General features: G+C 47.4%; 14 protein-coding genes, 8 long non-coding RNA genes and 2 other non-coding genes across 49 annotated transcripts in view; 13 read left to right on the top strand and 11 right to left on the bottom strand.

The window, feature by feature from the left end:
- MYH13 (myosin heavy chain 13) overlaps nt 1-36,980 on the top strand; it is a 48,561-nt gene extending 11,581 nt beyond the window's left edge. Inside the window, exons 10-39 of one of the 2 annotated variants that reach the window (XM_020888533.2) lie at nt 2,154-2,292; nt 4,162-4,280; nt 4,956-5,105; nt 5,224-5,394; nt 7,363-7,672; nt 8,558-8,631; nt 8,727-8,814; nt 11,134-11,251; nt 12,449-12,572; nt 13,996-14,132; nt 15,341-15,596; nt 17,330-17,572; nt 19,204-19,380; nt 20,776-20,921; nt 21,028-21,118; nt 22,376-22,765; nt 23,529-23,655; nt 23,742-23,860; nt 25,872-26,068; nt 26,433-26,616; nt 26,997-27,162; nt 27,857-27,981; nt 28,768-29,076; nt 29,157-29,360; nt 31,353-31,478; nt 31,757-31,927; nt 34,427-34,531; nt 34,628-34,723; nt 36,310-36,444; nt 36,887-36,980. In XM_020888533.2, the coding sequence (XP_020744192.1) occupies nt 2,154-2,292; nt 4,162-4,280; nt 4,956-5,105; nt 5,224-5,394; nt 7,363-7,672; nt 8,558-8,631; nt 8,727-8,814; nt 11,134-11,251; nt 12,449-12,572; nt 13,996-14,132; nt 15,341-15,596; nt 17,330-17,572; nt 19,204-19,380; nt 20,776-20,921; nt 21,028-21,118; nt 22,376-22,765; nt 23,529-23,655; nt 23,742-23,860; nt 25,872-26,068; nt 26,433-26,616; nt 26,997-27,162; nt 27,857-27,981; nt 28,768-29,076; nt 29,157-29,360; nt 31,353-31,478; nt 31,757-31,927; nt 34,427-34,531; nt 34,628-34,723; nt 36,310-36,444; nt 36,887-36,901 (4,812 nt within the window). In that variant the 3' untranslated portion in view covers nt 36,902-36,980. Of the gene's footprint in view, nt 1-2,153; nt 2,293-4,161; nt 4,281-4,955; nt 5,106-5,223; nt 5,395-7,362; nt 7,673-8,557; nt 8,632-8,726; nt 8,815-11,133; nt 11,252-12,448; nt 12,573-13,995; nt 14,133-15,340; nt 15,597-17,329; nt 17,573-19,203; nt 19,381-20,775; nt 20,922-21,027; nt 21,119-22,375; nt 22,766-23,528; nt 23,656-23,741; nt 23,861-25,871; nt 26,069-26,432; nt 26,617-26,996; nt 27,163-27,856; nt 27,982-28,767; nt 29,077-29,156; nt 29,361-31,352; nt 31,479-31,756; nt 31,928-34,426; nt 34,532-34,627; nt 34,724-36,309 lie in introns of both variants that reach the window. The other variant, XM_020888532.2, reaches the window with a different exon arrangement.
- On the bottom strand, nt 20,585-66,267 carry LOC110134201 (uncharacterized). The gene is made up of 9 exons (XR_011492230.1): nt 65,344-66,267; nt 37,382-37,682; nt 36,933-37,055; nt 34,529-34,771; nt 31,373-31,596; nt 26,935-27,103; nt 25,820-26,586; nt 24,572-24,613; nt 20,585-20,880 (listed from the first exon to the last, which is right to left on the bottom strand). It is a non-coding gene; the product is annotated as an uncharacterized lncRNA (long non-coding RNA).
- A 103-nt stretch (nt 66,268-66,370) lies between these two features.
- Nucleotides 66,371-94,210, bottom strand: LOC110134199 (uncharacterized). Of its 2 annotated transcripts, none has more exons than XR_011492231.1 (4): nt 93,931-94,210; nt 85,162-85,305; nt 73,662-73,696; nt 66,371-70,780 (listed from the first exon to the last, which is right to left on the bottom strand). It is a non-coding gene; the product is annotated as an uncharacterized lncRNA (long non-coding RNA). The 2 variants fall into 2 exon arrangements; XR_002312972.2 differs by lacking the exon at nt 93,931-94,210 and adding an exon at nt 86,128-86,423.
- A 10,757-nt stretch (nt 94,211-104,967) lies between these two features.
- GAS7 (growth arrest specific 7) lies at nt 104,968-306,027 on the top strand. Of its 5 annotated transcripts, none has more exons than XM_070479097.1 (14): nt 104,968-105,580; nt 223,923-224,043; nt 245,668-245,748; nt 256,158-256,243; nt 264,301-264,354; nt 272,134-272,223; nt 275,362-275,477; nt 278,246-278,320; nt 283,273-283,351; nt 290,573-290,701; nt 291,804-291,927; nt 297,231-297,310; nt 298,877-298,975; nt 299,639-306,027. In XM_070479097.1, the coding sequence occupies exons 1-14, from the start codon at nt 105,398-105,400 to the stop codon at nt 299,750-299,752; spliced, it is 1,431 nt and encodes a 476-aa protein (XP_070335198.1). In that variant the 5' UTR covers nt 104,968-105,397; the 3' UTR covers nt 299,753-306,027. The 5 variants fall into 5 exon arrangements, with proteins under 5 accessions (XP_070335198.1, XP_070335199.1, XP_070335203.1 ...); XM_070479102.1 differs by lacking the exon at nt 104,968-105,580 and adding an exon at nt 193,446-193,548; XM_070479099.1 differs by lacking the exon at nt 104,968-105,580 and adding an exon at nt 209,683-210,006.
- LOC110134198 (uncharacterized) lies at nt 106,192-118,443 on the bottom strand. 2 transcript variants are annotated; one of them, XR_002312970.2, is made up of 4 exons: nt 117,710-118,443; nt 113,481-113,572; nt 108,516-108,678; nt 106,192-107,121 (listed from the first exon to the last, which is right to left on the bottom strand). It is a non-coding gene; the product is annotated as an uncharacterized lncRNA (long non-coding RNA). The 2 variants fall into 2 exon arrangements; XR_011492053.1 differs by having other exon boundaries at nt 118,210-118,443.
- Nucleotides 306,028-310,492: 4,465 nt separating the features above from the next.
- Nucleotides 310,493-318,439, top strand: RCVRN (recoverin). Its single transcript, XM_020909886.2, has 3 exons — nt 310,493-311,488; nt 315,076-315,187; nt 317,953-318,439. The coding sequence occupies exons 1-3, from the start codon at nt 311,108-311,110 to the stop codon at nt 318,066-318,068; spliced, it is 609 nt and encodes a 202-aa protein (XP_020765545.1). The 5' UTR covers nt 310,493-311,107; the 3' UTR covers nt 318,069-318,439.
- A 2,488-nt stretch (nt 318,440-320,927) lies between these two features.
- On the bottom strand, nt 320,928-365,251 carry GLP2R (glucagon like peptide 2 receptor). The gene is made up of 13 exons (XM_020909890.2): nt 365,138-365,251; nt 359,174-359,261; nt 356,935-357,039; nt 355,495-355,616; nt 349,457-349,563; nt 347,251-347,404; nt 346,668-346,827; nt 345,591-345,651; nt 343,205-343,274; nt 339,688-339,776; nt 331,902-332,040; nt 324,731-324,772; nt 320,928-323,733 (listed from the first exon to the last, which is right to left on the bottom strand). Exons 1-13 carry the CDS (start codon nt 365,249-365,251, stop codon nt 323,398-323,400), a joined length of 1,587 nt encoding a protein of 528 aa, XP_020765549.2. The 3' UTR covers nt 320,928-323,397.
- A 3,056-nt stretch (nt 365,252-368,307) lies between these two features.
- GSG1L2 (GSG1 like 2) lies at nt 368,308-376,914 on the top strand. The gene is made up of 6 exons (XM_020909889.2): nt 368,308-368,389; nt 368,489-368,788; nt 372,066-372,113; nt 373,188-373,337; nt 375,167-375,278; nt 376,127-376,914. The coding sequence occupies exons 1-6, from the start codon at nt 368,308-368,310 to the stop codon at nt 376,383-376,385; spliced, it is 951 nt and encodes a 316-aa protein (XP_020765548.2). The 3' UTR covers nt 376,386-376,914.
- A 2,892-nt stretch (nt 376,915-379,806) lies between these two features.
- DHRS7C (dehydrogenase/reductase 7C) lies at nt 379,807-391,359 on the top strand. Of its 2 annotated transcripts, none has more exons than XM_020909884.2 (7): nt 379,807-379,936; nt 380,142-380,301; nt 383,243-383,355; nt 384,998-385,208; nt 387,278-387,370; nt 390,219-390,374; nt 391,099-391,359. In XM_020909884.2, exons 2-7 carry the CDS (start codon nt 380,148-380,150, stop codon nt 391,305-391,307), a joined length of 936 nt encoding a protein of 311 aa, XP_020765543.2. In that variant the 5' UTR covers nt 379,807-379,936; nt 380,142-380,147; the 3' UTR covers nt 391,308-391,359. The 2 variants fall into 2 exon arrangements, with proteins under 2 accessions (XP_020765543.2, XP_020765541.2); XM_020909882.2 differs by having other exon boundaries at nt 384,995-385,208.
- A 7,850-nt stretch (nt 391,360-399,209) lies between these two features.
- USP43 (ubiquitin specific peptidase 43) lies at nt 399,210-448,963 on the bottom strand. 2 transcript variants are annotated; one of them, XM_070479095.1, is made up of 15 exons: nt 447,907-448,963; nt 438,822-438,953; nt 432,935-433,038; nt 427,629-427,721; nt 425,570-425,705; nt 423,656-423,791; nt 421,464-421,599; nt 420,943-421,054; nt 415,739-415,842; nt 414,557-414,634; nt 413,644-413,770; nt 413,197-413,548; nt 410,614-410,772; nt 408,742-408,906; nt 399,210-400,953 (listed from the first exon to the last, which is right to left on the bottom strand). In XM_070479095.1, exons 1-15 carry the CDS (start codon nt 448,393-448,395, stop codon nt 399,872-399,874), a joined length of 3,405 nt encoding a protein of 1,134 aa, XP_070335196.1. In that variant the 5' UTR covers nt 448,396-448,963; the 3' UTR covers nt 399,210-399,871. The 2 variants fall into 2 exon arrangements, with proteins under 2 accessions (XP_070335196.1, XP_070335197.1); XM_070479096.1 differs by having other exon boundaries at nt 413,212-413,548.
- A 1,575-nt stretch (nt 448,964-450,538) lies between these two features.
- CFAP52 (cilia and flagella associated protein 52) lies at nt 450,539-475,394 on the bottom strand. Its single transcript, XM_070479085.1, has 14 exons — nt 475,244-475,394; nt 473,023-473,222; nt 472,510-472,646; nt 468,894-469,022; nt 467,976-468,075; nt 466,991-467,107; nt 464,885-464,985; nt 464,197-464,367; nt 461,154-461,302; nt 459,224-459,369; nt 456,520-456,671; nt 455,789-455,891; nt 451,983-452,094; nt 450,539-450,916 (listed from the first exon to the last, which is right to left on the bottom strand). Exons 1-14 carry the CDS (start codon nt 475,323-475,325, stop codon nt 450,741-450,743), a joined length of 1,875 nt encoding a protein of 624 aa, XP_070335186.1. The 5' UTR covers nt 475,326-475,394; the 3' UTR covers nt 450,539-450,740.
- Nucleotides 475,345-674,830, top strand: STX8 (syntaxin 8). 7 transcript variants are annotated; one of them, XR_011492229.1, is made up of 9 exons: nt 476,105-476,225; nt 485,378-485,477; nt 493,008-493,102; nt 502,636-502,746; nt 519,456-519,580; nt 530,840-530,932; nt 590,864-590,965; nt 645,059-645,209; nt 674,656-674,830. XR_011492229.1 is itself a non-coding variant. In XM_070479089.1 (8 exons), exons 1-8 carry the CDS (start codon nt 476,209-476,211, stop codon nt 631,453-631,455), a joined length of 813 nt encoding a protein of 270 aa, XP_070335190.1. In that variant the 5' UTR covers nt 476,101-476,208; the 3' UTR covers nt 631,456-631,691. The 7 variants fall into 7 exon arrangements, 6 of the variants coding, with proteins under 6 accessions (XP_070335195.1, XP_070335190.1, XP_070335192.1 ...); XM_070479089.1 differs by lacking the exons at nt 645,059-645,209; nt 674,656-674,830 and adding an exon at nt 631,286-631,691 and having other exon boundaries at nt 476,101-476,225; XM_070479091.1 differs by lacking the exons at nt 645,059-645,209; nt 674,656-674,830 and adding an exon at nt 674,232-674,338 and having other exon boundaries at nt 476,103-476,225.
- Nucleotides 501,278-505,957, bottom strand: LOC110144608 (uncharacterized). Its single transcript, XR_002315917.2, has 2 exons — nt 505,694-505,957; nt 501,278-501,484 (listed from the first exon to the last, which is right to left on the bottom strand). It is a non-coding gene; the product is annotated as an uncharacterized lncRNA (long non-coding RNA).
- Nucleotides 674,831-680,675: 5,845 nt separating the features above from the next.
- On the bottom strand, nt 680,676-888,495 carry NTN1 (netrin 1). Of its 3 annotated transcripts, none has more exons than XM_070479086.1 (7): nt 887,907-888,461; nt 869,773-870,854; nt 752,279-752,467; nt 740,027-740,176; nt 737,478-737,531; nt 698,657-698,731; nt 680,676-684,400 (listed from the first exon to the last, which is right to left on the bottom strand). In XM_070479086.1, the coding sequence occupies exons 2-7, from the start codon at nt 870,785-870,787 to the stop codon at nt 684,072-684,074; spliced, it is 1,812 nt and encodes a 603-aa protein (XP_070335187.1). In that variant the 5' UTR covers nt 870,788-870,854; nt 887,907-888,461; the 3' UTR covers nt 680,676-684,071. The 3 variants fall into 3 exon arrangements, with proteins under 3 accessions (XP_070335187.1, XP_070335188.1, XP_070335189.1); XM_070479087.1 differs by lacking the exon at nt 887,907-888,461 and adding an exon at nt 871,295-871,621; XM_070479088.1 differs by lacking the exons at nt 680,676-684,400; nt 698,657-698,731 and adding an exon at nt 736,417-736,847 and having other exon boundaries at nt 887,907-888,495.
- LOC110144179 (uncharacterized) lies at nt 687,181-693,245 on the top strand. The gene is made up of 2 exons (XR_002315821.2): nt 687,181-687,918; nt 693,089-693,245. It is a non-coding gene; the product is annotated as an uncharacterized lncRNA (long non-coding RNA).
- On the top strand, nt 880,456-883,408 carry LOC139038948 (uncharacterized). Its single transcript, XR_011492052.1, has 2 exons — nt 880,456-880,651; nt 882,769-883,408. It is a non-coding gene; the product is annotated as an uncharacterized lncRNA (long non-coding RNA).
- A 1,257-nt stretch (nt 888,496-889,752) lies between the features above and the next one.
- Nucleotides 889,753-905,996, bottom strand: LOC139039074 (uncharacterized). The gene is made up of 2 exons (XR_011492228.1): nt 905,758-905,996; nt 889,753-893,383 (listed from the first exon to the last, which is right to left on the bottom strand). It is a non-coding gene; the product is annotated as an uncharacterized lncRNA (long non-coding RNA).
- On the bottom strand, nt 893,935-894,007 carry TRNAG-CCC (transfer RNA glycine (anticodon CCC)). Its single transcript has one exon. It is a non-coding gene; the product is annotated as a tRNA-Gly (tRNA).
- On the bottom strand, nt 898,617-904,947 carry LOC110144175 (uncharacterized). Its single transcript, XR_002315817.2, has 2 exons — nt 904,723-904,947; nt 898,617-904,164 (listed from the first exon to the last, which is right to left on the bottom strand). It is a non-coding gene; the product is annotated as an uncharacterized lncRNA (long non-coding RNA).
- Nucleotides 899,975-900,079, top strand: LOC139039255 (U6 spliceosomal RNA). The gene has a single exon (XR_011492578.1). It is a non-coding gene; the product is annotated as a U6 spliceosomal RNA (small nuclear RNA).
- PIK3R5 (phosphoinositide-3-kinase regulatory subunit 5) lies at nt 905,193-980,403 on the top strand. 7 transcript variants are annotated; one of them, XM_070479082.1, is made up of 19 exons: nt 905,193-905,284; nt 952,764-952,879; nt 954,988-955,088; nt 958,159-958,227; nt 958,985-959,123; nt 969,598-969,667; nt 972,215-972,389; nt 973,063-973,216; nt 973,848-973,931; nt 974,205-974,946; nt 975,073-975,235; nt 975,558-975,683; nt 976,152-976,280; nt 976,420-976,513; nt 976,685-976,761; nt 977,282-977,375; nt 977,706-977,788; nt 978,321-978,433; nt 978,545-980,403. In XM_070479082.1, the coding sequence occupies exons 2-19, from the start codon at nt 952,777-952,779 to the stop codon at nt 978,696-978,698; spliced, it is 2,670 nt and encodes an 889-aa protein (XP_070335183.1). In that variant the 5' UTR covers nt 905,193-905,284; nt 952,764-952,776; the 3' UTR covers nt 978,699-980,403. The 7 variants fall into 7 exon arrangements, with proteins under 7 accessions (XP_070335183.1, XP_070335180.1, XP_070335184.1 ...); XM_070479079.1 differs by lacking the exon at nt 905,193-905,284 and adding an exon at nt 905,333-905,422; XM_070479083.1 differs by lacking the exon at nt 905,193-905,284 and adding an exon at nt 906,050-906,188 and having other exon boundaries at nt 976,155-976,280.
- Nucleotides 980,404-991,733: 11,330 nt separating this feature from the next.
- Nucleotides 991,734-1,039,997, top strand: PIK3R6 (phosphoinositide-3-kinase regulatory subunit 6). Of its 3 annotated transcripts, none has more exons than XM_070479076.1 (20): nt 991,734-991,854; nt 1,001,585-1,001,688; nt 1,010,899-1,010,982; nt 1,011,554-1,011,645; nt 1,012,328-1,012,396; nt 1,013,085-1,013,217; nt 1,013,360-1,013,429; nt 1,014,528-1,014,663; nt 1,021,918-1,022,083; nt 1,024,087-1,024,173; nt 1,025,338-1,025,761; nt 1,026,098-1,026,176; nt 1,026,890-1,027,012; nt 1,028,856-1,028,966; nt 1,030,584-1,030,674; nt 1,030,960-1,031,030; nt 1,031,520-1,031,610; nt 1,031,977-1,032,092; nt 1,037,174-1,037,286; nt 1,037,872-1,039,997. In XM_070479076.1, the coding sequence occupies exons 2-20, from the start codon at nt 1,001,676-1,001,678 to the stop codon at nt 1,038,023-1,038,025; spliced, it is 2,223 nt and encodes a 740-aa protein (XP_070335177.1). In that variant the 5' UTR covers nt 991,734-991,854; nt 1,001,585-1,001,675; the 3' UTR covers nt 1,038,026-1,039,997. The 3 variants fall into 3 exon arrangements, with proteins under 3 accessions (XP_070335177.1, XP_070335176.1, XP_070335178.1); XM_070479075.1 differs by having other exon boundaries at nt 1,014,480-1,014,663; XM_070479077.1 differs by lacking the exons at nt 991,734-991,854; nt 1,001,585-1,001,688; nt 1,010,899-1,010,982; nt 1,011,554-1,011,645 and adding an exon at nt 1,011,714-1,011,726 and having other exon boundaries at nt 1,014,480-1,014,663.
- A 1,469-nt stretch (nt 1,039,998-1,041,466) lies between these two features.
- Nucleotides 1,041,467-1,044,406, top strand: MFSD6L (major facilitator superfamily domain containing 6 like). The gene has a single exon (XM_020869098.2). It carries the CDS (start codon nt 1,042,355-1,042,357, stop codon nt 1,044,143-1,044,145), a length of 1,791 nt encoding a protein of 596 aa, XP_020724757.2. The 5' UTR covers nt 1,041,467-1,042,354; the 3' UTR covers nt 1,044,146-1,044,406.
- Nucleotides 1,044,407-1,065,024: 20,618 nt separating this feature from the next.
- On the top strand, nt 1,065,025-1,078,990 carry CCDC42 (coiled-coil domain containing 42). The gene is made up of 7 exons (XM_020869129.2): nt 1,065,025-1,065,808; nt 1,066,037-1,066,142; nt 1,066,442-1,066,546; nt 1,068,241-1,068,438; nt 1,073,217-1,073,438; nt 1,073,697-1,073,855; nt 1,078,700-1,078,990. The coding sequence occupies exons 1-7, from the start codon at nt 1,065,726-1,065,728 to the stop codon at nt 1,078,775-1,078,777; spliced, it is 951 nt and encodes a 316-aa protein (XP_020724788.1). The 5' UTR covers nt 1,065,025-1,065,725; the 3' UTR covers nt 1,078,778-1,078,990.
- Nucleotides 1,078,991-1,149,666: the final 70,676 nt, after the last annotated feature.

Genomic DNA, 1,149,666 nt, shown 5'->3' with positions numbered 1-1,149,666 from the left:
GTTTTTGCTGACTATATAGAGCTTCTCCATCTTTGGCTGCAAAGAATATAATCAATCTGATTTCAGTGTTGACCATCTGGTGATGTCCATGTGTAGAGTCTTCTCTTGTGTTGTTGGAAGAGGGTGTTTGCTATGACCAGTGTGTTCTCTTGGCAGAACTCTATTAGCCTTTACCCTGCTTCATTCTATATTCCAAGGCCAAATTTGCCTGTTACTCCAGGTATCTCTTGACTTCCTACTTTTGCATTCCAGTCCCCTATAAGGAAAAGGACATCTTTTTTGAGTGTTATTTCTAGAAGGCCTTGTAGGTCTTCATAGAACCATTCAACTTCAGGTTCTTCAGCATTACTGGTCGGGGCATAGCCTTGGATTACTGTGATATTGAATGGTTTGCCTTGGAAATGAACAGAGATCATTCTATCCTTTTTGAGTTTGCATCCAAGTACTGCATTTTGGACTCTTCTGTTGACTATGAGAGATACTCCATTTCTTCTAAGGGATTCTTGCCCACAGTAGTAGATATAATGGTCATCTGAGTTAAATTCACCCATTCCAGTCCATTTTAGTTTGCTGATTCCTGAAATGTCAACGTTCACTCTTGCCATCTCCTGTTTGACCACTTCCAATTTACCTTGATTCATGGACCTAACATTCCAGGTTCCTACGCAATGTTGCTCTTTATAGCATCAGACTGTACTTCCATCACCAGTCACATCCACAAATGAGTGTTGTTTTTGCTTTGGCTCCATCTCTTCATTCTTTCTGGAGTTATTTCTCAACTGATCTCCAGTAGCATATTGGGCCGCTGTTCATGGGCTTCTCAAGGCAAGAATACTGAAGTGGTTTGCCATTCTCTTCTCCAGTGGACCACATTTTGTCAGAACTCCCCACCATGACCCGTCCATTTTGGGTGGCCCCTACACGGCATGGCTCATAGTTTCATTGAGTTAGACAAGGCTGTGGTCCATGTGATCAGATTGGTTAGTTTTCTGTGATTGTGGCTTTCAATCTGTCTGCCCTCTGATGGAGAAGGAAAAGAGGCTTATGGAAGTTTCCTGATGGGAGAGACTGACTGAGGGGGAAACTGGGTCTTCACCTGGAAATCTGGAAAAATCTGTGCACCTATAACGTTTTCATAGGGACTTAATGAGATAACATAGGGATGGTATTGTTCACTTTAAAAATAGTCACAGCCTAAAATGTTGAGAGTTATGTTTTATTCAGCAGGAATTTTTAGGACTTCAAGCCCAGGAGGCAGCATCTCAGATAACCTGAGACAACTGCTCCAAGGAGGCCGGGGGGTGGGGTGGGGTGGGGTGGGTGTGGTGGGGGGGGGGTGATGGGGGAGTTTGAGGGGGGGTGTCAGGTTATAGAGAAGCTTTGCAACAAAGGTCAGGTAGTCTGAACATGAAAAGATGATTGTTAATTAAAGAAAAGCAGATATCCAAAGTTAAGGGATGTAGGGCTTTTCTATGTATGGGAAGATGCAAGAGTCTGGACTCACTGAAGTCATTCCTTTCATATGCACCTCAGCTCTCTGGAGCCAGTATCCAGTATTTTCACATTCTGAGTTTCCTTCGGGCTCACAGGCTCATGAAAGAGGGCTGCAATCTCTGATGGCTGTGATATCTTTTGCTTACTGATACCACAGGAAATATTCCATTTATCAGTGCCTAGTGCCCTCCCTAGCTTCTTTCGCATTTGAAAAATTGTATCCTCCCTTCCAGTTCTAATATTCTATGATGCCATGTCATTGCTATTCTGAACAACACTGTAATTCCTAGATGGCAACGCCAAGCTCACACGCTCCTGGATAGCATCCATGAACCTGCCTCCTCCCCGAGTCACACAATCATTCCCAATGGCCTCGTCCAGAAAACAGCCCCAAATCTATGCACACTGGAACAGGACTCAAGTCAGTGCTCACTGGATGGAAGCAAACAGATAATTCACATTTTCTTCCTATAATCTCCACCCCCACACACAAACACGTTCAATGAAAGAAATGGGTTTTAACCCATAACTTACCATACGCCACCTGTCATCCACTTATTGGGGTAATGCCATCTCTTGTGCTCTACAAATGCCGGGAAAGAGCTGCACTGGGATCCCTGAGGTCTTCTGTAGCAGCTGTCCTTCTCTCTAATTCCCAGAATGCCATTGACATCCTGGGCTTCAGCTCAGAGGAGAAGGTCGGGATCTACAAGCTGACAGGCGCCGTGATGCACTACGGGAACATGAAGTTCAAGCAGAAGCAGCGGGAGGAGCAGGCAGAGCCGGATGGCACGGAAGGTACCACACATGGGAAGGGGATGAGGTTCAACTCTCCACCTGGTTCACATGTGGACTGGGTCATGGGAGATAAACGCAGCATTCATCTCAAGAGCTGCTCTTGGAAAACTGTACAGACTGAATTTGGGTTGTCCTTGTGGTTACTGTCACTGTCCTCCGCTTGACAAATGAAAAGACCGAGGCATAAAGAGGGATTCCCAGGTGGTGCGGTGGTAAAAGAATCCATCTGCTAATGAGGCAAAAGAGAAGCAGGTTCGATCCCTGGGTCAGGAAGATCCCCTGGAGAAGGAAATGGCAACCCACTCCAATATTCTTGCCTGGAAAATTCGATGGACAGAGGAGCCTGGAGGGCTACAGTTCATGGGTCTCAGAGTCGGACACAACTGAGCATGGACACACAAAGGCACAAAGCCCGAATTTGAACCCAGGCTCTTTGCCACCAAACTATTCCACATCTCTTGGAGACGAGACAGGTGAACCATTTTGAAGGTAAAACAAGCAGACTTGGTGCCTGTCTCAACATAGCATATCAGGGGTGAAAAAAATAATGTATCATCCCAAGCTTTAACCAGAAAAATAATGGTAGGATCCAGGTAAATGAGCAAAAGGAGAAGGGATAATTTGAGTGAAGAGTAAAACACTCAGCTGGTCACTTAGTAAGTCCTTAACAAACACTGCCCTGAGTTTTTATTAATGTGACTCCCCAACCAGCTCCAAGCAAGGAGGAGCTTGGGAAGCAGCATGCCTCTACTTCTCAATGAGCTCAAGGCAAGCGGCCAGGCCCATTCCAAAGTCCACCGAACTAGTGAACTTTGTGAAATTGCCAGTGTTCAACTGAACTTGACCATCTCCCAGTACTGGCAGGCAAGGCTTTGTGCTTCTCTCTCAAGTATCTGCACGGCACCTTGAGCTTCCCTGGCAGCTCAGACAGTGAAGAATCTGCCTGCAAAGCAGGAGGCCCGGGTTCGATCCCTGAGTTGGGAAGATCACCTAGAGAAGAGAATGGCAACCCACTCCAGTATTCTTGCCTGGAGAATTCCATGGACAGAGGAGCCTGATGGGCTACAGTCTATGGGGCTGTAAAGAGTCAAACACAACTGATGATTAACACTTGTAGAAATTAGGAATGTGTTCAACTTAAATTAATTATCCAAATGGTGCTTCCTTTACTTATACACCATGTTGTTGTATTATCAGATTCCAACAGTATTAAGTAGCTATGTGGTTTTTTTTTTTTCCATTTATTTTTATTAGTTGGAGGCTAATTACTTTACATCATTACAGTAGTTTTTGTCATACATTGAAATGAATTAGCCATGGATTTACATGTATTCCCCCCCTCCCACCTCCCTCTCCACCCGATCCCTCTGGGTCTTCCCAGTGCACCAGGCCCGAGCACTTGTCTCATGTATCCAACCTGGGCTGGTGATCTGTTTCACCCTAGATAATATATATGTTTCAATGCTGTTCTCTTGAAACATCCCACCCTCGCCTTCTCCCAGAGTCCACAAGTCTGTTCTATACATCCGAGTCTCTTTTTCTGTTTTGCATATAGGGTTATCGTTACCATCTTTCTAAAGAAATTACTAGAGCTATGTGTTTTTTTAATGACATTTAAATTTCAAGTTTGTTAAAATTGACCTATTACTAAAGACTATCTATTATAGAAAGCAAAATGAAAGTTCTTGAAAACCCAGGACCCTGGATTATGGGGTCGAAACTCCATGAGATGAGTGCAGGCCTGGGGCTTGTAGGAAAACATAAAAACATCCAAAAGGATCATAGACAATACTTCTGGGAGGACCCAAGGCCCGACTGGATGTTTTAGCAGCTGCTGTCTGTGTGACACCAATTCTTCTTTTCCTTCAGTGGCTGATAAGGCTGGGTACCTGATGGGTCTGAATTCTGCAGAAATGCTGAAAGGCCTGTGCTGTCCAAGGGTGAAGGTTGGGAACGAATATGTCACGAAGGGGCAAAACGTCCAGCAGGTAAATGGAAATACTCTGAATCTAATCAACTCGAGTGTTTTTCTATTTTCAGTCTCATCCTGAAGTTCTTTCAGTTGCAGGGATCAGAAAAACATATGCAACTGGCTACAGCATGGAAAAGGAATTCATTCTTCGGGCTCAGGGTAACTCACTGAGCGCCTTGGTGCTATGAGGGCCTGGAATCAGGGAGTGAAGAGCCCTCTGGAGCCAGACAGCCTCCTTCTCAGGGACTCTAGACTGTCTTCTCTCTCCTGCTCTGTGTTCTCACTAGGCAGATAAGCTTTCCTTACCTCCCCTACCTGTGACCACCCCAGAGCTCCCAAGTTTACATCTTCGTGATTCCATCCTCATCCTGAGACCAACATCTTTTTGATCCCAATACCAAATTCTCAGGAGAGACACTCTGTTTAACCCAACTTGGAACAAATATCCACGTCTGGTTCAATTAGGTGTGGCCAGGGCTAGAGTCATGTGTTATATCCATCCTTGGCAGAAAACGAGCTTTGTAAATGGAATTGACCTCGTGAACTGAGAAGATGCCTTGAGACAGATGTAATGTCAGGTTAAAATGCATGAAATTGCCAGTATCCTGCTGCCTTTGACTTTCAAGACCTCCACTTTGTAGGTTTCATAAATATACTAATCTGAGGGTTGAGTGGATGATCCTTTTTCAAGGTGACCAATTCGGTGGGTGCTCTTGCCAAAGCCGTCTATGAGAAGATGTTCCTGTGGATGGTCACCCGCATCAACCAGCAGCTGGACACCAAGCAGCCCAGGCAGTACTTCATCGGGGTCTTGGACATCGCTGGCTTTGAGATCTTTGACGTGAGTTGTTTGGATCAATGACAGACCTCAAATGGCCCTTCTGCTTTGTGTCTGCTTTGTTGAATCACCCCTGGATTTTCCAGACTCACTTAAATTATTTGGTATCTAAAATACCCAGTTCAACAGCCTGGAGCAGCTGTGCATCAACTTCACCAATGAGAAACTGCAACAGTTCTTCAACCACCACATGTTCGTGCTGGAGCAGGAGGAGTACAAGAAGGAAGGCATCGAGTGGGAGTTCATTGACTTCGGGATGGACCTGGCCGCCTGCATCGAGCTCATCGAGAAGGTAAGAAACACTGTTCCCCGGGGCAGCTCCTCATTGGCTGGGCCACCGCCTCTTTGCTCTAACACTTCTCTGCTAACATGCTGGCTCCCTAAACCTATGTCCCCAGGCTCTGAACCTTCAGAGAGCTGAATTCCCAGGGCAGAAAGGGTAAATGTTTGGAAAGCTCCCAGAATCTGTTCAGACAATTAAAGAGGTATGTGAGTGATTAAGATCCAAGGGCTCAGTGATCCCCAAGAATGTGAATGAAGCTCAGGGGTGACTGGGCATTTCACACATACCTGACTTGTCCAAAGTCCCAAGGAGGAGGGACCGTGGAGCAGTGGGCTTCTTGGAGGAATGTTACTATGAAAAGAGAGGATGATATTAACTTTTTAAAAAAGAATTCCCATCACATTTTGAGCACTGGTTGTGTTGGAAGCCTGTCTTCCTAAGTTGGCTACTGAAAAACCCAGATTTTATTGCTTGAAATATTACTCATATGATATTTATGTCTATGCATGGAAGGAAATGGCAACCCACTCCAGTATTCTTGCCTGGAGAATTCCATGGACAAAGGAGCCTGGCAGGCTACTGTCCATGAGGTCGCAAAGAGTCGGACATGACTCAGCAACTATCACTCACTCACTCACTCACTCATGCAACTTTACATTTTTTGTAAATTTGTTCCTAAAAGGGGGTAAGTTGGGGGAAACATAGCTTTTTTTTTTTCCTTCCTATGTAGGAAAAAACTTAGTTTTTCCCTACTGTGCGTTTCTCTTCTATTCATTTGCTTTACTACTCACTCAGAGCACTTCATTTCTTATATTTCTGGTCACCAAACATATGGAGGTTTTTCCTCATGACAGCAAGCAATCCTCTGCAACATTAACTGGTCGTCCTACAATTTAACTCAATTCTGGCACTCTCTACCCAGAGATGCCAGGTTCAAGCAGTAGGTCCCCAGGTGTCCTACAACTTCTGAGCTAGTTGGCTACAAATCAAAGTTTCTCACAACCCTGTCCTCAGGTTTAATTAATTTACTAGAGGGGTTCACAGAGCTCAGGAAAACAGTTACATTTACCAGTTTATTAAAGGATTTGATAAAGAAAACAGATGAGGGACTTCCCTCGTGGTCCAGGGGTTAAGACTCTGTGCTTCCAATCCTCGGTACCCAGGTTTGATCCCTGGTTAGGGAACTAAGATCCCACATGCCACACATTGTGGCCAAAAAATAAAATAAAATAAAAAGTAAATAAATAATAAAAAAAAAATTTTAAGTGTACAGATGAACAGCCAGATGAAGAGACATATGGAACGAGATCTGGGAGAGTCCCAAATGCAAGCGCTTCTGTCCCCAAAGCTTGGATTGTGTCACCCTCCCAGTGTGGACATGTTTGCCAACCTGGAAGTTCTCAAAATCACCTACAACTAGGATTTTATGGAGGCTTCCTCATGTAGGCACAATCAATCATTAGCTGCATTTCCAGCCCCTCTCCCCTCTCTGGTGGATGGGGGAGGGGATGAAAATCCCAAGCTTCTCATCATGGCTTGGTCTTTCTGGTGACCAGCCCTCAGCCAGGGGCCCCCAGCCCAGAGTCACCTCAAGAGAACAACAGATGCTCTAGTACCCTTATCATTAGGACATTACAGAAGCTTTAGAAGCTCTTTGCCAGGAACCAGGGACAGAGACCAGTATATATATTTTCTACTATCTCACAAAGAGCTGCACTTACATATGTGCAATCTCATCCCATGCTTTTTTGTTCAGCAAACATTAAATAAGCACCTACTGTGCTGCTGTGCTTAATGTTAAGCACTATTCTACCATGGCACTGAGCGGACCAGCAGCCTTGCTCTCGCAGCACTGACATCCCAGTGTTCCTAGTTACACTGACAGCACCAAAGAAGCTGCCCTTGGGTCCTTCAGAAGATGGAGTCGCTGGGGATGTACTAGTGAACACTGAGGACAGTCTATTATCCTCCCTCCAGCCTATGGGCATCTTCTCCATCCTGGAAGAGGAGTGCATGTTCCCCAAGGCCACGGACACCTCCTTCAAGAACAAGCTGTATGACCAGCACCTGGGCAAGTCCAACAACTTCCAGAAGCCCAAACCTGCCAAGGGCAAGGCTGAGGCCCACTTCTCCCTGGTGCACTATGCGGGCACCGTGGACTACAACATTGCCGGCTGGCTGGACAAGAACAAGGACCCCCTGAATGAGACGGTGGTCGGGCTGTACCAGAAGTCTTCACTGAAGCTGCTCTCCTTTCTTTTTTCCAACTATGCTGGTGCAGAAGCAGGTGACATCCTTTTTTAAAATCCCCCCTTGTGGAAACTATGTAATCACAGCTCATGAAGAACCAATAATTGGACGTGAGCTTCAGGATGACTTTGATTTGTCTGTTTCTGTTTTTCTTTCTCCTACTTCTATTCTTCCTCTTCCTTAAGAGATTGAGTTCTAATCATATGACCCACAATTCTACTCCTGGGTATACATCCCTCCCCAAAAACCCACTAATTTGAAAAGATATATGCACCCAAATATTTATAGCAGCATTATTACAGTTGCCAAGGTATGGAAGCAGCCTGTGTCTATCACCAGGAAAACAGATAAAGAAGATGTGGTAATATCCTGTATGTGTGTATACACACATATATAATGGAATATTACTCAGGGCCTTAAGCTAAGAGAAATAAGTCAGATAGAGAAAGACAAATACTGTATGATATCACTGATTTGTGGAATCTTAAAAAACCAAACTCCTAGAAACAGAGATTAGATTTGTGGTTGCCAGAGGTGGGAGGTGAGAGCTGGGGAAGAATTGGGTGAAGGGGGTTAAAAGGTGCATATTTATGATTATAACATAAATAAGTTCTGTGGTTGTGATGTACAGTGTCACAACGATAGTTAATAATTCTGTATTGTATATTTGAAAGCTGCTAAGAGAGTAGATTTTAAAAGCACTCAACACAAGAAAAAAACTAATTATGGAGGTGATAGACGTTAAGTAGCAGTGATTATTTTGCAGTATATACAAATATCAAATCATCCCTTTGTACACCTTAAATTTATACAATGTTATATGTCAGTTACAGCTCAATAAAATGGGTGGGGGTGGGTAGGAAGGCCACCACTGTGTCCTCAGGACTCACCAGACATATCCCCTGTGTCTGTCTGTCTCCAGGTGACTCCGGGGCAAGCAAGAAGGGTGGGAAGAAGAAGGGCTCCTCTTTCCAGACCGTGTCTGCTGTGTTCAGGGTTTGTTTTTTCACACCTTCCACATTCAGTTGTCTTTCTGCCCAGTGAAACAGCGTTTGGAAAGGTAAATGTGCTTCTTCTGGTTTGTGCCCCAGGAAAATTTAAACAAATTGATGACCAATTTAAGAAGCACTCACCCTCACTTTGTGCGATGTCTGATTCCCAATGAGACTAAGACACCTGGTGAGTAAGAATCCACCAGAACAGGACTCCCTGAAACATGAGCAAAACTCCGTGGGAGATGTGCACACACGAGTGTGTGCATGTGTCGGCGAGTCTGTGTGCATGTGCGTGTGTGCCTCCCTGAAGACGGGGTCATGGTAGCCTTTATCTCTTTTCAGCCTATGAAATAGGGCTCCCAGATTTAGCAGATTAAAAATATGAGACCCCTCCCCATTAAATTCAAATTTCAGATAAGACAGTGAAAATTTTCTTAGTATAACTATGACCCATGCACTATTTGGATATACTTACACTGAAATAATTATTTTACTATTTCTCTGAAATTCAAGTTCAAACTGGGCATCTTTTATTTCATCTTTTATTTCTATATCCCTACTATGAAATTATTTCCAAAATACTATGTATTGGGTTGGCCAAAAAGTTTGTTCAAGTATTCCATAAGATGTTATATACGAACTCTTTGGCCAGCGCATCATCAACTCAGTGGACATAAATTTGAGCAAACTCTGGGAGATAGTGAAGGACAGAGAAGCCTGGCGTGCTGCAGTCCGTGGGGTCACAAAGAGTCGGACATGACTGGGTGACTGAACAACGACAACACATATATAGGTACACTAGATTCATAACTTTCATAAGGTTATGGAAAAAAAAACTCCCCCCTCCCCCAAAAAATTAGGAGCCACTATATTTGGCAAATAATCAACTTAGGTCTTCCATAATATAAACAGAATCAATAACAACTGTTTTCTGAGCCCACTACAGTCACATTATTATGTTATGTATTGTAACATTATTATGTTGCTGCTTATAACAGTTCACTGCAAGATGAGGGTGCTTATCTCCATTTCATAAGTGAGGAAATCGAGAAGCAGACACCAAATATATAGACATAGCACACCATGCAATGAAGTAGACCTTGAACCATCCCCAGTCTTGGATTCACAAATATTCTTGGAGTAGGGCTGAGATTCAGGGCTCATAAAGAAAAGAACAGACCATCACATACACTGTGGCTATGAGGCAGCTCACTGATCAGCCAAGCTGTTCCATCCCGAAGACTGGGCTTCTGGCATCAAGCCCTGCTTCAGCAGCATTACAGGAGAGCAGATGATGCAGGAAAACAGCCCAGCTCCACCTGTGACTGCTCAAGGGACCACAGCCGAGTCCTTTAGCTTTCTAGTCTATAAAAGGAGGATCAGATGGCATTTTATTGATTCATTCACCTAGTTACTTACTCATTTATTTACTGAGTGAAAGTGATAGTCACTCAGTTGTGTCCAACTCTTTACAGTCCCATGGACTATTGCCTGCCAGGCTCCTCTGTCCATGGGATTCTCCAGGCAAGAATACTGGAGTGGGTAGCCATTCCCTTCTCCAGGGGATCTTCCCGACCCAGGGATCAAATCCAGGTCTCCTACATTGCACGCAAATTCTTTACCCTATGAGCCACCAGGGAAACCCTATTAGTGAGCACTTACAAATGTTGACTCATTTTGTAAATATTAACCCCCTTCACCCTCCTTAGAGGGTTGTTGTGAGAATTAAATAAGCTAGTACATGCATAGCATTTAAAACAGGACCAATCATAAGAGAAAAAATTGTAACTGTGTATGGTGATGGGGGTTAACTGGACTTCTTGCAGCAATCATTTCATAATATATACAAATATGGTTGTACACCTGAAACTAATAAAATGTCATATGTGAATGATACCTCAATTTTTAAAAAATGCTAGTAGATAGCACTACAACAGTAGTTGCAGATGAATTTAAATAAACTCTGTCAGTTCATGATTGATGAGGCAGACAAAAATATGTAAGAGTGCATGCAATATAATAAATTGTATGGTCAACCTCGTCAAAATATCAAACACAGTAATGACAGAAGAGGCTTCTTCTTTGCATATTCTCATGAAACCCTTGCACCTGATTATTTACTAGGCCACCAAGGAAAATAATAAAAACAAAACAATATAGGGCCAAACACATTATGAACACTCTGCAAATGTTGGCTGTCAATTATAGTAATAATAAAAACTGTTGTTATTATGAGAATAATAATGATGAGAGACATTTCTAGATCAAGACAACTATTCTGTCCTCATCAGAGTCAAGAGCGACGAACAGGGCAAAGATTAATATTTTGGCTTTTAGTCCCATGGTTTTGGGGTGCTAGAGTCTCCCCAGAATGTTGAGATTATTTCTACTGGCACCAAACCTTCCCATTCGAGTCTGGGTATCCAAGGGTCTCATGGTGCCCAGAGCATCAGAGAAAACAGTGGAAAGGCCGCCAACAGGCCCTGGGCTCCTCTCTCTCCAGGCGTGATGGACCACCACCTGGTCCTGCACCAGCTGCGCTGTAACGGGGTCCTGGAGGGCATCCGCATCTGCAGGAAGGGCTTCCCCAGCCGGATCCTCTACGGGGACTTCAAACAGCGGTATGTCGCCTGCGTTTCCATCTCTCTCCTTTGGAGGGTACCTTCTGCATCCCCCAAAGGCACTCCTGCAGCTGGGTGTTGGGTGAGCTCCCAAGGTTTCCATAGGATTCTTCTGCTGGGGCGACAAGCCTTTGCACAGAGCAAGGGCTGGACCACCCTAAAGCAATCCCAAGATTAGAGCCCAGACACTCGAGCCTGACTGTGACTCCAGACCAGGGTTTCTCAACCCCTGCACTGTGGATATTTAGGGCTAGATAATTCTTTATTGTGAGGACTGTCCTGTGTGTTACATGATTTTAGCAGCACCCCTGGCCTCAACCCACAGTTGCTGGTAGCAACCACACCACCTCAATCTCAGACATTGCCCAATATCCCCCAGTTGAGATTCCCTGCTCTAGACCAATGCTCTCCTCCCGACTGCCATCTGGGCCCACAAATCCAGGCCTTGCCCAGGAGGGACAGGTGGGAAGAGGACACTCTAGAATGACCACTAGCTTGCAGGTCACAGCTGATTTCAAGGTTCTTTAAAGTCAGATAAGAGTCATCTCCTCTGAAAGCACCAACCCAGCCATGCACTCAGCTGGCCTTGCTTCCATATGTTTCTCTCCCTCCTGTCACAGCCCACTTGCCTAAAATCAACCCCTAGATTCCCCTCTGCCAGACTAGTCACTGTATAATATTCCATTTCCTTCTATGGCTGGAGCGAGAGAAGGTTCTAGAAGGCCTGGTCTCAGGCACAGAGCCTTTCGTAGGAGTTGAATCCATTGGGAAATTTTGCCCCTCAACTGAAACCTCCACCCTCCCCAGAACTGCCCAATTGGTGGGGGGATGTAGGTAGGTGCCAGTCCTGACCTGGCCTCCAGTGCAGGTGAGGCGTCTCCTGGGCTCACATGTGCTGGGCCAGCTGCTGGCATGGCCTTGGCCCCCCAGCAGCAGTGGTTCCCTGGATTCTGCCTCCCAGACTCCACCCTGGGTACGGGGGACACCACCACCTCCTGTCCCAGAGAGACCGGGCTGGGACCCCACTGGGCTCCGTGGCCCCGGGGCCTGAGCAGGGAGGAGCAGGAAACAGCAGACCCTCAGGAAGCAGCAGGGCCCAGCATCCTCCCGGCTCCACCCAGGGCTGTGTCACCAGAGGCCCTTCTCCAGACCATTCACACCCAGGCCCCACGCTGACCCCTCACCTTCCCTCATCAGGTACCGGATCCTCAATGCCAGTGCCATCCCAGAGGGGCAGTTCATTGACAGCAAAAATGCTTCCGAGAAGCTTCTGAACTCCATTGATGTGGACCGGGAGCAGTATAGATTCGGCCACACCAAGGTGAGCACAGGTGGGGCAGGGACGACCCCCACCCTAGGTAACCCCCAGGCCAATGGGGTTAACCCCCAACCCCCTTTTGAACTGTGGTGTTAGAGAAGACTCTCGAGAGTCCTTTGGACTGCAAGGAGATCCTACCAGTCAATCATAAAGGAAATCAGTCCTAAATATTCATTGGAAGGACTGATGCTGAAGCTGAAACTCCAGTACTAAACTCCAGCGAAGAACTAGCTCATTGGAAGAGACCCTGATGCTGGGAAAGATTAAAGGCAGGAGGAGAAGGGATGACAGAGGAGGGGATGTTTGGATGGCATCACCAACTTGATGGACATGAGTTTGAGCAAGCTCCGAGACTTGGTGATGGGCAGGAAGGCCTGGCGTGCTGCAGTCCATGGAATCACAAAGAATCAGACACAACTGAGCGACTGAACTGAACTGGGCTGCTTGTGAGCTGATGGGAGGAAAGGTGCCTCTTTCCCCTTCCGGGCAGCCTGACCTTCCCTTGCCCAGAAGCCCAGGCCAAGGGAACTCTGCCCAGGTATAGGAAGGTCTCTCTATGCTGATTTTAAGTGTCTAGAGGTTTAATTGGAAGTCCCAGCCCCAGCAGCAATAGAAGAAATCAACAGGAGCAGAGAATGAGTGCCCCTAAACGGTTAGGAGCCAAAGAGAACAGAGAACACAGAATTCCAGGGACCGTGAGGTCCTGAGAAGAATTATAACCAACAAAAATGATCACCATTATTGAGCACATGTGCATTGAGACCTGTGACATGCCTTCTATACACATTTTACCGAATCTTCCAGATCACCTGATGGTGATAAGGGTGGTACTTACTTCATGGGGTTATTGGGAGGCTCCCAGAGGACAAGAGACTTGTTCAAGGTCACGTGGGGAGTGGGTGACAAAGGCCAGCTGCAAATCCTGGCCTGACTCCGAAGTTCTGTGTCCTGAAAGGGGCCAGGGGACCATCAACCCCATTAGGGAAAAGCCTGCGGCCCCCACAGGTGCCCTGCTTCCTGGGAACATCACAGGGGCAGAGGAAGCCCTGCAGGTATGGGCAGCGCTGGGAGGGGCCCTGAGGGTGGGACTCACCTCCTCAGCTGGGCGGAGAGATAGGAGGATGAGGATTGGAGTGGGGGGGGCAGAGGCATCTGTGAGTCCCTTTGTGATTATATTTCTGCTCCATCCTTGCTTCCTGCACGTGAACTCCATCAGAATCTGTCCACCTGGGCCAGTGGGGCCTGGAACATACCTTGGAACAGGACACAGAGGGGCTCCTGCAGAGAACATAGCCCCCAAAAACAGAGTCTTGAGAGCCAGATGGCTGCTGGTCCCAAGCCAGGGCTCCAAGTCCAGGGCTAGGGCTAGACAGAGACAGCCCCCCCTTGAGTGCACAGGCTGTGGATGATCTCTCCTTTCACACAGGTATTCTTCAAAGCTGGGCTCCTGGGCCTCTTGGAGGAGATGAGGGACGAGAAGCTGGTGACCCTGATGACACGCACGCAGGCCTTATGCCGGGGCTACCTGATGCGGGTGGAGTTCAAGAAGATGATGGAGAGGAGGTGATGCAAGCCCTCGCCTCCCCGCCCTCCTCCCTGGAGCTGACCATCGCTTTGTGTTTTAGTCTTAAGATGTTCACTTATTTGTCCCACATTTACTGAGCCACAGTTCTGTGCTGGGGCCTCTGCTTGACACTGGGGATGCAGAAAAAAAATTTCTGGCCCCCAGGAGCCCACAGAAGAGTGGGAAGCAGACAACTGCTTGGCTAGTTTTCACGCTTGTGACAAGCATAGTGTCAGTTGTATTCAGGGCCAGGTGGACAGATTAGGGGCTAGGGTTGGCATGAAAGGGCAGCAAAAAAGAAAGAGCTTTCCAAAGGAGGCCTTGCATGGCTGGAGGAAGGGTGGCCTGGGGGTTGGGGGGAGCAAAAGCAGGTCACTTGACTGGAGCGAGGAGAGGCTGGCAGTGGAGGTCCCCACCTGCCACCTTGAGGAGCCCAGGTTAACTCTTCCACCTGATGGGGGGCCACGGAGGAGACGAGTGAGAGGATCAGATTTGTTTCAATATCTCAGACAGGTCACCTGGGGGACCTTCCTGGCAGGCCAGTGGTTAAGACACCACGCTTCCACTGCAGAAGGCACAGGTTTGATCCCTGTTCCAGGAAGTAAGATCCCACTTGCCACACGGTATGGCCATAAAACAAAAAGCACACACACTCAAAGAGGTCACTGGCAGCCGCAAGAAGAGCAGGCCTGAAGGCACAAGACGGGCCAAGGCCAGGCTGTAGCAGAAGTCCAAATAGAAGATGACAGGACCTGAATCAGGGAACAGATGATGGGGGAGAGAGGACGGAAGGGACTGAATGAAGCTTGAAGGGCCTTAGGCCTTCAGTAACGCAACAGGAGGCACAGCAGCACTGCGGCCAGTCCTGTGTGCGGATTCACTGGAAGCCCTTCTCCCTGGTCCCTGTCCTTCACTGCCTCCCGGAGTTTGCTCAGACTGACCACCTGAGGGTGAGCATTTTCAGGAGGGTGGTGGAGGTGGAAGCCAGCTGGATGGAGCCTCTCTCACCTCCCAAATTTGCACATGCTGCTTCCTCTCCTCTTCGTTTGCAGAACAGACTCTGGAGCTCATGGGACGGGTACGGCCAAACTGTACCTCCTTCCCTCCCACCTGACTGATAAGGGTGAAGGTCTAGGGGCCCACGGGGCCAGGGGGTGGAGACTGCCCCTTGCTGTGGTCTATTAACCCCCGTCCTAACAATACACAGGGACTCCATCTTCTGCATCCAGTACAACATCCGATCTTTCATGAACGTCAAGCACTGGCCCTGGATGAACCTGTTCTTCAAGATCAAGCCCCTGCTGAAGAGCGCGGAGGCCGAGAAGGAGATGGCCACCATGAAGGAAGACTTTGAGAGAGCCAAGGAAGAACTGGCCAGATCTGAGGCTCGCCGAAAGGAACTGGAGGAGAAAATGGTGTCCCTGCTGCAGGAGAAGAATGACCTCCAGTTGCAGGTCCAGTCTGTAAGTATCTCCCCGAGGCCAGGAGGAGCCATCAGAGTTTATTCAAGAGATAGTGGTGCCACCCAGTGGGATCCTGGGGTATTACATCACTACCCTGCTAGTAAAAGGAGGCCAGCCCGGGCTTGTGGACTCAATACACTGCAAAACACATCTGCAAAGTGAATTTCTGCTCACTTTATTTCTCCCTGCCTTCTACAGCAGAGTCGGATGTATTTTTGCTGTGGGCATGAGGGGGATGTGTTTGTCATAATAAAAAATCTGTCAGTGATGTACCAAGTCTTTTTAAAAATCATGTAACTAAATCACTGGGAGTTCCCTGGTGGCCTAGTGGTTAGGATTCCAGGTTTTCACTGCCATGGCCTAGGTTCAATTCCTGGTCAGGGAACTAAGGTCCTGTAGGCTGAGTGGTTCAACCAAAAAATTTAAAGATAAAAACATTTTAAAAAATTAAAGATATGCATATTTTCAAAGATATAGGGAAAATGAAGCTGTATATCTAGTACATAACACTCTAGCAGCGTAATGGTCTCATTTCACAGAGTCAAGACATTTAGTGTTTGCTCTTTTTAATAAACTCCCAATACATTTACCCTCTGCCTTAAGTGCATAGCACCTCCTCCTCCCCTTCACCTTCCCAAGCACAGTGACCACAAGAACAAGTTTTGGAACCAGATATCTGGGTTTACAGCCCAGGTCCTCCACTTGGCAGTTGTGTGACCTCAGGCAGCTGACTTATCTTCTTTGTGCCTCGGTTTTCTCAACTGTGAAATGGGCACAGCAATAGCCCCTCACCTCTTAGGGTAGCTGGGAGGCTCAGATGAATTCATGCATGTAACACAGAACATGTTCAGTAAACACAGAAGGCTATTCTTGCCAGACTCTTTTTATCCATTACCTTGAAATGCGTGTCCAGTTCTCACAACACTGAGAAGTAAGAGAGGATATAATCTGTTTACATTTAACAACATAATCAGCTAATTGTGGCCACTCCAAGAGACTCACTGCAGAGCCTTCTGGGGAATGTACATATTTAATCACTTGTTTCTGTCTATTTGGGGTTTTCTGTTCTGTGGCTTAAGGAAGCAGGCCTCAGGAGTCGTAAGAAGCACTTTGCTGTGGAGAGTTTTAAAAGGTGGTCAAGTTTGGGAAATATTAGTTAGCATGTAAAAGCACAGAGTGGATGAGTTGATCTTCAACTCGTGTAGGAGGAAGAGGGAGATAGCTGGGCGTCCAAATGTGGCAAATTTGCAGAGGCTTTATGAATGCTCCATGTGCCTTGGCTTGAGAATTTCTCTTAAGTAGCTGACACCATTAGTGGCTAAAAAAACAGTATTTGGATTACATACATGTGTATGTGCATGCATGTGTGCACACATGTGCACATATGCGTGTGTATATGTGTGTTTGTGGTGATGACCCATTCCTTGACTTGGGTCCAGATAATGGGCTTCTGGAGGGTAAAGCCCTTCCCTCTGAGGTTGGTCAAGAGGCTGATTAAAAGACAACAGTCTGTAAATAACATGGTCCTACTGTATAGCACAAGGAACTCTACTTCACATCCTGTGATAAACTATAATGGAAAAGAATATGAAAAAGAATGTGAATCTATATAAATGAATCACTTGGCTGCACAGCAGAGATTAACACAACACTGTAAATCAACTATCCTTCAAAAAATAAATTAGAAAAAAACAATGATCTGCTTGGTTTGTTTTTGTTTTTTGTGTTTTTAGGAAACAGAAAACCTGATGGATGCCGAGGAACGGTGTGAGGGACTCATCAAAAGCAAGATTCAGCTGGAGGCCAAAGTGAAGGAGCTGAACGAGAGGCTGGAAGAGGAGGAGGAGATGAATTCTGAACTGGTTGCCAAGAAGAGGAACCTGGAAGATAAATGCTCCTCCCTCAAAAGAGACATTGACGACCTGGAGCTGACCCTCACCAAGGTGGAGAAGGAGAAGCATGCCACGGAGAACAAGGTGGGCATCCCCACCCCTCCTCCCAGGAGGAGACATGTGGGGAGGGAATTGCCTGGAAGTGGGAGGGGAATGATCTGCCTCTGCCCTGTTCTTAAATCCATGGGCTCTTCCCCTGCCCCTGCTACCTGCCTGGTCCCACCACAAGCTTCTAGACCCAACCCTTCCTCTACAAAGCAAGAGATCCCTCAGGAGAGGCACTTGGCACAGGGAAGCCAAGAATCGTGCCCACAGATCAGGGAGGCAGGTGGTGAAGGAGGCAGAAAACTGAACCACACCAAGGACTGGCAGGAAGGTTAGAGGTACAGGGACCCTCATGCATTACTGGTAAAGTGTAGACTAATGCAGCCTACGGGAAAGCCATCCAGAAATTCCTAGCCGAGTTAAGAATCCATGCATCCTTCAACCCAGGATTCTGCTTCTGGGTATACAGACCAAGGAGTTCTTCTGCCAGGTCCACAAGGGGACATGTATGAGGAGGCTCACGGCAGCATTTCTTGTGGTGGGGGGGATGGATGCTGGAGGCAGGATCAGGGTCCACCGGGGGGCAGGTGGAGAGGTGAGATGTGGAGGACACACAACAGGGTGTACCACACAGCCACTGGGACAATGAGATGGATGTGTAAGACCTAGTGCTGAGTGTGGGGACAAAGGAAGAAAATGAAATATATAGCATGAAACTATTTATGTAGACTAAAATTACATGCACACAAAATAACACATACTTCACAAAAATTCATGGAAAGTACAATCCATGATTCACATCATCTTTGTTCCCAGGGAGGTAGAGATGACTCAAGGCAGTGTCGAATGGACAACTGGGCGTTGATAGGGAGGTGATAGGCAGGGGCGGGGACTGGCAAACTGGAGAGCACTTGCCCTGCCCCCAGGTGGCAGCAAGGACCCAGTGCCAGCCAATTGTTGCCAGGTGGGGATGTGAACACCACATGGCCAAAGTTTCTGATTTTCCTTGAGAAATCAGACATCCAGATTTCAGGTGAAATCTCAATTTTTCCCCCAATGTTTACAACTTATTCAAAAGTTGTAAACTATAGTTGTAAACTATCATGTGGCCAGATTTGGCCCACAGGTCAGGAATTAACAACTTCTGACCTGGATGAGTGTTGCACGTGGGAAACAGTCAATTTAATGCTTTAAAGCTCCATGGTTGGTGCTCTTGCCCTTCTTCCTGACACAGGGGACTCCCCATGCTGGATTTTCTTGTATAACACCTCCTGCCTATTCCTCTTCCCCTTCCTGCCTCATTCTAAACCCTGGCCAGCTAATAAACAAATTCCCATGGGTATAATCTGATGAGTATAGGTTGATGAGTATGTGTTGTTCTTTGGAGGCAGCATATTTGCATTGATAATGTCCTTCTGTATACCATATGATGTCCTCTTTAAAAAAAATTATCCTAAAGGGCCCTGTGATAGGCCAGTGAGGACTGAAAAACACTAGAGGCTGCCAATTTCAGGATGATGCAGCCAACACCATGGGCACCTGCTGGAGAGGCAAAGAAGCGTAACCAAAACAGAGAAAGTCAAAGGAAAAAAAAAGAATCAATAGCCTTTGCTGGAAGCTTCTGGTTTAATTGTTTGAACTGGTTTCAACTGGTGATGATACTCTCTTAGGTAAAGAATCTTTCAGAAGAAATGACAGCACTTGAAGAAAACATTTCCAAACTGACCAGAGAGAAGAAATCTCTGCAGGAAGCCCACCAGCAAACACTGGATGATCTTCAGGTTGAAGAAGACAAAGTCAATGGTCTGATCAAAATAAATGCCAAGCTGGAGCAGCAAACAGATGACGTGAGGATATTTCATTACTATGCCCTAACACTGATGACTTGCAGAAGCAAAGACAAGATGAGGTCTACACAGGATGCAGGGGTTGAGGGTTCTGACTCTGGGGTCAGAATCTCAGCCCCTTCCAAATAAATGTGGAATGCTGAATGAGCCACTTAAACTTGTGAAGCCTCAGTTTCCACCTTGTGAAATGGGGAATCAATTAGCTTTACCTCCAAGAGTTTTCATGGAAAGCTTAGCAAATAGAGTATGTTCAGCAAAATGTTAGCTGCTAATATCACCACCACCATCATCATCACTATCATCCTCACCACCACCATCACCACAATCATCACCATCAACACCATCATCACCATCATCGTCACTGTCACCATCATCACCATCGTCATCACCATCATCATCACCATCATCACTATTATCCCATCACCATCACTATCAGCATCACCGTCAGCATCATCACCATCACCGTCACCATTGTCATCACCACCACCATCACCATCATCACCATCACCACCATCATCACCACTGTCATCACCATCATCACCACCACTATTATCCCATCACCATCACTATCAGCATCACCATCAGCATCATCACCACCAGCATCACCATCACCATCAACACCAACACCACCATCATCACCATCACCGTCACCAACATCATTATCACCAGCATCATCACCATCAGCAGCAGCATCACTATCATCATCATTATTAGCATCCACTTGTAGGTCCTTGGGTTCCAACAGCTCCAATCCTGTTCTAACTTTGTTAAAAATGAGTTTCATTGGTGGCCTGAAAAATTACCATCTATCCCCTCCCTACCCCCACACCAGGTTACACTTTTTTCTTGATATAAGAGCCAGGTTTGAAGATTTAAGGTTTCACTCCCAATCATGGTTAGAATGTTTCCAGATTGCTGCAACTGTCCTGAGGCCAGAGCAGGTGTCCTCCTCCCCAACAACTCCTTTCCCTCACCGCCACCGTCCCCCTATATACACACATTCTTTGCCTAAATCTCCCCACAGCTGCATGGTGCAGGCAGGGGAGAAGATTGATAGTACATAATCTAGACCTTCACAGGCACAGCTGGTGCAGTGCCCTCCCACAGATGCCCCATTTGTTCTGTCTGGGTAAGAGCATGCATCCCCCAGCACCATGTTTCCATCATGGTGCATGGGATAGGCCAAATGGGCATCGACTGAAAGAGGCACTGGGAGGCCTCTGAGGGGATCCAGCCTTTGCCAGAGGAGAGAAGAGGGAGGAGGCAGGGGACCATGCTCCCTCCTGGGGCAGAGGCGAGGGCTCACGCCTACAGGATCCCAGGGACACTGCCCTTGGCTAAGAGGCAAGCTCAGTTCCCAGCAAATCTCAACCCTACCCCACCATGTCTTCTCAGCTGGAGGGCTGCTTAGAGCAGGAGAAGAAACTGCGGGCTGACCTGGAGCGAGCCAAGCGGAAGCTGGAAGGAGACCTGAAGATGTGCCAGGAATCCATCATGGACCTAGAAAATGACAAGCAGCAAGTGGAAGAGAAACTGAAGAAGTAGCTCTTTCATGTGCACCTCTGTGTTTGAGCCTGAAAGCCAACTTCTGCCTTTGAAGGGTGCATAATTCGGGTAATTTAAATATATTTACCTATCTATTTGCAGGAAGGAGTTTGATATCAGTCAGTTACAGACCAAAATTGAAGACGAACAAGTTCACAGTCTGCAGTTACAAAAGAAGATTAAAGAACTGCAGGTAACGTGTGGACACCTTTCCCCAACTGGAAATCCCTGTATCAGGGACCTCCTTGCTCCTTCCCCTAGGTTTCTCTTTTGTTAGTATTTATATATTTGGCTGCACTGGGTGTTAGTTGCAGCAAATGAAATCTTGTGTTGCGTCGTGTGGGCTTAGTTGCCCCACAGCATGTGGGATCTTAGTTCCCAGACCTAGGGATTGAACCTGAGTCCTCTGCATTGCAAGGCACATTCTTAACCATTGGACCACCAAGGAAGTCTCATCCCTAGGTTTCTTTTGCTGCTTTTTTGTCTTAGCCCTGTTGGAGCTGGAGAGAATCTCCTTCCATTTTTTGAAGTTAATATTCAAATTGTCTAAGTTGCATATAAATAGATTTTCTTGAAGATAATTAAAAATATTACCCATAGACTAAATATTATTGATAAGGGTGCTGTAAGCACCACCCCTAAGTCCAGGGTCCTTCCATCTTCTCGGAAATCCAATGCATCCTCTGGATCTTTTGTACACAAGGATCTATGTACATAGACACAAAGAAAAATGTATAGGACATGCATGCATGCATGCTAAGTCACTTCAGTCATGTCAACTCTTTGCAACCCCATAGACTATAGCCTGCCAGGTTCCTATATCCATGGGATTCTCCAGGCAGAATACTGGAATGGATCTGCAATGGATTACCATGCCCTTCTCCAGGGGATCTTCCTAAAGGGAACAAGAATATTAAATAAATATGTATATATATATAAACTTCTACATAATATATATGTATATGGGGACTTCCCTAGCAGTCCAGTGGTTACAACTCAGTGCTTCTTCCGCTGTGGGCCCATGTTTGATGCCTGGTCAGGGAACTAAGATTATCCAAGCCATGTAGCATGGCCAAATATACATACACACACACACACACATATATATATATACAAAAAATATATATACTTAAAATATTAAATAGAGACTATCATTATGCAAGTCACTCTCTTCATGTAGCAATGCATTCTGCAGAGCTGTCCGTGGTAGACATGAGTGGACATCTTACTACTTCGTGGTCTCCTGGACCATGGGATCCATCACGGTTGATCTGACCATTCCCCTACTGATGGGCACTTAGATTGTGGCCAAGTTTTCTTCCAAGGATTTAATGTTATAATGTATTCTTGACTTAATGAAGCCCACCCCCATTCCTCCCCACCATGTCCTCCCCAAAGTGGGGCTGTTGCCCAACCCCCCATGACCTTCCTGACCCAGTGACCCTTTCAGGCCCGCACTGAAGAACTGGAGGAAGAGGTGGAAGCAGAACACACGCTCAGAGGCAAGATCGAGAAGCAGCGCGCAGACCTCTCCCGGGAACTGGAGGAGATCAGCGAGCGGCTGGAAGAAGCCAGCGGGGCCACTTCAGTCCAGATCGAGATGAACAAGAAGCGCGAGGCCGAGTTCCAGAAACTGCGCCGGGACCTGGAGGAGGCCACGCTGCAGCATGAGGCCACGGCGGCCGCTCTTCGCAAGAAGCACGCGGACAGTGTGGCCGAGCTGGGGGAGCAGATCGACAACCTGCAGAGGGTCAAGCAGAAGCTGGAGAAGGAGAAGAGTGAGCTGAAGATGGAGATCGACGACATGGCCAGTAACATCGAGACCGTCTCCAAGTCAAAGGTACCTGATGCTTCTGCTCTCTGCAAAGACGAGGCAGCATCCACCTTCTGGGTGAGCGGGTACAGTTCCATGCCTGCAACTCACTGCATGTTCTGAACGGTAACACTCTCTCCACTTCCATCTGCTCCTGGCTCCCCAAATTCATTCAGGTCACCAGAGCCCTGATCCAAAAATCTGCTACAACTCAAGATCTCATCATTCATCCAGTATTTCCCAAATGCTTCCAATCCATCTCCCATTTTCTTCTTTATTTATGCATTCAGGCCAGCTAAGTCACTTCAGTTGCATCTGACTTTTTGTGACCCTTTGGACTGTAGCCTGCCAGGCTCCTCTGTCCATGGGATTCTCCAGGCAAGAATACTAGAGTGGGTTGCCATGTCCTCTTCCAGGGGATCTTCCCAACCCAGGCATCGAACCCAGGTCTCTTATGTCTCCTGTAGATGGGTTCTTTACTACTAGTGCCACCTGGGAAGCCCATTTATTTATTCAGTTATTATTTATTTGGCTGTGTTGAGTCTTAGCTGTGACGCACAAAGTCTTGTTGTGATGCTCAGACTCCAGTTGCAGCACATGGGCTTAATTTCCCCACAGCATGTAAGAGCTTAGTTCCCCAACCAGGAATCAAACCCGAGTCCCCTCCATTGCAAGGCAGATTCTTCAAAGTGGCAACCCCACTTTGAAGCTAAACTATCAAATGATTTGATACTGGGAACCCAGGATCCACTTTTCCCATTCATGTTGGCTTTTTTTTTTTTTTTCCAAGAGTAATGTGGAAAAGATGTGCCGGACTGTGGAAGACCAGTTTAATGAGATCAAAGCCAAGGATGACCAACAGACACAGTTAATCCATGACCTGAACATGCAGAAGGCGAGGCTGCAGACCCAAAATGGTGAGGATGGGCAGGGCCCCGGGGTCCCACTGCACCATGGGAGAGGGTAGTCCAAACCCTGACGTGGGCCCACATCTGTTTGCCAGGGGAGCTGAGCCACCAAGTGGAAGAGAAGACCGCTCTGATCTCACAGCTAACCAAAGGCAAGCAGGTCCTCACCCAGCAGCTGGAGGATCTTAAGAGGCAGCTGGAGGAAGAAACCAAGGTAAGGATGGATGCCTCCATCTAGAAAGGTAGAGTTGGGTAGGACCTGAGAGGCCATGGAGCTGGTTGAGGGCAGTGCTGTGTCATGAAGTCTGATGCTGCTCCTCTCTTCCTTGTAGTAGGACAGGAACATGCTCTTGGAGGTTCCAGAACCTTGGCATTGGATCTCCTTCTTCAGAGCTAGAAAACTCTATCAGGGTGCTCCATCCTCGGAGCCGCTCTGTTCCCCAGTGGAGGGGCTGATAAACTCCCCTCCCCTACCACTGTACTAGTTGGGCCATCTCTGCCTCTGTGCATCTTCCCACTCTGCCCAGCAATCATTCTACCCCCTTGAAATGCCCTCCTTTCCTCCATCACTCTTTGTGTATCACCAGCTACAACACCTACATTTAAGAACCCCCCCTCCTCCAAAAGGCTGGGTGGTTTTGGGGCACCCTTGGGACATTTGCATAAACACAAACACCATCATCATGTTCTTGAAATCAATATCAAGATATTTATAATTCACATCCCCCAACTAATCTGTCAACTCCTAGAGGGCAAAAATTATTTTTTCCCACTGTAGTAGTTAACAGTAGCTATAGCACACAGTAGAACAGTGCACACAGTAGGTGCTTAGTAAATGTTGTCGATGTGTGTTTGAAAACCAAAACAGAAAACCAAAACTGCACATTTGTAGTTCTGAGGTTGCCATGTGCCGGCTAAAACTTACAGGGCACTCTTCTGGAATTCCAGCAAACTCCATCTGCCTCTCCTAAAAAACAAGAAAAGTGCTGTATTTGTCTCCCATCTTTCTCGTATATGGTTGGGGTCCCTGGGGGACTTTCGGGGCAGAGGGAGTGGAGAGAATCAGAGCCTGAAAGGGTTCCTTCCAGGAGCAAGGCTGTCCTTTGGCCAGGATACAGAAAGAGCTAAGCTTTCCTCTCTGGGAAAAGTTTGTTGTTTATTTGTGTCTTTGTTGTTGTTGTTCAGTCACTAAGTTGTGTCCTACTCTCTGCGAACCCATGGACTATAGTCCATCAGGCTCCACTGTCCATGGGGTTCTCCTGGCAAGAATACTGGAGTGGTTGCCATCTCCTTCTCTAATTTGTGCCTTTAAAAGGATGCAAATATATGAGTTACTGCACTGGGCCAACCAGAAAGTGTTCTGTGACCATCATGATGAGAGCTCCAATGTCCTCCCGACCAGGTGGAAGTGAGTGATGGAGGCCTCAGACATGTCCCCCTTCTGCTTGGGAAGAGGTGGCAGAGCCGTGGAAACCACACAGCTCATGTCAGAATTCTCGGGTGGGGACACAACCCCCTGATGACACCAGAATACACTTTTGGGGTTTACATGGGCATGGTATTCCAAAACACTGCATTAAGTAGTGAGAAGATTATCCCTTTCTGATTCTCCTCCAATTATTCTGATTAAATAAGGAAAAGGTCTCAATTTTGATGCTGTTGTTTAGTCAATGAGTCGGGTCCGACTACTTCTAACCCCATGTGACCCCACCAGGCTGCTTAGTTCATGGGATTTCCCAGGCAAGAATACTGGAGGGGGCTGCCATTTCCTCTTCCAGGGGATCTTCCCAACTCAGGGATCACACCCAAGGCTCCTGCATTGGCAGGAGAGTTCTTTACCACTGAATCACCAGGGAAGCCTCTCAATTTGGATACCATCTCTCTAACACTGGTGCATCCTCCTCATCAAAACACAAGAGAGTAGGACTAGGACACAGGGCCATAGATGCAAATTACTTAGCTAGAAGGTGGTAACATTGTCTTACCTCCATTGCATTTACTCCGTTACCTTCTGTTTATGGCAAGTGTTAATGACTTTTCACTTAAATATAATAGTCTACTTTTAAAAAAGTGAAGTAAATAAAACAGGAGCTGTGCTGTTCCAGCTAAGTTTGTGAAGGCAGCAAGTGAATGATTCAAGTTGGGAAACACCGGTTGAAACAAAATTACTTACCCTGGAAAATGACCAAATGGTTCTGCAATGTGTCATCACGGTGATTCCGCAGGCCAAGAACGCCCTGGCCCACGCCCTGCAGTCCTCCCGTCATGACTGTGACCTGCTGCGGGAACAGTATGAGGAGGAGCAGGAATCCAAGGCCGAGCTGCAGAGGGCGCTGTCCAAGGCCAACAGCGAGGTGGCCCAGTGGAGGACCAAGTACGAGACGGACGCCATCCAGCGCACGGAGGAGCTGGAGGAGGCCAAGTAGGGGCTCCCAGGTTACGGTAGGAGAGACGGCCTTAAGACACAAGGAAGAGACAGGACAGGCCTGTCTTCCTCCCTAGGCCTTCAAGTTTTCTTAAGCACACAGATCCGGTCTCCATGCCCTTCCCCCTGTGTCCTGTCCATTCATTCCACCTGGTCCCCTTGGCACCTCCTAGGTGACTGCTTTGCCACCAAACATTTTGGGATTCTTCAGGTGATACTTATATCCTATCCAATCATCAAACTCTAGGCCTTGGTCTTGTCAAATTCCAGTCCTTTATAGATGGCTCCACTCCCTCCTGATCTGACAGTTACTTCTGAAAGAGTCCACCCTTCCCAGCAACAGTAGGTCTGATCCTCTTAGGAAGAAACTGGCCCAGAGGCTCCAGGAAGCAGAGGAGAACACAGAGGCCGTGAGCTCCAAGTGTGCGTCCTTGGAGAAAACCAAGCAGAGGCTCCAGGGAGAGGTGGACGATCTGATGCTGGACTTGCAGCGGGCCAACACCGCCTGCGCCTGCCTGGACAAGAAGCAGAGGAACTTCGATAAGGTCCTTCCTCATCTCTTGATGCAAGAGACGTGTGAATGCACATACCTTGGGGGAGGGGGAGGCGCACAGAGTGTCAAGTCCAGAGTGGAGAGTCTGGGGCTTTGCACTGTCTCTTGATTTTGTGACAGTGCCTCTGAAAGGGATTTTATTTTTCATCAAAGTTAATTCAGATTACTTTGAGACCAGCATATCTTTCAGAATACAGCAGATCTCTGTAGAGATATCAGAGTTTGGAACCCCTGAGTTTGGGGAATCCCCCTGTTTCTTTGGTCTCTAAAGATGGAAGGGTCCCACTTTGGCCTTGCTGACATGACTCACTGTTAACATGACTCAGTTCCTGGCCTTCTCAGCTCCTCACAGGTCCCTCTGTCACCTCCTAGGTCTTCTCAGAGTGGAAACAAAAACTGGATGAGAGTCAAGCTGAGTTGGAAGCAGCTCAGAAAGAGTCCAGGTCTCATAGTACTGAGGTCTTCAAGATGCGCAACGCCTACGAGGAGGTGGTAGATCAGTTAGAGACAGTGAGACGGGAGAATAAAAATCTGCAAGGTGAGCACTGCCCATTGAAGGGGTAAGAAAGCGCCCGCTCTCTCCCCAACTCACAGGGCTGTGACAGTCCCCCTTCTCTTCCAGCCACCTCTCCCCCACTTAGCCACAGCCGCCTCCTTCTCACTGCCCCACAAAATCCTCACATCTACTCAGTGACCCCAAGACCCAAAGTCCCCCAATGGAAGGCATAGTGGCAGCCAAGCCTCGTTCTCAAGAACAGAGGGCTCATGGGCTGCCAAGCTCCCTACACTGCTAGAAAACAGATCTTTCGTGGATTCTGTCTCTATGTGGCTTTGTGTCCTCGGGTCTGACACTAAATCCCTTAAGGTCTCAGACTCCTGACCTACAAAATCAGACCAGACCCAATGCCCCCGAAAGCCCCTTCTATTTCCAAGACTCTGATTCCATGCATACTCTCCATGATTTCCTCCCTGGTCCTCTCCAAGACCACTTTGTAGACCGTGTGAAGGTGCAGGGTCACACAGTGTTTTGCTCTTCCTCCCTCTGCCCCTCCAGGTGAGGCCACACACCTGTGTCTTACCGACACCTCCCCCGAAAGGCTACACTGTATTTGTTCTCTCCTGTATGAATGACATGAATGAACTGCCAGTCCTTCAGTTCCCTGGCAAAATTTGATCCTGTGTGATCAAACAGAACCTGTGGAAATAGCCTAAACCAAGCCTGTCCTTTGCAGAAGAGATTTCCGACTTAACCATGCAGATTGCGGAAACAAACAAGAATCTTCAGGAAGTGGAGAAGACCAAGAAGCAGGTGGAGCAAGAAAAGTCAGACCTCCAGGCTGCCCTAGAAGAGGTGGAGGTAAGTGCCTGGGATGTGATGGAGAAGCACAGAGCACTGCGGAAGGGGGGCTAGACCATGCTCCCTGGGCACCCTTCCTGCCAGGAGGCACTGGAGCTTTGACGGAAAGAACAATCAGCTGCCCCCACCCCACGGTGGGGGTGGGGAGGGCAGCCGTGTCCTGCAGCTTCATCTCCTCCATGTCCTTGTATAATATTTTCCCTCTTGAATAAATAAACCTGTTCTTTATGTCCTCAACATCTCAGAAAGCAAGAACTCCATCACCAAACATCCTGAAAGCCAGCTCGGAATGCCTTAGCTTCAGCAAAGAGATATGTACAGTCATATTTGGCCACTGGGAATTCCATGTGGCCCATAGAGTGCAATGTCCTGATTTAATCATCCACGGTGGCCCGTGCAGGCCAGATGGTTGAGACGTTCCTAGGGAAGTTTCCATGACTCAGGGTAACAGGAGAGCAATTTCTCTTTCTCTGTCTTTTTAGAGATGAGGTAGGCTCCTGATTTATGGTCACTATTTTTTTTACAAAGATACAGTTATCAAATTTTTACTAATTCAAAGCGATGCTCTGTCCTCAAGACATAAGGCTGTTTGTTTATAACAAAGTTTCAGTTCCAGTTTCAGCACTAGTCACAATTTGGGAGCGAACCGTTTGACCTCTTTGAGCATTGTTCTAGTCATTTGTAAAACGAGCCTAATAGCACCCATTTTATCACGATGGGGATGAGAAACCTCATTCCAGAAGGTGGCTGCCCCAGCACTCCCAATCTTTCCTTTGCTTTCATCAGGGTTCCTTGGAGCATGAAGAGAGCAAGATTTTGCGTGTACAGCTAGAGCTGAACCAGGTGAAATCTGAACTCGACCGCAGGCTCAATGAGAAGGATGAAGAAATCGAGCAGCTGAAAAGAAACAGCCAGCGAGCAGCAGAGGCCACGCAGAGCGTACTGGATGCTGAGACCCGGAGCAGGAATGATGCTCTGAGGCTGAAGAAGAAGATGGAGGGAGACCTCAGTGAGATGGAGATTCAGCTGGGCCACTCCAACCGCCAGGTGGCCGAGACCCAGAAACACCTGCGCTCAGTCCAGAGCCAGCTCAAGGTGAGTGGGCGGCCCATGGGGGACCTGGCGGGACCTCAGCCTGCCATGGGCTCCAGTCTTACCCGTGGCTTCCCGTGAAGGACTCCCAGCTGCACCTGGATGATGCCCTGCGGAGCAACGAGGACCTCAAGGAGCAGCTGGCCATGGTGGAGCGCAGGAACAGCCTCTTGCAGGAGGAGCTGGAGGAGATGAAGGTGGCCTTGGAGCAGACGGAGCGGACCCGCAAGCTGTCAGAGCAGGAGCTGCTGGACGCCAGCGACCGCGTGCAGCTTCTTCACTCCCAAGTGAGTCCATTTTTGCTGCGCTCAGGGTCCACTCTGGGGGTCAGGAGGGATCCAGGCTCTGTGGAGTGGAGTTCCCACCACTCCTCCCAGGCTAGTGGTCAAGACCAACTTTCATAAGGCTTAGTTCTTGGGATCACATTGTCTCTAGATGGAAGATGGCTGAGCTTTCTTTTATCCAAAGATAAAGAAGGACAAATTATTGCATAAAGGGGCTGGAGAAGGCTGCACAGATGCAGTAACATTTAAGCTGCAAGCTTAGATAATTAGGGCTTCCGTGTGGCTCAGACAGTAAAATATCTGCCTGCAATGTGGGAGACCTGGGTTCGATCCCTCGGTCAGGAAGATCCCCCGGAGAAGGGAATGGCAACCCACTCCAGTATTCTTGCCTGGAGAATTCAACAGACACAGGAGCCTGGTGGGCTGCAGTTCATGGGATTACAAACAGTCGGACATGACTGAGCAACTAACACACACACTTAGATAACTAGGATCGTCTTTTGAAATAATTATTTTTAAGAAAGTTACAAAATTCCTTGTTTTATTTATTTTTGTCCATACCACATGGCATGTGGGTTCTTAGTTCCCCAAGAAAGTGAAAGTGAAAGTCGCTCGGTTGTGTCCGACTCTTTGCCACCCAATGGACTATGCAGTCCATGGAATTCTCCAGGCCAGAATACCAGAGTGGGTAGCCATTCCCTTCTCCAGTGGATCTTCCCAACCCAGGGATGGAACCAGGTCTCACACATGGGAGGCAGATTCTTTACCAGCTGAGCCACCAGGGAAACCCCAACCAGGGATCAAACCCTTGCCCCCTACAGTGGAAGCTCGAAGCCCTAATCACTGGACCATCAGGGAATTCCAAAAAAAAATTCCTTGCTTTGAAAACTAGAGAATACAAGCCAAAAAACAGAAAAATACCAACCATATTGTTAGCATTTGGGGATCTTTTATTCTAGACTCTTGTTTCTATACATAAATATGATTTTTTTTGGTAAATGTCATCAATCCTTTTGCAACTTTTTTTCATTTAACAATGTCATAATCTCATTTCTATATTTTAAAATAATTTTCTATGATATAGTTTTTTTAATGGCAGAAAAGTAGTCTATTTTAGTTGTGTATTATGACACTTTTATATAATCAGTCTTCTATGGTTTGGTATTTTTAGATTGCCCTCAATAAAAATTTTTATGATTAGAAGATTGCTATGACAAACTTCTTCATATACATCCATGATTACTATTTCCTTAATATTCCTAGAAATAAATAAACTCCTGGAAGCCCAATTTCATGGTCAAAACAGTAAAAGCGTTTATATGCTATAAATTGCTCTTTAACAAAGTTGTCCCAATTTTTATTCCCATTGGGAAAATATGTGAGAGTCCTTAGTTATTATTTGTTTTAACCTTCACTAATGTTTATGGTTGAAAATGCCTCACTTTAAAATTTCATATTTCTTTGATTACTAATGAGGTAGAACATTTTGTCATATTTGTGGGTTATTTGTATTTCGTCTGGTGTGTCTTAGCTATTTGTACTTTTGCCCTTTTTTCTGAATGGTTTATCTTATTTACATATTAAGGAAGAAAATTTTTTTTTGCAATGCAGACTGCAAATGCTTTCTCATTTGTCATCACATTTACAACCCTATGTATAATGTTTGGATCATCAGAATTACTTTTCATTTCATATAGTGAAATCAACCATTTCCCTGTTCCAACACCATTAATTAAATAATCTATCCTTCCTCAAATATTTGAAAACCTACCTTCATTGTTTATTCAGTTCTTTTACCAACAATTCTTGAATCTGATTTGGGACTTTCCATCTGATCAAGAATGAGAGTCTTTTTAAATATTTTTCACCCGCGTGAAAAATAAGAACCGAAGTATACTCAACATTAGACTTCCTTCCCCACCCAGCTCTCTCCCTTCCAATCACTGTAAGTGTCCATATGTAGCCTGAACCTCTGGTATCTAATTTTTCTTGTAGAACACGAGCCTGATAAATACCAAGAAAAAACTGGAAGCTGACATAGCCCAATGCCAGGCAGAGGTGGAGAACTCTATCCAGGAGTCCAAAAATGCGGAGGAGAAGGCCAAGAAAGCCATCACAGATGTGAGCTCCATTCTTTCGTCTCAGAGATGCTGTCTGGAGATAAGAAAGGGGCTTCTAAGCCAGGGCCTGGCGAGTAGGTCTCCTCTCCTCAGCCCCGCAGTCAGTCAATGGTGGTTTCCTGGAGAGATGGAGGAGATGGGGGGCTCAGCAGAGGCAAAGTGGGAGGGGAGCTGAGGGAGGGGGGAGAGCAGCTCGCCCAGAACCAGCCTCGCAGAATCCTCTGTGTGCCCGGGGAGGAGGGCGGGTGGCCCACAGACGCTTCCTGTGAACATAACCAGGCGGCCATGATGGCCGAGGAGCTGAAGAAGGAGCAGGACACCAGCGCCCACCTGGAGCGGATGAAGAAGAACCTGGAGCAGACGGTGAAGGACCTGCAGCACCGCCTGGATGAGGCTGAGCAGCTGGCCCTGAAGGGCGGGAAGAAGCAGATCCAGAAGCTGGAGAATCGGGTAGGGTGGCCAGAGGGGACTCTCATTCCCACATTGACAGAGGTTCAGCTGCCTCTGGCAGAACCATAGTCCCGAAACTTAAGTGGCGGGGAAGTGGGCACTGAGTCAACTGCAGGTGCCGTTTGAGGACCACGTGTGAAACTCCCTGTGAGCCAGATGTCCCCCCAACTCCTCCCTCTCTGGTCCCTACACCCCAAGACATATGCAGGCCCACTTCAGAAAGGGTATCCCTCAATACTCACAGTGTAACGACATATCACGTGTTCACATTCTATCTTTATTTAGATTCAGATCTATATAACTGGGGGTGGGGGAAACATACTTTGCAGCCATAAGGTTATACATTTGGGTGTAATTCATCAAGCTGCACTTTGATAAGGGGCTTCTCTGGTTGCTCAGTGGTAAAGAATCCACCTGCCAGTGCAGGAGACTCAGATTCAATCCCTGGGTTGGGAAGATCCCCTGGAGAAGGAAATGGCAACCCACTCCAGTATTCTTGCCTAGAGAATCCCATGGACAGAGGAGCCTGGCAGACTACAGTCCATGGGGTCGCAAAGAGTTGGACATGATTTGGTGACTAAATAATAATAAGCCTTTTTATAAACGGCCCATCCTACTTAAAATCTGCTGCTTTGTCTTCCATTCCCAGGTCTCATTCCCTTCCTGGATTTCCTAAGGTCGATTTCCTACTGTCAAAATATAACTTGCAACTCTGGTGTCTTTCTCACTCCATCCAAAATGCAGGGCGATTGGCGCTTCCCCCAAGCTAACTGTCCAGCAACTTGCAATCCACACACAGAACAATCCTGCTTTTCTTGATCTGGGAGCATATTTCATAGTCAGTTTCTTTCCTGATGATTCCCTTTGTTTCCTGTACCCTTTGCTTTTCCCTTTCGAACTGAGATGTTTCATTTTATCTGCTTTTTAAACCGGGCTGCATTACCTGTTGGCAGTTTGGAGGAGGGCTTGGAGAAGGATGTGAAACTGTCTCTGTTGTCCTCGAGAGAAGGGAGATGAAAGAGGCTGACAGGATGAAGAGGCAGCGAAGAGAAGGAAACCACTTCTCCCACAGGAAAGACCCAAAAGCATTCTTGATGCCAGCCTCCCAAAGATGTGGTCACTACACTTGTATACTTTAAATGTGAAGCCATTTTTTAGCTAAAAACTACAAGGCCACAGACACACGAGTAACAAAAGTAAATACCAGGGAAGTTAGAGATCCCCCTCCCGCCCCGCCCCCGCCAGAATTCTTGAAATGCTTATTTTTAATTATTCCCACTCCTCTTCTGTTAAAACAGATTTGGGCTTGGCCTTCCCAGGGACCCCTCCCTGATGGGAGGAATTAGATTCCATGCCACCCTCCCTGGTTCTTTGATTCTGGGTTGGCAGGGAACCCTCTACAAGCCTCCCTAGGGCGTGGTAAGGCACCTGGCCTGTCCTCCAATCCAATGCTGCTGCCCAGTTACTCAGCTCCATGAACCTTATGCAGCCCAGAGGGAATTCCTATAGAAGCAAATGTTTTATAGAACCTGATGGGAGACAGCTTCCTGGGGCGGGTATTTTCTTTTGCAGTGTTCAGAGTTGCCAGTTCCACAGGTGGATTTCGAGGTTGATACAGGGAGCCTGCAGGCCCAGAGCTGCCCTCTCTATGGCCACTGGGATTCCCAAGGATTGGCTGTCACCGCCACCACGGAAACCCCTCTGGCTTGAGGAATCAGGCCACAAGAGGTGACCTGCATTCTCAGCGGCTACACTACTCCCTCACAGCTTCAGGAAAGGCAGACACAGCTATGAAATCGATCATACCTGTGTAGCACTATATCATCAAAAGACACTTTCATAGACTTTGTCTCATTTGATCCCCACATTCGAGATAGGTTGGCAGGAATTATCTCTATTCTAAATACACAGAAATTCAAGAATTTCCCTAGCAGTCCAGCGGTTAGGACTCCACACTTCCAATGCAAGGGCCATGCCTTCAATCTTTGATTGGGGAACTAAGATCCCACAGGTCATGCAGTGCAGCCAAAAATTTTTTTTAAATAAAATAGATAAATAGTTATCAGTGATGACAACTGACCTGCTCTGGATTCATCAGCTGGACCTGGGGCTTAAACACACCTTCGATTCTCCCTGGCCCACTGTCTCTCTGTGACCCCTGCCACTGCCTTCCTCAATCAGGAATCCAGGCCCACATGATAGCCCTCACCCAGCTGCATAGCCCCTGAGGAAGGGGGCATCTTTTGCAAAGCTCTGTCCACTAGCCAAGCCACCTGCACCTGGGGCTGCTTCTGCCCAAAGAGGGCATCTTGCCATTTGTACAAAGCCACAGCATGGACTAGCGGCGGCCTTGAGAATAAAATGTGTTCTGAGCCTGAGGAGACAGCTTTGCAAAAACAAACTTAGGATCTTGAGTTCACCCTAAAAACAACCAGCACACAAGTGGTGAGAAAGGCCTGGGAGATGTGGGCTGACCCCTGTGCTCTCTTCTGGGTGCAGGTACGGGAGTTAGAAAGCGAGCTGGATGCTGAGCAGAAGAGGGGGGCCGAGGCTCTGAAGGGCGCCCACAGATACGAGCGAAAGGTCAAGGAGATGACTTACCAGGTAGGCAGTGACTCTCCTGAAACCCCAGTGGGCGCTCCTGGATCCCACCCGCAGATGCAGCGGAGAATGGGTCTGGCATGGACCCTGTGTTTGCAGGCAGAGGAGGACCGCAAGAACATCCTCAGGCTCCAGGACTTGGTGGACAAGCTGCAGGCCAAAGTGAAGGCTTACAAGAGGCAGGCGGAGGAGGCTGTGAGTATGGGGTCCATCCTGGTCCATAGGGTCCACGGCAGCTGAGGCCTGCGTTTTCATTTGCAGGCTATAAACACAAGCTCAGGAAGTCTGCCCTCTCCCTCCCCTATTCCCCTCTCCCTCCCGCATTCTCCTCCCCTTCTCCCTATTCTCCTCCCTCTCCCCCAGGCGCCACCAGTCCTGGCCCATACCCCTCCATCCCTCCACTCTGCCTTGACCCACCTGGCTTTATCCCACCCACCCTGACTCACTCAGAGCTCCCTGTCCCTGTGAGCTGACCTCAAATACCTGGTCTTAATTCATGTCATCCCATCTTACCCCTGGCCCTGGCCCCCACCACCTCCATCCTTCCTCGGCCTCCTCACTCCCACTCCTCAGTTCATGCTTTTTGATCTACTCTTGAACAAACAGTGGAACCAACAGAGAGAAAATGGTTTGGGCTGAATGAGAACTTCCCAAATACCTTCTGGGGACCCTAGGTCTGAAGGACTTTAATAGCAGAAAGCTGGGGTGGCAGGGAGGAAAGGGATGGAGTCTTTTTCTTTGATAGATGAGAAATCCTTTAGGAAACGCTGGGTTCCACAAAGTTGGAGGGTTGCTTTACTTCAAGGGTTTCTCAGATTTTGCAGGTGACGTGGGATGGACCTCATAGTGGAAGAGATGTTCTAAGTTGCAGCATTTCTTACCCTTGATGGAACGTGGCATCTCTTTTTTGTAAACAGAGCATCTCATAGGACTTGCATCCTGAGAGACAAAATCTGGGGGAGCCTGCGCCAGATAAATGATTGAATATGAGGCTTCTCTCCCTGCCCTTTGTCCTCCCTGTTCAAGAGGCTGGGGCTTCCATCCTGACCTCTGGGAAGCAGGTCTGGACTGGTTAAATGGGGGAGGATTAGCACAGCTGCAGCAGGAATAGCCAGGGCCCAGCAGGCCACCTTCATTAGAAACCCTTGGATGGTCCTCAACCAGACCCAGCCTGGCCACAGGCAGACGGCATTGGGAGCAGGCACGGGGCAGGGGGCGTGGACCATGGGTCTCTGACGCCTTCATGTGCCTTGGCAGACTTAGTTTCCTCTAAGAGCTCTGAGGGGTGGAGATGGCATAGAGGAGGGGCACAGGGGAACAGGCAAGCATCCTAGGGGCAAAGTGACGTGTTAGTCACTCAGTCATGTCCGACTCTGCAATCCCACAGACTGTGGCCCGCTAGGTTCCTCTGTCCTTGGGATTTTCCAGGCAACAATACTAGAGTGGGTTGCCATTCCCTTCTCCAGGGTATCTTCCCCACCCAGGGATTGAACCTGGGTCTCCTGCAGGCAGATTCTTTATCATCCAATCCACCGGGAAGCCCAGGAAGCCCTGTCCTGGGGGCAGCGGACCTCCCAGGTGACTGGGCAGTGCATACGGTCAGGAGCCGGGGGCATTGCCCTCACTGCTGGAGAGCTTAGCTCTCCCTCCTCTGACCTCAGGGAATTGGGGCCCAAGCTCTCCTGGTTCCCCAGTTCCCACAGAGGCCGTCAGGGACCCAGGGCCTCAGGGCCAGAGGGAGGGGCTTCCTCAGCCTCCTGGCCCCTCGGCCTTCCCTTCAGGAGGAGCAGGCCAACACTCAGCTGTCCAGATGCCGGAGGGTCCAGCACGAGCTGGAGGAGGCTGAGGAACGCGCCGACATCGCCGAGTCCCAGGTCAACAAGCTGCGGGCCAAGAGCCGAGATGTGGGAGCCCAGGTGAGAGCAGACTCCCCGCTCCAGACACCCTGAGACTCAGGACCAAGCGGCAGCCGCAGAGCTCAGAGGGCGCTTGTCAGTGTCCCTCCTGGCTGCCGGCCATGCCTTCACTGAGGTACCGCTTTAGCCAGGTCCCCGGGGGTTCCAGGCTCACAGGAGCAGTGAGGGGCCAGGAGCCAGACGCCCTACTATCCCTGCTCCTCCCTCCCTGTTGCAAAAGGCGGTGTTCAAGAAGCCCCTGCTTTGGGGGGGATTCACCCCATCTCCAGGGGCTTGACTGGTTAGGCTTTACAAGGTACAAAGAGAGACAAAGCCACGTCTTAATGTTTTCCTGAGACTCCAGCCTCTCCAGTTGCCCCGCTTGAACAGGAGGCCCGGCCTCACCTTTGCTTTGACTCATTTCCTGACTCATTTCCTGTCTACGATTCTTTTTCTCCCCCAGAAGATGGAAGAATGAGCCCCTCCCGATGCCTGTTGCCATAGGCCACCTTGGGAGAGGGAAGGTGTCCTGAGAAATAAATTCTCCTGGCCACTCAGATCTCCGGCTCTGCTGTGTTTATTATCGCTGTCCGTTCTTCCTCCATGGGGTGGTTCTCAGATTCTTGCCAGGTCTGTTGTATAAACCACAAAGAAAGAGATGTGAAAGTGGACCCTCCTGGCCCTGAGCAGGAAAGGAGGAAAATCAACTCACTGCAAGATAGACCACCAGCTCCCCAGCAGTTAAAAATAACTTTCAGATACCTGTGGGCCATTTTCTACTAGGAATTCATTACTTTTTCCAGCTCAGTTCCCCTGAATTTACAGACAGGGAAACTGGACCCAGATGGATTAAGCACTCTGTAGTTATCCAGGTTGGAGGAGCCCAGACCCCCAAGATCCCAGACCCCCCAGGCTAGACCCGCCCCCCCACGACCCCAGGGCTCTTTTCCCCAAGCACCTCTGCTTTTCCATCCCATCTCTCCTGGGGCAGTGTCTCCACTCCTCTCACACCACCCAAGCTCCCAGAACATCTTCAGAGGTAGTAGGCGCTTCTGAACACAGGATTCATTCCTAGGAGGACAGTTCCTTTGGGAAGGACTGCCCATAAGCTGGTCTGCCAGCCCTGCTTGTTCCTCCTTCCCATTTTCCTCCACATGCACGGATCCTCTCCATGGTGCTCTGGCCAAGGATGAAGAGTGTGGCTAGTCTTATGGTCGCTCCCAGAGCCCCCTGACTCTGATTAAGTTGGATTTCTTGCCCTGAAAGGATAGAAATGCAGCAGCATGAACAAGGACAGGATCAGGAGCCAAAACTAAACCTGAGCCTCAGACTGAGCACGTAGTAGCAATAGCTGCGTGGCCTGGGTTGGCCATGTACTTTCTCTGAGCCTGAGTTGCCTCAATGGTCAGACTGAGCTGTGTGGCCAGGGGCATGGACTTTGGGTTCCATCAAACCTGGATGGAATCCCAACATTATCACATACCAACTGTGTGGCCTTGAGCAACTTAAGACTAACTCCCTGGGCCTCATTTTTCTTATTCTGTAAGGCAGAGATAACAATAAAAATCATAGCTTCTCTGGGACAGATGGAGGGTTGGGGTGATGGCAAGGGGTGCAGAGTTTCTAGCTTACGATGTACCAGGCACTACAACGCACTCTCCTCTAACATCTTAGACAGTCCCTTCTCTCTGGCCTCTAGATCCCTCTTTGCATCTCATCACCAGCTCACCCCTCATGCCTTTGACACAGGGATTGGCAGCAGTGGTGGTGGCAAGAATTGATTCTGAGGTCAGGTGACCTCAGATGTCTGACATCACCATCCCCACCATCATCATCACCATCCTCAATATCATTATCACCATCATCATCACCATCATCACCATCACCATCATCCTCACCATCACCACCATCACCATCATCATCACCATCCTCACCATCCTCACCATCATCCTCACCATCATCATCAGTATTATCACCATCCTTGGCACCATAATGCCTAAACTTAAGGACTGAAAAGGTCCATAAAAAATTATCTCCTTCAATCTTCTCAATATCATACACAAGGAAACCGAGGCCATTCTCAAAGTCCCCAGACACCAGATCATAGTCCTACACTCCTGCCACCCCACTGCATCACCCTCCCAATTAAAATGATAATACAATTTCAACTCTGCAGAACTATTCTGTAAGATGCTGAGGATCCATGTGCCCCATTTTCGTCTTTTCCACAAGGGTCTCCCAACAATCCTGTCGGGAGATCAGGCAGGTATTAACACCCCCATTTACTAGCAGATGGGCTGTGGCTTTTCTGATGTTGAGAAGGAGCTGAGCTGGAAGCCCTTCAGACTCACCATACAGCAGAGTCTCACACGGCGGCCTTCCCCTGTGTGTGCTGAAAGCCCTGGGGCTGACCTTCTGGGTCCCAGTCCCACCCTACCACTCACAGCTGTGGGATTTGAAACAAGTTACTTCATGACTTTGAGCCTTTGCTGCCACATGTAAAGTGGGATGTAACGATGTGCTTTAGAGGGTTCTTCCAAGAAATAACTAAGAATGTGCAAGAAATGCCCTTGGTCTGGAGCCAGACACATAGTTTATACTCTGGTAATGTGTCATCACAGTGGGCAGGGGTGACACATGACCTCAGAGGGCAGGTGGAATGTAAGACGGGTTCAGAGCAGGGCTGGGGTTTGGCTGTGTCTCCATGGGGATTCCTCTGGTTTAAGGACCTAACATACCATGCACTTGAGGGGCATTAAAAAAATTTCCTGTGGAATCACTTCTTTCTGACATTCCAAAAAAAGCAGATATGAATTCCATCTGCTCCAACACTCCCCAGTTCACCTGGAGCTGCCTGGCATCTCTGCATTCGCCCCACCCTGGTTCCCCAGATCTCTAGCACATCACACTTTCCAGAAGGCCTTGGGAAAGTCAGGGAGTGTCTCTGAGCCTCAAAGTGGAGCAGGAAGTCCTGGAATTTCCTACGTCAGGATGGAACTGTTGAAAGATTCACACCTGATGCATGTAAGAGATTTTCCTAGCAACTACCCAAATTAGACATGTTTTACTAACAAGAATGATAATAATAACGATATTATTAGCTGCTGCTGCTGCTGCTGCTGCTGTTAGTTTAAAACCTAGCCACCAAACCTGGGCCTCAAGTTCTGGGGGGCCTTGGACAACAGAGCCTACCCTGACCTACTGGCCTCTTCAAAACAGAGCTTTGCTGCCACCTCCTGGCGGTGGAAAGACAGGCTTTTCATTATACAAATGACCCAGAGATCTTACCCCTCGAGTCTCAACATTAGACATTCAGAGTCAGAGGTGTCCTTGGGAAACAGGATCATCCCATCCAGGTCCCTGGTTTTGCAGATGAGAAAATTCAGATTTGTGATAGGATCTGGTGACCCCCACAGGATGAAGTGTCAGAGACAAATGCCCAGCTCTCAGGGCTCCAAGACCAGGGCTCCCTGTAAGTGAGTGTCCGCAGAAGAGGACCCTGCAGAATCTGAGATGGAAGCCTAGGACTGACCGGGCTGTGAGTAGGCCCTGGTGATGGCCCTGGTAGCAGAGGGTGGGACCATGGTCAAGGGTTTTCTCCCAGACTTCACTCCCCTTGTCCCAGAAATTGCTGCCATACTGAAAAAGAAGGGTTGGTCCTCAGAGAAAAAGGCAGTGGGCCTCCACAAACACCCTCCTACCCCTAACAGGGTGGGTGACCAGACCCTGGGTGTCTCTGAGATGAAGGTGGCCTGTGGAGGTTCCAAAGGTAAGTCTGTTGGTCCTTCTCCTAGGCCCCAGACAAAGGGAACACCCAGGTCCACAGTGAGATACTCAGGTCAAGACCTTTGCCATCTGACCCTTCAGACCCCTCCCACTTTTCTCTTGTCCCAAAAGAGGTCAAAGAAACACTGCTTTTCCTTGCCCTCTGACTTTGGGTGGGTCCAGCCAACAGGGAGCTAAGACAGAAAAGCAGAGAGAAGAGCAGGAAGAGGGCATTTATTCCCTGCATCCTCCCTGTAGGCAAAGGCCCCACTCTACCTGGCAGCCCACTCCCCAGCCTGCTCTGTCACCATCTCCAGTGACCAGTCCCCTCCCCCTGTTTGCACCCCGGAGCGCTGCCTCATCCCTGTGGCCTCCCTGAACCTTCCTACATCTCTGCGAAGAGTCTCTTCCTCAACACCCCACACGTTATACTGATCTGGGTGTGGCATCTGCTTCCAGCCAGAGCCCAGCTGGCACATGCCCCGCCCTGTTCCATGGCCCTTTGTGTGGGGTCAGCTAACCACACAAAGCACTGCTTCGCTGTGCCCTGTGTACCTCTCCAGGTCATAAATCCCATTCCGATCGCTAATGACCCGTTCAGTTTCATTGCACACTTCAACTTTGGCACAGGCCTCCTGCAAGATCAAGCTTTTGGATCTCATCCAGGTCCCTGTTTTCATTTAAACCTGGGCTCACACCAATAGCTCTTGAACCCAGGAAGACGCAGTTGTTTCCTGTTGAGATCTAAGTGGCATCAGTGATATCCTGGAAACAGCTTGCACCAGCTCACAAGAGCCAGTTATGAAACTTTTAGGAATTTTGTGAGCCAGTTCTTAAAATTTAAATTTTATAATTTACTTATTATTAAACTTAAATTTTATAATTTTACAATGAGATAAATTACAGCTCTTCCTCAACTTTCATCATAAATTGGAAATACCGTTTACTTGGAAATGCAGTTAATATGTCAAACCTACCAAACCATTATCATTTAGTTCAGCCTACCTTGAATGTGCTCAAACACTTACATTAGTCTACAGCTAGGCAAAATCATCTAACACCGAGCCCATTTGAGAGTAAAGTGTTGGCTATCTCATGTAATGTATTGAATACGCTACTGAAAGTGAAAAACAGAATGACTGTCTGGGTGCAGAAAGGCTGTAAGTATATCAGTTGTTTCCCCTCATGACTGCATTGCTGACGGGAGCTGTGGCTGGCTGCCCTGCCCAGCATCAACAGAGGATCAGACTGCATGTCTCTAGGCCAGGGAAAAGATCCAAATGCAAAATTCAAAGCACAGTTTCTACTAAATGCATATTGCTTTTCTAAAGTTGAAAAATTGTGAATCGAACCATCAAAAGTCCAGGAGTATCTGTATATTTAAAAAAAAAAAAAGGTAATAAAAAATCAACATGGAGACTTCCCTGGCAGTCCAGTGGTTATGACTCTGTGCTTCCAATGTAGGAGGCGTGAGTTTGATCCCTGGTAGGGGAACTAAGATCCTGCATGAAGCTCAGTGTAGCAAAAAAAAAAAAAAAATTAAAAATCAATACATAATACTGCAAAAGATTGAAGGAGGAAAGGATGGCAGAGGATGAAATGCCCATCACTGATTCAATGGGCATGAATATGAGCAAACTCCAGGAGACAGTGAAGGACAGGGAAGCCTGATATGGTGCAGTCCATGAGGTTGCAAAGAGTCGGACACGACTTAGCGCCAGAACAACAACATAACTAATCCATTGCATTTTATTATGATCTGTGATTTACAACTAATAAATCTGTGTGATGGACATACTCTCCAGTGGTTTGCTACTTACATCTCTTTCTATCTCCAATTTTGGGACGTCATGGGGGATTCCGAACCCGGCCGAGGTGGAAATACTTACACCACAGAAACTGGCAAACACTTTAGTGCAGGGCTTTTTATCTCTTTGCTTGTTAAACAGTCACCAGCACACCACTATGTGGAACCAATGAACCCAAGTAAAGGCAAAGCTGGAATTTGTATATAGAGATACTGGAGGATGTAGTGGGTGGGCCAAGCTGACCCTCCGTGTTTCCACCAGTCCTACCAGGCCAGCTGATTCAAGGCAGCAGATTGAGAGAATTTCTCAAAGCCAAGAATTTCCTCCTTCAGAGTATGGGAAGGTGGGGAAGACAGAAAGGAAATGTGGGCCAGACCATCATAGTCCCAATTCCACAGCTATACCCTGGGTGTAGGAACTCATTCAACTGTGACAGAGTCAGCTGCAATGTCTAGGCAAGAAGGAAGATTTACTGGTTCACCTAAATGAACATTTCAAGGGTAGTCAATCTTCAGGCTGACTGGGCTCACAGAAGTGTCATTGGATCTAGGATTTCAGACAGTTTCTTATTTTTCTCTTTCTTTCCATCTCTCCATTCTGCTTTCCTCAAACTTAACTTTATTCCCCGGAAGCCTGCTCCTTTGTGATTACAACATGGCCAGGCTTGTATCCTGTATCTTCCCATCTTATGCTAGTGGCCTAGGAGCATCTTTTTTTCCAGGAGTTCCTGCAAAAGCCGAAGGGCTAGACTTCCCTGGTGGCTCAGTGGTAGAGAATCTGCCTACCAATTCAAGAGCCACGGGTTCGATCCCTGCTCCGGAAGATCTGACATGCCTCAGAGCAACTACACCCACGTGCCACAGCCATTGAGCCTGTGCTCTAGAGCCCGGGAGCTGAAACTAGTGAGCCCACATGCCACAGCTACCGAAGCCCTTGTACCCTAGAGCCTGTGCTCCACGACAAGAGAAGCCACTGCAATGAGAAGCCAGGGCCCTGCAACTAGAGAATAGCGCCCACTCGTTGCAACTAGAGAAAAAGTCAGCACAGCAACTAGGACACAGCACAGCCAAAAAATAAAAATAAAAACAAATAAATATATATATATTTCTTAAGCTGAAGGGCTGGTTCTCATTGGCCTGGATGGTCAGGCCTGACATTAGGAGATGGCAGGAGGATGGAGGGTTTTGACTGGTCAGTTCTAAGTCATGATGGTTCAGCTGTACCCAAATCCAAAGTCAAGAGGGGTGTCTCCTATTCCTCCTATGAGGTCAAGTTCCTACTCCCAGGAGAATCAGTATAGATCACCTCAACTTGCTGCTCATGACCAGGGCTCACAAGCAAGGGGCCATGGGCTTTGCTGAGTCTGATTTCGGTTTTGGAATTGGACTGCCTTCCCACACGGTCACTGTGAGGACAAATCCATACACAGCAGCCAAACCCCTGGCACAAAGTGGGCTTCTGAATGCCAGTTGGCATTTCCCTTTCTTCTTTGTTTGTCTCCACGAAAGAGGCACCATGGCCGACAAAAGGTTCTCCCTCTCAGAGTCTAAACAGGAGATCCCTCTTGGACCCAGCCGGCACACAGACCCAGCAGACATCCCTCGTCCTTCAACACTCCTGCTAAGAGTGTAACTTCTCATAACATCACATCATTTCCTCCCCCGCCAGTGACCTGAATTCCAGGGTGGGCCTCTCACCACTGTCAGGAGGAGGAAGAGACTGTAGCTCAGAGGCACTGCCCCGCGGCCAGGGGCTTCCTGTCCCATGAGTCAGGAGGGAGAGGTCCGAGTGGGGCCAGACAAAACATCTGGACCCCGATCAGAACCCGGCTGGGATCTGGACCAGGCTGGTGGCCCTGCCGGGGCGTGACTCCTAGAGAGCAAGCAGACGAGGCTTCCAGCCAACAGCGGACGGACGGATGGAGGGACTCTCACACACTGGGAGCTGTTATAAGCTCCGGGAGTAAATTACGGTAATAAATAATAAGGCTTACAAGTGCCTTTCTCTCCGAGGAATTACAAGTTCATCTCAGACCTCAACCACTCCACTGAGCGCCTCCCAACGTTCGCCTGCCTCACAGCCCTCACCATTCCTCTCCAGGCCCTTGGGTTTTCATAATCACCCACTTCCTGTTTCTCTCCATCACTAAACTGCCACCTCTTCAAGAGCCAGCACCCTCTTCATCATCTTAGAATCCTCCAGGGCAGGTGAGGCAGTCCACAGAGGTTGCCAGAATGGATCAATGTTCATAACAGCATTTTCATAACAATAAAATACTTGCAGGGCTTGTCAGAATTCTCTTATTGTCTTTATTACGCTTGTTCTTTTATGGTATTCTCTGATAAAAGCTTTATTAGATGAATTTTCATTATACCTCAAAAAAAAAAAAATTGCAGGCCTTCCCTGGTGGTTCAGTGACGAAGAATCCACCTGCCAATGCAGGAACCGTGGGTTTGAGCCCTGATCTGGAAAGATCCCACATGCCACAGAGCAACTAAGCCCATATGCCACAGCCTGTGCTCTAGAGCCCAGGAACCACAACTACTGAAGCCCACACGCCCTAGAGCCTGTGCTCTGTAACAAGAGAAGCCACCACAGGGAGCAGCCCAAACACTACAACTAGAGAGCAGCCCCCACTCACAACTGGAGAAAAAAGCCTGCACAGCAACAAAGACCCAGCACAGCCAAAACTTAATAAATTAATTAATTAATTTTAAAAAGTCTTTTTACATGACTATTTTTAAAATTAAACAATCACAAATAACCTAAAATGCTTAGTAATTGAGGGCTATCTGAATACCTTATGTCATAGTTATAACAGCAGCTGATGTTGACTGAGCACTCTTCATGTGCTAGCTGCTGTTTTAAGAACATGCAGCATCTCATTTAATATTCACAAGACTTCTCTACTGTAGGCTCCTATTTTCTCATTTTACAAGTGTGGCTCAGAGAGGTTAAGAATTTGCTTAATGTCACCCAGCCAGTGAATGGTAGGGCTCAAGCTTGCAGTCACCATGCTAGTCTAGGTTTACTCGGAGGGTTATATATCCTTTAAGAGAGAACAGCACAAACAACATTTGAGTCCATCAAGATGCAGATATTAATGTACTTACTAAAAGAAGTTAAATGAAAGAAGTTTAAGTTAATACATACATGCCGATGACAGCCCTGTGTCAGACAAGCCCACAATCAGGATGATGAAATACAGTTTCTCATCTCTTTGAGGTTTCATTTCTCTATAAAGCTGTGCATAATTTTCTCAAGTTATCTTTAAAGTTTAAGATAAGATTTATGCCCTGGGGGCTGGGCAAACTACTTCCTAATTTGATAGAAGAATCCTGGCTGAGATGTTAGGACTTGAGGCTGACTCAATTCTGCTCCTTCTCAGCAAACACATTTTACAGGGATCTTTCAAAACGAAGCCTTGACTGAAGCCTGGTTTTGGGGGAGTCCTAAGAAATGGAGGAGGGGGCTTCAGAGTGGTGGGGATAGGGGATCCTTGTAAAGAGGGTCACAAAAGTGTCAACGTAGTCACAGAAGCTCCTGTGTCTTGGTGTGGTCAGAGAGTCCCCGTCCCCAGCAAAAGGAAAGCCCCCCTGTTATCTCCTCTCGGCCCTTCAAGTGAACCCGGTGCTTCAAGGGGCGATGCAGACAGGAAAGCCCAGGTCACCAGTGTTGAACTGAGGTGACTCTGGAGGGCAGACAGGAGACCCTGGAGAGGGCAGGGGTCAGGAGGCCACCAGGGCATCAGTCCAGGGGGGCAGATGGACACTGCACTTCCTGGCTGTAGTGCAACTTCCTTCCTCCAGCCTGAAGAGCTTCCCAGAAGCATGAGAGATCCAAAAATCCCCCCAGGCCTGGAGCCAACCTAGGAATGACTGAAGGGAGTAACTTCCCTGGTGGCTCAGACAGTAAAGAATCTGACTGCAATGCAGGGGACCCAGGTTGGATCCCTGGGTTGGGAAGATCTCCTGGAAAAGGGAATGGTTACCCACTCCAGTATTCTTGCCTGGAGAATCCATGGACAGAGGAGCCTGGCGGGCTACAGTCCATGGGGTCACAGGAAGCCGGACACAACTGAATGACTGACACAAGGTGCTCTACACAAGACGTCAGGAGGACGGGAAGAGAAAAGAGGAGGCAGGGGCTGGGGGTGGGGGGGGATGGATGCCATCCACAGGTGCAGCCCGAATGGGGGTAGGAGTACGGGGGTGTGGAAACTGCTGCCTGAATAGCAGTTGGGGGAACTGGTCCTCTTTAGTCCCGAGAAGAAGCTTGGGGGATGGAAGCATAGTTGTCAGTTTCAAATATTTGGGTAGCTGCTCATGACAAAAGAGACAGAACACGCTGTAGTCCAGAGCCTTGTTACTCTGAAATGTGATGCAGCAGCAGCAGCATCCCCGGGCGTTTAGAAACACAGACTCTAGGCCCCTCCCAGACACAGCGAATTCAAACATGGCCCTGAACCTGAGCTCCAGGCCATCTGTGAGCACATCCAGTTCAAGAAGCACAGATCTGGAGTGATGCTATTCACACTGTGGTTCAGAGGCCAGTGCCCATCTCTGGATGGCTTGTTAATGGTCTCCCGCAGATAAGTACAGACACTGAGAGTGTTTGGAAGCTTTTACAGCCATACGGTACAGTGGTAAGGAATCTGCCAGTGCATAAGACTCAAGAGATGCGGGTTCGATCCCTGGGTCAAGAAGATCCCCTGGATGAGAGCCTGGCACTCCACTCCAGCATTCTTGCCTGAAGAATCCCATGGACAGAGAAGGTTGGCGGGCTACAGTCCATGGGGTCGCAAAGAGTTGGATGCAATTTAGTGACTAAACAACAACAGCAAACATCCTGGATTGGATTCTGGAACCAAAAAAAGGACACTATTAGATCTAAATACAGTGTGGAGTGTAACTAGTAATGCACAACGTTGGTTTTAGTTTTGGTAAGTGTGCCATGGTTATGTGAGACATAAACAGTAGGGAGAACTGGGGAATTCCCTGGCGGTCCAGTGGTTAGGATTTGGTGTCCTCCCTGCCAGGACCTGAGCTGGATCCTTGGTCAGGGAATTAAGATCCTGCAAGTCTTGTAGCATGGCCAAAAATAATAAAACAACTTTCAGTTCAGTTCAGTTCAGTCGCTCAATCGTGTCTGACTCTGCGACCCCATGAACCGCAGCACACCAGGCCTCCCTGTCCATCACCAATTAGGGAAAACTGAATGAGGGGTGTACTGGAACTCTGTACTATCTCTGCAACCTTTCTATATGTCTAAAATTAATCCAAAATTTAAATTTTATTTATAAAAATTTAAAAATTAACATGCAAAGATAAATTATACTTGTTTATTCCAGCACCAAACAGGTAGAAAATGATTTTTTTAATTATGCTGCTTATAATTGAATTTTTAAAAATCAATTTCCTAACAGTGAATAAAGCACATACAAGACCTCTAGAGAAAATTACAGAACTATTAAATTTTAGATCCTTAAGAACTACTAAAAAAATTTCATAAAACAAAGATACAGCATGTGAATTGATAGAAGATGTTACAAAATAACAGCATGATTTCTTCCCAAATCTGTTTACAGACTCAGTACGATCCAAATCAAACATTTCTACAGTCTCTTATCTTCCTTCCCCCTCACACACCCTTTCCCTCTCTCCCTTTTTCTCTCTTTCTTTCTTTTGGCAAAAGTTAACAAGTTAATCCTACATTTTATAAGAAAATGCAAAAGACGAAGCATCATTAAAGCATTCTTGAAGAAGAAAAACAAAATGGGAAGAAGGAGAGAGAAAAAAAGTTTTTTTAAAAAAGAAAAACAAGATGGAAATATTTGCTTGTATGTGTTCAGTTTCTCAGTCATGTCCAACTCTCTGTGGCACCATGCATTATAGCCAGCTAGGCTTCTCTGTCCATGGAGTTTTCCAGGCCCTGGAGTGGGTTGCCATTTCCTACTGCAAGGGATCTTCCCAACCCAAGGATCGAACCTGCATCTCTTTTCTCTACCTGCATTGGCAGGTGGATTATTTACCACTAGCACCACCTGGGAAGCCCCAAAGATTTGCTTGCTATACCGAAAAGAATCTCTGGGGCATAGAAAAGGATGGATTAGTGTTTTCTATCTATTCATTCTATTAATTTTTGAGAGCTTGGTATTGAAACTCCAGTTTAAAATCTTAATTTAGCTACTTTAAAATAACTAATATAGAGTAGAACTATATTTAACTTTGTATTTTCTAAGTCTCCTGTAAATGTTAATATCATACTTTCACAATTCAAAAAATTTTTAAAAATTAAAAAGAAAAAGGTGGACTATTTTCAAGAAGAATCAATTAACTTTTAGCAAATACTATGCTACAGAAAATAGCTTAAGATTTGAGGACTCTTCTGTGCCAGGCGCTATTCTAAGCTTTTTTTGTATATATGCTCATTCAATACCCACAATAGTTCAAACAGGTGATTACTGTCCTTACCCCAGGTACCATCCGGCTACCAACACAGTTCCAAGAGATCTGGACACACACGGAGCTGCCCATCTGAGCACATCTGCCCAACACACATTATCTCCAGCGGTGAACCCACAGGTACCACCTGGTACCTCTAGAAAAAGACTTGTTTCAGCCTCCAATCAGCCCCAGGCACTCACTCACAAAGCTCCTAAAAGTGTTAGGAGGAAGAGGGGGAAGGGGTACTAGCGTGTCAGAAAAACTTCCCAGAGAGCTAAGATTCCTACAGATGCCAAGAACTAACTGGGAATTCCCAGAATGTTTCCTTTTGTTTTTTCCTCTTTAGCCTCTGTGCCCTTCACAGGACCCCTGGCATCTAACAAAAGCTGCCACAATTCTGTTTTCAAATGTTATGCAAATCACCCTCCCCCAGGGTCAAGGAGAAACTTAAGCAGAGAGCCAGAAAAAGAGGTGAGGGCTGCCCTGGTAGGGCTGTCTATTAATAGAAGGCCGTGTGGTGGGGGCAGGGGCCCCAGAATGATCACAAAGTCTCCTTAAGAAAGTACAACCTTGAGCGGCGGGGGGAAGCTGAGGTTCAAATTGTTTGGCTCCTATCATCAGCTATCAGAACTTCTGCGGAGGAGTGATGACCCGGCTTGCGTGTGTTTCCAGGCTGGCTTCCCGGCTCTTCTTAAGCCAAGGTTACACCTCCCTGGAAGGCTTCGTCACCACTGCCTACTGCTCCGGGCAGAGCAGAGGAGTAACAGCTAAGGGGTCTGGGACCTCATTTAAAGTTTGTCTTTAGACTTCACCCTGGACTGAAAAATGCTGGTTGCCCTTGAAGCTAAGGACCAAGGGGAAATGGTATATTCCAAAAAGTATGTGCCTTTCCATTGCCAAACTCCCAAAGGTAATAAATAAAACAACAACAATTTTTTATAGAGTGCCTACTAGGGGCTTTTCAGGTGGCGCAGTGGTAAAGAACCCACCTGCCAAGGCAGGAGGGGTTCAATTTCTGAGGTGGGAAGAGCCCTGGAGAAGAAGGTGGCAACCAGCTCCAGTATTCTTGCCTATGAAATCCCACGGACAGAGGAGCCTGGCGGGCCACAGTCCACCGGGTCACAGAGAGTCGACAGGACTGAGCGACGGAGCACAGTGTGAGCGCCTGCTATGTCCTACGCACTTTCTAAGCTCTCACTCCCCTCTAGCCCCTGAGGGAGGAACCACCGTACCCATTTTGTAGATGCAAAAACAGGTTAAAATTTGCCCAAAGCCACCTGGAGCCGGGATTTAACCCTGAGGGTGACCCCGGAGCCCACACTCTCCTATATCTCAGTGTATGGCTCCTCTGATGTAAGGAAGGCAGAAAATTCCAGCCTGGGGTTCTCTGCAGGCCTCTGGTCACTCTCCAGACTCAGCTGGAGGCAGACTCTGGGCCACAGGATTGGGCCCACCTAACCCTTGGGGCCACAGCGGGGGCTCCTTCGAGGGCAGCTGGGATCCTGCGTTGCCGGTTCTCTGTCCCACCAGAGGCCCTGGGGGCAGGTTCTCGGGGCTGCAGTCTGTCCCGATTGTCCCTGCTGCAGCCACTCCCTCCCATGCTAACACAGCGGAGTCACGCTGATTCACAGAAAGTCATGTGCTCTGACTCGGACACACAGCGACATCTCTGTCTTCCTGCCCCAGGGCCTGACTTCATCGAGTCTCCATGGGGACAGCTCTAGCCCTCCTCTCAGGCAGGTGTAAGATACTGAATAGCCACAGCCAGTCACTGTGCATTTGGGGTTGGAGACTGCCCCTCAACCCCCCGTCTCAGCCACACACACACCAGAGCACCTCACTTCCTATGAACCACAATAGCGCTCCTTGTCCCACAGAAGCACAAAACCTTTTTAAGCCGTCATCTGTACAGTCCTCGTCAGCCTATTTCCAGGCACTTATGAGAATCCCTTTCATTACTCCTCTGTCTGCCCTGACAGAGTTTCAAGGGTTTTCTTTAACCACCTCTTCTCTGCCTGCAGCTGGATGCGTGCCCTTCAGACCCCCACGGTTTTTCTGCTTTGCTCTCCCTCTTTCCTTCTCTCTTTCATGGTGAAGATTGATCTCTGCCCTGTAGGTGTTGTGAAGCTCCCTGCTACGGCTCTTTCATCTTTAGCCTGCTTCGTCTGCGGTATTTTAACAGGAGCACCCTATAGGAGGGCCTACCCCTTCTCCCTCCTCAGACCTGAAAAGTTCTTTTCTGATTTACTGGGCCTGCTCATTTTCGGTCAATATTGGTCCATCCATTTCTGTTCTTCTTTGTTGATTTTACCCTCCCTGGGACCAGGCTGTCAAGCTCGTGAGGACAGGCATCCACCGCTTCATGTTTGAAACTACATCCCTGGGACCTGGGATAGCATCAGGCAAACGGTGCTCAGTCGATCAGTCATTTAGAGCTCTTTTATGACCCCATGGACTGTAGCCCACCAGGCTCCTCCATCCGTGGGATTCTCCAGGCAAGAATACTGGAATGGGTAGTCATTCCCTTCTCCAAGGGATCTTCCTGACCCAGGGATCAAACCTGTGTCTCCTGCATTGGCAAGCAGATTCTTTACCACTGAGCCACCAGTCAGGCACACAGTGGAGGTTCAGAAGTATCTGCAGAATTTGTTCAGCCCACCAATCCAACTTCCTTAACTGTTCAAGTCATATCTCAACATAAATGCATTCAAGATGGGGAAAAGGAGAGAAAGGTGACATCCTAGAGCATCTCAGCTTGTCTTTCCTATAAGGAAGAAAAATTTTCCCAGAAGCCCCAGCTAAACTTCTTCTTCTTCTCACTGGCCCAAATCAGATTACATGGCCACATGTGGGAAATTCTGCACTTGGTTTTCCAGCTTCTGTAATTGGAGGCAGCTGGAGGGAAAAAAGGGGGCCAGAAATGACTTGTGTAGTTAAACAACAGTGTCTTCCAGAAAAGCCTTCACAGAGAAACCACAAGACATCTGAATGAAGGCTGCTCAAGCCATCTTAGGCTGAGAAATTTTTAAAAACTGAGAAGAAAGGCACACTTCAGATTGAGTCCAAACATTCTGACTTAGACTGGAGCTAGACCTATCCTAGGAAAAACCCTCGGTTGGAAAGCACCTCTGCTGGAGGAAAAGCCCCTGTGTCCAAATGCATGGACTTTGGCTCTGGTGTGCAGCCAGAAATTCCGTACCAGGAACCCAGATGATGGGTTATACTGTGGAGCAGGCAGAAATGTGGCCATATTATGCTAGTAATGTGGCTTCATCAGTAGTTAGGGATCAAAAGCTAGTGGAGGGGGCAACTCTCATCTCAAGTTAATCACATAAGCCCATCAACCTTGGATGTGATTACATCAGGAGTAAGGATGGAACAAAGGGATCAAGCCTACTTTCCCATCAAAAATATCCTTTTCCCAAACAAGCTGAACTGTATCCTCTACCCAAGTTATGTAAACACTTGCTACCACCATTATTATGGGTCCAAGTGTCTCATTTATGCTGACTCATGGGGCTTTGGGCTCCCACACACGGGAAGTTGGAAAGTGACAATTCAGTCAAAACAAAAATTTGGCATAATGCAGTAAAAAGGAAAAGAAAAATCTCAAACAAAGTCTTGTGTGTGTCTCCACACATGTTTGGAGAAAACACACCCATGCATAATGTTAAAAGGCTATCCTGGCCTGATGACATCCTAAACCCAGGCCCGACCGTGTACCTCTGACCCCATTCAAATATTTCAAATCAGCGTGTGATTTTGGACACCCACAGTGTCTTTCTTTCATCTGGACAAGCTAAACCAAGTTACTTCGAGGTTTTGTTTGTTTGTTTTTGGTCACACTGCATGGCATGCAAGATCTTAGTTTCCCAACCAGGGATCAAACCTGTGCCCATTGCAGTGGAAGCACAGAGTTTTAACCACTGGACTGCCAAGGAAGGCCCTAAACCGAGTTACTTTGTGAAGAGAACAGAATTCATCATCGTGCTGCTGTGTTTGGAGACATTTTCAGCAAAATGAGCACCAGCCTCTGTGACCTGAAATTTCATCCATCTATTCATCCAGTCATACACTCAGCCACCCAGCCACCTATCTACCTATCTTTCCAAGCTGTGTATCCATACACCCATCCATTCATCCATCCATCCATTCAACAAACCTTCATCCATTTCCATGGGACTTTCACTATCCGCTTTTCTTCCTTGCCTCCTAAAGACGTACTTTCTCCGTGTTTGCCTTCCCTTTCAACAGCGAATACCTTTCCCCTTCCTCATTTTGTGAAATCCCACTGATCCCAACAGTCCAGGTACAATCTCTTTTGGAAGATGCTTCAAGGACTTTCACTGTAAGCCCCAGAGTTATCTTAATTCTTATGGTTCAGTTCAGCCACTCAGTCATGTTCGACTCTTCGACCCCATGAACTGCAGCACACCAGGCTTCCCTGTCCTTCACAAACTCCTGGAGCTTGCTCAAACTCATGTCTATCGAATCAGTGATGCCATCCAAACAGCTAATCCTCTGTCGTCCCCTTATCCTCCTGCCTTCGATCTTTCCCAGCATCAGGGTCTTTTCCAATGAGTCAGTTCTTAACATCAGGTGGCCAAGATATTGGCGCTTCAGCTTCAGCATCAGTCCTTCCAATGAACATTCAGGACTGATCTCCTTCAGGATTACCTGGTTTGCTCTCCTTGCAGTCCAAGGGGCTATCAAAAGTCTTATCCAACACCACAGTTCAAAAGCATCAATTCTTCAGTGCTCAGCTTTCTTTATAGTCCCACTCTCACATCCATACAGGACTACTGGAAAAACCATAGCTTTGACTAAACGGACTTTTGTTGGCAAAGTAATGTCTCTGCTTTTTAATGTGCTGTCTAGGTTGGTCACAGCCTTTCTTCCAAGGAGCAAGCATCTTTTAATTTTAAGGAGCAAGCATCTTTTAATTTCAAGGCTGCAGTTACCATCTGCAGTGATTTTAGAGCTCAAGAAAATAATCTGTCACTGTTTGCATTGTTTCCCCATCTGTTTGCCATGAAGTGATGGGACAAGATGCCATGATCTTAGTTTTTTGGATGTTGAGTTTTAAGCCAACTTTTTCACTCTCCTCTTTCACTTTCATTAAGAGGCTCTTCAGTTCCTCTTCACTTTCCACCATAAGGGTGGTGTCATCTGCATAACAGAGGTTATTGATATTTCTCCCGGTAATCTTGATTCCATCTTGTACTTCATCTGGCCCAGCATTTTGTATAATATATTCTACATATAAGTTAAATAAGCAAGGCAACAATATACAGCCTTGACGTACTCCTTTCCCAATTTGGAACCAGCCCGTTGTTCCATGTCTGGTTTTAACTGATGCTTCTTGACCTGCATCAAATTTCTCAGGAGGCAGGTAAGGTAGTCTGGAATTTCTGCTTCTTTAAGAATTTTCCACAGTTTGTTGTGATCCACATAGTCAAAGGCTTTAGTGTAGTCAATGACGCAGAAGTAGATGTTTTTCTGAAAGTCTCTTGCTTCTTCTATGATCCAACAGATGTTGGTAATTTGATCTCTGGTTCCTCTGCCTTTTCTAAATCCAGGTTGAATATCTGGAAGTTTTCAGTTCACGTATTATTGAAGCCCAGCTTGGAGAATTTTCAGCATTACTTTGCTAGCATGTGAGATGAGTGCAATTGTGCAGTAGTTTGAACATTCTTTGACATTGCCTTTCTTAGGGATTGGAATGAAAATTGACCTTTTCCAGTTCTGTGGCCACTGCTGAGTTTTCCAAATTTGCTGACATAGTGAGTACAGCACTTTCACAGCATCATCTTTTAGGATTTGAAATAGCTCAGCTGGAATTCTATCACCTCCACTAGCTTTGTTCATAGTGATGCTTCCTAAGGCCCACTTGACTTCACATTCCAGGATGTCTGGCTCTAGGTGAATGATCACACCATCATGATTATCTGGGTCATGAAGATCTTTTTTGTATAGTTCTTCTGTGTATTCTTGCCATCTCTTCTTAATATCTTTTGCTTCTGTTAGGTCCATACCATTTCTGTCCTTTATTGTGCCCATCTGTGCATGAAATGCTCCCTTGGTATCTCTAATTTTCTTGAAGAGATCTCTAGTCTTTCCCATTCTATTGTTTTCCTCTATGTCTTTGCATTGATCACTTAGGAAGGCTTTCTTATCTCTACTTGCTATTCTTTGGAACTCTGCATTATATATCTTTCCTATTCTCCTTTCTTATGGTAATTCTTGTGGTACTTATGTCTTACATTCCTCTCTTATTAGGTAATAAATTATTGCCTTCAACATTTTTGCACTGTGGGATGGGGCTGGGTGGGAGGGAGGTTCAAGAGGCAAGGAATATATGTACACATATAGCTGATTCACTCTGGTGTACAGCATAAACTAATACAACATTGTAAAGCAATTATCCTCCAATTAAAAATAAATGGAAAAAAATTTCTGCACTGCTGTATTGCAGTGCCCTTGTCTCTTGTGATTGACACATTTGTTTTATTTTTTTATCTCCCCGAGTAAATTGTAAACCCTGTGAGAAGAGACACTATGGTTTTTACTTCTCTGCCACCTCCCTCCACAGCTGGCTTTTTGCATAGCATTATGCAAATTGTAGGCACTCAACAAATATACTTTGATTGGTTACACAGTTTCATCTGGGAAGTGGGGATAATGTTTGTGTTACAGGAATTCTGGGAGGATTAATTGAGACAGTGTGTATTAAACAGCTTCTTAAACTGCCAAGTCCAAAAGACATTATTACTGATAATAATCACCTTATTTTAAATAAAATAATAAGTTAATAGCTACAATCTGAATGACCAAGGATGTACTTTATAAACATTTTGTTAGTACTTATAGAATCATTAGGTCCTACGCAAGATACAAGAGCTACAAGGAGGATGGAACATAGTAGTAGCCTTCAAGGAATTCTTATTTTAGCAAAGGAGCAAAAACAGAAGTTCCTGCCATTGTGTGTGAGGCTACAGAAAGCTCTATAATACAGACACAAAGTGTTTGGAGGCACTTAAAGGAATCATTTATCCTGCCTGGGGCATTAAGAAAAACTTCAAAGATGAGCTGTCACTTGAACTGACCCTGGGAGGTAAATAAAAGTCCAGTAGATGGAGAAAGAGGACAAGAACATCCTAGGGAAGAAAAAGAGTAGAAGTGTGGGGAGTTTGTGGAAGAGGACACAAGACTATCTGATTACAACCTAAGAACTTTGTGAACCGTGTTAAGGAACATGAACTTGATTTCAAAGGCAATGCAAAAACCACAGAGAAGGGAAATGATTAGACTTGTATTCTGGCTAAATGACTATCAGGGACAATGCTATCCACTGCAAATAATAGACATTCAATGAAACTAACTTAAACAATAAGGACATTGATCATCTTACTGGAAATAAAGGGCAAGCAAGCTACAGGCATGGTACAACCAGCCCCACAAACACCCCAGAATCTCTCCAAGTCACCACTGTGTAAACACTAGTTATTGCCTTTCCCTGGGGTGGCTGCAAAAAGGCAATGCCAGTAACACATTCAGGCACAAACAAACCCTAAAGCATCTTCCCTACAGGTACCCCTCCCCTCATCTCATTGGGTCACATGGCCCTGTCAGAGGAGAGAGGTATGTGTCATGCCTGGCTTGGACCAATCATCTGAGCTGGAATGGTACTGGAGCACCCACCATGATGTCCACCACAAAGAGCCTTGCTGCCAGCTTGCAGATAGGCTTCAAGGGGAGACTGAAAACAGCGAGACCCATTGAGGAGCAGCGCAAAACGGAAATTATACTATTTTATAATAACCTATGAGGAAAAAGAATCTGAAAAATAATATATACATGTATATATATACATATAGATACATAACTGAATCACTATACTATACACCTGAAACTAACATGACACTGTAAATCAACTTAAACTTCAAGAAAAAGGGAGACAGAGAAAGGAAGGAAAAAAAATATGTCAAATGCTAAAGTGGACTTTGGTGTTTTTTGGCTGCTCAAATGTGAGGCAGAGTCCTACAGTAACTAGATAAGTAGAAAATTCTGGATCTTCCTCTCCCAGCCTCCCGTGAAGCTCAAGCGTGGCTGGTGACCTAGACTGCCAATTAGATGCACACGCTCCTAGGCTTTGAAATGAGGGGAGGGAGGGGAATTGAAGCTAGGAAAGAGGAACAGAGTGGGGCAGGGGTATCAGTCTTGACTTCCAGTGTCCTGGCCAGAGGGCTCAGCGGTGCAGGCTCTGATCTCAGGAATTTAGGGGTGCTGACAGCATTCTTTTTTTACTGAACTAGTTCTGTGTCATGATCCACTTTTGCTGTTCTCTGACTGCAAAGGCTTGCTTTATTTCTGCCTATTTGTCTATATATTCAATTAAAACTAATTTTTAAAAATCATTGCTTCTCCACCATACAAGCAACACATAACCTTGGAAAATGAGAAAATACAAATAAACAAAAGATAAATTTAAAAACTCTCACAACCCACCACCCAGTCATAATCATTGTAAACATATTCTTCCAGACTATTCTATCTGCTTATTATACTGTCTTTTCTATCAGTTGTTTAATAGTCCACGTATGGTCTATATCTAGCCAATACCATCTGGATGAGTTCTGTACAGCTCTGTTTTGCTTTGTTATTATAAACAATGCTTTGATAAACCTCCTTATACATCTGTCTCTGCACATTTCTCTGATGGTTTCTTTTATTTCCAGCTTTATTGAGATATAAATAGACATATAACATTGTGTGAGTCTAAGGTGTTCAACATGTTGATTTTCATTTGCTACACTTAAATATTGCAAAATGATGATCACCATAGTATTGACTGACACCTCCATCCCATCACATAGTTACCATTTCTTTTTTGTGGGGAGAGAATTTCCAATCTGCTTTTCTTGGCAACTTTCCAGTATGTGACACAGTATCATCAGCTATAATCACCATGCTGTACATGAGATCCCCAGAACTTGGTAATCTTATAACTGGATGTTTGTACTCTTTAATCAATATCTTCCTGTTCCCCACACCTCCCACCAGCCCCTGGGAACCACCACTCTACTCTGATTCCCTGAGTTCAGTTTTCTTAGATTCTCTGTGTCAGTGAGATCAAGCAGTATTTGTCTTTCTCTATCTGACTTATTTCACTTAGCATATTTGGTGATTTCTTAATAATTCCTAGAGGTTGAATTGCTGGATCAAAAGACATGCATTTCCTTGTGAGTTTTCATCACTTATCACCAACTTACCCTCCAGAACCCATGTATGCTCCTATTGGCGGATTACAAAAGGTTTTAAGGCTCCTGGAATTTTCACATGCGATCCTAACAAGCCAGGTGGCTACAAGTTGTTGGTTTTAAGCTCAGTGAAGTACTGTCTTTATATTTCTGTAATTGTGTTTTCATTGACTCTAGTTTCTCATTTCCACCTGTTGAGATGATTACGTTAGAGACCCCATCTTGACTCCTGAGCATCAGAGATCTTGAGATTGAGTCAAGTTCAGGATCTCTCATGAATCCTGCTTTCACATCACCTGCAAATCTGACTGTGTCCCTGCTATGTTTTCAACTGAGTTATAGATAACATTGTTGGGTAGGACAGAGTCAAGAGCTGGCAGTCTGCTGATGTGCCTCCAGCCCAAGATAATCATCTACAAACCTACCCAAAAGCTTTGGTGACAGCTTGTATCATGCCTGGTCTTTCTCAAGGACCAGCCCATAATCCAGCAACAGACAAGGTATAATGGCTCACACAGAAGGATGAGACCCAGCCCTGCAGGTAGAGTCTCTTCTGGTCAGACCCAAGGTGTGTCAGTAGCTAAATGTTATTAGTACCATTCTTGCATCCATGTTCTCACTATCATGATGAAACGGATATTTGCCATATTTGTCTCAGATAATTTTCTTGAGGAAACAAGGTGTCTCAAACACAGCTGAAACCCCACTTCCATCCCCAAAAGAAGGAGCAACATAATTCCTTTGCATTATGTATTTTTAGTACACTTATATGTATCCATAGACAATAGACATTACTGACTCTTTTTTAATCTGAAAATTTTGTAAATCGGTGCAGCCACTATGGAAGTCAGTACAGAGATTCCTTTAAAAAGATTAAGAATAGAACTACTGCATGATACAACTATCCCACTTCTGGGTATTTATCCTAAGGATGCAAAAACACTAATTTGAAAAGATATATGTGCACCAATGTTCATTGAAGCATTGTTTACTATAGTCAAGATAAAGAAACAATTTAAGTGTCCATCACATGAATGGAGAAAGAAGATGTGGTACACATACACTATGGAATACTACTGGGTCATAAAAAAAGATTAAAAAAAAAAAGATAAAAATCCTGCCTGCTGTGACAACACAAGTGGACCTTGAGGGTATTACACTAAGTAAACTGAGTCAGATGGAGAAAGACAAATACCATATGATTTCACTTTTATATGGAATATAGCAAAGAAAAAAAACAAAATGAACAAACCAAACAAAAGCAAACACATAAATTCAGAGAACAGAGTAGCCCTTATCAGAGGGGAAGGGGCAGCAGGGAGGGAAAAGTGCATAAAGAAAGTTAACTGCATGGAAACTAAAGTTTTGGTGGTAAGCATGCTGTAGGGTATAAAGAACTAAAACTATAAAGTTGGACATGTGAAACATACAATATTACCTCAATAAAGAAAATTAATTGTACAGCAGAAACCAACACAACATTGTAAAGCAATTATCTCCCAGTTAAAAATGAATTTTAATAATTTTAAAATGCTAAAAAAATTTTAAAAGAGAATTTGTTGTGCATTTTTCAGTTTGAAGATTTTGTTCCTGTTCCTGACAAAGGCCAGGGAAAAATGATCATCAATACTGCTGACACAATGACCTTATCCCTAAATGCCTCTTTGATTGCTCCACATGTTGGAATAGGACATAGACACCAGTCATTCCTCTCGGTGGGTCAGCATCTGGACCATTTCTCTAGATCTTGAGAACCCCACACCCTCATAAATCAGCACAGAGCTGATCACTGCTGACATCCACTCCCCAGCCTCCTCTGAAGCAAGGATATGGGCACATGACCCAGAGCCTGCCGATCAGACACATACCTCTTAGACTTTGGATGCAAAGAATCACCACCAACTACGGAGAGTGCTTCTCAAACCTTAATCTCTTCAAGAATTACCCTGAAGTCCTGCTGAGATGCAGATGACTGGATCCCACCCTGAGAGAGTCTGACTCAGTAGGTCTGGGATAGAACCTAGGAATCTGCATTTCTAATGCTCCCAGGAACACAGCAGTGTCTTGAGTTTGAGCACCCTCTATAATGAGGGCTGTAGTTCCCAGGGGAGAGTTCAGGTCCCAGGGCAGGAGAACGGACCCTGCACCCAGCATCAGCAGGGAAAACTGGGCTAGTTCTGCAGTGAAATTCGAGCATTGTTTCTCTCTGGGGGGCTGCTGCCGCGGTCCTCCAGTCCTCCTGGCAATTCTATGAGCTGCTCTGGTCCCTTTAAACAGACTGTCTTGCTGCTCAAACTGGCCAGAGTTAGTTTCTGGTTAGCTGCAACTAAGACCGTTAACTGATCTAGTAGCCATTTTATTGTCTTTTAAAATTTTCTTTGAACCCTAAACCAGGGGTTCCCAACCTCTCGGATCTAATGCTTGATGACCTAAGGTAGAACTCGTGATAATAACAGAAATAAAGTGCACAATAAATGTAATGCTCTTGAATCATCCCCAAAATACTCCCCCGCCTCAGTCTGTGGAAAAATTGTCTTTCATGGGACCAGTCCCTCATGCCAAAAAGGTTGGGGACCACTGCCCTAAACCACTCCCAGCTTTAGCTTTCCTGATGTTATTGTTCCAGATCTGTACTAACAGTACTGCATCCCCAGGATCTATGCCACTTAATGCATCTTTGGTACACATCTGTTAAAAATTACAATTTTCTTATTTCCAGAATAATGTATGCTTATTATAAACATATTTGGAAAACACCGAGAAGCTCAAAGAAGCAAATTCACAATTATCTTTAATCCCACCACCAGAGATAACCATTATGAGTGTTTTGTTATATTACTTTCAGTTTTTTTCTATATACACACATTTTTTATACATTTGAGATTATACAGTACACACAGTTTTTTGTAATTTTTTCATTCCAACAATATAAGTAAACATTTCCCCAGTCAAAAAATATTGCACAATATAATTTGCAATAGCAACATAGCATTCCAGCATACGATGTGCTGTAATTTATTCAACTAACCCTTGCTATTTGACCTACATATATAGGTTGATACAAATTTTTCACTAATATAAGTAACACTGCCAACTTCTGATTCAAAATAGCACATGGTGAGCAATTCTGACTATAACGTCTCCAAATTCTCAAAATTTCATTCATCCAACAAATATTTCCTGGGTGTGTACCATGTGTCATACACTGTTCTAGTTGCTGAGGATAAAGAAATGAACAAAAATAGACAAAATTATCTTACCTTCACTGTAGCTTTCATTCCAGTAGGATGAATAGTAATGATAGTACATGTCAATAATATACACACAAATATACAATACACTAGTAATATGCCAACAATAAAATATGAGGGCAGCTACCACTTATTAAATGTTTGCCATCTGTCAAACACTATGCTAAGCCCTTTCTGTGTAATAAATTCACAGATGCTATTATCATCTTCATTTTTCAGAAAAGTCCATGGGCATTCTAACTTTCTCCTGTCTGCCCCCTCCCTTAACCTAGGAAGACCTGGTATTGAATCAGTTAAATCGGACCCCCTCCTCAAAGGGAAGCGAGAGGAAGATGCCACCCCACAGAGCTGTGAAATCCCAAGTGAAAGCCTGTTTTAATCAAAGAAATGCACCAGTATCTGCATTGATCAAGCCTCACTTCAGCTGTAGCTGGGGTAGGAAAAGGGACCAGCATCTCCCATGAGACCACAGGTGATTTGCCTTCTAACTGCTGACAAGTATTAGATCATGGATCATGTGTTATTCAGAGCAACAAAACCAGAGACTTCCCTAGTGGTCCATTGGCTAACAATTCGCCTTCCAATTCAGGGGACGCAAGTTTGATACCCGGTCAGGGAACTAAGATCCAACCTCCAGCTCTTCTACTGAGCCCACATCACAACAAAAGATCCCGCATGCATGCCACAACTAAGACCCAACACAGCCAGATTTTTTAAAAAAGAGAGCGAGAACAAAATCAGCATGCGGTCCACGAAAAAGTCCAGTGGGGAACAACAATAACAAAGAAACCAGATGCATTATTAGAAGGCCTAGAGGAAGAGCAAGCCACTGATAACCATCCATTGCTGCATCAGTAGGAAAATGCCAGGAAATTTTTTGCATCCTCCAGAGGATACAAGAAGACATGACCTTTCTGAAATATAGGATTACAAGGAAAAACAGACTCAGGTGAAAAGAACAGAGCAAGATAAATAAAAGTAGCATTAAAGGATTGATAAAGGAGGAATATAAGGAAACTAAAAACAATAGCAGATTAAAACTCATATCCCCACTCCCATTGCAAATGGTAGAATTGATGTTACCAAAAATGTTCATTAATCAGACAATACCACATACTGGTGAAAACCTGAAGTGATTGGAATTTTCCCACATTCCTCATTAGAAAATCTGTAGGACAGAAGATGCACATAGCCTACAACCTGGCAATTCCACTGCCAGGCAGACACACGAGGGTAATGGTTCCAAACCCGCTTTCTAACACCCAGATGCCAGTCAGACTCTATAACCAGTTAAGCCAGAATGCCTTGGGTGGTGGTGAGGGGAGTTGAGCCACACATCAACAGACTGTTGTTGTGTTAATTCCCACGTGATTCCAATGTGCAGTCGAGTTTGGGAATGACTGTTCTAGAGAAATCCTTGTGTGTGTGTGTGCAGAGGATGGCATATACCAGAATGTGCACTGCAGCATTCTTTGTAATCACAAGAATCCAGAAATTTCCCACTGTCCATGGGCAGAACTGATACAATGGGGTGCATTCACACAAGGAAACACTACAGCACCATAAAAATCAGTTGCAGCCATATCCATCAGCATGCATGACTCTCACAGACGTGAACATGGGAAGGGAGGAGAAGCAATGCACAGAAGAGCATGTGTAACTTGATTGCATTTGCATAAGAAAAAATGCATTAACTAGACAATGTAAAAAGATACGCATGTTCATTGTATCAATAAGACTATAAAGAAATGCAAGGGAATGATAACCATAAGCTTCAGGATAGAGGTGCCCAGGAGGAGCATCTAAGATACTGTTCAATTTTAAACTGATGATGGTAGCCAGTATGTTATATGTATGTTGTGAGTATTATTTTGTCTGCTTTATTTAGTTAATTTTTTTATTTTAAAAATTAAAAAAGGGGAATATTCATGTGTAGGGACCAACCTGAAAATTTTTTTCAAAATTCAGAGAAAAAGGACAAAGAAACAAAAAAATGATGAGAGAAAAGTGTATCTGTGGAGGACACTGGATGGTCATAATTATAGCTTTTTTATTATTATTATTTTGTAACGTTCCCAGGTCGCTCAGCAGTAAAGAATCTGCCTACCAATGCAGGAGATGCAGGTTCAATTTCTGGGTCAGGAAGATGCCTTGGAGAAAGAAATGGGAACCCACTCCAGTATTCTTGCTTGGAAAATCCCATGGACAGAGAGGAACCTAGAGGGCAACAGTCCATGGGTTTGCAAAGAGTCAGACATGACTGAGCCACAGAGCACACATGAATGCACAGCATCTTACATAAAAGCAGGAATTTTTTGGCCAACCCAACATAATGCAAAGAAAGTGGAAACATTTTCTTAAGATCTCACCACTCAAAAATGAGATTTTCATAAACAGATGAGGATAAGAACTCCCAGAATCAGAAACTATGAAGAAAAAGATTTTCCTAAGTACAAATACAAGTACAAACATAAAACAGCATTAAGATTATTGGGTAAGTGTGTTGGAATAAGTTGACTGTATCTAACTCTTTGCTCCTGGCCTTGAATTCTTCCTTAGGTAAACTCCTGGAAGTAGAATTACTGACACATAAATAGATGTTCAAAAAATAGTTGTTAAAAGCATAAATGGACAGAGAAGATTCCATAAAAATAACATTCATACAGAAGAAAATTCTGTAAAACCATAGTGTCAAAGTTTAATTTTGAAGGGTGAACTAAGAGATGCCTTTTATCTGACTTTTCACTTAGTCTGTGTTTTTTTTTTTCCTTCCCAACAATGAATACATGTTACTTATATAATAAAAGCAAAATGTGATTTTATAAGCAGGTGTACCAAGGGTAATTGCAGCAAGGACCTTTCCTGGGTCTTTCCCGGAAAAGCTCATGTGGTAAAAGCAACCTGCCTAATTGTAAAAGACTAAGATAAAAGAGAGCTTGACAATGAATGCTGGAGAGGGTGGAGAAAAGGGAGCCCTCTTACACTGTTGGTGGGAATGCAAACTAGTACAGCCGCTATGGAGAACAGTGTGGAGATTTCTTAAAAAACTGGAAATAGAACTGCCATATGACCCAGCAATTCCACTTCTGGGCATACACACCAAGGAAACCAGATCTGAAAGAGACACGTGCACCCCAATGTTCATCGCAGCACTGTTTATGATAGCCAGGACATGGAAGCAACCTAGATGCCCATCAGCTGACGAATGGATAAGGAAGCTGTGGTACATATACACCATGGAATACTACTCAGCCATTAAAAAGAATTCATTTGAATCAGTTCTAATGAGATGAATGAAACTGGAGCCCATTATACAGAGTGAAGTAAGCCAGAAAGATAAAGACCATTACAGTATACTAACACATATATATGGAATTTAGCAAGATGGTAATGATAACCCTATATGCAAAACAGAAAAAGAGACTCAGATGTATAGAACAGACTTGTGGACTCTGTGGGAGAAGGCGAGGGTGGGATGTTTCAAGAGAACAGCATCGAAACATGTACATTATCTAGGGTGAAACAGATCACCAGCCCAGGTTGGGTACATGAGACAAGTGCTCGGGCCTGGTGCACTGGGAAGACCCAGAGGGATCGGGTGGAGAGGGAGGTGGGAGGGGGGACCGGGATGGGGAATACATGTAAATCCATGGCTAATTCATGTCAATGTATGACAAAAACCACTACAATGTTGTAAAGTAATTAGCCTCCAACTAATAAAAATTTAAAAAATTAAAAAAAAAGAAAAAAGAGAGCTTGATTTTCAGCCAGATCCTCACAGTGGATAAACCTCATCATAGTAACCAGCCTCCCTCCATCCTAGCATCCATGTCTCTGGGTATTCTCGCCCTTAGGTGGTTCCCCTCCCAATTATATGAGAGTTGGTCTACGAAACCCACAGAATATGACAGAAGAGATGTTACTAGGTTTTAAAAGACACTTCCATCTTGGTCATTCTCTCTTTTGAATCAGTTGGTCTGGGGGAACCAGCTGCCAGGTCATGAGCAGCCCTGTGGAGAGGCCCATGTGGCAAAGAACTGAGCCTCTTGCCAATGGGTATGCTGGCACACCATCTTGGAAGTGGCGCCCCAGCCCCAGTCAAGCCTTCAGGTGATGAAGCTCAGCTGAGATTCTGACAGGACCCACACAAGACACCTGGAGTCAGAACCACCCAGTTAACCCTCAAAAACGATGTGGAATAATAATGGTTTATTGTTTTCAGCCACTGCATTTTGGGGTCATTTGATCTGCAGCAATGGATAACCAATGTACCCTTTATAAATGGAGTTAGTAACTTTCAGCACCAGGGAGAAGTAAGGGAAAGGGTGTGGGGTGGAGAAAGGGAGGTGAACGGGCCTTGGCTGCACCAAGCCTCAAGGCCGCATCCTACCTGGTACCCCATATTGGTGGGGCCAGCCAAGTACACAGCCACCAGCAGACGCTGAGGGCTAGTCAAGCAGAGAAGCATAGCCTGACAGAGAAAGGAGGGGTCCTTCTTCTCCACTTTCCACGGGAGACCCTCAGAGCTGGCACGAGGGGCTGCAGGGAGGAGGGAAAGAGGCGTTAATAAACAAAGTCATCTTCTGCTCCCCGAACCCAGGGCAAGGAAGCTCTCAACTGACATGTGATGAAAAATGACAACATCTGAACATGATGGCACATTTCCTCGAAATGAAGCTATTTTAAACTGGAAGTGGCTGGGCAGAGCTGATATTTATAAGATTGGGCTAACTTCATCTTTTCCACTACTGAGTATGAATAGGGTTTGGTTTTTTTGTTTGCTTGCTTTTTTGAGAAAAAGGGAAGTAAGTTATAAAAATAAAACCAACCTCACTGGTACATGGCTAAGTGGTTCAATCAGGGCAGGGAAGTAAATGAATGATGAGACCTGAGATACATATGCTGCTTCCTCTTGAGTGATATAAGCTGGCCAAGGTCCCCATGCAGATGTGCAGCACACTTTCAAGACCTTCCACCATTACCAATGCAGATATTTTTTAATTGCTTAGATTCTCCTGCCCTTATAAATAATGTTCCTTCCTAGACCAGCTGCCCAACAAAACTTTCTGTGATGATGGACAAAGTCCTCTATCCACACTATCCAATAAGAAAGCCACTATCCACACAGTTATCTATAGAACCAGTTATCTTAACAGCCACTACCACACCTGTGCTCAGTTGTGTCTGACTCTGCAAACACAGCAACTGTAGTTCACCAGGCTCCTCTGTCCATGGGATTTTCCAGGCAAGAATACTGGAGTGGGTTGCCATTTCCTCCTCCAGGAGATCTTCCTGACCCAGGGATCAAACCCATGTCTCCTGCATTAGCAGGCGGATTCTTTACCACTGAGCCACCTGGGAAGCTCCTTGATAGCCACTAACTGAGGGCTATCAACCCCTTGAAGGTGGCCATCAACTGAGGGGGGTGCATCCAAATTGTATTTAATTTTAATGAATGTAAATATAAATAGCCACAAGGGCTTAGTGGTCCTTCACTGACAATGCAGTTCGAGATGATGCAAACAATTCTTTTTTTTTTTAACTTTTTGGTTGCACTGGGTCTTCGTCGCTGTGCACAGGATTTCTCCAGGGCTCTAGGTGCATGGGTTTCACTAGTTGCAGCACGAAGGCTCAGTAGTTTGGCTGACCCAGCTCTTAGTTGCAGCATGCACAGGATCTTCAATCCTGGTGGCGGCACATGGAATCTTTAGTTGCGGCATGTGGGATCTAGTTCCCTGACCAGAGACTGAACCTGGGCCTCCTGCATTGGGAGCTCAAATCTCAGCCACTGGACCACCAGGGAAGTCCCAGAATCAAATTTACAAAAGTATTTACAATAATATTTACACCAGGAAAATTTGAGCATAGACTAGATATCTGATACTCCTTAGGAATTACTAAAATTTCATACTGAAGTATTTACAGATAAAATAATGTGATTCTAATTTTGGAGAAGGAGATAGCAACCCACTCCAGTATTCTTGCCTGCGAAATCCCATGGACAGAGGAGCCTGACAGGCTACAATTCACGGGGTCACAGAGTTGGACACAACTTAATGATTAAACAACAACATCTGCAACTTGCTTTAGATAAGGGAGTGAGGAGTGGATGGAGGAAACAAGGTGGGTTAAAAATTGGAGTGTTTTTAGTTTGAGGAGGGTTGGTGTTTGGTTGATATTAACAACTGTAGAAGCTGGGCAATGGGTGTACAGACCTCCCTTAGATTAGTCTCATTACTTTTTTTTTTAATTTTGAAAACTTTAAGAGTTTTCACTAATAAACACTGAATTGTGCACTTAAAAAAAAAGTTTTTAACAAAATGGGAAAGTGCTCTCATCATAATATCCAGTGGAAGGAAAAAAGCAATCTACAAAAGGATAAATATACCATCAAATGGAGAATTTATACCTATGGAATGAGAGACGCAGCACAGTGCAGTGGCTAGGATCCCGATGGCTGAGTTCAGATTCTGTGATACCCACTTGGCTTAGCAAATTTTTTTAGTTTCGATAAACCTCAGTCTCCTCATCTACAAAAATGAGGCTTATGCGAGAATGTATCTCTTAAAACTGCTGCAGAGATTAAATGAGCCTATTGATGAGATAATTAGCCAGTATCTGGCACACAAGTCCCATCATTACATCTGGAAATAGATTGATCAGCCGTTGCCATTAGACCACCATATTATCCAATTTTCCACAAAAGGGACACCTTCCCTTTATAGTCAAGGGAGAAAATACTTTAACAGAATAGCTTCTTCTGTCATTACGCCTGTGTTCTGAGAAACTGTTAGCAAAGTAAGCTGATAATTTATCAGATGCTCTAAACGTCAGCAAAAGGAGAATCCCAGTTTATGTTTCAATAAGTGGAATTCCCTGTGAACACTGTTTTGTGGCCTTTACCACAAGACTAATTAGCAAAAGCATATTATGGAAGTTTCCTCTGGTCTAGGGTGGGGGTGGAAAGAGGAGTGTGGACTTGTTTCTGTGGTTCTCCTCATTCTCGACCACAAAGCTCTCCACACTGGTGGAAAGACCTTCTTTGCTAATAATGTATACATAATTTTCCCTTTCCATTAGATTTGCATTTTTAAAGCAGTATATATCCTTCCATTGTCACTTTCTAGTTAGGAATCCCCTCCAAACCGAGAGTGCTTCTTATGAAATTTTATTTATTTTCTTCCGGTAACATGAAAATCTTGCCTTTATCCATTGCCTGTACCCTTCACATTGGGAGATGGACAAGCAAGGCCATAAATAAAGTCTGGACCAGCTGTCTTTATTTTTGCTCAAGAATAATAGCACTGTCTCTGTTACCCTGTTTCTATCTATATCACAAAGGCTGTTTTCCATTTTCTCCTATCAGTGGTAACAAGTTCACAGAAACTATACAAAACCGGAGACAGAGCAGGAGAGAGAATATTGGCTCATATAACTGAGAAGTCCAAGGGGTAGGGTTAGCTGCAAACATGGTTAAATCCAGGGGTTCTAATGTTTTCAGGAATTTCTCTCCATCATGAGGCTCAACTTTCTGCTATATTGACTTCCCTCTCAGATTCATTAAGATAGGTAGCATTCAGCAGCTCCAAGTTTATAATCTATCATCTCAGCCACTCTAAGCAAGAAAGACTTCCCTGTGGTGCAGTGGTTAAGACCCCATGCTTCCAATGCAGGGGAAAGCTCTCCACACTGGGCAATCACTCGTCAGGGAACCAAGATCCAAAAAGCTGTGAAGCAAGACCAAAATTTTTTTTTAAAAAAAGAAAGTGTAAAGTCAAAGTATCAGTTGCTCAGTCCTGTCTGACTCTTTGCGACCCCATGGACTCTAGCCTTCCAGGCTCCTCTGTCCATGGGATTCTCCAGGCAAGAATACTGGATTGGGTTGCCATTCCTTCTCCAGGGGATCTTCCTGACCCAGGGACTGAACCTGGGTCTCCTGCATTGCAGGCAGATTCCTTACTATCTGAATCACCAGGAAAGCCCTAAAAAAAGAAGGCCTACCCCATTCCCAATCATTTGAGTGAAGTCCTGGTGACAACTCTCGTTGATCCAGATCCGGTCACAAAGCCAAGCTCCAAAACAGTCTTTAAGATTTTGATTGACTATTTCTGGAAGCAAAGGAAGGAATCAACCCCCTTTAGCCAAATGGACTATGAGTTGAAGATGGAGGGTTTCCCTTCAAGATAAAGAAGCTGGTAAGAGAAGATGGCAAATGGATGCTGAGCAGACAAAAACAGCAGCTGTCCACTCCATATCCCGTAACAATATTTTTAAATGGCCTTTGATGGCACTGGGAAATCTCCTGCCAAACACATTCTTCCCTGTCTCTGTGACTCTCTGTCCTTTGCCAGGAGCCTTCTATTCCAGTATCTTGGGCTTTTTGCCCAGGAAATGAAACCCTCATCAACACCATCAACATCACCAGCTGTTCACCCCCAGAATCCTCTCCTTTCTCTTCCAAAGTCACAGTCATCAGCTGGATGAAAAGATGGAATACCACCTGTAGCCTCAAATCCTTCCAAGTCCTTCTCAGAACTTTAAACTTCCAGAAACATAATTCAGATTTCTTGTGACTGCATCATTCATCTACATATGAATCAGAAGAGATAGGTAATGGTTGGAGATCCTAAGCAAATACTCCATCATATCTTCTTATCTGTGCTCCAGATTAAATCCTGTATCTTGGAAATTCCCTGGTTGTCCAATGGTTAGGACTTGGTGCTCTCTGGGAACACAAAAGTTTTGTCTGTTTCTTCAATACATGTACTACAGGACAGTACTTGGCAGGATGCTGAGGACACACTAGATGATGCATGTCCTGTTTCTACTCTTGCCCTTTCCAAGTGCCCTTAAAAAAAAGAAATACTAAGCTGAAGATAGCAGTAGGAAGGGAACACCGAGGACTTCATCTGTGATATATTTTTCAAGCTCAGATGTGGGTATGTGAGTGCTCATTGTGTGACTGGCCGGTCTTCTGAAGTACTTCATAAATTTAAAAATTTGTAGGTTCCAGCTCAAGCTGACAGATTGAAAAGCTAACCTGATCATATCACTCCCCAGCTTGGCTCCCCACAGTCCACAGGATTGCATCCAAGTTTCTCTCAAGGCACACAAGGTCCAAGCTGTGGCCCAGTCTTCCTTCCTTCCACCTGTGATGGGCTGAATGTTTGTGCCCCCTTCCCCCTTTCGTGAAGATCTAACTCCCAATAAGATAGTATTTGGAGGTGGGGCCTTTGGGAAGTGACTAGGGTTAGATGAGGTCATGAGGGTGGAGCCCCTATGATGCGATGAGTGTCCTTATGAGAAGAGGAGGAGAGACCAGAGCTCCCTCTCTACACCATGTGAAACCACAATGAGAAGGCAACCTTCTGCAAGCCAGGGAGAGCTCTCACCAGGCACTGAATCTACAGGCCCCTTGATCTTAGACTTCCCTGCCTCCAGAACTGTGAGAAATAAATGTCTGAGATATCGTATTATTATAGCAGCCTTTTCATAGCCACTGCTTCATGCATCTTGAAGTTCAATGCTCTCTCTTGACTGGATGCTTTGAAATCTGTCTCTTTCCATTTCTCCATGTGGCTAACTCCTATAAACTCATTGTATTTGGTAGAGTAGGCTAAAATAGATCCCAGAATGCAATGGCTTAAAGAATATATTTCTTTCTGTTCATGCAGCAGTTGTGAGATGAACAGTCCAGGTGAATGAAGCTTTGCTCCTCATGGTTATTTGGAAATTCAGGTTCCTTCCAGTCTCTGTTCTGCCGACCTCCTGGTCCTCAAGATCATCTGCATGATGGAAGCTGGGTCACCATCACGTGCAAATTCCATCTGCAGGGAGGAGGAAGAGAGGTTGGAGAAGGCACATTGGGATGTTTTTTGCAGCCCAGACCCTGAAGTGGTCCACTTCATTTTCACTCATGCTATTGGTGATAATGTAGTCATGACCACAACTAACTGCCAGGGATGCTGGGAAATGTAGTCCTTCGTTAAGCAGCCATGTCCCTGACTACAGTCCTCTTATAATAGAATAATGATTTTCAACAAACAACTGAAGTTCAGAGCTTGAGTCCTCTGAAGAGCCTTCTCTGTTTCCAACCTCTCGGTCTGGGTGATGTTCCCTCTTACAACAGTGTACTCCACAGCAGCTATCGCAGCAGTTTCTTACCACTCAGCTTTTCCCATTCCCCTGCTCCCAAGTGGACTATGAACACAGTGGGTGTTGCTCTGTATCCTCATTGCCTGGCATTTGCTAGACAATGAACACATTTTGAGTAAAAGTATGGAGGACCAGCTACTTAATTTGCAGGGCCCAGTTCAATGTACGGTCCCTTGTTCCAAAAGGATTAGAATTTTAAGAAAAAGGCATCAGGAACTTCTCTGGCAGTTCAGTGGCTAAGATATTGTCATTCAAGGCAGGGACCACAGGTTTGATCCCTGGTTGTGGAGCTAATATCCCACATGCCTCTGGCCAAAAGTCCAAAACACAAAACAGAAGGCATATTGTAACAAATTCAATGAAGACTTCAAAAATGGTCCACATCAAAAAAATCTTTGAAAAAAGATTGTTTGGCCTAGGCAAGACCACAATCATAGGGTCCTCCTGAATGCAGATCCCTATACACCTACATAGGTCACATGCCCATAAAGCCAGCACTGAAAATTTGAATAAATAAATAAATAGAATTGAATAGCCTGAATCACCCTCCGTAAGAAAAGCCACATGTCTGTTGTATACCATGCAATGAGTGGAGATGAATCACGCTTGTCCATATTTGGGAAGCCAACCTTTGCTCTCTCTATGGGGAAAACTGACTAGAGGTCATCTTGATGGAGAGGGCATATTCCTTGTCATTGAGGGGGTGGGGACACAGCAGCTGGGGGGCTGCGAGCTCCCTGACAATCCAGATGCAGAACCTCTTGCCTTCTTTTTGTCTCCTTTCAAACAAGTCACTGCAGCAGCAGTAGTCGTCATGGAAATTTTCAGAGACTCCTGGGGCAGGGGAGACCTTAGAAGTCATTGCCAAGCAGTTCTCCAGCATCTGCTCAGACACCTCCAGCGACAGGGAACTTCCTACCTCCCCAGGCAGCTCCTTCTGTTTCTGACAGCTCTGCGGATGGAGCTCTTCCTAACAGGGGAGACAAAACCTCCTAGCTCGTGACTTCCATGCACTGGCTCAGAGCCACACAGAGGAAGTGTAACCCGGCTCCCATGCCCTTCAGGTGTTTAAAGGGCTCTGACATTCACCAGAAAGCAGGGGTTGCCAACAAGCAAAAGAGAGATGGGATATGGGCCACAGATGTATTGTGTTTGGCCCAGGCAAGATTAAATATTGGTTTTGGTTAGTTGCCAACATTGAAAAATCTGGAGGGTTCACATAAAATGGAGAATCTAAGCATCTAAAACTTGGAAGCTCCAGCAATACTGAGCTCATCCCTCAATCCTACTTGCCACTAAGGATGCTGAAGAATAGATACTGGGTAGGTGACTGCCAGTCTCCACCATGGCCTGTTGCTTGGGCTACTTGATATTGGTGCATATGCTCTTGACTTACTTTCAGAATCCTTACCTTGATATTAATGTGCCCAGACTCACTACTCTAGGAATCAACAGTGAGATGTAAAACCAAGCTTTTTAATTGGTTTTAGGTAAAGTTACTTGAAGAGGCTTTCATGCCTTTTTTTTTCCTTCCCCCTCAGAATGTAGAGGTGTTGACTGGGGTTTCACCAACTACCTTGTGACCATGAGGTAATCTTGAAGATGAAGGCCACATATAGCAATGTTTGTTGAAACAAATAGATGAAGCAGGATCTTGGTTCAACAATGATTATAGAACAGCCATGTCAGCTCTATCTACTTTTGAACTTTTTTTTAACCAAAAATGAATAATTTTAAAAAACCAAACCAAAACCAAAAAGCCAATTAAAAAAAAAAACCAAACCAAAAAAGTAAATTTAAAAAAATTGGCTTTTTTCAAATTAAGTTTTTATTGTGGAAAACTCTCTATATATACCAACATAGACTAATATCTACATGTAAAAGAATTAATTGAGACCTCTTACCTCACATCATATCTAAAAATTAACTCAAAATAGATCATATACCTAAACTTAAGGCTGAAACTATAAAACTCGTAGGCAAAAACATAACAGTGAATCTTCATGAAGTTGGCTCAAGCAATGATTTCTTAAATATCACACAAAAAGGCATAAGCAATAGGAGAAAAAATAAATTGGACTTCATCAAAATTTTAAAACTTTTTGCTTCAAACAACACCTTCAAGAAAGTTAAAAGACAGCCCACAGTATGGGGGAAAATATTTGCCAATCCTTTTTCTGACAAGAGACTTATATATAAAGAAGTATTACAACCAGAATATATAAAGAGGTATAAAATTTAAGATATTTTTTAAACATGATTTTAAACTGTGCAAAGGATTTGGAGAGACATTTCTCCCAAAGGAGATATACAAATGGCCAATAAGCACATGAAAAGATGCTCAACATCATTAGCCATCAGAGAAATGCAAATCAAAACCACAATAAGATACCCACTTCACACCCACTAGGACGGCTAGAATAAAAAATAACAAGTGTTGGCAAGGATGTGGAGAAATTGGAACCCTTGTGCATTGCTGGTGGGAATGTAAAATGGTGCAGCTGCTGTGGAAAACAGTTTGGCAGCCCCTCAAAAAGTTAAACATAGAATTACCATATGATCCAGCAATTCCACTCCTAGGTATATATCTAAAAGAAAGCAGAAACATAGGTATTTTTATACCAATATTCAAAGCAGCATTATTCACAATAGTTAAATGGTGGAAAATAACCCAAGTGCCCATCAACAGATGAATGCATAAACAAAATGTAATGTATACATACAATGGAATATTATTCACAATAAAAAAAGAATGAAGAACTGGACTTCCCCAGTGGTCTAGTGATTAAGAATCCACCTGCCAATGCCAGGAACACAGGTCCCTGGTCCAGGGAGATGCCACATGCCTCGGAGCACCACTAAGCCCATGCTAAGCCCATGCACCCCAAGTGGAGCCCTTGTGCCAAACTACTGAAGCCCATGTGCTCTAGGGTCCATGAGCCACAACAAGAGAAGCCACCACAATGAGAAGCCCAAGCATCACAACTAGAGAAAACCCATGAAGACCCAGCACAGCCAAAAAATATATAAATAGTTTTTTAAAATGAAGTATTGATACATGCTACAAACAGATGAACCTAGAAAACGCTGTTAAGTGAAAGAAGCCAAATTAAGGATCACATATTATATGAATCCATTTATATAAAATATCCAGAACATGCAAATCTATGGAGACAGAATGGAGATTACAGGTTGCCAGGAGCTGAGAAGAGGAAGAAAGGGGAGTGACAGTTAATGGTAAGGGACTTCTTTGGGAGTCGATAAGAATGTTCTAAATTTATTTATTTCTTTATTTTTTAGAATGTTCTAAATTTAGATTGTGGTGATGAATACTCAACTCTCCAAACTAAAAATCATGGCACTATACATTTAAAATAGGTGAATTTTATGGTATGTAGATTATGTCTGATTCTTGTTAACTTCATGTTCTTCAGCAACATATTGGATCTTTCTGACTCTCTTTTGCTTCACCTCTGAAATGGGAATAATAACCCATAAGTTGTGTGAATTGAAAAGATGGCATAAAGATAGATTTATAAGGTACCTCACTCAATGTCTGACACGGAATAGCCACTCCAAAGCTGTGGTTCCCATCCTACCAGCCATGCTTTATTAGTAAATATGAAATTGTGTTAATCTTGAATCACCATCTTCTTAATCATAAAAGATTCAGCTCTTTTTGTTATTATTGTTTTGATTTTAAGGAATGGACTCATTTCCCTAAGTGTACTATCTTTATATAGTAGTGATAATAACAATCACTAACATAAATAATAACATTTCACTCAAAGATGGGCTCAGTAAAGGACAGAAATGGTATGGACCTAACAGAAGCAAAAGATATTAAGAAGAGGTGGCAAGAATACACAGAAGAACTATACAAAAAAGACCTTCATGACCAAGATGATCACGATGGTGTGCTCACTCACCCAGAACCAGACATCGTGGAATGTGAAGTCAAGTGGGCCTTAGGAAGCATCACTACGAACAAAGCTAGTGGAGGTGATGGAATTCCAGTCGAGCTATTTCAAATCCTGAAAGATGATGCTGTGAAAGTGCTACACTCTATATGCCATCAAATTTGGAAAACTCAGCAGTGGCCACAGGACTGGAAAAGATCAGTTTTCATTCCAATCCCTAAGAAAGGCAATGCCAAAAATGCTCAAACTACTGCACAATTGCACTCATCTCACACGCTAGTGAAGTAATGCTCAAAATTCTCCAAACCAGGCTTCAACAATATGTGAACCATGAACTTCCAGATGTTCAAGCTGGTTTTAGAAAAGGCAGAGGAGCCAGAGATCAAGTTGCCAACATCTACTGAATCATGGAAAAAGCAAGAGAGTTCCAGAAAAACATCTATTTCTGCTTTATTGACTATACCAAAGCCTTTGACTGTGTGGATCTCAATAAACTGTGGAAATTCTTCAAGAGAAGGGAAGACCAGACCATCTGACCCACCTCTTGAGAAATGTGTATGCAGGTCAGAAAGCAACAGTTAGAACTGGACAGGGAACAACAGACTGGTTCCAAATAGGAAAAGGAGTACGTCAAGGCTGTATATTGTCACCCTGCTTATTTAACTTATATGCAGAGTACATCATGAGAAACGCTGGGCTGGAAGAAGCACAAACTGGAATCAAGACTGCCGGGAGAAATATCAATAACCTCAGATATGCAGATGACATCACCCTTATGGCAGAAAGTGAAGAACTAAAGAGCCTCTTGATAAAAGTGAAAGAGGAGACTGAAAAAGTTGGCTTAAAGCTCAGCATTCAGAAAACAAAGATCATGCCATCCGGTCCCATCGCTTCATGGCAAATAGATGGAGAAACAGTAGAAACATTGGCAGACTTTATTTTTTTAGGCCCCAAAATCACTGCAGATGGTGACTGCAGCCATGAAATCAAAAGACGCTTACTCCTTGGAAGAAAAGTTATGACCAACCTAGATAGCATATTAAAAAGCAGAGACAAAACTTTTCCAACAAAGGTCCATCTAGTCAAGGCTATGGTTTTCCCAGTAGTCATGTATAGATGTGAGAGCTGGACTATAAAGAAAGCTGAGTGCTGAAGAATTGATACTTTTGAACTGTGGTGTTGGAGAAGACTCTTGAGAGTCCCTTGGACTGCAAAGAGATCGAAACCAGTCCATCCTAAAGGAAATCAGTCCTGAATATTCATTGGAAGGACTGATGCTGAAGCTGAAACTCCAATACTTTGGCCACCTGATGCGAAGAACTGACTCATTTGAGAAGACCCTGATGCTGGGAAAAATTGAAGGTGGGAGGAGAAGGGGATGACAGAGGATGAGATGGTTGGATGGCATCACTGATTCAGTGGACATGAATTTGAGTAATCTCCGGGAGTTGGTGATGGAGGCCTGGCATGCTGCAGTCCATGGGGTTGCAAAGAGTTGGACACAACTGAGCGACTGAGCTGAACTGAACTGATAATAACAATAATCAACATTTATTGAGTGCTAATAACAATAATGAACATTTATTGAATGCTAGCTCTGCAACAGATACTGTACTAAGTGTTTTAGTATCTCATTTCATCTTCTCAGCCTCATTGTGTGTTAGGGATTATCTTAGAGAAGAGAAAACTCAGGTTGAGGTCAATTTACTCCCTACAAGGTCCCACAACAAGCAAATGGCTGGGCTGGGATGCTAGGCCCACAGGCTTAGTTCCAGAGCCTTTCCTGTCTGGCTTCCCTATCTACTCGATGCTCTGCCTCTAGCCCACCTAGTCCCTCTCCTTTCTAAAGAGCACCACTGCCCCGCCTTCAGGGCAGCTTGTAATTTGGGAGGCAGTGGTTAGGGGTGGGGCAAGAGAGGAAGAGGGGCAGGGGGAGGAACAGGGAGAGTTGGGGAGAGGGCAAGCAAGAGAGAGGGTAGAAGCAGAACAGAAGTCACAGTCTTCTGTAACCTGATCTCAGGAGCGAGGACCTTCACTCCCCCTTCTTTTTCCTGAGAGTCATCGGGTGGGGCTTAGGAGGCAGGAGATGCAAGAGACAAGGGTTCGACCCCTGGGTCGAGAAGATCCCCTGGAGAAGGAAATGGCAACCACCTCCAGAATTTTTTGTCTGGAGAATCCCATGGACAGAGAGAGGAGCCTAGCGGGCTGCAGCCCAGGGGGTCACAAAAGCATCGGACATGACTGAGCACACACACCGCACACAGTGAGCTTGGGAACAGACCCTTCCCCGGTTGAGCCTGAAATGACTGGCCTGAGCCAGGGAACCTTGCTAAATCTCACCAGGATTCCTAATTCGCAGAAACTGAAAGATAATGTGTGTCTTGAGTTGCTTCATTTCAGAGTAATTATTATGGAAAAACAGATAACTAATCCAACCACTGACTATAGAGAGTTCCCTAAGTATACCCTTCATCTGTGCCTTTAACTTCCAGCACCAGATTAAAGAGCTCTTCTAGTAAACACCCCTCAGGGAAGACCGAAGGGCTTCAGGCAAGATACCCTGGAGCAGAGCCAAGGACCATTGTATTGCCAATCTGTGGGAAGGAGGCTTATTCTTTGGGGAAGTATGTTCTCAACCAGGGTCAAAAATTGGTTCTCGGGAGGTAGAAGAATCTTATCCTTTGTACATATAAAGCACAGATATGTGTACAATACATAAGCAGACATACAATATATCCATGGTATTAACATTTCACAGGATTGGGGAGAGGTGGATAATGGTAATAAAAAGTTGAGAAAACACTGCTTCGGGATGACAAATCTTGCTGCCCTGTGCAGGCTGGTATACTGCGGTGAAGAATAGGACAGCAGAAGCAGGAGGAAGCAGGACAGGAGATCTAGAAAGCCCTAATAAGAAGACTTCTAGAAGCCTGCTTGGGGCCTGCCCCTGCCGGGGGTGCTTCTGACATCCTGAGCTTCTCCATTGTGGAATTTAGAACACTCTTTTAATTTCCTTTTCACTTGTCGGTAAATCTGTAGAAGATATGGACTGAGCCAGCCCGGGCCTGGCACATAAGAGGAGGTCAAAGAAAGACTGTCCACAGCTGGTGGTGCCCTGGGCCGTGTCTTCCCAGGCTCAGGACTCCCTGCGAGGCACCTGCATGTCCCCAACCCCCACCCCCAATAGGGGTTGCTGGCCTCACAGACCCAGCAAATCTGACCACCACAATGTAAATTCTGCAATTTCTGGACAATGTGAAAGATCCCATTGCTTTATGGTAATACTTCATGAACAGGATCAACTCAAAGGTAAATAGGTAATCAAACAACCACATGACAACTCAAATCCACTTAAACTTGGGGTGAGAACCAGGTTAGAGGTGAGTTGAGCATCCATCTTGGTCCTCCTCTGAAGATTCAACCTGCTATGACTCACATCAATATCTTGGCCCCAACACTCATGGGTTGGGGAGCCTTAAGAAAGTTTATTAACTTTGCTATGCCTCAGTTTTCACATTTATAAAACAAGAGTAATTACAGTTCATCCTCATAGGGTTGTTGAGAAACAAAATGAAGTGATGCATGTAAAACACTTTGAATGCTGCCTAGTATATAGTAAATGAGAGTGAAAGTGAAGTCGCTCAGTCATGTCTGACTCTTTGCAACCCCATTGTAGCCTACCAGGCTTCTCCCTCCATGGGATTCTCCAGGCAAGAGTACTGGAGTGGGTTACCAATTCCTTCTCCAGGGGATCTTCCAAACTCAGGGATCAAACCCAGGTATCCCGCATTCCAGGCAGAGACTTTAACCTCTGATCCACCAGGGAAGTATACAGTAAGTGCTCCATAAATGTTACCTCCAGGCTTTCCTGGTGGCTCAGTGGTAAAGAAGCTGCCTGCCAATGCAGAAGACATGGGTTCAATCCCTGATCCAGGAAGATCCCACATGTCACGGAGCAACTAAGCTTGTGAGCTGCAACTACTGACGCTCGAGTGCCCTAGAGCATGTGCTCCACAAAAAAGAAAAGCCAGCGCAATGGGACACCCTTGCAACACAACTAGAGAGTAGCCTTCACAGCAACAAAGACCCAGCATAACCAAAAATAAAAAGAAATAAAATTTTATTTTAAAAATCAGATTATTTTCAAAAAAATGTTACCTCCATTGATTAATGGGTCCCCTCATAGTAAGTGCTCTCACATGTTATGGTGGCAGGCTCAGAGTGTATATTTCCTACCCCAAAGTTATTCTTTCCTTTCTTCCTTGCTGGTAGAAATGGCTTCCCGTGTTAGCTTTCGGAAATGCTGGACATTCATTTCCCCAGATTCCCTCCTAGCAAGAGACAGCCATGGGTCAGTTCTAACCAATGAGATATGAAGGGAATCTATTAGAAGTGTCTGAGAGATGTTTCCTCCTTGATAAGAGAGACATTTGAAAATATTCCTCTTCTTTCATGCTTTGAATGATCTGGTATAAAGATGTGATGCTTGGCACTGAAGCAGTCATTTTGTCACCATGAGGGGAGAGTCACATGAATAGCAAAGACTTGGATGCATGCTGATATTATTGATCCTACCCTGGAACCACCTACCTCCCACCTTCTGTTTAACTAGGACAATTCAAAACCTTTCATTTTAAAGCTGCTATGTCTCACTTTCTGTTATTTATAACCAAAAGTGTCTTACATGTCTTGCAAGTTTCTTACTTGTTTTACAAGTAGCTTAAGTAATATCACAAGTTAAGGAATCCTTATAACGTAACTCGACCCTGTGACAGACATATTGTTCCTATGTCATAGGTGAAGGAGCTAAAAGCAACATGGCAGGAGTCTCAAAGATAAATTACTTAACTTAATCCTTATAAAAATGCTATGAGGTAAGTCTTATTTCTATTGATAGATTTCTTCACAGGTTCAGAAGGTTAAAAAAGTGCCAATTTCACACAATTAATAATGAAGAGTCGAGACTTAAAAACCCAAATGTAAATACAACATTCTTCCCAATGTTCTTTGGGGCTACTTCTCAGCACCCACATCTTTTTGGACATTATATTCCACTGCCAGTGCTGAATAAGTAAAAATTCAGTAACACTAATTCAGGTCATGTCAACCTGAACATAATTATGTTCATTGCTTAGAAAAGAGCATTTGCTAACTAAATATTAGCCATAATAAAGAAATATGGTGGTGACAGCTAGATGAAATTCACAGTCTGAAGACCCATGTGCCAATGTATATTTCTGTCATTAGGCTCTTGGAGAATTTATATTCCTGATCCACACTTCAATTGGTAATTGCCCAGCGTCTGTTCTTTTTAAATCTTTATTATTTTTTATTCTCTCCCAGATGTTGATTTGAGCGGTAGTGATTTCAGAATTTCAGTGAGAGGTCCAGCTGCTGGGTTTGGGAAGTGTCCATGTTTTGTTTCTTTTCAATCCTTCAACTTGAATTTATGATGAGGTTTTGATGAATAGTACCCTTCTCTAGCCCTGCCCTCTTTGCATGTGTCTGAGTCTGCGATATCGTTGGTCTAATTATGCGGATGTGTCTCTTGCTGGAAAATTTATGTGATGACTGTTGCCAAGAACTAGAAGCCAGAACCAGGGATTTGTGGTCTAAACATCCTTGATTCTACTCTTGGCCGTATATTCAAAGTCAAGTCAGGGAGACCAGGTAGCTAGTTAATTGAGAGCGCTAGCAGCTGAGAGTTTGAGAAAGTGTCAGCCCTTCAGGGAACTGCAAACTTATGATAGAAATCAAGGATCTGGAAGGTCAATCAAGATGGGAGCAAAGGAAGGGACTGGGTATAGGAAGGAGGGAGAGAAAAGGTGGGATGTGTGGGTGTGGGTGTGTGCTCAGTTGGGTCCAACTCTTTGCAGCGCCTCTGTCCATAGGATATTCCAGGCAAGAATACTGGAGTGGATTGCCATTTCCTCCTCCAGGGGATCTTTCCAATCCAGGGATCGAACCCTTGCCTCTTGCATCTCCTGCATTGGCAGGCAGATTCTTTACCACTGTGCCACCTGGTAAGCCCCAGTGGGTGGGCATATTTACTATATTTACATAGATAGTGCTTTACAGTTTGGGCCTTGGTCACCCTGAGACAGCTGGCACTATCTAATAAACTTGGCTAGGTTCACTCACTTCTTGGCTTTCCAACTCATTTTTAAGTTCCTTGAAGTCAGAATCTATTCTAGTGATCTCTTGCTGTATAACAAATCACTCCAATATTCAGTGGCTTAAAATAAAGATAGTCATTTCTATGAGTCAGGAATTCAGGATGTTCTCAGTTGGGTAGATCTGGCCTCACCCCTTCCTCCACTATCCTTGCGGTCCAAGGGACTCTCAAGAGTCTTCTGTAGCACCACTATTTGAAAGCATCAATTTTTGGCTTCATTAAGAGCTGTTTTGGCCACCTGATGCGTAGAACTGACTCACTGGAAAAGACTCTGATGCTGGGAAAGATTGAAGGCAGGAAGAGAAGGGGATGACAGAGGATGAGATGGTTGGATGGCATCATTGACTTGATGGACATGAGTCTGAGCAAGCTCTGGGAGCTGGTGATGGACAGGGAAGCCTGGCATGCTGCAGTCCATGGGGTCACAAAGAGTTGACAGGACTGAACTGAACTGAACTGTTCCTCTCTCCCCTCCCCCACCAGGCAATAAACTCCATGAGGGCAGGGATTTTTGCTTCTTTTGTAAACCGTCCTCACCATTGTTGCCAGGCAGAAGCCCAAGTTCAGTGTTGCCAGAGCTTCTGATTTTTCAAGAGAAATTACGTAGCTGGATTTTTATGTCAAATATGATGTTTCGGTATTGGTATGTAATAAAATTTTTCAACAATATTGCACTGGCCAAGTAAATTAGAACCATGGATCTCTAGTTTATAGTCTCTGGCCTTGTGTAAAGAGGCAGTAGCCAGGTTTGGAAAGCAGGCTCAGAAAGGACAAAGTTCTTGTCCTTTCCGAAGGTGGGATGGAGTGGGGCTTGGTGCGGGCCCCCTCAAAGGCCCCGGGTTGACAAGTTTAATGATGGCCACTAGGGGGAGCTCCCCACTACCTCCTTCAGATCACACCCGCCCTGTCTCCACTCCCAGGGAGGAAACCCTTTGATGGAACCCAAACAGGAAAACACTGGCAGGAGGTCCCCAAAGGGAGGCACATCTGGTGTGACAAGCAAAGTGGTCCAAGGTTCTGGGGTCCACGTGGCTGGATCTGTTCAGTCTTCTCTTGGGACCTCTCTTGAGCCCTCCCTGTGTTAGAATTTTTCTGGCTCTTCAGGTTGGATTCCAGCTTCTCAAGCCCTAAGTGCCCAGATGTGCCTGGGCAGTGTCCACCTGCAACACTGTGCAGGGGTAAGGTGAGGCCAGTTACGGAAGAGACAGCAAAGCCCAAGCTGGGACTGGACACAAGCTTCAGTGAACAAACTAGAGGGACTGAATAGCTTCTTCATGAACCACCATCAAGGGCACAGGCTGCTGGTCAAGAAGAGCTGGACTCAGGGACTTGGCCTAAGGTCCTTCTGTCTCGTAATTACCAACAACTTCATGAGGGACATGCCATCTCCATTTTTATAGACAGGACAAGTGACCAGAGAAGTGACAAACCCAAGACCACACAGCTGTGAGTGGTGGGCTTTGATTCAAACCCAGTGCTGTCTAACACCAGAGCCCAGCTTCTGTCCATCCCACGCCTTTGCCCAGGAGAGAGGTGTGAGTGGTTCAGGAAGCAATCAGACTCCAAGGACCAGAGGGACCTATAAAGCCCCTGAGTCCATCACTCCACTGGACTTGGGACTTTTTTTTTTTAATATTCTAAGACAGAAAATCAATTTATTTTATTTAACTATTGCTTGTTATAAACATGATAGTTTAGGGAACATCTAGCAAAAAAATTGAGGCAAATTCTGTATGCTTCCAGTGGTGCTGAGTAAGTTGGACAACTGTATGTAGATCAATGAAGTTAGGCTACACCCTCACACCATATTAAAAAATATACTCTTAATGGCTTAAAGATTTCAAAACAAGACATGACACCGTAAAACTCCTAGACGAGAACATAGACAAAACATTCCCTGACATAAATCGTACCTAGGTTTTCTTAGGTCAGTCTCCCAAGGCAATAGAAATAAAAGCAGAAATAAACAAATGAGACCTAATCAAACATACAAGCTTTTGTACAGCAGAAGAAACCATAAACAAAATGAAAAGACAACCTACAGATCAGGAGAAAATACTTGCAAATGATGCAACCGACAAGGGCTTAATTTCCAAAATATACAAGCAGCTCCTAAAATTCAATAACAAAAAAACAAACCACCCAATCGAAAAATGGGCAGAAGACCTACATAGACATTTCTCCAAAGAAAACATTGAGCTTAGTCAGCTCAGTCATGTCTGACTCCTCTTTGTGACCCTTTGGACTGAAGCCCGCCAGGCTCCTCTGTAGATGGGATTTTTCAGGCAAGAATACTAGAGTAGGTTGCTATTTCTGCCTCCAGGGGATCTTTCCAACCCAGGGATCAAACCCGTGTCTCCTGCATTGCAGGCGGATTCTTTACTCACTGAACCAGTGGGAAAGCCCCAAAGAAAGCATACAAACAGCCAAAAGGCACATGAAAAGATGCTCAACATCGCTTATTATCAGAGAAATGTACATTAAAACTACAGTGAGGTACTATTTCACACCATTCAAAATGGCCATCATTAAAAAGTCTACAAATTAAAAATGCTGGCAAAGGCATGGTGAGAAGGGAACCCTCCTACACTGTTGGTGGGTATGTAAGTTGGTACAGCCACTGTGGAGAACATATGGAGGTTCCTTAAAAACTAAAAATAGAACTACCATATGATGCAGCAATGCCACTCCTGGGCATATATCTAGGCAAAATTATAACTCAAAATGATACATACATCCCTATGTTCACAGCCACACTATGCGCAATAGCCAAGACATGGAAGCAACCTAAATGATTGTCGATAGATGAATGGATAAAGAAGATATATATATATACAATGGAATACTACTCAGCCATAAAAAAGAATGAAATCACGCCATTTTCAGCAACATAGATAGGCCTAGAGATTATCATACTAAAAAAGTAAGACAGAAAGAGACATTTAAATACTGTATGATATCACTTATATGTGAAATCTAAAATACGCCACAAATGAACCTATGTTTGAAACAGACACAGACTCACAGACATAGAAAACAGATTGCCAAGCAGAGGGGGGCTGGATTAGGAGTTTAGGATTAGCAGATGCAAACTATTATATATAGAATGAATAAAACAGGGTCCTACTGTATAGCACAAGGAACTATAGTCAAAGTCCTGTGACAAACCATAATGGAGAAGAATATGAAAAAGGATGTGTACATATGTATAACTGAGTCACTTTGCTGTGTGGCAGAAATTAACACAACACTGCAAATCAACTATAGTTTAATAAGAAGTTCTATATGCTTCTTGCATAATATATAGTGAGATCAATCCCACTTATCATATGTAAATGTATATAATGTTCAAGCTTCTTTTTTATTTTATCTTTTGAGACCAATCTTTATTGTTTCTAACTACTGGTCACTAGTGAAAGGTCCTGGAATAAATCCAGCATGATATCCCTCCCCACGTGTCTCTGACCAGCTCTGATCAGAACTTTGTCTCCCTGTAAGCTCACACACCAGCTTCTGCACCACTTAATCCCCTTTCCCTGAGGAGGTCTCCTGCATTTGACCAAAGTCCTCAGTGCAGGAACCAAGCCCTCCTATCTTCCTAAACAGCACATCTTTCACTTAAAAGCACCGGGGTGTAGAGAAAGGAGTTTCCCAGGTGGTGCTAGTGGTAAAGAACCTGCTTGCCAATGCAGGAGATGGGTGTTCAATCCCTGAGTCAGGAAGATCCCCTGGAAGAGGACATGGCAACCCACTCCAGTATTCTTGCCTGGAGAATCCCATGAACAGAGGAGCCTGGTGGGCTACAGTCTATGGGGTCTCAAAAGAGTCAGACACGACTGAAGCAATTTAGCATGCATGCATTATGGAGAAAAGACTGGGATTTAAATCAGGATCAGTGGGCGCCAGAAGGTGAGCGGGAAATGGGGGTGGGGGGTTGTCCAGAGCCAGCATCTCTCACCTGGTGAGCCCCAAGAAGATCAAGGTCAAAGAAAGTTCTTCAGGGGAGTTCCCTGGTAGCCCAGTGGCCAGGATTCCGTGCTTTCACTGCTATGACACAGGTTCAATCCCTGGTTGGAGACCTGAGATCCTGTAAGCCTTGGGGCTAGGCCAGAAAAAAAGAAAAAAGAAAGGTCATCAAGCCTCATCTTTGCAGGCATTTTGAACAAGCTTGCCTGCCAAGGTTCTCAGCCTTTGCTCTGGAGCAAGAGCTAACACTGGTCTGGCTTCCTTCAGGCCAGCTGCAGACCATCAGGCAGGCCTCTCCCCCAGAGCGCCCTGGCTCCTCTGGTCTGCTCTTGTCTGCTTGGCCAAAGGAGACATCACTTGCTGGTGCCACTGGAATCAGAGCAATTACAGGCCCCTGCAGATGTGCTGGGGGTGTGGTGGGCATGGGGGTGGGGAGCAGGCCGGATGGGATCAAAGCTGATGGAGACAGAGTCTGTCTCGCCCACTCGCCCCGCCTGCACACTTTCACTCCCTCGCGGAGTTACAGGAGTTCAGTTGACAAACCCTCCCTCCAGAAAGTCTCCCAAGAGAACGCACTAATCAGATCCCACGAGAAGTTGTTCCAGCACCTTTCTTCCCTGAAACGCCATCATCCTGGGTCTAATGTACTGATTATGCAATAAGAAAATGTCTTCATTAATTTCGTAAGGAAAGCACATTAGCCTACTTTGGAACTCATGCTTCCTTGTGAAATCATGAATAATATCAGTTCCTGTTCCTAAATGGAACCCATAAGGAAAATCAAGAATAATTACTGTGTTTATTAACATTCGGTGATTAACATTTCAAAAGCAATTTAAATAAATACAGTGCAAATCTGAGAGGGGGCCCGGTGGTAGAGATCTGTATGGAGTAGAACAACGTTCATTGGAACCTGGGAAATTTAAAATTAGTATTTTTCAAGGTGGCTGTCACTGACCTAGGCACCAAGGAATCTGTCCAAGGATCTCAGGTTGTGGGGGATGCGATGGGTCCAGGGTGGCTCCCAGCCGTTTCTTCTCCAAACGCAATGGGAGCCTGGAGACGACAGTCCTTCCCCCGCATGTCCCCCTCCACTGTATCCTTAGTGAGAGGGAGACGGCAGCAGACGGCAGCAGGGGGAGTCCCTTGTGTGGGTGTATAAAAAGCCTGCAGGTAGGAAGTTTCATTTCTCGACTGGCTCTGTCTCAAATTTCCTATGCCACTGTGATAGTCTGAATAACAGTCCCCTTCTTCCTAAAGATAACCACACCCTGATCCCTGATGCTTATGAATATGTTGCCTTGTTTGGGGGAGGGGGTGGAAAAAAAGAAGAAGACTTTTTTTGGTCTTGCCACATGACTTGTGGGTTCTTAGTTCCCTGACCAGTGATCAAGCCTCCGGCAGCCCTAACCACTAGACCACCAGGGAATTCCCAAAAGAAAACTCTGTAGATGTGATTAAACTCAAGATTTATTTTCAATTGAGGTATAGTTGATTTATAATGTCTTAGTTTCTTGTGTACAGAAAAGTGATTTGATTATACATACCTCTTCTTCATATTCTTTTCCATTGTGTTATTTTTTCTTTTTTTTGTCTGCACTGGGTCTTAGTTAAGGCACGTGAGATCTTCCTTGCGTTGCATGGGCTACAGAGCACGCAGGCTCTCTAGTTGAGGGGTTTGGGCTCAGCTGCACCTAGGCTTGTGGGATCTTAGTTCCCCGACTAGGGATTGAACTCTCATACCCTGCATTGCAAGACAGATTTTTAACTATCGGATCACCATAATAAAACGTTATGTTTTATTGCAGGATGTTGAATATAGTTCCCTGTGCTATACAGCAGGACCTTATTGTTGATCCTAAACTCAAGATCTGGAGATGGGGAGAGTATCCTGGATTAGCCAGGTGGGCCCTCAAGGCCATCACACGCATCCTCATAAAGGAGAGGCAAAGGGAAATATACTACATGCAGAAGACAAAGAAGTGATGTGACCAGAGAGGCAAGAGACTGCAGTGATGTGGCCACAAGCCAGGGAGTATCCACAGCCACCAGAGAGGCCAGGAACAAAACCTCCCCTACAGCCCTTGAGGCTCCAGAGCTGGGCCAGTGAGACTGATTCCGGACTTCTAGCCTCCACAACAGTGAGAGAATAAAGGTATGTTCTTGTAAGCCACCGAGTTTGTGGTAATTTGTTATAGCAGCCATGGGAATTAATAGAGTCACCTTCATGACTTCTGCCAAGTCTGCACACATACAGGTTAATTGTTTACTAACATTTGTCTTCAAATCAATTCTGAACTAATAAGAGAACTTTCTACCTTTACCTTGTGTTAGAAAAAATTTCATGAAATTCTAAGCTTGAATATTCATAAAATTTCAACAACATCATTTTAAATGCTCACTCCTGTGCCCCCTACAATTACCTGTTAAATCAGCAGTCCACCAATAGAAGTGCCCCTCACTTAGGAAACACTGACCTAGCTCTGCACAGCATAGGAAGGATTCACAGTGCAGCTGGGCTTTCAAAACTGCTCGGTTAAGTTCAAATTTCACTTGAAAATAATCAGAAAAAAAGAAGGAATCAGCCCCTTTAAAAATAGAAGCCACTTCTCCAGCAAATTTTCGCAGAGTCAGATTTTAAAATGCAGAATTTAGCAGAATCTTAAATCATTCTTTGTAGAGTTACGAACATATAGACAAGGACCCTTAAAGGAGGGAGCCATAGAATGTGCTAGTAGGAGGCTGGATCTGATAGCGGCATCTGGCTAGCAGGAATCTTGTTTCCCCAGCTCAAACCGGAACTGCAGATCTCCTTGTGTTTCCCTGTCTTCTCTGCCTCAGGACAGACGGATATGTAGTAAACCAGGAATTGCTGTGCAAGGGAAGGGACTAAGATTTTTAAGGCTGAGAGATGGTGAGGTGGTAGAATTGATAAGGTTCCCAACTAGAGAAGAATATGCCAATTACTGAAGTTTCCTACGACTCAAGCAGGAGAGTGGGCAAAGAAGGAAACTTTCTTTTTAAAAAATTTATTATTATTATTATTATCTGGCTGCACAGGTTCCTCATTGCAGCACATGGGCTTAGCTGCCCCGTGAGGGCTTCCCTGGTGGCTCAGAGGTAAAGAATCCACCTGTAATGCAGGAGACTTGGGTTTGATCCCTGGGTTGGGAAGATCCCCTAGAGAAAGAAATGTCTACCCACTCCAATATTTTTGCCTGGGAAATCCCATGGACAGAGAAGCCCGGTAGGCTGCAGACCATGGGGTTGCTAGAGGTGGACACAATTTAGCGACTAAACCACCACCACATGGAATCTCAGTTCCCTGACCAAGGATTGAACCAAGATCCCCTGCATTGTAAGGTGGATTCTTAACCACTAGACCACCAGGCAAGTCTCCAAAGCAGGAAACTTTCATCCACAGAGTTGCAACTGCCCAGCTGGGCATACATGGGGAGGTCTCAATCTCCAAAAGGAGAGTCAGGTTAGTGTAGCTCATGCCTGGGAATAGATACGAATAAGTAGTGAACACTGACAGTTAAGGGCTTCCCAGGTGGTAAAGAACCCACCTGCCAATGAAGGAGACATAAGAGATGAGGGCTCAGTCCCTGGATTGGGAAGATCCCCTGCAGGACGGCACGGCAACCCACTCCAGTATTCTTGCCTAGAGAATCCCACAGACAGAGGAGGCTGGTGGGCTATGGTCCATAGGGTCGCAAAGACTTGGATGCAACTGAAGTGTCTTAGCGCGTACATGCACGCACTGACAGTCAAATTCTAAACGTGGCCTGTACTGGATCTGCATCTGTATTTCCCCAATTTTTTTTTTTAAACATTGTTTCAACACAAGGCATCATGGCAAGGAGGAAGTACTTCAAACGTGTTTAATGGGAAAACAGATAAGTGAATAGATTCTCTCTTTTAGTTTATATATTACTGCTGAGAAAAGTAATCTGAAAACAAAATTCTGAAAGGTCTGTAGGTTAGGTCATCCAGGCTTCCACCAACCAAGCCTGGAAGAAACCGGGGCCTCGGGCCTCATCTAAGTGAATAGTCACATGTTTCCTCCTTTGCCCCTGAAACTCAGCACTGATCTGGCCCATCCTGTGATCACTAGCATCACTCCAGGGCTCCAGGAGGAACTCTCTCCCTTCAAATCCAGTCAAATACTGCCTTGGAGCTATGGAGGACCTTCCCAGCATTATCCCTCCTTTTTCTGACACAGCATCCAGGACCTCTCCTTGGGAAGGTTTCTTTGAGATTACTGGATGGAGCTGAGCCAGCCCCCTTAGTTTCTTGGGGTGGCCCTAAATCAGATTAAGCCAATCACCATATCCCATCTCTTTGCCCCCAGAGAATGTTCAAGGGAGGGGTCAAAGAGCGTCAGGGTCAGAAATTTTATTTCAGATGCTAGAAGAATCGCCATACCTCAGCTGAATCTGAGAGCCAGTAGGACTGGAGATGCTGTCTGCCATGATAATGAAAAGGCTTTAAAGAATAAAGTTGATGAGGTTACATCAAATCAAAAGAAAGCAGAGCTAAAATACAGAGAGGTCAGGACATTGTTTGAGATCCTGGATCCAGCCATGCCTGAAACATCATATCCCTGCATCCTTCACTTATAGAAGTAATACAGGGCTTCCCTGTGGCTCACTGATAAAGAATCTGGAACACACAGGCTTGATCACTGGTCCGGGAAGATCCCATGTGCCACGGAGCAACTAAGCCAGTGCACCACAACTATTTAAGCTGTGCTCTAGAGCCCAAGAACCACAACTATCAAATCCACGTGGCCTAGAACCTGTGCTACACAACAAAAGAAGCCACTGCAATGAGAAGCCTGAGCACTGCAACAAAGATTAAGCCCCTGTCACTGCAACTAGAGAAAAGCCTGCACAGCAACGAAGACCCAGCCAAGCCAAAAATAAATTAAAAGAAATAATGCAATACATTCTTCTTTTTTTCCTCTTTGGTTGGATTTTCTATTATTTACATTAAAAAGTGTCCTGAGGCACAAGCTATACCTTTGTACAAACAGGGCATGTTCCTCTTCTAGAGGTACATCACAAACAGGTGTACCTATTTGCTCAGGCTGGGGCATGGCCAGCCTACCTGAGTTCAGCCTGGACTGTAATCCCCACTTGCTCCATATGCCTGGTGTTTTGCAAAGCGATTAACCTGCCCACCATACTCCATGACAACACAGTCATGATTCAGAAAGCATTTCCTCCTGGTTGTAGCCAGCCTCCAACATGGCCTCCAGTGAGCCTCACCTCCTAGTATTCATGCTCTTATATAATCCCTCTGAGCTCCATGTAAGGCTGTGTAACCACCAAGACATTGTGGAAATAAGATGAATCACTTCTAAAGCTAGGTCACAAAAATGACTGCAGCTCTGTCTTGCTGGCTCTTGAATCACTGTCTCTGGGGAAACCAGCTGCCATGCCAGGAAGACACTCAAGCAGCCCTTTGAAGAGGCTTCATGTGTTCAGAACAGAAGCCTCCTATCAATAGCCACCACCAGCTCATCAATCATGTGAGTGAGCCATCTTGGAAGTAAGTCCTCCAGCCCCAGTCAGGCCTTCAGATGATGCAGTCCCTGCTGGTATCGCAATTGCAATCTCATGAGCAACCCCAAGCCAGAAGCACCCAGCTCAGTCACTCCTGAATGACCCACACAAACTGTGAGATAATAGACATTTAGCATTGTTTTAAGATGCTACATTTTGCAGGAATTGTTCCAGAACAACCAGTAGTTAGAGCATGCTTCTTCATCCAACTTCTCTTCCCTGATCCATCTCTCCCTCCTGGCTAAAGCCCTGATTTCCTTACCAGGCTACCCACCCCTGCTCCATGCAGCCCTTCAATCTCATCCTTTTTCCTCAGTTGCGGTTTTCTCTTCCAAGATCACCCTTCAGTGCAGCCTCATGACCCCTCTCCTCTCCCTCCGACCCTGCCTTCCTCCTCCACCTGAAGAAACGGCTCTTTCTCCTTCCTACATGCCCACTCACTCTCCTCTTGACAAACTTCTCAACAACAATTATGGTTGACAATCCTTGCTATAAGAAAATAGATTTCTTCATGTGTCCCAACAGACTGGGTAACTTGAGGGGACTGTTTTGAGACTGCTGTCCCCTCTTTCACCCCATCTCCCCAAAGCTCAGAGAGGAAAAATCTCCCACATCCCCTTCCGGTGGACAAGTTCAAGCGGATTGAAAAGCCCTGTGAATTCTGATTTTCACGGGGCTTTTGCAGTGGCAGAAGGGGGTTGGGAAGAAGTATGCCACGACTGTCATGGCAACACACTCCCTGGTGGGTCCTGGGCTGCACTCCCAGGCAGGGGAAGCAGTCCCAAGTGTGCCTCTCGCTATGGGCATCAGACGACGAGCTGCCCAGGAACAGAGGGGGCTGAGGCTTAGCAGGTGTCCCATCTCCAGAGGCAGACAGCCAGGTAACAGAGCCAGCAAGTCTGGCACTAGAGGAACAGGTAAGCTCGACCTGGGGTCTCACCAGAGCCCCACATAGGCAGGTTTCTGTCCTCCCTGCACTGATTTTACTCCTTGAGGACGTGGTCAGTTCTGGGCTGCGGGTGACTCTCGTCTCTGGAAATAAAGGTCAGCAAAATTCATCCTTCAATGTCAGTGGTTCCCAAACTTAGCTGTTCATTGGCATCTCCTGGGGGGTCTTTACAAAATGCTGACACCTAGTTCCCACGCCCAGATACTGACTTATTGAGTATGGAGTACTGCCTGGCCATGAGGATAGTTTTAGATCTCCAGGTGAATCTAATACATAGCAAAGGGTGGGAAGTCTTGGACTAAGCCGAGTCTCCGTCAGGTCTGTGCTGAAAATTTAAGCATGCACACATCCAACAACTTCTCAATCAAATTTTCCATGGTTAATCCCAGGTATTGGAACTTGTCACAAGCTCACTATTGGTGTTTCATATCATGAATCCAGCATAACATTAGGCAGAGCTTTGTAGAATGGCTGGTCAACAAGGAATGCGAGAGGAATGGGGTGGGTTGGAGACTTCTGAGGGCCTCACGTTACCTCTTGAAGGTAGATCTGGATGGGGATGTTGCACCAAAACTGTGATGTTAAAACTGTTATTTGTATAGACCAAAAATGGTCTGTGGTTGTTGTTTTTGTATGGTTCAATCTAATACCAACTCACTAGGAGGCAGGTGTTTCCAGAGACTTCTGTAAGAAGGCAGGCATGGTGGGGAATTAGGGAGAGGGTCAGAGTTCAAGGTTCCAATAGCTCTACAGGGTTATTGGCATGTGATATACATGCAATTATGGCATCAGCTGGAGTTATCTTCCCAATATCAATTGTTGATCCCCTACCCTGACCTGCATAGACCTGATCCCCCACCTCAACAGCTGTTTCCTCAAAACATCAAGGCTTGATGCCCCTGCTCAGGAGGCTAACAATTCCCATTCTATAAGGACAGTGTTGCTGGAAGGTGGGACTCACCATGGGCTAAAGTGTCCAGATCCCCTACCTGACTTGGTGAAGAGCCACAGGTACAAAATCTCTTTTCATTATTCCCTTGCTTATTATGCATATTTAATTTTTTACTCTTTTTTTTAGCTTGAGTTTATAGAAGTTTATAGTTTATGTGCTCATTTTAACTAAAGAAATGATTCCAAGATTTATAAAGGGTCATCTCCTCCCACCCTCACCTCCATTTCCACTGCTTTTTCCTCCAAGTGACCAATGCTGGCAGCCACCTCATTTATTTTTTTTTGTTAGGAAATGAGTTGTTCCACATCAGTGAATTTGCCCACAAATCGAAAGTGCCCCTTTCTGTGAACCCTCCTACACTGTTGGTGGGAATGTAAATTGGTGCAGCCACTATGAAAAACAGTATGGAGGTTGCTTAAAAAACTAAAAATAGAGTTACCATATGATCCAGCAATCCCACTCTTGGGCTTATGTCCGGAAAAGATGAAAATGCTAATTCAAAAAGATACATGCTCCCCAATGTTTCATGGAAACACTATTTACAATATCCAAGATACGGAAGCAACCTAAATGTCTATTCACAGATGAATAGATTAAAAAGATGCAGTGCACATACATAATGGACTATTACTCAGCCATACAAAAGAATGAAATAGTTCCATTTGCAGCAACATGGATGGAGCTAGAGATTAATATACGAAGTGAAGTAAGTCAGATAAAAAAAGACAAATATTATGTGACATCACTGCTGTGTTGAATCTAAAAAAAATAAAATAAAAATGAACTTATTTGCAAACCAGAAACAGACTCACAAACCTAGGAAAAAAACACTTTATGGTTACCAAAAGAGAAAGGGTGGTAGGGGGAGAGATAAATTAAGAGTATGGGATTAATAGATACACACTATTAAATATAAAACAAGAAGGATTAAACATGTAGTACAGGGAACTATACTCAATATCTTGTAATAACCTACAACAGAAAAGAACCAGGGAAAAGAATGTATTCATATCTGAATCACTCGGCTGTACACCAGAAACTAACACAATATTGTAGATCAACTACACTTCAAAAAAAAAAAAACAACCCTGTCCCTTATACTTGCAAATACTTGAAAAATTGGGGGTAGTTTAAGCACTGTGGATGAAGCTGGCCATAGATTGAACGTGTTCCCTCCCCCCAAATTCATATGTTGTAACCTGCCCCCTAGTATGATGGTGTTAGGAGGCAGGGCCTTGGGGAGGTGAGACAGGAGGATGGGGCTCTCGCAAAAGGGATTAGTGCACTTACCAGAGAGACCCCACAGAGCTGTCTTGTTCGTTATGTCCTGTGAGGATATGGTGAGAAGACAGCTATCCCTGAACAAAGAAGCAGGTCCTCACCAGACACTGAACCTGCTGGCTCCTTGATCTTGGACCTCAGACTCTAGAACTGTGAGAAATAAATTTCTGATTACAAGCCACCCAGTCTAGGGTATTCTGTTATAGCAGCCCAAGTGAACTAAGATAAAGATCATTCTGAAAGGTATTACCCAGTGCCTTGGCTTTTAAAATGGAGGGGCACAGAGTCATTGTCACTCTTATAAAACTTTACATTGGACAATGTTTAATAGTTCACAAGCCATCATTCAGTGCATGAAACCTACTTTGGTTTTTCCAGTGGGCCTGTAGAATAAGGCAGACACGTTAGCTCCTGTTGCACAAATGAGGAAACTGAGGCTCTGGATAGAAGAGCAAAACCCCAGGCTGGCATCCACACAGCCTCCTTTTTAAGGCTTAGTTTAGGATTGGTTTACTCAGCTCTGCCCCAGGTCAGTGCTGCTCTGTGTGTTAATGAACGTCCATAACCAACATCTTGGAAACACCTCTGGGTAAGACTATTTTATTTTCTTGTGTCTTTTTTAGTGATCCTCCCATATTCCTCTCCTCACCAGTGTCAACTGTCAGCTGGCCCTTCGTCCTGCTTCAAGATACCTTGCCCCACATAGTATGGACTGAAAAAGAAGCTAAGGAAAATTAGTTTGTTAGAATGGTTTGAAAGCAGAGTGAATAGGCTATCAGTGAAATTCTGAAGGACTTTCCTATGAGTTAGGTATATGCAAGAGGCTCAGGGGCACATACTTCCTTTTTTACTATGGCAAATTTCAGTCCTATAAAAAAGGAAGACTGATGCTGAAGTGGAAACTTCAATACTTTGGCCACCTGCTGCAAAAAACTGACTCCTTAGGAAAAACCCTGATGCTGGGAAAGATTGAAGGCAGGAGGAGAAGGGGATGACAGAGAATGAGATGGTTGGATGGCACCACTGACTCAATGGACATGAGTTTGAGCAATCTCCGGGAGCTGCTGATGCACAGGGAAGCCTGCATGCTGCAGTCCATCAGGTCGCAAAGAGTCAGACACCACTGAGCAACTGAACTGAACTGAAAAAAGGAGAGAGAATAGAAAAATGAATCCTTCCATGCAACCCCTGGTTGAAGTAGACCACCTTCAACAATTAACATGGTTACACATTTCTTGTCTTGTTCAAAATGCATTTTTGCTTAGCTCTTGTTGAATTCCAGATCCCTGAGGGGTGTGGATATTCCTGCACCATTACTATCAAGTTTGAATACCCAGGAAGGAGCCCCCCCCCCCCCCCCATCATGCACCCTTTTCTTTCTTGTGAGTGAGTGAAAGTCGCTCAGTCTTGTCAAACTCTTTGCGACCCTGACTATGTAGTCCATGGAATTCTTTAGGCCAGAATACTAAAGTGGGTAGCCGTTCCTTTCTCCAGGGAATCTTCCCAACCCAGGGATTGAACCCAGGTCTCCAGCATTGCAGGCGGATTCTTTACCAGCTGAGCCACAAGGGAAGTGGTCACTCAAGATGCCGGCATGGGTGAATCCAAAGGGCAGTTTGCTACAAAATTATCAGGAAGCACCTCGTGTTCAGCCCCATCTCCAGAACCCACGGTGAGTAGCTCATGCTTCTCAAACTCTGACCTTCAGGTGACCGAGGAAGAGCATTTGCCTGACCCGGGAGATCCTGCTGAGGAAGTCAGGGGGAATGTAAACCTGTGTTCTGTTTCCTCGCTGAGGTTGTTCTGGAAGGTTCTGGAAGGAATTTTTATTAGTCCAGAGAGTAAATAAGCATAAACTCCACCCGTTTATGACACCAAGCCTGGAAGTTTCCACATACCACTCTTGGGCTTCTCAAATCCCAGATTTGAGTCAAGTCTCTTCCATTCTGATAGCAGCCCAGGGCACAGTCACTAGAGCTGGACTCTTGACCAAGAGGATTCTGCAGATGACCCCCGGTGAGCTGATCCTTCCCATGGTCTCTTCTGAAACAGGTGTCACCACCGCCCCCCACCCTCAAACCCCTGTTTCTGAAGATGAGGAAGTAGAGCTTCCAGGAGGTGAAGCCACTTGTCCCACACGTGTAATTAGTAAGCAGAAAAGTTGGGACTCAGATGAGCCTAATAATTTGAGTCTTCATTAATAAATGGAGAGCTAATTATAGTCATTGAAGAGCCTGTTCCTTTTCTGTTGTGATTAATTATGAATTTATTTTTAGTCTTCAGAAGAACGGAGACTCGTGGTGGGGTTTTGTTCTGAGCCAGAAACGTGCTATTCCTGACAGTTCTCCCGGGCTGGCCCCCTTTCCCTCGGGGACAACAACAACCCGCAGCAAGGTCGCCCGTGTGCGTTTTTTTCAAGGCTCAAGATTCCCCAGGGATCTGGGTCCACTTAAGCAACTTTGGAGAACTATTTGCACACCTTGATAAGAGGGGTGCCACCTCCAGATCCCAGCCTCAGCCACACTGTTGGGAATAGGAATGAGGGTCTGGTTTGTCTTGAGGGTAAGAGAAGCAGGCTGGATGGTAATCAAAAACCCATCTTGTGTGTCTGTGTGGACTTCAAAAACAGCAGAGACCAGGAGTGATGGCAGTTCTCTGAAACTTGTAAACTTCCATGGAAAGATTGAGGAGAAGGGGGTGACGGAGGATGAGATGGTTGGATGGCATCACCAACTCAATGGACATGAGTTTGAGCAAACTCCAGGAGATGGTGAAGGACCAGGAAACCTCGTGCCCTGTAGTCCTTGGGGTCACAAAGAGTTGGGCCTGACTTAGCAACTGAAAAACTAAGCTTCCAGACAGCCCAGCCCTGACAGAGAGGATTTTTCCAGGCTTTACATATGTTAACAGCCGCCAGCAAGCTAGAGGTGGGGGTTGGCCCTGGAGACTTACTGTCTCTTTAATGTGGCTTTGTCTATCTTTGTTGGGTTTCTCAATGGCTATTTTGTTGTTAGTTACTCCCAAAGGGGAATCTCACTTCCTTACTTCCTGTTGCTGCCAGGGTTGGAGTGGGAATGGGGCAGACACTCCTCTGCTACCCATTGCCAAGGACCGGTGTAAAGATACAGTTCTATTTCTAAATGCTATTTTTGGTGCCACAACTGAAAATTTCTCCAAGGCCATTCTTCTCTTTTCTGTTCCTCTTTCTCTTCTCTTCTTGCTTCTTTTGCAAATGAATTTCACTGGGGAAGTGAGGATCTGGCCCGATTCTGCTCTGGCTTCAGAGCCTGGTGGGTGGCTGGGAGAGTGAATGTGGTGGGAAAAAGAAGGGCTGTCTTTTCTCTTTCCTCCTCCCACCCCGGTTTCTCATCTCCTTCCCTTTTCACTCTATCCCAATCCCCACTCTCTTCTTCTATAGTCTCTGTCTCTCTTATTCCCCACGATGGCTTCCTCTCCATATTTATCTATTCCATCTCTGCCTCCCACTTTCTGCCTGCCTTGGGCTCTTCTGCTTCCCTCAATAACATCTTTTTAAGTGGTGGTGGCCTGGCCAAATAGGATGTAAATTCAAACTCTTGCTACTTATACAACATTCTGTGATGGTACAAAGATTACCTGAAAATGTCTGGCAATCTTAGTGTTGAGGGTGGTGTTTCTCCATGGTTCAAGGACTCCAGTAGAATAATCCAGACGTTTTATTCAAAACACAGAGTCCTGGGCCCTACTGTAGACCCACTAAATCTGAATCTCCAGGAAGAGGCATCATTTTATTTTTTTTTTAATGGCTGTGCTGGGTCCTTGTTGCTGCACAGGTTTTTCCTAGTTGCGATGAGAGGAGCTACTCTTCCTGGTGGTGTGAGGGCTTCTCATAGCGGTGGCTTCTCTTGAGGAGCAGAGGCTCTAGGTGCTTAGGCTCAGTAGTTGCAGCTCACAGGCTCTGGAACACGGGCTCAGTAGTTGGGGTACACATGCTTAGCTGCTCCAAGGTATGTGGGATCTTCCCAGACCAGGGATCAAGCCCGTGACCCCTGCATCAGCAGGCGGAGTCTTAACTACTGGATCACCAGGAAAGCGCCTCCATGATTCTTTCACACTGAAGCTTCAGGATCTTTGGCTGCACCTCTAGCTCAGATTCTAGATGGGAGAAGAGGGGAGAGGGTGGATGGAGCTCTGAATGCTATCTCTTCCTTGGAGGCCCAAATGCCAGGCTTTCCCCAGACTCCAAGAGAACTGGACCCAAAGTCCAGGCTTATTTTCAGTACACTAACTTCTTTTTCCTTCCCACTGTCTTCTTAAAGCTGACTCTCAAGATCACTGATTTCCCAGAAATCCACAAAATATCCACGAGACAATGCAGGGAGACAGTGTTAGAACCTCTAGTTAATATAACCCTTTTAAAATTTTAATCTTGTGTGTTTTAAGATACTTATTAGCTTAGTGGTTCATGTATCTAATTTATAAACAATAGAAATATATATATATTGGGGAGTTTTACTGATAGAGGTGCACAGTCAAGGTTTGGAGAACATCACTCTAGAATCAAGATATTATATATACTTTGAGGTCAGGGACTATATTATTTTCTTTAACACACTATATTGAAACATAACATTTATACAGAAAAGTGCACAAGGACGTATACAGCCTGGAGAATAGCCCTTGTAACTTGCATCCAGATCAAAAAGTAGATTATTACCAGGATCCCAGATCCTCGGCCCCCTGCTCTCAATATCCTTTCCTCAAATAATGGTTCTCCTCACTTCTAGGAATTTCATAAAACGGAATCATGCTATATATGTACTCTTCAGTGCTTTGTTGTTGTTGTTTTGCTGTTATTTTGTTTGCTTGTTTGCTTGCCCAAAAGTACATCCGTGGGATGGTCATTCTTTTTTAGGGGAGGGGATGTTCACTCTTAAAGTGTAAAATTTTCCATTGTATAAATGTCATCATTTTATCCATTCTCCTGTAGACGAACTCATAATAGTGTGGGGCTATTATGAATAGTAATAGTTACCCTGGTAGCTCAGTTGGTAAAGAATCTGCTTTCAGTGCAGGAGACCTGGGTTTGATCCCTGGGTGAGGAAGATCCCCTGGAGAAGGAACACTTCAGTATTCTTGCCTGGAAAAGCCCATGGACAGAGGGGCCTGCTGGGCTACAGTCCATGGGGTTGTAAGAGTCAGATACAACTTGACGACTAAACCACCAACCATTATGAACAGTGCTGCTGTGCACACTGTGTATATCTTTCCTTGAGCATATGAACACATCTCAGGCAGCTCTACACCTAGACGGGGAATGGATGGGCCACACAGGATGCGCCAGGCAGCTTTGCTAAACATCATGTTTTCCAACAGGTTCCTCTCAGCCATGGACGACTGCTCCAGCACCTCAAAATATCAATATCTGGTCTTTTCTATTTTGCTTTTATACTTACCACCTGATGAGTATATACTGTTACCTCTTTATGATTAAAAGAAAAGTATTTGGTTGTGTTGGGTCTTCATCATGGCATGTGGAGTATTTTGCTGCAGTGCATGAGCTCTCTAGTTGTGGCACATAGGCTTTTATTTGCTCCATAGCATATGGGGTCCTAGTTCCCTGACAAGGGATCAAACCTGAGCCCTCTGCATTGCAAGGTGGATGCTTAATCACTGGACCACTAGGGAAGTCCCCCTCCCTTTGATTTTGATTTGCTCTTCTGATGGTTGATGAGGCTGAACACCTTTTAATGTTATTGGTTATTTGGCTATCTTCTTTTATGAAATGCCTGTTCAAATCTTTTGCCCTTTTTTCTATTGTGTCATCTGTCTTTTTCATCTCGATCAATAGGAATGCTCTCTATATACTCCACACTTCTCTCCCTATTCCAGGCCCAACACACTGTCCGTTTTATAGCATGGGCTTAATAGCTTTTCAGGTTGGTGCTGAATGAACTAGCACATGGGTGGGGAAGAGCACCCTTGTTGAGTGAATGAGGCCTTTATACATTTTTGTGTGTGTTTTGGCTTATGTTAGCAGCTTTCCTGAAATGTAGTTTACATACCAAAATATTTACTTGTTTTAAGTGTACAATTCAATGATTTCTGGAATTGTGCAGAGCCAATTGCCACAACTCAATTTCAGAATATTGTCATTAACCCCCAAAAGAAACTGCCTGCCTCTTTGTTTATCCCCTATTCCGACTTTCAGCTTCAGGAAACTGCATATATATAAACTGTCTCTATAGATTCTGGATATTTCTGGATATTTTATATAAATGCAATCATACAACACTGGCTTCTTTCACTTAGCACAATGGATATCTTCGAGGTGCATCCATGTTGCAGCATGTATCAGTACTCTGTTCCTTTTTGCGGGTGAATGAGTAATCCATTGCATGGGTGTACCACATCATCTCTGTTCATCAGTTGATGATTGCTGTTGTTTAATCGCTAAGTTGTGTTTGACTCTGTGATCCCATGGCCTGTAGCACGCCTGGCTCCTTTGTCCGTGGAATTGCCCAGGCAAGGATACTGGAGTCGGTTGCCATTTCCATCTCCAGGGGATCCTCCTGACCCAGGGATCAAATCCGCCTCTCCTGCAGTGGCAGATGTTTTTTTTTCTTAAACCACTGAGCCACCCAGGAGCCTCAAGATGTACCACATCTGCTCTATCTATTCATCAGCTGATGATGGGCATTTGGATTATTTCCACCTTTTGGCTCTTAGAAATAGCGCTGCTATGGATATTCACTGCAAGTTTTGTGTGGCTGTTTGTCTTCATTTCTTTTACTTAGGAGTACTGTTGGGTCCTATGTCAAATTTATGTTTAATTTTTTAAGAAACTGAAACTCATATTTCTCTGCCATCCATAGGCTGATGATGAAAAGGCATATGAGGCTGTCTCAAGTAGAAAAGAAATACCTGCCAGCACACAGCTATCAAGTGCATAGTGTTGAGAGAAAAGCTACAAAAGATGGAGTGGAGCCTGCTCTTAGGAGTTTATAGGCTAATCCAGATGTTCTAACACATGTGTTTATAGAGTAACTTGGCAGTATGGAAAATCTGAATCTGAACAGAGGTCCCAACAATCTGTGCAAAATGAATTCAGGAAATACTGGATGCTTACTTTTTGCAAGTTAGGCTTTAGGAAAGATAGATAGAAATTTAAAACAAACACATTATCCCTCCCCTGAGTTACTAAGCAACTAATTAGTAACATAAGACCTAGTTATCAAATAAGTTAAATAATTAGAGATTTAAATACAAATTCAAGATAATACTAGATGACGTGGGGTGTGGTGGGAATGGAGGGAGGAAGGTAAGAAGGAAAATAGATAAACTTCTCTGTCCTTTGAGATCTTGTGAGAAAACAGAAACCCAGAGTGTGTTCCTTTAAAGGTTTCCAGTTCTATCACTGCCTTGGAAATCTTAGTTCAAAAAGAAGTGTTGGATAATAAATAATCAGAACCATTGAGCTAGATCAATAATAATGACTGCTAATATTTGAGTAATTAATGTGCCAGGGAGAAATATCAATAACCTCAGATATGCAGATGACACCACCCTTATGGCACAAAGTGAAGAAGAACTAAAGAGCCTCTTGATGAAAGTGAAAGAGGACAGTGAAAGAGTTGGCTTAGAGCTCAACATGCAGAACACTAAGATCATGGCTTCCGGTCCCATCACTTCATGGCAAATAGATGGGGAAACAGTGGAAACAGTGGCAGACTTTATTTTTCTGGGCTCCAAAATCACTGCAGATGGTGACTGTAGCCATGAAATTAAAAGACACTTGCCCCTTGGAAGAAAAGTTATGGCCAACCTAGACAGCATATTAAAAAGCAGAGACATTACTTTGCCAACAAAGGCCCATCTAGTCAAGGCTATGCTTTTTCCAGTGGTCATGTATGGACGTGAGAGTTGGACTACAAAGAAAGCTGAGCGCCGAAGAATTGATGCTTCTGAACTGTAGTGTTGGAGAAGATTCTTGAGAGTCCTTTGGACTGCAAGGAGATCTGACCAGTCCATCCTAAAGGAGATCAGTCCTATGTGTTCATTGGAAGGACTGATGTTGAAGCTGAAACTCCAATGCTTTGGCCACCTGATGCAAAGAGCTGACATTTGAAAAGACCCTGATGCTGGGAAAGATTGAGGGCAGGAGGAGAAGGGGACGACAGAGGATGAGATGGTTGGATGGCACCACCAACTCGATGGACATGGGGGTTTGGGTGGACTCCGGGAGTTGGTGATGGATAGGGAGGCCTGGTGTGCTGAGGTTCATGGGGTCGCAAAGAGTCGGACACAACTGAGCATCTGAACTGAACTGAACTGAATGTGCCAGGTGTTGCTCTCAACAGTTTACATTTTTACTCATTTAATCCTCTTAATAACTCTATGAAAGAAATACTACTATCATCGTCTAATGATAAGGAAAATGAGACTCAGAGAGGTTAAGTACATTGCCCAAGGCACACAGCTAGAAAACAGCAAAACTGGAGTTTGGATACAGGGAGTCCAGAGCCTACGTATTTAATCACCTCAAGTCCTGTAGTACAGTTACAGGACTCAGTCTCCAAATGCAGTTGGGGAAGTAGATCCAGAGGTATCTGGAGATTTATCTGAGATCAGGGATAGGAGTTGCACTCACTGCTAGTCCAGTCTTCTATCAAGAGTGACACTGGGTATCACCAGAGAGCCCTTTATTAAGATGCCATTTGTGGATGAGCCACAGGATGCACAGGATTCCTGACTTTAGTAGAGTGGACCCGAGAAAGCAGTGTTTCCTGTACAATATGCCAGGTCTGACCTCTGCTGTTGACCCGCCACATGAAGGTGGGCAAGTTACACCCTCTGAGCCCAGTTTTTCTACTTGTAAACTGGGGGTAGTAGCCATACTAGCTCATCGGATTACAGGAATGAAATGAAAGAACGGAAGAAATTGACAGTCATTGCCAATTTTGGTGCTGCAGAACTGTTTGGGGCAGGTCATTTGGAACTGAAGAGTATAGGATGCTGTGTAGGCTGAGATTTCTCAAGTCCAAACTGGATAACAGGTTGTTTTTAGGTATCACACAGGATTCTGTGTTGCAGGAAGGCTCTGGACCAGTTGTCCTGACTTGATCTGGGTTATATCATCAGATGTCATATCTTTTTGCCTTTTCATACTGTTCAACTGCTACATTTTTTTTAGTAGTCATGTACAGATGTGAGAGTTGGACCATAAAGAAGGCTGAATGCTGAAGAACTGATGCTTTTGAACTGTTGTGCTGGAGAAGACTCTTGAGGTAGCAAGTCTCTTAGACAGCAAGGAGATCAAACCAGTCAATCCTAAAGGAAATCAACCCTGAATATTCATTAGAGGAACTGATGCTGAAGTTGATACTTTGGCCACCTGATGCGAAGAGCCAACTCAATGGAAAAGACACTGATGCTGGGAAAGATTGAAGGCAGGAGAAGAAGGGGGAGACAGAGGATGATAAAGTTGGATGGTATCATCAACTCAATGGACATGAGCTTGAGCAAACTCCGGGAGATGGTTAAGGGCAGGAAGGCAGCGAGGCGTGCTGCAGTCCATAGGTCGTAAAGAGTCAGACACGGACTGAGCAACTGAACAACAATATATCATCAGATATGAAACCTGAGGTCAGTCTGTACATATACCCCTAATACAACACATTTTAGTCCCTTTTAAGACTCGATTAGGTCAATTTCTTTTAGTGACTGTTTTCTATACCAAATTTTGCAGCTCTGCTTCAAGGGACTGTTAGTGGTAACCATAGTCAAGAGTTTGTTTCCCCACGATTGTAGACATGCAAGGGTTGGTAAATTTGCAATAGATAGAATATTGTAAACCACCTGCATTTGTCAACTTGCCCCTGGCCAGAGGCCAGGCTGAGGCTGCTCTTCCAGGGAGATAGCTTTAATGCAGAATTTGGCTCTACAGTGATTTTCAAAGCTAGGGTGGGCCTGGACCTGAGCATTTAAAAGTTGCTCAGGTGACTCTAATGAGAACCACCGATTCTCACTAGAAAAATGTGTGAGATCTCAAGGTTCTTATAGCCCAGCTGGACAGGTTTTGTAAAGGGTATCTAGGCAAGCATGAGTTTCCCTGGTGGCTCAGACGATCCGCCTGAAATATGGGAGACCTGGGTTCGATCCCTGGGTTGGGTAGATCCCCTGGAGGAGGGCATGGCAACCTACTCCAGTATTCTTGCTTGGAGAATCCCCATGGACAGAGGAGTATTAGAAGTATACATAGAGATTAAGGGGTTCAGCTAGTCACAGTTTAGGAAATAGAATTTAATTTTCCTACAGAGTAGGCTAACAAAGCTTTCTTTTACTTCTATACCGCTCAGTTCAAACAAAGGTCAGCTTCCTTCAGCACTCATTGGTCCCAGCAGAGCAGGAGCCTGTCCAAACGAATTTTGTATGTCCCTGGCACATTGTGTGGATCGTAGTCTCCCACTAATGTCTGTTGACTGAGTAAACGAGTGTAGACTTCTCGGCTGGCCCATCTCGGTTTCAGGAGAGGTGGTACCCTGGGCCAGCCTCGCTTAGGCATGTAAAGCGATGGGGGCTGTTCCCCCTCTTCTCCCTTTATCGGTAATGACCTCCTTCCAATTCTTCTAACTCGGGTTTTGACTCCGTCGCCGCCTCACTCGATCCTACCCGCTGCTACCTGCCTCTCAGGCGTCGGGCTTCAAATCTGCCTCTCACCCCTTGTCCAGGTTCCGGTGAGTCAACTTCAACCCCAAGGTTCAACCCTGACAGTGACGGCCACAAACACATTCCCTCACCGGCACCTCGGAGGAGGCGCACGCCCACCACCGGCCAACAGGCCGCGCAGAGAGGGGCGTTTCTAACACCGCGGCTTTCCGGGTTGGGGGTGTGAGTCGAGAGACCCCTCCCCAGCAACCCGCCTGCTCTGCGAGGGACCGCCCGGCCCTCAGCGGGCGTGGCCGCCCTGGCCCAGCCCCCGCCCAGCCCCGCCCCCGCGCGCTGAGAGGGCCCCCGCCCGGCCGCCAGCCCCTCTCCACGTCCGCGGCCCCTCCCTCGCCGCGGAGCCGGGCTGAGGGGGATGCTCCGGGTCCCACCTCCCCTGGGAGCTGCGCATTTCCGCGCGCCAGGGCGGCCTCGGCTGCGGCCGGCCCTCGCGGCGGCCGCCCGCGTTCCGCGTCCCCGGGAAGTTGTCTCCGGAGCCCGCGGCGACTGGGTCTCCTCCCCCTGAGCCCCGCCCCCCCGCCCCGAGCTGGGAGCCGCGAGCCGCCCGGCCGGGGGCGTCGCCGCTCGCTCTCCGAAGCCAGCGAGTCTCCGTTTCCCTGCGCGGGGTGCACGTCCCTCGCCTGCCCGGGAACCCCCGCTCACCCCCGAGACGGCGCGCGCCCAGAGCGCGGGAGCCCGGAGCGCCCGGCGCCTCGGACCCCGCGGAGCCGCTGCCCAGCCCGCGGGGCTCGGCAGGGATGCAGGCTGCTGTGTGAGCCCCGGCGCCAAGGCCATGTCCGGCGCCCGCTGCCGGACCCTGTACCCCTTTTCCGGGGAGCGGCATGGCCAGGGGCTGCGCTTCGCCGCGGGCGAGCTCATCACGCTGCTGCAGGTCCCGGACGGCGGCTGGTGGGAAGGCGAGAAGGAGGACGGACTCCGCGGCTGGTTCCCGGCGAGCTACGTGCAGTTGCTGGAGGTAAGCGGTGAGGGCGGGGGCTGGGAGGCCGGCGCGCTCGCGTACCTGTTGCCTGCCCCGGGGAGGCCGGAGCCGCCCCTGCTGGAGGGGAGTCCTGGGGCCCGCCTCTGTGTGCTGGACCCAGAGCCGCGCTCTCCTGAGGGCGGGGGAGGCGGCGGGCGCCCTCGGGGCGTGGGCAGTGCGGGGTTCACCCCCCGAGCGTTCCCCGTGCCGGGCCTCCCGAGCACATCGTGGCCGCCCTGAGGAAGCGAGAACTTGTTGCCAGTGTAAGCTCGGGAGCGGGCGGGCGCGTTCCGGCGGTGGCCGGGGCCGCCGGAGGGCTGCGGAGTCCGGCGGTCTAGGGAAGACGTGCGGACGATCGGGGTGTGAAAAGTGGCCCCAGCACCCCGAGCCTGCCGAGCCGTGGACAGTCGTGCTGCGGCGGGTCAGCTCCCCGGCCGCCTCCGGGCCGTCCACTTACTGGTCAGCTGAGCCTTGCTGGCTACCAGCCCGAGCCCCGTCAGCAGGCTTGATCCCGGGGTGCCGCAGCCCCCAGCCAGCGCCCCCTCCCCTGGCCCAGTTCCCCCAGGTCAAGGTTCAGAACCTGGAAAGTGGCTTGTCCCGGGGTTCTGGCCCGGCCCCAGGTTTCACAGGACCTGCTGAGCCAAGTCGACTGGCTGTTTATTGTCTGGGTGACAGTTGGGAGGCCTCGCTGTCTTCTAATCGCTGAGCTCATGGTCACAGCCTGAGTGGGATCCGAAGTTTCTAAAGTCCTTTGCTGGGGGGGTGGAAGGTGGTTTTACAGGACGTCCCCTTCGGCCTGACCCCAGGATTGCTGCAAAGACTTTAACTGTGAGTCGTCGGAAATATTCTGGCAAAAGACTGTCCAAATCATAGAGATTGTATTGATTAATAATTTAAACCCCCCTCCCCCGACCTACTTCACAAAGAACAAAGTAGCAAATTTTGACTGAAAATGCTCTGTGCAACTCAAAAAAGACAGCAAGCCAGATAGGTGTGTAGTTATGGGTGAGTTTGCCTGAGAAAAACCCTCTGGAAACATCAGAAATCAAGCCTGGCCTCCTAGAGATACAGTGATGTTTCTTTCCGATCCAGAGAACAGAATCCCCCCTATGTGGATTTAGTAGCCTTTGAGCAAAGTCGAGGCTGGAAGGAGCGTTCATGGGCTGTCCACAGAGGCTATTTGGAAACCTTCTTGGTTGTGTAATTTGAGAGCCCGGCAGCATAGGGGAGGCGCAGGTGTTTCTCAGCTTTCCTAACTCCCTTCCTGAGATTCAGGTGTGAAAGAAAGCAAGTGAATGTCTCCTTATGAAGATCGGGAGCCGCCTCGTTTCTATTCCAGAAGCTCTGGGAGAGCCTTCTGTGGTAGAGTCCTCTGGTGGCCACACTTTTCCAGGAAACACTGATGTGGAAATCTGGCTGTTGGATGTCCGGTGAGGAGCGTCCTGGCTGGACTGAGCCAGCTGTGTGTTGGGTGGGGAGTGAGGTTGGAGGGTTTGTCCACTGTGTTAGCAAGAGTGAAGTGGCTCTGCTTTTCCTTCCTGGGAGGAAAGGGAGGGTGAATCAGACCCAGGGGACAAACAGAACGATAGGATGGGACAGTTGTGGGTGTGTCAGTCACAGTTTGTGGTATATACATTGAGACTCTCCTATCTCCTAAAGGGCTTTCAGACCAGTACCCATCTGAGGGAGCAGTAACCCCGAGAGGGGCTCCCATTTGTTAAGCACCTGCTAGGTGCCAGGCATGGTCCATGCGTTGTCACCAATTCCCCTGACAGCCCTGGGACGGGGAAGGAGCTATCCCCATTTTTGTAGGCAGGCAAACTGAATGAAATAGGTGAAGGCAGTCAGCCAAGGAGTAGTTGGTTAGCAGCTCAGCTGGCTGCATATTACCCTTTGGGCCTCTGTCTCTTTTAAACTCAATATCCTGGGTCACACTGTACCAGAAGCCAAGTGAAGGGTCTAGATCCTTGTGGGGAAGGGTCTGTGTAGCTCCTGAGGTCAGCCTGCTAGAGACAGCATCCCTAAGGGGAGGCAGAGATGCTGGGGCTACAATGAGGGCAGCTGCTCCTACCCACTTGAGCATCTCTCCTGCAAACCCTGATGTTTGATTTCACTCAGAGCCAGCTGTGTTTGCCACAGGTGGAGGCAGGAGTGGGCCTGAGTCCTAGGACTCTTTTCAGGAAAAGCAGATGCAGCTTTGACAGGGAGGGTCTTTGTATCTGGGAACCTCATACATGAGCAGGCTGGACCTCGAGGCTAAGGTTAGTAGGGATGGAGGATATGCAGGTAGGTTCCCCTGGGATGCAGTGAGTCCCCAAAGATAGGCTGGGGTAGGGAATGCAGAACTCGCAAGGGGGTAGCAGGTGGTGGACTGGCCAGCATAGGGAATCATGGATCTGGAGGACTGCCAGCCAGGTGTTGGTGCTGAAACCAGGTGGCCAGAGAAGAAGCCCGTAGGTACTAGAGGTGGTAAACCTCTGCTAGAGGGGTGCCTAGCACTGAGCTTGCAGAGGGGCATGGAGTTCAGAAGGCCAGGGGAGCTGTTGGGAATATAAGTACAGACAGAAGGGGCTACACTAGGCTCCTTAGGCAGCAGTCAGATGGGGGGATGCACAGCATAGCCCCCACCCCAGTGCATCATTTGTTTCTGATAGAGTGATGTCAGGAAACCCCATCTTGGCAAAAATGTGTCAAAGATTGAGAGCCGTCTGTGCAAGATAGACACGCCTCAAGGATTTCCTCCTTGTTCATGTGGAAAAAAAAGGGGAAGCATACCCTGTTGAGAGGAGTTGAGAGCTGACAGGGAAGTCAAAAGACCCACCCTGGTGGCCAGCAAGCCCCTTAGCAGAGGCCAGTTTGACAGAGGTCCTGGTTCCTGGGGAAATCCTTTTGGTCAAGACCCCAAGGAAATGAGGGGATGGGCTGCACATACTTGGCTTCCAAAGGGTGGCTTCCAGGAAAACCTCCACCAAGCAGAGATGGGGGGCCGTGGTAGGCAGGGACTGGTCACAAGGATCCTGCTCTTCAGTGGATGGGGCAGCCTTCCAGACGGTGACAAGCAGAGGGAGCCAATTTTCCCAGAAAAGGGAGGAGGCCTAAAAGATAAGACCCATAGCTGCTTAGGAATTATCAAGGCCCTTAGATAAAAGCAAGCAGAAACATCTTTCTTGAGGGTCTGATCCACCACAAAGAGGTCGAGGAACTTACAGAGACATGGTTGAAGAGGAGCTGAGGTGATGCTCTTACCTCAAATGGAGAGATTAAAGATCTGGAAGGTACTGTAAGGCATCTGCAGAAACCTCTAGAGGTTTGGGGGATTAATTCTAGGGATTGGGGGGGATGGTAATAAGATTGGAATGCACACACAGTAGAGCTTTATTTGAGCGAGGTGCTGTTTTCAGCATCCACAATCTGGCTGCAAGGGCTGGACTTCATAGATAGTAACGGAATATGAGACTTTGCCGGCCAAACTAGTTGGCTGCAGAGGGTCACCCTTGCACCTCCTTCTCTCCAAGTCCTGTTCTCCCATTTTGGGTTCAGGTGATTGTATTGCAGAAGTTTACAGAATGTCGCTGGGGGAGAGAGATGCTGGGCTGGGGAAGCAGGCTGTGCTGTGGATCATGAGGGATATTTTATCCATTGCTGTGAAATAAGCCCCCTCAAAACTGAGTGTCACAAAACAACTATTTGTTACTATGGCACATGTTTCTGTGGATTGACGGGCTCAGCTGGGTGGTTCTTCTGCTGGTCTCTCTTGGCGTCTCTCATGCATTTGCAGTCAGATGGTGGCCAGAGCTGGGGTCCTGGAGGCTCCGCTGGGCTGGAACCTCCAGAAGGGCATATTCACTCACGCATCTGGTGCCTTTCGTGTGGCTTCTCATGTGGTGTCTCATCCTCTGGTGCCTTTCTGCATGGCCTTTCTCTGCAGCAGAGCAGCTGGAGTTTTAATATATGACTTCCAAGAAAGCAAAAGTGCAAATTGCCAGGCCTTCTTAAGACTCAGGTTCAGACCTGGTGCATCGTTTCTGCCAGGTTCCATGGGCAAAGTGAGTCTCAGGGCCAGTCCCTGATTCAGTGTGGGAGGGAGGCTCATACAGGTGTGGGTACAAGTGTGACACTGAAGCAAGGTTCATTGAGGGCCATTTTGCAGACTGGCTACCTCACAAGACTAGGGAGATGATCCATTAGAGGGGAAGGTGTACCAGGCCATATGGATGAGAGAGCTTCGGGAGGTAAAATGAACAGATTTGGTCATTCTGCTAGGAAATTCTCCATCTTCATCCTTTTATGTTTTGTGTTTTTTTGTTTTTAAAGATGCCAGGGATTTCTTTGTAATGGTGATTAATGATGCAGCAGAATTTGAAACCAGATTTTTCAGTGCCTGGAGCCTGGGTCTGTCCCCTGAGCCACAGACAAACTAACTTTTTCAAGTTGGGGCTATTTGGTGCTTGTTGTTAATGGACATCATGCATCCGAACTGCCTGACATCTAGTAGATGCTCCATATGTTACACAGATTGGATTTAATACAGGGCCTTTCTTTTTGTAACATGGAGATTACCTAAAATGGGTGTGACCTTGTTCCTCGTGCCTGTATTTTTCAAGGCAGTCATAAGCTCTGTCCACAAAAGAAATAATTAGGACTGGTGGTTTGCGGAGCATGTAATTGTGACTGAAAAGATTAAGGTGCTTTCTGCCATCTTTACAAAGTCATCCTGCCCTTTGATTTGGGGGCTGTGGCCAGCATTTGTGGCTCCCGCTGTGTGAAACTCTACCTACGGCCCACCCTCCTTCTGCCTCTGCTCCTGAGCAGCGTCCCCCCCTTCACTGTTCTGTGCAGGTCTGGTCAAGTGGCCACCCCCTCAGGACTTCAAAGCAGTGGGCAGGGCTTATGGAGTCTCTGGATTCGGGGCATCTTCACAAAAGTTCCCTTAGCAACAAGTCGGCAGGAATCCCTGACATCTGTTAACCAACACGTGAATCCCGGCAGTCCATTACCAGTTAGAAACATGAATGAGATGCTGACCTGCTTGTACTCTTCCCAGCCTGAAAAAGCCCAGCTTTTATCTCACAGCCTGGTTGACCTTGTCTACGAGCACAGATGCTGGGCCCTACCTGGCTGGTGAAAGAAAAGGTTTGGTAAACCAGGAAAGCTTGGATGTAAGTTAGGTGTTAGGATTTTTATCCAGAGGTTGGGGTTCTCCCAGCTTGCCCTCTTATTACTCCCAGCAGCCACATGACAAGCTTTCTAACAGAATGTCAGCACGGGTCCCCAGCACTTAATTGCAGAATAAGTAGATTCTGCTCTGCCTGCAATGGCAAGGCTGCTGGATAGTGTTCCTTGCCCCCACCTGTTTGTGGCTGAACTGTATATGGGATCTTAGTTCCTCAGCCAGGGATTGAACCCATGGCCCCTGCATTGAAATCATGGAGTCTTAACCACTGGACCACCAGGGAAGTGCCTGGGTGGTGCTTATTCCCTGGAGAGAAGTAGAAATGGTAGCCAGCTGATCGGTTTGGCTTGTCCCTTGGAGCATCAAAGCATGGGTGACACTGTGGAGGTTCAGCTACTACACGTTTGTGGTACCAGGTTTGCATGGATTCCTCAGAGGACTCACCCACCTCCTGCCTTCACATTTAGTGTTTCTTCTGTCTCCCATCTGATAAAGATCGATTTTATTAGCTTAACTTCCTGGTTCACGGCATTCCCCTCATTTCTTGAGTTGGTAGCCAGACTCAGTCCCCACGGACTCACAGTGTCCGTACTACACTTTTAATCTCTCTCCTCCTTTAAGTGCCTTATCCCCCCGCCCTCTGAACCCATGTGCATGTCACCATCATCTCTCCAGTGTCACCTGACTCTACCCCCTCTTACCCTTTCTCTCCTGTTCGGTTGAGCGCAAGCCTAGTCTGATCTCCCTTAGAAACGTTCCTCAGAGCCTTCTCCTTCTTCACTTGTGTTGGCAGACTTTTTCTGAGAAGGGCCAGGAAACATTTTCGGCTTTGTGGGCCAAGCGGCACCCTCAAGTTAAAGCTGCAGCGCTGTGATGTGCAGTGCGCCGGAGACAGCGAGAAGCTGTGAGAGCACCCATATGGTCCCTGTCACCGCCACTCAGCCCTGTCTGTGGAGCACAAATCAGCTCGAGAGGAGCCCTGAACCAGCGGGTGTGGCTGTGTGCCGATAAAACTTTATTTATGGACGCTGGGATTTCAGTTTGTGCCATGCAGTATTTTTCTTCTTTTGCTTCGTTTTCAACTATTTAAAGATGGATAGGCCAGGGACTTCCCTGGTGGTCTAATGGTTCCCCGAGACCACGTAAGTGGTTCCCCTGGTTGAGGAACTAACATCCCACATGCCAAGGAGCAACTAAGCCCTCATGCCACAGCTACTGATCCCTCAAGCCACAGCTAGAGTCTGTGCACTGCAATGAAGATTCCCTGTGCTGTAACTAAGACCTACACAGCCAGGAAAAAAAAGATGGATAGGCCCTTCCTTAGCTCATGGATTGTGTGTGGTTTGCCAATCCCTGTTCAGAAGTTGATCATTCATTCAACAATCCCTAATTGAGTGCCTAACAATAGGCTGTGAATGCTACTGTAGGTGAAGCAATGAAAGGCATAGAAAAGAAACTTACCTTTTAGTTGGGGAGATGGTAAACTAGCTATATATATATATGTGTGTATATATATATGATTTTAAAGTAGCATGGGGCTAATAAAGCAGGGTACTGTGATGTTAGGAGTGCAGGATATAGGAAGAAGGGTTCCAGAAACTGTCAGAGAAAGCTTCTGCAAGGAGGGGATATCTGAGCAGAGAGCTGAGTGTGAGCCAGCCACATGAGGATCTGGAGCGTTGAGTGTTTGTTCTACAAATTCAGATAACCTTAAAGAGGGGAGTATGTTTGATAGATATGAGAGAACCAGAATATTCCAGAATGGTTAGAGAGCAAGAACAAGCTTGGGATGTGGCAGAAAGGGAGGCAGGTAAGTTGAATAGTTACTTTCCTTTCCCCTACAGTATATGTAACTTGATTTTTCTCTATGAATTTATATTTTAAGTTCCTATTCTGCACAGTGAAAGAAAGGTACTGTCAAGTATTTGAGGTTACTTGCCTTTCCCTAGGTTTGCGTTTATGTTCTGGGGAACTTAACTGCAAACAGCGTCATTCCAAGGGCCCAGCTGTGCCTCCATGTCCCTTGGGCCTCTGCTGACCCATGCTTTCCTGTGTGGTTCCCTGTTTGTCCATCCATACTCTTTTTGCCAGAGACAATCTCCTGTCTGAAGGGTCCCTCTATCTGGAGGCCCCCCCCCCCCGCCTTTCTCATCAGTTTTTGGGTGGACCAAATTGGAATAACATTCTGTGACACTCTTTGAAGCTTCTTCTGCCTCCAATGATGTGCTGGTAAATGTTTATCGATCAACTTTGGGAGATGGAGGGTTGGTAGCATCTGCCAACTTCTGGGATGTAAACATTCCCGCCATGGCCGATTTCAAGCTACAGATGGTTTCTTTTCATTGAATATATTGGACCTGTCATCTTGTGTAAAATTAAGGTATACAGCCTGTTCATCTGATACATGTAGATATTGTAACATGATAGCAACATTTAGCACCTCTATCACATTCCCTAATTATCCTTTCTTTTTCAATGGTTGGTAGCTTTCAGTTTGATTGACAGGTTAGCATGCTCTGATTTGTTTTGGAAAGCTCACCTGGGCTGTAGTGTGGAGGATGGATTTTAAAGGGCAGGAACAGGAGCAAGCAGATGAGTTCAAAAGCTGGAAGCAGGTTGGTGGGAGTGGAGGTTCTGAGAGAGAAGGGGATGGATTTGGAATATGTCTTGCAGGTTGAGTCAGAATTTGCCAGTGGATTGACTGGGGAGGGTGAGGGGCCTTACCTCTGCAGGCCAATTGTGATGTACTCTATGGCAGTTTCCTCATCCGTGAATCGTCTGCTCTGTCACCAGGGACCTCTTCCTTCAAAAATGAGCTAAAAGGCAAATAAAAATTGGAGGAAAGTTAATGTCCTTAATGCAGGAAGTACTTCTCTAATTTTTTTTTCCAAAAGCAGAAACAGGAACACATCAGTGTGCAAATGGGCAGGGAACTTGGATAGACACTTCATAATAAAAGATGTGCACAGTCATCAGCATATTCAGTCTCATAAGTAATCAAAGAATTGTAATTTTTTTTGGAAAAGGTAGCTTTAACGAAAAGCATCAACATAAAAACATAATGAGTCTTGGCAAGAGTGTAGGAAGATTGTCATATGCTTCTGAGTGTAATTTGGCAATATACCTTAAAACCGTAACAATGTATATGCCCTCTGCCCCAGAAATTCCACATATAGAAATTTGGACTCAGGAAGAATCAAGCCATAAGCCTCAGAATACCCGTTGCAGCCTGTTTCTGTTATAGCTCAATTGGCCACACCCGACCTGCCCACCTGGAGGAACTGGTTAAAACAAGGTTCACCTGTGCTTCACACAGGCCACCCATGCAAAAGGGGTTCAGCTGAATTTGAAAAATAAAACATTTTTGTCAGTGATGTAAGTGATTTTAATGGAGTTAGCGTGGTTCAGATTTCACCTGATGACAAGGCAAAATGAGCTGGTGTTTCCAAGAATGAATTGCTTTTTAAAAACAGAGACTCTATTCTCTGACATATCCTTTTGTGCAAAGACCCAGCTGAAGGAGTACTTGCCTGGCCCAAGTTTCTTTTAGATATCCTTAGTAACAGCAAATCTTTGTCTTTCGAGGGGTGCATTTGATTTTTTTGGCAACAGCCAGATTTTATTTGGAGCCAAGTCTGGTGTGTCTGTATGTGTGACTGTCTGTCTGTCACCTTGTTGAAAAAAGGATGTAAAGCAGCTTACCAAAAAGCATACGGTACAGTAAGATAGAAGCATAAATACATGGGGAAATCTGGGGAAAGGAGAAAATAAGATGATGGAGTGAAGTCTGAAGAGTGTAGAAGGTGATTAAGTAATGCTCTTCAGGGTCCTTAAGTCATGATGTGTTTGAGCTGTCTCAACAGGGAGAAACAGATGTTCTGAAGATGGCAGCATTGGGGGCTTAGGTGCTGTGTCCATCAGGATGGGTTAGGAAATGCTGCCATTAACAAACAGTCCCCAAATCTCAGTGCTTATAAACAATATAGGTTTGCCTCTTCTCACACTGCCAGTCTATAGCAAGTCAGTTGGTGGCAGTGAGACCCTCCAGGAAGGACCCACGATGAGGGAGCAACCACAGTCTGGAATCTTGCTGGGTGACCAACAGCACCTGGTTCTTAAAGCTGCTTCCCAGAAGTGACACATGGCATTGGTGCTCAGATGTCATTGAAAAAAGCCCAGCCACACCTAACGTCAAGTGGGGGGTGGTGGTGGTGGTGTAGTCCTGCCACATGCGCAGGAGAGGAGTGAGCTGAATGTATATGGATGGCTCTGGTGACCACCGGGTGTGTCCTCACTCAGGGGGATACCTGTTTCTGTTCCAGTTCAGTCTCCATATTTTATGGCCATACCTAGAGTGGTGCTTCTCAGGTTGATTTTGATACCTCTAGAGCAAAGTTTCTGGATGTTGTTGGATGCAGATTCTGACTCAGTAGGTCTGGGGTTAGGCTGGGGACTCTGCATGCCTGACAAGCTCCCTTGGAGTTCAGCCCCAGCAGATGCCCATAGCTCCTGAGACCAGGATGAGCTCTTACTGTTCTTTCAAATCAGCTCCCCCTCCACCAAGCTCTCCTGGCATCTGCCATGCTCCTGGGCACACCAGTGATACTTGGCCTGATCCCAGACTTCCTGTGATTTTTTTTTTCTTTGCGGTAAATACATCTGTCAACGTTTGGTTCAACAAAAACAAATGTTTATATTTGAGCACCTACTGTGTATGCCAAGTTCTCCGCAAGGCTCGGCGGATACTGTCGAGGCCTGGAGCCAAGGTCTTCTCTGGGAGCCCTCAGGGATGTGCCAGCCCCCTTAGGTGACTTAGGGGCAGGTGATTTCTCTAAAAAACTTCAGTTTCACACTTGTTCTACTGGAACGAAAGCCTTTCCAGAAGTTTTGCATCCATTGTTCTTTCTCAAGTGCCTTCATTTCTCCACCCTTCTTATTTGCTTGTCAGATGCACAGAGAACTCCCAGATTTGTCAACAAAAAACTAAGTTGTAAAAACTCTTCAGAGATGATATTTTAAGAATTCTACAGAAATGAATCCTTTTCCTAATTTAATCATGACAGAGTCTCCTTATTTTAGCGATGGCTCATGGAAGAGTGTCATTTGTTTTTGATTCATAATATAAAGTAGAAATAGGAATAGGAAGTTGGAGGCCACTCTTCTCATTTAGCAAGTGTTTTACTGATAAATAGCTACAAGCTTTTGTTGTGTTTGAAGTGAAAAATGAAACTGTTGAGTTCTGGATAATCAAGGACATACTTCACAGGAAATCTGCTAATCTGATGATGGTGTTGTTCAATCCCTAAGTTGTGTCTGATTCTTTGTACCTCATGGACTGCAGCATGCCAGGCTTCTCTGTCCCTCACTATCTCCCGGAGTTTGCCCAAGTTCATTTCCATTGAGTCGGTGATGCTATCCAACCATCTCATCCTCGGCTGCCCTCTTCTTCTTTTGCCTTCAGCCTTCCCCAGCATCTCTACCAGCTAATATGGCACTCAGTCTAATATTTTCATATTTATAAGAAGGTTTTGGATGCTTGGGGCCTCCTGCTTGCTGTGGGCACATGGAATCCACCTGTGCAACATACCATGTAGAACATTAAGCCAGCACTTAAAATATCAATGTGCATGAAAATCACAGGGGGCTTTTGTTCACATGCAGATCTGGCTTCAGTAGGCCTGGGGTGGGGCCTGAGAATCTGCATTGTCTAACAAGCTTCCAGGTGCTGCTGGCCTCTGAGCTTCAATTTGAGTAGGAAAGCATTTGAGTACCCTAAGGGGTTTTTAAGTTTGCAAGCCATGATTAAATTCTGGAATTAGATTGGATTTAGTTTACTTTCTTTTTTCTTCATGGGTTATGTAAGACTACACAGGGTCATGAAAAGAACACAGGTTTTGGAATTAGACCTCAATTTGAGTCTGTTTAATCTGAGAGGTTTGGAGATGGTAAAAAGGTAGGATGGTGGTAGCTGGTGTTCCTATTTGCCCAGAGTGGTCTCTTGATCACTATCATGGGTTGGAGGTGGGGTTTGGGAATGTTTCACCCTGGCTAGATAAGGAAGAGAGGTGGCTGGGGGCTGAATGGCAGGCCCAGGGTCTTACCTACAGTATGCATGAACTTGACAGCAGAGAGCCCAGGGTGGTCTTGCCAGATACCAATGTGTTAGAAAAAACATGCCCCTACATCTCAAGGCACTTGATCCCGTTCCGAGGCATTGTGTGGTTTGGTTTGTGGGCTAGATGAGTCCTGTGGCTACCACCAGTGTGGACACTTTGCTCAGGGGCAGGGACAGAACCTCCTCCAACTGGCTGAAGAGTACAGGGTAAAGGTCTGGCAGCTCTGGGTTCAAATCCTGCCTCTCAGACCCTGGGCCAGTTGCAGAATCTGCGTTAAGTTTCACCCTGCCTAAGTTTTCTGCGTTAAGTTTTCCTAGGGCTCCTGTGAGGGTAGCCAGGCATCTTGTACACACTGTTAGTGGAGTCTACACCCCACATGTTCTGGGGATCATGCCAAGACCAATACTGAGAGCTACCGCTTCACTGGACTTCCATTGATGGGGGTGCTGCTCGGGTGAGAGGAAACTCCCCTTTCCCTGGGCTCCTCTGAGATCAAGTACAGGGCTCCCTGGTTGCAGCCCTGTGGTCAGGGCCTTCTGACCCACAGGCACAAGTCACCAGGGCCTCTTACTGAATGCAGATTTGGATTCTGAGGGTCTGGGGTGGGACCTGAGAATCTGCATTTTTAAAAAGGTCTAACAAGGAGATGCTGCTTGTCTGGGACCCACACTCTTAGAAGCACTGCCGGAGAACACTTCTCCGGATTTTTCAGGACCCAGATCCTACTATTTAAAGCAAGTGAGGCTGCAGGCGCTGGCCAGTTCTGGTTTATTGGGAACTGCTGCATGATGGTTGTTGCTGCTCAGGCTGGGTTAATTAGTCTTAATTGCTTCTTACCTGGGTCTGATGGGCCTCTGGCTGCCCAGACGTTCCCCGAAGAGGCTCTTATAATGAGAAAAATGTCAGGAGAGGTGACGTGTAGGAGTTCGCTAAAGGATTTAGGCATTCCTTTTCATCTTTGCTGGTCCTGGGCCCACAGAAAGATTTGTTTCAAGGGCCTGGATGAGAAATTCTCTTCTGAAGGTGTTGCTGTGGGGCTTAGAACAGCTGGTGTTCTCAGGCTCAGAAATGGAGATGGAGTTAGTGCCGCAAAGCTGGCGTCTCCCGCAGCCCCTGGATGCGGCCCTCAGGTCTACGTGGCTCTGCACTTGGCCTGCCTCATCTTGCTTGGATGACTGCCCTGGCCCCTAACCGCAGTGGCTCTGCCTTTGGTCCCTTGGTGATGTCCAGTCTCTGTTGAAATGCAGTGGTGATTTTTCTAGCCAGTTTGGCTAAGGAACGCTCCTGCTTAAGACTTTCCTTGGGTTTTTTTGTCTTCATGATATAATATGACTTACCTTTGCTTATGCGTCCCCTCACTACTTGGCTTCTGCCTCCCTCCCTAGTCACGTTTTTAGCCACTTGTCCATATAGGTAAAGCTGGGAAATACGATTGTCACCTTGTATATAATGCACAGCAAGCCATACCAGGCCCTCCTGAAACAGGAGGGAAGAGGGCAGGCACAGTCTTTAAAAGAGTGATATAGCCTTTGAGGATGTGAGGTAAACGAGTCAGAACCTACTAGACCCAAGATGGCGGAGGATTCCACTTCCGGTACAAGATGGTGGATGATTTGACTTCCGGGTCAGAGACCTCAAGCCTTATTATATGCTTATTGTAATATATTAGCATCTTAATAACATGCCGTCAGACGCCATGACAGTTCTGAGGCTGACCATAAAAGGCCAAGGTGGGCAGTGCCCCAGTGCCTGGAAATCCCTGCCACTTCTCTAAGATAGTTAGAATATTCTTCCCATTCATTAGCATACTAAATTACCCAGCCCATAAAAACTAACAACCCCCGTACTCTGGGGCCTGTTTCACTTTCCAAGACAACCCTGTTTTCCTGCAGCAGTTCTGGAATCTTAGAATGGGAGCGTCCTCAGTTTGTAGACAGTCTGGTGTGTGGGTGTTCAGGGCTGATCTGACCTGAGTTTGGGTACTGGCTGTGCAAACTTTGGGCCAGTCGCTTTCCAGTCCTTGGACCTTAGTTTCTATATGTCTTTAAGACCCAGGTCAGTCTTCCCTGGTGGCTCAGTGGTAAAGAATCCGTCTGCCAATGCTCGAGAGGTAGGTTCAGTCCCTGGGTTGGGAAGACCCTCTGGAGAAGGAAATGGCAACCTACTCCAGTGTTCTTGCTTGGGAAATCCCATGGACAGAGGAGCCTGGCAAGCTACAGTTCAGATCGCGAAGGAGTCAGACACGGCTAGCGAATGAACAACAGCAAGACCCGTATCAGAGGATCGTTGTGAAAGTTAGAATTGTCTCCTTTGATGTCAGTGCTGTGCAGAGAGCCTGGTGTCAGGGAGGCGGATGTGCTTGTGGCCGTCTATCACTCACGGGTCTGGCCATTATTTTCTTAGTAAAAGAAACCTGCTTCCCTGAGCATCAGTTCAAACCACTTGGTCACCATTTCTGGTGGAGACCTTGTGTCTCTGGCTCTTGTCACCTTAACTCAGTTTCCATCTTGGTTCTTCCAAATAAGTCTCTCTCCGTCAGATTTCAGGTCAATTGAAGATGTGTTTACAGGAGGATCACTGACCTTCTGTGGATGGACCCTTTGTCATGGTGCATTTCCACCACAAACTTAAGCCAGAAATTCCTTTCTTGAAATGTCACAGTTGTCTGACTATCCTCCCATCCGGATTCTCTCTGAATGTGATAAACCTGCCTGGGAGTGACCAAGATTATAATCTTAGCTGGAGGTCAACAGTAGAGGGGAATTTTATCTTAGAGCCTGTAGCAGATAAACCCGCTTATAAGGGCAGGTTTTTTTTTTTTGCAGAAGATTGCCTCCTGAGGCCTGTGGGTAGGGTTCTGCTCAGAGTGAGGGGGTCACAGGACCCGTGGATGTTTTCAAGTTGATGTGTTTGCTACGTGGCCCTCGATTTCTTCTTTCAGCCAGCCAGCTGCCGAATTTCTGAGCGTGGCTGCTGTAGGTTCTTTGGGGGTAGGAGGGAAGCAAAGTAGTGGGAAGTTCTGCCTGTGCCCTGTACCCCTCCACCCTGAGTCCATGATATGATTTTCTGGCAGCACTTGTAGGGCTTTCTGCTCATCTTTGTCCCCTCTTTGCATTCCCCCATTAACACAGAGAAAGCCTGCTTTCTGGGCTCACAACAGCTCCCTCCCCACACCTGCTGCAGAGGTGAGGGCAGGGAGGGTTTTTTTTTTTTTTTTACCCTGTATTTATTTATTTATTTTTGACCACTCTGAGCAGCATACAAGATCTTAGTTCCCTGACCAGGAATTGAACCTGTGCTCCCTGCAGTTGGAAGCACAGAGTCTTAACCGCTGGACCACTGGGGAAATCCCAGTCTTCCCACTTCTGGCTTTTCTCTTGAAAAGAGGAGGTAATCTGATCTTCAGGGGAAAAAGGAGTATCAGTGTGGATCTTTTAATTGTTCGCTTGCCACTCGGGCCAGATGACTGATGCACACCAATTGGGAATTTGGGATCAGAGAGATAGGGAGCTAAGGTTTGTGGGGGTTCATACGGACAGCCATGGGTTGAGACCTGATCTGTGCGTGCCCTCAAGGAGCCCTGTGGTGGGCGTGGCTGTGGAGAGCCTGGTTACGTTGAGAATTTCAGACCCACCTCCTCTACCACCCCCAAGAGAAAACAGTCCGAATTAAATTGTAGCCAGGCCTCTTCCTCCTCTGTGTAGGGTCCTCTGTGGAGCCATTTCGAGTGTGTTCAGAAGGTGGGGAGGGACTAGCCTGGCCAAAGCAATACCATCCATTCCAGGGAGATTGTGGAGCCAGCTCTGAACTGAGCCCTTTGCCCTTTGCCCCGGCTATGCCCCTGGTCCAAGAAGATGGCTGTGCTGGTGCATGAATGGAGGCAGGGGAGCTGGAGCTGGCCTGAAGTCTCCCAGTCTCCCAGACCTGGGGTTCTCTGGTGCTGGGTCCTGGGCACCTGACACAGTGCTGCTTTTCGAGGACTCTGGCTTGATCACTCTCCTGTTCAAGTCACTCCCGGGATTCCTCCAAGAAACCTGAGCACTCTGAGGGATGCAGTTTGAAAAGCCCAGTCTCTCGGTCCACTAAATGCCAACCCTCTTCTCTGCCCATCAGGATCACTTTCAGTTCAGTTCAGTTACTCAGTCGTGTCTGACTCTTTGTGACCCCATGGGATGTAGCACGCCAGGGATCCCTGTCCATTGCCAACTCCCAGAGTTTACTCAAACTCATGTCCATTCAGTGGGTGATGCCATCCAGCCATCTCATCCTCTGTTGTCCCCTTCTCCTCCTGCCTTCAATCTTTCCCAGCATCAGGGTTTTTTCAAATGAGTCAGTTCTTCACATCAGGTGGCCAAAGTATTACAGGATCACTTTAGAGGATACCAACTCGAGTGCCATTCTACTGTGCTTCTGAATTGAGTGCCAGGGTGTGGTCATGGTGCTCTGTTACTCTAGGTGGCTGATCTGCTTTTTTTTATCAGTCCTGGGGAGATGATTTCTCAAGGAAGCGGCAGAAGGGGTAAATTACGTTTCACTGAAAATCATCAAGACTATATATATATATTCAGCTACAGCAGCAAGTCTCTTGCAAATAAGGACCGATGTGAGATGCAGGCAGGTTGGAAAGAGTCACAGTGAGGACCTGCAGCTGGCTTGATCAATGGTCACAGAGGCGCCTGCACTTGGCTTTCTCCTGGTTTATAGGGGAGGGGGATGGAAGAGCAACAGTTATTCTCAGCTGTACCCCAAGGGGGACAGTTTTAAAGTGACTGACATCCACCTGGGAGTGGACGAGTTTTCTGTTAACCTGCTTCTTAGTAAGTATTCCTTGTATTTCCACTGAGCCAGGAACCCCAGGCTTAGGACCGGTGTCCCTACTCTGCCCTAGCCTTTTGTTGCCGTCCACAATGTCCTTCTGAGTCCAACAGAACCCTTTCCACTGGCTCCTTGCCATCCTTGTGTGAGGGTGCTCCTTGTGGGGATGAGCACGGGGCTTCATAAACCTACCCCCACCTCCTCACTTGCCCTCTCCTGGCACACAACTCTGCACCCCGCTGCCTTTGCATGGCTGGACCTCTCTTTGGGGTCCCTTCCCCCTCCGGCCTGTCTGGGGAATGATAATCCTCCTCCAGACCCAGCCTGAGTGTGGCCTTTGACCTCTCCCCAGGCGAGCAGATCATTCTTCCCTGGCCTCCGTAGGGCTTCCTGCAGTGATGGCCCTGACCACACTAGGTTGCAGTCACTCCCGTCCTGCACTCTGAGCTCCTCCTGTGCAGGAAACCCGCGCCTGCATTGTCCTGAATCTCTCTGATGCCCAGCTTGACACAGTGCTTGGCATCCGTGAGGTCTGGCTGGGTGACTGTTGGATGACAAGCTGGCTAGACAGATGAACTAAAGAGTTTGAAGAGAGAGTTTGCCAAATGTCAATAAAATTTTTTTTTTTAAAAAGGTGATGAGTTAAGTGAAGCCAGTAGAGTGACTTTAGAAGAAGAGGAGGTCAGGACACAGACACAAAGAGGAAGGCCCAGGAAGGAGATAGCTGTCTGCAAGCCAAGGAGACAGGCCTCAGGAGAAACCAGCCCTGCTGACACCTTGATCTTGAACTTCAACCCTCCAGAACAGTAGATTTCTGCTGTTTGAGGCCCTTGGCCTGCAGTTCTGGCCACTGTAGCTGACTCTTATAGGGCCCTAGAACTGTATTTGGGTGGCAGACTTACTTATGTAATTCTGTGTGGGATTGACACATAACAAGGCTGAGCACCAAAGAATTGTTGCCTTTGAACTGTGGTGCTGGAGAAGACTCTTAAGAGCTTCTTGGACTGCAAGGAAGTCAAACCAGTCAATCCTAAAGGAAATAAACCCTGAATATTCATTGGAAGGACTGATGCTGAAACTGAAGCTCCAATACTTTGGCCACCTGATGTGAAGAGCTGACTCATTGGAAAAGACCGTGATGCTGGGGAATATTGAAGGCAGGAGGAGAAAGGGACAACAGAGGATAAGATGGTTGGATGGCATCACTGACTCAATGGATGTGAGTTTGAGCAAACTCCAGGAAGTGATGAAGGATGGGGAAGCCTGATGTGCTGCAGTCCATGGGGTTGCAAAGAGTCAGATACAATTGAGCGACTGAACAACAACATGTGGGATCAACACTTTGGACGTGGCAGTTGCCCTGGTTTCCTCCTTCACACGTGTCCCCTTGTGAACACATGATATGTTTCAGATCCTACACTAGAGTATGAGCCCCTCGAGGACAGAGCTGTGCATCAGGTTTGTTTGCTGTAGGGTCCCTAAAACCCAGAACACAGGAGGGCTCATGTAGAAGCTGGAATGCCTTTTGGATGAATTTTGTCTGAACCAATGGCCTGAAAGTAAAATACCTCACTCTGGGTCTAAATCCAGAGTTTTTAATTAAACGCGCTGGTTTTCTGTGTTCAGCTCTCTGCCTCAGGCTCACGCTGCAAGGTGGCTTCCTGCTCTGTGCCCTCTGTCTCTCTAATCTCTACCCAGCCACCAAAGGTGATGAAAATGTATTACAAATCAGAGAAGAGTTCGTTTATTAGTTCTTCTTTACTCTCGGTGGGCTGAGCCACAGATTATATTAAGTTGGGTCGTATCAGTCAATGAGTTTGAGTGCTGCGACCTTCCCAAGGGTTAACTCAGTGAGGCCAGGGATTAGCTTACATGCCTGACACCGGTGACAGTGGCTGGTCCAGAGCTGGGGACCTACTCATATTTAGTAAATCAGCGATTCCATCAGTATAAAGGTGAAGTGAAGGTGTTAGTCTCTCAATCATATCTGACTCTTGCACGTGCCTCATGGACTGTAGCCCGCCAGGCTCCTCTGTCCATGGGATTTCCCAGGCAAGAATACTGGAGTGGGTTGCCATTCCCTTCTCCAGGGGATCTTCCTGACCCAGGGATTGAACCTAGGTCTCCTGCCTTGCAGGCAGGTTCTTTACCATCTGAGCCACAAATATAAAGGGCAGACAGGTACATGCTTGGCATTTCCTGGTGGGGTCAGCTGGGGTCTTTTCTGCAGGAAAGCCACCCCGTGCCTCAAAGCTCCCATCATCCCTGATTACTGGCCTGTTTTCCTCTTCATGCTACTGCTGGTGGCCCCTTGTCTGCAGCCCCTTGATGAAGGCACCCTTACCTGCTCAGCGAAAGAGGAGAGGTCTGCTTCTGTACAGCACAGCTTGGTTGGTTTGATGTGTGAAGAAGGTCCCTGATTTGGAGAAACTCATGACTTGCCTGGGAATTTTTGACTCCTTTATCTTCTTCCTCTGCATCTGGTTTTCTCATTTTTCTTTTTACCCCTGACTGCCTTTTAAAAAAAGTATGGTTAAATTCACATACCACATCACAGTTTACCATTTTAAAGTATACAGTTCAGTGGCATTTAATACTTGTGCAGTGTTGTGCAGCCACTGCTGTCCTGTTCCAGAACATTCTCATAATCCCTTAAAGAAACCCTGTACCCATTAAGCAGTCATTTCCCATCCCCCTACACTCGCCAGTCCATGTCAACCACTCATCTATCTCTTTTCTGTCTATGGATTTGCCTATTCTAGACATTTCATATTAGTGGAGTAAAACAATGTGTGATCTTCTTGTGTCTCGTTTATTTCACTTATCATGATGTCTTTGTGGTTCATCCATGTTTCAGCATGTGTCAGGACTTCATTCCTTTTCGTGGCTGAATAATGTTACATCGTAAGGATTCACCACATTTGCATATCATCAGCTGATGGTCGTGTGGGTTGTTTCCACATTTTAGCTGTCATGACTAGTACCATTCACTACTACTGTCTTTGGTTCTGCTTCCAAATGCTCTTTAATTTTATGTCCAGAATGCATAGGTTACCTCTGGTGGCAAAACTTTGTAAAACGGGAAGGCAGAGTCCTGGTCCTCTGTTCTTGCTCCGTCTCTGAGATTTTGTCAAGCCTCAGTTTGCTCATTTCCAAAATGGGTGTAGGATCCTCAGCCTTCCTTACTCAGCCAGAATGTTGTATGAGGCACATGTTGTAGAATGTGAGTTTAAGCCTTTTCCAAGCTGGGAAGTCAGATGTCAAATGAGAGTCACTGATGTTCCTCATTTTTTCCTATGCTTTTTCTCACTTTCTGTTTTTCCCTCTGCTTCCTCTTTTTTTTTCTTCTTCTTTTTTTTTTTTTTTTTTTGCTAATGGCTGCCCTTGGATTCTCTTTTCCTTTCTTCTCATTTCCTCTTTCTTCAGCTGGCTAGGGATATAGGAGGTGGTCTTCTGTCCAGTGATGTGCTGGAGATGAACAAGATGATGGATGTAATATGGGCATCCTTGGAAAGGGAGGGTGGTGGGTGGCAGAAGCTGGCAATTAGCAGAACTGGCTGGGTGATGGGGCGAAGTCAGCCATGGCTGGACCCAGTGGTAGAACATGGGCTGAGACATCCCTGCCGTTCCCTTGGCCTTGGCTTTAGAGACTCCATTTACAGGCAGTTTTGAGGCCTTTTGCTGTTCAGAAAGTAGCCGGTTTGATGGATACTTAGGCAGATATTAGAATCCAAATAAGCAGACTCAAGGGACACTTGGAGGAAAGCTGCAGATGGAGATTGTGCTTTTCATGGTGTTTTACTTTGCAAATACTACATCTTCTGCAGTCCTGCGTGTGTTGTTTTCCCAACTGAAGTTTAAGCTTCTTGAAGGCAAGGGTGATGGTCCTTTTTTATTTCTATCCCCTGCGCTTGCACATGGTGTCCTTCAGAGATTTTGGACATAAGTGGTGTTGAATGTATGTGATAAGAACTTTGTTTAGTCCTACAATGGTTGCAGGGGGTTTCTACACAGAAGTTTTCGTGTGTGTTTTCTCAACAGCCTGGCAAGGTGAATTCTGTTTCTCAAATTTACAAACTTAAGGCTCAGAGAGGTTATGGAACTTGCTCTGGATACACAGCCAGCTGGAGAGGCAGTTGGCTCCCTGCTTGCAGCAGCAGGGAGGTTTTACGTCGGAAAAGAACCATGTGGCAGCCCTTATTTGGGGAGATGGGAAATCAAATCCTTGTGCAGTTAGACCCCATTTATTTTGGAGATTTTTTTTTTTTTTTTTTGATATCTTAGCATTTCCAAATCCAGAAGAATTTCTGTTAGAGTTGCAGGTGGCCTCCCCTATCACTCAGTCAGTACGGATTCCTCTTTTCTCAACAAACTTTAGAGACACCTCAAGGAAAGCTGATATCTTGCTACCTTGGTGTGTTCCTCATTTGCTACCAGCGGGGCTGATTTAAGGAACTGTTGTCATTCCTGGTGACAGCCGTGGAGCCAGCTCTCGATGACGTTGTCATTTGGAACAGGGTTCCGGGGTCACTGTCGGCATGCTGGGTTGGATGAAGTCGCTGAGAAGTCTGGCTCCGATGGGGTCTTGCAGGAGGGATGAGTGTTTTGGAGTGAGAGAGCCCATGGGGAGAGCGTGCCTGGAGGAAATTGGGTCAAGATGTTCGGTTTTAACACCTCTGATTTTCTTCCAAATTGGAGAAGGAAAAGATTCTGACTTAAGGGATGAAGGGAGATTTAGGGTTTTCCATGAATAGAGCTCAGAGCTTCATGAAGCCTAGGTTCTTCATGGCTCAGGGAAAGCTGCAGAGGGAAAAACCATGCCTGGCATTTAGGAGAGCTGTGTGCGTGGCTGGGCAAATTGCTGCGCTTAGAAACCACATGAACTGGTAGGGTTCACGCTCAGCCACAGAAAGTGCCATTGCCTTTGAGTTGTTCAGGAACCTGTGTATATGTATTGTTGGGGAGGTGGAATTTTTCAGCTTAGAGATCTTCCCCAAGGTGACAGAAGAACTGGGTATAATTAAAGGGCACTTCCTTCCCATTGGAATCCTTAGGCGTGTTAACACGACAAGTTCATTCAGAGAGTGAGAGCTGAACACCTCCAGTATTCAAGGTCCCATCCTTGAAGCTGGAAGTACAGTAGTAAACAAGGCAGCAGAGAGTCTGCATTCTAGTTGAAGGCAGCAGGCCATAAACAAAACTAAGCTGTGTAGTGACTAAGAAGATTTAAATGGGATGGGCAAGGAAGGTCTTATTAGGAGAGGACATTTGAGCAAAAGGCTCTGGAAGAGGGAGTAAGACTTTGGATTTCTGGGAGAAGACTGTTCTAGCCAGAAGGCAGAGGGGAACAGCCAGTGCAAAGGCCCTGTGGCCTGAGCATACTTTGAGTTCGGAGCAGCAAGGTCAGTGTGGCTGGGCCAGGTGAGGAGCTGGGTGTGGGGTAGGGAGTATTGAAGGGGGAGGGCACCAGGGCAGGCGGACCTTGGAGACCCTCAGGAGGTCCTAATTTTTACTTTGAGTTGTTCAAAGTAAAAGGGGGTACTGTTAAGCAGAGATTTGATGTGACCTGATTTGTTTATTTTTCCCCCCATTTTATTTATTTATTTTTGACTGGGTCTTCATTGCTACATGAGCTTTTCTCCAGTTGTGGCGAGTGGGACCACTCTCTAGTTGTGGTGTTTGGACTTCTCATTGCCGTGGCTTCTCTTGTGGAGCGTGGGCTCGAGGGCGTGCAAGCTGCAGTAACGGCGGAGCACAGGCTCACTAGTTGTGGCTCCCAGGCCCTAGAGCACAGGCTTAGTTGCTCCGAGGCACCTGGGATCTTCCCAGACCAAGGATTGAACCCATGTCTCCTGCATTGGCAGGTGGGTTCTTTACCACTCAGCCACCAGGAAGGCCTGCTTGTCTGTTTACAAGGGTCACTGCTGCTTTAAGAATGGGTGTGGGGGATGCAGATGGAATGGGGGGAGAGAGTGGAAGGAAGGCGATGAGTAAAGACATCATCGCAGCAATACAAGTGAGAGGTGATGACAGCTTTGACCAGGGTTGTATAGTTGGATTTTGGCTGTAGATTGAAGGCAAAACCAGTGAGATCTGGTGACGGATTGGATGTGTAAGGTTTGAAGAGAGCTTAAAGATGATGTCAAGGGTTTTTGCTTAAGTGATGGGATGGAAGGAGCTGGTACTAAATGAGAAGGTGAGGACTGGAAGACGTGGATGTTGGGAGGATATCAAGAGTTTGGGCGTGTCAAGTTTCAGATTCCTATGTATAGTCGAGTCATAATAGTGAGTAGGCGTTTGGAAAGAGGATGCTTGAATTCAGGGGAGAAGTCGGCTGCTGTTGTGACTTTGAAGTCTTTCTGGTATAGATGGTCTTCAAGCTGCTGTTCTGAATGAGGTCGCTCGGGGAGTTCGGTGGATAGAGAAGCAGGCCAGGGGTGGGGCCCAGAGACACCCTAAAGGGGGTGAGGAGGAAACCAACCTCAAAGGAGAAGGTTCAGCCATGGGGAAGATGGGAAGGAAACCAGAAGACCAGAGCAGCCTCCCTGAGCTCTGAAACTGCAGCTCGGGGTCCTTGAGACTTGGGGCTCTCAACTAGGCAGCATTGAGTACAGTGCATGTGCACACCTGCTCAGTCATGTTTGACCCTTTGCGACCCCGTGGACTGTAGCCTGCCTGGCTCCTCTGTCCATGAGATTTCCCAGGCAAGAATACTGGAGCTGGTTGCCATTTCCTTCTCTAGGGCATCTTTTTGACCTAGGGATCAAACCCGAATCTTCTGCATTGGTAGGCAGATTCTTTGCCTCTGAGCCACTTGGGAAGCCCATTAAGTACACCAGGCACACCCCAAACAGTGTTTGAGATGAAGTTTGCAGGTTATAGGGTGATTAGAATTTTCTTCTGATTTTCGCATCCTTTTGGGTCAAACACAGACGTCTTAGCATGGCTTTAGTCATATTTGCATTTCCTGTAACCCCCACCCTCACTGCTAGGCCTCACTGGCAGCCTCATCCACAAATAGTTTGGGGAAGGAGCTTTTAATTATTTAGTTTTAATCACACAAATCACGTATGAATTAAACTTTACATCCACAATGGGTGGGCTTCCCAGGTGGCGCAGTGGTAAAGAATCCACCTGCCAATGCAGGAGATGTGGGTTTGATCCCTGAGTCAGGAAGATCCCCTGGAGGGGGAAATGGCAACCCACTCCAGTGTTCTTGAGTGGAAAATTCCATGGGCAGAGGAGTCTGGCGGGCTACAGTCCATGGGGTTGCAAAGAGTCCCGAAGCAACTGAGCATGCACACATACTCCACAATGGGTGGAAGGGAATTATATTTGGGATGGCAAGGATGTTCCAGGTCTTATTTGTGATTTGTGACCCTTCAAAGGCTATTTTTTGAGGAAAGCATTTTCAAGTAAGCTGAGAACATCAGTACGCCTCACCCTAAACACCTCAGCATACTGAGGTGGTTAGTAACACTAACCACAGTACAGTGTTGGGAGTTATTTTATTCTTTTGAGGTTAAATTTGCATACTGTCAAGTGCGTATATTTTAAAAATCATTTGTTGAGTTTTGACAACTGCCTACACCTGTGCAGCCCCAGACCCTATCAAGTTCCAGAACATGACTGTCACCCACAGGCCCCTTCCTCTCTCGGCCCTCACCCATACCCACCAGAAGGACCCTTGGCTCTGATTTTTTTTCTACTCTAGAATCTCACTGTGGTTTTAATTTGCATCTTCCTGATGACTAGTGATGCTGCTCACCTTTTAAGATACTTACAGGCCATTAGGGTTCCCTCTCCCGTTAACATGTCTAAGGATGACTTTTAATTTGAGGGTGGGGGGGGGCCCATGAGGGAAGGAGTCCAGTTAATTGGCAGGGGTACCAAGAATATATTCCTGTAACAATATGATTCCAAGGTGTCTGCCATTAATCAAAAGTCGACTCTCACATGCTATGAGACTTTCCAACAAGGAAATGCTGATATGTTAAGAAATCACCGGGTGGAGGAGTGAAAATTTGAAGCATGTCGCTGGAAGCCTTATCTTTTAATCATTTCCAGTTATAGAACTTTGCTTCCAATGAGTGTCAGCCTAGCAGAAGGACTCAAAATCATTAGCAGATTCATAAAGAGATCTGACCAGCAGCTGCTAGAGGAAGTGTGGCTTTGAGTTCCCCATGCTGGTGTCAAGACTGGTCCTCGCATTGTCAGGCGAGGGTGCTGGCGCAGGCGTGGAGGTTCTCAAGGCAGTTGACAGAAAGGGATTTAAAAAAAAATTTCCCTGGTCAACTGCAAGTTTGGCTTATCTTGCATTTTAGGGCTTCGGGTCTCGTCCCATCCTTCGTGGGCAAGGATTCTGTTTTTGCTGCAGGCTTATAAGTGGTGGGTACTGGGTTGGCCAAACAGTCCATTAGGGTTTTTCCATACATCTGATGGAAAAACCTGAATGAACTTTTTGGCCCACCAGTTATTTCCTCCTCCTCCTTGGGCCCCATCTGTCTGATCATGCAGCTGGATATATGTGGCCTTGTGACAAAGAGTGGGCTGGATGGGGAGCGGGGAATTGAGGTCACCCACATCCTCACTTAGTTGTGTGTCTTATCAGCTGTCATTTTGGAAAGGAGTATTGGTTGGGGGGTGGGGGAAGGGAAGGTGGTCACCAGAATATTCTTCCAAGGAACCTGTCCTCAGTGACAGCCATGTCTGAATTGCACCACTGAAAGATATATCCGTCGGAGTGTGGAGGGCAAAGAAACCTCTAATTGTGAAGGCAGTGAGGAGTTTAAAGAAGAGACTTTTCTCAGAGATGTAGGTGGACTAGGGGATGGTGAAACAGGCCCTGGGAGGCAAGGGGAAGGAGTGGTGACAGGAAGCTGGAGAGAGGTCTGCAGCTGGAGGGGTGAACTGATGGAAAGATGCTGCAGCCAACCGCAGCCTGCAGAGAGGGAGCAGGTGGAAATGCCTGGATCTCGTTCTCCTCCTGAACCCTCACCTCCCACCTGTCTACCTCGCTGGCTGACCCCCCTTGTTAACCAGTGGACAAGGGGGTCCTTAGCTGCAGTACACACAGTCTGGCCTCCCAGTGCACAGAGCAGGGAGGAGAAGGGGCAGGTGCAGATGCCAGCATGCAGGTGGAAAGTCACCAGCCCAGAGGTGTTTTCCAGACCTTTGTCTCATGTCAGAACTGGCACTTACTTGCTTTTGGAGAAGGACATTTAAAACCTTCTTGGAGAATTCGGAGGAGAGCCTGGAAACTGATGTAAGATAAAATGCAAATATGGAGTATGTGGATCTTGAACATAGAGATCTTCCTCAGCTTGCTTTTAAGTCAGGAAACATGACAGAGGGGTCCTGTGGGTCATGTTGTCGAGGGGCTGGGTGGAGCAGAGGCACCTTGGAGGGATTGTGGGTCTAGGAGGTGGGGGGAGCCAGAAGGACCTCGCTGGGCTGGAGGTACCTGGCAAGTCCACTCTTGTTGTTCAGTTGCTAAGTCGTGTCTGACTCCTTGCCACCCCATGAACTGTAGCCTGCCAGCTTCCTCTGTCTATGGGATTCTCCAGGCAAGAATATTGGAGTGGGTTGCCACTTTCTCCTTCAGGGGATCTTCCCGACCCAGGAATCGAACCTGAGTCTGTTGCATTAGCAAGTGGGTTCTTAACCACTGAGCCGCCTGGGAAGTCTACTTACTAGGGAAATATGATTACATACCAAAAAGAGATGGAGAGGGACATCCCCGGCGGTCCAGGGGTAGGACTTGGTGCTTTCATGCTGAGGGTGTATGTTCAATCCCTGGTCAAGGAACTAAGATCCCACAAGTTGCACAGTATGGCCGAAACAAAACAAAACAGATGGTGAGAGAGGAAGGCCGTGGCAGAGCCTAGTTGTACTGAACAAGAAGGAAAAGTCAACTCAGAGTGGAGAAGCAGTCAGCCAGGTCAAAGGTCAAGAACTCAGTCTCTAGACTGGCTTGTGGAACATGAAATACAAGGGCCAGGAGGGGGAAGGCTGTGAAGTGAGCTGAGCTTAAGTCAGTTCCTGGTGGGAGAGGTTATTCCATGGAATCTTGACTTCAGGTGATGCTTAGCCATGGCTGTGGAGGATAATGGTCCAGAGTGCTGGGTTCTGCTGCCACGTAATAGCTGTGGGACCACAGGCAGGTTACTTAACTTTTGTATCTCAGATTTCTCATCTGGAAATGAGACCATTTTAATACCCATCTCATAGGGTTGTATTAAAGTTCTAGTGAGTCAGTAGACATGAACCTTAAAATTATGCCCAGCATGGAGTAATTGGGCTTCCCTGGTAGCTCACTTGGTAAAGAATCCGCCTGCAATGCAGGAGACCTCGGTTTGATGCCTGGGCGAGGAAGATCCTCTAGAGAAGGAAATGGCAACCCAGTCCCATATTCTTGCCTGGAAAATGCCATGGACAGAGGAGCCTGGCAGGCTACAGTCCATGGGGTTGCCAGGAGTCAGACATGACTTAGCAACTAAACCACCACTGCCACCACCGCAGAGTAATTAGGCAATTAGTGTTATCTGTTAACATGACTGTCGTTTGAAAAAATATTGCTCCAGCCTCAGGAATTAAACCAGCATCCCCTGGAGGTAGAGCTTAAGCATTATGCTATTTTTTAAAGCTCCCTGGTGAGTCGCTGGAAACCATAAGCCATTGCTTTGTGGTTTAACCTTCAGGTTTTCTGAAGGCTGCTTCTGAACTGGAAAGGACCAAGTGGAACAGTTTTGGGGGCAGGGAGAAAGGGAAGAGAGGTCCCACCAGGGAGGAGAAAGTGGAAAGAAGCTGTGATCCAAACTGATCTTTGAGATTAATTGGAATCCTTGAGATCACAGCAGAAAGTGAGCCAGAGAAATTGGCTTGAGTTAGCATCTATTTGGAGGCTGCCTTTTGTCACAGAGGTGGCTGTTTGAAGTGCAGCAGTCATTTACACTTCAGTATGAACAGGTACTAGGATTCTCTGGTTTTGAATAGGGTGCAGTTGGGAGACTTTAGGAGGGCACAGGTATCAGAAGGAAGAGTGTTGGGGAAAGGGAGGTGGAGGAAGAGGAGAACATTTTACGTCAATGTTTTCTCATCTTGAAGAGTCAGTGGTAGGTAGGAGTTAGGACTGGAGGTTCCATGGAGCTTTGTGGAGATGAGTTTTAGGGGTGTTTATGTGTATATGTGGAGAAGGCAGTGGCACCCCCCTCCAGTACTCTTGCCTGGAAAATCCCATGGACGGAGGAACCTGGTAGGCTGCAGTCCATGGGGTCACGAAGAGTTGGACATGACTGAGCGACTTCACTTTCACTTTTCACTATTGTGCACTGGAGAAGGAAATGGCAACCCACTCCAGTGTTCTTGCCTGGAGAATCCCAGGGACAGAGGAGCCTGGTGGGCTGCCGTCTATGGGGTCGCACAGAGTCGGACACGACTGAAGTGACTTAGCAGCAGCAGCAGCAGCAGCATGTATGTATGGCTTAGGTAGGGGTTGATGGTGGCACCCCTTTTATGAAAAACTTCTACAGGGTGGGTTTCCCAGAACACAGTGCAATGCAATGAACATCTTTTTTCAACTGTAATGAAGATATTGTCCAGGTGGCTTGGAGCATCACAGATCGGTGGCATCTTAGAAAGTATGCAAGAGGCACGTGACATACACCCCCCTGAACTGGCACTGTTAAAGCACATATGTTAAGAGAGAGAGGTCCTTGAAGGCAGGGACTATCTCTCTCTCTTCTGTGATTTTTATTTATTTTTTTAACTTTAAAATTATTAATTTATTTATTTTGGCCACAGTTCGGGATCTTAGTTCCCGGATGAGGGATCAAACCTGCACCTCCTGCAGTGGAAGTGCAGAGTCTTAACCACTGGACAGCTAGAGAAGCCCCTCTTCTGTGATTTTTAATATGGTCTCTTGTACCTGGGTACTGAGAGTTGAGGAATTTATACTTGAGTTTACATCTTGACTGTGTGACTTTGACTGAGTCACTCGGTCTAGGTGGACCTGATTTTGTCAGGTGTAAAATTAAGCTATCAATAATGAGAGCTGTAAGGGTTATGAAATCAATGTATGTGAAACCACCTCTGCACTGCCAAGTGAAATCACAGAAACTCAGGGTATTGTTATTCATCCTCATGTATCCCACCAGGATGTCTTAGCCAGTGCTGAGCACGTAACTGTTTCCTGATAAAATGTCTTTGGGCATCTGATTGCTTTCCAAAGTGTGTTGCTGTAGATTTGGTTTTAACCCACGTATTGTGATGTTCTATGTCTCATCTTTTGAAGGGACTCATCCCTCTTCTCTTTATCCCCAACCCTGTAGTCCTGGTGGGGCTTATCCAACAAGGTAAGTTGCTAAGCTGGGAGGAAGTTACCAATTGCCTCCTGAGTTGGGGAGATGCCACCTGCAGAGGACAGCCAATCAGAGGGGAGAAATGGCGCCCCGTTGACATTGTGTGAGCCCTGGGGCCAGTCGTCCCTGAACCCCACCAAGTAATAGGTGTTTATAAACCCCTCCCTCTACCCACTCCCCATCCCTTTTGGCTTAAACTTGTGGGTTACTGAAAGCCTTGGCTCTCTTTTCCTCCCATCCTGGAAGGCAGCAATGGTCTCTTTTGTCCTGTTAGCAAAAGGGAAAGAGGCTGTCACAGGTAAAAAGTTAAAACTGGAAGATTTTATTTAACATACATATATACATGCAGTATCTTCCTGTAAGCAAATGTTATGCTGCCACTGAATGATGTAGAAGAATATTTAATCAGGAAAAGTCTTACCAAAGAACAATGAACATGTGTTAGTTTTGCAGTTAGAAAACAGTCTGAAAGAAGCTTTGCCTTCTTTCAAAGGCGGAGGGCTTGCCCGTCAGGTCTGAGGAACCTTAGAGCCAGCCCTCACTAACAAGTTTCTTTCATTTTCTTATTTATCAAGGACTCATAGAGCACTTGCTACATGCCAACTGTTGTTCTAACTCCTCTAATCCTCCCAGTGACTTCATGAAGTAGTTTCTACCACTGTCCCCATTTTACGGTAAGGAAACTGAGGCCCAGGAGTAAAATAGCTCATCTATAGTTACCACAGTGGCTGGATTAAAGCCACTCCCTGCAAGTCATGCTCCAAACGACCCCAGGATGCTGCCTTTCACAGGCATATATTAGCTACTGTCTGAAAGGAAAGAAGTTATTTTTTAAACACAGGGAGGGATAGACATGCATAGAGAGAAGACAATGTGAAGAGAGAGAGATCAGTAAAATAATTCTTTTTTTTTTTTTTTTCTGTTGCATTTTGCATGTGTGCTAAGTAGCTTCAGTTGTGTCTGACTCTGCGATCCTATGTTCTGTAGCCCACCAGGCTCCTCTGTCTGTGAGATTCTTCAGGCAAGAATACTGGAGTGGGTTGCCATTTCCTTCTCCAGGGGATCTTCCTGACCCAGAGGTTGACCTTTAATCCACTTTAAATTTACCCATTCTTTGCTTTAGTTACTATATTTTTTTCAGTTTTCACATTTCAGGTGTCCTCTTTTTCTGATATATTGTCACTGTTTACAGTTTCTAATTACCTCCTGAGATTTTTATGCTTGTCTTTAACTCCTTGAACATAACATGCCTAATAATTTCATGAAATATATCTTCTAATTGCAAAAAAAGAGAAAAAGCTCACTACCACCTGAACTGTGTTCAGTCATTCATTTTATTTTTCCTTAAGGATATAAACCAGTTAAGGGAAAGAAAGAAAGAAAACAGAGAAAGGAAGGAAAAGTCAGATGCAGGAGGGGGAGGGGGAAGGGATGGGAGGGAGAAAGGGAAAGAAAAAGTTAAACCATACCCCTAGACACGTGGGGTTGAAGGTAAGATGATGTCAGCTGTCCATGTCACCCCTGATTTTCTCTTGGGTGGTAGTAAAGTGAGTAACCCCTGTTAGGGCTGCCCTCTGCCTCTTAATGTGTTGACAAATCACTATTCCTAGCTGTTTGTTTTTATAGTACATTTTTTAAATTAAGATATAATTCACATACGATACAATTCACCCTTTTCAAGTATGCACTTCAGTGTATATTCACTATTTAACCCTAGGACATTTCTGTCACCCCAAAAAGAAACCCTCTACCCATTAACAGTTACCCCCTTCTTCCCTCCCTCATTCCTGACCACTGTTAATCTGCTATCTATCTCTATGGATTTGCCTGTGTTAGGCATTTCTTATAAATGGAATCACACACCACGTGCCTTTCTGTGTTCGGCTTTTTCTTAGCATGGTGTCTTCAAGGTTCATCAGTGTTTGTAGCATGTGTCAGCAGTTCACTCCTTTTTATGGCTGAATAGTATTCCACTGTGAATAGAGAACATTTTATGTATCCATCCTTCAGCTGATGGACATTTGCGTTGTTTTTGATTTTTGGCTACTTTGAATAATGCTGATGCACACAGTTTGTGTGCACATTTTTGTGTGGACAGTTTTCATCTTCTCTTGGGTGTATACTCACGAGTGGAATTATGGAGTCACATGGTAAGTCTGGGCTTAACTTTTTGAGGAACTGCCAACCTATTCCCAGCTCTTTAACCTCTAGTCCTTAAATGTCATTTATGGAAGGCTGTAAAAATATAACATGCTGCTTCAGTCTTTGGCTGCAGTATCTTAAGTTCTCTGAGATGGGATGTGGCTTGCCCTTAAAAATGGCCCCTCTTCTGTTGAAGCTGACGTGCCAAGTGCCAGCCTTCTGCAGCAGGAGATTGGTTTGTGGTTCCTCCAGGCCCCCAACGGCGATTCAAGACCAGCAGAAAAGAGTCACCAGAAGAATGGTGTAGGGAAAGACCTAGGTTAACCTGAACCAACAGAGCCACTCCCCGTCGCACAAAAGTGACTCCCCCAAAACCAATATGCAACTAAGACATTTTTTAAAAAAATCCCTAAAACTGGTGATCCTGACTCTTTCCTGAGCCTCTCAGTCAACAATGACTGCTGTTGGCAATAATTAAGGTTTGCATGAGCTTGAAGGTCTATTGTGTTCTCACATGTAACTCATGGTGGGACGGTGAACTTGGGTGAGTGGTGACCCCTCCTATCCTCCTGATTTTCCAGCTGAGGACTTGGGAGGTGTGTCATTTGTGATTTGCTCCAGGTTAGGAAGTGGATATTGGTCAAGCACAGACTGAGCGTTCAGACTCTTTGATGCAGAGTTCTGTGCTCATTTATTTCCAACTCTTGGCAGCGCTCACACTCGTTTTAAAATCTAGATAAAGGTACTCTGGTTTTCTTTTTGAAATCATCGAGTTAGAGAGTTGGAGCTTGGTTTGGGCATGGTTTGATAAAATTGTGGTTGGATCTTTGGCACGAGGGAGGAGGTGGCCATGTGTACCCTCGACCCCATCCTGTGTGTACAAAGGCAGTTTACCCAGTATATTTTTACAAGTATGTTTTCTGTGTTTATGTGTGAGGTTTCTTTACCATGCTTGGCTGGTCTTAGAGTCTCACTTTGAGCTCTAAGAGGAAATAGAAGGATGTTCCTGTTATTTTAATAGCTTGTAAATTCCAAACTGCTAGATAGGTTCAGCTGGGATCAAACGTCGTTTACAGAAACTTTCAGGATGTTTCCTTTTGTCTGAGTGTTTTAAAAATCTACCTAATTGATGTTGTCTGGAAATTTTTGCAAGTTTTAGAGACACAGCTATATATTTATACTTAACTGATTAAACACAGGGACACATACATTCCTCTCCCCCAAACCCCCCCCCCCCCAAAAAAAAAAAAAACCCAAACTTCACTGCTTGGCTTTGCCTGAAATCATGAAAACAACTATTCATGAGCCAACACCCGGACACATAGAGGACCTTGTGCAAGAAGGATGAACAAAATACTTTCAAATGTTAAGTGAATTGGGAAGGTATGAATAAGAATATTGCCATTAACAAAAAATGTAAACTGGGTGACTAAGCATTTGAAGAGGGCTTTTGGATTTCTTCTTAGCTTGTTGAAATTTTTGACTTAATAGGTAAATCTCAATTTAGCGTGCTCAAAGGAGCACAGATTCTGAAATAGTAGGTCCTAGAGTAAGGAGTTTTTACCGTCTCGCTGCAGGAAAGGAGTGCCCTATTTTAAGCCATCATCCCCTGACGATGATGTAGCCTGTTACATTCTGGGGTGGTCAGTTCCCAGCTGCAGTGCATCAGTGCAGAACAGGGGTCTCAGAGCCCCCCTGGGAGGGCCTGCGAATCTGCATTTCCGGCAACTTCCTAGTGATGCTGATCCGTGGCCCACACTTTGAGTAGCAGGGCCCTAGAGAACTCGCCTTCTGTCTTTTGAGAGGATTTTGCTTTGTAAGGAAAGATATGAAGGTCCATCACAGTGTGGAAACTCAGCCAGGACCTGGTCCTGGGGCATCTTTTCTTGGACTGACCCGGAAGGTGGGCTGGGCTGGGTAGAACTTTCCATTTCTTATCCATTCTTTCTGTTTGATACTGGTTTTGGTCACAAAACCTGTCGATTCAAAGGATGTGTGACTCATGCCCTGGATCCTTCCCACGAAGCTCCTGCCTTTGGATCAGCAGGAGCAAGTTTCATCATTGAAGTGGTTGCTCTTAGCCCCACGGAGACAAAATAATGTATCTCTCCACCTCACTGAGCCCCTGGGCTTTGCTCTAGGATTATGCCCCTCTGGGAGCTGGGAGATAGCCCTCATTTCTGGGGGTCTCAGGGGGCGTTGCTGTCACGCCATCTCTCCCTGAGTCCCGGTCACTCGGTGACTCCCTGGCTGCTTGTCCTGACCCGGTCGTTCTGTCTGCCCAGCTGCAAGTGTGATGGTGTCCCCAGCAGAGACAGAGGGCCCATGGGTGCCCCTTTGCCCCACACCAGGACCAGGCCACCAGTTAGGCCGCTGCACCTGTAGGAACTTGGAACCTGATCCTGGGGGCCCGGCTCTGCTTAACCTCAGTGCTGCATATATGACAGACTCCCAAGGCCAGGGTGGGGCTTCAGCATCTAGTTTTAGGACCTGACAGTTTGTCCCCAGGCTCCGCTACCTCCTCCCTTAACTACATTTTCTAATGATGGGATTGGGGGCCCTTCTGGTCTTAGGTGCCACCTGCACTTGTCTGGGCATCTTTTCTTTGGACCGACCTGAGCATGACTCTCTCCAGAGGAACCTGGGGCTTCTGTCCTTTCTGCACCCCTTTCCCAGCGCTTCTCTGAAACACAGTCTGTTTTCTTGCTTTTGCGTGTACACTGGAGCATTCTTTTTCAAAAATTTCATTTACTTATTTTTGGCTGTGCTGGGTCTTTATTGGGCTTCCCTTGTGGCTCAGCTGGTAAAAGAATCCACCCCCAATGCGGGAGACCAGGGTTCGATCCCTGGGTTGGGAGGATCCCCTGGAGAAGGGAAAGGCTCCCTACTCCAGTGTTCTGACCTGGAGAATTCTGTTTGACCCTGCACATGGGCTTTTCTCTAGTTGTGGCCAGCAGGGACTACTCTTCATTGCCGTGGCTGCTCTTGTTGCAGAGCACAGGCTCTAGGCTCACGGGCTTAGTTAATTGCCCCAGGGATCCAACCTGCGTCCCCTGCGTTGGCAGATGGATTCTCAACTACTGGACCACCAGGGAAGCCCCACTTGAGCATAGTGCCTTCACCAATACCTGTCGCCATGCCGCTGGCAGATGACTCTGGACACCAGGGTGTTTGCAGACTCAAGCTGAGCGATGCTGTCCACCAGGGATGGGATGTGTTTTTTTCTGTGGTCTCCGCCCTCTGCCTGGGACAGCCAGTCTTTCTTGTGCCATCTTGGTGGAATGGCCCAGCCATGGTTGAGAATTCCTTTTCGAGGCCTCACTCTGCATCTACAGAAAACACTCCTGGTCTTTGGTCCCAAGTGGCTTCTGTCATGTGCTTTCCCCTACCCTCCCCCCATGCTGATTAGCAATTTGATATCCAGAGGATTCTGATCAAGAGATGGGCAGGGGCTATTGATCCCTGAAGTTGTATCTGATATATAGTTTTCTTCTAGTTGAAAGCCTGTATGCTTTCTTAGAAACTCGATGTCCATAGATACCGATTTACATAGTCATTTCCCAGACCCTTTCTTATCTGATATTAGGGGTCCTGCAGAGATTGGCCACCTTGGGGCTGATTTCACAGCTTTGCATGGGATTCACTCTGGTCTGATAGATTCAGAACCACCAAGTGCATCCTGAGGTCTGGCATGCTGTGTGCACTCATTCTCTTTCACCTGGGGATGGTTCAGTCCCTGGGCCCAGCACTGCCCATAAGTGGCAGGGGTCCATCTGTCTTCTGTGCACATTTGGTGAGCACTTTGGCAGCCATGGTCAGGACACACTCCTGGCTCTATTTTAGGGACAATGAGGAGTATAAATGGGCCCAGCAGCAGATTCCTCAGCTTGACACAGGGCCCCAAATGGAACCAATCACCAGCCTCACCCGCCTCAGCTGTTGGCAGTCTTGTGATCACATCTCAGTGGGCTGCTCGTTGACCATTCTCGGTCTTCTTCCTCCAAGCTGTCGGAGTGTGGAATTTACCACCTGGCTTGGGCCCTGACTGTTCCTAGCCCTGGCAGGGTCCGAGGTGGGCTAGGGCTGGGCCCTGAGCCCACTCCAATGGATTCCTTTTCCCCCCACGCTCACCAACTCGAGCTGTAACGCACACCTGACCCAGGAGTCCTAGAAGCTGAAGGAGGGCCTGGAGGAGGGTGGTGGACCGGTTGCTGATGAAGGAGAATGGTGTAGGGGGTGGAGAGCTGTGGTCTGGCTGCTGCTTTGTGTCTGTGACGTGTCAGTGCATCACCTACGAGATGTGTGAACTGTAAGGTGACTGTCACTTCTCTTTTACCCTCCGACCTCCCAAGATTTTTCCTATGGTCCACCCTGACCAGAACATACAGGAAAATGGGTTCTGAGAGCTGAAGGTCAGCCTAGCCAAGGTGACCCGTTAGAAATCCATGACACCACCAGAGGCTGGCTGAGCTGATGGGCAGACGGCACATTTGGGAGTCAGAATGATCTGAAGTTAGGTAAATGGTTTGATCTGTGCCTCTTCCTTGAAGGGGGAATAATAGTACTAGTACCATTCTTTGTGGACTTCCCTGGTGGCTTGGTGGTAAAGAATCCACCTACAATGGAGGAGACTCAGGTTCGATCCCAGGGTCAGGAAGATCCCCTGGAGAAAGAAATGGCAACCCACTCCAGTATTCTTGCCTGAAAAATCCCATGGACAGAGAGGAGCCTGGTGGACTACGGTCCATGGGGTCACAAGCAGTCAGACACGACTGAGTGACTAAGCAACCAACTGACATTCTTTGTAGAGGGTTACTAATTATAAGGATTATATCAATCAAGGGTGTCAACAGTCTCACTTTGTTCCTGGATGCAGAGGAAGAAGTCTTGAGACCTTTTCACATTTCTGGACACTATCCACAGACATAATATCCCCACGTAATTAAGTTTCAATTGGTCCCCTCCATAAATGGCTTCTTCATATCGGGCTTGTGTATTCCTTGTGTTAAGTTCATTCCTAGGAAGCTGCTATTTCTTCTTGTTATTGTGAATGAAATTTAATTATATTTTTAAATTGGTTATTGATGATATATGGCTCCAGAAGGCTGTTAATAAATAATCATGTTCTATCTTTAATGGGAATTCCTCTGGGGTGTCCTCCTAACTCTCTAATCCTGGTCATTGGCTTTTAGATAGCATGTATTATATTTTCTATTTAGCATTTTAATATCTTTTTAATGTGTGCTTTTCTCTGTCCTCATGGAGAGTATACGATCAGGCTGCTACTAACACCAAGAAGAGGTATTTTTGGAGCCACAAATAGATATGGAATTTTATCAAACGATGCCTTATCAGCATCTCTCAAGATACTCATAGATTTTAAAAGCTGTTTTGAAATTTTAATACCATTAATGATATTAATAGATTTTCTAGCAGGATAGTGTTGACATCAGAGGCAATGGAAAGAGTATAGGACAGAGTGTCTGAAAAGCCAGATTCCAGCTCTAGTTTGGTTCTCGGTTACAAATTTGACCTTGGACCAGCCTGTATGCTTCCCTTTTTTTTCCCTTTAACGATAGCTCACATCCGTGTTTCCTTGTCTGTCATGTGGACATAGTTCTGCTTTCCCTCCCTTTCTTGTTAGTGAGTTGGGAGGATCACAATGAATCAGTAGTTCTTTCCTCTACATTTGTTTAAATGCTTTCTCATCTGAACAGTGACAAAAGTGCAAAATGAGGGGCGTTACCATGTTCCTTACTGGACCATCATCAACGAGGAATCCATATGTCCATTCAGTTATTCCTCCAACAAATATTTATGGAGCAACTGCAATGTGCCAAGAATTGTTCCAGACACTGGGAATACAGCCGTCAATGGAGCAGACCAGTTCACTTCGCAGTGGAGCTGACGTCCTGATAAACACACACTTTCACACATATGTCAGCTAAGTGATACATAATATGAAGGTCTATAAAGCAGGGGAAAGGGGTGGAGAATGAGGCGGATGTGGGGAGGTTTACTTTAAGTGAAGTGGTCAGCAGAGACCTTTCTGAGGTGACATTTGAGCAGAGAAAGAAATGAAGATGGAGAATGAGCCACGTGGAGATATGGGGAAGGATAGCTATGCCCTGAGCTGGGTGAGCTGGCGGGAGGAGGGGATTTGAGTCCTAGCAGGTCAAGAAAGGTAGATGATGTGGTACCTTGTGGACCTATCATAGGTGCTCTTTCTGCGTTTTTTATTTTCAGTATGAAGGGAAGACCTTGGGGGTGAGCGGGTGTGTTGGAAACTGTGAGTGACATGGCAGGGCTCTGCAGCCTAGAGGGTCTCTCTGGCTGCCCGATGGATTGAAGCCGGTTGTGCGTTGAGGTGGGCAGACCCGAGGGGATGGTGATCCAGCCTGGGATGATACACAGAGGTGGTGACGAGTGTTGGATTTAGGGTCCATGTCCAAGGAGGCGCTGACGGGATTTGTTGATGAATTGCGAGCCTCATCTTAGAGACAGCTCCTTGGCTTTTCCGGTGAGAAGGAAATGTATCAAGCTCCCCTTTCCTGAGATGGGACCTCTGGCCCACATTTCCCACAGCATCATTGTGCTGAGTTGGGAGAAACCCAGAGGACCCCCAGCAACTCTCCAAACCTCTGGTTGGACCGAGAAATGAAGATAAATACATCAAGGGGTTTGGACGTCCCGGGAAGAAATCCCCTTCCAAGGCCAAGCTTAGAAACACAGTTTGATCAGATCCACGGAGGAAGCCCCCCGCCTCCTGAAGGTCATGGGAGGTTCATTTGGAAAGGAAGATGAGCAAGTTGGCACCCTGCCCCAAGTTACAGTTGGCAGTAGTCACAAGATACTCTGCCACGGGTGACATCGTGATTAGTAAAAGACCGCGCTTGGGAGGCATCTGCTTTAATTCAGGGCATCTAGTCTTTCTGCAGACAGCCCTTTGTGCTGCGCTGGCTGCAGCCACCACATGCTCCTCTGGGGCCAAGTTGCTAATTTATGTCTTTGCCCTTTCAACTCTCCCTCCAACTCTGAACCAGAAAAAGTCTCATCTCGCCTCAAATGTTATGGCTTCAAGTCTTCCCCCATGGCTTTCTGCTGGTGTTCTTTCCTTTGATCTTCTGCTGGAAACTTATTTCCTTCCCAGAGCTGAGACATGCAGCTCTGAGCAGTGCAGATGCCCTCCCCCACCTTGGCTGGTGGGCACCCAGTTCTGAGCCTGTATTATGTGTGCTAGTGGGGCATGGAGCTCAGAAGGTGGTACCAGAACTGTGGACGGACAGGAAAGAAAAAGGCATCATGCCTGCACTGTTGGGCTCGTTCCTGCCACGTGGAGATGGGAGAGCACAAGTTAAAAATAATCTTACAAGGCAAAGTTGGAAATATAAACAAACGTAAACCGACAGGGTGTGATGGAATGTTGGTAGCCACCCCCTGCCCAAAATTTTATTAGTTTAGGAAAAATCTGGCCAGCTCAGTTCCTTGCCTTCATTGTGGAGATCCAATCTGAGTGATGAGCAAGGAGGGGCAGAGTTAGAGCAATCTGGAAATCTAGTTTCAAGAAGAAAAGAGGAAGGACTGATCTTGAGGATGTGTGTATGAGCATCTCTTGGTCTTTCAGAGAAGAATGTCTGCTGGGGAGAAAGACCCAAGCCATGGGGACACAGGAGGAATTTAAAGTTTTCTGAAGCAGGAGGAAGATGTGGTCTTTGGCTGATGCCTGCAAGTCAGATTGAAAGAGAAGAGGTAAAAAAAAAAAAGGAGAGGTGATAAAGGTTTTAGGTTTTGCTCTCTGCTGTGAATGGACCCCTTTTCCTCCTTTTAAGAAGACTCCGAGTAAAAATCAAGTTGCTTTTATAACAGTTTTTGGTTGCCTGAGTGATGTTTCTCTGAATGTGATACCATGGGGAGGCTGAGTCATGGCTGTGTAGACAAGGAATTCGATGATGTGAGGCGATTATCTGTGTGTGCATGCGAGCATGTACACAGATGCACATATGCAGAGTGGGTGGGGTTGAAGATAGGGAATCCAGAATTGCTGGATTCGATGGTAACCGTGCTTAACCTTCTGAGGAACTGCCTGAGGATTTTCCAAAGCTGGGGCACAGTTGACATTCCTGTGTATGAGGGTCTTCCCATCCCTGCCAACACTTGTTATCTATTTGATTACAGCTGTTCTAGTGGGTGGAAGTGGCATCTTGTGGTTTTGATTTGCATTTCCCTGAATGCTAATGATGTTGAAGATCTTTTCAAGTGCTTATAGGCTATTCATGTATCTTCTCTGGAGAAAGGTCTTGTCAAAGCCTTTGCCCCTTATATTGAGTTAAATAGCAAATATTTTTTATTATTGAATTGTGAGTGTTCATATACTCCAGATTGAAGTCCTTTATCAGATACATGATTTACAGAAATTTTCTCCCACTCTGTGGATTGTCTTTTCACTTTCTTGAAACAAAAAATTTTAAATTTTGATGACATTTCCCCCCACATTGTCCCTTGTGCCTTTATTGTTTAAGAAGCTGATGTCTAATCCGACGTCATGAAGATTTACACTGTATTTTCTTCTATGAGTTTTATAGCTATAGCTCTTACCTTTGAAACTTAGATCTATTTTGAGTTAATTTTTGTAAATGATGAGATAAAAACATCAGTTTCCTTCTTTTGCATAGGGTACGGATATGACTAAGCAACTAACACACACACTCTTGTCCCAGCACTGTTGGTTGGAAAGACTGTCCTCTCTCGTCCTATGGGATCGGCATTTTTGTCATCAAGACATCTTTTAACTATGTTAAGTATTTAAGTCATTGGGCAAGGAAACATCTCATGTGTGACAGTTGCCCAGAGTGAGAAATAAAATCAGTCAAGGATCATTTATGTTAAAAGATGGCGTTTGTTGGAATTTTAAACAAGATTTTGATGAACACTTTCACCACGAGTGAAAATAGGCGGCAGATGATGCTGTTGATTAAATATAAGTCATGAAACACGGAGTTTTATATTTTGGCCCACTTAAGGGGGATTAGGGGAGGCACTTGGCCTCGGTTCACTCTGGAATTCAGTCATCAAAATGGACTGAAAATCAGAGCTGAGTGCATCAAGTGTGGGTTCGTGAGCACAGGGAGCCCCTATGTCATATGTCACCCCAAGCCCCTTCCTCAGATGCTCCTTAGCTAAGAGGTAAATGCAGTGACAGAGGGCAGCAGTCGTCTGGGGGACTCTGCACAAGTTGTTTCTTGGCCTTGATTTAGGAAAGGGATTAGGGAATTATTTCCTCTCAAAGCCTCCACCGCAGAATGGAATCCTGGACCGCCGAGGCCTCTGCCTCCCACGTGTGGGCTGGGTGGTGGAGCCGCCCCGGAACCATGGGTGTGGGCCAGGGGGAGGCACGCATGGCCTCGTGGGGGTACCCAGGACCCCGGCCAGGCCAGGGCCATGTGCTGGGCTCCCAGGCCTGGCCTGGCTCCCTGGAAATTGGACCCGAATCCCCCTCCGGCTCGGCTGTTTCTGGCAGTCCACCCAAGCTGAACGCCCCAGAGCCGAGGGTTAGCTAAGCCCCAGATGTTTAGAACCCTGACTCAGTGTTTGTGTGTGCTCCATCGAGAGCTTATGTGGCCCCGGAGGTGGTCCTGGAATTGCTCAGATCTTTGTGTGGTTCTCGGGTTTCATCCCTGTTTCCAGGGAGAGGCTCGGGGTTCCAGCATTTGCTCAGGGCTCTTTGTCTTGGTCTGCTCAGCCTGTGGGAACTTGCCCAGACTCAGGGGCTTCGGGGAAGGGTGGTGGTGGGGGGCGGTTCAGGTCTTGGAGGGGAATCTGGTCAAAGCTCTGGGCGTAGAGGGTTTCTCTGCCCAGGTCCAGTGTTTCCTGAGGTCAGGTTAGTGTCTTTAAAGTCAGAGTTTTCAAGTAAGCGGTGTGTCCTCCAGCCCTGACTCTGTCCCTCTGTGCACGTGCTAAGTCACTTCAGTCGTGTCCGACTCTTTGCGACGCCTTGGACTGTACCGGCCAGGCTCTTCTGTTCGTGGGATTCTCCAGGCAGGAGTACTGGAGTGGGTTGCTGTGACCTCCTCCAGATCTTCCCGACCCAGGGATCGAACTCATGTCTCTTAAGTCTCCTGCATCAGCTGGTGGGTTCTTTACCACTAGTGTCACCTGGGAAGCCCATCCCTCTATGAGCCAACAGTTGAAATGCTTCTGGGAAGCTGGATGGAGCTAATGATGACGAAGGTTCTGGAACCAAAAAAAGTGAGCCTTTCATGCAGTACCTCAAGCCCGGATTTCCTCCCGACCACAGAGCCAGTAGCAGGAGCCCACTTCCCCCCCTGCCAGACGCCAGCAGTGCCCAACTGCAGACTTTGCAAAAAATCTGTGTGGTACCCTCGGAGAAACCAGGAGTCCCCCTGATGTAAATTGGAACTGGTCTAGAAAGGGGCTTATGGAGGGGAGAGGGGGGGAGTCTAGTGCTGCCTTCTTTCCAAGGCTCCCCGAGTCCCTGCTTCTTAGCTAACCCTAGCATTCAGAACAGAGAAACACTCAGTCACAGAATGTTGCGTCATCTCGAATAGGGATGATGGATTCAGATGCCAGGTGCCAGGTGGATCGCTGGGCTCCGAGGAACAACATGCCACTGGCAACAGGCAGCCTCGGCCAATTGCGGGGAACCTTTACCTAGCTGGAAATTTGAAATAACCCCATTCTGTAATGTTGGTAATTGATTGAGACTGAAGATAGTAGCCAGCAACACAGTGTGCTGGCCAGGACTTACCAACCTCTGTCTGTTGGCAATCTCTTCCTACAGAGGACATTGGGTTCTAGGCACAGGGTGACTCACCCGAGGTTGCCAAGCCGGTCAGCAGTGTGCACTCGCTTGGATCTAGATGTCCCCTGGGCTCTGGTGCTGGGTCCAGCCAACCATATGAAACCCAGTATGATTACAGAAGGATCATCCAGCTTAGGGAAGATGCCGGGCTGGGGTTTGAACCCAGAAGTGGGGCTCTGGCTGTTCTGCTCTCACTGGGAAGGGGGTCAGGGTCTGTTAGTTCCAGACCATGTTCTCTCCCCACACCCACCCCGGGATTGATCCTGACCCTCAAAATAGGGCTGCTGTTCGACCAGCAAGCAGCTTCCCCAAATTCTTTGGGCTCTTCAGGAATGAGAGGCGATCTTGTGGGTGTGTGCACGCGCCCACGTTCTTTTCCTCTCCTCCCTCACACCCATTTATTGTGGCTGGGTTTTCTTTTTTGACTTCATCTTGCAGCACATGGGCCCTTACTTCCTCGACTGAGAATCAAACCTGTGCCCCCTCCCATGGAACGGAAGCTCGACATCTTAGCCACTGTACCACCAGGCAAGTCCCGTTTCTGGGTTTTCTCCCCGAACTCCAAGGAGTTCCCCAGGAGGCAGAGACCTGGAGAGTTGAAAGAAGAAGGAGATATGGGCGCATCTTATTTTATTGCACTTTGAAGATACTGCATTTTTTTTTTAAAAAAACAAAGGTTTGTGGACACCCTGCATTGTCAGCTGATGGTTAGCATTAGCAATGAAGCATCTTTAAATTAATGTATATATTTTTTTCATATATAATACTATTGCACATTTAATAGACTATAGTAGAGTGTAAACATCTTTTACGTACACTGGAAAACAAACAAACAAAAAATTTCTCATGATGCACTTTGTTGTGGTGGCCTGGGACTGAACCCACTGTATATTCAAGGTCTGCCTGTACTTTTCTCTGCCTGGGAAGTGGCTCCCCATTGGTAGGAAAGACCTGTTTAACCCATGCCCTCCCTGAGTCACTAGGTCGGGTCATTGCTGGCAAGATGGTGTCAGGGAGCCTGAGCAGTAGGTCCCCTGCAACTGAGTGGGCTGCTCTGAAGGGTGCAGTGGTAAGAATCCACCTACCAATGCAGGAGACCTGGGTTTGATCCCTGGGTTGGGAAGATCTCCTGGAGAAGGAAGTGGCAACCCACTCCAGTACACTTGCCTGGAGAAGTCCATGGACAGCAGAGTCTGGTGGGCTTAAGTCCATGGGGTCACAGTCAGATACAACTAATCATGCAGAGTAAGTACTGAGAGGAGAGCAGGTGTCACGTGAGTCCAGGCCACAGACTAGCAGCATCCTCAGTGGGCAGAGTCTAGGAGCTCACTGCTTCCACCTGGTCCAGGCCCCTCTGACTCCCTGATGGGAACTGAGGTGAAGTGTCAGGAGTGGGAGAAGGGGTATGACGGGAAGTTTTAATAAATAAAGCAGGGGACGTGCATGCTTAGTAGCTTCAGTCATGTCTGATTCTTTGCAACCCTTTGGACTAGAGCCTGCCAGGCTCCTCTGTTCATGGGATTTTTCAGGCAAGAATACTGGAGTGGGTAGTCATTTCCTCCTCTGGGGTAGGGTCTTCCTGACCCAGAGATTGAACCCGAGTTCCTTGTGTCTCCTGCATTGCAAGCAGATTCTTTACCCACTGAGTGATCAGGGAAGGCCTCTAGCTGAGTATTTTCTGGCTGTTTCCTAGTCCTTTAAGGCTGGTCCAGAAGAAGGCCAAGCAAGAGTTTGTCTAAGTTCTCCACTGGCGCTCACCCTCAGTGGTCCCCTTACCCTAGCTTTGTTCCCAGCATCACCCCGACCCCACCCCCATCACCCTGTCATCATTCACCCCCTTTTTCCATCCTTCTGGGAAAGAAAGAACAATCTTCTTTGTTTTTTCCCTTTTAATCATATGATATATGCAGTTTTGCAAGTTGCTTTTTTTTTTTAAACTTAATATATGTTAAATGTCTTTCTGTGTGAGTTGATGCATCTGTTGTTGCTCAGTCATCAAGTGATGTCTGACTCTTTGTGACCCCAAGGACTGTAGCCCGCCAGCCTCTTCTTTCCTTTAGTATTTCCTGGAGTTTTCTCAAATTCATGTCCATTGAGTCAGTGATGCTGTCAAACCACCTCATCCTCTGTTGCCCCTTCTTCTCCTGCCCTCAGTCTTTCCCAGCATCAGGGTCTTTTCCAATGAGTTGGCTCTTCACATCAGATGGCAGAAATATTGGAGCTTCAGCATCAGTCCTTCCCATGAATATTCAGGGTTATTTCCTTTAGGATTGACTGGTTTGATCTGCTTCCGGTCCAGGGGACTCTCAAGAGTCTTCCAAAGCATTATTCTTAGTGTTTGCTTTTAGTTCATTGTTTGGATAAATTATATATTACTCCTAATCCCCTACTGACGGAAACTGAGGTTACCTTCTTTTTCTTTTTTTCCTGTTATTAAGATCACTGAAGTCAGCGTACCCCCTGAGGCATCTTTTCCTGGTAGTTTCCAGTTAGGCCTATGGTGTACATTTTTTTTTTCCTTTTAAGTCTTTATTGAATTTGTTACAGTGTTGCTTCTATTTTATGTTTTGGTTTTTTGGCTGTGAGGCATGCGGGATGCCAGCTCCCTGAGCAGGCAGGGATTGAACCCACACCTTCTGCATTGGAAGGTGAAGTCTTAACCATGGGACCCCCAGGAAAGTCCCTCTATGGTGTACATTTTGACTCATGCTGTCATTACTCTTCAGAAAGGTGGTGCCAATTTACAGCCCTCAAGAGTGCCTGCTGCCCCATTCACTGACCAAGACTGGAATTTGCAGGCCTAAAGGAGAAAAATGTCAAAGGGAAACTAGTGGCAGTGTGTTATGCCAACACCCTTATGCCTGAGATACCTGCTCCCTTTCCAACATCAATCTCCCTCCTCCATGCTTTGCTTCTGCCCAGTTAGCACCCTGCCACTCCCAGGAAGTGGGCTGCTATAATGGAAGGAAGGCTAGACTTGAAGGCTGAGGTCCAGATCTTGGCCCTGTGCTTCATTACTGTTCAGTCAGGGCTGACTCGTTGTGACCCCATGAACTGCAGCACGCCTGGCTTCCCTGCCCTTAATTACCTACGAAAAATCTCTTGCCTTCTCAGTGATTCTTATCTCCTAGTCTTTAAAATGGGAACGGTAATACTTACCTCACAGAATTATATACTTGGCACATAGTGGGTGATGAGTAAATATCCATTTCTTCTTTTTTTGATTGGAGCATAGTTAACCCACTCCAGTATTCTTGCCTGGAGAATCTCCATAGACAGAGGAGCCTGGTGGGCGCTATGGTCCATGGGGTTGCAAAGAGTTGGACATGACTGAGTAACCAATCACACATACAATTGCTTTAATTATAATTGTTGTGTTGGTCTCTGCTATACAACACAGTGAATCAGCTGTATATATACATATATCCCCTCCCTCTAGAACCTGCTTTCCTCCCTGCTCCATCCCACCCATCTAGGTGTTTAGTTTCAGGTCTCCCTCGGTTTTTCCAGTGCATGTAGCTTCTCGCCCATCTCCCTGAGCCGTGGCACCACACCCACCATGGGGCACCTTTGTACTTACAGACTTGACTTATGAGTGATGTGAGTCTTTGAGTCCATGGCAGTAACCTAGGCTCTTCAGTGAGTTGTTCTTCACCCCTCAGACACCTGGAAGGTTGAATGAATGTATGTCAGAATCACTGTGGTTCCTTCTGTCAGACTAAAAGGAGGTCTTAATGAGATCTGTTGCCACCTTCAAGTGATGCTGTGGGTTAGGTGAGCAGGACCCATATCTGCCAATAGGATTTGTGCCTGGGGCAGCGGTGGCAGTGGGGCATAGGATATCTGGGCCCTTTCATTTGGGATTTGGTCAGTGACTGTGTCCTGGAGGCTGTGTTTCTTACTTCTGGGACCTGTCCTGTTGAGTCTCACTTCCCCAAATCCCCACACTCAGATGCTCAGTTGTGTCTGACTCTTTGAGACCCTGTGGACCATAGCCTGCCAGGCTTCTCTGTCCATAGGCTTTTCCAGGCAAGAATACTCAAGTGGGTTGCCATTTCCTACTCCAGGGGATCTTCCTGACCTAGGGATTGAACCTGAGTGTCTTATGTCTCCTGCACTGGAGGCGGTTTCTTCACCACTAGTACCACCCCGGAAGGCCAGGTCTCACTTAGGACCCGTGTATGTAGTTTTCTGAGTCTTGAGGTGGGTGAGGGCCAGTCTTCTCTGGGCTGTGCCCCTCCTTGTCCACCTTCAGCCTGGCCTGGCCTGTCCTTGTTGGCGGCTCGTGCCAGACCCTGGCACCAGGGGCCAGTCAGAGCTGGGGGGGCCAAATGGGGAGCCTTCTCAGGCACAGTGAGGGCCCTGTTTTCCTCCCCTACCTCGCTGGGGGCCCCTGTTCACTGCAAGGAAAGTCACGCTTTCCCCCTTGAGATAAGAATAGAGCCTGCCTGTGCCCCAGGACAGAGTCCAGCTTCTTCAGCCGGGCCTCCGAGGCCTGGCAAGGGCTCCCAGATGGTACTGGCATGAGTGGGCCCTGGCCGCCTGCCCCGCCTGGCCCTTGTGCATTGTGCAGCAGGGACAGTGGTGCAGTGTGCGTGCCTGCCCGGCCCTCCACCCACTGCCCAGAGCCCTCTGTCTCCAGGCTCTGCTCAGGATGGAGGCGCCTGGCCTGGATCAGCTCCCCCAGGCTCTGTGGTGCCCCTTGCCTTCCCCAGGGCCTCTCACTCCACCCTCCCAGCTGTGAGACCTCCTGTGAGCAGCCAGGCCTGTCTTTTCCTGGAAGGGAGGGCTGGAGCTGTGGCTAGGAGCAGAGAGCAAATAGAGGCCATCCAGAGGGCTGAGCGTTGAAGGCAGGGGGCCCAGGGGACTCTTTCTGTCACCCCAAGGGACAGGAAGCTTCCAGCAGGGGCCTCAGATAGAGTGGTGACGGGGTGCTGGGGCCTATACCTTTGTTATTGTCGTTCGGTCATGTCGACCCCATGGGCTGCAGCATGCCAGGCTTCCCTGTCCTTCACCACTTCCCGGAGCTCACTCAAACTCATGTCCATTGGTCGGTGATGCTATCTCACCTTCTCATCCTCTACCGCCCACTTTTCCTTTTGCCTTCCATCTTTCCCAGCATCATGGTCTTTTCCAGTGACTTGGCTCTTCACATCAGGTGGCCAAAGTAATGGAGCCTCAGCTTCAGCATCAGTCCTTCCAATGAAATTCAGGGTTGATTTCCTTTAGGATTGACTGGTTTGCTTTCCTTACTGTCCGAAGGACTCTCAAGAGTCTTCTCCAGTACTTCCTGTGTCTGAGTCTGAGGTGGGACCTGGAACAACCTTGCATCACGCCGACAGCAGGACTGAACCAGGAGCTGCTAACCAGGCACAGGGCGTGGAGTGTCCCCTGGCTCTTCTTGTGATCATGTTGGGGGATTCCTGGTGCCCTTTCTAGCCTTCAAATTCTAAGGCCAGGAATCTCAAACTATGGTCCTTGGACCAGCATCAGCTGTAGACCTACTCAATCAGAAAGCAGTGGGGCCCTGAAATCTGTGTTGAGCATGTTCTCCAGGGACTTCTGTTGAGCGTGGGAACCCTGGGACCGTGCTGATTTTGAATGTAGTTTTCAGTGCTTTTTCCAGAGTCCAACAGGTGACTCATGAGTGTTGAGGCTGTGGCACCTTGAGGGCCCCATCTAAAGACATTCAAGTAAAGAGATATTAAAATACGTGTTTGAATATGCGGTCCCCCATTTAATCTTAAAAATACAGAGATCTCAGCCTGCACATTTACATGTATTTCAGTTAATTTGACAGCATGTCCACTCATGTTTGGGGTTTATGGGGTGAGAAAAGCCAAGTTTCAAGGGTGTCAGTAAGTGGTTTGTGCAGTGTAGGCGTGGTTGGGAGCCAGGGTTTTCCACTTTGCACTGGGGGCTTTTCAGCCTCCCTCCCATGGTTGTTGACCAAACCTGCCACACACGTCAACCCAGGTGTTTGGGGGCTATGTGCTGCTAGCGAAGGATGACTGGGTCCCTCCAAGAAATGCTGGCATAGACGCTAGTTCCTGTCCTAAGAAGAAAGCACTGTTTGTGAGTCTTCAGTGGGAGGGCGGGATGAAGGCAGATGCAACGGCTGACTGCTTGAGTTTCCGAAGCACCATCCCCAGGTTGGGTCTGGGAGAGGCAGAGGACCACGTTCACAGATGGGAGAGTCCGCTCTCAGGGTTTGGGTCATAGAGCTCATCACTATGTCCTCTGATGTTCTTTTCCTTCCGCCTTGCCAGCTGCAAGGGCTATGGTGCTGATGGGCCTTGGGGCATGGGGTTTGATGGTGCTAATGAGAGTGGATGTTGTGTGACCTTTAGCGAGAGGTCAGGCTCTTGCCACGTGCTTTGGGGGCCTTGTGTCAGGGGCCTACAGGACTCCAGGCAGCCCTCAGCCCACCGCTTCGTGAGTCTTCCCCTGCAAGAATGGGTCTTAGTGAATTTTGAGATGGCTGTGCTGCGCCCTAGGTAGGAGGGTTGCCAAGTTCTTTACTGGGGTGCTGGAGGCCCCCAGGAAGCACCTGGAATTCTGAGATTTCGCTAGAAATCCTGGGATTGGAGAAGCAGGGGAGAGGTTGATGAGGAAGAAGCAAGCAGTCTCAGTGGCACACAGTTAGATCTTCAATACTCCATTATTCTTAACTAAGTAACAAGCCTGTGGCCTCACCCATGGGTGCGTGCATGTTTGCTAAGTCGCTTCAGTCCTGTCTGACTCTTTATGACCCCTTGGACTGTAGCCTACCAGGCTCCTCTGTCCATGGGATTCTCCAGGCAAGAATAATGGATTGGGTTGTCATGCCCTCTTCCAGGGGATCTTCCTATCCCAGGGATCAAACCAGTGTCCCTTACTTCTCCAACACTGGCAGCCAGGTTACACAAGTGGCCAGGCTATTTTAAAACAGATCTGTCCAAAAAAAAGAAAAAGAAAAAAAAAGATCTGTCCAATCAAAAATATTTAAATAGGGACTTCCCTGGTGGTCCAGTGGTTAGGACTCTGCATTTCCGCTGTAAGGGGGCACCAATTCAATCCCTGGTTGGGGGACTAAGATCGCATATGCCACACACTGTGGCCAAAACATAAAATAAAATTTAAAAAAATTTAATAATACTAGACAGCATTGACATAGCACTAGTTGTTTTTCAGGTGCTGTTCTAGAGACTGTACATTTATTTATTCACTCATTTCATTCTTGCAATAAACCTATGAGTACTACCAGGCCCGTTTTATGGGGAAATTGAGTCACAGAGCAGTGAAATAGTTTCTTCAGGGTCACCCAATCAGCGACAGGATTTGTACCCATGCCATCTCTCTCCAGAGTGTGTGACCTGAACGACTGGTTGCTGTATTGATTTTGTACGTGCCTGCCACAGAGGGGCATGGAGCCCCCACAACTCAATGCAGCTGTAAGGTGTGGAGCTCAGAACATCTTTGCTGAGAGTTATAACCAGGGTCTGGGGATTGAGTCCTGGTCTAGCTGAACCATTTAGGGGAGACTCAGTAACAGGGCTTCCCAGTGGTAAAGAACCCACCCGCCTATGTAGGAGATGTAAGAGATGCAGGTTCAATTCCTGCTCCCAGAAGATCCCCTGGAGGTGGGCATGGCAACCCACTCCAGTGTTCTTGACTGGAGAATCCCATGGACAGAGGAGCCTGGCGGGCTACAGTTCATTGGGTCACAAAGAGTCAGACAGGAATGAAGTGACTTAGTGCACACACACGCAATAACAGGGCAGGATGGGAAAGTGACACTGCCCCATCTTCTCAAGTCTCCTCCAGTTCTGGAAAGAAATGAGACTGGAGGGTTTATGGCAGGGCAGAGGGAGCCTGGGGCCTGCCCTGGTCCCACTGGATGAACAGTGGAAGGAGATGGATGGTCCGGAGGCCCCAAGACTGTCAAGGGTGTGCATCAAAGGCCACTCTTGACTTTCCTTCACACAGGAAGAGTCTTCGTGCTCCGTTTACTTGCAGTCTCCCAGTGGTTAGTGCCACTGATAAGAGAGTTCCAAATTGTGGTCAGAGACTTGAGCTGCCAAATGCTTTTGGTCCCCAGATGGCCTGAGTGTGACATCCTCCATGTCATCCTCTGCCCCTGGGCTGTTGTGGGCTGGGGAGTGAGCACAGCTGGGCAAGAGGAGTCAGAACCTGCTCGACAGAGATGCTCAGAATGGAGGGGAGGGGATGGTGCTCTTTGGGAACATGTTGATCTGCAACATGGAACGAACAAGTGCGTCCAGAGGCCCTAAAACCAGTTGATGCTTTGGGATGGTAACCAGGCAGGGTGTAAGGACAGTCTGTGGGCATTTTCTGTAGAGACCACTGAGTTGTGACTTCTGCTAATCCAGGTCCGGGTGGTGATGGGGGCATGAAGTGAGAGGGAGAATGTGGGCCAGGCCCTTTGACCAACAATCCGACACTCTTGAGGGGAGGGGAGGTCTCCACTGTGATTGGCATGCTTGCAAGAATCCTGTGGATGGTGAACTTCTGCTCTTCCGTCACCCTTCTGGAATTACTGTCTTTAACTTCTGTCTCCTTGGATAAAATGTGTAATAAAATATAATAAACTGTAAAAGAAAGCATCTTCGTGAAAGCAGGGCTGTGCCTGGGGCTGACCTCCGGTGAGAACTCAGCTTCTGTTTGAGGGAGGGAAGGAGGAAAGAAGGAGGCTGAACAGCTAGACAGTTCTTCCTGGAAAGAAGTTGTTTCTTCTTGGAAACAACTGTAATATTTTGAACCAGTTAGAATTGCTGCCCACCATCCCAGTCTGCTCTGAACTCCTGATTCCCCTTGTTCTATTTGTTTTCTTCCATCACCTTCTTCTTTTTAAAAGCAATTTTATTTATTTTTGGCTGTGCTGGGTCTTCATTGCTGCTCAGGCGTTTCTCTAGTTGCAGCGAGACGGGGCTCCTCTCTAGTTGTGGTGCTTGGGCTCCTCATTGTGGTGGCTTCTCTTGTTGGAGCCTGGGCTCTAGGGCGCAGAGGCTCCCAGGCTTTGGAGCACAGGCTTAGTAGCTGTGGCGCATGCACTTAGCTGCTCCTTAGCATATGCGATCTTCTCGGATCAGGGATTGAACCCATGTCTCCTGCATTGGCAGGCAAATTCTTTACCACTGAGCCACCAGGGAAGCCCTTTCATCACCATTCTAATATTCTTTATAGTTTATTTATTGAGTTGGCCAAAAAGCATCTGAACAACTTGGCCAGCTCAGTATTTATTGTTTTTTATTGTCTGCTCCCTCTACCCCCATGCAGAAGTCAGTGGTCCATGCAGACAGGTTTTTTCCCCTTCTGTTTGATCACTGACGTGCCCCAGATGTCTAGGAGCAGTGCCTGACCCTGGGTAGGTACTCCCTAAATATTTGTCAAATGAATGAATGGACGAAAGTGCCAGGGAACACTAAATATTTGTCAAATGAATGAATGGATGAAAGTGCCAGAGGAAGGCTTGGCTTGTGCTGTCTGTCCCTGAGGATCCGCTTGCTGTTGATGTTGGAACATGTTGTCCTCAGGAAGGGGCAGGCCTGCATCACCTGGGAGGGGCCCACACAGTCTGGCCACCTGCCCTTGGCCCTGTTTGTCCTCCTGATTTCCTGGGCCCCTCGGCTAGGACCATGTTGATACTGTCCAGCAGCTCAGACACAGAAAGGCTTTCCAGGACTTGTGGGCTGGACAGTGAGGACCCTTGGGGGCCAGCCAGAGCCAGACCAGTAGTGAGGTGAGCTCTCCTCAATTGAGGATCCTGGAGTCTGCGGTCAGACTGCATTCCTGAATCCCACCTAACTCTCCCCCTTCCCCCCGCCGCCACCCCGGCCCCCCTTTCCCCACAACTCAGATTCCACCCTCTGGGCTGTGAGAAGTCAAAAAATTCCAGATTGAGCAATGGTAGGCTGAGACAAAATCCCTGTTGACTCAGCCTCTGTCTTCTTGTCTTGCAACTGGTGCCTGACCCAAAGGATTAACCGTGGTCATCCTGGCTGGCCCCACACCCCAGGCCGCCACAGGGCCCAGGCGTGTCCCATTCCTCTCAGGGTCAAACCCAGACCCCAGTCTTAGCCTGGTGGTTGGGCCCAGTCCGGATCCCTGGCAGCACCCCCGTGAGAGCCTTCAGCTGTGGCCAGCAAGCCCATTTCCAGCCTGAGCTCATCAGTTTTGCCCCTGACCTCCTGACCCACATCCAGTCGGCATTGCCATTCTGCCTGTCCACGCCACCCGCAGCCTGTCCTGCTCCGTGAACTCCAAGTCTGTTGCTTCAGCCGCTCTGGCCAGAAACCTTGACAGCCCCCTCCCCCCGCTTTCTCTCACATCCCGTATTTGGTTTCTCAGGTAAGCATGTGAGCTCCTCCTTCCAGGTACAACTGTAAAAAAAAAAAAAAAATTCCAACCACTCCTCACCACCCCCACCACTGTCATTTTGCTCCCAGCCGCAAGCACCAGCATCGTACCCTTTGATGTGAACGGTCACCTCCTGACTAAGAACATCTGGGTGGGCCCCCACGATAGCAGAGTAAATGCTGAAGAGGTCCCCACCGCAGCTGACAAGGAGCTACACAGTCAGACACGTGACTGCCCTGACTCTGGGGCCTCTCCTCCCCGTCACTCCCTCGCCTCCCTCACCCTGCCTCTCTGGCCTTCCTGCAGATGTTCCAGGCACACTTCCTCCTCAGGGTGGCAGCCCGCGTGGCTCACTCCCCGCAGTGGACTGAGTAATGGTCTCCACGGATGTCCATGGCCTAGTCCCCAGAGCCTGTGGGGACGTTACCTGACAAGGCAGACGGGATTCTGCAGGTGTGAGTAAATTAAGGCTCTTGTGATGAGGAGGTGGTTCTGGATTATTCCAATGGTTCAGTGTAAGGACAAGGATCTGTAGAAGAGGGAGGCGGGAGGATCAGGTCTGGAGTAGATGTGACAGCAGAAGCTAGAGATTGAGGATATGGGGAAGGGGCCTCAAGCCAAGGAATGCAGGCAGCGTCTAGAAGCTGAGAGGAGAGGCATGGAAGCAGGTTCTTTTTAGGGCCTCTCGAAGGAACTGCCTTGCCGGTACCTTGACCCCTTTCTAGGCCTCTTACCCCAGAACTGGAAGGCAAAGCATTTATATTGTAACTTTAAGCTTCTTTGTTGTTGTTGTTTAGTCACTGAGTTGTGTCCGACTCTTTTGCGACCCCCAAGGACTGTAGCCCACCAGGCTCCTCTGTCCATGGGATTTCCCAGGCAAGAATACTGGAGTGGGTTGCCATTTCCTTCTCCAGGGCATCTTCCTGACCCAGGGATCAAACCCACATCTCTTGCATTGACAGGCAGATTCTTTAGCATTGAGCCACCTGGGAAGCCAATTCAGTTCAGTTCAGTTCAGTTGCTCAGTTGTGTCCTACTCTTTGTGACCCCATGAATCACAGCACGCCAGGCCTCCCTGTCCATCACAGACTCCCAGAGTTTACTCAAATTCATGCCCATCGAGTCAGTGATGCCATCCAGCCATCTCATCTTCTATCGTCCCCTTCTCCTCCTGCCCCCAATCCCTCCCAGCATCAGGGTCTTTTCCAATGAGTGAAGTCTTCGAATGAGATGGCCAAAGTATTGGGATTTCAGCTTCAGCATCAGTCCTTCCAATGAACACCCAGGACTGAACTCCTTCAGGATGGACTGGTTGGATCTCCTTGCAGTCCAAGGGACTCTCAGGAGTCTTCTCCAACACCACAGTTCAAAAGCATCAATTTTTTGGCGCTCAGCTTTCTTCACAGTCCAGCTCTCACATCCATACATGACCACTGGGAAGCCAATTAGCTTGTGTTAATTTGGTGCAGCAGCCACCAGAAACTAACCCACTCTTTCATCTCTTTTGAGTCTCTTACTCACCCCACTATGCCCACCCCTTTACCCTACTCTGTTCTTTTTCTCCATCACTTGTCACCATTCAACAAAACTGAGTCATTTACTCATCTATCCAGCTGTCGTGTGTCTCTACTCACAGGGGTGTAAGTTGTATTAATGTTACGACATTGCTGTCAGTCTAAGAGAGCTTGTTGATCTCTAAACACAACCTTATTTCATCAGAGTGAGATGAGGAGGGGTCCTGCCGAAAGCTATGGTGTTGCCATGGTAATTTCTAGAGCCCTGAGGGCTCAGACCTCCCAGTGCTTCCACTCTCCCAACTTATCTCTTTAGGGCTCCGCCTTCCTGAGGCCACACCCAGGGACTGCAGGGCCTGCTCAGAGCAGGTGCTTAGAGCTTGAAGGCTGGGAATCAGTCTTGGCAGAGTATTCTCCAGGCAAGAATACTGGAGTGGATAGCCACTCCCTTCTCCAGGGGATCTTCCCCGCCCAGGGATCACACCCCTGTCTCCTGCATTCCAGGCCGATTCTTTACCTTCTGAGCCACCAGGGAAGCCCCCCTTTCGCTTGGCAGAGGAGTTGGTGGGTGAGGCAGGGTCTTACAGGAAGCCTGGAGATTGTCTCCAGGGAGTAGGGATGGGGAAGCTGATGGTCTTGTCCCCAGTTGCTTGGGTGGAAGATGGAGTGTTTGGAAGAAGGAAAGGAAGAGAAGATATGAAACAGTAGTGATGGGCAAGCAGGTAGGACAGGAGTTGTGTACCCACGATGGGCATCTCGGCTTGAGGACCCCAAAATGACATGGCACATGGCCAGGGAGGAGCAAAGAAGGATACAGAAGACCTTCTTTTTAGAGGGCCTGAGGTTTGCTTCCCCAGGACACAGCTGCAGGGTGCAAAGGGTGACCTGTTGGCTGTGGGAAGACTCCTTCCTGCTGTCTTCTCCAGGGAGGACGCGGTTTGAAAGGCTTCCTGGATCGGGGAGGAGAGGTGACATTCTCGCCCCCCTCCCCGCAGGCTGCTGATGAAGTGCGGTCAGTGATGAGCCTACAGCTGTGTTTTTGCACCGCTCCACCCTCCCGTCCACCCGCCCGTCCCACAGGGCTCGCCTCCCTCCTCCCTCCCTGGTCCTCCCCCTGGCTGGTGGGTGACTCACTCTGCTCTTGTGCAACAGCCCAGGCTCTCTGAGCAGAGTTGTTTTCCTCGGTGCCATCAGCTCTGCTCCTGATTTATGTCTTTCCATTTGGGTTAATGCTTTCCACATTTGGGTCTGAAGATTAGCGTGTGGCTCAGGGCTGCAGCCACCAAAACCCCAGCGCCCCACTTGGGTCTGGCGTGGGGAAGCCAGCCAGCTAGCCAAACAGAGAGCCAGCCAGACAGAGGGCAGCTTGGAGCTTTACCTGGAGGCCATCCTGCCTCTGGCCAGCCTCCTTGCCTCCCGGAGGAGGCAGAGGGAAGGAGGCTCACAGCCCCCACATCCAGCTTGCCCGGGACTCGTGCTGTTTCCTGTGAAGGGCTCACAGCGTGGAGGGTGCGAAGAGGTAATTGCCCGAGCCAGTGACTTCCCATCAGAGGAGCTGCACCGTCGTCGGGAAGTGAGAGGCACAAGTCACAGGGTGCGGGGAAGTGATATCTCTGTGGCTGTGAAAGCTGCCGTACAACACGTGTGCGTGTGTGTGTGTGTGTGTGTGTGTGTGTGTGTGTGTGTGAGTTTCTCTCTCTCTTCGTGGAACAATAATATTACCTTTGTTGCCATGGCGTTGTTGTGGGGGTGGCTAATTGGACGCAGACCTGATACGGGCTGGTGTCCATAGTGATTATCGGACGCAGCCATGGAACCCACTTGCATTTGCTGCCCTAGCTTGAGAGGCTGGCAGGGCATCATCGCCATGGCGGTGGGCGCCCTGGGGTAGGGGTGGCACCCTAGTCAGAAATGGACCCAGAAACCAGGATTTAGGCAGGAGCAGGAACAGCCCTGATCACTTCCAGGGCTAGAACACAGCCTGAGTTTGCTGAGGACCAGGGTTTAAGGAACTCCTCCTCCTCCTCCTCCTTGAAGGCCCTGGACCACAGGGGAGCAGACGGGGCGTTCGTGGCACCAGGAGGGCCGGTGCTTGCTGTGCAACCTGGGCCTGCTCACCTGGCAGGTGACGTCTTCCCACCGAAGTTGTAGCATCTATGCAGAAGGAGGTGCATGGGGTAGGTTTTAAACTCTTTGTTGAGTGCAGATCCCAGGAATGTATCTTTGTTAGTTTTATTCTTACTGAATACGTCATATCCAGTTGAATTCTGACATTTGATGAGCACTAAGAAATACAGCAGTCTTCCCAGGTGGTAAAGAACCTGCCTGTGGTAAAGAACCTGCCTGTTAATGCAGGATACATGAGAGATGCAGGTTAGATCCCTGGTTCAGGAAGATCTGCCAGAGGAGGGCATAGCAACCCACTCCAGTGTTCTTGCCTGGAGAATCCCATGGACAGAGGAGCCTGGCAGGCTACAGTCCATGGGGTCGCAGAGAGTCAGACGTGACTGAAGTGACGTGAGCATATTCTTACTGACTAGGTAATATACAGATGAATTCTGACATTTGATAAGCACTAAAAATAGAGTGAACGTTGGCCCACCTCTTACCCCTGTCCTTTATCTCTCAGTTCACCTCCCAGAAGTGAGCAAGTTATGACTTTCTTGTGGGTGTGGAGGAAATCATGCAGATGTTTGCAAATATACATGTGTTTTTACTTCCCTTCATATTGTGATGGCTTCTCTTCTTCACCTTGCGGCTGCTGCTGTTTTTTTAAACCCTGTAACAATAAATCAGTGGAAAGAGCATCTTTTTGTTTGTTTGCTTTTTGAAACGCCTTCCTGCCTCATTTCACCGATGGGGCTTCCTTGAGGAATTTCGATGTCCACAGATGTCCGTGGCAGACCCTGACCTGGGCCTTGTGGACACAGGCGTGAACAGAGCAAGCCAGCCCTGTTCGAATGGAGCGTCTCGTGTTGTCTTTTCAATAATGAAATAAGTGGAAAATGATGATCCTTAGGCACTTAGAACTTTACCTCGCCCTGTTACAGAAAAGGAAGTGTTAGTTTTCTCTTGCCGCAAGTGTAGTAGTTTCACATCCCTTCCATAGATCTGAAGAGCCAAAGTCTGAGATGAGTCATGAGGTTAAAATCAGTGTCCTGGGCTTCTCCTGGGGAACCCTGGGTGGGGGGGCGTTCATCCATCCCTTTCTTTTTCCATCTTCTAAAAGCTCCTTCCAGGACTCAGGGCTGCATGTCCTATTGCTTTTTCTCCCCATTTCTGGCCTGGTGTTGGCTTCCTCCCCTCTTTGACCTTGTCTTCTTCTTATAAGGACCCTTGTGAGTGTATTAGGGTCTGGCCAGATAACCTTCTCATCTCAAATTCCTTAGCTCAATTATACCTGGCACGTCCTTTTTTTCTTTTTAAAAGGTAACATTTGCAGGTTCCAGAGGCTAAGATGTGGCTCCATTTGGGGGCCCGGTTTTCAGCCTGCTCCAGGGAGTAGCTTTCAGTACTTGTCGAAGAGCAGGTTTGTGTGAGAGAACATCATTAACCAAGTCGGGCCTTTCCCAGTTGTTCCCTATTGGTGGAAATGGACAAGACTTGAACCACTCCTTGAAGTTCTGATGTTCTAAATCAGTGCAGCTCACTGTTTAAAGTGGCCAAGACATGAAAACCTAAATGTCTGTCGACAGACAAGTGGATAAAGATGTAGTACATATATACAATTAAATATGACTCAGCCGTAAAAAAGAATAAAATCATGCCATTTGCAGCAACATGGATGGACTCAGTTCAGTTCAGTCGCTCAGTCCTGTCCGATGTTTCGCGACCCCATGGACTGCAGCATGCCAGGCTTCCCTGTCCTTCACCAACTCCTGGAGCTTGCTCAAACTCATGTCCATCGAGTCAGTGATACCATCCAGCTATCTCATCCTCTGTCATCCCCTTCTCGTTCCTGCCTTCAATCTTTCCCAGCATCAGGGTCTTTTCCAATGAGTCAGTTCTTTGCACCAGGTAGACAAAGTATTAGAGTTTCAGCTTCAGCATCAGTTCTTCCAGTGAATATTCAGGGCTGATTTCCTTTAGGATTGACTGGTTTGATCACGTTGCAGTCCAAGGAACTCTCAAGGATGGATTAGAGGTTATCATACTAAGTGAAGAAAGTCAGAGAAAGGCAAATACCGTATATCACTTTTATGTGGAATCTAGAATAGGACACAAATGAGTTTATCTATGGAAGAGAAACAGACTCACAGACATACAGAACAGACAAGTGGTTGCTAAGGAGTCAGGTGGGAGAGGGGTGGATTGGGAGTTTGGGGTTAGCAAATGCAAACTATTATATATAAGGTGGACAAGCAACAAGGTCCTACTCTACCGCGTAGGGGACTATATTCAATATCCTATGATAAACCATAATGGAAAAGAATATGAAAGAAAATGTTTATATATGTACAACTACATCACTTTGCTATACAGCAGAAATTAACACAACATTGTAAGTCAAATATACATTAAAAAAAAAAAAAGAAAGCGGTGCAGCTTACAGTTGGGTCTCTGCATCACCTGGGGATTGTGGGGAAAGCCCAGAGGCCCAGATCTTATCCTGTGTCCACAAGCCTTGACCTTGTGTCTTTGTGAACCCTTCATTGACCTGCTCCTCAGTGAAGTTTGAGAAGCACCCCTCTTAGGAGTCGTTTCGGGGATGATAATGCGTGTGGGGGTGGGGTGGGGGGATATGTGTGGGAGGTGGAACATCTTGTCTTCCGTGAGTAAGCACCGAAGCTGGGCCGCAGACAGGAAGCGCTGGAGGAGACCAGAGGAGGGGCCGGTGTCTTGCAGAAGCAGCCGCCACCTGAGCCACACCTGGGAGGCAGACGAAGGTGCGGCTGCATGGAGAAGCAGGGAGGGTACTCCAGGCAGAGCGGAAGCCTTGACAGCAGCACAGAGGTAGGAACAGGCATGCAGCCTGTGGGGACGCGGAGGCTGTTTGGGGCCAGAAGGGACAGGAACAGGGGACTGGGCTGACAGGAGGAGCACTTGACAAGGTTCACCTGCGAGTGTTTGCGGGCTTCAGGTAGGGCAGAGGCAGGATTCTGTCCTCAGCGTTGTCGGTGGTGATGAAGCCTGGGCGGTGGCAGGGAAGGTGGAGAAAGGGTGATTTAAGAGGAAATCTGAGTGGCGTAGGTCCAACAATCAGCTAATACTAATTGAGCAGGTGTGTTGGGCGCCGGAATGCTGTGAGCCAGCCGGACAAGGTCCCTGATGTTGGAAGTCTGCTTCGGGGTGAGGAGGCATGGGTGGAGTTGGGCAATAAGCAGACAAACCCAAATAAACAAGGAGGGCCTCAGCCCGTGGTAAATGCTCTGCAGGATTAAATTGGTTCCTGTGGTTGGAAGTGACTAAACGGTGGCTTCTTTAGATCGGTGCTTGTGGGGGAACCTCCCACTTAAGCCGATGTCTGGATCCAGCCATGGGAACAAATTGCTGGGGGAAAGGCAGAGGTAACTGCCCCATGCCAAAGCCATGAGGAAGGACTGAACTTTTCCCAAGGAGCAGCTAGGACAGCGAGGTCCAAGCTTAATCTGCAGCGATAGAAATGTTCTGGTCATGTGGCCACCAGCCCCATGTGACAGCTCAGTACTTGAAAGGTGTCTGGGAATACTTAGGAACCAAATTTCACATGTTATTTTAGTTCTCACTGTTTTAACTTTTAAAAAGCAACATACGGCTGGGAACCACACTGCACTGAATGGCACAGATCAAAGAAGGTTGGTGTGGCTAAAGGGGATGTGGTATAAAATGATGAGGGATCGGGTAAGTAGAAGGGCAGACTTTATTGCTTTGTGAATTAGGCAAAGTAGTTTGGATTTCTTTTTTCAAAGAGCAGTGCAAAATCTTTGGATGACTTTGGTTGAGGGGCTTGATGTAATCTGATGACTGTGTTCTAAGTTCTCTCTGGCTGCTCTGTAGAGAATAGGTTGGAGAGGATGGAGAGCCAACTTGAAGATCATTGTGATGATACAGGGAGTGGTGATGGTGCCCTGGGAACGGGGTGGCAGCACTGGGTGGATTCTGGATGAACTTTGGAGGTGAATTGACCGGACTTGAGTGGGATTAGATTGGGAAGGTGGAGCTTGACCCTGGGAAGCAGCATTGTGAGAAGTCTGCTGAGAAGTCTGGCTAAGTCTCAAAGTCTGGGTAAGCTGTACCCAGATCCCTGACCTATAGAAACTGAGACCGCATGTCTGTTGTTTGAAACCACTGAGTTTTGGTTTAACTTGGTACACAGTGGGCTTCCCTGGTGGCTCATTGGTAAAGAATCTGCCTGCCAGTGCAGGAGACGTGGGTTTGATCCCTGAGTTGGGACGATCCCTGGAGAAGGGAATGGTAACCCACTCCAGTATTCTTGCCAAGATAATCCCATGGACAGGGGTGCCTGGTGGGCTACAGTCCATGGAATTGCAGAGAGTCGGACATGACTGAGCACACAATACTCTGATATGTGGTAATATTATTTATTATTACTTGCTTATTTGCTAGTAATTCTATTAGTAAAATAACTAGTAGAAGAGGCAAAGGCAGTGTCCTCAAAATCCTTCATCTCCTGGCTTTACTTTCCTCTATGTTGGTGGCATTTTCTAGCTTAGTCACCTCTTCAGAAAGATGCTAAAAACTCTTAGTAATTCCAAGGAAAGAGGAAAATCACTGGGCAGCTTTCCAGTGGAGCCTAGGATGGCATAGTTGAGAGGTGGGGTCATCCTAACCCCCCGGACTGTGGAAGGAATAAGAATGGTCCCCAGAGGAAAATTAAGATCAGCTGATTCCAGTGGGAGAAGAATGGAAATCTACCCAACGTGGTAACCAATGAGACGTGGCAGTGATGGAATCCTTGATGTGAGCCTGGAAGGCATTTGAGGGGAGAGGTCCAGCTCTCAGGCAGAGGGAACTGAATGGCTCGTGTCATCAACATCAAGGGAAAAGTCTCATGGTGTAAAGGCAACAGCTGCAAGGAGCTCGGGGGGAATGAGGTCGTGGGAAGTGGTGATTCCCGTGTTAACTGTGTGTGAGATTTTGTGTGCCTGTGTCCATGCAAGGACATTAAGAAGAGAACATGGCAGTGAGGTGCCAGGCAGGCAGATAGGGACCATTCTTTTGAAAAGTCCAGCAGCCAGATTTTGTTCCTCTGTGCTAATATGCGAGGCTGCCAGTTGCAGGCCTAGAAATATAATGAAATTAATCACAAAAAGGCAAGGCTGCCAGAAACCATATACATCACTTGTTTCATCATCTGTTAAACCTGAATTATCCCCCCAAGACTTCTTTTAACCTAAAATTTCTGTTTCCTCCTTCTGAGCCTTCAAAAGTCCTAACAAGGGGTGGGATAGCTGCCTCTTTTCTTCCCTCTTTCCTGATTGCCTGTGAAGGTGCTAAGGAGCTGGACTAATAATAAGCTGAGACTATTCCTCCAGCCCAGCAGGAATGAAGAGAGAAGTCCTGGCCCTGTCCTGTCCCCATCATGTGCCTTTTGGTATGAAGTGGAACCTGATTGTGAGTTTGGGAGGAAGTTAGCTGTCAGGTTTGAGCAATGTTTGGTTTGTGAGAGAACAAAGATTTCTCAGGAAATAAAATTGGGCAGAGGCATCACACGGACTGGTCACAGGGCAACTAATCTTGTAAAAGATACAACTTTTTTTTTCTTTAGCATTTTATTTTGTGTTGGGGTATAGCTAATTAACACTGTTGTGGTAGTTTTAGGTGCACAGCAGAAAGAGTCATACACAGACATGTATCCATTGTCCCCCAAAATCCCCTCCTGTCCAGGCTGCCACATAACACTGAACAGAGTTCCTTGTGCTATACAGTAGGTCCTTGTTGGTTATCCATTTTAACTATAGTTATGTGTAGATGTCCATCCCAAACTCCCTAACTATCCCATTCCCCCCCATTCTCCCCTGCCCCACAACCATAACTTCTTTCTCTATGTCTGTGAGTCTGTTTTGTAAGGAAGTTCATCTTTGTATCATTTCTTTTTAGATTCCACATATGAGGGATGTCATATAATATTTCTCCTTCTATGACTTACTTCACTCAATATGACAATGTCTAGGTCCATCCACGTAGATGAAGCTTTCTTTTCAAGACCACGTGTTATATGCAGGCACAATGTCAGTGTTGTAACTGCCTGGGATGGCTTCCCTGAGGTATCAGGTGTATTCCATAGAGCAAGCGTGCGGAGTGTTAGAGGATTCACTTCATGCCTGACCATCCAGCTTGGCCACCTGAGCAAGAATACTAGGAGAGAAATAAATTGGAAGAGGAATTAAGAATTCCAATTCGTCCCTCACTTCCAGCCTCCACACAGAGACAGGCTGGCTGCCTCTGCCAAATCCACTCCAGGCCAGTGGAAAGATGCCCCTCTCAGGTCACTTGACGCTGTGACCCAGTTTAAACTTCTCACCAGCCAGAGACGCAAAGTCCCCGCCTGCTCCGGCTGCCCCCTTCAGCCTGTGTAGTGGTTGGAAACCTAGCAGGGCTTTCTGCATCACCCTTCCTGGAGCTCCGCAGGAATGCGTCCTGGCTTTGCAGGGGCTGGTGGGGCAGGCACTGTTTGGTAAACAGGGGTGGGACTGGGGGAGATGGGGAACTGGACGGGCGGGTCCCCGACTCCCTCTGCCTTTTTCCAATGACTCACGGGCTGTGATGCTGGAAGGGGCCTCTGGGATAGATCATCTGCTCCAGCAGGCTTATTTCACAAGCACGATTTCAGAAACAGGCTCAGAGGCAGTCCCAGAGCAGTGTAGGGGGAAGGGGACCCATCACTCATGCCCACTCCTGGGGCCACGTGTGCCCCTCAAGGGCCCCACGTGTGCCCATATTTATTAAGACCCTGATGCTGGGAAAGATTGAAGGCAAAAGGAGAAGAGAGTGGCAGAGGATGAGATGGTTAGATAGCATCACCTACTCAGTGGACATGAATTTGGGCAAACTCCAGGAGATAGTGGGGGACACAGGAGTCTGGCTTGCTGCCGTTCACGAGGTCACAGAGTCGGACACAACTTAGTGATTGGACAACATCAGCATACATATATATGGCAGGGATGGGGTGGGAATTGAGTTTGATTTTGGACATGTTGAATTTGAGGTGTCAGTGGCCTGTGTTTCTGAAGCAAAATGTGGTTTATCAGACTTTCCCTGGTAGTCCAGTGGTTAAGAATCTGCCTGCCAATGCAGGAGACTTGGGTTCAATCCCTGGGTCAAGAAGATCCCCTGGAGGAGAAAATGGCAACCCACTCCAGTGTTCTTGCCTGGAAAAGCCCATGGACAGAGGACCCTAGCAGGTCTACAGTCCATGGGGTTGCAGAGAGTCGGACATGACTTAGCGACTAAACAACAACAACAAGGTTCTGTATTCTCAGAATAGAGGGTAATAGGAGTTGCTATTTTCAATGAGGTCGACAGGAAGGACCACCGGTTGCGAACGCTTGAACAGAGACCCGAATAAAATAAGGGAACAAACCTGTGGGGTCTGAGAAGTGTGTGTCTGTGGGGTGCGGAGGAGAACACGTGGGCCAAGAGTGGACAGGGCCTCCATTGGGTCTGGAATAGAGGGAGATAGGAAGGTGGGAAAGAATTGACTGGAGGCATGACATGATTTCTTTTAAAGACTGAGATGAAATTCACCCAACCTAAAATTAACCTTTTAAGCTGTAAAATTCACTCATACTTAAGTGTATTGGCAATATTGTGTTACCATCTCTTCAGTCTAGTCCCAGAACATCTTTAGCAACCCCAAAGGAGACCACGTACCCTTAAACACTCATTGCCCATCCCCCCATCCCTCTCTCCCCGCACCCCACCACCCCCCCCCCCCGCCCCACTTGAAGCTCATGGTCTTTAAAGATTTTCTTTTTTTTAGACTATCTTCTTTTTTGTCTGGTGGGAGGAATTTCTTTTGGCTTTAAGATAGGAATGGTGCTTGCCTTGAGCAGGTGGCTTGTTTTATTCTAAGGACACGGAGGACCCTTTAGCCAAACACATTTCCCTCTTTGCTCTGGCTGCAAAGCTCCAGGCCAGATTTGGGGGCCACCCCGTCTAGTGTGGAGAGATTGGACTGGAGAGGTCCCTGACCACAGCCAGACCTCATCTCATTTTTCCTGCTACAATTTTCTCCATCCACTATGGCACTCCCAGGGTCTGGATTAGGGAAGCGGGTCATGGGAACACTCACTGATTCTCTCCCCTCCACTCCATCCTCCCAGCTTCTCCCCGCGCTGAAATCCGACGTGCTGCACTTGACCTCCCTGCTCCGGGGTTTTGTGCCCACACCACGTGTCCCCCCACTGCCCCCATGGAAATCAATGGTTTCAGAAATAGCATGCATGGCAGCCCGCCCTGGGTCATTAAGGGTGATTTATCTCTCTGTTAGAGACGCCGGACTGGGTGAGGATTTGCCTTGAGTCCCTTCATTGCGCTGGGCTGACTGAGCCTTGTGAAAAGAGGCTCGGTAATTAGGCCCGTGTGGAGCCTCCCTCAGCCCGGCCTGTGCGGGTTTAATGAGAGTCGGCCAGAGGCCAGGGAGCTTCCTGTTGGCACGCGTGGTCCCCTTCTCCTGAACCCTCATTGACTCAACTTAGGGGCCCAGAATACCCGACTGCTGAGAGGCGAGGTTGCCAGCAGCTGGGTTCCCTGGGATCTGGTACCCCTGCTCCGTCCTCCTCCTGACCCCAGCCCACCTTCTTGGTGCCCCTAATAGAACCTCAGTTTCGCTGGCTCGGTAATGTATTCTCCCCCCCCTCCCTTTTTTTTTTTTTCTTTTTAGAGACGCACAGGCCTCTCCTTCACCCTCTTTAATGTTACTGAAATTGTACGTGGTGCAGTTGTACCTTGACAGTGAGGTTGGGGATGTCTGCTCTGGGTGAAGCCCCAGCCTCCCTTTTGACCCAGCCCATCAGGATTTTATTCTCTCCCCTCCTTCTGGATATACTCCCTAACAGGTGGATGCATTTCTTATTTTCAATTATTTTCTTATTAGAGGATGCTTAGGGGCCTGGGGGGGTTGGGCTTCCCTGATGCCTCAGGAGTAAAGAATTCGCCTGTCAATGCAGGAGACACAGGTTCAATCCCTGGGTCAGGAAGATCCCCTGGAGGAGGAAATGGCAACCCACTCCAGTATTCTTGCCTGGGAAATCGCATGGACAGAGGAGCCTGGTAGGCTACAGTCCATGGGGTCGCAAAGAGTCGAACACATCTGAGCAACTGAACACCATCACATCATCAGGGGTCTGTGGATTTCAGAACTTGAGGGGCCTCCGACTTCAGCCTTTTTTCCATTTCTGAGCTGTAAAGGGATCGTCATTTCTGAGCTCAGCAGTGGTGGGCTGACTGCCTTCTGAGACCTTAGGCTTGCTGAGTCCATCCTTTTCACAGTGATGAAGACTTTAGAACTGTTTGAGGGAGCTGTTCAGAAAGGCCTCTTCATTGTTTCATTCATTCATCATCCATCATGATTCAGTGAATCTTTATTGAATGTCTTCAGTGTGCAAGGCATGTCTGCTGAGTACAGTGTAGACACCCAGCATGGGCACCTGACCCCCTGCATCCCAGGGACCGACAAGCTCATTGCCAAGCTGGGACAAATCCATGCCAAGCTGCAGCGTCAGCCTTTTCTGGCACGTGTTGTTGACATGGTGATGATGCTTACTGCCTCTCAAAAAGCATCCTGGCCCACTTCTTCCCTGGTGATCCCATCTTCCGGGAGACATGTGCCTGCTCAGCAGAAATCGAGGCAGTTTGTGTATACAACACCCGCCCCACACATAAACACATGCCACCCAGGGAGGCCAGGTCCAGCTCCCTCTGCAGTCTGGGCGGGTGGGATGTTTCCTTCAAGGATAGTTTCTTTTGTGAGTTTTCCCATGCACACCTGAACCTCTTAATGAACTCCCCTAAAACTAAGTGGGAATCACAGTTGTTCCCTTTGTTTAGAGGGCAGGGGGCCGGAGGGGGGGATCCTTTTGTGTAACTGTTCCCTGTATCTGCCGGTGCCTTGGGGAGGTCCTTTGTTAAATTGACAGAACCATTTTTAGTTACTTGGGAGCCACTGAAGGTTTTCCAGGTTGGTCTGAGGGGATCCTGGTAGCTTCTAGACCTCCTCTGCCTGCAAAGGCCTCTGGAACTGGGATCTCTTGGGAATCTATGCTACAGCTCTTAACCACTCACTCCATGTCCCTATCTGTTCTATAGTTCAAGTAGCTTCGATGCATGCCTGAGATCATGCCTGACACCCCAGCAGATCTCTTAGCGCACCCATCAGGATCCATGAAGAAGTTTTGGTCTGAAACTGGACTTCTGCACTGACCGCAGTTATTACCGATTTCATCAGCTTGCGCAACCTGAGTTGATTCGCTTTTCCCATCAAGTTTAATGGGCTTCCCTGGTGACTCATGATTAAAAATCTGCCTGCCATGTGGGAGTCCCAGGTTCGATCCCTGGGTTGGGAAGATCCCCTAGAGAAGGGAATGGCAACCCACCTCAGTATTTTTGCCTGGAGAATTCCATGGACAGAGGAGCCTGGCAGGCCATGGGGTCACAAAGAGTCAGACATGACTGAGCATCTAACACTTGGTTTTAACTGAAACTCTGCTCCTATCCCCTCTGTTGACAGAGCCCAGAACAAACTCAGGTTCCTTATGATGGTTTGAGAGCAGGGACGGCGCCAGGTATTGCAAATACTGTGCCAAAGCCAAGGAAACATGATCTCTGCTCTCAGAGCCTCCGAGGGACACGCTGAGACCCTGTTTACCCATCCTCCCTGCTGCAGAGTGTAAGCATTCTCAGCTGATTAGCTAATGACTTAGGACTGGGCTAGTGCGATGCCAAAAACGTGAGTCACTCACTTACAGGTATGGGCAGCAGTGCGCATGCTCCGTTGCCATGGGAACGTGAACGTGTATTCATCTCCAAGCAGAAAGAATTTACTTCCACTCCTCAGGGATGTGGATGGTTCCCACATCGTTCCCTGGGCACATCTGTTCTCCCTAAGGCTGCAACGTCCTCACCCCATCACCCCATCCACTGTGACACTTCCCTGGGTGAGTGTCCTGACCCAGTGTATGCATTAACCCACCCCCAGCCCTTCTACTTTGTGGGTGCAGCCAACATCCCATTGTGCCTCTGATACCCAAGTTGAAGTCCCAGTGACCTAATTGTGAAGCAGGAATGTTTTCTTGAGGCCAGGCAGCCTGATGACGTGACAGGAGCCAGACTTTAAAGTTTGAACAGATTTGGCTCAGGTTCTGGCGCTGTCACTTATGAGCTGTGTAACCTTGAAAAAATATTTTTCTTCCTCTTTAGTGTCCTCATAGATAAAGGGGGGTTAATCCCTATGTTGGACTTCCTGGGTGGCTCAGTGGTAAAGAATCCGCCTGTAGTTCAGGAGGCATGGGGTTTGATCCCTGGGTCAGGAAGATCCCCTGGAGGACACAACTTAGCAACTAAACACCACCACCGCCATCAACAAATCCTTGTATTACCAGCTTGTGGGAAGGATGAAATTAAAACATGTCAGTGTGCTTCATGCGTCACCGAGTACATTTTCTTATTCTGTGCCCCAGCATCCTGGGGTGAAGCAGTGACGCTGAGCACCCTGAGGCATTACCTCTGACTTCCCAGGTGGTGCTCGTGGTAAAGAACCCATCTGTCAGTGCAGGAGAGTTAAGAGGCGCAGGTTCAATCCCGGGTCGGGAAGATCCCCTGGAGAAGGAAATGGCAACCCACTCCAGTATTCTTGCCTGGAGAATCCAGTGGACAGTGGAGCCTAGAAGGCTGTAATCCATAGGGTTGCACAGAGTCAGACACTGCTGAAGTGACTGGGCATGCCACACCCAGGGACATCCTGGAGAATTCAGAACTCTGGACTGTGGGCTTCGCCTGCCTTATGCTGGTTGGGTGATGTGTCACATGGGATTCTTTGGTCACAAACTTCAGAAACCATTTCTTTGATGTCAGCGAAGTGAAATTATTACAAAGATTCTGGAAGCTCACAGAATGGACAGGAGGCTGGGGATATCTTCTGAAAGCAGATAGAAACCAAGATGCTCAGCTGTGTGGGGCCAGGAGGTAGGACTGATAGGAACAATCTTGCAGCAAACAGAGTGTGGTCAGGTAAGCTTGGTTGTTAAAGGGGGAAACCCCATACGTCTCTCCAGGTGTCAGCAGAGAGCGTCTGGCTGCAGGCACACCTTTGCCCTGTGAAAGAGGAAGGAACTCACACTGGCATCCCTTAGGGCTTATAGAGGGAGGGCTGGCACCTGGATTCAGAGATCCATGGAGAAAGTACCTAGTAGGAGTGCCTTTTTTTCCTAAAAAAAAAAGAAAAAAGAAAAAGGCGCAGTGGTGTTAAGAAAGGTTTGGATAAAGGACGCTTGGCAGCTTAAGCAAGAAATGTCTGCAGCAGTGATCTTGGACAGATTTCACTGCTTTCCTGAAAATGAGAGACTTGAACTTGATCATCTCAAAGGACCCTTGGGTTTCTAATAGGACTGCTGCAGTGATGAAATAGCTTTCCACTGGAAAGGATAGGATTTAGCATTAGGCGCCTTCTTAGTTCTTTATTTTTCTCCTGAAGCCTCCTGCTCTGCAAGATATGCAGTTAATGCATATGCAATTATTTTCTAAAAATATGCAATATTTTCTAAAACCCACTTAGTTTTAACCAAAAAAAGAAGTTATATGTATCTACTATATCGCTATTTTAAAAATCAACTATAATTTATATATTTTACAATAAAGTATATAATTTACCATAAGTGTATCATGAAAAAAGTGTTAGTCGCTCAGTCATGTTGGAGTCTTTACAACCCTATGGAACGTAGCACGCCAGGCTCCTCTGTGTATGGAATTCTCTAGGCAAGAATACTGGAGCGGGTTGCCATGTAGCACGCCAGGCTCCTCTGTGTATGGAATTCTCTAGGCAAGAATACTGGAGCGGGTTGCCATGCCCTCCTCCAGGGGATCTTCCCCACCCAGGGATGGAACCCGGGTCTCCTGCCTTGCTTCTCCTGACTTCCCTGGTGGCTCCCACGGTAAAGAGTCCACCTGCAATGCGGGTGTTCCATCCCTGGGTCGGGAAGATCCCCTGGAGGAGGAAATGGCAACCCACTTCAGTGGTCTTGACTGGGGAATCCCATGGACAGAGGAACCTGGAGGTCTACAGTCCATCGGGGTCACAAAGAGTCAGACACGACTGAGCGACTAAGCACAGCATTGCAGGCAGATCGTTTACTGTCTGAGCCAGCAGAGAAGCCCAAATGTATCATAATTTACCATAAATAAATAAAATGTACTGTAAGCTATTATTTACCATAGAATTCACCCATTCTCACAGTATAGGTCAGTGACTTGACAAATATATACACCCGTGTAACTGCCACTCCAATTGATGTCTGGAACATGGTTCTGAAAAATTCTCTCTTACCCATTTGCAGTCAGCTTCTCTCCTATTCATCTCCTCAGGTCACCTCTACTTTCTACCCGATAGGTTAGTTTTGCCTATTCTAGGATTTCATAGAAATGGATCATGCAGTTTGTACCCTTGAACCTTGGCTTTGTACCCTTGAAGTTAGGCTTCCTGGAATAGGATAAGATCTGAGATTTAGCCATATTGTATCAGTTGTTATTGTTTTATTGCTTAGTAGAATTTCATTGGTTGACCATACTCCTAGAACCAAACTTAACCCATTTGTCAATTGATGGACATTTGGGATGTTTCCAGCTTTTAGCTATTATGAGTAATTCTCCGAACTTTTGTGTGTAAGTCTTTCAGACATGTTTTCATTTCTCTGGTGTAAATACCTAGGAGTGAAATTGTTGGATCATATGATAAGTGTATGTTTATATAAGAAACGGCAAAACTAGTTTCTGCACTTCACTCGTCACTCACAGCAACATATGAGCTTTCAATTGTCCTAGTTCCTTGCCAAGATTTTTTTTTTTAACATTCTAGTGAGTATGAAGTAGTTTCTGATTGCATTTTCAACTTGTGTTTTCCTGAGGGTTAATGATGTTGAACATTTTTCCTGTGCTTATCACCATCTCTGGGTTCGACAGGTATCAACACTTGCCAAATGTCAGTTAGAAATACCACATTTAGTTCAGTCACTCAGTCATGTCCAACTCTATGTGACCCCATGGACTGCAGCATGCTAGGCTTCCCTGTCCATCACCATCTCCTGGAGCTTGCTCAAACTCAAGTCCATCAAGTCGATGATGCCATCCAACTGTCTCATTCTCTGCCGTCCTCTTCTCCCACCTTCAATCTTTCCAAGCGTCAGGGTCTTTTCCAAGGAGTCATCAGGTGGCCAAAGTATGGAGTTTCAGCTTCAACATCAGTCCTTCCAATGAATATTCAGGACTGATATCCTTTAGGATGGACTGGTTGGATCTCCTTGCAGTCCAAGGGACTCTCGAGAGTCTTCTCCAGCACCACAGTTCAAAAGCATCAATTCTTCAGCGCTCAGCTTTCTTTATAGTCCAACTCTCACATCCATACACGACTACTGGAAAAGCCATAACTCTAACTAGATGGACCTTTGTCGGCAGAGTAATGTCTCTGCCTTTTAATATGCTATCTAGGTTGGCCATAGCTTGTCTTCCAGGGAGCGAACATCTTTTAATTTCTTGGCTGCAATCACCATCTGCAGTGATTTTGAAGCCCAAGAAAATAAAGTCTGTCACTGTTTCCATTGTTTCTCCATCTATCTGCCATGGAGTGATGGAACCGGATGCCATGATCTTCATTTTTTGAATGTTGAATTTTAAGTCAGCTTTTTCACTCTCCTCTTTCACTTTCATCAAGAGATTCTTTAGTTCCTTTTCACTTTCTGCCATAAGGGTGGTGTCATCTGCATATCTGAGGTTATTGAAATCTCTCCCAGCAATCTTGATTCCAGCTTGCGCTTCCTCCAACCCGGCATTTCGCATGATGTACTCTGCAGGGTGACAACATACAGGGTGACAATAACACATTACTCGGCATTAAAAAAAGAAATTCCACGTGTTCCTCCAGTTCTGTTCCCCTTTCTCTTTGTCTCTGCAGAGGTAACCACTCTTCTGTGCTTGGTGCCTCATGAACATGTTTAAAATTTTTACTACATGTATGCATCTACAGGGGCTTCCTTGGTGGCTCAGCGGTAAAGAACCCGCCTGCCAATGCAGAAGACACCGATTCAATCCCTGGGTCAGGAAGATCCCCTGGAGAAGGAAATGGCAACCTGCTCTAGTATTCTTGCCTGGGAGATCCCATGGATAGAGGAACATGGTGGGCTACAACCCATGCAGTCACGAAGAATTGGACATGACTGAGTGACTAACCACAACAACAGCATGCATCTGCAGTAAACATTTACTAATGTCTTATGTCTTTTGAAACGTACATTAAATATAGTTCTATTGGTGGAATTGGCTTTCTTCACGCATGTTTTTAAAGTTCATCCAGGTCAGTATATGTAGACCTGGTTCATTTTTCTAGCACATGCATATCTCATAGTTGATTCCTGTGGGCGGACTTTTTAGACTGTTAGAAACAACTGTACATTTCTCCTTGTGCACTTCTGTGAGTATTCCTCTGAAGCAGATAGATACCTAGTAGATTATCTGGGTCTCAGTATGTACCTTGGGATTTTGCCACTTGGGATTTTGTATTTTTCAAAGAGGTTTTGCAACTATACACGTAATGCTACCCACAGAGTAGACAATATCCGCTCTCCTTGCCAAGACAGCACACTTATTTTTGCCATCTGAACATGTGAAATATTGCACCTCAGATTTAACTTGTGTTTGTTTTCCCTTCGTTGCTAGTGAGGTTGTGTATATTTTCATATGTGTATTTGCTTTCAGATTTCCTCTCCTGTGCATATCCTATTCACACCCTGCTCACTTTTCCATCACACTGTCATTTAAGCCTTGCTTTTTCATATTTTTTAAAGGGTATATTTTGTCATGTGGCATTTTTAAATTGTAATCTAGTCAAATACATGTATTAACTGTGTAGACTTTATTTAGGAAAACTTTTCTTTATTGAGGGCATAAGATGCTCCTCCCATCCCCAGAATTTGCTAATGTGTATTTGGGATTTTTACACCTGTGCTCTGTGAGGTTAAGAGGTAGGCTTTTAATTCTTATATTGTTTTTCTTTGAAGATTGGTATCAGAGTATTCTAAAAGGAATTGATTGTTTTTCTCTGGTAGAGATGGTATGAGTGTTGCCTTTTCCTTAAAGGTTTAAGAGAACTTTGTCAGTAAAACCACATAAACCCATTATCGTTTTTTAAGGTCGATTGTAGACCGCAGAATCGATTCCTTTGAAGGTTAAAGATCTACTCAGGTTTTCTATTTCCTCTTGAGTCAATTTGAAATTTTTCTGAAAAATGATCAGTGGCAGGAGATAGCAAAAAGTCAGGAGGTTCCAGGACTTGTGAGAAAACAGCACCTTCTGCCGACTCAAATTCCAGACACCGAGGTCAGCTGAGGAGATCAAAGTGGAAGCACTGCAGGGTTTTGTATTATTCAGAAGCAGAAAAGAGTTATCGATTAACTGTATGCTTGAAGTCAAGTGTACATGTAAAAAATGTCAGTGTAACCACCTAAGTAGTATAAACAGACTCTATAAATACCAAGTTTGTGGGGTTGGAGGGAAAATAAAGAAAATGCAGTCCATCCAACAGAATGCAAGCAGGAGGGAGCAGAAACCGCAAAGCGAAAAGCCTGGTAAATAGAAAGCATGTCATTACGATGGCCTGCAGGCAGCATCACCTCCTAAGATGCCTTTCTGGACCCCTTGGTTTTTCTGCTTAGCGCTGCACCCATCCGTCACCCTGCACCATGACTGCCCATCTGCCATCTTCCCCTCTTTACGGAAGGCAGACTCTTCCCAGAACCTGACTGGGCCATATATCTGCTGCTTCTCGGTGCCTGACATATCGTAGGTACCCACTCGGTGTTTGAACGAGCCTGGCAAACAATTTAATAAGTAAGTGAACAGATGGGCAAATAAATCTGGAAAGGTTACTCTATCAAGTTTAGTGGCTGTGGGGAGACATTTTAATCAGCGATTGCCTTGGTTGGTCTGTGAGTGGGGAACCGAGGAAGTAGCGGGAGCCATGGATTTGACCAGGGAGCGGGGGTGGGAGTCAGCGTGAGATGCCTAAACAGGGGGAAAAAGTGAAAGTGTTACTTGCTCAGTCGTGTCCAATTGTTTGCGACCCCATAGCGTGCCATGGAATTCTCCAGGCAAGAATACTGGCTTGGGTAGTCATTCCCTTCTCCAGAGGATCTTCCCAATTCAGGGATCGAACCTGGATGTCTTACATTGCAGGTGGTTTCTTTACTGTCTGAGCCTAAATTGAAACCACCTCTAAAGTCTTCACTCCGCTGTCTGTGTGGCTGTTACATGCTTCAGTGTGTGGTTAGTGCCTTGAGAGGTACAAGGTACTCTTGTGCAGCTGACAAAGAGCCTCTACTGCAAATAAGAGCTTCCCAAACATGAAACAGAGCACGGGTCACCTGGGGCGCTTAGCAGAAAGCAGATTTTGATGCAGGAGGTCAGGGGAGGGTCCTGGATGCTGTGTTTCTAACCAGCTCACTGTGGCTGGTGTGTGGACTGGGCTTTTTGGAGCAAGGGTTCATGCTGTCATCTTGTCATCTACATTTTGGCTTTCCCCAGGGCCTCGGGAACAACAGAGGAACTCTAGACTTAGAGAACAGGCTCAAATGAAAACCATTCTGACTTCCAGGATTGTTACCAGTGACCGTGAAAGAGCCCAGCCCACACTGGCTGGGGAGGGGTATCAGCTAGCCTCAAGCTGTGTTTCATCCTTTTCCCCATTTTCCTGTTTCTCAGGCTGAGCCACAGGGCCTGCTAGGACACGTTGGATCCTGGGAAGCCCTCGTCTTTGTGATTCACATGTCACTTGTCACTGTTCTCCAGCCCTGCCACACTTAATCTGAGCAATCAAAATCCCATTTCCTTGCCTCATTCCTGCGAGCTTTCGCCTTGCCGTCACTCGGGTCCCCAGCCAGGGAGGGTCTCCTAAATCTCCCTTTTGCTGCCCACCCTGGGTGAGACTACGTCACTCTGCACACTTGGACTCATAACACAGACCAGGAACTGTGACACCCTGACAACCAGCTCACTTCTTTTCAGCCCCTCTCCCCCTTTTTAGAGAAATGGTACAAAACCAGTGGGCAGGTAAGCCAGTAATGCACCAGTCCTAGGGCCAGACAATCCATGCACGCTGGTCCGTCCCCAAGCCTCTGTCTGCAGTCTCCCCACTCCAGAAACAGTGTTGGCAAGCGGTCCGCTCTTTTCTTTACCTTATGCTCGTTATCTGCTCCCATGGATCCAGGAGGCTGGTGGACAGAAAGATCATTCTATCAGTAAGTGATGGAACCTGGGGTTTCTCTGGGCATGGGCTAGCTCCAGGACTTTACAGGAAGGGTATTTAAAGCCGGAAGAACCTCGTACCCAGCAGGAAAATCGGAACTTGAATGCCTTTGGGGCTGTTCCCAGACTGTGGGCAGAAGAAGCCTCCCCACCTGCTTCTCTAGCACAGTTCTGGCCCTCAGTGAGCTTTGGCCTTTGGCTTTTCCCAGGATGGGGAGAGATGACGCTGCCCTGAGAGGAGGCCCAGGATGACGACGCTGGCCAGCATCGCTGCTGTGGAACAGATGATGGTCAGAGCAGGCTGCATACTGGCTTTGTGTCCCAGGGCCCCAACCTTTCCTATTATTAACCTTGGCTGAACAAGCTGTAGACCAGGTCGTGTCTGCTACCGGCCCCCGTGAGGCAGGTGGTGGCCACAGAAACATCCGAGAAGCTCTGTGGGCTGCGTGTTAGAATCACCTTCGAGCTTGCAGGGCAGCCATCTCCAAGTGTCTCCCTGAGACATCCTGTTTCACGGGCCAGGGGATTCCTGGGCATGCAGGTATCTATAAAGCTCCCAGACAGGGAATTCCCTGGTGGCCACTCACTGCCATGACCCTGGTTGAGGAACCAAGATATCCCACAAGCTGTATGGTGCAGCCAAAGAAATAAATTAAAAAAAAAAAAAAAAAAAACAACCTCCGAGGTGATTTTCATGGGCAGCCAGGCTGAAAACCACTGCTTTCGAGGATGACGGGGAGATGGCAACGTTTGTCTTCATCCTGTCAGGACAGTTTTTGTACGGCCCTGTTGAGTTTTCATGAGATGACTGCACTCTTTATTTTTTTCATGGGACAATTCCTGGCTTTTATAGGTAGGCCCCTGACCTGCAGGCTAAGCCCTCACCTCTCTGACAGAAATACCTGTTGGGCTGGGCCCCACCTCTCCAGCTGTTCTCTGTTCACAGGCTGTTCTCTGCACATGTGGGGGAGTAATCTGCCTTCGGCTGGTTCCTATTCTTGCTCTTGGCTTCACACTCAGGGCCCAGCTCCACAGAAATAATGTTACTGCGCCCAGTCTCTGGGCGCTTCCCACTACCCCACAACAACCCTACGGGGTGTGTATGACTTTTGATCCTGTGCCTTGATGTGGACAGTCATTTGGCCAGGGGGATGGTGGAGCCAGGACTTGAATCTGGGTCAGTTTTTCTCATCAGCCCGAGCTCTCAGCCATCCCACTGCCTTTCTATGCTTGGGGCTCCTTGGTGCCTTCTTGCCTGCTGCCTCTGGATGGTTTCTGAGTGGGTTCCTCTGTTTCTGATTGGATAGCTCCTTAAAGCCTGTGGTTGGGTTGGACCGGAAGATCATGTGGTGTTGGGGAAGTGGGAATCGGGGATGTTGTCCCCTGTTTGAGAAAAAAGGCACATTTCCAACTTCAGAATGCTCCCCTCAACCCGGACCAACCCCCACATCCCAGATCATGACTTGCCTGTGAGAGACCCTCTGCCTCTCCCTCCCAGCCCCTCTTGATTTAGGAAATTGGCCAGAGGCACAGCATCTCTGTTGGCATTTTCTCTCCCCAAGGTCAGGCCAGTAGCCAAGGCCAGCTGAACGGAGCCCAGGGGAGCAGAAACTAGGGATGAGGGAGAACAGGGGCCCAGGCTGGGAGCAGAAGGGGCACCTGCCCCAAGTGGGTGCTGATGTTGTGTGACTCCTGGGCACAGTGGCCGCAGAGGCTGGCGAACAGATGAGCCAGCAGGGCAGGGAGGAGCTGGAAAATGCCTTGGATGTGGGATGGGGCATGGGGCAGACAGGGAACCACCCAGCAGCGCCTTCTTCCCTGCTACCTGACAGTGAGCCAGACGGGACAGGTTCCTATAGCACATGGGGTAACCGTGTAGTGTGTTCCAGAAGAGTGGGCAAAGGTGGGTCTCAGCGGTCCACAGGCAAGACTTTCCGAACCATTAAATCACAAAAGGAGAAGTGTTTTTTTCCTTTTGCAGTGCTCTCAGTTAAGGAGAGTTTGGGGCGGTGCTGGGTGAGAACAGGCCTCGGCAGGTAGAACTGTCTAGTTAGGACTGAGTAGCATTGCTTGTTTTTTTTGTTGCAGTTATTCTTGTGCGGTAGATTTCTGGCAGATGTTACTAGTTTTCCATTCAGAGAATACTGTTAAGATTTTCTGAGAAATAAAATGTGTTTGTTTGTTTTTTTAAGTAAAGAAAGGAGTCAACTAAAAATATTAAGTAAACAAGAGTGGTATGATGTCATGCCAAAAATGATAGTGAAAGATGAGCTCCCAAGGGAAGCTGGATGTAGGCGGTTCAAGGTCACCAGCTGTAGGGTCAAATAGACCAGGGCTCACACCCATTAAAATGGGATCTTGGGCAAGTCATTGCATGCCTGTAAGCTATAGTTGACACCATTGTAAACCATGAATATTATATTAAATAAGCTCACATGTGTCGCATGCTGGGCCCAGCGCCTGACATAGAGTGATAGTAAGTGGTGGTGATTATAAGAAGTGCTCATCAATGTGAAATATTGCAGTTGCAGGCCAGTGTTCCTGAGCGAAAAGTGCTGTCAATGGGCACAGGCCAACCACAGGCCAGCATGCTTTGTGAGGGAGTGAGCTCTCCATCAGCACAAGGGTTTCAGAGGCCTGTTGCCTGCCTAGGGGTCAGCGGCAGGAATGGGCCAGCCAGACAGCAGGGGAGGTCCCTTTTAAGGAACATTCTATATCCAGTGTGGAGAAACCGTTAACAGAGCCAGCCCAGGACTGCTCTCCTTACAGAGCTTGCTTGCAGTGTTGGCTGATGTCACTTGGATCTAGGAAGGGTTCCCACCATTCCAGAAACGCTCAGGGTGGCTCTTATGGAAACTGTTCTTTCAAACATTGTGGTTCATACTGAGCACCTGCTTTCCTTCTGGCAGTCTGGGGTTTTGCTATGTATCAGGCAGAGGATGCCTGTGGGACCATGGGTGCGTGCTCAGTCACTCGGTTGTCTCCGACTCGTTGCGATCCCGTGGACTGTAGCCCACCAGGCTCCTCTGTCCATGGAATTTCCCAGGCAACAATACTGGAGTCCTTCCTTCTCCAGGGGATCTTGCTGACCCACAGATCAAACCTATGTCTCCTGCATTGGCAGGTGGATTCTTTACCACTGAGCCACCAGGGAAGCCTGCCTATGGGACCAGCCCCTGACCAAGCCCCAGAGCTCTGAGGCTCTGAGCATCCCTGGTAGACACACTTCCTACCCATCACAGCTGGACAAATTCAGTGCATCTTGCATAGCTGTTCTGGGAGGAGACTCCTGCAAGCTTGTACCTGGTTTCCTCAGGGCCTGGCCCCAGACACCTTTTCCCTTTATTGATTTTTCTTTTTTTTTTTTGTATCTTTGTGTTATAATAAATCATGGCTACATACTGGTTCTGTGAGTCCTCCTAGTGAATAACCAGACCTGGGTGGTCTTGGGAACCCTGACACAGCTAGTCTCTGCCTTCCAGTCAGGAGAACCCAGGCTCCTTCGGCCCTTGAGGGAAGGGGTGTGGGGGTGCTGATGCTGCTTCTAGGATGAACTTGCCTATCAAGAGTGTGTTGGGGGGCTGCCCCTCTCGGCACTGGGGTGATTTCACTGAGCTTCTCACGAAGCAGCTTAAGAGGTCTGGGAAGAGCTGGTGGGTCTTTTCACGTGAGGCCTAAGTCTCAGCCGTGGGGTGTAGGACAGATCGCAGGCCCAGACTAGTTCGTGCAGAAGTGTCCAAGGTCAAGACCAAGTGACCAAGGTTGTCTGGTACAGATGGTGTCAGAGACACCACGCCCCAGCTCTTTACAGAATGTGAGGTGACCACACCTCCGAGTCAAAATGATGGTGTATTGCTATCAGCTTCTCTCAGTTACAGAGTTAGCCGTCTCCTAGTTGGAGGTCTCTGTAACAACTTCTAGGGGATGGTTTCTTATCTCTGATCAAGGCCCCCACCCCCAGCCAGGGCAGAGCAGGGTGTGCAGTGTCCAAGCTGTAGTCTTAAAGAACTATCACCAGCTGGAGAGTGACAGACATTCTGGCTTGGTGCTGGTTGGGCGGGTGGCCTGGTTAGTCTGTGTGGGTCTCCAGGGAGCTTTTCAGCCAGAAGTAAGCTGGTGGGGGCAGGGGCAGTTGCCTGCATGGAGGAGTGAAGGGGAGGCATTTGGTGACCTGCAGGGAGCCAAAGTGGAGCATGGCTGCCCATGCAGAATGACAGGGACCACGCAGTCCTTATGTGCTAGCTGTGTGTGGGTTTCCATAAGAGGCCTTAAAATGAGTGTGGTGCTGTTTAAAAATGGGTCTCTTAGCCTGCCCGGGCCATCCTGGGCACCCCGTAAGCGACCACCTTGAGTTTTGTCAGTGCTGCAGGAATGTCTATGATTTGGGGAGCTTCCCTGGTGGCTCACTGGTAAAGAATCTGCCTGCCAAGCAGGAATTTCAGTTTCAATCCCTGGATGGGGAAGAACCCCTAGAAGAGGGCGTGGCAACCCACTCCAGTATCTTGCCTGGAGAATCCCATGGACAGAGGAGCCTGGTGGGCTACAGTCCATGGGGTCACGAAGAGTCGGACGCAGCTTAGCGACTAAACAGCAACAACGCTCTGGGGAACCCCACCTTTCCTCACCAGCCAGGTCAGCAGACCGCAAAGGAAGCTCAAAAGTTTGGTTTTGATATGGGCGTTTCCATGGAGATGTGGGCGTGTCCTGACCCAGCTCCCCACATTGTGGGGGCAGCTTCCAGTTGGGAGGGGGGACCTTCCCCAGTTGCTCGAGTCCTCTTGGGGGCTGGCAGCGGCCGGACACCCCACTTAGATCTGAGTCCACCCACGTATTCTTGGTAGGTGTGACCAGCCTGTCCTCCCCACGGTGGGGGTGGGGGGATCACTCCAGAGGCAAGCCTCCCCAAGCCGGCCAGGGAGCACCTGCGATCTAGAGGTCTGGTTCTTTCCAGTGGGTGGTCTTTCCCTTCCCTTTCTCTGGTGCCAGTGCCCCCTTGTCAGCAAGTCCAGGCCAGAATCACTGCAGGTTTAAGAAACAGCCCAGCTGGATGTGGCTTCCTTCACACATCACACTCTCATTTTCCCTCCTTTCTTCCTGGTTCCAGTACCAAGGGGATTCCTTTCCCCATCCTACCCCAACCCTCCCACTCACTGGGGACATTATGGTGCATGTGGGGTATGTTCTAATTAGCCTTACCTTGATCTGAGGTCATATTGCATTTTATCCCTCAGCAGACAGCCCCCTGACTCCAGCTCCCCAAAATGTCCCTGAACAGACCTCATCCAGGGGTGCAAGCCACACTGGGCCATGCCTGGCACTCTGCTCCCTGCGGGTCTTCTACTCTTACTCTCTTTTAAAGACTCTGTGGTTATTTCTTCTCCTAGTGCCACTCGGCCTGCCCAGAAGTTCCCCACCATTCTCTGGAGCCCAGCTGGGCAGGCCCTGTGAAGCCTAGGAGGTGTGAACCATGACGTGTCTTGTCCACATTCACGTGATGCTCTGACTCGGCCAGAATGAGGGGAGACGGCTGAGAACGGCTCCCAAAGGTGTGTCCACATTCTAGTCCCCAGACCCTGGGAATGTTACCTGATTTGGGAGAAGGGTCTTTGCAGATGTGACTAAGTTAAGGATTTTAAGATGAGGAGATTATCCCAGATTATCCAGATGGCCCTAAATGCAGTGCTGGATGTCCTTATTAGAAGGTGGGTGAAGGAGATGCTACTGTGCCCGGAAGAGGAGGAATCCGACCAGGAAGGCAGAGATGGGAGTGATGTGGCCACAAGCCAAGGGAGGCTGGCAGCCACCAGGTGCTGGAAGAGGCAAGGACATGATTCTCACGTAGAACCTCCAGAGGGAACATGGCCTCGCCAAAAACCTTGATTTCAGTTCAGTCATACAGATTTTGGACTTCTGGCCTCCAGAACTGAGAGAATATATATATATACTTCTGAGAGAAGTCTATATTCTGAGAGAATATATATATATATATAGACTTGGTTTTATGCTACCAAGTCTATGGTAATTTTTTTCAGTGGCCATAGGAAACTAATATGGAGGATATTTGGCATTGCATGTATCTTTGGAAGAAGACTTTACCTTGATAGAAGGGGCTGAATCTCTCATACTCTCTGCTCTATGTTCTTTAGATCTTGCTGCTGTTGATATTGTGCCCTGGCCTGTGCTGAGAGAATGTGAGGCACAAATCTTTCTATTTCATCTTATATAAATGCCTCTCAAATTGACTTCAGACAAAAAGGGAATTTATAGTTTGGTGTAACTGAGAAAGTCCCAGAGGGTCAGCTTCAGGCATGGTTTGATCAAGCAACTTACACAGTATCAGCAATCTGATGTCTCTCTCTCCCTACTCCCCCATCTCTTCTCTGTGTCCCTCACCAGCTCTTTCTTTTCTTCTGTGTAGCTTCCATACTCAGGAGGTTCTTCCCTTAGGGTGTCAAGATAACCATCAGCAGCTTCACATTTACGTTAATTCCAACTAAAATCCAGGAATTGAGCACCTGGGTCACTTGCCCACTCCAGAGCTAATCACTGTGGCCTGGGGAATTGACTGTGTTCCTTAGAGAGGTGAGGGCCACCTGTCTCCACAAACCGTGATGACGGGGTGTGGGAAAGATGCACCCCCAAAAGAAAATCAGGGCACTCTCAGCAGAAGTAGGGGTGTGTTGGGGGAAGGCACACTGAGCGGATAACTGTCACAAGTTGCTTCTGGCTTGCTGTTTCCTGGAGATGTAGGATGCTGTTGGAGCCCAGGGTTGTTTCCAGGCCCCCAGATCACTGTGCTTGGAGATACCAGGTCATGCCTTTGAGGCTTTCCCTCTGCCGCAACAATCCAACTGTGAAAACAGACAGCCACATCCCCACATGTCACAGGAGATGGAGATGCTGACCCCAGAGGTCCCGAAAGGGGGGGATTGGATGAGGGAGCCAAGAGGTTTGTGTCCAGCAGCGGCAGCTGCTTGCATTAGAAAATCCCATTATCAAAGCGTCTTTGAACTTCTGTTGGCATTTACATGACTAATGTTCGATCTGGTGAAAGCCGTGCTTGGAAAAGGGAAGTGGGGGTGGGTGCTCCCACCACAATGGGGCTCTCTCTTTGGAAACGGTCCATGGAGGGAGGTGACTCACTGTGGGGACTGAACCACGGAGGGGCCCCTGCAGCCGCATGAAGACAGCATCCCCCTGCCTCTTCCCTGCCCCTCGGAGGTGGGAGCCCTGGGGCCCGGGTCCAGAAGGAGGCATTTGGCAGGGCGAACGCTCAGTGGTTGAGCTGTGCTGGGTGGCGGTCAGGAAGCTGCCACACCGACAGGTGAGAGGAGAGGTGACTCACTAAGAGATCCGGAGCCCGCTGTGCAAGTTCAGCAAGTTTCTACTGAATGCATAGAGCTCTTGGACCATCGCAGAGTCAAGAAATCATAAGTCGAAGTCAACAAAAGTCACCATAAGCCAGGGACCATCTGTGCTTCCAGAACCTACCTCCAGGCTTGTGGTAGAGATCAAAGGAGTGAACATACATAAACTGATGGGGACATTGAGCCACACTGTGTCATGTTATGTGTTTATTGTTGTGGTTGTAATCATCTGAAAATGAAGATGGTTTTTCACCTGCCTCCAGTGTTGGTTTGCCTGTTAAATGAGAGAATATTCATCCATGTTTGGAGCCGAGCCTCATTGTTCTCCCTTCAGTAGAGTTAAGCTCCTCGTGGACAGGGTCCTTCTGTCTTGGCTGCTATGGTTTCCAGGTCTAGATGGTGTCTCGAGCATAGCAGAAGCATGACAAGTGTTTGCAGGACAGGCAGGTGGACATGCATATTGTGCTGTGTGGCCAACACCTTGGCGCAAGGGGTCCTGAGCACCAGGGCATCTCCCTCACGGGGTTGGCTTCACTAGAGCTGGTGTTTGGCATGCTTTGGGGCAGAGATGGTGGTTTTGGCAGAAAATGCTGGATAACTGCCACAGAGAAGTTAAATAAGCACTAGGTATGGAGCAGAGAGCAGGGGGTTGTCTGGGCTGCAGGACATGGGGACACACATGTGGACACACGTACCCACGCCAGGTCCCACCATGCCTCTGCTCATCATTTTGATGGAGGTGGGAGGGAGTAGGTTCTCCTCTGTCTGAATGACAAAAAAGTGGGTTTCACAGGTCCTGCCTGTCCCTGCCAGGGAATTTCCAGGAAACCATCACCTACTTGCTCTCTGCTGCTGCTTCTTGACCCACTCTGGGAGACCCAGCCAGTGAATGGCCCAGGGGGTAGGAGGGAGGTTGCCTGTGCGGGGGAGCATCCTTTCTGACCCTTTCTGTCTGCAGGGCTGGACGGGGCCTCCTGCACAGCCCTCCCCTCCCCAGGCTGCTCCAGCAGCTGCGGCTTCACCCATGCCCGGCTCCCCTGGCTACCCACAGGAGCCCAGGGGCTGGAGGGCTTTTGGTGTGGGGACTGAGACCTCTGGGTCATTAGGTATTCTCATCAGCTGCTGGTGGCTCAGCCCTCTTGGGAGAGAGGAGAGAGGACATGAGGGTGTGAGCACTTCTGGATTGCTAATTCAGGGATTTCTGAGACCAACCAGCATACCAGACAGCAAAACAGAATTAGTCATGTTATTTGAAGTTGTTTATGTAGAGATTTAAATGATCTATGTCCACTGTGTTCTTGGGCCTTCAGTGGGCAGGATGCATTTTGTTTTTAAAGCCTGTATGTATTGCAAAAAAGAATCATGTGAGGATGATTTTGGAACACAGAATCTACTTTAAAATATTTGATATACTCGTAAGTGTTCCCCCTTCACTGTGAGTCTCAGCTTCTCTGTGACCTCCTAAGGTCTGATGGCTGGTCTCTCCATGGAAATGGACTTGAGTCAGGGTCACTGGAAACCTGGTCAGTGTTAGGCTGTACCAGAGTTTCTCAGCCTCGCCACTACGGGCATCTGGGGACTTAGGGATGTGGGCTGCGGGGTCCTGTGCATTGTAGGATGTTTAGTAGCATCGCTGGCCTCTACTCACTGGATGCCAGTGGTCGACACAATCATACCACCCACCAGATGTCCACAGCCCCCGTTCCTGGAACCTGTGAATGTATTAGGTCACATGGTCCAGGGAATTGAAGTTGCAGATGGAATTAAGATCGCAAATCACACCTTGTCTTATGTCCCTGGATATGTTCCATTGTCTCCTAGTTTATAGTCTGTGGGAACTTGTAGGATAGAATTTGTATCCCACTACCATGTTTAAATTGTTTAAATCTTGATTATGTTGAATTAGTTCTCAGTACTTTTCAGGTCTACTGTACTTCTCTGTCTGTTCATTCTGTTAATTTTTGAGAGCTTGATATTGAAATGCCAACTTAAAAATCTTAATTTATCTACTTAAAATAATAATTATTATATATAGTGCAACTATATGTAACCTTGTTCTGTATTTTTCCAAGTCTCCTGTACATGTGTTATCATATTTTCATAATTTAAAAAAATTAAAGCAAGGAAAAAAATAAAAGATTGCACAGCTGTTGACCTGTAGGTGAGTAGTTTGGATTAGCTAGGTAGGCCCCAATATAATCACTAGGGTCCTTATCAGTGGAAGAGGACAAAAGAGAGAAAAACCAGGGAACTTCCCTGGCGGTCCAGTGGTTAAAACTCTGTACTTCCAATGTAGGGGGCGAGGGCTGGATCCTTGTTCAGGGAATTAAGATCCCATATACTCACTACCTGCACCACTCTCATCAAAAAAAAAAAGAAACCAAAGAGATCAGGGGCTTCCCTGGTAGCTCAGATGGTAAAGAATTTTCTAGCAATGTGGGAGACATTCGGATGTGAGTTCAATCCTTGGGTTGGGAAGATCCCCTGGAGAATGGCATGGCTACCCACTCTGGTACTCTCATCTGAAGAATTCCGTGGAGAGAGGAGCCTGGCGTTCTGTAGTCCATAGGGTCGCAAAGAATTGGACACGACTGCGCAACTAACACTTTCATTTTTCAGAGAGGGAAAAGCAGCATGAAGAAGACTCGATTCACCATTACTCGCTTTGAAAACGGAGGAAGGGGCCAGGAGCCAAGAAATGCAAGTGGCTTCTAGAAGCTGAAAATTGAGACAAGGAAAGAGATTCTTCCCTAAAACCTCCATAAGGAACATGGTCCTGCTGGCACTCTGGCTCTAGCCCAGTGAGACCCATTTCTGAAATTCAGAACTCTAAGAAATTTGTGTCACCTTAAGCTACTGAATTTGTGGGCATTTGTCAGGACAGCAATAGGGAACCGATACTCCTGCCGGTCGCTCCTACCCCCATCATGACAGCCAGTAAATGTCCCCAAACATTGCCAGATGTTCCCAAAATTGCCCCAGTTCAGAAACACTGGCTGCGCGAACCACCATGCTGTTTCCCTAGAAACTGGGGAAGAGCTTCTCTGCTCTGTGAGAGAATGAGGCCGGGAGTGGGTGCACCCAGCATGATTGGCTGTATACCCAGCACGGTCCTGTCTTGGGGGAAGGGACCAGTGGTGTAAAAGAGGGCAGGAGTGAGGCTTCCAAGTAGCTCAGCTGGTAAAGGACCCACCTGCAGTGTGGGAGACCTGGGTTTGATCCCTGGGTTAGGAAGATTCCCTGCAGGAGGGTATGGCAATCCACTCCAGAATTCTTGCCTGGAGAATCCCCACGGACAGAGGAGCTTGGGGGGCTACAGTGTGTGGGGTCACAAAGAGTCAGACACAACTGAGCGGCTAAGCACAGTGGGGGGCCACAGCTGCCCCCCCCCAACCCCTCCCTGAGGCTCCTGGTGCTATCACCAGTGGCAGAGTGTGCTTTGCATATTGGTACAAAACTGGAAAAGAAGTTACACTATCTTCAAGTGCACCATAAAAGAGAATATAAAAACTCAGGAAATGTCAGCTGAAGCAGCCTTACTCATAGAGTCCTCGGTGAGGAGGACCAGCATGCCGGGTGCCCCTAGCACTGTTTGTGGGCGTTGTGGGCGGGGAGGAGAGGCCAGGGAGCCCAGCCTTTGCTGGGGGCCACCAAACCCAGGCTCTGAGCCAGACACTCAGACCCCGGTTTCCTTCTCCCCAACCCTGATGCTGTAATTCTGTTTATTTTGCCGAGTACGAAGTCCATATGGTTCTGATTTTGCCTTTATGATCCGTCATCTCTGCGTGGCTTCGGAGCTAGGGTCCATGTGAAGCAGCTTTGAAGTTGTCGTTTTGGGGTAAGCGGGATGTGGTGCCTTTCCAGGGTTGGATTGGAGTGGTGCTCCAGGAGTTGAGAGTAGGAGGTGGGCGGCCAGGTCAGAAGGTCAGTGTTTGCAGAGCCTGCAGCAATGTGTGCAGCCCAGGGCCCTCCCTGGTCCTCCCAGCTCCTCCCAAGACTGAGGTCACAGTGACTCTTCCTTCCAGGCATCCCAACAGGACACGTGATTCAATGTCAGTTAGAGCTGTAGCCCCTGCTTCTCCTGCGAGGCAGCAGCTGGCCTGGGGGGCAGAATAAAGGCAGAGAAGGGGAGAGAGGGGAAAAGAGGAAGAGCCCGTGAGCAAGGAGGAGATGGAAAAAGATGTCTGCATCTGTACTTTAGACGTTAGAGGGCCAGACGATCTGTGATGGACAGGCCTTAGATGGATCTAATGGATGTGTGGAGGCCAGTGGTCCCCAAATTTCAGCATGCTTTGGAATCATTCACCCCAAAGGCTTGTCAGAAATGGACTACGGGACCCCACCCCCAGAATTTCTGATTCAAGAGGGCTGGGTTGATGCCCCAAGTTTCTGCTTCTGATCAGATTCCCAGGTGATGCTGCTGCTCCTGGTCCAAGGTGGAGAACCGTTTGCCTAGAACAAGAGTCTCTTTGTAATTAAAAGTGGTATCAGTAACTAATAGTTCTTAGGACTTTACAGTTTATTGGTGAGGGCCCTCCCTTTTTAAAATTATAGTTTATTTATAAAAGATAGGTTTCAGGTATACAACATACTGATTCAATATTTTTATAGATATAAATATTCCATTTGAAGTTAATACGAAATAATGGCCATATGTCCCTATGCTGTACACTATGTCTTTGTTGCTTGGGAGGAGCCCTCTGATGATCTCTTCTATAAGGAGACAGCATCATTGTCTGTGTTGTGTGTTTTTTTTTTTTTACCAAGGTGAAAGTATCATGTATTTTATTTTTTTCTAGACAATAAGATTGACCTTTTTAGGTATACAGTTCTGTGGATTTTAACACATATTATAGACTTATGTAACCACCACCTGAGCCAGTTTATATAAGAGCTTCATCACTCTAAGATCTTCCCTGCTACCCTCCCTTTGCATTCATACCCCCTCTGACCTAACCTTTCATGGGTCATTCATCCTTGTACAGTAGTTTTGTCTTTTTGAGAATATCATACAAATGAAATCATACAACAGGTAACCTTTTGAGACTGGCTTCTTACTATCTATGAGATGGATCCAGGTTGTGGCATATGTCAATAGTTTGTTCCTTTGTGTTGGTGAGTAATATTCCATTGCATGGATGTTCCATAGTTTGTTCTTTAGTACCTGTTGAGATCTTTTGGGTTGTTGCCAGTTTGGGGTTCTTATGAATAAAGCTGCTATGAACATTTGTGTACAAGACTTGGTGTGGACCTATATTTTAATTTCTTTGGGGTACATGCCTAGGAGTGGAATTGCCAGGTCATCTGGTAAGTATATGTTTAACTTTATAGGAAACTGCTGAACTGCTCTCCAGGGTGGCTGTACCATTTTGCATTCCCACCAGCAACTGATGAGATTTCCAGCTGCCCTGCATCCATGCCAGCACTTGACATTGTCCATCTTTTAAATTTTAGTCATTGCAGATCATGTATGATTTTGAAATACGTAATCGCATTTCAGGAAAGGCTCAGAGAGTTGTCTAAGGCCCCTCGGCTCTTGGTGGCTCCTTGAATAACAGAATCCGTACCTTTGACTTCATGGCTGTGAGTATTCTGGGTGGTGGCTGTGCTGGACAGCACTGGTGGAGGGTTATTCCACACGCCATACCCAGAACCAGGAGCTCCTGTTCCTATCAGGGCTTATGTGGCAGGGTTGAGGCATATGTCCAGGGACAAAGGAAACAAGGAAAGTAAAAATAGGAAGTGAGAAAGGAGACAAGACGCACATCCTAGAATGGCAGAGGTAGGAGGGACTAAGCTACTTCTCCAGTTCCTTATGCCCCTCCCTTATTTTTTCTTTTTTATTTTTATGGTGGCTCAGTGGTCAAAAATCTACCTACCAATTCAGGAGACACAAGTTTGATCCCTGGGTCAGGAAGATCCCTGGAGGAGGAATTGACAACCCACCAGTATTCTTGCCTGAAAAATCCCATGGACAGAGGAGCCTGGTGGGCTACATTCCATGGAGTCACAAAGAGTCAAGCGCTACTGAGGACACACATAATTGACTCATAGTGTTGTGTTAGTTTCTGGTGTACGTAAAGTAAATCAGGTATACATATACATCCATCCACTCTATTTTATCCATATAGACCATTACAGAATATTGAGTAGAATTCCCAGTGTTATACAATAGGTCCTTATTAGTTATCAATTTTACATATAGTAGTGTGCCCCCTTATTTTTACACTGAGGCTCAGAGAGGGGAAGCTGCCTGCCAAATGTCACTCAGCTAACTGGTGCCTCTTGATTGCGTGTGGCCGGCAGGTGACAGAAGCCACCTTTGTTTCCAGAAGCTTCCTTGGGAGTAACACAGGCTGCTTCCCCTTGGTCCTTAAAGAGTAGAGCTGCAGATGGACACACCTGGTCAGGGTCACCATACCCCTTCGGTGTCTTGGCCTCAGGTCTGTTCTGGGTAAGGAGTTGGCTTCAAGAAGGAGCTTGTGCAGAGGGCCACAGCCACAGCTGAAAGCAGAGGGGTGACTTCACAGGGAGGAGGTTGTTGGAGGACCAGGCCCTTCTGCTGAGCTGTCCCACCCACCCTCATGGGGGAAACGGCGCAGCTGTCCTGGAAGGCTGTGGACATGCTTACCCGATTGCAGAATACTTACTTTCGTTTTGAATATCATTTGTTTGGTTGCCACGGCAACGTCAAGTCTCTATTTTAATGCTAACCTGCGTGGCTGCAACTTTCTATATATAAATGCTGCTTTGCACAGTGAATTAGCTGATGCCACGGGGAAGCAGCGGATGTGGAGACGGTGGCAGAAAATGACCAGCGGGTCAGCTTTACAGGAGGAGGGTCTGCGGGGCTGAGGTGAGTGGGCACCCAGGGCGGTGCCACTGGTCTGCGGGCAGGCGCTCGAAGCTCATTGGAGCAGGGTGAGAGCGGAGCCCGGGAGGCAGCCCCCACACCTGCCACACCTTCGGGAAGCCGGGAGGCAAGTCCTCCTTGGACGGCCTCCTGCTGGGTGGGGGGTGTGAGTCTTCAGTTTCCCACAAATTCCCCCTTCCTCTTTCCTTCACTGAGTCTGGGCCACCGGGGCACCTGAGGCTCCTGAAAGAGGAGCCAGCCCCTGGGCAGGGTGGTGTCTGCAGGGAGCTGAACGCCACATCAGTTTTCCTTGTTTTAACTAGCTTGGTTCCCTCGTCTGGAACTTCGCCTACTCTGTTTAGCCTTTTCTTCCTTCCCTGTTGGGGCTGGCTGGCTCCACGTGGTGCAGGTAGAATAGTCAGGAGAAGCCTGGAAGGGACCTTGGGAGTCAGCTGGTTCAACCCCCTCGCCTCTAGGTGAGGGCGAAGCCCAGAGAGGTATATGCTCTGCCCGTGTCGCACAGCTGGCCAGAGAGGCTGGGACGGGAACCAGGTCCCCAGGATCTTCTGACTTGGGTACCTGTGCCTTCTGTGGGCACTTCTGTCATGGGGTCAGGAAGGCTGAGTGTATGCACACCGGGCTGCTAAGAGGGGGCCCACTACTCACGGGTGCGCCTTTCTTAAGTCACAAGTTGGGGGGGCATGTAAGGAACCCAGGATTACGTGACAGGATCAGAAGCCATTAAGGCTTCAGGAAAGAGCATGGAAGTTGGAGTCCCCAAAACTGGGATTCAATTGATTCAGCCACTTCCCGTGTGACAACTGTGTCCACTCTTCTGAGGCTGGATTTCCCCAGGGAGTACGGGCATCGCTTCCCCAGCACTGTTGTGGAGGGTCAGTTTCCCAGCTGGTGTGAACCTGTCAATGGCAGCACTGGGGTCCAGATGGGGGTACAGTGCCTCTGAGGGCAGAGGGGGTTGGAAACCATGAGCATCCACACGACTCCGTTCCCCTGTGATAGGGAGATGCCAGCAGCAGGGGGCTTTGGTGGAGATTGGGTTTCGGGTATGCCCTGAAATGCACTACAATTTTATCATCATTTAGAAAGTGTCATCCAGGCAACCTCTTCCCTGATATCAAACATTCAACCGATATTTTAAGTGCGCTGGATCTGAAGACTCGGACCCTGTTCTTTTTTTCTTTATTTTTCCTCGGCCGTACCTTGTGGCTTGTGGGATCTTAGTTCCCCAGTCAGGGATCAAAGCCGGGCTTATAGCAGTGAAAGCACAGAGTCATAACCACTGGACAACTAAGGAATTCCCAACCTTGTTCTTTTTATTATTTTTTAAAAGATTTTATTGGAGTATAGTTGCTTTACAATGCTTTGTTAATTTCTACCGTATAGCAAAGCACCAACTCTGTTCTTGAAAAGAGGAAACGTGTACAGTTGTAATCCTGGGTGCCCACAAGTGGTGTACAGTCTGGGACCGAGAGTTTGGAAGTGAAGAGCTTGCATGTCTCTCTGGAAGGCCCAGGAAAGTGCAAAGTGAGGGAATCCCTTGCAGGAACTTATGATGGAGAGTTGGGGGTGGGTGTCAAGGGGGGAGTTTAAAAAGAGGAGCTGTTGAGAGCAGATAAAGCAGTGTTTCCTAAAGCAGGCATCGCTAGCCACCCTGTGTCTATAACCTGTATTAACCGGCGTGGAAAAGAGGGGGAAACAGCAGAGCGCGTTGCGTGTAGTAAAGCAAGTATTGCTTCGTGAAACTTTTGCTTTGCATGTATATTGGGTTGTGAAATAAAATGTGCTTATTACTGTGGGTCAAACTTTCAGAACAGACAAAAAAAATGACAACTGCTGGCCTGGAGTGGTGACCCAGTGAGCCTGAAGTCTCCTGTTGGGTGGCTGGGAGGGGATGTCCTTTTCAAGGAAGAGCTGGAAGGAGGAAGGATGGGTTCTCAGTGGGGAGAACCCCACGCAAGCATCATCTTAAGAAGCTGAGGTGATGCAGTGGGCAGCTCAGACGGGGACAAGCAGACCAACTGGGAGGTGTGAAGTCAGGGAACCAGAGGTGGCATCCCCTTCTCCCAGGACCTGAGGGCAGAGTTCCCTTTGGGCAGATTGAGAAGGATACCTGTGATCCTTGCCCGCTCCCCCTGCACCCCCCCAGCAGTCCCAAAACACGCATTCCGCTGCCCCGGAGCCTTGCAGAGCTCTGCACTGCTTACACGAGGAATGGACTCAGCCGTCCTCACCCCCAGGCACCATGCTTCAAGAGTGCTGGCTCCCAGCTGCTCAGCATGTGATCCCATGGAGGAGGTGGATCTGTGCTCACTCTAGCAGCTGTGTTGTCCACCTTTATACCTGATGGATGCACATCTGTCCTCCCCAAGGCTGTGGTACCCTTGGGGTTCACTTTCTCCTCCTGCTCCATGCTTGGCTTTGCCTCTGAACGCGTTCTCTGCCTCCCTGCCCAGCTGGTGGTGCATGCCTCTCTCCTTAAGCTGTATATCAACTTCCTTACTCACTGCTTCCCCTTCCAAACCTTCTCTTCAGCTGTTGAGGCACCATTTTTCCATAGAGTAGTGTGGAGTTTCCAGGGTCCACCCTTCTGGTTCCCAAACCTCATCCCATGCCTCTCTTCCAAAGAAGGTTGGAGCCAGGCTGGGGTGCTCAGCTCTGGGTGAGACGGAGTTGGTCACACGTTTTCAGCCCTTGGAAGCTGTGTCTTGATACCGCGGAAGTTGGTATGCAGTTCACCCAGCAGGTGTGTTAGTAGTAAGGTCTTAGCAAGAGGGTGATTAATACAGGGTTTTGCTGTTCAGTCACTCAGTCGTGTCTGACTCCTTTGCTGCCCCATGGACTGTAGCCAGCCAGGCTCTGTCCATGGGATTTTCTTCCCAGGCAAGATTACTGGAGTGGGTCGCCATTTCCTCCTCCAGGGGATCTTCCAAACCCCGGGATGGAACTTGTGTCTCCTGCGTTGGCAGGTGAAATCTTTACCACTGAGCCACCTGGGAAGCCCTAATACAGGGTAAAAGAGCTACTTATACCTTTAGTCTAGGATGGTGGTATTCAGTTCTTTAACACGAGGGCACCCTCTCTTCAAATGACTGTTTAGGCAGGTCCACAACAATCAAAACCAGGAGCTACACACTGGTGGCCAGTGGAAAAACCCAAGTGCAGAGCTCCAGGGGCTTTTGGTGGTGGTTTTGTTTTTGTTTCTGCCCATGGTTTCATTTAAAAGTTTTTGAGTTGGTTACCAACCTCCGAAAATCTACAGATTTTATAGGAAGAATTCAAATCTCCAGCCTCTCTTGCAAAAAAACTGACTAGTTTTGATGACCCTGAGTCTGCTGTCCTCCATGGCATCAATATGCTGCTGATGATGGAGGATGTGCCAGTTTGACCCAGTCTCCACCCAGCCCTATTGATCGCCAGCTCTGAAAGCTATAATGAAACAGTTGCCAGTATTTGTGTGATGTTTTTCTTAGGGTTAGGAAATATGAAATAGACCCTGCACCCATGTGTATGAAAAGAAGGAAAAGTGAGAGTGCCAATGGTTTCCAAGAAGGTACTAAAGAATCTTATTTTGAAAGTGAATTTATCAGTCTCCTAAAGATGAATTTTTAAGAAATAGACTTAGAACAGGTGCTTTTTTTTATTTTTTGCCTTGGAATCAGTGGTTCTCAAAGTGTGATGCCTGAACTAGTAGTCGTATCCCTTAGGATTTTGTTCAGAAATGCAGGTCATTAATGGTGCTGCCCAGACCTGCTGATTCAGAAACACTGAGGGTGGAGCCCAACAGTCTGTGTTCTGATGACCCTGCTGAAGAAGCTGAAGGCTGAGGACCACTGCTCTGAGGCTCAGCACAGACAGGCTTCCAGCACCCTGTGTTGTCACTTTCCATCCTTTTAAGACCCAGAAGGTAGGAAAGGCAGGGATCCCTGACCGAAGAAAAAGATTCGAAGGTTTCACCCAAGCCACTCCTGGCAGAGTTCTGTGCATGTCTTGAGGGCAGGAGGGATTCCTCTGGCTATAGAATCTCCCACAAATCAGTTTCCTTTTGTCCAGCACTTCCGTCTCTGCATCCCATTGGGGGCAATCGTAGTGAGGAGCCCTGATGCCTTTGACCATCCTGGGGATATGCATAGTCACTGGGCTGTCTTCCCAGGGAAACAGCAGTGTGTGACCCCAACAAACAAGGCCCGGGAATTAATGACATGGCAAGGGCCCAGATTGGCTGAAACTTATCATAGATGACCAGGCATTCACAGGCTGGGAGTCCTTAGGTGGAAATGTTAATAATATACCAGTTCTTTTAACACTCAGAGGTAAGAGCCCATCACACATGTATATTTCAGCTCTCTCCTTGGTAACTCAGGCTGCTGTCATCATAGCTGATCACTTGGCTTCTGTCCACTTTCTCCTGGTTAAAGGCTTTAATGACTTCAGTGGACAGCCTAAGTGAGCCAAGAGAGTACATTTTTTCCCGAGTGCCTTTACTTGAAGGGCACTAGGCCTGTGAGATGCTCGTTTCAGAGACCCTGACTGAGCCATTGATGACTTCTTTGCCCCCAGTGCATTTTGTTCATTTATGATTTGGGGGCCCCTGCAGCTTGTGGTATGTAAGAACCCTCCCAGCAGAAAATAGGTAAACACATGGGCTGTGCGTCTGCCTCTGCCTTCCTCGTTCCTCTCTTCCCCTTCCCCTCCCCTTCATGCCCTGGTGACCCTGGAAAATTAAGAAACCCACTTTGTTAGTGGGCTGACAGTCTTACTTGGAGACTAAAGGAGCTCCATTGATTCAGCAGTACTTGTTGGTGCATTTTCTTTGTCTGGGGACAGATTTGAGTAGGACTCTGTTCATGTTGTCAGGAACCTCGGGTGAATAAGCCATGTAGACCACTCATCATCAACCCCTGAACAAGGCATCCATGGCAGTGATGAGAGGACCAGCCCAGGGGGAGGGAAGGTGGGGCTGGTGGGATAGGGGTTGGGGAGGGGAGACATCTCCTGGGAGACGGCAAGAAGTGAGAAGGCTGGCCCTCCAGACAGAGCAAGGTGGATCTCCATGCTGGCTGGAGCATTGAAGCCAGGCTGAGCCTTAATTCATGGAGGAACCGGGGAGATGACTTGGAGTCCGGTGGGCAAGCATCCACCTTGGAGACAGGACACTGGGCTCAAACCAGTTCTCTGTCTTGTTAGTGGTAAGACTTTGGTTTATTTGATTCTAAAATGAAAATTATTTGATTCTAAAATGAATACTTCTCTCCCAGGATTCTTGTAAAGGTCACATAAGCCACAATAGATATGTTACTGACCCACAATTGACAGCTACTTCAGCAAGGAAGAGCTCCAGAGAAGATAAGGACAAATGGTGAAGTGCAGTCAGGGGGAATCGATTCTGTGGGGGAAAAGAGACCTGGTCCTTTGTCCTCCTTGTTATCCAACATGTATGCTCAGTCATGTCTGACTCTTTGCAACCCCATGGACTGTAGCCCGCCAGGCTGCTCTGTCCATGGAATTTCCCAGGCAAGAATACTGGAATGAGTAGCCATTTCCTTCTCCAGAGGATCTTCCCAACCTAGGAATCAAACTGGCATCTCCTGCATTGCAGCCAGATTCTTTACCACTGTGCCACCTGGGAAGCCTAACCTGTCTCATTTTTAGAAGCTTGAAGTCAGGGTTGGAAGCACTCTCTCCAGGTGTCCTGGCTGGTGGCAACAATTCAAATGAAGACGCACACAGGCCCCTTTGGGAAGGTTGCCAGGCCCTTGTGTAGGTGGGTTCACAGCTCTTGTGCATGGCCATGTCTGTTTCTTGATCTGGTTTGCTGGCAGTCACCAGCTTCCCAGGAACCCTGATGATGTAGGTGTTTCCAGGCCCCACAGATTTTACTGGCCCCTTCTGCTGGTCCCCAAAATCCTAGTCTTGCCCCATGGAGCATGCTGATTCCCTGTCCCGTGCTCTCCCCCTTACTCCTTCAGCGAGCTTGGTCTGTGTCAGGAAGGTCGTATGGTGTCCCTCTGAGAGGTTAGCCCGCAGGCTGTGCAGCGGAAGTGACTCAGCATTGGGGACCTCAGCTGATGAGTTTCCTAAAGGTTGCTCCCCATTTCACAGGGATGGGCCAGTATGGAAGCACAGCTGATACTTACAAAGTTTCTTCCATCGCTTCGGCCCTCTTACTCAGTCTTTGCAAGAATTTTGTGCAGGGGCTGGTGGCATTTCCGTTTTTGCGAAAAGAAAAAGTGGTTCAAAGAGGTGAAGTGACTTGCCTGAGGTTATATGGCTGGTACGCTGTAGAACTTACACTTGAACTTCCTCTGCCCTGGCAGAAGGTTAGAAGCTAGGTTTAAGGACAAACAGAGGCATGTCTGTGGGCATCAAAGTGGTTTGTGGGCGTTGCCTCTTCTCTTGCTTATCCGTGTCCACAGCCGAGACATCATGCATAACCTTCTTTAGGGAGCCCCCATCGCAGAGCGGAGGCTGTGGTTCCTCGAAGCCTCTGGAATCTTCCAGGCCTCCTTGTTGGAATGGAGCTTTGCATTTCAATGAGTGGAAAAAAAATAAGCAGAAGAGGCTTTGCCAAAAGGGAAAATCAAGTGCGTTTATGACTCCTCTTTGTGTGCACAGATGTTTCCTCCCGGTTCACCCCCCCTTCGCGGGGGCTCACTGGCCACAAACAGATGGGAAGTGGCTCATGGTTGATCTGAGAGCCAGACTTGTTGGCAAAGGTGGTCTTGCATGGAGCCGTGTGGGGGTCAGCCTGGGGAGGGGTCCTACATGGGGTTTGGCTTCTGCCATGCCATCTGGCCAGCCCTAGTTCTCCAGCCATGATGGCAACATTAGCACCAAGGCTTAGGGCCAAAGATCAAGGAGGAGGCTTGGCGTCCAACCTCCGTCTGCCTCTGAGCCTCAGCTTCCCCATCTGTAAAATGGCAGCATGAGATTAAGTGATCTCTACAGTCCTTCTGATCTCTTAATTTTTGTGTCAGCCCTGCATTGGTTGAGTAAGTTCTTTACTGTTGCTCATTTTGTCGTAGTTCATTTTCTTAAAAATAAAGACCCCCCCAAATCTCCTTGTCATTTGAAAGGTAACACTGTGAACCCCAATCTGATAAAGAGTTTTACTTTTAGGGGATGGCAAATGAGGTGGGACATGTCAAGGGGGATTTTATTAGCAGATGTTATCTAAATATTTTGGATTCCCTGGTGGCTCAGTGGTAAAGAACCTGCCTGTCAATGTAGGAAGTGCGAGTTTGATCCCTGGGTTGGGACGATCTCCTGGAGAAGGAAATGGCAACCCACTCCAGTATTCTTGCCTGGGAAATCCCATGGACAGAGGAGCCTGGCAGGCTGCAGTTGATGGGGTTGCAAGAGAGTCAGATATGACTTAACGACTAAAACAAGTGAGATGGGATATATCGAGGGAGATTTTATCAGCAAATATTTTCTAAATATTCTGCATAAGGCTATATGCATGCATTAACTCATAAAGAGTTTTTTTTTAATGCACTTAAAATGAATATGCTCATTATAGAAAACTTGGAAAATGCAGAAATAAGAAAAAATAGTTAGCATTCTTCTCTTTTTTTTCTTTGCTGTGCATATTTGTCTACATAATTGGGATCATACGGTACATTTAACATTGTATATGCTGATTTTTGGGGGAAAGGCACTGTTTTCAAATACATTTTAAAATAAAGAGTAATTTTTAATTTTTAAAATTAAGAACTCAAAATTTTGAACGTGATAAAATAAATTGCAACAGCCAGAGGAATCCCACAAAACAAAGAGTCTTTGTAACGTTTTCATGTGTTTCCTTTGTGCTCGGCTTGGAGTTGGGGGGAGCGCTATTTTCCGTAGTTGAGATCATGCTGCATACTCTCATTTCTAAAACTGGAACCACTCAGAGAAGATAATATAAAAGAGGGTTTGATGGCAGAAACCATTGGCTATTGGGGGGTTTATGAGTCTTTCCTGTTTAAGGGTGTGGAGGAAGATTTGGTTCATTCAGTGTGAGTTTTAAGTGTGCAGAAGATCATCACCCAAGTTCTTTGGCAGAGAAAGTGGCCCCTATGATGCTCCCACATCACTTGGACCATGGTGAATGAAGAAACAGACTTTTTGTTGGGTGTGTCTTCCAGCGCAGCATCCACAAATCTTCAGTAGTTCCCCCCGGCCATCGGCTTGTGCTTGGACATAAAAGGTGGCATCAGTTACCAATGCACCCCACACGTGGCCAGAGGCTTCGTCTGTACTGGCCTTAAAGGATGTTGCAGGAGAAACTTGTATCATGGTTCCAGGATGGGAGGGAAGCCGCAGAGGAGGACCAAGGGAGATACTCGGTACCAAACCTCGCAGCTGGACAGTCCCCAGACTGCACAGTTTGCTGGATTTCTGAGTTGGGGGGCGGTGCACTAAGAAGTGCATCGAGGAGGTTTCCCGTGATTCAGTGGTTAAGACCTTACCTTCCGATGCAGAGGTGGAGGTTTGATCCCTGGTCGGGGAGCTGGGATCCCACATGCCTTGTGACCAAAAAGCCAAGGCATAAAACAAGCAGCATTGTAACAAATTCAGCAGACTTCAAAAATGGTTCACATTAAAAAAAAAAAAAAGCTCATTTATATGGTTATTCCCCTGGCAGCAGCATCTTAATTTTGGTTTCTCTCTCAATGTCTGGAGAGTAAGTGGGTGATGTCTTCAACTTGCATGTCTACAGGAACATTCCTGTTTCTTTCATAACAAATATTAATATAACTCAGCTGGATATGTACATCATGGCGGTCTAACTTTTTGGACAAAAACTCACATTTACAGCTCAGTCTTTTCTGTCATTCAGCAAATGTTTATTAGACACCCACAGGGATGAACAAAACCATGGTCATGCCCATGAAACTTTGACCTCAGTAGGATGTGTCTTCTAGCACTTTCAGATGGTCCATGCCAGGCCCTCATGAGCTGTGAGCTAAACAAAGCCTTCACCACATGAAGCTTTTTTTCTAGTGGGAAGTGTTCTCTAACTGTGAGTAGGAGCAGATGAAAAGTCTAGAGAAGGACTGATTTCCTAAATAGCATTTTTCTTGTGCTTATTTGTGTGCATGACTTTTTATTATGTTTTATTATTTTTGTCATTGATTGTTGATTTTAGTATATTTGTTCTGGTGTTTTCTAATGGAATACTACTTAAACCTACATTGATTCATTATATCCTTGCTTTTTTTGCTTTTCAATTTTGGGTGATCCTTTTAAGTTTACTTTGCACTTTACTGATTTAACTTTTAATATTTTTATTTATCCACAGCTGCTAATGTGGCTTTAAATGAGCAGTTTTTATATAATCATTTCCTCATCCCTTTTCTTCATTATGTCATCCTTTCTGTTTTGCCTGTTTTTTTCCATTATAGTTTTTCTGTTCCTCTCTAAGAGGTCACAACTTCTTACATTCTAGCAGTTTCCTGCCATTTTAAATTACTTTTTGAATTACTTTCTGAGATGTGCTCTTCCTTTGAGCCTTTGAGATGGTGTTTCCTCACTCATTTCCCATGTATTTTCCCTCCATTTAAACTTTCTTAACAAGGCAGGATCTATGTAGACTCTGCGTTACACCAACAGAGTATAGGTCGTCTGTCACAGGCTTTGGCACTCTGTAAACTTGGGGGAGGGTTGAATCCCTTTTCACATTTGTTCATCTGTAGGTTCAGTGATATGCGTACATCTCCCAGCCTGGTTCTTGTTTTCAGATTGGCTGTCACCTGCTGTATTGTTCCTGCACTGCCTGGTTCTCTGCTCTTGTGAATGGGTGGAGTGCGTGAGAAACCCATCCTGGCCCCATCCCCGTGCACCGTGCCAGGGCACCCTCCAGACTTGACCTGTGGGATCCATACTTCTCCCAATAACCGACACCCCTCCCAGGCCCTGCACCCGCCTGCACTGCCTGCTGGCTCATTTTCCGGGAATCTCTGTGCCAAAACGGGTGGTGGAGAAGGAGGAGCAGCTCTCAGGCTGCTTCTGAGCTGCAGGGGCTGGCTGTTCAGTGCTCGAGTGGGCGCAGATCTTGTGTATCACATCAGGGCCCCAGAACGATGAGGGTGCCAAGTGCATCTCAGATTATACACAGAGCAGTGAAGGTGTGAAGGTCTGTTTCCCCTTTCACAATTAGTCTGTGCTTTGTAAGATTTTCTCCATTCACTCCACTGGCCTTAAAGGTTGTTGTTATTCAGCCGCTAAGGTGAGGTCAGGTGTCAGGTGTCTGACTCTTTGCAACCCCATAAACTGCAGCACACCAGGTTTCCTGGTCCTTCACTATCTCCTGGAGTTTGTTTAAACTCATGTCTGTTGAGTTGATGATACCATCCAACCATCTCATCCATCTTATTCTCACCCTTCTTCTCCTGCCCTCAATCTCTCCCAGCATCTGGGTCTTTTCCAGTGAGTCAACTCTTCACATCAGGTGGCCAAAGTATTGGAGCTTCAGCTTCAGCATCAATCCTTCCAGTGAATATTCAGGACTGATTTCCTTTAGGATTCACTGGTTTGATCTCCTTGCAGAGATCAAGGGACTCTGCAAAAAGGGACTCTCAAGAGTCTTCTCCAACACCACAGTTTGAAGACATCATTTCTTTGGTGCTCAGCCATCATGGTCCAGCTCTCACATCTGTACATGACTACTGGAAAGCCCATAACTTTGACTATACAGACGCTTGTCAGAAAAGTGATGTATCTGCTTTTTAATACACTGTCTAGGTTTGTCATAGCTTTTCTTCCAAGGAGCAAGCATCTTAAAAGTTCTGGAGGATTTTTTCCTTGGATTCTGATTGCCACTATTTTTGAATTTTTCGTAGCTTGGGTGGGTTTTATCTTTTCCTCTTATTGCCACTTTAGCCCAAGGTTGACACAGGTGTTTACGGGGCTCCTGCCGATGCCCCTTCCCACAGGAAGTCCCCTGCATCCCTCTGCTGTCCTCTTGGTCCTCCCCGTGGTGATTCAGGCCCACACCAGGGCCCTCATTCCTGTAGTTGTGGTTATGTGGTCACTAAAGAATTCCAGTTTGGTTTTCTGGGATTCAAAAAAGAACCTCCTAAACCACTGCCTGGATGCTGCTTACTGGTGTTACACATAGCCTGAGACTATGTTTCTGCAACTGCACTGAGTTTACAACTAAGGATATACAAAATGATCTTAGATGATGATCATTTCTTATCTCCTAAGAAAACTTAGGAGACAAGTTTTTAAGTTCCACTGATTTCACTGTGTAATATAAAAAAGAATCCAAACCCAATCAAACCCATGTTTTTTAGATATTATTGCTTCAGGCCAGGCTAAATTCAGGTTCCATATAAGTCTGTAAAAAAGCAATTAAGGAGGGAACGTCCATGGCGGTCCAGTGTTTAAGAATCCACCTTCCAATGCAGGGGACCAGGGTTTGAGTCTTGGTCAGGGGAACTAAGATCCCACCTGCTGCAGCTACTGAGCCCACACGATCTAGAGCCCATCCTCCACAGTCAGAGAAGCCTGCGTGCTGCAGTGAAGACTGCAGCCAAAACACCACCACCCACCAATTAAGTAAATCCTAGTGTAGCTGATGCATGATGATGGAAAAGATTTGATAGCAAAATGTGAGTGACGGAGGGGTCTGGGAGATGCTGAGTGGGGGATCCCATAGGTCTAGAACTGGATCTGTTAGGAGACCTTTTAGACAAACCAGGTGCCATTTCTGATTATGTCCACCTGATCTGGGGACTCCTTTATGATGGGGACACATCTCCCTTACGAGGGGCCTTGGACCCCACCATGTTGAATGCAAGGAACTGGCTGCCAGTCATTTCACAGGAGCCATCGTGTGACCAGGTAGGCTGGGCTGGCCACTATCTGCATACAGCCGTGTCCTCGTTCTTGTGTTTTTCTGAGCGACATCTCTCTGAATGTCTTCCCTCGCTTCCCTGAGCACACTCAGGCTCACTGACACCTTGTGTGCCCGTGTTCAGATTTCCATGCCCACCTTACTTCCATATTCCTCTTTCTGAGATTAGCAGGGGCAATAGCGTCTCTGTAGTCAGCAAGCACTTTTTTCATTTTCTCATGTGGACACTTAACTCCACATTTCTTCTTAAGATCCCCTCCACATCACTTCCTGTGACTCTGATTCTCAGAACCTGCCTCCGTTCATTCCCCATCTTGTAGCCCCTGTGTGTGAGGCATTGGGCTGGTTTGGAGGGAAAACAGATTAAAACCTAGGATTTTTCTTTGCCTTTAAGAGTCCTGAGAGAGGCCCATGGAGACGGAGGGCATGGAGGTGGGATGGATGCATTCTCCTGCTACTTAAATGCGACACCCCCTTCTCCCACCCCAGTAGGTTCCCCTCTGCATCCTTTCTACATGAACTCAGCATTGACCTGGAGCAGCAGTGCCCAGTCATTTTGGCACAGAGTTTCCTGGAAGACAGTTTTTCCACAGACTGGAGTAAGGAGTGGTTCGGGGATGATTCAAGTGCATTACATTTATTGCGCACTTCACTTCTATTATTATTACATTGGCTCTACCTCAAATCATCAGGCTTTAGATCCTGGAGGCTGGGGACCCCTGACCTATAGGATTTCTGCATCATTTCCGTGCAGGTGCTCCAGTTCCATGTGCCGAGGGCTGGACTCGGCACGGCTGCCCAGCGATCACTTTGAACTTGGACGTGTCAACAACAGATTCCACCACAGCCCCCAAGTGGCTGTTAATGGCTGGATCACTGGGCGACTGGTTCTAGCTTCCCTTGCTCCCTGTGGAGTTGACTTTTACTACTTATCCTTCCCCTGACGTCTCATCAGTTACCGAAGCTTATTCTACTTCTTACTTTGTGTCTTCCTGCTCTGGTCAAGCCCTTCTTTTCATCCCTGCTGTCTGGCAAATTCTGTATCTTCTGAGGAGCCGCCCCTCTGCCTCCCAGATGAAAGTGCTCTGCCCTCCTCTGGATTCTGAAAGATCCTATTGTCCACCAGCTTATCAGTTGGTGCTCCTTACAGATTGCTCTGTACAGTTCTTCTTTTTTATTTTGTTTTAACACTTGTGTTTGTCTGTGGCTTATTAACCTTCCAAATTTTCAGAAGTCAGGTCCTACATATAATACTTGCCTACGTCATCCACAGCATTCTGGAAGTGGTCGTTAGTAACTTGATTACTTATGAGCTTGATTAGTTATTAGTTGCTTGATGGATCAGGGGCTGCATATGGGGTGAGGGGGTGTCTTTGAGACCCTGTACTATAGAGACTCCACGGGCTGGTGAATAATTTCTCCCTTCATCACGCTGAAGCATTTAGAAAAAGTGAGTCATCACCATCCCCAGATGTTCTTTCTTATTAATTATCATTACAAGACAACACGATTTGTCCAACAGGGGTCCCGCAGCAAACGTGGCCTATTTTGGTTGACAGTGTTCAGCTTGACTGAAACAAGAATTACAGGAGGGTTGATTGCATCCGACTCCATTCAACTTGGGGAAGATGAAGCTTGGTGGAAATGATTGTGGGCTTTTTGCTTTTGGATCATAGGGCTCCATAGGTAGAGACATACTTATTTTCAGGGACCAAAAGGAGATGAACAATTTGTGCTTTTTCACAGCCAGCTGTAATGGTAGAGGACTATTCATAAAGCAAAAGAAATATGACTTCTGGATTGAATGCTAGGGTAACCCCAAACAGGAAACCTATTAGAATGTGTATATGAGTAAATGTTAACTTGGGTGAATCCTAAGATCAAAATCTCTGCAGAATTTTAATTCTGCTCTAGTTCAGGTCAGAGCAGATCAATCTCCTGGATTATAATGGTCCAGAAGGGCCCCTTGCCTCTGGCTGGAGAACCACCATGATGGTGATTTCTGTGTTGCCTTCAGTAGGGCATTATTGTCTGTGGTTGTATCTGCTCGTCTTTGTGGTGCAAGGCCAGAGCCACATCGGGGCTGAACGTCCTGAAAAGGGTCCCCTCTTTGCTGTTATAAAAACAAGAAGTCATGGGCTGTAAAAACTTCCATTGCCATTTTAATTGCAGAAAACCAGAGGGCTGGCACTTCCCTGGTGGTCCAGTGGCTAAGAATCCACCTTCCAATGTAGGAGACCCAGGTTCTATCCCTGATCAGAGAACTAGATCCCACATGATGCAGTGAGGAGTTCGCATGTTGCAACTAAAGATCCTGCATACTGCAATGAAGATCGAACATACTGAACGCCGCAACTAAGTCCTGGTATGCTGGAGGGGGTTGCCATGCCTTCCTCCAGGGGATATTCCCACCCCAGAGATGAACCCAGGTCTCCCGCATTGCAGATTCTTTACCATCTGAGCCACCAGGGAAACCCAGCCAAATAAATAAATACATGTATTTTAAAAAATCAACCTCAGAGGGCTTGAAGATAAGGGTCTTGGCTGTCTAGGTGCAAATGAAGTTTGCTCTCATCTTCTCCTGGGTGGGAGCCCATTTCCAGAAGCAGAGAAGGACCTTGCTTTGTATTCCAGGGCATGGCTGGTCCCACAGCTCAAGGTGTGGGTTTGCGCCTGGTCTTCCCTCCCAGCCACAGAAAGGAGATAATCCAGCAGCCAGGGGAGGACCCTCACCTCTGGATATGTGCTCACTTCTTTTAGTGGCTGGTTTGGGACCATTTTACAAATGTAGCCTATATATAGACTGTGTGCATGCATGTGCTCAGTAGTGTCTGACTCTTTGCGACCCCATGGGCTGTAGCCTGCCAGGCTCATCTGTCTAGGTGATGCTCTAGGCAAGAATACTAGAGTAGGTTGCCATTTTCTTCTCCAGGGGAATCTTCCTCTCCCAGGGAGAACCCAGGTCTCCCACATTGCAGGCCGATTCTTTACCATCTGAGCTACCAGGGAAGCCCAATAGGTGTTATCTCATTGTGGTTTGAATTTGCATTTCCCTGTTTCCCTAATGACTAGAGACATGAATGTCATTTCACTCACTTATTGGCCATTTGTGTATCTTCTTTAGAGAAATATCCTTGTAAAATAGGGTTGTTTGTTTTTTGTTGTTGAGTCTAAACTTTTTTGTGTCCAGGGAGGCTGTAGCACTGACTCCTTCAGCCCCTACTAATGATAACAACATCAACAGTAATAACTCACATATCCCCCGCACTGTGCTAAGTATTTACATGGATTCTCTCCCCCTTTTAATCCTCACAACAACCTTTTGGGAGAGGTACTCTCTTTTACAGTTGAAGGAACCTAAGCTTAGAGGTCTTGCCCAGTGTGTCACAGCTAGTAAGCAGTGAACCAGAAAAGACATGACCTTGATCAGACTGTGTCCCTAGTCAATAGTACTGATGTCCCAGCCCCAACCAAGCGCTGGCATTGAAACCTTCCTACTTAGACACTTCATTCATGTGTTTGAGAGAAGTGATGATTTATAGGAAACCACCCAGTCCTTGGGACCTCGGTCCCTCCAGAAAACCATATTTACTTCAATGTCAAGAATCAATTTCTGAAATCCCTAAGATTAGCATCTGAAAGCGAACCCAGAAAGGCAGGGCACTTGTAAGTGCTAACTTCAGCTGTTCCAAAAAGCTTTGTAAGTGGAGTGACAGGATAGATTCACCAAGGTGCCAAGTCCTTGCCGAACTCATGTCGTTGTTGGAGGCAGTGTTGCTCTTGGAGTCTGGTCCTTTCTTCACATGAAACCAACAGATCTGTGATCCCCTGGCTGTTTTTGTCTGAGAAGCCTGGCATCACCTCCTGTTTTATCCTCTATCTGTCCAGGTTTAGGAGTGATGAGGGCAGAGTAAAGACAGAGGACCCTTGTCTTGTTTCTCTGGGAGCTGCAGCTTTTCAGCCCTGGATGGGTCTAATACGATGGTTCTTTGGGAGGGCATTCTCCATCCCTTTTACGTTGGTTTTTATCTGGCCTTGCGTTTGCACAGCTGGGGCCGGAGCTGGGGCCAGAGCCGTGACTTCGGTTTGGGAAGAAGTTGGCGGAACATTCCCTTGCAGGGCCTGGGCAGACCCAGGGAGTCCCGCCTAAAATACAGTGGACAAAGGAGCTCTTGTCCACAGGCCTGGGGGTGGGAGGCAACTGGTCAGTGACACAGGCTTGGCCATTGTGTGTCCTGACCTCAGCCAACTTTTTTTTAGCTGAGAAAGGGGAAAAAGAGAGAGTGCAAAAAAAGAAGAAAGCAAGCCTCCAGACCCTTTGCATCTGGAAAGTCCAGAATGCGTCGTTGATTTCCTCACAAGAGCTGGAGCAGATTTGGAAGGAACTGTGCAATGTAGTGGGTTCTTTGTGAAAGAACAGCGGTGTGAAAAGCCACAGGAACATCCTCTGGGCTGCCCGGAGCCCTGACCCTGGGGTAGCTGCCCTCCTGGGCCTCATTTCCCGCAGAGGGGGCCATGGTGAGGAAGCTGGCAGCCCAGAGACCTCACACAGGATCCTGAGTTAGCAGCTCCCCGAGAAGATGAGCTCGCCTCTGATGGTAAGACTCGATCCTGCTCACCTGCCGACGCGTGGGCAGCTGGCTTTCCTCTGCGTGTTTCCGGGATGAGTTCGTCATTGCAGAGAGGCAGTTCTAAGAACCTTCTGAAATACAGGCTCCCATAATGCTGAGCTTACAAAGTCTGGAGTATCAGGGACACCTTTCATGCGTCTGAGGCCAGAGTGATGGGGGGAAGGGAGGGTATGGGCTGATGTTTGAGAAAGCAGGGAAGGAGGGGAAAAAGACGGGAAAGGGAATGTTTGTTGGGGGGAAAGGGGGTCTTGGCTCCCTCCTGCTACCTGGGAAGGCAGTTTAGTTCAATGTGACGGAGAAACAGTGTGGTACGTGTGGGTTTTTCTATGATGGGGATTAGAGTTCAGACCTTGCCTATCCCTGCCTAACTTCTCCCATGTCCTGGTTTCTGCCCACCCCCCTACCCCCTACTCCATGATCCAGTTCCAGCTGGGACAGTGGGTGATAAAAGCCCATTAAAGGACATAGGTCCCCAGAAGGTAGTTGGGTGTCTGCCCAGTTAATCCAGGATCGGCACTGGGGTTCCAGGCTGGGCTCGTTGCTTCTGTCCAACTTGGGGACGGCGGCAGTGACCACCCTAAAGATGATGGATGCTCTCCTGAGGCTTAGGAGGAAAACAGTCTTCTTTTGCCAAACTTCCTGCCTCTGGAAGTTAGATACACCCCGCTTTCTCTGGAAAGAGGGACCTCTTACCATCTAAGACCTTAGTGACCACTATGTTGAGGCTCTGGACAGCTGAGGGTGAGGGCGTCCAGCTTCTGCGGAAAGGCTCGCCTAAGGGAAAAAACGTTCCATCCGTACTTTCTACCCCCCTGGCTGTGTCAGACCAGTGTCTCTGATTTTGGCATGGCTTCTGATAGGGTCCTGCACCTGTAAGGAGGAGGAGAGATGGTACTTGTTGGCCTCTGATTGGTCATGTGACCTACTTTCAAAAGTGCAACTGAATTGCCCCAGGACCTTTGCAATGGAGAGCCTGGCTCTAGTGTGGGGCCCAGGACCCTGCGTTTCTAACCAGCTCGCAGGGGACTCCCTGGCTGCTGGACGAGGGACCACACTTGGAGAAGGACCGTTGTAAAGAGCTCAGACACTGTCAGTCCAGGGCCGGCAGTTACCGCTGCTCAGGTGGCTGTGGGTGGCAGCAGGGAGGTTTTCAGGGAAGAGGGGATTAGCAAGGAGACGAACACTGAGGGGCATTCAGGGAGCAGGGAGGAGCCCGGTGAAGCTCTTGGCAAGAGAACAAGGTATGTGGGGCACCAGCCATTGGCGGCTTACTGAGTGAGTGGTGAGCAGAAGCCACTGTCTGCCGGCAGGTTCAGAACAGTTTTTCCAGAGCCTGCCTTGGATGCGGGGCGAATTTTAACTTCGGATGTCTAGAATCTCAGAACACCAGGTGGATGTCTGGTTCTCGGCAAAACAGAGAGCAACCATGTGTGGCTGTGGGAGTGACAGGGAAGGGGCGGACATGGGCCATCAGGACATAACTCACTAGAATGTCCCATGGTGAGAGGCAGAGCCACTGAGCTCCGAGGCAGTGAGGCACAAGTTTGAAGTTAAGGCAGCGTTCCAGGCTGTCTCATACCTCTGAATCCCATGTCTACCCTTGAACATGACTTTTTTTCCTCCTACAAATACGGCACATCCCTCAAAGAGTTACACTAACATCTAGGATTGTTGAGCATCAGGCTGTATATTTCAGGCGGAAACGAACTCAGCCCTGGAGACCATCTTGTCCGACTTCTGTATTCTTGAAATGAGGAAATTCCGCACCAGCGGAGATGAAGTGTGTTGCTCAAGATCTCACAGCAAGACAGTGGCCGCCCTAGGTCCGTATCCTCTTCACGAAGTCCCGAGAGTTGGTGGTAGACCCCAAACCTCAATAGCCGTGTCCTCGGATGTCCCACTTGTCGAGTTTCATAGGCATCAGGAGCTGAGGCTCCAAAAATGGCAGCTAACTTGGGTTGGCTGGAATCGCACCCCTTCTGACTCATAGTAACAGTTCCAGCCCCTCTTAGCCTTAATCTCCCTCTGGTGCTCATGGTTCTGAGCCCATTAGGAATCACCGGGAGCAAGTTCACAGAGTTGGAAGTATTTGATTGGAATCATTGGGAGCACACGTCATTGGCACTGCAGAGTAACTGAAATGCGTCCCTATGGGGAGAAGACTGGTCACCCCCGGTTCCTTTTGGTCCCTTTGGTCCTGAGAGCAGCTTCCATGAAGCTGGATCATTTGGATCTCAGCCGCAGCCAGAGCATCAGAAACCCTCACCTTTGTGCCCTGGTGAGCTCTACTCTGCCTCCCTTTCAAACAGTACCAGCTCTCCCGGAGGAAGCCTGCTTTTGCCCCCAGAGCAGCTGTGGGCAACAACTGTGTCACCTGTCTTTGAAGCTCCTTTTCTGGCAGGCAGGCTGCTTTGCATGAGGTTCCCAAGCTTCTGACTGCCCAGACTAGTGACTTTCAACTCCCTGACTTACTTCTGAGCTTCTAAAATCCATTTTGAACAGAACAGAATGCTTGGGAAACTTGATTATGGGGTTTTCTTTAGAGTCATAACAACTTATGAGAGTGCCAGGAATGGCATAAAGCATTTTGGGTTTTTGCACCTTAATACTGAAGGAAGGCTGTATTTCTTTTTCTTCTTTATTTTTTCCCCTTCCAATACCAAGTGTTGGCAAAATTCTCTTTTTCCCAGGCTTTTTACTTTGCGAAGGGAAATTGGACTTGGAATCATCTAGAAGGGCCTTCACCCTACTAGGAGCTCCCTAGGGAGGGTGTTGCTGGTGGATGAGTCTCAAATGTCCTGCAGAGTACCTTCTAGAATGGGATAATCGATGTCTTTATAAAGTAGTATAGAAAATCTGGGGTGCTTTTTTTTTTTTTTTTTTTTACCTTTCTCCCTCCTCCTGGATCTTTTTCTAGGATGCATTTTGAGATCCTTTACAACTATGTTGTTCAGTCCCTAAGTCATGTCCAACTCTTCGCAACCCCATGGATTATAGCCACAGTTCCCTCTCCTCCACTATCTCCCAGAGTTTGCTCAAAGTCATATCCATTGGGTTGATCATGCTATCCAACCATCTCATCTAAGGGAAGTGTTAAACTTTACCCCAACTCCTTCCTCTGGCACGTAGAGACATTACAGCCATGAAGAGGCTGGCACAGTTACCTGTGGCAGAAAAGGGAGATTCAGTGTTCAGTCTCCCCATAGAGGTTTCAGGTATGTTGCCCACAGTTCAGTTATCCAACTGCTGCTGTTCAGTCACTAAGTTGTGTCTGACTCTCTGCGACCTGGTGGACTGCAGCCCGCCAGGCTCCTCTGTCAGTGGGATTTCCCAGGCAAGAATACTGGCGTGGGTTGCCATTTCCTTCTCCAGGGGATCTTCCCCACCCAGGGATCAAACTCACGTCTCTTGTGTCTCCTGCTAGGCAGGAAGATTCTTTACCACTGAGTCCCCTGGGAAGTTTGAGCATAATTTTTTTTTAAGAATTTTTTAATGTGGATTATTTTAAAAGTCTTTATTGAATTTGTTACAATATCGCTTCTGTTTTGTATTGTTGATCCCCCCCCTCCTCCCCACCCCAGGAGGCATTTGGGATCTTAACCTTCTGATCCGGGATCAAACCCATACTCCCTGCATTGGAAGGTGAAATCTTAACCACTGGACCACCATGGAAGTCCCAGGCATAAATTTAATGATTTCCAATTGCTGTTAATCACTTCGCTGTTCTCTTTCCCACCAATTCCCAGTCTGCAGTGAATGAAGCAGTAGTTCTAGATCAAAGGAGTTTCAGATCTCTGCCTCTGGAGCCCAGAGGAGTTTGGGGGGAAATTGTGCATAAAAAGAGGGGGGGAAGTTTCATGAACATTTATGTTCCTCATCAGGAGGTTTCTGCCATCTCTTTTGTTGATGTGGTAGAGGCTTTTGCAAGTTCGCGCCAGTCATTTAAATGCCTTGAGATTTCCCTCATGGTAGTTTTGGGCTCTGTTATGAAAGATGCTCCTTGGGGTGTAGAACCCCAGTGTTTGAGGGCTCACAACCCCTGGTTTCACAGACGAAGAGACGGAAGTCCAGGGAGGCAAAGGGAACCATGTGAATTACAGCTCGTTGCCTGGGAACGCAGCCTCTCTAAGCCTGGACCCCTGTGTTTTCTGCTGATGCTCCCAAAGTGGAGGTAGGATGTCAGAACAGCCCCTGCTATTTTTAATCTGCCAGGGGAGGGAGGGGTGGGAGGAAGGGAGCCGACATTCTCAACAGCCCATCAGGAAGCTGAGTTTGAATAAAATGTCTCTGTGAATCACAAGCTGGGGAGCAGAATCATTTGGGTTTTTCCTGCTTAGAAGTTGGAACCGGCTGCCAGGAGCTCACCACCTTGCCCTTTAGAGCACAGAAACATCAGGATGAGACACATCTGAGACACGGGACAGATGTTAGGGGCTTTCTCCGGGGTTCCCCAAGCCCCTCCAGACTCCGAGGTGGGGATACAGCTGTGGGTTCTGTCTTATTCCTGGAGTGTTCTCCGTATTTCAGGAGCACCCACAGGAACCCCCATCCCCCTCCCCCCGCCACGTGGCCCTCAGCATGGCCACGAGGACTCTGGTTTCCTGCTCCCAAACTCGTCTGTAAGCAGCAAGAGTGATTGTGATATTCAGTGGCACGTTGATGCTGTTTAGTCAATGTGGAGATTCTCCCAGGAGGCTCTGAGGAGTGAGCCCCTCTCAAATACCAGCCATGCTGGATGGTGCCCCAGGAAAAATACCAGCCACTCAGAATTCCCCATCTCTTGAATTGTCTTCTCTAAAACCCTGTTAATTGACTCTTCTGGTTTATATCTGTATGGAAGGTGCAAGAATAATAAAATGTCTTTCCTCCAGGGTTGGTGGAGTGGGGCTCATGTAAGAATGTGTGCTGGGCTGGCACAGAAGCCACTTCCAACACTATCTGTTCCTTCTCATTCTCTACTGCTTGGCCCCCGGACACTGAAAGGCCATGAAGTGGCCTCTGAACCTGGAGGGTTCATTCATCCAATTCATTCTCATAATTTGTGGTATTGCTTGCAAAGCTTTTCATCCATCCTTGCCCCGCTGGAGACCCCTTGGTTTCCAGTTGAGCAAGTTTTCCTGTGAGAGTTGACTTCCTGTACCCTTGCATGAGCTACATTGTAATTGTGTTCATCAAAATTCCTGGTTCACCAGATCACTCCCTTCCTTTTCAGGGTCAGAAAATACAGAGTTGATTGTTCTGTGTCCTCTGCCTATTCAGTCCTAAGAAACATGCCCAGTGAATTGATGGGCCCCCAGGGAGGCACTGGGTGGAGGGCGGGGTGGGGGCTTGCTGGTGGATATTCAGAGTCCCCAGGACCCTCACTGAGTCTTTAGGAGCCAGACACATCTGCAATGCTTAAAGTAGTTCAACCTCCGGGCCCAGGGCAGGCAGCTTCGTGGGTGCCGGGAGAGAACCCCCATGGCACTGATGTTCACTCCTCAGAGTGGGTACCAGTCTCACCCACGGTGTGAGGCTTCCTTTAGCAGGGGCGTGGATGGAGAACAGTGCTGGGTTCAGTGGGCGGGGGGGGGATTGTGGAAGGTAGCTGATGTAGACGAGAAGTTGGAGTGCATCTTTTAAGCACTTGATTGGTAAATATCCTGAGCCCTTATTGGTAGAGCAGTGTATTTTGAGCGATTTCATTCATGAAAGACCAAGTGACTTAATGAAAGACATGTGACATAGTGGCCACATAGAATGGCCTCAGCATTTTCTACATAACTATCCAGAGGTATCTTTGGAATCGTGGTCACAGAGAAGCTGAGGGCCACTTTATTTGTGCTTCTTTACTGGAGGGAGACACTCTCCTCCCACTTAAAGGTTGTAGCACTTGATCCTTGGGTTGCTGTGTAGATGTGTTGTTAGAGGGTGTTGGCTTGTTGTTTGGCTTTGAAATCCCAAAGACCTTCCTGTGTGTCTTCTTTGAGCTGAGGAAAGTTCCCCCCACCCCAAAAATCTTTGTTTATAGTTCCTTTTGGGTTTTGGCTTTTCTTCTAGTTTCTTCTTCCGGAATACCTAGCACCTTGGCCTGCTCTTCTGTTGATTCCGCTTTCATATTTTCCCATTTCCTTTTGCATTCCAGGGGGGAAAAAAATCTTCAGTTTGTTTTGTCCATAACTGATTTTTTTTTTTTTTCTTTTTGCAATACTGATTTTATATTCTGTTGTAACCAGTGTGGCTGTTCCTTCTGTCACTATCTTTTAAGTTTCCCTACAGTTTTGAGCACATTCTGTCCCTTTTTTATATCACTTTTTTAAACCAATTTGCCTTTTATTCATTAGTTTGTTCTTTCTTTATGACTTTTGTAGCATAAATGCTGTATATTCCTGCCCTCTTTTGAGGTCACTCAATGATCTCCTGGGATTTTTCTTCTGGAGATCAGATGAGCTCATGAGTAGAAATTTGTGCTGCTCCTGAGGCTTCCGGATGCTGTTCCTCAGTTTATTTCCTCCACTTGAAAAAAACACTGTATTATCTCATCTCCCCACCTCCCTGTACTTGAACAGTCTGTTCAGTCAGCTCCATGAAGAGCTGGGATGTGTTCATTGGGGGTGTGTGTGTGTGTGTGTGTGTGTGTGTGTGTATGCATGCATGCACGTGCTCAGTCATGTCCCAATCTTTGTGACCCCATGGTCTGTAGCCTGCCAGGCTCCTCTGGAGTGGGTTGGCATTCCCTTCTCTAGAGGATCTTCCCAACTCAGGGTTCGAACCCATATCTCTTGCATCTCCTGCATTGGCAGGCAGATTCTTTACCACTGGCACATATATTGCTTGGGCTGCTGTTCTCTTTCTACTTGTTTGGTGAGACAGCCTCTCAAATCTGTTTGAAGCCTAGTTTTTGTTACAGTTCCCAGTTTCCGTTCATTCATCCATCCGTCCGTTCATCCAGTATTCTGAATACTGAGCTTAGAGTAAAGGTAAGAACAAGATGGACATGGCCTTGCCTTCCTGAATGTTTCTCTCTTGTGTGGTCTCTCTTCTGCTTCCACCTGCTTCCCCTGTGCCTCCTCCTCCCCTTCACTCTGGCCAGGTCTCCAAATCTCTAACCCCTAGAAGACCCGCTGGAAGACCATGAGCGTGCTGTCAGCATCCATCCTCTTCCCACGAGCCTATAAAAGTACTGCGAGGACTACACCTCCCAGAATGCCCTGTGCTGTTGTCATGGGTCCCCCCAGTTAATGTCTGTGAGTTGCTCTCCATGGATAGAAAGGCTGCCAGAGCCAGAGAGAACAATACTTTCACCTGTGAGATAGAGGCAAGGTGCCCAGAATTCTCGTAGACACAGGCCTGCAGGCCTGCGGCATCAGTGTGGGAGGCGGGGCCCCACTTCGTGCCTGGTCTCTTAGCCCGTAGCCAAAGATGCTCTTTCCTTGGGTAGCTGTTCCCAGCTTTCTGTGGGGCTCTGTCCAGCCTGACATGTCGGCAGAAAGCGTGGGTTGGACTCGACTCTCCAGTCTCTGGCCCAGCGGGGTTGGTCTTCTTGGTGACTTCTTTGCAGCCCTGTCTCTAATTGGTTGGCCCATGTTGAGTGACAATAGAGGCCGCTCCGGGCCGTTGGGTCCAGGACTGCTTTGGGCGCACCTGTAACAAAGTGGTTCCCCGGGACCCATGGCTCCCAGGCACCCCTAGCCACATCCTGGCTGCCCCCAGGTATCCCCGCTGGCCATGTGGTTGGGAAAGGAGACCTTGCTGGAGAGTTTTTTGTGGAGAAGCCTTCAGGCAGTGCCAATCACAGCCCTGGGCTCATTAGCAGTCATTGCCATGGCAACGGGTCTGCCAGAAAGTGGCTCGTTAGGCTGACAACTTCAGCTCTGTTATATATAGATCTGGGTGTGGGGGGGTGTGGGGGCTCCTGGATATGCCTTTCTTTAGCTCCTCTATTGCTTCTGGGTTTGGGGTGTGAGAAGACGTGGAATGGGGGGACCTTAAACCTGTCCTATTCGACTGCGAAATTGAGTGTCTGGCGACCACCCGTTACCACCAGCGAGGACCGTCTGCTCACATCTGTGGGAGGTAAGAGCCAGGTGCTCCCGGAAGTCTCCTGAAGGGCGAGGAGTCCCGGGTTGAACTTGAAGAGGCTACCAGGAGCTGAGTGTTGGGGTTTGGACTGCCCAGAGGCTGCAGAGGGAGACTGGGTCTCTCTTAAAATAGTCCCTCTGAAGGGTCTGGGCTAGGGGCTAGGAGTCTTTTCTTTCATACATAGCCAGGAAGCCAAACGCTGTCTTTTTATAAATTGTTAATTTTCTGTTCCCAGTTTTGATTTCAGAAGTGATCCTTTCTCTCCATCACTCCCTCAGGAAAGCTACAGACCCTCTCTTCTGAGTTCATTGAGCTTGAGACTTAAGGATAACATGTTAAAAGGCAGCTTCCCAGGCTCAAGGTTGATTTGAAGTCAGGACCCTGGCATCTGTACTTTAACCCACATCCCAGGTGATGGATGGGGCGTCCTAGGGACCACACTTTGAGAAACACTGCTGTAGAGGGGACTTTTTTTTAATCTCTGGGTGACTTCCCTTTGTTCACCTGCTCTTCTCCCCCCCTCCCCCTTCCACCCCAAGGGGGAATCAGTAGCCATTACTAAGAGGAAAATTTTCTTCGGTTGTGTCATTCTAAGTAAGGAGACAAGGAAGTCAGCCCACAGACGGGGAACGTGACTGCTTGCACGTGGGTGGTGATATTTCTGCACATCTCCTGGGGAGGCATATGTTCGTTTGGAGACCGTGAGACAGGCAGGAGGATCAGGCTGGGGTGCCATCCTCCTTGGGTGGGATCTGGGATGTCAGGTGGTCCAGGTGAAGATTCAGAGCTGATCACAGACAGCTGGGGAGAGATGGGCTGAGGGTAGCCAGGATTTGAGTAACCAGATGGAAATCTCTTGAACAAAGCTAATATTTTAAAGTTTGGTTTCACCAGTTAATTAGCTGTGCAGCTTTGGGTGAGATATTAAACTCTCTGAGTCTTGGATTCCTCCTTTTAAAATGGGGGAAGAAAATGGCATCTCTGCAGCAGGCTTGCAGTGACAATTAAAGATGAGTGTGTGAGGCACCTGGCCCAGGCCTTGGTGCATGGTAAACATTTGGTAGGCAGTGGAAATCATTATCGGTGATTGCTAATGGGGTCCAAGCTCATATGTTTCTTGAGAACCTTCTAGACTGGGCTTCTGAAGTTGTCTGGAATCTCTACATGTTCCATTGGAAATAGGGTGAGTGAGTAGGTGGACACATGTCTCCATTTGAAGGGTGGGGGGCAGAAGAGCTAGAATTTTCTTTACATTCTCAGAGGATGGGCTGTCATATACAGCTGAGCAGGTTCTACTGAACAAGGGGCCCAGATTGGGAGGAGGTGAGGTCAAGGGAGGCCAAACCCAGCCATACACTCAGGTGCCCAGCCCATGTAGAGAAGAGGCAATATTTTCTGATTCCCACAAAGGTGTGCTGTGCATAAGGTTAACAGTTTCTGAGTCGGAGGAAACTGGTTTCGTCTCCCCTGATTCCCACTTCTGATCATCCTCATTGTAGGTGTGGCCCCCAACCTCACTGTTCACCCCTGCTTCTAGTTCCTATTCCCATGGGAAAAAGCTGCTGAAATGGAAGGGGAGAAGCCACAGGACTAGGGAAGGGAAGGGAAGGGAGGATTTAAGTTGGAAGGAAACTAATTAGAAGTATAGGTTTGGCAGAGACCTTAATTACTGGGTAGTTCCTCATGCTGAATCCTCTTGATTGCTCTGGGGCAGCTCTCCCAGGAGGCCTGGCCCTCCACAACCACAAGAAGGAAGATGATGGTGGTTTGGGCCTCTTAGATGAGGGCCTGCAGGTGGTGCCAACTCTGTGTGTGTGTGTGTGTGTGTGTGCGCGCGCAACTGTGTGTGTGTGTGTTAAAATACACCTGTACTTGTGTGCATGCGTGCTAAGTCGATTCAGTCATGTCCGACTGTTTGCAACTCTATGGACCATAGCCCACCAGGCTCCTCTGTCCATGGAATTCTCCAGGCAAGAATACTGGGGTGGGTTGCCACGCCCTCCTCCAGGGGATCTTCCCGACCGAGGAATCAAGCCTGTGTCTCTTGCATTGGCAGGCGGGTTCTTTACCACTAGCGCCACCTGGATAAAGCTGGGTGCTCTGTGATGACCTAGAGCGGTGGACTTGGGTTGGAGGGAGGTCCCAGAGGGAGGAAATGTATGTATACGTATAGCTGGTTCACTTCGGTGTACAGCAGAAACACAACTCTGTAAGTATACTCCAATTAAAAGAAAAAATAAACCTAACATAAAATTTATCATCAGTGACACATTATGCATTCTCAGTTTTGTGCAGCCATCACCACTGTCTTCCAGAACATTCTCATCATGCCCAAAAAGGAGTCCCTGTACCTGTTTTCCGCTCCCCCCAGCCCCTGGCAACCAGTCCTCTGCTTTCTGTCTCTTAACGATTTTTCTATTCTGGATGTTTCATGTAAATAGGATCGTACAGTATGTGGCCCTTTGTGGCTGGCTTATTTCACATGGCATCATTTCAAGGGTCATCTGTGTTGTCATGTATATCAATACTTTATTCCTCTGGATGACCGAATATTCCTTTTTTATGGATACACATGGGCTTCCCCGGTGGCTCAGATGGTAAAGAATCCCGCCTGCAGTGCGGAAGACCCAGGTTCAATCCCTGGGTGAGTAAGATCCCCTGGAGAAGGGAATGGCAACCCACTCCAGTATTCTTGCCTGGAGAACCCCATGGACAGAGGAGTGTCTGTTGGCCTGTTCATCAGTTGACAGACACTTGGGTTGTTTTCTACCAGTCGTCGATTGTAGATGCCACTGCTGTGAACGTGTATACAAGTCTGTGTTTGAGCGCTGTTTTCAGTTCTTTTAATATACCCAGTTGTCCGCACATCTTTGATTCCTGACTTACATTAAGCCAGCCAACAGGAGGGACTTCTGTCTGGAAGAAGGGAGACAACAAGGGGACTGTGGCTGCCTTGCGGGTGGGAGGTGGAAGCAGAACATAGCCAGATGGCGTGCAGAACGGGGCCCCGTGGCCATGTTGGAGGGGAGGTGGAGACTCTTTGCCATGTTGGCCCAGGTGCACCCCCTCCACTCTTTCAGCACCCCTACCTTCTGGGCTCAGCATCCGGGAGGCCTCCCCCAGGTACCTTCTGGAGGGCCTTGCATCTCCTGCATGGGGGCGACCTCAGAGCAGTCATGGCCCCTCCTTGGTCATCAGTGTCTTCAGATGGAAACTCGAGCTTCTTCTGACCCTACAGAGTTAGGCGCGTTCACTAGTCCTAAAAAGAACAGCACCACACAGCTGTGGAGACAGGACAGGCGTCACTGATGCTGTTTCACAGATGGGACCCAGAGGCACGGAAGGTTCAGTTCACTCACCCCACCATCCCAGCGCGGGAGAGGTCGTCTCACCAGAGTGTGTGAGTCAGCATCTTAACCCGCCAGCCTCCCCTGCAGATCTGTGTTTACCTTTTAAGTTGAGTAATCCTAGAAATAGAAACCTCAGGGAAGTGATTGTGAATGGTGACATTGCATCTGCGGTGACGGTGGGGCAGAGGCCAGGTATATGCCCCCTGAACTACACATCATAGGAGGCAGAGGTTCTGTGAAGGTTGGTCTTGGTCAGCATTGCATGGTTCCCCTTTCCTCTGGGAACCCCCATTTATTGAGCACAGCTGGTGACAGGCACGGTCCTTGGTGGCTAGTGTGTTATTAATTTCCATAGCACCTTCCACAACCTGGCTAATATTGTCACCCTGCATTTCACAGATGTGGCAACAGACAGCTGGTTGAGTCATTTCCCCAGGTCACGTGGCTGCTAAGAGGCTGAGTCAGGACGGAGTGAGCCAGAGACCAGAGCACTGGTTTTCACTGTGCTTCTGGGTCCGTCTCTCCTCCGCAATGTATTTCTGACGACGTCCATCTCTGATACCTCTTAACAATCTCTCATTGTTTTACCAGGTTTTACTAAACATAGACAAGCTTCAATCTGGCCTTTCCTTCATGGATTCTTACAAGTTACCTGGGGTCAAGCAGAAGCAACGTGGTTCTAGAAGGTTTCTCTCTTGGGACTTCCCTTGTGGTCCAGTTTTCAAGACTCTGTACTTTCAATGCAGGGGATGTGGGTTCAATCCCTGGCCAGGGAACTAAGATCCCACCAGCTGCATGGTGTGGCCCCCCTCACAAAAGAATCTTTCTCTCCTCAGCCAACCCTCTGACCTCCCTCCTCTTGTTTTACCCCCGCCCCCAGTCAGCCAAAATGTCCATCTCCTGCAAGTGGGATATTTTATACACAAAACACGATACTCATCATAGGGTTTGCATGTGTTTTGACCACTTTCCAATCTGGGAGGAGCTGGAGCAGTGTCTGGACGCCCAGGTAAACATCCACAGCTGTGTGCTTGGGCTCAGTGGACGTTTTCTGCTGAGGAGGAGGCCTCCTGGCAGCTGTCCAGCCCTGGGTGGTTCTTCTAGAAGCCAGTCTTCCGCACAGTCAGAGGTGCTGTGAGTTAACAGGTGTGGGAGTCGGAAGCCACCAGGGCATAGGGGAAGGCTTTTAATTAAACTGTGAACATTTGTAATGAAACATACACCACCGCTCCACGGAGGGACACGGGGAGGCTGTGTTTACCCCAAGTCCCAGGAGCAACTACGATTGATCCCATCCCGCTGAGGGTGTGCAGGGCGCCACAGGAAGCAGAAGCCTGAGGCTTTGCAGCTTCAGAGAAGCTGAGAGCAGTCTGGGAAATGAGTGTTTCTACTGCTCAGTTTCAGTCTCTTATTTTCCCAAACAGTGGTCATTAGTGACCAGAACCTGCCTCTTCGGGTATGGCCGGAGGATTCTGAGGGCACTTAAAAGCTGATGAGTTTTAATATTTCTGAACAGGATCCAGCTTTGCTGAGAAATTCACCGCACCTCTCCTCATGTGGCTGGAATTCTGATTTTAGTCAATTTACTTTCTTCACAAGGAATACCAATTGTCTGAGGGGCTAACTCGAACCCTCTTTCCTTATTTTTCAATGTTCTTTATTTAGCTCACAACTTTTTTGGTGTGTATGTATTAACAAAAATTTAGATGTGAGAGATAAGCAAAAAGAAAAGAATAAGAATTCCTCATAATCCCACCACTACAAATCACCTCTGTTTAGCTTTTGTGTCTTTTCTTGTTTTTCTGTTATGTACTTTTTTCTCTGACCTTTTTTATATATTTATTTATTTTTAAAGAAAAGTACTGTCGTGCTTAGTTAGAAGAATTAAACTGCACATCAGTTCATACTATGGAAAGGAAGAAGCCTGTTTAAACTCAGCTTCCCAGTTCTGTTTGCCATTTAGACATTTGGCTAGAAAAAACCCAGCTCTATCTTTGTTGATTCTATGCTTTATTATGGAAGGTTTAACATCTCAGTCTGCCGAAACGTGTGTTAATGACTTCTGGTCAGTTCCCACAGCAGTCCCTGGGCCTTGTCTGCTGTTGTATTTGGTGGTCCCAGAGTTTCAGATTCCAGTGACCCCCCACGCCAACCCCAGGCAGGTGAAGCATCCCTGTGAGTGGTTTCCTAGGGGCCCAGGAGAGAAACCCCAGCCATCCTCTGGGGGGATCTGTCCCTTCTGCAGTGGTTCTGAAAATCTAAGGGCTCCTCACCCCTCATGCTCAGGCAACCCTCATAATCACACCTGCAGCCTGTTGCATCCCCCAGGGAGGCCTGTAGGCCACCATACCACTCCCCACCCCACCCAGAGTCGAGCCATTCTAGGGAGACTTCATCTGCCTCTCACTTCCCAGTTGAGAGACAGTTGCAAAAATGCCACATGTGTGTGACCTTCTCTTTCCTCCTCCACAGAAGCCTGGAATGGTCCCCCCTCCGCCGGGAGAGGAAAGCCAGACCGTCGTCCTTCCACCAGGCTGGCAAAGCTACTTGTCCCCTCAGGGCCGGCGCTACTATGTCAACACGGCCACCAATGGTGAGTCCTGCTCCAGGCAGCTTCCTACAGCAGCCCCTGGGGTCCTGTCCGTCTAGAGGGGCACCTCTCTTCTCTACCTCCTGGGCTTTAGACCTTTTCTTCTAACTCTCCCTCAGAGGCTGCCGGGAAATCTTTCCTTCCCCCAGGACTGGGTGGCAGGAGGTCAAACCGGAGTGAGGAAGGCTGACCTTCAAGGTTGGGGGTCATCTTTGGAAGCCGGCATCTTTGTGGAACCCAACCTCATGGTCTGGGACCGTATTTTCCAAACTGGGATCTTGTAAGGATCTGTGGTCCACAGCTGGTTTAAATCAAATTAAGCAGGTTAAGCCACTGCATGCTTTCTGGGAGCTTGGAATGTGCTGATTGATCCCCAATCAGGGGTTACAAGAGTGGGGTTTTCCTGATTTCATCACAACATGGCACTCTTCCCTGAAGTATCTCACTGGCTGGTGTTTCTTAGGGTGTTCTTTGGGAAAGGCTGGGGCTACTTATGGGTTTATTCTAACCAGTAAGAGAGGTCCACGTGCATTTCTGAGTTTAGTCAAGATCACATCTCTTTGTCCCAATAATTGTGGGCATCCTGAGACTTCAGAATGACTCCAAGATCCTAGTCCATTGCTGTAGAATGACCTGCAAGAAGGATCATAGAAGGAGAAGCAGTAGGACCTATATAACAAGGTGGGCAGAGCAATGCACAGGTTGTCATCTTGGGCCAGGCAGAGCAAAGCCAGCCATCAGCTCTGTCTCTTAACCCTAGGGCAGTTGTTACAAGAAAACAGAGAGGATGGAAACCCAGAAAATTAGATTTGATGGGAATCTGTGCCAAGGCAGAATATGAAATCTTACCTGAATCCACCTGTTGACACCTCACTCCCCTCATCTGTGCCTACCTGACTTATGGCCACCTCCTCCCACCTGGCGGTACCATGGATATGGTTTATGTTTATGAACCTGCAGTTGGGACCTGCTGAGAGAAGAGCCAGCTGCTGTTTCCAGGGAGCATCAGAGAAAGCAGCTGAAAACTGCCACTTGGGGTGGTTGGTTTGTTTATATCCCCTGGCAACCTGGCCTTCCGCTCAAGGGGATGTTCTAGTTGGAAGATTTAACTGGGGTTTCTAGAAAAAGGGAAGTGGAACTCCTTCTGACCATTCTAATCAGAAAGAGTCTTCCTCAAAATAAACATGTGAGCAGCTTTGTACTGTTATCAGACTATCAGACTTTGAAGTTTCGGAGGAGAGTGTGTTTATGTGCAGTTCCCCATCTCTCAAATACAGAAATTGAACCATATGACCCTGAGATCATCAGGAATTTGGCTCCATCCTTGTCCTGAAGTAGCTCCTGTTGCAAAGGGGCAGAGGGGTAAAAGTCGCTTTCTAAAAATCTCAACTCATTTTTAAAAAACAACCGTGTAACAAACAATTCACTGCTGATATATGCTCTCATTCAACTACCCCTCTCTTTATTAAGGGGAGAGTTAGGTCCCATTTTACATTACCAGGCAGGGCAGACAGCTTTTTTCTGAAGCCCAGATGTCATGCCACTGGGTCCTGGAATATAGGGGTTGCAAGAGATTCTAGACGAGGGGTCAAACACTTTTTCTCTAATGGTTCAGGTGGTGGATATTTTAGGCTCTGAGGCCCATGGGGTCAATGTCACAGCTGCTCAACTCTACCAGTGTCATGTGAAAGCAGCCATAGATGATGGTAGACCCATGGGGCCAGCTGTGTTCTGATAAAACTTTACTTAGACCCTGAAATGTGAATTTTCAATAATTTGCATGTCATGAAATAGGCTTCTTTTTTCAGCCATTTAAAAATGTAAAGACTGGGATGACCCAAAGGGATGGGATGGGGAGGGAGGTGGGAGGGGGCGTTCAGGATGGGGAACACATGTACACCCGTGGTGGATTCATGTCAATGTATGACAAAGCCAATACAATATTGTAAAGTAATTAGCCTCCAAAAAATAAGTAATTAATTTTTAAAAATAAAATAAAAATGTTAACACTGATCTTAGCTAAGGAGTTCCCAAGCTGTATGATGACATAACATATATTGGCCCACCGGCCATACTGGCTGGTGACACCTCTCTGGGCTCTCTGTCATTCCCAATATGACCTGTCCTGCTCACCCTTCCCCACTCTCTCCCAAATGCTCGCAGTAATCCAATAATTACATTTATTGTGTACATATTACGTGTCAAAATGTGTTAAATTAGCCATAAATAATTTTATTTAACCTACTCAACAATTCAGGAAAACAGGGTCTCTCAATAGGGACAGTTTTGTTCCCCAGAGAGCAAGTCTGGAAAGAATTTTGATTGTTCCAACTGGGGAATGTCCTGGCATCTAGTGAGTAGAGGCTACAGATGCTGAAAAACATCCTGCAACGCACTAGACACATGCCAGTTTTATTCATTCGTTATTTAATTCATTCTTCATTTGTGTGGTTGATTGAATTGTTCTTGCAACAAGCATGTACTGGGCCTCACATATGTTTCAAGCAGAGTGTTGGATACTGGGATATAAGAATAAAAAACAAAACAAAACAAAAAAAGAATAAAAAACAGCCTTGACTCTCGAAATGCTAATCTTCTTATAGTAGTAACAGATTTTATTTAATTTATTTTTATTTTTTGGCTGTCAACTTGCAGGATCTTAATTCCCTGACTGGGGGATTGAACCCGGGCCCCAACAGTGAAAGCCCCGAGTTCCCTCGACTGACAGGGAATTCCCAGAAGCAGATTTTAAATGAACCAATATTTGATTACAATTGTGAGCAGGGTTGTGAAGGGGAGGAGTCCATGGTGTTTTGAGAACATGTCCCAGAGATACCCCAGGAAGTCAGGGGAGGCTTCCTGGAGGAGGAGGCACCCTTCAGCTGAGATGGGACACATGATGACCACATTAGCCATGTTTGGAGGGATCGTGCGGACCCTCAGGGTCATGTTAAAAGTTGTGCTCTGTAGTTTTAAGGGACTGGGAAGACCAGATGTCGTACTAATTCTCTCTGGGACCTCAGCCCTGTTTTGTCTGGCTGCTAGACTCCTCAGTGAAGTTTTGAATCTGACCTCCTTTTCTGCAGGAGGGTACTGAAAGCAGCCTCTTGGTCTTCTCACACCTACGTTTATCTGACCCCCTGACTCCTGGAGGCGTTTGTGTCTGCTCACAGCCAAACCGGCTGCACCCACCTCTCTGCCCCAGCTCTTGGATATCTGCCGGCATGTGACTCAGGCCAGAGCCAGACACCACCGCCAGGGAAGCAGAGCCCCTGTGCTCAGCCGTCAGGAACCATTTCCCTCTCCTCCCTGTCTGTCTTCCTTTGCTCCAAGCTCTCCTAGTCCCTGTAATCCCTAATCGCTTCTTTCCCAGGGGGTGCTGGGCTACAATAGACATGCTGTCCCTGTTTTTACAACACATACAAATGTAAGGAGTTAAAAGCCCAATTTACATTTGTATTGCCTTGCTCTGGCTAATCTACTTATTTTCAAATCCATTTAGGATTTTTCTGCCTGGGAATTGTCACAGGGCCGGCTGCTGTGCTATGCTGGGCTGTGGGGATACAAAATCAGAGCAGAGGCTGTCTTCGCCTTCAAAGATGGAAGGTCTGATGAAGTCAGAGAAATCCGGAAACCAATAAGTGTTGCGGGTGTTAGCATGGAAATCTGGGCACTCGAGGAAGGGGGCCGCCAGCTTTTTCTGGGCATCAGACCCATCTTTGAAAGGACGAGGGTACTTAGGTGTTCCTAGCTGTGGTGTCAGCCAGGAGAAGGCTGATGTGTTGGAGCAGAGAGAGACGGACTTGAGAGTCTGATTCACTAAAGACATCCTCTGGGTAAGGAGGAATTGGGACTTTGCCCTGTGGGGCATGGCATGGAAGGATTCAGAGTGCTGGCTTGACATCTCAGAATGTGTGGAAGGCTTGCTTGTTGCTGCAGAGTGAGGGGTCAGAGGATGGCAAGCAGAGACCTCGCAGACTCAATGAGAAGTGATGAGGTCAGCTCCACAGTAGCAGCTGTGGCCGGAGAAGAGGAGGTGGGATGTGGCAGGCGGGATGTGGCAGGTCCAGGAAGGTAGAATGCACAGGTTCCTTTTCTGCCTTGTGTGTTCAGGGGACTCGAGGGAGGGATGGCCTTGGAAGAAAGAAGCCCTGTTGAGCGTGCAGTTCCCAGGGAACATTCAGGGAGAGATGGCTGGCGCATGTTGGATGGATGGGTCATGACTCAGGGGTCATCTGGGCTAACGATGCGACTCTGGGGAGTCTTGTGGGTGCACAGCATGCTGGGCAGAGAGCAGGATGGGTTTCACCCCTAATTGCCCCGTGGCCTGACCTTGTTTTTCTGGGACCGACCTGCACAAGCACGGGTGCAGCCCAGAATTTGCATTTCATCAGCAAAGAACTAAAATCAGGAGCTCCCTCCCAGGGCAAGCCTCCAGGAGAAAGAACCTGAAGAACCATACTCAAGGGAGGGACAGAGGGGGCTTGAAAAGAATTGTCAGAAATGGGAAGCATCCTTGAGCAGGCAATGTCATGAAAGGCAAAGGAGAAAAGATTGTCAAGACAGACTGAAATACAGATCAGATTTACGGTGGAGGGATATTTTAAATCCTTAGAGAAAGCACAAACTATTTAATAAATGGTGTTGGGCCAGATGGCTAACTTTTGATGGGTAAGTTAATGCTCTTGTTTTCATATAAACAAACTCAGCTTAAACTTGGGTTTCCCTGGTGGCTCATTTGGTAAAGAATCTGCCTGCAATGCAGGAAACCCAGGTTGATACCTGGGTTGGAAAGATCCCCTAGAGGAAGGCATGGCAGCCTATTCCAGTGTTCTTACCTGGGAAGTCCCATGGACAGAGGAGCCTGGCAGGCTACAGTCCAGGGGGTTGTAAGAGTCGGACACAACTTAGTGACTAAACCACCACCAAACTCAGCAAGACCTTCAGAGCATGAGACTTAGGGAAGCCCCCATCTCCCCTCATCTTCTCACAGTTTATGGCTCCCAAGAGCATTTTGTCAAGCTGGGTGGTCCTGTGCTCAGGCCCTGGAACCCTGGGGGTTCTGGTATCAGGAAGCTGTTCGTGCTGTGCTGTTCTGGAAAAATGCTCCATTCCACCCAGAGTTGACTAAGTTGCCAAAAATGAGGGTTGTGTTTAATTTCTGGATGTTGACTTGTTAATAATTAGCCTGTTCAAGAATCTAAACTAGTGTGAAGGGAGACCTCTTATTTGTATAATGGATAGTTGCATTTCAAGAAATATAGCACAAAGTTGTTTTGTTCCATGTATAATTGGAAGGCCAGATATGCATGTTTAATCACTTCACAGTGATACAATCATAGGTATTCAAGTCTTTTTGGAGAGATGCTGATTTTTTAGATATTGTGTGGGATATATTTTACCACTTGGATCTTGAAGGGGTATTTCCAGCCATTGATGAAGGCCAAAGGTTTCCCCAGTGGCTCAGCAGTAAAGAATCTGACTGCAGTGCAGGAGGCTCAGGTTCAATCCCTGGGTCGGGAAGATCCCTTGGAGGTAGGCATGATAACCCACCCTAGTATTCTTGCCAGGAAAATCCCATGGACAGAGGAACCTGGTGGGCCACTGTCCAAGGGGTCGCAAAGAGCTGGACACAATGGAAGTGACTTGGCACACATGCACACAATGAAGGCCAAGATTAGTTTTGCTTAGTGTATGTCAGTATTTTACTTCTTATCTCTGTATACTCTAAATCTGATAGTTACAACTCTTCTGTTGTCTTTCATTTCTAAAGAAGGAGGATCTTTTGGGCGGCAGGTACCTTAGCCCTGTTTCTCTAGAAAGCAGAGCCTGAAGCAAGGATTAAGTGTTAACACCTTATTCAGGAGGTATAAGCCCAAAGGTAAAGATGGGAGAGAAGGGGAAGGGAGGCAAAAGAAGATGCCCTGTGATGCTGGCTTCCCTAGTAGCTCAGATGGTTAAGAATCTGTGTGCAGTGCAGGAGACCTGGGTTCGATCCCTGGGTTGGGAAGATCCCCTGGAGAAGGGAATAGCTACCCACTCCAGAATTCTTGCCTGGAGAACCCCATGGACAGACCACGGGGTCACACAGAGTTGGACATGACTGAGCAGCTAACACTCTTCACTTTCAAGGCCAAAATGGTGAGGATGAGTGAGAAGGGGAAGAGAGGCAAAAGAAGATGCCCCATGTGATGCTAGCCTTGACATTGAACTGACAGTGAACTGGTTGCTCATCAGGTATGTTCACGTCTCTGGAAGGTTTGCCCTGTTTTTGAGTAGTCCACGGGAAAGCAAAGGGTTTTATCTGTTCACCTTCTTCTTAGCTCCTGTCCCCCATGGGCCATCCTTCTCCACTTGGGAGAGCTATTTCTGCCCCTCCCCCCAGCTTTGGGCTTCTATCATCTGTCCCCCAGCAGCCTCTCGGAAAGCTTCATTCCACCCCCACGGAGTAGTGCTTCTGCTAAGCCCAAGGCAGGTGGTCAGTGGAGCATGGGTGAAGTTCTAACCACAATAAGAGGAGATCGTTAATGAAAATGTGAGGAAAAGCCCCATGTCAGTCCCAACCTGCAGGCTCCTGCAGCATTACCCATCTCTCCACTGTCAGACCTGGATGCCTTGATTGTTTAGTCTTTCTGTGACCGATGAGTTTTACTCCACAGTCATCCTAGGGGGATCCTTCCAAATCACTGGACACGGTGGTTGGCAACCTATAGCCTTTGTTCAGCTTGCACAGGGCTTGTACCGGCAATCCACAGGGCTTGTACAGCTTGCAGCTTTTTTTGTTAAAGTTTTACTGGAACACAACTGTGCTCTCTTATTGCCTAAGGCTATTTGTTATTACCTGAGGATGGCAGAGTTGAGTATGGTCCACACAGCTCACAAAACCAAAAATATTTACTCTCCGGCCTTTAAAAGAAAACGTTTGAGATTCCCCAGACTAACAAATAGAGCCCATTCATTTTACACATGAAGAAGGGGGTCCCCCATGGGGTAAAGGGACTCGGTCCCAGTTACCTGGCCAACCTATGCCTACATCTTCTGTCTTGTAGTCTTTTCCTTTTTGCCTCAATATCCAAGAGAATGAACACGGGCAGTGGTGACTTAATTTGCAAAAAGGACAGCTGAGTTCATGGAGTAGTAGAAAAACAATCTGAAATAACTTTTATTTTTAAGAGAAATGCCACTGTCTTTTGAGAGCGTCAACTGAAACCCAGAGAGCTGGGAGTTGTTTTTAAGCTCTTTTGACAAAGAATTCATATGTATAAACCAAACGCTTTATTATGTTTGCAAGCCCAGCTTGGAGGATTAAACCAGGATTTGAGCTTTTGGATTCATTTGCCAAATAGTCGGCACTTTTCTTGATTTCTGGTTTTAATTTTTCTTTAAATGAGTAGATTCCCACTTAGCTTTATTACACCAGGAGCTAATGTGAGTTTCCGGATCAGTTTTCCAGTAGAACACTTTTAAAAAGCATTCTTTGAGCTTTTCTTTGTTACAAATAATTGGGTACTTTTCTAACTCCCCAGAGAGAGCATCTCTGATAATTCTCAGTTAATAAAAGTTGCCTGAAGAAACTTCTGCACCCGAAAACATTAGTCTGTTTTCATCTATCCATCTGTGTTGAACAAATGTGAGATTAAAAAGGTGCTTTTATTTGGCACATTCAGTTGATTGAATTAGTTGTGTGTGTGTTTTCATGTGTTTTATTTTGGCTGTATAATTTTTCTTTTAACAGACCCTCTGTTAATGGAGGGGTTGTTGTTATTGTTCAGTCACTGGGTTGTGTCTGACTCTGTGACCCCATGGACTGCAGCACGCCTGGCTTCCCTGTCCTCCACCGTCTTCTGGAGCTTGCTCAAGTTCATGTCCATTGAGTTGGTGATACTATCTAACCATCTCATTCTCTGCCTCCCTCTTCTCCTGCCTTCAGTCTTTCCCAGTGTCGGGGTCTTTTCCGATAAGGCAGCTCTTCACATCAGGTGGCCAAAGTATTGCAGTTTCAGCATCAGTCCTTCCAGTGAATATTCAGACTTGATTTCCTTTAGGATTGACTGGTTTGATAAAGGCTGTTGATCAAGACTATAAATCTTACTATTAATCTATTTCTGTGGGGGTTGTGTTTTTTCCTTTCCAAGAATTCATTTAATTTGTAATGTTAATGTAATACTTTATTACACAACACATCTTATGTCTCAGCAGTTTTTCATACCGGCAATCCCTTAGAATTTTGGCAAATGCCATGTGGGTTAGATAGTCGTTCACACTGCCAGTAAGTTGAAGTCCTATAAAAATCAAAAGACAAAGGAGACAGGAAGACAAAATGTTACTTTGAAGACGTTGACTTATTGGCTGTTAGGTGGAACCACCAATTAGCAGCAAATGGTTCAGGTAGGAAATAAAAAAGAATGTGTGGCACATGACCCAGCAATTCCACACCTAGATGCCTATCAAAGAGAGCTGAAAACACGTCCACACAAAAACTTATACATGAATGTTCATAGCAGCATTATTCATAATGGCCAGAAACAACCCAAATAATATCCAAAAAAAAAAATCTGGTCATATTCTTGCACTGGTAAGTTATTCAGCTGTAAAAAGGGATGCACTGCCAATAGGGTATATGCCCTATGCATGGGTAAACCTTGAAAGTATCATGCTAGGTAAAATAAACCAGACACGAAAAGCTGTATCTTGTATGATTCCATTTATATGAAATGCTTAGAACAGGCAAACACATAGACCCAGGAAATAGATATGTGGCTTCTAGGGTCTAGGAGGGAAGAGGTGACTTCTCATGGGTGTCCTTTTGAGGTGATGAAAATGTTCTAAAATTAGATAGGGTAGTTGAACATCTCTGAATACACTAAAAGCCCCTGTGAGGTATGCTTTTAGAAAGTGAGTTTCTTGGTCTCTGAGCTGTATCATAATAAAAACAAGTGTATTGGAGAGGGGGCAAGTTGGTAACTTTCCTGGTGTCCTTCCAAAACAAGCCCTTAGATGCCCCAGTTGGACATTCCCTCTGCCTGATTCCCAGACTTTGGCAGACACAGAATCACAGAGGGAATTTGTCTAGAAATATCAATACACCGGTCCTGCTGCCGACCTACTGACTTGGAATCTATTATTTGGAAAGAGTGAAAATTTCTGCTTTATATTTTTAAGTGTTTTCTCGTAGCCACCATCTCTTTTTGACTTGTAAGGTGACAACCTGATCGATGACAGTGTGGCCAGTGGATCAGATATTCTAAACCTGGGGAGTCAGTGTATTTATTTATGTACTTGTGTTTTTTAAATAAATTTATTTATTTTTGGCTGTGCTGGGTGTTCGTTGGCATGCGAGCTTGTCTCTATTGCAGCGAGTAGGGGGATGACTCTCTCGTTGCACACGTGGGCTTCTCATCCTCATTGTTTCTCTTGTGTTGGAGCACAGAGTTCTAGGCACAAGGGCTTCTGTGGTTGTAGTGTGTGGACTCAGTAGTTGCAGCACATGGGCCTAGCCACTCCATGGCATGTGAGATCTCCCTGGGGCAGGTATCAAACCCATGTCCCCTGCATTGCCAGGCGAATTATTACCCACTGGGCCACCAGGGAAGTCCTGCAGAGTCAGTTTAAATCCAATTTTCTCTTTCAGAAATTCATTGAGAAAACACAGCTTTGTTCACACAAGTAAACATGTGTTGTCATCCCAAGGTTAAAGATTATGTAAGTATAAACTATTGTAATTAAAGTAGAATCTCATGGAAAAGCTACTTGAAAACAACTCCGTTTTATAGTGACAGGGACCAAATGAGTTTGAAACTACCAGGAAAGGCCCTTCACCTGGCTAGTGTCTGTGTTCTTATGTGTTGTCAGGGTAGCGAACTTGAGGCTATTTCTAGCCTTTACACTTATACTCAGAACAGGATGTAGTGGCAGGTCTTATAATTTCAAAGCTTTTGAGTCAATAGCTCAGAAATAATTTTTTTTTTTAACCTCTGTGTTTTTGTCATTAAAAAAAAAAAAAAACAAGACTCATGGGCTCTAGTTTCAACTTTGTTCCTAGCTGCAACTGAGTCAAAGAATTTGGGGCTTCTATTTTCATTTTCCCATTCTGTGTAGCACTCTGACATCTAGACAGAATGAACACCATCCTTGCCTTCAAGGAAGGGCAGATCTAAGATGACTCTAGGGCAGTGGTGTTATAGTGCCTCTGGGTGTGGTGGCAGGCAGCAAGACAAGGTCAGAACCTCACCTCCATCCAGGTGAGCTGTCCTGCAGAGATTCGGGTAGACTCAATATCTCAAGGTGGGTTGTCCTGAGGCCAGAGGCTGTCCACAGAAGCATTTCATTCTGTATGCACCACCCTTAAAGACGTTGAATGAGCTGCCAACGTTGACCAATTGGGAGGTTTTTCATAAACACCCAGATACTTGTCTCCTTTTGAAAAATCATGAGGATTTTCAACCCACCTTCCTGCCTGAACACAACTGGGTGGATCTGAGCAGGTTGCCATCACTCCTGATTTTTCTTAGACTCGAGAGTCTGCTTGCTTCAAGCATCTTATGTGTCCATAAGCTTGTGTGGGCTTGAGCTTTGACCTACGTTTGGATGTAGCCTCATGGATTTACAGTGAGTATTACAGGGGAGAACTGGTATTAGACATAAAGTCAGGAAGTTGTAAATACAGTTGGAAATCAGAGATTATGAAAGAGGACCAGGCAAGAGATTAAAGAATCTGGAGAGAAAGGACTGACTGGTCCACTTCCACAAGGAACTGTCAGACTCATCCCACACTCTGTCTTATACCTGGAGCTTTTGTGCTCACCTGACATGTTAGTGCAGGAAGCATTGCCTTCGGGGTCTTCTGTAAGGCCCACGTGTGTATGTTGGGGGGGGTCAGGTGGGAGCATGTGGCTGCATCAGGAACTTGGGGTCTGCAGGGAGGGGCAGTCTGGACACAGATAGCCATCAATGCTCTTTAAAGGTTTAGGTCCCTTGGAGTCAGTAGGATTCTTGGCAAAAATGGAAATTATCCATAGCTTATATCTGATGAGCAAGTGGGCCAGGACCACGTGGATTGGTTATCAAGCCACAAGTGTTTATTCAGTGCCTCCTCTGTGCCCGTCTCCAATTGTGCACTTGGACCGCTCCTTGCAGGGGTGGTGCGGGTGAACACAATGCAGAGGACTTCGTGAGTGCTTCCTGGTGGAGATGAGATCATTGATGGAGACTTTGCTCGTGGGTTGCAGCCCATTCTCTTTCCTGCCTAAGTAGACCCCTGAAGGTCCCTTCCAGCTCCGAAATCCTATGCAACCAGGAACTGCCAAACCACTGTGCTCATCATCCACCTGAAATTTGGGGGTGCGCCTCTGTGTGGAGAGTTGGAGTGTCTCCCAGCGATCAGAGCTTCATCACTGGAGGAAGATCTTGGAGTTTAGGAACAGCTTCTTGTTGTTTCAGTCCAAGTTGGACTCCAGAGTAGGCAATGCTCTTCCAGGAGGCGTGGGAGGAGAATAGGCTGAGAAGTTAGTCGAGCGGGATGAGTGTTGTTTGCCCGTGCTCTCCAGGAGTGGGGTGCTGGGCTGGGTGTGGGCTCTGGGAGCCTCCACTGAAGGATCTTGCTGTCCTTGGATAGATCATGGGCTGGACCTCGCCCCTAGTGGGCCTCCTGGACATTCCTGTCAAATGAGATGCTTCCCTCCTACCGGCTGTGGTTATTGCCTATCTATGTGTCCAGGCTGGCATAACATCCCGCCTTCCTCGGTTCCTGTGCAGAGGTGTTTTGTGTTCCGGGGAGCCTTCTGGGGCTGAGATGCACTGATGAGCTTGAACGGGGCCTGGTCTTTTTTATATGGTACAAGAAGCATCCAAGAATGCCAGGCCCCATGATCTGTGCCATGGAAGGAGGTGTGTGCTAGGCAGGAGTCAAGGACCCCATCCCCTCCTCCTGCTCCGTTTCTCCCACCTCCCCCTTCTTTTCCCCCTCCTCCCCCTCCCTCTGTTCCGCCCCCCTCCTGCCCTGCTACAGATAAAGACTTCAGTTGCTTTCAGCTGCTGCTGTATAAAATTCACATGTGCTAATGGGGGCGGGGGGAGACGCTGCAGAAAAAGGTACAGATTGAACAGAGCAGGACAGCCTTGGGAAGCAGGACAGAAGGAGCCTAGGAGCACACAGCACTTTTGGATACAATATCCCACCCAGCTGGCTCAACTCTTGGATGAATAGGAAGCATGAATTCCTATTGCGTGCTCAGTTGTGTCCAACTTTGTTACCCCATGGACTGCAGCACATCCGGCTCCTCTGTCTGTGGGATTTCTCAGGCAGGAATACTGGAGTGGGTTGCCGTTTCCTCCTCTAGGGTATCTTTCTGACCCAGGGATCAAGCCCGTCTCCTGCATTGATAGGCAGGTTCTTTACCACTGAGCCCCCAGGGAAGCCCCACCCCACTCCCACCAGGTGTGCAAGTGCAAAGCCACCTTAACTAGCAGGCTTTAAGGATGCAGTGGAAATCCTTAGGAGGCTTCCATGACAACTTGAACATCTGTGATCCTGACAGATTTCTTCTTTGCTTTCAGAGCATCTTCACAGTGAAGCTCACTTTTTCTTTCTCTGAATCTCTCAAGCCAACTACACTATTTGTTGCGGTTTTCAGCAACATGCTTGTTTGAGGGGAGAGGGTAAGCAGTGGATGCTTTCAAGTCAGAAGTAATTCGTGAGTTGGCTTGATTGTTGTACTTTTTAGAACAATTTTTTTTCTCCCCCCACAGCTTTATTTGCAACCCCTGTAGACAGGGTGTGAACTGTGGCAGAGGACTCTGTTCCTCCTTGTCTTAGTCTACGTCTGTGGTTCTCAAAGTGGGGTCCCCGGACCAGCAGCATCAGCATCACCTGGGCATTTATTAGAAATGCAGTGTCTCAGGCCTCCCCTCAGCCCCCCTGAATCAGACCTTCTGGGGTGGCCCTGCGATCTTGGGCTTAACCAGCTCTCCAGGTGATGCTCAGATGCTCTAAAGTGGGAGGAGGCTGCCCCTTTCCCCAGCGTTTTAGCATCTCCCTTATTGGATGAGGAAACTCCCCTTGGTAGCTCAACGGTGAATCTACCTGCCAATGCAGGAGACATGGGTTCGATCCCTGGGTCCGGAAGATCCCTTGGAGGAGGGTGTGGCAACCCACTCCAGTATTCTTGCCTGAAGAATCCCATGGACAGAGGAGCCTGGAGGGCTACAGTCCCTGGGGTCGCACAGAGCCGGACATGATTCAGTGACTAAACAATAACTAGATGTGCCTTTTAAGTAAGGCTTCTTTGCAGAGAGGGTTTTTTTTTTGTGTGTATGTGTGTGTTTTAACCTGCTCATGCAATTTCCTGAGGAATCTTGTTTCCTTCAACTCTGCCCATTTCTTCCTCATTTTGTTTGTGTCATCCTCTCCACCCTGAATGCCCTTTCTTGATGTTTGAGAAGAGCTCGTTTCGCCCGGAATTTCTATACCTGTTGTGCAGTGGTGGTTCATGATAAGGATCATGCGCCTGAAGGTGCTTCGGGGGCTGGCCCGCCCGTCCCAGGAGCCCAGCAGCCTTCCAAGTGTCTTCGTGGCTACACCTCACGGAGACGATTGCTGATTCCTTTTTCCCAAAATAACCACAGCTCTTTCTGACAGTTTCCTCCAGCTTGCGAAAAGCAACACTCTCAGTGGTTCTGAGCATTATTTATAAAATGTAAAGTCACACCTTTTACTGGAAAGTCTTCTAAATCTGCATCAGCAAAGCAGAGCAAGGGGGGTCCATAGATGTCGAGTTTCTCAGAAAACAAAGCAAAAAGATGATGTTTGAGTGGAAAATACCAGTTCGTGGGTAGAGAAGCTTCTGAATAGTTGAATGGTGTGGCTCCCCGCCCCCCCCCCCCCCCCCCCGGAGAGGTTATGGAAGCCCTACTTGAGGGCACCTTAAGATATCACAATTCAGCCTGGTCACAGAAGGAGGTTCCAGATGTGGATCTAATGGCCCTGGGGCTGGTGTTGGTTGTTACAGGGCAGTGCCGTTTGGGGACTGTAGGTGGGCAGAGACTGTCTTGTATAGAAACAGAAGCCCACCCGAACAGTTTATGGAAAAAAAAAAAAGACCTTTATTAGAAGGACACAGGGTATCTCATAGAAGCCCCCACTTAAGGACCTAAAAATCAGCTGCGTTGTTTGTCCTGGGTCTCTGGGATCTCATGATGCCCGTTTCTGGGTTGATTTCATACATATTTTTCTGTGCAGACTTGCATTTTCTCTTTAGCAGCCATTTAGCAGAAAAAGATCCAATGGGTGTCTTTGGACACCATTGGAAAAAAGTGTCTTAGACTGCACTTCTCCAATTTTGACTGAGAAGAAGCCTCTTTTCTTCCCTACGGGTCATTTGTAATTGCTTTCCTGTGACCCACCTGTGTACGTCTGGGCTCTTTTTGGATTGGGCAGCTGGCTTGATTTGTGCTTCATAGTCTGCAAGGGGAATTGGTGCTCTCTCTGCTCTCCATATGGGTGGTTCAGAGGGTAAAGACTCTCCGTGCAATGCAGGAGATGTGGGTTCAATCCCTGGGTCAGGAAGATCCCCTAGAGGAGGGCATAGCAACCCACTCCAGTATTCTTGCCTGGAGAATCCCATGGACAGGGGAGCCAGGCGGGCTACAGTCCGTGGGGTCACAGAGTTGGACACGACTGAGCAACTAACACTTTGAATTTCACTTTCTGCTCTCCATGGCCATTCTTTGTTTCTGTCTTCTGTGTATCTTTTTATCTATACACACATCTGTGCACTTACTCATTTTTAAAATCAGCCACTGGCAGTGTAACTGGACTGACTTCTAACAGTGCTTTGAACTGAGTCTTCATTCATTCATCAAACATCTATTGACTGCCTGCATACCAGGGACCAGGGAAACAGCAGTGCATTTGTTTGACACAGTCCCAGCCCTCGGAGCACACCTCTGGGCGGACTGGATTTGAAAGCAAGTCTTGCAGCTGAGATAGGAAGAGCTCATCCAAGTCCCCGAGGGCAGGGGCGATACTGTGAGCTCTCAGCACCCCTTCCCAGTCTGGTGCCTGTTCACAGGGTTCAGAAAGTCTGAGTGATGTTGGTGGGGAGCACACAGGACCATGAGTGTCCCAGCCGGGCTGAGAATATCCCACTAGCCCTGACCTGTCAACTCCATCCACGCCAAGCACCTGGGACCAGGATTGTGTAAAACTCATCTTTCCTGTTCAGGCTTTGTCCCAGAAGCTTAAGATAAGGCTTCCTGGGGAAGGCCAGGCCCTGCGGAGTGCTTCCTTATGCGGCCTGCCCACACACTAGAACCTTCTCCTGACACATTTTCCCTCTGGGCTTCCTTCTCTGCCATGCTTTCTCCCCTCTCCTTTTCATCGGCTCCTCTTCTAGGAAAAACCCGAAGGACTCAGTCGTGCTACAGGGTTTGTGATGGTCTGTGTGATTCATAAGGCTCCCCCAGAAGCTAAAATAGATAATAAAGCCACAGTCCAAAGCAGAGGCTTTTGGGCACAGATGTTATAACCCTGATATTTTTAGAACATCGGGGTGGACATGGCATTTCCGAGGGCTCCTTAAGTTACTCTACATTGCTGTCACACGTCTTGCTTTGTGATGGTGTTTTTTTTCAGTCACTGAGTCATGTCTGACTCTTTTTGACCACATGGACTGCAGCACACCAGGCTTCCCTGTCCTTCACCATCTCCTGAAGCTTGCTCAAATTCATGTCCATTGAGTCAGTGATGCCACCCAACCATCTCATCCTCTGTCACCCCCTTCTCCTCCTGCCCTCAATCTTTCCCAGCATCAGGGTCTTTTCCAATGAGTGGGCTCTTTGCATCAGGTGGCCAAAGTATTGGAACTTCAGCTTCAGTATCAGTCCTTCCAATGAATATTCTAGATTGATTTCCTTTAGGATGGACTGGTTTGATCTCCTTGCTGTCCAAGGGACTCTCAAGAGTCTTCTCCAGCACCACAGTGGGATTGCATCAATTCTTCAGTCTTCTTCATGGTCCAACTCTCACATCTGTACCTGACTACTAGAAAAATGGTAGCTGTGACTATATGGACCTTTGTGGGCAAAGTGATGTCTCTGCTTTGTAATGCACTATCTAGGTTTGTCACAGCTTTTTTTCCATGTTTTAATTTCATGACTGCAGTCACCGTCTGCAGTGATCACGCCTGGCCTCTCCCTTGGGGTTTATGTCTCATCCTTGTACCTCCCTGTCTGTGGCTGGCTCCTGTCATATTTTTACTATGGACTCTACCCCGTTTTTCCCACATCTGATTAATCCCTTAGACTATTTGTTAAAATGCTAACTTCTGGGTTCCACCCAAGATCTGCTAAACCAGAACCTTTGGGCACAGGGTCTGGGAATCTGTAGCTTCAGCAGGTGGCCCCAGTGATCCTGATAAGAGGCCAAGTTTGGGAAACAAGCCTGGAGCTTTACCAAATCACTGTACTGAGGGCCTGGATCCTGAGTGTCCAGGCTTTGATTTGATGCGATTTCCTTTTCAGGACCCATCTACAGTTTTCTCAGTCACAGAGCAGGGATCGTAATATCTGTGAGCTGGCAGTTAGCTGCCCACAGCTGTTGGTTCAGTGACCAGACACCCTTTTTCCTGTGTGGCATCAGCCCTCATCACTGCCAGCTCAAGTTCAGGAATTCCTGCTGTTTGCCTGAGTCCATGCTGTATGAAGAGGTTGGGGATCCTAAAGGGATTGAAGGACAGGCTTGGAGTATTCCAGGTGGGCCTCCCATCCCCTCCCACTAGAGTTTTTCTGGCAGCTCCTGACCCTGCTCTTGCAGGACTGTGCCAGCTGGAGCCAGTCCAGAGCTTGGCTCAGGCCAGTATCAAAGGGCCAGGGCACTGCTGGGGCCACTGCTTCATCCACTGGCCTCTGTATCACCTATGAAGTGTGCATAAGGGCCCCTGCCCCGCCCAGATCACAGGGTTGCATAAGGAGCCTGTGGGCTGCCATGTGGAGGCAAGTTTCTCTGGTTAACTCAGGGACCCCCTTCAGCTCTGACATGCGTTACTCACACCTCTAACCCATCAGCATCACAGAGGGAGCCTGCCCTTGCTCTCCCTTTGGGAGATGTGCTCTGTGAAGGTGGGTGGGGCAGGAGGAGCTGGTGGGGTGGAAGCTGGGAGGCAGAGGGAGGGAAGGAAGGAAAGAATGGACAGGGGTTTGTTTTATTCTTATCATTAAAGTCTTTGAGGGCTTCCTCTCTCTTGGAGACTGTGCTGTATGTGCTCATTGGCTGCTCATCGCAGGACCATGAGACTACAATCGCGTTATCCCCACTTTGTGTCCTCAGTTGTGTCCAACTCTTTGTGACCCCATGCACTGCACCCCTCCAGGTTCCTCTGCCCATGCGATTTCCCAGTCAAGAATACTGGAGTAGGTTGCCATTACCTACTCCAGGAGATCCCAACCCAGGGATTGAACCCAGGTCTCCCTCATTGCAGGCGGATTCTTTACCAGCTGAGCCACAAGTGAAACCTAAGAATACTGGAGTGGATAGTCTATCCCTCCTCCAGCGGATCTTCCCGACTCAGGAATCAAACCCGTGTCTTCTGCATGGCAGGCGGATTCTTTACCAACTGAGCTATCAGGGAAGTTCTTGGCTGGTACCTATGGTTATTTCACCTGATAGCCAGTGGGGGCAGCAGAGAGCCACTACCCAGCCAAGAAAATGAACCAATCATGAACCAGGAGTCTACTGGTGGGTGGGGCAGAGGGTTCAGGCAGTGGGAGGGGGGTTCAGGGTGAGCAGGGGAGGGGGGCAAGGCTTACAGATCCACCATAGACCGATCACCAAGACCAGTGGCCTAAGTCCAGGGGCTCACTGGCTCTCCCAATACTTGTAATGCATGCAGGAAGTGGCCTTAACAAAGGGAGGTGAAGTTTATAGGTGACTTTAAAGTTAATAACTCCTGCTTGCTTCTGCTTGTATTTTTTTTTTAATAATCGTAATATTGGTTATGATTATTTTAAGGAGGGGGTATCTGTGCAAGATTTACATCACTTCCCACCTTTCAACTACACTCTCTCTTTAAAAGTTTTATTCTACACAGAGCAGCTGCTGTAATCCACTAATGGGGAAGTGGAAATTTCTGGCTTTTCACGTGGTTGGCTAGAATAGCAACCTCCCTTGGTTTGATTTGATCCATGCTCAGCAGTCAGCTCATTTGTGTGTGTCTGGATCCCCTGGTTTCAGCGGGAAAGGTTCAAGTTGAGTTAGAGTTGCGTTTAGAAATCAAACATGTTTTCTCATGAATTGGGTGGTCAGAAGCTTTCCAAGCGAGGGTCTCACTCCTTCCATTCTGTCTTCACTGATTTCCCTGCATGGAAGCAACTATTAGGAGTCTGGGTGGTCACCTGGAATGACCTAGAGCCCCAGGATGGAAGCTCAGAGGACGCAAAGGGGCCCCAGTCCAGGGTAACTTGAGCCCCAAGCTGCCACTTCAGTTTTGCTTTGTTGCTTTGGCTCTATCAAGGAGCCTGGTGTGCTGTAAATAGATTAGGGAGTCTCTTAGTGGAAAAGACCTGGGAATGGCTTCCTCCCTGTGGGTGGTGTGGTCATCTGGGGCAATTTTTCCTGCTGCAGATGAGATCATTCAGCTAGAGCCCCAGGGACTCTTTCCAGATGTCCGCCTGGGCTGGCCCTGTTCCTGCCTCAGGCTTGAAGTGGCTTTGTGTTTTGTGTTGGCCTGAGCTGGCCAAGACCAGGAGGTGGACTAGGTGGAATCCTTCAGGCATCTGCGTTGTCCCTGATGGAGCCCTGGCAGAGGTTGGGCAGAGAGATTCAGTCCTTACAGGGATAAGGGTCTCCAGCCTCTGGGGGCTGGTGAGTGACCCAGGCCAGTCAGTGCAGGGCACAGGGCCTTCCTTCAGAACCCAGCATCTAGAGTGGGATTCTGACTGCAGGCAGCATCTTCCTGTGATTTCAGAGCCTCCTCTTGCAGGCCCCTGGGAGGGCTGCAAGGAGAGAGAGGCATTGTTGTTGGAACTTGACAAATGGACACGATTCTGACACCCAGAGTAGGGGAAGGAGGTGATTGGGGGTGTGAACAGCTACGGCAAAGATGTTCTGAGACCAGTGAGCCTGTTACCTGGGCTGGAGTGAGGTCAGTGTGGGTCCATCTGGACAGACAGACAAGGTGCCTGTGCTAGAGCCTTGCTGGATGAAAGGTGGGGTAGTGGGTGAGGGCGGATGCAAAGTTTGGACTTTGTTCTCTGTGCCATGTTGGAAAAGGCTCCACAAGGGACTCTCCAGGTAAGCGCTGACCCCCAAGTGAGGAGACATGTTAGGGGTGAGATGGAATGAGGAATGTAATGGAGCGGGGTGCCTCCAGGCTCCAGAGCCTGGAACTGATTGGAGGTGGGTGGGGGGACCCTGGAGGAGCTGGTGAAGCCATGCAGGTTGGTCCCTAGAGCCACGGGGGGCCAGGTTGGAGGAGAGAGCCTGAGCTGAGTGCTGTGGGCGGGCAGGCAGCAGTGTGGTCAGGCCGATCCGGCAGCAGAAAGGAATGTCTCTTTGGAAACAAGACTGAGGCTGCAGGCTACGTCTGGTCTCCAGGGGAGCCCACCTCATGTTGTAGGGAGGCTATTTTCTCATCTGAATTTCCCCCACATTTTCACATCCAGCCTCCATGATCTGTTTACTTTATTCAACTCTGATAAGGCACCTACTGTGTGCCCCTGTCATCCTGTTTCATGCTATTACAGTCTTGCTTAGGTACCATCTTCATCCCCATTTTACAGTTGAGAAAAGCAAAACACAGTTGGCTTCCAAAGGTCACAGGTCACGAGTGGCCAGGCCTAGAACACTTTGCACTGCCCTCGACCTCCAAGCAGGCTTGTGGTCTTCACATAGTCTCCAAGTCATGGTGCTCTCAGCTGCAGCACAAGTGTCCCTCCTCCTCCAGGAAGGCCACTGAGCCTGCCCTCTGGTTATCCCTCTTGGAAGACCCCTCTGCTCTCTCGTTCCTGGTCACATTCTCCCGGTGGCTTCCCTTGCTCACCCATTTTCTCTCCCTTGAGACGTGAAAGAGCCATATTATCACCCAACTGCTAGAGCCATAATACCCTAAAGCCCAAACAGTAGGTCTCAAGATTTTGATCAAAGTCTGGGGGCAAGACTCTTGGGGCCTAAAAGACCAGTCAGCCCAACCCTTTCATTTTAGGTAAAGAATCAGAGGGCCAGAGAGGTAGCGTGACTTGCCCAGGGCTGCCCAGCAGATGAGAGGCAGAACTGAGGCAAACAGCCCAGTTCTCTCGAATCTCCACTGAGAGAAGCCTTTGGAAGGTTGTGCTTGTTTTTGTTTTTAGTATTTGAAACAATTGGATTTTCAGTAATAGAATTTTGGATTCAATAATGTCATGTCCATGTATTGGATCAACTTTAACAATAACTTGACACTAAATACTTGTAAATGGGCATTTGGCATGAACACAGCGCTGTCTTGGGTGGATGCCATTCTTGGTCTCGTTTTACAGAGGAGGAAACGAAGGCACCAGGGGGACAATGAGCTTGGTGGAGATCAAACTGGTGATGAGAGGCAGAGCTAGTTCAGACCCAGGCATCTGGCTCTAGACTCACTGCTTTTACTCGGTGGCTCAGATGGTTAAGAATCTGCCTGCAATGCAGGAGACCCAGGTTCAATCCCTGGGCCAGGAAGATCCCCTGGAGAAGGAAACAGCAACCCACTCCAGTATTCTTGCCTAGGAAATCGCATGGACAGAGGAGCCCAGCCGGCTACAGTCCATGGAGGTCGCAGAGTCAGACACAACTAAGCGACTCACAGTCACTGTGTTGTCGGGCCTTTTTGTTGTTTTGGAAAGATGCCCACAGAAGTCCAGCTCCATAGTTGCAGAGTTCAGGGTTCACTGCAGCATGTGGGGGTCTTAGTTCCCCAACCAGGGATTGAACCCGTGTCCCCTGCATTGGAAGGCAGATTCTTAACCACTGAACCTCCAGGGAAGTCCCAAGATGGCATTGCTTTTATCAGTAGATAACTTAATAAGAAGTCTCTGCTCACAGCTGTGAAATGGGTGAAGTAGCGTTTGGGGGCTGATCATATAGCTGCAATATTAGCTTTATTTCTGGCTGGGCATCGGAGGAGAGAGAAGTGTGTGATCAAACACAGCCGCTATAATTCACACAAGGTGTGGAATTGGAGAAGCAGGAAGGAAGTCACCTTCGTAGGACACAGTACCTGGGTCTCTGTCCAGACCCAAGGCTCCTTCCTTTGGGCTTTGGGGTTTCAGATGACAGTGGGCATTTGGGGAGTGATGAGCAGTTGGCAGCTGGGGTTCCAGGATAAGGAACTGAAGTGGAGATGTGTGAGGAGGGAAGGGAGGGGCATTGGGGACTGTTTCAGAGGGTCCCAACCAGAAGGCCACCTTCTGGTTCCAGCTTCATGGAGAAGGGTCCCCAATAAAGAGCAGCTTTGTTGCCGGGGGCGGGCAGGAGAGGCAATTATATGGGAGCAGAAGGCAGACTCCAGCTTCCTGGAGTCAGAGAGGCAGGTGATCCATTGCTGCTCTGTGACACTCAGAGCTTCTGCCCTAGGAAATTCTCAATACGATTTTCTTTTTTCTTCTTTCTTTGACCAGAGACCACCTGGGAGCGTCCCAGCAGTTCTTCTGGGATTCCAGCCAGCCCTGGCCCTCACAGGAGCTCTCTGCCTCCAACAGGTACTGTCCACGTGCTGTCTCAGGGCGTCGGGATGGACCACACTCACACACACCTTCATGGGAGAGGCCAAGCCTCTGGAGCCTGGATCTGAAACCCGGCTGTGGATCTCATGGGCCAAGCCCGGGAGGGGTCTCGAGGGCTCGAGGCCCCGTAGGCTGTTGCCTGTGGGATGGCTTCAGCCTGGCACTGCCAGCCGCAGCTCTGATCTCTCTCACTCCCCTCGGGTGCTTAGAGGAGGGGGATGGCTGGGTGAGGTGAGGCGGCAGAGCTCCTACCTGTCTGCCAGTGTGGGGACCTGAGCAGCGGCAAACTCGCTCCACGTGGTTTCAGAAGACATCAAGGGGTAGGAGTTAAGGAGGCAGATGTTTACTCCTAGCGGGGCGTCTTTAGGTCTTCTCCACCACTGAGAAATCAAAATGTGATGCCAGCGCATTATTTAGTGAAGACTGCCGGGCTTCCCTGTTGGCACTCGTGGTAAAGAACCCACCTGCCAGTGCAGGAGACGTGAGAGACACAGGTTCAATCCCTGGGTCTGGAAGATCCCCTGGAGAAGGTCATGGCCACCCACTCCAGTATTGTTGCCTGGAGAATCCTATGGACAGAGGAGCCTAGTGGGCTATATAGTCCATGGGGTTGCAGACTCGGACATGACTGAGCAACTTAGCAGGCACACAGGTAAAGATTACCATCAGCAGAATGCAGAACCCAAGTGGTGGCAGAATAAACCTGGAGAATCAACTGAGGCCTGAGAGAAGGGATGGGGGGCTGCTTTTCATGGAAAGTTCTTCTAGGCTTTTACAATGTTTTTATTTATAATTTTGTGTATATATGTGTGTATACACACACTTTTTTTTTTTTTAACCTAAAAAATTTAAGAAGGAACCCCCTGTGGGGCAGGAAAATGGGGCATTTCCTCCTGGTTTCCTGGCGATGTAGCCAGGGCTACGTTCTCAGACCGAGTCCCCAGAAACGGGGCCAGTTAGCCTTCCTAGCGGTCATATGACGGTAGGCATTTCCCGGCATGCTGCCTTGTCTTTTGTTGCTGTTCTTGTGCTTTTTTTAACAATAGAAATGCTGGTGTGTATACTGTGAGGTGTGGCCCTCTATCCTGGCTAGCTCCAGGCCACCCAGACACTAGAGAGAAAACCCAGCTGTCTTTTCCGATCATGGTGGGGGTCCCCGGAGCAGGACAGGGACGTGCCACCGGCAGGGAGAGGCGGGGGTGTGTGAGTGACAGGTGATGACCCTGCCCAGCTGGCTACATGGGGCTGCTGGATCCAGTGTGGGAAGCTTGCCCTTTAGGTCAGTGCGGTCAGCTCTCTGAAGCCTGCTGCCCCTGGCACCGTCCCCAGAAGCATCCTGTCCCCTCTTTGCTGTGGACGGAGCTATCCCCCAGAAGGAGGGTTGGGAGGAGCATTGCACAGGGTGCCCGGGCTCTGAGGGGCCCAGGATCCAGGGAGAATCGCCACGGTGGGCAGGGCGTTAGACAGAGAGTGTGGCCCCCGACTTCCCTCCTCTGCCTCAACCCCCGGGGGCCCAGGGCACCTCCTTCCCATGTCCCTGGGATCCCAGGTCTCTGCCAGAAAGGGCTTTGTAGTCAAATAGAGTTGGAAATCCTGCCTCCTCTCCCCACCTTTGGAGATCACACATCAGCTTGGAGAAGGCCTGGACTGGACCCGTTTAACTTGGTGTTTCTGTCCTTGAGTGTATTTGCCCACATCATACTTAAGCTGCTCTGGCTCTGGCTTCTTCTCTGGTTTCTCTTCTCTGGCTCCATAGTGGTGCTCACCTCAGGGGTGATTTTGCCTTCCAGGGGACATTCTTGGATGTCACCAACAGGGGGCGTTGCTACAGACATCTAATGGGGAGAGGCCAGGGATGCCGCTCAGCCAGAGGGCTGTGCATGTCAGCAGTGCTGGCTCAGAAGCTCTGTTCTAGAAAGACAAAGAACCTCAGCTCAGCACCACTTGGGGGTCAGACAATGGACCACAGCCTATGACAATGAGAAGCAGCCACAAAACATGCAGGACCCCAGCTCTGGATTCTCAGACCCACATTTTTGGGTTGATTTTGTTTTGTTTTTAAGATTTGTTTGAAGATAGCAGATTTATTTAATTAATTAATTGTTTTGACCATGGCATGTGGGATCTTCCTGACCAAGGATGAAACCTGCACCCCCTGCAGTGGGAGTGTGGAGTATTAGCTGCTAGACCACCAGAGAAGTCCTCAAACCCATGTTTTATTTCCCAGTTTTAATATCTTGGAAATCAATGATGTGTCCTAGTCTTAATTGGAAGCATCCTTTTTTTTTTTTTTTCTCACTAGTACTTAAAATAAGGGTGTCTCTAACAACCAGTGATATCTTAGATTTGTGACATTGCAGCTCCTTAGATTGAGGCCTCAGGCACCTCCCTGCTCCTTGCCAGGCCTCACTTTGCCCCCTTATAAATGGGAGGAAGACGTGGCTGAGGTCCTGTCCAGCCCTCCATGGTTGTGGTTTGTGGTCCTCTCTACCCTGGGACATGAACACACGCATCAACTCCATCCGGCCTCTGGGGTGGAAGAGAAGAGAACCCACCAGTTAGGCTAGGGGAGGATCTGTGATAACCTGACATCTTCTCTTCTGGTTTTTAAATAGAATCTTGAAAAATAAAGGAATAGCTAGGTTGGTATTTCTCCCTACAGGGGAGCAGCACCAGGATTTTCCCAGCCATTCTTTCCTTCACTTTTATAAGCAGCTTTCAGGAGATTGAATTTTATTGTGGAAACAGACTTGATGAAGACATGAGGTTGCTTCAAAAGCTGACCATCCCTATCCTCGGGTTCCTAGAGCTGTGGGCGCCTTGCCTGGAGACCACTCAGGGCCCTGGATTGAAGCCCCTTTTGTTCTGCTCCTGCTTCTGCAGAGCAGCAGTGATGGAGTTGAAGCCTTTCCATTCAAAAAGTGCGCAGACGTTGTTTTCAGTACTGGGGGTACATCCTCAGGCAAGCCAGACTTGTGGGGTCCCTGGTACCAGGAGCTACATTCTAATGGGAAAGTTGGATAAACCAGCAAACATGAACTTGATCAGATGTTTGTTCATGGACATCTTGATCAGATGGTCCAACTTGATCAGATGGTCAGCAGGACAGAGCATTTGACTGGGGCATCAGGGGCAGCCTCACTTTAGGTCAGGCTTTAAAGACGTGGAGACAGCATGTGTGGAGGGTGGTGGTAGATTGTTCTGGGCCAGGGGACAGCTGGTGCAAAGGCCCTGGGGTGGAAGTGACCTTGGCATATTTGTGAATGGAAATCAGACCAGTGTGGCTGGAGGGTGCGGGACAAGAAGAAGGGTGGTAGGTGATGGGGGAGGGGAGTCAGGGTCCAGAGGAAGGTGTTGTTGGGGTTTCCTTCTGAGTGTGAGGGCTGGGATGGGGGTGAAAAGCAGTGGAGGTGTCTTGTCTTTCTAGGAAGCTGCCTACTTGAAGCCACTGGGCAGCACTTGGTTAGCAGTGATGGGGTTGGGGGTTACCTGCAAGGTGGGTGGGGGCATAAGGATGATGTGGAAGGAAAACATAATCACATTTACTGACTACAAACATCCCATATGGTCGTTCCTGAAGATCATGGAAAAACAGGCCAGGAAGAATATAGGTGGGAACCACAAGTGACCCCAGCCAAGCCAAGCTTAGATAATGCCCCTTCAAGGAGGCAGAGGGGTGGAGGTGACCATGGGGCTCAGGTTTACTTTTTTTCTTTTGGCCACACCACTTGGTTTGTAGGATCTTATATCCTCGACCAGGGATCGAACCCATGCCCCTGGCAGTGAAAGCCCAGAATCCTAACCACTGGAAGTGCCAGGGGATTCCCTCAGGTTTACCCTTGAGTTGAGCTTCTAAAGAGGATTGGAAGGACCACTATGGACAGGGCCAGTTCGTTCTTCTTAGTGCAGGTTTGTCAGATGCCTGAAGCACAGCCGGGTTATAGCTGGGGAGAGAGGCCTGAAACACACCCAGTACCCACCCCCCACAATCTGGACTCCACCCTTGGAATGTTGGGGGCCACTTTGAGTCAGCACCGGACCCAGGACTTTCGCTGTGTGGCCTCCTCTCAGATCACAGTGGGAGCTGTGTTTATTCAGTAACTTTATTAGAAGCATTTAATGCCAGGGTTTCCCAGTGGGGTCCATGTAAGTCAGCTTGAAACCCCAACAGAATACCGAAGGCTCTGTTCAGTAACTACTGAATGTATTAAAAACCATCTTTGGGCTGGTTTAACATGCCATGCAGCCGTAATGATTTATATGGAGAGAAATAGTAATAGGCAGATGGAAAGAAAAACACGAGTGAAAAATGAAGTTCTGGGAATTTCAGGTATGAGTTGCTGGGTCCAATGGATGCCAGCACAGACTAGTTCTGTCCTCTAGAACTTTCTGCACTAACGGAAATGTTCTGTCTCTACCCTGCCCAGGATGGTAGCCATTGACCACATGCGGCTCCCGAATACTTGAAATGTATCTGCTCTGCCTGAAGAATGAAGTTTTCATTTTATTTAACTTAGTACTTTTCAAGTTCTAGAATAATTTTAGGCTTACAAAAGAAAATTGTGAAGACAGTACAGAGAGTTATTATATAGCCTGTACTCAGTTTCCCGTAATTTTTATTTTTTATTTTTTGTGGCCACACCGCATGGCATGTGGGATCTTAGATCCCCAACCAGGGATGGAACCCATGCACCCTGCATTGGAAGGTGGAGTCTTAACCACTGAACTTCTGGGGAAGTCCCTCCCCTAATGTTAATCACATTACATAACCTCAGTCCGTTTATCAAAACTAAGAAATCAAGGTAGTACAGTGTTATTAACTAGTCTGAATTTCATTCGATTTCACCAACTTTTTCAGTGTTATCCTCCTCCTGTTCTGGGATCCCATCCTGGGTACCACCCTGCATTTGGATTATATTTAAATTTAACGTGTTAGAATTTGAATAGCCACCTGTGACTGGTGGCTGCCCTGTCAGATGACAGAGCAGTCAGGCATGGAGAGTAAATTCCTTTCTGAGCTTCTAGGCCCGGACAGACTTGGGTTGAACTTGCATTGTGTTTCCCTTCAATATGGAGTAAATCTATCTCTTATTGAGCTGCCCTGGGAGTGGGGGTGTTCGGAAGCCTGGGTTCAGATGCTGGCTTTGCCCGACCTGGGACTTGGCTCTGCTAAGGAGTCATGCTTGGACAAGCAGCCTGCCTCCAGCAGCCGAGGAAAGCCAGATTGCAGGGGAGAGAGTGAGGTCTGTTGTTGATCAGGGAGGGCCCACCTTTGAGTCTGGAGTACATGCAGACAGCTGTGCACCCCGTGAGCAGAACGCCCCAGGAAAAGGGCTTCAGAACCCAGGCCTCACCCCCAACACATCTTCTTCTCCAGATCAGGAAGCCCCAGCCAGCTGTTTCCTCCCACATAAGCGCAAGCAGAGACCCTGGCCCTCTGTAGAATTATAAGCTGCCAGACCCAGCGCGCTTCCGTGGCTCTCAACTAGGAATCACTGTTGACCCCAGGGGAAGGGCATGGGGCGCCACCTGTTCCTTGAGAAACACACTCCTGTTGGCCTTCCTTTCCTGGGGGCCCTTGCAAAGGCCTGTTTAACCTTTGATAACCAGGACAATAGACTCAAATTTCCAACCTTTCACATCCATAGACACATAGATCGTGAGTTCTCTTTGGGGGAATACAGTTTACATCTTAGACAACCAGGGAGGCAGTGGGGACTGGATAGTCAAACAGAAATGTCAAGAACAGAAGGATTTCCAGACCAGAGGGCTATACATGTAAAACCTCTCCCCTAGGCAGACCTGGCCAGTGGGCACACACCTGGGAAGGTGAATACAATGAAGAGCATCCTTTTAAGGCCACACAGGGCATAGTGGAGCAGCGAGGCGGGGATGGTACCCACCCATCTGGCACGGGTGTTTGCCTTGGTAACCTGACTTAAAACCTACTTTCCCACAGCCCCAGCTGCATTTCCCAAAGTGGGTTCCATGGCAGCACCTCTGCTTTCCTGACACCTCCCCCCCATCCTGGTTCTTTGACCTTGTAAGCTTGGGACTGCCATGCTGTTGCCTTGATTGAGAGTCACAGAGCACATCGGCATATTTTTAAAAAGCCTACCATCAGATCCTGCCCTTACTTTCACTGCAGGTCACTTACAGAGAATGTCCTGCAGAATTGGTTGTTGTCACCTGCCTGGGTAGATACCTCGTTCCTCCAGGTTCAGATGCCATAGGAGTGAGGCGAGAAGGATTTCCATAACAGGGGCTTCCCAGATGTCTTTACATTGGGGAAAGAAGTTACTTGTTTATTCCAGAGAAAAGGGAGATGAGCCACACCCACAGGAGGTGTCCAGGGCTGGTTTTCTTGTTTGGAAGAATTAAGGCTTACCTTTAGGGTGTTTTAGAGAACAGGACCTGGGCACTGGGGCTTGGAGGATAAACCATCTTACATGGCAAATTGGAATTGGGGAATGGAGTCAGAATTATAGGGAGGGGGTGAGTTCTGGGCCGCAGACAATGCTGGCAATTCTCTGTTGGTCTTATTTCTGTTTCTTTATCCACCCCTCCACAAGCAAATGACTTCTCCTTTCTACAAATTAATGCCCCCTTCTCTCATTGTTTATCTCCCAGTGCTTCGATTTAACTTCCCATAAAGAAGAATGAAATGTGTGTGTGTGTTTCTATTTTATTTGAAGTTACTAAAGTTACTAGATAGAGCTTTCTGTTCCCTTTTCTTAAAAACAGCTGAATTTGGTATTTTATAAATGTTTTTTCTTGTATCCCCAACTGAATTATGGTCCTTCTGGTTATGAGTGATCCTGGACTATGTTTTATTTCACTTTTATCCCTGGGAGGCTGGAGGCCTCTAAAGCACCCACCTCTGCCCGTGTTCAGCTTTTCCCTCACCCTCAGTAAGCCGGAGGCCCCAGCGGCATGGGGGTTGCCCATCGGGACCATCTCGGGCAAGCTGAAACAGTTCAGGTCCCCAAGGATGACTTTTCCAAAGATACGGGGACCGTTGGAATAAAATGCAGTGAGACAGGGTGTCAGGGGAGAGGTGCTGTATGGGGAGAAATGGTTGAATGGAAAATTAGTTTTTCTTTCCCAGTAATTGTTTTGACATGAGCAGTAATTAGCCAACCGCTGACAAGCCAGAACTGAAGTGAGAACAAGGGGGTGGATTAGGGGCAAATGCCATTGCTTTAGATGCTTCCCGGCTGCTGTTAGCATGGGGGCCACCGGTCTGGGGGAGGCTGCAGGCAGGAGAATGGCATGTTGAGGGTGCACTTTTGGGGGTGCTGTGGTGGGAGAAACCGGGGATCAGAAAGACTCTGCCCTCAAGAAGATGGGGACCACCTTGGGTTACAAGGACCCAGTAGCATTAAAGGTAGTGACTGCTTCTAAACTAAGGCCTGCTCAGGTAAGAGCTTTCCTATTCATTTTCGTAGTCAACTGAACTGTGGTTCCATTTTTGTTCTTGTCCTTGGTGGATTTTAGGATCAGGGCAATGCTGTCTTTGTAGAATAAACTGAGAAAGTCACCAGGTATATCTATACTGTGCAGTGTGGGCCTATATATTTCTTTCATGAGTTTGAATGACTTTGCCTGTAAAACCATATGGATCTGATGTCTTTTGACAGGGAGGTCCTTTTTCAAATGTTTTACTCATTTTGGTGTTTCTGGTATCCTTTGAAATAATTTTGATCATTTGAATCTTATGGAAAATTTTATATTTATTAGCATAGAACTGTGGTTCAAATCTCTTGCATTAAAAAAAAGGTCTCTGTTTGCCGTCTAATTCCCGATTCTAGGCATTTGTGTCTTCTTTCACTCTCAAATTAGGCTGATCTGCCTTTTTTATCTTTGTCATTCTCTACCCATCAACCCCTCAACCAACAAGAGTAGCTGATATTATCCTGTCTCCTAATTTACTAATTTCTCATACCATATTTATATCCTTTTCTCATGTTTTCCTTGGATTAATTTTATTGGCTTTAAAATTTTTTTTCCAAATTCTTGAGTTGAATGTTTAGTCCATTTATTTTTATTCTCTTGGCCTTGGTAATGCAATAATTAAGGCTATGAATTTTCCTCCAAATATAATTCAGGCCCTTTCCCATTTGTTTTGATATGTTCTTTTTCATTATTTTCAAAATATTGTGTAATTATAGTTTGAAATTGCTCTTTGACCTGAGATTATTTTTTAAGAGGGCATTCTCTTAAATGTCCAAGCTTCTAGGGTCAGGGTAGGGGGAGAGATAGGGACCTTGTCTATTTGTTCTTTCATTATTTCTATCTACTTCTATTGCTTTCCAGTCAAAGAATATGTCTTGTGTTATTTATGCCTTTTGCAATTTATTGATACTTTATTTATGGCTTAAGTAGGCCCAACATTTTTAATGTACCATGGCTTCTCAGTAAAAAGAGATTATCTCTGTTTATAGGGTATGATGTTTAATCCATCTAGTTCAATCAGCCTTTTAAATTAAATCACTGAGACATTCCACATCCTGACTTTTGTCCATGAAATCAGTCTTAGACTGAAAGCAGTATTAAGGTTTCCTACTGTTGTCTTCAAATTCTCCAGCATTTGCGTTTTGTCCATTTCAGTGCTGTGCTCCTTGAGAAGTTAACGTTTCTTGAATGTTATGACTGCCTCACAAGTAGTATTTATCTATCCAGTCTAGTGTGCCGTTGCGGCTACGGCCTGTGCCAACCTGAGTAGGTTCTCCTCTGAGGCCTCAGTGTTCAGTGATGCCCTTGGAATCCTACCCCCCGCCCCTGCCTTTTACCTAGAGGACTCTTGGGTAGAATCAGCAGCTTCTTGAGGGCCCTGAGTGTAGACCAGGAGCATGGTTGGCCATGTGAAACTAACTTGTTTCTTCTTGTGTCCTAAGCCACTGCCCTGGGCCCCAGCTGTGTGGCCAGTGTTTCATTGTCCTGGTGCATCTGTGCCCACCCTTCTTCCAGAGTATCTGGCCAACTGTCAGATCAGGAGAGACCCAGTTACCCCAGGAATCTGCTGGGTGCACCTCTGCTCACAGGTGCCCTGAATTTTTCCCTGCAGTTGGTGGAGAATGGGGGACACACTCCTGGCATGAAAAGGGCTCTCCATGGCGTGGCCTTCACACCCCATTGCTTGCCCCTGGCCCTTGCCCTGAGAATGGGCAAAAGGTAATAACTTTAGTCCCTCCTCATTTACCTCCTCCCTCTCTGTTGGGTGCTGGCAACAAGACCCACGAGTGGACATCACTGTGTCCATCTTTCTTCAGGCCGACCTGCAGTGTGTGTGTTGTAGCAAATCCTCCAAAGCCTGGGGCGTCAGGAAGATGGCTTTTCTGGTGTCCAGAGATCATACAAGCTTGGGGCTCAAGGCCACTAGATTAAGGAACTTCGTGAAAAGAGAATTCATCCATTCTCTTCATGAAGTGCTTTATAATTTAACGGATCCCTGCTGCAGGTGTGGATTTTCATCCCAACAGAGTAGGTTTGGAGACTAGGTAGAAGTGGTCCCATTTTACAGATGCAGAAGCTGAGGCTTCACTAACTGTATCCATGAGAGGGCAAGACTGCCTCTGGGAACTGAGGGTGCATGGGCCTCAGTGTGTATGTGTGATGTCAGGACCAGGCAGCAGTGTTGGGGGCTTCAACAGGCCCCCCTGCGAGCCTTGAGGCCATAGAAATTGGCAAATACTACAGACCGGGACTCTCCATCCTCCTTTGAAGAGCAGGAGTATCAGCTCATGTTGGGAGCATGAGTGAGTGTCATAGGGATAGACCTTTAGAGCCTTGAATATTTTTTGTCTCAATTTTAGCAAAACCAGGACTCATGAAGGCTGTCATATGATCCCCTAACTCTTAATTAGCAAAGCCAAATTTCCTAGAAACCCGTGAGGCCAGTTCTCTTGTCATTAAACTGACATTCCAGTGGGTGAGGGGGAGGAGGCCCTCAGGGAGGAAGTCCTTGGGTGGGGCGTTGTTGGGGGGGCAGTGATTTGCAGGAGGGTGGGGGTGTCCCCACCTGACTCTAGAGAGATTGGACCCTTGATCCGCACCAGTGACCACGGCTGATGAGGTTATTTTTGGCGATGATTGTTGGACTGTGATGCCTCTCTTCCTACTGAGCATCTTTCTTTTCTTTGGTTCAAAAAGGTCCCCCAGGAGATTGGTTAGTTGGGGGCTGGGGCTTGGGAGATGCTGTTAACCCATCTCCAGCCCCACAGATAGGAGTAAGATCCAGAGAGGTGGTCCTGGCTGTGCAAGACCCCTCAGAGGCAGACAGTGAGGTGGGAGAAGGGGCCCAGCTGCCCCTGTGGTCTGCAAGGTCGGAGGGGCCTGTCTGTGGCCAGCACAGCAGCATCTGAGTGGTGTTTCTGTCCCCGCAGTGAATGGATACCACACGTCAGGGACCCCAGCGCACCCTCCCGAGACTGCCCACATGAGTGTCCGAAAATCCACCGGTGATTCCCAGGTAAGGGGCCCTGTTCCGGGAGGTAGGGGAAGCTCTTAGGTCGGTCCAGGGAGGCGTCGTTAGAATGGGGACACTGTCGGGGTCCCGGTAGCTACAGCCCAGTCCTGCCCCAGGTAGGAAGAGGTTGATATCCAGGTCATTCCAATGTACCATGATTGCAAGAGAGCTGGTGTGATTATGGTTTGGTTTTCTCTAGAAGTTGAAGATAGTTGTTTTTTTTTTTTTTGGCCCAAGCCACATGGCTTGAGGGATCTTAGTACACCAACCAGGGATTGAACCCGAACCTCCTGCAGTGGATATGTGGAGTCTTAACCACTGGACTGCCTTGGAAGTCTCTGGAAGTTGAGGATGCTTTTGATGGGTTGATGGTGATGGGATTATAACCTCTCTATGTTGGGGCAGAAGGTTCCATCCTGCTGTCTGGATTCCTAATGAGTCCAGATTTCCCAGCACTTTAAGAATACGGGTGAGTCCAGGCCATTTTCCTTCTCTGCTTGGTGCTTTCCCACCCCCAGACTTCACCCAGAGTGGAACTGAGTCAAACATTTTGTCACATCTGATCATCCAGAGAGGGGCAGCTGTGGGGTAGAAGGACATGGGAGTGTGTTTTAAGATTCCCAACCTGTGTTCCCATGTGTCATCTCAGCCGAAACTTGTGCAAACGTAGGAAAGAGGTGTCAGTACTATTCCCGTGTTACAGATGCGGTCATAGAGTCCCAGACCAGATAAGTGACTCAAGCAGGTAGACACGATTACCAGGTGGTCAGACTGGACTCGATGCCAGGTTCTTCCAGTGGCCTTAAGCTCTGTCTAAGGGGACAGGTCTTATGTGGTCCATCCGTGAATTATCCACAAGATGTCCTTAGGCAGGAGCCTCCAAACCAACCCTTTCAGGAGTTAAGATGCCAGGCCCCAAGGATGGTGGTGGCGGTGATGTGATAACAATAGTTGCTTGTTGTCAACAGCAGTGGGCTCTGTGTGCTGGTCCCTAAAGGAAAGACCTTGTGGTCACAGCAGCTCCCGTGTGACACTTAGCTGAAATGCAAGCGAGAAGGGCATGAGAGCACGTGTTAGGATCCAAAACATGGTGAACTATGCCTGGGCGGGGCGAAGCCAGAGGAAACTCCAGTGGAGGCCTGTAGCGGTCCTGGCGTGCAAATCGGTTGTCCGACCTGGGTATATGGGGCAAGAAACGTCAGAAACCTAATTATGTTCTTGTCATAGGAGGCTGATCCTTGGGCTCAGGTCCATTCAGTTCAAACTCTGGAGGAGAATTGGGACATCGGGGTGAGGCGAGGCTCCATACGTATTGATGGATGGACGAATCACCCCAGGCCTCCTGTTAGAATGCAGATTCTGATTCAGGAGGTCTGGGGAGGGGCCTGAGGTTCTCTGTTTCTAACGAGCCCCCAAGGGGCTGCTGCTGCCTCAGGTGGGGGACCATGTCATGACAGGTGAGCATCCGGGCACAGTTAGTCGTAGCAGCATGTGTGTCCCCTTCATCCTCTGCTCACAGCACACATCACAGCCCTGGCTCTGTGTGTTTCCTGCAGAGCCCCCCTCTCAACACAGCCTGTCGGTCTGTTCGAAATGAAGCTCATATGCCACCCAACTGCAGAGTGTTTTCTTAAGACGTCAGCCCAAGTTCTGCCGTGGTTTCTCAGCAACTAGAGAGGCACCAAGGAAGGATATTGGAAACAGTCCCCTCTGCCCCTCCCCCTGTCATTCTTCTTTCAGTCTCTAATGACACATGACTCCCCAATCCTGAAACACTCTCAAGTTGTTACTTAATCATTTAAAGCAACAAGTATCCTGCTCGGTATAACCTCCTGGGAAGCTGGTTGGACATTGTGTTGCTGTTAAGACCTTGACCCAGGAATTTCCCTCCAGGCATCTGTTCTTGGAATACACGCAGGGATTCTGATCAATGTAAAGCTGTTCACTCAAGCATACAGCCCTTGACCCAGCCTAACTGTCCAGTAACAGGGGATGGGTAAAATGGATAATGGCCTAGAACGTCTGTCTGGCCAACAGTACCATGCAGCCATGAAAACACATTCTTCTGGAGAAAATGTACTGATTTAAGAAAATGCAGAGACCATAATAGTGAATGCAAAAAGCAGAACGAAACTGCACACATGTATGTATGTTCAGTTGGTCAGTCGTGTCTAGCTCTTTGGAGAGTCCATGGACTGTAGCCCACCAGGCTCCTCTATCAGTGGGGTTTCCCAGGCAAAAGTACTGGAGTGGGTTGCCATTTCCTCCTCCAGGGGATCTTCCCGACCCAGGGATCAAACCCGCGTCTCCTGCCTGTCTCCTACATTGCAAGCGGATTCTTTACCTGCTAAGCCATCCAGGAAGTCCCAAAGCTGCATTTATGGTCCATCTTGTTTGGGAGAAGGAAATCTACCCATACATGAAGACACGTGACTGGATGAAAAAATAAACCCAAACATTGGTATTTCTGTCCAGTTCTCAATCAGGGGACATTTGCCAGTGTTTGGATATTTTGGTTGTCGCAGCTGGGCAGGGGGTGTCACTGGCATCTGGTCAGTGGGACCAGAGCTATTACTAAGTAAGGTGCAGGGCAGCCCCACAACAAAGAATTACCCAGATTGAAAAGTTGAAGGGTGCTGAGGTTGAGAAACTTCAGTAGAAGGTGATGTTTATTTTCTTCAAAGTTTTTTTAAATTTTCTAAAATAAACACATTTTACTTTTATAGATGGCAGATACAATGAGAACTAAGAAACAAAGAATTAGAGATGAGGTGTTGGGGATGCAGGAAAGGTCAGCTCCGGAGACCCCGGCCTGAGCGCTGCTTCAGGACAGGTGGAGTCCCGTGTATTCCTTTTTTGGATGGTAACATTCAGAAGGTGAGGTATCATCAGAGTAACAAAAATAAATAGTGCAGTGCGTGGAGAGAACAGAACACGTGTGTCCACCAGTTTGCAGCGCGGTAAGGTAGAACGTTAGCCTGTTAGGCTGTGAAAGTGCATGTTCCTGCAGAGCTGGCTGTCCACAGAGGCACCAGAGAACAGTCACAGAAATAGGTTAAGAAGGGTTGGTATTTACAGGGAGCACTACCGATAAGTGGTCCTCAGAATATGTATAAGCGCACTTCAGCAAGCTCAGTGTTTACTCCCCCATCCCAGGCTGTCAACTATAATTAGTGACAATTATCACCTAATAATATTACAGGTGGTAAAGAATCCACCTGCCAATGCAGGAGAGGCTAGAGATGTGGGTTCGATCCCTGAGTCAGAAAGATTACCCTGGAAGAGGGCATGGCAACCCACTCCAGTATTCTTGCCTGGAATATTCCATGGACAGAGAAGCCTGATGGTTTACAGTCAGTGGGGTCACAAAGAGTTGGACGCGACTGAGCGGCTTTGATAGATGGAGCACGCTGCAATACTGAAAGAGTGAATGAATGAATGAGTGAGTAAATGAAGGAATGAACTCATGGCCATTTGAGATGTTGGGTCAGGGTAGATACAGTACCTTGTCACACCTCTCTTGTGCTCTTTTACTACTGCCTGTTCGCTGCCCCTCCTTGAGAAAGTTAAGAAAATTAGAATGTTGGGCAGGTGGGGGGCATGTGTAATCTTCATGGAAACCAGAAATGTGTCTGTACCATCATGGGTGGAATTGAGTGGCTAGGTGCCCTGCAGCCCCCTAGGGTGCCCACCCTCTCCTCCCACCCCTAGCTCCAGGAGACTTGGAAGGCTGGGCATAGGTGGTGGCAATCTGGTGCCACCCAGTGGAAGTTTGCAAGTGTGCAGCCCTGGGGCGAGCTACGTGGGTGATGGATGCAAGGGACCCACTTGATGGGAGGTTAGGGGATCAGAGACTGAGAATAGTCATGCTGGCCTTGGCAGAAGCACATCTGAGCCTATCCCCTGCCTGCCTGCCTGCCAGGGCTACAGTAATTTTAGCCCCCTCTGATCCCTGTGCAGGAAGGCAAGGAACGTGCCCACCAGAGCCTAGACTCCTGTGACTCACTTTACAACTGTTTTAGCTTTCCATGAACTGTATCTTTAGATGCAGAAAAGAGGAAAGGGAGTGGGACCAAGAGCTTGAAAACTTAAGGGACCTGTTGGAGGAGACAGTGTCTGATGAAGGAAGAGGTGAGATTCTGAGAGCTCATTTACTCAATGGGGCTCCTCCTTCCCTGCTTGGTAAATAGCTCATGTTCTATTGAACATGTATTTCTTTGCCAGGCACTGAGTCATAGACAGATAAAGCCCTTGTCTTGTCAAGGTTAGGGCTTCCCTGGTGTCTCAGATGGTAAAGAATCTGCCTGCAATGCTGGAGACCCAGGTTCAATCCCTGGGTTAAGAAGATCCCCTGGAGAAGGGAACGGTTACACACTCCCATATTCTTGCCTGGAAAATCCCACGGACGGAGGAAGTGGGCGGGCTATAGTCCGTGGGGGATCACAAAGAGTCAAACATGACGAGTGACTAACACTTCCACTTGATAGAGGTTAGTAGCTGGGGCTGGAGAGAGACAAATGTTGATTTCATATTGGCACTGATGGGGCTGGAGGGGAGTGTGTGCTCTAAAGACCTGACCAAGTGGTGGTGGAAATGTTTGGAGATGGGCTCTTGAATAAAAGCTGAGACTGGAAAAATCAGCAGAGGTTTAGCTTGGTTGAGAATGATGGTAGGGGAACAGCAATCTGGTGGGGGGAACGGCATATGTGGATGCTTAGAGGCAATGATTTTGAAAAAAGCCATCAAGGCCAAGCGGGACTGTGGTTTACTGTGTTAGCAAGTGTGGGGACGGCAGAAGGGGAGGCCAGAGAAGTCCTCAAGGCTGTTTCGAGGAGCTTGGGTTTTGTCTTAATAGTGCTGGAGCCCCTGAGAGGTTTCACACTGGGTTCTACCAGCGGAGGGTGTGGGAGCCAAATTCTTCACATGCAAGGAGATCAGGCTCAGAAGACATCACAGAGCCACGGGCTCGTGGAGTCAGCTGGGAATGACCAGCCATGGTCTCACAGGCACTGCCTCATCTGTCACCCCCTTGATGGGTCCTTAACAGTGCCAGCCAAGCAGCCCAGGTGAGGCCAGGAAACCAGGCTGGGGAGAGGTTTTAAAAAAAAGAGGAGAAAGACCTTCTAGAAGCATAGGAAAGAGAAATTGTTTTTTAAAAATCAAACTTTTGTTATGGACATTTGTAAGCATTTGTAAGAGCAGAATGAATATTTTAAAGGAGCAATGGACCAATCATTTATCTTCAGTAGGAGACCTGGGTTTGATCCCTGGGTCGGAAAGATCCCCTGGAGGAGGAAATGGCAACCCACTCCAGTATTCTTGCCTGGAGAATCCCATGGACAGAGGAGCCTAGCGGGCTACAGTCCATGGGGTCACAAAGAGTCGGACGCAACTTGGCAACTAAACAGCAGCAGCAAATACATGCATATACACATACACATATATGTAAGAACTGTGGGGTGATAGTGTCAGGCCATGTGCACGTTCTGTCTCCTAACAGCCTTTTCAAGCATCCATGATGACTGTAGCCTGAGTCTTTGACATTGAGGTTTGCCAGTGGTGATGTTCGAATTTCTTGCACACGTTTTATAGACCTTCTTCTGTTAAAAAAAAAAAAAATGCTGCCCCTCCTCCGTCCATATTTTGGAGTAATCCACATTACTCCAAAATGGATGGTCCTCTTTACTTCAAATGAGGTTAGTATTCATAGTAACGCTTCAGTGGTCCCAGATTTGGGGGTGGAAGCCCCTTTGAGCTGGTGTCTGTGTCCTTTTGTTATATCACACCATTCGTCAAACACTTTTTTTTTACCTCCTGGTACAGGAGTTCCAGGTCCACCTGGCCTTTGGAACTAGTTGATTCTCCAAGGAGCCTGGGTTCCTTTTAGTGGGACATCGTATTCAACTATGCCACCCTGAACGCATCTGATCTCAGAAGCTAAGCAGGGTTGGGCCTGGTTAGTACTTGGATGAGAGAAACTGCTTCGTTATAGCAGGTATTCTCAGCGTGGCTGAGATGTCGTCCCACCTGGGCCCTTTCAGTGGAGGGCTGCAGGGTGTATGTTTCTGTGTGTGAGTATGTGTGTATATATGCTTGTATGTGATGTTTATGTATTATGACATTCAGATAACGGGCACAGATCACCAGCAGCAAAGACAGAACACGAGACCACCCAGAAGACCCTGTGACCCCTGTGTGCAGCACTAGCCAAAACCGCATAGCTAGGAGGGCAGAGACCCTCACCCACGCTTAGAACATCTCCACCCCTGCCTCACAGTGCCATTACTTGCCCTCGGAGTAAGGTCACCCACCGGAGGAGGGTGCCCTCTGTGTCCGGCATCATCTCAGACAGCCTTGGTCACAACGGTCCCCAAGTCAGTGTGTGTGGATGACAGAGATGTTTCTTTGGCCCCTGCAGAGACACCTGGAAAAATAAGAGATTTTCCCAGATCTCTAAGTGGAGGGATGGGGAGGCAGGAAAGAGTCGTTCGGGCTTGGGTGTCAGTTTGCTCTGTTTACCTGCCTTGTGTCCTTGGACACATTGATGTCTGCAAACCTCGGTGTCCTCATCTGTACAATGATGGTGATGCCAGTAACTTCCTGGGGTCAGGAGGACTCAGGGGGCAGGTCCTCAGCTAATCTGATGCCTCCGGAGCTTAAGGACCATTGGCAACAGGTAAAACTGAGGCTCAGAGCCAGGTTAACTTGACGGGATGTCAAGGGCAGTGAGTTCATCTTATCATCTATGAAACGACAATGTATAAAGATCCCTTTACGCTGAACAGTCCAGGGATGTTGGTTTTCAGTAGTGGACTTCACTTACCGGACATGGTAGATCTGGGTGGGAGTGAGGGGCTGAGGGTGGGTCTAGCGGGGAAGAGTCCGGGACTAAGGGGACCATGGGCAGGAACTCCCTTAAGCTCCTTATTTTGCCTGATGAGCAGTTGGGTTCCTGAGGCGGGGCTGGCTTCCCCCCCCCCCCCCCCCCGACAAGACACTCATCTTGCTGGGTGATCCAGGGCTGTGCTGGATGTGGGGATGGGAGCTGTTGGTTCCCTGGGGCTTGCTAGAGAAGCCCTTCCATGCTTTTTCTGGGCCTTTCCCTGTAAAGGCCTAGCAGGTACTTTCTTCCGTCCCACTAGAGACAGAATAAGGCTGTAAATCCCGGGACACACATGATGCTGCCACAGTGCCTTAGGGGCCAGCCTGCTTCCCAGCTCGACGTGTGGCTCAGGACAGGAGTGCTTGCTCAGGGACCCTACTGAGTCCCTAATGTAACAGCTGATGGGACAGCAAAGACCCAGACTTGACCTTCCCCGTCAGGACCATAGACCCTTAGGGTCATTGTGGTATTTTCAGCTGGCAATCCTGAATTTTCCATCCCAGGGCCATCCAGGGACTAGAGGCAAGATACTGAGCTCCTGTGGGCCCAGTGGTCCTTGGGACGAGGGTCTTCTTGCCGGCAAAGGAAAGACCTAAAAAGGCAACCCCAAAGTCTGAAGGGAAGCTGAAACACAGCCTCCCTGCTCTTGGGGTAGGGAGGGTGACAAGTCCCGGAGGTGTGGCCGAACACCCCAGTCCACAGTGCATGGATCCGGGGTGTGATATGTTGGACAAGGTGGGGAATTCGGAATAAGATGTCTTGTTCTGAATCCCGTACCAGGAGATGGTGGCCCACAGTCCACCTTAACTCTCTACTCACGGGTAGATTCTGCAGGTGGAGACAGCACTCAGAACTGCTTACCAGCAGAGGGCAGCTGAAGGGTTAACGCTCCCAGCCACCGATGGGGAGATGAGGAGGCAGACCTGCTTTGGAGCAGTTTTCTCAGAGCTCGTGTTGGAGGTTTCCTCCCATTCGCCTTCAAGCCGGGGCATGGAAGGCTCCTGCCTGCCCCTTCCCAGAACATGGTGACTTAAGGGTTAACAGCAGCTGAAGGAGCATCCTCAAACTTCCCGGGCACGGGGCTTTTAACCCACCCCTGCACCTTCAGGGAACCCGAAGGGAAAGGATGTCCAATATGGAGAACAGCTCTGATGATGTTTCTTGCCTCTCTCCCCAGAACCTGGGATCCTCGTCACCAAGCAAAAAGCAGAGCAAGGAAAACACCATCACAGTAAGTGGCTCCCGCGCGGCAGGTGGGGTGGCAGGCTGGGACTCTGGTCCATGGCTGGGCTGTTGCCATGGCAATGTGGACCTCTGAGTAGAAGCGATGCCCAGCCTAGAATCTGGGAAGTTCCGAAGCTTGGATGTAGCTGAAGTTTCCCACCCGCCCCTGCTGCCTTGCCCTAGCCCTTCTTCTGTTGATTTCTTATTTCACTTTTTCTCTCCGGGCAAACACGTGGAAGGATGGTGCTCAGAATGATGCCAGAAACCATTTTTCGCAGGGCAGGCAAGGGAAGGTGGTGTGCGGGAGTGGGTGGGAGGGGGTGGACTGTGCTCTGAGCAAGTGACATGACGTGTAAATTACAGCCATGGCAGGGTGGCTTTTGTGCGGGGTAACTTCTGGAAGACATCAAAGTTAAAAGCAAGAGAAAGCGCCCTAAGAATAGAGTTCCTGATGGGGAAGCAGGCAGCCTCTGCCTAGAGCAGCCACACAATCTCCCAGGGCTCTTCGGAAAGCCTGCCAAGACTCACTGCACCCCCCACCCCACCCCGTGGAGGCTGAAGAGGACCTCCCCCCACTTGCCTCCCCCCTGCCCCAACCCCACATCAGCCTTGTGCTTGGGGAAAGCTGGCACTGAATGTCAGCGTCCCTCCACGTAGAGAAACAACTTGTCCGTCTGCTCAGACAGCACAGAACTTGGAGACGGGAGAAGTGTGGTCCTGGGTATGCGGTTTTGACCAGAGCTGGGGCCGGGGATGGGTCCCTCAGGCCCCATCACACAGTTCTTGCCCTGATGCCCACCCCCTTGGAGATGGAAGTGAGAGGGAGACCCCTGCCCTGGCTCATGCAGGCTGCACATCCACTTTGGAAGAAGCAGTGGGCAAGCACTGACAGCAGCAATCATAATTACTGCCACTGCGTGTGCATTCATTATGCACCAGTAGGATTCTGAGCACCCATTCTAGTCTCCAGTCACTGAGGGATGGGGTGGGTGATTGGACTGAGGTGGGAGTGGGGACAGGGAACCTAGACTCTGAAGCCAGGGTATCAGTCACAGCACTTCTGAGCTGGGCAGCGACCTGGGGATGCTTTCCTGGCCTCTCTGTGTCTCGGTGTCCCCATCTGCACAATGGGGAGATGGTGGGCATGTGCACGCTAGGAATGGTGTAAGGACTGAGTGAGTTCATACCTGGAAAGCCCTTAGAACAGCCTGGCATACAGTAGGTGCTCAGTTCACACTAGTCTCCTCATCGCCCTATTTACAGATGAGGAAACTGAGGCACAGAACAGGACCTCATCCAAGGTCACACAGCTAGGAAGCATCAGGGCTTGAGACCTGTGCCCCCTCCCCTTTTTTAATTAATTTTTATTTGAGTAGAGTTGCTTTACAATGTCAAGTTAAGTTTCTGCTGAACAGTGAAGTAAATCAGCTATATGTATATATATACATCCCCTCTTTTTTGGATTTCCTTCCCATTTAGGACAGCACAGGGCATTGAATAGAGTTCCCTGAGCTCTACACGAGGTTCTTAGCAGTCATGTATTCTATCTATAGTATCAGTATTGTATATATGTCAATCCGCACCTCCCAATTCCTCCACCCTTCCCCTTCCCCCTTGATATCCATACATTTGTTCTCTACGTCTGTGTCTCTCTTTCTGCTTTATAGATAAGACCACCTATACCATTTTTTTTAGATTCCACATACATGCGTTAATATACAATGTAAACAAATACTGTATATTAAAGCATATATCTGAGACCCAAACTCTTACCAACGGCAGTGTCCCCCTGGAAGTTGCCCCCTGAGGTGGGGGACCAGGTGGCTCAGTGTGGGGCCAGCAACAGCTTCCTTGTTACTGGAGCTGATGGGCAGGGCATGGGAGACCCCCACCCCACCCCACCTCCCGGGCAAACCTCCCGTGGGTGCATCTTTGCAAAAAGCCAGTAGGGTGCTAGGGCAAAGTAGGAGCTCCTAAAGTTTCCTGAAATCGGGAGAAGAAAGTGCAAGAGAGGGAATATGTTAGCATTGTAGAAGGAGAGTGAAGAGAGAAGTGAAAAGGGGGACGCAGAGGGTTATGCCTCCCTTGAGTGATGGTGCACCTCTCACGGGGTGGGGCCTGGGTCACCTGCCTTGGTCTGCCTTTCCACCAGAGCTTAGGGCCTTTCCATCAGAGCTTAGGGCTTTGTCTGAGTGGGCTGGGTGTGGCCCTGGGTCTCCTGGCAACTCACCTCCTCCATCCCTGCCTCACCACCTTCCCTCCTTCTTGCCACTGCCCTGCATCACTGCTTCTCATCCAGAGCCTCAGGGGTACTTGTTTAAAATGCGGGTTCCTAGGTTGGTCCCTCCAGGGTGAGGCTATAAAGTTCGGGTTGTAACCAGCATCCCCCAGGGGTTTGAAATAAACGCTCAAGCCTTAGGGACTTTTTGCTGGGAAGACTGAGGAGGGGCAGAGAGTGAGTGAGGAGCAGAGCCCGCTGGCTGTGAACCTGGGTCTGCCGGCTGCCAGCCCAGGTGGCCCTGCTCATCTCCAGACTGGAGGTCAGTGTCCTCGCTGGCCGGCCGGCGGAGCTGAAGACCTCTGTACCTCGGCTCTCTCCCTCCCGGGGAGTACTCTCTCCACCCGCAGCTCCTTCCTCTGAGTCCTGATCCTGCAGAGTTCATGGTTTCCCTGGGAGGTGATGTTGCAGGGGTGGGGCTGAGGGGGGAGCATGGAGCTGGGGCCCAAGCTTTCCTCCTCCTGGCATGTGGGATTGGGGTGAGGACCTCTCGCACGGTCTGACTGAAGGAGCAGAGATTTGCAGGCCTGTGTGGCAATGATGGATACAACCAGGCATCTGATTCTGGCTACCAATGTGGCTGAGATGCAAGGACCCAGGTTCATTCTGATTCTCTGGCTTGCCCCTCCCTCCCCCCACAACACCCTGCCCCACTGGGTCTGGAAGAAGTTTTGAAGAGGCAGACACGTGTGCTGCTTGACAGCAGTGGAGCCCCAGGTAGGGCTGGCGGTGAGTGGGCTTGATTGGAAGTGACGGGCGGTGATGGCAGTTCACAGCCCTCGGCACCAACGCCATGCATCAAAATCTAGAGCATTCAAGAACAGATGACAGCCCAGCCAGCCAGCCACACTCCTGCCCTAGAAAGAGGAGTCTGGGCTCTTCTGGTCCTTGGCCTTGGGTTCTTGGTGTGGTCCCCTGGGGCCCGGGACCCTGGGTGGGAGCTTAGAGGCCAGACGTGTGTGCACTAGGGGGCATTTCTATTCTGCTTTCGTAGGTCCAGCTCTGGCTTCTGCCTCTGCCATACCCTCCCTATTAACCTCTCCCCAGGAGGAGATTCTGTAGAGCAAGATCAAAGCAGTCAATCCTAAAGGAAATCAACCCTGAATATTCACTGGAAGAACTGATGAAGCTGAAGCTCCAATCCTTTGGCCACCTTATGGGAAGAGCCAACTCATTGGAAAAGACCTGAATGCTGGGAAAAATTGAGGGCAGGAGAAGAGGGCGACAGAGGATGAGATGGTTGGATGGCGTCACCAACTCAATAGGCTTGAGTTTGAGCAAACTCTGGGAGATGGTGGAGGACAGGGAAGCCTGGCGTGTGTGCTGCAGTCCATGGGGTGTGAAGAATGGGACCTGACTGACTAAATAACAACAAAGGAGGAAGTTCAGGGCCCATTTAGATGTAAAACCACTGTCTTTACTGTGCCCTTCATGAGGCCCTTTGGCTGGGTTGCACTTGGATTCAAGAGCTCTTGCACCATGATTGGATGCCTTTGTGGGGGCTGTAGCCCCCTTAAGACGCCCCCCAGAGAGATTCGTGGGGCTGCCCTTGTGGTTCTGGTGGAACACCACCAGCTGCTCAGTGGGCCCATTGGGAGCAGAGCAGGTGTTAAGTTACTACGTTTACTGCAGGCTGGAGTCAGTCCCTGAGCGAAGATGCTGCTGATCGAGAGTGATGATCTTGGGAGCAAGAGTGGGAGGGACCCCCGGAACTTTCCCCAGACAGTACAGGGTAGAAGGCATCTTCTTCTGCTCCCCCATCCAGCACCCCTTCCTACTTGCACCCCTGCCTTGGATGGGGACATGGCATAGTTACGTCTAAGCATGTTAGAAGGTCGTGTGACACAGGTTAAGGGCAGGTTAACCTGGCTGGCTTCTGACCCTGGCTCCACCATTACAGATGAAGTTTGCAATTACTCATTATTTCCTTGTTTGCCTTCCTCATCAGGCTGTAAAACCGTTGAGGGAAGAGACCACCCCTTCTGTCTCTAGCCTCTATTCATTGTACTGACAAACACTGACAGCTCCTGTCCCGTGGCTGTGCTGGGACACAGCGGGGAGCAGGGCAGTTTCTCCTCTCCTGGTTCAGACTCTCTGGCAAAGGAAGAGAGATGCTACATAAGCAGTCAGGAGAAATACAAATGGACGTGTGCAAAGTGCTGGAAAGATCTAGCCTAGTGCGCAGCACCAGATAGCGGTTCAACAAAGGTTTGCATGAACCGCGGATGAGCAAGTGTTCCTGGTACAGCCTCATGGATGCAAATACTTCTGTGACCCTCAGTTAATCAAATGAGGCTAGTGTGACCCCGCTCATGGGGTTCCTGGGAGGATGAAGTGAAGATCCACCAAAGCTCTTGGCAGGAATTCTCCCAGGAATTCCACGCGTTTTACTAGTTCCTCCCATGGTGGGGTCGGTGAGGTGCAGTTCTGGAGATGCCCACCAGTGGGGTGCAGGGCTCTGCAAGGATTCAGGAAAATTCCTGTGAGATTCCTGGGCCCGAAAAACGCCAAAATCAGGGTTGACTGAGTGGAGACGGGCACTCTGGGGCCACTGGCCAGTCCCTCTGAGGACTGGTGCCCTCAGAGTGGCAGAAACCACAAGCCCTCTCCCCCAGCCCCATTAGCTTTCCTTCAGTGATGGTTACAGGGCCACTTGTGGTACCGCCCTGCCTTCTAGACCCTGGACAGCACTTTCTAGAAGACCTTTCTATCCCCTCTTGAGTACCTTCAACTTCCTACTCCCTGATTCTAAATGCCCAGTGTAATGGCATAGTTTGTCATTATTACATTTGCAACTGCCATGGGCTACATAATGAAACAAAGATGGGCTGTAATCATCATTATTTGTTGAGGCAAGAAAAGCTGGAACGTGAAATAAGGACCATGTGAGGCTGTGGAATCCGGCCCTGCTTTCCAGAAGGAGACTCCCCTCTGGACATTCTCTGGGGTGTCAGCCTGAAAAGAGGTTTTGGGAAGACCATTGCCTGAGCTGGGTATTGAGAGGCTGGCTGTCCCCCGAGACTGCAGGCCAGTGATGCCTCGGGTGGCTATGGGATGGGCACTGGGGGTAAACTCCCTACCCCAGGGTTGCCTTGGGCACCCACCTGGGCCTTGGTGGAATTCTGTGCTCCCCATGTCCAGGGCTCTCTGGGTCACCCCTGGCCATGGTCCTGCCTCCTGCATCATGTTTCCTTCCAGAACAGGACTCTCTGCCCTTACCAGATACCAGATGCTAGTATCTGGGAAGTGGCGGCTCCTTCCTTGGCTGGAATTTCTTCTGTATTCTCCCCTCCCCCCCCAGACTGAAGGAGGAATATTTACTGGATTTACTTCCAGCCACCCCGGAGCCCCTGAACCAGAGGCTGCGGCTGGGGACCCGTGGACCTGACTCGACTGGCAGAGGAGTTGCTTTGACTTGCAAGGGGTTGTTGTTGCTGTTATTAACCATGAGTGAATTGCCAACACTGGAGAAGGGACTGGCAACCCACTCCATATTCTTGCCTGGAGAATTCCATGGACAGAGCAGCTGGGCAGGCTGCAGTCCATGGGGTCACAAAGAGTCGGACATGACTGAGCAACTAACACTTTCCCTTTCAAGCACTGAGATAATTCACGTATAAATCCTCATTCTCCACTACTGTCAAGTCATCACATAAGTTAACAGCCCTGGACTCTTCATTCTAACCTGACAGCAGTTGGCGGGAGCTAAGAGGAATCTGCTCCCTGCCCCGACAGACAGACCCTCCCCACCCTACCCCATTCTGAATGTGGAGGCTGGTCACCCCTACAACCTGAGCTGCAGTTCCCATGATATGCAGCCCCACACTTGTTTGCATGGCTTTCTGGCAGTGGAGTTTGTGGCTTCTATTCAGAACCTCGGGGATTTTCTGCACTGTTCTCCCCTGAACGCCTGACGACTCCCACTTCATCAGTTGCTGGGATTGTGATGAGGGTTAAAGACTGCCGGGGCTTAGGCCTTGCCTTCCTGAGGCCTTGCAGCTCCCAGAACAAATTAGCAGACTCTCCAGAAGCAGACACAGGGCTTGAAGCAGCATCAACAGGGTCAGCGGCGAAGGCACACCTGCCAAGCAGGGAAAGCCAGGAGTGCTGCAGACAGGCTTGGGCAGAAAAGTCTGAGACAGAGCCCAGAAATCTCCGCACTGCTCTCTCCTGGGCCAGCTAGCCCCAGGCACACACCCGGGATCCTCATTTCCACTCTCTTTGTTCACAGAATGTATGTTGTTGATCAGTTGCTAAGTTGTGTCTAACTCTTAGCGACTCCATGGACTGTAGCACATCAGGCTCCCCTCTCCTCCACTGTCTCCCAGAGTTTGCTCAGATTCATGTCCATTGAATCAGTGATGCCATCCAACTATCTCATCCTCTGTTGCCCCCTTCTCCTCCTGCCCTCAGTCTTTCTCAGCACCAGGGTCTTTTTCAGTGAGTTGACTTTTTGCATAAGGTGGCCAAAGGATTCAGCATCAGTCCTTCCAGTGAATATTCAGGGTTGATTTCCTTTAGGATTGACTGGTTTGATTTCCCTGCTGTCCCAGGGACTCTCAAGAGCCTTCTCCAGCCCTGTAATTCGAAAGCATCAATTCTCCATCGCTCAGCCTTCTTTATGATTCAGCCCTCATATCTGTACATGACTACTAGAAAAACCATAGCTTTGACTATACTCATCTTTGTTAGCAAATTGTTATCTCTGCTTTTGAATATGCTATCTAGATTTGTCATAGCTTTTCTTCCAAGAAGAAATTGTCTTTTAATTTGATATATTTATAGAATATATATCCTGAGATAAAATTCACAAGGTAACCTCTCACCCAGGATGCTCAGCCACTTAATTCCTTTCCCTAGAAGCAAATGATGTCATCAGTTTCCTCCCAGAAATATGCCAAATTGATATCTATTCCTACCTCCTTTTTTTTTTTTTTCTTAACACTAAGACAACAAACTGTAAAATACTATTCCACCTCTTCTCCCCAGCCACCCACCCATGTAACACTGTCCTCTACCTTCCTTATCAGTACAGAAGAACGTCTTGCTGGGCCTTTCACCATGGATATGATTCCTGTCCGTGTCTATCTCATACTTTCTAATGATTCTCTTGCCAATGGATAGTAGAGTTGGGTTCTAGCCTTTTGCTATGTAGACAGAGCTGTGGTGAAAACCGTGTACTTAAGTCCCTGTAACCATGTACCAGGAGTAGGGGAGAATCCTACAAGTAGAGTCACTAGTATGAATATCTGAATATCTGCTGTGTTGTTAAGTCCCGTTGCACTGCTCTCTAAGACAGTTTGGACTGATTCCAGCCCCTGTGGGGTGGGGGTGAATGCCAGTCACCCCTCATTTGAATGCTGACCACCGTGTGATACAAGTGCATGTTCTCTACCAAACTGGCCCTGTAGGGAGACTTCTTGAGTGCTGTATCCTGGGACCAAAGCCTCCCCAGCTTGTCCCAAGCCTCTAGCCAAGCCGTGTTCTCTCGTGTTCTGTGCCTTCCAGATAAACTGCGTGACGTTCCCTCACCCAGACACAATGCCGGAGCAGCAACTGCTGAAACCAACCGAGTGGAGCTACTGTGACTACTTCTGGGTAAGTGGTGCTCCGTGTTCCCTGTACTGTGGTCCCAGGGACCGAGGGTGAGTACCCGAGAAGGGCAGGAGGAGCCTGGAGCTCAAAGCAAAGCAGCTTCTCCAGATGAAGCCTAACAGCTGGCAGTCAGTTGAACACTGGAGGCCCAAAACTTAAGACCCACTTGGAGTCTATAGATTATTCTGTCTAGAGAGTCCACAGGACAAAAATGGAAACTCCAGCCAGTATACAGGTAAGCTGGAGGGTCACCTTAGCGCTCAGTGGTGACAGGAGATGAAAATCAACTCCATGAAAGAAACCTGGGCTCCAGCCTAATCTGTCACTCTTGAAGGTGATCTTGGACAGTGCTTCTCCAACAGCCTTCCTGTCTCTATTAGCGTCACCAGGAGTTTGGGCATGATGTCGGGAGCTCCAGCATGAGCAACTCTGTGGTTCCAGAGCTTTTGTGTTACTTATGGGAACCTCCAGTTTTGCAAGATGAGCAAGTTCTGAAAGGGGATAATGGTGATGGTTGCCCAACAGTGCAAGTATATTCAATGCCACTGAACTGTGCACTTAAAAATGGTTAAGATGATACATTTTATGTGTAGTTTTCCAGAATTAAACATCTTTTGACATATGCCAAGTCCTGCTCAGAAACTCTGGGAGTCTCCTGGACATTTGTATTTTAAAGTTAACAAGGGCTTTGAAAATGAAATCACCCCATTCTGGAATCAGACAGTGGTGATGATTGTATGACCTGTGTATGTATTAAAAACCAGTACCAGATCGTACAGAGGGGTTTCCTTGGTGGCTCAGCAGTAAAATATCTGCCTGCAATGCAGGAGCCACAGGTTCAGTCCCTGAGTCTGGAGGATCCCCTGGAGAAGGAAATGGCAACCCACTCCAGTGTTTTTGCCTGGGAAATCCCATGGACAGAGGAACCTAGCAGTCCACAGACCATGGGGTCACAAAGAGTCGGACACGACTGAGTGACTTAATCACCATCACCAGTGGTACATCTAAAAAAATAAATAAAGTTCTGCAAAGGCTCTAAGGAATCAGAAATTTAAAAAAAAAACTTTATGAAATTTCAACCACCATGCAGAATGAATTATCTACCCTTTTTTAGATTTGCTAACCAAGTTAATATTAAACAAAATTGCTTTTGTCTTCCTACCAAACCTCTTGCACTTTGGAAGCTAGCCAGGGATTCCTGTTGCCCCATCTGTGTTTCTTCTAGATCTTCTGAGATGAGTATGGGGTAGGGATATTGTAGGAAGAACTCTGGCTCTGGCAACAGACACACCTGGAGATGGTGAAGAAAGAGCCCAGGGGCGTGGATGAGCAGGGACCAGACTGTATGATACCTCATAGGCTCCATCAGTGTGTTGTACTTTATTCTGTTTGCGGTATGAACAGATGGTGGAGGGTTCAAACAGGTGGTGGAGGATTGAAACAGGAACAGGATGTGATCTGATTTGTATGTGTCTTAGAACATACGTGCATGTTATGTCGTTTCAGTCATGTCCAACTCTGTGCAACCCTATGGCTCCTCAGTTCATGGGATTCTCCAGGCAAGAATAATGGAGTGGGTTGCCCCGCCCTCCTGCAGGGGACCTCCCAGATCCAGGGATTGAACCTGCATCTCTTACTTCTCCTGCATTGGCAGGCGGATTTTCTTTACCACTGACACATGGGAAGCCCCATGTGTTATGTAGGGAAGGCAGGAGTGCCCATTAACCTCTGAGAGGTCAGGAAAGGTGGTGGCAGCTGCAGAGATGGAGGGGAGGAGCTGAATTTGGAGATGTCATCCAAAAAGAAGAGAGCAGGAAACAGCATGGGGAGTGGACCAGCTTAGACCCCAGGAATGGGTACCCTGGGAGCCAGAGGTCAGTGGAGGGAGGGGGGGTTGGGGAGTGAGGAGGAGTGGGAGAGCCTGCTGCTGGTCAGCACCATCCTGCTTCCATCCCGATTCAGGCTCTCCTGGGACTCTGATACCTACCCCAGAGCTTCATCTCCCTGCCCATCAAGACCTTTTCCTCTCACAGAAATTTCTCTGCTGACACAACCCTTAAAGCCCACTTCTTTGGGCCGGTTTTCCCAGTGTGGACAAATCGCTCGGCCTGTCCATCCTCTCTGGGAGGTGGATTGGGGCTCAGCGTTTTGAATAATTTTTCTGTGACTTTTTCATGAAGATGTAGCATTCATACAATGGAGTACGCACACCTTAAATGTCCTTGGAGTGAGTTTTCAATGGCCAGAGCAGCTGCACTGTGATGTGGTTGAGATGTCAACCCTGGAAACCTGCCCTTTTCCACTCCAGCAGCGGCCCTTCCGTCCAGCTTCTCCCCAGAAGTCATTGCAGTCTTTTAGGCATGTGCAGTGCGAAAGAGGATGGCAAGGCTTGGGGTTGGGGGTACCTGCCCCTGAGGTTATCCACTGTCTCCCAGCTCAATCAAGAAGCTAAAACTCTGCAGAGGATCTAGCCAGCCCCAGCAGCCACCTGATGCCTGTGTTCCTGGCCACCTGCCCTTCCTTCTCTTCATTTCCAGGTTGAGGGGTTGAGAGGCACGGACGTGGGGCAGCAACAGTGGTCAGGGCTCAAGCATCCAGGAGCACTTGGGGGTGAGGGTGCCGGAAGGGGCGTGAGTTGGGGCGGCCGAGACTACCAGCCTCGTCCTCCTCCTCACGCTGAGGTCAGGGTTATTAGCAGAGGCCTTGGGGTCTCTTGAGAGTCCCTTGGACAGCAAGGAGATCAAACCAGGCAATAAAAGGAAATCAACCCTGAGTATTCATTGGAAGGACTAATGCTGAAGCTGAAGCTCCAATACTTTGGCCACCTGATTCGAGGAGCTGACTCATGGGGAAAACCCCTGATGCTGGGAAAGATTAAGGACAGGTAGAGAGGAGTGTGGCAGAAGCTGAGGTGGTTGGATGGCATCACTGACTCAGTGGACATGAGTTTGAGCCAACTCCAGGAGATGGTGATGGATGGGAAGGCTGGCATGCTGCAGTCCATGGGGTCACAAAGAGTTGGACACGACTGAGCAACTCAACAACAGAGTCTTTTTTGGGGTCTGTCTTCCCTATACTCCATTCCTCCCAGCTCCAGACGCTGGTGTCACCTAAGCGCTCCTGCCTCTCTCTCCTTCCTAGGCCGACAAGAAGGACTCCCAAGGCAACGGCACGGTGGCTGGGTTTGAACTGCTGCTGCAGAAACAGCTGAAGGGCAAGCAGATGCAGAAGGAAATGTCGGAGTTCATCCGAGAAAGGTGAGTCCTGGGCCCTCCCCACTCCGGGGCTGGTGATGGCACCCAACGTGGTCCCTGAGCCGAGGGTGAGCCCCACATACCCAGGAGTCAGACTCACGGGCCTTGGGACAAGTCTGGCCAGCAGGTGTGTTGCTTTGGCCTATGTAGTGTTTTCAAAGATTTGAACCAACATTAAAAAAGATTGGTGGATTTCACATTAAAATCTGCATATCTGGCATCTCTTGAGGAGAGCAAAAAGTCTGACCCCATGGCTGTGTATCCCTCATGCAACAGTTGGCTGGAGGTGGGGAGCAGCTCCCCCTGTACTGGGAGCCTGTGCTTCCAGTTTGCCACAGTCCCCACCACTCCTTAATATATCGCCATGAAGACTGCTCAGCTCCTTTGCTTGTCTGTGCATGCACAGCTGCTGTTCTTTAATGTAACAAAAAAGGATGTTACCTTTCTGTTCATCTTTGAGTCAAAACCGTGTCCCAGCCCTGGGCATCCAGAAACACCCACCCCTGCCCCTATCTCTGCCTTTAGGGAATTCAGTCTAATGGGAGAGGTAAGGTCATTATGATAAGAGCAGAGAGTATAATAGTGGTTTGCCTGTGTGTAGATGAGGAAACAATGCATGCCTGCTCAGTCATGTCTGACTCTTTTGCAACCCCCGGACTGTGGCCCGCCAGGCTCCTCTGTCCATGGAATTCTCCAGACAAGAATACTGGACTGGGTTGCCATTTCCTCCTCCAGGAGATCTTCCCCACCCAGGGATCAAACCTGCGTCTCCTGCATTGGCAGGCTGATTCTTTACTGCTTGAGCCATCAGCAAAGCCAAGGAGATTAATTCAGCCTAATGGAAGTGGGGAAAGTTACAAGTGAAAAGCTCCTTTTCCATCTCCCTCCATCCCCAGGCTCTCCAAGTTATGAGACTCTGTTAAGCCAGCATTCACCTGCACACTCAACACACATATGCATACCCACCTTCCTCACACACCTACATACGCACAACTTCATATCTGGAATTTCAAAGGCACACTGGAAATATTTACGGTAAATGGCAGTGTATTTTTGAAATTTTTTTTTTTTTTTGGCCATGCTGAGAGGCATATGGGATGTTGGTTCCCCCACCAGGGTTCGAACCCACACCCCCTGTATTGGAAGTACAGTCTCAGCCACTAGACAGCCAGGGAAGTTCCTCATTGTTTCCTCTTTTATTTATAGCAACAGTAATCCAGTAACAATTCTATGGTATGCTAAAGCACCTGCTTTCCTTTAGGAGGCCTATTTTCTATAGGTATAATCAAATCTTTGCTTTATGACCTATGAAACAGGTAGGAAATTGAGAGATTGCATAGTTCAGGTGTCAGAAAACAATAGTAGAAAGTAGACCAAGAGGAAAATGGCTAGAAAAGCCTAATTTGAACACACTTGCAGTTTATGCGTTCATAAAGATGTCACATTAACAGATGGAACCATACCTGCGAGAACCCTGGTCTTCCCTGGGACAGGTGGACTCCTGAGACTTTCCTCAGTCCACCTAGGGTTTCGTAGGGGCACCTTTCAGAGCCAGGAGGGGTGGGACCTGAAGTGCAGAGACGAGAGCTAGGCCAGGGTGGGAGGCCAGCTGTCCAGTGAACCGCGTGACCTCAGCTAAGGGGAGCGAGGCCGGCACCAGCCCTGGAGAGGAGAAGTCTCATGCTGGTGCACGCAGTTGGCATTGCTGAACCTTTGAAGCTAAGAGTGTGGCATGGTTTTGACATGGTTAGATCTGCTTTCTCGAGAGATCTCCTGGCTGGAGGCTGCAGGCTAACTGTCCATGTCCTCCTGGGGAGAGGAGGGACTAAAGACTCGGTGGATGGAGAGGAAGCGAGGGAGGCAGGCTCGAGAGGATGTGGAGATGGCAGAGGTGGTGGTGAGAGAAGGATTGAGACTGGGCCTCTCAGCATTGACGTGGGAAGTGATCATGACCCCCGAATGCTGCCCAGAGACTCGATCAGGTCCTTCTCTTTACATCCTTTCACGCTTCAGCTCCTGAGAAGCCAAGAAGCAAATGCTGCAGCCCTGGGAGCATCTCTGGATTTGTTTCATTTGCCAGATGATGGACTAGGGACCTCCCTGAGGCCCAGCCGTCTGGCCAGCTCTGGTCGTCACAAGCATGGCTCCTCAGGGGACCGCTTAGACAGTGACTAATACCATGACAACATGTTTTACACAGTTGTGGCAGATAATACAGACCCCTTCCCAGAGAGCTGCCTTGAAAGTGTGTCAAGGGCCTGCTGGAAGTGAAATCCAAGGCAACTTCCCTCTCCAGGGATGTGGCCTGCGCTGTGCACCACTGGTTTCCATGGAGATGCTTGCACCCTGCAGGCTGGGAAGTTGGCAGCCTCAAGGGCTGGGAGAACGTGGACAGGGTTCTATTCCTGTTTCTTAGACACTGTGGCTGCCTTGCAGACTCTCATGCCAGAGCACTCCCCAGGGGGCAGGGCAGCCGTGGTCCATGACCAGTTACGTCTCTTCAGTTAAGTGTTTGCCATGTGTCCAGCCCTGTGCTGGGATGACCACTTTTCATCCTCACACAGGCAGCAATGCCCCACTCTACAGATGGAGGTTCAATTTCTTCTTTCATTCAGCTCATATTAAGCACCTACTGTGAGTTGAGTGGAAAGACAAGAGCCACATACTTGCAGAGCTTATGGTCTTTACACTGTTAATAAGCAGCAAAGCTGCAGGTCGGATCCACGGTCTAGCTCTGAGGAGCTGATGTGTTGGGTTTTCTCCCTTTGCAGGATAAAGATTGAAGAGGAATATGCAAAGAACTTAGCTAAGCTCTCTCAGAACTCCTTGGCTGCACAGGAGGAGGGGTGAGTAGGAGGAACAGTGATGGGTGTAGGGAGGGAGAGGGGCACTCAGGAAAGCGGGGGGGGAATCCCTTTTCACTGATCCCTGGTCATTGCCATGGTCCCATATGGATAGGGAGGTCTCCATACACCTGGCTGAAGGTGGGTGCCTGTGATTCAAAGTGGGCATTCATGGTTCATGGTGAACATTCTTGGTTCAGGTGGGCATTCGCAGCTCCAGCTGGTCAGCTATGACTCCAGGTGTGGACATCCATGCTCAAGGTTGCACGTCCACATTACTGACTCGTTATTGGCCAAGGGCCTCCTGCCAGATGCTAGAGTATTCCAGGACCCCCTCTGCCCTTTCCCCAGTAGCTGGGAACCAGCCTCCAGACTCCCTGCCCTGCTCCCCTGTCTCTGAGAGCAGGCTGGCAGGAAAGTAGATGTGGGGGGATTCCACACTTGGCTCCTTGGTTGGAATTCTCTCCTGTGAGTCTGGGTCCAGGCTTCCCTCACCCTACAGCTATGACCATCCAGACCTCCTTGGGTGGGACCTGGGCTGGGGGAGGCCCAGCCCTACCCTCCTGGCCACAGAAGGGTCCCTAGTTGGGGGAAGACTGCTGCCTTCTCCACTCCGTATGTTAACAGTTTCAGCCTGCTGGTGGTAATGCAGAATGGCACAGCTGCTATGGAAAACAGTTTGGCAATGCCTCAGAAAACTAGTCAGAACTCCCATAGGACCCAAAAAATTCCATTCCTAGGTTTATATCCAGAAGAACTGAAAGCAGATATTCAAATATATGTACATGAATGTTCATAGCAGCATGATTCATTATAACCACCAAGTAGAAATAATTGTCCATCAAGGATGAATGCATAAGCAAATTTTAGTCTGTCCACATTGGCTATATGGATATACAAAGGAATGTTATTCAGCCATAAAAAGGAATAAAGTACTGATCCTCGTTACCATGTGGATAAACCTCAGAAACATTATACTAAGTGAAAGAAGCAAGATGCAAAGGTTGTATGTTGTAGGATTCCACTTAGAAATGTCCAGAATAGACAGATCCATGGTGGTTATCAGGGGTTGGGGGAAAAGGAACTGGGAACAACTGTTTAAATAGGTACAAGGTTTCCTTCTGGGGTGTGTGTTCATCTACTCAAGTTACTCTAATAGAATACCATGGGCTGAGTGACTTAAGCCATATGACTTAAGCCTTAAAAATGTAATTAATCCCAATTCTGGAGGCTGGGAAGTCTAAGGTCAAGGGGCCGGCAGGCTTAGTGTCCCGTAAGAGCTCTCTCCTGTGTTGCGTGTCTTTCCCTTGGTGAGGAGAGAGAAGAAACTCTCCAGTATCTCTTCCTATGAGGACACACATTCTATCAGATCAGGGTCCCACCCTTATGACCTCATTTAACCCTAATTGCTTCCTTAGAGTAACAGATAAATGTCCAAATAACAGTCACACTGTGGGCTAGAGTTTCAACCTATGGATTTGGGGAACACAAGCTTTCAGTCCATCACAGGGTGATATTGATAAAAAATTCTTTGGAACTAGATAGAGGTAGTAGTTGCCCAGGATGGCGAATGTAGTAAATGCTTGTTCTCTTTGAAGTGGTTAATTTTTTGAAAAATATTTCTTTAGCTGTGCTGGATCTTAGTTGTGGCATGTGGGATCTAGTTCCCTGATCAGGGGTCAAACCCAGTGCTCCCCTGCATTGGGAGCACTGAGTCGTAGCCATCAGGCCACCAGGGAAGTCCCCTGGTTACATTTGTTAAGTGAATTTCCCCTCAATCATAAAGCCAGAATCTCAGGAGGTAAGAGATGAAAGGCCCCCCGAGGTCCTCTCTCTGGTCTGACCTCCCTGCAGTGCAGTCTCTATTTGAATCCCTCCTGTGAAGGGAAGTGAGCCCCTGGGGATGGAAGATACTCTGTCATAGTCACTGGAGAGCCGTGGTGTTGAACAAGCCTGAATCTGCCTGCACGGCTTGAATCCTCCAGGGAACAGGGCTTTGATTAGGGCCTCTTCATGGGCTCACCATGCAGCCAAGAGGTTGAAATGGTTTTCACTGACCCAGCAGGCCACAAGCCACAAGATTGCCCTGCATGGCCAGTGTCCCTTCCAGGGACATCAGTGAAGCTGGCTCCAGCCTCCTCCTGCTCCATGTACCCAGCCTGAGACCAGGGCAAGAGGGGACCCATGAGGGAGTCTCCCCTCTGAACTGAGGATGGAGCTTTCTTAAGTGTTCCCAATGCCCTGCAGTGCAGCACTGCTGCCCCAAAGAAATTCCACCTCCTCGGCCTGGGCCGCTGCCAGAGACACTCCGTCCTGCCCACACACATGGCATATGCTCTGGGCTGCACAAGTCCAGAGTCAGGCCTCACCAGCATGCTGTACACGTGTGCAGCCGCAAACACAGGCAATCCACCACACACTCACAGTCGTGGATCGGTATTGCTCACCTGCAACACGGCCATGAACACATACCCCATCAGCCCTGTACCCACATCCCGCACCCACACACACGCTTCTTCAGGAGGCACATGGGCCACCGTTCACAACCTGCAGCCCCACCACTTTGCATTCACACATGGCTTTGGACGTCAGCCCATCCACCTGAAACTTTCAGAGCATGACACTGGAGCCTAGAGACGTGGGGTGGCCTAGGAAGATGCTGATGGGGAGACTTGAGTTGCCCTCAGATTCCACAGGGTGTGTGCAGAATAAACAGAATCAGGAGATGTATCCTGACTTCAGTTTTGCTCTCCTGTGTGGAAAGGATTTTGGTCTTTCTTGGTTGGTAACTGTGACAGTAACATGGATTTTGATTTAGCAGGCCCCAGATGGTGTTCTGGAACAGAAATTATGTCTTGGGGTTTTTGTTTGTTTGTTTTATTCCCATCAACCTCTTATCACTGTCTTCAGTGAGAGAATTTCTAAATGGCTTTTATCCTAAGTTGTGATGTGGCTCCAAGGCTGGCTAGGATATTGCAAGGGGGCTGGACCAGCTCAGATAGGCGTGTCCGCGTGTTTGGAGTGATGTCCTCCTGCCTGCGGGGGCCCAACCTGGCAGTGGGGCCAAGGACTTGGTCCTAAGTATAAAACTGTGCTTCCGCCTTTCCTCCCAGTAGTCCAGATGGCAGTCTCAGGCCACTGTCACTATCCCTGGGCCAGTTATTGACCGTGTGCTTTGCTGACAGCTGACTTACAGACACTCAGCACCAGCAGGGCTTCTGGGCTCTTGTTCAAATCTCCCGCAGGCTGGCAAGTAGCTTAGCTGCAGGGAGAAATACCCCCTTTGACCCCACTGTCATGGAGCTCCTGCTTCTCCCCAGGACTGCTTCTATGAGCAGTTGACTTTTATCCTAGTTGTGCAATCCATCTGGAGGTTACCTGTGTGCGTGGCATGGGGTCAGGGGCAGGATTTCTTTTTCCCTATGGGTGTAGAGTTGCCTCTGCACCAGGTGTTGAAAGGCTGTCCATTTCTCCATGAAGATGCTTGGCATCTTTATTGCACAAACATCACCCGAATTTGGATAAATCTTTTTCTGGACCTGGTATTCTGATCCCGTATCTGTATGACTCTCATGACTCCTTCCACTCCCTCCTTATCCCCACCCCAGGCCCTCTACCCATCTGCCCAGTCAGGTGAGGGCACACGCCACCCAGCATGGCCCCAACCCAGCTCCCAGGAGCTCAGGCCCTTCAGGCCAAGACAGACGTCAGCAGCTTGCATCATCCCAATTCCCCATCCCTTCTCGGGTGGGCCCCCCAGCCAGGATCACCCAAAGGGACCTTTGTTTGCTGTCTGACTCCTAGATAAAATCAGTCAGGCACTTCCCGTAAACACCCACCCTGGCCTAAGCCAGCACCACCACCAGACAGGCCTGGACTCTGATCACAGGGGTCCATTCTGTTCTGTTGGGTAATTTTCAGCTGCTGGCTGCTCGGCTCAGAACCCAGAAGCCTCACAGCAGGCTGTCTTTTAATCAGGTTTTGCCACTCAAGTTTAATGAATTCTCTGGGGGAAATGGTTTTTTGATGAAAGGAAGTCAACTGACCATTCAGCCCTGGTATACTGGCTGGGTGAAGAGGTCTCGAGCAAGAATGCAGGGGTTTCAGTGGAAAGATCAGAGAGGTTCAAGAGTTCTCAACCAGGGAGATTGGAGCGTGGGGGCATGCGTTCAAAAGTCCAGGGGACTTTAGGAGATTGCTTGTACTTGGAACATCTCTTTCAAGTGGAAGTGATTTAGCTTGGAGGACTCTGCCTTTCTCTGGTTGGCTGTGGGCAGTGCTGGGGCTCACCATCCAGAATCGGTTCTAGAGCGTGGGTGGGGAGGCCACGTTCCTGAAGATGGGGATGGCAAGCCTTCTCAGCTTTGTGGGCGGCCCTAAGAGGTCCCTAGACCCAGGTGGTCCATCTTTGCCGCCCCAGCCCAGAAGTCAGGCCGCTGTAAGTTTGCCTGCAAGCAGGGCTGTGTGATAACCTTCTGTTAGAGAAGGGCTTCTCCCTGGAAAGGCATCCATTCTCCGTGCTTGTTTGCCAGCAAGTGTTTGCACCCCTCGAGAATAAACCAGGGAGGGTGATGGGAAGGTAGGGAACAGTCATGGGACAGGTATCAGGGCCCTCATGACACTTACCCCCCACCACCCCCATCTCCCTCATCCTCTGGGCTTCTGGACATTTCCCAGGCACTCAACTGGCTGCTTCAGTCAGTTCTCTCAGCTCCAAGATGCTCAGCTCGTTTGGGGATGGCTTTTCTGATCCCATACACGGGTCAAGGCGTGGTACTCATGTTTGTCTTGTGCCCAACCTCCTCCTCATCCAAGTCCATGGTCTCGGGCGTCATACGTTCCCCAGGGACTCGGAGTCAGGACCCACCATCTCGCCTCATGGGGGGAGGGCTGTGGCCTCTGACCTGAGGTCAGTGCATCCGTCCGCAAGCCTCACCGTCTCCTTGGTGTTGCAGCTCCCTGGGAGAAGCATGGGCGCAGGTGAAGAAGAGCCTTGCGGATGAGGCTGAAGTTCACCTCAAGTTCTCTGCCAAGGTAACCCCTCCCTGGGTTGGTCTCACACACCCATGTGCAGCTGCCTCTGTTTGTTGTTGTTGTGTTGCCCGGTTTCCATGGTATAAATTTCAAGAGTCAGGAAGAGATGCTAGCCTTAGATGTACCAACAAAATAACACTGAAAGCCATACACATCCATCAAGAGTGCAGGTAATCGTCAGATGTCATTTTTAGGAGGGTATGAGGGTATGCGTTACCTTTGTTTTTAATTCAGTTTGTTAATTTTAAGTTTAGAACATTTAATTTTTAATACTGGTTGTTCTTTACTAATCAACTCACAAAATCCCTCCAAGTTTAACACTGGGCTATGGTGAGCCTTGGGCTTCCCTGGTAATTCAGACAGTAAAGAATCCGCCTTGCATTGCAGGAGACCCAGGTTCAATCCCTGGGTTGGAAAGATCCCCCTAGAGAAGGGAATGGCTTCCCACTCCAGTCTTCTTCCTTGGAGAAATTCCATGGACAGAGCAGCCTGGCAGGCTACAGGCCATGGGGTTGCAAAGAGTCAGACGCGACTTAGTGACTTAGCACAGCACAGCACATGGTTGATTTACAATGCCGTGCTGATCTCTGCTGTGTAGAAGAGTGATTCAGTTATATACATATAGGCATTCTTTTTTTTTAGGGCTTCCCTGATAGCTCAGCTGGTAAAGAATCTACCTGCAATGCAGGAGACCCTGGTTTGATTCTTGGGCTGGGAAGATTCCGCTGAAGAAAGGATAGGCTACCCACTCCAGTATTCTTGGGCTTCCCTTGTGGCTCAGCTGGTAAAGAATCTGCCTGCAGTGTAGGAGACCTGGGTTCGATCCCTAGGTTGGGAAGATCCCTTGGAGAATGGAAAGGCTACCACTCCAGTATTCTGGCCTGGAGAATTCCATGGCCTGTATAGTCCATGGAGTTGCAAAGAGTTGGATGTGACTGAGCGACTTTCACTTTCAAAGTCCTTCTTTTTAAATTTTCTTTTCCATTGTGGCTTAGCACAGGATATTGAGTAGAGTTGCCTGTAAGCCCACACTTTAAAATTGAGAGGTACACCACCTCCTTTACTACTTGAAGGTGGCATCCCCCAAGATGGCTGCTCTTTCCCGAGACTTCCATGCTCAGGCCTCACTCGTCCTATCTCTTTTCTGGTGCTTTTCCCACAGCAGTTGCATTTCTGGGCTTTGTGCGCTGTTGGAGGACAGGAAACTGGCTTTGTTTCCAGGTCTCCCCCTCTGCCCCGTGATGTTTCCCTGCACGCCACGGCACAGTGAATGACTCATACAGCTGAGATGTGCGAAGGCGATTTATAAAGAGCTGAGGTGGAAGGAGAGACAGCGCCGTTACCAGCTCCCTGCTCCTGAAGGGTGCTGGTGCCCCGAGAGGGAGTTGACACCCAAATGGGGGTGAGAGCCCCTGGACCAACACGGGCACAGTAACCTTAAACACCAAGCATTTCACAAGGAAATTGCCTCTCGAGCACTGGGAGAGAAAGGAGCCCCATAAATGAGTCGCCTTTGAACCTTGTATACAGAGCAGTGAGTTATTTTTAAGCTGAAGATCACAGCAGTGTTCCCTCTAGGTCTCCTAACCCCCGGCAGCTCCAATCTCTGCAATTGTAGAAACCTACATTGACCGTGAGATGAATGGTAAGGCTGTGTTGTGAGCATTGTGAGCATCGAGGCTGGGAGCCGGGTCTGCAGGCTTCTAAATGGTCACCTGCTGGATCCCCGGGAATCCTGGTGGCCTCTACTCCCCATCAGCAGGCCCCCGATTCTCAGTCATTTGTGAAGTACTCACTGGGTGACAGAGCCCTCCCCCATGCAGTTTTCCTATAATCTTACTTCTTACTACGGCTACTCACAGCACTAGTGGCTCAGACGGGTAAAGAGTCCGCCTGCAATGCAGGAGACCTGGATTCGATCCCTGGGTCGGGAAGATCCCTTGGAGAAGGGAACGGCTACCCACTCCAGTATTCTGGCCCGGAGAATTCCACGGACAGAGGAGCCTGGCGGGCTACAGCTCATGGGGTTGCAAAGAGTCGGACACGACTGAGCAAATTCTTACACGTACTCATAACACTACATCTAGTCACCAAATGTCTGGGTTTTCCCCACACTGACCAATTCCCTGACCCCAGCTAGGGGTCCTACAGTGTAATTCACTTCTGACACTTAACTGCCCGGAGCTCAGCGTCAGATCCTACAGGTTAAGGACTCAGTCCCACAGGGCCACCCTTGCTTCAGACGGCTGTTAGAAGTAGTGGGTCACCGGGTTACTCACAACTTCTGTCCCGCTTGGCTGCAAATCAGGGTTTCGAGTGATCCCCTCGTCAGGTTTGATAACTTACTAGAAGAGCTCACAAAACTCAGGGAGACGCTTATGAGGTTCATCAGTTTATTATATATTAAAGGGCATGATAAAAGCCAAAGATGAAGAGATGCTCAGGGTCAGGTAGGAAAGGGTCCCGAGTGCAGGAGTGTCTGTCCCCATGGTGCTGGGGTGCACATCCCAGCACGTGGGTGTGTTCACCAACTCAGAACCTCTTGGACCCTGTGATTTTTCAGACTTTTGTGGAGGTTTCATCATATGTGCTGTGTGTTAGTCGCTCAGTTGTGTCTGACTCTTTGCGACCCCATGGGCTGTAGCCCACCAGGCTCCTTGTCCATGGGGATTCTCTAGGCAAGAATACTGGAGTAGGGTTGCCATGCCCTCCTCCAGGGGTTCTTCCCAACCCAGGGATCAAATCTAGGTCTCCTGCATTGCAGGCGGATTCTTTACCAGCTGAGCTACCAAGAAAGCCCTTCAACACCTAGGCATAATAATTATCAACTCAGTCTCCAGCTCCTTTCCTCTCCCTCCAGGGGATCGGAGGAGGTGGCTGAAAGTTCCAATCATGGCCTGGTCTTTTTGGTGACAAGCCCCCATCCAGGAGCCCACCCAGACTCATCTCATAAGAAATTCTAAGAAATGTAGGAGTTTGGTGTCAGAACTAGGCTCAAAGACCAAATATTAAACCAGAAAATGTTCTCCTAGCACCTTTGTTGTTTAGGAAATTGTGAAGGCTCTAGGAGTTCCAGCCAGGAGCTAGGGATGAAGACCAAAATAAATATGTTATCATTTGGTTGGCCAAAAAGTTCATTCGGAGTTTTCTGTACCATGGGAAAATCCTAACATACTTTTCAGCCAACCCCATATATCACAGTATCATGGTTATGTGAGCGTCATGGGCAGGACGTAACTTGTCTCCCTCAGTTGTATCAGCCATCATGCAAGACAGCATCGCCATTTCACAAATGAGAAGGAACAAAGAGGTCAAGTCACAGCCCATGGTCACACAGCCAAGTGGGCTCAGCTACGGAGCAGACAGAGGAGCAGACTGAGTGGGTTGGAGCCTTGACCCCTGGACCTTTCCTCTGGGCAGACCAGTGGCGTTTAAAACCCAGAACTCTGTTCTGAAGCACACTGCCCTCTCTTAGGGGCTGTCGACAGTGGTACAGGCTGATCTTCCAAATGCCAGGATGTTTTAATTCAGAGTGGACTTCTTCTAGCTGATGGGAGGCTTCTGAAAAATATTCACACAAAATTCACACATAGATTTTTCCATAAGAATGTCTGCTGCCTCCAGCCCATCAGTCAGTGTTGGTGGCCTCAGGCAGTCGTGGTAGCAGCCCAGTGGTTGTATGACAATTCCTTAAAAAGAAAAGACTATCCATCCACCATAGATAAATATAGCTTCACATGTGCAAAACCCATTTTAACATCTGCTCCGAAAGGCTCCTTGAAAATGTCCTTCGTGAGTGTTCTGTGTTGAGGGGCAAGAGCTCTTTAAGAAATGCAATTTCGTTCCAGGAATCTTAGGCTTTTCGAAGTCTCCTAGCTCGAGCCATTGTTCATAGCAATAGACTATTAAAGAAATAAGATTGCTCTGTATAAAAGAAGTTATACCTGCTTCTGGGTGAGGAAGAGAGAATAGAAAAATTCCTTGTGATGGGAGAAAATTTAATCATGCAGTCAAGGCCATGTATTCAGCCAGAAGATTTTTGGGGGGCACAGAGGGCATCAAGAGAACAATAAAAAATGATTTTTTATCAGTGCTATCCCTCACAAGCTTTGTGATCTTGAGGGAAGCCACTTAGTGTCCCTGGGCTTTCATTTTTTTCAAGTGTGAAATGAAGTGTTTGGACCAAATCAGTGAGACTTGAAACTGACTTGACTGTGACCTAGTTATACATTTTCCATGGCCACCCAGAACACACATGTATCCACACCTAGATAATCGCATACAGATACCCCCGTATGTGGCTAAAACATCTCTGATGTTTCCTCTTCATGTCTGGGCTATGCTCATCAAAAAGCTGGTCCTGATCCACTAACCATTTCACAACTCTTAGCAATGCACTGTTTGAAAAACATGGGACTAGATACAGGCATCCTTGTTCTATATAGTACTTTGCTTTAGTGTGTCTTTTTTACAAATTGAAGATGTGTGGTAACCCTGCATTGTCAGATGATGGTTAGCATTTTTTAGAAATAAATATTTTTATTTTGACCATACCCACAGCATGCAAGATCTTAGCTCCCCAACCAGGGATTGAACCTGTGCCCCCTGCCTTGGGAGCACAGAGTCTTAACCACTGGACCACCAGGGAAATCCAAGCAATAAGTATTTTTAAAATTAAGGCATGAACATTTTTAAAACATAATACTATTGTACACTTAATAAACTACATGTGTGCATGCTTAGTCATGTCCAACTCTTTTTGACTCTGTCAACCATAGCCTGCAGCCTCCTTAGTCCATGGGATTTTCCAGGCAAGAATACTGGAGTCTGTTGCCATTTCCTCCTCCAGGGGGTCTCCCTGACCCAGGGACCGAGCCCACATTTCCTGCGTCTCCTGCATTGGCAGGTGAATTCTTTACCACTGAGCCACCTGGGAAGCCCTAATAGACTACAGTATAGTATAAAAACATTGCTTTCATGTACACTGGGAAACCAAAACATCCATGTGACCTGCTCTATTGCAAAACTCACTTTTTTGTGACATTCACTTTGTTTTGGTGATCTGTCACCCAACCCACAGTTTCTCCGAGGTCTTCCTGTGGTGTCTGAAATTCCTTCTGACCTGAGACTTCTCTTGCTGTCTTCTGATGAGTGATGTGGAAGGAAGAGGCAGAAATTTTGAAAGGCAACCTGAATGGCTTCGATGGCCTATTGCAACCAAGCCGGGCCAGTTGAAGTTCATAAGGACAAGCTTCTGTGGAGGACTTTGACCTCCTGGTTAGCCAGATATGCTTAAAACTTAAGAATGAGTATAAAGACATCTAGCCAACTTTCTTAAAAAATTAGCCTTTTTGTAAAAGTACTTAAAATATAGAGGGAGACTCTGTGGGTCTTCAATCCATGGGATTGAATCACTTCTAACAGTCAGTAGTGTGATGTTTCCAGAATGTCATTTGGAATTTGGGGAGAGCCTTGGGGGTCCTGGCAGGATTTGGTCCCTTCCCAGACCACACAGTCTGGGGCCAGGACCCAGAAATCCTGAGTATTGACAAGTTTCTGCAGGTTACTCCTGGGCATATGAATATATGGAAATCACTCATGTTCCAGGTCCTCAGAAAGAAAGCTCAGAGTTACTGGGTCAACAAGCTGAGTTAACCCACATAGACCCACAACCAGGAGCAAGTTCCCAAGGCAGCCAACTATGCAGCCCTCTCTCTCCTCCCCCAGAGCCTAATCTGTGTGGGGAAGGGTTTCTCTAGGTCTCAGAAGCACTTAAGTTTATAACATTTTACAGATTGCCACCAGATGGGGGTGTTTTCCTGTGCAAGGAATCTTCCCAGGGCTCAAACACGTGATAGCAGACTTTACAACCAACATGAGGGGAGGGGTGTTAGTGCAGCCCCTGCTCCATTAGTCTTTGAAGGTCACCCACCAGCAAAGCATCATCTTGTCACCCAGAGCATTGAGTCCCGAAAATCTTGTCATTTTTCTGAGTAGTGCAGGAGAGCCCACTGTGTACCTGCTCCAGCCAGGCATTGTGGATACAGCAGGGGCCAAGCCAGCTTGGCCTTCACCCTCCTAGAGTTCAGAGTCAACGTGTAATCAGTGGTTTGGTACAGGGAACCCCTCCATCCTTGAGGCCTCTGGGAAAAAGGTAATGTAGCAAGAAAGAGCCTGGTGAGGAATGGGAGAAGTCCCAGAGTCCCAGTGCTGGGACATCATCCATCCAGGGAGGTTCAGATCTGATTCCCAGCAGGAAGGGTGGAGGTTGAGAGACCCTGGAAAGCCAAGTCAGGGGCCCTAGGAGGCCAGTAAGGAGGTCCTAGAGGTTGTGTTGGGGGCCTTGGGAGCAGAGACAGGGTCGGTGAGGCTCTGAGAGGCTGAGTCGGGGGTAGGGAGGCTGCTAGACTGTGCCTTTGACCACAGCAGGTCCATATTTATCTGTTATCACATACATCTCATGTTCATACCACCCAAAAAAAGTTTTAAGTAAAAGTTCTCCTTCCAAAGAGAATAGGGTGGGAAAGAGGAAATAAATGAAAGAAAAGAAAGCTGGAAAAACTGACACCACCCAGCGCCTCTCAGAGCATTAAAGGGCCCTTCTCTGGCCCTAGAGATGCAAGGCTGGCCCACTCTGGTGGCATGGGGGTGCGCCAGCCTCCACGCAGACCAGCAGGCACGGCTCAGGAAGGGTCCCTGTGAGCTCCCACCATGGCTTCCTGGAGATTCGGACCACGTGCACATCATCTATGGTCTTTGTACCTGGCATGTGGTAGATGATCAATAAGTAGAACTGACCCAAGATTGCCTGGTTAAATGTCACCTTTGTGATAGTTGCTGAGTGTTTGGGGTCACAGGGATGGTCCCCAAAGCTCCCAGTTTAGAAGGTAAGGGAGATTACATCTGAGCAAAGCCCCGGAGGAGGCTCTGCGGGCTTCACACAGGAAGAGGGTGCCCACAGGGACTTGGTGGGCTCCAGGCAGTAACCCATCCATTGGTGTGAACCCTGGGCCTGGCCAGTGAAGGCCAGTATCCTGGCCTGCATATACAGGCAGGCCTGTGTATCCTCAAGGCAGTATCCTTGACTGCATACACAACTACTTGTCTCTGATCTCCCTGTGAGATGGTATCCATTCTCACCCACTGGGTGGGAGAGGCACCCCCTCCCTCCTCTCATAGCTGGTGCCCCCCGGGTCCTGAGTGTGTCTCCCCCATCAACAGCTGCACAGCGAGGTGGAGAAGCCCCTGATGAACTTCCGCGAGAACTTCAAGAAGGACATGAAGAAGTGTGACCACCACATCGCAGACCTCCGCAAGCAGCTTGCCAGCCGCTATGCCGCGGTAGAGAAGGTGAGGGCCCAGGTTGCAGAGTGGGGGTTCATGCTGGAGGGAGCAGTGCCTGGGAGCCAGCAGGGGCTCCGCGTGCCCTGGCAGGGGCGTTTGTCCCCCCTGCAGCCAGATCTGGGGATGGGGGTTAGTATGAGAATCCCCTCCCCTGGCCAGAGGTTAAGTGTGTGCTTCCCCTGGTGCTCAGATTCCCAGTTGGGGCGGAAGAGGCTGCACCTGCCTTGGGGTTGTAGGGGGCTTCCATCTGGAATGTGAGACAAGGTACACCCTAATTTTGAGGATCCTGCAGCCTGGATGTACTGCCAGTCCACACAGGGCCCCTTTGTCTGGGTCTCACTTGGCAGATTCCCTCCTGACTGAACCACCCCCCTCCCAGAGGCCGAGGTGGTCTGACCTTGCTGGGAGCTCTGATGGTCAGTTATGGAGCAGAGAGAGGTCTCCCCCCGGGGCTGACCCCAGCACCTTTGCAAGGGGTGTGGGAGAAAAGGGCACCTTAGACCCTGCTAGAGGCCAGCACCAAAAGGCCTATCCCACCCCAGAATGGGGAGGCAGGTGTTGCCAGCTGCTGACCACTGTTAGGAGGTGACATTGATGACCTCTGTGGTCCCTGCTGCCCCAGAGAAGCTGTGGTCTCAGGACTGCCTGGGTCCACAGTACATGTACATGTGCCAGTGAAAGCATGCTCTGGGGGCCTTGCTCTAAGCCAAGGATGAAAGGATACTTTGCAGTCTCAGTGTGGTCCCCAGCTGGCTGGGTGATGCTGGTCTCGCCACTTAGCCTGACGGAGCTCCTGTAGCCTCATTTACCAAAGCAGGGAAAAGAAAGGACTTGCCTAGGAAAGACCCTGATGCTGGGAAAGATTAAAGGCAGGAGTAGAAGGGGGTGGCAGAGGGCAAGATGGTTGGATGGCATCACCAACTCAATGGACATGACGAGCAAACTCCAGGAGATGGTGACAGGGGAGTGTGGCGTGCTGCAGTCCGTGGGGGTTGCAAAGAGTCAGACGCAACTTTGCGACTGACCAACAACCTAAAAAAGGGGGCCAGGCCCATTGGGCCCTTGCTGTCTCTGAGCCTGTGGTTAACTCCACGTCCTTGGACCCCAGGCCCGAAAAGCCCTCACGGAGCGGCAGAGAGACTTGGAGATGAAGACCCAGCAGCTGGAGATCAAGCTGAGCAACAAGACAGAGGAGGACATCAAGAAGGCTCGGAGGAAGTCCACGCAGGCAGGTGAGTGCGGCCCTGTCATCTGCTGCCCCGTCTGTCCTCACCCGGTCCCAGAGGCATGGACAGGAGAGGCCGGGAGATGGGGTGCCTGGGAACATGCATTCCACGGGGTGAGACTGGGGCTGCAGGCTGTGGCACGGGAAGCAGTGGTGAGGGAGGGGTCTCCCCACACCCTACCCAGAGAGGGCTGCTTCTGACCTAAGCCCAGGGTCTCTGGTCAGGTGGTGGGCAGACTCCTCCAGGGACCTGGAATTGAGGGGTCCTGCTGCTGCCTGGAGTTCCTTGAAGTGCAAACCCCACCCACCCTCCAAGTTGCCCCACCTCCCCGGGTAACAGTTCTCCAAAGGTTCTCCTCTAGTGATGGACGTCTGACATTTTGTTTAAAGAAATAATCGCATTTTAGGGACTTCTCTGGCAATTCAGCGGTTAAAACTACTTGCTTCCAATGCAATCAGGTTTGACACCTGATTCAATAACTAAGAACCCACATGCCTTGCACTATGGCCAAGAAAATATTTTTTAAAAAGAAAGGAAAGAACCATATTTCAGATTCTCTCCAAAATATTCCTCAGTGAGTCAGCATCTGCTTCCACCTAGAGGTAAAGATTAGCTAATACATAAGGGAAGGGGAGAAAAGTCAGCAAGAAACAATTTTTTTTTTAATTTCAATATTTCTTAACAACCAGTTTCACAATATACAAAGGCAATTCATTTTGCTTTCTGGGATTAGAATATGTGCTGTGAGATAAGGTTTGGATTAGATGGTTTGGTCTCTAAATCTTTTTCACCCCAACTTGTGGTGAACCTGGTGTTATTAGTTCATTAAAGGACGAAAAACAGCCATCTTAGGGACATTTTGAAATAAGGTGGTGTAAAGATATCCTAACAGAATAATGTAATAGAAATGCAACATTTATATAAAGATCTTTAATAGCACAGTAGTAGAAACAGAAGCCATGCTACACTTGTTGGGAGTAGGAAAGAAAACCCAAGAAGAGAGGCACATTTAAATTAGCTTAACTAAAGAAACTGTTAAATAATTATATTACAGAAACAATATTGCTCTTTGACAAAATATTTTTTTTCCATTTATTTTTATTAGTTGGAGGCTAATTACTTTACAACATTGCAGTGGTTTTTGTCATACATTGAAATGAATTAGCCATGGATTTACATGTATTCCCCATCCCGGTCCCCCCTCCCACCTCCCTCTCCTCCCCATCCCTCTGGGTCTTCCCAGTGCACCAGGCCTGAGCACTTGTCTCATGCATCCAACCTGGGCTGGTGATCTGTTTCACCCTAGATATACATGTTTCGATGCTGTTCTCTTGAAACATCCCGCCCTCGCCTTCTCCCACAGAGTCCACAAGTCTGTTCTATACATCTGAGTCTCTTTTTCTTTTTTTGCAGACAAAATATTTTAATCAACACAGAAGAATATAAAATCTTATTCCCCAGATATAGTCACTGTCAACACACCCTAATTTTTAAAATGTTTTTAATATTTAAATGTATATACATATCATATTATACTGTTCTGAACTTCTATTTTAATAGATGTATCTTAGAGATAGGTCTATTTTATCATCAGTTTATTTACCCATCCATTTATGTACATCAGATTTCCTAAATAGTTGAATAATGTGCAAGTATATGATTGTATCCAGATTTATTTCATCATTCCCCTAATGGACTTTTGTAGGACTTTCAGATTGTTCAGAGTGTTTGTCAGTGCCAATGATGCTGTTACTATAAATGCCTCTCTGTGGGGGGTGGGGGTCTGCATGTCAATGGGATGTTGGGGCATTTAACTGGGTCAGAGGCTTGTATTCATTTTGATGGATGTTTCCAAGTTGCTTCGCAGATGGGTGTGCCTACTCTCTATGAATGCCTGTTCCCTAAACTCTTGTCAACACTGTATGCTGTCTCATTTTGATATCGTAGCTATCTGGTGAAAAATAGTATTTTGTTTCTAATTTAACTTACACTGCTTTTTGAGTGGAGTTGAGCATTTTAAAAATAGACTTTTAAATCATCTGTGACTTTTGTTTTTAAAATGATTCACTCATATTCTCTTCCCATTTTCTTGTCAGATGGCTGGTCTTGTTCTCATTGATTGATTGACAGGGATTATGTTAGGAACATCAACATTTTGTCATTTGAATTGCAAATATTTTTCATAAGTGGTTAATTTTTTTATTTTGTTCTTTGTATTTCTTTTTCATTTTTTTTCTTGGTTTGTTTAATCTTCACTGTGGCTCTCTGAAAGTACTGTTATTATCCCCATTTTACAGATGAGGAAACTGAGGCACAGGCAGGTGAATCAACTTGGTCCAGGGCTGCACAGCTAGTAAACAGTGGAGCTATATGACACCCCAATAGTCTGGTTCCAGAATCCATGTCCTTAACCCATACTGTTCAGAAGGGTCTGATTTCAAACCCTTGGACTGCATAGAGAAGAGACACACCTGCCTTCATCTACATTATTTCCTGATGTTGCAGAAGTTCGTGAAGCATGTTCTCAACATCAGAATCAACAAATAAAGCTTTGGGAACTTCATATTGTGTTCATAAGAGTGACCTTACCCACGGTCAGGCACAGGCTTTTGGTGGGACTATGACTGCAGTAAAATATCCACTTTCTTCCCTCCAGTTCAGTCCTTCTTGGGATCAAGGGCTCACCCATTGGCCTTGGACCAAGAGCAAAATGAACCAAGCCCTTGATGTGGGTTCTGTTACTCAAGGCTTCAGTTCAGTTCAGTCACTCAGTCGTGTCCGTCTCTTTGCGACCCCATGAATCGCAGCACGCCAGGCCACTCTGTCCATCACCATTTCCCGGAGTTTACTCAAACTCATGTCTATTGAGTCAGTGATGCTATCCAGCCATCTCATCCTCTGTCGTCCCTTCTCCTCCTGCCCCTAGTCCCTCCCAGCATGAGGGTCCTTTCCAATGAGTCAACTCTTCGCATGAGGTGGCCAAAGTATTGGAGTTTCAGCTTCAGCATCAGTCCTTTCAATGAACACCCAGGACTGATCTCCTTTACGATGGACTGGTTGGATCTCCTTGAAGTCCAAGGGACTCTCAAGAGTCTTCTCCAACACCACAGTTCAAAAGCATCAATTTTTCGGTGCTCAGCTTTCTTCACAGTCCAATTCTCACATCCATACATGACCACTGGAAAAACCATAGCCTTGACTAGATGGACCTTTTTTGGCAAAGTTGTCTCTGCTTTTTAATATGTTGTCTAGGTTGGTCATAACTTTCCTTCCAAGGAGTAAGCGTCTTTTAATTTCATGGCTTCAGTCACCATCTGCAGATATTTTGGAGCCCAATAAAATAAAATCTGACACTGTTTCCACTGTTTCCCCATCTATTTGCCATGAAGTGATGGGACCAGATGCCATGATCTTAGTTTTCTTAATGTTGAGCTTTTTTTTTTTTTTTTTTTTCATTTATTTTTATTAGTTAGAGGCTAATTACTTTACAGTGTTGTAGTTGTTTTTGCCATACATTGACATGAATCAGCCGTGGATTTACATGTGTTCCCCATCCTGATCCCCCCTGCCACCTAGGAGGATGGGATGCTCCCCATCCCATCCCTCTGGGTCTTCCCACTGCACCAGCCCTGAGCACTTGTCTCATGCATCCAACCTGGGCTGGTGATCTGTTTCACACTTGATAATATACATGTTTCAATGCTATTCTCTCAGATCATCCCACCCTCGCCTTCTCCCACAGAGTCCAAAAGTCTGTTCTCTACATCTGTGTCTCTTTTTCTGTCCTGCATATAGGGTTATTGTTACCATCTTTTTAAATTCCATATGTATGTGTTAGTATATTGGATTGGTGTTTATCTTTCTGGCTTACTTCACTCTGTGTAATGGGCTCCAGTTTCATTCATCTCATTAGAACTGATTCAAATGTATTCTTTTTAATGGCTGAGTAATATTCCATTGTGTATATGTACCATAGCTTTCTTATCCATTCATCTGCTGATGGGCATCTAGGTTGCTTCCATGTCCTGGCTATTATAAACAGTGCTGCGATGTTGAGCTTTAAGCCAACTAAAGCAAGAGTACACAGAAGAACTCAAGGCTTAGCTCCCAGATAATGGTATGGTTCACTGGGGAGGAGACCCTGAGCCAGGCCCTGGGCATAACTCTCCCCCTCTTCCCTTCACTTTCACATCTGAATACACGTGAGCAAGTGGTGCCATTCTAGGGATCCCTTTGAAGGGTTAATCCATTATCTTTGGGTTCACTTGTGAGTTTTCCCATCGTGAGCCGGGTCCCTGGTGTCTTCCTTTCTCTGGAGCCCTGTGATGATCAGGAAGCTCTGTGCACACCGACCTCTGCTCCTCCCACTGTGATGTGCACATGGACCACCCAAGGAGCTTGTGAAGATAGTTTCTGACTCATCCTGTCTGGGAAATATCATGAGATCACCTTTGGAGCAAATATCCAGGGTGTACCAATGCTTCTGGTCCAGGAATTGTGTTCTTTGTAGCAAGAGTCTAGGGTACCAGGACCTTAGTAACACTTTCACTTTGCTTTCTTTCAAACTATAAACTGTCTCAAACATATATACAATCACATAAAAGAATACACTGGCCATCAAGATAGAATAGTTTGTTTCAGATGTCTCTCTTAAGAAATAAAATGCTAAAAAAAAAAAAAAAGAAAAAGAAAATGCTATGGAAAGAGCCCATCCCTTCCCACCCCCACCCTTTCTCTGATTCCCAAGGTAGCCAATATCCTGGAATTGGTGTGTTAAACTCTGGTGCCTGTTTTTATAGCATTACTGCACATGAATGAGCCATAAAGCATCAGACACATTCTTTTGTGTTTCAGAATGACAGCCTGATGCCTGTACACAAACACAGACGCACGCATACAGACACACAACCACAGAGACACACACAGACAAACCACTGAACAGACGTGATGTGCAAACTTCCCTTCTGTAACAATACCAAGTTGCTTGAGACACATGTTCAACCAAGCAGGACTTGCCAGTGTGAAATAAAACTGCCATCTCTAGAGGAGGAAGCATTTCTGGGGCTCATGATAGACTTGAGGGGTCCCCGGAGTACCCCCACCCACACTGTACATACACTCTTACTGAGAAACTCCCTTCCTGAGTTTTTGGCATCTGGAGTTAAGTTCAGGTGGACGCTATGAAGCCAGTCTTGCATAATGTTGGGTTGCCCCTTCTTTGCCTCCATCACCCCAGCCATGGGGTGGGAGTGGCAGAGGGCAGCCCTGGTGAGGAGTGACAGAGTGACAGTGGCCTTGGCCCTTTGTAGGAGACGACCTCATGCGCTGTGTGGACCTCTACAACCAGGCCCAGTCCAAGTGGTTTGAAGAGATGGTGACCACCACATTGGTGAGTGACCGGAGATGCGGAAGCATGTCCCCGCAGGGGTGGGCGCTCAGGAAGCTGTGGGTGGATGCTGGTGGACGTGAGGGCGATGGGGTGGAGGTGAGAGATGGTCATTAGATCTGCTCTAATGTTGAGACTGAGACCCTATCTCCAGGCCAGGCGATGTGGATTCATACCCTTGCTCTGGCACTTCCTACTGTGTGAACACAGGCAGCTGTGGGTTCTTGCCATATCCTCCTGAGGGGTCAGGGTCAAATGAACAGAGTGGTCCATTTAGGAAAAATAGCCAAGTTGTAGTAAATGTGGGCCTTCCTACCCCCAGAATAACTAAGGGTCTAAGATCGCAGAGCCTTGCGAGACGTGTGGATGGGTGAGGTTGGGGCAGTGGGGGAGGCCTCTGACCAGGGGCCAGGGAACAGGCATCAGACCACTTCTTTGCTCTCCTGAGTATTTCTGTGAAGTCAGCACCCGCTGAGTAGATGGTGAGATGGATTGGCACTTGGGCCACTGGGCCAGGTGAGAAAGGAGGTGTCCTGCCAAGTGCTTATCACACCATCCCTCTGCCCCAAGCCACCCCCATCCATCTGCCTATCCAGCACGGGACTAACCCTCTGCCTTCCCCAGGCACCAGCGCACCAGAGCAGATTAGAGGCCTCCCCCAGGGGCAGTGACCTAGATTTCCTCCTGGTTAATCTCCTAATTAAGCTTCCTGCTTACTCCCCCTGCTCCCCAGCTAATCACCTGGGCAGTGACCTAGTTGTACACAGAATAGTGGCCGGATCCCCTAAATTCCAAAGATGCAGGGCCATCTAGGAGCCAAATTTCTGTTCTTCTTGTGGCCTTGGCCACCCCACTCCTGGCCCTCCTGCCTCCCCCGCCTGTCCCTCAGCACTCAGGTGGACAGAGGAGACAAGGCCACTCAGCAGAGGTCCAAGGACAAAGCCCCAAGAGTTTGAAGGGCAGAAGCTCCTGCATGTGTTTCATTTCTCAACCACGTCAGGGCCTGGGGCTGCAGTGGTGCAGAAGTTTGATTAAAGGCAAAACGGGGGGCTTCCCTGGTGGTCCAGTGGCTAAGACTCCACACTCCCAGTGTAGGTGGCCTGTGTTCAGTCCCTGGTCAGGGAGCTACATCCCACGTGCTGCAACTAAGATCCTGCACAGCCAAATAAATAAATTTTTTTTTAAAATGCACAAAAGTGCAAATCCCACTGCTCCCATAATTGCCTGTCACTTTGGGCAAGCTATGTTACCTCTCCAGGTGTTCATTCCCTTGTTTGGAAAAGGTAAGAACAGAACCTGTATCTCTTAACATTGTGATGAGGACAATTAAGCGATGTGCGGAAAGCTCGTAGCACCCACCATGCCTGGAAGGAGATTCAGGAAACAGCAGCCACTGCATCCTTGGCTATACCTTTGCCCCCAGATACGGGGTGGGTGCCTCGCCAGACCCCAGGGAGTCGGGCAGCATCTGTGTTTTGCCTCTAGGATGGTCTAGGACCCATGTAGGGGGAAGGTCCCCAGGTTGGAGGGACACCCCCCAGAGGTCTCTGTGGGTTTCCTCCTCGGCAGGAGCTGGAGCGGCTGGAGGTGGAGAGGGTGGAGATGATACGGCAGCACCTTTGCCAGTACACGCAGCTGCGGCACGAGACAGACATGTTCAACCAAAGCGTGAGTTCTCCGCCCTAGGTCGAGGCCAGCGGTACCCGGGGGGACGCTGGACCAGGGGGAGCCATGGCCTTTGTGCCATGGTGGCAGGTTACATAACTGCTACGGAGGAATCTGTCCTGAGGGTGGGCAGGGACTCGGGCCTGTGGGCAACCTCTTGGGATGGACCTGTCAGTTATCCTGGACATCCACGTGACTCCATCCCAAGCGCACCCCATAGACGCGTCATGATGGTTAAAATAGCTAGAGGTGACCTTGCCTCCTCTGTTGGGTTTCTTACAATGCTGGAGCTATTCAAAACCTCTCAAGCTAAAGTTCGATAAACCTGTTTTCAGGTGGTAAATGGGGGGACACGTGGAGAGAGGAACGGGTCACAGACTCTTGAACCCACCTGCCATTTCACCCACCCTGTGGTCTGGAGGTCGCGTGCATGAGGGGAAGCAGAGCAGAGGCCAGAGCCCTGCACCCCCCCGACCCCCGGTTCTCCCAGCCCCCACATCTGTCCCTCGAACAGGCCTTCCCAGGACCCCTGCTGCTGCCACAACCCTCTAAAGGAGCTGCTCTGTCGGGCGCGAGGGTGTGAGTGGCGTGGCTCAGAGGACACGCCCCTGGCTCCGCCTCCACCTCTGACTGCATCCTCTCTTCTCCATCCCTTATCCCTTGCAGACAGTCGAGCCTGTGGACCAACTGCTTCGAAAAGTGGACCCAGCCAAAGACAGGGAGCTGTGGGTCAGAGAGCACAAGACAGGCAACATCCGCCCCGTGGACATGGAGATCTAGACGCACGGCCCCGGGGGTCCTACCGGGGAGGGTCTGGGGGTCCCATAGAGAGGAGGTGGCGCTCCCGCCGGGGGGGCCAGGGTCGGGAGTGGCGCTGCCCTCCCCCGCTCTCCTGGTCCACTGAGGAGAGGGGAAAGTGATGCCGGAAGGGCGGCCCAGATGGCCCCACGGGGAGCTCCCGGGTGTTCCCAGGCCGAGACGATGGATCCACAGCCCTGCCCTTGCCTCTGAGGCTGAAGCCCCCTGAGTCCCGTGCTGCGCTTGCCACTCCAAGGACAAACTGAGACTGGAACTTTGTGGTCCCTGTTGAGTACCAGAGGGGTCCCCTCCCCACCCAGAGCAATGTGTCCCATGCTCATGCCCTTCTTCCAACGACCGCCTTGTCTCCAGGGCTTTGGAGGGGCAGGGGAGGGAGGTCTCTGTCTCCAAGCCGAGTGTCAGGATCAGAGTCGTGGAGAGAAGGCCACCATTCAGCACAGCAGCCCACACCCAGAATCCTTTGCAGCAGCCCTCCCTCTTGATTTTTTTTTCCCCCCTTGAATATTCTGAGGGCCTACATCCTGGCTCTTCTCTGCTACTTTTCACCAATGGGAGTCTTGGGAAGAAGGTCTGGCTCCAGTTTTCCCAGACTGACCCTGCCTGGAGAGGTCAGGATGAAACTACCTCATTCAGCAAATTCACCCCCAGTTGGAGCAGCGAATCGTGTGCCTGTTAAATCAGGCCTCCATGCCACGTGCTCTTTCCAGACATCCCAGTCCACCCAACCTGCAGCCGCTTCCTCGGGGAAGCCCCCTGCTCCACCCTCGTGCATCCCAGGGAGCTGAGTCAGTCTCATGTCAGGGAGGGGTTGAGACAAGTCTCTGTCACCCCCCAGGTGGTTCCACCTGCCCATGCACAGTGGAATTGGGACTGCTGTTCTATGTCTGGCTGTCATTGGCGGGCACCGTGCAGGCATTGCAGACTGTCGTGGCCACAGTACATGTCACCATCCAGGCAGTCGGGTACCTTGGCCTCTCAGCTCCTTCTGCACATTCCCAAGCCCCGCATGGAGCCCCTACTTGGGACTGGTACCCCCTTGCCCTTTTGCCATCTCCTCTTTCCTGAGAAAGCCTGGTCTGAGCATGACCTGGGAAGCCATCGGGTCCTCACTCATCATTTTCTCCCTTACACACTAAATCTTGAGAATTGGCTTGAGGGGATTGGAAGAAGAAAAGGGCTGGAGGAGGTCAGACAGCTTGCAAGGGGCACATTCCAGCCTGGAGCCCACACCCTAAGAACCTGTATTTCTTCACTTTCCCATTGATTACTTTGAATTCACAGAACTCATGTCTCATAAGGGCAGCCGTCTGAGAGGACAACTCACTGGTCTTTCTCTCCGTCGTCCAGGCTGGTAACTGATGACTTGTTTTTCTTGTATCTCTTGGTATCCCTTTCTCTTGAGTCAGTATGGCGCCCTCATAGTGATAATAGAAAGATGCTGAATATCCTAAAGCAAACCAAGCTTTGCCACTTTTCTTATCAAAACATCCCAACCAGAAAGGTCAGTGTGAAGGCCTTTACCAACATACAGGCCGCCAAGATGGATCTGTGTCTGGTGTGGAGAGCTACTCCTTCCAGTCTGAGGTTGGGCTGTGACACCAGCTGCCCATTTGGGGCTATCATTTCTTGGTTTCTTGATTAAAAAAAAAAAATAAGATGGGTGCTAGCAGTAATTGCTTTGTGGCTTAGTCAACTAATTTGTGGATGATTTTCTGACATTGAAAGCCAATAGCCTTGTTATTAACATAGATACTTTCATGTGTGATGTGGCTCATTGACTTTGTTTTCTCATCCCCATCTGAGGATTCCAGAGTCTTCTGTTATTCCCTAGGGCTCTTGCCTCTTTTAGGGTAGCCTGAGTTGGCCTCATGTAGGCCAGTCTATTTTCTGAAGTCACGCTTTCCCCCTTTTCCCTCGGTCTCATTAGACACCCCCATATACTTCTTTTCCTTTTCCTTCCCTCCTTTATTCATTCATCAAGCATTTAGGTAAGCCTGGGTGATGTGCAAAGATCTCGGAACAAGATATAGCCCTGTCATCAGGGAAACCCATGGACTGTTCTTTTGTGTAGACTCATCTTTTTTCCTAGGGTCTTGCAGGTCAGTAACCTTGGCATTCACCTACAGATACTCTCTGCAGAGTTTAGGTTTGCAGAGATACCATCTGTTGTACTGATAGCTCTTCACTCATTCATTCATTCATTCATTGAATCAGCAGACACTTGGGGCAAGCTAGTTATTATGCCAGTACTACAGACGTAGCTTCGTACCAGCTAAGAACTCTGCTCCATCCCACCCCCTGTATTCTCCATGTGTACAAGGGCATGTTTTCAGACCTTTCTGGGAAACGAGAGCCTTGCATCTCTTCCACATTTAACCCACTGGGAGCCTGTAATAAGCCATGTGGCATTTACCCGAGGACGGAAGAGCCAGATGGCACAAAGAGTATGATCACGGGGTCACTAGACACATGGCTCATATCCAACTCAAATTTCAGAGATTTGTTTGTTGCAAATAATTCTTGCTTTACACAGAGGAAGAATGAAGCCCAAGGACAGCCAGTGAGAGCTGTGAATTGAACAGTGAATCACGAGCAGGGCTGGAGCTGAGAGTCCAGACCTCTGTCCCTATAGTTAGGATGAAGTCTGGAATGTCTGAAAGTCGTCTTCAGAGTGGCGCTCTGCCCTAGTGGTTGGTTTGGTTTGGGTTTGGGTATTTAGGTTATAAGAGGATTTGCTTGGCTTTTATCAGGGTGAGTGATTCCAGGTTATTCTTGAGCACATCCAGTGTTCCATTTCTGAGGACAGGTGAGCCCCTCCTGCCTGGGAGACATGGAGGCACTTTGTCTGTGAAAGCCTGACTTTTAGAATAGAATCTCTAAGACAAACATAAGTTGCCAAGACAACCTCCAGGATAAGCTGCTTGTCCCTCTTTTTTTGTTTTTTCCTATTGCTTCTGATCAGTGTTGGAAAGCACTGGCCAGCTGACCCTCAGGGATGGCTGTCCTGAGGTTCTGCCCATCGGACCACCTTGGGTCTCCTTTTATTCTACCCAACACCTGTGTCAGCTTGGGGGCAGGGAAGGGTGGATTGGATTTCTTTGGGGGGAGACACTTCTCCCCTCACTGAGGCTGATTAATGACCAAAGCAAATAGAAAAACCCTGTATATACTCAGGAATCAGGGGTTTGTATTCCCTTTGTGAAAACCAATCAATTACTAGATTAGGAGATGGAAGCAAACAAATCTTGGCAGAGCCAAAGTCCCTTCTTGGAAATGCAAGCCATAAGATTCCGAGGACATCAAAGACCTCGGCTTGTTTAAGTGATTTTACTTCCAGCGGTGAATGGCCTTGACACGGAGAATTTATACAGGATTCTGCAGACCTACTGGTGATTATGTAGATAGGGAAAGTTCCTGGACCAGTGTTAAGTGGGGCACAGATCAGAAGCACACTTCCTTAGCCAGCGTACCGTCATTTCCATAAACCTCCCTGTCCCCACAGGTCCCACTGCCTTTTCTTTTTCCAAGCTTATTGAAATATTTGACATTTGAAATTGGGGGTTCATGAGCATACAGGAAAATTCACCCTTTTGAAGGATACAGCTCAATGAATTTTGACAAACTTACACAGTGTTATGGGGCTTCCCTGGTAGCTCAGACAGTAAAGAATCCGCCTGGAATGCAAGAGACCCAGGTTCAATCCCTGGATCAGGAAGATCCCCTGGAGAAGGGAATGGCTACCCACTCCAATATTCTTGCCTGGAGAATCCCATGGTCAGAGGAACCTGGCAGACACATGGGGTCCATGGGGTCACAAAGAGTTGGGACATGACTAAGCAACTAAAACTTTAGCTTTGACACGGTCTTGTAACCACTGCTGAGATCAACGTAATCTTTTCATCACTCCAAAAACATCCCCTCAGGCTCTTTGATGTCCATCCACTCTTCCCATCCCCAGCACCTGGCAACCACTGATGGATTTTCTGACCCTGCAGATCTGCCTTCTGTAGTGTATCATAGAAATAGGCAGGAGCCTTTGATTCTGGCCTCCTCACTCAGCTTGATGCCTCTGAGTCACCTTGTCGTAGGATGTCACTAGCTTGTTCCCCTGCAACGCCGAGTAGCCGTCCGTTGAATGGGTGCACCCCACTGCTTCCTTGCTGTTAAAACCAGTTGTCTGCCTGGAAGCTGCTGACCTGGAGTCTTGAGGTTGTTTGCACAGCTATTTCCAGCCAGCTGCACCCAGTGGTTCTTGGGACTCACACTTGGCTTTTTATGAGTCATTTTAGGTTTGGGGGCATCTAACACTTAGGTTTTTCACAGTGCAGAGAGCTGCTGGGGGTGGAGGCAGGGATGGCGGACAGGGTTTCTGCTGCCCCCCTGAAGCTGGCATCTCAGCTGGCAAATCCACTTGCTCCTTGGGACCCTCCCTTCACCTTGCCCAGTCCCTGCCATTTGCTGAGAGTTCGGGGGTGTGGGAGGTGGGTGGAGAGGGTGTGGGTGAGAAAGCAGGGGGCTGGCCGTGGGCTCAGCACCACCCTTCTCTGGATCTTCCTTCACCTGCACACTGAAGGTGTTTATTCTAGAACATTCTCCCAGGCCTCCTCCAGCTGCTGCATTCTGTCCCTCCTTCCCTTCTCATTTCTAGTTTTGTGCCCAGTGCACATGTCACACCTAATCTGAGTCCGCTTGGCACAGCTGTGCGTGCTGTCACCTCACCCCCTCCTGAGAGGGGTCCCTAGGTGCTGAGAAATCTAAAAAGAGATTTTTAGACACAAAAACTTAGTTTCATGAGCTGTTGAGAATGAGGTAGTTCCTCCTCCTTGGATTCCTAAAGAAAGCAGAAGCCATTACCTTCATCCACTGATGTTCGACACCATGTTCTGAAGGTCACTTCCAAGGAGCAAAACCAGGCATGGAGTCAGAGCTCCTCCCTTCAGGTTCTTGTCGATGCCCGAGCCTTGCTTACCTGGCCTGTGCCTCCACCCTCCTGGGTGGTGGCAGAGAGAAAACCACGCCAAACTGCTGATGCTTGTCAGCTCTGGGCGAGACCTCCACGTTTTAATTGTGCCCTGCTCAGTGAAAGCTGAGCCCCTGCCAGCAACCAGGTACCTCCCCCAGCCAACAGAAGACGTCCTTGGGTCCAGCCAGGTGACAGTGTGGGCTGTGGAGCCCACAACACAGGGTCCACCGCTGCCAGGATGCCTCTTTTTTGGGGGGGAAGGGGGCCTGGGGGCTCTCAACATCATCCCCCCCCCACCCCCCCCCACTGGAGTCATTTCTATTGGGCCCTTTGTGAAGGTGGGGGATCCAACCCCTCTTTCCTGGCTTGGTGAGACTAAGGTGACAAAAACCAACGTTCTGCTCCCCCCGAACCTTTTAGATGCTGGGGTGTGGCTACTGGAGGGCCTTGGGAGGTGTCTCCAAGGGAGAGGGGCTGTGATGGCCTTTGGATCTGCACTCTTCAGGGGAACTTGGCCCTTTATGTTTGAGGGGTATCCCTAATGGGCTTGCAGTGGTGGGAGGCAGAGGGTCAGGCACATGGGTGCTCTGATGGGGATGGTGTGAACGTGGCGACAAGAAAGCATAAGGAACCAGGACAAGAGCAGCAGACCGGTCCCGCTCTGCTCTCTTGGTAACCTGTCATCGTCACATCCCCTTCCAGGGACCTGGGCATTTGTTGTCTGTTGAGTGGAGGTGCTCTCCAACCGGCATCACACGCAGCAAGAGGCCACCTCTCGGGACAGGGGCCTCCAGGCAGCCGTGTGGACCCAGGGACAGTCATTCAAAGGGACACCTGCCATCCTCGGGGATGGGGCCGCAAATCGGTATCTCTGCCCTTCCCTCAGGAAGGGGACGACAGGGTAGGAACAAGCCCCTTCACAGACAGGAGCACATCAGCAAAGCCCACGAAAGCGGGATTTTCTAACAAAATAAACGTGCTTGTTTGCTCTGTTTTCTGTACCTTTTGCTAAATACTTTATACATTTTTAATGTTAAAAAGCTGTGTCTCCTCCAGCATTCCTCATCCCGGTATGAATGTGTTTATTCCACATTGTATATCCTTCCATCCCCTGGCTGCCTAGATCAGTAAATAAAGTTGATGTACTATAATTTATAAGTAACACTGTTAAAACTCTGATCCCTATGGAGGCTGTAATCTGCCCTTCCCACACCATGCCCGTAATAGCATTTGTGTGTATTAATGCTGAAAAATTAAATGTTTAAATTTTGAAGGCGTTTGCTATATATAATTGTTCTGCATTATTATAAAGCATTTTTAGGAAGTTAATTGCTCTCATTTTTTTCCCCCTTCGGCTCTGTGTGTACACTTGAGATGCTTAGATTTCATCCTGTGTAAAATAAACTATCCAGAGACTCCGTGTCGTCCCACTGGGTGACCCTCTTTCCTGGAGGGCTCCCACCCTCTTTGTACAAATGGGCTCAGTGTCCCTCCCGAGCTGGGTGATCATTTTACCCCCAATTACTTAGCAGAGGGACCACACCCCTGGCCCCAGTCCCCTTCCCTGGAGACTTCTGTCCCTGTGAACACAAGGGGCTCCTGGCTATTAGTTCCTTTCTCCACCCATGCATCCCATCCACTCATCCATGCAATAATTAGTGAACACCACTGTATGCCAGGGTCTTTCCAGGTGGTGCTAGTGGTAAAGAACCCACCTGCGAAATGCAGGAAACTTAATATGAGATACAAGTTTGATCCCTAGGTTGGGAAGCTCCCTTGGAGAAGAGCATGGCAACCCACTCCAGTATTCTTGCCTGGAGAATCCCATGGACAGAGGAGCCTGGTGGGCTACAGTCTATAGGGTCACAAAGAGTCGGACACAGCTGAAACGACTTAGCACACATGCACAGAACGCCAAATATTGCTCTCAGTACTGGAAGCACATTGGTGATGGAAACAGATCAAGAATCTTGACCTCACAGAGCTTATTTTCCAGCAGAAAGAGACAGGCTAACAAAATGATATACAGAGTGTATGCAGAAAATGATAGGTGTTATGACAAGAGGGCAGGGGGAGGAGGAGGTGGGTAAGTGGCAACATGAAATAAGGTGATTGGAGTGGCCTCATTGAGAAGGTGGCATTTGACCAAAGTCAAGGACACCTCGGAGGGAGCCCGGCAGGTAGCTGGGGGGGAGGATATTCCAGGCAGAGGAGGTGGCCCTATTAAAGGCTAGAGGCACCTCACTGAGGCCAGTTGGCTTGAGCAGACACAGTGATGGGGAGGGGGCAGCTTCTGCAGAGCTTTGCAGGCTTTGGAAAGCCTGTGATTTTGCTCTGGGGGCCATCCAAGCTGAGGGTACACAGCCCGATTTCCTTGCTGGGGAGCTCACTGTAGGAACAGGGGAGCAAGGCAGCCAGAACGCAGGGACAGGGGACGCTGCCTGCAGGGGTGGCCACGTGGAGGTGGGAAGAACGGTCAGATTCTGGAAGTGCTTTGAAAGTGGAACCAACACGATTTCGAGCCAGTTTGGAGTGGGGTGTGATAGGAAAAGGGGGACAGGGGATGACTCCAAGGATTCTGGTCCAGGCAAGCAAAAGGACAGATTGCTATTTACTGTGATGGGGACAGCCATAGGAGAGGCGTTCCTTCCATTCTCTGCCTCCCACTCACGCTCTCTGAGCCCTCTTTCCCCTCTGCTTCCAGACCGGGGTCAAAGGGTTCGCTTCTCTTTCTGCTCACAGCAAGGGAAGGTGGGGGAGGGTGGCAGGGGCCCCAGGGCTCCCAGCTTAGGGAGAGGATGGGGCCAGCCTCTGGGAAGAGTCTTCGTCTTTCAGTCAAGGCCAGGCTGGGAGGGGGAGACACAAACAGATTCACTGGCCAGAGACGAGGGCTTCTCCCCAAGTGGTCTTTGGAGCTCGGGGAGAGTTTATGGCCCAGCTCAGACTTAACAAATCCCCTCACAATACATCATCTCCAACAACTTGTTTGGCTAAGGAACATAAACTCTCCCTCTGATAGAAGATGTTTATGCAGGTTTTCAAACAAACCTCCAGGTCATGACCCCCTCTCTCAGCAGCATCTACACAGCTGCCTATGGTCCCCTCCCAGGGTCGGGCCCTTCCTGGGCACAGCAACCTGAAGAGTGTGGGCAGCACCTGCTCCTTGCTCTTGAGAGGAGCAGAGGGACTGGGGGCTCTGGCTGCCTTCTGTGTTAACCCGGGGGTCCTGTCTTCTGGCCCACAGCCTCTTTGTTGTCATGGCAACCCAGCTCCTCACCTTCAGAACACAGCTCCTTGCCCACTCTGCTCACTCCTTGAGAACGAGAGCTTGGTTTCTTCCTGTGACATTGGCCTTGTCTTACCTGCAAGCTCAGTGCGGACACCCAGGAAGCACTTCTAATCACCTCACGCACCAGGTTCAGAGGCGAGGGTGGAGGCGTCTGACTTCATTTTCATGGCTTGGGTTTTGTTTGTTTGATGACCGTCCTGTTTCTAACTGCTCTTGAGAACAAATCCCTTGCTGCGGGCTAGTGAAAGCCTAGAAAAGGAGAAACAGCTCCTTTTAAGAAAGAATATGCTATCACAAACTGATGGAAAAAATAGTAAGTATACAGACACACACGCACGTGACATTAAGGCCTTCTGAGAAGCACTCTGGATCTGCAGTGGGTGGGGCGACCAGGAGGAATGGGTCAGCACATCTGAACCTGAACTTCTGGGTCCTTCCTGCATAATATTAGCGGGGGCTGGCGGGTGTCTTCCCCCCAGCAGCAGGGACCTGTCATTAGCCTCTTATGAAATAGGATACAAACCCCAAGTCACTCGCCTACACACTGTGTGCTTTATTCTTTGTAGTTACCATGTGTGCGTGCTAAGTTGCTTCAGTCGTGTCTGACTCTGTGTGGCCCTATGGACTGTGGCCGGCCAGGTTCCTCTGTCCATGAGATGCTCCAGGCAAGAGTACTGGAGTGGGTGGCCCTTTCTTCCTTCGGGGGATCTTCTCGACCCAGGGATCCAACCCACATCTGTGGCTCCTGCTTTGGCAGGTGGGTTCTTTACCACTAGCGCCCCCTACAAAGCCCTTTGTAGTAACCACCCCTGGATAAAGCCAAGACTTCGCTCCCATTCTAGATGGCGATTCTGAGGTTCCAGGTGTGACGCTCAGCCAAGCAAGGGCACCAGCAGCCTCCCCTTCAGGTGTTGAGATTTCAGGTACAAGCCTACTCACGAGGGCACTTCCCTGTGGCCCACGCTGGGTACTGAGTTGACCACAGGGGTGGAAGCCTCCCCTGGCAGAGCTCCTTCTTGTCCATTCATTCACTCAGCAAACACATACTACTGTCTGCCAGCTGCCGGCACCAGGCTTGGTTGCCAACCAACAATCTACAGCTGAAATCAAGCCACAGATAAGTTGTACTTATCCCACACCATGTTTCTGAAAAATTTGGAAATCACTCCCACAGTTTGGAAATTGCATCTGGAAATCTGATTTCTGATTTCTCTTGGGTTACCAAAAAATCTAGTAACACCGGGCCATAATCCCATCTGACTACATTCTAATGGAGGCAGCCCCTGCCACATGTGACACAGGCCTAACCACTCCCTTATTGCCTTCCTAATTCCCTGGCTTCACTCAAACATTCCACATGCTAGCCCCTGTATGCAGTGCAGTTCTTGAACCCTGTCATAGAAGAATATTGATAAAAGGTAACATGTGTTTGGGGCTTCCCTGATAGCTCATTTGGTAAAGATTCCACCCACAATGTGGGAGACCTGGGTTCGATCCCTGGGTTGGGAAGATCCTCTGGAGAAGGGAAAGGCTACCTGCTCCAGTATTCTGGCCTGGAGAATTCCATGGACAGTCCATGGGGTCTCAAAGAGTCAGACATGACTGAGCAACTTTCACTATTCAGTTTCTTTCTTTTTTTTTTTTTAAACAGCAAAAACAGTTCTTTTACTGGTGCCAGAGCAGGTGAAGGTTATTACTGCAGGAATCACTCCAGTCGAGGAAACTTCCTACACAAGCATCCATTTTTACCGAACCAGATAATTTGGAGATGGCTGCTGTATTCTAAGAGTACGACACACAAATTCATCTTTTATATAGCAAACATTTCTAATGACTTTTCTGTTTTGTTTTTTTTCCATTTATTTTTATTAGTTGGGGGCTAATTACTTTACACACTATTCAGTTTCAACATGTGTTCAGCTCTTACTACTGTCAGGCTCTATTGTAAATGCATTGCACATATTAACTCATTTGAGGCTTACAATAACAGTGAGGGAGATGCTATTATAATGCCCGTTTAGTCAAGGAATAGTCACTGAGGACCCAAAGCTGGAAGGTACCCTTCATGCAAAAGAAATGCAGTGGGGAGCAAAACAGACAGAATCCCTGCCTTCAGGGTGCTTTCATTCTGACGCCATCCCAGGCAGCATGTGGAATAAATAAACACTAAGTCAGAAGGTGTACTCGAGAGGGAGACCAACCACGCAGGATAAACAGTTGGGGCTTGCTGGTGCTTGGGGTGGGGGTGCTGCTGTTACTGAGAAGGCGACATTTAAGGAAAGCCATGACGGAGGTGAAAGATTAGGAGAGAACTCTAGGCAGAGACAGATTAAGAAGCATGCCTGAAGCTGCCGTCTAGCTCAGGGAGCTCAGCTCAGTGATGACCTAGAGGGGTGGGACGGGAGAGGGCGGTGGAGGGAGGCTTGAGAGGGAGGGGATGTATGTATACTTATAGACACACGCTACTGTACAGAAGAAACTAACACAGCATTGTAAATCAATTATACTCCAATGTTTTTTTCTTTTAATGAAAGACCCTCTGGTGCAGAGGGTCACACAGCTAGTAAATTGCAAAGCTGAGGTTTGAACCCGTACTGGTTCCAGAGCCTGACTCCTCACCCAGAATTACAGGACCACCCCTGCTGCGGAGACTCTCAGAGTTAGGGCAACGGAAGGCAGGCAGGGAGCATCCTTGCTCTTAAAGAGCTAGAGCTGGCAGTGGGGGGTGGGGGGTAGGGATGGCCCAGTGGGTGAGGCTTCAGGTCCCAAGACTCTGATCTACTGTCCCGTCCTCCCAGAAGGCCAAGATGGATTGACCTCCTGCTGTCAGCTCTTTATTTTAATCTCGGGGGGCTTCTGGGAGCTCGCCTCCCTCCCCCAACCCCAAGCTTCAGGCGCCTCCTCCCTCCAAGTCCTGGGATGAACCAGCCACAAATCCTCCTAATCCGTCAGCATCTCAGGGTGTGACTGTCTCCGGCGGCAAACCCAGCCCGGCAGCCAGGAGACCCCATTGCTCCCACCCACCCAGCGGTGACAGCCCAGCTGGGCCCACGCCACCTCACCCATGGGGAACAGCAAGAGCGGGGCCCTGTCCAAGGAGATCCTGGAGGAGCTGCAGCTGAACACCAAGTTCACGGAGCAGGAGCTGAGCACCTGGTACCAGTCCTTCCTGAAGGAGTGCCCCAGTGGCCGCATCACCCGGCAGGAGTTCCAGACCATCTACTCCAAGTTCTTCCCCGAGGCCGACCCCAAGGCTTACGCCCAGCATGTGTTCCGCAGCTTCGATGCCAACAGCGATGGCACCTTGGACTTCAAGGAGTACGTCATCGCCCTGCACATGACCAGCGCAGGCAAGACCAACCAGAAGCTGGAGTGGGCCTTCTCCCTCTACGACGTGGATGGCAACGGGACCATCAGCAAGAACGAGGTGCTGGAGATTGTCTCGGTCAGTGTCAGCCTCCTCATCTCCAGCTGAGAGGGACGGGGGTCTCGAGGAATCGGGCTGCCACTAATTGCTCATGGGGGCCTGTGGGAGGAGGAAGTGGACACCCGAGGTTGCTGACTCAGTGGTTCTGAGAATGTGGTCAGGAGGGGTCTCCAACAAACCGATGTTAACGGAGGGCTGGACAGTATTCTTGCCTGGAGAATCCCCATAGACAGAGGAGCCTGGCTGGCGACAGTCCATGGGGTTGCAAAGAGTCAGACACGACTCAGCGACTAAGCACAGCACAGGGCACCTTCCCACAGCTTCATTTTCCTCCTAGAGAAGAAGGATCTGGGTATTTTCCATTATTTACCTTTACTGTTTCCTTCTTTCCCTCCCATCTTCCTTCCTTTCTTCATTAAAGCGTTCTTCAGGGACTTCCCTGGTAGTCCAGTGGTTCCAATGTGAGGGTGGTCTATGCTTCCAATGTGAGGGGTGCATTTTCCATCCCTGGTCAGGGAAATAAGATCCCACCTGCTGTGCAGTGCAGTTAAGAAAATATAAATAAATAAGTAGGTGTTAAAAAAAATAAAATCTCCCTCAAAACCTCCAATAGGATACACTCGGATTTTTTTTTTTTTTTAATTGTTTATTTGGCTGCTGGGGGGTTTCTTAGTTGAGGCACATGAGGTCTAGTTCCCTGACCAGAGGTGGAACACCAACCCCACCCCCAGCATTGGGAGCCCAAAAATCTTAGCCACTGGACCACCAGGGAAGTCCCTTTCATAAAATCTTATGGACAAACCCTAACGAACTTTGTGGCCAACCCAATATATTTATGTATTTTTTTTATTTTTATTTTGGTCCTGTGGTTTTTGGGATCTTACTCCCCCAAACACGGACTGAACCAGGGGCCATAGACACTGCGGTGAAAGCCCCAAGTCCTAACCACTAGAAAGCCAAGGAAGTCCCTTGTGAGTCATTTTAGAGACATAACATGTTTCAAATATGTTAGCCCAGGATCAGATCACCTGCCAAGATTTTTAGGTGTTTGAAAAGTAGTTTTATTTAATATAAAATGCATGCAGTTTAGAAACCTATGCAAAAGAAAATGAAAATTGCCTTTAATTTCATCCAGAGAAAACTACTATCAACAAATGGGCATGTATCTTTCCAGTCTTTTATCTATATATTTAAAAATAACTTTAGAATTAAGACATATCCACATAAGGCTTTATCATACTTTTCTTCAACCACTATTTTATTATGAATATTTTCAATATCAAATTGTTTTTAACAGCTGCTTAGAATTCCATCTTATAGACATGTCATAAAATTATTTAACCATTCCTATATTTTTGGACAATGAAGATGCTTCTATTTTTTCCCTATTATATCATTTTTGTTTCCCTTCATTTAGTATCATTTTACTGAATTTTTTTTGCCCCCCATCCCCACCCCATACCACTTGCTTTCTCTAATCCCATTCCTGTAAAGAGAGAATATTTTTCATCTTTTATATAATTTTTGAGGCATTTGTAATCCCGCTTTCATTCACCCAATTCTTCCACCCTTGTTAGGCAAAACCATAGATCAAACAGCCAAGGACGCAGCTGTGGTCAGCCACTCCTTCTTGGACCTAACGTTACTGGCAGGTGTGTGTAGAAACCTCACTGGTCTCTGGGTGGGGCTTGCAGAGCAAGCTCCCTGGATTAACAGGCGGCCTGCGGCAGGGACCACCTCCTCAGAACCACCTAAAGGATGCCAGGCCCAGCAGAGGCCTCTGAGTTGGTGCTTCTTCAGAGAAAGGAGGAAGAAGGAGATGAAGGGGTGGGGGGAAGGGAAGGAGGAAGGAGAGGGTGGGGAGGCATGGGGAGGCAGAGACGGGCACGTCCACAGGTGAGGCTATGCAAGAGCATGCCAAGCCTCTGCTATTCACCATGTCCAAGGTCACTGGCCTGGGAGTCAGTCATCTGTTGCGGGTTCTGACGCACCACCACCAGGCTGCAGCGCCTCCAGAAAACCACAGAAGCTCCCACCCCCCCAGGGTGGGGATGTAATGGTTCTTTCTTGGTCCATTTCCAGAGGCCCTGACAGTGTGCTTTTGGTTTTAGAAGCAGGGTGATGGGCAGCCAGTCACTCCCAGCCTTTAGCCTTCCGGGCCTGCCCATAGGTCCCTGGCTCAGGAACTTAAGGGAGCCCTCACTTCAGTGCCAGGTACCTCGGGGCTCTGAGCGCTGTCAGTGAGGCAGCTGCCCCAGCTGCGGGTTTTGACTTCCGTGCTTCTCTTGCTGCAGCACAGGGAGCTGAAAGGGAGTTTCTAAAGCCACTGCTCTTCCCTCCAGGTAAATTTCATAGGCATTACTGCCCCTGCCCGGCTGGTTCCCCAGTGTCTCCACGGCATCCCAGTCCCAACACTTAGGTCGCAAGCTGGGACACTCAAGATAGGGGAACCACAACCTGAGCATCCACTCTGGGTCTGGCCAGCCTGCTGGAATCCTAGTAACCTGGAGCTGAAAGGGCACATCAAGACTACACTGTCCCTTTCCCTGATCACATGTCAGAAGGCACTTCCTGCTTTGCTGGACATTGTCTACTCAGCTCCTGTATTAGGTAGAAGAGAGGAAAGTGAGAAGGACCCTTGAGCTTTACCCTCCCTAAGCAGAGGGTAAAGGAGGGGCTTCCAGAGGCCTTACCCAGCCCCTACCATGCTCCCCAAGATATTCCAGGAATAGCATGAGATGCAAGCACAGGGGTTCTAGAACCAAACTTGCCAGGGTTAGAATCTCCAGTCTTCTGCTTTTGGTTGGCTGAATTCTAGCAAGTTAGCTGATTCAGTTTCTCCATCTGTGAAATGGGCCAGTAACACCCACCTCATAAAGCTGTCATGAGTTTACATGGAAAGACACTTAGAAATGTGGCACGTGTTAATCACTTAACAAACATTAGCCCTTATTACCATAAGCAATCCATGTGGCGCTACTGTTGAAGTACCCACCTGCCAATGCAGCAGATGTAAGAGACACAGGTTCGAGCCCTGGATGGGGACCATTCCCTGGAGGAGGGCATGGCAACCCACTCCAGTATTCTTGTCTGGAGAATCCCACGGACAGAGGAGCCTGGCAGGCTATAGTTAATGGGGTCACAAAGAGTTGGACACAACTGAAGTGACTTAGCACACACATGAGCCAGCCTGCTAGGCAACCAAAATATCACTTGGATTCAGAAAAAGCCATCTGATGTTCTAAAACTTCTGGGCAGTGAGGTTAAAGGTGCCAGTTTTCAAAATGCAGCCTTCAGGAAGCTTTTTATTTCTTATTTTCATTTTTTAATACAATGAAAGCAATATGTCTGCATGGTCAGGAAATTCAGACTGTGCTGAAAGGGACAAAATAAGAAGGGAAAGTCATCCTCACCCCTCCTCCGCATTCCCTTCCCCTTCTTAAAAGTACAGATGCCCTGTCCCCACTCTCAGGAGCTAGGATTCAGTTAGGGCTGGTGGGTTGGGGGGGGCCTGGGCATCTACATTTTAACCTCGGCATCTTGCTCAGCCATGTGGGTTCCCCCAGAATCACTTCTGACCGGTGCTCCCCCTCAATTCGGTGCAGGCTATCTTCAAAATGATCAGTCCTGAAGATGCAAAGTGTCTCCCAGAAGACGAGAACACCCCGGAGAAGCGAGCAGAGAAGATCTGGGGGTTCTTTGGCAAGAAGGATGATGGTGAGTGACTTCTCCTTCCCAGCCCTTGATTTCACAGTCCTGGGCTATGTCCTAGAGACCCCAGTGAGATTGACCCTTCCCAGTCCAGAGACCAGGTGGGACGGAGGAGCCCTCCTCCCACCGCAAGGTGGTCAGCAGAAGAACAGTCAGCCGACAGTTGTGGGCCCTTCTGGAGCTGACTGAAAATGTCACCCCTCCCACCGCTCATAATCTCCATCACTGCCTGAGATTCTCTGGGGGCGAAGGCAGGCTCTAAATGATGGGGTACTTTGGTTTTGTTTGGACAGAGTTAACCCACTTTGAAGAAAGAATAAAAAATCAAGGCAACAGCCTGTCATTTTGTATACAAATGACAAGTTTTGAGGCTTTGCAAGCATACCGCTTTCTTTTTGAATGGAGTGCCCAGTTTTTTGTTGTTGTTTTAGGACACTTTGGTTTACTTGTTAAAACCAAACAAGTAGCCTTCTGCACGACTGGGATGGGGTAAAGCTCACTCCAGAACTAGCATGGCATCCCAAGTAAGCAGGATCTCAATTTATATGGTGTTACTTTAGGAAATTAGTTTGGGTCCCCTCTCCCAACCCCCAAGCTCCATCAGATGGAATTAGACTTCAATTCAATTTCAAGAGATTGATGGGGGTGGGGGGGTTGCTATGAGGGGAAATGAGGAGAGATTTTCAGGAGGCTGGAAAAGCCACCAGACTGCCAAGCAGATGAATGGCTTAAGGGCAGATGCAAGAAAAGTCTTAAACTGCAGGGCTGGGCTAAGAAAGTCTTGGTGAAGCTGAGGGTGTGTCCTCGGGCCGCCTTCTGCCAGGAGCTCACCTGTCTTGGCTCCCTCCCCTGTTCAATCTGGCCAAGAGCAGCCAGTGGGGAGCGCGAGCTTGTACTGAAAGTGGTGATGGATTCCAGAACTGGGCGGTGGGGGCTGCTGGTGCCTGAGGCCCACGTCCAACTCTGGAAGGACACAGGAGAGGGGCTGATGTCAGACGGGGACTGCAAACTTGAATGACTGCTGGGGCCAGGATGATGAATGTGAGAGAAGTGGACAGTGGCCCAATGAAGCAATAGGGACTGGCAAACAGTGGGGCATGAGGGTCTGCCTGGTTTTATGGCCTCTGGTCAATTGTTACCACATAGGAATACAGAGCTGTTGGGGCCTCATCATCTGTTTTTTGTTTTTGTTGTTTTTTTAAGAGAAGCTAGCAATCGAGATTTTTAAAATCTGAAATGCCTCCCCTGATGAAACACTACATGGTCCACACACATCTGAGGAGCTGGTATCAGCCCATTTGTGATCTCTGGGCCAGTCTCTTACCACGCTTCCAGGTCACACGCCCAAGCAGGACGTTAAAGAAGGCCCCTACTAATCTGCAGTCCAGGGAGAAGGTAGATTAGCAACCAGATCTGTGATATTAGGGTCAGAATTAGGGTGAGGCATGTGAGATGCCCTGGCACAAGATTTAAGGAGACCCCCTTCTCAGGTGCCAGCCCTGTGCCCATACAATGCTGAAAGTGAGAGCCTCCTTAAATGTTGAAGGGTAGGTACCTCCCTTTCCTCACCCAGACGTCACCTCCCCGTGGCACATCACCCCTCTGGCTCTTTAACCCCCATCCTGACATCCTGCTGGGTCTGCCAGGTGCTGAGTCCCTTGTTCTGCTACTTGCTGACCTGAACACTGACCCCAGTGAATGTCCCAGGAGGCAGTGGTATTCCTGCCAGGTGACTTGTGTTTTCACATGGTCCATCTGAAGACCAGGCTTCACTCCACAATCAGCTTCTGACAGTAGGAGTTTCAAGCTATGAGGCTCATAGGGCGCCTGGGACCTTAAAACCCACATTTCATCACCCTGACCTGCACAAGGAACCTACGTCCTAATCCAAGAAGGATTAAGGTCACCCAAAAGGCCTGGAACATAAAAAGCCAATGGAAACCCAGTTCAGCTAAGCCAAGCTTTATTGAGCACTTGGTACATCAGGACTATGAGTCTCGCCATAAGCAGGGAGGAACATCTGCCTCATTCTAGAGTCATTTCTGGGCTTCCCTGCTGGCTCAGACAGTAAAGAATCCGCCTGCAATGCAGGAGACCTGGGTTTGATTCCTGGGTTGGGAAGCTCCCCTGGAGGAGGGCTTGGCAACTCACTCCAGTATTCTTGTCTGGAGAGTCCCCATGGACAGAGGAGCCTGGCGGGCTACAGTCCACGGAGTTGCAAAAAGTCAGACACAACTGAGCAACTAAGCAAGCACAGCACAGAATCATTTCTACAGGTGACTGTCTCCCCATCCAACCAAGTTTCCCAGGCCAGGGGCATTATCTCACTCCCTTCCTTGCCACACCCTGCCCTCTGCCCCCTGCAATGACCTCAGCCCCACATACAGTGACTCTGGCACAGAGGAAGGGCTTAGTGAGTGCATCTAACTGGAGAGAACTGAATTCAATAGTTGGGGCAAAACCCTTTCTTGTCCCAAATGGGGAGGTAGATTAGGGACGCAGAGACGCCTAAGAAAGGATTACCAACCAATCAGAACAGGCACAGCACTAGCCCAGCCTCCTGGAGACCCTGCAGGGCCTGTCTTTAACCCTCTCATTGCAGATTCACCAGGAGGTCCAGGGGTCCTAGGAAAGAGTTGGAGGGTGGGGTTACTCTCAGGGGCAAGGAGATCAGTATTTTCATAATAGAGCCATCCTTTCCGGGTATGCTGAGCAGCTTCATCGCAGCTGGAAACAGCCTATCCTGACTGTATTATTTTTTCCTCTTACAGATAAACTTACAGAGAAAGACTTCATCGAAGGGACCCTGGCCAATAAGGAAATTCTACGACTGATTCAATTCGAGCCTCAAAAAGTGAAGGAGAAACTGAAGGAAAAGAAACCCTGATGTCAACCGCTCAGGTCTCCTCCCTGCCCACCCCTCTCAAATAAACACGCGTGTGCACGCACACACACAAACACAAACACACACCGCCCCCGGGGCCTGGAGGGCCTCCAACTCACAGCACATTAAACCCTCCTGCACACTTCTCGGCCAAACCAAAGTGTCGTTAAGCAAGTCACCAAGTCCCGCCCACTACACTGCCCGCCTCCCCTCCCCTCAGCCCGCCAGCCCAGGCCTCCGTAATATTTCCAGGATTAGGTCACAGGAGCCCTAAATATAGGTCACTGGAGCCCTAAATACCCCCCGCCCCCATGTAAGCTCCTTTGTGAATTGTTAGGTAAGCAGGTTCCAATAAATGCAAGAGGAGCCGGGCACTCAGCTGACTGGTCATTCTCCAACTGGAAAAGGAAGTGATTTCTGTTGGTTCAGCCTCACGGACAAGGCTGTGTCGCCGTCCCAGTCACAGCCCAGGGTGCGGGGACTGTGGTGCTGGAGGAAAGAGACGCGGCCCTGTTCTGGTACAGCTCAGGGTGCAGAGGGGACCCTAGACCTTGAAGAAGCCGGCGTGGGTGGCGAGGTTACCATGGAGACACGCAAAGCATTGTGGGAAGGTACAGTGGGCGGGGCCGACTTGTCCAGAGATTGGGAAGGTGTTCCCGATGAAGAGGCGTTTCAACCAAGACCCAGGGGATTGGAGTGGGGAAAAAGTGAGGGTGGAAAAGTGATGTGTCTCAGGGACCCTGAGTCGGGATTGAGCAGTTCAAGTTCTAGGACCCTGAGAAGGCCAGTGTAGCCGAGAGCCGAGGGAGGAGGAGGGGAGAGCAAACTGTGAGTTAAGCTTCCAAAGTAGGCGGGGCGGGGGTGGGGGGCGGAGCAGACCGTGCGAGGACTTCCCTGCAGGCCAGGGTAAGACCCAGGGTTCACCCAGGGGATAGTGGGGGCTGTGTGGGGCTGGAAGTAGGAAGGATTTATGTTTGTAAGAGAACTTCCCCATCACCCCCCGCAGGGTAGAAATAAATTAGGCAAGACTGGGGCCTGGACATCAAACTCCTATAATCGCCCAGGTGGCCTGGGCCAGGGGAACAGAAGTGGGGTGGAGAGAACGTGACCTGCTCGGAGATATTTAGAAGGTAGGATCCACCTGACTAGTTCAGGGGAAGGAGGAGCAAGGATGGTCAGTAGCCAGCTTTGCGGCTTGGGTGCCCAGTGTAATCCATTGTGTAATCACACAAGGTTGCCTCAATGATTTTCACCTGGTTTGCATTGGCGATGTCAATAGATTTCACTGGTGACAGCCACCAAGGTGGGGATTAGCAGGGAGAGATGCTGGTTTCAGGGGAGGATGACAAGTTCAGTTCTGATCCACTGCAAGGTGAAGACAGATGTCCCCACAGCCCCTACTTTTTAGGGGCAAGGAAAAGGAGCCACAGAGTCAGCAAGTGGCTTGGCTAACTAGGGTCAGCTAATGAGTGGAAGCCAGCCCAGCGCTGTCCATTGGCCCATACTCCCTTATCAGAGCTCCATCGGCGGGTTCTCAAGATCATTGTGCTCATTGTTTTGAAAGCTCTTTTATTCTTCAGCCTTAAATTCCAAGGCGAGGTCAGAAAAATATGTAGATGTCCTGGACACTTGAGCAACCTGTGAACAACCCTCTGGGGCTAGGGAGTCTCCATCTGCTGGTGTGGGGGGATCACCCCCGCTTTAGCAACAGCAAAGGCTCAATCACCGCCACCAGAAAGTGCTGCTCTTTGTGGAGGACAGCCTTGAGAATCATCATAATACTTAAGGATGCAGTGTTTCCTATGAGCCAGGCATTCTGCTGGATACTGGGCATTATTTCATTGATGGAGGTGTAATTATTAATATCCCCAGAGTATGGATGAGGACACTGAGGCCACAAAGTAAGAGTAGGGTTAGTACTCGAACCAGAGGCCCTTTGATGACACCAGAATGCCTCAAATTTTGACCTGGACCTGATAGGACCTGATAGGATCTGATAGGACCTGATAGGACAGAGAATTCTGGGATCGCACAGCATCAGAGCATTTAGTCCAGCAATTTTGGCAGGAGGAGAGAAGCTAGCTGCCCAAGATGCCCCTCCAGCATCAGACATAGAGGCCACCCAGGAGCCACCTCAGAGAGAGAAGGCCCAGGGTGGCCTAGGGGAAGAAGCAAAGGGCTCAAGGCCTCACTCCAGTGCTCTTTCCCAAGCTGTGTGTTGGGCTCCTGCTGTGCCTCCTGGGCTCACTAGCCATCAGTGTTTCTAGAATTGCAATGTTCCAGTAATTGCAAAGCCAGAATAGAGACCCACTAGGTGGGATTTTTTTTTTTTTTTTTTAGGCTGTGCTGGGTCTTCATTGCAGTGCACAGGCTTTCTCTAGTTGCAGCAAGCAGGGGCTACTCTTCATTGCTGGAGAGGGCATCTCACTGTAGTGACTTCTCTTGTTGTGGAGCACAGGCTCTATGGTACCCACAGTAGTTGTGGTGCCCGGGCCTAGTTTCCCCTCTGCATGTGGAATCTTCTAGGCCCAGGGATCAAACCCGTGTCCCCTGCACTGGCAGGCGAATTCTTCACTGGACCACTTTAAAACAACAGCAAAGTGAATGATCTAGGGAGCAGTCTAGAAGAAGGCAGACACCTGCCTTCTACTCTTTTGACATCTGACCTCTACTTCTCTCCCCTACCCCTCTGTCCACTCCTCTTGGTCCCTGAGACAATGGACCACCCAGGCTTATTATTCCCACGCTTATTACCGCAGTTCTTTTTCCCATTTCTGGCGAGGAACAGTGCACCAGGTTCTCCAGGGGTGGAAACCTTAGCTCCAGTGAGAAACCAATGGGAAAGAATAGACAAAACACCTATCAAATTTAAAAACTTATTTTAATCATTAGCAGAATAGCGAGCAGTCTGATGTGTGTGGCACCCCATTTGTGGAGTGAGTGGGGATGACTTAATTACAAACACTTTTAAAAAGTCCCTTTTATAAATGGCCGGGCCCTGAATAACTGATTCTCAATAGCATCCAATGCTCCTGAGACATTTCTTTGTTTCCTCTGATGGATGTGTTCTGAACCTGTTCTCAACCAGCTATGCTGGGAACCAGCTAGGAATTCACACAGCCCAACTTTCTAGGTGCTAATAAGCCAGTGAGAAACAGAAGAGATTTTTACAGAATGAAAAAACTAGGGCATATATCTTAATGATTGAATTGTGGATAATCTGGACACAAAAAAGAAACCTTTGCTTTGTTATGTACTTGCCTAAGGTCATTGCTTCAGTTTCCCCTTGTGCAGAGCAGAGCCAGGACTGGGGGGAGGGGAAGATGGGCACTTCAGGTGCAAAATTTAAGGTGGGTGACCAAAAGCTCAGTAATCAACATAAATAATACTTTGATGTAATCATTTTAAAATAAAAATTAATGTTAAAATGTCCATTATGAGCAAAATACTTTTTAAAAAATTTCTTTCTGGCTGCTTTCTGCATCATGCAGGATCTTAGTTCCCCAACCAGGATAGAACCCACACGCCCTGCAGTGGAAGCATGGAGTCTTAACCACTGGACCACCAGGGAAGTTCCTCAAAAATTTTTAAAGTCAGGACCAGACCCTGCATTTATATCTCATGGTCCCATGTACTCCACCCTCATCCTGGCCTGGTTCCAATAAAATATCCTTTTTATGAATGGGCCATGGGCTGTAGCTCACAGAATTGTTGTTGCTTTTTTATCACATTAAAATAGTACTTGACGATTGTGGAGTTTTGTTTTTATTTTTAGTACTCTCTTCCATTTTGCACCTGAACTGAGTTCCTCACTTGCCTCACCCTGGTCCTGTCCTGCTGCCAAGTGTCCTTGACCATGGAGTTGCCAGGTGACATACCAGATGTGCAATTAGACTTGAATTTCACGTAAAATATATCCCATGGGATATACTTAGACAATACTATTATTCATTGATCCAAAATTCAAATTTAATTGAGGATTGTGTATTTTTAATTGCTGAATCTGGCAACCATACTTGATAAGCATCATACCTCCCGTCCCCCTAAAATAAGGCAGGATTTGGCCCAACAGCAATACATCCTGCCCACCCACTCACGTACAGTTCACATATTATAAAAGCTACACTCCTAAACACCGACACCATATGCTCTATGTTTCCATAGTGCATTCCTCCTTTGACCTTCCTCAGCTTCTCGTCTTACAGTTTCAGTCACTGAACTTGTCCCTAAGCCTGGGCCCTCCTCTGCCTCCAGAAACATCCTCCACTCAGGGCCTGCAGCACAACTCATTCCCCGTCAGCATACCGGGCTCCCTAGTCCTTGCCCCCTCAGCACCCCCTTGACATGTCCAGATCACCCACAGTCCTCTCGTTTCAGCTGGGTACCCTCCAGCTCTTAGCATAATTTCCATAGGAGGAGTAGAATTCTTATCAGTGGAGACTTGGGCCAGGGAGAGCAGTGGGTAAACCCCCAGGGAAGCAGGTACAGCCATTGATGGCAAACCAAACATGTCAGGGAACAATAGACAAGTGAGGCTTGAAGAAGTCAAACTCAGAAAGGCAGATGGAGCCAGAAAGGTGAGAAAACCACCAATGGCAACTTTGAGAGGGGCCCTGGGAGCTGGGGCCAACACTCCAAGGAAGGATGGGCTTGTCTCGGGTCAAACAGAACTTCCATGGAGTGGGATCCGCACTGTCAGAGGAGGAGGGCAGGCAGGTCACAGCCTAACCGCTGAATGCAGAATGCTGCAGGCCTCACTGGACCAGTGGCCAGCTCAGAGGGGCTTCTAGTTCCAGTGCATCCTGCCCTGGATTTTCAAAATGTAGGCTTGCAGCAGAATTACCTGAGCTGGTTGTCATACAAATCCCATCGGCCATCTAAGTGCTCAAGCGCGCATCTCAGTATCTTTGCCATGAATGAGTCAGACTCTGCATGTGAAACACTTGGCAGGTGGTCCTGGGACACCCTGCTCCTGACTTCAGGTGGACACCTGGTGCCACGAAGGGGAAAGGAAGGGGAGCGCTGGCCTCTGTTTCCGAGCAGACATCTCTCTGAGTCCTCAGGCTCCGGGCACTCGAATTTGGGGCCAGCCTGGGGGGCTGGTGGTCATTCCGGAAAACACACCTGTGGGGGTGATGAGGATGACAAGGGCAGGCAGAAGTGGTGAGGGTATGCAGCCTCTGTCTACGGAGCATGGAAAGCCTGGAAAGAGTCGTGGCATCGGGAGAGAGCAGGGTGTGCTGGAAGGATGCTCAGCCAGCATCATCCAGCTTGGCTGCCGCCTCCCCCAAGTGCTCAGGAGTCCCTGGGAACCGGTGCAGTGGGCTCCTGCCTAGATCTCACTCTCTTCGAAGATCTCCTCCATGGTGTGCACCAGGGTGAAGTCGCCCTCGCTGCTCTCCGACAGGCTGCTGCCGCGGGGCCAGGCTGCGTGGCCTTGACGGGGCGGGGCACCCACCACCCCCAGGCCCTCCCGGGTCAAGTGCAGGAGCCGCCCACCGCCGGGCAAGGGCTGCGCCTTCTGCAGTGACCCGGAGTTGGTCCCCTCCGAGAGCTTCTTGGGACATTTCCCCAGGAATCGGAAGTTCTTCCCTAGGACCCAGGCTCTGCAGCCTGAGTGGTGGGCTAGCAAGAAGCGGGCCCACTGCTTCCGCAGCTCGGCCTTTACCTGCCAGGTGAGAAGAGAGCAGGGTTACTGCCCGGGAATCACTGAATCCTGCGTCCACTCAGCAAATGTGTGTTGAGTGGCTACTCAGGACCACCCTTTGGAAACCTGCGTTCTCACTAGGGGAAAGGAACAGAGAAGCAGACACCTGTGAGCAGAGCAGAGGGTAGTAACACCTGAGGCTGTTAAGCAAGACCATGGGAGGAGGCAACAAAAATATGAGACACAGTGTTTAGAAAAGGACTGTGTCAAGGTGGCATTTGAGACCTGCCTGGTGAATCAAGGGACCCTGTGTGAAGATACAGAAAAGGCAGCAGTGAGCAAGACAGACGAGGTTTTGCTGTCAAGCAGCCTAGATTCTAGTGGAAGGAGGCAGAGATCAATATTTAAACCTGGGATGGGGAGAGGGGAGGATGAAAGGGAGCTAGAAATCCCACCGGCTCCTAAGTCAGGAGCAAACTGCTCCGGCCTGGGCCCTTCCCCCTTTCAAGCCTCTTTCCAAGTGAGCAGAGAGCTGACTGGCGCTCTGCAATAATAATAAATATAACCATTGTTATGAGGCAGAGGACCTTTACCACGCACACCCCAGGGTAACACTGCAGGGTAGGGACTGTTGCTACTCCCATTTTACAGACTGAGGTTCCAAGAGCCATGGTGACCTAACGCAGAGCTCCTAAGCGGGTGAGTCTTCACGGCTTGATGCAAACTTTTGGACTCTAGACTTGTAGCTGGTTCCCTCTATCACACTTTGATCCTCCTGGCATAGTCCAGCGGGGCCACGGTTGGGTTCTGTAAAGAAAACTCACCCCAACACCTTGCCTCCGGAGTCTAAGCTACCTCTTCTTCTCTCCACTGGACACCCGAGGTGCCCATTTGTCCCAACACATGCTGGCCACTGCAGGTCTCCCCATGGCACTGTCATATAAACTGAACCCTCCAGGGGGCAGCAGGAGCCAGCCCCAGCCTCGAAGGAAGCTAGAAGTCAGCACGGAAAACTTACCTCTCCATTAGCAAAGCAATACTGCCAGGCCACCAGTAGCCCCTGGAATGAAAGGAAGAGGTGGTGTGAAGCTCAACTCGGTAGAAGATGTGTCTGAGGGTCACTTGGAACATCTGCAGGCCGGCCCTAGTCTCAGCAGCTTCTACAACAGGCAGGCAGCTACTTGCTTGTGTTAACTAGAGTTAGTCTAGTTAGTACGTACTGGTGATGTTAACTCGGATTTCCGTGGGGTCACTTCTTACTTTGACACCCACCACCCACATCAGCCAAGGCATTTGCTTAGGTGGTCATAGGTCAATGATGTGTGTGTGTGTGAGTCGCTCAGTCATGTCCGACTCTTTGCAACCCCATGGACTGTAGCCTGCCAGGCTCTTCTATCCATGGGATTCTCCTGGCAAGAATACTGGAGTGTGTTGTCATTCCCTTCTCCAGGGGATCTTCCTGACCCAGGGATCAAACCCAGGTCTCTTGCATTGCAGGCAGATTTTTTACCATCTGAGTCACCAGGGGAAGCCCAACATCATTTATTCAATTATACAAATACTGAAAAAGGCAACTGTCCCATTTCTACTTGTTCATAGTGGGCAATTAAGCTATTTTTGTATTTTGCCTGACTTGCATCCTTTCCTGACCCTCCCCCACTCCCTGGGCTTCTGGTAGGGCTGTCAATCATGTGGTCCTCATGTTCTGTGAAAGCTATCACCACCATAAGCTGCTCAAATGGTCATGTGACCCTAGCAGGGCCAATCACAATTCTTTTCACCAACAAAGAAGGCTTTGTCTCTTCCCCGCATTGGCCAAGTTTAGAGTCAAAGTCAGTCTGGAGACACTCAAGGGCATCTCTCCCAGCCACACGGAGTGAGCCGCTCCACTCCAACAAAGAGAAAAGCTAAGGCTGGAGATCATCAGGAGATGGGTTTCGGCGATACTGCTATGGCTTTCCCTGAGACACGAGGGTCTCTGGGGCTTAGGCTGTGTGTCTGATACACGGGAGCTCAATATGCGTGCAGGACCCAAGGGCTTGAGTGTTTATGGGAAGAACGTCATAAAATGCCAGGACTCACAAGGAAAGGACATGTTTCCAAACAGAGAGTGAAGGTCATGGTGTAGGCTGATTCTTCCATCCCTCATGATAACATTTCTCTCATCTGCTGTTGCTAGGGTGGGAGGTTTGGTGCTGGGAATGGAGCTGGAATTGAAAAGGAATTATAAAATGTTGCTCTGGGGTGGGGGATGTTGATTTTTATGCTCGTCCTCGTGGAAGCCAGAGATCGCCACGCGGGCTGACACGACATCAGTCACGTGTTTGGATTCTGCCCAGGGGCAGGGAATTTTCCTTCTCCTGGGCACCTTTATTCCATGGCTACAGAATGGCTCTGCTCTAGGGCTCCTAAAGGGGGCACAGTGCAACTAATTTTACCATTCTCACACACTCGGCCTCCTTGGAGGGTCAGAGCTGCCTTGTGCAGTTGGCAGGGCAGGTGTTATTTGCCTCTGGGTCTAGGATATTAGAACAGAGTGCTGGAACTCTCATGAATCAGTTGGCTAAAATAGGATTCCACATCACAAGTGTGTCTTTCACTTCTTCACGTTCCTGAGTCACGGTTGGAGGAACAAGCTGGCGTCTGGTTAATTCTTGTTCTAGATGAAGCAGGTGTGAAGGGCTCGGCCCCACGAGCAGATGGCTCTCACCCCATGTCGCACCATGTGGCAGTCTCTCCAGAGATCCCTTGAGAGCAGCGGGGGGCTGATGAAATCCTCTAAGCAATAAGACCTTGGGAGAGCGAAGACCCCCCCACCAAAGCAGTTCAGTTCAGTTGCTCATTCGTGTCCGACTCTTTGCGACCCCATGAACCACAGCACGCCAGGCCTCCCTGTCCATCACCAACTCCCGGAGTCCACCCAAACCCATGTCCATTGAGTCGGTGATGCCATCCAACCATCTCATCCTCTGTTGTCCCCTTCTCTTCCTGCCCTCAATCTTTCCCAGCATCAGGATCTTTTCAAATGAGTCAGCTCTTCACATCAGGTGGCCAAAGTATTGGAGTTTCAGCTTCAGCATCAGTCCTTCCAATGAACACCCAGGACTGATCTCCTTTACAATGGACTGGTTGGATCTCCTTGCAGTCCAAGGGACTCTCAAGAGTCTTCTCCAACACCACCACAGTTCAAAAGCATCAATTCTTCGGTGCTCAGCTTTCTTTATAGTCCAACTCTCACATCCATACATGCCTACTGGAAAAACCACAGCCTTGACTAGATGGACCTTTGTTGGCAAAGTAATGTCTCTGCTTTTTAATATTCTATCTAGGTTGGTCATAACTTTCCTTCCAAGGAGTAAGTGTCTTTTAATTTCGTGGCTGCAATCACCATCTGCAGTGATTTTGGAGCCCAATAAAATAAAGTCAGCCACTGTTTCCACTGTTTCCCCATCTATTTGCCGTGAAGTGATGGGACCAGATGCCATGATCTTAGTTTTCTGAATGCCAAAGCAGTAAGGAAAGGAAACTGTTGGGTCCAGTGCTGATTCCTGTGGCGGAGCTGCTAAGACACAGCCCTCTGATTCTGCACCTGCTCACGTGCCCACCTGAGCTCCCGCCCCTGCCGGTGGACAGGAGGGAGGAGCACAGGGGTGTTCAGAAGGAGGGCAGCCTCTGCCCCGGCACGAGGCTCTCAGCGTGCTTCTGGCTCTCTCTGGAGAGCCCGTCTGATTCCTCACCCTCCTCAGCAGTGCTCTGGGGGAGCAGGGCTGCAGGACCAAGTGATCAGTGTGGTAGCTGGTCTCCAGAGACTGCCCCAAGGTTTTCTCCCCTCCCTTTATGTGACTCTGAACATCAAGAGGTGGATCTTATCTTCCCTCCCCTCGAGGCTGGGATGATCTTGTGACTCTTCCTGTGAGCACAATGTGGTGGGAAGTGACATTCTGGGAATTCTGACCCTCCCTCTTAGAGCACTTGCTCTGCGGATTTTCTGGGAGTCCAGCTGCCATGCTTCGAGGCACACAACATACATGGAGAAGCCACGTGGAGGAGGATGGAGGTTCTCTAATCCATATCCTCAGCAGAGCTCCCAGACAACAGCCCATGGCAACATCCAGCATGTGAATGAGCCATCTTGGATGTTCCAGCCCAATCCAGCCTACAGATGTTTGCTCAGTTCAGTTCAGTTCAGTCAGTCATATCCAACTCTTTGCGACCCCATAAATCACAGCACGCCAGGCCTCCCTGTCCATCACCAACTCCCAGAGTTTACTCAAACTCATGTCCATCAAGTCAGTGATGCCATCCAGCCATCTCATCCTCTGTCATCCCCTTCTCCTCCTGCCCCCAATCCCTCCCACCATCAGGATCTTTTACAATGAGTCAACTCTTCACATGAGGTGGCCAAAGTATCAGAGTTTCAGCTTCAGCACCAGTCCTTCCAATGAACACCCAGGACTGATCTCCTTTACAATGGACTGGTTGGATCTCCTTGCAGTCCAAGGGACTCTCAAGAGTCTTCTCCAACACCACAGTTCAAAAGCATCAATTTTCCGGCACTCAGCTTTCTTCACAGTCCAACTCTCACATCCATACATGCCTACTGGAAAAACCACAGCCTTGACTAGATGGACCTTTGTTGGCAAAGTAATGTCTCTGCTTTTTAATATGCTGTCTAGGTTGGTCATAACTTTCCTTCCAAGGAGTAAGTGTCTTTTAATTTCATGGCTGCAATCACCATCTGCAGTGATTTTGGAGCCCAAATAAAGTCTGACACTGTCTCCACTGTTTCCTCATCTATTTGCCATGAAGTGATGGGACCAGGTGCCATGATCTTAGTTTTCTGACTGTTGAGCTTTAAGCCAACTTTTTCACTCTCCTCTTTCACTTTCATCAAGAGGCTTTTTAGTTCCTCTTCACTTTCTGCCATAAGGGTGGTATCATCTGCATATCTGAGGTTATTGATATTTCTCCTGGCAATCTTGATTCCAGCTTGTGCTTCTTCCAGCCCAGCGTTTCTCATGATGTACTCTGCATATAAGTTAAATAAGCAGGGTGACAATATACAGCCTTGACGTACTCCTTTTCCTATTTGGAACCAGTCTGTTGTTCCATGTCCAATTCTAACTGTTGCTTCCTGACCTGCATATAGGTTTCTCAAGAGGCAGGTCAGGTGGTCTGGTGTTCCCATCTCTTTGAGAATTTTCCACAGTTTATTGTGATCCACACAGTCAAAGGCTTTGGCATAGTCAATAAAGCAGAAATAGATATTTTTATGGAACTCGCTTGCTTTTTTGATGATCCAGCAGATGTTGGCAATTTGATCTCTGGTCCCTCTGCCTTTTCTAGAACCAGCTTGAACATCTGGAAGTTCACGGTTCACATATTGCTGAACCCTGGCTTGGAGAATTTTGAGCATTACTTTACTAGCATGTGAGATGAGTGCAATGGTGCTGTAATTTGAGCATTCTTTGGCATAGCGTTTCTTTGGGACTGGAATGAAAACTGACCTTTTCCAGTCCTGTGGCCACTGCTGAGTTTTCCAAATTTGCTGGCATATTGAGTGCAGCACTTTCACAACATCATCTTTTAGGATTTGAAATAGCTCAACTGGAATTCCATCATCTCCACTAGATTTGTTCGTAGTGATGCTTTCTAAAGCCTACTTGACTTCACATTCCAGGATATCTGGCTCTAGGTGAGTGATCACACCATCGTGATTATCTGGGTCGTGATGATCTTTTTTGTACAGTTCTTCTGTGTATTCTTGCCACCTCTTCTTAATATCTTCTGCTTCTGTTAGGTCCATACCATTTCTGTCCTTAATTGAACTCATCTTTGCATGAAATGTTCCCTTGGTATCTCTAATTTTCTTGAAGAGATCTCTAGTCTTTCCCATTCTGTTGTTTTCCTCTATTTCTTTGCATTGATCCCTGAGGAAGGCTTTCTTATCTCTCCTTGCTATTCTTTGGAACTCTGCATTCAAATGGGAATATCTTTCCTTTTCTCCTTTGCTTTTCACTTCTCTTCTTTTCACAGCTATTTGTAAGGCCTCCTCAGACAACCATTTTGCCTTTTTGCATATCTTTTCCATGGGGATGGTCTTGACCCCTGTCTCCTGTACAATGTCACGAACTTCTGCCCATAGTTCATCAGGCTCTCTATCAGATCTAGACCCTTAAATCTATTTCTCACTTCCACTCAGATGTTTGCAGCCTCCTTCAAAGATGACATGTATCAAAAGGATCACTCTGACAGCCCAGCTCACAGAATCATTCAGGATAATAACATAGTTACTGCTTCAAGCTATGACTTTCGGGGCTAGTTTGTTACACAATAATGGGTGACCCAAACATGCTTCCAGTCACCAGAGAGTTTGATAGGCTAGGATTCTTTTTCAGAAACCTGACCCACAAGATTCCACATGAGTGTCTGATCTTCAGTTGGCTTTGGGTAAGTGAGATCAGCTGATCGAGGGGTCACTTGACGGATCAAGCTTTCTGAGGAAAAAAGGGCACCCAACACTTCTGACAGAACAGCTGTAGGCTTTTGTTTTGTTGCTGCTGTTTCTCATTTGGGATTGCTTTTTAAAGAAGATTAAGACCAAGCAACATAGGAAACCCAAATGACTAAACTATAGCCTTTGAAATCCCCCAAAAGATTGAAATAAACATGGTTTCAAAATGAAAAAAATTATCAGGGTGTGCTCAGTCTCTGTTCAAAACCACATGCCATTCAGCTGTAACAGAAGGAAAAAAGAGCCGTCATCCAGTGACCCCTACCATACCCCAGGCTCTGTCTCCCTGGCCTCTGGTGAGTGTGCAGTGCTCAGGTCCATTTTCTCACTCTGCCCACAGAATCTCAGTAGCTGACAGTGTCTGCTGGTAGCGGCTTCAGGACTCTGACGTAGGGACTTCCCTGGTGGTCCAGTGGCTAAGACTCCATGCTCCCAATGCAGGGAATCCAGGTTCAATCCCTGGTTAGGGGACTAGGTCCCACATCCAGCAACTACAGTTCACATGGTACAACTAAAAGATTCTGCCTGCCTCCACTGAGACAAGGTGCAGCCAAATACAGAAATAAAAATAAATATTAAAAAAAGACTCTGATATAGGAAGCTTGGTTCTGACCTTCACAGAGCACCTGAGAAACCCTACTGCATAGTGGTTACAAGCAAGGCTTAATCTCTGAATGCAAATCTCATCTCTGCTACTTGTTGGCATATGCAAAAGTTCCTCTGAGCCACAGGTCTTTCAACTATAAAACGATAGAATAATCACTCCCTCACAGTGAGAATGTGAGGATTCAATGACATTTATTTGACCCAAACAAACCACTTCTGGTGGCAAAGAATTCCCCTGCCAATGCAGGAGATGCAAGAGACGTGGGTTTGATCCCTGGGTCAGGAAGATCTCCTGGAGAAGGAAATGGCAATCCACTCCAGTACTCTTGCCTGGAGAATCCCATGGACAGAGGAACCTGGTTGGCTACAGTCCATGGGATCGCAAAGGGTGAGACATGACTGAGCACAGCACAGAAAATCACTTCATCTAGCCTCAGCCATCCGAGCCTTCAAAGCTTAGGCTCTAGATGAGTGGGGAAGTCACCTAGAAAGTTCAGCCCATGAATCCCATGGAAGAGAGGTGAGACGGACCTACTATGTCCTACCTGGATTCCTGACCCCAAGTCATGAGAAATAATAAAGATGACTGTCATTTTAATCTGCTAAGTAATGGATGACAATTTAAGCGATGGATGAGCAAAACGCCTAGGTACATCAACCACAGCTGGCCTCTTGTTTCAGCTCCCACACAACTGTCAAGGTTCAAGAGCCTCCTGGTCTCTACTCACTGTTCATTTTGCCCAAGCTCTGCAGAGAACCCAGCAAAAATAGGCATTTGATAAAAGACTCCACACTGACACTCGCAGAGAAAATGACTGTGAGTCACACCAACTATTACAGAGCAGGAAACAAACCACTTTTCCTTTCGTAGTCACCAAGTCATGCTGGCAGGATTAAAGCAACATTTCCCTCTCAACACCCTCCTAATTTGAAAGGCCCTTGCTGATCAATCCTGCCGTTACTTGAACTCTTTTTCCACCTGCAGGCTCTCGAAATTCTGAGTCTGTCTGGATCAAAGGCATTAGGCTTTCTACAAAGGTAAGAAGTCCTTGTTCAGACATCTACTTACATGGAAGGAGCCCAGGGTCAATTGAATGTAGAGTCGTATAAGTCTTGGAAATCCTTCAACTTGATCGTCAGTGATGAAGGAGAAGAGAATCTCATGAACACCCAATAGAGGGATGAGGACCAGTGTGGACTTGGCCAATCTGCAAATAACAACCAAACAGGTGTCATGAAAGCCACCCTGGGAACAGGCAACATTTCCTGCTTTTCTGTACCGATTGTGCTTAGTCGTTCAGTCATGTCTGACTCTTTGTGACCCCATGAATTGCAGCCCAACAAGGTCCTCTGGCCATAGGGATTCTCCAGGCAAGAATACTGGAGTGGGGTTGCCATTCCCTCCTCCAGGGTGTCTTCCCAACCCAGGGATTGAACCCAGGTCGCTCACATTGTAGGCGGATTCTTTACCATCTGAACCACCAGGGAAGCCCAAGAACACTAGAGTGGGTAACCTATCCCTTCTCCAGGGGGAATTTCTCAACCCAGGAATTGAACTGGGGTCTCCTGCACTGCAAGGGGATTCTTTACCAGCTGTGCTACCAGGGAAGCCCTTTAGTGTAGCTCTAATCGTATTGATAAATAGTTGGGTTTTGTCTGTCTCCTTGGGCACCTACACAATGAATGCTCTAAGAGCCAGTATGGTCTTGTTCACAGATGCATCCCCACACCTGACTCATGGAAGATGCTCAGAAAACATGAATTAGATGGATGAATGAATGAATGGATTCCCCCATACAGATTATGATATACCTACAGATCTTTTTTTTTAATATATATTTATTTATTTATTTGACTACAACAGGTCTTCTTTGTGGATGCAGCTTCCTTAGTTGTGGCATGCAACTTCTTGGTTGCAGCATGTGGAGTCTAGTTCCCTGACCAGGGATCAAACTCTGGCCTCCTGCATTGAGGGCCTGGAGTCTTAGCCACTGGACCACCAGGGAAGTCCCATACCTACAGATCTTAACATTTTGTTTGATGGATATATTTACATGTACATGGTTGTCCCCCTGGGACATTACACAAGTTTCCTATTACCTGGCTAGCAAGTGCCTCTACTTCTTCCTCTATTCAGGACTTCCAATGTCAATGCCTTACAGAGCCTGAGAAGGGAAAGAAAATGACTTGCCCAGGGTCACACAGCCACTAAGTGGTACCTCCCAGCCTGGAAGCGGGGCGTCTGACCTCACACTCAGGCCTTGCACACTACAAGCAGGATTTCATCATCTGTCCCCATGCTGCTCCCAACCCAACAGCAAGGGCAGCAGGAAATGAGAAACTGATCCTTCTCGTAAAAAGCACCGTGTGGACACTCGCTGTTGTATACACTCTACACAAAAAGACAAACATTCCTTTGTACCACCCACGTGCAAATGCACAGCTGGGGCCCAGACATTCCGTACCGCATACTGGCGGTTCCCAAATGGGCTATTAGAATTCCTACAAAGTTTTGAAAAAAAAAAAAAAAATATATATATATATATATATTTTTTTTTTTTATTGGTTGGCTCTCAATACAGCTTCCTGGGCTCCGTGTCAACCCCCTGAATCTCTGGACGTTGGGTCCAGGGAATGAGGATTTGTAAAGGACTCCCCATGGGATATCAAGCAGCCACATTTGGAAACAACTGCTCTTCACTGTTGAGCAGCTTCTTAATTTCAAACTAACTACATGAGCAAAGGTGACTCACATTTGGGGCATAAACAAAGCTACTGTCTGATACACATTTGGGGAAAAAAGAGCTTAAATGTAATGATTTTTTTTTTTTTTCCCAAGTCACTTGTCTTAAAGGGCCAGACTAGGAGAAGATTCCTTTCTCCTCACTGAATAAAAACCCCGTGGAGTTAAAGATGTGGAGGGACTTCCCTGACAGTCCAGTGGTTAAGACTCTGCACTTCTGCTGCAGGGGGTGAGGGTTCAATCCCTGGTCAGGGAACTAAGATTCCACATGCTGCATCTTGAAGTAAAAAAAAAAAAAAGATGTGGGAACAGAGAGGGTCAGCAGCCCTCATGCGCAGTATCTTCAGGGAGACTTAATTTTGTCCAAGAGAAAGCATCTACTATGAATCTTGTGTTTGAGCATTATCAATGAAAACCCTCACCTTTGTACCCTAGAAGGACCTACAGCCAATAAGAGTTGGGCAGGAGTCACCAAGGATGGGGACGCCTCCCAACCCTAGCACGTGGGCTGAGCGTCCCAGGACCGAGCACTGGGACCGAGGAGTAGAGAATCTGAGATGCAGCCACCAGTTACGTGGTCCTCCTGAGCCGAGCTCACGCCTACTAGCGCTCCCACACCCACCTGTGCACACTCACTTAGCTGAGCCACATTAAGGTGTTCCCAAGCAGAGACTATGTCAAGAGTCTCGGGGTTTGCTTGTTTGTTTCTCTAATTTTCAGGAGTGTTTTAAATCCCTTTAGCTCAGAGATTGCAAATTGGCATCCATGGGTTATATTTGACCTGCTGATAGCTTTTGCTTATGCTAGGTAGTGATCTTTGCTAGTGCAGCTGCCCTTAAACAATGAGATTTCAAGCAACGAGGTCCAGACGTTCAGCTTTCTTTTGGAAAGTGGGGAGACCTGGCCAGGCTGGGCCCCAATTCCTTGTTGCCAATCGTCATCTACAGCCTTTAGAGGGAACACGGTTTCTCCAATCCAAACAGACTGGCCCTTGCAAGCGTGTGAGTCTTTGGCCCTTGCTCTGAGTTATTTTAAAAAGATTTATTTATTTATAAAAATATTAAAATATGTATTTATTTATGGGTTATTTTTAAAAAAGATTTATTTAGCTGTATTGAGTCTTAGTTGTGGCATATGAGATCTAGCTCCCAGACCAGGGATCAAACCCACACTACCCTGCATGAGGAGCTCAGAGTCTTAGTCACTGGACTACCATGGCAGTCCCTATTTTGGATTTTAACAACACATACTTTCATGCATGTCTTATCATCAACTTATTCTCAGGGTCATGCTATGACATTATGTTTTTTAAACAAACTGTTCATCTTGAAGTACTTTTAGATCTACAGAAAAGTAGCAAAGATCACACAGAGACTTCCCACATACCCTTCACTGTTTCCCCTAATGTTAAAATCTTACAGACCCACGGGACCTTTGGCAGCATTAGGAAGCCAGTGTTGGCACATGGCCAATAACTATCCTCTAGACTTTACCCAGATTTCTCCAGCTTTTCCAATAATGTCCTTTTCACATTCCAGAATCCAATCCAAAGTCCCCACACTTAGCATGGAAGAATTGTTAAGGAATGATCATCTTCGAATGACTTTTTGGGTCATTTTAATAACTGCTATCTCTCTGTGCATATTCCAAAGGAATTTCCCATTCCTCATATGATTCTGAGTTCTCCTTGGACAAAAGACTATTTACGTCTCTGTTTGGATGAAAATCCATAAACACCTATAGCAGCTCGTCTTATGAACTGTGTTTATGCCCCTTTTTCATCTACAGTCATTTGTTTATTTTAATGGCTTAGTTTATTGCAGTCGGTTAGCTCTTCAACTGGAGAAGGAAATGGCAACCCACTCCAGTATTCTTGCTTGGAGAATCCCAGGGACAGAGGAGCCTGGTGGGCTGCCGCCTATGGGGTCGCACAGAGTCAGACACAACTGAAGCGACCTAGCAGCAGCAGCAGCTCTTCAACAAATGTTTATTAGGCATCTGTTCTGGACATGTGAGCGAGTGCAGAGAGGAGGAGGAGGGGCTGGGGTCAAAGGCAGTGGGACACGAAGACAGTACCTGGGGCCGGGGTTTGAATCCCAGTACTGCAGATTACTAGCGATGTGGCCCTGGGCAAATTATTTAACATCTCTACCTGTAAAAAATGAGGATTATACTACTACTAATATCATATGAAATGTTAAAATAATAAAAATATTATTATTAATAATAATTCCTAACATTGCCATTTTAAGGACTAAATAACATGGGGCCAACCCTCAGACTAAACCATACCCGATATGTGATGCATGATCAATAACATTTAGTTGTCACTATTTTTAAAGAAGCCATTTCTCCCTCAGGTTGCTCACAATCTCAGTGACTCGGATCAATTTTTCTTCCATTTGTGACATTTTTCTGAAAATCCTTTATAAGTTCACTAAGAAATGGTTCTGGGCTTCCCTGGTGTTCCTGTGATTAAGAATTTGCCTTGCAATGCAAGAGACACCAGTTTGATCGCCGGTCCAGGAAGATGCCACATGCGGGAGGGCAACTAAGGCCACCACAACTTTTGAGCCTGAACTCTGGAGCAACTGCGGGAGCCCGTGCCCCACAACGAGAGAAGCCACTGCAATGAGAAACCCATGCACCGTAACCAGAGGGTAATCCTGTTCTCCACAACTAGAGAAAATCTGCAGGCACAGCAACGAAGACCCATCACAACCAAAGACAGATAAATATATTTTTTTAAAGATATGTACTTTAAAAACTAAAATAAAAATAAATGTTAAAAAAGACATGATTCTCCTTTTTAAGTTCATTAAGAGTCCTGCCCCATGCATCAGACAGGAAGTTAAGATCATTTATCTAAGAGGAGCGTGCCACCTCCGTGCTGGGAACCACAAGGAGCAGAGAACTCCCTCCAGGCTGAGGGTCTGCTGGGGTCTGTCCACAATCCAGAGACACTGCTCCCTCTCTGCATCTGCCTCAGCTGTCCCTTGCCAGACCATGCATCTGGGCTGGTTACAGTTTACTGCTTGAATGATGGAAGCCGGGGAATGAGGGATAGGATTACAGAAGGTTCTGGAGTCCTAGCAACTTGCCTCTTTGGCGAGTCTCAAGTGTGTTTACTTTAAACTTCCCTAAAATATACTCCTGAAGGGGGTCCAAATCTTGAGAACTACATTCTGAAAGTTCTCAAAAACCTGGGAGAGTTGAAGGCCAGACTGTTCCTACCAGAGTTTGGACAAAATGCATTGGCTTTGTCACCCCCTTCTCCTCATCCTAGCAGGGGCCCCAATAGAGGGGGATGTGGAAGAGGAGGACCTTCCAACATGGGGGAGGGCAGTATGAGCTGGGTGTGCTCATGGCCCCTTGAGGTGATAGGAAGCAGCCTTCCCAGAACTTAGAAATGAGGGAGTTAGCACTGCTCGGACAGAGAGATGGGCAAACGCGTGATTCCCTGGACCAGGTGGTAAAATAAGGTGGCCTAAGAGACAGGCCCCTAGAGACTCCCCTGGTAGTCCAGTGGTTAAGAATCCGCCTTGCCATGCAGGGGCTGCAGGTTCGATCCCTGCTCAGGGAACTAAGACTCCACATGTCGCAGGGCAACTAAGCTCAAGCGCCACAACTACGGAGCCTGTGCTCTAGAGCCCACAAGCCACAACTAGATAGTTCTCGAGATCCCATACGATGTAACAGAGATTCGTGTGCCTCAACTAAGACCCGACGCAGTCAAACAGACAAAAATAAGTAAGTTTTTTTTTTTAAAAAAGAAAAAAGACGTTTGAGAGCCATTGTCTTGGATAACTCTGGAGAAGAGCCTGGAAAAGAGGATGTCAGGCTGCTTAGAAACATACTTGCCATGGTCCAACCAGAAAATTCCATGCATCTGGTCCCATGGTCTGTGTATTCTGACCGTGTATCAGAATCTTCTAGGAACTCGCCTGCAAGAAGTCCATGCGGGGAACACTGGTGGTCCAGTGGTTAAAAATCTGTCTGCCAGTGCAAAGGACACAGGTTCCATCCCTGGTTGGGGATCTAAGATCCCACATGCCGTGGGGTAACTAAGCGCCCGCAGTCTAGAACCTGTGCTCACAACAAGAGAAGTCCCCGTGCACACAACTAGAGAAAGCCCGTACACCACACAAAGACCCAGCAAAACAACCCCCCACCCAAAAGAAGCCCATGTATTGGGGCTCCATCCCTCGATACTGAATCGAATACCCAGTGGAGGGGTTCACAAGTCAGGGCTTTGGGGCCGGCTATCTGATGATGCTTAACATAGCCAGGATGGAAAGCTATCATCACTGAGGGTCCGCAACTCGGGGACAGCCCAGTGGTCCATGGTGGGCTTTGGCAGGGTTTAGGCACTCTGTCTATGTGGAAGGTGGTGCCTTGACATTTGTCTGCCCCTGTTTCTGCCTCTTGGGAGTGCTGTTCTCTGATGGGTTTTCATGGTAACTGGGTTCCCTGGGTGCCTGGTTAGTGTGAGGATTCCCCAGTGAACGGACCCAGGCAGCTAGAAGCCCTGCTCTTGGTCTTGGACCTCCGCCCTCAGAGAGGGGTGAGAGACTTAGCCTTGGGAAAAGGGCCAGAGAGGCTGTCAGCCACTTACAGGCTCTGCCAGAGGCGCCCAGAAAGACACATAGCTCTGTGTGGTCCAGGCCAGCCCAAGTACCCCTGGGCAATGGGGGTTTGCATAATATCTGAGCCATCAACTGTATATATTTGCCTGGTCCTGAACTGTATGTGTTTATGCTTCTGGAACTCCTAAGGGTAGGGGGTTACACTGATAGGATTTGGGGTCTGGAAACCCCAGGCGAATACTATTCATTCCATCTAATTAGATTACAACACATGTAACTAGGACCTCCTTTAACCCTCATCAGAAGTTGAGGATGGGTCTGGGGTGACTTTCCCGGGTAACACACCATAAAGCAGACCTGGGGGCCAAGCAACTTGCCCAAGGTCAACTCAGGGTGAAGGCCAGCATTGGCCCTCCTGATTCACTCTGCACCCACATCCTCACCCTTGGTGAGTTGGAATGTGTGCTCCTCGCAGATGGGGTCCCCATCCTATTTTCCTTTTATTTGAAAAACAGTGACAGCACATCATAGACCCTCATTGAATATCTGTCGGAAAAATGAAAACTACCTTCCTAGCATACCTGGCTCAGGGTGGCTTCTGGCCTTAGAGAGGGAGAAGCCCAGCTATATAGCCACTCTCACGCACACCTCTGCCCCTGGTCTGCCACGTGGACTAAAATCTCTAAGTTTTGAGCAAAACTTTGGGTTAAAACACTGCATCCCCAAGAAGCACACACATGCTACAGAAAGCAGAATAACTGGGAAAAGAGGAGGGGATGGGGGACCTTTGTCTCGGATTCATTCAGCATTTGATTGACAGCAACGCAAAGGTAAGTAAACACCCATGATCTGACTGCAAGATGGGACCTCGGTCACCATGGAAGCAGAACAAGGGATGCAGCAAAAGTAAGTCTCAGAGAAAGCATGACTGTGTTAAAAATGTACTTCTTTGGGCTCCAAAAGTTTGTGGTCATATTACTTGCGGTCTTAAAAATACCCGAATACTCTCTTCTGAGTTGTTTCGTTGTTGTTCAGCTGCTATGTCATGACCGACTCTTGTGATCCCATAGACTGTAGCCTGCCAGGCTTTTCTGTCCATGGGATTCTCTAGGCACAGACATTGGGGCGGGTTGCCATTTCCTTCTCCAGGGCCTTCTGAGTTACGCTATGTCTTTTATTCTGTTACCTCAAATAAGGCAACTGTCCAACTCCCCTTCATGTGATTCCTTCCTATCCCTATAAACCACCCATTCTTAGGGGCATTTTTCAGTTTCCTCCTGGGAATGTGTGTGCCCTTGATTACTCACCACTGACTTCATTTTCATGGGACCAGAAGGTCCTCGAACTTTAGCAAGAGCCTTACATGACACCCTGATGCTTTTTTGCCGAGGTGCTCTCGCAGACACCCTCATCTAAGGAGAGAAACATACGAATGCCATTTTCCCCCTTCCTGGGACATTAGCCAGAGTAGCCAGAAGGGGTCAAAATAAACTTTGACGGTTCAGTACTGACCTCAGGCCACTCACCTGTATTTATAATCTCTGAAGCACATTTGATGAGCTCTGAGCTTAGAAATGAGAAGCTTGAGAATTTTCAGGAAGATGAAGAAATTGACCTTGAAAAAAAAGCAGATATAAATAAGTGATGGACTCTATGTGGCTATGAATAAGGTCATCCTGGACCCGGCCATCAGATCCTTGTCCATGGAAATCAGGGGCAGGTTGGCAGTCAGCCAGTCAGGTAGTAATGGTCAGGGTAATCACCTTTCTCCCAAAGGCCATCTCAACTGAGAGCCTGGAGAGGATTCTAAAGAGTCACTTATCCTTCTGGTTCTGGGAGACCCACCGCAATAGCCATCTGAGAAAGGCAAATAGACATTTACATTACTATTTTTAATTAAAATTATTGAGGGATTTTCCTGGTGGTCCAGTGGTTAAGAATCCACCTTGCAATGCATGGGACACAGGTTTGATCCCTGGTGGGGGAACTAAGACCCCCCACATACCACAAGGCATTGACAAAAATTTTTTTAAATAAAAATAAGTAAAACAGAAAAGATTTTAAAATGCCTCTATGCAATGGAGAAAGAGCCCATAGAGATGGTGGTCGGGTCACAGTTAATGGAATAAAGTCTCTATAGACATTGAGCCAACACAATACTGATGCCCTTGTCTCAAACCACAGATTGAAACACAAGCTGAAGAATCCAACATGTACCTGTTATTACTTGTCTTATTGGCCTGGGGAAAATCGGTACTCAAAGCTAAGAGGACAGGGTTTCAGGCAAGAGGCTATGTATCCAATCTGCAAGCCAACAGGGAAAAGGGAAATTCCCAGCCAAGGAATATTTAGTAACAGAACACTTAAAGGCAAACTAAGTGTAACCAAGTAATTTATCCCGTTTAATGGGATATCTGTTTTTCATCACAAAGAGAAAACGTTGTGTCCTTGGCTTAGTGGCTTGTTGAACTTGGGCATTTTTCTTACAAAGTAAGCCTAACAGGGAAAGGCACATATTTCAGGGCATTAATTTCAACCAGGACTGTCTCTTAGGAAATGAAGGTTTGTGATGAGCGTGCTGATTCATTGTTCTTTGGGTCTTCCAGAGACCAGACAAGAGAAAATGGGCATCGACCACTGACACGGAATGAATTACCAGCCTGGTGGACCGCAGAACCTGCATCCATCCAGGTGCCCCAGAACTCAGGGCTCAGCAGTCACAGTGGGATGGGGTGTTTTGTCATCTGTACACCATCTGGAAAGGGGCTGAAGGAGGACATTTTTTTTTAACAAGTTTTTTTTTTTTTTGTCTGCACTGGGTCTCCATTGCTGTGTGCGGGCTTTCCCAAGCCACAGTGAGTGCGGGCTCCTTTGCGTCGTGGTGCACAGGCTTCTCCTTGCGGTGGCTTCTGTCTCTCAGAGCACAGGCTCCAGGGCACATGGGCCCAGTAGTTGTGGCTTCCAGGCTCTAGAGTGCGGGCTTCCGTAGTTAGGGCACACGGGCTTAGTTGCTGCTCCGTGGCATGTGGACTCTTCCCAGATCAGGGATTGAACCTGTGGCCCCTGCATCGGTGGGCGGACTCTTATCCACTCTGCCACCAAGGTCCTGAAGGAGGACATTTCTGAAGAACCAAGCCAACTCCTGTTGGATTCTGTGACCAGATGTGGGACACTTAGGATCCCAAACATATAAGGCTCTTTTTCCAGCCCTAGACAATACAGAATGCATTCAATTCAGTTCAGTTCAGTTGCTTAGTCGTGTCCGACTCTTTGCAACCCCATGGACTGCAGCACGCCAGGCTTCCCTGTCCGTTACCAACTCCCGGAGCTTACTCAAACTCATGTCCATCAAGTCGGTGATGCCATCCAACCATCTCATCCTCTGTCATCCCCTTCTCCTCCTGCCTTCAATCTTTCCCAGCATCAGGGTCTTTTCCAATGACTCAGTTCTTCGCATCAGGTGGCCAAACTATTGGAGCTTCAGCTTCAGCATCAATCCTTACAATGAATATTCAGGACTGATATCTTTTAGGATTGACTGGTTTGATCTCCTTGCTGTCCAGGGGACTCTCAAGAGTCTTCTCCAACACCACAGTTCAAAAGCATCAATTCTTCAGTGCTCAGCCTTCTTTATGGTCCAACTCTCATGTCCATACATGACTACTGGAAAAATCATAGCTTTGACTAGATGGACCTTTGTCGGTAAAATGATGTCACTGCTTTTTAATATGCTGTCTGGGTTGGTCATAGCTTTTCTTTCAAGGAACAACTGTCTTTTAATTTCAGGGCTGCAGTCACTATCTGCAGTGATTTTTGGAGCCCAGGAAAATAAGGCCTCTCACAGAATGCATGCGGTCAGATATACTGTTCTTGGTGACGTTTCTTTGGCACCACCCAGCTGCCACGCTCAGATCTGGGTCTACAGGTTGGCAGGGGTGGTTGCAGCAAGGTTGGGGCTCAGAGTTCAATCTCATGGAACCCAAAACTCATCTGCCTCCCCACCACCCCGTCAGCCCCCTCAACCCCCTCTGCTCCTGCTGCCTGGACTAAAATGCCTACATTAGAACTACTCCTTTGGGTTAAAACACTCCACTCCTAAGAGCCCTGCTGAAGGAAGGGCACACCGAAGGTGAATGGCTGGAGGGGGATTTCTCTTTCTTATCTGCTCACTCGTTCATTTTGTCAACAAGGAAGGATTCAATAAATACCTATGATCTGACTTGCTCTCATCATGAGAAGGAGAAGATGGGATACAGCAAAGGAAAACAACCCACGTGCTGCAACTACTGAAGCCCAAGCCCCTAGATCCTGAGCCAAGAAGACCCACCGCAGTGAGAAGCCCGCGCACCGCAACAGAGTAGCCCCACTCACTGCAACTAGAGAAAGCCCGTGCTCAGCAATGAAGTGCAGCCAGAAATAATAAGTAAATATATATATATATATATTTTAAGGAATAAAAGCCCTTCCTCTGCAAGGTCTCAGAGTAGCGTCACCAAGAGACTCTAACCCTCAGCACAGCTTTGGGTTAACAATGATTGATTGTATTTTTTTTCCCCCTCTAAAAGAAGCTTCCTTAGTCTCCCCTCTCTCCTGCTAATGGTGTTGAAATCCAGGCCCTTTGCTTTGATGTCCCTGGACTTGTCCATGACTGAAGACCCTGCAGCCCCAGGGTTTGTCCACATCGAAGACAGTTGCTCGGGGGTCACTGAGCTGACTACGGGTTTCTTTACATAGTCTGAAAACCCAGAGAGAAGGAAGCTTAGGGTGTGAGCCTGGATTTAGGTCCTGAGCCAAAACAAGAAGCTTCTTTCTTGTGGGAGAGGGGATTATATTACTCCTGCCATGACACAACACCCAAGAGGAGTTTCTTACTTGTTTCTTCTCGTTCAACAGATCCAAACCACGGCTCAGCATCTTCATCTCAAGGGATCTGGCCCAGGTTCTTTCTGAGCCAGAGAATTTGATGGGAGGCTGGGAAGGGGGTGGGGTCCTCCACAGCTGCTGAGCTCAGAGAGGGTAAAGGGTGGGTGGGGTGGTCCTCACCGTTACACAAAGCATCATGGGTCCTCGGATGATCCACCAGATTTTCTTATTCTTGTTGTTTCCCCAGCACCTAAGGCAAAGAGTGGGCAGTAGAAGACTTACAGTTGAGACAGTAAAGACCCCGAGCTCCCTGGAAGAAGGCTCACTTGGTGTGGGGAGGGAGGACTCAAATCCCTTCTTATTAAGTTGACACTGTCAACTTTTTTTTTTTTTTGGCAAACCAAGAAAGCGGTCTTCCTGCTAACAGCTCGCAGTGTATCCTTCTACATATTTTTCCATGTTCATACAAACATAAACTCTTCATTACGTGGGCACACCTCATTTTCCTGTGCTTCACTTTGTCGCACTTTGCAGATATGTGTTTTTTACAAATCGAAGGTTTATGGCAAGCTTGCATCAGGCAAGTTTATCGGCGCCATTTTTTCCAACAGCATTTGCTGTTGTGTGACATTCATGTGCATCTCTGAGTCACACTTTGGTAATTCTCACAATATTTCAAACTTTTTCATTGTTGTTACATTTGTTACAGTGATCTGTGATCACTGGTCTTTGATGTCACCATGGTCATTGTTTTGGGGTGCTGTGAACTGTGCCCATATAAAATGTTGAACTTTATAAATGTGTGTGTTCTGACTGCTCCACCAACTGCCCATTCCCCCATCTCTCTCCCTCTCCTCAGGCCTTCCTATTCCCCAAGACACAAATAGTGAAATTAGTCCAATTAGCAATCCTACAAAGGCCTCTAAGTGTTCAAGTGAAAGAAAGAGACATATCTCTCACTTGAAATCAAATGTTAAAAACACTTAAGGTTAGTGAGGAAGGCATATCACAAGCTGAGACTGGCTGAAAGTTAGGGTTCTTGCCCCCAAACAGTGAAGCTGTGAACACAAAGGAAAAGTTCTTGAAGGAAATTAGAAGTGCTACTCCAGTGAATGCACAAATGATAAGAAAGCAAAACAGCTTTCTGGCTGATATGGAGACAGTCAGAGTCTGGAGAGAAAATCAAACCAGCCACAGTATTCCCTTCAGCCAAAGGCTGATCCAAGCAAGGTCCTAACTCTCTTCAATTCTATGAAGGCTGAGAGAGCTGAGGAAGTTGCAGGAAAAAACAGTGTGAAACTTGCTGACGTGGGTTAATGAGCTTTAGGAAAGAAGCCATCTCTATGACATGGATGTGCCAGGGGAAGCAGCAGGTGCTAGGTGCAGAAGCTACAGTGAGTTATCCGGAAGATCTAGCTAAGACCACTAATGAAGGTGGCTACACTGAACAAAAGATTTTCAAGGTAGACTAAGCAATCTTCTATTGGAAAAAGATTCCAACCAGGACTTTCATAGCTAGAGAGGAGAAGTCAATGCCTGGTTTCAAAGCTTCAAGGGACAGACTGACTCTCTAGTTAAGGGGCTAATGCAACTGGTGACTTTAAGTTGAAACCAGTGCTCATTTACATTCCAAAAATCCTAACTTGTACTAGATCGACCCTGCCTGTGATCTATACATGGAACAACAAAGCATGGATGACAGCACATCCATTTACGATGTGGGTTACTGAAAATTTTAAACTCACTGTTGGAAACTATTCAGAAAAAAAAATTCCTTTCAAAAATATTATTGCTCATTAATAATCCACCTGGTCACACAAGAGCAGTATATGAGAATATATGATCTTAGTTTCTGGACCAGGGATCACGCTTGCATACCCTGCATTGCAAGGCTGATTCTTAACCACTGAACCACCAGGGAAGTCCCTGTTTTGTTTTTAACTTCTGAACTTCTTTTTGTGTGTCTCCTCTCTTCAATCTCATTTGAGACATAAGAATCAGGGACACACTTTTCTTGTTCTTATATTCCTATCTTTACACATACCATTTTTTCAGTCTTCACCCAAGAGCTCCGATGAAGATGTACAATGGGATTAACATTGTTTTCATGCCTACTAGCATAAGGTCCATTCTGCAGTCCATAGATCAAGGAGTAACGGATGAATTACTATAAATCTTTGATTATTTTATATATAGTCTTAAGTATATTCTAGATGGTCCAAATGGAAGGTAGTGGACACTCTCTTTGGGAAAATGATGTATTTCCTGATATTGGGGCCTATCTTGGAATGAAGCTTCCCAGGTGGCTCAGTGGCAAAGAACCTGCCTGCCAATGCAGGCGATGCAGGAGATGTGGGTTCGATCGCTGGGTCGGGAAGATCCCCTGGAGAAGGACATGGCAACCCACTCCAGTCTTCTTGCCTGTGAAATCCCATGGACAGAGGGAGCCTGGTGGGCTGTAGTCCACAGGGTCACAAAGAGTTGGACACGGCTGAGCACACAGCACAGCACAGCACATCTTGGACTAACTAGCTCACAGAAGTGTAAGAAGAGGTGAGTTACCTACCCCGTGTTCTCCAGCCAGGCACGGACAATGCTCCAGGGCACAACGAAGAGCACCGGGAAGGCTGGGAGAAAACGTGGAAACGGAGTCAAGGACTGGTTGGCCAAATTTGCCTACCATCCACCCCACCCTGATGGGCCAAGCACACCTGGCTAAAATTGTAAAAACCCAAACATCATAGAATCATGGACTGTGAGAGCTGGAGAGACCTACAGATGGCACAGAGCCATCCAATTTTTGGGAAACCAGGAGGCAGACAGGAGCTACCTGTCACAAAGTAGCTTAGAGTAAATCCAAAGACATTCATCAAGCCTCCTGAATCTCAGGCCAGAGTTAGGCCCTCTGAATACTGCAGCCTCAACTTCCCCGAGAATCTATGGCAGCAGGGGCTCCAGCTCTCATCCTGGAGACTTGGTTGGCCCATGGACTGAATGTTTGTGTCCCCCAAATTCATACATTGAAGTCCTAACTCCCAGTGTGATGGAATTTGAAGAAGGGACCTTTGGAGGTAATTTGGTTTAGATGGCATGTGTGTAGGGGCTGGTCATCATGATGGGATTACTGTCCTTATCAGAAGAGACCAGAGACCTTGCTTTCTCTCTCTCTCTCTCTCTCTCTCCAATGATATGAGGCTACAGCAAGAAGGCAGCTGTCTGCAAGGCAAGAATAGGACCTTCATCGGAACTCAACCATCCTGGTACCACAATCTCACACTTCTCAGCCTCCAGAACCTTGAGAAATAAACGTCTGCATTTTAAGCCACACAGTCTATAGCATCTGTTATGGCAGCCCTAGTAGATACTACAGCTGGGGACAGGTTAGGAGGAATGTCGACTGATTCTACCAAAAGCCTTCCCAATTTTTGAATGTGTGTGTTGGGTCTACAGCCCTTATATCTACATGCATGCACATGCGGGTGCACACACACACACACACACACACATACACACACACACTACCCCTCTCTTCAGAGTCTCTCATCATTGAGGAATTATCTGCCCCAGAAACCTCCTTCCAACTCCAACCAAAAGCTCTACTGGGCTCCCATGTTCAGACAGATCCCCAGTTCAGGTCACTCACCCCAACCCACCAGCAGGTATCTGGGCCACAGCCACCTTTCTGAAAATACTATGGGCTCCAGCAGCGTGTGAAGGTAAAGGCCTTCGACCAGCAGCCACGAATAATTGGTGCCCACAAAGTAGTGTAAAAGGACCTGGGCCGAGCGGCAGGAGGCAGAAATCTGGAAAGGACAGAGCATCTGGGGGTGAGCGCAGGCTCCTCAGCATCTGGCCCACAGCGGAGGGGAGAAGGGCCTCCCCACACAAGTCCCTCCCTCCGGACTCCCCTCTCTCTAAGACAAGTAGATTTTCAGACACAGTGCTATGGCACACTTTATTAATAGACCACAGCACAGCGTAACACACCACGTTCAGTGCTCTTGTTATATGCACTCCCAGCTCTGCGTGGTTGCTCAGTCATGTCCTACTCTTTGCGACCCATTCTTGGGACACTGGCTTTAAAAAAAAAAATCAGGTGATGTATCTCTTACCAGAAAGACTGACACCCCTTTCTCTCTCTCATCCACTCCCCAGCCTCATCTTCCTGCTCTCTGATTCCCAGGACTGATCCACCAGGTAGAGCCCAGGGATAAGGAAGCACATACCTCTGACACGTAGGACAGCCACCCTTTCTCACTGTTGGGCTTCTTGGAGTAAGATTTGTATAAGATGACGTCTTTCACCAGCACAGCCAGGGCTCTCAGGATGAAAGAGGCAAACAAGTTCATGTGGATGCAATTACGTGTGCAGTGGAGTTTTCTGGGCAGGGAGAAAAACCAAGGGTCTTCCCTCAGAAAAGAAAGGCTCAGACCAACAGGTGTGTGCCCGAAACCTGTGTATGTGCCACCGAAGGGCACAGGTTCAGAGTGCAGGTTGCAGAGCTGGATGGGTGGCATAAAGGATCTTACCTCTCTCTGCCTCACTCTCCTCATCTGTAAGATGGGGAGAATAACAGGTACCATTTTATAACATGTTCAACATGCCAGACTACATTCCAAGCTATTTGCATGTGGATGTACTTAATGGCATCCTTACTCCTTACAACCACTGGAGGAAGAGGTAGGCTCACTATTCTGATATTCCAAATGGGGGAATTGAGGCAGGAAGTTTAAGTCCAGAGTCCCAGAGCAGTAAGTGGCAGAGGTGAGATTTAGATTCAGAAACTCTGAGGTCCATATCTGACTCTCCAAGACTCTACTCCCTGTAAGAACAGGGGTATTTGCAGCAAAAGCTGTAGGAGGATTCAACCAGTTAATGGGTGAAAAGTGCTCACACAGCACCTGGCACATAAGAAGTACCCAGAAAATGTCAACTCTCATGACCGCCCTTACCCACCTGGAGCCTCCAGCGCCAGCCGACATAAAACTGCATCCTTGGTCTCTCTAGGCTTTTGCCCTTTTCCATCACTGTGTCCTCAGAGCCCCGCCTATGCCCCCGTGTGGCTCATGTTCAGCCCTGCCTCTCTCTAGAGATATTATTACTTTTTTAGTTCCCAAAAAGATTTGAGCAGGTCTTTGTGTTTCATGATTCATGCATTCTTCTCCCTAGGCTGGGCAGGAACTGGGTCTTGCTCTCCTCAGAGCCAGAGACAAAAATGAAGACATGGTCGACCCAGGCTCTGCTCAAGTTACTTCTTCTGGGGCTGGGCAGTTATCTTCTCCTGGCCTTGTTCTGAGACTTTGGGAATGTGAGTGGAGGTGGTCACCGACAGCAGTGGGCACAGGCTATGGAATTCTCTCCTGTTATTCAATGATTGCTCTCCCACTGGGGCAGGTGGTCATGACTCCGCTCTCTGCTCCAGGAGCTAAAGAACATCATGGGATTGAGGGGGCAGGGGGGCCAGAACTAGACCTTGCAGAGCCCAGGCGGGAGCGGCCCTGGAACCAGCATCCAGGGTCCCCCCATCCAGGTCTCTGCATCTGTGTTGAATGCTCAGAGACAGCCTTGGAGGGTTCCTTAAAGGAACCCTCTATAAGTATCTCACTTGAGTGACTTCTAAAATGACTTAGTAAAACGCACTCCAGCTTTGGATTCTGAAAAACACTACGATAAAGGAACCAAAGTGCTCATCCTCTGGACCACCTGCTTATGATCTTGGCTCCATCACTCACCAGCTGTGTGACTGTGGGCAAGTCACTTCATCTCCCTGTGTTTCAGTTAACTCACTCATAAAATGGGGGTGATAATAAGGCTAATCTCCAGGGATTAGAATTCATCTTAATTCTGATTAGAAATAGACTTAAATGACTTAATACATGTAACATGCTTTAGAACAGGGCCCGGCATCCTCAAATGGTTAATGGCTAATTGGAGTTCAAGGGTCCTGGGTTAAAACCCCAGCTCTCCCACTCACTAATATGCTTGGGGGAAGTTTCTTAATCTTGTCCATAAAAATAGTGCATCCAGTGGAGCTATGGTGAGAATGGGCTGTGGCAGTCACGGGCATGTACGATTAGGAGTTTAGAGCAGGAGTTTAGAGCATGCGTATGTACAACTAGGACTTTAGAGCAGGGACTAGGAGTTTGGGCAGAGTTCAACTAATCCAAAGAGACAAAGGCAGAGCTGGGAGGCCCAGATTCCAGTCCGAGCTGTGCTTGGCAACCCAGGGTAGCTCAGTACCTCCCCCAGACCTCCCAGATCCCTTCCCTTTGCCTACAAAAATGGGACGGATGGACTGGAGACTGTCCCAGATCCCCTCCAGCTCTGATGAGCCATGAAATCACCCAGCCTGGTCTCCTGTCCTCTCAAGGGAGCCAGTGAGCACACGCCTGGATTCCTGCCTGAGCACGTGCAGGCAGCAGCCCCACTCACCGAAGAAACAAGAGGAGGGTGAGAGCCAGGAAGAGCGAGACGATGGAGAGAGAGTAGCCCACCGTGTACAACAGCTGCAGGGTCGACAGCAAGGTGCGGCGTTCAATCTGAATGCAGAGGAAGAGCAGACATGACCGGTAAGCCAGGCAGCTATGGTGTCCAGCCCCTGGATCCATGCCCCCAACCACCAAGGGTCTAGGTTTGAACCCGAGGAGACTTGTTGACACCATAGCCCTCTGGCACATCTCAGAGCTCAAGGAAGCTTCATGAGTGAAGAGCCCACCATGAGTCTCACCTCCGTGGTTGGTCCCAACACCCAGCAGTGATGCACCAAGATTCACAATATCCTAAGAGAAACTGTGTCCAGGACCAGAGGGTACCTTGGGAATGAAGACAGATTCTTTGCCCCTGGATGAGCTGTTCCTAGAGTGTAGGGGCCTCTCTTTCTGGAAGACAGGGCCAGGTTTCCATCTAGATGTCTCCCTCCTAAAGTAACTCTTCATAGATGATCCCTTAAACAAAGACCCAGTTAAACACTGGAATATTTTCTGAGTCCCAGGATAACCCGCTGTTGAACAGAGGATAGTTTACTCGAAATTCTGTGGGATTTTCTAATGGAATACCTTCTCACTCAATCTTGTGCATATAGCCATCAAGATTATGTTTCTGAATAAATTTTTGCACAAGAACGCACAGTTAATATGTATTATCTGCTAGATTATGCCTAAACTTGTCTGCATAACCTTAACAGAAGTTCATCAGCTTCACAGAAGTATAATTGGGATACAGCAAACTGCACATATTGAAAGTATAAACCTTGGGGAATTTGGACATGACTATATTTCTGATGTCATCACCACATTCCAAATAATGAACATTTCCATCACCTCCCCAGAGTTTCCTTGCAACCCTTTGTAATTCATCTGCTCTCATTGTTTCTTGCCCTTAGAGACTAGTTTGCATTTTCTAAAATGTTTATAAATGGAACCTTGTAAGTGTTCAATTTTCTGTCAGGCTTATTGCCCTTGGAGTAATTATTTAGAGATTCATCCTTGTCATAGCGTGTATCTTAGCTCATTCCTTTGTTGTTGTTCAGTTACTCAGTCGTGTCCGACTCTGCAACCCCATGAACTGCAGCACGCCAGGCTCCTCTGTCCTTCACCATCTCCCAGAGATTGCTCAAACTCATGCCCATTGAGTCAGTGATGCCATTCAACCTTCTCATCCTCCCCTTCTCCTCCTGCCCTCAATTTTTCCCAGCATCAGGGTCTTTTCCAATGAGTCATCTCTTCACATCAGGTGGCCAAAGTATTTGAGCTTCAGCTTCAGCATCAGTCCTTCCAATGAGTATTCAGGGTTGATTTCCTTTAGCATTGACTGGTTTGATCTCCTTGCTGTTCAAGGGACACTCAAGAGTACTACTCAGCCAGCAATTTTTGACAACATGGATGAACCTTGAGGGTATTATGCTAAGTGAAATAAGTCAGACAGAGAAAGATAAATACTGTATGATTTCATTTGTATGTGGAATATTAAAAATGAACAATCAAAAACAAACAAAAATGATCAAACCAAACAAAAACAAACATGTATACACAGAGAACAGAGTGGTGGTTATCAGAGGGGGAGTGGCAGGGGGAAGGGTGAATTGGGTAAAGAAGATCAACTCTATGGTGATAGATGGAAAGTAAACTTGTGGTGGTGAGCATGCTGTAGGTAGCAATACAAAGTCGTTCACATGAAACTTAAATAATGTTATAAACCAGGATTACTGTTGAGTAGTATTCTATTATGAATATACCACGATTTACTTATGTAGTCACCCATTGATGGACTTTTGGATTGCTTTCAGAGTTTAACTTTCACAAATAAAGTTGCTCTGAAAACTTCTGTACAAGATTTTATGTGGACACAGGTTTTCATTTCTGTCAGATAAATATCTAGAAATAGAATGACAGGGTAGCATGGTATATGCTTTAACTTCTTAAGAAACTGCCAGACTGTTTTCTAAATAAGTTGTATCAGTTTACATTCCAACCAGAGTGCCAGCTGCTCAAGAATCGACTAACATTTCCTGCAATCAGTCTTTTACATTTCAGTCATTCTAATGGGTGTGTCGTAGTGTCTTATGGCGGTTTTATTTGCACTTCGCTAATGATTAATGATGTTGAGAATCACTTCATGTGCTTATTTGCCATCTGTATGTTTTATTTGGTAAAGTATCTGTTCAAATATTTGGCTGTCTTTTAAACTGGATCATTGGTCTTAATTTTGAATTGTAAATCTTCATATATTCTAGACATAAACCCATCAGATACATGTTTTGCAAGTATTTTCTCCCACTTTGTGGTCTTGTCTTTTTATTTTTTTCAGTTCAGTTCATTCACTCAGTTGTGTCTGACTCTTTGTGATCCCATCGACTGCAGCACACCAGGCTTCTCTGCCCTTTACCAACTCCTGGAGCTTGCTCAAACTCATGGCCATTGAGTCGGTGATGCCATCCAATTACCTCAACCTTTTCTCCTCCTGCCCACAATCTTTCCCAGCATCAGGGTCTTTTCCAATGAGTTCTTCACATCAGGTGCCAAAGTATTGGAGTTTCAGCTTCAGCATCAGTTCTTCCAATGAATATTCAGGACGGATTTCCTTTAATTGACTGGCTTGATCTCCTTGCAGTCCAAGGGACTCTCAAGAGTCTTCTCCAACACCACAGATCAAAAGCATCAATTCTTCAGTGCTCAGCTTTCTTTATGGTCCAATTCTGACATCCATACATGACTACTAAAAAAAAACCATAGCATTGACTAGATGGACCTTTGTTGGCAAAGTAATGCCTCTGCTTTTTAATATGCTGCCTAGGTTTGTCTAAGTTTATTTTTTTTAAGTGTCTTTAAAAGAGCCTAAGTTTTCAATTTTGATAAAGTCCAATTTATCAACTTTTCTGTGGTCACTTAGTAGCCCTCTCAATTATTAGCTAGACTGTCTTGGTACAGCAGATTTTGTGTTTTAAGTGACCCTTATTCTACTTAATTTGTTGTTGTTTAGTTGCTAAGTTGTGTCTGATTCTTTGTGACCCCATGGACTGTAGCCCACCAGGCTCCTCTGTCCATGGGATTTCAGGCAAGAATACTAGAGTGGGTTACCGTGCCCTCCTCCAGAGAATCTACCTGACCCAGGTATCAAACCCATGTCTCTTCTGTCTCCTGCATTAGCAGGTGGGTTCTTTACCACTGAGCCACCTGGGAAGCCCCATTTTACCTAATAATGGCCCCCAAAAGTAGTGATGCTGGCAATTTGGATGTGCCAAAGAGGTCATAAAGTGCTTCCTTTAAGTGAAGAGATGAAAACTCTTGAGTTAATAAGGAAGGAAAAAAAATCACATGCTGAGTTGCTAAGATCTACGATAAGAACCAATCTTCTATCTGCGAAATGTTAGAGAATCAGTGGCACTTGTTGTCACACTTCAAACTGTAAAAGTTACAGCCACCATGCATGAGCGCACAGCTAAGACGGAAAAGGTATTAAGTGAGTACAGTTTTGAAAGATACTCACAGAGACACACACACACACACACACAATATCCTTAAAAAGCACCAATTACTATGCATAAGGACCCCCAGTGTGTTGTTAGTTGGAAGAACATAACACATCTCATTTTCCAAAACCCCAAAGGGCAAAGATTTACTAACACTAGCCTTGTTTGGGCAAAAATTCAACCCTCTACTAGAAACACAGGTAAACATGACCAGAAACTTTTTAAGTGCTTGATTTCTTAGAAATATGATCATTTGCAGACAGGAGGAGGCAATGCCTGTGTCCTCACTGCTCTAAAGAGAGAACCTTTACTTCCTGTCTTGGAAAGTTCACCTTTTCAATCTTGTTTTGCAGTCCTAGCTGCCTGACCTGAGCCCAAAGCAAGTGGCAGGCATTTCACACCAGCCTGTGAACTCATCATCACCACGTCCCTTCAGAGTCACCTGGGGAACCTTCCCATCAGTAGGACGCCTCGACCCCACCACATCCCCATTGACTCAGAATCTGTGAAACCATTCAATATTTATTAAGCAACCACTGTATGTGAAGGTTCTGTGCACTTTTACCAGCACTGTGCCAGAGGGTGGCAGCTGTTCAGATACGACTATGACTTTGCTATTTTTCTCAAGCAGTTTTGTCCAGGAGGGAAGATAAGAAATGTATACAGTTTGCCCAAATCACAGCATGAAGTTAACAAGAGCATGGGGCTGTGACAAAAGTCAGACAAAACCTTGAGATAAGCTGAATCCAACCCAACCACAGGCATGATTTTAATACCTTTAAGAGGTGTGGCCTGTCACATGGTCTAGGAACAGGGAATTCTGCCAATTCCAGTCAAGGAATAAAGTTAAAGAGAGGTTTAGAAAAAATTCCCTGCAGATAGAGAGGATGTGACAGAAGGCTCTTCATGCCTGGTGGGAAGATGTGATAGACTTGAGAGTCAAGGACCGGCCAGTTCCCACTGGGGGAAGGAAGTGAACCACAGACACGATGATTCACTGCTCAGCAACCCAACTGGATCCTAGGGGTGGAGCCGGCACTCTTACTTTACGTCGTGGTGACGAGGGGTCAGGCTCCATCCAGAGGCTCATGCGTCCGTCAGCTCTTAAACCCTTGTGCGGTCATGGGCAGTAAATGTGCTCTTCTGGGGCATGGATGGGGATGCAGAGGCCCAGGGCAGTGAAGGGTGAGGTAAGAAGAGCTAGAAAGCAAATGGACTTCCCTGGTGGCCCAGGGGTTAAGAATCCACCGGCCAATGCCAGAGACATGGATTTGATCCCTGATCCAGGAAGATTACACATGCCTCGGAGCAACTAAGCCCGTGCACCAGAGCTATTGAACCTGTGCTCTAGAGCCTGGGAGTAACAACCGCTGAAGCCTGAGTGCCTAGAGCCGGGCTCCACAACAAGACAAGCCACAGGAACGAGAAGCTGGCTCATGGCAACTAGAGAGCAACTCCCACTCACTCAACCAGAGAAAGTCTGCGTAGCAACAAAGACCCAGCACAGCCAAAAATACATAAATAATTTTTTTTTAATTTTAAGAATTAGAAACAGGGCTTCCCTGGTGGTTCAGTGATAAAGAGTCTGCCTGCCAATGCAGGAGACACAGGTTCGATCCCTGGTCCGGGAAGATGCCACATGTCGAGGAACCATTAAGCCCATGGGCCACAACTATTGAGCCTGTGCTCTAGAGTCCGGGAACTGCAACTACTGAGCCCACGTGCCACAACTATTGAAGCCCGAGCGCCCTAGAGCTCTTGCTATGCAATGAGAGAAGCCACCACAATGAGAAGCCTGTACACTGCAACTAGAGAGTAGCCCCTGCTTGCCACTACTAGAGATGAGCCCGCTCAGTAATGAAGACCCACAGAGCCAAAGTAAATAAATAAATAAAATTATTTTTTTAAAAAAGAATTAGAAACAGTAAAAGAGAGAAAGAAATGGAAATTCCACATTAAAAAAAAAAAAACAACCAAGAGCTAGGAAGCAAGAACTCTGGACATGAAGGTGGGCTGCCTGGGTCCTTGACCTTGAGCTTGTAACCAGATGCTAGGTGTGTTCCCTCAGGACACAGTCTCCTGTCACCACCCGTCCACATTCTAGGAGGGGGAGGATATGGGAGACTGTCGGAGAGTGACAGGTGCTGTCAAGGCTGGAGAGACCATTCTCCATGGGGTGGCCTTGGAAGCCTTTGCTTGAAAGGAGACATTGACTTTGAAATGTGACTTTGGAGAAGGAGAAGCCAAAGAACAGCTGGGGAAACGTGGGCCAGGCGGTAGGAGCAGCAAGCACAGATGCTGGTTGTCTTTCCTTAGGGGTTCACGTCTCGGCCCAGCAGCAGAAGACGTGCTGTGTCTGCCATTGGAGTTGTGGTTCTGGGTGACCAAGGACCTTGCCAAGTGAGTCTGGGGCCAATGCGCTGGGGCAGGCTCCTCGTGTGGAGTCCCGGCACAGGGTGGTTTGGGCCCCGAGGTCCGCCCTCACCGAGCCCAGCCAACTCACTTTTTGTTTGAAGCTGTGATCCTCGGCGCATTCGGAGTTGTCCTGCCAAACAGCCGTGGAGTTCTCCAGTGTCTGCCAAGCACCCCGAGACAGGCAGTATCTGTAGGCCCTTCCTGAGTTCTCTGAAAGTAAACACAGCTCTGGGGGAAAGGTCAGAGCACGCAGCCCGCTCTCCGAGCACGTGGGAAGGCCCTCATTCTCACCGCAAAGCTGTGGAAAAATCCCAGGGAAGAGGAATTTTCACTTCCCCTTCGGGGGACTCGTTAGCATCCTCACTGTTTATTTGAGATGGAAGGAAAAACACGGAAGCCTCTACATTTTGTAGCAAACCACAACCCATTAATGTCTGCTGTGTTTACCCAAAGTCCCTGGTGACTCAGATGTGACAGCCCTCCAAGGTGCAGCCCAGCTGGGAGACGCAGACCTGGGGCTTCCTGACGCCCAAGAAGCCATGCCATGGAGAAGAAAGGGCACTGGACCAAGCCAGCTCCGCCCCTTACAAGCTCTGTGGCCTTGGGTGGGGCCCTATCCCACCCAGTCCCTCAGTTCCCACTTCTGATGACAAGTCTTGACTGTTCCACCTCCAGTTTTTCCTCTTTCCTCTTTCCTCTTCTTCCCAACCTATTGCCTCTACCTGAATCCACATCCTCATCCTCTCTTTTTCTGGACCACTGCAGGAGCTTGCAGACTTGCCCTTGTGATCTCCCTCTGTCCCTCGGTCCATCAGCCACAGGCTACCCACGTCAGCTCCTCCAAACCACCTCCTCATGCCTTAACACCTTCAGTGGCTCCACATCTCTACAGAGGGGAGTTTAAAGCCCGAAGCATAAAGCACGGGTCCGGCCTCATTGCTTGGTCTTTTTGTGCCAGTATATTCTCTCCCTTGGGCTTCCCTTATAGCTCAGTCGATAAAGAACCTACCTGCAGTGCAGGAGACCTGGGTTCAATCCCTGAGTCGGGAAGATCCCCTAGAGAAGGAAACGGCAACCCACTCCAGTATCCTTGCCTGGAAAATCTCATGGACACAGAAGCCTGGTAGGCTGCAGTCACTGGGGTCACAAGGAGTCAGGCATGACTAAGCAACTAACATTTACTTATTCTCTCCCTTCTTACATTCTAATGCTTCTTCCTCTAAGCTCATCTCGTGAGAACTATGCAGCCAAGTCTGTGGTAGCCAGGCCTGGACCCTCAAATCTTCAAAGGAGAGAGGACCAGGATACAAGCAGAGCCTCCAGGCACGGAAGACTTGTGGGAACACAGGAGAAGCAGCAGAGAGGAAAAGGAGGATGTGCTCCTGACAGCTTAGGAGGAGACCTTTTATGGGAGAAGAGGGCTGGAGAAAACAATCTGATTGGAGCCCCCTCCTCAACAAACCCTGGCTGCTCTCCCCAGGGAAGCCTTAAAGGAAAAGTTAGATATTGGTAAAATAAGACTTATTACCTTCACGCCACCAAGGTAAGTAGGAAGGGCAGGGGACAGAGACATTTCCAGGAGTGGAATGAGGCCAGCATGCATACTGATCGAAGGTCCCATTACAGACTGCACCTGCAGAGAAAAGTGGGCAAAATAAACCGAGGGAGCCCAGAACCCATCTCACTGGCACTGAAGCTGGTGTGGTCCGAGTAGGGACCAGCCAGGGCGTCCCACTCTCTGGCATCAGATCAAGGATGAGGAACCATGTGGGGAGGACGGGAATGCTTCACACAGCCCCACATGTGGCTCTGTCTACCCAACCTGACCCCTGGCCGTGGTCCAGTCTTTCATGTCAACACGCACGTCACACTGGTGTTGGTTTACTTTACATGGGCTGAACTCTCGCAGAAACTCAGGGTCGGGAGGACACTTAGAGGTTCAGCCAGCATCTTCTGTTCTGTAAATAATTGTCAAACCCTCACCAGTTATATCTATGAAATGTGCAAAATGACCAGTGGATGGAAGGGCATCTGCAAGGTTGAGGTTCTTAGTCACATGTACCTGAGTCAAGCACTATGGTCAGATTTCTCTGTTTGAAGACGAATCTGACGATCATTATGAAATATCTGGGACTCTCAAGCAGCTCAGGGGATGAGCTGGTGCTTGGCAATGAGATGCTATAACATAAGCAACAGCTTTATGAGCCCCCAGGATCACATGAAGGGGCTTCAGGCTAGAACCCAAACATCCATATTGCAAGCTCCTCACTCCTGATTACCAAACATCATTTCCTACCATGGGCTCCCTATTAGGCTAGAACTCAGGGGCCACTCGGAGTGAAGAGTCAGGTCACTGGTATCAGGACCGAGCCGCAGGTCCGGAGCTTGGGGCACCCTGTAGACCTGGCTGCAAGGTTAGCACCCAGTCAGCACCTAGCCTGCATGAACTCATCGAGATGAGCTGCCCACGGAGCCTCCAGATCAAGAAGGCCTCCTTACTTTTACCTCAGAAAGCAGTTTTCCTCAAGATGGAAGTGGTTCCTATAATGAATTAAGCCTTGGTGGCCACCTGCTTAGCTAAAGGATATTTAAAAGGAAGGAGGCATGGCTTGGAGACTGAACTGCCTTTGGGTTAGGAAAAGGCAGAGAGAGTTTCTAGTGTCCTGTCAACCTCCAGATCCCTGAGTGAAGTCACCTGAAAGAAGCCAGGAGATGAAGGAGGGAGCAACTTCCATCCACAGCTGACCAGTCTCAGAGGCAGGGGGCCAAGGCTTCTTATTTCTTTCTTTTCTTGACAAAAAAAGAACCTGGATGCACCCAGAGACCCAGCATCAAGACAGAAGAGGCTGTGGGCTGGCCAAACTATTAACATATTTGCTAGAATGCGCTCAACCTAGTGCAGTCCTAGATGAAAGTTAGCACCACGGGAGACTGAAGGACACCCGTCCACACACACACGTATAATAGATTCTGGGTTAATCTATGACAGTGGCTCATGTCATGTGATTAGGTGGTCAAAGTACTATGACACATGGCTTATATCAAACACGGTCACATGCATGTATATTCCATCTCGCATGCTCTCTTACATAGGAAGTGGGTCGCCTTTGTAACTGTCTGACCCAACTGAACACAGCAGAAGTGACTTCCAAGGCTAGGTCACAAAAGGCAACATGGCCTCTGCTCATGCTTGTGCTTGCAACCCAGCCAGGGTGCTGGGAGGAAGCCCAGGCGATATGGAGAGGCTGCGTGGATGTGGCCCAGCCAACTGCCCCAGCGTGACTCCCAGCATCAACCAGCAGATGTGGGCATGAACCAGACTTCAGATGATTCCAACCTCTGGCCTTAGAATCTTTCAGCTAAACTCCAGACATTGCAGAGCAGATATAAGTCCTCCCCAATATTCTCTGTCTGAATTCCTGACACATAGAAACTGTGAGAGAAATGTGTGCACTCAAAGTCGTTTCAGTCCTGTCTGACTCTTTGCAACCCTGTGGACTGTGTAGCCCACCAGGCTCCTCTGTCCATGGGATTCTCTAGGCAGGAATACTGGAGTGGGTTGTCATGCCCTCCTCCAGGGGATATTCCTGACCGAGGGATCGAACTTGCATCCCTTACATCTCCTGCATTGGCAGGCAGGTTCTTTACCACTAGCACCACCTGGGAAGGCCCATGAGAGATAATAAATCATTGTTATTACTGTTTTGAGCCATTAAGCTTTGGGGCTATTTGTCACACAGCCATAGATAACTGATACATGTGCTTACCAGACGTTTCCTTGAGTAAGTCTCTCAGACACTTCTCTTTGTACTGAGCCCACTTCCGAGTTGTCTCCTCAAGGAGAGATCCTGTAACCTGAGCAGAAAAAACTCCAGTTACCAGCAAGCACATGTTATCACATTTAATCACAGGTTATCACCTCACACCATGATTCTCAAACTTTCCCACTGATAAGCCCATAATCGCTTGCACCACAGAACAATTTCTTTTGTATCTTATGTCCTATCTTAAATATTGCTGCTGTTGTTTAGTCACTAAGTTGCGTCCAACTCTTTTGTGACCCCATGGACTGTAGCCTGCCAGGTTCCTCTGTCCATAGGGATTTTCCAGGAAAGAATACTGGAGTGGGTTGCCATTTCCTTCTCCAGGGGATCTTCCCGACCGAGGGATCAAACCTGCATCTCTTGCCATGGCAGGAAGGTTCTTTATCACTGAACCACCTGGGAAGCCAGATGTGGGGGAGACTATTGTAAATTGCAGAGATATTCTATTGAAAGGCATTCAAACACACACATACACAGAGAGAACAAAACAAGCAAACCCATCCATGAGCCCTACAGGAAGCCAGTTTTCACCTCCTGCATAATTAGTCCAATCTACCTCACCCCCCCCCACGCTCACCACTGCCCAGCATGCCCCAGACCCAATCCCATGGCATCCACAGGGTCTGTGAGTAATTCCTTTGCAATTTTTCCAGGGAATGACACAGACAGCTTTCTGAAGACAAGCAAGGATGCTCATCATTAGACTAGAGGTTCCCAAACTTTCTCAATTCTTGCTGCTTTTCCAGTCTTAATAATTTTTCCACAGCACCCCCAGGCCAATAGAAATACCATATCTAAAGTTCCATTAATCAGACTTCCCTGGAGGTCCAGTGGTTAAGAATTCGCCTGCCAATGCAGGGAACCTGGGTTTGATCCCTGGTCTGGGAGGATTCAACTTGCCGCAGGACACCCAAGCCCACATGCCCCAAGTACCGAAGCCCACATACCTAGAGCCTGTGCTCCACAGCAAGAGGAGCCTCCTCAAGGAGACGCCCATGTGCCGCAACTAAAGAAAGCCTGTGTATAGCAGAAAGACCCAGCGCAGCCAAAAAATAAACACAGTGCCATTAACTAAGTGGAGAAGGCAATGACAACCCACTCCAGTACTCTTGCCTGGGAAATCCCATTGACAGAGGTGCCTGGTAGGCTGCAGTCCATGGGGTCATAAAGAGTCGGACATGACCGAGAGACTTCACTTTCACTTTTCACTTTCACACACTGGAGAAGGAGATGGCAACACACTCCAGTGTTCTTGCCTGGAGAATCCCAGGGACGGGGGAGCCTGGTGGGCTGCCGTCTGTGGGGTCACACAGAGTCAGACACGACTGAAGCAACTCAGCAGCAGCAGCAGCATTAATTAAGTAGATAGGCTGAACAACTTATTAAATATTTACCTCCTAACAACTTGGTACCTACGGGGGGTGATGCGTGCTTATGTTTAGTCACTCAGTCGTTCCGAATCTCTGTGACCCCGTGGACTGCAGCCCGCCAGCCTCCTCTGTCCATGGGGATTCTCCAGGCAAGAATACTGGAGTGGGTGGCTATGCCCTCCTCCAGGGGATCTCCCCAACCCAGGGATCGAACCCATACCTCCTGCATTGCAGGTGGATTCTTTACCATCTGAGCTACCAGGGAAGCCCAGTGGGGATGATAAAACATCTCAAATCTAACAGTCAGATTGACTACTACCACCTGTGTTCCTGTTCCACCGATATTTGCAGTGTTTGCTTTTTATCACAGCAGTTGCAAAGAAGCCCAGCTTTGCAATGAAACATCATCCAAGGGAAAGTAGTGTCATATAATTTTGAAACCATGGACTACCTCGAGTTCGTCATTCACAGATGGAATGTATCCCTGCTTCCCTCAAAAAATTAAAATTCAAAGCAAAAAATTATAATTCCTAACAGCACCCCTGCCAGTTCACAGCAAGGGTGCCCTAGGACATGTTAGCACACAATTTGGGAACCATGGGATGAGCCAGTAAGTAGGTATCATGATAATAATGATGATGAAATAATTGGTATTTATCCCTTGGTTTCTGTTTCCAGTGTGTTTTAAATCTCCGTTAATAACTCTCTTTCTCTGTTATGGCCCAAGAGGCACGATGGTACATTAGCAACACACTGTTTAAAGAAATACATGTCCTAATGGGAACATAAGTGACTATATTAATTTTACAAATTCGGCAGAGATGTTGGTAACCAAATGATCAGCTTCCAGAATCCTCCAAGTCACGCAAGGGAAGAGCTTTCTTTGGATAAAGTGCCATTTATATGCATCAGGACCTAACAGAGGGAGAGACAATGAAATCAATTGTGCATGTGAGCTGTCCATGGGCTAACATTCTCTTATCCCCCCGCTCTCTGCCACGACTGACGGCCATGGTCAAAAGGAAAAATAAAACCAAAGCAGCACTGAATCTGATCCGTCTAGAAAAGCTGGATAAACTCTGATCATCTTCCCAGGTACTGGTCCTAAGGACACCAACAACATGAAAGGCTAATCTAAGTTCAATCACAGCCAAATCTTAATCAAGTAGTGGTGAGTGGATATTTTCTAGCTGGAAAAATCCAGCTCGATCCTGATTCCTCTTTCTCTTGCAAGGGTAACCAGCACCAACTCACTCGACCGAGAAGGGATTAATAAAAAGGCAAAAAAAGCCTCTGTTGACTTGCTTTCAACAACACCTCTATTATTCTTTCTTACCAAAGGAGTAGACTTCACTGTAGATAAAATTAAAAAATGAAGACAAGCAGAAAGGGGAGAAGAAATGGAATCTTAATCTTTTTACCCAGAAATAACTATCTCCCTCCAGACTCTTTTCTCTGTACTCACATACAATCCTTTTTCTTTTTTCTTTCTTTTCTCTTTCATTTTAACCCAAAAGAAAATCATATTGTTGTGTAGTCTCTTTTTCCACGGGAATATACACTGTGACTATATTTCCATTTCAAAAACTATACTTCTAAAACACCATTTTAAGAGTTCTGTAATATTCTATGGATGAGTGTGATACAATTTATTTCTCAAATCCTCTAGCAAATTGAACATCTACATTGTTCTAGATGTTTGCTAATATAAATGATGCTGTAATGAAAATATTCACAGCTAAACACTAGAGCCCATCTTTGTTTTCTTAGGGAAAATTCTTTGAGTTGGAATTTCTGGGTCATCAACTATACATTTTTAAAAAGCTTTTGACAATATACTGCCAAATGATCCTAGCCAGAAAGAATTTTTTTTATTTAAAAATATGCACCTTTTTACAACACTCTCATCAGCAAAGTATGAAAGAACCACACATTCACTTCTTAAAAAGCCTGAGAGAGTTTATATTTTTTGACACCAAAGCAACTGCTAATTAACTCAGCTGAGCTGTGGGAAGGGGGAGGAGGCATGAGGATACAGCACTGTTTCCCAACTTGAATTTAGAATCTAAACTATCCCTGAGAATTTCTCATTAAGGGAATTTTACGGTGACTTCCTGCCAAAAAAACACGCCATGGTCATTTATATCCATGCAGGGCGAACGTCTATGAGCAAAAGTCATCGTGGAAATCTACGCCAAGACTTGTATAACATAAACATCTGGAGAAAGAAGATGGGTTTGAAGATGGGTGACCCAGAGGAGGGTCTTCAGGATTTTATACACATAACACAGGACAGACAGAGGGAAGAGGTTCTGAAAACAGACTGGGTGGTGGAGGCGGGGAAGAGAGACTGCCCATAGGCACATTATTGATTATAAAAATACCAAGGTGTGGCTTGGTCAGTGTCATCTGCCAGCCTGACTCACTGCAGATTTGGCTGTTGTCACATAGAAATATTCATATGTCAACAGCTTCTAAGGAATGCTGGGGAAGAAAGAACACAGGACTTTCAAGTACCCTGGGGGTAGGCGCCATGTCTCCACTGCTCACAAGCTACATCATCGCAGGTGATCGGACAAGATCCTATGAATCTTGGTGGTCAGTGACAGTCACCTTCTCAGAGGCTCATTGTGGGATTTGGGCAAGACCATTATGACAAAATGCCAAGCGCTGCAGCAGAACTTGGCACCTAAGAGACAGCTGACCCATGGTTGTGGAGAGGAGATGAACAAAACCAGAGAGTTAGCTGAACATATACTCCATTTTGAATATGAGACAGAGAACTGGGGCAAGGGTGAGAGATCTGTATCAACTCTTCCAACAACGGCCCCGCCACTAAGTCCCAGGCCACCTGCCCCCAGGAGCGTTATGGTCACTCGCCAAGAGACAGCCACCATGGCAAGAATCCCAGGCAACCCTGAACTGGGTTCACATCTACTGTCTGAGGGTTTGAAGCCAGCCTCTGGGAGGACGTGGATGTAGAGAATTTGGTGCGGGTTTTCTGCCTGTCTGGTTCTGGACCAACATCAGAGAAAGTCTGATAAGGTGAGCACTGATGAGACCCAGCACCCCAGCCCTCCCTCTATGGGGGCAGGAGGGATACAGATTTCCAAGGCTGCAAGCAGAGATGAACTCTGCCCGTAGACCAAAGGAAGAAGGGAAGCATTGAGTTCTCAAAGCATTTCCTCAGTCAGGTGAATGGAACTGAAGCTCCTTCACACCACGGCCCAGAATAAAGAAGAAACCTTGAGGGACCTCCCTGATGGTCCAGTGGCTAAGAATCCTCACTCCCATTGCAGGCAGCCCAGGTTCCATCCCTGGTCAGGATACTAGACCCCACATGCTGCAACTAAGAGTTCTCAGCTTGTTGGATGGCATCAGCGACTCAATGGACATGAGTTTGAGCAACTCCAGAAGATAGTGAAGAACGGGGAATCCTGCAGTCCACAGGGTCACAAAGAGTCAGACACGACTTAGCAACTGAACAACAAATGCTGCAACTAAGACCCGGCACAACCAAATACATTTTAAAAAATTGGGGAAAAAAAAGGAATCTTGCAAAGCGAAGGGGCAAATGTCTCGTCTCCTTGGATAAGAAAAAACAAGCTACCAGAACGCCCAACTAAAGAAGATAGTTACAAACAAACATGATTTACCCCTGAAGTCCTTAAACATCAGGCCATGGAGCTCAATTTTCTGACAGAAAAACATTCAACTTCCTTCCTCATCTGTAAAGGGGGTTAACAGGAAAACCTCCCTCCTAGGTTTGCTGAGAGCATGAAATAAGATAAAGAGCCCCAGACCTGGCACCAGACCTGGAGCATAGTAAGTGTTCAACAAAAATGTTAGCTTGGGTTAATAAGTATTTTGTTAAGGAAAAAAGCAGATTGCAAGAAAATATTTATAGTATAAGCCTCTGTTGTTTTTCTTTTAAACTATATGTAAATAAATGGTAGAAAAGTGTGAGTGTAAGCCAAAAAATGTGAATAAAGGTGATCTCTAGGTGGTGGGAGTACAGTAATTTGTAGTTTGTATTTATACATTTCCAGATTTTATGAGTTTATTTTTGTAAATAAGCATTCTGTATTTTTATAATAGGAAGGAAGGAAAAAAGGAAGATAGGAAGGAAAGAAAAAAAAAATCCACTTATTCAATCTAAATACGCAAACCTGGAAGAATGATGAAAGCAAACAGAGGAAACATGCAGAAATTTTTTAAATGCTATTTGCCGAGTTCATGCTGACATGCAAAAATGCTTATCATCTGATGTAAAGGGGAGACCAGGATACAAAATGTTTCCCACATCCTAATTCCAGCTGGGGAAGAAAAAAATGCATAGAAAAAGGATTTGAGGAACATATGCCAAAATATCAACAGTGATTACCTCTGAAGCTTGGATTATGGTTGATTGTCATTGCCTTAATACCATTTTACATTTTCCAAATTGCCTACAAGAGGCCTGAAGTGCTTCTATCATCAGAAAATACATACGCCTGATAACAATAACAATAACAATAATAATACAAACGGCTCTTACTTGTTTGATGGAAACCAGAAAGAGCAGGGCCAGGAAGGGCCTCGCAGGGGTCCAGCGAGCCGGCTTGCGAGGGGGGGAGAGAGGCCCAGCCCCCCGGGCGGCAGGGGTGTCCATGAATAACACGTGGGATCCGGGCAGGGGGCTCACTGCCCTCCTCCGGGACCCTGCCCAGCTCGGCTCCGGCCTCATCTTTCTCACTGTGGGTCACAAGTGTCAGTACATCCTTCGAACGGTCCAAGATGTACCGCAGGCGGCCGCCTCTTGCATTCCTTTTCCTCCGGCGAGAAGATGTTTGCACAAACCCTCTGCACGCCGCCCCTGAGAGCGTCTGGCCCAGTCTAGAGCCATCTACCGAATCTCCAAAGTTTCTCATTCCCTGTCCCGCCTCCCCCCTCAAAAGGCAGGGAGATTTTTCCCAGACCTCCCCCCAGTGCTGGGACTTCCTGGGCAGAGGCCGCCCAGGAGAAGAGGCAAGGCATCCAGTAGGTTCCACCCCTGAAGCCCCGCTAGCTGCAAAGGACCAGGGTGGGACTGACCTGGATTCCAGGCCCTGAGGACCAGTGGTGGGAGGGTGGGCCTCCAGGTCTGAGGTGGGCATCTTCATCACGGGAGACACTTGTTATTGAGGCTTTGAGTTTGTCCAGGATGGGCTGAGCCCAGCTACCAAGGCAGGGTCTCCTCTGGGCCCTGTTTATGCCAAGACTTCCAGCAAGACAGCTTTTCTGCTCAGGAGACAGCAGCTCCTACCTCAGGGCCTGAAGCAAAACCCCCATCAGTGGGCTTCGCTGGGGGTCCAGTGGTTGGGAATCCACCTGGCCAGGCAGGGGACATGGGTTCAGTCCCTGGCCAGGGAAAATAGGATTCCACATGTTGTGGAGCAGCTAAGCCTGGGCGCCACAACTACTGAAGCCTGAGCGTGCTAGAGCCTGTGCTGCACAAGAGAAGCCAACACCATGAGAAGCTCAGGCCCCACAATTACAGAGCAGCCCTCGCTCTCTGCAGCTCGAGAAAGCGGCGGGCAGCCACAAAGACCCAGAACAGCCAAATAAATACTTAAAACAAAGCAAAACAAACCCCCATCACCGACTTGAGCTCCTGCTACACAGCAACCAACCAACATGCTGAAAAGTCAAACACGTGCTCGCCTCTCGCTGGCTCTCACCTGTGAGCAAAGGCCGCTCAGTCCACCAGGCAGATCCTTTGTCAGAACCCATGATCCATTATTGCCAACTAACAGGTGTGTAGTTTTCCACCACAACTCACATGGACAAAGTCTTCTCACCTGGCATCCTACTTCTTTTGTCCTTACCATAACCCTGTGAGGGGATGGTTATTTCTCTGCTTGATGGCTGCAACATTAAGGTTCAGAGAGGTTAAGTGGCTTTCCCAAGGTCACACAGCAAGTTAAAGGTGGAGCCAAGATACCCAGGTCTTCTGACCAGTCACCTGACCACAGAAGCTTGGTAAGTTCCCACATATGACCCTAACCCTCTAGGTGAGTTCCTTTTTTCTAGTAGGTTTAGCACTGTGTCTCTGAGAAACTGCTTGGCCCTTCTCATCATCCACCCCTCCCTGTCCAGCCCCTTCCAAGCCTTTCCTGAACTTGAGATTCCACAGAAGACGTCCTGATTGTATGAAATGCAGATCAGCAAGAGACAGGAACACCATGTTCCCATTTAGGCTTTTTTTTTTCCCCCCATAAGCTGTACCAGAGGCTCTCATCCTGGTTAACTTACTCAAGCGAGTGAATTTTGAACAGTTGGGGCAAAACAGTTGAGCATCCCTTAATAGAAATCCTTGGACATCTTAAAAAAAAGCAAAAAACCCACATGGCAAGATTTTAAATACCAGCAGTAAAACATTCAAAATGAACACAGACCCCCTACCCCAAGATGGACTCACATAATGACATGACCCCTGGAATCCATGTGGTCATCCCTTTGGGACAGCAGAGAGAGGAATGAAGTGACCCAGAGGGATAAAACTGCCCACATGATGGTTCTGATCATTCGATGTGGCTGTAAAGCTAGTCTGTGATGCACTTAACAGATTGTCTCCCCAATCGCCTACTGGCAAAAACAGTGCTGCCTGCTTGGTAAGAATATTCTATCTAGCCTCTCTGAACTTTTTCTCAAAAACAGCCTTTTTCTAAAAGGACAGGGGTTGTGGGGAGGGAACGGCTACACACGACTTCTCCACTTGTTGGATGGATGCCATCTAGTGATAAAATGAGGTAACTCCTCTTCCCACAAGACTGGTTGGCAACCACACAGACAGACACAGCTCACAACACAGTCCTCGGTCTTAGCCAGCCAGAAAATCCAGGCTAAGCGATGTGGATCCAAATAACACCGGCCTTTTCTCCTACCTGCCCAGGTTGATTCTCCGTCATAATGGGGGAGGGGGGTTTGTCTTCGGGATGTGTCTAACATAGGATGGAGATCCTTTGTGTTCCAGATGCCACGTGGAACCCTTGAGGACATCATGTTATGTGAAAAAATTCAGTCACAAAAAGACAAATTCCACGTATAACTCGAGTGACCAAATTCATGGAGAGTATCATAGGGGCTGGGGGAAGAGGAATGGGGAACTGGCATTAAATGGGGACAGAATTTCAGTTTTTGCAAGATAAAAAGAATTCTGGAGCTTTGTGGCAGACCCGAATGTACTTAAGAGTGCACTTAAAAATGATTAAGACAGTAAACTCTATATTATGTGTACTTCATCACAATTTAAAAAGATCAAAAATGGCATCTCTGCTCAGTGTTTTGCAGCAGCCTAGATGGGAAGGGAGTTTAGGGGAGAATGGATACATGTATATGGATGGCTGAGAACCTTTGCTGTTCACCTAAAACTATCACAATATTGTTAATCAGCTATACTCCAATACAAAATAAAAAGTTTTTTAGAAAGTGATGGTGAAAGTGTGAATAACACAAATCAAATTTAAGAGTATTTCGAGTTGGATCAGTAGTTATTCCACTGTGCCTAACACAAAATGGAAGGATATTTTCTTCCAGTATCTAAAAACAGTCATCCAGTTCGACAAGAGTTGCTCATATCACATGGGAATAAATGAAGTTCTGCCCTTGCAAAAAACAAGAACAAAACCAGAAAACCAGCACCTCTACATCACGGGGAGGACTGAAGGGCTGACTGTTGAAGGGAGCATGACCCAGCTCTGTGGCTCCTTCGGGCACAGATGTCACACCCTGGAGAGCACCAGTTCCTCCGGGGGCTGTGCGGGGAGAGGTAAGGATGCCAGATGGTGGACCGAGGTGGGGCGGGTACCAGGATGAGGCAGGCGAGGGGGACCCCACTGCTCATCCTGCCGCCGCACCCCGCATTCAGCCATGGGCCGGCGGGCCAGGCAGCAGCGGGCTCTGGCCCTCCTCCCGGTCTGCCTGGCCCTCACCTTCTCCCTCACGGCCGTGTGCAGCAGCTACTGGTGCGAGGGCACGCGGCGGGTGGCAAAGCCACTGTGCCAGGATCGTCCGGGGGTGCTGCACTGCATCCACTACAGCCGTGGCAGCAGCGACAACGGGAGCCAGGCCGTCCAGTACATTTGGGAGATGGGGGACGACAAGTTCGTCCAACGCAGGTTCCACGTGGGGCTCTGGCAGTCATGCGAGGAAACACTCGGGAGCACAGGTGAGCTCAGCATCAACGGGTCCTCTGGTGGTTCGGGGACGTTAAGCTCTCTGGCTTTCCACATGAAAACATCGCCCAGACCCAAGAGAGCCTGCCTGGGGAGACTGCAGCTGAGGGCCCCTGTGGGGAGATTGCTCCACACACACATCTGCTAGTCAGTCTAATTTAGCACAAACGCCTAGGCGAGCTGATGCATAAGAAAAGGAGCAGATTACAACTGGAGGTGGATGGTGGCGCCCACAGAGAGGGACAGGAGGGACAAGGGGGGCTACGGAGACCTGGCCGCAAGGACTCCAGCCTGGGGAGGATGCTCCTGGGCCCTGGACAAGCACAGGAAAGGGATCTCAGGGTGTCTGGTCACCCCAGCTCTGCGGCCCACTGCAGCTTCCTGGGTATTTCCTTTCTTAATCAGTTTGATCTGCATCCCCCTAAAAGTTGACCCTCCTTTGGACCCCCTAATAGAGTCCTCCTGGGGACCCCCTGGAGCGCTATGTGGTGACCCCCTACCTGGAGGTCATCTTCTAAATAGCTCTGCATCTTCTTCCCAATGCCTCTAAAGAGAGAATGCGCCGTTTGAAATGAAGATGTAAAACAAAAACTCCTCTTAGAGAATGAACTTATGGTAGGGAGCCAGGCAGAAGGATAGTTAGGGAGCTTGGGATGGACATGTATACTCTGTTGTATTTAAAACGGATAACCAACAAGGACCTAGTGTAGAGCACAAGGAACTCTGCTCAATGTTATGTGGCAGCCTGGATGGGAGAGGGGTTAGGGGAGAATGGATTCATGTATATGTATGACCAAGTCCCTTTGCTGGTCACCTGAAACTATCATAACACTGTTAATCGACTCTACCCCAATACAAAATAAAAAGTTTAAAAAAAAAGAAATAGAAAAAAGCAAAAATTCCTGGTTGGGGCAGCTTTTCAACTCAATGTTCTTTCTCTTGGGTGAATGAATTAGTCAGCAGAATGTGTTGATTCCCGACTCTGTGCGGTTCTGCTGAACCAAGAAATTCAGAGGGGCCTGGGCACACCATAGTGGGTGGGGGTTTGGGGAGAAAAGGCAGACGGAGTGCCACACTCCATCCCTAGGACTCTGATACCGTTTCCCAGGCTGGCTGGCTGTACCGCTTGGCTGGCGAACCTCTGTCCAGCTATATAACACCTGCCTGTCTGGCTTCATGGGATTTATAAAGATTTTTCCTTTTAATCCTGCTGGACCTATTCAAAAGGAACATCATTTCGGAGGATTCATATTAATCAAGGGGTCACTGTGGTTTGACCCACGCTAAACTCACCCTTCTAAGCTATTGTGAATTCTCTTAATCTCCTTGGCTGGTCCCATTTTCACTCTGCCCTGCCCCTGGCTCTGGACTTGCCTCCTCTTTACCCCCCGTTGAGATAAGGCAGCCCTCTCTAGAAGGCTAGTTAGACATTCAGACCTCCATGCGTTAAGCAGAAAGACAGCAGTAGGGTTTAAGTGCATATTAACCAGGAGAGAAGCTTTCCTATCTAAGTGTTAGTTGCTCAGTCATGTCCAACTCTTCAACCCCGTGGACTGCAGCCCACCAGGCTCCTCTATCCATGGGATTTCTTAGGCAAGAATACTGGAGTGGGTAGCTATTCCCTTCTCCAGGGGATCTTCCCGACCCAGGGATCGAATCCAAGTCTCCTGGATTGGCAGGAGGATTCTTCCTATTTAGGATCTGATTTAATCTTCAAAGCAAGGCTAATGTGGGGACTATGAAACCAATTTTAGAAATAGGAAAGCCGTTCCTCTGAAGAGTCAATAACGAGTGGGATGGGAGAGAATCTCAAGACAGTAGGGATATATGTTACTGATGGCTGATTCACATTGGTGTACGACAGAAACCAACACAACATTGTAAAGCCATTATCCTCCAATTAAAACCAAAAAAAAAAAAGAAAGAAAAAAAAAGAAGAGTCAATGATCTATGCCCCTAACATTCCCCTCTTTTAGCTCCTAGCAGCCCAGACTGGGAGCTGCAGGATGTGTCTTTCTGGCACCTTCCCTACAGCCCCTGGGTTGAATCCCTGATGTGGCAGGACAGTCTCTGGACAGTACTAGGCCCCTGCAAGCCCAGTTCAAATGCTGAAACTGCCTCCACCCATGTTTTCTGTACCACGTTTTCCCCTCAGAGGTCCTCAGACACACCCTTCCTAACTGTGCAGACACAAATCAGGCGATGTCCCCGGCTCCTCCCACTCCACCATCTATGATTCAATTCAGGGCTGATGTGTTCATGGAGCAAGATGGGGGTACCCACCTGGGACACAGCATCCCAGAGGGTGATTCGCCCTGGTGTCAAACCCTCCGCCCATTACTCACCCCCAAACCAAAATTGGGTGACATCGGTACACTCAGTAGATAACCAAGGACTCATATCCTTCAAGGGGGCTACGCCTCACAGGGGGCAGCACAAGGTTTTCTAGCCAATATGTGCAACATGACCAATGATACGGGCAAAGCACACCCCCTGGAGCACAGAATACGTCTGGGGGTGGGTTCTGCCCATTACCTGGTACTCACACACATAACTCTTCCCTTTCCTCTCCCACTCCAGAAAGCAGGGTGGAGTGCAAGTAACTGACTCACTTCATAGCAGAGATAGTTCTGAATCTGCTCTATTTCATTTATTAAAATGATTACAAACATTGTCACTTTCCCCTCTACCCAGAAAGAAATTATTTGAGACTCACGTCATCCTGGATGCTGTTTGGGAAGTCCAGCATCAAGTCTTGCAGCGTCAGTCCAGATGGGCTAGGGTATGCTGTAATAACAAACAACATCCAAATCCCACAGGTTTAAACCACCAAATTCATTTCTAGCTCTTACTATTTGTATTTTGCCGGTTGGCGAGCAGTGTCTCCTCACTGGGGCCATTCAGGGATCCAGGCAGAGAGAGGCTCCACCTGGACCTACGCTTCTGTGATCTCAGAGGCAAGAAAATGAGAGCTTTTAGACAAAACTCTGACTCATAAAGCTTCTGATGGGAAGTGACCCCCCCCCCCACCCACCCCATAATTTCCACCCCCAGTCCTCGGCCATAACAAGGCATATGACCCAGCCTGGATTCACTGGGGCAGGATTGTATCATGATGCTCCAGGGAGGGGCACCACCTCTCTGGGAACAATAAAGCCACACTCCCTAGTCCTGTTCAAAATGACGTGGATGCACTCAAGGGGGGCTGGAAACAGCTGTCCCTTGTTATCAAAGTTCACCCTACTTGAATCTATCTTCTTTTACTTCCAGGTGAAAACTGCAGAAGTTTCCAGAGTGTAATACCAGCTGAAGAACAAGGTAAACCCCTTCCTCATGTTCTGTCCACCAGCCCTTCTCACCATTTGGACAATGTCTATGGTTTTGGTTGGGCTAGGGGGAAAACATGAAAGAGTTATTTATAGTTTTACCATGAATTCAAGTCCCACAGAGCCACTGGCTCTTTTCATGGGCCCTGTAGGCAGTAATGCTAGAAAACGTTAAACCACCAACTCTGCAGGGAGGAGGGGATGCCCTGATGGGCGGTATTTGCAGCTTTTTGGAGTGTGAATACTCCCACCAAGGCCAATTTCAAACTATCAATGCAAGGTGACCGCAGAGCAGGAAAAAAGATGAGTCTAGTTCATCACTGCCAATAGCATTTTTCCTCTCTATAACACTCATCAAAGTTAAACTTACTTTCCTAGTATTGTTTCCCCAGCAAGAATATAGCTTTTGTGATGGCATGGACCATGTATCTTTCATTCATTGCTGTGTCCTCAGGACCAAACTGCCTTATAGGAGGCTTTTTGCAAATAACAGTTTCACTCCCTGCTCCTTTTATTCACTTCTTTTCACATCCAACCTATTTTCTTGAAGCAGCAGGAGGGGTCCCACCAAAAGGGTAAATTGTAGGTTGACATGGAAATGAATGAGACTTTGGCATCTCGAATCGGGGGGCCTCAATTCTCTGACTCCTTCGTCCACCCTGGTGAAATTTATCCTCTCCTTTAAAAAATGAAGATAGTGTCTTATGGTGGAATCAAAATAACATGGTAACTTCTGAACTGAGGAACGGGACCTCCAGCATCCTTCAGGCCCTCGGAGAAGAATTTTGCTTAGTCTTTTCTTCCCTCCCAGCTAATGACAATCTTCCCAAAGCTTCTCTTTCAAGCCCCAGCACTCCCCTTGCATTGTCAACTTTCCAAGACTCAGCAGAAGTTTCTGTGGTTTTCACCCCGTGGTGGTTTTTATTTATTTATTTTTGTTTTAGAAGTGACCCGAATCACATGATTGAATATCCCAGTATTTCTAAGGGGCTGTCCTGGTGGCTCAGACGGTAAAAAAAATCTGTATTTCTGAGTCCCAGCATCTCTTTTATCCTTACATTTGCAGGTGTCTTGTGGCTGTCTATCGGGGCTGAGGTCCTGAATATCCTACTGACATTGACAAGTGCAGTCCTCCTGGGCTCCAGAGTGAGGCATCACTCTGGGCTCCACTGGCTCAAGGTGGATGCCTCAGTAGCCATCCTCACGGTGCTTGCAGGTACTTGCCAAGAGCATCATCAGAACAGGCAAATCCCCTACAGCCTGCCCCCAAGGGAACTGGCAGAGCTCCAGGCTGGCTGTTCCTATCACTGCCCCATTCAGTGGGTCCACTGGAGAAGTTACCAAATTAATCCCATTGGTGGAAGCAATGGGGGGGGGGTGCTGATGAAAAAAGCAGGGGTAGGCACAAATGGAGAGCAAAATCTATCAGCATGTCTTTGTCACAACTGTGGGGAAGAAGTCCACTGGCTTTGAGGACAGAGACTGCCCTATTTGAACAATGGTTAAGCATGAGTCTGTGGAGAAATACTGCCTGGATTCAGAGATCTCCAACTTGCTGGCTGTGTGATTCTGGGCCAGTGGCTTCACTTCTCTAACTAGCTGCCTCAAAAAGCTGTGATGGGGCGGCCCCTGGTGATCTGGTGGCTAAGAATTTGTGCTTCCACTACAGACAGCATGGATCTGATCCCGGTCAGGGAAGATTTTTGCATGCCAGTGCAGCCAAAACATACAAAAACAAACAAACAAAATGCTATGGTGATGACTAAATAAGAATGCAGATAGTATATAGTAAGTACTCAAAAATGGCAGCTTGTAAAAAATTATCCAAGTGGGGTCAATAGCCCTATGAGTAAAGAACTCCTCTTCTTGGTCTTCTGTGTTGTCCAAGTACTTTTTCCGTTATTGTTGTTCAGTTGCTAAGTTGTGTCTGACTCTTTGAGACCCCGTGAACTGTAGCTAGCCAGGCTCCTCTGTCCATGGGATTCTCCAGCAACAGTACTGGAGTGTGTTGCCATTCCCTTCTCCGGGGGCTCTTCCTGAGCCAGGGATGGAACCCGGGTCTCCTGCATTGCAGGCAGATTCTTTACTGTCTGAACCCATAGACCAGGAAAGCCCATAGACCACTAGAGAAGTCCCAAAACTACTTTCTACTTGACCATTGAAGCCACAGTTGGTCACTCCCTGCCATACATTTATTAAATTAAAACATAGCCCTAAAAAAAAAGCAAAACAAAACATAGCCCTGTAATGGGAGCCCCTGAAAAAGAAAGGCAAAATAACTAATATTTAAAAGTAATATTCAAAGAAACTTTCTGGAACAAAAGACCAAAATCTATGCATATAAAACTCTAATACCTGGAGGAAAAAATGACACAGTACATTCAAGCCCTAGACATATCCCACTAAAACTGTTAAAGGAAAAAAAAATCATCTGAGTCCTCAGGCAAAAAGATCAATTCACTTACAGAGAACAGAAAATCACTTTGGGAACTGACCAGTTCCTACTGTGAAAGTCTACTGTGGCCAGAACCTATTCCGATTTTTATGCAAAATTTTTCTGTGTTAGAAAAAAATCCACATTCAAAAGAAAAAGTGACAGAACTTAGTAAAGTATGGCTTCAGTCTAAATGTAGCTCAAGGACCTCTTCCCTGTTCTGGAAAACAGAGGATGCAAAATTGGTGCCTCTGGGGACTTCACTTGTGGCCCCATAGTTAAGACTCCGAGCTTCTAATGCAAGGGGTGCAGGTTTGATCCCTGGTCAGGAAACAAAGATCCCACATGCTGCGCTGTATGAGTTAAAAAAAAAAAAAAAAAACCCACAGCGACATGATAAAGTAGAAAAAGGAGGTGGTCTTGAGACAGATGACATGGCAAAGGAACATTCACCACTGTGTAGACTGGTGACTCTAAGAAATCAGTAGACGTGTAAAACATGAAGGCTGCTTGGAAGGGCTCCAGGAGGATGTTAGTGGGCTAGGACAGCCAACTCATGTGCCGTAGAAAACTACATTCTTTACTGTGCCTCACAAGTTTTCCTTGTGCAGGGCTCCTAGCCATGGTGGCCCACATGATGTACACAACCATTTTTCAAATCACCGTGAACCTGGGACCGGAAGATTGGAAGCCTCAGATGTGGGACTATGGCTGGTCATACTGGTGAGTCGCTGGCCATGGTGGACCAGCAGGGATGCACACACTTTTTCTAGGAGCACCACTGCCCTTGGTCACAGCTCCACCACCTGCTACTCTTGGACTTTGGGTTAGTTTCTTAATCTTTCTGTAGCTCAGATTCCTCATCTCTAAAATGATAATACCCATCTTAGATGTTTTTATGAGAATGTAAGGAGGTTATGTTTATAAAATTCTTGGCACAGAGTGAAGCACTGAAGAAGTAGAGATAGTGCTATTGTTACTTTCTTGAACATGGTTTAAGGAGAAAAGTCCTATTATAATTCCTAAAAAATATCTCAGTGAGGAGAGACCCAGTCCCCGATTATAATGGAAAGGCAGGCCATGACACAGAACTTGATGCAGAATTGGATACAGAAAGGTGAAGTCACCAGCTCAAGGTTGCACAGTTAATGAGAGATGTGTGCAAACCCACAGGGCACGCGTGACTCCCGGGTCTGGTTCTCTCCACCATTCACACATTCCCGACAAAAACACGTTGACTGCTCTCTGAGATCTGTGATCCAAAGCATTAGTTGTTCAGTCATGTCCGACACTTTGTGACCCCATGGATGTAGCCCGTCAGGCTCCTCTGTCTATGGAATTCTCCAGGCCTGAATACTAGAGCAGGTAGCTGTTCCCTTCTCCAGGGGATCTTCCCAACCCAGTGATCGAATCCAGGTCTTCTCCATTACAGGCAGATTCTTTACTGTCTGAGCCACCAGGACGCCCAAACCCAGGTCCAAATTGGGTAGAACCGGGAGTTGACATTCCATCCCAGCAGAAGCCCTGGAGTCAGCCCTGGACTCTTTCCTAACCGTGCCTTTTGTTGACAGCCTCGCCTGGGGTTCCTTTGCCCTGTGCATGGTTGCATCGGTCATGGCCACAAGCAGATACACAGCAGCCCGCCGGGAACTCGCAGAGAAAAAAAGTGGACAGAAGGGCAGTCGGCACTCTCCACAAGACTTCCAGAAACCCAAGGCTTCAGAAATTGTTTGGGAAACAGAAGCTGCTCCCAGCCCTGCGGGGTGTGCCCTTATCAGTGTATCTAAGCACCTGCCACCAGAGGCTCCAGGCAAGGTGTCCATGTGCTAGCCAGGGTTCATGGCTGGCAGATCTGCACAGGCAGACAAACCAGACACTAGTCTACAAGGAGCATCTCTGGAGTGGGCTTCACAAGGCTGTGAAGTAAACCTTCCACCTGGCATCTTACCCTTCACTAAACACCTTTGCCTTCAACTTCTGGTTCCTGTTATAATGCCAGTATTTTTAAATGAGATAACTCCTACAGAAAATATCAACCATTGACACTCTAGTATAAGTGAGAATCCCAAGCTTTCCTGACAGTTGAATAAGGGCGACAGAAAAAGTAGGAGCATGTGAGTGCTAAGAGTAAGAGCTAAAGAAAGGGGGGAAACAAGGCTTTGACTACAAACAATGTAGACTTGTTGCCCACACAGTTATGTTGACAGAAGAGTCCAGAATGTCTTTTTCCTTAATTGACACACACAAATTAATACTACAGGTGACTACCCTATTTTTTTTTCTGTTTTAATCAGGAAGAAATGAATTTCAAAATCAGTTTTGTGTTATTTTTAAAATACATTTTCTTCTAAATTTTCTACTCTCCACCTATAGGAAAATCAGTTTGGAAGGATAATCAAATGATAAAACAAAATAAGAAGGGTTGAATGGAATGACATCTTGTCACAGCTAAGTGGAACAAATGTTTGAATTGTTGTGCTTAAATTAAAATTGCCAGGCACTTCTGCTTCTAAAAATAAACATGGTGAAACCTGCAAGTCTTGTTTGAAACAGTGGTATGCTGCATGTTTCCTAACTTGTTCAGTTACAATATTATATACCTCTCTTATGCATTTCTTTTTTTTTTCCATTTATTTTTATTAGTTGGAGGCTAATTACTTTACATCATTACAGTAGTTTTTGTCATACATTGAAATGAATTAGCCATGGATTTACATGTATTCCCCATCCCGGTCCCCCCTCCCACCTCCCTCCACCCGATCCCTCTGGGTCTTCCCAGTGCACCAGGCCCGAGCACTTGTCTCATGCACCCAACCTGGGCTGGTGATCTGCCTCACCCTAGATAATATACATGTTTCAATGCTGTTCTCTTGAAACATCCCACCCTCGCCTTCTCCCAGAGTCCACAAGTAACAGTGTGGAGATTTCTTTTGCATTTCAAACTAACATGCTATTGAGGTTACCAGTTGTTAAACCCATAACTTGGGTTTTAAAGGGGAAAAAGAACTGCCATATCCTAATAACCCTAAATGCATCCTAGCTTAGATTCATTTTTTAAAATGTATTTATGTGTGTAGTGAATGTATCATTTCTGGAAAAAATGTCTGAATGTTTCAAATAAAATCACTCAATCTATTTATGCTGAACTGTACCATTTATACTGTCAGAGAATAAGGGGCAGTTCAGCTAACTTCTTCATAGTTGTGGATCTGCCTAATGACTGATGGGCCTATGGAATTTTGCGCTATGTTGAACCAAGCGTATTTGAAGTGGTATTAAGTGGCTTTTTACTGGAATGAGTCCAACACAAGGAAGGCATGCTGGGGTCCTCTGGAGCAGAAGAGTTCATACTCAATGGCCCCTGCCCTCCACAGTGTGCATGTTCTTTTACAGGATTTGTCACCCCTGTGCGTCTGTGTAGGTAAATCCCGTGTCAGTGTCACAACATTGAGATAGAGTCTGATACTAGAGAAAAGGAAATCCAAAAGAAAAGTCCCCAAAGAGACACTCAGTTCTTTAAAAAAAAAACAAAAAAACTTATACCTGAATATTCCAAGGGAGAAATGAATGTTCTGGAGTCATGGAGAGAAGCTGATATCAGCAAATAGCCATACGGAATCTGGGGAAAGGAGTCAGTGATGAACAAGATACCGGGCAGGACAAGAGGTGAGTGGTCCCCAAGGCTCAGGTCAAAACTGACTTTGCTGCATTCTCTGAGTTTCCAAGGCCCTCTCCTTCCTTTTATCTTTTTATTTTTGGCCACACCACGTGGCATGTGGGATCTAGTTCCCTGTCTAGGGACTGAACCCCTGCCACCTGCATTGGAAACACAGGTTCTTAACCACAGGAACCCCAGAGAAGTTCCCCTTTTATATTTTTTAAGTGTTGATTTTACTCAAGTACAACATACCTACAAAAAATTACCCAAACCCTAAGTGTACAGCTTAGGGATTTTCAGACAATGAACACGGCCCCTCAGATCAAGGCATCTCATCTCCATCTGTCTATCTTTGCTATAAAACAAATTCAGGTTGGATTTTAATTCCTCCATATATTGCAATAATCTGTTTGCAGGTCTATTCCCCTCTTATGAACTGTCAATTATTTCCCTATAGCACGAACTGTCCTCTGTATCTCCCAGCATTGAAAACAATCATTGGCAAATAGAACTCTCCAACACACACACACACACACACACACACACACATATATATATATACACATATAAACACATACACATGTATGTCTATACAAGTATATGCACACAGATTGTCTGACTGAGCCCTGGCATCTCTCACATCTCAAGCCTGTCCAGGGTCCTGAGGAATGAGCCCTGATATGCATTAAGGAAAGGCAACCAGGAAACCAATGCAGACTAGGCAAAAATTGCCAGAGAGAAGGGAGAAACCGAAGCCAACAGGCACAGCAATGGACCAGACCCATTCTGGGAGTGGGACACAGTCACCTCCTACATTCTTTCTTTCTTTCACTATTTTTGGCTGTTCTGGGTTTTCGCTGCTGTTGCCGGCTTTCTCTAGTTGCAGCGCACGGGCTTCTCACTGTGGTGGTTTCTCTTGTGACAGAGCATGGGCTCTAGGCACACAGGCATTAGTAACGGCAGCACTTGGGCTCAGGAGCTGCAACGCAAGGGCTCATTAGCTGTAGCTCACGGGCCCTAGAGCATGCAGGCGTAATCACTAAAGAGAACAGAGCGATCTTCTCAGAGTCTGTTACTAAGCGGCAACATCTTAGTCTCCCAACAGTCCTGCAAGATGAGACTACTGTGCCCACTTTACAGATGAGGAGACTGAGGCTACAAGAGCTGGAAGCACTCGAAAGAGGAACAGCCCCAAACTGCCCTTTCCCACAGTTCATGTCGCACCTTCAAGTGGTTTATCCGTTCTGTTTAACAGATTTTCTGTGCTTTTTCACCTCCAACCAGAAAGTTCTCTTGCTGCCACCAGAGTCTGAGCTACCTGGAAGCTACCTGATAGGAGAGTTAGGAAGTGAGGGTGGGGATGTTTGTGCTGAAATCCCAGGTCCTGATCCCTAAGGCCCATCCCTGAACTGCAGAGGACCTCTACTAGAGAGGCACCCAGGAGAGCTTTATTTATTTATTTATTTTCCAGGAGAGCTTTAAAAGGCTTGGCAGGAACTCTGAAATCAGACCCAGCCAGCATGTGTTCCTGAATATCAGCAGAGACACTATATTTACCCTGAAAGCCCTTCAGTGCACTGACAGCTATAAATAGCCATTAGGGCCCAAGCAAGTGGCCTTAACGCATGGCTTTCCTTCCAAAAATGCAGACACATTTTAATTAAATTCGTAATTAACCTCTGGGAGGGCAGGTCCCCGGATTGCATCCGCTTCTGAAGACACTGTGAGTAATTCCCTCTTCATGACCATTTGGGGATTAGCACGCGGCCAGGAGCTCTGGAAGCAGCACTCGGGGTCTGCACAGAGTCTGGCTCCTGGAGAAGAGGCTCTGGGCTCAGGGCATGAGTGTACCCTGCAGCCTCGGGCCTCCTCTGCCCCGGGTTCCGAGTCCCTTTGTCAAGCGAGTTCCTTTTCCCCATTTTCCCCAGAACAAGATGGGGGTCACCGCAGTGCTCATGCTGCCCCTGCTGCTCTTAGGAATCAGCGGTCTCCTCTTCATCTACCAGAAGGTGTCCCGGCTGTGGTCCAAGTCAGTTGTGCAGAACAAGGTGGTGGTCATCACCGACGCCATCTCAGGACTGGGCAAGGGTAAGCGTGCTTCGGGCTTCCCCGACGGCTCAGTGGTAAAGAATCTGCCTGCCAACGCAGGAGACTCGGGTTCGATCCCTGGGTCGGGAAGATCCCCTGCAGAAGGGAATGGCAACCCACTCCAGTATCCTTGCCTGGGAAGTCCCATGGACAGAGGAACCTGGTGGGCTACAGTCTATGGGCTACAGAGTCGGACATGACTGAGCATGCACAAATGAGTTTCACAGCCTCTTGTGCCCACTTCTGCCCTGAAGGATGAGAGGCCATAGGGTGGGGTGTGGGTGAGCCCTCTGGGCAGGAGGGTGTGGGTCAAGGCTGAGTTCTCTCCCAGCATCTGTCATTAGTCAGCCAGTGTCTTCTTTCTTGGAGGCTAAAGCTTGCTTGCCTGAGAAATGAGGGGATTGGAATACTTAGGGTTGCAAATGCACAGCTTACAGGCCAAAACCAGTCTGCAGAAGTGATTTGCTTTGCCTGCAGGGAATTTCTAGAAATTCTGAAGCTCAAAGCCATCAGCTGGGGCAGTGAACTGGTGATGAGGCCAGACCTGTGAGCTGGGTTCAATTCTTGGCTCCACCAATTACTAACTGGTGATGCACTGCTCCGCCTTGGATTTCTCATCTGAAAGCAAGGATGCTAGTACTCTGTGCCTCATAATGTGGTTGTGATGACTAAATGAATCAAGAAATGGAAAGCCCTTAAGACACTGCCTGGCGCTGTCGTGGGCACCTCTCAAATGTTAGCAGTGGCGATAATAATGAATAAATCATACAGAGCATGCCAACACCAGCGTGCCACACACCCCATTATCCCCGCTGTCTTACAATTGGCCTGACTCAACCACATCACTTCCCGGTCTTGAAGGCATTTAGAAGTAACTTGAGAAGCTGGGAGTGGGGGTGTGACCTTCAGTAAACTCTTATGGTCGCTTTAACATGCTGCTGACCACAGCGATTCTGGGTTCAAAGTGCTCCATTTCTCAGGTCCCAGGCCCCCCCCTAAAAAAATAGTGAGGGGCATTGAGCGGACGAGGTAAGTGACACATAACCCACAGCACACGCCCGGTCCCACAGAACCTGACCGAACCCCGTGGGTAACACTGGAGAGCAGCAAGGGGGTCAGAGCCAAGCTGTCTCCTAGGGAAACCAGGCAGACAGAGATGTCAGGACTTCTAACCTTTGCCCCAAACCACACAATTCAGCCAAGTCAGGAATAAAGTCATCTTGTACCCACTGTGTCTGCAGCAAGAATGATCTTCAAAATACTTAACCACTGCACTTAAACTGCTTCAGAGAACACAAACCTTGCCTGTGTTTCATCACCTCTAAGACACACCATTTTCTTCCTTTAACCATTCCTGACATTGAGCTGGTGGTGGTGGTTTAGTCGCTAAATGGTGTCCGACTCTTGTGACCCCGTGGACTGTAGCCCGCCAGGCTCTTCTGTCCATGGGATTCTCCCAGCAAGAATATTGGAGTGGCTTGCCAGAAATTGAGCTGTCTCTTAATCAACGGTTTCTTACGATGGCCCTGGGCCATCTTTGTGCATTTTAATATCGCTGAAATAAAAAAGTCTCTTTCAGGCTAATGGCCTCTGGTCTGTGAAACACGACCTCCAGGGCTGCCCACACCCAGCGCAGCTGCCGCCGCCACTGAGAATTACAGCCCAAACTCGGGGAGACTCGCCATTCTCCCTCCAAATGGTTTCCTTTAGTGAATTCTCTTATGATAAAAACCACATATATTTAAAAGATCTTTCAAGAAAAAAGAACCAAGGGACTTCCCTGGTGGTCCAGTGGCTAAAACCCTGTAGGTTCTGTTTCTAGGGAACCCAACATAACAAACCACTGCGTGGGATGACTGTGAGAATAAAATAAGCTAATATGTGTAAACCTCTTTCAATAGCCACTCAAGCAAGTAAACTGTCAAAGTCTGTTAGCTTTTATTGTTTTATTGGCTGTGCTGGGTCTTCCTTGCTGCGCTGGGCTTGCTCTAGCTGCAGCAAACAGGGGCTACTTTTTTTGTGCATGGGCTTCTCATTGCAGTGCTTCTCCTGTTGCAGAGCACAGGCTCTAGGGCATGCGGGCTTCAGTAGCTGTAGCACGTGGGCTCAGTGATTGTGGCACATGGGCTTTAGTTGCTCCACTGACTGTGGGACATTCCTGGACCAGGGATCAAACCTGTGTCCCCTGCAATGGCAGGCGGAATCTCATCCATTGCTCCACCAGGGAAGTCCAGCTTTTATTGTTCTTAAATATCAACGTGATCACCACATAAAAATACTTGCATCTACCAATCACTGCCCAGTTGAGAACTTTGAGCAAGCAAGAAATTCATCTAGAATAAAATTAACTAGACAGAAGACAGCTTTACTTTTTTAAAAAAAACAAAAAAATAAAAAGAACCCTAGCTGGGGCATCAACCCACAACGGAAATGTAGAGGAAACTAGTGACATTTGATCTGGAAAAAAAAAAAATGGCAACTGTCTCCGATATCGTCAGACTGAGATATACTGAGGGTCTTATTGGACAGAGTCATCCTTCTGTCCAGTTTAAGAAAGAATATATCAGGATTTCCCTGGTGGTTCAGTGGTTAAGACTCCACTCTCCCAATGCAGGGGGCACAGATTCAATCCCTGGTGAGGAAACTAAGATCCTGTATGCCACACAGCATGATCAAAAAGAAAGAAAGAGTGTCCCAGAAATCAGAACTGCCCAATGAAAGAGGGGCTATTTCACGCCCCCGTGAGGTGCCCTTCACAGGAGATGCCATGCTGAAGCTGGAAACAAGAAGAAATTCCAGAAAGTTGCATGCAATGTCCTCTAAAGGAACCCATAGCTCTAAGACTTCTGAATTCTTTGAATCCTTGAATTTGTAACCACCGCCCCCGCCCCAAGCAGTTTCATCCACACAGTGCGTCCTGTCCTCCTTCCCTCTTCCCCAGAGTGTGCTCGGGTGTTCCATACCGGCGGGGCCAGGCTGGTGTTGTGTGGAAAGAACTGGGAGAGGCTTCAGAGTCTATACGATGCCCTGATCAGTGTGGCTGATCCCAGCAAGGTAAGGCCTTCAGGCAGCCAGCATGGGCAACCCCCGGGCACCCTTAAGTCTTCGTGCTTGTCACAGAGCAGCTCTGGGTGAAATTTGGTGATAGCTTTGGGGAAATGTAATCTTGACACAGCTGACTTGGGGGTTGATTCATTTTGACCCCTCACCACACCAAAAATTTCTTCTCTAGCCTCTGAGCCCCACCCCATTCTATTTAAGTCAGACTCAGAGGACCCAGAAGATACAGTATGTCACAGATATCACTCTGTTTATAAATTCTCATGGCTGACTTTTAAAATAATACTTCAAATAATATATCCTTCAAAGAGGGACTTTCCTGGTGGTCCAGTGGTTAGGACTCGGTGCGGTCACTGCTGGGGCCATGTTCATTTTCTGGCCAGAAAACTAAGATTCCTCAAGCCACGATGTGCAGCCCCAAGTTTTTTATTTCCTTGAAAGAAATCAGGGAAATGATGTCTCCATCCACGAAGTTATATAGCAGGCAACCACATTTCAATGAAGCTGGGGTTTTCAAAGCATTTCTGGATCATTGTTTAAGAAATTGCTTTCAGAGTTCTCTTTAGGATTTTTTTTTTTTTTTTTTTGCCTCTCTGCATGGCATGTGGAACTACCCAACCAAGGATCAAATCCATGCCACCTGCATTGGAAACAGTCTTAACCACTGGACCACCAGGGAAGTGTCAAGAATTGTTTTTTTTAAATAATCTTTGCCCTTGATATTGAATTTGATTTTGGATAAAGCCAAAAATAATTCAGAACTAAGTCTGGTATTTGAGGAGATGGAGCAACAGGATAACACCACAACCCCAAAGCATGTTTCTTGGGATTTTATCAGGTATTGGTCGTGAGGTAGTAAAAAGGAGGGTCTGAGGTCAACTGTGTGGGAAATAATGAGTTAGAGAAAGCTTCTCTGACTGATTTCTTTACTGCAGGACTTTTCAGAACCTTTGTTATGTAAATATTCATTGTGTTATCTCCAAGAAGAATGTATAGCAGTCTATATTTCCCAAATATATTGAACCAGAGAACATGCTTTTTTAAGGGCATATCTCAGGACTCATATTTGTGAAATACTGGGATTGTATCTGTCACGTGGCATCATCAATTTTTCCACCTGTACTCCTTCTAAATCATGAAAATCTTGATGACAGCATGTTTAGGGCTGAACACAATGCCGTGTACCTATACAGATGGTGTTTCAAAAAATTATATCGAGTATATGATTTTTGGCCAAAAACAAATGTGGCTACAAAGTACTGGGCAGATTCTCCTGTGGCTTGGAAGCCAGTCTGGAAGCCATTTCCAAAGAGGAGCTCAGAAATGTTATTTTAAAAATGACATCAGAGAATCTGTGCACAGTCTCCATTTGGATTTCTCAGTTCTGGCCCCTTGACCAGAAGACCAAACTTTGCAGTGCACGTTTGTGTTGGGAATGTTATTGTTGCCTTGGTCCCCAAGGATGCATTTTCTCCATCAGTTTCCTTTCTCCCAGTTATCTCTGCTTCATTTCATCATCTGTTTGTAGTCATTCCACAAGCTCTGAGTTTCAAAAGGGGCAACTCTTAGATGGAAGGGCCACAAGGTCTGTGGGGATGTTCCCACATGTGCCTTGACTTTCTCATTGGTCCAGCAGACATTCACCCCAAAGCTGGTCCTCTTGGATCTCTCAGACATCAGCTGTGTCCAGGATGTGGCCAAAGAGGTCCTGGATTGCTACGGCTGCGTGGACATCCTCATCAACAACGCCAGCGTGAAGGTGAAGGGACCTGCCCATAAGATTTCTCTGGAGCTCGACAAAAAGATCATGGATGCCAATTACTTTGGACCTATCATACTGACCAAAGGTCTCGTGAGTTTGACCATCCCATGAAATTCTGGGTCACTGGGCTGCTCAAGAGGTCTCTGATATGTCTCCAGATAGTCATCCACTTCTGGATGGAGCCTCTAGTCCTCTTCAGAAAAATCCCTGCCTGTTTGGTGAAAGCTTTTGGCTTTCGACTATAAATGTTGATGAAAGAAAAGGGATTGTAAAAGTCTCCTAATGGTATATTCCTACCTGCCTCTCTGTATAGTCCCCTTCCCAAACCCTGCCCTTGACTCCTCTTTTCTTACTCACATCCATGGCTCCCCTCCCATCCCATTCCACATCTCTGGACCACTGTCTTCATCCCCTGCAAACCTTCTACTATATCCACCTTGTGGTTTACCTGCTCCTAATAATGATAGTTGGCCCAGTGTTGAAATTCTGTCCTCAGTCATAAAGAGTTAACCCCAAACTACAAAAAACCCAGAATACTGTCAATCTCTTTTCAGAAATAGGAAAGTGTTAGTCGCTCAGTCGTGGCCGACTCATTGTGACCTCATGGACTGTAGCCCACCAGGCTCCTCTGTCTATGGGATTTTTCAGGCAAGAGTACTGGAGTGGGTAGTCATTTCCTTCTCCAGGGGATCTTCCCAACCCAGGGATCGAACCTGCATCTCCTGCATTCCAGGCAGATTCTTTACCATCTGAACCACCAGGGTAAAATGATGGTCCCTTTGTGTAGATTCTAACAACCAAGTTCAAATGCAGGTCTGAAGCTAGGGTGGGGGGTGCGGAGTAGCTAGATAGGACATGGAATGGAACCCAAGAGTTAAAGCCCTCCACCCACCCTAAATAAAGTTTATCAAAGCAGAATCACAAAAGGAAGAACATAAGGATGTATAAGAATATACATTTAGGGAGCAGGGTGCACTGGCAGGACTGAAAGAGCAGGATCTTTGAGCTTCCTTCTGTACAGCCAGAATATCTACAAAAATGGGATTCTGAGAACTGTGACAGATGAAGGCAAAGCAGCATTGGGAGCAGAAAGTTGACTCCCAGAGCTTCCAGAGATGAGAGTGCCCCAGAGACCACAGTTTCCTCCAGCCCAGTCACTGTGCCCAGCAGGTCAGCCAAGGTGTGTCCTCTCCTCAACCTCTGAGAGCTCCAGTTTCCTGGCAACAAAGTGAGGCATGCTAAGTTGAATCTTGATTTTTTGCCATCTCTTTATTCCACGTGTGCTATCATTGCTCCATAGCTTTTTCTAAATTTCCTCATTTGTCAATTAATTCTACTTAAGAGGAACTTTTTTTTTAAACCATAAATTAAAAACTCCTTTCCCCTCCATAAGTGGAAGAAAACATGAAATCAAAACAAAGTCTTAAGTTTTCCCAAGACACTGAGCTGAGGTCTTTCCTCTTTTTTTTTTTTTTTTTTTAAGATTAGCACATGCAAGAGAGGTTTTAAAGACCTGCCTGAACCAACTTTCCTACTGGAGGAATAGTGAAATTGGAAAGGGAGCTACCTTTCTCACTACTGAAATCAGTGTAACTTCAAGGATATGGATGGGTCATTGAAAATCACCCAGGGTTGGGGACTTCCCTGAAGGTCCAGTGGTTAAGACTTCACCTTCCAATGCAAGAGATGTGGGTTGGATTCCTGGTAGGGGAGCTAAGGCCTCACATGCCTAGTGGCCAAAAAACCAAAACATAAAACAGAAGCAATACTGTAACAAATTCAATAAAGATTTAAAAAATGGTTCCCATTTAAAAAAAAAAGCTTTAAAAAATATAATAAAATCACCCAGGGTTAGGTCTAGTGGTTAGCACTTCAAACTTCAACTGCAGGGGGCCTGGGAATTAAGATCCTGCATGACACAAAAATAATAATAAAATAAAATAACCCAGCAATTCACTGGTCGAGGCCAGCCCACTCTTAGGCAACACTGGATAAATGGTGGCTGGGATCCATCCCACCTGTGTCCCACTGTAATCCAGTTAGCAGGGAGGCAGAGGAGCCTGTGTGATGAGGGGCCTGGGGAAGGGGTCTGCCGGCTGCTGCCTGACTCCACCTCGGGTTTGTAACCATGAGTCTTCGTCCTATGCTTTCCAGCCCTGCTCCCCAACATGATCTCCCGGAGGACTGGACAAATCGTGTTAGTGAACAACATCCAGGGGAAGCTTGGAATCCCCTTCCGTACAGCCTGTAAGTTGCTAAGACAAGTTTCATCTTAGGTTGTATGTCTTATAAGACAAGAGATGTGGTGTCTAGAACGAAGCATATGGTTACTGGGGGGAGAGGGTCCGGAGATGAAAGCATCCTTTGGCTTTTCTTTCATCCCTTCAGCTCCTATTTTTGAGCACCTACAGCACACAGGTGACTATGAGAGATAAAGTTAAGTCCTTCCCTCTGACCCCAGAAGCTCCTCTTATTCTGTGCTCACAGCAGTTATATCTGTTATTTATACACCTCACCATATCCTCATTCTACAAGCCAGTCATCTGACTCCGGCACCTGTATTCTTAACCCTGATGGCCTCAGGACCCTGAGAAAACAGTCTTACGTGGGGAATCAGGCTTCCCAGGAAGGAAGTGGGAATTCATACCCGTGTCAGGCATTTTACATACATTTTCTCACTTGGCAAGAATACTATCCTTAATTGATTAATTAATTACCTCTATTTTATTATTTATTTTTACCTGACATGGTTTAATATTAATCTTTTTTTAAAAAGTTGTTTAATACTGGAGTGTGACTGACTTCTGGGCTTCCCAGGTGGCACTACTGGTAAAGAACCAGTAACCTGCCAATGCAGGAGACATAAGAGACACGGGTTTGATCCAGGGTTGGGAAGATCCCATGGATGAGGGCATAGCAACCCACTCAAGTATTCTTGCCTGGAGAATCCCCATGGACAGAGGAGCCTGGTGGGCTACAGTCCATAGGGATGCGAAGAGTCAGACACGACGAAAGTGACTTAGCACACACGGTGATTTACAACACTGTGCTAGTCTCACGTGTACAGCAAAGTGACTCAATTATACATACACAGACATTCATTCTTTTTCAGATTCTCTTCCTGTAATGGTTACTACAGAATATTGAGTCAAGTTCCCTGTGCCATACAATAGGTCCTTCCTCATTATCTCTTTTATATATAGTAGTGTGTCTATGTCAATCCCAAGCTCCTAACTTATCCCTTCCCTGCCTCCTTTCCCCTTTGGTAATTATAAACATTTTCGAAGTCTGTGAGCTTGTTTCTGTTTTGTAAATAAGTTGATTTGTATCATTTTTTTTAGATTCCACATATAAGTGGGATCATATGATATCTGGGAACACCAGACAACCTGACCTGCCTCTTGAGAAAAATGTATGCAGGTCAGGAAGCAACAGTTAGAACTGGACATGGAACAACAGACTGGTTCCAAATATAAAAAGTAGGTCAAGGCTATATAGTGTCACCCTGCTTATTTAACTTATATGCAGAGTACATCATGAGAAACGCTGGGCTGGTGGAAGCACAAGCTGGAATCAAGATTGCCAGGAGAAATATCAATAACCTCAGATATGCAGATGACACCACCCTTATGGCAGAAAGTGAAGAAGAACTAATGAGCCTCTTGATTAAAGTGAAAGAGGAGAGTGAAAAAGTTGGCTTAAAGCTCAACATTCAGAAAACTAAGATCATGGCACCTGGTCCCATCATTTCATGGCAAATAGATGGGGAAACAGTGGAACCAGTGGCTGACTTTATTTTGGGGGGCTCCAAGATCACTGCAGATGGTGATGGCAGCCATGAAATTAAAAGACGCTTACTCCTTGGAAAGAAAGTTATGACCAACCTAGAGAGCATATTAAAAAGCAGAAACATTACTTTGCCAACAAAGGTCCGTCTAGTCAAGGCTATGGTTTTTCCAGTAGTCATGTATGGATGTGAGAGTTGGACTAGAAAGAAAGCTGAGCACTGAAGAATTGATGCTTTTGAACTGTGGTGTTGGAGAAGACTCTTGAGAGTCCCTTGGTCTCCAAGGAGATCCAACCAGTCCATCCTAAAGGAAATCAGTCCTGAATATTCATTGGAAGGACTGATGCTGAAGCTGAAACTCCAATATTTTGGCCACCTGATGCGAAGAACCAACTCATATGAAAAGACCCTGATGCTGGAAAAGATTGAAGGGGGAACAAGAAGGGGACAACAGAGGATGAGATGGTTGGATGGCACCACCAACTCAATGGACATCAGTTTGAGTAAACTCTAGGTGTTGGTGATAGGAAGGCCTGGCGTTCTGCAGTCCATGGGGTCACAAAGAGTCGGACAGACCGAGCGACTGAACTGAACTGAATTGTCTGAACTGAACTGATTTGTCCCTGACTTATTTCACTTAGTATGATAATATCTAGATCCATCCATGTTGCTGCCAACAGCATGATTTTATTCTTTTCATGGCTGAGTAAGATTCCAGTGTGGGGCATCCCAGGTGGCTCAGTGGTCAAGAATCTGCCTGCCAAATGCAGGAGATGTGAGTTCGATTCTTGGAAAGGTGCCCTAGAGAAGGAAATGGCAACCGGCTCAAGTATTCTTGCCTGGTAAACCCCATGGATAGAAGGACCTGGTAGGCTACAGTCCACAGGGTCGCAAAGAGCTGGACAGGATGAGTTACTGAGTATGTACACACAATATTCCAGTGTATATACCACATTCTCTTTATCCATTCATCTGTTGGTTGGAATTTTGGTTGCTTCCATACCTTGCCTACTGTATACTGTGCTGCAACTGGACATTTTAAAGACAAGAAAACTGAATCTCTGAAGGTAAAAAACTGGTCACTCGCCCAAAGTCACACAGTAGAATAGTAGCTAAACTGAACTGGGTCCCATCTGTGCGTCTGTCCACTGCTTCACAAGGGCTCTCTGTCCGCATTTACGAAGCAAGGGGCAAGGCTGGGGATTTTGCGGCCTCACCCAGCAGAGCCTGTAGGGATGTGTGTCCCCAGCCTCCTCCTGGGAGACACAGCGGGACCCGCGCCCACCCTCGGGCTGGTTTCTCTTGCAGACGCTGCCTCCAAGCACGCGGCACTCGGCTTCTTCGACTGCCTGCGGGCGGAAGTGGAGGAATACGACGTGGTCGTCAGCACCGTGAGTCCCACCTTCATCCGCTCCTACCACGTTGATCCAGGCCAAGGAAACTGGGAGGCCTCCATCTGGAAATGTGAGCCTTCAGAGCGCAGCTGGAGGGAACGGGGCTGGGGAGGGCTTGTGGAGGAGTGGGGTACGCCCAGGGTGGCGGGGGGTGTGGTTGGGGTACCATGGGGGCGGGGTGTTCCTGAAGCCTGAGACTGAGGAGATGGGGAGTCTGCGCCCAGCTGACAGCGGGGAGGGGCCCCAAAACTTCAGTCCCAAGGCGCCAGGTAGAGGGAACCCTAAGCCACAGCCAGCAGACCAAGGCCGGGCTGGGCTCCATCACTCACAGGCTGTGTGACCTTGGTCCGAGACTGCCCGCCTCTGGGCCTCAGTTTCCCATGTGGAACAGCCAGGATTTGGTTTTGGAGAACCTTCTGCTCCCCCTCCCTAGGTGGCAGCACAGAGAGAAGCTCAGAGTCTGGCCCCGAGTGCCTGCTCTAAAAGTCCCCTCTGTTTCATATTAAGTATTGGACAGCAGCTGCTCCCTCCATCTGTTTCCCCTTTGTAAAATGAGAGATGACGGTGAATACCGACCTGGTAGAGTCCTAGAAAGGAAACAGATGCAGAAGCTAAGGCACGATGGGTAAAGTGCCTGCTCATGGCGCATGGCGCATGGCCAGCGGCCTGCAGGGTTGGCCCTGAGGCTCTGGGACTCCAGCACCGCACACCCCTCCCCACCTTGGGGGACGGGCTCTGACCACCTGCCCCCTCCCAAGGCTATAAGCCCCGCCCCTTCCTGGGGGGCTTTTCAGTCTTTTTCAGGAAGCTGACCTACGGGGCGCACCCTGTGGACGTGGCGGAGGAGGTGATGCGCACGGTGAGACGCAAGAAGCAAGAGGTCTTCCTGGCCAACCCCATCCCCAAGGCCGCCGTATACATCCGCACCTTGTTCCCAGAGCTGTTTTTCGCCGTGGTGGCCTATGGGGTGAAGGAGAAACTCAGCGTCCCGGAGGAGGGTTAACTGCCCGGGCTTCAAACGGGTCTCCTCGAGGGGAATAAAGATTCTGCTGGTAGGTGGTGGGTCCTTCCATCTTCTCAACACGGGGGTGAGGGTGGAGAGGGAACAGTTCCCCAGCTGCATTCCACGTGGGAGATATTCACCATCACAGTAAGGGTGGCCCGAAGACCAGTCCAGTCGCTCCAGGCCTCTGGGTGTTTCCCATTAGACATTCCCGGGACAGATTTCCCGAGAAGCGTCTCGACTCTACAAGGTGACAATCCAGCAGAAAAACAGGACCCGTAATGGGCTCAACACATACACATACATACACACACATACACACACGCCATCAGCCTGCCCAGGCACTCAGAAAATCACCTCCATTTTACTAAGGGTGACCTATCCAGTCAGCCCCTAACCGTTGAAGCTGGACTTGCCAGCTCCTTAGGGAAGCGCCGCTAAATAGAACTTTCTGGAATGATGGAAATATTGTATCATCTGCCGTGTCCATTGTGGCAACCACCAGCCACGTGTGGCTGTTAGGTACTTAAAATGTGGCCTGTGCAACTGAGAAACAGAGTTTTTAATTTTATTTAATTTGCATTAATTTAAATGTAAATAGCTGCGTGGGGCTCGTGGCTCCCAGGTTGGCAATACAGCAGAGCTGTAATCCTTGGTCTTGGCAGCAGAATCAGCCCTTTTCCCTGGATTTCATTTGTCCCAAGAGGAGCCCAGGCACAGATGTTTAAATTTTTTTTCCAGTGGATTCTAAATTGCAACAAATCTTGAGAACTTCTGCCTTGGGGCATCCAGCTCATTCCAGCCTTTTCTTACAGTCTCAAAGCAAAATTCATTTAAAACTGCCATCGTTATTATTGATGGGTGTTTCTCTTAGTTTAGTTTTTCTTAAACACAACAGTTAATGATTCTTCAGATCTTGGGAAGTGTAGGATATATTTTTTGCACTAATTTTGTAACTACTGCTTCAAACTTTTTCTAATATTTATAGTTGAAAGAGGGCCCAAATTTCCTCCCTGAACCCAAGCCATTTACAAAATTAACACGCGTGGTACACATCCACAGTACATATGCCTGAATTTATAAGGAGAATGTCAGGCACTTACTTCCCTGGTGGTCCACCTTCCAAGGCAGGCGACGCAGGTTTGATCCCTGGTTGGGGAACTAAGATCCCTGCAGGGCAACTAAACCCGAGAGCAGCAAATGAAGACCTGGAGCAGCCAAAAAAAAAAAAAAAGCACAGTGTCCAGACCATGTGATCACCAAGGAACCCAGGCAGCCCCAGGATAAGGTTGCAGGCCAGGATGTGTCTCCAGGATTTAGGACTGTTAAGTCAGGGCAGGCCTAGAATCAGCAAGATGACCTTCTGTGTTATTATTGTTGCTGGGTGTCAGGGTGCTAGGAGCTGCCTAGGCCAGAATGATGGAGGGTCAGTAGGGGCCGGGAGGCAGGGGAAGGACAGCACCATTAAGAAAATGACTGATGTGATTGGTGACCAGAGACAGAGAAGGCAGCTTCAGGACAAGAAGGGCTGGAGCCAGCCCTGCAGGCAGCCGCGGTGTTGCACCAGGACTGGGCTCCAGGTCAAGCTTGGCCACCACCCAGCCCCGGACCTGGGGTCCTGACCTGCTCTCTTTAGGGCTCTGCCTCCTCTCAGGGTGGACTGCAGCTAAGGGGCCCCTCCTTCGGTGGTGGGGGGTGGGGTGGATGGGTGGGGAGGGGCTGCATCTGGGAAGCGTCCACGCTGGCCCTGATCAACGTTCTGGGCGAGCAAAGACTCTAGGACTCCAAGGTAAGGGACGACCTTGGTCCCTGGGATTCCTCAAAGGAAGCCACGTTGAATGACAGCTCAGGAAGAAAGACATCCGTGTCAGTGGGTCTGCTCCACTGTCCCTGCAGCCAAAGTGGTCAGACACCTACGGGTGGACGCATCCTCAGCCGGACTGCCTGGCCGGCACCCCAAGCTCCCTGAAGTTGAATTTCCTGTTCAGGGACTTTGGTCTCCCTCTGACTGGATGCCCCCACCCCATTACCTTCCGGATGTCCCTGTGTCCACGCAGGCCCTGCTGCCTTCTCAGGATGGGATATCTCACCAGTCTAGCAAATGAAAACCCACAACCCTTAGGTTGAAACACAGGAGAAAAAAATGTTCTTAAGTTGTTAAGGGGAAACCATCATGCAATAAGAGGAATGGCCACCAAGTGTCACTGTGGCTCCAAACCTATTTTATAGCTGCTTTCTCTGTACAGATCAGTTTAGTCGCTCATTAGTGTGCGACCCCATGGACTGCAGCACGCCCGGCCTCCCTGTCCATTACGAACTCCTGGAAATTACTCAAACTCATGTCCGTTGAGTCGGTGATGCCATACGGCCATCTCATCCTCTGTCGTCCCCTCCTCCTCCCCCCTTCAGTCTTTTCCAGCATCAGGGTCTTTTCAAATGAGCCTGTTCTTCACATTAGGTGGCTAAAGTATTGGAGTTTCAGCACTAGCATCACTCCTTCCAATGAATATTCAGGACTGATCTGCTTTAGGATGGACTGGTTAGATCTCCTTGCAGTCCAAGGGACTCTCAAGAGTCTTCTCCAACACCACAGTTCAAAAGCATCAATTCTTCGGCGCTCACCTTTCTTTATAGTCCAACTCTCACATCTGTACATGACTACTGGAAAAACCATAGCCTTGACTAGACGGACCTTTGTTGGCAAAGTAATGTCTCTGCTTTTTAATATGCTGTCTAGGTTAGTCATAACTTTTCTTCCAAGGAGTAAGCGTTTTTTAATTTCATGGCTGCAGTGATTTTGGAGCCCCCAAAAATAAAATTTGTCACTGCTTCCACTGTTTCCCCATCTATTTGCCATGAAGTGATGGGACCAGGTGCCATGATCTTTTTCTGAATGTTGAGCTTTAAGCCAACTTTTTCACTCTCCTCTTTCACTTTCATCAAGAGGCTCTTTGGTTCCTCTTCACTTTCTGCCATAAGGGTGGTGTCATCTGCATATCTGAGGTTTTTGATATTTCTCCTGGCAATCTTGATTCCAGTTTGTGCTTCATCTAGCCCAGCGTTTCTCATGATGTACTTTGCATATAAGTTAAATAAGCGGGGTGACACTATACAGCCTTGACATATTCTTTTCCCTATTATCTCTAATTTTCTTGAAGAGATCTCTAGTCTGTTGTTCCATGTCCAGTTCTAACTGTTGCTTCCTGACCTGCGTACAGATTTCTCAAGAGGCAGGTCTGATATTCCCATCTCTTTCAGAATTTTCCAAAGTTTGTGGTGATCCACACAGTCAAAGGCTTTGGCATAGTCAATAAAGCAGAAATAGATGTTTTTCTGGAATTCTCTTGCTTTTTCGATGATTCAACGGATGTTGGCAATTTGATCTCTGGTTCCTCTGCTTTTTCTAAATCCAGCATGAACATCTAGAAGCTCACAGTTCACATACTGTTGAAGTCTGGCTTGGAGAATTTTGAGCATTACTTTACTCAAAAGAGATGAGTGCAATTGTGTGGTAGTTTGAGCATTTTTGGCATTGCCTTTGTTTGGGATTGGAATGAAAACTGACCTTTTCCCGTCCTGTGGCCACTGCTGAGTTTTCCAAATTTGCTGACATATTGAGTGCAGCACTTTCACAGCATCATCATTTAGGATTTGAAATAGCTCAACTGGAATTCCATCACCCCCACTAGCTTTGTTCATAGTGATGCTTTTCCTAATGTCCACTTGACTTCGCATTCCAGGATGTCTGACTCTAGGTGAGTGATCACAGCATCGTGATTATCTGGGTCATGAAGATCATTTTTGTGTAGTTCTTCTGTGTATTCTTGCCAGCTCTTCTTAATGTCTTCTGCTTCTGTTAGGTCCATACCATTTCTGTCCTTTATTGTGCCCATCTTTGCATGAAATATTCCCTTGGTATCTCAAGATTTTCTTCAAGAGATCTCTAGTCTTTCCCATTCTGTTGTTTTCCTCTATTTCTTTGCACCGATCACTGAGGAAGGCTTTCTTATCTCTCCTTGCTATCCTTTGGAACTCTGCATTCAAATGGATATATCTTTCCTTTTCTCCTTTGCTTTTCACTCCTCTTTTCACAGCTATTTGTAAGGCCTCTTCAGACAGCCATTTTGCTTTTTTGCATTTCTTTTTCTTGGGGATGGTCTTGATCCCTGTCTCCTGTACAGTGTCACGAACCTCTGTCCATAGTTCATCAGGCTCTCTGTCTATCAGATCTAATCCCTTGAATCTATTTGTCACTTCCACTGCATAATGGTAAGGGATTTGATTTAAGTCATACCTGAATGGTCTAGTGGTTTTCCCTACTTTCTTCAATTGAAATCTGAATTTGGCAATAGGGAGTTCATGATCTGAGCCACAGTCAGCTCCTAGTCTTGTTTTTGCTGGCTGCATAGAGCTTTTCCATCTTTGGCTGCAAAGAATATAATCAATATGATTTTGGTATTGACCATCTGGTGATATCCATGTGTAGAGTCTTCTCTTCTGTTGCTGGAAGAGGGTGTTTGCTACAACCAGTTTGTTCTCTTGGCAGAACTCTATTAGCCTTTGCCCTGTTTCATTCTGTACTCCAAGGCCAAATTTGCCTGTTACTCCAGGTGTTTCTTGACTTCCTACTTTTGCATTCCAGTCCCCTATAATGAAAAGGACATCTTTTTTGGGTGTTAGTTCTAGAAGGTCCTGTAGGTCTTCATAGAACCGTTCAACTTCAGCTTCTTCAGCATTACTGATCGGGGTATAGACTTGGATTACCGTGATATTGAACGGTTTGCCTTGGAAACGAACAGAGATCATTCTGTTGTTTTTTAGATTGCATCCAAGTACCGCATTTCGGACTCTCTTGTTGACTATGATGGCTACTCCATTTTTTCTAAGGGATTCTTGCCCACAGTAGTAGATACAGTGTTCATCTGAGTTAAACTCACCCATTCCAGTCCATTTTAGTTCTCTCATTCTAAAATGTCAACATTCAGTCTTGCCATCTTCTATTTGACCACTTCCAATTTGCCTTGATTCATGAACTTAACATTCCAGGTTCCTATGCAATATTGCTTTACAGCATTGGACCTTGCTTCTATCACCAGTCACATTCACAACTGGATGTTGTTTTTGCTTTGGCTCCGTCTCGTCATTCTTTCTGGAGTTATTTCTCCGCTGATCTCCAGTAGCATATTGGGCACCTGCCAGCCTGGGGAGTTCATCTTTCAGTGTCCTATCTTTTTGCCTTTTCATACTGTTCATGGGGTTCTCTGTAGAGCAGAGCCATAACAAGTCCACAAAATTGCATGTGGTTCACCATCTCCAATGAGCAGCACCCCCACTCCCCTCGCCAAAAATTCCATTTAGTCTTCACACCAACACTGAGTCACTGGAACAGCTGAAAAATCCATTTCACCAATGACAGAACTGAGGGTGGTCCTGCTGTTTCCGACAGTCTCGGCCTCCAATCTGGGCAGAAATCTGACCCAATCCTTTCCCATGCCCTGTTCTCCCAGCCTTCCCTACCAGGTCCCTCTAGATGGGAAAATGATACAAGGGAACTTGGGCATCTTTGCTGAAGATGTGGCATGGCAGATATAAGCACAGAGTCCAAGTATAATTTCCTCTTCCTATTCCAAATCTATAGTCTTGGGCAAGTGCTCCCATCTGTGGTGTATTACAGAGAAAACCGCTAACAACTGGGCCCTGCTCATGATATCCAAGGGTGTTCAAAAGGGAGAAGCCTGGGTCACATGTGGGTCACAACCCAACCCCTTAGAGGACAAAGGAAGTGAAGCTGGGCTTAGGAAGAGCTTGGGAGTGAAAGATGATAAATGAGTGTCAACAGAGGAGAAAGAACCAGCAGGACTCCTAGACTCCCGAAACCTGGGAGGACAACTGTGTCTTCCCCGTCACCTGAGAGCACGTGGATTAAGACTTGAAGAAAACACAGGCTTCTTTTGAAATGCACTCTGGTCCACTGATAACATACATATCTCTCTGGTATCAGGTAGTGGAGCCCCCCTGCTCATTTCCTCTGTCATCTCAGTTCTGTCTTGGAAATGGTGCTCAAAAGTACATCGTCTCTACAAATGACCCAATTTCATTCATTCTGATGCTATGGCTGAGTAATATTTAATTGTAAATGTGTTCCACATCATCTGTGTCCATTCATCTGTCGATGGACATTTAGGTTGACTTCCATGTCCTGGCTATTGTAATCTAGAAACATGGTACAGATGAACCTGTTTCATCAGGGCAGAGGTAGAGAATGGGCACATGGACACAGCAGGGGAAGGGGAGGATGGGATGAACCGGGAGATTAGGATTGACAATCGCTACCATGTGTAAAACAGCTAGTAAAATAGATGATCTGTTTAGCACAGGGAGCTGTGCTCAGAGCTCTGTGATGACCGAGAGGGGTGGGGTGGAGGGGTGGGTGTCAGGGATGCCCAAGAGGGAGGGGATGTCAGTAAACATATAGCTGATTCACTTCTTGTACAGCTGAAACGAATGCAATATTGTAATTATACTCCAGTTTTTCAAAACTACATAGTCTTTCTTATGGGGAAGAAAAAGAACAGTAGCAGAGACAGACAATGAGTCATGCTGAGTGTATGAGGAAAGACTTAATTTGAGTGGGGTGTCTTAAACAGAAAGGAAGTATTTCTGGAAAATGACTGTTGAAATAGACACTCCCCAGTCACCTCACCTGTCAAGCCCTCTGTCTGATATCATTGCTGATATCAACAGCTATGAGCTTAGATAACCAACAAGGAACGATGCTCAATATTTTTAATAACTTACAAGGGAATCTGGAAAAGGATTTCTCTATCACAGGCAGGTTTAGCAGCTTCCCCATAAGTGAGGCAATATTTGTGAAAACAGCTACTGAAAAGTGGGCAAAGTTCTAGGAAACAAGAGGACAGTCACCTTGAGACAGGCTGGGACCTGGGACCCTTTGCAGTGCTTGCACCTGGACAAACGTCCCAGAGGAACAGATACAAAGAAACTATCAGGGTACTAAAAATAACTGCACATATGGGCAGTCGGCCCAAATTATAAACAAGAAGATGCAGAAAGGCCAAAACCCAGCTGCCACTTCTGAGGGGCAGGGAGCAATAGCAGGGTCCTGCCCGTGATCCCTGCACACAGCACCACCAAGGGGGTGGGCAGAATACCCAAGCCACCCCTCAGACCCAACCACCGTCACCCCATTTAAGGGACCAGCCTGCCCTCCGCAGGGAGGGAACAAGGGCACCTGCTGCTTGCCTTCGCTGCCTCCTGCTGTAGCACAAGTCCCGGTAAAACCTTGCCTGAACTCCTCCTCTGGCCTGTCGTCAATTTCTATCATCAAGGAGTCCAAGGACCCTGGTGATGATCCATCAAGACAGGCTCAGACTCTGGTCCTTGAAAGTACATGTTCTCCAGAGAGAGACCTGGGAGACTTCTGTTTTCTTAGCAAACAGCAAGTCATTTTAATTAAAAGTACTTAAAATTTTCAGAAACAACGCAATGAATGACTTTCTGATATCAACAGCAACGAGCTTAGATAACCAGCAAGGAACTATACTCAATATTTTTAATAACCTATAAGGGGAAAGAATCTGAAAAAGGATCCATCTATCTATAACTGAATCATTGTGCTGTACACCTAAAATGAACGTGACATTGGAAGTCAACTTTTTTTTTTTTTTTTACTGTGCCATGGGGCATGCAGATCTTAGTTCCCTGACCAGGGATCAGACCTGTGCCCCCTGCATTGGAAGTGCAGAGTCTTAACCACTGGACTGCCAGGGAAGTCCAATTATACTTCATTTTTTTTTAAATGGTTAAAGGGGGAAAAAAAGCAATGAGCTAAGTTTATGCAGCAGAAACAAGAGCATTTGTCTTGAATAATTCAGAGAGCTATTTGCATATTTCATGGATGAACTTTTATTAAAATTGTACGTAGATCTCACAGTTAATTTTTTTAAAAAACAAGAACTTCCTTTTCCCCCTAGTATCAAAATAGTTATCTTTTTTAAATACCTTGAAAAACTTTAATACAATTGTTATATATTAAATACTCTGCTAAAATCTCAGTCATTTCTCTCCCATTCATTCTAGAATCCGGCTTTAGTGTCGCTACCACTTTCTTTTTTGGCATCTTTAATGCTTCATCCCAGAGAAACATCAAGAGGAAAAGATTTTCCTGTTAAGTCCATTATTAAAAAAAAAAAAGTTTAGGAGAAGCCAATGACAATATTTTATTTGGTACTGAAGATTTTTATGAATCATTCCTTAATACAAGTATGCAGGCCCTGGAATTACTTAAAACAGCAGTTCTTGCCCTGAAATGGTTATACTGACCAACCAGCGCCCTCTGGTGGTCTGGAAACATACAAACAGCTAACTCAGGAAGGTCTTTTCAGACGTTTGGTGCTGGAAATACAGACACAGAGACCAGAAGTTTTTATTTTCAGGGGTCAAGACAAGACAACTGGCTTCCCCCAATCCCAGTCTCAACACAGATCACCCACAGGTGCTCGGTGCAGAGCCGAGAGAATGGCAGCTCCCCCGAGGATGCAAAATCAGAAGCTGGACTCAGGCAAGGTTTTCTTCCGACGTAAGGACAGTGTGTGGTACTTCACCTTTGGCAAGGTACCGAAAGACGTCTGCTCCCCGGAGACACTCCTCTGGGATGTGCCCAGGGCGCTGGCCCTCGGGGGCCTGCCAGTCTTGCGAGGGAGGAGCAGAGAGCTGGGCGCTGACCGGACGTCCCTCTCGCTTTCCAGGTGGCCGGCCGGGCCCCTGGCCAGGCTCTCTCGAATCCTGAGGGATGGAGACGAGCCTCGGGCCTCCCCATCCACAGCCGGGCTCTGCCTGCCGCTCACCAGGGAGACGGGGGCCGCCTGGGGGGCTGCCTCTGGCCTGTCCCTCTTCCTGATCTCCTTCTTCCAAAACACAGACCTAAGAAGGGTGAGGGTCCCTTGTGGGAATCTGTCTGTCTCGGGGTCCTTTCTCTCCCCATTAGCCCTCATCTTGCCCGAGCTGTTTGGGCGACCGTCTGCACTCTTTCTAGGTAACGTTGCAGCATTGGGACCCTCCTTGGGGGAGGGTGCTTGGCCACTGCTCCTGGTTAGGCCACTTCCCTTACAGCTTGTGGTCCTTTGGCCCTCAGGCCGGGCTCGTCTCCCATCGTCTTCTGTTGAGGACATCACCGTGAGGGGCAAGTCAAACTGTTTGGGCAGCCTGATATCCTGACTTGAGTTTTCCTTGAGCTTCCTGGCTACATTCGAGCCATCTGAGTTGCCAGGGACCATGCAGTGGCCAGGATGGCCAGAGGGGCAGGGCGCTGTGGCCAGCACCGTGTCGCTGGTTCGCCTACTGTCTTCACCGTCCACAGAAAGGGTGGCATGTGACTTCTGGTGACCGCCGGCAGGACCCGTCAGCAGCTGCACGATGGACTGGCTCGTGGACCGAGGTCTCCGTCTGGACTCCAAGTACTCCACCAGCTCGATGGATGTGCCCAGAGGTTTCTCCCTGGGGCCAAAAGACCAGCGGAGGGGCATGGTCTTGAAGGCCCCCTGCTTGGCTCGGGAAGGTGTGGGCACCTTCATGCTGATACTGCGGCCTTGGATGCCCCGTGCCAAAGGTCTGGACTCCAAGCCTCCTGAAAGAGACACCAAGATCATCAGTACCTGACTTTCCCTCCAGCTGCAGTAAGAGTGGGGGCTTCCCTCGTGGCTCAGGTGGTAAAGAATCCGCCTGCAATGTGGTAGACCCATGTTCCATCCTTAGGTCGGGAAGATCCCCTGGAGAAGGGCATGGCAACCCACCCCAGTATTCTTGCCTGGAGAATCCCATGGACAGAGGAGCCTGGCGGGCTACAGTCCATGGGGTCGCAAACAAGTCAGACACAACTGAAGCAACTTAGCACCCAAGCAGTAAGAGTAGCCACATCCAACAAGCACTGACCGAGCACCTCCGATGATCAGGCACCATCCTGAGTGCTGGGGACATAGCAGTGAACAAGACTATGGCTCCTGCCCTTGGGAACATCAATGTTTTCACTCACTGTTTCGTGGGCTCCATTTACATACTTGAAGCCACAGGGCAAGCTAGAGCCAACAGAGATAGCTACGTGCCAGGCAGTGCAGACTCCCGAGAAAGCTCAGTCTCTGAGGCCACGGGCCTAAGATTTAAGATTCTTTTCATTCATCTTAAATATGGCCATGGAACAAAATGCTCAGCAAAAATCCCTGCCTTTTCAGGTCAAATTAGGTGCTTGTACCTTTCAAATGCACCAATATCCCTTAGGCTTAAAGAAAAAAAGAAGAAAAGAAGAGGATCATGTGTTTAATTTTATCAGAATTGCCAGATTCTCCATTGTGCGTTTTGTGACATAGAAAGATTCTTTTGATATGTACTATTAAGGATGATACAGAGTCTAGAAAAAGAGTAATCCAACTTGCAAAAATAAATATACATACACAGGTATAAGTATAGATCTGTGCATATGTACATATGAAAACATACAAAGTATGGAGAAATAAATACTAAAATGACAAGGTGTTGAAGGAACCGTGGGGGTGCTCTGTGTTTTTTATTTTCTTCTCAATTCTTTCCTTACTCTCATCATTTCTAAAGGGAACATACAGATACCCAAGACTGTGTATCTTTCCTGAAGACATAGTCAATCAATGTAAAAAAAAAAAACAAACTTAGGCACTAACTTAAGCAAGGAGGTGACTTGTACACTGAAAACTGAAAAACATTGCTGAAAGAAATGAAAGATGACATAAATAAATGAAAACTGATCTTGTGTTCATGGATTTGAAGATTTAATATTGTTAAAATGTCAGGATTTCCCTGGTGGTCCATGGTTAAGACTCTGCACTTCCAAGGCAGGGGGCACAGGTTCAATTCCTGGTCTGGGAACTAAGATCCCATATGCCTCATGGCATGGCAAAAAGAAAAAAATAAAATAGCAATAAGAACAAAAAAAAAATTTTTTTAATCTTCAAAAAAATTGTCAATGTTACCCAAAGCGATATATGGATTTAATGCAATCCCTATCAAAATACCCATGAGGTTTTAAACAGAAATAGAAAAACTCATCCTAAAATTCATATGGACTCTCACGGGACCCCAAATAGCCAGTCACCGGAAAGACACACACTGTATGATTACACCCTACGGACTCTGAGCAGTCAAAAGCAGAGACACAGAAAGTATAACGGTGGCTGCCAGGGGCTGGGGGAGGAGGGAACAGGGAATTAGTGTTTTAACAGGTTCAGGGGTTCAGATTTACAAGATGAGAAGAGTTATAGGGGTGGTTTTTGGTGGCCGTACAACAATGTGAATGTGCTTAATACCACCGAACTGTACACTTACAGATGGTCAAGATGGCAAAGCCAGTTATGTGTGTGTGTGTGTTTTTTCCTGGTTTGTGGGATCTTAGTTTCCCAACCAGGGATTGAACCCAGGAAACTTGACAGTGAAGTCTGGTAGTCCTAACCACTGGACCACCAGGGAAGTCCCAGTTATATGTGTTTAACACAATTTTTAGAAGTTAAAAAGTCATTGGTCATTGTACCGTTAAGATGCCTTGATTTATGAGATGCCTGTCACCATTGAGAAAGGACTCTTCAGCTAAGCCCACATGGCACAAGGACAGTCACCCTGGGCCAGGGCACCAGCCTCTTGCCCACAGTCCTCCACTCTCACCACAGGGCACAGTCCGCAGCTCCCAAAAATGAGCAGGACTGCAGCCACCAATGCCAACCTCTGAGCTGTATGAAGAGGGCCTGGGGGCGGGGGGTGCTCAGGAGGTCAGAGGAGCAGGTACATGGGGTCCCCAAGCCGCCAGCTGGGAACACACACAAGCAGGTAAGCCAGCCGAGGTGCACAGACAGTCCATCAACCCCACGAGCCATCTGACCGCACCTCCGAGGTTCTGGAGAGCTTGCCTTTCAGGTTTTCCACAGATAATCTTTGGTATTTTTTATTTTTCTTTAAAGCACTTTAGATTAGCCAGCGATGGACACAACATCACTCCCAAATCCTTTGTAATTCCAGTCCTAAGTGATGTTGTTGTTCCATCATTGAATTCCCACACCTTGGAGGGAAAATAAATAAATAAAACAGTTCTGGGGGCTGAGACGTGTGGGAAGGTTTTGTTCCTGGTCCACAGCCCGGGGTAAGGGCAGAAAGAGAAGCTTTGTATTAGGAGTCACAGAGCGGTGACTTTCAGCCTTTCAAAACGGGAGGAGCCCTGGCAGGCAGCGGAGCCCGCTCTCCATCCTTCCCCCGCCCCCGATCGAGGGCGCGGGCACCCCGCATCCTGTCACGGGAACCGCGGGTGTCCACAAAGCACCCAGCTCCTCTTTCTCAAGATGCAGTGAGAAAGCACCTTGCCGATCAGGATTTTATTTCATTCTGTTTGTCGGATCTGAGAAGGAGCCAGAGCTTTGGCGGAGGGGAGAAATAAACGTGAAAGCACCCACTGGGAGCCAGCGCTTCCTGTTCACCAAAGACCTCGCTTTCGGGGAAGGTGGGCGGGGGGCGGGCAAGTGCTCCCCAAAAAGAGAAGTCCCAGCACCGCAACGAAGAGTAGCCCCTGATCGCTGCAACTAGAGGAAAGCTCACGGGCAGCAATGAAGACTCAGTTCAGTTCAGTTCAATTCAGTCGCTCAGTCGTGTCTGACTCTTTGAGACCCCATGAATCGCAGCATGCCAGGCCTCCCTGTCCATCACCAGCTCCAAAAAGTTTACTCAAACTCATGCCCATCGAGTCAGTGATGCCATCCAGCCATCTCTTCCTCTGTCGTCCCCTCCTCCTCCTGCCCCCAATCCCTCCCAGCATCAGGGTCTTTTCCAATGAGTCAACTCTTCGCATGAGGTGGCCAGAGTACTGGAGTTTCAGCTTCAGCATCAGTCCTTCCAATGAACACCCAGGACTGATCTCCTTCAGGATGGACTGGTTAGATCTCCCTGCAGTCCAAGGGACTCTCAAGAGTCTTCTCCAACACCACAGTTCATATAAATAAAAATAAACAAGTAAATAAAAGAAAGGCTCTCTCAGGAGCCAAGGCCACCGGCCCTGTCCATCACTCCAAGAACCACCCGCCACTCAGAAGAGAGTGGAGGGAGGCCTCTGTGTGCAGAAACAGAAAAGTAAAAACACACTTAACGGGGTCTGGCCGGAGAAGGACATGGTAATCTCCTCTGGTATTTGTGCCTGGGAAATCCCACAGAGAGAGGGGCCTGGCAGGCTACAGTCCACGGGGCTGCAAGAGACTCAGACACGACTGAAGGGACTAAACAGCAAACAAGGGGGTCTGGCGGTCAGAGAATATGAATAAACAGAACCATCAGAACAGGCTCTTTTGAGCCATCAAAGAAAACAGACAAAGGCTGTCAATGAGACTCCAGTGTAGAAAGACAGGAGACTGAAATATGTGACTTTCAGGTTTTAAATTTCAGTAAATGAACTGAAGGCATTCAGGGTCACTGTTAAGACTCAGATTAGTGCCCTGAAGTGATCTTGAAATTTATGACATTTGGTACATTTCACAAATTCTATAATTGTGAAAGAAGCATTTCAAGCCACAGAGCAAAATTGCAAAGAGACAGAAATTGCAGGGCAAAGCTAGGAGACTTTTGAGGAGGGATGTAGGAGAGTCAAGAGGCAAATAACAGGAATTTGAAAAGTAGGCAAGACAATAATTAAACAAAAAGAGCATTTCCTTAAAGAAAAGCCTGCACCTGGAGAAGGAGCGTTGCGAGTTCCAGACAGGGTTGAGGAACAAACACAGACCCAGGCATATTCTGGTAGGATTTCTAAACTCTAAGGTCAAAGCTTCCAGCCAGAAAGAACAAGTGACTCTAAATGAAAAAAAAAGAACTTCTCACCTGCAACCTTAGGGCCTCATAGACCGTGGGAAAACGTCCACAGATGCCTGAGAGAAAAACAACTGTAACCTCAGAGCCCTTCACCACCAAGCTACCATATACTTCCCGGGGAAAGAAAACATTTGCGGCTCTGCTGAGAGTTAGACAGCATATCACGAATACCTAAAAAGAACTCTAAGCAAACACTGAAAGTCAGCACCACGACCGCAAGACAGAGGGTGATGAAGACAGACAGCGGTGTCCCGGTGGACCCTGCAATCAGGTACCATCCACCCTCCCAGGGAACAGGGGGTCTTAGGATGTGTTACATGAGGTTAAGTTGGTGTGTTTGGGACAGGAAAGGGATAGCAAGAGGAATTCTGATGACAATCTGGAACAGAGTGGGAAACCATCTCAGCAAAATCTAAGAACTGGGGAATGACATGGGGGAGCTCCAGAAACAGACCAGAAGGAACGTGTGAGAACATTTCTAAGCTCTCAAATGGGGGGAATGGCATGGAAGCGTTATACAGGTCACCTTATGAGGGAAAGAGAGAAGGCAGTGCTGAAACAGGATGACTCACAGGAAACAGCAGGCTTCTCATATCCGTATAATAACAGGACAATACATTTGATTACAAATATTGGGAAGCATGAAGTAACAATAAGATGTTAAAGAACAGCACTTCCAAGTGAAGGAGGAGAAAAAGGGAACACATTGCAACATGATCAAATCACTAAAAATAAGAAAAAAAGAAAGTATTAGAAAACATTTTTAAATGAAAATTTACTATATATAAAATAGGTAACCAACAAGGACCTACTATATAGCACAGGGAACTATATCAATATTTTGCAGTAACCTGTGAGGGAAAAGAATCTGAACAAGAATATATAATATATATTATATATGCATGTATGATAAGTGGCTTAGTCGTGTCCAACTTTTTGCAACCCTATGGACTGTAGCCAGCCAGGCTCCTCTGTCCATGGGATTCTCCAGGCAAGAATACTGGAGTGGGTTGCCCTCCTGCAGGGCATCTTCCCACCCCAGGGATCAAATCCATGTCTGTTATGCCTCCTGCATTGGCAGGCAGGTCCAGGAAATCACTCTGCTGTGCCCCAGAAGCTAACACAACATTGTAAATCAACTATACTTCAATTTTAAAAAAGGACATGGCGAAATTGAATACAACAATTGACTCACCTAACTGAATACTTAAGATATGAAGCTCACATTCCTCAAACAGACAATGTACATTATTTTGTACATTGTGTACACAGAACGCTGATAAATAACAAATAACACTGACAAAATAATCATCATGTACTCACTTGATCACAAAAAGGGAATCATTTTTGAAAACAACATTCTTGGATCACGATCCATAAAATCAGATATCAAGAATAAAAAAGTGACTAAAAACTCTTTAAACAATTGAAACACCCTGATAACCTTAAGATCAAAGAGGAAATTGAAACTGAAATAACATACTATTTGGAAAGCACTGAAAAAGAGACAATAAAACCTTTGAGGCTTATTAAAAGCCATAAAGGAAATTCACCATCAGGAGCATCGACACTGAAATGCTTTAGTCCTAGGGCCTCTCCTCTGAAAGGACCTCAGCAATTTTTTCACATGGTCATGTTTATATACACAGTTACACAAGTAAAGTGTTTCTGTGTCCTTTTCTTTTTAACAGAGCCTCTCCTAACGTTCATCCCCAATTATATAAGTTGTGGTACCCATAAATTTGGATCTGTTCATTTTTGTTTAAATTGCTTTCATTATTATGAGGTCCCATAACCAGAGCTATTGGAAGGATCAAACTGCCAAGCTATCAGTGTTTCTCTGCAGGGGAACTGCTGGCACTCGGGAAGGACAAGTCTGTGCTGCGTGGAGCCATCCCTGAGCATTGCAAGACATTTAGCACCCTTGCCCCCTAGGAACTAAATGCCAGTTGTCCCCTCTACTCATTTTGACAGTAAAAAAAATTCTCCCACATACCCATAGGGAGAGGAGGTGGTACTAAGTGAAACTGTTAGTCAGTCCCTCAGTCATGTCTGACTCTGCAATCCCATAGACCGTAGCCCACCAAGTCCTCCATCCATGGAATTCTCCAAGCAAAAAAACTGGAGTGTGTTACCATTCCCTTCTAAGGGATCTTCCCGACCCAGGGACTGAACCTGAGTCTCCTGCATTGCAGGCAGATTCTTTACCATCTGACCCACCAGGGAAGCCCAACCATTGTTGAAAACCTATGGGCTGGATTTTGATTTTTGTTTTTTAATAAATTTATTTATTTTAATTGAAGGCTAATTACTTTACAATATTGTAGTGGTTTTCATAAATTGACATAAATCCATCACGGGTGTACATGTGTTCCCCATCCTGAACCCCCCTCCCACCTCTCTCCCCATCCCATCCCTCTGGGTCATCCCAGTGCACCAGCCCCGAGCACCCTGTCTCATGCATCGAACCTGGACTGGTGATCCGTTTCACATATGATAATATACATGTTTCAATGTATGGGCTGGATTTTGATCTTGCCCCAGGCTTAGTACTCACAGGAAAATAAGGATGGATATTTAACCATCTCAGGGCTTCTCAAACTGGTTCCAAATCTATCACCATTATATTCAAACTCCAAGAGGGAACATTCCTTTTGAAGCAAGGCTCTGACCCGTGTCCTAACTTGAAACTTGAATTTGGAATTCACCAATTCACACCTAAGAGCCACAGAGTCAGGATTCTGGCAGCCAGAAGGAGCAGGTCTTCCTGCAGCCCAGCTACTTTACAGATGAGCTTGTGACTGGTTATGTCTGAGGTTCAGATTTCTCTTTTGTAAAAAGGCGATTATCTCACTTCTCCCAGAGAGCTGGATGAGGAGATGAGATACGTAACGTGCCTGCAAGGGTGTGGAGGTTAGTGACTCTCCAATACTATTTCTCCTTCCACCCCACCCCTCTCTGTCTCTCTGGGGAGTTTTCTAGAGCTATGCCTGACCCCTGTCTGAGTACTATGTTGGAAAGTTGGCTGTCTTTTGAAGTTGCCTCCTTAAGCAATATGAAACACACTTTTTCTTGGGAGAACTGAGAAATGGCCCAAGGTCCTAAACCTCTGGACAGACCTGGGGTGAATTTATGAGCTTTTCAGAGGCTCATGCTAATGGGGAATGGACAAGCTTGGGAAAGAATGCCTTTTGTTTTCTGTTCAACAGACACTACCCTAAAATGTGCAGTCATAAAAAAATGTGCACAGATAAAAAATGTGAAGAGAAAAGAAATGCCCAGATAGGGTGAGTCAGAGTATAATGCACTGGAACTTCCCTGGTGGTCCAGAGGCTAAGACCTGCACTCCCAATGCAGAGGGCCCAGATTCCATTCCTGATCAGGGAACTAGATCCCACACGCCCCAACTAAAAGTTTGTAATGTTGCAACTAAAGATCCCGTGTGCCGCAGCCAAGACCCAACACAGCCAAATAAATAGACAAATATTCTAAAAAAAAAAGAAAAGAAAATGAAAATAAGATCAGCAAATTTAACCAACATGATGAAACATACCCTTCTCCTGCCTGGGCAGGCTGTTGGTGCAGAAGGCAGGCTCGGGCAACCGGGGCCGTGCAGGGCCAGGGGCAGAGCTCCAGGACAACAGGCTGCCCCTTGTGCTGCCGTTACTGCTCCCAAGCCGGAGGAGCCAGTGGTCAGACAAGGAGGAGCTGGTGGAACCTGCAGAGGGAACACAGAGAGGGCGGGCTGGACCATCCTTCGGGGCCCCCAGAACACTTCTCATCACTAGATTCCCATCCCCGAGCCCGGAACTACAGAACCAAAGCAGAGCTACAGAAATGAAAGTGAATTGCTAGAGGAGAACCTGTAACTGATGAACCATAGCTTCCCTGGTGGCTCAGAAGGTAAAGAATCCGCCTGCAAAGTGGGAGACCCAGCTTCTATCCTTGGGTTGGGAAGATCCCCTGTAGAAGGGCATGGCAACCCACTCCAGTATTCTGGCCTAGAGAATCCCAGAGGAACCTGGTGGGCTACAGTCCATGGGGTTGCAAACAGTCGGACATGACTGAGCAACTACACTTTCACTTTTGTCTTTAATAAACATAGCTCTCAGGTTGGGTTAAGCGATTATTTCCTATTAAGGACCAACATCCCTTATAACTACCTCTCCCTTTCTAATGGGACTAATGCAGGGCTATACTACACAATCTTAACACATTATTGATCTGAGATGTATTAATGTGTCTTTTGTTACCTGAATGTTATTGACTGGCAACACATCAATACATTTGTAGAGACTGATACAACTAACATCACCCTGAGAACTTGTTAGAGCTTAAAATTGATCAAGGGTTTATTATGCAACTTATGAACATCATTATCATTCACATTTTCCTCCCTTAGGTTTTTGTTCCAACCTTGTGTGTAGTCTAAACTTAAAATTTTCAAAAATGACACACTGCAAAATTTTGAGTGAAAAAGAATTTTTCAGTAAATTCTATGCTGATTGTCCAAGTGACATATATACGAGTGTCTCAGAAGATGATAGTTCTTCAGAATATAGTTCTGAGTCAAACAATGTAAATATTAGGCCAACAAAAAATGGAAAGTGAAAATGAAACTCATGATGCTAAAGAAGGCTCCTTTGCTTCTACAGAAGAGAGAATGAAAGACAACATTTTATGAAAATCAGAAAACTACAGTTGTGTCAGATGTAACAATTGAATATCATAACCCTCAAAGTGTGAATAAAATAACAGAACTAATTTTTGGCTGACTGAAATAAAAATTGGTGGCCATGGCAATAGTTTCTGCAAAAATCCCTCAGTCAATAATGAGTTAATTAAGATCAAGCTCATATGAGCAAGAAAGAAAATATAGAATGCCACACTCCCAAGAGTCACCTGTCACAGGAAAAAAATGTTACTCCTTTTCCCGTTCTTGGATCTCATTGTGTCCCACCCACATCTTTACAAACGGGAAACAGCTCTATAGGGCTGGACATGCTCTGGAAAGTGAAAGTCGCTCAGTCATGACTGAGTCATGGACTCCCCACACAGTCCGTGGAATTCTCCAGGCCAGAATACTGGAGTGGGTAGCCGTTCCCTTCTCCAGTGGATCTTCCCAACCCAGGGATTGAACCCAGGTCTCTCACACTGCAAGCAGATTATTTACCAGCTAAGCCAGCAGAGAAGCCCAAGAATACTGGAGTGAGTGGCCTATCCCTTCTCCAGCGGATCTTCCTGACCCAGGAATCAAACCAGGGTCTCCTGCATAGCAGGCAGATTCTTTACCAGCTGAGCTACCAGGAAAGCAGACAAAGCTTCCTCTTTCAGACCCTTGCCGGACCTATCCTGGTCCTTGATGTGACTGAGCATCTTGCATTTGTCCAGTCCCCCCTCTTCCGGGAGGAGCGGCAGTACCTACCTCTCATGGAGCTGCTGGCTGACCACGGAGGGATGCTGTTCCTCTTCTGATAAAACAAGATGTAAGCCCCTCGTGTATTGACCTCGTCTTCTAGAAGCGGCTCCACCGTGCTGTCATCGTAACTGTACCACTGGCCGTCCAGAGAGTTCCGGCAGTAGGCTGCGAAGGTCCAAACCCCAAGTCCCCATTAATTGGAGCCCCCCCAAAGCAGGAAGAGATTTCCCACTGGCATGGCTGAAAAACAGATATTTGTCATAGAATGAGAAACATCAGTTCATTTTTAGCCAGAAAGGAATTTGGTGGAATCAGAAAGGATCAACCAGATGCTCACTGATAAAAAGTGGGTTGTTACCACACAAGCTGAATCCTTACGTTGTAGAGATTGTTCAGGCAAAATTTCTAATAAAAGCATGTCCTGAGTTATTTATGGGGGGCTTCCCTGGTGGTTCAGATGGTAAAGAATCTTCCTGCAATGCATGAGACCCAAGTTTGATCCCTGGGTCAGGAAGATCCCCTGAAGAAGGGAATGGCTACTCATTTCAGTATTCTTGCCTGGGAAATCCCACGGACAGAGAAGCCTGGTGGGCTACAGTCCATAGAGTCGCTAAAGAGTCAGATGTGACTGAGCATCTAACACTCACTTTTTTCAGGTAATAATGCTAATGGTCATCCTGGTTCTTTTGAGAAGCTTCAAAATGCACATCTCTGATTCAGTATGCAAGGAAAATATGCAGTTGGGATTATAATTCACTTCTTTCCTACCTAAGAACTGCAGTCAAACATCTAAGAAAATGATCACAGATAAGATTTTCACCACCTTCCAAACAAATATAAGAAATATTCCTCTCCTTTCCCTATACATCTCAGTAAATGGTACCATAACATACTAATTCAGGAGTGAAAGCCAGCTTTTTTCTGCAATGGGCCAAATAGCCCATCTGGCCAATTTTAGGCTCTGCAGGTCACCTTTGGCCACCTACGGTCTCTGTCATATACTCTTCTTGCCGTTATTTGGTTTGTTTTTTGTTTTGTTTTTTTACCCCCTTTTAAAATGTAAAAACCATTTTTAACTCATGGACCAAATAAATACAGGTGCCAGACTGGATCTCACCCACGAGCCACACTTGGCTGGCTTTTTTTTTTTTTTTTTTTTGGCTGAAACTCATGGCATGTGAGATCTTAGTTCCCCGACCAGGGATTGAACCCACATCCCCTGCTGTGGAAGTACAGTTGACTGATTTGCACTGGCTCAAACCAGGCACGAAAAGTTCATCTTTGCTCCTGACTCTCTCCCATCCCATGCTGAGTCCAAAAGCCAGTCTGACCAATTCTCTTTCCCAAATGTGTCTTGAATACCCTATCATCACCCAAGTCCCAGCCAACACCATCTCCCACTTGAGGCCCAGAAACACCCTGCTAACTGCAATTCCAGCTTACATTCTTGCTCCACCCAATTCTCTGCTCGAGCTAAGACCTCACTTTGTGAACTCGATTATGTCTTTATTCCTCTGCTGAAAATCTTTTAATGACTTCCCACCATAGTTTGGAAAAATGCAATCTCTTTCCCATGGCCTCCAGAGTCTTGGGATCCAGCCCCATCTTGACTTACTTCCCCCTTCAGTCACAGCGGGCTTTCATCAATTCTTAAACCACAAACTCTGCCTCTGGACCTTTGCACATGCTAGCAGCACTGCCCATAATGCTTTCCTACCATTATTCACACGGCTAGTTCCACATCATCTTTCCTAAAGGTAACATGCTCAGGCAGGCCTTATCTATATCTCAGACACATCAACCAATCACCTTTTCACGATACCAAGTAGCGAAAGTGTTAAAGGGACAAGCACCTTTTTATTTCTGTGTCTGAAATTAGTCCCATGAGGGCAGGACTCCTATTCATCTTGTTCATTACTTAGGCTCCAGCACCTAGCCCAGGGTTAGTCTTAGAATGGGGACTTTATAAATATTTGCTCAATGAACAAATGAGTGATGATCCTGGTTGTTTATACGGTCCAGTGTTTTCCAAATTGCAGGTTCATGAGTATACTAGGAATAGCACACTTTTCAAAAAACAAAATATTTCCAAGAATTTTTTCCAAAAATGACCTAATTTATATTAGTGTAGAACAGACCAAGGTATGCAATTATGAGCTGAGCAGGCTGCCAAGCTCTTTGTTTCTGTCCTTCCATCCTTCATTCACTTCAAGTTCCTAGGAGGCAGTAACAGTTGAATGTACCCCATAGAAATAAATACCAAATCTGATAAGTGGGAGACTTTGGGCTGAATCACAGATGAGAACAAATGAGAAGCTCTTTGGGTTTCACCTGATATGGTGAAAACTTGGGCTGTAACTAACTTTCTAGCCCAACCACCCTCCTAACCCTGCCCCATGCTTGGACCAGCACCCTCTACCCTCTGGCAGGTTCCAGGCATGCAGCGGGTGAGGGGTCAGCTGGTGCCGAGTGCCCGAGTGAGCTTGGCATCCCATGGGTGTCCCTTCCCACGGTATCTGGAGGCCCAGGCCATGGCCACGAATGTGGCCATAGCAGCAGCAGCAGCCATAGGCCACAAGGCAGGCTCACCTGTGTAATGCCCACCTTGCAAACTGCCGTGGTGGTTGCAGACGGCGTAGAGGTCATACAGGAAGTCCGGCGGGTAGCTGGTGGGCAGGCAGGCCGGCTGCTTCCAGGAAGGAGGCCAGGCGCCCGGCATGGCCTTGGGGCTGGTGCTCCTCTGGGCCACGTGGGGAGCCATGTCGAGCCCGGCGAGCGGGAACTTCACCAGCGTGGAGAGCTTGTTCCTCCTCTCGCCCACCTGGCAGAAGCGCTTGAGGTGGATGATAAGGATGTTGGGCAGGGTCCAGAGGCTCAGCTTCACCACCCCCTGCTGCAGGGCCTGGCAGTGCGGGCACCGCCACGCGTCATCCTGGGCCAGCTGGAAGGGAAGCCACTGTGAGCCCACCCACTGATGGCCCTGGCACCCCCCACGCCCGCCCCGCCCAGCCAGGGCGCAGACCCCCAGGGCGGGACCTGCTCCTCCTTGGTGTAGAACTGGAAACACTCGTCCAGGGTGCAGCTGTGCTGCTGGTGGGCCTGCTGCTGCCGCCTCACACTGTCCGCGTCCTGCACCCGCTCCTCCTGGGGGCTCCCAAACAGGCTGCGGGGGGAGCCGACAGAGGCCGTGTGGGTGTCTCACCTCCCCGCCCTGCCCGCCCCACCCAGGGGTCTCTACTCCCAGCTAATGGGGTGCAAAGCATCTCCTGTGGAGTCAAAGGCCCCCTTCCTTGGGCTCCCGGAACGCCCATTCTCTCTTACTGGAATTCTCAGTCTCCCCCACCAGCCCTGAGAAGGACCAAGCCCTTGGCTTATACATCTTTGTTTCATGTGAGGCACGGCCTGGCACCTAATTGAGATTAATAAACCCTCACCAGGCTGAACGGTGTCCTTTCCCAATGTTGGAAGATGCCCTTAGGGTTAGAGAAGCAGCCACGCTGAGTGACTAAGAGTGTGCACTTGAGCCCGACGGCCCGAGTTCAAAGTTCACCTCTGCCAGGCACGGGGAGCAACCGTTTAACCTCTCTGCGCCTTGGTTCCCTCATCTGACAAGGCGGATTCGAGTCGGCCCTACCTTACAGAAAGTGATGCATGAAATATCCTACACTGATGAAGCGCTCAGAGCAGTGACTGGCCAAGTGTCACCTCACCATTTACAACCGTGACCATGACCACCACGGCCATCACCCACCGACATCATTATACTAGTCCTACTGCTGTTGTTTATAGACAGACAATTGCCACTGGGGCTTCTTGGAAGAATGGGTCACAGTGCATCCGGGAAGCTTCATACACCCCATGGTGGCATCAGGGGAGCTGGCACAGGAAGGTCCATTATGCACGAGCAGGCTTTGTCTCCTCTGCTTGACCTGGGCTCTGCTGGACTCACCGCTCCTTGGTGTCAACGTCCCACTCCACGGCCAGTTTGATGTGCGGGGGGCCTCCTGGCCTCCTAAGATGCAGAGCCCTGATGAGAGAATAGGGGGCCCATCCAAGGCATGGAGGCAGCTTCCCACTCTCCCTACCCTCTCCACCCCCAGTACCGATGTTCCCAACAGAAACGTCCAGAGCTGCATGGAAACCGAGGTTGGGGGCCTGGGGAGGCGCTGCCTGTGGAAGGCTTGGTCCTTCATCCACCCTGAAGCCTCTGTCCTCCCTGCCCTGGGAGCTGGTGAGCTCTGAGGGTCTGGTGGCTGCCCGGCCATGGCTCAGCGCTCCCACTGCAGCCCCAGCCACCTGCTCAATGTCAATAGGTCTGTTCTGTTTGAACATCCTACACACACACTCAATTCTGATGATGCCCAAAATGAGCTGCTGGGTTTTCCTCCACTGTGAAGTGAAAGGAGCACCTTCGAGCCCACCTCTACGACCTAAAAGGTCTTCCCCTTCCAGAGCTGTCCAGACCCAGAAAATCTCATCAGCCCATCACTCTTTCCAGCTGTTTTCACTCAGCCCATTTCAGAAGAAACTGGCTGGCCTTAATGCAGAAGAAAGTGGAAGACATGAAATCAACAAGACACATATAGACAAGCAATGGGAGGGGCTGCCCCTTAAAAGAAGGTTTTGAATGTATTGTAAGAAAAAAGTGGAGATGTCACAAGAGTCCCCAGCTGTCACCAAGTTGGTTAAGACTCTGCTTCCAATGCAGAGGGCATACGGTTACATCCCTAGTCAGGGAACTAAGATCCTGCATGCCGTATAGCATGGCCAAAAAATAAAAATAACTAAAATAAAATAAAATTGAAACTATTTTTTAAAAAAACAAAAAAACAAAACAAAACCCCAGGGTTTGAGTTCATGGAAGGTATACAATCCTTAACTAGCCATGTGAGTGTCAATAAGTCCTCATCTTTGGGAACCCCAGTGTCCCCTCCATCTCTGAAGTGGCCATCAGTCCTGCTTAGACGTAAGGACTGGAAGTACAGAATGTATACAAGGACCTAACCCAGTCGCTAGTGCTGAAGACCAAGAGCAGCTGATTGTCATCAGTTTTACTGATACACAGCCTTGAAGGAGTCTAGTCAGACAAGAATGTACTCATTCTCTTACCATGTCTGGAACATCCCCTTACCTGTCAACTGCCCAGTGACAGAGGGGCCGACTGTCCTGTGGGGACAAGTAGCTGCAGGCCAGGGAGAGTCCCACGACCCGGATGGAGAATAGTGACCCCAGGTTCTGCCAAGCCAAGAACAGGAAGCAGGTCAATGTGCATGTTGGTGTGAATCAGATGGTTATGTGCAAAGAAGTTACTCAAAAAATGCAACTTTCTGATTAAAGGGTATTTTGAATATGTCCTTAAATAATTGTTTTCTAAATCTGGAGATATAAAGGCTTTAGTTTTTTTAGAAGATATACCCTATACCTTTTAACACAGTAATCTAACACCATGTAACATTAAATTTTCTGAAACAGTGAACATAGTGATTTAAAATAATATTTTAAAAAATAAAATAACACATGGTTAATTGAAGCAAATGTTGGCACAATAAATGGGAAATTAAATCAATTCTGTTCATCAATTATTAATAGGCAATTTATCAAGATGATTATCATCGTCACCAGATTACCAAAGTGAGGCAATTATCTAAAAGCAAGCTAGTGTACATTTTACTTATCAAATGCTAAGTATTTGTACACATTGAAATAAGCCACATAAAAGAAACGTCACCCATGTTTTTATTCTAAGATGTACATTTTTTTCATATTCTAACTGTTCTGAACTGAAGCGAACCTTGAAAGTAAAAAGTGAAAGTGGAAGTCGCTCAGTCGTATCCGAATCTTTGCAACCCCATGGAATTCTCCATGGAACCCCATGGAATTCTCCAGGCCAGAATACTGGAGTGGGTAGCCTTTCCCTTCTCCAGGGGATCTTCCCAATCTAGGGATGGAACCCAGGTCTCCCACATTGCAGGTGGATTCTTTACTGTCTGAGCCACCAGGAAAGCCAAGTGAACCTTAAACAGCATTATTTGCAATAGTCAACCAGTAGTAGTAACCCAAGAATCCATCAACATACGAATGAATAAACCAGATATGGTATTATATAAACACAAGGGATTCCCTGACAGCTCAGCTGATAAAGAATCCGCCTGCAATGCAGGAGATTTCAGTTCGATTCCTGGGTCAGCCTTAAACAAGTAAATTCAATGCATGCTGCAACATGAATGGATCCTGAAAACATTTTGCTTAGTGAAATAAACCAGATGCAGAAGGGCAAATATTGTATAGTTCTGTTTATATGAGATACACAGAGTAGTCAAATTCATAAAGACAGAAAGTAGAATGGAGGTTCCCACAGGCTAGGTGCTGGGGGAACAGGGAGTTAATAGGTATAGTTTTTGTGGGTATGATGAAAAATTTAGGGGGTATAGTGGTGATGGCTATGCATCATGAGGAATACAATTAATGCACACTTGTGAATGGCTAAAATTAATGTTACATGCGTTTTACCACAATGTTTTAAAAAAATCAAGTCAGGTGTTGCCTGTATCAGAATTTTGCAGGCCCCACTGACTGCTTGATTGGTTTCTAAAACTGAAATGGCTATAGAGGTGCTGAGGCAAAAGTACATAGGAGACCAGGGGGAGACTAAGAACAGCTGAGTTCAGTGTTTGTATGAAAGCAGTTCTGTCCACTTTCAACAGCAAGAAGCACAGGGTTTGGGGAAAGCCAAAGCTATTACTAGATATTCTGACCTACTTAGGGAGAAATTCGAGTTTCTAATTTGGGCAGATCTGCTGGGCAGTTCATGGAGCAAAAACCCTTTGGAGATAAAAATTTGATACAAAGGTAGAAAAGGTCATTAACAAACTGATATTTGGGGTAAATCCTGAGTCAATGTATGGTTTTCCCTGTGAAGGAAAGCACATGAATTATGAATAATTATGAAGAAATCCCTTTGAAATGTTTGGGACATCCTCCAAATGGGAAGTTTGTACTTAGAGAATAATTGGGGGAAAATGAAATTCTGAGGCTACTGAACTGTCCCTAAAAATGTTAAAGTCTTCTGTGCCAAGCAGCCATCAGAACAACTTCTGATACTATTGGGGCTCAAAGGAATGGTTTTAGAGAATTCCCTCATGGTCCAGTGGTTAAGACTTTGTGTTTCCAATGCAGGGGGTGGGGTTCTATCCCTGGATGGGGAATGAAGATCCCACATACCCCATGGCATGGCCAAAAAATAAGAAATGTTTTTAAAATTTGCTGCTTTTATTTGGAAACTACCAGATTCTACATATGGACATCACCAGATGGTCAATACTGAAATCAGATTGATTATACTCTTTGCAGCCAAAGATGGAAAAGCTCTATACAGTCAGCAAAAACAAGACCTAGAGCAGACTATGGCTCAGATCACGGGCTCCTTATTGCCAAATTCAGATTTAAATCGAAGAAAGTAGGGAAAACCACTAGACCATTCAGGTATGACCTAAGTCAAATCCCTTACGATTATACAGTAGAAGTGACAAATAGATTAGATCTGATAAACAGAGTGCCTGAAGAACAATGGATGGAGGTTCGTGACACTATACAAGAGGCAGGGATCAAGACCATCCCCAAGAAAAAGAAATGCAAAAAGGCAAAATAGTTGTCTGAGGAGGCCTTACAAATAGCTGAGAAAAGAGAAGGTAAAGGCAGAGGAGAAAAGGAAAGATACACCCATTTGAATGCAGAGTTCCAAAGAATAGCAATGAGAGATAAGAAAGCCTTCCTCAGTGATCAATGCAAAGAAATAGAGGAAAACAATAGAATGGAAAAGACTAGAGATCTCTTCAAGAAAATTAGAGATACCAAGGGAATACTTCATGCAAAGATGGGCACAATAAAGGACAGAAATGGTATGGACCTAACTGAAACAGTATTAAGAAGAGGTAGCAAGAATACACAGAAGAACTATTTAAAAAAAAGATCTTCAGGACGCAGATAACCATGATGCTGTGCTCACTCACCTAGAGCCAGACATCCCGGAATGTGAAGTCAAGTGGGCCTGAGGAAGCATCACGACGAACAAAGCTAGTGGAGGTGATGGAATTCCAGTTGAGCTATTTCAAATCCTAAAAGATGATGCTGTGAAAGTGCTACACTCGATATGCCAGCAAATTTGGAAAACTCAGCAGTTGTCACAGGACTGGAAAAGGTCAGTTTTCGTTCCAATCCCAAAGAAAGGAAATGCCAAAGAATATTCAAACTACCACATAATTGTACTCATCTCACACACTAGCAAAGTAATGCTCAGAATTCTCTAAGCGAGGCTTCAACAGTACGTGAACTGTGAACTTTCAGATGTTCAAGCTGGGTTTAGAAAAGGCAGAGAAACCAGAGATCAAATTGCCAATATCTGTTGGATTATCAAAAAAACAAGAGAGTTCAAAAAAAACATCTACTTCTGCTTTATTGACTATACCAAAGCCTTTAACTCTGTGGATCACAACAAACTGTGGAAAATTCTTCAAGAGATCGGAATACCAGACCACCTGACCTGCCTCCTGAGAAATCTGTATGCAGGTCAGGAAGCAACAGTTAAAACTGGAAATGGAACAACAGACTGGTTCCAAATAGAAAAAGGAGTATGTCAAGGCTGTATGTCACCCTGCTTATTTAATTTATATGCAGAGTACATCATGCAAAATGATGGGCTGGATGAAGCACAAGCTGGAATCAAGATTGCTGGGAGAAATATCAACAACCTCAGGTATGCAGATGACACCACTCATGGCAGAAAGCAAAGAACTAAAGAGCCTCTTGATGAAAGTGAAAGAGGAGAGTGAAAAAGTTGGCTTAAAGCTCAACATTCAGAAAAAGAAGATCATGGCATCCGGTCCCATTACTTCATGGCAAATAGAAACAGTGGAAACAGTTACAGACTTTATTTTGGTGGGCTCCAAAATCACTGCAGATGGTGACTGCAGCCGTGAAATTAAAAGATGCTTGTGCCTTGGAAGAAAAGCTATGACCAACCTAGAGAGCATATTAAAAAGCAGAGATATTACTTTGCCAACAAAGGTCCATCTAGTCAAAGCTATGGTCTTTTCAGTAGTCATGTATGAATGTGAGAGTTGGACTATAAGGAACGCTGAGTGCTGAAGAATTGATGTTTTTGAACTGTGGTGTCAGAGAATACTCTTGAGAGTCCCTTGGACTGCAAGGAGATCCAACCAGTCAATCCTAAAGGAAATCAGTCCTGAATATTCATTGGAAGGACTGATGCTGAAGCTGAAACTCCAATACTTTGGCCACCTGATGAGAAGAACCGACTCATTGGAAAAGACCCTGATGCTGAGAAAGATTGAAGGTGAGAGGAGAAGGGGATGACAGAGGATGAGATGGTTGGATGGCATCACTGACTCTTTGGACATGAGTTTGAGTAAGCTCCAGGAGTTGGTGATGGACAGGGAAGCCTGGTGTGCTGCAGTCCATGGGGTCAAAAAGAGTCAGACATGACTGAGTGACTGAACTGAACTGAACCAGTCTGAGAATCAATAAATGAGCAAGGCATAAAGGTGTTCCTTCTTGGAGTTTTTCATATGTTTTTCAAAAATTGGACAAAATTATTTGAATATCTATATTCTCATGTATGGACATAAACATCAATTTTAGTTTTCCACAGAATACTTCAAATCCCTTAAAACTGTTTTTCATTTCTTTTTTTACATTGGAGTATAGCTAATTAACAATATTATGATAGTTTTAGGTGGAGAGCAACAGGAAGCAAATCTATTGAAACTTTTGGTTCAAATGTCTACATTACAGTTTATTACAACAAGTTTCCCTCCAGGAAGAACTATGGGAAGCCACAAACAAATGATGTGAATTCCACTCTTTCTTAGAACCAGTTTAAAAAAAAAAAAAATTTACTTGTTTGGCTGCACTGGGTTTCAACTCTGGGATCTTTTCTCCTGGTTGAGGCATGCTAGATCTTCTGCTTCAGCATGGGAACAATTAGCTGTGGTATGTAGGATCTAGTTCCCTGACCAGGGATCAAACCTGTTGCCCCCTGCACTGGGAGAATGGATCCTTAGACACTGAATCAGCAGGGAAGGCCCCAGTGGTGTTTTGAAAGATTTAACAAGCAAAAGCTCCATCTCTGAAATGTCTCTGGTAATGTGACAAAGAGAGGGATGGCACAGGTCATGAAATGGTGATTTTTCTTGCATAAAAATTAAAGTTGTTTGATATGACAGTGTGAATGGTGTCATTGATGCCAAATTCTTGTCTCTCCTGAGCTACCACTAGATTCCTACCCCCCCCCCCCCCCCCCCACACACACACACTGACCTGTATGGGGACCTCGCTCTTCATGAGGTATCGGACTTTGCTGAGAATGCACTGCTGGAGCTGGATCCATGAGATGGCTCTGTCTTCCCTTACCAAGAAAGGAGGCCCAAACCTGGAAATCCAAGTATATGAGGTTATTTCAGCAAAACAAAAACCAACAATACCCAAGAGTCAACAGTGTTGACTCTATACTCATTGGCTTCACTCAGTTGGATCCCACACACCATGCATCACAGCCAATAAATTAAAAAAAAAAAAAAGTGATGAAACCAGTTATCATTGTTCCTAAAACCAACAGGAAAACCTGAGATACTTAATTGTTAAGCATGGTGTTAGCCATCTGCTGAGGGCCATCACTTCTGATCCTTTGATCAGCAAGCACCTTACACCCTATTCCTTGTGGATCAACCTTAAGAATGGATATGTAATCTTTTTCAAATTAGAATTATTCTAGCTCAAATTCCAAGTACATGTAGACACACCCTAGAAATCATGTGAAAGAAAGACAAAGTTAAACATACCTGCTGGCCTGCTGCCCCGAGCCCACCAAATTACAGAAGAGGATTAGCACCGTGGTCTCATTGTGGACAGGCAGGGATAATCGCTGACCCTCACGGGCTGCCAAGCGCGGGGAGACCAGCAGACCAGATGGACGAGCTGAAAATCAAGAATTACATTTGTGTTCTTAAAGGAGCTACTATGCTGGGTCAGAACGCTGGCTTCTAGCCCCTCTTCTCTTTGAGCATCTATTAACCACCCATGGGAGACACTGGAGGGCTTCAGGGAAAGCAATATTAAAGCTCATGGTACATGTGCCACTGGTGCAAGAAGAGGATCTACACGGTAGTGAACTTGCTGCTGTGTTCAGCCAATTTTAAAATACAGAGATTTTAATCAACACTTTTCAAAACCAATCTGAAAAATACACCAAAATGATTTTGGTTGCTTGTATGCTTTGATCAGAGAGCTGTAGAGTTTCTGCTCTCTTAGAAAGCCAACATAAGAAGAACAGAGGGAATGCAAAAATCTTTGTCATTGAGAAAGTAGAAGAATTGGACCATCCTCAATTTCCAATCAGCTCTGAAATTTTACTTTTAAGGCACACACGTGTGACCTGTGATTAAATTTGAAATGAGGGCTTGTTTCACTGAGTTATCAAGTAATCAGGGCCTGTCAATGTTTTGTTTCAGGTTCCACACCCAGAGTCTCTCCAGTGACTCAGAGTGACTGCAGATACTTGGTTCGCACAGCCACTCTGCCACATAGGCTGGCCAAGGATCCAGTCTGGGGCAAAGGACTTATCTGCGGAACATGGTGACGCTGGCACAAGGTGCTCTAATATGAGTCTTCTTGACCGGTTAACTGAACCAAAATGTATACTGACCTACAATGAAAGGCTGCCATAAACTGACCATCTTTGCCTATCCAAAGTTTAGGAAAAGTAAACACAGGAAAGTGAGACTGTTAACAAAATGTCATTTAATAACCTCTTTGACCATCTACTACTCCGGTTTATAAGTTTTCTTTTAAATTAATTTATTTTTTACTGAAGGATAATTGCTTTACAGAATTTTGTGATTTTCTGTCAAACCTCAACTCAACATGAATCAGCCATATATAAATATATCTCCTCCCTCTGAACCTCCCTCCCATCTCCTTTCCCATCCCACTCCTCTAGGTTGATACAGAGCCCCTGTTTCAGCTTCCTGTGCCATACAGTAAATTCCTGTTGGCTATCTATTTTACATATGGTAATTTAAGTTTTCATGTTACTCTTTCCATACATCTCACCCTCTCCCCATGCTCATAAGTCTATTCTCTATGTCTGCTTCTTCACTGTTGCCCTGTAAATAAATTCTTCAGTACCATTTTTCTAGATTCTGTATACATGCATTAGAATACAATATTTATCTTTCTCTTTCTGACTTACTTCCCTCTATATAATAGGTTTTAGGTTCATCCACCTCATTAGAATGGACTCAAAGGTGTTTCTTTTTATGGCTGAGTAACATTCCATTGTGTATGTATACCACAACTTCTTCATCCATTCATCTGTCAATGCACATCTAGGTTGCTATAACTTTAAGCACTGACCTTGAACCATAAGACTCCTGAAGACAAAGATTACTCCAGTACCCATTCTGAATGAAAGTGAGTTGCTCAATTGTGTCTGACTCTTTGTGACCCCATGGACTGTAGCCTATCTGGCTCCTCCATCCATGGGATTTTTCAGGCAAGAGCACTGGAGTGGGTTGACACTTCCTTCTCCAGAGGATCTTCCCGACCCAGGAATCAAACTCAGGTCTCCTGCATTGTAGGCAGATGCTTTACCATCTGAGCCACAAGGCAAGTCCCATTCTGAATAGTGGTTCTCAAAACATGGTCCCAGGACCTGATATATCACCAGAGTTTATCAGACAAGTAATTTCTCAGGCCCCACCCCTGGCCTACTGAATCAAAAGTGCTGTGGGTAGGGTTCAGAAATCTACTTAAACAAGCTCTCCAGATGATTCTGATACTAAGGTTTTGAAAATTCCTGTATTAGTTGATTGATTTTTAATAATGAATCATCTGTAAAACAAATATCAGAGAAAATAAGCCTGATATTTCCAAGTACTAAAACTGAATATCTTATGCCTTAGCACCCAGTAGGTATTCTCTCAAACCTATAATTCATAATATCCAAATAAAATTTTGCAAAGCACTACTGTACCTGAGAGCATCTCCTGCCCAGGTGATGGGGGAGCTTGGAAGGCATAGACATTATCTCCTTCTGCAATAGTATTCAGGTCCTCTTCATCAAAGAAAGACCGCTGGAGTCCACTGGGATACAGTTCAACCAAGATCACCTGGAATGAAAAGGATCATTTTCCCTTTGTTTCTCAAAGGGAACTTAACAAAGAAGCAGTCTAAAAATGACCAATTGCCTGAAACCTCTCTTCTACATTTTCCTTCCAAGTGGTTACTTATTTTTTGTAATATAACACTAGGTGCATCAGTCAGACTAACACAGACTTGGATCTCAACCACAACAACAGAATACCAAAGTGCCAAAGGAAGAGTGGGGAGAAGAAAATTGAAAAGCTAAAGTTTTATACCCAGCTAAACTATCCTGATAGAATGAGCCTAAAATGAAGCCCACTTCAGATAAACAAAAATTGAGAGTGTTTCCCACTAACTGATCTCCACTTAAAAAACTTCTAAGTAGTATTGTGAACTTTTTTCACATTGTATCAGACATGGGAAATATTTTTATGGAACACTGAGGTGAGTGGAAAAGGCTGGTTTTGTAGTGGAGGAGATGGGTGACTACTGCTTTGAGCGTCCTGGCTACCCCCAGATCCAACTCTGTCCCCTCAAGTGTGGAAGGAATCAACAACTGAGCACACAGACACACATCTTTCCCTTCAACTGAGATCTTTATTAAAATAGTGAGAAAGGTCAGAGGAATTGATTGGGTAGAAGCAGGAAGGAGCCCACTGGGGTGATAGAAAGGTTCTGTTATCATGGTGGTTACACAGATATACACACATGTAAAAAGTCCACAAGTTAAGTTATAACCTTAAGATGGACACTTTCTTATATCCATTCCCTTCTGTAACCAAAAGGTTAAAAATATTCCTTAATCAGAAAAAAATCTCATGAGGTCACCAAGTCACCAATTTTACACCAATGGAAGTATATAATTTCCATTTTACAGTCAAAGAAACAGAGGACCAGGACTTCCCTGGAGGTCCAGTGGTTAAGGCTGTGTGCTTCCAAGACAGGAGGCGTGGGCATGAGCCCGGGTCAGGAACTAAGATCCCACATGCTGCATAGTGTGGCAACAAATTTTTTTTTAATTAAAAAAAAACAACAAACTAAAGAAAGAAGCAGGGGACTGATTACTTTGTCCAAGGTCCGAAAACTAGAAAGGGACTGAATTACAGTTAGAACCCCATTTTGAAGCCTTCCCTTGTTGCTTTTCACCACCATCCCTTCTACCCCGTCCTTTCATGGGAGACCCTATTATGAGTCTGCTCACCAAAGTCACAGTGAATCCAAACTCTTTACCAAGACGCTAAAAAATAATAAGCAGAGCACGCCCATCCCACTGTCCCCAAATCACCTCTCTCATGTACTCATCCCAAGCTCCTCTTCAGTCTCCTGGTTTATATTCTCAGCAGTGAAAATACAGAATAGTGGTTCAGGTTCTGAAATCACTATCTGCATTCAAATCCTGGCCCAGTCGCTGAGCTTGTGTCACACTTGCCTAGTGCTCACTGGTAAAATGAGGATAATTGTAATATCTGCCTCACAGGATGATGGTGGGGAGAAACTAGCTATAAAGTTCATAGAGTGGTGCTCAGCACTTAAGAAGTACTACTGAGAGTCAGCTATTGTTGAAAGGATGATGATCGTCATCATCGTCACCTTTTTGGAAGACAAAGGTGATTTCCTTTCCGGGTTATTTTGTGAAAAAGCAGGGAGCGGTCTAGGCCCAGTCATCACAGACATCAGGGACTATTAATCAAACAGTAACTCATGAGTCACACTGGAGTCACTGAGAGCCAAAAATTAGCCTAAACAGCCTAGACAGCTGGCGCAGTTAGTATCCCTCATCCCATGCCCAGGTTCCCCATCACACCTCCTCTGGAGAGATGCCGCCTTCCTCTGCAACCATCTTCCTCAGGGCTGCCACTGTGCTCAGGATCGGCACGGCCAGGCCCACCCGCAGGAACCGCTGGCTCTTGGAGGGGAAGACCAAGGTGACGCTCAAGAATCTGGAAAATAGGAAGGAGGCCACATCCTTAAAGGACGGACATGGGCTGTCACCAACATCACTGACACTAGACCAAGTTTAGCACTTGGGCAAATCTCGGCTTCCTGGTCGGGTCATTGCCCTTTAAGTACGTTGTCACCAGGCAGCAGTGGAGAGCCAATTCCCCAAGGGTCTCAGTTCTGTGCACTTTTCCAGCAACTTATAAATAAAAGACATTTGATTAAGAATCACAACACACACACACACACAACACAGGTCTTCCTCAACTTACGATGGGATTACATCATTATAGCTTAAAGTATCTTAAGTCAAAAATGCATTTAATACACCTAACCTATCAAATATCATAGCTTAGCCCTCCCCACCTTAAACATTCTCAGAACACTTACATTTGCCCACAGTTGGGCAAAATCATCTAACATAGAGCCTTGATGATAATAAAGTTTTGAATTGCCCCTGTAATTTACTGAATATTGTGCTGAAGGTGGAAAACAGAGAGGTTTTAAGTGTATGGTTGTTTACCCTCATGATCACCAGGCGGGACTGGGAGCTGTGGTGCTGCCCTGCCCAGAGAGGACCATACCTCACATTGCTTGGCTGGGAAAAGATCAAAATTCAAAATGCAAAGCACAGTTTCTACTGAATGCACATCACTTTCATACTATTGTAAAATCAAAATATTGTACATGGAACCATCGTAAGTCAGGGACCATCTGTTCCAACCTATGGTCTCAAGATTCTACTTGCTATATAGATAATCTAAAGCAAAAAGAAACTTTGAAGTCTGAAAAGTAGAGCAGTCAAGCTTCTCCCTCCAGGACAACTGAACACTACTGACAAGGCTCCCCTTTTCCTCCTGAAGTTATTTCTCCCTTGTGATGGAGTATAGCCCTTTTGCTCCCCAACTTCTTTGGACTGTCTCTAGTTCCACTGTCTACTACACCCAGCAGCACACCAGGGCTTACCCCTCCAACACCTGTTTCCCCTGCTCTCTACTACAGTAATAATCTAATCCATACAAATAATTAGCAGAGCTGGGACCTGAACCCAGGCAGTCTGGCCCCAGTCAGTGGTCCTAACCATTGTGCTATGCTGCATCTGACCAGGAATCACAGCTCATATCTATCAGTGGCCATCATATCATGATAGGATAAGCCAGTTATTAATATATTTATGGCACTGACAATCAGCAGCACAGGAATTCAGAGTAGGAAGGGGGGTTCAGTTGCCAGGAAATGCATTATAAAGCCATCAGTCTTCACCACATCCTAAAGATGAAGGATATCAACAGACTGAAGGCAAGAGATAAGATTTTGTAAAGCGGGGGAACCCAGAGAAGAAATGCCCCATATAGGAATTCACTAAGCTTCCATGTGGTTGACATTGGCGGTGGCCTTAATAGTCCCTGCCAAGACCTGGGCTTCTGGGATGCTTGTGCTATATGCTTCTTCCTTTTGCAGAGCCAAGCTTCATCATGTCTCCTACCTAATCCTGCCTCCTCTTTTCTTTTTTTCTCATATCTCCCAATAGTCCTTTTCCTTTTCCTTTGCTCCTTAAATAAACCTTTTTCTACACCTTCCCCAAGAGAAGAAAGGATTTGGAAATAAAGCTAGGGAAAGCAGAGGATGACAAGTTTTCTCTCGTTCACCTCTGTCTGTTTGAGTGGTATAAACTGGCCCATGCCAGCTTCTAAATTGGCCAAAGATGGAAGCCGGGCAATGGGGCAGATAAACAAAAGCATGTTTATAATTCCTTCTTCAGCTAAAGAAGGAACTCAGTAACCTTTCATGTGAATCATCCCATTAGGCACTGGATGTCCCCAAGAAGCAAGGCTTGGCTGAGAAGCAAAAGAGAACTTTGCAGCTGCAGGGCCCAGAGGTTCCAAAGGATGGACGTCAAGCTCACCTGCATGATGCTCACGTACCTTGTCTGGCGCAGAGGGATGGGCAGGGACACGCACAGGAAAGGGTCGAAGGTGTTGCTCTGTTTCAGGCAGTGGGGACAGGTTAAGGAAGATCTGTGAGGGTGGAGGATACACATCAAAGTTGAGTCGCAACTTGAACAGTTGGGCAGTTTCTCGAAGAGTTACAGTCACCTTTGCAATTTCTCTGCTACAGCCATACCACAAAGAATTGAAGATTGGTATTCAAATCTTTATGCACAAAGGTTCAGACAATGTTATTCACAATAGCCAAAGGGTGGATACAACTCATGTGTCCATTAATGGATAAATGGATAAACAGAATGTGTTATAGACACACAATGGATTATTACTCAGTCCTGAGGTCCTCATACTTGTTACATAAATGAACCTTGATAACATCATGTGAGTAAAAGAAGCCAGACACCAAAGGCTACATAATTTATGATTCCATGTATATGAAATACCAGAGTGAGTAAAGCCACAGGGAGAGGATGCAGATTGGTGGTTGCCAGGTAACGAGAGGAGGGAGACCTGGGGAGTGGCTGCTTCATGAGTACCAGGTTTTCTTTTGGGGGTGACGAAAATGGTTACCAACTAGAAAAAAATCAGTGGTTGCACAACATAGTGGGTGTACATGCTGCTGAACTACAAATTTAAAATGCTTAATTTTATGTTATATGGCTCTCAACTCAATTTCTTAAAAAGGAAAAAGTTTAATCATATGTATGGGGATTTCCCTGGTGGTACAAAGGCTAAGACTCTGCTCCCAATGCAGGAGGGTGGGCCTGTGTTCAATCTGGTCAGGGAACTATATGCCACGTGCTGCAACCAAGACCCAGCACAGCCAAATAAATAAATAAATCTTAAAAAAATAAAAAACAGACCAGAGCACAGACCAGAGTATTTAATGTTCAATCACTCTCTGCCTCTGGTAAATTTCCCTTTGGGAAAAGCATGGCAATGCTGTAGTAAAAAGGATGCACCAGGCATAGAGGGCCAGCCAGCAGGGGGACCTGACATTTGTGGGGACTCCTCTGCCACCCTGTTTCTCTCCCTCCCTCCTCCCAACCTCACCCATCACATGCTGTGGCATAACACAGACCTGAAAGATGTACTTTGTCATTGGGAAATTTCCAAACCCGTTTCACATTTAAGCAGACCAATGAGACAGAATGTTTTTCTTTGACTTACTCATTTTTTTTAAATCTACTAAAACTAAGCGAGACCAAATTTTTCTTGCAGATGCGCCCTAGTCAACCAATCCAGGGACATGGCCTTTAGATGGAGCCGCGAATCTCTGACAGGGAGCAAGAGATGCATAGTTTGGCAAAAAAAAATAGAATGGCCTAATTTTGTATTTAAAGAATAAAGAAAGCATATTGTTTTCATAATAAACCAGAAAGAGGACGTGAGCGGCACCTGTTCCTCAAAGGATGAGAAATGAGGATGATGAGTTTGACCAACAGATCGGGGGAGAGGGCAGCATCACTTTCACAGAAAACTGCAAGGGTTACGAGGCTCCAGCTACACCTCAGATGTGGCCTGGAGGGGTCCTTTAGTCCTTGCCATCCCCTCCAGTGCATCATGGTCCTGTCCTACCGTCTCCCAGGCACTCACAGGAGAAAGGACAGAAAATCACCCCAACGCCCTTCACTGTTCACTCGCCCATTTTCCCCAAGCTATTCAACCTCTCTGTCCAATTGCTTCTGTTCCAAAACCAGCCTCTCATCTGCTGCTGGAACTCAGTACTGCTGTCCGCTCTCCATGGGTTACAAATGCCCCAAAACGACACTGCTCGTTTCACACCCTGGCCTCTCGCTGCCACTGAATATCCATCTGACACCTCCCACCTAGCCAGCTTCACCTGCTCGCTAGCTGGTGAGATGGATGTTCGCGCCGGCAATGGTAATTAAGACAATGCACAAGCAAGATGTCACCTCTTCAAATCTGCGATCTGAAAAACGCTTCTAAAACATACTCTGCCTAAAAGGGAATGCCACCTGTAATGGGAACCAGATTAGGATTTCCATGAACAAAAGCTCTGAATGCCATGGAGAGAGGAACGCGCGCGCACACACACACACACACACACACACACACACACACACGTTGCCTCCTCTAGCCAAAACTCCAACATAGCAACAATCCTTGACTATTAAACTTACAGATGTTTTCAAGCCATGATAATAATTGTATAGAATAACCAATTATTTGTCCTCCAGTCCAGCGGTCCTGGACCTTTTTGGCACCAGGGACCAATTTTGTGGAAGACAATTTTTCCAAGGGAAAGGGGTAGAGGGAGGGATGGTTTGGGAATGATTCAAGAGCATTACATTCACTGTGCACTTTATTTCTATTCTTATTACATCAGCTCCATCTCAGATCAGCAGGGATTAGATCCCAGAGGTTGGGGTACCCCTGCTCTAGCCTACAACCTCCAGTACCCTAATACTATTCTCCATTTCCTCCTCCAGCCAAAGGCAAAACCTCAGCCCCCCTAAAAAAGGGAGAGCAAGGGGAGATATAGGGAGAATCTCAGTGAGCAGGGGGCCTCTGGACTAACCCATAATAGCACTTCCAGCTTTTGGTTTCACAAAGAAGACTGATACCACAGGGCATCCTCCCCAGGAAAGGAGACTGAAGAGGGTCCAGATCAGCAAGGACCACACCCAGGGATTCCAGCCTGGAACTGGCACCCACTGATGGCTGCAGAAAACCACTGCTCAGACCTCAAAAGCCCTAACCTAGATGGATGTCCCTAACGATATTTTTTTTCTTTACTCTGGACCAGAAGGCAGAAAACAGCTATTTTTAGCAGTTACCAATCCTTTTTTTTTAGCATGACTATCTTGCTTCTTACTCATCCTTCTACAGCAATCGACCCAAAGGGTGCTTACAGTCCTTAGTATCGAATCAGCTCAAATGTCACTTCTTCAGGAATCTGTCCCTGACTCACCTTTTACGTTGTGACACTGTGATTTATAAGAAATATATATTTATGTTGAAAAGTATGTATATTCCTGGCACAGAGCTCCTAAAACCTTTGGAATTTCCTAAGTGATGAGACCAGAAATAAAGGTAAAATGAGCATCTTTTGCTATTCATAAAAAATCCCATACAACCACTCCTGAGTTTATGCTAAAACAACAGGATGGGGGCTGGTTTTCAAAGGAACCCAGCACAGGATGAGGACTTTCAGATCCACGTGCTAGCTCCACGATAGGACTCTAAGCTCAGCTAAGAGCCCACATGCTGCGGGGGCATGGCCAAAAAGAAAAGAAAAAAAAAAAAAGAAAGTAATGTAAAGGGAAACAAGAGATTTTTTTTCCTCTTTCACACTCATAACATGCACTTCAAAACTCCCCCAATTTTTCCTTCAAAGCACCTGCCAGTTATACAACTATGTAAAACCCCAGGAGTCACCCTAGATGTTCACAGTTCCCTTGGTCCCTCCCCCTCTTACCCTTAAACCCACTGGCAAGTCCTGTTGACTCTACATCCCAAACCTGTTCTCCATCTACCCACCCTTTTCCCTCCATCTCCATCACTACCAGTCTCCATCATTCTCCCACTGGGAGGACAGCACATCAGCTGTTATCCAGCTCGCGGTGCTGCCTCCCTTCATCACCAAAACAACTAATTTCTTTCTTTCTTTCTTCGTTTTTATGGCCGCAGGCCACGGCAGGTGGGATCAGATCCCCTATCAGGGATCGAACTCGTGCCAAGTCCAGTGAAAGCTCAGATTCTTAACCACTGGACAGCCAGGGAAGTCCCAAGCAGCCAGTTTCTTAAATGGATCATTAGACCACACGCAGCCTTAAACTTCGAAGTGGTTCCCTACGGCCCTTAGGCCACATACAACCCACACTACCAGGTGCCCATTCACCTCTCCAGCCTCACCTCTCCCCACCCTTCACTACTTGGCAGCTCTCTGTTCCTTGAACTTGGATTGTCTCCACCCCAGACCCTTTGCTGCTTTTTCTGCCTGGAATACCCTGTCCCCAAGTTATCTGAATGGCCGGCTTCTTGTCACTCAGCTCGCAGCTCGAATGCCCCTCTGAAAATAAGCCTCACCTGATCACCTTACCTAAGGTCGGCTGCCTCCCCAACCTCCCAGGTTATCATTTCACTCATTGTTATCACAGATTGTTGCACCTTATGTGTGTATTAAGTCCCTTCCCAGGTGGCACTAGCGGTAAAGAACCCGCCTGCCAATGCAGGATACGTAAGAGACGCGAGTTTGATCCCTGGGTCGGGAAGATCCCCTGGAGAAGGGCACGGCAACCCACTTCATTATTCTTGCCTGAAGAATCCCATGGACAGAGGAGCCTGGCCAGCTACATTCCAAGGATCGCACAGAGCTGGACCCAATTGAAGTGGCTTAGCAGGCACGTATATGTACTGTCTAACACCTTTCCCGATAGATGCTTTCAAACTGTGATGTTGGAGAAGACTCTTGAGAGTCCCTTGGACTGCAAGGAGATCAAACCAGTCAATCCTAAAGGAAATCAACCCTGAATATTCACTGGAAGGACTGACACTGAAGCTAAAGTTCCAATGCTTTGGCCACCTGATGCAAAGAGCTGATTCTTTGGAAAAGACCTTGATGCTGGGAAAGATTGAGGGCAGGAGAAGAAGGGGATGACAGAGGACGAGATGGTTGGGTAGCATCACTGACTCAATGGACATGAATTTGAGCAAGCTCCAGGAGACAGTGGAGGACAGAGGAACCTGGCGTACTACAGTCCATGGGGTCGCAAAGAGTTGAACACGACGTAGCGTCTGAACAACAACAACCCCCAATAGAATGTTAGTTGATAAGAACAGTGGCTGGGGTGTGTTCACAGGTCAAGTCTCAGCACCTAGAAGGAGGCCTGGCAGAGTCTATATAAGTTTATATTTTTTATATCCTTCATTATGCTGGGAAATCTTGAACTCCAAATAATGTGTTAGACTCAGCTCTCTGGTAATAAAGAACAAATCAGAAAGATCTCACCCACTTCTCAGCAATGGCCTGAGGAGATCCTAGGCCTTCACATTCATGTTATACAGAACCATCTTCACCAACAGCCCTCCTTCAAGGCGGGGTGGGAGGCCCAGGATCCAGCAAGAAAGGAAAGAAATACTGAAGGTCGGAAACAACAGGAGTAAGTGCTTAACTGTGATTAATAATGGGGAAGACAAGGGAACTTATGGTTTCTGTTGTTTTACAATCTCAGGGTAAACCTAACAATGGGAGGCTGGTTACCAGCATACAAGTTTGCTGAAGGCTTAGGCAACACATTTTAAACATACCCCATTCTTACCTGTACTGTGCTTGGAAGTGGCTTTGCACAAAGCTTTGGCCCACAGAAAGCTGAGCCGATGGCGACAGAAGGTTCTCAGAGGTCCTCCTGACTTCAGGTTGAAGCTGCAAAGAAATGAGGGGAGGAAACAAAATTAGCCATGCCTCCCATCACTCCACTGCATCCAGACCAATGAGACTCCACCTCCTCCTGGGTCCACAGCATCCCTTTCTGGGACTAGACCTGCAGAACCAGGCTTTCCATGTTGCTGACCATCATCTACTGCTCCTTCAATTACCTCTGGATTAACAAACCCATTCTTTACCCCCACGCTTCTAGAAACCCTGTGTCTAAATGTTTCCTGTACATTTCACTTGGATGGGCTGTCATCACTTCAAACACACCCACACCAAATCTGACCATCTCCCACCTCCTAAACCGTTCCTGAACATATTTTCCAGTGAGCCAGTCTTCACGTAAACATCATCTTTCTCAGACAAAACAGGTTTGTATCTCAGAATAATGAATGCGTCAGCCTCCTCCCACCACACTCTGTCCTACTATATCCTTCTCTGAATTGCCTTACGTATGAGTGTCCCACTGTGGCTGTAATAAATGGCCACAAATGAGTGGCTTCAAACAACAGAAATGTGTCCTCTCGTAGATTTCAAGACCAGACATCCAAAATCAGGGACTTCCCTAGTGGTCCGGTGGCTAAGACTCTGAGCTCCTGATGCAGGACACCCGGGTTCAATCCCTGGCCAGGGAACTAGACCCCATATACCACAACTAAAAGATTCCACGTGCTGCAACTAAGACCTGGTGCAGCCAAATAAATAAACAGATATTTAAAAAATAAAAAGGAGGGAGGGACTCAATCAAGGCACCTTGTGTGACACCCTATATGCACAGCTCATAACTGAGCAGCTGATGGAGGAGGAGAGGAGACAGAGGAAGGGGTACATAGGGTCAACTCCAAGCTTCCGATCTGGTGCCTGGAGAGCCTCTGATCCATTAACAGAAGTGTGTGCGTGCTCAGGGGTGTCCGATTCTTTGCGACCCCATGGACTGTAACCCGCCAGGCTCCTCTGTCCATGGGATTTCCCAGGCAAGAATACTGGAGTGGGCTGCCATTTCCTTCTCCAGGGACTCTTCCCGGCCCAGGGCTCGAACTCTCGTCCCCTGCATCGGGAGGCAGATTCTTTATCACTGAGCCACCAGGGAAACCCATTAACAGAACAGGAAATAGCAACAGGAGAAAGGGGAAGTTGAGGGAGGGGAGAGCAAGCCAAGTTCCGGGAACAGACACTGAAGGACAAGGGAATGAAGGGCTCGGAGGAGAGAGAACGTGGATACAGAGCAGACACAGGCATTTGGGGCTGCCCAGGACTGTCTCCTCTTCACTGAGAGTAGCCCTCAGTTTGGGAACATTGAATTCAGTCCAGGGGTAGGGGGCAAGGCTCTTTCATTGGGGGTCCCGTCCTTCCTCACCAAAGAGACATGCACGTGACTCAAGCAAGATGGATGAGATGTGATGTTCCTGCGCTGCATGTTGATCACAGGCAGACTCACCCACAGGCTGAAAACTGCAACTTCGGCACAAGTGTCCAGGCCAGAGGATTGAGCCATTCCTGCCACTGACACCCCCACCCCAGTGCTGTCTGGCTCAGGACAGTTCCCAGCCTGGTCTTCAGCCTTCATTTCCATTCCACCCTTCACCCTTCACCTCCATTCTCCACTCTTCTGCCCTTGGCCTTCCCCTTTTTGTTTGAGTTGGCTGATTGGCTGGCGTTCCTCACAACCAAAGACCTCTCAGTGACCCAGGCTGCTTCTCCATCAGGATGTTGGGGCAGCGGGACTTCCCTGACAATCCGGTGGTTAAGACCTTCCAATGCAGGGGGTTTGGATTCAATCCCTGGTTGGGGAGCTAAGATCCCACATGCCTCACAAAATAACTAAAACAGAAGCAATACTTCGAAAATGGTCCACGTTAAAAAAAATAAATCTAAAAAAGATGATAAGGCAGCATGCATTGGAAGCGGCTGCAGACAGGACCGGCCAAGGATGGGTATGTAAAGAGAAAATTCCAAACGAGGCTGGGGTGAGAGGCAATGGAGGATCACTCATAAAGCATGGTCTATCAGCCCAGCCGGACCAGGCTGGGGCTATCCTGCTACTGAGTGATCCTGACTATCTCCCTGAGCCTTGTTCCACACCTAAAAGAAACAAACAGGAGCTCAGGGAGTCATCGTTTAAATAAAAAGAGACGAGGGTATGCTGCCTGGCACATAGTAGGTGCTTAATAGATGTTAGGTTCCTGGTCCTCTTCCCAGCCTCAGTCCTTTCTTAATTCTGCAAGACTGGCGTTTTCTGTGAGATAAACTGCCTGAAAGATTGCTGGTGTCACACTGTCCACGGGATAGTAAAAAGACGCCCTATTCACCAGATGAAAACATTTATTGTTACATTAACAGAGAAGAAAGTGGTCCTCATGTTTCCTATTCTGGTTTCAAATAAATTGAGCTACATGGCTTTCATATGTTTGAAACAGAAATAGCCTCAGAAAGAAAAATTGTTCAGAGGTACACAGGGGACAGTCCCTTTCCTTCTTGGAAAGCGAAAATGAAGTTTGTGCCAGATAGTCCAACGGCTCTGCTCTTTTACCTTCAAGCATTCACAGAGGGCTCTGTGAATCCCTCTGCAGGCAGCCCGATTTTCTGAGAGCAAGTTTCAGGAGGGGCTTTGACTCCAGACAGAGAAAAGATCTTTCCTGGTTTCAATCAGGTCAGATGAAGAGCAGGCCAAGCTCCTCTCTCCAGCCAACAGCCAGCCATGGTCTTGTTGGGTCGTGGGTGCCTTCTTGACACCCTTGGCCATTAAAGGAACAGAAAGCAGCCAGCGTGACTGAGAATCATGAGTGAGGGGCAGAGGGGCCTGAAACCAGGCAGAGATGTTGGTGGGTCAGCCAGTTAGGGCCCCGTCAGCTATATAGGAGTCTGGATTCTGTTATGAGCGCAATAGGGAGCTGCCGAGGGAATTAAAGCAGGAGGGTGATGCGATCCTATTTCCCTTCTGAAAAGATCCCTCTGGCTGCAGCATGAGGAACACACAGCAGTGGGGCACACTGGAAAATGCAAGACCAGTTAGGGCTGCTTTTATGTGGGTCTTGAAATTGTAACAAATTATTGACTTAAATAAACTCACTGTCATTGTAAAGAAAGGTGTGAGGTGGTGCACTGTGGTTGGGAGCAAGGCTCCAGAGCAGAGTTCTCAGTGAGGGGGATGCTTTCGCCTCTCCTCCAGGGGACATGTGGCTGTGTCTGGAGACAGTTTTGGTAATCAATCACAATTATGGATGCCACCGGCAGCTGCTGGGTAAAGAAATGCTACAAATGCTACAATGCACAGGAGAAACCCCCACTCACCTATGATTACCTGGTCTTCTGTCAAAATTGCTGAGGCTAAGAAGCCCTGTTCTAAGAGTCGAATTTTCTAGCTTTGCAACCTGGCTCTCCTACTGGCTTGCTGTGTGACTTGCAGCAAGTTACTTAACCTCTCTGTGCTCTCCCCAACCTCTATGGGATGCTTTGCCTGCCACCAAAGGACAAAAGTGAAGGATCGAAAGGTAACTGGGAAGGCTGTTTATCCCTCTTACTTGCCAGGTAGGAAGTGCTGACTGGCATAGGTAGGGAGTGGGGAGAAGGAGGGGGGAAATGGGACAAGAAGTCTTTTCTTTTTTTTTCTTTTTTGGCCACATGGCTTGGAATTTAGTTCCCTGACTAGGGATCGAAACTGTGCCCCCTGCAGTGGAAGCACAGAGTCTAAACCACTTGACTGCCAGGGAAGCCCCAGGATGGTTCTTTTTAAAATAAGACAACAGGCTTTCAAGCTAGACACCCCTTGGACTTGAATCCTGACTCTGTCACTTCTTAAGCTGTGCTGCTTCAGGAAGGTTACACAGCCTGTCTGATTTCTTGGTTTATCCATATGTCAAATGCGGATAATAACTCTTGTAACACTCCACAAATGACAGTAGCTATTCATACTGTGTATAACACTCCAAGATGTGCTCTGAAAACTACAGAACAGGGTACAATCACTATCTTCCCTGTCCCATGCATTTGGCAACCTGCTGTCTCAGACAGAGGAACTCTTTCTGCAGCTCTGTCAAGCTCTTAGCTTCTACATTATACTGCGGTTTAAAAGAGTTTATTCAAGACATATATGGTGATGCTCTCCTTAAAGCTGCAATTTGTCATTTTAAAAGAAAAAGAAACAGAGACGACAATCGGCTGTGCAGACAAATTAAAGGAAAAAGCTGACTTGGCTTCTTGAGCCATTTTATTTTTAAATAAACACTGTATGTATTTAAGGAGTGCAACATGATGGTTTGATACACACTGAGGTAGTGAAATAATCACTTCAGTCAAACCAATAAACATATCATCTCCTCACATAGTTACCTTCTTGTGTGTGTGGTGAGAGGACCTAACATCTACTCCTAGCAGATTTCTAGCACTCAATATGGTGTTATTAATTATAGTCACCATGCTGCATGCTAGGTATCTAGATTTATTCACCCTACAAAACTGACTGCCATTCAATCTCTCCCTCATTTATTTATTCATTTTAGTAAGTATAGTTTATTTTCAATGTTGTGTTAATTTCTACTGTACAGCAAAGTGATTCAGTTATATATATATATATATATATATATATACACACACACACATTCTTTATTGTATTCTTTTCCCTCATGGTTTATCACAGGATACTGAATACAGGTCCCTATGTTATACAGTAGGACCTTGTTGTTTATCCATCTGCTATTTCCAAACTCCCAATGTATCCTTTCCCCAGCCCCCCTCCCCCTTGGCAACCACCTGTCTGTTCTCTATGTCTGGGAGTCTGTCTGTTTCGTCAATAGGTCCATTTGTGTCACATTTTAGCATCTCATCTTTATTACTCTAGAATAATACTCTCTGAGCAGGTAGTGTAAAGATGGAAGAGTAACAAGTGAAAGATTGAAACACTTACAAAGGGCTTTTTAATTGATTCACAAGAGGGATGGGAAAAAATGGTCCAGACATAAAACAAACAAACAAACAAAACAAGTAAAGCAGTTCTTGTAGCTGGTTCTGATCTGGATCAGTTTTGGGTCACATCAAAAATAATGTGCGACTGATTCATTACCAAAGCTTGTAAAACATTTTTTAAATTATAATGGATTATTCATGGATATTGTTTTGATAACTTTGCTCACTCATGGTATAATAAATTTACTCACTTTTCCTTTCTTAAGTGAGAGATAAAAGGATAGAACCCAATATTGATCTTTATTTAGCAAAGCCATAGAGACTATAACTGATGTATTTATTAACTGACTGTGGCTATTACAAATGATCGTAGGGCTTTCTTACTCCCAAAGGCTTGAGGTTTCGCCCAAATCTGGGAATGCTGAGGGCACACATGAAAAGATCATCCATCCTGCGTCTTGAGAAAAATGATTGGGAATCACTTGCTCTGCAGGATAAGTAACTGAGAAAGCAAAGCTAAAATGGTAGCATTTGAAAATAGTAAGCAATACCACCAATGGCCTCAGAGGACCATACTAAGGCATAGGATACAGATGAAAAGGAAAATTTTTTTTTTCAAACTTTAAACCAAACAGAAACCCTATTCACTGAATTGCTGGGATTAAAGAGGATGAAGAACAGCAATGGGAGGAAACGTCTGGTCTAAAACAAACGGGGCAAAGAGGAAGGCGCAGGGAATGGTACTGTGTGAGCAGCAGCCAGAATACACAAAAATCTACGGAGCTGAATCTCAAGATTTAGCTTTGAGTTGAATAAATGTTCAAGGGAAAAAACTAAAATTGAACACAATGTGTTTTTCGAGGGTGACTGACCTTGTCAGACTCCGGCCCTCGGGAGGAACCCTCCAGGTCCTCGTGTACGCGATCCAACAACCAGAGCAGGAACTCCAGGGCATCGTGCTGGGCATTGCCTTGGAACTGAGTGCCGTACTTAGAGACTGCATTCTGAAGGAACAGAGAAAAACCAGAGGGGCAATGTGGACTTTCCAACAGCCAACAACATATATCTCCACTCTTTGTAACGTTCTTTTCCCATAAAGGTCATTACAGGGTATTGAGTAGAGTTCCCTATGCTGTACATTTCTGTTCTGTATATGGATTCATTTGTATAATTTTTTAGATTCCACATATACGTGATATCATATAGTATTTGTCTTTATATTTCAAGAAGCCCACTCACTCAGTCGTGTCTGACTTTGTGACCCCCATGGACTGTAGCCCCCAGGTTTCTCTGTCCATGGATTTCTCCAGGCAAGAATCCTGGAGTGGGTTGCCATTCCCTTCTCCAGAGGGTCTTCCCAACTTGGGGATGGAACCCGGGTCTCCTACATTGCAGGCAGATTCTTTACCATTTAAGCCAAGGAAACTCACTAACACATAAGTGATATTGTATAGTATTTTCTTTGTCTGACTTATTTTACTAAGCATAATATTCTCCAGGTCCATCCCTGTTGCTGCAAATGGCAGTATTTCATTCTTTTGGTTTTTTTGGCTGAGTAATATTCCATTGTCTGTTTCTATTACATCTTTTTTTATTTACTTATTTTATCACGCTGGTCTTCACTGGGGCACGTGAACTCTTAGTTGGAGCATATGCAATCTAGTTCCCTGACCAGGGATCGAACCTGGGCCACCTGCATTGGGGGTGGGGAATCTTAGCCACTGAACCTCCAGGGAAGTCCCCATACCATATCTTCTTAATCCAATTGTCTGTTGATGGGCACTTAGTTTACTACCATGTATTGGCTATTGTAAATAGTGCTGCTATGAACAATGGGGTGAATGTATCTTTTCAAACTAGTGTTTTCTTTTTTTTTCTGGAAATAGACCCAGGAGTGGGATTGCTGGATCATGTAGTAGAATGTTTTGATATACATGATTATCTCTCTTGCCTGAAGCTCTGGTCCTTGTAGTGCTGCGGCCCATGTTCCCCTGCCCCCATTAGTCTGTTTCCGCACTGTCTCTCTCTGCTCATCCCATAGGTGGACAGCTTCTGGCCCTGCTCTCTCAGCAGTTGTTTCCTTCATTCCCAAGGTGTCAACTCTCCTCTTGAGATTGACCACATGACCCAGTGAAGTGGAATTCCTTACATACCACACCTGTGGTTCCTTCACTGCCTCTTCCTAAAATGAATGGAATTTGAGAAGTCCGAACTTCTTCTGTGGTTAGATCACAAAATGTGAGAGCCAATCCTTCATCCATCCCTTTAATAAATAAGTGTTTGTTGAGTGCCTCCCACAGGCCAGGCACTAGTCTAGGGCCTGGGGTTCCAAGGGGGAACGGGGCAGACGAGACTTCCTGCCCTCTTGGCACTCATATTCCCGCACCCTTCACTTTGTCCCGTTAAAGGATGTGGCAACTTCATCATTTTCTGGGTACAGGCAGGTTCCAGCTTTTAAAAAGTTCACTTCAAAGGGTAATATATATACCTACCTTTTTAAATAAAGAATTCAAAATATAAAAAGAGCAGTAATGAAAAGTCTTCCCTTGCCCAAGGGTGCCCCTCACGAAAAGAAAGAAGACACTGAATATTTTCTTACTTAAGCATCCTTCCATGGTCTTCTTTGTGCAAGCATGAGCATGAGTGTAAGCAATCCCCCTTGTCTGTGTACAGGGCACATCCTGTATATGTCCCCTGCAGGTCTGTCCTCTGCTCATGCCCACCCAAGGGAGCAATGTGAGCAAAGCTGTGGACCCAGCTGATCTCACCACGTCCAATCAAATCAAACGTGTGCCATGTGCTCAGCCGTGTCCAACTTTTTGTGACCCCATGGAGGACCCCACCAGGCTCCTCTATCCATGGGATTTCCCAGGCAATACTGGAATGGGTTGCAATTTCCTTCTCCCGAGGATCTTTCTGACCCAAGGATTGAACCCACATCTTTTGCATCACCTGCACTGACAGGCAGATTTTTTTACCACTGATCCACCTGGGAAGCCCTAATGAAAGGGCCTGGGCTTTTTCTCTTTTAAATCTTCCTTTGGGATTTAAACGCAACTTTAGGAGGAACTAAAGCAAAATTCAAGATTTGATTAACTGAAATGAAACTGAGTTTCTATTATTTCTATTATTTGAAGCACGCTAGCTTGGGTGCATTGGAGGGTCTAGATTTCCCTGTACTTTGACTGCCCCCCCACACACACACACAAGCAGGGCTGCCCAATAAGCAATTAAAAAGAAGCATCAATAAGTGATAAACAATGAGTAATGTTTGTGGTATAAGTATTCATAAGTATTCATGTATGGATGTGAGAGTTGGACTGTGAAGAAAGCTGAGTGCCGAAAAACTGATGCTTTTGAACTGTGATGTTGAAGACTCTTGAGAGTCCCTTGGACTGCAAGGAGATCCAACCGGTCCATCCTAAAGGAGATCAGTCCTGGGTGTTCATTGGAAGGACTGATGCGGAAGCTGAAACTCCAGTACTTTGGCCAGCTCATGCGAAAAGTTGACTCATTGGAAAAGACCCTGACACTGGGAGGGATTGGGGGCAGGAGGAGAAGGGGACAACAGAAGATGAGATGGTTGGATGGCATCACCGACTCGATGGACATGAGTTTGAGTAAACTCCCGGAGTTTGTGATGGACAGGGAGGCCTGGCGTGCTGCGATTCATGGGGTCGAAGAGTCGGACACGACTGAGCGACTGAACTGAACTGACTGACTGATGCCCCAGGCATACTGGGGATACATTTTGACTAACAAGTTATTGTTAATCTGAAATTCAAATGGAGCAGGGCATCATGTATTTTGCCTGGGAACTGTACCCCCCAGTCACCCTCAAACCTGTATCCTTAGTACCAACATTCCCTCCCGGGGGAGCATCCAGCACCCCCCCAACTGGAAATCTCTAAAATCAGCTCTTTGTTTTAATGTCAGGGTCCTCTTTCCCGGTTCCCTCTCACACCCACATCAGTCAAGAGTTCTGATTCTGGCTTCCTGACTGCACTTTCCACAGTCCCAGTCCCACCGTTAAATCCTAATTCCTGACGACCCAGATGACAATACCCACCTAGAGGGAAGTCCGGCCCCCAGCAGCTCCCCCTGCCCACCTACTGCCTGCAGGACAGGACAGAACCTTCTTCCCACAACCCTGCTGGTAAGGTCAGGCCCCCACCCCAAACCCTTCCTACTGCATTAAAGCTATATCCTAACATGGGAAGGATGAATGGCAATATTTGGTATTTCTACCCTGCAATACGCCATAGCTCTACCAGTGAGTGTGTTTCTCCCTCTCATCACTGATAATTTATAACATGTTTAAGCAGTATTCCTAGTTATTTCATATTTCTGGTTTTTAGAAATGAAATCTCATTTTTATGTTTCTAAAAGGGTCTTGCTTTTGACTATCTAGTACCTGACCTCATTAGTGACAGTGATAATTCTAAAACATGGATTCCCAGAACCATTCAGTAGTTTTCCTTCCGGAAAAAAAAAAGTTTAATTTTAATCCTGTTTCCTTTTCATGTCTTACTGTTTTCTCCAGAACTTCCAAAACACACAAGTGATGAAGGTATCCTTGTTTTTTTAAAAAGCAATGCCTCTGGTATATCACTTGAGACATACTGCATTTCTAAAACTGTTGGTCTAAAATTGATCCTCAAACACATACGCTAAGATAAATTCCAGATGGCTGAAATCCTTAAATAGCCATAGAAAAATCAGAAGTACATAACATAGAATGTTTATCAAAAGGTATGAAACAAATAAATCTAAAATTTTCTGTAGGGAGAAGAAGGATTGAGTTTGGAGGAAATATTTGCAGCAAGTATGACAAGAGTTAAAGAATTTAAAGAAACAAGAAAAAACAACATTATGACCAAGGCAGAATGTTTAGACAAACCACATGAACAGAGAATTCCAGGAGCAGTCTTACAACCATTCATAGTGAAAAAGCATAGAAAGATTCAACACTTGACTCCAAACAAACAAATGTTAAAAACAAGATGCTATTTCTATTTGTTCAACATATTAATGAGAGAATATTTAATACTCAGGAAAACATGCATTGCTGGTGTATCTACAACTTGATATCATTTTTGGAAATTTGTGAATGTGGGCACTAAAAATAATCAAGCCCAATAAAGTTGATCTAAAACTAAAAAGCAATAAACACTTAAAATTGGGAAGATGAAGTGCTCGGACCTGGTGCACTGGGAAGACCCAGAGGGATCAGGTGGAGCGGGAGGTGGGAGGGAGGATCAGGATGGGGAATACATGTATATCCATGGCTGATTCATGTCAATGTATGACAAAAACCACTACAATATTGTAAAGTAATTAGCCTCCAACTAATAAAAAAAAAAAAAAGAAAAAAAAATGGGAAGATGATTTATACAGATAGCAAAACTCATCAGATGCTACTTAAAATTTTTACTCAGCCCTGAGAAGAAATTCTGCCATTTGTAGCAACATGGATGGACCATGAGGACATTATGCTGAGTGAAATAAAAAGACAGAAGAAATCAGTGTATGACACCTTTTATATGTAGAATCTAAAAATATCAAAATTGAAAAGCAGAAAATAGTGGTTATGAGGGGCTGAGGGTGGAGGGATGGGAGAGGTGTTGTGTAAGGTACATACTTGTAACCAGTAGATATTTAAGTCCTGGAGACTAGTACATGGTACAAGCAGACATCAGGTATTATGGGTTCAGTTCCAGACCACCACAATAAAGCAAATATTTCAATAAAGCAGGTCACGTGAACTTTTTGGTTTCTCAGTGCATATAAAAGTGATATTTACAGTCTTCTGTGGTCTCTTAATAATACAATATTAAACGTACAATAATATTATGTCTAAAAAACAACATATGGACCTTAATTTTCTTAAAAATGTATTGCTAAAAAATGCTAACCATCATCTGAGCCTTCAGCAACTCTTAATCTGCTGGTGGAAAGTCTGGCCTTTCAGCAGCTGATGGCTGCTGAAGCCTAGGATGGCTGCAGCAATTTCTTATAATAAGACAACAGTGACTGACATCTGCGCTTGGATTGATTGTTCCTTTCACTTGAACCCTTAGAGGTCACTCCAGGGTTATTCATTGGCCTAATTTCAATGTTGTGTGTCTCAGGGAAGAGGGAGGCCTGGGGAGAGAGAGATGGGCAGAATGGACAGCTAGTGGAGCGGTCAGAACACACACATTTATTGATAAAGTTCATCTTATATGGGCGCAATTCACAGCGCCCCCCAAAACAATGACAATAGTAACATCAAAGATCACTGATCACAGATCATCATAACAAATATGGTAAAAATGAAACAGTTGGAAATACTGTGAAAATTACCAAAATGCGACGTAGAGACACAAAGTGAGCAAATACTGTTGGAAAAAGGGCACTGATAGACTTGCCCTACACAGGGTTGCCACAGACCTTCAATTTGTAAAGAACACAGTCTCCACAAAGTACAATACAATGAAATGTACCTATACAGTGATTATAGACAACAAAACTGTATTATAAATACTAAAGTCACTAGAGACTAAACCTTAAATGTTCTCAGCACTAGAAGAAATACAATTACATGATGAGATGGAGGTATTAATCAATGCTACTCCTGGCAATCATAATTGCCAGTACACAATCAGTAACACAAACGTACCAGATCAATATATTATCAATATATACCCTACACAGGGTTGTATCTCACATATAACTCAATTTTTAAAAATGGGTGCATTTCATTGTACATAATTTATACCTCAAAAAAGTTGATTTAAAAAGCAAGAAACAAAAAAAACAACAAAACAGTCATCTTTGCTTTGACCATGTCATTTCACTCAAGGAATTAAGTGTATGGAAATCAGAGCTGAGGACAATGATTTAAAACATAAGAATTTTCAATGCAGCATGATAGTTGGAAAATTGTACAGTATAAAAATGTCTCCCTAGCAATTGGATCATTTAGTGAAATAGTATACAATCATATTAATAAAAACTGTTTCATAGAACATTTTAATGACCAGGAAAAACTCTTAAGTTGCTACTTACATGAAAACAGCAGGATACAAAACTAGAATTTCCAATTGTTTGTACATGATTTGAAACACATCAATACACTAATGATGGTTATTTCTAGAGGGTGGAATTCCAGATCTTTTTTTAAAAACACATTTTAGCATTTTTCATTTTTTTTTAAAGTCATACTTATTTAATTACATCATCAAGAAATCAAAGTCTTTTGGAACAGGATATTTTTAATGTACTTATTCATTTGCTGTTAAAACAAAGAGTAGTCCTACTGTCAGTGGGAGGCTGGGTGACTCAGGGACCGAGGAAGGGGACCCCCACAAACCCATCCCATTTGTGTGCCTGGGCTGGAGTCACACACTCCAGCATGCTGGCTTCTTAACTTCCTCTCTTCCTCAGTCCAAAGCTAATAATCCCTCTTAAAGACCTTAATATAATAATAATAATCCCTCTTAAAACCACCTTCTGTGGCTTGTCCCCAACCAATTCTCCAGCCCCTCCCCCCAGCCACACAGGCTTTCTTGGACAGAGGAGCCTGGCTGGCTACAGTCCACGGGGTAGCCAAGACATGACTTAGTGATGAAACCACCACCACCAATTCATTTTACCAAGCATTTATCCCGTCCAGCCCCACTCCACTCAGTGACTGGCAGTTTCAGTCTTACGGACTATAATGCACTTCTTCCCACCCTCCTTTGTCCTCAGTTGACCCTTCATCCCTCAAAACTCAGCTCAAAGATTCACACTCCTGGGAAGCCTCCCTGCCCCGCCTCCTCACCCCACCTCTCCCAAACAATCACATCCTTCTAGCACAATTGCCTGGTGTCTCAGACTGTTAAGAATCTGTCAGGTTTGATCCCTGGGTCAGGAGGATCCCCTGGAGAAGGAAATGGCTACCCACTCCAGTGTTCTTGCCTGCAGAATTCCATGGATAGAGGAGCCTGGCGGGCTACAGTCCTTGGGGTCGCAAAGAGTAGACGACCATTCAGTAACTCACACTTTCACATAGCAGAATTGCCAGAGAACATCTTTATTTTGTACTTCTTGTCACCAGTTCTAATCATGGGCCCGTGGGATTACTTCACTCATCTCCATCTCTCCTGCTGGACCGTAAACTCCCAGGATTTGCATTCATCCCCCTACGTGTGTTCCATGCTCCTTGTGTACTGTCTGGACACAATATTTGTTGAATGAATGAATGTTTCCTCATCTGGAAAATCAGAGGAGCCCACCTAGATTTCAATCCACAAGGTTTAAAAGCCCCTGTTCTGGACTCCTCCACTGTCTCCAAGACTGCCAGCCTGAAAAGTCCCAAGAAAATTTGGACCATATCACCTTTATTAACATATTAACAGTTTGATTATCTTTCAATCCCCCCAAGACTCACAAGGAGTTTCTTGGCTCTAGGGATTTGAGGCAGAAGAGAAATAGGAAATCCTGGTGAGTCACAGATTACTAATTCAGAACTTTTCAATTACTCGTGCCTCTCCGTGGCTGCAGTAACTGGATGAGAATGCAAAGACCAAGAGAAAAGGTACACAGAACTTACCTCCCTCCTTCCTCTTGGTCTCTGCAGATGAGGAGATATTAATATAATTAACTCATTTTATCATCACAACATCCCTGTAATAAGGTAAGTACTGCTAGAGTCCCATTTTACAGATAAGGAAAGCTGAGGCACAATTGAGTTTTTAGTAATTTGCTCAAGGTCACAGAGGTGGTATCCTTAACCACCATAGGACACTGCCTCTCACATTTAAAAAGTGAATGCTGCCAAAAGAGCTATTACTGACACCCATTTGCCTCCCTGACGCCTGTAGAACAGAGCTTCCCCGGTGGAAGCAGGAGAGAGGAAGGTGAGGGTTGGCACCCTTGTGGGTCACATGGCAAGGATTGCTTTCTCGGGCTGAAACTCAAGAGTGGTGATGCTTGTGGAATGAACACTGACAAGGTCCCCCTCCCCCAACAACAACAATCCCTAGTCTTCAGGGAGCTTCAGCTCTCTGCCCAGAACTGTGGGGTTGTTTTTGTTTTTGTTTTTGTTTAAGCAGGAAGCCAGCCATGTGCGTCAATTATCAGGACTCTTTTATCCAACTGGGACCCCAAACAAACGCTGGGTTTTAATCCTGGATGAAATGATACACAAAACTTCCAAAGCCTCTTGACCCTGCAGCATCCCCAGTAAGTAGATGATGAGCCCAGAGAAAAAGGATACAAACCCAGGCTAACGCATCCTAGGGGATTTGAGTCACACTAAACAAAAGGATGCCATCTCTTATGTAGCAGATCCACTCCGTCTCCCTGGCCCTCAGTGCAGTACCTGGCACCCAGGTTCTCAGCTTGCGTTGGGCTTAGACTGAAATCCAAACTCCTTACACTGTCTCTGAAACCTTACATGATCTGGTCAACTTCATCTCCACCCCACTCTACTCTCCTGGGCAACAGCCACCCTAGTTTTCTTTCATGCCTCCAACTCTCAGCTCCTTCAGGCCTCTGGTGTTGATAGTTGCAGTTCCTTCTCCCTTGATTATTCCTAGATCTTGACCTGGCTTCGTCCTTCTCGTCATTCACCTCCTTCCTCCCAGGCCCTGGCCTTGAAAGTCTGACTCCCCGCACCACACTGGAAACTCCGTGCCTGGCGTGAGAACCAACCCTCCGAGGCTTCACCTAGCGTTTGCTGAACACAGAAATGCTGTATACACTCAAACCTACCAGCTCCCGGCACTCCCCCCCCCTCAGGCGCTAACACACTAGTCAGCTCAAAACAAAAGCTATAATCCCAGGCTGAACTGGTAACTGTCATCTGGAGAAGTCCCCAAGAAGCCCCCATCCTGATGGAGCACCCACTTGTCCAGAAGGGGAACGCGAAGGGCCGGAGCGCGGCTGCCGCCGAGCGGCGAGGACTGGAGGCCGCCGGGCGCTGCCTACCTTGAACTCGGCGGAAAGTTGGGGCGTGTATTCGCGCGTCCAGAGCGCGCGCACCAGCGCCGCCAGCTGCTCGGTGACCTCGGCGCGGCCGGGCACCGCCCGGTAGCGCCCCAGCGCCAGGAACTCGGCCAGCAGGTCGGTGTTGCTCAGACACTGCACCACGGCGTTCATGAAACAGGTGTTGCCGTGGTTCTTCAAGCCCTGCGCTCCCGGGGGCCGCGCCCCGTCGCCGGCGGGGAGTCCGGGCCGGCGCTCCTCCCCGGGGCTTCCGGGCGCGGCTGGATCCGGGCCCTCAAAGCCCCCCTCCCCGTCGCCATCGCCGTGTCCTGATTGGGGCTGGGGTCGGGGCCGGGGCGGCGAGTCCCCGGGGCGGGAGCGACTGCCCAGCGCCAGCAGGAAGCGGCCGAACAGGCGGCGCAGGGAGCGGCGGCGGCGGGGCCGGGGCGCGGGCGGCCCCTCTCCGGCCGCGGCCCCCGCGCCTGGGTCCATGGCTCCTGCCGGCGCCCCTCCCGGAACCAAGCCTCCACCCCCCGGGGGCCCCAGGCGGACGAGCCGCCGGCAGGCCCTTCCAGAGTCGGAAAGGTGCCCAGGCGCCGGCTACCTGCGGGCCAGGTGTGCCGGGACCGGGCGGAGGCGGAGCTAAGGGCGGGGCCGCCCCGCCCCGCGCGGGAATCCGGCTGCAGAGACCGCCCCGGGCAGCGCCCCACCGCCCGCACCCGCCTCCGGGTCCCGCCCCCGCCGCTCGGACCGGGAATCAAAGCACTGGGGCTTGGCTTTCAGCTTCCCTCCCCTTTCCTTATCTGTCCTAAACCTACCGGCCCAAATTTAACCTCTGCTCTTGGTCCTCTCCCTGCCTTCAAGCCTTGAAAATAATAGAGGAATGATAAATATGAACGCCCTCGTAAATTGCAAAGCCCTGGCTCTTGCTAAGTTTCTTGGAATGACGTCCGGGCGAAGGTGAAGCCTTCCCAAAAGGGTAGCCGCGGGCGTAGCGAGAGACGCGCACGGAGAGCGGCGACGGGGTGGGGAGCGCTCTGGGACCGCTGGCTCCTTCGCAGGCTCAGGTGTGTGCGGACGAGTAGCACCCCCTCCTTTCCAGCCCGTCTGCGCCGCCCGGGAGGCAGAGTCTTTGCGGGACCCGCCATCCCGGGACCAGAACTGGGAGGCGTGTGTAGAAACACCCGGGGTGGCCGTGGTTTGCTTGTTTAAATTACAGACCAGGTTAGAGATGATCAAAACTTGCCAGCGAGACCTTATCATCCTCAGTTTAGGTTGGTGAAGAAACGCGCTCAGAGAGGTTAACGCCATGGGCGGAGGCCACAGACCCGTAAACAGAGAGACCGGAACTGAAGCCGGGTTCTGCCAACCCCGCAGCTTAGCTCTTTTCCAACCTCAGTATTTGCTTACGAGTAAGTTTTCCGGCTCCCTGGCGCGCCCCCTACGCGGTCGCACTTTCACTCCTTAAAGCAAAATCCTAACTGGATTGCTACCCAATAAAAATTGACTTGGCATAGCCTCGCCCTGGATTCGCTGGGGGACTCCGCTCACCTGTCCTGTAACTGTCAGGTTTATCATTAATCTGGTGAAGTCTTGCAAAGTGAATTTCTCATCCATTTCTAGCTCAACAAGAGATCAGCAGGATGCGTTATTACATCAGTGCCCTGAAATGTTATTTATTGTTTGATGAATATGTGGTCATCATTTATTAAATATCCACCTTGATATATCAAATAGGGCAGCAGCAGGTTACCTGATAAAAGCAAAAAAAAAAAAAAAAAAGCAGCAGCATTAAAGGACAAAGAATATCCCCAGAACAAAAGACTGTTCTGTGAATTAGAAACTTGACGTGTTTCTGAAAAAATGCCTTCGTCTACCGTCCCTGGAAAAGGATACTGGATTGGACCGTCAATAAACAAGTTCCATCACCTTTCTAATAGTAAGCAGAGGAGAAAGCTTTTATGCTCAATTCCAGAAAAACACCTATCAAATTTCACCTTTGGTAATCACCCTCAAGATTCCCAACTCACGTTTTTATTTTCAAAAGCACAATTCATATTTAACTTTCTGTTCTGTGTCATGAATTCTGTTGATGCTTTATTATTTCACTCAATTATAACAATAATTTTGGGGCAGATATTCTTGCTTTGGGGTTTTCCCTGGTGCCTCAGATGGTAAAAAATCCCCTTGCGATACAGGAGACGTGGGTTTGATCCCTGGGTTGGGAAGATCCCCTGGAGAAGTGAATGGCTACCCACCCCAGTGTTCTTACAGAAAGTTAAAACAAAACAAAAACCCTACCCAAGATCTGGACTCAAACCCACATCTTGCCCCAGGCAGCTTGACCAATGAAATGCTGATTAAGAAGGTAAAGTCATATGTATACCTATGGCTGATTCATGTTGACATATGGCAGAAATCAACAAAATATTGGAAAGCAATTATCCTTCAATTAAAAATAAATAATTTTTTTTTTTAAAAGAAAGTAAACTCACCTTTCTTTTTAGAGAATAACAGCAATGATTATCTGCGGACAAATCATGAGGAAGGGTTCTGCAGACTCATGGAAGAGAGATAAGGATAGGAAACCAACGACTGGGAATTTACTCATAATAAAAAAGACAGTCTAGACTAATTATTCTTGAACACATCTCAATTTTAATATACAATTCAAGAATGTGCAATGCATCCTATAAAGAAAAGGAGAAACATGCAGATAAAATACTTTGGTCAAAGAACAAAAACACAGATGTGAGAAAGCAAGATTAGTCTAGGAGTCTCAGGCTTCTTCAACAAGATGGTAATCGATGCTGTGAATCCAGGAGATCTCTGCTGCTTCATGAGGGAAATGGGTATTTCCACCTCAAAATGGCCCCGTCGGCACTCACGCTAACGATATACTGATTTCCTGGACTTATCCGGATGCGGGTGATGTTGCCACTGTGTCCCACCCCAACATGGGTCACTTCACCCTCATTGTAATCCCAAACCTTGACCAGATGGTCATTTCCACCTGAAAAAGACAAACATTTATATGGCATGGCTGCAACAGGAGAAAGACAAAATAGTCCTGACTTAAAAAAATGATCATTTTCAATACATTCCCCATGTGATGATTTAAAGGAAGAAAAATCTATCTTTATAAACACTCTTCCTTGACTGGGAAAAAATCTAGACCTGTTGCAGTAAATTTAGGGGAAAAAAAGTAAAGACATTACCCTTGATCCCACCATCCAGAGATAACAATTCTTGGTTTAGTTCCTTCTGGTCTTTTCTCAATAAGTTACACAGATACACAGCTGAGTATGTGATTGGGATCATACTGTGTCTAATTTTATATCCTGCTTTACGTAAATGTATTTGTGAAACTTTCATTGATTTAGAACATTAATTGGTTACTGTCTTGAAGACTCAAAGAGGCTGCAAGAAATAAGACTGATGCTGTTGCAATGGGCACACTGTGTGGCAAACGCCCCCTGGACATGCTGATTGAAAAGCCTGGCATTGAAGACTTCAGTAGGAAACAGCACAGCAAGGCAGCTAGATAGCCCAGTCGATCCCTATTTCTCTCTTTTTTTAAATTGAAGTAGGGTTTCCCAGGTAGTGCTAGTGATAAAGAACCCGCCTGCCAATGCAGGAGACCTAAGAGACAAGGGTTTGATCCCTGGGTTGGGAAGATTCCCTGGAGGAGGGAATGGCAACCCACTCCAGTATTCTTTTCTGGAGAATCCTATGGACAGAGGAGCCTGGCAGGCTATGGTCCATGGGGTTGCAAAGAGTCAGACATGACTGAAGTGACTTAGCACATATCGTTGCTGCCCATCACAAAGAAAAAGCAAACAGTAGAAGCTTAGTTTTTATTTGTGCCCCTCAACTTCGTGGGCACATGTGTCTTCTCGTTGCAATGTGACTTCTAAATTTTTCTTTCCTAACCACACGGGCTGCAGTGTGGCCTGAACCTAACCACGTTGCCCCTTAGATCCTTCTGGGGTCACTTCCAGTTGCCCCCCAGCCAGGGAGTTCCAGGTTTCCATTTAAATAAGCTAAGCCTGGCTTTCTTCTCTGATCCCAGGACTGACCTGTGACAAAGTGCACCCCTTCCACTGTGATGTCCATGCCGTTGACAGCCCCGGACAAGGAACCGTCCAACTCTCTGATGACTGAGCCGTCGAACACTTCCCAGTAAGCAATCTGGAATTGGAGCACAAAGCATGGGGCAGGATTCAGCTCAGTGGAATCATCCAAGCACACGCCAACAAAAGAAGGTTCTACTTTATATAGCAGGCAGCAGAAATATACCCAGGGATGATGTATCGGCTGACATTATAAATAGGCTAAGGCAGGGGGTGGAGAAATCATTTTAATATTTTTAGGAGTGGCTTTTACATTTGCATTCTATTTAAAGAGATGTTGATATGCTGGTAAACCGGATTGAGACAGAGAGCACTTTTTGGTTAGAAGGAGCAGATTGAGCCTGGAGGAAGCTGTAACGGGAAGAAGCCGGCCAGTGCATCCACTTTCCCAATTCTGCACTTACAGGGGGAGAGCAAAGCTTTCTTTAGGCTTGGCAGGAGGGGAAATGAAATTTCTTTAGGGCCTTCAGCTTGGAGAATGAGCGGTTCTGCAAAATTGTGGAGATAGGGCCTTATAAAGTCAGCTCTCGCTGTGGCTGGCCCTCCTTCTTCCTCACCCCACACTTATCCCCACCTTCTCTTCAGACTCAAAGCAACAGAAGACTTTGCAGGGACGGGTTTAAACAGAAACTGATTATATTACACCCCCGCCACCTTCCTGGGCCATGAAACTAGGTTAGAGGTGGAAAGGAGACAGGAGCTCAAAGAGGGATGGCTTTTCTCTGAATATACTGCTTTTATACTTTTTTGAACTTTGAACCTTGTCAATGTACAACCTGTTCAAAAATAAAATTTCTTGCTAAACAAAAGAGCCCTTGACTGGAAATTGGGAGTGGGAACTTAGATATGTATTACACCCGGAACTTTTTCTGTCTTTCGTGTTGATGGAAACTTGCTGTATTTCAGTCATGAACACCAGGAATCTGTGTCCCTCTGAATTTAGCTAGAAATTGTGTATGCTATTTTGAACCTTTTTCTTTTCTTTTTTTGTAATTTCTATTGATGCTAGATCACTTTAACAATAAATTTCTGTTTTCAGACTAAAAGCATAAAGAAGTGTAAAAGCCTGCTGAGGGGACTTCCCTGGTAGTCGGTCCAGTGGTTAAGACTCTGTGCTTCCACTGCAGGGGGCACAGGTTCAATCCCTGGTTGGAGAACTAAGATCCCACATGCCAAACAGTGAGAACAAAAAAGCAGGGGGACGGGGGGGAGGCATGCCAAAAATCTCTGTTTCTCAGGAATCACATCTATGTAAGTCCTTGGTGCTTGACTACCAGTTTCCTTGACCAAGGAAGTCAAAGTGATCTTCAGCTGGGCTTTCCTGAGGGTCCTCTGCCAGAAGTGGTCTTCCCTGAGATCAAAGTATGGCCACGTCCTCCTAGCACTGAGGCCTCAGCTCCAGTGTCACCACCTTAAGGAGGCCTCGCTGACCAGCCTCCCTAAAGCAGTTTCCTTCTCTCAGCCAGCATCCTATAACCGGATCTATGTATTTTTAGCTCGTTCACCATTTTGTATTATCTTGTTCACTTATTACTCACCGCTCATTCATGGACTCTGTCACATGTGTACTGTTCAAGTCCATCCCCTCCCACCCAAAATTAATACGGAAAGTAAGTTACCTCCATGACAGCAGGGATACTGTCATGTTCCCAGGGCTTAGTTTGACAGATTTGTGATTTATGGTCAAAATTCAAATAAGAGGGAAATGGACTGTTTCAAGTCTCATAAGCTGAAACCTAGAATACAGCAGATATCACCCTAATTTAGAAATGATATGAACCGTATAGCAGAGCATTTATAATGACACTGTGATTAGCTCCTTAATATCCATCCATCCTAGTTCCCAGGGGAAGTCCACTTAGACCACAAGTCAAGCATGGGTTAGGGCACGGGCAGGTGGGGACCAATGGGACAAATGAGACACAAAGAAACTACACAGAGTCTGGAAAGGAGCCAGCTCTCCATGCCTCCCCAGAACACCCTGTCTGGTTAGTTCAGGCAGCATTCCTTGGGTTTTTATGACAAAGTTGTTGAATTCTGCCCCCAGATCGCAGATGCAAGGCCTTGTACCAAGGCCATGGAAGTACAGCCCAGAACCAAGGACACCTCTGAAGCTGAGCCCCTTTGTAACCACTGCCAAAAGCCCCTGATTATCACTAACAAGCTTCTTGACTCCCAATTAGACAAAGATGCCCACTCCAGTGAACACCCTATAGTGCCCCAACCAACCACCTGACGCTAGCTTTCCCCCAGGAATTTTCTTTGTCTTGAGGCTATAAATGGCTATTAACTCATGAAAACTGTTGACTCTCCTGGGCCTGTTGTGAGGTTGGTCTGCTGCACTCACAGTGCCCACCATATCTGTGCTTTGTTCTTGATAAACTCACTCCCTTCTGAAATGCTCTATGTCTGGAAATTCTTTTCCAACCCATGCTAGGACTGCCTCAATGAAAGGGTCTTCAGGCTGTAGTTCCCACTTACCTGGGAAGCTTAAACAGAAAAAATCCCCACTCCTGGATTCAAATATATGGGCATGGCGGTGGGGAGGGCAAGTCCCTTTAGAACTTTTCCCATGCTATTTTTATACTTTTCACTCCATTATCTCAGCCTGCAGCTGGCCAAACAACAAATAGGCAAGCTCTTCTTCAATTATCTCAAAGGCATCTCAAAGACTAAATTAGGGGGATCCAAACCCAATACCTGGATTGGCAGGGAATGAGGCCAAGATCTGACTGATCTGATGTGGCTGGCAGGATGGGAGACCACCTCCCACCCCCAGCCCCAGCTTCCTTGTCCCTCTCTCCTGAAGCCTCTTGCTCACTCTGAGGGGGAAATGTTCCCCCCAAAAGAAGGGCCAATTTCCACCCAAGGACATGGACCCCGCCCCCCCAGCTAAAGAGATTTTTAAACATATTGATGAAGTAGGGTGATGAGGGCTTCCCAGGTGGCTCAGTGGGTAAAGAATCTGCCTGCAATGCAGGAGACACGGGTTCGATCCCTGGATCAGGAAGATGCCCTGGAGGAGGAAATGGTCACCCACTCCAGTATGCTTGCCTGGAGAATCCCATGGACAGAGGAGCCTGGTGGGCTACAGTCCATGGGGTCACACAGAGTCGGACACGACTGAGTGCTCACTCACAGCATGAAGTGTTGAGAGAGGAGCTAATCATCATTCAATTTGATTTTAATCACATGGCAACTGCTGTGATTTGGACACGGCACTTCTGTTCCAGCCCTAAAACTTTCCTCATAATCTGTGCTCATAACCAGTACTTACTGAGTGCCTGCTCTGTGCCAGCCCCCACCCTCAGCTTTTAGCATTGTGGCTCAGCTGGTAAAGAATCTGCCTGTGATGCAGGAGACCTGGGTTCGATCCCTAGGTTGGGAAGATCCCCCGGAGAAAGGAAAGGCTACCCACTCCACATTCTGGCCTGGAGAATTCCATGGACTGTATTCCATGCGGTCACAAAGAATCAGACATGACTGAGCAACTTTCACTTTCACACTATATGAAAACAAGCTTGATTAAAGTCAAGCATGGCTGTAATCCATGAGGTCAGCGGTGTCATCACGCCCATTTTGCAGACAATGAAGCAAAGGCACCCAAGAAAGTGATGAAGCGTTTCCAAAGTGACTCAGAGGATCACCAGCACTCCCACCCTCCAAATTGGCGTGGTGTGGCTCCAGAGCCTGCACCCGTGGCCACGAGGCATCAGGCTCTTCTCTTGTACCAGAAGGGTCCCAACCCTCACCTTTCTGTCTGTGCCACTGGTGATGATCTGGAACTCCTCCGGGTGGTAACAGACACACTGGAATAAGGTGTTAGCCAGGATCATCTGATTCCTTCTAAGACGCCTGAAAAACAAATCCGAAAGCTGTGAAATCATTTTTCTCTTCCTGAGAAATCTTATTTACCAGTAGAGTGTGGCCTGTGACAGGGCCACCCAGCCATCTGGGCTATGGAAGGAGAATCAATATATACACATTTCTTAGGGAGTTGCATTATTGTTACTTAGTTGCTAAGTCACGTCCAGCTCCTTGCAACCCCCTGGACCACAGTCCACCAGGCTCCTCTATTCGTGGGATTCTCCAGGCAAGAATACTGAAGTGGTTGCCATTTCCTCCTCTGGGAGATCTTCCTGACTCAGGGATCGAACCAGTGTTTCCTGCCTGAAAGGCAGATCCTTTACCACTGAGCCAGGGAGTTGCATTAGTATAAGTTAAACCATGTTTTCCTTTGTGTATCTAGAGAGCTACTTCCCTATCCATCCAGAAACTTCTAAGGTCCAGCTCTTCCTGGTAGCTGTGCCCTTTCCACCGGTATCTGTGAACCCTCAACTGTCATGGAGATGAATGGCTTCTGAGGCGCATCCCTCTCCTGTTGCCCAGAGTCAGGTTTCTGCCCTTTGTTTGAGTCTTCCCTTGAGTTCAATAGCTGGGACTGCATTCTGCATCCATGGTCCTCCCCATCACTGGTACCTACACAAGGTCCCAGATGATGCAGGTGCCGTCCGTGCTGGCTGTGACGCACTCCTCGTTGCTCTTCTTCACCCGGATGCAGGACACGGAGGACTTGTGCTCCTTCAGTGCCTCCTCTAGCTTCTGGGTCTGGTGGCCTATGTGCCACACCCTCACCTGGAAGCCATAAAGCACAGGCTTTCAGTTCCAACTTGGGACTTTCTGATGAAGAACAGATCCCAAGAGTGTTCTCACCTCCTGGGCCTGATTTGTTTTTCTAATTTCCTGTTCTCATCTTGGTTGAGTGGGGTGAGGATATCAAGTTGCAGGATGGGAATATTCTTCCATGGAGCCAGGAAGACGCCTACCAGGAGCCTACATCCATTTTTACTTTTAGGGCTGAGAAATTTACCAGGCCCTCGCTGCTAAAACCAGTGATGCAAGGGCTGCTGCTGAACCGAGTGAAATAATAATGTCTGCTTGTTTCTGCTGAGCACTGCTATCAAATTTCTGGTGCCATCAGGGACTCTCTTAGGTACCCAGAGCCATATTTAAACTTTCACATAAGCTGCTCAGTTTCAATCATTTAAAATCAGTGGTTCTCAACCCCATCGAAGTCAATACCCACTTTCAATAACAAATATTGTCTGATACCCCTCTGTCAACTTGAAATGAAATGCAGAGGTGATACAACTACCTACACACAAAATTTCACAACTGATGCCCTAACTGTGATAATTTTTTTAAAAAGGGTAAGTAAAAATGAAAGTTATTTGGTTATAACAGTGGGTCCTGTAATGGATAAACATGCTGTCACAGCTAGACCAGAAAACATTATCATGTAGTCAGATGCTCACAGTCAGATGCTTCCTATAATGAATGTGTAGGACTTGGGAAAAACAAGGAAAGCAGAAATCATTTTGTGTAAGTGATACAAGACAATGAAAGAGCCGTAGTATAGTTGAACACTAAACAGAAAACTAGGGTCTTCACAACTCAGGTAATGGCCATTTACCAATGAAAATGGAAGTAAAATACTCAAGTGTATCTTAGCAACCAGTGTATTCAGACCAGTGCACACCTGTGGACCAGCAACCTTGGCCTCCCATACCTAAAAAGACCTTAAAAACTATGTCTCTTGGAAGGATGGGTCTTTAGTAGCCATGGGAAATGGGAGGGGGGACTGTGAAAAGATTGCTAACCAGGGTCGGGGGCAACCAATTTATAATGTGTAAGTTCCTCCAGTAGCCCTCCTCAGCCACGCGGGTGCATGTGCGTGCTCAGTCATGTCTGACTCTGCCACCCCATGGACTGCAGCCCACTGGGCTCCTCTGTCCATGGGATTCTCCAGGCAAGAATACTGGAGTGGCTTGCCGTTCCTTCTCAAGGGGATCTTCCCAACCCAGGAACCGAACCCACGTCTCCTGCATCGGCAGGCGGATTCTTTACCACTGAGCCACCTGGGAAGCCCTCCTCAGCAAGGCAGATGCCCCCAAAGGCTGAGGGAGCAAGCAAGGATGCGTGTGTGTTAGCAACAGCTGGGCTGTAGGAATGATGGAAGGGAATGGAGCCGCAAGGGTCCAGAGAGGAGGGAGATGGCCCAGGGCTGGGTGGGTCTGTGGAGCATCTGCAGGGTCTTGTCCAGATGAAGATGTGCTCTGACAATGAAAGTCACCAGGCTCTGAAGACACAGTGCAAAATAAAGAGTGTAAAGTATCTCATTAATATCAGAATTGCTATCTTCAGGTTACACTTTACTTTTACAGGACACTGAAACACAGAGAGGTTAAAGCACACAGCCCAGGTCACACAGCTTGGAAGTGGTGGGAGTGAAATTTGAGACCAGGCAGTGTGACTCCAGAACTCAAACACTCAGACACTAACTGGTTTGGTCTGATCTCTGCCAGAGGCTATGTGAAGATGCTGTCTCTTTCTTCTCCCTAGGTTATTCCTACGATAGCATGGGGAAAGGAAAGGAAAATGAAATGTCCTATGTTGAGAGAAGGAAGGCTTTGGGATGGAAAAATAAATCTGAGGAGTAGGGGGAAGGGAGACACTGAGATGTATGAAAAGACATTTTAGGCTCCTTGAAATGATGCAAGAAAATGATTGAGTGTAATAATTTTTAAATGATGGTCAAAGTGTATGGGTAGATTAAAGAATTGAGTCCAAAAATGGCATTTCCTTTAAAAGACAAGATAAAGACAATTTATATAACTATGGTTTTTGAAGGGAAAAAAAAGGTATTCCAAACCTCTGGCAAAACACCAACTTGGATCCCTAGCTCGATTCCATATAGAACGCTTTCATGTCTCTATCCTAAATGTCCTTTCTGGGAACAAATATATTGAAATGTGTATTTATATTATTAGAACGTTAATGTATGATGGATTTCAGAGTTTCATCAAAATCTTAATTTGGTCTTGCCTGACTCCTAGTACATATGAAAAAAATCAAATTAGTGGCCTGTTATGGGGCAGTTGAAAGATTGAAGGCAGAAGGAGAAGAGGGCCACAGAGGATGATATGGTTGGATAGCATCTCCGATTCAATGGACATGAACTTGGGCAAACTCCAGGAGATGGTGAGGGACAGGGAAACCTGGCATGCTGCAGTCCATGGGGTCACGAAGAGTCAGACACAACTTGCTGACTGAACAACAATAACAAATGGGGCATTTGCTCTAAATACTCAGCTATTTTTAAAAGATTCTGCCCTGGAGAACAGTACCTCCCCTTCTCCTCCGCCGCTGATGATCCTCTTACAGTCGCTGGTGGTGGCGATGGCGGTCACGCCAATCCTGTGGGCGTTGTTAATAGCATACATCAGTCGGCCTGTCTCCGGGGCGAAGGCTCGGATTCTACCATCGTCCCACGCTGGCATGAAAGGGAAAGAGAAGGCAGGCAGGATGAGCATACTCTAAATCCTAAACAAGAGACAGGATGTGAAGGGACAGTGGTGGTGATGGAGGGAAGAGGCCAGTCCCCCACCCACTGCCAGGAATCACAGCCCCTTTTTCCTTGATTCCCCAAACTGGTCACACCTCCCAAAGGAAATGAACAGCTCGCCTTAGCTAAGCCTGCCTCCAGGTGCACCCCACCCCAGGAGACAGAGGTGGGGAGGCCAACCCCCACCTCTCCCATGAGCTGTAGAACTTGCACATTCAACTAGATGGTTGATATTGCAACTGGGATGTCAACCAGAGATCAGAAGTCAGCTTCCAGAAGAGTTCTGTTTAAAAGCAAGTCAGCCCTGGGGACTTCCCTGGCCATCTAGTGGTTAAGACTTCACCTCCTAATGCAGGGGTTGCAGGTTCAATCACTCATTAGGGAGCTAACATCAAGATGCCACATGCCTCCTGGCCAAAAACCAAAACATAAAACAGAAGCAATATTGTAACAAATTCAATAAAGACTTTATAAAAATGGTCCATATTAAAAAAAAAAAAGTCTTAAAAGAAAAAGGAAAAAAACCTTTGAGTACTAGAAATGGCATAGTCTTACAAATTAAAGCTTTTCCTGGCTTCTGTGTTGAGAGCGGATCACAGAAGAAAGGTACAGGTGAGGGTAGAAGCAGGGAGTCCTGATAGGAAGCTACCAGAATAATCTAGGAGAGAGATGGTGGTAGTGACCGACATGAGGGTGGAGATGATAAGATGCATGGAATCTTGGATATACTCTGAAGAGGGAGCCATTGGAGCAGGAGAAATGGGGTTTTGGTATAAGACAAAAAGAGATGTGATGATGATGCCAAGATTTTTGACCCCAGGATTTGTTAGCTCTAAGTGTAATGCAAGTCAAGAGCTACTGGGGACCACTATGTGGAGAAGACATGCCCCAAGGTAGAAGCAGCACAAGGAGACAAAGCCAAGAAGAGAGGGCAGTGAGATGGGTCCTGATATCACCATTTTATATTATTATTATGATTGTTTTGGCTGCATCCAGGCACACACAATCTTAGTTCCCTGACCAGGGATCGAACCAGTGCCTCCTGCAGTGGAAGTATGTAGTCCTAACGGCTGAACTTCCAGGGAATTCCCCTGATATCACCATTTTAATGCCTGCCCCTAAAGACTCACTTGACTTTTCATTGATGTGAACCAGTAATTCACTTTTGACTGCTGGGGAAATTTATATATGGATTGAACATAGACAATATTAAGAAATTATTATTTCATAGGAAAATATCTTCAGAGATGCATACTTAAGTCTTCAGAAATAGAATATCATGGTGTCTATAATTCATGTTAAAATATTTTGGCACGACATAATCAACTGAATTAAAAATCAATTCCCTTGGAGCTACAACTTAAAGTCAGCTTTTTAATCTCTTGAGCAACAAAAAGAGTTCTCACACAAGAACCCTGGACTCACTAAGGCCTCAAATCCACCCTGTGAAGTGAATCACTGAATTTTCCTGGCCAGAAAGAAAGCAACATGCTATATGCAGCAACGCGCGGGAAGAGAAATTGCTGTTTGGTAATTCCCAGCTCAGAAAGAATCCGAGCTGGAAGGGAATTCCAAAGACAGGCTAGATGCGAAGCAAGCAGACCGTGGGAGACGGTGCCAGGTCATCCACACGCGGAGCCTCGTAGGAAAAGACTGACAAGAACCAAAGCCACAGCCGGAACCGGAAGTCAAACCTGGCATGCCGACCTTACCGGAAATGATGCTCTTGCCGTCCCGCATGAAGTCGATGCCATGGCAGGTCATGTTGGGCACAGTGATCCGCAGCAGCTCCCTGTTGGTCAGCGTGTGCCACACTCGAATGTCCTTCTTGGCGCAGGTGGCGAAGAGCTCGGCGGTGCCACTGCAGAGAAGGCACCAGGAGGGTGAGACATGAAGCTGCGCAAGACGCACAGTGTTTCTCAGATGCAGCTTTGACGCTAAAATGGGCTTCTTGAGGATGTAGGGAAGGATGCTTTTTGAAAGTGTGAATCGCACAGTTGTGTCTGACTCTTTGCGACCCCATGGACCCCATGGATAACCCCTAAGGAATTCTCCAAACAAGAATACTGGAGTGGGTTGCCATTTCCGTCTCCAGGGGATCTTCCCAATCCAGGGATCGAACCCAGGTCTCCCACATTGCAGGCAGATTCTTTACCATCTGAGCCACCAGGGAAGCCACCAGGATTCTTTTAGATACCTATTATCTCAGGCTTAATGGCTTTACAGATTCCTTGTGCAGAATGGCATTTGATGGGGAGTTCCCTGGTGGCCCAGTTATTAGGACTGGGAGATTTCACTGCTGGGGGCCCAGGTTCAATCCCTGGCTGGGGAACTAAGATCCCACAAGGTGCACTGCTTGGCCAAAATTAGTAAATAAAATACCACATTTTGGAGCGGTGAAATCGTCACACAAACCTTTCCACAGAAAACGATTATAAAACCCAGATAAAATGAACACAATAAGAAGACTGCCAAATCCCAAAGACACTGAAGATATTTTAAAATAGACAGAAATCAAGAAGAGCTTGCTCTTGTGAAAGTGTAACTGCGGGACTTCCCTGGTGGTTCAGTGGCTAAGACCACACTCCCAATGCAGGGGACCTGGGTTCAGTCCCTGGTCAGGGAACTGGATCCCACATGCCACAACTAAAAAAAAGAAAAATCCTGAATGAAGCAACAAAGATCAACTAAGACCTGGCACAGCCAAATAAATAAATAAATACCTTTTTTTAAGTGCAACTAGAAAGGGTTAAGAATCATTGCTGTGTGATTTTCTAACCAGAGATGCCCCAAACTCCCTAAGTGTGGTGACCGCAGAAAAACCACAGCCTCACTGACTAAAGGTGCCAGCCATCAGAGTAAGGGGCTAGAAAATTCATCTGGAATTTAAAGGGAGAATCCTGGCAGCAAGAGAATCATAAGAGGAAGACCTAAATTCTGATTATTAAAAACTGCCCCAATTCCTGTGTGCCAGCTGAATTCTACACATGGGGGGTGCAGGGAACCTTGAGAGGAAAGACAAAAAAAAACAACAAAAAACAGGAGGCAGAGACCAGAGAGGACACTAATTTTCTTTTTAAAATTCTATTTTTTTTTTCTTTCTTTTAAAAAAATTTTAAGATTCTGTTTTTGAGGTCACCACTATATGGATCAATCTGAGAGCTTTTTTTTTTTTTTTTTTTTTTAACCTTTTTTAACTGACTACATTCACCAACTGTGCTCAGTTTGGGTGGCTGAAAGCTGAACCTTAGAGGCTTAAAGTGACTGCTAGGATGTTTCTTTCAGGAGATATAAAATGTTCTAAAATTAGATGATGATAATGGTTACAAAACTCTGTTAATATGCCCCTAAGAAAGCCATTGAATTGTATTGTGGGTGAATTTTATGATATGTAAATTATATTTCAATAGAGTTGTTAAAAAGAAAGGGGTACAAAACCTGAATAGATTAAATACTGCATAAGAAATTGAAAAGACATTTAAAAACTTACGCTTACAAAAGACACCAGGACCAAATATTTTACAGATTGATTCTACCAAGCTCCTTAGTAAAAGAGAGGAAAAATGACACAAAAAGGAAATGACCAATTTTCAAATAAAAATTCGCCTGATGGGAGACACCAGCCATTTTCACTATTAGAAATAGGAGGGACCTAATCACAAGGGTTCAGGAAACCAAAACTACATTTGGTGACCTCAAGGACCAAGTTTTCAAAGAGCCTTGCTGCCTATACAATGACCTTGAGTTTTGTAAATTCAAATGAATTACTGAAGAAGTTCAGAGCAAAAACTGTGACCAACTTTATGGGACAAATCTCACCAAAGATAAATAGGCTTCATAATCAAATAATGACAAACTCTGATGACAGCTCTGTTTGACATTAAAACTGCTTGTGGTTATATGTTTCACTGTTTTGTGAGGGATTTACCGATATATATAGCAACTAGATTCAGAAGAACTCTTAATCTTATGGCCACTGCCATCAGGCAAGCCAAATCTGGAAGACACAAGAGGTGCAAACAAATGACTTGAAAGATGTTTGAAAAAAGGCACTAAGTTTTGCTCCAGACAGCAGTGGAAAAACAGAAAAGTTTTTAGTCTGTTCACCCTTTCCATAATGAATTTACTAGAAAAGCGAACATTCTAAAGAGGCCCAAATTTGAATCATAAAATGAATGTAGCTGCTTGATAAAGGGCAAAGAAAATCTATTAACATAATTCACTACTGTAGAAAAATTTATGGAGAAAAAATAATAATTTATTATTGTAGGTCGTTAGAATAGGAAAAAGGAGTCAAAAATGGTGGTGGCTAAAAGACAAAGAAAGGAAAAAGCCCTCGAAAATGGAACAAAAGAATATCCATGGACTGGAGTGAGAACATCAGATGAAACAAACACACCCCCTTCTTGGCTAGCCCAACTGCATAGAGCAGGCTCAGCAGGGAGGAGACAAATGAATAAATGGAGGAATAAAGCCAAGGAGGATTGAGGCCTCTCCTTTGGGGTCGGCCCACACTCATGCCTTGAAGATGTACTATCCTTTGCTTGCTGAATAAAACTCTTGAGTTGTAACCAAGCTGTAACACTGGTTTGATGTTTCAAATCTTTGCTGTGGCCAGACAGAACTGAGTAAATTACATTATGATTTATCATGATTGATTATGTTAGTAGATGAAAATGTGTTAATAAAATTAAATTTCCTTGCACATGGCATCAAATCTCTACACTCTTATCACTTTTATGCTCTTCTACTTACAATGGGAAGACAATGTCCTCAACAGATTCAAAGTGACAAGTTGTGATGAGAGTCTCTTTGAAATTAGTGAAACTGACACGATAAATGTGTGATTCTTCTGTTCCTACAAAGAACTGGTGTCCTTCCCCTCGAAGTGTGATAGAGGTGACTCCACCTTGTAACTGGATTTTCCTTTAAGGAGAAGCAAAAGGTGAAGAAGATTTACTCAGTTGATGAGCATTAACTGTCTAAAGTGTTATAGAGGATATATATCAGGCATAAGAACCTGAGTCCTGCCTTCAAGGAGGTCACACAGTTGGAAAGGCAGGAGTTAACAATATCAAGTGCCCATGGTCAGCAAAGGGGGAAGACCACGTGGGTTATGATAATCAAGGAAGTTTACAGTGAGATGTCCCCCTAAATGGGTGGTGGAACACAAGTAGGATTTAGATTCAGGGAACATTCCAGACAAATAAGTGGGTACAAATGACCATGGCCAATAAACACTTCATTCACTCCATGTCTAACAAGTGGAATCTTTTCATTGGCAAAAACCACCATCTATTATGTTTCCAACTACTCATTTTAACAGCAAGATGAGATTTATTTTAAACCAAATATCACTTTGTCCACCTCACTTAATTGCCGACTTTAAGCAAACCTGTCTCTAGAGGGTCTCTCCTCATCCAAACCCTGTGGGGTAACTTACTTGATGGGTTTGTAGCTGGGGCTTTTACAGAAGACCAGCAATCCATCTCCAGAGCCCACCAACAAACCCCCCATCTGCAGGCAACTGATAGCTGATACTCCCTAGGGGGACAGAGAGTGTTAAGGAAAAAAAGACCAAATGGTTTCATCATTAGGAATCGATGCATCTCTATTTTTGCTTTGCAAATAAGACCATCTGTCCCATTTTTCTAGATTCCACATATATATATCAATATACAATTTTTGTTTTTCTCTTTCTGACTTGACTTTACTCTGTATGACACATAGACACTATTGATACTATGTATAAAATAGATAACTAATGAGAACCTATGGTATAGAGCTCAGGGAACTCAGTGCTCTGTGCTGACCCAAATAAGAAGGAAATTCAAAAGAGAGTGGATATATGTATATGTATGTGTGCATGCATGCTCAGTTGTGTCTGACTCTTTGTGGACCCATAGACTGCAACCCACTAGATTCCTCTGTCCATGGAATTTTCCAGGCAAGGAATACTGGAGGGGGTTGCCATTCCTCTTCTAGAGGAATCTTCCTGACCCATGGATGGAACCCATGTCTCCTACTTGGCAAGCAGATTTTTTTACCGCTGAGCAATCAGGGGAGCCCCCTTGCTCTAGATATTGTAAGTTAATTACGTTGGTTTGTCCATAAAATTCATTTGGTGTTTTCTGTGAGATGTATGGAAAACCCAAATGAACTTTTTGGCCAACTGAATACTTCAATAAAAAACAAAAATCTAAATTAAAAAAGGCTCTATGGTTAGAAAGATAAAGAATTATTTGATATTCAAACCAACTGTCTTGATATTCAAACCAAATACCTCCAGTCCCTTTGCCCTAAAAGAATTACATCTTTCCACTGGTGTAACAGGCATCTTGGAAACATTGCTTTATTGTATTTACTTTTACACCTGAATTAAGCACTAAAGCATCCATGGGAAAAACTTAAGTGTCACAGGTTTGAAGAACACTGAGACAGTCAGCATCATTTCTGGAGAGGCGCCGACATTCCAAGTACTCAGCAAAAATATCCAGATCAGAATTTTCACCAACTGTTTCATGGAGCCCTTCATAGGTATCCAGGAGTCAGAATTGGCAAGACTCTCAACCTTGCCCTCCTTCAGCCTGATCTGATTTGGTTTCATCTGCTAAATATATTAGAATCCCTCTCCTAAAAATCATTTGAAAAACATTGATTTGGCCTGTGCCTATGACCAGACTCTGCTTTTGTTAGACTCTTCTCTACCTATACTGTAGCTTTCTCCCATTCTTACCCATCTCCTTAAAAGCTTGAATAGTAAGTGGTTATGTGACTAAGAAAACTCTAACACCTTCCCAGGAACATGTTGCAATATTTCAAAGTTTCTTGGGGCCATCAGCTAAGTGGAAAATTATCTAAGCTTGAACCATCTGTTCCATTATCAGACATGAGACAGACAGGTGCAGAACCTGGAAGAAGCTCTCAAATCCAAAGTTTAGTAGAAACAGCCCTTGTAACTTTCTGGGGGCACTGGAAATAATAGCACTTATTCTGTCCAATTACCCTCTGATTGTAGGCTTTTTATTTTGGTTTAGAGATCAAAGTCTCTTACTGGACTTTTAACCTGAATTGTTAGGAATTCCACAAATATAAACAATGAACAATTTCTACATCTTGCTCATGACTTAAAATGTCAGCTGAGGCTAAAGTTTAAGATCTAGTTATTAGATTAGAAAGAAATGACAGATAGTCTTGTAAGTCAAAGAGCACAAGTCACTTACACATGGCAACTGGACTGCCCAAATGCTGGAATGGATGTGATTACACATTACAAAATCACAGGCCTTGAGCTTTGAAAATGCAAAAAAAAAAAAAAAGTGTGATTTTGACCCCTAATAGAGGACACCTGTGATATCCTGAATATACACCAGTGATGAGGGTTTGAGTGAACTAGTCAATGAACATTGCAAATTGCAGTGTGGCCTTGGGTGCATCATAGATGTGTTGTTTCTCCCCACAAACCCTTGATGGACGTCTGTGCTGGCAGTGGCAGGAAGAAATCACTAGAAAACAGCAGGGCAAGCAGACTTTGATGGTCTCTACTCACCAGACTGAACTTGTCCTTGGCAGGCCCTGTGTCTGCCAGCAGCTTTGTCCTGGGATTCATTTTTAAAATATCTCCAGTGGTGGTGCCAAGGTAGAAAAAGCTATCGTCATTGGCCATCTGGGGATGAGAGAGACAAGGAAACCTGAAGACCTGGTTTGCCCAGTGATGCCCAGGTGCCCCTGATCAGGGAGGGGATGAGCCTTCTCTGAACACTATGAAGACCTCCAAAAGTCCTCAAGGTGACTTCTATCTCCTCAGACTCGAGGATGGGTAAGAACACCTTCAAGGGGAGCAGAATCAGGGCCAAACTCAGAACTGTATGAAACATCAGGCTCCAATCAGGCGTGAATTTCACTGAAATGGACTTATGTCTTCTATTGGCATGCACTCCCTGAGGCATCTCCGAAGAGCTCCTAGGTGAAGGTGTGATCCTCCAGAGAGAATATGTATTTGCTTTATCTCCTATTTCCCAAAGTCTACATTCATAAAACGCAGTGGAGAATGGGGTTACATGCATGAATATCTGAGTCCACATTAAAGACACATGAATAATTCCTCTTTGTGAAGGAGACTGCATTTCAACAAGGAGTTTCATTGTTAGAAACTTTATTTCTTGTGCAGAAATAACATGAGTGGCAATGGGAGATGCTTTGGGCTCTGAGCACCTCCTGGCTACCCTGTTTTTCTCACTAGGTGAGGCAGATTCCTGGGGTCTGATGGCAGTTCAGGTCCACTGAAACAGATTCCCCAGAGCTGTGTCTAGGCAGCCTCTCCAGCTTCCCACAGGAGCTGAAGTGAGACTCCCTCACCTGTGCCTCCCCAGTCAGTGCCCTTCATGTCCAGGGCTCCCTTCCCCACCCCCAGCCCAAAGAACATGTACCTACACACACACACACACACACACACAGACACACCCCTGTCTGGCTCAGTACTGTTAACAAGGACTTGTACTAACATTTACGTAAAAAAACAGAGTAATTCTTACTGAGATGCTCATGACTATTCTTTTCATCTGTCCTGTTTGGCACTCGGTTGGCCAGATCTTTCTGTTTGGGAGATCCAGTTCCCATACTCGAATTGTCCCGCTAGAGAAAAGAAACAATCAACTGGAGACCCATTTAATAAATGCTTCATCTCTTCTCTGTTTTCTGCAGTCTCTTGAAGGAGAAGCTGAAAGGAAGAGAACTAGGTATTTTTGAGGATTTGTTATGGCCTGGTGATCTCCCCCAAGATACAGTTGTCATTTGGATGCTGAAGTACTAGAATCTGCAGGCTTTTTCATTTGGTTTGGTATAATGAATACCTGAAGTTGGAATTGTCACAGAGAATCCAGTATAGTTGGGTACCAAACCAGAAATCTTATTGAAGAGTGATAACTTTTTCTTCCTGGGTTAGGAAGATCCTCTGGAGAAGGAAATGGCAACCCACTCCAGTATCCTTGCATGGGAAATCTCATGGACAGAGGAGCCTGGTGGGCTACAGTCCATGGTATTGCGGAGTCAGACATGACTAAGTTACCGAGTGTGCACACATGCCCTGAGTGCGAGCACAGATTGTGGGCAGTGTGTTATCAGTAACAGATAAACCAGAGGCAGAAATGGATTTAGCCAATCAGCAGAACTCTTTTCAGTAGGAAGCACAGAATGATCAAATAACTGTATTTCATAGGACTTCCAGCCAAAATAATTTTTACATGCGTGCTAAGTCGCTCCTGCATTGGCAGGTAGGTTCTTTACTGGTAGCACAGCTGGGATTTTTAGTGACTCCCAAATTATGAAAATTATGATGGAATCTCTTTTTTCAGGATGAAAACCATGTTCCCCCTAATTGGAATGACTGTGTTTTCTTTGTAAGCAAGTAGGATGATTTACATGTTCCGGAAACCTTGACAGCAGACACGTACTTTCCAGCAGTGACAAACATCTCGTCCCGGCACTTGGAGAAGATGACTGTGGTGGCGTTCCCGACATTGAGGCCGGCTGCGGGGCTGCCACAGATGGCCTCTCTCTTGTCTATGCTCCAGACCACCACACTGCCCGGACGAAAGGACAAAGAGGGTCAGGGGGAAATGGACTTTCAAAATAAGAAATGGCTCTTTTAGTGGTTCTAGAAGGAAAGAAATACAAAAGGTTACTCACAAAGGAATGAAAGAATTGTATTGACCATCCCCCCAATCCCTAGACATCTAAGTCTCTTGCTAAAATAAAGAGATTTTTGAGATAGGCAGGGCATAAAAGTTTACCACTCATTTATCTCTTGTAAAAAATTTCCTTGGGGAAATACTCCAGCAAAAAAAAAAAAATTGTTAATTAGAAGCAATAAAAGAGAATGACATAGGCATGTTTTCAAACTTGACCATGCCATGTAGCTGATTCAGTTGGAGGACTTGCCAAAGCCGGAAGTGCTAGGACATGCCCCCAGGTATTCTGATTCAGTAGGTCTGGGGCGGAGTTTGAGAATCTGCTTTGCTAAAAAGTCTCTGGTGATGCTTTGGTCTGGGGACCACACTTAGAGCAGTTCTGTTGTAGCTTAGGGCTTCGCAGGTGGCTAAGTGGTAAAGAGCAGCAAATGCAAGAAACACAGAAGACGTAGGTTCAATACCTGAGTCGGGAAGATTCCCTGGAGTAGGAAATGGCAACCCACTCCAGTATTCTGGTCTGGGATATCCATTTACAGAGGAGCCTGGCAGGCCCCAGTCCTTGGGGCTTCTAAAGAGTCGGACACGACTGAGCACTCCCACAAACATGTTGTAGCTTACCTTTGCCTCTTTCTGGGTGTAATCATACAATTTAGTCCTAAATTGATAGTGCTTGGTTAATGACATCAAGAATGCAGGGGAGGGGGTATTACGTTAAACACTGGAATCATTGCAGAGATGTGGATGGACCTAAAGATTGTCATATGGAGTGAAGTGAGTCAGAAAGAGACAAACAAATACTGCATAATATTGCTTATATGTGGAATCTAGAAAAACGGTAGAGACCAACTTATTTGCCAAGCAAAGCAGAAATAGAGTCGCAGATGTAGAGAATGAACTTATGGTTCCGAGCAGAGGTGGGATGGATTGGGAGACTGACATTGACATATATGCCTATTGTTGTTCCTCTCTCAGTCATGTCCGATTCTGTGCAACCCCATGGGCTGCAGCTTGCCAGGCTCCTCTGTTCTCCACTATCTCCCAGAGTTTGCTCAAAGTCATGTCCATTGAGTCAGTGATGCTGCCTAACCACCTCATCCTCTGCTGCCCCCTTCTCCTTTTGCCTTCAGTCTTTCCCAGCATCTGGGTCTTTTCCACATATACACTGTGCTGTCCTATGCTTAGTAGCTCAGCCTTGTCTGACTCTTTGCGACTCCATGGACTGTAGCCCGCCAGGCTCCTCTGTCCATGGGGATTCTCCAGGCAAGAATCCTGGAGTGGGTTGCCATGCCCTCCTCCAGGGGATCCCACACTGCAGGCAGCTTCTTTACTATCTATGTCACCAGGGAAGCCCATGAATACTGAACTGGGTAGCCTATCCCTTCTCCAGGGGATCTTCCCGACCCAGGAATCAACCCGCGGCCTATATACACTACTATGTATAAAATAGATAACTAATGAGAATCTACTGTATCACACAGGGAAGTCTACTCAGTGATTTTGTGGTGACCTAAATGGGAAGGAAATCCAAAGAAGAATGGGTATATATCTCCATTTAACTGACTCACTTTGCTACACAGAAAGAACTAACACAACAGGAATGGGAGGTGACTGCTAATGGGCACTGGTTTCTTTCTGAGGTTAAAAATGGTCTAAAACTGATTGTAGCAAAGATTACACAGCATGACATGTAAACAATGTCCTTGGGGAAGTATTCTGGCAAAAATGATTCCTCAGGAGATTTCAATGTGTACCCAAGGTTGAGAACAGCTACCATAAGTTAAAAATAGTAATAGACTGCTGGATGCATTTCTATTGAGGAAAAAAACAGTCAAATAGGGATGGGCCAGGGACATGTGACTACTTCGCTATATACTGAGAACTATCAATATATAACTACACATGAATATAAATTTCCATTACAATTAAGCTTTGCAGCTCAAACAAGAAAATATCTGTAAAAGTACACCGAAGTATTAAGTCCTACACAAACCTCGGGTGTTCTTTTAGCACTTACACAGAAATATGCACTGCACTGATTGTTCTTCCTAATATAATGCTTTGAAATACTTTTCCCCCAATATCATTTGTATGTATTCTCTCCCTACTAACCTTGACTGTGAGATCCTTGAGGGCAAAGGTCACGCCTTAGTGAGGGAAGTTAAACATGCCACCTCTGAAGTCACACTTCAGGGTCTGTCCGCCAGCTCTGCTACTTAGCAGCTGGTGACTCAAGTTCCTCATTTGTCATCTAGCCCCAGAGCACCACCTCGTGGAGTTGCCATAAGGCTTAAATGAGATAATGCAGTTAAGATGCTCGGCACACATCTGATCTATAGTAAGCGCTCAAAAAAAAAAAAAAAAAATCAGCTATGGTTGATGATGAAAAGGATGATGTCATCTTTTCCAGCAATGATTCTCGATTTAGCTGCAAATTAGGATCACATGGGAAGTCTTTAGAACTACTAAAACTGAAGCCAATTAATCAAAGTCTCTGAAGGTGGACCCAACCACCAGTAATTTTCTAAGGCTCCCAGTTGATTTCAGTGCACTGCCAGGCTTGAGAATCAGCACCCTAGGGTATTTTCCTCACAGGCTTTTAAATTTTTTTTCTTTTGATGCTTAATATTTCAGAATATTTAATTTTCACCATTTTTCTTTGCAGTCTTTTCATACAGATGAAGTTTCATATAAGTAGAATTCTTTATTCTGTGCTTTTTCTTAATATAGGGCATATAAATTTCCCAACTCATTGGGGGACTTTTTATAAGCACTTTAAGTCTTTTTTTTCCCATTTATTTTTATTAGTTGGAGGCTAATTACTTTACAATATTGTAGTGGTTTTTGCCATACATTGACATGAATCAGCCATGGATTTACATGTGTTCCCCATCCCGATCCCCCCTCCCACCTCCCTCTCCATCCCATCCCTCTGGTCTTCCCAGTGCACCAGCCCTGAGCACTTGTCTCATGCATCCAACCTGGGCTGGTGATCTGTTTCACCCTTGATAGTATACTTATTTCAGTGCTACTTTAAGTCTTTAAAAATTTATAAATATTATAAATTATCGATGGCCACTAAAAGTTAACACGTGTTTTTTATAACATTTTCCCCAGTTGTTTGGTTCTACATGTATATGCAGGTACTTTACTTTCATAGTTACATTATTTTCTTTGTTATTTGTTTCTGTCTTTTCAGCTTAATTCAAACTCTTTCACCAAAAATTTATAATTTCCCAAATTCATATGAGCTTCATAAGCTTTTCACATCACACATGCTCAAATACGGATAGGCAAACAGAGAATGCTAGAAAGGGGACAGTTGTTAACATGTCTAGAAATATGCCTAGTAGAAAAGAAGTAAGTGTGTTTAGTTCATTACCTTCCATCGTCTGGGCCTCCTAGTGATACCAAGTATATATCATTTGGTGAAAAGGCCAGAGCTTCAATTTTGCCCTTGTGAAGTGACAGCCGAGCCATCAGCTCCCTTTTCTTATAATCCCACAAAATGATATCTGCCTGGGGGCAAGAATACACAGTCAGACCATAGACAGGCTTTGAAAGAACCAGAGGGGAGAGCTACCCCTCTGTGTGAAAAAATAATCATTCATCACTTTTCTACATCTTCCGAACATGACAGCAACAGAACAGAAACAGGTGTGAGCGGGGACTTTTGTTTCTAGGTATTACCAGTCACAAGCTGCTGCATTGGGTATAAAACCACTGGGTTCCTTTACTTTCAGCCTCACAGAGCGAAAATGAGTTCTAAGAGAGGTCAAGGGAAGAGGAGGAAGGGTGTAAACAGGACAGCACAGAGCTATTCTGAAGTGAGGCAGTTTTTCTTGGGAGGCACCTCTAAATCAATACACAGTGGATGGTATTTTAGGGTATTCACCTTAAAGCCCATGAATGTGACTTGTCCAGATGCAATGTAAAGTCCACTCTTGGAGATGGCCACACAGGAGACATTGTTGCTGTGACCGTGTAGGAAATTCTGTTCTTGAGTATTTATTGCCTGGATGAGGATGGTGCAACCCAGAGGGTAGACCAGATGCTCCTGGTCAGGATGGCATTTTAGACCAGTGGGGACATGTCCTAAAAGAGAGATTGAAAATAATAAAAGTCAAGGGCAGAAGTGGCTAGTTGTTTTTATTTAGACTGAGCATAAGGCTTTTATTTTATTTTATTTTTCATTTATTTTTATTAGTTGGAGGCTAATCACTTTACAATAGTGTAGTGGTTTTTGTCATACATTGACATGAATCAGCCATGGATTTACATGTATTCCCCATCCCGATCCCCCCTCCCACCTCCCTCTCTACCCGATCCCTCTGGGTCTTCCCAGTGCACCAGGCTTGAGCACTTGTCTCAGAGCATAAGGCTTTTAAAATAAGCCTTAGTTCAACTAAAATAAGTGTGTGCGTTTGGGGGTTGGGCAGTATTAGGTAATTTTACTCTGCTGACAAGACTGGTATAGAGTATATTCACTGCTAAGGAAAGATTTTCAGGGCATCCTAGGTAGAAAAAAGTCTGGTTATAAGGGAATATATACAGCATGAATCCACTTTTATTAAAAAATTATATGTCAGTGTATGTTTGAAAGGATCATACCAAAAGTTTAACAGAGATATCTTTGGGACAAGTAATAATGGTTGATTTTTCCTTGGGTTTCACTGTATTTTTACACTTTTCTAAGCTCTTGTTCTTAAGTATGACTGTGGAGTTACCCCCTGTATTACTCTATATTCTCAGTGCATAGCATACTATTTGCACGTGTGCATGTGTGCTCAGTCGTGTCCAACTCTGTGACCTCATGGACAGGTTCCTCTGTCAATGGGATTATCCAGGCAAGAATATTGGAGTGAGTTGCAATTTCCTCCTCCAGGGTCCTTTCCCAACCCAGGAAGGGACTCACATCTGGTGTCTCCTGCATCGACAGGTACCAGTGAGGCACCTAGGAAGCCCACCATACTACTTGGCATTCAGTAATTTTAGATAAATGCATATTTGACTACATGAAAGAATATAAATTGTCACAAAACCAAGAAGGCAAAAACAACTCAATTTTATTGAATTTTAAAAGGCCAAGATAATGGAGACACTGAGATATACCCGACCGTACTCTGAGCACTACAAAATAGTATGAATTCAGAAGCAGGGCTCTCTACTGGTCACCAGTGTGATCCTTTGCCCTCATAGCAGATCACTCACTTTGTTTACCAATGATCTGGTGACCAGCTCTAAAGATGGCCAGTATATAGGATGTACTAAGTGCCCAATTTCTATCAGAGACTATTAACATAAAACAAAGAGGACTCAAGAGCCAAGTCCTAGAATGTGCTAAAGCTTTAGTTATTGATTGTTCTGTGTCTATATTACTACAATTTTAAACCTTTCAGGCATCACAATGCACTTTCTTTAAAAGTTGGCTTTTTCTAAAATACAATCCATCACTTGTTTTCATCCTTTTCAAAACCCAAACAGCATTTCCCCTCTTCATGTTCCAGACAGGAGGTGGTCATAAGGCAGATTCAAGCAGAACAACCAGGCTCCTCTGACCAAAGCACCTCTCCCTTCCAGCTCCCCCTGGTGTCAATCCTGGTCTGAAATCCTCACCTTCCTTCTGGTTAGAAGACAAATAATCCCCTAAAGTGGTTACTCAAAACACAAGTTCCCCACTCCCTCTAGCCCCTTCTAATTAGTACATCAACTGGGATTTTAGAGGTTACTTGGTCCGAGGGACCTAGAAGTATTCTGTAATCCGATACTGAGGGGCAAGCAGTTTTGCTGGCTGTGTGGGGCTTAGAGCCAGGGGAGAGCTGGCTAGTGGGAGAAGGGTTTCAGATCACACACAAAGATTTTATACTTATGGCCTAGTGAGGGGGCATTTGGTTCCTTTCAGAGGTTTGCAAAACCCATCCCGTTCTTTAAGGCCTGGAGCGAGGACATGACTCTGAGATCTTTGGGGAGGAGAGGCTGTCTGGGTCCCCAGTGCTTGACTCATGCCAGCGTCCCAAGCTGCCTTCCAGGTGCCATCTGGTGTCACTCTCCCTGGTTGCACCACACAGCCCCTGGGGCCGCTAAACCACCTAGTCCAGACACGCTCGAGGTCTCACCATTGAATCCGATCACGGCCTCAAGCTCCAGCTCCGCCGCCTCAGCCACCTCATCCTTGGGCGAAGTTTGGGCCTCCATCATGTGGAGACTGCTCACTTTCCTAACAGCCTACAGAGGTGTAGCGTCTTCTGGTCGTTATGGTAACGGACTTGCGCATGCGCGCCAGATCCACGGTCGCCCCGAAAGCCGGCCTACCGAGTCCGTATCCTTTTGCCATCGTGAAAATCAAGAGAGGGTTTTTTGTTTTTTGTTTTTTGTTTTTTTTAACTTTCTAGTATTTCTCTGGAAATTTAAGGGGCACGAAATCCACAGACTAATTCCCTCCTCCCACATGTAAAGAGTCTGTGACCTTTTGGGTAACGATATAATCAAGTACTTAATGGCATTTAAAAATTAAACATAAAGGAATGCCTCTGCTGGGAAGGCTGCTATAATATATAGTTGACACTTCTTTGGGTCCCTTGAAGCAGGATTAAAAAAATAATTAAACTATTGAGTTATAAATTACATATCCTAAAATTTACTTAAAGTGAGTTTTAGTAAATTTATACAATTTGTGCAACTATCACCACAGTCCAGTTTTTTTTTCTTTGTTTTAAGCAGAATAAAATGTTAACTGCTAGAGGTCTTAAGGGGCTCCCACCTTCCGGGAAAAATGGTTGGATTTTGTTCGAAAACAATTTTATTTTAATTGCACCCAGCTGTTCGCGTCTCTCTCTCTCTCTCTTTTTTTTTTTTTTTTTTGTTCGCGTCTCTTAAAGGAGGCAAACTGGTCCGGCCCTCAGTCCCCGGGGAAGCGCTTGCGTTTTTCTCTTATCAATAGATTGGAGGCCTTAGGGTATGTATATTGCAAACTCGGGGTTCCGGGCGCGCACGGGTCGAGCCGCGGGGTGTGAGCCGCGCGGGCCGCCGTAGTCAGCTGCTGCGAGCAGGAAGTGTCCGAGCTGCGGGTGGAGACTGCACCATGGCCCCGGACCCCTGGTGAGCCCCGGTTGAGAGCGGCAGCGCGCGGACGGTCTCGGGGGAGACCAGGCTTCCGGGGAGCGGGCGATCGCTAGGCATTGGGGCCGGGGGCCTTTCGGAATGAGGGGTGGGGGAGCAGGGATCCTCCTGCCGCCGAGAGCCGGGGGTTGAGGGGTTGCGCTCCGCCGCATCCCGCCGACACTCTCAGTCCTGCAGGGGTGGCTGGGTTGGGAGATGCGATGGACCCTTGGGGGAGTTCCAACGCCGAATCTCTGAGCCGCATCTCCATCCTGGTGGTGGAACTGGCTGATGTAGGCTTCCCCGGGACTCCTGTGAAAGTGAAGTCAGAGTAACCTTTTTTTGTAGAACGCCAGTCCCTCTGGTGAATTTCCTTATTTCGCCGGTAGCGAAACGGAGGTTCAGAATTCACGGGAGTCAGCGAGTTAGTAACCAGTTGACACTGGGGTCTAGATCTTGTGAGCCCTTCAAAAAAAGCTTACAGGAATCTGGGAAGGAAATTATGCTGGTTGTTGATAAGGTATTTTATCCTCACCTCAGTATCATGAAGACTGTCTATAGCAGCAACTTACGCAGTAAAACAGTAGCTGATAAGGGTCTTTTATTCAACAGTCAAGTCCCTAGGACTGAATGATGAAAGACACAAATTCCGATCCAAGGAACCTATTGCAATAGCATATTCACTTGAGCTTTTTGTTTACTAATTAAAAACCCTCTAGCTCTACATGGTTCTTTTTGGAGAATATGTCTCACTTTAGTACTTCTAACATAGTTTATAGTTAAGTTGCAGTCTGGATATTAAGAGATTAACTTTGCAAGATCAAAGTTAATCTACCTAGGATCTGGATTGTCTGGACCAATGGCTTAACTGATTCCATACTATTTTTTTTCACCTAATTTTAACACCCTGATAGAAAAATTCAGAAAATACTGAATATTTGCAGAGGGGAAAAAAAAAAAACCATCTGTAATTCTGTCATCTGGAATAATTGCCATTGTTGACTTCTTAAATGAATTTTTTATTTTGTATAATATATGTGTGTATATAATGTATTTTATAGAAACAGGGACCATTTCTCTGTATCATTAATATTCACCAAAAACAATCTTTATGTTGCTTAATAGTGCATCGTGTGAATAACCATGATGCAGTATGATTTAATCATTCCCCTCTTTGTATCTTTTTAAAAAATACTAGGGTTTTTTTGCCTTTTTTTTTTAATTGGGAAGATGGCCCCTTAGTTCCATCTCTCACTTCCTTGACTTAGTTCCTAGAAGTGGAGCTACTGGGTCCAAGAGTATGAACATCTTTAAGGCCCTTGATACAGATGACTAAGTTGCCCTCCGACTTCATGGAGGCTAATTCCCTCATTTTACACATAAAGTAGGATATATAGCTTAGAAATAAGGTAGCGGTCCCAGGGTATCCATTTAGGTGGGTGGAAACTATCCCCAAACCCCTAGGCCTCTTCCACGGTTAATGCGGAAAAGCACTGATAATTTCTCCTCCTCCTCTCAAGTAGTTTAACTTAGCAGCTTTTTCATGTTTGTTGAAAGTGAAATACTGGGGCACTCTGCTGTGCTCTGTCAACTTCCTTGCAAAGTAGGCTGCTGATCAGGAGAGCAGAAAGGAGTAGGGGATAGGACTTAGAAAAATCTAGAAAAACAGACTTGATTACAGCTTAGCCCTCCTGCTGTCGAGATCATGGCAGTGATGCTTTACTCCTGTTTAGAAGTAGAATATGACTGTTACTCTTTTAATGGCATATCAAGGCAAATGGTAAGCTCACTGTGTAATAGAAATATCGCATGGTGACTGTCTCTGATCAGGCTCTTTGATAAAAGTTAATCAGCTTTACCACTTTTTCCCTCTCCATTCCAGTTCCTCAGCCTCTGTCATGGAGTCACCATCCTCTTAGTCTCTTAGACCTAAAAACTCCTATCATTTACTTTTTCTTCGTTCCTCCTATCAGATTATTGACTCATCTCCACTATTTTTATTTTCTTCTTTTCTGCTGTTGTCCAATCCTTTATAGCCTTATGGCTTACAGAAAGTAAATGTTAGTGGCTGGTTATGGAGTTGAATAGCTGGAGAAGTCATCTACTGTTCTCCTGCCACTCTTCTTTCATTCCCAATGATTTCTGTAGGTAGAGTTCAGGTTACTTTTCCTAAACTAGCACTTTAGGCACCTGTGTGCTGATTCCATCATGAGGTTGCCCATTACCACTAGGCTATTGGCTCCCAAGCTGTGCTATAGATTGGAATCTCCTGGGGAGCTTTAGAACTCCTCACGTCTAGGGCAAGCCCCCTGCCAATTCAGTGAATGCTTGGGGTATGAGGACGCTTTAAAAAACGTCCCTAGTGATTCAAGGGGCTTCCCAGGTAGCTCAGTGGTAAAGGATCTGCCTGTCGATGCCAGAGATGCAGTTTGGATCCCTGGGTAGAAAGATCCCTTGGAGAAGGAAACGGCAACCTACTCCAGTATTATTGCTGGAAAATCCTGTGGACAGAGGAGCCTGGCAAGCTACAACCCATGGGTCACAAAAGAGTTGGACACAGCTGAGCACATGCAGACCAGACAGTGATTCACATGTGCAGCAGAATTTGATAACCAGTTTGTAGAGCTCAGGTAAGAACACAAGGATTAGGAGCAAGAAAACTGGGGTTTTGGCCACAAGCGTTTCCCATAACCTCTTCAAGGCCTCACTTTCTCTGTAAAAGTATACCCCACAGTTCTCAGATTCCTTTCAAACCTTATTATCATGCTACTCAAGGCTCTGCAGAAACTTCAACTCCTTTCCACCATTTTGTTCTTCACTCTCCTACCCAGGACTAGCCCTCAGCCGACCATGCCAGGCTCTTTCCCTTCCTTTCATCTTTGCTTGCTTCCTGGGCCTCTCACCTCCTCTCGGAGATGCTCCTCCCTCTTGCTGGAGTGAGAGGCCTGCTTTGACCTTGTGGTTCAGCCCAAGGTATAACCTCTTGGCCCAGCCTTATCAGGTCCAAGTGTCTCGGCCACTAATTTCTCTCACTTCCAAACTCCGGAAATACGCACTTGTCATTTCTACTCCTCATCTGTCAGGAGGTGTGTTTCACCTTATTAATTATTGATTTGTATTTATGTGGTCTGGGACCGCAGAGTCAGACCTAAGAACCTCTCTTCATTGATGACGACATGGAGGGGAAATGGGGGAAATGTGGCAAAGTTGGGACCAGCACCCCATTTTCCTTATCAGCTTACTGTTTCCTTAATTATGTATTGGCTTATATCACCTGCTCACTTTTTGTATACGTGAATATATATGTGAGTTAATCCTGTTACCGAACCAAGTTTGCTCACCAGCGCACAGTAAAGCCAATCTACTGATCCCTGGTGGTGGTGAAGGGAAGTGCAGCGTTTATCGCTGCCAAGCAAGGCGTCCTGGTAGCCACAGCTCCAAACACATCCAAATTCCTTCCCCGCCCTCCGGCCACCACCCCCCCACGCCCCGTGGCGGGCCAAGGGGTCTCAAAGAGTCGGGCAGGACTGAGGCACTAACGCTTTCATTTTCAGGGAAAGAGTTTTAAAGACAGGATGAGGGAGGGAGGTTGTGGGGTGCGTGATCAGCTCGTGGACATTCTTCCGATTAGGTGGTGGTGAGGTAATCAAGAATCAGCATCATCAACCTTGTCGTTCCAAAACCGTTTGAGTTCTACAGGCTTGGTGGGGGGCGAAGTGGGGAAAAGTTAAAGTCTGCCTGGTGGGGGATTCAGTATCTGCAAGACAGCTTGAAGGACACGGCTCAGAATATTGTCTACATCCCTTGAGGAGGAAATAAACGTCCTTGACTTTGCTTAATGGCTAAACTATTCTTATTTTGTCTTGACTGTTTTCCTTTCTTTCTGCATTTTCTTCTCAAAATTCACTCTTTGAAACTCAAGGAAGGCCTAGGAGGCTAAAGCTTTTCTGTAGACAAGAGGCAGGTGGAAGACATGGAAGTGGGGTCTATTCCAGGAAGGCCCCATAGGTTACACTACCTTTGCTGCTAAGTCACTTCAGTCATGTCCGACTCTGTGCGACCCCATAGACGGCAGCCCACCAGGCTCCCCCGTCCCTGGGATTCTCCAGGCGAGAACACCGGAGTGGGTTGCCATTTCTTAGCGACCTCATGGACTGCAGCCTGCCAGGCTTCTCTCCATGGGATTCTCCAGGCAAGAGTACTGGAGTGGGGTGCCACTGCCTTTTCCTACACTACCTCACTGGATCCTTATTAAATTTAAAATGTAAAGCTCTTAGCATAGAACCTGGCCCAGATCAGGTACTCAGTTGTTAGCCATAGTTATAATTACTATAGTAAGATTCCTCAGGGAAAGGACTGGAAATTGTTTTTTTCTCTTTGTTCGAAAAGAGGTCCCCTCAGTGTTCAGGTGACACATGAATTCAAAGATTTTAAGAAATGGCTTGTTTAGTTTTTTCAGACAAAAATTGGAACATTAGATTCCACAGCAGATCTAAATATTGTTTACTGGTGCAGTCTTGGAAAATATATCTGTAATATATTCATAGTCTCCACCCTTTAGAAGAGATGAAATGTGTATACACACTTAGATATTTTCCAAAACAGATAAAAAGTGAAAAGGCTGTTAGCAAAGGAAAAATTAAGGGATTGTTAGAGATTCATTGTGAACCCTTCAAAGCCCCCACCCCTGTTAAATAGCAAATAGAAGCTCAGGATATGTTTCGAGAGAATTCTGGTGTCAGGTGGGTGTGTGTCCTTTGTCCTCAGAGCATTATGTTACCTGTTGTTCTGTAGGGCTCTTCCCTAAATAGCTGCTCTCCTGCCTCTCTACATCCTTTTATCCTGCCTTATTTTCCTTCTTCAGTTTAGTCCGGTTGCTCAGTCATGTCTTACTCTTTGCTACCCCATGACTGCAGCATGCCAGGCTTCCCTGTCCGTCATGAACTCCCAGATCCTACTCAAACTCTTGTCCATTGAGTCAGTGATGCCATCCATCTCATCCTCTATTGTCCCCTTCTGCCTTCAGTCTTTCCCAGCAACAGGGTCTTTTCCAATGAGTCAGTTCTTTGCATCAGGTAGCGAAAGTATTGGAGTTTCAGCTTCAGCATCAGTCCTTCTAGTGAATATTCAGGACTGATTTCCTTTAGGATTGACTGATTGGATCTCCTTTCAGTCCAAGGGACTCTCAAGAGTCTTCTCCAACACCACAGTTTAAAAGCATCAATTCTCCATGGCTGATTCATGTCAATGTATGACAAAACCCACTACAATATTGTAAAGTAATTAGCCTCCAACTAATAAAAATAAATGAAAATAAATGAAAAAAAAAGAGAAAAAAATGAAAGAAAAAAAAGCATCAATTCTTCGGTGCTCAGCTTTCTTTATAGTACAACTCTCACAGTCATACATGACTATAGACAGATCTTTGTTGGCAAAGTAATGTCTCTGCTTTTTGTTATGCCGTCTAGATTGGTCATAACTTTTCTTCCAAGGAGTCTTAATTTCATGGCTGCAGTCAGCATCTGCAGTGATTTTGGAGCCCCCAAAAATAAAGTTTCTCACTGTTTCCATTATTTCCCCATCTATTTGCCATGAAGTGATGGGACCAGATGCCAAGATCTTAGTTTTCTGAATGTTGAGTTTTAAGCCAATTTTTTCACTTTCCTCTTTCACTTTCATCAAGAGTTTCTTTAGTTCTTCGCTTTCTGCCATAAGGGTGGTGTCATCTGCATATCTGAGGTTATTGATATTTGATATTTCTCCCAGCAGTCTTGATTCCAGCTTGTGCTTCACCTAGCCCAGTGTTTCTCATGATGTATTCTGAGATGTATAAGTTTAATAAACAGGGTGACAATATACAGCCTTGACGTAGTCCTTTCCCTATTTGGAACCAGTCTGTTGTTCCATGTCCAGTTCTAACTGTTGCTTCGTGACCTGCATACAGATTTCTCAACAGGCACATCAGGTAGTCTGGTCTTCCTGTCTCTTGAAGAATTTTCCAGTTTGTGGTGATCTACACAGTCAAAGGCTTTGGCATAGTCAATAAAGCAGAAATAGATGTTTTTCTGGAACTCTCTTGCTTTTTCAAGAGAATGTGCCAACGGATATTGGCAATTTGATCTCTGGTTCTTCTGCTTTTTCTAAATCCAGCTTGAACATCTGGAAGTTTATAGTTCATGTACTGTTGAAGCCTGGCTTGGAGAATTTTGAGCATTACTTTACTAGCGTGTGAGATGAGTGCAATTGTGCAGTAGTTTGAGCATTTTTGGCATTGCCTTTCTTTGGGATTGGAATGAAGACTGACCTTTTCCAGTCCTGTGGCCACTGCTGAGTTTTCCAAATTTGCTGGCATATTGAGTGTAGCATTTTCACAGCATCATCTTTTAGGATTTGAAATAGCTTAACTGGAATTCCATCACCTCCACTAGCTTTGTTCATAGTGATGCTTCCTAATGCCCACTTGACTTTGCATTCCAGGATGTCTGGCTCTAGGTCAGTGATCACACCATCATGTTTATCTGGGTCGTGAAGATCATTTTTGTATAGTTCTTCTGTGTATTCTTGCTACCTCTTCTTAATATCTTCTGCTTCTGTTAGGTCCATACCATTTCTGTCCTTTATTGAGCCCATCTGTGCATGAAATGTTCCCTTGGTATCTCTAATTTTCTTGATGAGATCTCTAGTCTTTCCCATTCTATTGTTTTCCTCTATTTCTTGGCACTGATCACTGAGAAAGGCTTTCTTATCTCTCCTTGCTATTCTTTGGAACTCTGCATTCAAATGGGTGTATCTTTCCTTTTCTCCCTTGCTTTTCACTTTGCTTCTTTTCTCAGCTATATGTAAGGCCTCCTCAGACAACCATTTTGCCTTTTTGCATTTCTTTTTCTTGGGGATGGTCTTGATCCCTGTCTCCTGTACAGTGTCATGAACCTCTGTCCATAGTTCATCAAGCACTCTGTCTATCAGATCTAATCCTTTGAATCTGTTTCTCACTTCCACTGTATAATTGTAAGGGATTTCATTTAGGTCATACTTGAATGGTCTAGTGGACTTCCCTGAATGGTCTAGTGGTTTTCCCTACTTTCTTCAATTTAAATCTGAATTTGGCAATAAGGAGTTCATGATCTGAGCCACAGTCAGCTCCCGGTCTTGTTTTTGCTGACTGTATAGAGCTTCTCCATCTTTGGCTGCAAAGAATATAATCAATCTGATTTTGGTATTGACCGTCTTGTGATGTCCATGTGTAGAGTCTTCTCTTGTGTTGTTGCAGGAGGGTGTTTGCTATGACCGGTGCGTTCTCTTGGCAAAATGCTATTAGTCTTTGCCCTGCTTCTTTCCATACTCCAAGGCCAAATTTGCCTGTTACTCCAGGTGTTTCTTGACTTCCTACTTTTTCATTCCAGTCCTCTGTAATGAAAAGGACATTTTTTGGGGGGTGTTAGTTCAAGAAGGTTTTGTAGGTCTTCATAGAACCATTCAGCTTCCACTTCTTCAGCATTACTGGTCAGGGCATAGACTTGAATTACTGTGATATTGAATGGTTTGCCTTGGAAACGAACAGAGATCATGCCGTCATTTCTGAGATTGCATCCCGGTACTGCATTTCGGACTCTTGTTGACTATGATGGCTACTCCATTTCTTCTAAGGGATTCTTGCCCACAGTAGTAGATATAATGTTCATCTGAGTTAAGTTCACCCATTACACTCCATTTTAGTTCGCTGATTCCTAAAATGTCAACATTCACTCTTGCCAGCTCCTGTTTGCCTTGATTCATGGACCCAGCATTCTAGGTTCCTATGTAATATTGCTCTTTACAGCATCAGACTTGACTTCTATCTCCAGTCACACCCACAGCTGGGTGTTGTTTTTGCTTTGGCTCCATCTCTTCATTCTTTCTGGTGTTATCTCTCCACTGATCTCCAGTAGCATATTGGGCACCTACTGACCTGGGGAATTCATCTTTCAGTGTCCTGTGTTTATGCCTTTTCATACTGTTCATGGGTTCTCAAAGAAAGAATACTGAAGTGGTTTGCCATTCCCTTCTCCAGTGGACCACGTTTTGCTTCTGTGATTGTGGTTTTCAGTCTGCCTGCCATCTGATGGAGGATAAGAGGCTGATGGAAGCTTCCTGATGGGATAAACTGACTGAGGGGGAAACTGGGTCTTGTTCTGATGGGCGGGGCCATGCTCAGTAAATCTTTAATCCAATTTTCTGTTGATGGGTGGAGCTGTGTTCCCTCCCTGTTATTTACCTGGGGCCAAACTATGGTGGAGGTAATGAAGATAATGGAGACCTCCTTCAAAAGGTCCCATGCAGCACTGCCACACTCACTGCCCCCAGCCCTGCAGCAGGCTGGTCTACGCCTCCACCAGAGACTCCTGGGCAAGTCTGGGTCAGTCTCTTCTGGGGTCACTGCTCCTTTCTCCTGGGTCCTGGTGAGGTTCTGGTATAAGGTTCTGTTTGTACCCTCCAAGAGTCTATTTTCCTAGTCCTGTGTAAGTTCTGGCAGCTCTATGTTGGATTTAATGGGGACCTCCTCCAATAGGGCTTATGCCAAACGCAGGTCTGCTGCACCCAGAGCCTCTGCCCCTGCGGCAGTCCACTGCTGACCCATACCTCCGCAGGAGACACTCAGACACAGTTCTGTCTCAGTCTCTGTGGGGTCTTTTGAGTTCATTGTTCATTGCTGTATCCTCCCATGCCTGGAGCTGTGCTAGGCCTCCAGAAATGTTTGCTGAATGTTTTGTGAATGAATGCATTGGGATGCTCGATCAGTGGCCAGAGAGCACAGTGGTTAGGAGCACAGACAGGCTGGGGCCAGGCAGCCGGGGTTTGCAGCTGGAGGTACCAATGGGGCAAGTGGCTGTACCTCTGTCTGCCTGATTTTTCTCAAGTATATGCTGGGGATGGGGACCCAGCTCCCAGCGTTCTTGTGTGGGTGGAGTGAGTTGTTACAAAGAAGAGTTGAGAATGGAACCCATCCCATAATGAGTTACCATTCACCTCGGTGTATGCCTTTACTGCCCCTCTGATCATCCTCCCTTCCTGTTCGCGGTCATGACTAGAATTACAAACTGCAACTTTAGATTACGCTGAAATTTCCTTTAAGGAACTTTCAACGCATCTCTCTCTTTATGGCTCTGACGCAGGTTCTCCACCTACGATTCTACCTGCCAAATTGCACAAGAGATTGCCGAGAAAGTTCAGCAGCGAAATCAGTATGAAAGAAATGGTGAAAATACAACCAAGGTAAGGCCAGGAGAGACTGGGCCCTTCAGAGGATTTGTTTGAGCTCTGAAGTCTGAAAACCCTCCCCTTTCAGAGGCTGTATGTATAACAACCTGTGTGTGTTAGTCACTCGGTCATGTCTGACTCTTTGTGACTCCAAGCGCTGTAGGCCCACCAGACTCCTCTGTCCATGGAATTCTCCAGGCAAGAATATTGGAGTGGGTTGCCATAGGTCAAATGGACATTACAACCGGTTCATTCATGGTTAACTTCATCACTGAGACCAAATGAAGCAGGGCATCTCTTTAATTTCTCCTATTTTATCTTAAAAGCTGCTAACAGTTTTATAGTCTAGTTCCAGAGTTGGTACACTCTCCCCCAGGTGGTAAATCTATCAGGCTCTGCAGAACAAGAGGCAAGTTCTTACCTCTTTGAGTAACCATTCTCAACAAAACGATGATAGTCTTTTTTTTTTTTTTTACATTTTACATTTAAACATGATCATCCTTCGCTTTTGGGCTGTAAAAAAGACAGTGGTGGGATTTTGCAAGGTTTTTTCCAGCAAATCCTGAGTCCATGCCAATTCCTCTGATTCTAATCCAGCATCACAGGTTTCTTTGTAACTTCCCCATTCCAAATTAGTGTTTTCCTTTTCCTGCACTGAGAACCCAGGTTTCCAAAAGCATTGTATGTTCTTGCTCATTTGGTCTCTCATACAAGTGAAAGTCGCTCAGTCATGTCCAACTCTTTGTGACCTCATGGACTATACAGTCCATGGAATTCTCCAGGCCAAAAACTGGAGTGGGTAGCCTTTCCCTTCTCTGTGGGAGCTTCCCAACCTAGGGATTGAACCCAGGTCTCCCACATTCTGAGCAGACTCTTTACCAGCTGATCCACCAGGGAAGCCCAGGAATACGGGAGTGGGTAGCCTATCCCTTCTCCAGTGGATCTTCCTGACCCAGGGATCAAACCGGAGTCTTCCTGCATTGCAGGTGGATTCTTTACCCACTGAGCTACATGGGAATCCTGGTCTCTCTTATAGTTTATACAAAAAAGTTTTCAGAATCATTACACAAGTGCCACTACATATACTAAGTGTAGTTTGAGTCTCTTTATGGTTATTTTTAAATTTAGAATATCCCACTAAGATTACTAAGGTTATTCTGTTCTAAAGATATGAGAATTGATTATTTTTTTTCTGTATCTTATGCTCTTCTCTGTATCTATTGATGTCCATTTTCAGGGTTTGCTTTTTTCCCTGCCCTTAAATTTTAAATATGTAAAACATTTATATAGTACAGAAGTCAGTATTATATACAAAGGTATACTTAAAGACTTGTCTCCATTCCACCCTTTTTCATGCCTTCTTCAACTTCTTCTTAGAGTAATCCTTTTTTTTTTTAACTTAATTTCTCGTTTATTCTTCCTGGGTTACTTCTTGTGGAAATAAGCATCCAGGTGTGTGTGTGTGTGTGTGTGTGTGTGTGTGTGTGTGTATTCTCATTTCTCTTCCTTGTTACTCTTTTGTATCTTGTTCCTCTCACTTAACAGTAGTATCAGAAATATTGATTCGTTGAGATCTTTTTGGTTTTTCTTAGGACTTTATAGTGCTCTGTTGTGTGTCGTTGTTTAGTCACTAACTTGTGTCTGATTCCTTAGCTTCCCCATGAACTGCAGCACACCAGGCTCCTCTGTCATATCTGACTCTCTTGCAGCCCCATCAACTGCAGCCCGCCAGGCTCCTCTGTCCATGGGGTTTCCCAGGCAAGAATACTAGAGTGGGTTGCTATTTCCTTCTCCAGGAGATCTTTCCGACCCAGGAAACTAACCCAAGTCTCCTGCACTGGCAGGCAGATTCTTTTCCACCGAACCACCAAGGAAACCCCTATTGTGTGTACTGTAGTTCATTAACCTGTCTCCTAAGAATAGGCATTTAGATTGTTTCCTGTATTTTGCTCTTAAGAATAATGCTGCAATAAATAGCTTTGTGATTTTCTTTTTTCTTTTTTTTGGTGAGATTCTTTTAAGAGTGAATTCTCAGAACCAGGGCATTTGTGATTTCTTTTTTTTTTTTTTAACCTGTTGCCAAATTACCCTCCACAGGGGTTGTCACCTTTGGCTTCCCAGGTTGGCCAGCAGAGGGCGCTGTCAATTTCCTGAATTTTTGCCAACCGAAGTGAGATAAAATTTTAGTGTAATTTTATTTATTTTTTAAATTGAGGCATAATTGAATTATAATATTATATTGGTTTCAGGTATGCAGCATAGGGATTTGATATTTTTGTGCATTACAGTGATCACCAGATAAGTCTAGTTACCATCTTACCATATGAAATTATTACAATATTATTGACTATATTCTCTATGCTGTACATTATATTCCCTTGACTTCCTTACTTTATAACTGGAAGTTTGTACCTCTTAATCTCCTTCACTTTCCAGTGTAGTTTTAAATTTGCATTTTTCATGATATGAAGTATGTTTTCACATTCTTAAGCACTATATATATATATATATATATATATATTCTGTAAATTAATTCCCTGTCTTTTGCCCATTTTTCTATTGGATTATTGTTTTTTTTTTTAATTTTTAAGAGCTCTTTATGTATTAGGGAGATTAGCTCTTTCTGATATATTGTAATTATTTCCTCTCCTTTATCATTTGTTGCTTGACTTTGTCCATGGTAGCTTCTGTCATATGGAAGTTTTAGTTTTGTTTTTAAATAAAGTTGACTATCAATTTTTAATTGCCTTTGCATTTTCACTCATAGCTTTTGCTACTTGTAGATTATAAAGGAATTTGTTCCTGACTTCTTCTAGCAAATTCATGGTTTCATTTTTTACATTTAGATCCCTGATCCATTCAGCCAGTATCATCTTCTGATCTGCTAACTCACTTCAGTCGTGTCTGACTCTGTACAACCCTATGGACTATAGCCCACCAGGTTCCTCTGTCCATGGGATTCTCAAGCATGAATACTGGAGTGGGTTGCTATGCCCTTCTCCAGGGGATCTTCCCAACCCAGGGATCTATCCTGCCTCTCTTACTTCTCCTGAATTGGCAGGTGGGTTCTTTACCACTAGCACCACCTGGGAAGCCCAATAAACCACTTGACTAAGGGCTGGATGAAGCACAATCTGGAATCAAGATTGCCAGAAGAAATATCAAATATCGATAACCTCAGATATGCAGATGACACCACCCTTATGGCAGAAGATGAAGAAGAACTAAAGAGCCTCTTGATGAAATTGAAAGAAGAGAGTGAAAAAGTTGGCTTAAAACTCAACATTCAGAAAACGAAGATCATGGCATCTGGTCCCATCACTTCATGGCAAATAGATGGACAAACAATGGAAACAGTGAGAGACTTTATTTTGGGGGGGGGTGGGGCTCCAAAATCACTGCATGTTGTGATTGCAGCCATGAAATTAAAAGACACTTGCTCCTTGGAAGGAAAGCTATGACCAACCTAGACAGCATATTAAAAAGCAGAGACATTACTTTACCAATAAAGGTCTGTCTAGTCAAGGCTCTGGTTTTTCCAGTAGTCATGTATGGATGTAAGAGTTGGACTGTAAGGAAAGCTGAGCACTGAAGAATTGATGCTTTGGAACTGTGGTGTTGGAGAAGACTCTTGAGAGTCCCTTGGACTGCAAGGAGATCCAACCAGTCCATCCTAAAGAATATCAGTCCTGAATATTCATTGGAAGGACTGATGCTGAAGCTGAAACTGCAATACTTTGGCCACGTGATGCAAAGAACAGGCTCCTTTGAAAAGACCCTGATGCTGGGAAAGATTGAAGGTGGGAGGAGAAGGGACGACAGAGGATGAGATGGTTCGATGGCATCACTGACTCAATGGACAAGACTTTGAGTCGGATCTGGGAGTTGGTGATGGACAGGGAAGCCTGGCATGCTGCAGTCCATGGGGTTGCAAAGAGTCGGACACGACTGAGCAAGTGAACTGAACTGAATTATAAAAATGAGTTTCCCGTATGACTGAATTATTGCCCAGCTTAGATTAAATTCCTCAATGTAGGCTTTCTGGATTTAGGTTGTATAAAATTTTAAGCACTTTAAAAATGTCTCAGATTCACATGTCTATACCAATTCTGATGAACTTTAAAAAAATCTTTCTCTGTTAAGTATACAGTGGTTTAATATACATTTTAAAAGTTACTTATGCCATTGAGCATCTTTTAATATATTTTTTGGATGTTTGTATTTCTTCCTTTATGAATTGCCTGTTACATTCCTATACATATTCTTAACCTAACTTATTGTTTCTTAATTTCCAAGTGTTTCTTACCTATTTGTTAACTAAAGTTTGATTAAGCTTTGATCTGGCACATTTGGTACAAATACTTTTTCTATTAATTTGGATTTGGATTTTATAAATGACTTCTTAAAAATATACATACTTGTTAAATTTTACTTGAAATTATCACTGTTTTTATTCATGGCCTTTTCTTATAGGAGAAAGGGAGATAATAGAAAGGCTTTTTTTTTTTTTTTTTTTTTTATTATAGAAAGGCTTTTCATACTCAGGGATTATGTTAACAGAAATACTTTGTCTAATTACCTAAATTTTCTTTAAACTTTCCTCTTCTATTTTAATCTTTTTTAGAGCACAGAAATCTTTACAATATTTGGAATTTGTTTTGTGTATTATAATTTTTTCCCCATTTGCTAAATTATTAATCCCCACCCAAGTATGAAATGTTTCCTATTTCATTCACTGAATTTTTACATAGCTGCACTCTTTCTGGACCTTCTGTTCTTTTGCACTGATGAAGCCATTGGTAACTGCTAGCATCATAGTCTTGCAATTTTTTAAATAAAGATTTAACATCTGATTGTTTAAGGCCCCCCGTGTAACACATACCCTTGATCTTTCTATATTTCCCTTCATTTATCCTCTTCTAAGCGCAGTTTTGCATAGCTTTGCTTACTTATTTTGTTTCCTTGGTGGGTTGGGGTGCTGTGCTGGGTCTCCATTGCTACACAGGCTTTTCTCTAGCTGTGGAGAGTGGGGGCTGCTCTCTAGTTTTGGTAGGTGGGCGTCTCATTTCAGTGGCTTCTCTGTGGAGCACAGGCTCGAGGACGCTCTAGTAGCTGCAGCTCCCAGGCTCTAGAGCACAGGCTCAGCATTGTGCACGGGCTTTGTTGCTCCATGTACGGCGTGTGGGATCTGCCCGGATCAGGAATCAAACCCGTGTCTCCTGCACTGGCCGCCAGACTCTTCACCACTGAGCCACCAGGGAAGCCCTGCGTAGCTTTATTAAAAAGAATTTTGTGCTGTGCCTCATCTACCACCTCCTCTCTAATAAAAGCACTGCACATGGGATTTTGGATAGATGTGCAGTATATTTATAGATTAAATTGGGGAGCATTTACATTTTTGCGGTGTTGATTCTTTCCCTTCACTCATTCCTTCAGCAGTATTTTCTGCAGTTACTATAGGTCAGGCAGTGTGCTAGATATGTTTCAGATTTTGTTGATATTGGTAATGATGTTTAAAAATAATTTTAGAAGAGTTCTTCCTACTGGAATTTAGGAATGCCCTGGATTTTTTTCATTTTGTGATTGATCACCACCATGAATTCTTTACCTTTTTCTAGTCATTGTTCAGTTGATCCTCTTAACTTTGCCAAATAGACTATTTTTAGCCTGCAAATAATGATAATTTCATTTCCTTCTTTTCAGCCCTTATGTACTTCTTTAACTTGTCTTATTGCATTGGTTAGAACTCTAGACCAAAGTTAAATAATATTGCAGTTAAGGCAGCACTGACCCATTCTGAGTTTTCTTTCCTTGTTTTTGTCCTGTTTTTAATTAATTTCCCCCGTGTTGTATTAATCATATGTTTATTCTATTTTTAGTTATTAATACTACTAGTAACTTTAGTTATTAATACTATTAGCTGTATTATTAGATCTTCTAACATCAAAGTATTTTTAAATTACTCAGATAAATTCTGCTTGGTGATGGCATACTGTCATTTTTAATGTAATTCTGAATTTGCTAATATTTTGTAGAGGCTTTTACATTTATAATCCTTAGGGGAGATTGGCAAGTGGCTTATTTTTTTCTCTTATCTCCTGTCAGTGCTTGTTATTACCAGTGTTGTGTTAGTTTAAAATACGAATTATGCTTTCATCCTTTTCTGTGCTTTGGAAAGCTTCTGTTAAATTCTCAGAACAGAATTTTTTTTCCTGAAAATAATAGTTTTCTTATAAAATATTAAGAAATCCCGCTACTTAGAGATAACCACACTTGATGTTTTGATGTCTTTAGTTCCTGGGTTGTTTTTTCTCTATGTGAGTGACATTGCATTTTATGACTTGATTTCTTTTCCTTTTAATAAATTACGATGGGTATCTTCGTATGTTAACAAATTTAGATGTCATTCATACTTTTTAATGACTACATACTTTTTCATCCGCTAAATGCTTTTGATCTTTAATTTTGTAGACTCTTAGACCTGATGTGTGTGTGTGTGTGTGTGTTCATTGTTCTTTTGTTTGTCTGTTTTGCTCTTCATTTCTTGAAGGAGGAAGGATCTGCCTTCCTTGGCGTTTCCCCATAGACATTGTGGGTGGTTTTTCCGTGGTTCCCAGAGGTATTAGAAGAGTTAACAGTTAGATTTTTCTTGGCTGCTGACACCTTTGAGGGTTGCTTGATGTATGTCATCCTTGGCCAGCCTCTGCTGTTCTGCTGTGTTTTCCTTGTGTGACCCCACTAATCTAAGGAGAGAGCCCCCACTTCACTGCAGTTGTATAATTGTTCCTTTTAACAAGGTAGCAAATGAAACTTGTGACAATCTTGTCTTTCTAAACATACCCCCGATTATATCCGTGGTTGACTATGTTTACAGGGTTGATTTTATTTTTCATATTTTAACATTCCTGAGAGGCTTTCTCGCCACCTCTCCACCATCCTTTAAGGCAACACTTAGAATCGCAAACAAAACTTGACTCTGGGTTTGTAAATTGGAGAAAATTCACATACTCCTGGAGAAAAGAGTCATATGTGGTTAACATTCCCCCTGTAAAGAAAGGCCACGCTGCTATAAAACTTTTAATGGATTGTAAGGATAGCAGTGTGTTTAGGGAAGTCTGTCCAGGATGGCCATGGGACTTGACATCTTGTTCTTTGCAGTGTGGGTGAGGGAACTGTGGGGTTTTTGCTGGTGAGCAAAGATGGGGTACATGCAATTTCTTATGTGGCTCCTGGTAGACAAATAGGATCAGAAGGTAGATGTTCAAGGGCCAGAATTCAACTGATTGTGAAAGCAAAGTCAGGGTTCATAGATGGACCGACTTACCACCTGGTCAGGTCATAGGATTGGGTATAAGTGTTAGATGGGTGGCTGGCCCAGGCAACCATTAAGATTCCATACAATCTTGAGGTTATCACTGGGAGGCTTGATCTCTCTTCCAGCCTTCCCCTGATGGAATCAGTTTGTAAAGCAGCATTTACATGATATTTTTAGGAGATTCCACACCTCTGGACTAGCATACTTAGGCTGTGTTCTTTTCTTTTCAGCTTACCGTGACAATCAGAGCTTTGTTGCAGAAACTGAAGGAAAAGATCGCCCTTTTGAAGGACTTATTGCTAAGAGCTGTGGCAACACATCAGATGTATCCATGTAAACATTTCCACCTCTTGCCTAGAGTGGGAGGACAAGCAGTCTTATTTTAAGAAAGGAAGGAATCTGGGCCACCCAGATTTTTTCCACAGCTTGAGGAAGACCTGGTTTCCAAAATATTGCCTATAATCTCGATTTCTATTTTAAGGGTCCGTTATATGTTTTACAGTGAATATGCTGGCGAAGCAAGACGCACAGCAAGAACTTACTTAGTTGGGTGTAACCTTGACCATGCAGGCAGCTCATGTTTTCTGTTAGCGCTGTGTTTATACCGAGCCCCGCGTTGCTACCTGTCTAGTCTGCGGTGAAAGTAGTCCAGCAGAACTTCTGTGATGCTCTTGAGCCATGATTCTACTCAGTGCAGTTCCCAGAGTTTTGAACAATTCCTTTTCTTTTCTGAGAGGCCTGTACCAGTAGAAACCGTACTTTTTTCTTCCCCGATTATGTAGGTTATTGAGATGTGACTTCTTCACCTTATGGTTCTAGAAGTGACAGTACCCCAGGTTTGGGAGGTTTTTTAGGTGGGGGTGTAGGAGGCACCTGTGTGAAGTCAGTTGTGACATCACCTCTACTTCCTACCAACCATGACAAGTATTAAAATCTTTTTATTTTTTTAGAAATTCATGATCTGATCAATTTAGGAAAATATATGTGACCTGTTACATAAACTAATCCCTTAAATCTGAGTTTACAACTGACCTCAAACTGGGCTTCTCTTACCATCCCTTTCCTTTATCCGTGGTTCATACCAAAGACCCAGACTTTGGTATCTCAGGAAATGGGTTGTTACTGCTCAATTTTAAGCATGGTGAAAATGTAGCTTTTTAGATAAAACAATCAGAGAAGGCAATGGCACCCCACTCCAGTACTCTTGCCTGGAAAATCCCATGGGTGGAGGAGCCTGGTGGGCTGCAGTCCATGGGGTCGCTAAGAGTCGGACACGACTGAAGCAACTTAGCAGCAGCAGCAACAGATAAAACAATAGAAGATGTTGTAAAAATGTATTTTTCTCCAAATACCATCCTTATATGTCACCAGAGAGGTTGGTTTAGATAGTTGCATGATTTCTAGTATTCAGTTTTTTACCCAGTAAGGTTTCAAATAAAAGTTTAATTTCAGTGAACAATTGAGGCCTTATTTTTAACACAATTAGAGCATTCTGATATGTTTAGTTTGTAACTTTACCCTCTGTCTGGTATTATTTGTTACTGCCCAATTAGTTTATTATGTAAGGAATTTTTATTTTATCAAAATCCATACGTTTTAATACATTGACCTCAAGTTAGCAGAGCTGTTTTCTTTACCAAGTGCTTGGAAGTCTGCACATGGGATCAAGGTGTGCAAACTCATTTTAGTATTACCTAAATCATATATTAGAAACATAGCTGAATATTGTTTCCTGATCTAATAATAACTGTATTTGCTAATAGGTAACTGATTATTCCTCATCTTATAATGTGTGTGTGTGTGCTAAGTCGCTTCAGTTGTGTCCAAATCCGTGCAGCCCTATGAACTGTAGCCTGCCAGGCTCCTCTGTCTATGGGAATTCTCCAGGCAAGAATACTGAAGTGGGTTGCCATGCTCTCCTCCAGGGGATCTTCAACTCAGGGATCGAACTTGTGTCTCTGATGTCTCCTGGATTGCAGGTGGATTCTTTACCACTAGCACCACCTGGGAAACTCCCAGACATAGCACATCTTATTTATATGTTAAACCTATGGTGCAAGATGTAAATTAATTTTACTTTCTTCTATTAATAATATCTGCTAGTTATTAATTATAAGGTGTACCAAGCATGGTACAGTAATAATTTACTTTATTCTTCTAAATGCTTGCAGTCTAACCGTATTTTGAAATCTTGTGGCCTCTGGTTTCGTGGTGATCTCAGAATTTGCTGAATTAAGCACCAGACATTTAAAAACACCAAACCGAGTTATTAAATATATTATGAAAGTATTTAAGGACCATCATGTGAATAATTTAGACTTTCCTAGAAGAAATCAAACACTCAACTGGAATATAACAACTTTCTTGAAGATTCTGTTTTGTTTTTAAATAATTGGGCCTCTTTCTGCTGGAACAGCAACCGAAGCTAGGGATGGAATTTAGAGAATCGCCCTATGGGAAAGTAAAAGTGTTAGTCACTCAGTCATGTCCCACTCTTAGCGACCCCATGGACCGTAGCCCACCGGGCTAATCTGCCCATGGAATTCTCCAGGCAAGAATACTAGGGTGGGTTGCCGTTTCCTTCTCCAGGGGATCGTTCCAAACCGCGTCTGAGCCACCAGGGGGCGCTCATTAACCTCTCAATTTTCAGGGAGACCGTTTCTTAGAAGGGAAGGAGGAGGTAGCTTCTGTTCTCCTAAGGCCTCTTTTTAATTACTGTCTGGTTTCTCACATCTTCCCTCTCCCTGACCTTCCTCTTCCCAAACATTGAAGATAATTCTATGGCGGTTATCTGAGTTAATTGTAGGGCAGTTACCATCCAGATTTAAGATGTATCTAATAGCCACTTGTCAGGCCTGGTAGCCTCGTATTGTTAGACTGTTTGGGTGGGTTCTTTCCCTTCTTTACAAAAAAGGTACTGAGGCCAAGGCCAGCTTGTGCCTCAAGTCACTGATGTAAATTAATAACTTTTACTTTCAGCATTCCAGCAGAGGAATTTTCTTCACACCCAGGAGAAGAATCTTTAAGAGCTTAAGTAACTTGCCTAAGTCCCCTCCGCTGAGAAATGGAAAGCCAAGATTCCAATGCAGGGCTGTCTGGACCCAAAGCCAGTTGTTTAAAAGCTGAATTCTACTTTAGTGATAGAATACAGTCCACCGTCACATGACCTGTCTTCAGTGAGAATTCCCCTATTACTTGGCGTGTTGCTGTAATGCCAAGACAAATCTTGTTTATAATGCAAATCCTCAAGACCCTTCTTAATCATCAGAAAGATTAAACAGTCTTCACTGTGGTTTATTAGGTATACTTTATGATGTTGTAATTCTTAGAAAAATGTGTGTCCATAAATCGCCAAGAGAGTGACTTTTTAATCCTTTTTCTTGAGGCATAATTAATGTGGGGTGACTTTTTTAATGTGAATATTTGGAAACCACATTTCCTTACTGTGTTGGGCAGTCGAGAGTTTCTGGTACCTGACTTAAGAAATTTATGCCTCTCTGCATTCGTGAAGTTTTCCAAGGAACACTAGGAGCTGCCAGAAAGATAAGTCCTATGAAATGCCTTCCAAACAATTAAATTCTGGGATGTTAGGCATAAGATGTTACTGCTCTTTCCTGAAAAAGTATTTTTCTCTGGCAGAAATAAATGTGAAATTAAAATGAAAGTGGCGTGCTTTCGAATCGTTTAGCTTGCAATTCATAATCCAAAGTCCTGCAGCCAGAGAGTTGAAAATTGCTGAAAAGCATTAACTTCTATTCACAGTTCTTCTTGGAGACGGTGATTATAATGGTCTCACCAGTTGAGAAAAGCTATATGCAACAGGAGGTCGCATAGGAAATTTCAGGTAGCACTAAGGTTATTCTTAGAATTAGTTTTACATGAAGCTTGTCTTTTTGTTGGGTTTTTCAAAGGCAGCACTTTTAGTACTTTGAAAGGAATTTTTAGAAAATCACTTTACAAAGGAGTTCAGTATCAAAAGCTATTTTGGTCTCTTGTGAGAAGTCCTGGAGAAATAATTTTGTAAGAATCGATAAAAAGGGGACTTTCCTGGCAGTCCAGTGGTTAAGATTTTGTCTTCTAATAGTGGGGATGCAGGTTCAAACCCTAAGATCCCACATGCCTTGCAGCCAATAAAAGCAAAAAAAAAAAATAAAAGCAGTATTGTAACAAATTCAATAAAGGCTTTAAAAAATGGTCCACATAGAAAAAATACTCTTTTTTAAAAAATAGATACATAACCCTGTTCCACTTTGTTTTTTGGGGGGAAGAAAGATGCGTAGACGGGTAGCTGGCTGGGGAGATGCCCCATGTAACAAACCTGGATCAATGGATACATGTAGGTATGGAGGAGCTCACTGGATAGGCTTTAAGAATAGCCTCTGAGTGCCCCAGTAGTGGGGAAGTGGTTCTAAAACACTGCACCTGGCCATGACAGTTTTCACTGGTGTCTGCTATTGTGAGAAAATTAAGGACAAGATCATTTTTATTTCAGTAGGAATTTTCTGATTTATAGTCTGTTACATGGTTCTCTCTGGTTTCGAGTGTTAACATCTTGCTTTTTCACCATGGTAGTAAAAGCAGATGAGAGTTTAGTCTGTTGTGGTTTTTGGAATGTCCACATAAATGGCAAAGTATATAATCAGTCTATATAAATCCCCCCTCCCCACCCCCACAGTTTGTTTGGAAATACTTCTGCTCCATGAAACCCCTAAGTCTGGGCACTGTTGGAACACTGGGAACAACACTGGCTTTGGTGGCAAACAGAACCGAGATAGAAGACCAGCTCCACTGCTGCCTCAAGGCCAGAGAGCAACGTGGCCTTTCTTGACCTCAGTTTCATTATCTACAGAGTAGAAATAATCAGACTTGCTTTGCAGGCTGTTGTGAAAGTTGAAGAAAATGCTATATTTAAAGCATCTCACAGGACAAGTTCCCCATAATCATTGGTGTTGAATAAAAGTGTTTAACTCTTCGAGGGCAAGTTACTTTACTTCATTGTGCCTCGTTTTCTTAATTTGTGAAAAAAGGATAAAGTACATCCAGCTTATAGCACTGTTGGGAGGATTAAATTAAATGCATAGAAGGTGCTTTGCATAAAGTAAGCCCTCCTCGAGGATTAACTGCTGCTTACCATATTATCACTGTTAAAATTACAGCTAATGTGGAGAATTTACAGGTACCCTTTTATGGAGTTTATAACACATAAGGAGGGTACATCCAGGCATGCAGATAATGATAGTATTAAAATACTACTTGCAAAATGTGATCAGTGCTTTGAGGAAGGTAGGCACCTGGGCTGGTCCATAATAGACACTCAGTAGAGTTTGTTAACTTTTGAGGATCTTCCTGTCCCAGGGATTGAACTCAGGTCTCCTGCGTTACAGGCAGATTCCTTACCATCTGAGCCACCAGGGACTCCCCCTGAAAGCAAATAATAAATAAAAATGAAAGAGTTGAAGTGCTATGTGAGCCAGAAAAATCTGGCCTCTGGGAGCCTCTGCAATTCTTCTTGTGCCTCTGGGAGTAATTATCCTTCTCCAAAGCAATTAATTTGCACGGAAGACTTGCTAAATTCTTATGCCTTCTACCAATAAGGAGAAACTCCAGGAGCTGGAAGTGGGGGAGGGAATGGGGTGTTCCCTGGGTCCAGCCCTATCTTCACCCCTCTCCATCCTAGGTTGGAAGTACTTCCCAGGTTATAGCAGAGAAGCTGGACTCTGAAGCACAGTGATGCAAAATCAGGATCTAGTTTCATTTGCAACCTTGCATGAACTGGTTATAATTACATGTAAATTCAGTTTGGCCAATGACAGAGTACTGTGGCGGTTAGATCTTCTGTTTCCTTGTCTGTTCTCTCATCTTCCTCCTTGGTTATTCACCAGGTTGCTGGAGGAGAGGGTCCCAGCACTGGCCTCTGACCATCTGCCCTGTTTTCTGCTTGTCCTTCCTTACCCCGTGCTCGCTCCCCCCCGGCTACCATGAGCCTACATCCATGGAGTGTCATTACCTTCTAGATGGTTCTCTGACCTCTCGTTAGCAACCACTTATATTATAGTAAGTGTGCCATGCAGAAGGACTGTGCATCCTTTTATTCTCTTCAGCTCCCTCTATCCCCTATCTCTTTATGCTCTGTTCTCTCAATAGATTAAAATAAAAACATCATGTAAATCCATGGCTAATTCATTTCAATGTATGACAAAAACCACTGCAATGTTGTAAAGTAATTAGCCTCCAACTAATGAAAATAAATGAAAAAAAAAAATAAATAAAACCAAAACCAGGAGGTAGAGTGAGTGTTCCTGATTCGTTTTCCAGGTGTTCCAGATTTACAGGGCATCTCTGGAATTTTCTGAATTAATATTACCAGTATTGTTATTAACAGGATGCTAAGAAGTGGCAAAGTTAAGTGAGCAGTACTGGGGGCCTCAGGGTAGAGAAGCCCTACACGAGGTGGAGAGAAGGAGCTGGGCTCTCACCCACTGTTGCCATGGTTTCCGGTCGGGTGAACAAGAGATTTGATTTACCTGTCCCAGCATCAGCTGTCTGTGATTCTGTTCTCCAGTTACTCCTCCTCTTCAAAACATAATCACCAAGTTTTACTGCTCTTAAAATTGATGTCCTTTGTTGGTTAATTAATAGATTAAATTCAGTGTCTGCTAAATTTTAAAACTTACCTTTACTTTTTCTATAAAAGGTACTCTCTACCTGTCAGTTTCCTTTTTTAAAAAATATCTTTTGGGTCTGTTGGATCTTAGTTGTGATCCATGGGCTCAGCACACAGGCTGCAATAGTTTCAGCATGTGGGATCTTAATTCCCCAACCAGGGCTCGAACCTGAATCCCCTACGTTGCAAGGCAGATTCTCAGCCACAGGAATCACGAGGGAAGTCCCTCTATCCATACATTTTCTGTTTTTAGTTTCTGCCAGTGACTCTTTTCTCACTTCCGCATCCCCATCCTGTTCTAGCTCATTCTTCCACAGTTAACAGTGTTGGTGATTGGTTCCTATTATCACAGACTTTTCTAGGCATGAACAGATATGTGTACATGTAAATATAAAATGCTTTTGACTACAGAAGGATCATATCACATATTTCGTTCGGAAACTTTTTGTTAGATAGCATTTAATGGAGTCAAACAGTCCAAAACAATACCCAGTGGATAGGAAGTCTCCCTTAGACCCTGAGTCCCCGGTTCCCTTTCCTTAGAGGCAATTGTTTCTATATCCTTTGAGAAATTTTCTGTGTTTACCAACATGTTTTTAATGCATGCAGTGGGAGCATACTACTCACCATTTAGCTCTTTGCTGCTTTTTGTTTTTGTTTAACACTTTATTTTGAAGATTGTTCCACATCAAATAATTTATGTAGCACTAAGTAAGTGCTCATAAATGTTAATTTTCATTATCATCGATACATACAGGGCTTTCCTATTCTGTTTGTGGGGGAGGTGGCTACAAAACATGCCGTTGTCGAGTTGTGCTATTTCCTTATTGACAGACCTTAGAATGTTTCCGGTGTTTGGCTATTATAAACAATGCTGCAGTGAACACCTTTCTTTATTTCTGGCTGCACTAAGTGGTGGCCTGTGGGATCTTAGTTCCCCAACCAGGGATTGAACCCAGACCTTGGGCAGTGAAAGCGCGGGTCCTAGCCACTGGACTACTAGGGAATTCCCTGCTCCTACATCTTTGTATAGTCTTGTGACTATATCTGTAGGAGAAATTCCTGTTAAAAGAATGTGCCTTTTAAATTTTGTTAGGTGTGTAGAAGACAGTCTGTCAACTGGTTGACCCCATCGCCATCCCCACCTAGGATGTCTGAGAGTGCTCAGTTCCTCAGCCCTTTCCAGAGCCTTCTGTCACGGTTTCTTATCTGGTTGGCAAAAATGACAGTATGTTTCAATTTGCATTTCTTTCACTAATGTAAAACTGCATTTTTTTTCAGTTATTAGCATAATTCTTGTTTTTTTTCCCCCAAATGCCCTGTTATATCCTTTGCTGTTTTAAAATTTGCCACTATTAATTTGCCACTTGTACTTTTATTTTGCAGATAGTTAAAATTTTTATACAGATTTATAGTTTCCTTCCTGACCTCTGGGTTGACATTCTCGACTAGGAAGATTTTCCTTACTCTAGAGTATTAGAAAGTTCTCCAAAGGCGTTTTCTAATGATACTTCTGTAATTTTATTTCTTATGTTTAAACCCCTGAGCCAGTCAGATCTGTAATCTGCTTAATTGTAATATTGGATTATCGTTGAGTTTCTACTCACTTGGAGGGTTTGATAACTGAAATCCCAGCAAAACCACAGGTTGCCAGAGTAGGTTGAGCATAGAATGGAAGACAAGGCTAATCAGCACTGTGGTATAATTAGTAATTTCCACAATTAAAATTCCTGTTTTGTCCTGTATAATTTATGTCATAGCTTCTGTCCCTTCTCCTCCCCATGCCTCTTCCCCTCCCCAGGGGCCCCTTCTGCTTTATTGACAATTTACCACTGATTTGAAACACACTGGTATTTATTTTTGATGTTGCACTGATCAGAAGGCTAATATTTGGCCCTTTTATTAGTACAGAGGAAGGACTTGCTCACTGTTTCTTAGTTACAGTTGCTGCTCCACTGTTTCCAAGATGGGTTCTTAGTGACCGTAGTCAAGTAGGAGATGGAAAAGCCATAGTAGTCATTTTTCTCAGGAAATCGGGGCATTCTGGAATGTTGAGAGAATGTATCCATTATTATTTTATAAATGTCTAGAGTCAGTAACACTGCTTAGTTACATTGGTTTAGGGGGGATTTATGATTTTTCTAGCTAATATCTGTTACCGGAGAACATTTTTTTATGGGTTTATTTGCTTTTTTTGCTAGCTATCCAGCTCTTTCTATTCAAAATTATCAACAAAAGTAGATTCACTGGGCCGTGGTTTTCCCACCCAGGGAAAACTACTATATTCTGCCAAGTTCTCAAACTTTTGAGGCCTAAATGCAGGATTTAATAACCCTCTCAAAAGGAGAAGTATCTGTAAATCCATAAATCCAAAGCAGTAGTCCCACTCTTTAACTAGAACTGGGAAAACCATGGCCATGAGTTGTGTTGGAGAAGGTATGAGAGATTACCTGGGTGACATCTGAAGAAACAGATCCAAAACACTGAAATAATTGGTCAAAACCGTGGATAATGATCAAAACAGAACTAGTAGGCTTTTGGACCCCTAGTCTAGCACAGATCATAGATTAACATGTTAAAATATGGTTATTTCTTTGTAATTTTGTTTAGAATTATTAAAGATCATGCAAAGTATTTAGTGAGCTGATGGTAACAGCTTTTTTAAGAGCAAATCTGCTGTATAAAGTAGCATTTTACAACATATATTGCAGGTGCATTAATAGGTGTTAATAAATGAAAGAAAGAGGACAACAAAGAAAGCTCTTTTTTCCTTTTTTTCCTTTTTAACAAAGTATCTTAGGTACTTAAGATATGTCTAGGAAAAACCCTTGACCACTGTGACCAGCACTCAGAACTTGATTCCCTGAGCCACAGTGTGCTATAGAGAAGAACATTTCAGGGTTGGCCACTGGGAGGAAAATCATTTTCACCAACTGTACTTCGCAGTGAACCGTCTCACATGGTGGATCTGGTTCAGTGTTTGTAAGTCCTCTGCGATGGTTCTGTCCAGGTCCTTTTCCGGAAGGGTCAGTGAAGGCTGAGATCAGAGCAGGAGAGCGTTGCCTCAGGCCTCTTCGGGGTAGGGTTGATTCAAGTCTGTAACAGTCCCCTCTGACTTGGAGAGCTCGGTTAATAACGTTATAGATCAAATGAGGTAATTCACCTACTCTTGGACCTTAACGAGTCGCCTGCAGAACACAGCTCGAAGGAGACCGAAGACAGAACCTTTTGGATGATCTTGTAACTCGAGAGAGACTACTTCTGGCCTCCTTTAAGAACGAGGGTGCAGAACCCGATCTTATCAGGTATGATGCTTTCCTTTACAGGGATTAAGCAGTGGGCGAAACTTACTTGCAGCGATTACAGTTGTTTCCTGAAGGGCTTAATTTCTTTATCTGGTAAAATACATCCTGTCTGTTCATTTGTAGTGCTTGACTGTCATTTTCTGTTCAGCATGGTTTTCATTAAGTTTCTGGGTTTGAGTAAACCAGGTACATTCAGCTGAATCCCATTTTGGAAGATGGTTATTTGGATAGAATACAGACGAAGTCAGAAAATGTCTCTTCATTCCCTGGTTGAGCTTTTGCTGTGTTAGCTGCCTTTTAAACTCTGGACGTCATGTTCTTATCTGTGTTGGAAAATGATGTTTTTTTTTTTTAATTGACTTGTAGAAATGTGTCATAAAGGCTGTGTAGTCCATGGCTTATAGGACTAGAGGAGTGGGGGCCCTTGGCTTCTCTGATCTTTGCCAGAGCGTGATTCACACTCGATGGAGTTTGTCGGCTGCTCTGTACCCGACTTTGGCGGAAGACTCAGACAGAGGAGGTCCAGCTTTCCAGGTTGAGGTTAATAAAGTATGAACTGTGACATCTTTAGAACTGGCCTCCACAGCTGCCTCTAGAACCCCCTTCACCACGTTAAGGGACCCATCACAAATGAGATCAGGATGAAACCTGCCTCTCCCAGCCTTGCCCACGAGGGATGGGGTTTTCATTGTAGGGGCAGCAGCTTGTTCCTGGTTAGAAATAATATGGCTTCCCAAGGGTAATGGTTTGTTTTTTATTTTAATGGGGGGCGGGGCATGGAGGGCGTGGTCCTAGGGTGGTCCCAGGTACCTCTGGTCTGCAGTCAGAGGCTGGAGAACCACTGCCAGAGGGTGACCCAAAGAGGATGAAGCAGCTTCTTGTCCATTCCATTCTTCTCAGGAGCTTGGGATTCTAGGTTTGTAGAGAGGAAGTGATGAAATTCCAGGAAGCTAGAGGAAATCTTAGCGTTGTTTCTTTGACCTAAGGCCTCAAGTCAGGGAAGGAGGAGTTGGGTGCTGGGCAGAGTTTATAAATGGACGGGGAGGCCTCCAGTGAGCGGGGCTGATCCATCATGGTGCCCGAGCCTTCTCGGGTGGATGCAGGAGTAGAAGTTTGAGGATGAAAGCGGTGATTCAGGGTTGGTGAAAAAGAACCCATGAGCGAGAAGGTCTTGCAAGGTGAGTAGAGAGTACCGTCCACGGGCGTGGACCTTTACCTTGAGGTTCAGAAACGCACTCAAAGTATCACGGCGAGGGAGGAAGCTTCCTGGGTGAGGAAGGGCCCCGTAGAGAGAGGTGATGATGGGAGGAGAAGACATGGAAATCTTCCTCCTCTGTCGTGGAGATGACTGTGTGGTGAGAGCCTTCCGTGTGTCAGGTTCTGCTTCTCTTCACCATCATTTAATGATGTTGAGGGGCCAGTTTAGGCCTTAGGTCTTTGTGGGGTGGGGTGGGGGGATGTATGGTTGATTTTTGGTTCCTCTCTCCCTTGTTGATGAAGATAATAAACAGTAATAAGAGTAGAAAAGTTTCATTTGAGCCAAACTGAGGATTAGCCCCCAAGCCAGCTTCCCAGGTTACTGTCCAGAGATGCAGGGGTTTTTTTTTAGCACAGTTTTATATCTTGCAAGAACAAAGAACACTAAAAGAGTCAGGGATACATTTCTTCAAGGTTAAAAAAAAAAGACCAGAACATACACAGGGAGTCAGCATGGCCTTGGCACCTGGGAAGGGAGTCGCTTATCCTCAAAGGAGGACCATCATTGGTATCCCAGGAAGAGGGGCATTGCATCTTTATTTTTAACATGGACATTCTTTACTTCAGGTCAGTATGCCCTTTAATAAATAGAGCAGATGTTCAATGGGTGTTAGCTCAGCCACAAACAGGCTGTTTTAGCTTAAAATTCAAGTTAACTCATCTTTATCCTCCCCCATGAAAATCTGTAGGCCAGAATGACTTCCCTAAATCTCAGTATATAAAAATTTCTTTTATCACTTGTCACCTCCTTCTCTTTTTTTGTTTTTGTCCACTCCTCTTCTCTCCTGTGATAATCTTTCCTTGCTATTTAAAGCACTGTTTGCTCACGAGTCGGGTCATCTTCACCTGGGTGCCTGTTAGAAACGCAGGGTCTCAGACCCCACCTCTGCCCTCCTGAGTGGAATCTGTATTTTAACAAGATCCTCAGTTTGGTTTGAATGCCCCTTCCAGCTCAAATACTGTTTTGTATCACTTGTTCTTAATTATGGCACTCAATCACCCACAAGGCTTATAAAAAAATATTTTTAAAGAAAAAAAAAGTGTCCGGACAATATACTTGCAGAGTCTGAATGAGTGAGTAGTCTGGGGGGAGCTCCGGTGGGGGTGAGAACAGTTAGAAACCGCTGAAACCATTTCTTTCCCTCATGGGGTCTGATGAGCACTGATAGCTACCATCTGCTGTGTGTTTTCTCCATGCCAGGCCCCATGCCAGGCTGTAGGTGCCTATGCTTAGGAGATCTTTATAACCTCCCACCTTATAGAAGAGAAACTGAGGCTCAGAGGGGTCAAGTAACTTGCACTAGATCCTAAGGCTAATCAGTTTCGGAGTTTGATAGTACATATGTGTGTGGGTGAGTGAATGAATGAACACTAATACTTAACACTCGCTAAGGTCAGGTAGGTTGCTGGAAGAAGATTGTCTCAGATTTGAAGCCAGAGTTTCCAGTCTTTGATTTCACTCACCTGCCCATACCTGAGTGTTATTTTTGCCTTTTTTCCCTACTCCATGAATCTCCAGGTCAGGACGATCCCCTGGAGAAGGAAATGGCACCCCACTCCAGTATTCTTGCGTGGAGAATTCCATGGACAGAGGAGCCTGGCAGATTACAGTCCATGGGGATCGCAGAGTCAGACACGACTGAGTGACTAACACCCCTGAATCCCCACTTCCTTCCCCAGCTTCCCATACCTGAATAACTCTTTTGCTTGGATCTGTCCCTCTGGGGCTCTGAATTCACTTGTAGAAGTGACCAGTTTGGGTTCCTGGTTCAGCCTTGCTCTCCTGGCTGTCCAGTCATTTCTGAGGCCTCATCAGGGCCCTCTCAGCTCTGTCCCTGGAGAAACCTCATTGTCCCCCTGCTCTGATGTCTCCAGCGACTCACAGAGGTTTCTTCACTACTCCTGTAGGTCAGTTCCTAGTTCTGGGCTCCTCCAACATCTTTGGTTGCTTCTCTAATCTGGATTCGTCCAGCATTTTTGATGGCTTCTGTCCTTCTTGATATCAACATGGGTTGCCTTGTCACTAGGGGGATAGGCAGATGGGTGGCTCATGTCTTTCCTTTAGGTCACGACTCACAGGCATCCGAAAGCCTCACCAGACCTTGAAAATGTTCTGGACCTACTCTCTCTGGCACCTTTTGTCATTTATGCTAGACTATCACCAACCATGTACTGTTGGAGAACTGGCGGTAATCTGCTCATTGGGCGTTCAAAGCCCCATAATAACTGGCAGCAACACTGCAAGAGTTGACCCAGCCCGGACTCCCTGAGAACTGAGTGAGCCTCTCTGTCCTCCTGAACTCTTCCATCTTCCTCTCCTGTTTCCTCAGTGTCCTCCTCCTCTCTCACCCCTAACCTTTGCGCTCTTTCTCTTCCCCATCCTTCATTTCCTGGGGCCCTTTTCCCCTCCCTTTCCTCCTCTTTTCTCTCCCTCCTCATATGTGGCCTTATTAAGGAGAGGAGAGTATTGTCAAACTTCAGTTCAGATTAGCATTTCCCTTAAACAGACACAAGTGTAGCAATCCCATAATTGAATGTGTAGCTGTCATGTGATGGAATCTGAGTTTTTACCTTAAGGATTACTGATCATTATTCTCAGGCAGTAAGCCTTGATGTGAGACTCAGGTCTAAATAAGCAGTGGTTGACTAATTGAGGGTATTTGGAAACTTGTTAAAGAAGTCTCTGTGTAACAATGTCTCTTAGAAGCAGATAAGCCCTAACTTTATAAAGCGGTGACACAGCTTCTGATTGAAAACCCAACTGCCCTTTCTATTAGAGAGAGTCGCTAAGTCTCACAATTAGTTAAATCTTTGTAAAGAGAGAGAGAGAAAAAAAATCATTGCATCCCCCACTCTCCCTGACCATCTCAAAGATTATGTGATTAACTGGCTGTAGTGGGTGGCTAATTGGCTAAGCTTTAATCTTCACACCACCAGCTATATGGAGGATTATAGGAAATAGGAAGTTATTTAGAGGTTGAGATGGTAGTCATGGGTCAGGAGTGCTATATTAACAAGCAGACCAACTGCTCAAATCAAAGAATTGAAGATGATAGTGGAATATTCACATTTCCTTAGGGTGTAAGCTTTACATTTAATTTCATATATTTTTTCTTGGAGCTGCTTTTCTTAAAATATGATCCGTCGAATTTATATTTCATAGCACTATATTGGCAGCCAAGGGAGACAAATTAACATTGAATATTCCATTAAAAGTGTTCCCCCTCTACCATTTTAGATCATTGAATGTTTTCTTTCAATTTAAAACTTGATTTGTAAGAAGGATGATTTCTATTTGATAGTATTGAGATTTCCTAAAAACTATTAATTTATACTCTCTATTGCCTGAAGTTATGAACACATGGCCAGCCTGCTCTTCCAGAAGTAGGAAAGGGCCGAGGAATAAACAAACTGCATCATTACCTGCAAGACAATGGATAAGCCATAATTATTTATCTCTTTTACTTATGTCCCAGAAATACACTAATTTCCTAGGTCATCTGACACGTAAAGGATGTGCTAAAATCAGTAAAGATATGCTTTTCTCTGTATTTCGGTGAACCCAAGCATAGTTGAACCAAGGTGGTGGTAAGTGCAGTCGAGAATATTAAATATCTGCAGTAACTTAATGAAAAACAACTTAGAGTGAGAAAGTGTGGTAAATAGAAAAATTTTGAGTGTCTACAACATGCCAAGCACTGGTAAAGGGGGTGTGGGGGCATAAAGTTCCAAACGACAAAAAATAGCTCGTTTTTGCCTTTGAGCTCTATAGTCCAGTGAGAGAGACAGACGTGAATTGAAGATTCATTCATTCAGATACGTAAAATAAGTTAAGAAAAATACATTGTGCTTTGAGGGAGTATTAGCGGGGAAATGATTTAGATAGGAAAGTCACGTGATTTAATATTCATTTTGCAAATGTATATTTCGTTTCTCCATCTAAATTTTAAATACCTTGAGGATGGGGACCAAAACCTAGCACAATGCTTAATAGATACTTGCTCACTTAATGAAAGTCTTTGTTTTTCCTGTATCTTTGATAGATACTTAGCAGATTTTGGTATATAGTAGGCGCTCAGCAGATTTCTGTTGATTGAAAGGTTGACTGAGTCAGAGTAGAGTTCTGTAACTAAAAAAATCTGGGACCCTCACAGGATTACCAGATGAAAAAGTTTTTTTTGCCTGCCTCATAAAATCTGGTGTTCCTCTGGGACAGCTCCCCTCAAATGGTGGTGCAGGTTTTCCCATCTTACAGCTGTGCTGTTTTCACAGAAGACCGCCATGTTCACTGGGAGAGAAGAGAGAAGGTATAGAGCTCTCACACCCCTCCTATATGCTGTCCCCTACATGTCACATGCAGCATCCCATTGGCTGAAACCAGTCACGTGGGCCCGATCTGCCTGCAAGGGAGGATGGGAAATGTAGTCTTTTCTAGACACACAAGAAAATGAAATGGGACTTGCGGCAACACATTGCTTGTCTCTACCTCACTATTATCTTGGGCGGTTTGCTGAAGAGAGAAATAACTTTGGGACATGGTCTGCCTACTTAATTAGCAGAGATTAGAATCAGAAGTTAATAAAGGCACGTGAGGCGGGCTGAGAGGTGACCATGGTGGGGCATGTTTGCCTTTTGTACAGTCATACTTGTTCTAAAAGGGTTCTCTCAGGGGTAACACACACAGGACAGAGAAATTAAGCTCAAATGGGCAGATACAACGAAGCTAGAAGAGGAGGTTGTGTCTGCAGCAGCCGGAGGAGGAGGCCCAAGTAAAGCACCTGCACGGTCTGGAGAAGATGGCGCTTGTTGTTCTTACCTTCAGAGAAAGGGGTGCCTGGTTTCGCTCAGGCACTGATACCCCAGTTACGATGCCCTCAGCCACGAGGAACCGATGATTCTATTCAGAACCGCTTACATGAGGAAAAGTAGCTCCGTATAACAAGTTCCAACTTAGAGAATTGAGGGAGGTGGTTAATTTTACAGCCAGTGGTGATCCAGACTCTGCTGTCTTTGTTGTGTCTTTATCTTCAGATCGACTCTTCTCATGGTTGAGAATGCTTGTAGAAAGTTCCCAGACAGATGGGAGTGGGAGGAGAGGTTCAACAGGGAGGAGACATACGTGTGCCTATGACTGATTCATGTTGACATACGGCAGAAACCAACACAGTATTGTAAAGCGGTTGTCCTCCATTTAAAAATAATTTTTTAAAAAAGCTCCCAGACTCCAGATGGCCATAGGAGAGGAAGGAGGGTGTATCTTGCTTAAGTCATATATTCACGTAGCTGAGATGTTTTAAAAGCACTTAGTGTTCAGCGGAGAAGGCGATGGCACCCCACTCCGGTACTCTTGCGTGGAGAATCCCATGGATGGGGGAGCCTGGTGGGCTGCAGTCCATGGGGTTGCACAGAGTCGGACTGAAGCAGCAGCAGCAACAATGTTCAGTGAGAAGCCTCCCTCCCTCTGTGTCCCACCTCCAACATAAATATCAGTGTTAATAATCTTTGGTCTGTCTTTCCAGGGTTTTCTTAAGTATATGCCAACAGATAAGAATATGTTTTCTTAAAAAAAGAGAAAAGAATATATTTTCTTATTTCCCCCCATCTTTTACACAAATGGTCGTATACTCCACAAATTATCCTACAGTGTTTTTTTATCATCTAAATATACTGGAGATCGTCCCAAACCAACACAAAGTCTTGTCATTGATTTTTGTAGCCTTATAATATTTCATTGTATGTGCTACCATATTTATTGAATTAGTCTCCTATTAATATGTGTGTTGTTCCTACTCTGTTACATTGTGTATGTATGTATGTACTTAATACCTGTACTTTTTTTTTGTTACAAAAATGCATCGGTAAATATCCTTATACATAAGGGGTTTCATAGTGTGAAAATTTATCTCTAGTTAAGTTCTTAGAAGGTCAAAGAATATTTACATTTATAATTTTTATGTGTCTTAGAGCTTTTTCTTTTTTTTACAGACTCTATTTTTTAAAATTGTATTTCTTTATTTTTGGCTGTGCTGGGTCTTCATTACTGTGAGGGCTTTCACTAGTTGCAGCGAGTCGGGGCTGCTGTCTAGTTGCAGTGTGTGGACCTCTTATTGCAGTGGTTTCTCCTGGTGCAGAGCATGGGCTCAGTGGTTGTGGTACGCAGGCCTAGTTACCCTGCAGCATGTGAGATCTTCCCAGACCAAGGGTTGAACCTGTGTCCTCTGCTTTGGCAGGTGGATTCTTAACCACTGGAGTATCAGGGAAGTCCTAATGTGGAGCTTGCGAAGTAGGATGTTTCAGTAGCTCTCTTAACTATCTTAAAATTATCTCAAACTTGACAGCTTAGTCCTTTGAGATTTCTCAGGTAGGTGTTACTTGTAAGACTGATTATCACTTGAAGGCATCTCTGTAGTCACTTAGTCCATTTTTTTTTCCTCCGTGGGTTAGGAAAGGAAAACCCCATTAGCCAATAGATAATCCTTCATTACCATTAGTATTGATTTGGATGGTTGATCAAGGGAGTCAACCCAGAGACCTTGAGATCTAAGTAAATCTTAAGACGTTGCAGCCCTGTGTTGCTCAAGTCAATGAAGGTGCCCAGTTACTGCTGTGTGGATGTGGTAAAGTGTAGTCTGTCCACTACCTCTCCTCAGAAAGTCTTGAAAGCCAGACAGCAAAGAAATACCAAGTGAAAACAAATTTAAAATGCTGTTTATAAATAGTATTTTAAAAACAGGCTATAGAGGAGTAAGTCAAATAAAACAAGTATGAAACCTCTACACTCAAAACATTATTTAGAGAAATGAAGGAAAGCCATATTCCACATATCACTGACTTCCCCTTTTTCTGTTTCTAAACATACTTTCAAGACTGCGCTGTTATAAAGCAAGGAGCTGCTTGTAATACATGGTAACCATTGGATTGCTTTTCATTTTGTAGTTGAACTTCAATTGCTCACCAGCAGATGGCGCTCAGCCACCAGACATTTGGCAGAGCAGCTAATTCCTCTTAAACTTAGAATTCTTAGGTTTTGTGTGTTATCCCTTCCTGTCCTCCTCCTACTTTTCAGGTATCGTGACATTCACATTTAAGGCAAAAGAATTGTTCCCTTTGGTTTTATTTGCTTGATTTTAGATTGCCTGGATGACTCAAGAATTTCTCATTTCAAATTGAGAAATGAGGCCAGGATGATTTCTGATGGACTTTTCGACCCTCCATTTGTGTTCTTCTGTAAACTGTTGCTCAGTTATGTCCAACTTTTTGCGACTCCGTGAACTGTAGCCCACCAGGCTCCTCTGTCCCTGGAATTCTCCAGACAAGAATACTGGAGCGGGTTGCCATTCCCTTCTCCAGGGAGTCTTCCCGACTCAGGGATGGAACTGGCATCTCCTGCATTGCAGGTAGATTTTTTTTTTTTTTTTTACCGTCTGAGCCACTAAGTTAGCCAACTGTTTTATTAAATTGTAAATATAATATTAAAGCTTCTTATTGATACACTTGGCCAACAGTGAATAGGGGGAAACAGAGTGGTTTAAAATTAGCTAATTGTTTGATTGCAGTAGATCTTCAGGTTCTGTGGTGAGTCTTTGCTTGGATGATGTGTAAGCGATTTTTTCTTGAGTTCTTATTGTTCTGAACTACTACTAATTAGTTTAAACTAATTGAATAAAGATTATTCAATTTAACCAAAAAGAAAAATGAGTATTTACTTTTCAGAAGTCACAGTGTTAGGCATTTATTCTCCCTGGAATGCCAGCTCTCTGAAGTCAGGTCTCTCTTGTTCTCTGCCAAGCCCCTAGATTGATAGAAGGGCCTCAGTATTTGTGTGTGGGAGGAATGGATGGATGGATGAATAGGTGGATGATACAGAAAGAACCGGACAGAGTACCAGACCTAAAGAAGTTAGCTGTCTGGCAAACAGGGCTACAAGTAGAGTGTGGACTTTCTTCTGATCACTTAGTATTGAAGTAACAAGGGTGATGTTCGATTATCTTCATCATCAGCCTGCTGGTTTCAACCAGCATGGAGTCTGTGTGCTTGTGGTCAGCATGTTGTCACCATCTTCCACCTGGGTGGGGTGTTTTGGTTTCTGCTGAAAAGCTCATAGGTATGTGTCAGATTGTAGTTCTATGTATCCCTTGAGGAGGAACTAGGGCTCTTGTTTTATTGCTGAGCTGTTGTTTAAGCTGGGCTTCCCCAGTGGTAAAGAATCCGCCTGCCAAGCAGGAGATGAGGGTTTGATCCCTGGGTCAGGAAGATCCCCTGGAGAAGAAAATGACAACCCACTGCAGTATTCTTGCCTGGGAAATCCCACAGACAGAGGAGCCTGGTGGGCTAAGACAGACCCGACTTAGTGACTAAACAGCAACAGCAGCCGTGGATCCACAGCTCATGATCGTGACGGAACAGTTTTACTTTGGGGCTGTTATTGGGAGTTACATCACAATTGGAGAAAATCCCTAAAGGAAATGAAACATATCCACAAGTTGTGTCGACTCTCCAAGTCACCCAGTTTGGAAATCTTGATCCTCTGTAGTCGTTCTACTCACCAGCACTTGTGGAGCTTTCCTTTGAATGACTGGGTGAATTATCCCGTCCCTGCTGTCCCATCCCATCACTTCCCTCATCCTGACCCCCATCTCCTTCTGCCTACATTACACTAGCCTTCTGGTCTACCTCCCTGACTGTGGCCCCTCCTCAGTGTAAGCCAGCCTGGATATTGCTACCAGATTTTTGCCTCCAAAGAATTTATGCCAGAGAAACTGTTTCTGATTGAAATTTGAGCCTCTGTATATCTTTATATTCATGGAAAGAAACTAACTGAAAAAGCCTTGAGGAAGGAATTGCCCTTTCATACCACAGTAGCATTTTCACACCTACAGGCAAGTCTGGTTACAAAGCTCTGCAGATTCAATTCAGTTCGCTGACACCCTAGAAATACCATCTCTAGTCCTGACTGCAAACTTCTCTGTGGTCTGTGAATACTCAAACACTGGTTTTTTTTTTTTTTTCAGACAAAACAAACATTTTATGTAGTCACTTTGACATCTTTTGGAAATGCTAAGAAAAGCTGCTTCTTGGAATTCACTGCTTTTTCAATGCTTCATTTGGTTGATAAGAACATCCTCCTTGTGAACTCTGACGAGCTTCAGCAGCATGTGTCAGCAGAAAAATGTGTATCATCTGCACCTCCCCCATATTAACTTAATAAGGTGCATTGTTCACTTTTGGGGAGAAAAGTGAAATATTTTTATAGCATCAGAAGGGACTATGAAACCTTTTGGTAAAATCTTTTTAAAGACAGATATCTAATGTATTTAGTAATGTGGCATTTATTTAACATGTTTCATTTATTAGATAAATTCCATCTTGAAAGACTATAGAATAAAAATGATGGATTTATTTTTAAAAACATTTCAATCCTAATCTGGGGAGCATGGTAGTTAGCATTTCCTTTCTTTTTTAAAAAAATATTTATTTATTTGACTGTGCCCACTCTTTAGTTGTATCGTGTGGGATCTAGTTCCCTGACCAGGGATCTAACCTGGGCCTCCTGTACTGAAAGGGTGGAGTCTTAGCCCCTTGACCACCAGGGAAGTCCCAGCATTTTCCTTCTATAACTTACTTTTCAAAGGAGAAACACTCCTTCATTGTCCTTCCAAGAAGGAGCTTGAGCTGCAAGGTGTCTTAGTGACAGAATTCCCTTTCAAGTTAAAATTCCCTCCATCTGCTTGAACAGCATCTGTTTCTGCTGCTAAACTCTTGAAGGTAGGTAGCAGTTGTTTCCTTTTGCTTTCTTCTTTTTTTTTCTTATAATCTCTCAAGATAAATGTTAAATACCCCTCTCTTTTTGTCTCCGTTGCTTAAAGAGCTCAATGGGATTCCTAGTTCTGTTTCACAAACAGATTCTGAATGCTTCTTCTCCAGCATACTCAGAGGAACCGTCTTTCTGGTCCTGGGGATAGAAACATGACTGTCATGTGGCCTCTTGCCTTCCAGAGTTCATAATTTAGGGAGGGAGACAGATGAGTAAATAACTAACTACAATCCTGCTTGATAAATGCCACGTCGGAGGTTTTGCGCGAGGTGCCATGGGAGCACCCTGGAGTGATTGATTCAAGGGAAGACGGGGGTGAGGATGGGAATCAGGAAAGACTAAACAGCAGAAGTGACATTTGAGGTTGAGCCTTAGGGGATGAACAGAATTTTGCCAGATGGACAAAGGGGTGGGGGTGGGGACCCTCCAGACTCATACAAAAACATGAGAGTGTGGAAGTTTGTACCTTTGTCTGGAGACCTGGTGAGCAGTCCATAGGTGTGGAAGGGGGTTTTGGGAGGTGACATAGCCAATATATCACTGGGGCTATATTGTAAAGCTTAAACTTAACCTGTAGCTTCTAGGAAGCAGTGATAGTTTTAAAATAGACGAGATCTTGGGACTTCCCTTGGCGGTCCAGCGGTTAAGACTCCACGCTTCCAATGCAGGGGGCACTGGTTTGATCCTTGGCTGGGGAACTAAGATCCCACGTGCCAAGTGGTGCGGCCAAAAATAAAAAATAGGAGAAATCTGTTTTAGAAAGATCGTTGTGGCAGCAGAGGGTAAGATGATTTGAATGGGGGTGACTGGGAGCAAGGGGGCCAGTCAGAGGCTGTGAGCATCTTCTACGGGAGAGATGATGCTTTTCCAAGCTGAGGCAGCACCCACACAGATGGACACAGAGCATGGACTTGAACACCACCTCCTGCAGAGGCCTTGGGAGTTGATGAAACGTAGCCAAGGGTGGGAAGAAAGGAAAAATGGTCCAGATGACTCGGGAATGCAGCGATGCTGCTAAAAAGAGAGGATGGAAGAAGAAACTGCTCATGGGGTGAAAGGAGTGGATTTGACTTTGGGTGTGTTGAATTTGGAGCGGAATTTGGGTGTGTTGAATTTGGAGCAGAGTTCTCAGCTGCAGAGTCCTAAAAGAAAAGCCGTAAATGCAGAGAGTGTGAGCTGGTAGGGAGTTGCTGTGGGTACAGAGAAATTTGAAAGGATGAGCAGTTGGGGGACCTGCCTTGCCTGGATTTTGATACGTGTTTGGTTTGGATATGTATGTACCATTGATATGTACCGTTGATATGTACCATGGGTATGTATGTACCATTGATATGTACCATTCCTTCCCCACCCCCAGATTCTGATTGTGTCCTGCTAGGGCAGGGGGCCCCCAGGTAAGAATCCACCACCATGATGACTGGAGAGAACCATGACTTATTGCATTTGTGTTGGGGTAGAAACATGGTCCAAGCACACGTCTGTCCTTACAGCCCGAAACCATAGGAACAGATAACACACCCAGAGAGAGAGAGTGCAGCCAGAAGAGAAGATCTAAATAGAATCCCTGGGGCACACCACTCTTTAAAGGGCAGATGGAAGAAGAGGTACCTGCAAGTTAGGGGACATGCTGTGGGAGAGAGGGGTGTGAAAGGAGCCAAGGGAGGAGGGCTTTCTGGGTCAAGGAAGGAGGTCAGCAGTGACCAGGGAGGCCTGGAGGACAAGCGAAGTGAAAGCTGGGACGAGGCTTTGGCAGTCAGGAGGTTATGGGTGAGAAGAGTCTTAGCAGAGTGATGGAGGTGGAGTCGGATCACGGGCTGAAGAGTGAATCCTGAGGGTCAGGAAGCAGAGCTAGTGAGCGCAGGCCATTCCTGAAGGAAGTCTGGCTGTGAACAGGAAAGAAGGCCTGAGGATTTATAGGATAGGGAACAGCCAGTGGAAAGCTAAGATCACAAGATTGTGGAAGTGTGAGGATGGAAGACATAGAGGCTCACTCTGGCTGCCTACCTTGGACTCAATTCTACTAAACCCCCTTCCTCCGTATCTCACCCCCTCCCCACTTTTATCCCAGGCATGTTTCTGCTGAGAAATCATTTATTCATGTTGTATCCTTTCCTGGGGTGTGTTTCCATGTCTTCCTCATAAAACTCAACCTTACCTGTTTGGGGTCTCCTTACCCATCATGAAACCTTTGCTGAGATGGTAGAAAGAAAGGGTTTTGAATTTGGAGTCAGAAGATATGGGTTGAACTTCAGCTCTGCCATGAAGCATGTGACCTTGAGAAAGTACTTGATGTCTCTTTACCTTGGTTTTTCTTGTCAGTAATACCTGCTCTGACTTATACACAGGCTTGTTCACGATTCAAATGAGATCATGTTTGTGAAATGCCATTGAAATGACGGCACACAGAGCCACTGTGTTAGGTTACACTTTCCTAGCTTCTCTTCTTACTGATTTCATTCATTCAGTTGTGGGTTTTGCTGAATAAATTAACTCATTCAACTTTTTTGTTTGTTTGTTTTTCTCCAGTGCCTATTCTGCCAGGCACTGAGGATATAGTGATGAATAAGACAGTCCCTGCTCTTGTGGGGCTTACGGTGTAGAGTGGGAGACAGAAAAATAAATGTGTAGCATACAATTGCTGGCTGTTTCAGTGCTGTAAAGAAAAATAAGGCAGGCCGAGGAGGAGAGCCCAGAAGTTACAGGGAAGGGTTCTGTTTTAGAGGGAGCAGTTGGGGCAGCTTCTCTGAGGACATGACATTCGAGCAGGGTAGAATGAGCAGGGAATGAACCCACACAACCATCGAGGGTGACAAGAGCCTTCGCCATGGGTGGAGGGGCGGCAGCAGGCAGCAGGTGCAAAGGCCCTGAGGTAGGAATGTGCTCAGTGTGTGCTAGAAACAACAAAGAGGCTAATGTCATGGGTTAAAGATGTTGCATTTTACACTAAGGGTGATGGGAAGATAGAGGTTGTGGCAGAAGAAACATTATCTTTTCCGTGGTGGCTCTGGCAGCTGGTGGGGTGTAGCTTGTGGAAGGCGGGAGCAGAAGCAGGAGACGGGAGTGCCAGGGGTGGAAGCAGTGGAGCAGAGGAGAAGCAGGTGGATTTTAGGTGTGTTTCCAAGGATTTGCTACTGGACTCAATGCTGTGAAGGCACCCCAGAGTCAAAGTTGATTCCAGGGGTTTGGGCCTGAGCTGATGATTCTGTGGTTGTCTTGAACTGAAATTGGAAAGAGTGGGGGAGAGGAGAATGGGCTTTGTGGGGAAATTGTCTTTTTTCCTCTGTTCTTGTGGAATTTAGCTCATAATGAGAAAAACTTCCAATAAAACTGAAAGGATCTTAAAGATCTTCAAATTCAGTGATTTCCAAAAATATAAAGACATCTGCAGGATTATGAAGAATACCTGTCTCCTCCTCCAACACGAGTCTTCCCCACTCACCTGCCAACCCCACCGTTAGTGAGGGTGGTGTGCTTCTCCAGAGTGGGGCTGGAGTGGAGGCTGAAAACCACTGACCCACTTGGTTTGCTTGTCTTGTGGCTGAGAAAACCAGGCTGAAGAGGTTATTGGAATTGCCCAGGGATGCAGGGCTGGCTGTTGTCTTATTTCATTTGAGAGTTCCTTCACGTGTGGCTAGTATCTCTTTTCCATTTGATTGTAAACTCCTTAAACTCTTAAGAATTATATCTTAAGATTTTTCATAGACTTTCTTTCTTACCCAGAACAGTACTAATAGGCATCCATCCTAAATATTAGGTTTTAGCACCTGATAATGAAAAGAAAATCAAGTCTCCTGCCCACAGTGGTACCTGCAATTTTACCTGCTCTTGTTAGTAAAGTCATATCCATCATTTGTTGAATTTCCCGACAGATTTAAGGCATCAGCAAAGTACAGACACACAGGGAGAGGGCAAAGGGGAGGGGAAGAGGGAGATAGTGATAGTTCAGCCTCGAAAGGCTGAACCAAAAATTTGGAATCATCTCAGAGAGAAGGCATTAGGGATGAATTACCACTTTGGGAAACTGCACTGTACTTTACTATTGCTTTTACATTGAACTATGTGAAAGTGAGATCAAAACAGTTTCTTCTAGCATTTAGGACTTCTGCAGGGCTGAATTTAGCCCTGGGAGATCTTTCCTGTATGTCTGGTGGTTGATGTGTGTTTGATATTAATATTAAATTGTGCCTGTGTTGTACTTTTATTCTCCAGTAGGTTTTTAAAACTTTTTTTCTAGTACCTAATTTTATTTATTCGTTTTTGGTTGTGCTGGGTCATCGTTGCTTCATGAGCTTTCTCGAGTTGCAGAGAGTGGGGACTACTCTAGTTTCAACATGTGGGCTTCTTTTTCTTTTTTCTTTTAATTAATTAATTTTACTTTACAACATTGTATTGGTTTTGCCATACATTGACTTGCATCCTCCACGGGCATACATGTACTCCCCATCCTGAAGCCCCCTCCCACCTCCCTCCCCATCCCGTCCTGGCAGAGGACATCAGACACGCTGGGCTTCTTCGCAGTGGCTTCTCCTGTTGTGGAGCACCGGCTCTGCGCCCGGGCTTCAGTAGTTGCAGCTGTAGGCTCTCTCAGAGCACAGGCTCAGTGGCTATGGGCTTAATTGCCCCCGCGGGTCTGTGGGATCTTCCGGGATCAGGAATCAAACCCATGTCTCCTGCATTAGCAGGCAGATTCTTTACCACTGAGCCACCAAGGAAGCCCCTCTAATAGGTATTTTAAAAGCATATTTTAACTACTGAAGGCTCTGATTCAAATTTTCTGTCTTTTGAGAGTACTAAGACAATTTTCTTAGATTATTCCCCCGTAAGAATTTTTAAAATTATGCTCTATGTGTGGCAAGGGCTACAAGTGGAACATTCCAGCATTAACTTTCGAGGCGTCTACTGACTACTCGGGTGCAGCATGCTAATTTGAAAGGAAGAGCGTGGTGATAAATGCACTTTCAAGTTTACTTTATTCACCTCTGACCAACCGTCCTGATTTTTGGCACTCGTGTTTGCAGTGGTTCATACATAATATCCCAGGGGTCATGTGGGTTACGAGAGAGAGTTAAGATTAAGACAAATAATTCAGAATTTGTGTTATAAATGCTCGGTTGTATTCATTGAATTCGTTTTGAAACCTACATGTGTTTCTCTCTGTTAAGTAGCAAGATTCCCTCTAATAAGGAATTCAGTGGTAATTTTTTGTGCTATAAGCCGTCGCAGCAACATTATATCTTCTTGAGAAATAATATTTGTGCCTTTGGTGCCACCTAGCCCGTGAGACGAATTTTGCTTCAATAGAAAGGCCACTTCCATTTGGCCTTGTGTTTCTGAAATTTAAGACCCTCACTTATGATTATTGACTCAAATATATCATGGAGGATTAGTAAGAGTATTAAGTGTCGCCACAGTCTCCTTCACAAGCTGTAATTCTCCTGGGGACCAGGCTCCGGCCTTATTCATCCTCGTATCTCTTCCAGCCCTGAACACAGTTGCTGGCATAAACCAAGGATGCAATAAATTGCGGTCGAAATGAATTTTCAAAGCATGCGAGGCTGGCCCCCTCTGCCCCCATGGGAGCGATTTGCGGCCGAGCTGGATTTTTTGAGCTATGTAACGCATTCAATCTTGTTCTTAGGTCCAGCCTGATGACTGGAGGGGCCAAGCGAGGAGCACCCAACCCTTGGCTCTTGGAGGAGCCGGAGGAGACCAGAGGCTTGGGTTTTGATGAAATCCGGCAACAGCAGCAGAAAATTATCCAAGGTACTAAATACCCCAAGGGTGTGGGCTCGGAAACCTGGTCGGGTTTTTTTTACCATAGCCTCGGATGTTCCCAATACCCATTGAAAATTGGAGGGAAAACAGTTGGTCTCTGAGAGCTCTTGGCGCTTTTGTGCCTCAGGGTACCTGGGGATTAGACAGATGCTGTCATCGGTCCAGGTAGCTGGTGGAAGTAGGGATTCTCTCCTGGGAGAGGGACATAGTGCAGCTCGGGGTCTGGTCATCCCAGGTGACTCGAGGCATGGGCCTCTTTCTCCTCTCCATGATTAGGACTCATTCTCCAGTGAAAAGGCTCCTTTTTTTTTTTTTTTTTCATATAAGTCAGTTTGACTTTTACCTTCAGGTTCATCTTACCCAGCTGGCTTTTAAACCTGCTAATTTCTTCTGTTAATTTCAGAAGTAATGCATGATTGTTATACAATATTCAAACAATATAGGGATATATAAAATGAAAAATATTTTCTGTATTGTTCCTCCAATCTCAAACTGTAAACAGATTAACAGTGTATATTGCCTCAGGCTTTTTTCTGTACGTACATGCATGCATACTGTATATTCAGTATAAGCACTTGTATGTTTTGCATAAGTGAGATCATAATATAAATATTTCTACAGCTTTTTTTTTTTACTTAATATGTGTGATAGACATTTTTTGATGTCAGTGTTGCAGATGTTACTCCTGCTAATTCTCCTGTTTGAAACACAGCTTTATGTAGGTCTAGTTGACATCATAAATAGCACATATGTGAAGTGTATGATTCAATAAGCTTTGACATATGCATACACCTTTGAAACCATCTCTACAATCCAGATCATAAGCATAATCATTACTCCTGATAGTTTTCTTCATTTCTGTTGGTAATTCTTACTGTTGTCCTCCCCACATACCCAGATAGCTGCTGATCTGCTTTCTGTTGCTATAAAATCGCTTGTTTTCTCTAATTCTGTATAAATGGACTCATACGATATGGGCTCTTTGCAAATTCAGGGGTGGGATGGTCTGGCTTCTTTATCTTGGGGTAATTATCTTAAGATTCATCCACATTGTTTCTTGGGTCAGTATTTTGTTCTCTTACATCACAGAGTAGTAATCCCTTGTGTAAATTGACAGCAGTCTGCATATACATTTACCTGTTGATTTATATTTTGCTCTGCATGTGTGGGGAAAAGGGCTATATGGGAACTCTTTGTACCCTCCTCTCAATTTTGCTGTGTACTTAAAACTTCTGTAAAAAACAAAAGTCTCTTTAAAAAAAAAAGGGGTGAAACCTTTTTTATCCACAGATGGCATTGACCATTTGTATAGAAAATCCTACAGGTCTACCCAAGTATAGAGAATCCTACAGATTCTACCGCAAAGCTATTAATTAGTGAGCTTAGCAAGGTTGCATGATCCAAGATCAGTATACAAAAATCATTTGTATTTTTATATACTAGCCACAACCAGGAGTAGGAATGTATAAATGCTGTGCATAAGAGAACAAAAAAACATGAACTACTTAGGGATAAATCTGGTGTTGAGTTTAACTCTCTGCCAGATCTGTCCATTTCTGAGAGGGGTGTAGAAGTCTCCCAACTATGATAGTAGGTTCAGTCACTCAGTTGTGTCCAACTCTTTGCGACCCCATGGACTGCAGCATGCCAGGCCTCCCTGTCCATCACCAACTCCCGGAGCTTGCTCAGACTCATGTCCATTGAGTCAGTGATTCCATCCAGTCTTCTCATCCTCTGTCACCCCCGTCTCCTCCTGCCCTCAATCTTTCCCAGCATCAGGGTCTTTTCCAATGAGTCAGGTCTTTGCATCAGGTGGCCAAAGTATTGAAGCTTCAGCATCAGTCCTTCCAATGAATATTCAGAACTGATTTCCTTTAGGATTGACTGGTTTGATTTCCTTGCTGTCCAAGGGTCTCTCAAGAGTCTTCTCCAACACCACAGTTCAAAAGCATCAATTCTTCAGCACTCAGCTTTCTTTATGGCCCAAATCTCACATCCATACATAACTACTGGAAAAACCACAGCTTTGACTAGATGGACCTTTGTTGGCAAAGTGATGTCTCTGCTTTTTAATATGCTGTCTAGGCTGGTCATAGCTTTTCTTCCAAGGAGCAAGCATCTTTTAATTTCATGGCTGCAGTCACTATCTGCAGTGATTTTGGAGCCCAAGAAAATAAAGTCTGTCGCTGTTTCCATTGTTTCCCCATCTATTTGTCATGAAGTGATGGGACCAGATGCCGTGATCTTAGTTTTTTGAATGTTGAGTTTTCAGCCAGCTTTTTCACTGGCTTTGTCTGTTTCTCCTTGTATTTCTATCAGTTTTTTTTTTTTTTTTTTTTGCTTCATGTAGTGTGATGCTCTGTTGTTAGGTATGTACACATTAAGGATTGCTATGTTGTCTTGGAGAATTGACCTCCTTATTATGTAATTCCCTTTTTTATCCTTGATAACTTTACTTGCTTTGAAGTCTGCTCTGTCTGAAATTAATGTAGCAACTCCTGGTTTCTTTTGATGACTATTACTGTGGTTTATCTTTCTCCATTCATTTGCTTTTAATCCATATTTAAAGTGAGGTTTCTTTATATTTAAAGTGAGGTTCTTCAAGACCACTCGTAGTTGAGTTTTTGATCTACCCTGTCTTTGCCTTTTAATTGGTGTAGCTTTACATCTTAATTTCGATCTGGATGCCTTTTATTTTTCTTTCTTGCCTTATTACACTTGCTACAACCTCCAGTACAGTGTAGGAATTCTTGCCTTGTTTCTAATCTTATATGGAGGAAATAATTCATTTGAAAGCCAGATGTGAGTTTTTCTTGGTTGGTTACTAGATATTTCTTTCTAAAAATATTCTTGAGATTTTTTTTTTTCCCCTTCCTGGGATGCAGTTATTCGGGTCTTGCTTTGTCAGGTGGACCAGAGCAGTGTTTATTTTAGAGCATGGGTCAGCAAACCATGGCCTGTGGACCACATCTGGCCCACCACCTGGTTTTGTATGGTCTGCAAGCTAAAAATGGTTTTTCCATTTTTAAACGATTGAAAGGAGCCCCAAAAAGGATATTTCGTGACTTGTAAAAAACAAAACAAAACTGTGTAATACTCACAAGTGTAGTGTTCATAAATAAAGTTTTATGGGAGCACAACCATGCTCATTCATTTATGAATTACTGATGGATGCTTTCCTATGGTGAAAACAGGATTGGGGCAGCTGCAACAGAGATCATACGAACCACAAAGCCTAAAATGTTTGCTGTCTGGCCCTTTGTAGAAAACGTTTGCGGACTCCAGTCCGAGGTTATTTCCCTTATTTCTGTGCCAGAACGGTTTTGTGTACTCTCTGTGAGTTACGCAGTGACCTGGTGAGTGGGGATTAGGAATTTCGTCTTTTGATTGGTTATGTTTTATGTCCAGGTCCTGTGAACTCAGAGGGTTATTCCCTCTAAGGTTTTCAGGTGGTTCTTTCCCCGGCCTCAGTCAATTTCCTCACTCACATGTCCTGACCAACACTTGCCTGAAAGTCTCAGTTTGGATCCCATGCAAATCTCCCATTTTCTCCCTGCACAACTCTCTGCTTTCTGGTACTGTGCCCTACATACTTGAGTCACCTTGACCTGTTTTTCTTTTTTTGGAATCTCATCAATCTGGGAAGACTACTGGGCGCCACCTGAGATCCACCTTCCCCATGCCATGGCCTGGGACTCTTAAGCCAAAGATCTGGGACTGAGAGCTCATCTCATTTGTCTCCCAGATCTCAGGGATCACTGCCCCTCATTTCCTGACATCTGCATCTTGAAACTGTTGTTTTGTATATTTTGCCTGTGGTTTTGTGTATTGTTTTGTTTTCTCTTTGTTTGGGGCCAGAAGTCAGTCTGCTCCCTGTCAGCCCCTCTTGTCCAGAAGCAGAAGTCTAACTCTATTTTGGACTCCTTTTTCACAGTGAAATTATCTGTCACATGAAGTCCTAGTCCTCCTGAATCACTTTAATTCCATTGTATTTCACCCCTTATCATGTCTGAAGCAAAGTGAAGAAGCTGAGAACAGTGCAGCCTTGCACGTAGCCCATCTGTTCATTTGCAGTGATTTACTTTTCGGGATTCATGGTTCTTGAAAGGAATGTCTTGATAGCTAATACTCATGAAGTTTCTGGGCATCGTTGCTTTTTTTTTTTTTTTTTTTTTTTGCCAAGAAAAGCTGTTTTCAGTCAAGGGGAGTATCTCTGCCACTGACAAGGTGCCTCATTCAGAGATCGCTCTGGGCTGGGTGTGAGAGGATGCCGCATGTAAGTGTGTGTTGAGTCTCCCACCCTGAGAGCATCCTCACTAAATGCCCACCCTTTGGAAGCCGGCTGGCCTTTGGGGTTGGTGGGGTGGGGTTGGGGAGTGAAGGAATGGAGGAGAGGAGCACTTATTACAGGTCAGAATGTTTTTCTGCTCTTCCTTTTGTGTTTTGAAATGCTCTATCCTTCCTTGCTTTCTGAGCAAGCTGTCTTTTCAAGGATGAGCACAAAAACAGTTCTCTTTACATGAAACCCTCATTACTCTTTTCTCTGCCTCAAGAACCTTGGTGATATGTGTGCTGAAATTGCCATGGCCATGCTTCCTGGCCAGGTCCTGCGCTACAGAACCACGAAGGGTCATTTCTAACTTTGCCTGTGGCATCTGTTAGCCTTTCTGTACTTCCGTTGACCTTTAGAAAACACTTGGAAAATCATCCTAAAATAACAGGTTTCTGGTGGAGCTTAGACTCAAGGCAATGAATGCCTTCCTTTCCTGATCTGGAGGCTAAGCCTCCTTACTGCCAGTTAGATGGCCTCAGTTTCTATGCTTCCCATGCTGTAATTTGAAGCACAAATGGGCGTTCACCAGAAGATGGGTGAGTTGATGACGATAACTGGATCGTTCCTGGTGGTCCAGAGGTTAGGACTTGGTGCTTTCGCTGCCAGGGTCCAAGTTCCATCTCTGGTTGGGAAACTAAGACCCTGCAAGTTACATGGCACAGCACCCTCCCCACCATGCCCATTGCACCCAAATCCCTGAGACAAAACAAGGGAAACTGCCTTTTTGGTCAGTAAAGACCTTTGTCTCTGAGTCAGGTGGTGGATGGCGGACCTGGAAGAAGGTGTATCACTTAGCCTTTCCCCAGGAGGTCTCTGTTGCTGGGGCTTTTAATTAGCTCCACCTCTTCTTCCCATAGTCTACAGATGTTGTTTCTAGATTCTAGCAGAAGACTGTGGATTAGTTATGGGTTTCTGTGTTTTTAGGTCTTGTAAGTATTTCCGTTGAAATAGTGGTGGGGAAAGTGACTGGCAGGGCTGCGGTGTACCTTGGCATCATCCAAGTGGCTCATCTTTGAACCCCTGGATTCATAACAGCACAGACAGCTCTCCTTCAAGATACCCTTTCTTACAGCTGCCACCTAGACCAAGATTCCTTCCCCCAAAATCTTAAAGCAAAAACATCTGTTCTTAGAACTTGCTCTAAGAGTCTTTCCAATGTAGTGATTAACTTTACCCAGCTTGACCTCATCTTCTCCTCATTCGTTCCTTACTTCCCCTTCTCCAGGGAAAGTTCCTGTATGTCAGATGTGGGAATTTCCATCGCTCCTCTCTGGGCACTGGACACCATAGCCTCAGCTACTTTTTCTGCTTTCTAAACTCAGAGGGCTCGCTAGTGTTGACCAGAAGTTGCTCCATATATATGTAGCAGAAACTGTCTTTATTTCTTCTGCAGACCTAGAGGGCCCTCTGTGGTCATTCCTTGGTTTAAACACATTGATCAAATACATGATCTGTACCACCAGTTGGGCTCAGAAGTGGGGCAAAACCATAGGAAAAGAAGACACAGCCTCAGCCCTTGGGGCTCTTGTCATGTGCTCAGTCAAGGGGCCCAAGATTGCCATTCTTAAGAATGTTCCTTGATTTTATTTGCTTGCTAAAATGTTGGTAACTTGTCGCTGTTGACAGTTTCAAACATATGAAAGTGAGAGAGTAGGCTAATGATTCCATCTGACCCATCAGTTGTTTCAGTAGTTATCAACTCATGGTCCATCTTGTTTCATCTATATGTCTACCCACCTTCCCATCCCCGGGATTATTTCTGAAGCAAATCCTAGACATTATACCATTTCATTGGTGAATATTCCAGAATATATCTCTAAAGCATGTTTGTAAAAGATTCTTGTTGTCCAGTCACTAAGTTGTGTCGGACTGTTTGCAACCCCATAGACTGCAGCATGCCTGGCTTCCCTGTCCCTTGCTGTCTCCTGGAGTTTGCCCAAGTTCATATGCATTGAATCAGTGATGCTATCCAACCATCTCATCCTCTGTTGCCCTGTTTCCTCCTGCCCTCAATCTTTCCCAGCATCAGGGTCTTTTCCAGTGAGTCAGCTGTTCGCATCAGGTGGCCCACATATTGCATCTTCAGCTTCAGCATCAGTTCTTCCACTGAATATTCTAGGTTGATTTCCTTTAAAATTGACTGGTGTGATCTCCTTGCTGTCCAGGGGACTCTCGAGAGTCTTCTTCAGCACCACAGTTTGAAAGCATCAATTCTTTGGCATGCAGCCTCCTTTATGGTCCAGTTCTCACATCTGTATATAACTACTGAAAAACCGTAGCTTTGACTAGATGGATCTTTATCAGCAAAGTGATGTCTCTCCTCTTTAATACACTGTCTAGCTTTATTCCTTAATCAAATAATCCAGTCATATTATTTGATGTTCAGATTTCTCTGATTGTCCAATGATTTTTTTTCTTTTTAGGTTGTTCAGTTCAGGATATGAATATGGTCTGTACATTGCAACTAATTGATATGCCCCCTAAGTTTCTTTAATCAATATATGTGTTTGCCAACTTTTTTTTTCTTCACAGTTTGTTGACAAAACAAGGGCTTTTGCCCTGTAGTTTCCCACCATCTAGACTTGCTATTTGTTTCCCCATGTGCTGTTTAATGTATTCCTCTGTCCTGCATATTTTCTGTAAATTGGTAGTTAGATTTAGTGGCTTGATCAGAGTCATGTCTGTCATTTTTGGCAGCAATACATTATGATGACCTTCCCTTTATTTTTAATCTGCAGCCAGCAGATCGTCCTCCCACAATTATATGATAGTTAGAAGATGGTTTTCTGCATGTCTTAAGACAGGAAGTGTTCAAACACCTAACCATTCTGAAGGGATTAAAAAAAAAATGATTTTATTAATTTTCTGTTGCTGCTATAATAAATTAGCACAAACTTGATGACTTAACCAACCTAGACAGCATGCTAAAAAGCAAAGACGTTACTTTCCCAACAGATGTATGTCTAGTCAAAGCTATGGTTTTTTCAGTAGTCATGTATGGATGTGAGAGTTGGACTGTAAGGAAAGCTGAGCACCAAAGAATTGATGCTTTTGAACTGTGGTGTTGGAGGAGACTCTTGAAAGTCCCTTTGGCTGCAAGGAGATCCAACCAGTCAATCCTAAAATAAATCAGTCCTGAATATTCATTGGAAGAACTGATGCTGAAGCTTAAACTCCAATACTTTGGCCCTATGATGTGAAGAACTGACTCATTGGAAAAGACCCTGATTTTGGGAAAGATTGAAGGTGGGAGGAGAAGGGGATGACAGAAGATGAGATGGTTGGATGGCATCACCAACTCGATGGACAAGAGTTTGAGCAAGCTCCAGGAGTTGGTGATGGACAGGGAAGCCTGTCGTGCTGCAGTCCATGAGGCCACAAAGAGTTGGACATGACTGAGTGACTAAACTGAACTGATGACTTAAAATACAGATTTATCATCTTACAGTTCTGTAGCTCAGAAGTTCAATACAGATCTTACTGGGCTAAGATCAAGCCCTGCTAGCAGGGCTGGGTTCTGTTCTGGAGGCTCCAGGGGAGATTCATTCCCTTGCCTTTTCCAGCTTCCTGAGGCTACCCACATCCCTTGGCTCACGGATGCCTTCTTCATCTTCAGTGCCAGCATGTTGCATCTCTCTGACTCTTCCTCATAGCTCTCTCTGTCCACAGCTGGGAAAAATTCTGTTTTTAAGGACTCATGTGATTACATTGGGTCCACTTGGATAATCCAGAATAATCTCCTATCTCAAATCCCTTAACTTTAATCACACCTGCAAAGTTTCTTTTGCCCTGTAAGGTCATACATTCACAGGTTCCTGGAATTAGGAGGTGGACATCTTCAGGGGGTAATTATTCTGTGTAGTGCAATGGTCATTCCATTTTTTAAAGTTAATACCATAGTAACATTGAATTGTGATTAAGAGAGTGTAGTGTGTTACAGATGATCTACTGTGATATAAAAATAAAGCCTTGGGCTGTACATTGGGTAGGGCAGATTATAGTAAGGAACTGTCATTATGATATAATAGTTTGCGTGGTTCCAGATTAACTGTCTGCATGGGTCTTGATAATTGTTGATATTTTTGCAAATAGCAGCATTTTATTTTCCTTGTCTCTAAGATGACTGTACCACCTCCATTTAAGAAATGCTGCTTTAAGACTTGTAGAAGCTCAGGTCATCATGGTCATTACTACATGCACATCATCTCTGTTATCTGGGCCTTCTGTGTTTCTGAATTATGGGATGAAACTGTACTATAGCACTTAAACTTTGAGAGGAAGTACTAGGTTCTTATAGAAATGATTTGAGCGGAGCAGAATTTTTAGCCCTCTTTCTGTTTCTCATTAGCAAGATAACCTTTAGGTGATTGAGGCAGGTATTTCATTCATAATCTGTGTCTATGCTAGGTAAAGCAGCTCCTGGGCTTTGATGATTTTTTTTTCCTAATTGAAGATCATAGAGGAATCTCCTTTTCTCTTCTTATATATTGTTTTACCTTTTAATTCACACTGACGCTTGACCCTCGGTTGTATATATAGATTATTTGGGAGATGCATTTGGAGTTTTCCAGTAACATTGGTCATCCTATAGCAGCACTAGGTTGATGATAGATTTTTCTTGGAGTCCATCCAAGAGGTTGTTACTGAAGACCAAAAGGACCTCATTATAAAGTGATTTTGCTATAAAATGGTCCCATGGAATGATCCCTAGAGACAGCAGGTCATTTGTATTGTTAAAAAAAAAGCACATCGTGTCAAAAAATGTTACTAAAGGGGTCCTTACCACACACCATTAGTTTAAATAAATTCCAGATGAATTAACAAGTTAAGTGTAATGGCTTAATTCCGTAAAAAAAAATTAGTAGGAAAAACTATGCAAGGAAATGTTAATGTGATCTTGGGCAGAAAGACCTTTGTGATTTCTGCTTTTATAGATGGGCCATCATGTGAAACAGACATTTTAAAAACCAAACAACAAGTGAGGCCACGAATGGCAGAGTGATTGGTGGAAAGAGTCATCTGACTCGGCCTTGGATTGTGCTTTCCAGTGTACCTTCAAGCAAAGGAAAAAAGTACAAAGAGAGGGAGACTGCCTAGAGTTAAAAAAAAAATTATTTTTTGAAGAAAAGATCTTGAGTAACTTGAGTGCTTTTCTCTTTGAAAATCTTAAAATCTAGAAAAATAACTCATTTAAACAAGATTTTTTGGCCACAGAGTGTAGCATTCAGGATCTTAGTTCTCCAAGCAGGGATCAAACCCATGGCCCTTGAAATGGAAGCATAGAGTCTTAACCACTGGACCACCAGGGAGATCCCAAAACGTAACACGTTTTTTAAAAGCAAAAATACTCTTTTGCTATTGTATATATTGTTTTGTATTCTACTTAAAAAATTTTTTTTCTTAATATATTATCATGAACTTCTTTTGAAATCAAAATATACTTGTAAAATATCACTTTTCATGGCCATTTAGTGTTTTACTCTTGACTGTACTAAATCTCTGTGTTTGGGTGTTAGGTAGTTTCTAATTTTTCACTGTTACGGATGTATCCATCTGGGCCCAGTCAGGAGAGAGAAATTTGAACATGGGAAATTTAGTGTACAGAATTATTAACTATAACGGGGGGCTAGAGTAAAGAGGGGTTAGCCAGCAAGAAGTGAAAAGAGAGAACTAGCAGGTAGAAGGTGTGGTCAGTCCTGTGCAGGGACAGGGCACCCCCCGCCACCTCAGGGCTGAGCTGCAGATCAGGTTGAAGAGGGTGCAGCTGGGGTTCACTGGGTTACAGAGAAGTTGCTTGCCTTGGTGCCAAGCTGGTTGGACTGTCCTTAGGGGACCAGGAAATAACGTGCACAGGGAGGCATCTAACTGGTGTCCCTCTGTTCTAAACCTGCTCCAGGAGGGGGTGTGTTGGGAGAAGTTGCTTGCCTTGGGGTGCTGCTGGTTCCTGCACACCGAAGGAACTGTCAGCACCCAGAAGCCTGTCAGGAGGGCAGGCCGGAGCCAGGAAGAAAAATTCGTTTCCTCCTGCAGTATCTTTGCAGTTTCCTCCACTGACAAAGCTGGTGAAGGAAAAATTATTGAAAGGACCCAGATCCATTTTCACACAGCCATCAAAATGAGGGTGAACTTGGAGCTAAGAAGCATTAAGTTGAAAAGCAGCAGGGGAAGCAGCATTTCAAGGAATGGCCTTGTATATATTGGGTTGGCAAAGAAGTTCACCTGGGTTCTTCTGTGCCACCTTGTAGAAAAACCAGAATTAACTTTTTGGCCAACCCAATACATCATTGCATACCATCCAGATGTTTTCTTGCTTACATTCCTAGACATAGAATTGGTACAGAAATTAGCACAGTTCACTCTCTAGAAAGATGTATTAACTATCCCCCATGACTTAGTACTTAGGAGCTTCTTCACACTTTACTTAACCCGGGGTGTTAGCTATCTTCTTAATGCTTACAAATCTGGTAAGTCAGAAAAATGCTTCATTATTTTTTGATATCTTTAAAAAATTAGTAGTGATGTTGGAACTTTTATGTCTTTTTTATTCTGTGTATTTCCTGTCTATATCCTTTGCCCATTTAAAAACAACAAAAAAAGGAAGATTGTCTTACTGAATTTTACATGCTCTTTATTTATTATCAGAAAGTGTAAACATTTATGTAGTCAAATCTTACTCATTTTTATAATATTTAAAATTTAATTCATCTGGAAATCATTTTCGTTTAAGATCTGAGGTGTAGGTATTTAACTTTTTTCTTTATTTTGTTCCAGTACTATTAACTCTTTTTTTCTTAGTGATTTCAAATATTACTTTGATCATGCTTTGAATTCTGTTCCATGCCTGGGTCTGTTTCTGGACCTAGATTGTTTTCCTTAGGTTTTTAGTGAGTTAACTGCCTTACTTTTTCTTTCAGAGCAGGATGCAGGCCTCGATGCTCTTTCCTCGATCATAAGTCGCCAGAAACAAATGGGGCAGGAAATTGGGAACGAGCTGGATGAGCAAAACGGTAAGAATGTGTCTGACATTGATCAGATTTGCCACTGAGTACTCCTGCTGAAGGCTTGACTGTTTGTTAAATGACTCATGTTACAGAACACCTAAAGCAGTTTAATGTCTATGGATTATTATAGTTTAATGCAATTGAGGGTGGTCTGCGGCCGATTTAGATTGTAGTTACTAAACACTAGGTTAAGAAACTTAATAAAAAATCTCCAGTTTTTGAAGCTGCTTTGAAAAGTGCTTTGTTCTGTGATCGAGTTATCCCCTGGGCCCTCTGTATGTGGTCACGGGGTGAGGTGGCTCAGTGCTTTTCGATGATGCAGGGACAGGGAACATGGAGGCTACAAGGACATGTCCTCTGCACACCCAGAGAGTTGCCTCCTCTTCCATCATAAATATCAGGCTGGGGGACAAAAAAAGTCGTACTTGAAGCCTTTTTATTTCAGGGCTCAGTGTGATGAACCTGGCTAGAGAAAGATCAGTTTTCAAACCCACAAGCAAGGTGGCTTGGGAGAGATGGAGCATTAAGTTCGGAGCCTACCTGGCAGGCTCTGGTGCTTAAAGTGTGTGGCTGAGGGTGCAGGGGCTGGAACGGAAGGTGCAGCGGTAGGATTATGTGGGAAAAGGGAACGGAGGCAGGGGACTGATGGCACTTTTACGGAGTGGTCTTGGCCAGGGGAATGGGGAAGGGGGAAGTCACTGGTTTGGAGCCCAGGTCCTAAGTCCAGTGTGGACACACTCAGTGAGAGATGCCGGTGAGAGATCTGAGTCACAGCATCCAGTGGACAGTGGCGGATAGGTACCAGAGCTCCGCAAGAGGACAGGACCGCAGGGAAGAGAAGTGAGGAGCTTCAGTGTGGAGGCGGTGGGTAAAAGCGTAAGAGTAGTTGAGTTTCAGTGAGGCTGGTGTTGATCAAAGGCCTCTGCTGGGTGCTAAGCCCCTTAATCTGCGTCATTTCATTTACTCAGCACACAGCATCGTGAAGGCGACATTATCTCTGATTGCTTGTCAGAGGCAAAGCCCAGAGTGGCCGAGGTGCCCTGTTATATCACCTCACTTGTCAGCAACAGAAATGAAATTTCCCTCCAGCTTCCTCTCTAAGAAGACAAAATAAGGAGGAAAAGCAAAAGGTTCTACGGTGCTAGCTTGTGGTCATAGTGTCATGGAGGTTCATGGTGGAATGGCTTTCAAGAAAGGTTACCCTGTATGGAGCTCTGGGAGTCAGTGGTTGCTCGCTCCAAATGGGGGCTGCACCTGTCAGACCATACAAGCTCCACTTTTCTTCATCTCTCTAAGCAGTGAGTTCGTTTGTTGCTATAGTACTATTCCATTTATCTATTATAAATGAACAAATAAGTTAATTCCATCTGTCTGCCATCTGTCATAAATAAATAGGTCAGCAAAGCATATGGAGAAGTCCTCTAGCATTACCATCCTAGTGTTAGTCACTCAGTCATGTCCAACTCTTTGCGACCCCATGGACTCTAGCCCGCCAGTCTCCTCTGTCCATGAAATTCTCCAGGCAGACATACTGGAGTGGTTAGCCATTCCCTTCTTCAGGGGATATTCCCCAGGGATGGAACCTGGGTCTCCTGCATTGCAGGCAGATTCTTTACTATCTGAGTCACCAGGAAAGCCCTCATCCTACTAGCCTAATAGAGGTTCTTAATGGTTTAAGCACAGAGGGGAGGACAGTTCAGTCATTTGCTATTGGTGCTGACATGAACGTACTAATTCACGTATTTGCATTTAACTCAATTATGGGCCAGTTCCTTCCCTGAAAGATAGTATTTGTAAGCAAATTAGCTCTATAGAAAGTCTGCCTATCATAGGTTTAACTGTTCTTTATCCCAAAGAAGTTTAGCTTGTTCACTGGGGCAGAAAGCATGCTGATAAAGCATGTCCATTCTGTGATGTGCTCGGATTAGCCATGTCCAGTAACCATGGTCCATGGTCAAGCTGGATGGTGCCTACCTTGGTGAGGTTGACTTGCTGACTTCCCACATGAAATTGCCGTGTATTTTCTTTTTTTTATTTTATTTATTTATTTTTGGCTGTGCTGGGTCTTTGTTGCTATGTGGGCTTTTTGTCTAATTGTGACAGCCACGGGCTCCTCTATAGTAGCAGCGCATGGGCTTCTCACTGTCGTGGCTTCCTGAATCAGCAGGCAGATTCTTAACCACTGAGCTATCAGGGAAGCCCACCAGGCATATCCTTATCTTGTCTTTCCTCCTGTTCAGTAGTTGTCATGCCTTGCTGCATATTAGAATCATCTGAGAACCTTCTAAACCTTCAAGGCCCAGGCCATACCCGAGTTGGTTTTCTGTTGTTGCTATAACACATCACTGTAGACTCCCTGGCTTTAAGCAATGCAAACTCCTTATCTTATGGTTCTGGAGATCATAAGTCTGCCATGGTCTCCCTAGAGGAGGTGTTGGCAGGGCTGTACTCTTTCCTGGAGGCTCTAGGGGAGAATTCGTTTCCTTGCCTTTTCCAGCGTCTGGAGGCTGTCTGCATTCCTTGGCTTGTGGCCCCCTTCTCCATCTTCAAAGCCAGCAATGTGGACTGAGTTCTTCTCACATTGCATCACTCTAACTCCTGCCTCTCTCTTCCTTTTTTAAGGGCCTTTGTGATGATACTGGGCCCATCCAGATAATCCAGAAGGGTTTCCTAGTTAAAGCCAACCTTAATCCCTCTGCAACCTTGATGCCCACTGGCCGTGTAACCTAACATATTCTCAGGTTTGGGGACCTAGATGTCTTTAGGGGGCCGCTGTCTGCCCAATGCAGTACTTGATGCCAGTTAAGGCAGAATCTCTAGGGCGAGGCCCAAGCAGGAGTGCTTTGTAAAGCTCCACAGATGGTTTCAGCGGGCTGCCAGGTTTGGGAACCAGTGCTGTTGTTGAATGGGGTTTCCCAGGTGGCTCAGTGGTAAAGAATCTGCCTAGCAATGCTGGAGATACAGGTTCCATCTCTGGATTGGGAAGGTCTCGTGGAGAAGAAAATGGCAACCCACTCCAGTACTCTTGCCTAGAGAATCCCATGGACAGAGGAGCCTGGCAGGCTACAGTCCATCGGGTCGCAGAGTCAGATGCAGCTGAGCAGAAGCACAAGCCCTTGTTGAATCTGCTGAGAGGATGTGTCTTGTACTGTACTTTTCTCTTCGTTTGCTCACATGGCCGATGTAAAGCCCACGTGAGCACAGACATTCACATGGTTACATGTTACACGTCTGCTGTCCTAGTCACACAGACTGTCTTCCCATCGCAGTGCTTTACCCCCACCCCTCTCACCTCTTCCTCCATACCTCCACAGTCCTCATCTCCGTCCCAGGCCCGGGTACATACATGTGTACATGGACAAACATGAGGTATTTTCCCACGAGTTGCCAAAACAAGCTGGGTTTTTCTCTGCGGTGGCCTCCCACTGAGCTTGCAGCTATGCTGGTGGTTTTCCAACGTGCACGCTCGCTCCTCAGAAATAGGGCAGAGTCAGCCGTTCTCTTTCGGAGGAATGGAGAGGCGCCGTGAGGGTAAAAGGTGATACCCCTGCTAGGACCGTGGTCAGCCTTCGTTCCTTTCATCACAGTCAAGGCCATTCTGCAGTCGAGGTGTTGAGCACAGGGGTGCAGCCCCATCTGGGGTTTTACTGTGACCCACGTGTGTCACGAGGCATCTGGGACCCTGGAGAAGGTTACCACTTTTGGTTGTAAATATCTCTCCGTGGTTTATGGGCCTACTGAATTGTTCTTTTGGTTTTCACTGAATGAGCGAAATAATAGGCTAAGATCATGGCCAGCCAGGCCAGGCTGGAGTCGGGTATCCGACCCTTAACTAAGAAAATACACGGTACTGAGAACATAACCACAAAGCTGAAGGGCGGAATCGTCATCACTGCAGGAATTAAGATTCCAGTCTCCTCATAGAGTTCAAAAGGGCCTGACCCACACCAGTAATTATACCCTGTTCACTTGCCAGGGACGCAGCCTAATGAGGAAGGGGACTGGCAGTTCAGTGACAAGCTGGGTAATGGGAGACCTGGATGTCTGGTGGGTGTGGGCGTTGGCAGCTGGCGAAGGTGAGGGGGGATGCAAGAGAGAGAGGGGCAGAGGCCTGAGGTCACCAGGGAGACCCCCACGAGGGACCAGGTCACAGTGAACTGCTTGGGACGACCCGGGGGAAGAGGGCTTGTGTTGGGCTGACTCCCCAGATGCTGTTACAAGGTGAAGCTGTGAAAAAGTCTTACAGAAAAATCCTTTAAAGTTCATGCTCAAACTAAAATTCGTGTTCAAGAGGACAGGGCCTTTTGAATGGAACACTAAAACAAAATGAACGGGACTGACTTGACTAAAGCTGGTATTTCTGATACCCGGTTTGGCTGTTGGCCAAGCTTTGAAGCCAGCGCCCAGAAGAACCCCAGAGGCCTGGTTCCGAGAGAGGAAACAGCGCCAAGAACAGGCTGTGTCACCAACCTCTGCCAGCGTGCGCCAGGTTCATTTTGGTGTTAAAACATGTCAACTTCAGCCAGCCCTTTCGATGTTTCTCTGTCAACCTATGAGCACTTCCTTGCCTTCTGGAAGAGACCATGGTCACAAGGAAGGTGACTTGTGTCTGTTGGCAGCCTCAGTACTGGAGTTGAGGAGGGCAGGGCGTGCTTTGAAAGAAGACCTAGACAAAATGATAAAAGATTTCATGTACATATCAATGAATTACCATCTCATTCATAAAGAGAATTGTGAGTTCCTCAGGCTCTGAAACTCATAGGATAGAGAGGCGTTTCTGAGGTCATTCCCTTCCCGCATCCCCTGCCATCTTTTCATCTTTGGGAAGAATTCCACTCCGTCACCGTTGCCTATGGTCATCAGTACTTGCTTCTGACGCCCCCTGGAGGCGTCGTTAAGCTCTCTGGCCATGCAGAAGCAGCACATTCGTACGTTGCGTGTGCTTGTTCTACTGACTGGCTCCATAATTTGCCTATGTCTATTAAATCATTTATTTTCTATTTCATAAAAGTTTATCGAGTAAACTTTTTATTAACCTAACAAGAAAAGGCCTCATTAAACCTGGTAAGATCTTTCCCAAAGTGCAGAGTGATTCTTTTCCTTCCTTAGTACATCCTCCATCCATTCAGCACCAGCTCTGTGCTAGAACCCACAACGTCCATCAGGTGTGGGGAGACTCGGCTTCTGCCCTCAGGGAGCTTCTGCTCTGGAGCGGGAGGCAGAGGTTAGACAGACAACTGTACAGACGCCCAGCTGTAGGCCGTGGTAGTGCCGTCCCAGGGTGCCATGAGAAGACAGAGCAGAGAAGATTAACACGGTTTAGGACTGAGAAAGCCTGCCCCCGGGGAGATGATACCTGTGCTGAGATTTACAGGGAAGACCGCTTCTGTCTCACTGTGACTATGTATTTTTTCCTTTTCCCTTATATTTCTTATGGTTTTTGCTTTATGTATCTTTGTTTCTTTGTTGTTAAGGTATCTAATGGTTTACGATGTCTATCTTTTTTGTGAATTGTACCTTCTATTGTTTAAAAAAAGTAATAATAAAAAATACAGGGAAGACCACTGCCAACAGCAGGAACAGCATATGCAAAAAGCCCTTTCATGGAAAGGAGGGTAACACGGGTGAGAAATGAGGGCAAAAACCTGCTGATCCCAGAGTCCAGGGAGGCCCAGGGAAATGTTAGAACGGTGAGCAGGGGTAGTCGGAAATCAGAGTAGTGTTTCTGTGATTAACGTTTTAATCGCAGTTGTTGTTGTTTAGTTGCTAGGTGTGTCTGACTGTTTTGCAGCCCCATGGACTGTAGCCTGCCAGGCTCCTCTGTCCATAGGATTCCCCAGGCAAGATTACTGGAGTGGGTTGCCATTTGCTTCTCCAGGGGATCTTCCCGACCCAGGGATCGAACCCAAGTCTCCAGCGTTGGCAGGTGGATTCTTTACTGGTGAGCCACATGGAACGGTACAGGTTGTCAAAAATGGTAGACTGAGCTGACGGGGAGCTTCTCACTCCCTTCCCGAAACACGTGGAAATGTTAGATGAGACATCTTTAAAAACTGATTTATACTTCTCAACTGAGCTTGAATGCAAGAAAGAGTTTCTCCAGGTGTCAGAAAGGAAAGTGCTACCCCACAGCAGTGAGTGCAGTGGAAGCCCCGTGGTCCTCAGAGATAATTGAGTGGATACACACACTACAGACTAGTGTTTTAGTATCCACGCAGAGATGAGAGCGGGGCTGTAGTCCCTGGCATTGTGAGGGCTGAAAGCAGGCTCTGCATGCAAAGCCAGGAGCTGAGAAATGACCATTTTATGGGAAAACGAATTTCCCCTACCCCCACCCAGGAATGAGATACTCAGTGAGGCCACCCACCTTGGGCCACAGTCTCTCGTACATTTTTAGCGTGTAGGCTTCAGTTTACGTTTTTCTAACAAAGTCTGAAGCAAATATACCTCTCTGAATAAATCCAGATTAGAATTCTTAAACTTTTCTTCAGACACCTTCTCTTTCATGTTTTAAACTGAAGTCCTCTTTTATTTTCTACTGTACTTTATTTAGATTAACCAACATGTTTTTACTGATTTCTATTTCTACTCTCTTTTCTATTACTCAGCTGTAAGTTTTAATGCTCATGATTGTATGTTTTTAAGATTGTAAAGTCCTTTAAACCTTTGAATGGTACCAGTCAGAACTTTGCATCTTCTTTCTGCTTTTTGCACTTTCTGTGTCCTCCAGGTACATTTTGGTTTGTTCATCTCCGCCTTAATGCTGTTATAGGCTGAATTACGTCTTCTCAACATTTACAAGTTGAAAGTCCTAACTCCCAGAACCTCAGAATCTGATTGTATTTGGAATTAGGGTCTTGCTTTCATTCTTTTTTTAACTTTTTGTTTAATATTGGAATATAGCTGGTTAACGTTGTGATAGTTTCAGGTGGATAGCAAAGGGATTCAGCCATACATATACATGTATCCATCCTCCCCCAAGCTCCACTCCCATCCAGGCTGCCAGATAACATTGAGCAGAGTTCCCTGTGCCATACAGTAGGTCCTTGTTGGTTATCCATTTTAAATACAGCTGTGTGTACATGACCATCCCAAACTCCCTAACTATCCCTTCATCCCATCCTCCCCCCACCACAACCAAAAGTTTGTTGTCTTAAGTCTGTGAGTCTGTCTCTGTTTTGTAAATAAGTTCATTTGTATCATGGAAATAGGGTGTTTAAAGAGGTGATTGTATTAAAATGAGGTCATTAGGTTGGGCCCTGGTCCTGTGTAATTGGTGTCCTTATAAGTAGAGGAAATTAGGACACAGATGGAAGACCACGTGAGGACACGGGGAGAAGACAGCTGTCTGCAGGTCAAGGAGAGAGGCCTCTTCAGAAGCCTATTCTGCTGACACCTTGATCTCCTACTTCTAGCCTCTAGGATTGTGAGAAAATAAACATCTGTTGTTGAAGCCCTCAGGCTTGGACTTTGTTAAGGCAGGTCCATGAGACAAGGACCACGTCGATGAGTATAGGAAACTGACATAGGCTTGGTTGGTATTTTGGTACATTTTGCTATTGTTGTTCAGTTGCTAAGTTGTGTGTGACTCGTTATGACCCTATGGGCTGCAGCACACCAGGCTCCTCTGTCCTTCACTTTCTCCCTGAGTTTGCTCAAATTCATTTCCTGTAAGTCAGTGATGCTCTCTGACCATCTCATCCCCGGCTGCCCCCTTCTTTTGCCTTCAGTCTTTCCAACCATCAGGATCTTTTCCAGTGAGTCAGGTCTTCACATCAGGTGGCCAAAGTATTGGAGCTTCAGTTTCAGCATCAGTCCTTCCAATGCATATTCAGGGTTGCTTTCCTTTAGGGTTGACTGGTTGGATCTCTTTACAGTCCAAGGGACTCTCAAGAGTCTTCTCCAACACCACAGTTCAAAAGCATCAATTCTTTGGTGCTCAGCCTTCTTTATGGTCCAGCTCACACATCCATACCTGACTACTGGAAAGACCATAGCTTTGATTATGTCAACCTTGCATAAGCAAAGTGATGTCTCTGCTTTTTAATACAATGTCTAGGTTTGTCATAGCTTCCCTTCCAAGGAGCATTTGTCTTTTAATTTTGTGGCTGCAATCACTGTCCTCAGTGATTTTGGACCCTAAGAAGGTAAAATCTGTCACTGCCTTTTCCCCTTGTATTTGCTATGAAACGATGGGACCAGATGCCATGATCTTAGTTTTGGTAGGTTTGTTTACCCCCAAACCTTTCTTGAGTGTCCTCTGTGTGGGCAGGCAGGTGTACCAGCAGGCACCTTCCCTGCAGGGTGTGTAGACGTGGACACAGCAGATTCAGGACCCTTGGCTGCAACCCTTACCCCACATCACTAAGGGAAGGACAACTTTAACCTCAGCGTGACATTCTTTTATGTGTTTATTTCTTTTCACTTCTGTCTATCCTAGAGGCTCCTGTTCAACTCATTCCTAGCCTGAACCCCAGCCCTGTGGGCTCCCCAGGCAGCCCCTCCTCTCCAGAGAGAGTGGTCCCGGGGGCTCCAGCTGGGAGCCAGTGCTGCAGGCTCCAGGCTCCACTGAACAGGGTGGAGGACCGCCTGGCTCAGCTGTTCCCTGGACACCCCTCCCCTCAGATGCCCCGTCCCTGCCTCCCGGCCTCTTCTCTGTAGGCCTTTCTTTGGCTCCCAATAGCTATTGACGGCAAGCTTGGAGCTTCTCCAAGGTTCTATCAGGAAGAAAGAGCTCCTATCTGTAGCTCTGATCATGTATTTCAAGTTGTTGCCCCCCCCCTCCCCCCCCGCCCCAGGTTTTGGTTTATTTGTCAATACAGTCCCAACTATCTTCTTCTTCTTTTTTTTTTTTTAAAGAAAGCCTTTCAAATGACTTATTCACTGACAGCATTTCTTCGTGTTTTCAGGGCCACCATGGATTGACTCTCTCAAAAAATATTTTTACTGGCATTTCACTGTGCCCTTGGGAAGGAAGGGGACAGCCATGTGTGCTGGCTCTTCTGTCCTGAGCTCAGAGTCTCGCTCTTATATTTTGGACAAGGTCTTAGTATCTATAGAAATAGTTTTCCTGAAACAGCTAGTGTTGTGGAAGCTCTGGTTAAACACATTTTAAAATACAGTCTATGAAAGTTGTTTTCTGGGGCTTCTGTGATTGGAGCGATACTTCCAAGTTCTGTCAGTCAGTCTGTTTATAGATGGACTTGCTCAGAGGTAAGACATTTAGAGATATGGATGGAAGGTGATTATTTTCCATGTACTTAGGGCTTCCCTGGTGGCTCAGATGATAAAGAATCTGCCCACAATGCAGGAGACCCAGGTTCAATCCCTGGGTCAGGAAGATCTCCTGCAGAAGGGAATGGCAGCCCACTCCAGTATTCTTACCTGGAGAATCCCATAGACAGAGGAGCCTGGCAGGCTCCACTCCATGGGGTCACAAAGAGTCGGACACAACTGAGTGACTAACACATTGACTTATTGTATTAAGTACTTGGTGAATATAAAAGTAGTTCTTTATCAAAACATTCATTGTTAATCTCTCGGAAGGAGTTTTATTATTATTATTTAGTTGCTATGTCGTGTCTGACTCTTTTGTGACCCTATGGACTGTAGCCTGCTAGGCTCCTCTGTCCATGGGATTTGTCAGGCAAGAATACTGGAGTGGGTTGCCATTTCCTTCTCCAGAGGATCTTACCAGCCCAGGGATCAAACCCTCATCTCCTGCATTGCAAGGCGTGTTCTTTACCACTGAGCCACAAGGGAAGTCTTAAGCAGGAGCTAGTTTATAATAACGGGCTAGTGGGGGTGAGGGGGGAGAGAGAGAGTCCCCAAGCCTCATTGTTCAAGGTTTTTTTTTTTTTTAATCACGGCTTCATTATACAGGCAGAGTCTTCGTTATATTGGTGTGATTGATTAAACCTTTGGTTACATGAGGAACCCAGATTCTTGGAATTTGCTGGCTCTGTTGAAAGGATTCTCAGACCCGTGCCTGATGTTTGTCACTGGGAACTTCAACTCTGGTGACTTGGACTGGACCTACTTTGGGTCCCAAGACTTATTTTGTCCTTTAGTGCTTTCTTTATCCTTTTTTTTCTAGGCCAATGTCTTGGTCTTTACCCTGACCCATGTAGCCAGCTGAGAGATCATCTAATGAGAGAGGCAAGGATTTTCCACGGGAAAAGCTGTGGAAACAGTTGTCAGGGGGAAAGGTCATTTATCTTCAGGTCCCGGGACAGCTGGCCCAGGCAATTCATCGGGCTTCCCTCCCCCTGGGCTGCACCGGAGTCCCTAGTTGACTTCCAGGAGGGAGGCAGTCAGGCCAGTACCAGCAGCTGGAGTGGAGAGTGAAGGACAGAGGAGCCGGCCAAAACCAGAGGCTGGAGAGACTCCCAAGGGGCGGGCCAGAGCAGTCACAGACACAGGAGCAGGTCAAGCTGGGGGCGCTGCCTTCTGCCACCCTGACCCCGCGACGGTGCTCCTCCTTATCCTTGGTGCCTTTGCAGGAAGGGGAGACCCGGAGCTCCCCTTGGAGGTCATGGCGGGGGTCTCCAAGGCCACCTCCAGGTTTGGTGCTTTGTTGAAAGGGCTCGCCGGACTCAGCAGATGCTTGCCTCCTTGCTGAAAATCTGTGTCTACCCTCAAATACTTGTAGTGCTTTTGCAGTTATTCACAGACACATGTAAAGGGGATAATTCTGGGTTATCTGATGAGCACATTCCCGGCCAAGGTCAGATCAGGTGATGGTCTGCCTTTTTATTTCTGCTTGCATACAGAGGTGGCCAAAGGAGGAGACTCTGGCTGTGGGGCCAGTTGGATGGGGTTTGCGTCCCAACTCTGGCTCCTGATTGGGGTAGGCCAGCCTCAGGCAAGTCACTTAAAAGCTTTGATCCTCATTTTCTCTTTTTTACTGAAGTATAATTGATTGATAATATGGTGTTAGTTTCGGGTGTATAGCAAAATGATTCAGATATATGTATGTGTGTATGTATGTAAGCATAAACACATATATTCTTTTTCAGATTCTTTTCCCTTATAGGTTGTTACAAAGTATCAAGTTTAGTTCTTAGTGCTATACAGTAGGTCCTTGTTGGTTATCTGTTTCTGTTTTTTTTTTTTTTTTTACTGAAGAATAAAATAGAATTCACCAGGATTCTACTGTTTGTTGTTAGGTTTGAAGATACGATCTATATCTCCATAAAATGTAGACATACAGTGGTTCCATATTGGTGAATTCCATGTTGATGGGGACTGTGTAGAACAGAACTACCGTGAATAACAAGAATCGATTCTAGTTGTACTCGTGGTCATCGTGATCGATTACAGTGAAAGAGCACAAAGCGAAGTCAGAGCAGGAAAAGGCAGAAGGGGAAACCAGACATATGCTTCCCACGCCCTCTTCCAACAGGTGGAGTCTCACAGGATGGGCCCTCACCCCACGGCAGTTGAATTATAACAACACCTGTAAAGTGTTGCCAACCAAGGAAGCTCATGAGAGACTCAGAGCCCAGGGATTATTATTATTATATTTTTTTTGGGGGGGGGGGAATTGCTATGTTCCCAGATTCCAGAAGGAAAGCTGGCACTGAGCATAAACCAGACTATTTATATGGTTTTGAACTAGTGATCACGCTTACCAGTAATCAGTGGGAACCCTCCCCAAATCCAGGTTCCCAAACACCAGGCAGTTTTGTGAGCAGGCCTTCTTCCTAGGAGAAGCAGTCAGGCCTGGCATGTTCACTGTTTTCCACACAGAGACCTCCACCCAGTGTGGTTTGTTTATCATATCTCTGTGCTTCTCTGTGACTGGAGGATCCGGGGAGAGTCCTGAGATGGGGTAGGTGTGGGCTCTCCAGAAGGGAAGAGGTCCAGGAAGCTGCCGGGGACCCGTGCTCACCCCTCAGCTGCACCTAGAATGTGCGAGGCCGGCTCCATTAAGCAAGACCTTCCACTGAGCTCGGTCTGTTTAGGAGCCGCAGAGAATGTGCTTTTCAAAGTGGAAGTTCTTTAGCATCTGGGGTGGTGAAAAGGATTGAAGGACTTGGGTAATAAAAACCAAAGCAGCAGGAAGGAAGTGGTCTGATTAGAACCAAGTGCTTAGGCCGGGGGAGACCGCGTGGGAAAGGAGCTGGGGTGTCTGGACGGTCCTTTCAGGTGGTTCAGGATTGTTAAGGGACCTGGAGCATGAAGGTAGCTCGTCCTGCCGTGCGTTTTGGGGAGGAACACCATGTTCTCTTTGCAGGCTGACAGTCCTGTCCCTCCAGGAGAGAGGAATCTTAGAGGAAACAATCAGTTCTTTTTAACTATTTTAAACAATAGTTTAAACTATTTTTAAAAAATAGTTTAGGAACTGGGTTGACATCAAAGGTAGAGTTCTGTTAGTATGGTTAGTCTGAAATCCATAAACACAACTTTAAAAAATTTTTTTCTGTTGTGTACTAAAAAATTAACCAGGTAGACTTCCCTAGTGGGCCAATGGCTAAGTCTCTGAGCTCCCAATGCAGGAGGCCTGGGTTCAAACCCTGGTCAGGAAACTAGATCCCACATGCTGCAACTAAAGATCTCACATGCCACAATGGAGATCAGAGATCCTGAGTGCCACCATTAAGACCCATGTATAAATAAATTGTAAATATTATTCTTCTTCTTAAAAAAATCAGGCTTTGAAAAGTGTGCTTCAGTGTTAAGTGTTGTGTACCCACCAGTGAGCTGAAGGAGGCCCCAGTGTGTTTCTGTACCTAGGGGTCCTTCAGGTAGGATCATTTGAGGTCCCATGTTCTGTATTCTGGCTTCACTCCTGACTCCTGTAGGATCTGTTCTATTAGCCCCAGCCAGAGCTTGGTGGGTCTTAGGGGTGGGAGTAAGGTGAATACTTATTGACTGTTTTCTTTCATCATCCAATCAAAAAGCATAAGAGTAGCCATTTTTTGTTGTGTTTTGTTTTTAAAGTAATTTTAAAAACTTGCTCTTATACTTTTCCTTGCTAGAAATGGACAGAGTCTGGGATGTGGTAGGTCGTTGTGATTGTGAGATGTTTCAGGTGGCTTGTGGAGAGACTGGGCTTGAGATGGTGGTCTGGGATATAAATTGATGAGATGAACATATTTGCTTTTCACCTTCTGTCCTTGTGTGCATGCTCAGTCATGTCCGACTCTTTGCGACCCCATGGACTGTAGCCCTCCAGGTTCCTCTGTCCATGGGATTTTCCAGGCAAGAATACTGGAGTGGATTGCCATTTTCTCCTCCAGGGGATCTTCTCAACCCAGGGATCGAACCTGTATCTCCTGCATTGGCAGGTGGATTCTTTACCACTGAGCCACCTAGAAAGCACCTTCTATCACTTATGTATTAATACATGTAGCCTGACATCAGTACAATTAGGCCTCAGTTTTCCCTGTGAAGGAAGAGAAAGAGGCCCGGAGCATCTGTGTGTGTGTGTGTGTGTGTGTGTGTGTGTGTGTGTGTGTTGTGTACAAGAGAGACAGAAGGACACATGTGGGCTTAGACTCAGACGTGAATAGGAATACATCTGAAGCTCTGGGAGTTCACAGTCCTGCTCACCCTGCTCAAGTCCTTCTCCCTTGCCTCACTGAGAATTCTGTTGTGCTCCTTTGTCTGGCTGGAATAATGCAAAGACCAACCCAGGTGGAGCTGCTCAGCCTCTGTCTAAGTTGAGTGGAGTGTAGGTCATAGAGAGGAGGAAAGACACCAAGATGATTATGAAGGCGTTTTTTTTTTTTTTCCAGCATCTTAAGTTGTGTCACTTAACCTTGAAAACTGATTATCTTTTCTTATCTACAGACGTGTTGAATCACAGGTTGGATTCTCTTGGGAGCAGCCTCAGGAGGGAGTTTACTAAGCAGGATGTATATCAGGGAGTTCCCGGCAGGGGGGTGGGGGTGGGGGTGGTCAGCCCCTGTGAAAGGGAGGCCATGGAGGCAGGATGGGCAGAAGAAGCAGCTGAGCTCAAAGCCAGCCTCAGCCAAGCCCACAGGAAGCCTTGGCGCCAAAATGGCCTGTCAGAGTGGGCCCATGATGAATTCACATGCCAGGGCCTCTTGACCCCCATCCTGATCGGTCGTTGGATGTGGAAGAGCATGTCACTGGTCAGCCCAGCTTTGTGCCCTTGAGACGATCACCAAGGAAGCTGATGGCTAAAGGCCACCTGGTGATGGCGCCCTCAGTAGCTGGGCACCGAGTCCTTCCTTAAAGGAGGGCCCAGGTGGTACGTCTCTGTTGGGTCCACCCCACACTGGATCAGTTTTACATATTTGAGAATTGTTAGGTCTATAGAGTAAGAACTCAGCAGGTCAGATGGGATGTGCGTTAACTAGAATGCCAAGTCTCTGGAAATGATTGACCCATACCTGACATTTTCAAGAGACATTTATAAATCTTTGGAATTAAACCAGTATATTGCTTCTACCCGAATTTCTAACCATAGCTCTGTTCATAGTTGGGATAAAAAGAAGGAACATTGTGTCTTTTCACCTTTTATAGTTAAATGTGTATCATTATGGGAGCTGTGTATTTTAGGGCTTTCTGTCTTTAAAAACTGTTACTCAGTTATAGCTTGTTCAAAAATAACTGGAATCTGTCAGCAGATATAAAGGGTTCTCTTCAGAAACTTGAAATAAGAATAAAAAAAAAAATCACAGCCAGTAGAAATGATAATTAGCTTGTTTTATCTGCACCAATGTCCTACTAATTGCATGTTCAGGCTCATGCCTCTTTTACTTAATAAAAGAAAACTAGTTCCAGACTTTTTTATTCTTTTAAGGATTTCGTACTTCATGGGTAATTTCTTCGAATTAATTTATTTGGCTGCTCTGGGTCTGGGTTGCCACACACAGGCTTTCTCTAGTTGCAGTGCGCGGGGCACCTGGAGTCGTGGTAGTTGCGGTGCACGGGCTTCTCACCGCAGTGGTTTCTCTTATTGTGGAGCACAGGCTCTAGGGCATGTGGGCTCGGTAGTTGTGGCACATGGGCTTAGTTGCTCCGTGGCATGCGGGATCTTCCAGGACCGGGAGTCAAACCTGTGACCCCTGTTTGGCAGGCAGATTCTTAACCATTGGACCACCAGGGAAGTCCTGGTAATTCTTACTGTTAACTAGTTAATTAAGGGAAAGATGAAATGGCAGATTTTTGATTGGAGACAGAAACCACTTAACCCAACTGTCTGAATTCAGTGGGTTTTCCCCTGGGAATCAGCTTGTACGCTCTTTCCACCTTTCATGGGTTTGTTTTGTTTTTGGTGGAGACTTGGGGGATCTACCTTTTAAAATAGAACAAAGTAAAAACTCCTTCCCAAGAAGTGTTTCTCTGTATCTCACCTCAACTCAAGCTCCATTCTGAATTAATGTTGGTTAAAAGCATAAGGGGTGGTAATGACCATGCTGGTTGGAAGGCCTGGACGTGTCTGGGATGGCTGGGAGGGTCAGGACAGGTGACCCCTGGACTCTGTGACCTGGAGCCTTCCAATGCCCCAAGCCCCTCTGGAGAATGGGCTGAGCACTCTGACTTTCTCCTTCTCAGTGGCGGGTTGGGGGGTCCTTCATTTCAGGGAAAGAGGAGGGAATGGAGCCTCTGTCTTTATCTTCGAGTGACAGTCATATCTGGAAGGGTGGGCACTGTGTTTCACCCTCATAGCCTGTGGCATTGGCGTCAGTGATCAGTCCTGAGACTTGGGCACGGGACTTAACCGCCTCTCTATGCCTGGGTCATCTCATTTTTAAAGCAGGGAGATGTTTCCACCCCACAGGGTTTCTGTGAGGGTTAAATGGGATAAAACACATAACGGGCACCCCATCTCGGATAGAGCAAGCTCTCAACAGCTGTTCATTGTGGTCATCATCATGATGCCTTGTGCTTCCTAGGTGGTCAGTGAAGTTGGTTGAAATGAGGTTCCCAGGCTTCTCATGGAGCCACCAGGCCACCCTACTTGTCCCCATTACGCCTCAGGCCAAGGGAGATGGGCCAGGGGAGTGTACTGGACACAGATCGGTGTCTCTTTGTTGGAAACAGTCGTGGGGGATTTAATCCTGATCCCTTTTTAGGGTGAAACTGGCTAGGAGTCTGCCATACCCCTTTGAGCTTTCATTGTTTTCCTTAGAATTGGAAGAGCTGGCTGGCGTCCGTGCATCTCCGTGATGCTTGTTTTCCCGCTCTCTGTTGAAAGGTCAGTGTTAAGTCCTTTCCAGCAGCCATCAGGTCTTTCATCTTGGAAATGGTACTTATTTGGTTGCCCAAGGTGATTAATGTACTATAGTCCCTCCATTCTTTGGAAACAGTTGCTCCCCATGTATTTCCAGGACCATCTTGTACAGCCTCAGTCTTGCCAGGTTTTAATTTTTCTTCCATCTATCCAATTCTCCAAAAAGTTCTTTCAGACTTTTCTCTAACAGCTTACAGAAAAGCATGAACAAACTTTTTGGCCAACCCGATAGTTTTTCCAGGTTCCCCGCCCCCCTTTCTACCAGCACCAGGGCATGAGGAAGGGGGAAGGACTGCTGCAGAGAACAGTAGTTAAGAACAAAGACTTCGGAATCAGAGAGGACCTCTTCCCCCCACCCCACCCCACCCCCCTTCTCTCTAGCTGTGGGACCAAGAGCCATTTTCTTAATCTTTCCAAGCTTCGTCTCCATATGGGATGATAACACCTACCTTATGGGCCGTGGGGATTAAACTGAATAGTATCACGGCGCTGGGTGACGGCCCCAGGCTCAGCCCTGGAAGCCCTCAGTCAAGGGCGGCCTTGTTGCCCCAACAGCCCTCAGATAGCTCTGAGCACCGCTCCGTTTTTCATCCTCGGTGATGACAGGCATGCGGCCCGAAGAAATGTTTGAACTCGCGTTCTTGAAAGTTCAGTTTCTGCAGGTGAGCCGGCACACCTGTGATACGGCTGCTCTCAGGGTATAAATTTCTCCAGCCCACAGAATTTCCTTTTCACCACGCCCGGCTCATTCCCAATATTAGTTCACCAAACTCAGAGCCTTCTGGTTTTGATTGGCCACTCAAGGTTCACGGAGGCAAATTCTTTCCTGAGATGGGCCCATATGTTCTGGAAAGGGAGTGTTTGAGAGCCGCCCAGGCGGTCACGGAGACGCAAAGCCAGGAGACAGCATTGTGTTGCCATTTTCAGCAACTCCCGGTGGACAGCCAAGCGGGATGATTAATATTTGAGCATCTTTGTTCTTGCTGTTCCGTTAGAACACCAGCGCTGTTTAAATCACTCTGAAAATAACACGCCTGACATTTCCACGGTTTAAAAAGGAAAAACAACCTGGGGAAGTAATCCACCCCGCCTATTACCGAGGAAGTGTTTTCAGTGAGAAAGGAGAGAAAATTGTCTGACTTGGGGGAGAAGGCTAATTCTGAAGAGCTTCATGGCAGAGAATACATTAAAACCTATGAAGCTCAGAGGCGTGACCCAGCGTGTGTATTTAAGAGGCTGAGATTGGCCTCGGGAGGCACTTAAGCTCCATCGCTGGTCCCTGCATCCGGCCACCGAACTTGTGTTGAACATTTATTATGCGCCCACTCTGACACCGTTCGCTGAAGACATGCACTTGAGATTTTTCAGCCTATAGAGCCATTCGGGAATGTGTGTTATATTGAAGCAGTACCAGAGGCCAGAGAACACAGTTTAATTTCATATTTAAGAACTTTTGTTTCCTTCTTGTGTTGCTCTGTAAGTCTAAAGGGAAAGTATGACCTACTCGGGTGTGTAAGGCACACAGCTAAGTTTGAGACCTGCTTTTAGGGATCACACTGAGCTGTGGACTTGGAGGCACTAACCATTTGCCTCCTGTCGTAGCTGTGTTCTTAAAATAGTTGCATGTCATAATTGAAAGATCATAATTACGGATCTCAATTTAGATTCCCCCCAGTGTATCGTTCTATTTATAAGGATACCTTCATTGCTTCAGAAAATGAGCTTCGACTCTTTTTGATAATTGCCTCTTGCAGCTGGTGATTTTTAGGAATCAGATTTAAGGAAGCGCACAGCATATATGACATCTGTCTCCAAGCAGCATGTTTCAGTCCCATGATAAATAAAATATCTAACTTTGGGGAGTTAGCATTATTTTGATTCAGAGGAGAAAATACCAAAAAAAGTGTCTCTTAATGAAATAGATTCCAATGATGTCTTATTTTCAGTAATTCTGTAGTAAGACATATAATTGTTCTTGTGTGTTGGATGCCTACTTTGTTCCCAGAACTGTCTTCCTGGTTTGGGTAAAGCTCTTCTTTAATGCTAGTCCCATTTAAGGGGTGGGAAAACGGACACTGAGAGAATCGAACACTTGCCTAGGATCCCGCAGCAGTAAAATGGCAGCGACCTCTTAAAGCCCTGTACCCATAGACCAATCAGACACGAGGGTGTGTTCCTCCATTGGGAGTTCTCCAACATGACTCCTGTGAGATTCTCTTCTGTCTTCCTGGAAGACCAGGGAGGTCTCGCCTCACACCCTTTAGGGCCCGGGTTGAGTGGCTCTTTCTTCTTTGAACACCAGGGGCTGAAACCTGAGTACAGCACCTCCTCCCCCCTCACCCCCAGCCCGTCTTCTGATGCCTGGGGAGCAGGGCCGGTCCCTCTGTGGGCAGCGTCCCCAGCTCGTTTTCAGACTCTCCTCAGTTCACGTTGCCCCAGTGTGGAGGATTCAAGAAGGTGCCCCCAAACAGTCCTTCCTTGTGCAGACTCACTTGATCAAAAGGAATCAGTGATGGCTCTTTAAGGTTTCCTTGTACGTTTTATCATTCCACATGTTGCTTTTTGTTTTTCCCTGATAGAAATCCATGAAAGGAAGGAGAACTCTGGGTTGAAATGAGGTTTTGTTCTCAGATCCATCACAAACGAGCTCAGCTTCTGTTGGCTTAAGAGTGCTGTTAAGCCCCCAGGGTGGGGTCTTCATTAAGCCCCCCCAGGTCCCCCTGCTGCTCTCTCTGATCTTCAGGTTTCCTCCCGTAAAGACCTAAGCCCTGGATGTTCTCTGTGTAATATATTTGTGTCACTTCTTTGCTGGAACTGGTCGTGTGGTCTTGCCCACCCGCCTCCCGCCACCCCTCACCCATGTACTCACCCACTTCCCACAGTGGGAAGAACTCCCACTGCCTCCTTGTGTCTGGGTACCTGGCTGTTCTTTGGGCTTATTGTGAATCACTCTTACTGAGAAGGTCAGGCTTCCTCTTCTTCACCTTCTGCTGGCTTCTGACTTAGCCCAGCTCCCAAAGGAGTGATATAGTAGGAATTTTCTAAGGGAGGTGAGCCAGAATCTAGGGTGCTGGCAGGTACGGGGTGTGCACTCTTAGGAAAAGTTCCAGGTGATTCTGATACACATTCTCTCAGCATCCTCCCCCCTCACAAGGTCACTCCTCCTCACACTGACTTTCTGCCTTGCCCGTATACCCTCCAGGGTGGGATCTGTGGATAAGCCTGAAGTTTGGAGCGGTCCATTGTTCAGATCTGTCAGGAAGGAGAATGTTTTTTTTTTCATGAGCCATGTTGTTGAGTTGCTAAGTCATGTCCAACCCTTTGCAACCCCGTTGACTGTAGCAGGCCAGGCTGCCCTGACCTACACTGTCTCCCAGAATTTGCTCAGATTCATGCCCATTGAGTTGGTGATACCATCCAACTATCTCATCCTCTGTTGCTCCCTTCTCCTTTTGCCTTCAGTCTTTCCCAGCATCAGGGTTTTTTCCAATGAGTCACCTCTTTGCATCAGGTGGCCAAAGTATTGGAGCCTCAGTATCAGTCCTTCCAATGAGTAGTCAGGGTTGATTTCCTGTCAGATTGACTGGTTTGATCAGGAGCCACATACATGGTGAAAAATAGGCAGTTTTACTTTGAAGGAACTCTAATTTTAGTCGGAAAGATGATTAGTTATTAAAAAATAATCCTAGGAGATTATTGAGATCAGAGCTGTCACAGAATGATGTGGAAAACCTACAAAGCAGTTTTCTCAGAAGGCACGGAAGGGGACGAGAGAGGATGAGACGATTGGATGGCATTAGCGACTCAATGGACATGAACTTGAACAAGCTCCGGGCGTTGGTGATGGACAGGGAAGCCTAGTGTGCTGCAGTCCATGGGGTTGCAAAGAGTTGGACATGACTGAGCGACTGAACTGACTGATGGATGGACAGTATTTTTCTTTCCTAGGTTGTACATTCAGAGGGAGGAAGAAAGTTGTTGGCCAACTTAATAAGTTTTTATGATGGTAATTAATTAAATCTCCATGACAACCTTATGAGGTAAACACCATTTATACTCTGAAGCCCATTCACCTCCATCTTTCCCAAAGATACACCACTTAACTACAAAAGAGGCAGCATAGCTACTGCCATCACATGACGGTTGTTTACTGTGCTCTTCATAAGCCAGTGTCTCCCAGCTCCAAACACCCTCCCGGGCTCTCCTTTGCGATGCTGGAGCTGGCACTCTGTGAGCCACATTCTGTCTTGCCAGCTGGCTTCCCTTTGAGCTCTGCCAGCAGGAAGTGCTAGAAGGATGCTGCAGGGCTGGGGGGCACAGAGGGGCAGGCACCCTCTACTTACTTCGTGTCTGCCTGCATCACACGAGCTCTGCCTCTTCACCCTGGTAGCAGCAGCAGCAGTGCCTTCCTGAAGCAGCAGTTGAATGCAGTTTGCAATTTTCTGGTAGTCTCAGGAGCAGCCTCTTCAGGTGCCCACCAGACACTAACGCCATCTGAGTGGTACCCCCTCCATAGAACTTTGAGTTCATTTCCATAGAGCCCACCTTTAGGTTCCCAGTTTCAGTAATCTCCACTTATTCGTTTTGCTATGAATACTTCCTAGCATGCTGCAGTCCATGGGGTTGCAAAGAGTTGGACACGACTGAGCAACTGAACAACCACCACCAATACTGCTTCCTTGATGTCTTAGGGTTGTGCTTCTACCGTTTCAAGTACCTAGTTCACAGCTTTCTAGTTAACAGTTCTCTATGTTAAATTCTCTTTCTTAAAATAACTACTGTGGTTACTGCCTCCTGATTGGACCCTGACTGACACAGCTATACAACTTGGACTGATACACCGATAGAACATCTGACAGAAGTGAGAACTTAGCCCCAGAAATCTAAGTTTAGCTTCGCTAAGTTTCTTGTTCTCATAAGCCATTGTCTTCATCTGTGAGAGCCGTCCTCTAAGCAGCCTCTAAAGTACACTCATACTGCGTTGGAAAATTCTGACCGCCTTTGAGCTGTGAGAGCATAACAGACTTGAAATTAGGACCTGGAGTCTGTTTTCTGGCAAGCCGTAGGCTGAGCTTCTTTAAGTTTTGATTACTTTGAACAATGCTGTCATAGTATCAGAGGGTGTCCTATGGTAGAAAACAACAGATTTCAACTCAACTCTCCTGCCCTTAATAGAAAAATCTGTAGCTACATCTCTATATAAAACAGTATAAACAGAAATAACTATAGCTAGAATAAACAGTAAAATTCAAGCTGGGCCTTGGTTTTCTTGGTAAGATTGAGTTAGTATCTACCCCACAGGATTGATGTGAGATGAAGCCAGATGACATGTAAAAACATCCAGCACCATGCTGGACCTTTAGTTCTAAGTATCTGTAAACAGTAATTATCTCCTCTTCTTGGTGTTTGCTACACTGTGGGGAATCTGATGACTGACTCTGACAGCGGTCCCAAATTGTCAGCCTGTGCCAATTACAGTGCACCCATTCCCCTTGTCAAAGATCGGAGGGATAATGGGCAGGTGTCCCATCTCAGACCATCAAACATGAAGGAGAAGGCCTCCTAGGGCCTCTGGCAAAGGTTTTCTCTCCCTTCTAGGACAGAGGCGGCTCAGTCTTTTCTTCCTCTGGAAGGTGTATCTGGACGTGACTCTCAGAACCTCTCTAATGACCATTCTGTGACTTTAGGAGGCTGAAGCCCTTGCCGAGGCTGGAAGGACAGAGACTTTTCAGGCTGAGTAACGGCCCCAAAGTTCATGTCCTGGTCCTTGGAACCCATGGCTCTCCTACTTTACCCAGAAAAGGGGGACTTGGAGATGTGACTAGGGATACAGGCCCCGAGATGAGATTATTTTGGATGATCTGCATGGGCCCGACATACAAAGGTCCTTAAAAGTGGGAGAGGGAGGTGGAGAGCCAGTGTCAGAGTGATGTGAGAAGGACTCCGCCAGCCATTGCTGGACTTGAAGGTGGAAGGGGCCATGAGCCACGGCGTGTAGGCAGCCTCTAGACACTGGCAAAGCAAGGAGATAGGCTCTTCCCTGGGGCTTTCAGAAGAAGCTGCAGCCCTACCAACACACTGATTTCAACCCAGTGAGGCCCAGCTCAGACTTCCGACCTCCAGCTCTGTAAGATAACATGGTGTTTGAAGCCGGTAAGTCTCTGGTCCCTTGTTACAGCAGAGATAGGAGACTGGTACAGAGGTGGAAGGAACCTGGTTACTAAATGACTTTGCAAACCTCTAATCAGCTGCCCCCTGGAGCTACTCCTGAATTTTTCCTCACATGAGACAAGTGTCTACTTTTAAATCCAGTTGGAGTCGGACTTTCTGCTTCAGGCAGCCCAAGGTGTCCTGACTGACACACACATGCTTCACAGAACACTGTGTATGTATCAGGTCAGGTCTTAAAGTGAGCATTTGTTGAATTGTGAAAAAGTGCTGGAGAAAACCCCTCAGAGTCCACAGCTGAAGAAGCAGGGCTGTTTTCTGATTCATACTAAGTAATAACTTAAAACTCTTTTTTTTTTTTTTTAAATAAAAGACACAAAAGATGTTTGGAAGGATGGATGAATTATTTTAACACTGAGAGGGCCTGGAACTTCAGCAGGTGCACTTTCAAATTGCCAGATTCATTTCCTCCTGTGACCTCCGGGCATCCAAATTCTCGTTTCCGAAATAACATTTCAACAGGCTCCAAGAACACGCCAAGAAGTGATTATTTTTACAAATCCAGATGACTTCCTCATTTAGGATAGCTCCGGCAGAGGTAGAAACGAAGGGAAACATGGACTCTTTTTCCACCTCCGCAGAGAGGGAACAGCCCCATTCCTGGCTCTAACCAAATACTGCTGACAACTCTGAAAGCCGTTATCATCCGGACAGCTGTTCAGTGGCCTTCGTGAACTCAGCTGGGGGCGCGGCCCAGTTTAAGATCAGAGAGGCCAAAGATCAAACGCTATTTCAGTTGGTTTCCCAGCCTTCCCCCACCACTTCTGGGTTTCAAATTAGCATTTGCAGTTGCTGCCCCAAAGACCATCATAAGACCCACAACCCTCTGTGCTCGCTACGTCTCCCACCCTGAAAGTACACGTTTAGTCTCTCTACCTCCTCCTCCCCTTCACCATCAAACTGGTTTTCTAAAGCAGATAAATCTCATGTCCACCAGAAAACAGTACTACTTGTATCATGGCGCCCAGCTCTGCCTGTCTCGCCAGGGCCTTCTCTGAAGGTCGTTTGTTGAAGACGCTTAACATCCTTGGTCGTGACGGTTCTTCCCAGGATCTGCCCGGTTGTCCGTTTCGTTGCTTGCACTTCATGTGGCTCAGCATCATCCCCCAAAGGTGGGTATTTCCTCCCACCCATCTGAACCTTTCAGAACTACAGTGTGTTTTAAAGCACTGATTCCTTCTCCCAGGAAGCATTATGATCAAGGAACTAAGAACCAGGGTTTTGAAATAGAAACATTTATATTTAACTCTTCTAGTTAAGCAGAGATTTTCTTCTTCTTCTGTATTTGGTATCTAAATTCCATTCAAGCTTGAAGAGAATTTTTTCCCCTCTTACCCCACCTTTCTGTAGCATCAGTTTTCTTCCCCACAAGCACTCTTGTGTTTGAAAGAACGGAAAATAGAGCTAATCGTTTCAGGTATTTCTCAGCAAGACAAAGGCTCCACCAAGAAGCTCTCAGATACAGGAATGTCTGAGGTAAAAATGAACCAAGATACTTAGAATAAAACATCAAAGAAGACACAAGATTGTGTTATAGTTACTGCCGAGTAACTAGAATTTGAGTCACATACCAGCTGGGTCAGAATAATGATGAAATTGCCATTAGGGCACGTCTTATTGTTTGACCCCAATAGAACAATTCATGCCCCTTGTGTTCAGAGAGATTTTGGTAAGTGCTTCAATATTTTAAAGGCAAATCATCAAGGTAGCTTAATTGGATTAAGAGAAAAGCATCCATCCAGATACAGCTTGAATTAAATCACATAAGAAAAAAGAAGCAAACTATCAAACTCAAATCTTCTAAACAGTGAAACTTTAGTTTTTTTAAGAATCCAGGGACAGTGTGTGTGTCTGAGTATATCTATGTATTTGTATATTTAAATCATGCATTTATTTCTTAAGGAATCAAAAGTCAGTGAACTTTTGGGGGGAAAAACACAACACCTTGGCTATTTTTCCATTCTTCCTTAAATACTCATTTTTCATTGAAAGGAAAACTTAGAGATGGATTTGTTTATAGAATTATAAAATAATTTGGACATCTGTATTGTGGGAACTAAATTATAACTCTTGGAATAGGGATTTTAGTTACTTTTACCTGACACAAAGTATATAATATTTCAAGTTCTACAAGCCACTAGAAACCATGAACTCTAGTAGGGGCCAGATCTGTGTCAACGGCCCCATTTTATTTAGAGAAATTCTGAAAACCATTGCACCCAAAGGGAATTCGTGCTTAGTTTGGAAGATTCCACCAAACACTGAAATGATGCCTTGTGTAAGTTCTCAAACTGGGACTGTCTGTCTCCATAGACAGCATACTTAGTGACCAAGTGTGAGATGAAAAGATGAGATGACATTGACTTTTGTGACCCTGTTTTTTTTCCCCCAACACGAAGATGAATTTAAGCAGAATCAGCTCTAAGCTAAACTTTAAGAAGTTAATGGGATTACAGTGAGAATTAGACCTGGGAAAAGTGAATAAATCAGAAGATACATGCTGGGAGAGATAGTATAAACAAAGGAGAGATTTCTAAACTCTAACTCATGCCAGGAGTCTTGGGGGATGAAGGTCACCATTGCTTTAAGATGGAGGGAGGACGTGAAAGAGGCGGGCTGTCTGATTCATCCTTTTCTCCCCCGTGCTGAGCACAGGGCCTGGTACACAGCCTGTGCTTCCAAACGTTTCTTCTGTTGTTGAAAGCAGAGAGAAGGGTCCTCTCCTAGAAGAAAGCCACTAAGAGGCCTTGTTTCAGGATGTCAGTTGGACTTCCTCCATTGGTTAAGAGCAGATACATGCACAAAGTGTGAAACCGCCAAGAAATAGAACTGCTTCGTGAGAAGTGGTGCTACACAAGCTTACAAGAGATGTTGATTTGAAGCTGATGAACCGTTCTCACCTCACCAAATCATCATGCTGGTCTTGGCTGGAGTGGCAAAATGCATTCAATTAAAAAAAAAAAAAATCATCCATTTACCATTTAAAGCGTGTCTGTGAATTTTGGTAAAAATCAGAGGCGAATTTTAAGGAATGTCTAATGTTAAAGCATTACTGTCTTTTGTTACTTTTGTGTGTCTGTTAGGTTTATTGAGTCATAATTTGCATATAGTTAATTTTGTTGTTTTGGGCACAATGGTTACTCTGAGTTTTGATAAACAGGTACAGTCATGACACGAAGCAGGTCCATCACCCCAGATCGTTCTCTCACGTCCCTTTATGGTCAGCTCCCCCTCCCCTCCCAGCCCCTGGTCATCACTAGTGTGTTTTATGTCCTTATCGTGTTGCCTTTTCCAAACTGGAATATAGGTGGAGTCATGCAGCATGTAGCTTCTGTTATCCACCACTTCCACAGAGCAGTAAAGGCATTTGAGCCTCATCCATTCCCTTGCTCATATCAGTAGTTTGTTCCTTTTCACTGCTAAAGAGTAGTTCATTGTATCCCATTGTATCATTGTACCACAGTTTCTTTTTAAAAAAAAATTTTTTTTTAAGTGTCATTGATTTGCAAGAGTATGTGAGTTTCAGGTGTGCAGCAGTGATTCAGCCTTTCTCAGATTATTTTCCATTATAGGTTATTATAAGATAATTGAATATAGTTCCCTGTGCTAAACAGTAGGTCCTTGTTGTTTTATATACAGTAGTGTGTATCTGTTAATCCCAAACTCCTGATTTATCCCTCCCATCCCCTTTCCCCTTTGGTAACCATAACTTTTGTTTTCTGTGTCTGTTTCTGTTTTGTAAATAACATTTAGAAAAATGTATCATTTTTTAAGATTGCATGTATAAAGTGATATCATTGCATATATAAAGTGGTATTTGTCTTGCTCTGATTTACTTCACTAAGTATGATCATCTCTAGGTCTGTTCATGTTGCTGCAAGTAGCATTATTTTTTTATCTTTTTTATGGCTAAGTAGTATTCCATTGTATATTTATATCTCATCTTCTTTATCCATTCATCTTTGATGGGCATTTAGGGTGCTTCCATGTCTTGGCTATTATAAATAGTGCTGCTATAAACACAGGATATATTTCTTCATTCGCCAGTTGAAGGACACTGGGTTGGTTTGGCAGCTTTGAATCAAGCCACTGCAAATATTTGCGTTTAGGTTTTTCTGTGAATAACTGTTTCTGCTTCTCTTAGTTAAACACCCAGGAGTAGGATTTCTGGTTTTTACAGTAAGCATATGTTTAGTTTTCAAAGAAACTGACAAGTTGTTTTCCAAAATGACTGAATTTGCATTTCCACCCGCAGTATATGAGAATTTCCGTTGCACCAAATTCTTGCCAGCACTTGGTATTGTCACTTTATAAAAAATTTTAATCATTTTTAATCTTTCTTTAAAAGTTGGTTTTGGTTTTGTTAATACTTTTTATAATGTAGAGTGCTTACCCTTAACCTTCAAAGGCAAAATCTGTCTTTCTGTAAAGAGCGAAAATTTTGTGTTAAGGTCATTTAAAACAAATAGTCATTTCTCATGACTGTCTTTATGGTGTTTGTGGTCTACAAAGTCACTGTGAACACTGAATAGTAGTTACGGAACCGTTGCTCCTGCGGGAAATACCAGGTAAGGTGCCCAGGAGACTCTGGTCTTGACACTTCTGTCAGCTGATCAATGTGTAATCTTAAGTGTGTTTCTGTTTAAAGACACATCATTTAATATGTTTTGTAGATTCATTAATATTGAACTCATGGTCAATAGCTCGAACAAAGCTGATCTAATACATGCATTTTCTCCATAAAGCACATCACTGCCCACACTTGGGGGCCATTCCAAACAAGCAAAATCACCAACAGAAAGTGCAAAAATGTGGAGAACGTGGCCATAAGTAGACCAGGATGTGCTTGTTTGAGGTATGACAGCTGAAATAAGAAGGCAGACTGTCATCTTGTTTCACCTCGCCTGGGAGCATGCACATCCCCTGATTCAAATGTTTCATTATGTGCTTGTCCAGGAATGACTGGCGATGTGCTCCCAACATTGTTTTTGGCAGGGTTACAAGTAAATTTTAGCAAGTGGGCAGATTTACCTATGTTTTTCTATCAGGCTTCGCTGATAGTTCAGTTGGCAAAGAATCTGCCTGCAAGGCAGGAGACCCTGGTTCGATTCCTGGGTCAGGAAGATCCCCTGGAGAAGGGAAAGGCTACCCACTCCAGTATTCTTGGGCTTCCCTTGTGGCTTAGCTGGTAAAGAACCCGCCTGCAATGAGGGAGACCTGGGTTTGATCCTTGGGTTGGGAAGATCCCCTGGAGAAGGGAAAGACTACCCACTCCAGTTTTTGGCCTGGAGAATTTCATGGACTGTGTAGTCCATGAGGTTGCAAAGAGTCGGACATGACTGAGCGACTGTCACTTTCTACTCTAAAAAGTGCTGAAACTTAGTTTAGTTTAAATAACGATTTGTAGCAATTTGGTTCTGTGCCAAACACAATTAAATACTGTTTTAATAGTTAACTCACCAAACCAGGATCAGGCAGCATGAAGACTGCTTTAAAAACACCTCAAGACCTTCCTAAGATTTCTACCCCCATCGCGAAGACATACTCCTGATTTATGTTAGGTTCTGTATACCGTTCAGACATACTAAGCACCCACTTCATTCCTGAAAAGTAACATAAACTGTTCAACTCTGAATTTTATCATAGGAATAGCTATAGGGTATGTGTTTAAATTCACAGAGACAGGTTAATGCGCTTACCAAACCCCCATTGCCTAAAAGTAATTATAAGTTTTCTAGATTGACTGCCAATATGATATAGGTCCCAAAGAAATCACCCCCCTCTTTACTGAGACAGAACAATAAATTGGTTTTCCTGAATACAGTGGGTAAAGAATCCAAGTTCCTGACCTTGAATATTTCACTGGTTGTGTTCTGTGCAGTAGGGAACAATCAGGATGACATTTGCTGAAATGTTTGAGATTTATAACATAATAGCTTGAGCATATGTGCCAAAAAATAAAAATCTTAAAGCCCATCCAATCAAGATTAATTACCTATTAAAATGCTAACAAATAGTACGGTACAGGTGGTGTAATAAGCTGTCTCTCTTCATATATTGTTACAAAACAAACTATTTGGCGGTGACATGAGACATCATGTATCTTCTATCTCACTCTCAGTGGGAAAATGGGGTGGGGGAAATGGCTACTCGGTCATTCTCGGTGTGGATTTTGGCATTTCGTTAGGAAGTGCTATCACAAACCTTCTCACTGAAAAGCATATGCAGCACTCTGGAAACTGCTAAATTTCCTGGCTTTGTACTCCTGCCAAAAAGCGGTTGCTTCTTCCCGTCATTAGCTACTACATATTTATTCCTCTCTATCTTTGCGGAGAGTAAACCCATGCAGCACTCCCATGAAAAGGAAAACAGTAGTACGCTTCTTCCCTCTCTCTCACTTTGCAGAAATTAATCCCATGGGCTAAATGTCTTCTTTATATTCAGCTTGAATTTAATAGTTTCAGCGGTGGACCAGGTGGTAATAGCCTCAACAGTACAGTCATGATGCGGTTTCTTGACTGAGATGGTTTTCGAAATTGGTGGGAAAATTGCTGATGGAACTGTGTCAGTGACCTTCTGTTAGGAATAATGGTGTTGCTAAGTTGGCTCCCAATGAATAGTCAGTCAGCAAATATTCTGTAAGGACCCGTGACATGCCAGGCATGCTTCTAGGCTTCAGCAAGACTCTGGTGAACAAGATAGTCCCCACCAGCGTAATGTCCTTGTGCAGATCGTCTTGGGTTAAAATGTCTGCTCTTGGAAGGTGATGGAAAACAAGTGCAGGAAACAATGGTTGAAATATTAAGGTACCTAAAGTGTCATCATGGTTTGAAAAGTATTAATAGTAGGTGGGAAGCTGTTACAGCTTTTACTTTTTTGATGTGGATCCATTTTTTTTAATGTATTTATTTTTAATTGAAGGATAATTGCTTTGCAATATTGGTTTGGTCTCTGCCATGCATCAACATGAATTAGCCATAGGTGTACATATGTCCCCTCCCTCTTGAAGCTCCCTCCCACCTCCATTTTTAAAGTCTTTACTTGATTTGTTACAATATCATTTCTATTTTATGTATTGGTGTTTTGGCCACGAGGCATGTGGTATGGGATCTTGGTTCCCCGACCAAGGCTTGAACCCTCTCCTCCTGCATTGGAAGGTGAAGTCTTAACCACTGGATAGCAAGGAAAGTCCCTACAGTTTTTAAAAAGTGCAAAATAATTGGAAAAGTTAATAACTCAAAGCACATCAGCAGATCACTCAGGTATGAATTTTCTTAAAGGAGTAAATATGCCTTGCCTGCTTGCATGCTGCTCGAAGGTGTTTCTTTAAAGAAGGGGAGACGTTTGGCCCTCCACCCCATCCATGAAGAATGCCAGTGCTGTCCTTTTTCTGAGACCCTCACTAGGAAGGGTGTAACAAGCCATACTTCTTCATTTGTTTTTGCAGAACAAACTCTTTAGCAGTGATATGAAGTATCGTGTCTCTTCTTTCTCACTCACAGTGGGAAAAGGAGAGAGGGGAAGAAAAAAAAAACTTCTTGATCATTTTCTCTTTGTGGACTTTGGCATCTCGTTGGAAAGTGCCAGTAGGTCTTCAGCTGTTATGTTGCTCTGGAAAGCCACAGCCGCCTTCCAAGTCACAAAGCAAGCCGTGGTCCCTCCTGGTTCTCCAAACCCAGGTCAGAAAGGTGGGAGACTGGTATTTTTCCAGGCAGGGAGTTGAATAATACACTTGCGACCTGCGTAGCATCCTCGTGTGCTCTGTGGTCAGCTTCTCCGCCCTAAGAGCCACACATCAATCTGATCCTGATGGTCAGCAGAGCAGCAAAGAGCCAATGTTTTTGTGAAGCCACAGCGAAATGACTTGCTTCCAGCTGGTGATCAATCTGTGCTGGCCGGCAATGTGTTTGCCTCTACAAATGAGCTGGACCCCTCTGCCACATAGCTCTGCCAACTTTTGAAAGAAAGAGTCTGTTTCCATTCTCTCTGGAGGGGGAAAGACAAAAAGTCTGTCTCCCTTGACACAACCAGCTATTGAAAACTCCATGCAGATGTCCACAGCCAGTATCCTAAGGAAATCGTTTTGCGAGGTCAGGAAGTTGCCCTCAAAAGAATATGGATGGGTTCACACACACCAATGCAAGAAGTATCTTTGTTTGCCTTTTGTCAAGATGATGTGCGCATGGTACCTGTCACACCATCTCTGCAGAATTCTCGCTTCAGTATTTGAAGATCCTAGGGTTTACGATTTTAATTAACTTTCCCAGGCTCCAGGTGAAGACAGCATTGTGCTAATGCTATGAAAATTGCTACAAAACTTTTAACTTTTAAAAGAGGTTTTTTATTATTACTAATGAAAGTGGCCTGACTGGGTCTAGGCTGGAAATAATTCCATGGAACCTGTGCTCATCGAAACACACAATGTGTGTTAGTAGTTGTGAACTTTTGAAAACTTCAAGTTCAAAGAGTCGGACGTGACTGAGAATCCACACACACATTTTTCAGTTTCACTGTATAGTGATACAGAAAAGCTGTATTTTGGGGAGGGAGTTAGTAACACACACGTGAGTGTGCATGCTAAGTCACTTCAGTTGTATTCAACGCTTTGGGACCCTGTGGACTGTAGCCTGTCAGGCTCCTCTGTCCATGGGATTCTCCTCTGTCCGTGGCATGGAGTGGGTTGCCATGCCTTCCTCCAGGGGATCTTCCTGACCCAGGAATTGAACCCACATCTCTTAACGTCTTCTGCATACTGTTGTTGTTTCTTGACTGTGATCACGTTAGCCCACTGCATAAACAGATCCTTTGGTCATTAGTGCAAAAGTATAAAGAAGGAATGGGAATTGTGCATGCACACAGGGTAGGTGGGGTGTCTCATCTCTCAATAGAGAGTAGGGCCCTCCCTGGAGGAGCTAGTGAAAATAAGGTAGATGGGGGACCTACCTGGTGGTCCAGTGGTTAAGATTCTGCACCTCCAATGCAGGGGGCTCTGATTCGATCCCTGGTTGGCGAACTAAGATTTCACATGCCATATGGCACAGCCAAAAAAAAAAAAAAAAAGAGGTAGATGGGCTAAAAGGAAGGGAACCCTGGAAAGAGTAGAGATCACTTTGGCTTCATTGATTCTCAGCTGGGCCATTCTCCTTGAGGCATTGCAGGGATTTCCAGTTTAGTCAGCAGTTGTTCTAGATGCACTTAATGGTGCCTTCCAGCAGCACATTCTACGTGAAACTGAAACAGACGATACCACATTGCTGAATTTCAGGTTCCTTTCAGGTAGAGACTGTGTGTGACCATCTTTGTGCTCTCTGCATACCCACAAGTAGGTGCCCAGTAAGATACGTGATGAATAAGTGAATCAATCTTTAGTTCTGTTTTGGCAAAGAGTAAAGAATCGAAGACCCTACAGCTGCTTTCAGTAGCTGATTTAATTATTCGAATGTGAATATTCCCAACTCATAAAAAGAATCTCATGGAGCAACTCAGGTTGGGAAGCCACTAGATTGTGAAGGTAACGCTCAACTCTCTCCTTCCAGAAGTCCCTTCTCTCTGTCTCTTTCTTAGTGAGGTTTTCCATAGTTCTGGACATGAGCTAGTTTTTGTCTCCAGCATATGTAGTCTCCAGCTTTCCCTTACCCATTCTGACCAGGGTTTGAAAACTCTCACGTGGAGTGGAACTTAATAACAGAACACATTTTATTTACCATGTGTTTTTTTTTTTAATTTTTCACAAACACTTGGGGACACTTTGATGAGAATTTTTCTTTCATGGTACTGTATGGCAGTACATCCCATCTCCAGACCTCCCTCTCAACCCATCAGGAGAGAATATCGGTGGTGTTTTCCTGATAAAAATTACAGAATTTATGTGGAAGAAAGTACAGTAGTGATAGGAACCATCAATTATTTACTATAGCATGAGAGGATACCGTCATTGAAGATAAGAGCGCATCTTGCAGAATGATAAAAAGCTTTTATCCTCCCTGTTGTATACTGCTAAGTTAAAATATTGTGTTAAGCATTGGCCTGCGTTAAAATGAATACCGTGTTAGACTCAAAAGAAAGAACGGTCTTGCTCTACTTTGTATTGTTGAAAAACCATTCATTGTGTTGATTGTTATGTGTGTCACATTAAGGAATTGAAATGCATTACCTAGAGTTGCAGAATTGGCAAATAATCTCTTGCAAAGCATCAGGGCATAGAGCAGAGTTCAGCAAAGTAAGGCCCACTCCCTGTTTTTGTACAGTACACAAGCTGAGAATGTAGTGAAAAGTGAAAATGTTAGTTGCTCAGTTGTGTCCGACTCTTTGCAACCCCATGGACTATAGCCTGCCAGACTCCTCTGTCCATGAAATTCTCCAGACAAGAATACTGGAGTGGGTTGCCATTCCCTTCTCCAGAGGACCTTCCTGACCCAGGGATCAAACCAGAGTCTCCTGCATTGCAGGCGGATTCTTTACCAGTCTGAGCCACCAGGGAAGCCCCTTAACAGTGTAGGTTTTTATATTATTTAATATTTTCAAATGGTCATAAAGAACAAAAGTAGAGTGCTATTTCATGACATGTGAAAATTATGTGAAATTCAACGTCTATAAAGTCTTTTTTATTTTGAATATAGCCTTGCTTGTTTGTGGTTGCTTTTGTACTGTTAACAGCAGAGTTGAGTGGTTCTGATAGAAACATATGGCCTGCAGAGCCTAAATTATTTACCATATGCCCCATTGCAGATAATGTTGACCAACCCCTGAGCTAAGGCAGTGGATCCTCAACCTGAACATGCATGTGAATTACCTGGGAATCCTGTTAAAATTCAGATTCCCAGTCTGGGGGTCTGGGGTGGGGCCTGAGAAACTGCATCTCCGACCAGCTTCCAGAGATGCCAATGCTGCCGGTTCCTGGGTCACACTTTGATGTGCCAGGGCCCAGGTATTTAAGGGTGGAAGAAGTGAATTGTAAAGGAGGCATTGTCAGCTTTTAAAAATCGAAGCAGACTTGTTTTTCATCTACTCCAGAAGCCAGAGCCAGGACCCGAGGGCACCAGCTTTGGTTTATGCGTTAGGAAACACTTTCTGATGACATAAGGGAATCAGAATCACTGCAGTGGTTGCAGGTGAAAAGAAAGCTGGGACAGTAGAGAGAAAATTCCTAGGCTGGGCAAGTGGCCGGACTTTCCTCAAAGTGGTAACTCAGAGCTCTTCTAGCTGAGTTTCTTTGATTGACAACGAAAAGGTTTAGAGAGAATATGAAATCGGGAAGCCAGAACTGATTTCTCCTCGATACAAGGCCAAGGTCTAACAGGCATGGCATTAATTGGCTTAATCTTTCTTAAGGGGCACAAGCGCTACTTTACCTGTATAACAGGTGTAACCAACTATCGAGGTCTCATGTAAACTCATGAGTGGTTGTTGAGCTGTGATTTTTATAACTTGTACTTAATATTTACAAGCCAGCCCTGATGCGCGCTGAAAAGCCTGAATTGTCAGACTCATACAGTTTTATTCGTTCGCTAATGAAGCAATTAAAGGGTAATCCCCGCCCGGTTACTCTCCCCGCGGGCCCCTTTCTCCCCACACCCCTTCCTTGCAATCTTGAATACCTTATGCATGAATCCAGGCTTGCAGTTGAATCTCCCAGCTGCAAGTCATTTGAGGCCCTGACGAGTGAATCCTCTTGTTAATGGCTCCTCTAAAGAAGTACTTAAAAAAAAAAAAAAATAAGGAAAGAAACGAGCCATTTCGAGCCAGCCGATCACTGTTGGCATCTGTAGCGCATTTAGACCGATGAGTGAGTCATGGCGTCCTTAAGCAACCTGATACGTCGCTATTGAGGAATACCTTCAAAACCATAAAACTCATTAGGCCAATAGTACAGCTATCTGCACAAAATTCAGTGCAGGGCCGGCCTAGTGGCCTCATTGTATTCTTCAACCTCGAACGCTTTTCACGGGCCTTTACAGACGTGATTTATGCTGCCTAATACCCCGGGGAGGTTAGGTATTTTCATATTTATTGCACAGAGGAGCATTCTGTGTTTGCTCGCCCGTCCTAAAATCGGTTTGGCTGGAAGAGGACCCAAGAATTCTGACCTCAGCTCTATATCCAAACCAGGAGTCAGCCCTTGAAAAATGTGAATCAGTATCTTGCCCAGAGAGTGTGTTTCGTTTCTGCTAACCTGGGGGAGAAACAGCTGGTGGGGGGAGGCAGTGTCCAGACAATGCTGGCTCTTTCTTTCGCAAATCCACCCGTATATACCCTCACGTCCACGGTGACACAGGCCAAACATCTTTCAGCTCTCAGATTTTTCAGACAATTCTTCCTCATCCACTGTATTGTGTACATCGCCATCATAATTGTTATCCTGACAATTAAAACCTGCATAGCACAGAGAGTCTAGATTCTGTCCTAAGCAGGTTGATGATCTTACTCTCAACAGATGTGTGTGTGTGTGTGTGTGTGTGTGTGTGTGTGTGTGTGTGTTGGGTGGTGGGGTGGGGGGTGATAGTTTTCAAAATCATAATCATTTTCAGTGCCGACTCCATCTTCTTGTTATACACATGTGTACCAGGTCTCTTTCCACTTTTACAACCAAACAGTTATCTTGGCCTTGTCTTCCGTTCTTGTTCACCTTTCATGCAGTCCTTGGGTTTATTGTGGCTGTCTCTTTTTTGGCAAGTCAGAGGCGGATACGTTATAAGAGACACATTTTGGGACCCATGCATGTCGTTCCATGCAGTTAACTGGATGGATGATAATCCCATTTGGCTCTGGTGTTCTCCCAGGACCAGTGGCTCAGTTCCCACAGTTAATTCCTAATGAGTTCCATTGCTGCAGAATCTCTATTTTTCCTCCACTCCGTGTACCACTGCCTCATAAATCTTTTAAAGATACTATTTTTGTTGCATGACTTCAATACTCAGAAAACTTCATTTTCTTACTGTCTGATGGATGACATTAAAATTCCTTAGGTCAGTATTTAAGGCCCCTTTTAATCCAAACCTAATTTTCTTCAACTGTGTGTAAGTTTCTTCTATTTCCATAAGTGTCTTTTACATACCTGTTGCTGTTCTTGGGTGCTCCTTAGGCAGTGAGTAGGAAGCATTATGTTCTTAATCAACTTGGGGAGACAGTATGTTCTCACAATGCCAGTAAATAAGGATAGAAGGGAGCATATAATTAGGAACATACTTATTCTTAAAGATAACCATCACTTGAGCCCTGGCCTCTTCAGTGCCCTGTCTTTGGTTCTGTCTTACTCTGCATGCTCTCGTTGAGCTCTTCTCTTATTCTGATGGGTTAAATCTATACCCTCATCCACTCTCGTACCTTCTGCCTTGCAAAGGCACCAAGCTCGTTTCAGTCTCTCTTTCCCTGCAATCCTAGACCCACATTTCCGACTTCACCAGAGAAGGTGCTTCTGATGCAGTATGTCTGCAGCACAATCCATTTTCCTCCCCCACAAACCTCTTCCACTCCTTCCGTTCTGTCTTGGTTATTGGTGTCACCATCCAGCGTACCTTCAGGGTTAGACGTCTGCAGCCAGTCACTAAATTCAGTCCGTTTCTCCTTCCCACCGCTACCGTCTCTGCTTTCCTCTGAGGCCCATCTTCTCCCCTTTGAGAAGACAAGGGCAGCCCAGCAGGGTTTCCTGCCCACCAGTCTTTGTGTGTTCCAGTCCACCTTCCCCCTGCTGCCGAATTGGCTCTTTAAAAGCAAATGTAAGCGTGTTATTTTCCTGCTAAAAAGTCTCTAGTGGTTCCTCGTCACGTTTAGGATAAAATAGCCACTTTGAGAGGCTGGCACACTCCAGCCCATCCCATGCCCCAGGCAGCCTCACCTGTGGACACCCACAGTGGCCGCAGCAGTCACACCTCTGCCCTTTGACACATTGTTCCCGCTGCCCATGGTGTGGTTCCTGCCTTTCTTAGCGAAAGGACACAGTCCTAGTACAGACGTCATCTTCTTCATAAAACTCGGCCCCACTGGCAGCTTTCTTTGGGCCCCGGTAATGACTCCATGTACTGACTAAAGAATTCACCATTTTGGATTTTCCCCCATTTTATTTATATTTTATTTTTAAAATATCCATCCATTCATTCAGCTAGCCAGCTGTGCCAGGTCTTAGTTGCGGCATGCAGGATCTTCAGTCCTCATTGCAGTATGCCAGATCTTTTAGCTGCAGCATGTGGGATCTAGTTCCCTGACCAGGGATCGAACCGGGGCCCTGCATTGGGAGTGCAGAGTCTCAGCGGCTTGACCACCATGGAGTCCCCAAGTATTCACTGTCTTGGGTTTTCCCGGTCATTTGCAGAGATGAAGCCTGGAGTTAAATGATTTGATTGAGACTATGTAGCTAACAGTGGTTGTACCGCTTCATTCCTACCAGGCTTGTACAACAATTCCAGCTGCCTCAGATCCTTTCCAACGCTCAGTATCCGTAGTTTTAGCCATTCTGGTGGGTGTCTGATGGTACCTCATTGTGGCTTTCATTTGCATTTCCTCCATGACACAAAAGATGTTGAGCATCTTTTGTGTGATTTTTTTTGGGGGGGGCTATTCGCATATCTTCTGTGAAGTCGCTGTCAAGCTTTTTGCTCGTTTTCAGTTGAATTGTTTGCCTTCTTATTGAATTGGGTATTCTAAATGTATATTTGTGTATTCTAAATAAATCTTTCATAAGGTTGAAAGAAAAAAAGACACCCAAAATTGTGTAGCTAATATGCAAAGGAGTCATGCCTTGAACCCAGATTGGTCCTGGGTCCAAGCTTATGCCTTGTTTTCCAGCGTCAAAATGCTAGTGTCAAGGAAAAAACCTCAGGAGCACGTTCTGAGACCCCCCACGAGGATAGTGGCTCTGTGATTATAAAGCCCTGGGAGCTTGTGAAGGAAGCCCGTGGTTTTGTAAAGGACTAGCACTCTCTCTTTTCTTTTTTTTTTTTACAAGTGGTTTCCCTGACTGCATCCATATCTGTGTGGCCCGAATATTGTTTAACTCCCAAAGTAAAATTGTTGATCCAGAGTGAACCAGTTCCATGTTTCTCCTCCTCCCTCTCAAGAGTATTCCAGGGAGGCAAATGTTTAAAACCGCACCTGAGCTATAAACAATTTATTCTGAAGGTAACAGTGTTAGTATTGCAGTATGTAAACTTTTAGCTAATAAAAATCAAAGTAGTCTCATTTGGAAAGTACACAGAAGGTTAGAGGGAAAGCTTGTAAATGTTTTCAAAGACTCTGTATTTAATTCTATCACCAGCTAGCAAAATAAATAGTCCAGCTGCTCGCTCTGAATCGGACACGTGTTGGAAATGAAATGTTAATAGTTTAAATGCATCGGTCATTAGAAATCAAAAGGAACACGAAGTACACTTTCTAGTTTATGAGAAACAAGGTGAAAGTTCCCAAAACACATTTGTGGTAACTGGTTTTAAAATTGCTTCCTCATTTTGTATTTTAGTGGGTAATACTTACCATGGTGTAGGTGTGACTGTGAGGGCATTATCCCTTCATCCTGCCCCCGCCATTTTGACGCAAAGGTTTGGAAATAAATGGAGAATGGAAATCAGGAGATGTTAAATTCCAGTTTTCCTCGCGTCCGAGCTGTTTGCCGTAGGTTGCAAGCTGCGTGCCAGACTCTTCTGAGGAACGGAAGGTTACTCTCAATAATATGCTCAGATTGACCTGAAAAATTTAGCCAACACATCTGCTTGCAAGCACTGGCCTTGTGTGAGAAGGTTATACTGGAATTAATTACCCCTGTTCAGTTCTCTGACATGTTTTCTCCACATCTCGTTTTACCGTCATAAAACTTAACAAAAATCAATTGGAACTTCTTTATTTTTCCTTGAACTTTAAAAAAAAAAAATTGGTGAAAAAAGTGATCTGTAAAGCAATGTTTCCTTGCTTGCAGCAGACGTTCAAGAAAAGCATTAAAATTTGAATTTTGTTTCTTCAAAGCTTTGTTTTTAACTTAAAATTAGGATGGGGTTGTATGCCTCTCATCCATTACAGCCATGGCACCTTTAAAATGTTTGATGTTATTGTTAGAAAACCAGGAGAGTGAGTCATGGGGCAGGCTGTGTGCTGAGATGCTCACAACCTTACAGAACTCTTGGGGAAACTTGATGTTAGCTTAGGAACTTTCCAGCATCAGAAAGGGGAAGACAGGGAAGATGCTGGGAAATTCCTTCGGCACTCCTGGTTCTAACACTGTGGTGGTCATGCCAGCATGTTTGCCATTAGTATTGCTGTTCACTTGTTCAATCTTAACTCGGCCTTAACAGTTTTCTCAGTAAAATTGAGAGGAGAGCTTCCTTCAAGGTGTTGCTTAGTTAGAGTTTCTGTTTGAGGTGATGAAAAAGCTTTAGAAGTAGATAGTGGTGAAAGTTTTCTCACATTGTGAAATATAATTATTGCCACCAAATTGTACCCCTAAAAATGGTTAAACGTGGCAAATTTTATGTTATACATGTTTTGCTAGTTTAAGAAAATGAACAATGGGATATATCAAAACCCACTGAATTGTACCTTTTAAAAAGATGAATTTACAGTTTATAAATTATATCTCAGTGGGGCTGTTAAAAAACAAAAACCTGTGTATCAAGAGTAGAATGTTTTGGTTAACTGAATATTTGAGGTAAATAAGGACTGGTACATTGAAACTCACAAGTGAAAAGTACTTTTTCATGGGATGTAAGAGTGTGAACGTGAAGGAATTCCCTGGCAGTCCAGTGGTTAAGACTCCACACTTCTACTGCAGGGGGCACAGGTTCAACCCCTTGTGGGGGAACTAAGATCCCGCAAGCCTCGCGTGGCACAGCTGGAAAAAAAAAAAAGAATATGAACTTGAAAAACACTTTTGTGCCTTAATGGGTTGTATATTCTATTAATTATCTAAATTATCTATCTTTAGAATTATGTTCTTTAAAAATTTTTTTTATTAAAATTTCTTTTTTTTTCTGTATCTTTAGAAATATGACATTTTACTGTCAACAGAGCACCCAGTTAGAACTGTGATGTCCAGTGCAGTGGCCACTGGCTACACGTGGCCATTGAGCACTTTGTATGTGACTAGTCTTAACTGAGATGTGCAATGTGAGCAAAAATAACACTGAATTTTGAAGCTTGGATACAAAGAAAAGAAGGCACAGTATCTTGTGAATAGTTTTTACATTGATTACGTTGAAATTACAGTTGTTTTTTACATATTAGGCTATGTAAAATGTACTAATAAGTATATTTATGTTTCTTTTTACTTTTTTAATGTGGCTGCCTTTTTTTTTTTAAATGTGGATTGCCTTTGTGGCTTATATTATATTTCAATGGGACAGGCTGGTCTGAAAATCAGGCCCATCTACCCAGGGATTCACATGCTTTGAGATGAAGACTCACTTCTGATGACCAAGTAGAAGGCAGAAATATTCCCTGAATTGGCATGGACGTGGAGGGCATTTACCTCCCAAAGAGTGGCTTCCCCCTCTTCTCCTATGCAGAGGGTTCCAGAAATGGGCAACCTAAGAAAGGTCCTTCCCCAGCCAGGAGGAGCGCTCCGGGGGTCGGTGCATCCCTGGCCCTAGGGTTGCTCTGCTCCAGCACATGGATCCATAACACAGGTTTGCTCAGTTGAAGAGGGGAGGAGCGAGGTTAGTCCACCCTGGAGGTCCGATTGGTCCAGAGGCAGTTTTTCTTGGGCCAGAGGAGCAGGAATTGCAGGAGTAGAATCACAGCCTTCAACAAGAGGGGAAAGAGCCCTCACAGGCTGTGGGCGCCTCTCAGGTCAATTTTCAGAAAATAATGAGCACCTGCACTCAGGACCCCCTCCCTCAGGAAGGGCATACCCTGAACCTTGAAGGGCTTTGGGCTCCTGGCAGGGGTACCCCCTGGCTTCAGCCTTCACTGTGTCCTCAAGCCAGCCTCGCCACTCTGTTGTCCTGCATGGGTTTAACATCCCCCGAGGCAGCAGCAGCCATGGCCAGCTCACCTCTCCAGGCGCTCATTCTCCTCCTTGGTTGTGCTCTGGTTACAAAGTGCCGTAGGTTTCAGAGGGTCTGCCCCAGTGGTGTTTCCCACCATCTATCCTGTTATTATTATTAACTGCTTAATTTTCCGTTTCTTGCCCAACATTTTTTATTTCTCAGATTTCTACATATGGTGTTTGTTTTCCTTGCCAGAGAGCTTACGAGTAAATATTTGGTTGTGCTGGGTGTTAGTTGCATGCTGCAGGGTCTTTTGTTGCAGCACATGGACTCTCTGGTTGTGGCACATGGGCTCAATAGTTGCAGCGTGCAGACCCAGTTGTTTCAAGGCATACGGGATCTTAGTTCCCTGACCAGGGATCGAACCCGAGTCCCCTGCATTGCACTGGACCACTGGGGAAGTACTGGACCACCAGGCAAGTCCCAACCCTGTTATTTTTAGAGGGTGATTTTGCAGGATGCAAGGTTTTTCAGGAACGTGCCTATCACATTATAGCAGAAACACCCACATGGATTTTGTCCTGCTTCTTTGGTGGGTGAGTCTTATACCAGGTAACGACCGCTGCCACATTGGAAAGGTGTGTTCCTGGCATTTCACGTAGATGCAGGTCGAGACCATTGTACCTGGCGATCAAGTATGGAGCGATTATTACTGTTCCTCTTGAGATGTGGTGAATGTAAATCTGTGGGCTGCCTGGGAACAGGTCTGCCTTAGCGGCATTATCTCTGTGGGCATCCTTGACTTCTGTGCAACCAATCTGCTAATACACTTTGGGAATTCATTCTGTCTGCAAGTTAGTGAATGCCTGCAAGCATCTAGAAAACAACCCCCACCTTCCACCACTGGTGAGAGAAGAGAAAACAGGACATTGGAACTTAGGGAAGCTGAAGGGAGTTGTAAACATCACAGACATTAGAAGGCAATTAGTGGTAAATTAGGAATTTCAGACTACCTTTCCAGCTCCTCACATCAAGACATCACTTTCATTGAATTATTTTGTTTTCTCAGGTCACAACCTCTGAAAATCTTCAGAGAATAGATATCTTCCTCCCCAGTTCTTTACTAGCATAGGAGCAATCTTTGGAATGTCAAAATTCAGATTATGGGGCGCTTCTGGCATTTTATCAACTTAAATGACAGCTTGTCTGCGTTCTGCTCAGGGTGGATTTTAGTGGCTGCCTGATCCTACTTGAGAGTGGTAACAAGTATTACAGGATGAAGCCTGAGACTTTGAAGCTGTATTTCAGGGGGGTGGGGTGTGGGTGTGTGTGTGTGTTGTGTGGGGTGTGGGTGTGTGTGTGTCCCTATCCCAACCCATATTGCAGGCAGATTCTTTACCAGCTGAGCCACAAGGAAAGCCCAAGACGGAGGGGCAGAGATTGAGACTGACTTGTCCAGAGATGTGCAGGCCCTTGGGCTTGTGTATGAGCCTTCTTGCAGGGGCCGACCTCCATCACCAGGGGATGCTGAGGATGTGGGCTGATGGCATCAGCACACCATCTCAGGAAGGCTTCCGGGCTTAGTAGAGCTCGTGAAGCTGTACCATTTACCTGTCACTTAACCAGAAGGAACAATGAAATCCTGCACTGCAATTATTTTTGCAAGTATTACTGAAGGTAACAGCTTAATAAATTTAAAAGTTTGATCATAATGGATGGTAATGACGTTTTGAAAAATGGTTTACTTTTCGCTGTGAAAACCTTTAGGTGGTAATGTTTAGCTGGCAGCTATTATCATTATTAAATGCAGTTATTAAGTGTAGAGTCCCCTCCCCTCCCCGCCCCATTTCAGGCGCACATCTTTGTTTTCATGACAGGTGGAGGAATCATGGCATTTATCATACAGATATTAATAGTGTTCATAATTTAAAAATACAATGCATCTATGAAATATGGTTAATTAGGCTATTGAAAAGAAAGAACCCAGACGGGGGAGTGTGTGATAAATTAAGTTTGGAGATTTTGTAAAAGGTTGAATGCCAACTCCCTAAGAGATATTATTTTCCTCTGCACAACTTGGGATGATAGAGCATTTCAGACAGAAAGCTGGCTGATTAGAAAGAACATATTGACAAGAGGCCAGATTCGCTCATTACTTATACATGGGATTTGAAAAATAGACTTTCTCCTAGTCTAGTTTTCAGAGTTCCTTAGTCAGAAATGATGGCCTCCATCCCACCCCATAGAAATCTGGCTCGTCTGTCAGCATCAAGCCCAGATGCTGCCTCATCCGCGGGTCCCTCCCTGCGCTCTTCGCTCTGAGATGATCTTCGTCCTTTACACCCCATGGCACTTTGTCCCTCTCTCCTGCCCTAGAGTATGCCTTGTGTTGGGTCATTTACAGTTGTTTCTGAATTTGTTTCTCTGCGGAATCTCCTCACCTTCTTAAGGGAAGAGGACTATCACATCTTTGCATCTTTAGAAAGAGATACAAAGTGCCTTGTGCAGACTCAGCGGATAGAAAGATACTGTTATCCAGGTGGTGTTGGTTCCTGATTTTATTTGTAGCTTTGTAGAAGATACACCACAAGTATCTGTGGAGCCCTAGTGAGCTGTCCAGAATGCTTCTGTGAGCAAGCTGGTACTGGCATTAGGACTTGATCCGTGATCAGCCAGGCCTGACCCAGAGGGAGAAGGAATTTCACTGTGAGAGGGGAAGGGAGCTTCTAGCTGTGAGCCAAGAGAAGAAGGCTGGCCACTCAGCTCGAGGCCTCTAATAGGAGGCGCCAGGCACAGAGATCCTGGGAGGCAGGGGGAGTGCAGTGTTGGTCTCTGTGTGCAGTGTTGGCATCTGTAGTAGGTTAATAGTTGGCACGGAGCTTCAGCAGCAAGTTATGAGGACCTGACCAAGGGGAGCAGACTGGCTGGGAAACCAGGCACAGCCCCCATCTTGCAGAGATCCAGCACAAGCATGGGGCAGGCTGCCAGCACCAGGGCACAAGCAGCCAGGGCACGGCAGGTGCAAGGATGCCCCGCTGCTGGGCTCTCTGCTCACGGTTCTCTGGTCTAGGCGCAGGCCTGGCACCCAGTTATCTTCAGCAAGTAGAGGGCTACCCAGCCCAGGAGCCCAGGAGGCATGGCTGTAGGGATGGGAAGAATACAGGCTTGGAGCACTTCTTTCACAGCTGTGGTAGGTGGCGGTTTTATGAGGTCAGCACATCTGGAAAACGTTTAGGGCCCTTCACTGTTCAGAGATAAACCCTGCCAGCCCACCTGTCAGGGCTGAGCTGTGTGCGGAAGCCCAGGTCACCGCCGTCCCAAGCTCGGTGGCCGTAGATGATTTGCAGTGGTCCTGTGTCCGACGTATACGATATGCTTTTCAATAACAATCAGTGGAAAACTTGGGTCAAAACTCATCCGTGACTGACACGGACGGCATCTGCAAAGATCATCTCTTCCAGCATCTAGCTTCCTGGGATATAAAAACCCAACCTGTAGTAAGGGTTTTTTTCTTTTTATTTTGGAGAGTCACTGACTTGCAAGGGAAGAAAAAAGTGATATCTCATTAAAAAAAAAAGAAATAGCTCATCAGGTTTTAAAGTAGTTTTTGTTATGATTTTTTTAAATTCCCTGTTTAAAAGCATCATGTTCATTTGATTGCTCTTTCATTATTACATGTACATACTGATTTGTAAAGAATAAAAATGATATAAATAAATAGACCGTAGTTTCCTCATTTAGTTAACATCTTTTGATAATGATGATAAATGTAAGTAAAAGGTTGGAAATTTCACACAGTGCAGAAAGGTGTACTATGGTAACTGAGAGTTTCCTGTGATTCTCAGAAATTTTATAGAGAGATATATACATATATATATATGTATATATATATATAAAACCTATAAATAAGGGTGTGGGGGGGTGTGATACAGCAAATTCCCACTGGCTCTCTGTTTTACCTGTGGTAATGTATATGTTTCAGTGCTACTGTCTCAATTTGTCCCACCCTCTCCTTCTCCCCTGGAGTCAAAGGTATTGTTTTTTTTGGCAGGGGGGCGGTGCTGGGGGGGAACATGTCATGTGGGTTGCCTAAAAATAAAATGCATTTAAACTAAAAAAAGGAGGGGGGGGGGGTTGTATGTGCTCAGCATACTGTAATTCTTTGCTTTTTAACCCAATCAAACCCAGAGGTCTTACTTATCCTATCAGCATGTACACATTTTTCTGATTCTTCTGAGGAGGTGTGTAGTATAACGTAATATGGGTTCACCATGATCATGCTAGTCCTCTTAACAGTAGACATTTTGTTTCCAGCATTTTTCTGTTCCGTACAGTACTGCAGTGACCATTAACAAGCTGACTCTCCAAATTACTTCTTCTGAAGGTCAGGGCATGTATAATCCAGGGGCTGGCAAGTTTTTTCTGTTAAAGAGCCAGATAACATTTTCAGCTTTGCAGCAGGCCGTCCAGTCTCTTGTAACTACTTGCCTTTGCAGTTGTACTGCACCAGCAGCTCTAGTTAGAGAAACAGATGATAGTGTGTGCAGTGGAGTACTACTCAGCCATAAAGAGGAACAGAGTTATAACCTAGAAAAGGTAGAGATTAAATCCACCTTATTAGTAGAAGTTTCAGTTTTTCCTTTCTCCATTCTAATGAATCATCTTGTGAGCCCCAGTTTGTAGATTATTGGCTTCAGTTACAGTCCTGGCTTAAATTTCTCCCTCTTTCCAACAGAAATGGAACCCAGGGAGAAGGCAATGTGGTTATGTATATTGTTTTAACATTGATTATCTGGGACCGTGTAACGCAGGAATTTTCTGGTGTGCAATTTGGGAACAGCTGAACCGCTTCTGAGAATTGCACAAACCAAGTTAACTTGAGACCTTTGTGATTAATAAGATAGAACTATTTCTCTTAAAGCAAAGCCAGGGATTAAGCCTTTCTTAGGGTTAAGAGAACATTCGTCTTGCAACCAGGGATTTCAGTGTCTTTCTACCGGAACAAATGCTTTTTTTCAGATCTAGACACAGTATGAAAAATAAGACCCTTTGCAAGGTGCTTGGGAAAGTTCTAAGTGGTTCCCAAGTGGGGAGGCCTTTGTTCTGGAGGAACAGGCCTGACTTGAGGGGTGAATCGGAGGGGCGCTGGGCCCATCATTCACGGCTTGAGTAGGTCAGAGAGAAAAGTTCACATCTGGGTGTTACTGACCACCAAGCCCTTTCTCGTGGTCCTTTCAGAAGTGATATATTGTCAAGCTTACCAAGAGCACAGACCTCTAGTGTAGATTTATTGGGGGAAAATACCCCTTGTCCACATGATAGAGTTATATATTTATTTTCTTTGAAACTCGGGGTAGGTAACACATAAGGACTTTGTGCTAGTTATTCAAAGAAATATGCTAGCAAGTAATACTAGCTAAAGTGTTTAAATTTGCACATCACACAGTGCCTGGCATATAGTTTGTCAGTTGCCTGGTTGAATGAGAGACTTTGCATTTTTCCAAGGTTGGTGGCTATCGTATTATGTGAATGTGCGAAGGTGGTACAGTTTTTGTTTTGTAGTTGTCTGTTAAACTGTCTGTGTAAGTCAATGGCTTTTTTCTCTTTGTATGTGGCCTTTCAGGATAAAAATGTTTTTAAACATTGTAGGAGAAAATGTAAATGAAGTAAATACCATACATGGACTTTGGTTTTTTTTCAAGGTTTCTGGGTAATACGCTTCAGTTTCCCTTGTCAAGTGGAAGCATAAACATGAGAGTGTTTGCTTGTCAACACATGGAATTTGGTAATTAATTTATATTTAGAAAACCTTTTCCAATTCTGCACATTTTAGGAAACAGGGTTTCCAAGTACATCTCACTAACAACCAGGAACAGCTGCATCTATGCAGTTTTCAGACGGCTTCTCTGTGCCATCTGTGAAAACAGACGTCTTCAGTAACTGAGCACGCCTCACTCACATGGCATGGAACAGCGCTTATGCTGTAAGGCGGCCAGAGCACCCCTGGAGTCGGACAGTATGCCGACCTGTACAAAAATACTTACTTGACTTCCACCTGAATTCTACATGTACCTGTATTACATCACCAGTGGCTCAGTGTAAAGAATTTGCCTACCAATGCAGCAGATGTGGGTTCAGTCCCTGGGTTGGGAAGATCCCCTGGAGAAGGAAATGGCAACTGCCACAGTCTTCTTGCCTGGGAAGTCCCATGGACAGAGGAGCCTGGTGGGCTAAAGTCCATGGGGTCACAAGAGAGCCAGACACGAGTTAGTGACTAAACAACACAAGGGTGGAAAGTTGCACTTTCACAAGAAGTGTAAACTTGACACAGCACTTCAGTTTGTTTGGTACCTGCTTTACATTGGAGAATAAAAAGGTGATTCCTTATCAATAAATCTGATTTGGAGTGGGTGTTTACAAATCTGGAATAAACAATGATGGCTTACCTGGCAGCGTTGTTATGACCATTATTAGTCAGAAATACAAGGGAAGTTCAGAGTCTGTGCCCTTCGTGCAAACGTGGAATAGAACTGAGTGTGTTTGGGTGGGATGGGGTTGGGGAGGGGGGCTGGGAGCAGCATCTTCACACCAACCACTTGGGTCTGTTCTCTCGCCAAAGTGTTTCCCGGATTTCTTGCACTCCCTCCCCCAACCCCAATCCTTCTGGGTCTGCATTTCACAGGAAAAGACAAGATCAGTCTTTTAAAAATCAGCCAGTTAATTAAGGGCAATCATGGGACAGTTTCTTGTTCTGTAGCTGTTCAGATTAAATGTGGCAAAGGGGATTCTCTTTGACTCTTGTAAAACTCTTCTTAGTTTTTCCTAATAAAAAGCATTCGCTGGAGAGAAACCACGGACCCGGTTTTCCTTCCCTCAGTGCTTCCAATTAGGGATCTATTATCTCATTCCAGATAATTGGAAAAGGATATTCAAAATACTGCTCCGTGTAAATACGGCTTTTGCCTGCATTCTATTACTTAGGAGTTCCGAACACATCTGGAGCGAGGGCGGCCCCAAGGGCATTGAAGTGCGCTGTTTGGGTTGGCAGGGTGACATTAAAGTATATGCCAATTTGTAATGGCTTTTGGAAGCAGGCAGTTTTAAACTCTCCCTGAACTATTCCCCCGAGAAATTATTCAATTAAGTACAACTAAAATTAATGTTTAGTATTTTTTGTTTAAATAAAAGAGGCAGCTATAAAGGGAAATCTGTGGTTCATGCTTGTGGATTTTTTTCTTTTTTTGCTCTCAAATCCAGCGCTTGAGAAATAATTGAGTGGCCTGGAATTGGTGCATTTTCTAGAAGAGACCTAGTTGCTGGGTCCTCGTTACCGCTTTCACTCTGAACACATGTCTCCATAGCTGCCTGGGCAGGTTTAGACACCTGAATGATTATTCAGTTGCCACGTGTCCAGCACCAGCTGGGGAACCTTGGGGAACATAAAGCCAGAAGGACTCCTCCCTCTGTCTTCCTCGTTGCTTCCCAGGCTTGAAATAGGCAGAAGTGCATCACCTGAGGGTCTTGTTAAAATGCAGATTTGGATTCATTAGTTGTGAGGTGGCACCTGAGCTTCTGCAGGTCTGGTAGGTTTCCAGGAAATGATGCTCTGGCTGCTGGCCTGAGGGCCACACTTGGAGTAGCCAGGTTCTAAGCAGTAGTGGGGTGTACTTGGGGGGCTTGGTACCTAGACTTGACTTTAATTTCTAATTGATGGCTTGTTGCATAGGTATGACTCTTGCTCTTCTTCTCGGTATATTCTTACTTATTTCTCAGAAGCTTTGAGTCTCCTGAACCTTCCTAGGGCCTCCCTCCCTCCACCACCCAAAGATTGTTTTGGGAAATAAAAGCAACCACTTCTGATTGATTCATCGCAGGGGACAGTAGCTTTGGTTCTTCTGTCACGAGTCTTCTTGGAGTCCAGAAGCATTGTCTGCCTGGCTTTCTCTGGCCCATGTCTTTGCAGTCATGTTATAAAGAAGGTGGGGAAAAGCTGACCTGATATTCTTTAGTCTGTGTCCCTAAACACAGAGGCCAGAACCCTGGTGTGTGAAAGGGTACATAAGTTAAGTGTGGCTTTGCGATTTTTAACCATGTTACTTTCAAGGTTTGGCCCCTCAGGCCTTGAAGCCCAGGATCTTGGTGGTCAGCTTTCAAGGGCGGTCTGATTGGGACATGGTTAAAATCCACCCTGGGTGAAATCTCCTGAAAGACTGATTCGTAACCCGAGGTGGTTCTTTGTCCTCATATGAGAGGATGCTCTAGGAAAGACTACAACATTTACATCTACTGGACTGGTTCATCCCTTCCTTGTGTTTAATGCCAGTTTATAGTCAGAACTACCAGACAGAAAAAGATTGAGACATCCTTGTAGTGGCCACTACATAACCCTGCTGATTGTCCCACCCAGAGTGCTGTCTCCTCCACCAGCATGGTGTCCACTAGGAAGTCCTCACTCTTTCTTTTACTTTAAAACTCTCTGTCAATCTATCCTTTGTTTCTTCTCACTCTTTTTTACCTTAAAGCTATCCTTCTGTCAGTCTAGCCTTTGTTTTTTCTATCTCAAAAAATCTCTCTGTAGAGTACAATTCTGATCGTGTCACTTGCTTGCAGAAACCCTCCATTGGTTCTTCTTTGCCTAAGCAGTGTTTCCAAGACCTTCTGAAATTTTGTCTTATTTACCTGTAGTGTTACTCATTTAAAGTTCTTCTTTGGACTTAATTTTTTTAATTTAATTTTTAACTTTTACCAAAGTAATATACTTTGATTAAAAAATCAGAAATTTAAAAAAAAATCAAAATTAGAAGGCTTAGAAGAAGCAAGTCTTTTCTCCGTCAGCCCTCCTCGCCTCAAAGTTCTATCAGTCAGAGGCAGTGCTTCTAATTGTCTTAGTGATTTGTGTGTCGATCTCCGTAGTACAATATCTATGTTTCAAAGTAATTCGCTCCTGTTTCTTTATGTTTTTGATCTTAGTCTCTGTAGACTTCCTCCTAAGGAAGATGTTAATTTAACCCACAGCAACCCCATACATACACACTTCCCCTCTTCCCCGTTGCTCACACATTTTTGTTAAATCAGTGTTGATGGAATCGTGACTACATAAAGGTTGTTCATGACCGAGCCACAGTGGAAACTAGAATTAGACATTATTTGATTATATCCTTTTCCTCTAAAGTCACTAATTGCCTCTCTCTCTTTCTTTTTTTGGTTTACTTAGTTGTCTTTATTGATGCTTTTTCGTCTTCCCCTCACCTCCACCGCTGACAGAATTGTGAAATTCCTTTCAATATGGACAAACTCTGTCCGTAGCTATCTTAGTCTGTCCCGGCTACTGTAACAGGAATCAGAACTGTTATTGCTGTCTTAATTTTTGAAGGCTTTCATATTTTCTGAAAGTTTCTATCCTACCTTGGTACAGTTTCATAGATGCATTGCCTTCTAACTTTCTAAGGTATGTGATCTTGTTTCATTTGCTCCAAGAATAAAATAGAATGCAGAGTCTATCAACATTGTATAAAGTTGGGACATTTTCAATTTTTAACAGTTCTATAATTGCTGGGACTCCCCCACCCCTAATTTTTAGTTGTTCTGTGCTTCATAAAGGACTTTGCACTTGTATTTCTTTTCTCTACTTGAAGAGTTTAAAAATACATCTAAAATAAAACACAAAGTTTATTTAAAGTGCATGTATAATCAGATAGCAAAGATACATGGGCCAACTGCGGCTCCAGGTGACCTGTCTGTAGGTACCTGCCTAGAACCTTTACACCCCCCTTTGAGAATGGAGACACATGCTTCAGATAGATCCAGAGTGTGAAAACTGGTTGGAATAAAGGGAGGTAACTTTTTTTGCAAAGGAGGAATATTCCCTTCTAAAGGGGAAATATGTTTCTTCAAGTTATTTGTTTCTTTTAAAACAAGAGTGTGTGGTTAACTTCAGTTTTCTGATTGATAGGTGTCATGGCACCAGATCTCTCAGACTCTATGTCTTAACCCACTCTCTGGGCTTCATCAGATATCTCCTATGAGAAAGGGAAATACAGAGAAATCAAGGTGATGTTCCTTTGGAATGGGAAAAATGCAGACTATGTTTAGTCTGGAGGTAGACATAGACCTGAAATTTGAGACATGGGAGGCCTGAGCTACCAAGCAAAGCTTTCGAATTGAAATGTAGAGACCTGTCTCCATGTCCTACTGCTTATTCATAAGGTAACTTAGACAAGTTGCATAATCTGTGTGGGCCTGTTTGGACATCTATAAAATACTCTGTTTCCCTGTCTATCTTCTAGGATTGTCAGGAGGATTGGATGAGATAATAAATGATTACGGTACATTAAAACCGTATTACCCTCATCATAAGTATTTTTAGAACACTTCATTTATAGGAAATCAGACTGAAACAGGGAATGGAAGCCCTAACTTAATGCCACTTTATGGGTTTCATAAAAAGCTTGTCTCTTTTGTTGAGCTCTCAGAGCAAGAACCGAAGATGTTTAAGACTTTCTCCATCTCTCCTGTTTTCTTTTTGGATTATCTGCTTTGTTCTTACTGTGTTCTAAGAACTTCAGCATGCTCTGAATATTCAGCAGCTGGGGCAAATATGGACACATAAGGCTGTGATCCTATTAGCAGTTTTGAGTCTAAGAGGAAAAATAACTGCTCAGGCAGGCAGATCCTACTGGATTTAAGATGTAGGCTCTTTCTCAAAGGGAGCAAAAGTCTAATGGTTTGGGTCTAGATATTTCATGAGAGACTGTCTAGATGCTTAAGTGACAGAATGGAGCTAGGTGAAAAGTGTCCACGATCCTCTGTAATCACTTGTAAGAGGGGAAATGTTGGCAGTGACCTTGGCTCACTGTTGGAAGTTATATTCTTGACCAAAGTTGTGACATTAGACGATCATGATTATGACCAACATACAGCATCACAGCAAGTAAGAACGGTACATTTTTATAACAGTTACAAAATAAGATTACATAGCTTTAGAGCATTTAAATAATTCCACCGACTACACAAGAAGCCATAAGTTACTACAAGGTATATACACAGCACAAAGAAACACTCAACTGGATCATGGATTTGGCTCAAGGAACTCATATATTCATTGTACCAAGTAATAAACATTTACTTAACCATAGTTTAGAAGACATTTATAGGAAAAACTTGAATGATCTCATCTTCAAACAAAGCAAAACAAAACAGTCTTGGAACTTTTGCTCTGCTGTCCCCTTTTCATTTCTGAATGTTAGGAAAAAGTCTCTGGAATGGGGTGGATTACAAGTAAGGGATGTTGCTTCCTACATTTACAGTACAGCTAGATGCTCATATCACAGTCTGCTTTCCTTCCTAGAATTCCCAGCCTCCTACATGATTCTTTTTTTTTTAGTTACATTTATTAAGGTTCACTGTTTATTTATTTGGCTATGCCAGATCTTAGTTGAGGCATGCGGCACCTTTAGTTACAGCAAGTGAGATCTATTTTGTGTTGCATCATGTAATCTCTTAGTTGCAGCGTGTGGGATCTAGTTCCCTGTCCAGATATTGAACTCAAGCCCCCTGCACTGGGAGCCACTGGACCACCAGGGAAGGCCTGAAGGTTCACTGTTTGTGGTGTAAAGTTCTGTGGGTCTCGACAAATGCATAATGTCACATATCCATCATTCCAGTTTCATACAGAATTTTGTACTCCCTCAGAATCCTCTACACTTTGCCTGTTCATCCTTCTCTTCCTCCCAAACTCCTGACCAACACTGATCATTGTATTCTGTTTATAGTTTTACCTTTTCCAGGACGTCATATAATTGGATTCATACAGTCTGTAGCCTTTTTATTCGAGGTGCACAAAAACATGTTGATTATTTTGAAATCATTTAGTCAGGGCTGAACCACATTGTCACCAGGATTCCAGTTTTCTGAAATAATAGGAAGTGTATTTTTATTGTCACTTTATTTGCTATAGCAAAGATTCTGATACGGCTTAACTTCTTTTTTTTTTAAGTACTTTTTTTTTTTCCTTGAAGGGCTAGGAAAATGGGTGAGGTCTATATTTTTAGCCCTATTCTAGAGTTGTTTAATGCCTAACTTAAGGTAAGATGTTATGTTTTTAGCATCTTGTCTTCAAATTAGGACTGATAGCATCTTCTCAGAGCTCTGTGGGTTTTTTTTTTTTTTTTTTTAGTGACCTAAAATCTCATGTCTCTCTACTATTGATAATATTTAAAAATTAAAAGAATTTTCTGGATTATCAAGATGACCAATGTATTGTTTTGCCATGCAATTCTAGCTTACATTTGTTGGTGATTGTCTTAGTAGTCCTTGGCTGGTGAGAAAAAGACAGGATACTTAATATGTAATGATATATTCACTTCCAAGAAAAGGCCAAAGGCTGCCACTGTGCTGTGTCTAAAGGATGTCTCCACTGCTGGAATAAAGAACAGCAGGACAACCCCAAAGGACCTATACTTTAGTCTGTATCATCTTCACGTTTCAAGCAGTAATTTACTACTCACAAAACAAGCTTCCTCTGTCAGCATGAAATTAATGGTTGTTAAAATAGAATTTTAGTTTTCTATTTTTAATATGAATATATATATTTGGAACTATGGAACAGAGAGCTATAAACATAAAGAATATATCCTGTCATTGATGTTTATAGTTAAATAATTTAAATAGAATAAACATATTAATACTGTGTGGTATAGAAGAATTTTTTTAATTTTATAACAAACTAGATACAACTCAAAATTAGAAAACAGTGACTTACAGCACCTGGCAAGTTTTCAGTAAATATTAGGCGTTGTCATTTTGGTTTCAGATAATAGGAACTCGCAGTGACAGACTAGTGTCTTCTGGCTGTCTTCTCTTGCCCACACTTGAGCTGCACTCGGTCCTGCAACTCAGGCAGATTGCCCCCTTTCTTCCTTTCCCTCCACCACCCAAAGTGCCTCACAGCACAGCCCACGGCAGTGAACTGTGCCAATCCACAGACAGGGTAGGTGCCACCTTCTTTCCCGAAGCACTGCCTTGTGGGACTGCATTCTCTTCTAGGCGTTCTTTTTTGTTTTTGTTCTTGCCTCCTCCTTTGCTTTTAGGTTTCGTTCCTGTTGTTCTTTAAACACTGACGTTCTCGAATATTCGTTCCTCCTTTACCTATACTTCTCTTCTCGTTCGTTATGTCTTGTTTAATGTGAATTTTTCAGTTAACATTACAGAAAAGCCGTGTATGCTTGTTCAGTGCTGTGCTTTTAACACACGTATAGATGAGTCTGACCACCACCACAGACGGGGGACCCGGAGCAGCTCCCACATTCACTTGTGTCCTCCCCCACCCTCACCCTTGGTGATGAGCAGCTGCTCTGTTCCCCATCCGTATAGTTTTATCTTTTGGAGACTGTCATATAAATGGAATCATACCTGTGAACTTCTGTAGCACTCCACCGTACTGTTGAGCCCATCCAATGAGTTGTTCTCATTTGATTCTTGTATTTTTCAGCTTCACAGTTCACATGTGGCTCTTCTCTAATTTCTGGGGTTAAAAAAAAAATTTTTTTTTCCCCCCCGCAAAACCATATCTTCATTTGATTCAAGAGTGTTCACCTTTACTCATTGGGTCATTTTTATTGTAACTGCTTTAAAGTTTTTGTCAGATAATTCCAGTGGCCGTGTCATCTCAGCACTGCATCTGCGGACTGTCTTTTCTCATGCATCTTCAGATTTTCTGGTACTTCACAGGGCTGAGTGATTTTGGATTTGATCTTGGACATTTTGATTATTATATGATGAGACTCTGGTTCTTGTTTAAAAGGAAAATTTATTATTTACTTGGGTATTGTTTCTTCCTTTCCTATATCTTTGCCCTTCTTATTTTTTTCTCCCATGTTTTGCCCTCTTTAACCTTTTCCTGTGACTCCTGGGAGATTGTTCCGGTTTGTTTTCCAACTAAATCTTTTGCTTAGGTTACAGTCTGTTTAACTGCTCACTGTGGTTTTTAATTTGACAAGTGTGTCTCTACCTGGAGCACTGTCTCTCGTAACTTAGGTCAGTCCCTCATTGTGGCTGTCTGTTGTGTTGTATTGATTTAGTGTCTTTTTGAATCTTGTTTTTAAAAGGAGAAACCTCAAGAAACTGGTTTCTCTTTTTCTGGAAGGAATTCTCTTTCCTAGCGCAGAAGGGGAGAGGATGCTCCTCCTGTTATTACACCTGTTGGTCGTTAGCTCGTCTTCACACCCAGGTCAGTGGCTTTTGTTAGAAGTTGGGAAGGGTCCTAATCTTGGCATAGGCCTCTGTCACACATGTTACAGCCCAGCTGAAGGAAGACTCAAAGGTCATGAGGTTGATGGTGGGGAGGAAAAAGGAAGGGAGCCTGTGCCTTCTGCCCAGCCTGGCCCACCTGTCCCAGCTTAAGATGCGAGCAGGTGCAGCCAGGAGCTTTCTCCCAGGCCTCCAAGGCCGAATTTTCCCCAGCGGCTCCGTGTGGACGGGCAGTAACTCCCCATCCTAGGGTGCCATGGCCAATGTGTTACTTTTCTTTTGCTGTGTCACAGGTTGATCTCTCCTTCTGTTCTGTTTCCCTAACCCCTTTCCTAGGGTTAGGGTAGGGTTAGGGTTTCCTAGTCTACAGAAAAGTGTTAGATGTTATTAGATGTTATCATCCACCCCATGTTTAGTTTCCATGGTAGGAATAAAGGGAGTTAAATTAATGCCCTCAAGAAAAGCTCTCTATTCACTGTTTGCTGTGGTTTTTTTTAATGCTTGTCTTGAAATGTCATTAACAATATAAGCTAAAGGCATAACACAATGACTTTGCAAGTGCTGGCATCCACTATGAGTACCAAAAGGTACCAAACTTATCTGAAAATATGTAACACACTTCCAGCACTAATATGGAATTTACTGAGACTGTAACTGAGTATAGAAAAATTAAATATAATTAGACTCAGCTATGTTGGCACTGTATATTTCTTACTGCTCTTTGATTCAGTTTTGCATCACACTTCCTATTGTCCATTTTTTCCCATTCTGTGTTGGAATGGCACTTGGTATCTCAAGTTAATACACAATAGCAACATAAGTTCCTCCTTGAAACCAAATGCAAATAATTACCAGGAATCAAAATATCAGTTGCCACTTGGAGGCCGTACTGTCAGGAATCTGAAAGAGTCAGCTGGTTGTTTCTTAACCTGTGTTCTGAAACCTGTATTTAATTTGCTCGTAACAGTCTGTGGTTGGGGAAATTCCCCCCTTAGAAGCTGCTAGGCTGCAAGGTGGGAATTCCCCCAGGCTCCTTGCCCTTGGAAATCTCCTTCTGAGGTCATATTAAGGAGTGAGTTCAATTAAATCAACCCACAGTGGCAGTGCAGACCTTTTAAAAACTAACTTGGCAGTGTGTTTCAAAGTCCTTGGGGCAGTCATGATCACACTTAATTAACTTAAGGAAACAATAGAGAAGAAGGAAGATGATCATGGAGGAAAGAATTCATTGACTCATGATGTAGAAATACAGAAGCATTCTCAGTATCCCACAATAGGCTATTTTTAATGAATGTTTATTTTAATGGAATGAATATTTTGTAACCATTAGAAATTATAACCATGAAGACTGTGTAACAACATGAAAGCATACAAATGATATGTTAACGGGGGCAGAAGCTCATATATTGCAATTATATAAAAGTATGTATGTTTATGTCAAATCTTAGAAGGGAATCCACAGAAGTGATTACTGGGATGTTTGGATAATCTTATACTTTTCCATCTCTCATTTATAAATTTGCTATTATATAATTTTTATCAGTTAAAAATAAAGGGTTTTCTTTTTTTTTTTGGAAAGCAAACAAACTGGTAATCAGATGAGGTTTACCAGCCAAGATGTCTGGTCTAAGATGAAAACATTAACCCATTCAGTATTGACTACTGGTTTTTGTTTAATCTTCTACTGGTTTTTTTATTTACCTCTAAGTTATTAATATTTATAAATCTAATGAGAGCTCTGCCCAGAAACCCAGTTAACATATAACAACTGACACATTTAGAATTTGACAAGGAATATTTTCACTTGACTTTTTTATGGTGCTATACGCTTATTAAGTCTGAATTTTATAATATTTTATATTATTGCAACTTTAAAACATATCATGCAGGGACTTCCCTGGTGGTCCAGTGACTAAGACTCCATGCTTCCAATGCAAGGGGTTCAGGTTCAATCCCTGGTCAGGGAACTAAGGTCCCACAAACAATAAATAAATAAATCTTTTTGCTTTTTTCCCCTTGTCTTACCAAATAGTGTGGGACTTATAATAAAATGTTCAATAGAAGTTACCAGAGAAGATATTTTTGTCTTTTTTTGTTATATAGGTTATTTAGGAAAGGTTTCCTTAGCATTCAAATATGGGTTTTTTTCCCCATCTTCTGTCACGTGTTCTTTCATCCTGATGAAAGATTCCTTTTTCTCTCTGATCATACTCTTTGACTTGAAATTGATCTGATCCATATTAATACAACTGTGCCAGCTTTATCACACAAATACTTTCTGTGCTTTATATTTGAAGTTTTTGTGAAGGCAAATATTTGAGTAGTGTGGTTTTTTATTATTTTTGAATCTTGCCTGACATTCTTTATCTTTCAGTTGAGAAGTTGGTCCATTTATATTTAATATAATGATTGACATAATTGGGTTTAAGTCTGCCATCTAGGTACTTACGGTCTTTTGTCCTGTCCTCTATCTCCTTTCTTGCCTTCTTTTGAGTGAATCATGCATATTTGGTATTCAGTTTTATTCCCTCTATTGATTTTTTTTAAGCTATTCCTCTTGGTGGTGGTTATATGGTTGGTGGGTGTGTGTTTTGTTTTCTTTATTTTTTTTTAAGTTATTGCTTTAGAAGTCTGTTGTTTAACACATTATTGATGAGAGACATATTAATACATCTTTTTTTACCCAACCATTATTGATGTGTCAATATCATTTACATAACAAATTGCTGGTCACAGGTATTATTAATTCCTTAAAAAAAATCCCCTGGTCAATAATGAGTTAATATAATAATCACTAGTCACATACAGCTATTTAAATTAATTGAAATATTAAAAAAATTAGTCCCTGACTAGAGTATGGAGAATGGATTGAAGGGACTGAGGGACAGAAACAGGAAGGTAAGTTAGGACAGTTTTAGAAACACTGGAAACTTTTTGTGAGGTATTACTAACAGAGTTTAAGAGAAATGGTAGGATTGGAAGGTAATGGGGAGGTAGAATCAACAAGATTGGCCAACAAACGGAATGTCAAGTGAAGGAGAAGGGAGAAGTTCGTGTGACTCCTAAGATTTCCTTCTTAGGCAAGCAAATTAATGATGGTACCATTCATTAATTGAGGCAGGGAAAATAGGGGAGTCAGATTTGGGGGAAGATGAGGAGTTTTGTTTTGGAGACCTAGTGAGACAGATTTGTAGGAATTTCAAGTAGTAAGCAGTTGGCTGTATGAGTCAAGGATTTTTGGAGAGCTGTGTAGAGCAGACATTTTCTTTTTAAAAAAATTTAAATATTTTAAAAATTAAATCAATTTAAATAGTTTCAAATGAAAATAGAATAGAAATGTACAGAACTCTGGGGATCACCAACATTTAAGAGGAAGAGGAGGACTCCTCTGGTGGCCTGCCTGCCCCAGTGTGGGGGACAGGTTCGATCCCAGGCCCAGGAAGATTCCACATACCCTGGGGCAGTTAAACCCTGTGTGTCACAACTACTGAAGCCCACCCATGTGCCTAGAACCTGTGCGCCACAGCAAGAGAAGGCACCGCAGTGAGGATCCCTGGAGACTGACAATTGGAGAGTAGCTCCCAGTCACCACAACTAAAGCCCGCACACAGCAGCTAAGACCCAGTGCAGACAAAAATAAATAGACACATATTTTAAAAAAAAGAGGAAGAGGAAACTCCAGACAGAGCTTATAGATAGTTGAAAGAAAACTAGGAGAGAATATATCCTTGAATACAAGGAAATAGTTGTGAATGGATGGTTAAATAATAGTGACTGGTTTACTAGGCAGATGTTGTGTAGATAATATTTGACAAAATTGGCTTAGATCCACTTTTCTAAGAAGCAGCAAGTTATTCAGTGCATTGACATTATTCAGTGCTTTCATCATTTATACTCAAATCATTCATTCCCTTTATCTTTTAGTATTTATCCGATCTTGCCGTGTATTAGGCACTCTCCTAGAGATAGGAGCTATAGAGATAAGAGTTAGTGTCCATCATCCTCTTCCTGTAAAAGAAAGACATGCAAACAGATATCTGTTGTTTATTTGCTAAATTGTGTCCGCAACCACAAAGAGGAAGAGAGGGAAGGAGGGAAGAAGGAGAACCAAAATTGAAAAAAAAAAATAGCATATAGAGTTCATCATAAATTCAAGCAATTCAGAAAATACAGGCAAGATCACCAAGGACCCCACCACTGAGAAATAATCATTATTAACATCAGGTTAACACTGTCTGGATGCATCTTTAAAGGTTGGTACATATAAAAGGAGGGATGGAAATAATTTTACCTAATTAAGGTTATACTATATGTGCTATTTAAATGTTAAGTGCTTAATTTCACTTTTTTTTTCTTTTTTTTTCCCATTTATTTTTATTAGTTGGAGGCTAATTACTTTACATCATTGCAGTGGTTTTTGTCATACATTGAAATGAATTAGCCATGGATTTACATGTATTCCCCATCCCGGTCCCCCCTCCCACCTCCCTCTTTAATTTCACTTTTAAAAGATAAGCATAAAAAATAGACTTCACATGAAGAATTCTTTCTAGGAAGTAGTAATTGCTAAAAGATCCATTTAAGGTTAACAGAAAAATAGCATAAAACATTGAAACCTTGGTTATTTTTATAAAGCTGTGAGTGTATGTCTTACTTTTCAGCAGCCTGATATGACTCTAATGTCAGTGATGAAGAAATTAACACCTTAGTTTCTTTGCACCTTTCTCCCCATGTTCCTCCCCTACCAACTGCTTCTTGAATCTTCACCTTTAATTCCATTGTCACTGTTTATAACATTTGTCTACTCCTCTGTAACCTGATCCATATATTTGTTTATTCTCAGCTCCACATATTTGATTCAGTTTTTACCATCATCTCTTGTGTCATGGCCTCTGGCTTCTCCAGCCCAGAGTTGTGTATTTTTTTTCACCTCTCGGTCAGCTAGATTTCATCATCAAGCAGCTTTCTTAAGAAGGAGTCCAGTGGTCCCCAAAGTCCTCTATACCGTCTGTCTGTCACCTTTATACTCAGATGACAACTTGGCTGGGCATAAATTTGTTGGGTCATGCTTTCTTTCCCCTGAACTTTTGACATTTCTCCTCTGTCTCCTGGAATTATGTTGAATTTTTTTTTTTTCTTTACTACTCTTTCCCTCTCTAACTCCCCCCCGACCATCAGTGAATCAGAACTGCAGTTTTCAAAGAAATGTAAGTTCTTTAAAACCATCTCACACACTGCAGTTGAGAGAATTATTACTAGGAAGGCCCACCACAGCTATGAGACTCTGATGTGAGCCAAGGTATTTTTGGAGTGTTAACCATGCATCTTTGTTTTCCTTTATAGAGATAATTGATGACCTTGCCAACCTGGTGGAGAATACCGATGAGAAACTTCGCACTGAAACCAGGCGTGTGAATCTGGTGGACAGGAAGTCCACGTCTTGTGGTAAGAGATCGCTGTAGTTACAGCTCTTGCTTCTCTCATCGCTTGTGGATAAGCTTCCCACGTTTGGTCTGATTTTACTGCAGGGATCCGCTTGCTCTTCGAATACATGCAGTTTCATGTGATAAAGTGTTGAAATTTCTAGAAGATCCCTACATCTTGGTGAAAATGAAGTGAATTGTTAGGAGTGCAAGGAAAGTAGAATGCATTGTTAATTTTTTTTTTTTAATTTAAAATAAGAAACTTTCTTCCGTGCTTACCGAGAATAATAGTTTGGGAAATTGACAGTGTCATGCAGACCAGTGGTGGTAGATCTCATGGTTTTTACAGGCCACCTTGCTTGTTTGGGGCCTTGTTTTTTAGTCACAAGTGTCCTTGCTGAAGCTGGAGACATAGAGCAGTTAGAGCATAGAGTCTAAAGTCCAGCTGAGTTTATATCCTGTATTTAGTGATGTCTTTGGCAGTTCTATTACTTCTTAATACCTCGTGCATGAAATGAGGGTACATAGGTCAAAATAAGAATCCCCAGGAATGATGCTGAGAGTGCTGATTCCCTGGCTGTCCCCTTGAGACTGAGTAGAGTGAGGCTGGAGGCTGGAGTTCGAGAGGGTTCATCATTTAACAGGTGTGCCAGGCACTCCTGATGCAGGCCCTTGCTCTTGGGCAGACATTCCAATGCAGATGCTTGTCGGGCTGCGGTGATCTGTTGCCCATGCACAGTGCCTTGCCCACAGGTAAGTGACGACGAATGGTGCTGACATCCGCAGCCATTACACTCATGGTTATTTGGTGTTTCCTCTCACAAAGGTGCACCAGTTTATAAAGCTACGACTTTTGTTATGCATAACAATGCAATAGCACTACCAAAAAAAGAAAAAAATCTAATGACCTGAACTTTTTGCTTCTAGCTTTTTGCCTGATTTTAGCCCTTTCACTGTGAAGAACATAGTGGATCCCTCTGATCTGTCCAGTTTTAGAAGAAGGACCTCTATGTGAGGGTCACCTGTGATGCACAGTTTGAGAAGTGCTACCTCCCTTGCCTGTGTATGTGGTCAAACAGAAATCTAGAACAACCAGGTGGTGGAGGGCCAGGTAGATATATAGACTCTGGAATCTCAGAGGAAGTGGAACTTGGGGGCACCCGCCTGCTTCCCTTTCATCACCTGTCTGCTCCTCTCAACCTGCCAGTTCTCATCCACCAGATGCCAAGCCAGATACTCTGTGCTCCTCCTCCTATAATAGGGCATGTGCTTCTTTCTGCTTCCTGCCCAAAGCAAAGCCTTCTTGATTTTGCTTTAACAGCCTTCTCCTAACTTCCCACCATGCTGTTCTTTGCATCAGATCCTGAGTCTCTGGCAACAGAGATACATGGGTTCACTCCCACCTCCATCTGTTGTTATCTTCAATTCTGATATAAACTTAATCTTTCTGAACTTGCGTTTCCTTGGCTGTTTAAAAAAAAAAAACAAGTAGATAGCCTGGTTATCAAAATGAAATTATATAAACCATGTAAACTATCCAACACTGGCCATTGTCCATGAATTTCCGTATTTTGTGCAGAGAGCAGCGACAGCCTAATAGTGAACAGTGTGGGGTCCAGAGGTTGGACTCACATCCCAGCTTCACCATTCACTGGCCGTGTGACCTTGGGAAATCCCACTCCCCTGTGCCTTGATTTTCCCATCTCCAAAATGGGAATAATAATGGTACATCTCTGAGAGGGTTGTTATAAGGAATACATGATTTAATAGAGATAAAGACAGATGATAAGTAGATAGACAGATAGGGATATATAGCACTTAGAACAGTGGTTAGCACACAGTAAGCAGTGAAGAAGAGTAAGTATTAACTGTTATCATTATATGTCAGTCTGTTTTGCATTGACAACATAGCGGTCCTCAGCACATGCCATTCATGACATCACAATGAAGATATTGATTCTACTGTTGCTACTTTTTTATTTTATAGTTTCCCCTGGTATTGATGTTTGTATCTAGAAATGTCCATAAAAATATTCAGAGCTGAGCTGTTTAATTTTTCTGTCTCTACAAATGTGACCACTTCCTGTCTACAACTGTGACTACTCTAGGTATCTCACGTAAATGAAACCATACAGTATTTGTCCCTTTGTATCTGGCTTATTTCACTTAGCATAATGTCTTCAGTATTCCCCTATGTTGTACCATGCATCTGGAATTCTTTCCTTTTTTAAGCTGAATAATATTCCGTTGTTAATATTTATACCACATTTTGTTTACCCATTTATCTGTCAGAGGACTCCTGGATTGTTGCCACCCTTTAGCTACTATGAATAGTGCTGCAGTGTGCATGAATGTACAAGTGAGTTCAAGCCCCTGCTTTTTGGTGTATATGCCCAGAAGTGAAAAGTGAAAGTGTTGACCACTCAGTCGTGTCCAACTTTTTGTGACTCTGTGGATTATAGCCAACCTGGCTTCTCTGTCCTGGGATTTTCCAGGCAATAATACTCGAGTGGGTTTCCATTCCCTTCTCCAGGAGATCTTCCTGACCCAGGGATTGAACCTGGTCTCCTGCATTGCAAGAAGATTCTTTACCATCTGAGCCATCAGGGAAGCCCCATCTGAAGTAGAATCACTGAATCAAATTGTAATTCAGTGTTGAATTTGGAGAAGGCCCTGCCACACTGGCCTGACCTTTTGTTTAGCTTTCAACCTTTAAACTCTTAGTTACTTTCTACTAGTTTTGTTTTGTTCTTGGTTTTTTTTTTAGTCTGGTAAAAGTCCAGTTGCAGGGAGGAGTCAGGGACTTCTGCAACCTGAGAGGGGCAGGTCAGCGGGGTTAGAAGGTAAGGTCCTGGGCCTGCCTAGCTGGGAAGTTTAAGAGGAGACCCTTTCCCCATTAAAGTGGGGCCCTAAAGAGCTATACCCTGGGGGAAAAAGTGAACCAGAACCAAACTTGCCTTTGGGGACTGTGGAGAAGGCAGCCTTGACCCCAAACAGATTAGGAGAAGAAAAGGAAGAAAGACTATTTTTTTCTGACAAATTGTGGTCACAGAAAGGTCCTCGTGTGCATTTGTATCCTGAGTAGCCACACTCATCTGTTGTAGCTCCAGGTGCCTGGCAAAAGCAATGAAATACCTCTCTGGAGGGAAGAATATTATCCTTGGTCTCTAGGAGTCAACCAGAAATCAAACATGCAGGGCAATGACCAGCACCCACTCGAAGATAATCTGGTGTACACAGAGACAGCACAACACGAGCAGGGACCAGCAACAGACTGCAGAAACCAACCTGCACACACTTGCCGTATTAGAATTTTCAGATGTAAATGATGAAATCAATTATTATATTTAAAGGAAGACATGACAGGCTTGAAAGTATCTTCAGAGAATAGGAAGCTATAAAGAGTAACTTAGAAAATCAAAAGGGATCAAATAGAACTTCTAGAAATAAAAAGTAACTGAAGTTTAAGACTCTGTGGACATATTTGGTACCTGGCAGAAGAGGGACTCAACTCGAGGACAGATGGAAAAAAAAAAACATATTCTCTTTCTGTAAATGCAGGCATTTACAAAAGGCTGTCCAGACACCATGGAAGTTAAATTATGATCTTAATAAAAAAGGTATTTAGTGGGGTAAGGGCTTGTCTAAGAGCCTCAGGACATAGCAAAGAGTTAATCATTTGCTTTCCCCAAGTGCAGGGCCAGGTTGATCATTGATATGTAAACACATACACGTAGTACATGAAACTGCACGTAGGGCATATTTTAACTGTTTGGGGGTGGGGGTGGGTGGGAATTAAGCCTCTCAGGGTAAGTTAGTTACTGTTAACTTGATGACTGTTTAAGAGGGCTTGAGTGAGCTAAGAATAGCAGTGACGCCTCATCATTTTACTCAAGGGAGTGCAAAAAAAAAGGCTGTGAACCGTGAAATGGTCTTTTGTTTTCCTACCGCCAGCATATCGCCCTACCGATCTGATATAATATCAGTCATAGATGCTTTCCCAATGAGGAAATTTCTGGTTGTATAGACAGACCCGATTGCAAGGGGGCCTGCACAGAAGGGCCCAATGATGAATCTGTTTGTTCAGTTGTTAACAAAGGATTCAGACGCCTCTTTATGAACCTTTCACTCGGCAGCCTGGGCTTTAACATTTTTTTTACTGGGATCTTTGGGTGGTTTTTTTCCCCACCTCCCTTTTCTTTACCCACCCTCACCCCAATAACAACAGCATCAAGTATAAAACAATATTGTCTCTCTCCAGCTTCTAAACGCAAATGAGACTGGTATTTTTCATTGGCACCTACATGTCCGTTCAGATCTGTTATGTGTGCTAAGGACACCCACATAAAAGCAGCATCTTTGTAATTGCAGTTTAAATATTCATTGTGCCCCATCCTCATTAGAATTCAAAATAGAGCCTCGTCTGAGTCTGACGGACTCAGCCAATTGTGAAAGGCCAGGCTCAGAGTTCTGAATGACCCGGGTCGAGGGACAGTGTTGCTTCTCAGCATATGGACTATTACGTAATGTTGTCTAAGCACAGCCATTGTGAGTTTAGCAGTGTCTCAGGGATGTGGTTAGAAATCAGCCCTGCTGGCACTGTGTTAACACTGTCTCAATCTGGAACCACTGGATTTGCCTTCCACTCCTCAGAAATGGGTGGCTTGAAGGAGGTGGATCAGTTCAGTCATTCAGAAAGGACAGTCCAGCATGGGTGTGAGCCCAGGCTGACCCAGGTCACAATCTGGGCTCTGACACTGACCACCTGGGTGACTCGGAGAGTGGCTTGCCCTCTCTAGTGCTCAAAACGGGGCTACCATGGTTATCCTGCGACTACACAAGAGTGAGTTGAATGCATCATGCCTATGCTACTGAGTCCTCAGTCAATGCCAGTGATGTTAAAATGTAGGCTGTAATTTGGTCATCAAGAGCCACCTTGACAAATAAGACTCAGAGGCTCTTACCTCTCTTTGAAGTCAGCTTAGAATGGTCTTTAAGGAAAATAGTGATGATTCAAGAAAGTTATGCTGGAATATTATGGAGCTAGGAAGTTTGCATCCTCATTTAATCAGAAATGGAGTTATTTCCACCCCCACCCCCACCCCCCAGTTAAGCTGGAACTTATAATCTTGTGGCTGAAGACATTTCCAGTCATGAAATTAGCGAAAGCCACCTGTAGGGCATGTTCAGGTGGCATGGCTTGACTTTTGTATAGCACAGAAATGACTTGTTCTTTTATTAGCACGTTATTATTACTTATTACAGATTTACTTATTGTGGACTTATTCCCATGTAGACTTATTTAGACCCAAGGTGGGAGCGGCATTAAGCCTTTTAGAATATAGGCATATGTCGTTATATTGCACTTTGCTTTTACTGTACATCACAGATGTTGTGGGGTTTTGTGTTTTACAAATTTAGGGTTTGGGGCAACCCTGTCTTGTCAGATGACGGTTGGTGTTTTTTGGAGAGTATTTTTAAATTAAGATATGTACTTTTTTTTTTTAAGACATAATGCTGTCACACACTTAGTAGACTACAATATGGTGTAAAGGTAGCTTATATGCACTGGGAAACCAGAAATTTGCGTGATTTGCTTTATTGTGATATTCCCTAGAATAGCTACTCAGCCAGCCTGAAACCAGCCCCTGGAGAGCCAAGGGGGCTCATTTGGTCTTTTCAGTCTCTGTACGCTCCCCTTCCCCTTTTTAATTTGGCTTTGCTGAGTCTTAGTTGTGGCATGCAGGCTCTAAATCCCTGACCAGGGATCGAACCCAAGCTCCCTGCATTGGGAACCCGGAGTCTTAACCCCTGGACCACCAGGGAAGTCCCTCGGCCTCCCTTTGTCTTTCTTTTTTCTCTCTTCCATCTTCCATGGAAGATATACTTAGGACTCAGTCCTTTATTCTTTTTTCCTTTGCACTTGTTCCTTAAGCTACTCTTTTGACTCTTGGATGGTTTCACAGGCACCTCACAGCTCTGCATCCCAGAGCCCAGCTTCACCTGAATCTCAGGGTCTGTGTCTTCATCCGCTGCCAGCCGGTTTCTCCTGACGGCACCCCCCCCCCCCCCGCCCCCGCCCCGCTCCCCGGAACGCTCTCAGTCCCTGTTTGATCATCGTAGACTCATTGTCTTTAGCCCCAAATAAGCTTCCTCTTCCGTTGCTCCCCATTTCTTCAGGCTCAGAACTTCCTTCGTTCCCTCAGAGGCTTTCAGAGGCCAGACAGCAAGTCTCCTTGAAGGAAGCGGGCCCTCATTGTTCTCCCTGGTGGCAAACGAGGGAGTGAACAGCAGAGTTTTGCCTCGTGGGAATGCCACGCCGGATCATCTGTGTGTTTTTTTTTTTTTTTTTTTATGGGAAGCCTGAAATCTGGATATTTAAGTGAAATTTCCTAATATTTTAGTGTTGACAGTAAACGAACATTTAAAAATATTCCATGTGGGCCAAACAAAATGTGGCAAAGCCCTACACTTTGGGGCCTCTCTCTCACTTCTGTTTGGTCAACCCCTGGGCCTGTCTGAGAATAACTCTGAAGTATCTGTCTTCCCCATTCATCACTTTGGGTTCTCACCACTCTGTTTCTGGGTCTTGTCACATTAAAAATAATAACGAAAGGATTTCCTTGGCAGTCCAGTGGCTAAGAATCTGAGCTTCCATTCCAGGGTGCGCAGGTTTGATCCCTGGTTGGGGAACTAAGATCCCGCATGCTCTAAGGTACAGCCGAAAAAGTAAAAAGTAAGTAAATAAAACTTCAAATAATAATGATAATGAAGAATTCTGTTTACTGGGTACAGAAAAATGTGCATGATTACAGCATTGGTCATATTTATAGAAACTGTGGCCTGCCATTTTGTGAATTTGGTGTCTGAATACAGGAGACATCTATCTGGCTACCAGTGTTACCAAGATAAACCAGATGAATGCTTCTCTTAAGGGTTCCCATATTTTGTTAACGTGCCCTTTTCAGTTGATTTAAAACTGTTTTCACTCCCTAGATGTATCAGTTGTATATTTTAGAGAAATGACTTTTCTCCATCGTGGAGATAATAGATACCAGGAAGTGAAACTACAGAGCGTAAAATTCTTAGGACACCTGCTTCTAAAGTCCAAGCAAATACTGGGGCATTCCAATGAATATATTGGAATTGCTTGATATTCATTTTAGGAGCTGAAATGTACAACTCGAAGTCTTGCCCTCCTCCGGGCACTTCTGAATACTCCCCTCCTCGGCCCCATGAGTGCATGTGGCATTGGTGTCATGTACGCATGACATGTTTGTAATCAGGTGTCTTTTTTATGTGACCACACCACTGTTGTCTGCTTTGGTTTTGAATTCCTACTGTGGAAAAGCCTGGTTTTTCTGCTAACAACATTTATTTTAGGGGAGCGAGAAAAGGAGCAGGCTGTTCAAATGTTGATGCTTTGGCTTAATCCAGGCAAAGTGAAGCCTTTGAGAGAAGCGCCAAATTGGAAAACCCCTACTTAATGGAAGGTGATTGATAAGGGCTGACAGCCCCAGAGCTGTCACCATGACTGCCTGCGAGGCCGCCACGCTTTTCTAATCTGTTACGAGGCAGTGACTTTTGCTATCATCAAGGGGTCAGAAATGATCACAAAGTAGAATCATTTTTTGATTATTGTTTTTGCTCGGTGTGGTTTGGAAAGATAAGGTGTGATTTCCAAGAGCGGCTTCTGTTGTGATGGAGTAATAACCACGGTGCACGGGCTTGGCTGATACCCGTCCCCTGGGCATGTTTGTGCAAGTTTTCTGGTTATGTCTGTTCACCAGTGAATTCGTCTTTCAGCTTGCTCTATGGGACTGGCAAGTACTGGCTGGGTTTAGAAGGATGATCATGGCCTGGGACAGAGCATGTTTTGCTTACTCTAAGTGTATCTCACCTCTATCATGTGTCTACCGCTTATCCGAGGCAGAGCCCCAATGCCTACTCAAGGTACTTGTGTGCCTGCAACCTGACTTTTCAGGAGTTTACCATTACACACCAGTGCTTCTCATTCTTACACTGATGTTATTTTATATTTGTAAATTGAAATGAAGAATTGGATTCTCTTTGTGACCAAAATTAATCCAAACTGGGAAGTCTTGGTATCTTTGATGTCTTTCTTTTACCAAGTCAATGGCTTAGTGACACTGTGTTGCAGTCACTCATTGGTGTCTGACTCTTTGCAACCCCATGGACTGTAGCCCATCAGGCTTCTCTGTCCATGGGATTTTCCTAGGCAAGAATGCTGGAGTGGGTTGCCATCTCCTTCTCCAAGGGATCTTCCCGACCCAGGGATTGAATCCAAGTCTCCTGTGTCTCCTACATTGGAAGGCAGATTCTCTACCATTGAGCCACCTAGTAAGCCTGGTTAGTAACGGTGACTATAAGCTAACGGTCAACATTACAAGGGTTTATTATTGGACTCTAATCCAATTATAATTGGATTTCCTCAAAAGAAATTGGCCATTTCCTTATAGCTAGATTCATCCAAATCTTCATGAGGTCAGCATGGGGGGGGCGGGAGGGGGGTAGACAGTGCCTTAGACTAGATGATCTTTGAGTTGATCCAACTTTGTTATCCTCTTTCCATACCCCTTTGAGGAGAATTAGATACTTCCAACCTGCTTGTGCACACACAAGTGCACACACACACCACATACACACACACACACATACATGTCGTCAGATATGAGCCAGGGGTCTCGGCCAGAACTTTGCTGATCTCATTTCATATAGTAGTTGGCACCAGGGTAGATACTTTCAGAGTTAAATCCTACCTGAACAGGGATTTTGACTTTTGATGTAATGTATTCCTATTTGAGGAAAAAAATTTAACAATTATATATCAGAATAAAACCAAGGGAGATAGGGTAATTTTTAAATGGAAGATATAGAGACCATCTGTTGTAGTATGTGTTTGTATTGGAAAATAAAGCACTGGGCTTATTGAGCATAACTCCTGGGTTCTGTGTTGTAAGTAGTTGGAAGAGATGCATCACACGTTTCTCTCAATTTGGCTGTTATAACTCTAGGGTATTTTTAGTAAATTAAATTTTTTTAAAAGGAAGCTGTAATTTTTGAAAAACATCCCCCAAATTTAAGTTTTGGGTTCAGGTTTTCATGCTGCTGTCCCTCAAAAATTGTCACTATGAAATGGAGTAAATGGACATGTAGCTGATTTTAGGGTTATTTAAAGTCACAGTGATTGACAAGTGGATTATCTTCACTCTGTATTATCCAAAGGGAAATTCAGATATCAGACAACCTCCCTGACTTTCTGGTTCTTGCCGCTCTGTTGAGGCTCTCTAGCCCAGGCCAGTTACTCGTGTGTACTCAGAGAACGTCATTTTACTAGCGCATCAGCCACGATGCCCAACGAGGATGCTTCTGAGAAAGAGTTGTTCAGTGGCTCAGTCGTGTCCAACTCTTTGCAACCCCATGAATTGCAGCACGCCAGGCTTCCCTGTCCTTCACCATCTTCCTGAGCTTGCTCAAACTCATGTCCATCGAGTCAGTGATACCATCCAACCATCTCATCCTCTGTCGTCCCCTTCTCCTCCTGCCTTCAGTCTTTCCCAGAATTAGGGTCTTTTCCAGTGAATCAGTTCTTTGCATCAGGTGGCCAAAGTATTGGAGTTTCAGCTTCAGCATCAGTCCTTCCATTGAACACCCAGGACTGATCTCCTTTAGGATGGACTGGATGGATCTCCTTGCAGTCCAAGGGACTCTCAAGAGTCTTCTCCAACACCACAGTTCAAAAGCATCAATTCTTCGGTGCTCAGTTTTCTTTATAGTCCAACTCTCACATCCATACATGACTACTGGAAAAACCATTGCTTTGACTAGATGAAACTTTGTCGGCAAAGTGATATCTGTGCTTTTTAATATGCTGTCTAGGTTTGTCATAGCTTTTCCAAAGAGCAAATGTCTTTTAATTTCGTGGCTACAGTTACAATCTGCAGTGATTTTAGAGCCCAGGTGATTTTGCAGAAAAGAGTAACCACTGGTAAAGTTGAATAGAAACAAGCAAAATTAAAGGAGTTGTCATACCTTCAGAAGTCATAATAATTAATACCTGGCTGCAGTCATTTCTTACTATGCAGAGCGTCTCTGTCACCCCCTTCTGCTGCCTGTCCAGGACTAAGACCCAGCCACCACTTTTCACTGAGAAGCAGGCTTCACAGCGGTGCCCATGTGAAAAGTGATTCAATTTCAGGGCAGTGCTTCCAGTCCAGAGCCCTGATATTAATTTTTTTTTTAAAGTCTTTGTTGAATTTGTTACAATACTGCTTCTGTTTTATATTTTAGTTTTTGGCCCGGAGGCATGTGGGATCTTAGCTCCCCCACCAGGGATCAAACCCACGCTTCTGCACTGGAAGGCAAAGTTCTAACCATTAGACTGCCAGGAAAGCCCCCAACATTAATTTTTTTTTTTTTTTTAAAAGAACTTGCCTCTAGACCTTGTTGCATTCATAAAAGGTTTTTTTTTTTGTTTTTTTTTTTTTTTTTTTTAAATCAGCCCTAGGGATCCGTTCATCTGCTCCAAGAGAACCTCACCAGCGTCGCACTTTTTAGTTTTCTGCTCACCTTTTCTATCTCAGAGCCAGGCAGTCATGACACTTTCCAGTCATTGAACCGGTGTTAAATTCCTGAGAAAAATTGATTTGGAGCTCATTTGAAATCACTGTTGGGTTTTCTCTGTCCAAGAGTGTGAGCACCGAGATCAATTTCTCCGGATTAGCAGCAAAATGATCTTTGTATTGGACTCTGGCATCAGCGGTCCATGACGCGGCCGTCCGCGCATGCGCAGTATCGAGGACTCTATCTCGCTTTGTGCTGCTCTGCGCTGACTGCGGCCAGCGAAGTGTGAGTCTCGGTGGCCTTGGGAGGGCAGGTGTCCACTGAGCGGCTCCCTACCTCACCACTCCACATTCTTCCACAGGTTGATTTATGGTGATAAAGAGCCCTTCTTTCTTTTGGCCCTCCAAGCACTCATTCCTTTCAAAATGAGTTTTGCATTTCTTAAGTCTTATTAAAAAAAAAAAAATTATTATTATTATTTTTTTTGCAAATCTGGAGCTAAGATTCTTCATCATTGTGTTGGCATTTGTCTGGTGTAACTTCTTACCTGTAAACCAACAGAGCAGTAATGTGAGTTCATATTTAACCCCCTGAACTGTACACTTAAAAATGGTTAAGGTGGTGAATTTTGTGTTACATGTTTTTTACCATAGTAAAACAATTTTTCTGTTTAAAAAATGAGTAAATACTTGGTGTACCCCATTCCAGGAAATTATGGCAAAGTGAGAATAAAATTCCTTGTTATCTTTGTAAAATTATTTGTAATATTGTTCCATACAGCCATTTGTTATATGATGTGCTAACAGAATCTTAGTTATATCTATATAGATTTGCCTAAGTAAAATAGAAGTAGGAACAGAAATGGCTTCAAAAACTAGAAGGCATCTTGAAAATAAATATAAGTGAATTAAGCATTGTGGTTGCTATATCTTATTCTTGCCATTCTTAGTAATACAAAAAAAGAGACATAATTGTAATGCATTACTGGCTGTGTGTGTGTATGCTTAGTCATGTCCAACTCTTTGTGACCTCATGGACTGTAACCCACCATAGACATATACATAGCCATAATAATATAGACATTAGTTAGTATTTTAGAATTATTTGAATAAAAGATTTTACTTGTGCATGAATCATTTTGATGCAATAATTTCTTTAATGTTGAGGTCTTTAGGTTTACAGGGCCTTTAAAAACTTGAGGGACAAACTTCTAAATAGTAAACAAAAATCTGTTAATTAAAATAATAGAAAGCTTATCCAGTAACAAAAAATTCAGGTAAATTTTAAAGAGTCCTTTGTATCTCCTTAGCTGGATATATTCCTAGAATGATGAACTGCAGACTCCTCAAATGTTACTGTTGTTGTTGGGAATGGTATTAGTAGAGTAAATCAGAATCTACTGCATGTGTTAGTAGAAGAGAATAAGTTAGCAAATATATTGATGTTCTTAGGAGCAAAACAGAGATAGCAAATGGAAAAAGTAAGAATGAACTTTATGGTGTTAGACTTGAATTAGAAGTATCACTTCTAATGAGTAGACTCAAATCATGAGTAGACTCATGATTTAAAAATAAGGAAAAAATTTTTAAAAATAATAAAAAATAATACGTTTCTTTTAGCTATTTGAAGAGCCTAGAAGCAGTGATACTCCAGTATTTGAGGACAGTTAGTGCCTAGATCTTTTGGGGTTGGCCAATAAGATCTTTGGGAAAAATTCAAACAAACTTTATGACCAATCCAGATGTTTCTAAATAGTATTTAACCCCCCCACCCCCACCCCTCACACACACATGCAAACCAAGTTTTTCTTGTAAAAACAGCTAGGTTTGTTGTTCTCTTCTGCTTCCAGGTTTGGAGCAGAGAAATTATAAGGCAAGGCTGGAACTTGTTGGATCAGAAGTCAAGGAAATGCACTAACAATGATGAGGGCTTGGAGCTGGCTTAAAGTGACTCTTGTTGGTCAAATTTGGGCAATTGAAGTAGTAAAAATAATGATGGTAATAAATATTGGATTTTTAAAAATGTATTTATGAGTCCACATCAGTAGTCAAAAAAGGCAGAGGTGAGGCTGAGGGTCATCTTGCCAGTAAATGTAGAAGAATGATAAAATTATAAAATCATCATTTTGCAACCACCAGTATAATCATTTCAGAATTGTCAATGGATGCCAAATTGTTAGAAGGATGCCAATTGAGAAGGTTGTGGGAAGTAGGATGTTCACAGTCTCAAATGACCAAATTATTAATTACAGAAGAAGAAAGAAACTTGAACAGAGTGACCACACTTAGCATCACCAGGGTGAGTGCCAACCTTGCACTGTGCAGCTCCAAATGTGACACAGCAGGAAGTAATGCAACATCGTTGCCAGATCTAATTGAGAGAAACAGACTAGTTCAGATTGCTGGACAGTCTATAAGACTGGGTCTAAAGGACTGCTGGGTCCTTTACAAGTGTCTTGGAAGAAAGAAAAAGATGGGAGCGCTGCTGTAGGCTAGAGGAGACTGAAGAGAGATGACAATTAAATGCAGTCTGTGGTTTTGATTGGATTCTGGATCAAAATTCACACAGCCTCTAGAGGTATAATTGGGATAATTAAGGGTTTTTTTTTCCTTTTCTGTAAGTTTTAAATCTTTCAAAATAATAGGTCAGGGTGGGGGAAAACAGGGAAAATATAAACAGTGAAGTTTCCCCTGGACTACTGTCTTAGTTCACATTGTACTACATTTTTTTAGGAAGAGATGAAAACATGGTGAAGCATCTGGGTGTACCCCAGTAGGTGTTGCTTTCCAATCAAGTCTGAAACCATAGGAAGATCTTGAAAGATGAAGGCATCTTAGTATGAGCAGGATTAGGTGAACATGGTAGGTGCTGCACATATAGGGTTATGAGGCTCTGGCTATGCAAGAAAGAAACCCTGATCTCATTGGGGCTTTTCACTGAAGACCTAGGCCATCAAGAAGGTGAAGCAAAACTGAAGGATGGCCTGCCTGCATATTCAGCTTATATGCTTCCTCAGCTGGAATACTTGGTGAACTTGAACCTCACAGTTTAGATTCCCGTCCTGAAAGTCATCCTGCTGTGAGGAAGTTGTCTGGATGTTTATCTTCCCACTAGACCTTGAGCTTCCTGAGGTCTTTCGATTATGTCTTTCAATTCTGATTCCTAGCAAATGATGGACTTTGAATGAGATTTATTTGAGAGGCAGCTGAAATCCTGTGGGTGACGGTTTTCTTTCTTTTCTTTTCTTTTTTATTATAGTTGATTTACAATGTTGTGTTAGTTTCTGGTGTACAGAAAAGTGATTCCACTTTATATGTATATATGTGTGTATGTGTATATTCTCTTTCATATTCTTTTCAATTACAGTTAATTACAGGATTTTGAATATAGTTCCCTGTGCTATACAGTAGGACATTTGTCTGTTTTACATGTAATCGATTGTATCTTAGATGGGGGTTTTCTGAGTCTTCAGACTTTTTTAAGGACTTGTTAGTCTGGAAACATAAAAATCTGAGTATGGCTAGAAAGTTTATTACATCATGAATGACATAGATAGGGATCACTTGGATTTGTTTCTCATAGTCGACAATATTCTAATGTCTAGGGCCATTAAAAAAAAAAAGCCACCTGTTGCATCAGTAAATTCCTTAATTAAGTTTAGTAGCTTGCAGCCACAGGCTACCCAGCCACCATCATCCATTTTGCAAAGGCACACACACACACACACACAATGGAATATTACTCAACCAGAAACAGGAGTGAAGTGCTGATACGTACTACTCTGTGGATGAACCTTGAAGCATTACATTAAGGGAAAGAAGCCAGACCCCAAAGACCACGTATATGAAATGTCTAGAAGAGTCAATTATATGGAGACAGACAGCAGATTAGCGGTTGCCATGGGTTTAGGAGGAAGCTGGGGGGGTCTTGCTTAGTGGGTATGAGGTTTCCTTCTGGGGTGATGAAAAGGTTCTGGAATAAGATAGTGGCAGTGGTTGTAGGACTTTGTGAATGTAAGTCATGCCAATGAATATACATGTTAAAATGGTAACTTATTATGTTATGTGTAATTTACCACAATTAAAAAAAAAAAGAAAACCATGAAAAATAAGGAGTAATTTCTCTAGGATCCTGTGGTGTCAAGCAGCACAGGCAATTTGGGAAGGCTGAGGGTTTCCTGGTTTTATATAAAATGATGGGTTATTAAACTAAGGTAAGATGGGGGCATATTTGACTCTTGAAGCTGCTCATAAGGAGAGATGTTTCTGTGTCCCTCCTTGTCAGTCATAAAACCAGCAAAAGACAGAACATTGGATCCAACTCAACAAGATCATTCCTATGGTGTCACTAGTGCCACTCAGCGTGTTAGAAGCTCCAGGGAGCCTGCTTACTTCCCTGCCTCCTGATTTCTGAGTTTGTTTTATTTTTCGTGAATTCCTGGATTTGGAGGCCTGTGAAATCCACCCTTAGACCCGCACTAGCTAGAAACACCCTCCCCTGCCCCCCCTATTGAGTATGTGATAAAGTTTTTGAGTTTTGTAAGGAGCGGTGACCAAGTGCGGCCAGTGTTAGTGGTTTGTGGTCGTCTCTTGCTAAACTTTTTCTTCCTGTGGTACCTCTCACAAGTTCTTCATTTTCCATGACATGCTGAGGTTGAGGTTCAAGAGGATGGATGGGCAGACTGGCAAGATGTGTGCTCCTGGGGCGATGCAGGCTCGAGTCAGGGAGAGGGAGAGAGATGGGGGAGGGCAGAGTAGAGTGAGAGGTAGAAGAAAGGAAATTTAAGAGATGGGAGAGGAAACCTAGCGAAGAGTGGTTTTGAAAGGTCAAGAAGAGAGGTCCCCTGTGCTCCCCTATGGAATCTGCTTCCTGACTGTGATTCCTTTTCTTGGTCTTCACAGTGGAGGGCTTCCCTGGCGGCTCAGACAGGCCACCTGCCTGCAATGCGGGAGACCCAGGTTTGATCCCTGGGTTGGGAAGGTCCCCTGGAGAAGGGCATGGCCACCCATTCCAGTATTCTTGCCTGGAGAATTCCATGGACAGAGGAGCCTGGAGGGCTACAGTCCAAGGTGTTAAGAGTCGGACACGAGTGAGCAACTAGCACTAAGTAATACTGGAGGAAGCATGCAAAGTGTCGGAGACGACTAAGTGATTAACACTAACAAACAGTGGAGGAAACAGCAGCTGTTTCTTGATTCCCCAAATCATTTATAAATGTGAAAAATATGGCTGTTTGGATGAGGCATGGCAGATAACTAGGTCTGTAGCGGAAAGCTAGGAGAAACCCATACCTCAAAATATTGCTTCTCCCCACTTTCTAAGAAATCCTTTATTTAGTTGTACCATCATTTAGAGAGCCATGTAGGCCAGATGTCACAGATCCAAGCACCAGGAAGGTGAAGAACCTGAGAGCTGCAGACCAGACATGTAACATTTGGGCCTGCTGGGTACCCCTAGGAGCTAGAGCACATGTGCCCACCTGGATGGTATGCCTGCCCTTCAGCCCCTGGAGCTGGGGGCCCTGCGTGCCCAAGTCAGCTGCCACTCTCTCTCTTTTTTAAATCTCTCTCTCTCTCTCTTTTAAAGAGAAGTCTGATTTTATGTGGAATTGGTCAGTTTTTAAAACTCTGCCCAGGTCAAAACATAACTATAGACCAGACCTGGCTCCCTGGCTGCTGAATTATGACCAGTGATTTAAGTCCACAAATTACTAATATTATCAGATACAGAGAGTGGATATAGTGAGGGGCATACATATGGTGAGGAGGGGGCAGTGAGGGGAGGTCAAACTGTTTGTTACTCACCTTTCAGAATAACATAATTTGATTTGGAAAACTCACCAGGGAATCATCCATGTTAGGGAAGTCTGTGCTTTGATGGAGAAATAATTTTGTACCCTGGGTGGAGGAGGATTGGCGGGATGGACAGGCCTGGATGTGATCGGATGCTATGGACTATGACAGGTCCAGGGGTGGTAGCATGGGATCTCAGGGTATCTGGATGCTGGGTGAAGGAGGACCAGAGCACAGAAAGAAAGAAAAAAGTTTAGTTTCAAAGACAGACTGTCCAACTTCTGTATTTTACCCAGAACCCCCTCATCATCCAGATTCCTGCTCTCCTATCCCACAGGTCAAATGGGAAATACCCACTTTGCTTAAAGGTGAAACCTACGCAGAAATGCAAGGATGAGTCCTATACCTGTGTGACACAAATCCTGGAATGTGAACAGGTTGCTCACGTATGTTTATCTGCTCCTTAAAAAAAAAAAATTTTTTTTAAGGAACCTGGGTGAACTTAACTTCATTTTTTAATAAGTAGCACTAATGGTGATATTGTTCAAAAAAGAATCCAAACCAAGATGAAACAAGAGTGGAAGCCTGGTTCCCCCAGCACAGCAGTGGGCAGAGCAAGAAGCCGGTAGAGAGGCCAGGAACTGGCAGGTGGGGGGCCTGGGAGGCGGGAGTGGGGAGGGTCGCGGGGTGAGTGAGAATCTGTGATTCGCATGCTTATCTGTTCCCAGGCAGGAACCACACTTCACCCTCCCCACCCCTGGTCTGACATCCATCACCACCAGGCCCTCGTCCCCTGATCTGAAGGCAGAATTTATGGTTAAATTCTGAAAACGTGGAAAGGGCATGGAAAGGGGGATGATGCATGCGTGGGAGCCAGTTGTGAAATGATAAATCACAGCCTCTTAAGGTCTAGGATTATTTTGGCATCTTTCACTTACGGGTTCTTTATAGGAGGGGCTTTGAGAAATAGGAATACAGCTTAAAAATGTGTAGAATTTTGTTGGGTTTTTTCCCCCCCGCAAGACAAAAAAAGAAAATTACAGTGATAAATTTGGCTGTTTAAATAGTCGAAGCTTCATCATGGCCTCATCAAGGCTGTTTTGCACCCAGCAGTTGGAGGACAGCTGTCATGGACCCCTTTCATCTGATTTTACCATCTCCGGGTAAACTGAGATAAACTCTAGTGGTAAAAACCTAGAGTGGTTGGGAATGTCCAAGCGAACAATTTGGTTTGGTTTCTGAGGCTGCGTGTGGAAGAATCAAGTCTCCAGTTTCCTTGAAACGGAGCAGAAACATTTCATGGTCAGTGCTGTGGACTGTCCCTAGACCTCCGATCTCCTTTTTCAGAAATTGCCCCCGCCCCTCTGTCCCAGTGGTCCTGGCCATGCCGCGCCTCCCGTGTGTGGCTCTTATCCACGCATCTCTCTCTTGACCACCCTGTCATTTCTTAGCACTTCTCACGTCTCCTACCACACTCATCATTTACAACCTCCCACCCACCACCTTCAGTGCACACACAAGACACACACATGTACTGAGGTACACTTGACACCGAAACAAATAGCCGGCTTCTCTCCCATATTTGTTTCTTTCATCGCTGCTCTTCAGCGACTCCAGCGGACAGTCGCTTTCTTACCTGACCTTTTCCTCTTTCTCCAGGGCTGTCTGTCCCCCAAGCCACAGCCTTTCTCATGTGCTCTGTCTCTCCCTCATCGTCATCACCACTGGCCTCCAGGCCGAGCTGCTGCCGCTGTACCTTCATGCAGGGCCGCCAGCGTCCCTGCCTCTGGTCTCAGCTCTCTCCCGTGCATCTCGATCGCTCTGAGACACCACTCTCATTTTGCCCGGTGCTTTCCGGAGCTCCTGTCTGCCTGGCCGTCGTCAGCTCTGGACCCTGGACCCTCTGCAGTCTGTCTGCCCTTCCTGTTCCCCTTTGGGAACCTTCCACTCCAGCCAAGCCAGTTACCTCCCCTCCTCGAAGCCTCGCTTGTCCGTTTCTTCCTCTGCACATTTGCTCGCAGTGGTGGCCTTCCCTCGGGTGCTGTTCTCCCTCCAAGCATCTTCCTCCAGCTCCACTTAAGAGTTAAGTACTCTCATTCCCCTCTAGGGCATGCAGGTATTTTTACTCTTCAATTTGTGACCATAGTGAATCTAAGTCTCTCTTGGGGAGGAGCCAGGCCTTCCTCTGTGTGGTCACCACAGGCTGGTGCAGAAGCGAGTGCCCTGGGCTGCGGGGGCGTTGAATCCAACCCTCTTCTTGGAGAACTCGGCCCCAGGTGAGCCTTGAAGTAGCCAGCTGGGTCCACCTTGATTTATTTTCCCCTGAGGAAAGCCAGAAGCTCCCATTTCCCCGTGAAATTGTTTAATTAACATTTTTTCATATTATACTTAAAGGTGGTAACTCCCAGGGGAACACAGTTCCTTAAAATGACAATTGAAAGACTATTTCATTTGCATCTTGGATATGAAATAGCAGTACATTCTGTGTACCAATACAAAATGCAGTTAACAACGCTGCTTTTCGGGATGGCTTCTGGATCTGTAAAAGTAGATTTTTCTGGGAAGTCAGGAGTTGAAGGCTTATTCAGTGAACCTGGGATTTAAATGGTAGGATAATCTGGCAGTGGTCACTGTTTACAGATGAATTTAGTAATATAACATCTCTGTTAGTTAATGTAACCTGATGCCTCTAAGAGCCCCTGGTTATTTCATTTTTATGAAAATACTCCAGTGAAATAAATTTTTACATGGAATTTTTTCAGATTGACGTTAAAGGGGGCCGGTCTGTTGAGCGGGGTTATTTGGTGCAGAGGGTGCCTGTGTGCTGGGGAAGATGCCGGCCCTTTCCAGGTTAGACAAGTGAGAGAAGGTCATGGGCGGGGATGAACTGGCCGCCCCCCTCACAGGCCGAGAAGACACAAGCAGGCAGCCTTGGCAGGTGTGTGGAGAATTCCCACACAGGTGCCAATTCCAGATGAACTGCGGTTTATTGCCCCCACCCCGGGCTCCTGTGACATAGTCGTCTGTCATCTGCCCATCCCATTTTTATTGAGTCTCTTCAGCCTTGCCGAGGATCCCGAGATACATAGGCTGTAATCCCACCTGCAAGTTGCTTCAAGTCTGGTGGGATAGAGAGAAAGAACCCTCATAACCACAGTAGTACCGGAGATGGGGTGATGAGTGTTTCTCAGTTCCTGAACGACCAGCTTAAAAAGTTAGTAGTAACAAGAGGAAGCAGTTTGCCTTCAAAGCCACATAATCTCTCTTATATTCCTCATGTCACTTTTGTGGGGAACTTTGATTCCAGTCTTGTCTCTCTCTCTTTTTTAAATTTTTATTGGTGTATGGTTGTTTTACAATGTTATGTTAGTTTATGGTGTACAACAAAGTAGATCAGCTGTATGTGTGTACATTATAAATCTCCCCTCTTTTTTGGATTTCCTTCCCATTCAAGTCACCACAGAACGTTGAGTAGACTTCCCTGTGTTAATAAGACAGTCTGTTCTTAACTAGTTACTTATTTTATACACTTGTTGTTTAGTTGCTAACATGTGTCCAACTCTGCAACCCCATGGACTGCAGCACTCCAGGCTCTTCTGTCCTTCACTGTCTCCCGGAATTCGCTCAGACTCATGTTCACTGAGTCAATGATGCCATCCAACCATCTCAACAGTAGTGTATATATGTCAGTCCCAATCCAGCCCACCCCCTCTTTCCCCCTTGGTGTCTATAAGTGTGTTTTCTAGATCTGTATCTCTATTTTTGCTTTGCAAATGGGTTCATCTGTACCACTTTTCCAGATTCCACACATATGCATTAATATATAATATTCGTTTTTCTCTTGCTGATGTACTTCACTTTTATGTGACAGTCCCTAGGTCCATCCATATCTCTGCCAATAGCAAAATTTAATTTCTCTTAATGAATGAATAATGCTCTGTTGTATATATGTTCCAGTCTTGTCTCTCATATCCATGAGGAGAGAACCCAGAAACTTCCTGGCTTCTGGGAGAAAAGCTGTTTCTGAGTACTAACCAATAGAATGGGTACAAATCAGGAAGGAGGGGGAGTGCCTTTCTACTGTATATAGTTAAGTTATGGTGAGTTTTCTTGGTTTGTTTATGGAAGCACCTTGATTTGTTATTTAACTGTGGATGAGCAGACAAAGGAGGTGAAGACACCTCGTTTGCTTGCCCTCTTGAGTTGTGGTGTACCCAGGTTACATGCAGAGGTACAGTTGTCAGGTGCTTGGATCCCTGGGGTGACAGCAGTCTTGGACCCCGATTCTCACTCCCGATGTCATAAAGTAGGTGGTCCTTGGGAGCTGTCCTTTGAAAAGCTTGGGTTCACAAGTGGGAGAGCAAAAACGGCAGACAAGACAGAACTGCAGAAACAGGCTGTGATGAGGCCCCTCTGGGGGTCCGTCCACAGTGCTGTAGAAGGTGAGCGTGGGGAGAGAGCTCGTGTCCAGCCTCGGTGCCGGGAAGGTGTTTGAGTTAGTGCACACAAGATGGGCAGGACACGGATGATTGGCACTGGGTTAAGAAACTTCAGGCTGAGGGAGTGGAGTGGAATGGATGGAGCACAAGCGGAGAGAACGGTGGGTCTTCAAGGGAATCTGACCAAGTCTCTCCCCAGCTTATGATCCTCCAGGGGGTAAAGTCCAGAGCCCGGAGCGCGGTTCCGTAGCCTCGCAAATCTAGTCCCTTCCGACACACTGCCCCCAGCGTGCGCACGTGCGGTGTACACACACACACTCTCTCACACACACACACGTGCGCGCGCGCATGCGCTTGATACACTGCCCCCCAGCATGCACACATGCAGTGTACACACACACATACTTTCTCTCTCACACATGCACATACACACTTGCTTGATACACTGCCCCCAGCATGCACACATGCAGTGTACACACACACATATTTTCTCTCTCACACATGCACATACACACTTGCTTGATACGCTGCCCCCCAGCATGCGCCCGTGCAGTGTACACACACACATACTTTCTCTCTCTCACATACACATACACACTTGCTTGATACACTGCCCCCAGCATGCACACATGCAGTGTACACACACACATACTTTCTCTCTCACACATGCACACACACACTTGCTTGATACACTGCCCCCAGCATGCACACATGCAGTGTACACACACACATACTTTCTCTCTCACACATGCACACACACACTTGCTTGATACACTGCCCCCAGCGTGCACACATGCAGTGTACACACACACATACTTTCTCTCTCACACATGCATACACACACTTGCTTGATACACTGCCCCCCAGCATGCGCCCGTGCAGTGTACACACACACATACTTTCTCTCTCTCACATACACATACACACTTGCTTGATAGACTGCCCCCAGCATGCGCACGTGCAGTGTACACACACACACACTCACTCTCTCTCCCCACAGAACACAAGCTGCTTTCTGTTCTTCATTCCCCTCTGCTGGCTTTCTAGGCCTTCAGCATTCAGTGTGGATAGGACATCCCCCAGAACAGTTCATACATGGCCCCTGGGAAGCTCATCAAAATGCAGATTATGATTCTGAGGGTCTGGAGTAGGGCTCTAGTTTCTGCATGTCTGACTCACTCCCAGAAAGTGTGGACACTGCTGCTCCAAGGACCACCCACCGAGCAGGAACAATCTAGAACAGCAGTTCCAGACAAATCAGAGAGTTTTTTTTTTTTTTTTTAATTCCTGTTGCCTGGATTCCCCTTCCCTTCAAATTCTGATTTCATTGCTCTGGAATACAGAACATTGGGATTTTAAAGTTTTCCAAGTGATTCTGATGTTCAAGTTGAGAACCTGGGCGACTAAAGTCTTCCCTGACTCCCCAGGTCTGGGCTGTGATGGACACCCACAGTGCACTGAACCTCAGCCTCATGCCCACCATGTTCCTCTCTGAGGGGGCGTCTCTTCTGTGCTCTGGGGAACTGTGCAAGGTTCCCAGGATGTACAATAGACCTGGTCCCTGGGCTCAGAGAATCTATAGTAAAGAAGGAGAACCATCACACAGCATAGTGCTTGGGTGGCGGTGGGGGGGGGGGCTGGGGAGGACACAGGTGCAAGGCTTAGTAGGTGTTTATTGAATGAATGAAGGAGGGAAGGGAAGGAAGAATGGAAAGAAGGATGGTGGGGGATGGGGTGCCTGATTTAAAGTAGACATTTCATTATTCTGGATCCATCTCCCCGCCTCACCGTTTCTAGCCATGACCTTGTAGGAATGAGTGGAAATGAATAAACAAGTGATTCTGAAGGGGGAAAACCTTGACAAGCAAGTATTACCATATATCCCATTTCACCCTCACGCTCTTTGCACCAGGTATGGTCAATACTGCTCAAAGTGCCCACTTAAACACTTAAAGCAGTGTTCTTCCTACTTCCTGATGCGGCACTGTTGGGCCTATAAGTCTGTGAAGTTATGTTCGACAGCTGGGTCTTTAACATCTCTTTGGTGAACACTTCCTGACGGAAAGGGTTTTAACCCTGGTTTGCACTCAGCCTTCCCATCTCTGCAACGTGCTGAATGCTCTAGTGAAAAAGTCAGAAGGGTTTTGAAATGCTAATGCACAGCTGTTGACAGGTATGAATCCCCATCAGCCTGGAATGTCACACCTGTTCAAAGTAATTGAGCATCCTTGAGGATCATCTCCTTTAAAACCCAGAAATGTGACACCAGGTTGCTTCCAGCTGAGAGAAAACTTCCCCTAGACTTCAGCAGCAATTTTGTCTCCTAAATTAAAAAAGAAATAATCACAGGATTCCCCCCACCAACAATGTTTCTGTATAGCTTTAGGCATGTGTGTCTAGGGTGTGTGTGTGTGTAAGACATATCAGTTGGGTGCCTCCTCTCTCATGCTAAGTCACTTCAGTTGTGTTCGACTCTGCTACCCCATGAACTGTAGCCCGCCAGGCTCCTCTGTCCATGGGATTCTCCAGGCAAGAATACTGGAGTGGGTTGCTAGTTAATCTTAATAATTTATTTTTTTAAACTCTTCAGGCACATTTAGCTCATTTACTAATGTATCACTTTAAAAAATGCTTATTGAAGGTTTCTTCTGATTTTAAATATAATAGATTTCCTGTAGCAAAATAGAGAATACTAAGCACAAAAGAACCCACCACCCATAATCAATATTAACATTTTGGTTATGTCTTTCTAGTCTTTTCTCCGTGCATATGTGTAATATGTCTATATGCATTACTTTTTTTTCCCTATTTATTTTTATTAGTTGGAGGCTAATTACTTTACAATATTGTAGTGGTTTTTGACATGAATCAGCCATGAAGTACTTTTAAAAAACCATTTGGGATGATATTTTATATGCCACACAACTTGCTTTCTACTTCCTGGAGTCTGAAAGGTTTCTCTGTCTTTACAGAGTTCCCAAAACAATGACTCTGATGACTGTATAACTTTTTCAAAAACTGTGTATTATTATCTTTTTACATGACCTCTTGCTTTAAGCAAGAGTAAAAATTTCTAGCATTTATATTATTATATATTATCCTATTTATATTGTATTTATTATAAGATATATTTGGAATTTGGGAACCACAGGAAACCTTTCTCTTTTTTGGGGGGGGTTGCAAGGCACGTGGAATCTTAGTTTCCTGACCAGGGGTCATCGAACCCATGCCCAGAAGTGCAGAGTCTTAATCACTGAGTCTTTAAGGAAGTCCAAGGAAACAAACTCTCATATTCATTTTCAGTGGAGAAATACCACACTTGAGGAAGACTTGCAGGTCATTGCTTTGGGGAGTGGCAGCTGAAAGCTCTTTAAAGATATTGTGTATTTTCCAAAAGGCAGGCAAAAATGATCACCACCTCGTTTGGCAAGTGCATCGGTTCTGGGTACCATGCTGGATGAGACAGGATAGTACAGTAGCCCTGGCCTTGAGGGAGCTTATGTGGCAGTTGGAGGGGTGAAGAAGACAGTAAATAGTCAACAGGCACATACATGTCATAACTACCAGGTGTGACAGTCTAGACAGCCAGAAGGCCCTCTGGATCTAATGGCTCTGAAAAAGCATCCAGTTCTGCATTACTTGGGGCTCCCCTGGTAACTCAGCTGATAAAGAGTCTGCGCAATGCAGGAAACCCAGGTTCGACTCCTGGGTTGGGAAGATCTCTTGGAGAAGGGGTAGGCTACCCACTCCAGTATTCTGGCCTGGAGAATTCCATGGACTGTATAGTCCATGGGGTCACAAAGAGTCAGACACCACTGAGGGACTTTTTTTTTCTGCATTACTTATTTTATTCCTATCACTAAGATTGTCACCAGAGAGAGAGTGACTTGGATAACACAAGCACGTTTAGGTATTATACTTATAGCAGACAAATGAAATCCAATACCATTAGTGCCATGAATGTGTCATAAACCAGCCTCCAGTTCCTCATCCATGTGGGCTCAGTGATATATCACTGAAGATACAGAAGGAAAAGCTAGAAGAGCTAGTGGAAGGCAGCTGCAATTTTTGTTGTTCCCTTCTGTGAACCTCATTCACCTTCCGTCGTGGAGGATGCTGGTGAAGGTCACCAAAGCCAGCACCTCGAGCTGATGATGGATAACCAATCCTCGTTGTCAGTCGGTGCTTTGGATGAAGGAAAGATGATGCAGTTTCTGATTCTCAGTCACCCTCCCTGACTCCAGCCCAACCCGCATTCCAGTTCACCCTGTCCCCATTATGAAGCAGAAAAGACTGCCTAAGGCCTGGTTTATTTACCTAATAAACTGGCTCTTGTATGGCCTGGGAAATGCTAAAATTTTTCAGCCAAGAAATCCTAGTAACAAGCAAACAGAGGTCCAGCAGTCAGCTTTCTGAAGAAACAACAAAATGAAGGTCAGCTAATATGGCCATTATTCCCCTTCCTGGTGGCCATGACAGCGCTGGGGTTTATTTGAAGATCCCAGACTTCGAATCCTTGCTCGCATTGTTCGCTGCCCAAGTATTTCAGGCTGTGCCAACAGCTTCAGATATTAATGTATTCGAGAGATCAGTGAATGAAGAATTCCTCTGCACTTTTTTCCCCCCTTTTTAATTTTTTTTCTCCCTTTGCCATACACTTTGTTTGTAGTGTTCTTTGTCTGCCAGACGTTGCTGGGCATTTCTAATGAGGAAGCAAAGAATTGCAGAAGGAAAAAGGCAAGGGGCGGGGGGCAGTGTAGGGAGAAGAAAACAGGCGAGGAAACACAGGGCGTGTTTAGCACTTTAACCGTAAGGTGACGTTTTTACAAGCTAGTCAGGTGCACGGGACACGCTGGGGACCGCAGAGTCCAGGATGCTGATGCAGAGAGCACGGTCCTCTGGGAACGGCCAACTCATTGCTTAGCTTCTCGCCACAATAAACGCACTTTTATTTTTGAGCACCATTTTCCCTGCAGGACAGCCGGCCTCGATGCTGCTCTAAGTGTTCATCTTAGCTTGCATGATTGCAGCCACCTCACTAACCCACCCCGGGCGGCCGCTACAAGGGGGGAAAAATTAAAGCATTTCCTACTCCTGGTAACGTACTGCTGCAGGATAATTGGTGGCTGGTTGTGAAGAACATTATCACTGTAAAACCCAGAAAGGTCTGTCTGAGAGCTGGTTGCTGGGGCTAGGCAAAGTGGGGAGGGCTCTGAAAATCACATTTCTGCAAGGGCAATGAGCTAGTAATTAATTTTTTAGCATCACTCGATCCTCGGACTCGTCCTTCTGTGCTGTACGCACAGGGGGCTGGTTTTGCAGACTGTCCTTTGATACCACATGGAAATGTTAATGAGACGAAACCAGCTAAAGGGCTCTTTAGACAGCAGTGCTTGGGGGGAAGGCCGAATGAAATGCAGACCCTCCGAAGGCTTCTCCTCTGCACAAGAAGTCCCTTTGTTTCCCGTCTTATAAACCAGAGGCATGTCTGAAATTGCAGGGAAAGTGAGAGGGACTGGAGAGTGGGCGCCCGGGGCTCCGCTTTCTATATTTTTTAAAAGGGAAGGGGGAAACGATTCTCTGGTTATTTGTGCCTGAGTTTGGTAGGCAAGCGCAGGGTGTTTTTGAAGTTCCGAAGGAAGGTTCTCTGAAGATGCGAGGGGGATCTGTCTTTCACTTGGACTTAATTAAGAAACTTGCTGGCTTTGTCTGTAGGGGGCCCATTACGTGCAAGCTGCAGCCCCCTCTGAATAGGGGCTCAGCCTGGAAAGTGTATACATTCCACACCGCCTTTGTGTCGTGTTGCCAAACTGGAGGCAGAGGCGAGTGGGGACGGGGCTCTGCCAGAGGCCATCTCGTGCTGCCCCCAGCCCCAAACAGAGCCACCGCCAGTGCACGGGTGTCCCTTGGGGGCCTGGACCGAGTGGGCCTTTTACAGGATGAATCTCGTAAACACACAGGTGGTTGGGAGTCGGAGTCCTGCTTTGGAGCCCTGATCACTGACTGGAGAATGGACCCAGGAGGCACTCAGCGTCCTGGGAACGACTGTTTGGTCTCTAAACCCGGGGTGGCGGGAGCCCAGCTTCGGGCACTGTCTCCGCCGCTTCCCCCTCACCACCCCCTGAAAGCCCAGGGAGAAAGTTTGCCTGGTCACTGTTCTCGTAACCTTGAGAATAATTTCCCCCTGGTGGGCTACTGTGGCCTACCCTATTTAGAACAAAGTTGCTGAATGCTGGAGGATAAAGAACAGTGGGAAGGCTGTGAGCAGTGGTTAATCAGCTAATTCGCATTTCAAAAGACACTAATAAGAGGTGATCAATTCAGATAAAGCCCCGGGTATGAGTACTTTCCTCACCCTGCAAAGCCTGCGGAGAGGGCTCTCAGCCCCTCCTACTTCTCTCCCCCTGCCCGCCTCCTCCCTCCCCCTTTGATGCTGTCGGGACCTCCCAGGGTACCTGCGCCTCCCAGGGTACCGAGCCCGGCAGACCTTCACCTTCCTCAGGGCTGAGACCAGCTGCTCCCAGCAGCTCCGACCCTGGCCCTTGTTTCCCTGGACTCTCTGTTCCCCTACTTCACCCGCCCCCACAGCTGATCAGCTTGACGAGCAAGTGCCAATCTCTTCTCTCCCAAATGTGTGGTAACTGTCTCTATCTCTCCAGCTCTGGGACATCCGACAGCCTCTGGTCACCTCTGTCCATTGCCACTGGCTTGGCTGTGATGAGAGGAACCCTCCTCATTAGTCTGGCGTTAAGTGTCCTGCCCTCGCCCCCCCCCCACCCCGCCCCGTGACGGCCTGAGTGCTCTGATGGGCCTCGAAGTGGCCTCACGACATCTCTGTCCCTGCCACCTCTCTGCCCCTGCTCCACGCCTGCTGTCCACACACAGTCGGGTGGGCCGCGTCTCGAGCTTTTCCAGCAGGGCTCCTCGTAATTGGGTCTTTCTGCAGTTCCAGGCTAATGGGCCTGTCCTGGAGCTAGTGTCACTCACCCAGTGCCTGGAAAATCACCCCGCCGGCCAAGTGGCACTGTAGAAATATAAAGCCATAAATGCCAGCAATCAAGTGATTTTGTTCCAGCCAGGAGTTCAGTTCAAGTGTTGGGAAATGAGCCTGTCAGAGCTTTCTTTCTGCCTCCTCTCCCAACCCTTGGCAAAAAGTAAAATATTGTCACCATTGATAGAACATGCCTATAAAAGGGAGTGGGGGGAGGACAGAGTCCTGGCGCATCCTTGACCCTGATGCAGAAGCCACATCATCGTGTTCGACCCCTCTGGCTTTTTCTGCGGCCCTGATGTATGTGAAGCGTCTTTTGAGTGTGGTCCTTGGTGTTCAGAATCCCAGAGCACTTCAGCCCCACCATGCCCCAGAACTCCATCAGGAATTCCACTGCCAGCTTAATTACATACTCTGAATGAAAGACATCTCATCTTCTGGCCGCGAGCGACTTGGAATGTCCCTGAACTCCATTCCTGACAACCTGACGACAGTTGGGGATGTCCTCGAAAGCCCCAAGCTGACCGCTGACCTGGAGGGGAGAGGAGATGGCCAGTCTCCAAGTCTGTCACCCACAGTAAAGGCCTTCTGCTTAGTGTACCCTCTGGCTATCAGAAGCATCTTTATCTGCGTCTTATTTTGACCCTGAATCATCCCGGAAGGAGTCCCACTTTCAGAAGGAGTGTGGACCGCGTGACCTGCCAGGTCCACTTCCCCATGGGCAGGCACCAGCACTCCAGTCACCACCAGGGCCTCGTGGCCCAACAGGCTCTCCCTTGGGATGCAGGACTCCCTTACTGTCAGCTGAAGGAGAATCAGGCTCCGTAACACAGTTCAGCTTTATATCAGAACAGGCTCTTGGCTATGAACAGAAAGCATCCCTGATGACTGAAGTACAGAAGAAAGGTGTTAGTGGATATGTGGTTTGAAAAATCACTCCCGGAGAAGGCTGGAGAATCAAACTAGAACATGGGGAGAAACCACAGGTGGCTGGATCATCCCCACAACCCCATCACAGAACCATCTTGTAGGAGATCTCATTGCCATGACTACTGGATGCTCCCCGGACCCACCATCCGCTGACCCCACTGGTGCTGGCCAGCAGAGGCTGTAGCCAGCAGGGGGCTGCCTCTGGTGTCCCTAGAGAACCACTGTTGTCTGGCTGTGTGCTGATGCTTGCGGGGAGGCAGGGGGCTGCCAGTGTTTGGCCCTTCTGGCCCTGCCTCCTAACTAAGACTCATATAGCTAAGAATTCCTCCCTTGTTAAAGGAAAGAAAAAAAAAGGGGGGGTGGTTTCAGATGCTGAGCAGCTGAGAAACTAACTTGTGTCCACTTCAGGCCTGCAGCTCACATGGGAAAAGAGCGTTAGTTGCGTCCGATTCTTTTGCAGCCCCATGGATAGAGAACCCTGGTGGGTGACAGCTGCGGACTGTAGCCAGCCAGGCTTCTCTGTCCATGTGTTTCTCTGGGCAAGAATACTGGGGTGGGTAGCCATTCCCTTCTCCAGGGGATCTTCCTGACCCAGGGATCAGACCCCAGTCTCCTGCATTGCAGGCAGATTCTTTACCATCTGAGCCACCAGGGAAGCCCACACGAGAATTATTTGCTGAAGATGGACGTCTTCTCCAAGACTCATCTCATTGAGCCACGGAGCGTTACCCAAGATGAACTATGTAATTTGTGAGGTCCAGTGAGAAATGAAAATGCAGGGCCCCTTGTTTAGAAATTACTAAGACTGTCATGATGGTGACAGCATAGGACTTCTAAGCCTGGGACCCTGTGTCACTGCTCAGGTGGCCTTTCCGGAACAGGGCCATTGGCTTATCGTTGGGTCTTGGGGCCCTTGTCAGGTCTTGTAAGTGGATTCCGGTAGGTCAGTGTTATTTCACTGTTTCCTGCCCACAACTTGAGGTGTGATTACGATTTCCCCCATTTTACAGATAGGGCAGATGGGGCTGGAAACAGTGGAGCTGTGTATTCCAAGCTACATCTTCTGACCCCGCAGTTCCCCTTTGTCTACACCATGTCACACCACGTACCAGGAGCTTATAGAGCAAGAGCTGTGTGATGCTCCCTGGAAGGTTGCTTATGGGGCATCGTCTCCAGAATTGTTAATGTTGTGGGAAAAAGACTCCACCTGCAATGCGTGAGACCTGGGTTCAAACCCTGGGTTGGGAAGATGCCCTGGAGGAGGGCATGGCAACCCACTCCAGTATTCTTGCCTGGAGAATCCCATGGACAGTGGACAGAGGAGCCTGGTGGGCTACAGTCCATGGGGCTCACAAGAGTCGGACACGACTGAGCACACAAGTGTGTATGTGTGTGTGAGATTGGTGCCCTCGGACCTTGAGCAAGTCATTTACTCAACTTCCCAGGGCTTCAGTTTTCTCATCTATGAAAATCCTTGGCCTTCTATCATAAGGTAGGGTTGACACCTCTCTGCCCTGCCCGCCTAGCAAACACACCTCATTCTTGTGATCAGCGCACACTCCGGGGCCCACGTGCATTCCCACTCTTCCAGCTCTCCTTCTGCCACTTGCTGTGGCCTTCAGTGTCCCCCTTGGGTTCAACCCCTTGAATGTCCAGCTTGCACCACCTGCTGGCTTCTACCCATACCACCCCAACACCCCTTCTGTCCACAAAATGTTCCTATAGGCTTCCTGTGTTCACAGTCCTAATGACCAGGGCATCTTCCTGCTTCCTCCGCCTTCTCCTTTGCTCTCTGGTGTTGATGTGTGTGTCCTTTCCCCCTCCTGGTTCCCAGAGAGCCCACCTCGGGTGATGCCTTCTACAGAGCCGGGTCTATTAATCCCACCTGGCTTATTGATGCCTCTGGATTCTGATGTCTCTCGACTATCTCTTTCTCCTTTTCTGTTTTTTTCCTACCCTTTTCTCAATTCTCTTGACACTGTATGAGATTAAGGCTTTTTTAAAAATAAATTTTATTATATTTATAAAATACAAGATTATTTGACATATTTTTAATTTAAAAACCATAGCTCTCAAACAAAATATAGCTTTCTTTAAAAAGCTATTATTATGAATTTGTGTTTATTGCTATGTAGTCTTTAACTGATTATTTTTTTCCCCTTAAAGATTTTTTTTTTTTTCATTTTAAACCCAGGGAAGGAGAAATTTCCAAAGGTTATTAGTTCATTAGCTGTTAGAAGGAATAATTGATCTGTCAACTCAAAGGATTTATAAGGATTTGGCTCACAGGATTCATGAAAGCAGTGGCATACGTTTAAGTTCTGCCTCAAAGAAAACATTTCAGAAGGGGCTTCCCTTACTTTCCTGGAGATAAAAATTAGCATCTCTGTAGTGATGAAAAGCCCCCCGATTTTTTTTTTTAAGAGCCTCTCTATCTTACGGAGTTACAGCTGCGGCATGTGCACCTATACCTGAGATAATTGGATGTGTATTTCAACCTCAAGGATGGATTATAAATAAATATTATAAAGTTTGGAGTTTCTTCTGTTGTTTTTTTTTTTTACCCCTATTAAAAGGAATGGAACACAACTAACATTTCTTCAACCTCAAATGGGGTTTTGCTTTTTGTTTTTTTGTGTTTTTTTTAAGCAAATGCACCCAGATTGGGTTTGGTTCACAAAGGAGAGCCTGAGTGCAGAGTTAACAGACCCATCATTAGCCACCCCTGCCCTCTCCACTGGCCTGTCCATTCGCCTGCGCACAATATGGGCGAAGGCCGTAAACAAGGGGTCCCAGAGCGCTCCGGACAAGAAACATACAATGGAGTGGGATAAATTTCTTTAGCATAAATAGCAGTCTCCAAGGGTGACTGGTGTGAATGGATTCCCGCTGTGAGGGTCTCTGCGCCTACAGAGGAGATCTGTGGCTTTAAGAGCTGTGGTCCCACCCCCTGGGCTGTGGAAGTGCTCAGCCTCCCCCGCCGGGCTTGGGCCGAAGGCCCCCTGCGGGCCTCCTCTTTCCTTTCAAGCTGTGAGTCCTAAGGAACTCCGTGACAGCTCCTCTTTCATTCTGCTGTGCAAATCCTCGAGCTGTTCCTAGTGCTTTCAAAAGGGAAATATAGGACATTTTACTTACTCTGTCCGGCAGGAGCATTGGAAGCCTGGTAAGACCCAGGATTATTCTGGCAGTAGCATTGGAAGCCTGGTAAGACCCAGGATTATTCCAGCAGTTAGCCTGGCAGAGATCTTCCTCTTTGCGATGACTCGAAATTCCCTAAGATGACCACTAACCCAGTTTATACCTCCTACCTCCGTTACATCATGCCCTGTGGGCTGCCATCTGTCTGAAGACATGCTTTCTGCTGGCCAGTGTCTGGATACCCAGACAGAAACTATACCAGTAGAATTAGGTGCATCCAGGGGCACATGTCAAAGGTTAATTTCTTCAGAACCATGAGCCAAAATATTCAGGTTCTAGAGTAAATCATTACTTGAGAAGAATTAAACAGTGCATGTTCATGGCTGAAAACAAAACTGCCCTGATTTATCCATCCCGATCATGATCCCAAGAGTCAATCACTTTGAACTGTTTTTGCTTGTCCTTCTTCAAGTAATTCCTTGCATGTTAACACATCATTTTTTATTTCTGAACTTGAGACATTACTTACTGACTTCCTGGTCTGATACCTCGGGTTTCACTTACTGGATATTCAGCCTTTGTTTCTAAGATGGTGGTTTTATTCCTCTGTGTATTACTATTGTAACTAACAGTAAAACTTAAATCTCTATTTCCAGTTCCACTGGTGGTACACAGTATATTTGCCTCACGTTTTTTCCCAGCCTCTTCTCCTCTCACAGCCCTTCCCTTGTGTCAGGTGTTGATCATTTATTTGCATTCTATTTTGACCACAATTACGATTTCTAAACTGTGGTATTAGGTTGTTTCCAAGTTCAAAGCCAATAAATGGCTTTCAGATTATTGTATCTGTGTGAATGCTGTGCACTGAAAAACCAAGAAGTGCACTGTGGTTGATTATATTTCCATCTGTGTAATTCCTAACTCATAATCCCTGTGTTAGGCAAAGGAGAATGTTGAGATCTATTCTTTTTTTAAATTCCATCATTGGTTTAAAACCATGCCACATTTTGGTTTTCTAAAATTTTTTTTCAGATTTCTTTTTGTTGTTGTTATTGTTATTTTTAAAATTCTTCTGATTGTTTTTTCTTGTTGTGAGAAGAAGTTTGTCTTTTTCACCATACCTGATATCTTTTGAACCCATTTCATTCTCCTAGAAGCCCGTGAACTTCCTGTTTTAATTTGCTTATTCTAAGTTACTTATTACTTATGCCAGACAAAACTTACCCTGCCCTTTATATGTCCTGGGTTTTCTGATTGCCTTCGATTTTCCATATATTCATGCCCCTTATTTGTCTGGAAGTTTTTCTAAACTGAATCTCCCTTTTTTCCTGGAAAGCTACATCCTCAAGCCCTCAGGCTTTCTGTTCCAATCTGAGTGGGATTATGGCTCTGTAAATAGTGTTTATTGCTAAATCAATTGATATGCCACTGCTCTATTTTCTCTTTTCTATCACTTTTTCCCCCCAGATAATTGGTTATTCCCTTTTTTCTTTTGTTCACTTTTCCATGCACTTGTGGATAATTCTTTCCAATATATCAACATGTCTTTAAAATGCCTTACAATGCTAATTCCTTTGTGAGAAAATCCATCAGATAATCTCAGTGTTTTTATTTATCTTTTGGTTTGTTGTTCGCTTTTTGTTTATTGGTTTCCCTAGAAGTTTTCTTTCTAGATGGCTTTTCTTCTTTAAGCTACGTTATTTTGGGTCCCCCCACCTGGGGTTTTTGGACTGTTTGTCACCGTGGTATTTCTATTTGTTGTTCTATGTGCTTATGCTGTTTCTTTGATCGCTCTTTCTCAAAAGTTTTAGTCCTTATTTTGCTGAACAACATCCTTTCTAAGAAAAGGGGCAACAATGGTATGCCTTATGAATTCTCACATGTAAAAATGCTTCATTCCATCTTCATGCTCAATTGGTAGCTTGTCTGAGTATAGAGTAGTGAATTATAAATTACTTCAGATTTTGCTTTAATATCTAGTGTTGCTAATGACAGGTCTACCCAAACTGATTCTTGTTCCTTTGTTTGTGACCTTTTTTATTTATCATTGACATACTGCTTATTATTCAGAAAGCTTTTAGAATCTTTTATTGTTGCTGTCAGAACAACAGAACAATGCATCTGGTTGTGGGTCTTTTAATTTGTAGATGCTCTTATTCTTGATTGTTCTTTATCTGTTGGATTCTGTTCTTGTTTTTATAGATGCAACATTTTTCCCAAGTCTCTTCAAGAATACTAGAGTCTTTCATCATGTTGTGTTTTATTTTTTAAGTTCTCTTCTTTTATCAGAATTATCTCTGTATCCTCTACGGTCAGTTTTTCTATTTGTTTACTGATGCTTTCTTGGTCATGATATGGACTTTGCTTAACTGCTTTGCTGAATCCTTGGGATGAGTTTGTATGCGTGAACCTGAAAGTAGAAAGGCTGCAGAAGCTCTGTGTATACAGATGGATCTGGTTGACTGATAGGCCTCATCTCCAGGTTGCGGAGGACCCCCTTCCCACCCCTCACAATATGCCACAGGTGGAGGACTCAACTCTAGGACAGAAGCACCCACGCTGGCAGCTCGAGTGCCCCAGGGAGCTTTCACCCAATTTCCTTAGAGAAAACATTCCTTGTTTTTACACAGGTGTCAACACTTGGTTTTGCTGCTTGGTAGGTGGGAAGGTTCATATAAAGACCTTCAGTGAGTCCTTCCTCAGGTCCATTTCTCTCACTCTCTCGCTTGGTGTCTCTCAGTCTGGAGCCTCCCGAGAACCGTGCTTATTATTATGAGCAAGTTGGCACCCTCTTCAGTGGTTTCTCAGCCACTGCTTCCTCCTCACTTTGCATAGTCAGCCCTTCCCCATTTGTCTTCTGTCCTCTAGAAATCTGGGGAAAGCTGTCTTTCACCAGTGGTTCCTCTCCAGTTCTGTTCATTGTGGTGGAACTGTGCCTCTTCTTCTATGCCTCTCTGCTTTATCTCCTCTTGAACAGTTTCTTTCAGGGCAAATCTGATCTTATGTCTGTTACTGCTATTCATCTGCCCAAATACTCACACAGAGATTTTAGTAAGTAGATGTCCTTAGTAAGATAAAGTTCAGGGCCCATCCATGCCTGGGATTTAGGCCAGCAAGTATTCTTTGAGTGTATACTACAGCAGGGATTATGGGATGCATAAAGATGTAAATGATACATTCCCAATCTCACAATCTAGTGGGAAGCCCATAGCTTAGGTAGAGCCAGGCCCAGAATTATGGGCATTTTTAGACGTTTTGTGTTTTGGTTGGAAGGAACCTCGAAGGCTTGCCTCCTGGCAAGCCTGGCAATACTTCTCCAGGAATTGATTCAGTGAAAAGCCACATGATAGCTCATTCATTTTTCACTCATCAGAGATTTTAGGATTGTAAGGAACTGTACTAGAAGTTCATCAGATGCATACCCTGCCTCAAGGAGAGGTAGGACATGGATCTAAATATTTCAGTAGAGGAGATAAGACACATCTAAGTATCTCTTCAATACAAGGCAAAATGAGATAAAAAGTATAAGAGGAATACAGGTAAAATGTTACAGGAATTTAAAGAGTGAAGAGGTGACTTCATGCAAGCGTGCATGTGGAATAAAGGAAATTAAAACAGACTCATTGAAAGACAGCAGACTTAGACAACCTAGATGAAACAGAGGAGAGGGCGTTACTCAGATGATCCAGGGTACAAGGAGAAATTTGTCTCGACTGGAGCCAGAATTTCCAAGATGCTCATCATGTGTCATCATGAAGTGATACTCCTTGCTTAGAACATTGCTTCATAATTGAAGCATAGGTTTTCTCTGACCACTGGTTGCTCAGCTGAGGGTCTTTATTCTTCCACCAATTTTTGTATCTCAGAACCACAAAAACATAGCTCCCCCATTCCTGCCCTCCTGTTGTCCCACCCAGGGAAGCCCATGCCACATGAAGTCAGCCTCTCCTTTCCAGCCTCCTCTGGCAGATAGTTTCTGGTTTTCTTTTTTAAGATTTTTTCATTGTGGTCTATTTTTAAGTCTTCATTGAATTTGTTACAGTATTGCTTCTCTGTTTTATGTCTTGGGGTTTTTTTGGCTTGTGGGATCCTAGCTCCCTGACCAGGGATCGAACTCACGCCCCCTGCGTTGAAAGACAAAGTCTTCACCATGATGCCACCAGGGAAATCCCAGGCAGAGAGTTTTGATCGACTCTCTCACCACCAACTTCAGCCCCCTCCTAACTCTCTTCCCTGAGTTACAGAGGTTGGAAAGTTACAAGGTACATTTCTCAGACTCCTTGCTGCTGAGATTCCACACCTTTCCTGGTTCCACCTTAAAGACATGAAAACAGCAGTGACCACCATGAGGTGTCAGCGAAACCCTGAGAGACCGGGTCTTCTGGTGGGCATGGTGGTTGGGAACCTTCGGCTGTTTTCGAGGAGCCCAGCAAAGATTGCAGGGCCAGTTCTTCTTGTCACGTGACTGCCTGCTGCCGCAGTGGTGCCCGGCTGTCACCTCGTGTGGTCAGCCCTCCTGGTCCCAGTTATCCATCCTCCAAATCTGGTTTTCGGGTTGTGCTGAAGATCTGGTGCTCCTTTTCTTTTTTTTTTAAATCCCCCTTTGCCCAACCTAGCTAGAGTGACTGTTGTCATCAGCAACTAAAACCCCATTGATATGGTATGTTTTGACCTTCCAGTCACCCTCGTTCCTTGAGGATTTGGGTGCAAAATCCCCAGTTCTCTCTCTCTCTGCTTCCTGCCATCCTGCAGTGGGATGACCCGTCCACATCTGCCTTGATGACCCATCCACCGTTCTAGCTTCATCCTTCCTCTGTCTCCATGGCTACAGCCTGGCGTCTGTATATCCAGAGTTGAATCACCTGTAAAAGTTTCTCTGCCTCCTCTCATCCCTCTTTCCCACTTCACTCAGAGCGACCTTCAGCCTCACCATGCCTCTCTCTTCTGACATGTGAGTGAAGCCTGCTTTCCCTGTAAGCCCCAACCGAACGAGTATTCATCTCAGCCACACTCCTGCCAGCACTCAAGTGTCTCACCCTTTGGACCTACGTGTGCATTTATTGTCTCTTACGATAACCTTGAAAATGTGCCAGGCATGTATAGGCTCCCACCGCATACTTATTACTAAGGATATCATATGAATTAATGCTTAGAAAGTGCGTACTATGTTCCCGGTGCTGTTCTAAGCACTTGATTAGCTCACTGAATTCATACAACAGTCCAAGGAGACGGAGACATTTAATGTCCATGTTGTACAGATGAAGAAACTGAAGCCCAGAAAGGTTGAATGGTTTGCCCAAGGCCACACAGCTTGTCAGTGGCTGAGCTGGGATTCAAACCATACCCTATCTGCATTCCCTTAGTCTGTTTTAAAGGATGCCAAGATACCTGGGCATCTTTATGTGGATATTAAGAACATTTTTTCTATGTAACCATAAGTGTGATTAGTATCTCAATGCTAATACCACAACTTGTGGTTTCTAAAAGCTGCATCCCATTAATATATCTGCCAGCCTTTTTTTTTTTTAATGAAAAAATATCTTTTTTATCTCCCATGTTATTTCCTCACTGTGCATGCCAAATCTCAATTCTGTTGTGAAATTTGGTGTCATACTATCACAGATAAAAGTTTCGGGCAGCTGTTGAATAGCTAGGGTAATGGATGTCCCATGCTACCTACTGAGTCCTCTTCTTTCAGTATCAATCCTGTTACCCCCCAGTAGTGCACTCTTTTCTCAAGAAAGTCTGTCAACTAGGAAAGGATGTCAATTAGTACTTTTTTCCTATACTGTCTTCCAGGATAAGTCTAGTGTAGTAGGGTCATTCTTTAACTTCAAAACTCAGACGATGGAGACTTGAACACCAGCTCGAGCATTGAGACCTGGGACAGGAGACTTAACCTAAGCTCCAGGCATCCCATCTATAAAAGTGAGGGTAGCCCTGTTGTAAATTGCATGTGAGCAGATCGCCAGGGTACACCACCCCCCTCCAGCCCCTTCCCCCATCCACAGACTTAATCCCAGCACATTACACTACACTCTCTTCCCCCAACAAGCACATAACCCATCACCACGCCCATAACAACTCCAAAAATTATAATAAAGAATTTGCAGAAGGTTTCACACTGAGACAGAACAGGTTACAGTGTATTTGTACAAAGCAGATCTTCCCTTTAAATTAAATTTTTTTTTTAAAGTGCTGCTTTGTCATCCACTACCCTTTCCCCAGAAGCACCCTCGGGCTTCGTGGTCACCCTCCTGGCCCACCCTGGCCCAGGCAGAATCTCTGCAGGTCCTCTGCCGTGTCAGACAGGTGCGGGGAAGCCTAAATTCCTGGGAGTCAATGCGTATTCATTTAAAAGAGAAGCAGCAGAAGTATTTCACCCTGTTCAATTATTCCACGCAAAGCTTGACTTAGAGAGTTCATGGTTCCTTGACTTGTTTCCAAGAGTGAAGATGAGCGAGGGCTCCGCTCTGGTTTGGAATGCCTCCGGTCGCCGCTGTGCTCCTCAAAGGGAAATGTCATGCCTGTTTATACCGGCTGTTCACAATTCAGTTACTGGAAGCAGAAAGTCAGCGCTGATACTAACAGCTTCCTCCGCCAAGTTCTCTTATTTAGATTCCGGTTATCAGAGCTCCCTGTCGGCTTGTCCTTGGGTTGGTTTCTCCCTCCTGCCAGAGAAACAAGGGTTTGTTTTCTGCCTCTAGATCACTTGCATTTATTTCCATTCCTTTCCTGGACATTTTTTTTTTCTCTCTCTGAAACATCATTTCAGGCTTTTCGTCAATTTGACTAATAATAGTCAACTTGATTATTGACTAGTATATGCTACAAGGAATACTTCTAACAGGGAAGATGTATTTTGTCACAAAAGGCTTGAACACAGCTGTTGGTGGCTATTAATCGAATATGAAATAACGTCTATCTGCATGGAGTTTATGGGCTTCCCAGATGGCGCAGTGGTAAAGAATCAGCCTGCCAAATGCAGAAGACAGAGAGATGTGGGTTCAGTCCCTGGGTAGGGAAGGTCCCCTGGACTAGGAAATGGCAGCCCGCTCCAATATTCTCACGTGGAAAATTCCACGGACAGAGGAGCCTGGTGGGCTACAGTCCATGGGGTTGCATGGGGTCAGACATGACTGAGCACACACACACAGCACGTAAAGAGTTTATGGAGTTAATGCAAGGAGGTTACGGAAGCCCCATATTTTCCTAGAGTAATCATTTTATTGGCATCAGTGTCTGTACCTCTACTATTTGAGAAAATTTTTTAAATCTTAAAAGTCTGATAACCTCCACCCCGCCACCCCACCACCTTTCCTTTCATTTGCTTCCTACAGGGTGAACCTCACCCATCAGAACTAAAGAACTGTTTGGAAAGTTAAATGAAAATTCATCAGAGTCTGAGTATTTATTGCTTCCCGAGAAGGTTCTTCATTGTAGATCATCCAGGATCCAGTAATGAATGTGTACTGTCAGGGGCCAGGGATTTTGGGGGATGAATTTCCCAGGGTTTAATCATTTCATAAGGCCTCTGAGTGTGACTTTTTCCCCAATAATCTACTTATCTCAGTAATTTACCCCTCCTACTGCCTTGCAAGGAAAATGAGTCTCCCAGGTTGTTTGCATGATAAGTAGCTGGGAATTGTGCAAGCCTTTCAACAAGCAGCCCTGAGTTAATTGTAGCAGCCTGAGCTAATGGTTTCCCATGTTAGTTGGCAGGTTAAGTGAAGAAGAGGGCTTGAAAACATCCTTTATCACAAGTACCACGCATTTGAAAAGCTTCAATCTTAAAAAATGTTTGCTTCGTGGAAGATATTTTTCCCTTGCAGCATAAATGGGTGAGAAAAATGTCCTTCCAAAGATAGGACCAGCAGTTTTGCAAATAGCTCTGGACGTGGGCTCCCTGGAGGGGTTGGGAGGTTTTTGTTTTTGTTTCTCCAATGGATCATGCTAATTTACCCCCACCTCCTCTTCTTTTTTTACAAGTCAGAATTGAAGAATAACCTTGCTCACTGCAAGAAAAAATCACTTGAAAAAAAAAAATACACTTCCTAATACTTTCTGGTTGTCCTTTTTTGGGTATATTTCACATGTATCCTTGACGTTGTTAGTACAGTCACACACTATCCAGCAAGGACAAAATGGATTTTCTATTCAGGAAAAAAGTTAGAGTCCAGTTTGCTTTGAGAGGAGGGGGCCAGGGGAGATTCTGCTGGGTATCCTCCGAAGGCAGAGAGTGCTGCATGCCCTGTCGGCTGAAGACAGGCCCTGGAAGAGGGAAGAACCAGAAACTCCTGCTCTGCTTGGTCAGCGCCCTCCCATCCTTCCAATCTCTGGCTCACTCATCCTTCCTCTAGGAAGCCCTTCCTAATCCCCAGGCTGGGGACTCGCGTGTGCTCTTCCGTCTTTCTTTCATACCATTTTCGCAATTGTTTAGTCACTAAGTCGTGTTTGACTCTTTGCAGCCGCATGGACCTTCCAGGCCCCTCTGCCCATGGGATTCTCCAGGCAAGAACACTGGAGTCGGCTGCCATTTCCTCCTCCAGGGGGTCTTCCCAGCCCAGGGATCGAACCCCGCATTGGCAGGTGCATTCGTTACCATCCAGCCACCAGGGAAGCCCATTCATTGTTGTAATTACACGTTTTTTTTTTTTTTTTCGGTATGGTCTTTTTCTCCTCAAAGTTTTACCTTCTATGCATACATAAGGATCTTTTCTGTCTTTCACATACCATTTTATGCTCAGTACCTAAATTCTTAAAAAATATTTCCTGCATGAATGGCTGGATGAATGAGAGTACAGTCGTTAGAGATACTTCAGTGAACACTATTAAGGTGAGTTCACGGGTTAACTGATGACAGTGTGGGAAGAATTTAAGAGACTTGTTAAGAAAAAGAGAGGAAGAAAAGAGTCACAAACCTCAAAAGCAGAAGGATACTTGGGAGCAAAAAAAGAATGTGTATGTGACATTCCCTGAATAAACTGACCTTGGGATATAAAAAGGAGACAAGAACAAATGTGAGTGGTCTAAGAAGCAGATGACTGAATAGATCAGCCAGGTTTCCAGCGTAAAATAGATGGCATGTTCATCCGGGTGATTTCCAGGGAGTGTGGGCGGGGATGTGGGACCAGCTAAGAGATGCTGGGGCACCAGGGATAGCCACAGTGGGAAACTATTACTCACTGCTGTCAACTCCCATCCCAAAGGAGCACAAGGGAAAAAAACTGTGTTTCTGAAGCTGACTTAGAGCTAGAACCAGGGAAGAGGGCAGCAGACAGGATGTGTGGATATAATGGGGTACAGAACCGCAGTGCTGACACGAGAGGAAATAAACCAGCCTCTCCCTCTCCTGACCTGGGATCCAGCCAGTGCCTCTGTTGGCCAACCCAGCAGGAAGCTAGAAAGCATGAGGGCCCAGGTGATTTAGTGTGTGGAGATCAGCCACCTGTATCCCCAATCCAGAGTGCAGAGAAGAAGGGGAAAGGATGGAGAGGGGCAAATGGAAAATAGCCAGACCAAAGAGAGAATTGAGACTCATGGTTTTTTTATTCATTTTGTTGGTAATGATAAGGATCTTTGTAAGTACCTAATTGACGCTTTCCTGGTGGCTCAGTGGTAGAGAATCCACTGGCCACTACAGGAGATGTGGGCTCGATCCCTGGGTCAGGAAGATCCCCTGGAAGAGGAAATGGCAACCCACTCCAGTGTTCTTGCCTGGGAAATCCCATGGACAGAGGAGCCTGGTGGACTACATACAGTCGATGGGGTTGCAAAGAGTCAGACACACATGATTAAGCGACTAAACAGCAGCAAAGTATGTAATTATATACTGTAGTGACACTGACTGTTTAAGACTGGCAAATGAAAAAAAAAAAGACTGGCAAATGAGTTGTTTTTAAAAGGCCAGTTTTTCCAAATACCTACCTGTAACTTTACTTTTTAACTTTTCAATTTACTTTTCCTTTTGAATGTATATTTTAATGAACAAGATGGACTCTGGAAATTTCACTCCTCTCCTGTCTGCTTCACTTCCTCCTTCCACACATAGTAACCACTTTTACCAGCTTCTCATGTCTCCTCCTAGTGTGTCTTTTTTGCAGATACAAGCAAATATGAAAATCCCTACCCCCCCTCATACTGTCTCCTGCACCTAGCACATACGTTATTTTAGGTGTCTATGGGTGTATGATATAGCTGTAGGACAGACTCCCACATGTGGCAATTTTGATCAGTTTTGCCAGATTGCCCTCTGTAGGGTTCATTCCTTCCATTGGTATTGTATGGAAGCATTTCTCCACAGCCTTGCTGAAAGTGTGTTGCTCAGCTTTTGGAATTTTGCCAATCTGATGGATTGGGGAAAAAATTCATTGTATTAGGTTGAACCAAGTGAAACTGCAACGGGTTTCGATCAGTAACATATGATTCTCAAAGCTCCTAGGACTCTTTCCCTTAGGACTGCAGGGTTCAGTTGTTCAGAGCGTGCACTGAGCAAGTCTAAACCTCAAGGCTTGCTGTTCGCAGGCTGTCATCATAGATCTATTGAGGATAGCAGATTTATGGCATGTTGTCATAGGAAGGAGCACTTGTTTCTAGCACACACAAAGTCACCATTTGGGTTAGTGGTGGGGATTGCATCCTCCACTCCATCTCTGCTTTGGCTTCATCTTTCCTGCCTCAAGCTGGCTTTGTCTCCCTGGTGGAGAACATGACCACTGGCAGCCTCATATTCAAGTCCCCCTTGCTCTGTAGAAGGGATGCTTCTTAAGAACAGTGAGGAAAGTCGTAGGGAGGTCTTCTCTCTGACCTGGTTGTAATCAGTTCAGTTTAGTCACTCAGCCATGTCTGACTCTTTGCGATGCCATGAATCGCTGCATGCCAGGCCTCCCTGTCCATCACCAACTCCCAGAGTTTACTCAAATTCATGTCCATCAACTCGGTGATGCCATCCAGCCATCTCATCCTCTGTCGCCCCATTCTCCTCCTGCCCCCAATCCCTCCCAGGATCAGGGTCTTTTCCAATGAGTCAACTCTTTGCATGAGGTGGCCAAAGTATTGGAGTTTCAGCTTCAGCATCAGTCCTTCCAATGAACACCCAGGACTGATCTCCTTTAGGATGGACTGGTTGGATCTCCTTGCAGTCCAAGGGACTCTCAAGAGTCTTCTCCAACACCATAGTTCAAAAACATCAATTCTTTGGCGCTCAGCTTTCTTCACAGTCCAACTCTCACATCCATACACGACCACTGGAAAAACCATAGCCTTGACTAGACGGACCTTTATTGGCAAAGTAATGTCTCTGCTTTTTAATAGGCTATCTAGGTTGGTCATAACTTTCCTTCCAAGGAGTAAGCGTCTTTTAACTTCATGGCTGCAAGCACCATATGCAGTGATTTTGGAGCCCCCCAAAAATAAAGTCAGCCACTGTTTCTACTGTTGCCCCGTCTATTTCCCATGAAGTGATGGGACCAGATGCCATGATCTTAGTTTTTTGAATGTTGAGCTTTAAGCCAACTTTTTCACTCTCCTCTTTCACTTTCATCAAGAGACTCTTTAGTTCCTCTTCACTTTCTGCCATAAGGGTGGTATCATCTGCATATCTGAGGTTATTTATATTTCTCCCAGCAATCTTGATTCCAGCTTCTGCTTCTTCCAGCCCAGCGTTTCTCATGATGTACTCTGCATAGAAGTTAAATAAGTAGGGTGACAACATACAGCCTTGACGTACTCCTTTTCCTATTTGGAACCAGTCTGTTGTTCCATGTCCAGTTCTAACTGTTGTTACCCGACCTGCATACAGGTTTCTCAAGAGGCAGGTCAGGTGGTCTGGTATTCCCATATCTTTCAGAATTTTCCACAGTTTATTGTGATCCACACAGTCAAAGGCTTTGGCACAGTCAATAGAGGAGAAATACATATTTTTCTGGAACTCTCTTTTTCAATGATCCAGCGGATGTTGGCAATTTGATCTCTGGTTCCTCTGCCTTTTCTAAAACCAGCTTGAACATCTGGAAGTTCACGGTTCACATATTGCTGAAGCCTGGCTTGAAGAATTTTGAACATTACTAGCCTGTGAGATGAGTGCAATTGTGTGGTAGTTTGAGCATTCTTTGGAATTGCCTTTCTTTGTGATTGGAATGAAAACTGACCTTTTCCAGTCCTGTGGCCACTGCTGAGTTTTCCAAATTTGCTGGCATATTGAGTGCAGCACTTTCACAGCATCATCTTTCAGGATTTGAAATAGCTCAACTGGAATTCCATCACCTCCACTAGCTTTGTTCATAGTGATGCTTTCTAAGGCCCACTTGACTTCACATTCCAAGATGTCTGGCTCTAGGTGAGTGATCACACCATCGTGGAATCTTATATCTATCCCCAAAACATGGGTTATTATGTTCAGCTTAGCCTGTGGTCCAGGGCACAGGCTGGCTGTTTCCTCTGAAGAGTGTGGAGGTTGGTTGGGGTGACAATTGCTAGGCAAGAAAAATTATAGCTACAGACAGGGAAGATTTGACTAAGTGTAGGAATATGCTATAGTCCCAGATCAGCTGGCTTCAGTTAAACTGCAGAGATGTAACTTTTTCCCCAAGTTGATATATAAATTTCACATAATCTGACTCAGAATTCCAAAGGGAGTTTTGGGGGGCTACTTGACATCATGATTCTAAAGTTCATCTGGAAAAACAGACATACGTGATGAGAATAGCTAGGAAAAATTTTGCCCAGTGAAAAGGAATCAGCTTAATTTGTACTGTTTTCATCAGTATTATTTTATCATCTATCCTGGGCTTAAAATATGATCCAGTGTTGACACCAAATTTTTTAAGCTTTCCTCCCTGAACAATTTTTGTATAACCCAAGGAACTCTGAATTAGGTATCCAGAGATCTAATATCTGATAGTCTTACATCACTCAAATTATTCTGTGTATCCTTTGTGCATAAGATGCTGTAGAGTTACATTAGATGCAGAAGACATACTCCCTTCCCATCCATCACTCCTTCTATGTTAGTCTTTTCCAGCCAAAGATGGGTAACAGACATTTTAAGTTCGTCATTCCTACATATGATTCAGGGAATACGTTTGCCAAAATGAAAAGAGCAGAAATGCAAAAGATCCGAGCTGCAATTACACGGATACAAAAAATCTTGGCGGGGACTCCCCTGGTGGTCCAATGGCTAAGAATCCACACTCCCAGTGCAGAGAGCCTAGGCTGGATCCCTGATCAGGGAACTAGATCCTGCATGCCTCAACTGAAGATGGCGTGCCACACCTAAGACCTGGTGCAGCCAAGTAAGTAAAAATGTTTAGTTAAAAAAGGCTTCTTTGGTTGGTGAAGAGCTTTAGCTCCTGCACATTGTTGAGGGGGATGGTGGATAACATGCATTTTAAACATAAGGCTATTTGTGGAATAGCAGTAAGAAAATTGCAGTTGTGCAGAATTTTCCAAAATGCCGGAGCTGACTTGAGCAGGAAAGCATGCATTGACTGCCCTAGCCAAAGGAGGGACAGAGGAGGGGAGAGGAAACATCGGTTCAAAGAATGTTTGCCTGGGAAATAAATGCTGGTCAGAAAACCTGACATTTGTGATTCTGTTTTGCGTTTACAAATGGCGCTCTTCTTGGGAAAGTAAACCCATGATTGAAAAAGAAAGCGGATGTGTAATGCATGAAAATGCCTTTGTAAATACAAGTCAGTTCTCATTTCTTTGGCTTTTGAAGCAATTGGGGGCTTTTCAACTCTGGAAATTTGTTAAAAAAAAAAATAGGCAGGATAAATGTTTATCTTCTGTGATGTATGTTCATACCATGCCCAGGTTCAAAGTTCTCAACGAGATAACCGCTTCGGGTTCTCTTCATCTCCAGGTGTTGGCAGCGTTAATTGATGGAGACAAACCTGAACTTAAAAGTAAAGGAGTTTACATTACATTCAGAGAAACAGAGAGCTTGAAAGGAGGGCCTCTAGAAAAGTCACCATGCTCCATTTCCTGGAAGCACAAGTAGTGTAATCAGCGTTCAATAGCATTAAGAATGAATGCAGAAACAGGCAGTCCCCTCCTCCTCCCAGATCCTGGGGGTTTCGCGGCTCAAACTCAGCCCCCCAGTTGGCTTTGTACAGGAAGGGCAGATATGGTAAGATTCTGCATTTCTAAGGAACATATGTTTGGAATTAATCAAACCGCATTTGCCCTAGCTGAAGCTGGAGTTCAGGAAAACGTGGACAACCCTGGTTCGATCTGAATTCAGGGGGAAAGGTCATGGGGCCCGTGCTAAAACCCACATCGGAGAAAGCTCATCCCGGCCACTAGGTCACCTGAAGCCCCAGAGCAGATGTGAGCCCAAGCTGGCCTCAGACGGCCAACCCCCAGGCCAAAGGGAAGTGACCTTCTTCAGCTAACGGGGAGAGAATGAAAGTGAGAGAGAGCCGGAGGAACATGGACCAGAGAAAAACCAGGTGGGGAGGTGAGCCCATCTGGCTAATTGGTCACAGGCTGTAAATCCACCCTGCCCCCCCAGACCTGCGAGCATCTTTCTTTTAAGCCACATCTGCTGTGGCTCCTGAGAAGGACCTCGATCTTCAGAGGAGAGGCAGATGGACATTTTCAGCGGTGGAAAAAAAAAAAAACACCTCAGTTTTGGGGGGCTTTCCGGTTTATTTGTTTTTTCCCCCAACATTTATTTGTTTGGCAGCACCGAGTCTTAGTTGTGGCTCACGGGATCTCTGTCGTGGTGTTGAGACTTAACTGCCTTGCGGCATGCAGGATCTTATGTCCCTGACCAGGGACCAACCTGTCCCTGGTACCCTTACTCTGCTGGCTAAGAAGTCACATATACTGAAATCGGAAGGGTTTTTCCTCTTCCTCTCTCAGGTACCAAGGAAGCTTTTCCAAGCCTATTTCATTGCCTCCTTCAGCCCTGCTTTAAAACGACAAGCTTGTCTGGCATTTTAAGTAGATGAAGAATCTCTCCATTAAACTGAAGTGGCGAGCAGGGTGGCAGGAATGAGATACATCCATCCTTCAGAAGTGTTTTGTCATTAAACCCTCACACCCACCCAGTGCGATAGACACTATCATTATCCCCACTTACAAGCTAGAACAATTAGGAAATTCATTGAGTTCTTGACAACTTGTGTGCTCTTCTGTATGTGTGTTATGCTTCAGCAAAATTTATGTTTAAGAAAATGAGGCCATTTCAGCCCAAAGAAGTGAAGTAACAAGCCCCCCAAGGTCACCTAACTGGTTTTAACCCTGATATGAGGGTTTGGCCGTCACATCCATGTCACAGTATAGTCCACCCTGCACATTTCATGGTAAATAATTCACATAAGTAACTGGTATTTGCAAGCTCTTACACAGCTAATCCTTCATTTTGTCACTTCTTCATTATCTAAGAAATGTCTCTTCTTTCAAGGGGTTCAGAGTCTAGTAGGGACAGACAGTTTTTTTTTTTTTTTTAAGTCAATAAAGTGTTACAGGGTTCTAAGATATAATCTCTTTATGGATGGGGCACGTCCAGGAGGAAGTGGCCAGGGTAGAAGAGAATGAAGAGGTCACTTAGAGTGTTGAAAGGTGAATAAGAGGGCCAGGGGGTAGCAAGGTCAAGGCTCCCAGGGTCGGTCTGCTCGGGCCGCCATAACGAAGGGCTGCAGGCCGACTGGCTTTAGGCAACAAGAATGTATCCTCTCGTGGTTCTGGAGGAAGGAGGTCCAAGGTCACGGTGGCAGCAGAGGTGTCCTCTGGGCAGACCTGTCTCCTGGAGTTGCAGATGGCTGCCTTCTTGCTGTGTCCTCACATGGCCTGTTCTCTGTGAGTGCACGGGGAGAGAGAGCGAAGTCCTCTTCTGAGGACCTCAGTTCAGTTCTCTTCAGTCCCTCAGTCGTGTCCGACTCTTTGCGACCCCATGGACTGCAGCATGCCAGGCTTCCTTGTCCTTCTGTGTCTAAGGCCCTATCAGATTAGGTCCCCACCTATGACCTCACTCAACCTTCATTACCTTCTTCAATTGGTTGGTTGTTCAGTCACTCAGTCATGTCCAACCCCGTGGACTGTAGCATGCCAGGCTTCCCTGTCCATCATTAATTCCCAGAGTTTGCTCAAACTCAAATCCATTGAGTTGATGATGCCATCCAACCGTTTCATCCTCTGTCATCCCCTTCTCCTCCTGCCTTCAGTCTTTCCCAGCATCAGGGTCTTTTCCAATGAGTTGGCTTTTCGTGTCAGGTGGCCAAAGTACTGGAGTTTTAGCTTTAGCATGAGTCCTTCCAATGAATATCCAGGGTTGATTTCCTTTAAGACTGACTGGTTTGTTCTCTTTGCAGCCTGAGGGACTCTCGAGAGTCAAGCTATTAGACATGCACATTTGGTTCCACTGTCTGTCAGATTATTTTCATCTGCCTTGAAAATAGTCTCCAGGGAGTTGACTTGCCAGCCAGGTGGAAGGCTTGTGCTTAAGGAGGGGGTCGGTGGCTGTGACCTTTGAATACCTAGTGGTGTCTGAGGACTCAGCGCAGGAACTGAAAAACATATTCTGAAAAAGGAGCCCAAGGATGGCCTGCTCAGAAGAAAATTCTGCCTTTTTCAAAGACAGGTCCACACCAGCCGGGGGGAGTTAGGCGAGGTGATGTTGCAAGCCCTGGTCAACCGAAGCCAGCAGTGAGAGCTGCGCTCTCAAGGGGCTCAGTGTGCAAGTGAAAAAGGGGGTTTCTCTTTCGGGGGGGCAGTGAAAGGAGGAAACCTCATCCTACAGACCTCACTGGAGCTCAGCCCTTCGCAGGTAGCTTGCGAAACCTCTGAGTGCTTTTTTTCCTCTTTATTTTGTCTGCCATATGATTATTTTCTGAAATCTGTGTCGTGTTATGAAAGAGACAAGTCGAATAAACAGATTCTATTTTCGTCCAGAGCCGTGGCTCCGGCAAGCGTTCCAAGTCTGAACCAGGAGGAGCCCTCTGGGTCCTGCGCGCCTGTTAGTCTCTCTCCAGCCACACGGTGGCGACACACCTAAGCCGCAGGGGTGGGTCTCGAAGTCAGCTGAACAGGGAAGCCCCAGCACCCAGCACCAAGGTTGGGAGTGTGTCCCTGACTTTCTCTTGCCCTTGTAAGAGCCATGTTTAGTGTCCACTTACTTGTCATGTTTTTCTTTTGACCACAAAGAGGAGTTGCCCAGTGGACGGTGGGCAGCATCCATGCCCCGCTGGCCTTGTCCTCCTGGATTCACACAGCTTCTGCCCGCAGCTCTAAGGCCCGTTCCCAGATGCGGGTCCTGGTCCACTTGGCTGCATCCAGCCTGCATTCCGGAACACACAGACATGTGAGGTGAACAGCCCTGCTTCCCCTTAGTTCAACTAAGGCAAGGCTGGAGGACTGCAAAGAGAACTTTTGCTTGGAAATAGCAGCAAAATATACACAACAGCTTAAATTAGACGGATAAGTTCATGGAGATAGCTTGCAGACCAAGATTTGGGGATAAAATAGCAAAACAGTGAGCAGTGAAGACCAGCTGGCAAGGCTTGTGAACCATCCAAAGCCACTTTAGGGTCTGAGGATCTCATAGGGCAAACTTAAAGATAGCCCAACTTCTGTCCCAGGGTAGATTTTATTTATAACTTGTAACCTCTGTGTCACAAAGATGTGGAGTAGCTTACAATAAGACAGGGTGTGCGGCTGTGTCAAGTCTCAAAGCTGTTAAAGGAAGAAATTTAAATAGAATTTACAAGAACGTGCATAGAATTTATCAAACCAATAAACTGAGACCACGTTGAAAGTGAAAGTTGCTCAGCCGTGTCTGACTCTGTGACCCCATGGACTATACAGAATTCTCCAGTGGCTGGAGAATTCCCTTCTCCATTTTCCCAACCCAGGGATCGAACTCAGGTCTCCCGCATTGCAAGCAGAGTCTTTGCCAGCTGAGCCACCAGGGAAGCCCACGTTGGAGCCTCAAATTTAGCACCAAGACTAGAATCCAGGGAAACAGAACACAACAAGGGAGACAGGATATGTGATGCAAAGACGCCATTCAATAGGAAAGAAACTAACTTTTTCCCAAGAAAGGCAATCTTGCTCCTGGTACCAAATATTTATCACTGTAACTGGAGCGTATAATTCAACAGTGATTTTGTAGAGCTCACAGAAGCTCTTCCATTCGTTTGATAGCAATATGTGTTTGGGTTGATACCCCATTTAGATCTGACGAAATCCCTGTCTTCCCGGAATTTGTCTCCACGCCCACCATGCTGTGCAACATCCCCTTCTTATTTATTTATTTGGCTGCGTCAGTGGGATTAGTTGTGGCATGTGGGATCTTGGTTGCGGTGCCTGGACTCCCTAGCTGTGGCTCACAGGCTCCAGAGTGGAAGGACTCAGTAATTGCTCTTCAGCAGGTGGGATCTTAGTCCCCTGACCAGGGATCAAACCCACGACCCCTGCATTGTAAGTCTTGCACCTCCCAGGAAGGCTTAGCACAGCCGGACAAGGATATGTTTTCTGGACTGTTCCCCACCTCTCCTTTCCCAAATTGGAGCCTTTGGTAGCATGGTCAAGGTGTTGATCTACAAGTGTATTTATGTTGGGCATATGGGAGGTGATTAATTACGAATCATAATATGGAGAACTGTGTGTGGCCTGGATTGAGAAGATGGCCATCAACCGAAAATCCAGGACTTAACAGAGCAGAGCTTCCATGATGGTTCCTCTGTGTCCAGTAGCAGGCTATGATGTGAGGTTTCTCTGCCTTTGGGGAGGAGGTGAATGCAGTTTGGTTTGCACTTGGGAGAGCTGTATTAGGATGCGTGAGTTGTTAGGTTATTGCAATTTTGCGCAGGTGTGTGGATCTATGTGCCCAGGCACACCTGTGCTTGCTGGGCAACCCAGGGGAGGCGGTCATGGGCCTGTGCTTCACTTCTCTTCTAGAGCCCAATGCTGTGTTTATTCCACATGGTCCCCTTTCCATCCACACTTGCCCTCGCTTCCTGTGCCACGCCATAGCGATAGGCGTTTCACCCGGACCCCAGCCTGGCGATGAGTCAGAATAACACCTCAGCATGGTTTACAAAGACAGATGGTGATCCAGGGTGCCTTTCCCAACAGAAAAGGGAGACCAGCCATCACCTGCCCTGCTAGGCCTCCCACTCTGAAAGGGAAGTCCCCTCTTTCCCCTGTTTCTTCTGGATTTTGCCCTTGTTCCTAAATAATGTGCTTGTACTAATATTACTCGTTGGACTGCAGTTCTGGGTGTTGTCTGTGAACTTCCTGCCGTGGAAGATGTTGCACTTACTCTTTTCCTCTGTGCCACCAACAGCATTAAATCACAGTTGTTAGTTAAGTCACTACTCATTATTTTCATCTCAGCTGTATTAAATTTTTTTTGGCGGTGATGCCAGGGAGCAAACTCAGAATGTATTCATGTTTTTAGCTGAGCCACGTAGCTTACTGTAACCAGATTTCCTTTCTTACATACTGTTTCATTCTTCCTCAACTTACTGTTATTTTTTCCTCCTTTGCTGTTCATAATGCTTGTCCTAAATTACTTCAGCGCTGAGAAATCCCTATGGATATGGTGAAAAGCACATCAAATGACCTATCTTTTTAATGTTTTCCTTGGGGCTCAGCCTTTCTGTAGCTGAAAGATATCTTTATTCTGCTGCTTGCAGTTGAGCGATTGACCACATCTACAGAACTTTAGGTTGGAGGCAGGTTGTGACCGGAATTTTGAAGGAGTTTTTCATTGTCTTCTATCTTTCCTTGTTGATTCTTGAGCCAAGTTGACTGCTGAACTTTGTCATATGCCCTGTTTTGCTCTCAAGAACTTCCCTTTAGCCTGAGTCATCTAGATTTCACACAGAAGGCCTTCCAGTATGGTCTCCCCTTGTCCAACACTATTGTGTTGGGTACTCGGCCAACCCTTCAGTCTGGAATTCATGCCTTCAGTTCTGGGCATTTTTCATTATATTAAAGTCTTGATCATTACCCCCTTGTTTTTTTTCTTTTTTGTTTCCTTCTGATACTTTCATTAAGATGGAAAATGGGCTTTCTCATTTCCTTATTATCAGGTTGGTCAAGAAGTTTGTTAGGGTTTTTCTTAAGCTATGAAAAAACCCAAATGAATTTTTATGCCAACTCAATATTTTCTCTCCTCTTTTTCCTTTCTTTGCTTTTTGTTCATCTTGGGGATGTTTCTTCAAAACTTTCTCCTGAAATTTCTTTTTTTGCTGCTGTTTTTTAAACTCTCAAGTTTTCTGATTTCGTAAATGTGACTATGTCCTAGTGTTACAGATACAAAGCATTTTATATTTCTGAGCATATTAATTAGTTTCTTTGCTATTTTCTTCTGTTCTTTGCATTGTATCTTTTTACTGAATTCTTTTTTCTGTTTTTTGGGGGAGTATGTTTGGAGTCTCATTTTTCTCTTTGGTCAGATATCTAGTGATTCTTGTCTACCCATTAATATTTAAGAATGATGCACTAAGACATCTGAAAGCTCTGTATGCATGGGTGGGGCGTGTAGAGTTGTAGGTCTCACACGAGATTATCAGACAGGGAAGGACCTGTTCCCAGGGTCCCCACATGCAGGTGTCTGTAGGTCTTTTCTCTTTGGTTAGTCCCTTTCTGCTGAGAAGGGGCCCTGTGGTCTCCTGCCTAGTGAATAGAGGCTTAGCTATTAGTGTCGGGGATCCTAATATGGGTGCGGGGGCAGCGTGCTCTCACCCTCCCATGTGAAAATGTGTATTTATCTCCTGTTTTCAGCCTCTCGACTTCTCCCTTCCTCCTCCTGCACCTGTTGCCTCATGTTCAGAACCCCTCTGGTCCCATTCCTCCACTGGCCCTCTTTCCTTAAAGGATAGTGCAGCGGTTGGTTGTACAGGGGGATGGAGGGATGTGAGATAGAGTGGGTCCTCATGTAATCTTTGACCCCGTTTTTGGCTCTGTCTTCAGGAGTACATGGTACTACCATTCCCTAGCCTTGACAGGGATCTAGCCCCATAGCCAGCGTCCTCTTCCCACCCCCATCCCTACTCACTCGTTTGCTTCAGCATCTCCTCTCAGTCCTTCATCACTTGCCCGTGTGCTTTCTGTCATCCAACACCGGGTTGATACATCTGATTGGATGTCATTTTCTCCCTTATTATTTTGGATCATGGGTTCATGCCATTTCTCCCTCTAGAGATGGAGTCCTGGGGCAGGGCAGAGGTAGCTGTGGGTGTTTGATTGGCTGCATTGAACAGAACCAGCCCATCGCACGCCTTGCGCCCTCCAGTCTTCGTTACCATCCCTGCTGTAGGTAGAGGTACTCCCACCCTACAGATGAGGAACCAGGAGCCCCCACCCCCACCCAGAGGCAAGGCCCTTTGTCAAGGTCACTAGCTAATCGGTCACAGAGCCAAGACTTGGACCCAGGTGTGTCTCTGAAACTCACACTTTTCCGGCCACATCACACTTCTGGTTCTCCAGGGCTGCTCAAGGATCCCTTCTTAGCACACTGCACAATATCCATCAGGACCACATACCACAGGCAGTCCCAAGGGGCCATGTCGTTCAGCTCACGGGCCTTTTTCCCCCTTCTTCCCTTTGTTTCCTGAAGCAATTATTTCTCTATTTCATTTAAAGACCTGGCCTCTGCAGCTGCTGCGGACAGCTTAGCGTTGTCTCAAGGTTGAAGACGAGAATCAAGCCGTGAGCTTACGAGCCATCAAACTTGAAAGATGTATTGAGGTGAAATACCACTGCAAAGCCTCCCCACCAAACCTTTTCTTTTTTTTCCCTTAAGTGCCTTTTTTCTTTCCAAAATGAAAAAAGAACCATTTGTACTATACATGCATAATAAAATCCCTCCAGCTCACACACATAAAAATCTTCGGTTCTGGCACTGCTCAAGACAAGATTTTTTTGGTAACTGCCCACCCCACCCCAACAGAGCAGACAGTATAGTTTTCCGAAGCCAAAATAATTGCGTGTCTTACAGCGATACTTCAAGTCAAAGATCAGCGTATGTGTGTGGGCTGAAACACGTGCCTTTCCTTCTCCCCTCCAGAGAAGAATCCTGTCAAATAACATTGTTTTCATACCGAATATTTAAGTTGCAAATGTGAGCCATGTGGGCAGGGGTTTGAAATCAAGACAACTAAACTGTGAGGTGCTTATGGAGTTCAACCGTTTGCAAGAAACATAGACTGACTTCACGGGGAAGCATGCAAGAGGCGTTTTTCATCCCCTGTATGATCTCGCCTTATTTTTTTCCTTCTTCCTAGCCTTCCCAAGTCCGGTATTTCCCTTGGCATTCTCCAAGAGGTCCGTATAGTTATTGGCAAATGCAAAGTGCAGTGATGCGAGGCTTCCAGAAGTTTGTTGCAGCTTTTCAGCACTGAGCAAATCAGTCACTTTTGAAGGGAAAATGTGAAGGTATTGTTTGTGTTTAAAGTGTTTGTTTTTCTAAGCACAAGTGCCTTAGCAACTGTATGTGAAGACAGGTTTATTTGAGCAGAATTTGTAGTAAACAGGGTGTGTGGTTATGACCCGGCGATGGTACACCGAAGTGTCTCATTTGCGATTTGCAGGCATGCTGTAACTAGGCCATGACCTTTCCCAGAGACAGTTTGCCGCTTCGTGTTTCCCAAAGGTGATTCTTGCTTCAGAGGACCAGAGGTCCACCCATAAGTGTCCTAGATCTGTCCCGTATAGGGTCAGGCGGGCACTCTATGGTCCACGGTGCTTTGGACTGAGCCCTGGCCTCCTGGAGGCAGATCTTTGAGAAACAGCCCATCCATTGTAGATCCAGGAAGCAGTTGGGCCTGGGAAGACCAAGGTGTCCCTGATTCCCCGCTTTGGATTATGAAAGAAAGTGAAAGTGACGTCACTCAGTCATGTCTGACATTTTGCAACCCTCCTGGGACTGTAGCCCGCCACGCTCCTCCATCCATGGGATTTTCCAGGCAAGAATACTGGAGTAGGTTGCCATTTCCTTCTCCAGGGGATCTTCCCGACCCAGGGATCGAACCCAGGTCTCCTGCATTGCAGGCACTCTACCTTCTGAGCCACTGGGGAAGCCCCATTATTAATTTTTTCTTGGCCATACCACAGGGATGGTATGGGGGATCTGTGGGATCTCAGTTCCCTGACCAGGGATCAAACTGGCACCCCCTACATTGGAAGCTCAGAGTCTTAATCACTGGACCGCCAGGGAAGTCCCGTGGATCATGACTTTGGTTTTTCCTGGTTCTGTTATTTTAAGTCCAACCAGAGTCAAGTTTGGCCACTCATCAACAAGCAGAGAGATGTTTCTTATGACCAGATGTCACCTGAGGCACTCACTAAAAATGCAGATTCCCCAGGGGCTTCCCTGGTGGCTAAGTGGTAAAGAATCTTCCTGCCAATGCAGGAGACACACATTCAATCCCTGATCCAGGAAGATCCCACATGCTGAGGGGCAGCTAAGCCCAGGTTTCACAACTATTGAGCCTGTGAGCTGCAACTGCTGAAGGCCACATGCCTTAGAGCCCATGCTCCGCAACAAGAGAAGCCACGGCTACGAGAAGCCCATGCACTGCAATGAAGAGGAGCCCCCGCTTGCTACAACTAGAGAAAGATTGTGCTTCAACAAAAGACCTAGCACAGCCAGAAAAAAAAGAAAGTAAATAAAATTATTTTTAAAAATGCAGATTCCCGAGTCCAGCCCCAGGCTTTACTGAAGCTGGCTGTCCGGATCCTGAGACCGGGAAATCGATCTTTCCCTCCCAGCTCCAGTGACTTCCCCGTATGTCTGGCCCCCGCCCCTGCCCCCATCCCCCCAGAACCCGTGCTTAGGCAAATCATATTATCCAGGACCATATGTTTTCCTTGTTGATAAGGTTCACATGATGCTATTATTAAAAATACAGATTCTTGGGCCACATCTCAGAACCACTGAATCAGGATTGTGAGGGTGGAGGGGAAGGGGGGCTGAGAAGCAAGGAGAGTGGAACCTAGTATTCCAGAAAACTTCAGATCCTAAAGTTGCCTGCTGGAAACCATCAAAGGGAGGAAACCAAGCCCTATTCGGGCCTTTGAAAGACTTTGCATCTATTAATTAAAGCATAAGACCAATGCGGGGGATTCCCTGGAGGGCCAGTGGTTAGGACTCGACACTTTCACTGTCAAGGTCCAGGTTCAATCCCTGATCGGGGAACTAAGATTCTGCAAGCCACACAGCTCAGCAAAAAAAAAATAAGTGAATGACTGAGGATAACCCAGGTAACCAGGGTCTTTGGGCCCCTGACAAATCACATCAGAACTTCTCATAAGTTACTTTTACCTGTTCCATTTCTAAGAACTTTTGAAGCTTTCTAATTCTGCTAAGTTGAAGTCGGAATATAAAATCAGTCCTTATTCTGCTGGTTAAAAAATTAGTGGTGGTGGTTTAGTTGCTAAGTCATGTCTGTCACTTGGGACCCATGGACTGTAGCCCACCAGGCTCCTCTCTCCATGGTATTTCCCAGACAAAGTACTGGTGTGGACAGCCATTTCCTACTCCAGGGGATCTTCCCAACCCAGGGATCAAACCTGGGTTTCCTGCATTGCAGGCAGATTTTTTACCTACCAACTGAGCCACCAGGGAAGCCCTAATTAAAAAGTTAGAGGCCCTAATTAAAAGGTTAAAGGCAACTTTAAACTTATTTTCTTTTCACTAATTATTTCAAAAAGTACATTTCATTTGCCTTGCTTCTTCAAAAGCAAGTGTTGGTTTTTATGCTTTTGAAGGAAAAAAATTTTAACACCCGTCCTTCCTTGTATCATTTGAAGTTTTCGACTCCATCTATATGTAAACCATGAGTGTCTAAGATCCCAAAACTGTGTACCATTTGTCTGTGTGGCCCCTGGCTGCAGATTGATGCCTTGTGTGTTAAATGACTGCTCCATGGAGGAGAGAAATGTATTTTATTTTACTCACTAGGTTGATGTTCTTTAACTAATGCTATCACAATTAAGCTTAACCTCTGTTTCTTTGGTGAGGCCTCTGACATGTGGTTGATTATTGGCTTATTAATTTGAAGATTTATGGGCGGGAAAATGCTGATTTTTTTTTTTTATTTTTCTTTTAAATGTAAAACTGAGAGACAAAACATACAATTGTACATACCTGAAAAAGAGATGTCCAGATCCCCTATATCCTGCTGGGGAAATTTCATTGCATAAATGGGTTACTATTCGTTGATGGAAAAATTAAGTTAACTGGAATCCCCAATTCACCAATCGTGCCAGTTAACTGAGGTATTAGTGTCCTGGGTAAGCTCTCAGAGCTATTAAATTAAATGGTCATGACATGAAACCTCAGAAAAGTCTCCTTGTGTCTAGAAAGATTGTGTACAGGTGTTGCTAGCCTGCTTTAGAATAAGAAAAGGCTTCAGTATTCTCAAAAATCATTTCCTCTCCTGAGGGAGTGCACCATAGTGGAAAAAAAAAAAAAGCTTTCCCCAGTGTGGTAATTGCAGGCTTTCTGCTTCAAAAGAAAAAAATCCTTGAATATTATTCAAGTTACAGTTTCCATCAGGCTTTTCTGAGTAGATGATAATACTTTGGTGTTTGATTAATAAATTCCAGAAAATGAACTGAAATCCCTACAGACAGAAGTTGTGGGAAACATCTAGTTGCTTAAGAACATTGTTTTTCATTTCAAAAGATGCTTACAGTTTAAGCTCAGGAAGTAAAAAGGGTATCTTCCATCTATTGGAAAAGCTCTACATTCGAGTACTTTTCTCAGGTTTATACTCTGACCCCATGAAATGAAAACCCTGAGAATTCTGTTTGAAACACAGAAAGTTGACTGTTGATCAAAAGGAAAAAGCCTCCTTCGTTTAAGGAAAGACATGTCTAATTATCTACAGCCTCTTGTCAGAGTAAAAGATATTATTTGATGGTGGAGGGTTCAGAAGTTACTACAGGCAGTCCTGAGGGCTCCACAAAATACATTCTCTCAGATGCTGATGGCCTGGAGTCACATTCCGTTTGGGGGGTCTGTCCCTGTGAACCCCCCTTTTTCCTGTACCTGCCTGATTTCCTGGACTGCCTTATCCTCCAGCATCCCTTGCGAGGCTCTGCAAGAAGCACCTGAGGTCTCTTGCTTCCACCTGTGCTGGGTGTCTTAGACATCCAGTAGGTACATACGGTTCTTCGTTTGGTTGAAGGAAGACAGATTCATCCCTGGAAAGCCACTGTCTCATTTCACATATTTGAATTTGCAGATTCAACTCTTGGCTCTCAGAAAGGCCTGTTTCCTCTCAGAATCGCTCTTTCAGCTGGGTAGGCTGCCACAGGTGAGCCAGGGAAGCTCAATTCTGCTTCTCTTGCAGAGAGAGGTCGACCAGAGGCGTGTGGAATAGAGGAGACGGCCAGCTTTCCTCTTGCTGACCTTTCGCCACTCTCTGATCAACAACTCAGTCTAAGGATCAGGGTACATGGGGGATCATTATAAGTTAAGAAAACAGACACCTGGAGACACTGTTTCATTAATGAAAAAGGATGGCTTCCAATTACATGCCTTTCCGTTGAAACTTTCTTACCAGACTGTAAAACAGTGTCATGTTTGGAGGAAATCAAGGAGTGAACGCACGTAGCCTAGGATGTCAAAGAGAAGGGATTCTGGTAAGAAAATATCATCAGGGACCAACCAAAATATTATCACATGTACAAGAACGTAAAGTGAGTATCTGGGAGTCTTGGGAGAGAGGAGAGGAGAGAAAATGGGGAGGCGGTGTGGGGCGTAGTTTCTGAGAGGAGCATGGAGCATGGGCAGGATTCCCCAAGGGCCTTGCAGGGTGGGGGTCTCGATCAGCCATCTGCTAGACCAGTACTCCAGCCCTTTACCACTCTGACAACCGCTCCAACAAGCCATGCCTGCTTCACACTTGGGATCCTTAAAGTAGATTGTTGGCTGCCTCCAAACCCCCCACCAAAATAGGAAAATTTCCCCAATGGCTGGCTAGCCCAACAGACAAGTTTTATATAATCCCAGTGGAAGAAAAGCAAATACCGGGCTGTCAAAACTTGCTCGAAATAAAACCCAAAATGTCCAGGGTCAGGCTTGTGATCTTCTCCAGCCCCGCTCTTCTTTCTCTATTTGCTGATTTGATGAGCAAGACCACCAAGCACTCGGTTTTTCCAGCCAAATCCTCAGGAGTCGTTTCTGGCTTTCCCCTTGCTCTTGGCCCCTGCTTCCAGTCCGATGCCCATCCCTGTGGATCCTGCTTCCTGAGTGGCCCTGAAAAAGCCCCGCAGGTTTCTTCCAGGTGCCTGCCATCTTCTGCCATCTCCTGGCATCTCCTGACCCAGCTCCCTGTCTCCCTTCCAACCCACCCTCCTCACAGAAGCCAGGGCATTCTTGGGGAAAACATGAATTTGATTTTAACAACCTTTTTCCTCTTTGCCACCATTTCTCTCTGCGGAAACCTGTCAGACACTGTCTGCTTGGTGACAACACTCAAGGCCCTCTGTAACCTGCTCTCCTTCTTATCTCCTGCACACACATGTGCACACATGCATGCATACACATGTACACACATACAAGCACACGTGTGCATGGGTATGTGGATACCCATGCATGCATGAGTACACACATGCACACACACACACACACAGCTCTGTGGCAGCAAAGGTCCAGTGGTGAGTGTTTGTGTCTCCACACTGATTGTCTTAGACGTATTTCATTTTATTCACCTCTCTAGGCTCTGGTTTCCTTATCTGCAGAATACAGGGATCTCCCTGGCAGATGCACAGTCAGTTAGCAGATTCCTGCACCCCCGTGGCTGTTTTCATTACAGCTGAGTTCAGTGTTTCTGCTGGTTTGGAGAGCAGGGACTTGTGCCCAGTGTGGGAGCTTCCCGTCCAGGCATGTGAGTCTGGCTGTCTTTTTCTTCAGACTTATTCTTCAATGTCCCTTCAGTATTATGGCATTTTCAAACTATCAGTGCTGCCCATTTTTATTAAGTTCTTTGTTCTCTGTTTATTAGCTTAGTTGTGAGTCAGATTTTTTCATTGTGTTTTCTGATGGCTTGTGACCAGTTCATTAAGAAAGGGTTTGTAGCATTCTGTTTGCTAACCACCCTCTTTACTTCAGTTCACATAGGTTTTTCTGTTGACTGTTCAGTTATTTACAGGTTAGATGTTCTCATTTTCTGCAAGCAGTAATTGTCTCCTTTAGTTCTCGAAGAGAAACCAAGGACTAGTTGTGGTTAGGCTTTGAATTCAGTTAAGAGGAGGGTTGACTTGAGCAGCAGAGGGCAACCGTTGACCCCTGGTGGTCCTGGAGCAGGAGGACAGAGTTGTCCACAGTAGGTTCATCTTGAACCAGGCGACTGGCAGTGGAAGCAGAGAAGGTGGTTCGGAAGGTGTGTGGTTGGTATTCTTAGGACCTCCTGTACCTCTGTACAGTCTTCAGTTCAGTCACTCAGTCGTGTCCTGACTCTGTGACCCCATGGACTGCAGCACACCAGGCTTCCCTGTCCATCACCAACTCCCGGAGCTTACTCAAAGTCCTGTCGATAGAGTCGGTGATGCCATCCAACCATACATCTGTACAGTCTTAATGTTACTGCAAGGTGTTGACCATGACTGTTGAAATTGGTAAAACCCAGGTTCATATCCAAGGCCCAACACAAAAGAGCCTTGAAACATTAGGTAAATTGCTTCACTTCTCTGAGCTTCGGGTTCCGTCACCAACATCATTGTTGTAATCATACTGTCGGTTTGCAGGGTTGTTATGGGGCTTCGAGATGATGTACGGAACACGGTGAGCAGAGTGCCCAGCACATGGTACACTCTCAGCTTCTCTCATGACTGAATCCTAACTTCTAAGTCACCAGGAGGAGGCGCTCCATCAAAGCAGCTCTGATCATAACCCCTTGTTTGTCTTCTTCGCACTTACCCATGATTTGTGATTGTCATATTGTGTGGTAATTGGGATATCTCTCTTATTAGCATAGAAGTTCCTTGGGGCGAGGGGTCACGTCCATCTTGTCTGTGGTTGCAGTCCCAGCCTCTGACATTGTACCTGGCACAGAGTTGGTTAGTGATGGATGGAGGATGCCTGGCTTCTCCTCTGCCCAGCGTAGACCCATCCTGACCCATGTACATCCTGCCCTCAGTGACCTTCCCTAGCTTGCATCTCTGGCTCTTCTTCTCTCCTGGCTCCACCCTGTGCTTCAGAAATCTCCGTGATTTCTCATTGGAGACACGTGATTAGGGACGTTCTCCAGAGTGACAAGGACATTAACCGGAAAAGAGTTTGCTCTTCATTCACCTTCAGTCATGAAGACACTGGTCCTGATTATACCTGCAGACCCTGAGAATCTGGATTTGAAAAGGAGGTGGATGTTAAAAGGTGACTCTGACAAAAACCATGTTCATGTCTTAGTTATCCCGCTTATGGCCTAAAAAGTCTGATTCCACAGGTGACAGAAAGCCTCCCTGCCATCTTGCTGATGACCCAAAATGTTGAAACTAGAAATGTATTCCTTCCATCCAACTCTGTCATTTAAAGTGCGTACAACTGTAGCACCACACACATGGTGGTTAAACCTTTGTTCTTTGAGAGATCTTTTGGGCTTCCCTGATGGCTCAGATGGTAAAGCGTCTGCCTGCAATGTCGGAGATCTGGGTTCGATCCCTGGGTTGGGAAGATCCCCTGGAGGAGGAAATGGTAACCCACTCCAGTACTCTTGCCTGGAAAATCCCATGGACAGAGGAGACTAGTAGGCTACAGTCTATGGGGTCTCAAAGAGTCGATTACGACAGAGCAACTTCACTTTTTCTTTCTTTCTTTGGTTGGAGACAAAACTAGAATCACTCACGTTATCACAGTAATAAGCTCAGGTGGGTTTATCCTAAGGACCTGGTTACTGTTGTTAGGGAACATGGTGGACCTGGGGAGCACAGCAGGCCTGGGGAGCCTGCATTGCTCCCAATTCCCTGGTTTAGCTCCAGAACAAAGAACCTATTTACCCAACTCAGCCTCATGTGCTGGGCTGAGATGGGCCAGGTGGGCTGGCTGACCTCTCTGTGTGCCCCATTCACCGTGGCTTGATGGGCAGCATCATGGGGTATAAACGGCCACTGCCTTGGGCTACCCTCCACCAGAGCCTTGGTCTAAACAGATCCCACTGGAAGGGGCTATTGAAACACCAGCAAATGTGTCTGGTAAATGCTTAAGAAGAAGAAAAGGCAATGTTTATCGTGCACTTAACTGTGTTACAGATTCTGTTTCCGGGACATTTTATACAGTACTCTTATCCTCAGTTTACAGGTGAGACCAAGACAGGTTAAAGAGCTTGCCCATAGTCACACAGATGGGAAGTGGAGTGGCCAGAATTTGAACCCAAGCAGTGTGGCTCTAGAGCCTTCCATGTCACTGTCACCGTGGGTAAAGACAAGGCAACGGGGCGCATAAACAGGGAAGGTCGGGAGGGCAGGACAACCAGGGAGAGGACGCGAGGGGAGAGAGATGGGGAGCACTGGTGGGCCCTCATCGCGGGGCCTCTGAGTGATGGCGGAGGGGTTCAGCCCGGGGATCAGCGCTGAGGGAAGAGGCCCCTGCGAAGCTTGTGGGAAAGAGTGGGCTATAGTGAGGAGGACACCCCTGGGGTCTGGGTCAGCCACTCAACCCTTATACGCTGGAGTAAGAGGAGGTCTGATCATCAGAAGCTGAAGAAGTGAACCATTGACTGTAGTAGTTAAGTGATGACGATTTGGGTGGTTCCTGACCCAGGGACCTTGAAAATAAATTGTTGTGCTTTAGAGGGACTTTGTTTAAACAATGTGGATCTTACCCATAAATTCGGTTGCTTTCCCTTTGGGCACTTACTGGTAGAAGTGATGAGCAAAAGTCAAGCTGGTGTCAGAACCCTTCTAGAATGTTGGTCAAGACCTTCACCACCACCCTGTCCAGCAAATGGGTGACATGTCTGAACAGGAACGCGTGTCTGTCCTATAACAAAACCCAGTTAGACTGATATGCAAAATGGGAGGGTGGCAAAGTGACATCCGTTGGCAAGTTGGACAATTTTAATGAGAAAAGTTACTTGCCTGCCCAATTTTCTGGCACCAGAATCTCACGTGCAGTCACTCACAGTCATTTCCCCAGAAGCAAGGTGAGACCGTGGTGATGGACGTGTGGGCTGTGACTCAGTTACTCTGATCTTCCATTTGATACCTGAGTTTGGCCTGGACAGAAGAACAGCATCTCATATCCAGAAAGCTGCTCAAGGGGACCACTTGGAGCCAATGGCAGAGGCTGCCCCAGGACCCACAGGCCTGGAGCTGCTACCTTGAGGTCCAGGCCTGGTAACCCCTGCTGGCTCCAGGGCAAGGATGACCCGCCAAGGTTTCCAGAGTGAGATGCGGGCTGAGCGGGGCCTCGCCAGAGCAGAGGCCTCAGGCCAGTAACACAACTAGCCAACAGCCTGTGCCAGCTTCCACATTTGTTTAAATAAAATTTGAAATAGTCAGCGAGCTCTTAAGCCAGAGTCTGTCTCTGTGAGGAAAAGTCAGACTGTGTACACCTGCCTAGCGCCACGCAGCGTGACCCAGGAGGAGTTCCGGTCTCCCCCGCCGCCCCACCAGGAGTAGCAGCATCCCAGAGAGACCTCAGGCTGTGTGTGGCCTGGCGTGGTCCTCGCTGGTGGGGAGAAGGGGCGCCCTGAGGGTGGCCACCAGAATCAGCACGCAGTGCCCAGGCCGCCTTCATCACACTGCCTGCCCAGGCCCAGCCCCAGCCCCACATCAGGGCTTGCACACACACACCCCCCCCACACACACACATGCACACACACTGGAGCCTGTAGAGGGGTTGCTGGTTAGCAGAGACTGGAGCTCGGGGGTGTGGGAAGGGGGATTGCTACCTCTCCGTTCCAAGATGACCTTTTTTTAGACCCAGAAGGGGAAACTAGGCTCCAGTCACCTTTATTCGAGGCACTCGGAGTGCTTCCCACGTATCTCGTTTATCCTCACGACACCCCTGAGAGGTACGTTTGTTTGAGATTTCTACACAGTTATGATTAGGCCTATAGACTGGAGTTCCTGACTCCGCGTCATTCTAAACCCAGAGTCTCATCTCATCTCACTTTTCCTAACACAGCTAAACCCTTCAGGGAATGAAACGTCTCAGGCCTTAGCCTAGCCAAAGGGTGATTTCCACCCCCCCTCCCCTTCCTTCTTTTTTCTGTTGTTGTTAAGTTTGATTTATTACTTTGCCTTCTAGCCAGGCTCGATGGATGGTCAGAATATTATAAATAATGTGGATTGAAAAGATTGTGCTGAAATGTTTATTGCATTCTTAGAAAGAGAACAGGAGATGGCGTGGAGAGCGTGGCCGTGGGGAAGGAGGGGCGTGGGGGGTTGTGGGGAGGCAAGTCTCGCCATAAAAGATAGCACTCGGAAAGGAAGGCTCATATATTGCAGCCCCACAATCAAGAATGCAGGAGTGTTCCAGCGGGTGTAAAGAATATACTTCAAGAATGCCAGGACCATAAGGAACTAATCATTAGCCATCCCCCATCTCGTTTCCCCACCCACAGTGCTCGAAGGAGACGGCTAAAGGAGCGGCCGCCATGCTTTATGACTGGCTCCCCAGCATCCTGGCTCCGGGGCACCCTCTGGGATGGGGCGGCCGTGTGCGTGTGTGTGTGAGCAGGTGCCTCCTTTGGCTGACTCAGCACCCAGCGCTTCAGCATCGTGAATCCCTGTTCTTTGGGTGCACCACTAGAAATGCACACGTTCTCCAGGATCAGCACCCCCACACATGTACACGGTGTGGGAAGTAAATGTCACATTGGCCCACTGGCAGTCAGTCGTCACCTGTGAAGCTGGAATTACACCAGGCTCTTCTTCCTCTCTTAGGCCCTTCCTTCTGGAAGGAAGAAGGGTCAAAGCTCCTTAGCAGCTAAGGCCACCTGGGTCAGCCTGATGCTTGATGGAAAAGTCTGGCAACCCAGTGGAGATGGTTCTCTGTTGTTCAGTCACTAAGTCATGTGACTCTTTGTGACCCTGTGGACTGTACCTCACCAGGCTCCTCTGTCCTCCGTTCTCTCCTGGAGTTTGCTCAAATTCATGTGTGTTGAGGCATTGCTACTGTCCAACCATCTCATCCTCTGCCACCCCCTTCTGCTTTTCCCTTCAATCTTTCTCAGTCTTTCTCAGCATCAGGGTCTTTTCCAGTGAGTCAGCTCTTCGCATCAGGTAGCCAAAGGATTGGAGTTTCAGCTTCAGCATCAGTCCTTCCAATGAATAGTCAGGGTTGATTTTCTTTAGGATTGACTGATGTGATCTCTTTGCAGTCCAAGGGACTCTGAAGTGTCTTCTCCAACACCACAATTTGAAAGCCTCCATTCTTCATCACTCAGCCTTCTTTATGGCCCAACTCTTACATCTGTACATGACTACCAGAAAAACCATAGCATTGGTTCTTTGAGTCATTCTCTATTCTAAGCAGGGGTCGTCTTTGGGCCATTCTCGGTGTTGGTTTGGTCCTGCAGATCTCAGAACATAGCTTTCTCAGTCAAGAGGAAAGGAGGCCGAGGTGATCTTGACGTGGGGCTGGGGGCAGGTGGGACTGGTATGTCAGATACAGACTGCTCGCCTTTCTCACTGTGTGTATCGTCAGCCGGGACAGTAACTTTCTTCCTGGCTGGGGACCCCGAGTGTCCTCTATCTAGTACCCAGAGAAAGCTGTGGCTCTTCTTGTGCTGTTAACAGATGCTATTTGATCTTGTGGTGTGGAGAACCACCAGCGAGCTTTGATCCTGACCTCCAATCCAGTGGTTCTCAAACGTAAGCGCCAGAAGGATCACAAGCAGGGCTTGTTAACACCCAGCTTCCGGGAGGCCCCTCCACCCCCAGAGACCCAGACTCAGTAGGCATGAGTGGGGCCCTTGAAACTGCGTTTCTAACCAGCTCTCGGGTAATGCTCCTGAGACCACACCATGAATAGTACTGCTCTGAACATAAGCATAGCATTGGTAGAGCATCAGGTAGTTTTCGGTAATAACCTTCTCAGGAATATCAGCAAATGGCAACTGAATAAAAATTCCAGGGAATGAAGGAAATGTAAATAGGAACTGTTCAATGTGATACAAAGAGGGTCCCCTTGGCTGAAAATTCTGTGTCTGAATTGTGTGTTAGAAGGAAGCCCATGAGCATCTGGTAAAATCCTAGCATTTCACCAAAATTTAACTGTTCATTTACCTGAAAGATACATAGAATCTCTTCACTCCTAGGATTTGATACCAGGTCACTAACCACTAATGGGCAATGTATTGATTTTGAATTTGGCAACACCAACTTACTTTACCTGTACCCACTTATAGTTTTTCAGAGCCAATATTTTATGATAACCTCTTTTATTGGTAGTTTATGCTCTTTCATACTGTTCATGGGGTTCTCAAGGCAAGAATACTGAAGTGGGTTGCCATTCCCTTCTCCAGTGGACCACATTTTGTCAGAACTCTCCACCATGACCCATCCATCTTGGGTGGCCCTACACAGCATGGCTCATAGTTTCATTGAGTTAGACAAGGCTGTGGTCCATGTGATTGGTTTGATTAGTTGTGAGAGTTGGACTATAAGAAAGCTGAGTGCCGAAGAATTAATGCTTTTGAATTGTGGTGTTGGACGAGACTTGAGAGTCCCTTGGACTGCACAGAGATCAAATCAGGCCATTGTAAAGGAAATCAGTCCTGAGTATTCATTGGAAGGACTGATGCTGAAGCTGAAGCTCCAATATTTTGGCCACCTGATGCAAAGAACAGACTCATTGGAAAAGACCTTGATGCTGGGAAAGATTGAAGGCAGGAGGAGAAGGGTTCAACAGAGGATGAGATGGTTAGATGGCATCACTGACTTGATGGACATGAATTTGAGCAAGCTGCTGCAGTTGGTGATGGACAGGGAAGCCTGGCGTGCTACAGTCCATGGGGTCACAAAAATCAGACACAACTAATAAAATGAACTGAACTGATGCTCTTTCATGTGTTCACTCACTCATTTATTTCCACATACATCGATCACTTATTATGCGCCAAGTGCTGTCCTAGCCGCTAAAATACCCACACGAACTACTACCAAGTTATAAGGCATTTGAAATCCATACTGTTGTTTAGTCAGTAAGTCCTGTCCCTCTCTTTCACAACCCCATGGGCTGTAGCCAGCCAGGCTCCTCTGTCCATGTGATTTCCCAGGCAGGAATATTGGAGTGGGTTGCCATTTCCTTCTCCAGGGGATCGTCCCAACCCAGGAATCCAACCTGCGTCTTCTGCAGTGGCAGGCAGATTCTTTACCCCTGAGCCATCAAGGAAGCCCGAAATCCATTCTACTGACTCTTAATATCCCAAACAGTATTTGAATCTAAACAATGAGTTGTTATTTAATCAACCAAAACAAAAATACGTATGTATCGAACAGATATTAAGTGACATCTGTCCTGGTCACCTGTGGATAACATGTCGGAGACACAGACACGGAAACACAAGGTCTGTCCTCTCAAAGAATTCTCTGGCCATTCGGGAGATAAAGCCTGGACCCAGTCAGTCATTAGTTTCCCCGAGTGTTAAGTCAGTTTCTCTTTCGTGCATGTTCGGTATGCAGAACCCGCCCAGAAAAAGTGGCTCAGAGACTGCCTTGGGCACATGGGAGGAGGTGTCCCTGGGGCAGGGGATGTTTTTGAGCTGAGGCCCCAAGCTAGTGTCCTGGTGCTGGCTGTAGAAGCTGGCAGGGGGCTCAGAATTGGTGCGAACAGTCCCTGCCAAGGCACCAAGGTGTGAGAGAGGGTACATCTGAGTGAGAGGCTGGGGTGGGAAAGCTGGATTGTTTCTCTGGGACTGTGTCAGAATTCCACTTTTTGTATTTTGCTCTGAAATGATTTCTGAAATATCTGACAGACCATTTTTCCATGTAAGCCAACAAATATTTCAAAGCCAAACCTGACATCCTGAAATCGTCTCTTCGACTTTTTTGCAGGGGAGTGGAGGAGGAGACGTTAGTGACATCATTTTAATATTATCCTCAGACACCTGTATCATCTGCCTTCACAGCTCACATCTGAAAGGCAGACTCTCCATGTGTTTTGCACAGCGTGTCAGAGGCAAACCCCCGTCATCAACTTGCACAGGCTCATAACGTGTGACCCCTGACACCGCTTGGCCATCAGTGTGCCTTTCTGTGACTGTACTTCTGTGGTCTCTTGAAACCCCTTACACACGACCACCTTCAGAGGCAGGAGGAGGACGAGGACGTCTTCCGGGGTTGCCTTATCCTTGAAAGTTCCTTGGGCCACGTGTCGTAGGCCAGCACTGCAGGCCAGCCCTTCGCTCGCGCTGGTTCCCCATCTTTGAGCTCTGCTGAGTGGACCCCTGAGCCTCAGAGACGTCTGTTCATTTCTTCTTGCCAGTAGAATCCTTGCTCAACAGTTTTTAGGCTACCGTACTCTAGAACATCTGATTGGAGATCTCACCCATTTGGGTATTTTTTTTTTTTTTCAGGCAGCTCATTGGTGACATCATTTACCCTGAGCACCTGTCAGAGCCGCACTGGGGCTTGGAGGGATCAGTGTCCACCCTGAGTGTCCACATAGGAACCCATGCCCTGCTGCTTCACTAGTTGGTGCTGCCGAAAGGGCGCCTTCCCTCTGTGAAGGTCAGGGTTAATGGATCCTCGCTGTTCATATAAGGATGTCTTTGTGGGTGGTGAAGAGCCTTAGAGAATGTCGTTCTGGAGGGGGTGTCGTTGCAGGGGTCCACACAAGATGGGCACCTTCACGCCACAGCCTGAATAATCCTGAGGTGAGACCACGCGTGGGGTGTGTGCCCTGCAGCCTGACCCGTCAAGGGTTTCCTTTACTGAACTGCAAGCCTGCTGCTGCTCTGAGAAAGGGGCTCTTTTCCATGACCCAGTGCAGAGCAGCTTCTAAATCTTTGTGGTCCTCACTCAACCCATCTTGATGGTGCCCAAGGGCTCACAACTCTCCGCACTGCTCACAGGAAGCTAGCCCCTCATCATGGTGCTGGAAGGTTGTCAGTCCATCCTTGCAGCCACACATCTCACTGCAGCGGTGTCATTAAATTCGTGTCTGAAAGCAGAAAGAGGAGGCCATCGGGGCCCTCCGGATAGAAGATTGCATGTCCTTTCTGATGGAGCAAATATGAATTGCATTTATTGATGAACTCTTAATTTATGATACATTAAGAAGTGTATTTTAATTTTGTACATACAGGCATACAGGCTGTTGGAGAATTTTGCATGAGCATGAATTTCAGAATCTGTTTTCCTGGTAGTCTTTGAGGAGTGACAGAGAAGATTTTCAAGAACAGTGTGGCAGTCGTATCTGGGTTGCTCTGAGTGGTCATGCCTGAGGGCAGGTGGCTGGCCACATACCCCTCGGAGGACCCTTTCTCCTGGGTGTTGGTGGTGCGCAGCTGGAGGGGGCTAGGCAGCATTGGAGGCTTCAGGGGGTCACAGATCAAAGTGTCTTTGGTTAAGGAGGCTTAAGATGGGGGATGGATCAAAGTGTCTCCTGGCCAGAGGTTGAGGGCCCTGAGTGCCACGTTCGTAGCCACACCGGTTTATAGGAGGTGACGACAGCAACCAGTGTCACTCAAGTACGTGCCGTGGGCCAGGTCGTGTGCTCAGTGCCAGGCCTTTTACCTCGTGGCGTCTCCATGTCAACCGTGGGAGTTCAGGGTTAGAATTCTCCCGATTTGGGGCTCAGAGGACAGAGTGCCAGAGTTGCGATTTGAATACGAGCCATCTGGCATCTCCACCCACGCTGCAGCTCTGGTCTTCTGCTCTGCGGCCTCCCGAGGAGGGAAGGCGTGTGTCCACGCCCGTCCTCCATCCCTCTGCTGCACGTTTGGGAAGTGCGCGTTCGGTGCTGGGGGGTGGTGGGACCAGGAGCTTGCGGTCACTTAATGGCTATGGCTCGAAAGCCAGAGTGACCTCCAGCTCACAGTAGGGCTCATTGGGCTGCCTCGGTGATGGGGACGGGCTGCACAGACAAGCTGAGGGACCAGGCATCGTTCTGGTTCTCTGGTAAAAGACTCAGCTCTTCAAGTGAAAGGACCACTCCTGGCTGCTCGCCGCAGCCCTCATTTTTTCTATTCTCCCAGAGCTCTTAGCGTTCGTCCTTCTTCTGTCCTCCTCACTATGGCTCTTGGTTATATATAGTCCCTGTCACCTTGGAGGTGACAGAGGAAAACAGAGATTAGGTGGGGGGCCAGTATGACTTCCAAGATGACAGAGGGACCCAAAGCACCAGGAACACGCTAACCAGTCCCACATCAGCTGAAACGCATTTACCCAAATTCGCCCGAACTTTGGGTGACATCTTGTGTCTGCTCTGTCATCTGACTCCTACCTCCACCCCACACACCCGCCCCCGCCCCTGCCCCACTTCCTCTCGACTAAAGCCCCCAGCTGGTGGCCAGCACTCTGTAAAGTGAGAGGCCCCTGGTCAAGGCAACAGCCCTCAGTTTAAGAAGCACACTTCTCACCAGGGCATGGAACTGCAAGCCCAGCCACCCGAGGACACACGGCCTGCATCCCCGCAGGCCAAGCGACCCCGGAGTGTGCGGGCCAGGGTCCCCCTGCACTGGCCAGGGCTGGCCCCCACTGGCAAGTCCTTCCTCTCTGGCCCACCTTTTCTACACTCCATAATAAGTCCCCCTTCTGTTTCCACTTGTCATTACATCACCCTTCATTCCAGCAAACTCTCGTCATGTGTTATTTCTAAGCTTACATATTATTAGCATTCAAGGATGGCAGTTCTCTGATGCCTTGTAGGAAGGCACCCTAATCTCACCCGCAGTGTGTTTCCAGGTCCCGCTGTGGGGCGACCGGGTTCTGGAAAGAATTAGTGCCCCCTCTCCTCCACACGCCCCTGGAACTTGAGTAAGAGGAGAGCATGCTTCAGACCAACCCCCGCCCACAAGCTGCACACTAGGACGACACAGGCTGTGTTCGCTCCTCTTTATTATTCCCCATCTGGCACACGGTTTGGCTTCCCTGGTGGCCAGCAGTAAAGAATCTGTCTGCCAATTCAGGAGACGTGAGTTCAATCCCTGGGTCAGGAAGATCCCTGGGAGAAGGGAATGGCAACCCACTCCAGTGTCCTTGCCTGGGAAATCCCATGGACAGAGGAGCCTGGCAGGCTACAGTCTACGGGGTCACAAAGAGTCGGACTTTTCTGAGCAACCACAAAAGCACATGGTTTACTTATTTTGGGTTTTATCTGTTTTCATCCGCTGCACCCCCAACACACACACACACAAATAACAACTTGGTGAGGCAAGTGATTTGTCTGTTTTGCTTATTGCTGATATAACCAGTGCCTAGAATGGTGCCTGGTGCCCTGGACATTTTCTGTCGATGTTTGTGAAATAAATCAGAAGCCGAGAGAGAGAGAGAACCCAGAGAGTATCAGCGCTGTTTCTGCATTCCCAACCACACTGGCAGTGGGGACCGTCTGTTTCATTTCTGGACTAAACACTGATTGAGCGACTCCATGTGAATGTGTGTAAGGAACCTACATGCCCAGCGGCGCCAGTGGCACTGGCGGCTCATTAGGACTGTGGTGGCAGGAACAGCGGGACTTGCTGGATCCAGGCGCCCCACGGGCATACATGGTGCGTCCTGGGGAGGAGGGGACCCCAACAGGGAGGCTCTGAATGCCTAGTTCATGCCATTCAGGTGTCCTTGTCAGCACTGTTTACAGAGGGGGCTCTGCTGCCCTGATCTTCGCTCCAAATACCTCTTGCCTGAGAACTGGAGGGCAGCTTTTCTTCACTTTGATGCCTCAGGACATCTCTGGCAAATCAGAAAATACTTTAAAAATAATAGGAGGTGTGTGTGTTTGTGTGTTAGTCGCTCAGTTGTGTCTGACTCTTTGTGATCTCATGGACTGTAATGATAGGATATGTAAATGTAAAAAAGAGTTTGGTCTCTGAGAACGTGTCTTAATGGTGACAGCTAATCAAGTGGGATCTTAGTTCAGACTAAGGTGCGAGGTGCAGCCCAAGACCGTAGGTGCCCAGGAGCTATGCCTTCACTCTGTGCTTTCAGCGCTCAACCAGTAAAGCAGAGTTGTCCTCCTGTGACTCTCATGTTTTCCCAAATAATTCAAGACAAATAATTGTTTCTGCTGATGGTGTCTTTACTGAAGAATCTTAGTTACAAGTAAGAAGAAATGACTCTGGCTCCTTTAGGTTAAAGAACAAGTAATTTATCTGAATGATGTTGGGTCACCTGTGAGGCTCTCTAAGTGTTGGTGGGGCCAGACAAGTCTCAGGAAGAGTTGGAAGACAGCCGGCCTACATGTGTGGAGCACCCTTCTGGAGTGTCTCCTGGACTGTGGCTGAGGCCCACCTCTGTCCATCCAAACTCACAAAGTTCCTGGAGAAGCAAGCCTCGTTGTCTTCATATGGGCTTTACTACTAGACCCGCCAACTGTGACTTTAGGGACAGGGTCGAGTTGAACAGACATGGCCACTGCCTCCTCCCCTGCCAGAGATGTGTTCTTTCGAGGTTTGGGACTCTGAGACTCAGTTCAGATCTACCACCCAATAGCCTTTTGCATCTTGGTCAAATGATTTGCTTTAAAGAAAACAGAACAGACGGGTAAGCGTCTGGTGTGTTGAGAAAGCATGCCGCAGATGGCCAGTCCTCCCTGCCTGTCTCTACCTGAGCAGAACTTTGGCCTGAGTGCCTTCCTGTCACCTTGCTCATCGTCCCTAATTAACCCCAGGTGATGTTTCCTGGTCCACAGGGCCCAAACGAAGGGGTGAGTAACAGTGAATCCACAGCCTGGCCGGAGCCATCCAGAAATCATCTGACACTTCGTCAAGAGGGAACTGTCAGAACAAGATATCCATAACCAAGCTCCTGACAGTTGTGCTTGGAGACACTTGAATTTCTGCCAGACTCCAGCCAGAGTTCCATTCCCAGGGGTGACGTGCAGCACAGTGAGGAGATATTGCTCAGCAAATATTGACGCGCCAGGGAATTGACATTCAATTACTGACTTGACAACTCATCATAAGCTGCCTTGGACAGCTGATATGAAGGATTACCTATTCACAATTGGATCCTGTTGTTGAATTGCGGCGATCGCCAGGCTGAACTTATTTCAGAGAAGGGAAATGAATGACACTTTAAGAACACAGATGGAGACTAGCAACCAGTCAGCACTCTCTGTGCAGGAAGCAGCACTAATGGCTGGGTTTTCACACGCTTCCTCCAAGGATTGGTGTCTTCTGTGGGATGTTTTGTTTTGTTTTGGGGAGGTGGGGATGGGTTGATTTTCCGCCTCTCCCATGAGGCCTGTAAAAAGACGACCCGTATCTTCACTCCATTGCATCTGGCCCACAGTAGGCACTCGATCCATTGTGTGGAGTGTGGTTCTGGTGTGGGTCAGTCTAACGCCCTGGGGCACATCTTACCCAGGGCTGTGCCCTCCGTCAGGGCACTCGACCAATACGTCTGGCCCCTCCGTCAGAACCTCGTTTGCCCTGGGCCAGCGCAGTGAGCTCTCAGGTCCTCACGTTGGGCTCCGTGGGCCGAGGGTTAGCTCGCCAGCCGGCAGCTGTGACAGGGCCCCCTGACGTCCAGCAAGGCCCTGGTTCCTGGAGCCCAGACTCCAGGAGCCTGCCTTTTGCTCGGCCTCCATCCAGCTCCTCTGCCCCGTCTCGCGCAGTCTTAATTCCTTTTAATTTCCTGTTTCTAGGCAAGTCCTTTTTTCCTCGCTTCCCACCCCCAACCCCTCCTGGGTCACCCTCCCTGCTTCCTGCTGAGAACCACGCTGTCTCTGGCCCCCAGATGTCCCCTGCACCGCCCTCCTCTCCCCCAGTCTGCAAAGTTGCTTCCTGGTGAGTTTTTCTGCTTACATAGAGGAGGACTTCCTGTCCACATTGAAACAGGGTGCCCGCTGGGGCAGGGGTGAGTGCTCCCCACGGGGTGGACCTTCAGAGCACAGGGGTGAGTGACCAGTGTCACCTCAGCCAAGATGCAGCCCAGCCACACGGGGACACCAGGCTCATCCCTCCAGAGATTCACTCTGGAGAAGACCCGAGAATCTCAACCTCAGGGATCTGGCACCTTCCAGAATGGAGTCAGTACCAGCATGTGCCAGCCCCTGCCCCCGAGGAGGAGGGGGGTCTGGGAATGTCATGTGACCCTCCCATACTGGGGACACGTGTGTCACCTCTGTCAGCCCTGGGGACCAGAGGTGTGGGGCAGCCGGCTCACACAGGCCAGCACGGGGCCGGGCTGGGGTCTGCAGGTCCCCCGCGTGCTCTGTGCCAGGAGCCTAAGCTGTGACCTTGGCTGAGGTCAGATGCTCATCCAGTCGGTGTGACGTGAAGCCACGGGAATGTTAAGATCCGTGTGATTCCAGTTTTCTTAATTTTCAGTCAGAACCAAAGCATAGGCACCTTCCAAGCCCATTCTTTGCCTTCTGATGCGTTTCTTGGTATTTCTCCAGGGGCTGCGCCGTCACTTCTCGGTCCCAAGCCCCGACTTTTCACTCCTTAACCCCCTGGACCTCCACGGGCCCCCAGGCCGCCTCCTCCCCACGTGACGCTCCATCCCAGCCAGTCCTGTGATTGCGCCCGCCCACCCCGGCTCTCAGAAGGGCCACACGAGGCAGATGGTCCCTGAGCTCCCACTTTCTCACTCAGAAATGGGGGCAAGTTACTGCTCTGTCAGCTTATTGCCTGAAGGTGAGACTATGACTGGGATGTGGGCCCTGGAGAGCTCTCAGGGCACGTGTGCCCCATGGCAGAACGGGAGCCCTGACATTAGTGCTTCTTGTCTCGCTGTCATTTTCATGGTCCTCACCATCGCAAGTGGCCCCCCGAGTCCCGCTCTGCCCATCCTCCCTCGTGATTGGACGCGTCCTGGATGCTGGGCACACCTGCCAGGTGCCCTTTAGGTTTGCTTTCACCGTCTCCCTCTGCCGCCTGTAGCTCCGTTCTCAGCATGCCCCGCCCTGCCCTTCCCCAAAGGCCTTCCCCATTTCACTTTTCCACGGTTTCTCTCACCTGGTGTCCACTTGGCTGGGCTCCGCCTGCCTTCTGACCTCAGCCAACGCCTCGCCCGGCACAGCTGCCCTTCCTGTGGCTAATAATGGATGCTGCCAGATATTCCACGCTGAGCAGCCAACCTTTCCTGGATGCCCGTCATCACCGCTGGGCCTTAGCTAGGATCGGGCTGTTGCTCAGCTAAATGCCACCCAGGTGTTCCTCTGTTTTTGTTCCTCTTCCTTCTCCTCTGGAGTGAGTGACGTTTGATTTCTGTCATTAAGCCGAGGGGCCCGCTCGCTCATCTGCTGTACACAATGCACCGTTCTCGGGCCGTGGGTCACACAAGGAGTCGAGATTACTGTCATCATAGCTGCCATTTATGGAGTGCCAGTTACGATCTCGAGGTTTTATATACTTCCTTTTATTGAATCCTTACAGCAAGCCTATGAAGTCGATACTTTCAGGCTTGTTCTGCAGATGGTGGACCCGAACTCAGTGTCAAGGAACTTTCCCAACATTTCATAGCTGGAAAGTAGGCATGCTGGAAGTCAGGTCTCCCTGGCTCCCCCAACCAGTGCCCCTTCCGCCTACGGTCCCTGCTTTTGGAGAGCCTGTGACCTGGGGAAAGAAGTGTTAACAAGATAAGAATTGAAAGATGGGAGGCCAGTTGGTGGAGAGCAGTGGCCTGGCTCTGAGTGCGTTTCTGACTTCAGGGAGGCGGGGGTCTCTGTGGGTGGAGAGGTCTTCATGGAGAAGTGGAATTCGGGCTGGGGTGAGAAAGGACTGGTGAAAGAAAGGTGAGAAAGGGTGGCCGATGAGGAGGGCAGACACAGCTCCTGAGTGGGCAGGTCAGGGCCAAGGGGGGAACTGCCACACTTCAGCCCTTCAGGCTGAAAATCAGAATGTCAATACATTCACCGTCTCTGTACTCTGTCTACTCTTTTCATAGCTTATTTGCCTAGTAACAGGATTAAAGGGGATATTTACATGAACTTTTGAAAACAAATATCCAGTTTTGTCTTTCCTCCTGCTTATTGCCCACCCCCAACTCAGGAGGCTGCTGCTGCTGCTGCAAAAAAAAAAAGCCTGTTTGATCAGTGAGAACCCGGTGGTTAATACATAAGCAAATGTCACCTATTGGGGGAGGGGACAACTAGAGGAGTCCTCCATAAATGTCCTCTGTGAATCTTCAGCAGCTGCATGAGGGCTGTTTGTGGGGCCTGATCCTTCCTGTGAGAAGAACAAAGCAAATCGGCTAAGATTCGTTTTGGTTCCAACCAGCCAACCACAGCCAGCAGCCAGTATGGCTTTCCTCATGATGAGCAAGAACCAGACAAAAAGACTTCCAGATAAAATTGGGCTTTGTGGCGCCTCCCGTCTCCCCTGCATTCCCCCATCCCCTCCCCTCCAATGGCTCCCCCCGCCCCGTGCTGACCACTTGAGTGTTCTTGCAGTTTCCTAAGAGGCATGCCTGTGTGCTCAGTCGCTCAGTCATATCTGATTCTTTTGCGACCCAATGGATGGTAAGCCCACCAGGCTTCTCTGTCCATGGGATTTCCCAGGCAAGAATACTGGAGTGGGTTGCCACTTCCTCCTGCAGGGGATCGTCCCCACCCAGGGATCAAACCGCATTGGCAGGCGGATTCTTGACCCCTGAGCCACCTGGGAAGCCCTTCCTAAGGGGAGAACTGACCAGCCCAGGGACCTGCTCCCGCGCTCTCAAGAAAAGCCAGGCTCCACGCCCCTCCTGTCCTTGTCCTTCTTATCCATAAGCAGTCGGACCCGTTGCCTCACTCCACTGTGGCAGCGGTGTTAGCCTCACAGCCGCCATAGTTTGCTGGTTTCCAGTGTTTCACTGGAAAAAAACCATGGCCCCTGAATCCCAATGAACAATCTCCAGCAAACACAGCACTATTCCTGAGAGACCGTGTTTCATATCCTTTCCCTGTCTGCAAAGGACTTTTTCTCACATCTTTTTGGTAATTGCCGTGAGCTGGACTTGTAAATATTAGATGTGGCTGAGTAATACTCATCTGGTGAACTGACCAGAGGAAACGGACGTTTTTTTTCCACTCTTGGAATTCTGGCACCCCAGGCCTGCCCCCCGAAAAGGGGCACTTGGGGATTGGAAGGGAAAGTCTGCCTCTCCCAGTGCCAGCAGGCCCTGCGCGGGGCGGAGTGACGTGTGGGCAAAGGCTCCCGGCGCCCGCAGCCTCGCCAGGTGTTCCTGTGCCGGGCTCAGGGGCAAAGAGCGTTCATTGTTTCGGAAATTGGCAGGTTCCCAGAAGTTCCACTGTCTTTCCTCGGTCTGAAATGTCAAACATTTCCTCAGCGGGGTGGGGGATGGATGACGGGACCCCCTGAGGTTCGAGCCCTGCTCTAAGGCAAGAGACGGGAGTTCTGTCTCTCACATGTGGCTGAACGCAGTTCCCGTCCTTCCCGTGGCCGGTGGCCAGCGGTGGCTCAGCCTCCCTCGTCCTCTGAACTGGAACTTCCCTCCTACGTCTGAACTGTTGGGGGCTCCCCCCGCCTTTGTCTTTAAGAAATAGCAATCTCTCTAATGTTCTGCTTGGTGGTGGTGGTAGCGGCAGTGAGTTTTCTAATGATGCCTTTTGGTGATACTTCCTGACATTTCTGTAGATGAAATATGTCTAGGATTTGCTTCCAAAAAATACACCAGGGGACGGTATGGGGGAGAGATGCACCAGGGGTGAAACCAGGTGGGCCTCAGATTGACCCTTGTTAAAGCCAGGTGATGAATTCATCACAGTTCCATGAACTCTTCTGTCTATCCTTATGTTTGTTTCCATTTTCCCACTATAAAAAATTATAAGAAGGAAGAAAGGGGGAACAAAGAAGAAACTCTTTGTCTCGGTTTTTCAGCCCAAAGACATCTGGGCCTCTCTCTCTGATGAACCCTGTGCTGTATCTGGGATCAGGATCCCCCCGGACGCCCCCCCCCCACCGGTGCAGGAAAAGGGTAAGAGCATGGCTGAGGGGTCCCTGTCCCCTGGATTCCAGTCCAAGCTCTTCCTCTCACCAGCTTTGGGGCCTTGGGTGACAGAGTGAGCCTCCCGGAACCTCAGCCTCCTCATAGAAAACAGAGAATAGACTTATCTGTTGCTGAGACTCGAGCGAGGTGACCTGGCCCATGTGAATAATCCATGCATGCTGTGGCCTAGCTCTCCCTGGCTCTCTAGAGACCCTCAATTTCTCTTTCTGAAACATCCTTCAGGGGGAAAAGACTCCATTCAAGGAAGGTGCCAGAGTTGTGTCCGCATTCCAGAAAAGCCCAAGTCCTTAAAAAGAAAGCATTGCAGCGATAAGGTTTATAAACATCTACTCTTTGACCCTAAAGAATCCACGAGGCTGCAGTTGGCTTATCACTGTCACTCGCCACCTTAGAATGACTTCCTCCAAACACCCTGGGTGCACCCCAGTTTACTTAGGCCTGCTGGAAGCCTCCTATCTGGAGGAGCCCTGTTTTGCCCTGAAAGGGTTAGACATGTCAGCGTCTTATTTGTCGTTGCTCTCCAAGTCCCCCTTTTCATCTTTGGATTAGAACCCAGTGTATCATGTCTTATCGAATTGCCATCTATGCTGTCAGCCGGCGAAGCCCGTTTTCTTTCTTCACGGGCCTTAGGGAAACTTGTCGCACCTGTCCTGTGCTACCATCTGTAGAACCCGGTTTCTGTGAGAGAATAAGTGGCAGCTGACAGAGGAATCGCTGTGTTGGTTATGGTCCTGACAGCTCCTGCCCTCTGCTCCCGCTGCGCTGTGAACCGTCTCCAAGGCCCCAGGGACGGGCTCTCCTCCACCCTCCTGGTGTGGCCGCAGAGTTTGCAATTGGGGTCGAGCATTTTTGGGAGTTTGTCTCTTGGCCTCCTTGACACGTCCTAACAGCTCCTCTCTCCCTGCTGTCTGTCCCTTCAGTGTCCTTCTCATTGGTTCTTCTTGTTCCTTCCAGATAATCAATGCATTTATTCATTAAAAAAAAAATATTTAGTTGTTGTTCAGTTGCTCAGTCATGTCCACCTCTTTGCAACCCCGCGGACTGCAGCACACCAGGATTCTCTGTCCTTCACCGTCTCTCAGAGTTTGCTCAAACCCATATCTGTTGAGCTGATGCCATCCAGCCTTCTCATCCTTTGCTACCCCCTTCTTCTCCTGCCCTCAGCCTTTCCCAGCATTAGAGTCTTTTTCCAGTGAGTCGGCTCTTTGCATCAGGTTGCCAAAGTTTTGGAGCTTCAGCTTCAGCATCAGTCCTTCCAAAGAATATTTGGGATTGATTTCCTTTAGGATGGATTGATTTGATCTCCTTGCTATCCAAGGGACTCTCAAGAGTCTTCTCCAGCACCACAGTGTGAAAACATCAATTCTTCAGCACTCAGCCTTCGTTATGGTCCAACTCTCAAATCCATACATGACTACTGGAAAGCCATAGCTTTGACTAGACAGACCTTTGTCAGCAAAGTGATGTCTCTGCTTTTTAATACACTGTCTAGGTTTGTCATAACTTTTCTTCCCAGAAGCAAGTGTCTTTTGGTTTTGTGGAAATATTTATTTTTATTTATTTGTCTGTGCTGGGTCTTCATTGTGGCATGCAGGATCTTTAGTTGTGGCATGTGGGGTCTAATTCCCTCACCTGGGATTGAACCCAGGCCGCCTTCATTGGGAGCGCAGAGTCCTAGCCACCAGACCACCAGGGAGGTCCCCATTTATTCATTTATAGAAAGAAGAACCTCTCGTGCCTCTTTCATGTGCCAGGCCCTGCTCCAGGCACTGGGGACGTGGTGGTGAACCCACTGGGCAAAGGCCATGCCATGGATGCTCCTGTGTTGATGGTGGCGGCAAAGAGTAACTAACCGAGGACCTGAATCATAGTTGAAGGTTCGCTGCAGAGACAGAGGACAAGATCCACTGCAGGTCTCGAAGCGGCTCCTTGAGGCCCAGAAACTGATGCTGAGTTTTGGATGATGAGCAGGGATTCACTAGGCCAGGGGTGCCGGGAGAGAGCACCCTCTGGACAGCAGGGGTACAGGCTGGGAGGCAGGACACAGGGCCCGTGGGAGGACCCGGAGGCCAGAGTGGCCTGAGGACAGGTACAGGGTGTAGCTTCAGGGGCCCCGGGGCGGATGGCCCAGGGCCTTCAAACACCATGAAGTGTGTGGCTTTTAATCCACTAGACAGTTTTGAGCCAGGAAGCAGCCTGATCTGATTTCCATTCCAGTTCACTCGAGGGGAAGGATCAGGTAAAAGGAGCAGCAGGTCAGTTCCCGCAGTGACCCAAGCTGGTGACTATGGATGCCCGAGGCCGCTCCCCTTGGACTGCAGGCTTCACGCGTGGAAACTCAAACCAGATGTATGCTTTCTCCTTCCCAGCCTGTTATTGTTCTTGACTCCTTGGTCTTCATCACTTGTTCTGCTTTTCCCATAATCACCCTGATTTGAAAATTCAGGGCCATTTGTGAGCCTCTCCTCTGGGCCATCGCAGCCTCAGTCTGGACCAGAGCCCCAGGGGCGTCCTCCCAACTCAGATCCTGGCTGAGTGTCGGTGGCACGGCTTCTTCCTCAGCTACCACTCAGCCCATTTTCTACTCTTTCCTCAAAAAATGCAGTCCTCCCCCTCGTCTTCAGGGTGAGCCCGGGCTTGGAAGGGCCAGAAACTGTCCTGCCGCTGCTTCCCATCAGTCCGTCTGCTTCCTCCATTTCCATTATTTTTTAAGGAAAGATATTGCACAATATAAACCTTTTCCCCAGCCAAGAAGTAGTGGGATTCCTGCCCAAGTGGAGGCTTTGGTCAACCTGAATATGTTTCTGGAGGGAGAAATGAATGAAAAAATGTGTTCTTCTGGTTCTGGCAAGATGAACTGAGATAATAGTCACACACATGTACATACATACACACACCCACCCACCCTTACTACAAGCATCTTGAAATGCTGGATGAACTATTACACCACCCCCTCAAGTGTTAATGGATGTCTGTGTTTATTAATACAAGGAAGAAAGGAAATCCACAGATGAAAGAAGTGGAGCGGGAACCAGAGCCTAGCCCCTGAGGTCACTGTCGGCCTCAGTGACAGAGCAGGGTCCGCAAATACCGTAAAAGGCCAGACAGTAAACGCGTTAGGCTTTGCAGACCCCAGACAATGTGTCACATCTCCTGTTTCTTTTTTGACAACCCTTTCAAAATATGAAAACCACTCTTAACTCATGAGTTGTACAAAAACAGGCCAGAAGCCAGATATGGCCCGTGGGCCACAGTTTGCTGACCCCTGACGTAGAGTCTTGGTTTTTATGAAGACAGGAGAAAAAAACATCGTAGGTCCTCAAGAGGAGGTGCTCTCCTCTTGGTTCATTCTCTTCTTGGTTCATTGGAGAAAGATGGCAGGTTAGAAAAAGTGCACCCGCTGTCACAGGGAGGTGACAGGGAAGCTTGCCATGAACTTTTTACTCCTTCCTCAGTGTTTAAAACCATGAGCAAGCTGTGCTTACTTGGGTTGGGTTTAAAATTTACCCAGCCTGAATTACATCGAACCCTGGGCACCTGTGGATAGAATTCAGGGAGTCCATGAACTTGGATGAGAAATCTACACTCTTATCTTCACAAACCTCTGATTGAGCTTTAGCATTTCTTTTCTTCAATGAGGAAAGTAGGCAGCAAACCACGGCAGGGCTAATCGTGCTTGCGATTTTGTCACTCACAGAAATCACAAATGTTTTCACACCAACATATACTACATGTATCGTTGTCAGAGGAACCTGGCGGGCTACATTCCATGGGGTCTCATGAGTCGGACACAACTCAGCAACTAAAACCACCACCACTGTCCTTGTCTCAGAATTTTTAAGAAGTACATTTCGATAAGCTTGTTTCAGTAAAATTGGAAATCTTAAAATCATTTCTAAATAATCATTGGGCCAAAGAAGACATTGTTGAAAATTTTTAAATATTTAGAATTTAGAGGGAATTCCCTGGTGGTTCAGTGATTTAAGACTCCATGCTTCCACTGCAGGGGACACGGGTTTGATCTCTGCCGAGAACTAAGATCTCACATGCCACATAGGGCAGCAGATAAATAAATAATAGAATTTAGAAATTATTGAAATTATTTTGTATCAAAACTTGTAGGTTTAGAGTGGTACTGTTTAGAGGAAAGTGGAAAATGATTAACTTTCAAGTAAAGAAGTTCAAGGAAAAAAAAAGACAAACTAAATCCAAAGAAAGGCTGAATTGTAGGATTAATAAAAGTAAATGGAGAAATTAATAAATGAGAAGTGATCAGCAAAGTCAAACTTGTTCTCAGAAAAGGTTCATAAAAAGGCTCATTTGTGGCAAGGTTGGGGGAAAAAAGTGCACAAGCAGGTGGTGTGAGAAATAAAAAGGACTGAGACACGGTGTAGTGCTAAAATTATAGGAGAATCTAAGGAATAGCCTTACGCCAATAATTTTGGATACTCAGGAAAAACTGGGCAATTTCCCCAAAAAATATAATTTAACAACACCAACTCAAGAAGAAAGCAGAATTCCCCACACGGGGAGCTGTCCAAGTGTGGCATGAGTGTTGAAAACACATTGAGTAGCTATTCATTCATTCCTCAGTTCAGCAGTTGTGTGTGGAAATAAATGGCAGTAAAAAAAATAATCAGAACTCCACACAGTATGTCCATTTTGCCCAATGGGACTTGCCAAAATGATGGAGATGTCTGTCCTGTATTGTCTTTGTCCGGTAAAGTAGCCATCGGCCACATGTGGCTCTTGAGCTCCTGAAGCCAGATGTGGCCAGTGGTTATTCCAGCTAATAAGATCAAGAACGTGTTAGTGGCTTCCTTCGAGAGAATAAGTTGCTAAACCCTTGGGACCCTGACCTTGGCCAACACAGCTCCTCAGCCTGCAGTGGGCAGTCCTGGTGGGCCAGACGGCCACATGACCCCTGACTCCCCAACAGATTGTAGAGCATTTTCTCATGCTTCATCTCATCTGCTCCTCACTCCCCTCTCGGAGCCTCGGTGGCTCAGGGATCCTTCATTTCTCAGAGCTTGCTCTGTCACAGCCGTGCCATGTCTCTGGCATGCCACCACCATGCTGGCCTTCAGGGTGAAGGCAATACCTATTACCCACCAGAGAAGTTGGCGAGGAAGGTGGTGAGGGCGTCAGGTAAACGAGCTGAGTCCTCCTGGCCCCTCGCTCTTCATCTGCTTTGAAGGAATGGGCAGTGGTAGGTCCAGATGTGTGAACCAAGGGAGACGGGGTGGCCTTGGCTGGATGCAGGGAGCAGACTGGCTGGGAGTACATTGTGGTCCCCAGCCAAAAAGTTGAAGTAAAACTAGAGAATGTTAATATTAAAAAAAAAAAGTAAAGCAAAGGTCCCCCTCTTGGAATTCTTTCCAGATGGAAGACATAAGTTTCTTCGGCCCAAGAAGAAAAGGCCAAGCCGTGTGGATGGGGAGAAAATGGATTCTAGAATCAGTATTTCTTTGTGAACTCTAAAGCCCTTTGCTTTATCACACCGTCATTAATGAGGACACAAAACATGGCTAAGTTGCACACAGAAGCCAGAGCAAGGAGGGCTGAATGGGGAGGCCCTATCAGGTCAGGAGCATGGGCACTTGGCTGGCACAACTCTTCAAGTAGCGAGATGGCAACCCTTTGGGGTCCCTAGAGTCCCTCCCTCCTGCCTGTCTGCTGACACCCCTGACACACACTGGGGCTCCCTGGAGAACTGCCCCGCTGTCTCAGAAGATACTTCACGGGAGAGGCGATGTTCTGCTGGTGGAAAGCATTACAGGGGGTCTTGTATGCTTCTGTTTTTCAGGGATGATAATGGTGATTTTACTGCTGCTCGTGGCCATCGTGGTGGTTGCAGTCTGGCCGACCAACTAGTGGCCATCCAGGGACCACCAACCAGGACACCTGCCAGTGATGGAATAAAGCCGAGCATCCTCTTGGTACCCGAAAGCCGCTCTCAATAAATTCCCCCAAAGTTCTCACCTCGCTGTGCGTTGCTTCAGCAAAAACAAACCGAGTGGTGCCTCTGCTGAGGTATCAAGCAGGATGGCTCTTTGGGGTTCTGCCTTGGTCATTGGGGTGCCTGCCCAAGGTCCCTCAGCGGTCACTGCCCCTTGGCCGCCAGTGGATTCCGGCCACCCCTGCAGTGTCCCGGGCCACCTGTGGGATGATGCTGAATTCCAACTGAATTCTTGGCCCTTGTGACCTGGAGTGTCTGGTCTGATCCGGGCAGTCACATGCCCACGTGGGAGACCAGCGAGCAGCCAAGGCCACGTGTGTCTTGGAGGGAGGAAGGCGCTGTGATGCAGGTAGGGCTCTGTGTAACTGCCCCCCTTCTCCCCCCCCCCAAGCTTGCCACTCCTAGTGGTGAAGTATCTCTGGACTCTACTTTGGGAACTACCCTTGGACCTAGAAGCATGTGCTTTTTTCCTCCCTTGACGTAGTAAACCACTTTTCCAAAGCTGATGCATCTCTATCAGCAGTGGAATCAAATCTGATGAACCAGGCGGGAAGATGGGAACAATCAGGCAGGAAAGTACCATGTGGAGTTCAAAGAAAGGTGCGATTCTGCAGGCAGAACAGGACCTTTCTCTGGCTTCTAAACTGGCCCTGACCTGATGCAAAGAGTCGACCCATTGGAAAAGACCCTGATGTTGGGAAAGATTGAGAGCAGGAGGAAAAGGGGGTGACAGAGGATGAGATGTTTGGATGGCATCACTACTCAATGGACATGAGTTTGAGAAAATTCAGGGAGATAGTGAAGGACAGAGAAGCCTGGCGTGCTGCAGTCCTCAGGGTTGCAAAGAGTCGGGCACAACTTAGCAATTGAACAACAGCAAACCAGCTGTGACAATCTTGCGTGTGTATGAGTGTGCACTGCACGCATTGCACACATGTATGCGTGTGTGATGATGAGGGCGGACAGATGGGCTAGACCTTGAGTGGGGTTCCAGGCCCTCAAAGGCGGCGGTGGATCCGGGTGGGAAGGGGCGGAGGGCCAAGCTTCGTGCCTTCCTCCTTGGCCGTCAGAAGGCAGGCCGGGCTGCCAGGCCTTGCTTTGCCATCCATGGCTCAAGGAGAAAGAATTGGCGTTGGTGATAGAAAAATTAGGGTGGTTTCCAAGCACAAAATTTCACTGGAAGAGGCGAGATTGGGTGTGTGGGAGGGGAATTTTGGGGTGGGAGAGTCTACTGGGGATTCCCTAGAGACTACAAAATGGGCACGGGAGGGCTGTGTGCCCCTGGCACAGCGTTATCTCCTGGGACCCCGAGACCTGAAATGGCAGTGAGCAGGGAAGACCTGGGTCCAGACCACGGGCCTCCGTCAGGGGAGCCCTGGCTCTGAGCTCGGTTTCTTATAAGTCACTGCAAAGGGTGGGTGACCTTCTTTCTGACAGCTCTCCCCTCCAGGGGCTGGGTCACTTCCAGGCCACCTGGGTAGTCCCACTTCCACCTGCTGTGTGTGTGATGGTGACACACGGTGTTCTCCCGGGAGGCGGTCTAGCCCTGGGCCTGGCCTGCCCAGGTCGTACCTGGTCATAACTCGGCTCCGTGTTAGCCAGGACAGTATTGTAGTCACAACCCCCCCAAATCCCGATGACCTAGATCCGTCCCAGTGTCAGGGCCTTCCCGCTGCTGCTCGTCCACACAGGTCAGCTGGGGGCCCAGACCCAGGCACAGGGGACAGCCCCACGGCTCTGGCAGAAGAAAGGGGACTCTGGACACCCTCGCACCAGCCGTGGAATGCTCTGCCCATGAGGGAAGCCGTCAGCTCTGCTCACAGCTCACTGGCCGGACTGTCACCTGCCCTGCTCAATGAGGGGACCAGGAAGTGCCCAGAAGATTGAGAGCCTGAACTGGGCAGTGATGGCCCCAGTGACCAGCACATTGCTCGTTAGCTGTGTGACCACGGGAGGTGCCCTGCCTGGGCCTGCGTTTCCTCCTCTAGGAAATGGAGAGAAGACGGTCTCCTGCCTCCAGGGCTGACATGAGGACCAGGTGAGTCAGCCCGTGTCGGCACAGAGCAGCCAGAGCGGCTCGGCATAGTCTACACCCGCTGGGCCAGGCTGTCACCACATCCAGGGCTCAGGCCTCCTCTCCAACCCAGCGCCAGCTGTCGTGAGGATGTGAGAGAGCTGGGGCACAGCAGCGGTGCCCGCTGACCTCCCAGGCAGCCAGCCTTTGCAGACCTGGAGAGGCCCTGGAAGCGTGTTCAGACCGGGGACCGGAGGGTGGGGAGCAGGGCAGCCTTGAGCGGGAGCCCCACTGTAGGGATCAGGTCAGGGTAGCAGAGGACAGGACATGGAGGTGCGCTTGTGTCAAGGCCAAGACACCAGCAGAGGGGCCAGGCTGGACGGTGGGGGCGGGGGGCGGTTTGGACCTTAAGGCGCTCTGGAGGCATTTTCCCTGTGGGCAGGGGGCGGGACAGTTGCCAATGGATGCCCCAATGGAAGAGCAAGAACCCACCCATCTTGTCGTGCAAAACCCCAAATCTGTATAAACAGCGTCTCCTTGGAATCCCCCACTTCCGGGCTCATGGGAGGTGGCACTGAAGGCCTGTGACTTTCTCACCTCCTCCTGACTTGCTCAGCATGGAGCCCCGGCAACTAGTAAGGCATCTTTGAGCGAGAGCCCCGGCGGCCTCAGCCACACGGGGAAGGCCTTTCCGAGCCAAATGTGGAGCCCAGGTCCTCACGCAGCAGCCTCTGTCCTCCCGGCTGAGCGCGCTCAAGGCCCGGCCCGCGCACTGCTGTCATGGGACCAGTGGCTTCACTTCTCTGGACCCAGGGACAGGGCTGGCGGAAGAAGCTCGTTGGTTGAGACTGTGGGATCTGTCATCCAGGCCTGGAGCAGTGCCAGGCAGGGAGGCTCCCCTGTACCCCAGCTTCCTCGGAGTGGGCTTCTCACAGGAGACACCTGGCCTACTCTGAACGGAAGGGTGGCCTGAAACTGGCAAGGCATCTCGAGTGGCTGGGCGGAGCCTCTCAGGGTCTGCTGCATCAGGGCACATGGTGCAGTCCTGTGGCCTTTTCCAGCTGGGTCTGGCCAGACCTGGTTTCCCGTCCCCTACGCCCCACAGAAGCATCAGGACCAGGGTCCCAGGGTGGCTCAAAAGCTCTGGACAGGTGGCGTGAACAGGCACAACTCTAAGCATAGAAAGCAGCGAGACCCCATCACCTTGGGTGCATTTCCAATGAAAGTAACTTTATTAAAACAACATCATAAGTATTGTTGAACTGATTATTTACTAATCATAAGCATTTAAAGTCTTGTTGTTATTTAGTCGCTCAGTTGTGTCCGATTCTTTGTGATCCCATGGACTGTAGTCCCCCAGGCTCCTTTGTCCATGGAATTCTTGAGGCAAGGTGTACCATGTAAAGGAATCTGGGTACCTGGTTCCAACTGGTGCTTTTGTTCTGTTGAAGCCTCATGATTATCAACAACTGTCACTAAAGCTTAGTTTTCAGTAGCCCCAGGACACCTGCTCCTGGCCAAGCCCTGGACCCTCCTTCCACCGGGCTCCTGCAGGACTCCAGACCGTCCTGCTTTGAAAAGCGTTGGGTGCGCTCCTGACCCGTGCGTCCTCCGAGAACTGCCGGCTGGCCTGTGGCTGGTACTCCTTGCCTCTTGGCGTAGACTAGCGCAAGGTCATCTTTTATCTAGCTGGGTTTTCTAACCTAGCCCTGCTGTAGGTAAGTGTGGTTTTCCCCATCTTTTTTTTGAAAAGTGGTCCAAGGCTCCTCTTTCCTTCATTGCTTCTTATGGCCTCAGAGTTCCTCCCAACTGCCTGCAGTAACAGAAGGCCTCTGCATCTTTACAGACCAGACTTGCTGGCCTGTAGAGTCTCCACGTTTTTTTTTTTCCCAAACACTGACAGACTTTATTGTGGGGGGGGTTCCCACCTGTGATCCCACCCCCTTAAATAAAAAAATGCATGGAAAAGAAGGGATTTAGAAACTTTTGTACAATATCTACATCCTGGGCCCCCAGGGCAAGAGGGGGCGATTGCTGGGTGGGCTGGAGGCAGGGCCCTTGCCACCTGCATGCCCACATCCACCCTGACATGAGGGTGGGGGTGAGATGCTCGGGTCGAGTCTCCACTTTGATACAGTTTTTGGATGGATTAATTCATTGCTGTATTTCTCACATGGGCTGTCTGTCCTTTCACACCTAGGTTTTCTTGGTGTATTTCTTATACATCTTTATTTAGTCTTAACATGGACAGAGCTGTGTTCAACAGAGTCTGAAACCCAGGTGTGTCTCTACCATGAGCGGGCGGCCCCCATCCACGGTGCTGTCTCAGGCCCTGGCAGGTGGAGGTGTGGGGGAGGCCTTTAGAAATATGGGCACCTCCTTGGCCAGACCCTGGGGAGCTCTCACCTAGCAGGGTCTGGGCTTCTGACTGAACTCTGCTGGCCCCCAAGTCCCTGATGGGAATTTGTTTCCTTATGCCTCAGCATTCCAGTCTCTAAAATGGACTTTTCCAACCACCCTGGGTCAGTGCTCCACAGGGAGCCGGCTGATTTCCTGCACTGAGTTTGGCAGATGTCTAAAATCCGGCAAATGGTCCAGCTGGGTCTGAACTGGCTTTGAGGGGAGCCCAAAGCTGCAGAAGAGCCTCGCTTTCCCCTTGGCCTGTCCGGCCACTTGGGACCTGTATCCCGTCTCTGCCACGGGCAGTCAGTGCTCCCTTGTGATAGGGCTTACACTGGGGACCACCCCTACATCCACCTGCGCTGGCTTTGACCCCTGGTTCTGAGAGCACAGCTTCCGTGCCTACAGCCCTTGAGGCAGGACGGGCCTTATTCCTTCCTGCATGTGTGCTAAGTTGCTTCAGACCCCATGGACTGCAGCCCTCCAGGCTTTTCTGTCCATGGGATTCTCCAGTCAAGAGTACCGGAGTGGGTTGCCATGCCCTCCTCCAGGGGATCATTCCAACCCAGGGATTGAACTCGTGTCTCATATGTCTCCTGCATTGGCAGGAGGGTCTTTACCACTGGCGCACCCTGGGAAACCCTTAGTCCTTCCTGAGCAGCAGCTCATGACTTCCCAGCCAGATCATGCAGTGGGAACGGCCTTCCGTGCCATACAGGGAAGGATGAATCTGTGTCGTTGAGACTTGTCTTCGAAACAGCTGGGTGCAGAAATTATAGCTTCCTGGTGACGATCGGTTCCACTTTGCATGGCAACACAACATGTTCCTAATGACTGAATTGCTTATTTAATAGAGAAATCACAACCATTCGGAAGTTTAAATATAGTCTCCCAGAAACCCAGTGAGCTCAGTTCCTGGTGGCGCTGGCCCCGGCCCCATCCCTGTACCTCACGAAGTGTTAGCACATGACGGCTTGAGAACATTCTCCAGTGTCACTGACCCTGCTGTCTTTGCCGGTGAGTCTCCCCTCTACTTGAATAGAAGAAACTGGTTACATGAAGGGCAATAACTACTTGCAGGTTCTGAGTCAGATGGGGAAGAGCACAGGCAGGCTCTGGCTTATCCCCAGGGCCCCCAGTCTCCAGGATCTAATGGTGGAGCTGATGTAATAATGAAGTGCACAATAGATGTAATGCACTTGAATCCCCCTGAAACCATCCACCATCTCCCCAGTCTGTAGAGAAACTGTCTTCCATGAAACCAGCCCCTGGTGCCAAAAAGTTTGGGCACCATTGCTCCAGAGCATCACGGGGCCTTGGTCTCAGGTTTGTCTTGCTGGGAGTTCTTAGACCAGAAGCCATATTCCTTAAATGGCCTCAAGACTCACCAGCCTCTCACCCAGCAGGCTGACCACCCCTAGCTCAGGCCACCAATAAAAACTGGGAGACAGAGAACAGTGTACAAGAGTTTATTTAATTGATATCTGAATTTAGTTCTATCATGTGGGGCCCACGTTACAAGTTCCATCTGGGTCCATTACAACTCTAACCAAAAAAAAAAAGAAAAAACTTAAAAAATCCACAACTTTTTCCATGTCATTAAATATATTCATATATAATAACCATAATATATTAGTATGCATTGGAAAGGAACACTGACCCAAACAATATGTCATGGTCACAACTAAACATTTACAATTCTGAGTGAACAGAACTCCGGAACGCAGGGGGGGAGTGGGGAGGTGCAGAGGGGAGGGGGAGCCACGTCCAAGGACGCGGGGAGCAGGACTGGCTTGATTCTGACAGGGGCGAGGCCCTACAAGTACACACTTCGATACCCTTAGGGTACGACTTGGCTATGGCCATGAACTGTGGCCCAGTAACCCTATCCATGGGTCTAGTTCATCCACTCTGGGTCTCACTGATCAAAGGAAGACTGCAAACATTTTTCAGTTGCCTAAAGGGACCATCTCCTGACCCCGAGGGGTCTTCTCCTTGATTTCAGTCTCCAGCCTGGGGTTAACCCAAGACAGGCTGTACCCATTTCCTGCAGTTACTCTGGGGGCAGAGTGCTAGGTGGGTACCAAAGGCCTGGGGGCAGCTCCCAGCCCCCCAGCTTGGACTGCGGGGGTCCCTCCCACTTTACCACCAGGACCTGCCTCACCCTCCTTTGCTCAGAACAGAAGCCAAGCTGCAGGTGAGTCCAGAGAGCAGCCCCCCTCATCCTTCTTCCTTCCCTCCACCCCAATCCTTAGCATTACTATGTGTCAGAAAAGCAGGGACCCCGCTGTCAGGGGCTCCAGACCCCCCAGCAGGTAAGAAAAAGGACAACTTGGAAATCTCTTTAAAAAAAGAAAGACTAATCTGGTATGTTTTTCTTCAAACACCTACATATCACAACTCTGGTTAATACACTCTTCAAAATCTAGTTCCATTTTACATCCTTTCCTAACTGTACAGACCGGAACCTCAATTCCTATTTCCATTTCCACCCGGGTTGGGTGGGCGAGGGAAGAAGAGGGGTGCTTTCCCAAGGGGGAGGGCTGGATTCAGAGGAGTGGTGGGCTGGGTTCTGGCTGGGTGGGGAAGGCCACCTGCCAGGACTGAGCACCCCCCCCCCAAGTTCCTCTCCCCACTAGCTGACTGGTGGCCCTGACATTCCCCAGAGGCCAGGCTACTCTGCTCTCAGGGTGCTGAGCCAGAGGGTGAGACTGGCTGAATTTAAAGCAAGATGCATTGCTGCCTGGCGGGCTGCTGGCCACGGAGACCACCAGTGCAAGCCCCCCTCACAACAGGGACTGAGACTTGGGCCTAGGGTGGAGCTGGCAGGGCTGCCATGCCGGTGCAAACAGAAAGAGGATGACTGCCCACACAGGACAGAGCTTCTCATGGACTGTGAGCCAACAAAACCCACCCGAACCACACGGGCAGCGGGGGAGGGCCAACTGGGTGGAGAGGGCCCTACATTTCCAGCCTAGGGCTCGGAGTCTGGCAGGACAGCGACCCCTTCCCAGGCCCATTCTGTCCTTCCCCTGCCCCTGGGGGCATCCCTGGAACCCCTCCAAGCAACCAGACATCCTTTCTGCCTACACCTTAGGACCAGCCATGGCCTGCCTGCCTGGAACCTGGAGTGAGTGTACACTGGCCTCACGCACCGCCCTGGCTGTCACCTCTCAAGATATGACTGTGCCCATCCCAGCCCCCAGTTCCTGACGTCTGTTCTCCAGGCCAGATGCCATCACCAGGGCCAGCGTCTCAGGGGTGACTCACCCAGAAGCACCCCCTGCAGCCTGTGAGGGAACCAAAGAGGGGTTATAGTACCCGGTGAGGACCCCTGTCTCACGGGGCTGTCATGAAGATAGTGTGAGGTTACGGGGGTAAAGTGCCTGGCACAGAGCAGGTGCTCGGTAAATGGTGGGGGTGGCGATGTGGGAGGAAGCAGAGGAAAGCCAAACCAGGAGGGCCCGAGCTTCATACTTGGTGTGACCCTTCTGAGCAGCCAAACTCCAGCAGGGAAGATGAAACCAATTTCCTGACTGAGAGAGGAGCCAGGCCTCGAATTCAGAGTGCCGGCTAGGGGGGTGGGGGCCCTTGGGCACAGGTCCTGTGTGAGGCCATCAGACCTGGACGTTCAGGGCTGCCGGCTTGGAGACAGTATCTCTCGGAAGCTTTGGAAAGGGAGCCTGACCCCACTAGGGGGCCTGGGAGGCATCCACAGAGGGGGCCGCCAGAGGGGGTGAGGTGCCACCCAGGCCATACCAAGATGGTGGTGGGAAGCCTCCTCTGTCTGCTCCTTGGGGAGTCAGGAGTGAGGGCCCAGCAGGAAGTGGGCACGGCTTCCCTGGTACCTGGGACCCTAATGGTTCCAGCCCTGCCAGCCTGCGGCTTGGGCACTCCCGCGCCTCCCTGAGCCAGTGGAGCGGGTCCCCACTCCAGCCAGCCCACTCCCACCCCCCATCCCCGCCAGGCCCAACTGCCTTAGCAGCCTGCCTTCCAGGCCCTTCCCAGCTGTTGACATTGCTGAGGGGCCTTGTGGGAGCTGATGTCATTACACAAATAGTGTCGCTGCCGTAAGCCCAGCCAGTGCCCCCTCCCCCTCCCCTGGAAAATGTCATAAAGGGGCTGCTTCCAACTTTCCAGAAAGGAAACTCTCTGGGAGGTTTTGCGTTGGCAATGCCTCCTCCATCAGACAGCTCCGGCGTGAGCAGTGACCGACCACCCGGCGTGGGCTTCTTGGGGGTGTCCCTGGTCCAGAAGCCTGGCCAAGCACCCACCCACCCCAATCCCGGCCAGGGCAGGACCAGGAGGGGCGTCACTGCTCTGGCTGCACAGACTGTAACCCCTCCGCACCCCCCACCACAGGGAGGATGGCGGGGGCACGGGGAGGGCTGGCTGGACAGGCCACTCCCCACCCCCCACCCCCCGGTGCCCCCAGGCCACTGCAGACGGGAGCCCGAGTTGTCACAGCCAGGGTTCCTGTGGCAATCCCCCAAGAAGGGTCAGGGGAACCAAACGGGGTTTTCTGTTTGGGGCTGCGGGCCTGGGGGTTCACAGTTCTCCTTCTCACGTGCCCTTCTCTACCCATCGCTGCGGCCCACCTGCCCGCCCCTGCCCCGGCCACCCTCCCGCCCCGGGGAAACGCATCTCTGCTCTGGAAGGAGCCCGTGAGGTAGCTAAGTCTCGGTCCTCAACTCTCCGGGGCCTGGCCGCCCAGGGGGCTGGGGGCGGGGCCGCCGAGGGCCCCGGCCCCGCCCCCACCCTCCCCCCAGCTGGGAAAGCCCCCGTGAGCCAAGTCCCCGCCGCGGTGGCCGGCCCGCACCCAGCCCGCCGGCGCGCCGCTGCCTCCGCGCTAGGCCTTCTTGCACTTGCCCTTCTTCTCGCGCTGCTGGAACTTGCGCAGCCGCCGCGCCCACGTGTCCCGCCACTGGATCACCAGGCTGCTCTTGTCCGCCACGATGCCGCTCTGGTCAGGCGAGTCCTCCGCGTTGCCCAGCAGCAGGTACTTCTTGAGGGGCTTGATTTTCGGGCACTTGCAGGCGATGTCCCGCGAGCGGATCCACAGGTTCTGGTCACCGCGGCGGATGCGGCTGGTGCCCTGCTTGTACACGGAGATGATGTTCACCGTGAACTTCCACCAGTCCCCTGCCTTGTCCGCCTTCAGGATGTGGATCTGGACGGCTGCAAGGAAGCACAGGTAGGGCGTGGGCCTCGGCTGCCACCTGGGCGCCCTGACTTCTGCCGCCGAGAGGGCCCGCGATGGGGCGGCCTGTTTGGTGAAGAAGGAATAGGAGACCCAGTGCTGGGAAGTGACCGCAGGGGGAGCCCCACTGGGGGAATGGGTGTGTGGAGGCAAAGCTGATCCTAGAACCCTGCCTGCTGATACATCTGCCAAGGCCACTGCTCTGAGAAGTCTTACTTCCTGCCTGTGTTGAAGGTGCCACCCAGCCCTGTCTTTGGGGACAGTCCCCCTTAGAGTCCAGGAAGACACTATAGGAACTGACCACACCCCCTGAATTCTGGGCAGAATCCAGCTGTTCAGGCAAGTGCCCTCCATGAGCACAGTGCTGGCCACTGGGGGCAGACCAACATGGGCAGTACCTCCTGGCTATTTCCAGTGGCCCCACCACCTAACATCAAGCCTCATGACACCCCCAGACACACAACCTTGCTCTTAATCTAAGCTCAGACTGGGGTCTCAGTGCCCAGGGGCCATGTACCCTGAGCAGCCCTTGAAGGCAGCCACAGCACCTCTTCTGAAGTCCACGGTCCTTGTACTATCCCCTCCCATCCCTGCCAGGCCACCCTGTCCTCTGGACCCTCCCCAAGCCCCCAGGCCATTCCCCTCCCTTTCAGTTCTCTGCTACTATTTCCCTGAGTATGGGGGCTCTCTAGCTGAGGCAGGTATCAGAATCCCCTTGACAGCTTGTCACACACACGTCGCTGGCCTCGCCCCAATTTCTGATTCACCAGGTGTGGAGTGGGGCCCAGGAAGGCACACTTCTGACAAACTCCAGATGGTGCTGATCCAGGGAACACAGTTTGAGAATCAATGCCCTAGTGAATGTCAACAGATGCTATTTCCACCGGATATAAGGTATGTTATAAGAGAAAAAACATTTTTAAGGGGGAGGGGGGAATAGATTTTGTTCAAACCACTAGATGAAATAGTGGGTTAAAGTCAAAAAGTTTTCTTACTGCGGGACTTTTCAGAGCCTTTAATCTACAAATTGTGTGTGCCGGCACAGCCGTGGGTTTCCCAAACAACGCTGACTGCAGGGCCCTTTGGGTGGTTATCTCAAGTCACCAGAACCCCCACAAGGCCTATTCTGGGTGTAGGGGACACATGCCGTTCCAGGGGCTAAGTGCAGAAGTCTACGCTGTACTAGCCTCCAGCCAAAGGAAACTTGCACTCCTCCTCCATCCCCACGGTCAGAACCTGGCACCTTCCCCTCCGCCCCTGGTCAGGCTGAAGGTTCTCCTAGCAGCTGTGTAGACCTGAGCCCTCCTGAGAAAGGGGCTTGTCTCTACAGGTGAAGACACCAAGACAGGGTGGGCTCAGGGGCTCCAGGAGCCACGCAGACGTGCACCCGAAGGGGGCCAAGCAGTCTCACCTGCCCTCTTAGCTCCGGGCGCTGGGCCCACTAACCATGCTGGCCCGCCTCTCTCATGGTCTCAGGGGGCTACTCCCCAGGCCCTCCCCACGCCCCTTCTGTGCCCACGCTTGGCCCAGGACGACGGGAAGGGGCACGAATGGCCAGGCCCTCCGTTGAATCCCACCCTTCTGGGGTGAAGCAAGTGGCGGATTTTCCCATATTTTCATTTCAGCTGTTCCTGGGCATCCTGAACTTTGCACTCCAGTCTGAGGGCTCCAAAGAATGGCTGCCATGGCAACCGTTTCCATGTTTTCGTCACCAAGGGACTCAACACTCAGTGTGAACTCGGAGGAGGGGGTGGGGAGCCCTCCAGCCTGGAGCAGTGGCTGGGCTGTGTGTGTTTGACTGTGCAGACAGAGGTCACCGTGGCAACTGAGTGCCCCTCAGCTAAGCAAAGGAGGGGAGCCGCCCCCAGCATCCCCGGGAGCCCCAGCTTCCTCTCCTCAGGACTGAGCTGAATGCAGAATGAGCCTCCCCCAGGGTGCAGCTGCCGCCTGTGCGGGACCTCAGACCCCTAGCCCAGTCGCGGTGTCCCACCCTGCAGCCAGGGTGGGCTGAGGTGGCTCAACAAGGATGATGCCGAAGGCACCCCGGCTCGTACTGGTGTTACAAGCTGAACTGGGTATCGCTCCCTGCCGGTAAATTAATACACTGAAGTCCTAACCCCCAGTAACTCAGAACGTGGCAGTATTTGGAGATAAGGTCTTTTAAGAGTTAGTTAAGAGGAAGTTCGAAGGGTGGGCCCCAACCCAATATGACTGGTGTCCTCAGAAGATGAGGACACAGAGATCAGGACACAGAAATGCACGGAGGGAAGACCACGTGGAGACAGAACAAGACGACCGCCTCCAAGCCAGGGAGAGAGCCTCGGGTAACCACTCCCGACAACCCCTTGAGCCGGCACTTCCAACCGGCAAGACTGGGAGAAAGCAAATTCCTGTTGTTTGAGCCCCTCAGTGGTACTTTGTTCTGGCAGGGCCGGCAAACTCATAACCACTGGAATTGAAGACTCAGGATCCGGGGCCTCAGCTCAGGGCCAGGTGGGAGGGGAGGGCCGGATGGCCCTCCAGGCCCCGGGGGCCCATCTCTCCGCAGACCTGCAGGGATGAGGCCTGGAGACCCCTGCCCCACCTTCCCTGGTCTGCACCCCCCTCTCTCCGGGGCAGCCTGTTTCCCCAGCCTGGAGGGGGACCTGGTGGTGGACACAGCTCGATGGGGACGAAGCGCTGGTCCTACCCCAGCAGTACCCAGGCAGCAGGTGGGACGGGCCAGGGGCAGGGCAGGGGCGGGTGGTGGTAGATTCATGTGATTATGCTGGACAGAGTCCACATTTCCGCTGCCCTTGGCAACGCCTCCGCATATTACACAGCCCACCAAGTATGGGCTGCACACACAGTGCACAGGCCAAGTCCCCGCGGTGCACACACGGCTGAAAGTACTCAGAATACACATTGAAACAGTGACCTCAGGCAGACCAACTCGGCCCCCTCGGGGAGCGTGCGGGACTCAAGACAGCGCAGGGCCGCCACCACCTCTGACGCCCTGCTGGCTGGGGGCCAGGAACAACCGGCATCCCCTGGGGGCCCACGGCACCGCCCAATTGGATGGGGGCGGGGTTGCGGTGGCCAGGGGCAGCTTCTTGTCCACCCTGGGCGCATGGAAAAACTAGGCGTTGGAAAAGACCCTGATGCTGGGAAAGACTGAAGGCAGAAGAAGGGGACAGTAGAAGATGAGATGGTTGGATGGCATTACCGACTCGATGGACATGAGTTTGAGTAAACTCCAGGAGTTGGTGATGGACAGGGAAGCCTGGCATGCTGCAGTCCATGAGGTCACAAAAAGGACATGACTGAGTGACTGAACTGACTGAGGGGCACGGTCCCCAAGGCTGTGTCCCTTACACCCACATGACGCTCACTCCAGGCTAACTAGCCTCAGCCCCTGGGACGTCTAAGCTCCACGTCCATGTGCCGATGTCCTAAACTGGCCAGAAAAAGGGGCTCCAGGGAGGATTCCCCCACCCCTTATTCAGAAAGGAGACAGGTGAGATGACCCTCAGAAAGGCAGATGGTGAGATCAGGCCAGGGTAATAAGAGGCTTGCCAAGACACCCCCCACGCCTAAGAAAGAGGGAGGGTCCTGGCACTGAGCTGGGGGTGGGGGGCAGGACTCCAAAGCACAAACAAGGGAGTGGCTAAAGCAGACTGGCTGGAACAGGAGCCTGCCCCACCTGCCGGCGTCTGCCTGCTCCCAGGCTGGGCCGCAGTGCAGGCGAGCTGCACAGGTCCCACAGCTCTGCTCCTGTGCAGTCAGCTGGCCTCAGGTGTAGGGAGGAACCCCCAAGGAGACGCAGGTGAGGCTTGCTCCAGAAGGTCCCCCCGACCCATGGAAGCGGAGACCTGCAGGATGGAGCAAGTGCCCACAGGAAAAGCAGGGGAAGAGTGCGGCCCGAGAGAGCAGAGTCGGCCTCCAGGTCCCAGAGGCCAGGCTACACCTGGTCTTCTGGCCTCCGAACCCCCAGGGCCCCAGAGTTTTGCTGATGTAGCTGCAGGCAGGCTGGAACAGGGTCCCCTCAGCAACTCCAGAGCTCACGGGAGGGCCTTGCACACCAGGAGCCATCCCTAGCCACCAGGGCAGGGCATAAGAGGGCCAATCTCCCCTGCTGGCCTGAGTCTGCCGCCCAGCTACTGGGCACATGGCTGTCTGTCCCTCGGTAGAGGCCTGCCCCTGGCCCTCAAGGGCGGGCTGTGGCTCTGAGAGGGAGAGCAGAGCAGTGAGCACCAGCCCAGGGAGGCAGGGGTCAGCACCGGGCTGGTCCGAGCCATGGGGCCTCGGGCTAGGAGGCAGGCCAGGGGCCTTGTCCAGGCCCATTCGTGGCTCAGCCCAAGGCCCCCACATGTCCTTCCAGAGGCTCTCCTTCCCCGGGGCCTCCACCTCCACAGAGTCCGGGCGAGGCCGGCCACAGTGAGCTGAGAAGTGGAGCTCTGGGTCCCACCTTGAGCTCAAGCTCGTATTCCTCCAAAGGGAACCGTGCACCCCAAGGCAGCCCCTGGTTCCTTCAAAGCCTTGCTCCATCCCCAGCTCCTGCCCTGACCCTGGAGACCAAGGATGGGTCAGCTCTGGACCCTCCGAGGACCTGGCCCTGCCAGCACCTTGGACTGTCAGTGGCAGGAGGCAGCACTAGGCTGACTGCCGCCCCCCACTCACAGGTTCGGGGGATGTCTGGCTGGGGTCAAAGCCCCCAGGCAGGCCAGGTTCTAGGACCCAGCACAGCCGCTGGGTCAGCGAGGAGCACACAGTTAGTGCCAGCCCAGCCCAGATGGACGACCTGCTGGGTGGGGCCTGGGGCTGTGGCTCTGGGTGGGGGGGGCGCTTCCTCCTCCTCTCCTCACCAGCTTGGGACACCTCTGCACAGAGGCTTCCTGCCTCCTGGAGGTCTACTCGATTTATGGGCTGCTCAGATGGGGGTCCCAAGGGGCTTCCCAGCAGCTGTCCCTCCCAAGGAGGCTTGGGTGGTCAGCCCCGGCCTTCCCCACCCCACCGTGCCCTCCTGATGGGCCAGGCCAGCTCGGGACCCATCTGCCTCCAAGACGGCGGCCAGGACGAAGGGGGGAAGGACACCAGCCCCGCAGAAGCCATTAAAAGCACGCGGCCCCATAAATCTCCCGGTATGGAAAGCGTGTCAGGAGCTGCAGCTGCTCTCATAAAGCACAGCTCTGACCACATGTTTCCCAGCACCACCACCTCCCCCCACCCCGCCCTGTGAAGGTCAGCAGTCAAGCAGGGCCAGCCTTGTTCTTGGAGATGCTAACCTGCGGCAGGGGCGGGCGAGCGGAAGGGGTGTGGGTGGGGTGTCACAGCAGCCCCCCCAGTTTTCATCCCAACAGGTGGAGGGCTGGAGGTGCGCTGTGGTCAGAAAAACCCCGGGGCTGCCACCTCCTGCCACACCCACCAAGGCCCCACCTCAGACCTGGAATAAAATGGGGACCCCCCAGCTTGGGGTTAGGGAAGGTTCCATCCTCCCTGCCCTCAGCAGAAGTAACAGTGCAACCCTTTCTCTCAGACCAACACAGAGGCGGCCTCAGTTTCCCCTGCCAGGTCCTAGTGCTTTTAGGCTCTGTTCTTGGGAAGCGAGAGGGGTGCGGGGGCCTGAGGTGAGCCGACTGCCCGGGGCTACCTGGAGGAGGGGACATCAGGAGATCTGGGTTCAGAAAACCAGACTCTGGGGATGCTAGGGGCCCGGATCCCCAGGGAGACGGCCTGGCACCCCCAGCCCACAGGTGAGACGAGCTCAGGAGATTGGCCACCCTTGTCTGCAAGAGGCTCAGGCAGGACAGTGGACTCGGGCCTGGCCCTACACCCCCCAAAGCTGCCCCCCTCCCCATCAGAAGGAACTGTAACAGCCCAGCCCACCCCCTCACAGCACAGCCCCAGCTGTCAGTGTGATCCGGAGGACAGCGGAAACCCGCCCCCTGCCCCCCAGGGCCTCACACAGCCTCAGGAGATGCCCCACCACCCACACCTTCCCCCTAGGCTGGCCGCTGCAGCCCCACCCACCCAGCACACACACAGGGCAACAGTGGGGCGCTCCCTGCCTGCCGTAAGGTCCCCCAGGTCGGTTCCCATCATCACTGGGGCTCCAGCCTCTGGGGGAAGAGGCAGGCACGAGAGTCGGTCCCCATGCCTCAGGGCTCACATCCTGGCTGCAGATGCCTACCTGCTCCTCAGAGGGGCCCACCTAAGAGCCCCCCACCACCAGTCCTGCCACAGTCACCTCGAGCAAACCCCACTGCACGAAGCAGCGCCCCCACCCCAGGCTGCCCCCTGGCCACGCCCAGGACGCTGTGTGGAGAGCCCTGTCCTGGAGGGTGGGCGTCCAGCAGGGACTTGAGTCCCTGGTCACCCTGTGAACACCACACTCGCTCAGCTCCTAAAAATCAAACCACCCTCGAAGGACGGAACGTGGAACGACACCCAGAGAAAGGGCCTTGTTGCCTGAAACAGGGACCAAAGCAGATCCTGACCAGAGCTTTGCCAGGGGAGGAGCCCACCCTGGGGGTGACCCTTAGGAGCCTTTGAGAAACTACTGTTTTTAAGGCCTCAGCTGCCTCCCCGCAGGTAACCCAGGCTGCTCAGAGGGTGTGCACCCCCGGGGCGCACCCCCTCCCATCGCAGCCTGGGCTTCGCACAAGCAGGTAGAGCAGCAGGCGGGGGTGGACCCCAGGAACAGCAATGGTGCTGGGGTCCTCGTGCCAAGGCTCTGATCCCAGGGAAGGGGGGCGTCAAGGCTCACGAGATCCATCCCCCCTGGGGAGAGCTGTCCATCCCAGCCCTGCCTGGGGGGCGGGGGGCGGAGGGACACGCTCTGTGAGCCTGGACACGGGTCACTGGGGAGTGGGGAGAAGTCAAGTGCTGCCTGTCTGTAGGGGAAGCCGGCTGGTGTCCCCAGGCACCTTGGACAGATCTCCACCTTTCCCCACCCCCACCCTGACCCTCGGTCTCCTCATCTGTGAAATGGGAGGAGACATCTTTCATTAGGTGCCCTTCCCTACCCACACCTCCCTCCTAAAAACAGGATGTTCAGAGGAAAGGAAGCGCCAGGCCTCAGCTGGTGGCAGCCGTGGGGGCGGCTGCAGTGGGCGCCTAGGCTCTGGGCCCTGTCCGTGAGGAGGGGAGTTGCTGTGGCCGGCAGTACTGTGCCCACTCCCACCCCCACGGCACATGGCAGGAGGCCCCGGCCAGTGCAGCGCCCTGCGGGCTCAGGGTCTTCTTGTTGAGTTGTCCCTGGGGCCTGCTGCCTGCCCAGCCCAACCCAGTGGTCAACCCGCATTCTGCGACCTCAGGCTGACTCATGCCGACCCAGCTCCACATCTGGCCTCCATATGGGGCTGGCACTCCAAGGGGGGAGGTCACATCTGGCTGGGGAAATCGGAGGATCCCCAGGGGGCCAGTGACCCGCGCCCCGGGTAAGGGTCAGCGAGCCTCTGACACTCCATGCCACGTGCTGCTGGCTGGGCTGTGTCCGACTCTCCAAGCGGGGACAGTACTGGGGCAGGGTGGAGAGGACTGGTCTCTCCCAGCCATCACCACCAGCTGCCACCCAGACCCGGCCAACCACCCTCGGGGACAGCCCCCAGGGTGCTCCTCTAACATCTGTACCCCCACTCCAAGCCCTGAAGTCACAGTCTGCTGCAGACATGGGAACCTGGCCCCCAGAACAGGGTTGATAACCTGCCCCATGTTCTGCCTTTGAAGGGATTGACCCTGATCAGGAACAGCCACTGACCCCAAGGTCAAGAAGAGGAAGGGCAGGGGGTGTGAAGAGGGGGAGAGGCCATCATTTGCCAAGAGGCCCCGTGTCCCTCACGAGGCCTCCCCATCACCCCGCTCATCTCATCCCTGGCCTAAGTAGAGGCGCCCACTCTAATCTACGCCAGCTCCACGGGCATTTGCAGTCCCTCCACCACCAGCATCATCTCCACTGCTAGCTCGGTCTCGTCCTTCCTCCATCATGGAGCTGCCCGTGACCTCCCTCCTCTGCCACACAGCCAAGCCCACCACTGAGTGGTCATACCCACCCTGCCTCTGCCAGAATCACCGACATCCTCACCCATCATCTTGGCTCCATCGTCTCCAACAGCCCCCCCCCAATGGTGACAATCACCCCAGCACCACAGTGACCACTCCTGCTGTTCCCCCGCAGAAACGCCTTTGTGGCTTATCAGGAGTGAGAGAGTCAGGGGTCCCATGGGGGGAACCAGCCCTTGACCCTCAAGCGGGGGCAGCACCCATTCTGTTGACAAAGACTTGGCATCCTGACATGGGGGGGTGCAGGCAGGGCACATAAAGATCTCAGGCCTCAGGGGCCCCAGTCTTGGGCATGCTCCTTATCTTGCTGAGTCTTAGCATCCCATCGGCCAGAAGAAAAGGCCTTCCCCTCCTTAGGTGTTTTTGAGGACTCACCCAGGGTGAGAATGAAGACTGTGAGGTGCCCATCCAGGGCCTGCAGAGGAGGAACAGTCACCAGCTTGACAAGGCCTCATCTCTGGGGTTTCTGCTGCCCCAGGAGAGACAAGGTATCAATACTTGGCGGAGGAGGGGTCCACTTAGGTCCCCAAGCTCTCCTCTGCTGCAGGCCCATAAGACAGCACATGTGTGCACACACACAAACACACACACACACACAGCCTCACAAACCCAGTTCCTCCCTACAGATGCCAAGAGGACTTCCTCTTCAAGCTGTTATCCTCAGAAATCATCCTTGAGGGATGGCGGGAGGAAGGCGCGAGACCGATCATCTCATGAAAAGCATTCTGATTTTTCCATCCGTTGGTGCCAAAATGTCTTTCAACAAAGGGGGTGACTAATAGACATTTCTGGGAACGAATCATTTTTCCAAGAACTGGCAAAAGTGAGATGATCTCACCTTTCAGAATACGGGCTGTCTGTCCTCTCCCTCCGCCTCTGAATCCCAGGGAAGCAGAGGTGGGTGGCAGCCCGCTGTGTGCCAGTGTGAGTGGGGCTGGCTCTCTGGTGGCCTCTGAGTGGCTTCTGCACGTGGACATGAACCCTCACCAGCCTCCCTGCCTCCCTGGCCTCCGCCCCTGCACCCCCATGTGCCCCCTCCTCCCATCTCCCCAGCCTGCTCCTGTCTCTGTGTTCAGACACTTTGCTCCCTCTGCCTGGGAGCCTTGCCTTGCCCAGTGAGCACCGACTACCTGGGCTGCCTCCTCCAGGAAGCCTTCCCTCCACACCCTCTCTCTGGAGGATGGGCCAGGTCCCGCTTACGCCCACTGCAGACTAGACCCTGGCCAAGGAGTCTGTGATCTAGACTGGATGGGGAGGGTGGCGTGACAGGGGCAGGCTGGCCCCCCTTCCATGTGACTCGGGGGGTAGAAGCTGAGGGGTGTCTTGGCCTGAAGTCACTGTCACGAGGAGGCCTTTCCCAACAACCCCCCAGTAAATGCCCAGGGACACATCATCCGGCCATCCTGTCTCCACAGACCGAGGTTCTGGAGCCCGGGCTTCCAGGTAAATGAGCCACAGGGCCAGTGACTGCAGAAGGGATGGACAGGCTCTGCCCATGTGGGAGCTGCTGAGCGCATGCAGGCTTCATGGTGAATGCTCATGGGTGCACACATCTCCACGCACTCACTGGGAGCGCTCTACACAAAAGAAGGGCCCCTCTCGGCTAGGTTTTCCTGAAAAGTTGACGGGAAATGCTACTACACTCGAAAGTAATAAAAAACACCCATTTTTGTGCATAACTGCCCCACCCTGAGCCTGCCCACGAGTGCCTTCTCAGCATTTGCAAGGTGAGCCGATTCCCCTAGAGGGCAACAGAGGGCTGAGGTGGCCCGGGACAGGGGGCCAGCGATGACAGTGGGCGCCATGAGCCCCTCCTTGTTCCCTGGAGATGGCACAGCAGGGCCGCCCTCCTGCCATACCTGGAAGGACAGCGCATCCCTTCATCCACCTCCACTGGCCAGACCAGGAAACTGAGGCCCAGCCTGGTTCACAGCCACACAGCAAACGTGGAGTCTTCCTCAGGTTCTGTGGCCAGTGGCCCTTCCCTACCTACAGATGGGAATGGAACTGCCATCTTTCCGGTCCTAGGGTTTCTCCAGACCAGAAAGGCACGGGGCTTGGCCCTCAGGCCTCGCCGACCCCAATTCCTGCTTGCTTCGTGTGGCACCCACCCCCACCTGCTGGGCCCTCTCTCACTGGGAACATGGGCAGGACCAGCGGACCCCAGCCAGCCCAGGCCACTGCTCCAGCCGCCTGCACACTGGCCACCGCCCAGGTCAGCGGAGACCCAGAGCCCGGTGTTCCGGCCGCACAATGTCAAGAATCTCCCGAGCCGGCCTCAGAGGAGGAAGGGGGCCTGGGGCTGCCCTTCACTGGTTCCCACCCCACCCACCCTGCTGAGGTTCTAATTAGCAGCTTCTGGAACATCCCAGCGCCCTAGCTGGAAAGCTGCAAAGTGGAGGAAATGCGTTTCCTAATTGGCTCCCCACAGGGGTGTCAGTCAGAGACGGGGTGGGGATTATGCAGCCCCCTCCCTGACCCTCCTGGGCCACCCCCCACCCCCCGCCCTGCTCCAGGCCAGTCAGTTCCCCCTCCTCCTGCTCACCTGGCCCAGATCTGCGGGTGTGGAAGGGACCCCTCCTCCAGGGACCCAGCCAGGCGCGCAGAGCCCAGAGGGAGACCTGGCCCCCGGCCTCGGAGCAAGGCCTGCAGCTGCGGCCCGGCTGCCCCTGCCCAGCCATCCCTGGATACCACTCACTCGGCCCTCCACAAGCCTCTCCCAGTCCGCGCCCCGCCCCCGCCTGCTGGGGTCTCCCTCCCCAGAAGCCCCTGCAACCCCTCTCTGGACACTTCCTTGTCCTGCCTCCTGCCTGAACACACAGGCCTGGGTGTCGAGCTGGGTGGGCTGCTCCCCAACTCTCAGGTAACCCCAAGAGTGTCATGGACAATGCTGGGGACCCTTTGGGGGATGGGCGGAGCAGCACCAGTCCGGACCTCCAGGCCAGAGTGTGGGGATGAGGACCTTAAAGGCGGGATGAGGGCACCACGCTCCAGACCTCGTCAGCACCCTGAGGGGGCACCCCGCTTCTCTCCTGACTCTGTGGCTCCTCAAATCTTGCCCGGCAGCAGAAATGTGGACACCTGGGCAGTGGGCTGGCAGCAGTGTGGGGCCAGGAGCCGGGGTGGCCGTGGTGAAGTCTGGGAAGACCTGGGTTCGATCCCTGGGTTGGGAAGAGCCCCTGAAGAATGGCTATCTACTCCAGTATTCTGGCCTGGAGAATTCCATGGACTGTATAGTCCATGGGGTCACAAAGAGTTGGACACAACTGAGCGACTTTCACTTTCTTGGTTTTGGGATGGATGGGGTCCAGGGGATAAACGTGATGAGGGGGCAGGAGGGAGGCTGGGGCTCTGCTGGGCCAGTCAGCCAGCTGGACTGGGGCCCCACCTAGAACACCAGCTTCCCTCGGACAATCCAGGCGGAAGTCGAGGGCGAGGAAGGGAGGACTGACTCAGGGAGCAAAAGGCAAGAGGAGTCCAGAGACTGAGTCCCCACTCCCCACACACGGCCTTGTTGCCCAGGGTTGGGAGGGTGGCGCACAGCCAAGGCAGGGCTCAGGGAGGGCCCCCCTGGGTCCAAAACAAGAGGGAGCCAGGCCCCGTTCTGCAGAGATAGGGGCCTGCCTGCTGCCAAGGGGTGGGCAGGAGAGTCAGAGGGAGCCAAAGTGCCCCCGGAAGTATCAGGGATGGGGGAGGCAGAATTCAATGGAGGAAAAGAAGTTGGAAGGGAACAAAACAAGTCCAAGAGAACCAGGTGGAAAACGGACCCATTGGGTAATTTTAAACAGAAGTCCAATTTTCTCATTGGAGGAATAGAACAGGGGCGGTGGATAACCCTTCACAGAAAGTCTCCCCAGCATCTGTCTGCTCAAAGGATGCTCCAAACTGAAATCAAACCCACCCTTCCCCCAGGTGGCCGAGCTGCTCCTTCCTCCTGTTCTCTGGGGGGGAGGGAGATAAGGGGTGGCGGAGTGACAGGCCGGGGGTCTCCCCTGTGACCCTAGCTCTCTGGCCCTGGGCATCCGTACTTGGCCCCCAGCCCTAAGTCTGGGACACCACAGGACCTCGGGCCTTCCCCACATCCCACCTTGCCGTCCTCAGCAGATGCTGCCAGCTCGGGGTTGGGAGCACGGGGTCACCCAAGCCTCACCCCAAACCACCGGGGCCTCTGGTGGCTACTGTCACCCTGGGTCAGAGACAGCAATCCCTTTATCCTTAAATCACCCCAAAGTTTGTTTTCAAAATCAAGGTTGGCTTTTCCCACAAAAGTTACTTTGGGATACAAGTACTTTAAAGGGGCTTTTTTCAGAAATTTGCTATGGACCCAGGGCCTGGCCGCTTCGGAACAGACACACAAAACCTACCAGCTGCTCCAGTACAATCATGTACTGGGATTCCGTGTGGGATGTGTGTGCACCTACTTGTGTGCACACATGTGCCTGGGTATATGCGCACACACATGTGTGTGCACAATAAAATGAGGACGTTTTAGAAGTTCTCAGGGTTCCTTTGGGCCTCACCTTTCTCTTCCCTTTGCTAAAAGGTCCTGACCATTGTCCTCATAAAAGAAGGACACCTTGCATTTGGTTCAAGCATCTGCCCCAATAAGACCCTGAAGGCCTGGTGTCCAGGCCAGGTTACCGGAACCCCTGGGGTCTGGGAGGGACGCCATGCAGGTTGTGGACGAGGTCTCAGCACCGGGTCACTGTTCCCTCCCCAGTCCACTTCTTCCTGCCCTGCCACCTGGCTTCCAGGGGACCAGCCAGAGCCACTCTTTACCAGGAGCCCACCAAGCACCTGGCCCCATGCTGAGTGCTTCCATATGACACAGTCGGGCATCACCCCCACATGACAGACAAGGAAACCACAGCTCAGAGACACAACTGGACTCGCCCCAGATCCCTTGCAAGGCACCGACCAGGGCAGACTAGGAAAGATGGGTAGAAAACACAGGTCGCTGACCCTTCCCCAGAAGCGGCTGGGTGGTGCTAGAAGGGGCAGGGCCGCTGAGGAACAGAGCAGGCAAGACCAGGAACACCCAGCTGGAGTGGGGAGGTAGGCAGAGGGGGATGGGCAGAGTGGACTTTGGGGTCCAGGAAGCAGGGACCCAGCCTCAGCTCAAAATAGCCAGGCCCACCGGGTCAGGAGGAGGGCCCCAGAGTTGGAAAGACCAGGCCCCTGGGTGGGTGCCCAGGCTGCGGCTACCTCCTGCCGGAGTGTCGAACACCTTGGCCTCCACACTTTGGCCTCCCCAGCTCCGCCAGCAGACAGCTGGACCATCTCCTCAGAATTTCTGTTTGCCTCTCAGCTATCTGCAGACACCTGCCTGGGGGCTGTGAGGGGCCCCCTTTCTCCCGCAGGCCCCCACCCACCCTGAAGTCAGCCTTGACCCTGAGTCCCGTGAGGTCTGGCCAGCCCAGGCCTCCAGCCAGCTCAGGGACCAGAAACCACGGAGCCGGCGTCCCCCTCCCACGGGCAGAACTGACGGAAGGCGGCAGAGGAGCGCCTGACAAAGGAGAGGTGCAAGGCCCCCACCTCCAGGGCGCTGGGGTAGATGCTGCAGGGGAGACTGGCCGCTGGGATACTCATCCCGGGAAGACAGCCTGAGGTCTGCAATGCAGAGAGTCTGTGCAGACCCCAGCTCTCGACTGAAAAGGCCCTCCGTGATCCCTGAGGCTCTGGTCAAACTTCCGGTGCATCAGAATTACCAGTGAGCAGCTTAAAATGCAGATTCTTCACCCAGCCCGGTAGGTCCATTTTGTGGAGTCAACTCTCTCAAGTCGGCATTTTAAACATACCACGGAGTTCTCCCCTTTCTCCAATGCCCGGAAGACTTCTCTTTGAGTTACAGAGCCTCAGGCTGAATGCCCGTGAGTACGGATGAGGGCACCGAAGACCAGAGAGGTAAAGCGACTGATTTGCAGCCACACAGCCCCTCAGGGGGAGAGTGAAGCCCAGGAGCCCCAGTGGCCAGGATGCAGGGCCAGGGGGAGAATGCAGTCCCCACATCTGTGGCCACACACACCCCCTGCCTCTAAGGAGGAAGAGCTGGGAAATTCCCAGACACAAGATCCATCCCCCTTGGCTCCAGGCTGGTCACAGGCACTCTGGGACCAACACCCACACGGGGCCCCCTGCACCCCACTGGTCACATAGTGCCCTCCCCCTCCCCCGACAAGAGGGCTCTCACTCACCATAGTCCTTCTTGCAGTATTTTTTCATGTTTATCTTCAGCTTCCCTTTGGAGGCCTTGCAGTAGGAATCACAGTCTGCAGGAGACGGGAGAGCACAGACAAAACTTAATTAGGCGAAGAATAGGCTGGCGGTCGGGGTGGGCGGCCGCCTCCCTAAATACCCAGGGGCTGCTGATACCCACAGGCCAGGCAGCCCCGGCGGCCATTCAGGGCAGGTCTGGCCCTCTCCAGTAGTGCTGGGACAAAGAGGTCCTCGCCTGACCCACCCGCTGCTGGCCCCCCTGGCCTCTGCACGGGGATTCTGCGGGCTCCTGCATTGTGCCACCCAGGGCTTTGGAGCGCCACACAAATTCCCCCGTTCTTAAGATGCACCCGGAGCCTGATTAAAGCTGATAGAGGCCTCATTGTCGCCCCGCGCCCTGGGTCTGTGTCAGGCGCTAGCTTCCATGGCGAGCAGCCTCTGACTGGGGTCAGGCCCCAACAATACAGGTCACAGAGAAAATTAGCAGCCCATGAAGCAGGAGAAAACCCTTTTGGTGTCCACGCTACTGGAGTGTGCAAATAAAATGCCCCACGAAGAAGAGTTCAGTTCTAATGAGCCCCACCACTGCTGAGAGGCAGGGCTGCTGGGCCTGTGTCTGCAGGGTATCACTTTGGGGGCATCCCAGCGTCAGCCAGGCAGGATGTGGGGGGCCTGCTTCCCCTGGGGGTGGCCTGTGTCAGCCCAACAGAGGCAGACCTCCAACACCAGCCCCACCCGGCCCTCTCTCCACCAGCTCTTCAGTTGGAAGTGAAAGTCAAAGTTGCTCAGTCATGTCCGACTCTGCAACCCCATGGACTATACAGTCCATGGGATTCTACAGGCTAGAATACTGGAGCGGGTAGCCGTTCCCTTCTCCAGGGTATCTTCCCAACCCAGGGATCGAACCCAGGTCTCCTGCATTGCAGGTGAATTCTTTACCAGCTGAGCCACCAGGGAAGATCAAGAATACTGGAGTGGGTAGCCGATCCCTTTTCTAGGGGATCTTCCCGACCCAGGAATTGAACTGGGGTCTCCTGCACTGCAGGCGAATTCTTTACCAGATAAGGTGATACAGTTCTTTTGCCTGATCTGTGTTCACACATCAGCTGTTGGCATGATGGCCAGCCCACCATGGAGTCCCAATACATCACTCCAGCCCCCCCTGCACAACCACTCAGCACGCTGGCTCTCACTGGATTCTCACAACCCTTCTTTGACTCAAGCTGTGGGGGTTATTCCCATTCTACAGATTAGGTATCAGAGACCACCTGCCAGTGCATCCCAGACAGCTAGCAAGTCAAGGCTGGGCCTTGAACTTGGGTCTGAGATGGAAGGTCACTGTACTCGCTGGAATTGGGCTGGGTGTGTGTCCTGGCGAGGGGACTAGAAAGGTGAAGGGGAAACACACACGACTGCTCCAGAAGCAGGTGCCAGCCCCTCACACTCTAAAGGGGAAAACCCAGGCCAGGGTGGAGTAAGGAGTGATTTGTGTGGGAGCACAGGACAACAAGGCCAGACCTCCTGGGGCCCCCTGTCACCCCAAACCATCACCTAGATCTGCAGAAATATTCAGAGAGCACCCCAGAGTCAGACTTCGGTCCCATGGGAGATGGTTGCCTCCTTCGGGCTCCTGATTAAAGTTGAAAGAGTTCTATCCTGTTGCCCTGGGAGCCATGGGTCTGGCAGCTCCCTCCTGCCATTAGGGCACCCCATTAGGAACCAGTCTCAGGAAATGAGAAAAACAGCCCTTCCTGCTCCCCAGGGTGCGAGTCCTTGGACCACCCCCTGTCCATCAGCATGCCCTGCCCGGGGGCACCAGAGTCCACAGTGTCAGCCCCTCCTGCCACCTGATGGCTGCGTGGCTACTGGAGTCAGGACCTCTCAGAAGGTGGGGTGTGATGCATCCTGAGAGAGAGGCCTGCAGTCCACCAGGGACGTTGAGATGCAAGGTGACAGTGACCGAAACCCATAGTCAGTGCCACTGACACCCCCTCCCCCACCCCATGGCACCGCACCTCACTGCTGGGAAGAGCCACTCTTGGCCACGTCTCTGCCAACTCAGGGGCAGGTGATGCTCACGGCAAAGCCACTGCTGGGGCTGAACCCAGGTCAGGCACAAGTAGCTTGCGTTTCCAGCGAGCTGGCTAGAATCCCCGCCTGCTTGCTCCACTCGGGAAAGAACTGAATTGCCAGCAGTGCTGATGACGTCACTGCATGGATGGCCTTGAACCCACTCATCGCTTTTTCATTATTATTTTTTTGGCCCACATCATCAGTACTTGCATTCTGGTCAACCACCTGCCATGCCTCCTCTGTAGGGTGGAATCTCAGCAGCCCCCAGACCCCCAACTCCCATCATGGCCCTGGAGGCAGCCCCTGACAGCACACCAGCTCCTCCGAGCCTCTGGGCAGTCCCTCGAGGGAGAGACCATGACTCTCATTCTACAGGCAAGACAGTTGAGTTCAGCAAGGCACCATGGTGCTGATTCCAAGTGCGCCCTGCACTGCAGGCAGGAGGGCAGGTGGCCCCTGGGATGACCTGGCCGGGCACCTCCAGCTTCCCTTCCTCCCTTTGCTCCCTCCTGGCAGCATCTACAGCTCTTCTCTTCATAGCCAAGTACCCACCTGGGCCAGAGGCTGTTCTTGAAGTGTGTGGCATCCATTACTGCCTGATTAGATCCAGCTCTGGACCCCATGAGACCAATCACAGCCACCCTCGTGAACATCAAAAGTCCGTCACCCAATAACCACAGCCACCCACCGGCACTAACCAGGCATGCGGCACTGCTCTCAGCCCCGCCTGTGATTCTAACAGCCTGGTTCCCTACCTGGCTACACAGTGGAATGGCCCAGAAGCTTTAGGAAAACACTGATGCCTGGGTTCCCCCCAAGACATTCTGATTTCACTGGCTTAAAGGATAACCTGCGTGTCCAGATTTTTAAAGTTCCCCAGGTAAGACCAATGTGAAGTCAGTGTTAGAACCACAGTCTGAACCGTCCACAGCTGTGGGAGGTGGGACAGGGCCTCTGCACTCAAGACTTGTAAGGAGGACCCAGGCTGGAAGAGGAAAGGCTCAGAGGAGTGACTGTTGACTCAAACCAGAGTCAGAGGACCACATCGAGCCACTATGCCCTTATAGGAAATGGTGCCAGCCTCAACATGTGCAGATTTATAGCTGTATCTGGTTTGCTGTTGTTTATTTTTTGTGGATCACATGTCTTTCCTTTCTGTCAGCCAGAAATTCTCATCAGGTCAGTGTGCTTGTCGTTGTCAAAGTACCCTCGTTACTGTTGTTCAGTTCCTAAGTCGTGTCTCATCCTTTTGTGACCCCATGGACTACAGCCTGCCAGGCTCCTCTGTCCATGGGATTTTCCAGCCAAGAATACTGGTGTGGGTTGCCATCTCCTTCTCCACGGGATCTTTCCGACTCAGGGATCAAACTCACGTCTCCTGCATTGGCAGGTGAGTTCTTTGCCACTGAGCCACCAAGGTAGCCCCCACATGTCCGCTACTCCCTACAGATTTGCTGATTCTGATTTGGCTGTGAGCTAGGAAAGCAGAAAGACCAAGCTTGTTAGAACTGTATGCAAAGCATGGGTCAATAGGCCTGGAGCGAGAGATGGAACTGCTGTCCTCTGGGTACGGTGAACAACCTTCAGAGCACTGACATCGCAGCAGCTCTCTGGCTGCGTGCAGACTGTCTGGGTGTGTGCCAGAGAACTGAGGTCAGTCGACAAAAGGTCCTCAGACAAGGGAAGTGTTCCGGCATTTTCTTCTTTTATCAAATACACACAAAGCTACAGAGACTGCCTCAAGATGGACCAGACGTAGCTTTGAAATGCATCTTTGATTCCTTCAAAATGGCATCTACTTGGCAGTTACCCACGTTTCCTCTCCTTGTTTTGTTCCAAAATAGCTATAAAGACAATGAAAAAAATGAAAATTCACACTAATGCCAAGAACTAAACTGACAGATGACCCAACACTGGAATCTGGGAGCAATCTCTATTAATTAAAGACAGATGGTGGTAGAACAAGGAAAACCTGTCCAGGTTTTACCTCAAGACATAGCTCTTTGTCTGATGAACAGAAAAATCCTGAAAAATAGGGAAGACGAGAGGGAGCCAACAACCAGGAAACAAATGGGCAGGAAGTGGGTGGGGGTGGGGGGCATGGAGGTGCCCCTGTCCAGAGAGAGCTTAAGGAAGAGGAGGGACAGACAGGAAGGACAGTGTTTGCAGTGCGGACATGAACTCGTGTTTTTACCTAAATCACTGATGCAGGGAATGAGAAAGGCTGGCAGTGGAGACAGAAGATCACCACCTCCACAGAGCAGAAGCAAATTGAGAGAAAAGGCTGTAGGGACTAGGAACTGAAGAAGGAGCTGGAGGCATTCCCCTGCCATCCGGGGCTGGAATGGGAATCTGGCTGTCACGCCAGGCCAGGGATCTGCAAAAGTTTTTTTGCGAAGTGCCAAACAGTAAATACTTTTGGCTTTGTGGGCCATACGGTCTCTGTCACAACTATGCAAACTGTCGCCATAGCTCAAAAACAGCCATAGGTGACGTGTAATTGAATGGGTGTGTCAGACTTCAGTTCAGTTCAGTCGCTCAGTTGTGTCCTACTCTTTGCGACGCCATGAATCGCAGCACGCCAGGCCTCCCTGTCCATCACCAACTCCCGGAGTCTACCCAAACCCATGCCAAGTTGGTGATGCCATCCAGCCATCTCATCCTCTGTCATCCCATTCTCCTCCTGCCCCCAATCCCTCCCAGCATCAGGGTCTTTTCCAATGAGTCAACTCTTCGCATGAGGTGGCCAGAGTACTGGAGTTTCAGCTTCAGCATCAGTCCTTCCAATGAACACCCAGGACTGATCTCCTTTACGATGGACTGGTTGGATCTCCTTGCAGTCCAAGGGACTCTCAAGAGTCTTCTCCAACACCACAGTTCAAAAGCATCAGCTTTCTTCACAGTCCAACTCTCACATCCATACATGACCACTGGAAAAACCATAGCCTTGACCAGACAGACCTTTATTGGCAAAGTAATGTCTCTGCTTTTTAATAGGCTATCTAGGTTGGTCATAACTTTCCTTCCAAGGAGTAAGCGTCTTTTAATTTCATGGCTGCAATCACCATCTGCAGTGATTTTGGAGCCCCAAAAAATAAAGTCTGACACTGTTTCCACTGTCTCCCCATTTGTTTCCCATGAGGTGATGGGACTAGATGCCATGATCTTAGTTTTCTGAATGTTAAGCTTTAAGCCAACTTTTTCACTCTCCTCTTTCACTTTCATCAAGAGGCTTTTTAGTTCCTCTTCACTCTCTGCCATAAGGGTGGTGTTATCTGCATATCTGAGATTATTGATATTTCTCCCAGCAGTCTTGATTCCAGTTTGTGCTTCATCCAACCCAGCATTTCCCATGATATCTCTACATATAAGTTAAATAAACAGGGTGACGACATACAGCCTTGACGTACTCCTTTTCCTATTTGGAACTAGTCTGTTGTCCCATGTCCAGTTCTAACTGTTGCTTCCTGACCTGCATACAGGTTTCTCAAGAGGCAGGTCAGATGGTCTGGTATTCCCATCTCTTTCAGAATTTTCCACAGTTTATTGTGATCGGCACAGTCGAAGGCTTTGGCATAGTCAATAAAGCAGAAATAGATGTTTTTCTGGAACTCTCTTGCTTTTTCGATGATCCAGCGGATATTGGCAATTTGATCTCTGGTTCTTCTGCCTTTTCTAAAACCAGATTAAACATCTGGAAGTTCAAGGTTCACGTATTGCTGAAGCCTGGCTTGGAGAATTTTGAGCATTACTTTACTAGCATGTGAGATGAGTGTAATTGTGTGGTAGTTTGAGCATTCTTTGGAATTGCCTTTCTTAGGGACTGGAATGAAAACTGACCTTTTCCAGTCCTGTGGCCACTGCTGAGTTTTCCAAATTTGCTGGCATGTTGAGTGCAGCACTTTCACAGCATCATCTTTCAGGATTTGAAATAGCTTAACTGGAATTCCATCACATCCACTAGCTTTGTTCATAGTAATGCTTTCTAAGGCCCACTTGACTTCACATTCCAGGATGTCTGGCTCTAGGTGAGTGATCACACCATTGTGATTATCTGGGTCATGAGATATTCTAAAAAACACAGCCTCTATGAAGTAGGAAGAAAAAAGATATGAGGGAAGGCGAGGTCATGCTGAAAAGGCCACATGATGATACAAAAAGGGTGACACATGAGAAAAAGAAGAGCTAGAAAAACCCACACCCAAAAGCCCCGGAGCACAACGAAAATCAACTTTGGAAGCAATCAAGAAAAATAACACTGTAGGAAATGGATTCAGAAACATAGAGTGAATTGTGGAGAGATTTCTTACAAAAGGAATAAAGACATGGAAACTGTGAAAGAGAAAATAATAGGGACAGAAGAGGGAAAGTGGACAGATGGCAGATGCCTGGGAGAAAACTGCAGCAGAAACCAAATAGAACAGAAATGAGAATCAAAGAGAGTGAACCAAAATGAGAACTCCTGAGCTTGAAGGCCAACCTACACATGAAGAAAAGGATGAACTTAATTTCTGGAAAAAAAGAGACAAACACATCCACATACATCTTTGCAAAACATAGGAAATACCAGTAAAGAAAAAATATATATATACAGATTTAACATCAACAAAAAGCTCCAGATGACCATGGAACAATGTCTATAGGTTGAGAGGAGGGAAAACTTTGAGGCCCAAGACTTTCATACCTAGCTATACTCTCCTCTATGTGTGCAGGCCATAATAAACCAAAGACATTCTCTAGTATGCAATATTCTAACCATGTATCCTTTTTGAGAGGAATATCTGGGAATGTTTTTCAACCAACTATGAAATGGATCAAAAATAAGAATTTAAGAGGGGAAAGTCATAGAATAAACACACTGGTGATATGCAAAGAAACCAGCAAATAGAGAGGGTTCCAATAGGGTTCTAAAAATGAAGGCAAAGGTTAGAATAATTTTAAAATGTTTGAAAGGGAGCATCAGACAATGTATAGGTATATATAAATAACTATAAAATCTAGTCTGCAACTTTTGATCATATTAACAAAAAACTAAGAATGAGGTGGGTAATACAACTCTTTGTCTTCAGTAAGTAGAACATCAAAGATGCTATTGCATGCTTGACCCTGATAAATAAGAGCTATTAGATCAAGCAGTGCTTTTGAAAACTCCCCAAATAACCACAAAACACTAGAGAAGAGAAGAAATGGGTATAAGTAATAAGACAGGAGAAAACACAAACTGGAAAATATAAAAGGCAACTGTGATAAATTCAGATCACAGAAGAGCCACTATGTAAAGGCAAAACAATGACTGTAAACAGATTCAACACCCCTACTGAAAAACTAATTTTTTTTTTCTTCCATTTATTTTTATTTGTTGGAGGCTAATTACTTTACAACATTGCAGTGGTTTTTGTCATACATTGAAATGAATTAGCCATGGATTTACATGTATTCCCCATCCCGGTCCCCCCTCCCACCTCCCTCTCCACCCCATCCCTCTGGGTCTTCCCAGTGCACCAGGCCTGAGCACTTGTCTCATGCATCCAACCTGGGCTGGTGATCTGTGAAAAACTAATTTTGAAACATTAAATGATTGTTGAAGAGAGACTTGAACAAAATTAAAGCAATTCTTTAAAAGCTTACAACTTTTAAAGAAGTTGTAAGTTTGTCACTAGGTGACAAAGAAGTTCAAAAGTAATAGAAAGTTTGTTTTTTATTATGTCTTATTGAAATATGTAAAACCTTGAGAAATACAAAAAGGAACAGACAGAAATACATAACTAGTAAAAGAATGCTAAATTAATTCCAAGGAGCTGAAACTGCACAGGCCACATTTCCTGACCACAATGTAATAAATATTATTATTAAACAAAAAAGAATGAAAATAAATGAAGTGCTTTCAATTCTAGAAGTTAGAATATAAGGAAAATAAAACCCAAAGAAGGCATGGGGAAATAATTAGTAACAGGAGTAGAAATTAATACAGTAGGATACTGAAAAAGCTTCAAAGTTATAAATATACCCAAGAATTGAACCTCAGTTAAGCCCCCAAACCAACAAACACATACACACACACAGACAAAACACTGTTATGTCTAATAATGAATAAAAGAGAAAATAGACTCATTAGGAAGTAATGAGAAAGGGGTATAACCACAACCTAAAGAAGATTTTATAAATTACAAGGCTATCATATACAGCTTTGGGCTGAAATCTTGGCCATCTGAGTGAAACGCATTCCTTGTTAGGGAAACATAAGGGACCAAAGTGAACTAAAGAAGTGATACCCAATCTGAATAGATAAAGAATCTTAAGAAATCTCTGGATCCAGATGGTTTCAGAGGCTGACTCCAAGCAAACATTTAAAGGATGTTTCACGCTCTTTGGTTAGAAAACAGAAAAAGAGGGAACGCTAATAAGATGAACCACATAAAAGTGCCTAAAAATCGATCATTCCTCAACTTTAAAAGAAAAAAGCAGTTTCGTATGGTTTGATCTTAAATAAGCACTGCAGTGAGCTTAGACGCACACAGAACCTGCAGACCCGTTGGTCGGCCTCACTGATTAATCACGTCTGATATTTTATGCCCCGAAGGCCCCCATTCTCTCTGGACCCAAGGCCCCGCCCCCTGCTCTGCACGGGAGGAAGAAGTGAGCAGGAAGCCGCCCCCCACCCTCCGAGGGATCCTGTGGGGCTAGAATCCAGGGTGTGCAGGGAATACTGGAAGATCTGCCAGGGCCCCTGCACCAGGGTCACCCTTCACCCCACCCTCCTCCCCAAGGAGAGGGGAGCTGCCAGGGAGGAGAGCTGGCACCGCCCATCTCCCCACCCGGACGTGCTCTGTCCCAGGGAGAGTGCAGAGACCCAGGGCCGCCATCTGTGGCTCACAGCAGGCCCATCCTGGCTGGCTGGCATCCTGGCTCCTCCTGAGAGCAGCCAACCCTCCCTTTATTCCCCCCACCTGCTCCCCTGACCAACCGGCAGCCAAGAGCGGAGCAGGGAGCCACCGCCGCCCCACACAGGCCCGATCCCAGTGGCTGGGCCCCTCCCTACTCTTCCTCCACCTTGAGTAGCTCGCCCTCTGCCCTGCCTCCTGTGCCCCAGGTGCCAAAAGTCCCGCTGGGCAGGGCTGCTCGCCGGATCGAGGCTCAACTCTGAGCATATGGCAGGCGGCACCCAGCATCCCGCCGTCGGAGCCAGGGGCGCTGCAGCTGGTACTGCCCCTGGAGCAGGGCGGGGAGCTGGCCAGGTTCTCACTCCTGGCAGCACCCCGGTTCCTCTGCTTCTGGGCTGTCGGCTCGGGAAGGTGGGTGGTGGGAGCAAAAAGCGAGAGACATCCAGCCACTGGGGTCTATCCCAGGCAGGGGCCTGGAGGCTGGGGCAGTTTTAGATTCTGCCGGCTGGGTGCTGGGGAGGAGCTCCTGGAACCCCCCACCCCCAACCCCCCTCCACCCCCGCGACCCTGCTGGGGATAGAGTTCAAGGGGGCTCTGCCCACCAACAGGTGACAGAAGACAGGTGAGGCCAGTCTGCCCAGAGAGAGTTTTGGCTCTGACTGACCTGGATCCACAAAGCCACCTGGAACTCTGCAGGCCAGAGAGACCGGCTGTCTGTGTCTGTCACTTTCCCACGCAGAGGGTATCTGTAGGTTTCATAACGACTATGTCAAGGCTGGAGGAGGCACTCCCCTCCAAGCCAGCCTTCACCCTCTGGGTCCTAGGCTGCAGGTGACTGACCCACTCCCCCTGGGGAGACCACCTTCTGAGCAGCCCCACCACAAGCACTTTGCCTGGGAGACAGCCAGAGCCCACAGACAGCTCCCAAGCACCCACAGGTCTCTCCCAGCCTATACTGATCTCTTACGCCCCCTCCATCACCTCCCAGCCCTGCCTGCCTCCACAGCATGACGTCCATTGAACTCTGGGGCAGAAAGGCCAAGGTCACCCCAAATGAGGCAGTCCCAAGTAACGGATTGGCATGAGGTGCCTTGTAAAGCTTTGGGGAGAAAACCAAAACTATTTGCAACATAGAGAGCAAAGTGTGGGTGTCTTTAATATATAAAGAACTCTTCTGAATCAATAAGACAAGACAAGCACACTCACACTCCAAGAAGAGGAACAGGCAATTCACAAAAGAGGGGAGAAAGCTGAAAAGGAGATGTTAATAATGCTCATCCTCAAATAATCAAAGAAACACAACTTTAATCAACAGAAATGTAAGGCCTTTGCCTAGGGAGGTGTCAAAGCAAACACACAGACTGAGATAATGTGGTTGGGGTGCAAATCAGTACCTACTTCCCTGAGTGTAACTGCCATAGAAAGTCAAAACCCTGGAGAGCATACACCCTTGATTGCAGCAGCCCCATTTCTAAGAACATATCATTCCTTCATCCACTTCAAAGTCTGGCTAAGAGACTTCCACATGGCTAGCTCTGGGAGGCGCTAGGTGTGGCTCATGGAATGGTCAGGGTGGCCTTACAGCATGAGAGAACCTGTCAGTGACATGGGTGTAACCACAGTCAGAAGAGTGACGCTCACAAAATGAAGACAATGCCCAGCGTGCATGCCTTAGCAGAGGATGGAGTTAGGGGTGCAGGTGGAGATCACGCTGGATGTGAAGCCACTGCGAGGAGAAGTTACATCTAGGAGGACGAGGGAGGAGCTCTGTGATGCAGCCAGGCCAGGAAAGGGCTGGGCAGGCCTGAAGAACCAACAGAAGATGGGTCTGAAGCTGGCGGGGGTGGGGAGCTGGGCAGCCCGAGATGAGACTGCACGGTTCATGGGGGTCCCTAGGTTCTTCTCAACTATGGCAGGGGTTTGAATTCTATTCTAGAAGAATACACTGTGCACCAAAATGCAGGGTGGAGGGATTGTGGCTGGTTTCTGTATATTCCTGCTTCATCTTATCTGTATGTTTATCTTTACAATAATGAATATACCATTTTGGTATTAGAAGAAAAACACTAAACAACATTCTGAGGTGAGTCTCTTCTTCAGTGAGGATGGGGACTGAATGGGAGGAATCCCATAATGACATTACAATTCCTATTCAGCGAGGTGCTATTTGTATTCCTTTTTTAAAATGCTCCTTATTTATTTTTGGCTGTGCTGGGTCTTCACTACTGGATGCAGACTTCCTCTAGTTGCAGCGAGCAGGGGCCACTTTAAGTTGCGGCATTCAGGCTTCTCATTGCAATAACTTCTCTTGTTTCACAGTAGGGGCTCTGGGGGCGTGCAGACTTCAGGAGTTGTAGTACACGGGCTTAGTTACCCTGCAGCATGTGTAATCTTCCCAGATCAGGGATCATACCCGTGTTCCCTGGCATTGGCAAGTGGACCCTTAACCAATGGAACACCAGGAAGTCCTTAACTTTTTAAATTAAAAAAAAACAAAACATATTTCTGGCCATGCCACTTGGCATATGGGATCTTAGCTCTCTGACCAGGGACTGAATCCTTGGCCTCTGCACTTGAAGTGCCACAGAGCTTCTACTGCCGGGTGCGGGTGTATGTCTGTCTTCTCTTTCCCTCACGAGGAGTGAGTGGTGGCTGGGACAGAGGGTCAGGGAAAGCTCCCTGAGAAGGTAACGCGGCACTGAGACCCAGACAGTGCGAGGGAGGCAGGGACAACAAGGAAGACGGTTTCCAGCAGGAAGGACAGTTTGTGCAAAGGCCCTGAGGCAGGATCGAGCCTGGCAGAGTCCAGGTCTGAATGAAAGCCAGGAAGTTTCACACAGAGTGAGTGAGGGGAGGAGCAGAGAAGAAAAGTCTCGCCGGCGGGATGGGCAGGGCAGGGCTGGATAAGGTCTGGATTCTGTGTAAATATAAGGCAAAGGCACCAGAGGGTTCCAGCCCTCCTCTTGGGCCCTCAAGCGCGGCAGGGTGCCCTCTATGCTCCAGCACTCAGGACATGGTCTAGAATTATCTGTCTGCCTCCTCACCCAGCGGGGAACTGGAATCTTGGTTCCCAGCACCTGGTGCAGGGACGTCACCACTGAACTCCCACCAAACACATGAGAACCGTAAACTCTGGGTCCCCCCTAATCCCGTGTCCACATAGTGCAAAACAAGGTGAATGCATTGTAAAGCAACTTTCCTCCAATTAAAAAAAAATTTTTTTTAAAGCTGAATGCAGTTGCCCCTGTGAGATACCAAGACTGCTCAGACAAACTTCCAAATCAGGCTCCCCAAACAAAAGACAAGCATCCTTCTCGATTATTCTGGTGACACCCATGAGAAAGCCTGGGCATTCAGGCATCTTTTAAATCTGCTAAGCTCTTTGACAACAAAGAGGGCATGATTTGGGCTGGTGAGGGCTTGAGTGACTCCAGAAATCGGGGCAGGGGGGTGGTCCTGATGCCTCTGCCAGGAGGCTCAGCTGATACCGGAAGCAGCACCCTGGGCTCTGGATGTGCGGGCTTTGCCCGTTCTCTTTGGGAGGCAGAGTGTCCATAGGACAGACTGTCTCTGCCTGCACCCCAGGATACAACCTGGTGCATGGGTAGGAAGGGCCTATCTCAGAATGTGTATGTATATGTGTGTGTGTGCTCAGTCGTGTCCGACTCGTTGCGACCCCACAGACTGCAACCCACCAGGCTCCTCTGTCCAGGCAAGAATACTGGAGTGGGTTGCCGTTTCCTCCTCCAGGGGATCTTCCCAACCCAGGGATTGAAGCCACAGCTCCAGAGACTCCTGCATTGGCAGGCAGGTTCTTTACCACTGAACCACCTGGGAAACCCTATCTCAAAATACAGATGGGAAAACAGATGGGGATCAGGGCCATGGGATGGAGGAGCAGTCAGCAGGTAGGCTACGGAGGAACTCCAAACACTGGCTTCTCAACTCTTAAGCTGTGTGTCCTTGGGCTTGTGACTGCACATCTCTGAACCTCAGAGTCCTCATTTATTTTTTATTATCCTCCCGTATTTTTTTGTTGTTGTTGGAGTATAGTTCATTTACAATGTTGTGCTAGTTTCAGGTCTATAGCAAAGTGAATCAGCTATACATATACCCACTCTTTTTTGGATTCCTTCCCCATATATCTTATTTATTAAATAGGGTAAGAGCATGTAATCCTTTGAGGTGCTAACAAGATGAAGCCTAACAAACTCTTTAAAATATGACCTGTTATTATTTTTGCTATAATTCAGGAGCCACAAGAAAACCAATCTTATGTCCTTGGCACATCCTATTAAAAAAAAATTTTTTTTTTAAATTTCTCACTCTATGTGTCACATGTACTGACTGATATTTGGCTGCCCCCAAAAGCAAACCCATCTTGAGAGGATCTGGTCTCCCACCTCCAGGACTTGTCACAGTGTAGTCTCTCACTTTTTCAACATGGTTTGTTTATTGTCTGCCTCCATCCCTGAAGGCAGGGGCCACTGCCCCATCCACTGCCCTCCCCAGGGCCTGGGACACTTACAAGCTCTCAATAAATATTTGTTGAATAAGAAGGGGACTCAGCTGCCCCCACCATGTGGCAAAGTGACCCTCGGCCCCAGCAGTCCCCACACAGTCCCAGTCCAAGGGCAAAGACCCCAGGCCTGCCGGGGAAGAAGCCGCCCAGAGGACAGAGTCTGTGTAAACAGCAGGAGAGCAAAGGCCTGAAGCAGGATTCTGAAGGGCGGAAAAAGACAATTCTGGAAAACGCTGTGAAACACAAAAAGCCGCAGCTTGGCGAGAGCAGCTCCTCGCCTGGGCAGGACAGCGGGAGCCGGCAAGCCTTCCCTCTCCAGGGACTTTGGAAGGGCTTCGGTGTTTTGTTTGGACTTTAATGACAGAGATTCAAAACCCGCTGCCTTATGATGAAAATATATTTGCAGATTGAACATCCCGGGCCTGGGATTAGGAGGGCAGTCCTGGTAGGAGGGGCCAGGGAGGGTGGAAGCTGGGTGGGACTTTCCTCGTGGGAAGGTGCAGCCCCTTCCCAGGCCGCTGCCTTGGAAGCCTGTCCTGCCTGGAGCACTGGGACCCCCAAAGGGCATAGGCAGGGAGCAGCTGATGGAACAGACAAGCTGGGCTGGGCCTTCAGGAGGGGGGACCAGCAAGCCAGGTTTTTTCCCCTTCCGCAGCCCAGACTGTGAAAGGGGTCAACCTGCCCCAGTCCCATCCCTGCCGGGCAGGGTGGCCTGCAGTCTGGTTTGGGGGTGGGGTGACCAGGCTGGACGAGGTCGGGGGGCTGCATCAGCCTCATGAGGCGGGGAGCAGCCCCTCTTCCCCACTTGGAACAAGAGGGTGCCAGGAGTCCCCAGCATGCTCTTTCTTCTTGCTGAACAAGATGGATTGGAAAACAAATTGGCTCAAATAAAGCATGTAATTAGATTAAAGCCTCTTGCCCAGAGCCTGGGGGACTGCAAAAGCCTTCCCAACTAGAGGCGGGAGACCTCAACAAGCTCAACCAGTGCCTGGACATCGAGAATTTTCTCTCAGCCCTCAGCTGTCCATGCCTAGTCCTTCCCAGTTGGGGCGAACTACACCGAGGGGCTTCATTCTATCCCAGAGGTGGTCCCTGGTCCTGCTCTGCCACCAGCCCCACAGGCCTGAGGTCCCCTCTCTCCTGCCTGCAGAGTCCACCGCAGCCTCAGAGGGCGGCTGCATCCAATACTCGAGCCCCACGGGAGCTCAGCTGAATAGCTGAGTGGGTGACTCTACCTGGACAGTACCCCCCAGAGCACTTTCCACCCACGACCCCATTTGAACTGTACAATGACCAGTAAGGGAGTCAGGCAGGTGGCCTTAGGACCACCATTTCTACTACACACGAGAACACAGGCCCACAATGTTCTGTATCCCAGGTCACGTCCACTGGGGACACTTTCCCTGTCACCAACTGCCCCTCACTCCAGGCTAGGGTCACCCAGAGGGGTCTTTGTTCCCAAAGCCTTGGGCAACCTGATGACTGAGCAATGACCCTTAACCTCCCCCACCTCTGATGCAGGGGACACCCCTTCTCAAGGGACCACCCTCTCGGCTTCCTGTTCTCAGGCAGAATCCCTCTGACCACACCCCCCACCCTCAGACATCCTATCACAGCCCTTCCCATAGAGCCAGCTTCCATCACCACGCTCAGTCCTTCCTCCCACCAGCCATGCCCTTAGGAAACACAACCTCGGGCTGTGATCACAGGTTGCCAGGGGAAGGCAGGAGCAGGTAGACCAAGTCAAGAAGCTGCTGCACCCAGGGAGTAGATTTATTTTCCCACAATTGCTTCTGATGTAGTTCCCCATCAAAATAGCGGATGAGCTTCTGGCCCTTAGAAGTGAATGAAAGCCTTGGCAGAGAAAGCAGGTAGGACACTCTGGAGTCCTAGTTTGAAAAGGCTTGATGAGGAGCAACTTATCTCTAGAATACACACAACGGCGGCCCAAGAAGATACTGATTGGGAGCAAGCATGGAAGCAGGAAAAGCAATCAGACAGCACACACGCTTAATTTCCATGTCCAAGCTCGTGGCAGACATTACTAATCAACCTCAGAACCCAGAGGCCCAGAACTCAATCAGGTGCTTCTTGCTGCTCATTGAGAAAGCTGTCACAGTTCTACCAGGTGGCGCTAGTGGTAAAGAACCCGCCTGCCAATGCAAGAGATGTGGGTTTGATCCCTGAGTTGGGAAGATCCCCTGGAGAAGGAAATAGCAACCCTCTCCAGTATTCTGGCTGGGAGAACCTCATGGATAGAGAAGCCTGGCGGGCTACAGTCCATGGGGTAGCAAAGAGTCAGACACAACTGAGCAACTGAGCACTCCTGCCATTCCTGGTTTATTCTGCCACTTGTCACCGACTGATAGACTGGAGACAGGTCATGGAATCCACCTTATGGGAGCTCAAAGTAGAAGGCGGTTCACCCTTGCACCTCCTGGTTCCATCCTACCGTCTGAATCGGCCTCACCTCTGACCCTAGGGTTGTACAGGATGTTTATCACCTGAGTTTCACCTATTCTGTAACTGCCCCCCCCCACCCCAATCCTTAGTTCCACCTTCTGGAACAGCCCAGCACAAGCCTACCTATCACCTGTTTAACCAACAGATCAGCCCTCAAGACTTCAGGGAAAGCACCCCGCCCTCCCAAGCTTTTTGGTTTCCTCAAACTCCGAAAACATGGCTTCCTGAACCCTCATCATGCTGGTCTTTCTTAACCTCTCTGTCCCTCAGTTGTCTGATGTGAGAACTGAAGGGGTTGATCCTGTCTCTATCTACATTGGGTGTGGAAACGCTTCCAGACTGTGAAACCCTACCTGCCTGGAGGCCACCTGTCTGTTTCTCTCAGTTCTCTGGGATACAGGTGAGAACACAGAAGAGTTTGGAAGCAGCCAAATTACAAATTACTAGGGGACGACAGAGGATGAGATGGTTAGATGGCATTACCAACTCAACGGACACGAGTTTGAGCAAGCTCCAGGAGTTGGTGATGGACAGGGAAGCCTGGCATGCTGCAGTCCATGGGGTCACAAAGAGTCGGACACAACTGAGCAACTGAACTGAAATTACTATCACAAAGGAAATCCCTCTAGATCTTCATTCAGAGCTTAACCATCCTTAATTCACAAACACTGATAATAAATGTCATTATCAGAGGAGACGGTTGGATGGCATCACCAATTCAATGGACATGAGTTTAAGCAAACTCCGGGAGATGGTGAAGGACAGGGAAGCCTGGTGTGCTGCAGTCCATGCAGCTGGGTTGCAAAGAGTTGGATGCAACTGAGTGACTGAACAACAACCGCCATTCCCAGAACACAGGACCCTGGGATCTACCTATTGAAGAGGTGAGGAGAACTTTCTGAAGATTACCCACTGGCAAGAGGAAGGAATGGCTAGCAGAGAGCAAGAAAGAGACAGAAAACTGTGAAACTATGAACAGCAGATGTAGAATACCTAAGGGCCATTTTGAATAGAGGCCAACACTCCTAAACGGCTGAAAAAGCTTCTTTACAGTATAATCCCTTTTTTGCAATGGCTGTATCATCCTGAGACATTAAATCATGTTCAATGTGCATTGCTGAATATGGCAGGAAAGCTGGCAATATACTTGGGAAAGATTTCCACGCAAAATGGTTTAAAAAAAAAGTTACAGGGCATTTCAACGAATTATGGCATCTGAAAGCCGTATTTATGGGGGCTGCTCATTCCACAAAAATGCAAGAACCATGGCAGATACTGAAACCCTCCCTTGTCAAGACCAGACTCCGCTACCCTCTCAAGTGGAGAATGAAGAGACCACATTTACTTTGGGGAAGGAAAGGATTCTGGTTATACTTCGGGTCACCAGCACAGACCCCATGCCTCCCATGGAAGGTGCTAGAATCTTCACATTCCAGGCAGAGGCATGGCTGTCCTCCCCAAGAGCCACTGCAGAGCCTAGAGGGTGATGGTCACCAAGAGGCCAGTGGACTTCACCCCTGCCCTGCCCTCCCCGCCTGGACACATCCACGGTTTAATAAGATAGCTAAAGTCATCTTTTATAGCAGGCTTCTGTTTCTTACCCATCTCTTCTGCCCCAGGAGCCCTGCAGACATGTAATTCCCAGCCAAGAGCCCCACATGTGTCTCCCTGTTGTCCAGGGCACCCTCTGAGCCTCTGCTGCTCCACTCCCACCCACAGACCAGAGGGTACTGGAACCAGAGGATGGTTTGTCTCAGACGTTCGAGCATGGCTGTGGACCCTACAGACCCCCCAGAGCTGCCCTGACCCACTGCTGGGAAGTTCATACTGGGAGAAGCATCCAGTGTGATTCTGGTAGCCAACAGACTAACTGGCTTTCACCCACAGGTGAGGCCAGATGTGTAGGAGGTATCCCTTAGTTCTGTTCCTATACCCCCAAGCACCAGCTCCCATTAGAAACCAGGAAATATCTATCTGGGCCCTGGTACAAGCTAACTGAGACCCTCCTGATCTCATATGCCTCCACCCTCTGAAGTCAGGTTTCACGAAAGCCCTGAGGTCCCAACCACCCTCTTCCCTCCCCTCCCCACGACAACACACGCACTGGAGCTCTGAGCCACAGAACAGGTTCCAACATCTTTTATCAAAGATCCAACACCTGCACGAGGTGGGCACTGTGAAGCCCGGCAGAGAGCTCAGGTAAGAGATTTCTACTTGCTTGAAGATGCACTGGCATGTTGGATGAGGGAAGTCTGATTGCAGCAGACGGCAGCAGGGTCCCCCCTCTAGGAGGGAAAGACATGGAAACCAAATCTACATCAGAGCCAGAGGAATACAGCACCCCGATCCTGGTCTTTTTCCAAGATGCAAATTCTGCCACATGAGACAGACCTTCCAGAGGTTTTGCTTGAAGACCCCAAACTTCTTGCTCTGCCACAGGCTCTCATCTGCCGCCAGTGCCAAGGGGAAACAGCAGCCCAACCGAGGGGTGACATGCCACCTGGGACTTGAGGCTTTGAGTGAGTGCAGAACAGAGCCAGTAGGCTCTCTACAGAGCCTGACACTGGGAGGCCCAGAGACGGCCACAGGGGTATCTGCCGACATGGAAATCCTTGGTTCTGCTCTAACATTCTGACTTAGAGTCATCTATCTGTGCATCTTTCTCACATAAACCACAGTCCTCTGAATTCAAGACTCCACGTTCTATCATCTCTGGAACCCCACCCCCTAATACAGGCCCTCAATAAATGTTCTCTGATGAATGAATTGAAAGAAAATGAATCGACAGACAAGTGCACAAATCCTTGGCTTGGCATTCCCAAGGAGTGCTGAGAGTTGGCAGTGGGGTGGGGTGGGAGACTCAAAACCACTCCCAAGCCTGGCTGGACAAGAAATCCCCATTTTTCAGGCTATAGCCTGGATGAGGCCAAGGGAAGGATTTATAGAGCGCGGGATCAGTATTTCATAAACCCTTCCGAACTGCAGAAAAGGCTGCACCTGCCTCCGTCCGTCTGCGGCCGCTAATCCCCTGTAACAGCTCTGCGCCCTCCTTTCTGTCTGCCGCACGGAGGGCAGGGCCAGCCTGTGTATTGGCCTTTAACAAGCTGAAGCCATCGGGGCCCTGCATTCACTGCTGTCTGCTCCCACAGGGCCAGCCCCACGGGGTCTCCTTGTCGGCTCTGTGAGTGAACAGGGGATTTTGTGTTCAGCCGGGGAAACAAAGCTGTCCCAACGGGGATCCAGTTGGCCATGGACATGCTTCTCCAGTGAGAGCCAGCAGTGGACACAGCCTGGAGCTGCCGTCCGTCAGCGCTGAAGGGCGATTCAGTGGCACAGGGGAGGGAGGCGAAGCTGGGCTCCCTGGGAAGGTCAGGAAAGAGCGCAAAGATGGTGCCCCGGCGGTATTCACCCTGCTGGTTGGCTGGCTGGCCGGTGAGCCCAGCTAGTTAGGCCAATGCCAATGCGGTCACACCTCTGCTGAGTTCCCTGGGTGGGCTACAGCCCAACCTGGGAAGCTGTGCAGGCAGGATGTCCAGCCCTTGGCCAAGACCTTGGGCTAACCTGCTTCCTACACAGAGAAAAGGCCCTCAAAGCTCACCATCACTTTCTCATGCCAGTAACTGTGGCACCCTGACGACAGGTGGCCACAGTCGCCCCAATGTCAGCAGAGTGAACAAAAAAAGTCTACAGGGAAGACTGTATATAGTTTCCAAACACCTTTTTAGTTGCCTCCTGGGCTTAGAGACATTACCCAGCATCCCTTGCAGTTGGGTGTGGTCATGTGACTGAGTCCAGCTCTGGGACTTGGATGGAAGTGATGCAGGTATTTTCAGGCCTGGCCTGGAAAGTGACCCCATAGTACTCTCTTTTCCAAACCAATGACTCTGAAGCTTCAGGGGATGGCAGAGCCACATGACAGAAGGAGACTGGACCTTGGATTCACTGCTTAGAAGGGAGCCGCCCAGCTAGGAACACCTGCGATGGACTGTCGGGGCACTTGTTACAGCACAAAGCCCGCTCTGACCAACACACTGTCGGTGAGAAGTAAACAGAGTCTGAATCAGGATGGTAGTAGCTGTTTGTGTGTGGCAGAGGGGAGAGACTTGAGGGAGACTGCAAGACTGTACTGAGTGGCTGGTCAGGTGGCGAGAGGGAGGGCACAGGCCCCAGAGAATAACCACCAGGCCTTTCCACAGTAGTTAACAAAACAGAAATTCACTGATGAGACCCCCTTTCCTGGGCCAGTGCACCCACCTCCAGCTGCTGCAGGAGCTGGTGGCCACAAGCTCACATTTGCACTTTCTCTGAAGGTTTGCCCTTGGCTGATGGAAACTGCTCTGCTTGGAAATATCCATATACCCCATCCCAGGAAGCAGTCTACAGCCAACGGCCAGCATTGTGGGCAGGTATAACAAACGAGTCAATCCTAAAGGAAATCAACCCTGAATATTCACTGGAAGGACTGAAACTGAAGCTCCAATACTTTGGCCAACTGATGCAAAGAGCTGACTCATTGGAAAAGGCACTGATGCTGGGAAAGATTGAAGGCAAAAGGAGAAGGGGGCGGCAGAGGATGAGATGGTTAGACAGCATTGCCAACTTAATGGACATGAATTTGAGCAAACTCTGGGAGATAGTGAAGGACAGAGAAGCCAGGCATGCTGCAGTCCATGGGGTTGCAAAGAGTCAGACATGACTTAGTGACTGAACAACATAACTACCCAGCCCTTTTGCTTGTATGCAGGACAACTTCTTTGGGTTCTTTGGGGTGACTCACCGTCCAGAGCTCCCATGGAAACAGGCTAAGGCCAGTCTTCTCCTGAACCCACACATTTTCCTAGCTTCCTCCCCCACCGTCCTGCTCCCCTCACTCAGTGGTTTCTCCTGAGAACATCCCCTCAATAAATCACTAGCACAAGAATCCCTGTCGTGGGGCCCCTGACAGCCCAAAAGAGCAGCTGGCACTGTGCCTTGTCCCCATCCGCAGCAGTACATTCACCACAAAAGAGAAGGAAGGTCAGGAATGAAGTGCAGAGCCAGGACAATCCTGGATTATCAGCCCTAAAAGGATGGCCACTTTCTCAGTGCTCTCTCCGTCTGGTGAAGATGTCCTCGCCTGCAGGGAGGTTTCAGATGCTAAACTCTGACTTCTCCACCCTGGGACTGAAGGAGGTGACCTCAGAGGACAGAAGGCAGGCTTGGCCAGGAAACTAGGGCCGTGAACCACCTGCTGGGGGAGGAGGATAAGAGGGCAGTGAGTGAAAATCTAACCCGTCCTGGCTCGAAGGAAATTTTAAAGCAGCTTCCACTAAATCTGCTGCCCCAAACCCTTAAGAATTTCTCACCTTTCTTCAGCAAGAGGAATCTTCCAAGGCCCCATGCTGATTTATCTCCACAATTTGAAAGGGTGCTGGCTTGAGACAGTACGGTACACGGAGAAACGGGAGACCTGGGTCCTCAGCTGGGTTCTGCCATCAACCCACTGTGTAACCTCAACCAAGTCACTGTCCTCTGGGGCTCAATTTTCCCACTTGTCAAATGGGGAGGCCAGATTGGATGCGCTAAGTCCAGATTTCATACTGCTGTCAGGGGGCAAAATTCTAGTCTCGGGATATTTCTGGGGAGAAATGCTGAGAAATGTGCAACCCCCAGCTCTCTGGGAAGAAAAAGCCTTGATTCACAGCTTGTGCCAATTTCCAAGGTGTAAATATTCCCACCACAGCCAATTTCAAACTGCCAGCACCATGCCCTGAATGCAGAGTTGGAAGAGATGCCAGCAGTCGGCTCTTGTGAGCAGGTGTGTGCCAGTTCCAGCACACCACCAATTCTCAGACACGTCTCTGCACAAAATAAATTTGTTTCAGACCCTGATTCATTTCTAACCTCTGCAAACAGAACAGTTCTCTCCTTTCCTTGATCCTACAACACACTTTACTCTTGAGCAGAGCCCACAAAACAATGCAAGTCACACAGGCCACCACCTCCCCTGGGAAGCAGCTGACCTCTCCTTTGGAAGGAACTGGAAGGGGGCAGGGGTCCCCTGGAGCCTCCTCAGATTCAGGTCCATGGCTCTAACTGAACTAAAGCTCTGAAGGCCCCTGATCTGTGTGGGTATGACTTGGGGTAGAGTGGGACCAGTTTCATGAGCCCTGCCCACAGGTTTAGAAGCAGTGGAACAAGCAGCAGAGAGAGTCCTGCTTGATAGGAGGTCGAGGGGGAGGCGGACAGTCCCTCATGCATCAGATGGTAGGGGGCAGCTGGTAGCCTCTCCCACCTCAAGACCATACTGGTCCTTCCAGTACTGAAGCTCTATGTCCACAGCCAGGGAGGATGCTCGATAATGGGCAGACGATGTCCCCTGTACACTCTCTTCTTCACCTTCCTTCCCCTAGGTCTGGGCACACTTCCTGATCCAAATCCCCCAGGATCCCCTCAACACAACCTTGAAAGAGCCCCCAGGGTAACCACTTGTGACCAAAAGGCCCCAGAATCACTGTCTGCCAACCAGCCAGGATGCAGAAATACTGAGTGGGAGGTGGCTGAACAGATCATCAGCCCAACGGCCTCATTTCAATGACAAGACAGATCCCAGAGCTATCAAGTTGTCTGCAGGACACGTTCACTGAATCACTGGTGTGGGGGAGGGTCACGGAATACTCCAAATCTCTGTTTTATAGTAAATGATGGCACTTAAGAATGCTGTCATCTGTAATGATGTAAAGTAATTAGCCTCCAACTAATAAAAAAATTTAAAAAAAAAAAAAAAAGAATGCTGTCATCACCGCTTGCCATGAACTGAACTGTGTCCTACCCACACTCCCGTGTTGAAGTCTGAACCCCCAAAGTGATGGTATTTGGAGGTGGGGCCTTTGGGGAGTAACTAGGGTTTGATGAGGTCATGAGGGTGAGGCCCATGAGGGTGGAATTAGGACCCTTATAAGAAGAGACATCAGAGAGCTCTCTCCCCGCCAGGTGAGCATGCAGCAAGCAGTCGGCAGTCTGTAAGCCAGGAAGAGGCTCTTTGCCAAAACTGGACCATGTCAGCACCCTGAACATGATCTTCCAGCCTCTGGAACTTTGAGAAAATTAAACTTCTGTTGCTTAAGACACCCAGTCTATGGTGTTTTCTTAGGGCAGCCCAACTGAACTAATACACTACTACTATTATTATTGCTTTAGGTCTGGAGTAGCTTTTTTTTTTTCCTTGGCTTTGCAGGTTTTTCTTTAGTTGCAGTGAATGGGGGCTACTCCTCATGGGGGTGCACAGGCTTCCCAGTAGTTGTGGCATAGGGACTTAGTTGCCCTGTGGCATCTGGAATATTCCTGGATCAGGGATCAAACCCCTGCCTGTCCCTTGCATTGGCAGGCAGATTCTTAACCACTGGACCACCAGCAAAGTCCAAGTCTGGAGTAGACTGAAACCTGGCAGGGTATTTAAGAAATCAGAGGGACCACTTCTGGGGTTGGTGGGGTGGGGGGAGGCTTTCCTAACTTCAGTAGCAAGAGAGGTTTCACAGGGGACAAACCCAAGAGCAAGCAGAGAGGGGACCGACTGTGACGCCCGATACCAGAGCCCAGCCCCCAGCCGCCACAGGAATCCCAAGGGAGGTTCCAGGCACAGCTCTGGGCAGGGGCCACCCCTCGGGGTGGGGGTGGGGGTGTCTGAGCCTCCGCCCCACCTCAGCCAGCTCTGCAGCCTGCACGCCCCCAACCCCCCAGCCTCAGCAACAAGGACCCTGTGACAGCCGCGTGACACAGGGGCGAGCCCCGGGGATTCCAAGCCTCTCTCTCACTGACACCTGTCACTTGCCCCATCCCCACCAGCCACCCCCCTTGAGTCGCCAGTGGGAAGAGCCCCCAGAAAGGCTGAATATTCCGCCCCCACGTGCTCCCCTGGCCTCTCGGGGCTCATCCCTTTATCTTCCTCCAAGGCTCCACCTGCAAAGGCCCGGCCAAAGGGGAACAATGAGGGTCCCGAAACCCCCCAGACCAAGGGGCTTCTTTTGTGCTCCCCAGGGTGACTGAGGCCCCCGGTGGTGGGATGGGGGGCGGCGCGCTCTCCCGGCCCTGCTCACCCCAGCCTGACCTCTGCCCTCGCCCTTTGTGCAAGCCCTAAAAAGGGGGGAAAGGGAGGGGGAGGAGATGGAGGGGAAGTGAAGGAATAAGGAAGGTGGCAGAGAAGAGAGGCAGAGACAAAGGCAGTGAAAAGTCTGAGACAGACTGACAGACGGAGAGAGAAAGTCTGTCAAGCAGGCTGACCGGGTCTGCTGGCCAAAAGGACGGAAGAAGTAAGTTGAGCCGTGTGAATTGCCACTTCTGTGGGTCACAAATGCTCAAAGAAAATGGCAATTCCATTCGGTCCAACCTAACACATACGGATCGGTCTGGTCTCCAGCCAGGGCAAGAGGAGTGGGCGGGTGCTGCTCAAAAGAAAGGGGCCTAGGGAACCCCCGAGGCCCCTGGCTCAGCCTCTGCTTCCTTTCCCAGAGTGTTTTAGGGAATGGCACTGATGTCTGGAAATCTGGGCTTAACCAGAACCGGGCAGTTCTTAACCAGAAGCTGTTTTGCCACCAGAGGATACTGGATGGTCACAGTCATTCAGAGATGCTGAACCAAACGGAAAATGCAGGGGACAGCCCCACACCCAAGAACTCTCCAGCCCCGCTTGGCACCTGAAGCCAGTGATGAACAGCTTTTAGCTCCAGCACCCTCAGGTCCCATCACAGAGGGAAGTGACAAAGACTTATGATGGTGGCTGGCTCCCTTGTCTCTTCGGCTGTGGAGGTGCCCATTCCTCAGGGACACTCCTCTGAAGGAAGCTCAGAGCTCTCACCCCACCCTTGTCCCCAGAGCCCACGACCCTATGGCCAAATGTGGCCATGCCCCTTAAGATCATGAAGTTAACAATGATGACAGGTAACACGCAGGTAGCACTTCTCATTTGACGTGGCACTTTACACACATTCTACCCTCAAAAACAGAACGCTGATGCACTTTTAAATATAACGCTTTGTGTAGCACACGATTGCATAATGTTGTAATCATTAGACCAGCTGTAAAAGACATTTGGGGGAGAACCAAGAAAGCTGGAAGGTGGACTGGGAATCAGATGATATTAAAGAATTATTGTTACTTTTGTTAGGTGTAATGAAACTATTGAGAAGATGTAAGAAATGTTCTTTTTCAGAAAGAGGGGTTCTGAAATATATAGGGGTGAAATGTCATAATGTCTAAGCTTTTCTCGGAAAATCTTTTGGCAAAAAAAAAAAAATCATTGAAGCAAATGGGGCATGATGTTAAGTGTTAAATCAATGTGATGGGAACATGGAAGTCTAACTCTGTTCTGGCCACTGCTCCGATATTTTTCATCATAAAAATTTTAACAATCAGTTAAATCACATTAATTCAAAATACAGTAGTACATAGTAAAGCTCAGAACTTTGGATAAATTTCATATTTGGTTGGGCTAAAATTCACCATGGAAAAAGGATCAGGCAAACACTTGCCTATGTGAGCATAGCATTACCTATGATTTCCGAAATCACAGCTACCTGATTTCCAAAAACTTCATTTTAGAGACTCCCTTGGTGGTCCAGTAACGGTTGAGGATCCATCTTACAATGGAAGGGACTGCATTCAATCCCTGGTCACAGAAGTAAGACTCCAGATGCCCTGGGGCAACTAAGCCCGCCTGCTACAACTACTGAGCCTGCGTGCCACAACTAAGACCCGATGTGCCCAAATAAATAAATATTATAAAAGGAAGAAAAAGAGAAAAACTTCACTTTCTAAAGCTTCATGCATGTGTGTGCATGCTCAGTCATGTCTGACTGTGCAACACCATGGACTGCAGCCCCCCAGGCTCCTGTGTCCATGGGATTTTTCCAGGGAAGAACACAGGAGTGGGTTGCCATTTCCTACTCCAGGGGTCTTTCTGAGCCAGGGATCAAATCTGAGTTTCCTGCATTGGCAGGCAGATTCTTTACCACTGAGCCACCTAGGAAGTCCCGTTCTAAACCCTCAGCTGCATCTGTTTCAATTTGACAAGTAAATAAGAAATCACCAGCAGCACCCTGCCTCAGTACTTCTGGAGAGAGCACGTGGATGCTATCTTGCGAAAATACACCTACCTTCTCAACCTCGGCACTCCTATTAGCATTCGGGGCCGAAGAATCCATCGCCGAAGGGGCTGTCCTGTGTGATACAGGATGTTCAGCAGCATCCCTGGCCCCAACCCACTAGATGCCAGTACCACTCCTACTGACAACCAAAAATGTCTCCAGTAATGTCCAAATATCCCCTGGGGGCAAAACAGTCCCAGGCTGGGAACTATGTGAATATATGAGCACAAATGAAATAATTTCTCTGAAATGCTGTGTAAGCAAGTCTTTTCACCAACCAAAGTTAACCCTCTGCATGTAATTAGATGTGTAATCTACTTTAGCGGGTATACCGTATCATCTTTTCATTTCATATTCAAATATTCTCCTACAACGTAACTGTACGAATATTTCATAACGGAGTCACTAAAACACTACTGAAAGACATTTGGTCCTTGTAGCTAAGTCTTGCCACACATCACTACTTCTTTAGGCTAAATTCCTACCAAGGAAAGGATGGGGTCAAAAATACATTTTGATACATGATGCTAAATTGCCCTTCATAAAAGTGGTACCAAGTTACCTTCCCATCACCAGAACAGGTGAGTGCCTGTTTCCCTAACTCTTTTAACATTAGGAATTACTTTTTGTTTACTAGTGTCAATTTAATAAGGTTTTTTAAATGGTACTCTTTTTTCAGTATTTATTTGTTTGGCTGTGCCAGGTCTCTTAGTTGCAGCATGTGGGATCTAGTTTCTTGACCAGGGATCTAATCCAGGCCCCATGCATTGGGAGCTCGAAGTCTTAGCCACTGGACCACCAGGAAAGTCCCTAAAATGTATTCTGGCTAATATTATTTCTTTATTAAGCAAACACTTATTAAATAAAAATATTTATTAACTAAAGTGTAATACTTCAGATACAACAAACTGTGGAAAATTCTTAAAGAGATGGGAATACAAGACCACCTTTCCTGACTCCTGAGAAATTTGTATGCAGGTCAAGAAGCAACAGCTAGGACTGGACATGGAACAATGGACTGGTTCCAAATTGGGAAAGGAGTACATCAAAGCTCTATATTGTCACCCTGCTTATTTAACTTATATGCATCACGTGAAATGCTGGGCAGGATGAAGCACAAGCTGGAATCAAGATTGTCAGGAGAAATATCAGTAACCTCAGATATGCAGATGATACCACCCTTATGGCAGAAAGCAAAGAGGGACTGAAGAGTCTCTTGATGAAAGTGAAAGAGGAGAGTGAAAAAGCCGGTTTAAAACTCAACATTCAAAAAACGAAGATCATGGCATCCAGTCCCATTACTTCATGGCAAACATATGGGGAAACAGTGGAAACAGTGACAGACTTTATTCTGGGGGGCTCCAAAATCACTGCAGATGGTGACTGCAGCCATGAAATTAAAAGACGCTTGCTCCTTGGAAGAAAAGCTATGACCAACCTAGACAGCATATTAAAAAGCAGAAACATTACTTTGCAAACAAAGGTCCATCTAATCAAAGCTACTGTCTTTCCAGTAGTTATGTATGGATGTGAGAGTTGGATCAAAAAGAAAGCTGAGCCTTGAGAAATTGATGCTTTTGAACTGTGGTGGAGAAGACTCTGAGAGTCCCTTGGACTGCAAGGAGATCCAACCAGTCCATCCTAAAGGAAATCAGTCCTGATTTCATATTCATTGGAAGGACTGATGCTGAAGTTCCAATACTTTGGCCACCTGATGCGAAGAACAGGCTCCTTGGAAAAGACTCTGATGCTGGGAAAGATTGAAGGCAGGAGGAGAAGGGGACAACAGAGGATGAGATGGTTGGATAGCATCATTGACTCAATGGACATGAATTTGAGCAAGCTCCAGGAGTTGGTGATGGATAGGGAGGCCTGGCATACTGCAGTCCAAGGGGTTGCAAAGAGTCGGACACGACTGATTAACTGAACTGAACACTTCAGATACTTATTGCCATTTGAATAAATTCTCTGAATTTCTAGTTCATTTACTCAGCTCAATTTTGTATTAGGATCTCTTTTTTGGTGACTTGAAAAAGCTATTTATTGAGGATATTAGTCTTTCGTCATTCACGTTAAAAACTGATGTTTCTCAGCTTTTCATTTGCTTTATGTTGGTTAGAGATTTCTGAGGTACAGATGTTTTCTATTTTTATCTACTTAAAATCTTTCCCTTTATGATTTCTGACTTTTGTATATCAAAGCCTTCTTTAGTCAAAGATTACATGATACTAACAATGCTTTATCCTAGAATTTTTAATATTTTAAAAATAAATTTCATCCACTGGAATTTATGTGGGTTCACAGCAGAAATTTAACTTTATTATTATTTAAAAATAAACAGCCAGTTTTCCCAGCATCATTTACTGACCGATTCACCCTTTTCCTCACTGATTTATAATCACAGCTTGATTGTATACAAGTTCTTATGTTTATATTCAAGTCTATTTCTGGAATTTCTACTCAGTTTTTGTGATTTCTGTTCCTATGCCAGGATGACACTAAAGAAAATATCCTGTTTACAATATTCAAAAAATTTGGTAGGACAAGTCACCTGTCATCACTCTTCTTTTTTAAAAAACACTCATGGCTATTCTCATTCACTTATTTTCCTACCTGAACTTAAGAATCACATTCTATCCAGTTGAAATTTTGGCTAGAATGATGCTAAACTTATAGACTTCAGGGAGAACTGACATTTTACAGTATCGAATCTTGCCCTCCCAGAACATGGTACGATCTTCCAATTTTTTCTTTAGTGTCCCTTGGGAAATAACCTCTTTTTTTATTTCTTTTTAAAAAATTTTTAAGTTAAATTTTTATTTTTGGTCACACTGCACTGCATGTGGGATCTTAGTTCCCTGATAAGGGATTGAACCCAGGTCCTCGGCAGTGAAAAGGCAGAGTCCTAACCACTGGACCATGGGCAAATTTCCAGTTTTACCCTCTTTTTTTAAAAAAATATATATACTCTGTATTTTTACTGCTACTTTTATTTCTGTGTATTTGATATTTTCATTGCTATTCTAATTGGGAGATTGTTCCATTATCATTAAAAAAAAGGTATATTCAGTAAACAGTTTCTATAGGCCATTATATGCTTTTCACTGGCTCTGACACAGTTTGTAACTAGGTATCGCTGATATAAGAAAATTTACTGACCTTTGCATGTTAATTCTGTAATGGCTTCCCTGGGTTAGTCTTAGCAGTTTTAACAATTTTCAGCTGACTCTCTGCAGACACTTTCTAGGACACAGGCTGTGAGGAAGTCACCGAGGCCCTGCCCACCCCCACTCCCAACCTATAAGCTGATCCACATGCCTGTCTCGCTCAGTTGCCTTGTAATCGAAGGGACAGGTCACTGCTAAGTGGTTCTCCCAAGCCCAGACCCTGTGGCCTCAGGCACGCCAGCCACCCCAGCACCCCGCACTGACCAACCACACTCCCAAGGGGCACTTGAACTGGCACCTGTGGGAGAAAGTGGCTTTTAACTGGCTGCAACTCCATCTCGACCTTGATTTAAGGTCTCCTGTAGACACACAAGACCAGGAGCTGACTGTGGCTCAGATCACGAACTCCTTATTACCAAATTCAGACTAAAACTGAAGAAAGTAGGGAAAAGCACTAGACCATTCCAGTATGACCTAAATCAAATCCCTTATGACTCTACAGTGGAAGTGAGAAATAGATTTAAGGGACTAGATCTGATAGACAGAGAGCCTGATGAACTATGGACGGAGGTTTGTGACATTGTACAGGAGACAGGGATCAAGACCATCCCCATGGAAAAGAAAGGCAAAATGGTTGTCTGAGGTGGCCTTACAAATAGCTGTGAGAAGAAGAGAAGCGAACAGCAAAGGAGAAAAGAAAGATATACCCATGTGAACGCAGAGTTCCAAAGAATAGCCAGGAGAGATAAGAAAGCCTTCCTCAGCAATCAATGCAAAGAAATAGAGGAAAACAACAGAATGAGAAAGAGTAGAGATCTCTTCAAGAAAATTAGAGATATCAAGGGAATATTTCAGGCAAAGATGGGTTCAATAAAGGACAGAAGTGGTATGGACCTAACAGAAGCAGAAGATATTAAGAAGAGGTGGCAAGAATACAGAGAAGAACTGTTACAAAAAAGATCTTCATGACCCAGATAATCACAATGGTGTGATCACTCACCTAGAGCCAGACATCCTGGAATGTGAAGTCAAGTGGGCCTTAGAAAGCATCACTATGAACAAAGCTAGTGGAGGTGATGGAATTCCAGTTGAGCTATTTCAAATCCTGAAAGATGATGCTGTGAAAGTGCTGCACTCAATATGCCAGCAAATTTGGAGAACTCAGCAGTGGCCACAGGACTGGAAAAGGTCAGTTTTCATTCCATTCCCAAAGAAAGGCAATCCCAAAGAATGCTCAAACTACTGCACAATTGCACTCATCTCACACGCTAGTAAAGTAATGCTCAAAATTCTCCAAGCCAGGCTTCAGCAATACGTGGACTGAGAACTTCCAGATGTTCAAGCTGGTTTTAGAAAAGGCAGAGGAACCAGAGATCAAATTGCCAATATCCGCTGGATCATCGAAAAAGCAAGAGAGTTCCAGAAAAACATCTATTTCTGCTTTATTGACTACACCAAAGCCTTCGACTGTGTGGATCACAATAAACTGTGGAAAATTCTGAAAGATATGGGAATACCAGACCACCTGACCTGCCTCTTGAGAAACCTGTATGCAGGTCAGGAAGTAACAGTCAGAACTGGACATGGAACAACAGACTGGTTCCAAATAGGAAAAGGAGTACGTCAAGGCTGTATATTGTCACCCTGCTTATTTAACTTATATGCAGAGTACATCATGAGAAACGCTGGGCTGGTAGAAGCACAAGCTGGAATCAAGACTGCTGGGAGAAATATCAATAACCTCAGATATGCAGATGACACCAACCTTATGGCAGAGAGTGAAGAGGAACTAAAAAGCCTCTTGATGAAAGTGAGAGAGGACAGTGAAAAAGTTGGCTTAAAGCTCAACATTCAGAAAACTAAGATCATGGCATCTGGTCCCATCACCTCATGGGAAATAGATGGGGAGACAGTGGAAACAGTGTCAGACTTAATTTTTCTGGGCTCCAAAATCACTGCAGATGGTGATTGCAGCCATGAAGTTAAAAGACGCTTACTCCTTGGAAGGAAAGTTATGACCAACCTAGGCAGCATATTAAAAAGCAGAGACATTACTTTGCCAACAAAGGTCCGTCTGGTCAAGGCTATGGTTTTTCCAGTGGTCATGTATGGATGTGAGAGTTGGACTGTGAAGAAAGCTGAGAGCCGAAGAATTGATGCTTTTGAACTGTGGTGTTGGAGAAGACTCTTGAGAGTCCCTTGCACTGCAAGGAGATCCAACCAGTCCATCCTAAAGGAGATCAGTCCTGGGTGTTCATTGGAAGGACTGATGCTGAAGCTGAAACTTCAGTACTTTGGCCACCTCATGAGAAGAGTTGACTCATTGGAAAAGACCCTGATGCTGGGAGGGATTGGGGGCAGGAGGAGGAGGGGATGACAGAGGATGAGATGGCTGAATGGCATCACTGACTCGATGGGCGTGAGTTTGAGTCAACTCCGGGAGTTGGTGATGGACAGGGAGGCCTGGCGTGCTGCAATTCATGGGGTCACAAAGAGTCAGATGCAACTGAGCGACTGAACTGAACTGTGGACACACAGGTTTGTCTTCTCTCTTGGTAGCATGTTACCACAAGGTCATGTGTGTGTGGCTACATGTGTTCATATATATATATATTCATATATACATGTTTATATATTTTTAAAGAAATTTTTTAATTACCCTACACTGGCCAACTAGCATGGCTACTGAGATCAAATGACATGGAGGTTAATGCCACTCACAGGGACTTCCCTGGTGGTCCAGCGGTTAAGAACCCACCTGCCGAAGCAAGCAACACTGGTACATCCTTGGTCCAGGAGGACCCCACACGCCACAGGGCAACTAAGCCCAGGCGCCACAACCACTGAGCCCTCACTCTAGAGCCCACGAGATGAAAACCACTGAAGCCCGCACACCCTAGAGCCCACGCTCCACAAGAAGAGAAGACGCCGCAAAGTGAATCCCGAGCCCCGTGACGAGCAGCTCCACTCACTGCAACTAGAGAAAGCCCGAGGCATCAATAAAGACCCAGCACAGCCGTAAATGCCACCACTCACAGACCTTGAGGCTGGAATCTCAGTTCGCTGACCTCTCCAAGCCTCAGTTTCTCCTACATAAAATGGGGTAATAATAGTACTTACTTCACCCAGGTAAATGAGGTGATTAAACAGCTAAGATTTGGGAAGACTGCTGAGCACGGAGCAGGCATTCTATAGATGTCATCTCCTTCTCCTTCACTTAGCCAGAATTGCTTTATCTTCACTCCTGAGTCTGGACCAAACTCTTCAAGGGGCAATACTTTTCTGATGGCCATTGACTCAAATGGCTGATCCTGGACAGCCCTACATCCTGTTTCACCCCATCTCTTGAAATCCAATTAGCAATCAATTAACAGACCTTGTCCTTACAAGTAGCCCGAGCTGCTCAGGTGATTGTGGTCGGGGATCCCAGCTCCCCACTCCCGCCCCCACGAACTCACAGGTCCCTTTCTCCTATACCAGGAGTAACAATGGCTCCCTTACTGGGACCCAGGGAACCACATCCTTCTCAGACAACCCTAAAAGGAGAAAAGGACGCGGGCTGTGCGGGCAGATCTTTTCAACATAACACTAAGCCACACAGCCACTGCTGTACGTCCAGAAGGTCACAGAGCATGTCCACCATTTTCCCCGTGTTGGTTGAGCTATTTCTGCTTGGGGAAGAAGTGGGGAGGTACTAAGAAGCTCCCCAACCTCAGAAGTCTCCCAGTGAACAAGGGGTCAGGAAGGCAAGCATGTTCCCCCACTGCTGCCTGAGCCCCAGCACCCCATCCCCAGGGCTCCCGCTCTCCAGTCAGCCCACCCCAAACAAACCAGATCCACTGCACCCTTGCACTCTGACCTCAAAAATTCAGCTAAAAAAAAAAAAAACCTCTGGTAAGAACTTCCCTGGGAGTCCAGTGGCTAAGACTCCATGCTCCGAATGCAGGGGGCTTGGGTTCAATCCCTCGTCAGGGAACTAGATCCCACATGTTGGAACTAAGAGTTCACATAGCCGTGACTAAAGAGCAAAGACCCTGCATGTCACAACCAAGACCTGGCACAAACAAAAAAAAATTTTTTTTAATTGTGATAAAGCACACATACAATTTACCATTTTTAAATGTACAATTCAGTGGCATTAAGTACATTCACAGTGTTTCTCATCACCACTCTCTAGTTCCAGAATCTTCCATCACCCCAAAAGGAATTCCTGCACCCATCAGTCACTCACTCCCCGTCTCTCCCTGCTCCCACTCCATGGCAACCCCAAATCTACTTTCTATCCCTGGATTTGCTTACTCTGGGCATTTTGTATAAACAGAATCATAGACTGTGTGGCCTTTTTAGTCTGGTTTCTTTCACTCAGCATAGTATTTTCAAGGTTTTAGCATTTAAATTCTAGCATTCAAGGTACTAGCATTCATACTTTCTTCTAGTATTTTCAACAGGTCCAGCCCATGCTGGTACTCCATCCCTTTTTATGGCTGCATGATATTCCATCATATGGACACAACACATGGAGTTTATCTGCTCTGCCACTTGTCCCAGTAAACAGCCATTGGGCTGTTTCCAGCTTTTGGCTATTGTGAAGTCAAGCCCTTTAACTGGTTTCCAGTCTTTAGGAAGGTCTTATGGTCTGTGAGGAGGCCACCTGGCTTCTGTCTTGGGCAGCCCCACCTGCTTCCAATCAAGGTCTTCCCAAGAGCCCTCCCTCTGGCTGACTCTCTGCACCCGTCCTCAAGTAAACCCACACTCCTGGTGAGGAACGGAGAGACTTTAGCCCAGCTCAGCCCCTCCCTCCATCTTCTTGTTGTTTAGTCACTAAGTTGTGTCCGACTCTCCTGTGAACCCAAGGACTGTAGCTCCCAGGCTCCTCTGTCCATGGGATTCTCCAGGCAAGAATACTGGAGTGGGTTGCCACTTCCTTCTCCAGAGGATCTTCCTGACCCAGGGATCAACACCCCGCCCCTCCACCTCCTGCATCAGCAGGCGGATTCTTTACCACTGAGCCACCAGGGAAGCATCTATATTTTCCATGCCATCCCATTGCCTTTTTTTTTTTTTCTACTGAGCACTTATAAGCCCACTGTCGAACCAGAGTCTTTACCCCGATCATCTCATTTAATCCCCACAATAACTGTACTCAACAGTGTTATCACTACCCAATTTCACAGCAGAGGAAATAAGATCAGGCAAAACTCCCAATTCAGTGCCCTTCACCCCCCAATCCCACCCCACCCCCACCCAAACACCAGCCAATGCTGCGTTCAAGTCTTAACCCCTCGCCTGGAATACCAAAGTCTAAAGTGAGAATAATCCAACCCTATCCAGCTACAGGTCTAGAAAAACCAAATTGTCTTCCGGGAAAAAAATAGAGGTGCTGCTGGGTCACCAGAGGTGACATCTCTAAGCCCACCCCTACCCCTCACACACACACACCCTTAAACACCCCCACACCTGGGAGCACCTGAGTTGGGGGGGTTGCTGGCTCATGTAGATTCAGCTGCCTGGCTCCCGTGAAGGACTGCTGGGGGTGGGGGGCCTTGGAAGTTACCCCTACCCCCGGGCTGGGCCGCTGGAGCAGTTGGCAGTGGGCACCATGTGGAGCCCCAAAAAGGGTAAGTGCAGCTGGGCTGCAGGGAGGACCCAAGACCAGCTGGGAGGTGGTGGGGGCCCAGGCGTTGGTTGTTCGCTCTCCTACCTCCATCCGGGGTCCAGCTTCCACTTGGATGACAGCCATGTCCCTTCAGACCTGGAGGCCAGCCCAAGCCAACAGTGCCTGGCCTTCTCAGAGGCCGCTCTGCCTGTCTCTGGTTTTCTGGTTCCCAAGGTGTCTACATTCTATTTCCAGTGGGGAGGCTCACCTGGGCCTGGTTTACACCAGGGAGAGCAGCAAAGGCTAGAAATCAGGCCCCACCTCCAGCCAGGTGTTAACTATTTACCTGCACCCTCTGCCCACGGGGACCTGCGAGGCTCGTGGGAGAAGCAGATCACCAGAGCGAGTAGGGGAGCGAGCAGGTGTTAGACACGGAAGAAGAAAGCTTAGCAGAAGTTCATTCCTCCCAGGAGACGCAGGGCAGGGAGGCCCAGGACCAGTGGTCCCATCCTTTCATCCTTCAAGGAGGCAGAAGACAGCAGTCTTTGCTCTGTTCAAGGCTTCACAGTCAATGCTGGATCAACCCCAGATCTCCTGGCTTTGCTACTGCTACTGCTAAGTCACTCAGTCGTGTCCGACTCTGTACGACCCCATAGACAGCAGCCCACCAGGCTCCTCCGTCCATGGGATTTTCCAGCCAAGAGTATTGGAGTGGGGTGCCATTGCCTTCTCCATCCTGGCTTTGAGACAGCGCTTACTCCGCTAAACCCAGGGGCCTCTACAAACCAAACATGCAGATGGACCGATACCTTGGAGCTGATGCATGGTGAGGGGACGCAGGGGCAGAGGTCTCTACAACCACAAATCAGTGGGTTCAAAGTGGGTGGTCTTTATCTCCCTCCTAGCCCCAGGTCTCCCACAAGCACACAGTTACTTGCCTCCCTTCCCCCCAAAATGGGGTACCAGCTGGCTCAGCGAGCAGGTGGACAGCATTCCCGGAGAGAACTGGCCCTTCAAGGGGATGGGTGAGTTCAGGGTGAGGTTATGTCCATCAGCTTTCAGGACAAATTCTCGGCTTTATTAATTCTCCTTCGTTCCGCAGGCAAAAGTAAACAAGCTTTTCTCAGGCAGCCCAGCATGGAGGCCTTCCCTATTCAAACACTGCAAGAATCGACAGGCTTGGATGGACTGAGCTCCCAGGCCCCGCTTCCCAGGGGGCCCCCTGGCCTCCTGCCCACAACTTCCCTCCTGCTGAGATGAGGCAAGCAAGGCCTTTGTGGAGGCAAACCCCAGAGTCCCAGAGCCTATGATCCGGATCTGGCCCAAGTTCCCTGGGGAGAGCATGAGAGATCCTGGGCATCCGGAGACCCAGAGAAGGTCACAACGGGTCTGGCCAAGGACCCAGCATCTCGACAGGCATCACACGTGCTCACCTAGCCCCTTGGTGGAGGAAGCGCTTTGTTCAGGGTGTTCGTTGACTGTTTGCTTCCACTGAAATCATGTTTTCCAAAGTCCAGAAGAAAGAAAGGAAATAAACAGTAACAAAACCAAAGGAATGAGAAAACTTAACTGAGAATTGGTAAAGTTTTTTCAAAGGAAGATGCTACAACTTAGTTGCCCAGGAATCTTTTGTCTGATTGAGCTTTATACCAGCTTCTCGTGGCCTGTAGAGAAATCTCATGAGTTGTCTTTTGCTTCTCCTCTATTCCATTTGCACATTTCTAATTTGGAAGGAAAAAGTCAAAAACCACCACGAGAAACCTAAAATCAAGGTTCCAAGGACCAGAAAAGTGGGAGACGAGAGTGAGAGACCATGAAGATCTGCCTTGACCTTGGATGGGCTGTGTTCTCAGCCCGAGGAGCTCATCCTGGTGAGCTTTGCTGGGGCTCATGTCACAGCAAAAGCAAGAAGCAGGACTCCATGACTTGAAAGTGTCTTCTCGCTTCTCAACTGCTCTGAAAGGGAAAGTTGCTCAGTCGTGTCTGACTCTTGGCAACCCCATGGACTATATAGTCCATGGAATTCTCCAGGCCAGAATACTGGAGTGGGTAGCCTATCCCTTCTCCAGGGGCTCTTCCCGACCCAGGAATCAAACCGGAATCTCCTGCATCGCAGGAGGATTCTTTACCAACTGAGCTATCAGGGAAGCCCAGGAGCTGGATGAACTGGGGTTGTCCCTCTGAATCTGTTTTTTATCAAAGAGTGCCCTCCCAGGCACCCATGATGCTGTTTCATCCAGCCCCTTCCCAGCACAATTTCTCCTGTAAGTGTCCCTGAGACTCAACCAAAGGTGCTGAAAACCCAGCAACCTAAGTCCACTCTGTGTTTGGTTCTCCCCAGTGAGGCCTCCAGCACTCCCTGAAATTTTCTGTCCTTTCCTCTTTGAGGGCTGTTTGGTGACTATGAATATCCAAGTCCTGAATCCATTTTCTCAAGTTCCCAGGGATTGGCCGACACTCGAAACAATCCAGTCTATTCTAAAGCATTCAGGTGACCACGTGGGTACCCAGGCCTCCCCCACAGGCCAACCAGGAGAGGAGCAAAGGGGGCCCCCGAGTTGACCTTGATGTCCCCTGGGGGCCCCACTGTCACCATTCCTGCCCCCCATGCCCACTCCTACTCCAAGTTGTTTTAGTCACTAAGTCATATCCAACTCTTTTGAGACCCCACGGACTACAGCCTGCCAGGCTTCTCTGTCCGTGGGATTTCCCAGGCAAGAATACTGGAGTCGGTTGCCATTTCCCTCTCCAAAGGAGCTTCCAGACCCGGGGACTGAACCGTGTGTCCTGGGCCTCCTGCACTGGCAGGCGAATTCTCTACCACTGAACCACCTGGAAAGCTCCCTCCTCCAAGTACCAGTACGCAAAAGCCCCATGTGACCCCAGGCCCACGGCACTGGGTACAGCCTGACCTGCTTTCCACCCGGTGCCCCCTCCAGCCAGGCTCTGAGTCCTCTCTGTGCCCAAAGCCAGGTTTGGGTGACCCTTCTTGTACCAAGGATTGGTGACATCCATGGGTCCTTTCTCATAGTAATATTTCTAAATGCAGAAATAAAATCCACAGGACTACAAAGGAAACTAATCAATACTGAAATACACTTACCCAAATATTTTCAAAACCCCAGATTTATGGTACAGTGATGTAATGTATGTGTTTCTTTATTAATGATTATAAATCAAGATCCCACAGCGGGGCTGGTAACTTTCATCATTTTTAAGCAATTAACAAGCATAAATAATATTTCATGATACCTGCACCAACTCTAACATGATGTGAAAACAGCTGGGATTTCTGCAGGTGGCCAAATCTCCAATGTTGCTGACCCGGCTGTGGTTTGTGGTCCACCTTTGCAATGGAGGAAACTCTTTTTTTGGGGGGCCACACAGCATGCGAGATTTTAGTTCCCATCCGGGGACAGAACCCATGTCCCCTGCAGTACAAGTGCAGAGTCCAAACCACTGGACCACCAGGGAAGTTCTTTTTTTTTTTTTTTCTTTTTGGAAACTCTTGATTTCAGTTAGACAGAAGGGACAATGAGAGCGTGAGTCTCTTCCGGTCCCGATTCATACCCCTCCTCATTCTGTTTGTGGACCCCAGTGCTCTAAGAATGTCCTTTCCATCCCCACCACCCATCTCCTTCCCTTTCTGCAAGGAGGAATTTACAGGTCCCTGGCTTGGAAGACAGCTTCTTCCCCTCACTGGCTGAGCAGGAGGACCGTGGCTTTGAGGGTCCCAGGCTTGGAAGAGAAGCTAGCCCTAGGCACTAATAAAGCCTCCTCCCCTTTATTCTTAGAAGGGACATCATCGCAGAAAATGCCATGTGGCTCCATCTTGCTCAGTGCTGCCCAGGGGAACCACTGATACCAGCCCGTGCCCCAGTGGTGGTTCAAAGGAGTCTGGTCCCTCTAACCCCACCTCCCCAGCCCCCAGCACACCCCACAGCAAAAGCAGGAAAGCAGCAAAGGGACCGCTTACCTTCGGGCTCCTCCACGCTGCTGGCTGCAGTGGTCGGCGGTGCCACAGGGATCTCTTTATGGGGTTCAGGGTGGAGGGAAAGGGAAACGAGGTCAGAACACGTTAGTTTTGACCTTAGAGAAGAAAAAGCACAGTGCAGATTCCTCCCAACGTCCCTGGGCCCTCCCTCCTGGTCCCACTCTTCACCCCGGGAGATGACGGTCAGGTAGGAAGGGAAAGCCTGGTGTAGGGGCCAGGCCACCCTATTCTCGGCTGGAAGCTGTCCCTCCACCTGGCAGAGACTGGAGGAGGGGAAGGCAGGACTCCGCCCCCTCTGCTGTCTGTGTGCCATCCACTCGCCTCGGGGCCGGGGACAGACAGAGGAGTCCTTAGGTCCCCCTTCCTCATCCTCGACAGACTCTGAGCTCAGAGTGACTCATGGGTGGGGAAGGTGTCCACGGCAGGGGTGGCATGTGAGGGTGCTAGGGGGTGTCTTCCACATGCAGAGAGGGGCCTGCACTCTGGCCTAGGTTCCCACGGGCTCACACCTCAAGAGCTAAGGTGTTTTCTCGGCAGGGAGAACAGACTGAGAATATGGAAGATCACAGGGCCAGACAGAAGTGTGCTCCATTCCTCTCCTACTGAGAACAGCAACGAGTTCCTACAAGCTCTGGTCCTGGGCTCAGAAAAGGTGAAGAGCTTCAGCCAGTCTCTAGGAAACACCCAGACTTCACGGCTCCAGCTTCTCTTTCTCTTCGTGTCGGCAGGAAGAGCTCACAGAAATCCCAGGAGGGAGATCCCGGGTCTCTAGGTGGTTGGCAGTGACGCTCACCCCCAGCATCAGCTCGCTTTTCAACAGGAAGGGAAAAGGTACAGAGCGTGTTGAAAAGCGAGATGCTTTCTCATCTCCCAAGGTTTCCATCCCTAATTCTGAAACATCAGCTCTACTTCCAGATCTTTCCCCTCAGGGATTTGAAATGTTGCTTCCAGCCATTCTGGGAACTCGACAGCTCCTGACACCCTCACAGGGAGACCTCGTTTGCTTCCCCTATGTTTTCACAAGCTCAAAGGGTGGGGCTGATCTCCTCCCAGCTTTCTAAAAACGTTCAGCTTTCTGGAGGGCTGGAAGAGAAGGATCCTCGCAAGCTGTGAGACCCGGACAATTAGACGTCGTGAAAGCCATCTCAACCTGCTCCACCCTGGATGGACACAGGTTCAATTTCCCGTGGTTCAGATTTGCATTATCCTCTGTTACCACGGCAACATCTCCTGGTCCTAAGACCTGCTGGAAGCCACACAGCCAGGAGTGTCCTGGACGTGCGCCACACTCAACTCAGGTGGGTGAGGTGTGGGATGTCGAAGACTCCGGCCCAGTGTGTGTGTGGAGGGGAGCGGATTCCCGGCAAGATCCAGGGGTCCGCTCCAAGGACTCCAAGCAGCTGCCTGGCCCCCAGCCTCCTGCTCTGCTTCAGGTTGTTTGTTCCAAGACCCTGGTATCTGACCTGAGAAGCTGGTGCCCACCCAGAGCTACAGGACACTGAAAACCATAAAGCAGGGGTGGGCCGACTTCTCCAGCAAAGGACCAGCTAGGAAACGTTTCGGGCACTGCAGGTCACAGGGGCTCTGTCGCCACTACTCGGTTCTGATGTCACAGCCCCAGAGTGGCCACAGGCCACGTGAACAAGTGAGCCCGGCTGGGTCCCATTAAACTTTATTTACAGACGCTGAACTTTTCCTTTCATATCATGTTCACAAGTCATAAATTAGTAATCTTTTAATTTTTGTTTCAGTCATTTTTAAAAGGTTTTTTTAAAAAAAAAAACCCAGCCAGCCACACAAAACCAGGCAGTGAGCCAAATCCCCAGGCAGGGTGTGCTAAGCCCTGCTCCGGAGAGGCAGCCTCGTGCCTGGGGTCTGCCTCAGAGGCTGGGGTTCGCTCCTCATTCGTCCTCCCTTCTGGATTCAGGTGAGCCCTGGATTCAGAATCAAACAGGCTAAGGCCAGGGGCCAGTGCCCAGCCAGGCCTCTGGCGTCCACCAGGGCTAAGCCTCTGCTCATGACACCTGTGCGGTTTTAACATGTTAAAGCTCTCCCGAGCCAAGGAGCTGAGCCACTCCTGTTCCCTCCCCAAGTTCCAGCAACTAAGGGGCTGACCACTAGCCTGCAGGGGCCTCTGGAATCCTCAGAGGTGCTGCCATCCTTCCTAAAGACCGTGGGTGCCCCGCCCGGAGTCCGTTCTTTCTGCTCCAAATCTGCCAGGGCAGAGGGGCCTGGAATTCCCACAGCAGCAGCCCCTGATTCAGACCTCACTCCCAGCCCAGGCCCAGGGCCAAGGTGGATACGGGAAGAGGTAGATATGCTTCCCCTGGCACCCCCACCCTGGGAGCAGGAGACTGTCAGAACAGAGCCATGGACAGGCTGGCTCTGCTGAGACTCCCATAGGCTTGGGGGTCTCACACAGGTCCCCAGTGAGTGCAGAGATCCACCTCAATGAGAGCTACCCCCGCTGGCCACCAGACATGGGTGACCCCGAGCCCCCGCATGACCAGGAGGAGGGGCGCCCCGCGTACTTATGCAGGGGGCGATGGGTGAGCGGCTCTGCTGGTAGCCCTTGGCACAGCGGTTGCAGGTGATGCCGGTCACGCCGTCCTTGCAGGGACACTGGCCCGTGGTCTGGTTGCAGGTCTTGCCAGCAGCGCCCACGGGGTGGCAATCGCAGGCTGTGGGGAACACAAAACAGGGGGGGTGAAAGGGTGGGAGTGACCAGAGCCCACCCTCCTCCGAGGCCCTCCCCACCTAGCCAGAGCGCCCCCCCAGACTCCACCCCAGGGGAAGGGCTGAGCGGGGCGTGGGGAGTCAACCCATACACATTCCAGAAGCTCTGATCACTGACCACCTGCCTACCTGGAGACGGGAAACGAAAATCAGAATGGACCAACCAGAAAGGACAGTCCGGGCAGAGGAGTCAAGTCGGGGTGCCCTTCTGAAGGCCCAGGAGGAACACCTCACAGCCGGTGGCTGAGTGGGAGGGCAGGAGTCAGATTTGGGGGTACACCTGCCCTTGACAGGCTGCTTTGCGCCCTCTTGCTCCTCTGCCCCTAGCCAGCTCCTAGCGCCCAGGCATCCTTGCTGACCTCTGAGTGGGAGGGACAGGGTTTGGGGCCGGATGGAGCCCTGGGGTTTGCCAGCTCAGAGGGAGTCAGCAAGGAGTGTCCCTCCCCCAGGGCTGCTGCCCCCACTCTGCTCTATCCACCCAACCGGACTGGCAGGCAGGCAGTCTTAGACTCAGGCTTCTGGATCACCAAATCCATCAACTGTAGCCCTAGGAAGACTCACAACTATCCTTCAGTTAAAGGCCCTGATGAAATTTAAAGACTTGGAGGTGAAGGAACCACCCCCACCCAGGGCCTTGCAGAAAAGGACTGGCCAAGCTGGGAAGTGCCACGAGGCCCTGGTTCTCAGTTCAAGGGCTGCTGCACCCCACACCCCTCCTCCAGGTTTGCAATGGGCTAAAGAGCTGCAGTTGCCCACCTCGTCACACTGCACCCCAAGGTTCCCTCCCTATTTCCAGGACCCAGTGACAAAACAACCAGAGGAGTTTAAGGGGACACGCCCCCTATTATGGGCTGAATGACTGCATCCCCCCTGCACATTCACATGTTGAAAGCTAACCCCCATGTGATGGCATTAGGAGGCAGAGCCCTTGGAGGTAATCAGGTAGATGAGGTCATGTGGGTGGGACCCTCATGGTGCGATCAGCACCCTCAGAAGACGAGGAAGAGAGAAAGAGCTCTTGGTACAAGCACACAGCAAAAAGGTGGTTGTCAGAAAATCAGGAAGCAACCTCCATCTGACACTAGATCAGCAGGCACCTCCATCCTGGGCTTCTCTGCCTCCAAAGTCCTGATAAGTATCTGTGGTTTAAGTCACCCCATCTACAGTGTGTGGCTACAGAGGACTAGTGTATTGTGCTACATGTACTCAGTTTGTCTGACTCTGTGTGGCCCCGTGGACTGTAGCCCAGCAGGCTCCTTTGTCCATGGGATTCTCCAGGCAAACATACTAGAGCGGGTTGTCATGCCCTTCTGTAGGGGGTCTTCCCAACCCAGGGATTGAACCCACGTCTCTTATGTCTCCTGCATGAGCATGCAGGTTCTTTACCACTAGTGTCACCTGGGAACTCGATGCCCATTAACTCCACGAGGCTTGAGCAAGAACTGCGGTATCTGCAAACACAGGACACCTGCCTCCCTGGACCTAGGCAGTGGACTCAGCGTGGGCAGAGAAGGGGAGGCAGGAAGGAGGCCAATGCTCTCGCCCACTCTGCTGGGGTCTCCCTGGCCCTCCCCCCAGGGAAGAGAAGCCTGGAGAGGGTGAGGAGTTTTCTGCAGGAGGGCGACCTGCTGCAAGTTCACGTGGTGCCGGAGCTGCTCTGTTTCTATTCCAAATGGGAAAAAAGTATCCAAGGGAATAAGTGAGAGCAGCGCTCCCCAAAGAGCTACGCTAACACCTCCCCAGCGGGTGCCGCTCAGCATAAGGGCGCCAGGCCGCGGGTGAAGACCCGGCCTCTCCCAGCTGGCCAGCCTCGGGCCCAGGAGGGGCTCAGGAGGAGAATTAGGAAGAGGAAGGCGGAGGGGCGAGGGTGCAGAAAGGACAGGAATGTGAGGAATTGCTTGTTGAAGTTGTGTCTGGACACGTGAGAGCTTCTGGAAACCCTGGGAGTACGGGTCTAGGGGAGGAGGAGGCATGGGGCAGGGTGCTCCAAGCCAGGTGAGGGGAGGGCAGGGGACAAGGTCTAGGGGAGGAAATGGAACTGTCCCAATCCCGCCCCTGTGAACAGCAGCAAACCTTCTATTAGAAACGTCTGTCAAATCCATCCTAAATTCAAGTTCATTTTCCAATGTTTTTTTCTTTTTCTTCCCTCTTTTCTTTCACTCAGCCTTGAAGCGCACTGTGGATGATGCTATGAAGAGGGGATGGTTGGAAGTGACCAATGACCTTAGATCCATCCCTATGACAGGAAGGGCGATGGGCCACTGTGGCTTCTCTGAGCTGGCCTGGTGACAGCAAAGGCCAAGCACAGGCCCCTGGCGTCCCGAGCCCCTGGTGCAGGCGTGGGCACCACCAGGCGGATATGGACTCCCCAGGCTCCTGCCAGCTGACCTCCCTTGGCCAGCTTCACAAGCCTGCTGGTAATCCTGAAACCCACGCCAAGACATCCTCCCCTCCGTGCTGACGGAATACAGCTGCGTGCCAGTGACTTCTGGGCCTTGGATTCAGCAGGGAGGAGGTCACCAAAGGTTGCACGGTCACTGGAGGGTCCAAGCCAAGTCACCCACAGGCCCAAGTCATCTCCACCAAGGCAGGAGCTGGCCCAGAGCAGAATCTAGGGGGAGCAGAGTGCATTGCCCTCGCCTGAGGCCCCTCAAAGCTGGGGACCCCTCGGCCCCCTGGGGTTGATGAGCTGTCAGGGAGGAGCCGGGCGCCAGCTGAGATGGGCAGAGCTGAGGGCCATCCTCGGTGATGGCAGGGCAGTGCGTCTGCTTCATGGAGCAGGCACGTCCTTAGGCCCAGCCTTTGGTTACAGGAGGGGGCTCTTTGCTGTGCAGTTTCCAAATCATTCTCTCAAGATCCTGCAAAGACTCTGAGCAACTGGCCCTTGGTCTGAGAGAAGCAGCGGGCTGACTGTGCTTCACGCAAATCACTGTTACAGGAAGAGAAGTCAGCAGGGTCCCAGAGGGTCCAGGGTGAGTGGCGGTAAGTGGAAGGCTACTCAGGTCACTGCCTTGGTGGGGGGACCATCCTCAGAGGTGGAGCGCTCCTGCAGCACAGCCCTGCCACTCGGACCCCTGAGCACTCCCACATGCCGTCCTTCTGGTCCTCCCACCAGCCTGTGAAATTAGCATGACTATACCGAAGAGGCCAGGAGTGGGGAGACAGAAAGGGCCTGATCTCTTGAGCAAGTCACCAAGGGCCTTCACCATCTCCTGTGTGTCCCCCAGCACTTCCCATTCTGCAAGGAGAAATACACCCTTCCCTGTTGAAACCAAGGTCAGGTGGCATCTCTTACGTGAGGCCAAATGCAGGCCCAACACAGACACTTGCATTGCACTCATTCTCAATTCACAGCTAAATGGCCGCAAAGTAAAGACTTTTCCTCAAACCCCATGATTAAGGAAAGCTAAGTTATATCCTCTGGGCAAAGAAGGATGAGCTTCAAGGTGTGGGGAGAACTGATGAATGACAGCAGCCCACAGTGGGTTCTCTACAACCCTGGACAAGAGAATCCAGCTAGCAATGCACACAGGAAGACGGTCTGAGCTGCCCACCGGTTAAACAGGAGACTCCGGCCCTGGCTCTTAGAGAAAGAAAGCCAAAGGGACTGTGCTGTATTCCCCCAAACCCGAAACACACCCAGACACACAAACACACATAGATTCCTACAACTCTCAGACACACAAGCGCACACGGCACCACAGGGGGCAGGGAGAGGATGAGGGCAGGCTGAGCTGCGAGGATGTGGACGTGAGCAAGGAGAAGTCTCCTCCTTGGTGGGGGGTCTGGTTAAAGGGACAAAGTAAGAGCCTCCCGGATTCTTCCAAGAACAGGCTCTGGGTCAGAATGTCTTCTCCTGCAGGAAGCCCGGTTCGGTGACTCCCGTTTCCCTGGATGTCAGCCACTCCGCTCGGAGGAGGTCAGGCCCTTCCCTGGCAAGTCATCATCTGCACGCAGCAGGCAGAACCTGGCCCTGGGAAACAATCCACCAGAGAGTTTTTCCATGAAGAGGAAGGTGAGGCTAGGAGGAAGCCCAAGGCCCTGAGAAGGCAGCCGGATTAGGTTTCTCATGAACACATGGGTTGGATGGTAGCCCGATGGCGCAGAGGAGAAGCCAGACTGTCCTTGCTTGGGGTCATCAGCCAGATATGAACAGCTTAGGACACACAGATGGTTTCAGATGGGTGTCAAGAGACCCAGGTCTGATCCTGCCCTGCCAGTAATGCGCTGTGACCCTGGGCTAGTGCCTCGCTCTCTCTGAGTCTTAGGTAGCTCATCTCTAAGACCAGATGTTTATACTTGCACTAAAGTTGCTTCCAACTAAACAGGCTAATATCCATGGCAGTGTCCTGGCCCCTGGGACCGTTACCCCCACTGCTGCAGTCCACTGCCATGTCCCAGCTCAGGGGACCAGGAACACGCTCCTGCCGCAAGGCATGCCAGGCCCTCACTCCATACCCATGGGGCACCCTGTCCAACACCATGAACTGCTGCACTGGGCTGGACTCTCGTCTCTGAGATCCATGTTGCCAGCTACGAGAAGTGCACTGGGGTTATCGAGGGCCCCTACAAAGCTGACCGGGAAGGCAGGCAGCCCTGATCCTCCTCTGCAGTGAGGCCCCTGTCCTGACGCCTGGCAAACCCAGATCTGTTCTCAGACCCTAGGGCTTTGCCTTTTCAGAATATCTTATTCTGGGATTTATGGAATGTAAAGTGTATGGAGGTGCAGGATGTATGGTGGATGGACGCATACGGCAGGTAATCTTTTGAAATTGGCCTCCTTTATGCGCAGTGTGTCTTCCCAGGTGGCGCTAGTGGTAAAGAACCGAGCTGCCAATGCAGGAGATGTAAAAGACATGGGTTTGTTCCATCCCTGGGTTCAGAAGATTCCCTGGAGCAGGAAATGGCAATCTATTCCAGTATTCTTGCCTGGAGAATCCCATGGACAGAGGCGCCTCAAGGGCTATGTCCATAAGGCTGCAAAGAGTCAGACACGACTGACGCAACTTATTGCACACACATGCCCAGTGCGTTTGAAATGCATCCGTGTTGCCAAGTCAGTCAACAGCGTGTCCATTTGCATCACGTAGTCGGATTCCACAGTACGCACATACCACTGATTGTTTGACCATTCACCCGCCAAAGCACAGTTGGGCTGTGTCCAGTTTTTGCCAGTTGTGAATAATGCTTTTATCAACATCCATGTGCTGTTTTTTGTGTGAACACAGATTTCATTTCTCTGGGATAAACATCAAGAGGAAGCATTGCTTGGTATTATGGCAGCTCTATGCTTCACTTCTCCCTGGTGGCTCAGCAGTGAAAAATCCACCTGCCAATGCAGGAGACGTGGGTTCAATTCCTGGGTTGGGAAAATCTCCTGGAGAAGGAAATGGCAACCCACTCCAGTATTCTTGCCTGGGAAATCCCAAGGACAGAGAAGCCTGGAGATCTACAGTCCATGGGGTCACAAAGAGTTGGGCACGACTTAGCGATTGAACAATAGGTGGGTGGTGGCATCTCGCCATGGTTCTAGTCTATGTAGAAGAATGATGCAGAAGAATGATGGTTGAGGTATTTATCCGCCATCCCTGTATCTTCACCAACTATCTGTTCAAGTATTCTGCCCATTTCTAGCTGAGTGGTTGGTATTGCCTTATTGTGCAGTTTTGAGAGTTCTCCACATAAGCTGGATTCAAGTCCTTGGTCGGATATGGGATGCACAAATACTTCTCCCTATCTGCTCCTTCACAGCAGAAGCTTCTTACGAGGCAAGCCATGAGCATCAGTCTGGTCACTGATCCTCAGCCTTCCTGGTGGCTTCCGTGGCTCTCAGAACTGGCCCCTTCCTTTACTTCCCTTCTGACCCAGGGCCCTCCAGCCCTTTCCTGCTTTCAGGCATGGGTACTGCTCCTCGGTGTCCCCATGGCTGTTTGCCCCTGAACCCCAGGTCTCATCTCAAAGTCCATCCCATCCTCAGACAGGTCCTCACAGGATGCCCTGCAAAGCAGCCCCCCTCCCACCTGCCAGTTACACTATTTCCAGCTTATTTATTTCCTCCATGTAACTCACCACAATCTGTAATAATCCTCTGCTTACTTTTTCTCCTTTATCATCAACCTCCCTCCAGAACACAAGTTCCAGAGGACCCTGTCCGTGCTGGTCACCACTCGACCCCCAGTTCCCGTGTGGGGCAGGAGATCCATGGACACGGGTTCAATCAGTGCACACGCTCAGGGCCACTGTGCCGCCCACCCTGTGGGAAGAGGCTGTTTCATGGACCCTGAATCTGGAGGAGAGGAGGAGGGACACACAGGAAAGACCCTCCCCTCACATCTGAGATCACTAGCAACTGCAATAACGGACTCTCCCCACTTCCAAATTCTCCATGCTAATGAGGGATGAGAATAATTTAAATCCACAGGTAATCCGCAAACTTCATCTCAGCTGTTTGTCCACTCCTCCTAGGCTCTGCTTTTCTTTCTCCCAGCAGTTGCTAAGGAGGCACAAAAGAAGACATGTTTCAAGTTGCAGACCTCTCTTTCCCCTGCCACTTTTGGATGAAGGTGCGGACAGCAGGAAGTGGAAGGGGGAGCCCCGGCATCCCAAACTGGGTTATTTAACCCTCCATGATCTATTAATAGTTAACTATAGTCTTCCTGCAGCTGATTTACAGGCAAAAGTTTCAGGTCCTACAGATGTGTGTGTGTGTGTGTGTGTGTGTGTGTGTACAGATGTGTGTGTGTGTGTGTATACAGATATGTGTGTGTGTGTACAGATGTGTGTGTGTGTGTGTGTGTGTGTTGTCTGCACGCACTGGATGCACAGAGCCGGCAGGCAAGCAGGGGCTGGATGGTGGGGGAGGTGCCAGAGCACCCGGGTGACATTGGGGACCAGCTCAGGCCTTGCATCCGCCTTTCAGCCCGAGGGCCCTCAGATGCCGCGGGTCTTTCTTAGCGGCACCTTCAGAACTGCACCTGGACACACCCAACCCGTCCCCATCTTGTCCGCTGAGCCCCCCAACCCCACCCCTGGCTGCAGCTGCCAGGATCCCAGCTCTGCTGTTCCAGCCGTTTATCAGTTTTGCTCCCAATATTGAGGATGTGCAACAGCATTAGGGCAAATTCCTCAGGCCCTGTGCAGTCTAGCGGGAATCAGCTTTCAGGTCTACATGAGGGTTGAGCCCCTCGAGTGAGAGGGGCCAGCTGTCCCAGGCACCACGCTCACAGAAAGAACTAAGGCCTCGGGGAGCCTGAGCAATGGTCTTCATGTGGTGTGCACGCTGGCAGTAACCGTGGCTCTGGTTACTCACTTTTCCTCTGCTTGTACCAGTGACTGTAACAGTTCCTGGTGTGGCGTGCACGCCCTGTGCCAGACACCTCCTCTACATCATCTCATTTAATCAACACTGTAACACTTGGGATGAGGGATTATTATTATTATTGTTGCTGTTGTTAAGTTGCTCAGTCATGTCCAACTCTTTGCTAACCCATGGGCTGTAGCACACCAGGCTTCCCTGTTCTTCACTATCTCCCAGTGTTTGCTCAAACTCATGTCAATTGCATTGATGATGCCATCCAACTATCTCATCCTCTGTCGTCCCCTTCTTCTCCTGCCCTCAATCTTTCCCAGCATCAAGGTCTTTTCCAATGAACCGGTTCTTCGCATCAGGTGGCCAAAGTATTGGAGCTTCAGCATCAGTCCTTCTAATGAATATTCAGGGTTGATTTCCTTTAGGATTGATTAGTCTTGCTGTCCAAGGGACTCAAAAGTCTTGTCCAGCACAATTCTAAACCATCAATTTTTTGGTGCTCAGCCTTCTTTATGGTCCAACTCTCACATCCATACATGGCTACTGGAAAAACCATAGTCTTGACTAGATGGACCTTTGTTGGCAAAGTGATGTCTCTTCCCTAATATTATTTTAATATGTATTTATTTGGCTGTGCTGGGTCTTAGCTGCATTGCTCAGGATCTTGGATCTTCTCTGGCAGCATGCAGAATCTTGAGTGTCAGCATGTGAACTCTTAGTCACAGCATGTGGGATCTAGATCCCTGACCTGGGATTTAACCTGGAACCCTGCATTGGGAGCAGGGAGCTTTACCCACTGGGCCACCAGGAAAGTCCCAAGAAGGGACTGTTATTATCCCCATTTTCAGACGGGAAAATTCCTAGCCTGGGGCTGGGGACCACCTGCAGCTCTTCTGGTAGCAGAAGCTCCTTCCCAAGTAATGTCCCTGTTAAGGGGGGCTGTGGGGGAGAAGCACAAACATCAGGAAGCTTTTCTGCTCAGACTGGGGTCCCCTGGGGGGCTACAGGCCCACTGTTGCCCACAGCTTCCGAGGACTCAGGCACGTTCTCAGCGGCTTGCGATGAGCCACGATGACTGTGAACTTGAAGGGCGCAGGGCAATGACGGCAAGAAACAGGCCGCTCTGAGCTGGGCGGGCGATGGATGCGGTGGGTAATTTCTCCGTTCTCATCACAATTCAGTTCACGGGAGACTCCTGGAATGTCTTTATCCATCACAGATGGTTTGAGGAGATGATAAATTAATATCATTTAAAGGGAGGCCCGGCTGAAATGGTTAAATGGTAACGTCTTCTTTGCCTGCTCTAAAGAGAAAGAGCCCCGAGTCCATAAAGAAGACAAATGGTAAACAAAACCGCCTATCCCTCTTTACAGATTCCAGGACGAGTATCACTCACACACCCTTCTGCAGAGAAAGGGGAGAAACTCATCTCGTCTGACTTTGTATAGGACAACAGCCCAGGCCATAATGAGGCCTTCCCAGGGCTGTGAAATCGCGCTGAATAGCAGAGAGTGCAGCCGCCTGCTCCCTGGGCATGTTGACTACAGCCCTTTGTATGCACTAGCGCTGCCAGCCCCCATCTGGTTCCAAACTAGGGGAGGGGAGAAAGAACCCAACAAATTTGTTGCTATGAAACTTCCCTTGGGGGGATGGCATAATGATGCTTGGGACGGAATGCCCTTGCTCCAAGCTGTTCTTGTCTGGGTCCACCCCTGCTCTCAATTGAACAAGGTCAGGCGTCAGCCCATCACCAGCAGTGTATGGGTGGCCTCAGCCCCCTGCTCGGGGCTCCTCCCAGGCCCTGGGAAGTCAGGGGCTCAAGGGGCCCCCATGGCTATTTCCAGGCACCCTTACGTCAATGGCCAAGTTGAGTCAAGAGGCACTGCTGGCTGTCCCATTTTCCCCATGAAATGCATTTGAGACAGAGCAAAGAAGTACAGCTTTCACCCCAGCGCTACAATCTACATGATTCTGGAAGCCTCTGAAAGTGAACCATCAGGTTCAGGGATCAAATGCTGCCACCAAGGGAACCATTTCCTTAAACCATCCAGCCTTGGGAAGACAAAACAGTGGAATTTTCCAAAGGTGATGAGAGAGACCCCTGTCTGAAGATCTCGAGGGTACACATTCCCCTGCCAGCATCTGAACTATAGCTGGTTCCCCCCAAATCTCAGGGTCTTTCTTTGGTGGGGGAACTGTGGACTGCAAATTCCCACATCTCTAAGGGGGTAACATCAGGAAAAAAAAAAAAGCTAAGGGGAAAGATGGAGAACTTTCAAGAGATGCCTTTCCTCACAGTGAAATGGCAGGACCTTTCAGGCCACATTCTTCTTTTCACCAATCAGAGAGCATATCTTCCATGTGTTGTCTCTCCTCACCAATCACGAAGCAGAGCCCTTCAGGCAATGCTCTTTCTCACCAATCAGGAGGCAGGATCCTTGAAACACTATCTTCCCTCACCAATCAGGAGGCAGGATCCTTGAAACATTGTCCTCCCCTGCCAATCAGGAGGCACTGAGAATCTCACTTTTCCTAACACATTTCCCCAGAAGGATAAGCAAGTACTCTTTTGAGCAGATTCCATCCCTATATTTTTTCCCCTTCCATGGGTCCTTCTCTGAGTTAACATCAAAGAGGTTGCTGTCCAGGGCTGGGAGGAAAGACAAAGCCATCCAGGCTGACCAGAGCATTTGAAAGAAGACAGGACCCCACCCTCGCCTGCCTGTATCTGTTTCTCCTGGAAAGCAGCACAGGAAGCCTGCAGCTCCACACCACTGAACCAGAGTGGCAGAGCCCCAGAGGGTGGTCTGCAGGTTCCCAGGACCCTGTGGCCTTCCGAGATCTCACTCTGAGCAGTGTCAGGCCACATACGGCCCTTGTCCCTCCCCACAGCAACAAAGGAAAGGGAAGAGATGCAGATAGCAAGATGACCAAGGCCTTGCTCCTTCCTGACTCTCCAGGGGACATGCCTTTCCTTCTCTGACGGCTGAAACTGGCACTACAGGAAGTGACCACTGCCCTTCCAAGCAGAGCCCAGATCTTCTCATTCAAGGGCACAGGGCTGCCCACCTGACTGGTCCCCGTTGAGTAAAATTTTGTGGCCAAATCCCCAAGAAATCTATGTGCAACCAGTTGTTTACAAGACCCTGACTTCAATTTCTTCTGTAGAAAAAAGACAACAAAACACTTGGGCACAAGGCACTGGCTACCTTCGAACTACTTTCTCTGAAAACCCAAAGCCCTCCTTCCCTGGTGCCCCTGCCTTCCTGCTACTGTGGCTATTTCTTGGGTACTTTTTCCCAGGTCAGCTTTCTCAATTCCTGGTCAAACTCCCTGGGGCTTTCTCACCTGGATCGGTGGTTTCTAACATGGAAAACAGCCCAGCTACCTTAATGCTTAAATTTCTCTCGGCAACCACCAGAGGCAGCCTTAGGTCCACAGAACTGGAAAGAGACCTTGTGTGAGGGAAGCCACCCTCTGCTCATTTGGAATCTCAGGGATTTCTCTGGGAGAAGACAGACTAGGAATCTGTTTTTTAGAGAAAAGCATTCTGCACCAGCAGGGCAGGCTGCATGGGCCCCACACTAAGAAGGGCACAAGCTAGGCTGAAACTCGGCTTGCCATTTTGAAATTCTTAGCAATTTCTGAACAAGAAGAAGTCCCATATTTTCATTTTGCACCAGGGCCCACAAATTATGTAATCGGTCCTGCACACAAGTGCCCAACATCTGGTGGATTTCCTGTTAAGAAGATGATACTCTAGCTTCATCCAGGGCTAAGCAGTAGCCATAGAAGGACTTCTCTGCTGCAGCTTTTCATCCAGGCCTAGGTTGGCTGGGGTCTCTCCTGCCTCAGGGTCTTTACAGACCCATGTGAGGATCCCAGCCACACTGGCTTGTGGCCCAAGAGCCCTCGGAGATGAATATCTTCCCAGGAAGGCAGGCTCTCGGCAAGCAATGTCTTTAGGCCCCAAGTTTTGGATCCAGAGAGCCTTGGTTCCAGGAATTCCCAAAACCAAATGCATGTAGGGGAGTTGGGAGGAGGAGAGGAGAACTTCTCCCCTCCCCCATTGTCACTAAATTCCCTGGCATTTCATCATCTCCTTGGAGTCATCTGATCATGGCTTCATTTTTGTTAGTGGGAGAAAACAAACAGCACAAAGTTAAAACATTACCATTTGCTTCAGTGAAAGAAAATAGAGACCCCCGTCTCCCTTTAATTTTTTGTCCTGAGAAGTGAAACTATTTGCAGGTGGATTAAATGCTGCTTCTGAGCCCCTGCCTCTCACCCCACTTTCCCCCTCCCCAAGTTGCCGACATCTGTGAAGGTGCGCATCTGTGTGAGTGTTGGGGCTGGAGGAGGTGGGGATGGGCGCACACCTCCAAAGAAATGCATCTGCGAGGTTTTGGTGAAAGAGAGTCCTTTGTGCCGAGAGTAAGCCGGGCGAACATGACCCCCGCCCTGCGGTATGCGGCACACCTGTGCGGACAGAGGCGGCGGGGCGGGGCCTGGGAGCCCTGCACCCTCGCCGGGATTACCACCCCCCTTTCTTCTCCCAGAGTCGCGCCTCCACCGCCCCTTTGTTCTGGCTTACACCTCCAAAAGGCGTGCATGCATGCGATGATCTCAGCGTGGGGATAAGAATAAAAGAGGAGGGGGAGACAGATAGCTAGACAGACATACAGACAGATATAGATATAGAGAGGTAGAGGTGGTGCCCGGGCCTCGCCCCGCCTACCTTTGCAGGCCTTGCGGTGGGTGATGGGCTTGCCCAGGTCGCGGTAGTAGCCCTCCTTGCAGTAGTGGCAGTGGCGGCCGGCCGTGTTGTGGCGACAGTTAAGGCAGACGCCCCCGCTCTTGCGCCCCGACAGCTTGTAAAGCTCCATGTTGAAGCGGCACCGCCGGGCGTGCAGGTTGCAGTTACAGGCTGCGGGAAGCAGGGACACGGGTCAGGAGGGGGCCACCGAAGACCCTGGACATCCCCTCCAGTTCCCCCTCCTCCACAGTCTGACCTCAAAGCAGCCTTTCCTCTGGGAGCTTTTCCTAGGCTCCCCTGTTTGCATCCATCACCGCTATGGACCACCTGACTGTGCCTGACCCATCGCCAGGCACCTGCTTCCCTCCCCATGGAGATGGTTCAATTCCTGCAAAGGATCCCCACCCCCACTCTCTATCTATCCCCAGTCAGAGTTGGGATGTGCAGCTGGCATCCTTATGCCCAAATCCTGCTTGTTATGGGCTGAACTGTGCCCCTCTCCCACCCTCCATTCATATGCTGAAGCCCTAACCCCAGAATCTCAAAATGTGACTTCTATTTGGAGACATCCTGGCAGACAGAGGGCTTCCCTCATAGCTCAGTTGGTAAAGAACCTGCCTGCAATGCAGGAGACCCTGGTTCCTGGGTCGGGAAAATCCGCTGGAGAAGGGATAGGCTACCCACTCCAGTATTCTTGGGCTTCCCTGGTGGCTCAGCTGGTGAAAAAGAATCTGCTCATAATGCGGGAGACCTGGGTTTGATCCCTGGGTTGGGAAGATCCCCTGGAGAAGGGAATGGCTACCCACTCCAGTATTCTGGCCTGGAGAATCCCATGGACTGTATAGTCAGACACCACTGAGCGACCTTCACTTCACTGGCAGACAGAGGACATACCCTAGAGATGGGGCCTTCAAGGAGATGATTATACTAAAATGAGAACATTAGAGTGGGCCCTAGTCCAACCACTGGTGTCCTCTTTTTATAGAGAGGAAGTCTGGACGCACAGAGAGGTGGCAGAGGTGCAAGCCAAGGAGAGAGGTCTCAGGAGAAACCAGACCTGCCCACACTGATCTTGACTCCAGCCTCCAAATTATGAGAAGTACACGTGTGTTGGTTTAAGTGCCCCAATGGGAGGCATTTTATCACGGCAGCCCAAGCAGATGCATGTACTGCTTCTGAGCATCACTTCTACCCGTGCACACTCTGCACGTCTTTGAGCTCCAGACACTGGCCTGGACTCTCCTTTTCCCCACCTCCTCCTGCACCATCTCCCCTCCTGCCATCAACTTGCAGAACTTCCTCCCACAGCGTGGTGGCCACGCTCCCGGCAGCCAGGTCCTCTGGACAGGCCCTCAGCATCCCGCCCCTGGCCTTCACAATCCTGCCTAATCCTGCTTTCCTCCGCCTGTTCCCCACACCAGTGCTCCTGTAGACTTTTCCCCTCTGCTCTGATGCTCTCCCGGGTCTGCCTGGTTCACCCCTCACAGCAGTGACCGCCTCTGTGCTCCTGACCCGCAAATCCACATTTCCGGCTTCCGCTTGGAGGTCTTCATGTGGACCCAGAGGCACCTCCCCCAGACCCATTCACTGCTCTCCATTCATCAGACCTCAGACACCGCCCTCCCCCCACCCCCGCCCCACTGAACCCTTCAGGCTCCCAACACTATAACCCGAGCAGAAGTTCTGAGCCCCTGTCTGAGGATGTCCAGCAGTTACTTAAAATTTTTCAGTGGCTCCCCACTGAATAAAACCAAAATCATTTAACAGTGCCTCCAGGGCTCTGCATAAACTGGTTCAGCTCCTCTCTCCCACTGTAGCTCTGCTCAGCCCCCTCTCCTCTTAGGCTTCGGAGTTATCAAACCCTTTCAGTCTCTGGAGCAGGCCGCATGTGAGGACCCCTCACCTGTCCCCTCTGTGAGGACAGGCATGTGCTGCTCCTTCCCTCCTGTGACTCTGCTCTCAAGCCCCCTTCTCATCTGACGGCCTCCTTCCATCAGCCCTTTCTTGGTTTCAATGTCACTTCCAGGCTCATCTTCACCTTCCGCCAGCTCGGCTTACACACGAAGGCTCTGAGCTCCCCAGGCAGCCAGCAGGGCCCCCCCAATCAGCCTTCCTTATGTTACCCTGTGACACTGTTACCTGGTTCTTCTTTAGGCTTCTAACTCGGAGGTATCTCCAGCTTAAATCTGGCCTAATCTTGCACACTCTACAACGTGACTTGCCTTTGCTTTTGTGCTAAGCTTGTTTTAAATAGTTTTTTTTTTTTCCCCTGACTGCACCACGTGGCATGTGGGATCTTAGTCCCCTGATCAGGGATTGAACCCGTGCCCCTTGCATTGGGAGCAGAGTCTTAACCACTGGACCACCAGGGAAGTCCTAAATCACCTTTTATGTATTTGTTAAATATATGTTTAATACCAGACACTTAAAAAACAAAAGCAGAAAGGTTAAAAAAAAAATGCACTCAAATTTCCACCAACTGCTGTTAATACCGGGTCTTTCCCTGCAGGCTTTAATTAACATTTACTCAGCTGTGGAGCTCTTTCTTTCTGACAGACATGGATCATCCATGTACCTCTAGCTTCCCAGCCTATTTTCACATGATGATGAATATTTTTTAATGTCAGATAACATCCTTCATAATTTTGAAAGTCCTCCACTGTGTGAATACACGAAATGGGCTCCTTGGAAACAGAAGTGGATGCAGTGAAAAGCTGGGCCTTGGGACTTCCCTGGTGGTCCAGTAGTTAAGACTCTGGCCTCCAATGCAGGGGGTGTGGGTTCAAGCCTTTGTTGAGGAAGATCCCACATGTGGCGAGGTGTGGACAAAAATTCAAAACAAAAAGCAGAGCCTTCCCAGGTTGGGCAGTTTTTTCCAGCTTTTCACTATTATAAACATTACAGTGGTAACCACCTTTGAACACGCATATGTGTACTCTGCTCTGATGACTGTCATACTGTAAATTTCTCACGGCAGAATTGCTATGTTAAATTTTGGTGTTTTTAACTTGAGATCCCAAATGCCAAATTGCCCTCAAGAAAGGCTGTCCTGGTTTACTCTTCCACGAGCAGGATGTGAAAGCTCCTACTTCCTATATTCTCCATACTGTTGAAAAGAAAAACAATATGCATTTGGTATCAGCATTCCTTTTTTTTTAAGCTTTGCCAATTCATCTGGAAAACACACATGCACACAATTTTAATTTGTATGTCTTTGATGACCAGTGAGGTTGGACATTTCTCTGTGTGTTTGTTTTTCTATTTATATTTCTTTTTTTGTGTATGCACTGCCTGTTCATGTCTTTTGCCCAGTTTTCAAAAAAGGTGGGTTTTTTTCTGATGACATCTATTGAATTTGTATGTTTTACATATCAGTTGCAAATATTTTTACCAGTTTCTTATTCACATACTACTTTGGTGATCTAAAAAATTTTGCCTCTTTCTGATGTTATGATAAACTTCTTTAAATATTCTTCCTAGAGTCACTCTCCAAATGACACACTACTTACAAGTTGAGACGGATGAGGGCTTTTGAGGACGTGTTGTGTGTGATACAAGAGAAAAGACCTCAGCTTAAGCCTGAAGTCTGGAAGAAGCATCTAGAAGCCAAATTAGGCCAAAGAATGACTCCCAAGAGCTTTACAAGTATCCCCTCATCGCCTCCAGCCCTCAGGGCCGAGTTCAACTACATACAAAGAAACCTATTCAGCATTGCCCTGCCCATGAGCACAGGGAATGATACAAGTTCAATGTCACTGGGGACTCACTCAACCAGACTTGTGGAGAGGGTGCTGCTCTGAGGGGTTAAGTAAACTACCAGCCTAGGACCTCTGAGCCAGGAAATGGGGGCCCAGGACTAGAGCCCAGGTCTCTCGGTTCCTGGCCAGTTGCCCCAAAGGAAAGGACCCAGGTCCTTGGAAGAAATAGCTCATCCTAGACCAAGGGTCAGAGTCTAGATCTTTTCTACTAGGACAGAAGTCACAGGGCCTGGCATAGGGATCTGGAAGGATCTCCAGGGTGACACTTCCTCAGGCCTCTGGGCTAGGAGAAAGGCCTCAGGCGCAGCATCTTCTGGTCCATCTCAGAGGCAGATGCTAAGCTGATATTCACATCTGCGAAGTCAGCCCAGCTGTCCCCTGTGACCTCCTGGGAGCTCATCACCCCGCTTCCCCACTCCAAGGGAAACCTCTGGCTGGTATCTCTCTTCTGCCTTCCACACACCTTCCACCAACCGAAGCTCTTCCCAAACAACTGGTCACACAAAAGAAAGCTCAGAGACTGAACATCAAAAGGCAGGGGTCCCCCGCCCCCCTCCCTGTCCCCCCTCCTCCTGGAGTTGTCAGGGGACACCAGTGACCACTGCCCACACTCAGGCTTCTGCAGAGCATTTGACGGCTTGTTTTCTTTTCTCTTTGTTTTATTTTCTCTGCACAAATGGAAAAATGCGTCGGGCCAAGCAGCTCACATCTGGAGCCCTCGGCAGCACACAGGGATGTCGCCCGGCTCCCAGCCTGTCCCCTGCCCCTTCCTTGGAGAGACACCTTAATCCCTCACGCCTTCCTGTTTATCTCCTGCCTCTCTTGGAGGCAAAAATATAGGGTATTAGTTCTGTTATCAGATTTCAAGGCGGGAAGGAAAGGGGAGGTTTGTGAGAACGGAGAGGTCAGCCCGGGAGACCAGGGAGGGCAGAGGGCAGCAAGCACTGCTGCACCCTGTCCAGGGGGTCCCCCCAAGGGAGCTGGTCTGGCCTGCACCCCAAGCACCATGCCCTCCTTCAGCTGTTGCGTGGAGATCGCCAAGGACACTTCACGGACAGCTGCATTTCAGACCCAGAGGCATGACATGGGGACATCGGGACGGAAGAAGGAGGAAGCGAGCTCCTCACACACCACCCAGCAGGGAAAGAGTCCCAGGAGATGGGGACCCATTTTCCTCTCCCATCGAAAGGTCCTCTAAGCCTCTTCACACATACCTGTCACCACCATTCCTTAAGCTTCTATGAACTTCTCTCACCAACCTGAACTGTCTGAACCCTCTCCACCTCCAGATGGTTCAATCAACACATTGGTAGGTGCTCCAGCTTTGTGCCAGGTCCTGCGCCACAGGCCCTGAGGGAGACAGGAGCTCCTGGTATCATAGATGGATGGGGCAGATGAGCAAGCTCTTACATAAAGTGGGACAAATGCTCCCCTCAGTGGGGTTGGTTCCTGGAGGATGGGGACAATGTTCATCCTTATATCTTCCAGCCCAGAGCAGACCTCGATATACTTTCATTGTACAAATGAGAAAAAGAGAGAGTAAAAATAAGGAAGCAAGAAGGAAGATGGATGGATGAATGGATGGATGTATGAATGGATGGATGGACGGATGGATGAATGGGTGGGTAGATGGATCAATGAGTGGGTGGCTGAGTAGATGGACACATGGATGATGGATGGGCTGGTGGGTGGGTGGGTAGGTGGATGAATGGATGATGGGTAGATGAATGGATGAGTGTATGGGTAGATGGGTAGGTGGGTGGATATATGGATGGGTAGGTGGATGAGTAGACAGATTAGGTAAGTAGATAGGTAGAAATATAGGATAGGTGGGGGATTGACACCCTCCACCAAGGCATAGCCTTGTGGCATTTGTGATATTTCTTGTGGCTTTGAACTCCTTTAAACTTGTCCTGCTGCTTTAACTCATTGATTTTGCTCCTGTCTGCTCAAGAACTGCAGTGCTCCAAGAAGAAAAACCCGCATTAGGCTGCCCTGGACTCCTCCTGGGACCCCAAGGAAGGCCTAGTAAGACCTCACACACCATGGCGACTGAATCTGCACCTGTTGGTTTGATAACAAACCTGTTGGTTTGTTGGCTTTACCAGTCACAGGAGCTGGACCTCTCCTGAAAGGCGTGATGTGCTAAGCCCAGTTCCCCCAGGGCTCTCCCAGGCCCTGGGAGAACCCAGCACATGTTGCTAAGCTGGATCCTGGTCCTATCTCTCAGAGACTCAGGTCCTGGCTCCCCTGAACGCCATGTGGCTCAGGGGGAACAGGATGGGCCTTGTTCAATGGGTCCCCTCGGAGTTCTGAGCGCAGGGTCCTCCCCACCCTCCCCACACACAGGGTCCATCCTAGCATTCTCCCCTGCCTTCCAGGTCAGTACTTCTGAGAAAAGATGCCCAGGTTAGTCTGGCAGCACAGCAGGGCACTCTGGACTCATGTATCTGCAACTAAACTGCCCCAAATAACCAGCCCCTGTGTGTTCCACCCACAGGCTGGGGGCTTTGTTTGCAGGAAACAGTCCCCAGCTTTGGGCCACCTGAGTGCCCATAGAAGCACAGCTCTCAGACCTGCCATGAGACCTCTCACTCATTACTAGTGAGACCAGCCCCCCAACTGTCTGATCCAGCTGTCCCTCCATCTGTGGACCATCCCATGAGCAAAAATGGAGCAAAGGGCAGTCACCACTTTTGCTGGTTAAGCATCCTTCTGATCAAAGATTTCAACATTACTGTCATTTTAGACCTGTGGCTTAAGTCACCTGCTTCAAATTCGAACATCTCAGGTGTCTCTCCAGCTCAGCTGAGCGCCTGACGCTTTTAAGCAACCTGATGTCAACATTTCAACAACTTAAACAGGATGGACGCATTTCCACATGTCCAGGCTACTAGGGCAGGTGTGGACACGATGGGCACTGATAGGGTTGTGGGGGGAGGGGCTGCCTCCATCACCAGTTCCTTTGCTAATCTGGTCTGTGGCTGCCAGGTGAGGCCCACAAGACCTCCTCAACCACACATGAAATGTCCAGAACATTCCAGGTTGGGGATTAGAGCCGTGGTTCTCACCCACGGGCCATTCTGTCCCCCAGCAGACATCAGACAACGTTTCTACAGACATTTTTTGGATGTCACAACTGCCAAAGGAGCTACTAATCAGCATCTTGAGGACAGACACCAAAGTCCTACCCGGCACAGAGCAGGCACAGCCAAGTCATCTCGCCCCAAATGCAAGTACTGCCAAGTGTGAGAAAGCCTGGGTTAGAGAGATGGTGAATCCCTCAGCCCAAGGGTAGGGGAAGCTTTACATCCTTGGCTGCTGCCTCTAACAGCAAACTGCAGCTTCAAATGCCACCCAGGGAGCGGCAGCCATTTCTTCCTTCAACACATGCCAGCTGAAGCCTTTAAAAGGACCAGATTGTGGTGTAAGCAGACAAGACAGAGATCTGCCCTCAGGGTGCTTCTGTCTCAGAAGAGAGCCAGACAGCAGTCTGGTAACCACACTGTAGACCTGGAATTTCCAACTGTGCCTAGAGCTTTGGGAGCTTCAAGGCTAGTTCAGTGGTAAAGAATCCACCTGCCACTGCAGGGGAAGCGGGTCGATCCCTGGGTCGGGAAGATCCCCTGGAGGAGGAAATGGCAACCCACTCCAGTATTCTTGCCTGGAGAATCCCATGGACAGAGGAGCCTGGCAGGCTGTAGTTGAAAGGATCACAAAGAGTCAGACACAACTGAGTATGCATGCTAGAGCTATAGGGGTACTAATGCTCAGGGAGGCCCTTCTGCTGAGACCAGATAGAGACAGCACGACCTGAAAAAAAAATCAGAGGACAGACAAGTGTTCTTGCCATGGCTGCAGATGGAACCCCCTGGGAAACCTGTTCAAATGCAGATTCTGATTCAGAAGGGCCAGGAGGGGCCTGGGAGTCTGCATTTCTACCAGCCACCCCCATGCCCCCACCCCGGGCGCTGCTGCTACTGCTGCTACTGGTCCACAGACCAGCAGCGAAGGTTAGTGGAATCAGAACTAAATTGAAAAGAAATCAGTTGGAATAGAAGCCCCTCTGGAGAGAGCGCCCACGGGGAGGCAACGGTGGCGTCTGCGATGGAGCCTTGGGGGGAGGTCTGCTTTCAGAAGAAACTTCCGAAACGACTGGTTCAGAATAACAAAAATATTTGAGAGTTATTTTTAAGAATTTGGGGTAGTTTGTATTTCCTTTTATGTAGTCTCTCTCTACTCTACTTGGTATACTGTTTATTTAGAAATTGTTTGACCCTTGTTTATAAATGTTAAGTATTCCGCCCCCAGGGGTGGCTTCTCGGAGCCCATTCCAGCTTCTCCCGAGTTCCAGCTTCTCCCGAGATGACCAGGCTAAGCTGTCATGGCCCCCACACACCTGGCTCCCACCAGCACCTGGGGACACTGTGCTGGGCTCTCCAAGGGCTTCATCCAAGACCGGAGCCGAGGCAGAGCCCATCCAAGCATTTCTGGGGCCCCCACCCCTTCGTGTTACAGACGAGCTGGGCATGAGAGAAATGATCACTGGCATACGTCAATTTGCAAACTCCAGACTATAGGTTTCGTTTTTACTAATGGCAAATCTGGTAGCTCACAGGTTTATTTACTCACTCAGTTGGTATTTTCTAGGCACCTACTACATTCCAAGCTCCAGGCAAGGGGCTGTGGTAGCACAGTGGGCAGGACAAATGTGGTCCCTACCCTTGCAGAGTCTTCGGGGATACCTGGTCTATGAAAAAGTCTGGTCAATGCTGCTGTCAGCTCACTGCTGAGGACTACCCCTTCCCTCTGAATACAGGGCTTAAAGCTTGTCACCTGGACATCAGCTGCCAATGTGACACGGTGGTGCCCAGCTGGGGTGAGCCAAAGAGGCCGTGCAGCTGCTAAGAGACTGGAAGCATCTCATGGGAGCCATTTGGTTCCAGCCAAGGCTCAAGGGCTTGCAGTCATTTGCAGAGTGCATTGCGTTGTGTCCAAGTGTCAGCTTCAATCTGAACTACTGTTGAACGCACCACCTAGACACAGCCAGGAGGACTGAATAACTCGCTTGTCTGGAAGAAAAAGCCAACAGCCCAGGCTGGGTGTGACAGTGCCCAGCTGAGCTAAGGATTAATGCATGGGACTCCAGGGGGTTCTCAGAAAGAAGATGTGACACCTAAAGACATGAGACAGGACCACCAATGACAACCCCCACTGGACATTGCACACTTCTGCACGAGGGCTTGTCCATCTCTTCATTCAGTAAATATTAACAGAGCCCCTTAGATATGCCAGCCTCTGAGGTGGGAAGCACACCTGCAACGGGACTGACCCTGCTTCACTTTGCTTGCTCAAGACTATGTATGGTCCTCCTCCTTTCTCTTGAGGTTTGCTTTTCAATTCAAGGAGCCACTAAACCCCTGCAAAGAACCCAACGTGGGACGGTTCTCAAACATGAGTGTGTAGAATCACCAGGAGCGCCTGCCAAAACAGAGGCAGCTGAACCCCACACCCAGGACTTGTTCAGTAGGCTGCAGGTGGGGCATGACCACCTGTGCTGCTAACACCATCCCAGGTGATGCTGATGCTGCCCACCCCAGGGCCACACCATGAGGACCACTGGTTCAGAACGTGCAGAGGCAAAAAAAGATGTGTGAAGGCAAAGACAGGACCTAGAACCTCACACTTTAGTGGAGTTATGATTGTTGTTGTTATTGTTGTTTAGCCACTAAGTCGTGTCCGACTCTTTGAGACCCCATGGACTATAGCCCACCAGGGTCCTCTGTCCATGGAATTCTCCAGCCAAGAATACTGGAGAGGGTTGCCATTTTCCTCCTCCAGGGGATCCTCCCAACCCAGGGATCGAACCCATGTCTCCTGCAGTGGCAGGCAAACTGTTTACCACTGAGCCATCGTGATTAACTCAAAGTGGCATACAATGAATACAACATCACAAGGCTGCACGGATGAGAGGCAAGAGAACTGGAGCTGATTTCGGAGAGCAGGGACCTGAGTGCTGGTCCTGGCTCTGCAGCTCAACCAGGTGTCCATCACTGGAAAGCCCCCTGGCCTCTCTGAGCCTCTGTGTTCCCATCAGAAAAATGAGGACATTGGACCTGATGGTCTCCAAGTTCTTTCCTGGCCCTGAAAGTCTATGGCTGCGGGACACCAAAACTCCTGGAGGTTAAGGGGCAGGTTCCACCTGGCAGGGATGCTTCTGGGAGTTCAGGAGGAGTGTGCTCCAGCTGCAAGCAAGCCACAGGGGTGGGACTGAGTGGGTCAGGTGGCAGGAAGACCATTTTCAGCCTGCAGGTAGGTCAGAGATGAGGCATAATGGTACCATGGCCCTGAGGGGGCTCCTGCAGACTGTGACCTTGACCTTGTGGAGGTGATGGGGCATTCAGCACGGGAGCAGCCTCAGAAGGGGACTGGTCGACAAGAATGGTAACCACCTGCTCCATAAGGGCGGACTCTTCAGGGCTCTGGGCAGAGAAAACCATTCTGAGGGAGAAGGTTGGGTGGAGAGTTGATGCAGGAATCTTGGTGAAAGGATTTCCAAGAGGGCTGTCAGCAGTGAGGAACTTCCCTGGATGGGGGGGCCCGAGAACCCCCTTGAAGCTGAGTTCTCACAGCAGGGAGTCCACCGAGCTTTCTGGAAATCTCTTTGACACCTTCTCTTAGGAGACAGAAGGCCTGCCAAGCCACAAAGCTTTTCTTTTTTTTTTAAAGCTCCAACTTGAAAACAAAATCTCTGACCCCAAACCTGTGCTTTATCTCTGATATCAGAAACAGAACGGACAAGAGGTGGATCAAGGTGTAAGAAAAAAGAAAAAGAAAAAAAAAAAAAACTAGAAAATGCTTTCAAAACCCAGTCCCCAGTGTCCCGTCCAGGAGGCTGGAGTTCCCAGCGGCCAAGGCGGGCTTTAGATAGTTCCTGATAAAGTCCCGGGAGAGAAGTGGCCTGTGTTTGTCGAGGGCTTAGAGAGCTTTAGCCGCGTCTGCACACAAAGGGGCCCTCTGTCAACAGTCCTTCAGGCCACTAATAGGGCTGAACAAACACCAGGGTAACAAGCTCTTCACACCTGTGGGGCTTGGGAAAGGCCGGGTCCCTTTGTCAAGACAGCGAACAAAAGAGCTGCTGGGAGCTCTCGCCCCCACCCAGCCAGACCCTCCTGGGCTTCTGAAGCAGGGCCTGGGGTGGGGTGGGCGGGGTGCAGACATCTGAGATCTGCGAGCAGAAATGTGAACTCCATTCGGGCAGGGAGACAGTGGATTAATGCGATTCCCGGGCACAGGCGACAGCGAGCAGACCGGAGGGGGCCTTTTGAGGGCTGCGCTGGGGCCTTGGTGGCGGGATGCAGGGTCGCAGGGTGAGAGACCGAGTGGCTTTCTCCCCCGAGGTCTGTGAGGGCGACCGGCCCCTCCCCAGGGGACCGCAGAGAGCCATCCCTCGAATAGGCTTGACCTCCCCGTCACTTTTTCCACTAACTTTTTTTTTCTCTGTAAACATCGGAGCTTTTTCTTTCCCCTGCCCTTTTTTGGCTGCTGCGCCTCCCCCGAAGGCTTTGAAACGATCCTTCCTAACGTCTCCCAGGCTTTTTTTTTCTTTTCTTTCTTTTTTTTTTTTTGCTGCCGAGGAATAACTCAGGGCTCCTACCGCACAAACATCCTCCTCTCGGAAATGCCGGGGAGGCTTCGGTGAGCCCCGAGGAGCCGTCTCAGTTCTTTTGTCTGCAGTTCAGTTCCTCACACCCTCGCTTCCCAGGGCCCCACCCAGGCCCTCCCTCGGAGACCTCAACCCCGGGCCACTGTGTGTTCTTCCCAACTCTAGTTGGGCCCTCCCACCCCAATTCCCTCTTCCAACCCTCCTCTCACCTTGTCACTACCCTGTTCTGGAGCCTTCCTCAGCCACCCACTGACTACAAGATGCCAACTCCCCTGCCCTCAAGGGTATTGGTTTCAAAAGAGAGGTCTGGAGCCTAGGAGTCTTTGCTTCTCGCTTATAACAGGGCCCACCCCGTGTGAACACCCCCGCCCACCCCCGGTCACGCCCAATAGGAAAATGGCACGTCATCCTCCAAGGGCAAAAACAGCATCTCAGGCTGCTGGGGGCTTCCAAGTTTTTCTAGTTTACCCTCTTGTCACAGAAGAAAGGAGAAAAAACGAGGCCCCGACCGGCAGAGAGACCTTGCCAAGGACCTGGAACTCGTTAGGGAGCTCTTTCCAGACCTCCAGCACAGTGAGGTGGCACGGCCGTGGGCAGGAAGAAGCTCGATAAACCCCGTGGTTGCTGGAATTCATTTCCCAAGGCCGAGAGTTTTCAAAGGCGAAGAGATGGTCTAAGCAAAACTGTCCCCACCCCCCAAGCTCCGCTCCCCATGAGATGCTGTTTCCTCCCAGCCTCTCCACCCTGCCCAGATGCCTTGTCTAGCAGTGGGGGGGCTGCCTTCCAGCCTCCGCTCCCCAGAGGTGGAGCACACGGTCCCCAGGCTTTATTAACAGAGAGAGGAGGGCTGATTTGCCAGTTGGCCAAGTCTGGCCCCTGGCTCCCCCCACCCTGGAGTCATTTCCCATCTGTAACGGGTCCCGTAGCTGAGTCTGGCACATGCCAGGCGGCAGCCTCCAGCAGCAATGGGAGAGGCTGGCCGTGAGGCGCTTTAATGACTTGCAGCCGATTCTGTTCCCCTGACACCAGGCAGGAAAACATGCGACATTCAGTTCCCGGGATACCTTCCCCCATGGTGCCACGACCCTGCGCTTCTCTGCTGGACCAGTTAATTGAATTCGACTCTGCAGGTAACTTGGACGCGGGCTGGAAGCCTGGAGACCATCCTTGGCTGCACCCTACACTGTTCCAGGGGATGCAACCCCGCATGCAGGACCACGGAGATTCCGGCTCATGGACAGGGCCAGGCTGAAGCCGGGGTCCCCACAGACCCTCTCCTGGTCAACACCAACATGCCTTCTGGTCTCCTAATGTGCTCTCCAACTAGGGTTGCCAGACTGCACAAATAAAAACACAGGACGCCCAGTTCAACTGGAATTTCAACAAGCCCTTGTGAGTGAAGGTCTATGCCAAGTACTGCAGGGTGGTCCTATCTCCGTCACCCTCCAGATCCCCATCAAACTTGTGCTTCGCCCAAGACATGATTTGGCACGACAAGCTTTTATCAAAGGTGGCTCTGATCTTCTCGGCATCTGAAAACCCCCAAGAGGTTAAGAGGGTCCCCCAATTCGTCAGGACCGGGATGGGGGGCATTCGGGCTTTTCTGAACTTCAAGGGCTGTCTGATTCTCCAGTTCCTGTGTGGTCCATGCCAGCCTGTCCTGCCCTAATCACTTCCTCTTCTGCATCAGCTCCATAAGAACAGAAATCCCTGGCCTGAGACCATGAAGAGAAGTGTGAGAAGGGAAAGACCCTATCCATCAGAATGCTACCAACCGGGTTTCTGGGACTCCCTAATCAATAGAAATTGATAAAGAGGTCAGACAAGGAATTCACACAAGGATTTACTGGGACTGGAGCTGCAACACAAGGGGCTGAAAACAAGTAACTAGTGCCCTTATTCGCTCTTTGTGGGGAGCTTGTTCCTTATATGGGGTGAGGGGAGGGTAGGTCCAGGGATCAGGCTAGAACACCTTTGGTGGATGTGAAGGGGGCATGTGCAGTGCCCTGCTTTTGCTTCCGGCTCTTCAGAAGTTGCCTCAGGAGTGGCCGTTTGGGTTCTTTTGGTCTTTTTGTATCTTCCTGTCCATAATCTGCACCAACTGCACATACAAGCAGTTATTTTCAGTCCCTTATGATTTCTTCATATTTTGTTGCTGAAAGAGACATCTGTCCAGGTGCAAGCACTGCGGCAAAGCGTTCCAGGTCCCAGCCCGTCTCATGATGACCCAAAAAGTGTTTTTGATGGACACCACCACCAACGCTGAACAGACAGGCCACTGCTCTGTCTCCACCAGGCTCTCCAGGGACCCGGTGTTTCCCAGCATGCCCCAGTATCACATGCGAACAGCCCCCATGGAATCTCACCCCCGTCCAGGAAAAAACAGGAGGAGGAAGGCAGTTATGATCAGAATGGTCCAAACTTTTTATCCAAAAAAAGGTCATTTTCATCAGGACACGATTAAACTCAGGGCTGATTAAACCCTGAACCCCAAACCTGAATCCAGTTATTTCGATCAAACCAGTTGGTATAGTTTATTTAGATGGACTGGTCACGTGTGGATGCTATCCAATTAAAGACTTTTAATACCAGCTCACTGCAGAATGTGGGTGGCCTACCACAGGACAGACAGAATGACCAAGAACAGCTGATTCCAGCCGACCTGGAATGGGCCGCCCCCAGGAGAGTGATCTTGCCGTTCTGGAGGCATTCAAGAACACAGACACAATACAGGAGATTCTGGCTCTGAGACAGAGGGTGAACCAAATAAAGTCCCTTCCTACTCAATGAGTCTAAGAGGAGACATGGATCCACTGCTGGGCTGGGAGGTCCTTCCAGGTTTGAGACTCTAACTGGAGTCATAAACATTCTTATACATGATTTAGTGGAAGGGGTGTCCTGAGAAGTCCTCCAGCCTGTAAATGACCCTGAGTGAGAAGGAGACAGCAGAAGAATTTCCCTGTGGGCAAACCTTGGGGAGTTAACTTACAGAAAATAAGTCCAAATGGTCCTTCTGGAATGAGGTCCCGTGTTATCAGCCATAGCTAGGGAAAATGGCCTGGGGACATGGCCACCTCTCCCTCATAGATAGAAGATAGCTCGGCAGCTGAGCATCTTCTAAAAGGGCTCTTGGACACTGTGTTGGTAAATTGGTACAGTCACTATGGAGAATAGTATGGAGGTTCCTTAAAAAACTAAAAACAGAGCTACCATATGACCCTGCATTCCCACTCCTGGGCATATATTTGGGAGAAAAAAAAAAAAAAAAACATGATCTGAAAGGATACATGCACCCCAATGTTCACTGCAGCACTCTTTACAACAGCCATGGCATGGAAGCTACCTAAATATCCATCAACAGAGGAATGGATAAAGAAGATGTGGGACATATATATGATGGAATATCACTCAGCCATTGAAAAGAATGAAATAACCCAATCTGCAGTAACATGGATGGACTTAGTATCATACTGAGTAAAGTAAGTCAGACAGAGAAGGAGAAACAGCCTATGGCATCCCTTATATGTGGAATCTAAAGAGAAATGATACAGATGAATGTACAAAACAGAAAGAGACTCACAGACTTAGAGAACAAACATGGTTGCCAGCAGGAAGGGCCAGTTAGGGAGTTTGGGATGGGCATGTACACACCTCTATATGTAAACTGGATAACCAACAAGGATCTACTGTATGGCACATGGAACTCTGCTCAATGTCATGTGGCAGCCTGAATGGGAGGGGGGCTTGGGGGAGAATGGATCCATGTTTATGTGTGGTTGAGTCCCTCTGCTGTTCACCTGAAACCATCACAACATTGTTAATCGGCTATACCCCAGCACAAAATAAAAAGTTCAAAAGGAAAAAGAAATAAATAAAAATAAAATAAATAAATAAATAAAATAAATAAATAAATAAATAAATAAATCAGCACAGCAACAGCAGGACAGCGATGGTTTGGCTACAAAACCAGCCACTTTTTCAGGGCCTCAAAGGCTTTTGGACAGACCGATCTTCTGCAGAAATGCACCAATGCAGCCATATGCAGCTGGGATCTCCGTGATGGCTGGTGCCAGGAAGTTCTGGTTGCTGGGCATTCTAAGCATCTCCCCTGGATTATTCCTAAATTATTCCATCCCAGTGGCTTGTTGGCTCTCTTGTACTTAAGCTCCAAGCCAGAATCCCACAAGAGATTGGCCCTTACAGGCAAAGAGAGGGTCCTGTGATGAGGGAGGCCCTTCGCTCTCCTCCTCCAAATTGTTTTGAGCATCAATAGTGTGGCCAAATGCCTCGCTCACGAACAAGCTGAGAGACTCTGCTGCACTGCTCTGTCTCAGTACCCAGGGGGTAAGGCTGCTGAGGGTCCAAACCCCATGGAGTTTCCAGCCCCCTAACCAGCAGGATTCTGGGGCAGGAGACAGCTGAGCTCTTTGGCTGCTGACTTTAAGACCAGGTCCCAGAGTGTTAATGTGAAAGTCTGTCCCCTCCTTGAGACCCACCTGTAAGCGGGCAGGAACATCAGTGCGAGAGCACTTCCAGAGGGGGTGAGGAAGCCCTGAGGGTTACAGGAAGAGGAAGACAGGCCTCCATGCCTGGCTGTGGCCTGAAGGATGAGGTTTAGGTATGGGAGCAGAGGGCAGGAGGCCAAAGTTGAGGTCAGTACCCCAAAGGTAGGGTGGGGACTTCCGTGATGGTCCAGTGGTTAAGGATCCACCATGTAATGCAGGGGACAAGGGTTCGATCTTTGGTCAGGGAACTAAGATCCCACAGGCCATGGAACAACTAAGCCCACGTACCACAGCTACTGAGCCTGCACGCTCCAGAGCCTGCATGCCACAACTACAGAGTCTGCATGCCACAAGACCTGATGCAGTCAAATAAATATTAAAAAAAGAAAAAGATGGAACGGCTTCTACCTAGCCATCGAGATATACTTCAGTCACTAGACAGTGACAGGTGAGTCTCTATGCACCAGGGTAGCACCAGACACCCACAGTCTTGACTCCTTCTATCCTCCCTGGAGGCAGGGATCGTGAAGTCCTTCCTGGCACCTTATACTAAGTGGGATCCTCCCTCACTTCCTCATCTGTGAAGCAGCACAACCCTCAAGGCATGCCATGAAGGTGAGGGATGCATGTGCAAGAGTGCAGAGGCATCTAGAAGGGTCCCCAACCCTACACAGCCCAAGCTGCCCGACCAGTGACTTCAGAAACCATCTCTCTGAAAAAGGGACCCTCCTACACTGTTGGTGGGAACATAAATTGGTGCAGCCACGAAGGAAAACAGTATGGAGGTTCCTCAAAAAACTAAAAATTGAGTTGCCAAATAATGCAGCAATTCTACTCCTAGGCAAACATCCGGAGAAAACTCTAATTTGAAAAGATACATTCACCCCCTTGGTCATAGCAGCACTATTTACAGTAGCCAAGACACTCCAAAATCACTGCAGATGGTGACTGCAGTCATGAAATTAAAAGATGCTTACTCCTTGGAAGAAAAGTTATGACCAACCTAGAGAGCATATTAAAAAGCAGAGATGTTACTTTGCCAACAAAGGTCCATCTAGTCAAGGCTATGGTTTTTCCAGTAGTCATGTATGGAAGTGAGAGTTGGACTATAAAGAAAGCTGAGTGCCGAAGAATTGATGCTTTTGAACTATGGTATTGGAGAAGACTCAAGAGTCCCCTGGACTGCAAGGAGATCCAACCAGTCCATCCTAAAGGAAATCATTCCTGAATATTCACTGGAAGGACTGATGCTGAAGCTGAAACTCCAATACTTTGGCCACCTGATTCGAAGAACTGACTCATTGGAAAAGACCCTGATGCTGAGAAAGATTGAAGGCGGGAAGAGAAGGGGACGACAGAGGATGAGATGGTTGGATGGCATCACCGACTCAATGGACATGAATTTGAGTAAACTCTGGGAGTTGGTGATGGACAGGGAGGCCTGGCGTGCTACAGTCCACGGGGTCACAAAGAGTCGGACACGACTGAGCGACTGAACCGAACTGAACTGAAGACACGGAAGCAACCTATATGTCCATCAACAGATGAATGGGTAAAGAAGATGCAGTACACGTATACATGGAATGCTTCGTTGCTGTTCAGTCACTAAGTAGATTGGACATCCAATCTACAACCCCATGGACTGCAGCACACCAAGCTCCTCTGTTCTTCACTATCTCCCAGAGTTTGCTCATTCATGTCCAGTGAGTCAGTGATGCTGTCAAACCATCTCATCCTCTGCTGCCCTCTTCTCCTTTTGCCTCAGTCTTTCCGAGCATCAGGGTCTTTTTTCCAATAAGTTGACTCTTTGCACCAGGTGGCCAAAATATTGTAGCTTCAGCTTTGACAATAGTCCTTCCAATGAATATTCAGGGATTTCCTTTAGGATCGACTGGTTTGATCTTCTTCTTGTTCAAGGGACTCTCTTGAGTCTTCTTCAGCACCACAATTCAAATGCATCAATTCTTTGGCGTTCAGCCTTCTTTATGGACTAACACTCACACTCATAAATGACTACTCAGCCATAAGAATGAAATCATGCCATTTGCAGCAACATGGATGGACCTAGAGATTACCAAGATGAGTGAAGTCAGAGAAAGACAAATACCATATAATATCATTTATATGTGGAATTTAAAATATGACACAAATGAGCTTATTTACAAAACAGAAACAGACTCGCAGATAGTGATCAGACTTGTGGTTGCCAAGGGGGAGTGGGGTGGGAGAGGGAAGGACTGAGAATTTGGAATTAGTAAGATGCAAACTAGTATATTTAGGAGGGATAAACAACAAGGCCCTACTGTATAGCACAGGGAACTATATTCAATATCTTGTGATAAATCATAATGGAAAAGAATATGAAACTGCATGTATATACATATACATATATGTATATATATAAATACAGCGGAAATTAACACAACATTGTAAATCAACTACGGGCTTCCCAGGTGGCACTAGCGGTAAAGAACATGCCTGCCAATTCAGGAGACATAAGATGCGGGTTTGATCCCTGAATCAGGAAAATCCCCTGGAGGAGGCATGGCAACCCACTTCAGTATTCCTGCCAGGAGAATCCCACGGACAGAGAAGCCTGGTGGGCCACAGTCCATAGGGTCGAAAAGAGTCAGACACAACTGAAGCAACTTGGCATTCACGCACACATACAGAACAACTATACTTCAATAAATTTTTTTTAGAAACTATCTTTTTTATGCCTCTTCCTCTTCACTAGCGACATGAAGAGAAAGCTAGCACAAGCTTCCTTGCTCTTCAAAACACCCCAGAATGTATAACTTATCTATCTTCATCTCACTAAAGGAAAGCACAGAATAAAAAAAGGTGGAGGACCAGGGCCCTAATCTTATATACTTTATCCACTCAACGTTTCACAGAGAGTGGGTCAGGCAGGCACCCTTGTGCCCATTTTCCAGATGAGGATGCCGAGGCCCCAGGCTTAGCCTCCATGGCTTGCAGAGGAGACTGGATGGAACCCTGCTTGGCTCCAGCTCGGAATCCTGGCATCGTCCTGCTTCCCCAGCAGCAAACTGTGGGGTTTGGCCCGGCCACCCGGACCTCCGCCGGTGACTTGATTGGCTTTATAACCAGAAGAGAATGATTTAAGGCACAAGTGGGGCTGGGTTGGCTGGGGTGGCTTGGTGACAACAGTTCTCTCAGGTGAAGCCTCTGGATGTCTTCCCTTGCCTTAAAATTAGGGGGTTTGGGAACCAGACAGGTTCCTCGTAGAAGTGGGGGGACGGACCCGCGTGTAAACGCCCCACGTTTCTTGGCCTTGGTGCTTCTGGCTGCTTTGGATTTGGCTAATTCCCCGGGCGTCCTCTGTAATTCCACAGTAATGTGGCTTTAATTGTCCCCAAAGCGGGCCATTCTTCCTTTATTGTGCAGTAAATTTCCCTCCAGAGTTCGGATTTCATGTGCCTGCTCCAGCCGGGGAGCCGGGCGCCCCGCCGGCCCCGAGGGTCGGGAGGCAGCTGTCCTCACCTCACACAGGCCCCTCGTGCTGGCTGCCGGCCCTTCTCTGGCCTCGGCCGGGCCAGGGGGCTCGAGGTGGCCTGGGGCTGCCGTCAGGCCCCCGGGCGGGCACACTGGCAGGGAGGCGGGGGCACTGGTCTGTGGTTCTGTCTGGAAAACGAATTAACTAACAAATGCAAACAAGCTGCCTCGCCGGGATTCATTAGGCCGGAGTTGAGACTGGGTTTCATCCGTTTGTCTCATCAGCACAGAGGCAGGAGTTCAGGGGTGCTCAGAGGGGTGCAGGGCCTGCTCAAATCATCCACCTGGGCCACCTGGGCCAGACACCTGCCTCCCTCCCAGCCAGCTTTGCCCATCTGGAGTGAAGATAATTACAAGCATCCCCTTATCAGATGAGATAAGGCTTGTAAAACACAGTGAGGAGGGTGAGACACAAGAGGTGCAATCCTGTCTGTCGCACATGAGCACGTGTACTTGACCTTGGATGTGTTTGTTAAGCTCTCTGGGTCTCAGTTTCCTTACCTGGATGAGGACAATAAAGGTGCCCACCTGTTAACAGCAGCTAACACAGGGGGACAATGCTGAAGTTAACATGATCGTTCTGGTAACATCCTTCCAGGCACCCATGGAAAGTCCGGACTCAGGGACACAATGCTAAGAGATGGTCGGAGCCCTGGGTGGATTCCTCACGGGGAGACAGAGGCAGAAAGCAGTATGCTCACAAATGGGGTCCCCTCAGGGGAGAGACCCTGTCCCTTGAGAAGCAAGGCCGGCTCTTCTCCAAGGGCCCCTGAGGTTTAAGATACACTGTTCTAGCAGTGGACGGACACAGTTTGTGCTCAGAGGGTTTTTTGTTTTGTTTTTGTTGCTGTTTTCTTTTTGGGGCTACGTAGGTGTTAGCTGCAGCACTCAGGACCTTTCACTGGGGCACACAGGCTTCGTTACCACGCAGCATGTAGGATCTTAGTTCCCCAACCAGAGATGGAACCCACGCTGTGGCCTCAGCACTGGAAGGCGGGTTCTTAACCAATGGACCACCAGGGAAGTCCATGTGCCCAGAGTTTTAAGGGATTCTCACTGTGACCATTTTTCCTCTCTGGAACATAAACCATCTAGAACAGAGTCAAGAACAACACAAAGGGGAAAAAAAAAATCTCTAAGCAGTCAGAACGGTGGTCACCACTTTTCTCCACTAAGATGGATGCTCTTTAGTCCCAGAGGGTCCCCCTCCAGATTCTCCTCTCTGTTCAAACGGAATTCTAACACAGCAAGAAGGGGGAACAGGAGTTTGACAGGGAGGCAGAAAACAGAACAATAGGCAAGGTAAGAGCCTCAAGCAGCTTGAGGTGCTGTTGGGCTGTTGTATAAACAATGCCACCTCTTCTTTATCCATTCATGTCAGCGGACATTCAGGTTGCTTCCATATCTTGCAGTCAGAGGGTAAGCTGCTATTTCACTCATACCTGACATTGATGGCACAGAGTCTGGGCATGAAATAAAGATACTATCCTCCTGTACCCTGGGTTTCCCAGGTGCCTTAGGGGTAAAGAATCTGTCTGCCAATGCAGGAGACATGACTTCAATCCCTGGGTCCGGAAGCTTCCCTGGAGAAGGAAATGGCAACCCATTCCAGTATTCCTGCCTGGAGAATTCCACGGACAGAGGAGCCTGGCGGGCCACAGTCCATATGGTCGAAAAGAGTCAGACATGACACAGCAACTTTAACAAAAGCAAACAACTACTGTACTCTATAGAGTACTGTACAGTAAAGTGCAGAAAATGCACACACGTGACAACGTACACCAGACACATGGACTAACGTGATTGTACATGTATGTTCACATCTTCGGAAGTTCGAAACTTGAAGGTTCATATGTAGGGGTCTTACTGTAGTCTCCAGTTAAAGTGTTAGTCCCTCAGGCGTGTCCAACTCTTTGTGACCCCCTGGACTGTACCTCTGTCCGTGGCATTTTCCAGGCAAGAACACTGGAGTGGGTTGCCATTCCCTTCTCCAGGGGATCTTCCCAACCCAGGGATTGAACCCGAGTCTCCTGTATTGCAGGCAGATTCCTTACTGTCTGGGCCACCAGGGAAGCCTCTTGACAGCTCAGTGGTGCATTTTTTAAAAGTCTGTGTTTTTGTTCCTTTAAAAAATATTTTGTCCTGTGCTCGGTTTCATCACCTTCAGAGGCAGGGCGTCCGTTCCGCCGTATGCAGTGCAGATACGTCGACGGATGAAATGCCACCCTGTGCCCAGCGAGGACCTCCCCTTTCCTGGTGACCCAGAGCACACACAGCCCTCCCTGCCAGACTGATCCTTTAAGGAGCACTCAGCTCTCCTAGATGCCCGCCAACACATGTTAAGTGTGCTGCTTTCCAATCCCCAGTATGGCCAGTGCTTAACACACTGAGATAACAACCCCTTTGCGGGTCACAAGATGGGCTTAGCGGGTTGTGAAACAGGGTTAGAAAAACAGAAGGGAACAGAAAATATCAGGGTGGACCGCTCTGAGCCAGGGTTCATTAAAGTTTTATTTTGGGTGGATGGATGGATAGAGGTATTGGGTCATGATTCATATGGTAAATGTATTTTTACTGTGTGTCACGGTCCAAAAATGCTTCATTGAAATTCCACTGGATGTGGTTATGCTTCGTCCTTGAGGACGGGGGGCCGTGTTTTCCTTCTTTCCTATTCTCTCGCAGGACATGACCATGTGCAGGACTCACTGGAGGCTCTTGGCAAACATGGAGAGACAAGGGATTGAGTGAGTTTCTGGACAAGCCAGGGAACCACTGGGAAGCTTCTGCCCTGAGGTGTAACACAGGCCCTTTCTCTTGAAACAGGAATCTGTTTGGTCCCAGCATACCCCATACCTGGCCCTTGCCAGGTGAAGGCCAAGGCCATCCTTGACAGCCTCACCTCTGACCCCCGAAGCCAGGGTTCCCTGAAAACTGAAGCCTGGGGAGGATGATAAACGTGGGCGGAGGTGGCAAGTCTGAGAAGCCAGGGTGGGTCTCCCTGGGCCCTCCCTCTGCCCAATTCCCACCCACACGGCGCCAGGCCTGGGCTCCTGCCACTGCCCCTCCTCCTGCCCCCACACCACTGCCTGCAGACAGGTCTAAAGTGGCCTTTTTATTAGGCCCCTTGTGTGTTCAGAAGGCTGCCCAGCGCCTCAGAGCCTAAAGGATGTGTCTAGATTCCTTGGCCCGGCATTCAAGGCTCCATGCAAACTCCCTGATCCCGGGGCCAGTGTCACCCACGATTCCCCTCCACTCCCCAGCCCTGCCCACCTACTCACTCCCTGCAAAGACTTCTCGACTAAACCCCTTCTCTGTGATCTGATGGCCACAGACTTGACCCAGAGCAGCCTCCCAACTTCTTCCACCGCATGCCACGTGAAGCAACAGGATAGTAGGGTACTGGAGCCTGGACACGTCTGCCCACCTGCTCCCTGTGGGAGACTGGCCTGGGCTCCCAACCACCTGGGGCAAACCTGATGGGAAAAACAGTGCTAGAGGCTTCCTGGCTTTCCAACCTTCACAGCCCTCTTCCAGTCCCCATCTTCACCCCACAGGTCCCAAGTTCTCTTCCTCCAACTCCCCATCCCCCCGCCAGAGCTCCAATGGCCTGGGACCTAACACAGCTGCCCCGTCTTGTCCACACTGCCCCCCGCATGAGGGGCTTACCTCCTTGCGTCTTTCGCTCCCCCATCTCCCCGCGGCAGTACCCAGCGCCTGGCGATCAATGTGACAGTTCTCAATAAGTTGGTGTGGACGGATTGACTGATGGTGGGGGGGTTACCAGAGCCCAGGTGGGAGCTAGGGTTCTTCTTGCCTCTGTCTCCCACCTGGGCAGGGCCCTGGGTGACAACACGCTAGGGGTGGGGGCAGGCCAAGGTCAGGGACAGGTGGGGCTGGATTTCAAGGCTGAGCCTTCTCCTGGGGCTGCTCTTGCAGGAGCTGGCGCCGAGGACAGGGCCCGAGAAAATCGGAGACACGCGTCTCAGCCGGACTGAGGCCCTGCCACTGTCTCGGCCGCCCCATTACAAGGTCTGTTGGAGCTTCCTCAGCCTGGGGCAATATCTCACCGCTAACATTTATGCAAATAAAATAATGAGCAATTTGGGGAAAGGAATGAAATGCAGAGCGGGATCCAAACCACCCCAGACACCCGCCTGCGGGGGTTTGCGAGTTGAGCAATCATTTTAAAGACGATTTAAAGTCACTCGCTGGGAAAAAAACACACCGGGATTCCTGCAAGCCAGCAGGCCCTGCGGCTTCAGGGGGCACTGGCCTCCCTGCGGGAGGTGGAGGAGGCTGGGCAGGGAGGGGATGGGGAGCTGGGCTTCAGGGGGGCTGGCCATGAGCAAACCACAGGGACACAGCCCCTGACCTGGGCACTGTGTAACACCCACCTCCTTCCAGAATCAGATCCTGGGAAAGATCCCGGTCTAGCCCCGAATGCCAGAAATGCTCACCAGCTCTTACTGATGGAGATGAGCCCGCCCCAGGGGTAGGACGCTCTGAGTATTCATTCATTCACTCACTCACTCAAACAAATCTTCATGGGACTTCCCTGGTGGTCTAGTGGTTAAGAATCCACCTGTCAATGCAGAGGACACAGGTTCAATCCCTGGTTTGGGATGATCCCACATGCCTGGAAGCAGCTAAGCCCCTGTGCCACAACTACTGAGCCGCACACTCTAGAGCCTGCACTCGGGAACAAGAGAAGCCACCTCAATGAGAAGCCCGCGAACCACAATGAAGAGCAGCCTCCCGTTTGCCACAACCAGAGAAAGCCCGCACACAGCAGCAGAGACCCGGCATGGCCAAAAATACATAAATAAATGAATAAATACAAAATTTTAAAAAATTCTTCATGCAGTGCCCACCACATGCAGGATCTGCTCTTAATGATGGATTCCCTCCCTCCCCCAACCCCTGCCAGGAAACAAATATTCACTCAGCAAACATTGCCTGCACATTGTAACTGACCTGGGCAATGAGGAAATGGGGGTGGGGGGTGGGGTGGGACAAAATGTGGACAGGAGGCATTGTCTCTGGCGTCCAGCCGCTTACAGTCGGATGGGAAAGGGACAAAGCGTGGATGAAACTCAGGTTCCTGGCACTGATTGTGCACAATGAGGGTTTAGAAAATGCAGAGGTCATTTCTGACGGGGCCAGCAGAGAGATCTTCCTGGAGGAGGTGTCATCTGAGCAAGGTCTTAAGGAAGGGATAGGAGCTGGGTGTGTGAGGGAGGGGAGAAAAGCTCTCTAGGCAGAAGAAATGGGACTGGAGAACTGTAGACCAACATGCGGACTCAGGCTCTCTCCTGAGCCCTGAAGTAGAGAATTAGCCCAAGTGGGCAGTCACTGTGTTTTTTTTCTTACTGTCCATGTACATTCCTTTTAGGACACTAAAGAGATTGGAATCTCCCATTGCCCTCATCCTGCCCACTTTCTGCCCATAAATGAGGAGCAGGGCAAGGATGAGCTGGGGAAGGAGGGTTAGAGGGACCAGGCTGACACTGCAGAAGGACCTTAACTTCTATAAGGACTAGAGGGCAGGGTCTGCCTGCTGGTTCTAGGCCCTCACCTTCTCACCACAGTGCGTGTTCCTACTACTCAAGATTGGAGTGCGGGATGAGATGGGGGCTTCATAAAGACCAACTTCTAAAAAAAGAAAAAAAGAGAGCAAGACGTTGGGAGAGGAGCACAATGTTTCAACTTGATAAAGTTGGAGGATGGGGACATAAGCATTTACCCCAGCATCCTTTTTTCTTGCTGCTGTTGCTTAGTCACTAAGTCATGTCTGACTCTTTGTGACCCTATGGACTGCAGCTCGCCAGGCTCCTCTCTCCATGGGATTCTCCAGGCAAGAACACTGGAGTGGGTTGCCGTGCCCTTCTTCCAGTGATCTTCCAGAACCAAGGATTGAACCCACATCTCTTATGTCTCCTGCATTAACAGGTGAGTTCTTTACCACTAGCACCACCTGGGAAGCCGTTACGGAAGGAATAACTGGGTTTTAATTAAAATACTCCAGGAGTTGGATTGGACCACAATCCTGTTGACCCTCAGTCACATGGAGCTTTGTGTTACCAGTGTGGATGCATCATTTATTTCTTCATTGATTCACTAAATGTGCAGGTTGGCCTCACACCAGACACTGTGCCAGGCCCAAGGGCACGAAGGGGCACGGGATATGATAGCTGGCTTGAAGAGTTCATCTTCGAGCAAAGGAAGGAGGCACGACTTAGGGGGTGGACCCCCACTGGAAGGGAGGGACGCACCGGAAAGAAGGGTTCAAGGGAAGTGAGGGATGATTAGGGTTTTGCCAGGCGTCCAAGGGCAAGGGCATTCTCAGCAGGTGGGACAGCAGGTGAACACCAGGAGCCAAAGCCTGGAGATGGAAATGCATCACGTTCATGAAAGCATAGGGCTTTTTAGAGGGCAGTACTGTTGTTTAGTTGCTGCGTCATGTCTGATTCTTTTGCAACCCCACGGACTGTAGCCCGCCAGGCTCCCCTGGCCATGGGATTTCCCAGGCAAGAATACTGGAGTGGGTTGCCATTTCCTATTCCAGGGGATCTTCCCGGCTCAGGGATCCAACTTGCGTCTCCTGCATTGACAAGCAGATTCTTCACCACTGAGCCATCAGGGAGGGCATAGTGAGAACATAAGGAGTGTGAGTGTGGGGTGCTGGGGGCACAGAGGAAAGCAGGTACCCAGCTGTGGCTAGGTGACAAGGGATTAGATGTCAAAGGATTCAGTGACAACGGGACTGGGTGAATATACAGAATCTACCCAAAAAGACAGCCTTTCAAAGGCCAAAGTGACATGCTCAGAATTCTATTCAGAGAGCAAATCCGACAGAGGCTGAGACAATCATTCATTCACCAAAAAGGCATCGAGGAAATACGATGGCCAAAACAAACAGAACAAGGCCCTGCCCTCCAGGAGGCCAGTATCGAGTAGAGAAACTAAAATGAACCATTTAAACATGGGGAAAATGCACGTCATTCATTCATTCAGCAGCTATTTGTTGAAAACCCACGTGCCAGGCACCGTGCCCGGCACAGGAGAATCAGCCGGGAACAGACAAAAATCTCTGCCGCCACTGATTAAAGACAATCAGCAAGGCACAGGAAGGGATCACAGGGCGTGCGAGAGGATGATGAGTGTTACAAAGGAAAATAAAGCAGGATAGGCGGACAGTGTCTGAGAGGCGTGCTGTGAGTATCACAGAGGTGGTAACCCGGTAGGTGACCTGTGAGTGAAGACCTTAAAACAGCTGAGGTGCAAGCCACGTAGATACACACAGGGGAGGAGCACTGCAGGAGAAGGAACAGCCAGTGCAAAGTCCCTGTGGCAGGAATGTGCCTGGCAGTCTGGAGGAAGAGCATGGAGGTCACTGTTAGAAAGGGCTTCCCTAGTAACTCAGCTGGTAAAGAATCTGCCTGCAATGCAGAAGACCCCGGTTCAATTCCTGGGTCAGGGAAGATCCCCTGGAGAAGGGATAGGCTACTCACTCCAGTATTCTTGGAATTCCCTGGTGGCTCAGATGGTAAAGAATTCGCCCGCAATGAGGGAGACCTGGGTTTGATCCCTGAGTTGGGAAGATCCCCTGGAGGAGGGCATGGCAACCCACTCCAGTATACTTGCCTGGAGAATCCCCATGGACAGAAAAGCCTGGCAGGCTACAGTCCACGGGGTTGTAAAGAGTCGGACACGACTGAGCAACTCAGCACAGCACTGTTGGAAAACACACAGGAAATACGGGTAGAGACAAAAAAGTTCAAGACACTAAGCTAATCAGGACATCACTCTCATGATAGATAAGAACAACCACTGTGCCACAAGGCTGCAAACTTGGGTGGGATGGTGTGGACTGGGGGCTTGAATCAGAATGGTACAGCCACTGGAGGGATTTAGGCAGAGGTTAAACACCAGCTTCAACCTTGAGGTTGGACACTAGCTCATGAAGAAGAGGGAGACATCTGAGATGCCCTGAGGTCTTTAGGGTCCGAGAGATGTCAAGGACCAAGGGGAAACCCACAGTGGGGACAGGTCTGGGGGAGCAGATGGATTCAGCCCAGGGCGGTTGAGTTTGAAGGGCAGCCAGTGGGAGGTCTGCCCAGGAGGCAGATGGCCACCACAGCTACAACTCTTGGGGACAGAGATCTCCAAATAAGATCAGAAACTCCTGGGGCTTCCCTGGTGGCTCAGTGGTAAAGTATTTGCCTGCCAACTTAGGAAACACAGGTTCGATCACTGGTCCAGGAAGATCCCACATGCTTCAGAGCAACTAAGCCCGAGTGCTGCAACTATTGAGCCTGTGATCGAGAGCCCGGGAACCACAACTACTGAGCCCATGTACCACGCTGATTGAAACCCGTGCACCCTAGAGCCCGTGCTCCACAACAGGACAAGCCACTGCAATAAGAAGCCCACACACCCCAACTAGAGAAAAGTCTATGGGTCGCAACAAAGACCGAGTGCAGCCAAAAAATAAAATTAAAAAAAAAAAAAAAGTCCCAGGCCACATGTGAGCAATCAAACGTGTTTCACAGGAGGTGACAGTATAAATGATGTGGACACTAAAGATCTGGAGTCATCAGAGATTGGGGAAGATGTACACTGAGAGGCACGCAGTTTGGCTCCTGATTTCACTTGCGCTTTCCTTTTAACTTATGCACAAACCTTAGAACCAAAAGAACCGTAGGCGTGATGAAATTCACAAGGTCGCTCAATGCTGGGGCCAGACAGGACTACTTCCTCCCAGACAGGAAAAGTAATGGGGACAATGAAAATAATCAGAAAGCAGCAGCCAGGAGGGGACCAGGAGGCACACCTGAAACTAACAATTCTAACTCGCGTTCCTTCCACTGCGCCCTGTGGAGGCTCCACCTCCCTTTCTGACTGCCCCTCCCTCAAGGACAGGTTTTCTGGGATCTTCCAGGAGAAAATGCCTTTTAATAAGGTCCAGGTTCCCCAGCCACTCTGGAGCCTCGCAAGTCATGATGCCCTGAACAAGGTCTCCAATGGACCCACTGTAAACCCAGTCCCACGGTGGCTGGAGTGTGTTTCAATTTCCTCAGGTCTGAGTTCTCCAGAGACTTAACTAAGGGTATTAATCTCAGCTCTCGATTTATGCTGCTGTAGGTAACAAGAGAGGGGAACCACTTCGAGCCATGTTACTACTGCCAGAAGGGGCTAGGGGATTATACAGCCAGCACTCTAATTCTATGAGCGAAAAAACCAAGCCCCTGGCCAGGGTCACACAGGGCAGCATCCAAGATGGGACTGCATGCCCTTGGTTAAGTTGTAGATTCTCTTTCTTCTGGTCCAGAGCATCTCTGAAAATGTCAAATGGGATTTGGGGAATTTTTTTATTTTTTTTTACTCGAGGGATCATTTCTTTCTGTTTTCTCAGTGCCTAGAAATTCCAGGAAGATTTTTATTTTGGTCACAACTCTCCACTCGGGTTTAGGTAAACGTCAACCACACAAGCCTTAGGAAGAGGGTGGAGATGGAACATTCTAGAGGCCCTGTGGGATGGGTAAGAGGACTCCCTGGTGGTGTACCAAAGGGACCAGGCATGCCAAGGTCTCTGGGTTCCACCTCCTCCCAAGACTTGAATCCAAGGAAAACAACCAGGTGCAGCCTTGGGTTCAGATGGAGAAAATGAGTCCAAAAGCAAGAAGGTAAGGGGGCGGGTGGTGCAAAGAAGGAGGATGTAAGAGAGGATGAGGAACACTCCCTCTGCCTTGCACTGAGGACAAGGAGAAAATTCATGAGCCAAGTTTAGGTGCCAGGCTGGGGAGCCACCTTCACCTCCACATCCCTCCAGCTGGCTGCCTCAGTCCAGGGCGGATGGCCAGGAGCATCGTGGTCACAGCCCACCCTCCACTAGCCTCCGACTCCATCAGTGAGCTGCGGGAACAGTTCTGAGGTGGGTGGATTGGATCAGAAGTCCCAGCTCCTGGACCGCAGAGGCCAGGGTAGCCTGGGATACCCTTAGAGGAACTTGGAACTTTCTCCTCCTGATTCCCAAGATTAACTCTGCCCCGAGCTACTCAGATCTCACGCATCAGTGAAATCATTGGTGATTTCCACCATTTCCCAGCTCCGAGCTGCAGGAGGCCTGGGGTCCCTGATACTCGTATCTCCAGCCCCCAGAGTCCATAGTGGTTTTTAAGGTCAAGTGTGCCCAGTGGAGGCTAAGTATTCAATACAACCAGAGAAGTCAGGTGACAGGGTCTGGTCTTTCTCCTCTGTATCTACTGCCCCTCTGAACATCCTGCTCCCCAGTCCATGGAAGCAACTTAAATGTCCATCGACAGATGAAAGGATAAAGAAGCTGTGGCATATCTAAACAATGGAATACTACTCAGCCACAAAAGAGAATGAAATAATGCCATTTGCAGCAATATAGATGGACCTGCTGCTGCTAAGTCACTTCAGTCGTGTCCAACTCTGTGCGACCCCATAGACAGGAGCCCACCAGGCTCCGCCGTCCCTGGGATTCTCCAGGCAAGAACACTGGAGTGGGTTGCCATTTCCTTCTCCAATGCATGAAAGTAAAAAGTGAAAGTGAAGTCGCTCAGTCGTTTCCAACTCTTCGTGACCCCATGGACTACAGCCTACCAGGCTCCTCCGTCCATGGGATTTTCCAGGCAAGAGGACTGGAGTGGGGTGCCATTGCCTTCTCTGATAGATGGACCTAGAGATCATCAAATTAAGCAAAGTAAGTTAGAAAGAGAAAGATAAATATCATATGATATCACTTATACCTGAAATGTAAAATAATGACACAAACAAACTTACACATGGAACAGAAACAGACTCACACAGAGAACAGATTGGTGGCTGCCTAGGGGGAGAAGGCTTCTGGGAGGGATGGATTAGGAGTTTGGTATTAGAAGGTGCAAGCTATTACACACAGGATGGATAAACAACAAGGCCCAACAGTATAGCACAAAGAATTATATTCACTATCCTGTAATAAACCAGTATGAAAAAGAATATATATGTAACTGAATCAGGGCTTCCTTGCTGGCTCGGTCATAAAGAATCAACCTGACAATGCAGGAGACGCAGGTTCGATCCTTGATCAGGAAGATCCCCCGGATAAGAAAACAGCAACCCTACTCCAGTATTCTTGCCTGGGAAACCGCATGGACAGAGAAGCCTGGCGGGTTACAGTCCATGGGGTTGCGAAACAGTCAGACTCCACTCAGCAACTAAGCAACAACAATAACGGAATCATCACGCTGCACAGCAGAAATTAACACAACACTGTTGATCAACTATACTTCAATAATTTTTTAAATTAAAAAAAAAAGGACAGATAAATAAAGCTCTCACAGAGCTTCCAGTAGCTAGAAGTGTAGGAAAAATAGGCACATACACGGCAACCACAATAATGCTAACCACAAACACGAAGCATGTGCCAGGAGCCAGAAGATGTCCACACAGACCAACTCATTTAATCCTCACATCATCCCTGTTTTATATCCCCATTTTACAGATAAGGAAACTGAGACACAGAAACGTGAAGTCATCTGTCCATGTATCATGGGAGAAAGCAGAGTCAGGGTTCAGATGGAAACAGCCAAGTGCCAGGGTTTGACATCTCAACCACTCAGCTCTACATACTGTCAGGCTCCTCTGTCCATGGGATTCTCCAGGAAAGGATATTGGAGTGGTTTGCCACTTCCTTCTCCAGGGGATCTTCCCGACCTAGGGATTGAACCCGGGTCTCCTGCACTGCAGGCAGATTCTTGGTACCAACTGAATTACCAGGGAAGCCAGGTACCAGGACGAGGCAATGTAAAAGCAGGTTTCTCTAACTGCCCACAGCATCTCCCACTGTTCAGGACACAGGGTGGTGCTCAGTCATTAAACTATGATCTGCAAACAGGAGGCCTCTACAGGATCTCCTCTTCAGCATCCAGCTACTGCCTGGTCATCACCAAAGTCACTGTCATCATCGGCATCGTTGTCAGAAAAGAAAGCGTTACTGAGTGTGGCCCAGGCCATATTAGGCCCTGCCCAAGGTGTGGCTACAGAGCTCTTGGGAGTCTGGGCAGACCACCCAGCAGGCTTCCACCCACAAGTTCCCTAAAGCTCAGGAAGTGGAATCTGGAGACAAGCTCCCTGGAGGAGGGCATTGGAGGACGGTCTGTCTTAGAGACTGTCATGGCAATAGCCCAGGGAGGGGAGCAGGGAAGGGGCGTCCCTTACTCGCTGGACCTTGGTGTCCTCCCCCACATTTCCACCCTGGATTTCCCACCTCGGGAAGGAAAAAGCAAGGATGGTGCCTGGCACTCCCAATTATGGAAGAAAAGCATCTGGGAGTCAGAGAACATGAGTCAGCAGAACAGGACTGCTGATTTTTTAAGAAAAATGGATATGACTGTGAGATGTGGGAATGGAGGGACCTGGGCTGATACAGACCTGCCTTTCTGGGGGCTCAGGCGCTGTGCAAGGCTGAGGGGCAAGGGACAAGCCCAGCGCTGCCCACAGACCTGAGCCGTTGATAGCTTAGAAGACAAAGTCATTGGACTCAGGATCCTGAGAAACAAGCTTTAAAAAACTACAGTGAGTCCCATACATACAAACCTTCAAGTTGCGAACTTTCAAAGAAGCAAACGTGCATTTCTCATATCCAATCACATGAGTTAGTTCACGTGTCAGGCGTACACTGTCACGCGAGGGCATCCTCTACAAGAGGTTGTGCTTTTGTGTACTTTACTGTACTGTACAGAGTCCTAAGGGAAATCAACCCTGAATAGTCATTGGAAGGACTGTTGCTGAAGTCAAAGCTGCAATACTTTGGCCACCTGATGCGAAGAGCCGACACACTGGAAAAGACCCTGATGCTGGGGAAAATTGAGGGCAGGAAGAGAAAAGGGCGACAGAGGATGAGATGGTTGGATGGCATCACTGACTCAACGGACATGAATCTGAGCAAACTCCAGGAGATAGTGGAGGACAGGGAAGCCTGGTGTGCTGCAGTCCATGGGGTCACAGAGTCAGACACATCTTAGTGACTGAACAACAACAACACTGTATAGAGTACAGAAGTATGGCATCTTTATTTCAAGCCCAGGATGTCTGGAAGCAAGTATAAAAGCAGCAGTATATAGCTGATTATGTTAGGTGAGTACTTAGGCTAACTTTGTTGTATTTATGAACAAATGGACTTAACGAATGCGCTCTAGGAACACAACTCCTTCGTATGTAGGGGACTTACTGTACAGATGGGTCACTCTCACTACGGAGGCCGGTGATTATAACTATATTCAAAAACTTGGTACAGCAACATGAATATTCCTTTGCTGGTGTACAGATCACCAAGCCTCCCAAAGTTTTACACTGTATCCTGAGCCCCAAGAATCAAAACAGTATGAACTGGCATAAGATTAGACACAAAACCTAATCAAACAGGAAGTCTAAAATAAGATTTGCTTATATCCAGAAAGTATAAGGCAAAAGTTGAGGCAAAAAAGTAGAGGAGGAAAAGTTGAGACAAAAAAACAGATTAAGTAATAAGCGGTGCTGAGGCAACTGGTTGACCACCCAGGAAGTATACTGGCTACACTCTACTTCCTTCCTTCTTCCAAGGTAACTCAGACAGACTTAAAGTCTACATGGAAGAAATGGGGACTTTTCCAGTCATCCAGTGGTTAAAACGCTCCCTTTCCAGTGCAGGGGGTGCAGGAATGATTTCTGGATGGGAAACTGAGATCCCCATGCTATGCAGGGTGGGCAAAAATAAATAAAAACATAAATTTAAAAAAGTAAGTCTACCTACAAGAAATGAGGCTGCAAAAATTACTGGAAGAAAAAGTAAGCAGCTATATAATCTTGAGGTCCAGATCTCTTTTCTAAAGGATGATACCAAAAGCAAAAACTACCAAACGTATATCTCACTTTAGGACCACTTTAAACTTTTTTGATATGTCAAAAAGCACCACAAATTTTAAAGTTTTAATAATAAAATCAATTATAACCCAAGAGAAAGATCTATAAGACCAAAGATGGACTAAAAGTTACAATCTTTCACAGAGTTCCTTAAGGAGAAAGATGAACTCTTACTAGAAGAATGTATGGATATACCATTAGGTAATCCACAAAACATAAACTTAGGGAAAATGTTCAACCTTTCTTGTAAGTTCTCAAAGACACACAAATTAAAACAATTAAACACTACTTTTCATCTTCCAGGTTAGCCAATATTTTTTAGAGTAATTAGTGCCTAGTATACATGAGTGGATTTCCTGGTAGCTCAGCTGGTAAAGAATCCACCCACGATGCAGAAAACCCCGGTTCGCTTACTGGATCGGGAAGATCTGTTGGAGAAGGGAGAGGCTACCCTATTCTTGGGCTTCCCTGGTGGCTCAGCTGGTAAAGAATCTGCCCTGCAATGCGGGAGACCTGGGTTCGATCCCTGGGTTGGGAAGATCCCCTGGAGAAGGGAATGACTACCCATTCCAGTATTCTGGCTGGAGAACTCCATGGACTATTCCATGTGGTTGCAAAGAGTCAGACATGACTGACTGACTTTCACTTTCTTTCCTTCTTTCATACATGAGAAGAAGGGCCTCCACCCATGGCTCAGTGTAAAGAATCCACGTGCAATTCAGGCGATGCAGAAGTGGGCTTGATCCCTGGGTCGGGAAGATACCCTGAAGGAGGGCATCGCAACCCACAGCCCACTCCATTATTCTTGCCTAGAGAATTCCATGGACAGAGGAGCCCAGCGGGCTATAGTTCATGGGGTCGCAGAGTCGGGCATGACGTGAAGCGACTGAGCATGTACACACATCCATGGGAAAACGGGGACAAGCACTCCATGCACTGTAAATTGGGATGATTTGGGGGGAAAGCAACGATACGACATGCATTAGAATTTTGTCTTCAACATGTGCTCACTCTGACCCAGCAGATTCACATCTGGGAATTTATCCTAAAGGAACACAGAGTGTTCCTTTCAGATCCATTCAGATCCATTCAGAAGGATATTCAACGCAGCAAAGCTTAGAGTGCAAAAAATCTGAAAGCAGACCCAAAGTCCAACTTAACGCCTGATGAAGTAAGCCGAGGCACATCCACAGATACAAAACTATACAGCCACACAAAACTCCAGGCACAAGACTATTCCACAACACAGAAAGACGGCAATGATATTTTAAGTGAAAAACAGTATGACTGTGTGTGACAGAAACAAACACAAACAAACACAGACAAAGGTCTGCAAGGTGACAGATACTCTGGGGTGTTAGCAGTCACTGAGGCTGGTGGGATTAACTGTTACTTGCACTTTCTTCTTTTTTTTTTTTCCTAGTCTATTCTTCCAAGTTTTTCACAATGAAAAAGCATTGGCTTTGTAACATGAAAAGTAAAACAATAGGACAGTTTAATCGGCTTCCCAGGTGGCTCAAAAAAGAATCTGCCTGCCAATGCAGGAGATGCAAGAGATGCAGGTTCGACCCCTGGGTTGGGAAGATCCTCCAGAGTAGGAAATGGCAAACAACTCCAGTATTCTTGCCTGGAAAATTCCATGGACAGAGGAGTCTGGCAGGTTACAGTCTGTGGGGTCGCAAAGAGTCGGACATGACTGAGCACACACATACATAATTGGAAACAACAGTGCAAGACTTGGGGGCTGAGGTCATGCCTTGACAACCCAACCACTGCTTGGGATATAAGGCTCCCCTAGACCCACTCTTCTGCTCTTCAACAGGGGTCAAGGCATCCTCATAGAATGATCAGCAGGATCACTGGGAAATAAAATCATTGCTCCACCAGAGTCACCATTTGCTAGTTATGAGTCAAATTTGAGAGGACTTCTGGGTGTGTGGGGACTGACTGAATGTTGCTGCTAAAAAAAAAAAAAAAAAAAAAAAAGGTAATTCTGGAACTTTAACTCCTCAGAACCCCAAATGCATGCAGACGAGGAAAGACAGCGCTCCCTTGACCCTGACTGAGACCACGAGAGGTCCGGAAATGGTCACACAGGGGAGAATTGGGAGAACTGGCTAAAGTAGGTGTGATGGGGGGGCGGGCAGAAAAGCCTGAGGCGGCCAGTGGAGGGGAGGATGCTTTGTGAAAGCAGGAGGCAGCTGTTCTGGAGTGTCCAGGGAAAAACTGTTCCTGGCCAGAATTGCCAGCCCTGGGCTGGGCCCTGATGCAGCTGACCAAAGGGTGTGGGGTGGTGGGCAGTTGCGGGGAGATGCTGCAGACCGCATTCCTCTAAGGGGGTGACACGGGGCGGGGGGCAGGGAGGGAGCTGGCTGAATGACTCACGGGCACGAGAAGGGGTGGGGGGAGACAGAAAAGCTTCTGGAGAGCACACGTGAGCGAGCACAGATTATCCCAGTGCCAGAAAGATCGTCATCATAAAAATGCCGAGAGGTCCCAGAGAGAACGCGAGGGCCTGAGCAGAGCGGGGGAAGTCACGGAGGAAGCACGCTTGCAGCAGGCACGGATTAACAGAGAAGCAGGGGGAGGAATCCAAAATTAGGGTGAGGCACTGTTGCCAGATATCATACTGCGGGATGAAAAATTAACTCTCCCCGGCACAGTGCAGGGAGGGAGCGGCTGGGGAGGGGCTCTTTGAGGGGAGGAGGAGTGAATGCCTCCCCCTCCTCCTCCGGAACAAGAATCTGAATATAAATGGCCTCGAGGAAAAGGAGGAGGAAATTGTCCTTTGGAGCAGACGGGAGTTTTATCACCAGTGGGGTCATTAACAAGCTGTCTGCGGGGACCCGGGTCTCTCCTGGGAATTTTAATTATGACTACCAGCTCTCTGCCTGTGTCCATCTGGACCCTAGGTGTCCTCATTTTTCCTCGCCCCACCTGGCCCTGTACCGAAACAGGGCCGGCCTCCTTCTTGGTCCCACCACGAGGAGAGTGACGTATAGGCTGGGGGCTTGATCCTCAAGCTCTCAGATGGGCTCCTCCCTTGAGGCTCACACAGGTCTCCAGTAAGGCACATTAGATGATGCAGTTGGAAGTGCTGAGGTCAAAGCAAGCCTGAATTCAATCCTCAGCAAGCACTGCTCAAAACTCTTGGAAAAACCTGGGTATTTTTAGGCAAGAAGAAAAGGAAAAGGAAAGCATATACAGAGTCTATGAGCCACCGGAGCAACTGGCAGCTGGTGCAAAAACGGTTGGAGGATAATGGGGTGTGATGGAGGTAGGGGTGTGGCAGGACCTGGGCCATCTTGATGGGACTCCCATTGCTGCCGACACCCCCATTAGCAGTCTCTTGGGGGGCTTGAGGATGAACCGAATCCAAAACCTGAGCAGCAAGGAAGTCACGGCCACACGCAGCAGGTGTGGACAGCCCAGCCAGAGGGAGGCGGAAAAACCAAACTGGAAAGGTGCAGGTGGGCGTTTGGCCCGTGGCGGGTTGCAAACATTCCAGCCTCTCCGCGAGTTGGGGGTATATTTGAAGAAAATAGAAAGACAGCCACTTCTGCATGCCTGGTCATTTATGCAGCATCACCATCCCCACCTCCATCGCCAAATCCTGCACTCGGGCAGGAGTCTGGCATGCACGGGTAGGTGAAGAGTCTGGCATGCCAAATCCAGGGGTCTCTCCCTAACGGTGACTTTCATAAGCTTCTCATGGGGAAGGCATTCCTCTCAAGCACATCTAAGAACTAACATAACCAACTAAAATGATAAAGGATCTGAACAGACACTTCTCCAAAGAAAATGTACAAATGACCGACAAGCCCATGAGAGGAGGCTTAATATTGCTGGCCATCAAGGAATGCAAACCAAAGCCATAATGAGATACCCACCCACTGCATACCCACCCAGATGAGACAAATATTAACAAGTGCTGGCAAGGGTAAGGAGAAAGTGGAAGCCTCACACATTCCTCCCAGTGCAGCCACGTTGGAAAACAGTCTGGCAGTTCTTCCAACAGTTACACAGAGAGTTAATCACGTGACCCAGCAATTCCACTCCTGGGTATATATCCCAGAGAAATGAAAACATACATCCCCACAAAAACCTATACACCAATGTTCATAGCTATACTATTCACAACAGCCAAGAAAGCACAAACAATGCAAACGCCCATTGACTGATGAATGGATAAATAAAATATGTTATGTCCATACAATGGAATTTTACCTGGCCCTAAGAGAGAATGAAGTGCTAACACGCTACTACACAGATGAACTTGAAAATCAGGATGCGAAATGAAAGAGGCCAGTCACAAAAGACCACATAGTATATAATTCCATTCATATGAAATCTGTCCAGAACAGGGAAGTAGACTGGTGGTTTCCTAGGGCTGGGAAAAGGGGTGGTTGGGAGAAAATTAGAAGTGACAGCTGGTGAGTATGGTACTTTTTTTGGGGGGGAGGGTGACAAAAGTCTCCACTGTGGTGATGGCTGCACAATTCTGAATATACTAGAAGCCACTGAACTGTTAATATATCCTTCAAGTGGCTGTTTATGGTATGTGAATCATGCCTCCGTAAAGCTGTTTTTAAGAAAGAATAAATTTAAACCTCACATCCCTTTGAAGGGGGCACCCTTCTACAGGTGAGGAGGGTTTCTTTGGTGGCTCAGACAGTAAAGAATCCATCTGCCAATGCAGGAGACATGAGTTCAATCCCTGGGTTGGGAAGATCTCCTGCAGAAGGGAATGGCTACCCACTCCAGTATTCTTGCCTGGAGAACCCCATGGACAGAGGAGTCTGGTGGGATTACAGTACACAGGGTCGCAAAGAGTCAGACACGACTGAGCAACTAACACTTTTTTCGTAGGTGAGGAAACTGAGGCACGAAGATGAATCTGCCTTCCCCCACCCCACCCCAGGTCACTTGGCAAGTGACAGGGACAGGATTTGGAGCCGGAGGTGTGACCCATGGTCTCTGTTCTCAAATACACTGGAAGCTGCTTGGAGCCCAAGATGGGACGGGACACCTGCCCGCCTTCACCTGCAACATGGGAGGGGACAGAGAGAGGCAGAGTTTACCTCGCTCCCTCCTTTCCAAAGGGGGTGCTGGGCCAGATGGCTCCCTTTCCCTTCTGTGGACCCTGTTCCTCACCCACCCCAAAGTTTTGGGGGTCTGGGCGGGTGGGCAACAAGCCCCTCACAGGGAGGCTTCCAGAGCTGACAGTCACTCCTCTGGGCACAGACCAAGGGCCAGCGGCTCTGTGTGAGGCTCTGCCTGTCCTCATGCTCCAGAAAGGTGCAGCCGGGCTCCTGGCATCACCAGCCATTCTGTAACCACTCCGCCCCATGCCTGGCCTTCCCTCCAGGAGCAGGGCATCCTTTCCTGTTTCCCCTCCAGGGAGCCGCCCAGCCCCTTTGGCCAGGCAGCCCCGTGCTCCAGCTCCCGCTGACAGTCTGCTTGACATCCTCCCTGCGTTGTCCCCTGGCTTCCTCTCGATTCACGCGCTGTTCCCCTAGACGCTGCAGTTTTTCCTATAACATCATGTCTGACCCAGACTTTCCTAAAAGCACCCTTTCACGCCTCGCAGCTTCCCCAGAGTGGCTCCTGGCTGGGCTGGACAGAGGCCCATAGCGGCCACCCCAGCCGCTGTGCCTTACCCCATTCAGGGAGTCACAATACACATTTTCATATCAAAAGCCACCCCGTGTACTTCGGGCCACAAACCCTTCCACCCAAAAGCAGACAAGATATCCTCCATCAAGAAGAAATACAATCAACAGGATGCACTCAACATTTAAAAATACTTATATACCATACTTGTATCTTAACATACTGGAAAGTTCTCCCACCTACAACTGCTTGTCTAGCTTCAAAAGAATACATTTCTTATCAATTTTTCTGGGGAGGACAAGAGGTATTTTTTCACGTATTCTGTGAAAGGCCAGACCCCCCAGGCAATACAAATAAGACTGTCCTGAGGGGTGACTGGAAGCTGACCTTCGGGGACCTTCCACAGTGACAACAAGAGTGTGATGGATGGGAGGGTTTTCTGGCCCTGGGTTTTAGCTGAGGCAGGCATCCTCATCCTCGCCTTCACAGAAGAGCCTGAGGTTTCAGCTTTGGAAATAAAGTAGGGGGAAGTCAGAGAGATGAGATAGAGAAAGGGGGCAGGGGAGGGGGAGAGGGGGAAATCCCCACCATCTAGGGTCTCCTGCAATCAACGGTTCACAGATGAAGCAAAGAGCCAGCAGAGATGCCAGAGACCATCCAGCTGTTCCTTGTGGAGCGAACGTGGGCCCGCCAAGGCCTAGCGACGTGAATGCCTGCGGAGGCCACAGAGCTACTCCGTGGGCAGGCAACCTGGGGTCCAGGGGTGGGGGGGGGCGGGGAGGGCCAAAGTCACAATTCAGGGATGTTCCCAACCCCAGGGGGGCCCTGCCCACCACACCACACCGCCTGCCCTCCCCGAAGAGCACCTGCTCCCTCACTCTGCGCTCTTCAGGGCCGACTGCCCGTGCGGACAAGGGTCTGAGAGGCTCGCAGCCTCGTTTCCAAGAACAACAGAGCCCTCGCCAGCACCAAGAGGCCAAGGCGTTCGGTTAACCAAATAAGATGATGAGATCCACAGGCGGCTTTCCGGGCCTCCGAGAAGCTTCCACGGTCTGTCCCCTGGAGAAACAAATGCCGAGGTTGACGGAAGGGCCACCCAGCCAGTCCCTGGGGCCTCCGCCCGTCAGCCCCCCTTTGTTTTGTTTGCAAGAGGAAAATGCTCCGACTGTCCAGAGAGAGAGGGCGAGAGGAGGTCCCTCCAGGGCTTGGAGGCCAGTGGGTACCTGGCCCCCATTGCTCCGCTCCACCGGCGGCTGCCAGGCCCAGGACCTCAGCGCGGCCAGGCCTGCTGTCCCTGGAGGCTGAGGCCAGGGGAAATGTCAGAGCCGTGTGTCACCGGCCCTGGAGGCACATGAGTCAGCATGCAGATCTCTCTCCCGCCTGCCTTCTTTCCCTCAGAGGCCTCCTGATTGTGTTTGTAAAGCTGGTTTTTAGGTGAACTCCAGAACACACACAAGTGGGAGCATTTCAAGCATTTATCAAACCCTGTTCCAGATTTCAGTGGGATCTGTCCAGCTCCAGGAACCTCTGTGGACAAGGACAGCCATGGATTTCTCTTCCTGACGCAAGCTCTGCGACCGTTGAGCCGGCTGCCGGGTACCTGGGGAGACGTGCTGAGCATATGTCAACACACGGGACCTTCAGACAATTCCAACACACCACCTCCAATTCCCACACTCCAGCCAAAGCTCCAAAGGTTTTCTCAAAAGCCTTGAAGGAGCCTCAACACACCTGGTCACCAGAATGAATGAACTTGAGGTCATTAGTTCTTTTCTTATCTTTGAATAGTTATTTATTTATTTAGGCTGTGCTGGGTCTTAGTTGTAGCTTGCGGGATCTTCGCCGCAGCATGCAGACTTCTTAGATGCGGCATGTGGGATCTAGTTCCCAGACCAGGGATTGAACCCAGGCCCCCTGCATTGGGAGCTCAGAGTCTTACATCTTCCACTTTCACTGGATCCACCCAGGTGCTCCCATATGGAAGAAGCTGGGGCTGGTGGAGGGAGAAGGGCTATGAGGCTGGAGCATCCAGAGAATGGGGTATGGCAGGGGCTCCCTGCTTTACCCTCCTCACTAATGAAGGAGATGGGCACAGACAAAAAAGGTTCAGCCGTGGGATAAGTGATGGGCAAGTCAGTGGGGAACGAGGAACCAGGAGAGGACAGAGGAGGAACTGCTTCTCAGCAGCTTACACTGTAAGGTTTTTTCCTCTTTTATTGTTGCTGTTCAGTCACCAAGTAGTGTCCAACTCTCCGTAACCCAGTGGACTGTAGTCAGGTTCCTCTGTCCTCCACTATCTCCCAGAGTTCTCTCAAATTCATGTCCATTGAATCGGTGATGCCATTCAACCATCTCATCCTCTGTCACCCCCTTCTCCTCCTGCCCTCAATCGTTCCCATCATCAAGGTCTTTTCCAATGAGTATCCTCTTCACAACAAGTGGCCAAAATACTGGAGCTTCAGCTTCAGCATCAGTTCTTCCAATGAATATTCAAGACTGATTTCCTTCAGGATTGACTGGTTTGATCTCCTTGCAGTCCAAGGGACTCTCAAGAGCCTTCTCCAACACCACAGTTCGAAAGAATCAATTCTTGGGTGCTAAGCCTTCTTTATGGACCAACTCTCACATCTGTACATGACTACTGGAAAAATCATAGCCTTGACTATACAGACCTGTATTGGCAAAGTTACATCTCTGCTTTTTAATATGCTAAGTTTGTCATAGTTTTCCTTCCAAGAAGCAAGCATCTTTTAATTTCATTTTAATTTCACCATCCCCAGTGATTCTGGAGCCCAAGAGAAAAAAATCTGTCACTGTTTCCATTTTTTTCCCTTCTATTTGCCATGAAGTGATGGGACTGGATGCCATGATCTTACTTTTCTAATACTGAGCTTCAAGTCAGCTTTTTCACTCTCCTTTTACCCTCATCAGACTCTTTAGTTCCTCTTCACTTTCCTCTTTACCCTCACTTTAATTTTTTAACCCAAGTAATAACATCAATATATTTCTTTGCAAAAACTCAAAACACTACAGAAACATATGCCTATTATCTACTAAAAGTAACCTTATCCCACTCTAAACACCTTAATATAGTCATCCAGACCTTTATAAGTAAGCACACATACATCTTTAAAAAAAGAAATTAAAAACATCATATGCTCACACTATTTTAAATACTCTTTTCCTTATACCTTGTAAGTCAATAAATAATATGATACAGTCATATAAGTATATTCTATATAATATTATATAAACAATACCTTAATAGCTGAATCATATACATTTCACTTTATAGTCAGATGAGTTTTTTTAACTCATCTACTGTTGGGCACATTTTTTGCTCCTTACTGCCTGCAAAATGGATTTTGATTCTGCAGTTAATGTTTCAGTTTTCCTGTAACCTTTCCCTATATTTCCATTCCATGGACTCCATGTCCATTTTATCCTGCTGTTAACCTCAGATCCCTTTAATCTCAGACTGTCCTCAACTGAGGAATGTTGGCTTTGGTTGCACAGAGAATATCTTTTTACCATTGAGGGTGCCAACTTCCTGACATTTGCTCCTAGATCTTTGTCGTTTGATCCCTTCACAGGTGGGCTTTTTCAGATGCAACTGACTCTCTTCTTCACGGTGGTCACAGTCTGCACGGTTGCGGGAACACTCGGTGTGCACACACTGAACCTCTGCTCCTACGTGAAATGCAGCGTCAGATTCCTATGAACCTCTGGCCGCAGCTCTGTAACAGACTGGTCAATGCTTAGCCTTGTTGCACGTGTGTATCTGTTTAAAGACACCCTATTTAATATATAGTTGAGTCATGAGCATGGAACTCACAGCCAATGGCACCATAACTCATGCCTGAAGGAAGCTTATTCAACACACAGATTTTCTCCATGAAGCTCATCTTCTTGCACTTGGGACACTAGACAGCACTTCAGCCCTACACGTGGGGGCCATTTTAAACAGTGAAATCATCAACAAAAAGCACAAAAATTCCAAAAATGTAGCACCCAGTAGACCGCAAGAAGGAGGCTTGTTTACAGCATGAGCTGAGACAGGAAGGCTGTGCGTCGCCTTGCACGACCTCAGCTGGGAATGTGCCCTTGAGGGGTGACTCAGAGTGCTCGCAGCGCTGCTCTTCCCCGGGTGACTGTGAAAGGGCCGTGAGGACTGTTTCTGGGGGTACAAACGAATTCCAGTGAGTAGGTAGCTTCACTAGTATGGAATCCACAAAAAACGAGGGTTGATCGATGGTACTAATTTTTTCCTTGGTTCTGCTCTATTGTTTTCCTATGGGTCCTGTTTATTTTCCTTTATCTATAAAAGGCAAGATTTGCGAATGGATGGAGTAGGCTGCACTGGGTCCCGTCCTGGCCTACTTTTGCAGGGATGCGGTTGCCTGCTCAGCTCCATAGAGGCCAGGGGGATGCTCAGCCAGGGGGGGTCCTCCCTTGTACCCACCGCCTGTTTTCTGGGGCTCTGCACAAATGGAAAATGTGATGAACTACTATGTCAAACTACATGCACAGCCACTACAAACTACACGAACTTCATGCACGGCCACTCTTCTCGGGAGAATGGCACCTCCCCGAATAGACTGCTCCTCTGGCATGTACTTCTCCTCTTCTATGTCTTCCAGTGCTGCACTCTTTTACACACACACATACATATACACGTACTTCTCTTCCTCCACATCCTTCACTGCTGCACCCTCTTACACACACACATACTTCTCTTACACACACTCACACACACATACTTCTCCTCTACATCCTCCAAGGCTGTGCCCTCTTACACACACATATATACACACACAACACACACACAAAACATACATACGCACACACAACACACATATACATACTTCTCCTCCTCTACGTCCTCCCAAGATTGCACCCTCTTACACACACACACACACACACACACACACACACACACCCTGATCTCAACCCAGTTGTTCTCTGAGATTTAACACCATGGGTTGAACAGCCACCCAAAGATATGACCATATCCTAATTGCCAGTCCCTGTGAATATAACCTTATTTAGACACAGAGTCTTTACAAATGTAATGAAGTTAAGGATCTTGACGTGAGATCGTCCTGGATTTAGGGAGGGCCCTAAATCCAGTGACAGGTGTCCTGAGAAGAAACAGAAAAGGGAAAGACACAGAGACACGCAGAAGAGAAGGTCATGTGAGACAGAGGCAGAAATCAGAATGATGCATCTATAAGTCAAGGATACCAAAGGCTGCCAGCAGCCACCAGAAGGGAGCAGAAAGTCATGAACTGAATTTTCCCTCAGAGGTTCTAGAAGAAACCAACCCTGACAACACTTTTTAAAAAAATTTATTTATTTTTAATTGAAGGATAATTTCTTTACAATGTTGTGCTGGTTTTTGCCATACATCAACATGAATCAGCCATAGGTATCCATACGTCTCTTCCCTCTTGAACCTCCTTCCCACCCCTCTAGGTTGTTACAGAGCCCCAGTTTGAGTTCCCTGAGTCACACAGCAAATTCCCACTGGCTATTTTACATATGGTGTGTATCTGTTTCCATGCTACTCTCTCCATTCATCCCACTCTCTCCTCTCTGCCCCCCAGGCCCCTGCCTGTGTCCATAAGTCTGTTCTCTATGCCTGCATTGCCACTGCTGCCCTGCAACTAGGTTCATCAGTATCATCTTTCTAGATTCCATATATAGGGTTTCCCTGGTGGCTCAGACAGTAAAGAATCTGCCTGCAATACAGGAAACACAGGTTCGATCCCTGGGTCGGGAAGATCCTCTGGAGAAGGGAATGGCAACCCACTCCAGTATTCTTGCCTGGAGAATCCCATGAACAGAGGAGCCTACCACAAGTCCATGGAGTCACCAAGAGTCGGACATGTGCATTATACACGATATTTGTTTTTCTGTTTTTGACTTACCTCACTTGGTATAATAGGCTCTAGGTTCATCCACCTCATTAGAACTGATGTGCTCCTTTTTATGGCTGAGTAATATTCCATTGTATATATGTACCACAGCTTCTTTATTAATTCATCTATTGATAGACATCTAGGTTGCTTCCATACCCTAGCTACTTAAGTAGTGCTGCAATGAACACTGGGGTACATGTGTCTTTTTCAATTTTGGTTTCCTCAAGCCAACCTTGCCAACACTTTGATTTCAGACCTCTGGCTTCCTCAACCATGAGAAAATAAATTTCTGCTGCTCTAAGTCACCCAGTTAGTGGTGATTTGTTATGACAGTCCTAAAAAACAAACACACTGAGACAGAGAAAGCTGTAGGAGGTGAGAAGGAGGAAAAGGAATCCTGCCTTTCCCACTGCAGGGGGTGGCCCCCAAAGTGGTTTCAGGTTTTCTCACTGACGTGGATGCTGAGGTGCTGAGTCAGGCAGCATCCGGAGTGGGGAAGCATGCTCTGCCCTCACTCAAGCATCTGCATGGGGCAAAACCACATCGGAGGATACAAAGGACAGGAGGGGGAAAGGACCATGACAGACTGGGGGAAAATAATGGCAGCACATAAAACAAAGAACTGGTAGCCAGAATATACAAAGAACTCAACAGGGACTTCCCTGGGGGTCCAGCAGTTAAGAATCTGCCTTCTGATGCAGAGGACACAGGTTCAATCACCAGTTGGAGAACTAAGATCCCAGGTGCCTAAATTCACCTGCCGCAACCAAGACCTGATCCAGCCACATAAATAAATATGAAAAAAAAAGAACAGATAAATAAGAGAAAGACAAACCAAGACATCCTATACGGATACACAATAGCTATGAATATGACTGTTAGAGAAAAGGCAACCCGAAAAGCCAATAAACATATGGAAAGATGCTCAACCTCACTAATAAACAGCCATATGCAAATTAAACAGCCATGCAAGTGCAAACTGAAACAATATTCCCATTGGACTAGCAAAATTATATAAGTCTGACAATACTGAGTGTTAGAGACGGCAGGGAGAAACGAAATCCTCCCTGTAGAGCTGGTGGAAATTGGTACAGTCATCTTGGACAGCAATCGGGCAGCATCTAACAGTACTGGAAAGAGCCAAACAATTATGGGTTTTGGTGTCCATCCTAGAAAAATCCCACACATGACCCGCAGGAAGGACAGACAAAGCTGCTTATTGCAGCAGTGTTTGCAATAAGAAAACACCAGGAAAAAGGCTAAATGGCCATCAATAGGAAATGGATAAATGAACTGTAGCTTGCTTTTACAATGTCATATCATATAATCCTTAAAATGAATGAAGTACAGCCCAATGAAGCCACACGGATCTATCACAAAAACACAAGTTATAAAATGATACATCTGGTGGCAATAGCATTTAGATGAAGTCATTAACTCATAAAACAACTCTCTGCATTGTGTGTAGATATTTATATGCAGTAAAAGTTGAAAAAATACAGAAGGATAAATTGACTGTACTACTTGTATCTGGGAGGAGGGGAATTTAATGGAACTAAATAAGAGAATGAAAGGTATTTCAAAGGTACTGTATCAGCAATGCTCTCTTATTTTAAAAAAAGTCAAAAAGAAAGACATGGAAGAAAAAACTTGGATGCACATAACCATCAATGAAGGAGAATATAAAAGATTCCTAGAGCGTAAGCAGATGAAGTGTTCTGAGAAAGCAGATGATAGAGTCCTCCGCCTTGAGATGAAGGCTCTCTGAAGGAGGTGGCATGGAGCCTTGAAAGATGGATGGCTGAGATTTGGAGACGGGTCTGAGAATGCTTTCCGTACCACCTTAGACCTGCTCTCTTGCTATGTTTCCTGAATAATGTCTTAAATTCTCAAATTTTAATTAAAAAAGTGACAGACTCAGACAATTTCTGTTTATCTTTTAAGGCAAAGCTACCAAAGTGTGGTTATAATGATCTGATCTACATCCAGGGTCTGGAGGGCTGGCACTCTTCCCCGACTCCCTTGCAGCTAGGCCTGCGTGTGATCTGGGCTCTGACAGTTAGGCTCCTGTGTGAATCTGCAGGAAGACAGCCATGGCAGGGGGCATCCTTCCCTGCATCCTTCCTGTGCAGGCAGGATGGATCCTTCCTGCATCCTTCCAGTGCAGGGGAGTTGTGGTTCTGGGGCTGCAGTAATGCCTCCACTGCCTGGTTCTGCAACTTCTCAATTATGGCAGAGACAGCAGCTCCCAGGTGGCTTGTTTTGGGAGACATTTGGGATCTTTGATCCTGAAAGTGCACTTAAGAGTCTTTTCTTCAGCCCTCTCAACAATTCTGAGAGTTATCTACTCTTCAATGAATCCCTCTGTGCTTGAGTAGCAGATTCTATTATTTGCAACTAAGAATCCTGACCAATGCAAGTTCACAGAACGTTTCTCTGATTCAAACCTAAAGTCTTAGTTTGCAAACCAACCACACCATAGGCTAAAAATACACTAAATCCATCAGCCCAACCTGTAGAGAAGTTGGGAGAAGTCAGCCATACCCCAGGTATTGATGTCCAGCTGAACATGTAAATCTAATTCAATGTCTCCACATTCATACAAAGCTTCCATGACCCCACCCCCCAGACCCGGAACTTTCTCTTTCTCTTAAAATGTATAATCTGGAAACTATCATAACTAGGAATATAGTATCCTCAAGTCCTTCATATTTTTTGGGCAACAAAAATCACATTTTATTTGAGCATTTAGGATTCTTTTCTCTTAATTGGCTGAGATACATAGAATTTCCATTTCAGTATATAATTAAAATATAATTAAAATGCATTTGGAAACCTAAATTGACACAGACGTTCATGTTTATATTATAAAATGCCTTGATACACTTTAACATATGGTAATAATAACTAAACAAATTTGGCACTTACAGGATAACTTCTGTCCCAGAATCATAGAATTTGGAGTGTGTCACAAACATAAAACATACTACAGTTTTACCTAACCACCCAAGTTTTGTAAATAAGTGTAATGCTGGAATCACATGGGCCCCAGTGCAAATTCCATCTCTTCTATCATCCACAATGAGTGACCACGTGCACCTTACGTATTTATTTTTCTGAGCCTCAGTTCCCTCAGTTTTAAATGAGATTAGTATGCTGTTGGTGTGAGATGAGACAACCTTCATATTAAGCACAAGTCATGGATCCCAGTAAGTGCTTGCTTGATAAAGGGTCAGTGCTGTGATGATGCCAGTGGTGGTGGCAGTGATGATGGTAAGGATAATAGTGATAGTGATGATGGTAATGATGATGATGTTAGCATAATGGTGATGATGATGGTGATGATGACCATGGTGATGATGATAATGGTGATGGTGCTGTTACTGTAATGGAGATGATGATGGTGGTGGTGGTGATGCTGACAATAGTCGTGATGATGATGACGGTGGGAATGATGGTGATGGGGCTGGTGGTGAAGATTATGACAGTGGTGATGATAATGGCAATGGCAGTAATGATGATGATGATGTTAATGTAATGGTGATGATGATGGGATGGTAATGATGGTGATAACAATGATAGTAGTGATAATGATGATGGTGGTGAGGATAAGAGTGATGGTGATGATGATAGTGGTGGTGGTAATGATGATGATGACAGAACAAAGTATGTTTTGAAATATCAGTGACCAGATGGCAAGTCAAGGATCAAAACCAAGTTCATAGCACTGAGAGTTCCCAGTCTTGTGTGCTAAGTCAGAGGCAGGTCTGCAACTTCAAAACTTTTGTTCCCAAGATACACAGTGCAAATGGATTCATCCAGGCATAAATCCTTACCATCAAACATGAGAGACTACTGTCCCATCTCATCTATACAGCAGGGGCAAAGTCCCACCTCTATAATTGACTACCTGCAGGATCACAGACAAGCCACTTCACAGTGGCTTTCTGGGACAGAAAATGTGAGCCAGTTAGTGCTCCCTGCAGACTTCAAGGTTCAGATGAATCAAATAAAATAAAGTAGGTGTGAGGAAGGCCCAGTACTTTGCATCACTAGCAAGTGTCTAGGTGCTGCTTCTGCAGCCTGAGACCATGCTTTGGGAAACAATGGCCTAGAAGATATCTCGGCTCCTCCACCCCTGGTCTAGCAAGCTTTGATCAAAACACAAGGGCTCATCTGCACACAATTCATTCTTTCCTTTTTCCTTCTCTTCAACCCACTCCCCTCTATCTTTGGGCTGCCCCCTTTTCTACCCCACCCATGGGTTTGGGGGTGAGGGGAGGAGTCCCAGAGTTCCTAAATAATCAGAGATCTGTTCTCTATCAACAGCATGAATAGAAAGAGAGAGAGAGTCAGAGAGATCCCAAGGAAACCCCTCCAAAATTGTTAAGGTACAAATCCTGTTTCTCCTTAGCATGGAGCCTTCACCCCAACCCAGTCTCCACACAGATGCCAGGGATAATATCACGATTATTGAGGGCCTCCCACATCCCCACAGATTTGTAACAAAACTGTCTCAGCAGGAAAAAGTAATCTGGATTAATGCCTTCTACATCCACCTGCCAGCTAAGAGCATTCTTTTCTAGTCCAGAAATGTTCCTAAACCTTTCCAGGCCACCAATCCCACACCCCTGGCTCCAGAGACCCCCAGACAAGGCCCTGAAGAGGCAGCTGTCCCAGGACTGGAAGGGTGGCCTGAGTTGATCAGCTGAGTTGGCCCCAGAAATCCAGGTGGCAGGGCACAGCTCTTCTGGAAACCCTGTCTCTGCTGGAAACAGAGTTATCACCATGCCTTCCCATTGCAGAGCGGACACTCAGAACAAAACACCTGCCCACAGCTCCCCAGGGTTCTGGCCCAGACGGGAAGTTCTGCCCTCAGTAAGCCTGCAGCTCAGGATGCTTCCCCAGTTCCCCTGAAGCTGGGTCTCTTGCCGCCCACGTCCCACAATGAGTCCCAATGACAGGTCACCCTAGCCCTGCCCCACTTGGAGACGCTAACTGTGCCCGGAGCCTGGGCCTGGCACATTCTAGCCCTTGAGTGGAAGAACTTGACTCTGAAATGTCCTGTGGGCAGCAGGCCCTGGCTGTCAGGTCAGGATTGTGGTTCCAACCTCTTGATCCACCGAATAAAGCCCACGTGGGAAATCTTGCCCTGCCATGGGCCAGATCGCCTCCTCTGAGGGCTCCTGGCCTCCAGGATCTGCCGGGAACACTGCACAGAGGTCAGAACTCAGCCAGACCTGGGCGCTACAGGGCCAACGCTGGCCTGTAATGCCAGCCAGAGAGAAGTTTCACTCGGGCTGGCATGAGCACCCTTAAGCAAGCCAGTTTCAACATACTGGCCTGTGTACCCGGCCGCTCTGACCCTACCGCCACCTCCAAGGTCATGTCAGGCTTTCCCAACTCTGGGAGAGGTTTCTGAAGCCCGTCTGTGCTCAGAGCTCCCTTTCTTGGCTTCTCATGGTCCCCCAGCTGAGCCGGCTTTGTCCTGTCAGTTGTTATTTGCAGTCATATATTCTATTGTAAAATACACACCAGGCTTCCCAGGTGGAATTAGTGGTAAAGAAATCACCTGCCAAAGCAGAAGACACAAGAGATGTGGATTCGATTCCTGGGTCAGGAAGATCCCCTGGTAGGAAATGGCAACCCACTCCAGTATTCTTGCCTGGGAATACTCTATTGGCAGAGGAGCCTGGTGGGCTGCAGTGCATGGGGCTGCAGAGTTGGGCATGATTGAGCACAAAATAACCAATAACCAAAATACACACCACATAAAGTTTACCATCTTAACCATCTTTGAGCATGCAGTTCAGTGGCAATAAATACATTCATAATATTGTGCAACCATTACCAACGATCTGTCTCTGGAATGTTTTCACCTTCCCAAACTGAAACTCAATACCCATGAAACAGTAACCCCCCCAAACCCCCCTTCCCCCCCCCCCCAGCTTCTGGTAACCACCATTCTACCTTCAGATTTTATGAATTTGATTATTCTAGGTACCTCAAATAAGTGCAACTATACAGTATTTGTCCTCTTGGGTCTGGCTTATTTTACTGAGGATAATGTCTTCAACCTTCCTCCAAGCTGTAGCATGTGTCACAACTGTCTTGTTGAATGGGCTTCCCCAACGGTTCAGTGGTAAAGAATCCACCTGCAATGCAGGAGACTTGGGTTCAATCCCTGGGTCGGGAAGATCCCCTGGAGAAGGAAATGGCAACCCTCTCCAGTATTCTTGCCTGGAAAACCCCATGGACAGAGGAGCTTGACGGGCTGCAGACCATACGGTTGCAAAGAGTGAGACACTACTGAGCATACATGCACTAAGACTAACACACGCACCCATTCTACATATACAGTCACATTTTGTCTCTCCATCCATCCACTGACAGACACTGGAGTTGCTCTTCCTTTTGGCCATTGTAATACCAGTACGAACATGAATGCACAGATATCTGAGTCCCTACTTTCAATTCTTTGGGGTACATACCCTCTTCGATTACTTTTTTTTTTTTTTTGGCTGTGCCAGGTCTTCACTGTAGTACACAGGATCTTCACTGCGGCATGCAAACTCTTAGCTGCGGCATGTGGGACCTAGTTCTGTTACCTGGGATCAAACCCAGGCCCCATGCACTGGAAGCACGGAGTCTTAGACACTGGACCACCTGGGAAGACCCTCTTGTCAACTACTTTTTAACTTGATATACAATATTTGTCAAAAGATTACTCAGATAAGTGTACTACTCATGGAATTTTCACAAACTGAAGACTCCATGTAATCAGTACCTAGATGAAGAACTAGAATACCACCTGCCTCCTTAGAACTGCCCCCTAAAGTTGCTCCCCCTTGCATAGGCACTACCCTCCACCCAACCAGGGTAACCAATATCCTAACAGTATAATTAGCCTCCCCTGTCTTTTCACTTGGCACAAGAGGAATCACACAGCACATGTGTGACTTACACAACACTGCGTTCATAGTACTCATGCATGTACTTGTGAGCTATTCACATTCACTCTTTTTTTTTTTTTAATGTTTATTTTTTATTTTTTTTTCATTTATTTTTATTAGTTGGAGGCTAATTACTTTACATCATTGCAGTGGTTTTTGTCATACATTGAAATGAATTAGCCATGGATTTACATGTATTCCCCATCCCGGTCCCCCCTCCCACCTCCCTCTCCACCCGATCCTTCTGGGTCTTCCCAGTGCACCAGACCCGAGCACTTGTCTCATGCACCCAACGTGGGCTGGTGATCTGTTTCACCCTAGATAATATACATGTTTCGATGCTGTTCTCTTGAAACATCCCACCCTCGCCTTCTCCCAGAGTCCACAAGTCTGTTCTATACATCTGAGTCACATTCACTCTTGTATGGCATTCTACTGTATGATATATCACAATTGATTTTCCTATTTCATTGTTGATGGGGTTTTATGGCTAGTGTCCAGATTGGGACTATCAGAGATAGTGTTGTGATAGAATGTGAACATTCTAACACATGTCTCTGGTGAACATACTTACACATGTCTGATCAGTATATACCTAGAAGCGGAACTGCCAAGTCAGAGGATAAATACATATCAGCTTTAGTAGACAAAACCAAACAGTTTTCCAAAATGGTTGGTCCAGGTTACACTCCTGCCATCAGAGTGCTTTTCACCAACTCTTGGTAGTCTCTTTTTCATTTTAGCCACTCTGGTGAATATGCAGGGGGAGTGTCTTGTGGCTTTAATTTGCTTTTCCCTGATAACTGATGATGCCGAGCACCTTGTCGTGTATATTATTCCCTCTTACATTTTAGGGACAGGTCACAACCCTCAACAAGAAGACATAGCAGGACTCTCAACGTCTTACATGGCTGGGTCTCCAAGTCTCCCATCTAGCCAGGACTCATGATGAAATCCAGGCTTGACGTTTGTTACATAAGATAATGCTGAGTTCTCTACTCACCTGGCCAGGTCGCTATCATGGGCCCTGGGCTTGATTAGACACGGTCAGCCTGGTCCTCAATCACTGTTTGTTCATAACTGTGTCCCAGGGCCCAGGCTTCTTGCCAAAAGTGCCAGATGTCACTGGGTTGGCACTGGCCGATGCCAAAAGCCAACAAACATAAATGTGCAATTCTTAGGAACAATGCGTTCCTCTCTGGAACGCACACCACAAATATGGAGAATTCCGCAATCAGAACTAAGAGTAACCCATGTCTGGTCTTGCTTAAGAGTTATGCCAACCAACTTCCTGAGCTAGACCTGCTCTGCTGGTCCACTCAAATTCAACTTGATTCACTCTAGCAAGTTATTACTGAGGCACTACTATGAATCAAGCAGTGAGATAGATGATGCTAGGGTCACAGACATGGAAGATAATCCCACCCCTCAGACAGTCTACAGGAATGTAACTATATCACAAGACAGAACGTGATAAATGTCCTTAGTAAGGTATGCACATACTGCAGGCAGAACATCATGAATTTAATGGAGAGAAAATGTCTGGTTACAGAGAATCAAAGAGACTTCATGAAGAACGAGGAGTTTTTGAGATAAACTCTGAACAACAGGTAAGGTACCTCAACAGCTGGAAACTGATAGGGAAGGCCCTCTGGATGGAAGACCAGCATGAGCTAAAACAAGGCGGTTGGGGTGGTAGAGGTAGGCTAGAGGAAGTTTTACTTTGGTAACAGAATGATAAAGGGGAAAACTCATGAAAGGAAAAATACTGATATGACAAAAACTAACCTTTTTATTTAAAAAACCCACACAGATAATTAAAAGGCAAATATCACACTAGAAAGTTATTTGAGTCATAAGGTAGACCAACGGGGTTGTTTACATGAATTCTACCAATCCACACAGTAAGCTGTTAAAATGATGATGTAGAGATACTTTCTGACCAGTTCAGACATTGACATATTGCTGAGTAGAAAAAGCAGACTACTAAGGACTTCCCAGGTGAAGAAAGTGGTTAAGAATCCACCTTCCAATGCAGGGGTCTGGGGTTCAATCCTGGTTAGGGAACTAAAACCCACATGCCTTGGGGAAGCTAAGTCCACACACTGCAAACTACAGAGCCCATGTGTCCTGGGGCCAGGCGCTGCAGCTAAGACCTGACACAGCCAGAAATAAATAAATAATAGGTTACTAAATGACACGAAGTAAAATGCATGCAAAATTACACACAGCAAGATCTCTGGCAAAACTTTTGTCAAAATGTTAGTGCTGATTAGTTCCAGGTGGAAAAGGATTACTCAGTAACTTTTTCATATCCATATTTCTCTACATTGCTTAACTTTAAAAAAAAATACAGATTATTTTAAATTCAGAAAAAAAGCTCTTCACCTCTTAAAAATATAATACACAGTAATTATTTTGCCTAATACATAGGCAAAGATATTTTAAAATAATAACTCAAATGACAAAATGTGACAACTCAAAACCAATGGGATGCAGTGAAAGCAGTTCTAAGAGGGACGTTTATAGCAATACAATCCTACCTCAAGAAACAAGAAAAACATCGAATAGACAACCTAATTTTACATTTAAAACAACTGGAAAAAGAAGAAGAAAAACAACAACAAAACCAAGTAGAAGGAAAGAAATCATAAAGATCCAAGAAGAAATAAATGAAAAAGAAATGACAGAAACAATAGTAAAGATTAATAGATTAACAAAACTAAAAGCTGGTTCCTTGAGAAGATAAACAAAATTGACAAGCCTTTAGCCACCCTAAAGAAAAAGAGAAGAATCAAATCAACAAAATTAGAAATGAAAAAGGAGAGGTTACAACAGACAATGCAGAAATACAAAGGATTATAAGACCCTATTATGAACAACTATATGGCAATAAAATGGATAACCTGAAAGAAATGCACAGATTCTTAGAAAAGTTCAATCTTCCAAGACTGAACCAGGAAGAAACAGAAATTATGAACAACCCAATTACAAGTACTGAAATTAAGCTGTGATTAAAAAAAATCTCCCCCTCCAAAAAAAAAACTCCCCAAAAATAAAAGCCCAGGACAAGATAGCTTCACAGGAGAATTCTATCAAACATTTACTTCTAAAACTCTTTTCAAAAAATTGCAGAGGAAGGAACACTTCCAAACTCATTCTACAAGGCCACCATCACCCTGATACCAAAACCAGACAAAGACAACACAAAAAAGAAAACTATAGGCCAATACCACTGATGAACATAGATGCAAAAATCGTCAACAAAATTTTAACAAACAGAATTCAGCAACACATCAAAAAGCTCATACACTATGATCAAGTTGGATTTATTCCAGGAATGCAAGGATTCTTCAATATATACAAATCAATCAATGTGAAACACTATATTAACAAATTGAAAGGTAAAAACCATATGATAATCTCAATACATGCAGAAAAAGCCTTTGACAAAATTCAGCACCCATTTATGATTAAAACTCTTCAAAAAATGGGCATAGAAGGAATCTACCTCAACACAGTAAAGGCTATATATGATCAGCCTACAGCAAACATTCTCAATGGTGAAAAACTGAAAGCATTCCCCCTAAGATTAAGAACAAGACAAGAGTGTCCACTTTTACCACTATTATTCAACATAGCTCTGGAAGTTCTAGCTACAGCAATCAGAGAGGAAAAAGAAATAAAAGAATCCAGATCAGAAAAGAAGTAAAATTCTCACTGTTTGAAGATGACATGATACTGTACCTAGAAAACCCTAAAGACAGTATCAGAAAACTGATTTACTGACAGTTAATCAGTGAATTTAGCGAAGTTACAGGATACAAAATCAATACACAGAAATAACTTGCATTTCTATATACAAACAATGAAAAATCAGTGGCTACCCACTGCAGAAATAAAGGAATCAATCCCATTCACCATTGCAACAAAAAGAATTAAATATCTAGGAATAAATTTACCTATGGAGACAAAAGAACTGTACACAGAAAATTAAAAGACACTAATGAAAGAAATCAAAGATGACATAAACAGATGGAGAGATATTCCATGTTCCTGGGTAGGAAGAATCAATACTGTGAAAATGACTATACTACCAAATGCAATCTACAGATTCAATGCAATCCCTATCAAATTACCAATGGCATTTTTCACAGAATCAGAACAAACATTTCACAATTCATATGGAAACGCAAAAGACGCCGAATAGCCAAAGCAGTCTTGAGAAAGAAGAATGGAGCTGGAGGAATCAAGCTTCCTGACTTCAGATTATACTACAAAGCAACAGTGATCAAGACAGTATGCTACTGGCACAAAAATAGAAATATAGATATTTCTGAAAGACAGAAAGATAGAAAGCCCAGAAATAAACCCATGCACCTATGGGTACTTTATTTTAGATAAAGAAGGCAAGAATATACAATGGGGCAAACACAGCCTCTTCAATAAATGGTGCTGGGAAAGCTGGACAGCTACATGTAAAAGAATGAAATTAGGACACTTCCTAACACCATACAAAAAGATAAGCTCAAAATGGACTAAAGACCTAAATGTAAGACCAGAAACTCTAAAACTCTTAGAGGGAAAACAGGCAGAACACCCAATGACAGAAATCAAAGAAAGATCCCTTCTGACCCACCTCCTAGAGTAATGGAAATAAAAACAAAAGTAAACAAGTGGGACATGATTAAACTTAAAAGCTTTTGCACAGCAAAGGAAACTATAAACAAGGTGAAAAGGCAACCCTCAGGATGGAAGAAAATAATAGCAAATAAAACAACCGACAAAGGATTAATTTCCAAATATATACGCAGCTCAAACAACTCAGGGGTTTCCCTGATAGCTCAGCTGGTAAAGAATCTGCTTGCAATGCAGGAGACCCTGGTTCAATCCTTGGGTTGGGAAAATCCACTGGAGAAGGGATAGGCTACCCACTCCAGTATTCTTGGGCTTCCCTGTGGCTTAGCTGGTAAAGAATCTGCCTGCAATGTGGGAGACCTGAGTTCGATCCCTGGGCTGGATCCCTTGGAGAAGGGAAAGGCTACCCACCCCAGTATTCTGGCCTGGGGAATTCCACAGACTGTATAGTCCATGGGGGTCACAAAGAAAGAGTCAGACACGACTGAGCGACTTTCACTTTTACTTTCACTTTTTCATACAACTCAATGCCAGAAAAGCAAACAACCCAATCAAAAAGTGGGGAAAAGATTTAAACAGACATTTCTCCAAAGAAGACATACACATAGCTAACAAACACATGAAAAGATGCTCAACATCACTCATTATTAGAGAAATGCAAATCAAAACTACAATGAGATATCACCTCACACAGGTCAGAGGCCATCATCAAAAAGTCTACAAACAACAGATGCTGGAGAAGGTGTGGAGAAAAGGGAACCCTCTTGCACTGTTAGTAGGAATGTAAACTGATACAGCCACTATGGAAGACAGCATGGAGATTCCTTAAAAAACTAGGAATAAAACCACCATATGGCCCAGCAATCCCACTCCTAGGCATATACCTTGAGGAAACCAAAACTGAAAAAAACACATGTATCCCGTTGTTCATTGCAACACTATTTACAATAGCTAGAACATGGACGCAACCTAGATGTCCATCAACAGATGAATGGATAAAGAAGCTATGGTATACATACACAATGGAATATTACTCAGCCATTAAAAGGAATACATTTGAGTCAGTTCTGATGAGGTGGATGAACCTAGAACCTATTATACAGAGTGAAGTGAGTCAGAAAGAGAAAGATAAATATCATATTCTAACACATATATACAGAATCTAGAAAAATGGTACTGAAGAATTTATTTACAGGGCAGCAGTGAAGACACAGACATAGAGAATAGACTTATGGACATGGGGAGAGGGGAGGAGAGGGTGAGATGTATGGAAAGAGTAACAAGGAAACTTACATTACCATATGTAAAATAGATAGCCAATGGGAATTTGCTGTATGGCTCAGGAAACTCAAACAGGGATTCTGTATCAATCTAGAAGGGTGGGATGGGGCCAGAGATGGGAGGGAGTTTCAAAAGGGAGGTGCTATATGTATACCTATGGCTGATTCATGTTGAGGTTTGACAGAAAACAACAAAATTCTGTAAAGCAATTATCCTTCAATAAAAAAATAAATTAAAAAAAGAAAACTTCAAAAAAATAATAATAACTGCTATGGGTAAGAGGTTAAGGCATTCTTGGATAAAGAAGATGTGAAATATATATGTTTCAATATTACATAATGAAAATTAGTTAGCCATAAAAAATGAAGTAATGCCCTTTGCAGCAACATGGATGGACCTAGAGATTATTATACTAAGTGAAGTAAGCCAGACAGAGAAAGACAAATATCATATGATATCACTTATATGTGAAATCTAAAAAATATATATATATACAAATGAACTTATTTACAAAACAAAAAGAGACTCACAGACATAGAAAACAACTTGATGGTTACCAAAGGGAAAGAGGTGGTAAAGGGACAAATTAGGAGATTGAGATTAATGTATATACACTACTATCTAGAAAATATTAATAGATAACCAACAGGGACCTAATACACACACAGCACAAGGAACTATACTCCCTATTTTGTACTAACCTGTAAGGGAAAAGAATCTGAAAAAAATCATATATATGTGTGTGTGTATATGTCTTCACATATATGTATAACTGAATCATTGTTATACACCTGAAACGAATGTGATATTATAAATAAACTATACTTCAATAAAAAAATTTTAAGATTTTATGACATCTTCATATATTTCTGGTAGAACTATGATTGCTTTGATCATTTTAGAGAGCAAATTTAAATTTAAAATATTCTTATCCCTTGGCCCAGAAATTTCACCTCTAGGAATTTATTATAAGGAAATTAGGAATTCACACAAGTGTACACCTAAGATATCCACTGCAGAATCTTTTCAAAGAAAGGAAGAAAGGGAAAACCTGGTTGTCACAAAGCAAGATTATATGAGACTACTGAAATAATGTCACAAAATATCTATTAACATGGAAAATATTTCCAATGAAGCAAGTAAAAAACCCCAACTACAAAACAGTATATGTATAATTCCATTCTACTTAAAGATTAACGTATAAAGGAATAGGAAGAAATACCAGAAAAATATATGCCAAAATGTTTTTTGTTTTTCCTCTAGATAATAGGATTTCCAATTCTTTTTTCCTTTGTATTTTTCTGTATTTTCTTAAATTTCTCCAATTAGCACTCATTGCTTTTAGAATAAGAAAGAAATGAGTATTAGTAGTCAACAAAAGCTATCCCGACCGAGGGAAAAGTGAGAGAAGAATTGCTCATCAATCTGAAAACCTTCATCTCCCCCACGCCCTCGATTTCCAGCAGCATCTCAGTAACCTCCCTGGTCCACATCCCAGTGATGGATGCTGCTTATTTTCTCCATGTGCAGGTGTGGCTGGAACACACAGCATCATCTCCCGACTTGCTCCAGCCCAGGTCCTGTGAAGACATCTTCCTGCCCCAGGGTCCTCACAGATGAGATTCCTGCCTGATAATCCGGCTCCACCCGAGTCTGTCTGCACTTGCTGCATCAGGTAGGACGCTCTGCAACGATTCTTCTCACGTCCTTTAGGACCTACTCCACAGCTTCCCCTGCATCCCTCACTCCTCAAAGTTCAGCTCACTGTGATTACAGCTCTTCAACTGCACAGGTGCCTCCCAGGGTACCCAGCTGCATCGCTGGGGATACCGCATGGCCACATAAGGCTCGCCTTGCCCATACACGATGTTGATGAAACTGAATGAACATAAGGGACAGCTATAGTGGATGCAGGTCACATCCTCGTCAGGCCAGGTGGCATCAACTTCATCTTTGGGGATGGGAGTGGGAGGAATCATTTAACTGGCAAACTCAGAAGTGAACAACGGCAGGTGACAAGAAAAAAATGAGTAAAACACCCATTTCATAGTCAAATAAACAATACAAAATATGTAAGATCTAGTCATTTTGCTCGACAGACTTGTTAGGACTCTCATTCAGAACCTATTTATTCTCAGTTTACATTCAGTGTTGAATAGCTCATTTATTTCCTTTCTTGAAGAGGTCAGAGCAAGTCGATTAGGAGCAGAAAATCAAGAAAGGAGAGAAGAGGCTTATATTATTACAGATGTTCACTGTAGCTGTTTTTGGTATAGCAAAAGACTGGGAAAATCTAGGTACATCGGGGACCATATAAATAAATTATATCACCTGCATTCAATGACATAATAAAGAATCCATATGTGCTGATTCGGAAATACTGTAACAACATATTAAGTAAAACATGTACTTAACTGTGTGAATAGTGTGCTTCTATTTGTGTTTAAAATACAAAGATATGTATTCATATATCTCCTGGTACACGCATCAAACCAATCTGCAAGGATACAAAACATTGCCTTTTTTGGAGTGAATAAGCATTTGGTATGAGAGGGAGACGCTTTTCACTGCAGTGTTTAAAATTTTTGCTTTTGAATTTTTACTTATGCAGTGCTTGGAATGTTTTCCATGCTCATGGATTATGACTTCAATTAAAACAATGGTTTAAAAAAAGAAAGAAGGGGCGAGGGATAACTTTGGGAAGTATACCCAGTGACAGCAGAAATAATTGATAACAGACAGCTTGGGAACAAGGGAAGAGATCCAAGGAAAGTTTCAGTAAGTCAATAAAGCAAAAGAAAGAGAAAGAAGGTCAGAGAAAAACAGAAGTTTGGGACTCAAGTCAGGTAGATACATAAGATTCATGGATCCCAGGTGAGATTACTGTATTACAGGATGATTTTTAATTATTACTAACAATGCCTCTCAAATACCAAAAGATTAGGTTGCACTTAACACAAAGAGGGCAGAGAAATTTGAAACACTGGAGACATTCCCATTTATATCAGAATTAAAATGAGGATGTCTGCTATCGTCCTTAACTATTTAAAAGTTGTTTTGGCTAGTGTAGCCAATGCAACAAGACAAGAAAAGAGACTGAACAGCACAAATGCTGTAAAGAAAGAGACAGAAGACGCTCAGCAGTAAAGAACCCACCTACAACGCAGGAGATGTCGGCTCGATCCCTGGGTTGGGAAGATCCCCTGGAGGAGGAAATGACAACCCACTCTGGTATTCTTGCCTGGGAAACCCCATGGACAGAGGAGCCTGGCAGGCTACAGTCCATAGGTGCCATGATGATTCACCCATAAAAACCAGGAAGAGAGACCCTCTGTTCAGTGAACAGACTAATTACTATATAAACATATGAAAATCAATTTTTTTTATATACACCAGCAGCCAACAGTTAGAAAACGACTGAAAATTGACACCATTCACCTTTCCTGCAAACAATTCATCATACCCAAGGATACACTTATGAAACGTGCAGGGACCTATGTGAGGAAACTATGTGAACAGCTGACAGACAAACTGAAGTTCCTGAGGAGATCCAATATTACAAAGATTCCAATTCGCTCAGCATTCATCTATAAACGTAATGCAATTTCAATCAGAATCACAGAGGAATTTTTTTTTCCAAGTTGACCAAATCCTTCTAAAGTTCATTTGGAAATAAAATGCAAGAGCACAGCCAAGAAATTTTGTAATCGCGGGAACCATGCCCTAAAATAATTAAAATATTAAAACAGTGTGGAACTGGCAAAAGAACATAGATTCCTATCATTGGACAGAAAAGTCCAGAAACAGAACCAAGAATATGTGAGAATTAACATATGTCAAAGGTAGCGCACTGAACCAAGAGGAAAAGGACAATGTCAGGATAATGTAAGGCTGGGTTCTTTAACTCACATTAGACATCAGATCATTTTAGGAATGGATTCAAGATTTAATTCATTAAAAAAATGTTTTTTAATCCACGTGAAAAATTAAGCTATAGAAGCACTATAGAAACTAAAATGTAGATGAGTATCTATAACACAGTAGGTTGCTAAGAATGACACCAAAGACAGCAGTTAAAAACAAAACACTGAGACATATCTCTACAAGGAAATAAAAAGCTTTTTTTTTCTTAGTACCCACAAGCACCAAAAACCAAACCTACAGCCGAAGGGCAAACTGGAGTGAAACTGTTTGCAACTGATATAACAAACAGTTTACATCTTTGGTATACAAAGATTCTTACAAATGAATAGGACAATATTAATCCCCCATGGAAAAAATACACAAAGGCCATGAGTCAGCAATTCCCCAAAGAAGAAACACAAATGGCTAACAGACATAGAATTGAAAAATGTTCATAGAAATGCATACTTTTTAACCAAGATCCAGTTTTTCACCATTCAGATTGACAAAGATATTTTTAAACAACGATACTCAGTGTCAGGGAGGGTATGGGGAAAACCTCTTCAGTGCTGTTGATGAAAATATGAATAACTAAGCAAAACAAATCTGACAAGCAATTTGCCAATACAAGTAAAAGACACAAAAGATTAAACAATGTGCACACCCTCTAACCCACCAACTGTGGTTGTAAGAATCTATAGCAAAGAAAGAAGAAACTAATGTACAAAGGTCTGGCTCCAAGGATGCACTTTCTAGGTGGCTCAGTGGTAAAGAATCCGCCTGTCAATGCCAGAGACTTGGGTTTGATCCCTGGATCAGAAAAGATCCCCTGGAGGAGGAAATGGCAACCCATTCCGGTATTCCTGCCTGGGAAACTCCACCGACAGAGGAGCCTGGAGGGCTACAGTCCTCGGGGTTGCAAAAGAGTCAGACACGACTTAGTGACTAAACAACAACCACTGTGCATTTCAAGTACTGTTGGTAACGGGAAAATTGGAAAGGTAGCAGGTAACTGGTTGGATTCTATGGCATATTCATGTACTAAAATGCTAAGCAATCATGAAAATCTGCAGCCAGAGTCAAGACAGCAGTAAGTTTGAAAAAACCAAGTTATGAAAGAGTTTGTGTTTGAATATAAAATCCTGTCTTTGGAAACTGAATGTGTTAAATGAAACAGAAGTACACATACTACAATGTACACAGATATGCTGGTGGCTTACTTACGAGAGTGGTCCAATTTACAGAGACAGAAAGGAGAGTGGTGGATGCCAGGGGCTGGGGAGGGGAATGAGGAGTTACTGGTTAGCGAGGACAGAGTTTCTGCTTGGGGGGGGGGGGGGTGACAAAATTTCTGGAGAGAGGCAGAGGTGACTGTTGCACAGCAATGTGAATGTCCTCAACACTACAAAAGCATACTTTAAAACAGGGAAGATGGTAAATTTTATGTGATGTGTATTTTACAATTCTTTAAAAAAAATAAAGTTTGATGTACAGCTTATGGAAAAACCCGAATGAACTTTGTGGCCAACCCAATAGTCTTAAAGTCTGGGGGAGGCACTTCCGTGCTTTAGAAAAATCGCTTAGGAAGAACAGCTCACGCTCTGATAATGCCAAATAAAGGAGGTGTTATTATAGAAAGTGAGACATAACCAACACTCCAGAGACCTTTCATTTGGCACCGCTGACTCCTCTGCCTGGCATCCAGTGCCCTGCTGGGGCTGGCGTTTTCTCAACCCTCCTCCCTGAAGTCGGCCCTGCCCTGCTGGACTAGGGCTGAGAGGTCCCACTGGAGAGCGGGAACCCCTACCCCCTTTCCTGCAGCAGCCTCAGGATGAGCAAGCCTCCCCCCAAGATGGGCAAGCACCCCCCACTCCCACCCCCCGTTGTGGCCCCAAGCCTCCTGCAGGCCAGCCTCCCTGCCCCCTTCTCTTGGCTCCCAGTCCATAGCAGCATTTGACTTTCTAATTCTTCCCTCCTCACAACAAAAAGCTAAATGTTCCCCAGGCACTTGGCCTGGTTTCTGTCCCTGGGCAGAGATGGCCGGAGAAGGCAGGCAGCAAGAAGCCAGCCCCAGCAAGTTCCCAAGAGCAGCTGCCTTGAACACCGGCGGCTTCATAAACCAGCACCGGATTGGCCCATCTTCCTGCTCATCAACAGCCGGAGACGTGAAGCGACTTCCTTGCTCAGGGACCCACAGTGAGTCCTGCCCTGCTTGGGGAGCTGAGAGAAATCAAGTCAGCCCAGGGGAGAAGCCCCAAGTTTCCCATGAGAAGACGAAGCAGTGCCTGAAGTTAGGAGGAGGCAGGTGTCACCCCCACCCTCTGCTCACAACCCTGGCAGGTCCCAGTGCTCCAGTCTGTCCCCACCATGTCCTCAAGTGCCCGTCTCCTCACTGGGCCTCAAAAGGACGGGCAGGCACGTGGGCTACAGGACTTCTCGGCACAGAAGGGAGCGGTGTTCCTTTTTGCTTAGTAACTGGTGGCTGTGTCCAGATACTTTGTTAGTGTTTAAAAAAAAAAAACTCTTTGGCCACTCTAACAAGTGCTCGCCAGAAACAGCAGGAGGCTGGTGGTAGCAGCCAGATCCTAAAAGGGAGACGAAACCCCCCGACTGGAAAAAGACGATCACAGGAGAGCGGCTTGCAGCTGTGCACACAGGCCCCGTCTCCAGTCCCTGTGGCGCTGGAGGTGAGTGGAGGGAAAGGATCCTGGTGTGGCTGAGGCAGGGGGCTGACACAGCAGAGCTTCTCAGAGCAGGGCAATTAACACTTAGAGGCAATCAGCAGCGTGCAACCCACCTGGGAACCGGAAGGAGAAGCATCTAAGAAGGATTTAGACGAAACTTTCATTACAGTGACAAGGAGTTACCCTCATCAGAACTGGCTGCGGCAATGTGTTCATCAAGGCATAAAACATAGAAACCAGAGAGGAACCAAAATAAGTATGTTCATTCAATGATAGCGAATGGGGAGTGCAAACCGGGCTCCTCAAGCCTGGTTCTCAGTCCTCTGCGATGGAGAAGAGCCTGGCTCCTGGCCTCGGGCGCCCTGACTCCATGTCCATCACCACAGTTCGGGGCGGGGGGGATCACCCAGGAGCCAGGCATCGGGCTTGTGGAGAAATTAATCGGTAAACCCAACCATTTAAAATAATTCAGATGCAACACGTGCTGCAGGGTGAACAGGTGTGAGAGAGGGATTTCGTGACGGCTGGCCACACAGAACCTGGAGAGAGGCTGTTTCTCTGGATTTGAGATCGTTTAAACTCTTAGAAGGACCAGAAAAGATTTGCAACCCCAAGGTCCTCCACTCTGCTCCCAGCCAGCTCGGAAACAGTCACCAGGACTCAGCCAAGCTGCCAGCCAGGTCTGAAAACCCAAAACCCACAAAGAGGGTTAACCGAAGCAGAAAAAGCCTCCATCTGTGACACTGAATGTGGTCCAGGCTTCCAGGCCCGCCCTGAGGTCTCCATCCTTAAATGCAGCACCCCTCCCCGGAAGTTAGAGAGGGGCCCAGCCAGGAGTCTGTCCACCCATCTGTCTGGGGGCACCTACCTACACGGTAAATGGGGGTGCTGGGATCTCCAGAGAGCCTCCGAGGACTTCTACAGATAACCCCTTGTTTCTCAAAAGGGAGGCTGAGGCCCAGAGAGTACAAGGGTTGGCCCAGTGTTTCCCTGTAAGCTGGGAATATAGCCAGGTCTGGACCCAGAACTCATGACCCCAACTCACTAGGGATCCCTCCAAATCTCCAAGGGCAGGATGATGGGGAGTTTCAAGTGGTAGAACAGGTGGCTTTTGAGGCTGGCCTGCAGATGGATACCCACCTGGACGCCTGTGGGGGCCCCTCGGCTTGGCCTTCAGCTGTCCCCTCTCCCCTGGCCTCCCACTGGGGCTGCCTGTTCAGCATGGACGATGCCAGCCTGACGGAGCTGGGGTCCTGCTCACTCACCCAGCGTGCTGTGCCGTGCTCGGCTCCAGACGTGGCAGCCCCACCCCCCTCTCCCGGGTTCATACAAAGTGAGGCAAAGCCATGCTGCAACCTCAGAGGAGGAGGGGACAATGGCAGAGAGCAAGGGACAAAGTGGCTTCGTGTAGCCTCCTGGTGAGTCTGGGGCTGCTACTCCTGCTCCTGGGCAGAAGGTGCGTTCCGTGGGGCAGGATGCCCAAGGAGTGTCCTTATTACCTGGGACCTCGGGGACTCCTCTGGCTGCTTCCAGGCCAGACCCTTCAGCCTTGAGAGGAGTGGATCTGATGAACTGCCCTATCCCTGGACCAGGTTCAAGGGTCAAGTGACCACGGCACAGGAGAAGCTGGGGAGATCTCGAATCTAAACCCTCCTACTCCCCATCCTCACAACCGTCCGCTCTATAGGAAGCGTAAGTCTGGCTCAGTGTGGACCCTTTCCTCAGCCTTCACGAAGAAGTGACATAAAAGGCCAGCACTGTGGCTTCCTGCATCAGATGGTGAATCCATTGGAAAGTTTATTGGGCAAATGGGCACCGGCCCAGAGCCCCACACAGAGGGAGGGGGTCACTGCCGCGAGGAAGGAGAGTGGTGACTGGGCCTCCCCAGCAAGGGGAAGGACGCCTGGAGGGACTCAGAATGACCGCCTGCTCAGAGGGCGACCCCCTTTGCCAGCCCCAAGACTCTCATGTGTGGGAGACGGCCTTCGCCCCAGTGTCCCCATCCTCCACTTTGTGACCAGGGTGGTCCTTCCACAGCTTTATAAAACCAGCTGTGGCTCCCTCTTGTTTAAAATTCTTCAGTATCTTCCTCCTGCTGGCATCAGATAAAGTCCAAACGCCAGACACAGCCAAGAAGGACTTGGGGACTGGACCCTGCCCTTTGTCCAGCCCCATCTCTCAGCCAGCCACATAAGAGTTTCTGTGGGCCCTCACTGCCCCCAGCTCTCCGTCACCTCGGCACCCCATGCGGGGGATTTCCTCGCTCTGGAATGCTCTCCACCTGGCCAACGCCCACTCGTCTTCCGAGCATGGATGCTAAGATGAGGCCCCAAGGCAGACAGCCTGAGCCTGAAACTGACAACCTTACTGTGATCAAACTGCCTAACTTGCATGGACCTCGTTTTCTTCACCTCTTAAGTGAGAATAATACCTTTTGAGCATGATGTTAGGCACAAAATGGGACAACACATGCAAAGAGCACAGTGCCGGGCACACAGGGGGTATGCCAGCTACCATGGTGATGGTGATGGACAATGATGGTGACGCTGGTGATGCTGACAGTGACGTGGTGATGGTGGCAGCAATGGCGATGATCTGTTTCAAAATGCTTTCACTTCCTCCAGGAAGTCTTCCCTGATCCTGCCCCACACATCTGGACCAGGTGCCTCTTCTTCCTACTTCCTCAGTGCCTGTTCTAACCCTCCTGTGACACTGACCACCCCCTCCTGGAACTGCTGGTGTGCATGCCCCTCTAGAGTGACTCCCTCGAGGGCAGGACCCATGCGGTGGTCTCCACTGTATCCCCACCACTTAGGGCAGAGACTAGCATGAGAGAGATGCTCCAGACATAGTAACCGAATGATTTTAAAGCTTGTTTATGGAGGTGCCATGACGACTTATCTCCCTACACCTACTTTCTCTTGCTACATTAAAAAAATACAAATAGCTCTCATAAAAAGAACAAGAGAAAGAGTGATCTTTTTTTTGTTGTTTTGTTTTTAAGAGTGATCTTTTAAATGAACACAAATGGGATGCTACCTGGTTTTTATGAAGTGGTTTTAACAAACAGAAGAAATCCATCTTATGTAGGCTCTAGTGAAACTGTTAGTCGCTCAGTCATGTCCGACTTTTTGTGACCCTGTGGAATGTAGCCCACCAGGTCCCTCTGACCATGGAATTCTCCAGGCAAGAATACTGCAGTGGGTTGCCATTTCCTTCTCCAGGGGAGCTTCCCGACGCAGGGATTGAACCCAGGTCTCCTTCACTGCAGGCAGATTCTTTACCGTCTGGGCCACCAGGGAAGCCCAGGCTCTACTACTAATTACAAAAAGCCAACTGGAAGATTCTTACAAGGAACCCTGACTTGGATACCCCCTATTCAGTATCAGTGAGACCCAGGAAAGAGAGTGGTTAGAAGAGCTGACAATTCTTCCCGAGTGGGTACCACTGTCTCCTCAGTAGAATGTGAGTTCCCAAGGACTGAGCTTGTATGGTTTTTCACTGCTGACTCCCCAGTACCTGGAACAGAGAGTAGGCACTCCACACCTATTTGCTGACTGATTGAATGAACACAGCCAAAATGGCAGCTCTTTTAAAAAAATTATTTATTTATTTATCTATTTGGCTACCTCAGGTCTCACTTGTGGCACGTAGGCTTTGTTGCATCATGCGGGATCTTTGGTTACGGCACACGGACTTAGTTGCTCCGTGGTATGTGGGATCTTAGTTTCCCAACCAAGGGATCAAACACACATTCCCTGCATTGCCAGGTGGATTCTTAATCACTGGACCATCAGGGAAGTACCCAGCAGCTCCCTTTTGAGCACCCAACTATGTGTGAGGGTCACACAGCTCTTCCCTCTCGCATGTTTCCACAGCACCCTGGTACACACAGCCACGCTGCTCTAAGTATCAGAAGGAAGCATCAGTGTGCAAAGAATAAGACCAAAGCCACAGATGCCCACAGGAATCCTGGGGAATGAGCTGCAGGACATTTATAAGTCTCCTTCCACCAGAATGTCCCTGGTGGTCCAGTGACTAAGACTGCAAGTTCCCAATGGAGGGGGCCCAAGTTCGATTGCTGGTCAGGGAAGTAGATTCCACGTACTGCAACTAAGAGTTCTCAGGCCTGCCATGAAAGATCCCGCACGCAGCAATGAAGATCAAAGATTCCACGTGCCACAACTAAAAACCTGGCACAGCCAAATAAAGACATATTTCTAAAAAAGAAGAAGGATCCTACCAATAATCTGTATCATGGCAGGAAAAGGATTCAGTGGTCCAGAGATGCTGCTCCCCAGATGGAAATCTCCGGGAACTCCCCACTCCCTCAAGGGCCACTCTGTGACAACATCTTGTGAAAGCAACACTCCAGTGGCTGCTTCCATACTAGAATGATGACAGTTTGGGGTTTGGGCTTCCCCTCCCACAAAATGACGAGACAAAACAGTTTCTTCTCATTCGAATCATCCTGTGCCTCTGTGGAAATGTTCTCTTGCTAATCGCGGCATGTTCACGGAAGCCGCGAGTACATCGCATCTCATGCAACACAGGTGCTCCCAAAACGCTAACAATTCCAGGTGGCTATAAAACCTTATCCTTTCAAAAAATGTATGCAGTGAGCTTTCCATTTAAAGAAGTGCTGTTAGGAATCTACACATAAAAGTGGACTGTCCCCACTCTTGTATGTGCTCTTTAAACCTGGATTCCATACCCCTTCCCCAGACTAGAGCTCTTTACCAGCCACTCTGCAGTTCCTCAATGCACCTCAAAAAGACCACGACCCAGAAGCCAATGAAGTATTCCACACATACATGTCACCCCCATAGGAAGCAAAGGATCTCATCTCCATGGCAGCTGAGATTCTCCACGTGCCAAGTAACAGAAAACTGAACTCAAAAGGTTTAAGAGAATGCTATGGGTCCATGTAACTGAAAGGTTGTGGGGTAGAGCTAGGTCTCATTCAGAGAGGGCATCAAGGACTGTTTTTCCTCCATCTGTTCCCTTGGCCTTTGTGGTATCAATATCAACCCTGGGTGGGTTTCTCTCATGGTGGCAAAAAGGCTGCAGCCATTCCAGTCTTCACATCCACACAGCACACCATCCAAGGTAAGAGAGAGGGCTGGAATCTCTCTCCAGAAAAGGACAGGAGATTCCAAAATCTCCTCCAGAAGAGGATAGGAGAATCAGCATCACTTTATTTTACAAATGTCTCCAGTCAATGTGTTCTCATACCTCATTAAGCCAAACTGGGTCACCTGAATGTTCTTGAACCAATTCCTGTAGGCAGGGAAATTCTGTATGTTGATGGATCACAGCCATAGGAAGAAGAATGGAGTCACTCAGATTGGATTAGACAACTCATGGACGATATCCCTGGGGCCACATGGCTATAAAGGGAGGAGGAGGGATGGACAGGAACTGGGGAGATGGTCAGTGACTGAAGACGACATTAGCTTCCGTGGGCAGCCACATTCCATGGGTGACTCACATAAACCTTTCATTCTATTGAAATCCCTATACTGAAATCCTGTCTCCCAGATGACATAAGTATTCATCACAACGTAAGGGTGTCATTCATTTTTCTGGACCTATGGCAAAGACTTTAGATTTCTATCCCAGATTTGACATCTGATTAGATTGTCTCAGTTGATTGTCATCCAAACTTAAAACAGAAAACCCCTCCTGACCCATCTTGACACAGTGCACTCGCCAGCGTAGCTTACATGTTGCACCCTCTATGCAGCCCTACAACACTGTCCAAGGTGAGCACTGCTCATGGTGGTTGAGCTCTCACTGGCCAAATGTGCAGGCTCCTGTCCCACTGAGAACAGCCAGAGAAGGGCCCTTGTTTCTATGAAAACTCCACTGGAAAGCCTCAACAAAAGTAAGCCGCTAAATTTTCAAAAGAAGGGCTGTCAACGGAGCTGTAGAGGAGCTATCTGGAAAGGACCCGGGAGAGGTTATAAAAAACAGGAGATGCTAAACCCAGATAACTTCCCAAGCTTCTCTAAGGAATCACTTCACTTTAATGAAACTGAAGATGATGTACCGCGGGCAAGGTTCATGCAAGAAAGAACACAGAACCAGCAGACGCACACTCAAAGAAAATGCCTTGGCCCCGCATCAAAAGCTTGGCAGACGGATGCACATCTACATGTCTGAAGTTAAAATCAAATATTTAAATGTTTATCTGACTTATTTGATTATCCAGCCAACTCTGGCCTTCCCACCCCCACCCCGGCTTCCTGCCATTCATAACTTTACTGGCCTGTCATTCATCTTCTCCTCAAAGGAGTAAAAACATTGAGAAAGGCAGGCTGAGCCTAGAACTTGGTGCCAGCACGTCTGCTTCCTCGTTGACGTGATGGAAGAAGGTGCTTTATAAAGAAGAGTGTGGGTGTGGAGCCAGTGGGATTTGTCGGGATCGGGGCGGGCAGGGAAAGAGACTAGTCAGGGGAAGGGCAGTCACATCTCCAGGTGAGCAGAGCTTGGGTGTTGGCAGTGTGAGAGGAGAGGAATAGGTGCAGAAGGACATTACAAAAAGATAATCAATAAGATCAGGAGATTGCTTGAGAGGTGATAGACCAAGATGGCACTCCTGGGTAACTCTCAACACCATAAACAGAGAAGACCATAGAGGAAGTACATTTTGGTTTATGGATGAGATCTCAAACATTCCAAGGTTGAGACAGCAATATTGTATGTTTCAAGAGAAACCTTGATTCACGGACCTAACATTCCAGGTTCTTATGTAATATTGTTCTTTATAGCATCGGACTTTAGTTCCAACGAACAAAGCTAGTGGAGGTGATGTAATTTCACTTGAGCTATTTCAAATCCTAAAAGATGATGCTGTTAAAGTGCTGCACTCAATATGACAACAAATTTGGAAAGCTCAGCAGTGGGCACAGGATTGGAAAAGTTCAGTTTTCATTCCAAACCCAAAGAAAGGCAATGCCAAAGAATGTTCAAACTACTGCACAGCTGCACTCATCTCACACGCTAGCAAAGTAATGCTCAAAATTCTCCAAGCCAGGATTCAACAGTATGTGAACCATGAACTTCCAGATGTTCAAGCTGGATTTAGAAAATGCAGAGGAACCAGAGATCAGATTGCCAATATCCACTGGATCATCGAAAAAGCAAGAGAGTTCCAGAAAAACATCTACTTCTGCTTTATTGACTATGCCAAAGCCTTTGACTGTGTGGATCACAGCAAACTGTGGAAAATTCTTAAAGAGATGGGAATACCAGACCACCTTGCCTACCTCCTGAGAAATCTGAATGCAAGTCAAGAAGCAATAGTTAGAACTGGACATGGAACAAAAGACTAGGGAAAGGCTGTATATTGTCATCCTGCTTATTTAACTTATATGCAGAGTACATCATGCAAAATGCCAGGCTGGATGAAGCACAAGCTGGAATCAAGATTGCCAGGAGAAATATCAATAACCTCAGATATGCAAATAACACCACACTTACGGTGGAAAGTGAAGAAGAACTAAAGAGCCTCTTGATGAAAGTGAAAAAGGAGAGTGAAAAAGTTGGCTTAAAACTCAACATTCAGAAAACTAAGATTATGGCATCTGGTCTCATCACTTCATGGCAAACAGATGGGGAAACAATGGAAACAATGACAGACTATTTTTGGGAGCTCCAAAATCACTGCAGATGGTGACTGCAGCCATGAAATTAAAAGATGCTTATTCCTTAAAAGAAAAGCTATGACCAAACTAGACAGCATATTAAAAAGCAGAGATATTACTTTGCCAACAAAGGTCCATCTAATCAAAGTTATGATTTTTCCAGGAGTCATGTATGGATGTGAGAGTTGGACTATAAAGAAAGCTGAGCACCAAAGAATGGATGCTTTTGAACTGTAGTGTTAGAGAAGACTCTTGAGAGTCCCTTGGACAGAAAGGAGATCCAATCAGTCCATCCTAAAGGAAATCAGTCCTGAATATTCATTGGAAGGACTGATGCTGAAGCTGAAGCTCCAGTACTTTGGCCACCTGATTTGAAGAACTGACTCTTTGGAAAAGACTCTGATGGCTGGGAAAGATTGAAGGCAGGAGGAGAAGGGGACAACAGAAGATGAGATGGTTGGATGGCATCACCAATTCGATGGGACATGAGTTTGAGCAAGCTCCAGGAATTGGTGACAGACAGGGAGGCCTGGCGTGTTGCAGTCCATGGGGTCGCAAAGAGTCAAACACAACTGAGAGACTGAACTGAACTGAAGAGAAACCAGAAGATGGATGAATAATCTAGGACTGTTTCTGTCTTAGCTCTGTAGATGGATTCTTTGAGACCAGGCAGTTAAGTGGGAGACAGGGCTCACCTCAGGCTTCTCTGGTGGCTCGGATGGTAAAGAATCTGCTTGCAATGCCTAAGACCTGGGTTTAATTCCTGGGTTGGAAAGATCCCCTGGAGAAGGGAATGGCAACCCACTCCAGTATTCTTGTCTGGAGAATCCCCATGGACAGAGGAGCCTGGCGGGCTATCAGTCCATGGAGTTGCAGAGACTCAGACATGACTGAGCTATTAACACAACACAACAACAGGGCTCATCTCAGTACACACCCATGTTTGGGGGGTTGGGGGGGGTGGGTAGAGAAAGACAGCCCTGAGCAGGTACGTCAGGAGAGACCTGGGCGGTCAGGCCAAGTGTGGGGAGTTTCAAAGGGGTCAGAGAGGTAACACAGGGCCACTTGGTTTGGATCCAGGAGTCACGGTTGCCTGGGGGAACAACTCCTTCACTGCCCAGAAACAGCCAGAAGGTGTGAGGGAAGGGGGTGGCGTTCACAGAAAAAGACACATTGCTTACCCCTGCCACCATCAACACGGTGGGGAGAAGCCACGCTCCCCAGCCAACCTCACTGTGCAGGACGCTCTTCAGAGGCCTTGGAACAAGCCCAGAGATCAGGAAGAAGCATCACAGACACTGTAGAGGCAGCCGGAGTGGGGGTGGGGGTGTAGGTGGAGCCCAGCCCCCCTCCCTCAGGATGACGACCCTGCCCTTCTCCAGCAGGACTCCACCCCTCCAGTGAGGCGGTGAGGGTCCACACGGGAGGGCCATCCATCAGGACCTAGCTTCCAGCAGCACAAAGGATTCTGGGAGCTGCTTTGCCATTCCAGGCTCTGCTTTGGGGGGGGTGGGTCTCCTCTTCCAGGGCCAGGGGCTGGCACAGGGGGTGGGGGATGCTGGAGAGTCAAGATGACCACAGAAGCCACAGGGAGCTTCCCTACATGTACAATTTCTTTCCAGCCAGATGTACCGTGTGTGTATGTGTGTGTGTGTATCTGTGTGTCTGTGTGTGTGTTAGTCGCTCAGTCATGTCCCACTCTTTGCCACCCCATGGACTGTAGCTCTCCAGGCTCTTCTGTCCATGGGGACTCTCGAGGCAAGAATACCAGAGTGGGTTGCCATTCCCTTCTCCAGGGGATCTTCCCAACCCAGGGATCAAAGCCCGGTCTCCTGCATTGCAGGCGGATTCTCTGCCATCTGAGCCACCAGGGAAGCCCTGAATGTACCCCAGACCTCCTATGCTGGTTGCTATGTACCCCCAAGGAAGGGTTCATGGGAAAACAGGAAGGGAGGCAAGGGCAAGAGAACAAACAGAATCCTGAGTGTTGACAAGGAGAGCCTGACCACTGTCTGGGAATGGGCACACGGAGCTGAGTAATGATAATAAAACCTGTTATTGAAAACATCTTCCCTGGGATGACTTTCACACTCCCCACATGGAGCCCAGGAACCCGAAAGCCTCCACAAATACTGACCGCCAGGCAGCCCGTGGCCAGACGGCTGCAGACTTGTCACACCCTCTCTCCTCTATGGGGGAGGTTTGGATGCCCTAAGATCAGAGAAATGTGTGGTTTATACATCATTCCTTCTGCCTTAAATTTCCACCCATGATCCCTCCGCCATCTTTCCAATCTTCCTGGATATTTCACTAACCATTAAAGCTCATCTTCCCAAACATTCCCTCCTTTGTTTCTACCAGGTCATGTCATGCATCATGAGGGTGTGCTCAGTCTTGTCCGACTCTTTCTGACCCAATGGACTTCAGCCCGCCAGGCTCCTCTACCCATGGGATTTTCCAGGGAAAAATACTGGAGTAGGTTGCCAAGCTCCTCCAGGGGATCTTCCCTGACCCAGGGATCAAACCCTCGTCTCCTGCATTGACAGGCAGGTTCCTTACCACTGAGCCACCTGGGAAGCCTAACAGATACATCATCTTTACTATTATCATTATTGCTATTATTATTCACATACACCTTAAAAATGAAGTGTGTCATCTCTGGCTGAGCTCATCTGGTCTTCTCCTGCCCGGGGAGGGAGCTGGGAATTATCATCTCCATCTTACAGGTGAGACCACTGATGCTCAGAAGGCTCAGGTGACCTGCTCACAACGCTACAATGAGCTGATGGTATGGCCTGAATCAGAAGCTGAGTCTTCTGTCTCTCCCAGCCCAGGGCTCCAGCTCCAACATCCTGTTGCCTCTGGATGCCCGCCCTGTCACCTCAAACGCATCTGAACTTATGTTCTCCTGGGCCTGCTCCTCAAACAACATATAGCCCAAACCTTGTCCCCCTTCCTAGCCAAAACCTACATCATCTTTTCCACTTCTGTCCTTTTCTTTTTAAAATTTTCCATCATTTCCAATGGGAGAGCTGGGGCTGGTTGCCCACATTTTGGAGACAATTTATCTCCAACTGTTATCGAGTCTTTCCTCTCATCTTTCCCTTTGTTCATCCCAAGATGCCCCAAACAGGAAAGAAAATGATAACACGGCTGATCCTCTGTTCACCCAACTGTCTGGCCATTACCTGAAGCAGAAATGAGCAGGGCACGTTTCCAGGAAAGAGGGGGAGAAGCAGCAGTGTGGCCAGGGTTTCAGCTTCAAAAATGCCACCCCTCTCCCCAACCTGACTTCTATGCAGAGAGTGAAACACTGAGATCCACACCAGGACTTGGTACTTGAGTTCTCAAAATCATCATCATTCAAGAAAATATGACAGGTTCACACTGGATCTTCCAGAACAAGTGCAGGGGAGCTCCCCCACCTCCTTAGCAGGAAAGCACCTCTGACAATGTGAAGCCAGGATGCCCGAGCCCTGGCTCAGGAAAGCCCTGCCGTGGATGGCAGCAGGAGGTTGATAAAGTCACACAGGAGGTGAAAATAACTGATTGTCAAAATAACCTAAAAAAAATCACTTAAATCGCCAATAATGGCACAAAATGCACACTGCTGTGTGTTCATTTTCACTCTTGTTTATTAGACATGTCAGAGGATGAGAAACTGCGAACTAGTACAAATGTCTCAGCATCCCCATCACTATATCTGGAAGGGATCCCAGTGCATGCGCATGGGGGGCGATCAGGGGACTCTGCAAGCTTCTAGCCAGGGCTGAGTCCACCCCACTTTGACAGGAGGGCCCCTTTCATTCATAAAGGGGGTGGCCCTTGAGAGGATCAAAGCACACAGTGGGGTCAGGCGTCATTCATGGGGTCAGGCTCTCCCATCAACTCCCATGAGCAAGGCCAGCTGAGTGACCCTGGGGATCGTTTCATCTCTTCAACCAGCAATTTCTAAAATACCTCCAGGGGCCCCAGGATTTGCTGGCATCACCTTGAGGGCTACTCTGGGGTTGAGGGGTGGCCTAGCCCTTGGGGCCTCTCTAACTTCAACCCAAGGAACTCACCTACCAAGGGCAACTAACCCTAATATCAACCAGGTAAGACTTTTCTTCTTGTTCAGTTGCCCAGTCATGTCCGACTCTCTGCAAACTCATGAACTGCATCATGCCAGGCTTCCCTGTCCTTCACCATCTCCCGGAATTTGCTCAAACTCACGTCCATTAAGTCATTGATGCCATCCAACCATCTCATCCTCTGTCGCCCCCTTCTCCTCCTGCCCTCAATGTTTTCCAGCATCAAGGTCTTTCCCAATGAGTCGGCTTGTCCCATCAGGTGGCCAAAGTATTGGAGCTTCAGCTTCAGCATCAGTCTTTCCAATGAATATTCAGTGTTGATTTCCTTTAGGATGGACGGGTTGGATCTCCATGCTGTCCAAGGGACACTCAAGAGTCTTCTCCAACACCACGGTTCAAAAGCATCTCTTACAGAGCCTCATTTTTACACAATGGGAAAACTAAGGCACAGAGAGAGTAGGTAAATTGCCCAAGGTCACGACCATCATTAAGGGATGGGCCTGGGATTTGAATTCAGGCTGTCCAGCTCTGGAGCCATGTCTTTAATCACTGTGCAACACTGCCCCTCAAGGAGAGCCTTGGTGCACAAACCCCCTAGGCTTGACCACAACCCAGCAAGGCCTTTTTAACAACCCAGAACATTCTGCAACCACACATTCCCTTGAGTCAGACCCTTGGATGCTGGGGGTGGCAGGGTGAGGACTGTTCATTTACTCCAATACTTGTCTTGGGGCACTGCCCTTGGGGTTTCTGAATATCCAGGTGGCTTCAACCCACGGGTCTGGACAACACTTTCACATCCAGCCCTGAGCTCTGGGTGTCATATCTGGTGAACGGGCTCAGGGATCAAGCTCGGGTGATGTTGTTCTTGGATGAAAACTATCTGTGGCCATACAGGCACGAATCTGGCCATGCCCCATGGGGCTGGTAAACGGCACTCCAGGCCAGTGGAAGAAGTGTATCTCCTCCCGAAGGGACCACTCCAGTGGACAGGACGCATCTCTGGACCTACCAGCTCGGGTCTGTTCGGTGAAAAACAAAAAAGTCGGCTCCCTCCTCAACAGTCACACCTCTGAGGCCAACGAGTCATGAACTTGGAGTTGTTTTTCCAACTCTGGACGTGAATTTCCACTGATGTGCACAGCCACTCACCCGCTCCAGGGCTCACCCTCATAAGGAATGACACACATTTTCGAGAAGGCCGGCCAGGTGAGGGGTTCAGCCCAAGGCCGCGCAGAGAGACGCTCGATGACCCCTGATGGGAATGAGTCACAGCCCTGAGCTCCAACCCCAGCGAGCTGGCCGAGGCCCATCCCTAGTCCTCCTAAAAAATGCAACCACTGAACTCACACGCCACCCTCGCCAGCCTTCTTCCTTCCCGCGCTGGTTCAGTGTCAACACCGCGAGCGGCCAGCTCCGCTGCCTTCTCTCTGATGCTCCCTTTGGGACCTAAGTGGCTGCGCTCTGGCTCTCAGCGCCAGCAGACCAATCTCCCCAAGTCTTCACTCAACCTTTCCACCAATTCCTGGGCCTCTTGTGCTGGTCACTGTCCCTGAACCGAGAGCCTAGGGTGCTGGGCCCCTGGCAACAAGAATCAGGCGTCTTCTAGGTACTACTTCCAAATGACTTCCCTCTTCCCTGTTTCCCTTGCAAGACAGTTGAAAAACTGGCGGGGCAGGGAAGAGACCAGCTTAGGAAAATAGCCAGGGTGGGGAGTCGGGGAGCTGAAACCAGCGCACCAAGGAAAACCGAGAACCCTGGTAGGCTGCCACCAGGAGAGAAAGCCACGGCCGCAGTCACAGCAAACACCCGCTTTCCAAGCATCTACTTAGTGTCCATCCCTGACCGTGCTGGGCCGCTGCTGCCCGTGTTCCCGGAAGGCACTTCCAAACCAACAGGTGTAATTCCCAGAATCTCTCTCTAAGAACCGGCCCTGCAAGAGGGCAGACACCAGCCCCTGGAGGGGATGAGCGTTCCCTGTCAGGGTTAACACGAAGGGGATTCCTGCACCGAGTGCCAGGTCAGATGCTGGGTCATCAAGAGCATCCTTCCACCCCTGAAATGTCACAAGTCTGTGACAATCTAACCCAGGGAGAGACACACACGTGCCCCAGGCCTATCACGGACATCGATGCCTTCCTGGAGAAGACTGAGAATTTTCCATCCTGGGCTGTTCCGGTGGGAGAGCCGCCCTCGAGTCTGTGCCCTGATCTAATGAACTCCCGAGGCAGGAGGTGATGGAGCAGCCTGGGGGGGGCGGGGGTGGGTTGCTGGCTGTAAGAGTCCAACGTCTTCCCAGATGACTCACTCTCGGCTCCAGCCCTCCAAGCCACCCCGCACGCTCCTTCAGCCTCCCCCATCCCCGATCCCTGTGCTCAGGAGGCAGGTGCTGGGGACCCAGGTGGAGACCCGGCTCCTCCAGGCCATCATTTGCAGAGTTGGGCCCCCCTGCCCCCCCATCCCATCACCACCACCTCCTCCTCCTCGCCCGGCCTCCCGAGTGAAGCGCCGCTGCCAGCCTGCTTTCAATATCCGCTCGTCCCTCGCTGGCCTACCAGCCAGACGGTCGCCTCCCCACCCCTTTCTCTTTGAAGAAAAGTGATTTAATTTCATGAGACTTTGGGGTAATCATGTTATGATCTTCAACATTAACCAGAACCAACTCCCTGCTACAGGAGGGTGGGGAAGGAAAGGGGAAGAAAAAAGTAAACAGTCCCACTCGGGATTGCCAGAAATGAGAGGAAAAAGAAAATCACAACAGCTGCTCCGCTGGTTCCCCTGATGAGGACGGGCTTCTGCCAGAAACGGGGCCTCTGTGCCAAGGTTTCTGGAAACAAGGAAGTTGGGCTTGGCAGGGCCTCTATTTCTACAGGTTAATCAGCTCAATTCTGGGGGCGGATTGAGGGAGGGAGGAGAGATTGGTTTTCACTCCTTAACCTTCCTCTCATTCCCACCCCACCCCCTAACCTCCACTCATTCCATGGCATTCCACACTGCCCCCTCCCCTGAAGCTACCTGACCTCCTTCTTTGCCCATGCTCAGGCCTCCCTGCCTCCTCGGAGGCCAGTGGGGCTTTGGGGACCAGGTCAAGCAGCCACTTGAGGTTTCGCTGCAGGGCTTCACCTCCACACTTCCGCTGGCCTCTCAAAGTTTTCTGAAGAACAAAAGATGAGATGGTCAGGTTGGGAGAAGGCAAGAATAAGTCAGAAAGAGCAGGGCTTAGGAAAAGACAAGGATTAATTCAGGGCCCAACCCCAGAACAGTGCATCTAAGGGTTAGCTGGAACTCGCAAGGAATTCTCATGAACAATGGTCCTTCTTGGCAGTCAGTCCCAGGGTGTGGTGCTAGCTTGAAAAAACAGCAAGTAACCCAGGCTCCAGGGCCACTGGAAGGGGGCTGGCGTGAGGTGGGAGAACTGGAAAGCTGGAGTGAGGTGCAGACACCCAGGAAGTGACATCCACACTGGGAGGTGCAACCGTTGGGGCCAAGGGACACAGACTTTGGCCAGGTAAAGAACAGACAGCTCCGAGTCTGCCCTGGCCCCTCTCCCATCGCTCAGGGTCACCTGTCTGCTCAGGCCACCACCATTCCCCATCACCAAGGCCTCTCTGGGACCCTCAAGGCTCTGGACCCTCCTTGAGGATGCTGAAACAGTAACATCTTCCAGGGGCTGTGACACAGAGGGACCACATAACACATCACTCGGTCAGACCCCAGCATCCATTCAGATTCCAAGCCAGGGCTGAGTGTCTTAGGAATTCTGGAGGGAAACAAGGTCCGGACATGGCTTTGGAGACATATGTTTGCAGTTTAAGTCCTTTTCTAGGAAAACAATACAAGTGAAATTGGCCCCCATGTGACTGCCACATCACCCCCAAACCTCCCTACCAGGTTGCTGGCTGAAGGGCATGCGTGGGGGTCTTCCTCCACCCGGGAAAGCAGGTGAGCACATCCTTAGACCCAGGGCGGGGGTCTAAGGGAGGTCCTTTGCGCCCCCCACCCCGTGAGGCACGTCGATCATTCATTTTAATAGGTTTTTGTCTTTGCAAGCATGTTTGAGGGGCTTTGTTTCTCTACCTCACAGAAAAATTTTAATTTAAGATAAAGGTCAAACAGAGTAGAACAGAGGGATTACGAAGTCTAATTAGTGGAATGTGAAGAGATATCGTTATATTAGAAAAGTGATCAAAACAGGCTTAGAACAAGCCTTGGACCGCGTCCGGAGCTTAAAGTGCTGGTTCCAGAGGCTGCCCTTCTCACGCTGGAGAAATGCTCAGGGAAGCCACTCCGTCCCAGGGTGTCAGTGTTGTCGATCCACGTTACGTCAGACTTAGGTCTGTGTCCCCAGAGAGGGCAGACTCCTTCGGGCAGCTGACGGAGGTGGAAAAGCGCTGGGTTCACGAGCCCTGCAGCCTTCGTGGTTTGTGGCGACTCTCTCCATACGGAAAGTTCCGAGAGGCTGGAGGAGCTGAGGTCTGTGGGGTGTGGGGCAGGCTGGAGACCACAGGAGGGCTCCCGGGGGAAGCCGTGTGGCCGTCACATACGGCAGGAACATTCTGCAACAGGGCACCCCAGAAGTCTGGGGAAGCCCCGACTGCGGGTCGAGCCCCCACCGAGTGATACAAAAAGCACATCGCTCTTCAAAGTGAGCTCCTAATCCCTGGCAGCTTAGATTACTGCTAAACGTGCTGGACGAGGAGGTAAGAGATTTAGGTTCTAATTCCATCTTTTCATCACATTGCACTTTTCCAAAGTTTCAGAGGGTCAGGCTAAAGGGGCCGGGACTGCTCTGTGTTCATTCTCCCATCTCTAGGACCTCTCTAAATAGTGAAGTGAGTTTAGACAAAACCTCCTTTCTGGAAAAGGGGAGAAACAACTGCAGATGAAACTTTCTGAATTGTTCTAACCAGCAGCTTAAGTAAAATCCACCCAGAAGTCTCACCACCACCATCTTTTTTTTTTAGCTTTTCTTCCCTTAATTTTATTTATTTATTGTTGGCTGCACTGGGTCTTCGTTGCTACGTGGGCTTTCTCTAGTTGCCCATGGGAGCAGGGGCTACTCTCTAGTTTTGACACATAGGCTCAGTTGCTCCTTGACATGTGGGATCTTCCTGGACCGGGGCTGAAACCCATATCCCCTATGTTGGCAGGCAAATGGATGACCCCTGGGTCACCAAGGGAAGTCCATCCACCAACATTCATTAAGCACTTTCTGGGAACCAAATACTGTCCCAAGCACTAGCTCACATAACTCACAGCAGTCAATCAAGGGAGGCATTACTACCATCCCTGAGACAGAAGGAGGACCTGAGACACAGCAAGGCTGCGACACCTGCTCAGCATCACAGGGCTAGTACGTGAGTGATGTGGGGCTCAAGCCTAGACATTCTGCCACAGAAGTCCTAGCTCTAAGCCCACGAGATCACACCGCCTACAAGAACAATCCCAGTGTGTTCTGGACAAAAAAAGCTCTCGACCACATGTCTGGGAACACAGTCAGACTAGCTCACTCTTTTCTCCCGAAAGGGTGCCCACTCGTATCTGGATTACGCACCAATCTCTTCCCAGGAGGATGGTCCATAGGTAGTTCCTTTAGCCCATGACTCGGGATCTTGTCACACTCAGCCAGGGAGGCAAAGGTGGAACATATTAGGGTCACAAACAGGGATGAAGAAAGTGAAAGTTGCTCAGTCATGTCCAACTCTTTGCAACCCCATGGACTATACACCATGAATTTCTCTAGGCCAGAATACTAGAGTGAGTAGCCTTTCCCTTCTCCAGGAGACCTTCCCAACCCAGGGATCAAACCCAGGTCTCCTGTTTTGCAGGTGGATTCTTTACCACCTGAGCCACAAGGGAAGACCAAGAATACAGGAGTGGGTAGCCTATCCCTTCTCCAGCAGATCTTCCCAACCCAGGAGTCGAACTGGAGTCTTCTGCATTGCAGGCTGATTCACCAACTGAGCTATCAGGGAAGCCCAACAAATGACAAACAGGGGAGCAAACTTCAAACATTTTCTTAATATGAGGAGTCAACCCCACCAAACTTTCTTTCTCAGGGGTAACTGGGAGCCTCAGGCAATAGCTCTGCTGTGATTCTTAAGATACTCTTTTTTTTTTCCTACTTTGAGTCATTTATTTAAGACCATCTGCAAAGAAAATCAAAATATTCATCCTCCAGTACCTATCTTAGGCTTATTCTTTTCCTATAGATATTGACATTTTTACAAACCAGTTCCAGCTTGAGCTAATACCTTAATATTTTGGCTTTTCAATAGTTCATGTATTTGTTTCTTTTTTTCTGTTAATATGTTGATTAATATTCCACAAAAGTAAAAAGAATCAATATTTATCTGCTGTGAGCAACATATTAAGCCTCATTAAGTCCTTTATGTCACTATCCTTAATATGGGCAGGTTGCATTCATGTTAGTAGTTAACAGCAGTATTTTTCTTTAATAATTTTTTTCATTTCATACTGTTAAAAAATTTACTTTTATTGAAGTATAGTTAATTTACAATGTGTTATTTTCAAGCATACAGTAAAGTGATTCAGTTATATATGTGTGTATGTACATACACACATATATACATTTTTTCAGATTCTTTTCCATTACAGATATTCTTTTTTTTGGCTGTACTGAGTCTTCATCACTGTGTGTAGGCTTTCTGTAGCAGGGGCTACTCTCTAGTGGTGGTGTGCAGGCTTCTCATTTTGGGGGCTTCTCTTGTTGCGGAGCATGGGGTCAACAGTCGTGGGAGAGGACACACTCAGTAGAGTAAGCGGGCTCAGTAGTCGCAGCTTACGGGCTCAGCTGCCCCACAGCACGTGGAATCTTCCCAGACCAGGGATCAAACCTGTGTCCCTTGTACTGGCAAGTGGCTTCTTAACCACTGGACCACCAGGGAGGCCCCCCATTGTAGACATTCTTACTTCAAGATGCCTTCTGGGGACTTCCCTAGCAGTCCAGTGGTTAAGGTTCCACGCTTCCCCTGCAGAGGGCGCAGGTTCAGCCCCTGATCAGGGAAGTTCCACACGCTACACGGTGAAGCCAAAAAACTTCTTAAAAGATGCCTTTTGGTTCTCCTGTCCCCAAGTCCCTGTTGGTGATGAGAAGCTAGGTCCCCAAGATGCAGACAAGGCAAGACCTCCAACGTGGAGAACACAAGACGTTTCAGGAAGAATGCCATGTAGAAGATTCAAACTCTTCTCAAAAAGGAAATGACCTCCTTGGCTTCATTATTTTGTTTGTCACAAAGTGAAAGTGATTAATCCATCCTCAAACCAAAACAGTTTATACAGAGTCTGCTGAGGGCTTTTTAATTATGAAATATGAAAGAAAAAGAATGTTCTTCTTCTGCTCTGGAATAACAACAAGTCAGCAAAGTGGAAATTCAACTGATCTTTCAGGAAGACCAGAAAGAAATGTCCCTAAAACTTAATTTCCACTCACTTTTTTTTTTTAATTCCCATAACTATAAAGTAGTTGAATACTCCTTTCAAATGTTTTAATAGGAAAATTCCTGGGAGAGGAAGTGAGATCTTGGTGTCTAAAAGGTTCAAATTCAACAGTTGAGAAAATTGTCTCAGCAGCCCGCAATCCCCACAGGATTGTGAAATCCATCAACGTGGAGCTCTCAGTACTGGGTCTTCAGAAACAGTGGGAGAGGCCAGGCTGGGAAGCCGGAGGTTGTTTGTTTGTTTGTTTGAATCTGTTTTATTGAAGTACAGGCTTCTCAGGTGGCGCTAGTGGTAAAAGAACCCACCTGCCAATGCAGGAGACATAAGAGATGCGGGTTCAATCTCTGGGTCGGGAAGGTCCCCTGGAAGAGGACATGGCAACCCACTCCAGTATTCTTGCCTGGAGAGTCCCATGAACAGAGGAGCCTGGCAGGCTATGGTCCACAGGGTCGCAAAGAGCTGGACACGACTGAAGCAACTGAGCACGCACGCATGTACACATATATGTACATATATATACTTATCCATTCTTCTCCATGATGGCTTATCACAGGATACTGACTATAGTTCCCTGTGCTCTACAATAGAACCTTCCTGTCAGAGGCTGTTTCTGAAGATAGGAAAAGTCAATGTCGGGCTCTGAAAGGCAGACGAGCTTATTCCTAGAGTCACGGAGGGGTGGGTGTGGGTGCACACGCAGGGCAGCCGTCAGGAGAGCTGGGAGTCTGTCTGCATTGCTGCCCCGTGATCTGGGAACCAATCACTCTCCCTTCCTGCATCTCAGGTCACCCGCTGAAAACCTGGGGTTGACACACTGCTCTTTACCAAGGGTTTAGAGTGAGAAAGGCCTCAGCTAGGATATAATCTGACTCTATTCACACCAAGAGGTACTTCCATAAGCTTAACCAATACGCCTTTATGACGTGTCTCTGCTAAGATACTAAGATTTTGCACTGAGAGACGCGATCTAAGCTCCATGGAGGCAGAAGCAACCATGTGGGTCTGCCCTAAAGGATTCGGCACCTGAGCAAGAGCATCCAGGGCTGCAGGGAGATGGACTCCACGTTCATCCCCCTCCCCCATCTCATCTTATGGAGGGGCTGGCCAGGCAGAGCCACCTGGAAGCACTCCAGACCCAGGACTAAGAGGGCTTGTACAGCACAGGCTCAGTGGGACACAGGAGGTAACTGAACAAGTTAGGAAGATGGGCATTCCATGCAAAGGACTTTGGACTAGATTCTGTAAGAGACAAGGATGAAGAATCAGAATCATAGAAGAAGGCAACTCAGGTGGCAGTGTACCAGGACACAGCATGAGTGTGAATGAAGGCACACAGCATGTGGCTCAATGGAATGTGCCTTATGCCACTGACAAACGTCTTTATTATAATGAAAACCTTAAGAGTCACTGCCATTCCATCTGCAACCCTACCAACACTCCATTTTCCAGACTGCTAACTTACACGATCCACGGATTTGATTTGACCATTCTGAATACATGCTATTGCATTTCCTCTGTTTGAGCCACAAAGAATGCAACCAACATCAGTGTCAGCTTAGGATGTCTTTAATATAATGAGTGATCTTCTTAACCAGACAATAAACTATATCATGGCATTTTACTCATTTTTAAGGTCTAATGAATACATCCACGCAAAGGTGTCCATTCTACAGTAGTCCTCTCCAGGTGTGTATTTTTCATCTTTCTCCAGACACAGACAAATGTACATAATCTCAGGCTAAAGGCAGATATTCAAGCAGAGATGCTGGGATTAGCGAAATGATAAATGAGGAGTTTGTGCATTTACAGTCAACACTGACTCTTGTAATGATTTGTTTAAATCAAGCTTTCCTGCCTTTCTTGGAAAGTGAAAGTGTTAGTCACTCAGTTATGTCTGACTCTTTGTGACCCTATGGACTGTAGCCCACCAGACTCCTTTGTCCATAGCATTTCCCAGGCAAGAATACTGGAGTGGGTAGCCATTCCCTTCTCCAGGGGATCTTCCCCACCCAGGGATCAAACCTGGGTCTCCTGCATTGCAGGCAGATTCTCTGCCATCTGAGCCATCAGGGAAGCCCCAGGACACTCTGTGAGAGTGAAAGTGTCAGTCACTCAGCCACGTCCAGCTCTTTGCAACCCCACGGACTGTATGTAGCCCACCAGGCTCCTCTGTCCATGGAATTCTCCAGGCGAGAATACTAGAGTGGGTTGCCATTTCCCTCTCCAGGGGATCTTCCCGACTCAGGGATTGAACCTGGGTCTCCCACATTGCTGACAAGACTCTTTACCGACTAAGTGACCAGGGAAGACCTAGGATACTCTGTATAACATCCAATTAATGACGGGGAAAAAAATACAGAAATCATACTGGAAAGCCCTGGACAAAGTGATCAAATGGATTTCTCTCATTCCCATAAGCCCTGGGCTATGAGAATTGCTCCTTCAGTCTTGGCTAAAAAAGAATCTTTACTAAACATGCACACTAACTTCCTTCACAGCAAAGTACGGAACCTTCGGATTATGGACTAAATCCCACCTTGGAGTTCAGACCACGGAGAAACACCATTTTCTGCTTATTATGGCAAAAATATCACAAAGCTTTAAAAGTCACTAATGATATCTATAAAAGGCTACAGGATGCATGGAGATTAGAGTCTTTCCTTTAAAAAAAAAAAGCATTGATAGTCTCATCTCTGAAACAGGATTTCTCTGTGGAAATGGAAAAGTACAAGTTCAAAAAGATGTGCTTTCAGATTTTAGACAGGCACGGAATAAATGCTGGAAAGGTTTGTAACAACCCCGAATCTTTTTTCTAACATAAAGGCGACACTGGCAAGTCTATTAGATTTTACTATGAGTTGACATTGTCACACCTACGGATACACTGAGTGTCAGATATCCTCATCACGTGTTCCATAAAATGTAATGCCTGCACATAATTTCATGTGCTATTTTCCTGAGCTTTCTCATGAAAAGCAGGGTGACTTCTTGGGTAGCAGCAATTTATCTTTCATACTTCTGTAAGGAATCAAGGTGCCTGATTGCCTTGAATAACATTCCAGGCTGTCAGAATATTTCAGGGCTATGAATTAGCATTTCAAAACCTTTTGAAACCAAGGGTAGGAGGGCTTTTCCCCTAACTACAGGCTCAGGCTGGCTGGCTGCAAGAAACCAGTGTTAGGTGCACACCTAGAGAAGCTATATTTCTGTAGGAGGATATTGGATGAGGGTCTTAAAAATGTGTCCAAAAGTTCAAGAAACATTCTGGCTCAATAATCATTGAAATTTCCAGGAATGATCTGAGTTCAAATGTCTCAACACTTTAGGCACAGAAACAACATTTTCTAGATGGTATCTCCAGTCCCAGAAGGGGCATTAAAATCGCTTGTGAGGCTACAGCCCTTAGTGTGGAGTTGGGGAGACTTCATATCAAGAAAGTCATCAAAATATAACAATGGACTCGAAGATTTTTTTGTTAGCAGGTTGGACATCTGGGACTAAAGATACACTGAGATTTTCCTCAATCTGAACCTACCTCGTTCTCCCAGGATTATCTGTAGGCAGGAACAACACCTCAGACACCTTCATATTCTACTCAGTGGGGCCTGGGCCTGCCACAAAGTAGGCAGGCAATACAATGAATGATGATATAGAGGCCTTACCAGGTGCAAAGTGTATTGCTAACTGCTTTACGTACATCACCTAAGTTAATGCTCGCAATAGCCCTGTAAGGTAGGCACTATTGTTGCCCTCATTCTTCAGATTGGTAAACTGAGAGGCAGAGAAATTAAGAAATCTGCTCAAAGCCATACAACTAGAAAGCAGAAAAGCCAGGATTCATGAGGATTAGAACTCAGGCAGTGTGGGCTCTTAAGCCACTACACCATCAGCCTCTCTCACGATCACTTTCCTTGAACTCCTTAAAAAGAAACACTTTGGGGTTGGGGTGGGGTTCCTGAAACCTGGAGTTCCAAAAGCAAAATCAGGTCAAACATGGTAAAATGGAACACCAGCAAATTAGCTTACAACCGAAAACGTCTAGCCTCCTTAGCATCTACTGCCATTTTTTATCCTTTTCTTTATGCTACTTTTTTTTTCTTTAGTGCCTACCATTGGTCAAAGCTATGACAAACCTAGACAGCATATTAAAAAGAGGAAACATCACTTTACCAACAGCCCATGTTTTTGTTGTTCAGTTGCTAAGTCATATCTGACTCTTTGCAACCCCATGAACTACAGTACACCAGCCTTCCTTGTCCTTCACTATCTCTCAGAGTTTGCTGAAGCTCATGTTCATTGAGTCAGTGATGCCATCTAACCATCTCATCCTCTGCCACCTCCTTCTCCTCCTACCCTCAATCTTTCCCAGCATCAGACTCTTTTCCAGTGAGTCGGCTCTTCACATCAGGTGGTCAAAGTATTGGAGCTTCAGCGTCAGTATCAGTCCTTCCAGTGAATATTCAGGGTTGATTTACTTTAGGATTGACAGGCTTGACCTTGCTGTCCAAGGGACTCTCCAGAGTCTTCTTCAGCACCACAGTTCTAAACCATCCGTTCTTTGGTGCTTAGTCTTCTTTATGGTCCAACTATCACATTTATACATGACTCCTGGAAAAACCATATCTTTGACTATACAGACCTTTGTTGGCAAAGTAACATCTCTGCTTTGTTGGCAAAGTGATGTTTCTCCTTTTTGATATGCTGTCTATGTTTTTCATAGCTTTGACTAATGGTGGAAAAGGAGTACGTCAAGGCTGTATATTGTCACCCTGCTTATTTAACTTATATGCAGAGTACATCATGAGAAACGCTGGGCTGGAAGAAGCACAAGCTGGAATCAAGATTGCCAAGAGAAATATCAATAACCTCAGATATGCCGATGACACCACCCTTATGGCAGAAAGTGAAGAGGAACTAAAAAGCCTCTTGAAAGTGAAAGAGGAAAGTGAAAAAGTTGGCTTAAAGCTTAACATTCAGAAAACTAAGATCATGGCATCTGGTCCCATCACTTCATGGGAAATAGATGGGGAAACAGTGGAAACAGTGTCAGACTTTACTTTTGGGCTCCAAAATCACTGCAGATGGTGATTGCAGCCACGAAATTAAAAGACGCTTACTCACTGAAAGGAAAGTTATGACTAACCTGGATAGCATATTAAAAGGCAGAGACATTACTTTGCCAACAAAGGTCCGTCTAGTCAAGGCTATGGTTTTTCCAGTAGTCATGTGTGGATGTGAGAGTTGGACTGTGAAGAAAGCTGAGCGCTGAAGAATTGATGCTTTTGAACTGTGCTATTGGAGAAGACTCTTGAGAGTCCCTTGGACTGCAAGGAGATCCAACCAGTCCATCCTAAAGGAGATCAGTCTTGGGTGTTCTTTGGAAGGACTGATGCTGAAGCTGAAACTCCAATACTTTGGCCACCTCATGGGAAGAGTTGACTCACTGGAAAAGACCCTGATGCTGGGAGGAATTGGAGGCAGGAGGAGAAGGGGACAACAGAGGATGAGATGGCTGGATGGCATCACCGACTCGATGGATATGAGTTTGAGTAGTCTCCAGGAGTTGGTGATGGACAGGGAGGCCTGGTGTGCTGCGATTCATGGGGTAGCAAAGAGTCGGACACAACTGAGTGGCTGAACTGAACTGAACTGAGGAACTAAAAAAAAAGGTAGCTTAAAGAAAAGAATAAAAAATGGCAATAGATGCTAAAGAGGCTAGACATTACTTTGCCAACAAAGGTCTGTATAGTCAAAGCTATGGTTTTTCCAGGAGTCATGTATAAATGTGATAGTTGGACCATAAAGAAGACTGAGCACCAAAGAACTGATGCTTTAAAACTGTGGTGTTGAAAAAGACTCTGGAGAGTCCCTTGGACAGCAAGGTCAAACCTGTCAATCCTAAACTAAATCCAGTCAACTGGAAAGTCTGATGCTGATGCTGAATCTTCACTACTTTGACCACCTGATGTGAAGAGCTGACTTACTGGAAAAGAGTCTGATGCTGGGAAAGATTGAGGGTAGGAGGAGAAGGAGGTGGCAGAGGATGAGATGGTTAGATGGCATCACTGACTCAATGAACATGAGCTTCAGCAAACTCTGAGAGATAGTGAAGGACAAGGAAGGCTGGTGTACTGTAGTTCATGGGGTTGCAAAGGATCAGATATGACTTAACGACTGAACAATGACGACATGGGTGAAAAAAGCTATGGGACCGCTAATTCTCATAGAAATTCTGTAAGACAGGCATTAATATACCCATTTTTATGGATCAGAAAAGTAAGGCTTTTAACACACAACCCTAACTCTTAAGACTTGGCCATCTGGGATCTTTTAAGGCCAGGACACAGAGTCCAACACAGTCCCATACATTGCATTTAACCTAAAGCAACAAATAACATTCATGCAGATGACCTGAGCTATTAAGAAAAAGATAGGTTATGTCTGGACCACTCTGTTCAAGAAGACAGATGAGTATAAAATGCATTTCAGAAAGACTGTTATTCAAAATGATGAAAATGAAATTAGAAGTGTTGCACTTAAAGCGGCTGTTCATAATTTTCTGGAAAATTTTTCTACATGGATCTTCTCAAACCTGATCTTGGAAGGCTGGTCCTGAGCCTACCCACTCACCTGATGGCTTCATGGAGATGTTTTGTAAACTGCGATCAGCAGGTGAACTATAAAAACAAGGAAGGAACAGCAAGCCAAATATTACTGAATGGAAAATACCCGTGAAATCAATGAAGGCAGGGAGATGAAGGAAGATGTGCTGAGCAGAGTGAAAACAGGTCACACACAGAGAGGCAAGCAGGTCACATCACTGCCCTTGGAAAGCAGATCCTACCCTAGCCAGCAAAGCAAAAAGCAAGCAAGACAGTGACAACCCTGGGAAATCACTAGGAAATAGACTCGAAGGTCGGCAGGGATCTGTGTGCAATCAACACGTCAAATTGAGGATCAAGTGATAAAATTATTTCAGTCAACACAGCCCAGGGCCTGTTATTTACACAGTATAATCAGTGGGTAAACAAACTGTTGTCCAAGCTGGTCCCAGGTCTCTCTTTACAAACTGCATCGCCCAGGGCCCTACGGGTCCTCTGTCCTTTGGGAGGGGGAATGGCAGGGAGAGGTAGCCGGGGAGATGAGGATGGTACACGCCAGCACCCTCCCTTCACCAACACCTCCTTCAACTAGAGCAGAAACCCTTCCAAGTTTTCCACAGTTTCCACATAAAATTTTGTACGAAGAAAGAATCCTGGGGAATTCCCTGGCCATCCAGCGGTTAGGACTCTTTGCTTTCACTGGCGAGGGCCCAGGCTCAAACCCTGATCAGAGAACTAAGATCCCTCAAGCCGTGTGGCGCAGCCAAAAACAGGTGGGAAATGTGGAACCTAGCACATCTCAGAGGGTCTTTGCGTGACCAGCCCAGCGGCTGTTGCCACAGCAGCGCCTTGTGTGGTTCAAGTTCTCTAGACTTTCTGTCTCACCAGCCTCTCTATCCTTGGTACTGGTGGTGTGGTGGTGGTCATCAAGTTATATCCGACTCGTTGCAACCCCATGATTGCAGCCCACCAGGCTCCTCTGTCCATGGAATTTTCCAGGCAAGAACACTGGAGTCAGCTGCCAGTTCCTTCTCCCAATCCAGGGATCAAACTCAGGTGTCCTGGATTCCAAGTCGATTCCTTATCAACTGAGACACCAGGAAAGTCCATCACTGCTACTAGACTGACTGCCAATCCTAGCAGTGCTTCTTCAAAAAACTGATCTCTTCCAACCCTTTGGCCACTGACCCAGGTCAGTCTGCCCCATCCCCTCAATCCCAACCTTCCTGCTGCCAGCTCTCCCAGCTGCCCGTCTACCCTCCACCTTCTCAACTGCCTGAAGCAAGCCTTCCTGACGTCACCACTGATCCAAAGGGTCAAAGCATCCTCACTGACCTCAGAGAGGGTCCCAGGGCACTCAGACCAAGCTGATTCCTCACAACCAAGAGGACCACTCAGAGTACTCCCACATCTCAGAGAGCTAAGCATTTTCTTTCTCTCCAGTGCCCCACACTGAAACTGATGAAAGGCCAACAAAGAATGTGTCCAAGTCGTACTCGGAGGCTCCATGAGGTGCTCCAAGCCCCTCCCCACTGGCCCATGTGGGTGCCCCGTAGGGCGCAGCGTGTTTGACAGAACCAGGAGCTGAGATGTGAAGAGGCTACAGCCTGCACCTTCAGGTGGGATCACCTTGACCTGCACTTTCAGCAACAGGGTTCCCTATATCACTGCCTGATAACTGCTCCTACCAAGTTGGACCTGCAGGCTCTGGCCCTGGAGGCTGCTTCTCACGGGGTTGTTGTTCTTGCTGTGGTGCAGTCGCCAAGTCGTGTCGGACCCTTTGCAACCCCATGGACTGCAGCACGCCAGATTTCCCTGTCCTTCACTACTTCCAGAAGTTTGTTCAAACTCATGTCCTTTGAGTTGATGATGCCATCCAACCATCTCATCCTCTGTCACCCCCTTCTCCTACCCTCAATCTTTCCCAGTGTCAGGGTCTTTTCCAGTGAGTCAGCTCTTCGCATCAGGTAGTCAAAGTATTGAAGCTTCAGCTTCAGCACCAGTCCTTCCAATGAGTATTCAGGGTTGATTTCCTTTAAGACTGACTAGTTTGATCTCCTTGCTGTCCGAGAGACTCTCAAGAGTCTTCTACAGCACCAAAGTTCGAAAGCATCGATTCTTCAGTGCTCTGCCTTCTTATGGTCCAGCTCTCACATCCATACATGACTACTGGAAAAACCATAGCCTCTCACAAGGTGTAAACCCTATTTCTGGACTCTGAGCAGAATGGAGGAAAGCTGGGCTAAGTGCTCTCCTGTTTCAGACTCCATGACCATGTTCACAATAGGCAGGCTCATGGCCTCATTCATCCTCTGGACTGTGCCTCGAGCCACGAAAATGCCCTTCCTTGGCCCCAAGCTGGCCCCAGAATCACAAGGCACCCCACATTCTCCCCCTCCCCAGGATGAGCAGCTCCCAGTTCAGAGCCGTCAGGTCATCCGGCCCAGGTCCCTTCCCTGATTCTCCTTTGCCCTCATCCTCGCCCAGCAGCCAGACAGGTCACCAGCCTACCTGAAACCCCGAGAGTCTCCGGCAGTCCTCAGAATAAAATCCAAGCTTCCAACCATAAAGCCCATCTGATGGTGGCCCTCCTGCCTTCCTCTCTACCCACCAGCCTTTGCTCTGTTCCTCAAACACGGCAAGCTCCCTCCCTCATATTCTGTTTTTATTTTTGGTTGCCCTGGGTCTCTGTTGCTGTGCAGGGTTTCTCTAGTTGTGGCGAGTAGGGGCTACTCTCTAGATGTGGTGCGTGGGCTTCTCATTGCAGTGGCTTCTCTCATTGTGGAGCAGGGCTCTAGGGCGTGCAGGCTTGGGAGCTGTGGCGCTTGGGCTTAGCTGCCCTTCGATCTTCACAGAGCAGTGGTTGAACTTGTGTCCCCTGCACTGGCAGGTGGATTTTTAACCACTGGACCACCAAGGAAGCCCGCATCTTCTTCTCTTGACCTGAGATGCTCCTCCATCCAGTCTCTGCAAAACTGCCTCCTTTCACTCAGGCCTCAGCTCAAAGGCACCAGCTCAGGAGGCCTCCCCTGGCTCAAACTCTAATGCTGCCCTCCCCACACACACTCCCTGCCACGTGCTTAGTCACTCAGTAATGTCCGACTCTTTGTGAGCCCATGGACTGTAGCCCACCAGGCTCCTCTGTCCGTAGGAATTCTCCAAGCAAGAATACTGGATCCCCCATCATTTACTCCTTTACTAGCTGCCTCCCCTCCGCTCCACAAGAGCAGAAACCCTGCTTGTCCACTGTGGTATCTGCAGCCTTCAGAACCCTCTGAACATCGTTTGAACTCAGCAACTAATCATTAGCTGAATAAGTGAATGAGCGGATGAATGAATGAATGAATGAGAAAATGAATAAGTGAAGGCATGGCCCAAACAAAAGCGTGTCAAGAATGAGTGCACGCACGGGTGGCAGGTGGCATGAACACAGGGAGGCAGGCATCCAACCAGGGGTCCTCAGATCCATCCCCTGCCCTTTGCCCGGGGTGGGGGAGGGGACCCCGACACTCAGCAAACTTGGGCCCAGCCTTGGCTGATCTGCTTGGGTACTCATTTAGCCCAGCCGAGATGCTGCCAAGAAGACATGTGCACTTGATTCTTCTTTCTCATACCACAGATCAAACTTGCACACACTGTCCATTTAAACCCCCTTTGTTTGGCCCTCCCCTAAGGAAACTTCAAACCTAAAAATTTCTCTCTCCCCTCATTTCGCCCCTTTGTGGAGAACGAAATGCTCCATTTAGCAGTCCTAAAGGGCCATTAGCATCCCAAAGCTCTTGTGTGCGGCCCGGCTGGAGGTGGTTCCCGGCGGAGGGGCTGTGCGCTGCTGCCTGGGGCCCAGCTTGCCACTCCGGGCAGCCTCCTGAATCCCCAGCCACTTGGCAGAATCTCCCTCCTCCCTCGCCAAACTCCGCTGGTCCTCTCATTTCAGATATTCAGCGCGTACCTCCCTTCTCCTTCTCGGACTCTAGTTCCGAAGCATTTCTCCCTCTCCTCCTTTCTTTTGATAAATGCTGCACAGGGGAACTTTTTAATTCCAATAAAAGAGCCACCCTCCCGCCCCAACAAGGCAAGATGAATATCCTCATTATAAAACAAACAGGGGAGGGGGGTTAATCCTCCCCTCGCTGGCCCCGCTTCCTGCGCCCTCCATCCTTGTTCAAAGAGAAAGCCGAAGCTGTGTCCCCACGAGGCAGGTGGGGCAGACCTGGAGACCAGTGTCTCCAGACTCCAGAGAGGCCTGAAGAAGTGACTCCTCCCCAAGTTCGCATGTCAGCTTGCCAAGGACGTTGCTCGGTGTGGTACATTGTTCTGGATAATCACCTGCTGTTGAAATTAGCCTGGGAATCAGACAAAAATCCTTCTGGAAAGGGTAATCCAGTTGGCCAGGTTCTCAGGGAGAGAAACCCATGGTCGGCCTTTTAGCTTCCATCGGAAAGGATTCTCCTTTCTCACAGCAGCCTTGCATTTTCTGTATCCGGTCTAAAATCTGAGGATGCCCACCCCCAACAGGGATCCCTGCCAAAGCAACAGGATGACCACTGGTCCCCGGAGACAGCATGGCAGCCTTGAAGACCATGATGGCCTGTGTGTCCTGGACCTGGTGGGGACCTTGCTGACCTTCGCTTTCATCAGCCCCTGGGGAGGGGAGGCAAGACACTTCTTTTTCATCTGGGAAGTACTAGCCCCGTGAGCCATTTGCACAACTAGTATTTCATTTAGGTGAACCAATTTCCTTAATTTTTGCTGAATGAGGTCAGCATAGGCTGCCGGAGGAGCAAGAGATTGGAGATGATTCTTTTTAAAAAAATAGTTTTCATTGATGTATTTATCCACTGTACGTATGTGTGTGTGTATACATATATATGTATGTGTGTATATGTATGTGTATGTACATATATATGTATACACACATATATACACACATATACAGTGGATAAATACATCAATGAAAAGTATTTTTTAAATCTATATATGTATTATACATATATATACACACACATATATATACATACAGCCAAATTTAAAATATAAAAATATATGTTAAATATATATTTTTTTTAATTGGGCTGCACTAGCTCGTAGCTGTGGCTCACAGGATCTTTTCTCTGTGGCATGCAAACTCTTAGTTGCAGCATGTGGAATCTAGTTCTGTGACCAGGGATCAAATCCGGGCCCCCTGCACTGGGAGTGTGGAGTCTTAGCCACTGGACCCCCTGGGAAGTTCCTTCACTGTATACTTAATAAACACCTACTATGTGCCAGCATCCTGCTGGACCCTGAGGACACAAAGATAACGGCCAAAGGACTGTCCTTGGGGGGATCAAGTCTGCTTCCAGGGGCTCCTTCGGAAAGTGTGTAATTCTGAAGTGCTGGGGTTAACACCCATGGAGGACCTACAGTGGAAAGGGCATTGCTCCAGGGCTGTGTGAGCTGGAGAGGGAGGGAATGCAGTGACTTTCATAATGATTAATTCATAATGAAGTATCCATCCATCGGGGGTTTTACAAACAGTTCTCCCAAACTCCACTGAAGCATGAAATTCTCCAGGCTAGAATACTGCAGTGGGTAGCCTTTCCCTTCTCCAGGAGATCTTCCTAACCCAGGAATCGAACCCAGGTCTTCCACATTGCAGGTGGATTCTTTACCAGCTGAGCCACAAGGGAAGCCCAAGAATACTGGAGTTGGTAGCCTATCCCTTCTCCAGGGGATCTTCCCGACCCAGCTATCCAACCAGGGTCTCCTGCATTGCAGGTGGATTCTTTACCAACTGAGCTACCAGGGAAGCCCCACAGCAGCAACAGGAAGGGTAAAATTCTTTCAACATCCCCCAGACAGTGGAAGAAATAGGGTGGTCTGGGAGAAGGGTCTAAGATATGTTTTGTGTGTGAAACAGCCAGACAATAATTATTTGAGGCTTGGCGCGTTGCAAGGTCTCTGGTGCAACTATTCAAACCCTGCTGTTGTACCAAAAGCAGTCACACACAACCTCTAAACAACAGACATGGCTGTGTTCCAATGAGTATTTACAAAACAGGCAACAGGCAGAACTTGGCCTGCAAGCTGTAGTTTGCAAAGACATTGTCTAGTTCAGCACCAAGAAGGAACCCACTCCAGGCCTAGCTCTTCATTAATTTAATAAATCAATGATCCACCTAATAACAACAAACTCACGCGAGTTACAAATTTCCTGAAACCAATGCTATTCCCAAAGCACCAGAGCTAAGACTGGCTAGGGAGAGGCGAAGGAGTAGGAAGTACACCTGTGCAGGGGAGCACTTCAGTGACAGATGAGGCAGGATCTTGTTTTGATATGTGAGTGGTATTATACCATGTATTATGGAGTTCTGTTCCTGGGCACACACATATATTTATGATTTTAACTGCAGCATTATATTTTAGGGTATGAACAGACCAGTTTATTTCGCCATTTCCTTACTGATAAGACATGGAGGAATATCCATCTGTCTGTCTACTGTCTCTACTGTCTTCATCACAGAGAGACACAACTTTATGATATCGATCTAGATAAATCTGGGACAAACACTTGTTGATACCTTTCTGTGTGCCCAGTGTATTTCTTCAGGGTGGGCATGAAGGGGCAGAGTTGCTGGGTCACAGGGAAAACCCACTTATGTGCACACTTAAATGCACTCAGTCCTTCCAACGTTCTCTAATGGTGCCTTTAACTGTGTGTGGCTCACCTCCTTGTGTCCTTCTGGCCTCATGGGGGAGGCAAGCGACAGACCACCGAGGGGTCCATATAAAAACAGGGACTGAAGGACTTCCCTGGCGGTCCAGTGGTTAAGACTCCACACTTCCACTGCAGGGGGCACGGGTCTGACTCCAGGTCGGGCAACTAAGATCCCACACGCCACGTAGTGTGGCCAGAAGAAAAGGGGGGGGGGTACTGAAAAACTACCTAAAGTACTTGACCCAATGGGAAGCCAACACGAACTGCTGTTTTATTATTTAAAACCATCCCAAAGAAAACCAGGCCAGCACAGCCACCCACATGCTGCAAAGCAGGGAGAGCTGGACACGGCGGCAGGTGGAAGGGCACCACCTTCGGGCCCATGGCCGAGTCCCAGCTGTCAGCAGAATAAACGCCGGCAGGGAACCGGCGCTGACTTTACTCTAATTAATTTGGACCCGGGGTCAAGGATGGGAGCAGGCCCAGGAGGGGAGCTCTCCCGAAGGTTCTTGGCATTCTCGGAGTGGGGGCAGAGCTACCGGGATGGTCTGGCCTGCCTGTGAGCTCCGAGGACTTGGATTTCTGAATTCAAATGCCAAGCCAGGCCTGGCACCGGCCAGGTTGAGCCCTCCTTTGTGTCTGAAAACCCTTTTTGTTTGAAGTTGGTGTAACTTTAAGCGGCCTGCCAAGGAGAGCCTGTGAGAAAGCTCCCCAGGCCAGACTCCTTTCCCATCTCAACCTCATCGAACCCCCGCCTTCTCCCGTGATGCAACTTTTCTCGGCTGCCCAGCCCGAGTGCTTAGACAGCTCCCTGCCAGGCCAAACACCCCAGCCCAGAGGAACCATCCGCTGATCCTCTGGCTCCAAGGCCCGAGAGGGACCCGAGGCTGATTGAGTGGGAGAATAACTCTGAACCTCGGGGGAGGGCTGGCATTTCCTGAGCAGCTGATACAAGCAGGGGGCTGTACTTAGTATCTTGCTAACATCCTTTCATTGAACTTTCCAACAATTCCAGGGCACAGAGGTGGATGAATCCCATTTCTCAGATGACAGGCTGAGGCTGAGAGGCTCAGGAACTAGATGGAGAGGGTGTGCAGTTCAGGCCTGTCTGATTCCCAGAGCCAGAAATCTTCCTGCTATACCACTGGCTTTCAAACTGGGAATCGTGACACTCTAGGATGGCGATTTCTTGTTAATTTCATCATTCAGACAGTAAAAGATCTGTCTACAATGCAGGAGACGAGTTCAATCCCTGGGCTGGGAAGATCCCCTGGAGAAGGGAATGGCTACCCACTCCAGTATTCTTGCCTGGAAAATCCCATGGACAGAGGAGCCTGGCGGGCTACAATTTGAAATAATTTCAGACTTAACAAAAAAGTTGTGAAACAGTGCAAAGAAGTCCTGTGTCCCCTTCACCCAGCTTGCCCAAATGGGTATGTCTTCTACCCATCCCATAATGATCAAAACCAGAAAACTGAAATCTTATCTAAAAACATTATTCAAACTTTACCAACTGTCCCACTAATGCCCATTTCTGGTCCAGGATGGATCTGATCCAGCATCTGATATTGCACGTAAGCCTCTTGTCTTCTTTTTCTCCTCCACGCTGTGACAGTCCCCCAGTCTTAATAACTCTGATACTCTTTGGGGGGGCGGGGGGTGGCTGCATCAAGTCTTAATTGGTTCATGGCATATGATGTCTTAGTTTCTAGAACTTACCCCCAAGAGATGTGACTTCATTAAGCCAGGAAAATGCTCAGAAATGCACGTTTTAATAAACATTTCCTTCCCCACACAATTTTTTAAATTAAAATATCATTCCCATACTATAGAGTTTATCCATTATTAAGTGTATAATTCCATGATTTTTAGTACATTCACAAAGTTATACATCACTAATTCTAGAACATTTTCATCACCCCAACAAGAACCCCATAATTTAACAGTCCCTCCCCACTCAGCCCCCCTTCAATCTCTGGTAACCATAAATCTGCTTCCTAGATGGATCTGCTTATTCTGGATATTTCATGTAAGCAGAATCATACAGTATGTGGCCTTCTATGACTGGCTTTCAACTATCATGAAGATTTTTTTTTAATTAAGTTTTTAAGGTCTACCCATGTATGAGCATATACAGTACTCTATTCCTTTATATGGCTGAATAATATTCTATTATTAGGATGAGATGGTTGGATAGCATCACCAACTCAATTGAAATGAGTTTGAGCAAGCTCAGGGAGATGTGAAGTACAGGGAAGCCTGGTGTGCTGCAGTCCACGGGGTTGCAATGAGTCGGACATGACTGAGCGACTGAACAACAATACTCTATTCTGTGGATATGCCAAACTTTATCCATTCACCTGTTGAAGGATGTTTGGGTTGTTTCCACTTTCTGGCTATTATGAATAATGCCATTATGAACATTTGTGTTCAGTGTTTTATGTGGATATGTATTTTTATTTCTATTGAGTATATACCTAAGAGTAGAATTGCTGGGTCATATGGTTAATTCTACAGGCTTCCCAGGTGGCTCAGTAGTAAAGAATCCACCTGCAATGTAGGAGACCAGGGTTCAATCCCTGGATTGGGACGATCCCCTGGAGAAGGGAATGGCAATCAACTCCAGTATTCTTGCTTGGAGGATTCCATGGACAGAGGAGCCTTGCAGGCTCCTCTATGGGGTCTATGGGGTCGCAAGGAGCCGGACACGACTGAGCAACTAACTATACTATGCGTGGTAACTCTACATTTAGCATTTTCAGGAACTATTTTCTAAAGCAGTTACATCACTTTACATTCCCACGAACAGGGTACCCACGAACATTCCAATTTCTCCACATTCTTTTCAACACTTGTTATTATTTTATTGATTGCAGCCAATCCACCTGCAATGCAGGAAACCCCGGTTCAATTCCTAGATCGGGAAGATCTGCTGGAGAAGGGATAGGCTATTCATTCCAGTATTCTTGGGCTTCCCTTGTGGCTCAGCTGGTAAAGAATCCACCTGCAATGTGGGAGACCTGGGTTTGATCCCTGGGTTGGGAAGATCCCCTGGAGAAGGGAAAGGCTACCCACTCCAGTATTCTGGCCTGGAGAATTCCCTGGATTGTATAGTCCATGAGGTCTCAAAGAGTCGGACACGACTGAGTGACTTTCACTAGCGATCCTAGTAGATGTGAACTGGCACGATTTATATTTCTCCAATGGCTAATGATGTTGACATCTTTTCACATGCTTATTGGCCATGAGTATAGCTTCTTTGGAGAAATATCTATTCAAATTCTTGGCCTGTTTTTAAATTTATTTTGTCTTTTTGTTGTTGAGTTGTAAGATTTCTTTATATATTCTGAAACCTTTTCAGGTAGTTGATTTGTAAATATTTTCTCCTATTCTGTGGGTTGTCCTTTCTTTTGCTTGAAAATGTCCTCCAAACCACAAGTTTTCACTTCGATGAAATCCATTGTATCTGTTTGTTTCTTTGGTTCCACAGAAGACTGTGAAGTAGGTCATCTATTTACAATCTTATGACACACTCCAAGGGGTTGATCAAGATGCTAGAGGTCATATAGAGTTACCTTTTGACCCAGTAATTCCACTCCTAGCAATTCCACTTTTTAAATTTATTAGCATAAAGTTGTTCACAGTATTACCTTATTTTCTGTCTCTGTCAGATCTCTAGTTATAGCTCTTTTTCACTCCTAATGTTATTTATTTGTGCCTTCTCTTTTTTTCCCCCCTCTACCAGACTTCCAGATATTTGTTTTACTAATCTTCCCAAACAACCAACTTTTGGCTTTGGTCTTCTCTGTTGAGTATTTGTTTTCTAGTTCATTGACTTCTGCTCTTATTTTTTTTTTTTTTTTTTATCTCCTCAGTCCCCACTTTGTTCTGGCTTATTCTGTTCATTTTTCCCCCCTAACTTCTTAAATTAGATACTTAGGTCATTAATGTTCAGCCTTTCTCATGGTTCTGGTATCCTGTGAAAGACATGCCTCTCTTCAGCATCGCCTCTTTCTTCAATGAATTAATCACTTCTTGGCAAGAGAATGAGAGGGCACAGAGGCCAGCATGGAGCTGAGTAACCTGCCTGTTCTGTAAGTAAGTAGCTGCCTATGGGAGTCGAGGGTGGGGGCGGAGTCGTATTCCAGAGCCAAATTCAGCCGTCAGGGTCATATTTCATTACAGGAGGTGGCACCCCATGTCAGGGAGTTCTTGTGGCCTCACCAGCTTGTCCGTGCAGACTGACTTCTATTTCAGCACATCTCCTTTGCCAGGCCAAGAGGCAATGAGGCAGATGCTCCTGTAAAGACAGGAATGAGCCAAAGCAATAAACCCAACCCCAGCTGTCGGCTCAAACTGCTCCAATCTCAAGTAGGAATCATCCTGTCCTATTCTTTGCTTCTAATCCTTACTCCCAGTTAATTCCCTTCCTGGAACCACTTGGGAGGGAACCCCAACACCATCCTCATGGAATGGGAACACTGGAAGGGACCAGGAAGCATCTGCCAACTCCCTCTTTTCACCATGGAGACCAAGGTCCTGGTGACTTCCATTCACATTCATGATATGGTGCAGCTCTTCTGAAATCAGCTGTTGCTGCTGCTGCTAAATCACTTCAGTCATGTCCGACTCTTTGCAACCCTATGGACTGTAGCTTGTCAGGCTCCTCTGTCCATGGGATTATCCAGGCGAGAATCCTGGAGTGGGTTGCCACACACTTTGCCGGGGGATCTTCCTGACCCAGGAATCAAATCCTCGTCTCCTGTGGCTCCTGCACTTCAGGCAGACTCTTTACTGCTGGGCCACCAGGGAAGCCCTTTCTGATACCAGTGTAATATAAAATAACCATCTTTGCCCTATTTAATGCAGTCTGCTCTGAACTCTACATTTCAGATACTATTTTGTGACCCCCGCTTTTACTTTGGGTTCAAGCATCATATGGCTTTGCACATCTCTTATTTTTTAAAAGGTTGGAAGACTGTCACTTTGTAAACACAAATTAAGAGAGTGATATGTTACAGTCTACTGTTAATATGGTCTTTTTGCTCATTTTGTAGGCAAAAATAAAACAAAGATACAGAGTATCTGAAAAATATAATTAGTAAAATTGATTTTGATAAATATATTGAACTCTGTACCCTGAAAACAAGAGCTCTCTTTCGGTTCCCATGAACTAGCAACAGAAGTGACCTTATATACACACATGAGATTATTTAAAAACAAAACAAAAATGTATTCTTTGCAATGAAATGCAATTGTACACTAATAACAAAATATATACTCTGAGGAGTTAATACTCTAGAAATGAAAACCCAATTCATAAATAACTCCAGAAACGAAAAGAATATCAAAACTACAACAACACAGTCATTGGAAAAACAGTGACAATGAGAGCAGTACAAATCAAAACTAAGGGTAAGTGCTCAAAGCTACTCTAGAAAGGAAAAATCTCTGCCTTAAATAGCTGTACTGCTAAATATGAACAAGGGGAAAAAATGATATTAGTTGAATTGAGCATTCAACTAGAAATGTAGTAGGACCACAAAAGCCTAAATAAGAAATAAATAAAGATAAAATAGAAATTATAAAATTAGAAAGAATTTAAAAACATCAAAAAATAAGTGGCAGGACTTCCCTGGTGATCCAGTGGTAAAGAATTCGCCTGCTAATGCAGGGGACATGGATTCGATTCCTGGTCCAGGAAGATCCCACATGCCATGGAGCAACTAAGCCCGTGGGTCGCAACTATTGAGGCTGTGCTCTGGAGCTGGGAACCGCAACTACTGAAGCCCCTTAGCATAGAGCCTGTGCTCCTCACCAAGAGCAGCCACTGAAATAAGTCCACGCGCTGCAACTAGAGAGTGCCCCCGCTCACCACAACCGGAGAAAAAAGCCCTCACAGCAACGAAGGCCCAGCGCAGCCAAAAAATAAATAAGCAAAATTAAAAAATAAATAAGTGGCAGACTAAAATAGTAGGTAAGAGCTCTGACTCTGAGAACAGAGAGATCCTGTTTGAGTTACAACTCTGGGCTTTGTAGCTGTGTCTCAGGCAAGTTACATGTCTGAACTTCTCAACCACCTGTAAATGTGAATAACAGTACTCAACTCACAGAGTTGTTCAGATTCTGAAAAGCAGACAGTACATACAAAATACTTAGCACAGGGCCTGGCACACACTGACCATTCAACAGATATTATCAGGTGTTATCATCATCACTTTCAAAAATGTCAAACAAACAAACTGAGGTAAAAAGAGAGTGAGAATATTCACTATTAGAAATTAGAAGAGTGATACAGCCATATTTGAAAGTTAAAAAAAAATTCTTAGTGATTGGGAATGGGAAGTGATTACTATACACAACTATGCTTAAAAAATGAAAATCTGGGTAAATCATTATTTTCTTGGAAAATAAGTTACCAAATTTGACTCAGAAAGCAGTTGAGAAATTCCTGAATAAACATATAAGCATGGAAGAAATTGAAATGGTTATCAAATAACTTTTCCCAAAATGGCACAGGGCCCAGATGGGCTAATTCTAGCAAATCTTCAAGGAAAAGTTCTTTCTCATGCCACGTAAATTATTCCAGGGCATAGAAAAGAACAGAAACTTCTCACTTCATTTTATAAGGTTAGAACAGCCCTGATACAAAAGACAATAAAAAGAGAAAAAAGTTCAGATAAATTACATGTTTGAACAGATACAAAAAAAAAAAAACATAAAACATCACTAAAGAATAATACAACCAAATAAACTTTATTCCAAGAACACTAGAATGGCTCCCATTTAGAAAATCACAAAACCACAATAAGATACTATCTCAGCATCACCAGAATGACTACTATTGAAAAGAAAGAATAGAAATATTGATGAGGATGTAGAGACACTGGAATCTTCATTCATTACAGGTAAGACTTTAAAATGGAACAGCTGCTTTGGTAAACAGTCTGGCAGCTCCTCAAAAAGTTAAATATGAAGTTACCATATGACCCAGCATTTCCACTCTGAGGTACATACCCAAGAGAAATGAAAACACATATCCATACAAAACTGTATGAACTGTATATCAGTGTTCATGGGAGCATTATTCCTAGCTGCCAAAAGGTAGAAACAATCCAAATGTCCACTAGCTTAAGGATGAATAAATAAAATGTGACATATCTAGACAATGAAATACTACTCAGCCATAAAAAGAAATGAAGTACTGACACATGCTGTAACATGGATGAACCATGAAAACATTATGCTAATTATGCTAATTATTTAGCATTAAAAATTATGCTAAACATTGAAGTCAGTAACAAAAGGCCCCAGGTTATACTATCCTATTTATATAAAATGTACACAACAAACAAGTCCATAGAGATTAAAAATAAATTTATGTTTTCCTGGGGCTGGGACAGAAACACAAGAGAAAAGGACTGGGAAGGGACTGCTGTGGGTAAAAGGTTTCTTCTCGTTATGATGAAACTGATCTTTAGTAGATGGTTGCACCATTCTAGGGCTTTCCTGGTGGCTCAGCAGTAAAAAATCTGCCTGCAATGCAGGGGCCACAGGATAGATCCCAGGGTCAGGTAGATTACCTGGATGAGGACACGGCAACTCACTCCAGTATCCTTGCCTGGAGAATCCCATGGACAGAGAAGCCTTGCAGGCTACAGTCCATGCGGTCACAAAGAGCCAGACACCCCTGAAGTGACTTAGCATGCATGCACACATCACTCTATAAACATACTAAAATCTATTGAGTTGTATGCTTTAAATGGGTGAAGCATACAGTATGAGAATTATATCTCAGTGAAGCTATTAAAATTTTATCAAACCAATTAATATAATTCATTATTTAATATGCTTAAGCAGAAATATTATATGATCACTTCAATGATATCTAAAGGATTAACATTCTAAAGGAACCACATATTCTTTTTTTTTCTTTTGGAACCACATATTTTTAATTTAAAACAACAGCAAAAAGGAGCAAACCTCCAGTAAGCCAGGAACCAAGGTCATTCCTTTGAGCACAATAAAAAAGATCTATCTGAAACAAGGAACAAATGACATACTTAATAATAAAACTCTAGAGACATTCTCACTCAAATCAAGATCAACATAAAGGTGTCTTACCATTATTCTATACCGTCGCTTTCAAGTTCTATTCAATGCAGTAAGGCAAGAAAAATAAAAGTCCAAACGCTGGAAAAGAAGAGCTAAAATATTCGTGATTTGTGGGTTCTAATTGAATAGAGGAGAGAATTAACTGAAACACTATGAGAATTAATTTTAAAAGAGTTCAGTAAAAATGCAGGTTGCAAAGTACTAACATAAAAATCAACGACTTTCCTATATGTCAGCAGTGTCCAGTTAGAAAATACAGTAAGGGCTTCCCTGCTGGTCTAGCAGTTACGAACCCGCCTTGAAATGCAGGGGACACTGGTTCCACCGCTAGTCTGGGAAGATCTCACATGGGACAAAGATCTCACAGGACAGACTGAGCCTGCTCTCTGGAGCCCAGGAGCTGCAACTACTAAGCCCACGTAGCAACTACCGAGCCCGAGCACCCTAGAGCCCATATTCCATTCCAAAGAGGAAATGCCAATGGCCAACAGGTACATGAAAAGATGCTCAACAACCTTAATCATCAGGGAAATGCCAATCAAAACCCCAGTGGGATACCCTTCACATCTGTCAGAATAGTTACTATCAAAAAGAACATAAATAACAAATGTTGGTGAGGATGTGGCAAGAAGGGAATGCCAGTGCACTGTTAGTGGGAATGTACATTGGGTCTGTCACTTATAGAGGCGTCTCAAACAACTAAAGACAGCTACCCTATGATCCCAACAATTCTACTCCCAGGGATATATCCCCAAAAATGAAAACACGAATTCAGAAAGGTACAGGTACCCCACTGTTCACAACAGCATCATTTACAAATGCCCAGATGTGGAAGCAAACTAAGTGTTCATAAGCAGAAGAACGAATAAAGAAGATACACACACATACTAATATATACACACACAATGAAATATTACTCAGTCACAGAAAAGAGTGAAACTTTGCCACCAGCAGCAACATGGATGGACTCGGAAGGCATTATGCTAAAGTGAAATAAGCCAGATAGAAAAAGACAACTACTGTATGAAATATCACTTATATGTGGAACCTAAAAAAATACAACCAATGGTGAACACAACAACAACAACAAAAACAGACTCAGATACAGAGAACAAACTAGTGGTTACCAGTGGGGGCAGAAGGAGGGACAATATAGGGGTGAGGGATTAAGAGGCACAAACGATTAGGTATAAAATAAGCTACAAGGATATATTACACAACATGGGGAATTTAGCCAATATTTCATAATAACTATAAATGGACTATACCCTTTAAAAATTGTGAATCACTATACTATACACCTGTAACTTATATAATATTATACAACAACTATGCTTCAATTAAAAACTTTGTTACAAAAGAAAGTTCAAGTCTAGAAGCAGCACTCCACCTCAGGGTCTCTTTTCTGAGTCTCCTCTAAGCCCCTTCCTCGGAGTTGTGCCCCCTCACTTCCTACCCTACTCCATATACCAGGGAGGTCTGCAGCAGAGTCCCCAGGACCTGCAGGCACTGAAAGCCCAGAGAACTTCAATAACATGCCCAAGGTCACGCTGAGAGCCTGGACCCAGGACTTCAACCCAGGCAGTCTGAAGCTGGAGACGGGTTCTCTCAACCATAACCCCTAACACACATCTTGGTATTTCAGACACTATTACACAGAACCCTGTGCTCTCTGATCTTGATTTTAAAACTGAAGTGTTTCTATATAGTTGGAATATCAGAACTTGCTTTTCACTGAGGGTTGAATTCTTCTGCAGACACCTTCGGTTCAAAACAATGGACAGGGGCTTCTGTGACAGGGAGTCGCGTGGTTAACTTTGCACTTCCAACGCAGGAGGCGTGGGTTCCATCCCTAGTCTGGGAACTAAGATCCTACATGCCGCGGAGCATGGCCAAAAAAATATAAGAAGAAAAATCAAACAACAAATAGGTCTCTGATCTTGGTTCCGACAGCACACTGGGGTGAAGAACACAGAGGACATCCAGTCCCAGTCTTCCCTGGCGAGTCTGAGCAGCACCGACAGATGATCCACCCCTAAACATGGCTTAAGTTTCTGTGGATTGGAGTGAGAAGCAGTTTCCTTCCTTGTGGCAGCTGGGCGGGCCGAGTGCTTTCTCACCATGAGTTCTCCCCAGGTCTGAGCTGAGGAGTGAGACAGGGCTGGGTCTGGGAAGAAAGACTTGGCTGCGATGGACCTGCCCACCTCTGAGGTCTGGCTGCGGGAAGAGGAAACGCGTTGGCCGCACCACTCGGAGCAGGGGAGCCGCTGTCCAACAGCCCTGCCCTGGGGCGCCCGACCCAAAGGTACTTTCATGTTTTGGAGGCCAAGCTCTATATCTGTAAACACAATGTGTTTCCTTTTTCATGCTGGGGTTGAAACTGTTATTGTTCGGCACTTTTTCTGCTTCGGCCCAAATGCAAGCAGAGTGCTTGCCCTGGGCAGAGTCCTCTCTCCCCATGTCACGCAGACCTAGTTTGGGGTCCTGGGTCTGACTTCTCAGGTGGGAAGAGCCCCAGGCCCCCAACCCAGGTTGGGGAGTAATTTCCTTCGAGTTTCGGGGTAGTTCTAGAGTTTTCTCAGTCCAGGGGACCCTGCATGGGAACTTCAGGGCTGACTCTCCTGGGGAGGCCACTCCTCTCAGGGCCCCGCGATCTCTCAAACTGTTGGGGTATGAGGAAAGTAAAATGCCACGACAGAGCAGATGCAGGAGGAAAATATGAAGTGGACCACAGTGCCGTTCCTGCCTAGTACAGGAGCCAAACCCAAAACTCACTTCCTCTCAAGACCTACAGCATCTTCCCTGTGTCCTAGGCACTGAGCAAAGCTCCTCACTTGGGGGCCCACCCTGGTGTTTGGTTCAGTACAAGTGCTCACCACTCACACACACACCCTCCTCGAAGAGACCGCTTCCCACCTACATGGAGGGCACCATTTCCCCCTTCTTCACATCCCCAGACCCAACAGAGCCACCTGACCACTGACTGCTCCAGAAACGTCCACTTAAGGCTACTTCTTTTTTTTAAAAAAAAAATACTTATTTGGCTGTGCCAGGTCTTAGTTGCAGCACACGGGATCTTTTTTTTTTTTTAGTTGCAGCACACGGGATCTAGTTCCCTGACCACTGGACCATCAAGGAAGTCCCCTACAGGCTACTTCTTTGTCTGCAGGCTGGGGGAGCAGGGGAAGGTCTTCCGGACCAAAACTGTCTTACAGTTTTCATCTCCTAGGCTAATTCTGACTAAACGGTAATGGCCGCCTAGGATATTATACCGAAGTGTGTGTTAGTTGCTCAGTCATGTCCAACTCTTTGCAACCCCACAGACAGTAGCCCACCAGGCTCCTCTGTCCATGGAATTCTCCAGGTAGGAATACTGGAATGGATAGCCATTCCCTTCTTCAGGGAATCTTCCCAACCGAGGGATTGAACTTGGGTCTCTGACATTGTAGGCATAATTCTTTACCATCTGAGCCACCAGGGAAGCCGAGGGTCTAATACTCTAAGACCATTTCAGGACTTAGAAAAATGAGTGCTGTGACTGATTAGTGATGTCTGCCGTGGTTTCAGAATTTGGAAGAGAGGCATTGCTAAGTACTCACCACAGCCACTCCAAACAGGAAGAGATGAAATCAGAAGTCCCAACAAACGTAATGAGACAGCAGAAAGTGTCCATCCCTTTGGGACAGTCCATCCATGGAATATAATGTAACATACAGGCGTTCGGGAAACTAAAAGAGGTCTACCTCATTTTACTGTTACTTCCATCCTAAAGGAGATCAGTCCTGGGTGTTCATTGGAAGGACTGATGCTGAAGCTGAAACTCCAGTACTTTGGCCACCTCATGCTCACTGGAAAAGACCCTGATGCTAGGAGGGATTGGGGGCAGGAGGAGAAGGGGACAACAGATGAGATGGCTGGATGGCATCACCGACTCGATGGGCATGAGTTTGAGTAAACTCCGGGAGTTGGTGACAGACAGGGAGGCCTGGCGTGCTGCGATTCATGGGGTCGCAAAGAGTCGGACATGACTGAGCGACTGAACTGAACTGAACTGAAGACTCATTTATTCAAACCCAGCTCCTTCAAAGGTGACTATGGTCCTACAGAGCGTCTAACTTAAGTGTGGAGACTCTAGAATGTGTGAAAAATCATACATGATGACTAATACTCTCTATTATCTGCAGGCAGTAAAGAAGTGGGGGAAATCTAGAAAATCTAGCAATAACATGGCCAGGAAGGAGCATGAATGGCTCTCAACTAAAGCTGGACCCTGCAGAGAGGCTGGTATCTCACACGCCTTATACAGGCTAGTCCCAAACCGTCCACAGAGACTGAGTTCTAGAGCCTCCATCCAGGCTGGGTTGGGAGGATTCATTGATTATCAGGTGATATAGTGAACTTTCTGTCCCTCTTAGTGTTACTTTCTGCCTTTCAGGTTCTCACTGAACAAATGTACTTTGACCTCTAAAAAACCGCTCATCCTTCCCCTTTTTTTGGCAACACCAGACTGCATGCATTATCTTAAGTTCCCCAACCAGGGATCAAACCCGCAGCCCCTGCAGCGGAAGTATGTGTGCGTGTGTGTGTGTGTGTGTGTGTGTGTGTGTGCTCAGTCGCTTCAGCTGTGTCTAACTCTGCAACCCTATGGACTGTAACACACCAGGCTCCTCTGACCATGGGATTCTCCAGGCAAGAATACTGGAGCAGATTGCCATTTCTTCCTCCAGGGGATCTTCCCAACCCAGGGACTGAACTCGTGTCTCTTGCATCTCCTGCACTGACAGGTAGATTCTTTACCACTAGCGCTGCAGTGGAAGTGCAGAGTCTTAACCACTGGACTGCCAGTGGAAAGTCCCCACTCACCGCTTTAAATAACCCAGAGGCCTGGCATACCGACTGAGAAATCTTTCTTCTGTATCGTCTTTATATGCATAAAAGCACTGCAAGGGGATTACAGCCTCAGCACCGGCTAATACACTGACCCTAACGGCAAAAGGCTCAGGATCTCTAGGAATGACCCCAATAGAGGCAGAGGCAGTGTACACTTCTCCACTCCTTGGCAGCACTCCTGAACCACTGGTACACCTGTCTCCTTGCTGACACAGTACCTTGTTCCCTGAGGGCCCGTGGATGCATTGGCTAGAGACATCCAACACAAAGGAGGCTTGGAGCAGGCGCTTCAATGCTGGATGAGAAAGGCTCAGATGGAAAGCATCTCACATCTCATCCATCCCATGACCACAGTCCCTTCTCTCTGTCAGAGGGCAAAACTGGCACAAAAATAACAACGTCAGGGCTGAACACATACCCAGTCACAGACTCCCAGGAACTGGGGATGGAAAGGAAGTATCATCTCGAGAAGTAAAGAGCTGACCAGCTGATGGGTCTCTGCCTTCTGACCTGGGGGAAACTCACATTATACAATCATAAAACATTATGTCATTAAATCATTACATGTTATGTAAATCATATAACGTTCCAAGGCAAAGGAAAATCTAATTCCAAGTTTATAATAGGGCTACATTTTCTGGAATACAAATACAGAAATGCAACCTGGAACTCCCTATATGGTGCTATACACATCGAACAGGACTGAGACAACAGACAGACTGGCGGCGAACGGCCCTATGTCCAACGACTCTCACGGGCAGTTCCCTTATTCCAGGTGCTGTTCAGAACCATCCCTGGGAGCTGATTACAACAGAATGTGGCTTTTATATGATCAGCCTTTGAGACAAGTGCCACTGATACCCGCCCGCTCTCTGTGTCTGCAATGGCATCACTGAACAAGCCAAGATGAGCCCTGTCCACACTCGGGTTGGTTTGTGCAAAATCTCCCTGCTGGTGGCCAGGACATCTGGTTTTGAAAGGCTTCCGTTTCTCATGGCAATCTGATTCACTGACATAAAGCACATGTAATGCACAGAGTATGATGCCTGGCACTTAGTAGGGGTTTTCAGTCTGTCTTCAGCATGCAACCTGACACGCCCCTGGGACAGATACTTTAAACTCCCTGGCCACCTAAACCAAAGCTGCATCTTCCGAGGCTGCAGAGACCACAAGGGCTGAGGTGTGTCTCTTCAGAACGACAAGCAAAATGCTGTTGGCCACTCTGTAAGTATTAACCTTAAATCTTGAGCATTTCAAAAGCCCCCCGAGACCTCCGGTCTCCCACTAATGAAAGGCACTACAGAAACTCAAGGTATGATGATCACTTCTGAAAGGAAGCAAAAAAAATAAATAAATAAAAAATACTGGCTCACAAAATACCCGCACTACAGCATCAACAGATAAGACCGTTTTATAATCCATTTCCCTAGAGAGCCATTTATTTTGGTGAAGCCAGTGTGCATAGCAGACGCCGTAGAAGCCATCAAGATAACACGAATAACAACCCGGTGGACTTTTGAAGTGTAAACATAAAAGTCTATTAAGAATACAATGTTGGTTTAATCCCAAGACAAAAAATTTACTTAATGAAAAGCACAACTCATCTGCAGAAGGAAATTATCGATACCAGCTGTGAGCAGACAATGAGGGGGTTCCTTCCAGGGAACATCTGAATTGCAACCCACTGCCTTTCCAGTATTTACCCTGGACCTGAAGTCTCAAATACTTTTCCGAGGATCTCATTTTTCTACGGGAGGAGGAGGTCAGAGAGAAGTCTGGGCAGGGCGAAAGGACAGCTTGGCAAAGCCTTGGAAAGAAACAGACTCTCCCCAGAAGGTGTGTCTTGATTCGGCTCTGTCTCACTTCTCTGGGTCAGTGAGCAGCCTCTGGGCCCACCTCAGCAGTGACCCTCACTCCAGCTGCCAGGGGCCCAAAGCGATTAACAACAACTCCATGCCACTGACACACGTGCCCTGCATGTACCAGCACCCCGCCAGCGACCAGGATACACCATTCAACTCCCCTCTTTATTTTTAAGACTTTTCTTTTTGATGTGGACCATTTTTAAAGTCTTTATTGAATTTGTTACTATGTTTACTGTTTATATTGCTTCTGTTTTATGATTTTTTGGTCTTCTGGCTGCAAGGCATGTAGGGTCTTAGCTTCCCGAGCAGGTATCAAACCTGCACCCCCGGCATTGGAAGGTGAGGTCTTAACCACTGGACCACTAGGGAAGTCCCTAAACTCCCTTCTTTGATAACAATACTTCTTAGCCACGTCCTATTCTTTTTCCAATATGTTCCAGAGACGCAACCAGCTACTGCGCACTAGGGAGAAAGGAGAAGGCCTGGTTAAAAAAGGAATTTCTGATCACGAGCTCTGTTCCACCACCTCTGAGAGAGATCACGGGCCCTGAAATCAAAACTCAGCCATGAGCGACACCTATGCATGCTGAACACTCACACAAAGGTGTTTAAACACTCTGCAGTTACATTCCTAAAAGCTCCTGGCTCCCACGAGGCCTAAAGGCTAACATCAAAGACAACTTTTTATATACAATTTCATATGCAAGCATTCAAACATGTATGAACATAGTAAATATGATCTATGGCATCATATGACATACTATCACATTATACAACACAACCAGGGAACCACCTTTAATTCCAGCAAGAGGCAACAGGTTGTTCCAGCTATTGTCCTCCACATGCAGACCTCGCTTGATTGTACCGTGCTTTACTGAACTTTGTAGACATTGTGTTTCTTACAGGTTGAAGCAAGTCTACGGGCACTCCTCTGGGTCACATTTTGGTAATTCTTAGCAATTTCAAACTTTTTATTATTGTCTGTGTTACAGTAATCCATCATCAGTGATCTTTGATGTTACTACTATTAATATTAACATGACTCATGAAAGGCTCAGAGGATGGTTAGCATTTTTAGCAATGAAGTGTTTTTTTAATTTTATTGAAATATAGTTGATTTATGATGTGTTAATTTCTGCTGTGCAGCAATATGTTTCAGTTATACATATATATATATATATAATTTTGCAGATTCTTTTCCATTATGGCTCATCATAAGATATTGAATATAGCTTCCTGAAATGAAGTATTTTTATTAAATTGAGATATGTAGATTGCTATTTTTTAAGCCATAATGCTATTGCACACTTGATAAACTACAGTACAGTGTAAACAACTTTTACAGACACTGGGAAACTGAGAAATTCATGTGACTTGCTTTATCGCAACATCTGCTTGCGGTCTGTAAATGAACCTACACTATCTCTCTGAGTTCTGCCTGTACATGAACTGTTCATTCATCCAGCCATCCAGCCATTCATACATTCTATGGGAAGGCAGCACAGAAGATGCAGTAAAACAAAGCCTAAACGTCAGGCTGGAGACCCAGCTCCACCACCTACTAGCTATATGACTTTGGGTAAAGCCCTTACCCTAAGGTTATGGTTTATTACTCTGTGAAATAAGAACAATAATGCGGCCTAGTATTAGCTTAGTTACAAGCCTGATTAAATAACTAAATGTGAGTGTTGGGCAAAAAAAGCCTTCCAGGGTCAGTCATATAAAGATAATAATTATAATAAATGGTGGTGGTGGTGGTTAGTCGCTAAGTCATGCCCAACTCTTTGCAGCTCTATGGACTAGCCCGCTAGGTTCCTCTGTCCATGGGACTTCCCAGATAAGAAAACTGGAGTGGATTGCCAGTTCCTTCTTCAGGGGATCTTCCCAACCCAGGAAATGAACCCGTGTCTCCTGCATTGGCAGGTGGATTCTTTACCGCTGACCCACAGGGAAGCCCATGATAATTACTAGGACTATAAGAATATTCACTTATCTACAGCTATATACCAGACTGAGCAGCAGATCATTTTAGCCTTCTGATTTTGCAAGAGTTTTTATCGGGGCATTAGATTTCTCACAGCAACAGCCTCCACATAACCTCCCTCTCCTGCCAGGAATGACGGCAGGCCCAGAGCCACTTACAGCCTGAGGACCCCCTCCCAAAGCCATGTTTAAACAATTACAAGCTTTATGGTGCAGGTACCCATGACCATAGGAGGCCAGCCCAGCACAATGCTCATCTTGCAGAGACGTCTTTTGTGTGGGTTTTGGGTTTCAGCAGGGCAACGCCAAGCCAAGGTGTGAGTCGCAAAACAAGTTTTCATAAGTTCACCCTGTCACAAACCAGGCAGGGGTTCATGCTGACATCCCCGCAGTAAGATTAAACAGCATGCTTCATCAGGCACTAAACACTAACACAGCTCCGACGTCAGGGGGACACTGATTAAAACTGATGTCAATAATTTATGGAAACACAATATGGTCTTCAGATGCTCTTTTTTGAAAAAAAAAAAAAAAAAGGAAGGGGGGGAGGGTCTAGCAACCCAGGTGGTTTAAAACTGTTCATGCATTTTCTCTTGAATGTATACTCCCCCCAATGCATGGATGCTTCTTTACACGATGAATATAAATGCACATGTGTATAAGAGCATGTGAACACTGCTGATACATATGGGCGGAAGAAAGTATTTAGTTATTCCACGGAGAGCTGTCGAGGCTGTTAACATTATACACAGTCTTGTCTTTCATATTGTTTTGGGTTTTCTTTTCCGGAAGAAATCCAAAATTGCGTTTAAAATAAAACTGGACCTTATAAAAATTCACGTTTACTTCATAGAGAACTCAACCTTGAAACAACCCTGAAAAGAAAGCTGGACCAAAGAAAAACCTATAGGATATAATATTTTCTTGGCCCTATATAGAACTATTTAGAAAAATAATAATATCAATGTTTTCTTAAAGTTTTAGGATGAGCAGGCGGTGAGACAGTTAACTGAGGGAACGACGTCAGTTTATTATGTCATGTCTCATTATTTTAGAAAGGCAAAGACAGACAGTGATAATGTTTCATTTTTTAATCAAAACATTTTTAGAGTAGAAAATATAGTTATTTGCCTTAGCTGTAAATAATCTGGGTAGCCTAACTTTCTATGTCAACAGTGTGAAATTCACAAGATAGGATTATGTTGGGGGGGTGGATCTGAGCCGCTGATAGTACAAAAGTTAGCGTTTGAAGGATTTATTAATGCCTTTTCCTAGTACAGTGCCCTGCAGTGTCTCAGAACACCTGTCAAATACTAATTCATTCACGTATCTCCACTTCAGGGCCTTTTCATAAAAAGCTCGACCTTTAATTGTAAATCACTTCTAAATTGTCTTTGCTGGCTTTCTCTTTTGCGAAATGATGGAAAAATCACTAAGACTTCAATTAAGACTTTATGGGAACTTCAACCTGACATTCCCGAGGCTACATCTACAAGGTATCAGAACATCTATTCAAAAAGGAAACTATAAATAACTTTAACATCATTGAATTGGCTTGGCTTTTATGAGATGACTGAATAATTGGCAAGATTTAAAGATACTTTAACTACTGAGAATTAAAATAACTTCGGTGAAACCCAGAAAATATTGTCAGCCGATTATTTGTCATGTAGATTATGTACTTATTAGGCCTAATTAAACTTTTTGAACAAAAAGGCTTACTAATTACATTAGTTAATATGTTGATTGCTCAATTTGGCTTAAAAAAAAAAAACCCCCAATCAATCCAATTTGTGCACAGAGTTAGTGCTTTGGTCAAAAGACAAAATCCTCAACTATGGAGATTATTTCAAGCGCACGGCCACTGTTAAAACAATTGCGGGTTACTTCTCTATATACAAAGTGACGGAGAGCTGGAGATGGGTGGTATCGGAACAATACCACCACGGCTAAGAGGAATCTTCAAGCCAGGAAAATGTTACCATCATAGCCAGCTTATGTGCCTCCATGTATTCACTTGCGTGTTTTCCAATCAGGCCCTGCTGGTGACGATGAGACGTTATCTTTCATATGCACATACAAGCTAACACAGATAGCCAAACCCTGGGAGGCCTTTTAAATATCAATAAAGGGTTTTCACTCACAAAAGGAAGAAAAGAAAAGAGGAAAGGCGAGAAGAAAGAGAAGAGATGGGAAAAACCAACATTTCTGAAGGAATGGAGCAGATCAAAGGCGTTCTATTCTCAAAGACGACTAAGTCGGGGAGTGACCACTGTCTCACCACCAGAATTCTGAAAAGTCTCTTCCGACCAGCCAGCAGTGGCGTCCCTTACAGGAGGGGGAAGTACAATGAGGTCTGCAGAAGTGGACCCTTGGATGGAGTACAAAAATGGAGATCGGGCCATGCAACAGGAGAACCGCCCTCTGCAGATCAGGACGCCCGCCTGGGCCTCAGAGCCGACCAGGCTTCTCCAAAACATGTTTTCCATTCCGAGAAAGTCTGCATCCACAAGTCATGAGGCACAAACTATTCAACAACAACATGACACAATTAATCAGAACCAGACCTCAAGACGTGTGTTTGTGGGGTCCAGCAAACTTTGTAATGTGCCTCAGAGGCGGAGGCAACTGAAGAGACTCACACTGGCTGCGTGGAAGGGGGAGGAAATGACTCTATTTCACCCAAGGGCAGATGGCCGAACTAAATGATTTTCCTTAAAATAAAGCGCGGGATTTGTACCTGTACATCTCACACTGGAAGAGCTGAGTATGGTCTCCCTACCTACCTTTCCTCTACTTTTCTTCTTTTTCTCCTCCTGAGGAGAAACTGAGGGCTCAGAGTTTCTACAGCAGCAAGTTTCTACATACAGTTTCTGGCTGTATGATCCAGAAACAGAATGGATTTCTTCTTTTTTTTTTTTCAAGACTCATTTCAGACACAACAGTATCCACCAGTACAGGGTTTTGTGAGATTTCCCTTTCAGGACCTGAAACCCCATAAAATCAAGAATCTGGGCCCTTAGTTAATTCGTCGGAATTGTTTAATTTCACCCCAATACAGCCACCACCCCCCCACCATGCTAACAACAACAACGAAAATCTGGTACACTTCTTTTTTGGACCGGGACTGAATTAGTTTAAAATAATTAGTGAACTCTCTTTTGTAATCTGCAGATAATAATTAATTTAAATCACATCATTCTTTTGCTAGCCCAAACACGCTATCCAAAAGAAAAACTATATCTATTTTCAAACTGTAAGATAAATGGAGGACGCAGGAGTGACGTTCATCGTGCACCGAATTAGCCCCAAATTGCAAATCCCTTTGCCACCTCCCAAGGGATTTGTGGCCGTGGAGCTGGAACTTCCTGGGAACCGGGCCGGGGTCCCCAACTGCGAGACCAGCTGCTGCCCTGGGGCGGGGGCGGGGGGTGGGTGTGGATCCCAGAGTCCCGCCAAACCGAGGAGAAGGCAATCAGTGTCTGCCTTGGATCTGGGATTAGGGGGACTGACCGCTAAATTTTCCGCAAACCAAACAGCTTGTCTTAGCTCAGCGCACAGGAGGCCAACCCAATCGGCCATCGTCAGGCGCTCGAGTGGACCGGCTCTCCCGGCCCCACCGGCCCCACCGGCCCCACCGCCCAGGATCTCCCGGAACGCGCCTCCCACCGTCCCCACCACATCCACGCAGCGGGAAACGCTCAGGAACCCTCGATCGCTAGGCCCGGGAGCAGCCGCCCGGGTCCCCGCCCCGCCCGGGTCCGGCCCGCGTCCCCGTGGCGCCCCACTCACCCACGCACTCGTTGGCCTCGCGGGCGGTGGCGCGCTGCCAGGGCCGGTCGTAGTGGAAGGGCTTGCAGCGGTCACACTCCGGGCCGGCCGTGTTGTGCCTGCAGTCGCACACCAAGCTGTCGTCGCGGTCGCGCACGCAGCGGGCCGCGTGGCCGTTGCACTTGCAGCGGCCGCCCACCTGCAGGTCGGACACGGCGTAGAAGTACGAGTCGCGCGCCAGCTCCGAGTCGTCCTCGTTTTCGTCGCCGAACGTGTGCAGGCGGCTGAAAGCCACGCGGATGTCGGTGGCCGTAACCCAGTCCTGCAGCACCGGCGAGTTGTCGAAGTCGTGCGCCGATGGTCGCCCGTCCAGCGTGCTGAAGGCGATGAGGCCGCCAGAGAGTGGGCGCATGTCGGTGTGTGAGTCGGTGCACACGGCCTCTTGCTCGTTCTGTTTGGTGATGGGCGCGCGGTGCGGCCGGTTGTACATCTTGCGGCACTGCGTGGAGTAGAACTGAAAGGGCACCCACGTGCGCCCGTAGTCCATGGACTTGTAGATGGCCATGGACTCGGGCCGGGGCGAGCAGAACTGCAGGCTCACGTAGGTCACCTCGAACTTCTTGCCGAGCGACAGCGTGAGCGTGACGTTGTGCGGGAACTGCAGGTAGTTCTCCGACTGCCAGCACGTCAGGTTGTGCGGGTTGTTGAGATCGGTGAGGAAGGCGGGCGGGTGCGCCTTCTTGGGGTCCGACGCGTTGCAGAGGTGGCAGGAGCGCAGCCGTTCCTCGCCGCGCTCGCTCACCACGCAGTAGCGCGCCGGGGGCCGGCCGCAGGTGCTGGACACGCGCACGTCCTTGCCGAAGGCCGCGTTGACAAAGTCCGGGATGCAGCGGCGCGGGTGGCCGTTCTCGTCCGAGCAGGGGTCGGGCTGCGCCGCCTGGCCGGCGAACATGCTGAGCCCGGGCCCGCCGCGCGCCGCGCCCACCAGGCACGCCACGGCCGCCAGCGCCGCCAGCGCCTCCCACACTGCGCGCATCGTGCTGCGTCCAGCCTGCCCCGGCCCCGCCGCGCCGAGGAGTCGGTCCGCCCGCCGCAGAAGGCGCCTGCGGAGAGAGGGGAGCCGCGCTCAGCCAGCCTGCCCCGCGCCCTCCAACCCCGCGGCGGGGCGGCAAGCGGGGACGCGGGCGAGCGCCCGGCTTCCCCCGCACCGAACGCCCGCCTCGGTCCCCCGCGTCCCAGGGGCAGGCGAATCCGGGGATCCCCGGCCCCGCACTGCCCGCGCCTCCTTTTCCCCGCCGGCGGCGAGCTGGGGCCGCGGGCAATCTCTCGGTTTCCCCGCCACCGCCACGCCGCCCGAGGGTCCTGCCCGCGCCCGTCTGCTCGTCCGCCGCCGCCCCGCCCGCACCCCTCAATTCGGGCGCGGGACAACTCGTAGAGCCCCTGAGTTCGCACGGCCCGCGCCCCCTCCTCCAGCAGCCCGGGCTTCCCGCTCTGCTGGCCCAGATCGCACCCTCGGCCGGCGAGTCCGCGTTCGGGACTTTACCTCAGGAGAGGGCAAAAGAGAAAGAAAAGTTTGCCCGGCCCCGGCCGGGGAGCCCGCGCGCCGGACTGCGGAGAGCCTCTCGCTGGCTGCTAGCAGGCGCGTCCTGCCTCAGCGCGGGCTTGCCAGCTCCATGCCCGGCGCGGCCGCCGCTGCCCCAGCCCTGGCCCGGCCCGGCCCGGCCGCCGCCGCCTCTCCCGCCCGAATGACGACGCGGCCGCCCGGCTCCCGCCGCTGCCGCCGCGGTGCGAGTGCCGCCCAGCCCGCGCCCGGGGCGCACACACTCCCGCTGGCTGGCGCGCACTCACACACGCACGCACGCCCCCGAAGGCTCCGCCGCCGCCGCCGCCGCCACTCGCGCAGGGAGTGGGGGGCGGAGGGGAGCGCGGGGGCGGGGGGCGGGGCCGCCGGGCGGGGCGCCGGCCAATAACGTCGGCTGGCAGCCGCCGACTCCCGAGCCAAGTTTTCACCCCGGGAAAGAAGAAAGTTAAAGGGAAGCGGCCGGGGACCCGGAGAGAGCGAGGGTAGGAGCGGGTGGGAACCGGGGCGGCGGAGAAGGAGAAGCGGAGACAAAGGGAAGCGAGGAGAGCGCCCGGGGAAACCCCGGAGAGGGGGCTGGGCCCGGCGCGCACCCCGCGGAGGGAGGAGGGGCCGGCCGGGGACCGTCCGCGTCGCCCGGCTCCTCGCTGCCCCGGGAGCCCAGCAGGTTTCCGCCGGCCCCACGCCCCGGGGGAGCGCGCAGGCGAGGGAGAGGGGGCGATTTTTCTCCCTCCTGGTCCCGGGCAAACACATCTGTGTTTGTTTTCTTTGCTGAGCCGGGGTCGGGCCTTCTTCTAACCCAGCGTGATGGCCCTCGTGGCACCGCGTCCAGGGCCGTGCCCCGTGGGCAGACAGCCCGGAATCGTGAGAAAGAGGGAGCCTCTGCTGGCTCGCCCCTCCTACCCGCAGACCCTGGCATCTGGAGGCAAAGAGTGGCTCTTCCGTCCCCTCAGAGTTGTCACTATTCGGTGGGCCTGTCTGTAGAGAAAGCAGCCCCTTTCCTACCTGGGGAGTTGTGGTGGGCTGGAGGCTAAAGGGGGTCAAAACTAGACAGCACCTGGACACTGGCCAGCACCCCCCAGGCCTCGGGCTGGAGGTGGCTTAACCCTCACCAGATCCACCGGCAGCCTGATAAGGTGCTTCCCGGCTCAGGGTGCAAAGGTGCTGTAGCCCATACTATCTGCTAGGAACCCATAGCTGCTCTGCAGAGTTGGTGTGAAAGTCCATTTTGCAGATGAGGGAGGAAACAGTTCTCAGGAGGTGAAGAGACTTGCCTAAGATCTTACAGCCATAGAAAGCTGGCTCCTTCCTCTCCTCACATTCGTCAAACAGATCATCCCACCCAATTCTAGTCTAGTGGGACATCCTTGTGGCCACCCAGCTTCTTGCCTCCTTCTCTGCCACCTTAACTGAAGGGCTGAAGACAGTGACAGCAGCAGCCAAAGCACTTCAGGGGAAAGAATACACTGGGCTGAGAGTTTTGAACTGAACTGCCAGTTGTTAACTTTTAGATGAGTGAGCTGGTAACAGGCCTGGCTTGAAAACTTGGGATACTGGTTCTGGCCCAACAGCTGGCTTGCTGCATTAGCCCCATTGAGTGTCTCCTTTTGTCTTATTGGTATTTTCATAAACTCTGGGAGTCTAAGAAGGGGCCTCAGGGCTAGTCTGGCCCAGCTCAGTCTGTTTGGAAGAGTGCCTACCCCAGCCTCCCTGAGAGATGGCCACCCAAGCCAGCTCTTCTAGGGATGGAAGTTCACTGCAGCCCAAGGAAATAAATCCACTTCATTGCAGGACTGCCTGGATTTATCCTCTGCCCTGGGGTAGAATTTTAACTTTGTCTTCTTGTGCCGGGTACCACTCTCTGCACTGTTTGTTTATGCCATGGCAGAGGAGGATTTCAGGTGACTTACAAGGGTACTTAAAACAAGGCAAAATAACATAAATTAGAAAGTGAGGTGGAAGAAGATAAATGTTTCTTTTTTTCTGTTTAACCCCGTGGACTGTGAAATCTCAATGGCGTCCTGAAAGGCCACGTGGCGGTTTGGAGTTCCAACACCCTTTGGAGTCAGAGTGTGACCTAGGCAACTTTTGCATCTTTCTGTGCCTTGGTTTCTTCATTTATAAAAGGGGGACAATAAGCTCTACCTCATAGGGTTGTGAGCATCAGATGAGTTAACACATGTGAATGTTATAGCTTCTAATATGTGTACACAAATATTGTCGTTAGATCATCTCCATGGGTGTACTTTCATATACGTGTATATGTGACTGTACATAAAGCCAGGCACCCAAGTGGATGTAGACGTGTTAGTTGGTAGTATGACATTACTTGATCTTCATAGAAACTTTAAGTTATTTAAAGAAGAACATTTAATTACATGGAAAGATATTGGTGACATATTATAAAATAAAAAAAGCAAATTACAAAACACTATGCCCCCTCAAAAGGTACGCATGGTATCCTCTCATTTTTATTTTTTTAAAATATGCATAAAAGGACAACATTGATAATTGTGGGTATCTCTGGATAGTGAGGTTACAGGCGATTTTGGTTTATTTTTGCTTGCCTCTTCTTGATTGTGTATGATAAAATAAGGAGAGCTAAAAGAAAGAAAAACCACAAGGGAAGACAAAGCAGAGGTGGGAATAAAAGTAAAATGGCTCTGGGGCTGCCCTATTCACTTCCTGGGGGTGGGCCACAAATTTGTCCTGAAGCTTTTCCAAAGCCCAAGTGAAAAGGAGAGAATGTCAGTCACACAATTTCCAGTGCCTGTGAGATAAAAACAGACCTATTACTCAAAAGAATTACAACTATTCTTAGTACTAAAATCAGTCAGGAATTTGTCCTGGAGGGCCTCCTAAAGAGACCACAGTGTGAGGTAACGAGCAGACACCCTCAGCATCCCCAAACTTCACGGAAGATTTCTGTGATGGGCCATCATGTAAGCTGATAGCATCACACCAGAATGTGAGTCAAGAAGACGGCCTGACAAGGACGGGTCTGAAGAAGGCACGCCGGGCTACCCCACTCCCTTCCTACCCAACATGGTCTAGTTTGGAATATCTTTAAGACCAGATTGGCTAGGGCTCTGAAGACTTCCTTCGGCCATGTTGTTTCTGTCCCAGAGGTTTTTTAAAATAATCTATTTATTTGCTTGGCTGTGCTAGGTCTTCGTTGTGGCAGGCAGAAAAGCTCTAGTTCCCTGACCAGGGATCAAACCTGGGCCCTGTGCAGGGGAAGCGTGGAGTCTTAACCATCGGACTGCCAGGGAAGTCCCCCAGTTCTTTCAATGAGTTCTCACAGGACACTTTACTGACCACCCACCCTGTAGCCTCTCCTGACGTCCTCTTAATTTGTCAGTGTCCCTAAGCATACTGTCCTTTGAGGAAGCAAATGAAAAAAACAGATGTCCAAGTGTTGTGAGAGCCTCTCAAAGTGACAGTTATAAATACACACCCAAAAAGGCGTGTCAGGCTCTGAGCAATGGGATTCACAATACAAACTGATGTTCAGAACACCACAGTGAGTTTCTTGGGTGAGAAAACACATTCCCAGGTGTTTGGGCCAGGAATGCAGTCAGGGGGTGGAGTGGGGGGAGGAGGGCAGCACACCATTCTTGACACCTAGGCCTTACCTGGGAAGCCTGAGAATCACCCTAGGAAGATGAGAATGTGGAAGTTTCAGAAAACTTAGAAGTAGCCAGAATAGTGGTGGTAGTGGTGTTTAGTCACTAAGTCATGTCTGACTCTTTTGTGACCCCATGGACTGTAGCCCACCAGGCTCCTCTGTCCATGGGATTTCCCAGGCAGGAATACTGGAGTGGGTTGCCATCCTTCAGGGGATCTTCCTGACTCAGGGATCAAACCCATGTCTCCTTCATTGTCAGATGGATTCTTTAATGCTGAACCACCAAGGAACACCATACCCAGAATCAGAGGAAGAAAAGCAGGAGACTCAGGTGTCCTAGAAACCAGTGGGCAAGTTTCAAGCAAGGAGGAGTGTGAGCAGTGTCACATGCCTTCAAGGTCAAGATAAATCTGAAAGAGTCCTTTGGATTGAATGACAAGGAAGTCCTTGGTGACCTTGACTGGTAGTGGCAGAAGAGTGATGGGGACACAAGCCAGACCACCCCAGGTTATGGAGTGAATGGGAGGTGAGAAAGTGCAGATAGCCAGTGAAGACAAGTTTCCAGAAGTGTGAAAACAAGTGGCAGGAAAGAGATAGGGTGATTGGAAGGTGACATGGGATTGAAGGAAGCTTGAGATTTTTTATTGTTGTTTATAAGATAAGGCTATTTGAACGTGCCTAAATGTTGATAGGAAGGAGAAGAAGGAGGTTGAAGACAGATAAAACTAGCCTCGTAAAAGGGGTGGTCAGGTGGTCTGAAAGCGTCTCTTGTTTCAAAGACATAAGAAGTAACGCCACCTGCTGAGAGCAAGGGAGCAGATTTGGAAAGGCAGGAAGTCTTGATTGGGTCATTAATGAGAAGGGGACAATGCAGGCCGGTCAGAATTCAAAGACCTATTGAAGTTGGTGACCATCCAGGAGAAAGAATGCCACCCAGGAAAGTCATGCCCCAGCAATGCTCAGTGGCCACTGTATAGACCTGGGGAAAGCAGAATAACCCGATTAATCCATAGTTGAAGGTTGTTGTTTTTTTTTTTTCCCCAGGAGGTGGGGCAGAGGGACAAAGGGAAGAAGTTGGCTGATGTGATGGACAACAGAAACAAAACTCAAGAGAAAAGGTAGTGAAGACAGGCCACCAATGGCAGAGGAAACAGAAGGGCCAGGATCTATAGCTGTGCTGGTGGCTCAGACATTAAAAAAAAAAGTCTGTCTGCAATGCAGGAGACCTGGGTTTGATCCCTGGGTTGGGAAGATCCCCTGGAGAAGGAATTGGCAACTCACTCCAGTATTCTTACCTGGAGAATTCCATGGACAGAGGAGCCTTGTGGGCTACAGTCCATGGGGTCACAGAGTCGGACAAAACTGAGCAACTAACACGTTCACTTTTCAAGACAGTAACCAGGGGACTTTCCTGGTGGTCCAGTGGCTGAGACTCTATGCTCCCAAGGCAGGGGGTACAGGTTCGATCTCTGGTCGGGGAACTAGATCCCACAGGCCACAACCAAGAATTCAAATGCTGAAACTAAAAGATCCTGCATGCCACAGCTAAGACTCGGTATGGACAAATAAATAGTAATCACACATGGCTCATTTCATTTCAATTTGAATGAGCTACAATGCATTAAAATTTAAAGCTCAGTTCCTCTGTTGCCCTGAATTGGAGAGAGAGCATCGATAAAGAACACTTCTATCACCATAGAAAGTTCTATTGGACAGAGCTGGTCTGGAGGCTCAGGAAGATAGATGACATGAGTTAGGAATAACTGAGGAGACCATGGCCTAAAACTGGATGCCTACAGCAAGAATTTCAGAGGTGGAATAGCTCTAGGTGATGACAAGGCCCACAGAGGATGAGGTGGGTTTCTGCTGGGAAGCCGAGAAAGTGAATGGAGATGAAGAAGGTGACCAGACAGGCTGTCCACCCAGGGATGGAAGATCCTCAGGACTGGCGCCAGGGCTCGCTGACCCAAATGCTGCTGCGCAAACTGAGCAGGACCCTGTAGGGCTCCTGGGCATGGGACCCTTTCTGTTCAGCCTCTGACCTTCCAAAGGGCAGGTTCACCTAGTTGCTAAGCAAGGAAGGGGGGGAATGCAGAGACAAGGGGGGAGCAGTCAAGAAACAGTAGAAGCCTTGGGAGAGGATCCTGGTTCCACCTCAAGGGATGCACAGAACAATAGCTTTGAGCTTTTCTGCAGAACTAAAACCCCCAACAAATGGAAGATGAGGAAGCATTCACTTGAGGAAGCATTCTTCAGAGACGATTAGGAGATCAGCTGAGGCCAGATGAAAGGAATCCAGGTTCTGTACACAGCCTGATTATATCAGCAACCCCACCCTTGAACCATTGCTATAAAACTCACCAAATTCCAGTAGGTCAGGACACAGTTTTTGAAGGGCACGAACCCACTGTGTCCCACTTTGCCTAGCAAAGCAATAAAGCTATCCCCTTGTGGAAAGAAAAGTGAAAGTGTTAGTCACTCAGTTGTGTCGGACTCTTTGTGACCCCATGGACTGCAGCCCACCAGGCTTCTCTGTCCATGGAATTCTCCAGGCAAGAATACTGGAGAATTTCCTCCTCCGGGGATCTTCCCACTCCAGGCATTGAACCAAGGTCTCCTGCATTGCAGGCAGACTCTTTACTGACTGAGCCACCAGGGGATCCCCTTTTACTTCACCCAAAACTCTTGTCTCCGAGATTCAACGTGGCACCAGTGCACAGAGGCTGAGCTTTTGGCATCAATGTTTTCAAAGAAAGAGAAGAGTAACCTGGGTAGGGAGGAGTCAGCATGGACGAGATGTGGATGGGGGAACAGCTGTGTGGTTCTGGCCTTAGAGGAGCAGGGGTTTGCTGTCAGTTTCATGAAGATCACAACAATGGAGATTGAGGAGGACAAGAGCTCCCCCTGCCTGGGTGCTGGGTGCCTCTGGTGTGGACAAGAACAGCTCCTCTGAACAGGGTGAGTGGGGCCTGGGGGAGGGCCAGACTTGGGGGTCAGCATGAAGGTGGGGTGAGAGGAGCAACCAGAGAACAGGGTGAGGATGCAGGGAGGGAACATCCCATAATGGGAGCGGGGTGCTCAGGCCAGTGGTTCACAAGGCAGGACGACAGGAAAAGAGGGCCTCGGAGAAACGAGATGACCCAAGGGACCTTCACCTTGGGCATGACTGAGGGTTTTACTTTTGAAGTCAAACATTTATATAACGTTTGCCGTGTGCCAAGTCCTCTTCTGAGCACTCTGTCAGTCATGAACTCATAATCCTTGTAAGAATCTTATGAGATGGGGTAGTCCTAGCTCCATCTTACAGAGACTTGGGAAAGTTGCTGAAGCTCATATCACTGATGAGTAGAAGAGCAAGAATTTGAACTGAAATGGTCTGGTTGCAGGGTTCAGAGTTCTTAGTCGCACCTGTGGGCAAGACGGGATTGGTTGACGTTACCTGACACAAATGGGTCTTGGCTGTGTCTAGACAAGAGAAGGGGTCCAGGTGGACCAGAAGTTTGAGCTGTGACCTGGCTTGACTGTGCTTCTGAGCACGTCCGGTCCAGTTAAGAGAACACACATTAAATGAAGTGGTTTCCATAGACTGGAAATTATAGCAGTGGAGGATTTTGATGCGGTTACCTGGCCTCCCCAGAAGAGTCAGTGGGGTCTGAATTGATTGTGTTACTTTTGGAAACAGAAAGAACTTGACTCAAACAAACCTTGATTCCAACTCACTTCATTGTGTGACCCTGAGCAAGTTGCTTCACCCGTCAAGTTGGAAACCCATTGGTTTTCTCCCAGCAAAATGGGGACCATCACACTTACCTTATCAAGTGATTAAAAATGCACCTGTAAAAGGAAAGAAGCTGGCAGAATGAGTATATGACAGTTGAGGGTGTTTGGGGTTTGTTTGTTTTTTAACTATTCATAATCCTCAGATCACTCACCCTGGAAGAAGTTAGGGGCCTCCTCTCATTTTGAAGCTTTGAGAGCCCAGCTCACCTGGTCAGCCTCGTGGAGACACTCAAGGGATCACAGGCCCCTGGACTTGACACCAGGAGATCTGACTGTTCTGGAAAGAGTGTGGGAGGGCACGTGGGTCTAGAGTGTAGGTTTCCCTGAGTTTGTCCGGGCCTCAGTGCTGTCGATCAGCTTCTTCAGTTGCCCACCCCTACTGCCGGCTTCTTGGCTGAGGATTCCGGAGTTGGGCAAAGAAGCCCATACAAACCCCAAACCCGCCAAATCCCTTAATCTACTGGAGCTCTTTGAAGGGGTGAAAACCGCCTGTGGATAAGGGGAACCAGCAGATGTAATTTATTCTCATTTGCAAAAAAAAGCTTTTGACAGGTCCCACCCTGAATGCTATTACAATGAAGAAAATGGGTCACCGTCTGGGGAAGCTTTGTCAAGGGTGGAAGTCTGGCTGTGAAGGAAGGAAACAAAGGGTGCACATAAAAGAACGGTTCTCTGGGGAGGGGGAAAATTATGGGGAACCTCTGGACCTAGAGCTGGTGCTCAGCTCACTGAATACCCACACACAGTCTGAAGGAGGGGATCCCCTCGCAGGTAGAGGTGACACTAGAGCAACATCAGGCAGAAGAAGATAAACTGGAGGATCTTTAGAAGTTGTCTGAATGGTTCATGGGACACAGACAGGTTCAGCAGAAGGTGATGTGTTGGGGACAAAATCATCTGAAGGACTCGTTTAAAGGGTGAAAGATTATCAAATACACTTGAAAAATACTATTTTCGGACTGTAGTACAAACTCCTTCCTTAAGATAAGTACTCCATGGAGGTGCTATTGGCATTTGGGGCCAAACAGTTCTTCTCTGGGCAGAGCAGTCCTGTGTCCACTACAGGATGTCAGTGTCCCTGACTCCTGTCTACTAAAAGCTTCTAGGTCCCACTCCCCACATACGCACGTCACTGTGACAACTGACAAATGGGTCCTCTCATTTATAAGTCCCCCTAGAAAAGCCCCCACTCCAATCCCATCCTGATCCACTTGAAATTTAGCTAAGGGTCTTCCTAAGGCCTAAAAAGATAAGAGAACTGGAAATAAAAACAAAATGCATTTGGGTTTAGGTTCTTCTTCTGGGAAGTTCTAGTCATCACATCTCAAAATGATTGCGATAAGTGCTAGAAACACAAAGCAGAGGACGGGGGCACAGTGGCAGGAGAGGAGGTGGATTTTAGACAAGGTACTTGGGGTGGGAGAGGCTCTGAGAGGGATCCAGTAGAGCTAAGTGAAGAAGGGAGCTGGGGGGATATGCTGGTGGCAGGGGGACAGTGGGAGTGTGCATTCCAGTGGGAGGAAACGGCAAGTGCAAAGGTCCTGAGGCAGAGCTTGACTTGTGTAAGGAACACGAGCAAGGGGCTTGGTGAGCAAGATGGGAGTGCTGGGAGGTGAGCTCAAAGAAGTCGCCATGCAGGCCAGAAAACACAGGGCTTTGCAGATTTTGAGAAGGAATTTGAGCACTCAGTGATGAATTCTGGGTACCTCCAAGGCTTTGGAGGCTCTTCCCATGACTCTTCATATCATAATGCTTCCCTGACTAATCCATCAACTTCTCGAGAGAGGAATTGGGTCTTTACTGTTTAAATCCCCAGGGTTTAACAGATTGCCCACACAGGATGGGAATGTACTACAAACTCACTAAAATCAATCAAAGCCCAACATTATGGACAAGTGATGTCACCAACTGAGGTAGGTTGAAAAATGTCCTCCACCCCAACCCTCAGAGATATCTGTGTTAATTCCTGGAATCTGTGAATGTTACCTTATGTGGCAGAAAATGAGTTTCAGCAGATGTGATGAAGGTAAAGGATCCTGAGATGGGAAGATCATCCTGGATTATCTGAGTGGGCCCTAAATGCCATCATGTGTCCTTATAAGAGGGAGGGTGGGGGAGATCCAACAAAATAGAAAAGGGAAGGCAAAGACAGAGGCAGGAATCAGAGTGATGTGGCCACAAGCCAAGGAATATTGGCAGCTACCAGAAGCTGAAAGAGACAAGGAACTGATTCTCCTCCAGAGCCTCTGTAGAAAGCACAGCCCTTGGTTTTAGTCCAGTGACACTGATTTCAAATTTCTGGCCTCCAGAATTGCAAGAAAATAAATTGCTGTTGTTTTAAGCCTCCAAATTTGTGGGAATTTGGTACAGTAGCCATCAGAACTAATACACCACCAAATAGTAGAAATGCCAGGGTTCAGCAGGTCCCTTGCAAATCTTATGAAGCAAGCTTGGGGTAAATGAAAGGAACAAAAAGAGGGAGCATTAACACTCTGGCTTTGGAATGTTTCTGAAGTCTTCCTTTGGGTCTTCTTATGGGCTGTGTGGCCATATCCCCCTGTTCCTTACTTCCTGTAATGCTGAGTTCAGGGCCTCCAACATTAACTTGCCAGGTGCCTGCCAGGTGCTCCCTCTTTCTGGAGGCCAGGGTCTCAACATCCTTTACGATTCAAAACACAGTTCAGAAACAAGTTAATAGTCTCCTGGGCCTTTGAGAGAAAAGTCACCATGATATCCAGGGATTTCAGTTTGCATGGAGGCCAGAACTCTTCACTTGGAAGTGTTTATGAGGTCAGGCATCTTCTGTTCTTCCAGGACCACAGAGAATCACAGATCAGGACCCTAGGGGAATAGGTGACTGGGGGACAGTGACAGGCTGAGAAGTGACCACTGATGGGAGTATCCATTCCAGCCACCACCCAGGGATCAGGGCAGGTCTTGCAACCACCCAGCTTTCCAAGGGCATTACTGTCTGAGAACCCAGAGGAGCTAGGAAAGTATAGGAGCAGCCCTTAGCATCCATTGAGTCAGGGCTCCCCTTTAACAATGAGGAGACTGAGGCAGGGAGGCTGAGTGAATTGCCCAGAAGCTGATGTTCCGGGAGATGGCTTCAGAATGACTCCTTGGAATGGCTGTGGGTCACCCATTCAACCACACCTAGGGAATACCTGCTATATTCAATTCTGCTAAATTAGGTGGAGGAAAAAAATCATGATTCTGGAGGGGCAAATGATTACATAAAAAGTTTCTATGCTTCGAAAAGTAAGCTTCAGTTAACTGCAAAAATCAATTACGTGGAACACCTTATGTTCCCCAAATGTCAGTAAAATGAGGTATTATGGGTCTACACATCACACGAGGGGAAGACTTAGGGGACCAATTCCAAGAGGTGGTGCGAGATGAAAACAGCCATGGACCATTGACTCCAAATAGATTGAATAAGTGCGTGGATAATAAGGTATTAAGGGAAAGTAGGAGTGGGGGGGAGGGGGACCTCTCCCTCACTGATGCTACCATCAGGCAGGGGGTACCACTGTGCTAGCCCCCCCCCCCCAGAATGATGCCAGAAACTAGTCACAAGGCTGGATGGACGTGACCTAGCCTAGGGAGCTACCTCTTTGTCTCTGGCTGAGCACCCTGTTTATGGGGCCTCCCAGGAGTCCCAGACCTCTGGGACTGGAGGGACCTGGGACGCCTGGGTTTGCCAGGAGCTGCATGGGTGGGCAGCAGGATAGTACAGGCCTGGATCATGCTCCAGGCATACACACTTCCTGATCTTCACACCTCTGCGACCGTGGGTACCAAGGACTGAATGACTTGGTACCCTCCCCCAAATTCATTTGAAGAGCCAATCCCCAACACAGTAGTATTTGGAGCTGGGGCCTTTGTGAGTGACTAACACAACACTAGGTCTTGAAGGTGGAGCCCTCGTGATAGGATTAGTGCCCTTATAAATGAGACATGAAACTAATAGAATGTGACATATCCATTATATCTAAATTTTTAAAATTAAATTAATTGTTTTTTAAAGACACATGAGGAACAAGACCTTTCTCTCTACCATATGAGGACACAGCTGTCTGCAAACCAGGAAGAGAGCCCTCACCAGTTACCGAATCAGCCAGCACCTTTATCTTGGACTTCCCAGCCTCCAGAACCATGAGAAATGAACATCTGCTGTCCCAGTTGCCCAGTCTATGGTGTTCTGTTAGAGCGGCCTGGACTGACAGTGGGCAAATCATTTCATCTCTCTGAGCATCAACTTCATCTTCTGAAAAATGTGGATGGTGTTATCATTTGTCCCCTTCCTTTTTTCCTTCCTCCCTCCATTCCTTCCATAGATATCAGGAGTATAGAGTAAAAAAAGGCATGTACAAAAGATCCTGAGATGTCCGAAGTCTGAAGCCCTAAAGAAATATAATTTTAATAATGTCATGTGGAACCAGCTAACCCAGTGCCTCTACCATCACCATGGTTACCACAAGGATGCTACCCTCTTGAGAGGATGACAAACTGCCTCAAGGAACAGAAACTCATATACAGGACAGTGCCCCTAGCACTGCAGAAAGACTGGACTTTGGTGTTAATAATGCATGTCAATAATCCTTTCCTAATTACCAATTAATAGTCACAATAAGTCAACAAGCATGAATAATAAGTATCAATCAAAAGTATCTGATTCAGCTTGGCATCAAGGTAGATCTGTCAAGAGTGGAGCCTCAGAGCAGCAACCACAGTCGTAAACACAACCATAATCACAGCCACAGCCGGAATCACAATCACAACCATTGTCACAACCACAGTCATAATCATGATCATCATGGCAGCTCACACTTATAGAATGCTGCACTCACTGCCAGGCCTGGTCTGGGAATGGGTCTGCTGGATTTCAGCCAGGAAGCTTGTTGAGGCAAGGGCGGTGGTGAAGAGGCTGGAAGGGAATTTGTGAGAAGTTTCTCTTCTTGGAGAAGAGAGGCAGGGGGAGGGTAAGGCAGACCTTAAGCCCCATGACTGGGGGCAGCATCATTCTTGCTCACTAGTATTTGCCCAACACCCAGCACAGAGCTTGGCACATACTAGGCACTCAAAAAAATGTTTACTAGGGACTTCCCTGGAGGTCCAGTGGGTAAGACACCATGCTTCCACTGCAGGGGGCACAGGTTCCATTCCTGGTTGGGAAACTAAGATCCCACATGCCATGTGGGATGGCGTGGCCAAAAAATAGAAAAAACAACAAAAGCAAACATAAAAAAATTTTTTTAATGTTTTCTAAATGAACGGCAAGGGGCCTGGCCAGGATGTCCCTAGGGAAGGAGCAGAAGTTTCCTGGTGTCCAGGAGCACATCTGGGCTTGAAGTTAGTGAATCAAATTCTGTTTCCCTGGGTCTTTGATTCCAAGTAACTTCACGTGCTTGAAGACCATTCACGCTGTAGGTCACATTGGCCTTGCTTGGAGAACTGGATAATCCTGGCATCATCAACATCTCCTAACCTATGACACAGGCACGCATGTACACACACATGTCTCCAGGCTGCAGAGTGGAAGCCTGCCCTTTTCAGCAGGAACCAAGGACCCTCCCTGGGCTGGGTGCCCTCACCCCAGATCCAAAGGGCTCAGGAGGCAGCTGCCTTCTGCCTGGGCCCCCTCCACTAGGATCTGATTTTCTCATCATCTGGATAGTCTCAGCAACTCACAGCAAAGGGATGAACCAGCCTGACCTTTCTGGAGGTTTGTTTAAAGCAGAACAATGTTTGTCTTGTCCAAACACTATGAATTACTCCAGAGAATCCTGCCCAGTTTTACAATCCGCAGCTACAAACGGCTTACATAAATAGGGATTCGTCCCCTCCCCATTCCCCCTCTGTTCCTAACAGCTTCTCCCCACATCCCAACTTCCCTCCACTCTTCCAGGCCTCCCCCTGTGCCCCCTCACCCTTCCTCTCTTCTGAGCCCCAGCCTGGTGAAGGGCAGGTGTCCGTGGTTCCAGGCGACAGCTCGCACCTGGGTTATTGCTGGCACAGATCCCGCCGGTGGGCTGCTCTCCCCGGCGTGGGCCAGGTTTGCCTGACTCGCAGGGAGGGGAGGTGGGGGCACCCTCTGGGCACATTTGTACTGTCTGTGTGGGGCCTGCACAGAGTTAGGTCCAGCTGGAAAAGTGTGTTGGGAAGAGGAGGCCCCTAGGTTTGGGGGCAAAACACCCAGTCACCCTGCAACCCACTTGGACCATTCCTTGTCTGACAGGATGCTCAGCACCCCCACAGCTGCTGCTTCATAGGCTGCACATTCAGGGGATCTGAGGTTTCTTCTTAGAAGTGCACCCCACCCACTGCAGGCCTCCAATGGTGGTGGGTAACAGTAAATGTTCTGCCCATCGAATCAGGGCCACAAAAAGCAAGAAGAGCCCATGGTCCCACTAGGGAACGGACTGCTGGGGAAAGATCTCAATTTGGGCTGGGCTTCCCTAAGTATTGTTTCACTCCCACATGCACTGAAAAGCTTTGGGGAGCTTGTTTAAAATGTAGATTTCTGGGGACTTCCCTGGTGGTACAGTGGCTAAAACACTGCCTTCCCAATGCAGGGGACCAGGGTTTGATCCCTGGGCAGGAAACTAGACCCCACATGCCATAACTAAGAGTTTGCATGTTGCAACTAAAGATCCTTTGAGCCCCAACTGGAAAAAAAAAAAAAAAAAGATTTCTGGGCCTCTCCCCGGGCTAGAGAAGCCTGGAGGGTTGAGGGGAGGAGATGACGTTCAGGTCTGAGATTCACCTCCCTGCATGAAATCCTCTCCAGGCAAGTCCCCGGATTAACTGGCTGGATGACACCCGCCAGCCAACCACTTTGAGTCTCAGTTTCCTCATCTGTACAAACCCCGAGAATCTTTAAAAGGCCCCTTCCAGCTCTTAGAATGTGGTTTCAACGAAAACTGGCTACCAGAACCCAGAAGCAGCAAGGCTGGATGGAAGCAGCAGGAGAAAAAAATCAAGGGAGTCCTTAAACTCTGAGGTGTTGGTGAAGACTTGGGGAGTTGCCGGGGAGGGTGCTGCTGGTTGGGGGTGTGAGTGGTATGTGGACTCCTTCCACCGAGGGCCCCACGCTTGGAGCCAAGTGTGACCTCATTTCATCCTTGTTTTGCAGGCAAGGAAACTGAGACTCAGAAGGGAGGAGGGACTTCTGCTCGGAAGTTGGTGAGTGGCGGGGATTCCATCACCGACACACCCTGGAACACCCATCTGGCCATTCCAGAAACACCCCTTCCAGCCAGCTAGTTCCCTTGTTCCAGCCTCTCCGCGGAGCACGGGTGTGTGTGTGTGTGTGTGTGTGATGTGATTTAATCGCTCAGTCTTGTCAGACTCTGTGACCCCATTGACTGTAGCCCACCAGGCTCCTCTGTCCAGGGAATTCTCCAGGCAAGAATAGGGTAGAGGCCTGCCATTTCCCCCTCTAGGGGATCTTCCCCACCCAGAGATCCAGCGCGGGTCTCCTGCATTATAGAAAGATTCTTTACCGTCTAGCCACCAGGGAAGCCTATCGCACCTTAGGGATAGAGCTCCTTCTCTTCCCCCAACGGGAGGGTGCCACTGGGCGGGAGGGCCCTGGGCCAAATCTGTCCCACGAAGTGGATGCTCGGTGAGCCTCCAAGGCAGGAAAATCAAGTGCCTGGAGCTTCACCCTGGAGAGAGCTAAGCCGGTCTTACCCACCCCCGAGCTCCGCAGCCGGGCTGGGGGCGCCCTCGGGGCGAGGTCGTCCCGGTTAGGGCTGGGGCTGCAGCGCGCGATCCTCCTTCGCCCGAGGACAGGGAGCGCTGCCAAGGAGAGGCCCCAGCTTTCAGAGCCCGCAGACCGTTCGTGCCCAACACTCGGGGCGACCCGAGGTCAGAAGATAAAGCCGCCGCCACTCTCTCCACTGATGCTCCGGGGTACACCCTGAGCTGGCAGGAATGGCGAGCCGGAGGCCGCGAAGGGCACGCTGTCACCTCCCCAGCCCCGCTGCTGGCAAAGACCTGGTGTCGCGGGAAGTCGGGATCGAACGTCTGGTGCGGGTCGGGACAGTATCAGCGCGCCCTGCCTCTACGATCTCTGAGTGTGTACTGGGATCGCATTTCCACTTTGGAGATCCAGAAGCTTACCGAGCGACCGCGGGCAGCCGCGCGGGGCTTGTACTCCCCAGCCCAGCTCCAAAGTCCGCGCCTCGGATTAGCTGCGCCTCCCTTCCAGTTCAGCATTTGATTTTCTAATCAAGCTCTTTGTCCCCTGCGGCCTGAACCCGAGCCCCTAGCTTCCCCATTTCCCCTCAGGCCCCGCCTGGGTCTCGCTCTCGCCCGACTTTCCCGTCGAAGGCAGTCGAGTGAGTGATTCGGGAACCGAGGCCGAGGCCGGCGGGTCCGCGGCGCGGGCCGGGCTGTATGGAAATGGCCCGAGGAGCCGGCGGGCGCGGCGGCGATTTATTCTGGGAGTGACAGCCCCTTTGAGCGCTCAGCGAATGGCATTTTCTGTCTGTGAAAGCCTTTCTTCCCACCTCTGTTCAGATTAGCCCGGGGGATGAATGCGCCCATTATCCAGCCCGCTGACCATTCTGAAACGCCAAATTAATTACTAAGCACTGAATCAGGCGCCGGGGCCGGGGCACCGGGAGGTGTGAAAATAGCGAGCGACTGGAGCTGGGGAAGGCGAGGGGCGCAGCGCCGAGAGGCCGGGCGGGGTGGCCTGGGGCGCGGGCGCGGGCGCGGCGGGTCTGGGGGCGGGCTTGGCCGGCCGCCGAGCGTGACCTGCCGGCGTGACCGGGCGCGACCGCGGGGCGAGCGGGCTGCCGGGGCCCCGAGCGGGCGGCAAGGCGCGGAGCCGGGTGGCGGCTCCCGCGGGTTGGGCTAGCCAGGGGTGCGGCCGGAGCGCGCCAAGTGAGCGGGGCGCGGGGCCGAGGCTGGAGCGTGCGCGGGGCGCCGGTGCCTCCCGGGCATCACCGCCCGGGACAGCTGCCCCCAGACGGCCCCAGTCCGCGGGCGCCCCGCCGTCCCCTCCCAGGCGCTCGCCGCTCCAGCTGCCCTCCGAGGCCTTCAAACTTGCGCGCCGCCCGGCCACCACGACCCCCGGCTCGAGCTCCCCGAGAGCGGGGCCGCCCGGAGGCCGCCTCCCCGGGCCCGGATTCCGGTTCGGCGGACCGCACTTACCTCCCGAGGCGCCGGGCGGGAGAGGGAGGCGAGCTCTCGGCGGCTCCCGCTGGAGTGCGCTGGGCGCAGGGAGCGCGCGCCTTTAAGACTCTTCCCCGAGACTCCGCCAGGTGGTGTCAGGCCGGCCGGGCCCTCTCGGCTCGGCACCCCCGCGGCCACCCTGCTCCCCAGCCCGCCCCGGGCGGAACCCGGCCGCTCGCTCCCCCCTCGGCGCCCCGCCGAGCCCGCGCCAGCGGAGTGGAGCCCGAAGCTCGGGGGGACAGGATGGGCGGTGATTTGGGGACACACGGATGCTCAAGAGGAAGGTATCCATCCTACCCACTCTAGCTTAGGCGGATGGAGGAATTTCTCTTTGGCCGGATGCTGGGGGTGGGGGAAGAAGAGGCCAGGATCGAGAAGTCTAGTCCGAGGACGTGGGGTTCGGTCCTCACTGTCATCACCCCGGGACGCGCCTGAAGTCCGCGCTAAACTGGTCCTCTCGTCCTTGATTCAAGATGGCGAGTGACACGCCTCCCCCAGTCACCGCTGACATGACCGAAGCGTTAGAGAACTGTCGCCAGTTAAAACTGGGGCTATAGGAGATTCACACTTCCGAAACAAAAGTTTTAGAGGACCCATGGGAAGGTTGAAGTAACTCCACCTTGCACAGGCGAGAAGCCGGGGTCGGCCTGGGATGCGCAAAGAGCACCCCTCTCTCCTGATGCCCCCTAGGAGCCCAGGGGGGGTTGCTAGCGAGCCGCCGGCACCTGGGGACCCTCCGCAAAGCTCACCGCCGGCTGCAGCGCACACGTTTGCAGGCATAAACTGTGATTCTAGCTTCAGGCCATTATTAAAATTTTATATGTGTCTTCTCTTTCAAAAGTATTTTTTTTACATTTGTTGAGATTTCAAACTGCACTAATAGTTAACTCAGTTTTTCTGTCTTCATCGTTCACTGCTATTTCTTTTATATAAACGTCTTCCTCATCCCCGAGTTCCTTATTTTGAGTAATCTCTAACATAACTGAAACTTACTTTTGAGTAAGGGGGGGGGGGGGGGGGGGGGCGGGCGGGGCAGGGGAGGGCATCTGGGTGGTGGACTTTTTTAGTCTGTTTATGTCAACAGATGTCTCTTAACTTCTACAGACACTAGTCGGATATAGGATCCTATAGGATATAGGCTCCATACTTTATTTACACTTATGACACTGCAAGATAGGGATGTCTTAGCATAAAGCAGGGAGGCAGGTGGAAAATACTTATTATGATCTGTGACCCATGATCTGGGGGAATCCATGAAGTGACTCTTTGTGACTATTATTGATTCATCCATCTTCTGATTTTTAGAATAACAGAAATTTCTCCCAGGTTCTAGAGAATAACATCATTCGAAGTCTTTCATCTTTTGGGGGCCATCTGGCTTCAGTGTACTTTGTTAAAAGAAAAAAATATATGGGTTCTGTTACTGCCTCCTTTACTAATTGTCCCCCAGGGCTAGTCCCATCTCTCTTCACATTCAGTGCTTCTCCCATAAAAATGAACAAATTGGGCTGCCTGACTGCTGTGGTCCTATCTAGCATCAATGGTCTGGGAGCCTAAAAAGCAATGACCCAGCCCAGGGAGAGACCACTTCACACCAACTAGGATGCTATAATAGAAAAGACAGATAATTACAAGTGTGGGTGAGGGTGTGGAGAAATTGGAACCCTCCTGTGTACTGGTGGGAATGGGAAAAAAAAAAAAGGTATGGCCACTAGAAAAGACTGGCAGTTCCTCAAAAGGTTAAACATACAGTTTTCACAGGATCCAGCAATTCAACTCCTAGGTATATACTCAAGAGAAAGGAAAACATATGTCCACACAAAAACACCTGTACACAAATATTCATAGTAGCACTAATCACAGTAGCCTCAAAGTAGAAACATCCCACATGGCCATCAATCAATGAATCAATAAATAAGATCTGGCATATCAAAATAATACAATATCATTCAGCCATAAAAAGAATGAAGTACTAATACACACTACGACATGGATGAATCTTGAAGACAGTATGTTAAGTGAAAGAAACGAGTCACCAAAGGTCCTATATTGTATGGTTCCATTTACTATGAAATGTCTTTAGAATAGGCAAATCCATAAAAGGCAGAAAATAGATTTGTGGTTGCCTAGGGCTGGGGCTGGAGGTTGAGTGTGGAATGAGTGCTAATGGGAGTGGGCTTTCTTTTAGGGGTGATCAAAACTGATTGTGGTATGTGTGTGCTCAGTCGCTCACTCATGCCCGACTCTCTCTTTGCAACCCCATGGACGGTATAGCCTGCCAGGCTCCTGTGTTCATGGGATTCATCTCCTGTGTTGGCAGGCAGATTTTTTACCACTGAGCCACCCGGGAAGCCAAAATACAGAAATACTACATTCTGTGTGCGTGCTCATGCTCAGTCAACTCCATGAACTGTCGCCCTCTGGGCTTCTCTGTCTATGGAATTTTCCAGGCAAGAATACTGGAGTGAGTTGCCATTTCCTACTCCAGGTGATCTTTCCAGTCCAGGGATCGAACCTGCATCTCTTTCATCTCCTGCATTAGCTAGAGGATTCTTTTACCACTGGACCACCTGGGAATCCCTATTGGGTTACACAACTCTGTGAGTATACTAAAAGCATTGTATTGTACACTTTAAGAGGATGAATTGTATGGTATATGAATTGTGTCTCAACACAGATATTATATTAAAAAATATTTACCATGTCTGTGTTCTCACGAAGCCACAGGATAACTGGGGGATTAGCCAGTTCAGGACCTATAACCTGCCCAAGGAATCAAGCGCCCTCCTCACACTTACGCACAAAAGTTTCCACGGCCCATACAAAAGCAAGACTTTTCTGGATCTTGTTCAGTCGCTAAGTCACATCCGACTCTTCTGCATCTTACCATATCCTAATACTTAGGTGTAAACTTTCTATTCTTCTTCCTCTCTGTTGGAAATCCTCCAACTGGCTGCAGGTAGCCCTGCAGACTCAGTAATCTGATTCTCAGAACAGGGTCTCACAAGACAGCAGCCACTTGCAAGACTATAGCACAGTTATTAAGAGTAGCAACCATGGAGCCAGACCTCCAGAGTTCAAATCCCAGACCTGTCTTTCACTAGCTACCTGACATGGTCCAGTCACTTACTTTCTCTTTTCCTCATTTCCCCATGTGCAAAATGAGGATAACAGTGCCTGTTTCATAGAGATTATGTCAGGATTAAATGAGTTAATATACCTAAAATGATAGCATCTGGTGGACTATCCTAAGTGTTGCTGTGCTGTGCTGTATTGGGCAAGTCGCTCAGTCCTGTCGTCCACCCCATGGACTGCAGCCCACCAGACTCTTCTGTCCATGGGATTCTCCAGGCAAGAGTACTGGAGGGGGTTGCCATGCCCTCCTCCAGAGGATCTTTTTAAGTGTTTGCTGGTGGTATTCCTCAGAGATGCAGGTTAAAGCACAGACCTGCCACTTTCCCATTTCCCACTAGGTGGCGCAATGGCACCACTTTGGGTAATGAAAATGGCCCCCGGGGTCCCTTGCACAGTTAACTCTGCACTTTGATAAACCATGCAAATAGTATTAACTTTGCATAAAGAGTGTCACAGTGGTTCCACCTGTGAACCATATGCAATAATATCACCTACGGTGCGGCAAATTTCTCTCACTGGGGCCACTCACTGGGAAAAAAGTTCTCTCCGATCCGGAGAAACTAGTGTATATGCACAAATAACATGCATGGTCTGAGTGAAATGTTAGCTCCATTACCAGCTCAGGTGCAGCCACCCAACCAAGGCTGTGAGGCCTTTGTGTATGTAACACATAATTTCTCCCTGTATCAATACAATGTCCTGGTGGTAATATTAGGAAGAAATCAAGAGTTATGCAAAGTAAAATAACTGCATTTCAATATGTAAATACTATGAACAGAATTACCAAGATGACCCTGAGAACAATGATCACTGGTAGGTGTCTGTCCCTCTGGTGGTTCAAACACCTTGAGTGATGTTGCCCTGGGCAACATGATTTTCCAAAGTGTTACCAGTTTTTGGTCAAGTTGCTTTCCTGGAAAATGATAGCGTGTGTTAAGACTGTGAATCAAAACAAAACAAACACTTTGTGTTCACAGACAAAATAAAATCAGGCTCCAGGCATAGAGGGTTTCTCATCATTATGAACATCCAGTGGGACATTTAGAAGTTGTAGAGGAAGCTGTGTTGTAGCGTCCCCTATATGCAGTGCAGACGTCTGGCACCTCTGGTTTCTGACTGCTAAAATAGTAGTAGTGGCCCCAACAGCGTGGCAGCCAAGGCTACTTCACCACAGATTTTCAGCTGAACAATAGCATCTCTGCTGAGAGCCCCTGGTCCAGGGTCAAAATGGCTTTGGGCATTTCCAGCAAAGCTGGCACTCAATCCGCTTTGGACTCAACTTGTAAAAGGCATTGGCTTTTCTCTAGTCCACACAAATACGCTTGTCTGGGACCCGAGCCGGGACTCGAAGGGGGTTCCAGAGAGAGGGAGGCTGTGGCTTTCCTCTAAGTATCTCCTTTCTTTGTCCAGGAAGAGGAGGCATGAGGAGGCAGGCTGGTCTCGCCTGCCAATCTTGGGCACAACCCAGTGGTCTGTTTGAGACTTTTCCTAAAACCCAGCTGGGAAGTAAATCAGCACAGACATAATCCTGATTTTAGCCACAGGGGCCAGGGCCTCTGAGCAAACCCCTGGCTTATGAGAATTTCCTGCTGTACATTTGCTTGGCATGTCAATCTCAAAGCTATTCTTGTTCTGCTTTCTCAAGGATGGGGCCAGCAGGTCCAGGGCTCCTGGGGACAAGGTTTTGACATACTGGCATGTACAGACTTGCTCGCTGGCTCCATTAATTATGTCCACCTCCACCTGCTATGGGGCATTTTCCGGTCCGTGCATCTGGTCCCTCCTTTCTCTCAGCAGTTATGGGACCAGTTTCCCGCTCCCCGCCCCAACTTTGAGCTTGCTTGTCTTGAGAAGCAGGTATGACATGATCACCGCCCCCACACACACACACACATACCCCCGCTGGTATTCCTGGAATTCAGCTGGTTTAGTAAAGCAAGACTGGATCTCTCCTGAGCAGGGCAGCTGCGTCTTTCTGTACACATTCCATCACTGCTGCCAATTGATGTCTCGGGGCCAGCTGGTCATCTACGACCCAGGTTTTGATGCCTCAAGAATTCCCTCCCAGACTCTCTGGCCTAAAAAGGGCAGCTGAAGGACCCAGGAGCCTTCCTGTCATCAGACAAAAGGGTCAGAAGCCTGCGACTCTGTGCATTTCTGTTCTGCCGACAACAGTCCAGATGGTTCCTCACCGAGGCATCCATGCACCTGCAGCTGTGGGCCTACGCAGTGTATCCAGTGAGCAGACATCCAGGCACTGCCTCTGGTACCCCAGGTGCTCCGGGTGCAATGGGGACCTGGTAGACACAGTGCCTGTTCTCCTAGGATGGACAGCAACAAGACAGTCACTCAGTAAACAATAATACAGACATGTGATTGCAGCTAGGATGAGCAGTACAAGGAATACAGAAGCAAAGAAGGATCTACAAAGGCTGTGGTGGAACAGGGGGCTAGAGCATCCCAGAGGAGGCAACATTATGTTGAAACCTGAGAGGACTGGTCTAGTGGTTAAGAACCCACCTGCCAGGGCAGAGGACTGGGGTTCGATCTCAGTGGTGGCAACAGCTTGGAGTGGTCAGAAAATCATAACAATAGTCAACATTTATGGATCATTCACCATGTGCCCAGCCTGTTCTACTGTCAGTCCCATTTCACAAAGGAGGACACCGAGGCACAGAGAGGTTAAGTAATTATCCTAAAGTTCCCCAGCTACAAAGTGGCAGAGCCAGCTTTTGGACTCAGGTCAACCTACACAGGAGACGGTATCCTTTTTTTTCTTTAAAATGTTCGTTCATTTGGCTGAGTTAGGTCATAGTTTCAGCATGCACAATCTTAGATCTTCCTTTCTTTAGCTGCAGCACGTGGGATCTATTTCCCTGACCAGGGATCAAACCTGGGCCCCCTGCATTGGGAGCACAGAGTCTTAGCCACTGGACCACCAGGGACGTCCCACTATGGGTTGTTTTAGGTCCTGCTGACCTGGAGTCAGGACTGTCATTACAGCCAAGGACCTAGACCTAGGTAACCTTGGATAGCCCCCACTGTGTTGGCAAAGCCCCCCAAGTGCTGGTTGGCAGGTGGTTCATGGCCAGGAAGCCTCCGTGTCTGTCACGGACAATTACACCAAGAATTATACCTCCACTGTCAACAGAGCATGCCTGTGAGGGTTTGGAGGTGGGCGGGAAGTGAGCAGAAGACGGTCTGAAGCTGTCAGGTCTGAGGCTGGCCCGTGAAAAGGGCAGGAGACAGTTGTGGGTAGTTTACTCTGCCTCAGCTAGAGGCATAAATGCCTCTTTCTAAAATACCAGCACCCCCTAGTGGGAGTAAGTCTCCATTCACATGAGTGTTTTTAACCGGGAGTTGCTGCATTTAGAAGGGAAGAACACACATCTCACTCACAGCACCAGCTGAAACGGAGCATCTCCTTCAATAGCGGATGTATGTAATACACCACAGGGGTGCCAATGAACAGGACCTGTGATTTTATCACCAATACATTAACGGGTCTTTTTATATCACATTACAGTTGTTGCAGATAACCTGAAATATCGTTTCCATTTATCACTACTTTGAAATTATGCCCCTTTTATCTCTTCCCCTGGAGCATGTTATTTAGCACATTAATAAAGAAGCACGTATGTTAGCAGATTTCCAATTTGTTTTTATTCGTATTAAAGCTGTAATACAATGTAATTATTTTCTTTTGAGTCTTATGCTTTTTATTTTAGGCATTGAAAGCACTATCTTGAAATGGGGTCCATAGGCTTCACTGGGCTGCAAAAGGGGTCCACTTTTTTGCAGATTATATTCCATTATAGGTTATTACAATATATTGGTTACAATTCCCTGTGCTGTACATTATATCCTTGTAGCTTATCTATACTTGATCCTTTTTGTGAATCCAAATGTTTTTATTCCAAATTTATTCCAAATTGTTGCTCTTGGTAACATCCCACAACTCATTAACTACTCTTTCAAAAGCAGCATTATTGAGATAAAGTTCACATGCTAGACAACTCACCTATGTAAAGTATACAGTTAAATGGTTTTCTGTATATTCAGAGTGGGGCAACCATGACTAAACTAGACATTTTCACCACTCCCTATCAGCAATCACTCCCCATTTTCCCTTCCCCTTTTCCTTCTCAGCATCCAATCAAATAATTACACATCTCACCCTTAAGTAACCCACCAATTTACAATTTTTTGTCTCTGTGAATTTGCCTGTTCTGACCCTTTTTCATATAAATAGGATTATACAATACAGGGTCCTCTGTAAATGGTTTCTTTCACTTAGAATAAAGTTTTCAAGGTTCATCTATGTTGTCGCTTGTGCCTGATTTCAAAGAGGATGCTAGGGACTTCCCTGTTGGTCCAGTGGCTAAGAAAGACGCGGTACTCTCAATGCAAGGGGTCCAGGTTCAATCCCTGGTCAGGGAACTGTATCCAATGTGCTGCAACCAACACCTGGCACAGCCAAATAAACAAATAAAATAATAAAGAGGATACCTTCAATAGTTTCTTATTAAAACTATTTGTGTATTATAGGTATTTGATAGAGATCCTATTTCAGGTTAAGGAAGTTTCTATTCCTAGTTTTCTAAGAGGTTTTTTTATTTGTTCATAAATTTGAGAATTTTACCAAATGTCTTCTCAGCATCCAATCAGATAATTGTACAATGTTTCTCCTTTTACACTGCTTATATGATGAAGGACACCACAGAATTTCTAGTGTCAAATTACCCTTACATTCCTGGGATAAACCCAAGTGGTCGTAATACTTATTTTCACCCTCTTAATACTTCTGCATCTAGAGTCACAAACAAGTTTGGCCTGTAGTTTTCCTTTATTCTACTATCTTTATTAAGTTTGGATATCAGGGTCATGGTGGCCTCATAAAATTATTTGGGGACTCTTTTTTTATTCTTTCTCAGTCATCTGAAACAGTTAGTACATGATTGGAATGAACTGTTCCTTGGAAGTTTGCTAGAATTCATCTGTAAAATGGCCTGCATTGGGGACTGCCTTTGTGAAAAGATTTTAAATTACTGCTTCAATGTTTTAATAAGTTTTGGAATCATAGGCATTCTATTTCTTCTTGAGTTAGTTTTATTGTTATTTTTTTCTGGGAAAAAATTCCTATTTCATCTAAGTTTTAAAATGCATTCACATGAAGGTACAGAACAATTGTATTATAATTTCATAACCTTCACTGTATCTATAACTACATCTCCTGTTACATTCCTTTTACTTGTGCTTTCTATTTCTCATCTATCTTGCCAGATATGTGTTTGCCTTTCCAAAGAACCATCTTTCGGTTTATTTGGTTCTCTCTGATTTGTATTTGAATTTGGCTTTTATTTATAAAAGCCCTTTTGCAGGGCAGGGTGGGAACTTACTCTGTTATCCTTTGTCTAACTTCTTAGAAACTCAGCTAATTAATTTCAGCCTTTCTTGTTTTCAGATTAGCATTTAAGAGGCCATATATTTCCTTCTATTTGCCACTTTTATTGTATCTCACAAGTTTTGAAATGTAATATTATTATAATTCAGTTCTAAATATTACCAAAAAAACTTCCCATTGTGATTTTTTTTCTGACCAAGAGTCTATTCAGAAACATCAAGGTTTATGGTAATTTTAAACTATTTGTTGACATCTAATTTAACAGCAGTGTGGTCTGGGAAAGTGGTCTGCATGACACCAGTTCTTTGAAATTTGTGAAGACTTGCTTTGTGGTCTTGCAAGTGATGACTCTGGTCATGGCTGCATGTGTGCTTGAGAAGAATGTGAATTTTAAATTATTGAGTGCAAGGTTCCGTGTTCATCAAATCCAGGTTGGTTTTGATCAAATCTTCTACAGTTATTACATTTTATCTTTTGAAGTAGTAATAACTCTGGGAGGCTTGTTAGAATTTCTCACAATGATGGTGCCTTTCTCAATTTCTCCATGTCCTCCAATTCATTACTGCTTTATACATATTTTAGATTTTTAAGATTAGCTTTGTACAGGCTTATATATATTTTTTACCAATGTATCACTCTAATAATGCCTATTTTAATCAGAATTTAAGACAACTAACCACCTTTATTTTAGTTATGATTTGCTTTTTTTTTTCATCCTTTTACTTTCAACTTTGGTGTCTTAATACCTCAGATATTATTATAGGCTACAAGTAACTGGATTTCATTTTCTCTAATCCAACAATCTCTATTAATAATCACATTATTTCACTTACCTTCATTATGATTATTGGTATCTTTTGGCTTGTTTCTACCACTTTATCTTGGTTTCTATTTGTCTCACTTTTTCTGTATTTTTCCCCCTTTCTTGCTGTTTCTTGTTTGTTTGTTTTTTGTAGTGTGTATTAGTTTTATATTTTATATGCTTGTTCATTTGGGAGATTTCACTTCATTGGTCTTTAGTCTGGTTTTGTATTTAAATTGTTTGCTGTTAAATTTTATCCAGTATTTCTGCACTGTTAAAAAAGGGAGGGAAAATTTCCTTTATCAGTACTGTCTGCCATTTGTATGTATGCACACACACACACTTTCTCTTTCTCTCATAAACAAAAATTTTTGTGAAGCCAATTCCCAGAAATGTAATCTCTAGCTCAAAAGGTTATGCACGATTTTGAAACTATTCAACTTTTAATAGTATTATATAAAAATATTCCATGATGTGAAAGTGTCCTTGAAATATTATTTAATTGTTCACAATATTTCACTATTGTAAAATTAACCATATTTGAAAATGAATTCTCTATTTTTAAACACTAGTTTTGCTTATAATTTATCACTGCTTATACTTATAAGCAAACTGATGACTAATATTCTTGGGCATATTTAATTACTGAATTAATTCAGAATTACTGCATACTCTTTAGAGTACATGTACTTTTGCAACCCCATGAACTGTAGCCCACCAGGCTCCTCTGTGTATGGAATTTTCCAGGCAAGAATACTGGAGTAGGTAGCCATTTCCTTCTCCAGGGGATCTTCCCGACCCAGGGAATGAACCTGGATCTGCATTGCAGGCAGATACTTTACCATCTGAAATACCAGGAAGCCCATATGTTTCCATACACAATACCAAACATATACTTACAGTCAGAGTTTATGAGAATTTGGGGTCTCCAAATGTTTGAAAATTCTGGGTAATATAATTTCTCTTATCTTTGCCTGGCTGTCAGATGGACGTTTATATCTCACTGTTTAAATTTACATTTTTTCCTTATAAAGTTAAACATTTCTCACATGCTTATGGCTACTTGTATATCTTTGGTGAACTGTCTAATCTGCTAAGACCACTTTTATTTGGGATATATACTTTCTTATGTAAAAAATGTATTTTACATTAAGGATGGCATGCTTAATACTCACTGCAAACATTTTGCCTTAGCATACCATTTCCCTTCTCATTTAATGTTTATGTGATTTTTCATGGACAGAAGTTATTTTACTTTTCTATACACAAATCAGTCTTTTCCTTCATAATTTCTGATTTTGGCCTCACACTTTAAAAGGCCAGCTACAATTCCAATGTTATATACACATTTCCTTTTTTGCTTCTGCACTTCCCTTATTTTAACTTGTACGTATGAATCTATAATTAGTCAGAATTAGGGGTGGGATATAAGATTTGAGGTAGAAACCACACTTGGTTTCTTTCTCCTAGCGGCTGTCCTAGCCTATTTGTTGGATGATCGATCCTATCTTCTTCATCATATATTAAATTCCTTCAGATACTTGTGTTTGTTTCTGACTGATCAACTTAGCCCCATTGATCTTTTTATAAGCTGCAAGCAACTGGATTTCATTTTTTCCAATCCAACAGTCTCTATTAATAGTCACATTGTTTTCACTTACATTCATTATGATTGTTGGTATCTTTTGGCTTGTTTCTACCATTTTAGCTTGGTTTCTATTTGTCTCATTTTTTCTGTTTCTTTTTTCCTCTTTCTTGCTGTTTTTGTTTTTTGTAGTGTATGTTTTATTTATTTATTTTCTTTGCATGTTTATCAGTCTGGGAGATTTCATTTTATTGGTTTTTAGTTTGGCTTTGTATTTAAATTGTTTGCTGTTATATTTTATCCAATATTTCTGCATTATTAAAAAGAAAGGGACTGTTTCCTTTATCAGTACCATCTGACATTTCTATCTGGAAGGCTATGTATGTATGTATACTCTCTTTCTCTCATATACTGTACAATAACTTTTGTGAAAACCCTAACCAATATTTTGTGACAACCTATGTGAGAAAAGAATCTGAGAAAGAATGAATATATTAGTGTGTATAACTGAATCACTTTGCTATACACCTGAAACTAACATTATAAATCAACTATATCCAATAAAATTCAAATTAAAAAAAATAGTTTTTATGAGACAAAGTCCCAGAAATGTAATGTTTTCACTCTGTGGTACATGGAACATTTTCATATGTCAGATGGAAACTTCTACCTCATCACTAAACTTTTTTTTTTTAATGGCTAAACTTTTGAGGGAGTTTCTTGGCTATTCTCGCATAATTATTTTTCACGATGAAATGTGAAGTCATTTTGTCAATCTCCTTCTCCTCTTCCTACCAGAAGCCTTCTTTGGGCTTTTGATTGAAACTATATCACATTTACATACTCCACTGCTAAGAATGGATATTTTTTATAATATCATTTTTCAATCCAAGAACATAAAGTGTTTTTCTATTAAGCAAGGCTTCCTTTGTAGCCCATAATAAAGTTTATCATTTAAAAAAATAACAGCTTTGGTTCACTTGCAACTATCACAACATTGTTAATTGGCTATACCTCAATAAAAAATAAAAAGTTTAAAAAAAACAGAGATGATCAAAACAATAAAAAATGACCACTTTATTGAGACATGGTTCACATTCACCATTTTAAAGTGAATGGCGGTGCTTGCTTTGGCAGCACATATACTAAAATTGGAATGAGAAGAGAGATTAGCATGGCCCCTGCGCAAAGATGACATGCAAATTCGTGAAGAGTTCCATATTTAAAAAAATAAATAAATAAAGTGAATGGCGGGACTTCCCTGGTGGTCCAGTGGTTAAGAATCCAGCTTGCAATGCAAAGAATGTGGGTCCAATTCCTGGTCAGGGAACTAAGATCCTACATGCCATAGACCAACTATGCTTGAGTGCCACAACAAAAATCCAGTATGCTCAATTAAGACCTGACAGAGCCAAATAAAAAAAATAATTAAAAAATAAATAAATAAAGTGAATGGCTTTTAGTATATGTGCAATCATCGTTACAGTCAATTTTTTTATAATTTAAAAGATATTTATTTACTTATTTATTTAGGCTGTGCCAGGTCTTAGTTGCAGCATCTGGGCTCTAGTTCCCTGACCAGGGATTGAACCTCGGGCCCCCTGCATTCAGACTGGAGTCTTAGCCACTGGACCGCCAGGGAACTCCCTGCAGTCAATTTTTAAACATTTTTTTCCCCACCATAATAAAGAAATCCCATGCCCATTAGTATTCACTCCCCATTTTCCTCCAATATCCCAGTGCTAGGCAACAACCAATTTGCTTTGTCTGGATGGATTTGCTTAGTCTGAACATTTCACATAAAAGGAATTATACAGTATGAAGACTTTGTAACTGGTTTCTTCCACCTAGCATCATGTTTTCAAGCTTCATTCATCCTGTAACATGTCAGCCCCTCATTTCTCTTTATGGTCATGGTGTGAATATACAATATGTTATTTATCCATTCATCAGTTGATAAGACATTTGTGTTGTTTCTACCTTTTGGCTAATAAATAATGCTGCTATGGATATTTGTATGTAAGTTTTTGTGTGCACGTTTTAACTCCTCTTTGGTATACACCCAGGGGTAGAATTGTTGGATCATATGGTAACTTGGACAGAGGAGCCTGGCAGGCTACAGTCCACAGAGTTGCAAAAGGTTGGACACAACTGAAGCAACTTAGCACACACAACACACATGGTAACTCTATGTTTACCTTTTGAGGAATTGACAAACAGTTTTCCAAAGCATCAGCACCATTTTACATTCCCATCAGCAGCGTATGTATGTATGTTGCCCAGTCCCTCAGTCGTGTCCAGCTCTTTGTGACCCCATGGACTGCAGCACACCAGGCTTCCCTGTCCTTCACCATCTCCCAGAGTTTGCTCAAACTCCTGTGTATTGAGTCGGTGATGCCATCCAACCATCTCATCCTGGGTCGTCAGTTTCTCCTCTTACCTTCAATCTTTCCCAGTGAGTCAGCTCTTCACATCAGGTGGCCAAAGTACTGGAGCTTCAGCTTCAGCATCAGTCCTTCCAATAAATATTCAGGATTGATTTCCTTTAGGATTGACTGCTTTGATCTCCTTGCTGTCCAAGGGACTCTCAAATGTTTTCTCTAACACCACAGTTTGAAAGCATCAATTCTTTGGCACTCAGCCTTCTTTACAGTCCAACTCTCAGATCCATTCATGTATGTACGAGGTCTCCAAATTCTCCACATTCCTGTCGACACTTGTTATAATCTTTTTATTCAGTGGATGTGGTGTTTCCACTGTGGTTTTGATTTGCCTTTCTCTGATAACTAATGATGTTGAGCATTTTTTTCATATGCTTGTTGGTCATTTATAGATCTTTTTGAAGAAATACCTGTTCATATCCTTTGCCCATTTTTCAATTGGCTTTTATTATTCATTTATAGTAATTCTTTATATATTCTAGATTAAAGTCTCTATCATATATATATGATTTGCAAAAATTTTCTCCCATTCTGTGGGTTGTCTTTTATTTCTTGATGGGGTCTCTGAAGCACAAAAGTTTAAAATTTTGATGACGTTCGCCTTATCTGTTTTTTCCTTTGGTCGTTTGTCCTTTTGATGTTATATCTTAAAAAACATTGCCAGGTCCAAGGTCATGAAAATTTACACCTATATTTTCTCCTAAGAGTTTAATAGCTTTAACACTTATATTTAGGGTTTTTATTCCTTTTCGAGTTAATTACCATGTGTAAGGGGAAGTAGGGATTCAGTTTCTTTCTTTTTTTTTTGGATATGGCTATCCAATTGTCTTAGCATCATTTTTGAAAATAGTTCTTTCCCCCTTTGAATTGTTTTGGCAGCCTCATCAAAAAGAGTGCATGCATGTGTTCTCAGTCGCTAAGGCACATCTGCGACCCCATGGACTGCAGCCAGCCAGGTTCCTCTGCCCGTGGGATCTCCCAGACAAGAATACTGGATTACGTTGCCATTTCCTTCTCGAGGGGATCTTCCTGACAGAAGGATCGAAACCATGTCTCCTGCATCGGTAGGTGCGTTCTTTACCACTGAGGGCCCAAGGAGGGTGTTGCCTCCCCATTGGGGAATCGAATCCTAGTCTCCTGTGTGACAGGCAGGGATACTCACCACTATATTAACAAGAATCAATTGATTGTAAATGTGAGAGTTTATTTCTGGATTCTCAAATTTATTCCATTGATCTATAAATCTATCTATAGCTCTGTGGCAAGTTCTGAAATCAGGGAGCTTGAATCCACCGACTTTATTCTTCTTTTTCACAGTAGTTTTAGCTATTCTGGGTCCCTTGAATTTCCTTTTCTTAGGCTTTTTTGTTGCTAGGATGAATTGAGCTCTCTTTTCTATTTCATCACTGCTCTGTATAGAAAACTATTGAAAGTCATATATTTATTTTTGTGTCCAGCTACTTTACGTTGCTTGCACATAAGTTCTAAATATTCCCCAATCCATTAGACAGGCATTCTTAGCTAGACAATCATATCTCTTGCAAATAATAAGCTTGTCTCTTCCTTCCCAAATTCACATCTATTTTTCTTCTCATTGTTTTTCCTTGAATTTCACACTCTTCACAGTGTGACATCCTTGTTTTGCTCCTTGTTTTCATAGGATTATCTTTGTTATCAAGGACTATATTATCCATACCCGGTCATCACTGAGGTGTCACATTGTCTGTTGCATTGAAATAAATACATTTATCATCTTGACAAAGTCTTTTTATTCCCAGTCACTAAGAGTTTTCATCAGGGTTCATCTTATTAGGATAATTATGTGGTTTTTCTCCTGTGTCCTATTCATGTGATGAACAATATTAATAAACTCTTAACATTCACAGCCCTCCCCCAGCCCCGTGCATAAACTGTATCTCCTGAGTCAGTGGGAACAAATTAGCTCACATTAACAGGAATAACTGAGGTCTCATGGTGCAGCTCCCACCTGTATAATATAGAACAGATGTCACAAACTGAAAATTGGCAGTCACGTCTGGTTTGGCTTGCAAGGCGGGGTGGGGGGGGGGGTGGGTAAAATACTGTGTTGAATTAGTTTCCAGCGTTTAAAAATCAGGAGATTTCAGACTAAGAGCTCCAATTTTTAGTTTCTCTTTGATAAAATCTGACCACGTGAGTCCTGCATTCTCACAGGGTGACAGAGAGCTAAAGTTGCCCCCTGGGTGAGGGGGACTAGTGTAGAGGACTCCTCATTTACATCTTTTTCACATCCCATTGTCTTCATACCATATTGTTCCCAGACATCAAGGTCAAGGGTCAGCTGTCAGACTTTATAATTGTGTAGTTATTTTTCTTATAATGGAATTAGGTGAAAGTGTGTAATCATGTCCCTAGAAAATTCAGAAAAACAAAAGAGACCAAGAGAGATATGAGCTTCGGGAGAAATGGATGCACACATAATTCTCAGGGGAAGTGAAGAATATTCCTATAATGCTTAATACACAAAGTGTGCCTGTTGAAAAGATACAATGTGAGATGCCACCGGCTAAAAAACTAGTAAGAAGAATGTGAAAAAGATGTGTAGGGGAAAGAAAACGTTATTGAACTGGGAAAAAAAGGGGGGGGCATCTGACACATTCATTGGGCTTGTTTCAGGAGGCACAGGGTATCCACAGTGCTATCGTGAAATGCCATACTCTAGCAAACCAACACCATCTCGCCAGTTCTGTCCTTGAATCTGAGCTGTTTTAGCTCTTGAACCTGCTCCGGTCCTGGGTGGCTGTAGTTGGAAGTCCTGGCCAATAGGTGTCAAGTGCTGATCAGATCTCCTGGTTGTTCTGCCCTCTTGGGATGGGGAGACACAGACAGAGCTGAGGGGGAGAGTGGGGATGGTTAACAGGCAAACTGGATCCACTGCTGCTTTTATCAGTTTATTTGGCTGCATCCAGTCTTAGCTGTGGCATGGGAATTCTTAGTTGTGGCATGCAGGATACAGTCCCCTGACCAGGGATCCAACCTAGGCACCCTGTATTGGGAGTGAGAAGTCTTAACCACTGGACCACTACAGAAGTCCCCCTGATGTGGGATGGGACCAAGTGGGCTTCATGAGATGCCCAGCGCCCTGACAGTGAACCCTAGTGGACAATTCAGCTTTCCTCCACCTCCGGTTCCAGGGACATCAAGGACATAGAAAAAGTCAAGGACACCATAACTTCTCCTGTAGCTTTCAAAGCGCTCTCAGGATCCACCATGTCAGTCTCGCTCATGCTGTGTCATTCTTGCTACTCACTTCCCACTTCCAGAGCCCTTCCACCCCTTCCTCCCGACTTGGCCACCTCTGGGCTGCCTCCCTCTTCCCCCTTCTCCTTTTTTTTTTTTTGTTTGTGGTGGAAAAAGTAAGGACTGGGGAGACCAGAGTCCTTGTTTACCCTTCTCAAGATGAAAGACCTCCAGGATGTCTTCTCACAGACTTTAAGGCTCTGGTTCCTTGTTTGTAAAACGGTGGGGGGCGGGCGGGACGGGGGTGGTCCATGCAAGAGAAGAAGTGCTGGACGGTTCTGAGCGCCTTCCCATCTCTAATAGAGGCTGGGACCAGTTCTCTGTGCCCATCCACGAGTACTTTCTGTTTCTGTGTTTTTGGGGAAGTTGCTTTTTCTTGGTATTGAGTGAGTCAGGAGGAGAAAAACCATTGGCAGTCCCATCTCTCAAAGCCTCAGGTAGGGCTGTGGCTTCTGACAACACTAACGGCTGATCTTGTGGCCGATTTCGAATGCCTCTAACAGATATTGTGACACAAGTCCCATTCAAGAGTGAAAATGGAAATTCCAGCCTCGCCCTTTGTGACCTCTGAAATAAACTGCTATTCTTTCGTCGCCAGAGCTGCTCGCACAACACAGCAGCCAACCTTCTCATTCCTAGTTTGTAACGAGGAAACGGAGGCATGGGAAGAGTAGTGATTTCCAGGATCCCTAGGAGTTCTTCCAGCTCCGGGTAAAAAAACACATCTGCCCGCGTGGCCTGCGGGGAGAACGGGCGGGGGAGGGCGCCAGAAGAGGGTCTGGACCCTGGAGACGACCCCTCCCCGCCTTTAGGAGAAACGGCTGCAGTCACAGCCCCTGGTGATGGAAGGTAATGAAGTCAGACCAGAGGCTGGGGCAGCTGGGCCGAAAGTCTGGATGGGCTGGTATTTCTGGAAAGATTTCTGCCCAAGGACGAAGGGCGAGGGTCGCGGGGCCCGTGTGCACAGCAGCGGTGCGGGCATTTTAAAGGTTAAGAGCACCCGTAGAAAATAGAAGTAGGAGGAGGAAGTGGGGCTCTGGGGCGCAGTGCGAGAAGGAAGCAGCTCGTCGGAGCTTCCCCTTTTTCCTTCTTCCCCGAAGCCCCCACCCCAGGCCCCTCGCCCGCTCCGCCCACCCATCCCGCCCTGCCAAGCCGCGCTTCCGCTCCCCCGGGTCCAGCCTCACCTTACTCCCGGGGACGGCCCGGGGCGGGGGAGGGTCGCCGGTACTAGGCACTGGCGTCCCTCCGGCCTTGGCCAGCCTCCGGCCAGGACCTATTCCTTCTGAGGGCAGACGAGCTCAGAGCTGGGCGGCTCCTCAGACACGCGGCGGGCTTGAGCCGGACTCCGAGGATGCTTGGGGTCAGGCTGGCGTCCGGCCGACGCCGCCTGGCCACCAGGTGGCGCGAGAGTCCGGCTGGGCGGCCTGCCCCGCCCGGCCCCGAGCAGGCCCCGCCCCGGCATGGCCCCGCCCCCAGTCCGCCGTCGGAGCGGAGCCCTGATCGATGCTGGGACTCGCCGTGCGGGTCCCCAGCTCCCGCGCGGTGGTCGCGACGGTACCCAGAGTCGCAGGGAGTCGCCTCTGGAGAGGGACTCGGCGCCCAGCGGGGACTTCAGGTGTGTGGCCGGGGTTCGGGGGCGCGGAGTGCACGCGTAGGGGCTTGAGGCCGAGCCAGAGCTGCCCGCGGACACTTGGAGAGCGATGCGCTGGACAGATCCTGCCGTCTTCTGTCTCTAAGAATAGGGCCCCACTGCCGGGGACACGACCCGCACACACGCGTGCCCAGTAATCTCACAGACAGAAAGGTATGCCGGCGACTGCCCATCCTTACCTAAGTAGCCACTGATGGAGGCGTCTGTGCGGTCCGAGTGTGACCGCAGCCTCCTGCTGCCTCTTTCGAGGCTGCCTTGTGTCTTCGGGTCAAGGAGTCTGCTCTCCCGTCTGGGAGCGCGCGCTCTCTCTTTGGGAGCCTTGGCATCAGGGGTCCTTAGCCACCAGGACCTCCAGCGAGCGCGGGCCCCCAGACAGTGGCTGCTTTGCTCCCGAAGCGCACTCTTGGCACTGTCAGCTTATCCGTGTTTACACCCCTCGGTGTCCCTGCGTGACTCTTGTGTGCGCGTGTGCATGGGTGTGCGCGTGCGCGTGCGCGCTGGCCCATCCCAGGCCTTGGGTAAATAAAGTTCTTCAGGTCAGTAGGAGGAAGGAGATTGTTCAGAGGGAAAAGGAAGGCGAGATGAAAGCAGCAGGATGTGGTATCAAGTGAGTTACAAGCCTCTTGCAGAGAGGAGGAGTGGGTTTGGGCGAAATGAGGGCCGGAACTGGGCCAGGTCTACGTGCGTCCAGGGCTCTGTCTGGGTCCCCCGTCTTTCCCTCCCTGCAGCAGTCGCTCTGCCTTCCCTCCTGCTGGCCTGGGACCACCCAGAAAGGCACTGGTTCCCAGAACTTGTTAAAACACACCTTCTCCAGGCACCCTCTACAGTACAGCTTTCCAAGGGTGGGGTCTGGAATCTGTATTTTTCTAAAATTTGAATAAGATCCGTTACGTGATGAGGCTGGCGCCATTGCTTGGGAACCCTGGATGCTGTGGAAAGGAGGCCAGGGTTCCAGCTGTGCCCAGCTGTGTGACCCTCAGCCTCATGAACATCACACTGTCCCCTCCCAGCCTGCTTCCCCATCTGCAAAATGGGCCCTAACACGCAACCTCAGGGAGCAAATCAAATGAGAAAAGTGTGAGCCGGGCGCCTGCACAGGGAGCTGCCCTGAGTATTTGCAGAACAAGGGAGTGGGCGTCTCGGGCTTACCTGCTTCCTCAGCGGGGACACTGCGGTGTGGCTCCAGGAAGACAGTTTTGAATGATCTACTCTCTCTTCCTGCTCAGAAGACCCTCCCCTGCTTCTTGGAGAATAACTAGCCAGGATGGTAATTCTGGGGACAGCGCAGAGTCTTTGTGTGCCCGGCCTCATTGTTTTTTTGTTTGTTGTCTTTAAATTTTGGCTTCGAGGGCTCTTTGTTGCTGCAGCTCTGTTGCCATTGCCGGGGACTGGTGGGATCTTAGTTCCCTGACCGGGGATTGAATGCGCATCCCCTGCATTAAGAGGGGGATTCTTAACCTCTGGACCATCAGGGAAGGCCCCTCATCAGGATTTTAAGACCCTTGCCAATCTCTTAGGTGAGGGATAACTAACTGTCTTCTCTTTACAAGCTGTAGTGGACAGAGAAAGACCTCTGTTTTCTTTGCCTGCCTCTCCCCAGCGTGCGCTCCCCCTCCCCCCTTTTTTTTCCTTTCAAGAAGAATCAAGTGGAAGCTAACCAGGTAACCAGTGTGTTTGGGGTTACTGCAGGGGTCATAATGTGGAGGAGGAGGAGGCTGGCTGTTGGAGGCTGCTCCATGGCCCCAGGTTAGTCATTGATCACTGGCCTTCCGGCAGAGAAGTGGAAAAAGGAGAGGCAATCACCTTTGTCTGGGCAGCCCAGCGTCAGAGGCTCCAGCTCGGGTTCAGAGGAACCCTCAAAGAGTGCTGACTTGGTCTTTGTTCAGAGAGCCTCACCCCCAAAGGACTGAGCTGGCCAGACTACTGTGGGACCTCTGGGAACTAGATGACTCGTTTGCCTCAGCTGTGGGTGGACTGAAAGCCTGGATCAGCTTCTTAAGCGAGGAAGTATCTAGAGGGGTAAGATGGAGTGATTGTCATCAGCTCAGGGAAGAGGTTTGAGGTTCTGGCATAGATGGGGTGGGGGGTGGACAAAAGAAAGACTATGTCTGACTTCTGCCCGGAGGCAAGCTGAGACACTTGCACAGCAAACATATATTACTTATTAGGGTATTCCGTTGATGTGAAGATGTATGCATTTTCACATTTTAACAACTCTGAAATCATCTTACCATCCATGGTATCTTGCCATTATAATAGGCGGCAATATTTCTTTCTTTCTTACTGGCACACAAAATAATGATGTGGTGGTGGTGGTGGTGTAGTTTCGAGGTCATTTGCCACCTCTTGTAGCCCGTCAGGCTCCTCCGTCCATAGGATTTTCCCAGGCAAGAATATTGGAGCGGGTTGTCATTTCCTTGTCCAGAGGATCTTCCTCACCCAGGGATCAAACCCATATCTCCTACATTGCAGGAGAATTCTTTACCACTGAGTGACTAAGGAAGCCCAAAATAATGGCGCATCTTACAATTGATGGCATCTTTTTCGATTCTGTGAAATATGATGTGTATTTTACAAATATGGGGGGTGTTTTCGATGTACAGGGGTACACACAGAACTACATAATTCTCATAAGTGAAATTGCACGTATCACTTTTTCTACCAGCTCTACCTTGTAAACACCAAAACTTTTCATGGTATCCAGTTTTTAAAAGAAATCCTTATAAAATGTGTTGCTTGCCTTTATAAATCTAGCACATGGTGTGTGATTTAATAATTTCTTGAAAATGTTAAACGGTTCTACCTGCCATTTTGTGCATACCTTGGGTCTGCTCAGGACAAAATTTTTGTCATCTTTCTTTTTGTCCTTTTCCCCTTTAGCTATCATTTCATGGTCCTTGGCAGTGGGCTAAGTATTTCTCCACTTCCTTTTCATCTTCACTGCCATACTCAGGTTGCTACCACTATTATCCAGATTTCATGCAGGAAGAAACTAAGGACCAGTTCGATACTGCTAGGAAGCGCCAGGGCTGGGTGGATGACCAGAGATGACCCAGCCCAAGAGGCATTCTGCCTGTGCCTGTGGGCGTGGAGAGTATGGCTTGTGGAACTGATTTAGGGAGCCTGAATGTGGCCGTCTACAGGTCTTTTCTGTTTGCTTCCAGGCTAGTGGCTGGAAGGTTCTGGATAGTTGGGTTATCAGCCAAGTGGCTTCCGGATAAGTGAGGTATAGCTGTAGCAAAGTGCAGGAGATTGGAGGGGAGGGCTAATGAATGGGAAGAAGTGGGTGACCAGTGGCACCAGGCAGATATTGGGTCCTTCTTGAGTCTACCGCATCTAGCACTCAGGGTGCTTGGCTTTGAGCTTTAGGGTTTGTCCTTAGTGGGGGACGCCTGCCTCCAGCTTTCCCTGACTCCCAGTCCAGCTTCTCTCATGTTGCCGTGGGGATATAAGACAACAAAGCTAAACAGGTCACTTTCCAGCTGTAAATCCTCCCGAGCTGCCCTGGCCCTCTGGGGAAGGTCCATACCCCTTAGCATGCCTAGCAAGGCCTCTGCCACCCAGGTCAGGTCACCCTGCCTTCTTCATCTCCTGAAACTGGGGCAAACCTCTGCCTTTGCACGTGCTGCTCCTTCCCGCCACATTGCCCTTTGCGTCCACTGCCTGCCCGGCAGACCATGAATTCATCCTTGGATGCCCAGCTCCAACCTCATCATCTTTGAAGGCTTCCCCAACCCCCTCCTCACTCCACAGCACTGGCCACACCATCCTTCCGTCCTCCTCATGCCTTTCGTGTCCTACTGGAGCACTGGTCCCTCTGGCCTGCAGAGTCTGACCAGTGACATGGTGGCTGGGTCACCAGAGCCTTCTGATGCTCAGCACAGCCGTTCAGCTGTCACCATCAAACTCCCCAGGATTTCTTAGAAAGCCACGAACAGCAATAGTGGGGGCTGCCAAGGGGGCTGCTGAGTGCAGGGTGTTGTGGGGGGCAGAAGGGTGGGGTCCAGAGGGAGCGGTGTGCTTTTCATTTTCATGTCCTCAAGAGTCTTGCTGCTGTTGTTGTTGACCTAGGCAAATGAGTCTGTGTGGTTTCCTTGTGGGGGGCAGGGCTGGGGTGTGACAGCTGAAGGCAGCTTCTGCCTCCTGTGGAGTCAGGGGGGCTGTGTTTCTGCCTGACTCCCCTACTCCCAGCCCTGTGACCCTGGGTGAGTCCACATACATCAGAAGTGTCAGTTTCCCCGTATCCCTGGAAGCGTGCATGGATGGATGCTTTCTACGGCCCCTTCCTCATCTCCAACAGTCCATTCCTTAGCTCAGCACCTCTGCACGGAGCACCTTCCGTGTGCCAGGTATGTGCTGGGGCTCTGAGGACCCTGTGGGAGACAGATAACGTTCCTGGAAATTTTTCATTTTGACTGCACTAGGTCTTCATTGCAGGCTTTTCTCTGGTTGCAGTACTTGGGCTTAGTTACCCTGTGGAATATGGGATCTTAGCTCCCCAGCCAGGGATAAAACCTACATCCCCTACATGGGAAGGCAGATTTCTTAACCACTGGACCACCAGGGAAGTCCCCCTCTCCTGGTGGAAATTAGTCTAGTGGGCAGGACACTAGACACCTATCGTGTAATTTCCATCGTGAGAACGATGAGGTCCAGGGGGACTATGGAAAGGGAGCCCCATATAGTTTGAGGATTAAGGAGGGGCTTCCCTGAAGAAGTCACGTTCAAGTTGAGAATTGAGAGATACAAAATAGAAGAAAATACCAGTGGTAATAAAAATGATCCCCAACACTGAGCATACATATGCTAAGCCCTCTCTGGGTGCACCCTCTCAGGAGTTCCTTTCAGTATCTCTGTGGGGTGTGGGGGCCTCCTCTCCTGTGAAAACCAAGTGAGATAACTCTGGCGTAAACCAGAGACCCATCCCCTGCGCCCCGTCTCCCCCACTCCTTGCCTCTCCCCGCCTCCGAGGTTGCATGAAGGTCATAAACACTATTGGGGGCCCTCCCTTTTCTTTTGTTCTGATCATCACCAAAGAGTAGTTCCTTTGCTGCTAAGGGGCTCCTTGCAGGAGTCCCTTGCATTTGCTCTCACATTGGTCATCCACAGTGAAAGGAGCCTCCATCCACAGAAAACCACCGTGTCACCCGTTGGCCTTTCGTTCCGTCCCTCTCGGAGTTGCTGTCCTTACAACCCAGATTTTGTGTATTTCTTAAGAAGTCATCCTCTCAGCACCCACATCCTTCTTCTTCCTTCCAAGTTTTCTTCCCAGGACCCCAACGTCTCTGTGGACATACCTCTGGCTTTTGGGTCTGAGCGTTTGTTCCTAAGTGACTTAGTGGTTTTGACTCTCATCGGGCAAATCTCCCCACAGCCACTCACATGCAGCCTGGCTGAGGCTACCCTCCTCCTCAGTGCATTTTCTGGGTGAGATTACATCTACACCTGCTGCTCTTACAGGAGACTTTCGAACTCAGTCTCAATAATGGGCCTCTTTGAGAAGCTGATAAAGCCATAGATCATCCCCTCCATCTCCCCACAAAAAGGCACACATGTGCACGCACACATATGCTCTTTCAAAGTTTTGCAGAAAACCTCTGGGTCTTCTCAGACCTCTGCTGTCCACCAGGGAACCCACGTGAGTAACCTCTAATCTGGAAAACAGACTTTCTATACACCGATTTCTTTGGCTCCATGCAGGAGTCAGCTGTTGTCAGAGAGATGGATCTCCCCCTGGGGAGATCTCAGGGCTCGGCGTAGGGACCACTCCCAAGCCATGCACACACTTCCTGGGTTTATTATCAAGTCTTGAATTCAATCCATTTCCAAGATGATTGAAGAACATTACTTTAGCTAGTTGTTGTTGCTTAGTCACTAAGTCACGTCCAACTCTGCGACCCCACGGACTGTAGCCCATCCCCACGGACTGTAGCCCGTCAGGCCCCTCTGTCCATGGGATTTCCTAGGCAAGAATACTAGACTAGATCTTCCCAACCCAGGGATCGAACCCATGTCTCCTGCATTGACAGGTGGGTTCTTTACCGCCGAGCCCCCAGGGAAGTCCTTACTTTGGCTAGTGGTGTCCTTAGAAGAAGCCCTCTGCCCTGGTTCCCCTACCCCCAGCCAGGGAGCAAGACTTAAGGCTAGAAATGAGACCAGAGAAGGTGCGTGTTGGTGGCTATTCTCATGAATAGAGACGATCCAGGAAGCAGAGAGGCAGCCACTGCTGGTGTTTTTGCTGAAAATATTCTCACGGCCTCCCTTGTTCTCAGGGACTGGCGTGAGTGTGAGGCTTTATTTCTCTGATGTGGTTGTAGTTCTTTAGAGCTGATGCCTTGAAGTCGAGTGCCACGTGTGAAGGAAGTTTTCTTCAATTCCTCATTTCTAAGGATTTGTTAAAGCATGGATGGAAGTTAGGTTTGTCGGTTACAACTGGAAGCACCCACTAGGAAAGCCTTGTATTCCTTCACCTTGAGATAGGTTTGCGTGATGTGTTATATCATTAACTTCCTTCTCTTCAGCCCTGCTTGCCCTTCTGGAGTAAACTCTGCTTAGTCAAGGAGTTTTGTTCTTTCAGAACAGTGCTAGGTTTGATTTGTTGCGATGCATTTGAGAATTCTTGCAGCCGTGCTTACAGGTAAGGTCGGCCCATATTCTCCTCTTTTGTACTGCTGTTGTCATGTTTTGATGTGCTGCTTATGCAAAGTGATTTTGGAGGCATTTCATCTCCTCCTGGGGCTTCCCTGGTGGCTTGGTGGTAAAGAACCCACTTGCCAAGGGAGATGAGGGTTTGATCCTTGGGTCGGGAAGATCCCCTGGAGGAGGAAATGGCAACCCACTCCAGTATTCTTGCCTGGAGAATCCCATGGACAGAGGAGCCTGGCGGGCTATAGTCCACAGGGTCTCAGAGTCGGACACAACTGAGTGAGTGACCATGAGCATCTTCTCCTGCACTCTGGGGACAGCTGGCAGAGCAGACATCTGTGTCTCCGAAATTGGAAGAACAGCTTGATCTTAGGTTTCCCACTACTGGATTCTTGGTTTCCCATTTCCCAAGGCTTCCTCTCCTCTTCTCTCATCCTTAGTCCTCCCAGGTACACACCTAGCACCTCAGTGCTCCCAAGCTGGAACCTCAGAGTCATCTTTGATTCTTGAGCCTTCAACAGTTCTCCACTGATTCCCATGAGTCTTTCCTTTCCCTGCCCTTCAGCTAAGGGAAGGCTCATGTCCACTCTTAGATGCTTCCATCCATCTGGAGAGTGGTGCAAGGCCAGGTGCTGTGTTTAGTGGGGATGCGGATAAACCATCTTATACCCAGAGAAAGGTAACCAAGGTAGTGATGGCACAATATAGCATGTTTACAGAAGGGGAGGTGTTTTTCTATATGAAGAGGACATAAAGGAGAAGTCATATTCATTTTTAGATATTTGAAGGGCAGCAGCCTTTCCCAGTGGCTTAGTGGGGTAAAGAATCCACCTGCAATGCAGGAGACATGGGATTAATCCCTGGGTCAGGAAGAACCGCTGGAGAAGGACATGGCAACCCAGTATTCTTGTCTGAAAAATCCCACGGACAGAAGAGCCTGGCAGGCTGCAGTCTGTGGGGTCACAAAGAGTTGGACACGACTAAGCGACTAACACTCTACTTAGGGACTAAGCACAGTTCTTTGGAAAAGGTGAAGACCTGCCCTGTAGAGGTCGTTTTCCTAGGAGGAAAGGGACCCATAAAGGGAATTGTGAGGAAATAGATCTCAGCTCACCACAGGGAAGATCTTAGAGAAGTTCAGAGCAGAATAACAATGGAATGGTCAGACTTGTGGTAGTGAGTTCCCCATTGGGAAAAACATTCAAGGAAAACACATGTCAGATGTAGAAACGAAAGCTGTGAGAATGGAGACAGATCACTTCATTTCTAAGCATCTCTAATTCTCCAAATCTTGGTGACTGTGTCCTACTGGCTGTAGGAAAGTTGGTTGTTCTGATAACATAATTTGAATTTAAGAAATTCAGTGGCCTTGAATAAACAAATCCCAAAGCTGGGCAGTTCCCTCACAAATCCTGCAGCCCGTCTTCAGAGCCCATCCTCCCAGAGCAGGAGCTTGGTGGTGGTTAGAAAACCAGAGCCATGCATGGTAAGACCCTGGAGCCACAGTTGGACATGGGGATGCTTGCCCATCTCCTGTACTGGAGATGGACTTTTTTGGGGTGGGGGGGCAGTGGGGAGTCTCTTGTTCTTGGCTCCTTCTGAAGCAATCTGATAAAATGGACTACTTCAGAAACACCTTCCTCTGTGGCTGTCCCAGAGAAACTCTCAGTGCCAACCTGATCCACCTCCAGGTCACGTGGGGGAATTAATGGCCTCTTGTTCTTGGGGTTTTTGAGCCAACGTTTAATGGGCCTTTGCTTTTCACATTCACTTCTGTACTGACATCTTGAGAGTTTCATTTTGAGAAAACCCAAAACTCAGAGCTCTCCTTCGCCTGTTATTGTGCTTAAGTGAACACAGGGGGGTTGTGGTGTGATGTTCAGACTACTGAATGGGAGTAGGAGCTGAGATCTCTAGTCCTAGCTGTTCCTCACTCAGCTGCTCATCTTCCTAAGCCTGTTCCCTCTTGGCTCAAGGGGCTCTATATTCTGACATCCTATGAGTTTTACAAAAAGTCTTCTTTCCAAGAGTAGACTGATAAGAGCTGCTCTGATGGGCTGAGCAGAGAGGGGACCTGCTCCTTCCCTCATGGTACCCATGTCACAGCAGGACTCCAAGAGGCTAAAGTCCTTCTGACCACAGTGGTGCCTTGCCTCCCTCCACCCAGGCTTCTCTACTGGAAGTCTTCCTTTGAAGTCATTGGTGGCCTTATAATGGCAGATTCCAATGGCTTTCTGCTAGTTTGCATCTCTTTGCAGTTTCTGTAGCTCTCTTGCTAGAGAGCTTCCCAGGTGGCTCAGTGGTAAAGAATCCATCTGCCAATGCAGGAGATGCAGGAGACGCAGTTTCGATCTTTGGATCAGGAAGATCCCCTGGAGAAGGAAATGGCAACCCACTCCAGTGTTCCTGCCTGAGAAATCCCATGGACAGAGGAGACTGGAGGGTTACAGTCCATGGGGTCGCAGAGTCAGACACAACTGAGCGACTGAGCACACACACACACCCTGACTTGGAGCCTCTTCCTCACCATATGCACCTCCTGGCATTCCTCTGCATGGTCCTCTTCTTGCTGTCCCAGGTCATGCTTAGCTCCCTCACCCAGACCCTCATCTCTAAGTCCATGCTGGTCAATTTTACCACTTCAACATCAACACAAGTCCAGAGCCCAGCTCTTCATCCACATCGCAGGCTTCCTCTCCAGACTTCCCCATTTGGGGATCTCTAGTGAAACCAGACTCCTGGTCTGGAGTGGAGACGTTGCAGTCATCTCTGAGTGCTCCCTCCCTCTTCCTGTCCCCCAGTCTCCAGCCAGCTTTGATGGCGCTTCCTTTGGTTCTTGCTTCTTTTCACTTCCCCATAGTCCTCCCTGTCAGCCAACTCAGCTTTCGTCACCAGCATCCTAGGCTTGCTCATGGGCCTTCTGGACCCTGCTCTCTTCCTCGCTTCCCCCAGGAGATTCTTCTAATGAAACTCTTTTTGTCACCACGCTCAGAAGCCTTTGGTGCCACCTGCCTCCTAGGGAAAGTCCAAAGTCCAAGGTCTTGTGCTTGGAGTTTCAAAGCCGAGTCTTGCTCTTTGAATCTTTTCCGTGAATCCACACTCTCTCCTCCAGCCAGATGGCCTGACTCAGTTTCCTCCCCAAGACCTGATGGGTATTCTTATTTCTCCCTTCTCCTCCCAGTGAGGAAAACTTCCCAACCATCCTGTACAGCGCCAACTCCCCGCTGAGGGGCCAGCGTCTGGCAGTGCTCAGTTCATGTTCAGTGAACGAATGTTTGCCTGGTGGAGCACCCAGCACACAGGAAGTCTGGGTCAGCCCCAGTGGCTGATGATCAGGCATCTGAGTGCTTTGTGGGATTCAGTCAACCTCTGAGAATGCATTCTCAGGCATCTCCCTGGATTCTGTGGGTCCCACCTGAGTTAAGGGTACCCTTTTGGTTTTCCCTGGTGGCTTACATGATAAAGAATCTGCCTGCAATGCAGGAGACCTGGGTTGGAAAAATCCCCTGGAGAAGAGAATGGCAACCCACTCTGGTATTCTTGCCTGGAGAATTCCATGGACAGAGGAGCCTAACGGGCTGCAGTACATGGATTCACAAAGAGTCAGACATGACTGAGTAACTAACACTTTTCGCTTTCAAGTGGGCAAAGTCCTGGGCCTTTGCACTCCAGTATGGGCAAGACAGGCTGGTGGAGGGGATGGGTGGGCAGGTGGGGTTCAGACGCGTTAAGCCCCTAGTAAACTCCAGCTGCTAAGCCCCTCATCCTTGGAAAACTGTTCCACCCTCCAAGTTATTCAGATTCAAGACAGCAGCTGGGCACCCCTGGTAAGCCCAAACAAGCCACTCCCAGCTGGTGACCCCACCTTAGAGGAGCCTGGGGAAGTGTCTGTTTGCAACACTGGTGTTTACAAGGCAGAGGGGCTTCCTGTCCCGCCTACCAGGCTCACTGTGGGGCAATCAGGAGCTGTGTCTTCAGCGGTACTGGGGCAAAGAAATGCTTGGAGGATTTCTTGGGATTCTTCAGACATCCCAAGGTGGGGTGTCTGGCCATGCTGACCCTCGAGGAAGCCAAGGGCAACATGGAATGAACTCAGGTTTTTGAACCGGGAAAAAATTAAATGTGACTGATAATTAATTTGCACATCTCCCTTTACAACTTCTAAAGCATTGTTCATAAGTGCAGCCCAGCTAGTCTAACGTAGAACCTTCTAGAGGGAAAAGAAATTCCCTTAGTCACGCCCAAGCAGGGTAAACAAGGACAAGGTTCTCTTTTTCTTTACTGCTTTGGAGAGGAAAGAAGGCTTTCTGGGACTTCTCTGGTGATCCAGCGGTTAAGAATCTGCCTGTCAATGTAGGGGACACAGGTTGGATCCCTGGTCCGGGAAGATTCCACATGCCGTGAAGCAACCAAGCCCGTGTGCCACAACTACTGAGCCTGTGCGCCTAGAGCCTGTGCTCTGCAAGAAGCGAAGCCACGGCAATCAAGAGTAGCCCCTATTCTCCCCAACTAGAGAAAGACCCTGCCCAGAAACGAAGACCCAGCACAGCCAAAAAAGTAAATGTTTTTTAAAAAGAAGAAGAAGAAGGCTTTCTGGGGGAAGGAGAGAGTAGTGAAAAGGCCTCCCCAGGAGAGAGAAGCTTCCAGTTGTGCTTCCAAGTTCATTCAACATGGCAAGTGACGCCCCTCTGCTCACCCGCCAGAGAAATGGGCCGAGGGGGCCGAAGCTGCCCCCTCCCCCCACCAGCCTGGGACCACCGCCATGGCACCCACAAGAACGGGGGCTTGTGTCCAGGGCCCCCGTCTCTGGGTTCCGATATGGGCGCCTGGAAAGGTCTGGGAACGTGCCTCGTGCTCTCTCGGGCTTGGGGACAGGGGAACCCCGTGTCCTCTCTCTAGTGAGCAGGCGATCCAAAGATGGTGTTCACCCCACCACGTGACTTCTGATGCCCTGAGGCTTTTTTCTCTGGTGACTGCTTTCTCCGAACCCCGTAGAGAGAAGACGCGAAACAGAAGCTGCACCCCAGCAGGGCAGAGGTGCTAGGGACGCCCGCGCCGTCAACACGTCGGCCTGCGCGTCAAGGTGCGATAATACTGGTCTGTGTAGGGAGGTTTACGTAAAGCGCGAAGCAAGAAAAACAAGCGCGCACAGCCCTCTAAGAATCTGATACTCAAACCTCCTACTTGAAAGTGGCAGAGGTCGGCCTGAGGGGTGGGGCTGAGAAAGGGAGGTGAGAGGTTGTGTTGAGCGAGGACGAGCTTTGTGTGGCATCAAGAAAAACAACATATTTCTGAACGAGTGAGGCTGCCGACCTCAGGTCCAAGGCATGGGAGGTAATGTTTGGGGGTTGGGAGAGGAGGTCTTTCTAGGAGGCACCCGAGTAGGCCAGAAAAACAAGATGGCGGAGCTCTGCGGAAACTGCGAGAAGGAAGCCCTCAATACTGGGCCGAGTACTGGGTGCAATGGAGACAGAAGGAGATGCCACCAATTTCCCATTCCCTTTAGGTGCTGTCATGGTCCTGCGTCCCCCCCCTGAGATGGATGTAGCGGCTGAGAATGCCCCTTCTTGCACCAAGCCTCAACTCTACTGGTTTCCCTTCAAGGCTCCTGTGGAGGGACTGTGGAAGGATTGGGCTGGCACCATGGCTGAGTCCAGGGCGCAGTCCTCTCAGAGACTCTGGTTTTCCTCCTCCCCCTACCCACCCAGCATTTTCCAAGATGAGATTACTTCTCATTGACTGCTTGCTCCTAAGACCTGTTCAGTAGTTGGAGGTGGGAACGTTATTATTATTGTTAATTAAAGGCTTAATTTTTTAGAGCGTTTAAGGTTACAACAAAACTGAGAGGAAGGTACAGAGATTTGTCATATTACCGCCTGCCCCGCACATCATCAACATCACTCATCAGACGGACACATGTTGTTTTACACCAAGGATGAATGTACATTAAAAAAAATTTTATTCGGTTGGCCAGAAGATTCATTTGGGTTTTTTCATAACACATTATGGAATATTGGAACATTATGGAATATACTCAAGACATTATGGAATATACTCAAGACATTATGGAATATACTCAATATTCTATATTGGAGTATAGTTTTTTTCTTTTTCTTTTTTTTCCATTCTGTCATTTTGGAGTATAGCTGATTAACAATGATGTGTTAGCTATAGGTATACAGCAAGGTGATTTAGTAATACCCATACAAGTATCCATTCTTTTTCAAATTGTTTTCCCATTCCAGTTATTACAGAATATAGAGCCAAGCTTCCCATGCTATACAATAGATCTTGGTTGGCTATCTGTTTTAAATATAGTAGTGTGTACATGTCAATCTCAAGCTCCTATCCCCACTCCCACCCTTGTCCCCATCCCAGCCATAACGGAATCACCTACATTGACACATCATAATCACCCATAGTTTACCTTTGGTTTCACTCTTGATATTTTTATACTCTATGAATTTTATGAATGTAATGACATATATCTGTTATTATAATATTATACAGAGTATTGCATGCGTGCATGTGTACTCAGTCATGTGTGATTGTGACCCCAAGGACTGTAGCCCACCAGGCTCCTCTGTCCATGGGATTTCCCAGGCAAGAATACTGGAACAGGTTGCCATTTTCTTCTCCAGGGGATCTTCCTGACCCTGGGATCAAACCCACATCGCTTGCATCTCCTACATGCTATCAAGTTGGTTCTTTACCAGCTGAGCAACCAGGGATACCCCATACAGAGTATTGTCAATGCCCTGAAATTTCTCTGTGCTTTGTCTAGTCTTCTCCCCCTGCTCCCGGAAAATCAGTGATCTTTGTATTATCTCCATAGTTTTGTTTGGAGGACATAATTTTTCACTGAACTCTTTGATCTTGTCTAGGGAGGAAGAGTTTTGTGACACCTATAGTTTATTTTCAGGATACCTTCTTATCACCAGTAAGAGATTATCTCTAATCATTTACCAAAACAGTACCCTCTCAACTTGAGTTGCTTTAGTACTAGCTAGTTAAGCCAATTTGCTCTGAAGAATGTCTGACCTTTAAATAACTCAATTACTGCTGCTCCCCCTAGAGTGGGATACACAGAGGTGGGCACACTGTATGGGAAATAAGTGCTATTTCTCAGGAGGGTGACTTCAGCTTTTATGATGTGTCCTTTTATAAGGGAATTTTGGGTACATTGTGTGGTCTCTATTTAAGGTCAGACCTTAAAACACGGCCTACATATTTGGGGAAAATCCCACCAGCTGTATCTAAATGACACAGTAATGGACAAACAAATACAATTGTGCTTCTTAGATAACTGTGTGGTGACTGAACTATTAGTTAGTATATTGGTTTCTTTGTTATTTCAGAGAGACGTAAGATGATAGTGGCTTAAACATGATGGAGCTTTGTTTCTCCTTCATGTAAAAGTCTAAGCATAAGTGGTCCAGCCTTTACACAACAACTTCATAGATCGCCTACATTCCTTCTGTCTTGTTGCTTTGTCTTCCTCAACATGTAGCTGATGGCTGCTCTAGTAATTGCCATTGGGTTTGCATTCCAGCTAGCAAGAGGAAGAAAGAGGAAGAAGGAGGCATGCCTGTCCCTTTTAAAAGCATGATTTGGAAATTGTACTTATCAGCATCTATTTATATTCCATTGGCCAGAATGTAATCAAATGGCCACAATTAGCTACAAGAGAATCTGGGAAATATAATCTAGATTTTCTAAAAGTTACATTACTATAGAAGAAGGAAGAATGGATATGGAAAGACAATTATGAGTCTCAATCCACATCTGAACTTTACTAGTTTGAGATCTTTCTGAATCTTCAGTGTTATATAAAAGTTCTTTATCCCTTCCATTGTACAAAAGCCTACCTTCTAAGCCTTGTTGAAAACCATTAATAAGAAAATGGCATACTATTCTAAAAGATGGAATCCACGCAAATGTCTCTCTACAGATGGAGTAAACAAAATGACATCTGTATGTACAATGGAATAGTACTTAGCCTCAAAAAGGAATGAAATTCTGATGTTATATGGATGAACCTTGAGGACTTTATGCTAAGTGAAAGAAACCCATCAGAAAAAGACAATATTGTCTGATTCGACCTTTGTGATGTTTGTAGTGCAGTCAAACTCATAGAGACAGAAAGTAGAATGGTGATTATCAGGGTCTAGGAAAGAGTGGAGTGGGGAACTAGTGTTCAGTGGGAAAGAATTTCAGTTTGGGAAGATGGAAAAGTTCTGGAGGTTATGGTGCTGGTGGTCTCACAGTAATGTGAATGTACCAAATGCCATTCAGCTGTATAGTTTAAAATGGTTAAAATGGTAACTTTTATGTTGTTTATATTTACCACAGTTTTTACTATATGCTATATAGTATGCTTTATATGCTATAAAGCAGGGTTCTCCAACCTCCGGGATCTAATGCCTGATAATCTGAGGTGGAGCTGATGTAATAATAATAGAAATAAAGCACACAATAAATGTAACGCACTTGAATCATCCTGAAACCATCCCCACCTCACACACTCCTGGTCCATGGAAAAATTGTCCCTGGAGCCAAAAAGGCTGGGGACCATGCTATAAAGGACCAAAAGCAGAGTTCTCTGGCATTTTAGGAGAGGTGACCCCACAGATGAAGACCCTTGGCTCTCTTGGGTGAGGTTCTTAAGCCAGAGGTGAGTCTATTTATCTTGTGATTATTGTACTTGCTTTTTTTTTACACCGTCATGAGCCTATAGCAGGACTTGCTAAAATTCAGATAGGCTGTTTTTGTGCATTTTCTTGAGTCACCCCCTTTTAGTGAATCCATTCTTGCTCCTGGTGGTCCCTGGATCCTTCCCTGAATGTTGTTCACAAACTACCTCTTAACAACACATAACACCTCTTAACACATAGAGAATGATGTCATGGGGGCTGGCAGACTCTGAGACTGTAGTTTCCAAGATTCTACTTCTGTTAAGTTCTCCAAAACTGGGACAGCCTTTTCTTGCGTCTGTCCTCTTTCTCTATCTCATCCTGTCCTTCTCTTGTACATCTTTCATTTTCTCTGATCCTTCAAAGAGTATCAGTAGCAGTTCCCTTTCACAACCTCAAGTTTCTTTATGACTCTGAGAGGTATTTATACTCATCTGCCATCCTCAACTCATTTTAAGCAGTGGCTTTTGACTTTAGAGCCCTTTGTGTCAGCGGACCCGTCTCCCCTCAGGCTCCCCTTTATCCCCTTGCTGGTGTGATCATTTAAATTCCAAGATCATTGAGACATTCACCCATTGAAAATTTGGCCATAGTTCCACGTGGCACTGGACTAAACCCTTAAGCACTTTCCCTGACATTTAAGGCCATTTGCAGGCTGCCACCCAGCCTGGGCATCTTTATCTCCCCATACCTGTGTCACCCTTTACTCTCCAGTAGTTCTGAATGTCTGGGCATTCCCTGCAGAAACCAAGCTGTCTATACTTCTTGATTCTGTCCATTACCCCGCCCTGTGCCTGAATCCCAAGGCAGCTTCTTCTGTAGACTTATCTCGGAAGTTACCCTCTTTTTTAAAATTTTTATTTTTTTGGCCATGCTGTGCGGCATGCAGGATCTTAGTTCCCCAACCGGGGATTGAACCTGAGCCCCCCTGCAGTGGAAACTTGGAGTCTTAGCCACTGGGAGTTACCTTCTTGGAGAAGCTTTGCTAATTGACCTTGTCCCTCTTCCCCCGTACCTGTGTCTTATAAACCTACATGGAGATGCCCTACCTCCAAGGGTCTACTTGGAGGTTATTTTGAATGGTGCCTCTCTGACCTGTCTGGTGTGTATCTTCTGAGCATGTACCCGAAGGGTGGAATTGCCATGTTATACGGCAGGTGCAGGTCATATGCGGCAGGTGCAGGTCGTGCCGTGGTGAGTGGTGCTTTCCATTTGGAAAGTGGCTGGACCAGTTCACACCCCACCTGCAGTCATGAGGGGTCAGGTGCTTCACCTCCTGAAGCGCTCGCCCATCTTGTTTGTTCCAGCCATTCAGGTGGGTCTGGTGGCATCACATCATGGTCTGAATTTGCATTTCTCTGGTGACTGATGAAATTGAGCACCTTGGCATATTTACTGACTACTTGGAGATCCTCTTTGGGGGAAGGGTCTATTCAAGTCTTTTGCCCATTTTTCTATCAAGTTATCCTGTTTTTTTAATAATTTTTTTTTTCTTGGTGGTGGTCCTACCACATTGCCTGGTGACCTTTGGACCTCATCTTCTCCTCTGATCTTGAATGCCTTGAGATTTCTGAAACCCCTCCCCACCCCTCAGTGCCTAGTAAGACCCTCAAATAGTAGACAGTACATACTTGCTGTTGACTGAACAAGCCATCTTTGATCCATCCTTTCTGGTAGGATACTATTCTCCTTGAGAAAAAAGATGGAGGAACTAGCCATGGAGCAGTTCTGTTTTCTCTCCAGCATCTGTAACTATGCCCCAATCTGTCTTGAATGGCCAGGCTAATCTCTTTGGATTTAGGTTCTGAACGCAACTCTCCAGGCCACTCTTGATGTCTTCTGTGTTTTTCTCCAGCCTCCCTTTTGTGACATGCTTACTCTCGATCTTCAGTGTTCCATCTTACTTGGGGACCTCACTTCCCTGTTTTATGCACACTCCGAGAGGTCATGCTGGCCCCTGACATCCCCCTCTTTGCTTTCGTGAGACTCTGTGACTTGCCTCCAATTTAATTTTCAGAATTTTCTTCCTGCTAAGCCATTCTCTTGGGTTCCTGGCCTCTTAGGAGCCTGCTTCCTTAAAGTCTAAGATGTGGGTCTGACTCTCCAGCATTTTCTGCTAGGATTAATCCACACTTTGAGATGATGTGGTCATTTCCCCTGTGTTCCCCCCTCACTTCTATTTTACAAACCTCCCATTATTCTTGGTCAGAATTAAAGACACAAGACACACTATTATTTTTCCTCATTGCTTCCTTGCCCTTCCAAGAGATGAGGTGATCAGAGGAGCAAGGCTTTCTCAGATGGCCTGGTTTTAACCCAAGGAAGCTTCCAACTTCTGTCCAGTTGATGCCCTTGGCCATCCTTGGCCTTGTGGTGACCCATTTCTGTGATTCATACAAGGAAAGCAGCATCCTTGTCTCAGTCAGGCTAGATGTGTGTGATCCCACATGCTTCTGTCTTCTGTTACCTTTCTTGAAACCTCTTGGTCATTCACTTATTCATTTGTTATTTGTTCATTGACTCAGCAAATATGTGCCGGGCACTCTTCCTAGTCCTCATGGAGTGACATTCTAATGGGGCTGGAGGAGAGACACAGACAATAAGCCCATTATGGTTTATTATTTATATACTAAGTAACATGAATAGTGTGTCAGGTGGTGATAAGAGAGGTGGAAAAATGAAGCACCAGGTGCCAGAGGTGGGGTTTACCAGAAGTCCAAATTAAGACCATACCATAAAGACCAGGAGGAGTGAGAATTAGCCAAGTAGACATCTGGGAGCGGAGCACTCCAGGCAGAGGGAATAGCAGGTGTCAAGGTCCTGAAGCTGCTGTGTGCCTGGCAAGTTGCCCTGGTCATTCTGGTCCACAGAATGTGGCCACCTCCATGCTGGCATCAGCAAGAGTCCGTATCTAAAAGGGCAATGTATCAGTGATGTTTGTATCTACCATAGCATCCAGCAAAGCATTGGGTTGACAAAAAAGTTTGTTTGGGTTTTCTGTAAAACAAGATGGAAAAACCCAAACGAACTTTTTGGTCAACCCAATATCCTGTGGTCATCTGCACTCCATAAGAGGAGTTTATTTGAGTAAGTGAATTTAGGTTGAACACCACTATGGGCCTTGCACCTCTGAATTGCTGTGATTGTCTGAGCTGCCTGGCAGATGGCATCCATGTCTGAGTAACATTCTTTCCAGTTGTTCCAGCTGGGCTCTTCTGAACACATAGTCCGGTCCCTTCCGGTCATGTGGCGTAGTCTCTACCAGGGTGTGGGGCCTATGCCAGATACATATGTTCCAGATAATATTGCTTGTAATGTGCAAACATGCTCAGTCACTAAGTCATGTCCAAGTCTTTTGTGACCCCATACCCACATGCCCGCCAGGCTCCTCTGTCCATGGGATTTCCCAGGCAAGAATACTGGAGTGGGTTGCCATTTCCTCCTTCAGGAGATCTTTCCAACCCAGAGACAGAACCCATGTCTCCTGCAAGTCTCCTGCATTGCAGGCAGATTCTTTACTGCTGAGCCACTGGGGCTCAGCCTATTGCTTTTGGGTAACAAACTACCCCAAAATGTAGTGGTGGAAGATGTTAACCATTTAAAAAAAAAAAACATTTATTTATGTCTGCCCTGGGTCTTTGTTACTGCACATAGGCTTTGTCTAGTTGCCGTGTGTGGGCTTCTCATTGCGGTGGCTTTTCTTGTTGTGGAGCACAGGCTCTAGGGTGCATGGCTTAAGTAATTGTGGTATACAGGCTTAGCCTGTGGCATGTGGGATCTTACCAGACCAGCAATGGAACTGGTGTCCCCTGCATGCAAGGCAGATTCTTAGCCACTGGACCACCAGGAAAGCCTGAGGCTAACCATTTTAATATGCTCATGGATTCTGTGGACCAGGAGTTTGGGCTGGGCATATTGGGGATGGCTTGTCTGTGTTCAGTGATGTCTGAGGCTTCAGCTGGTAAGACCTGAACAGCTGGGGACTAGAATTACCAAGTCAGAAGTGCCTGCAGGTGGCCCCCCCCCACGTGGCTTGGGCTTCCTCACAAAATGGCGACCTCCAAATGGGTAGTCAGATTTCTTACTCCATGATTCGGAGCTCCAGATGCAAGTCTTCTAGGAAATGAGGCAGTAGCTGCATCAGCTTCATTGATTCCCTTCACCTCCACTGTCATCTATCAGTTGAAGTGGCCACAAGCCCATCCAGGTGTTGGTTTTTTATTTTTTAATATGTATTTATTTAGCTATGCTGGATCTTAGTTTCAGCACACTAAAGTTTCAGGATCTTTAGTTGCAGCATGTGAACTCTTAGTTGCAGCATGTGGGATCTAGTTTCCTGACCAGGGATCAAACCTAAGCCACCTGCATTGGGAGCACAGAGTATTAGCCACTGGACCACCAAGGAAGAGGGCTTCCCAGGTGGTGCTAGTGGTAAAGAACCCACCTGCCAATGCAGGAGACATAAAAGACGTGGTTCAGTCCCTGGGTCAGGAAGATCCCCTGTAGGAGGGCATGGCAACTGACTCCAGTATTCTTGCCTGGAGAATCCAATGGACAGAGGAGCCTGGCAGGCTATGGTCCATGGGCTCACAAAGAGTTAGACACGACTGAAGTGACTCAGCACGCATGCACACAGCAGGGAAGTCCCCCACCCAGGTTTAAGGGGAGGGAATTAGACTCCATCTCTTGTTTGGGGAAGTGTCAGGGCTGCGTTGTAGAAGAAGCCATGGGATGGGAGGTGCCGTGACCGTCTTTGGGAAATAAGCCTCATGACTTGTCTTCTGTTTCCCTGGAGAGAAATTCTCATTTTATGTTGTCACCGGGCTGTGGTGGATTTTCAGATGTCTGCTTTGTACCCTGTCCAGCATCAGCTTCCAGGGTAAGAAGGTTGCTAGGACCAGCGGCACGCTCTCCTCCCAATGCTTGGCCTCTAAGTGGAGGTGGTTCCCCAAGATGCAGGGCTGGTGGGCAGTCAGGCACAGAGCAGGTGCTCTGCAAGTATATGCACACCCCTGGGGCATAGCAGATGGCATTATGTAACGTCTTTCTTTTGCTCAGTGTGATAATGGTCTCAGGTCAGAGAATGTCCTTGTCCTTAAGGGATGCATGGTAAAATATTAGATTGAACCATATACATGTTTCAATGCTAGTCTCTCAAATCTTCCCACCCTCGCCTTCTCCCACAGAGTCCAAAAGTCTGTTCTTTACATCTGTGTCTCTTTTGCTGTCTTGCCTATAGGGTCATCATTACCATCTTTCTAAATTCCATATATGTGCGTTAATATACCGTATTGGTGTTTTGCTTTCTGACTTACTTCACTCTGTATGATAGGCTCCAGTTTCATCCACCTCATTAGAACTGATTCAAACGCATTCTTTTTAATAGCTGAGTAATATTCCGTTGTGTATATGTACCACAGCTTTCTCATCCATTTATCTGCCGATGGATAGTAGATTGAGCCATATGATCATGTTGATATCTGTTCCTATGTAATATGATTCAATCTGATGTTGAGGAGTGACTTGTCATGATGGTACAACCTGCAACTTGCTTTTTTTTTTTTTCTAAGATTTATTTATTTTTGATTATGCTGCATCTTAGTTGCTGCACGTCGGTGTTCTCTAAATGCAGAGACCCGGCGCTACTCATTGCGGAACACGGGCTTCTCACAGCGGCTTCTCTTTTTGCAGATCACAGGCTTTAGGGCGTGTGGGCTTCAGTAGTTGTGGCACATGGGCTTAGTTGCTCCACGGCCCAGGGATCGAACCAGTGTCCCTTGCATTGGCAAGTGAATTCTTAACACCACTGAACCACCAGGGAAGCCCTGAAATTTACTTTCAAATAGTTTATATGTGTGAATGTTGTCTAGGATCGGGTCTGAGGATCGGGTCTACCCATTGGGGTAGCAGCCAAGTAGGAATAAAGCCTGAGGGCGGATGCAGGCTGGCGCACTTCTGTCTCCCTCCCTGCATCCACAGCTCCTACCCAGCCCTGCCTGTGGGGGAGTGAGGGAGGGGAGGTTTGCTGGCGGGGCTCAGTGGGGTCTCTGCAGGGTTGGGGAGAGATGGTGGCCTGGGGTTCTTGGGTTGTCTGCTCCCTGGAGCCCCCACACGCTCCTGACCAGACTCAGGAATTCAGACGAGCATGGCACAGCACATCTACGTGCACCCTCCGGAAGGGTCCTCTCAGCCCCTCGGACCTTCTGCTTCCCTGTCTCCCAGGCAGCGTCCCGCCTCGGAGCATCCTCGAGCTGCAGATCTCTGGGGCGGCTCTGCCACATCCTGTGCCCGGGACCGCTCTCGAAGCACAGGCCAGATGTGCAAATTCTGCGGCTGTGCCCAGGGCCGAGTGTAGCACAGCTCGCTTTTCTTGGAAGTCACTGGTGATTTGTTCGAAAAACAGGAAACATTGGGGCTGCCGGTGTACATTTTGACTTTTTTGTTTTTGTTTTCGAGCCGCCTTCATCCGTCTCAGTCTCAGGACGTTTTAAGGGTATTTCTGCTCCACCCAGCCTTTCAAGCCTCCCCCTTGACCTTCCTCCCCCCGTCCCAGTCCAGTGCATCCTCTTTCTCTCTCCCTCTTGCCTTCTGCCACCTCCCCCCACCCCCAGTCACTGTTGCAGGGAGGAAGCGGGTCCAGGGAACCACGGACACAGGTGCCGCATCTTGGTGATGTTGCAACTTCAGGCACGTGCTTCTGGGCAGTCTGGCTCCCCTGCACCTGCCCTTCTGCTCCTACCCCGTCCCCCAGCTTTATCGTGGTGGTTAGACAGAAAGCAGAGTGGGCTCTGCCCACGGGGACCTGCTGGGGCAGCTGTCCTCCTGCTGACACTGGGGGGCGATGTGGCTGGGACAGGAAGTCCTTCATCCCCCATGGATCAGACTAGGGCTGGAGGGGTCCTCAGAAGTCACTTTATCTATGGAGATACAGAGGCTGGGAGGGACCTCTCCAGGGCCCCCAGGTTGGATGCCTTGATTAAACAGGAAGAATGGGGAGGGGATGAGGAGGCCTGGGTCCAGCTCTTCCCCAGGTCATCCCCTCCCTGACTGTGTCTCAGAAATGCAGGGGCAGGGGCTGCGGTCATTTTGTAAATTGTGCTTGCATGCTAAGTTGCTTCAGTTGTGTCCGACTCTTTCTGACCCCATGGACTATAGCTGGCCAGGCTCCTCTGTCCATGGGATTCTCCAGTCAAGAATACTGAAGTAGGTTGCCATGACCTTCTCCAAAGGATCTTCCCTTCCCGACCCAGGGATTGAACTGGGTGTCTGTTATGTCTCCTGCATTGGCAGGTGGGTTCTTTACCACTAGTGCCACCTGGGAAGCCCAGTTTGTACATTGACAGATGGTTAAAGCACCAGAAAGCGCTTCTGCTTCCCAGTGTCCCTTGGTGAGTTTTTTTTCCGGGCCTCATCTTGGCAGAGGTGAGCTCTGAGCATGCCTGCTTCTTGGTTTAGAAGTGTACTTGAACGTTCTTGCTGTCCGTTCCTCATCCCTTAAGGTACCATGATGGAGAGGCCTGTCTCCTATTTTATGGTTGAAGAAACTGAGGTCCAGAAAGGTTATGTAACTTGACCACTGTCCTCCTGCAGGCAGCCCCTCGAGGCGAGACCTTTCTGCCCTGGGAGGCACCCCCCTTCCCCCACCATTGCTGGACTTAGCCCTGGGTTCTCACCTTTGCACCACGCCTGCAGTGGGGCCTCCCCTTCTCCGGGGGCTGCCCTTCTGAAGTCATATGAGAAGTGTGATATGAGAGATGAGAAACTCCCCAAACCTCTCAGGGGTGTTGTTTGAAAAGGCATTAAACTGTCCAGAGAGAGATAAGAATGGTAAAACAGAGACTAAGATGGGAACCAGTCTGAGAAACTGAAAGAGTATTTAGGGAGCTTCCCAGAAGAGAAGCGGTGTTGAGGAATTCTGGAGCTCAGGAAGGACAGTGGGCAGGAACTTGACCCCTCCTCACACGGGGACTCCTGATCATCCCGGGGCTACAGCTGACTCCGTGGGGGAAGGGGGATCCTTCCCTTCCCCTCCCTCCTCTGTTGCCCACATTCCCATTCCCCCTGGTCCCATAGCTGCTGGGGAGCAGAGACTCTTATCCAGGGGCCTGTGAACTTTGATGAGAAAAATGAGACATCCTTATTGTCACCCGCCTCTAACTGAAGTTAAGTGTTTCCTGCCGTGATGAATGTAGGCAGCAAACTAGAGTCATATTAGTAGCTCCCGTGACTTGGTCACCAGTAGAAATCCAGATGTTTTCATATCGCTTTGCAGTACCACAAACATCGTTTACACCTTTTACTACTTCAAAGTGATACTAATGATTTGACCCACTGCTGGATCTTGTTATTTAATGTGCAATGAGAAGAACAAATATAATCCTGTCTGATTACTAAAAGTCTGATTACTGAAAAAAATTGACAATTATATTTCCATGCAGTTCATTTCCTTTGCAGTCCCATGTATTTTATTTCGTGTGTTTAAAACATTATTGTGAAAGGGGGGTGTCTGTAGACCTCTGCAAATTGCCAAATGGCTCTAGGGTGTAACACAGTTAAGGAGTCCACTATCAGAGCATTTAGGTAAAAAATTCTAGGTGTTGGGGCATCCCTGGCCATCCAGTGGTTAAGACCTCACCTTCCAATGCAGGAGCTAAGATCCTATATGCCTGGTGGACAAAAAAAAAAAAAAAAAAAAAAAAAACCCACAAAAAATATAAAGCAGAAGCAATATTGTAATAAATTCAATGAAAGACTTCAAAAATGGTCCACATCAAAAAATCATAAAAAAAAAAAATTCGAGGTGTTACCTGACAGCTAAGGAGGGCTTTGGTGTTCTGCAGACATGATTTGGCATCCTTGCTGTAGACCCTGAGAAAGTCACTTTATCTCTCAGAGTCATAGTTTCCTTATTGTAAATGGAGGTAGAAGAAAGTCTACCTTGAAGGACTGTTTTATGTGCAAATGCCAGGCAGGCAGTGGGAAGCATGATGGGTAGTAGCTGGGGACAGTGGCAGTGGTTGATTCAAGCCCATAAGACTCAAGCAGGATTCTCTTTTATTACAGAGGAAATTCCAAGCTAAGTTTACTTCTTCTTATCTCTCATACAGAAGGGAAAACTTTACACCTGGCTAATGCCTCTCATCTTTTTCTTTTGCTCTGGACTGGGAGCAGGTAGTCCCCAGGTATCCAATATGAATCCTGGTCCCTAAATTGAAGTATTCAAGAAATAACCGTGATACATCCCTGCAATGGAATATTTTTCAGTCATGAAAAGAAATAAGTACTCTTACATGCTACAACATAGATGCACCTAGAAAACATGCTAAGTAAGTGAAAAAAAGTCAGATGCCGAAGAGCACATATTGGGAACTTCCCTGGTGGTCCAGTGGTTAAGATTCTGTGCTTCCAATGCAGGGGACACAGGTTCGATCCTTGGTTGGGGAACTGGGATCCCACATGCTACATGGCACGGTCAAAAATAAAAAGGACCACATACTGTATAATTATGTTTCTATGAAAACTCTAGAATTCCAGAATAAGGAAGTTCATAGAAACAGAGAGTGGATGAGTGATTGTCAGATGATGGGGGGAGCAGAGAATGGGGAGTGATTGCTAATAGACATGCGGTTTCTTTTTGCAACGTTGAAAATTTTCTAGATTTAGATTGTGTTGATGGGTGTACAACATGGTGAATATACTGAAAACCACTGAAGTATGCCCTTTAAAATGATGAATTTTATGTTATGTAAATTATATGCTGTGACTCAGTGGAATTTATTCCTTGTATGCAGGCTGGTTCAATGTGTGAAAATCAGTTAATGTAATCCATTACATCAATAGGCTAAAGAAGAAAAATCATATGATTATCAATAGATAGAGAAAAGGTACTCAACAAAATCTAACATCCATTCACGATCAGTTCTCTTAGCAAACTAGGAATAGAGGGGAATTGTTCTCAACTAGGTAAAGAATATTTACAAAAACTCTACATCTAACTTCATACTTAAAGGTGAAAAGCTAGTTCTCTCCCTAATATTAGAAATGAGGTAGGGCTCTCCCTTCTTATTCTTTCTATTCACTAAAAGTCACAGCTAATGCAGTAAGACAAAAAAGGAAACAAAAGCTACACAGAATGGGAAGAAAGAAATAAAACTGTCTTTGTTTACATGTGACATGATTATCTATGCAGAAAATCCCAAAGAATTAACAAACTCTTGAAACTAATAAGCTACTGTGGGAAAGTTACAGGATATAAGATTTATCCAAAGAAATCTATTGTTTTCCTGTGTGCCAGCAATGAGCTACTAGAATTTGAAACTAAAAATAGAATGCTGTTTACATTTAGCACCAAAAAATTTGCAGAAGTAAAGGAAGATCTAAATAAATGGAAAGATAATCCATGTTCATGGATAGGCAGACTCAATATGCCAGTTCTTCCCAACTTAATCTATAGATTTAATGCCATCCCCATCAAAATTCGAAAAATGTACTGATTCTAAAGTTTATATGGAAAGGTAGTGTAAAACAAACTAACAAATCAGCATATACAGGTAAAAGAACAGGCAGACAGATCAATGAAACAGAATAGAGAGCCTAAAATATAACAACTGATTTCTGACAAAGAAACAAAAGCAATTCAATGGAGAAAGGATAGTTTTAAAACAAATGGTGCTGGAACAATTGGACATCACATACAAAAAAAGAAAAATAATCTGTATATGTACCTTGTTGTTGCATAGTCCCTCAGTCATGTCTGACTCTTGCAACCCCATGGACTGTAGCCCACCAGGCTCCTCTGTCCATGGGATTTTCCAGGCAAGAATACTGGAGTAGGTTGCCATTTCCTTCTCCAGGGGATCTTCCTGACCCAGGGATTGAACTGCTGTCCCCTGCTTTGGCAGGCCGATTCTTTACCACGGAGCCCCTAGTGAAGCCCATATACATGCCTTAAATCTTTCAAAAAAATTAACTCAAAATGGATCATAAACCTCAAGGCAAAATGAAAAACTATAAAACTCCTAGATGATAACGAGAGAAAACCTAGATTACCTTGGCAATGAGTTTTTAGATATAATACCAAAAGCATGATACATAAAAGAAAAATTTGATGAGCTGGACCTCTTGAAAATTAAAAACTTCTGCTGTGTGAAAGACACTATTAAGAGAAGGAAGAGGCTAGCCACAGACCGGGAGAAAGTATTTGCAAAACATTTATCTGATAAAGGACTTATATCTAAAATATACAAAGAATTCTTAAAACTCAACAATAAGAAAATAAACAGCTCAATTGAAAAGTAGGCAAAAGATCTCAACTGCTCACCCAAATAAGCATATAAAAAAATGTTCAACATCGTATATCATTGGGGCTTCCCAGGTGACTCAGATAGTAAAGAAACTGCCTGCAATGCAGGACACCTGGGTTCCATCCCCTGGAGAAGGGAATGACTACCCACTCCAGCATTCTTGCCTGGAGAATTCCATGGACAGATGAGCCTGGTGGGCTGTATAGTCCATGGGATCTAAGAGTCGGAGACAACTGAGCGACTGACACTTTCACTTTTTCTTTTCGTATATCATTAGGGGATTGGAAGTTAAAACAACGAGGAGCTACAAGTACATACCTATTAGAATGGCTAAAAAAAAAACCAAAAAACTGATACCACTAAATGCTAGTAAGGATGTGGAACAATAGGCACTCTGAATCATTTCTGGTAGGAATGCAGAATGGCACAGCTACTTTGAAAGACAGTTTGGCGGTTTCTTAGAAAGCAAGCTAAGCCTTGCCATCGTGCTTCTAGATATTTACTCGAGTTGAAAACTTACGTCCACACACAAACTTGCACATAAATGTTTATAACATCTTTATTCTGATTGCCAAAAATTGGCAAGGTGTCCTTTGGCGGGTGAATAGATAGACAAACCAGGGAACATTCATAGAATGGAATATCTTTTTAGTAATAGAAAGAAATGAAAAGAAATAGAAAGAAATGAGCTATGAAGCCATGAAAAGACGTGGGGAAAACTCAGATGCATGTTGCTATGTAAAAGAAGCCAGTCTGAAAAGTCTACGTAAGATAAAAGGCCAACAGCATGACCTTCTGGAAAAGGCAAAACTCTAGAGACAGTAGAAAATCAGTGGTTGCCAGGGGGTGGAGGGGGGGAAGGATGAGAGCTGGGGATTTCTAGGGCAATGAAACTATTCTGTGATACTGTAATGGTGGATACATGACCTTCTGTGTTTGGCAAAATCGTAGAATGTACAACACCAAGAGTGAACGCTAATGTAACCTGTGGACTTTAGTTGTTATAATACTGTTGGATTAATACAGGTTCATCAGTTGTAACAAATATACTGCACTAATGGGAGATATTAATAATAGGGGAAGCCCTGGGGAGAGGTGGGGCAGACAGGGGGATATATGTGAAGTCTCTACTTTCTGTTCAATTTTCCTGTAAACCTCAAACTCCTCTAAGAAAGTTAAAGTTTATAGAAAGAAAAAAAATTTAAAAATTTTATTGGAATACAGTTGCTTTACAATGTTGGGTTACTTTTGCTATACAGCACAGTGAATCAGCTATAGGTGTACATATCAGTTCAGTTCATTCACTCAGTTGTGTCCAACTCTTTGCGACCCCGTGGACTGCAGCACACCAGTCTTCCCTGTCCATCACCAACTCCTGGAGCTTGCTCAGACTCTTGTCCATCAAGTGGGTGATGTCATCCAACCAGCTCATCCTCTGTCGTCCCCTTCTCCTGCCTTCAATCTTTCCCAGCATCAGGGTCTTTCAATGAATCAGTTCTTTGCATCAGGTGGTCAAAGTATTGGAGCTTCAGCCTCTGCATCAGTCCTTCCAATGAATATTCAGGACTGATTTCCTTTAGGATTGTCTGGTTGGATCTCCAGGTGTACATATATCCCCTCTATTTTTTGCCATTTCTTGATCTTCAACTGAAACCCAGCTGTGAGCCCCACTCCTCCTGCCAGGAACTGTCCAGTGGCTCAGAGTTTTTACGCTTTCCTGCTGCAAACCTTCCCCAAGGGGGTTACCTTATTAGCATGGGGACGGAGCCCAGGGAGGGAACCGTGTCCAGAAGGAAAGATATCAATAGTGGCGTAATATCAAACACAGCCCTGTGTTAGTAATCTGTGGCCTTAGGAACAGCTCCTGGAAAGCCTGGGTTCTGACCCGAATCTCTCCCTTTAGCCTCTGTTAGAGGAAATACTGGAGGAAGCAGGTTTCCTAGGCAACCTGCCCTGCATCGTGGGTGGCCAGTATGACTCAATCCACACCACCCTCCCAGGACTGACTCATTGAGAAGTTACAAGAGGTGTGATTTCCCCTCCAGGCCTGAGGAATATCCCGGGTGTCTCTGGTGTCTAGTAGGGTCACAGATTCAGGATTACATATTTGGGGTGGGGCCTTGGGTGTCTTGCACACTCACCCAACTGTCCTGGGAGACTCCGCCCCGGTCTTGCACCAGGAGCTGGGGTTAGAACTGTGTGCATGAAGGACGGGCCTCTGTTGGAGGAAGCGCAGATGATGGGGAAGCAGAGGGGGAGGGGATGGGCACCCAAACCAGAATGAAGTCTAGAGGCAAAGCGACCTTGTAAAAGGAAGACAGAAGAATGTCTGTTAAGAGCCACATTGTAATGGAAAAGAGTCTCAACAAGAATAGACGCATGTGTATGTATCACTGAGTCACTTTGCTATGCACCTGCAGCTAACATAACATTGTAAATCGACTAGACCAGTTAAAAAAAGAAAGGAATCTCAGGGTTTGGGGGAAGGTACGGTTAAAAAAAAAAAAAAAGCCACATCAAAAGCAGGGAAGATGGTGGAAATGTTTTGAGCGGAGGGAACACAGGCAGGAAGAAGTCTCTAAGGAAGAAGGAAGGTGGGGGTGTGAGACTGGCCCAGAAGGAAGGGCCCAGACCCCTCAGGGGCTTGTAAGCAGGGTTGGGGGTTAAACTTTGTTCTAAGGCAGCGGAAAACCATTCGAAAGCTTAGGCAGCAGGGAGGGAATGATAGTTAGATATGCAATTCTGCTCTGATTCTGTGAGTTTAAGAAGAAAATGTGTGGGGGGAAGGGTGTGTTATATAGGTGTGTAAATGCATCAATCAGACTGGAAGGATAACAGGCCACCCTGAGCAGAGAGTGTGTTATCTTTGAAAAGGAAAAGTGGGGTGCAGGTGTTGTAGCCACGTGTTCCGGGAAACAAACTCACTCAGAAGGACAACACAGATAGTGGAGTGCAGTTTATTACACCGGCAGGCCCAAGGCAGAGTCTCCTCTTAGCCAAGGACCCCAACCAGTTTTTGTGAAAACCTTATATAAGGTTCCCTGAAACTAGTCTGAACAAAGGAAAAAGAAAGATACAATCAAAGTTAACCCATGATCATATGCCTTAAGCTTAGGTAGTTAACAGTGGACAACAGTTATCAATAGGCCTGTGGTCGTACCCCAATAAGCATAATAGAATGTAAGATTCTACTTGATTACATAGATAATTAGGGTATTCTTTTAGCAAAGGAGAGCCCTGGGGCTCTTCCTTCCCGGGGCCTGGTTTTCCAGTTGGTATGTCCTTTCCATAGATACTGGGCATAAAGCTCAAAAGTCCATAGTCTAGCCCAAGATGGAGTCCTGCTTTCAAGAATAGAGCCTGTTCTGTTTCCTCCTTCACAGGTAGCTGGTCAGGCTAAGAAAGCTTTCTAGATTTATTCTAGACACTTATATATAGTGTGAGTTTTAAAATATTTTATTGAGGTACTTTTAAAAAAATTGTTATTTATTTATTTATTTGGTTGTGCTGGCACACGGGATCTTTGATCTCTCTTTAGCCACTCGAGATCTTTAGTTGCGGCATACGAACTCTTCTTTGCAGCATGTGGGATCTAGTTCCCTGACCAGGGCTGGAACCCAGGGCCCCTGCACTGGGAGCTCAGAGTCTTAAGCCACTGGACCACCAGAGAAGTCCCTGGGGTTTGGTTTACCACATAGTGAAATGCACAAGTTTTATTGTACAGTTTGATGGGTTACCGAAAATATGTACACCCATGTAACCTGTACTCCTATCAAAATACAGAACATTTTCATCATCCCAGAAGGTTCTCACATGCCCATTCCTGGTCCTCTCTCCTTACGCCTTCCAGGGACAACTACTATTTTGATTTATTTCACCACAGATTAGTTTTGCCTGTTCTAAAACTTAAATGGAACCATAGAGTATCTATTTTGTGTGCGTGTCCAGATTATTTGCACATTTTTATTATTCATCCATGTTGTTACACACATTCGTAATTTGCTGTTTTTAATTCCTTCCCTCACCGAGTAGTAATGGATCATATAAATGTATCAAATGATTAGTTTATCCATTCTCTTCTTGGTGGATCTGGTTGGTTTTAGTTTGAGGCTATCATGATTTACCTATATTTTTTAAATAAAGAGTTTTTATTTAATTATTTAGTACCCATTCATTCATTCATTCATTCATTTGGCTGTGGTGAGTCTTAGTTGCATCATGCGGAATCTTTGGTTGCAAGACACAGATTCTCTTATCTGTGGTGCCCAAGCTCAATAGCTGTGGTGCACGGGCTTAATTGCTCCGTGGCATGTGGGCTCTTCCTGGACCGGGGATCGAACCCATGTCTCCTGCATTGGCAGGCAGATTCTTTACCACTGAGCCACCAGGGGAGCCCAGAAATCCACTGTCTTTTGAATTATTTTTCTTTTCAGAGAAGGTGGTGTTCCTCTCTTGCTGCTTTTAAGATTTTTTTTTTCTCTTTAGTTTTTCAGAGTTTGATTGTGTTGGGTCTTGGTGTGTATTTCTTGGCTCTGTTTGTTTGGGATTCACACAGTTTTTTGAATCTCTTGTTTTATGTATTTTGCCAAATTTGCCAAGTTTTCAGCCATTATTTCTTGGCGTACTTTTTTAGCTCTGTCCTCTACCACTGGGACTCAGATGATAAGAATGTTAGGTCTGTTTGTATAGCCACATTTCCTTGAGGCTCTGTCCATTTCTCATTTTATTTTCTCTCTGTCGTTCAGATCGGATAACGTTTTTGTTCTGTATTCAAGTTCATCGGTTCTTTCCTTTGTCCCCTCCATTCTGATGTTGAACTCATCCACTGAGCTTTTTTATTTCAGTTATTATATATTTTCAGTTTCATTTGGTACTTAATTTACCTCTTGTATTTCTTTGCTGAGACTTCTAGTTTTCATGTGTTTATAATCATTTGTGGAAGCATTTTAAATGATGATTGCTTTAAAATCTTTTCCAGATATGTTTAATGTCTGTCATTTTGGGGTTGGCATCTACTGATAACCTTTTCTTATTCATTTTAAGATCTTCCTTATTCTTGATGTGACTAGTTACTTTGTATCGCAATCTGGACATTTGGGGTATTTTGTTATAAGAGTTATAAGGTGCTGGATCTTATTTAAACATCTGCTTTGTTGACTTTCTCTCCAATATGTTCCTGAAAGGGAAAGAGGGGCAGGGCCGGGGGGTGGGGTGAAGGATCCACCTTTTTACTGCCAGGTAAGAGTATAAATCCAGGTTCCATGCTTAGCTTCCATTGACATTGAGGAGGTGCGCCCTTATTACCACGGGCTCCTGCTTCTGCCGCTAAGTTGCTTCAGTCGTGTTCGACTCTGTGCGACCCCATAGATGGCCACCAGGCTCCTCTGTCCCTGGGATTCTCCAGGCAAGAATACTGGAGTGGGTTGCCATTTCCTTCTCCGGTGTATGCATGCATGCTAAGTCGCTTCAGTCGTGTCCAACTCTGTGCAACCCTATGGACAGCAGCCCACCAGGCGCCCCTGTCCACAGGATTCTCTAGGCGAGAATACTGGAATGGGTTGCCATTTCCTTCTCTACTGGGTGGAGTGGGAATTCTGGCTTCACAATTAGGCCTCTACTGATACCTCCCTTGCTGGGAGGGGCAAGGGTGCATCATTACTATTCCACTGATACCAAATGGGCACCCCAGGTGGCGCTAGTGGTAAAGAAGCTACCCACCAATGCAGGAGACCTAAGAGACACGGCTTCGATCCCTGGATCAGGAAGATCCCCTGGAGAAGGGCATGACAAATCCACTCCAGTATTCTTGCCTGGAGAAATGAAGGTGGAGGGGGCTTATTACTACCAGTGTGGATACAAGACCTGGCTCCCTACTTGGCTTTCTCAGACATCACCTGTGGTTGGGGAGGGGTTGGGGTACCTCATGACAGTCTGGCCAGAACTAACAAATCATATTCTGGTAGCTCACTCAGTAAAGAATCCGCCTGCTAATGCAGGACACCTGGGTTCGATCCCTGGGTTGGGGAGATGCCCTGGAAAAGGAAATGGCAACCCACTCGTCTTCTTGCCTGGAAAGTCCTTTGTACAGAGAAGCCTGGCGGGCTCAGTCCATGGGGTCACAAGAGTCGAACACAACTTAGCAATTAAACCACTACCACCATTTATGAATGGGATAGAGAGAGGACGACAGAGTTTTTTCATATATAACTGGGCAAAAGTTGAAAGAGCATAAAAAGAAGGCAGAAGAAGATAAGCATGCTGGTGACTGAGAGCAATCACCTGCTGGTAATTAATGGAGAGAAGATTGGTGGTAAGTGGTCTTAGTTCTGAGAGGGAAGAAAAGATGTTCAAGGGATGATATAGTGAATTAGACAATCTGTCTCAAATTTATTCCAATGGCAGAGCATCTGGAGGTCTCAGTGTTCCATAAAATCTTCTCTGCCCAAAACTATGAAATATTTGTGTCTGTTTTACAAAGTGGAAATGGTTTTGCAGAAAGTGAGCAGCTGTAATGAATGCAATTTGTCACAACCACAATCTTTTTCCACATCCAAAAAAAATCAGAAATCTGCCAGTATATGTGTAATTGGCCTTTCTGGAGTCTCTACATTTGCATTCATTTGCTGTTTTATTACTCCATGAGCATTTGCTGGCAAACAAGACAGGCTCTGAATTTGAAAGGCATCAGGATTAAACAGGGGCTTCCCACATGGTGCTAGTGGTAAAGAACCCTCCTGCATTAGCAGGAGATGTAATGAGATGCAGGTTTGATCCCTGGGTTGGGAAGAGGGCATGGCAGGAGGGCATGGCAACCCACTTCAGTGTTTTTGTGTGGAGAATCCCATGGACAAAGAAGCCTGGCAGGCTACAGTCCATAGGGTCACAAAGAGTTGGACACAAACTGAAGCAACTTAGCATGCACACAGGATTGAACAGTCTCCAAGGCCCGGTGCCCATGGTTTAGCCCAGGAATCCATAGAATTTGGTTGCTGCCTGGAGTCTATGCCTTGGTACATTCTTATAGTCTGTTTCTGGTTCCCCATCTTGGCAGTAATTTGTTTGCCCATCTCCAGCTCCTTAATGTAACAGAGAAGCTAAATTGCCTAGATCATGCCAAGAAAAGACAAGCCTCACTTACCAGGGAGAGAAAGCTCTGTGCCTCAGTCTCCTCATCTGTAAAATGGGAAAATGGGGGAAAGAGAATATCTACCTCAAACGGAGTCAGTGAATTAATTTACTGAAAGCACCTAGACAGTGCCTGGCACATAGTAAGCCCTCAGTTAGCATTAACTGCTGTTATAACTATTACAGACAAAGGCGATATAATGCATCTTACTGTCTTTCAGTATTCTTCCAGATGATTACTTGGGTAGAAGGGAGCCGGAGAGACCTGAGTTCAGATTCTCCCTGAGCTGCTTGCAGTTGTATGATCTTGGGAAGGTCATTTAGCCACCAGGGACTGCATTTGCCTCCTCCTTGTATGTTCAGAGTTTTATGAGGTTATTCAGAGGAAATGAACTCAAGGCTTCAAGCCCTGAGCACAGTATCTGTCATGAGGTCAGTGCTGCAACCTGTGAGCATCTTTCTTCTTCCCTCCATCATTCCTCACTCCATCTCTTCTTGGTCTGAACCACAACTCGGTCTTCCTGGAAATCCTGTGCTCTTTCCTTGGTAAAGAAGAGTGTGAGCGAAGCTGGAAAGTAGCAAAGGCTTATCTCTGCCCTCTTGGCCATTCTCCCCTTTTTGCACACTTCCCCTTCATCTGTCCCCTGCCCTCCCACGGCACCACCACCTACCTTTTCACACATCCTCCCTCTCCCGGCCCTAGAGCCATTCTGCTGCCCACTGTCCACCGTCACTGCCGTCACAGACCCATTTGTTGGCTAAATGTCCCTCCAGGAATCTTACATTCTTGAAAAATAAGTGAGGACAGAGGAAGTGAGCCACCACCCTAACCAAGGGAGAATGAATCACTGACAGGATTTAGGCAATTTTTGTGTAAGATGGCTTCCAGGGAAGCCTCAGATGATAACACTGAGGTGAAAGCATGTACCCAGCCCGTTGGGTGTCTAGAACACAGTAGAGATAACTTCCTGCGAACACGGTGTAGGCGATAGCGTGGGCTCTGGGGTACGGCCAAGGTGGGCTGTGCTTACAGCTCAGGCTATAAGAACGATGACCACGGGAATTTGTCCAAGTAAACAGCTCACCCTCCCTGAACTGCAGGAATTGTACGTAACTGTGAGTATGCTGTGGGGTGACTGTGATCATTAAACTAGACAGTCACGGGGAAGTACCACGCCCGGGACCTGACATGGAACAGCCGCTCCGTGGTAGGCAGTGTGTCCTCTTTCCTTCTCTCCTGTTCTCTAGGCTGAAACTGATCGACAATTGATGTTCCTATGTATATCACAAAAATGTCGATTAATTCTTCTTTTTTCCTCACTTTTTAAAAATTGCAGTAAAATGCTATGACATAAACTTTACCACTGTAACTGTTTTTAAGTGTACGGTTTCATAGTGTTTTTTCACATTGCTGTGCAACTGACCTACAGAACTCTCTTCATCTTGTAAAACTAAAACTCTGTACCCATTAAATAACCACCGCCCCGTGCCCTCTCCCCGAACACCTGGAAACCACCATTGAACTTTCTGTCTCTACAAATTTGACTACTCTAGAGCCTCACAGAAGTGGAACCATACAGTGTTTGTTTTTTTGTGACTGGCTTATTTCACTTGGCGTGATGTCCTCAAGACTCATTCGTGATGGAGCACGTGACAGAGCTTCCTTCCTTTTTACGGGACAGAGCTTCCTTCCTTTTTAAGCCTGAATACTATCCCATTGTATGTGTGGACCACACATAACGTCTGATATCCATTTGTCTGTCCATGGGTATATGGGTGGCTTCTACATTTGGCTATTGTAAATACTGCTTCAGTGAACATGGGTGTACAATAATATGTTCCGGTCTCTGCTTTCAGTTCTTTTGGGTATATGCCAAGAAGTAGAATTGCTGGATCATGTGGTAATTCTATTTTCAATTTTTTGAGCAATCAGCATGCCATTTTCTATAGTGGCTGCCCCATTTTACTTTCCCACCAACAGTGCACAAGGGTTCCAGTTGCTCCACATCCTCACTAACACTTATTTTTGTTTTTCATAATGACCATGCTAATGGGTGTGCAGTGGCACCTCATTGTGGTTTTGATGTGGATTTCCCTAATGATTAGTAATGTTGAGCATCTTTTCATGTGCTCATTGGCCAATTGTGTATCTTTGGAGAAATGTTTATTCAAGACCTTTGACCATTTTAAATTGAGTTTTTTGTTTGTGCTGAGTTGCAGGAGTTCTTTGTATATTTTGGATATCACCTCCTTGTTAGACATACAATTTGCAGATATCCTCTCCCTCTCTGTAGGCTGCCTTTTTTACGCTCTTGATTTTTTCCTTTGATGCAAGAGTTTTAAATTTTAATGTAGTCAAGTTTATCTATTTTTTGCTTTTATTGCCTGTGCTTTGGTGTCTTTTCCAAGAACTCATTGACAAAGCTAATGTGATGAAGTGTTCCTCCTGTTTTCTTCTGAGTTTTGCAGTTTAAACTCTTTACATTTCACTCTCTGATTCATTTTGAATTAATTCTTTATGATACTGAATTTTCCTATCTACCGAAAGATTATGTATTTCTGTTTATTTGCCTTCCTTTATGTTCCTCAAAACTTGTACTTCACTGAATTCCTGCTGATTTTAAAAGCTTATTTTCTCTTATTTTATTCTTTTTGTTGCTGTGTATGTGGGTCTCTTTTCAACACCATTTCTGTTTCTTGTGTGTCTGAATGATATTAACTTCTACTTTAATTTGTATCCAGCCACCTTATCTGATTCTCTTATTTGTGGTAGCCATTTTTCTTTTCATTATTTTGGCTTTCTATAAACATTTTGAGGGTGAAAAACTATAAATTATGGCAGTTCTATAATCGGCAAAGCTGTAATTCTTAGTAAGCCTCCATGAATGACACAAAACACATACAGCCTCAGAAAGTTCCTCGCCCACACACTCTTCCTGGAGTTACTAGAAATACCCTGGCTGAGCAACAAATGAATTAAAATAAAGAACTCGTAGATAGGGATAGCATGGTACAAAACAAAACAGCGAGCAATGAAATAAACCGAACTTAAAGTCACTGTTCAGGAAAAAAAAAAAACCTATAATTATCGTAGTTATTATGATTACTATAAATTTCAAAAATAATTATTTCAGGAATTGTTATGTTGTGTGAAAATTTTTAACACAAATCTGGATCCCTATTTTAAGAGAAAACAATATTACAACGTTCAGATTAAGAGAGGAGCTAAAATCGCAAGATTCAAAAATAATTTTTAAAAGTATATAGGAATTCTAGATCTAGATCCTTGCTAAGAAATTTAAAAATCTGACTAAGATGAATGATACCATCAGAAAATCTAAATTTGCAAAATTGACCCATGAAGTAGTTGAATATCTACACAGCCCAAAAACTCTGGAATAAATTTGAAAAAGAATTCTAAAATTAACCTTGAGGAGAGGAGCAGAGGTCACTCACTGCCAGACAATAGTGTCTGATTCTCACTCAATCCAGAGGGTTCCATGACTGTCCTAGGGTTCTGGACTCAAATTCTAGCTATAGATTCACCGCTTTCTTCTTTAAAAAATTTATTGATGGATAGTTGATTTACAATGTTGTGTTGATTTCTGCTGAAGAGCAGAATGATTCCGTTATATACGTACACGTATATGTATATAAATTCTTTTTTATATTCCTTTCCATTATGGCTTATCACAGAATATCGAATATAGTTCCCTGCGTTCTACAGTAGGACCTCCTTGTTTATCTATTCTCTGTATAATAGTTTGCATCTACTGATCCCAAACTCCCAATCCATCCCTCCCCGACTCCGCTTTCCTTTGGCAACCACAAATCTATTTTCTGTATCCGTGAGTCTGTTTCTGTTTCATTGATAAGTTCATTTATGTCATACTTTAGAGTCCACATATAAGTGAGATACCATATGGCATTTATTTGTCTTTCTCTTTCTGACTTTCTTCACTTAGTATGGTAATCTATAGTTCCATCCATCTTACTGAAAAGGGCATGATTTCATTCTTTGTTATGACTGAGCAGTATCCCGTTGTGTATATGTGCTATATCTTCTTTATCCATTCATCGGCAGATGGACATCTGGGTTGTTTCCATGTCTTAGCTCTTGTGAACAGCTCTGCTATGAACATAGGGGTGTGTGCATCCTTTCAAATTATAGTTTTGTCTGGGTATATGCCCATGAGAGGGATTGCTGGATCATATGAGATTGGCCACTCTCTAATCTGAGCAAGTCCTTCATTGCTCAGAGCCCCCATTTTCTTGTGATGTTGTGTGAAAATTTTTAACACAAATCTGGATCCCTATTTTAAGAGAAAACAATATTACAACATTCAGATTAAGAGAGGAGCTAAAATCGCAAGATTTTGTAGAATGGGAGAGTCGCACTAGGTGGTCTCTAAGGTGGCTTTCTAGTCTCATGGTCTAGTGTATGATGCATTGTGTGGTGGGGATGTGGGTATGAGTGTATTTATAAAATAGAAAATGTTACTGTACATCAGAGTCATCCAGGGAGTGTTTTCTTAGCCTGATCTCAAAGCCACCTGGAGTTGAAATGTGTATACTGAGAAAGCACCCTGATAGCTAATTGATCACATTTATTGAATGTTTATTATGTACCAGGCACTGTTCTAAATATTTTTCATTTATTAACCTATTATGCACAACCTTGAGCTCTCCCAGACACTAACAACACTGTCCTTTTAGGGGACACCAAACTGATGGTAGAAACAAATGCATCAACCTTTTATGGTAACATTTGGTCATAAGTGTTATCAAGATATTCCAGAATATATTAATGTTGTTGTTGTTCAGTCACTAAGTAGTGTCTGACTCTTTATGACCCCGCGGACTACAGCACACCAGGCTCCTTTGTTCTCCACTATGGGAGATCTCCCAGAGTTTGCTCAAATTCACACCCACTGAGTTGGTGATGCTATCTAACTATCTCCTCCTCTGCAGCTCCCCTTTCCTCCTGCCCTCAGTCTTTCCCAACATCAGGGTCTGTCCCATGAATCTTCCCCATCAGGGTATTTCCCTTAGCATCAGATGGCCAAAGTATTGGAGCTTCAGCTTCAGCACTGTATTAACTATTAAATACTAATTTTTCCTAATTGCCATCAAAATGAAAATACGGCTTAAGCATTCTTCCGGAAAGGCCTCAGAGACCCTCTAAGCCCCCAGAGATTCTCAACTCCAGTTTAGGAACGTGAAATTAGGGGATTTTGAGGCAGCCAGTTCTGCATTGGTCCGCCCACAAGTATTTAGGAACTGTGACTGTTCATTAAATCTAATCAAGTTCATGAAGGGCAGCGAAGCTTTGGATAACCACTTGGAAAGGTATATAAAGGGTATGTAAAGCCTATGTAACTATGAAAGGGTTGTATAGACCCAGGTATACCCTTCACCAGGGCTTCCCAGACGGCTCAGTGATAAAGAATCCTCCTGCCAGGAGACGTGGGTTTGATCCCTGGGTCAGGAAGGTCCCCTGGAGAATGGCAACCCACTCCAGTATTCTTGCCTGGGAAATCTCATGGACAAAGGAGCCTGGCGGGCTACAGTCCATGGGGTCATAAAGAGTCGGACACAATTTAGCGAATAAACAACCATAGCAACAACATACTCTTCACCAAGCTTCCCTTAATGTTAGCAGTTTATATGACGTGGTGCAATTATCCAAACCAGGAAATGATAATGATCCAAATCCTTACTTGAATTCTAGCCAGTGTCCCCTAACATCCCCTTTCAGTTCCAGAATCTAGTCCAGGATCCCACATCACATTTAGCCTTTGCGTCTCCTTAGTCTCCTCCAGTCTGCGACAGTTACTGAGTCTTGCCTTATATTTTATGACCTTGACTCTTTGGTGAATTATTTTATATAATTTGTCTGCATTCGGTTCTTTTGTTTTGTTTCTTTGTTTTGGCCACACTGTGAGGCATGTGAGATCTCACTACCCCGATCAGAGCTCGAACCTGTGTCCCATGCCTTAGAAGTGCAGACCCTTAATGACTGGGCCGCCAGGGAAGTCCCTACATTTGGTTTTGAACGGTTACTCATGATTTGGTTTGTGTGGTTGGGAATTTTTGGCAAGAATCCCACAGAAGTGATGTTGTGTCTCTCTTAGTGACTTGAATCAGGATATGGGAGGATATGTGATGTTGACGTGTGTTATTATTAGTGATATTAAATTTAGTCATGAAGTTAAAGCAGGGCTGGATTTCTCTACTGTGATGTTATTTTTTCTTGTAATTGATCAGTTTATTGGGGAAAATACTCAAAAGACTATGCACATATCTTGTTTTCTCTCAGATTTTCACTCACAGATTTTAGCATCTGTTAGTGGATCTTGCCTGTAATAATTAGAACTGTGGTGTTGGTCTAATGGTCATTTTGTATTTCTCTCATTCCTGTCACATTTATTAACTGGAATTCTTTTGTGAAGAAGACCTGTCCTTTCTCCTCCATTTATTGATTGTTTTACTTTATAATTTATGACATTTGTGTAGACTCATGGGTATTTATTTCATCCTGTGAATTATAATCCAACACTTTCATTATTTAGTTGTTCAGACTATCCTGGCTTTGACCATTGGAAGCCCCTTTAAGTTGGCTCCTATGCCTTTTAACATTCCCCATCAGTGGCTCAGTGATAAAGAATCTGCCTGCCAATGCAGGAGCCGCAGGAGCTGCAAGTTCGATCCCTGGGTCAAGAAGATCCCCTGGAGGGGGAATTGGCAACCCACTCCAGTATTCTTGCCTGGAGAATCCCATAGAGAGAGGAGCCTGGTGGGCTGTAGTCTATGCGGTCACAAAGAGTCAGACACAACTGAGCATGCACTCATCTTTTACTAAATATTGATTTATTTTCTGGTTCTACAAGATGTACCAAGCCTCCTGCTTTATCCTGCCCCAATCCTAAAATCAGCTGTTTGTCTAGGAAGCCTTGGTTCCTTTGATTGGAAAATGATATTTAGAAACCAAAGTCTGGTTGCTGGGGGTGCTTATCATTACTGGGAAGTCATTGTTTCTAGGCTCTCTCAACAGACAGAGCTAGAAAATATAGATATGCATATTAATTCAGAGTCCACACAAATGGTTTTTTCACTTCTATATGTATCCATCTATTGTTGTTGCTCCAATACTTTGGCCACTTGATGTGAAGAGCTGACTCATTGGAAAAGACCCTGGTGCTGGGAAAGATTGAGGGCAGGAGGAGAAGGGGATGACAGAGACAGCTGGATGGCATCACTGACTCAATGGACATGAGTTTGAGCAAGTTCTGGGAGATAGTGAAGGACAGAGAAGCTCGGCATGCTGCAGTCCATGGGATCGCAAAGAGTCAGACACGACTGAGCAACTGAACAGATATGCATCTATCTGAGTAGACATTAAAAACCATGAGTTGATAATGATTTCTTCAATTCCAGTCCAACACCAGGAGGTGGTTCATTCTAGACTTATCCCTTTGATTATCTGTAACTTCTTTTTCTAACAGTAAGAAACTGGCTCTCATTATCTGTGATCTGTTTGCTAATTTGTTCAGTCCTAGCATACAGGCGCTAGTGGTAAAGAATCCACCTGTAATGTAGGAATGCAGGAGACACAGGTTTGATCCCTGGGTCGGGCATATCCCCTGGAGAAGGAAACAGCAACCCACTCCAGTATTGTTGCTTGGGAGATTCCATGGACAAAGCAGTGGGCTACAGTAGCAGGAGGTGGGCTACAGTCCGTGGGGTCCTACAGAGTCAAAAATGACTGAGCACACACACAACCAACATACACATGAAGGAGTTTCAGGATTTATAACCCACATCTCTTTTTTTAAAATATAAATTTATTTATTTTAATTGGAGGCTAATCACTTTACAATATTATAGTGGCTTTGCCATACATTGACATGAATCCACCATGGGTGTACATATGTTCCCCATCCTGAACCCCTCTCCCACTTCCCTCCCCATCCCATCCCTCTGGGTCATCCCAGTGCACCCGCCCCGAGCACCCTGTCTCATGCATCGAACCTGGACTGGCGATTCATTTCACATATGATAATATACATGTTTCAATGCCATTCTCCCAAATCATCCCACCTTGCCCTCTCCCACAGAGTCCAAAAGACTGTTCTGTACATCTGTGTCTCTTTTGCTGTCTCATATATAAGGTTATCATTACCATCTTTCTAAATTCCTTATATATGCATTAGTATACTGTATTGGTGTTTTTCTTTCTGGCTTACTTCACTCTGTATAATAGGCTTCAGTTTCATCCACCTCATTAGAACTGATTCAAATGTTTTCTTTTTAATGGCTGAGTAATATTCCATCATGTATATGTACCACAGCTTTCTTATCCATTTGTCTGCTGCTGGACATCTAGGTTGCTTCCATGTCCTGGCTATTATAAACAGTGCTGCAATGAACATTGGGGTGCACGTGTCTCTTTCAATTCTGGTATAACCCACATCTCTATAAGAAGCAAGTTTAGTAACTAGAACACAGTATTCACATGTGGTTCTTTTTGTCTTTAGCCTTACAGTATGCAGTGGAAGTACTATTTTCCAGTTACTCAGGTTAGTTTCTATATTCCCCGTTCCATACAGTGTAGTTCTGCTAATCATTTAATAGTACAGTGAAGGTAATTTGTTGTTTGGTTCCTACTCCCCCCCCCCCCCCGTGCTTCCCCAGATCCTGGTTGATTTATTTCATTTTTTAAATTTTTAAAATTTATGTATGTATTTGGCTGCACCAAGTCTTAGTTGCAGCATATGGGATCTAGTTCCCTGACCAGGGGTCAGACCTGGGCCCCCCGCACTGGGAGCACAGAGTCTTAGCCACTGGACCAGCAGGGAAGTCCTCTATTTATTTCATTTGGGGTATGTAAAATATTGCTATGGTTCCATAAGTTGAAGTCATATATGAAGGTCTCTCCAGAGAAGAGCTACACTTTCTTACCCACCCCCAACCCCCCCCCCCCCCCCGCCCCGTCTCATTCCCTTACCCCTTCCATCTCACCCCAGTCTCTTTGGTTTCTGGCATATCCTTCCTGCATTGCAAATGAAATTTTTACAAATTAGTTGGAAGAAGAGATTGTGCCCTACAAAGAGACATGAGGAGGAAACTGGTGACACAGTAGGGAGATGAAGCCTCAGAGGACCGTAGGAAGGGGGAGAGGAAGGGGTGACCCAGGACCGAAGCAGTGGGGTCAGCCCAGCACCACAGGCCTTGTTCTTTCTCGTATGACCATCTATGGGACTAAGTCTTCAAAACGTGGGCCTGGAATATTCCAGAATACAAAAGAAGCAGTGTGGGGTGTTGCCAGAGCCTGGAGGCCCATACTTCCCTCTCTGGGAGATGTAGACTCCACAATTCTGCTGTTTTCCATTAAATTCCTCAAGAAAAGAACTTCTCTTCCTAGCCACATGCAGGGCTGCATCAGGAAACCAGGCCAACCCTGCCCATGAGGGGAGGTGCCTCCTGTCTTGCATCATGGGGTCATGTCATCATGAGAAGAGGCAGTCTCCCTCTGCCCTCCAGCACCCTCTCCCCACACTCCCGGGCCACCAGGCCTCCCTGGCCTCATTGTCTTGTTCAGGTCTCCAACGAGGACTCATCCTTACTGGCTCAGAAGAGGAACTCGGAGGTGGAGGCAGGCCCTGCTGTTGAGTGTTTCAACACTACCCCATTGAGGGCAAAAGAGGGGGGCAATTCCCATTCCTGGCAGCAGCTGGAATTTCACAACTTGACCTTCTGGTAGTAAAGCGACAGGGCTGGGGGCTTGGGGGCTGGGAGGGGGATGCCAAGGGAAGCCAGGCCTTGCCCACGAAGCCTTTGAGAAAAGTCATCATCCTCAGGAGGGAGAGGTACCCCCTCTTCCCCTTTCATCTCCGCCCCAAAGCCACTGGAGTTCTGCTGACGAGTCACCAAAGGCGGCTGATGACTGACTCATCAGACGGAAGTGAGCATGCCAGAGGGCTGGGCTGCGAACCGCAGTGTGCTGGGCTAACCCCCCCCACCCCCCCCCGGGGCAGCCAGGATCTCCGACCAGGCTCCCATCCCTCGGCTCCCGGGACCCAGCACCTCAGGGAGGTCCTGCCTCTGTGAAGAGCCGGGTCAAGCTCGAGATGGCCTCAGGGTACCAGGGAGACTGCCCAGTGCCCCGAGGATAAGGTCTTGATTGTCTCCGAATGAGCAGTGGAGGACACAGGCCAGGAGATGGGAAAGTCACTCGGGGCCCAGAGACGGGGAGAAGCCGGGCCCAGCGGCACTGGATGGGGTGCTGGGGAGCAGCCTTTAGTGTCCGTGCTGTCCACTGTCAGCAGCCCCAGGACACTGCTCTGAGGACAGGGTGGCGGCAGACTTGATGTCGGCTGAGGATGTGCATTTGCATCCTGCCTTTGCATCAGATATGCTGGGACACCGGAGGGCACCCATTCCTGCCTTCTGAAGCAGCCAGCTTGTCTGTTGCAGCAGGGGTTGGACGGAGGGACCTTTAAACTTAGTTCACTGGGATGGCTCAGTGATAAAGAATCCACCTGCCAATGCAGGAGACACAAGTTTGATCCTGGATCGCGAAGATCCCCGGGAGGAGGAAATGGCAACCCACTCCAGTATTCTTACCTGGAGAATCCCATCGACAGAGAAGTCTGGCAGGCTACAGTCTGTGGGGTCACAAAGAGTCAGACATGACTGAGCGAAGGGAACGGGAACACACCAGGTTCTGCCTTCGCTCTGAGCCAGAGAACACCTGGGCCCCTCGAGCCATCGTGGTCATCGCTCAGTCCAGCCAAAGTTGTTGCTTCTGGGGGCCCTGGTCCTCTTCCTGGAGCAGGCAGGGCTGCGGTAGGCAGCTGATACAGACACGTGTGGTGGGAATGGAGGTCTCCTAAAGCAAGATCATGTTAGTTAACTTAGTCTACACTCGCTGCGATAGTAACATGTGTTAATTTTATTTTTCTCCCAGTAACTGTATCTGACTGGGCCAAAGAGCAGTCAGAGCCAGACTGCCTGGGTTGCCACCCCCTAGCTGTGTGACCTTAGGCAAGTTGTTTAACCTCTCTGTGCAACAGAGTGCCCACGCTCCCTCTGGCTTCCCCCCAAAGTGTCCAGTCTTCAGCCTCTTACTGCTATGTTTCCCTTACCAGGCTGGAGGCCCTCAGGTGAAGAATCAACAAAATAGCTCCAGTCCATCCTAGTATCCTAGATTGAACCCGTGTCTCTTGCGTTTCCCGCATTGGCAGGTGAATTCTTTACCCCTAGCGCAGGGCCACCCTTAGTGCCTGGGGTTAGTAAATCCCTGGAGGAAAGACCGTTCAAGCACTGCAGGCCCCACGCCATCCCAGGGACATTGCTAAAGTGAGGTGATGCTGAGCCGCTCACAAAGGGCTTCTGTTTCCCTGGATGTCTCGTTCCTCCCCGGCTGGGGAAGTGGGAGGGTTTGCCTGCTGGGCTTCTGTGAGCTGACCACTGGGTCCAGGCCAGGATGTCCTGCGTCTTTGCATGTCATTTGCATGGCTCAGCTCCGAGCTCTGTGCTTCTGCTTGTGGTTTCCGGGTCCTTCCCCTGTTCCGCAGAGCTGGACAATGCTTTCTCGGCTTCCCTCTGTGACCTGGCCTGACTGGCCAGCTGTGGGGTCAGCCTGGACGGGGTGAATGCACGGAAATTCCCTAGGAAAGAGGGATTGTGGAAAAGACTGTAGCAGGAAAGTTTTCCTGTCTTTGAAACCTTGCTCAGTGCATGCACCCTGGCATTCAATTTCCCCAACAGCCCTGGAGGCTTAGTACCCTCATCATACCTATTTTACAGCTAAGTAAACTAAGGTACAGAGAAGTGAAAGACATTGCCTAGTGCGTGGCTAACAAATACTAGACTGGAGATTTTAGTCCAAGTCTGTTGATGCCAAACACCAAGCTTATTCCCTGCACTAGGTGACCTGTCACAGTTTTCCTGGGGACCCAGGAGCCCACGCTTCAGTGTGAAGCTGGCCCTGCTGCAGGCTTTCAGAATGTGGCCCTTGGCACTGTTCCCCATCTGGTGCTAAAACCCCTTCTTAGATCTCCTCTTCAGCAGCCCTCCAGCCTGAGCTCAGTACCCCTCTCCCTCCTCAGCAGGAGAGAGGAGGTGATTCGCTGAAAGACTAAGCCAAGGAAGGTCTTTGAGTAACTGGTAACTTTGCTAAGCCTCAGAGAAAGCAAAGAAAAACAGCCAAAGTGGAGGTGAGGGCAGGAAAGGACCGGGTGCCTGGGGCCTGGGCACCTGAGCAGGGGGTGTGGTGTGGGGGGGGGGGCGCCTGTGAAGGCGGGAGGCCCCTGACACACCGAGGGGGATCTCTGCGATGTGGTCATCAGGAACAGGCTCCCTGCCTGCCCGTCCCTGGGGGCTGGGGGACTCAAGCCTGGAAATTCAGAAGAAAGTCCCCCAAGTGATGCTGGTTTTTCCTTTGAGGTCCTCCTGCCCAGCAATGGGGCTGGCCATGTCCCAGGCACTCCCCGGGCTCTTGGAGACACTCACCCCTACCTGTGGGGCCCGCACCGCTCCACTCCCCTCCTCCCCCGGCCCCTCACTTCCCTAGCCTGTGCTGTTGGGTGGCCCAAGTGACCGGTCTTGCCTCTCTGAGCAGCACAGCCAGGGGCCAGCCCAGCCCTGGAAGCAGCCGACTGACGGCACGGAGCTGTGAGTGCGCGCTATCTCCACTGGCTGCCCTGCTCGGCCTTGTACTCCTCAAGCCTGAGGGTCTCCAGACTGACCAGCACCTGTCTTCCACACAGGCGATGACTCAGGATGCAGCAAGGGGCCACAACATGCACAGAGGACCGCATCCAGCACGCCCTGGAGCGCTGCTTGCATGGGCTCAGCCTCAGCCGCCGCTCCACCTCCTGGTCAGGTAGGTTCCCAGGGAGCCGGGGAGGAGGCGCATTGAGGGCCTGCAGGGAGCACTGGACCAGGCTCGGGGCTGGCAGATTCCGGTTCTAACCCTGTCTGCATGACTCGGACCTCACGTAGGCAGGTGCTTGGCACCTGATGGCCCTGGGTCAGGGGGTGGCCATTTCTCCTCTCCCCCACGCTGTCTTCTTCATCCTCCTCAGGTGCTAGAAGCCTGCCTCCCTAAGGTCTGCTTAGAAACTCAGCTGCTGATTTCAGAAGGGCAGTTGAGACTCCATGAACAGCCTTCCCCAGAATTCTCCCATTTTTACCTGATTTCTAGTTCTCTCCAGAGCCTCATCCTCTTCTTCCCCATAAAACAACGGAGAATCTCGGCAGACCTTCAGAAAGTAGTTCTCCATGTCACGTGACCCCCAGGACTGAGAAACGGGGGTATCTGTAGACTGGGGCTGTTGTGTCTCCAATGCTGGTGCCTAACTGTAATAACTCCTTATGCTCTTAAAGATTCTCCCTATCTCACTTGCCTCCCTAACTACCCTATGAGATAGATAGCCATGTGCCTTGAACATACCTGGTTCCTTCCTACCTCAGGACCTTTGCACTTGCTGCCTGGGATTTTTCTCTCTCTGGTTCCTTCTCATTAGAGTCTCAGCTCACACTTCACCTTCTCAGAGAGGCTTTCCTTGGCCTTTGGAATTAAGCAGATCTGACTTACAGCTGACTCTCACAGGCTATAGGAACTTATGCAAGTCCCTTAGCCTCTCAGGGCCTGTAAAACGGGAATAATAATAGCAGGAACCACCTTCCCAAGGAGAGGATGGGAGACTCAGTGGAGGCGATGTATGAAAAGCCTGGCAACTTATAGGTAGTTTTTGTTGTTCGGTTGCTCAGTTGTGTCCTACTCTTCACAGCCCCATGGACTGCAGCACACCAGGCTTTCCTGTCCTTCGCTATCTCCTGGAGCTTGCTGAAACTCATGTCTATTGAGTCAGTGATGCTATCTAACCACCTCACCCTCTGCTGACCCCCTTCTCCTCTTGCCTTCAGTCTTTCCCAGCATCAGGATCTCTTCCAGTGAGTTGGCTCTTTGCATCAGGTGGCCAAAATATTGGAGCGTCAGCATCAATCCTTCCAATGAATATTCAGGATTGATTCCCTTTAGGATTGACTGGTTTGATCTTGTTGTCTAAGGGACTCTCAAGAGTCTTCTCCAGCACCATCAATTCTTTGGTGCTCAGCCTTCTTTATGGTCCAACTCTCCCATCTGTACATGACTAAAGGTACACAGTAGGTGCTCAATAAATGGCAGTTTTCTTCCTTCTGGCCTCCCACCCAGATTTTAAGGAGACTAAGTTTACAGAATTGAGGGGCCATTGTGAAGTTAAAGAATGTAAAGATATCCGACTTTGGCAAATGTTACCAAAACCTGTGACCCTAGGAATGCAGTGTTCAGGGCCTTCAGGACTTTGGAAGGAGCTCAGACACAAGAGGGGGCCACTTGCGCCCCCACTGCTCTCACCCCCCTATCTCACACACACACAAGCCTCCATGACCACCTCTTTAACTTGGGGGTTTACCCTTACTGATTGCAGGGAAGCAGATTGACAACTAAGAAAAGTATGGGGGAGTTACAGGGTGACAGAGTGCTAATTGTCACTTTTAAAACAGAAATGAATGGTGCTTCCCCTTCCCAGGCTCCACTGCCTGGCAGTCCCGGGAGGTCCCGTGGCTGTCACAGACTCAGCCTCGTGTCCTGGGATGGAGCTTGTGGGGAACCTGTCCTTGTTCCTCCAACTGTCTCTGCTCCTGTCCCCCTTCCGTGCATCTCAGAGGTTGTGGGCAGGCTGGTCCTCTCTGGAGGGACAGGGAGCAGAGTTGTGGCCTGTTCCTTGGCCTCTAAGGGGGATCCCAGCCCCTCTGTGTCACTTGAACCTCCTGTCTCAGTGGGAAGAAGCTTACTGTTATCTAGATGGGGCCTGATAGGGTCCAGTGTGTTGGTCTAGAATTTTCTGAGACTCTTCCATCAGAAGGTAATGCCCCAGTACAGCCCCGGGAATGCCCAATTCTCTCCAACCCTGAGCTGACCCCTGGCCTTTCCTCTCTTTCCAGCTGGGTTGTGTCTGAACTGCTGGAGCTTGCAGGAGCTGGTGAGCAGGGACCCGGGCCACTTCCTTATCCTCCTGGAGCAGATCCTGCAGAAGACCCGAGAGGTGAGGGCTCAGCCTGGCTTTGAAGGGCGGCACTGGGTTCAGCCTTGTAGAGTCGAGAAATAGGTCCCCGTAAGGCTTCCCTGGTAGCTCAGTGGTAAAAAAAAAAAAAACCTGCCTGCCAATGCAGGAGACGTAAGAGATGCAGGTTCAGTTGATGGGTCAGGAAGATCCCCTGGAGGAGTGAATGGCAACCCACTCCAGTATTCTGGCCTGGAGAATCCAATTGACAGAGAAGTCTGGCAGGCTACAGTCCATAGGGTCACACAGAGTTGGACACAACTGAAGTGACTTAGAACGCACGTTCTGAAGGTCAGTTCGAGAGTGCCTGGACTGCCAGGGGACTTGGCGGAGGCACTGGAAGCCTGAGGTCTTTGCTTCAGCGGTGCTTGTGGATCTAAGTCCTCAGGGGAAGGACATGGTACTTTCACTAAGAATGCGTGCTGTGTGAGCTAGGGGCCCAAGTTTATGCTGCTTCTTAAGACAGATGGTGCTTTTATGTCACAGGTGGCGCTAGTGGTAAAGAACTCACCTGCCAGTGTAGGAGACATAAGAGACGCCAGTTCAATCCCTGGGTCGGGAAGATCTCCTGGAGAAGGAAATGGCAACCCACTCCAGTATTCTTGCCTGGAGAGTTCTATGGACAGAGTAGCCTGGCAGGCTACAGTCCATGGGGTCACAAAAAGACATGACTGAAGTGACTTGACCCACCCGCTCCTTATAAGTAATAGGATTGACTACAAAGGAAAGAGGAATCTCTGCCGAATTCCTTTCCCATGAGAACAAATACACAAAAGTGAAAACTGATCTGATTGGAGAAGTAACCCGAGACCTCCTCTAACTATTCTATGTGCGTTTCATGCTCAGTTGCTTGTCAGTTGTGTCCAACTCTTTGCAACCCCATGGACTGCAGCCAGCCAGACTCCTCTGTCCATGGGGATTCTCCAGGCGAGAACGCTCGAGTGGGTTGTGTTTCCTCCTCCCGGGGATCTTCCCAATCCAGGGACTGAACCCACGTCTCCTGCATTGCAGGCGTATTCTTTACCACTTGAGCCACCAGAGAAGCCCAACAGGTCAATAAATAGGCTTTTATGACTTAAAGAAGAGTAGGTTTAAAGCTGGTTTGGGCTAGGCTTCCAGAACGGCCACAAGTCCCTATAGAGACTGACTTTTTTATAAGAGTTTTCTTTTAAGTTTTCCTTTCATTCTTTCTTCTTTCTTTTTTAATACATGACTACGTTAGAAAACATGTGTCTTTCTCAGCTGATTTTTCACCTGTAAGAAGAGAGTCTTGGTTCATCAAGACACCCAAGGCCAGTTCTGACACCACCATTTACCTGATGCTTTTCCTGGTCACAAGCAGACCGGCTTAGAAGGGCTAAACCACCTCGAGGCTGCTTATCTTATGAACCCAAATATAAAGGAACAACTACTGTGTAGCAATAAGGGACAGTTTTGTATTGGGTTGACCAAAAAGTTCATGCGGGTTTTTACAGAAAATCCCAAGTGAACTTTTTAACTAACCCAACAGAAGGGGCCAGCTGAGCAGCAGATGTGCTGGACACATAGTCTCTTCAGGGTAAAAGAGAAAGAGAATTCTAAATTTCATCCTGCTGACTTCACCGGCCACAGCAGAGGTGGCATGCCTTTCTCTGCCTCTTCAACCCCCATGAATTCCACAGTGAGTGGGGAGACCACAAACATTTTAACCAAAGAATTCCAAATCATGTATATATATGTGTGTTTATGATGGAGTGGGTGAGCTCTATCAAATAGACCACTCACAAAAGAAGAAACAAAACTTGTAAATAATATGGAAAATGTTGCCTCAGTTATAATAAAATAAATGCAAATGAAAACCATAACAACATAGCTTTTGCCTAGCAAATTTGCAAAAACTTTGAAATAACCCTTGCAGGGAAAGGCGTGGTGAAACTGGTACTTTCATACATACAAGGTATTATAAATGGCAAAATTCTTTGGGAAAGAAGTTTGGCAATATATTTCCAAGGTCATAAATATGGTTATAGTCTTTGAACCATTGATTCTACTTCTTGAACTCTGTCATAGATAGATAATCCAAATTATAGAAGTGTGCACAAAACTTTTCATTGCATGAGTACTTAGAATAGCAAGAAATAATTTCAAGTGTATAAAACAAAGCTAATAAATTATGGAGATCTACCAGAAGGAGTATTAGACAGCTAATAAAAATGAGAATAGTACCCAAGAGTAGAAACAAAATTTAATACATTATAAAATTTTAGGGATTTCCCTGATGGTCCAGTCGTTAGAACTCAGTGCTTTCACTGTTGTTGCCTGGGTTCAATCCCTGGCTGGGGAACTAAGATTCTGCAAGCTGCAGGATGTGGCCAAAGAACATGGAAAAAAAAAAATTATTTTAAACCTTTTTAATCCAGAAAGGAAAAGGTTAACATTTGTAATTTATGTACATCAAAAAAAAAAAAATCCATTAAAATGGGACTTCCCTGGTAGTCCAGTGGTTAGGACTTTGCCTTCCAATTCGGGGGATGCGGGTTTGATCCCTCATTGTGAGCTTAGATCCCACATGCCTCGTGACCCAAAAAACAAAACATAAAAAATAAACCAGAAATAGTAATATTATAACAAATTCAATAAAGACTTTTGAAAAACTCCACAAAATTAAAAGATCAACAACAAACTGGAAAACATATATACAACACAAATAATAGATAACCGTATAACCAGGAGGGGGAAAAAGGTGGTCTTAGAGATGATGTAGCAAGACAGAAATCCATTTATGATACTGTATGTAAAAGACATGAAGTGTAAAAATACACACCCAATGATTACAACTTTGCAAAGGAAAATACGTAGAAAAACATGGTGTAGGGAGTGGTACGTTGAAATATTAGCCATGGCTAAGTTTGGAAGGAGGATATTGAGGGACTTTTCTAACTTTTATTTCTATAAGTTGTCCTGTGGTTACTTTTCACTTAACAAAAAAAAAGAAAGAAAGGAAAGAAATAAGAGAGCAGTGTTGGGTTGTGCACCCCATGAGCGAGCCCCTCCCCTCCTGTCCCCCACACAGGTACAAGAGAAGGGCACCTATGACCTCCTGGCCCCCCTGGCCCTGCTGTTCTACTCCACTGTCCTCTGCGTAAGTTCCCGGATGGGCCAGCCTGGGGGCGGCAGGGGCGGGAAGGGAAGAACAGCCTCCACGGGGGCGGGGGGCGGAGCCGTCACAGCTCAGAGGATAAAGGCACAGTGAGAGGAACTGTCCACCAGTGACACTGCAGGTGGGCGTCAGCCTTCTAATGGCTTCAGATGACCCTTTGAGAGACCTCCAGTGACTCCCCATGGACCCATGGAAGGGATGCAGTCCCAGCCTGGTCACAGTCACAGAGAGATTCTGCTAAGAGATGTGGTGACCACCTCCTTTTGTACCCCCAGGGGTCAGTTCCCCCAATGTGGTCACCCCCTGTTCACCAGACCAGTGGCACCAGTTGATTCCATGTACATTGAGTCAATCCACTTCAAAAGAATAAACATTTGCCTCTCATGAGGATGTTTAAATAAAGACGATTTAGCCCTGAAGACCATTCCGTGGCAGCAGTGGCCCCATTTAGGATGACCTCCAAGGGGACAGCTTTTCAGAATTTGGTAAATTGTGATGTTTGCTGAAAGCCAGGCCCCTGTCATAGAGACATCCTTGGGCACCATCTCACCCAGCCGTCTGTAACTCACTTCTTGGGGGTAACTTTCAATCCTGCCCACCTTCTCCCTGGGACACACTGCTGCCAGGAAAGGTGTGCCCTTTGTGGAACATTCCAGAAAGAAGCCAGGTCTGCCCTGGAATATCAGTGAACTTTTTCTCACCTGGACTTCTCCTGCCTGCTGCTCCCTCTCCACCCCAGACACCACACTTCCCACCAGACTCAGACCTCCTTCTGAAGGCATCTAGAACCTACCACCGATTCCTGACCTGGCCCGTTCCTTACTGCAGCATCTGCCAGGAACTGCTCACCTTCATCGATGCTGAACTGAAGGCCCCAGGTGAGTGTGGAGGCGGCCAGCATGTGGGGCAGGGACGCTACAGGTCAGATTTCCCGCCCTTCTGAAACTGGGCTTTGCCTAGGACCCTCCTCACCTCACATCCCTCAGCTCGTCTCTGTCCATGGCCCACCTCACAGCCTTGGAGTCCCTCTTCATACGGCGCTCATGCTCCATGTCTGCATCAACACCAGAAGAATGAGAGCAGGGAACTCCAGGAGGAATTCTCAGGGGAAGCTGAGCAGAGGTTAGGTTAAGGAGACCCCATCTCATGGCTTGTGCCTCTGCTGGTTTGCCAAGGGATTGGTCTCTGAGGCTGCCCAGGTCAGACAGAGAAGCCCCCACAGTGTTGACAAGAGGCCCTTGTTTGTTCTCTTTTACCCCAGAGCAGATAGGGGGATGCATGTGTGGATGGACTCGGTTCTGGCCAGGGAAGGTGGCTGGTGCCAGGAATGAACAGGCAGATGGACACCATGACAGGTGTGGGCGAGTGGTACTCAGGGTTCTTGAGAAACTGCAGGCGCCATAACACAGGGGTCCCCAACCTCCAGAATCTAATGCCTGATGATCTGAGGTGGAGCTGATGTAATACTAGAAATAGAGCACACAGTAAACGTAGTATGCTTGAATCATCCTGGAACCATCCCCCCCAATCTGTGAAAAAATTGTCTTCCATGAGACCAGTCCCTGGTGCCAAAAAAGGTTGGAAAGGGAAAGTGTTAGTCACTCAGTCATGTCCGACTCTATGCGACCCCATGGACTGTAGCCCACCAGGCTCCTCTGTCCATGGCATTCTCCAGGCAAGAATGCTAGAGTGAGTTGCCATTCCTTTCTTCAGGGGAATCATCCCAACCCAGGGATTGAACCCAGGTCTCCTGCATTTCAGGCAGATTCTTTACCATCTGAGCTACCAGGGAAGTTCAGAAAGAGTTGGGACTACTGCTTTAACCAACATGGAAACAAGGTCTAACAAAGCTATTGTAAGAGCAAGAAAAACATAATCAAGTACAGTTTACTGACAGGTGGCCCCTCATTTGAGTAATTCCTCATATCAGTGGCTCAAAGGAATAAAATCACTTAAGCATCCTAGTAGGTGCCTCTGAAACATTTGATAAAATTCAGTATCTATTCTGAATAAAAATATCTCGGTTAAAAAAAAAATTCAACATCCAATCCTGATATTCAAAGCCCCTCCAATATGTGGACACTATTAATATATGGAACGGTCCTTAATAAGGTAACAACCCATAGTGAAATACTAGAATACATTTCCATTATTAACAACCTTCCTCTTTGTGCTTATAAGATTTTCCTTATGCAAAAAGACAAAAGTAAAGAATATTTCCTCTTCCAGAGAAGATAAAATTTTAATTTCGCAGAGTTCAAACAATTGCTTATCTATCACGACTATGAGAATCACCCAAAGCAGTGTCAAACTAATAATCAGGGAGCTAAGAGCTTTTCATATGATAGCATCAACTCGTAAGAAAACATAATGGGGAAAAATAATTTACAATAGCAACTAAAAATATAAAATAAAGAAATGTGAATAACCTACACAGAGACAACAAACTACTGAAGGATGAAGAATTTAAGAGACTTTGTTGGATTGAATCAATATTGTAATAACATCCAGTATTATGGAAATAAATGTAACTGTGATCAAAAATCAGAGAAGGCAATGGCACCCCACTCCAGTACTCTTGCCTGGAAAATCCCATGGATGGAGGAACCTGGTAGGCTGCAGTCCATGGGGTCTCGAAGAGTCGAACATGGCTGAGCAACTTCACTTTCACTTTTTTTTCCACTTTCACTTTTCACTTTTATGCATTGGAGAAGGAAATGGCAACCCACTCCAGTGCTCTTGCCTGGAGAATCCCAGGGATGGGATCACACAGAGTCAGACATGACTGAAGTGATTTAGCAGTAGCAGCAGTGATCAAAAATACCAATATCTTTTAAATTTTGACAAAATAAAGTCTATTGAACAGAATAAATGCTCTACAGTAGCATTTATTTATGTATTCTTAGGGAAAAGTAAGAAAGGAATATTTCCCTACTAGGTCTTTAAAAGTACTGTAAGGCTATGGTTATTAAAATAGTACAGTATTGGTATAGAATAGATAAATTAATGGAATGAAATAGAATGTCTCAGAATAGATTAACTGTATTAAAATGTATTATATGACAAAGAAGCATCCACAAGTCAGTAATGAAAAAATTGGTCATTTAGTAAATGGTATTAGGATAATTGACAGACTGAGAATTGACAGGTTAAAATTCTATTTCAAAAAGCATTGAGTGCTAATGCAAGCATAAAAATATCTTTCAGATGGATTAAATGTTTAAGTGTGGAAATCAAGACCATGAAAGTAAAGGAAGAAAAATAGGTTACATGAGCCTGGAGTGGAGAACAGATGGCAAATGTGTCCTCCCACCCAAGGCGCAAATAATAAAAGGCTGACAGATTTGAGAGCATGAAATTAAAGCTTCTCTATAGCAGAACCCACCATAAGTGGAAAGTAAATAACCAACTAAGAAAAATATTTGCAACGAACAATATATCAAGCCCATGAAGAATTCTTTTGTCAATTGAAAAAATAAGCAAACACACCAATGGAAGTATCAATACAAGGATGTGATTCAAGCACATCCAGAAAGAACCATTAACAGCTGAGCAACACCCCTCCAAAATATTCATCCTCACTAGTAGTAAAGAAAATGCAGAACTAAATGGTGAGACACCTTTTCCCCCTATCAAATTGGTAAACCTAAAAATAGAACAAAAATACCAGTGTTACTCAGAAAGTGGGGTGTTCGCTAAAGCATTAAAAATAATTATCTTTTCTCCCAGAAATTCCATTCCTGGAAGTTTATAACCTGATGAATAATTATGGATGTGCAAATGTTCAGCTACAAGGGTGTTCATTGATGTCTTCTTTTTAATAATCTGCCAATTCCAAAAAGCTTAAATATTGTACATAGTAATAGTTGAATATATTGTACCAGAGTCATTTGGTGGAATCCTACTCAGTCATTAAAAATGAGATCATAGGGCTTCCCTGATGGCTCAGTGGTTAAGAATCTGCCTGCCAATGCAGGAAACGGGTTTGACCCCTGATCTGGAAAGATCCCATGCTGTGGAACAAGTAAACCCGTGCGGCACAACCACTGAACCTGTGCTCTAAAGCCAGGGAACTGCAACTACTGAAGCCCATGCTCTGCAACAAGAGAGGCTACTGCAAGGAGAAGCCAACCGCAGCGCAACTTGAGAGTAGCTCCTGCTTGCTGCAACTAGAGAAAGCCAGAGTAGCAACAAAGACCCAGCGTAGCCAAAAATAAGTAACTGAGTAAAATGACATCATAGAAATAAGATTACTGAGATGAAAAGACATTTAGTAACTTGTTGAGTAAAAAAAAAGCAGGCCCCCAAATACTATGTGTGTTGTAATCCCATTTTTGTTTTATTCTTTTAAATGTGTATATGCCCCAGGCTCTGTTTAGTACCCAGAGTATCTAAGTGTCTGATCACGGGCGTTAAATACACACAGAACAGATGTGCCGAATCTTATTCCCTAGTAATTAACGGACCCTAGAAAGCTCCAGACTGAAGTGCTTTGGAGAAATTTATGACTTGCCTTCCCAGTTGATCATCTGGTTTGTCTTCCCCCAACCAATCAGGTTGGGCTTGATTCCACCACAGGACTTACCTGGTGGCTCGGAGGGTAAAGCGTCTGCCTGGAGGGTAAAGCGTCTGCCTGCAATGCAGACAGACCTGGATTCGATCCCTGGGTGGGGAAGATCCCCTGGAGAGGAAATGGCAATCCACTCCAGAATTCTCGCCTGGTAAATCCCATGGACGGAGGAGCCTGGCAGGTTACAGCCCATGGGGTCTCAGAGTTGGACAGACTAAGCAACTTCATTCACAACCAATCAGGGGCTTCCTAGGCGGTGCCGGTGGTAAAGAACCCGCCTGCTAATGCAGGGGATGTAAGAGACGCGGGGTTCCATCCCTCGTTTGGGATTATCCCCTGGAAGAGGGCATGACAACCCACTCCAGTATTCATGTCTGAAGAATCCCATGGACAGAGGAGCCTAGAGCCTGGCAGGCTACAGTCCGTAGGGTCACAAAGACTGACACCACTGAAGCAAGATAACACATAGCACAATCAGCTTAACGGTCTGCCCAACCAATCAGCTAATCTGTCTTCCTCCAACCTATCTGCTGATCTGTCTGCCCAACCAATCAGCTAATCTGTCTTCCTCCAAGCTATCCGCTGATCTGTCTGCCCAGCCAATCAGCTGATCTGTCTTCCTCCAACCTATCTGCTGATCTGTCTGCCCAGCCAATCAGCTGATCTGTCTTCCTCCAACCTATCTGCTGATCTGTCTGCCCAGCCAATCAGCTCTCGCTGCAATCACTAAGGCCCTGGATAGGTACAGGCTAGGTGTCCTTCTGTTAAAGGCTCCCCGCTACATGAGCCTCACTTCCTGGCAGAGGCTTGGGAGGCTCTCTGGAGAAGGGTTGGATGAAGAAAGGTGCTGAGGCACGTGATAAATAAGACAAGTAGGCCAACCTCGCTTTCCAAGGCACCCTGAATGAACGAACCAATTTCATCTCTTTCATTCCCTTCCTCCTCACTGTCCCCCCAAACAAACAGATCTAGATTGCTTCTGGGCTTCTTGGTGGTGACCAGAATCCCTTTAACGAGAAGGCAACACTTTTCTTCCTTTCTGTAACAGGACAGAAAGGATTTAAAATGCAAATGTCTTGGCAGGACCTTCAGTCTCTGCCTAAGATCAAAATGACATTCTTTTTGAAATGGGTCCGGGGGAGGGCTGTCACCTGCGTGCGGGGAGACCGCTTCCCAATTTCAAGTAGAACCAGCTGGCTGCCCTCTGCCACATGCACGCTATGCCTTGAGATGTTTTTGTGGGCAACAGAGCAGGAACTCAGCTCCCAGCAGCCCCCAGCAAACAGATGTGGAGCTGAGTGAGGGACGGGCTGTGCGGAGGCCCAGACACTGGGACTCAGGGTTCTATTGGGGATACGAGAGCCAAGCAGAGCAGCAGCTGGAGACGGAAATGGAGTGAGGGTCCTTGAACTCAGAGCAGTGAGGGCTCGTGGAAGACTAGTCACTCACTGCTGAGGATCTGCCCCTGGATCTTGCCCCTGGGACCATGTGAGGGCTCAAGTATGCTGGGGACCAAGGAAGTGCTGGAGGGGGATGTTCAGGCCAGGCTGCCCATGCCAGCAATGCCTCCTTTTCCAGGGAAAGCAGAACCGAAATAGGAAACCGCTTGCTCGTGCCAGACAATCTTTTTCAAACAGTTAAAAAGCCTCAAACTCAAACAGATGTATAGTGAGCCTATGTCAAAGACGCATTCCAACTCGTTACTGAGGGAACCAGCCAGGAAGGTGGGAGAGGCGGTTTAAAGAAGGGTATCAGAAACTGAAATAAATTTCTCATCTAAGCCACGAAAAGATGGCAGAATTAGATACAAAATTAGTCAACATCATATAGGGGAGTGAAACATCATACAGTGGGGGAAAAAACCTTTGCCATTACCTTTTTTAGAAAATGTTTTATTGGAAGATAATTGCTTGACAATATTGTGCTGGGTTCTGCCTTACGTCATCATGAATCAGCCACAGGGTTACATCTGTCCCCTCCCTCGTGAAGCTCCCTCCCACCTCCCACTCCATCCCACCCCTCTAGGTTGTTTGTCACAGAGCACTGGGTTGAGTGCCCTGTGCCACACAGCAAATTCCCACTGGCTATCCATTTTACATATAGGATATATTTCCATGTAATGTATATATTTCCATGGCACTCTCTCCATTCATCCCTCCCTTTTCTTCCCACAAGACTGTTTCCACAAGTCTGTTCTCTATGTCTGCATCTCCACTGATGCTATGCAAATAGTTTCATCAGTACCATCTTTCTAGATTCCACACACACATGTTAATATACAACATTTGTCTTCCTCTTTCTGTCTTACTTCACTCTGTACGGCAAGCTCTAGGTTCCTCCACCTCATTAGGACTGACAACTGTGTTCTTTTATATAGCTGAGTAATATTCCATTGTATTTATGTACCACAACTCCTGTATCAATTCATCTGTTGATGGACATCTAGGTTGCTTCCGTGACATTATCTTTTATAGTGAACAAAAAGCACTCATCTCACATCCACAAGTAAGCCTCTAATTTCATAGAACCTGACCCCTCATTAATATTAATAGCAAGTAGTAAATTCAACCACAGTAGCTCCTTCTCCTCAACCCTTAGGTGGGCTAGTTAGAAAGTGCTGTGCTGTACTATGCTGACTCACTTCAGTGGTGTCTGACTCTGCCACCCCGTGGACTGTAACCCACCAGGCACCTCTGTCCACAGGATTCTCCAGGCAAGAACACTGGAGTGAGTTGCCCTACCCTCCTCCAGGGGATCTTCCTGACCCAGGGAGTGAACCAACGTCTCCTACGGCTCTCACATTGTAGGCGGATTCTTTACTGCTGAGCCACCGGGGAAGTCCAGTTAGGAAGTGCTTTGGTGTAATTTGGTAAAGGCAGGTGGGTAATAGTTTTGCCTTATTGCTGAGTGGCTCTACCCCCAGTAACCCAGCTGAGGGAGACAGTAGGGGGAAGGGGAGACCAGGCACTGAGCTCTGTGGGGGAGGCTGAGGCTGCATCACTCCGTGGTTACTAGTACTTAGTACTAGACTGTTGTGGGGTCCCCACAACCCTGGGGCTGTGGGGCCTTTGGCAAGACATTTCACATCATAGGAGCCTCAGTTTCCTCATCTGTAAAGTGGGAGTATAGTTGTGTCTCCCTCTCAGCATTCTGTGAGGATAATGCTGGCCTACTTTGATTTCCTATTGCTGGGGGTAGGAGGGTTCAGGGTGGCCTTATCTTAGTAGGTGGATCCTAGCAAGGTCACAGGGAGAAGATGACAGGGACTTGGGGAGCTAGGCCCTCCACCCATGCAGCCTTGTGGAGTCAGTTGCCATGGAGATGAGTAAAACAGTTTATCCCACTTTGATGTGGCTGGGTGGCAGAGGAAGTGGGCAGGTTATCAAGCCTGCGGACCTCCCCCTTCTTCCTGACTCCACCCCCGCCATAGGGTCACCCACTGCCTCCATCTGGGTGGCAGGAAGCCTCACGTCAGTGCTTCCGGGTCCCGCCCACCACAGCCCCCTTGGGTTCAGCCCCCATGTTTGTTGAGTATTTACTCTGTGCCTGCCCGGCTGTGCAGATCACAGCACTTGCCTGCTGAGATTTGGTCTGTCATCCTGACGGGCGACAGTGGGCATCATATGCGTGAGTCACGCCTCAGTTTTCAAAGCACCCAGACCTCCACAATTGCATCACCCAGAGCACAGCCCTGCAGAGTATGAGGGAAAAGCAGCATTGCTCCCATTTTGTACGTGAGACAACTAGGACTCAGGAAAGTTTGGTGATTCTTGCTTTAGCTATAAAGTCAAATGTGAGAGCAGGAACATGGGCTTTTGGATAACAAAGAACTCCGCTCTGTCACTTATTAGCTGATGACGTTGGACAGGTTACGGAAGCTCTCTGAGCCTCCTGATCAAAAGTAGGACTGTGTTCATAGCAGCTCTGTTTAGAGTAGCCAAGACACGGAAGCAGCCTAAGTGTCCATCAGCAGAAGAACGGATAAAGGAGACGTGTGTGTGTGTGTGTGTGTGTGTGTGTGAGAGAGAGTTCCATGGCTGCTGTCCAGGGGACCCCAGAAGGAAGGAAAGCATAAGAGGAAGCCAGCAGCCAGGAGTGTTCGTGTCGGGGTACGATGTGGGTCAGGAGGAGGAAGCCAGGATCGTCTCCTGGGATGGCCGTGCAGCTAAGGCTGAGCCTTCCCTGCCTCGTGTCAGCCCTGGGGACTCTGCCTCACGATGACCAGGCACCGTGTCGTGTCCTCAGCATGGACGTTCCATAAGAATGTCATTGACATGGAGCCAGTTCCTGCTTGGTGACACCAGCAGTGATTGTCACTCATCCTCTGTCTTTTTTTGTCAGCTGTCCTGTGCAGAGTGGCCATTTCCAGTTAGCCCTTTAGAAAGGGAAAGGGGTGGTGGAAGGCTAATTTAGGAGTTTGGGATTAACAGTTACACACCACTTTATATAAAACAGATAAACAGCAAAGCCCTAATGTAGCACAGGGGACCATATTCAATATCTTGTAATAACCCATAATGGAAAAGAACCTGAAAATATATATATATATATAAAACTGAATCACTTTGCTGTATACTTAAAACTAACTTAGTGTTGTAAATCAACTATACTTCAATCAAAAATAAGATAAATAACTTTTTAAAAAATTAAAAGAGGGAAAGCCCAGTTGGGTAAACAAAGCTCAGTTACGAGGGCACTCCTGTGCCTGGACAAGGCATTTGCACTTCACCATGGCTGCCCACCATGAGCTCCCACTCACCAGAACACGTCCCTTGCCCATATAGGGGGGGCCCTTTGGATTTCCTACATGTTAAGACCAGACACGGAACCACCTAGGTGGTTTTTTTGTTCAGCCCTTGAGCCAGTCTTGGTCTAAGTAAGCCAGTTTCAGAAAGTTGTTCATGTCTGCTGAGGTGCCCAGGGAAGACGGGTACAGGTCAAAGAGGGGAAGCACCCATCGCCATGAGGCTCCCCAATAAGTGGAGTTTCGTTATCAAGAGAAGCCAAGGAAGGGGGATTTGATGGGTGTCTTTGGGGGAGGGGTAGAGAGTTTCAGCTGATGCTGTTGGAATCTGGGCTCTTCAGCACCTACCAATCACTCTGGAAATGGTACCCACTAATAGAACATCATCAGCCAACAGCAGCTCCCAGCTAATGATGCCACAGTTCCCAAACATGTTTGTTGTTTACTCACTAAGTCATAGCTGACTCTTTGCAACCCCATGGACTGTATAGCCCACCAGGCTTCTCTGTCCATGGGGTTTTCCAGGCAAGAAGACTGGAGTGGGTTGCCATTTCCTTCTCCAGGGGATCTTCCCAACTCAGGGATTGAACCCACGTCTCCTTCTTTGGCAGGCATTGGCAGGTGGATTCTTTACCGCTGAGCCACCAGGAAAAGCCCCTAAGATGAGCAGATGGAGAAACAGGATGTTAGAGAATGCTCCTTGTCCTGTAGACTAAAGAGAATAGGCTTCAAGGATAAAGTGGCCCACAGTACCTCCTGGACTGTGGCCCCAGCGTTGCCAGAGTCTACAGGGGCAGAACAGGGCTGCAGGGGTGTGGCATGACAGATCAGTGGGGCGTGGGTTGCCTGCTAAGAACACTACGTGGTATTTAAAAGAGAAGTGTGGACAGATCCAGAGAAGACTTTGATGTCTGTGTGTTTTGGAGTCTGGTAGATTGGGGGGCAGGGAAACCTGGGATGGCCAGGGACATTGGGTTGGAAGGGGCAAAGAGGGGACTTTTCTCTGTCATGTCTGTAGGCGGCCACTAGGTGGCGTCCTGAGTCCTGATCGTTATCACCTCTCTCTCAGGGACTTGCCTGTCCAAGTAGACATAACATTAACATCTAAACATGTGACAATTACATAAAAGACTCATCAAACAAAAGGCACCGAAATCAAAGAAATCAGGTCTCAAGTTGGAATAGCACAAATTGGAAGTGTTTGACCACTTACAAAAGTCACAGCCCTCTGCTTACAGCCGTCTCTAACCCCAGTCGTGGCTTTGATTCCCCCAAGAGGTTGCCTTCTGCTCCAAACTGTCACCCAGTCCACACCCAGCAGGGTCCCTGTGGGGATGCCCAAGCTCTAATGAGGGGGACTGCCTGCCCCCTCCCTCCGCTGCCGATTCCCAGCCCCCTCGGTGAGAAGAACCAAGTGTTGCCGAGTCTCCTCGCCGTGGTCGACACGGCAGTGAGTACCTACTTTCCAGCTACAGAACTAAGTTTCAGGGCAAAGGGGAAACCTTGGCTCATTTCTTCTCAGCATCTTTGAATCAGAGATGGAGAGATGGATGATGCCATAAAGGAAGGCTGGGATGGGATCCGTGGTGCAGAGACTCAGCCGTAGAGGAGGACAACGCCAGGCAGGACCGCGGAATACTGAGGGTCCCCCGAGGCAGGGCCGGGATGCTGAGGGGAAGGCTGGGGGGCTGGTTGGGGCTAAGGCTGAGCTGCCGGAGGACACCTGGATCTGGAGAGGTGACAGAATCAGTACCAGGTGGACAGCGGGAGGCTGTCCAGCCACTTCGGGGTCCCCAGTCTCCTCCCTGGGTGCCCTGCCCCTCAGTCTCTAAAGAGTGAAGCTTTGTGGGGTGGGTGGGGCCACGGAGGGGGCTGGGAGTCAGACTGTTAAAGACCCTGGAGGCCAGGGGTCTAATCTGCCCCATGATCTGACCTTCATCCGGGAACTCCCAGGGCTGGCACCTCCAAGGAGCAGGGCCATGCCTACTGAAGGAACAGGTGAATTCATGAACTGCTGTTTTGGGTTTTTTGGCCACAGGAATCTCCTACCAGCGACTGGTGAGGGCCGAGCAGGGCCTGTCCACTAGGAGTCACCGCAGCTCCACTGTGTGAGTGCTCTTGGGGGGGAAGGAATGACGGGGTGGGGGTGGAGGTGATGTTCTGTGCACTGGCTCATTTTTCTGGGCTCATTTCAGATTCCTAAATGGGTCTGAGACTTTAAAACAAAAAACAAAAATTACCTGCTTTGATTATGCTGAACAAGCACACATTACCTTTTTTTACCCCTACTTTTCAGATGAGGAAGCCACAGGTCAGAGAGGGCAAGTAACTTCCCCAAGGTCACACAGCTAGTAAATGTCTGAGCCAGGATTTGAGCCTCAGTCTTACACAAAAGCCCAGGCTCTTTGCATAATGTCTTTCTGCCTGTCAGTAAAATGGCATTTTCCAAACTTTCCTGACCAGGACCTATAGTTTGAAAATGTATTTTCTATGAAAACCTGATACACACACATATAGAGCTGAGACAAGTTTTAGGAAAGAAAAGTCACCTTCTCCCAAGCATGAGCTCTGATCTGTTCTAGTTCAATTTCATTTCAAAGGCAGTTCTGGTTAGGACTCCCTGAGCTGATTTCATTACCCATAGCCTGCAGCTGGAAAAGCATTTGAGAGGAAGCCTCTATTCTGAGGGCCCTCCAGCAAGCCTCTAAGCACATGGGTACCTGGAGACCCCCGCCTCCACTGACTCAGAAATTCCAGTCACCCCAGCCCCTTCCCATCCTCAGTCCCAGGGGTTCACAGCACATTCACTGAGCAGATATCATTTGAGTTCCTTCTTGGTAAAAACAAACAGAAAAGCAAGTGGTAGATTTTGAGAGAGATAGAAAGGGCAGAAAAAATGTCTTGTAAAGAAAGGTTGGTTAATAAGCAAGCAGAATTCCACCAGGGGGACTGAGGCAGGTGGATGATGGATAATCACCAACAGCTTCAAGGCCCTTCCTGAACCCCAGGTAGTGCTGCAGGCGTCCCTCCATCATCCAGTCCTCCTGTTAAGTAACCCTGTGAGAGAGGTGTGCTTTAGATCCAGGAACTGAGGCACAGAGAGAGGTTCGTAGAAAGAGCTTACAGCCGAGTCAGTCTCACTTTGGTTAACAAGCGTGCAGAGGAGGTGCAAGTGGTGAGGCCTTAGGGTGGCTGGCCTGGTCCTGTATACAGTGATGCTTAATGCATGTCCACGAGGGATGATCCAGCAGTCAGTAAAGGAGGATGACTCAGTGAGGGACTACTTACTTGAGCCTGACCCCTTTTTCTTACACATAGAGAAATCAAAATGAGTTTCTCCCTAAACCCTGGGGAATCTGACACAGCCCCATCCCGTCCCTGAGTTCTGACCCTTGGGCCGGCTCTGGGACAGTCGTCCACAGACACTGGCAGGAAGGCCACCTGCCTGGTGCTTCTTTGTGCTGTGAGGGAACAAGCGTGAGCAGTTCACACTAACAGCCCTCACAGGGATAACACTGCTGTGGCTGGTGTGTGCTCAGTCCTTCAGTCATGTCGGACTCTTTGTGACACTATGGACTGTAGCCTGCCAGGCTCCTCTACCCATGGGATTTTCCAGGCAAGAATACTGGAGTGGAGTACCTTAGAGAAAACGCAGTGATTGGGGGTTGTCGTGGTTGAAGCTCAAACAGTCATGTGTTAACTGAGTGATTGATCCTTGAGGTTCATGATTCTCTTAATATTTGGGTATGTTTGACATGTCCATAATGCAGACATTTAAACACTGGCATCAGGAGGGAACCCAGGGGCCGATCTCACCTCCTGAGATGGACCACATTCTGCCAGTGGGAATGGCAATATACCTGCTCAATATCTTTCTCAATATACCTGCTTTCTGAGTGCTTTCACTCAAAAAAAAAAAAGAGAGAGAGAGGGTCCAGGGGAAGGGAGGTGGGGGGTGGTGACTGCGTGCACGCTACCTCTCCCAGCCCAATGCTGGCCTTCATGATGGCTTTGGTGGTCCAGTGGCTGAGACTCTGAGCTCTCAATGTAGGGGCCCAGGTTCAGTCCCTGGTCAGGGAACTAGATCCCACATGGACCCAAATAAATATTTTTAAAAAGAAAGAAAGGGCACCCTCTGCCAGAAGAGGAGTCAGATACAGCCCTGACTTGCTCCCCTTCCTCCTGGCAGAAGCCACCTCACACCCGACCCTTGACTTGAGCACACGGGCTGAAATTTCAGGCCACATCGCACAGCATGTGGTTGCCTTGCTGCCCCCTCCCCCAAAATGATCACCTGGCCTCCAATCACCTCCCCTAAAATACAGTCCTTTATTGTGTCATTTTGCATCTGTTCAGATGTCTTGTAGGAAAAATTTTTTTATTAAAGAAAAACGAAGGTAGAATTTATTTGTGGAAACGAAGTTCAGTTTTTAAAAGGTCTTTGTAAAGCCCAGCTGAAAACTGGTCAAAAGTAGGCAGTAAGCTTTCCCCTTGGAACTGGGACCCCCAAGCCGCCGGCTCTCCCCTGGCCTCAGGCCCCGCCTGGGCTGTGAGAAGGCCTGGGTGTCAGAGGGGCTGGCCCCCAGCCCGAGTGGGCTCTGTGGCGGCCCCACCCCTGTCCCCCAGTGCCCACGGCCAGTCCTCTGTGTCCCCAGCACTGTGCTCTTGCTGAACCCGGTGGAGGTGCAGGCCGAGTTCCTCGCCGTGGCCAACCAGCTGAGCACGCCCGGGCATTCGCAACACAGCACCTACACCACCCTGCTCCTGCATGCCTTCCAGGCCACCTTTGGGCCCCACTGCGACCTGCCGGGTTTGCACTGCAGGCTGCAGGTATGTGCCCCGGGGCCCTGGGCTCAGCAGCGCCCCCTCCCGCGGGTTCAACACTGCCATCTCACTGCAGAGGTTCTCTCCACAAAGGCAGGGTCCGCCCTGGGCTCAGCAGCGCCCCCTCCATGCAGAGGTTCTCTCCACAAAGGCAGGGTCCGCCCTGGGCTCAGCAGCGCCCCCTCCCGGCAGAGGTTCTCACTGCTCCCTTTTGGAGCCCGCCCCGATACACTGTCCCCCTCACCTTGAGTGAGGTCACTGGAGCACTGACCTCATTGAGAGGTCTCTGTTCTGCTGGTTCCTAACCCGGATGGGTGGAACCGGGACCGAGGGACTGAACGCAGCCTCCGAGGGTGGCGTGAGCTGGGTGGCACAGGCATGAGCTTTACACTGAAGCTGGCACCCTGGCGTCTAGGCCGAGCTCTGGGACCTGCTGGCTGTGTGGCTCCCCTTCTCAGCATTGACATCCCCGCCCCCAGCTCTGCAAGGCTCTGGGCCTTTCTGACTATTTCTGGAAAAAAGGGGCTGAGGAGGAGCTTGGCTCGGTGGTCAGTCGTGGGTGGAGGCAGGTGGCGGGGCCAGGGAGAGACAGGTCACTGGGAGTTTGAAAAGTTGGGTGGCCAGGCCGAGGTTCACAGGCAAGCCTGCCTACCCCCCCTCCCCCCGCCCTGGCTTTCAGTCCAAGACCCTGGCTGAGCTTGAGGACATCTTCGCGGAGACAGCGGAGGCTCAGGAGCTGGCATCAGGCATCGGGGATGCTGCCGAGGCCCGCCAGTGGCTCAGGACCAAACTGCAGGCAGTGGGAGAGAAAGCCGGCTTCCCTGGTGTCCTAGGTGAGGCGCTGGGGTGAGGCCCCGTCCCCCCGTGGCTCCACAGCTCCCCAGGCGAGCAGCCCGGCTGGGCCTGCTCCATATGATCATTCAGGGACCCAGGTTCTCCGACACCTCCTGCTCTGCCATCCTGAGGGCATGGTTCCCCTCTGCAGGGTTAGGGTTCGGCTGCAGATTGCCACGGGGGTGGTGGCGGGAGGAGGAAAAGGGAGGACTGATCGAGGGCACCGGGCTGCATTTGAAGACAACAAAGAAGCTGCACGTACCCCTCTGGGCCCCCTTTGTCACATGGCCCGCCTTGCCCCATCGGCTCTGGGGAAGGTTTTTACAGAAGAAGAGACTCCTGGTGAGCTGGTGCCCTCCTTATCTTGTTTGAAGTGGAGGCTCAGAGCCTGAGACTCGGCCACATTCCCACGGCTCACAGAAGGGCGTGGCTTCTACCCTGTGGGCTTGAGAAAAGCCCCCTGACTGTGGGTCAGGCATCTCAGCTTCCAGCTCAGCCCCAGCCCACCTGGCTGTTGGTCCCTCTCCCCACTCTGGTCTCTGCTCCAAGACGAAGAGGTTGTCTGGGCTGGCCAGTCTCAAGGCGCCGGCCCAGCCCTCACCTCCTGCCTCCCCTCCCCGGCTCCTCCAGACACCGCCAAACCCGGCAAGCTGCGCACCATCCCCATGCCCGTGGCCAGGTGCTATACCTACAGCTGGAACCAGGACAGTTTCGGTGAGCGGCCTACTGGGGCCCCCCTGGTGCCCACCCACCCAAACATCCGGGGCTCTCTTCCTCTGCAGTGGGCCTCCCCAACACCCACCCCCACCCGCCGTCCCACCTGAGCAGGCTCTGAGCAGAGCAGAGGGCAGGGCTCTGAGTCCGGGGCTGGCCCCTACCCTCTCCCCCCCAATGTCATTCTGTCTGAGTTTGTCCCCGCTCCCAGGGCTGTGCAGGAGGGGTTCCAGGGCCTGACGCCCAGACGGTGTCCCCCGTTGCTCCCGGCAGACATCCTGCAGGAAATCCTGCTGAAGGAACAGGAGCTGCTCCAACCGGGCATCCTGGGGGACGACGAGGATGAGGACGGGGAGGAGGAGGACGAGGACGAGGAGGAAGAGGAGGAGGACTTGGACAGCGACAGGCACTGTGCCGAGAGGGACTCTCTGCTCTCCACCAGCTCCGCGGCCTCCCACGACTCCACCCTGTCCCTTGCCTCATCCCAGGCCTCAGGATCCACCCTCCACCGCCAGCTACTGACCTCCTTCGTGTCGGGCCTGTCGGATGGCATCGACAGTGGCTACGTGGAGGACAGTGAGGAGAGCTCCTTCGAGAGGCCCAAGAAGCCTGGCAGCCAGGAACGCCGGGGCCACCGCAGGTCCGGACAGAAGTTCAACAGGATCTATAAACTCTTCAAGAGCACCAGCCAGCTCATGCTGCGAAGGGACTCCCAGGCCCTAGAGGGCGGCCCGGACGGCGCCGTGCCCCTGCGGCGGGCCGGCAGCCTCTGCAGCCCCGTCAGCCCCATGGACGGCCCGCGGCCCGCCTCCCGGGCCCAGCGCTCGCGCTCCCTGCCCCAGGCCAAGTTCAGCCCCCCAATGCCTGGCTGGCTCCTGGCCCCTGCTTCCCGCCACCAGCGCCGCCGCCCCTTCCTGAGTGGGGATGAGGACCCCAAGGCCTCCACACTGCGAGTCGTGGTCTTCGGCTCCGATCGGATCTCAGGGAAGGTGGCCCGGGCGTACAGCAAACTGCGGTGAGAGCCGGCGCTGGGCCTCCGTCTGCCCCTCTTCAGAGGGGTGGTGCTGGTGGCATCTGGGCTCGAGGACTGGGGTCCCCCAGGGGCCCAGGGACTCTCTTCTCACCATCTTCTTCTCTGCAGGCGCCTGGAGAGCAACCGTCCGCTCCTCACGCGGTTCTTCAAGCTCCAGTTCTTCTACGTGCCCGTGAAGCGGAGCCAAGGAACTGGGGGCTGCACCAGCCCAGCTTCTCCATGCCAGACGTCCCCCCTCCCCACAGACTCCCCGAGGCACCCCGGCCCTGCGGTAGGTCCCCAGCCCTGGGCCCAGCGGGGTGGCAAAGCAAGGAGACATGAGCAGGTCCCAGATCCTTGGAAGGGGGCTGGTCGGAAGTCAGGAGCAGCAGCTACCCCTGTTTACGACGCACGTCCTCCTGGGTGGGCCTGGCTCCCGGGCATGCTCCCTGCCCTGCGTGTGGTGGTGGGGTGAAGGGGGGCATGGACTGAGGGTCGTTAGACCTCTCCAAGGGCAAGGGAGAAGCTCAGAACGGGGCAGCAGGTGCCATGCAGGGCCTGCAGCGAGGGTGGCAAGGCCAGGACGCTGGGCATGACTGTTGCCCCCTCTCCAGGGGCTGGGCGCGGCCCCTTGGGGGGAGAGCACCAACGACATCTCCCACTACCTCGGCATGCTTGACCCCTGGTATGAGCGCAACGTGCTGGGCCTCATGCATCTCCCCCCCGAAATCCTGTGCCAGGTGAGCCGCCCCTTTCCGGGGTACAGGGGCTAGGGGGGCACCTGGCTGCAGGCACTCAGTCTTGCTTTGAAGGCTCTGGCTGAGGGGGCCCAGCTGGAGGTCCCCCTGGAGGACCAGGGCTCACTCAGGATTGAGCAGGGAGGCTGGGTGGAAGCAGAACTGAGCTGAACCTGGGGCTCCGAGGCCCAGGGAGGGGTCTCTGTGCTGGGAGGGAGGGAGGGGCCCCAGAAGGATCCAGGCGTCTTAGGCCTCAGCCCCTGCTCCTCGACTCCCAGCTTTGACCATCTCGGAGGCTGGAGAGGAGGGATGGAGGCCGGGCCGTGGGTCCTTCCCCGACCCTTCTGTTTCCTGCCCCCATCTCACCGCCCCCCTCCCTGGCCCTGCCTGCCTCTGGATCTGTCTCCTTTGTGTGTTGTCCTCTCATCCTCCCCATTCTCTCTCCATCTCGGGGCTTCCCCCCAACCCCAGCAGTCTCTGAAGGCGGAGTCCCGGCCCCTGGAGGGCTCCCCTGCCCGGCTGCCCATCCTGGCCGACATGCTGCTCTATTACTGCCGCTTCGCCGCCCGCCCGGTGCTGCTGCAGGTCTATCAGACCGAGGTAAGGCCTGTCCTGCCACTGCAGACTGGCTGCAGGGTCCCCCTCTGCCCGTCCCCGGCAGCCTTGTGCTGGGGGGGGGGGGCGCCTGGGAGTCCCTCTGGGAGGTCCACGCTGATGCCCGCACTCCTGCCCATTGCAGCTGACCTTCGTCACCGGGGAGAAGACGACAGAGATCTTCATCCACTCCCTGGAGCTGGGTCACTGTGCTGCCACGCGTGCCATCAAGGCTTCAGGTGGGTCCTACCTGAGCCCCCGTGGAGGTGGGCCGGGACCCAGGGGGCCCTTGGGGAGGAGGGGTCGCAGGGTAGTGGGGCAGGAGGGATGAGAAGGGGGCAGGGAGGCAGGGCCCCGGGTCTGTGAGGGCCTGGAAGGGAGAGGAGCAGAGGGTCTGTTTGTGTGCACAGGTCCTGGCAGCAAGCGGCTGGGCATCGACGGTGACCGGGAGGCTGTCCCGCTAACACTACAGATTATCTACAGCAAGGTGAGCCTGCTGCGGGCCTGCCCTTCACCTCAGTCAGCCAGCTTCTTCACCGCCTCCCGGAGCCAGCCTCCTGTGTACTGGACCCCAGTCTGTAAGCTGGAAGGCCGCGGCAGGCTGCCAAGGCGCTCCAGGATGCTGAGAGAACGGGGAAGGAGAGGAAATGGACCTTCTCCTCCCCCTCTGCCTCCAAAGCTGCCCTCCCCCTGGGCAGTCCCCCTCCTCAGGGTGCTCGGGGACCTGGATTCTGGGCTGGGGGTGAGGATGGAGCTGAGTTCTCTGACCTGGTCATCAGGCTGGCCCGTGGACCAAACAAGTGACCTGATAGCTCCTCCTGGGTTCCACCAGGTCTTTATAGGGATCAAGGGGGCTCTTAGTGAAGAAGCTGGCCGACTGGGGTGGAGAGAGAGCTGCCTGGGTGTGCTGATGGCAGGTGGCACCCTGTTGCTGGCGGGTCTGGAGCTGAAGGCACCAGGCATCAGGGGCCTAGGGCTCAGATAATGTGGCTCTGCTCCCTTCCCAGGGGGCCATCAGTGGGCGCAGTCGCTGGAGTAACATGGAGAAGGTCTGCACCTCCATCAACCTCAGCAAGGCCTGCCGGCAGCAGGAGGAGTTAGGTGAGGGGGTGAGGGTGGGGGCACGGGTAGCCGGGAGGTGGGGTGGGGCAGGGGTATGGTGGGGATGAGGACAGGGAAGTGGAGAGAAGTGGAGGTCGGGGCAGGGGGTGAGTGTGGGGGTGGAGACAGGGGTAGGGAAGACAGAGGTAGGTGGGGACCAGGTAGGGTAGGGATGAGGACAGGAAGGTTTGGGGACAGGGGGTGGGGGGACAGGGAGGTGGAGAGAAGTGAAGTTGAGGGACAGGGAGGTGGAGATGGGGGCAGCGGGTAAAGGAGAGGGTAGGGACAGAGGTGGTCCTAAGCCTGGCCTGAGCCACCCCTGCCCTTCAGACTCAAGCACAGAGGCCCTGACGCTAAACCTAACAGAAGTGGTGAAAAGGCAGAACCCTAAATCTAAGAAGGGCTTCAACCAGGTAAGGATGCCCCCTCCTCCCCGCCGCCCCCTCAGGAGACATACTGGGCACATATGTGTATGCGTGTGCGTGTCTGTGTATGCGTGTGTGTGTCTGTGCATATGGGGGTGGCATGTCCAAGGGCTGTGCTGGGCCATGTGGGTGAGAGGAGAGGCAGGTAAGGGGTGTGCACACGTGTGGGGGCCCTGGGAGGAGGAGGTACCCTTGCACCTGCAGAAAGGCTCCGTGGTGGCTGCCAGGGGAACCCAAGTGGGCTCCATGTCAGAGTGGACTCTGCGTCAGGGAACCCAGGCTCTCACGGCGCAGGCAGTGAGGTTTTCCTCCCAGAACAATTGGTCCTTCTAGACTCGGGAAAGGGCAGAGGCTGGGAGGGAGTCAGGGCCTGATGGAGGCCGTGGGACCACCCCCTGTGTGCCCCCACCCCTTGGACCCAGGTGGGTGGTTCCAAGGGGAGAGAGGTTGCGGAGGGCCGGCAGCTCCGGAGGAGGGGAGGGGCAGGCAGGGCTCCAGGTGACCCAGGCGCTCTTTCCAGATTACCACGTCACAGGTTAAAGTGGACAAGGTGCAGATCATCGGCTCTAATAGCTGCCCCTTTGCCGTGTGCCTGGACCAGGACGAGCGGAAGATCCTGCAGAGTGTGGTCAGGTAGGAAAGTGGGGGCCCCCAGCCCTGCTTCAGCACCCCTACCCCCAACCCTGAGGCCTGGAAGGAGCTGGAAAGGTGGGAGCCTGCCCTGACACCCACCCTGCCCCACAGGTGTGAGGTGTCACCCTGCTACAAGCCCGAGAAGAGCAGCCTCTGCCCCCAGCCCCAGAGGCCCTCCTACCCGCCGGCGCAGGGGCAGACCACGCCCGACCTCTGCTCCCTGCTCTGCCTGCCCATCATGACCTTCAGCGGAGCTCTGCCCTAGCCGTGCGGCCCCAGCCTGGACAGGAAGCCCAGAGGCAGCCTTTTCGGGGCCCCCTTCTCCTGGGAGGGCCTGGCTCCTGGTGGACAGCTGAATGGGCCTGTGCTGGGTCAGGGTCCCCGCTGTGGGCTCTGCAACAGACAGGGGATTAATGGTGCCTCTGGACTCTGTTTGGGAAAAAAAAACAACAACCAGGCATTAGGGGGAGGAACCTGGCCTACAGCACCTCAGATTCCTCAGGTAGAGAGGAGAGGGATGGGTGAGCTGATCTGTGGAGGCTCCGCCCTCTAGATGTCCTAGGATCTTCTCTAGAAGGAAGATCCGAGGCTCTGGTGCTCTAGGGGGTGGAAGGGTTAGGCCTCCTCTCTCGACCCTTGGCCAGTCCCTCCCCTTACTGTGTTAGAGACTTGCGGGGTCGGGTGGGGGGGTGCCTTTGAGTCTGGAGTTCAGCCCCCTACCTGGGGTTCAGGTAGGAGAAACATGGGTGTTGTTTTTCTGACCTCAGTGCTGCCCTCCTACCCCCTTCTCCATCTATATGTCTATCACACACACACACTTTCTCTCTCTCAAATTCCCTGAATCTTCTGAAAAACAGCGCCAACACTTGACCTGTTTGCTGTCAGGACTCAGAGCAGACTCTTTCTGAAGCCCCTTTCTGGAGATTCTGGGAGGAGACAGGACAAGCCTAGATTCGGTGGCAGCTCAGGGAGCTTCTGGCTAAATGGCCAGAAGGAAATGAATTAGCATCTTCAGGTCTCTCTTTGCTGAGCGCTAAAGGGGGCAATAAGGCCTCCTTAGGGTGTTGAGACAAGACTGCAAGGCACCTGGCCCAGCACCTCTGGCAGCTGCTCAGGAAAGGTCAGCGGCCTCACCCCCTAAGCGCTGAGTCCGTGGTCTGGTAAGGGAGGGGAGGGAGTGTTCTTCATTGCCTCTTTTCCAACTCGCTGCTGAGGCAGGACCCAGATGAGAGGGGAAGGGACACTCAGCTCTACGCTCTGAAGTAGGAATTGCCTTGGTCCGGGTAAGAAGACGTCCACAGCTGCCCCAGCCTTCACCTCTGCCTCTCCCAGGCTGGCCCACGTCACCCTGCCTCCCAACACAGTCCATCACGTGCGGAGTCTTCCAGCCCCAATGTTCACGGCACCATTGCGCCTGGGCAAGTTCCCAGAGGAGCAGAGGGTGGAGAGCTGACCTCGAGCAGCTTAGAGCCTGACTGGGGGCAAATAGCTGACAGAACACGAGAGCCAAAAATTGGTAACTGCCAGGTGGCACCGGTTTGAGAATCTGGACACTGATGTGTGGGCTGGGGTGGTCAGATGGAGGGCCGGGCTGGGGCCCGGGGTTTGGACGGGGAGAGGTGGAAAAGAAACCACGGGCATAGACAGTTATATCCTCACAGAACCCCTCCCGCTCCTGATTCATCTGTGCCAAAGGCTGTGGGCTCATAGGAGCCCATGAAGCCCCAGCCCAGGGTACTCAGGACCTGAGAGAAGTGGGCAGAGTGGCTCCATCTCCCCCCACCTCGGTATTACCATCCCTCCCCTGTCCAGGCCATCTGTCCTTGCTCCAGGCCCCAGACAGTGGTTTTCAATACACCTTTAATATTTTTTGTCATGTGAGTTGTTTATCCTCTGACATGATTGATATGTTCAAGAATAAATGAGTGGAATTTAATATTATTGTCAAATAAAATTTGGTTTCTCTTGGATCTGATGATCTACAGTTATTTTCTTGCCAGTTTTAGTTCATGTAAGTCATTTCACATAGAATGGAAATAAGATTCTTAGGGGATTGCTTTGTTTATCTTTTTGTAATTTTCCTCTCTATAAAAAATACATTTTATACCCAAGTCTTCCTTCCCTATAACCCTCACTGCTGCTGAGCAGAAGGAAAGTGAGCTTCATGCTAGACCTCACGAATTCATTTGGCAATTTCGATAAAACAGAGAAATTTCTCAAAATTACAGTTTGCTAGTCTGACGAAAGAAATGGATATCCCAAATAGGGCAATATCATTTTTAAAATGGGAAACATTACTTAATTAGATTGGCAATCAATCATCCTTTTACTGTCTCCCTAGTTACAAATTTTCCAGAATACCATACAGTTGGGACCATACAGTATCACAAACTCATTGGGCATGAGTTTGAGCAAACTCCAGGAGATACTGAAGGACAGGGAAGCCTGGCATGCATCAGTGCCTAGGGTCGAAAAGTCAGACACGACTTAGCAACTGAACAGCCTGTAGTATAGAGCTTTTTCATATTGGTTCCTTTCACTTAGCAACATGCACTGAGGATTCCTCCATGTCTTCATAGCTCATTTGTTTTTGTTGCTGAATGGTATTTCAATTTATTGAGGTACCAGGGTTTATTTATACATTCATCTACTAAAGGACATCTTGGTTGATGCAAATTTGGAGCAATTATGAATAAAGCTGCCATAAACATACAGTGCTGGTTTTTGTTCAGACATACACATGTTTTCCACTCATCTGGATAAATATCAAGGAACACAGTTGCTTGATCATATGGTACAAATACAGTATAGTTAGGCTCTTCTATTTTTTCATTCTCACCAGCAATGCATGAGTTCCTGTACCTGCACACCCTTATTAGCATTTTGTATTGTTGCTTTGAGTTTTATCCATTCTAATGGGTGTGTAGTGATACCTTCTTGTTGTTTTCTTTTGCAGTTCCCTAAAGACTGATGTTGAGCATCTTTTCATGTGTTTATTTGCCATATGTCTATTTTCTTTTTTTTTTAATGCTTAACCTAGACTTTATTTTTAGAGCAGTTTGAAGTTCAAAGCAAAATTAAGCAGAGGATATGGAAAGTTCCCACGTACTCCACCTCCTTCCACCTCCTTCCACAAGTACATTTGTTACAACTGATGAACCTACATGGATCCATTATTGCTCAAAGTCTGTTGTTTACATTAGGGCTCACTGTTGGCGTTGTATAATACATTCTATGGATTTGGAAAAATATATCCGCCATTATATCACACAAAGCAGTCTCACTGCCCTGAAAACCTCTGTGCTCCCCTGTTCACCCATCCCTCCCCTACCCCCTACCAACCACTGATCTTTTTACCATCTCCATAGTTTTTCCTTTTCCAGAATGTTATGTAGTTGGAATTGTATAGTATGTAACTTTTTTTACATTAGCTTTGTCTCTTTTTTTTGCTGAGGTATCTGTTCAGATCTTTTGCCCTTGTTTTAATTGGGTGGTTTGTTTTCTTATTGTTGAATGTTAAAAAGAGTTTTTGGAGCACATAATTTGAATACCAGTCCTTTATCAGATACTTGTTTTGCAAATATTTTCTTCCAGTCTGTGACTTGTTTTCATTCTCTTAACACTGCCTTTTGCAGAGCAGATGATCTTAATTTTAATGAAGTCCAATTTATCCATTTGTTCTGCTCTGGAGGCTTGTAACTTCCTTTGGGGCCCAGAACACAGTGGTCTCAGACCTCTTCCTGTGGTCCCTGACATCCAAGTCATGCCTCGTCCAGAGGGATGGCTCTCCCACAACCCCTGGGGCAGGGAACGCTTAGCCCCTCTCAGTCTGCTCAAAGGAAAGGCATCAGAGATTTCCAGATCCTACAGCTTCTCCCACACAGGAGATGCACGTGGACATGGACTGCTTGGCACCTGCCCTGGGACTTCAGACTTCCCTTCCCCCAACTGCCATACCCATCACACCCTCTAGCACTGGGATGTCCGTTGCTACCCTGGAAGTGGGGCTGCTGGGTTTTCTTGGGGAAGAAACTTCTCTTTTTGCCCAATCTCTAAATCCTTCTATTTGCTCCCCCAGCCCTACCAGTACAATCAGGGTAAAGGAAGCCAGCTCTCCGGGGAAAGAGTGCCCTCCCTGGGGCAAAGACAGGCAGGTGTCAAGTCATCCCACCTGCAGCAGGCACACCTGTGTCCTGCTCAGATCCCAGGCCCAGGATCTCAGTCTGCTTGGGCTCCTATAACAACATACCAAAGAGTGATTTAAACAGCAGACATTTACTTCTCAAGAGACATGTGTTCGATCCCTGGGTCAGCAAGATGCCTTGGAGAAGGGAATGGCAACCTATTTCAGTATTCTTGCTGGACAATTCCGTGGACAGAGGAGCCTGATGGACTATAGTCGATGGGGTCGCCAAGAGTCAGACACAACTGAGCACACACTCTTTCTTTTGTGCTGTGCTGTGCCAAGTCACTTAAGTCTTGTCTGACTCTGCAACCCCTTGAACTGTAGCCCACCAGACCCCTCTGTCCATGGGATTCTTCAGGCAGGAATACTGGAGTGGATTGCCATGCCCTCCTCCAGGGGATCTTCCCAACCCAGGGATCGAAACTGCGTCTCATGTCTGCTGCATTAGCAGGTGGATTCTTTACCACTAGCGCCACCTGGGAAACCCTACCTTTCTTTTACTTCTCATAATTCTGGGGGTTGGGAGGTCCAGGGTCAGGGTGCTGATAGATTTAGTGTTTGGTGAGAGCTCTCTTCTTGGGTTGCAGATGGCTGTCTCTCACTACATCTTCACAAGGTAGAGGAAGTGCTGGTGTCTCTTCTTAGGACACTAATCCCATCATGGCAGCTCCACCTTCATGACCTCATCTAAACCTCCTTGCCTCCCAAAGGTCCCAACTCCTAACACCATTGCATTGGGCTTCAACATATGAATCCGGGGACGACAAGACATTCAGTCCACACTACTCGGCCATTCTGAATGTGTAGTCCCTGGAGGGGGCAGCTGTGGTCACAGCAGCCACACATGTGTGCCCCTTTCTGCACAGGGCAAGGGGAATCTCAGACAGGGCCAATTCAGGGAATCTCAGACATTTAGAGCTGGAACGTGGAGACTTGGAGTCACTGAAACCTGACCAGAGCATCTCCCCTGAACATCAAGGTGGTAAAAACCTAGATATTAGCAAATGCTGTGCATGGGCCCAGCACGGTCCACACACTTTTATGTGTTTACATCATCTCACACCTGCCCTCCAACGACACCACTGTTAACACCCAGGATGCCTGGACTCCTTAATCAGTAGAACTTGATGAGAGGCCAGATGAGGAATTTAGGTAGGTCTTTACTGGGACTCTGCTGCAGCACAAGGGATTGAAAACAAGCAGCAACTGTCCTGGCTTGATCCCTGAGGTGGGGTGAGCTGGCCCCTCAAAGAGGGTGAGGGTGGGTTGGGGCGGAGGGGCAGCTTAGGTGGTCTGCCCACCCCTGGGTGGTGCTGTGTGCCACAGTCTTGCTCATGCACTGGACCTTGCTTCTGCTCCTGGAAGCTCAGAAGTGGCAGTTGGGTTTTGAACTTTTTGTATCTCGTTTATAATTGGCCCCAACTGCTGCAGTTAATATGCCTGCAGTTAATTTTAGTCCCTTATAGTTTCTCTGTATTCTGTTGCTTCAAGATATTTGTCCAGGTGCAAGCACTGTGCAAAGGGCCCCAGGTCCCAGCCTGTCTCACCGTGAGGTAGGTACTATTATGCCCCATTTTACAGATGATGAAACTGAGGCAGAGAAACTAAGGAACTTGTCCAAGGTCACAGAGACTGTGAAAAGGGGAAGCCAGGGCTCAGCGCCGCCCCAGAGTCCCTGCCCTTCCTGCTACTCCCTCAACCCACTCGGGTGAGCTGTAGGGAAACTGAAGCCCAGAAAAGTAAAGTTCCCATGAATCTGAGAGGGATGGCTTCATCATAAGGGCATTCCAGAGGAGCCCAGCCAGTTTCACAGCTACCCTCTTCACTCTCCCTGGGGACCGGCTGGGAGTGGGCTGCGGTGGAGAAGTGGAAGTAGGGGTGGAGGTGGACAGGAAACGGTTGGCAAGGCTCCAGGCAAGTCCAGAGCGGCCACTACTGGGGCGGGAGCAGGGGGAGGGGGCAGAAGCAGGAAGGAAGCCCTCGGTGAATGAATGTCGCTCCATCCCCCAAAGCTGGTACTGGCCCAAGGGGATCCCCTGGGACCTCTGGAGAGAGGAAAGTGGGCGCAGCAAAGCAGCCTTACCCCCCACCCCAAGGAAGAGGCCTCTCATCTGAGGGGCCAGAGGCCCTCTCTGAGCAAAACTAACCGCAGGGCTCTAAGGCCAGAACCAGGACTGTCCAGAGAAGAAGTCGGAGAGAGCAGACGAGGGGTATGCAAACACACTCTCCAATCGCTGGGTCACAGATGAAAACTGAGAGCCAGAGAGGAGGGGTCGACAAGCAGAAGCAGCTAGGACCAGATCGTGGGGGCCAGGATGCGCTGTGTGCGTGCGTGTGCCTGCACGTGTGTGCGTGTGCACACACGTGCACGGGCCAGGCACCTTGCACAGGTAACAAAGGACTGGACTCAGCTTTCTCCCTGATGTCCTCGTCCATTCTCTGCCTTCTCAGTGCAAATTTTACACAGACAAGCGCCTCCTCCACAACCTGGGAAGCTTGCAGACCTGTCCTGGAGGACTTGCCTAATAGGAAGGTAAAGAGGGTTGGGCGTGCCGTGAAGGACAGGCGACCTGAGAACAGGCAGAGGAAGGGGATCCCAGGCTCTGCCCTCCAGAGAAACCCCGAGTTCTCTCTGCCCTTAACCCGGTCTCAGAGGAACCTAAGGGTCCCCAGGAGTTTGGAAGAGGAACAGATGTGAAGGGAGGCCTGGACAAAGTTTTCCTCACCAACTTGAAAGATGGCTTGTACAAGAGAGAATGAACTGGGTTTTTATCTTTCCCATCTCTCTCTCTCTCTTTTTTTTTAAATAGCCAAACCTAGATTTTTTAAAAAATTATTTATTTATTTTTGGCTGTGCTGGGTCTTTCTTGCTACACTGGCTTTTCCCTAGTTGCGGAGAACAGGAATTAATCTCTAGTTGTGGTGCGCAGGCTGCACATCGCGGTGGTGTCTCTTGCTGTGGAGCATGGGCTCTGGGGCTCATGGCCTCAGTAGTTGTGGTTCCCAAGCTCCAGAGCACAGGCTCAATAGCTGCTCCAAGGCACGTGGGACCCTCCCAGACCAGGGACCGAACCCGTGTCTCCTGCATTGGCGTGTGTGCATGCTGTTGCTTCAGTCAGGTCCGGCTCTGCAACCCCACGGATTGTAACCTGCCAGGCCCCTCTGTCCATGGGATTCTCCAGGCAAGAATACTGGAGTGGGTTGCCATGCCCTCCTCCAGGGGATCTTCCCCACCCAGGGATGGAACCCACATCTCCTCTTATGTGTCTTCTGCACTGGCAGGCAGATTCTTTACCACAAGCCAACAGGGAAGTCCTGTATCTTTCTGGTCTTGATCCATTTAAATGTGTTACTAGTGCAGAAAACATGGACATTTAAGAAAAGAATTCTGGTTGGTCCTTAGATACTAATAATGATTTCTAAGAAACAAAGCAAGCCGAAAAACAATTTGTATAAATCACTCCAAGCAATGGAAAATGGTGATCACTGGATGGAGAGGGAAAAGAAGCTGGGAAGGAGGAAGAGAAGGCTCACTTTTTATATATACATATATATATGTATATATATAAAGTATAGTTTATATATTAAATATAAGCAATAAATTTATATTATTTATATATTTAATAAAATTATATATTTAAATTAATCTAATTAAATATTTATAATTTAAATATAAATATATATATGTATACTGCAGTGTAATGTTTGTTTTTACAATGAAAACATATTTGTGAATTCTTTGAACAATTTTTTAAACACTAAAATTTTTTTAAAGTTAATGGTGTTTAAAATAAAAATTCCAGATTTCTCCTGAAGTCCAGTGTTTAAGACTTTGTACTTCCAATGCCAGGGGTGCTGGCTTAATCTCTGATGAGAGAACTAAGGTCCCACATGATGCATGGCCAAAAATAAATAAAATAAAAATTCCTTCTGCTCCCACTTAAGAGTGCCTGAAAGGGTAAGTGAATAGATTAAAAAAAAAAGATAAAAGCATAAATCTGCTTCCTACAATTGTCACCCCATTAGCCCTAAGTCTGGGTTCTCACATACCCCACAAAACAACACTGCAGGAAGTGAAGTCTGGAAAATTCCAGATACATGTACTGTTCCTCCTTTTACACGCCCACACCAGACAGTTCAAGTTACTAACAAGTTACTAACAGATGCCTCTGATGCTGCTGGTCCAGTAATCGCGGCTGTGAAATCCTGGTTTAGAGCCTGACTGCTGCCCTTACTTCCCTGGGCCACCAGTGTGAGCGCCGGAGGGAATTCACTAGAAGCAGAGATGTGAAAGCAGCCTTGCCACTGCCTCAGTCTCCCTTGAGGAGAGTCAAGAGCAAGGAGCGCAGGCCAGGCTTCAGGCTGGCTCCAGCCTGCGGGTCCTCTCTGTGGGCCCACAGTGAACTCCCTGGACTAGATGTTTCCTGGTTCAAGTCCCACCACTTGCCAGTTACGTGAGCCTGTTTTTTTAAAAAAATTTGTTTTCCACGATAACATCTCTTTACTTTATTTATTTACTTTGGCCACACTGTGCAGCATGCAGGATCTTAGCTCCCTGTCGCCTGACCAGGGATTGAACCGGTGTCCTCTGCATTGGGAGCATGGAGTCTTAGCCACTGGACCACCAGGCAAATCCCTGCATGAGCCTTTAAGGTGAAGTTTGCTGTAATTGTGCTAACTCATAAAGTAATTGCATATTTCTATAACAGCTATCTTCTGGTTTATTACTTCTCTCAGCTTCCTAAGAATAGGTCCTACTAACCAGAGAACCATTTGATTTTTGGGTTGTTGTTAATGAGTTCGGGGTATAAAAACCAGGAAACAAGGATTAGAATGGAGTTGAGGTGCTCTGAGTGCACTTCAAGAGGACTTTAAGATGTTTGTGAAAAACTCGGGTGAGAGGAGCCAGGAGTTAATAAGTTGGGATCACTTGGGGAGAAAAGAGAGGGGAAAAAACTCCATAGCATGGCCTGGAAGTGGACAAAAGAAATATCCACCAAAGATTTTATTTTAAGTTTAGGTGTTTTTTTTTTTCTTGTCTGTTTTTAATTTGGCTGTGCCAAGTATTAGTTGTGGCATATGGGATCTAGTTCCCTGACCAGAGATCAAACCTGGGCCCCCTGCACTGGGAGCATGGAGTCTTAGCCCACTGGACCACCAGGGAAGTCTCTCATGGAAGAATTTTATATAGCTTGTTAAGACATGATTAATATTGACTTCTTTTCCATCCTCCCTTCAGGAAAATCTACATTGCCTTTTAGGATTTTCTGTGAGTGAATTCCTTAGAAAACTCAATGAGATGATGGATTCTGCATCAGCTACTGAATGATCCCAGAGACAGTTCCCACAGAAGGTGGGGCTGGAGGAGCACACAGATGGCCCTGGGTTTCCTGTCCCCAAAGCAAATGTTAACAATTCTTACTGGACTCCCATACGATGGTGCTCCAGAGTGTCCTGATCCCAGCACTCATCTACCTGCTGCCACAGTTACAAGAGGATTTTAATTTGTTTAAAAATTAAAAGTTTCATTTGCTTTGTAATAGACAGGAAAATAGGTCAATATTTTTCTGAATAGAGGGGCTTGGAAAGAGGAATAAGGATGGAACAGAAGTGGTGGATTCTCTGCTGGAAAGCTAAGTAACTTAGCAGCCCCAAGTGACCTAGTGAGCAGGCTTCCACACACCCAGGAAGGCAGAGGGATACAGGAGCCTGAGGAGGAGCCACAGACAGTGAGCCTCAGGTTCTGTGTCTCGGGTACCCGCCGTCCAGAGCGGCTTTGCTGCTCTTGGCTCACTGATGATCCGGAAGCCAGGGCAGTAAGTGCAGGGAAGCCTAGCTCTCTGGATTCTGATGCTGATGGATCATGTGGTCTGTGCATGGGTTGGAAAAGAATTTCCAGACATGAGGCAGAAGGAGAGGAGAACAGAGTTTATTAGAAAGGGAGACACTGTCAAAACAGCAGGATGGCTCCTTTCGCAGGCCAGTAGCCAATTTTATAGCCTTACGAGGAAGAAAATTCCTACTGAAAGGATGGCATTATGTGAGGATGCTATGCGAGTGCCTGAGTGCCGACTCTTTGTGACCTGTGAACTGTAGCCCGCCAGGCTCCCCTGTCCATGGGATTGTCCAGGCAAGAATACTGGAGTGGGTTGCCATTTCCACCTGCAGGGGATCTTCCTAACCTAGGGACAGAACTCATGTCTCCACGTCTTGTCTCCTGCATTGTAGGTGGATTCTTTACCACTAAGCCACCAGATTGGTCAGGATGCTATAGGGTAGATTTTTTACCTGTGAAGTCAGGGAATTGGCCAGCTTAGATCAGGAGGCTCGTGGCATCAGTTGCTATGAGGCTTGGTTAATTGTGGAGATTTTTGTCCTGTGACCTTGGTATAAGGCTCCACAGTCTTGTTGGGGGCTGTTCCTGGAAGACTGGTGCAGACGGGGAAGTTGGCAACAGATGGCCTGAAAAGCCCAGGTTAAACAAACCCTAGAGCGACAGGGAGCCACTAGGATCAGTCAGAGGGGCGGTGCCTCCTGCCTTGCTGATGGTACATATGGTGAGCTGGGGGCAACTAGGGGTCTCAATCCTTCATCCTTGCACCTCCTTTTCACACTCTCTTTGTCCTTGACTGGCCCTCGGCTGCATGCCCTCACAATAAGGTTGCAAGGGACTTCCCTCTCGGTCCAGTGGTTAAGAATCCAACTTCCATTGCAGGGGACGCAAGTTCCATCTTTGGTCAGGCAGTTAAGATTTCCACATGCCACACGGTGTGGCCAAAATAAATAAATGACAATAAATTCAAAATGAGGGCTCCTCAGCTCATCCTTGCTGGGGACAGCTCCGGGGCTGTCCACAGTCACCAAGCAGCCCCTTTGGTGGCCACCACACCCAGGGTAGTTGCAGAGACAGCAGCCCATGATAAGAGGAGTGGAGCAGCCACAGGAGGCTGACATCACCTTGTGATTTCCGATCAGTTAGGCCAGAGATGATAAGGAGAAGGCTCTGCCTGCGAGGGCCACACTGCCGGCTGCTGCTGAGTTCTGAACCTGCAAGGGCTCCGTTCTTGGCCCTTTATCTTGTCCTGAGCTTTTTCACTTCACTCATTCATTCCCTCCTTCATTCCTTCATCCATTCATCCATTTGTTTTATTTACTGAGCTCAACTGTCTCTCCACATTCTCTTGTCTTGTGATGGATAGAATAATGAATAAGATCTAGATGCTTCTTTCTCAGAACTTATTGGGGGAGGGCAGAGGGATGAGGCAGACGTGTGATCTAAGAATACAAAGATGCTTGATAAAATTGAGTCCACTCACATGAGTGGGACAGAAAAGAGGTGGCTATAAGGGACTTGCCTGGTCGTCCAATGGCTAAGACTCTGCTCTCAATGCAGGGAGCCTAGGTTTGATCCCTGGTCAGTGAACTAGATTCTGCAGCCAAATAAAAAAAAAATTTTTTTTTAAGAAATAACTATAAAAGGGAAGCTGAGCTATAAAGCAGATGGTTTAAATTTCTGGTCTTTTTTTTTTTTTCAAATGGCCTCTTCTCCAAAATGAACAGATGGAACCAACCCACTCAGCCTTTTCAGAGAAAGGTCAGTGACTTCTCCTTTGGTTGCAAAGCAGAAACCCAAGTACCAGAAACCGAATACAAACAGTCTTAACAGAAAAGGAAGGGGCCATTTATCAGATCACATAGTTAAACAATTAAGAGAAGATCTAGGCCTCAGGGTTTCAGGCACAGCTGAATCCAGGCATTCCTGAGGTCAGCAATCTGTCTCTCTCCAGAGCCATTTAGCCATTAGGCCAAATCTGATGACAACACAGAGTCTCTGAGTTTTTTTTAAAAGGTCTAGAAATGTGTTGGAGAGGCCCCTAAATATTTCTTGGCTTCCAAATGTGAGAAGAAGCAAGAATATGACAAACTAGCGAGCGCGTCGCCTTGGAGGTGATCTGCTCCCCAGCACTGCTCTCTCCTCATCACCAAGGTCAGCAGATAATTCTTCCTGCTCTGCATCCATGTCCTCTCTGCAGGCGTGGACACCATTGACTGTCATGTCCTTGACACTGTCCTCACTCCCACTTCCACAGCACTCCACTTCTCCTCCTGCCTCTCTGACCTGTCTTTCCCTCTTCCGTTCTGAAGGAATGATGGTTAGGAGTGAGCCAGGAGAAGGGTTGGGAAGATAATCCCACTGCCCACATGAAAGCCTGGAGGTGGGAGATGGCCTGGATCTTTAAGGACCTACAGTCGTTCAGGACTTCTGGGAGGTGTCAGAGCGAGAGGATAAAGCCTGAGGTTGGGGATCAAGAAAGGACCAGATCATTCCTTGCAAATCACGTGAAGGAATTTGGCTGTTCTCTTGAAAGTAATAGGGTGCTATTGGGGGTTGTAACAAAGGTGTAACAGGATCAGATTCATGTTTCACTCTAAGAAAGAGACCTTCGTCTGTGAGGTGGAGGCAGGTAGACAGCGGTCTAATCTATTACAGGCGGTCGTAATAATTTAGGAGAAAGACGATAGTGACCTCATGACTGCCATGGAGATGGGAAAAAAAGGGGACAATTCATGAGACAGTGATAAGATTTGGTGACATTGAGGTGTAACAGGTGAGGGAGAGGGAGGTGTAAAAAGTGAAACCCAGGTTTCTGGTTCGAGATGAGCAGCAGAGAAGTGGGTTTTGAGGGTGAAATGATGATCTGGGTTTCTACCAACTGAGCCTGAAGAGCTTGGGGACATTTAGCCAGTAGTGTCTGGGGTGGGAGGTATTTGATGTGTCTGGAGCTCCGAAAAGAATCCTCGGCTCTCTGCATCAAGCCAGCACCAGAGGGGGCCCCTGGGAGATGCCACCTCCCACCTGACCAGAATAAAGAATGTCAGTGGAACTTCCCTGGGAGTCCAGTGGTTAAGACTCCACACTTCCGCTGCAGGAGGTGCTGGTTCGATCCGTGGTCGGGGAACTAAGATACAGCATGCCTTGCGGCACAGCCAAAAAAAAGTCCAGTGGCTGTGGCTGACCACAGACACTTCTCTAGAAAGAGACCTCGCAGCAGGATGTGCTCTGGGAGGAGCTTCGAGAGCCGTGGGTAAGGGGAAGGAAGAGGAGGGGACAGAGCCAGGCCTTTGTGACCCTGGCCTTTTCTCTGCAGGGCTAGAGGCTGCAGAGACACCCATCGTCTGGGACTGTGGCCTCCCTGAGCAAGACTTTGGACCGCTGAGTTGCTGCTGAGTCAAGGTAGGTGCTGGCTGGGGACAGGGTCTCCAGGGAGGGAGCTGGGAGGAGCAGATGGAGGGTCCCGGAGGAGGGATGTTGGAAGGGGGAGCCCATGAGGGGCCAAGACATCCCCAGCCCTTATGAACACACACCCAGCATTTCTGAGACAGGTCACCCAGGTATGGTGGCTACTAGGACCGCTCTGCCAGGTTAGGATTACTCAACCCATTTTCACAAGAAGAAAGGATGCAGAACCCTGTGAGAAGACCTCCCCTTTCTTCTCCAGACCCTGTAAATGCCTATAGTGAAGGACTAATCATTCCTCCCTGGTGCTGCAGAGTACATTCGTTAGCCTGTTGGATTCCTACAGGCAATTGGAGGAAGGCTGGATATGTGTTAATACTGCCCGTTTATAGATCAGGAGACAGAGGCTTAGAGGGATGAAGCAACGTGCCAAAGATTGTAGAGTGGGGAAGCAAGACACAGGACTCCGAGAGAATCTTCTGGGCCCCCATCTGCACCCCTCATGGGACATCATCTGTCCCTGTCTGTCCCGGCTCTTAGCTATTCTCTGTACACACACACATACACACACATGCACACACGCACGCACACACACACGCACACACACACATGAAGAGGCCCAGCTGGCATGGGGTTGAGACATGACTGTGCATGACCAACACAGACAGTAACAGGTGCCGGGGCCCCTGGCAGAGTGAGGTGTGGGCTCCAGTGGAGAGAGCCCCCCAGGGGTGGGGTCAGGGAAGGCTCTGCTCAAAGTGTCAACTGGGCCTTGAGGCAGACAGACGGCTGGTGTGCAGAGATGGGGCTGCAGGCATCTTGGTGAGGGGGACAAATGGCAAACACAGAGGAGAAAGGTGGTGTGATGGCAGAAAGAACAGCTAGAGATGCGGTTTGGCTGCTAATGCATGCGTTTGTGGAGGACTGGCCAGCAGGGGCCTGTCCTGTTTATTTATCTGTAAATAAGTGGCTTTTGAGTATCATCATTTTGAGTCCTCACAGAAACCCTATGAGTCAGGTGCTATTATTAAGTCTCATTTAAAGATAGAGAAACTGAGGCACAAAGGCCCTAAGCAACATGTTGCCATAGCAACAGAGAGATTTGGTACCCAGCAGTCTAGTGGCCAGTGCTACCTGACCCAACACTCTGTGGCTCCCCTCTGTCACCTCCTCGGCTCCCAGGGTGGGCGTGAATGCCAGGCTGGCTGGTGGCCGCCTGGTCCTTGGGCCTTCCTGGTCGGCATCCAGGCCCCGTCACCTTCCTCCTAGGCTCCCTGCCCCCAGGAACAATGCTCTCCTGCCTCTAGACTGGCTCTCTCACATCCAGATGTTTCCTTCGCAGCCAGGCGCAGACACAACAGAGGAAGCAGGCCTGCCCAGTCCTCGGGGACAGCTGGGAATCTGGAAAACCCAGTGGGGCTCGTGGGATGAGGGTTAATGGGGTCCACTCAGAACCCCAAGTTCTGCCTTTCCAGCCCCGCTAATCACATGCTCTGAATCAAAGAACTGGGTGTGTTGCCTGGCAAGTCTGTGTCTATGGAGAGAAAAAATCCAAGCCCTGGAGATGGCATCTGCCAGATACCCTGGGGGCGGGAGGGAGCATGGGTGGGAGGAGAGGGAAGTGGCTCCACGGTGGGATGGTCCCCTCTCTGTGCAAAGGCAGAGGACAGGTGGGGCAGAAGTTCCGTCCTAGGAAGTTCCATGCCTTTCTTCCCAACGGGTGGCATAGGTGGGCTGGGTGGTGGCTTTTTCTGGCTGAATAGTCTGGCCCAGGAGCCAGCAGTGGGGGTGGGAGGCCAGGGTAAGCAGGGCGTCAGCTGGAAACTTCATGGCGAAACAGTGACCCAGAGCCTGGCCGCCTCAGACCCTCTCAGTCCTGCTGTCTGCAGCCCTTCCTCTGGCCAAGAAGTCTTTCCCACAATCTCCTGTACAGAAAGAATGGGCCATGGCTGCTGCCAACGGGGTCCCATCCGCTTCTTGCTGCTGTGTGTCATGGAGCCACCTCTAGTTCTGTGGCTGGTCCTGTGGCCTGTGTTACCCGCCAAGGCAGTGAACAGCTATGCGTTCGCACCCTCCCTGAGGACTGTTCATGGTTAATGTTCTGTGGTTAAGGAGGAATGTCCTCTGAATCCCGATTCATTCAGCCACCTGTTCATCCTTTGTCTCTGGTCCCATCCGTCTGACAAGAGCTGTAAGGGTCTAAGATTTTACCCTACTGGTAACTAACAAGTTGAGGCTTCCCAGATGGCTCAATGGTAAAGAATCCACCTGCCAGTGCAGGAGAAACGGGTTCAATCCCTGGTCAGGAAGATCCCCTGGAGACGGAAATGGCAACCCACTCCAATATTCTTGCCGGGGAAATCCCTGGACAGAGAACCCTGGTGGTCTACAGTCCATGGGGCTGTAAAGAGTTGGACACGACTTAGTGACTAAACAACAACAACCACTAACAAGTTAGTCTGCCCAGTTTTATGGTCCCTGGCAGAAAACACGAGACATTAGAGTCACAGATCTTTATCCCTTGCAGTGAAACAAGCAGCATGAGCGTCCTGCCCTCAAATCCCCCGGGGAGAGCGAAGAGGTGGCCCCAAGAGGTTGCTGTGCATCACCGCTGAGGAGCCCAGAGCTTAGGAAACCCCCAGTGTTCACGGGGTGGGGTGGGGGCTGCCAGCAAACCTGAGACCTCTGCCCTGGAAGGAAACATTGTTTCTATTCCACTGGTGGGCAAAGAAATCTGTTCTTGGCCCTGGGGAGAGCAGACTCTCTGTTCCAAGGTTGTTTGTGATACAGATCTTGAAGAAGTGATCTGGAACGAAAGCTCACGAGGCATGCACAAACCCATGGAGGATTGCCTGCCAGAGTTCTCCTACTGACTGCACCCCAGCTGCATTGTCCCCTGACATGCCTCCAGCACACCCTCCTCAGTGCTTGGCTGGCCATTTCCTTCATTTGGAACGTGTTTTCTGCAGACTTTGCCTGGATCGCTCCCTTCCTCCTGCAGGCTTCTACTCAGAGGTCACCTCCTCGGGGAGACCTTTTCATACTGCACGCCAATCGCTGGAACCTCACGATCCCCTTCTCAGCCATATTTCTCTAGTACCTCTCAGATGTATAATTAATATACAACTTAATTGTGGCATTTTTGTTTGCATCAACCCCCACCACCCCCCCACACACACACAGGGCTTCCCTTGCAGTTCAGTTGGTAAAGAATCCACCTGCAATGCAGGAAACCCAGATTTGATTCCTCAGTCAGGCAGATCCCTTGGAGAAGGAAATGGCAGCCCACTCCGGTATTCTTGCCTGGAGAATTCCATAGACAGAGGAGCCTGGTAGGTTCCCAGTCCATGGGGTCGCAAGAATCGGACATGACTTAGCGACTAAACCACCGCCCCCTCCCAAAAAAATACTTGTGTGAATGAATGAATCTATCCACTTATCTGATCTTCAGCAGAAAACCTGGTTCTCCTCACTTGAGTCTGTGGGACATGTCACTATTGAGCAAGTGAGACGAGGAACGAGTAGCTCAGGCTGGGAGTTGGAGTGGGGGTGAGAGGCCACGGCAGGGTGAGAGGCCTTTGTGCTGTGACCTTGGGGATGCTTCCAGCTTGTTGGAATTTGACCCTCGGCCACTTCCCATGCTCTTGGTACCCGCTGCTGGGAATCTTCCGGATTGGTGGCCACGGCTGGTGTGTTTCTGTCCCATGGTGTCATATTCTTGCTGTGATTTAGAGAACTGGGAGAGGGCAGGGGCTTGAGAGCTGAGCTCGGATGTGCTGTTTGCTAGGTCAATGACGCATAAAAAGAGCCACAGTCCAAAATGGAGCCCGAGACCAGTCCCTCCCACAGAGGGTGAGCACAGTGTCCTTACCACTGCATCCAGGTCCCCCTTCCCACGGGAAGGCTCTTTACCGGGATTCTGAGCATCAGCCTCATCTCTGTGACCTGTGCCGTCTGTGGTGCCAACTGTGCCAAACAGACTGGCTTCCGCTCTCTAACCTGAGAACGGTTTGGAGACAGGGACCCTGTGTTGTCTTCACATGAGTGCCTGACAGTCACGATACAATGAATCTGCAGCTACGGAGGGGTAGAGAGGTATACCATAAACGTTTATCGAGTGACTCACATGGCACCTCGGGGCAACTCCAATACCCAGCTCATGTCAGGCACGTCTGTAACGAACTCTTCTCTCTTAGAACTGGGGCCTTGGTGGAAGTGGACAGTCCCCGGCTTATGATAGTTGGACTTAAGATTTTTCGACCTTACAGTGGTGGAGAAGCAAGGTGCATTGAATCGAAACCGTGCTTGAATTTTTTATCTTTTCCTGTGCTAGCATATGGGGTATGATGCTCTCTCATGTTGCTGGCAGGGCAGGTCCTAGCCAGCTGCACGATCACAAGGGTCAACAACTAGTACACTCACAACCATTCTGCATCCAGACAAGCATTCTGTTTCTCATTTTCATTACAGTATTCAGTCCATTACATGAGATCGTCAGTACTTCACTATCAGATAGGCTTTGCGTTAGATGGTTTTGCCCAACTGTAGGCTCATGGAAGAGTTCTGCTCATGTTTAAGGCGAGCAGGGCCAAGCTGTGATGTCCTGTAAGGGTAGATGTGTTCAAGGCGTTTCAACATGAGATATTTTCAACCTACGATGGGTTTGTGTGTGTTAGTTGCTCAGTTGTTTCTGACCCTTTGTGACCCCAGGCTGAACCCTGGGGCTGGACCCTGAAGCTCCCCAGGCTCCTCTGTCAACGGGACTTTTCAGGCGAGAATACTGCAGTGGGGTGCCTTTCCCTTCTCTAGGGGATCGTCCTAGCCTAGGAGTTGAACCTGGGTCTCCTGCATGGCAAGCAGAGTCTTTAACATCTGTGTCACCAGGGAAGCTCCAACGATGAGTTTATTGGGATGTAACCCCATTGTACAGCACCTAGAGAGCAGGCCCTGCTCTTTGCAACTAGAGAAAAACCCATGCGCAGCAACAAAGACCCAGCGCAGCCAAAAAGTAAACAGATATATAGATGCATAATTTTTAAAAAGATGAGGCATGGAGAAAGGTGATGGGGATAAGAAAAAGGTGAGGCAATCATTCTTCACTAGTACAACTGAGCTACAGGCTCCCTCATGGGATGCATGCTCAGAAAATGATGAAATTAGCACAGACCACTTATTATTTATTAATGACTCACAGATAACTGCCCTCGGTCTCTGTGAAATAGGTGTGTTCTCATGCCTCTCATGCCAATTGTGGGTTGAGAATGTGACGAGTAGGGTCGCACCGCGGTCAGTAAGAAGTCACGCACTGGTAGACCCCCAGCTCCTAAGGGTAAGAAACCATGTCTTATTTATTTGTGTCTAAACACTAGGGCCTGGCGCAATTTCCACCACGTGGACAGTGTTCCATAGGTGCAGTTTGGTTTATTCAGCAATCTCAGCCCCTAGAATCACTGCCAGGAGCTAGGGAGGAGCACCCTTGGGCCTCGGAACAGCCCAAATAGAGGTTCTAAGCCCACTGCTGAAACAGCATTCACACCAGAGAAAAGACGCCTTTCAGTGTGGGATGGAGGCTTCCTTCGGCTACCAACAGCCCCTGAAATCTTCACCGTGTTACGGCCCAGTGCATGCAATCAGCTCCCATGACATTCATCCAGAACACCTCAGAGGCGTGTTCAGGTACCTAAAACAGCAAGCTTTATTTCCTGAGAAGTTCACATCACCCTGAACTGAAGCAAATGCAATGTTGATGTGTTCCAAGAAATGACCTGGGTTTTGCATATTTCCTGTCTGATGCAGACTTGACCCCGAGGCCTCTGCCCCACACGGGTGTGGTCAGCAGCCCGAAGGACAGGAAACAGATTACACAGGTCCCCTCAGAGGAATAAGGGGGTGGCACAGAGAATCCCCAGGTCCCACACAAATATATATGGACACTGGATAAATGTTTGATGAGTGAACGAGTGAATGAAGAATGAATAAGCAGGCTTTCTGACAGTGACTGTTGAAGCTTCTTAGAATTTTACTTGCAAGAAAAAAATCAGCCCAGGGCTTCTCTGGTGATTCAGTGGATAAGAATCCACCTGCTAGTGCAGGGGACACGGGTTCGATCCCTGGTCCGGGAAGATTCCATCTGCCAAAGGGCAGCTAAGCCTGTGAACCACAACTACTGAACCCATGTGCTGCAACTACTGAAGCCCGCAAGCTCTAGAGCTCATGCTCCACAAGAGAGGCCACCTCAGGGAGAAGACCAAGCACCACAAACAAGAGTAGTCACTGCTTGCCGCAACTAGAGAAAGCCTGAGTGTCAGCGAAGACCCAGCATAACCGAATAAATACATAAACGTTAAAAATCAACCCACATCACCCACAGCTTTCTAAGTAGAGTTGGTTTACAGTGTCATGTAAGTTTCAGGTATACAGCATAGCAATTCAGTTTATGTGTGTATATATATATATATATATATATATAGGGCTTCCCTGGTGGCTCAGATGGTCAAGAATCTGCCTGCCATGCAGGAGACCCTGGTTTGATCCCTGGGTCCCGAAAAGATCCCCTGGGGAAGGGAATGGCTACCCACTGTAGTATTCTTGCCTAGAGAATCCAATGGACAGAGGAGTCTGGTGGGCTACAGTCCATGGGGTCGCAAAGAGTCAGACATGACTAAGTGACTAACACTTTCACTTTCAAGAATAAATATATGCATATATTTATTTACTCTTTTTCAGATTCTTTTCCCTTATATGTTATTATATAGTTATAATACATATACATTATAATGTATATATATAGTATAATAATAAAATATAATATTGAATTTAGTTCCTGTGCTATACAGCAGGTCTTTGTTGGTTATCTTTTCTCAAATTTTTATTTATTTACTTATTTTTGGCTGGGCTGGGTCTTCATTGCTGCGTGAGAGCTTTCTCTAGTTGTGGTGAGCGGGGGCTTCTCTTCACTGTAATGGATGGGCTTCTCATTGCAGTGGCTTGTCTTGTTGTGGCACATGGGTTTAGTTGCCCCGTGGCATGTGGATTCCTCCCAGACCAGGAATCAAACCCATGTCCCCTGCCTTGGCAGGCAAATTCCTAACCACTAGACCACCGGGGAAGTCCCCCAATTTCCATTCTTGCCAGCTGAATATGACAGAACAAATTTCTCATGTCCTCCCCAATAGTTGATGTTACTCTTTTTTCTAATCTCTGCCAATGGTTTGTCACATTTTTGCATTCATTTTGATGATTATCATTCAATTCAGTCGCTAAATCGTGTCTGACTCTTTGCGACCCCATGGACTGCAGCACACTAGGCTTCCCTGTCCATCACCAACTCCCAGAGCTTACTCAAACTCATGTCCATAGAATCGGTGATGCCATCAAACCATCTCATTCTCTGTCATCCCCTTCTCCTGCTTTCAATCTTTCCCAGCATCAGGGTTTTTTCTAAGGAGTCAGTTCTTCCCATCAGGTGGCCAAAGTATTGGAGTTTCAGCTTCAGCGTCAGTCCTTCCAGTGAATATTCAGGACTGATTTCCTTTAGGATGGACTGGTTGGATCTCCTTGCAGTCCAAGGGACTCAGGAGTCTTCTCCAACACCACAGTTCAAAAGCATCAATTCTTCAGTGCTCAGCTTTCTTTATAGTCCAACTGTCACATCCATGATTATTATTAGACTAAAATTATTCTGAGTACATTATAATTTTAGTACTTTGAATTCAACTGTTTGATATTTATTTTATAATTTTACATCTGTATTTATAAGTGAGCCAGATCTATTTTTCTGTTGTGGTGAAATATACATATCATGAAATGCCTTAAAGTGTACAGTTCCATGGCATTAAGTACCTTTACAGTGTTGTACAATCATGACTGCTATCCATTTTCAGAAGCTTTTCATCATCCCAATTAGAAATTCTGTGCCCATTAAACAGTAACTCCCTATTCCTACCTCCCCCCAGCCCCTGGTCACCACCATTATATTTCGTCTTTGTGAATTTGCCTATTTAGGTGTGTCATGTAAGTGGAATCATATAATATTTGTCCTTGTGTGTCTGACTCATTTCATTTAGCATGATGTTTCCAAGGTTTATCTTCATTGTAGCATGTATCAGAATTTCATTCTTTTTTAAGGCTGCATAATTTTCTGCATACACCACATTTTGTGTGAACACTTGGGGTCTTTCCACCTTTTGGAAATTTTTAAATAATGGTGCTATGAACATTGGTGTACAAATATCTGTTAGTCCCTATCTGCAATTCTTTTGGGTGTTTACCTAGGAGTTTAATTGCTGGTAAACCATACGGTGAATCTCTGCTTAACTTTCTGAGGAATCACCTTACTGTTTCCCATGGCAGGTGCTCAGTTTTACATTCCAGCCAGCCATGAACCCAAGTTCTCACTTATCCACACCCTTGCCAACACTTGTTATTTTCTGTTGTATTTATTTTTTTAAATAGCTATCCCAGTGGATGCAAAGTGTTTCCTCTATTTTTGTAAACTATCCTCATTAGATTTTCATATCAAGGGTAGGCTGCCTTCTTCAGAGAATCTTTTCTTCTTTCTGTATGCTTTGGAACAGTTTTTGCTTTACTCTGCATATTTGAGTTGACTTATCAGAGGAGCCATCTGAGCCAGATACCACTTTTTAAGAGCTTGTTCTTTGAGGGCTCTCTCTGTTTCCTCACTGGTTATCAATATAAGCAGTTTCTCTGAGTCTTCTAGAACCTTTTGAGCTATTTTTATTTTGCTAGAAAACTGTGTGATATAGAGGATTCAGGGCTTTCTTTGTATAGATCAATGTCCTATGTGATGTTTATCATTCCTAATATTGTCTCTTTCTTCTCTCTTGATTAGTTTTCCCGTGTGTGTAGTTTTTTTTTTCCTTCTTCTAAGAACAAGCTCTTGGATCCTTTCAGAGTTCCTCTGCTTCTCACTTGGGGAGTGTATTGCTCTGGGAAGCCAACTCTGGGAGTCCTTCCCTCTGGGGTCCCAGTGGGGCAGCTTGTGGTCATGATGGAAGGCTTGAGCTCTGGAGCCAGATGGTCTGAGTTCAAGTGCTCATTCTTCTATTTACTAACTATCTGACCTTGAATCGATATTTAACCTCTGTGCTTCAATTCCCCCGTCAGTAGAATGGGGAGAAAAGAGTACCTACCTGACTCATTGGAAAAGACCCTGATGCTGGGAAAGATTGAGGGCAGAAGGAGAAGGGGGTGACAGAGGAAGAGATAGTTGGATGGCATCACCGACTCAGTGGACATGAGCTTGAGCAAACTGTGGGAGATAGTGAAGGACAGAGAAGACTTGCGTGCCATGGTCTGTGGGGTCACAAAGAGTTGGACCCGACTTGGCAACTGAACAGCAACAACATAAGGCTAATATTAAAGAGTGGAAGTTTGAACTTCCCTGAAGGTTCAATGGTTAAGACCCTGCATTTCCACTGCCGGGGTGGGTGGGAGGGGCATGGATGTGGTCCCTGGTCAGGGAACTAAGGTCTCACAGGCCAAAGAGTGTGACCAAAAACAAACAAAACACTGAGAGTGAAGAGCTGACAGTTTTTAAATTTTTAGAAGAGTACCTGGCATGTAGCAAGCATCATAGAAGCACTTCTTAAATAAATCTAAACTCCCCTTCCTTGTGGGAGAAGCCTCGGTCCCCTGGTCCTCTCTCCATTCCACACACAGACTTTCTGCACTTTCTCTGACACTTACACTGTCTCTTATTTTGCAGAACCGCCTCTTTGCAGAAAAACAACCAATTTACTTTCCATTCTGCTGCCTGAGACAACCATATCCTCCTCTTACGCACACCCCAGGCTCCCATGGAGAGCTCAGGTCAGTATGTTTGAGGGGAGAGGGGTCTGCAGGGTGGGGGAGGCCCCTTTTGAAGGTGAGAATGCCCCCAAGGCTGGCAGGGCCACCTCCACCCAGCCCGGCTGGGAGATCCCCACTCAGCTGCCCAAATGCGACAACATTGTTGAGACATGGACATCCATGCACTTGTACAAGTTCCAGCTGCTGGCAGACCACTGAGCTGGACATTGGGAGTAATGATAGTAAAAGCCAGTATGTATTGCCAAATACTTGCATTTATTTAACAAAAATCTCCATGGCACTTACAATAAATCAAGTAGTAGAAAAAGCACCTGACAAATATTAACTTGTTGAGTCTTCACAAAGATCCCACAAGACAGATAGCATTATTGCCTTCAATTTACAGAATAGGAAAGTGAGAGAGAACATGTAGATAGTATGTGGTCCAATCAGGATTTGAGATGGCGGCATCACTGTCTCAATGAACATGAGTTTGAGCAAACTCTGGGAGATAGTAAAGGACAGGAAAGCCTTGTGTGCTGCAGTCCATGGAGCTGCAAGGAGTCAGACATGACTTAGCAACTAAACAACAGCAATCAGGATTCGAACCCAGCAATCTAGCTCCAGCATCCAGGCTGTGAATGACTTCACTGTGGGCTGCCTCATGCAAACGTCAGAAGGATTCTGCGAAGTAGGGATATCAGTACAATTGTCCTCATCTTACTGAAAGAGAAACAGGCTCAGAGAGGTTGGCTAATTTGCCGGAAGCTACACAGCTGGTTGGTGGCAGAGCCAGGATTAGAACCTAGGCCTGGCTGATTCCGAGACCCAGACTCTTCTCCCTGCACCATCCTGGGATAACAAGCAGAGATGACCCTACCTCCAAGATGTATATCAACTAATGTTCATCCAGCAAGTAAGAAACCACTCCTCCCTCCACCAGGCATAGACTCTAATGTCACTGAAGACCCCTGTCTCAGAGAATGGTAGGGGACACCCCAAGGCAGGCATAGCTACCAGTTTGTTATCACTCCTAAGACAAGCATCTTTTCCACACCCGGCTTACCCTCAAAGAGCTTCATCCAATCAGAAGACGCTTCAAACAATGACTCCTCCAATGAGAAGATGCTTCAACCAGTGAATCCCCCAATGAGATGAAACTTCAACCAGTGAATCACCCAATGAGATGAAACTTCAACCAGTGAATCCCCCAATGAGAAGAAACTTCAACCAGTGAATCCCCCAATGAGATGAAACTTCAACCAGTGAACCCCCCCCAATGAGATGAAACTTCAACCAGTGAACCCCTCCCCCAATGAGATGAAACTTCAACCAGTGAATCCCCCAATAAGAAGAAACTTCAACCAGTGAATCGCCCAATGAGAAGAAGCCTCACCAGTGAATCTTGATGTCTCAGTATTCCTGGTTGTTTTTAACCAGCTGGGGTTTGGGCTGGGAGGATAGGGTAGGGGAGCACTGTGAAAGTCTCCTAAATATTTCAGAATCATCTTACTTTGCACTCACTTGAATTACAGTTAAGACCCACTGTGCTGTGTTTTAGGAAGAGAGGTGTACCGATAAACTTCCTTTGGATATGAGCAATAGAAACCCATATGGTTCATTTAATTTTCAAAAATATAGCGGAGCATGGAAGGAACGACTGAAGCACCAGGCAGCAGAAAAGACAAGGAACAGAGTGGATCTGCCACCAGGATAGGAAAAGGGAGGTTTTCTCCACTCCAGTCCATCATCCACACCAGGCTCACCCAGAGGGCGAGAGCCTGTTGGCCAGCTTGGATCTGTGCCACTCCAAGGCCAGTCTCACTGTGATTACAGTGAGTAAAGAAGGCTGCTAGGCAGGCAGGACCACCAGCATCCACTCTCAAAGATGTGACAGATGGCCCCCACCCTCCCAAAGTTCGATGGGTGAGAGAAACTTCCCCAAATCAGGATGCTTGTCTGGGAGCGCGGAAAGGGAGTTTTCTCATCATGACCAGGACTACAGTTGTCCTGGCTGGCTTCCCAAATTACAGTTGTTTTTTATATTGCCCCACCTTCCTACAGTCCTCAGAGTCCTCTCATCCTAGGGTCAAGAAGAGGGGCTCTGGAAAAGGAAGATGTCTATTTTGAGGGCAAAAGAGCAGTGTTCCAAGGGCACTAAAGGTATTGCTGTTTTGTCATTCCTGCAAACAGGGGCAAGATTGCAAACCTTTTTAGAACCATCTGAACCTTTATTCCACATGCAGGGAAGGTGGAGTTCAGGCACAGGATGGAAGAGGCGCATAAACTGTATTACTCCAGTCAATGGAGTGTCTGGGTGCTGAGTACATAAATGTCAGTGAACAACTGAGGGGCTTCCCTGTGGTCCAGTGGTTAAGATTCCATGCTTCCACTGCAGGGGGTGTAGCTCTGATCCCTGGCCATCCTGACCCTGGGAGATTTGTTCTGTGTTGCATCATGTGGGATCTTTCCTTGAGGCCTGCAAGCTCTGGATCTTGTGTGCTCAGTCGTCCCACAGCATGTGGGTTCTTAGTTCCCTGACCAGGGATGAAACCCAGCTCCCTTGCATTGCAAGGTGGATTCTTAATCGCTGGACCACCAGGGAGGTCGCGACCTTCATCCTTAATTCAGGGATGATTTTCCTCTGTGAACTCTGAGCACCTTGTCGTTTCACTCCTTCCCTTACAGATCAGTTATCAGATCTCCGGACTAAGACAGTAATTCTCATTACAATTAGGTGAATTCTGTAATCCTGCACATCAGAGTCTCCTGGGGAGCTATTTTTAAAAAATTGATTATTCGTCCCCACCCTCAGATATCTGATTGTTTTTGGCTTGGGGTCGGCTGTGCATTGGTAGTTTTGAAAGTTCTCCAGGTACTTCTGATGTGCAGCCAAGGTTGGGAACTAGGGGAAAAGACAACACCCAAGAGTAGGTTGGGGAGAGATTGGATTGTCTAGGATCGCGGGGCAACAGAGAGCTGGCACTGCTGTCCTCGGTCAGCTCTGAATGGCCGGAAATTGAGGAGCAGACCCCAGACTAGGGGGTCCCGCCACGGTCAGGACCTATCAGCTTTTCTTGTCCTTTCCTTCCTCCCTATTGTCTAGCTGTGATAACATCTACGCTGGTGGGAGAGCTGGGAACTGGTGTGTATGCGTGTGTGTGGTTTGTCTCTCCACTTTCTTTTCTATTTATTTAACCTTTTAATTTTTTGGCCATGCTGCATGGTACTCGGGATCTTAGGTCCCCAACCAAGGGTCAAACCCAAGGGTCGACCAAGGGTCAGGCTCCCTGCAGTGGAAGCTTGGATTCTTAACCACTGGACCACCGGGGAGATTCCATGGGAAATTTTTTTCAGGCAACTTCATCAGGGGCATTTATTTGTGCATTCAAACCCCAGGCACACAAAAGTAGACACATGCCCACAGTCTCACCTGGGTACACCCTCTTCTCTTTCCCCAGTGAAGAGGTGAATGGTCACACGTAAGATGACAGCTTTAAAGGAAGATTGGCAAAACAGAAAGCTCTGCTCTAGCTGCTCTGTGACCTTGCAAAAATTGCCTCTCCCCTCTGAGCCTCATTTCCTCATCTGTGAAATGGGAAGCGAGTCAGCTCCAGGGCCCCTCTGGGTCTGACCTTCTGCAGTTGGGGAGGTGACGGGGGCAAGGGTCAGGTCTGTCCCTCAAGATTGCTCAAAACAGGGAGATCAGTATTTGTTCTGTCAAACTCACAGGTCTCTGCCCAGAACCCAATGAGACAACACACCAGAGAACACTTTGTATGTTCCTGAGTCAGAGAACAGTAGCTGCTATAACAAATGACCCCAGTGTCCGTGGATCAACACAACAAATGCTTATTTCTCACTCATGTGGCTCCTCAACACGGGTTACAGTCTTTCAGGGACTGAGATTTCTTTCCTCTTAGGGACCATCACCATTTCTTCCAAGCTCATGGAGGACAGGGCAGAGGGTTTTATGGCCACGCCTGAAAATGCCACATACCACGTGCACCACATGCCATTGGCCAGAAGTGGCATGGCCAGTCACATGGCCCCCACCGAGCCACCACAAGAGAGTCTGAGAAGTGTAGTCTTGTCATCTAGCCGTGACAAAAATCAAATTGGTTTAACATGTACCATTGTCTTGCTACACCTACACAAGACTTTCTACGTGTCTACCTTTCAAGTGCTATTTAAATGTTAGATATGAATAGTAATCTGGATACCTGATAGTTATCTCCTACTCCTGAGTGGAGGGGAGGATAAGGAATGCTGTTTATTTAGTGGCTGTCCTGGATCAAGAATGATGTCAGAAGGAGTCCCATGGTGGTCCAGTGGTTAAGACTCTGTGCTTCCAATGCAGAAATGCAGGGGGCATGGGTTCAATCCCTGATTGGGGGACCAAGATCCCTTTTACTGTGTGGTAGGGCCAAAAAAAGAGAAGGAAGAATGATGACCCTGAGATATTTGAGACATAAGAAATACTTTTGTGGGCTTAATCAAATCCAGTCCAGCTTCCAGCTCTAGTTTTCGGAGGTCAGGACAGATTCCTGTTTCTTTTTTTTTTTTTTTTTAAGATTCCTGTTTCATTCACTTGGGGCACCACCCCCAGCTCTTTGGGATCCTGTGAGAAGCCCAGAGGTCACAAAATCTGGATGATGGAAACATCTGTGGGTCTTCAGTCCATTGTGGCTGCAGCCCCCAGAACAGTCTGGTCAGGCTTGCGTGGTCCATGAGGAGACAAGGGGCTCCTCTGGGGACTTCCCTGCGCCCTGGCCAAGGTGGCCCAGGAGACCACACCAGTGGCTCTCAGATGCACAGAGTTTAGTGCTTAGCTCCACCCATCTGAGATCTCTGCCACCACCCATCAGCCTTGTCCCAGCCAGCCCTGGTCCTCCTCCTTCCTGGGGTCCCCATAACCCTCGTGCCCTCACAGTCTTGGAGAATCTGACCTCCTACCCTCAGATTACCACTTTCTCTCTCTCTCTTTTTTAATTGGAGAATAATTGCTTTACAGTGATGTGTTAGCTTCTTCTGTACAGCATGAATCAGATGCAAGTATACATAACATCCCCCTTGCTCTTAAGTCTCCTTCCCACCGCCCCCCCCATCCCACCCCTCTAGGTCATCACAGAGTACCAAGTCGAGCTCCCTGTGTTATACAGTAGATTCTCACTAGCTATGTGTTTTTAAACATGGTAGTGTATAATTCAAAACAACACATGTACCCCAGTTTTCACGGCAGCACTATTTATGATAGCCAGGACAGGGAAGCAATCTAGACATCCATCAACAGATTAATGGATACAACAATTGTGGTACATATATACAGTAGAATATTACTCAGCCATTAAAAGGAATGAAATTGGGTTATTTGTAGTGATGTGGATGAACCTAGTAAACTCTGTCATATGGAGTGAAGTAAGTCAGAAAGAGAAAAACAAGTATCATATATTAACACACATATATGGAAGCTAGAAGAAGTACTGATGAGCCTATTGGCAGGGCGGGAATAGAGACATAAAAGTAGAGAATGGACTTGTGGACCCAGGGGGGGAAGGAGAGGATGGATCGAATTGAGAGAGTAGCATTGACATCTACATGCCAGTCTTCTCTTTAACAAAAAGCAGTAGCCTTCAACCCATCCCTCTGAGACAATCCAGCTTGATTGTCTCAGTCAGATAGCCAGGGGTCTCAAGGTCAAGCGGCCGAGGAAAGGATGTAAGTAAAGGAAACAAGGAGAGTCACCACTCTGAAGCCCTGAAGGAGCCATGCCCCATCTCAGGAGGGCAGCTGCTCCCCAGCCCCTGTCATTGGCACCTGGGAAAAGAATGCATGCCCAGTGTTGACAGCCTTTCCAGAGATGCCAGGAATTTGAACTTTTATGCAAAATCTCCTCATTTGTGAATGTTGGCAGCTAGTTCCATTTTTTTTCCCCAAAGACACTCTGCAAGCCCAAACAAGACATGTCTGCAAACCAGATGTGGACCAAAGCCTGAGTTTGTTCCAGCTGCCCAGACTTTCGAAAACAGGGTTTATTTAGGGGTTTTCTCCCCAGGCTACTGGCAGAGTTTGTTTTTTTTTTTAAACTTCTCTATTTTTCTCTGAAACATAAAAACATAACTCCCTGTGCAAAACAGCAGGGGAACCTAGGGCTCCAAAGACAAAGGTTTGGCTACCCTTTTTAATGAGTGAGGAAAACACAGTTATTAATATCACAGTTTTAAGTCTCTTGTGTGGTCTATGTTGGGGTGGCGGGGAGAAGGAAGAAAAAAGAAATAGAACGTAGCATATTTTTTAAATAACACACCCTGTACTCAGTCGCTTCAGTCATGTCTGACTCTTTGGGACCCCCGCGCCTCCTCCGTGGACTGTAGCCCACCAGGCTCCATGGAATTTCCCAGGCAAGAATACTGGAGTGAATTGCCATTGCCTTCTCCAGAGGATCTTCCCAACCCGGGGATCAAACCATGGTCTCTTGCATTGCAGGCAGATTCTTTACCACTGAGCCACCATGGGAAGCTTAACTCATCCTGCATGAACTCATTCATCTTCATGCCAGGTGGAACTAGGTAGATGGAAGGATGGCTTGGGATGAGCCTTCTTGCCAGGTGAAATAATTTCCTTGCCAGTTTGGGGAGAGGCTGCACTGCCCAGCAGGGTGGCCGGGTGGGCTAATGTGGACTGGGACACCTGCCCACTTCCTGCTCAGAGCCCAAAGGAGACTCAGACCTGGACCTGCCCTGGGCAGGGGGGGCAAGTGAGAGGCCAGAGGAAAGTGAGAGTATCAGAGATGCTTGGCAGCCCCAGACTTGCAAGGGTCCCTGCCAGAGTCATGGAAGAGTGGGTCCATGACCATGAGAGCATCAGGTGCCTTGACCTAAACAAACTCTGACTCCTGGGCAGCAACCTTCTGGTTTTTTAGATCTGTCCTCTCTATTTACCCTGGTGGCTCAGATGGCAGAGTCCACCATCAGTGCGGGAGACCTGGGTTTGATCCCTCGGTCAGGAAGATGCCCTGAAGCAGGGCATGGCTACCCACTCCAGTATGCTTGCCTGGAGAATTCCACAGACAGAGGAGCCTGGTGGGCTTCATACAGTCCATGAGGTCTCCAAGAATCGGACACAATTGAGCACCTAACACTTTGACTTTCACACCTTCGTCCTACCTACTTCCAAAGGAAACTGAGGAGATTAAAATAAATGTTTGTAAAGCAGGAGCACCCCAAAAGGAGCAAAGGAACGAACTCTCTATCTCTTGAGATGAGCAGGTTTTTGAGGCAGGGCCTCCACGTGGCTGTTAGTTTCCTGACAGCTCAGGCAAAAGCGGAACCTGTGGGGCGTGTGGTTTGTACTGACAACCAGAGACTGCACCCCTGTCTGTAGAGACAGCCCCTCGGTTGGAGCTGATTATGAAGGGGAATTGATGGCACAGGGAGTGTCTGCCATACTTCCTGTGTTGGTCCCGGTCCTCTAAGAAGCAGACAGGGGAGACAAGATTGGACATGCCAGGCTTCATGTGGGGAAACGCCTGTGGGACAGAAAATGGACAGGGAGCCGGTGAGGGCTGGAGGAGCGAGTGCTCAGAGTGTGCGGCAAGCCCAACTCTGAAAGAAGGAGAAAGGGAGGAAGGGCTGGGTGGAAATGTGCTAGACCGACCACAGGCTGGGGAACCCCTGAGTCAGAGTCAACCGTCCACAAAGCTTCCTGAGGACGAGCTGGCTTTAGAAGCCCTGCTGCTCTCCGTATTGGCTGGAAAGTGATGGATTTCACAGCCCGACAGCCCCAAGCTCCTGGATCCCTTAAACTCCTTGTAGTGGGAGAGGAGTTAGGTGCATTTTCGCAGCTACCATGTTTCCAAAGGTCAGTTACCATCTCCAGAGTTTTGCTATGTCAGCACACTGCTGTTAAAGGAAACAAAAATTATCTTGACACTTGTTAAAATCCTAATGGGGGCTTCCCTGGTGGCTCAGTGGTAAAGAATCCACCTGCCAGCGCAGGAGACTGGGGTTCGATTCCTGCTCCGGGAAGATCCCACGTGCCAAGGAGCAACCATGCTCAAGCATCACAACTATTCAGCCTGCGCTCTGGAGCCCCTGAGTCCGCAGCTTCTGAGTCTGCACGCCGCAAGTACTGAAGCCGCACACCCTAGAGCCCGTGCTCTGCAACCAGAGAGTAGTTCCCTGGTCGCCACAACCGGAGAAAAGCCCACAGCAACAACGAAGGCCCAACACAGCCAAAAATAAATAAATAAATAAAATTATAATGTATTTTTAAAAAAACCCTAAGGAAGACTTTATTCAAGATGGTTGCAGTAGAAGAGGGGGATGAGGCTCAGCTCTGAATAAGGCAAAGACAGAAGGGGATTTGCAGTCAACACAGAGGGAGGGGTCGGTGGGTGGCAAACTACTAAGAAGGGACCTGAGGGCTGGGGGATTCTCAATAAAAGGTCCTAACAGGACTCTTGCTGGAGGCAGGTTGAGGAGTTACCCATCAAAGGTGGGGAATAGAGAACTTGATCATTGAGCCGGGGATCCTCGAATGACTGGCAGCAGGATGCTAAAACTGGGCTGGGAGACCAGGGACAGGACAGGGGCTGTGCTAAGAGCGTAGCGGAGAACAAGGCTTCGAGGATCCCGAGTTTGGTGGGAGAGAGTCTTTGTCACCTCCTGCCATTTATCTCATGTGTTTCTTTAAGTTGACTTTAAATTTTAGCTTCTTCATACTAGTTGAGGAACTAGTTACATAATTTTTCTATATATTAAAATCAGTGCAGAATTACTCAGATTTGGGGATCACCTGTGTACCACTGAAAAGTGTCTTATGGGACTTCCCTGCAGTCCAGTGGTTAGGGCTCTACACTTCCACTGCAGGGGACAAGGATTTGATCCCTGGTAAGGGAACTAAGATCCCGCATGCCTCGGGGTGCAACCAAAAGGAAACAAATGGGATTGTCCCACATATCTCTGGCAGTAAATATACCTCACCCTGAGATACTCTGATTGTACAAAGAACACAGACATGCCAATCAAAAGGCTGTTTTCCAGCCCTGGCCAGGATGCAGGCTGCCAGCTCTAAGTTGATTGCTTCTGGGCTCCTTTTGAGGCTCGAAGAAGAGGCTAAAGACATTCTCAGGGAAAGAGGAGGTGGGGAGGGTAAGGCTGGGGCAGCTGAGCCTCAGAGCTCCCAGCCTGAAAGCCTCCCCGCCCCCACCCCCTCCACCCCCCACCCCAGATGTGGAGCTGGATCTCCAGCGGAGCGTGCAGGCTGTGCTCCGAGAGCTCAGCGCCCAGGCCCCCGCCCTGCAGAGCAACCGAGGTAAGAACCAGCAGGCATCCTCCGTGCACTCTGTTGGCTCCCCTCCTACCCCGTCATCACCCCAGCCAGCTCTGCCCATGCGTTCTCGGGAAAGTTCCCTGACCTGGAGCTCAAAGGATGAGGGGGGCTTCCAGCCAAGCCCCCATCCTGCTGGAAGTCCCTGGGGCCTGAATGACCCAGATGCCTTCTCTGCCCGCTGGCTCACCCTCTCAGAGACCATGGCAGAGCCCACCTGGGGTCTGCCATCCTCTTTCTTAACCACCTTCTCCAACTCCCCTTGCAAATAAGATTCCCCTGGCACTCCAGGCCTGCACGACTCCCCGGCATGTGGCTGAGCTCCAGAAGCTACGTGCACACACCTGTCCCCACTAGCACCCCACCTCTGTCCTTTCTGCCCTGGGAATTCACTGCCCACTGGGGTGAAGATCAGAGCTCCCCCACGTGTGAGAAGCCCACCCACGGGCTCAGAGCCCAGCACCCAAGGCGGTGCGGGGCAGGGTCAGACCTCGAGCTCTGGGGCTCCAGGTCTCAGGGTCCTGCTCAGCACCATGCCCACCCTCTCCTGGCCCAGGCATGTGGAGGTGGTCCCTGCACAAGAAGGTTGAGCGGGATCCTGGGAAGAGCCCGGCGCTGGTCCGCATCCTGCTCAGAGAGCTGGAGAAGGTGGGTTCTCACTCAGAGAGTTGGGGAAGGTGGGTTCTTACTCAGAGAGAGGGTGGGTTCTCGCTCAGAGAGCTGGAGAAGGTAGGTTTTCGGGCTCCTGGGAGGGGATGAGAGGAAGAAGGGCCATGTCTGCCCATCAGCTCCACATTCCCCGCACTCCGGTCTTTTGGTTTCTACCATATTTCTCCCTCTCCCGTACTTTCCCGTGGGCAATAGTAGCTGCACATTGATTCCCTCTGTTTGACCTGAGTTAACATCTTCCAGAAAGAATCTCTAAAACACCACCATAAATGGAAAACCCATGTCACTCGACAGAAACAAAAAGCTCCTATAAACATAAATGCATAACTACTAAGAACTGTCAAAGTTATAATCATCCTTCTCACCACCCAGTGCTCTACCTCTGGGAAACGCTGCGTTCAAGGGGGCCTCCAGGTTGGGGCTCGCCTGTCCTTTGCTGCCAGCGGCTGCCCCTCCCCCATGGAGGGCCCTCTGCCCCTCCCCCCACACCTGGGCTCCCTCCCCACCCCCACTGCTCTCCTGCCAGGGCAGGCTCCGGCCCCTTTCCTACACCCCTTGGCCTGGTGGGACACTGCCTTCCACCTCCTCTCCCACGGGGACGAGGCGAGTCCCCCATAACCTCCGGCCCCCTCCACGCCCTGCTCTCTCTCCTGTCTTCCAGGCAGAAAGTGAGGATGCCCGCCACATCATCATTCCCTTGCTGCACACTCTAATGTACGTGCTCACTAAGGTGAGCCGGGGCTGAGGGTCTGGGTGGTCGTGGTGACCCGCAAGTGACTGGGCTAGACACCCAGGAGACACCAGGTCTCTGCCTGGCAAGCCTGGAAGAACTCTAGTTCCTCCCTTAGCCCTGTCATTGCCCTGAGACACAAAGAGATGAAACTGGGGAGGTGGGGGGCAGGGGGTAAAGGTGCATCCCCAACAGAGCAGAAAGGTTGGGAGGAGAGTTGATTTGCTGGAGGAACAGGATGGGGATGAATTTCCATCTTGATAAATGTGAATGAAATGTCTTGCATGCGTGCATACTAAGTTGCTTCAGTCGTGTCCGATTCTTTGCAACCCCATGGACTGTAGCCCACCAGGCTCCTCTGGTCTATGGGATTCTCCAGGCAAGAACACCTGCGTGGATTGTCATGCCCTCCTCCAGGGGATCGTCCCAACCCAAGGACTGAACCCATGTCTTTTACAGCTCCTGCATTGGCAGGTGGATTCTTTATCACTAGTGCCACCTGGGAAAGCTGAATGGGGTGTCAAGAGGGGAGGAGTCTTAGAGATGATGGGAGAAGAAGCTAAAGGTGTAGACTTGGGAGGGAAGTGTGAGCCCAGGTCTGGCTCTTCTCCCATCCCATCAGCCCACCCCAGCCAGGGCCCTTTGTGACCCAGGGCTCTGGCCACCCTGACCCCTCCCTCTCACCCAGGCCACGGGCATCACAGAGGAGCTCCACCGGAGAACCTACGCTTTTTGCAAGAGGTTGCTGACCCTGCCCGCCCCCTACTGCACGATCGCCCTGGACTGCGCCATCAGGCTGAAAACGGAGACGGCTGTCCCAGGTGAGAGCACTCCCAGCTCCACCTGAGATCTCGCCTTCCTCTCAGGATTCCAGGCAGCTCGAAAGCTCCAGCAGCTTCTGGGAAAGTGGGGAGCAGGGGCCAGAGACTCGGGGACTGGTTGGCTGAAGCAGTTGCTCTGCAGGGACGCTGTACCAGAGGCTGGTCATTGCCGAGCAGAACCTGACGAGCGAGCTGTACCCCTACCGGGAGAGGTGAGTGGCCCCAGCCAGCGTGCTGCAGCCGGGAGGACGAGAGGAGCCCCAGCAGAGCTTCTCATTTGTCCAGCCATGGGGGACGTCCTCTGGGGGGAAGGGGCGTCCTCCAGGGGGAATGGGGTGTGTCCTTCCCTGGAGGTCCCGGAGAGCAGTCAGGTCTTTCTTCTTGGGCTGGATTCAGAGCTTCCCCGCTCACATGCGGAACGTGGATGGAGCCCTGGGCCACGCTCCGTCTCTGTGGCTCCGCCTCCAGCCTGCCCGTGGCTGTGATGTAGCATCAGGCAGCCGGAGGTGGCTCCAGAATTTCAGTAGTTTGGGCCACAATCACACCGTGAGGTCTGGGCTGTGTGTGTAGCCCCTTTTAATAAGATTGAGGACACGTCTGTTGCTCGTGCTGGAGAGAGGAGCGGATGGGGTTGGGGGTGGGGCAGAGGGTGCAGAGTCTCCTCCCTGCAGGTACCTCTGCTGACCTGGTGCTGTCAAGGGCAGCCTGAGGCTCAGTGTTCATGGAGGTGTGGGGAGTGGAAGGGACCCAGAGGACCTGGCATCAGAGAGCCTGGGTGACAGTTGGGTATGGAGGAGAGAGCGGGAGGATTGAGTACGGAGGAAAGGGTGGGTGAGGCTGGTTTTCTGGTGTGATGAAGGTGATGAGCGATGGGGCTCACTTAGGGTTCAGAGCTCCAGTTGCGGTGAGAAGGATATAGGGTCCCTCCTGGAGGATATCGGGGTCACTGGGGCATGACACTGAGACGGAGAGCAACATTTCAGTTGGAATTTCCCTAGAGAGGAGACTAGAGGTCCCCAGAGGGACCAGGCGCCCCCCCCCCCCCCCCGCCACCAAAGGACTGTGCCTGCTCTTCTTTGCCACAGTCCCCACCACTCCCTAGTGTTATCCCCTCACAGACATTTGAACTCGAAGCTCCTGTTATTGGAGGAAGTAAATAACTTGGGGGGGGTGGTCTGCAAGGCTCTGAGGGTGCCCCTCCAGTGGCCCTCCTCCCCATGGTCATCCTTATCAGCCCCCGGTCCCCCCACCTCTGCCCTCAGAGTGTTCCTCTTCGTGGATCCTGAGCTGGTGTCTCCCTCCGTGTGCAGTGCCCTGCTGCTGGAGATCGAGGCGGCCCAAGGGCAGCAGACGCCAGAGGCCTGCATGCGCCACGTGGTCTCCCACGCCCTTCAGGCGGCGCTGGGGGAGGCCTGCCATGCAGGCGCACTGCAGAAGAAGCTGCTGGTAAGATCACTGCCCTGCTCACCCACATCCGTTCTCCTCTGTCCCGACCACCTTTCCCCCCTTAAGCCAAAATAAATACACATTCACTAAGGAAAATTTGGGGGGAAAATGCAGATGAGCCAAGAAAGAAAATAAAAATCACTCATACCCCTCTACTCAGTCATGTTAGCAATTAACATTTGGTATATTTCATGAATAATAACGATGGTGGCCATCATAAAAAACATGGTTTTTGTTTTCAAAAAATATTTTATTCATTTGGCTGCATCAGGTCTCAGTTGCAGCACACAGGATCTTTTAGTCGGGGCATGTGGGATCTAGTTCCCTGACCAGGGATGGAACCCAGGCCCCCTGCTTTGGGAGCAAAAGAGTCTTAGCCACTGGCCCACCAAAGGAATCTCAGAACCAGTTTTTTGAACATCTCTTGGGTTCTAGGTACCATGTTAGACATTTTACATGTATCACCTTAAAATACCACGGACATTGTGAAGTGGATGTACTTATCAAAACAAAGGTGCAGAGAAGCCAATCGCCTACCTGCAATGACACAGATAAGAAGTGGCTATGCCTGAATGTGAACCCAGGTCTATCTGACTTCAAGCCTGTGTTTGGCTGCCTTCCAGCCCCACCCCTCCCCCATCCTTTTAACACTGAAATATGCCATATGGAAATATTTTCCTTGGAAAGCTATGCTTCTAACGGGGAAGAGAATTCTCTCTCTTGAACATGCTGTCATTCCTTTAACTAGTTTAACTAGTCCCTTGTTCCTCTCGTGGGCATTTAGTTTGTTTCCTAGCTTTCCTTTCTGACTCCGCCTCTCTGATAGCTCAGTTGGTAAAGAATCCTCCTACAATGCAGGAGACCCCAGTTCAATTCCTGGGTCGGGAAGATCCACTGGAGAAGGGCAAAGGCTACCCACTGCAGTATTCTTGGGCTTCCCTTGTGGCTCAGTTGGTAAAGAATCCACCTGTAATGGGAGAGACCTGGGTTCAATCCCTGGGTTGGGAAGATCTGCTGGAGAAGGAAAAGGCTACCCACTCCAGTATTCTGACCTGGAGAATTCCATGGGATCCCAAAGAGTCAGACATGACTGAGCCACTTTCACTTTTCATTAGCTTTTCTCTCTGACTCAGCCTCAGCCTCTATCCACAGCCAAGACCACAGCCTGTAGAGAGGTTCTCTGGCCAGGGTGGCCCCAGGTGCTGGATTTCGTGGGCAGGGGAGGATGCCAGAAGGGCCAGTCAGAGTCTGCACGGGCTGGGGCAAGGTGCCAGCCCTGGGGAAGGTGGGTTGGCGGGTGTCTCTGAGGTGCAGCGCTGCCACTGCAGGAGAAGTCGACTCCAGAAGAGGGGTTACCCTCGAGGGGTCCATGATACACTGCTTGTCCTGCGCAGGAAGTGGGTGTTCTTTCTTTGCCCATCAAAAGACACTGGAGGCATTACTCTTCCTCCTCTTGTGTTCCATCTGGGATTCTCCGTATCCTGAGCCCTACATCTTGGATCCTTCCTTTGATGGATGTCTTTTGTGTACTGCTGTTCAGTTCAGTCGCTCAGTCATGTCTGACTCTTTGCAAACCCAAGGACTGCAGCATGCCAGGCTTCCCTGTCCATCACCAACTTCGGGAGCTTGCTCAAACTCATGTCCATCGAGTTGGTGATATCATCCAATCATCTCATCCTCTGTCATCCCCTTCTCCTCCTGCCTTCATTCTTTCCCAGTATCAGGGTCTTTTCCAAGGAGTCAGTTCTTCACATCAGGTGGCCAAAGTATTGGAGCTTCAGCTTCAACATCAGTCCTTCCAATGAATAATCAGTGTCGATTTGCTTCAGGATTGACTGGTTTGATCTCCTTGCAGTCCAAGGGACTCCCAAGAGTATTTTCCAACACCATAGTTCAAAAGTATCCATTCTTCAGCACTCAGCTTTCTTTATGGTTCAACTCTCATGTCCATCCATGATTACTGGAAAAACCATAGCTTTGACTAGACAGACCTTTATTGGTAAAGTAATGTCTTTGCTTCTTAGTTTGCTGTCTAGGTCGGTCATAGCTTTTCTTCCAAGGAGCAAGCATCTTTTAATTTAGGAGCTGCAGTCACCATCTGCAGTGATTTTGGAGCCCCCAAAAATAAAGTCTGTCACTGTTTCCATTGTTTCCCCATCTATTTCCCATGAAGTGATGGGATCAGATGCCATGATTTAGTTTTCTGAATATTGAGTTTTAAGCCAACTTTTTCACTTTCATCAAGAGGGTCTTGAGTTCTTCTTTGCTTTCTGCCATAAGGGTGGTGTCATCTGCATATCTGAGGTTATTGATATTCCTCCCGGCAATCTTGATTCCAGCTTGTGCTTCATCCAGCCCGGCATTTCTCATGATGTATTCTGCATATAAGTTAAATAAGCAGGGTGACAATATACAGCCTTGACGTACTCCTTTCCCAATTTGGAACCAGTCTGTTGTTCCATGTCCGGTTCTAACTGTTGCTTCTTGACCTGCATACAGATTTCTCAGGAGGCAGGTAAGGTGGTCTGGGATTCCCATCTCTTCAAGAATTCTCCACAGTTTGTCGTGATCCATGCAGTCGAAGGCTTTAGCATAGTCAATGAAGGAGAAGTAGATATTTTTCTGGGATTCTCTTTCTTTTTCTATGATCCAATGATCTCTGGTTGATCTCTGGTTCCTCTGCCTTTTCTAAATTCAGCTTGAACATCTGGAAGTTCTTGGTTCATGTACTATTGAAACCAGGCTTGGAGAATTTTGAGCATTACTTCGCTAGCATGTGAGATGAGTTCAGTTGTGTGGTAGTTTAAGTATTCTTTGACATTGCCTTTCTTTGGGATTGGAATGAAAACTGACCTTTTCCAGTCCTGTGGCCACTGCTGAGTTTTCCAAATTTGCTGGCATATTGAGTGCAGCACTTTAACAGCATCATCTTTTGGGATTTGAAATAAACCTTAAACTGTGTCAGTTGTTTTCTGTCATACCTTTTCCCTAAAAGCACCATCCACACCATTCCTTTGTGGTTGCCCACCTGCTTGGACCCACTGAGAGTTCTTGACTCACGCCTCCTACCTCACCATCCTGGACATCTCTCTTTCCATAACAGTCCTTTTGGGGGTTCACTGCACACAGCCACATGACGGAGGAATGTCCCCCCAACTTATACCGCAGCCCCAGGCTGGTTTTATTTATTTATTTAGCTGTGCTTGATTTTAGCTGTGGTATGTGGGATCTACTTCCCTGACCAGAGATTGAACCCGGACCGCCTGCTTTGGGAGCGGGGAGTCTTAGCCACTAGACCACCAGGAAAGTCTTCCCAGGCTGGTTTTAGCACAAATACCTAAGGCCCCCAGTGTGGGCTGCTGTCCTTTCTCCCTGCACTTGGCCGTGGCTCTCGGGGAGAGGGGAGGTGCACTCTGACCAGCCTTCCTGACCAGAGTTCGTCACCTGACCCGGCAGTCCCCGTGCGGCCACTTGCGGCTCTGCAGATGGTTTCTGGTCACCAAACAGGCCGTGGTCAAGTTGCCATTTTGACACAACAATGTCGGATATGTCAATGTTGCAGGAAGCAGGGTCCCTTCCAGGGTCCAAGAGTGGACTCTTGTCCAATGCTGGGAAATGAGTAGTCCAAGGAGACACACATGCTTATCCAGCAAGAGACTCGAGCAGGCACCCACGTGGAGAGCAGTAGGGCAGGGAACCCAGGAGGACCACTCTGCCACGTGGTGAGGGGGTTAGTTTCGGGATTGTCTCTGACCAGTCAGCTTGCTTGGCCCATAGTCTGACTCAGGGTCCCTCCTGGTGGCACACCCATCTCTCAGCCAAGATGGACCCCAGTGCAAAGGATTCTGGGAGGTTGGTTGTCTCCACCCTGTTTTGGCCTCTCCTGAATTCTCCCGGATAGTTTTATTGGGACCTCCTGTTGTGAGACCAGTTAGGCAAGCAGTTCTCATCCTGCCAGGCCAAGGCGGGTTGTTTCAGCCCATGGTTCCCTAACATAAGAACATTGGTTTTTGTTTCTCAGTGATGGCAGGCAATAGAGCATTTCAGGCCTCACTCCATCCCTGAATCAGATGCACCTGGGGTTCAGGGGTAATCGGCTTAGGAGTGAGGCTGGGCAGAGTTTGAGGGCATTGGGATGTGGAAGGATTGGGAGGTGCCCGGTCAAGAATGGGGTGGGGTTCAGAGCTGGAATTAATGTGTGCCTGCACTATTTTGCTACAGAAAAAAGAAGCTGAAAATGAAAGCTGTAATTTTTTTAAGCACAGTCAGCCTGTTATGCCCCCTCCCTCACTTTATCTGAGTGTCCATTTTAGGGAATAGAGAATGGGGGGAGGGGCCAAAGAAGTGCCAAGAGAGACACAGGGACTGCATCATCTATCTGAAGTTAGAGACCCTAAAAAGCTTGGAGTTAAGGGGTCCTCAAGGGTCCCCTGGCACCCTCTGCCCATTCTGGATGCACCCAGACTGAGGCCTGGCCTGGGGCGGCCCACTCCCTGAGACCCCAGCCTCCTTACCTGGAATTCTGCTTCTGAGGAAGCTGTAGGGATCCCATGTCCAGTCATATCTGCTGGCTGGAGGACAAGTGGGGCCTGGGAGAGGTGGCTCAGTGAGCCACGGTCTGGTGGCTAGGCCATATCTGGCCAGCAGACCACATCCTCTCTGCAGAGGGCCTGGTCCAGCCCTCAGGTAGGGAGTGGGGGAAGTAGACTGGTCTCCCCGAATGTCCACAGAGTCAGCTGACAAGGCCTCGAGGCTTGAAGATCAGCTTGGGACAACAGTCTGTCTCTCTGCACACTGCACCGTTTTCTGCCCACTGGAGATGGGTGTCCATGTGGGGCTGCCCCGTGGCAGGTATCCACAAAGCTCGATCCTTCACTTCCTTTAAGCCTTTACTCAGGAATCACCGTTCACTGAGGCTCCTCTGGTCACACTATCTAAAACTTTAGCCCCTCCCCCAAATTTCACATCCACTCCCTGTTTTATTCTCTTTTCATTACTGTTATTTTTCATACTGTACATTTCACTAATCTTGTTTATTATTTCCCCACCCCCACTCATGCACACATACAAAGAGATGCACTATAATATAAGCTGGGCTTCCCAGGTGGCTCAGATGGTAAAGAATAAGCCTGCAATGTAGGAGACCCAGGTTTGATCCCTGGGTTGAGAGGATCCCCTAGAGAAGGAAATGGCAGCCCACTCCAGTCTTGCCTGGAGGATTCCATGGACAGAGGAGCCTGGCAGGCTACACAGTCCATGGGGTCACAAAGAGTTGGACACGACCAAGAGACTAACACTTTCGCTATAAGCTTTCACTTTCAATATAAGCTACATGGAGACAGGAATTTTTAAAATATTTGTTTGGCTGTACCGGGTCTTAGTTGCCACAAATGGGATCTAGTTCTCTGACCAGGGATCAAACCCAGGCCTGCCGTATTGAGAGCTTCGAGTCTTAGCCACTGGACCACCAGGGAAGTCCCCAAGACAGGAATTTTTGTCTGTTTTGTTTACTGCTGTACCCTGGCACTTAGAACAGTGCCTGGCACCTAGTGGGTACTTGGTAAATATTTAATTAATTCACTTATAATCAATTTGTAAGATGAAGCAACAAGATGAGATTGTCCCCAAGGTCCCTTCCAGCTCTGATTCCTTGTCTCTGTCATCACTTGTGTTCATTCAGTTGATCATTCAGTAGGTGTTTATTGGAGCCCTCAATAGTCAGAACGACCCTCTCTCCCTTAGCCCAGGAAGTTAAGACTTTGCTCAGCAGACCCCTAGCACAGAAGAGAGAGCAAGTCCTGCAGTGCCCACCTGTGTCACTTCTTTGGGTCCTGCATCCTCAGTGATGAGCTGGGATTAGTTGGGGAGTAGGGAGTAGGGACACAGCCCGAGAATGGTGATCCAGGGTGGTTGTCAGGTCACGGTGGCAAGACTGTGCCCCTGGAGACGAAGCCTGCAGTTCTGGAGAGCGTGGTGCCACTCCTTGAAAGAGGGAGGGACTCTTTCAAAACCTGTTTCTATTAAGGGGAAAGGCTCTGGTGCTTTACCCTTAGCCTTTTTTTTTTAAGAATTTTTTTGATGTGGGTCATTTTTAAAAAGTCTTTATTTAATTTGTTACACTATTGTTTCTATTTTATGTTCTGGTTTTCTGGCCCCAAGGCATGTGGAATCATAGCTCCCCAACCAGAAGTGGAACCCCCACTGCCTGCTTTGGAAGGCGAAGCCTTAACCACTGGACTGCAAGGGAAATCCTACCCTTCACCTCTTTAGCACTCACTAATCTACCTTTTTCAAAAGAGAAAGCAAGCTTCCAGCTCTAAAGCCTTGGCAGCCCATAGTACCTCGCTAGAGTTTAATAACAGAACTTTGTGATCATTCCCTGGTGGCTCAGATGGTAAAGAGTCTGCTTGCAATGCAGGAGAGCCGGGTTCGCTCCCTGGGTCAGGAAGATCCCCTGGAGAAGGGAATGGCAACCCAATCCATGATTTTTGCTTGAAGAATCCCATGGACAGAGGAGCCTGGTGGGCTACAGTCCATAGGGTTGCAAACAGTCAGACATAACAGAGGGCCTAAACTTGTGATCATTATATTCAGCTTACTTATTTTCTATTTATGAGAAGCGACTGTAGCATTTTTACTTAAAGCAGCAATATGAAGTTTCCTTTTGAAATAATTTTGAACCAAAAAAAAAGTACACAGATTTAAAGAAAAGTAATGATTATAGGTGGCATGTCAAGGCATATAGGAGTATATGTATAGGAGTATATATAGTATATGAGTGACATGTTTAGGAAATATGCAGCAAATAATGTATTGAGCACCTACTGTGCCAGCAGATGTCATAGGGGTTGGGGGTGCAGCTGTAAACAAAACAGACTAAACTGCCACCTTCATGGAGTTTACATCCTAGTAAACTTCCTGGAGTTTACATCCTGGCAGAACATGATCCAGATGCTTGGTGACATTCCGAGGAGGGTGGGCGTCAGTGTCATCCCTGCCCCTCTGGGTTCCCGGTCGCCAGCTATCCCCCCACAACAGGAAGTGAGGGGCCGAGGAAACCCCCCAGCTGCAGGAAGCATCAGTTAACAACGGGTTCCTGGATGTGGGGAGCAGAAGCTTTCCTGGGGAAGCTCCTGCTGGTGTCCGGGGCAGAGGGGAGGTGCCACCGGGCCGTCGGTGCACCTGTGGACTGGGCGGAGCAGGGGTGGGTGAGTGCTGGGCCAAGGCTCGAGCTCTGATGCTCTTTCTCGGCAGGCCAGCTCCCGCCCCGCCTTGGAGCGCTATTTCCACGCCGTGGTGACAGCCGTGGAGCAGATGGCCAGAGAGCCAAGCCCTAGCCGAGAGGGCCACCTGGAGAGGCTGGAGGAGATTTACTGCTCCCTGCTGGGGCCGGCGGCGACAGCCAGGGGGCGCTGCGGCGGTAAGCGGCAGGCGCGGTGGGCTGCTATCCGGTCACCTGCAGGGGGCGCCAGAGAGCAACTCTAAACCAGCCCGGAGTAGGCCAGTGTGGCTGAAGCGGGGGTGGGACACACAGCAACTCCCAGGAGCCCAGGGCCTGAGGGTGCTCAAGAACTTGAAGGTCTTGGGTTAATATGAAGGTGGGTAATTTGGGCATGATAACAGCTGACACCTACTTGGCACTTCCCTACACCCCATTTGCTGTTCTCAGCAATTTACATAGATTAAATCAATTAATCCTCACAATAAACTACTTATGAAATAGAAGGCATTATCCCCATTTTACAGACGAGAAAACTGTGTTAGAAAGAGGCTATAAATCTTGCCCAAGGTCACCCACCTCCTAAGTAGCAGAGTTGAGATTCAAACACAGGCTGTCTGGTTCTTAGGTGTGTGGTGTTAGTGGCTCAGTGTGTCTGACTCTTTGCAGCCCCTTGGACTGTAGCCCACCAGGCTCCTCTGTCTATGAAATTCTCCAGGCAGGAATAGTGAAGTGGGTAGTCAGTTCCTTCTCCAGGGGATCTTCATGACCCGGGGATCAAACCCAGGTCTCCTGCATTACAAGTGAATTTTTTTACCATCTAAGCCACCCGGGAAACCCATCAGTACTTTATAATAAGCAATGTGCTTCCTGTGCGGGGGTCACAGGTTCAATTCCTGGTCAGGGTACTAAAACCCCACATACCTCTTGGTGCAGCAAAAAAAAAACAAGTATTCTATAGTGCTTCTGATTACCACATGGAAATACCTATTCATGAAGCTTCCCATCCACCCAGCCCTATCCCCAGTCCCAAAGCTGGGCCAAGCCCTGGAGCAAACCTGGCTTTGCTCTTCTTGGGTACCACTTGCTAACTCAGCAGTAACTCTGCATGGGCAGGACAAGACCTGTCTGAACTGCCCCTACCACCTCTGCCATATCCAGACACCTACTTCCCACCCAGACTTCCCAGCACATCTAACTGACCAGCGAGCGTCCCCGTTGACCCCTTGCTTCTAGGGGGCAGCATGAGACAGTGGTTATGGGCACCACGTCACGGGTAAAAGCATGGACTCTGAAGCCAGATTGCCTGGATTTAAATTCTGGCTCTGCCCCTTCCTGTGTGACCTCAGGCCACTTACTTAACCTCTCTGTGCCCCTGCCTCCTCCTCTGTAGTGAAGATACTATTCCCTGTGACCCTGGGTTGCTGGTAGGACCTGGTGAGATGATAAGCAAGTTAAGAACAGTAGTAAGTGTTCCGTGACTGGGGTTTGCTTTCCCCTGAGGAAGCCTGCAGCCTTGTTCTGGAGGGAGCCGTGCTCTGTGGAAGTTAAACCCTAAGGCAGCCCATTAGGTGTGCCCAGTGTGCAGCCAATAAAGTCTGGGGAGGGAATGACTCCCGGGGCTGGAGTGTCAAGAAGATTCTGGAAGGAGGAGTGGGGATCAGCTGGCCCTGGTCTCATCCCTGGATGCAGGCTTCCCACTGCACTTAGTTCCTAGCCGTGAGTCTGTAACCTCCCCTAAAGGAGCAAACGTTAATGGAGCGTCTACTGCACCCAAGCTCCTAGAGAAGGCCCTGAGCAATCCAGAGGCCTCTCCCCCTGGTCTGTTCATGGACAGTGGGGAGGGCAGCGTGGTGGCAGCAGGGCTGGGGGTGGGACCACAATGGGAGGGACCAACAGCGGGAGAAAAGGTTGGGAAGGATAAAGTGGGCTGGCTTGAGAAGGGTCCTAGGGTTCCAGCTAGGAGGTTTGCAGGAAGCAGGAGCTGCTAGGCATGCTTGGGTCGTGAGGGGACCAGCAGTGTTAGCTCCAATGAGCTGATGGTGGCAGAGAGGCAGGGGAACTCAGCAAGGCCAGACGTGGGAGGGAGCGGGGCTCTGCCATTTCCTCTGGGCCCCCTGACGGGAGCTGGGGGTGGGGGAGGGGCAGAAAAGACTCCCACAACCCTCTCCTCCGTGGTCTCCGCAGCCTGCTCCTTCCTTCAGGTGACCCCCTCCAGGACCAGCCACTGAGTGTCCCTCTGCCCAGCCCCCGCATCACCTTCCACCTGTGGACCGACGAGGAGCAGCTCTGTAAGTGCCTTGGACCTCCCTGGGGAACGGGCTGGAAACAATGCGGGATATGCGCGTGTGTGTGTCTGTGCATCTGTGTGTTTATGTGTCCGTCTCTCGGTGTGCGTGCAGGTGTCTTTGTGTGTCTGTGTGTCCACTGTGTGTGTGTCTGTCTCTGTGTATACCTGTCATGTATGTGTCTGTGTGTGTTTGTGCGTGTGTGTGCCTGTGTGCCTCTGTGCATGTGTCTGTGTGATCGCTGAGTGTCTGCTTGTGCATCTGTTGTGAGTGCCTGTGTGCACCTTTGTATGTCTGTTTGCGTGTGTGTGTCTGTGTATCTGTTGTGTCTGTCTGTGAGTGTGCTCCTTGTCCCTTGAGTTGTCTGCAGCATCCGAAAAGCATTTTCTCTGTGTCAGGGCAGCCCTGTGCATTAGCCTCTGGTCACGTGTGTCCAGAAAGCGCCACACACCATGTTGATGCCAACAGATGGTGCGTGCCCCTAAGAAGGAGGCAGGCACCAAAGAGAGCAGTAGTTTCCAGAGCAGGAGCGGGCCCACACTTCCCCTCCGTGCTGGGGTTGGCCCCCCTTCCCCCACCCCAGCCCCTGCTCTTCTCAAGGCAGGGGGAGTCAGAAGGGCAGGTTGTGGTGGGAGGTGCCAGACTGGTGAAGCGAGTTCCAGGTCCACACCTTTCATGTGCTGGGTCCCCCTAGATGGGCTCGGTGCACTCGGGCCCTCAGTTTCCTCATGAGCAACAAAATGAAAGGCAATTGGAAAAGCCTGGAGGTCTCTCCAGGAGCTGATGCTCTGTTGTCTGTGTCCCCGGGGAAGCTGCAGGGGAGTGGGAGCACGGGAGGGTGCTCGTGAGCCCAGGGGAAGAGGGCTCCAGAGTCCAGAGGCAGTGAGTGAAGCTGATGTCTTTGCGGCAGGACTTCTCAGCGCCTTTTAAGCTGATGTCTTTGCGGCAGGACTTCTCAGCGTCTTTAGGATGTTTACTTGTGGTCTGAGTATGTGCGGTTCTCAGTCTCTGTTTGCCACATAACCTCTGTTCCTCCTCAAAGCATCTCATGGGGCTTCTGTTCAGCTAACAAGTGTGTGGGAAACATGGGACCACCAGCCTCGCTGGGCCCCAGCCAGCCTGGTGTCCCCTCTCCACCCTGACAGTCCCCTTGGTCTCACATCCCAGGGAAGGAACTGGTGCTCTTCCTGCGCCCGCAAACCCAGCTGCGCCTCAGTGCAGACTTGGAGGCCTTGGATCTTCAGGGCCTCCTGCCAGACTGGGAGCTGGCCCGGGCGTCCATGCTGTCCACTGACAGCAGCATCGAGCGGGACCTTCCTCTGGGGGCTGACGAGCTGCTGGCCCCTGGCAGCCCCGAGGCAGAGCGAGCCGGGCTGCAGCGCAAAGGGGGCATCAAGAAGCGGGTGTGGCCCGCAGACATCGTGATGCCCAGCAGCTGGGATGGGCCCCCAGGGCTGCACCGCAGGACGGGCAGGCCCAGCGGGGACGGGGAGCTACTGCCCGGCGTCTCCCGGCTGCACACAGCGCGGGTGCTGGTGCTGGGGGATGACAGGATGCTGGGGCGCCTGGCCCGGGCCTACCGCAACCTCAGGTAGGGCCTCAGGGGGCAGCTGGGGATGGTTGGGACACAGGTGGGCCTGGCCTGGGCTGCTGAAGGATGGAGAAGTGGGCTGGGGGAGGCCAAGACCAGGGTGGAATGGGGGGCGGTGGCTCCCTGTGTTCCCCCCAAACCCCACACCCGGCCACCATGGAGCACCATGCTCCCCGCTTTACTGCACCCATTCTACAGATGAGAAAGCAGAGGCTCAGAGTGAGCAGGCCAGTTGCCCAGAGTCGAAAAGATATTAAGTAACAGAGCCAGGAGGTGGAACCAAGTCTGTGGGAAGCCCAAAGCCTGCTCACGCCTGTGCTCTGCTCCCCCTGCCAGGAAGCAAGAAACCCAGAGGTTCTGCCTCACCCCCCGACTCAGCCTGCAGCTCTACTACATCCCCCTGCTGGCTCCCAAGGTGCTGGACTGGGGGGGAGTTGGGAGAGGGGGGACCTAGGGGAAGGGGTGGAGGGCAGGGTTGGGGGTGAGCCCTGGGGAAGGGATCAAGGGTGTCAGGAGCAGGAACTGGGGTCAGTCTTCCTTAGGATGTGGAGCTGGGGGCGACCTGGAGGTTTCTGTCCCAGAGGCTACAGGCATGGGCCCTGGGGGTGGCAGAGATGCCTTTTCATTGTGGCAGCCTGCTCATGACCCCATGACCCCATGGCCGATTTCCTTTTGCTTGTCTGATGGAATCGGTGGCAAGCTGATGCTTAAACAGGAGGGCCTCTCTCTCTTAAACACACACACACACACACACACACACACACTCCTACCCCTTCCTAGGGGAGACGAAGCTGCACTGGAAATATTTCCTTTCTGTTGCCCCCTCTGCTGATTGGGGAGCCTTAAATTCAAGACACTGCTTGTCTGTCCCCTTTAAGGCTAATGACCACTCTTCAGTGTCCCTGGCAGGTGTCCTCAGGAAGGGGGGTTCCAGCTTCACCTAGGTGTGAGACCCATCTTCACGTGATGCAGAAATCCAGGCCCTAAGAGCTTGAATAATTTGACCCATTCCCAAAGCTAGTTTGTCTAGGACCGATACCTGGGGACCCGCTCCCCCCACCCCCTCATCGAGCAGGAAGAAAGTGCCAGAGTGGGCCTGACCCATCCTCCCCGACCCCTTGTTCGCAGACATCTGCAGCATCCAGGCATTCAGAGCTGGGAGAGTTGGCCGCGTTCCTGGGCCGCATGGACCCGTGGTACGAGAGCATCGTCAACACCCTGTGCCCCACCATCCACAAGCTGGCAGAGATGGTAGGAGGGTGAGGGTGGGAGGTAGGGGGGGCATTTTCTTGAATTTTGACCCCAAGAGTCAGCCCCAAGGGGCCCCACAAGGGATAAGGCAGAAGAGGGGCCCTAAGGAGCAGGTGGCTAGAATTTATTACGTACCAGGTACCTTCCTGTTTGGACAGGACCACTGTGTGGAGAGGACAAGGGAAACATTCTTTATTCTTTATTAAAGTGTGTGGGCCAATGATATGCTTCTCACTGGAAACTTGTGAGTTTGCTGGGCTGCTTTGCAACGGTTGCAACAGTTAACGTTCCTGAGCACGGCTCCATGCCAGGCACTGTTCTAAGCATTCCCACTCGCGGCCCTACCAGCTGGGCACGTGTGTCTGTCTACCGGTGCTGTCGTCACCACATCCCCATTTTACAGATCAGGCAGCTGAGGCACAAAGAGATTAGGTCTCTTGCCCAGAGTAACAGGCTGAGTCCCACTTGGAATAAGGCAGCTTCATTCCAAAGCATGATCTCTGAGCCACAAGCCATCGTGCAGTCCCCAGGCCCAGGCAATGGTGAGGACAGGCAGGGAAGGGGCTCATCTTTCACTGATTTGAAAGGCCTTCTGCTGTCATTTGTGCTGCAGACATTTTTTTCCCACTTTTTTCATTTCAGTCTTGTCAGAAGTGGGGTTTGTTCTGACCTACAGAATTTCAAATATGTCTGTCCTTTATGGTTTCTGCCTTTGCAGCCATGCTTTGAAAGACCTTCTCCATTCCAAGATTAAATTCACTGATAATTTACTCTAACAATTTTAGCATCTCATTTTTTACATTTAGATAACCTGTCTGCAATTAATTTCAGTATGTAATTTTATTTTTTCCAAGTGTTTAGGCTGTTGTTGTAAAGCTATTTATTGGGTATACCATCAGCTTGAAATGCCACTTTTATCATTTATTAAAATTCTTACATATGCTGGAATGTATTCTTTCTCAGTGATCTATTCATTTATGTATAAATTTGCACTTTTATATTTTAATATCTGGCATGATACATTTACACCATTACTCTTCTTTTGCAAAACTTTTCAGACTATGTTTATTTATCTTTCCATATAAATTTTAGAATTCCATTGTTGAGTTTGTTTGTTTGTTTTTGGATTTTTCTTTTCTTTCCTTTTTTTTTGTGCCACACTGCAAGGCATTGGGATCTTAGTTCCCCAACCAGGAATTGAACCCATGCCCCCTGAAGTGGAAGCACAAAGTCCTAGTCACTGGACAGCCAGGGAATTCCTGTCAAGTTTTATTTTTAATCCCCTTGGGATTTTGATTGAGTTTTGGAGAATGAACTTAAGTAACCCTCTGGGGGTGTGGTATAACTCTTCACTTCTTAAAGTCTTTATTTCTCTCAGGATCAGTGTTCAGTTTTCGTGTTATTTTTTTAGATTCCACATATAAGTAATATTATAGGATATTTGTCTTTCTCTGTCTGACGTACTTCCCTTAGTATGATAATCTCTAGGTCCATCTATGTTGCTGTAAGTGGCATCATTTCATTCTTTTTTATGTCTGAGTAACATTCCATTGTATATATGTGCTACATCTTCTTTATCCACTCATCTCTTGATGGACATTTAGGTTGCTTCCATGTCTTGACTATTGTAAATAGTGCTGTTATGAACACTGGGGTGCTGGATGGGTGTCTTTTGATTAGGGGTAGAAATCAGCTGGCAGGAAAGGCTTGGACAGTGCTGAAGAAACAGCCGGGTTAGTGCAGAGCAGGGGGCACTTTTGGAGTTTCTCTGTTAAGAAAGTGGCAGCTCCCACAACAGTGTGGAGGGAGCTGGCTGAGGACAGCCTCCCTCCCTCCTTCACAGCCTCTCTCCCTGGACACATCCCAGACTGTAGACCCCTTCATCCTGGATGCCATCACCTACTATGTTCGCATGGGCACCCAGCCCATCTATTTCCAGATCTACACAGTCAAGGTAAGCTTCCCACCTGGGGCTCCAAGGAGACCATGGCAGCCTGTTGGACCCCAGGACCCCGCAACCTAAATGCCCTGGCTCCAGGGAAACGGGACCAGGATGCAAGTCATAAACTCATCCAGACATTTTTTTTTTCTTTTCTATATTTATTTATTTTATTTCTTTGGCCATATCGGGTCTTCCTTGCTGCACACGGGATCTTTCGTTGCGGTTCACAGACCCTCTAGTTGTCGCCCATGGGCTTAATAGCTCCTCGGCATGTGGGACCTTAGTTCCCCGACCAGGGATTGAACCCATGTCCTCTGCATTGCAAGGTGGGCTGTTAACCACTGGACCACCAGAAAAGTCCCCCATCCAGACTTTCTTGGTTGTTCACTTTGTCTTCTTCCTTTCTGGATACGTAAGAGAATCATTAACTTCTAACACCTCAAGCTCAAGCAGAAGCAGACTCTTCAAGCGGAAGGGCTCTCTGTCCTTACATCCTCCCCATCATCCTTGCTAACCTCACCTCTTGCAGCAACTGCCTTCATCTCTGCTCTGCTCACCGCATTACATGATCAAGTGCTTCTCCAGGGTGTTCCTGTGATGCTCCGGGCCTCGCTCTGGCACCTCACTGCCACTTTGTCATGTACCTGCCGAAGCCAGTGCCTCCCCACCAAGACTCTGAGTCCTCTGAGATGAGACTATGCTTTGTTCGTCTTGAGTCTCCTGCTAGTAGCACAGTAAAGTGTGTGTGTGTGTATCAGAGGATGGGTCAGTGTGGGACTGGCTGTGTGCAGTGGGTATAGAGTTAGAGGCAGTGTGAGGTAGTGAGAAGTTCATGGCTCTGCCTCCTGGTCCCTCTGCATGCTCGCTGTGTGATCACAGCTACCTTCACTTCCCTGACATTGATTCTCCCCACCTTTAAAAAAAATAAATTTATTTATTTATGGGCTGTGCTGGGTCTTTGTAGCCGTGCTGGCTTTTCTTGAGTCGCAGTGATCTCTAGCTGCAGTTTGCAGGCCCCTCACCGTGGTGGCGTCTCTTTTTGCAGAGCACAGGCTCTAGGGTGCATGGGCTCAATAGTCGTGGCTCGTGGGCTCTAGAGCTCAGGCTCAGTAGTAGTGGCTCACAGGCTTAGTTGCTCTGTGGCATGTGGGATCTTCCCAGACCAGGGATCGAACCCATGTCTTCGGCATTGGCAGGTGAATTCTTTACCACTGAGCCACCAGGAAAGCCCCATTTTCCCCATCTTTAAAATGGGGAAAGCAATCTTCATCACAGGGTTTTTGTGAGAATTTAAATGAGTAGAAAAATATATTAAATGATTGATGGGGGAAGATGACGGCAAGGCGGTCGGCACATGGAAGATTTCAGGACAGTGATGGGAGGATCAAAATCCCACATCCCGGGACTTCCCTGCTGGTCCAGTGGCTAAGACTCCATGCAGCGGGCCTGAGTTCAATCCCTGGTCAGGGAACTAAATCCCACATGCTGCAACTAAGACCCAGTGCAGCCAAATAAATAATAAATAAGTAAATATTTTAAAAATATCCTGGGCTATGGGGGTTCCTGGGAGCTGCCCCTGGCAGGGACGACCTCCCCTAGCCTCCCTCCCTCCCCCCGGCCTCCCTCCAGATCTTCTCTGGTGACCTGAGCCAAGACCCTGTGGAGGACATTTTCCTCACCGAGCTGAAGGTCAAGATCCAAGACTCCAAGTTCCCCAAAGGTGAGCATCTGTCTCCCCTTTCCCAAAGCTCAGCCGACTCAGCTTCCTCAAGGCCCACTTCCAGAAAGCCCTCCCACCTCTCATGGCCCTGTCCCACCCCGCTCCCCCCCACCTCTGAGGAGCACCAGGGTGCCCTGTCCCCTGCAGGCTCGCCCAGCCCTAAGGGCAGCCTGGCGCCTCCTGAGATGCAGCCTTTCCACTCTGGAACAGATGTGGCTTCACCTGGGCCTCGATGAGGGAGGGACAGGGCCTCCCACCTTCATTCAGCCTCTTCTCTTCCCACAGATAGTTTTTCACCCCGGAGGAGGGGCGTGGCCGAGGGCCCAGGGGCTGAGCTGTCCATCTGCTACCAGAAGGTCAGTGGGCGTGGCGCCGCCAGGAGGTGGCTGGAGGTACCGCTGGAGGGAGGCAGGTGTCAGGGACATGGCGGGGAGCAGACAGCAGACAGAGGGACCTTCTGCCCTTCCCTTGACACAGCCCCCAGTTTCCCGAACTCCAGAGAGTTTTACAGGGATGGGTGGGTCATGACTGGCCTTACACACAGACGAGGAGGCCATCTGATGTGAGGAACAGGATGCTGTCCCTTTGTTCAAAAATATCCTCCTCCCTAGCTGACCAGATGCATCGGAGTACAGTCCTCAGTCTGGAGGGCGGAACGTGCCCCCGGGACTGAGTGCTTTGAGCCTTCGTCCTCTGGTTCCTTACTGGACGTCAGCCTAACCGGGGCTCAGGGCAGCAGCGGGAAGTGGAGAAGGAGGGGTGGGGGGACAAGCAGACTGTTGATGTGGCGATGTGTGCCCTGTCCTGAGGACCGACCCCATCTGCCCCTGCGTCCCCCTCCCCAGGCCCTGCTCAGCCAGCGGACCCGGGAGGTCACCGTCTCCCTGCGGGCCACCGGGCTGGTTCTGAAGACCCTTCCAGCCAGTGACACTGAAGGTGAGGAGCTGGGCAAGCAGAGAAGCTGGTGCCGGAGGAGGAGAGAGGGTGGAGGACCAGAGATGGAGGGAGCGGGGGAAGGCAGCCTCCCTCCCTGTCCCTGGGAGAGCAGGAAGATGGCCCAGCTCCCACTCGTGCCGGGCCCAGGACTGGGCGCCAGGCTGCTTGGCAAGGCCCAGCCCTGCCCTCAGGTGGGTCACCGAGCAGCCCAGGGTGATGCTCTCCTGCCTGAGCAGGTATGGGAAGGGGTTAAAACAGAAAGGGGTGGTGATCACGGTGGGTTCATGTCCTTCTTAGGACATAGCATCCCCAGCTGCCCTCCTTCCCTGGAGGCCCATTTACAACCCCACATCTCACCCTTCCCAGTTTCAGGGCCCACCCACTGCACCCCCGCTGCTGCTCCCGACACAGACCACACGTGCCTGAAAGTTAGTGTGACAGAGATCGTGAAGACCTCCAACTTGGCGGGAAGGTCCTTCTCTGTAAGTCCTGGGGAGGAGGGGAACTGGGGAGATTCACACAGGGTAGGGTGAATCAGAGAAGAGAGCCTGGGGAGGGTGTGCAGAGAAGAGGGAGCCCGGAGCCTTTGTGAGTCCCTGCTATTGAAGCCAGTCTTCCTGTTGGGAAGAACCTGATTTCCAGTCTGTTTGAAATACTGAGCACCCACTGGCATAAGTAGGGCCCTGGAAGAGGTAAGGCCCCACCCCACCTCCACCTGGACCATCTGAGGACCTGCGATGTACACAGATAAGTACAAAATGCACCCAAGTACTGTATCCGCTGCTCACAGCAGCCAGAACCGCAGCGGCCCAGCCTTTGTGTGTGTTTCTTTGTTTTCGGCTGCATTGGGTCTCTGTTGCTGTGCTTGGGCTTTCTCTACCTGCAGAAGCAGGGGCTACTCTTTCTTGTGGTGCTTGGTTTCTCACTGTGGGGGCTTCTCTCATCGCAGGGCACAGGCTCTAGGGCACGTGGGCTCAGTAATTGTGACCCACGGGCTCAGTTGCTCCACAGCATGTGGAATCCTTCCGGGCCAGTGATCAAACCTGTGTCCCCTGCATTGGCAGACAGATTCTTAGCGACTGTGGCATCTGAGAAGTCCCAGCCTTTGACCAAATAAAACCTGCCCTTTCAACCCCACAGCCCTACCGCTGCCCTCTGCCCTTTGCTCTTATTGATACTCATAGAGATAGAGACATAGGTCCTGCCCATTTTGTCCTTATCTGATAGCCACTCTGGATGTCACTGCCCTACTCAGCTGGGCTTGGAGTGCATGATCACACCTGAACCGTGTTGTCAGAAAGCCTGGACTCCCCCTCTCACCTACCAGGCAGATGCTCCCTTTAGGTCAAGCTGCCTACGAGGTCTGATGCCCGAGTGTCTTGAGTGCTTCTGTGACATCCTGCATCCTCGCAGGTCAGGGCCGCCACACTCTTATCACCTCCCACCTCATCCCAGCCCTGCCTGGTAGGTGAGAGGGGGAGAGTGATTCAGGGACTCTTTTCCTTAAACCAGGTCCTTAAATAGATAGTGTTCTCCACTTTGGTCCATGACCCACTTCTTTTCTTACTCCCTGGGCTCTCAAAGGCTTTAGTCCAAGTTGTTAAGGGCACCCACATCTTTATCTCCTGCTCTGACATTCACCACTGAGTGTCTGACCCCTAAATTAGCATGAGCTGGGTGTCCCACAGCACCCCAAACTGAAGATACTCAAAACCAAAGCCAGTGCTTTCCAGTAGTGGAATTCTCTAGAGCCAGACTGCCTAGACTCAGATCTTGGGGCTCTCATTTACCAGCTATGTGACTTAGGCAAGAGTCTCCAGTTTTCTGCGCCTCAGTCTCACCGTCTGGAAAATGGGGATAATAATGGTAGCGAACTTATCTGGTTGTTGTGAGGACTGAATGATGATGACATGTAAAGGTTCTAGAAGAGCACTTATCCAAGTCAGAGCTGTATATGTGGTACTGTATTGTTTAGTCACTCAGTCGTGTCAGACTCATTGCGGTCCCATGGACTCTGGCCCGCCAGGCTCCTCTGACCATGGGATTTCCCAGGCAAGAATACTCGAGTTGGGTTGCCATTTCCTTCTCCAGGGGATCTTCTAGAGCCAGGGATCGAACCAGTGTCTCTTATATCTCCTGCATTGGCAGGTGGATTCTTTACCACTGAGCCACCTGGGAAGTCCCATATACGTGTTAGCGGCTGTTGTTATTTCATGCCCTCCTCCGCTGTGTCCATCTCCTGTCCAGTGAGGCCATCGTTAACCAGTCACCTTTCCCAGAAACCTGGGAGTCAGCTCAGATGCCTCCTCTTCCTTACTTCCTATTGTCTGCTGATGTTCTCTCTCAAACACTCTCATAGCCCTCCCTTCCTCTCCATCCTCCTGGTCCAGCGAGGTTGACCAGCTGTCCCAGTTTGCCTGGGACTGGAGGGTTTCCTAGGATCTGGGGCTCTTGGTGCTAAAACTAGGAAAAGTTCTAGCAAACCGGAGCAAACTGGTCATTCTTGGGCCAGATTTTTCATCCACCTCCTTCTGGACAAACTCAGCAGCCCCTGTTGTCACACCAGTGCTCCTTCAGTCCACCCTCCACAAGTCTGCCCGTGTGATCTTTCTAAAACAGACACATCACTCCATGCTTAAAACCCCTTGTTCATTTTCCTCTCTCCGGGCAGAAGGGTGGAAGAACTTCAGCGTTGCATAGTTTGGTTCCTCTTCCTCTCTATTTGCAGCCCCAGCCAGCCCTGCATGCCCTTGACACCAGGTTATTTGTGATACCAAACCAAACCTGGGTCCTCTCGCCCAGGTGCAGTAAAGCCAGTCTTCTGACACTGGGTTGTGGTGAAGAAAAGTATAGCTTTTATTGCAGGTGCCAAACAAGGAGTCCAGGGCAGCTGATGCTCAAAACCACCGAACTCCCCAAGGAGTTTCAGCAAAGCACTTCTAAAAGCCAGATGAGGGAGGGACGCCCTAGGGTATGTGATCAGCTGGTATACAACTCTATGATTGGTTGATGGCAAGGGAACGGAGTGATGTCATAGGCATTAACACCATCAATCCTTAGGTGCCAGAGGGTCTGGGGGCTACCTGCTCATGATTATGTAATTAATAATTATCATGTAGTTAATTTCTTCCTTTGGTGGTGGTTTTAGCATCTGTAATAAAACAACTTGGGAAATGTGCATCAGATACTGTGACCTAGGTACCTCAGAGAGGAGCCGAAGCAGAGGATATGAGGGAGAGGCCTGTTCCAGGGAAGGCCCCAAAGCACCCTGCTCAGTTATGTTTGGAAGTGTGCTGGCCATCTTTCCTCTGCGCCTCACTTGACCTGAAACCCCGTTCCTCCCTTTCTCTTCCCTGTCCTCCTCTGTTTCTCTTTCAAGATTAAACTCAGGTGTCATCTCCCCCAGGAGGCCCTTCCCTGCATATCCTCCACCCCTCTCCCCTGAGAGCTTAGGGCCCCACGTCTGTGCCCGCCCTCCCCACCCCCCTCCCCCACAAACCCTGGGGACATGGCCATGGCAGCATTTGCAAAACTATCAGTGATGTGATCTCAGCAATGGCTCTGGAGGGCTCAGGCCCTTCTCCATCCTCCCATCATTCAGCATGGGAACAGCTCACAGCAGGAGCTCTCCAGATGTCTCCAGATCTTCTCATCCAGCCTCCACCTCTGCAAGATCTCACCCCTAACCAGAGCTCCCTTTTTCTGGGGCAGCCTCTGACCTGGCGGAGCCCCCTATGAGCTGAGAGCTCTGTACTGAGCTGAGATTTCCAGATAGGATGCTCTGTGTTTGAGCTTCGAGCTCCAGGGTGGACCTATTTCCTTTTCATGTATTTCCTCTTTCAAAGTCAGTTCCTTACAACGGTTTCTATTTTGAATGACCTCTTTAAATAACCTGGTTGTGGGATTTTTGAAAATCTAAACACCCCAGTGAGTTCCCTTTTACCTACAAGGTAGTTGCTAATAGTAACATATTTTTGTTCTTAATAGGTGAGAAACAAAAAGCACAGAGAGATTAAGAATCATGTCCAAGGTCACACAACTAATAAGTGGCAGAGCCAGGATAGGAATCTGGGTGCCCTGGGTGTGGAGTCTGTGCTTTGACTCTCTTCCTGGGAGATTCTTGCACACCCTGCCCAGAGACTTCTGGCAGCCAACCCTCCCAGTCCACAAAAGTCCAGCAGAAATGCCAGGATGTGCTTGACCTCCTCAGGTTTAGTCTCTGTTTGCATGCATACATGCTCAGTCATGTCTGACTCTTTGCAATCCTATGGAATGTAGCCCACCAGGCTCCTCTCTCCTTGGGATTTTCCAGGCAAGAATACTGGAGTGGGTTACCATTTCCTCCTCCAGGGGATCTTCCCCACCCCGGGATCGAACTTGGGTCTCCTTCATCTCCTGCATTGGCAGGCAGATTCTTACCACTAGGCCACCTAGGAAGCCCTTCGGCGCTGTTGTGAAAGTAAAAGTCGCTCAGTCGTGTCCGACTCTTTGTGACCCCATGGACTATACAGTCCCTGGAATTCTCCAGGCCAGAATACTGGAGTAGGTAGCCTTTGCCCTTCTCCAGGGGATCTTCCCGACCCAGGAATCGAACCAGGGTCTCCTCTTTACCAACTGAGCTATCAGGGAAGCAGTTCCCTGCAGTTTGACAGCAGGAAGGTGGATCAGCCCTGCCTACAGTGGCGACCTTATCAAAAATGCCCAGGCTGGGCTGGACTCCAGACCACTTAGATCAGAATCTCTAATTTTATGTTCGGGAAAGGTGGTTCTATGCTTGAAAGAGGTGGAGACTAAGGCTCTAGAAACTAGTGCTCTGTGGTGGTGGATCACCCAAAGCTGCTGTCCACATGTGGAAGTGGCCAGTGACCAGAAAGGCCCTCAGAGCCCCATCTGGAACCCAAGATGCTCCACCTTCTCTGTCCAGGGGGAGGGGCCTCTCAGGAGCAGCAGTCCCCGCCCCCCGCCTCCGTGCTCCCCAGGTCATGGGTTGGAGGGCTGCCTCAGGGCTGTTTTCCTTTGGTCCTGGGTGCATTCTGGAGAAGCCACAGGGCTTTGGGTTTGGAAGGTGGGGTTTCCCAAGCAGAGGATAGATCCCTCCTGCCTGTCACCGGTCCCCTGGTACAAACTGATACAGGCCTGGTCTGACTCACAGGAGTAAGTTGCCACTTTCTAGACCTTCTGTCTCTGCCCCAGGGAAATGATCTTGTATGCAATCCAACTAATAACTGGGGTCAGGGCTTATAAAAACCTGGAAGTATCCCCCAATTCCACACATAACACGCCTGTCATACAGGAGGTGCTCAGGTCACTGGAGCACCTGATAGGGTCCAGCTGCAGCATCCCAGGTTGTTTTTGAAATTAAGGACAACAGGTTGGAAAAAAGAACTGCACAAATGATGGGCAAGTCAAGGGCCCGGGCAGCCTAGAAGCACTTTCTGCGGGGCTGTCACTGCTCAAGAGTCACTTGCAGAAAGAGAGATGGGGACCCCCATGAACCGGGCAGAAGGTGTTGGCTGGGCTGTCTGTTACCAAGGTGATGCTCCCTGAGCTGTCTCTGTTGCAGGTGGTGACAAACACCTTCCGGACAGCCCACATCCAGATCCAGAGCCAGGACCGGAGGCTGCTGACCCTGTCGCTGGACAAGGACAGCTGCCACACGTACAAGGATGTGGTCAGGTGAGGTTGGGCTCCACAGCAGCCAGCCCCTCCCTCTCCTGCCTCGAGCCCTGAACACCTTGAAGGGGGTTTGGATCCTGTGCCAGGCAGGTGTCCCTGATGCGTATGGACTCAGGTGATGGCTTAAGTCCAGGCAAAAGAGCACTTGAGTGGCTGAAGGTGGGCAGCAGCTGAGATTACACTGTCCCAAATCTCTACAGATGCTCAGCCTGCAGCCCTTGACCCATCCCCGGGGGCTGGCACTGTGCCCCACCCCCTCCCACAAACACACACACACATACACAGGCTGCCCTTCTGAGGCAGCTATGCTGCAGTTAACGTGACACTTACTGGTGTCACCTGGCAGGTGTATTTGGGTCAGGCAGGCACACAGAGTGACCCACCTGGGCATGTCCTCTCCCTGTGTTCACCCCAGGCTGCTCTTTCTCGTTTTGACTCTTCCTCAGCTCTCATCAGCCCCTCCCCCTTGTCTATATCCAACAATAAGGGGTGTATTTTAAAGGTATATTGTCTATACCTTTAAAATGCCCAGGCAGATCTGACCCCTGAGATGGGTCTCCTGAGCTGGCTTCTCTCTGCCCATAGGTTCGAGGTTGCTCCCTGCCCAGAGCCGTGTTCGGGGACCCATAAATCCAAGGTGCTGGGGCTCAGCTCCCACCGGCAGGAGATGGAAAGGAACAAAGCCAAGGCTAAGCCTCTTCTGATGCCCATCAACACGTTCTCTGGCATCGTCCAGTGAACCCGAAGGGGAGTCCGAGAGTGGCGGGCTTGACAGGAAGGATACACTACCCGTCCCGCCGCAAGCACCCGCCCCAGTGGCTAGAACAAGGTTCCCTGGGGTGGCTTCCAGCCACATCTAGAAGCCCGAAAGTGAGACGGAGCACGGGGCGGGTGTGGTGGAGCAGCACCCACACAAAGGCCCGAGAAGGCTGTGACCAAGCTGTGTACACAGAACCCAGCTCCTCAAGCCCGCGTCCACTCCTGCATGAATTTCCAGTTCCCGCCTCTCCCGCTATCTTCTCCCACTCAGGCTGAAACCAAGATGAGAGCTGCGGTCCGGGCCAGGGCCCAGCAGCCTGGGGAAAACAAGAAGCAGGCAGCAGCAGCCACAACCCCCGCTTCCCGCCCAGGCTGTTTCTTCAGCCTTGCAACCACTCCTAGGTGGGCGTCTCTCCCAGGTGAGAGGACATGTCAGATTCAGTAGATGCACACTAAAGTCTTTCTGCTTTTATCTAATATCCAGCAATACTTGTATTTTATTTCATTTAAATTTTTTCTTTTTGGCTACCCTGCATGACACATGGGATCTTAGTTTGCCAACCAGGAATCGAACCTGCGCCCCATGTAGTGTAAGCACAGTCTTAACCACTGGACCACAAGGGAATTCTCAATATGTGTTATTTTAACAGACAGCAGAGGCATGACTTGGTCTAACTTGATGAATCCTTTTAGCTAGGTGAGAGCCTGGTGAAACGCTCACTGGTGTGTTCTGTCCACCTGCCCAGATCCCTCCTCATTCGTGTTCACTGAGGGCCTCCTGACCAGCGCTATTGCCAAAGCAGAGGTGGGAATGCAAGTTCATTTCAGAGGAGCCAGAGATAAAAGACATCAGATTTCTTGGCTTTGAGTTCAACAGTGTATATCCAGATGTTAGGTCCATACCCATCACCCGGGCATGGTGACTCTGGGATGGAAGAGTCCCTTCCAAGTTCGGGACCCAAGAGTAGAGAAGTAGGCACTTCTCTTGTGGCCTCAGCGCCCCAGGAGTGGGGAGCAAGTCTGAGCACATTCTCAGAGCCTAAGGAGATGGTGAAAGAGGGGCCGCCTGGAGTGCTTAGGCAGATGGGCCCAAGAGTAGCCTTAAAGAGAGCCCCTGTGTCTCTGTGGGCATGGGAAGCCAGTTAGGTTTTTCCCAGGTAGCTGATTGCAGACAAGCCCCAGGGGTCTCACTGTGAAAGGGGAGAGGTGCAGCCGTGAGGTGGCAGCAGGGACCCCAGGACCTGATGCCCAGATATGGACTGTGGATATCTTGATGGACACCACGTGGCGAAGGCCCTGCTCCTCATTGGCAGTCGACCCTAAACAGCTAAGATGGAGAGGTCAGTGAATGTGCAGTCCTCCACTGAAGCTGCCCCGTGAGGAGCCCAGGGAAGAGGGGGGAACTAGGAACAGCCCTGAATGTGACTAAGGTGACTTTAAAAACTGGAAATGACTGGCATCACTGAACATCACTAGATTTTCTTCTTCTGTCATTGGGGTGATGTTAATTGATTCATACCAATTTGGGCAACAAGTACTAGATTCTTGAACTAAATGTTTGCAGGGTTTACTCAGAGTTAAGGAGGGCTCTGAGCCTTCCCCCAACAATCTCCCCACCAGCTTACAAAGAAAGCATGTGGTAGACCAAATTCTGCTGCACATTTATGTGTGCATTGGCAAGTAGCCCCCTCATCCTCACCCCCAGCCAAATTAGGTGCTCTGAACGAATCTTGCTTGAAAAGTTCACCAAACAGCTCTTGTTGAGCACTGGGCCTTCCCTGAGTGAAGGCTGCTATTCCAAAGGGTTTGGGCTGCTGGAATCTCTGGATTCGAATACCCTGTTCACCAAGGGAGGAAATGCCTCCAAAAAAAATTATAAACAATCCATGTGACATGTGAAATTTTGCCAATATCTGTCAGGATAATTAATAAATCCACTTCTGTTGATCTAAGATTGTTCACATGCTAGTATTAATGCCTCTGGAGTATGACTTTTGGATGAAATGTCAGCTAGCCACCTCTGCTGTGTGTATCCCCAAACTGGACAAAAAGCACTCTTAAGGATAATTTAATAGGCAAAACACTCTCCAACATAAATCACAGCAGGATCCTCTATGACCCACATCCCGGAATTTTATAAACAAAAGCAAAAATAAACAAATGGGACCTAATGAAACTTAAAAGCTTTTGCACAACAAAGGAAACTATAACCAAGGTGAAAAGACAGCCCTCAGATTGGGAGAAAATAATAGCAAACGAAGCAACAGACAAAGGATTAATCTCAAAAATATACAAGCAACTCCTCCAGCTCAACTCCAGAAAAATAAATGACCCAATCAAAAAATGGGCCAAAGAACTAAACAGACATTTCTCCAAGGAAGACATACAGATGGCAAAAAAAAAACACATGAAAAGATGCTCAACATCACTCATTATCAGAGAAATGCAAATCAAAACCACAATGAGGTACCATTACACGCCAGTCAGGATGGCTGCTATCCAAAAGTCTACAAGCAATAAATGCTGGAGAGGGTGTGGAGAAAAGGGAACACTCTTACACTCTCGGTGGGAATGCAAATTAGTACAGCCACTATGGAAAACAGTGTGGAGATTTCTTAAAAAGCTGAGAATAGAACTGCCATATGACCCAGCAATCCCACTTCTGGGCATACACACCGAGGAAACCAGATTTGAAAGAGACACGTGCACCCCAATGTTCACCGCAGCACTGTTTATAATATCCAGGACATGGAAGCAACCTAGATGCCCATCCGCAGACGAATGGATGAGGAAGCTGTGGTACATATACACCATGGAATATTACACAGCCATTAAAAAGAATTCATTTGAATCAGTTCTAATGAGATGGATGAAACTGGAGCCTATTATACAGAGTGAAGTAAGCCAGAAAGATAAAGACCATTACAGTATACTAACACATATATATGGAATTTAGAAAGATGGTAACAATAACCCTATATGCAAAACAGAAAAAGAGACTCAGATGTATAGAACAGACGTGGACTCTGGGAGAAGGCGAGGGTGGGATGTTTCAAGAGAACAGCATCGAAACATGTACATTATCTAGGGTGAAACAGATCACCAGCCCAGGTTGGGTGCATGAGACAAGTGCTCGGGCCTGGTGCACTGGGAAGACCCAGAGGGATCGGGTGGAGAGGGAGGTGGGAGGGGGGACCGGGATGGGGAATACATGTAAATCCATGGCTAATTCATTTCAATGTATGACAAAAACCACTGCAATGATGTAAAGTAATTAGCCTCCAACTAATAAAAATAAATGGAAAAAAAAAGGATAATTTAAAACCATCCAGGGACTCCCCTGGTGGTCCAGTGGTTAAGACTCTGCTTCCAATGCAGGGGGCACAGCTGGATCCCTGGTTGGGGAACTAAGATCACACATGTGGCCCAAAATAAAAACCGATCCAGGGCATGCATAATGTTGGTGGGGTCGGGGTGTGCTGGAGGGCTGCCTGGAGGAGCTGCCACCTCAAATCCTCCCTCAGCTGTCAGTCCCTCTCAGGGGATGTCTCCACTGGAGAAAATTGTGTTGCCTAAAGTCATGCCTCTTCCAGGCGCAGCTCATATCCAATCAGACGGTTCTAGGCCCTGGGGACAAAAATAGCACTTTGATTCTGATGGGAGAGAGACAGTCAACAAGATAAACCCCTGAAATAGAAGCCAGTAGTGTGTCTGACAGGGACTCTGCTGTGGAGGAAAATAAGCAGGAAGGTGAGCGGGTGAGCCTGAGGAGGGGGCAGGATTTGTCAGTGAGGGTGACAGGGACGGTTCCTGAGGGGGAACTGAATGGTCCTTAATCAGGGGGCCAGTGAGTCAACACCTGAAGAGTATGAAAGCAGGGGCGGGGTGTCGTATCACGACTTCCATTCTCGCTCCCCAAGTTTCCCTTGCCTCTAGCAGTTCAGGGAGGCAACTCAGCCTCGCGGGCGACGTGGGGCCCTGAGGGGCGGCCTGGAGCGCGCCCCGCAGGCCCCAGCCTGCGAGCCTCCGGCACCTGCGCACGCCCCGCAGGTGTGTGCGGCGGAGGAGGCTCCGTGGGACGTGGCAGGTGCGCCCGCAGGTGCGCAGCCCCCGCCCCCGAGGTGCGGCGTCCTCCGGGCGGGGCCACTTCCGGGCCGGTGGCCGGACGTGGGGGCGGGGGCGGCCGTTGACCCGGTGACCGCGGCGCCGCCGGAGGCTGGAGGCGCCCTGCGGCTCGCTCCCCCGCCTCCCTCCGGGCGACAGGACGCGGCGGCCGCCGCCAGCCCGGGTCTGAGGGAGCCGGGCAGCCATGAGCGCCAACCCCCAGTGGGACATCAGCAGGGCGCTGAGGGTAGCCAGGCTCTTCCACCTGGTGTGTGGAGTCCGGGATGCCTGCGTGACCCCGTTCCTGACCCTCTACCTGCGGCAGCTGGGCCTGGCCGCGCCCTGGGTGGGCATCCTCATGGGAACCAAGCACCTCATTGCGGCCTCCTGGGCTCCTTTCTGTGCCTTCCTGGCCAGAAGCCACCAGAAGCGGAGGGTGCTCCTAACAGCCTCGCTGCTGGGCTCGGCGGGGGCCAGCCTGTTTATGGTCCTGGTGCCGCCCCTGGACAGAGACCCAGGGGACCGCCGGTGTAATGGAAGCCACAGCTTGACCGCCGAGGGCCCACCACCGGGGGTCGCACTAACTGTGACTGTCACCTTGGCCTCAGAGCCAACCTCCAACTCCGCAGCGGGGGCGCTCAGCCTCCCACTGGAGAGGAGTTCTGGGGTCGCTGGAACCCGTGGCTTCGGAGAAGGGCCTGGGAAAAGTGGCCAAGAACCTTTCAGTTATCCACCCAGCTCCTCCATGGGCTCCACCCAAGGAGCCAGGAACAGATCCAGAGGTCTCCATCCTGACACTCCAGGAGTCACAGGTTCTCCCCGCGAAGGTGCTTTTAAAGTGATCAGTCCACCACTCCCTCTGTTTGCTGGGGGCACAGCGCTGGCAAGGCCAGCCAACCAGTCAGCAGCCAAGGGGGATGGCAGGGACCTTGGCCTCTCCTTGGAAGGGCTGCAGTGGACTTTCATCCTCTCGCTGGGCTCTGTGGTGGTCTGGGAGCTGCAGACATCCCCTCTGGAGCAGGTGGTCGACGACAGCCTCTACGAATACTTGGATTTTGTGGACGCCACCGACCGCTACAGAAGCCTGTGGGTGTGGAGGCTGCTGGGCACATCAGTCGGCGTGTGTGGCATCGCGGCCTTGGTGGGGCCGCTGGACTGCTTCCTGGCGGCCAGTGGCCCTCGAGGCGTGGTGCACTTCTATGGCTACTCCCTGGTCAGCGCCCTGGCTTTACTGGTGAGCATCGCCTTTCCCATCCCTGTCTGCCGGCAGCGGGAGCCCAGCTACAGGACAGTCAAAGCCCTGTCCCTAGTGGTCAGCGACCCCCACCTCACCGTCCTGGCCCTCACCATCTTCTTGACAGGAGGTGCCACCAGTGTGGTGCAGAACTTCCTTTTCTGGCAGATGAAAGACCACGGGAGCAGCGAGCTGATCATGGGTTTCTCGGTGGCCCTGGGCTTGCTGGGGGAAATTCTGCTTCATCCTTTCAAAGCTCCGCTGCTTAGGAAGCTGTCCAGGGTCGGCACAGTGGGGCTGGGGCTGGGCTGCCTGGCGGGGCAGCTGCTGTATTACTCATTTCTCTGGAGCTGGTGGTCCGTCCTGCCCGCTCAGATCTTAAGCGCCCTCAGCCACGGGGCTCTGTGGTGGGCAGTCACCACCTCCATAGAGCACCTGGCCACTCCTGGAACAGAGAGACCCCTGAGCGCCCTGTTCCAAGGCCACGTTTGTGAGAGCGGGGCCAGCCTGGGCAGCTTTGTGGGGGGCTTCGTGGTGATGCGCTTCAGCCTGCCTGTGCTCTACCAGGCCTGCTGCGTCCTCCTGTTGCTCTGGCTGGCCTTGTTCCTGTCCATCCAGCCCAGACTGCCCCAGGAGCGGAAAATCAACTACTCCAAGCTGCTGGCTGTGGAGGCCAGTGACACAAGCGACTCTGAGCAGGGGACCGAACGGGACTGGCTAGTGAAGGCCATGACGGAGGAGCAGTCTGACTGCAGGGGCTGAGACAGAGCCAGGATGCACACTGGTCCGGGAAGGAGCCGGATGGATGGACAAGACTCAGTCTGCTGAGGGCAAAGCCCTCGAGTCCCGCAGGGCCGCAGGAAGCCCTGGGAGAGAGAAGCGTGTCTGTGCTGAAGCTCCACGGGGTCATCTCACTGCATGATTTTCTTTACTTTTGTAGTAAAAGGAGATTCATCTTTTGGTCATTCAGTCTTTTGAAAATAATGGTGCAAGAAAACATTTGCTATAAAACAAAAAATGTTCCCTCTCTAGTCATTCTATTGGTGATGGGGTTTGGAAAAGCTTTGCATGGTTTGTTGTTGATTTCAGCTGTGGCTGAAGTGCTCAGATGAAGCTGATGGGGCCGGGAAGGCGGTGGGACCTGCAGGATTCAGTTGGCAGAGGGGGCCGCGACTTTGGTGAGTCACGTGCATTCCTGTAGATCCTAAGGCATGAGCCCTATCCTATAGGGCAGGTCAGGATGGTAATGAAACCAAACTCTTCTCTGCCTGTCTCTCTCTGCATTGATATACAAGGGCCATACTCACACCCAGATACTTAAGTCTCCAATAAGAGAAAGTGATGGGAAGTGTAATGTGTATTGGATGGATGTGGAGGTGAATAGGTTTTCATTCTTACTCTCCAGTGTGTGTGTCACCAGGAATAGGATCCTAGACTCGTCTCCCATATTTTGGTCAGAGCAAAAGTCATTTCACGTCCTTTGGACTCAATTTTGCAGACTCTACCACGTACAAGCACATGGAGATTTTTTGCATCTGCTTTGATGAGGGTGCGGCAGCCTTCTTATGGCCAGGATGCTACAGATGGTCTATACTACCCCCAGAGCCAGGATGCTACAGGTGGTCCACATGCTACCTGTGCCATTGGACCGCCCACAACAGCCTTATGAATCAATCAGAATCATCCACTGCATCTTTTAAAAATTTTACTTGACTGCATCGGGTCTTAGGATTGGCATGCAGGATCTTCAGTGTTCATTGGGACATGTGGAATCTTTTAGTTGCAGCATGTGGGATCTAGTTCCCCGACCAGGGATCGAACCCAGGCCCCCTGCATTGGGAATGCTGTCATCTTAGCCACTGGATCACCAGGGAAGTTCCTAGAATGTACCCTTTTATGTCCAATTCCTTGCACTCAGCATAATTGCAATGGTTTCTGACACTAGCTACCTGGAGTCACACTGCAGGTTAAGAAGCACACAATTGCCCTCAATTCAGACACCAGCCACAAATTTGGGGGTCCCCAGGATCACTCTCATTTCTGACCAACTGGCTAAAAATTTGGGGTTCCTACTTTCCTCCTCAGGTTCAGTAATTCACTAGAATGACTCCCAGAACCTAGGAAAGCACTGCATGAATAATTACAGTTTTACTGTAGACAAAAGATACAATTCAGAACAGCCAAGAGAAGAGACTCATAGGTTGAGGTTCAGAGAGTCCCAAAGGTGAAGTGGCCAAGTCCTCTCCCCATGGAGTCAGGACCCCTCACCTCTGAGCACACCGATATCCACTGGGGAGACTCCAGCATATGTGGTTTTTACCAGGACTCCATTATAGCTGCATGGTTCATTGAGTCATTTAGCCACTGTCCACTTCCCAGAAGTCAGGCTGATGTCACAGGACTCAAAGCCCCAAACTTCTCTTCCAGCATGTGGTTGGTCTATCTGGCATGGCAGCCTTCTGAGTCATCTTATTAGCATTAGGGTCCCTCATTTGTCACTCCATTAACATAAGTCAGAGGCCCATCCTGAGTCATCTCATTAGCATAAACCAGGGCCTATCTTTAGTTACTTCATTAACATAAACCAGGGGCCCTCCCAGAGTCACCTCATTACCATAAATACAGGTGTGGTCCAGAGAGACCCACCAAGAATAACAGGGACACTCATACCTTAGGAAATTTCAAGAATTTAGAGGCTGTCTTCCAGAAACCAGAGATAAAGGCCAGCTGGCAGGCCCAACAGAAAACATCGATACACAGGGATCAAGACAAGTCAAGCTGAATGTCAAGTTAGAAGTTCAAATAGTATTTCAGGAAGAGCAGGCTAGGCATGATGGTTGAGTGCAGGGAGAAAAAGGAATGGAGATGATCAAATAGGCTTGCCTATTGAAGGAATGATCAATTCACAAAGACTTAGACCCAAGATGTATGACTTTTACTCTAGTAACAAGCCATTGAATCAGTTCAGCTTCATACCATTAAAAGTAAATGAAATTCTTAGCTGGCAGAATCCTCGTGGCTACCAGAGATACTGAGTTCTAGCACATGTTTGTTCCAGCTCAGAGGAAAGTGAAAATTGGAAGAGCTGTTAACCTTTCTGCCCAGGCTGACTTAAACCATCATTTCCCAGGGGAGTTTTGCAGAACACTTGATTTTAGCAGGATGGGGGGTGGAGGGTAGGGGCATTAAAAAAGAATTCTGGGCTGAACAATTTAAGAAATGACGTAAATGATGTCACCTCTTAGAAACTTAAATACATGTGAGCATTTAAAGACTCTGGAAAGCCCCGTAGCCAACAAATTTGTTTAGCTTCGTCGGCCCTGTAATTCCCCTGACGTAACAGATACCGCAACCTGCTTCAAGGTGCACAGATCACTACCTTGCAGAACTAGTGTTCCCCCGAGGGTACTTTGGAAAACACCAGTGTTGGTAGTTTTCTGTGTGACCTTTTGTTTTTTTCCCAACAATTTTGTTTATGTTTGGGTGTGCTGGGTCTTCGTTGCTGCGTGGACTCTTCTCTAGTTTCAGCGAGCAGGGGCTACTCTCTAGTTGTAGTGCTCTGGCTTCTCATTGCAGTGGCTTTTCTTGTTGCAGAGCACAGGCTCTAGGGTATATGGGCTTCAATAGTTGCGGCTCCCGGGTTCTAGAGCACAGGCTTAATAGTTGTGGCACATGGGCTTAGCTGCTCCCAGGCATGTGGGATCTTCCCAAACCAGGGATTGAACCTGTTTTCCCTGCATTGGCAGGCAGATTCTTTACCACTGAGCCACCAAGGAAGTGAGCTTTTGGACTCAGGGAGAAATCTGGGCCCCAACCTGAGTGGCAAAAATCTGGGGTATCCATGCTAAGACAAAGCCATCTCATTAAGTCAGAGCATCCACTAATTTTACAGGTGAAGCAATTAAGGCTCAGAAGGTTAAAATTCAAAACCAGCCTTCCAGCCTCCAGAACTGTGAGAAAACATCTATGGTTTAAACCACCCAGCCCATGGTGTTTTATTGTGGCAGCCAGAGAAAACTAATACAGGGTGCAAAGGAGTGTCAGAGATGGAATCAATAATATAGCCCCTGATTATTGATTAATAATAAAGTGGAGGTCAGAGAAGAAGGAGGTACCAAGGGTCATGCATGACTTTGCAATTCTGAACCCATGTGATGAGGGAAAAGGTCTGTAGAAGTGGCAGAGTCCAGAGTGATAGAAAACCAGCGCCTAAGTCATAAAAATGGAAGACAATATAGCAAAAACACTCCTAGGCCTGCCAGCTCCCTTCTACAATGGATGACTGTCACTGAGCCCAGGGATACAGCTGTTTAGTGATACTTGTGATGTGGGGCAGAGCAGAAGGCATTCATAATATCCAAAGGCTTTTCCAGAGCTACGTTTAGGAAACCTGACTCTCTTTTCAGCTCTGTTAGGGAAATAGCTTGGAGACATGAGTTTGGACTGGATTGAAGTTCATCTGGATCCTGGCAGTCTGTGGTCTGTGATGGGAGGGTGATGTGGTGAGGTGGCTTCTCCTACAGAAGCAAGGCTTAACCTATGACCCCTCGGGCAAATCACTTACCTGTTGGTCTCATCTTCCAAGTCTGAAAAACAAGATCTTGGTCTCTATGATCTTTTAAGTTGTGCCATCTGATGACATGATCCCTTCCTTTGAGCCAACGTCATGCTGCTTTGGCCCTTCTTACCCGGCAAAGCTGCATGGTGTCCTGGAACCCAAGGGATGTGGGTTCTGAATGTTTATTTTCATTTCCGAGTCTGGCAACGAGCCCCTGGTCTGCTGTGCAGCTTGGCCATGTGGAGCCCCAAGCCCCAGCCCTAGATGACCCCCCTGCCCTCAGAGCCAGGGTCCCAGGGCATGAACCCAAAGGCAGTCCCTGGGGGCTAGAACTGCATGCCTATGGGTAGGGGATCCAGGGCAGGGGTGGGATCCTGGCAGGTGTGGGTCTGAGATGTAAGGGAGAGGCCCAAGCAGGCACCTTCAGTGCAGGAAACTTCATCCTTGGTTTGTTTGTTCCATCGTCAAGTCATGTCCAACTCTTTGCAACCCAGCACACCAGGCTTCTCTGTCCCTCACCATCTCCCAGAGTTTGCCCAAGTTCATGTCCATTGATGCCATCCAACCATCTCATCCTCTGTCATCTCCATAGCCTGCTGTCCTCAATCCTTCCCAGCATCAGGGTCTTTTCCACTGAGTTGGCTCTTTGCATCAGGTAGTCAAAGTATTGGAGCTTCAGCTTCAGCATCAGTCCTTCCAATGAGTGTTCAGGGTTAATTTCCTTTACAACTGACTGGTTTGATCTCCTTGCTGTCCAAGCGACTCTCAAGAGTCTTCGCCAGCACCCCAGTTTGAAAGCATCAATTCTTGGCCCTCTGCCTTCTTTATGGTCAAGCTCTCACATCTGTACATGACTACTGGAAAGACCATAGCCTTGTCTATACTAATGTCATCGAAATTCCAGCTTTGCACATGCCAACCATCATAGGCTGCAGCGCCGGACTCCTGTGTCACCTCTGCCCTGTGCAAGGGGCGAAGGCATCCTCTCAGGCCAGAGAGGCCATTTTCTAGCTCCATATGGAGTATGTGCAAGAGGTGTAGGCCGAGGGCCATAAGCGGAGGGCTGCTGACCCAAACCAAGACTGGAAGTGAGGGGAACGGGGTCAGCTCACAGTTCAGAAGTATTCCACCAGGGGGCACCAAACTCACGGGGAAATGCCCCCACTGGCTTCCTTGAGCAAACCCAGTCCCAGCTCATCCCAAAGCTCCAACTCAGGGTGAGGCCGGCTTCCTGAGGACCCTGTGGTTCCTGGAGCTGAAAAGACAGAAAAAAAAACCCCGAGCATCAGGTGCCACTGCTGCTGTCACTGATGCTGAGCTAGCTCTGAGTGAGAGACAGGACACCTCCAGGAGACGGGGTGCAAACACAGGTACCAGCAGCGCTGTCAGCCCAGAGCAGCCCCGCAGTTATCTCTTCCTGAGACAGGCTACCTTTCTGTTGCTTCAGTCTTGATCAGGGTGGGTGACAGTGTTAAGTGTGACAGAAACAGGGCAAGCGGCTGCATGGCCCACTTGAAGTTCCAAGGGTTCATATCTAGAATATAGAAAGAACTAGAAGGTAACAAAACCAAACAACCTAATTAGAAACATAGGCAAAGGACTCAAATAGACATTTTGCCTTAGAATATATACAAGTGGCCAACAAGTATCCGAAAAGATGCTTTACTTCTATAACCATTTTGTAGTTGTTCAGTCGCCCAGTCGTGTCCAACTCTTTGAAACCCCATGGACTGCAGCACGCCAGGCCTCTCTGTCCCTCACTCTCTCCCAGAGTTTGCCCAAGTTCATGTGCATTGCGTCTGTGTTGCCATCCGACCATCTCATCCTCTGTCGCCCTCTTCTCTGTCTCCAATAACCATTCAGTCAGTCAGTCAGTTCAGTCGCTCAGTCGCGTCCAGCTCTTTGCGACCCCATGAACCGCAGCACGCCAGACCTCCCTGTCCATCACCAACTCCCGGAGTCCACCCAAACTCATGTCCATCGAGTCAGTGATGCCATCCAGCCATCTCATCTTCTGTCGTCCCCTTCTCCTCCTGCCCCCAATCCCTCCCAGCATCAGGGTCTTTTCCAATAACCATTAGGGAAATGCAAACTGAAACCATGGTGAGACACTGCTTCTTATGCATTAGGATGGCTGCTATTAAAAAAAAAAAGCAAAAACGAAAAAACCCAGACAATAGCAAGTGTTGACAAAGATGTGGAGAAATTGAAACCCTTGTGCCCTGTTGAGGGAAACAAAAAATGCTGCCTTTTTCTGAATATAGGTCTGGTGAGGAAGCCTGATGTAGCTGTACCGGCACCTGCACAGAACAGCTGCCTCACCTTTTTCTCATTTCCAATCACCTTTCCCCACGCTCCCCATGCCTCAAACCACCCCGCTTCTTCATCCTGTGAATACCCCAAGGCCCTGGCCTTCCAGGAGGTGGATCTGAGGTAAGTTCTCCCATCTCCTGGCTTGTCTGCCTCCTAAATAGACCCTTTCTCTGCAGCAAACCTCAGCATCCCAGGCTCACTGCACACTGGGCAGACGAACCTAGCTTGCTGACAACATGAGGTCCTTCCCACGGTCAGACACTTACAGACAGAAAGTAGACGGTTGTTACCAGGGCTGGGGGCCGGGGGGAACGGGAGGTGTCGTTTCATGGGCATGGTGTTTTATTTTTCCAAGGTGAAAGAGGATGGAGGTTGGTTGCACAGCTACGTGAATGGATTTATTTCTCCTGAACTGTACACTTACACGTGTTAAGGTGGTCAATTGTATGTTTTACAACAATATTTTTTAGTAAAAGAGGCAGGTCTAAAGGAGGAAGAATCTGTCTCCTCTTGAGTTTGGCTCTGGGAGTTGAGGTTTCTGAGATGAACAGTAGGTTCTCAATTCTGCTCCTGTAGTGCCAAGAGAGCTTGAGGTTGCCCTGGGGTAGGAGGGCCGCCGCCTCCTTCCTTCAGCAAAGAGCTGCTCCTTCGCTCTCCAGCTACTAAAAGCCTCAGCAAGGGAACCGCTCTGGTTGTCCAGTGGTTAAGGCCTTGTGCTTTCACTTCAGGGGCTGGAGGTTTGATTACCTGATAAGGGAAGTTGTGGATGCTCACGACGGGGCCAAAAAAAAGACTTAGCAAGGCCTAAGCAATTGTAGGGCCCGGAGGGTTGTTCACCCTGCAAGGAATTTGAACTGTTTGGGAAATGGAAGGATTTCGGGGAACTCACAAGCTGGCGACGCTCATCTCCAGGCTGTGAGCCAGGATGAAGAATCATACCTTGCATTTTCAAAAGTGAATTCCTCCTGAGACTTTCAAGCTGTGGTCTATGACCTTCGCTCCAACTATAATTTTAGCCAAGGTTAAATTGGAGCGTTTGAAGCTCTCAGTTCATATTTCCACAGTATCCTTTCACCAGTGTTTCATCTCGTGTCATTTTTTTCTCTTCTTTTTAAAAATTTTTTATTTTAAATTGCAGTATAGCTGATTTATGATGTGTTGGTTTCAGGTGTATAGCAAAGTGATTCAGTTGTATGTACACATTTTTTTTTCAGGTTCTTTTCCCATCTAGGTTATTGTGTGTGTGCTCAGTTGCTCAGTCTTGTCCAGCTCTTTGTGACCCCGTGGACTGTAGCCCACCAGGCTCCTCTGTCCATGGGATTTCCCAGGCAAGAATACTGACGTGGGTTGCCATTCCCTTCTCCAGGGGCTCTTCCTGACCCAGGGACCAAATCCAGGTCTCCTGTGTTGCAGGCAGATAGTTTACCATCTGAGCCACCAGGGAAGACCCATATATGTAGCAGTATATATATGTTAATCCCAACCTCCTAATTTATGCCCCACCCCCCCCACCACTGTTTCCTTTGGTAACCATAAATTTGTTTTCTAAGGCTGTGAGTTTGATTTGTAAAAAGCTCACTTGTATCATTTTTTAAGGATTCTACATATAAGTTATGTAATACCTATCTTTCTCCATCTGACTTAGTATGATAATCTCTAGGTCCTTCCATGTTGCTAAAAATGGCATTATTTCATTCTTTTTTATGGCTGAGCAATATTCCATTGTATATATGTACCACATCTTCTTTATCCATTCATCTTTTGATGGACATTTAGGTTGCTTCCATGTCTTGGCTACTGTAAATAGTGCTGCTGTGAACATTGAGGGGGCATGTATTTTTTTGAATTACGGTTTTCTGTGGATATATGTCCACGAGTAAGATTGCTGGATCTTATAGTAGCTTTCTTTTAGTTTTTCAAGGAACCTCCATACTGTTCTGGTCCACAGCATAAGCACCAACTGGCAGCTTTAAGGTAAAAAGCACAGGCAAAAAAAATCCCATACTTAGCTGAACAGTGCTTTTTTGCTTAGTTACTCTTTTCTGTAGTTTGTATTTAATGTTTCTAAAGGACCTGTGTTTGGTTTTGTTAATTTTGTCCACTGTTTTGCTCTCTTTTCATTTCTGCCATTATTTTTATTGCCTTCCTCCTTCTTTCTGTGGGTTCACTATGTTGCTGCCTTTTTTTTCCCCCTAACTCCTCGAGTTACACACTAACACCTTTTATTCCCAGTGTTTCTTGCTTTCCAATAAACGTAGTCAAGGTTTTAATTTCCCTTATGTGCTGCCTTAGTATAAATTTGGTCATTGTAATTCAGCACAAACCTTAGCATTGTAATTCAGTTCTAAGTATTTCATAATTTCCCTTGTCATTTCCTCTTTAGCTCAAAAAATAATTTTAATTTTTTCCTAGGAATATGAGATTTTTAAGAGCTCTCCTTTTATTCAATCCTAACTGTATTCATTATGGTTAGAAAATATAGCCAGTGTCATTCTTTGTAATTTGTGGAGGTTTTCTTTGTTGGGTCAGTATAAAGAGTTATGTGTGTACATATATTTTAGTTTAAGATTATTAGCTGTGTTAGTCAAATATTCTATCTTGCTTATCTTTGATCTGCTTGATGTATCCTATTCTGAAAGAGTTGTGATACCATCTCCAAATGTAACTGTTGATACATTTCATTTCCCTCATTTTTTCATTTAATTTATTTATTTAAGTATAGTTGATGTATTAATATATAAGTTTTGGCTGTATAACATATATAGTGATTCACATTTTTTTAAGGTTAGACTCCATTTGTAGTTATTATAAAATATTGGTTATATTCCTCATGTTGTACAATATATCCCTGTAGCTTACTTTATACATAATAGTTTTTATGCCTTAATTCCCTGCTCCTATTTTTCCCCCTCCCCATTTTCCCCATTTTAGTTGTTTTTTGCTTTATATATTTTGAGGACACATTGCTGGGCGTGTATATGTTTATGATGTTATTTCTTCTTCTTTTTTCTGGTCATGCTGCATAGCTTGTGGGACCTCAGTTCCCTGACCAGGAACTGAGCCCAGATCATGGCAGTGAAAGCCCAGAATCCTAACCACTAGGTAACCAGGGAATTCCCTGTTGTTTTGTCTTAATTTATTATTTTCCTTATTAGCATATAGCATCTCTATTTTCCCTTTGTTAATTTTTACCTTAAATTCATTTTTTTCTTCTGATATTAAAATTGCTACTGTGGAATTCTTTCTTTTTTAATGTGCCAGAATTTTTTTTTTCAATTTTGCTTTAACAATCTCTTATTTAAAAAAAAAAAAATTATTGCATGTTGATGTTAGAGTCAGTCAGAGAATCTCTGTATTTTGATTTGTGAGTTTAATTTATCCTCATTTATATTTATTAATGTTGTGTTAGGGCTTCCATCTACTGTCTCATTTTGTGTTTTCTGTTTACTATATTTTCTTTCTACTCCTTTCCATCTTTGGAATGATTCCAATGCCCTTTCTTCAGTGAGAAAGTTTGGATTTTCTACTTTCCATTGGCAAGATCAAATTATTCTGTAGAAAATAATACATTTCACTTATACGCTTCTCATGGTTAACCCTAGCTTTTTATGATCCTTACTTATGTTCATTCTTGCCCTGGTCTACTTCTTTTTAACATTTTATTTATTTATTGCTGAGCTGGGTCTTCGTTGCTTTGCTTGAGTTTCCTCTAGTTGCAGTGAGTTGACTTCTCGTTGCAGCTGGCCTCTCTTGTTGTGGAGCATGGGCTGTGGCTTAGTTACTCCATAGCATGTGGAATTTTCCTGGACCAGGGATCGAACTGGTATCCCCTGCATCGGCAGGTGGATTCTTATCTACTGCACTACCAGAGAAGCCTCCGTGTCAACTTCTTAACAAATCTATGTGTTTCCTTAAAAAGGACAAGCTCTCTAGCATGATTTCAGCAGGCTCCAGTGTTTCCTCCCTCTGTCAGTTCCTCATGCCCCTTCCCCAGCCACACTTCTAGTATACAGCTTTATTTCTGAATTAGCTGGGTTTTTTTACTTATATATATATATATATATATATATATATATATATATAATTTCTTTATATAACTTGCATATCTCATTGCTTCATCCTCGATTCAATTCATTTCCCATATTCCTGAGGCACTTTTTTTTTTTTTTTAATGCTTTCTAGGGAGATCAACTTCTGGAATAGTGAAGTGTGGTTCTTGGTGAACCACTCTCCCACAAAAACATCAAAAATACTGACAATACAACTAAAGCCAACCATTTTAGAACTCTAGGAATGTACCAATGCCACTGACTGAACTGAAAATTATCTATCCAAGAGAAACTCCTGAACCTCAACAAGACAGTGGTCCGTGGCCTTTTAACTTGGGGCTATTCCTGTCCTCTCTCCCTCCCCAGCTTGCTGGTCCAGTAGCCTTGAAAAGTTAGCAGTCTCAAAGCTGATGGAGAAGACTGGTTTCTTCTGGAGCTCTGTTAAAGGCACATTCCTAGACTACAGTCAGTGTGTGCGTGCTACATGCTAAGTTGCTTCAGTCGTGTCTCTTTGTGACCCTGTGGACTATAGGCTGTCAGGCTCCATGGGATTCTCCAGTCAAGAATACTGGAGTGGGTTGCCATGCCCTCCTCCAGGGAATCTTCTGGACCCAGGGATTGAACCTGTGTCTCATGTCGCCTGCATTGGCAGGCGGGTTCTTTACCACCTGGGAAGCCCCAGAGCACAGTCAGTATTTTGTCCAAATTATAAGCTACCTGAAAATCTCCATTCCCAAGGTGTTATGGCTATTTGATGTAACTCACAGCTCGTGGGGTGGGGTGGGGGTGGTGGGGGTGGTATTTCTAGGACATCACCCAAAACAATAGTGATCTGCTAGTCATTTCTCAGTTGCCTAGGGTTGTGATTTTGGTTGGAACAAACAAAAGCCTGGCCAACAACAACAGTTTTTAAAGTAAGCCCCGGAGAACTAGAAAACCACAGGGAACTTTGCAAAGCTCCACCATGTCCCTAGGGATCTAGAAGACTGTGCACATCTACATGGTTAGGAAAGACCTTTGGGAAAAGGCTGCAGATACTCACCTCTGACTGACCTTCAGGCCTCGTGTACTCAGGAAGTGAAAGCTAAGTCTGTTTAGTAAAGCTTGAATGTGTGTCTTCAGACATAGACTGTCCTCATCAGAGGGTAAAAGATGTATAAGCAAGGCATTTAGGAAATCTTTAGAGTTTAGTGGCTTACACTAAATTATACTGAACCAGGACTGAAGCCTAGGAAACCAGACTTCGAAATAAGAAGTTAAAGAAGGTGGGAGATGGGGATAAGTGGGTAACAGAACTCAAGGGCTACATACTTCAGAGAATATGTGTGTGTGAGTCGCTCAGTCATGTCTGACTCTCTGTGACCTCATGGACTGTAGCCCACCAGGCTCCTCTGTCCATGGGATTTCCCAGGCAGGAATACTGGATTGGGTAGTCTTTCCCTTTTCCAGGGGATCTTCCCGACCCAGGGATCAAACCTGCATCTCCCTGCGGCTCCTGAATTGCAGTCAGATTCTTTACTGCTGAGCCACCGGGGACACTCTCATCCAAGGAAAGGAATGAATGAAAATGAATAAAGCCTTGGAGATCTATGGGGTATCATTGAGCATACCAGCATACACGTAAAAGAAGTCCCAGAGGAGAAGAGCAAAATAAAGAATACTTTAAAAAAAATTACGGCTAAACTCTTCCCAAACTTTAAACTTTTTATTTTGTATTGAGGTATAGCCGGTTAACAACGTTGTGATAGCTTCAAGCGAACAGCAAAGGGACTCAGCCATACGTATACAAGTGTCCATTCTCCCCCAAAGCCCCTTCCATCCAGACTGCCACATAACTTTGAGCAGAGTTCCTTATGCTCTACAGTAGGTCCTTGTTGGTTATCCATACAATCTTCCCAAATTTGAGGAAAAGAATATTTCGTTGTACTGTGTCTAGGTGTGGGTGTTGTTGTTGCTTTTCCTTCTTAGAGATGAGATTTTTTTCAATTTGAGGTCTCTTCTGCACATTTTTTAATTTTTTTGGTCACATTATGCAATATGTGGGATTTTAGTTCCCCAACCAGGGATTCAGGAAATCAGTCCTGAATATTCAATGGAAGGACTGATGCTGAAGCTGAAACTCGAATATTTTGGCCACCTGATGCGAAGAACTGACTCACTAGAAACGACCCTGATGCTGGGAAAGATTGAGAGCAGGAGAAGGGGACAACAGAGGATGAGATGGTTGGATGGCATCACCAACTCGATGGACATGAGTTGGAGCAAGCTCTGAGTTGATGATGGACAGGGAAGCCTGGCATGCTGCAGTCCGTGGGGTCGCGAAGAGTCAGACATGACTGAGCAACTTTTAACTGAATTGAACCAGGGATTGAACCCATGTCCCCCACATTGGGAGGATAGAGTCTTAACCACTGGACCACCAGGGAAGTCCCTCCTTTGGACATTCTTGGTCTTTTTTTTTTTTTCCAAATATTTCATCCCTCCCCATTTTTTTCTTCTTAAGAAATTTTCATTATTACTTTAGATTTTTCTCTCCTTTTTTTAACCTCAATCCTCTGTATATTAGCTCTTATTCTTAATCTCTTTCCGATGCCTTCTGAGAGATTTGCTAAAAATGGTCTTCCTCCTACTAGTTGTTCTTTGTCTACATCCACCTGCTATTCAGTGCATCCTTTAAATATTTCACTCAGTTTTCAAATCCAGTGTATTGTTTGAATTCGTTCATCTTTTATGCTGGCCTCTTGCTTCGTATTTCCAGTATCTTCCCTCCTCTCTCTGAGAATATTTGTTATATTTATTTATTTTAAAATAATTTTACTTACTTATTTATTTTTGGCTGTACTGGGTCTTCGTTACTACGTGGGCTTTGCTCTAATCACGGGCTACTCTCTAGTTGCAGTGTGCAGGCTTCTCCTTGCGGCGGCTCCCCTTGTTGCGGATCACGGGCTTTAGGGCGCTCTGGCTACAGAAGTTGTGGCACACGGGCTTCGCTGCTCCACAGCATGTGGGGGCTTCCTAGACGAGGGATTGAACCCGTGTCTCCTGCACTGGAAGGTGGAAACTTTACCACTGAGCCACCAGGGAAGCCCCACTTGTTACATTTAGTTTAAATGCTTATTCCTTTGATCCATTAGTTCTGTTTCCTTTGATACAGGTTCTTCTGTCCATTCCCTTTCTTTTATAACAGTTACCCTCCTCAGATGTCTCAGTATTTTTCCCTCCTGAACTCACGTGTCCTTGGAACCACCAACGACCTTGGCTCGCAGTGTGTGTCCTTGGGCAGTCAGAGAGTCTGTCTGAAAGCAACCACTCCACTTTCCCTCTCCCAACCAGGCAATGCGATTTCTCAGTGAATCTTCCAGAACCTCCTCCCCAGACACTTTCTTTTCTAGGGGCTGCCTCCCTCTCGCAACTCCCCATCCCTTGGAAGAGGGAGCATTCAAGTGTGTCCAGCTTGGACGCCCCCGTATCTGCTCCAGTGCTGCCTCGCTATTCCAGGCTAGCAGCACTTTGACATGGGCTCATGCTATTTTCTTGCCATACAGTGAAAGTAGAGTGCACAGTGATTTTCCCCCAGAGCAACGTGAAGGAGAGAAATGGTATGGTTGGTCCGAGTCCTGTTTTACGGTATCTGGCCCTCTTCTGCTCTAGACTACCATTGTTATTGTTTAGTCTCTCAATGGTGTTGGACTCTGTGACTCCATGGACTGTAGCCCACCAGGCTCCTCTGTCTATGGGATTTCTCAGGCAGAATACTGGCTGGGTTGCCATTTCCTTCTCCAGGGAATCTTCCCGACCCAGGGATCAAACCCATGTCTCCTGCATTGGCAGACAGATTCTTTACCACTGAGCCACCAGGGAAGTCCAAACTCTGATTAGAGAGAGAGAGAGAGAAAGAGAGAGATCCAACCTCTTTCAGTTTTCCTAGGGTTTTCTTATTAGTTTTTGTGTTCGGTTCAGGTGTTCATAAACTTCCCTCCCACCACTGCAGCATCTCTGGACAGGACCAAAGATTAGCCCCTGGTGTGCAATCTCATGGAAACCTGAGGTCAGCTTTATTTGGTGTTACTGAAGATGAAGCTTAATCTCCAAGTCTCCATTCTCTTCTTCCCTGTAATGAGAAGTTTGGAATAGATGATCTCAGGTTGTCCTCGCTCTAAAATTCTCTGATTCCATGTGGTACACGCAGAGGTGGCAGGTAAGAGACATTGAGATATTTTAAGACCACTCAGTTTCCAAGGAAATAAAGAGACATTTTTAGGGGGGGACACCCAACAAGAGAGAGAGTTATTAACAAAAATGAATGTCAAGTTAGAGGGTGGGATGTCAATCAAGTTTCAAGGAATGAGAAGAGCTGGTTGGCAGAGAAAGAGATGTCACAAGAGAAAGAGAAAAACCACTGATTAGAAAGAGGCTTGGAGAAGAAATCAGCAAGTGAGAATGACAAATGCAATTAGCCCACCATGGGAGCAGATGCCATCTTTTCTTTCTAGTTTATTATTAAACATTTCTGACTTACCAACATACTACGCAGAATAATATAATAAAGTCTTGTGTCCCTGGTGCCCAATCTAAAACATTACTCATGACCAATGTATAGTAACCTTCTCTCCACCATCACCAAGAGGTATCGGCATCACCCTGTTCACGGTTTATCATTCTCAGTAGTTCTTTATGCTTTTACTACATATATATGTACTCAAGGACAAAATTTCATCTTCAGAGAAATCAGGTTTCATGCTTAAAGACGGAAGTGTGGGGACGTCCTTGGTGGCCCAGTGGTTAAGACTGCCTTTCAATGCAGGGGTTGCAAGTTCTGTCACTGTTCAGGAAGCTGATCCCACATGCCTTGCGGCCAGAAAAACCAAAGCATAAAACAGAAGCAATATTGGAACAAATTTAATAAAGACTTTAAAAATGGTTCACATCAAAAAAATATTTTAAAAAAAGACAGACATATGACAGTATTGAAATACTAATTTGAAGTAAAAAAAAAAATGTGTTAGAACTGGAGTCTCAGGCGAGAATAATGGAATAGTTGGAATAACTTGGATCAGAGCACAAGAAGCTTCTTCCTGCTCATCAGATTTTCCCAAGGTGATGACATGGTGACTGGCAGAAGCTCCCGCAGATAGACAGCATCGGTCAGCTTCCTGATGGAGAGAGCCGCCACTCCTAGAACATCAAGGTCAGGAGGAAAGGGACAGTTTCTGCTGCTACCCAGCAGAGCTGTTAGTCTGGACCACTGGGAGTTCACTTCTCAGAAACACCAGTGTTGAGAAATCAGACATCAGAACACAGCAGGGAGTCATTTACAACATCCAGGACAAGTCTCACAGCAGGCTGAGGTTTGGGGCCAGGCGCCAAGGTCAGAGCTGGCCCATGACCAGTCACTTGAGATGAATACCACCAAGGTTCTGCATTATCCTTTCCCTATAAGAGGCCCTTGAAAGTGCCTCTGAAGGGGCCTGTCACCCTCAGGCTCAGCAGACTGCCAACACGGAATAACAGAATCATTCCGTGCAATGATGGCTGGGGTCGGGGCGCCACTGGCCTTGCACAATCCTACTAGCCACAACCCACCTGGGCCATCTGCAGACAATCCAGCCTTGCCGGGTACATGACTCAGCTCTAACCCCCCACCACTGCAAACAGATTAAAAATGCACTCCATCGACACGAAGTGTGATTTTCATCGACACTAAATATAATTTGGGGGGGGGGGGTAGTGAGAGGATTTTTGTAAATATACTTTTGAAATTGTGGTCTATGAATAACTCATTTAATTCGTGATTTGCTTTGATTTTCTTCCAAAACTCTGTGCATAATTGGGAATTCTTGAGAAACGAGGAAATCAAATCCACAGATTACTTTCAAATGTGTGAAATGCTGTATGAACGCTAAAATTAACAATTCATGGAGTTGGAATACTCTGTTTGTATGCATTTAATTAAAACATTTATTCTTCATTTTGTGGTTTCCTTTCTGTATTCTAGAGCCAATAATCATTTCCAGGGTTCAGACATAGTTGTAAGCTCTTGAAAAGCTCATAGGCCCTGGGCCCACAGGGCCTGGAGGATAAACAACCCAGTTGGGGAGATTTTATGGGAGGTGCCTGGGTCTGTGGGCACTAGTTGGCTCCTTTGTCCCAGTTCCCTCCCTCTCCCCACTCATGGTCACTTATGGTGGTAGTGAGGTCAGCGTCCTGAAGACAACATCCCCAGATAGAGTCACCGGAGACTCATTTCCTATTTTCTCATTCAACCACTGTAAGAGGAGGAACCTTGTTTTGTTCACTGCTGTGTCCCCAGCATAGAAGACTGTCAGGCACATCACAGGGACCCAAGTATTATATATATATATATATATATATATATATATAATTTATTTTTATTTCTGGCTGCGCTGGGTCTTTGTTGCTGTGTGGGCTTTTCTCTAGTTGCAGCAAGTGGGAGATACTCTCTAGTTGCCGTCCACAGGCTTCTCATTGCAGTGGCTTCTCTTGTTGCGGAGCACTGGCTCCAAGGCACACTGGGCACACAGACCTAGCAGTTGTGGCACGTGGGCTCTAGAGCACAAGCTCCATAGTTGTGGCTCACAGGCTCAGCTGCTGCATGGCATCAACGTCAGCCTTTGTTGAATTCATGCTTATTAGTGGGAAACGGGATTGGATGGTGAATCAATAGGACTCCAGCTGTATCAATATTGTTTGAATGATGGACAATGAGAATATATTCACTCATTACTCTTCTAATTCAAAAATAACATAATTTCACAATGGGATATCACTTTACACCCATCAGAATGGCTCCTTTCAAAGAAACTCAGAAAGAATAGGTGTTGGTAAGGACGTGGAGAAATTGAAACCCTTGTGCATTGCCAGTGGGGATGTTATGTGGTACAGCTGATATGAAAAACAGTATAATGGTTCCTCAGAAAACTGAAAATAGAGCCACTATATCGCCCAGCAACCCCTCTACCAGGTATATATGCAAAGGAAGTGAAGTTAGTATGGCAAAGAGACATCTGTGTGCCTATGCTGAGTGCAGCACTAAACACAGTAGTCAAGATGTGGAAGCAACCTAAGTGTCATGAGCCAATGAGTGGATACAAAACTGTGGTGTATAGATGGACAATGAAATATTATTCAGCCTTCACAAAGGAAGGAGATCCTGCCATTTGCAACGACATGGATGAGCCGTGAGGACATGATGCCATCTGAAACAAGCTAGACACAAAACAGAAATTACATGATTTCACTGATATGTTGAACCTAAAAATGTTGAGTACAGAGGAATAGAGAGTGGAATGGTGGGACCAGCGGTGGGTGTCTTGGGGGAGAGGGAGATGTTGGTCCAAGGGTACAAAGTTGCAGTTACATGGGATGAATGAGAATAGAGATCTAGAATACAGCTGGTGCCTATAGTTCATAATACTGTACTAAATGCTGGAAATTTGCCAAGAGAGTAGATTTCCGGTCCAGACACAAAAAAATGGTACCTATGTGAGTTATTGATGTTAAGTTGTGGTTGACTGTGGTTGTCATTTCACTAGGTCGATATATATCAACTCTTCAGGTTATACTCCTTAAATATATAAAATTCTTATTTTAAAATTTGTATATATTTTTCTTTTTTTCCAAATACTTAGCTAGTTCTCCCAGCACCGTGTGTTGAGTAATCCACATTTTCTCCACCGGCTGAATGCCACATGAGCATACAATGCATACTTACATAAGCTCGGATCTATTTCTAGGCTTTCTATTCTGATTCATTGTATCAAGGGGTTCTATGGGTTCAACAAAAAGGGTTCAACAAAAAGGGGCTCTATGGGTTCAACAGACCTCCAGATATGTGTTTCAACCTGTTTTGTTTGGGCAAAAGTGCAAAAAAGGTGTTTTTTAAGTCTGTGAATTTAATTTTTTTAATTAAAATTTTATTTTTGTCTGTGCTTGGTCTTCGTTGCCGTGTGGGCTTTCCTCTAGTTGTTCCAGCGGGGGGCTACTCCTGCTTGCAGTATGCCAGCTTCCACTGCGGCGGCCTCTCTTGTGGAGCACAGGCTCTAGCCACCCGGTCTTCAGGAGCTGCAGCGCACAGGCTCAGCAGCTGTGGAGCATGGGCTTAGTTGCTCCTTGGCAGGTGGAATCTTCTTGGACCAGGGACCCAACCTGAGTCCCCTGCATTGGCAGGCAGATTCTTTACCACTGAGCCACCAAGGGAAGCCCCAACAAGAATGTCTTTAATGCAAGTTTTAATGTTATCTGTTGGGTTCAGGTATTTTTTATCAAGGAGATACAGTGTCTTTGTATACTAATAATTTGGAATTTTAAAAATCAGGATGGATGTTGAATTTTTCAATGCCATCTTGGCATATATCCCAACAATCATGTCTTTTTCTCCTGAGGCATATTGATCGAATTAACTTTATTCATAGACTTCCTAATATTAAACCTTTTTTGTATTCGTGGCCCTGGTGAATTGTTCTTTTAATGTCATACTAAAGTTGATAATGTTTTTAATTTTTGGTTTTTATTGAAGTATAGTTGATATACAGTATTGTATTAGTTTCAAGTGCAGGTATTTTCATTCTTGAGATTGTGACTGGCCTGTTTTTCTTCTTTGCTTACAATTAGTTTATAAAGCTCTTTCTACTTACTTCCAACCATTCTTTTAATTCTCAAAAGAAATACAGCACAAACTGGTTTGATGCCCCTGAGAACACAGTTAAACCACATCAGCAGCCTCTTGCAACATAACCAGCCACATGACTGGTTCCCACCAGAGGTCAGTGAATGGACATGGCAATGAGTTTGTTAAGAACAGAAGGGCCTTTGCTTTGCTTTCTCTCTTTCCCTTCCATAGTGACCTTGGAGATCATGGAGCTGCAAGATGGAAGGGGCTTAGACCCTTCACTGCTTAGGAGAGAATCTCCCAAAAGATCCACCTGACAAGGAGAATCCACACTGGACCTTGGTAAGCTATTGAGACTTGAGGATGTTTGTTATAGCAACTAACATCAATATCATCATATAGTTGACAGTGCAAAGAGTTTCCATAGCATCCATTTTGAAACATTTTTAATATAGTTTATTTGCATGAATCCACTTATATGGAATATAAGACACACAGAGAATGGAATATAACAGAAATAAAGTGGTTCCTCACAACCAGTAGTCTGTGAGCACCTATTAATAGCACTATACTGCTCTATATGGCAGGATAATATTAATATTTTTTGAGACTTTAAACTAGATATTTTTTCCTCCAGATATTTCCCCCCTCTCCCTTTTCAAAAAGATCATTGTCTCAGAGGGAGGATGGAACAGAACAGAAAACAGAAAATATTATGCCTAAATTGGTTTCTAACCACCTAAATCCATCAGATTTTCCTAGATGCCTCAGAGGCAAATATTAAGATGGAAAAGTGGAGAGTGAGGGGGTGGTAAGAAAGCTGGGCTCACCCAGGGAGGGAAGAAGAGGGGAGTCAGAGAGAGTGCAGATTTCTGTGAACCCTAGAGAGCACTGCATCTCCATCCACATCTTAGGGAAAGGTGGCAAGACCCCAGAAAGGGATGGTGGTGGGTGATGGGGGGATGAAGAGTCTCACAACTTCCAAGCAAGGTACAGAAGCGGCAGAAAGAGCTACACAGGCATGTTCACGGCAGGATATGATGCATTAGCAGCTGCCTATATGCACCAGTCTGGCCCTGGACCGCCCAAATCATAGATGTAACTAAGGATGTGTCAATATACCATGGCAGCAAGTGATTCGAGAAACGGAGAACCTCCTCCTCAAGGACTGGCATTACATACCCTCGAGGGGGGAAAGGAGGAAAACCCCCGATTGACTGTGCCAGACTCTAGGGATTAAGGAGAGAAACATACTCCTTCAAGGCACTTGAAATTCTCACTGGAGCCCTTGTTACCCTACTGGCTGTTTCTTGGGGTAGTTCCCGGTGGAGAACCATCTCCGGTGGAGGGGCTTAGGTGTGTGTGTTCTGGGTGGGGTGGGGGCTGTCATGCTGGCTCAGTGGGGGAGGCTGGGGGTTGAAAATAGGAGAGGGCGGGATGGGCTGCGCCCTCCACCACGTCTCCTCCCCTTCCCCCCGACCCCCCACCCGCGACCCCGGCCAGGATTGAGGGCGGGCTCGGGCGGCCAGCAGGGGGCGCCAGAGGACCGTCAATGCCGCGGAGTGGACTCGCCGCCCCGCTCGAGACCCTGGTCCCACCCGGGCTCCGCGTCCCAGACGTGTAGGGCACCCCGGCCGCGCGACCGGCGAGGGGTGGGGAAGCAGAGGGAACCGGACGAATCACGGGAGCCTGTGGCCTTCAGCGGCGGGCTCGAGGTCACAGCCGTTACTTCTGGGCGGGGACCCCAGGGTGTCCGCCTCACACACAGGGTCTCAGATTTTAGACGGGGACCTCGGGGCAAATGAGCTGACGCACCATCCCGTGATGGAATCAAGGAAGGCAGGCGTCATGAAGCAGATATGTACACTATCTGACATTTATGTCAAAGCATGTTGGCATTTCTTCATATTTTGCCAACCTCAAGATAGGACATTGGCCCCGAGTATCTTACCCTTCAAGGGGGCCTCCTCCAAGGCTTCCTCCATCTCTCCAGGGGGCAGCCTCTGTAGTCCCCAGACTTCTTGCCCATCTCCCTCATCCCCTAGCCCACCCTTCAACCCCCACCCACCCCTCAACACACACGCCCCTGCACGTTCTTCCCCCATCGCTCCGCTCTCAACTTCAAGCCTCCTCCAAGCCCTATGCTTCTCTGTCCACCCCCATCCCTGCCTCAACCCAGTACTTCCCTTCAGTTCTTTTCTTAACCATCTGTCTCAGTCCCAGCCCCGCCTCTCTCTCTCTCTCTCTCTCTCTCTCTGTCTCTCTCTCTCTCTCTCTCACACACACACACACACACACACACACACACACAAGCCCAGCTGGGAGGCCCCAGGGGCAAGGCTGCCCTGCATAAACTCACCTCTACCAAACTCCCACCCTAATCAGCCATGGATGCCCAGCCCTTGCGTCCCGACCCTGAACACCAGCATCAAATCATGCCTAACTTCTTCCCAGAGCTCCTGGAGGAGTAAATGCAGGGGCAGAGAGTCAGACCCCAGCAAGTGGGGTCAGTGGGGACAGGGGTCAGAGGGCAAAGCCTGGGTTCTGTCTGTGGTTCACAGAACCCGGAGACCTGTTGCTAGGTAATCAGGTCTCCCAGCCCCTTCCCAGCACATCCTGAACTGCACATCGGCAGCCTCCAGCCGTCTTTCCTGCGTCTCTCAGACACCCGCCCTTTGTGGGATCCTCAAGAGCAGGAGGAGGGGAGAAGCAAGCCCAGTCACCACCCCTGAGCTGCACCACCCCCACTTCACTGCGAAGACTCGGCCGCTGGGCCGTTAGCTCACCACCGCCATGAGTCTGGGCATCATGGAGGAGGAGGACCTGGCCGAGTACTTCCGGCTGCAGTATGGGGAGCGGCTGCTGCAGCTGCTACAGTGAGTGTTGGAGGGCCCGCCTGTCCCCCAGCACCCCAAACCTCCCAGGCACCGATCGCACCCATTCCCTGGCCCCAGCACAGCCTCCTCTCCCTCTCAGCACACCAGTCCTTTCGCTCAGATGAGTGCTTTCCCTCCCCACGGGTGCCTGTCTCCACGGGTTCCTCCCAGCCTCGGCCTGCCCCGGGGCTCAGCGTCCACCATCCTTCTTGCCTGTGTCTTGGGCAGGAAGTTCCCCAGTACTGAGGACCAGTCGGACTCTCCATCTGTCCGGCTACTGGAGAAGAAGAAGGAGGCCAAGATCATGCACCATGCCATGGAGCAGAAGAAGGAGGTGGGCAGCTCAGGGTGAGGGATGGGAAGGGCCCACCCCTTCCCAGGGAGAGCCTGAGGACAGCCCTCCATTTTGTGGGTGGTGGTGGCTAGAGTCAGGCATCCTGGTGATGGTTCAGTGTTTCCTCGGCGGAGCACAGGAGAGATCTGAGTCTCAGGGTCCAAGAGTCCTGGGATGTTCTGCTCTGAACCAGACGTGGAGTGGAAACCGGGCACCTGGGACAGGGCTCTGGGACAGGGGATGCTGGAGCCTTCCCTGGTTCCAACTCAGGGGCCCTCCCTGCTGCCCCCCACCCCTAGACGTTTCAGCGCAGAATGGAAACACTGAACCTGCGCTGGGAGGAATTGGGCATCAAGGAGGCCCAGCTGAAAGCTCACATACAGAAGTTTGAGCAGTTCATCCAGGTACCGAGGGGCGAGGCCTGCTGCAGCCTGGGACTGCACTCTGCAGTTGTCCCTCCTCCCCCACTTCCCCACCCCTGCCTTCTCCTGGATTCTGTTGACTCCTCACCCTGGGTGGGAGGTCTCCTGGGTGCTCACCAATGCCTGGAGCTTCCCCCTTTGTGGCCCCCTCCTCTTGTGCTGTTTGTCATTTCCTGCTTGTCAGTCTCCACTCCTCTGGGTTGCTATTTCCCATTTCCTTGCCTATTGTTGGTTCAGTTCAGTTCAGTTCAGTCGCTCAGTCGTGCCCCACTCTTTGCGACCCCATGAATCGCCGCACGCCAGGCCTCCTTGTCCATCACCAACTCCCGGAGTTTACCCAAACTCATGTCCATTGAGTCGGTGATGCCATCCAGCCATCTCATCCTCTGTCGTCCCCTTCTCCTCCTGCCCCCAATCCCTCTCAGCACCAGGGTCTTTTCCAATGAGTCAACTCTTTGCATCAGGTGGCCAAAGTACTGGAGTTTGAGCTTCAACATCAGTCCTTCCAATGAACACCCAGGACTGATCTCCTTTAGGATGGACTGGTTGGATCTCCTTGCAGTCCAAGGGACTCTCAAGAGTCTTCTCCAACACCGCAGTTCAAAAGCATCAATTTTTCGGTGCTCAGCTTTCTTCATGGTCCAACTCTCACATCCATACATGACCACTGGAAAAACCATAGCCTTGACCAGGTGGGCCTTTGTTGGCAAAGTAGTCTCTGCTTTTTAATATGCTATCTAGGTTGGTCATAACTTTCCTTCCAAGGAGTAAGCGTCTTTTAATTTCATGGCTGCAATCACCATCTGCAGTGATTTTGGAGCCCCCAAAAATAAAGTCTGACACTGTTTCCACTGTTTCCCCATCTATTTCCCATGAGGTGATGGGACCAGATGCCATGATCTTAGTGTTCTGAATGTTGAGCTTTAAACCAACTTTTTCGCTCTCCTCTTTCACTTTCATCAAGAGGCTCTTTAATTCTTCTTCACTTTCTGCCATAAGGGTGGTGTCATCTGCATATCTGAGGTTATTGATATTTCTCCCAGCAATCTTGATTCCAGCTTGTCCTTCTTCTAGCCCAGCGTTTCTCATGATGTACTCCGCATACAAGTTAAATAAGCAGGGTGACAATATACAGCCTTGATGTACTCCTGTCCCTATTTGGAACCAGTCTGTTGTTCCATGTCCAGTTCTAACTGTTGCTTCCTGACCGGCATACAGGTGTCTCAAGAGGCAGGTCAGGTGGTCTGGTATTCCCATCTCCTTCAGAATTTTCCACAGTTTATTGTGATCCACACAAAGGCTTTGGCAAAGTCAATAAAGCAGAAATAGATGTTGGTATGGACAGTTTATCCAGTGAATGAGTGAATAGGGAATGATGAATGAATGAACATGCCACACTCAGGGCCAGACACCTGGAGATACAGCGGTGAATGGTGCCCCCAGGTCACCCCACCCCTCCAGGCACTGGAGTCCACTCTGAGACAATCACAGAAACCTCCTCGACCAGCCTCACATAACCCTGAGACGTGCTTCTCCTTACACCTCACCCCCTCTCGAGCAGCCCGGCCACCCCTGTCCATTCTCAGGGTGGACAGAAGCTTCGTGGGGGCCTCACCAGCCTAGGCCCCAGGGCGGGCAGGGCCCGTGCCTGACTGGCACCACCTCCCTGGCCCCAGGAGAACGACCAGAAACGGATCCGGGCCCTAAAGAAGGCCAACAAGGAGCGAGAACTCAAGAGGCAGCGCATGCGCGAGCTGGCCAAGGCCAAGCAGGAGATGGCGGTCCTGCGCCTGGAGCACCAGCGGCTGAGCGCCAAGCTGCAGGAGTACTCCATCTTCAACAAGTACCTGGAGAAGGTGGTGGAGAACTCCGAGGTGTGCGGAGGGCTGGGGCCGGGGAGGGGGCGGGCTTCCGCAGCCCTTCTGCCTCGTCCCCAGGGACCTGGGCTGGGGACCCTATGTTCTGGGGAGAGGTCTCCAGCCAAGGAGGGCAGCTGGCAGAGGGCCCTGGTGAGACTGGACTCGTTTCTCAAGGGTGGGGGCCTGGTTGTGCATCTTTGTGTGCATGACGTCTGTGGGCTTGTCTGTATGGGTCACAGGTTCGAGGTTCTGTTTTGGAGCACCAGCCACCAGCTCTGCCTGCCTCTGTCCGATGTGGTCCACACTGTCCCTGCTTCCCCTCCTCTCTGGTGTTTTTGGTCTACTTTGAGAGTACATGGGGAGAGGGATGGAAAGAGACTGGACACACCAGCCTCATGCAGAGCTAGGCACTTGGCATATGCTGGGCCCTGGGCTGCATGCTGCAAGCGGAAGCTTGCTCAGTCTGCTCGCTAGGCCCCAGAGGAAAGCCATCATCTCACCCTGTTAAAATGAGGAGGAATCGGAGGTTCAGAGAGGTTACGGAACCTGCTCGGGGATACACAGCTTGTAGGTAGCAGAGCCTTTGTTTCTAAGTCCCCCTCTGTAGGCCACTGACCACTGCTTTCTGTCAAGTCGCCTTGTTGCCAGAGCTAAGGGGACTTCCCAGCTCTCTGCCCACCCACGCTTCCTGCGGCATTTGACCCTGTTGATGCTCCTTTCTGGAATATTCCCGTGCCCTTTCCTATGGGGCTCCTCCCTCTTCCTCCTACCTTCTGGTCCTTCCTCCTCAGGCTCCTCTGGGGCTCCTCTTCCTTAAGTCCCTTGGGTCTTTGTCCCAGACCCTCCACTTTTCTCCCTGATTCCCTGGGCCCATGTCGACAGCCATCCACCTGTGTCCTCCACGCCCACATGTGACAGCAGCAGGGCCCCTCACCAGGATGGAACGAGGTATGAGGTGTGCCTTTTGGGGTGTGAGTCCGAGTCCATGGCCTGTGGGGGGTTCAGAGAGACAAAGCACACACAGCTCTTTTAGAAGTCCTGGCAATTTCCATATAGGACCACTAACCTAGTTTATTTATGCATGAGCCCCAAATCTGTGTTATCTCCTGCATTCGAAGGTACTGCCTACTGTATGAGAAATAGTTCATTTGACAATTGGTTTTTCGGGGGTTGCGGGGGTGAGAGAAGACTACTACATTAAAGCAGTAGATAGATTACAAGACATGACTCAGATTTAGAGCTGGTAGAGCTGGTAAAATGTGTCTTAGGACCAAGCAGACTGGTCTGGATCTTGCTGGCCCATATCGACCTCCCAAGCTCAGGCCCCTACATCTAATTCACCGAGTCTGTAACTGCTTCTTGCCATTCCCAGGCCAGCCCTGCTGCTGGTGGGTCCATTGCTGGTGAATGGCATGACCACCCACCCACAGCCTCACCAGAACCCAGGCCTCACCTTTGACTCCTCCTCCCTCAATCACCGCAGCCATCAATCAGCAGATCTGGTCTATTCTCCTAAGTATTTCTGGAATCCAGCCCCTGCCCCTTCCTCATTCAGACCACCAGATGTATTTCTTAGGAGTCCAGCTCTGCGTTATTTCTGTCCAGCATTCTGCATCCAGCATAGTCAAAATCTTTCTTTTTCTCTTTCTTCCTTTATTTCTTTCAAAATATTTAAAGCATACTGAAAAGTATACAAAATATATGCAAAATATATGAACACCTAAGTATTCATCACAGCTTTATCAAATTGGAATTATTTTTTTCCTATTTGTCCCCCCTTCCTTTTTTTTTTTTTTTTTGGCCACACCATACAGGTTGCATGATCTTAGCTCCCCAACCAGGGATCAAACCCAGGCCCCTGAAGTAAAAGCATCAAGTCCTAACCACTGGACCACAGGGAATTCCCATCAAGCTTGTTGTTATTATTTTTGGCAACAGAATACATTATCCATAAGCTATGAATAGTATGTACATGTCCTTTTATGGCTTCTTTTTTCCAATCAATGATTTTTTTAAAAAAGTTGTGTCATGGGAAATTTCAAACATACAAAAGTAAAGAAAATAGTCTACTGAATGCCCATTACTCATCACCTAATTCCAACAATTATCAACTTACTCTCAGATCCCCATCTCTGCTATTTTGAAGCAAATGATATTTTTTTTAATCCATAAGTATTTCAGTATATAACTCTAAAAGAGCTCTTTTTAATGTATCCACAATACCTGTATCATGTGTGTGTGTGCTTGCTCAGTCGCTTAGTTGTGTCCAACTCTGCAATCCCATGAACCCGTATCCAGATGACGTCAAAATTTCCTGATATTGTACAAATACTTTTTGTACAGCTGGTTTGTCCAATCAGGGTCCAAACAAGGTCCTCACTCCGGGTTTGGTTGGGGTGTTTATCAGGTGTTCCAGACATCATTATTATGCTGATCAAAAGAAGCCAGACATACTGTATGATCCCACTGAAATTTTTCAGTTCAGTTCAGTTCAGTCGCTCAGTCGTGTCCATCACCAACTCCTGGAGTTTACTCAAACTCATCTCCATTGGGTCAGTGATTGATATGTTTAAAAACAGGTAAAATGAATCTTTGGGGGTAGAAGTCACAATTCTGGTTTTCTTGGTAGTGGTGGGGGGCAATACTGACTGAAAGGGGGCCAAAGACCCTTCTAAGGTGCTCAGAATGTTCTGAGCTCCCTTCTTCAGTTATTAGCTAGAATACTATGAATACCATCAAGAAAAGGACTTCATAGAGGCTTCCCTGGAATTCCAGTGGTTAAGATGCTGTGCTTACACTGAAGGGGCCACAGGGAGTCCCTGGTTAGGGAATTAAGATCCCACGTGCTGTGTCGCATGGCCAAAACGTAGGAAGAAAAAAAAAGGACTTCAGAAAGAGAATCTTCCCTTCAAACTACTTGGTAACTATATTGGCCATAAAGAAAAAGCTTGTTAAATGCTTGACTCTTTGAGTCTTCAGAATAATGAGTTGGTTCTCCACCATCCTTGACAAGTGCCCTGTAATGTTGTTAGTATTATTGCAAACTCATGGGTTTTTAACATATTTGATATGTTTCAATCCTTTGCATTTATTCTTACTGATGTTCAAAGGGTCCCATCACTAGATAATGGGAGCCTCTTCAAGTTGGTTTCTGAGTGCTTTAGAAATTGGTGTTAAGTTTAGGAGAGGTGCTCCTGGTTGCTCTGATGTAGCCCACTTTTTAAATTACATCTATTTATTTTTAATTGAAGGATAAATGCTTTACAATATTGGTTTGATTTCTGCCATACATCAACATGAATTAGCTATAGGTGTACATATGGCCCCTCTCTTTTACCTCCCTCCCAACTTCCTAGCCAATTCCTTTTTTAACTGTTATATATTGTTACACCTCTTAGAAATATAGACTGGAAGTTATCTCTCTGCTCACTTCTCCAATGGATGCAATCCACACTCCTCAGGGTTTACTAAGCCCCTTTTTGTTAACTTCTCCAGGGTGATCTCTCTCTCCCCATCTTGAACTCAGGCCATCCCTACTAAACTCTCTTGCTCATCCTGAATATGCCACACACACCTCATCATCTTTATCCAGGCTGTTCTGTGTACCCGTACGACTTCCTCACCTGCCTTTGCCTGGCCATCTTCTCTTCATACCTCTGGTCTCATTTTTCAACCATCCTATCCCAGAAGAAGCCTCTTCGGCAGTCCCTATCTCCTCTAATACTGAGTTAAGTGGCTCTTGCCCACAGAGGAAGTGTTTGGGGGAAAGGCCAGTTCCCGGAACACCAGTCTATTGCTGGAAATGTCATGAGATGGAGAGAGCACTCAGGGAGTGTCCCCTGGGTGGCTGGAAGGCATGTGTCGATAAATCCCCCAGACATGAGTTGGCATCCTGAAACTGGTGCTCACAGCGCCTTGAAGAGAGGGAAGGTCGCAAGGCTTTGTTCTGTTTAGTTAGGGTCAGAGCCGTGTTGCGGGGGGGGGAGGGTGACTGAGCCTGGCCGGGCCCCCGCCCCTCTGGTAACCCACCCTCTCCAGCCCCCACCGGAGGGAGGCCTCAGCCATTGCTGAACAAATACGAGAGCACCAGGTGGAAGATACTACCTAACACTGTCCCGCGGCCCCATCCCCCAGTCACCGATAAGGCTTATCACTCTGTTTCGTAATTATTTACTTGTCTGTGTGTCCTACCGCGCCACCGCATGTGGTTAGGCTTCCTAAAAGCAGTGTCTGGCTGTCTTATCTCCTGCTCTGTCCCTAGCGTTTAGCACACTTCCTGGCTACTAAGTGGTTCGTCATGCCTTCTTGCTGAATAGGCTCTTGATTGCCATCCGAGACATCAGACATCGCAAAGTCTACCCCGCCCCCGCCCGGCAATGCTCAACCCTAGAATCATATGGGGACCCTTCAGACCGGTTTATTCATCTGGGTATCTGAGGGTGGAGCCTGGCACGTGGCCTCGTTGAAGCTCGCAGGTGATTCCAATAAAGTACAGCCAAGCCAGAGAGCCTGCCGGGCCAGGTGCACATGCTCCCATGCTCCCGACACAGCACCGGGGTCCACGACCCACACCACGTGACCCACGGCCCATACCAACTCGGTGGGGGGGGGGCGCCGGGGAGACTCCGAGGGCTTTACAGCCTCTGGCCCTTGACTTAGCCCAGGGCCTCCCTGCCAGGCAGAGGTGCAGAGGGTGGGAGTTGGGGCGCGCAGAGTGGAGTCCGGCCCCCCCGGGGGGAGGTGCAGTGACCTGAGCCCCCAATCCCCCCCACTACCCCGCCCCCCTCGGGCAGTTTGAGGAGATCCACGAGGTGATCGCGCGCTACAAGACACTGGTGAGCATGCACCACGACCTCATGCAGTCGGCGCAGGAGGGCCAGGAGAAGATTGAGCGTGCCAAGGCGCGGCTGGCACGCTACAAAGAGGAAAAGGACGACGAGATCCTGCAGCACAACAACGAGCTGGCGCGTCTGCAGATGCGCTTCGACCGTGCCCGCAGCGACGTCATCATCTGGGTGAGTGCCGGGCGGCGGGGGACACAGACACACACACAGACATAGACACGCACACACAGGCAGGCGGGCAAGGTATACACACACACACACCTCAGCACACACACACAACACGGGTAAGGGACACACACACCCCAGCACACACGGGTAAGGGACACACACCCGGACACACACAGATACAAACACGGGTAAGGGACGCACACAACAACACATACACACCCACCCTTGGCGCTCACACCCCACCCTTACACCCCTCCCCAGGAATCTCGCTGGGCACACATCCAGAACACCGCTGCCAAGAAGACTCTCTTGCTTGGCACCATTAAGATGGCAACGCTGAACCTCTTCCAGATCGTGAGCAAACAGCTGAAGGAGGCGACCTTCGTGTCCCTGGAGGACACGCACAAGCAGCTGGACATGGTAAGAGGGGCCCAAGTGCCTGGCAAGCAGGCTGGAAGTAGCCATGATGGTTCTTCATGAGTTGAGAGGCGTGACAGCTACAGAGCAGTGGTTCTCAAGTTTTCAGAATTGCCTGGGAAGTCGGGCTTGTTGCTGAACCCAGCCCCAGAGTGTTGGACTCGGTAGATCTGAGATGAGAAATCATGAATTTTCATTTTCTGCAAGTTTCTGGGTGATAGTGCTGGTCTGGATTCCACACTTTGAGAACCACTACTTTAGTGCTAAGATTCTGTTGGCCCCATCAATAGGTCTGTAGAGGAACCCACTACTGAATTCATTAGCTGCTGCACAACAGTCTTACTAAGTTCTAGTGAGATGCTGAAGGCCTGTGACTGGGTCCCATCCTTGGGGAAAAGAGAACATCTACAGGGGCAACAGTATCAGTCATGTTAGCACCATTCTGAGATTTTTCTCTGAAGTGATTGAAAGGAAACTGAAAAGGAAGTAACGTCCTCACTGTATATGATGCAACCCTGTCTGATGCCATGTCTGTGTACCCCCTGGAATAATCTCACCTCTGACCAAAGGAAAGCGCATCCCTTAACTTGGGAAACCGCACTGTGCTTCTTGTGACATGCGGAGAACCATGACTAATTATTTATCCCTTTGGCATATCCTTTTAGCCTTTAGCTCTGCCGTGAAACAGTGGAAAATAGGCTCCTAAAGGCTGGAATTTCTGTTTGATTTGTTCTCTGTTGTATCCCAGGCCTCTGGAACTATGCCAGGCAGATAGTAGGCACTCAGTAAGTATTCAGTGAATGAATACGAAACACAAGCCAACGAAAGCAATTGACTGAGAGGTGCTTCGTCTGTTGTTTTTTTTTTTTTTTTTTTTGTCTGTTTTTTTTTGTTTGTTTGTTTGTTTTTAAAGAGAAAAGATGGGAATTCCCTGGGGGTCCAGCTGTTAGGACTCTGCACTTCCACTGCAGGGGATCTGTGTTCTGTCCCTGAGCAGGGAACTGAGATCCTGCAAGCCTCACAGCACAGCCAGAAAAAAAAAAAAAAAAAACCCCAGCAACCTGAAATTCATGAAATGTAAAGAATTTCACCCACTGACCAGCAGAATTTCCTTAAACTAAAGAATCAGCCTGCATCATAAGGCATGTTAGAACAGAATTATTCATATTAACAGTCCAAAGACTATAAAGGGAGTTTGTAAGAAAGTTTGTTGTGAAATAGTGATCCTCAAACTTTTTTCGGTAGCAGGATACCTTTACAATCATAAAATTTGTTGAAGACTCCCAAAGAGCTTTTGTTTATATGGGTTATGTCAGTTGATATTTACCTTATGAGAAACTCAAGCAGAAAAAATAAAACTATTTAATTCATTTAAAATGACAGTAAGAAACATGTTAACACAAATAGCATATTTAAGAAATAGATTTATTTATTCATTTATTTATGGCTGCCTTGGGTCTTAGTTGCGGCATGTGGGATCTTGGCATGAGGGCTCCAGAGTGCATGGGCACTGTAGTTGTGGCACGTAGGTTTAGTTGCCCCACTTTGCATGTGGGATCTTTGTTCCCTGCACTTGAACGCAGATTCTTAGCCACTGGATCTCCAGGAAAGTCCCATAAATAGCATTTTTAATGAAAAATACTTTTTCAAAAAGTATTTTGTGGGATGGGTGGCATTTCGACACTTTGCAAATCCCTGAAATGCTGCTTCCTGGTGGACAGGTGGATTCTCATACCTGCTTCTGTATCCAGCCTGTCACGATAGCCTCTGTGATGGGAACATCCCACTCGGGTAAAAGTCCATGTAGACTCACCAGAGGAAAGACAAGTAGCAGAAGTAACAAAAGACAGGTAACACCTTAGCATTACTGTAGAAAGAGTTTTGGCCTTGCAGGCCCCTCTTCCCAGCTGTAGGGTCTCAGGACTTGAGGTGTCCTCAGGCCCCTCCCCTTTAGCTGTTGTAAAGAAAGATAGGGCAGGAGGTGGTGATCTCCAGCCCATGGCCCCTGCCCAAGCACCCCCTGTTCGGACAGTAGCTTCCAGTCCATCCACTCCAAATTCTGAGCTTTCAGACTCCCTCAACCGTTTGTTGTCCCCCACCCCGACCTGGGCATGCTGCATGGCCTTTGGGATCTTAAGTTCATAACCAAGGATCAAACCTGGGCCCCAGGCAGTGAAAGCACCAAGTCCTAACCTCTGGACCACCAGGGAATTCCTGTTCTCAACCTTGACTTGCCTCCACAGGAATTCCTCATATTGCCCAAATGTTATTTTTAAATATCCCACTTGATTCCTGTAGGATATGAGCTTACTGACACATATACGTACGTGATTGAGTAGCCTGAAAAATGGAAAATGAAGACCTAGGAAAATATTGTAATAAGTTGAAACTTTATATAAGGTAAATATATAAATAGTATTATAAATAATACATGTTACATTTATAGTAAATATAAGTTAAAATCTAAGGTCAAGGCAAGAGAGAGATGTATGGACTCTCAGTTCTTGGATTATAAAGGACAGTAGTTCAACAGGGACGGAAGTTGGCTCTGAGCTGCCTTGTAACCAGAGGAAAAGCAACACACCGTTCTTGAACCAAAATAAGAAAACATAAGGTTTCCTCAGAGAGATCCTTTCCCAGCACCTAACTTCTAGCTGAAAATTTTCAGAGGCTTCAGAGACACTCAGTGAATTATGTTCTCAGTAGCAGCCCTACTGTGGGCTTCAGAAGGGAGTCACCCATCTAGAACTGGGAGCAGGGTACCACTCAGGGAAAGTGATTTTGCAAAAGGCCAAGACAGTTTGCATTCTGCTCACTGTCTGTGCAAGGTCCAGCATTATCATCTCTGAATAAAATCCAAACTGTGCTTGGCAAATCCTAGAATCCCAAGGTGATTAAGTTTCCTCCAGAGAAATAAATGGACTCTATGGACTAAAACGGGGCTTCCCAGGTGGTGCTAGTGGTTAAGAATCTGCCTGCCAAGGGTTCGATCCCTGGGTCAGTAAGATTCCTCTGGAGGAGGAGGGCATGGCAACCCACTCCAGTATTCTTGCCTGGCGAATCCCATGGACAGAGGAGCCTAATGGGTTACAGTCCATGGGGTCGCAAAGAGTCGGATACAACTGAAGCAACTTAGCACAACACAGAACGTGAACTAAAAACATTTGGAAGACAAAGTTAAACGAAGTTTGCTGGTTTTAAAATGCAGAACTTCACAGTGCCTTTGCTGTGGCTCTGTCCTGAGACTCCAAGCTGATCAGGTTTATACAATTTGCTTGCCCACAGAATCTGTTTTGGGGGTGTGATGACTTACTATAAGAACATAGTTTGGGAAATACTGCACTTGGCATCTCTGTAACCTTGGGAAAGTTATTCTAATTCTTTGTTTCCTCTTTTGCAAAATAGAAATTATGTTGGTAATCGTAATAGTGTTAGCAACTAGCAGGTTGTTGAGAGTTTTGGACAGTGTATAGCCCTGTCTTTTGAAACACTCTTGAAAAGGAGAAACTGTTGGACTGAGATCTAAGAGGCCATCCAGTCCAACCTTTTCTTCCTCTTTCCTTTTTAAAGATAAAGAAATCGAGTCCCAGAATGATGAAGTGATTTTCTCAGAGTTGTGTCAGGACCCCAAGTCATCTTTTCTGTTTTTTAAATTGAAGTTAATTGATTTACAGTATTGAGTTATTAGTTTCAAGTGTACAGCAAAGTGACTGTTGTGTGTGTATATGAATGGATAAATACATATATCCATATTCTTTTTTCCAAATTCTTTTCAATTATAATAGTTTAAGATATTGAATATAGTTCCCTGGGCTATGTATCAATAGTAAGTCCTTGTTGTTTCTCTGTTTAACATATGGTAGTGTGCATCAGTTAATCCATACTCCCTACCCCTCCCCCCTTCCCCTTTGGTACCATAAGTTGGTTTTATATGTCTGTGAGTCTGTTTCTATTTTGTAAATAAGTTCATTTGTACTATTTTTAGATTCCACATATAAGTGATAATCATATATGTCTTCAACTTCACTTAGTATGATGATTTCTAGGTCCATCTGTGTCGCTACAAATGGAATTATTTCATTCTTTGTTATGGCTGAGTAATATTTCAGTGTGTGTGTATCCATATGTATATACACACATATATCATATTTTCTTTATCTATTCATCTATTGATGCAGAGCCACAGGTCTTCTAAATTATGAGGCTGTGCTCTTTCCACTGTATCATACTGATTGCATGTTCCTTTTTTAATATTGTTTTTAAAAATTTATTTTTAATTAGAGGATAATTGCTTTACAATATTGTGTTGGTTCCTGCCATATATCACCATAAATCAGCCATAGGTATACACATGTCCCTCTTTCTTGAACCTCCCTCCTATCTCCATGATTGCATGTTCTTTACAACTAAAGTTAGTGAATAGAATTGAAATTTCCCTTGATGACTCAGGATTATCGTAATGAGCCTCTGTTCTGGAATTCAAGTAAATTGACCTGCCTGAAGGCTGTTAACTAGTGGAGAGGCCCCGACCCTGGCTGACTCCTTTCTGCTGACGCTTCTATCCCCAGAGTCCGCTCTGGAGCCTCCCCGTCTCCCTGTGAGACGGTCAGCCTGAACTTCATCCTCTCACTGCGTCTGCCTCTAGGGGTCCCCACCTCCATCCCTCTTCATTACCTCTAGTCTGCTAAGCCTGATTCTTCACGTCAACTAAAATAATTATCAAATGAGGGAAAGTGACCTCAGTCACAGAAAATGGTGACTCCTTACCAGCAGGCTATGCCCAGATGTTTTTGGATGGGTGGCCTGTCAGCAGCTTGGGATTGACTGCAGTCCTTTGGCCTCACTAGATCCAGCAGTTTATCCAGGACCTGTCAGACATCTGGGCAGAGGTGAAGAAGAAGGAGCTACCGCAAATCCGGGTTTGAAGAGCAGCCGTGTTTCCAGAACGTTCCAAGACGGAGAAGGGAGGGAGGAAGTTGCTGGTGACTTTGCCATCCAGTCAGCCCAGTCCAGCCCCCGGGATGTAACCCCCCACCCACTTTCGTGCCTTTTTGCTGGTAAAATCCCTGTTTTTCACATCAGGCCTCAGCCCATCCCATCCCTGAAGACATTAAACGCTATAAGAACTTTGTTCCTAAGTTCTCTCTCTTTTTGGTGGTTTATTCATGGGGAAGAGGGTACACTGGGGGCAGAACCCCCCAAAGCGCTCCCTCTGGAAGCTGGTCACTTAGGCTGCTCAGGTTTGATGTCTCCTAGGCTTTGCTATTTACACAGGAAGGATCCATATGGCCACACACAGTGGAGTGAGGACATAGACCCCTTCTTCTGCTATCTCAATTTTTTTCTTAAGTTGGTGTTTCTAGTTGGAGTGCAGAAACTCACTGGAAACCTGAAGTCAGCTTTCTGGGTCAGAGCAGCAAAGGGATGAGTTAGGAACTCTTTCTTCCCTGACCTCAGGAGGAAGCCCTGCCCTCCCCCTGTCCCCACTGGACCCCAAGACCTGCAGTATGGTGTCAGCCACACTGATGTAGGAGTAGCAGGCAGGGTTCCAGGTGATGGCATCTTAGCATCTTAGGCTGGAAAGATGGCTTCAAACCAGCAAAACTGGACTGAGTGGAGGTGAATGGGAAGCCTCATGGCATGTGCGCTTAGTCGTGTCCGGCCTTTGTGACCCCATGGACTGTAGCCCACCAGACTCTTCTGTCCATGGGTTTTTCCAGGCAAGAATGCTGGAGTGGGTTGCTATGCCCTCCTCCAGGGGACTTTCCTGACCCAGGGATCGAACCCGCACCTGCTGCATTGTAGGTGGATTCTTTGCCCACTGAGCCACCTGGGAAGCCCATGAAGCCTTGTACTTATGGTCAAAAACTCAGCAGCACTGTTCTCAGTCAACAAGAGCAAAAGGCAGGTCAGAGTCTGGACCAAAAAAGCAGCATTCATTGAACATATATTTCAGGTGTATCATCCTAGTGAAAACCATGGGACACTCCCAGCCTTATCAGCCCTGCATTACCAAACGAGACAGTTGCCCACGGACACTGGTTCCAGATGACAGGGTCGGAGTCACGTTGGGCCTGCCCGTCCCCAGCTGGTCTCCCTCCCGGCCAGGTTGCCTCCCAGGAGGCAGAGGCAAGTGCTGTTTTCCCTCTGGGGCACCTGAGGAGGCAGCCTCAACATGGCTCCTCCCTGTGATCTAATAGGCCCCACAGGAGAGACCACTGTCTCCAGGGGAGTCTTCTGAAATGCCCCATCTCCGGATCCTGCTGGGGGCAGCGGTCATGGGCCTCTCACCTTTGTGTTCTCCACTTGACAGCAACATCAAAATCCCCTAGGAGTTTACTAGAAAGACACTCTCAGGCCCCATTCCAGACCTGAGAATCAGAAACTTGGGGGGTGGGGCGAAGCCCTCTGTGTCTTGTAAATAACAAGGTCTCCAGGTACAAGCTCCAAGTTTGAGAACCACTACTTCAGCATGAGCCAAACACTTTCGAGGACCTGGGGTCCCGCCCCGTGAGGTCATGCCCATCAGTAATCCCACCTGTAGAGTCCATGCACAGTCAGAGGAGCAGAACCAGCTGGAGGGAGATGCAGACAGACAGACGGACAGCAGTGGCTTTGTCCCCGGGATCTGACCTCAGGCGGGGTGGGCGCCCATTCAGTGGTCTCTGCAAACATGCTGTCTTCCTGGGTGATGCTGGAGCTTGAAGCCCCAGGACCAGGGAGTAGTTGGGAAGGAAACACAGATGTGACGTGGAACCCCACGGCCACAAGCTGGGCTCACGAGGGTTGACAGAAACCCACAGTAGTTCTCGTGGCCTCCAAGCCTGGAGGGATGGGCGTCTGCAGAGGCCTGACCTAGATTACAGAGCTGAGCACCCGCACTTGGCCCAGGAGCCGGAGGCGCGGCAGGAGGGTCCAGGGAGGGAGGGGCAGCTGTGCTGTGGATGAGGGGAGTGGGCGGGGCAGGAAGCTCGTGGGAGCTTCCGCGTGGCTGGTGCTCCCCTCCACCCTCCAGGCCTCCCACCAGAGCCTCTGTGACTTGCTCCCCCACCTCAGAAAACACCCAAAAATGGAGGTCTGGGGAATACGGCCAACTGGCCCTGTCCCCAAGCCTCCCTGTGACCATCATCTGCTTCACAGGGGAAGGAATGGGAAGGGGAGGGGAGCTGGCTGGCCCCGCCAAAGGGCCTTCTCTCTGGGAAGGGAGTGTAACAGAGCAAGGGCTCCTGTCCTGACAGGGCGGAAAGCCAAGCTCCAATAGCAGGTGTTGGCAGCAAAGTTGGGGTGTACTTGCAGGGGACCAAACAAGGAGAACAGGCAGCTCTTACTCAGAAAACCCAAAGACCCTGATGACTTTCAGACAAGAGATTTTAAAGACAGTGTAGGGGAGAGGGTCATAGGTGCCTCACCAGCTCATGGGTCTCCTGCTAACAGTGGTGGTGAGGTCACGTGATGCTTTGGGCATCTCAGTCATTGACCTCTGGGTTCCAGCCAGTCCGAGGTCTGCGTGCTCATGGTCAGCATGGAGTCACCATCCTCCACCTGCTGGGAGTCTTAGCTTCTGCAGAACAACTCGAAGAGACGGGTGATGTCGTTTTCCGAGTCCCTTTAGGAGGACCCCGCATCCTGTGACTGTTCCTGATTACTAACTGCTTGAGCCTGCTCTTTGGAGCTTGGGGAAGGTTCACGCGACTGATGCTTTTTTTCCTACAAAGAAGAAACGGGGAACACGGAGGGGCTCCGAAAGGGTCCTGTTTGGTTTCAGTCCCTACCCCACCCCCCTTTCTCTGATCCTCCCTCAGTCCTGAGGAGAATAGGGATGGGACAGAAAAGGGAATACAGTTTTGGATAGAGAGGTTAATCATGAACTCGTCGGGGAACTCGGTTTTAGGGGGCCTGGGTTTCAGGAGGACAGAGGTCTTCTCCAAACCCAGGATTGGTGAGTTCTGGGGGTGGTGCTCAGAGCAGGAGGGGTAGAACCTCTCACTGGACAGAGGTGTCAGGGCCCCCAGAAACAAGGCTGTGGGCAAAGCATATGGCCCTCATCTTTGAGCCTCCTGGGCTGTGTCCTGGGAGGCAGGAAAGGGTGCCAGACAGACAATTACTGCAACCCCTCATACCACCCCCACCCCCACCACCATCTTCTGCCATGTCTGTGAGGTGGTGGTTGAGAGGTTCAGCCTCTAAGAGCTGCAAACACTTCCTGGGAGGCTGCGGGGGTGGAGGGTGCCCTCAGCCCTGCCCCAGGCCCTTGCCAGAGAGGCAGAGGACCCCTCCCTTCCTCCCTTCCCCTCTCATTCCTGGCTCCTCCATCTTGGAGTGTCAAGTTTCCTGCTTGACTGAAATGAGAAATCATGAAGAGTCACACTTAGAAGTCCTGTGATCAGACACAAGCTTATCCTAACCCACATGGGTTTATGCATGTGTGTATAACTCACTCTGGGACCACTTGCATTTTTCAGGTTTCAAAAGGGGCCCAGCCCTGGGGCAGAAGAAATTCTGTGGGTCTAGGCAGATTTCTTGATTGCAAGCAAAGCCACAGATCCACGGACTCCTTCCCAAACCCACAGAAAGGGGTGGAGCCAATCCAGAAGGCCAGCGATTCTTCTGAGCCTGAGTGAGAGGGCTTCCCCTTGGAGGGGGTCACCAAGTGGTGGTCACAGACAGAACCTCAGTCCTCTCCAGCCCCTGGGCATGCCCACCCTGGACCCTGGAGCCACAGAAAGAAGCCCAAGATGCAGTTCCCAGATGCAAGAGCTAGTGTTCCAAAAAAAAGAAGAAAAAGATGGAGTTAAGATGATTGGTGTTTTCCCAGCAACAAGAGACACCAGCCTGTTAAAGCAGAAATAACTGATTGGTTCCAGAAATGAATGGTTCTCATCAACAAAGGCAGGAAGTAGGGTTCCGGGTGTTTTATGGATAAAGGGAGGCAAGCAAAGGGAAGACCTTCAGAGACTTACTCTCAATGCTGTTAGCTCTTCCTGATTGGGTCTGGGGGCAGGGGTGGGGGGAAGGAGTCGGGCTTTGAGGTGTGAAAGAGTCCAGGTAGAAAGACATCCTCATGTGTGTCACACATGCTGCGTCACACACACACAGCCCCCACATGGCAATCAGTGTCCCAGAGCTGTTGGTGATGAATGGGCTTAGAACAGAGAGTTGAAAGCTTTGAAAGTGATGTCACTTTCTCTGGAGTAGCTAGAGAGTTCGTGCTTCTGTGGGATTAACTATTGGTCCTCAGGATCAGATCCCTCCCTCACACCCCTTTTTCAGATTCCAAGCTGGGGTTCCACATCGTACATCCAAGGCACTCAGGCAGCTTTTGGCGGCCCTGGATCTTCCTGTCATTTCAAGTCATCTCAAGGGTCATTCCTGGGCACCTGAGCCAGTGCCTCTGGTCCGGGACTTAATGCAGCAATATCTACTGAAAGGGTCCACAGCACAGCGTGGAGAGCACGCAGAGTCCCTCAAGACCCCAGGCAACCTTTTCCCCAGAGAGATGAGCCCCCACTGAGAGCCATGGGCCTCATCTCTGCTTTCCTCACCTACAACACCCCGACATTCCCCTAGCTTCATCTCTTTGAAACTTTTTGAAATTGAGAAGGCTCCCACTGCAGGCCACAGGATTGGGGATGGTAAGAGCCCAGCTCAGAAGCATCCAGAACATGATGATTCCACCTTCTAGGGGGAAAAATAACCCTTTTAGGAGTTTTATTAGGAAAGGAACTGAATCTAGAAACATCCAGCAGAAAGAAAGTCAGCTGCATCATGGTGTGAAACTGATTTTATTAGTTTTCCTTCCTGTGTGACAGATTCCCACAAACTCGGAGACTTAAGGCAACACCCACTGTGTATCTCACAATCGCAGATCAGAAGTCCTTGTGGACTCAGTGGGTTCTCCACTCACAGCTGAAATCGACATATTGGTTAGGCTGGGCTCTTGTCTGGAGAATGTAGGAAACAATCTACTTCCCAGCTCGTACAACAGCTCCTGCTTCCCAGCTCCTGCCAACAACGGCAGGATTCCTTGCAGCTGTGGCTCTAAGGTCCCCCTTCCTTGCCTGCTGCCAGCCTGGGGCCACTCTCTGCCCCTCAAGGCTGCCTGCATCCCTTGTCATGTGCCACATCTGCCATCTTCAAAGCCAGCGATGGAGTCATTGTCACTCCTTGAATCCCTCCGACTTTCTCTTCCAGTATCATCCTGAGAAAACTTTCATGTAATAAGATTAGGCTCTTTTGCCATATAAGGAGAAAACCATGAGGGCATGAAGGCCATGCAGGCCATTTTGAAACTACCTACCACACTGATCAGGAAAAGATGGGGAGGTGTGTATGTACGGCTGAGTTCCTTCACTGCTCACCTGATACTATAGCAGCATTGTTAATCAGCTATACCCCAATACAAAATAAAAAGTTCAAAAGAAAAAAAGATTGGAAGGGATTTCCCTGGTGGTCCAGTGGTTAAAAATCTGCCTTCCAATGCGAGGGACTTGGGTTTGATCCCTGGTCAGGGAACTAAGGTCCCGCATGCCTTGGAACAACTAAGCCTGTGTGTCATAACTCAGCCCACACACCACAACTAGAGAGAAGCCCGCACACTGCAACTAAGATCTGACACAGCCAAAAATAAATTTTTTTAAAAATGTGGAGAGACTTCCCTGGTGGTCCAGTGGTTGGGACTTTGCACTTTCAATACAGAGGTGCAAAGGATGTGGGTTCAATCCCTGGTTGGGGAACCTAAGACCCCATGTGCCATGTGACATGGCAAAAAATAAAATAATATTTTAATAATAATAATAATAAATATTTAACAATAGTAAAATAATATAGCATCTTATAAAAAGGATGGGGATGGAATGTCTAGCATGGCAACCATTGTTAATACTGTAGTGCATATTTGAAAACTGCTAAGAGTATATTAATAGATCTTAAAAGTTCTCATCACAAGAGAAAAAAATGTAACTGTGTGGTGACGGATGTTAACTAGACATATTGTGAAGATTTTTGCACCATATGCAAATACAAATCATTATGTGGTACACCTGAAATTAATACAATATTGTATGTCAATTATGTGCTGTGCTAAGTTGCTTCAGTCCTGCCCGACTCTTTCCAACCCAGTGGACCATAGCCTAGGTTCTCCTCTGTCTATGGGATTCTCCAGGCAAGAGTACTGGAGTGGGTTTCCATGCCCTCCTCCAGGGCATCTTCCCAACCCAGGGATCAAATTCATGTCTCTTATGTCTCTTGCATTGGAAGGTGGGTTCTTTACCACTAGCACCAACAGGGAAGCCCGTATGTCAGTTATACCTCAATTTAAAACGATGTCAAGACAGCTTGAAAAGGAAGAGGAAGACGGGGGAGAAGGCTAGGATGGTTGAGGATGGTCCAAGGCCAAGATGAAACGGGGGTGGAAAGAAGCCTTGTAGATATGCTCCTGTCCTAACATTTACTGGTGATAGTTTCATCAAGACAGGGTTCTCCTGGGGCTAATAACCGTCTCAGGAGGCAATAAATGGGGTTTAGTCAGTCTGGGAGTATCCCGATGTTTTATGAAACTTTTATATACAAGCACATATGGATTTTTCATGAGCCAGGGGGTAGGGTGGGGCAGGAGAAACTTCATGCCTTTCAGTAGATTCTCGAAAGAATCTTAACCCAATGATGTTAGGAACTACTTTCTTTAAAAAAAAAAAAAAGTTAACAGCCTTGAAAGAGTGGAATGAATTGAGAGAGCAGCATTGAAACATATATTTCACCGTATGTAAAACAGACAGCCAAGGTGAATTTGCTGTATGATGCAGTGAGCTCAACCCAGAGCTCTGTGACAACCTCGAGCGATGGGGTAGGGTGGGAGTGGGAGGGACGTTCAAGAGGGAGGAGGCATAGTGTTCCTACGGCAGGTTCATGTTGATATATGGCAGAAACCAGCACAACATTGTAAAGCAATTATCCTCCCACTAAAAAATTAGCAACTTTATTGAGAGGTAACTCATATACCATGCAATTCACACATTTAAAATGTCCAATTTGGTGGGTTTTAGTATATTGACAAGAGTTGAGCGATTAGTACAGTCAACTTGAGAACATTTTCATCACTATCCTCAAAATCATACCCATTAGTAGTCATTCCTCTTTCCTTCCAAACCCCCAACCACTAATAGACTTTCTGTCTGTGTTTCCTGTTCCAGACATTTCTTGTAAATGGAACCATACAAAGTGTTGTCTTTTGTGTTAGGCTTCATCCACTTAGCATGTCTTCAAGGTTCATCTATGTTGAAGCATGTATCAGGTACATCATTGCTTTTTTTGTTTTTCACGAAGGAATAATATTCTGTTGTATGGGTTTACTACATTTTATGTAACCAGTCATCAGTGGATGGACATTTGAGTCATTTCTTATTTGAGGATATTATGAATAAGGCTGCTAATGAGCATTTTTGTACAAGTTTTTCTGCAGACCCAGGTGTTCGTTTCTCTTGGCTGTATACATTTGAGTGGAACTGTTGGTTCTGTTTAACTTTTTGAGGTGAGGAACTGCTAAACTGTCTGGAACTACTGCATTTTGAGATATTTTGGGAGGACTTTCATTTCAGGGATTAATAGTAAATTAGCAAAAAGGGAATAGCCAGATGGAAAGCCAGGGTTTGATGAAACAATGACTTGACACAGTTCGAGACTAATGAATACAACACCCAGATACAGACTCGAGGGAAGGAGGCTGAACCTTGAATTAGAGACAAGGGAGCCCTCCCCGCCCTCCTGGTAGTTCACTTACAGCCCCAACGTGTGCCATCACCCCTCCCACCCTCCCTCCCCACCCACACTCTCACACCTGGGCGTCAGCACCCTTCTGTCAATCAACAAATAGTGGTGTTACTGGGTACTCCTGTGTGCCAGACAATGGGAGGAGCCGAGGGGACAGATCAGCAAACAATTGATATGGTTCCTGCTTCTTGGAGCTTATAGTCTTTTGCGTAAGAGATACTAAACCAATATTTATAAATAGTTAGATAAATAATTATCACTCCACAGCTGGAGTGCTGTGTGTGTTGGATGTGCTGGGTGTTGACATCTGATGGGAGATAGAGTCAGGGAACCAACCACGTCTTTTTGAGGAAGCTGTGTAATATTTAGGAAGAGACTTGTAGGATGAATAGGTACTTTGTTTAGCCAGATAGTGGTGAGGAGGAAGAGAAGGAAGGAGAGCAAGGCTGTCCTAACACATAATGGGGGGCCTCTGGGTCTGGACAGCTGGATCAGAAGGCCGATGTCACTGGAACAGAGAAGATGAGGACAGGAGGGCTAGAGTATGGGGGGGCCTTTGGGGTGGGCCTTTCCAAGGATCTCGTGTTTGTTTAATTTTACTTATTTATTTTGGTTGTGCTGGGTCTTCATTGCTGCTCAGGCTTTTCTCTACTTGCAACGAGTGGGGGCTACTCTCTAGTTGCAATGCTCAGGCTTCTTGTGGTGGTTTCTCTCATGGAGCACAGGCTCTACGGCAGGCGGGCTTCAGGAGTTGCAGCACGTGGCTCATTAATTGTGGCCCACAGGCTTAGTTGCCCCTCTGCATGTCTGATCTTCCTGGACTAGGAATCGAACCCGCATCTCTTGCATTGGCAAGGGGGATTCTTTACCACTGAGTCACCAGGGAAGCCCAGGATCTTGTGTTTTATTCTAAGGAAACTAAAGAGTGCTAGAGGATTTTAGTAAAGAAAGAAAGTAAAGCATAAGGGGCCAAAGGTTGGGGTCTGACAAGAAATGTATTTGGTTTTGATTTTTTTCTTTCTTTCTTTTTTTCAATCCCTCCCTCCCTGGTTTTGATTTTATAGTCACAAGCTTACAAAGCCAATTTGGCCTAGAATCTAGGATCTGGGGGATGAGATTTAGGGGAACAGAAAGGGAGCAGATCTTTAAATCTGAAAAACAGAACTCACAGACCCTCTCTGTCCTGAGCTAGGAAGGCAGGGCTCTGAGTGCTGCTGGTGAAGCCTAGGCTCAATCAGGTGGGCTCAGGGCCCCCAGCGTAGAGCTCCTTCTGTGGGAGCTGTCCCACTGTTGGATGCAAGGCAAGGTGCCTGATCTGGGGTGATGGCACACAGTTGCTTTAGCAGACGCCAGCCCTGCAGCGCTGTCAGCAGGCTACACGGCACGTCAGCGTTGAGGCAGGGAGGAACATGGCGACATTCGCCCTTGGAAGAGATGGCTCTGGCTCCTGTGTGGAGAATGGATTAACCAGGGCGCTAGAGAGCAGGGAGGCCAGAGTGCATGCAGGGAGACCACCTTGCTCAAGGATGTATTTTTTTTAAGTAGAATTATGACTGCCATATGGACATGAGTTTGAGCAACCGCCAGGAGATAGCGAAGGACAGGGAAACCTGATGTTCTGTCGTTGATGGGGCCACAGAGACTTGGATATGACTTAGTGAGTGAAAAACAACAGACAAAGTGAGGACGAGCCTGTCCCCCTCGTGGTCCAGTGGCTATGACTCAACACTCCCAATGCAGGGGACCTGGGTTCAATCCCTGGTCTGGAAACTAGATCCTGCCATGCTGCAACTAGGAGTTCTAAAGTTTCAACTTAAGATCCTGCATGCCGCAACTAAAGTTTCCGTGTGCCTCAAGTAAGATCTGGCGCAGCCAAAATAAAAGCGTTCAGGAGGAATTCCCTGAAAGTCTGGTGACTGCTAGGACTCCATGCTTCCACTGCCAGGGGCCCAGGCTGGTTGGAGAACTAAGATGGTGCCAGATGCTGGGCAAGGCCAAGAACCAAAAAAAAAAATAAAGAGTTATATAAACTAGGACTTCTCTGGTGGTACAGTGGATAAGATAGAAATCCACCTGCCAATGCTGGGCACACAGGTTTGATGCCTCTGGTCCGGGAAGATTCCCCATGCTGTGGAGCAACTAAGCCTGCATACCACAGCTGCTGAAGCCTGAGTGCCTAGAGCCGATGCTCCCCAGCAAGAGAAGTCACAGCAATGAGGAGGCCACACACTGTAACACAGAGTAGTCCCTGTTTGCGGCAACTGGAGAAAGCCCACGGGCTGCAGCGGAGACCCGCCACAACCAAAAATAAAATATGAGTAAATATATAAATAAAAGAAGCTCTGATAAACAACAACAACAAAAATACACAATGAACTAATCTTTGCTGGCCTGTCATGTTGAAAGCTTACCATGCACCAGTCATGGTGCCAAACCCTTTAAACCCAGTGTCTCATTTAATCCTCTCAGCAATCCTACAAGGCATGTATCACCATAAATCTTATTTTCTAGACAAAGATGATTCAGAGTTTTCACTGACTTCCAAAATTAATCATTTGATTTGTTGGAATTCACAAACCCTGGTTCTTCCTTAAGCTTCAGCTTACAAGTCTTACTCTATTTGTATTCAATGTATTTTCACAATCACTTTTACAAAGATTTGAAGCGTTTGATTCCACTTACGAAGTCAATCTCTCTTAAACATTTTAAATTGCATTTAAACATTTATTGTGTTCAGTTTCCTTTTATGTACTTCAGTGGTCTGACTTAACAGACAGAACCTTTCCAAGTATTTAAATTTAAATTATTCTTACAATAAATTCAACTTATAAATATGGTGAACTTTTAGTTCTCTTAAATGTTCCCATACTATAAGTTCAAGTAGTTCTGTTTAAAATTGTAAATCTGAATCAATTTCATTCTTACTGAGTTTTCATTGGAATTTCAAGATTTTTACTCTAAATAGGCCAAGTGCTGTTGAGTTGTAAGTCCATGAATATCAAATGTGCACAGATTCTTTTACATAGAAACATTAATACCATTATTTGGCTTCCTTAAAGTTCTATACTTTTACATCTATAAAGATGCCCATTCCCCAAGGGAACTAAAATAATATTAATTTCACATGGTTTTGGGGGTTGCCTTCTTGACTCTTCTGAGATTACAGAACACCTTCTCTGCCCTGTCATTGCTGTGTCCCTGACCCCATTATTCAAAGGAGGTGCCACCTGGCCTAGGACACCTAGATTTAAGTGATATGTTACACACCTGCCAGGAAAGTCTACTGCCTGATTAGATTTTGCATCTTTGGCTTTTATGGTTAGGCCATTTTCTATATAAAGCATAAGAGGTTCAAACCAGATGGAATCCTGCATTCCTTCATGTTCTATTATCTCTTTGGACCATGCAAATCTTGTGCTGTGCTAAGTCGCTTTAGTCATGTCCGACTCTTTGCAACCCCATGGACTGTAGCTACCAGCTCCTCTGTCCCTGGGGTTCTCCAGGCAAGAATACTGGAGTGGGTGGCCATGCCCTCCTCCAGGTTATCTTCCCAACCCAGCAATCAAATCCATGTCCCTCATGTCTCCTGCATTAGCAGATGAGTTCTTTACCACTAGCACCAGCTGGGAAGCCAAAATCTTAAGATTTGGGATACAAATCTTAAGAGATAGTAAATTGATACTTGATTGAATTATGACTTAAGAAAGAGATAGTAAATTGATACTTGATTGAATTATGACTTAAGAATCAGCTATTTTCCATCTAAAAGTGGAACTCCAGGCTTCTGTCAACAACGGGAATGAACTCGAAAGGTCATCGGTTCCTTCCCAGGTCTACGACATCATGCCCTGTACTTCCACACCTGCGAGAGCAGCTGGCGATCAGGGCAGGAAATAGGGAGGCTTCCTCCAGGAGTGCTATGTTGGGTTCTGTCCTGCCATAAAGGTTAAAGTTCACACAGATGGCAGCAGACAGCAGCAGCACTGCAGCTAGACACACTCCTCTGGCGGAAGCTCTGAGGTGCCTGAGTCCTTCTCTACTCATCTCTCTATAAATTACAGTAAGCCTGGGTAGGCTACTAAGGCAGGCAGCATTCTTCCCATTCCTCATTCGTTCATTGAACAATTTATTGCTCTTGTATTATGGGCAAGGTCTCTATAAGGGAGACCACCAGTCAGAACTCAGGGCTTAACAGAATTTACAGTGTGGGAAGTGCAGTGGGGCTCAGGGGAGGGAGTGTAATATCCCTCGGGTAGAAGGCCATCACAGAAGGTTTATGACGGGGCATTTGACATTCATCTGTGTTTACTGGGTAACCACTGTATGCCAGGCACCATTGTGGGAGGGGCTTGCAGATGAGCAAGGAAAAAGTCTGTCTAGTCAAAGCTATTGTTTTTCCAGCAGTCATGCACGGAAGTGAGAGTTGGACCATAAGGAATGCTGAGTGCCAAAAAATTGATGCTTTCGAATTGTGGTGCTGGAGAAGATTCTTGAGAGTCCCTTCCTTGGACAGCAAGGAGAGCAAACCAGTTAATCCTAAAGGAAATCAATCCTGAATATTCACTGAAAGGACTGATGCCAAAACTCCCATACTTTGGCCACCTGATGCAAAGAGCGAACTCATTGGAAAAGACCCTGATGCTGGGAAAGGTTAAAGGTAGGATGAGAAGGGGACAACAGAGGATGAGATGGTTGGATGGCACCATTGACCCAATGGACATGAGTTTGAGCAAATTCTGGGAGACAGTGAAGGACAGGAAAGCCATAGAGTCAGCCACAACTTAGCGACTGAACAACAAAGAAAAAAGTAAACAAGGTTGTGAGAAACTGTCATTTGTTGAGTGCTTACAACGTGCTGACACTAAGTGCTTTATACAAATTGACTTGTTTAATTTTCCCAATCCTTCAGTGACGCAGAAAGCCACCAATATCCCTGTTTGATGAGGAGACTGATTTCTCTATGGCTGCATAGCGATCCATCCCCAAGTGCAGTGGCTTCAGACAGCTGTTGTCTTCCTGGGTCACCGGCCTGAGGGTCAGGAGTCCAGGCAGGGATCAGCAGGGGCAGCTCGCTCCTCTCTGCCCCACGGTATTAGCCGGGCTCGTGGCCGCGGCTGGAGGACCCAGGTGGCCTTGTCCCATGAGCGGGGCTTCAGACTGGCCGTTAGCTGGGGCGCTCCAGTTGACCTGCGTGTGATCCCTCTGTCCGGCAGGGTGGCCGGAACTTCTTTACTCTTCTTCCCAGAGTGCAAACACAGGAGCTGCAAGTGACATTGCATCATGCCCACCGTGTTCAGTTTGTTCACAGATGTCATAGAGCCAGCCCAGGTTCAAATGGAAGGGGAACTGATGTGGGTGGAGTGGTGAGGTCACGTTGCAAAGAGCATGCAGGATGCAAGGACTCGCTGTGGCTGTCGTTGGAAACAATCTGACACCGACACGGGTTTTAAATAACTTGCTGAGGGTCATACAGCTAACAGGCTGTGAGGGTTCAGTGGGGTAAAGGTCAGACAGGAGAATATGGAGGACATTTCAGATAAAATGGGCAAAAGAATAAAAGGAGGGGTCCAGGTCTTTGGACCTTCATCCATTCGAGCACAGTAGGAGCGTCCATGGTGCGTACCAGAGAAGTTGGGGCGCCAGTGGCTTCTCCTGTGGGGCATGCTGGCATCAGCAACGGATGGGTTGTCAATCGGATGAATTATCTATTGAGGAGATGATTGACTTGAGCCAAAAGAAAGAGCCCACCCTGGTGGGGGACCCACCTCTTCCCAGGGCCAGGAGCCCACTCACGGGGAGTGAGACTGGGGTCAGAGGGTCTGGTGTGGATGGGGAAACAGAGGCCTGAATTGCCATCTCCATACACACCCTGAGTTGCTTTGAGTGTTCTTTTTCTTTTATTTTTTTCATTTAAAAAATTTTTTTGCTGTGGACCATTTTTTTAAAAACTCCTTATTGAATTTGTTACAATATTGCTTGTTGTATGTTGTGGTTTTTTGGCCATAATGCATGTGGGATCTTAGCTCCTGGAGGAGGGATCAAACCTGCACCCCCTGCCTTGAAAGGTGAAATGTTAACCACTGGACCACCAGGGAAGTCCTGCTTTGAGGGTCTTTCTGAGTAATACCCTTTAAAAAGAAAAGCAGCAAGGTTAGAGAGAAGAGGGGATGTAATATGCAGTTCTTTCAAAGCTCTTAGTTTGAAAAGACACTGCGGTATTTATTTTTTTAAAAAAGAGCCTGGTTGATCTCATTCTTAGCTTCTCTGGCTGAAAGGGGGGAGGGGAGGGGCCCGCCCCTCTGTGCTAGCTGCTCCCTGGGATTTGTATCTTTTCTTCTGACACACTTCATGCAGGGAGAACTCATTTTGGCTTCCTCAAAAAATTGGATGCTAAATTTAGAACTGGCCTCAAAACTTCTGATCTTTGAGCTCAACTTGTCTGGCTCGGCTGGGCCTGCCACCGCCACCTCTTATCACCCTGACTGTTGTTCCTGTTTGGTTCTCCAGTTGTCCTAGAAACGTGAATTGGTATGATGGGCCATAGCCAGGAGATGGAAGCCAGAGCCCATCAGCCTGCCCTGGTGGGACCCTGACTCTGCTCTTCTCTCGTAAACAACGTTCTCTCGGAGCAGAGAATGCTTCCCCCTTATTTTCCGAGAGCCGGGCCCCTTGGGCCCACTCCAAATTCCTCTGGTCTCCCTTCCATCTGTTGCAAGTTCCTTCCCGGCCTTCTCATCCCTGGAACCACCAGAAAGGGGAGGAAGCAGACCTTCGTCTGTGCCTGGGCCCAGCTGCTTGCCATCTGGACTCACGCCTATTAACCCCTGACCCTCGGCCATCATCCCTCCCCTCACGTCCTTCATAAATCCACGTTGGGAGAAGAAGCTGAGGGCCGAGGGACCTCCCAGTCCCCACCACATGGCTCTTCACTCGCCCAGTTCTATCCAAGGAGACATCATCTCCCATGGAGCCCAGCGGCTGGTCCTGAGCACGGCCCCTCGCTTCCCTGTGACCTTGGACAAGTCACTTGGCTTCCTCGCCAAGCCAAAATGAAGAGCGGAATGCGTGGGCCTCTGACCTTAGTGAAGTGTTGGTTGCTCAGTCGTGTCCGACTCTTTGTGAGACCCATGGTCTGTCTATGGGATTCTCCAGGCAAGAATACCGGAGTGGGTTGCCATTCCCTTCTCCAGGGGAATCTTCCTGATCCAGGGATTGAACCCAGGTCTCCTGCATTGCAGGCAGATTCTTTACCATCTGAACTACCAGGGAAGCCCTTAGGTGTGACTCAGTTTAAAACATGACATGCCTCTGTGACCATGACGGATTCCTACCAGAGAAAGGGTCCTTTTAGCATTAAAGAGAGGAGCGTCACACAAGGTCACCCACAGCATCCCACAGAGCATCTGTCTGGAAAGCACTCAAGAATTGTAGCATCTCTCACTGAAGTCCAGACCTGACCCCTCACAACTCAACTCAGAATGATGTTGCAGGAGGCCACTGCCAGCTGGATCTCCTCTGTGACAGTTCAGAAGGTCCACAGCAGTCTGAAGCAATCTCTAGAGCAGTGTCCCTTGAACTGCTTTCTGTGGAACACTGGGATCCCACGTGGGTCTGGGCTTTGCCATCCTGTGATCCAATAAGTCTGGGGAAAGCTGGGTTTCTCAGAACCTTGAACTCAGAGCCATCACTGTGGACCTTCTGCTTATCCTTGAGAACAGCCTCTGTTTTGCCCTTTTTACTATTTCCACTTCACAGATGAGAAGAGGGGGCTCAGGGAGGTTAAGGGATTTGCCCAGAGTCCTGCAGCTTGGATGACTGGGACCTAAGTCTATAGCTGTGCTCCTAACACGAGGCTGTATTTTCATCACATGCTATGGACCCTGAGGCACTGCTCTCGTCTGAGCTGAAGCGCCTCAGAGGAATCAGAGTGAAGAGCAGCTTTCTGCAGCGGGAGAGGGGACAGTGAGGGAGGGTGTTGTGGGTGTATGTCCGGTATAGGGACTCGTAGCTGTTTCCTGGGGGCAGTTCACTGGGGGTAAGGGGTGGGGCGTCGCAGACGTCTGTGCTGCCCCTCACAGCTGTGACCGCCTCTGGAGTGAGTCGGGTGGAGTGTTGAGCCCTTTACAAGAAGGATTCATGGCGACTTGTGGCCGTTCAGACCTGCTGATTTTAGAAACGTTATTTCTTTTTAATTTTTTTAATGTAATTTTTGGGCTGTGCTGGGTCTTTGTGCCGTGCGTGGACCGTCTCTAGTTGTGGCGGGTGGGATCTACTCTCCAGTTACAGTGTGTGGGCTTCTCATTGCAATGGCTTCTCTTTTCGTGAAGCATGGGCCCTAGAGCTCAGGATTCAGTAGTTGTGGTGCATGGGCTTAGTTACTCTGTGGCCAGGAGCACCTTCCAGACCAGGGATCAAATAGGTATCCCCTGCATTGCAAGGCGGATTCTTAACTACTGGAACACCAGGGAAGCCTTAGAAGTATCCCTTGTTGCATGCTGATTAGAACCGCACTGCTCCCTTGCCCTCACGGCTAATTTCACGGGGGCAGCAGCCGCCCCCAGGTGGGCCGCCTGCTGCCAGGGGTTTCTGAGAAGCTGAGTGAGTTAGTAGTCATCCATTCTTTCTTTCCTTTCTCTAACGAGCGCTTACTGAGCACACTGCTGTGTGTGGGAGACGCAGTGGTGAACAAGTTCTGTGTTCCTGCCCTCCATGGGAGACAGTCCTTACACATAAATGAAGTTCCCCAAGGGGTGTAGTTACAACCGGAAGTGAGATCTCCAAAGGGAAGGAAGGTCGTTCTGTGACAGTAGGTATCAGGGAGGGTGACCTAGTTCAGGGAGGTGTATGTGGCCGTGGAGGGGCGCCACTCACTGGTCCCTTCGAGACACCCTCTTCTGAGCAAGGTATTTGGCTGACAGCCCCCAGCAACTGCACCTTCAGGTGTTCACACCAAGGTTACTCCCTCCCCAGGCAGCTCGCAGCCAATGGCAGCCATCGCTGCTGACCCATCCCCGGGCTCCTGCAGTGTCCAGAGCTCCTCCTTCCCTCTCCCCTTTCATGGGTCACACCTGAACCCTCGCCACCTGCTCCTGCTCCCTTCTTCCCCTTCCTGCCATCTGGCATCTGCTTCTGGTTAAAAAAGCATAACTCAATTGAGTACATTTTAAAGACCTTGTTGGCTTTGCTGACTGATTCACAGATCGGGCAGCATCCAATCCAGCAGACAGAAAGGAACTCCGAGGAGCTGTACAAAATGAGAGGCTTTAATAGGCACAGCGGAGCATCAGGAACAAGGAAGTCAGACTTGGCACAAAAGCAGGTTGGTTATTGCAAGATCATTTTCCTGGCGGGGTGGGGGTGGGGCGGTGGGTTGTCTGACAGGCAAGTTATCTAACTAATGTCTCTCTGGTGATGCCAGACTGGCTGGTTTAACGTATCATTCCTGGGAGAGCTGAAACTGCAAGTCTCAGTTTGGTGACATGGGGCATAAGCAACTCCATTTTGGGCCTGTTGCCTTGTTTTTAATACAGGGAACATTAGAAATTAAATATTTTGAGCTGAATGATCAGTGAAAATATAATCTATCAAAATTTGTAATATACAGCTAGAGGGGTACTTAACAGAAAATATTTAGCTTGTTAGAAAAGAAGAAAGATATAAAATCAACGATCTTAAGATTCCACTTTAAAAACTAGAACAAGAAGAACTAGGTAAACCCAAGGTAAGGAGAAGGAAAGAAACATTAAGAGCAAATATTTGTGGCATAGAAAGCAGACAAACAGAAAATCAACAAAGCCAAAAGTCAGCTCATTGGAAATATAAACAAAATTGGTAAATTCCAGTTAGATTGATCAAGAAGAGAAAGGAAGAAAATAAATTATGAATATAAAGAATAAAAAAGATGATATCACCACGGAACCTTCAGATATGAAAAAAATAAGAAAAATAAGAAATAATGAAGCAAAAGAATAAAAAGAAAGTATTATATTCATGCCAATCAGTTTGACAACACAGATGAAATGGACAAACTGCTTGACAGATTACAGTTGACCAAAATGGACACACAATGAAACTGAAAAGCCAAAGAGTTTTGTCTATTAAAGAATTTGAATTCATTATCAAAACGCTTCCCAAGGAAATGTCAAGCCAAGATAGTTTACTGGTGAATTGTATCAAATGTTTAAGGAAGAAATAACACCAAACTCACATTTTCAGAAAATAGAGCAGGAAGCAATTCATTTTATGAGGTCAGCAGTACCCTGATACCAAAACAACAAAGACATTGTAAGTAGATTGAATCCAGATCTCAGCACCGTAATTAACAAGATTTATTTCTTACTAGGCCACAAATCCAAAATGGGTCATCAGGAAGACTGTGCTTGTCACAGGCACTTAGGGACCCAGCTGAGGAAACTTCTGTCTCAACAGAAGCTTCTACTATGAGTAAGGCCGAGAAAGGAAATGCAGCAAATTGTTCCTGCCCTGAAGTGACATGTGTCACTTAGGCTCATGTCCCTGGCCATGTCCCAAGGGGTGGGGGGTGTCCTAACATGTTTTTGGGAGGAGGGGAAGGTGGACAATAATCATCTCAGGAGTCATAGATGCAGTCATAGTAACAGCTCAGTTCAGTCACTCAGTCGTGTCCGACTCTTTGCGACCCCATGGACTCCCTGTCCATCACCAACTCTCAGAGTTTACTCAAACTCATGTCCATTGAGTTGGTGATGCCATCCAACCATCTCATCCTCTGTTGTTCCCTTTTCCTCCCACCTTCAATCTTTCCCAGTATCAGGGTCTTTTCAAATGAATCAGTTCTTTGCATCAGGTGGCCAAAGTATTGGAGTTTCAGCTTCAGCATCAGTCCTTCCAATGAATATTCAGGACTGATTTCCTTTAGGATGGACTGGATGGGTCTCCTTGCTGTCCAAGGGACTCTCAAGAGTCTTCTCCAATACCACAGTTCAAAAGCATCAATTCTTCAGCACTCAACTTTCTTTATAGTCCAACTCTCACATCCATACATGACTACTGGAAAAACCATAGCTTTAACTAGATGGACCTTTGCTGGCAAAGTAATGTCTCTGCTTTTTAACATGCTGTCTAGATTGGTCATAACTTTTCTTCCAAGGAGTAAGCATCTTTTAATTTCATGGCTGCAGTCGCCATCTGCAGTGATTTTGAAGCCCCCTAAAATAAAGTCTGTCACTGTTTCCACTGTTTCCCCATCTAGTAACGGGATAGCCCAAACAACTAACATGAATGACCTGCCCACTGAGAGAGCACAGAGTGGATCATAGGGCCCTGGGATGTGGCTGTTGCAAATGCCACCAGCCTGAGAGAAGGGGAGAGCCTGCTTGGGAGGCTGAGATGGAGCAACCAGAGAGAGGGGAGAAACCAGGTGAGCCCACAAAGGGACCAGAAAATGGTGTCTCACGTGACTGAGGGATTGCGTAAAAGAAGGATTCAGGCAACTAGGATGTCACTGGTACCCAGGCGAGGTGATGTCAATGGAGTGATGGTGGTAGAAGCCAGAATGAAACGAGTAAGAACTCTGAGTGTGGGGTGAAGGAAAGCAGAATGTGGACACATTTTTAAGAAGTCAGTGGTGAAAGAAGGAAGGCAGTCAGTGGAGGAGGACATGTTAAGAGAGGATTTGTTTGTTATTTCAGTGGGAGAGCCCAGAGGATTCTTAAATTGTTGATGGGAACAATCTAGTTTGGGAAAAGTAGGGAAATGGGTAAGAGAAAGGAGTCAGGGACAATAAGGTTCCTGGAAGGTGGGACTCAAAAGTTGGTGGTGAGAGGCTGTAAGGTGTGAGTGGTTGAAAGGCTGAGCTGGTGTGAGTGGAACCAGGCAGCAGGGAAGCCAGAGGGAGAGAAAGGCAAGCGGAGCAAGCACACAGTGAGACTGAAAAGGGGCAGGAAAAGCCTGTAGCAGAGTCTTGATGATCCTTTTACTTTTTCTTTTCTTTTTTTTAAATTGAATTGCAGTTAATTTACAATGTTGTATTAGTTTCCGATGTACAGCAAAGTGATTCAGTTATACACACACACATATATATACATACATACGTACATATGTGTGTATATATACATATATATATATATATATTTTAATCAGATTCTCTTCCTGTATAGATTATTGCAAAATATGGTTCCTTGTGCTATACAATAGGTCCTTGTTGGTTATCTGTTTTATACATAGTAGTGTGTATATGCAACAGTTAGAACTGGACATGGAACAACAGACTGGTTCCAAATAGGGACAGGAGTACGTCAAGGCTGTATATTGTCACCCTGCTTATTTAATTTCTATGCAGAGTACATCATGAGAAATGCTGGGATAGAAGAAGCACAAGCTGGAATCAAGATTGCTGGGAGAAATTTCAATAACCTCAGATATGCAGATGACACCACCCTTATGGCAGAAGGTGAAGAAGAACTAAAAAGCTTCTTGATGAAAGTGAAAGAGGAGAGTGAAAAAGTTGGCTTAAAGCTCAACATTCAGAACACTAAGATCATGACATGTGGTCCCATCACTTCATGGCAAATAGATGGGGAGACAGTGGAAACAGTGTCAGACTTTAATTTTTTGGGCTCCAAAATCACTGCAGATGGTGATTGCAGCCATGAAATTAAAAGACGATTAGTCCTTGGAAGGAAAGTGATGACCAACCTAGATAGCATATTAAAAAGCAGAGACATTACTTTGCCAACAAAGGTCCGTCTGGTCAAGGTTATGGTTTTTCCAGTGGTCATGTATGGATGTGAGAGTAGGACTGTGAAGAAAGCTGAGTGCTGAAAAATTGATGCTTTTGAACTGTGGTGTTGGAGAAGACTCTTGAGAGTCCCTTGGACTGCAAGGAGATCCAACCAGTCCATCCTAAAGGAAATCAGTCCTGGATGTTCATTGGAAGGACTGATGCTGAAGCTGAAACTCCAATACTTTGGCTACCTGATGCGAAGAGTTGACTCACTGGAAAAGACCCTGATGCTGGGAGGGACTGGGGGCAGGAGGAGAAGGGGACGACAGAGGATGAGATGGTTGGATGGACCGACTCGATGGACATGGGTTTGAGTAAACTCCGGGAGTTGGTGATGGACAGGGAGGCCTGGCGTGCGGCGATTCATGGGGTCGCAGAGTCGGACACAACTGAGTGACTGAACTGAACTGAGTGTGTATATGTTAATCCCAAACTCCTAAATTATACCTCCTCCCAATTTCTTTTTTGGTAACTGTAAGTTTGTTTTCTATGTCTGTGGGCCTATTTCTGTTTCATAAATAACTTCATTTGTAGCCTTTTAAAAATTTTGATTGATTTATTTTTTGGCTGTGCTGGGTCTTCGTTGCTGTGAAGGCTTTTCTCTGGCTGTGGTGAGCGGAGGCTACTCTCTAGTGCGGTGCAAGGGCTTCTCGTTGGGGTGGCCTCTCGTTGCAGAGCACAGGCTTGATGTATCGGGCTTCGGTAGTTGCAGCTCCTGGATTCCACAGCACAGGCTCCATAGTTGTGGCGCACAGGCTTAGTTGCTCCAATGCTGTATCGTTCTTTTTAGATTCCATATATAAGCAATGTCGTGGTATTTTTCTGTCTGACTTAACTTCACTTAGTATGATAATCTTTAGGTCCGTTCATATTGCTGCAAATGGCATTATTTCATTCTTTTTTATGACTGAGTAGTATTCCATTGTATATATGTACTACATCTTCTTTATTCATCTGTTGATGGAGCTGGTCCTTTTTCTTGAAAAGATTTCATTCATTCAATAAATATTTATCCTTATCTCCAAAGAAGCCAAGTGGCAGCAGCCTCTTTGGCCAGGAAGGTGCTCTCCATTTGGACCGATTTCTTGAATAGCAGCAGATAGATGCAACAGACATGGGGGGTCAAAGGAAAACAGATTTCCCATAATAGGAAGGAGCTTGGATAAGGCTTGTCTTTTCTGGAAAGTCTTAGGGACTTTGGAGAAGGGAGGTGTGTGTGTGTCTGGGTATGTCTTTGGGGCAGCTTGATGCAGAGAACCCCTCTGAATACGTTGGATGTGGCTGTGGTCGACTTGACTCTCTTATGTGTGTGAAGCAAAAGAGCCAGAGCACCTGAGTGGCATCCTTCCAGGAAGCTTGTCGGTTCTGGTTCTTTGTTGTTGCTTTTTACCCTTTTGTTATGTAAATTAGGGCTTCCCAGGTGGCACCAGTGGTAAAGAATCAGCCTGCCAATGCAGGAGACAGAAGAGACTTGAGTTTGATCCCTGGGTTGGGAAGATTCCCCTGGAGAAGGAAATGGCAGCCCACTCCAGTATTCTTGCCTGGGAAACCCCATGTACAGAGGTGCCTGGTGAGCTACAGTCCATGGGGGTCACAAAGAGTTGGACACAATTAAGCATGTATGTGCACCTGCATACGAAAATGGAGAAAATAGTGCAGTGAAACTCCATGGCCCATCCTTCTCACCACCACTGACCTTTCCTCCTCCAAACATGTATGACTTGTCCATGCCTCCCACTGTTAGGGGAAGCACGCTGATTGAAACCATCCACCCTGGCCAGGCACCATAGTAACCATTTGCATGAGTTGTTTTATGACAGGAGATCCTGATAAGGAATACGGAACTAATAAGCCACCACCAACTGGAAGAGTTTGGGAAAGGTCAAAAGGAGACACCGCATGTCCGTCCACTTCCCAGCATCCCTCTCACTAGCATCCATCTTGGCTGAGCGATGCGTGCGCCACCAGGAAAGACTCTAAATTACAATGATTGGCCAAAGACCACCCGGAAACTAATCCCATCACCGTAAAACCCAAGACTGCAAGCCACGCGGCAGAGCAGTTCTCCTGGGTTCCCTTACCTACTGCTCTCCACCCGGGTGCCCTTTCCCGATAAAATCTCTTGCTTTGTTAGCATGTGTCTCCTCAGACAATTCATTTCCGAGTGTTAGACAAGAGCCCAGTTTCGGGCCCTGGAAGGGGTCCCCCTTCCTGCAACACCACTTGGCAATTAGTCATGTACTTTCTCATGATATCTTAGTTTCTGTTCCTGCTGAAACCAGCACTATTTCTGGGCTTTTCTGTTATGTGAACCAATACATTTCTTTCTAGACTTCATTTTTAAAATTTATTTATTTTTGGCTGCACTGGACCTTCTTTGCAGCGCACAGGCTTTCTGTAGTTGCAGCAAGCGGGGGTTACTCTTTAGTTGTGGTGCTCAGGCTTCTCATTGCAGTGGCTTCTCTTTTTGCAGAGCATGGGCTTTAGGTGTGGAGGCTTCAATAGCTGCAGCTTGAGAGCTTAGTTCTGTGGCATGTGGGATCTTCCTGGACCAGGTATAGAACCCATGTCCCCTGCATAGGCTGGCAAATTCTTGGCCACTGGACCACCAGGGAAGTCCTCCAGACTTCAGACTTCATTTTGACATGATTTTTTTTTTTTCTTTTGAAAAGAATCCTGTCTAATCTAGAGACCCAACCTTATTTCCCTGGTTCTGTGGGCCCGTGTCCATTTCAAGGGCATCCAATGCTGTATTAGTTACCCATGGCTGTATAACAAATGACCCCACATTTGGTGAGTATGGCCCAATCTCTAAGAAGGCCCCTAAAGATCCCCACCTCCTGGTATTTGTGCCCCGTGCGCTCTCTTCCCATATTGTATCCAGGTTACCCTAATAGACCAGCAGAGTGTAATAGAAGTGATGATGTGTGACTGCCTGTCTACCTCATAAGAGATGTTGAACTGGGCACTTGCTTCCACGGGGAGCATCCCACTTCGTTGTGATGTCTGAGCAGGCACGCAGGAGGGTCCCTGGCCTAGTCCTGGGGAGTCATCGAGGGCTTCCTGCTGGAAGCAGTGGCAAACTGCATCCTAAAACCTCATCTCGCCTCTGACTGCCTAGTGGACACAGACCCCTGAAGGCACGTTCAAGGATGACCTCATCCCTTCAGGACAGGCTCTCACGCCGCCTCCCAGGACCTCCAGGGACACATCTGGTCCGTGTGTGCATGTTGGAGGGAAGAAAGCCAGACAGGGCCCCCAGACCCTATTTCCTGGCCGGGCCACACAGGAGCACTCTCTCAGGGACCTCCGCGGGTCCTGTATGCCTGTGCCCCAGGCTCTGTGATCAGTGCAGTGAAAGGGGAGCCACAGTCCCCACCATCCAGGAGTAGCGGGTGGTGGAGGTGGCAGTCAGAGAGGAGCTGTTGACCCCTGTAGACACACAGAGATGCGCATCCTGAGCTCAGATGCTACCAGCCAGTGCTTGGGGGTCCTCCCACCCCCTCTGCTGCCTGCCCTCTCCATCCTGGCCTGTGCCCTCCCCGGGAGGCCCGGGGCAGACCCCAACGCCCTCCCCTCCACCAGCAGCTCCTCTTGTCCTGCCCACGCGTTTCCCAGCCCACGAATTTCCCACTCCCAGGAGCCCATTCCTGGCAGAGTGCCTTGGGCCAGGCCTGTCTGCTCCCCCGGCTTCCAGTCTGTCCTTCATTGTTCTTTGTCTCTTTCCTTTTGCTAAATGTCCTTGCTTACCTGACCTGGCTCTGGGTGGGCATGAGCATGGGTGTGTGTGTGTGAGACAGAGAGACAGCATGTATCACCACTGGATCATGACTGGATATTGGGTATAAGCCACACGTGGCACAGGGGAATGTGCATATGCTGGGGATCTCAGGCTCAGATGTGGAGGAGTGGGGAGTCAGGCAGAAGTCCAGATTCTTTATCATCTCCTGGAAAAGACCCCCGCCCCCACTGCCCTCGCCCCTGCCCACCTGTCAGCCTCAGAGCTCACCACTCCCCATGAAACTCACCCAGCCCCTGCCCTCTCTCTCTCCTCAGCCTAGGATTTCTGTTCCCAGTCCCCATCCACTATTGGGCAAACTACTGCTTGTCCTTTAAGGCTCTGCTCAGGGGTCCCCTCCTCCCAGGAGCCTCCCAGAGCCCCTAGGTCTGGGCTGGATGCCCCTACAGCTATGGCCACTGCCTCTTTTCTGCCCAGGGCAGCTCCTGGAAGCCAGGACCTTGCCTGTGTTGGTCACCCTCCCCCAGCATCCTGCCTCCTACCAGGCCCCATGTGGGAACTCCCTGCAGAGGGGTGGATGAAAATGATAAATATATATATATATCAAACCATAGCCATAGAGAGCGAGAGAGAAATGTTTTTCACCCAGCTAAGCAATCTAGACTGAACTTTTGTTCTGGTGGCTTAAGTGATGTTCAAGGGAATTGTAGGACGAATGTGGGTTCATTTTATCCTTGGAAATGAGGGAGCCCCTCCGCCCTGCTACCCAGATACACGCTGGTACCACACCAGGCTGCTTTTCCGAAAAGAGTATGTTATCACTCAATGTCTAATCTCTATGGTTTAAGGCCAGGGTCAAACTCCCTAAGTCATCATCCGCCCCACCCCGAAACAAACTGAAGTCAGTCTGCCCCTTAGCGGGGGCGAAAGGCTTCCAAGGGAGGGGGCCCCGCCCCGCCCCCTCGCCCCCCCCCCTGCCGCCCCCAGCCAATCACGGAGCCCCTTTGGTTTCTGGAGCAAGGGTGGGGGGCGGGAGGCAGGGAGCAGGGCTGGAAGGGGTTTCGAGCCCGGCGGGCTGCATGCTCCGGGGGCTGACGCAACTGGAGAATTTGGCTTCTTTTTATCACATATATCATTTTGCCATATATGGTCACTGAGAGCTACTGGCAGCGAGGCTCGGACCCAGATGGTGGGCTCCCAGAGTGAAGTGAGCTACATACCAGCCCAGAACAAACAGACCATCGCTCACCCGCCGGACAGGTGGGTGGGCCAAGAGAGGGGTTATATATAGTTCTGCTCACATTCCTTCACTAATGCGTGTTGGCCCCCAAATGCGCAAACAATCTCCATTTCTGGCTCTTTTTTTTACTGAATTTGCTAATTGCTATTCTTCTATAACCAGGGGAACGACAAAAATGCCAGGAGGAATGTGGGGGAAGAAATCTGCAGGGGCCATTTCCCTTTCTTCATCCTCCGACCCTCCCCTTCCCCTCCCCTTCCCCCAGAGGGCTTCCTTTATTGACTCGCCTTTATTTCTCCCCTTGCCAGAGTCCCCTCCTTGCCTGCACCCCTCCAGCCCAGGTGAGGCTGGCCAGGTGCAGATGAGCCCCTGAGGCTGTCAGGGATTCAGAGAAGTGTGGAGTCGCAGCAGATATGGCACCCCAGCTCCCAGGACCCGTCTTTTGCCAGATGCTGGAGGTTCGCTATCCCCAGCTGACCTGACCCAAGCAGGAGACGCTGCCCCTGCCTTCCCAGGGACCCCAAATGGCGGCACAGAACGCCAACCCTTGAGAGTCTACTAGACCCACATAAACAGTGGTGATCCCCCAAAGCCGCTGTCTGGACCTCACTTTATACCTCCAGCCTGAGACAGTCAGATTTCCAAGGTTTAGGGGAATTCCCTGGTGGTCCAGGGTTTTGGGCTCCACACTGTCACTGCTGAAGGCCCGGTTCAATCCCTGATCGGGGAACTGAAATCCCACAAGCTGCTGCAGCACAGCCAAAAAAAAAAAAAAAAAATTTCCAAGGTTTATACCTCTAGCCCAGAGCTTCAGAATCACAGGTCAGAGGTGGTACTGTCACCCACGGGTGGAGGCTCAGTCCTAAAGCAAAGACAGATGGAGAGAAGTTAGACCGGGGATGCAGCCTTGAGGGGGTTCACAGAAGTAGCTTTTCCTCTGACGTCACAGGTGAGGAGGGCAGGCAGCAGCCTCTCTTGCATGGTGTCCAGCAGCATCCTTAGAGAGTACACCTGGGGGAAATGCAGTTTTGGTGATTCCATATTCTAATTCGCTCCAAATAACAGGGTTTGGTTCTTCCAGCAGTGCAACTCTGGTGCCTCCAGCACAAGTCGGGAGCTCAAACCTGTTACACACGAGAAACAAGCTACTGGTGTCTGGGCTTCTGACCTAATGGTCTGGGGTAGGTCTTGGGTGTGTGATGTGTTACCTGTCTATTCTCCTCGGCTTCCCTGGTGACCTGATGTGTGCACAACTGCAGACAGGCTCCCTCTTCCTGCGGTATCTGACCTGAGGCCCCCAGCTCCTGTTCCCCCGCCTAAGGCAGCCTTGGGTCCCCCAAGCAAAGCCCCTGTCCAGAGAGCTGAGTGGTCCAGCTGGCTGGTGAGGATGAGCCTGGGCCTGGACATCAGAAGCTGACTCCCACATGGCTCTGCCCTAAATTACCAGAGCCCCCTACTCAATGCTCTGAATTTCTTAAAATCCCAGTTCCTTCCGCCACAAGATCAGGAGGTAGAGAAGTTCCAGAAGGACCAGTAAGATACTACTAAGAGCCGACTGATGCGGAGAGCCGACTCAGTGGAGAAGGCTCCTGATTGAAGGCAGGAGGAGAAGGGGACAACAGAGGATGAGATGGTTGGATGGCATCACCAAGTCGATGGACATGAGTTTGAGCAAACTCAGGGAGATAGTGCAGGACAAAGCAGCCTGATGGGCTGTCCATGGGGTTGCAAAGAGTCAGACATGACTGAATGACTGAACAATAGCAATACTATTAAACAATTACTGTGTACCCATAACGTGTTGGGTGCTGAAGACAGGGTTCTACTACTATGCCCACTTTTTCTTTAAATATTTATTTATGTATTTGGCTGCACCAGGTCATCGTCGTGGCATGTGAACTCTTAGTTGTGACGTGGAGTCTAGTTACCTGACCAGGGATCAAACCCAGGCTCCCTGCATTGGGAGTGTGAAGTCTTAGCCACTGGACTGCCAGGGAAGCCCCCAGCCCACTTTTAAGATGAGAGAATTGAGGCTCAGAGAGGCCAAATCACCTGGCCAAGTTCCCACCACCACTAATGTGTGGGGGAGCCGGAACATGAATCCAGAGCCTGCAGGCCTAAGCACTACCGCTGGTTTACACACCCAGTAGGTATGGAGGGACTGGTCACTGGCTGGCTGTTCCAGAATGTCAAGGCTAAACCTGGTAAGACCACCCTGCGGAGACACTTCGGGTCGTGCAGAGAAATGCCCCTGGCCAGCTCCCTGATTCTGGCACAAGCAACATGATACTTCTCCTGCCCTCCATAGTGGCTGCCAAGGGGTGGGGTTTCGAAGCCGGCCTCTTCATTGACTAAAAGCATAAAATAGCAGTTGGCCCAAAGATGCAGTGACATCAGTCAGCTGAGAGAGAACAGCACCCCCTCTCAGCCCATCAGGAAGGAAAGAAAAAGCAAACAGGAGGAGAGTGACTGAGTGAACAGTGAGCCTGTCTGCAGAAGCGTGTAGGTTCTGGTGTCCTCCGTTCCTCCTCCACCTTCCATCTTCTTTGAACAGAATCAGAAGGAAGAGGGATTTGAGTTTAAAGAAGTTTAAAGATGAGGTTAGCTTCATGACGGGTGAAGGCAGAAGCAGCCTGAATCCTGAAACTGGTCTGTGGTGACTGAAATTGGCGAGTCTAGGAAAAGCCAAGAGGTCAAGTGAGAGGGGTCAGAGCAGTGGTTTTGCCCTTGTGTGGTCTTGGTCAACATGATGGAAGTTGGACTTGAGACCCTTGAGTTCAGGAGGTGGTTGACTGCCTCAGAGGTTCTTTGCCTGCTCCCAGTGGGACTTCAGTCAAGGTGTTTGAACTGTGTAAGGGTAGTTAGAGCGAGGGTAGTGGTGCCATCAGCATCCTTTCCCTCTCATCGTTTTTATTAAAGACACACACATAAAACTCTTAAGGTAAAAATCAAGAAAACCAAGTTTGGAGAATAACTTTATATGACAAAATAAAGAGAAATCTGTTTCCAGGTGCTTCTCAAACTAAGGCTGAACTCCTTGGTTCTGGCTCTTCTTCTCAGATGGTTTTGGTGAGAAAACCTGGCCGTTTTGTTTCTCTTGTTTGATTGGGTGCTACACACCCCGTCCCCTGAGAGGTGTTTGCGGCTCAGCAATGCGGCTGTGTCCAGGGCTCCTCCTGCCTCAGGGCTACATAGGCCAGGTTTGAAGATGGGAGAGGGAAGCTGCCCCCCTGAAGCTCTGATGATGAGACTTCCTGCTCCAGTGCTGATGATAGAAATTGTGGAGTGTCTGAGCATCCCTCCGGATCTAGTTTTCCACTTTGCTGCGAGGCAGAAGCTACAGGTAAGGGAAGCTTGAGGAGAGCTGGGATAACACTTCTTGTTCCAGTCAGGTACATCCAGAGAAAGTCAGTCACCAAAGGGAGATGCTCGGGATTCCCAGGAGGTGCAGTGGTAAAGAATCCCCCTAACAGTGCAGGAGACCTGGGTTCTGTCCCCGGTGGGGAAGGTCCCCTGGAGGAGGAGATGGCAACCCACTCCAGTCTTCTTGCCTGGAGAATCCTGTGGACAGAGGAGCCTGGTGAGCTACAGTCCCTGGGGTCACAGAGTCAGACATGACTGAGCAGGCACACACAAAGGGAGATGCTGACAAGGCCCAGGTGAGGCTGGGTCAGGAAAACTAGACTTGGGAGGGGCCCAGGTCTTCAAATCCTCATGGATGGTATTATTCCTTCAAAGTGTTTGTCCTATCAAAATTCTCATACACATACCAAAGGAGAGCAAATGGTACAAAGAACCCTCTCGTACGCATCTCCCAGTGGCAACACTCTGCCATTCTTGCTTCATCATTCCCTCCATTTTTTTTCTGGAACGTTTAAAAGCAAATTTCAGATATATTATGTCACCCTGAATACATCAGTATTTTTATCTCTAACGGATAAGGACTTTGATCTTTTTTTTTAACACAACCATCATAACAGTATTATATCCAACAAAACTAATAATAACTCCTTAATATAAAATAATCTGTGTTTCACTTTCTTTAATTGTCTCAGAAATGCCTCTTTTTAGTTTGTTCGCATTGGGGATCCGAACAAGGTTGACGCATTGCATTTGGATGACATGTTTCGAGTCTTTTCGTTGATAACACTTTCCACTCTCTTGCTCAGTTTTTCATGTCATTTATTTGTCAAAGAAACTGGGTCATTTGTCCTTTAGAATTAGTCACATTGGCTGACAGAATTCTCTTCGGGTGGTTTAACTGTTCTTTAAGGAGAAAGTCATATGTTAAGATTCAAGACCTGGGTATTCTCAACCCTGGCTGCACATCAGTATCACCTGGGGAGATCTTAAATGGTTCAGAATTCCTGGCCCCATCCCTGGTGATTCTGATTCAGCGGAATCTAGGGTAGAGCCCAGGAGTCTATTTTTATTTAAGCTGCTTGAGTAAGTCTGCTCTGCACCCCCTAGTTGAGAACCACTGACCCCAGTAGTTGGTCTTTTCTCAAAAGGGTTACTGATTATCCACTTATTGAGCCCCAAACTCTTAACTTAAATTGGAGTGGCATTGAAAGAGAAAGAAAAGAGGTTCCACGTACTGGTTTAAAAGTATAGGCCAAGAGGACTTCCCTGGCAATCCAGTGGTTATGACTCCATGCCTCCCCTACAGGGGGCAAGGGTTTGATCCCTGGTTGGGGAACTAAGATATATAACATATTTATTGTAGACTAAAAAGATAATATAAACAAAGTCAACAGCAACAGGTTAAGAGAAATAATGGTCCTGTGTTTAACAGTTTTTTCCCCCAAAATAAGCTGTCTCATTTGAAAAGACCCTGATGCTGGGAAAGATTGAGGGAAGGAGGAGAAGGGGACGACAGAGGATGAGATGGTTGGATGGCATCATCGACTCAATGGACATGGGTTTGGTAGACTCCGGCAGTTGGTGATGGAAAGGGAGGCCTGGTGTGCTGCGGTTCATGGGGTCGCAAAGAGTCGGACAAGATCGAGCAACTGAACTGACTGAATAGGGAAACATAAGTGTATTGATGTAGTAAATTCTCTAAGACATACATTTGCAAAGTAAAAATAGAACCAAAAAACCCACAAAACCTTGCAATTCAGTATGTGGAATTTAATCCCATTTCTGTAAAAAAATAAAAGTACCAAATTATACAGAGATACCTGTATATGTGGAAATGAAAAGGTCTAGAAGATAATATGGGGCTTTCCTGGTGGCTCAGTCAGTCAAGAATCTGCCTGCAATTCTGGAGACCCAGCTTTGATCCCTGGGTTGGGAAGATGCACTGGAGAAGGGAATGGCAGCCCACTCCAGTATTCTTGGCTGGAGAATCCCATGGACAGAGGAACCTTGTGGGCTATAATCCATGGGGTCATAACAATTCTAGGTAGCAGATTAGGATTTGAGGGAGAGTCAGAGGGAATTTTTGCATTTTCTGTATGGTTTGAATTTTTTACAGTGAGAATGTTTTTCTAAATGCCTCACATATTAAAAGGAACAAAATAACTGTTACAGAATGTAGAAGATGGAAAGCTTCCCAATTCAATTTATAGAACTAGCATAACCCCAATATTAAAGCCTGACTGTGTTAGCACAAATCAGGAGGACTAGAGATCAATGTCACTTATGAATATGGATGGAAAATTCCAATGTGGAACATTAGCAAATGGAATCCAGCAGTATATATTAAAAAAACATGACTCAGCAGGGTTTATTCCAGAATCACAAGGATGGATGAATATCAGGAAATCTATAATACGATTTATCAGGACAATCAGCACTGCCCTTGGTTATGGGCAACAGGGCCACCTAGCTTGGCCCCCCTCCAGCCTGGCTTTTCCTGGAGGATGAAGGTTTGCCTTGGGGCCAAGGAGGCTTGTCCTGTCTTCCTCCTCCCCATTAGACCACACTGACAGTACCAGGACGGTAAAACTGCTGCTCAAATAGCCTCAAGTCCATTTCCAGGGCCTACACTGGCCTCTCCCCTGGTTCTAACCCCTCAAGGGTGGTGGGTTGCAGCCTAGGTAGGGGTTAGTGAGACTGTCTAAGCTTTCACATTCTAGTGTGACTATTCCAAAGAGCGAGTATTCTAAATTCAGACCTCGCCTGCCAGGTTGTTTTGAAGGTAAATGTCAAGGTGGGAAACAAGAACATATTTTATTTAACAGTTTGACATTTTGGTTTGCAGTTTCTAAATATTTAGAAGTGTAACAGGCCAGCCCTCCATCTGTACTCCTGGCCCAGGCCCCACAGTTGTTACGGGCAGCCCAACAATAATAGAACCCGGAAGAAAAAAGCGTGATGCCCAAAATAGAAAAGGTTCTGGAAAGGTGACTTAGGAGGAAGAGACAGAGTCAAGGGAAGATGGAAATGGAGACATTCTGAAACTCAACCTCTCGCTCCTTAATATGTGCCTTCCTCTGCTAGGTAGTATGAGTGAAGAAGAGACCCTAGAACCATAAGAGAATATGGTTCATTCTGACTCCTAGAACCATAAGAGAAAAAGAGTATGTGGTTTTAAGCCACTAATTGTTTTAAAAAAAGAAAACGCGTTTTTCAACCAAGACCCAATTTTCTAAATACTATCATCAGCATTTCATACCAGTAAATGGGATCTTATTTACTAACAGCTTAACAAAAATATACAAGAGGCTATTATTATGGTATGTAAGGGTATTTCCAAAATGATTAATTCCTGGAAAATATGGAAATGAAATGTATTCCCTGCACAGACATAATTGAGGCAAGGGGGAGGGGGACATTCATACTGTCGAAACTTTGAGGCAGGGTAAGAGAGGGGGCTAATAATTAAAAAGTTGGGGACAATTTTCTGTCACTAAAGATGGAGTTTTATATTTATCTTTAAGGCCAACTAATTTTTGTTGTTGTTCTAGTTGTTTTGGTTTTTTCTGGCCACAGCAAGTGGGATCTTAGTTCCCCAATGAGGGATCAAAACCATGTCCCCTGTGTTGAAAGTGTGGAATCTTAACCGCTGGACCGCTAAAAGAATTCCCTAAGGCCAGCTGTTTTTTTATTGTTGTTTATTTTGGCAAAGTACACTAGAATTATATACAAATTATTGCACCGTAACTCTTTATTACACAAATATAAAGCTGGTATCCATTGATTGTTTTTAAACAAACTGTGAAGTCAACACAACCTAAATACTTGCGTTAACTATAAGCATCTCCTCATGCCAGTTTCAGTGTCCGCTGCATCAGAGTGTAAAAGAATATGCCACGACTCCGGCTTTTTCTGTGGAGAGATGGGTTTTGTGGCTCTTTATTTATTTTTTGGCTACGCTGGGTCTTTGTTGCAGCCCGCAAGCTTTCTCTCATTGCGGCGTGTGGGGGCTTCTCTTGAGTTGCAGTGCATGGGTTTCTCGTTGCAGAGCTCTGGCACGTGCAGGCTTCAGTGGTCATGGCGCACAGGCTTAGTTGCCTGCACAGCACATGTGACCTTAGTTCTCTCACCAGGGATGGAGACTGAGTCCCCTGCCACACCTTTGCCAGCATTCGTTATTTGTAGACTTTGTAATCATGCTGCTGCTGCTGCTAAGTCGCTTCAGTCGTGGCCGACTCTGTGCGACCCCATAGACGGCAGCCCACCAGGCTCCCCCACCCCTGGGATTCTCCAGGCAAGAACACTGAAGTGGTTTGCCATTTCCTTCTCCAATTGTAATCATGCAGGCCAATAATCTTACAAACTGTCCTTCAGTTCAGGTTTGTCTGATGTTTCCTCAGTTATATTCAGGTTATGAATCGTGGACGACATATCATAGAAGTTATATATATTTTCACTGCAGTCTATCAGGTGGCACACGATTCTGATTTGTCCCCTTACTGATGACATTAACTTTGATCACTTTTTTTAAGGTAGTGTCTGCCAGAATTCTCTCCTGTAAAGTTCTCTTTTCCCCTTTGTCATGAATGAGGACTTTATACTTTGAGACTATGTAAATGCCTGGGCAGTCTCAAATTTTTAATGTATTCATTTTTAAAATGTATAGACTCATAGTTTCCTATTTTATTACTACTTCCCTTCCTGTGCTTTACTTTTTTTGAAACCATGTGAGTGGATATTAAAAACTAATTTTTAAAACTATTTTAAAAAACTAATTTTTAAAAAGAAAGAACCCAAAGCCTGAAACCTCCACCCATCACGAACCTTGACTGAAATTCATCATTATCCCTTGACCAAGTTCAGGGCATGTACCACCGAAGTTGCCTGGGATGTGTTCGATGGGGATAGAGGGAGTGGTAGCAACCCCAGTGGAACTCAGAACGGAGTCGGGAGAGAGCTTCCCCCCACATGGAGGATGGAGAAGCGGGGAGAATGGAAACTAGATGGCAAGGACAGTTGTTCAGTCGCTAAGTTGTGTCTGATTCTTTGCAACCCCATCTACTGCAGCACGTCAGACTCCCTTATCCTTTACCATCTCCTGGAGTTTGCTCAAATTCATGTCCGTTGAGTTGGTGATGCTGTCTAACCATCTCATCCTCTGCCTCCTCCTTCTCCTTATGCCCTCAATCTTTCTCCGCATCAGGGTCTTTTCCCATGAATCAGCTCTTCGCATCAGGTGGCCAAAGTATGGGAGCGTTAGCTTTAGCAAAGACAATAGTGGATGTAAAAACAACAAAACTCAGAAAAGAGACTGACTAGAGGGCCTTGGAGTCTTGAGTTGGGAAATAGGGCATGTGTGAGAATGGGAATGGGTACCAGTAAGTGAAGGAACAAGGGCCAAGGGGATGAGGCCCTTGCTCCCTGGCATTGCGAGTTGGAAGCCAGGCCATGTTCCGTGAACTTGGAACCCAAGTGGGGAAAACTGGTGGCACCTGAGTGGGGCTGGGGGGCTATTCAGGGCAGAGAATCAGCTCCTAGAAAGGCCTGACAACGTCTCCAAAAACAGAATGTGTCTTGGTAGGAGGCTTTATGTGAAAGAACAGTCCCTGGAATTTGCTAGTTGTTCTTCCCAGAGGCCGACTTGAGCCCAGCATTTGAACTTTGGCAGTGATACCAGGATGGAGAAAGTTGTCGGCAGTCACTGAACTCTTTGTAGACTGTCTTTCGACACAGGAAGGATCTGCCACATTACATGAATCATGCTTAAGGCCATCATTCTGTGCCTCTCAGCCAGACTTTTCTCTCTCCACCTCTCAGCCACAAACTCATGGAGTCTGCTTATCACTCCTGGGTTCACAGGATATTTTAGGAAACTGTTCCTATGTTGGCAGCTGTCCTTGGCTTGACCAGAGCACACCTCCGCAGACAGACATATTCTGCAAATTTCTAACAAAGCAAATATGTTGATTCTGGCATAGGTTGGGCCCAATGTATCAGACTAGATCTCTCGACCGACTAGGAAAAAATATCTAGGGAAAATACATTTTATGATTTTAATTGTTATTATAGGTGCTGTCGAAAAATAAATCTGTGACCTGCCATATATTTCAGTGAAAGAGCTCACATCTGGTTCCGATTAGCTCTGGAGTCTGTTGGCTGACTTAGCACGGGAGCCTTTTCTGGAAGTCAACTCTGCGTCTCAGGGATTTTTGTTTTCACCCAGAGAGACACAGTGGAGACCTTGTTCCAGCACAAAGGCATTAACTGTTAGCGTGACCCCTCACACACACGGCGACACTCACCGAAGCCCCAGAGCCCCGTCCTGGAGGGCTGAGATGCACAAGGCTGAGGCTGAGGGCGGATGGATGGGGAGAGAGCTCCAGGCGATTTCAGCAGACCAGGCTTTAGGTGTTGCGATTTTCATCTCCATTCACAGGGAGGGCCCATAGAAGCTCTGATAAAGGTAGTGTCAACCCTCACGCTTGTTCTGGGAAAGAGGAAAGAATCATAATAAGTGCTACATATGCTGTGTTCACTGTTATGATGAACGAGATGGTAAAATCTGTAACAGACATCCTGGGATAGTTCACTTTCTCCTCTCAAGATATAAGAGCTGTGATCAGCACAGATCTCACTGTCTTTATGGGCACGATGGCAGAATGAATGGTAAAAATGGGTGGCATGAAGCCAACACAGCCAATAGCTGCACTTGGTCCATAGAAGTCAAGTTGTCCACTGAGCAGCGTCAAGGATGAGATGCCTTTGACCTGAACCCATGTGTTGTTTTTTTTTTTTGGTTGTGCCACATGGCGTGCAGGATCTTAGTCCCCTGTCCAGCGATTTAAACCCACCCCCCGCCCCCAACTCCTTTAGCAGTGGAAGCTTGGAGTCTTAACTACTGGATGATCAGGGAATTCCATGAACCCTGGTGATTTTAAAATCTGCTGGCAGTAGCAGATTGTGGCTCCCGGGGTGTCGCAACTCCTCCAGCATCTTTCTCCGTGGGTAGGAAGAACAAGATAGCTGCCACCTCTGATTCCTCCCTCTCCACTCACTTTGTGTCCACGGATGATAGGAGTCATGTGGGAAAATACAGCGTCCTGCCCTGCTCCTGGGACACGAGTGCATCTCACTTGGGGTGACCTCCCCTCACTCTCCATCCACGTGGTCCTCCCCCCTAATCACACCCTCCGCACACCAAGAGCTCTTGGCCTCCCAACATGTGCATTGCCTCTCAGAGGAAACAGACCAGTTGTTACCAGTTATAGCCATGAATGGAGAGAGGTAATGATAGCCTTGAACAGACCTGACTTAATGGGAGGAGAGTGTCTTTCCCCAGTGCATACCTGTATCCACGTAATAGACTTTATTCTTCAAAATGTCTTTGCTGAGTTGCCCCATGTAAATAAGTTTTCATGAGTCATTGGGTGACTGGTCACTTTTGTCACAAGGAGGGAACTACCTTAAGTGCAGGGATAAATGGGTGCTTCTGTGTGTGGAAATATATTAAGTACTCATCTTTTGTATAGCCAATAATTACTAAGCAGTTGCTCTAATTATATTTGGTGGTTCATCTGGTAAAGAATCTGTCTGCAATGCAGGAGACCTGGGTTCAATCTCTGGGTTGGGAAGATCCCCTGGAGAAGGGAAAGGCTACCCACTCCAGTATTCTGGCCTAGAGAATTCCATGGACTGTATAGTCCGTGGGGTTGCAAAGAGTTGGACACGACTGAGTGACTTTCACATACATACTAAGCACATGCCAAGTATTAACACATGTAATTCTCACCATGGTCTTCTAAAGGAGGTATCATAACAATATCTATTATACAGGCAAGGAAACAGTTATAGGGAGGTTTTTTGTTTGTTTGGGGTTTTTTTTTTTGGCTGCTCTTGGTCTTTGTTGTGGTATACAGGCTTAGTTGCCCTGTGGCGTGTAAGAACTCAGTTCCCAGAGTAGGGATTGAACTTGTGTCCCCTGCATTGGAAGGTGGATTCTTAATTCACCAAACCACCAGGGAGGTCTCAGGTTAAGGGTCTTGACTAAGGCAACTCAGCTGGTGCTAGAAAAATCACTGGTTAGGTTATAATAATTCATTTCAATTTTATAATAAATCTCATTATAATGTTGGTGAATGACACAAAACACTTAAGGGTATTGAAAATCCAGCGAGACTAAATTGCAGAAAGATCCTGTTAGTTTTAGCTCTGTCTGCCCTCAGTCTCCTGACAGTTCTGACCCTGCGTCATCCTGCTACTATGTCCTGTTCTTTCCAAGCCCCAGTCACCACCCTTACTCAACCCTTTCCTCTGTCTGCCTTGAACTTTATAATGGCCTCTTAACTAGTCTCCTGGTTTTTTGCTGCTTCCCAGCTCCAATGCAGCTATCACTCACTGCCAGATTAAACCAACACAATACACCTCTGTCTCAGCCCCAGCCAGCTCCAAGCCCATCCAGTCTTCCATGGCACGTCATGACCAATTCTGCCAACGTTACTTAAGTTATGCTCTCTGACTCAAGACATGTCTGCTCCGCCTTAAGCCAAAGTACTGTGCTAGGTTGTGGGAATTCAGAGTTGAAAGGTGATAGTCCTTGTCCTCATGTTGTTTTCCATGGTAAGAAGACAAGACATGTAAACAAATGCAAAATCATAAGTTAGTTGTTCCAGGGTAGGAGTATACAAACTACAGAAGGAAAAGAAGCACCTCCTTCTTCCCGGAGGCATCCCTGATGCCTGTGAGTTGAGAGAGCAAACCGAAGTCCCGAGGGGACCAGAGGAGTCAGATCCGGGAGGAGGACGCAGGGCACAGGAACGCTGTGGATGGGCAAGCAGCTGAGACCAGTGGTGACACAGAGTTTGATTGGAAGTTGAGGAAGTTGAGAAAACGGGACCCAATAAAGGCCGTTCATGAGCTGAGTTATTATATAGATATAAATTCAACTCCAAACTGAAATATGATTTTATAGGAAAAAATAAGTGTGAAAATTGCCAGGACTTTTTAAAAAAGAATAATGAGGAAAGAAAAAAACTATTACTGGACTATGTATTGAAATATAAGATCACAGTGGTAGGAACTGTGTGGTCCTGGTGGGGATTAGAAAGATAAGGAATACAATAGGCAATACAGAAATGGATCCAGGTATATATTACTAGACTTATAAACATATTTATTTTATTTTATTTTTTGGCCAGCCTTGCAACATGTGGGAATCTTAGTTCCCTGACCAAAGATCAAACCCAAACCCCCTGCATTGGAAGCATGGAGTCTTAACTATTGGACCACCAGGGAAGTCCCCAGACTTTAAATATTTTAAATGTGACATGTCAAGTTAAGATAAAAAAAAACACTGGATTATCCAAAAGATGTTTCTGAAACAACTACCTGAACTATTTTGAAAAAAAAGTTGGGTTCCCTACCTTTCCCCGTCATTCACAAAATAAATTATAGACCAGTGCTCTCCAACAGAATTGTCTTTGATGATGGACATATCCTACATCTGTACTGTTCAACATGACAGCCACTGGCCACATGTGGTTACTGAGCACTTGAAATAGGGCTACTGCATTAAGAAGCTGAATTTTTTATTTTAATTGAACTGTAAATAGCTGTTTGTGACTGGTGACTGCCATATTGAACAACACTGTTCTAGAGGGACTAAAGGTAAAATATAGGAAAGAAAATAATAAAATGCTAGAATAAAATATATTTAAGCAAATATATAATCTTGGTGGTAAATAATGTCTTCATTGTCATATCAAAAGCAGAAATTAGAAAAGATGGCTTGCACTACCTAAAAAATGTTAAACTTCGGAATACATGGAAACAATACAATAAAAGACAAATTTAGACATTTATATTTTTTATAGGAAATGACTTATAAGTTAATGCATAAATTGTAAGTTAATACTGTAATATAATTAAAAACAAGCCTTCGAAAAAGAAACAAAGAACATGAATAGGAAAAATCACAAAAGAAGAAATACAAGTGTCCAATAAAAATGAAAAAAACTTCAATGTCACTTATAATCACAGATTCACCAATCAGGACAACCGTGAGACAGTTTGTCAATCTGACGATGCCTTAAAATAATGTCCCTGTAGGAACTTCCCTGGCAGTCTAGTGGTTAAGACTCCTGCTTCCACTTCAGGGGACACCGCTTCCATCCCTGATCAGGGAACTAAGATCCAGCATGCCTGTCAAAAACAAAAAAGTGTTGCTGTAGGCATTGTTGAGAAGACAGTAGCGAAATCAGCATGTTTCTATGTTGTGTGAGGAGGTGTAAATTGATGCAACCTTCTGGAAAGCAGTTTAGTAAAACAGATCAAATTACACTTTCTTGGGTCAAATTTCAGGTATTCTTATATCCCTGATTTTTATTTTATATGAAAACCCACCACCCCCACCATATCCATTACTATTATTTTTTGTGTTTGGGGAGTAAATTTTTATTTAACTGAATCAGTGATTTCTAGATGGCCATTATTTGCTCTATGATGGTTGCAGTCCGAGTCCCATATCCTGTGCTTGCTGGCATCCTTTAGGGCAAAGGGGCGCAGTGGAGAGGAGAACCGATATCGCCAGAGCTCAGGAAATGACCATCACTGCGGTTCACTGAGCGTTCACCTCTGCGCAGTGCACTTGGCCTGCAGCCTCTCACCACTGCCTGGTGACGTAGATACCTAGATACGATCAGACACATTTTCCAGATGGGGAAATAGTCCCAGAGTGGTTCAGCATCACACTGCCAGAAAGCCAGGGTTTGAAGTTGGGTCTGTGACTCCAAGCCATGCTCTTGTGGCTGGCAAGGACTGTGGGGCCACATGGACACTGAGACCCTTTTGGGGTGAGACCCAGGTGGGTAAGACGCCTGCACACTGAGACGCCACTACTCCAGGCCCTCTAGACGGGGAGTGGGGACATCAGCAGCGAAGCCAGATGTGCTCCCCAGCATCCCCGGTGATGTCTCCATCTCTTAGTTACCCTCCTCCTGGGACCTGAAGTTAGAAAATTGGTGTCTATGTGGGTGGGGAGGAGCTGGGTTTTAACTTGTTTTGAAAAGACTCTAACTTGTGGAGGCTGGGACAGGGTAGAGCTCTCAGAAAAGGAATTTGGGGAATGGAGTGTCCTCTGACTTTTCCATCTGCTCTGACAAGGCCCTGCCAGTGACACCGGAATGCTGTGTGTGTGCCCAGCCTGGTCGCGGCTCATCCATCTCTGGCAACCAATGGGGTGGGGGCCTCAGGTTCTGCAACAGAGGTGGTGGGTGGGGATGGGGGCGACTGGGGTTGGGTGGGGGGGAGTGGGGGCTCCCAGGGAGGGAGAGCCCAGCGGCTGCCAGCTGCCTCTCACAACATAGCTCAAGCCTGAGATAGTGGTGTGCTCACCCGGAAGTGGGTTGAGGGAGCAGAGCCAAACACCATTTGGTCTCCATGCCTGGAGAATTCCATGGACAGAGGAGCCTGGCGGGCTGCAGTCTGTGGGCTTGCAGAGTCGGACACGGCTGAGCTACTGACACACGGCACACACTGCTCAGAAAGCAACTTGGGTCAAGGCTGCGGCAGAGTTGGGTCTGTCACAGGGAGCTGGTGGCTGGGACCACTTCCTGGTGGCTGGACTTCTCCACTGGGCAGGAAAGGATGGACGGTCAGGTTTGCACAGATGATCCATTTTGATTTAAAAACAAACCAAGGGACATCTTTCCTGGAGGATTTTGCTTTTGTGTCTGTTTTTAAATGGTTAGAAATGTAGCTGTGTAAACTTGGACAGTCTGTTGAGTCTCAGCTGCAGTATCTGTGGAACAGGGACCTAGACCTGCGGATGTTCTGTTAAGGTCCCTTTTAGTGTGAAGGTCAAAGATACGCAAGACATTCCTGAGTTCTGCTCCAGACCTACTGAGTTAGAATCTCCCAGGGAGGGAGCCTGGACACCTCTGTTTTATTTTATATTTACTTGTGTTTTTAATAGATGAGGATACTGAAGCACACTTTTTTTAGATTTATTGAGATATAATTAACATACCACACTGTGTAAGTTCAAGGTGTACAGTATAATGACTTGATATACACTGTGAAGTGATTACCACAATAAAGTTAGTTACCATCTATCACCATGTGTAATTACAAAAATTTTTTCCTTTTGATGAAAACTTTCAGGATCTATTCTCTTAGCAGCTTTTGACTATACCAATACAGTATTTTTATTTTTATTTTATTTTTTTTTCCAATACAGTATTTTTAAATATAATGTTACATGGTACATCCCTGGGACTTCTGTATCTTATAACTGGAAGTTTGTACCTTCACCCCAGTCCTGCACCCCTACTCCCTGCCTCTGGCAATCTTAAATCTGATTTTGTTTCCTATGAGTTTGTTTTGCTGTGTTTTTGATTCCATATACAAGTGAGATCATACCTGTCTTTCTCTGTCTGACTTATTTCATTTGAGTTTGTATTTTAGTGGTACCTAGATGAGTCTTCAAGGGCTTCCCTGGTGGCTTAGCTGATCCAGGAGACCTGGGTTTGATCCCTGGGCTGGGAAGATCCCCTGGAGAAGGGAACGACTGGCTACCCACTCTAGTATTCTGGCCTGGAGAATTCCACAGACAGTATAGTCCATGGGGTCGCAAAGAGTCGGACACAACTGCACGACTTTCACTTACTCACCCAATGAGTCTTCAAGGGCTTCCCAGGTGGCACAAGTGGTAAAGAATCTGCCTGCCAATGCAGGAGGCCCAGGTTCGATCCCTAGGTTGGGAAGATTCCCTGGAGAAGAAAGTGGCAGTCCACTCCAGTGCTCTTGCCTGGGAAATTCCATGGACAAAGGAGCCTGGCAGACTACAGCCCCTGGAGTCACAAAAAGTCAGACATGACTGGGCGACTAAGCACGCATGCAAGCAGATGAGTCTTATATCAGGAAATATCAGGACTTGCTTTAGAGGGTGGGACACCTCTAAATGCTCCCAGCCCTATTTTTGAGAAAGGAATAGAAAAGGGAAATGGAAGCTGGGACCCTGTGGGGTCGTTAGGTACTCTGTGATGTCAGGAATTAGAGCCTGAATCCCTGAGTCCTTCTGCCCCCCCTCCTTGGTGTTGCTGTCCAGGAACCCTGGGGCCCTGAATTTATAAGGTGAATGTGCTCATAGGCTGGCACCGAGGAGGCACAGCAGGAGATCAGCACAGGGCTGGAGAACCCATTCCTGACCACGGAGCTGGATTGCGGTGGGGGTGGTGGGGGGCGCGGGCGGGGCGTGGGTCTGCCTTCACTCTGCCACTGGTCTTGGCAGAGTAGCTCTGTGAAGCCTTGAGCCAGGGCTTGACTTTTCTGGGCCCCAGTTTCTTCATCAGTGCACTAGAGATGATTAATAAGCTCATTGATTGTCCAAGAGTTAATAAATCTTACTGAGATCTCACTGTCAGGGACTATCTTTAGGCTGCTGGCTGCATCCAGTGAGGAATTGATAGAAGTGCTTTGAGAGGCATGAAGCTCTTTATCAGCATTTCCCGAGGGTGCACCAAGGATGTGGGCTATTAATAGCGCTTCAGGAAAATAAAAAGGGTCTGTATTCAGTTGAGGAAACGCTTGACTAAATCGAATTAAACCGTCTTTGATTTAGGACTTCTCTGAGTCTTTTATTGAATGTGTACTGACTTGCCAGGGCTGAGGCTGTCTGTGAATGGGGCTGGAAGGGGCAGAATTAAGACCTCAGTGATAGCGCTCATTAGTGGAGCATCTCGTGCATACGTGTGTGTGTGTGTGTGTGTGTGTGTGTGTGTGTGTGTTTGGTGGTGAAATATGCATACCACAAAATTTACCACGCAGTAGCGGTTAAGTCGGTTCACACTGCTATGCAACCATGCATCCTAGAACCTTGCCATCTGCTCTCAAATAACTCTGCACCTATTAACCAGTAACTTCCCATTCCCCCCAGCCCCCACCAGCCCCTGGCAACCACCACTCTCCTTTCTGTCTCCATGAATTTGACGCTCTAGAGACCTCGTATAAATGCAGGCACACAGTATTTGTCCTTTTGTGACTGGCTTAGTCCTTTTGTGACTGACTTAGCGGATGTTCCCCAAGGTTCATCCGTGTTGTAGCAGATGTCAGAATCTCTGTCCTTTATTTTTTTTTTTAAATATTTGTTTGTTTATTTGGCTGTGCCTCACAGGATCTTCACTGTGGCATGTGGGATCTAGTTCCCTGACCAGGGGTCGAACCTGGGCCCCTTGCATTCACAACTCAGAGTCTTAGGCCACAGGGCCACCAGGGAAGTGCCAGTGTCCCCTTCAGGGTGAATAATACCCTGTTGTGTGTATTAACTGCCTTTTGTTTTTCCATTCATACATGGGTGGGCGCTGGGGTTGTTTCCAGCATTTGGCTGTGTGAAGGGTGGTGTGGTGAACAGGGCTGTGAACATATCTCTTTGAGTCCTGCTTCCAGTTCTTTGGGGTAGATACCCAGATGTGGCATTGCCAGAGTATCTCTTGGGCTAGAGTTCTCTGGAACACACTTGGGAACATTACTGTTTATGGCTCCGAGGGAGCTGTGAAGTGAGAAATTTCCCTAATTTTCCAGGGATATTCCTGCCGTGGCTGATGCAATGGGAAAACCTCTGGAGTTAGGAGTTCGAACTCACATTCCTCCCTGAGGACTTCTGTGGCTCTTAGTTTCTGCAGCGGTTGACTGAGTACGATGAACTGGATGAGCTCTTGAAATCTCTGATTCTCTGACCTGACTCCGTCCGCCTCCCACGCGATCTGGGGCCAGGATGGAGGCAGAAGCAGGTGGGGGTGGGGGGAGCAATCCGGAAAAGAGAGAGCGCCTGTGTCGAGGGACAGTGTCGTGTCTTTGTCTTTCAATTAAAATTAAAAAAAAAATTTTTTTTAAACCTATTTCCTTTTGTAGGGGGAAAAGATGTTTAGCTCTGTCCTCACCTTGCTTCAGGGTCTCTGTCTCCAACTTGCCCTTTAGTCTCTGGAGCTGGTGACCTTCCTCTCTTTCTCTCTCCTCCTCCATCAGCCAAACTGCTCCGAGGGAAGAGAGGGCTGCCTGTGTGTTCTCCTCACTTTCCTATGGGAAGAGCAGCTTCTCCTTTTCTCCTCCCATTAGAAACACAAAAGAGAGAAGGGTCACAGAAGCTTGTCTCCAGGCTTCAATTGATGAGCTTCAGAAGCCTCCCTGTCCCACGAGAGAGGAGCAATTTTCCACTTTCTTTTTCAAAGGCAGAGTCTTTCCTCTCCCATTAGGAATCTCTGGCTGCTCCTTGAATTTTAAATATAATAACCAGGTTTATACATTAAGCAAGCTTTGCCTGGTTCCCTTAGCAACAGCTCTAACTTTTATAGCTCATCCTAAAGGAACTTGCAGATTTCATGATAATAACACCTCACTGATCCGGAAGGGAAGAAATCTTAACCTTTTGGAATGATGAAAATCTAAAATTAATCCACAAAGCAAAATAAACCCCCCACCCCCACCCCAAGCCCCTGGAATAACCTTCACAAAGTCCCACACTAGAGACAAGAGCTCTATTTGTAAGAATAAGAGTCTTTAGACCCGGAAATTCTATTCACTCTTTTTTAGCACATCCTCCTCAAACATCCAGTCAAGACTGGGGAGGGAGCTGCTGCAGACAGACTGTGTTAGCAACAGTGTTAAACCATCTGGTAGCCCGAGGACAAAGGAGACGGAAAACTAAAAAAAAGCAGACATAGAACTGTGCTGTGACATTTTTGACAGATTCCAATCAAAACACCTAAAGTCAACAAAGTACTGACTTTCAGAAAGATAAGCTTCAGTTATCTGGAAAACTCATTGGTTTTTTAAAAGAATTTGCTGCCCGCAGAGCTACGTAATTGAAGCATCACTGTATTTTTGAACCAAAAAAAAAAAAAAAAAAACTAGCAAGGCATTCAAAGTTTTTTTTTATCTATCTGTTGAATGAGTCACTAGTGGTATGTATGGAGCTGGGGGAGTTGGTGAGGTCTTGGCTAAGACTGGACTCCTAGATTTTATGAAAGTTTGGTGGTTCTATGGAGGAAAAACCACCATTTAAAATACACAAATTGTTTAAATTGAGGCTGGGATTTTGGCCTTGATATAGGGGAAAACTTTTAATAGGCCTTCAATGCTATAGAGGGAAAGTAGCAGAGTTACTCTGTTCTGGATGCAGAGGTTCGCTTCCCTGTTGTTGTTTAGTTGCTCGGTCATGTCTGACTCTTTTGAGACCCCGTGGGCTGTAGCCCACCAGGCTCCTCTGTTCCTGGATTTCCCAGGCAAGAATACTGGAGTGGGTTGCCATTTCCTCCTCCAGGGAATCTTCCCCGCCCAGGGATCAAACCCACATCTCCCGCGTTGCAGGCAGGTTCTTTACTGTCTGAGCCACGAGCAAAGCCCTTCACTTCTCTGTGTGATAATGTTAATGCATGTATTCATGTGGGCAGAGCCACATCACGGATATTTCCAGAATGACTGTTTCTTCTGGGAAGGTGTGTGATGTGTCTTATCCAGGAATGGGAGCTGTTATCAGAACATCCAGGAAAGTGGCCTGAAGCCTTATCCTCACTGACTGAGGCCCCTAAAGGCAGCTAAATAGCCTGTCCAGGCCTCAGGCAACCTGAACTCTCCCACCAATATCCTTCCAGGCTGGGTTATTCTGGAACAACCACGCAACCTAAGATCTTAGGAAATGTCCTGATTCCAGAATATTGTTCTGATGCCCTTTGGGGGCCAAAGGGCATAAGCACGTTCTTCTGGGAGTGGGTGGGGTTTCCCTTGCCAGGAATGGTTGTTCTCCTGATCCTGGGACCTAAAATCAGGACTTGAAAGGAACTCTCGACTCTCCTAGGAGAAAACTATTGCTTTGAGCCTCCAGGAAGGAAAAGCCTGGACTCCTGGACTCCCTGGAAAGGAGGATACCCACACTGTGGGAGGTGACATGTCAAGGGTGACTGAAAGGCATCAGAAGGGGATGGGGTCTCCATATAAGATGCTGAATGCCAAAAAAAAAAAAAAAAAAAGGCTGGATGCCCACTTAAAATTGCATTTCAGATAGACAACAAATAATATTTTAGCATAAATATGTTCCTACTGTTGCATGGTTCCTAATATTGCCCAAAACATAGTGACACTAAAAACTGTTTGTCTGAAATGCAATTTAAACTGGGCAACCTAGATTTTTATTTGATAAATTGACAGTTCTAAGAAGGGAACCTCTGTGAAGACCCTCCATGCTATCTTCTCTTGTTTCCTCCAAGTTTCCTCTATTAAATACGAAATAAGTCAGGCTCAGCATTGCTGGGGCACTTGAAGAAGGGGTCTGTGCCCTGCTGGGGTGAGCCATGCTGGCTCGGAGGGCTCCCCAAGGCCAGAGGAGTCAGGCTGTAGGTGGAGGAGGGGATCTTTGGGGAGAGGAGAGTGGTGGAGTCAGTCAGGATCTCAGGGCTGATGGTGGAAGTGGAGTCAGGACACATGTCTCGTGGGCATTTCATCTGGAGTTCTAGAAAACTTGCAGAGGATCCTGGTAAAAGTGTGTGGCTAAGGCGGCTGGGGCCCTGGCTACTATGATTGTGACAGACTGACCTCATAAGCTGATGACATGTGGGATACTCGGGTTACAAATTCAATTTTCAGCCTCAGAGTTGAGGACTGTGATGTTGTGATTCATAATAAAAAATGTGTATTTGGTCTTTGACCCCATTTCTGGCACGGAGCTCTGAAAACCCTTGGAATTGCCTGGAAATAGCTTGATATGGAGTCTTTTGTTAGGTTAGTGAGGAGACTCTTGGAAAACACCTATGGCTGGGGCTGATTGCTGGGGGAACCAACCATGTGATTAGAGAGTTAGACCATTCATTCCCCTCACCCCCCACCTTCCCCCGCCCCCAACCTCTGGAGAAGGATTGTTGTTGTTTAGTCGCTAAGTCATGTCCGACTCTTTGTGACCCCATGGCCTGAAGCCCGCTAGACTCCTCTGCCCATGGAATTTTCCAGGCAAGAATACTGGAGTGGTTTGCCATTTCATTCTCCAGAGGGACTGGTGAATCCATCACCAGTAGCTGGTGATTTAATCAATTGAACTTCTGCAGCGAAGCCTCCAAAAACCCCAAAGGAGGGGCTTCCAGGTTGTTAAATGCGTGGAGGGCCTGGGACACTGATGCCTGGATGGGGGGGCGCAGAAGCTCCACCCCCTTCCCACACACCTTGCCTTTTGCATCCTTTCCATCTGGCTGTTCCTGAGTTGTGTCAACTGAAAAAAAGAAAAAGTACAAAAAAAAAAAAAAAGAAAAAACAAAACAACAAAAAAAGAAAAAGTACAGCCTAAAAGCTGAGAAGTATGTTTTACTCGGCAGACTTTCTGAGAACTTAAGCCAGGGAGGCAGTCTCTCAGATAGCTGTGAGGGACTGCTCCGGAGAGGCAAGGTGTGGGGTGCCAGGATATAGAGGAGTTTTTGCAGCAAAACCCCAAATAGTTGGAACATCAAAAGATTACTGTTAATTAAAGAAAAGCAGACACCAAGTTAATGCTTTTGGCGCTTTTCTATGCATGGGATGATGCAAGAGCCTAGGCTCCTAGAAATCAGTCCTGTGATAGGCACCTGAACTATCTAGGGTCAGTACTCTTACAGGGGCATTTCTGTGCCCAGTGTCCTCTGACACCCTGTGATTGCACCGGTATTAACATGTAACTTTTTCTGCTGTCTCTGTTTGCTCTGAGGCCCCCACGTTGAGAACAGAGGATGTGAGATGCCCACATATTCTCCAGAAAGGCTCCAGACCATCTGTGCAGAACTCACTAAAGTCATGCCCCCAAACCTAGCAGGGGACTTTACGAGCATCAGCCACTGGAGGCTGTGCAGGGGGAGCAGAAGTGTCTACAACAAAATTGGACAGGCTTCCCCAGAATCATCAGGATGGGGTGCGAAGGTGAGAATGGGGTGCCCTTCCCTTTCTCAAGTCCAGGTGGCCTGGCCTGTATCCCCCTGGAGTGGCCTCACCCTGGAACCTGCCACACCTGGAAAATGAAGGCGGAGCCACTCCAGGCAGATGCTTGGGATTGGGCCGTCCTCGGGCCCTGTTTCAGGACATGGGTGAGTGGCCTTTCCCATGGGCCCTGTGCACCTGGGAAGGAGGCCAGGCTTCAGTCCTCTGGAAGAGGAACTCTGTGATGAACCTAAAAAGAATGATGCTGGGTGAGAGCTGCCCAACCAAAAAAAAAAAAAAGAGTACATACGGTATGATGCCATTTATATAAAATTCTAAGAAATGAAGTGAAGTGAAAGTCGCTCAGTCATGTCCGACTCTTTGCAACCCCATGGACTATATGGTCCATGGAATTCTCCAGGCCAGAATACTGGAGTGGGTAGCCTTTCCCTTCTCCAGGGAAAGGCAAATTTATCTCTAGTGCCAGAAAGCAGATGAATGGTGCCCAGGGGGTGGGGGAGGGACAGGAGAGAGGATCACTGAAGGCCCAGAGGAAACTTTTGGGAATGAAGGACTGTTCGTTATCTTGACTCTTGGTTCAGTGAGCCTCTTCTAAAGTCAAAACTTACCAGTAGTACACTTTGTGTAAGAATGTATAGGTTATTATAAACCAACTATATCTCAGTAAAGCCATATTCCATGTAAGTGGATCTTCTGCTCCCAGCAGAAAGAGGTTAGATGCAGAAACTGGTCCTAAGTGATCAACCAGGTAGTATATTACCTTGGTCAGAAAGTAGCACTGGGGGAGATTCAAGTTTTAGTAAAAGATTTGATCTCTGTTTTTAAATCTCTTATGACAGAATTGTTTGTTCATTCCTGAAAGAGAACAGTGTGGAACACGGTTGCTTCCTGCTTTGCATACCAATGAGTCTAGCTCACTGGGTAACCAGTTATGTTTTATTGTACGTCTGTCTACCTGGCCTCTTCCACCTATTGGGTATCAAATGATCTGCTGCTTATTCTTAATTGCCTCCCTGGAAAATGAAGAACAGCATCACCCATAGTGATGCTGTGTGACAGCAGAGGCAGAGGTTGGAGTGATGGGCCTACAAGCCAAGGAGTGCCGGTGATGATCGCAGCCACCAGAAGCGAGGAAGAAGCGAGGAAGCACCTCCCCTGAGCCTTCAGAGGAAGCCAGACTGTGCCGCCCTGATGTCAGACGTGTAGCCTCCGGAAGTGGGGAGAAGAAACCTCCGTCAGTTTAAGCCACCCCGTTTGCAGTAATTTATTATGACAGCCCTAGAAACCAATATAGATGGGTAGGACTTTGAAATGGAGGAAAGGATTTTGTATAGACAGAGTCACTATGAGTGAATGTAACAACTGTGGAAAGCGTAAGAGGTCCTTGTGGAATAATCAGTAATGTGATTGGCTGGGGCAAAGGAGGTAGAGAAAAAGAGGGAGCCGAATACAGTAGGAGATGATGGAAATACAGGCTGGCACCTTGAGTGCCTGGCTAAGGAGTCTGGCCCTTGTCTTGGATGGGACACGAAGCCATTAGCATTTTTGATCAGACCCTGAACTATGCAGAGAACAGATTGGTGGTTGGCAGAGGGGGAGGAAAGAAAAAAAAGAGCAATGTTGGGCATAGTTTGATGGATTTACCACTAAACTGTGCTTTCCATAGTTGATGAGCACACAATATTTGCTGAATGAATAGAGTGAATTAGCTAATCAATTCTTGGTTTAAAAATAACAACAACCAAAACACAAAACAAACTAAAAAACCCTTTATGGTATACTTTCTATTAAACATGGGGAGTGGGATTGAATGGTGCAAAAGTAACATTAAAAAGCTTTTTTTTTTTTTAAAGAACAAGGTCTAATTTACTTTGGCATCCTTAGAACATAGAATAGGTAACACGTGTTATTCAGGACTTTAGCTGTAAGAACAAACAGTTTTGCTTAAGCAACCAGGGAATTCATTGGCTCACAAAACAGGACAAAAATGAGAAAGCATATTAGTTTCCTAGGGCTACTGTGATATTGTTATTTATATTAAGAAGTATATATTTGGTCTCCATCCCAGTTCCTGGCATAGAGTGCCTAAAACCCTTGGAATTTCCTAAGTGATGAGAGCCATCAAGGGTGTCTTGTTACATTAATGAGGTGACTTTTGGAAAACCCCTAAGTCATCTGAGGATGAGGCTAGTTGCCGGGGGAACCAACTGTGTGACTAGAAGGTTGGAACTTACAGTCCCACTCTTGGTCTCCAAGGAGGGAAGAGGGCTGGAGATTGCATTCAAGGATCGCAGTGACTGGTGATGTAATCACTCGTGCTTGCATCGTGAAGCCACCCACCATAAAACCCCAGCTTTCAGGTTGGTGATCATGCGAAGGTTCTGTTAGTTTGGCTGCCTAGAGAGGGCATGGGAGCTCTGAGCCTTTTTCCAACTCTTGCCCTCTGCATCTCTTGCATCTGGTTGTTCCTGAGTTTTGTCCTTTTATAATAAACCAGTGATCCACTGAATTAAATGTTGAGTTCTGTGAGCCTTTGTAGCCAATGAATCCAACTTGAAGAGGGAGGCATTGGAACCTCTGACCTATAGCCAGTTGGTTAGAAGTTCAGGTGACAATCTGGACTTGAAATTGGTATCAGAAATCGAGGTGAGGACAGTCTTAGAGGATTGAGCCTTTAGTCTATGGAATCTAATGCTTTTTTCAGGTAGACAGTGTCAGAACTGAGTTGTGGAACTCCCAGTTGGGCTCAGAGGGTGGCTTGGTGTGGGGGAACCCTCACCCATCTGGGGTCAGAAGTATCATGAAGGCTTCCCTGGTGGCTCAGTAGTAAACAATCTGCCTGCTGATGCAGGAGACATGGGTTTGATCCCTGGTCCAGGAGGAGCCCACATGCTGAAGGGCAGCTAAGCCTGTGTGATGCCACTAATGAGCCTGTGTTCTAGAGTCCAGAGCCACAGCTACTGAGCCCACACACAGCAACTACCGAAGCCTGAGTGCCTGGAGCCCATACTCCGCAACAAGAGAAGCCACCACAGTGAGAAGCCAGAACACTGCAACTAGCAAGTAGCCCCTGCTCACTGCAACTACAGAAAAGGCCCGAGCAGCAGTGAAGATCCAGCACAGCCAAAAATGAGTAAGGAAAATTATGTATTAAATATAGAAGTATCATGAGTTTGGCAGAATTGTGAGAGTAAGGGAGAAATACAGGAATAGCATAACTTTCCTTCTCATCTGCCCAAAGAAATCATCACAAAGTGGGTGGCATAAAACGAGAGACATTCCCTCACCGCGCTGGAGGTTAGAAGTCTGAAGTCAAGTTATCAGCACAGTAGTTCCTTCTGGAAGCTTTCTCCCTCTCTGGAGTCTCCAGGGGAGATCTTTCCCATGCTTTTCTCAACTTTGGGTGTCACCAGCAGTCCTTAGCTTGTATACACATCTCTCCCATCTCTGCTCCATCATCACATGCCACCCTCCCTGTGTGTCTGTCTCTGTGTCTCTTATCTTCTTCTTATAAGGCTCCCACCTTCTTATACGGACACCTGTACAACCTCATCTGAACTTGCTTGTATCTGCAAAGACCCCGTGTCCAAATACAGTCACATTCACAGATGCCATGGGTTGGGACTTCAACATTTCATTTTGGAGGATACCATTCAACCCACAGCAGAGCTAGCTTCAGGTACAGCTGGCTTCAGGAGCCCAAGCTGTATCATCAGGGTTCTGTCTTCCTGTTTCTCATATTGGCTTTTCTGCCTGATGGACAATAGCAGACCAAGGATATAAATACATAATGGTGGTACAGGTAGGATTGGGCAGGGAAGTGGCATTAAACAGATCTTATGTTTTATGCACATGGATGCTAAGGGGGATAGTGAGCCAGGAAAGAGGGCATTAGTAAGAAAGGGCAAATCAGAGACAAATAAAAGGTGGTTTGGATAAAGAGCAGAGATGGGGGAGGGGCAGAGCTATCATGGGCCCTGGATACCCTGTTTGGATACCTGGATGGCTTAGATCTATTTATTTATTTATTTGCCACACCACACAGCTTGCAGGATCTTAGTTCCCTGACCAGGATTCAAACCCAGTTCCCTGGCAGTGGAGGCAGAGAGTCCTAACACTGGACTGCCAGGGACTTTGCTTTTTTATATAGTCAGGCTTATCTTTCAAAAAAAAAATTATTTGGCTGTGTCGGGTCTTAGTTGCAGCACACAGGATCTTCTGTTGTGGCACGTGGGCTCCCTAGTTGTGGCGAGTGGACACAGTGAACCCAAGACCCCATACCCTGCAGCAGGGGGGATCTTAGTTCCCTGACCAGGGATTGTTGGCTTTTTAGCCACTGGACCACCAGGGAATTCCCTGCACAGTTCTCTTTAAAGGGGCCGGTAAAGAGCAGGTACCTAACACTAAGCTTGAAGAAAGCAACGTTTTTCTGTAGAGCTCGATCTCTCCTCCCAGGATGGGTGGGGTGGAATCTGTGGTGTTTCCTATCCAACCTCCATTCCACATGCCTGGTTAACAGCCCATCTTTTTCCATGAGGACGATTCCCTCCACCACCGGCTCCAGCTCTGGCTCCCTTGTTGTTGCCTAGTCACAGAGTCGTGTCCGACTCTTTGCGGCCCCATGGACTTGTAGCCTGCCAGGCTCCTCAGTCCATGGGATTTCCCCAGGCAAGGATACTGGAGCAGGTTGCCATTTTCTTCTCCAGGGAATCTTCCCGACCCAGGAATCAAACCTGCATCTCCTGCATCGGCAGGCAGATTCTTTACCACTGAGCCACCCGGGAAGCCCATGGGTCCCCTGAGAACTCAGGACTAGACACTCAGGAAAGTCCGTTCCTTCGCTAGAGGCAGAGTGATTGGCTCAGGGACAGGCCTCCTGTATGCCTACTGAGTCCTCATTCCTAGACTTTTTCTGGAACTATTGGGAAAAAAGAGGCACCCTTTTTGACTGGGGGGGAGGGGGTGGGGGTGGTGCTAAACTGGTAGGGTGTAAGCGGAAAGCTGCCAGAGACCATCTGTGCTACCACCTGGCAGAGCCTGCCTCTGAGAGAAACCAAGACAGAAGAAAACAGAGCTGAGAAGTGGAGAGAGGCCCGAAGGCCCGGCAGCGTAGTTCCAGCAAATTTGTCTGACCCATTCACCCGGTTTATCCTCCTGTCAGTCCAGCAAAGATTTATTAAGGACCTACCAAGATCTGGGTTCTTTGATAGTTTGGTAATAAGTAAATAAGATGTGAACCCCGCCTTCCAAGATTCCCTGCTCTACTAGCAAGTTAGAGACATGGTTTTGTTTTTGTTTTGTTTTGTTTTGTCACACAGCATGTCATGTGGAACTTCCCTGTTCAGGGATCAAACCCATGTCCCCTGCTTTGGAGGCATGGAGTCTTAACACTGGACCACCCTATAAGTCCTAAAAACACAGTTTTAAAGTATAATGTTACCAAGGCAGAAAAGGGTACATTTTATGAGAATCTCAGATCAAATCATGTGGAAATTCAGGAGAGAGGGTTTATTTCCATGCGGGAAATTGACATTCTCAGATGTCTTTAGAAGGCAAGCAGGATATAGACATACGCAGGTGAGATGAAGGGAATTCCAGGAGGAGGAACTTTATGAACAAAATAAAAATTATAGGGTGTCAAAGGAGTGAACCAAAGATTAAACTTGGCTGGAACATAGGAGAAAATAGGAGAACTTGGAAAGCTGAGTTCAAAGAGGGATCTTAGCAACTTCCCTCGTGGTCCAGTGGCTAAGACTCTGTGCCCCCAGTGCAAGGGGCCCATGTTCCATCCCTGGCCAGGGAACTAGAGCCCACATGCCACAACTAAGAGTTTGCATGCCACAACTAAAAATTCTGCATAATGCAACTAAACATCCCACATGTCTCAAAGATCAAAGATCCCACGAGCTGCAACTAACACCCGGCACAGTCAAAAAAAAAAAAAATTATATATATATATATATATATATATATATATTTTTTTTTTAAAAGAGCGATCTTGGAAGGCCAGATGGACCAGGTTAAAGAGATTAAAGGTTAAAAGTCTGTATTCTCTTGAAAATACTTATATTTTTTTCCGAAACAGGACTCCCACAACTTTTTCAAGAAAATAAACTGAGCCGTGTAGGGCATGGTTGGAATGGCAGGGGGCTAAATGTAGGAGTCAGTTCTCTTAGGTAAGAAGTTATAAGGTCCCATGCAGGGTAGTATTTGGTAATTTATTGCTGCATTAACAAATCACCCCAAAACTTAATGGCTTCAAATGACAACAATTTTATTACCTCTTCATCGTGGAGATTGAGAACTCGGACTCAGCTGCACTTGTGTGGATCAGCCCCAGGTTCAGCTGAATGATTCTTCTGTTCAACAAAACACCCAACTAGAGTCACTCAGTGGTATTCAGTTGATAGGTTGAGATAGTCTGGAGGGTCCAAGAGCATCACTCTTGTGTCCAGCTCCTTGGCTGGAAAACTGGTCTCGGTCCTTTCTCTCTCTGCATGTCATCTCTCAGGACCTGCCCAGCTGCCCAGGGCTGCAAGTGTGAGAGTTTGGAGAGACAGGAAGTAGAACTAGCTCGTCTCTCAAATTTTGGGCCTGGAGAGTGGCACTCCCTCACATCTGCCCTATTCTGTAGGTTCAAATAGTCACAGAATCCACCCAGAATCAAGAGCTGGAGACATACACCCCACATCTCAATGGGAACATTGTCAAGAAATGGTGACTCTCTTTAACAGAGGATTATAGATCAGAGCTAAATTATAGAGGGAGAAGTCACAGGACTGGGCAGCTGCTTAGGTTGATTCACTCCTGACTGATTTGTTGAGTATCTGCTATGTGTCAGGCAGTGTTACAGACAGGACATGGCAGTGAACAAAACAGAGAAAGATCTCTGCCCCCTTGGAGCTCATATGCTAGGGGTTTGGAGAGTGAGAGATGGTTTCCAATGTCTGGACCTGGCAGCATGGGGGTGCCATGAAAAGACAGACGGAGCCCAGGAGGCCAGTTTGAATTCGAGTTTGATAATATAACTGAAAAATAAAAGCTCAATTCTCCCTGCACTTTAGCTGTAGTCAGAATTGCAGTAACAGCCCTCTGACTCCAAGCTGTAGAGGAAATCCAGGATTTTGCTTCTAACCACAGGCAGCGCCTGTGAGATTACAAAGAGAAAGACAGGCCCTTCAACAACCTCGGAGATTTCCTTCCTTCCTTGGGCAGGAAAACCCTTGGAATCGTGCAAATCCACTGCCAATTATCCTCTGGTAACAAGAAGGGCTGTAATGTTGGAATTCACACTCTGACCCACTCAGCTTACTTCCTGCATGAGTTTTTTGCTGGTTAACTTTCTCCACTGTCCCATATTTTAAAGAAACAGGTATTTCTGGCTTCAGGAAATTATTTCGGGGGGGCCTTTGCAAACTCAGATTGGTTCTATTTTAGAGTAGACTCAAATGCCCATGATATGTTGAGTTTAAAAAAAAGCAAATTGAATATAATAATATGTATATTTGGAGGAAAACTATTTTATTGATGCACAGTGAAAAGATTCAGAAGGATATGGTATTCTTCAGAACAGGTGAGGGGTGTGTCCCAGTGATAAATGACTAAAAATCTCAGTGTCTGCCACGATGATGGTTTACTTGTCATGTACACAGGGTGTCATGGGCAGGTTATGGCTCTGTTGTCTTTGCTCTGGGATTGAACTTCATGGAACATGGTGACAGACAAGAGAACCATGTTCTGTCTCTTAAAGAGTCTCTGAACTGTGGTCCAGTGAGTCCCATGACTAAGCCTGAGCACCCAGAGTTGGGGGAATATATCCCCCCCTTAGAGTAGCGTAGTGACAGTGTCTGAGCAGTAACACAAAGCCTTACCGCAGAACTCACCTGGTGGTCCAGTGGCTAAGACTCCACACTCCCCATGCAGGGGGCCTGGGTTCAATCCCTGGTCAGGGAACTAGATCCCACAAGCTACAACTAAAAACTCATGGACCACAACTGAAGATCCCATATGCCACTGCTAAGACCCAGTGCAGTCAAATAAATAAAATACATTAAAAAAAAAGAATCTACTGAACCATTTAAAGTGATTACTGCTGAGATAAAAGGTCAAGCGTTAAGGAGATTTTACCTCTCACTTTCTGTGCTCCTTTATTAATATTTTTCAAGAAAGCAGGCACTATTTTTATAATTAAAAATACTCTTTCAATCTTATTTGCTGGTAACTTTTTATTATGGAAAATTCCAAACTAAGCCAAAGAGAGAATAGTTTGAGGATCATCCCCACCATGACCTGTCACCCAGCTACCAATAGTTCTTCACTCATAGACAGTCTTCTTTCAATGATAATGTTACCTACTCCTTCTTCTAGAGTATTTTGAATAACTCCCAGCATCATTTTGTTTTAAATATGTTGGCCTATACCTCTAGATAGGGAATCTCTTTAAAAAGATAGCTGTAGTATCATTATCACAACAAAAAAATTAACACTGATTATATTACCAAATATCTAATGAATATTCAAATCCCCCATTGTTTTACACATATATATTTTTTTAATTTTTCTTTTATTTTTGGCTGCACTGGGTCTTCATTGATGTTCAGGCTTTTTCCAGTTGTAGTGAGCAGGGGCTACTTTCTAGTTGCGGTACACGGGCTTCTCATTGCAATGGCTTCCTTGCTGCAGAGCATGGGCTCTAGGAAGTGCGGGCTCAGTCGTTGTGGCTCACAGGCTTAGTTGCCCCATGGCATGTGGGATCTTCCTGGACCAGAGATCAAACTCATGACCCCTGCGTTGGCAGGCGGGTTCTTTATCACTGTGCCACCTGGGAAGCCCCAGTAATTGCAGTGCTTCTATAAAGAGAAAAACTTTTCCCTCACCAGTTCTTTGGTTATCCTGAAGATACAGTTTATATAGGGAAGGCAAGATAAATGCTTGTTTTTTTTTAATATCTATTTACTTGTTCGTGGGATTCCCTTGTAGCTCAGTTGGTAAAGAATCTACCTGCAATGCAGGAGACCCAGGTTCGATTCCCAGATTGGGAAAATCCCCCTTGGGGAAGGAAATGGCGATCCACTCCAATATTCTTGCCTGGGAAATCCCATAGACAGAGGACCCTGGTGGTCCAAAAGAGTGGTGGTCTATGGGGTCCAAAATAGTCGGACATGACTGAGTGACTAAGCACATTACATACTTGTTTTTAAAATCATGAGATTGTTCCCTTGCTTTATTCAGAGGCAGCCCATGAATTCAATTTTTTGTTTTAATCATTATGAACTCTTGTATTATTTAATATGTTTCAATTCATTGCCATTGTTATATCATTTTGATACTCAAGCAGTGCCTCCCATCTTTGACCAGGGAGAGCCTCATCAAATTTGCTCCTGTGTGTCCTTTTGTCACAAGTTAGTAGTTTTTGATATTTTGTTTCCTTGCTTTCTGTTATGATAAGATATTTCAGGCTCATCTCATATTTCCTGTCTGGGACCTGGACTCTGCCACTTCCCCAAGGAAGATGGCATTTGTAGACTACAATAGGGGTGCTCGTTGCTCTAGGGGTGCCCATTGTTTCTAGGCCTTTTCCGTGGGCAGAGCTAGGAAACACTTTTTTTTTTTTTAGATTTTATGTTTATTTATTTATTTTTGGCTGCACTGGGTCTTCATTGCTGCATGTGGGCTACTCTTTGTTGCGGTGCACAGGCTTCTCATTGCGGTGGCTTCTCTTGTTGTGGAGCACAGGCTGTAGGGCGCATGGGCTCAGTAGTCGTAGATGGCAGGCTCGAGAGCACAGACTCAGTATTTGTGACACATAGCCTTTGTTGTTCCTAGGCACGTGGGATCTTCTCAGACTATGGATAGATCCCATGTCCCCTGCTTTGGCAGGTGGGTTCTTCACCACTCGCACCACCTGGGAAGCCCCAGGACCCTGATCCTGCTCCAGAATCCATGTTTTAGAGGGCTCCACGTATCACAAACACAAACAATACACTTACCAAAGGACCCATGGGTGCCTTGGACACTGGTCCACCAGTACTTAACACTGGTACACTGTGATGCAGGGCCCCAAACACCCTCTGTCATAACTAACACCATTCAGGCGCCGGGGAAATACTTCTTGTCTCTTGCCCTCTGGCCTTGAGACAATGATGACTGTGTCCAGTGCCATGCGTGTGTGCGGGTCATGCTGTTGCCAACACTGGAGATGTTTGTCTGTGTCAACACTGGACACAGCTTTGAAGGATAGGGAGGATTTGAGCATGGAAAGCATTCAGACTAGAGCGAAGACGAATAAACTGCCTCATCAAATTCTTCCTCCCCGCGTACATGCGATAGACTCTTACGTAACGAAGTATGGTTTCCTGGTCACATGGTGTGTGCCTGTTTCTTGCCAAGAGTGTGTTGTAAAATTTTTGAGTTTGGGCCAATCTGATAGGTTGGAAATTATATCTGTGAGCTTTCATTTTTATCGTCCTTGTTTCGAGCTAGTTTGAGCATTTTTCCATATGATTAAGGACTGTTTTCACTTCTTTTTCTGTGAATTATCTATTCATATCTTTAGCTGGTTTCCCTGTGGTGTTACTAGTTATTTTCTTCTCCATTATTAGAAGCTCCTAATATACCAGGGATGTGTATCTTTTGTCTGTGAACAACCACAATCCTTCTCTGTAGTAGACTCTGGATTAGATTTGGCGGTGCGGTGGGGTGTTCAAGATATAAAGCATCATCTATGCCCCCAGAGAAGCTTGAACATGATAGTGAAAGTTGCTCAGTCATGTCTGATTCTTTGTGACCCCATGGACTGCACAGTCCGTGGAATTCCCCAGGCCAGAATACTGGAGGGCATAGCCTTTCCCTTCTCCAGGGGATCTTCCCAACTCAGAGATCAAACCCAGGTCTCCCACATTGCAGGTGGATTCTTTACCAGCTGAGCCACCAGGGAAGCCCTAAGAAGATTAAATAGCAACAAGAGATATAAGTAATTTTATGAAACAGTAAGAAAAGAGCGCTTTCAAAGGAATACAGAGTTCATCATCAGATGTAATGGCCCTGGAAGTCGAGAGATAGGGAATGATCAGGCAGTGGTGCCCAAAAGGCTTTCTTAAAGTGTAGTTGGATCTAAAATGGGTCTTGTGGAACAGACTGGAAACAGATGAGAGAAACCTGGAAGATGAAAATCCAACTCCCAGTGCAGAGAGAGACTTGAAAGCCGGGATGAGGAGTATGGTCTTCTTGGGGACGTGGTTGGAGGAAGAGAATGGTGTGTGCCCAGAGATCAAATGAGAGAACATGGGGCACTCCTCAGAGACCAGAGGAAAGTAAATCAGCAACTTCCAAACTTACCCTCAACCACAAGATGAAGTGAGTCATATACCCTTCTCCACACACCCCAGCACAATTAGGGAGGAAGATGGAGGGAGAGGGAAAGGAGAGGCAGCAGGAACTGGGGGAGCAGGTGGTCTGAGAGACTGAGCATTACCTAAAAGGACTATTTAAATAATCAGATCAAGGGACTTCCCCTGGTGGTCCAGGGTCCCGCACTTCCAGTACAGGGGCGGTGAGTCCGATCCCCAGTTGGGAACTAAGATCTCACGTGACACAGTGGCATGGCCAAACTAATAATAGATCAGATAGAGATTTCAATTGGATGAGCCATTTAGTTCATTCCACCCCTATCACATGTGAGTGGTGGGGGCAGGAGCCTCAGAAAAAAGTCCCACTTCATTATAGCCAACCTTTTACATTTTTCCATACATCTCACTTGCTGTTGACCTATTTGCTCTATAGTTATACTTGTTTCATGGGAGTGTTGGAAGGATGACTCGAGATGACACATATAAGGCACCTGGCACAGTGTCTGGAAGACAATAAGTACTAAACAGTTGTTTGCTATTATTATTAGGTGATCATAAAATAGTTGCCACGGGAGTAGGGGATAACTGAATCAAGGACAAGTGATGACCAATTGGCCGCAGTCCCAGGCAGGAATGACAGATGCCGTGAGGGTCAGAAGAGCCTGGTGCCCTGTGTTCTCCCGATCAACACCACGCGCATCCCCTGCCCAGACCCACACTTCTCCCAGCAGGAACTGGCGCTGGTCTGGCACACAGATTCCTTGGCTCCGTTTCTTTGACAGTTATAACTGAGGAATTCAGCTTATTTTGGGTGAAATCCCTGGAAGTCCAAGTTCAGATCTCAGTCTGGGCAAGGCAGCCACATTTTCCAATGAGTAACTCCTTCCGATATAACTCCTGGCAGACGACGCTATCAGTCTCTGAGGGAATGTGCCGTCATGCATGGTAAATAGTAAGACCACTGTGTGGGGCTTGACTCATCTGTCAGAGAAGGGGTATTTTGAAACCTTGACCTCATTTGCAAACATGTGTTTGCACATACCTTTCATCAGATGCAAATTTTCCGTTCCCAATTTAGCTCTTCCAGATTTCCCCCGAAATGAAAGATGTGGCCATGAAGAGAGAAAAACCTTTGACTAGGTCTCGACTCCAGGTATGTTCCGGGGAGCTCTCTTGTCCATAGGCCAACTTCCTGTTGACTCAGCAGCCAGGAGGAGGGAGACCAAGGAGCAAAGGACCAGAATAACAGCTGCCATCTTCTAAGCGGTCACCTGTGTGCCAGGCACCATGCTTATCACTCTGTGTGCAGTGGCTCCAGAACTCAGGTCATGACTGCCACAAGGAGGGAGGAGAGGGAGACCCGGAGAGCTTCAGTGACTTGTCCAAGGTCAAGTCACCACTGAGCCGAGATTTGGACTCAGGCTGTATCTCCAAAGCATCTCTGTATGATCATTCTGCTGCATGTTCCCTGCTGATACCCATGTTATCTAGATAGTACCTGCTTTAGCTTCAGGCTGGAGCCTCTGGCCCTTCATCTGGGGACATGGAAAGAGTTTTAGGTGTTTTCACAGGCTGACAGGTGTTGCGGGGTAGAGAAGGTAACTGGATGTCTCCATGACTCGTGAATGGGTGCTTTGGGGGAAGAAAAGCGCGCCTTTACTTGAATCTTCCTCAGGTTTCTAGCTCTGTCTACCTATTATCTTATTTATTTATTTGGCTGGCCTTAGTCGCAGTGCACGGATCTTCAGTCTTCATTATGCGATCTTTAGTTTCAGCCTTCAGAACCTTTTAGTTACAGCACTCGAACTCTCAGTTGCGTGTGGCATGTGGGATCTAGTTCCTTGACCAGGAGTTGAACCCGGGTCTCCTGCCTTGGGAGCATGGAGTCTTAGCCACTGGCCCACAGGGAAGTCCCTATCTTGATGCTCTGGGCCATTCCCTCCCTACTTCTGTCCAAGCTAAGAATCAGCCTGTCTCCATGAGTTCTTTCCCACTCTTCCCCCTCACCCCACTAAACATACTAGCATCTTCTGAATTCCACAACCCTTCCTGAGATGCTCTTTGTTCTTTTCTGCTGCACACAGTAGGTGCACCACAAAATGGCCATGGCTGACGACGAAGACACACACAAAGCATGGGCAGGTGACGGAGGGCTGAGCCCTGGCTCTTCACTGATTGGCTCTGTGCTCCTGGGCAAGTTCCCGACTGCATCTGTCATCTGTGAAACGGTGACTGGGTGGCTTTTACAGCCTCTTCACGTGGCCATGAAGAGAGAGAAACCAGACCAGCGCCAGTTCCTGCCAGGAGAAGTGTGGGTCCGGGTAGCGGATGCACACCGTGTTGAGCAGAACACAGGGCACTGGGCTCTTCTGGTCCTCGAGGTCTAGATTCTGTGATCCCCATGCGTTCACCTGAAGGACATATGCAGGCTCTGGAGCTCCTTTGAGGAAGCGGGCTTCCTGGGTGGTCCTCTGTTTCCTGCCAGCTAACTTTCATATACCTGGTGTGGAGAATGGTGTTATTATCATTGGGCTCACACCCATCAGAGCTTTCAATAGAAGGAAATTGGGAAATCTCCTCTCATAACATCTAAAGGCAGAGCAGGAACCACCCTTTCGAGTGTGCCAAAAGCGCTGCACGACTGTGAAACTTGAGTCTAAACTTGAAGAGAACGAGGGGCTTTGCTTGAGCTGCTCGGTGTTTCTCACACGGAAGAGCTTCAACAGGGCTCCCCTCACGGGAGGACTGGTCCAGGTGGATTTGTGGCGAAAGGGCTGTCCAACGGAAAATAGCGTAAGCAGAAGGGAGAAGATGGCCAGGAAAAAAAGGCAGATGGAGAAGGCCCAGGAGAGGAGATTATTAGGAGAAACAGTTGTGATGAGGCAGGTGACATGAATTTAAGGTTGGTTGAAATCAGATTATGTAGGATTGTGAAAATCAAAGCCAAATAATTTTTAAATTTTTATCCAGGGTCTCATTTCCCTGGGCTAGAATCTAGCCCTTTCGCTAGAAATCATCAACAAAAATAATATTTTAATTTTATGTTGTGGAGAATTTCAAAGATATGCAAAAGTAGAGAGTCTAGTAATGCAATGGAATGAATACACATCTAGAGAAAATAATGGAATGCTATAAACATCCTCTGAAAGGCTGTGTATGTCTTGTCAAAAGGGTAATGATACTGCTAATGAATAGCATGATAATAATAAAGAGTAATGGGCTTCCCAGATGGCTCAGTGGGTAAAGAATCCACCGGAAATGCAGGAGACACAGGAGACTCAGGTTCAAGGCCTGGGTTGGGAAGATCCCCTGGAGGAGGGCATGGCAACACACTCCAGTATTCTTGCTGGAGAATCCCATGAACAGAGGAGCCTGGCGGGTTACAGTCCATAGGGTTGCAAAGAGTTGGACATAACTGAAGCGACTGTGCACTCACGCACAATAAAGAGTTAACACTACTGAGGGGTAATTTGTGCCAAGACCTTTACCAGTGTTACCTCACTGTATCTAAGCCTTGTAGCTACCCTACTAAGTAGGTATTGTTTTTCCTGTTTTGCACAAGAGTAAATCAAGGCTTAGAGAGATTAAGGACGTACCCAGTATCAGGCAGGAATTTTTATTTTTGCTGCTCCTCGAGGCTAGTGGGTTCTTAGTTCCCCAACCAGGGATTAGAACCAGATTCTCCTGGAGTGGAAATGTAGAGTCTTAACCACTGGGCCACCATGGAAGTCCCAGGTCCTGTGATTTGGATTTTTAAAACAACCTCCAATGAGATGCCCACATGCTTTTTTTTACCCCTAAGAATTATATCCATTTTTAGCAAATCCAGGGCAATTTCTTGATTTTTCTCTTCACCTGGTAAGTAGGACCAAAGCAAACCAGACCTGGCTGCTTAAGGCAGAGGTGGCAATAATTCTGTGTCATATAATAGCAATCAGGCTTGATTTCTTATTTATTTACTCATAATGGTGCTGGTTCTTCATTGCTTCTGGGGCTTTTCTCTAGTTGTGGTGAGCAGGGGCTACTCTCTAGTTGTGGTGTGCAGGCTTCTCATTGCAGGTTCTCATTGCGGTGGCTTCTCTTGCAGAGCACGGGCTCTAGGGTTCGCAGGCTTCAGTAGCTGCGGTCACATGGGCTCAATGGTTGCAGCTCCAGGGCTCTAGAGCACAGGCTCAGTAGTTGTGGCGCATGGACTTAGTTGCTGTGCAGCATGTGGGATCTTCCTGAATCAGGGATCGAACTCATGTCTTCTGCATTAGCAGGCAGTCTCCTGCATTTATCAGTGAGCCACCAGGGAAGCCCCGAGGCTTGATTTCAGAGTTCTCTGTACCAACATGTAACTCCCTCAACTTCCCACCAGAGACCACAGATACTCTTGAGACCAATGACCCTGTTTTCATCTCTAACCACTCACCAGACTTCTCCAGCTGTTTGCAAACACTCCAGTAACCTGTTCTTCTTTCCACTGAGACAACCTGGATCCTTTAAGAAATTTGCCTATTTGTGATTTGCCAATGTTCATACCAGCAGTCATTATCACTTTGCTCTCTCTCCCCTTTCTTTTTTGCTTCCTTGTCTCTTTCCTGTGGCCCTGTCCTCTTCCCTCTCTTTTCATTTGTCCCTTAAATATTTACTGATGGAAATTACACTGGCAGCTTGGGAATCCCCAGACGTTTATAGGGTTCCAGTGTCAGCTTCCAGGAACCTTCAGGATCACTTCTCACCTTCTTTTCTGCAGCAAGGATTCTGTACTTTAGTCAAATGCTGTTACTTCCCACTGTTTCCTGGTATCATTTTTCCTTGTCCGTACTTCAGTTCTTTGCATCCTTGCCCTTGCAGTCAGTCCACTATCCTCTACTGTTGCAATCCTGATTGGGATTCAGGTGAAATGAAGTGAAAGTTGCCCAGTTGTATCCAACTCTTTGCGACCCCATGGACTTATACAGTCCATGGAATTCTTCAGGCCAGAATACTGGAGTGGGTAGCCTTTCCCTTTTCCAGGGGATCTTCCCAACCCAGGGATTGAACCCAGGTCTCCCTCATTGCAGGCAGATTCTTTGCCAGCTGAGCCACCAGGGAAGCCCTGGGAAGGTGATTGGGATTCAGGCTCAGCTCAAATGACATCTGGAAAGCTGGAAAGGATCTCTCCATTCGTCCTTCCATCTTTCTATTCAGCAAGCATTTACTAAGCATCTGCTGTGTATCAATCACTGAGCTAGCTCCTGGGGATACAGCTGAAAACATTGACCTTGGCTGCAAGTTTACAGTCTATCCTTGTAGGGTCCTCTATGGAAGCCACCAGCTACATGTAGCTCTCCAGCACTTAAAATGTAGTGTTAATCCCTCAGTCGTGTCTGACTCTTTTGCAACCCCATGGACTGTAGCCCTCCAGGCTTCTCTGTCCATGGGATTCTCCAGGCAAGATACTGAAGTAGGTTGCCGTTTCCTTGTGGCCAGCCTGAAATGAGATGTGCTGTATGTCCACAAGAGACATCAGATTTTAAACACTTAGCACAAGAAAAAGATTGTGAAATATCCTATTAGTGATTTCTTAATCGACATGTTGAAATGTAATATTCTTTTCGTATTGGGTTAATATGTTATTAAAACTAATCAGTTATTTTGCTTTACCTTTAAAATGTAACCCCTAGAAAGTTTAAACTTAAATATGTGGCTTGTACTGGTGGCTCCCATTCTACTTGTGCTGGACAGCACTGGTTTCGAAGGGGGATACAGGGATAGAGATGAAAACATACAAGAAGGTTTATATAGGTGCTTTTATAAGTGTGTATACAGGATGCAGTAAGGGCTTGTTTTTAATTCAGGGGGCCATGAGCAAATGGAAGAAGGGAATGAATTTATAATGTACTAGGCACTTGAAGCTCAGTCGGTAAAGAATCTTCCTGCGGTGCAGGAGACCTGGTTCAATCCTTGGGTCAGGAAAATCTCCTGGAGAAGGAAATGGCAACCCACTCCAGGATTCTTGCCTGGAAAATCCCATGGACAGAGGAGCCTGGTGGGCCACAGTCCATGGGGTCGCAAGAGCTGGACAGGATTGAATGACTAAACCACCACCAGGCACTTGAAGATATCCTCACACACGTTAAAGCACTTTTATATCTTCATGTGTTGGTTTGGCACTTGAAATATCTCCCTTAACCTTTGCAAGCGCAATCACCGCAGTCTGACCACATCTTTCCAGGCTGCTTCGACCAAGTCACCATCATCTCAACTGGACTGTTTGTGGCAGTAGCCTCTTAACTGCCATCGCTGCCCCCCACTTTGATCCATTCTCTATGTTATAACCAGAGGAATCCTGGAAGAAACACAAGCTTCGTCATTTTACTTGTCAGATGAAAACTCTCCCATAGTTCCCCACTGTCCTCCAGATAAAATTTAAATTCCATTTCCTGGTCTACCCCTCCCATCTGGCCCCTGCCTACCTCCTCAGCCCTGTATTTCACACTCCTTCACACTTGTTTGCTTTGCTATAGCACTGCTCTGGTATGAGCTTTTTTCTGAGCTTGGAAAGCCCTGCACTGTCTCTTCTCTGTGCTATTTTTCTCTGAAAGCATTATCCTCCTCTGTTGGTCTGGTTAGCGCCGCCTTCTTCAGATTATAATTTCAAAATTACTGTCTCTAAGAAGACTTTCTGGGACTTCCCTGATGCCCACCCCTGCCACCGTTCTGGGTTAAGTGTCCCTCTTACGTGTCCCTAGATCTCACTATACTTGATGTAGTACTTAATTCTATACTGCATTCTTGCAAACTTTTTGGACCAGAGTGTTCTATGAGAATCTACTAAAAACTGTACATCTTCTCCCTGAGGGGGTGGTGGTGGGGAGAACACAATACATTTTGCATGTCATTTTAGAGATTTTATGAAACCCCTAAAACTCTTTAGGTTTCCATGTACTCCAGATTAAAAACCCCTGCTCTCTTACAGTCATTTGCCAATTGCTTTTATTTCCAGCTGGACTGTGTGCCCCTTCAGGATAGGGACCCTGCCTGTCGATAACGGATGTCTCCGTAGCACTGGGCATCACCCCCAGACCCAAAAAGCATTTGTTACAGGTATGACTTGTTCCAAGACATTAGGGTGCAAGGACTATCATGCCTTTGTTTTTCTAAAATCAAATGTGAGTTAGCCCTATCCTGAGTGGTTGGTGAGATGTCTTAAATTAGTCATTTTCAGCAGACTCTTCTGTATTTTTCCTCCCCGCCCCCATCCCCTGCCCCCCGCCAAAACTCCAGCACTTAAGGGGCCCAAGAAAATTCTGGAAAGTTCCTTCTTTCTCAACTCATTAGAGATTTTTTGTTTGTTTGTTTTTAATTATTCCTCCTTCTGTTTCAAGATACCATAGTTGAGCACCCATCCTTCTTATCAGTCAGGAATTATTGCCCTGAGTGGGCTGTGAGGTGGTCAGTAACCTCTGCCTGGAAGTCCTACCCCTTCCAGGAAGCATGTTGAAAGGGGACCCTCCTCATGGACGCCACAAGTCTCCTATGCCTTCACCTCTCGCAGGGGAACAGCTCTTCAACTCAAAAATACCACCTTTCCTCTTATCTCTCTAGAATGATCTGACATGAAATCCCTTGACAGGCATGATAGAAGCTAAAAATGAATAGACGCCTAAAAAGACCAAGCAAAGAATGTCAGTGAATAAGGCAGGTCGGCTTTAAGAGACTAGAGGGGGTGGTGGCGACTGAGGCATGCTCTGGAACACAGGCTCTGTTTAAAAATGAGCAGCAACTCAGGCACCAGCCGATGGGTGCTGAATTTCCAGATCTTCCATGTTTTCAAGGAAAGCCAGAAATTTGAATTTTCATGAGAGAGCTCTTTTTTCCTTAAAACATTACCTGTTAAGGTATATATTTCAAATCATGAAATTTACAGTATAAAAATTCAGTGTGTGCGCATGCTCAGTCATGTCCAACTCTTTGCAACCCCCTGGACTGTAGCCCACGAGGCTCCTCTGTCCATTGAATTTTCCAGGCAGGAGTACTGGCGTGGGTCGCCATTTCCTTTTCCAGGAGATCTTCCCGACCCAGGGACAGAACCTGTGTCTCCTTCGTCTCCTGCATTGGCAGGCGGATTCTTTACCACTGAGCCACTTGGGAATCCCATAAAATAGACTTTTTGGTAAATTTATCCAGCTGTGTAACCATCACCATAAATCAATTTTATAACACTTGCATCATCACAATAAGATCCCACATGTATGTTTACTGTTAATCCCTGTGCTATCCTCCCTTCTCCTCTCTCCAGCCCTCACCCCGGGGCAGCTAATGTTCTACTTTTTGTCTCCAGAGCTTTGCCTTTGGGGGACATTTCATATAAATGGAATCATACAGTATGTGGTTTCCCTGTCTGACTTCTTTCACTGAACATGTCTTCAAGGTTCATCCCTGTTGCTGCATGAATCTGTAGTTTATTCCTTTTTATTGCTGAATAGTAGTATTCCATTGTGTGGGTGTACATTTTGTCAACCCATTTACCAGTTGATGGACATTCCATTTTTTTTTTTGCTATCATGAATAATGCTGCTATGAACATTTATGTACAAGTTTTTGTGTCCATATATATTTACTTTTGTTTTTGGTTTTTTGGTAGATATCTAAGGATATAATTGTGAGTTACATGGTACATTTCTGTTTTGTTGTTGTTTCTTGGTTTGTTATGTATTTATTTTTGGCTGCACTGCTGCCTGCAGGCTTTCTCTATTTGCAGTGCGCCGGCTTCTCATAGTGGTGGCTTCTAGTGCTGCGGAGCATGGGCTCTAGGGTGGATGGGCTTCAGTACTTGTAGTGCACAGGACTAGTTGCCCCCCAGCATGTGGAATCTTCCTGGACCAGGGATTGAACCTGTATCCCCTGCATTGGCAGGTGGATTCTTTACCACTGTACCACCAAGGAAGTCCAGTACATTCCTGTTTAACTTAACGGAAATTGGCAAACTGTTTTCCAGAGCAGCTATACCATTTTACATTCCTGCCAGAAATCACTGAGAGTTCCTGTTTCTCTGCATCCTCACCAACATTTGTTATTGTCTGCCTTTTTGATTACAGTCATTTCAGTGGGTGTGAAGTGGTATCTCATTGTGGTTTTGATTTGTATTTCCCAAATGGTTAATGATGTTGGATAGCTCTTGATTATTAAGTGTTGGAATTCACTCAAATTTATTTTTAAAATGCTTCATATCAGCCTTGTACAGATGGAACAAAACAGCTTAGAACAAACCAGGTTCATGGGCCGGAACTGTCATCATTGAATGAGTTTGGACTTGTGACTTGGACTCTGCAAAACAATGGCCCGTGACCTTTTTCTTTTGGGAGTAAAAGCAGCCTCCACTGCTAGCAAAAATTATTATGGAGAGAGGACAAAGATTTCTCACTCTTTTGTAATGAACTTGTAGACTGGGGGGGGGAGACCATTTTCATCGATATGTTCATAACACCATGCTTTTTTCCCCAGTAAATTAACCTGTTACATATGGATTGAATGAGTCCTTTAGTATGTATTTGTAGCCTCTTTTGAGAGATGAGGTTAAGGAATTTGTCTAAGATTAAAACTCTGGTGGGGCTTCCCAGGTGGCTCAGTGGCAAAGAATCTGCCTGCCAAGCAGAAGACGTGGGTTCCGTTCCTGGGTTGGGAAGATGCCCTGGGGAAGGAATTGACAACCCACTCCAGTATGCTTGCCTGGAGAATCCAAAGGACAGAGGAGCCTTGTGGGCCACAGTCCACGGGGTCACAAAGAGTTGGACACAGCTGAGTGACTAAACAACAAGAAGTGGCAGAGATGGATTTAAAGCCAGGTCTATGTGGTCCTAAATCCTGTGTTTTCCTGCTCAAAACAGTAACAGATTCTGGGATGGAGCTATGTGGGGTAAGACTGGAGTCTGAAGAGCCTGGCTGGCTGGCTGATCGAGGTGGAGGGGAACGCAGTGTGGGAGCAAGGGAGAGGAAGGAATCGAAGTGGTTTCAAGGTTGATTGTATTAAAAGACAAAGGGAAGTTGGGAAGAAAAAGAATTTGGGTGAGATGAAGTGGATGTGGGAAGAAGATAAGTTCGGGACTTCCTGCTTTTGCAGTTGTCCTCCAATCCAGGTCGGGACACCTAGCAGACAGTTGAAAATATAAGGCCCCAAGGTTGGAGAGATGCCATGGCTAGAGATACTTTTGTGTGCATGAGTGTGTGCTAAGTCATGTCTGACTCTTTGTGACTCTATGGACTGTAGCCCGCCAGGCTCCTCTGTCCATGGAATTCTCCAGGCAAGAATACTGGAGTAGGCTGCTATCTCCTACACTGGGGGATCTTCCTGATCCAGGGATCAAACCTGTGTCTCCTACATTGGCAGGCTGATTCTTTACCGAAGTGCCACCTGGGAAACCCAGAGACACATTAGGGGACAGTGTTTTTGTTTTTGGCTGAGCCATGTAACTTACAGGATCTTAGTTACCTTACTAGGGATTGAACCTGAGCTCTGGCAGTGAACACTCCTAAGTCCTAACCACTGGACTGCCAGGGAATTTCTGGAGACAGTCTTTTTATTACTGATTTCTCATTGAGACTGATGTCTTTGTGATGTTGAATTCTGTTGAGCTGAGCTTCCTGGCCTCCTCTTCTGATGGTCCACTGACTTTGTTTTATAATTATGGGAAATCACAGACTTGGTGGCTGATGGGGCGGTTTGTGTGTGAACGCTCTGTGCACTCAGAAATGACTTCAGTGGCGGGCAAAGTTGAGACTCAGGCGTTAGAAATGGAGTGTTTCGTCTTCTGTAAAAAGTTTATTTTTTAATTCAGAAGAGGAATACTTGTCACATACTACGTACAGTTAACTTGTACTCCATGTGCAGGCTGCATTAAGGACAGACTTCATGGAGCCAAGTCACAAGACACCTGGACAAGGGGCAGCTTACTCTAGCAGGCAGGTGGGGGTGGGGGACCAGATGCACTAGGACAAAGGACAATACAGGACCCGATTCTGACTTCCCCAGGAAGGACTCTGCATTCAGCTGCCTTGAAATTGTCTCTGAATTCTACCAACCCCTCCTCATCATTTCCTGCCTTGTTTTTTTTGCTTTATTCACCTTTTACCAGACTGGAAGTTTCCTAGGCTTAGCCATTTACATACATCATGTTGTAAATATTAAAATGCATCCTTATTGAACATGAAGTAACATCTTGCTATAAAAATTTTTTGGAAAAGATTTTGTAAATTTCATTTTTTTTAAGACTAAATCATTTTATTCTTGTGACTTACCTAAACTTTATTATATTTATATATAATTAGGGTCGTGTCGCAGTTGATTAGATATTGCAGACATTTCATTAAATATTAACTCGGATTTTTCTAGTTGCCTTTCCTTCTTTTGGAACCTTTATTTTTTTCTTCAGGTCTCAAACGTTTTTACAAGGCCTTTGAAAAGTTAATAGGCCCTGAGGGATAAGAGAGTCCAGCAGAACCTCCTCATAGCCCCTCTCATGTAGGGAGCTGTATACTAAAAGAAAAAAGGAAGTAACGAAGGAATGAATGACGTGAAGTCGTTTTCCCAAGGTGGGTTCCCTTTTCAATATTCTGGAATCTCAGCCCAGCCAGGAGTATGGGTAGGGAAGCTCCTCCCCTCGCAAACCCGGCGGCCGGCGCTCAGC

The sequence above is a fragment of the Odocoileus virginianus genome, chromosome 17, assembly GCF_023699985.2.
Source record: "Odocoileus virginianus isolate 20LAN1187 ecotype Illinois chromosome 17, Ovbor_1.2, whole genome shotgun sequence".
Classification (NCBI taxonomy): Eukaryota; Metazoa; Chordata; class Mammalia; order Artiodactyla; family Cervidae; genus Odocoileus; species Odocoileus virginianus.
This window is presented reverse-complemented; position numbering and strand designations above follow the sequence as displayed.

What these genes read in the sequence shown, in the direction of transcription:
- GAS7 (XM_070479097.1), top strand. Translation starts at nt 105,398, where the DNA reads ATGTCCGGCGCCCGCTGCCGGACCCTGTACCCCTTTTCCGGGGAGCGG. An exon ending in TGTCAACACGGCCACCAATG is followed by an intron (nt 224,044 to 245,667) that starts GTGAGTCCTGCT and finishes TTCTTTGACCAG; the next exon opens with AGACCACCTGGGAGCGTCCC. An exon ending in CAGACATGTTCAACCAAAGC is followed by an intron (nt 298,976 to 299,638) that starts GTGAGTTCTCCG and finishes TATCCCTTGCAG; the next exon opens with ACAGTCGAGCCTGTGGACCA.
- RCVRN (XM_020909886.2), top strand. Translation starts at nt 311,108, where the DNA reads ATGGGGAACAGCAAGAGCGGGGCCCTGTCCAAGGAGATCCTGGAGGAG. An exon ending in AGGTGCTGGAGATTGTCTCG is followed by an intron (nt 311,489 to 315,075) that starts GTCAGTGTCAGC and finishes AATTCGGTGCAG; the next exon opens with GCTATCTTCAAAATGATCAG. An exon ending in CTTTGGCAAGAAGGATGATG is followed by an intron (nt 315,188 to 317,952) that starts GTGAGTGACTTC and finishes TTCCTCTTACAG; the next exon opens with ATAAACTTACAGAGAAAGAC.
- GLP2R (XM_020909890.2), bottom strand. Translation starts at nt 365,251, where the DNA reads ATGGACACCCCTGCCGCCCGGGGGGCTGGGCCTCTCTCCCCCCCTCGC. An exon ending in CTTACTCAAGGAAACGTCTG is followed by an intron (nt 357,040 to 359,173) that starts GTAAGCACATGT and finishes TTTTCTCTGCAG; the next exon opens with GTGCAGTCTGTAATGGGACC. An exon ending in TTCAGAGATTATAAATACAG is followed by an intron (nt 332,041 to 339,687) that starts GTGAGTGGCCTG and finishes TGTTATTTGCAG; the next exon opens with ATTGGCCAAGTCCACACTGG.
- GSG1L2 (XM_020909889.2), top strand. Translation starts at nt 368,308, where the DNA reads ATGACCCAGCTCTGTGGCTCCTTCGGGCACAGATGTCACACCCTGGAG. An exon ending in CGGGGGCTGTGCGGGGAGAG is followed by an intron (nt 368,390 to 368,488) that starts GTAAGGATGCCA and finishes CCCCGCATTCAG; the next exon opens with CCATGGGCCGGCGGGCCAGG. An exon ending in AATACCAGCTGAAGAACAAG is followed by an intron (nt 372,114 to 373,187) that starts GTAAACCCCTTC and finishes TTACATTTGCAG; the next exon opens with GTGTCTTGTGGCTGTCTATC.
- DHRS7C (XM_020909882.2), top strand. Translation starts at nt 380,148, where the DNA reads ATGGGGGTCACCGCAGTGCTCATGCTGCCCCTGCTGCTCTTAGGAATC. An exon ending in AATCCCCTTCCGTACAGCCT is followed by an intron (nt 387,371 to 390,218) that starts GTAAGTTGCTAA and finishes TTTCTCTTGCAG; the next exon opens with ACGCTGCCTCCAAGCACGCG. An exon ending in GGAGGCCTCCATCTGGAAAT is followed by an intron (nt 390,375 to 391,098) that starts GTGAGCCTTCAG and finishes GGGGCTTTTCAG; the next exon opens with TCTTTTTCAGGAAGCTGACC.
- USP43 (XM_070479095.1), bottom strand. Translation starts at nt 448,395, where the DNA reads ATGGACCCAGGCGCGGGGGCCGCGGCCGGAGAGGGGCCGCCCGCGCCC. An exon ending in AACTTTCCGCCGAGTTCAAG is followed by an intron (nt 438,954 to 447,906) that starts GTAGGCAGCGCC and finishes CTGTTCCTTCAG; the next exon opens with AATGCAGTCTCTAAGTACGG. An exon ending in TGTCACTGGGCAGTTGACAG is followed by an intron (nt 414,635 to 415,738) that starts GTAAGGGGATGT and finishes TTCTCTCATCAG; the next exon opens with GGCTCTGCATCTTAGGAGGC.
- CFAP52 (XM_070479085.1), bottom strand. Translation starts at nt 475,325, where the DNA reads ATGATGGAGGCCCAAACTTCGCCCAAGGATGAGGTGGCTGAGGCGGCG. An exon ending in CCCAGCTACAAACCCATCAA is followed by an intron (nt 464,368 to 464,884) that starts GTAAGTTACCCC and finishes TTCTCCTTAAAG; the next exon opens with GAAAATCCAGTTACAAGGTG. An exon ending in TGCATCATCTGGGACCTTGT is followed by an intron (nt 455,892 to 456,519) that starts GTAGGTACCAGT and finishes TTTGTTTTTCAG; the next exon opens with GCGTCTTAGAAGGAATCAGA.
- STX8 (XM_070479089.1), top strand. An exon ending in GCAGAACCCGATCTTATCAG is followed by an intron (nt 502,747 to 519,455) that starts GTATGATGCTTT and finishes TCTTGTTCTTAG; the next exon opens with GTCCAGCCTGATGACTGGAG. An exon ending in CGAGCTGGATGAGCAAAACG is followed by an intron (nt 530,933 to 590,863) that starts GTAAGAATGTGT and finishes TTTCCTTTATAG; the next exon opens with AGATAATTGATGACCTTGCC.
- NTN1 (XM_070479086.1), bottom strand. Translation starts at nt 870,787, where the DNA reads ATGCGCGCAGTGTGGGAGGCGCTGGCGGCGCTGGCGGCCGTGGCGTGC. An exon ending in CCACCGCAAGGCCTGCAAAG is followed by an intron (nt 740,177 to 752,278) that starts GTAGGCGGGGCG and finishes TGTTCCCCACAG; the next exon opens with CCTGCGATTGCCACCCCGTG. An exon ending in CAGCGTGGAGGAGCCCGAAG is followed by an intron (nt 698,732 to 737,477) that starts GTAAGCGGTCCC and finishes CGTCTCCTGCAG; the next exon opens with ACTGTGATTCCTACTGCAAG.
- PIK3R5 (XM_070479082.1), top strand. Translation starts at nt 952,777, where the DNA reads ATGCAGCAAGGGGCCACAACATGCACAGAGGACCGCATCCAGCACGCC. An exon ending in CCGCTCCACCTCCTGGTCAG is followed by an intron (nt 952,880 to 954,987) that starts GTAGGTTCCCAG and finishes CTCTCTTTCCAG; the next exon opens with CTGGGTTGTGTCTGAACTGC. An exon ending in CTAAGAAGGGCTTCAACCAG is followed by an intron (nt 977,789 to 978,320) that starts GTAAGGATGCCC and finishes CGCTCTTTCCAG; the next exon opens with ATTACCACGTCACAGGTTAA.
- PIK3R6 (XM_070479075.1), top strand. An exon ending in TCCACAAGCTGGCAGAGATG is followed by an intron (nt 1,027,013 to 1,028,855) that starts GTAGGAGGGTGA and finishes CCTCCTTCACAG; the next exon opens with CCTCTCTCCCTGGACACATC. An exon ending in ACGTACAAGGATGTGGTCAG is followed by an intron (nt 1,037,287 to 1,037,871) that starts GTGAGGTTGGGC and finishes CTCTGCCCATAG; the next exon opens with GTTCGAGGTTGCTCCCTGCC.
- MFSD6L (XM_020869098.2), top strand. Translation starts at nt 1,042,355, where the DNA reads ATGAGCGCCAACCCCCAGTGGGACATCAGCAGGGCGCTGAGGGTAGCC.
- CCDC42 (XM_020869129.2), top strand. Translation starts at nt 1,065,726, where the DNA reads ATGAGTCTGGGCATCATGGAGGAGGAGGACCTGGCCGAGTACTTCCGG. An exon ending in AGTTTGAGCAGTTCATCCAG is followed by an intron (nt 1,066,547 to 1,068,240) that starts GTACCGAGGGGC and finishes CCCTGGCCCCAG; the next exon opens with GAGAACGACCAGAAACGGAT. An exon ending in AGGTGGTGGAGAACTCCGAG is followed by an intron (nt 1,068,439 to 1,073,216) that starts GTGTGCGGAGGG and finishes CCCCTCGGGCAG; the next exon opens with TTTGAGGAGATCCACGAGGT.